Source organism: Odocoileus virginianus, chromosome 4 (assembly GCF_023699985.2).
Source record: "Odocoileus virginianus isolate 20LAN1187 ecotype Illinois chromosome 4, Ovbor_1.2, whole genome shotgun sequence".
Lineage (NCBI taxonomy): Eukaryota > Metazoa > Chordata > Mammalia > Artiodactyla > Cervidae > Odocoileus > Odocoileus virginianus.
The window spans coordinates 73,637,297-74,790,729 of record NC_069677.1 but is presented as its reverse complement, the minus strand read 5'-3'; the positions used below and the strand labels follow the sequence as shown (position 1 = coordinate 74,790,729).

General features: G+C 40.6%; 5 protein-coding genes, 4 long non-coding RNA genes, 3 other non-coding genes and 3 pseudogenes across 33 annotated transcripts; 6 read left to right on the top strand and 9 right to left on the bottom strand.

The window, feature by feature from the left end:
• Positions 1 to 216,760: 216,760 nt before the first annotated feature.
• Positions 216,761 to 217,861, top strand: LOC110124363 (sodium/potassium-transporting ATPase subunit beta-3-like; annotated as a pseudogene).
• A 140,261-nt stretch (positions 217,862 to 358,122) lies between these two features.
• Positions 358,123 to 790,259, top strand: TMEM108 (transmembrane protein 108). 7 transcript variants are annotated; one of them, XM_070466742.1, is made up of 7 exons: positions 358,123 to 358,238; positions 363,946 to 364,060; positions 529,581 to 529,627; positions 587,115 to 587,196; positions 772,836 to 774,269; positions 782,973 to 783,127; positions 788,425 to 790,259. In XM_070466742.1, the coding sequence occupies exons 4-7, from the start codon at positions 587,157 to 587,159 to the stop codon at positions 788,545 to 788,547; spliced, it is 1,752 nt and encodes a 583-aa protein (XP_070322843.1). In that variant the 5' UTR covers positions 358,123 to 358,238; positions 363,946 to 364,060; positions 529,581 to 529,627; positions 587,115 to 587,156; the 3' UTR covers positions 788,548 to 790,259. The 7 variants fall into 7 exon arrangements, with proteins under 7 accessions (XP_070322843.1, XP_070322842.1, XP_070322841.1 ...); XM_070466741.1 differs by having other exon boundaries at positions 587,111 to 587,196; XM_070466740.1 differs by lacking the exon at positions 529,581 to 529,627.
• LOC139034896 (U6 spliceosomal RNA) lies at positions 451,489 to 451,594 on the bottom strand. The gene has a single exon (XR_011487474.1). It is a non-coding gene; the product is annotated as a U6 spliceosomal RNA (small nuclear RNA).
• On the bottom strand, positions 593,617 to 595,641 carry LOC110143099 (microcephalin-like; annotated as a pseudogene).
• LOC110152595 (uncharacterized) lies at positions 622,247 to 625,280 on the bottom strand. The gene is made up of 3 exons (XR_002318442.2): positions 624,923 to 625,280; positions 623,633 to 623,912; positions 622,247 to 622,385 (listed from the first exon to the last, which is right to left on the bottom strand). It is a non-coding gene; the product is annotated as an uncharacterized lncRNA (long non-coding RNA).
• On the bottom strand, positions 742,014 to 744,814 carry LOC110138663 (small ribosomal subunit protein uS5 pseudogene; annotated as a pseudogene).
• Positions 790,260 to 792,344: 2,085 nt separating the features above from the next.
• Positions 792,345 to 868,981, top strand: BFSP2 (beaded filament structural protein 2). 2 transcript variants are annotated; one of them, XM_070466738.1, is made up of 7 exons: positions 792,345 to 792,927; positions 842,191 to 842,273; positions 848,113 to 848,269; positions 849,209 to 849,370; positions 863,990 to 864,115; positions 866,310 to 866,530; positions 868,698 to 868,981. In XM_070466738.1, the coding sequence occupies exons 1-7, from the start codon at positions 792,439 to 792,441 to the stop codon at positions 868,699 to 868,701; spliced, it is 1,242 nt and encodes a 413-aa protein (XP_070322839.1). In that variant the 5' UTR covers positions 792,345 to 792,438; the 3' UTR covers positions 868,702 to 868,981. The 2 variants fall into 2 exon arrangements, with proteins under 2 accessions (XP_070322839.1, XP_020751523.1); XM_020895864.2 differs by having other exon boundaries at positions 792,346 to 792,927; positions 863,984 to 864,115.
• Positions 868,982 to 908,613: 39,632 nt separating this feature from the next.
• On the bottom strand, positions 908,614 to 908,748 carry LOC139034917 (U8 small nucleolar RNA). The gene has a single exon (XR_011487489.1). It is a non-coding gene; the product is annotated as a U8 small nucleolar RNA (small nucleolar RNA).
• A 10,174-nt stretch (positions 908,749 to 918,922) lies between these two features.
• On the top strand, positions 918,923 to 930,751 carry LOC139034681 (uncharacterized). The gene is made up of 3 exons (XR_011487171.1): positions 918,923 to 918,990; positions 929,803 to 929,901; positions 930,587 to 930,751. It is a non-coding gene; the product is annotated as an uncharacterized lncRNA (long non-coding RNA).
• A 1,823-nt stretch (positions 930,752 to 932,574) lies between these two features.
• LOC139034808 (uncharacterized) lies at positions 932,575 to 933,452 on the bottom strand. Its single transcript, XR_011487366.1, has 2 exons — positions 933,109 to 933,452; positions 932,575 to 932,803 (listed from the first exon to the last, which is right to left on the bottom strand). It is a non-coding gene; the product is annotated as an uncharacterized lncRNA (long non-coding RNA).
• Positions 933,453 to 935,992: 2,540 nt separating this feature from the next.
• On the top strand, positions 935,993 to 949,676 carry CDV3 (CDV3 homolog). 9 transcript variants are annotated; one of them, XM_070466733.1, is made up of 6 exons: positions 935,993 to 936,538; positions 937,267 to 937,343; positions 945,521 to 945,672; positions 946,191 to 946,350; positions 947,314 to 947,363; positions 947,775 to 949,676. In XM_070466733.1, the coding sequence occupies exons 1-6, from the start codon at positions 936,299 to 936,301 to the stop codon at positions 947,789 to 947,791; spliced, it is 696 nt and encodes a 231-aa protein (XP_070322834.1). In that variant the 5' UTR covers positions 935,993 to 936,298; the 3' UTR covers positions 947,792 to 949,676. The 9 variants fall into 9 exon arrangements, 8 of the variants coding, with proteins under 8 accessions (XP_070322834.1, XP_070322835.1, XP_020751533.2 ...); XM_070466734.1 differs by lacking the exon at positions 947,775 to 949,676 and adding an exon at positions 947,492 to 947,735; XM_020895874.2 differs by lacking the exon at positions 947,314 to 947,363.
• A 43,373-nt stretch (positions 949,677 to 993,049) lies between these two features.
• Positions 993,050 to 1,069,468, bottom strand: TOPBP1 (DNA topoisomerase II binding protein 1). 5 transcript variants are annotated; one of them, XR_011487364.1, is made up of 29 exons: positions 1,069,314 to 1,069,468; positions 1,068,604 to 1,068,694; positions 1,066,470 to 1,066,604; positions 1,064,684 to 1,064,827; positions 1,061,292 to 1,061,473; positions 1,059,868 to 1,060,064; positions 1,057,991 to 1,058,170; positions 1,057,091 to 1,057,257; positions 1,050,002 to 1,050,165; positions 1,049,604 to 1,049,854; positions 1,038,542 to 1,038,882; positions 1,037,750 to 1,037,922; positions 1,032,874 to 1,033,085; positions 1,030,880 to 1,031,166; positions 1,028,659 to 1,028,832; positions 1,028,457 to 1,028,566; positions 1,025,828 to 1,025,951; positions 1,025,098 to 1,025,244; positions 1,024,878 to 1,024,980; positions 1,023,028 to 1,023,223; positions 1,021,429 to 1,021,649; positions 1,020,365 to 1,020,531; positions 1,020,009 to 1,020,120; positions 1,015,021 to 1,015,184; positions 1,014,396 to 1,014,533; positions 1,011,913 to 1,012,002; positions 1,011,526 to 1,011,687; positions 1,002,154 to 1,002,263; positions 993,597 to 993,787 (listed from the first exon to the last, which is right to left on the bottom strand). XR_011487364.1 is itself a non-coding variant. In XM_020895867.2 (28 exons), exons 2-28 carry the CDS (start codon positions 1,068,685 to 1,068,687, stop codon positions 993,644 to 993,646), a joined length of 4,554 nt encoding a protein of 1,517 aa, XP_020751526.2. In that variant the 5' UTR covers positions 1,068,688 to 1,068,694; positions 1,069,314 to 1,069,468; the 3' UTR covers positions 993,050 to 993,643. The 5 variants fall into 5 exon arrangements, 4 of the variants coding, with proteins under 4 accessions (XP_020751526.2, XP_020751524.2, XP_070322830.1 ...); XM_020895867.2 differs by lacking the exon at positions 1,002,154 to 1,002,263 and having other exon boundaries at positions 993,050 to 993,787; positions 1,057,091 to 1,057,242; XM_020895865.2 differs by lacking the exon at positions 1,002,154 to 1,002,263 and having other exon boundaries at positions 993,050 to 993,787; positions 1,069,314 to 1,069,467.
• Positions 1,069,469 to 1,073,350: 3,882 nt separating this feature from the next.
• On the bottom strand, positions 1,073,351 to 1,100,308 carry LOC139034807 (uncharacterized). Of its 2 annotated transcripts, XR_011487363.1 has the most exons (5): positions 1,100,157 to 1,100,308; positions 1,095,418 to 1,095,597; positions 1,090,914 to 1,091,057; positions 1,088,595 to 1,088,780; positions 1,073,351 to 1,078,243 (listed from the first exon to the last, which is right to left on the bottom strand). It is a non-coding gene; the product is annotated as an uncharacterized lncRNA (long non-coding RNA). The 2 variants fall into 2 exon arrangements; XR_011487362.1 differs by lacking the exons at positions 1,073,351 to 1,078,243; positions 1,088,595 to 1,088,780 and having other exon boundaries at positions 1,088,808 to 1,091,057.
• Positions 1,100,309 to 1,100,376: 68 nt separating this feature from the next.
• LOC110138661 (inhibitor of carbonic anhydrase) lies at positions 1,100,377 to 1,147,841 on the top strand. 2 transcript variants are annotated; one of them, XM_070466728.1, is made up of 17 exons: positions 1,100,377 to 1,100,485; positions 1,113,145 to 1,113,317; positions 1,116,074 to 1,116,182; positions 1,116,986 to 1,117,147; positions 1,118,338 to 1,118,485; positions 1,119,432 to 1,119,487; positions 1,123,135 to 1,123,313; positions 1,124,647 to 1,124,818; positions 1,126,269 to 1,126,417; positions 1,130,874 to 1,130,964; positions 1,132,073 to 1,132,129; positions 1,134,536 to 1,134,691; positions 1,137,667 to 1,137,808; positions 1,143,407 to 1,143,471; positions 1,144,201 to 1,144,385; positions 1,146,045 to 1,146,231; positions 1,147,633 to 1,147,841. In XM_070466728.1, exons 1-17 carry the CDS (start codon positions 1,100,446 to 1,100,448, stop codon positions 1,147,665 to 1,147,667), a joined length of 2,106 nt encoding a protein of 701 aa, XP_070322829.1. In that variant the 5' UTR covers positions 1,100,377 to 1,100,445; the 3' UTR covers positions 1,147,668 to 1,147,841. The 2 variants fall into 2 exon arrangements, with proteins under 2 accessions (XP_070322829.1, XP_070322828.1); XM_070466727.1 differs by having other exon boundaries at positions 1,126,266 to 1,126,417.
• Positions 1,112,105 to 1,112,211, bottom strand: LOC139034963 (U6 spliceosomal RNA). The gene has a single exon (XR_011487524.1). It is a non-coding gene; the product is annotated as a U6 spliceosomal RNA (small nuclear RNA).
• Positions 1,147,842 to 1,153,433: the final 5,592 nt, after the last annotated feature.

The window sequence follows — 1,153,433 nt, the reverse complement described above, 5'->3', positions numbered from 1 at the left end:
AGCTGGGGAAGGGTATGGTGGCCACATCTGAGGTGTGCGTGAAGTGCTTGTGGTAGTGCAGACTGGCAGCAGCTGCAACAGACAGGGTCATGCTTGCTCTGGTGGGAGACTCCAGCTCATGGAGGCAGGGGCCGCTGTGTGGGTGCCATGGCAGCCCTGCCCCAGTGTGCCTAACAATGGCACCTCATTTCCCAGGCAGACTATGTTACCTTATGGGCATTCCTGGCTGCAGAGTCTCTTACTCCTGTCCTCTCTGATGTATAGGTTTTTTACTATGTTCCCATTTCAGAGGTGATTAAGCTTGACTCTGAACAGAGAGTACCCATGAGTTCCTTAGAAGGATAAAAAGGTGTCAGAGTGCTCCGCATCTAGAATTCACTTTCTGGCAACTGGTCCAGAGCTCCCTCAATGACCGAATGCTAAGAATGAGTTCCATCTGTAGAAACACTAGAAAAATTAATACTGGGTGTTTTCATTTTGTCACATATTTCTTAATGAAAATGGAAAGAGAGATGTTAAATAAATTTAACAAACAGTTCTTTTTCAGGAGTTAATTCAGTAGGTCAAGGGAGAAATATTCCAGTAGCACTCAGCAGATTTTTGAAGTATGTATCACAACCCCCAAAAGAGAATTATAAAATAAGAAATATGATTAACTAATAATTTGAGTGAAGAAATGAACTGTATCCTAACATTCTAGTGCATTGCCAATGTGGCTTTGACATTAAATTGATATGTAACTCAGTTCAGTAGAGTAGATGCCACAGGATTATTTTTTAGCAATATGCTTTAAGATGCTTAAAGAAAAGATAATGTTGAATGCATCAAGAGCACCATCAAGGGTCTTTGGGGCATAGATCAGTAGAGTGGAATGAAAACACATATGTACTACAGGGATAAAGATGGTCCCTGACAAATGTTGAAATAATGTGACCTCTCCATGGTAATTACTTTGCAAATTTTGCCCCTGAATGGGGCTTCTTGTTAAATTAGGAAAGACAAAATTTTCAAGCATGAGATTGTTTAAGATTTTAACTAAGACTCCTGTGAGAAATAGAAAGGCAAACAGGATGACAATAATCATTCAGGTTGGTGACTATCTCCTGATTTCTTGATGATTATGTCCATTTATGCTGAAATTTTCACTTGCAGTCTTTGAAATTTAGCAACTAGGAAAGACTAGTCATTGGAACCAAATCTATTTCCAGAGCATTAATCCGAGACCAAGTCAACATTTATTCACAGCAAAGCATTAACTGGTATTTTCTACAGGGTTTTTATTTAACTTTTGAATTATGTGAGTAAGATAAATGAAATCTATATTTGAGATGCAAAGGATGATGTATTAATCATTATCTTGTTTGTTCTGTAGTAATTTCCTTCTTTCAGTCTTTGATATTTTAATAGGTTATGCTGATATGTGTATGGGAAAGTGTGTATGGGAAAACCAGACCTTCAACAACTCTACCAAAAATTGGTTAACAATCAACAATTTAGCTTGTTTATGTATTAATTGCTCCATTTCAGACTAATGTTTTATTTAACCAAGGTTATTACTACTAATGGATATGACTTTCAGCAATTTGCTTAAACATTAGTATAATTTTTAATATTGTAATCAGTTTTTAAAATGATAAAGCAGGAACAGAAACACAGCTTGCTCCACAAAATTGTAGTGGAGGGGGATAATATCTGCAAATTTCTCAACCCAACCCTGGCACATAGTAAGCACTCAGTAAATGAGTTATGTTAGTATTACTAATGATTGATGATACATTGAAACTGTTATGGTGTGTATATCTATCTGTGTGGGTGTGTATATGTAAATATGTGTTTTGCCTATAAAAGTATGTTTATTTTTCAGTAGCCTTGGTGCTTCAAAACAAAAATGTTCAGAATTTCTAAGAACATTTAAGATCAGACTTTTCATTCAACAGAGAAATATGGATGTTAGAACTATAGTAGTATGGAAGCATATTATACATATTTATTGTGCATTATTTCAGAATGTTGAGTTGGTATACTTCTCTGCCTCTTGCTTCCTGTAACAAAGATTTGGAACAAAGGACCACTTGTAGCTCAAACAGGCAGGATTTTATTAGGCAGACAGCAGGCAGGATTAACAACAACAAACGAGTTACAGCTCATCTCGGAAGTGAGAAGCAGGCAGGTAGTGGAAAACAGGCAGGCAATGGGAAGCAGATAGTATGCAGCAGGCAACAGATGCCTAAGACTTACTTGAGGTCTCACCCTGGGAGCAATCCTGAGGCCCCTTGGCTTCCCTTTTTAAACTTTTTTCTCCTCTGCCTGGAGCCTGACTGGCTACACTCTATGCAAAATAGGTGATGGTACCAGCATGTACCTGGTTGGTTACACCCAGGACCATTTAGCGAAGAGGCTGTGTGTTTTCCCAGGTTCAGTTCAGTTCAGTTCAGTCGCTCAGTCGTGTCCGACTCTCTGCGACCCCGTGAATCGCAGCACGCCATATTTCCCTGTCCATCACCAACTCCCGGAGTCCACCCAAACTCATGTCCATTGAGTCGGTGATACCATCCAGCCATCTCATCCTCTGTCGTCCCCTTCTCCTCCTGCCCCCAATCCCTCCCAACATCAGGATCTTTTCCAATGAGTCAACTCTTCACATGAGGTGGCCAAAGTATTGGAGTTTCAGCTTCAGCATCAGTCCTTCCAATGAACACCCAGGACTGATCTCCTTTAGGATGGACTGGTTAGATCTCCTTGCAGTCCAAAGGACTCTTAAGAGTCTTCTCCCAGGTTAGGCCCCATGCAAATAGGGGGTGGTACCAGCGTTCACCTGATTGGTTACACCCAGTACTGGAGGTTCTTACTCAGGTCCTCAACTTCCTCTTTTATTGGCTTTTTCTCCCTCTGTACCGTTCTGTCATCTGGGACTCCGTCTTTTTTAAATTTATTTTTTCTAACTACCTGACAAGAACTCCACATTCAAATATGCATATGTTTCCTTTTCTTGTTTGCCTTTCACTTCTCTTCTTTTCTCAGCTATTTGTAAAGCCTCCTCAGACAACCATTTTGTCTTTCTGCATTTCTTTTTCTTGGGATGGTTCTGATCACCGCCTCCTGTACAATATCATGAACCTCCATCCATAGTTCTTCAGGGACTCTGTCTAGTAGATCTAAGCCCTTGAATCCATTTATCACTTCCACTGTATAATCATAAGAGATTTGATTTAGGTCATACCTGAATGACTTCCTACTTTCTTCAGTTTAAGTCTGAATTTTGCAATAAGGAGTTCATGATCTGAGCCAGAGTCAGCTCCTGGTCTATTTTTTGTTGACTATATAGAGCTTCTCCATCTTTGGCTACAAAGAATATTATCAGTCTGATTTCCATATTGACCATCTGATGACGTCCATGTGTAGAGTCATCTCTTGTTTTGTTGGAAGAGAGTGTTTGCTATGACTAGTATGTTCTCTTGACAAAACTCTGTTATCCTTTGCCCTGCTTAATTTTGTACTCCAAGGCCAAACTGCCTGTTTTTCCAGGTATCTCTTGACTTCCTACTTTTGCATTCCAGTCCCTGTGATGAAAAGGAAATCTTTTTTTTTGGTGTTAGTTCTAGAAGGTCTTGTAGGTCTTAATAGAACCATTCATCTTCTTCAGCATCAGTGGTTGGGGCATAGACTTGGATTACAGTGATACTGAATGGTTTGTCTTGGAAACGAGCTAAGATTGTTCTGTGATTTTTGGGTTGCACCCAAGTAATGCATTTGGGAGTCTTTTGTTGACTATGAGGGATACTCCATTTCTTCTAAGCAATTTTTGCCCACATAGTGGATATAATGGTCCTCTGAATTAAATTCACCCCTTCAGGTCCATTTTAGTCCACCGATTCTTAAAATGTTGATGTTCTCTCTTGACATCTCCGTTTGACAACTTCCAATTTACCTTGATTCATGGACCTAACATTTCAGGTTCCTGTGCAGTATTGTTCTTTACAGCATCGGACTTTACTTTCACCACCAGACCCATCCACAATTGGGTGTTGTTTCTGCTTTGGCTCAACCTCTTCATTCTTTCTGTGGCTATTTCTATGCTCTTCTCCAGTAGCATAGACACCTCCTGACCTGGGGAATTCATCTTTCAGTGTCATATCTTTTTGCCTTTTCACACACTTCATGGCATTCTCAAGGCAAGAATACTAAGGTGGTTTGCCATTCTCTTCTCCAGGGGACCACGTTTCATCAGAACTCTCCACCTTCATCCATCCATCTAGGGTGACCCTACATGGCGTGACTCATAATTTCGTGGAGTTACGCAAGGTTCTGATCCATGTGATCAGTTTGGTTAGTTTTCTGTGATTGTGGCTTTCATTTGGTCTGCCCTCTGATAGATGAGGAAATAGAGGCTTGTGGAAGCTTCCTGATGGGAGGGACTTGCTGTGGGGAAAATTGGGTCTTGTTCTGGCGGACAAGGCCATGCTCAGTTAGTCTTTAATCAAGTTTTCTGCTGATGGGTGGAGCTGTGTTCTCTCCCTATAGTTTTTCCTGAGGCCAAACTATAGTAGGGTAATGGCAGTAATGACAACCTGCTTCAAAAGGACTTATGTCACACGCTGCACCTCCGAGGACTGTTATCAGTGCCCCTCATCCTGTGGCAGGCCGCTGTTGACCCACTCCTCCATCAGAGACTTCCAAATACACTCAGGTAAGTGTGGCTCAGGCTCTTGTGGGGTCACTGCTCCTTTCTCCTGGGTCCTGCTGTGTGCAAGGTTTTATTTGTGCCCTCCAAGAGTCTCTGTTTCCCCAATCCTATGGAAGTTCTGTAATCAAATCCCACTGGCCTTCAAAGTCAGATTTCCTGGGAATACTCAGTCCCTTTGCAGTTCCCCAGGGTTGAGAAGTCTGTTGTTGGGCCCAGAACTTTTGCAACAGGGTGAGAACTTCTTCGTATAGTTGCTCTCCAGTTTTGTGGGTCACCTGCTTGGCAGCTCTATAGTGGGGCCAACGACAACCTCCTTCAAGAGGACGTATGCCACATGCTGTGCCTCCTAGGACTGCTGCTGCCAGAGCACCTGTCCCTGCAGCAGGCCACTGCTGACCCATGCCTCAACAGGAGACCCTCAAACACTCAAAGGCAGGTCTATCTCAGTCTCTTGTGGGGATCACGGCTTCTTTCCCTCAGTCCTGGTGACACAAGGTTTTGTTTGCACTCTCTGAGTGTCTCTGATGGGTAAGAGGTTTGATTTTAAATGCAGTTGCACCTTTCCTACTGTCTTGCTGTGGTTTCTCCTTTGACCTTGGATATGGGGTGTCTCTTTTTGGTAGGTTTCAACATTCTCCTGTTGATGGTTGTTCAGCAGCTAGTTGTAATTTTGATGTTCTCACAGGAGAAGATGAGCGTACGTGCTTCTACTCTGCCATCTTGAAAATAGATCAGTTTCCTCGAGTGCTCTGAGAACTATCAGTCACATGTTTCGATACTGGCCCATCCAGGTGTTCCCCAAATTTGGACTACCACTGCATCTGACTTCTTGGGAGGACATTTTAATTTCTTTAACAAAGTTTTAGTAGGAACTTACCTTGAATTTAGATTCTGTAGTTACATTCTCTGACCCCAACCTACACTTAATTTCCTCCCTGAAGTTCCACTGGCCCCTTTGTTACAACAAGGCTCTCTATTCTTCCCCACACAGAGTTGCCTTGAGCTTCAGCTCACTGGTGGAGTATTATCTCCCTTACTCTTCCTTGAGCTAGAGGTAGAGATGACTTCTGGAAGTCCTATACTCACCTTTAATCCATTTCTTTCTAACCTATCCAACCTGTCTGAGCCATATTCACTAGCAGGCGATGAGGTGTATTCTATGTATTTCTTTACCTTTGGGTGGAGACCTAATTGTTTGAGAAGACTTTTATGGAAACCCCCTATTTTGAGGGACCTTTAAGTTTTCTATTTCTTCTCAGGTAACTCCAGCACAGACTTCTTGTTTCACTCTTTTTCATCTAGAGTTACTTAGTAAACCTCATGGCAAATTCCCGTTTCATGTCAGGAAGTTCTCAGTTCTCTTATTGGTAGAACTGGGAATATTGATAGGTTTTGAGGTTGCTTATAATCCTAAGTTCTGTTTCAGGACGTGTCCCTCGAGTAATTACTTCAAAGTTAATTTCTAGAATCCTGTAACTTCAATTTTATTTCTGTTAGTTAAATAACTTGAAATGTATAACTGACTCAACAATATTATTTTAGTTTCAGATGTACAGCATACTGATCCATATTTTCATACACTAAAAAATAACCACCATGGTAAGTCTAATTGCTATGCAAAGTCTGTCACCATGCAAAAGTATTGCAATATTATTGACTACATTCTGCCTGATATCCATGTTCATCCCCGTGACATTTCTCTTACAACTCTAAGTTTGTGCTCTTAATCTCCCTCACCTATTTTATTCATCTCCCTCAACTATTTTATTCATCTCATCCCCCAGAAACCACCAGTGTGTTCTCTGAATCTATGACTCTGTTTCTGTGTATTATGATTTCTTATTTGTTTTATTTTTTTAGATTCCACCTTTAAATGAAGTCATGCAGTATTTGTCTTTCTCTGGCTGGCTTATTTTCACAAATGGCAAGATTTCATTCTTTTTTCAAATACATTGTTTGTTATATTTTTGATAATGACCATTCTGACAGGTGTGAGGTGATTATCTCATTGTGGTTTTGACTTGCATTTCCCTGACTTTAGTGATGGGTGATGTTGAGTATATTTTCTTGTGTCTGTTGGCAATGTGTATGTCTTCTTCAGAAAAATGTCTATTCAGATTCTCTGGCAATATTTTAATCAGGTAGCTTGCTTCTTTTTGATGTTGAACTATATAGTTCCTTGTATATTTTGGATATTAACCAAGTATTAAATCGATAATTTGCAAATATGTTCCCCCATTCAGTTGGAATTTCCAATTTTGTTGATAGTTTCCTTTACTGTGAAAAAGTTTTTTAAATTTGATATAGTCCCACTCATTCATTTTTGCTTTTGTTTCCCTTGCCTGAGGAGAGAGATCCAAAAAAACTGTTGCTAAGAGTGATGTCAAAGAGCAGATTTGTTATGTTTTCTTCTAGGAGTTTTATGCTTTCAGGTTTGCATTTAAGTCTTTAATCCATTTTAAGTTTATTTTTCTATATGGTATGAGAAAGTAGTCCAGTTTGATTTTTTTTGCATATGGCTGTCAAGTTTTCCTAAAACCATTTATTGAAGAGTTTCTCTTTTCTTTGTTGTATATTCTTACCTCCTTTTTGTAGATTAATTGACCATATGAATGTGGGTTTATTTCTAGATTCTGTTATGTTCTGTTGATTTATGTGTCTGTTTTTGTGCCAGTACTATATTGTTTGGGTTACTGTAACTCTGAAGTATAGTTTGAAAATAAGAAGCACGATACCTCCAACTTTGTTTTTTCTCAAAATATTTTTGAGTATTCAGAGTCTTTTTTATTTCAATACAAATTTTAGAATTCTATTTTCTAGTTCTAGTTCCATTGGTATTTTGATAGGGATTGCATTGAATCAGTAGATTGCCTTGGGTAGTATGGTCATATTTTGGCAATATTAATTCTTCCAATCCATGAACACAACATGTCTTTCCATTTGTTTGCATCATCATCAATTTTTTTCATCAATGTCTTACAATTTTCTGAATATAGGTCTTTTATTCTTTTTGATGCATTTGTAAATAGGATTGTTTTCTTCATATGTCTTTCTAATAGCTTGTTGATAATATATAGAAACACCACAGATTTCTGTCTATTAATTTTGTACCCTGAAATTCATTTATTTGTTCTAATAGTTTTTTTGTGGTGTATTTAGGATGTTCTCAGCTCAACATTCAGAAAACTAAGATCATGGCATCTAGTCCCATCATTTCTTGGCAAATAGATGGGAAAACAATGGAAACAGTGTCAGAGTTTATTTTTTTGGACTCCAAGATCACTGCACATGGTGATTGCAGCCATGAAATTAAAAGACTCTTACTCCTTGAAAGGAAAGTTATGACCAACCTGGATAGCATATTTAAAAGCAGAGACATTACTTTGCTAACAAATGTCCGTCTAGTCAAGGTTATGGCTTTTCCAGTAGTCATGTATGGATGTGAGAGTTGGATGGTGAAGAAAGTTGAGTGCTGAAGAACTGATGCTTTTGAACTGTGGTGTTGGGGAAGACTTTTGAGAGTCCCTTGAACTGCAAGCAGATCAAACCAGTCCATCCTAAAGGAGATCAGTCCTGGGTGTTCATTGGAAGGACTGATGTTGAAGCTGAAACTCCAATACTTTGGCTACCTCATGTGAAGTGTTGACTCATTGGAAAAGACCCTAATGCTGGAAGGATTGGGGACTGGAGGAGAAGGGGACAACAGAGGCTGAGATGGCTGGATGGTACCATCGACTCGATGGATGTGAGTTTGGGTGGACTCCGGGAGTTGGTGATGGACAGGAGGCCTGGTGTGCTGCGATTCATGGGGTCGTGAAGGGTCGGACACGACTGAGGGACTGAACTGAACTAACTAGGATGTTCTATATATAGGATTGTGTAGTCTGCAAATAGTGACAGTTTTGCTTCTTTCTTTCCAACTTGGATTTTTAAATTTTAATTTTCTTGTCTGATTGCTGTGACTAGAATTTCCAATACTATATTGAATTAAAGTGGTATGAGTAGGCATCTTAATCTTGTTTCTTAGAAGAAATCCTTTAAGCTTTTCACCACTAAATATAGTGTTGGCTGTAGCCTTGTCATATATGGCCTTTATTTTGCTGAGATATGTTTCCTTTATCCTCATTTTAGTCTTTATCATGAATGGATGTTCGATTTTGTCAAGAGCTTTTTCTACATCTTGAGATGCTCATATAATCTTTGTTCCTCAGTTTGTTAATGTGTTATATCACAATGATTGATTTGTACATATTATTAATTCTTGCATCTTTAGGATAAATGCTACCTGATCATGGTGTATGATACTTTAATATATTGTTGAATCCATTTTGTTAATATACTGTTGAAGATTCTTACATTTATGTTCATCAGGGATTGATGGTGTTGTAGTTCAGTGTCTAAGTTGTGTCTGACTCTTTGTGACCCTATGATTGCACTAGGCCTTTTTGTCCTTCACCATCTCCTGGAGTTCACCCAAGTTCATGTCCATTGAATCAGTGATGCCACCCAACCATCTCATCCTCTGTCGTCCCTTTTTCCTCCTGCTTTCAATCTTTCCCAGCTTATCAGAGTATTTACCAATGAGTTGGCTCTTCCCATCAAAGGAAGTCAAAGTATTGGAGCTTCAGCTTCAGCTTCAGTCTGTCCAATGAATATTCAGTGTTGATTTCTTGGAACTGACTGGTTTGATCTTCTTGCTGTCCAAGAGACTCTCAAGAGTCTTCTCCAATACCACAGTTTGAAAGACTAATTCTTTGGTGTTTAGCCTTCTTCATGGTCCAGCTCTCACATCTGTACATGACTATTGGAAAAACCATACTTTTGACTACACAGACCTTTGTCAGTAGAGTGATGTCTTTGCTTTTACTACACTGTCTGGGTTTGCCATAGCCTTTCTTCCAAGAAGCAAGCATCTTTTAATTTCGTGGCTGCAGTCATCGTCTGCAGTGATTTTGAAGCTCAAGAAGAGAAAATCTGTCACTGCTTCAACTTTCTCCCCTTCTATTTGCCATTAAGTGATGGGATTGGATGCAATGATCTTAGTTTTTTGAATGTTGAGTTTTTCTTTTTCTTTTTTAAAAATATTTGTTCATTTGGCTGCACCCAATCTTAGTTGTGATATGTAGGATCTAGTTCCCTGACCAGGGATTAAGCCTGGGCCCCTTGCATTGGGAGCACAGAGTCTTTAGCCACTGGACCAACAGGGAAGTCCCTGAATGTTGAGTTTTAAGCCAGCTTTTTCACTCTCCTCTTTTGCCCTCAACAAAAGGCTCTTTAGTTCCTCTTTGCTGTCTACTATTAGAGTGGTATAATCTGCATATTTTCTGAGGTTGTTGGTATTTCTCCCAGCAATCTTGATCCCAGCTTGTGAGTCATCCAGCCTGGCATTTCACATAGTGGTGGCAATATACAGCCTTGTCGTACTCCTTTCCCAGTTTTGAAGCAGTCAGTTGGTCCATGTAAGGTTCTACCTTTGTTTCTTGAACCTCATGCAGGTTTCTCAGGAGACAGGTAGGATGGTCTGGTATTCCCATCTCTTTAAGAATTTTCCAGTTTGTTGTGATCCACACAGCCAAAGGCTTTAGCATAGTCAACGAAGCAGAAGTAGATGTTTTCTGGAATTCTCTTGCTTTTTCTATGATCCAACAGATGTTCTGTTGTTTTTGAGACTGCACACAAGTACTGCATTTCTGACTCTTTGGTTGATTATGAAGGCTACTCCATTTCTTGTGGGATTCTTGCTCATAGTGGTAGATACAATGGTCATCTGAATTAAATTCACCCATTCCCATCCATTTTAGTTCACTAATTTCTAATATGTCAATGTTCCCTCTTGCCATTTCCTGCTTGACCACATCCAATTTACCTTGATTCAATATCACTATCATTGGGGATATTGGCCTGTAATGTTCTTTGTGTATGTGTGTTGTTTTGGGCTGATTTTTGTATCAAAGTGATGCTGATCTCATAGAATATAAGTTGGAAATGTTCTTTCCTCTTTGATTTTTTGGAATAGTCTGAAATGTATAGGCATTAACTCTCCATTAAATGTTTGGTATAATTCACTTGTGATGGCATCTGGTCTTGGATTTTTGTTTGTTGGTTGATTTTTTAAAAATCATTAATTCAATTTCTTTACTAACAATCCATCTGTTTAGGTTTTCTATTTATTCCTGATTCAGTCTTGGAAGATTGTACATTGTTAGGAATTTATCCATGTCTTCTAGTTTGTCCATTTTATTGGCATATAGTTCATAGTAATCTCTTGTGAGCCTTTGTGTTTCTGTGATGTTGATTGTAACTTTGCCTTCATTTTTAGATTTGTTCATTCAGGCCCTCTTCGTTTTTTTTCTTGATGAGTTTAGATAAAATTTTATCAGTTGTATTTTTCTCTTCAAATTACCAGATCTTAATTTCATTATTCTTTTCTATTTTTTGAGGGACATTTTTTTCATTTATTTCTGCTTTGATATTTGTGATTTTTTTCCTTTTACTAACTTTGGGTTTTGTTTGTTCTTTTCTTAGTTCCATTAAGTGTAAAGTTAAATTGTTTCTTTATTTTTTTTTATTTCCTGAGGTAGGTTTAAATTGCTGTGAACTTCTCTCTTAGAACTGCTTTTACTGTGTCCCAGAGATTTTAGATTTCCAGGTTTCCATTTTCATTTGTCTCCAGGTATTTTGTTTTTTCTTCAGTGACTCACTTTTTAGTAGAACTATGTTTAGCCTCCACATTTTTGTGTCTTTGTTTTTTCCTTGTAATTTACAGTCTCATGCCACTATGATTGGAAAAGATGCTTGATACGATTTCAATCTTAAATTTATTGAGACCTGTTTCTTGGACTAGTATGTAATCTGTCCTGCAGAATGTTCCACATGCATTTGAATTTGTATTTTGCTGCCTTTGTATACATCTATTAAGTTCATTTGGTCTACTGTGTCATTTAAGGCCAGTGTTTCCTTAATGATTTTCTGTCTTGTTAATCGATCAGTCCATTGATGTAAGTGGAGTGCTAAACCCCCCTTACTATTATTGTGTTACTGTCAGTTTCTCCCTTTATGTCTATTAATATTTACTTTATGTTTTTAGGTGCTTTTATGTTAGTGCATATATATTTACAATTGTCATATCTTATTCTTTAATTGATCCCTTTACATTTTGTAATTTCCTTCTCTGTCTCTTGTTTAAAGTATATTTTGTCTGATATAAGTTTTGGTACACCAGCTTTCCTTTCACTTTCATTTGCATGGGATATATTTTTCTATCCTCTCACTTTCAATTTATGTGTCTTTAGATTTGAAGTGATTCCTGTAGGCAGCATATATATGGGTCTTGCTTTTGTGTCATTCAGACACTCTTTGTCTTTTGATTGAAATATTAAGTCCATTTGCATTTAAGGTAATTATTGCTAAGTATATATTTAGTGCCATTTTGTTTTCTGGTTATTTTTTAGTTCTTTATTTCTGTTCCTTTATTCTTTTGTTCTCTTCCTTTGTGACTTCATGACTATCTTCAGTGTTATGTTTGGATCCCTTTCTCTATTTTGCCTGTGTGTATGTATTAATATTATAGGTTTTTGGTTTGTGGTTACCATGAGTTTCATATATAACAACCTATATGTATTACATGTAATATATATCTACATCTCTATATATTATATCTATAAGGTTTCCCAGGTAGAGTATTTTTGGTTGTAGATTTTCCTCTTCATCATTTTGAAAATATCATGCCACCCTCTTCTGGCCTGCAAAGTTTTTGCTTAACAGTCAGTTGATAGTCTTATAGGAGTTCATTTATATGTAACTAGTTACTTTTCTCTTGCTGCTTTTAAGATTGTCTCTTTATTTTTTGTCATTTTAATTACAATGTGTCTTGGTGTGGATCTGTTTGTGTCCATCTTATCTGGGACTCTGTGTTTCCCACACCTGGATGTATTTTTCCTTTCCCTGGCTAGGGAAGTTTTCATCAATTATCTCTTCAAATAAGCCCTCTGCCTCTCTTTTCCTTCTGAGATCCTTTTTAATGCAACTGCTAGCATGTTTGATGTTGTCCAAAATGTATCTTAAACTGTCCTCATTTTTAAACATGTTTTTGGTTCAGCTTGGGTGATTTCCACTTCTCTGTCTTGCAGTCTGCTGATTCATTCCTCTGTAGTATCTAATCTATTAATTCATTCTAGTGTATTTTTATTTCAGATATGTATCCATTAGTTCTTAAAGGTTTTTTATATTTTCTAACTCTTTGTTAAACTTCTTATTGTGTATATCCATTCTTCTCCTGAGTTTGTACCTTCAACTCTTCATTAGATATTACTTATCAACACTTCATATGGTTCTTCTTTTGAGGTTTTGTCTTGTTCCTTCATTTGGGACATGTTCCTCTGTGTCCTCATTGTGCTTAATTCTCTGTGATTATTTCTGTGTATTAGGTAGGTCATTTCCTTGATCTTAGAGAAATGGCTTTAGGTAGGATACAACCTATGGGACCCAGTAGCTACTCACACTTGGGCTTTCCCTGTGGCTCAGTGGTAAAGAATTCGCCTGCAGTGCAGGAGACAAGGAGTCATGGATTTGATCCTTGGGTTGTGAAGATCCCCTGGAGGAGGAAATGGAAACCCACTCCAGTATTCTTGCCTGGAAAATCCCATAGACAGTGGGCTACAGTCCATGGGGTTGTAAAGAGTTGAACATGACTGAGCGTATACACACACACACACACACACACACACACACACACACACACACAGCTACTCACCTTTGTCACTAGAGCTACGCGCTCTAGAAGCATTTCCTTTGTAAGTTATGTGGGCCCCTGTTGTGGTGAGGCTATCCCTGTTGTGGATAAGTTGATAGGTAGGACCAACTTGGCCTTGTTGGCTGCCAGTCTTGCCTTCTGAAGTGGCTACCATTACCTTACTACCATTACCTTCTAAAGTGGCTACCTTACCATCTGCTGGTAAGGTCCCTGTGTAGCTTGAGGAGGGATGGTCCCAGGTCTGGTGCTGGACAGGGCACTATTAGACTAGTGAGAGCACTCCAAATGGTGCCTGCCAGTGTGAGTGTCTTCCTGGCAGACAAGATCCCTGAAATGGCTTCTGCCAGCATCTATGTCCCCAGGGGGAGTTTTCACTGCCTTCTGCTTCTCCAAGAGGCTCTCCAAGATCAGCAAATGGGTATGACCCAGGCTCCTTTCAAATTGCTGACTTTGCCATGGGTCTTGGAGCATGTGATATTTTGCATGCATTCTTTCACAGTGGAATCTCTTTTCTACAGCCCTCTGGCTCTGATGTATACACACCCCACTGGCCTTCAAAGTCAGCCATTCAGGGGGCTCATCTCTGTGTAAGAGCCTTGAGTTGGGGAGCCAAATGTGGGATTTGGACCCCTCAATTCCTTGGGAAAACTCACACAATTGTGATTATCCTTCTCTTTGTGAGTTACCTCCTGCGAGTGTGGGTTTTGACTATACTGCATCTCCACTGCTTCTACCAATCTTGTGGTAGCTCCTTCTTTATATCTTTAATTGTGGAAAATCTTTTCTGCTAGTCTTCAGGTCATTCTTATAGATATTTGCTCTTTAAGTACTTATATTTTTGGTGTGCTTGTGTGAGGAGATGAACTCAGGGTCTTCCTAACTCTGCCATCTTGGCCATACCTCCAGTAATTTTAATTTTAGAAGACAAAAATATTTGGAAAAAAAAGTACTAGTTATAGATCATTTCTTCAAAAGAGAAGGATCATGTTGAACATATAAATGTATGTTTTTTTCTTTTCATTAAAAAATGATTAATTAATTTTGATTGGAGCTTAATTACTATATTGTGATGATTTTTGCCATACATCAACATGAATTATTCACTTACTGTTTTATTTATATGACAAATATTTCCTGGGCCATTTCTCATAGGTAGAATTGCATGGAAGAGTTCCTCCTATATCTGTCGCTTAGGAATTGACCAAGGAAATCTCTGTTGTCCAATTAACATAGGGAAAAAAATTGTTCAGATGCTCCTGGAAGCAATGGAGTTAATTAATTTTGGCCTGATTTAAAAAAAAAAAAGCAAACCTTAATTCTCAGAAAAAAAGCCCTTGTTTCCTTGCTTGCAAGGAAGTAAGAAGCACTTTACTGATTTATTTCTCAACATCCCACTCCAGGTACATTAAAAATGCTGACTGAAATGTTTAAAAACCTGTAAACTTCATTCACAATTCTGTGTGAATCTACCTTGTCATGAGATTTTTATTTTTATCTGTCTTAAGTTTAGGCTGCAGAGATAAGTTGACTCACTGGGCTATCTCTTAATTATCATAGATGTAAGTGTCTATGACATATAATTTAAATTTATCTACATTTTATTTAAAAAATGGGGTATTTCTCAGTTTTCCAACTGTCATCTTGAGATTTATATGAGACAATGAGCATGCTTTTCAGTTTCATGAATGAAGAAACTGAGTCACAGAGCAATGAAATGTCTATCAAAGATCAACTATGACCTGTGGTTGCAGAAACTAATAAATTGTCTGGTAGGAAATAAAATGGCACAGATGGATACAGGTATCTCCAATTAACTTCTCTAAACACTTCCCTGGTGGTTTTATAAAAATTTTTCCTCATTTTGAGTTTCCTTCACACATTAAGAATTATGGTCATTCTTATATTGTTAATTTTTGTTCTAGTGCAGTTTGTAAATCTTTTAAGTTATTTTTCATGTATGTGTTGTTTTGATTTTAGACTGTGTTTGTTGGAGAGCAAGGACCACAAATTTTATTTATTTTTTAAAATCTCCTTAGTGTATGGAGTGTAGAGATAACCATATATTTGGGGAGGGGAGGGTGGCAGTGGATGTTTAGTCAATTGTAGCTCTGTATATTCTATCTTGGGGATTCCCTGGTGGTTCAGTGCTAAAGAATCTGCCTGCCAAAGCAGGAAATGTGGGTTCAATCCTTGGGTTGGGAAAATCCCCTGGAGAAGAAAATGGAAATCCACTCTAGTACTCTTGCCTGGGAAAATACATGGACAAAGGAACTTGGCAGGCCATAATCCATGGGATCACAAAAAGCCAGACATGACTTAGCAACCAAACAACAACAACAACAACAACAATTTTCTATCTTATATTGCTTTGAGTGAAAATTTCCTAGCAAAACTCTGCTTATTGGTGGTCAGTGAAATAACCCAAGATCAAAGAGATCTCCTGCTTGTGTTGTATCACCCTGCCATATCCGTGAGCAGATAATGCAAACAGAAGAATAAAACACTTTAAACTTGCTGTGTAAAGGTTTAGCCAATATAGTAGAACTCAATGCTGGTCTTCTGACTTAAAATTCTATACTTTACCCACCTGTTTCTTAGTCCTTAAAAAGCACAAAGTAGACAGTTTAGGTTCTGTGTCAAATTCTTTGTAATTATGGGAATGTATATTTCATATAGAAATATTTCCTAACATTCAAATCAAGAAATAGGAAAGCAAATAATTCTTACCCTACTAAAGCACTTTTATGTTAGTCCAGAAACTTAAAAAGACAATGTTGAGATATTCCAACAGTGAAACTGAAAACAACAGTTCAAAACATTGATTTAAAAAGTTCTTGCCATTGTGGAAATTTTTTCTGTTGTTATTTCTGCATGTAAGTATTTCAGTGTATGTTCCAGTTTATGAGCAGCCAGTTGCTGAAATACTAGTCCCAAGTCAAGGTTAAACATCTCAATAAAGAATAGAATTTCTCTAACATGTAATGCTTTTTGCACCTGGAGTATATATTTCATGAGCAGAACTAATTTGATCTGATTTTATCGTATTCACAAAGCTCAGGCTTATTTTGCAGTGGTAGAGATGATGTTCTGTAACAAGTATGGAGATACACTTCTTTAGACATAATCTCATTTGGCCCTATTAGTTAGGCAGAAGAGTCATCATTATTATTAACATGCCCACTAGAAGCTGAAAATCTCAAACCATGGTCAAACAAGTTTTGCTACAAGGCACAAGCTGATATGTAACAAGAAAGTGAAAGTGTTAGTGGTTCAGTTGTGCCTGACTCTTTGCGACCTAATCGACTGTAGCCCATCAGACGACTCTACCCATGGAATTCTCCAAGCAAGAACACTGGAGTGGGTAGCCATTCCCTTCTCCAAGGCTTTTCCTGTCCCAGGGATTGAATACAGGCCTTCTGCATTGCAGGCAGGTTCTTTACCACCTGAGCTACCCTGGAAACCCAATATGGAGTGGAGGGGGCATTTAATTAAGTGATTATCATGTATTAGAATGATCAGTGGGTATTAGATTTTTAGGTTAGATTATATGAGCTGAAGTATATTGATTAAGAACATGGGTTCTGTTTTCAAATCCCGATTTTTGTCACTTACTAATTCCATGACTTTAAGCAAATATAAACTTTCTCAGTATCACCGTCTTTAAAATGAGAAAATAATATCACCTACTAACCTAGAAAATTAAATGAGTTAAGGAATACAAAACTCTTGGCACAGCATTTGGTGCATATGAAGCACTCAATAAATAAAGTTCTTAGTATTACTCCAACAAACCTCATACACACACACACATTACCAGCATCAACAACCCTATGAGTGGAGCAATATTTTTATATTTCTTTAAAATCACTCCTTGAATGATCTCCTCTAGTTTTAGGACTCTGAGTTCTACTTATTCATTGGTAACTTCTAAACATGTATCTCTAATCTGCACTGCTTCCCTGAACTTGTATATCCAACTGTTTACTTGACATCTACTTGGGGATCTAAAACATAATGTATCCAAAAGTAAATTCCTGATATTTCTTCCCTTCTGGCACCTCCTGCAGCTTTCCCCACCCTAGGTAACAGCAGCTCCATTCTTCCAGTTGTTCCCTACTTATCCCTGTGTAATGTACTATACATTATGCTATTTCATCCTGTTTATTGTCTGCTTGCTGTTGTTCAGTTGCTAAGTCGCTCTTTGCGACCCTATAAGCTGCAGCACGCTAGGCTTCCCTGTCCTTCACTATCTCTCTGAGTGTGCTCAAACTCATATTCATTGAGTCAGTGATGTCACCAACCATCTCATCCTCTGTCACTCCTCCTCTTGCCCTCAACCTTTGCCAGCATCGGAGTCTTTTCCAATGAGTTGGTTCTTCTTAACAAGTGGCCAAAGCATTGGAGCTTCAGCTTCAGCATCAGTGCTTCCAGAGAATATTCAGGGTTGATTTCCTTGAGGATTGACTGGTTTGATCTTCTTATTGTCTGCTTACCCTGTTAGAAGGCAAGCTTCACGGGAGTAAATAATTTTTATCGGATAGTAATAGTCTCTCACATATAACAGGCACTCAATAAATATCTGTTAATGAATGAATAAATAAATGCTTATTTAATAGACAAGGAAACCGAGATTCACAGAAGTTCATGAATTTGCCCAAAGATAGGAGTGGGTAAGTAAAGACACCTAGGTTTATATGACTTCAAAGTCCATATTTATAATTACTACACATTTTGTCAGGGTTAATTTCTGGATATCAGTCAAAATCTAGATGTGGCTTCAGATACACATTAATGTAATAATGTCTCAGCACATCCTTGGGAAATGAAGATTTCTTAAAACAAATTCAGCCAGTGTTTTAAAAACTGCTTTTCAAAGGAAAATGCTTACTGGCCTGAGCACAGAGAGGGAAGGGAGTGTTGAGAAGAGTGGGGAAGGACTTCTGATCTTGTTTCTGTTGCCTTGACTCTAGTCCTGCCCACGTGATGGCTCCCTGGTTGGCCAGAATGCTGTGATTCCTGAGACAGAGGCAACTTTGCTCAAGCTGGGAAGACATCCCTTCCCTCCTCACCCTCTTTCTTCTCTTTGCTTCTCTCCATCTTGTCTTTTCACATCTCCACATCTTCCCTCACACCTTCCCATCTCTCCCGAGCTCTGTCTCCATCCTCTTGTCCCAAACCTTCACCCCTCTAGTATGATATCAGGGCAGTTTAGTAGGGTGTAACACCTAAGATTCATAAAAGCTAAGGTTTATACATTAGACTTTATTAAACAAGAAGCTCTGTTCATCAAAACACACTGAAGAGAATGAAAATGTAAGCCAGAGACTAGGATATATGTGTTTGTTGTATATATATCTAACAAAGGATTCATATTCAGGGTATGTAAATAGCTCTCATCAGTTCAGTTCAGTTCAGTCGCTCAGTCGTGTCTGGCTCTTTGCGGCCCCATGAACTGCAGCAGGCCAGGCTTCCCTGTCCATCACTAACTACCAAAGCTTGCTCAAACTCATGTCCATTGAGTCGGTGATGCCATCCAACCATCTTATCCTCTATTGTCCCCTTCTCCTGCCTTCAATCTTTCCCAGCATCAGAGGCTTTTCCAAGGAGTCAGCTCTTTGAATCAGGTGGCCAAACTATTGGAGTTTCAGCTTCAGCATCAGTCCTTCCAATGAATATTCAGGGTTGATTTCCTTTAGGATTGACTAGTTGGATCTTCTTGCAGTCCAAGGGACTCTCAAGAGTCTTCTCCAACACAACAGTTCAAAAGCATCAATTCTTTGGCAATCAGCTTTCTTTATGGCCCAGCTGTTACATCCAAATATGATTACTGGAAAAACCATAGCTTTGACTAGATGGACCTTTGTTGGCAATGTCTCTGCTTTTTAATATGTTGTCTAGGTTGGCCATAGCTTTTCTTCCAAGGAGAAAACATTTAATTTCATGGCTGCAGTCACCATCTGCAGTAAGGCCAAGAAAATAAAGTCTCTAACTGTTTCCATTGTTTCCCTATCTATTTGCTATGAAGTGATGGGACCAGATGCCATGATATTAGTTTTTTGAATGCTGAGTTTTAAGCCAACTTTTTCACTCTCCTCTTTCACTTTCATCAAGAGGCTCTTCACTTTCTATTTGCTTTCTTTCTGCTTTCTTTCTGATATTTCCCCCAGCAATCTTGATTCTAGCTTGTTCTTCATCCAGTTTGGCATTTCACGTGATGTACTACTCTACATATAAGTTAAATAAACAAGGCGACAATATACCCCCTTGATGTACTCCTTTCCCAATTTGGAGCCAGTTTGTTGTTCCATGTCCAGTTCTAACTGTTGTTTCTTGACCTGAATACAGATTTCTCAGGAGGCAGGTAAGGTTGTCTGGTATTCCCATTTCTTTAAGAATTTTCCACAGTTTATTGTGATCCATGCAGTCAAAGCCTTTGGTGCAGTCAGTAAAGCAGAAGCAGATGTTTTTCTAGAACTCTCTTGCTTTTTTGATGATCCAATGGATGTTGGAAATTTGATCTCTGGTTCCTCTGCCTTTTCTAAATCCAGCTTGAACATCTGGAAGTTCATAGTTTACTTACTGTTGTAGCCTGGCTTAGAGAATTTTGAGCATTACTTTACTAGCATGTGAGATGAGTGCAATTATGCAGCAGTTTGAACATTCTTTAGGATTGCCTTTCTTTGGGATTGGAATGAAAACTGATCTTTTCCAGTCTTGTGGCCACTGCTGAGTTTTTCAAATTTGTTGACATATTGAGTGCAGCATAATATTTTAGGATTTGAAAGAGCTCAACTAGAATTCCACCACCCCCACAAGCTTTGTTTGTAGTGATGCTTCCTAAGGCCCACTTGACTCCACAGTCCAGGATGTCTGGCTCTAGGTGTGTGATCACACCATCATGATTATCTGGGTCATGAAGATCTTTTCTGTATAGTTCTCCTGTGTATTCTTGCCTTGCCACCTCTTCTTAATATCTTCTGCTTCTGTTAGGTCCATGCCATTTCTTCCTTTTTTTGGTGCCCATCTCTGCCTGAAATGTCCCCTTGGTATTTCTAATTTTCTTGAAGAGATCTCTAGTCTTTCGATTCTCTTGTTTTCCTCTATTTCTTTGCACTGATCACTGAGGAAGGCTTTCTTATCTCTCCTCATTTTTCTTTGGAACTCTGCACTCAGATGGAAATATTTTCCCTTTTCTCCTTTGCCTTTTGCTTCTCTTCCTTTCTCAGCTATTTGTAGGGCCTGCTGAGACAACTATTTTGCCTTTTTACATTTTCTTTTTCTTGGGGATGGTCTTGATCACTGCCTCCTGTACAATGTCATAAACCTCTGCCCATAGTTCTTCAGGCACTCTGTCTATCAGATATAATCCCTTGAATCTATTTGTCACTTCCATTGTATAATCATAAAGGATTTGGTTTAGGTCATACCTGAATGGTCTAGTAGTTTACCCTACTTTCTTCAATTTAAATCTGAATTTGGCATGAAGTTCATTGGAAGAGGTTAGAATTATTAAAACTTGGAAACCCAGACAATGGTCCTGGAGGCTTCCACCCAAACCTCTGAGGAAGTGGTCAGGCCCCCTGGTGCAGGTGTTTCTGAGGCTAGTCTTAAAAGTGTCAAAGAAACTGCAAACTATATTGATCTGTTGCCACAGGAAGAACCTGCTAATGTTGGGGTGAGGGGCATTTCTGGGGTGACAGAGCAGTGGGAAGCAAGCACAAGAAAGTATGTTCTTCTTAGCACCCCCAATTGGCATTACTTCATAGTGAGCAGCTGGAAAAACCAAAATGTTGCTTTGCAGAGTCGAAGCTCCAGTCTCAAAAGTCATAGTGAATAAGGGGTGAGGGGGACAGTGAGGTTGAGATTGGGCCTCGAGCAATTTTGTATTTAAATCCCAGCTTTGTCCCTCATTTGTTGTGTGACTTTGGGCAATTTACTTCACCTGTTTGAAGCTCAGCTCCACATGAGTAAAATTAAGGTAATATTCCCTTATGAGCTCATGGTAGTGAGTCTTCAATAAGTGGACTCCAGTATTTAACTTCTTTGTTTATGTAGCACTAGCTCCCCCCGCCGGAGAAGGCAATGGCACCCCACTCCAGTACTCTTGCCTGGAAAAGCCCATGGATGGAGGAGCCTGGTGGGCTGCAGTCCATGGGGTCGTGAAGAGTCGGACATGACTGAGCGACTTCACTTTCACTTTTCACTTTCATGCATTGGAGAAGGAAATGGCAACCCACTCCAGTGTTCTTGCCTGGAGAATCCCAGGGACAGGGGAGCCTGGTGAGCTGCCGTCTATGGGGTTGCACAGAGTCGGACACGACTGAAGCGACTTAGCAGCAGCAGCTCCCCCCGCACTGACTCCTCTAGATCATTCCTAGTGTCACAGCCCAGCTTAGTCCCAGAGATGGCTCTGCTCAGTGGTGCTCTGTGCACTCCAGTTCCCTCATGAAAAACTCCTTTATGATTCAGGATTCCTAGCACTAAGTTGTGGCAGTGTTGGAATGCAGTCTGTTGTATCACTTGGCTTTCTATCCTGGGGGGAAGAAGTTAAGCAGGTGGCCTATCAGGCTTTCCCTCCTGTAACCATGAGGAGACTCCTGGGAGACAAAAAAAGGCAAGTGACCCATGTAATCTCTTCATAAACATGCTGATAATTGGCCTCTTGGTAAACAGACTAATGAGACAGGAGACACTCTGTCTACGGAATGCTTTTCGCAGAACTGCCCCTGGATTAGGATTGCTTATGGAAAACTAATTTAGAGTCTATGGAGTTATGAATCATGGCTCCCTAGAGGAATCCATTTAAGTCACATAATGATCTGGGTATAAAGTGGGGGTTGTTCATAACCTAAAGTCTCCCTGTTGTGTAAGATAACCCACACATCTGTTTGTAGACACCTCCCCCCCCCCATCATTGCCCTGAGCTGCAGAGTACATGTCTGATGCAGGAAGAGGGGACCTGGGGAGCCACACTCCAGATCCTGGACTCCTCCCTGTTTCACCTTTCCCTCTTAATTGGTAGCTCAGCTGGTAAAGAATCTGCCTGCAATGCAGGAGACCCTGGTTTGATTCCTGGTCTGGAAGATCCGCTGGAGAAGGGATAGTCTACCCTCTCCAGTATTCTTGGGCTTCCCTGGTGGCTGAGCTGGTAAAGAACCCACCTGCAATGTGGGAGACCTGGGTTCCATCTCTGGGTTGGGAAGATCCCCTGAAGATGGGAAGGCTACCCACTCCAGTATTCCAGCCTGGAGAATTCCATGGACTCTATAGTCCATGGGGTTGCAAAGGGATGGACACCACTGAGTGACTTTCACTTTCACTTTAAAATGATTAGTGAAGCTTGATACTGAGTAACAGAGAAACTCACAGAGAGGTGTTGGTGTGATGCAGCCACACTTTTCAGTGAGCAAAGTATTGTTTAACTCTAAAAACAAGGAGCTAGAGGCTCTTAGCAACATGTGTCAGGTTCACTGGATTTTTAATTCACTAAATAATATCCATGTTCTAGAGTCTAACTCAGATGTTTCTCTGGCTGTTATAACTTTCTTCTCTCTAAAAGTGTAGAGGTAAAATGAATGCTAAACTTTCCTAGAAAATAAGTGTTCTGGCCCTAGCTCTGTCACAAATGGACTGTGTGACCTGGGGTAGAACCCTCAGCCTTTCTGAACCTCAGTTTTATCATTGAGTATCAGGGAGGGTGATGCCCTTCATTGTGCAGTGTACATTGGGGAGGGTGATCATACTACCTCCCCCACAGAGTTGCCTTAAGAATCAGATGAAAGATGTAGGGAAATTCTGAATAAACTGTATGAAATATGGCCATATTTCTAGAGCAATAATTTTTAAAGAAGCAACACTTTTCATCTCTTCCAGTGCTTTTACTAATACTAGCTTAAATATGTAGTAAAAAAAAAATCTGAATTCTCTTACTTACATTGACACTAACAGATTCACAATTCATCTCTGCTTCTAAAAGATATTTTGTTAAAGTATACTTTACTTGAATTAAAGCACAGGGATCTTAAGTATACAGTTCAATCAATTTTGACAAATGCATACACCTATGTAACCTACACTTCCATTATATCCACATAATGTACATAATATTTCCAACACCCACAAAGATTCCACATGCCTTCTTCTAGCCTATCACACCCTTCAGAAACAACCATTGTTATGATTTCTATTGTGTGTAGTTTTTCCTGTGCTAGAAATTCATACTTTCTTATGCTTGGCTTTTTTTTTATTCAGGATAATGTTTTTGAAGTTTAGCCACATTGTTGTGGATGTAAGTGGCACATTCTTTTACTGTTTTTCTGTATAGAATTCCATTGTATGAAAATGCCATAATTTGTCTATGCTTCTGTCAAAGGCCATTGGGTTGTTTCTAGTTTTTAGCTATTAAAAATGGGCTAAGAGGACCTTCCTCGTGGACTAGTGGCTAAGACTCCACATTCCCAGTGCAGGGGGCCCAGGTTTGATCCCTGGTCAGGGAACTAGATCCCAAATGCCACAACCAAGACCAGGCATTGTCAAGTAAATAAATAAATATTTTTTTTAAAAGAATGGACTAAGGACAGTCTCAGGTAAGATGTTGTACAGATATACCTTTTCATTTCTTTTGGGTAAATACCTAAGAGTAGAATTGCTGAAACACAGTATAGTTGCATGTTTAACTTTTAAAGAAACCACCAAATGGCTTCCCAAAATATGCAAGAATTCCAGTTTATTTTTTTTTTCATTTCCTTGCTAATATTTGGTGTTGTCAGTTTTTTTTTTTTCTTTTTTTTTTTTTTTTTTACTATATCCATGTGTGTGTCATGGTATCTCTGCTTCTTTTTTCAAGTTTTCATAGATTCTTAAACTTTTATTTTCAGAACCCTCGGGGTATTTTCATGAAGTTATATGCAAACATGTATGCCTGCCTACATTTTCATGAGGATAGAATCTATATAAATTTCACTTTCTTAAACACAGTCCCTCATTTGCTAAAATGTTAACAATTACACAAACAGCAGTCTCTGAAGATGTGATTTTTGATCAGTCTGCTAGACTAGGTCATAATTAACTATCTGCAGTCAACTATTTATGTTCTTACAGCTCAAATATTTTATTTTACTATAATGTGAATTTAAACATAACACAAATTCTTATTAGCTCTTAAAGTCTTAAAATACCATTTGACCCAGATTTCTAAAATGTCCTCATGTATCCAAAGCCCTTTCTATAGTGAAAATCATGTCCTCTGGCTCTGTGCTGTTTATTAGGAAAGGAAATTTGCATTCCTGATTTGATTAAGGGAAAATTAGTCATGGAGACATTCACAAGGAACGTCTTTTGGTCTACCTGAAACTTAAGCAAATAAAACAGGTAGGGATAATTGCCACAGACATTTGGCATGCTCTGAAAGTCCAATTTGTTTTGTGATTAGCCTCATCAATGTAGTCTTTTAGGAATTTGCTTTCTAGATTGTTGTTTACTTTCATGTGCATAATTTAGCAAAAGTTTTCAAAATACCATTTTTGTGTGCATAACTTAAAAAGGCAATGAGCTTAGGAAGACATAAAATTTCATGTTTGCAACTCTCCCACATTCACCTTTAAAATTCACACTGAATGAACTCAATGATTTAAAGAGCTGAGAAATATTTGCTCATTTTGTAGATGTCCTGTTTATGTCCAATTCAAGTAGATTCATTTCAATGTATAACAAAAACTACTGTAATGATGTAAAGTAATTAGCCTCCAACTAATAAAAATAAATGGAAAAAAAAAACCAGAAATAAAAGCAAAAAAACAAAAACAAAACAAAGTGTGCCAGTAATTTGCAAATGGTCACTTCCAATATAATAATAAAAAAGCCAGCTTCTAGCATTTATCTTTGTGAATGCCTTTTCTTAGGAGTTTAACCACTACAATATTGTAATTAGCCTCCAACTAATAAAAATAAATGGAAAAAAAATGAGTTTAGATTTGAATAAAAGTAACAAAATTATCAAGAGGTAACCAGTCCATACTGCATCCAGTACTATTTCTTGAGTATTGAAATAATGAATTAAATAACAGTAGGATGGTACTTGTTTCCACACTATTATACTCACAAAGGAATTAGTTTAGTCCCACTGATGGTCATTTGATATGACAAGGGGAGAAATGAAGCAGGAGACTATGTTCTGATATGCTTTTATTTTTTGGTAACAGCTTTATTGAGACATAATTCACCTACATATGGCTCACCCATTTAAAGAGTTCAATTCAATGGTTTTCTGTATATTCACAGGGCTGTGCAAACAGTACTACAGTCAATTTCCAAACATTTTTTTTCATTAACAGTTACCTCCTTCTCCCATTTCCCCTCGGCCTTTCCAGCTCTAGGTAGCCACAAACCTACTTTTTGTATCTATGGATTTTTATGGATTTTCCTATTCTGGACAAGTCATATGCATGAAATCATATAATATATAGTCTTTTATGACTGTCTTCTTTTGATAAATATATTTTTGAGGTTCATCTATACTGTTACATGTATCATTACTTCATTCCTTTTTATTGTTGGAGGATATTCCATTATACAGATTCTTCACATTTTATTTATCCATTCACTGATGGGTGCTTGTATTGTTTCTACTTTTGACTATTCAGAATAACGCTGCTATAAACATTTGTGTACAAATTTTTGCATAGACATGTTTTCATTTCTCTTGGTATATACCAAAGAGTAGAATTGCTGGGTCATATGAGAAGTCTATGTTCATCTTTTGAGAAATTGCCAAGCTGTTGCCAAAGCTGCTACACCATTTTACATTCCCACTAGTCATGTGGGAAGTGGTATCTCATTGTTATTGTGAGTTGCATTTCCCTGATGGCTAATAATATCAAGTATCTTTTCATGTGCTTATTGGCTATTTGTATATCTTCTTTGGAGTAATATCTATTCAGATTCTTTGTTCACTTTTCAACTGGGTTGTATTCTTATTATAAGTTCTAAGAGTTTTGATATGCTTTTGAGTAACAGCATGAAGTGGAAAAATATGAGTATCTCTGAAAATGATAATAATAGACATATTGATTGAGATGCTTGGAATTACATAAGAGCTGGAGGGCACTGTAAAGATGCCCAAAGTCAAGCCCTCCTTTTATAGATAAGGAAACAAACTATTATAAAAATTAAATGATTTCCTGAGAAGCACAGCCAGAAGATTAAAGAATGGAGATTCAAACCCAAGTGTTTATACAGAATTTGCCACTCTAGCTGATTCATTTCATTGCTTGGAAATGCAAAATGATGCTCTGTGATGGCAAGAATTCTTAGATCTTTCTTTGCTTCTTGTTCTTTAATGATCAGTACACTGCTTATATTTATTTCTGTGGATCATACCAGGTTTCTGTTTACTAGGGCAGGACTAATGGAGAATGGTTAGAGCAGTGTTAGAGAATGAGTTAGAGAATGAGTTAGAACTCAAGTTAGACTTCAGTATGCATCAGAATTGCTTGGAGAGCTTGTGAAGACACAATTGTGCCCAACATACATAATATACAGTAGTATGTAAATATATATGTTTAAAATAATGACATGTAATGCACAAGTACCAGTGACAAAGATTGAATAATGTATAGCACTTATTACATGAACTCCAAATAAACATTTATTAAGTGGGAACTGAAAACCATAGTTTAATGTGTAATCTTACAACCATGGTTCTGAAATGAGCATGTACCAGAATCACCTGGAGGGCTTATTAACACACGTATTGCTGGACCCTACCTACCAAGTGTCAGATTTAGAAGAGCTGTGGAGGGACCAATAATTTGCATTTCTGACAAGTTCCCAGGTAGTGCTGATGCTTGTAGATCCAGGGACCTCACTCTGAGAACCACTTCACTAGAAGGAAGAAAACATTTCAGTTTTGGGGGCAGAGATACTGTGATGGAGGGCAGGACCAAATTATAATACAATGCCAAATACAAGTGAACAATTTTTCCAGATGTTCTTAATTTTAATCTTTTTTAGTATATACTTTGAAATACATGATTTGCCTTTTCTTACACTAGCTTGAAAGGGAGCAAAAATGACAGTTCTTTTGATATCCGTAATCACAAATGGCAGAACTTTGTACTACCAAATGTTACATATAATTATATATATATGTATATATATATATAACATATACAAAACATTATATATAATTATGTATACATGAAAACATTTGAAAAGGCTATTTGGCTTCACTTGTAACATAGAATGTTTGTCCTAAAACAAGACAGCAAGAGGATATCATTATGATACAGCTGGAAAGCTGATCACATTTCTCTGAAGAGGTCAGTCATGGCCAGAGTGCTTAGATTACTTAACACTGATACTTGTATAACATTGGTGCTCTGTAAATAAAGAACCTATGTTGTTGAAAGGGTGAATGCTTTCTCTGCCATGGGTTTTACTTTAGTTCAGACATGATAAATTTCAAGTTGAAGAACATGGCTGATAAATTTAGTTATAGTTTTCAGACTTCCGTATCAAGGTGAAAAGCATAGGCATTTTATTGTCTTTCTGAATCCTTGTATATCATCTTCTGTTGGGAGTTCTGAACCATGTCTGAACTTAACCTTTAGGCTTTAGGTAATTAACCATATGGTTGGCCCAAAGAGTCATTAGGGTTTTCCTGTAACATTTCTAAGAGAATTTTAACATGAAGCATTTGGAAGCTACAAATGAATTAGCCTAGACTATCTTTGAAATCTTTATTTATTTTTTAAAATTTCACTTAAAATTTCTAAAATTTATTTTTGGTTGTGCTGCATCTTTGCTGCAGCACACGCTTTTCTTTAGTTGCTGTGAGCAGGGGCTACTCTGTAGTTGCAGAGTGTGGGCTTCTCATTGAAGTGACTTCACTTGTGCAGGCCTTGGTAGTTGCAGCTTCCAGACTCTAGAACATAGGCTTGATAATTGTGGCATACAGGCTTAGTTGCTTTGCAGCACGTGGAATCTTCCTGGACCAGGGATTGAACTTGCATCTCCCACACTGGCAGATGGATTCTTCATCACTGCCACCAAGGAAGCCCTGTCTGAAGTCTTTAGCATGCTTATTGGTTTGGTTGAATCTAGTTTAAGAGGTAAGGAAATTTTTGTGTATAACCTTTGTAAAGATATTAATCATTCAAAATAGTGTATCTATGGGTGAATAAAACTTGGAAAATTCTCATGATGTAAGACACCAAGTGGGCTTCCCAGGTGGCTCAGTAGCGAATCTGTCTGCCAGTGCAGGAGATATGGGTTTAATCCCTCGGTCAAGAAGATCCCCTGGAGGAGGAAATGGCAACCCACTCCAGTATTCTTGTCTGGGATATTCCATGGACAGAGGAGTCTGGTGAGCTACAGTCCATGGAGTTGCAAAGAGTTGGACACAACTGAGCAGCAGCAGCAGCATCCCCCAATATTTATACTATCCTTCTTTTTAATAACAAATCACTTCTCCACAATTTTAGCTGGGCATATGTCCAACAAGATAGAGACCACATTTCCCAGCCTCCCTAGGTGGGAGGCTATGGAGGCGGCCATGTGACTACATTCTGGTCAGTGGGATATAAACAACAGTGATGTGTGGTCTCTGGGTCACACCTTAAAAAGGAAGTTCTTTGCCAGCCATTATCTCTCTCTTCCTCACTGCTGGCTGGGATATGACCCTTCCACAAATGAAAGCTGTATGTTGAGAATGTAGAGACACCTATCAGCTACTAACTCCAGAATAAGAAATAGATTTGTCTTATTTAATGCCTGATATTTTAGGTTCTTCTTAGCTTATACCCTAATACATGTATTATCTCATTTAATCCTTATAATTAACATGTCAGGTATTTGTTGGTACCCCTACTTATAGATGAAGAAAGGAGAGATTAATTTGCCCAAGCAAATGGGAAAACTGAAATTGAAGTCCAGATAACCTGTATTCAAGTCTAATTTTTATTTCCAAATGGATTGTTTTCAGGAGAAAAAGAAAAACATTTCCTAGTCCAGAAAGTAAAATGTCAAGGGGACATGACTGAAAGTTCATAAAATTAAGTAAGTATGGTTTGAACAGGTTTGTTTATCAAATCTTATCTATTAGAGCTGGGGGGTGCCTTTGAAGATTGAAACCAGAGAGTTAATAGAAAAGAAGAACTATTTTGCATAGAAAGTCAACTAAGAGAAGTTACTACCCTAAGAAGAAGGAAAGACAGTAGAGTCATGTTAGGAAATTTTGTGGGTGATTGGCTATATCTTTAACTTGTAGTTTTAAGTTTTCAGAAGGAACTCTGCCTTCCCCACAAAGGGGCCTCTCTCTGCCAGAAATCTCAGATGGACTGGCTAAAACAGTGTGGTGTTCCTTAAATTCTCATGCTGGTGCTAGCACAGCACACCAAGCTGTGAGCACCCATGCTGCCAACAACTCAATGAGCAAGAAGCAGACCATATGCTAAGACATGACCTCTATAAATGTCTAACTTCACAGTGATGAAAAAGCAGGTGCTTAATAACCATATTTCAAAATTATGTCACAGTTTGGATTTTGGAAGAACATCAACTCATCCTGTATCCACAACCAAAAGACTGCAAATTATCTTTGAGATGGTTGCTCTTGGAAGTTTTCTTATGTGAGGACCTTCAAAACGAAAGTGATGCAAGTTGTTCTTTGTCTTTGAGAAGGCCATGTTCTCCTACATGTGGTCTCAAGTCATCAGCCTCCTTTCATTTTCTTCTAACAAGTGTGCTTTGGTCCAGGTTACCCTACTTAGGAAGATCCCTTGCAGGAGGAAATGGCAACCCACTCCAGTATTCTTGCCAGGATAATCCCATGGACACAGGAGCCTGGCAGGTCCATGGGGTCCCAAAGAATTGTACTCAACTGAAGTGACTGAGCTCCCCACTCAAGCCCTACCCTCCCTTTTCCTCCTACCCTGCTTCTTTCTATTTATGCTAGAGAGAGGAATGTCCCACCTTTCTAAGTCCAGACCCCTTGACTTCCTCTTTTGCTAGGATATTGCTCCATCAATAGTCCCTCTTAATTGACTTCCCAACCTTTCCGTCTGGTGACCCCTGTCCCTTCTTAACACACAAACAACCCCCTTGTGGTGGTTTTGCAATGTGTTAACTTGACTAACACACACACCAGTCCCTTGTGGTGATTTTGTAATGTGTTAACTTGAACTGCATTTCCAAGAATTCTCCTCCTTGTGTATTTCTAGATATTTGGGTCAGAGTGAGATTCCTGTGGGAGACTGGGAGGGCGGAAGTGAAGCAGCAGCCATTTTGTAGTTTGTACACGTTGCCACTTATCGGCTGGCTCAGTCCGTTGCTGTGAGGGAGCTGCCAAATATGCAACTGACTTACCTTCACCTGGACCCTCCTTTCATGCTCCCTTTCTAGGCCACGTGTATGAACTTAGCTCCATGAGGAAGTCTCCAGATTCCATAGCACACACCACACTATGCAGAGGCAGTGAGAACTGACAAGGGTCTTGTTTCATCCTTTTGGGGCTCCAGCTCATGTTTGTGGATTCTGGACTGCTCTTGATCTCCTCCATTTTACAGCCATCTTCCCTTCTGTTTACCCTGTGGACGTCATGCTCCAGCTCCAGACCAAAGACAGCCTCACAGAGACTGCTTGACCAGCTCCCATAATTCCATAAGATCAAATTCTTATGACAAATCCCTGTGTGTGTGTGGGGGGGGGAGTGTGTGCATACACACATCTCCTAGTGACTGGCTGTTACTGATATACACCTCTTGACATCTTTGCCTAACACACTCAAATTATATACAGCTCATATTCTTCCTTTTTTATCTCAACATTCTCTAGAATGTAGTTTATAGTCCATACCTTACTGCAACATATTCAAGTGTTTCTCAAAGTCAGAACACTAGTTAAAAATGCAGATTCTGAGCCCCCACCCCCCCTTCCTCACTAACTGAACCAGAATCTCATGTGATGGATGTTGGAATATGCATTTTGGATATGGTCTCCCCAGAATGTGATGCACAGTAAAGTTCAAGCACAATACAGTGCTTGACTCCCTGTAAACTGGACCTTCTTCCCTCACTGTCTTCTGTGCCACATGTTGCTGTTCAGTCACTCAGTTGTGTCCAAATCTTTGTGACCCCATGGATGGTAGCATGCCAGGCTTCCCTGTCCTTCACCATCTCCCAGAGTTTGCTCAAACTTGTGTCCATTGGGTCAGTGATGCCATCCAACCATCTCATCCTCTGTTGTCCCCTTGTCCTCCTGCCTTCAATCTTTCCCAGCAACAGGGTCTTTTTGAATGAGTTGGCTCTTCTCATCAGGTGGCCAAAGTATTGGAACTTCAACCTCAGCATCAGTCCTAATGAATATCCAGGACTGAATTCCTTTAGGATTGACTGATTTGATCTCCTTGCAGTCTAAAGGACTCTCAAGAATCTTCTCCAACACCACAGCTCAAGAGCATCAATTCTTCAGTGTTCAGTCTTATTTATGGTCCAACTTTCACATCCTTACATGACTCCTGGAAAAAATATAGCTTTGGCTATATGGACTCTTCCACTTGAAGTTGTTCTCTTGAACAGCATGGATGGCTTTCTTGTTTGTCTTTTCTCTGGTTTTGATCTTCAGGAGCAGTTGACATTATTGAAAAATCCTTTCTTTTTATTCTTTATGTCCTTATAATTGTATGTCTCGATGGGTGTGCCCTAAAATTTTCTAATCTGCTCCAGATACTTGGCCCTTAGGAATCTACCCTAACTCTCCTTATTACTACTACTCCTTTTTGTTTTCTTAGCTAGCATTTCCCAATGTAGTATCTCAATTCAACTAAGGAATGTATTGAGCAATTACTGTGTGCCCTGGGCTGTGCTGGCCTCTGGGAATAGGAGCTCACAGTCCAATCATTCAAGAGATGATTATAATTAAATAATCAATTGTAATTCTGGGTAATAAGTGCTTCCAGAGAGAGTAGTGAGTGCTAAGATGGAAGAGACCAGGGCAATATGCCTAGAAAAAATGAAAGTGTTAGTTGCCCAGTCATGTCCGACTCTTTGCAATGCCATGGACTATAGCCCACCTGATTCCTTTGTCTATGGAATTCTCCATTCCTTTCTCTAGGGGATCTTTCCTACCCAAGGATTGAAACTGGTCTTCTGCATTGGCAGGCAGATTCTTTACCATCTGAGCCTCTGGGGAAGTCCAATATGCCTAGAGGAAGACTTAGAGAATTGTTGCTCCAGCCAGGTACAGAATTGAATGAAGATGTTCCAGCAAAGAGCCTGTCCAAAAGGTTGGAGGTGTGAGGGATCAAGGTACATTCTAGGACCTGTAAATAATTTGTCATGTGAGGGAATGGCTAACACGAAGCTGATCAGGTAAATTAAGGGTGCTCACAAAGAATCTTAACCACCTTGTTAAGATGTTGGTCTTTATTCTAAGATGGCATTAGGGAGTTTTAAGTAGTAGAGAAAAAAGGTGACAGATTCATGCTTTGGAAATACTCTCCTATTAGTGGTGATAAAGGTGGCACTCCCAAAACCAGGGGAGCCAGTTAGGAGGCTCTTGTAAAAACTCAGGGTGAGAAATTGTGTGTCCCTGAGTCAAGCCTGGTTAGGGTGGTAGAAGATGAAGAGAGATATCTGGGAGATGGGTTTGACAGAACTCGGTGGCTGATTTAATCTGGGGTGGCTGGGGTGTGGGGTGGGATTTGGGAGTGAAAGAGAAAGAGGAGTCTAGGATATGGTGTAGATTTCTGGGTTGAGTAAGTAGGTTATACACCTTTGTCTTAGGGACTCAAGGAGGAAAAACATGTTGGGATGAGGACAGAGACCAGGAATGAAGAGTTTGTTTCTGTGCCTGTTCAGGTGCTATCCAGTAGACAGGTGAACATAAAGATAAGCAGGCATGCTCAGGGGGCTGAGCCTTGCTGACAATTATTGACTCTGCTTTTTTGGGCACCCCAAGTCATGCCTGCTTATCTCAGCTTTTATAAGGAGAAATGACTACCCAACACATTGAAACAATCTAAGAGAATTAATTTATTAGTTCTGTCCTATTATAAACTCTGCAACTTTATACTTCTTGCTCCTTTCATCTTTCCTATTCTCTGAGCAGCGCTGAAGGGGAAGATGTGGAAGGCTGAATAATGGTCCTTCAAAGATGTCCATGTCCTAATTCCAGGGACTTCTGAATATGCCACCTACATGGCAAAAGGGTTTTTGCAAATGTCATTAAATTAAACATCTTTTGAGATGGGGAAACTAACCTGGATAATGTGAGTGGCCCAGTGTAAGTACAGGCATTCTTATAAGAAGGTGGTGGGAAGGATGGAATTAGAGGAGATATGATGAGGGAAGTAGTGGTCAAGGTGATACAGGGCCATTAGGCAAAGAATGCAAGTGGCCTCTTGAAGCTGGAAAATGTAAGGAAATGGAATTTCCCCAGCCTCCAGAAGGAAGTAGATCTGTGTACACTTTGACTTCAGGCCAATGAGACTGAATTTGTACTTCTAATCTCCAGAACTGAAAGATAATACATTTTGTTTTATGTTACTAGATTTGTTGTAATCTGTTACATCAGCAATAGGAGATGAAGACAGAAATTGTCAAATTCTTTGACAAGAATCAAAGCTGGAGAGATACATGATGGCCTTAGATGTTGGCATGACTGAAATCTCAAATTCTGCCTCGTAAGGGCTGGGTTGTGTGTGTGCATGCTAAGTCACTTCAGTCATGTTTGACTCTGTGTGACTCTGGACCATAGCCTGTCAGACTCCACTGTCCATGGGATTATCCAGGCAAGAATACTGGAGTGGGTTGCCATGCCCTCCTCCAGGGGATCTGCCTGACACAGGGATCAAATCCATGTCTCTTATGTCTCCTGGACTGACAGGTGGGTTCTTTACCACTAGCACCACCAAGGTCTGGGTTGTTGTTGTTCAGTCACTAAGTTGTGTCTGACTCTTTGCAACCCCATGGACTGCAACATGCTAGGCTTCCTTGTCCTTCACCATCTCCTGGAATTTGCTCAAACCCATATCCATTGAGTCGGTGATTCCATCCAACCATCTCATTCTCTGTCTCCCCCTTCTCCTCCTGCCTTCAATCTTTCCCAGCATCAGGGTCTTTTCCAATGAGTTAGTTCTTTGCATCAGGTGGCCAAAGTATTGGAGCTTCACCTTCAGCATCAGTCCTTCCAATCAATATTCAGGGTTGACTTCCTTTAGGATTGACTGGTTTGATCTCCTTGTAGTCCAAGGGACTCTCAAGAGTCTTCTCCAGCACCACAGTTTGAAGCATCAATTCTCCAGCCCTCAGTCTTCTTTATGGTCCAAATCTCACATCTGTACATAGCTACTGGAAAAACATAGCTTCGCCTATATGGATCTTTGTCAGCAAATTGATGTCTCTGATTTTTAATACACTGTATTAGAAATTACATTAAAGATTACATCACTCCAAAAGACCCCAGTGCCAACATTCATTATTTCTTGGTTGGATACTAGTAACCCATCCAAGCACTTATACTGTATTGTCATCTCTTTTGCCAGATCAGTCATTTCCAGACATTAGACTGCATCAGAATCACTTGGAGAGTGATTTCTAGCCACTGCCCCTCCCCCCCCCACCAGAAGGTTTCATACAGGGTATGAGAATTTGCATTTCTAACAAGCTTCTCACTGATGCTATTTATCTGGGGATCACAACTTTGAGAACTACTCTAATATCTATACTGATCTCTTTGTACTCACTCTAAGAGGTGCTGTACAGATCTCTCCCTTCTTTATTACACTGTCAATTCTCTTGGGTCTCATTCTTCTGTTTATCCTCAGAGTTAGCAACATGCCTGACCAAGTAGACATTTCATGGATATCTGCTAATCCCCTGGGTAGCCTTTACATTCTCTAAAAGCTAGGGACCCAGCTTCTTTCAGCAAAACATTCTATTGCACAAGGGCTTCTTTAAGATACAATTGTTTACAACTCCAGAAAATTTCATTGAGATATGAGCAATTGGACACTATCTCCAGTAGGTTGAGCACAGTCCACTCTCTGGCACTTTTATATGTCTGCAAAACCAAACTAATTATCTTTTGACTTTGGCAAATTCTCAATAAGAGATCTGTCAAGTGTAATACTGTCACAAGGTATTTGGTGACATAAAGAAGGAAGAAATTAGAAGAGTAAATATTTCCCTCCACTGGAGGCAGGAGAGGTGGTGAAGAGAAGACAACCACATTAGTAGTTTAAAATGCTCTTGTCTTATGAGAGCATTGAAGAACAACAATGTCGGTTTTTATCAGTGAACACTGGGTTCCCAGAGACGATGCAGTTCTGTTTCAGTGCAGCCTTTCCCTGACAGCTCAAAGCTTGGCTTTGCCCCAGAACCATTTTTTAGCCTGATGTGACTTCTCAGTTGAGTTCTAAAGGGAAGAGGCTCTCCAAGTAGGTTTTTAATCTTTCATAATGTTTTTAGAATTCTTGTGTTAAGGTGTCTAGAGGCCCTTATATACCAGATTCTTCAAATAATATTCTTTCTAGTTAGTTGGCCTGAAGAACATAATCAACCGTTAGAATATGAATATGATATTTTATAAGATTATAAAGTATAATTATAATTTTCTTTTGTTATTCTAAGTTAGATGCAAATCCATATTTATTTATCTTTTAGAATAAGGCAGTATGGTTACAGTAAGACAGCTAGGGGAGAGGGATTTAATCCTAGCATTTACTTTTATTTAAACAGGATTGATGTATGTTGGAGGCATGCAGTACTGCTACAGAGGTGACACATACATGACTGACCAGACTGCATCCACCTGACTTTGCCCTCTTGAACACAAATACATCTTCAAAATCCTTCTCAACATGTTGATGATATGGTTAGAAGCCTAGCTCTGGAGTCAAGCCAAAGCTGGGTTGGAATATATGCTGCTATAATTACTGAAGACATGGCCTTGGACAAGGTACTAATCCTAGGCACTAGTTTTAGTTAGTAAACAGTGGTAATGACAGTAGGGATCTTACAAAGCTCTAGTGAGCTTAAATGAGAGAGCTTAACACATTCCTAGGAACAGGGCCCGGTACAAAGAGCTCCATAATGTTAACTATCCTTCCTCTTATTATTATTATTATTAGCTAGTAAGAAGGGGGCCTCCTAGGTAGCACAGTTGGTAAAGAATCTACTTACCAATGCAGGAGACTCAAGAGATGTGAGTTCAACTCCTGGATCAGGAAGAACCCCTGGAGGAGGAAATGGCAACCCATTCCAGTATTCTTGCTTGGAAAATTCCATGGACAGAGAAGCCTGGAGGTCTGCAGTCTTTGGAGTCACAAAGAGTCAAACATGACTGAGCTCATGCACAGACACACCAGAATGGGCAAAGGGTGAAATTATTTGAATGACACTCACCTCCATAGTGCTTAGATCATGTCTGGGCAGAGACCCTATTTGTTAGGCTTCCAAGTTGCTTACTTTATTGGGCTCTATCTATCGAGCATGATATCACACCTAAGTGAGTACACCTACCTGGGCTACAACCTTCTGATTCCAAGCCCAGCTTTCCCTGCAACCTCAACCTTCTCCAAACCAACCTGCTTCAGTCAGGAGAGGCTATAGCCACTGTCATTTGCCACATCCTTTCAACCTTTACAGGGCCCAGCTGAGAACTGAATTTTGTATCACTTAATGCTGCTCTCACTAGAGTTTAAAGATATTGAATGCAAGAGCTCACTCCAGCTTCCCAAGTATAGACTAAACTCATCTGATTCTCTCCACATACACACTGACACCCCTCTAATTCAGCACATCATCACCTCCTGCCTAGATTGCTAAAATAGCCTCCTCCATTGACTCTTTTCTTTTCTTTTCTTTTCCCTCCCTCCCAACGAGTCTCCATCTTGGCCAGTGATATTTTAAAAATGTAGTCCTGAGACCATGATCCTTGCTTAACATTTTCTAGCACCTTCCCAGGCTCTTGTAATAAAATTCAAAATCAAGAGCCAGGTTCCTGTGGAGCAGTATGAATTTGCCTCTGCCTACTTCTCCTTTCCTGTGTCATATTCTTCTCTTCTGTATGTCACAGCTATATTTCAGATCCTCAAATAAACCAACCTCTTTCTTTCTCAGGGCCTTTTTACATTCTATTCCTTTTGCCTGGAATGCTATTCCCCTGGCTCTTAACTTGGCTCTGACTCCTAGATTCAACTGTTCCTTCTTCAGAGAAGTCTTCACTCATTCACACTCCCTAATATAAATTATACCAACACTTATTATTTGCTCCAGACTATTTGTATTTTTCTTTCATAGAGCTCAGCATATAACTCTTCACTTGCTTGTTGCATATTTCTCTCCCTGTCTACACTGTATTGCTCATGTGCTTAATCACTCTCCTAGCTCAGGGAAAATCTTAAGTAGATTTTGCTTAATTTCACAGATATAAGAGCAGGACCTTTTCCTTTCTCACCATTACACCACATGGTAGATTGTGAGGGCCCCAACTTCACTGAGGGGAGATTGCTTACTGTGTCCTGGTATTTTGCAGTGAAGAGCCTGTCTTCATGTACTAATGGGTAAGGAGTGAATTAAATCCAAAGCTAGGGGCTTGCTTGGAATATTTGTTGAGTAAGCTAAAATTTCTGTAACAAACTTCAACATTTTAGTGGCTTAACAAGAAAAATTAAATTCCATTCGCACAATGCAGATGTCCGTGAATTCTGGTCTGCGTGGGACTGGAAACCCAGGGGCTCTTTCAAGCAGGGCTGTGGGAACCCAGGCTTCTTCTTTCTTTTGGTTCTGCCATCTCCTCTTGCCTTGAAACGTGTCATTTATATCTGACAGAACAGGAAGGGGGGAGCATCAGGACTACATCGGAAGCGTTTATGGACAGGATAGAAAATGGTGTGTATCACTTCTTCCCATACTCCTTTGGCCAGAACTCTCTGGTTTATGATGCAACTTCATCTAGTTGCAAGGGAGGCTGGGAAATAGAGCCTGACTGTGTGCCCAGGAAGAAGAGGCAAGGATGGAGTTTGAACGCCTGGTAGATACATACCCAGTGCTCCCTATGTGTTGGTGAATGCAGCCTGTTTGCCGTCTGGCTCCTGGGTGATCGTAACTTCTCCTCACGCTGGCCCTGGGCTGAGATACAGCTTGTGCTCAGCCATAGCCCTTTTTGGTCTGGAGTGTTCCTTTCAGCTCCCTCGCTGGCCTCTGTGGCGACTCTCTTGCCCTCCATCTCTCTTCCCCCTTTCAGTGAAGATGAATCTTCTCCATTTCGTGCACTGTGTAGGTTGAGGTCATATTTGCTCCCTTGTGGCTCCGACGGTAAAGCATCTGCCTACAATGCGGGAGACCCGGGTTCGATCCCTGGGTCAGGAAGATCCTCTGGAGAAGGAAATGGCAACCCACTCCAGTACTTTTGCCTGGAAAATCCCATGGACGGAGGAGCCCGGTAGGCTACGGTCCATGGGGCCTCAAAGAGTCGGACACGGCTGAGCGACTTTACTTCACTTCATGCTAACATAGTGTTTATTCTTAATGTAATTTCTCTGGAGAAGGGAATGGTAACCCACTTCAGTATTCTTACCTGGGAAATCCCATGGACAGAGGAGCCTGGCGAGCCACAGGCCATGGGGTCACAAAGAGTCAAACATGACTTAGTGCACAGCACGATGTCATTTCTATCCTCCTAAAGTACAAGATGTCTTCTTTTTTCTCTGCTTTGTTCTTATTCCATCTCTTCCTTGAGGCAATGAGCATAGCGTAGCTACTTGGTTGGGAACAGAGAAATAAAAAATAAACTACTGGGAAAAATAACATTGATTTACATTTCAAAATCATTGTCCTACAACAAGTATACGCTCCATGAAGGCAGAGACCTTGTCTGTGTGTTCACCACAATATCTCCAGAATCTAGCAAATGGGTTCAGTAAATGTTCAGTGAGTAAATAAACGGGTGACTAAGCACGTGAGTGTTGTAAGAAATATCATTCCTCACAGGTTTTCCCTTGCATCTTGATTCTTTCACCCCTTCCCAGGCTTTCCTCCTCAGGGGTGTGGGCAGTGCTCTGATGGGCCTGACAGTGCCCTGCATTGTGCAGGTTTGATATATTGTCTCACACTTTTTCAAGTATCCTCACAGACGTTTGGAGACAGAAATAGTCCAATAAAACAGGACAGGGAACAATAATAAAATGAAGAAGAATAAAAAAACACCCGGCGCCTGACACACAAAAGCCCTATAGCTGTTTACTGAATGAGAGAGAAGAAGAAATACCCAGTTTTCCCCATTCAGGTCCTGAAATAGGCGATACATGAACATGCATTGAATTCCAACATTCTTTTGATGAAAGTTTATTAAAGAGAGCTATGCTGTAGCCTGGTCCTAATGTTACGCTAGTCCTCCAGCAATAGACTAGATTTGTTTTTCTAGTTTGTGTTTCTGACTCTCAAGGCCAGAGAGAGTGCTGTAGATTGCTGGGGGAGAGGCAGGACCAGGAGGCACGAAGGTGGTCCTCAAGCAACATTGAGAAGGAAAGTGATGTGGCTTCATTTGGATTCTAAATCACTGGTCTCTTTGGTATATTTTAGTGAGTGAAGAGTTCAACGAAAAAATTTTTTTAAAAACCCCTCTTCAATTCTTGGAGGCCAGCATCACAGATTAGTACTTCGGCTCTCATATCAAACACCTTCTTTCTGGTCTATGTATATTTTATAGGCTTAAGGACAAAAACATTCTACACCCACCCCATCTTGAAGCCAAAAATGGCATTTGATACAATTCTGGACAAGGAAATATGGTTACTTTTTTTCTGTTGTGAATGAACAAATGACAGTAGGTGTAGCTAGTATCTTGTGACCATGAAGGTCAAGAGACCCAGAGTGTCGGCCCTGACCTTGATGAACTGCTGAATCAATGATAGCAGACACCAATCTTCAGACTTCTGTTATATGAAGGGAGAGTAAACACCCTCTTTGTTTAAGGCACTGAAATGAAAGATTCAGTTTTAGCCTAAAGTATGCTTTACTGACAGTGCTCCTTTACTTTATTTTCTTTTTTCAGATAAAAATAAAGCAGCTGTATTTAATAAATATAGAAACATTTTCACAAAATATTAAAATAAGATTTAAAAATATGAAATTGCATAATAGGTGAAACAATCATGCAAAAGAACAAGGTTGGAGAACTCACATTGTCTGACTTTAAGACTTATTCTAAAACTAAGTTTTTGTAAAGTCTTTATAAATCAAAACAGTGTATATTGGCCAAATGGGTCATTGGAACACGATTCACAGTCCAGAAAAGATCAAATTGCAAAATAGTCATCATTGTGGAGCATTACCATACAGAGGAAAAATCTAACAACCTAAATTACCTCTTCTGTCTAGAGCTTGAGGTCAGCTTGATCCACAGTGACTAAGCCTGAGATAAATTGTGATTATAATGAATATCAATTTAGTTCAGTTCAGTTGCTCAGTCGTGTCTGACTCTTTGTGATCCCATGGATTGCAGGACGCCAGTCTTCCCTGTCCATCAACTCCTAGAGCTTGCTCAAACTCACATCCTTCAAGTTGGTGATGCCATCCAACCATCTTATCCTCTGTCATCCCCTTCTTCTCCTGCCTTCAATACTTCTCAGCCTTTTTGCACTAGCCTTTTCTTGGCTAGGCTATGCATCTCCAATCTATGATTGTCTTGCTATCCCACTCTGATATCCCCGGAGGTTTAGAAAAACTCCTTAGACCCTCAGGTGAGCCAGTCCTGGCACTGTCCTTTTCCAGTATCAGCTATACCACCTCTAGTCTGTAGCAGGTGCTGGGATGGTTCTTTCTGGTGCTCCTATCCCATTTTCCTGCCTTTACTAATTTTCTCCTTCAGACACATCAGCAGTGACAGATTTTATTTTCCTGGGCTCCAAAATCACTACAGATGGTGACTGCAGCCATGAATTTAAAAGATACTTGTTCCTTGGAAAGAAAGTTATGACAAACCTAGACTGCATATTAACAAGCAGAGACATCACTTTGCCGACAACGATCCATATAGGCAAAGCTATGATTTTCCAGTAGTCATATATGGATGTGAGAGTTGGTCCATAAAGAAGGCTGAGTGCCGAAGAATTGATGCTTTCAAACTAGTGTTGGAGAAGACTCTTGAGAGTTCCTTAGACTGCTGCTGCTGCTGCTGCTAAGTTGCTTCAGTTGTGTCTGACTCTGTGAGACCCTATAGACAGTAGCCCAACAGGCTCCCCCTTCCCTGGGATTCTCCAGGCAAAAACACTGGAGTGGGTTGCCATTTCCTTCTCCAATGCAGGAAAGTGAAAAGTGAGAATGAAGTCACTCAGTCATGTCCGACTCTTAGCGACCCCATGGACTGCAGCCTACCAGGCTCCTCCGTCCATGGGATTTTCCAGGCAAGAGTACTGGAGTGGGGTGCCATTGCCTTCTCCACCCTGGACTGCAGGGAAGTCAAACCAGTCAACCTTAAAGAAAATCAACCCCGACTATTCATTGAAAGGACTGATGCTGAAGCTGAAGCTCCAATTCTTTGGCTACCTGATGTGAAGAGCTGACTCTTGGAAAAGACCTTGGTGTTGGGAAAGATTCAGGGCAAAAGGAGAAGGGGGCAACAGAAGGTGACATAGTTGGATGGCATCACCAACTCAATGGACATGAATGTGAGCAAACTCTGGGAGATAGAGGAGATCAGAGGGGCCTGGAGTGCTGCAGTCTTTGGGGTTGAAAAGAATCAAGCATGACTTAGTGACTGAAAAACAATAGCAGACACATCATTCATCATTCATCCCCTTCCATCTCCATTTCCTTCTTTCTCATTCCTTCCCCTAAATGGTGAATCATATCATATCAGACCCTTGATTTACCCTCCAATGGATTCCCCTTTCATGGGGTGCATTCTTTCAACACAACAGATGCCTTGGGGTCATTGTTCACCTGTTTGCCCACATCTTGGCATGCCCAATCCTATCTGGACAGTAAGATCTCCAGCCACACATTTTCTTCCTGACCATTTTTCCTCCCCACCCTGCACTGATTGCTTCATCCATTAAATTTTTTTTTCTTCAAAGCTTTATTAATCTCTGATTATCTTTTTCATTATTTTCTTTATTTTTTCTATCTCCTGTCACCTAAATCTCCATAAAAGCAAAGACTTTATCTGCTAAAAGATGACATTTGCCTTTCATTTATAGGAAAATGAATTAACCTTCAGGGAAAGGTCCAGGTAGGTTGTCCCTGTTTTCTCAGGACAGTCCAGGTTATTTTTATTCTCAAGAATGTGCCCATGGCATGCTGAGAATATTTTTCTCTGGGTCTCTTGTCTTTGGGGCTGAGCACTAAAAATTGTCTTTTTTTTAAAAAAAATTGAAGTATAGTTGTTTTATAATGTTTTGTTAGTTTTAGATAGAGAGCAGAGTGATTGTTTCATATATATATATATATATTCTTTTCTCTTATAGGTTATTAGAAAATATTGACTATAGTTCCCTGTACTGTACAGTAGGTCCTTGTTGGTTATTTATTTTATATATAATAGTGTGTTTATGTTAATCCCAAATTCCTAATTTACTCCTCTCCTCTCCTTCTCCTTTGGTAACCATAAGCTTATAGTATTTGTGGGTCTATTTCTGTTTAGTATAAGTTTATTTGTATCTTTTTTTTTGTATTTTTTTGGATTCTACATGATATTGTCTTTGGCTTGCTTCACTTAGTATGATAATCTCTAGGTCCATTCATGTTGTTGCAAATGGCATTAGTTAGTTCTTTTTGACAGCTGAGTAATATTCCATTGTAATAAATATACCACATCTTTTTCATCCGTTCATCGGTCAGTGGACATTTAGGCTGCTTCCATGTCTTGGCTATTATAAGTAGTGCTACTATGAACATTGGGGTACATGTATCTTTTCAGCTATATGCCCAGCAGTGGGATTGCTGGATCATATGGTAACTCTGTTTTTAGTTTTTTAAGGGACCTCCTTACTTTTCTCCATTGTAGCTGTACTAATTTACATTCCCATCAACAGTGTAAGAGTGTTCCCTTTTTACCACACCCTCTCCAGCATTTATTGTTTGTAGACTTTTTGATGATGGCCATTCTGACCTGTGTGAGGAATTATCATTTTGTGGTCAGTGCTCTTTGTAACCAAGTCTCCCTGACACAAGAAATCCTCAGCCTCAAGTAGATTTGATTTGAAGCAGAGAATGGATGTGGGGTACTGTAAATGTCAGCTCAATCAGTTAACATAAAATTTTTTCTTAGTATAAAAGTACATTTGACTATTTTTAGTAATTGCAGAGTATCCTTGTATATGGATGACTGATAATTTATCTAACTAATCTCTTACTAATGAACATTTCAATTCTTTTCAACTTTTTTCCTTGTTAACAATATTGTGACAATGAACATTCTTATATATTTTTGTATATATGTGAAAAATTTCATCAGGTTAAATTTCTACATGTGAAATTTCTGAGTCAAGCAGTATGCATGTTAACAAAGCTGATGGCTATTGTCTAAGGCCATTTGAAATAGGAAATTAATACAATGGTTACCTTCCAATAAAGCAAGCATGTGTTTCTGTTTCCATTTGGAGATAATACATGTATATTTTACATATACATACAAACCTGCTCTCCATAAGGAAGATGCTTTAGATATTCAAACTATATAATTATCTTTTGCATTCCCAGCTTTCACTTTAATGATCTTTAATGAATGCACATGGAGTGAATTCATGGATCTTTAGAAGTGACATGCCTTCCGTGTTAATTTTAGGCTATGCAATGGTCACAGATGGATTCCTAATTTACACATCTCTCTTTTTTTTTCAGACAAGCATTCCAGAGTCTACAAACTTAAGGAGATAGTTATATGCCAAATTCTGTCTTTAGATTTCATTTTGAATTGTACACTAAAACCACAGCATATTAGAGCTGTAAGTGATCTTACAGATCTGTGACTGGAGTGTCTCAGTTCATAGCTTGGGATGCAAATAAGGCACCACTCAGGTGGGGTCCCAAAGTTGAATGTGGGAGCCCTTGCCTGCCTTGTGAATGGGAAATACAGTGACTTTTCCTGGGAGCCTCTTCTTCTGACAGGCCAGAACTGGAATCCCAACTCAGGCTAGGGGACTTTGCAGTTCCACAGAGGCTGGTGGCTCCAGGAGAAGCTGTTAGTGTAGACCCTTTTTGGATCACTGTTCTTCTTTAAGGGGCCAGAGAGAAGGCCCCAGCACTTAGGAGTAAGTTCAGCCAGAGGTGGGCTTTGGGCAAACCTGGCTTGGACTCCCATCATTATAGTTCCTTACTTATGTGTCCACTCCTCCAGGACTCAAGCCTGCTCCATGCTCCTGGGTTTGGTCCCAGTGTGCACTATACTTTGGAACTCCTATGTCATTGCAGAAGCTGGGCAGGTAGTCCTATCTTTTCTCCTTGGTGGTGCGTTTACCTAGGCTTCTCACAGCCCTTCTCTGTCTCTGGGATTACTTCAGGGCAATCCCTAGTCCACCCTGAACAGTTTAAGTTCTTAAGACAAAGCGTGAGGGTCTTGATCCCCTTCCATCCTCACCCCCTAGGAGTGTCTTGGGCTCCAAATGTAAATTTGGTTTCTCCCTAACATTTGTCTTCATATTTCACTTATCAGTATTTTTTTTCTCTTTGTCTCTCTCTCACAGATATTAAATTACATTTTACCTACCTGTTCTATTGGAGATCATTTAAGTCTAGTCCCCTCATTTTAAAAGTGAGGAAACTGAGGCACAGAGAAGTTACCCATGTCACAATAGGCCAGAGACAAAAATTCTTGCCTTCTAAATCATAATTCAGGGTTCTGTTATTTCCGCTGTTTCCTTTTTGTGGGGTTTTTTTTTTTTTTTTGGCTGAGTTTTGAAATCCTAGTCATTTTCTTTCTACATTCTTTGTCACATTCCAAGCAGCTCAGCTGAAGTATACCTGGACATGCTGGGTACCTTTTTATTTACTGTTTTATTCCCTTTCCACAACTCCTCTTAACTCTCTTTTGGGTCAAACCTTTTCAAGGAGTTTCTGATTCTGTTTCTTTCTAAACTTTTATCACAAGATGGACAAAGGAGGGAGTCAACTAGAAAGCAGTTAGAGAGGCAAGAATTCTATGTAAAGAGCAATCTTAATCCACTGAGTTTTGCTTGTTGACCCCGAGAGCTGGACTCCTATCCTGTGGTCTGGAGTGCTGGGTGTTCATCCATTCCTCAGGCTGACATGCAGACATGTCATGGGTGGAGGTCCTTCTCCTGAGGAATTCAATTTCACAAAACCCACGGTTGTGCTGATTATTGGCAGAATACGAGGAGTTGACCTGTCTAATGTTGGATCAGACTGCCTTGGCAGCATTTGTCAGAATACCATTCTACAAAGACAGACTCAAGAACTTTCTGAAAAACACCTCTGAAAGAATCATGTTTCCATCTTGATTTATCTTTATGCTCTAACATGCAGTGAAAATGTCCTAGGTTTGCATCCATAAATTTTACTAAAATGTCACAATTCCACTCTGTCATCCACATTGACTCATATCTCTAGGAGAGAAGCTCTCAGCCTTGTAACACACTGAATCAGCTGGGTTTTTTTTCAAAATTTCCAGTAACCTAGCCACTACTCAGATCAGTTAAATCAGACCCTCTGAGGGTGGGACCTAGCTATCAGTACTTTAAAAAACTTTCTGGTGATTCTGTTGTGTAGTTTGGGTTAAGAACCACTGCCTAAAAACTGCTCCCTACAGGCAATAATTTGCCTAAAGTTCAAACTCTTAGCTTTGTGAGGACAGAAACTGGTCTGTTTACTCTCACTTATCCTGATACTTCTAATAACTCCTGGCCCATAGTTGGTATTTAATAAATATTTACTGACTGAGTGAATGCATGCTTATTTTGAACTTCATAATGATGTATATAAAGAAATGCTTTTCCTTTTGCCCAGGGATAATGTTATACATCTGTAGTCATGGAACTAGATCAAGGTTAGAGGCATGTAGTTACCCTGAATTCTTAAATTACCAGATCCTGGAAGTTTTATGGCCCTCAGGGAAAGCCCTGGCTGTCTAGAGCTGTGGGGACTCTTAGGGAGATCAGCACAGTGGCTATTTACCAGCTTGAATGGAAGTATTTTGCTATTTTAACCATAGGTCCTTCTGTACACATGTATAAGCAGACCATGGTGATTTGGGCTTTTCCTTCACTTGTTGTCAGGGATTTCTAGTTCAGAGGCTGCCTGTGATCTGGTGTTGTCCTTTCTCTGACTTCACCTTCCATCATTCCCTAGTCTTTCTCCCTGAAATCCCACCACATTGGCCTTCCCTGTGTTTCTTCAGTTCAGTTCAGTTGCTCAGTCATGTCTGACTCTCTGTGAGAGAGATGGACAGCAGCACACCAGGTTTCCCTGTCCATCACCAACTCCTGGAGCTTGCACAAACTCAAGTCCATTGAGTCAGTGATGCCATCCAACCATCTCATCCTCTGTCATCCCCTTCTCCTCCCGCCTTCCATCTTTCCCAGCATCAGGAGCTTTTCCAAGGAGTTAGCTTTTCACATCAGGTGGCCAAACTATTGGAGTTTCAGCTTCAGCATCAGTCCTTCCAATGAATATTCAGGACTTATTTCCTTTAGGATCAAGTGGTTGGATCTCCTCGCAGTCCAAGGGGCTCTCAAGAGTCGTCTCCAATACCATAGTTCAAAAGCATCATCAATTCTTCAGTGCTCAGCTTTCTTTATAGTCCAACTCTCACATTCATATATGACTACTGGAAAAACCATAGCTTTGACTAGCTGGACATTTGTCTGCATCATTTCTGCTTTTTACTATGCTGTCTAGGTTGATCACAGCTTTTCTTCCAAGAAGCAAGAGTCTTTTAATTTCATGGTTGCAGTCACCATCTGCAGTGATTTAGGAACCCAAGAGAATAAAGCCTCTCACTGTTTCCATTGTTTCCCCATCTATTTGACATGAAGTGATGGGACCAGATGCCATGATCCTAGTTTTCTGAATGTTGAGTTTTAAGCTAACTTTTTCACTCTCCTCTTTCACATTCATCAAGAGACTTTTAGTTCCTTTTTGCTTTCTTCCATAAGAGTGGTGTCATCTGCGTATCTTAGGTTATTGATATTTCTCCAAGCAATCTTGATTCCATCTTGTGCTTCATCCAGCCTGGCATTTTGTATGATATACTCTGCATATAAATTAAATAAACAGGGTGACAATATATAGCCTTGACATATCCTTTCCCAATTTGGAACCAGTCTGTTTTTCCATGTCTGGTTCTAACTGTTGCTTCTTGACCTGCATACAGATTTCTCAGGAGGCAGGTCAGGTGGTCTAGTATTCCCATCTCTTTAAGAATTTTCCATAGTTTTTGTGGTCCACACAGTCAGAGACTTTGGTGTTGTCAAAAAACAGAAGTAGATGTTTTTCTGGAACTCTCTTGCTTTCTCGATGATCCAATGGATGTTGGCAATTTGATCTCTGGTTCCTCTGCCTTTTCTAAAACCAGCTTGAACATCTGGAAGTTCGTAGTTCACATATTGTTGGAGCCTGGCTTGGAGAATTTTGAGCATTACTTTGCTAGCGTGTGTTATGAGTGCAATTGTGTGGTAGTTTGAACATTCTTTGGCATTGCTTTTCTTTGGGATTGGAATGAAAACTGACTTTTCCAGTCATGTGGCCAGTGCTGAGTTTCCAAATTTGCTGGCATATTGAGTGCAGCACTTTCACAGCATCATCTTTTGGGATTTGAAACAACTCAGCTGGAATTCCATCACCTTCACTAGCATTGTTCCTAGTGTTGCTCCCTAAGGCCCACTTGACTTCTCAGTCCAGGATGTCTGATTCTAGATGAATGATCCCACCATTGTGGTTATTTGGATCAGGAAGATCTTTATTTTGTATATTCCTTCTGTGTATTTTTGCCACCTCTTCTTAATATGTTCTGATTCCTTTAGATCCATACCATTTTTGTCCTTTATTGTGCCCATCTTTTCATGAAATGTTCCCTTGGTATCTATAATTTTTTTTTAAAGAGATCTCTAGTCTTTACTATGGAGAAAGCAATGGCACCCCACTCCAGTACTCTTGCCTGGAAAATCCCATGGACGGAAGAGCCATGGACTGTAGGCTACAGTCCATGGGATGGCGAAGAGTTGGACACGACTGAGTGACTTCACTTTCACTTTTCACTTTCATGCATTGGAGGAGGAAGTGGCAACCCACTCCAGTATTGTTGCCTGGAGAATCCCAGGGACAGAGGAGCCTGGTGTGTTGCCGTTTATGGGGTTGCACAGAGTCGGACACGACTGGAGCGACTTAGCAGCAGCAGCAGTCTTTACCTTTCTCTTGTTTTCCTCTATTTCTTTGCACTGATCACTGAAGAAGGCTTTCTTATCTCTCCTTGCTATTCCTTGGAACTCTGCATTCAGATGGGTATATCGTTCCTTTTTTCCTTTGCCTTTTGCTTCTCCTCTTTCCCCAGCTATTTGTAAGCTCTCCTGAAATAACTGTTTTGCCTTTTTGTGTTTTTTTTGGGGGGTGGGGGCATGGTCTTGATCCTTGACTCCTGTACAATGTCATGAACCTCCGCCCATTGTTCTTTAGGCGCTCTTTCTATCAGATCTAACCCCTTGAATCTATTTGCCAATTCCACTGTATAATCATAAGGGATTTGATTTAGATCATACCTGAATGGTCTAGTGGTTTTCCCTACTTTCTTGAATTGAAGTTGGAATTTTGCAATAAAGAGTTCATGATCTGAGCCACAGTCAGCTCCTGGTCTTGTTTTTGATGACTGTATAAAGTTTCTTCATCTTCAGCTGCAAAGAATATAATTAATCTGATTTTGGTATTGACCATCCGGTGATGTCCATGTGTAGAGTCATCTCTTGTGTTGGAAGAGGGCTTCCTGCTATGACCAGTGCATTCTCTTGGCAAAACTCTATTAGCCTTTGCCCTTCTTCATTTTGTACTCCAAGGCCAAATTTGCCTGTTATTCCAGGTGTCTCATGACTTCCTGCTTTTGCATTCCAGTTCCCTATAATGAAAAGGACATCTTTTGTGGGTGTTAGTTCTAGAAGGTCTTGTAGGTCTTCATAGAACCGTTCAACTTCAGCTTCTTCAGCATTACTCATTGAGGCATAGACTCAGATTACTGTGATATTGAATGATTTGCCTTGGAAACAAACAAAGATTATTCTGTCATTTTTGAGATTGCATACAAGGACTGCATTTCAGACTCTTGTTGAATATGAGGGCTACTCCATTTCTTCTAAGGGATTCTTGTCCACAGTAGTAGATATAATGGTCATCTGAGTTAAATTCACCAATTCCAATCCATTTTAGTTCACCGACTCCTAAAGTGTCAATGTTCACTCTTGCCATCTCCTGTTTGACCACTTCCAATTTACCTTCGTTCATGGAGCTAACATTATAGGTTCCTATGCAATATTGCTTTTTATAGCATTAGACTTTACTTCCACCACCTGTCACATCCACAACTGGGTATTGTTTTTGCTTTGGCTCTATCTCTTCATTCTTTCTGAAGTTATTTCTCCACTCTTCTCCAGTAACATATTGGGCATCTACCGACCTGGGGAGTTCATCTTTTTGCCTTTTCTTAATGTTCATGGGGTTCTCATAGCAAGAATACTGAAGTGGTTTGCTATTCCCTTCTCCAGTCACCACATTTTGTCAGAACTCTCCACGATGACCTGTCCATCTTGGGTGGCCTTACATGGCATGGCTCATAGTTTCATTGAGTTAGATGAGGCTGTGGTCCATGGGGCCAATTTGATTAGTTTTCTGTGATTGTGGTTCTCATTTTGTCTGCCCTCTGATAGATAAGGATAAGAGGCTTATGGAAGCTTCCTGATGGGAGAGACTGACTGTGGGGGAAACTGGGTTTTGTTCCGATGGGTGGGTATTATATGATTATAATAAGCCCTCTCAATTAATTTTAGAATTTTTTGAAGGGCATATTACAAATAAATTAATAAAATGACTGCTACATTTAACATCTTGTTTTACCTATCCCTCCTGCTCATGACAGTCAAACTTGTCTTCTTAAAATACAGCTTTGACCTCAAAGTTTTTTGATGGCTACTTGTCACTACAAAACAAGTTCCATAGCATGGCATCCAGTGCCTTTTTTTTTTTTTCCCTTGTACATACAGGTACAATATTTTACTGCACTTTACTTTTTTATTTTTTCCATTTGTTTTTATTAGTTGGAGGCTAATTACTTTACAATATTGTAGTGGTTTTTGTCATACATTGACATGAATCAGCCATGGATTTACATGTTTTCCCCATCCCGATCCCCCCTCCCACCTCCCTCTCCATCCCATCCCTCTGGGTCTTCCCAGTGCACCAGCCCTGAGCACTTGTCTCACGCATCCAACCTGGGCTGGTGATCTGCTTCACCCTTGATAGTATACTTGTTTCAATGCTGTTCTCCAATGCCTTTTTGTATTTGACTCCACGTCTTTTTGGTGGCATCTTTCAGCACACCTCTTTCTGCCTTTGTCACACACTTGCCCTTCCTATGACAGGCTGTGCATCCCTGTGTCTGTTATTGCCACTAATGCTTCCACATTATTACTCCACAGATCATGCATCTTTCAAAATCTAGCTCAAATGCCACCTCTTCCATGATGCCAGTTGCAATATTTCCCATTGACATTGATCTCTATTATCTTTTTGCTTCTGTCATATCTATGATGCACTCTTCTAGGATATTTAGTGACAAATGTATCTAGACAATGTTTCCCTCAACTATGTATCCTTACATTCGCTCACATAGGGGTGGCCGATAGGAGCTCAGAAATCAAAGTCTCCATTATGGAAAATATTACTAAACAATCACAGCATGATTTTCCACTAAATGCACTTCAAGGCACCTCAGGACATTATTCCTTTATTAAGTTATTGTTAATAAGTGCTCCAGGCAGTTATTAGCAGTTTATGAAATGAAATCTGCATTTCATCTTTAGCTATATTTATGACCTTCTTCATAACAAAAGCTTAATGCTTTGGTTAATTGAAGGGAATTTCACCACACAGACTCCACAGGTGGCTTCCACCAAGGACTAAATTCATTTGGGATAGAATATAAAGCTAGAGGATTATAGTGGATTATAATGTTACAGCATTATAGCATGTGGAGGAGCTGGTCACATGGAAGAAATCTATTAGCAACAGCAATATGCTCTTACTGAAGAGAAGCTAGGCTGTCAGACCAATTTTATTTTCTTCTCAAGAAGCCCACCAGGAGACTTTGTTATTTTCTTGGTTTAGAATCCAAGATCAGATAAAGGACTACATCAGTTCTGTGTAAGGCAATGCTCTGGGAATCTCATGGGCCAGGGTTAGGAGTGAGAGTGTTTCCAAATGTCACAAACCATTTCATTGCTGTGAGGCAAACCTTCATCAGGCATGGCTATACATTTCACCCCTGGGAACAGCAGGTATCTGCAACACATTGAACCCTTTAAGACATGCAGACTGACTAATGTTCACAAGTCAGTTTGGGAAATTACAGAGCCATCGGGGGTTTGTTTGAAGACAAGGTCAGTCTCAAAGGCTTGTCTATTTCTTTGAAACCATTCTAAGGCTATACTGTCCAATACAATGGCCGCTAACCACACTTGGTTATTTAAATTTAAATTAATTAAAATTAAAACTTCAGTTCCTCAGTCACACTAGCCATGTTTTAAGTGCTCGACTAGTCTAGTGTGACTGCTACACTGGACAGAACAGAGAGCATTTCCATCACAACAGAAAATTCTAGTTGACAGCACTGTGTTAACACCTCCTGAAACAGAACTGAACTCCTCTGCACTGCACCTAGTTTTTGCAAAAGTTTTTGCTTGTGTGCACCAGTTACATTCTTTAGTATTGCCATTATTTATATCATATAACTATTTTATTTATGTTTCTTTCACCAAAATAAATGCTTTTCTCTTCCGAGCCCTTTCTGTTTAATGTCTTATTTGAAAAAATATCAAGGAAGTTTTATCCCCTGTAATTAGAGGCCTGTGTGGTAAGCAAGATTCTATTATTTATCTTCTGTTGTTTTCTTTATGGTGGTTAATATCGTCCCTGCTTCCTCTGAATTCTTTTTTGTGACTTGCTAAGTTGGCTATGTCCTACATGGTGTTTGAATTTAAATTACCTACCATTTTGCCTTTCTAAGGAAAGTGTAGTGAATTCAGTCATTAAAGGAAGGGACTTTTGGGAAATAATGTGCCATAAGGCTCCTATCTATTCTGTGACATTTTTATTCTTGCCTCTTCTCCCATGTTAAATCAAAGCTATTGTATATAAGGAGGTGTGTTAAAAATAGGCCACACAATACAATGTGGCTAAACCTTTCACATTAGTTTTAAATGGGATTCATCTGAAATAACTTTAATCTTGGTTATGGTGGCTATTCAATATAATGCTTATTCTTTGTTACAATTCAAAGTCATATGCTTATTTTATTCATATGATGATAAGATTAATTTTTTTTAACTTTTAAGTAAGGTGAAATATGAATAAACAGAAATAAGATGTATTGTAGTATGAGACAAAATCTAACCATTCCTATCCCTATGGCTCACAAATTATTATTTTCCTTGCAATTTCCTACTAAGACACCTCTTTGGATAAGGTCTGGACTGGCTACTTAGTATTCATATATTCTCTTTATCCACATGATGCTGAGGCTAAAGACTTGGTATTATGTGGGGAAAATGAACCCAATCTTCCCTTTTCCAGCTTCATTGTTGTCATGACAAGCCATCTTAAGAGACAGCTTTAGTGGGGGGTTAATTACATCCCACCAGGGTTTGAATCCTAGCTCTATCCCTCCTGACTGTGTGAACCACAAAAATTACTCTATATTGTTTACTTAAGCTTCTTCATCTTGGAGATGAGTTTGATTTCTGAACCGACATCACTGGATTTTCTCAAGGTTTAATAAAAGTCCTTAAAATGGTGCCTTTATTTTCCACTCAGATTCCAAGCCTAAAAAAAAACCTTAATTTTCTATGATAAAAACTTTAAAAATTGCTATGGTTTGAATGATTTTGTACTCTCCCTCAAATACATAGAGCCTTTATAAATGAGATTAATGCCATTATAAAAGAGACTCCAGAGAGAGCGCCTTTGCCCCTTCTACTACTTGAAGACATAGCTAGAAATCTGGTGCCCATAAGGGGACCTTCACCAGAACCCTACTGTGCTAGCACTGTTGCCTTCCACCTCCAGAACTGTGATAAATAAGTTCCAGTAGTTTATAAGATGGACTTCCCGGGTAATGCTAGTGGTAAAGAACCCGCCTGCCAATGCAAGAGCCATGAGACATAGGTTTGATCCCTGGGTTGGGTTAGGGTTAGGGTTCCCCTGAAGAAGGAAATGGCTACCCCACTCCAGTATTCTTGACTGGAGAATTCCATGAACAGAGGAGCCTGGCAGGGTGCAGTCCATGGGGTCACAAAAAGTTGGACGCAACTAATGCTTTTACTTTATTCTTCTATAAGCTACCAGACTTAAAGCAGCTGGTACAGACTAAGACAACAATTTATGTCCAATGAAATGCACAGATCTTAAGTATACAGTTTGATGAGTTTTGACAAATGTGTTTACCATATAACTCATTATCGAGGTGTAAGAGATTTCTATCTCCTTGTTAAGTTCCCATAGTGGAAGTAAAAGTCGCTCAGTCATGTCCAACTCTTTGTGACCCCATGGACTATATAGTCTCCAGGCCCAGAATACTGGAGTGGATAGCTTTTCCCTACTCCAGGGGCTCTTCCCAACCCAGGGATCGAACCCAGGTCTCCTGCATTGCAGACAGATTTTTTACCAGCTGAGCCACAAGAGAAGCCCATAGCCCCTTCTCAATTAATCCCTGCCCCTGCCCCAACACACACAAGGTAATCACTATTTTGAATTTATCACTATAGCTTATTTTTGTCTGCTCTAGAATTTCATCTTAATGGAATCACAGAGTATGTATTCTTTTGTATCAGGTTTTTCTCATTTTCTATGAATTTTAATTAGATGTTTCATCTTCATCTGTTATATCCTTTTCATCCACATTTTATGTGGACCACCTGTCTTTAATATATTTAAAAATCACTGGTGGAGAAGTTTAATTTTTAAAGTCAAGAGTATGACTTAGTGTTTTGGAAATGGTCTTATAATTTCTAGATACCTGACCAGGGTAGTTTTGGTAATTTACTTAAACTCTCTGAACATCACTTATCACTTTAATGTGATTTCTGTAATATTAATACTTACCTTCCATGAATTTTTATTAGGATAAAATGAAATAATGTATGTAGATTACCCACCACTTGTGGGTATTAAGTTGCCCAGTTCCCTCCCCTTTTAGACCAGTAAGTCCCACATAAGTAACCAACCAGTCATTTTAACCTTTTCTGTGACTAATCATGTACCCATCAATTACACTGAATATGTGACTCTGCTTTAATTACTAAGTAGGCTCAAATCTAAGAACCCTGTATGGAACAACTGATTGGTTCAGGATTGAGAAAGGAGGATGGCAAGGCTGTTTATTGTCACTGTTTATTTAACTTATGCGCAGAGCACATCATGAGAAATGCCAGGCTGGATGAGTGACAAGCTGGTATCAAGATGGCTGGGAGAAACATCAACAACCTCAGATAATACAAATGATCCTACCCTTACAGCAGAAAGCAAAGAGGAACTAAAGAATCTTCTGATGAGGGTGAAGGAGGAGAGTGAAAAAGCCAGTTTAGAACTAAATAAAAAAACTAAGATCATGGCATCTGGACCCCATTGCTTCATGACAAATAGAAGGGGACAATGTGGAAGAAGTGGCAGATTTCCTCTTTACAGGCTCTAACTGCAGATGGTGACTGCAGTCTTGAAATTATATGATTGCTTCTTGGTTGGAAAGCTATAACAAACCTAAACGGTGTGTTAAAAAGCAAAGACATCACTTTGCCAACAAAGGTCCATATAGTCAAGGTCCATCTAGTCATATGATCTTTCCAGTAATCACCTATGGTTGTGAGAGCTGGACCATAAAGAAGGCAGAGCACCAAAGAACTGATGCTTTCAAAGTCTGGTGCTCGAGAAGACTCTTGAGAGTCCCTTGGACAGTGAGAAGATCAAATAAGTCAGTCTTAAGGAAATCAGCCCTGAATTCTCTTTGGAAGGACTGATGCTGATTTGGTCACATGACATGAACAGTGGACTCATTGGAAAAGACCCTGATCCTGGGAAAGATTGAAGGCAAAAGAAGAGGGTAACAGGATGAGATGGCTAGATAGCATCACCAATGCAATGGACACGGACCTGGGAAAACTCCGGGAGACAGTGAGGGACAGGGAGGCCTGGCATGCTACAGTCCATGGGGTTGTGAAGAGTCAGACACAACTTAGTGACTCAACAACAGCAACAGGCTCAAATCAAGGTTGTTTTCTTACATAATTACAGCTTTTATTTTTATTTGCCCATTTATAATTTACAGATTGGGGGTGGCTTAGACAGTAAAGGATCTGTCTACAATGCAGGAGATCTGGGTTCAATCTGGGCCGGGGAGATCTCCTGGAGAAGGGAATGGCTACCTACTCCAGTGTTCTTGCCTGGAGAATTCCATGGACAGAGAAGTCTAACAGGCTACAGTCCACAGGGTCACAAAGAGTTGGACATGGCTGAGTGACTAACACAACAACACAGCAACAATCATTGTTTCCATGTATCAACTCATTTAATCTTTATTACAACAGTTATGAAGAATAACTGCTATTGTTTTTATTTTACAGATGAGGAACCCAAGACTCAATGTGGTTAAGTAACTTGTCCAGAATCATCCAAACACTTCATGGATTTTAACACCAGACCCCTGGGTAATAAAGCTTCCACTTTTCATAGAGCAAAGCTATGTCCCCTGGGGTGAAGACAAGAGTGACTCAAGACCCTCACATCTTGCTGCCATCACATTGCACTCAGGAGAATTTTCAGAGCACCCTAGGGACCCAGGAAGTGTCCAGGCAGCAGATGTGAGCATTATTCAGAGCTCTCCATGTGCCTTCTGCCTTCAGCACACTGGTGCTTGGCTGTGAATTGACTATGGTCAATTTGTTTGTTCATTCATCAACAGGTGTACATTATTCTTGCCATGTATGTGACTATTATATGCCAGAAACTATTCTGGGCACTGGAAATTCAGCCATATGCAAAATAGACTAAAAAAACTTTGCTCTAATGGAGCTTACATTCTAAATGGGGAAGATAGGCAGTAAGTGAATGAACAAGCATATCTGTTTATTTAATTACTTTGATGTTGAGGTGTAATAAGTTCTTTGAAGAAAAAAAAATAGGGGAGAGGAACCTGGAAGGCATGATATTTGTTTCTTTAGATAGGGTGGTGAGAGAAGGCCTTGTTGATAAGGTGAGTGAGGTGGGGATTGAGCCACACAGATGTAGGGTGGGGTTGAGGTTTGAGGTGTTCCTGGCAAAGAGCAAACACAAAAGCACCAAGGTAGGAGAGTGTGTGGTGTCTTCTAGGCACAGTCAGGAGCCTGGTGAGCCTGGAGCAGACTGAGGGATAGGGCAAGAGAGGAGTAACAGGGGACTGATCACAATGGACCTTATTTGACATTTTAAGGATTTGAGCTTTTATTCTGAATGAGATGCAAAGCCATTAGAGGAGTCCAAGCTGAGGAAGCATATGATCTTACTTACATTCTTAGAGGATCATTCTGGTTCCTGGGGTGAGAACACAGCATAGGAAGGAAAGGATGAAGGCACGGAGACCAGTTAGGAGGTGATGGCCACAATTTTCTAGATGAGAGTTGACATTGAAAGTCATAAGATTGGTTAGATTCTGGATATGATCTGAGGCTAGAGCCATCAGAATTTGCTGATAGGAGAGCTATTGTTTGTGAAAGTGAGGTTAAAGTGACACCATGGTTTTTGTCCTAAGCCATTGGAAGGGTAAAATTTCTATCACTTAAGAGAGAGGAACAGGTTTGGGGAGGGACATCAGGAGTCTGGAGAAGTTGAACTAGAGATGAGTGTTAGATATCAGGGGAGATGCTGGGAAGCAGAAGGTTGTGTGAGTCTTGAGTGTAAGAACAAGGTCTGGGCTGGATATACAAATTTTTGACTTGTGAGAAAAGAGGAAAGATTCAAAGCTAGAGGCTAGATGAATACCTGAATGGTGTGGGAGTGTAGACAGAAAAAATTTCAATTTGAGTTTCCTTGTAACTGATGAAAAAGTTAGTTAAAATGAAAACTGTCTCTCAATTACAGAAAGGTTATTGGAAATGTTCTATCCCTTATTCAGTTCAGTTGCACAGTCGTGTTCGACTCTTTGTGACCCCATGAACCGCAGCATGCCAGGCCTCCCTGTCCATCACCAACTCCCGGAGTCCACCCAAACCCATGTCCATCGAGTCAGTGATGCCATCCATCCATCTCATCCTCTGTCATCCCATTCTCCTCCTGCCCTCAATCTTTCCCAGCATCAGGGTCTTTTCCAATGAGTCAGCTCTTTGCATCAGGTGGCCAAACTTTCAGCTTCAGCATCAGTCCTTCCAATGAACACCAAGGACTGATCACCTTTAGGATGGACTGGTTGGATCTCCTTGCAGTCCAAAGGACTCTCAAGGGTCTTCTCCAACACCACAGTTCAAAAGCATCAATTCTTCAGCACTCACCTTTCTTTATAGTCCAACTCTCACATCCATACATGACCACTGGAAAAACCATAGTCTTGACTACACAGACCTTTGTTGGCAAAGTAGTCTCTGCTTTTTAATATGCTGTCTAGGTTGGTCATAACTTTCCTTCCAAGGAGTAAGCGTCTTTTAATTTCATGGCTGCAATCACCATCTTCAGTGATTTTGGAGCCCAGAAAAAGAAAGCCAGCCACTGTTTCCACTGTTTCCCCATCTATTTGCCATGAAGTGATGGTACTGGATGTCATTATGTTAGTTTTCTGAATGTTGGGCTTTAAGCCAACATTTTCACTTTCCTCTTTCACTTTCATCAAGAAGCTCTTTAGCTCTTCTTCACTTTCTGCCATAAGGGTGGTGTCATCTGCATATCTGAGGCTATTAATATTTCTCCTGGCAATCTTGATACCAGCTTGTGCTTCATCCAGCCCAGCGTTTCTCATGATGTACTCTGCATATAAGTTAAATAAGCAGGGTGACAATATACAGCCTTGATGTACCCCTTGTTCCATGGCCAGTTCTAACTGTTGCTTCCTGACCTGCATACAGGTTTCTCGAGAGGCAGGTCAGGTGATCTGGTAGTCCCATCTCTTTCAGAATTTTCCACTGTTCATTATGATCCACAGTGTCAAAGGCTTTGGCATAGTCAATAAAGGAGAAATAGATGTTTTTCTGGAACTCTCTTGCTTTTTCAATGATCCAGCAGATGTTGGCAATTTGATCTCTGGTTCCTCTGCCTTTTCTAAAACCAGCGTGAACCATCTGGAAGTTCATGGTTCAGGTATTGCTGAAACCTGGCTTGGAGAATTTTAAGCATCACTTTACTAGTGTGTGAGATGAGTGCAATTGTATCCCTTATTACTATTTAATATTTCCATGACATTTCTCACTTATTTCTCATCCACTCTTTCTCCTTACTAAAGAGGTTCTTACTAATTTTATCATTAAAACCAGCTCTGCAGGCCACTTGCTCTAACTCTCTCTCAGATTAATGGGCATTGAAGTTACTACTGGTCTCTTTTTGAAACTGCTGTCCTCTCTTTTTGACTTTAGAAATTGAAGGAAGCCAAGGAGATATGAAAATGAATATTATATATTCTATGGGCTCAAGGGCCTTATCAATATGAAGAACAGAGTTTTAGTTTGAAAAACATTCCCTCTTCCAATGAGAAATAAAGATAAAAAACACTCCAACTATTTTGCTTTAATTTCTGACCTTGAAAATTGCCTTCATTTTATAAATGGAGAAACAAAACTCTATTTTATTGAAATGTGGATGGGTAGAAACAATCCTTTCACTACTCTAGACGTTATCATGTAATTTTTATATTGTTTGTGAAAGTCACTCTAAGAGTAAAGATGAAATGAGATAAAATATAAGGAGAGATTTTGTTCCAGTTACTCTGGCTGCATAACAAATTACCCAAAATTGAGTGGAATAAAATAGACGTTTATTATGCTCTCAAATTCTGTGGGTACCAAATTTGGGCAGGACACAGCAGGGCTGGCTTCTTACTCCATGTTGCCTGGGGCATATCAGGTACAAGACATGAAGCTGGGAGCAGGAATCATCGAAGGTTCATGCAGTCAACTAGCAGTTGGTTCTAGCTGCCTCTCCATTTGCGTTTCTCCATGTTTCTCTCTGCACGAACTAATTTGGCCTTATTTGCAGCATAGTGGCTGGGTTCTAAGGGTGAGTGTCTTGAAATAGAGATACAGGTGGGTGCTGTTTCTTTTGTCTGGCTTAAACTCAGAAACTTCTTTTGGTCTGTTGGCAGGGGCAGTCTCAAGCTCGCCCAGTTTCAGTGGAAGGAATAGAGGTTCTGCCCTCAGTAGGGGGAGTGTCAATCACATTGTAAGAGGAGAATATGGAATGGGATATATAAATTGTTGCACCCATCTTTGGGAAAATACAATCTGCCAAAGATTTAGTGACTATCAGGAACATAAGCTATTAGATTCAAAGAATTATTGAGGAAGGAAGTAGAGATAAATGCCTTTAAGAACAGATTAGAGGTTAACCTAAGAACTTTGACATAAGGGATTAGAGGTTGACATAAATTCCATCAGTAATTTTAGGAATGTTTCATTCCTTTTTTTCCTTTCTGTTTTGCAGGCTGAAAAAGGTTGCTTTAGGAGAATGTCTGTCTATATATGTATCTCAGGTTTACAGTCTCATTAGGACAGTGTTGGTATAGTTTGCTGGATGACAAGCTTCTCGGTAGGGCACAGGGAGGTGACATAATGGTAAGATGCAAGCAATTACTGAAGGCCCTTGGGAGTTTGCAGGCAGCACCCATATGAGAAATGAGAGAAGCTTTCCTATGAGGCTGCTCCACTCCCTGACAAAAGACCAGTGAATTCCCTGACCACTCTGTTCCTAACTTCCACCAATTTCTCTGCAGACATATAAAAGAATCAGGCTAAATGATAACCTTTACTTTTGTAGTTTTAGATCTGGGAGAAGTCAGCACCATGAACCAATTTTTAGTAGAAATTGTTGTCTTGGTCCAGGTTAGAGGATAGATTGGAAAGGTTTATAACCTCTAGATAAAAACGGAGAGGGAAATGACATAAATAATTGGTGTTGTGGAAGCTCATGGTAAAGAAAATGCAAATATGTAGGCAAATTTGGGGAGTTATTTGGAATGATTTCAGATTTTCAAGCAGTGCATGTGCTAGGGGGACAAACATCAGGGTGATGTTTTCTGACTTTGCCCATATATTATCGAATCAGGGGAAGTTCCAGGTTTCACATTAGCCCTCATGAGTAAGGTGACACAAAGCCAAAAGAAAGCTTTTTAAAAACTAAAAAACACCTAGGTCATAAAATATTAGAAATAATCCCAAATCTTAATGCAGTTTAAATGGACCAGATTTTTGCAATTTTCAAAGTACCGGACAGCTGAGACTGAACTTTATTGATTAGTTCTATTTTAATGAGCCCTTGACTGTTGGAACCTTGGGATGCTGAACTATCAAAGTCCTACAAATGTTGGGGTTTAGCTGCATGGGTGCTGCAGAAGCAGAGGCATCCGTGGGAAGAGTGGGTGCTGTGAGAACATTGCAGGGTCCAAGTGGACTTGGTAAAGGCCAGGAAATGTTTGGATATCAAGGGAAAATGAGGGAACAAAGAAAAGAGTTTCCCTAGGAATGGGTAATTTCAGGCAGGCCCTGTGGAAAGGATTTGGAAGGAAAAGAGCAGCAGGAGAGTGGGTTAAGGGTGAAGAAGCCCAGGCCAGTTCTGAGATAAATTTGAGAAAGAAAAGATGACCTGGGTGGATGGGGTACTTACATTTTTAATTCTGGGAGGTAACATGAAATTTGGGTAATTTAATCTTTTTAAAAAGTAATTTATGTATTAGGGTAAGACTCTATGTGGTAGAGACTTCATTAGCATTAGCTCACCTTCTCCTGTTCACTTCTCTTCTTGGCCCATGGAGATTGCTCTTGTCCATCTGTCTTCCATCTGGATGGGGCCATGTAACTAGTCTGACCTGTGGGCTGTGGGCAAGAGTAACATGTGAACCAAAGTATCTAATTACTGCTATAAGACCCTCCATTTCTCTCTTCTTCTGCCAGAAGAACCTGAAATATTCCAAATGATGGAAGCTTCACTCTTTTGGATTCTGGAGTGAGGATGACATGGACTAGCGACTCCCCAACCATAGCCCCATTGATGTAAATGGACATGCTGCATGAGCAAGAAATAATTGTGTTAAACTACTGGAGCTTGGGGGTTATTACCTCAGCATAGTCTAGTCTATCATTAATGACACAAGTCAGATGTGCAAATACTGTAGTAGTATTTTCTATAATTTTCTTCATTTTTCTGTCAATCTTATCAGAGGTTGACAAGTGGATTTAAGTGTGTCAATTATTTATAATAGTATCATTTTTAGAAAAAAAATATATTACTGAATTGGCCAAAAGGTTCATTTGATTTTTTTCTTTAAGATGTCTCTGTAGCTCTTAGCTTTCTTTAATGTCATTCAAAGCAATTTTGTTAGATTGTATTGTGACAGGTGTCATATCAGCATACATTAAAATTTTTTTAATCAAAATTGAATTTTTGTGTAGCCATTTTAATATTGAAGATTGAATAAAAAAGCAACATTTTGGCATGCTATGCTTTATTATTTCAAGAAAGGTAAAACAACAATTGAAACACACAAAAAAGATTTGTGCAGTGTATGGAGAAGGTGGGGTAACTGATCAAATGACACAAAAGTGGTTTGTGAAGTTTTGGGCTAGAGATTTCTCACTGGAAGATGCTCCATGGTTGGTTAGACCAGTTGAAATTGATAGGGATCAAATCCAGATATAAATTGAGAACAATCAATGTTATACCACACAGGAGATAGCTGACATACTCAAAGTAGCCAAATCAAGCACTGAAAATCATTTACACCAGTTTGGTTTTGTTAATCACTTTGATGTTTGAGTTCCACATAACTTAAGCAAAAAAACAAACAAAACAAACAAACAAACAAACAAACAAAACCCCCAAAAAACACCTTATCGATTGTGTTTTCGCCTGTAATTTTCTACTTAAACATAATGGAGATGTTCTTCTTTTAGAACAAATTGTGACAGGTGATGAAAAGTGGGTACTGTACAATCATGTGGAAGGGAAGAAATCATGGGGTAAGTGAAATGAACCAACAACAACCACACCAAAGGCTGGTCTTCATCCAAAGAAGGTGGTGTTGTATGTGATGGGATTGGAAGGGAGTCCTCTATCATGATCTCCTTCCAGAAAACCAAATTATTAATTCCAACAAGTACTGTTCCAAATTAAACAAACTGAAAGCACCACTTGAATGAAAAGCATCTGGAATTAGTCAACAGAAAATCCATAATCCTCCATCAAGATAACAAAAATTGCATATCTCTTTGATGGCCAGACAAAAGCAATCATAGTTTGGTTGAGAAGTTCTGATTCATCTGCCATATTCATCAGACATTGCACCTATAAATGTCCATTTATTTGTTTTTACAAAACCCTCTTAATGGAAAAATTTCTATTCCTTGAACAAGTATAAAAGGTACATGGAAACGGTTCTCTCCTCAAGAAGATAAAAAGTTGGGGGGAGATGAAATTATGAAGTTGCTTGAAAAATGGCAGAAGATAGTGAAACAAGATGGTGAATACATTGTTTAATAAAGATCTTAGTGAAAATGAAAAAAAAATGTGTCTTTTCACTTAAAATACCAAAGGCCAACATTATATATTCCACCAAACTCAAGCTTATAAAGTAGTCTTCCCCAACCAACATAGTATCTAGATATAGAAGTTAGCTCATTCGTCTTTATGGCAGAGGGGAACAAAGAGTTTTATGCTTTTTCTGGTTACTGTTGACTTCACTGTAGAAGTTATTGGCTAAGATTCCAGTTGACTTGGTTTTTCCCAGGTTTTCCTAGGTTCTCAGATCCTCAGGTCTTGACTAAGTCCCACCCAGTAGCCCGGCCAAGGATATCCACCCCCAACCCAGTCTCTACTGTGGAGTTATGGCCTTTCCAAGCAGACCTGCAAGTCTTTACCCTCAGCTACATTTTGGGTCCCCATGTTCGCCTACTGAGAAATCTGTATGCAGGTCAAGAAGCAATAGTTAGAATTGGACATGGAACAACAGACTGGTTCTAAATCAGAAAAGGGGTATGTCAAGGCTGTGTATTGTCACTGTGCTTATATATGCAGAGTACATCATGTGAAATGCCAGGCTGGATGAAGTACAAGCTGGAATCAAGATTGCTGGGAGATAGCTAGCAATCAATAACCTCAGATATACAGATGACACTACCCTATGGCAGAAAGCAAAAAAGAACTAAAAAGCCTCCTGACAAAGATGAAAGAAGAGAGTGAAAAAGTTGGCTTAAAACTCAACATTCAGAAAACTAAGATCATGGCATCTGGTCCCATCACTTCATGGAAAATATATGGGGGAACAATGGAAACAGTGACAGACTTTATTTTGGGGGGCTCCAAAGTCACTGCAGATGGTTACTGCAGCCATGAAATTAAAAGACACTTACTCCTTGGAAGAAAAGCTATGATGAACCTAGATAGCATATTAAAAAGCAAAGACATTACTTTGCCAACAAAGTTCCATCTAATCAAAGCTATGGTTTTACCAGTAGTCATGTATGGATGTGAGAATTGGACCATAAAGAAAGCTGAGCATTGAAGAATTGATGCTTTTGAACTGTGGTGTTGGAGAAGACTCTTGAGAGTCCCTTGGACTGCAAGGAGATCCAACCAGTCAATCCTCAAGGAAATCAGTCCTGAATATTCATTGGAAGGACTGATGCTGAAGCTGAAACTCCAATACTTTGGCCACCTGATGGGAAGAACTGACTAATTGGAAAAGACCCTGATTCTGGGAAAGATTTCAGGTGGGAGGAGAAGGAGATGACAGAGGATGAGATGGTTGCATGTCATCACCGACTCAGTGGACGTGAGTTTGAGTGGGATCCGGGACTTGGTGATGGACAGAGAGGCCAGGCGTGCTGCAATACATGGGATCACAAAGAGTTGGACAGGACTGAGTGACTGAAGTGAACTGATTGGCCTACAGGCACATCTGAATCACTTTAAAAAAATTAATTTATTTAATTGGAGGCTAATTACTTTGCAATATTGTAGTGGTTTCCGCCACACATCGACACAAATCAGCCATGGGTGTACACGTGTACCCCCGTCCCAAACCCCCCTCCCACCTTCCTTTTCATCCCATCCCTTCAGGTATCCCAGTGCACTGGCTTTGAGCGCCCTGTTTCATGCATTGAACTTGGACTGGTTATCTTGCCTCCTCTTTGTCTTAGATTTCTATCCTTTCCTGTCTGTTCCCACTGCCTGAGCAAAGATCAGAGAGACAGGAATGCTTGGGCCTTTGTAGGACCAGACAAATTCTTCCTCCTGCACATTCCCCTGTCCCCAGTCTTTTTTTTCCCCTCCAGATGGGATATGACTTGCCCTTTCTGTCTGATGGGGACTTCCTCTAAGTCACTTCCTTCTCATCTGTAGGTATCTTTGTTCTAAGTGGCCCTGCCCCCTTCATTAAGGCATTAAGCCTTGTGACTTGGCCTTAATGGTGAACATGATTTATAGGGAGAATAAAAAAAAAAAGCTTAGGCTTACATTCAAGATAATTACATTAGCATTTATAAAGTACTTCTTCCTTGGAAATTCTGCTTACTCTCCTGACATTAATGACATTTGCTGGCTCACGTTGAGGAGAATCCAGCTGCCTTCAGTGTGTGGTAAGAGATGTGGACAACCTTGATGTCAACCCCCTTGGTTCAGGTTGGTGGACTGACCCAGGGAGCTCCTTCCCCTCTGTGGAACACTATATATAAAATTTTTGCTTGCTGCAAAAAATAAACTGAATTTAACCTCCAAAACCCGTAGAAACCCTAAGAGAAAGACAGTTTTTCTGGTCTGCCAGTTATCTTGTTTTCCTAAGCACATAGCCTAATGTTCTTTAAGGTCTTACTCATCATGGCTTATTTTAAGACCAGCAAGGTTTGAATGAATAAATGCAGACTTTATTTATTTTAATTTACTTTTTGTCATATCTTTTGTCAGGTGCATGGAGGTTTTGAGTGAATTTTGCCTTATTAAGAGAAATTTTCATTTTTGTCTAATTGTGTACCTCTCTTATGGGATGACCACATAAATATGATGCCCATAGATCATTTTAAGCTGAGCCTCAGGGAATCTTGTTGCTTTTGAGCCTCAAGAATGGTTTATCTTGGAGACTCAGTTATTCTTCATGAAAAATAATGATTAATCATGAGTTTTCACATTCCTTTTTTTTAGATTTTTGCTGAATATTTTTAGCCATGCATGATCTTGTGTTTGTTGAATTCAAGATACTTGTCTTTTCTCTCTCCACCAAACAATCAAATCATGCTTCAGGAGTATGCCATATGTCTTCCTTGCTGAAAATTTGTGCTAGAGGGAATTGCTACATTTCTCTCTGGCGGCAGGGACAATACAGAGGAAATTCTCTTTCTCTCTTTAGTTGATGTAAGATGTTGGGAGCATGTTCATGAGCAGATGTATAGCATTTGGATAAGTGATGCATTCCTGAAAGTTGCCTCTTGGTTTCAAATCCTATGACCTTATTTATTTAGGTCAGTGGACAGCTTTGTGCATTACTTAAAAATTTGTCAGGTCTACTTCTTACTTGAGCTACTTCTATGGCAACTAGTTCCTGTAGACTTTAATCTGTTTCATGCAGAGGAAATTAGACTGAGACTTTCTCTGTGTTCGCACCGTGATCACACACCTTTAGTTTCTTACCCTGTGATTTCTCTGATATCACATCATTGGATCCTGCTCTGCACTTAAAACCCCAAAATTCAGAGGAATAAATTTGCTTAAGCCACACTTGACCAATGGGAGAGAAGAGCAGATGTACTCACCTGCGTCCCCAGAAGGGAAACTTCTGAGATAAGGCTCCTTGGAAGGTCCTAGTAGATCAAGCACTGACTGCTCATATTAAAGACCAACCTAGTAACATAGCCTTGTGTCGGCCTTGTCTTCTTCCTGTTTGGCTTTTCCTGTCCTGCAGTCTTACTTTATAGGAAATGTATTCCAAAATAACCTATCTACAAGGAAGTTTTTACCTCGGGTTCTGCTTTTGGGGGGGAAGAAGCAAGGCTAAGATAGTATTCTTCTTTATAAAATAGGAGTTAGTGTTTTCTCATTAAAGCATACCAATAGAGTTCAACATATAGAGAATATGAGAGTTTGGTGAATGTGTGTGTGTGTGTGTGTGTGTTGTTGTTGTTGTTGTTGTTCAGTCTCAGTCATGTCTGACTCTTTGTGACCCCATAGACTGCAGCATGCCAGGCATTCCAGTCCTTCATGGTCTCCCAAAGTTTACTCAAACTCATGTCCATTGAGTCAGTAATACCAGCCAACCTTCTCATCCTCTGTCATCCCCTTCTCCTTCTGCCTTCAATCTTTCCCAGCATCAGGGTCTATTTCAATGAGTCGGCTCTTCAAATCAGGTGGCCAAAGTATTGGAACTTCACCTTCAGCATCAGTCCTTCCAGTGTATATTCAAGGTTTGATTTCCTTTAGTATTGACTGGTTTGATTTCCTTGCAGTCCAAAGGATTCTCAAGAGTCTTCTCCAGCACCACAATTCGAAAGCATCAATTCTTTGGTGCTCAGCCTTCTTTATGGTCCAACTCTCACATCTGTATATGACTACTGGAAAAACCATAGTTTTGACTAGATGGACCTTTGTCTGCAAAGTAATGTCTCTGCTTTTTAATATGCTGTCTAGGTTCATCATAGCTTTTCTCCCAAGGAAAGACGTGAGCAAGCATCTTTTAATTTCATGGCTGCAGTCACCATCTGCAGTGATTTTGGAGCCCAAGAAAATAAAATCTGTCACTGTTTCCATTGTTTCCCCATCTATTTGCCATGAAGTGGTGGGACTGGATGCCATGATCTTAGTTTTTTGAATGTTAAGCCAGCTTTTTCACTCTCCTTTTTCATCCTCATCAAGAGGCTCTTTAGTTGCTCTTTGCTTTCTGCCATTAGAGTGGTATCATTTGCCTATCTGAGGTTGTTGATATTTCTCCTGGCAATCTTGATTCTAGCTTGAGATTCATCCAACCTGGCATTTCACATGATGAACTCTGCATATATGTTAAATAAGCGGGGTGACAATATACAGCCCTGACATACTCCTTTCCCAAATTTGAACCTGTTGTTCAATGTATGACTGTTGCTTCTTGACTTGCTTACAGGTTTCTCAGGAAACAGGTAAGGTGGTCTGATATTCTCATCTGTTTTAGAGTTTTCCACATTTTGTTTTGATCCACAGAGTCAAAGGTTTTATCATAGTCAATGAAGCTGAAGTAGGTATTTTTTTCTGAAATTTCTATGCTTTTTCTATGATCCAACAGATGTTGGCAATTTGATCACTGGTTCCTGTACCTTTTCTAAATACAGCTTATACATCTGAAAGTTCCTGGTTCACATACTGCCGAAGCCTAGCTTGAAGGATTTTGAGCATTTGCTAGCATGTGAAATGAGTGCAACTGTTTAATTTGCAACTCCTGATGGATACATTGTCAAAATAATTAACAGATGGATGTTAAGGGTATTAAAAGGAAAGGGAGCTAGAGAAACACCTTCTTAAGTAAAGCTAAGCCTATTCCAAATCTAGAGCCTCATGACTGTGGAGGGGAATCCTGATAACTATTTATATAATCAATGTCTTGAGAAGGAAACTGTTCCTCAGCTATGATATTGTGATTTATATAAATATATATTTGGTCTCTATCCCATTCCTAGCATGGAGCTCGGAAAACCCTTCGAATTTATTAAGTGAAGATAGAGAAAGTTATGTTAATGGTGTGATGTTTTCAGCTTACTCCAGTACTCTTGCCTGGAAAATCCCATGGACAGAGGAGCCTGGTGGGCTACAGCCCACAGGGTCACAAAGAGTCGGACACAACTGAGCAACTCCACTTTCCACAAGCAACCTAAGGATGGCGGTCAGTTGCCAGGGGAATCATCTTGTGATTAGAAGGTTGGAACTTTCAGTCCCCACTACCCACCCTCAAACCCTCACCTCTGGAGAGCAGAGAGGCACTAGATATTGAACTCAGGTCACCAGAGGCCAGTGATTTAAACAACCATGCCTATGAGATGAAGTTCCCATAAAAATCTGAAAGGATGGGGTTTAGAGAGCTTCTTGACTGTTAAACATGTAGAAGTGCTGTAATAGTGGTGCCCCCAAGAAAGAGCTAGGAAGCCCCGAAACCCTTTGTGAGTACCTTGCCCTATGTGCCTCTTCATCTGACTGCTCATTTCTATCCTTTACATTATTCTTTATCATTAACTAGTAAAGTAAGTAAATCTCTCTGAGTTGTATGAACTCATTAATCAAAATACCTGAATGTAAAGAGTGGGTTATGGGAATCTCTAATCTAGTGGACCAGAAGCCCAGGTGACAGCCTGGATTTGCAATTGGAGGTGCAGTCTTATAGGACTGAGCCCTTAACTTGTGAGATCAGACACTATGCTCAGGCAGACAGCGTCAAAACTGGCTTAAATTGTAGGACACCCAGTCAGTGTTTGCTGAGGACTGCTTGATGTTGTTGGAAAGAACACACAGTGGACTGGCCCAATAGAATAAGAAAATAGAATTCCATCAAAATCACAAAGGAATAGGCGTGTTATAAGACAGCTTTGGAGGAGGGGATCCCTAAAAATTTGCTGCCTACTAGGATTGTTGAGATTGGGGTGCTAATCACTTGATTGTAGTTGTTCAGTTGCTTAGTCATGTCCAACTCTTTGTGACCCCATGGACTATAGCACACCAGGCTTCCCTGTCTTTCACCATCTCATGGAGTGTTGGCCCTTTAATGGACCAGAACCTGGTGGTCCAGAGTCGATGATGAGAGAGTGAAAGAAGTAAAGAGGCTAATATTCCCTGGGTTATGCAACCAGCTTCCGCGCTCCAGGGAATCAGCCAGAAATAGAGAGATAAAGAGAAAGAGAGGAAGAGAAAGAAAGGAAGAGAAAGAAGGAAGGAAGAGAAAGAAGGAAGGAAGGAAGGAAGGGAGGGAGGGAGGGAGGGAGGGAGGGAGGAAGGAAGGAAGGAAGAAACGGGGACCAAAGCTCTGATGGAGCAAAGGTGTTTTAATCAACATGGCTTGGGCATATATACTGTAATTGCTCTCAGCAAAAATAAAGATTAAAATTCCAGACTTACAAAACACAAGGCGATCCCTATTAAAGAGAGAAGAGGGTACTTATCACCATAATGAGAAACTAACAAAGGAAATGCTTGGATTCCTCAGCCCCGGGAAAGGCTGTAAGGGAAAGGCGTGCCTCTCCTCTTAATTCCTGAATATTCAGGAATTAATAAGGGCCAAAGGTTCTTGACAGATCCATAACAGCACACGGGAAGCCTCCTGTTAAATGCTTCCTGACAATGGAGCATGTTCAAATCCATGTCCAATGAGTCAGTGATGCCATCCAAGCATCCTGTCCCCTGGTGTCCCCTTGTCCTCCCACCTTCAATCTTTTCCAGCATCAAGGTCTTTTCCAATGAGTCAAGTCTTCACAATAGGTGGCTAAAGTACTGGAATTTCTCTTCAGCATCAGTTATTCCAATGAATATTCAGGATTGATTTTGAATGTTTAGTTTTAAGACAGGTTTTTCCTCTCCTCTTTCACTTTTATCAAGAGGTTCTTAAGTTCCTCTTCATTTTCTGCCATAAGGGTGGGGTCATCTGCATATCTGAGGTTATTGCTATTTCTCCCAGCAGTCTTGATTTCAGCTTGACCTTCATCCAGCTCGATATTTCACATGATGTACTCTTCATACAAGTTAATAAGCAGGGTGACAACATACAGCCTTGACATACTCTTTTCCCAATTTTGAACCAGTCCATTGTTCCATGTCTGGTTCTAACTGTTGTGTACAGTTGAACTGCATACAGGTTTCTCAGGAGGCAGGTAAAGTGATCTGGTATTCATATCTCTTTCAGAATATTCCACAGTTTGTTGTGGTCCACGCAGTCAAAGGCTTTAGCGTGGTCAATGAAGCAGAAGTGGATTTTTTTTTTTCTGGAATTTGCATTTTCTATGATCCAACAGATGTTGGTAATTTAATTTCTGGTTCCTCTACCTTTTCTAAATCCAGTTTATACATCTGGAAGTACTGTTGAAGCCTAGCATGGAGGTTTTTGAGCATTACCTTGCTAGCATGTGAAATAAGCACAATTGTGTGCTTATTTGAACATTCTTTGGCATTGCCTTTCTTTGGGATTGGAATGAAAACTGAACTTTTCCAATCCTGTGGCCACTACTGAGTTTTTCAAATTTGCTGGCAAATTGAATGTAGCACTTTAACAGCAATATCTTATAAGATTTGAAATAGTTCAGCTGGAATCCCATCACCTCCACCTATCTTTGTTTGTAGTGATGCTTCCTAGGGCCCACTTGACTTCACAGTCCATGATGTCTGACCATGGGTAAGTGATCATACCATCATAGTTATTTGGTTCACTAAGACCATTTTTGTCTAATTCTTCTGTGTATTCTTGCTGCTGCTGCTGCTGCTAAGTCACTTCATATCATCTGCTTCTGTTAGGTCCATACTGTTTCTATATTTTAGAAACATGCTCATTTTTGCATGAAATGTTCCCTTGGTATTTCTAATTTTCTTGAAGAGATCTCTAGTCTTTCCCATTCTATTGTTTTCCTCTATTTGCATTGTTCACTTAGGACAATTAGGCTTTCTTATCTCTTTTTGCTATTCTTTGATAGTAAGTCACTTGCTAGTCACTGGACAGTATGCTGCAAAGGATTTTTGCCTTATTATTGCTCATTTCTGAGTAACTGGTAGATATTATGCGGTCCTGGTTTCTTTATCATTTTCCTGAGACAGGCAAAAGTAGGAGAAAACCTGGACTTGCCCCTTTTCTTGTGGTTGCTTTATGTGGTTAACTAGTCATTTCCTAAAATCTTTAGTTTTCTGTTCAATTTTGATAATTCTATTTGCTTTGGTGAATCATAAGCAACCATGATTACTCACATGTTCCCTTTTGAGATCTTTCAACAATATACAAGTTGAATAAAGAATTTCAGAAGTTGATCATAGTAATTAGGACAATATTGGCTACAAATGGCAGAAAGTCTAGTGACAGTTGTTGAAACAAGGATATTGTAGTGTTCACAGATCTCAAGGGCAGGTTTCTGTCTTCATCTTTTGCCTGTTCATGTCTTTATTTTTCTACCATATTTCTGTCTTCCTCAGTCCTTCATCTGGGTTGTGGTGCTTGCATGGGAAGAAAAACTGGTGGTTGGTAGCACCTACCTAACCTTTTCATTTAGAGTTTCAGTCACCTGGGGTGAGACGGACTCTTTCATTTCAGTTAAGAAATCCTTGGCAAGGGACTTGGAGTGGCCCAGCTTGAATCAAACGCTCACTCTGGAACCAATCTGCTGGCTAGGACAGGTTTTGTTAGGTAATTGGCTCAGATGTCTTCTCCTGGACCAGCTAACTGTGGCCAGAGTACATTTTATATAAGATGATTGGTCCAGAGATTACTATGTTGATAAAACAGAGAAGAGGGAGAAGAGGCTATTCCCAGTAGAAAGCAGGGCAGGGGTAGAGGTGGTTCCATGTATTCCATGCAATAGTTGTTCATTACACTGACCCATTAGAGTCAATTTAAGGTAAATTTCACATAAATGGGGCTTTCCTGGTGGCTCAGACCATAAAAAATCTGCCTTTAATGCAGGAGACCTGGGTTTGATCCCTGGCTTGGGAAGATCCCCTGGAGAATGGCTACCCACTCCAGTATTCTTGCCTGGAGAATTAATTCCATGAGAGGAGCCTGGCAGGCTATAGTCCATGGGTTTGTGAAGAGTCAGACACAAATGAGTGACTAACACTTTTACTTTTCTCACATAAAATACCAAATATTTTTGGTGCTGGATATATTAAATAGTTCCTCTAGAAAAACAGAGATGTTTTAAAAATAGATAGTTCTTACCTATGACACAGGTAAAGATACTGTAACAATTCAGTCATAATATCTAGCTTATTAAAAAATATAAATATTGGACTTTGAGAACTTGTTTGGAGTTTCTAACAGGGGAGTGCAGTTACTCGTGTACCCTTGACTGAAGACTCTTTCTCCTCTATCAGGGATGGTTGTCCTCTTTGACTGAGTGCGCAGCTTTGGGAGGGTTGCACATTGAGCAGTGAGGGAGGAAAGGGACACCCGCCTAGTCAACCAGATCAGTCAAATCAACAATATTGGAACAATATTAGAATGTTGATGGAGTATTGGAATGCAATGAAAATGAAATATCAAATCATTATAACATGGCTTAATTCCCCCAGCTACTGAAATTCTCCTTCAGTTGAATATGTATTTAGCTTTATTTGTTGTTATTTGTTAATTGTGTAAATAATAAATGATGAAGCAGTCTAGCTCTGGGGGTATTTTGTTTGGTTTGCACTCACTAACTGCATGGCCTTGGAAAAATTACTTAATTTCCCTATGCCTCAGAACATTCACCTGTAAAGTGGGAATAATAATTGTGGCCTTTTCACAGGTTTCTATGAATATAAAATTAGTTAATATGTACTACATGCCTTGCATGTAGTCAGCATTCAGTTAACATTCACTATCATTATGAGAATACTCTAAGAATTATTACTTTCTTCAAGACTATAAGTGATTGACACAAAAGGACTGTCTTTCATACTTTTAAAAATTTCATTGAAATGATCACTTAAAATGGGCTCTTTGCAGAAATTTTGTTGAGTTCTATCTTTTGGAAAAATACAAAGTAGGGGTCACTGGTCATGCTTTGAATACTTGAGACATATTCTGCACAAATGTTTCACTTCTTAGGTATTCTGGCACTCTCTTCTGAGTATGAAGTAGGATTTTATTTTACACTTACTTGAAGTTAAGTGACCCGCACTGGCAATGATTTCTTGATGGACAAGCTCCGAATCAGGGAGCATGTTGCCTTACTCTTTCCTTCTACCATGACAGCCGGCAACTTTTAAGATGAGGGCTTCTCCATTAGCCTGAATCCCTGATTGACAAGGCACAATGGACATACGATATGAACAACAAAGAAACTTTTGTGGTTTTAAACAACTGAAATTTTGCTATTCGGATTTCAATTCAACTTAAGGCTTCCAAATAAGGCCTCTGAAAAGGATGTTATCTTCAGGCATTAGATCTGACCGGGCTGGTTCTTCTTTGGCTGTATCTCATCCAGGAATGAACATCTGCGTAATTAGGATATAAATTTCAAATAATATCATATTGCAAAGAGTGAATGTTTTAGTGCAGTATAAAAAACACACTTTATTTTTTGCAACGATGCTATTATTATTTAAAACTCTGGCATCAACTGAAAATTTATATTAAAGCAATAAATTTCTAACCCAACCTTTCAAAAGCGGAGCTCATTTTTAAGGCTGCCATCTCTGTTTGCTTCAGAAAGCCCATACACTCATCGTTCCAACAATTCCAAATACTACTATTGATCAACCACCTTCCACTGGTTTTTGTAGTTTCAACTATCTGTTTCATCTATCTCTTTCTTTTACTGTTCTAATTTATGAGAGACCTGATTTCTTTCTATCCAGAAATTCTTTCAAATTAAGTCACTTTGTGTCTTGTTATCCATCTTGAATCTTAGGAAGCACACTTTAGTTGACCCTTTAAAATAGCATCTCCTGTTATTTCTGGGTTAGAAATGAGTGTACAGTTGGGTTAAGAACCAGATGCAACTTGTGGAGATTTTGTTTTATTGAGGCCTGAGTTTTCCTGTACATTTCCTCTACATTCAACTGGCCAATGAAATATTTTTTTAATGTTTTCCCTCAGAAACATCTCTTAAATCCGCTCACCCTTTTGCATACTGTAGGCAATACCATTGTTCAGCTTTTTCTCACCACTTTTTTCAAGTGATGAAATTTCAAACTTCCTAACTGGTCTTCCTGGCACTGTTCTCATTTACCATCAGAATTACTAATCTAGAAACCAAATCCTCATTGTCTGCCCAGGGGACAAAGTGGATGCTTAAGAGATAAAATGAATGCTTTTCCACCTTTTCTTTTCCCTACCTCCTGCACTCCAGTACTCATAATTCTTCAAAACAAAATTTCACTATTTACCAGTGTCAAAGCTTTTCATGCCCTGAGGCTCTATGTTGATTTCCCTGATCTAAAATAACATTCTCATCTACCATGTATTTATTTTCTATGGTTACTATAACAGAATACCACACATTGGGGGCTTAAAAAACAAGAATTTATTTTTTAATAATTGTGGAGGCTGGAAGTCCAAGATCAAGGTCTAGGAAGGATGATTTCCTCTGAGGCCTCTCTCCTTGTCTTGCAGACAGCCACCTTCTCATTGCTTTGTCTTTCCGTGGTTTTCCCTCATGCTGCTCTCTGTGTCCAAATCTCCTCTTCTTATTAGGAAACCAGTCTGTTTGGATTAGGGCCATAATGGTCCCATTTTAACTGAATCTGCTCTTTCAAAGCACTATCTCCAAATACAGTCACATTTGTGGTATTGGGAGGGAGTAGAGCTTCAACATATGAATTTTGGGGATGGTATGTGGTGTGTGTGTGTGTGTGTGTGTGTGTGTGTGTGTGTGTGTGTGTGTTCAGTCATGGCTGACTCTTTGAGACCCCATGGACTGTAGCCCACCAGGCTCCTGTGTCCATGGAATCTTTCCAGGCAAGAATACTGAAGCAGATTGCCATTTCCTACTCCGGGGATCTTTGTGTCCCAGGGATTGAACCCTTTCTCTTGCATCTCCTGCATTGGCAGGTGAATTCTTCACCTAGGAAGCCCTTGGGGGTGGGGAGACACAATTTTATCCATAAAATACCATATTTTCCAACTACTTATCCTTCAAGATTCAGTTTTCTGGGAAAGCTTTCCCTGGACCCTCCAGTTATCAACTCCCTGATGCTCCCATAATACTTTACTTAGCTCAATTTGCACACTAACTGTACTGTGATAATTGGTGGCATAGCTTGGCACATTTTTTCTTAAAGGGCCATGTGTAAATATTTTAGGCTTTGCAGGCCAGACAGTCTCTGTCACAATTTCTCAACTCTGCCATCATAGTAAATGGAATTCAGAGCTGCCCAGGTGGCAGTCTATGGTGACATCATGGGTGCTCAGTATGAGAATTTTTCTTTCAATTTTACTGAGTGTAAGAATGGTGAACTACAAGAAAACATCTTCTTTGGCCTTATATTCATTTATTTCTCATAAAAATCTAGTGCAACTTGCAGAGCAAAAGCACAAATACATTTTACCACCCAGTTGCCATTTGGCCTTTTATGCATGGTCTAGGTAATATCTCTAGTTGCGGAATCCAGAGCAGGTCACTTAATATTTTTGAAAGCAAATTTCTAATTTTTAAAACAAACAGTTGGACAGAAAGTATTTTCAATGGGGAGCAATTGGCATTCAGGCAGTTCAACTCTTCCACATGTGAGACTCTGGTGCACACTGCAGGATGCTTAAAATCTCTGGCCTCTGACTAGGAGCACTTCCTAGTCATTATGACAGCCCCAAATATCCCCAGATATTTCCAAACAATTTGAGTTTTAAACACTTTGCATAACCTCTAACATCTCTTTTAATTAGAATTCTATGGCTTTTATGTTTTTTTGGCAGTTAAATATGACAATGTCTCTTTATCTGACATCTAAGCTAGTCAGAAAGCTCAGGCAACAAGTTTTGTTTAGTGTGTTGGGGAGTGGATATTTTGTGTTCTGACTTTATTTTTGTTTTGAAAAGGCAAATGACGAATACCTCATGTTGAATTAATTCTGAAATGTTGCATGTACATCATTGGGTTGCTTCATATTTAACCTAATCTCTGATCCTTTTGCAACTGCCAAAATGATAGCCACTAACCACATGTGGCTATTTAAGTTTAAATTCAAATCAATTCAAATTTCAAAAATTAAAAGTTCAATGTCTCAGTTCTAGTAGCCACATTTTGCTGTGCATGTGGCTGCACTTGTGGCTAAAGGTTACCATAATAGCACAGATAAAGGATGCCTCCTTCAACAGAGAAAGTCCTAACAAAGTTCTAATGATCCTAGTGTGAGTTATAGCTGATTCAGTTTATTTTATATAGCATTTTATATTATTCAGCTCATTTTTCATACTGAGAATGCTGTTATAGTCGATTTATTTGATAATCCAGACACAAAAACCTTTCCCTTACCCATTCAGGAAGCTTGAAAGCTTACTGTAATAAGTAAAACACACATTGATCAAGTAATTTTAAATTTTCATGTGGAAGATTAGAATCTAGAAGAACTGGCAGAGGAGATTTTTATATATGGAGCCTTAGTGAGACCTGCTTCTCTGTTTCCAAGACCCTTGTGAATATAAGGATTTCCATAGGCCCCTCCTCCTTGTTTTACAAGTTTGGGGTCATTAAAGAAAAAAAAAATCACTCTGATTTGGCATAAGTATTTTGATTGTGTGAGTTCCCTTGCTGAAGGAGTTTCTCTTGTTGCCTGATGTTAGAATGAAAGAGTTTTTGTCTGGAGGAGAGTCTCTCACTTGTTTTTCCCTCCTGGAAACTTATATGCCTATATCCTATCCCAGAAGGCAGGACAAGGGCTTGAAATCTCAGAGTAGGTAATGCAAGTGTAAGATCACAGGTAGGCTGATGAGTCTCTCATGACTGCTTGTGCTATGTTTTAATTAGCAAAGCTTTTCTTATCTCCATGACTGCATTTTAATTGTCCATGGGGCAGCCTCACTTCCTAGATGAAGATTCATAGTCTCTTGAAGGCCCAAGAATGATTTATTGCTGCTTATCCAAAGGTTCCAGATGGTGTTCTGTTACTACAGCTTTAACTCAAATCACAGTTGTAGGAAAGAGACCTACAGTGAGAAGCCAATCTGATTGTCAGGCCCTTTACCAATGTCTAACTGAGAGAATCCTTTCCTCTTCAGACAGCCCTTTAAATGGGTAAATACTTTCTGTATGTGGGTAGTAATCATAGCTGGCACTGATGAAATGAGCTCATTGCACAAGGCAGTGGGCTCAGATCTTTCCTCCCAACTAGATGAGGAGGGTTCTACTAAACTCTGGTCTCAGAGATGTTAAGTAACCTATTACGGTCACACCGTCAGAAAGATGTAGGGTTGAGATTTGACTCCAGGCAGTCTGATTCCAGAGTATACATGTGTGTGTGTGCACTATTCTATTAAATCCTTGGTGGACAGCTCTATTCCATTTTCTTCATAATCCTACAAGGTATTAAAGGGACCAAAATAAAGCCAAAAAAATAAAGATCCCAATACCAGAAAAAAAAGGCCCATCTAGTCAAATGTATGGTTTTTCCAGTAGTCACATATAGATGTGAGAGTTGGACTATAAAGAAAGCTGAGCACTGAAGAATTGATGCTTTTGAACTGTGGTGTTGCAGAAGACTCTTGAGAGTCCCTTGGACTGCAAGGAGATCCAACCAGTCAATCCTCAAGGAAATCCCTGAATATTCAGTGAAAGGACTGATGCTGAAGCTGAAACTTCAATATTTTGGCCACCTGATGTGAAGAACTGACTCCTTGGAAAAGACCCTGATGCTGGGAAAAATTGAAGGCAGGAGGAGAAGGGGGAGACAGAGAATGAGATGGTTGGATGGCATCACCGACTCAATGGATATGAGTTTGAGCAAATTCCAGGAGATGGTGAAGGACAAGGAAGCCTGGCGTGTTGCAGTCCATGGGGTCGTAAAGAGTCAGAAATAACTTCAGAATTTCTCTCCCCACAAATTTTTTTTAAAAATGATACTGCAGTGGAGTTTTTGTTTCAAAGAAAGCATTTCTGATTCATTTATATCATCCTTAGATTTCCCATATCTGAACCCATCTACAGGTTCTAAGGCAGTTATCTGTAAATGTAGACACTGCTGCCTTCCTCTTCCACTTTTTCACAAAGTCTTTGTCCATTGTCATTTCTCTTTTTTTCTTTTCTTTCCATTTATTTTTATTAGTTGGAGGCTAATTACTTTACATCATTGCAGTGGTTTTTGTCATACATTGAAATGAAATAGCCATGGATTTACATGTATTCCCCATCCCGGTCCCCCCTCCCACCTTCCTCTCCACCCCATCCCTCTGGGTCTTCCCAGTGCACCAGGCCCGAGCACTTGTCTCATGCACCCAACCTGGGCTGGTGATCTGTTTCACCCTAGATAATATACATGTTTCAATGCTGTTCTCCTGAAACATCCCACCCTCGCCTTCTCCCAGAGTCCACAAGTCTGTTCTATACATCTGAGTCTCTTCTTCTGTTTTGCATATAGGGTTATCGTTACCATCTTTCTAAATTCCATATATATGTGTTAGTATACTGTAATGGTCTTTATCTTTCTGGCTTACTTCGCTCTGTATAATGGGCTCCAGTTTCATCCATCTCATTAGAACTGATTCAAATGAATTCTTTTTAATGGCTGAGTAATATTCCATGGTGTATATGTACCACAGCTTCCTCATCCATTCGTCTTCTGATGGGCATCTAGGTTGCTTCCATGTCCTGGCAATTATAAACAGTGCTGCGATGAACATTGGGGGTGCACATGTCTCTTTCAGATCTGGTTTCCTCAGTGTGTATGCCTAGAAGTGGTATTGCTGGGTCATATGGCAGTTCTATTTCCAGCTTTTTAAGAAATCTCCACACTGTTTTCCATAGTGGCTGTACTAATTTGCATTCCCACCAACCGTGTAAGAGGGTTCCCTTTTCTCCACACCCTCTCCAGAATTTATTGCTTGTAGACTTTTGGATAGCAGCCATCCTGACTGGCGTGTAATGGTACCTCATTGTGGTTTGATTTGCAATTCTCTGATAATGAGTGATGTTGAGCATCTTTTCATGTGTTTTTTTGCCATCTGTATGTCTTCCTTGGAGAAATGTCTGTTTAGTTATTTGGCCCATTTTTTGATTGGGTCGTTTATTTTTCTGGAGTTGAGCTGGAGGAGTTGCTTGTATATTTTTGAGATTAATCCTTTGTCTGTTGCTTCATTTGCTATTATTTTCTCCCAATCTGAGGACTGTCTTTTCACCTTGCTTATAGTTTCCTTTGTTGTGCAAAAGCTTTTAAGTTTCATTAGGTCCCATTTGTTTATTTTTGCTTTTGTTTCTAAAATTCTGGGATGTGGGTCATAGAGGATCCTGCTGTGATTTATGTCGGAGAGTGTTTTGTCTATGTTCTCCTCTAGGAGTTTTATAGTTTCTGGTCTTACATTTAGATCTTTAATCCATTTTGAGTTTATTTTTGTGTATGGTGTTAGAACGTGTTCTAGTTTCATTCTTTTACAAGAGGTTGACCAGTTTTCCCAGCACCACTTGTTAAAGAGGTTGTCTTTTTTCCATTGTATATCCTTGCCTCCTTTGTCGAAGATAAGGTGACCATAGGTTCGTGGATTTATCTCTGGGCTTTCTATTCTGTCCCATTGATCTATATTTCTGTCTTTGTGCCAATACCATACTGTCTTGATGACTGTGGCTTTATAGTATAGTCTGAAGTCAGGCAGGTTGATTCCTCCAGTTCCATTCTTCTTTCTCAAGGTTACTTTGGCTATTCGAGGTTTTTTGTATTTCCATACAAATTGTGAAATTATTTGTTCTAGTTCTGTGAAAAATACCGTTGGTAGCTTGATAGGGATTGCATTGAATCTATAGATTGCTTTGGGTAGTATAGCCATTTTGACAATATTGATTCTTCCAATCCATGAACACGGTATATTTCTCCATCTGTTTGTGTCCTCTTTGATTTCTTTCATCAGTGTTTTATAGTTTTCTATGTATATGTCTTTTGTTTCTTTAGGTAGATATACTCCTAAGTATTTTATTCTTTTTGTTGCAATGGTGAATGGTATTGTTTCCTTAATTTCTCTTTCTGTTTTCTCATTGTTAGTGTATAGGAATGCAAGAGATTTCTGTGTGTTAATTTTATATCCTGCAACTTTACTGTATCCATTGATTAGCTCTAGTAATTTTCTGGTACAGTCTTTAGGGTTTTCTATGTAGAGGATCATGTCATCTGCAAACAGAGAGAGTTTCACTTCTTCTTTTCCTATCTGGATTCCTTTTACTTCTTTTTCTGTCCTGATTGCTGTGGCCAACACTTCCAAAACTATGTTGAATAGTAGTGGTGAGAGTGGGCACCCTTGTCTTGTTCCTGATTTCAGGGGAAATGCTTTCAATTTTTCACCATTGAGGGTGATGCTTGCTGTGGGTTTGTCATATATAGCTTTTATTATGTTGAGGTATGTTCCTTCTATGCCTGCTTTCTGGAGAGTTTTAATCATAAATGGATGTTGAATTTTGTCAAAGGCTTTTCCTGCATCTATTGAGATAATCATATGGTTTTTATCTTTCAATTTGTTAATGTGGTGTATTACATTGATTGATTTGTGGATATTAAAGAATCCTTGCATTCCTGGGATAAAGCCCACTTGGTCATGGTGTATGATTTTTTTTTAATATGTTGTTGGATTCTGTTTGCTAGAATTTTGTTAAGGATTTTTGCATCTATGTTCATCAGTGATATTGGCCTGTAGTTTTCTTTTTTTTGTGGCATCTTTGTCTGGTTTAGGAATTAGGGTGATGGTGGCCTCATAGAATGAGTTTGGAAGTTTACCTTCTTCTGCAATTTTCTGGAAGAGTTTGAGTAAGATAGGTGTTAGCTCTTCTCTAAATTTTTGGTAGAATTCAGGTGTGAAGCCATCTGGTCCTGGGCTTTTGTTTGCTGGAAGATTTCTGATTACAGTTTTAATTTCCTTGCTTGTGATGGGTCTGTTAAGATCTTCTATTTCTTCCTGGTTCAGTTTTGGAAAGTTATACTTCTCTAAGAACTTGTCCATTTCTTCTAAGTTGTCCATTTTATTGGCATAGAGCTGCTGGTAGTAGTCTCTTATGATCCTTTGTATTTCAGTGTTGTCTGTTGTGATCTCTCCATTTTCATTTCTAATTTTGTTAATTTGGTTCTTCTCCCTTTGTTTCTTAATGAGTCTTGCTAATGGTTTGTCAATTTTGTTTATTTACTCAAAAAACCAGCTTTTAGCTTTGTTGATTTTTGCTATGGTCTCTTTAGCTTCTTTTGCGTTTATTTCTGCCCTAATTTTTAAGATTTCTTTCCTTCTACTAACCCGGGGGTTCTTCATTTCTTCCTTCTCTAGTTGCTTTAGGTGTAGAGTTAGGTTATTTATTTGACTTTTTTCTTGTTTCTTGAGGTAGGCCTATAATGCTATGAATCTTCCCGTTAGCACTGCTTTTACAGTGTCCCATAGGTTTTAGGTTGTTGTGTTTTCATTTTCATTCATTTCTATGCATATTTTGATTTCTTTTTTGATTTCTTCTATGATTTGTTGGTTATTCAGAAGCGTGTTGTTTAGCCTCCATATGTTTGAATTTTTAATAATTTTTTTCCTGTAATTGAGATCTAATCTTACTGCACTGTGGTCAGAAAAGATGACTGGAATGATTTCAGTTTTTTTGAATTTACCAAGACTAGATTTATGGCCCAGGATGTGATCTATTCTGGAGAAGGTTCCGTGAGCACTTGAGAAAAAGGTGAAGTTGATTGTTTTGGGGTGAAACGTCCTATAGATGTCAATTAGGTCTAGCTGGTCCATTGTGTCCGTTAAAGTTTGTGTTTCCTTGTTCATTTTCTGTTTAGTTGATCTATCCATAGTTGTGAGTGGGGTATTAAAGTCTCCTACTATTATTGTGTTACTATTAATTTCCTCTTTCATACTCGTTAGCATTTGCCTTACATATTGCGGTGCTCCTATGTTGGGTGCATATATATTTATAATTGTTATATCTTCTTCTTGGATTGACCCTTTGATCATTATGTAGTGTCCATCTTTGTCTCTTTTCACAGCCTTTATTTGAAAGTCTATTTTATCTGATATGAGTATTGCGACTTCTGCTTTCTTTTGGTCTCTGTTTGCGTGGAATATTTTTTTCCAGCCCTTCACTTTTAGTCTGTATGTGTCCCTTGTTTTGAGGTGGGTCTCTTGTAGACAGCATATATAGGGATCTTGCTTTTGTATCCGTTCAGCCAGCCTTTGTCTTTTGGTTGGGGCATTCAACCCATTTACATTTAGTGTAATTATTGATAGGTATGGTCCCATTGCCATTTATTTTGTTGTTTGGGTTCACGTTTATACCACCTTTCTGTGTTTCCTGTCTAGAGAAGATCCTTTAGTATTTGTTGAAGAGCTGGTTTGGTGGTGCTGAATTCTCTCAGCTTTTGCTTGTCTGTAAAGCTTTTGAGTTCTCCTTCATAACTGAATGAGATCCTTGCTGGGTAGACTAATCCAGGTTGTAGGTTATTCTCTTTCATTACTTTAAGTATGTCCTGCCATTCCCTTCTGGCCTGAAGGGTTTCTATTGATAGATCACCTGTTATCCTTATGGGAATCCCTTTGTGTGTTATTTGTTGTTTCTCCCTTGCTGCTTTTAATATTTGTTCTTTGTGTTTGATCTTTGTTAATTTGATTAATATGTGTCTTGGGGTGTTTCGCCTTGGGTTTATCCTGTTTGGGACTCTCTGGGTTTCTTAGACTTGAGTGGCTATTTCCTTCCCTATTTTAGGGAAGCTTTCAGCTATTATCTCCTCGAGTATCTTCTCATGGCCTTTCTTTTTGTCTTCTTCTTTTGGGACTCCTATGATTCGAATGTTGGGGCGTTTCACATTGTCCCAGAGGTCCCTGAGGTTGTCCTCATTTCTTTTGATTCTTTTTTCTTTTTTCCTCTCTGCTTCATTTATTTCCACCATTTTATCTTCTAACTCACTTATCCTATCTTCTATCTCTGTTATTCTACTCATGGTTCCCTCCAGAGTGTTTTTGATCTCATTTATTTCATTATTAATTTTTAATTGACTTTTTTTTATTTCTTTTACGTCCTTGTTAAACATTTCTTGAATCTTCTCAATCTTTGCCTCCAGGCTATTTATTTGTAACTCCATTTTGTTTTCAAGATTTTGAATCATTTTTATTATCATTATTCTAAATTCTTTTTCAGGTAGATTCACTATTTCCTCCTCTTTTGTTTGACTTGGTGGGCTTTTTTCATGTTCCTTTACCTGTTGGGTATTTCTCTGCCTTTTCATCTTGTTTAGATTGCTGTGTCTGGAGTGGGATTTCTGTATTCTTGTGGTCTGTGGTTTCTTTTTATTGTGGCGGTTTCACCCAGTGGGTGGGGTTGGACGATTGGTTTGTCAAGGTTTCCTGGTTAGGGAAGCTTGTGTCAGCGTTCTGGTGCATGGAATTGGATTTCTTCTCTCTGGAGTGCAATGGAGTGTCCAGTAATGAGTTTTGCGATGGGTCTATGTGTTAGGTGTGATTTTGGACAGCCTGTATGTTGACACTCAGGTCTATGTTCCTGCGTTGCTAAAGAATTTGCGTGGTATGTCTTGTACTGGAGCTTATTGGCTCTTGGGTGGTGGTTGGTTTTGGTGTAGGTATGGAGGCTTTTGGATGGTCTCTTATTCCTTAACGTTCCGTGTAGTCAGGAGTTTTCTGGTTTTCTCAGGTTTTGGGCTTAAGTCTCCTGCCTCTGAATTTCAGTTTTATTCTTCCAATAGTCTCAAGACTTCTTGAACTATCTAGCACTGATAATACAACTTCTAGGTTAATGGTGAAAAGATTCTCCACTGTGAGAGACAACCAGAGAGGTTCACAGAGTTACATGAAGAATAGGAGAGGGAGGAAGGAGATAGAGGTGAGCAGGAGGAGAAAAAGGGGACTCAAGAGGAGAGAGACAGATCTACGCAGTTATCTGTTCCCAAAGTGTTCTCCGTAGCCCAGACACCCACAAAGATTCACAGAGTTGGATTGGGAAGAGAAGGGGAAAGGAGGAAATAGAGGTGTTCTGAGGTAGAAAACAGAGAGTCAAAAGTGGGAGAGTAATCACCACACTCCTAAATAGAAATGGGAACTGAATATTGGATTCTTAAATGTCCAAAATTTATATCACATACTGAAAAACAAAGATTAAAAATCTAGTGTAGAGGTTAGACTCTTTGAAATACAATATTTAAAAACAAAAACAAAAACACAAAAAATTTAGAAATGTATATGAAGTTCGGTTTAAAAATAGGGTTTCTCTCTCTCTCTCTCTTTTTTTGGCAAGGTTATAGTGAAATGAAAATGAAAATTAAGGAATAATAGAGGAGTATTAGAGGACTTTAAAAGGAAATAGGAGAGAAAAACAAGAAAAAGAAAAAAAAGAAAAAAAAAATTTTTTCCCTAATTAAAAAAATCTTAAAAATATATGAAAATGAAAGTTGAGGAGTAATGGGGGAGTAATAGGGAATTTTAAAAGAAAATAAAAGAGAAAAAATAAAAAATAAAAAAAGGAAAGAAAAAAAAATTTTTTTTAATTAAAAAAAATATATACATATATATCTAGGAATTTCTCTGGAGCTGTTGCAGTCAGTGTAGTTCAGTTCAATTTCAGATAGATCCTCTTTCCAGCTTACACTTCTCGATATCTATAGGCACCTTCCGGTGTAGTCGGTGTTACCTTCAGGGATTTTAATCTGTTGCAGCGGTCCTTTCCGAAGCGGTTCCCTTTGTTTATTTGGCTTCTGTTTGCCCTCTCTTCGGTGTCTAATTTCTGACCTGACACAGGCGGGTGGAGGTGATCTCTTATTTAGGTTCCCTAGTTCAGTTCAGTCCTGCTACGGGGAGGGCGGGGCGCTGCAGACAGATACGGCTCTGTGCGGATAGCACTCACCGGCCACACTGTATTTGCCCCGCTCACGGGTATCAGTGCTTTCGCCGTCTACACTGCTCAGGCTCCCGGCTGCTCTATATGGAGCGGGCCCTGCCTTGAGTGCGGTTCCAGTTTTCGGGTACTCCACAAAAGCGCAGATTCGGTTGCTCCTGCGTTTTGTGCCTTCCCCGGCCTGAGCGGTTCAGGCAGCCAGAGGCTTGGGCGTACTCTCCCGGGTGCAGTCACGCCTTTTCCCTCCGCGTCGAGCGGCCCAGGCAGCCAGAGGCTTGGACGCAATCTCCCCGGGTACGGCGCACTTTTTCCCTCCGCGGCCCCAGCGCGCACCGCCAGTCGAGTCTCAGGAAGTCTTTAGATAGGAACCGGGGGGCCTGTTTGCAGTGTGGGAGGGGGTGGCTTCTCAGGGACTGAGTTTGCCCTTTTCCCCTTCCCCCTGCCTCCTACCTCCAGCGGGGGTGGGCCGGCTCTTCTCTGGAGTTTCTCAGTCCCTTTGTTTTGTGAACCGCCGGCAGTGTGTTCGGGCTGATTAATTTTGACCCTTGCTATCCCATAGTTTAAAAAAGCTCCCTCCGATTGCTCTCAGCGTCTTCTGGCCGGTCCTTACCCTAAGCAATGCCGCCCGCTCCTCTCCATTCTGCCCCCGCTTGTTGCTGGGGGGTACGGGCGTCTGGGGTACTTTTCTGCTGGGAGTTGCTTTTAGGCACGTAATCTGTGGGCCTTGTTTAATTTTTCCTCCCAGTCAGATTGCTGAAAACTTCCCCCAGTCCTGCCAGTGCGAGGGTTTCCTGGTGATTGGAAACTTCCTCTATTAAGACTCCCTTCCCGGGACGGGTCTCCGTCCGTAGCTCTTTTGACTCCCTTTTTATCTTTTATATTTTGTCCTACCTCCCTTCGAAGACAATGGGCTGCTTTTCTGGGCGCCTGATGTCCTCTGCTAGTGATCAGAAGTTGTTTTGTGAAATTTGCTCAGCGTTTAAATGTTCTTTCGATTAATTTGTAGGGGAGAAGGTGGTCTCCCCGTCCTATTCCTCCGCCATCTTCTCTCTTTTTTCTTGAGAAGATAAAAACACTTGAGAAGATAAAAAACACTTTCAAAATAATTGCAACCGTTATTCAAAATATTAATGCAACTCTAGGTATTTCTCAAGATACATATGACTCCCATTTCAGTTTTTTTCAAGATTCCAGCATAACAACTTTATGCCAACAAAATATGAGCATTTTGGTATTTAAAGACAAAATACACTGGATTCAAGACTACCACAGACAGGTTTTGCAATTAGTACTCCAATAATAATTCCTTGAAGAATTTATTTTTCTTCTTGTTCCAACTAAATTCAGTCTCTATGTTATAATCAAGAGGTCTGTAAATTATGGCCCTTGGGCCAAACTCAGTCTGCCTCCTGTTTTTATAAATAAAGTTTTATTGGAACACAGACACATCCATTCATTTTCATATTGTTTATGAATATTCCAATATGAAAACATATTCCATATTGTTTTCAATACAGTGGCAGTGTTCAGTAGTTGTAACCCATGACTGCAAGGCCCTCCAGCCTAAAATATTTACTCCTTGATCCTTTACAGAAAAAGTTTGCCAGTTATTAGCTGTCTATACACTTCCTCAAAACCCTGATGACATTTGTAATGGTACATTATTACATTTTTTAATTTTATTTTATTAGTGTTAGTCTCTCACAATATTTAAACTCCATGAGGGCAAAAATCATGTTTATTATCCTCACTATTACATTTCTTGAACCTTGACTAATGTTGGCACATAGTTGTTCCATAAAAGCTTGTTAATTAAATAATCAGATTATTTAAATTTTTTTTAACTGGAGCCTAATTGAATTACAATGGTGTGTTAGTTTTAGGTGTACAGCAAAATGAATCAGTTATATATATACATATATTCATTCTTTTTCAGATTCTTTTCTCATGTAGGTTATTACAGAAAATTGAGTAGAATTCTCTGTGCTATAGAGTAGGTTCTTATTCGTTATCTATTTTATGTATAGTAGTGTGTATACATTAATCTCAGTCTCCTAATTTATCACTTTCCCCCACATTTCCCCTTTGGTAACCATAAGTTTGATTTTGAGATCTGTGTCTGTTTCCATTTTGTAAATTAGTTCATTTGTATAATATTTTAATTAGGTTCTACATATAAGTGATATCACATGATATTTGTCTTTCCTTGTCTGACTTACTTCACTTAGTATGATAATCTCCAGGCCCATCCATGTTGCTGCAAATGGCATTATTTTGTTCATTCTCATGGCGGAGTAATATTGCATTATAAAAAATAATCAGATTATTGAAGACGATATTATGGGAACAAATACTGCCTCTGGGATAAATCTCTATTTCTGTTTAAACTTGTGAGATATAATGGTGAAGGATAAATGGGATAATACACAAAGTACTCAGCATCCTGTCTAGAACATGGAATGTGCTGAATGAATGGCAGTTCTTCTTATGTAAAATCCTCCAAAATTCCTTTAAAAAAATCACGTGAAGGCACTGTCAACAGGAAATAGCCTTATAAATGCATGAAAATAAGAAGTACATGCATTTTAGGGACATGTTTATTAAGTAGCTACTTGACCAGGTTTCAATCCCTGGTTTGGGAAGATCCCCTGGAGAAGGCGATGGCAAGCCACCAGTATTCTTTCCTGGAGAATTCCATGGACAGAGGAGCCTGGTGGACTACACAGTCCATTAGGTCAAAAAGAGTCACACATGACTGATTGCCTAACACTACATATGGAGACCACTTTTCTTGTGTCATGGCATCTAAGTTTTAATCATTCTGCCATTTTTTAAGTAAGCATTTGCCAGTGATGTGTTTTCTAGAAAAGAGGATAGTGGGAAAGTCAGCAGCCTTACTAAAGAACACATCAATTCTTCATTTCTTTGCTTATTGACCAGAATTGTGCACTGGAAATGCCCAGGAAGTGCACTGAAAATATTGATGTCTGGCCTCTATCTCCAGAGGTTCTTGTTTCAGAGGTCCAGGTTGGTGCTGAAGCTTCCCAGGTGATTCTAATATGCAGCCAAGACTAAGACTATCGGATAAGAGGCATTCTATACTTGTTCTGAAAGACTGAATATACAAACAGATAGTGGCCAGATCATATATAACAAAAGAATTCTGACCCACAGCCTCTGCATTTACTGACATAGAAGGATCAGGATTTAATCAATAACTTTCAGGTTCCCAATTTTTGCCCTCCCCATCCCATTCCCTGCCCCCAGCTCAGGACCAACCAGAGAAAATCAAACATACTCCCCAAGCAAATTAGATAGAATGCACTGCTTCTAGTTGGCCCTCCTCTAACATTCCCTTGCTAACAACCTCCAAACAGGACAAAACTGGTGTCTCCATTTTCTTCACTGTAAAGCTTTCCTGTTCCTCTGCTTGTGTTTGAATTTCTGACAAAATGCAAGTGATAGTGGCTGACTCCCTTGCTATATAAAACTGTGAATAAATAGTCTCTTTGTCTTCATTTAAGTGGTCATCATTTATATTCACAATGCTGTTGTTTGTTACTGTAACTAGATCTCTAGGGGATCTTCCTGACCCAGGAATCAAACACAGGTCTCCTGCATTGCAGGCAGATTCTTTACTGAGGAAGCCCTACTGTAACTAGTATTGCATACAAAAATAGCATATTTTGGCATCCCTTACAAACAAGTGACTCGAATAAAAGATTCCCACTGGGATTAGCCTAGGTAAAAACTGGAATGAATATAAGGATTCAACAGTATCTCAGAGAATCCCAGGGCAGGGGTGAGTTGGGTCTCAGGAACCCAGGAATGAAGGCTGTTGGGAATCAGGAAATTTGTCTCTCTGTCCCTTATTCCCATTTTTCTCTGTGCATCTGCTTCTTTCTCCTTGGTTCCAAATTGGGAAAGGAGTACATGAAGGCTGTATATTGCCACCTTGCTTATTTAACTTACATGCAGAGTACATCATGCAAAATGCCAGGCTGGAAGAAGCGCAAGCTGGAATCAAGATTGCTGGGAGAAATATCAATAACATCACAAATACAGATGACACCACCTTTATGGCAGAAAGCAAAGAGGAACTAAAGAGCCTGTTGATGAAAGTGGAAGAGGAGAATGAGAAAGTTGGCTTAAAACCCACCATTCAAAAAACTGAGATCATGGCATGCAGTCCCATTACTTCATGGCAAATAGATGGGAAACAATGGAAACAGAGAGACTGTATTTTCTTGGGCTCCAAAATCACTGCAGATGGTGACTGCAGCCATGAAATTAAAAGGCACTTGCTCCTTGGGAAGAAAAGCTATGACAAACCTAGATAGCATATTAAAAAGCAGAGACATTGCAGAGAAAGGTCCATCTAGTCAAAGATATGGTTTTTCCCGTAGTCATGTATGGATCTGAGAGCTCGACCATAAAGAAAACTGAGTGCTGAACTCATGCTTTTGAACTGTGGTGTTGGAGAAGACTCTTGAGAATACCTTGGACTGCAAGAAGATCAAATCAGTCAATCCTAAAGGAGATCAGTCCTGAATATTCATTGGAAGGACTTGACCACCTCATGGGAAGAACTGAGTAATTGGAAAAGACCCTGAGGCTGGGAAAGATTGAAGGCAGGGGGAGAAGGGGACACAACTTCCCACTCCATCTGTCCCTACTAATCCAAAATGAAATTCTTCTCCCTCACTTACCCCTTAGATGCAAACCCACAGAGATGCAGAGTCAGCAGAAAGGTACTAGGAATAGAGCTAGAGAGAATTTCTTGACATGAATGTCAGGAAATGTCAAGAAATTTCTTGACATCAGAGCCATCCAGTCCTAATCAATTCACATTCTAAATTCTGGGCAACACAAGGAGGCAGTTAAGCATAAGTGTGTGCCATTTGCTTTGTATGTGAGTATAAATTGCAGAGACTAGGCCTTTTGAGACTGTGCTCAAGCCAAAACTAGGGATACCATGCGCGCGTGCATGCTAAGTCGCTTTAGTCATGTCTGACTCTGTGAGACCCTATGGCCTGTAGCCCACCAGGTTCCTCTGTCCATGGGATTCTCCAGGCGAGAATACTGGAGTATTCTCCAAGGGATCTTCCTGACCCAGGGATGGAACTTACATTTCTTATATCTTCTGCATTGCAGGTGGATACTTTATTGCTGAGCTACTAGGGAAGCCCTGGGATACTGCGCTTCTTCCATCAAATCACATAGTATAAGTATAGAGGAGCCTATAGGATAAAGTCCAGAATTGATACACTCAAAGGAAGCTTGGAGAGAAGTGCTGCTTCAAATGTTCCAGCCACCATAACCACGGAGCTCTACCCTGAGTCTTGATATCAAAGATTTATTGAAATTCGGACACATTTGTCATTATGCAAATAACATATTTTTACTTTTTTCAACTGAAGTTCAATTAAGATTTCATTATGTGAAGTCAGTCGCCTATTTCTTAAACTTCTAGCTTTAAACAAGCAGCAATACTGTCAGTCTGCTTTGATGTCTTTTAAACTCTAAATTGAGAAACAGGAACAAAGACATCTAAGTTTTGCATTGACTGTGTAATTGCAGGGTTCGTAGTCTCTCTGCCCTTTTCAAGGTCTTGGGGACTATCTGATTTTACATATCCCAAGCTAGATATTTGAGGACACCTTGTGAGATGTTCCCTGGTAGTTCTGCTGGTAAAGAATCTGCCTGAAATGAGGGAGACCTGGGTTTGATGCTTGGATTTGGAAGATCCCCTGGAAAAGGGAATGGCTACTCACTCCAGTATTCTGGCCTGCAGAATTCCATGGACTGTATAGTTGATGGAGTTGCGAAGAGTCAGACATGACTGAGCAACTTTTCCTTTCACACTTTCACTTGTAAGAGATTGTCTCTCCCTTTTATTTCCCACTCACATCCTGCAATGTTTTATGTGAGTTTGCAGAGTATCTGACCCTTCACTGTGAAGGAGCCACTAGGCCCTTAGAGCCAGAGGCCACTGAGACCCAGTTGAGAGGGACTGAGTTTCCATTCCTCTGCTTACTCATATAGGCTGAGCAAGACACAGGTGTTTTTAGCCTCAATTTCTTCTTCAGTCAAATAGGAATAAGGGGGAAAACAGAGTATGTTCTGCCCACCTCATATGGAATTAAATGATAATCAAGAGAGATCCCAGTTTGGGAGTCCTACAACCATTCATTGAGCACCTACTGTGAACCATGTATTAATACTCTACCAGAGCCTGGGCATACAATGATGGTGCAAGTACAGACATCATTTCTTCCCAGACAAGTTTACTTGAGTCAGCTGGGGACATCAGGTTTTAAGTTTTGAAAGTCACGCAAGCAAATGTAAACTTTAACTGTTTTTTTTTGTTGTTTTTTTTTTGAGGAAATTTTTATTTTATTTTATTTTTTTTAATTTTTATTAGTTGGAGGCTAATTACTTTACATCATTACAGTAGTTTTTGTTATACATTGAAATGAATTAGCCATGGATTTACATGTATTCCCCATCCCAATCCCCCCTCCCACCTCCCTCTCCACCCGATCCCTCTGGGTCTTCCCAGTGCGCCAGGCCCGAGCACTTGTCTCATGCACCCAACCTGGGCTGGTTATCTGTTTCACCCTAGATAATATACATGTTTGAATGCTGTTCTCTTGAAACATCCCACCCTCGCCTTCTCCCAGAGTCCACAAGTCTGTTCTATACATCTGAGTCTCTTTTTCTGTTCTGCATATAGGGTTATCGTTACCATCTTTCTAAAGTCCATATATATGTGTTAGTATACTGTAATGGTCTTTATCTTTCTGGCTTACTTCGCTCTGTATAATGGGCTCCAGTTTCATCCATCTCATTAGAACTGATTTAAATGAATTCTTTTTAATGGCTGAGTAATATTCCATGGTGTATATGTACCACAGCTTCCTCATCCATTCGTCTGCTGATGGGCATCTGGGTTGCTTCCATGTCCTGGCTATTATAAACAGTGCTGCGATGAGCATTGGGGTGCACGTGTCTCTTTCAGATCTGGTTTCCTTGGTGTGTATGCAACTCCTCCAGCTCAACTCCAGAAAAATAAATGACCCAATCAAAAAATGGGCCAAAGAACTCAACAGACATTTCTCCAAGGAAGACATACAGATGGCTAACAAACACATGAAAAGATGCTCAACATCACTCATTATCAGAGAAATGCAAATCAAAACCACAATGAGGTACCATTATACGCCAGTCAGGATGGCTGCTATCCAAAAGTCTACAAGCAATAAATGCTGGAGAGGGTGTGGAGAAAAGGGAACCCTCTTACACTGTTGGTGGGAATGCAAATTAGTACAGCCACTATGGAAAACAGTGTGGAGATTTCTTAAAAAGCTGGAAATAGAACTGCCATATGACCCAGCAATCCCACTTCTGGGCAAACTTTAACTGTTTTTAATTTTCCAATATAGAGATAAACGGTGCTGTGAGAGGCTGTATGAGGGAGATCTGATCTAAGTTGGAGGTCAGAGAAGCCTTCCCTGCTGTTGTGATAATGGAGCTATATCATGAAGGGGAAATAGGGAGTAAGAAGAGGCAGAGATGGGGAGAGCATTCCAGGCAGTGGAAACAGCAAGTACAAAGGCCCATAAAAAGAAGATACAGAGTGTACATCAGGGTCTGAAAGGTCATATAAAAGGACCCCTGGCATCTTGCTCTGACATTATTATAGGTAAGGGAACACACTGCATACACGGTCAGAGGGGGAAATAAAGGCATCTCTGTATCATGAGATGACCACAAAATCAGAAACATCTGATCCAATCCTAGTACTTAAACTGAATAAAGACCTGAGCCCCTTTCTGTGAGTTGAATGAAACCATAGCCACAACACTCGAGGACATAAATCAAAGCAAGATCCTCTATGACTCACCTCCTGGAGTAATGGAAATAAAAACAAAGTAAACAAGTGGGACCTGATTAAACTTAAAAGCTTTTACACAACAAAGTAAACTATAGGCAGTGAAAAGACAACCCTCAAATGGGAGAAAATAATAGCAAAGGAAACAACTGACAAAGGATTAATTTCCAAAATATACAAGCAGCTCATACAACTCAATACCAGAAAAACAGACAACCCAATCAAAAAGTGGGAAAAAGACCTACACAGACATTTCTCCAAAGAAGACATAAAGATGGCTAACAAAAACATGAAAAGATGCTCAACATCTCTCATTTTTAGAGAAATGCAAATCAAAACTACAGTGAGCTATCACCTCACATCAGTCAGAATGGTAATCATCAAAAAGTCTACAAACAATAAGTGCTGGAGAAGGTGTAGAGAAAAGGGAATGTTCTTGCATTGTTGGTGGAAATATAAATTGATACAGCTACTATGGAAGACGGTATGGAGATTATTTTAAAAACTAGGAATAAGATCACCATATGACCCAGCAACCCCACTCCCAGGTGTATACCCTGAGGAAACCAAAACTGAAAAAGAGACACATGTATCCCTTTGTTCACTGAAGTACTATTTATAATAGCTAGAATATGGAAGCGACCTAGATGTCCATCAATAGATGAATGGATAAAGAATTTGTGGTACATATACATAATGGATTATTACTCAGCCATTAAAAGGAACGCTTTTGAGTCAGTTCTAATGAGGTGGATGAACCTAGAACCTATTATACAGAATAAGTAAAAAAGAGAAAGATAAATATTGTATTCTAACGCATATATATGTAATCTAGAAAAATGGTATTGAAGTATTTACCTAACGGCAGCAATGAAGAAAGACACAGAGAATAGACTTATGGACATGAGGAGAGGGGAAGAGAGGGTGAGAAGTACGGAAAGAGTAACATGGAAACTTACACTGCCTATATAAAATAGATAGCCAATGGGAGTTTGCTGTATGTCTCAGGAAACTCAAACAGGGGCTCTGTATCAACCTAGAGGGGTGGGATGGGGAGGAAGGTTCAAAAGTGAAGGGATATATGTATACCTATGGCTGACTCATGTTAAGGTTTGACAGAAAACACCAAAATTCTGTAAAGGAATCATCCTTCAATTAAAAAAATAAATAAATATAAAAAGACAGAAAAAAAAAAAAAGAAAGAAAAAAAAGAGAGAGAGCGAGAGGGAGAACATAGGCAAAACATTCTCTGAAATAAATCATAGCAATAGTTATATCAGTCTCCTAAGGCAAAAGAAATAAAAGCAAAAATAGACAAATGGGAGATAATTAAACTTACAAGCTTTTGAGCAGCAAAGGAAATGAGAAACAAAATGAAAAGACCACCTAGGTATGGGAGAATATATTAGCAAATGATGCAGCTGACAAGGAACTAATTTCCAAAATATGCAAACAATTCATGTTCTGTTGTATTAGTCTCTAAGTCGTGTCTGACTCTTTGCAACCCCTCGCACTGCAGCATGCCAGGCTTCCCTGCCCTTCACTTTCTCCCAGAGTTTGCCCAAACTCATGTGGGTTGTGTTAATGATATCATCCAACCATTTCATCCTTTGTCACCCCTTCTCCTCCTGCCATCAATCTTTTCCAGCCTCAGGCTGTAGTCCACAGAAGATATACAGATAGCCAACAGGCAGATGAAAAGATGTTCAACATCACTCACTAATTATTAGAGAAATGCAAATCAAAACTACAATGAAATATCACCTCACATTAGTCAGAATGGCCACCTCCCAAAAAGATCTACAAATAATAAATGGTGAAGAGGGTGTGGAGAAAAAGAAACCCTCCTACACTGTTGGTGGGAGTGTAAATTGGTTTTGCTACTATGGAAAACAGTATGGAAGTTCCTTAGGAAACTAAAAATAGAGTTGCCAGATGATCCAGCAATCCGACTCTTGAGCATATGTCTGGAGAAAATGCTAGTTCAAAAAGATAGATGTATCCCAATGTTCATAGTAGCACTATTTACAATAGCCAAAATATGGAAGTACCTAAATGTCTATTGACATATGAATGGATAAAGAAGCTGTGATATATATATATACAATAGAATATTACTCAGTCATAAAAAAGAATTAAACACTGTCATTTGCAGCAAGTTGGATGGACCCAGAGATTATCAAACTAAGTCAAGTAAGTCAGAGAAAGACAAACATCATATATATCACTTATATGTGGAATCTAAAAAAATGATACAAATAAACATATTTACAAAACAGAAAGAGACTCATAGATTTAGGAAACTAATTTATGATTACCAAAGAAGAAAGGGGGAAGGATAAATCAGGAATTTGAGTTTAACATATACACACTACTATATATAAAATAGGTAATCAACAAGGACCTACTGTATAACACAAGGAACTATATTTAATATCCTCTAATGGACCATACGCGGAATCCTTGGAGGCTCAGTGATAAAGAATCTGCCTGCCAATGTAGAAGATGTGGGTTTGATTCCTAGGTCAGAAAGATCCCCCTGGAGGAGGAAATGGCAACCTGTTCCAGTATTCTTGCCTTAATAATCCCATGGAGAGAGATGCCTAGTGGGCTACAGTCCATAGGGTCAAAAAGAGTGGGACACAACTAAAGCAATTTAGCACACACATATGTAATGGACCATAAGGAAGGCTGAGTGCCGAAGAATTGATGCTTTTGAACTGTGGTGTTGGAGAAGACTCTTGAGAGTCCCTTGAACAGCAAGGAGATCCAACCAGTTAATCCTAAAGAAAATCAACCCTGAATATTGATTGAAAGGACTGATACTGAAGCTGAAGCTCCAATACTTTGGCTACCTGATGCAAAGAACTAACTCTTTGGAAAAGACCCTGATGCTGGGAAAGATGAAAGGCAAAAGGAGAAGGGGATGACAGAAGATGAGATGGTTAGACAGCTTCACTTATTCAACGGACATGAATTTGAGCAAACTCTGGGAGGTAGTGAAGGACAGGGAAGCCAGGCATGCTGCAGTCCATGGGGGTAGCAAAGAGTTGCAAATGACTTAGTGACTGAACAGCATCAACAGTGACCTACAATGGAGAAGAATCCAAATAAGAATACATATACAAAGGTGAATCACTTTGCTGTACACCTGAAACTGACCTAACACTAAATCAAGTGTTTGCTGTTGTTCTTGTTGTTTGGTCACTAAGCTGTGTCTGACTCTTCTGTGACCCCATGACTATAGCCTGCCAGGCTCCTCTGTCTGTGGGATTTCCCAGACAAGAGCACTACAGTGGGTTACCATTCCCTTCTCCAGGGAGTCTTTCCTATGCAGGCATTGAATCCATATCTCTTGCTTTGCAGGCAGATTCTTTACCATTGAGCAACCTGGGAAGTCCCCCCAAATCAATCATACCTCAATAAAAAGTACTGATTCTCAGTACACACCCTGCTGCTGCTGCTGCTGCTGCTAAGTCGCTTCAGTCGTGTCCAATTCTGTGCGACCCCATAGACGGCAGCCCACCAGGCTCCCCCATCCCTGGGATTCTCCAGGCAAGAACACTGGAGTGGGTTGCCATTTCCTTCTCCAATGCATGAAAGTGAAAAGTGAAAGTGAAGTCGCTCAGTCGTGTCCCACTCTTAGCGACCCCATGGACTGGAGCCCACCAGGCTCCTCCGTCCATGGGATTTTCCAGGCAAGCATACTGGAGTGGGGTGCCATTGTCTTCTCCGAGTACATACCCTAGAACAGTTAAATTAGAGTCTTTACAAGTGGGACCCAAATAGTCCCAGTGTACAAGAAGGGTCAACATCCCCAGTCCTAGAACAATAATTGACACACTCCATGTTTAACAGATAACAGACTCAAAGCTTGAATTTCTTCACTGACTGTCCCAGAGGCAATCAGCCAGTGGTTAGTTGGTTTACTATTCATTGGTTAACATTGTAGAGCACTTCTTGTTTGCTGAGTAATGTGGTAGATGCTACAGACTTTAGAGGAAAGACCAGAGCAATGGACCATGAAGCTCCATGCCCATGACTCCCACAAGCATTTTCATCCCAGAGAAATCATTTAAAGTCAACAGTGACTTCAGGTCTCCGTTTAACAACACAGCCTGCTCCCACTCCTAGAGTTTTCCAGTCTTCTAGTTGTTTTTGTTCAGTTCTTCAGTCATGTCCAACCCTTTGCATCACCATGGACTGCAACACGCCAGGCTTTCTTGTCCTTAATTATCTCCCAGAGTTTGCTCAAAGTCATGTCCATCAAGGATATGATGCCATCCAACAATCTTACCCTCTGTCACCCCCTTCTCCTCCTGCCCTTAATATTTCCCAGCATCAGAATCTTTTCCAATGAGTCAGCTCTTTGCATCAGGTGGCCAAAGTACTGGAGCTTCAGCTTCAGCATCAATCCTTCCAATGAAGATTCAGGGTTGATTTCCTTTAGGATTGACCGGTTTGATCTCCTTGCTGTCCAAGGGACTCTCAAGAGTCTTCTCCAATACCACAATTCAAAAGCATCAGTTCTTCGGCACTCAGCCTTCTTTATGGTCCAAATCTCACATCAGTACTGGAAAAAACATAGCTTTGACTATGAGGACATTGTCAGCAAAATAATGCCTCTGCTTTATAATATGCTCTCTAGGTTTGTCATAGCTTTTCTTCCAAGGATCAAGCATCTTTCAATTTCATGGCTGCAGTCACCATCTGCAGTGGTTTTGGAGCCCAAGAAAATAAAGTCTGTCACTGTTTCCATTTTTTCCTCTTCTATTTGCCATGAAGTGATGGGACTAGATGCCAAGATCTTAGCTTTTTTTTTTTTTTTATTAGTTGGAGGCTAATTACTTTACAATATTGTAGTGGTTTTTGTCATACATTGACATGAATTAGCCATGGATTTACATGTATTCCCCATCCCAATCCCCCCTCCCACCTCCCTCTCCACCCGATCCCTCTGGGTCTTCCCAGTGCACCAAGGATCTTAGCTTTTTGAATACTGAACATCAAGTCAGCTTTTTCAGTCTCCTCTTTCACCCTTATCAAATGGTCTTTAGTTCCTCTTTGTTTTCTTCCATTATGGTGGTGTCATCTGCATATCTGAAGTTATTCGTATTTCTCTCAGCAATCTTGACTTCAGCTTGAGCTTCATCCAGTTCGGCATTTCACATGTTGTATTCTGCATATAATTTAAATAAGCAGGATTACTCAAATGAGCAAGGCTTCCCTTGTGGCTCAGCTGGTATAGAATCTGCCTGTAATGCCAGAGACCTATGTTCGATTCCTGGGTTGGGAAGAACTCCTACAAAAGGCAAAAGCTACTCACTCCAGTATTCTGGCCTGGAGAATTCCATGGACTGTATGGCCCATGGGGTCACAAAGAGTTGGACACAACTGAGTGACTTTCGCTTTCACTTTCAAGCAGGATGACAATATACAGCCTTGATGTACTCCTTTCCCAATTTGGAACCAGTCCATCATTCCATGTCTGGTTCTAACTGTTGCTTCTTGACATGCCTACAGGTTTCTCAGGAGACAGGTAAGGTAGTCTGATATTACCGTCTTTAAGAATCTTCCACAGTTGTGATCCAAACAATCAAAGGCTTTAACATAGTTAGTGAAAAAGAAGTAGATGTTTTTCTTGAATTCCCTTGCTTTTTCTATGACCCAATGAATGTTGGCAATTTTATCTCTGGTTCCTCTGCCTTTTCTAAATCCAGCTTGAACATCTGGAACTTCTTGGTTCACATACTGTTGAAGCCTAGCTTGAAATTTTTGAGAATTACCTTGCTAGCATGTGAAATGAGTGCAATTGTGTGGTAGTTTGAACTTTCTTTGGCACTGCCCTTCTTTGGGATGAAAACTGACCTTTTCCAATCCTGTGGTCACTGCTGAGGTTTTAAAATTTGCTGGCATATTGAGTGCAGCACTTTAAGAGGATTATCTTTTAGGATTTGAAAGAGCTCAACTGGAATTCCATCACCTCCACTAGCTTTGTTTGTAGTAATGTTTCCTAAAGCTGTCTTAACTTTACACTCCAGAATATCTGGCTCTAGGTGAGTGATCACACCATTATGGTTATCTGGGTCATTAAGATCTTTTGATTAATTATTAGGTTTTATTAGGTTATTAGTACCATTCTAATAACACTACAATGTTTTCATAGCATGTATCATTTTCAATTATACACACATTTAAGAGATCATTATGTTAATGTAGTCTACAAGCTCCACCAGTCTGTAAGTTCCATGATGGAAAGATTGTCCCTGAGTTTTGCTCAATATTCATTAATTTATTCAACAAATATTTCCTGAGTACCTACTCTGGGTCAGGCTCTGTTCTAAAAACAAGCATGTTGCCTGGAACAGGGCAGTGACTCAATAATTTTTTCTGTCAGTTTCAAAAAGGCAGGGAAGAAGAAATACATGGAAGCATATATAACAGGCAGCCTGTTTTCTTAAAAATGTGATTCTCAGAGTGGTCCCCAGACAAACAACATCAGCATCATCCGGGAACTTGTCAGAAATGCAAATTCTTGGGTCTGACTTTCTGAATCAGAAATTCTAGGGGTGGGGCATAGAAATCCATTTTTAACAAGCACCCATGAGATTCTGATACATGCAAAGGTTCACAAATCAATGCAGTAGAGAAGTTGGAGGAACTGGGAGCTGATGATATGCTTCAGATCTGGTTTTGGCATCAGCTAATGAATGCCACCTTTGGTCCTCCCACCAGCTCCTCTTTGCCTACTCCTTTTCAAGGTACCCCACCTTCTGAAGAAAATCTTTGGGTGACCATTCAGATTTTGATCCTCAAGGAGAGCTCTTTCATCAGTCTGTGGCCTATACCTTCAAGGAAGTTGAGAAGGCAAGGTACGTATGCAGGCTATCCTTTAAAATTGAGTCAACTATGCTAAAAATCAGACACACAACCTCATAAATCAGGGATGGGCATGTTGGCTGGTTTTAAATATGCTACTACCTTGTCCTGCTATATTAACTTTGCCAAGTCCAGCCATTGGTAACTCCAGTTGGTTTGGTTTCTCCTTTGTTAGGATAGCCAAGAATTTTAAAGTCACAAAGCCCTGCTAGTTTGGCCCAGCCATGCTGTCCAGCTCTGACTAGGTGTGACCCTGACATTCTTCTTAGAGGGTCAGGAGCCCAACACAATGTCTCTCAGCTTTCTTCCCTCAATCTCATCTTTCCATCCTCACTTCTTTCTTCTCTCCTCATAGCTTATTTCATTTACAAATGATTTACTGAGACCCTTTATATACCACGCCTTGTGCAGCTGAGAAAAGAGAAGTGAAAGGCAAGGAGAAAAGGAGAGATATATCCATCTGAATGCAGAACTTGAAAGAATAGCAAGGAGAGGTAAGAAAGAGTGATCAATGCAAAGAAATAGAGAACAACAATAGTATGGGAGAGACAAGAGATCTCTTAAAGAAAATTAGAGATACAAGGGAGAATTTCATGTCTGGATGGGCACAATAAAAGACAGAAATGGTATGGAGCTAACAGAAGCAGAAGATGTAAGAAGTGGCAAGATTACACAGAAGAACTATACAAAAAAGATCTTAATGACCTGGATAACCACGACGGTGTGATCACTCACCTAGAGTCAGACATCCTGGAGTGTGAAGTCAAGTGGGCCTTAAGAAGCATCTCTATGAACAGAGCTAGCGGAGGTGATGGAATTCCAGCTGAACTACTTCAAATCCTAAAAGATGATGCTGTTAAAGTGCTGCACTTAATATGCCAGCAAATTTGGAAAACCCAGCAGTGGCCACAGGACTGGAAAGGATCAGCTTTCATTTAAATTCTAAAGAAAGGACATTCCCAAAGAATGTTCAAACTACTGCACAGTTGCACTCATCTCACTCGACAGTGAAGTAATGCTCAAAATTCTCCAAGTGAGGCTTCAAGAGTACCTGAACCGAAAACATTCAGATGTTCAGGCTGGATTTAGAAAAAGCAGAGGAACCAGAGATAAAATTGTCAACATCCATTGGATCATAGAAAAAGCTAGAGAATTCCAGAAAAACATCTACTTCTCTTTATTAACTATGCTAAAGCCTTTACCTGTGTGGATCACAATAAACTGGAAAACTCGTAAAGAGATGGAAATATCAGACCACCTTATGTGCCTCTTGAGAAACCTGTATGCAAATCAAGAAGCAGCAGTTAGAACCAGACGTGGACCAAAGGACTAGTTCCAAATTGGGAAAGGAGTACATCAAGGCTGTATATTGTCACGCTACTTATTTAACTTATATGCAAAGTATATCTTGCTAAATTCTGGACTGGATGAAGCACAAGCTGTAAACAAGATTGCCAGGAGAAATATCAATAACCTCAGATATGCAGATGACACCACCCTTATGGCAAAACGTGAAAAGGAACTAAAGAGCCTCTTAGTGAGGATGAAAGAGGAGAGTGAAAAAACTGGCTTAAAACTCAACATTCATGGTAGGAACTTGAGAGATACCTGGAGTAGCAGGCAAGATTGGCCTTGGAGTACAAAATGAAGCAGGGCAAAAGCTAACAGTTTTGCCAAGAAAATGCCCTGGTCATAGTAGACACCATCTCCCAAGAACAGAAGAGATGACTCTACATATGGACATCACCAGATGGTCAATATGGAAATCAGATTGATTATATTCTTTGCAGCCAAAGATGGAGAAGATCGATACAGTCAGCAAAAACAAGACCTGGAACTGACTGTGGCTCAGATCATGAACTCATAAGTGCAAAATTCAGACTTCAATTGAAGAAAGTAGAGAAAACCACTAGGTCATCCAGATATGACCTAAATCAAATCCCTTATGATTATACAGTGGAAGTGACAAATAAATTCAAGGGATTAGATCTGACAGACAGAATATCTGAAGAACTGTGGACAGAGGTTTGTAACATTGTATAGGAGGCAGTGATCAAAACCATCCCCAAGAAAAAGAAATGCAAAAAGGCAAAATGGTTGTCTGAGGAGTGCTTACAAATAGCTGAGAAAAAAAGAGAAGTGAATTGCAAAGGAGACAAGGAACAATATACTCATCTGAATGCAGAGTTCTAAAGAATATCAAGGAGAGATAAGAAAGTCTTCCTAAGTGAACAATACAAAGAAATAGAGGAAAACAATAGAATGAGAAAGACTAGCGATCTCTTCAAGAAAATTAGAGATACCAAGGGAACATTTTATGCAAAGATAGGTTTAATAAAGGACATATGTAGACTACCAAGTGTAAAATATATAGCTAATGGGAAGCTGCTATATAACAAAAGGAGCTCAGTTTGGTGCTCTGTGATGACCCAGAGTGGTGGATGGGAGGGAGCTTCAAGAGAAAGGGGACATGTGTATACTTATGGCTGATTTGCATTGCTGTATTTTTGAACTGTGGTGTTGGAGAAGACTCTTGAGAGTCCCTTGGACTGCAAAGAGATCCAACCAGTCCATCCTAAACGAGATCAGTCCTGGGTGTTCATTGGAAGGAATGATGTTGAAGCTGAAACTCCAATACTGTGGCCACCTCATGCGAAGAGTTGACTCATTGGAAAAGACCCTGATGCTGGGAGGGATTGAGGAGCAGGAGAAGAAGGGGACGACAAAGGATGAGATGGTTGGATGGCATCACCGACTCGATGGACATGAGTTTGAGTAAACTCCGGGAGTTGGTGATGGACAGGGAGGACTGGCATGAGTGATTCATGGGGTCGCAAAGAGTCAGACAGCACTGAGTGACTGAACTGAACTGAACTGAACTGATGGTGGAAATCAACACAACACTGTAAAGCAATTATCCTCCCCGCCCCCCCCCCCCCGGAAAAAAAAAGAACTGTTAACAATGAATGTCACAAAGGACTGGGCTGGGAGAGGCTGAAAGATGAATATGAGATTTATTTTTAAATATATTTCCTGAATCCCTGTACTTTGACTTTAACAATAAACATGTGCTACTTTCTAAATAAAAATACTTTTTATTTTATTTATTTTTTTTTATTTTTTTTTATTTTTATTATTATTATTTTTTCAATTTTTATTAGTTGGAGGCTAATTACTTTACATCATTACAGTAGTTTTTGTTATACATTGATATGAATTAGCCATGGATTTACATGTATTCCCCATCCCAGTCCCCCCTCCCACCTCCCTCTCCACCCGATCCCTCTGGGTCTTCCCAGTGCACCAGGCCCGAGCACTTGTCTCATGTACCCAACCTGAGCTGGTGATCCGTTTCACCCTAGATAATACACATGTTTCAATGCTGTTCTCCTGAAACATCCCACCCTTGCCTTCTCCCAGAGTCCACAAGTCTGTTCCATACTTTTTAAAAAGCTTTGATTTTAGCCTTTTGAGACCAATTTCAGACTTCTGATCTCCAGAACTGTAAGGTAAGTGTGCATGTTTCTAGCCACTATCTGCGGTATTTGCTACAGCAGCAATAGGGAATTAATGCATCATTGAGGAACATCAAATTGTTTCCAGTTTGGGTGATTATGACTAGAAGCGCTATAAACATTTATGTACAGGTTTTCACATGAACATAAGGTTTCATTTCTATACCAAAAATACTCAAGAGTAGGATTGCTAGGACATATGGTAAATTTATACTTAACTTTATTAGAAACTGACAAATTGCTTTCTAGACACTTTAGAGTTCTGATTTCTTCACATTCTCATCAAGTAACAACAAGGTTATTTATTTTATCTATCCTATAGTTGAGTAGTAGTTTCAATTTGCATTTCCCCAATGGATAATGATAAACTTTTAAAATGTGCTTATCTGCCAGCTTTTTATCCTATTTAGTGACGTACCTAAGTCTTTTGTTCATAAAAAATTGAGTCATTTTCTTGTTGTTGAGTCTTGAGATTTCTTTATTTTTTTTTTTTTTCACTCACCCAGCAGCACTCCCTCTCACACTGCTTTTATTTTATTTTATTTTTTTTTTTACAAGGTAATATTGGATTTATTAGATAGGGTATTACTCAGTTCTTTTTTTTTTTTTTTTTAGGCTAATTACTTTACATCATTACAGTAGTTTTTGTTATACATTGATATGAATTAGCCATGGATTTACATGTATTCCCCATCCCAGTCCCCCCTCCCACCTCCCTCTCCACCCAATCCCTCTGGGTCTTCCCAGTGCACCAGGACCGAGCACTTGTCTCATGTACCCAACCTGAGCTGGTTATCCGTTTCACCCTAGATAATATACATGTTTCAATGCTGTTCTCCTGAAACATCCCACCCTCGCCTTCTCCCAGAGTCCACAAGTCTGTTCCATACATCTGAGTCTCTTTTTCTGTTTTGCATATAGGGTTATCGTTACCATCTTTCTAAAGTCCATATATATGTGTTAGTATACTGTATTGGTCTTTATCTTTCTGGCTTACTTCACTCTGTATAATGGGCTCCAGTTTCATCCATTCATTAGAACTGATTCAAATGAATTCTTTTTAATGGCTGAGTATATTCCATGGTGTATATGTACCAGCTTCCTCATCATTCGCCTGCTGATGGGCATCTGGGTTGCTTCATGTCTGGCTATTATAAACAGTGCTGCGATGAACATTGGGGTGCATGTGGCTCTTTCAGATTGGTTTCTTGGTGTGTATGCCCAGAAGTGGGATTGCTGGGTCATATGGCATTCTTTTCCAGCTTTTTAAGAAATCTCCACACTGTTTTCCATAGTGGCTGTACTAATTTGCATTCCACCAACAGTGTAAGAGGGCTCCCTTTTCTCCACACCCTCTCCAGCATTTATTGCTTGTAGACTTTTGGATAGCACCATCCTGACTGGCGTATAGTGGTACCCCCCCCGTGGTAATATGATGTTACATTTCTCGCTGTAAGAGGCTGGGTGTTGAGATCTTTTAAATTTTTCCTGAATCCCTGTACTTTGATTTTAACAATAAACATGTGCTACTTTCTAAATAAAAATACTTTGTAAAAAGCTTTGATTAAAAAAAAAAAAAGCTTTGATTTTAGCCCTTTGAGACCCATTTCAGACTTCTGATCTCCAGAACTGTAAGGTAAGTGTGCATGTTTCTAGCCACTATCTGCGGTATTTGCTACAGCAGCAATAGGGAATTAATGCATCGATTGAGGAACATCAATTTGTTTCCATTTGGTGATTATGACTGAGGAGCGCTTATACATTTATGTTACAGGTTTTCCATGTTGAACAAAGGTTTCATTTCTATACAAAAATATTCATAGGTCGATTGTAGCTATGGTAATTTATCTTAACTTTATTAAAACTGAAAATTGCTTTTAGACATTTTAGAGTTCTGATTTTCTTCACATCTCATCAAGACAAGGTTATTTATTTTATCTATCCTATAGTTGAGTAGTAGTTTTAATTTGCATTTCCCCAATGGATAATGATAAACTTTTAAAATGTGCTTATCTGCCAGCTTTTTATCCTATTTAGTGACGTACCTAAGTCTTTTGTTCATAAAAAATTGAGTCATTTTCTTGTTGTTGAGTCTTGAGATTTCTTTATATATATTCTGTATATAAGTCCTTTGCTGGAGATGGTCTATTTGTGTGTGTCTATTTATGAACTCATTATTGATTCCCCTGATCTGTCTATGCCTTGGTCAGTACTACACTGTGTTGATTACTCTAACTTTCTAGGACATTTTAATGCTGGATAGTGTAATTCCTCTGACTTTACTCTCTTATCTGTCCTAGCTATCTATCATCTATCCATCAGTAGCTATTCTACTCCCTTCGCCTTTGTATACAAAATTTAAATCTGTTTGTATATATTTACAAACATTCCTGCATGGAACTTTGATTGGTATTGATTAAATCTATAGGTCATTTAAGGGAAATTGACATCTTTACGATCTTTCTCCGTTTTCTTTAAATTGTTTTATCAAATAAATTAATAAATTGTTTTATCAGCATTTTTTAGTTTTCAGCATACAGATCTTGTGCATGTTCTGTTATATTTATATTTCTTGAGTTATTGTAAATGGTATTGCTTTTAAATTTCAGTTTCTAACTGTACATTGTAGGTATATAGAAATAAAATTGTTTTTTTGCATGCATTGACTTTGTATACTGCAACCTTTCTAGACTCACTTATTAATCTAAGAATTTTGTAGATTTCTTGAAATATTCTATACAGATAATAATGTCTGCAAATAGGGAGATTTTTAGTTCTTCCTTTATAATCTCTATGCTTTTTATTTCTTGTTTCATTGTTTTTTTTTTTATTCCTTTTTGCACTTGCTGAAGTTTCCTGTAAAATGTTGAATAGGAGTGGTAAGAGTCAAGGGTTACCTTGATTCCAATTTAGGGGAAAAGCATTCTGTCTTCTACCATCATAAGTACAATATTATCTTTAGATGCGCTTTATCAGGTTCACTAAATACCCTTCTATTCCTGTGCTGGGTGCTTAGATGCTCAGTCAGGTCCAACATCTGTTTCTAGTTTGTTGAAGCTTCTTACATGAATAAATGCTATTTTTTGTCAAATGTTTTTCTGCATCTGTTGATAGCATCATGTAATTAAAATATATACTTCATATTTTATAATTTATAACTGATTAATTCTCAAGCACTCTCAAAATAAACTCCACTTGATCTTGATGTAATAGTATTCTTTTTATGTATTACTGGATTCTATTTGTGAATATTTTGAGGATTTTTATTCCTATGTTCAAAGGAGATACTGGCCTGCCATCCTCTCTCTTTTTCTCTCTCTTGTAGTGCCTTTCTCTAATTTTGTTTTCAGGGTAATGCAACCCTCATAAAACAGTTGGGAGGTATTTCCTCCTATTCTATTCTCTGGATGAGGTTATGTAGAATTGCTATCATGCTTTTGTCAAATATTTGGAGAGAATTTACTGGTGAAACTATCTGGGTCTAGAGATTTTTTTGAAAGTTTAAATAAATATATATATATATTTTAAAATTATCATACAGTAAAATTGACTCATTTTCTTTTGATATAAAATTCTATGAATTTTTTGTTGAAGTATAGGTCAGTCAGTTCAGTTGCTCAGTCGTGTCCGACTCTTTGCGACCCCGTGAATCGCAGCACACCAGGTCTCCCCGTCCATCACAAACTCCCGGAGTTTACTCAAACTCATGCCCATCGAGTTGGTGATGCCATTCAGTCATCTCATCCTCTGTCATCCCCTTCTCCTCCTGCCCCAATCCCTCCCAGCATCAGGGTCTTTTCCAATGAGTCAACTCTTCGCATGAGGTGGCCAAAGTATTGGAGTTTCAGCTTCAGCATCAGTCCTTCCAATGAACACCCAGGACTGATCTCCTTCAGGATGGACTGGTTGGATCTCCTTGCAGTCCAAGGGACTCTCAAAAATCTTCTCCAATACCACAATTTAAAAGCATCAATTTTTCAGCGCTCAGCTTTCTTCACCGTCCAACTCTCACATTCATACATGACCCCTGGAAAAACCATAGCCTGGACCAGACAGACCTTTGTTGGCAAAGTAATGTCTCTGCTATTTAATATGCTGTCTAGGTTGGTCATAACTTTCCTTCCAAGGAGTAAGCATCTTTTAATTTCACGGCTGCAGTCATCATCTGCAATGATTTTGGAGCCCCCCAAAATAAAGTCTGACACTGTTTCCACTGTCTCCCCATCTAGTTCCCATGAGGTGATGGGACCAGATGCCATGATCTTAGTTTTCTGAATGTTGAGCTTTAAGCCAACTTTTTCACTCTCCTCTTTCACTTTCATCAAGAGACTTTTTAGTTCCTCTTCACTTTCTGCCATAGGGTGGTGTCGTCTGCATATCTGAGATTATTGATATTTCTCCCTGCAATCTTGATTCCAGCTTGTGCTTCTTCCAGCCCAGCGTTTCTCATGATGTACTCTGCATATAAGTTAAATAAGCAGGGTGACAATATACAGCCTTGACGTACTCCTTTTTCTGTTTGGAACCAGTCTGTCGTTCCATGTCCGGTTTTAACTGTTGCTTCCTGACCTGCATACAGGTTTCTCAAGAGGCAGGCCAGGTGGTCTGGTATTCCCATATCTTTCAGAATTTTCCAGTTTATTGTGATCCACACAGTCGAAGACTTTGGCGTAGTCAATAAAGCAGAAATAGATGTTTTCCTGGAACTCTCTTGCTTTTTTGATGATCCAGCAGATATTGGCAATTTGATCTCTGGTTCCTCTTCCTTTTCTAAAACCAGCTTGAACATCTGGAAGTTCATGGTTCATGTATTGCTGAAGGCTGGCTTGGAGAATTTGGAGCATTACTTTAGTAGTGTGTGAGATGAGTGCAATCGTGCAGTAGTTTGAGCATTCTTTGGGATTGCCTTTCTTAGGGATTGGAATGAAAACTGAGCTTTTCCAGTCCTGTGGCCACTGCTGAGTTTTCCAAATTTGCTGGCATATTGAGTGCAGCATTTTCACAGCATCATCTTTCAGGATTTGAAATAGCTCAACTGGAATTCCATCACATCCACTAGCTTTGTTAGTAGTGATGTTTTCTAAGGCCCACTTGACTTCACATTCCAGGGTTTCAGGCTCTAGGTGGGTGATCACACCATCGTGATTATCTTGAAGATCTTTTTTGTACAGTTCTTCTGTGTATTCTTGCCACCTCTTCTTAATATCTTCTGCTTCTGTTAGGTCCATATCATTTCTGTCCTTCATTGAGCCCATCTTTGCATGAAATGTTCCCTTGGTATCTCTAATTTTCTTGAAGAGATCTCTAGTCTTTCCCATTCTGTTGTTTTCCTCTCTTTCTTTGCATTGGTCGCTGAGGAAGGCTTTCCTTTGTCTCCTTGCTATTCTTTGGAACTCTGCATTCAAATGAGAATATCTTTCCTTTTCTCCTTTGCTTTTCACTTCTCTTTGTTTCACAGCTATTTGTAAGGCTTCCCCAGACAACCATTTTGCCTTTTTGCATTTCTTTTCCATGGACATGGTCTTGATCCCTGTCTCCTGTACAATGTCACGAACCTCTGTACATAGTTCATCAGGCACTCTGTCTGTCAGATCTAGTCCCTTAAATCTATTTCTCATGTCCACTGTATAGTCATAAGGGATTTGATTTAGGTCATACCTGAATGGTCTAGTGGTTATCCTTACTCTCTTCAGTTTAAGTCTGAATTTGACAATAAGGTGTTCATGTTCTGAGCCACAGTCAGCTCCCGGTCTTGTTTTTGCTGACTGTATAGAGCTTCTCCATCTTTGGCTGCAAAGAATATAATCAATCTGATTTCAGTGTTGACCATCTTGTGATGTCCATGTGTAGAGTCTTCTCTTGTGTTGTTGGAAGAGGGTGTTTGCTCTGACCAGTGCGTTCTCTTGGCAAAGCTCTATTAACCTTTGTCCTGCTTCATTCCGTACTCCAAGGCCAAATTTGCCTGTTACTCCAGGTGTTTGATTTATTGTGTTATATTAGTTTCAGGTGTACAACATAGTGATTAATATTTTTATAAATTATACTTTATTTAAATTTTTTACAAAAATGGATCTGCTTCCCTTTGCTATAGAATATGTCCTTGTTGCTTATTTATTTTATACATAGTAGTTTGTATCACTTAATTCCCTACTCCTATCTTGCCCTCCATATTGGTAACTTCTCTCCCTATTGTTAATTACTAGTTCATTCTTTATAACTGTGAGTCTGTTTTTTAAATTCATTTTCTTGTCTTATTTTTTAGGTTCCACATATAAGTGATAATAGGGTATTTGTCTTTCTTTTTCTGACTTATTTCACTAAGCATAGTATTCTCTAGGTCCATCCACATGATTGCAAATGACATAATTTCATTCTTTTTTATGACTCAGTAATATACCATTGTGTGTGTGTATATATATACATATATATGTACATAAACCACATCTTTACTCATTCACTTGTTGATAAACACTTAGGTTGCTTTCATATTTTAGCTATTGTGAATAATTCTGCTATGAATATAGGGATGCATGTATCTTTTTAAATTCATGTTTTTGTGGATTTTATTTTAGATTAGTTCTATAAATTTAAAAACATGTATGGATTTGTTTTTTTAAAAGAATATTTTAAAGTATGAATTCAATTTATGTAACAGTTATATGATAGCTATAGGGCTCCTCAGGTTATCTATTTCTACTAAGACTATCTATTTCTACTAAAACTACTAAATTCTAGTAGTTTGTAGTTTTTAAGAAATTAATCCATTTTATTTAAATTGTTGAATTCTTGTTCCTAGTGTTGTTCATAGTATTTTCTTATGATCCTTTTAATGCCTGTGAGGTCTGTAATAGTGTCCCCCTTTTCATCCCTGAAGTTTTCCTTCACCTGAGAATATCTTCATTTTACCTTTATTCCTGAAGGATATTTTCACTGGATATAGATTTCAGTGTTGACAGTTATTTCCTTTTAGCTTGTTAAAGTTGTTGTGCTTCCTTTTCTTAGCTTCCATGGTTTCTGGTGAACAGTCTGTTGTCCTTTGAATCATTGTTCCCCTATAGATAATGTGTCTGTTTCTCTAGCTGCATCCAAGTGTTTCCTTTGATTTTGGTTTACAACATTCCAATTTCTATATGCCTAGGTACGGATTTCTTTGTAGGGTTTTTTTTTTTTTTTTCTATTTGGGTGTTTTCTAGCTCTGTGAATCTGTAGTTTTATGATTTTTGAAAAACTTGAGAAATATTCAGCCATAATTTCTATAAATATTTTTTTCAGTGCTATCCTCTTAACCTTTCCTTATGGAACTTCAATGACATGTCTATTAGAAATTTCTTGTTTTTTAATCCCTCAAGTCCCCAAGACCCTGAAGTTTTAAATCTGTTTTCTCACTGTCATACAAACTGAATAATTCCTATTGATCTATCTTCAAGACCAGTAACTTTTTCCTCTGTTACCACCTCTATAATGGTATTGACTCTATCCTATGAAGTTTTTATTTTTATTGTATATTTTGTTCTATAATTTCCACTTGGTTCTCCCATCTATTTCTGTCTTGTTGTGGTTGATACTTTCTATGTTGTTCTGAGTGTTCACAGTTTCTTATTTAAACATTAAAAAAAAAATAATATCTTGATTTAAGAATTGTCCAAAAATTCCAACCAACCTCTGTGGCATCTTATCACTGGTGTCTTTTTCCATGTATGTTGAAGTTTTCAAGGTTCTTTGTATGTTAAGTAATTTTGAATTATATCCTGGTCAATTTCAATGTTATAAGATTCTGGGTTTTGTTTATGTCTTATGAATCTTATTGAGAGTTTTGTCTTAGACTTTTGTCTTGACCTCTTTAGATCCAGGCTGCAAATTCCAATCCATCTTCTGTGGGCTGTGGTTGCAATATTGCCTCAGTTTTTAAAGACTTTACAGTGTTACAGGGATCTGTCTTGTGTGTGTGCCACTCAGTTTGGAATCTAGATGACAGCCTCTCTAAGGCCAGATCCAGAATTTTCGGGTCAGGGTGAGCCCAGGAGTTCATCATCAGTTGTACGGAATTGCTTTCTGAGGTCCTCTCCCTCCATTATCTCTGAGAGACTTACTGGTCCCTACGGTTCCCCTTTTTTGTCCTCTGACCAGAAATAGCTATTTATCCTATTATGTTGGAAGGGCAAAGAGAAAGGAAAAAAAAATCACTGGGACTTGGGTTGGGCTGCTCTCTTGGACTTGTAGTTTCACTGATTTGAAAGGAAGATTCCTCTCCCTTAGAATGTGATCTCCTATAGTTTTCCTTTATTGCCATGCACATGCCACTAGATTGCCTGGGATATAAGGTAAGAGAGGGCAAAGGTAGAAAATAATTGAAAAATTTACCTAGCTATCTCTGAGCTTTAAGAGATCTCTTTTATATTCCTTGCCCCCAAGTCAGAAAGTCTCAGGGTGCTCTCTGTCTGTTTGCATTACAATGCTCACATTTGTGTCTCTGCTGTATTTCCTTTTGGATTACAATCTCCTTCCCACTTTCAGCACAAATGCTTCCAGAGAATTTGGTCTCACTTATGACTCAGGAACCAGCAAGTAGTTCAGGCCTAAAACAATTCACTCAACACATTTTCCAGGCTAAAACTGATTGGTTTAGAATTGGACATAAGACCCAAGCAGAGCCAAGGAGATGGGACAAGATTTCTGCCTGAATTTACAGAAACCACACTAGGTCTTCCCCATCTCTAGATTTAAGCCTTCAGCCCTTGCTTGGAACTGCTGGCAACGGTGTGGGGACCATAGGAGAGAGGGTTCCTAGGAATGTCATCAACACCACGGATGCAGAGCAGAGAAAAGGAGAGGGAGACAGCAAAAGAGAGAAGTCACATCCTGGTATCACTTACACTTTGGATAAACTATCTGAAACCAGTTAGATCTCCCCATGAACTATCTAGTAACTGGAGTCAGTATATGCCTTTTTATTTTTTATTGCATTATGAGTTGGTCTTTCTGACACTTGCAATGGTAATCTTTCTCACTTTATCAGTGCTATCATTCTGTATTTCCTCACATATTTGTTAGGTAGTTAGAATAGGGAAAAGGAGTCCAGAATGGCGGTGGCTGAAAGACCTGGAAGGGAAAAGCTCGAAAAAATAGAACAAAGATTGTATGCTCCTCGGTTTTTGTCTCATCACAACAAAGATTTGGAGTGATGGATATTAAAGCCCCCTTGGTGTGTCACAGCTCTCAGGTCTTGGACAGACCGTGTTATAGCTCTCAGGTCTCGAATGGACCGTATTATAGCTCTTAGACAAATCAGTGTTACACCTCAGTGTTACAGGTCTATTTTATTTAGAAGATAGCAGGGAAATCCATCTTCAAGGCATGAGGGCACGTCGATCCAAAGACATGAAGAGAAGAGTGCCCCAGCGCGCGGGAGAGAGAGAGGGAGAGCTAGCTTTGGCTCCTCTTTTTATATGTTTTTCTCTCCCTGGGCCTGTCCTATGTAAATTGGGCTGGCCAGGAGTGCTGTTTGTTTTACCTGAGGTACTCACTCCGGCCCTCGGACCTTCCTTTGTTCTATTTTCGTGGGCTTTTCCCTTCCAGGTCTTTTAGCCACCGCCATTCTGGACTCCTTTTCCCTATTCTAACTACCTAACATATTGAAAAGCCCTAATTAATTATAACTTGTATTTTCTCTTAAAATATTTCTCTTTACTTTTTCCTTATGGACCTGGGCAATCTTGTTATCCATCTGTCAGTTTAAATGATGAGATGTCAGTAAATTCACCTATGACTGTGAACAGGTGTTAGATATTATCAAATACCAAGAGTTCATACCGAGAATGGATAGTGGCTTCTCCACTGTTCCTGATGTAATGTGTGTTGCTATGGGTAGGGAGAGGTTGAAACAGAGATGAGTGTATACAATTGCAATAAAATACTACAAACTTTGGTTAAACTGTATCTGTTTGAGGTGGCCCAGAGACATTTTTAACTTTTCTCTCATGGAGGGGTAAGCCTCATGCTGAGAATAAAATTTCCCAAGATGCTGCAAATCCCAGCTCTTACCTCTCATCTACATGCTATCCTGGGCTTATCCTGGTGGCTCAGTGGTAAAGAATTTGCAGGAGATGCAGGTTTGATCCATGGGTCAGGAAGATTCCCTGGAGGAGGAAATGGCAATCCACACCATTATTCTTGCCTTGGACATTCCAGGAACAGAGGAGCCTGGTAGGCTACAGTCCATGGGATCACAAAAGAGCTAGACATGGCTTAGTGACTAAACAATAACAATGTGCTAGCCTGGAGTCCAAGGAACTTGGACCCTCTTGGGGAGGGGTAGCCTGGATTGGTAACAAAGTACACAACAAACCAATGGAATTACTGGTATTTGAACCTGTCTACTCCAGTGCCCTTTATTCACCCTCAAGGCTACATGATCACTCAGAACATCTTCATTTAGAGGCACCCATCTAAGCAAGATTTCATGTTTACCAGATGGCAAATAACCATGTTGTCAGTTCTCATCTCCTCCTATGCTATAGATTATTGCATCAACACCATGGAGATCATTGTCTACTTCATGTTGGTCACAGAGACAATAGTAGATTAAATATGCCTACACCAATATTCCTAGCTATTTCTTCTACTAAGAGGCAGACAGGCTGACCTCAGCTACTTGCTTAACCAAAAAATGAAACAGAAGTGATCTTCTGGGACTTTGGGGACTAGGTCAGAAAAAGGTCTTGCAGCTTTTGAAAAAGACTCTTTGGCAGAAGACTCTCTCAGTGCTCTGAGCTGTCAAGTAAAAAGATCACCTACACTGAGACTGCCATGCTGGAGGGGCCAATGTATATAGGTGTTCCAGTTGACAATCCCAATTGGACCCAGCCACCAAGGCACCAGATGTGAGTGAAGTCATCTCTTGGCTGTTTCTTGCTCTTCTGTGAGATGTCCCAACACAGGAATCTTCTCACAGATTGAAGTATCTGTTGTGCCCAAGTGTCCTGGACCCTAGAACAATACCTCAGTATGAGATATTGGGTTTGTCTACCATTTTCAGAAATCCCCTAAGCTTTCAGGAAGCTCCTTCTGATGGTTCTGCCTCCCTTCCTCATTTTGCCCAATTCACAGCACCAGACTCTGTCTATTCCCCTCTGGGATAACCTGGCTTCATTCTCTTCAGTAAGACGTGTTTGCTTTCTTTCACAGTAGAGGTGCAGGTGGTGGTCCTGTGGTAAAATGCAGACTTCTTGGAAATACAGTGGTTTGGTGAGAGGAGGGGCTGGGTCAGAGGGCTGCTTTATTCTCCCCTGATGAATCCACAGGAAGAACACAAAGCAAAACAAAATAAACACAAGCCACAAGATTGGTTTTTCTCTGATCTCTCAGTTCTCGACATGGGCACCTCAATGTTGCCTCAAAGTCCTTGGAATATTCAGAATTGAATTACATGTTAAAGAAAACATCAGAAAAGCTCTCAGAAAACTGTTAGTCATATTGGAGAAATGGGTCTCATACACAAAGCAGAATATTTCATCAGGGGAAGGATTTTTCATTCAAATGAGGCATGGTTAGATCCATGATTAAGGTGCAGTCCAAAATCTCAAAGAACTTATAATTGTATTTTGGCTATAAGACATGCACTCAAGAAAATAAAAATGCAGTACAGGCCATTGGGTAGGTGATTCAATGTTAAAATGTTGTGGGAGAGACAGTTATGTCTGTCTTGGACTTGTAGAAAAGCTATTCTGATAACCACCTGACAAAGGGAATGTACTTTCTGCAGCTGTTCTCAATCACCACTTTGCCCAAATGGCCTCTTTACGGTCTAGAGACAATCTGAGAATTTGAATGTAAAGTTTTCACTGAGTAACATGACAGACACCCCTGTGGTGTGAGACGACAGACCAGCGACTGACAAGGGGGAGAGTAATCAAGGTGTAATTCTTGGCTTGCTCTGGCTTTGTATATCAATTGTGTGATCTTGTTTAACCCCAGCAAGTCCTCTGAAGTGCCTACAAGCTATAAGATGAAAAAGTTCTGGGAGCGCTTCAGGGTGGAGAAAGCTTTGTCCCTTTGAGAGGGTGTATAATGAATGGTTGAATATGTAAGCTCTTGCTCAGTCAGCTTGAGTTTGAATTTCTTTTTTGTTTTTCATTTATTTTTATTAGTTGGAGGCTAATTACTTTACAATATTGTAGTGGTTTTTGATATACATTGAAATGAATTAGCCATGGATTTACATGTATTCCCCATCCTGGTCCCCCCTCCCACCTCCCTCTCCACCCGATCCCTCTGGGTCTTCCCAGTGCACCAGGCCCGAGCACTTGTCTCATGCATCCAGCCTGGGCTGGTGATCTGTTTCACCCTAGATAATATACATGTTTCAATGCTGTTCTCTCGAAATATCCCACCCTCGCCTTCTCCCACAGAGTCCAAAAGTCGGTTCTGTACATTTGTGTCTCTTTTTCTGTTTTGCATATAGGGTTATCGTTACCATATTTCTAAATTCCATATATATGGGTTATTATACTGTATTGGTCTTTATCTTTCTGGCTTACTTCACTCTGTATAATGGGCTCCAGCTTCATCCATCTCATTAGAACTGATTCAAATGAATTCTTTTTAATGGCTGAGTAATATTCCATGGTGTATATGTACCACAGCTTCCTTATCCATTCGTCTGCTGATGGACATCTAGGTTGCTTCCATGTCCGGGCTATTATAAACAGTGCTGCGATGAACTTTGGGGTGCACGTGTCTCTTTCAGATATGGTTTCTTCGGTGTGTGTGCCCAGGAGTGGGATTGCTGGGTCATATGGCAGTTCTATTTCTAGTTTTTTAAGAAATCTCCACACTGTTCTCCATAGCGGCTGTACTAGTTTGCATTCCCACCAACAGTATAAGAGGGTTCCCTTTTCTCCACACCCTCTCCAGCATTTATTGCTTGTAGACTTTGGGATAGCAGCCATGCTGACTGGCATGTAATGGTACCTCATTGTGGTTTTGATTTGCATTTCTCTGAAATGAGTGATGTTGAGCATCTTTTCATGTGTTTGTGAGCCATCTGTATGTCTTCTTTGGAGAAATGTCTGTTTATTTCTTTGTGTCTCTGCTTTTTAATATGCTGTCTAGGTTGGTCATAACTTTCCTTCCAAGGAGTAAGTGTCTTTTAATTTCATAGCTGCAATCACCATCTGCAGAGATTTTGGAGCCCCCCAAAATAAAGTCTGACACTGCTTCCACTGTGTCCCCATTTATTTCCCATGAAGTGATGGGACCAGATGCCATGATCTTAGTTTTCTGAATGTTGAACTTCTAGCCAACATTTTCACTCTCTTCTTTCACTTTCATCAAGAGGCTTTTTAGTTCCTCTTCACTTTCTGCCATAAGGGTGGTGTCATCTGCATATCTGAGGTTATTGATATTTCTCCTGGCAATCTTGATTCCAGCTTGTGCTTCTTCCAGTCCAGCGTTTCCATGATGTACTCTGCATATAAGCTAAATAAGCAGGCTGGCAATATACAGCCTTGATGTACTCCTTTTCCTATTTGGAACCAGTGTTTTATTCCATGTCCAGTTCTAACTGGTACTTCCTGACCTGAATACAGGCTTCTCAAGAGGCAGGTCAGGTGGTCTGGTATTCCCATCTCTTTCAGAATTTTCCACAGTTTATTGTGATCCACACAGTCAAAGGCTTTTGTGTAGTCAATAAAGCAGAAATAGATATTTTTCTGGAACTCTTCTTGTTTTTTCGATGATCCAGTGGATGTTGGCAATTTTATCTCTTGTTCCTCTGCCTTTTCTAAAACCAGCTTGAACATCTGGAAGTTCATGGTTCACGTATTGCTGAAGCCTGGCTTGGAGAATTTGGAGCATTACTTTACTAGTGTTTGAGATGAGTGCAATCATGCGGTAGTTTGAGCATTCTTTGGCATTGCCTTTCTTAGGGATTAGAATGAAAACTGACCTTTTCCAGTCCTGTGGCCACTGCTGAGTTTTCTAAATTTGCTGGCATATTGAGTGCAGCATTTTCACAGCATCATCTTTCAGGATTTGGAATAGCTCAATTGGAACTCTATCACATCCACTAGCTTTGTTCGTAGTGATGCTTTCTAAGGTCCACTTGACTTCACATTCCAGGATATCTGGCTCTAGGTGAGTGATCACACCATCGTGATTATCTGGGTCATGAAGATCTTTTTTGTAGAGTTCTTCTGTGTATTCTTGCCACCTCTTCTTAATATCTTCTGCTTCTGTTAGGTCCATACCATTTCTGTCCTTTATTGAGCCCATCTTTGCATGAAATGTTCCCTTGGTATCTCTAATTTTCTTGAAGAGATCTCTAGTCTTTCCCATTCTGTTGTTTTCCTCTCTTTCTTTGCATTGGTCACTGAGGAAGTCTTTCTTATCTCTCCTTGCTATTCTTTGGAACTCTGCATTCAAATGAGAATATCTTTCCTTTTCTCCTTTGCTTTTCACTTCTCTTCTTTTCACAGCTATTTGTAAGGCCTCCTCAGACAACCATTTTGCCTTTTTGCATTTCTTTTCCACGGGGATGGTCTTGATTCCTGTCTCCTGTACAATGTCAGGAACCTCTGTCCATAGTTCATCAGGCACTCTGTCTATCAGATCTAGTCCCTTAAATCTGTTTCTCACTTCGACCTTATAGTCATAAGGGATTTGATTTAGGTCATACCTGAATGGTCTAGTGGTTATCCTTACTTTCTTCAGTTTAAGTCTGAATTTGACAATAAGGAGTTCATGTTCTGAGCCACAGTCAGCTCCCGGTCTTGTTTTTGCTGACTGTATAGAGCTTCTCCATCTTTGGCTGCAAAGAATATAATCAATCTGATTTCAGTGTTGACGATCTGGTAATGTCCATGTGTAGAGTCTTCTCTTGTGTTGTTGGAAGAGGGTGTTTGCTCTGACCAGTGCCTTCTCTTGGCAAAGCTCTATTAACCTTTGTCCTGCTTCATTCCGTACTCCAAGGCCAAATTTGCCTGTTACTCCAGGTGTCTCTTGACTTCCTACTTTTGCATTCCAGTCCCCTATAATGAAAAGGACATCTTTTTTGGGTGTTAGTTCTAAAAGGTCTTGTAGGTCTTCATAGAACTGCTCAACTTCAGCTTCTTCAGCATTATTGGTTGGGGCATAGGCTTGGATTACCATGATATTGAATGGTTTGCCTTGGAAATGAACAGAGGTCATTCTGTCATTTTTGAGATTGCATCCAAGTACTGCATTTCAGACTCTTTTGTTGACCATGATGGCTACTCCATTTCTTCTAAGGGATTCCTGCCCACAGTAGTAGATATAATGGTCATCTGAATTAAATTCACCCATTCCAGTCCATTTTAGTTTGCTGATTCCTAGAAAGTTGACATTCACTCTTACCATTTCCTGTTTGACCACTTCCAATTTGCCTTGATTCATGGACCTAACATTCCAGATTCCTATGCAATATTGCCCTTTACAGCATCAGACCTTGCTTCTATCACCAGTCCCATCCACAACTGGGTATTGTTTTTGCTTTGGCTTCATCCCCTCATTCTTTCTGGAGTTATTTCTCCACTGATCTCCAGTAACATATTGGGCACCTACCAACCTGGGGAGTTCCTCTTTCAGTATCCTATCATTTTGCCTTTTCATACTGCTCATGGGGTTCTCAAGGCAAGAATACTTAAATGGTTTGCCATTCCCTCCTCCAGTGGACCACATTCTGTCAGACCTCTCCACCATGACCCGTCCATCTTGGGTGGCCCCACATGGCATGACCTAGTTTCATTGAGTTAGACAAGACTGTGGTCCTGTGATCAGATTGGCTAGTTGTCTGTGATTGTGGTTTTAGTCTGTCTGCCCTCTGATGCCCTCTCACAACACCTACCGTCTTACTTGGGTTTCTCTTACCTTGTTCGTGGGGTATCTCTTTACAGCTCCTCCAGTAAAGCACAGCCGCTGCTCCTTACCTTGGACCAGGGGTACCTCCTCAGGGCTGCCCCTCCTGACCTTGAATGTGGAGTAGCTCCTCTCCGCCCGCCTGCACCCGTGCAGCCGCAGCTCCTTGGACATAAGGTTGATTGCTCCTCTCGGCCGCAGCCCCTGACCTCCGGCGTGGGGTAGATCCTCTTGGCCACCACCCCTGAACTCTGACGTGGGGTAGCTTGTCTCAGCCGCTCCTGCGCTGTCGCACCCTGGCACTCTTGGTCGCCCCCGCCCCGCCACCCGACCTTGGGTGAGGGGTAGCTCCTCCCGGTCACGCTTCTGCCTGTTCCTTCGTAGCTGGGTGTTCTGTTACTTGCAGACAAAAGCATCCTGATATGATCACCATGTATGCGTTGTTTACCACCATCAGTTAGCACAGTGAGCCAGGACCCCATGATATTGGATTGGCCAAAAATTTTGTATGAGTTTTCTACAACATCTTATGGACCCTGTTACAAGAAACTTGAATGAATTTTTGGCCAAACGGTTCACTGAATTAGTAATGAAAGCACTTTTCAATCTTACTGCTGATTCTACTCTGTCCTATTTCTGGTGGTAAGGTCCCAGGGGGCTATCTGAGCCCTTGCTTTAGGCAACCTGCCTGGAGCTATAGTCACTTGTCCATTGAGGTTTTTTTGTTTTTTTTTTTTTTTTTTTCTTTTCTCAGTTCTTCCAGTGGAGTTATGTCCACAGTCACCAGTGCCTCTCAGTGAGGCACTTCGATTTTCTTGAGCTCAACCTCTGCCCAGATTGTGAAAGGATGGCCTGCTTTCACATCTTCTGTTGCTGAGCTCCTTCTGAAGAGGAACTGTGTGCTATCTTCTACTGAACTGCCCAGCCATAGAACACTTGGCTGGATTGCCGAAGTTTTTCTATTTTTTCTTTTGTCTCTGGAGACTGTTTGCCTGGAGCACTCTCTGTACTCCTACCCCAACTACCATCACCATCCCTTGTATCTTGTCTAGAACTCTAAGCTTCCTGTGGCTCTTGGCAGGTGTGACTTGTTCCCATTAGCCAGCGACCCCTGGGTGGGTATGGTCTGTTCTATCAACAGACTTCCTGAAGCCTGAAAGGCTTTCCTCCTGATATATTCAGAAGCCATTTCTCTCATTTGATGGAGTTTGGTCAGATGTTAATGATAAATGACAATTGCTTCTTCTGTAGGCTAGAAATCCTCACCTGTGATTGTGAAATATAAAGTAGAAGCTGAGATAGAAGAAGAAGAAGAAAATTCTCCTCTGCTCACGGCTCACCTCTAGGACTGAAGCAAGAGTCCAGGGGCATTTTAACTTACATGAAATCAAAACAGTAAATATTTTAAATCTTACTAAAATTACTGAGTATTAGGAATGGTGGATATTTTTAGTAAGTTATAAAATTACATGAGCAGCCAAAAATGTAACCTGCCTAAATGCCCATAGAATGATAATTTAAATATGGTATATTTATAAACAGAACACTAAATCAATGAGAATGAATGATCTACTATTCAACCATGTGTATGAATTTCAAAAGACAACACCAAGTTAAAGAATTCACATGTATATATTTTGCATGATTCTATTTTGTTTAAAGTTAAAAAACAGGCAAACTTAACATATTGTATTAAAAGTGAGGATAGTGGTTACCCCAGTGACGCTCTCACCAGGGTAACCACTATCCTGACTTATATGGAGACAGTGACCAGAATGGAACATGAGGTGGGGTGTTCTTTTTGATGTGGGAGCTGGTTATATAAATGTATTCAGTTTGCAAAATTCACTAAGCTGTTCACTTATGATATGTATGTACACTTTTTTTATACATGTTACACTTCAATAGCAAGTTCAAAATGATTTCATGGACACAGAAACAAGGCCTGGATCAAAAAACAAAAATTCACAGAGTCCTCGTGCCAAAAATGAAGTTCCTCATTTTACAGAGGAGTGGACTGAGCACTCAGAAAGTCTAGTGAAAAATCAGTAAGCCAATGGTCAAGTTAGACATGGCACTCATGTCTGATTCCAGCCTGAGGCTCTTTCATTGAATGGGCACAAGGGAACTTAGATTATAGCCAATAGCCTAGTGATATTTCCTTCTGTGCATCTTTATATTTTTTTGTTGGATTTACTTGAGAATCAGAGTTGGGGGACATGTTCAGGCATATTTATTGCTAACAGATGCTTTGTTGTTTAACTGAGTTATATAGTAAACAGCACAGATGACTAAGATTGGCAGTTGCACATAATCCCCCATTCAGAAGAGTCCCATTCTTTGTGTAATGATCTACTATTGCCATCTTGAAATTCTGGCTAATTTTTAAACAAAAGCCCAGTATTTTCATTTTAATTGGTTCCCACAGGTTATGTAGCCAGTCCTGCACATAACTGTTGATTTGTATAATAAGGTGGCATACAGGTCAAGAATTTGTAGTCAGGATTCATCAGTCCTGAATATTCATTGGGAGGACTGATGCTGAAACTGAAGCTCCAATACTCTGGTCACCTGATGTGAAGAACTGACTCATTTGAAAAGACCCTGATGCTGGGAAAGATTAAAGGTGGGAGGAGAAGGGGACAACAGAGGATGAGATGGTTGGATGGCATCACTGACTCAATGGACATGAGTTTGAGTAACCTCCAGGTGTTGGTGATGGACAGGGAAGCCTGGAGTGCTGCAGTCCATGGGGTCACAAAGAATCAGACACGACTGAATGACTGAACTGAACTGAACTGAGGGAAATTTAATATTTAAAGTTAAATGTTATGCAAAAACAAATTAGTTTTTTATGAAGAATAATCCCCTAATTTATGTATATTACTGTTAAATTTCTGTACCATCAGTTGACTTAAAACAAGAGATCAAATGGAACATGAAACAATAAACAAGATTCTTGGAATAGTCTAATTTAAGAACTGGAAAGAAATATTTAAACTCATCTAATCCATTCCTCTTATTTTGCAGATGGAGAAAATGAGGTCTAAAGGATGGAGTGATTTGCAAAGGAATTGAGTCAACTATGTATGTAGAAGTCAATGAAAATTGATCAGCGTAGGGCAATATTTGAAGATTGAGTGATATTTGGGAATTTTTGGCAACATTTCTGGAGCACTTCTTTTTCCATCTGAGAAAAATCCTCTTAGCCAAGCCAAAACATTAAAGTTTGCTTTATGCAGAATCATTTGCTGGAGAGAAAGCCACAGGGAAATTGATTACATTTTGTGTAAAATAATTACCTTAATGTAGCATCTGCTGCATGCAATGTGCACTGGGAAACAGAAATGGCTGTCAGAATGGCTCTCTGTCAAACAGTTTGTTAGCATCAGCTTGACCCAACTCGATATCTACCATAAGTAGATACCAGTGTCCAACAAAGACTGGCATCTGTCTGGGGCACTGGGCTTGCATCTCAGCCCACCGCTGCTTTACTTCACTGAACAGATTTAGGTGGCTGGGTAATGACTGTGTTCTGTTTTAGATTAAAGACATTTCTAGGCCCAGAGAAATAATAACTTAGTTAAATTTTTTGGTAAAGTATCCACCTGCAATGAGGAAGACCTGGGTTCGATCCCTGGGTTGGGAAGGTCCCCTGGAGGTGGGCATGGCAAATCACTCTGGTATTCTTGCCTGGAGAATCCCATGGACAGAGGAGCTTGGCAGGCTACGGTCCATGGGGTCACAAAGAGTTGGACATGACTGAGAAACACAGTAGCTAGTATGGGCTAGGAGTTCTGTTAGGTGACAGGGATAAAATATACCTCTGTTCTCAGGGAGTCGTCAGCCTTGTTATGGAGGCAGGCACAGTTACAATCAAGGCAGCGAGTCCTGCAGCACACACAAAGGGAATGAAATAGTGTGGCTATCTGGTAGAGCCTGGCAGAAGAGTGGGGAGCAAAGATATGCTTCCAGTGTCTAAAAGGATGAGTAGAAGTTATCCTGGTGATGGTCCAGGAGGGACAAGACATGGCAGGTGGGCAAAGATCTCCAAAAGAGTGTGAACAAATCCAGAGAATGGCTTTGAACAAGGAAGTGATTGAGGCTTCAGAAAGATTGTTTCTGTTTTTTTTTTTTTTTTCCAACCTGTAAATCTGTTTCTGTTTTGTAAATAAGTTCATTTACCAATGGGGAAACATGAGGTGGGAAGAACAAATCAGGAGCTTGGAAGAGACACACACACACACACACACTACTATAGAAGATAGATAAGCAATAAGGACTTACTGTTTTAGCACAGGGAGCTCTACTTAATATTCCTTGGTAACCTATATGAGAAAAGAATCTTAAAAAGAATGAATATATGTATATATATATATATATATACATATATATATATAACTGAGTCACTTTGATGTGCACCTGAAACTAACACACCATTGCAAATAAACTGTTCTCAAATAAAACTAAAATTAGAAAAAGGAAAGAGTTTCTATATCAGGGACAATGGTTTAGTGGATGATGGAGGGCAAGATGGCAGGCAGTGGTCTAGGGAAGCAAAGTGCTCTAACCTGTGAGCATTCCTTACTCCTTCTCAGGTGCCCCCAAACACTGGGGAGGTTTGGACCTGGCAACCTATGAGTGTGGAGAGTAAGAGACAAGACAAAGAGTCTCCATGTGGTAGCCAAGGTGGAACTGGCACAGTGGAGCCTTCAGCTGACATAGGTGTTGTAGAAGAAGGACTTAGAGGGAAGAATGATGCATTCTTGGGGACGCTGCGGTGGAGGTGCCTGTGAAACATCTAGATCAATAACTTTACAATTTTAAAAAGAAACACTTGAACCTTTTAAAAGTTGTCTGAAGACGTGTTTGTGATCATTGGATAAATGAACTCATATCTCATGTGTCCACACAATATGCAATATCATGCATCTTCATTTCAAGTGAACATATCATTAGGTGATCATTTTTAAACCATGTCTAAATAGCAGAGAGTAGGGAAATTATCCTACAATTTTGTTGCTAAAAGGAGCCATAGTGACTGCATTCCACACGAACCAACTGGAGCTCAGTGAGACCACCGTCTCTCAGCTTATGCAATTCACCTATCTGAAGTGGCCCACACCACCCTTCCATTATATTTATTTATTTATTTTCTTTTATTTTTATTAGTTGGAGGCTAATTACTTTACAATACTGTAGTGGTTTTTGCCATACATTGACATGAATCAGCCATGGATTTACATGTGTTCCCCATCCTGAACCTCCCATCCCTCTGGGTCAACCCAATGCACCAGTCCCAAACGAGCATGCGTCTCATGCATCCAATCTGGGCTGGTGATCTGTTTCACATTTGATAATATACATGTTTTGATGCTATTCTCTCAGATCATCCCACCCTCGCCTTCTCCCATAGAGTCCAAAAGTCTGTTCTAGGCATCTGTGTCTCTTATTCTGTCTTGCATATAGGGTTACCATTACCATCTTTCTAAATTCCATATATATGCATTAGTATACTGTATTGGTGTTTATCTTTCTGGCTTACTTCACTCTGTATAATGGGCTCCAGTTTTATCCATCTCATTTGAACTGATTCAAATGTATTTTTTTTTCTTGGCTGAGTAATATTCCATTGTGTGTGTGTACCATAGATTTCTTATCCATTCGTCTGCTGATGGGCATCTAGGTTGCTTCCATGTCCTGGCTGTTATAAACAGTGCTGCGATGAACACTGAGGTACACGTGTCTCTTTCAGATCTGGTTTCCTCAGTGTGTATGCCCACGAGTGGGATTGCTGGGTCATATGGTGGTTCTATTTCCAGTTTTTTAAGGAATCTCCACACTGTTCTCCATAGTGGCTGTACTAGTTTGCATTCCCACCAACAGTGTAAGAGGGTTCCCTTTTCTCCACACCCTCGCCAGCATTTATTGCTTGTAGACTTTTGGATAGCAGCCATCCTGACTGGCGTGTAATGGTACCTCACTGAGGTTTTGATTTGCATTTCTCTGATAATGAGTTATGTTGAGCATCTTTTCATGTGTTTGTTAGCCATCTGTATGTCTTCTTTGGAGAAATGTCTGTTTAGATCTTTGGCCCATTTTTTGATTGGGTCATTTATTTTTCTGGAGTTGAGCTGGAGGAGTTGCTTGTATATTTTTGAGATTAATCCTTTGTCTGTTGCTTCATTTGCTATTATTTTCTCCCATTCTGAAGGCTGTCTTTTCACCTTGCTTATAGTTTCCTTTGTTGTGCAAATGCTTTTAAGTTTCATTAGGTCCCATTTGTTTAGTTTTGCTTTTATTTCCAGTATTCTGGGAGGTGGGTCATAGAGGATCTTGCTGTGATTTATGTTGGAGAATGTTTTGCCTATGTTCTTCTCTAGGAGTTTCTTTGAAACCCTTTATTCTTCCAGCCTCACATCTGCCTGCCACCTAATTATGGTTTTAATTTTTCCTTCCATCTCAGGTCCCAACTTTATCTCTGGCTTCTCTCCCCTGTTTGCTTTAAAACTTCTTTGAGGAGAGCCTTGGAGAAGCACTTTGGACATGCTAGTTGATTCCATGGTCTCCTCTGAAGTGGAAAGCCCACGATGCCCTTGGTCGTGGTGGTCTGATTGCCTTCACTTGCCCTAGGCGTGATCATGGTCTTGAATAGTTGGAGGCACAGCAAAATGCAAAGCAGGGAGCTTTGGATCAACTTTTCCTTCTAATGGTTCTTTTCAGCAAGAGAAACAGTATTATAAGATTCTAAGTCAAGCAGGTGTTAGCATCCCTGAGGAGGACTTTTCAATTAATTTTAAGCAATAGTTTTTAAATAATTCTGCCTGGGTCTTTCAAATCACACTCCATTCTAAATTTTAAGAAGGCAAATTATTATGTGTCGTTGCCAAAGCTTCATTTTACATCGAATTTATGCTTACTGCCACCCCCCTTATACCGTCAATATGTACAGCAGAGTTGCATCCTAATTATAGAAGTCAGCCCAGACTCTTTCTAAAATTATGACAGTTTGATAGCAGACTATTTTCATGGGGCATCACTTTCTCTGTCAAGACTTTCTTCTGGTGGAGAGGGGAACATTAAGTATAATACATAATCAAAGTTAGGCTGTGAGAAGTCATCAATATTGGCAATGTGTGTCTGTCTTCTGCTCCATTCTGAACAATTAAACCTTTGACAATGAGATTTGTCAGCATAGCAACAATGGAGATTGAAGTAGGTGCCCTGGGCCAGGAGCAGTGGAAAAGGAAAAGGGTAAGAAAGCAAAACTTCTCATGTGAGCAGACCTTAGAACAATAAGGGAGTTGTGAAAAAATATTTCAACACCTTGGCTCCCCGTGTTCCAGATTTGTGTTGAGTAAGATGGGACTCCTAGCAAAGGCACTTCTGGTGCCTGCACACTTCGCCATGCAACACAACAGGGTTCTAGTGGCCTTTGTGCTGGTAAGGACCATGATATTTGGAGATGCTGAGTTCTTGGTCAGGAATGTGTAACAATAATGAAAATTAGACACCATCATATATTGACCATCTGCTCTGTGCTAAACAGTAGAGTAGGTATGTAGCTTGAGCAAAGTGTCATATCACTGGTGTGATGTGCAGACCAGAACACAAGTTGTAGGCCTGCTTTTTTTAAAAAATGTATTTATTTTTTAATTGAAGAATAATTACCTTACCAAATTTTGGTGTTTTCTGTCAAACCTCAATATGAGTCAGCCACAGGTATACATATATCCCCTCATTTTTGAACCTTCCTCCCATTTCCCTTCCCATCCCACTCCTCTAGATTGATACAGAGCTCCTGTTTGAGTTTCCTGAGACATACAGCAAATTCCCATTGGCTATCTATTTTACACATGGTAATGTAAGTTTCCGTTTTACTCTCTCCATACATATAACCCTCTCCTCCCCTCTCGCCATGTCCATAAGTCTATTCTTTATATCTATTTCTCCATTCCTGCCCTGCAAATAAATTCTTCAGTACCATTTTTCTAGATTCTGTATATATGCATTCAGTTCAGTTCAGTTCAGTTCAGTCACTCAGTCGTGTCCGACTCTTTGCGACCCCATGAATTGTAGCACGCCAGGCCTCCCTGTTCATCACCAACTCCCAGAATTTACTCAAACTCATGCCCATCGAGTTGGTGATGCCATCCAGCCATCTCATCCTCTGTCATCCCCTTCTCCTCCTGCCCCCAATCCCTCCCAGCATTAGGGTCTTTTCCAATGAGTCAACTCTTTTGCATCAGGTGGCCAAAGTATTGGAGTTTCAGCTTCAGCATCAGTCCTTCCAGTGAACACCCAGGACTAATCTCCTTTATGATGGACTGGTTGGATCTCCTTGCAGTCCAAGGGACTCTCGAGTCTTCTCCAGTACCACAATTCAAGAGCATCAATTCTTCAGCGCTCAGCTTTCTTCACAATCCAACTCTCACATCCATACATGATCACTGGAAAAACCATAGCCTTGACTAGACAGACCTTTGTTGGCAAAGTAATGTCTCTGCTTTTTAATATGCTATCTAGGTTGGTCATAACTTTCCTTCCAAGGAGTAAGCGTCTTTTAATTTCATGGCTGCAATCACCATCTGCAGTGATTTTGGAGCCCCAAAAAATAAAGTCTGACACTGCTTCCACTGTTTCCCCATCTATTTCCCATGAAGTGATGTGACCAGATGCCATGATCTTAGTTTTCTGAATGTTGGGCTCTAAGGCAACATTTTCACTTTCCTCTATCACTTTCATCAAGAGGCTTTTTAGTTCCTCTTCACTTTCTGCCATAATCGTGGTGTCATCTGCATATCTTTAGAATATGATATTTATCTTTCTCTTTCTGACTTACTCTGTATAATAGGATCTAGGTTCACTCACCTCATTAAAACTGACTCAAAGGCGTTCCTTTTAATGGCTGAGTAATAGTCCATTATGTATATGTACCACACTTCTTTAACCATTCATCTGTCAATGAACATCTAGGTTGCTTCCACATTCTAGCTATTGTAAATAGTGCTTCAGTGAACAATGGGATACATGTGTCTCTTTCAATTTTCATTTCCTCAGGGTATTTGCCTAGGAGTGGAATTGCTGGGTCATATGGTGATCTTATTCCTAGTTTTTAAAAGAATCTCCATACCATCTTCCATAGTGGCTGTATCAATTTACCTTCCCACCAACAGTGCAAGAGCATTTCCTTTTCTCCACACCCCCTTCAGCATTTATTGTTTGTAGACTTTTTGATGATGGCCATTCTGACTGGTGTGAGGTGATATCTCACTGCAGTTTTGATTTGCATTTCTCTAAAAGTGAGTGATGTGGAGTATCTTTTAATGTGTTTATTAGCCATCTGTATGGTTTCTTTGGAGAAATGTCAGTTTAGGTCTTTTCCCCCCTTTTTGATTGGGTTGTTTGTCTCTTATAATCCTTTGTATTTCTGAATTGTCGGCTATAACCTCTCCTTTTTCATTTCTAATTTTGCTGATTTGATTCTTCTCTTTTTCCTTGATGAGTCTGGCTAAAGGTTTGTTTTATCTTCTCAAAGTATCAGCTTTTAGTTTTATTAATCTTTACTATTGTTTCTTTCATTTCTTTTTTTTTAATATCTGCTCAGATCTTTATGATTTCTTTCCTTCTACTAATTGTTTTTGTTGTTGTTGTTGTCATTCTTCTTCTTTTTCCAGTTGTTTTAGGTGTAGGTAGGCTCCCTATTCAATGTTTTTCTTGTTTCTTGAGGTAGGACTGTATTGCTATCAATTTCCCTTAGCATGGCTTTTGCTGCATTCCATAGGTTTTGAGTTGTCGTGTTTTTATTGTCACTGGTTTCTAGAAATGTTTTGATTTCCCTTTTTATTTCTTCAGTAATCTGTTTGTTATTTAGAAACATGTTGTTTAATCTCCATGTGTTTTTGTTTCTTACAGTTTTTTTCTTTTAATTGATATCTAGTCTCATAGTGTTGTGGTTGGAGAAGATGCTTGATGCAATTTCAATTTTCTTAAGTTTACTGAGGTTTGATTTGTGGCCCAAGATGTGGTCTATCCTGGAGAATGTTCCATGTGCACTTGAGAAGAAGGTGTGTATTCTCCTACATATGGATGGAATGTCCTGAAGACATCAAGAGATCCATCTCATCTAATGTATCATGTAAGACTTGTGTTTCTTTATTAATTTTCTGTTTTGATGATCTGTCCATTGGTGTTAGTGGGGTGTTAAAATCTATTATTATTGTGTTACTGTCAATTTCTCTTTTTATGTCTGTTAGTGTTTGTCCTATGTATTGAGGTCCTCCTATGTTGGATGCATAAATATTTACAATTGTTATGTCTTCCTCTTGGATTGATCCCTTGATCATTATGTAGTGTCCTTCCTTATCTCTTGTAATCTTCCTTATTTTAAGGTCTTTTTTGTCTGTTATGAGGATTGCTATTGTAGCTTTCTTTTGCTTTCCATTTGCTTGGAATATATTTTTTCATCCTCTCAGTTTCAGTCTATATGTGTCTTTAGGTCTGAAGTGGATTTCTTGTAGACAGCATATATATGTATCCATTCAGCCAGTCTGTGTCTTTTGGTTGGAGCATTTAATCCATTTACATTTAAAGTAATTGTGGATATATATGTTTCTATTGCCATTTTCTTTTTTTTTTTTAATCTTTTTTTTTTGTTTGTTTTTTGTTTTTAATTTTTATTAGTTGGAGGCTAATTACTTTACATCATTACAGTAGTTTTTGTTATACATTGATATGAATTAGCCATGGATTTACATGTATTCCCCATCCCAGTCCCCCCTCCCACCTCCCTCTCCACCCGATCCCTCTGGGTCTTCCCAGTGCACCAGGCCCGAGCACTTGTCTCATGCACCCAACCTGGGCTGGTTATCCGTTTCACCCTAGATAATATACATGTTTCAATGCTGTTCTCTTGAAACATCCCACCCTCGCCTTCTCCCAGAGTCCACAAGTCTGTTCCATACATCTGAGTCTCTTTTTCTGTTTTGCACATAGGGTTATCGTTACCATCTTTCTAAAGTCCATATATATGCGTTAGTATACTGTAATGGTCTTTATCTTTCTGGCTTACTTCGCTCTGTATAATGGGCTCCAGTTTCATCCATCTCATTAGAACTGATTTAAATGAATTCTTTTTAATGGCTGAGTAATATTCCATGGTGTATATGTACCACAGCTTCCTCATCCATTCGTCTGCTGATGGGCATCTGGGTTGCTTCCATGTCCTGGCTATTATAAACAGTGCTGCGATGAACATTGGGGTGCATGTGTCTCTTTCAGATCTGGTTTCCTTGGTGTGTATGCCCAGAAGTGGGATTGCTGGGTCATATGTATTGCCATTTTCTTAATTGTTTGATGTTGATTTTGTAGATCTTTTTTCTTCTCTTGTATTTCTTGACTATATAAATCTGTTTAACATTTATTGTAAAACTGGTTTGGTGGTACCGAATTCTCTTAACTTTTGCTTGTCTGAAAAGCTTTTTATTTCTCCATCAATGTTGAATAAAGTCCTTGCTGTGTACAGTAATCTTGGTTGTAGATTTTTCCCTTTCAGTACTTTAAATATATCCTGCCATTCCCTTCTGGCCTGCAGAGTTTCTGCTGAAAGATTACCTGTTAAATGTATGGGATGTCCCTTGTATGTTACTTGTTTTTTCCTCCCTTGCTGCTTTTAATAATCTTGTTTTGTGATTAGTCTTTGCTAGTTTGATTAATATGTATTTTGGTGTGTTTCTCCTCGGGTTTATCATGTATGGGACTCTTTGTGTCTCTTGGACTTGATTGTATATTTTCTTTTCATACTGGGGAAGTTTTCAACTATAATCTCTTCAAAAATTTTCTGATACTCTTTCTTTTTCTCTTCTTCTTCTGGGACACCTATAATTCGAATGTTGGTGCATTTGATATCGTCCCTGAAGTCGCTGAGACTCTCCTCAGTTCTTTCCATTCTTTTTACTTTATTCTGCTCTTCAGAAGTTATTTCCACCATTTAATCTTCCAGCTCACAGATTCTTTCTTCTGCTTCAGATATTCTGCTATTCATTCCTTCTAGAGTATTTTTAATTTCAGTAATTGTGTTGTTTGTCTTTGTATATTTATTCTTTAATTCTTCTTGGTCTTTTTTAATTGATTCTTACATTTTCTACATTCTTTTTTCAAGGTTTTTGATCATCTTTACTATCATTATTCTGAATTCTTTTTCAGGTAGTTTGCCTATTTCCTCTTCATTTATTTGGACTTCTGTGTCTCTAGTTTTTTCTTTCATTTGTACATTATTTCTCTTCCTTTTCATTATTTTTATTTAAACTTACTGTTTTTGAGGTCTCCTTTCCCAAGGCTTCAAGGTTGAATTATTTCTTCCTTTTGGTTTCTGCCCCACTATGGTTGGTGCAGTGGTTTGTATAAGCTTTGTATAGGGTGAGATTTGTGACAATTTTGTTTGTTTGTTTGTTTGCTTTTCCTCTGATGGGCGAGGCTGAGTGAGGTGGTAATCCTGCCTGCTGATGACTGGGTTTGTATTTTTGTTTTTGTTTGTTGTTTGGATGAGGTATCCTTCATAGGGTACTACTGGTGGTTGGGTGATGCCTTGTCTTGTGTTCATGTGGTTTCCTTTGCAGGAGTTCTTGCTATCTGATACTCCAGAGGGTTAGTTCTCTGGGAGTCTAGGGTCTGGGAGTCAGTGCTCCCACTCCAAAAGCTCAGGGTTTGATCTCTGGTCAGAAGTGAAGATTCTACAACAGGTTTGTTATGGCATTAGGTGAGATTAAAACAAATACCCCAAACGAGCAATGAAAGATGAATGCCAGACAAATGGCAGTTACAAAATAAGCAAATAATGATCAAAATAATGGAATATACATTTACATCCACAAAAAAAAAAACCAAAACAGTCCAACAAATAAAGTACAATAGATTGACCTGGCGAACAGAGGAGATCAAAAATTATATCTACCAGTTAAGGACAAAACTAACTAAAGCACAGACTGGAAAGCACAACTAAAGCAAGGTGCCAAGTGGGGAATAAAGCAATGAAAACAAAACTAACAAATATGAGAGGAAAGGAAAGAAAGAATAGACATGCAAAGTAAAATAGAGGTAGATAAAGAAGATTTATATACAGTAAGGGTTAACTGCAAGGGGAAAAAACAGTAGGAAAAGCAAACAAAGGAATAAATGTAGAAAAAATATTCATAGATTTAAAAAATTAAAAATTAAAATTAAAAAAAGATTAAAGAAAAAAATAGGAAGAGGAAAGAATTTAAAAAAGGAAAAGAAAAGAAAGAAAGAAAACTCCTCAGAACTGTAAAAGACCAATGTAGAGGCAGAGGTTTATAACAACATTGAAAATTGTGATTGAAAAAAAAAAACAAAACTCAAAAGCTTAATTAGATTTCATGGTACCAATAAAACCAACAACTAAACCTGGGGGGGGAGGGGGGCAGGTGGAGAAAAAGAAAAAAAAAAAAAATAATCCAAAAGAAACTACAGAACAAGTCAAAACATAAAAATAATAAATGCTTTACTTGAGTCACTGCTGTCAGGGTCCTTTCCCTTGCTGGGAGTCACAGTCCAGCTCTCCTACCTAAGATGACCTCCAACACTGTGCTGTTCTCTGGACCTGCTGTAGGGGCAGTTCAGATTCTAATCTGGTCCTACTTCTGTGTGTTTTTGGCTTCAATGTCCACAGCTATCAGAAATAGAGTGTTTTCTTTTGTGGGAGCTCTCAAAGCCTTTTTATGTATTCTGTAAACACAGAGTTTGCCTAATTGATCACGTGGATTTAATCTGCAGATTGTATAGCTGGTGGGAAGGATTTGGGTCTTCTTCCTTAGCCACACTGCCCCTGGGTTTCAACTGTGGTTTTATTTCTACATCTGCCTGTGGGTCATCCACTGGGGTTTGCTCCTGAGGCTGCCCTGGAGGACTTGAGTCTGCCCTAGAGAGGGCCAAGTGCAGAGGTGGTGCAGCTGCTTGGGTTGCAGGGGTTCTGGCAGCACCAGGTACTCAGGGGTGTTGGCAGCTAAGGCAGCAGGAAATATAGTGCTCTAGAAAGATATGTCAACCAGAATTGGCCAACACACTCCAGTATTCTTGCCTGGAGAACCCCCTGACAGAAGCCTGGCAGGCCACAGTCCACAGGGTCACAAAGAGCTGGACACGACCAAAGCAACTCCGCGTGCATAGACGCAAGACTTTTTATTTGCCTGTGGCAGGTCTGCCCCAGTGAGTGTTGAGTGTGAAGCTGGCACAGCTGCTTGGGTTGTGGGGACTCTGGTAGCACCAAGTGTGCTGAGACAGGGACTGTCTCAGTCGCAGGAGTTATGGACATATCAAGTCTTTTTTTGAGCCTCTGGTAGCTGGTAATCAGAAGGCCTCTATGGCTAGTCTTTCTCCATAGCTCTGCCCTTTCAGGCACTTAGAGGGCTCCCTTTTCTGGGGTCCTTCTCTGTGTTTTGGTGCATCAGGCACCTAGAGGGGCCCCCCTGGCTGGGGTACTGCTCTATAGATACCTGTGTCAGGCACTTAAAGGTGCATCCCTGGTGGGGTCCTACTCTGTAGTTCAGTGCATCAGGTGTTTGATGGGCCATCCTCTCTATTGTTCAGCTGTGATGCTGGCATGTGGGGAAAGAGAGGCTATGGTGATGGCTCCACCCACTATGAGCAGCTCAGCAGTATCACCTTTCCATGGCTGCCTGGCTTTCCTCCACAGGCATTTCCCACCAGAATCTCCCTCACAGCCCCTGTTCCATCTCTCCACAGTCAACAACAGCTGCCCTCGCCCTGGGATTGCTCCACAATCGTAGGGCTGCCTTTTCGGAATTCTTTCCACTGGACTGCATTTCCCAGTGTTCTAGTCTAGTATGGAGCTGTGTGTGCACATAGAGATGGAAAAGCTATTAAGACTTTTGCAAATGAATCTCAGGTGTGAAATTTCAGGCATGCGATAAGAGTGCAACTTTGACTAGCTTTCTGAAAATAGATTTTCTATTGAGATTTTCTAATGAGTCAACTCCTTGTATCAGGTGACCAACGTATTGGAGCTTCAGCTTCAGCTTCAGCCTCAGTCCTTCCAATGAATATTCAGGACTGGTTTCCTTTAGGATTGGCTTGTTCGATCTTGCAATCCAAAGGACTCTTAAGAATCGTCTCCAATGCTACAGTTCATAAGCATCAATTCTTTGGCACTCAGCCATTCTTATGGTCCAACTCTCACATCCATACTTGATTACTGGAAAAACCATAGCTTTGACTATACAGACCTTTGTTTGCAAAACGATGTTTCTGCTTCTTAATATGCTGTCTAGGATGGTCATAGTTTTTCTTGCAAGTGTCTTTTAATTTCATGGCTGCAGTCACCATTTGCAGTGATTTTGGAACCCCCCAAAAATGAAGACTGTCACTATTTCCATTATTCCCCCCATCTATTTGCCATGAGGTGATGGGACCAGATGCCATGATCTTAGTTTTCTGACTGTTGAGTTTTAAACCAGCTTTTCCCCTCCCTTCTTTCACTTTCATCAAGAGAGTGTTTGGTTCATCTTCACTTCCTGCCATAAAGGTGGTGTCATCTGCATATCTGAGGTTATTGATATTTCTCTCAGCAATACTCATTCCAGCTTGTGCTTTTTCCAGCCCAATATTTTGCAAGATGTGCTCTGCATATAAGTTAAATAAGCATGGTGACAATACACAGACTTGATGTATTTCTTTCCCAATTTGGAACCAGTCTATTGTTCCATGTTTGGGTATAACTTGCTTCTTGACCTGCATACAGATTTCTCAGGAGGTAGGTAAGGTGGTCTGGTATACCCATCTCTTTAAGAATTTTCTACAGTTTTTTTGTGATCCACTCACTCAAAGGTTTTAGCATAACCAATGAAGCAGAAGTAGATGTTTTTCTGGAACTCTCTTGCTTTTTCTATGATCCAATGGATATTGGTAATTTAATCTCTGGTCCCTCCACCTTTTCTATATCCATCTGGAACATATGGATGTTCTCAGTTCATGTACTGTTGAAGCCTGGCTTGGAGAATTTTGAGCACTTTTTCAGTAGCTATGAGATGAGCAAAATTGTGTGGTAGTGTGAACATCTTTGGGGTTGGAATGAAAACTGACCTTTTCCAGTCCTGTGGCCACTGCTGAGTTTCCCAAATTTCCTGGTATATTGAGTGAAGCACTTTATCAGTGTTATTTTTTAGGATTTGAAATAGTTCAACTGGTATTCCATCAGCTCCACTGGCTTTGTTCATAGTGATGCTTCCTAAGGTCCATTTGACTTTGCACTCCGAGATGTCTGGCTCTAGGTGAGTGATCACACCATCATGATTATCTGGGTCATTAAGATCTTTTTTTGTATATTTCTTCTGTGTTTTCTTGCCACCTCTTCTTAATATCTTTTGCTTCCATTAGGTCCATACCACTTCTGTCCTTTATTGTGCCCATCTCTCCATGAAATATTCCCTTGATATCTCTAATTTTCTTGAAGAGATCTCTAGTCTCCCCCATTCTATTGTTTTCCTCTATTTCTTTGCATTGATCACTTAGGAAGGCTATCTTGTTTCTCCTTGATATTCTTTGGAACTCTGCATTCAAATGGAAATATCTTTCCTTTTCTCCTTTGCCATTCACTTCTCTTCTCTTCTCAGTTATTTGTAAGGCCTCCTCAGACAACCATTTTGCCTTTTTGCATTTCTTTTTCTGGGGGATGGTTTTGATCAAGGCCTTCTATACCATGTTACCAACCTCTGTCCATAGTTCTTCAGGCACTCTATCAGATTTAATCTTTTGAAACTATCTGTCACTCCCACTGTATGCTCATAAGGAATTTGATTTAGGTCATACCTGAATGGTCTAGTGGTTTTCTCTACTTTCTTCAATTTAAGTCTGAATTTTGCAATAAAGAGTTCGTGATCTGAGCCACAGTCAGCTCCAGGTCTTATTTTTGCTGACTGTATAAAGCTTCTCCCTGTATAGTACAGGGTCATGCTCAGTAAATCCTTAATTCAATTTTCTATTGAAGATTGGGGCTGTGTTCTCTCTCTATAGTTTGGCCTAAGGCCAAACTATGGTAGGGATAATGGTGACCTCCTTCAAAAGGACTTAGGACAGCATACCCCAGCATGCCCCAGGACTCCCAGGACTGCTGTATTTGGTGCCCCTGACCCTGGGGCAGGCCACCTACTGTTGACCTTCACCTCCGCCCAAGACTTCTAGACACTCACAGGCAAGTCTGGCTTAGTCTTTTGTGGGGTCACTGCTCCTTTCTCCTGGGTCTTGGTGTACACCAAGTTACTTCCTGATCAGGCATTAAAACCCTCTCCCTTCAAGTGTATTTAAGGCTCACATCCTGTGGGCTACATAGCTTCAACTTTCACTTACTTCACTATCTAAAGTCTCCTTCTTTTCCTCTGACTCCTGGCAATTACTCTTTCTTATTTGTATGTCTATTAAAGAGAAATTTTGATGAGAATTCTCAGCTTAAGCCCTCCAAGGAATGACTCCAAGCCCATGGGAAACTTAGGCAACTAATCCCAGACTTGTCTGAAACCAGACTTCCCTGTATCAGAGACACAAAAAGAAAGAATTTACATTCTGCCTCTTGGCCAAATTCTTTTTGTTATATAAGTTCTCTCAATTTCTGCTTAGAGAAACCTGCTGATCTTACACCTGAGTGCAATAGTGTGGCTCTCCCTTCCAGGCAAGTAGTAAGTCTAGCTTTCTTTCAGATCATCTTTCTTGGTCTTTTTTTCCTCACTGCCCAGCACATATCTATTTTTAATTTAAAAATATATGTAGGGTCCAGTCTTTGTGCGAGCAGAATTTGGGGGTGGAGTTGTCCTACACACTTGTTAAGCTTTCCACCAGGTCTAGAAGTCTGGGTAACTTCTGAAATGTTGACTCACATTGTGATAATGCCACACAAAGGCCCTCAAAGTCAGGGGAATGTAGACACAAGTAACTGAACAAGGAGGGAGTACCAGAAGCAATTTTTCCTGGGATATAGAAAGGATCTCAGCTGCTCAGGCCAAGGACAAACCTTGCCCTTCAACCCAGAGTCTTAGATGCAGGAGGCCACTTTCTGTGTAGTCAGGAATTTGGGTTCTCACCATCAGCAGCCATATGGTTTTGGAAACATTAGTCAGCTACAGAACTTGCTGATCTGGAAAAACAGACTTTTCATCAGACAGCCCAAAATATTTATGTGGGAAAATGAAAGACTTTCTTTGTGTGCAAGCTGCTGACAAGCATTTTGTTTGAAGCTCCAGGCAGGGGCTTCCCTGGGGGCTCAGTGGTAAATAATCTGCCTGCCAATGCAGAAGACACAGGTTTGATCCCCAGCCCAGGAAGATCCCACATGCCATGGAGCAACTAAACTTGTGTGTCACGACTACTGAGCCTGTGTCCTAGAGCCCGCAAGCCACAACTACTGAAGCCTGCACACTCTAGAGGCTGTAGTCTGCAACAAGAGAAGCCACCACAATGAGGAGTGCGAGAACTGCAACTAAAGAGCAGCCCTCACTTGCCACAGCTAGAGAAAAGCCTGCTCAGAAGTGAAGAACCACCCAGCACAGCCAAAAATAAATAAATAAAATTTATGAAAAAAATACGAGGTGGAAAAATAGAATGTTTCAAGGTATATTTCAGTGGATAAAGGTTGGCTGTTCCAAGTGTCACTTGAAAGAAAAGTCACCTGCAGTGACTGAAAGATGGGTGCTGAAGCCCAGGAAGAGGGCAGCCACAGTGACTCCTGCATGACTCTATTCCAAAGCCTGTTCCATGCAGTCTTTTCTTTTTTTTTTTCACGCAATTCAGCATATTCCTTAGACCATCATGCAGTTGATATCGCCAATTGACTCTTAGTCTTGAAACAGGCTCTATGAAATATGCACTGAGGCAGAGCAAATTTCTCTACCCAGTTTGTGCCACTACACTGGGCCTGATGTCTAGCACCCTTCTTTTTGGAATCCAGTGTTTTCATTACAGTGATAATGCAACATAGCACACACATATATTTTTCTATTCCTCAGACTAAGAAACTATGTAAACTAAAGTCTTATGCATCTCCAACATTTGTGGGTTCCTATGCTGTACTATGCTTAGTCACTCAATCGTGTCTGACTCTTTGCAACCCCATGGACTATAGTCTGCCAGGCTCCTCTGTCCATGAAATTCTCCAGATAAGAATACTGGAGTGGGTAGCCTTTCCCTTCTCCAGGGGATCTTCCCAACCCAGGGATCAAACCCAGGTCTCTTGCATGGCAGGCAGATTATTTACCATTTGAGCTACCAGGGAAGTCCAAGAATACTGGAGTGGGTAGCCTATCCCTTCTCCAGGGACTCTTCCCGACTCAGGAGATGAACCAAGTGTCCTGCATTACAGGTGGATTCTTTACCAGCTGAGGTACCAGAGAAGCCCCATGGGTTCCTATAAAGGAGCACAAATGGAGGCATACTATATACTGTATATCAAAATATTTAGAAGGTATGAATCAATCAACAAACTGTTAAATAAATTGTTAAAAATTGCCATGTATGTTTTATAACATATTGGGGGGCCAACTTTGAGTTTTATTTTTTGAGTTTCTTGAGGTTCCATGCTGAAGTGAGATGGTGGAGAGTAGGCCACCAACCTGTGTCTCCCCTTCCCTCTTCCTCCCATCCCTTGTTCTAGACTGTTCTGTGAGGGACCTTGTGCACAAGTGTGTGAATCTACTTAGGCTGCCATAAAAAAATACCACAGACTGGGTGGATTCAGTAACAGAAATTAATTTTCTGACAGTTCTGGGGGTTGGAAGTCCGGGATCAAGGTGCCAGCTAATTTGGTTCTTGGTGAGTTTCCTTCTTGTCTTGCAGATTCTACCATCTTGTTGCATCCTCATGTGGCATTTTCCCTGTGGAATGTGGAGGGAGGGAGCTCTCTCATCTCTTCCTCTTCTAAGGACATCAGCCCTGCTGGATTAAGGTCCTCCCCTTATGGCCTCACTTAGTGTGGACTACCTCTTTCTTCTGCCCTTCTTCAAATGCAGTCATGTCAGGGGTTAGAGTTTTAACATATGGCTCTGAGGGGACACAACTCAGGACGTAACAGCAAGCTTGCTGATATTGCAGCCTGAACACTTAAGCTCTATCTACAAAGCCTGCCAACCATCATTTTGGATCACCCATCCAGGCCTTGAATTTCTAATATCAAAATATGATCTACATGGATTTTTGAGGTCTCTGAACTTGACCTAGATCAGCGCTGTCCAAGGCAGTGATGGAAATATTCTCTATTTTGGCTGTCCAGTATGGTAGCCACTAGCCATTTGTGGCTTTTGAGTACTCAAAATGTGGTTAGTGGGGCTGAGGAAATGGACTCTAAATTTAATTTAATTTTAATTGCTTTAAATAGAAAAAAAAACACATTTAGATAGTGGCTAACATATTCATTGCAGGCTTAGAAGTTGGGAGCAGGTTTTATGCAAGCATGTCTCCTAGCCCCACAGACTCCAGAGGGTAGGGAACTGATGGTATTTTTCAAAAATGACCAAACCCACATATTTACCCCATCTAGGATGCTCTTCTTACGTTGTTATTGGCACATCTCTCTACCAAGAGGGCTGATCTATGTTCCCCTTGGGTGAGGGATTGTGACTACCTGCACCAAGGTAGTATGGTGGAAGTGATCATTTGTGATTTCCAAAGCTGGATCATGAAAAGGAGACAGCTTCTGGCCACTTCATGCTCTCTCAGTCTCATACACACATACACAAAATCACAAACTTTCAGAATTTCTGAAATTGTGTGAATAAGCAAAAACCATCCACATGAGAACAAGAAAAAGCTATTTAATTCAGAGTTTGTGTAGTAAGGGAGTCAGCCACTATCACGTCTTTTTGCAGAGATCCAAAAGCAGCGGACTAGGGACCTAGATCTAGGTAAGGGGAAACCCTCCAGTGCGCCTGTTAGAAGTGTGTGGCCTGGGGAAGCTGCAGGCTGGCCGAAAGGAAGTAGGGTATTTTGTGTGATTGGTTTGGGAGCAGATTTTGCTTTCTTTGGTTAGTTTTAAGTTGGAAATGGAAGCAAAAATTGGAGAAGCTATCAGTTAGAGATCAAGTCCTGGCCATTTGGGGCTTATTGATATGGAAGTTGTTGTTGGCTTCACTGATGGGGCACATTGCGGTTCAGGGTTCTCTTTTCATGTATGATCTAGCCATTGTCCATTTGTATGTTTGGCCTCAGAATCTAGCCACTGTCTTGTGAGGAAGCTTCCCACATGGAGAGGACCCAAAGTCATCTGACAGCAGCCAAAATCAAACTTCCAGTTGTGTAAGTGAGCATCATGAAAGCATTAATATATCCTCCAAAGTCAAGCCTTCAAATGACTACAGGCCCAGCTGACTTCTGACTACAACCCCCCACGAGAGACCCTGAACCAGAGTCACATAGCTAAGAGTGCTTGGGCTTAGTTCCTCAGTAGGGTCCGATTCTTTGCAACCTCATGGACTGTAACCTGCCAGGCTCCTCTGTCCATGGGGATTCTCCAGGCAAGAATACTGGAGTGGGTTGCCATGCCCTCCTCCAGGGAATTTTCCCAACCCAGGGATTGAACCCAGGTCTCCTGCACTGCAGGCTGATTCTTTATCATCTGAGCCACCAGAGAAGCCCCTTTCCTAGCTAAGCTACTTTTCAATTCACAATCTGCAGAAACCATGATAGATGTAAATGATGATTGTCATTTTAACTCACTAAGTTTTGTAATTTTTTATGCAACCTTTGATAACTAATAAAGGACAGCATTGCAGCAGGAAAGAGGCCATCTCAGAACCCTCAAAGCTGTGGGGCCTAGGAGAGGGGTGACTTTCATCTGGATATAAGGGCAGTACTGGTGAACGGATATGGATTTAATTTGTTTCAGTCAGTATCTAAGTGTTTTCTAGGAATGGATGGGTTTATTTATATAAAAGGGGAACTTAAAGGACTGGAAAAGTTTTTACAAGAGCCTTTCATCTGGAGTACAAAAATACACTAAAATGTAATGGTACCATTTATTTGGTTGATGTGTAAACACAAAAAATGTACACATTTTGGAATAGTCACAGTGGAAGGAGAGCTGCTTATACTGTCTATCACTTTTCAAAAATGCCTGTGAAATCTCTTTTGGAATTGCTACAAAGCTTGATTATGAGCTTCCCAAGAAACCAGACTCATCACTCAAACTGAGACTTGGTTTGTGACCCCAGACAGCAGTTCCCAGCTTGATCACCCAACCAACTCTGTAGTTGTAGCTCTGAATGGTTTAGAACTGTTTCTAAATCTCACATCCCCGCCTCTGAGGACATTTACTGTCAGAGTTATCTTTCTAAAACACATCTTGGATCATGTGCTTCAGTGGCTCTTGGTTGTATAGAGAATTAAGCCTCAGCTTTGAGCCAGATTTTCAAAACTTTCTACAATATGCACTCCCCACCCAGCCTTTCAGTTCTGTTATTCAAGAACACAGAATGCCCTCTTTCCTTACTGGTGATGGGTACCATTTACTGAGCCCTTATCATGTGCCTAACACTGGGGTAATAGCCTTACAGAACACCTGCATTTTATCTTTATATGATTTTATAAGGTAAATGTTATCTTTATAGTATAGATAATAATAAAAGTGACCACTAATGTTGTGTACAATGCTAAATGTGTACAGAGCCACTGTACAATGGAAATAGAATGTAATCCATCCATATATGTAACTTACATTTCTAATTGCCACATCAAAAAATAAAAAATGGTGAGATTTATCTTAATAAATTTTTTTTTATTATGAGTGTATAATCAGTATAAAAACTTACTAATATACTTCATATTTTTTGGTATTGTCTTGGAAATCCACCATGCATTATATACCTACAACACATCTCAATTTGGACCAAACTTTTCACTGCAAATATTTGATCAGTATTTAGGTTTCATAAAAAATAAACTGGAAATTAGAGTCACAAACTCAAGTTGATCCAAATTTACTTAAAAGGAGTTTAATACTTGAATTAGTATCAACTATTTCTATTCTCATTCATTTTGACAAACTACTTCAATTTAAACATTTTAATTTCAACCTATTAAAATGAAATAAAATTTAAAACTTATTTTTTTTTCATTTGCACTAGTCACATACCAAGTGCTCAGTGGTCATATGTGGCCCGTGACTGCCATATTAGGCTGTACAAGTCAAACAGTTTATTTTCAACATGAATGTATGGGATAGGTGCTGTCAATATCTTCATTTTACAGGTAAAGAAACAGGCACAGAGGCAGGAAGTTGCACTAGTACACAGCTAACAAGCTGAAGCTCAGAATGGTATTTAGCTAATAAAAACTGGGGCCAGGATTTGAACTCAGAGTTAGGTCCAAAGCCTAAGTTTTCATCCATGCTCTAGTTTCCTCATACCCATCTGAATGCAGAGTTCCAGAGAATAGCAAGAAGAGATAAGAAAGTCTTCTTAAGTGAGCAATGCCAAGAAATAGAGGAAAACAATAGAATGGGGAAGACTAGAGATCTCTTCAAGAAAATTAGAGATATCAAGGGAACATTTCAAGGAAAGATGGGCACAATAAAGAACAGAAGTGGTATGGACCTAACGGAAGCAGAAGATATTAAGAAGAAGTGGCAAGAATACACAGAAGAAATATACAAAAAAGTTCTTAGTGACCCAGATAACCACGATGGTGTGATCACACACCTCCAGCCAGACATCTTAGAGTGCAAAGTCAAGTGGGCCTTAGGAAGCATCACTACGAACAAAGCCAGTGGAGGTGATAGAATACCAGCTGAACTATTTCAAATCCTAAAAAATGATGCTGATAAAGTACTTCACTCAATATACCAGGAAATTCTGGAAACTCAGCAGTGGCCACAGGACTGGAAAAGGTCAGTTTTCATTGCCCTTCCCAAAGAATGCCAATGCCAAAGAATGTTCAAACTACCACACAATTGCACTCATTTCACATGCTACCAAGTTCAGTTCAGTTGCTCAGTCCGACTCTTTGCGACCCCATGAATCGCAGCATGCCAGGCCTCCCTGTCCATCACAAACTCCCAGAGTTTACTCAAACTCATGCCCATCGAGTCGGTGATGCCATCCAGCCATCTCATCCTCTGTCATCCCCTTCTCCTCCTGCCCCCAATCCCTCCCAGCATCAGGGTCTTTTCCAATGAGTCAACTCTCCGCATGAGGTGGCCAAAGTACTGGAGCTTCAGCTTCAGCATCAGTCCTTCCAATGAACACCCAGGACTGATCTCCTTCAGGATTGACTGGTTGGATCTCCTTGCAGTCCAAGGGACTCTCAAGAGTCTTCTCCAGTACCACAGTTCAAAAGCATCAATTTTTCGGTGCTCAGCTTTCTTCACAGTCCAACTCTCACATCCATACATGACCACTGGAAAAACCATAGCCTTGACTAGACGGACCTTTGTTGGCAAAGTAATGTATCTGCTTTTTAATATGCTATCTAGGTTGGTCATAACTTTCCTTCCAAGGAGTAAGTGTCTTTTAATTTCATGGCTGCAGTCACCATCTGCAGTGATTTTGGAGCACAAAAATATAAAGTCTGACACTGTTTCCCCTGTCTCCCCATCTATTTCCCATGAGGTGTTGGGGCCAGATGCCATGATGTTAGTTTTCTGAATGTTGAGCTTTAAGCCAACTTTTTCACTCTCCTCTTTCACTTTCATCAAGAGGCTTTTTATGCTCAAAATCCTTCAAGCTAGGCTTCAATAGTATGTGAACAAAGAACTTCCAGATATACAAACTGGGTTTAAGAAAGGCAATGGAACCATAGATCAAATTGCAAACACCCATTGCATCATAGAAAAAGCAAGAGAATTCCAGAAAAACATCTACTTCTGCTTCCCTGACTAAGCTAAAGCCTTTGAGTGTGTGGATCACAAGAAACTGTGGAAAATTCTTAAAGATATGGGAAAACCAGACCACCTTGCCTGTCTCCTGAGAAACCTGTGTACAGGTCAAATAGTGACAGTTAGAACTGGACATGGAACAATGGACTGGTTCAAAATTGGGATAGGAGTGTGTCAAGGTTGTATATTGTCATGCTACTTATTTAACTTATATGAAGAGCACATCATGCAGAATGCTGGGTTGGATGACTCACAAGCTGGAATCAAGACTGCTAGGAGAAATATCAACAACCTCAGATGTGCAGATTATATCACTCTAATGGCAGAAAATGAAGAGGAACTAAAGAGCATATTGATGAAGGTGAAAGAGAAGAGTGAAAAAACTGGCTTAAAACTCAACATTTAAAATGCTAAGATCATGGCATCCTGTCCCATTACTTCATGGCAAATAGATGGGGAAACAATGGAAACAGTGATATAATTTTCTTGGGCTCCAAAATCACTGTGGATGGTGACTGCAGCCATGAAATTAAAAGACACTTGCTCCTTAGGGCTTCCCTGGTGACTCAGATAGTAAGGAATCCATCTGTCAGTGCAGGAGACCCAGGTTCGATACCTGGGTTGGGAAAATTCCCTGGAGAAGGGAATGGCTACTCACTCCAGTATTCTTGACTGGAGAATTCCATGGACAGAGGAGCCTGGTGGGCTACAGTCGATGGGATCACAAAGAGTCAGACACTGCTGAGTGACTAACACACTTCAGTGCTTCTTGGAAGAAAACCTTTGACAAACCTAGACAGCATATTAAAAAGCAAAGACATCAAAGACCTTTGCCAACAAAAGTGCTCATAGCCAAGGCTATGGTTTTTCCAGTATTCATGTACAAACATGAAAGTTGGACCATAAAGAAGGCCAAGCACCAAGAATTGATGGTTTCAAACTGGGGTGCTGGAGAAGACTCTTGAGAGTCCCTTGGACTGCAGAGATCATACCAGTCAATCATAAATGAAATCAACCCTGATTATTCATTGGAAGGACTGATGCTGAAGTTGAAGCTCCAATAATTTGGTCACCTGATGTGAAGTGCGAACTCATTGGAAAGGATCCTGCTGCTGGGAAAGATTGAGGGCAGGAAGAGAAGGGGGTGACAGAGGATGAGATGGTTGGATGGCATCATCAACTGAATGAACATGAGTTTGAGTAAACTCTTGGAGATAGTGAAGGACAGGGAAATCTGGCATGCTTCTGTTCATTGGGTTGCAAAGGGTTGGACACAACTGAGCAATTGAATAATATCAACATTCTCCTAAAATTCTTCCTGTTTTATTTTTTTGTTTTTTATTTTTTTAAACATCAGACTCTTTCCTCTGTCTGCAATATATTGCAAGTGTCATTCATTCACTCAGACAGTCATTTAGTCAATCATATTTTCAACAAATACTGGCAGTTATTTTTCAAATGTCTCTGACGTAGAGCAGAGCAGTGCTCAAGAGAGACATGGCATTGCTCTCCCAAAGCTTAGAGTTTACAACAGCAGTTCTCCAGCTTTGATCTCAGGACCCTGTAACACTCTAAAAGTTGAAGACTGCAAAAGACTTTTGATTATGTGGGTTACAGGTGTTGGTATCTAGTATATTAGAGATTAAAACTAGGAAACTTTAAAAGTATTAATTCATTTGAAAAATAGCGCAGTGAGCCCATTATATGTAAGCATAAATGATATACACCTATGAAAAGATAACTACATTTTTCCAAAACAAAACATTTAATGAGTGGCATTTGTTTATAATTTTCTTAGTCTCTTTAATTTGTAATATTTTATAATCTGGATTCTCACCTCTGCTTCTTTCTTTAATTTGATGTGATACATTATTTTGGTTGAGGTTTATACAGAATATCTGGCATCACCCAGATAAGTAATTGGAAAAGAGAGAAGTATCTTAAAAGTGTTTTCAGATAATTGTGGAAATTATTCTTTGCTTTAATACTATACCAAAAGTCAATAAGTGGTAATTTCTTAAAGATTACTACAATATTGAATCTGAAATCACACCAGTGATAAATATATGAAATAAACTTTTCATATTAAAATTCATTAGTTTAGTTTGTACTTTCAGTGGATCTTATTATGATTTTGTAACAACATGCAGTGTTTAAGAAATATTGATTCACTGAGTTATACCATTCTTTCAAATGTTGACATATTTCATTACACAATATATTTAAAAAGATCACATTTATTAATAGCAGCACTGAACATATCAGAATAGTCATTAAGTGTTGGAAATCTGTTGAGCTTGTGGTGATAAATACAATTTTTCCAAAATTCTAACTTGTATGTAAATGCTTGAATTTTACCACTGGCCATACATAATATGAGTTGTTTTTCTTTAAGTGACAGACTTTGTTCATTTTTGAGAGAATGTCTGCCAAATACCCAGGTCTGAATAAGCATAGTTTAACTGCCTGTTGTTCTTTCAAGTAAAAATGGTGTTCCATAGAAAATAGCATGTAATTCAGGTTACAATCCAATCACACAAATGCTTTTCCTTGGGATGACCATCGTACTTCATCATATTTCAGCAGAAGGGTTTGCATACTTCCCATTTTGTCATGGAGAATATAAGACAGATATGTACTCAAGGGATACGATTTCATAAAATCAATCATTTTTATTGCTTAATCAAGAACATTCTTAAGTAAAACTAGCATTTTTTTTTCTTCTGTGAATGAATAGAGGAAGAATAGAGCAGCTAATGCTATAGGTTGTTGTCCCAACCATGATTCATCTTAAGGCACCAGTAGTTTTACCTCCATTTCTTTCATACCATCAATGCAAATGTTTCAGTAAAAAAGATAAATAACAGCTTTACCATGAAACTAGTTTTGATCTTGTGAACCCCAAGGGTCTGAGGACCACATTTTGAAGACAAATGGTCTAGAAAGAAAAATAATTACTCAAGTACACAGGTAAACTGACCCACCCCAAAGGGTTAAGAATGGCCTCATGAATATTTAAAGGTAGACCAGAAATGCACATGCCAGTGACCCAGACAAACCAAGGGCAAGGTAGGGGAAGTGAGTGTCAGGGATAAGCAGTAGGGTGTGTGAAAGCTGGAAAAGACAGGGCAGGCTGGAGGAACAAGTGTGTTTGGGTGAAACTCAAAGAATCACAGAGAGAGTAGTAGGTGATGAGATCAGATATGTGGGCAAGTCCATCCTGTGAACAGCCCTACAAATGTGTTAAGGGCATCACTTCACCTCTGTTTACTCCTGAAAATGTTTAACCTGAATCTAATCATAAGCAGACAACCAGAAAAAATCCAATGGGGAATACATGTAAATCCATGGCTAATTCATTTCAATGTATGACAAAAACCACTGCAATGTTGTAAAGTAATTAGCCTCCAACTAATAAAAATAAATGAAAAAAAAAAGATGCATTCTGCCAAGCAATCTTCCTGGAATCTTAAAAAGAAAATATCAAGGGGTTGAAAGACAGAAAACTGTAAAGGAAATGTTCTAAATCAAAGGGGTTTAGAGACATGACACCTAAAAGCATTACATAAGGACTGATGTTGAAGCTGAAACTCCAATGCTTTGGCCACCTGATGCAAAGAGCTGACTCATTTGAAAAGACCCTGATGCTGGGAAAGATTGAAGGCAGGAGGAGAAGGGGACAACAGAGGATGAGATGGTTGGATGGCATCACCGACTCAATGGACATGAGTTTGAGTAAACTCTGGGAGTTGGTGATGGACAGGGAGGCCTGGCATGTTGCAGTCCATGGGGTTGCAAATAGTCAGACACGACTGAGTGACTGAACTGACAATTGACTGACTGAATCCTTAATTGGATCTTGATTTTTTAAAAAACCACCACCAACAGCAATAACTATAAATGACATCATTGAGATAATTAGGATAATTTGAATTCAGATTCTATGCTGTATCAAGGCTAAATTTTCTTAATGTGACAATTGTATCATGGTTATATAGGAAAATGCCTTTAAAGGTATTTAGGGGTGAAATATTAAGATGTCTGACTAATTCAGTTCTCAAATGATTCATCCAAAATTATATGTATATAGAAAGAGAAAGAGATAAAATCAATGTAGCAGAATGCTAACAATTGATGAATTTAGGTTGCAGCATGTTTTATTATTCTGACAAATTTTCACTATGTTTGGAAACTTTTCAAAATAAAATGTAGTATAACAAGTTTGGGCTTTATCCTAAAATCAGTGGAAGCCATGGAAAGATGTTAACCAAGGGAATCGTGTAACTAGGACTCTTGGGTCACAAGGGATCAAAACCCAATTAAAACTGGAAACTTACTGACTCACATGATCAAATATGATGGGTGGTGCTAGTCTCTGGATTTCAGAATCTGCATCTCCTCAGGTCCTACCACTCCACTCCCAAACCTTTCACTCCTTCCTGTTACTCTATAATATTGACCTCATTCTTTGCAATTATAGAGACAATTTCCTCTGCCAGGAACCATGGCCTCAGGGGAATGTGACTTTATTGCCTTACTTCCTGGGAATACTCTGCTTCCACCTGTTTGAGATTAACTAATCCCCAGCAAAACATTCTTAATGGTCGTACTCGGGTCAATCAAAGGTTCATCCCTTTGACCAATCACTGAGGCCACTGATGAAAATTGGAACCCCCAGATTCTGTCCTTGCCTCAGTTCCTTCTCTTAAAAGCAGATGCCAAGATCAGATTAGATTTCCAAGAGATTTATTGGGGGAGATGCCCATAAAAGATAAACCCAGAGGGATCGGGTGGAGAGGGAGGTGGGAGGGGGGACTGGGATGGGGAATACATGTAAATCCATGGCTAATTCATTTCAATGTATAACAAAAACTACTGTAATGATGTAAAGTAATTAGCCTCCAACTAATAAAAATAAAAAAAATAAAAAAATAAAAAAGATAAACTGAAAGGTAGCAGAAGTGGTTGGGGAGACCCTTCAGGCTGTAACACAGGCCTAATGTCTGTGAAAGAAGAGAGGGAAGGATGGACGATTAGCAAGAGCCTCAGGCCACTGCATAGTTCTGAGAGTCTTCACCAAGCAAATAGAGAATTCCAAGAAGGCTGTCATTGGAAAAGTCCTACATCCAGGCAGGACTGTCCCAGCTCTAGATCCCCATCATGCTCAGTCATTGGCTGCAAACAGCCTGGAGGAAGCACGGTCTTGGTGTAAACACAATGGTGGACCCCAAAGTGCAGCAGCTGGAGCCTGTCAGTCAACTATGTGGGCTTTTTAGACAGTCTGAACTATACACCTTATGGTTGCTACATCCTGATGATGAGAAGGGAAATAGGGGGACTGAGGAAGAGATGCTGTGCAGAAAACGGATAAAGCAATAGTTGTTAAGCTAGATTTCTCACAAAGGAAAGAATCTTATGTTTTCTCTAAGTCCTCAGTTCTTTGAATCTGTTTGTCCTTATTCAGTAATTGGTGTTTACTAATTAAATTTAGATTTTGGGAATGATTACAAAAGAAGAGGAATGAAACAGATATTATGAAATAACAGTATGATCTTACTCAGTCGAAATGATTCCTTTGAGGCTAAAAAACGTGTGTTTGATGTGCAAAATCTGGTGTATTCAAATTTGCTTATTTTATCACTCTAACTTCCTGTGATTTCTAATTAAACTCAGGACACCTGTAAGGGTTCTTGTTTCTTGTTTAACAATTGTGTGAATTAGTGGCAGTAGAAATAGAACTAGGTTTCATCCACATTCAAACTTTGTTCCCTATCTTGGTCTCATCACATAGATAACCAGTGCTGGAACACACAAAGCCTGCATTGTCACCAAAAGGTGGATAAGACGTTGAGATGAAGGACCTGATTTTGATTTGGACTAGAAAACTGTTCAAATGAAATGATATGGTATAGCTGCAATGGAAAAGAGTGAGAGAATTAATTCTCATGTAGGTTGATAAGAAGTCCGGGGCCCTCTAGGAGGAGAAAGTGGTCTGGGGCCCTCAAGGAGGAGAAAGGAGCAACTTTTTTTCCCCTACATTCCTTCATCTTAGTCACATAAAACATATTTTCTTAAGCTCTAAGCTGTTATGGCAACAATAAATCCTAAGACTAACTTTCTTTAACTCCAGAGCTAATGATTACACAACAAAGCAACTCATGTTGCTCAAGGATATACTTTCCTTTAAGCTCTGTACTAATGATTAGTTAACAAAGGTCTATCTTGTTCAAGGACATGTTTCTCCTTCTTAACAAGAACCTTCTGACTAATACTATTATCTTAAGATGTATGTGGGAGTGAGTCTGGTAAGACCTTTCTATCGTCAGTAACCAACTGAAAAAGTGGGGCTTTAGTGCCACCCAAACTAGTGAGTGGGGCACTCTCTGCCCCCTTCTGATGTCTAGGTCAGAAGCTTTCTCTATCTCTTTTTCACTGTAATAAAGCTTTTACCACATGGAGCTCTGAGTGATGAAGCCTCATTTCTGGTCCTGAAGCTAAATTCTTTTCTTTACAGATCACAAATCTAACACCATTCACTGTAAGCTATCAAGAGTATTGTGGTTCCTCAAAAAATTAAACATAGAGTTACTTTATGATCTGGCAGATCCATTTCTATACCTCAAAAAATTGAAAGCAGGAACTTAAACAGGTATCTGTACATCCATGTTCATAGCAGCATCATTCATAATAGCCAAAATGTGAAAGTGTCCATTGACTGATGAATGGATAAAGAAAATGTGGTATATACATTTAATAGAACCTTCAGTTCAGTTCAGTCGCTCAGTCATGTCCGACTTTGCAACCCCATGAATCGCAGCATGCCAGGCCTCCCTGTCCATCACAAACTCCTGGAATTTACTCAAACCTATGTCCATCGAGTCGGTGATGCCATCCAGCCATCTCATCCTCTGTTGTCCCCTTCTCCTCCTGCCCCCAATCCCTCCCAGCATCAGGGTCTTTTCCAGTGAGTCAACTCTTCTCATGAGGTGACCAAAGTACTGGAGTTTCAGCTTCAGCATCAGTCCTTCCAATGAACACCCAGGACCGATCTCATTTAGGATGGACAGGTTGGATCTCCTTGCAGTCCAAGGGGCTCTCAAGAGTCTTCTCCAACACCATAGTTCAAAAACATCAACTTTTTGACGCTCAGCTTTCTTCACAGTCCAACTCTCACATCCATACATGACCACTGGAAAAACCATAGCCTTGACCAGACGGACCTTTGTTGGCAAAGTAATGTCTCTGCTTTTCAATATTCTGTCTAGGTTGATCATAACTTACCTTCCAAGGAGTAAGCATCTTTTAATTTCATGGCTGCAATTACTATCTGCAGTGATTTTAGAGCCCAAAAAATAAAGCCTGACACTCTTTCCACTGTTTCCCCATCTATTTCCCATGAAGTGATGGGACCAGATGCCATGATCTTAGTTTTCTGAATGTTAAGCTTTAAGCGAACTTTTTCACTCTCCTCTTTCACTTTCATCAAGAGGCTTTTTAGTTCCTCTTCACTTTCTGCCATAAGGGTGGTGTCATCTGCATATCTGAGGTTACTAATATTTCTCCCAGCAATCTTGATTCCAGCTTGTGCTTATCTTATTCAGCCTTAAAAAGGAAAGAAATTCTGTTTTTCTAAAATAGAAGTATAGATGATTTACAATATTGTATTAGTTTCAAGTTTACAATATAGTAATTCAATATTTTTACAGATTATACTCCATTTAAAGTTATTATAAAATAATGGCTTGTTTGTATCTCTCAATTGCCTATCCCTTATTTTGCTCCTCCCCACTTCCTTCTCCCTATTGGTAATCACTAGATTTCTCTCTGTATTGGCAAATCTGTTTCTGTTTTGTTATATTCATTGTTTTATTTTTGTTGTTGTTCAGTCACTAAGTCATGTCCAACTATTTGTGACCCCATGGACTGCAGCATGCCAGGCTTCCCTGTTCTTCACCATCTCCCAGAGTTTATTCAAACTCATGTCCATTGAGTCAGTGATGTCATCTAACCATCTCATTATCTGTTCCCTTCTCCTCCTGCCTTCAGTCTCGCCCAGAATCAGGGTCTTTTCCAATGAGTCTGCCCTTTGCGTCAGTATTGGAGCTTCAGTTTCAGCACCAGTCCTTCCAATGAATATTCAGGGATTCCACATATAAGTGATAACAGAGTATTTGTCTTTTTCTTTCTGACTTGTTTCACTGAACTTAATACCCTCTAGGTCCATCCATATTGTTGCAAGTGGCAGAACTTCTTTTTTTAATGGTTAAATAATATCCTGTTCTATATACATATATATATATATAACAGCATCTCTATCCATTCACAAGTTGACGGGCAATTGGGTTTCTTCCATATCTTGACTATTGTAAATAAAGCTACTGTGAACACTGGGGTTTGTGTATCCTTCTGAATTACTGTATCTTTTTTTTTTCCCCCAGATATATACTCAGGAGTGGAATTGCTGGATCATATGGTAATTCTATTTTAGTTTCTTGAAAAGTTTCCACACTGTTTCTCATACTGGTTTCATCAATCTACAATCACATCAACAAGGTACTAGGGTTCTTTTTTCCATATGCCCCCCCCAACATTTGTTATTTGTAGACATTTTTGATGATAGCCATTCTGACAGATGTAAAGTATTATCTCATTATGGTTTTGATTTGCACTCCTCTGAGGATTAGTGCTAGGGAGCATTTTTTCTTGTGACTGTATATCTTCTTTGGGAAGATGTCTATTCAGGTCTTCTGCCCATTTTTAATTGAGTTGTTTATTTTTGATGTTGAGTTGTATGAAATGTTTATATATTTTGGCTATTAACCCCTTATAACTCAGTCATTCAGTCCTGTCTAACACTTTGCAACCCCATGAACTGTAGCTCAAAAGATTTCTCTGTTCGTGGAATTTTCCAGGCAAGAATACTGGAGTGGGTTACCATTTCCTTTTCCAAGGGATCTTCCCAATGCAGGGACTGAACCCACATGTCTTGTATCTTCTGCATTGGCAGGTGGGTTCTTTACCAAGGAGCCACCAGGGAAGCCTTGTAAATAATATCATTTGCAAATGGTTTCTCCCATTCAATAGAGCTATATTTTAAATTTTGTCAATGGTTTCCTTTGTTGTGCAAAAGCTTCTAAACTTAATTTGGTGTTGTTTATTTTTGCTTCTGTTTCTTTTGCCTTAGAAGACAGATCCAAAAAAACAAACAACAACAACAACAAAAAACCCTAAAACACTGCTATGATTTACAAAGAGTGAACTGCTTATATTCTCTTCTAGGATTTTTATGGTTTCAGGTCTAGCATTTAGGCTTTGATCCATTTTGAGTTTATTTTTACATGTGATGTGAGGAAATGTTCTAATTTCATTCTTTTACATGCAACTGTCTAGTTTTCCCAGCATGACCTGCTGAAGAGACTCTTCTCCATTGTATATTCTTGCCTCCTTAAAAAGGAAGGAATTTCTGACATATATTACCACATCGACGAATTCTGAGGACATTCTGCTAAGCGAAATAAGCCAGTCACTAAAAGGCAAATGCTATATGATTCCACTTATATGAGTTACCTAAAGTAGTCAAATTGATAGAAACAGGAAGTAAAATGCTAATGTTAGGGGTCATGCGGAGGGGATAATAATAAATGAAATGGGACCACTTTGGAAAGCCATGAGAGTGGATCAACTAAAGATGAGTTTAAGTATATTCTAAAACCCAGCAATCACAATCATTGGTATATGCCCATGATAACTGAATGAATTTGTTCATCCAAAGACAGGTGCAAGGATGTTTATACCAACACTATTCACCTGGTCAGAAACAGTCAGATGTCCACCTGTGGGAGGATATATAATTATTCATATAGTGGAATGTCATATAGCAATGGAAATGAGCATACTACTGCTACACATAACTTGAATGGGTCTCAGAAACATGAAGTTGGGCAAAAGTGATTCCATTATAAAGAAGAGGAACTAATCTCTGGTGTCAAATGTCAGAATAATGCTTACTTCTGGGGAGGAAGTGGAGGGTCGACTTGGAGGGAGCATGAGGGTGATGCCTGGATACTGGTAGTGACCTATTTTCTGATCTGGATGGTGGTCACATGGATGTGTTCACCTTGTGAAATTTAATTGAACTCTACATGTATCATACTCTTCTGCATCTTTACCTTCACTTTTGAAAGTAAGTGGATCAGGAGTAATTAGGCTTCTAAAGTCACCGTAGAGTTTGAAATTAGTCTTACGTAATTAGCAATCAGAATTTATATAGTGGAGAGCTTTGGACCCAACTGTGGGAAGACAGAGAGCTTTTCTGCATAAAGAACATATCAACTGTGTGACTATGTAGTAGTTAGCATTTAAAAATATGCTTCAGGTTAAACAAAAACCTTTTATGCATATTCACTCTTTATAATAAATCTGAGTAGCAATTGTTACCATTACTACCTTCCAGGTGAGAAGTCTAGCACTCAGAAAACTCAGTGACCTACAAAAATGTCTCAACCAGTAGGCAGTAGATTCAGCATTAAGCCTAGGTAAGCTGGCTCCCCAGCTTATACTGGCTAATCCTCTCCACTCTGCCTCCAAGTATCTTTTAGTATCTGGCAGTGTCCCCTCATTCATGTGATATTGTGCTTGGGGAGTGTGGTTCTGCCTTTATTGTCTATATATTTCTATTGTAGAGAAAGAATTCTATGATTTTCCTTGGTGCTTACTCTGTTTACCAATTAGATTTAAATTTTTATTGTTTTAATTTTTAATTGAGTGCCTTATTAGAATTTCAATACAATAGTTATTTTTATTTAGACTTTTATATTATAAAAATGTGTAATGACTTGGAAAGGAAGTTGAGAAACTAAGAAGTCAATCATAATCCTGTCATCCCATTTAAATGGTAGCATTCCTTCTTAGATATGCTTTTGTGTGTTTATTTTTCCCACTTTTTTCAGTCAGCAATACATATCTTAGAGTTTATAAAACTACATTTATAGAAGTAACTTTTTGTGTTGAGAGTAAAATTATTAAAAATTGCAAACTGCAAAAACATGAAGAAAAATGAAAATTAATTTAATTGTACAACTGAGCAAGAACCAATACTAACAACTTTCCTATGAATACATAATATTCATTTAGAAATTGGAATTGTACTCTACATACAAAATTGTATCCTGCTTTTTGTCTTGCTTACTTTCTCCCAGGCCACCAAATATTCTTTGAAGCCACAAATTAAAAAATATCATTGGAATACAGTTGATTTACAAAGATATGTCAATTTCAGGTGTACAGCAAAGTGAATTAGTTATACATATACATATATCCACTTTTTTAAGATTCTTTTCCCACATAGCTTATTAGATACTGTTGAAAAAGTTTCCCTGTGCTATATAGTAGGTCTTTATTAGTTATCTATTTTATATAGTAGTGTGTATATGTTAATTCCAATCTCCCAGTTTATCACTCCTTTCCCCTTGGAAGCCATAGGTTTGTTTTCTATATCTATGACTCTACTTCTGGTTTGTAAATAAGTTCATTTGTATCATTTTTTAAAAATTCCACCTATAAGTAGTATCATATTTGTCTTTGTCTGACTTACTTCACTTAGTACGACAATCTCTAGGTCTATCCATATTGCTGCAAATGGCATTACTTTTGTTCTCTTTTAATGACTGAGCAATATTTCATGGTATATATATATATGTGTGTGTGTGTGTGTGTGTGTGTATGTGTGTGGTATATATATATATACATATGTATATATCACATCTTCTTTATCTTTGAAGTGAAGTTGTTGTCATGTCCAACTCTTTGCAAATCCATGGACTGTAGCCTACCAGGATTCTCCATTCATGGGATTTTCCAGGCAAGAGTACTGGAGTGGGTTGCCATTTCCTTCTCCTATGGATGTTTAGGTTGCTTCCATGTCTTGGCTATTATAAATAATGCTGAAATGAACATTGGGGTGCATGTATTTTTTCAAATTATAGTTTTCTCTGGGATATGCCCAGAGCAGGATTGCTGAATCATGTGGTATTTCTAGATGTAGTTTTTTAAAGAAACCTTCACACTGTTCTCCATAATGGTTATATCAGCTTACATTCCCACCAATGGTGGAGGAGGATTCCTTGTTCTCTATAGTCTCTCTAGTATTTATTTTTTGTAGATTTTTTAACTTTGGTCATTCTGATCATTGTAGTTTTGATTTGCATTTCTGTAATAATTTGTGATGTTTAACATCTTTTCATATGCTTTTTGGCCATCTGTCTTCTTTTAGATGTTCTGCCCATTTTCTGATGGGTTTTTTGCTTTTTTGATATTGATCTGTATGAGTTTGTGTATCACTTGTCAATTGCTTCATTTGCAAATGTTTTCTCCCCTTCAGCGGCTGTTTTTTTTGTTTTGTCTATGGTTTCTTTTGCTGTACAAAGTTTTAAAATTTAATTAGGTCCCATTTATCTATTTTTGTTTTATTTTCATTAAGGATGTAGATCAAAAAAGATATTGCTGCAATTCATGTCAAAGAATATTCTTCCTATGTTTTCCTCTAAGAATTTATAGTATATGGCCTTAAATTTAGGCCTTTTGAGTTTATTTTTTCTATGGTATTAGAGAATGTCTTAATTTCATTCTTTTAACATGTAGCTTTCCCAGCACCAGTTATTGAAGAGGCTGTTTTTTTTGTAATGTGTATTCTTTCCTCTTTTGTAATAGTTCAGTTGACCATAGGTGTGTGGGTTTATCTTTGGACTTTTTATCCTGTTCCACTGATGTATATTTCTGTTTTTGTGCCAGTACCAAGTTGCTTTGATTACTGTAGCTTTATAGTATATTCTGAAATCAGGGAGCCTGATTCCTCCAATAAAGTTTTTCTTTCTCAAGAAATTGCTTTGGCTATTCAGGGTCTTTTCTATGAAAACACAGCTTTAATGGACCATCACAGCTATTGTATACAAATATTTTAAAGGAATTTCCCTGCATAAGTTTTTCATTCTTAATGTTCTCTTCTAGTCTATTACATATATAAATGCAGTGTCATTTTTATAAAATTTCAAAGATTACAAGGTTACTAAGGGTAGAAAACACTTGAAATAAAGTATAGAATCTAACCTGAATCAAAATGACACTGCACCAAAGGTATTCAACAAAGTGGGGAACAATCCAGTGAGAATTTTGGATTGTGGTTATCTGTTAGTTCTGGGTTAAAGAATCTATGGAAACTGAGATACACACACACACACACACACACACACACACACATATATATACTTATAAAGATAAAACACTCTTTACATATCAAGGTAAATAGTCTTTGGCTACGTCCCAATTATTTTCAGATTTACTTATGTACCCACTGGCCTATTTTGTCAGAAATTTGCCCACAACCAAGTTTCTTTGTGGCGTCCCCTGGTGGATGTGGGTCCTAGTGCTGGCACAATTGCTGGGCTGCCACAGGCATACAGAACTCTCCAGCTCCTGACTCACCCTGTTCCACTGAAACTGCCTTAAGTTTCCTGAAGGCTCTGAGTCAAAACCAGACAGAAGAGGAATTCCCACTCCTTCCCATACCAAGAAAAGTCAAATTTCCTCCTTCTCACTTTCCTTTTAGTAAAAATCTTTACCCCTCTTGCTAGGGAGAGGCTTTGTTTTCTTGGCCTCAAGAAAACTCCATCTAATCTTGATCTGTCTCCCATAGTCTGATTCATTCTTTCTTATCTAGGATTTTCATCTAGAGTGACAGATGCCCCATAGTGTAAATAGGTCAAACTGATCTCACCTAAAATTAAAAAACAAAAGTGTGTTGGAACAATGAGCCACAACTTGTGTTCTAATCAGTTTCAGGCTGCTCACTTGGGAATACTGAGGAACAGAGGGAGATAAAAATTGTAAAACCAGGTCAACACTTGAAGTCCAAATAACAATCTCCTTGCCAGTCTCTACTCCTCTAAATTCATCATAAAGGAATACCCTCCAACTTGAAAGCAAAGATTTAGTTAAAGTAGCTGCCTATCCAAACAAGTTGCATTCAGCAAGAAGAGCAGTGTTCGGCTTCATTGCTATTTATTTTAGGCTTAAAATGATACAGGCAAGTGTTCAGAAACATAAAGACTCTAGAGGGTATTGTGTATTCAGTCCCACATTTAACAAATTATGGGTGTTCTGTATGTTGTGAATTTAACAGTTAAAGGAAGTTTAACAGTCTCCCTAAACTGTGAGTTTAGCAGTCTCAACATAAAACTGCATCTTGTTGGCAGCACCAATGGAAATAAACAAATACACAGCTGCTTCATTAAACTTAAATATTGTTTATGACTCTGTAAATATAAATAAGATTTTGTTAGAATTGTGTGCCCCTGTGGCTGTAGCTTTCTATAAAAATGACTCAGAACATCATACCTTCTAAGATTATCCTGCATTTGCCATGTTTGCCTGAAAATGAAAAAAGGAAATTTTAATTATGGCAATGAGCTCTATTGTGAATGGCAATAATGCCATACTTGCCTTCAACGACCCACAGTATCCTTTATTTCTTCTCCAGCCCTCCCCCCTGATCTGAACTCTTTCACTCCCAAGGCCCTGGAATCCATTATTTCCTTGGTATACACTAGAATTACTAGAATTAAGTGCCCTGTGAATATCTGTACAGTAGGGGAGGAAAGAACTGGAGAAAAAAACACAAGGGATGTTAAAAAACAACTTGGAGGAAGTAAAAGAAAAGTGTTCCACAGAAATCAATATGGTAATATAAGGGAGAAGCCTGTTCAATAGTGTTTTAAAAATCACAGAGCTTGAGATATATGAAGAGAGTAACATGGAAACTTACACTACCATATGTAAAATAGATAACCAATGGGAATTTGCTGTATGGCTCAGGAAACCCAAACAGGGGTGGGATGGGGAGGGGAATGGGAGGGAGGTTCAAAAGGGAGGGGATATATGTATACCTATGGCTGATTCATGTTGAGGTTTGACAGAAAACAACAAAATTCTGTAAAGTGATTATCCTTCAATTAAAAAATAAATAAAATTAAAATAAAAAATCATATAGCCTAATTTAATTTAAAAGAGATTAGATCCTTGCCAAAATGGCCACATGATTATAATGTGTGTATCCTCAAATGAAAAATAACCTATGTCTTAGCTTTTTCTGAGTCAAATGTAATTTATGATTAGACCCCTCCTGAACTCACTAACAAATTATGATCAGAAAAGAAGCCCAATAAGTTTGGAGTTTGGTTAAGTTTAAAATCTGATTTTATGATTCATTTATGCTTAGAGATGTTGTTATTTCTCTCCTCTAATTTCAAATGGAACAGCAACCAGGGACTGAAACTAATGTTATAAGTAACAGTTAAGTTATAACAGTGAGGTTTCCCTGTTAAGAAACAAGAAGATCCCTCAATCTTTGAATAGAATATAAATCATGTCAGAATAATAGAGTGAATAATGTCTCTTCTCAATAGCTAAATCAATTGCCAAAATCTTGAAAGTTTTCCTGAGATAAAGAATTAAGCTTTTGAAATATCTGTCCTAGTTATTATCTCTTAGGTTAAAAGTCCAGTCACCCATCCTTACTTTTGAGAAATGCACCCCCCTTCCCATGATCTAATGGCACAGCTGCAGTTGATTAGACTGGGGGCAGCTGGGAGGCCTGATCAAACAGGAATTTGGAATTAAGACTGAGAGCAAGCAGGATTAAGGACAGTGAAACTAGTAAGGTGTTGACTCAGAAGTTATTAATAGTAGCTGTTAAACCATGAGGACTACAAAATAGAAAAAGCTGGGAACAGAATAGGAGAGAATTTGGGGCCTTCACCAGAGCATTCTGGAGTAATCTCAGGTTCCAATGTGTTCCTGAAATCCAGCTACAGTTTTTTGGTTTTTTTTTTTGTTCCATTACATAGTTTTTTTTGTTGTTGTTGTTCCATTATGACCACTGTCATCTTTATAATAAACTCTCTTTTCAACTAAAATTAAATCCAATGAGCTCCTCTTACTTTCAACCAAGAAAGGTAATAGAAAACTTTTGGAAATAAACTTTTATAATAATTTATTTAAAGCTAAGACCATTCCTGTTTTAAATACAGACAGGCTTGATATGAGCATTAATATTAATTTTGATATTTTAAAATGATGGCAGATAATTAAAAACATTATGTTCCTCTACAAAACAATAAAATAACAAGCTTATTGAAAACAGGAAAGGAAACTTTATGTCTTCTCTTAAAAACTAATCAATAATTAAAAAAAAAATTCATATTCATCAGTCTTTCCTAATGTCTTCGAAAAGACATTAGGGAAAAAGTCTTCCCTACTTGTGTAGCAAAATGTATTGCTATGACTCTATCATAAACATATCATAATACACAGAAAACAGTGATCATTCCACACAGTCTATTTCAACTCTACTCTGGACTCTGACACTGGGGCTATGAGGTTGGAGAGACTACAAATGCAGACCTTAAGGGAAGACAAACATAATGTGTCACGTGAGACTCTCCTCATTGCTTCAGTGAGCCCACCTACTAGAGAGAGGGCCAGGGCTGCCTCCACAGGAATTGCTGAGAGACAGCAAAGTGAACCCTGTGACTCCTAGTCTTTCATCTAAATTCAACATAAATAAGAGAAACCTGGATTGATTATTTTATTGAAAAAGAATTTCTTTGATGTTAATTTATAGGAGTAGTGAGCTTTATGGTTATTCCCCTCCATGCCTACTGCTTCCCTTTAAGAAAAGTTGGAGCTGTGAGGACTAGGAGGACAAGAAATATGGCATATTCTCCATGTGAATGCACATAGAGAATATTCTAAGTCTCATTTGGAGGCTGGTGGAGGTAACAGCACTGCTCTTCAAAATGAGAGATGGGTGTAATTTGAATGTCCCACAATTCCAGAGTTTGCTGGGCCAAGAGTAAAAAAGTGTACTGCTGGGCAAAGCAGCCTCTGCAGAAGGGCACCCAAGCCAGAGTCATCCTGCAAGGATCCAGTGTCAGAGGCCTGGTCCCACAGCGTGAGGGAACCTGAGCTATTTTGCTGGAACGCAGAAGCTGAAGAGTGAAAGGTTCACAGAATAGTGAATGTCTGGATAATGAGGTCATGTCCACGAAGATTACTGAAGAATCTATCAATGTGGTTATGAAAGAGCCAGCATTTTAAGGTGGGTATTCAATAGTCAAATGAAAGCTACAAATAGGACCAGTTAGACAAATAGAACTTTTCCTCTTTTCTTCACACCCCTCCCTGAGCCCAATCTTGGAGGTGCTATAAGTGGAAATAGAATTGGATTAAAGATGGAAATGCTGACATTGAATTGTGACTACTGATGGGCTATCCAACCATCTCATCCTCTGTCATCCCCTTCTCTTGACTTCAAACTTTCCAGCATCAGGATCTTTTCTAATGAGTCAATTCTTGAGATGGTTTGATGGCATCACTGACTCAATGGACATAAATTTGAGCAAACTCTGGGAGTTGGTGATGGACAGGGAAGCCTGGCGTCCTGCAGTCCCTGGGGTCACAGAGTTGGACACAACTGAGTGACTGAGCTGAAATGTTGGGCTGCACCTTGCAGATCTGCCAGATTTGTCATTGCTAGCCTTGAAACTGAAGAAAGAGCACAGAGACAGCAACAGAGACATAAAATGTTGATTGGATAGGGAACCTTACAAAAGGGAATCAGCAAAAGTTCCCGGAGTGATGCCCCACCATGTATGGCCAATGGCAAGCAGCATATGGTAGCAACCTTCTACTCTGGGCAGAGGGAGGCTACTGCTTATAGGGGGGATTGATATCAGGTTGGTTCACATTTACCAGGCAAACCAGCAACTCGGGTAGGGGTCAAGAAGTTACTGATTAAGCCTTATAATTAAGAGGGTTGGCTAGTCATGTGAGTGAAGCAGGGCTTGGTCAAGCAGGGGATGTACAGAGATCAAGGGAACAGCTATCTTGAATGACCAGGTGTTTTAACTGCATTTCTTAATGTCTGAAAGCAAGACTGTTCTTTAATACCTGAAGATGTTAAAAGCATATGCCTTAGATGTTACAGGAAAGAAGTGAGATCTACCAGTGTTTAAAAGCATTGGTGGGAGAAAAAGTAAAATTCAGCTAGTTCAATAGACCAGACAAACAAGTAAAGAGATAATTATGAGAACTGTCTAAGTGTTGCTATCAGGTGAATATGGGCTGTCATAGAGAAAACTTGGGGGCAACTGAGTGAGTTTCAGTGGAACAAGAAATTCTTCCCAGAATTAGTGAGTTGAAAAAACAAATGGGAGTTTTCCAGTGAAAAAAAATGAAAGATTGGAGGGGAAGGGTAGCTGGGCAAAAGACAGGCAGGTACAAATTTCTAAAAGCAAGAGAAACAATGGCCCTTTTGAGAAATTACAATTAATTATGTTTTGAATATAGACTCTGAGCAGGGAGAAGTGCAAGGTGATGAATCATGTACTATAGTAAGGAGCTTGCATGTAATCCTGGAGTCTGTGGGAATCCATAAAGTAGCATTTTTAAGCAGGGAAGGAGTATTATGAAAGATCATTCTAGCTGCTGTGTTCTGAGACACCTGGAGCTGCATCCAACATGTTAAGGAGCTCTGACTATAATCAGGATGAAGGATGCCAATAGTTTAAACTAGAACTAACAGAATGGCAATGAGAATGGAGAAAAGGTACCAGAAATCAGAACTCTTCAGGGAATATAATTCAAAAGACTTGGGGATGGACTGAATGAAGGAATAAGTAGAAGGAAGTGTTAAAGATGCATGTTTCCAGCATGGACAACCAGAGTTATTCAATTGTTGGGGTACAGGCATTGTAGTAATTGGCAAGGTAACTGGATTGTATGGGAAATTGAAAGTGTGAGTGTAGACAGCTCTTTTTAAATAATTTGAAGTTTGTGAGGGGATAACAAAAGAGAGTAGTTAGAGAGAGAAGGAAGCTGGGAGCATAAAGGCTGAGCACCAAAGAGTTAATGCTTTTGAACTGTGGTGTTGGAGAAGACTCTTGAGACTCCCTTGGACTGCAAGGAAATCAAAACAGTCAATCCCCAAGGAAATCAGTCCTGGATATTAATTGGAAGGACTGATGCTAAAGCTGAAACGCCAATACTTTGGCCACCTGATGTGAAGAACAGACTCACTGGGAAAGACACTGATGCTGGGGAAGGTGAAGGCAGAAGGAGAAGGGAGTGACAGAGGATTAGATTGTGGGATGGCATCACTGATTCAATGGACATGAGTTTGAGCGTGCTCTAGGAGTTGGTGATGAGCAGGGAGGCCTGGTGTGCTGCAGTCCATGGAGTCACAAATAGTCAGACATGATTGAGTGACTGAAGTGAACTGATGTTTTGACCTAATAATACTACTTCTAAAATTTTATTTAAGGAACTGATTGAATAAAAGCATATAGGCATATATGTAAAGATATTCACGGGAGCATTATTTTTATTAATGAAAAGTAGAAAACAGATGAAATGTCTAATGATGAGTACTGATAGTTATCATATATCCATGCAAATATTAAAAATAATGATAAAGAACTATAGTGATTGACAGGGAAAGATGACCATGGTATACTAAGTGGAAAAGCTGGTTAAAATAAAATAATTTATTTTCCCAGAGTTGAAATATATATGCCTAGAAAAATACTGAAATTAATTATTTCTTGGAGAAAATGGTTTCAATGGCTTTTATTTTCTTCTCTAATTTTTTGGTATTGATGTGTTTGTTTTACAGTTACCTTTCTTTCTTTTTTTTTTTTTTTTTTACTGTTAACTGTTCGTGAAACAATAAAACTGATGCCATTTTTGATCTAAAAATTTAAAAAAAATTACCACTTAGGGAAACTTTTCAGTTGCACTATTGCTTTGGGTTGAATCACGAAATAACAGTTTAATGTGCATCTTCTGGCTCTCTCTCCTATGTGCTATGTGCTATAACATGTGGTTGCTAACCTACTGACAGATAAGATGGGGCTTTGGCTAGATGAATAATGAAGGCTTTCATCATTGTAGCATCTGGGTTAGACTGCAGTTTCAAGGAAGGCAAAGCCAAACTAAACCAGAGAAATTGTCAAGCCCAACCAAAACCCACGTTAAAAACTGCCTGGTGGTGTGTGGAAAGGTCCATGATAGTTGATCTGCTGCTGATGTGACGTCTCTTCCCACCAAACGTAGGTGTGCCAACTACGGTTTCTAAGCTGGACTTGCCTCAGCAATGCAAGAGATTTCATTTGGAGTTGGGAAGTCACTGACATAGATTACTGCTCTTGCCACCCCATTTTATAAACCCAGCTTGCTGCCAACTAAGTCTGCATCAATAATCACTGTTTCCAGTCTCAGGCATTTCTCTTACTTTTGGTGTTATAATTTTATAAAGCAAATAACTGATATACTTTAATAATGTGATATCTCGGTTGAGCATGAGATTTTGGGGGCTTTTCTGAAAATTCTATTAGGTCATCAACATTCACACTTTTAGCAACTTCATTTTGAATCAACATAATCCAAAGTGACGTCAATAACTTGACAAATACAAGACTGCAAACAATTTTTGCATGATTTAGCAACTTAGAAACTAAAACAATAAGGACAGTGACTCCCTAATCTGCTTTATTGAAATGTCCATTTTGGATGCTTTTATTTTATAATAATTTACTGACAAAGTTTACTGCCTAAGTGTCAGCAGTTCCTGTCATGATGTTTAGTCTGGGAAGTTGACATTTGTGTAGATGATATAAAGATGGACAAGCAAACTGTTCCACTGAAAATCCTGGTGCTGCTCCCAAGTGAAACCTCTCCTCTCCTCGGCTGCCACCACTGCTGCTGCTTCTGCTAATTCTGCTGTCACTGCCAACATACTGGGTCCCAGTCTCCTGGCCCTGGATTCTTCTTTGGGGGTCCCACAGCAGGTGTGGACACTGGACAGTCAGGCCAATTGATTGCTGCTTGCCATGCTCATGGACCTGAGCTCACACATACACACAAAGATATCTGGTTTATCTTCTCCGCTCTTATGCATGTTTTGCTGCCTATTAGTTTCACTTAAAAAACACAAGTTCAAAGATCAAATTGTTAAGAAGCTCATGATGACAGCAGAACATTAAGCCAAGTATGTGGTCTTTTCAAAGACCTGTGTCCTCTGCAGCTGGCCCTGTTCACAATGAAGACCCATGCAGCCCAACAGAGAGGCGATACCAAGGGATAAGGACCTTGCTATAGACTAATTTTATCTGAATTTCATGTTAATGGAATCAATCTGTAATTTCAGAGTCATTTTTTAAATGTAAGCTAGCCTTATTGAGGTATAATTTATATACAAGTAAAACCCATCCACTTAACAAAGACACAGAATTAGATAACAGACATCCCTACCGTCAAGATAGAGAACAGTTCTGTTACAACCCCTTCCCTGACCCCTGCAAAGTCTCTCATAGAGATCAGAGTGATAGAATAGAGATCTACTGTTTGGGAAAGATGAATTCAGATTAATGCAAGAATCCTCAGCATGATATGGAAATTGATTCCAGAGTTTAATAAAAAAAAAAATGGACAAACTAGTGAGATCTGGCCTACAGAAGTGGATGTCTGTTAATGGTAAGAGGAAATTTGTAGGGAATTGGTCAAATATTTTAAAAATCTAAGGACATTGTATTTTGAATATTCTGACTATATAAGGATCTAGAGTTTTCTGAAATACTAGAGTTGTTTTTTATTCAGATTCAAATTAGGACTGTTGAATTTACTTCTGTTACCTCTGAAATTACTTCCTTTTATGTAATTGAAACAAAATAGCATAAGGGAGGGATGTGTGGACAGAACATATGAACACAGACACACAAACAGCTAGCATGCAGCATTTATGTGCCACAGCCTGAGGCAGGTGGGGATAACTTATCATAGAGGAAGTTTGTCATGTGTGTCCTTTTTGCTTCAAACTGGTGGAAGTCCTCCAGGTGTAACAGATTGATTTTCTGTCTTGATTAGCTGAAATGCTCACAAGTGCATAGATTGGGTATTTGAATGCATCATATAGTTTATTAATAACTGAAGAAGAAAAGAGAGAACAAACATAACTCTACAATATAAAAAAGTCAACATAGGGAACATATTTGGAGCACCAGCTTCAACACTTGATTGCATGAAAAAGCCAGTTGGCAAAGTAAGTCACAAATGTCCATACCATTTATTTTTTCTATTACTCTTACCATGTAGGCCAACTGAATGGGGCCCACATTTTACACAGCTGAACCTGAAAACTCTGGCTGCCCAGGCTGCATAATTGAAGTGGGCCAAAACATTTCACATCAGTTCTCTGCAAATTCCCAGAACTGAATATACCCATGAAAAAGTTTTGTGTCTATGTGTGCAGAAACCCATACTCCTGATCTGTTGTTAAAATAGGCATTCTGTAGATTTTTATAGTGTTTATGAGGTGGTATGTGAATTAAAATTAAATATGCATGTGTTTCTGTTATATGGACCAGAAACTTGATTTAATGATCAAGGCTTTGCTTACTGAGCCATCATATAGTCCATCTATTTTTCTTCTCTATGATGCTTAGATGTTGGCTTGCTGAATGGTGAGAGGCAATTTTCAGTGTAGAGAATGTTTGCTTCTAGATACACTGGGATTGCCATCAGGAACATAACTACAGAAAAAAAGACACTGGGATTTGAGGGTTGAGAAGGCAGGAAAAAAATGCAACTAGAAGCAAAGAGTGCTGGATAAGTGTTCATGAGTGATGGCAAGCACAGACAAATAATCACATCAGAAACATTTCTTAGACATTACCTTATAAAAGACTGAACTGAGGTAGGATATATAACATGTTAATTTGATATTCAACTTCAAATGTGCTTTATTTTTCTTTTAGGGCATACATAAATGCATGCACTATAGCTTCTAATTTGATTTCTGAAAATAACTGAGATACAACCTCCCAACCCCCCTTTCCCTTTGTAATTCATTAGTACATGACCTGTGAATAATGCCTGGGGGCTCTTAGAATGACTTCATCAAGTAATGATGTGTCAACCTTAACTTGTTTTTATGGCAGATTTTATAAAGAAGGGAAAAAAACCCTGTATTTATTAAACTGGCAGTGACTAGAATTATCATTGACCGAGTTTCTTGAAATGCAAGCACTACTACCACTATAACACATGTGCCTTTTGTGTAGGATTCTTTTGTCATGATATGATAAGGTTTATATGTTTTTGTAAGTTATTTGGGTTAAATCCAGAGGGTGTGATGCAGCATTCAGCCTGGGTATGATCTCAGTCTAGGGACACTAAACACCAGGCCAAAGAAGGATTTATTGTAGGGTCTAGTCTGTTCTTGAATGTTCTGGTAAACTCTGCTATTTAAGAAGAGTGGAAAGAAAATAGAAAAAGAGGGAAAGAAGAAACTCATATATAATGAATACCTATCATGTTTGATCAGTTGTCCTCAGAGTCAAGGTGGTCAATCCAACACTGAATAGATTGCCATGAGTGATAGTAAAACAAGAGCGTATCCCTGTGTGTCTAGGAGGCTTGGAAACACCCAAAACAGCAATCACAGTTATCCAACAGTCATCTCAAAGTGATAAAGGTACAATGTGATTGGATATTTTTGAGCAGAAATTACTTACTTTGTATACCCTCTATTAGAGAGAGATGGGAGTGAACAGAAAGGAACATTTTTCAGAGGAAAGCAAGAGGCAAACATTGTTAGGGCACATGTAAGCACCATAGAAGAAGTAGAACCTTAAAGATCACAAAGGCTTTCTTTGAAAAGAGGAAAGGAGTTCTTGGCTAAGTGGCTGTGAACTGTACTGCTTCCAGAGCAAGACTTGCCCACAATGAATATGGTACACATGAAGATGTGACATTCAGCTTCTTCAGATCTACCTCCATGGCAGAGTAGCCAGTACATGGAATTGGCCTTCTTGGGCAAGCCATGCTCAGAGATGTGTGAGACAGGAATCAAAAGCCTGCTATCTTGACCCAGTGGTGACAGTGCAGATGGGTAAGAGTTGCTCCAAACTCCTTGTTCAATGGGCTAGGGTTTTGCTAGGTCTGCTTCATAGTTTACCTTCTCCATTTAGTTTTCCCCCTTCCTTTCACAGGTTTGATCTCTAAGAAATGCAGAGCATCCCAAATTGTTTCAGCATAACTTCCTGAGAACCCAACCTGCAACAGTCCAATTATATAATTGTATGTCAGATTACTTTAGTGGAGAGACACAGCTTAGAATGTCTAAATAGTCAAGATACATATTATCTGAAACACTTCTCAGAGAATACCTTCATGGTCAAAAATTAATTTTCTACTACCATGTTCAGTTCACTCACTCAGTCATGTCCAACTCTTTGCGACCCCATGAACTGCAGCACACCAGGCTTCCCTGTCCATCACCAACTCCCGGAGTTCACCCAAACCCATGTCCATTGAGTCAGTGACGCCATCCAACCATCTCATCCTCTGTCGTCCCCTTCCCCTCCCGTCCTCAATTTTCCCCAGCATCAGGGCCTTTTCCAATGAGTCAGCTCTTCGCATCAGGTGGCCAAAGTAATGGAGTTTCAGCTTCAACATCAATGTTTCCAATGAACACCCAGGACTGATCTCCTTTAGGATGAACTGGTCGGATCTCCTTGCAGTCCAAGGGACTCTCAAGAGTCTTCTCCAACAGCACAGTTCAAAAGCATCAGTTCTTCGGCGCTCAGCTTTCTTTATAGTACAACTCTCACATCTATACATGACTACTGGAAAAACCACAGCCTGGACCAGACAGACCTTTGTTGACAAAGTAATGCCTCTGCTTTTTAATATGCTGTCTTAGGTTGGTCATAACTTTCCCTCCAAGGAGTAAGCATCTTTTAATTTCATGTGGATTCCCTAAAAGGAAAGAATTTACTAGTTAGGCCATTTTAAGCATCTAGGTTACTTGACAGTTATATTTTTTTTATTATAAATGGGTATATTAGCTTTCTGTTAAGCTCAATCTCTGAGAACATTATTAATATGAGTCTGTTCCTGGGACATGGTCTCAGTCTCAAAGCAGCCACAAAATCAGTGTCCTCAGCATATAGAATTCAAGACCAAAATCTGAGCACGGCAAGTCAGCATTATGGTAGTGGGCATCAGTTATTTTATCTCTCCAGAATCCATCCTCTGAGGAACATTTATGCCTTCCATTTTTTGAGATTCCTTTGACTCTCTCAAACATCACCACTACCTACACCCCACCACCACCTGTGCTGCCACCACAACCATCACAGGGGTTCAGTTCAGTTCAGTTGCTCAGTTGTGTCTGACTCTTTGTGACCTCATGGACTGCAGCACAGCAGGCCTCCCTGTCCATCACCGACTCCCAGAGCTTGCTCAATTCATGACTGTCGATTTGATGATGTCATCCAACCATCTCATCCTCTGCCATCCCCTTTTCCTCTTGCCTCAATCTTTTCTAGCATCAGGGTCTTTTCCAATGAGTCAGTTCTTCACATCAGGTGGCCAAAGTAATGGAGCTTCAGCTTCAATATCAGTTCTTTCAATGAACATTCAGGACTGATTTCCTTTAGAATTGAATGGTTTGAGTTCCTTGTTGTCCAAGGGATTCTCAAGAGTCTTCTCTAATACCACAGTGCAAAAACATCAATTCTTTAGTGCTCAGCCTTCTTTATGGCCCAAGTCTCACATCCATAAATGACTACTGGAAAAACCACAGCTTTGACTAGAAGGACCTTGGTCAGCAAAGTAGTGTCTCTGCTTTTTAATATGCTGTCTAGTTTGGCCATAGCTTTTCTTCCAAAAAGCAGGAGTCTTTTAATTTCAAGGCTGCATTCACCATCTGCAGTGATTTTGGAGCCCAAGAAAATAAAGTTTGTCACTATTTCCATTGTTTCCCCATCAACTTGCCATGAAGTGATGGGGTCAGATGCCATGATCTTTGTTTTTTGAATGTTGAATTTAAGTCAACTTTTTCACTCTTCTCTTTCACTTTCATTAAGAGGCTCTTTAGTTCCTTTTTGCTTTCTGCCATAAGGGTGGTGTCATCTGCATATCTGAGGTTATTGATATTTCTTCCTGCAATATTGATTCCAGTTTGTGCTTCATCCAGTCTGGAATTTCACAAGATGTACTCTGCATATAAGTCAAATAAGAAGGATGACAATATACAGCCTTGACGTACTCTTTTCCCAATCTAGAACCAATCCATTGTCCCATGTCTGGTTATAACTGTTGCTTCTTGACCTGCATACAGAGTTCTCAGGAGGCAAGTAAGGTGGTCTGGTATATCTTGATGGAGAGGTGGTCTCCATCTCTTGAAGAATTTTCCAGTTTGTTGTGATCTACACAGTCAAAAGCTTTAGTATGGTCAATGAAGCAGAAGTATATGTTTCTCTGGAATTCTCTTGCTTTTTCTATGACCTAATAGATGTTGGCAATTTGATCTCTGGTTCCTCTCCCTTTTCTAAATCCAACTTGAACATCGAGAAGCTCTCAGTTCACGTATTGTTGAAGCTTAGCTTGGAGAATTTTGAGAATTACTTTGCTAGCATGTGAGATGAGTGAGACTGTGCAATAGTTGGAGCATTCTTTGGAATTGCCTTTCTTTGGGATTGGAATGAAAACTGACCTTTTCCAGTCCTGTGGCCACTGCTGAGTTTTCCAGTTTGTTGGCATATTGGGTGCAGCACTTTAACAGCATCATCTGTTAGGATTTGAAATAGCTCAGATGGAATGCCATCACTTTCCCTAGCTTTGTTTGTAGCGATACTTCCTAAGGCCCACTTGACTTCCCCTCCCAGATGTCTGGCTCTAGGTGAGTGATCACACCATTGTGGTTATCTGGATCATTAAGATATTTTTGAAATAGTTCTTCTGTGTATTCTTGTCATCTCTTCTTAATATCTTCTGCTTCTGTTACGTCCATACCATTTCTGTCTATTGTGCCCACCTTTGCATGAAATGCTCCCTTGTTATCTTTAATTTTCTTGAAGAGATCTCTAGTCTTTCCCATTCCATTGTTTTCTTCTATTTCTTTGCATTGTTCTTAAGAAGGCTTTCTTATATCTCCTTACTATTCTTTGGAACTCTGCATTCACATGGAAATGTTTTTCCTTTTCTCCTTTGCCTTTCACTTCTCTTCTTTTCTCAGCTGCTTGTAAGCCCTCCTCAGAAAACCATCTTGCCTTTTTGCATTTCTTCTTCTTGTGGATGGTTTTGGTCACTGCCTCCTGTACAGAGGTGGACCTGCACTTCTAGCTTGACCGATGAAGTTCCTTTTCCTGGAAATTTGAATCTCCAGGGGAGGTGTGCATGGAGCAGAAGATACTTGGAGCTGAGTCATATAATGGTAATGCTCAAGAGATTGTCCTTGAATTTCTAGTGCTATATTTCCTAAAACTGTCCTAGTTTGTATACTCCCAAGCTTTCTTTGTTTGGTTCTCCATTCCATTTGTAAATGACTCCAACAAACATCTATCAAATGCCTTTTACTATGTCATGCTAGTCAATGTACTAGCCACATCTAAGAAAACAGAAACTACTTAAGTGTTCTGGAATCAGATGCCAGTGGTCATTCAATCGCTAAGCCATGTCTGACTCTTTGTGACCCCGTGGACTGTCACAGTAGGATCTTCTGTGAGAGAATCTTTCACTCTCTCTCGGAGTTTGCTCAAATTCATGTCCATTGAGTCAGTGTGCTATCTACTCATCTCATCCTCTGCCACCTCCTTCTCCTTTTGCCTTCAATCTTCCCTAGTACGAGGGTCTTTTCCAGAGTTGGCTCTTTTCATCAGGTGGCCAGAGTATTGGAGCTTCACCTTCAGCATCAGTCCTTCCAGTGAATATTCAGAGTTGATTTCCTTTAGGATTGACTGGTTGGATCTCCTTGCTGTCAAGGTACTCAAGAGTTCCCCAGCACCACAATTAGAAAACATCAATTCTTCAGGACTCAGCCTTTTTATGGGCCAACACTCACATACATACATAACTACTGGAAAGACCATAACTTTGACTATATGGACCTTTGTTGGCAAAATGATTTCTTGGCTTTTAAATATGCTCTCAAGATTTGTCATAGTTTTCCTTCCAAGGAGTAAGTATCTTTTAATTTCATGGCTGCAGTCACCATCCACAGTGATTTTGGAACCCAAGAAAATAAAATCTGCCACTGTTTCCACTTTATCCCCTTCTATTTGCAATGAAGTGATGGGACCAGATGCCATGATCTTAGTTTTTTGAATGCTGAGTTTTAAGCCAGCTTTTTCACTCTCCTCTTTCACCTTCTTCAAGAGGCTCTTTAGTTCCCCTTCACTTTCTGCCATTAGAGTGGTATCATCTGCATATCTGAGGTTGTTGATATTTCTCCTGCAGTCTTGATTCCAGCTTGTGCTTCATCCAGTCTGGCATTTCAGATGATGTATTCTGCATATAAGTTAAGTAAGCAGGGTGAAAATATATAGCCATGTTGTTAGATTCAGCGGTTAGATGCACTTGTTAAAAAGTGAGCGATCAGTGAAGACAACCCTAAACTAGGAAACAGCCCTGCTGCTGCTGCTAAGTCTCGTCAGTCGTGTCCGACTCTGTGAGACCTCACAGACGACAGCCCAACAGGCTCCTCCGTCCATGGGATTCTCCAGGCAAGAGTCCTGGAGTGGGTTGCCATTGCCTTCTCCGAGGAAACAGCCAAGAAATTAACTATCAGTTCAGTTCAGTTCAGTCGCTCAGTCGTGTCCGACTCTGCGACTCCATGAATCGCAGCATACCAGGCCTCCCTGTCCATCACCAACTCCCGGAGTTTACTCAAACTCATGCCCATTGAGTCAGTGGGGCCATCCAGCCATCTCATCCTCTGTCGTCCCATTCTTCTCCTTCCCTCAATCCCTCCCAGCATCAGGGTCTTTTCCAATGAGTCAACTCTTTGCATGAGGTGGCTGAAGTATTGGAGTTTCAACTTCACCATCAGTCCTTCCAATGAACACCCAGGACTGATCTCTTTAGGATGGACTGGTTGGATCTCCTTGCAGTCTCAAGAGTGTTCTCCAACACCACAGTTCAAAAGCATCAATTTTTTTGGCACTCAGCTGTTTTCACAGTCCAACTCTCACATCCATACATGACTACTGGAAAAGCCATAGTCTTGACTACATGGACTTTTGTTGGCAAAGTAATGCCTCTGCTTTTTAATATGCTATCTAGATTGGTCATAACTTTCCTTCCAAGAAGTAAGTGTCTTTTAATTTCATGGCTGCAATCATCATCTGCAGTGATCTTGGAGCCCCCAAAATTAAAGTCTGACACTGTTTCCACTGTTTCCCCATCTATTTCCCATGAAGTGATGGGACCAGATGCCATGATCTTAGTTTTCTGAATGTTGAGCTTTAAGCCAACTTTTTCACTCTCCTCTTTCACTTTCATCAAGAGGTTTTTTTAGTTCCTCTTCACTTTCTGCCATAAAGGTGGTGTCATTTGCATATCTGGGGTTATTGATATTCCTCCCAGAAATCTTGATTCCAGCTGTGCTTCATCCAGCCCAGCATTTCTCATGATGTACTCTGCATATAAGTTAAATAAACAGGGTGACAATACACAGCCTGACATACTCCTTTTCCTATTTGGAACCAATCTGTTGTTCCATGTCCAGTTCTAACTGTTGCTTCCTGACCTGCATGTAGGTTTCTCAAGAGGCCGATCAGGTGGTCTGGTATTCCCATTTCTTTCAGAATTTTCCACAGTTTATTGTTTTCCACACAGTCAAAGGGTTTGGCATAGTCAATAAAGCAGAAATAGATGTTTTTCTGGAACTCTTCTTGCTTTTTCGATGATCCAGAGGATGTTGGCAATTTGACCTCTGGTTCCTCTGCCTTTTCTAAAACCAGCTTGAACATCTGGAAGTTCACGGTTCACATATTGCTGAAGCCTGGCTTGGAGAATTTTGAGCATCACTTTACTAGTGTATGAGATGAGTGCAACTGTGTGGTAGTTTGAGCATTCTTTAGGATTGCCTTTCTTTGGGATTGGAATGAAAACTGACCTTTTCCAGTGTGGCCCCTGCTGAGTTTTCCAAATTTGCTGGCATATTGAGTGCAGCACTGTCACAGCATCATCTTTTAGGATTTGAAATAGCTCAACTGGAATTCCATCACCTCCACTGGCTTTGTTCGTAGTGATGCTTCCTAAGGCCTATTTAAATTCACATTCCAGGATGTCTGGCTCTAGGTGAGTGATCACACCATCGTGATTATCTGGGTCATGAAGATCTTTTTTGTACAGTTCTTCTGTGTATTCTTGCCACCTCTTCTAGGTCCATACTATTTCTGTCCTTTATCGAACTCATCTTTGCATGAAAGTTTCTTTTGGTATCTCTAATTTTCTTGAAGAGATCTCTAGCCTTTCCCATTCTGTTGTTTTCCTCTATTTCTTTGCATTGGTCGCTGAGGAAGGCTTTCTTATCTCTCCTTGCTATTCTTTGGAACTCTGCATTAAATGGAATATCTTTCCCTTTCTCCTTTGTTTTTCGCTTCTCTTCTTTTCACAACTATTTGTAAGGCCTCCTCAGACAACCATTTTGCATTTTTGCATTTCTTTTCCATGGGGATGGTCTTGATCCCTGTCTCCTGTAGAATGTCACGCACCTCCATCCATCAGGCACCCTGTCTATCAGATCTAGTCCCTTAAATCTATTTCTCACTTCCACTGTATAGTCATACAGGATTTGATTTAGGTCGTACCTGAATGGTCTAGTGGTTTTCCCTACTTTCTTCCATTTAAGTCTGAATTTGGCAATAAGGAGTTCATGATCTGAGCCACAGTCTGCTCCTGGTCTTGTTTTTGCTGACAGTATCGAGCTTCTCCATCTTTGACTGCAAAGAATATAATCAATCTGCTTTTTGGTGTTGACCATCTGGTGATGTCCATGTATAGAGTCTTCACCTTAGCCTGGAGGGACCACAGTTCTTATCAGAGCCCAGGGGCCTGAATTACCTGGAAGAAACTGATACCATAGTAGATCTGTTTAACATGAAATAGAGCAGTGAAATATACCCAGCTGCACTAGGAGAGGCTATTGGATACAGAGAGGAAGGGGAGAAATATCCTGGCTTTTCGCTTCCTGCTGCCCTCCTAACTCCTACCAGTACTTTCCATTAGCCAAAGCCAGCTGACTTGGAGCCTAGGAGTTGAAGCCTAGAAGGCTATCCCAACCACGATACTGAGCCCAAGACCATTGCTGTCAGGATACCCTTTAGTCACGTCCATGAGAAACCTCCAGCTGATACAGCCATTTGGTGAACCTTCAAGAGAAGACAAGCTATATTCCTTAGATGGCCATTTAGACATGAATTACACACCTTATTGGAATGCTAATTATATAAACAGCACTGTTTACATTCTTTATTATAAAGCATTTCTGAATATCCAATATAAACCCACTTAGCTCCAGGGAATTGGCATTAAGAGGGATTGATTTTAAATCACATCCATTTAAGACTTTTCATATACCACCCAATAAAAGTGAATTTAATAAAGGTGAATTTATTGTTAACAATTTCAAGCTGAACATACATGTTCCATATGAAAAATGCATATAAGACCTTGTTAATTGAGTTTCAGAAATGGAGAATGAAGAACCAACTGTCAAAACCTCAAGGAGTACATTTGTTTGTGATTTTTGTAGGGGGAAAAAAATAAAGCTGGAAAGTTACTGAATAAACATTCATTTTTCTAATAGTATGTTTGAAAAATGTCAATTACTCTGTATAGATCCCTCCAGAAAATGGAATGAATTGGATTTCTGCTTTCATTGTTGTTGTTTTACCTCTAATGCATATTTCCTTTGTGTTTCATGAAAAGAGACTGTCTCACTATAAGGCATGTGTTCACTTATTTTTATAAATATCCAGCAGAAAAAATTATACTTTTTATGGCAAAAATATTTTTAGCAGGTGTTCCAAAGCAAACTGCTTGTGATGTTTTTTCCTTGGTATGTTGGCATAATAACTATACAACTTTTTAAAATTGCTGAGGCTAATAGATTTCCAATTTCATTTTTGCCTATGGAAAGTTATGAAAGACAATGGATACTTTTAAAAGAAAAGCAAAGTCTAACCCCTAGGTTTGATTTGTGGAAAAAACAATTAGAATAAATCTTTTAACAGTAACAGGGACTTAAAATATGCTATACAGGAAATTTGGCTCAAAGGCCAACTTTGATTCAAGACTATCTCTTAAAGAGTAAATAATTTAAGGATACTATGGCATAACACCACACTCCACTGAGAACTAAATAAACATGATTTTCTACTAAAAATGTATAAAAAGTGATAAGGTTTAGCTTAGATACAATGATCAAAATTACCTAATGGTAAACCCAACCAAAATAGTGGTGATTTAATTTAGTCCACCTGACATCCAAATAGTCAGTTACTTCCATGTACCTCTGGTTTCCAGCATTACCAAAAGAAAATCTGTGAAGAATTTAAAGTCTCAGAGATTTATAACTGTTCCAGTTTCCAAATATAGGATTATTGGAAAGGAAACAAAAGTTTGCATAAGATTAGGGCTTTTCTTGAAGGTTGTGGAGATACTTATACTGCAAATAAAAGTTAGAAAAGTTGCAAATTTGAAAAAAAAAATCTCATGACTAAATTAAGACCTCAAAGTATCCTAGTAGCTTATCAAGTCAGTCACAATGGTCCATTTTCCAAAGTAATGGACTGCAAGAGATGAGTTTCAAGAAAGTAAAGATGCTGAGATATGTCCCAAATCAACTCTCGTCTCTTATGAATTTGCTGTTATTCATTTCACTTATCCATATCTTAAAATCATTCAGTACATTTTTTCCCTAATATTACTTCAAAGAATTACCTATTAGGTCAGCTAAGAATAGGAAAAATAAATCATGCTATTTTACCTTCATTTATTCCTTATCCAATGTTCTTTCTTTCTTTAGTAAATCCAAGTTTTTGACTCATACCATATTCAACTTTCTGAAGAATTTCTTTTAATATTTCTTGCAGTGTAGGTGATCTGGAAATAAATTCCTAAATAACTTTGTCTGAGAAAGTATTTATTTCTCTTTTGCTTTTGCAGGATAATTTTACTGGACGTGGACTTTTTCATGGTTTTTTTCTTTTCTTTCATCATTTTAAATATTCTATTTCACTCTTTTTTTGCTTGCACGGTTTCTGAGAAAAAGTCTCCTGTAATTCTTATACTTGTTCCTCTGTAGGTAAGGTGTTTTCCTCCTTTTGTTTCTTTAAAGATTTTTAATTTTATGAAGTTTAAATATGATATGCATAGGAGGAGTTTTTAAAATTTGTTGACAGTAAAATTTTAATGAATTCCTTATGGAATTTTGCTTTTAAACTCTTGAAAACCTTTCACTTATATTATTTGTTCCTAACACTCAAAACCTGGCAGGAATTATGATTAACCTCAGGTGTAGATAAACATTTTAGAAAATTATTAACTTATTTTAGGTTATTTCATTATATTATCATATGCTGAGTATGGACAAAAAGTATCAGTAGTTTGTTCTATTAAATCTTGGCAATTATTTTTTTGTTATTTACATTTTTATTTTATACTGGGGTATAGTTGGTTTACAATGTTGTATTAGCCTCAGGTGTACAACAAAGTGATTCAATTATTCATACACATATATCCATTATTTTTCAGATTCTTTTTCCATATAGGTTATTGCAGAATACTGAGTAGAGATCCCTATGCCATACAATAGGTCTTTGTTGATTATCTATTTTACATGCAGTAGTGTGTATATGTTAGTCCCAAGCTCCTTATTTCCCCCAGTCTTTCACCTTTGATAACCATAAGCTTGTTTTCAAAGTCAGTGTGTCTGTTTCTATTTGGCAAGTAAGTTCATTTGTATCTTTTTTTTTAGATTCCATATATAAATTATACCATATACTATTTGTCTTTTTCTTTTTACTTATTTATTTTAATTGGAGGCTAATTACTTTACAGTCAGGCTTCCCTGGTGGCTCAGAGGTTAAAGCGTCTGCCTCCAATGTGGGAGACCTGGGTTCAATCCCTGGGTAGGGAAAGATCCCCTGGAGAAGGAAATGGCAACCAACTCCAGTATTCTTGCCCAGAGAATCCCATGGACGGAGGAGCCTGGTAGGCTACAGCCCACGGGGTCACAAAGAGTCGGACATGACTGAGCGACTTCACTTTCCTTTTCACTTTCATTGTAGTGGTTTTTGCCTTACATTGACATGCATCAGCCATGGGTGTACATGTGTTCCTCATCCTGATCCCCCCTCCCACCTCTCTCCACATCCCATCCCTCAGGGTCATCCCAGTGCACCAGCCCTGAGCACCTTGTCTCATGCATTGAACCTGGACTGGAGATCTATTCCACATATGATAATATACATGTTTCAATGTTATTCTCTCAAATCACCCCACCCTCACCTTCTCCTAGAGTCCAAAAGTCTGTTCTTTACATCTGTGTCTCTTTTGCTGTCTCCCATATAGGGTCATCATCAACATCTTTCTAAATTCCATACATATGCATTAATATACTGTGTTGGTGTTTTTCTTTCTGACATATTTCACTCTGTATAATAGGCTCCAGTTTCATCCACCTCATTAGAAATGATTTGAATGCATTCTTTTTAATGGCTGAGTAATATTTCATTGTGTATATGTACCACAGCTTTCTCATCCATTCGTCTGCCAGTGGACATCTAGGTTGCTTCCATGTCTTGGCTATTGTAAACAGTGCTGTGATGAACATTGGGGTACATGTGTCTCTTTCAATTCTGGTTTCCTCAGTGTGTATGCCCAGCAGTGAGATTATGTCATATGGCAGTTCTGTTTCCAGTTTTTAAAGGAATCTCCACACTGTTCTCCATAGTGGCTGTACTAGTTTGCATTCCCACCAACAGTATAAGAGGGTTCCCGTTTCTCCACACCCTCTCTAGCATTTATTGTTTGTAGACTTTTTGATAGAAGCCATTCTGACTGGAGTGAGATGGTACCTCATTGTGGTTTTGATTCGCATTTCTCTGATAATGAGTGGTGTTGAGCATCTTTTCATGTTTGTTAACCATCTGTATGTCTTCTTTGGAGAAATGTCTGTTTAGTTCTTTGGCCCATTTTTTTGACTGGGTCATTTATTATTCTGGAATTGAGCTGCAGGAGCTGCTTGTATATTTTTGAGATTAATTCTTTGTCAGTTGCTTTGATTGTTATTATTTTCTCCCATTCTGAAGGCTGTCTTTTCACCTTACTTATAGTTTCCTTCGTTGTACAAAAGCTTTTAAGTTTAATTAGGTACCATTTGTTTATTTTTGCTTTTATTTCCATTACTCTGGGATGAGGGTCATAGAGGATCCTGCTGTGATTTATGTAAGAGAGTGTTTTGCCTACGTTTTCCTCTAGGAATTTTATAGTTTCTGGTCTTACATTTAGATTTTTAATCCATTTTGAGATTATTTTTTGTGTATGGTGTTAGAAAGTGTTCTAGTTTCATTCTTTTACAAGTGGTTGACCATTTTTCCGAGCACCACTTGTTAAAGAGATTGTCTTTTCTCCATTGTATATTCTTGCCTACCTTGTCAAAGATAAGGTGTCCATAGATGTGTGGATTTATCTCTGGGCTTCCTATTTTGTTCCATTGATCTATATTTCTGTCTTTGTGCCAGTACCATACTGTCTTGATGCCTGTAGCTTTGTACTATAGTCTGAAGTCAGGCAGGTTGATTCTTCCAGTTCCATTCTTCTTTCTCAAGTTTTCTTTGGCTATTTGAGGTTTTCTGTATTTCCATACAAATTGTGAAATTGTTTGTTCTAGTTCTGTGAAAGAATACCGTTGGTAGCTTGATAGAGATTGCATTGAATCTATAGATTACTTCGGGTAGTATACTCATTTTCACTATATTGATTCTTCTGATCCACGAACATGGTATTTTTCTTCATCTATTTGTGTCATCATTGATTTCTTTCATCAGTATTTTATAGTTTTCTATATATAGGTCTTTTGTTTCCTTAGGTAGATTTATTCCTAAGTATTTTATTCTTTTCCTTTCAATGGTGAATGGAACCATTTCCTTAATTTCTCTTTCTGATATTTCATTGTTAGTGTATAAGAATGCAAGGGGTTTCTGTGTGTTAGTTTTATATCATGAAACTTAATTCATCGATTAGCTCTAGTAATTTTCTGGTGGAGTCTTTAGGGTTTTCTATGTAGAGGATCATGTCATCTGCAAACAGTGAGAGTATTGCTTCTTCTTTTCCAATCTGGATTCCTTTTATTTCTTTTTCTTCTCTGATTGCTGTGGCTACAACTTCCAAAACTATGTTGAATAGCCGTGGTGAGAGTGGGCACCCTTGTCTTGTTCCTGATTTTAGGGGAAATGCTTTCAATTTTTCACCATTGAGCATGTTTGCCTTGGTTTTATCATATATGGTTTTTATTATGTTGAGGTATGTTCCTTCTGTGCCTGCTTTCTGGAGGTTTTTATCATAAATGGATGCTCAATTTTGTCAAAGTCTTTCTCTGCATCTATTGAGATAACCATATGGTTTTTATCTTTCAATTTGTTAATGTGGTGTATCACATTGATTGGTTTGCAAATATTGAAGAATCCCTGCATCCCTGGGATAAAGCCACTTGTCATGATGTATGATCTTTTTAATATGTTGTTGGATTCTGTTTGCTATGCATTTGTTAAGGATTTTTGCATCTGTGTTCATCAGTGATATTGGCCTGTAGTTTTCTTTTTTCATGGCCTCTTTGTCTGGTTTTGATATTAGGGTGATGGTGGCCTCATGAATGAATTTACCTGCCTCTCCAATTTTCTGGAAGAGTTTGAGTAGAATAGGTGTTAGCTCTTTTCTGAATTTTTGGTAGAATTCAGCTGTAAAGCCATCTGGTCCTGGGCTTTTGTTTGTTGGAAGATTTCTGATCATGGTTTCGACTTCTGTGCTTGTGATGGATCTGTTAAGATTTTCTATTGATTTCTGGTTCAGTTTTGAAAAGTTTTAGTTTTCTAAGAATTTGTCCACTTCTTTCAAGTTGTCCATTTTATTGGCATATGGTTGCTGATAGTAGTCTCTTATAATCCTTTGTATTTCTGTGTTGTCTGTTGTGATTTCTCCATTTTCATTTCTAATTTTGTTGATTTGATTATTCTCCCTTTTTTTCTTGATGAGTCTGGCTAATGGTTTGTCTGTTTTATTTATCTTCTCAAAAAACCAGCTTTTAGCTTTGTTGATTTTTTCTATGGTCTCCTTTGTTTCTTTTTCACTTATTTCTGCCCTAATCATTATTATTTCTTTCCTTCTACTAACCCTAGGGTTCTTCATTTTTTCTTTTTCTAGTTACTTTAGATATAGAGTTAGGTTATTTATTTGATTTTTCTCTTGTTTCTTGAGGTAAGCTTGTATTGCTATGAACCTTCCCCTTAGCACTGCTTTTACTAAATCCCATAGGTTTTGGGTTGTTGTGTTTTCATTTTCATTCATTTCTATGCATATTTTGATTTCTTTTTTTAATTCTTCTGTGATTTGATGGTTATTCAGCAACGTGCTGTTCAGCCTCCATATGTTGGAATTTTTAATAGTTTTTCTCCTGTAATTGACATCTAATCTTACTGCACTGTGGTCAGAAAAGATGCTTGGAATGATTTCATTTTTTTTTTTTAATTTACCAAGGCTAGATTTATGGTCCAGGATGTGATCTATCCTGGAGAAGTTTCCATGTGCACTTGAGAAAAATGTGGAATTCATTGTTTTGGGGTGAAATGTCCTATAGATATCAATTAGGTCTAGCTGGTCTATTGTATCATTTAAAGTTTGTGTTTCCCAGATCACCAGCCCAGGTTGGATGCATGAGACAAGTGCTCAGGCCTGGTGCACTGGGAAGACCCAGAGGGATGGGGTGGAGAGGGAGATGGGAGGGGGGACCGGGATGGGGAATACATGTAAATCCATGGCTAATTCATTTCAATGTATGACAAAAACCACTGCAATGTTGTAAAGTAATTAGCCTCTAACTAATAAAAATAAATGGAAAAAAAAAGAATCTGAAAAAAAAAATAAAGTTTGTGTTTCCTTGTTAATTTTCTGTGTAGTTGATCTATCCATAGGTGTGAGTGGGGTATTAAGGCCTCCCACTATTATTGTGTTATTGTTAATTTCCCCTTTCATACTTGTTAGCATTTGCCTTACATATTATTGTGCTCCTATGTTGGGTGCATATATATTTATAATAGTTATATCTTCTTCTTGGATTGATTCTTTGATCATTATGTAGTGTCCTTCTTTGTCTCTTTTCACAGCCTTTATTTTAAAGTCTATTTTATCTGATAAGAGTATCGCTACTCCTGCTTTCTTTTGGTCTCTATTTGCCCAGAATATCTTTTTCCAGTCCTTCACTTTCAGTCTGTATGTGTCCCTTGTTTCAAGGTGGGTCTCTTGTAGACAACATATATAGGGATCTTGGTTTTGTATCCATTCAGCCAGTCTTTGTCTTTTGGTTGGGGCATTCATCCCATTTACATTTAAGGTAATTATTGATAAGTATGATCCCATTGCCATTTACTTTGTTGTTTCATGTTCAAATTTATACACCCTTTCTGTGTTTCCTGTCTAGAGAAGATCCTTTAGCATCTGTTGGAGAGCTGGTTTTGTGGTGCTGAATTCTCTCAGCTTTTGCTTGTCTGTAAAGCTTTTGATTTCTTCTTCATATTTGAATGAGATCCTTTCTGGGTACAGTAATCTAGGTTGTAGGTTTTGCTCTTTCATCACTTTAAGTATATCCTGCCATTCCCTTCTGCCCTGAAGAGTTTCTACTGAAAAATCAGCTGTTATCCTTATGGGAATCCCCTTGTGTGTTTGTTGTTTTTCCCTTGCTGCTTTTAGTATTTTTTCTTTGTGTTTGACCTTTGTTAATTTGATTGAAGTGTCTTGGGATATTTCGCCTTGGGTTTATCCTGTTTGGGGCTCTCTGGGTTTCTTGGACTTGGGTGGCTATTTCCTTCCCCATTTTAGGGAAGTTTTCAACTATTATCTCCTCAAGTATTTTCTCATGACCTTTCTTTTTGTCTTCTTCTTCTGGGACTCCTATGATTCGGATGTTGGGGCATTTAACATTGTCCCAGAGGTCTCTGAGGTTGTCCTCATTTCTTTTAATTTTTTTTTAAATTTTTTCCTCTCTGCTTCATTTATTTCCACCATTCTATCTTCTACCCCACTTATCCTATTTTCTGTCTCTGTAATTCTACTATTGACTCCCTCTAGAGTGCTTTTGATCACAGTTATTACATTATTCATTATTGACTGATTCTTTTTTTTATTTCTTCTAGGTCCATGTTAAACATTTCTTGCATCTTCTCAATCCTTGTCTCCAGACTATTTATCTGTAACTTCATTTTGTTTTCAAGATTTTGGATCATCTTTACTATCATTATTTTGAATTCCTTTTCAGGTAGATTCCCTGTCTCCTCCTCTTTGGTTTGGTGGGCATTTATCATGTTCTTTTACCTGCTGAATATTTCTCTGCCTTTTCATCTTGTTTAGATTTCTGCGTTTGGGGTGGCCTTTCTGTATGCTGGAAGTTTGTGGTTCCTCTTTGTTGTGGAGGTTCCTCTCTGTAGGTGGGGTTGGACGATTGACTTGTCAAGGTTTCCTGGTTAGGGAAGCTTGCGTCGGTGTTCTGGTGGGTGGAGCTAGATATCTTCTATCCGGAGTGTAATGAAGTGTCCAGTAGTGAGTTTTGAGGTGCCTATGGGTTTGGTGTGACTTTTGGTCTCCTGTATTTTAATGCTCAGGGTTATGTTCCTGCGTTGTTGGAGAATTAGCTTGGTATGGCTTGTTGGTTCTTGGTGGAGTTTGGTTTCAGTGTAGGAATAGAGTGTTTTGGATTAGCTCTTGTAGATCAATATTCCCTGGAATCAGGAGTTTTCTGGTGTTCTTAAGTTTTGGATTTAAGCCTTCTGCCTTTGGCTTTTAGTCTTATTCTTACAGTAGCCTAAGACTTCTCCATCCATACAGCACCAATGATAAAACATCTAGGTTAATGGTGAAAAGATTCTCCACAGTGAGGGACACCCAGAAAGGTTCACAGAGGTACATGGAGAAGAGAAGAAGAAGGAAGGAGGCAGAGGTAACAAGGAGGGAAGAGGGGGAATCAAAAGGGGAGAGAGAAATCTAGCCATTAATCAATTCCCTATGTGCTCCACAGCCTGGACACCCAAAAAGATTCACAGAGTTAGGCAGAGAAGAGAAGGGGAAGGGAGGAGATAACAGTGACCTGGGGGAGAAATGGGAGAGTCAAAAGTGGAGAGAGCAATCAAGCCAGTAATTTCACTCCTAAGTGAAACTGGGTACTGAATGTTGGATTCTTAAAGGTATAAAATTGATAACAAATACCAAAAAGCAAAGATTAAAAATCTAGAGTAGAGGTTAGACTCTCAAAACTACAATATTAAAAAAACAAACAAAATCACATTATTAAAAAGTGTATATATGAAATTTGCTTTAAAAATATAGTCTTTTTTTGGCAAGGTAATAGTAGGTTATAAAAATGAAAATTAAAGAAACAATAAAGAACTTAAAAATAAAAAAAATTTAATTAAAAATGATAATAGTACAATATATCTAGGAATTTCTCTGGAGCTGTTGAGGGCAGTGTGGGGTCAGTTCAGTTTCAGATAGTTCCTTGTTCCAGATTATACTTCTCAAGGTCTATAGGCACCTTCCAATGTAGTCAATGCTAAATACTGGGTTTTAATCTGTTACACCTCTCACTTCAAAGCTGTTCCCTCTTTATTTTGGTTTTCTCTGTTTCCAAGTCTCTTCAGTGTCTAATTTCCACCCTGACACAAGGGGGTGAAGTGGTCACTTATTTAGGCTAACTTGTTTAGTTGTGTTTTGGTGGGGGGAGGAGCATTGCAAACAAATATCACTGGCATGTGTGGGGAGTGCTCGCAGTGTCTGGGCCACACTGGGTTTGCCTCTGCTCATGGCATGTGTGCTGTCCCAGTCTACACCGCTCAGGCTCCAGGTTACTCTGCAGGGGAACTGTCTAAAGTGGGCCCTGGGTTGTGTTCACTTCCCAGGTCTAAGCCACTCAGGTTCAGGTTCTTGGGTACTCCTCAAAGGCACAGACTTGGTTGGGTCTGCGTTTTGTGCTCTTCCCAGGTCCAAGCAGCTCAGGCAACCAGGTGCTTGACGAGTGCACTCTCCTTGGCGGTGCATCTTGTTACCTCCCTGGTCCTGGCTGCTCAGTTTTCTGGGTGTGCAGTGACAGCGTTGTCTCAGATGTGCCATGTATCTCCTCTGGGGAGCTGATCTCTGACTGCAACCCTCCTGGTAGATGTCAACCGTCCAGGATCCCAGGAAGACTTGGTTAGCAATTGGGAGCCTGCTCACAGTTTGGTAAAGGATGCCATCTCTGGAGCTGAGGTTGCCCCTCACCTCCCCGCTCTGGCTGCTGCCAGCCTGCCTCTCTGCTTCTGGCGTGGGAAGGGGCCCACCCACAGCTGGCTAGCTCTCCCCTGGTATTCGCTCAGTCCTTTGTTCTGTGAGCAGGCCCGGCAGTGCCTTAGGTTAGAGCTTTTCACAGGAAAGTTCTCTCTCTCTCTTTTTTCCTCTCTCTGACTATCCCACAGTTTGGGTTGCTATCTCATGTTAGCTCCCTCAGATTGTCCTCAGGGCATTCAGGCCCAGTGCTAACCTTAAGTGTGCAGCCGGCATGCCTCCCTGTTCAGTCCCCACTCACTGCTGGTGGACATGAGCTACTTCTCTGCTGGGAGCTGTTGTTAGGTGCGTATTCTGTGGGGTTTTTTTCTTTTTTCTTTTTCTTCCCAGTTAAGTTGTCCTTTGAGATGCCAAAACTCCCCACAGACCTGCTGGTGAGAGGGTTTCATGGTGTTTGGAAACTTTTCCTCCTTCACGACTCCCTCCCCGGGACAGGTCTCCATCCCTTACTCTTTCGCCTCTCTTTTTATCTTTTATATTCTGTCCTTCCTCGTTTTGAAGAGAATGGGCTGCCTTTCTGGGTCCCTGGTGTCCACTGCCAGCATTCAGAAGTTGTTTTGTGAAATTTGCTCAATTTGTGAAATTTGAGCAAAATTGAGCAAATTGAGCAAATTTGTGAAATTTGCTCAGTGTTCAATTGATCTTTTGATGAATTTGTGGGGAAGAAAGTGATCTCCCCATCCTATTCCTCTGCCATCTTAGGATCGCCACCAATATTTGTCTTTTTCTGACTGACTTACTTCGATTAGTATAATAATCTCCAGGTTCATCCATGTTGTTACAAATGACATTATTTTGTACTTTTTTAAGGCAAAATAATATTCCATTGTATATATTTACCACATCTCTATCTATACATTTGTTGATGGACATCTAGGTTGCTTTCAGGTGTTGGCTACTGTAAATAGTGTACATGAATGTTAGGGTGCAAGTATCTTTTTAAATTATAGTTTCCTTAAGATTGCCTGGCCCAGGAATGAGATTGCTGGATCATATGGTAGTTCTATTTAAGTTTTCTAAGGAACCTAATACTGTTCTCCAGAATGGTTATATCAATTTGCATTTTTACCAACAGTGGACGAGAGTTCTCTGTCCTCTACATATTCTCCAGCATTTACTGCTTGTAGACGTCTTCATGATGGCCAATCTGACCAGTGTGAGGTGATACGTCACTGTAGTTTTGGTTTGTATTTCTCTAATAATTAGTATGTTAAGCATCTTTTCATGTGTTTTTTAACCATCAGTCTGTCTTTTTGGGAGGGTTGTCTATTAAGATCTTCTGTCCATTTTTTGATTGAGTTTGGTTTTTTCTAACATTGAGCTGCATGAGTTTTTGTATATTTTGGAGATTAGTCCCTCGTCAGTCACCTCATTTGCAATATTTTCTCCCATTCTGTGAGTCGTCTCTCTGCTTCATTTATGGTTTCCTATGCTGTGCAAAAGCTTTTAAGTTTAATTAGGTCCTATATGCTTAATTTTGTTTTTATTTTCATTACTCTAGGAGGTGGATCAAAGAAGATTATTGCTGTGATTTATGTCAAAGCGTGTTCTGCCTATATTTTCCTCTAAGAATTTTATAGGATCTTGTCTTACATTTAGGTCTTTAATCCATTTTGAATTTATTTTTTGTATGGTGTTTGAGAAGGTTCTAATTTATTTCTTTTACATGTAGCTGTCCAGTTTTCCCAGCACCACTTATTGAAGAAAGTGTCTTTTTGCCATTGTATACTCTTGCCTCCTTTGTCATAGATTAATTGACCATAGGTGCATGGGATTATTTTTGGATTTATAGCTTGTTCCATTGATCTGTAGTTCTGTTTTCATGCCAGTGCCATATTATTTTGATACCTGGAGCTTTGCGGTATAGTCTGAAGTCAGGGGACCTGATTCCTCCAGCTCAGTTTTTCTTTCTCAAGATTGCTCTGGCTATTCAAGGTCTTTTGTGTTTCCATACACATTTTAAAAAAATTATGTTCTAATTTTGTGAAAAAGTCCCATTAGTTATTTGATAGGAATTGCACTTAATTTGCAGTTTACCTTGGGTAGTATAGTCATTTTGACAATATTGATTCTTGCAGTGCAAGAATGTGGTGTATCTTTCCACCTATTTGTGTCATCTTTGATTTCTTTCATCAGTTTCTTACAGTTTTCAGAGTAGAGATCTTTTGCTTCCCTAGGTAGGTTTGTTCCTAGGAATTTTATTCTTTTGATGCAATAGGAAATGAGATTATTTCCTTGATTTCTCTTTCTGAACTTTTGTTGTTAGTGTATAGAAATGCAAGAGTTATGTGTATTAATTTTGTATCCTGCAACCACACTGAATTCATTAATACAGCCAAGTAGTTTGCTGGTGGCATCTTTAGGATTTTCTATGCATAGTATCATGTCATCTGCAAACAGTGACAGTTTTACTTCTTTTCCAATTTGGATTCCTTTTATTTCTTTTTCTCCTCTGATTGCTGTGGCTAGGACTCCCAAAACTATGTTTAATAAAAGTGGCAAGAGTAGACATCTTTGTCTTGTTCATGATATTAGAGGAAATGCTTTCAGTTTTTCACAGTTGAAAATGATGTTTGCTATGGGTTTGTCAGATATGGCCTTTATTACATTGAGGTAGGTTCAGCTTAATATCTTTGATTTAAATTCAGATAGCATATTAGTATATGTGTTCCTACACTTCCTTCCCATCAGCCCTTGCAATGTGATTGAACATATATGTAAAATGATTATTCCCTAATTGAACTTAATTTTTCATGTTCATGGTAGTGTTTTGTTAAAATTTTACAAGGAATCTGAGTTTTTGCAGATGTTAACTCCTTATCTGCAGACTTATTTTATAGTGTTAACTAACACATAAAACTGCAAGAGTCAGTCACTGCTCTAAGCATTTTACAAACATTAAGATATTTAATCCTTACAGCATACCTTGAGGATACTCTTATCCCCATTTACAAATGAGAAAACTGAAGAGCTAAAGATTAATTTACATAACCAAAATTCAAGTATTTCAGATGTCAATGTTATTGCAGATTTGGTTCCCCAGACAGTAGATCTAGAGATGAAGTTTAGCGTGAAGAATGGGTAATAAGAAGTACTCTCAGGAAAACATCAGTGGAAGGCAAGAGAAGAAAGGAACATTGGGCAGAAAGAAAATTTGGACCAAATGCAATCTTAGCAACAGTTTCTGTCAACACGGGAGAACTTTGAAAGTGTGGTGGCCTTCAGAGTAGTTCCAAGTAGGGTCAGGAGCAAAGACCTCCACAATGACCAGTCATTGGATGAAAGCTACCTTTGGAAAAGGGGTAATGACCCTGGTAAAGCAATTCTCACCATCAATAGCAATTTTCAGATAAGGACAGCCTCCTCAGTCACTGGGAGAATAAGCATCTCAGTCCTAAAGAGGGAACTGGGAAGTTCATCCAGCAGCCACTATATAATCTGCCTATTCAACTATCTTAAAATGCAGATTCTGGGCCAGGGCTGAGAGTCTGCATTTCTAACAAGGTCCCAGGTGTTGGCAGTGATGCTGGTTTGTGATTACAAGATCCTGGTTATGCAGCTCCAATGCTTTAAAGTTAGGAATAGAACCTAGGCTCTTTGGTTATGAGTCTGTGATCTTACCACTTTGTGGCACTGCTGCTTAGAGAAATTTTATCAACCAAAATTTGAATTCTAAAGAATTAACTTGGTAATTCTAAAGAATATACCATACCAGATGACTATCTTTAAAGCTTTACAAGTCTCCTGGCCTACAGGAGCCATGTATGTGTCTCTAGAGGACATGTTATCCCCTGCATGTGTTAATTACCACAGTTTATCATTGCTGGCTTTCCTAGTGACATTGCATCACTAGGAAGAGAAGGAAATTCTCTTCAGCTAGCCTGACAGTTTTTCAGGACTGATCTTTAAGCAAGTGTATCAAATATGAGAATGACCTTAGCTACTTGCTATTCATAATTTGTGGCATATATTGGCTGTTGTTATTTTTATCAGAAAATTACCATTTTCTATTTAAATGGTTTATTATAGTCTTAGGTATGCATTTATTATGTGTTAGAGCCATTTTTTCCCCAAAAGAGCCTATCTTTAACTCTCATTATAATAAGAACTAGTAAGAGAATTGGATTTGATATCAGGTTCATCTATACTCAATTTTTTAGAACCACATTTATTATATAAAGTCGAACCTACAACAAGAATTTCCTAGGTTACAATATCCTGTTAATTATATGATGATATTTTTCTCACCACGTACTCCCCATAAGCACAAAGGGAAAATGATAAAATGTTATGCAATTTTATAATGTCCACACAAAGGACAAATGTGAGAATCAGTAACATATGCGTGTCAGCCTTTACCTTGTTTTAAATTCTTGTATAAACCATGATTTAATTATTTTATTTTTTATCTTTCAAAAAGAAGTATGTGATAAGAAATATACATACAATCCTGTATAGAAATTGAGTAGTGGAGACCTGGAAAAGAAAAGAGATCTACTTAAAGATATTTATTGGCTTCTAGGAAATAACATCTTGAACTGGGGAACACTGGTTAAGAAACCTCTTCCAGCTCAATCTGTTCCCTAGGCAACAAAAATCTGTGTTAAAAAAGAAACATCAAAAAAAAAAAAATGATAGCACTTAGAGTAGTAAAGGTTTCAGAGTTCTTCATTCAGAAAATTCACAATGGAAAATCATTTGAATACTGTAGTTAAAAATGGTGACTCTAAGAATTTGGGTCAGCAGATAGAGGAATCGTTCTTCTAGAATGATGGTTCTCAAAGTGTAGTCCCTGGACCAGCATCATATGGACATCACCTAGGAACTTGTTGGAAATGTAATTTTTCTGTCCCCATCCTAGATCTGCTAAATCAGAAACTGGGGGAGGGGAAGGAGGTGAGGAGCAATCTGTTTCACAAGTCCTTCATATGGTTCTCAAGCCACAAAAGTTTGAGAAACACTATGATGCTTCAAATCTGTTTAGAACTGATTCTGTTCCAGACCGTTTTTCTACACACATAGAAGCACACATGTAATAGACACAAAACCTTTAAAACATTAGTTTGAAGGAACTCTTACTAAAACAGTTGCATCAGAAGCAAATTCCTTACTCGAAAGGATTAGAATAGAAGAGTCTCAAAGTTCCTTTTAGTGCCTTTTCTATGCCTAAACTATAGAAGTTGTCAGTTCCATGGGCAATTTCAACAGTAAATATGCCTCCCATTGAATTTAATTTCAAGCAACATCTGGAAGAGCAGTCAGCAGCAGGAAGCATCTTTCAGGAGGAAAAAGATGTGTTTGTTCTTTAAATAAAGTAGTCAATGACTTCCATCGTGTTTGCTGAAAGCAGCCTTCCTGTTGAGGAGGAGCTTCACTTTGCAGTCCTCACTCCTACCTACCTGCTGCTGGGAAAGAAGGTCAGGGAAGATGGGAGCAGTGAACAGCAGAGGAAATACTGTATTTTGTTCCTGGCTTTCTTCCTTTTGCTGTTGATATTGAAAAGATAGCTGTAAGATCAGTAACCACTTGTTGAGAAGAAAAGACTCATTTTCAGAACTATAGAAGAGATAATCTAGAGTATTCACAGTCAAAAACTATGAAAAGAGTTGAAAAATTCTGATAAAATACTTATCCCAAATCTTATTGTTATCTATCTTAGCCCTAGAAACAATTGAATACAAATGAGTCAGTTGAAAATAAAAAAGATATCTAGTATGATTTGGAGACAATAAGAAAGTTGGATTAAGCTTTAATTTATATATATATCAAGACAATGTAGCAAGAGTTATATGGCCCTTTAAAAATTTGCTAACATTTACTGAGTGTCTATTAAGCACTGAAAAACAAACTCCAGATTTAAAATTTTAGACATTTTAAAACTTTTATTTGCATTTATTATTATTATTTTTTGCTTCATTTATTCCCGAGCCATAAGTTTTTATTTCTTCAGTTTCTTCTGGGATATCTTTTTCTCCTGTGCAATCTCCTCTTCTGGTTTAGGAGCAATCATCTTTTTCAGTGAGGATCATCTCAGTGTGGTGAGGAGAGCTCATGTATGGGTTGACTTGACCATGAGCTCTCTAAGTTCTGCACCACATCTTGGAGGCTTTGTTCACGTGTCTCTGTTCAATGACCAGAGACTCTACATTAAGTTCAGCTTTGCATGCTAAGTCGCTTCAGTTGGGTCTAACTCTTTGTGACCCTATGGACTATAGCCTGCCAGGCTTCTCTGTCCATGGGACTCTCCAGGAAAGAATACTGGAGTGGGTTGCCATTTCCTCCTCCAGGGGATCTTCATGCCACAGGGATCAGACTTGTGTCTCTTATGTCTCCTGCACTGTCAGGCAGGTTCTTTACCACTAGCACCACCAAGTTCAGCATTACTCTCTGCACTTTTGAGCATGTGCAGTAATAATTCAGTACTATAATAGGGCCACCGGCCCTGGGTCCAGCCCCACTGCTTGGCCTGTGTACACCTACCAACTCCACCACATTGGAATGGCACACATTGCTTCTGTAAAGGGCCATCCTTCAGATACGTGGTGGCTTTTCAGACATGTATACCCTTGATGGCCTGGATGGTTTCATGAGTGTTCTAAAAGTGAACACGAGGATTCAAAGCTCTTGATTTGCATGATTTGGTGGGGTTTTCTGGGTCAAGTGAATAGTGAACCATTTCTAGAGGTCACCTCAGGCTGTTTACCAGGAAAACAAAACAAAACAAAACCTCTAAAACATATTTTTACTAAATGCGGAAATTACTGATATATCACTCAGTAATGGTTCATAGCTACCATTTATATGTGTTGCAAAACATGATCTCATTTAATTCTGACAAGCCTTTGAGGTTTGCTTAATCTTCATTTTGTATGTGAACAAACTGTCACCTAGAAATTTAGTCAATTTTACTCATCAAGTTAAGTGGAAATGGAGGCAAGATTTGATCCTTAGTCTATCTGACTCCAAACCCTGCTCTTAATCCCTACACTCGTTGACTTCAATCAGTCATGATCAACTGCCAGCCAGCATGTACATTATTCTCTTGTGGTCTCATAAGTCTAGTTCTTTGACAGAATAAATATGTCTTCCTAAAGTTCACTCTATATGTGTCGCATATTCAGAAATCAAGATCAGTTCAAAAAAAGTAGAATAAAAATAAAGCAAATTTTGAATTTACTCTTTTGAAAAATAAATTTATTTTTGTAACCAATTGAAGCAAATTTTATATAGTATGTAAACTGCCTATTTTAAGTATATTTCAATGACTTTTAGAATAAATTTACCAAGTGGTGCAACCGTCATCATAAATCAGTTTTAAAACATTTCTTCCCCCCCGATAAAATCCCTTATGCTTATTCACTCTTAATTCTCCTTACCACCCATCCACCTAGGCAACAAATAACGTTTTTAGTCTTTATAGATTTGCCTTTTCTAGAAATTCCATTTAAGTAGAGCCATGCAATATGTGGTCTAATATTAAGTAGTTTCTTTCACTTAATGATTTTTAGGCTTAATCCATGTCATAGCATTTATCAGTAGTCCATTTCTTTTAAATGTTGAAGTAAGTCAGAAAGAGAAAGAGAAATACCATATTCTAACACATATATACAGAATCTAGAAAAAATGATATTGAAGAATTTATTTACAGGGCAACAATGGAGGAAGAGACATAGAGAATGGACTTCCAGACATGGGGAGAGGGTGAGATATATGGAAAGAGTAACATGGAAACTTTCATTACCATATGTAAAATAGAGAGCCAATGGGAATTTGCTGTATGTCTCAGGAAACTCAAACAGGGGCTCTGTATCAACCTAGAGGGATGGGATGGGGAGGGAGATGGAAGGGAGTTTCAAAAGGGAGGGAATATATGTGTACTTGTGGCTGATTCATCTTGAGGTTTAACTGAAAACACCAAAATTCTGTAAAGCAATTATTCTTAAATTTAAAAAAAATAAAAAAATTTTTGAATAGTATTTCATTATATGACAGTATCACCTTTTATTTATCCACTCACTAGTTGATGGATATTTAGGTTGCTCTCAATATTTAGCTATTTTTCAATAATTTTACTAAGAAAAATCACATCCAGATCTCTGTGTTTTTGTTTCACTTGGGAAGATACTTAAGAATCTACTAAAAATGGAATATGGTGAATTCATAGTTAACTTTTTAAGATACCACCAAGCTGTTTTCCAAAGCATCTGCATCATTTCACATTCCCGCTAATAATGCATGAATGCTAGGTTTCCCCATGTCCTCACCAACATTTGTTACTGTCTGTCTTTATTATTACAGCCATTCTAGAGGGTGTGAGGTATAAGGTTGCATTTCTCTAATGACTAATGATGACTATCTTTTTGTGTGCTATAACCATCAGTATATCTCCTTTGATGAGGTGTCTATTTATACCTATTTTATTAGGTTATTTGTGTTCTTTTTAATGAAGTATTTGAGTTCTTTGTACATTATAAGCCAACATAAATCATGTTAGTCCCAATCCCATGTATCAATAAATTTTGGCAAGATTATATTACCCCAACCTCTGTACACTTCAAGAATACTGAAATTACACCACGTCATTTCTATAGTGTTGAATAGGTCCAGTAGATTGAAGTGGAAGATATCTGCAAACACCCTATTTTCTCTTTTTTTTGTGAGGTCTTATTCCTCCCAGCTGGAATCAGTGAACACAGTCTGCTTTTGAAAAGAAGCCCATTATTAGCACATTGTGATGATTTTAAAGCATGGCATCAAATTCTTTGACATTCCTCCCATAAAGAGATGTGTTCTATCTTTCCTCCCCTGTATTCTGTGCTGGCTTGTAAGTGCTTTGATGAACAGGGTACCAGGGAAGCAGTGTGACTTCCAAGCCTAGGTTGTAAAAAGTTGTACATATTCTGCCTAAATTGTTGGAATACTTGCTCTTGAAGCCCTAACTATCACATAAAATGTATGTCTATTCTGAGGCTGCTACGTTGTGAGGCGGCCCAAGTCATATGGAAAGGTTGTGTGTAGGCGTTTCAATTGACAGTCTCAACTAAGGCAACACATTATGTGAGTGAAGAAGCTTCCAGATCCTTCCAAGCCTCTAGCCTTTCAGATATTCACAGCTGAGGTCCAATACTTCAAGGAGCATGAAAAAGAGACAGGTCATTCCTGCTGAGCCAAATCCTAATTCCTCACCCACAGAATCTATGGTATAGCAACACAGTGGTTGTTCTGTGCCACTACTTATTCATTCAGTCGTGTCCAACTCTGCAGCTACATGGACTGTAGCCTGCCAGGGTCTTCTGTCCATGGGATTTCCCAGGTTAGAACACTAGAATAGGTTGCTATTTCCTCCTCCAGGGGATCTTCCTGACCCAGGGGTGAAACCCATGTCTCTTGCATCTCCTGCATTGGCAGCTGATTCTTAACAACCAACACCACCTGGGAAGCCCGTGCCACTACTTGCAATCTTATTATTCATTCACTGCTCCAGTGACTACAAGAGATTGAAGCTTCTCACAAGTACTCAAATAAAATGAAGTTTATAATATTTAAAAATCTTCTCATGAAGTTGAAAAACAGTAGAATAACCATTAGAAACTGCAGTCACACTCCACCTCTCAAGAAGATCTCCCTGCTCTCCTCTGCACACCTGCCTCTCTCCACTCTCATGGGAGATAGGATTCCTTGCTCTAGTTGTGAGTCATTTATGACCCCATGGATTTTTCACCTTGGCCGCATCTATGTCACCACTCTGGCGCTTTATGTCCCACTGCAAGTCGATAGTCAATTTGATGTCTCAGTCCAGATTCTCAAGTAAGAGAATCTAGAATAGTCTAATTTATTTATTTGAACTAGACCACTAAAGTTATAAGTGAGCCTGTATTGGCTGCTTTGGGTTGAGGTCTGCACTCCTGGTAAGTGGGCATCTCTACTTATAGAAATCTCTACTTGTAGAGAAATGCTCTTTTAGGAACTGTGGGTAAGGAAGAAACTGCAAAATTTGTATATTTCACCAATAACCATATAATATGATGAAGACTATGGGGAAAATATATACAACACTATAAAATGACAAAAGGAGAGTGATTACTTTTGCTGGAGAGGTCAGATAAGCCATCCCAGAGTTGCTGGAATTTGAACTTCATCTTAAAGGGCAAGTATGATTTATTAATTTTTTAGGCAAAGGCAATAACTCAGGGCACAGAAGCTGGCATAATGAGGAAATGGCAAGTACTCTCATGAGATTAAGTTGCCATAGAGCTTGGAGACATGAGGTCAGAAAGTTAATATGACATACCTGGAATGTCCCTTTTCATTGTAATCCTACTCAGAGGAGCACTAATCAGTGTGACAAGTTATGCAAGATTTAGATTTATATCCATAGCTCTGAAACTAAAGTTTGTATCAGCGTAACCTAGAGGCTTTTAAAAAAACAGTTTGACAGACCCCTTGCTGAATTTCTAATTTAGTAAGTCTGAGGCAGACTCTGAGAATTTATATTTCTAACAATTTCCCAGGTGATGCTGGTGCTGTTCCAGGGGCCATGCTTTGAGAAACCACTGCTCACTTCAGATGTCCTTTAGGGCTCATGCTAATTTAAGACAAAGATTTAGAATCCACAAATTTCTGTCTGGCTCTGATGTAGACTCACGTTTCTGAAAGACTGAAATTTCCCTCTACTTCCCTCTACATCTACTAGTTGATGAATGGCCAGGATCTGTGAATGCTTTACAACAGAAGGTAAATAGTTGCTATAGTGATTATGTCTTATTGTAGGGATATATTTGTGCAGAACTTGGGACTAGGGTTGAAATGAAATCAATCACTTGATAAGTAAAATGAGTAATTACAATGGTCTCTGCCAATGTGACTGCATTGATGAGGGCATATGAGTGAGGGAGCATGGTTAGCAATGAGAATGTAGAAATGTCACTCCCTGTTTTTCTCCACCAAAGAAGCATGTTTGTTCCTTCTTGGTACTGATTATACTCAGTAATTAGTTATTTTTTTGTTTGTTTATTTCTTGGGTATTTGATTATAAGCTCCACAAAGATTGAGATCAAGTGTGCCTTGTTTATAAATTTGTCTCCAACCTCATTGTGATTGAATAAATGAATGTATGATGTCACATGGCCTTGCTTTCATAGTCTGGTAGATACATGGTTACATTACAACTTATATACAGCTTAATAGCTGAAAATTGAATGAGCTGTAGGATACAGTAGAGGAAGAAAGTAATTTTGCCCCAGGGGAGTCAGGGGAGTCAGAGAAGATGTCACTGACAAGAGGATACTTTAGATGGAGGCTGCAGGATAAGTAGGAGTTTAGAGTAGACAGGCGTATTGTGGGCTGACATTCAAGGCAGAGAAAATTTTGTATGAGAAAGCATGGCTGTATGATAGAATGTGGCATGCAGGAGTAATTGGGGGCAAAGTGATGGGAGAAAGGTGACTTGAGATGAGACTGGAAAAGTGTTCTGGGACCAAAGTGTGAAGGTCTTGAGATACCATACCATGGGTTTGAACCTTGCACACATTGATAGGAGAGCCACTAGAGGCATGAGAGTGGTGTCATAAGATTGTAAGAATATGATCCTGGTAGTCAGTAGGAGGGTGGAAGGATGTCTAATTGATCTGGATTACAGTCATCCATGCAAGAAGTGATGAAGTCTCAGACAAAACTAGAACCCTGGGAGTCAGAAGAAGGGGACAGATTTGGAAGGTATTTAGAAAGCAAAATCACTGTGGCTCAGACAGTAAAGAATATGTCTGCTAATGCAGGAGACATAAGAGATATGGGTTCAATCCCTGGGTCAGGAAGATCCTCTGGAGAAGGAAATGGCTACTCACTCCAGTATGAATGAGGAGCCTAGTGGGCTACAGTCCATAGAGTCAGACATGACTGAGTGACTAACACTAGAGCAGCAAACTATAAAATAAACAACAAAAAACAGACAAAACCAGAACCCTGAGAATCAAAAGAAAAGAATAGATTTGGAAGATATTTAGAAAGCAAAATCAATAAGACTTGGTAACTGATAGACAATGATGAATTTCTGTGAGGGCAGAGTAAGGATTTATTTTATACAACAGTTATGATGTGCCATGTAAATATTTGTTGAATACTGTTCTAACTACTTTATAGACAATAACGCATTTAGTCTTAGAAACCTTGTGAGGTAGACACTATTGAATATCATTAGCCCAATTTTACAGGGTTTCTCTGGTGGCTCAGTGGTAAAGAATCCACCTGCAATGCAGGAGACACAGGTTCAATCCCTGGGTTGGGAAGATGCCCTGGAGAAGAAAATGGCAACCCAGTCCAGTATTCTTGCCCAGAAAATCCTATGGACAAAGGAGCTTGGTGGTCTACAGTCCATGGTGCCACAAGAGTCAAACAAACTTAGCAACTAAATTACCACCAGCCCAGTTTTACAGTTGGGGAAACCTAGGTGCAAAGATGTTAGATTAACTTGTGCACCATCACACAGTTATGAAGTGGTAGAGAGAGGATTTGAACCTAGTAGCCCTAGCTCCAGGTCCATGCTGCTAAACTCTAAATGAACAACCTCACAGTTGCTGTGGCTCCAAGGACTTCAGGGTACTGGGAGTAGTGCAAAGCATACAAAAGGAGTAAATTCAATTCCTGAAATCTTTGAATGATTTTGTTCTTCTTTTGTCTTCCAAACACTAACAATACACTCTTCTCTTCCCAATATTAATGATTTCAGTGATTTTCTGAATGAAGTCAATAGAGTTGAAAGGAGAAACCATTGGTTCTGAACACATGCCAAAGAGCAGAACAAGAGCCTGATTTCCAGAGCTTCACAATGAATGGTGGTTGATGGGTTCCAGAGAAGTGTTTCTGCATCTGAGGGAAGACCCAGTCATGCTTGTGATGATGGGACTTCTGATAGTGACCAGAGCCTCCAAAGACCATCTTCTCTGCCTGCCAGAAACCTGTTAAGCATATAGCAGTGGACTGTTGTTTTCCTGTAATAATAATAACTTTCCTTGGGACAAGCTTCTTACATGAATTGCAGTGCTGTTGTTCAGTCACAAAGTTGTGTCCAACTATTCACAACCCCATGGACTACAGCACTTCAGGATTCTCTGTCCCTCACCATCACCCAGAATTTGCCCAAGTTCATGTCCAATGAATCAGTGATACCATCCAACCATCTCATCCTCTGCCATCCTCTTCTTCTGCCTTCAATCTTTCCCAGCATCAGGGTCTTTTCCAATGAGTCAGCTGTTCACATAGGTGGCCAAAGTATTGGAGCTTCAGCTTTAGCAGCAGTCCTTCCAAAGAGTATTCAGGGTTGATTTCCTTTAAGATTAACCAGTTTGATCTCCTTGCTTTCCAACAGACTCTCAAAAGTCTTCTCCAGCACCACAGTGAGAAAACATCAATTCTTTAGTGCTCTAGCTTCTTTATTGTCCAGTTGTCACATCTGTACATGGCCACTAGAAAGACCAGAGCCTTGACTATACGGACCTTTGTCAGCAAATAGATGTCTTTGCTTTTTAACAGTCTAGGTTTGTCATAGCTTTCCTACCAAGAAGCAATCGTCTTCTAATTTCATGGCTGCAGTCACCATCCACAGTGATCTTAGAGTCCAAGAAGAGGAAATCTGTCATTGCTTCCACCTTTCCCTCTACTATTTGCCATGAAGTGATGGGACCAGATGCCGTGATCTTATTTTTTTTAACATTGAGTTTTAAGCCGTCTTTTTCACTCTGCTCCTTCACCCTCATCAAGAAGCTCTTTAGTTCCTCTTCACTTTCTCCCATTTGAGTGGTATCATCTGCACATCTGAGGCTGTTGATATTTCTCCCGGCAATCTTGATTCCAGCTTGTAAATCATCCAACTCAGCATTCTGCATGATGTGCTCTGTGTGTAAGTTAAATAAACATAGTGACAATAAACAGCCTTGTTATACTCCTTTCTCAATCCTGAATCAGTCAGTTATTCCATACAGGGTTCTAACTGTTGCTTCTTGAGATGCATACATATTTCTCAGGAGACAGGTAAGATGGTCTGGTATTCCCATCACTTTTTTTTTTTTTTATGCTTTTAACATTTTATTTTTTTTCCATTTATTTTTATTAGTTGGAGGCTAATTACTTTACATCATTACAGTAGTTTTTGTCATACATTGACATGAATTAGCCATGGATTTACATGTATTCCCCATCCCGGTCCCCCCTCCCACCTCCCTCTCCACCCGATCCCTCTGGGTCTTCCCAGTGCACCAGGCCCGAGCACTTGTCTCATGTACCCAACCTGGGCTGGTGATCTGTTTCACCCTAGATAATATACATGTTTCAATGCTGTTCTCTTGAAACATCCCACCCTCGCCTTCTCCCAGAGTCCACAAGTCTGTTCTATACATCTGAGTCTCTTTTTCTGTTTTGCGTATAGGGTTATCATTATAATCCCATCACTTTAAGAGTTTTCCACAGTTTGTTATGATCCACATTGTCAAAGGCTATAACGTAGTCAATGAAACAGAGGTAGATGTTTTTCTGGAATCCCTTTGCTTTCTCTATGATCCAGTGAATGCTGGCAATTTGATCTCTGGATCCTCTGCCCTTTTCTAAACTCAGCTTGAACATCAGGAACTTCTCAGTTTATGTAATACTGAGGCCCAGCTTGGAGGATTTTGAGCATAGCCTTACTAGTGTGAGAGATGAGTGCAACAGTCTTTAGTATTGCCCTTCTTGGGAACTGGGATGAGGATTGAGCTTTCCCAGTCCTGTGGGTACTGCTGGGTTTTCCAAATTTGCTGATATATTGACTGCAGCACTTTAATTGCATCATCTTTTAGGATTTTAAATAACTCTGCTGGAATTCCATCACCTCCACCAGCTTCATTGGCAGCGGTGCTTCCTAAGGTCCACTTGACTTCACACTCCCGGTTGTCTATCTCTGAATGAGAGACTACACCATTGTGGTTATCTGAATCATTAAGATCTTTTTAGTGCTGTTCTTCCATGTATTCCTTCCATCTATTCTTGATCTCTTCTGCTTTTATTATGTCTTTACTATTTCTGTCCTTTGTTGTGACCATCTTTGGATGAAATGTTCCTTTGATACTTTCAGTTTTCTTGAAGAAATCTCTAGTCTTACCCTTTTTGTTGTTTTCCTCTATTTCTTTGCATTGTTCATTGAAGAAGGCCTTCTTGTCTCTCCTTGCTACTCTCTGGAACTCTGTATTTAATTGCATGTACCTTTCACTTTCTCTCTTGCTTTTCAGTTCTCTTCTTTCCTCAACTATTTGTAAAGCCTCCTCAGACAACCACTCTGCATTCTTACATTTCTTTTTCTTTGGGATGGTTTTGTTTGCTGCCTCCATACAATTATTATGGACCTCTGCCCATATTCTTCAGGCACTCTGTTTACTGGATCAAATCCCTTGAATCTATTCATCATCTCCACTGTATCATAAGACATATGATTTAAGTCATACCTGACTTGCCTAGAGGTTTTCCACACTTTCTCTAGTTTAAGCCTGAATTTTGCTATAAGAAAAAGAGACTCAGATGTATAGAACAGACTTGTGGACTCTGGGAGAAGGCAAGGGTGGGATGTTTCAAGAGAACAGCATCGAAACATGTATATTATCTAGGGTGAAACAGATCACCAGCCCAGGTTGGGTGCATGAGACAAGTGCTTGGACCTGGTGCACTGGGAAGACCCAGAGGGATCGGGTGGAGAGGGAGGTGGGAGGGGGACCGGGATGGGGAATACATGTAAATCCATGGCTAATTCATGTAAATGTATGACAAAAACCACTGCAATGATGTAAAGTAATTAGCCTCCAACTAATAAAAATAAATGGAAAAAAAAAAAAAAAAGGATCTGATGACCTAAGCCATAGTCAGCATCAGGTCTTGTTTTTTTCTAACTGTATACAGCTTCACTGGCCTCAGCAGCAAAGCATGTAATCAATCTGATTTCAGTACTGACCATTTGGTAATGTTCATGTGTAAAGTCATCTCTTGTGTTCTTGAAAAAGAGTGTTTGATGATAAGTATGTTCTCTTGGCAGAATACTTTTAGCCCTTTAACTGCTTCATTTTGTACTCCAAGGCCAAACTTGCCTGGTATTCCAGGTATCTCTTGACTTCCTACTTTGGCATTTCAATCCCCTATGATGAATAAAACATCATTTTTGGCATTAGTTCTAGGAGGTCTTCTAGGTCTTTATAGAACTGATCAACTTCAGCTTCTTTGGCATTGATGGTTGGGTCATAGACTTGGATTATTGTGAAGTTGAATGGTTTGCCTTGGAAATGAACAGAGGTCATTCTGTCATTTTTAAGGTTGTATCCAAGTACTGCATTTCAGACTTTGTTGATTATGAGGGCTACTCCATTTGTTCTATAAGATTCTTGCCCACAGTAGCAGATATAATGGTCATCTGAATTAAATTCACCCATTTTCATCCATTTTAGGTGAGTGAGTCCTAAGATGTCAATGTTTACACTTGCCATTTCCTGCTTAACCACTTCCAATTTACCTTGATTCATGGATCTAAGATTCCAGGATCCTACACAATACTGTTCTGTATAGCATCAGATTTTACTTTCATCACCAGACACATCCACAACGGAGGGTCATTTCTCCTTTGGCCCAGCTGCTTCATTCTTTCTGGAGCTATTAGTAGTTGTCCTCCACTCTTCCCCAATAGCATATTGGACACCTTTAGACCTGAGGGGCTCATCTTTTGGTGTCAAATCTTTTTGCCTTTTTATACAGTTCATGGGGTTCTCAGAGCTAGTATACTGGAGTGATTTGCCATTCCCTCCACCAGTAGATCACATTTTCTCAGAAATTTCCACTATGACCTGTCCATCTTGGGTGGCCCTACATGACATGGCCCATAGCTTCATTGAGTTACACAAGCCCCTTTGCCTTGACAAGGCAGTGATCCATGAGGGAAAAATGCAGTGTGGCTCTTCAATAAATCTAGAAACTAAACCAAATGGATGTGAAGTCAGCTTTCAAATCCACACACTATTGGGATGGAAAAGACAACTTTTTAGGGAATAATCTAAAAAATGACTTTTCCAGTCTTTCATCCATATAATTTCCTTAAAATCTGGCCTAATTTTTCTAAACAAAGAGGAGGGGATGTGGCCCTGACCCAGTGAGTTTGAAACAGTGCCACCAGGAAGTACAAGAGTTAAGGGAAATAGTTCTGAGATGTACTTGAGTAGTGGTAAGTAGGTGATTATTGGAGAAATGTTTGAGCCCTCACTGTGTGCCTTCAGTGTACTATTCCACTGATGGAATCTGAATCTTAGTGCAGTCTCTGTTCTGTGATATGGGCAAACTTTTGTAGTAAGTCTGTGAATAGAAGTTATTTACTAGCACTTTCAAGGACTACTAAGAGGATCACTGCTGTGTTGGGTGATTTTAAATGGAAATCCCTAGTTGTCTTATATTAACACAAATATGAATGCATTGGCTAAGAATTACAATTTGTTAATGAGAGCACAACATTTGGCAAGTGTGGTTGATGTACATGTGAGGAGTTGAGCAGCAGCTACAATGTCCTTTCTGTAGCCTGGAGTCGTTATAATCTCTGTTCTATTGTAGAGGGCTGAGTTGACTTGTAAAACCTAAATTTACTGATATCATTGCACAACTAAGTGCACACACACATATTGCCAGGGGAGGATAAATATTTCATTCATATTTTTAAAATACCTGCTAATTTTCATGCTCAACATAATTGAGAAATGACATTTTTCCATGTAAAATTTATTTTGTTTTGTGATGGAGGGCTATTGCCTTAGTGTCAATATTTTTCTTATGTGAATGTCAGAGGCAATACCTGAAGTTAAGAAAGGAAAAATAAATATTAATTTTTAAAATTGTAATGTGATATAAAGAATGTAAATTTATCATTTGAACCATTTTAAATATACATCTTGGCAATATTAAGCATGCTGACATTGCCGTGCCACCATGATGATCATCCATTTCCAGAACTTTAATTTTCTAACATATAAACAGCAATAACCATATCATATGTATTATTCATTATATTCAAAGGGCCCTCAGGATAGACTGCACTCCCCAGGCTCCTTGTGCTATAGGAGGCCTCACCATCCTGGAATTCTGTTATAGAGTTAGGCAGGTTGTAAATTTGAATGAATGAAGACATGAATAAATTCTTATCAACCTCTCCATCCCGTCTCTTCTGGGAAAATGTGGATGATGCCTATTGTTCAATTCTATTTGGTCCCAATGAATGGCTTCTTAGTATTTAGAACTCTTTAATGCTCTGATATAAACTTCAGTTGTAGTGCTGGAGTATGTAGGACTCAGTTATCTACCAAGGACTTTCAACTTAGAGTCTCATAGTAACAATGCACGTTTGTTTACATACTCCCCTTAGTCTGTGGTCCATATGAATAGAAATGTCAAAAATATGAAGAGACTATATTTCTTCTCTGTCTGTCCTGGAGGTTTTATTAGACTTGGCCCAGCTTCATTTCTTAGTAACTCGGGGTTTTGAAATTGGTCATCTGCATTCCTGTTAGAAGTAGTTCAGCTTACCCACTTCCAGATGAGTAAGGACATAAGAATTCAATGAGAATAATAATCATCATATCATATTATGAACACTTACCATGTGTCAGACTCTGTGATATGTGTCTTAGATGTGCTATTTCAAATAATCTCACAAATCACCCTCTAAGACAAGGGTAACGTTTCCATGTACAACTTCTGAGCTTCTGTCTATACATACATGCCTTCTCACTTAATCCTTAAAGCCACTTTGTAATATACTTCATTTCACTAATGAAGAAACTGAGGTTCAAAGAGGTTAGAAATACTTGCCAGTTACTTAACTCTAAGTGATAAAGCTGGAATTCAAATTCAGGCCTGTCTGACTTCTAAGTCTATTATTTCTCTCAACCCTCTTTAGATTTCCTCTTCAAGTCATCTGATTTTGATTCCTGCTTGTACAGCTGATCTTTTGCAAGCTGGTTTTTGTTGTTGTTGTTGTTTTTTTTTATGCATCTTGGCACTTTCTTGCTATCCATTAATCATGAAGGTGGTGAATCAGATATTCAGAGTTGAATCTTTCAGGAGGGATCGAAGAGATAATTTGCTTCTGGGAGAAACAGTCTTATCAAGGCTTATGATAATTACAAAAGGCTTTTTGTAATTACAAAAGGCTTTACATCAGGACCAGGGACTGGCCAAATGTACTCAAACATATGAATTGATCTTCATTAACAAGGCTATGGTTTTCCCAGTGTTCATCTATGGATGTGAGAGTTGGACTGTGAAGAAAGCTGAGTGCTGAAAATTTGATGCTTTTGAACTATGGTATTGGAGAAGACTCTTGAGAGTCCCTTGGGCTGCAAGGAGATCCAATCAGTCCATCCTAAAGGAGATCAGTCCTGGGTGTTCATTGGAAGGACTGATGCTGAAGCCGAAACTCCAATACTTTGGCCACTTCATGCGAAGAGTTGACTCATTGGAAAAGACCCTGATACTGGGAGGGATTAGGGGCAGGAGGAGAAGGGGACGACAGAGGATGAGATGACTGGATGGCATCACAGACTTGATGGACATGAGTTTGAATAAACTCCAGGAGTTGGTGATGGACAGGGAGGCCTTATGTGCTATGATTCATGGGGTTGCAAAGAGTCGGACACGACTGAGCTACTGAACTGAACTGAACTGAACACCATTTGAGAAGAGATGGGAGATGCTGACAGTGAGGAAGAGCACCTCAAGTTCTCCCTGAAGTGTTCTTTCATCTTAAATGAACAGAAGGAGATCAGATATGGCATAGCTGTAGTTGTTTTATCACATTAAAAAAATCAATATTAACTTTTAGCAACTAGTTTTTGCAATGGTTTATATTTGGGGTTTTAACAGACTTTACCAAAATAATTCCATAGTCCTGTCCTTTTCTTGCCCCCTCCCCGCCCCATTTTCATTGTTGAAAAATTGTAAAATATAGAAGAGCAAAAGAAGAAATGAAAAATGACCCTTGGTTGACCTCCTTGCTTGATGTCACAGGAGAAAAGACCTTTAACTTGGCATTCTGCTATAAAATGTTCTGCAGGTTAAACTTCTCCCTCTGGTTTAAGTGTAGCATATAGATTTCCAAAAATTCAATCCAAGAATGAACTCATGTTGTTTAAAAGAATTAATGTACCTGTTAATAGACCTCTTATAGTTTGCAACTAGGTCTGATTCTGTTTTTCTATATCTTAAGGATAACTGATCACAGAAAAATTAGTAAGCCTCCTGTTGAAATTTTATTTGTATTTGCAAAACACACATTTACCTCCTTGATAGAACAGAGAGACCTCTATGGCATGTTTTCAATTATTTACAGGGCTGAAAAAAGTGCATCTTAGAGAGAATGAGATAACATTCATAAAGTACCCAACACAGAATCTTGTAACTAGAAGGTTCTCAGTGCATATCAAATGCTGATAATATGTATATCTCATTCAAATGTTGCTTATGCTGCTCATGATTTTTCTCTTCTGTTATTGTGACTAAAAAGACTGAAGTAGAAATCACAGCTCATTCCCTTCCTCTATTCATTGCATGTTCTTTGTGCTGCCTTGCAGGGCTCCTGAGGGCAGAAAGCACACGTATTTTTAACAGTAGATTAAGAGGGAGTGCTTTAATAAGGGGACAACTGTTAAACTACAAGGATCGTTCAAAAAGTAAATTTACAAAAGTAATTTAAAGTGTATTGCTCATGTGGTTCTGTCTGCCTGAAAGCCATTTGTGAATATTTCAGGTGACCCTGACCAGATATTCCATTGCACTGTAATCTGGACAGGTAAAAATAAAAATTATCTTTGTTCATTTCTCTGTTCCCAGAGCATAAAACAGGGCTTGGCATGGTGGGCACACAATAATTTATTCTACCCCTCTTTTCTTTCCATTTTCTTTATTTATTAATGGACTCAATACCACAGTCATCTTTTATTTCATCTTCTCCTTCACACCCGTTTCAGTCCATGTACGGTTAGCTTATAAGCAGTGGAAATTTATGTCTGACAGTAATGGAGGCTGGGAATACCAGTATTAAGGCACTGGCAGATTTGATGTTTAGTGAGAGCCTGATTCCTGGTTCAAGACAATCATCATTTCACTGGTGGTAGAAAGGTCAAGGGAGTTCTCTGAGGTCCTTTTTCAAAGGGCACTGATCCTATTCATGAGTGTTCTACCTTCTTGACCTAATCACATCCCGAATTTCCCACTTCTAAGTACCATCACATTGGGGATTAGGTTTCCACATATGAATTTTGGGGGACATAAATAATCTATATCAACCTTATATCCAGTTTGTTACTATGTCTATCAGTTCTGCCAGTTCGGTGCTTGGAGAGTCATTCCCTCATCTCTAGTATCACTGGCTGAGAATAAATATACTCATCTGGTTGATAATGTGGAATTCCTTTTCAGGGTTGAGGATATGGGGATATCCAGGGAAAGAGTGGGAGAGATATAAGACAGCAAGTCCTTTGGAGCCAGCTCTTACTCATTGGTATTTCTTGCACAAAGGAAAGGAGCCCATGGCTCTCAGAGATTTTTGTGAAATCATAGGCGAGATTGTGACATACTATCTTGATCCCCAAAGTATCACAGAACTCCAGTTCTGTGAGGTACAGTAGGTATTTTTTGAAGAGCAGGAGTCAAAAATGAGTTTGGGAAGTTTGGGGTTAGACGATGTTAAGCCAAAGCTTTCTTGTTGTTTTTAATTTGCTTACACTGGATTGTGAAACAGTAAAGGGGAGTGATGGAGCACATACTTTCCAGAATTATTTGACAATACAGCCCTCTCTCCCCAGACTTGGTTGAGAAAACCTGGCAGGAAGACAGCATGGACTTTTCAAGGCATCAAAATACAGGAGAACAAGATGGAGGAGGAGTAGGTGGACGTGGAGTACATCTCTCTCTGCAGATACATCAGGAATACACCTCAGACCGAGAATTGCTTACATAACACCAGTTGAGAGCAGGCAGGAGTACCTGACCACTGGGAAAGAATATATAGAACCACCCAAAACTTGGTAGGATGAAGGAAGTAGGGGGGAAAAAGAGAGTTAGTAGGACTGGACCTGCCCTCAGCGGGTAGGGGAACTGAAGCAAGGGTCCAATCCCCACATCAGGGCAATTGTTTAGAACAGAGGAAAAGCATTTGAGGCTGAGAGTGAAGCAGCTGATCTGTGACAGCCTAAATGGAATGAGAATCACACAGACAATCCTTGTCACAGTCCTACGTATCCCAGACAGGGACACCAGTCCCCTAGAATGCACAGTGGCTGGGACCTGGAGCATAGGGATTGTGGAGCAATCCCAGGGCGAGGTCTGCTGTTGACTATGGGGACACAGCCCAAGGGAAAGTAAGAAGGGATATCATGGTGGGAAATGTCTGTGGAGGAAAACCAGGCAGCATGGAGGCAAGGCAATATCGCTGAGTCATGCGTAGGGGTGGAGCCATCACCATAGCCTCTCTCTCTCCACATGCTAGCACCAGCAGCTGAACAATAGAGAGGCTGGCCCTTCAAGTACCTGACATGCCTGAACAGCAGAGTAGGACCCCAGCCAAGGGGCCCCTTTAAGTACCTGATGTGCCAAACAAGAGAAGGACCCCAGCCAGTGGGGGGTGGGGGGGCATGCCTGATGCTCTGAACATCAGATCAGGACCCCAGAGGGGTGGCGGTGGGGGGTGGCACCTTTATGTGCCTGATGTGCTGAACAATACAAAAGGACCCCAGCCAGGGAAGTCTTCTAAATGCCTGAATGGGTGGAGCAATGGAGAGGACCAGTCAAAGAGGCCTTCTGATTGCCAGTTGCCTGAAGCTAGAAAAAGATTGACAGGGCCATAGCTCCTGTGGCTGAGGCAGTCTGTGTCGCTGGACACTTGGTGCCTCCAGAGTATCCTCCCACCCCCCACCCCAAACAGCTGCATCACTTTCGTGCTCAGTTCTCACTGGGGCAGAGCTGCCACAAGCTACAAAATGCCTTAGTAGTACCACATCTCCTGTGACAATAACCGCTGGCATTCCTGTGTTAGTAGGCGTTGCCAGGGTCCTTGTGGGCAATTGCACCAACTCCGTGCGTGATCCCCACTGAAACAGAGCTACCAGAGGTTAGAAAAAGTCTTGTGTATGTGCACACGGGGTCGTTTCAGACACGTCCATCTCTTTGCGATCCTGTGGACTGTGGCCTGCCAGGCTTCTCTGTCTGGGGGATTCTCCAGGCAAGAATACTAGAGTAGGTTGTCATACCCTTCTAGAGCACCATATTCCCTGCTGCCCTAGCCACAGGCTCCCCTAAGTACCCTGTGCTGCCAGAGTGCTTTTGACCTGGGCAGTGTGGCTAAGGAAAAGGACCCAAAACCTCCCCACCAGCTGTATAAGCTGCAGATTAAATCCACACAATCAACCAGGCAGACTCTGTGTCTATGGAATATATAAAAAGACAATGAGAATTCTCACAAAAGAAAATGCACTAATTCTGACAGCTTTGGACCTTGTAGGCAAGAACACACAGGAATAGGACCAGATTAGAGTCTAAGCTGCCCCCAGAGCAGGTCCAGAGACCAGCTCAGTGTTGGAGGGCATTGTAGGGAGAAGAGGTGGACTGTGACTCCCAACGAGGGAAAGAATGCTAACAGCAGAGACTCAAGAAAAACATTTATTTTTCTTATATTTTGACTTGTTCTGTAGTTGCTTCTGGATTTTTTCTTTCTTTTTTCTCCACATTTCCTCCCCCCCCCCCATTGTTGTAGTTGTCAATTTTATTAGTACTATTAAATCTATTTAAGACTTTGAGAATTTTTTTTCAATCACAGTTTTTATTTCTACTATATACTTCTGCATCTACATTGGCCTTTTGCTGTTCTGTGGGGTGTTTTGCTTTTCTTTCTTTTTTATCTCTTTTTTAAACTTTTAATTTCTAAAACATTATTTTTTCTATATTTATTTCTTTGTTTTTCTGACTGTTCTTTTGCTATTGCAGTTAACACTTAATATATATAAATCTTTGCCTACTTCTATTTAACTTTGATTTTCTATTCTTTCTTTTTCTCACCATATTTGTTAGTGCTGTTTTTGTTGCTTTGTTCCCCAGTTGGCATTGTCTTTAGTTTTGTTTTCCAGTTTGTGCTTTAGTTACTTTTGTTCTTAACTGGTGGATATCATTTTTGGTTTCCTTTGTTTTCCAGGTTAATCCATTGTACTTCATTTTTTATTTTTTGGACTATTTTTGTTTTGCTTATGGGTGTATATGTGTCTGTGTATATTTCATTATTTTAGTTATTATTTGCCTGATTTTGTAATTGCCATTTGTCTGAGGTGCATCTTCTGTTTCTCATTTTTGTTTATTTGTTTCAATCCCATTTGATGCCATAATAAACCACTTGTGGAATCTCCATTCCCAGCCAAAGGTCGAGCCCTGAGCTTTTGGAGTGGAAGTGCTGACTCCAAGACCCTAGACTGCCAGAGAACTCCTAATCCTAGGGAGTGTCAAATAGAACTCTCACAAAGGCAACCACTTGCATACAAGACCCAGCAACACCCAACTGCCAGTAGCATCCTGTGCAGGACACCTCATGCAAACAACAAACAAAACAAAAATACAAACCCAATCATTTGCAGGAGGATTACCACCTGACTCAGCCCTGACAGTCAGAGGAAGAAAAAAATTCATCTCTTCCTACCAGAACACAAGCACAAGGCACACACTACATGAAGCTTACACAAACCACTGGACCAAACTTATGAGGACAGAAACCAAAATGAAGAAATAATTCAATCTCAAAGACTGGGAAAAGGAGATCTCAAATATAATAAGCTAAAAGAAAACAATAAAAAGGCAGAGGAATACTGTGCAAGTGAAGGAACAACCTAGACACACACAAGTCCAAATAAATGAAGAGGAAATAGGCAAGCTACCAGAAAAATAAATTGGAATAACGATAGTAAAGTTGACCCAAAATCTTGAAAATAGAATGGAGAAAATGCAAGAATCAATTCACAAAGACCTAGAAGAAATAAAGAATAAACATACAGAGACAAACAACAAAATTACTGAAATTAAAAATACTCTAGAAAGAATCAGTAACAGAATATCTGAGGCAGAAGAATAGATAAGTGAGATGGATGATGAAATGGTGGAAATAACTTCTGAAGAGCAGAGTAAAGTAAAAAGAATGGAAAGAACTAAGGATAACCTCAGAGACCTCTATGACAATATTAAATGCACCAGCATTCGAATTATAGGGGTCCCAGAAGAAGAAGAGAAAAATAAAGGGCATGAGAAAATTATTGAAGAGATTATAGTTGAAAATTTTTCCAATATGGGAAAGGAAAGAGTTAATCAAGTCCGAGAAGTGCAAAGAGTCTCATACAGGATAAACCCAAGGAGAAATACACCAAGACACATACTAACAAATACTAAACATAAAAAAAGAATATTAAAAGCAGCAAGGAAAGGCAACAAGTGACATATAAGAGAAATCCCATACATTTAACAGCTAATCTCTCAGCAGAAACTCTGCAACCAGAAGAGAATGGCACGATATATTTAAAGTACTGAAAGGGAAAAATCTAAGACCAAGATTACTCTACCTTACAAGCATCTCATTCAAAATTGATGGAGAGATCAGAAGCTTTACAGACAACCAAAAGTGAAGAGAATTTACTACCACTAAACCAGCTTTACAACAAATGTTAAAGGGACTTATATAGTCAAGAAATGCAAGAGGAAAAAAAAAAAAATCTACAAAATCAAACCCCAAACAACTAAGAAAATGGCAGTAGGAACATATTTTAATAATTACTTTAAATGTAAAGGGAATTATTTTAAATGTAAAGGGATTAAATGTGCCAACCAAAAGACACAGACTGGCTGAATGGATTAAAAAAACAAGACCCATATATATGCTGTCTACAAGAAAACCACTTCAGACCTAAAGACACGTATAGAATGAAACTGAGAGGATGGAAAAATATATTCCATGCAAATGGAAAGCAAAAGAAAGCTGGAGTAACAGTCCTCATATCAGACAAAATAGACCTTAAAGTAAAGACTATTACAAGAAATAAGGAAGGACACTACATAATGATCAAGGGATCAATTCAAGAGGAAGATATAGCAATTGTAAATATCTATGCACCCAACATAGGAGTACCTCAGTACATAAGACAAACACAGACATAAAAGGAGAAATTAACAGTAACACGAGTAATAGTAGGAGACTTCAATACCCCACTCACACCAATAGACAGGTTATCAAAACAGAAACTTAATAAGGAAACACAAGTCTTAAATGATACATTAGATGAGATGGATCTCCTTGATATCTTCAGGATATTCCATTCAAATGCAGAAGAATATACCTTCTTCTCAAGTGCACATGGAACATTCTCCAGGATAGATCACATCTTGGGTCACAAATCAAACATCAGTAAATTTAAGAAAATTGAAATCATGTCAAGCATCTTCTCTGACCAGAGTAATCATTTTAGAGTATAAATATTTATGTTTAGAATAAATATATTACTATCCAAAAATATTTTCCTTATGGTTTTTTCTAATGTGAGATTCTGTGTACTCCATTTTAAGAATACAAATTAAAGACTTTATTTATTCTTTAAAATTTTTATTGGAATATAGTTGATTTACAATGTAGTGTTAGTTTCAAATATACAGCAAAATTAAACACTAATGCATATCTCCACTCTATTTTAGATTCTTTTCCCATATAGGCCACTACAGAGTATTGAGTAATTTCCAGCAGGTTCCTGTTAGCTATCTATCTTATGTATAGTAGTGTGCATACGTCAGTCCCAATCTCCCAGTTTATCCCTCCACGCCTTACACCTGGTAACCATAAATTAGTTTTCCACATCTGTAACTCAATTCCTGTTTCGTTAAATAAGCTCATTTGTACCCTTTTTTATTTTACATTCCACATACAAATGCTATAATATAATATTTATCTTGGTCTGTCTGACTTACTTCATTCAGTGATGATTTCTAAGTCCATCCACGATGCTGTCAATGACATTAAATCATTCCTTTTTATGCCTAAGTAATAGTCCACTGTATATACATACCCCATCTTCTTATCCATTCCTCTGTTGATACGGATTTGGTTACTTCCCAAGTTCAGGCTATGGTAAATAGTGCTGCAATGAACATCTGGATACATGTATCTTTTTGAATTATGATTTTCTCTGGATATATGACTAGGAGTGGGATTTCTGAATTATATGTTCAGTTCAGTTCAGTTCAGTCACTCAGTCATGTCTGACTCTTTGCATCCCCATGAACCACAGCACTCCAGGCCTCCCTGTCCATCAACAACTCCTAGAGTCCACCCAAACCCATGTCCATTGTGTCGGTGATGCCATCCAACCAACTCATCCTCTGTTGTCCCCTGCTCCTCCTGCCCTTAATCTTTCCCAGCATCAGGGTCTTTTCAAATGAGTCAGCTCTTTGCATCAGGTGGCCAAAGTATTGGAGTTTCAGCTTCAATATCAGTCCCACCAATGAACGCCCAGGACTGATCTCCTTCAGGATGGACTGGTTGGATCTCCTTGCAGTCCAAAGGACTCTCAAGAGTCTTCTCCAACACCACAGTTAGAAAGCATCAATTCTTCGGCAGTCAGCTTTTTTTATAGTTCAACTCTCACATCCATACATGACCACTGGAAAAACCATAGCCTTGACTACACGGACCTTTGTTGGCAAAGTAATGTCTCTGCTTTTTAATATGCTATCGAGGTTGGTCATAACTTTCCTTCCAAGGAGTAAGCGTCTTTTAATTTCATGGCTGCAATCACCATCTGCAGTGATTTTGGAGCCCAGAAAAATAAAGTCTGACACTGTTCCCACTGTTTCCCCATCTATTTGCCATGAAGTGATGGGACCAGATGCCACGATCTTAGTTTTTTGAATGTTGAGCTTTAAGCCAACTTTTTCACTCTCCTCTTTCAATTTCATCAAGAGGCTTTTTAGTTCCTCTTCACTTTCTGCCATAAGGTTGGTGTCATCTGCATATCTGAGGTTACTAATATTTCTCCCAGCAATCTTGATTCCAGCTTGTGCTTCCTTCAACCCAGCGTTTCTCATGATGTACTCTGAATTTAACTTAAATAAGCAGGGTGACAATATACAGCCTTGACATACTCCTTTTCCTATTTGGAACCAGTCTGTTATCCCATGTCCAGTTCTAACTGTTGCTTCCTAACCTGCATAAGGGTTTCTCAAGAGGCAGGTCAGGTGGCCTGGTATTCCCATCTCTTGAAGAATTTTCCACAGTTTATTGTGATCCACACAGTCAAAGGCTTTGGCATAGTCAATAAAGCAGAAATAGATGTTTTTCTGGAACTCTCTTGCTTTTTCAATGATCCAGCGGATGTTGCCAATTTTATCTCTTGTTCCTCTGCCGTTTCTAAAACCAGCTTAAACATCTGGAAGTTCTCGGTTCACGTATTGCTGAAGCCTGGCTTGGAGAATTTTGAGCATCACTTTACTAGTGTGTGAGATGAGTGCAATTGTGCGGTAGTTTGAGCATTCTTTGGCATTGCCTTTCTTTAGTATTGGAATGAAAACTGACCTTTTCCAGTCCTGTGACTACTGCTGAGTTTTCCAAATTTGCTGGCTTATTGAGTGTAGCACTTTCACAGCATCATCTTCCAGGATTTGAAATAGCTCAACTGGAATTCCATCACCTCCATTAGCTTTGTTCGTAGTGATGCTTCCTAAGGGCCACTTGACTTCACATTCCAGGATGTCTGGCTCTAGATGAATGATCACACCATCATGATTATCTGGGTTGTGAAGATCTTTTTTGTGCAGTACTTCTGTGTATTCTTGCCACCTCTTCTTAATATCTTCTGCTTCTGTTAGGTCCATACTATTTCTGTCCTTATTGAGCCCATCTTTGCATGAAATGTTCCCTTGGTATCTTGGTTCCCTCTTCCAACAACACAAGAGAAGACTCTACACATGGACATCACCAGATGGTCAACACCAAAATCGGATTAATTATATTCTTTGCAGTCAAAGATGGAGAAGTTCTATATACTTAGCAAAAACAAGACTGGGAGCTGACTGTGGCTCATATCATGAATGCCTTATTGCCAAATTCAGACTGAAATTGAAAAAAGTGTAGAAAACCACTACGTCACTCAGGTATGACCTAAATCAAATCCCTTATGACTATACAGTGGGAGTGAGAAATAGATTTAAGGGACTAGATCTGATAGACAGAGAGCCTGATGAACTATGGATGGAGGTTCATGACATTGTACAGGAGGTAGGAATCAAGACTATCCCCAAGAAAAGGAAATGCAAAAAAGCAAAAATGGCTGTCTGAGGAGGCCTTACAAATATCTGTGAAAAGAAGGGACGTGAAAAGCAAAGGAGAAAAGGAAAGATACACCCATTCGAATGCAGAGTTCCAAAGAATAGCCAGGAGAGATAAGAAAGCCTTCCTCAGTGATCAATGCAAAGAAACAGAGGAAAACAATAGAATGGAAAAGACTAGAGGTCTCTTCAAGATAATTACAGAGTCATATGTTAGCTCTATTTTTATTTTTTTAAGGAAACTCCATACTGTTTTCCATAGTGGCTATAAAAATTTATATTCCCACCAACAGTGTAAGAGGGCCTCCTTTTCTTCACGCCCTCTCCAGTATTTATTGTTTGCAGCTTTTCTGATGATGCCATTCTCACCCGGATGAGGTGATACCACACTGTTGATTTGCGTTTGTCTAATAATTAGTGCATGCATGAGTGCTAAGTCACTTTAGTTGCTTCTGACTCTTTGCAATCTCTGGACTGTAGCCCACCAGGTTCCTCTGTCCATGGGATTAACCAAGCAATAATATTAGGCTAGATTGTCCTTTCCTTCTCCAGGAGATCTTCCCAACCCAAGGATTGAACATGCATCTCTTACATGACCTGAATTGGCAGACATGTTCTTTAACACTAGTGCCACCTGGGAAGTCCCAGTAATTAGTGACCTAAATCAAATATCTTACAGTGATAAATAGATTCAAGGGATTAGATCTGATAGAGACTGCCTGAAGATCTATGGACAGAGGTTTATAACATTGCACAGGAGGCGGTGATCAAAACCATTCCAAAGAAAAAGAAAAGCAAAAAGGCAAAATGGTTGTCTGAGAAGGCCTTACAAATAGCTGAGAAAAGAAGAGAAGTGAAAGGCAAAGGAAAAAAGGAAAGATATACCCATCTGAATGCAGAGTTCCAAAGAATAGCAAGGAGAGATAAGAAAGCCTTCCTAAATGAACAATGCAAAGAAATACATGAAAACAATAGAATAGGAAAGACTAGAGATCTCTTCAAGAAAATTAGAGATACCAAGGGAACATTTCATTAAAAAGGTAGGCACAATAAAAGACAGAAACAATAGGGACCTAATAGAAGCAGAAGATATTAAGATGAGGTGGCAAAAATACACAGAAGAACTATATGGAAAAAAGATCTTGAGGGCCTGAACAGCATGGTGATTGGCTCCTGGAGGGCTGAGCTGTGGTCCATTGGCTCAGCACAGTCGGTTTGAGAGCTCTCCACATCCAGGAGGTTTCCTCAGCCCTGTTGTCTTCTGCTGCTGGCACTGGGCTTTGCCGCTGGAGTCTGGACGCACCTCCACACTCCTCGCTGCTCCACCCCCACGGCCGCCGCTCCCCTTGCCAACGGCACACACACCATGACGAAGAAAGACAAGAAGTCCTTCAACCAGAGCCTGGCCGAGTGGAAGCTCTTCATCTACAACTGGATCACCAAGAGCTGGGGTTTGATCTTGCTCTTCCGACTAGTTTGTTATGGGTTCCTGGCTGCATTCTTTTCATCCACAATGCGGACCATGCTTCAGACTCTGAATGATGAGGTTCTAAAATACCATGACCAGATTCCTAGTCCAGGACTTACAGTTTTTCCAAAACCAGTGTTGGCATTGGATTTTTCATTCAGCCTGTCTAATTCAGAATCCTATCAAGGGTACATTGATGACCTTAAGAAATTTCTAAAGCCATATGGCTTAGAAGAACAGAAGAATCTCACAGATTGGAACCTTTTTTGAACAGAAGGTTCCAGAATACACAGCATGTCGGTTTCCTTTTGCCTTATTTGAAGCATGCAGTGGTGTGGATGATCTCACATTTGGCTGCTGCTGCTGCTAAGTCACTTTAGTCGTATCCAACTCTATGCGACCCCATAGATGGCAGCCCACCAGGCTCCCCCATCCCTGGGATTCTCCAGGCAAGAACACTGGAGTGGGTTGCCATTTCCTTCTCCAATGCATGAAAGTGATAAGTGAAAGTGAAGTCTCTCAGTCGTGTCTGATTCTTAGCGACCCCGTGGACTGCAGCCTACCAGGCTCCTTCATCCATGGGATTTTCTGGGCGAGAGTACTGGAGTGGGGTGCCATTGCCTTCTCCACCCACGTTTGGCTACCAAGCAGGAGACGCTTGTGTTCTTATGAAAATTAACCGAACAATTGGATTAAAGCTTCAAGGAGAACCAAGGATAGACTGTATTGCAAAGAGTGAAAGCACAGCCGTTCTATCAACTTATCCTCCCAATGGAAAAATAGATTTAAAATATTTTCCATATTATGGAAAAAAACTGCATGGGAGCTACCTGCAGCCACTAGTTGCCATTCATCTCAGCTTTGGTAGTGATGCTGACATAAAAGAAGCAATTGTTGAGTGCAAGATTGGTGGATCACCCAACCTAAAAACCCAGAATGACCATGACAAGTTTTTAGGACGAGTTACATTCAAGATCACCATGCATGCATAGTAGCAGTTAGTATGTCTCCACGGAGTAAACGTTGTGTTGTCTGTCTTCATTTTGTATCAGCCAAACCTGCCATTCCAGAATTATGAGACCACCTTGGAGAAAGGTGGAGTGGGACATGACATTGGGGTAACAATGTGCTTCCAGATGATACTGGTTCATGTCCTTCCAAGTAACTGTGTGTTGCCTCTGTTGCCTTTTGAACCATGTACAGTCACCAGATAGCAACTGTGAACACCTAATTCTGAACATGTAGGTTGGGAATCTTGTCCAATTTTTATGTGGTTTAGTTGCAAAGTGTCTAAAGCTTAATGTGCTGTGCTATGTAAATATTTTATAGATTTAACACTGGTTAACCATCATATTTGATGCTAGCAAAGTTTTAGTGGATAAAATGATATCTGATAAACATCAAATGAGTTTATACCTGCAAGAAAATCAGCATGTGGAAAAGTTCTGTATGTGAGGAGGAAAAAGGAAAATAAAAGTAGATTTGAAAGGGTAAAAAAAACAAAAACAAAAACCTTGTGACCCATATAATCACAATTACTCACCTAGAGTCAGACCTCCTGGAGAGTGAAGTAAAGTGGGCCTTAGGAAGCATCACTATGAACAAAGTTAGTAGAAGTGGTGGAATGCCAGCTAGCTATTTCAAATCCTAAAAGATGATGCTGTTAAAGTGCTGCACTCAATATGTCAGCAAATTTGGAAAATTTAGCAGTTGCCACAGAACTGGAAAAGGTTGTTTTCATTCCAACCCAAAGAAGGGCAATGCCAAAGAATGTTCAAACTATGGCACAATTACACTCATTTCACATGATAGCAAGGTAATGCTCAAAATCCTCCAAGCTAGGCTTCAACAGTACATGGAACTGAGAACTTTCAAGTGTACAAGCTGAATTTAGAAAATGCAGAGCAACCAGAGATCTAATTGCCAGCTAGATCATAGAAAAAGCAACAGAATTCCAGAAAAATATGTACTTCTGCTTCACTGACTATGCTAAAGCCTTTGACTGTGTGGATCTCAACAAACTGTGGAATATTCTTAAAGAGTTGGGAATCCCAGGCCACCTTACCTGCCTCCCAAGGAACCTGTATGCAGATCAAGAAGAAACAGTTAGAACTGGACATGGAGCAATGGACTGGTTTAAAATTGGGAAAGGAGTATGTCAAGGCTGTATATTGTCACCCTGCTTATTTAACTTCTCTGCAGAGTATTTAATGTGAAATGCCAGGCTGGATGAAAAAGCACAAGCTAGAATCAAGATTTCCAGGGGAAATATCAATAACTTCAGATATGCAGATGACACCACTCTTATGGCAAAGAGGAATTAAAGAGCCTCTTGATGAAAGTGAATGAGGAGAGTGAAAAATCTGTCTTAAAACTCAACATTCAAAAAACTAAGATCGTGACATCTGGTCTCATCATTTCATGGCAAATAGATGGGGAAACAATGGAAACTTTTCTTGGGCTCCAAAATCACTGCAGTTGGTGACTACAGTCATGAAATTAAAAGACGCTTGCTTCTTGGAAGAAGAGTTGTGACCAACCTAGACAGTGTATTAAAAAGCAGAGACATCACTTTGCAGACAAAGATCCATCTAGTCAAAGCTACGGTTTTTCCAGTAATCAAGTATGGATGTTACAGCTGGACGATAAGGAAGGCTGAGTGCTGAAGAATTGATGCTTTTGAACTGTGGTGTTGGAGAAGATTTTTGAGAGTCCCTTGGACAACAAGGAGATTCAACTAGTCAAACCTGAAAAAAGTCAACCCCGAATATTCATTGGAAGGACTGATGCTGAAACTGAAGCTCCAATACCTTGGCCATCTGATGTGAAGAGCCAACTCATTAGAAAAAAAGCTTGAATTTGGGAAAGACTGAGGGTGAGAAGAGGATGGGACAACAGAGGATGAGATGGTTGGATGGGATCACCAGCTCAATGGACATGAGTTTGAGTAAGCTTTGAGAGATGGTGAAGGACAGGGAAACTTGGAATTCTGAAATCCATGAGGTCACAAAGAGTCAATCATGACTGAATAACTTAAGAACAACAACAAATATTTAGTGAGCATCTCTTCATCTACTTTTTAGTCATCTGTCTGTCATTTTGGAGAAATGTCTATTAAGATCTTCCACCCATTTTTCAATTGGGTTGTTTCTTTCTCTGTTATTGAGCCACATGAGCTGTTTGTATAGGGTGAAGATCAACCCTTCTTTTTTCTTCTTTTCCCAGCTATTTATAAGGCCTCCTCAGACAATATTTTTGCCTTTTTTCTTTTCTTTTCTTCCTAACACCATACACAAAAATAAGCTCAAAATGAATGTAAGACTTAAATGTAAGGTCAGAACATATAAAGCTTTTCAGGGAACACATAGGCAGAACATTCCTTGACATGAACACAGCAAGATCCTCCTTGACACACCTCCTGGAGTAATGGAAATATAAATGAATGGGACCTAATCAAACTTAAAAGCTTCTACACAGCAAAGAATAAATGGAGTAGCCCTCATATAGTCAACAAGAGTCTGAAATGCAGTACTTGGATGCATCTCAAAAATGACAGTATGATCTCTGTCCATTTTAAATGCAAATCATTCAATATCACAGTAATCCAAGTATGCCCCAACCACTAATGCCAAAGAAGCTGAAGTTGAATGGTTCTCTGAAAACCTAAAAGGCCTAGAACTAATACCAAAAAGAAAGAAAGAAAGAAAGAAAAAGATGTCCTTTTCATCATAGGGGACTGGAATGCAGAAGTAGGAAATCAAGACATACCAAGAATAACATGCACGTTTGGCTTTGGAGTACACAATGAAGCAGAGCAAAAGGTAACAGAATTTTGCCAAGAAAACACATCAGTCATAGCAAACACCCACTTCCACCAACACAAAAGATGACTCTACACATGAACAACACCAGATGGTCAATAACAAAATCAGATTGATTATATTCTTTGCAGGCAAAGATGGAGAAGTGCTATACAATCGGCAAAAAACAAGACCAGGAGATTACTGTGGCTTAGAAATTGAGGACAGTAGGGAAAACCACTAGGCCAACATAAATAAATACCCTTATAAATACCTAAATAAAAACCCTTAACATTTATAGTGGAAGTGACAAATAGATTCAAGGGATTAGATTTGATAGACAGAGAGCCTGAAGACCTGTGGGTGGAGATTTGTAACACTGTACAGGAGATAGTGATCAAAATCATCCACAAGAAAATGAAATTTAAACAGACAAAATAGTTGTCTGAGGAAGCCTTAAAAAGAGCTGGGGAAAAAAGAGAAGCAAAAGGCAAGGAGTAAAGGAAAGATATACCCATCTGAATGCAGAGTTCCAAGAATAGCAAGGAGAAATAAAAAAGTCTTCCTAAGTAAACAATGTAAAGAAATAGAGGAAAAGAGTAGACTGGGAAAGATTAGAGATCTCTTCAAGAAAATTAGAGATGCCAAGGGACTATTTCATGCAAAATATGGGCACAATATGGTCAGAAACAATATGGACCAAAAAGAAGCAGAAGACTTTAAGAAGAGGTGGCAAGAATACACAGGACTATACAAAAAATATCTTAATGACCTGGATAATCACGATGGTGTGATCACTCACCTAGAGCCAAATATCTTAGAATGCAAAGTCAAGGGGGCCTTAGGAAGCATCACTACAAACAAAGCTAATGAATGGAATTCATTAGTGATGGAATTCCAGCTGAGTTGTTTAAATTCCTGAAAGATGATGCTGTGAAAGTGCTGTACTCAATATGTCAGCAAATTTGGAAAACTCAGCAGTGGCCACAAGACTGGAAAAGGTCAGTTTTCATTCCAATCTCAAAGAAGTACCATGCCAAAAAACGTTCAAACTATGGCACAATTGCACTTGTTTCACACTCTAGCAAAAAAATGCTCAAAATTCTCAAGCTAGGCTTCAACAATACATGAACTGAGAACTTTCAGATGTTTAAGCTGGATTTGATAGTTGGACTATAAATAAACATCTCCAGTTCAGTTCAGTTAAGTCACTCAGTCATGTCTTTGTGACCCTATGGACTGCAGCACGCCAGGCCTCCCTGTCAATTACCAACTCTCAGAGCCTATTCAAGCTCATGTCACTGAGTTGGTGATGCCATCCAACCATCTCATCTTCTGTTGTCCCCTTCTCCTCCCACCTTCAATCTTTTCCAGCATTAGGGTCTTTTCTAAGGAGTCACTTCTTGGCATCAGGTGGCCAAAGTATTGAAGTTTCAGCTTCAGCATCAGTCCTTCTAATAAGTATTCAGCACTGATTTCCTTTGGGATGGACTGGTTGGATCTCCTTGCTGTTCAAGGGACTCTGAAGAATTTTCTCCAACACCCCAGTTCTAAAGCTTCAACTCTTTGTTGCTCAGCTTTCTAGTCCAACTCTAACACCCATACATGACTATTGGAAAAACCATAGCTTTGACTAGACAGATCTTTGTTGGCAAAGTAATGTCTCTGCTTTTTTTTTTTTTCCATTTATTTTTATTAGTTGGAGGCTAATTACTTTACAACACTGCAGTGGTTTTTGTCATACATTGAAATGAATTAGCCATGGATTTACATGTATTCCCCATCCCGGTCCCCCCTCCCACCTCCCTCTCCACCCCATCCCTCTGGGTCTTCCCAGTGCACCAGGCCCGAGCACTTGTCTCATGCATCCAACCTGGGCTGGTGATTTGTTTCACCCTAGATAATATACATGTTTCGATGCTGTTCTCTTGAAACATCCCACCCTCGCCTTCTCCCACAGAGTCCAAAATTCTGTTCTATACACCTGTGTCTCTTTTTCTGTTTTGCATATAGGGTTATCGTTACCATCTTTCTAAATTCCATATATATGTGTTAGTATACTGTAATGGTCTTTATCTTTCTGGCTCACTTCACTCTGTATAATGGGCTCCAGTTTCATCCATCTCATTAGAACTGATTCAAATGAATTCTTTTTAATGGCTGAGTAATATTCCATGGTGTATATGTACCACAGCTTCCTCATCCATTCGTTTGCTGATGGGCATCTAGGTTGCTTCCATGTCCTGGCTATTATAATCAGTGCTGTGATGAACATTGGGGTGCATGTGTCTCTTTCAGATCTGGTTTCCTCAGTGTGTATGCCCAGAAGTGGGATTGCTGGGTCATATGGCAGTTCTATTTCCAGCTTTTTAAGAAATCTCCACAATGTTCTCCATAGTGACTGTACTAATTTGCATTCCCACCAACAGTGTAAGAGGGTTCCCTTTTCTCCACACCCTCTCCAGCATTTATTGCTTATAGACTTTTGGATAGCAGCCATCCTGACTGGCGTGTAATGGTACCTCATTGTGGTTTTGATTTGCATTTCTCTGATAATGAGTGATGTTGAGCATCTTTTCATGTGTTTTTTTGCCATCTGTATGTCTTCCTTGGAGAAATGTCTGTTTAGTTCTTTGGCCCATTTTTTGATTGTGTCATTTATTTTTCTGGAGTTGAGCTGGAGGAGTTGCTTGTATATTTTTGAGATTAATCCTTTGTCTGTTGCTTCGTTTGCTATTATTTTCTCCCAATCTGAGGGCTGTCTTTTCACCTTGCTTATAGTTTCCTTTGTTGTGCAAAAGCTTTTAAGTTTCATTAGGTCCCATTTGTTTATTTTTGCTTTTGTTTCTAAAATTCTGGGATGTGGGTCATAGAGGATCCTGCTGTGATTTATGTCGGAGAGTGTTTTGCCTATGTTCTCCTCTAGGAGTTTTATAGTTTCTGGTCTTACATTTAGATCTTTAATCCATGTCTCTGCTTTTTAATATGCTGTCTAAGTTTGTCATAACTTTTCTTCCAAGGAGAAAGTGTCTTTAATTTCATGGCTGCAGTCACCATCTGCAGTGATTTTACAGCCCCCCAAAAACTGTTTCCATTGTTTTCCCATCTATTTGCCATGAGGTGATGGGACCGGATGCCATGATCTTAGTTTTCTGAATGTTGAGTTTTAAGCCAAATTTTTCATTCTCCTCTTTCACTTTCATCAAGAGGCTCTTTAGTTCTGCTTCACTTTCTGCCATAAGTGTAGTGTCAACTGCATATCTGAGGTTATTGATATTTCTCCCAGCAATCTTGATTCCAGCTGTGCTTCATCCAGTCCAGTATTTCTCATGAGGTACTCTGCATGTAAGTTAAACAACAGGGTCACAATATAGAGCCTTGACATACTCCTTTCCCAATTTGGAACCAGTCTATAGAAGAGGTGGCAAGAATACACAGAAGAACTATACAAAAAAAAATCTTCATGACCCAGGCAATCACGATGGTGTGATCAGTCACCTAGAGCCAGATGTCCTGGAATGCGAAGTCAAGTGGGCCTTAGGAAGCACACTACAAACAAAGCTAGTGGAAGTTATAGAATTTCAGTTGAGGTATTTCAAATCCCAAAAGATGATGCTGTGAAAGTGCTGCACTCAATATGCCAGCAAATTTGGAAAACTCAGCAGTGGCCACAGGACTGGAAAAGGTCAGTTACATTCCAATCCCAACGAAAGGCAATGCCAAAGAATGCTCAAACTACCGCACAATTGCACTCATCTCACAAGTTAGTAAAGTAATGCTCAAAATTCTCTAAGCCAGGCTCTAACAATATGTAAACCATGAATTTCCAGATGTTCAAGCTGGATTTAGAAAAGGCAGAGGAACCAGAGATCAAATTGCCAACATCTGTCGGATCATCGAAAAAGCAAGAGTTCGAGAAAACATCTAATTCTGCATTATTGACTATGCCAAAGCCTTTGCCTGTGTGGATCACAACAAACTGTGGACAACTCTTCAAGAGATCAGAATACCAGACCACCTGACCTGCCTCCTGCGAAACCTGTATGCAGGTCAAGAAACATCAGTTATAACTGGACATGGAACAACAGACTGGTTCCAAATAGGGAAAGGAGTACATCAAGGCTGTTTCTTGTCACCCTACTTATTTAACTTATATGCAGAGTACCTCATGAGAAATGCTGGACTAGATGAAGCACAAGCTGGAATCAAAATTGCTGGGAGAAGTATCAATAACCTCAGATATGCAGATGACACCACCCTTGTGGCAGAAAGCGAAGTAGAACTAAAGAGCCTCTTGATGAAAGAGAAAGAGGAGAGTGAAAAAGTTGGCTTAAAACTAACATTCATAAAACTAAGATCATGGCATCTGGTCCCATCACCTCATGGCAAATAGATGGGGAAACAGTGGAAACAGTGACAGACTTTATGTTTTGGGGCTCCAAAATCACTGCAGATGGTGATTGCAGCCATGAATTTTTGTTTTATTTTTTTTTTATTCGTTGGAGGCTAATTACTTTACAATATTGAGGTGGTTTTTGTCATACACTGACATGAATCAGCCATGGATTTACATGTATTCCCCATCCCGGTCCCCCCTCCCACCTCCCTCTCCACCTGATCCCTCTGGGTCTTCCCAGTGCACCAGGTCCGAGCACTTGTCTCATGCATCCAACCTGGGCTGGTGATCTGTTTCACCCTAGATAATATACATGTTTTGATGCTGTTCTCTTGAAACATCCCACCCTCGCCTTCTCCCACAGAGTCCAAAAGTCTGTTCTATACACCTGTGTCTCTTTTTCTGTTTTGCATATAGGGTTATCGTTACCATCTTTCTAAATTCCATATATATGTGTTAGTATACTGTAATGGTCTTTATCTTTCTGGCTTACTTCACTCTGTATAATGGGCTCCAGTTTCATCCATTTCATTAGAACTGATTCAAATAAATTCTTGTTAATGGCTCAGTAATATTCCATGGTGTATATGTATCATAGCTTCCTCATCCATTCGTCTGCTGATGGGCACCTACGTTGCTTCCATGTCCTGGCTATGATAAACAGTGCTGCGATGAACATTGGGGTGCACGTGTCTCTTTCAGATCTGGTTTCCTCGGTGTGTATGCCCAGAAGTGGGATTTCTGGGTCATATGGCAGTTCTATTTCCAGTTTTTTAAGAAATCTCCACACTGTTTTCCATAGTGGCTGTACTAGTTTGCATTCCCACCAACAGTGTAAGAGGGTTCCCTTTTCTCCACACCCTCTCCAGCATTTATTGCTTGTAGACTTTTGGATAGCAGCCATCCTGACTGGCGTGTAATGGTACCTCATTGTGGTTTTGATTTGCATTTCTCTGATAATGAGTGATGTTGAGCATCTTTTCATGTGTTTTTTTGCCATCTGTATGTCTTCCTTGGAGAAATGTCTGTTTTGTTCTTTGACCCATTTTTTGAAATCACAATATGCATAGAAATGAATGAAAATGAAAACACAACAACCCAAAACCTATGGGACACTGTAAAAGCAGTGCTAAGGGGAAGATTCATAGCATTACAGGCCTACCTCAAGAAACAAGAAAAAAGTCAAATAAATAACCTAACTCTACAGCTAAAGCAACTAGAGAAGGAAGATATGAAGAACCCCAGGGTTAGTAGAAGGAAAGAAATCTTAAAAATTAGGGAAGAAATAAATGCAAAAGAAACTAAAAAGACCATAGCAAAAATCAACAAAGCTAAAAGCTGGTTTTTTGAAAAAATAAACAAAATTGACAAACCATTAGCAAGACTCATTAAGAAACAAAGGGAGAAGAACCAAATTAACATAATTAGAAGTGAAAATGGAGAGATCACAACAGACAACACTGAAATACAAAGGATCACAAGAGACTACTATCAGCAGCTCTGTGCCAATAAAATGGACAACTTGGAAGAAATGGACAAGTTCTTAGAGAAGTATAACTTTCCAAAACTGAACCAGGAAGAAATAGAAGATCTTAACAAACCCATCACAAGCAAGGAAATCGAAACTGTAATCAGAAATCTTCCAGCAAACAAAAGCCCAGGACCAGATGGCTTCACAGCTGAATTCTACCAAAAATTTAGAGAAGAACTAACACCTATCTTACTCAAACTCTTCCAGAAAATTGTGGAAGAAGGTAAACTTCCAAACTCATTCTGTGAGGCCACCATCACCCTAATGCCAAAATGCAGCCATGAATTTAAAAGACACTTGCTCCTTGGAAGAAAAGTTATGACCAACCTAGACAGCATATTAAAAAGCAGAGACATTACTTTGCAGACAATGGTCCATCTAGTCAAAGCTATGGTTTTTCCAGTAATCGAGTATGATATGAGAGCTGGACTATAAAGAAAGCTGAGCCCTGAAGAATTGATGCTTTTGAACTGTGGTGTTGGAGAAGACTCTTGAGAGTCCCTCCCTTAGACTGCAAAGAGATCCAAGCAGTCCATCCTAAAAGAAATCAGTCCTGAACAGTCATTGGAAGGACTGATGCTGAAGTTGAAACTCCAATACTTTGGCCACCTGATGCGAAGACCTGACTCATTAGAAAAGACCCTGATGCTGGGAAAGGGTGAAGGTTGGAGGAGAAGGGGACAACAGAGGACAAGATGATTGTCTGGCATCACCGCTTAATGAACATTAGTTTGAGCATCTCCAGGAGACAGTGAAGGACAGGGAAACCTAGTGTGCTGCAGTTCATGGGGTGGCAAAGACTTGGGCACAACTCAGTTACTGAACAACAACAATAAAGGAAACAATAAGCAAGATGAAAAGTAACCCTCTGAATGGAAGAAAATAATTGCAAATGAAATAACTTACAAATGATTAATCTTCAGAATATATAATGGGTCATACAGCTCAATATCAGGAAAACAAAAAAATCAGTTAGAAAATGAGTGGAAGACAAGAACAGACATTTCTCCAGAATCATACAGATGGCCAATAAAAACATGAAATGATGCTCCACATTGCTTATAATTGGAGAAATGCAAATCAAAATTATAGTAAGGTGTCACTTCACAACAATATGAATACCCATCATTAAAAAATCTACAAACAATAAATGTTGGAGAGGATATGGAGGAAAGGGACCCCTCCTACACTGCTGGTGGGAATGTAAACTGATACAGCCATTATGGAGAACAGTATGGAGTCTCCTTACAAAACTAGGAATAAATCTGCCATATGGCCTAGCAACCTCACTACTGGACATACATCATGAGAAAACCACAATTCTAAAAGACACATGTACCCCAGTGTTCATTGTAGCACTATTTACAATAGCTAGGACATAGAAGCAACCTAGATATGCACTGACAGAGGAATGGGTAAAGAATCTGTGGTACAAATATACAATAGAACGTTAACAGCCATAAAAATAATGAATTTGAGTCAGTTCTAGTGAGGCGGATGAAACTAGAGCCTATACAGAGTGAAGTCAGAAAGAGAAAAACAAATATCTTATATTAACACATATACATAGAATCTAGAAAAATGGTATAGATGAATATGTTTGAAGGGAACGAATGGAGATGCAGATGTAGCGAATGGATATGTGGACACAGTGGGGGATAGAGAGAGTGGGACAAATCGAGAATGTAGCATCAACATATATGCACTACTGTGTGTAGAATGGGTAGCTAGTGAGAAGTTACTGTATAACACAGGTGATCTGTGGTCACCTAGAGAAGTAGGATGAGAGGGGATAGAAGTTCAAGAGGGAGGGAATATATGCATAATTATGGCTGATTCACGCTGTTATATTAAAGAGACCAATACAGCACTGTAAAAATTTAAAAAAAAAAAACTAAAAGATATTACAGATTTCATTATGTATTTCCAAGACAGAATTGTGCAGGAGGAAAACATCATCTGGGATATAACAAACCTTTGAACAAATTGCTGGCTGCAGTTTGAGGGTGATTTTTCAGTGCCTGTGTAAAGAATACAGTGAGAGATTCTCCCAGAATATAGGCAGCATCAGTGACCAGGAATGCATTTAACATCTCCACGTACTTAAAATGACTTCAGTCTTGATAAACCTGTTTCAAAAATTACTCATAAGTATAGTTTTAATATTTTGATTCTCAGAGTTTTCTAGACTTGTTTATAAGGTCCATGAAGTCAGGGACTGTTTAAATTCACCCACTTGGTAGTGATGCAGGACGACATAAGCCCAAATTGCCACAACGAATTCCTTCTTCCCATCATTAAGAGTGGTTCTACTTCCCTGACTGGATCCTGACTGACACATTTCCTATATAACATTATGCCTAGGAACTTTTAAAGAATTCATTTTATTGCATGATCCTGCCCAGGGGTAAATTGCCAGTTCTTTGACCTCACAGGAGATCAGTTGCAGAGGTGAGGTCAAATTTACAGCAGGAAAGAACAGTTGTAGTTAACAGACACACAGCTTCAAATGTCAAGAAGATCCAAGTTTAAGTCCTAGATCAGCTACTTCCTGGGCACATATGGGCCTGTTCCTTAAAGTCAGGGAGGCTTAGTTCTCTCATTTGTAAAATAGACACAGTAGCATGTGTCTCCCAAGGTGGTTGTAAGATTTAAAGAATCCAAGGTACATTAACCCTGGTGACTCAGATGGTAAAGAATCTGCCTGCAATATAGGAGACCTGGTTTGATCCCTAGGTTGGGAAGATCCCCTGGAAAGGGAATGGCAATCCACTCTGTATTCCTGCCTGCAGAATCCTGTGGACAGAGGATCCTGTTGGGCTACAATCAATGAACTCTCCAAAGAGTTGGATACAACTCAGCAACTAACATTTTCACTTTTTCAAGGTACATTAAGCACTTAGTTAGCATTGTAAGGGGCACAAAGTAAATAAATATATTCTAACTATTAAACCAGAAACACATCAATGCAATCATTTTCCATCTAGAAAGAAAGAGATATCTTTTGTGGGGTCATGAAATAGAAATGTTAGCCAAGTCTTCCACCAGTAAATCTCTTTAAAGAAATCTTTTTATCCTTAGAATAATGTAAGGATCAAGTAACTTTCTCAGCATTCATTATGATTTAAAAACACCTCTATGAAGAACACTGTGGAGAGGGGACTGCTGAGGAGAGTGCACAGAGCAGAGGAAGTAAAGATCTAAAGGACCTGTTTTCAACTGTCATCAGCATGGTTGATGAAATGGACCCAGACTAATAGGAACGTTGTCACCCTCACAATTTCTTATCCAGTTATATGACAGATGAAGCTGGGAACCCCCTTTCATGAAAGATAAATGCCTCTGATTTATTTGATTTGTTGAACTCCATGGAGAAAAATTTCCACGTGCTTGCATAGTTTTCACTTGTTGTTTCCTTCTTGTTTTGTAGAATTCTGTCTGCCCTTATCCAAGCTGTAGATTGCTTATTAAAGGCATAAGGTAGAGCAGATCATTCTATGTGAGACATACCAACCTAACCCTCAGCACCAGGAGAAAGGTGCTGCACAACAATGCATTGCCCTGACATTTGGTTGAAGGATATTTGTGGTTCTCTACAGCACCCAAGGGTACTATTGTGCTGTACAGAGCTGAGGCTGAGTGGTTTTCTTCAGACAAAGAGAGAAGAGGAGATTTCAGGCCAAGTTTAGACTTTGGTACAAACTAATTAAAAAATTTCCATAAGAAAGAGAGGGTGGAATCCTAATCAATATGGCTCTAAGGGAATTCATTCACTTCTTAAAATTGTGTTCCAATGTGACTGGTTCTCTGTAAGAAATCATATTTCATAATTTAAATATGAAATTTTATGAAATACTCATGTGCATTTTGGAGTGAAAAAAGTCATTTTGATAGTATATTTTAATGATAGAATCAAATAATGGCTCTGACTCCAAAATTCAATCGCCTTAGGTTATCATAAGGAAGATGATAATTTTCTTTGTAATTAGTCTGATTTAGAGGTAAAATTGGAGAAGGAAATGGCAACCTACTCCAGTATTCTTGCCTAGAGAATCCTGTGGACAGAGGAACCTGCTGGGCTGCTGTCCATACGGTCACATAGAGTCAGTCGTGACCGAAGCGACTTAGCAGCAGCAGCAGCAACAGTAGAGGTAAAATGAAAAAAAAAAAAAATTGGTCTGTAGTTTTGAAATAATGGTTTGAGAAGGATGCCTTCAACAAAAGTGAAAAATGCACTTTGTCGAATAAAGACCACAAGGTAATGAAACATGGCTACTTCACTAACTTGGTGTCCAAGTTTCAGTTAGTCTGCAAGCAAAAATTGCCAATTAGGGCTCACACTGTTTAATCACTATCCTATGTTTATTTTAGTTTTCATATAGCCAGCAGTTCAAAGCCAGAAATTAAACTGCTATCTGATTCCACCAATTATTTCCAAAAAAGTAGATGGTTATTTCAAACTTGGAGAGGATATGGGGAGTTGACTGGAGATTCAAGATAAGAAAGAAACCAAAAGACTTAAATTTTTTGGATTTAAATATTTACAGGTTTTTTTTTTCCATTTATTTTTTTTAGTTGGAGGCTAATTACTTCACAATATTGTAGTGGTTTTTGTCATACATTGACATGAATCAGCCATGGATTTACATGTATTACAGGTTGGTTTAAAATGAATTTCCAGGATACTAAGCATATCCAAGCCCAAATATGATTTTTAAGGGATGATTTCTTGGTACCATGACTCTAAATGGCAAATTGGTGATATGTATCAACAGCCTTAATAATGTTCATAGATTTTGATGTAGCCATTCCAATTTCAATTAGAATACTGAAATATTCAGGAAATATTCAGAGATGTAGACAAAGATCTATGTCCAAGGAAGCACTGACAGTATTATTTATGAAAACAAGAATTTAGAAACAACTTAGGTGTTTAGGGGAAAAAAAAAGCAATGGGTAATTAAGTTAATTGCATCCATGCAGTGAATTGTTTGCAACTATCAAAATTTATGTTTTACAAACAAACAAACTCATAGAAAAAGAGACCAGATTTGCAGTTACCAGAGGCATGAACTGGGGCGTGGTGGGGGAGGTGGTTGGGGAGGGAGAAACTGGATGAAGGCAAAAAAAAAAAAAGAAAACTGAGAGAGGAAAAAAATTGAGATGCAAAAAAATGAAACTGTGCAATCTCTGTTCATAGACATAGTAATATCTCTTGCTATTATTATCTTTTGATTTAATTTTTTAGCTGGAGGAAAATTACTTTACAATATTGTGATGGTTTCTGCCATACAACAATGTGAATCAACCATAATTATACATATATCCCCTTCCTCTTGAGCCTTTCTTCCCTCCCCACATCCCACCCCTCTAGATCATCACAGAACCCCTGGTTGGGCTCCCTGTGATATAAAACACACATATATATGGAATCTAGAAAATTGGTATTGATGAACCTATTTGTAAGGAAGGAATGGAGACACAGCTATAGAGAACAGACTTGTGGACACAGTAGGGGAAGGAGAGAGTGGAATGAAATGGAGAAAGTAGCATAGACATATATACACTACCATGTGTAAAATAGATAGCTGGTGAGAAGTTGCTATTATTTTTGAAAAATAATTGAAAACACTATTGAAAAAAATAAAGCTTTATGTTTTAATAAGAATATTTAATAGCAAGGGCAACTATTTAATATCTAAGTTAAGTCTGGTTAAAATGGATAAAAATTATTTACATTATCTACACTATAGTGTGCTGCAGCTCATGGGGTCACAAAGAATCGGACACGACTGAGCAACTGAACTGAACTGCAACTAGAATTAAAAATTGATGGGAGTGTTTTAAAAGCTGTACACATGTAAATGGTGGGAATGAAGATTATTTAAATTTTTCTTCTATTTCTGTATATTCCAAATATTTTTACAGGTAGTTGGTTTATTTCATTAACTGAATAAACTATATTCATTGTACACTTGTTATGTGCTAGGTACTATGCTATGTATATATCTAAGTAGTGTTAGCACTACCATAAAAAATAAAACAAATTAAGCCTGTGTGTTTCACCTAAAACAGTCATCAGACATCTGAAATTTCTCTTGTACTGATTCCTGTATATGTTTTACTTAATCATTATGATGTAACCTCTTGTAGCGTAGAAGATTCCATTTAACCTATATTTATTGGGTATTATTTGTGTTCAGCACTGTTCTAGACACTGAACTAATTTAGCACTTTTTAAAATTCTCAGCACTACTCAAAATCCTATACATTGCTTTGTAAATTCCTGTTGAATAATATACTAAAGCCAAAGAGAAATACATTTGGACTTTGGTATCAACTGAATGACATGAATCCTAGCTCTTCCTCTTAATAATTTTGAGATAATGATAAAAAGGAGTTAGTATTACCTACCTCAAAGTGCTGATGGGGAAATTAAATATTGCACATAAATGTCCACCACAGTATCAAGCACATAGGTGACCTTAATAAGAGGTTTTTTTTCCCATTCCTTATCTACAGGTTGAACCATACATACTTAGTGCTATTCAACCTTTTTCTTTTTTTGGAGTATACCTGCTTTACAATGTTGTGTTAGTTTCTGCTACACAATGAAGTGAATTGGCTATATGTATATATATGTCCACTCCCTCTTGAACCTTCCTCCCATCCCCACCCCATCCCATCCTTCTAGGTCATTACAGAGTACCGAGCTGAGCTCCCTGTGCTATCCAGAAGCGTCCACCAGCTCTCTATATTACACAAAATAGTGTCCATATGACTCAGACATATGTTGAGAACAGATGATGACACAGCGGGGAGAGGGAGGGCGAGACAACTTGGGAGAGTAAGATTGACATGGGCTTCCCTGGCTCAGATGGTAAAGAATCCTCCAATAATGCAGGAGATGAAGGTTCTATCCCTGGGTCAGGAAGATCCCCTGGAGAAGGGAATGGCAATCCACTCCAGAATCCCAAGGACAGAGGAGCCTGGTGGGCTACAGTCCATAGGATTGCAAAGAGTTGGACACAGCTAAGCAACAAACACAAGCTCAAGATTGACATATATATACTCAATGATCCTTAATCTACAAAAATGGCAATTTCATATGGTTCAATCTAATAATTACTGATAGCTATATGGTAGGCTTCCCTGTGGCTCAACAGTAAAGAATCTGCCTTCAGTGCAGGAAACTCAGGTTCAATCCCTGGGTTGGGAAGATCCCCTGGAGTAGGAAATGGCAACCCACTCCTGTATTCTTGCCTGGAGAAGTCCATGGACAGAGCCTGGAGGGCTATAGTCCATGGGGTCACAAAGAGTCAGATAAGACTAAGTGATTAACACAATGCTATATGGTAGGGCGTTTGATGAATTATATAGAAAAGCTATAACTGCATATTAGAACAGAGAGAAAGGTCTTAATATAATTATGAAATAGTTCAATGAAATTCTGAGAACTTAAGATGTATCTTAACTTTAGTCTGGAGATAACATCATAACAGCCACATTTTAAAAACAGAAAGATCAATAGTATCTAGGAAACCATATGCATTACTGAGGGGTAGGGGAGGACTTAACTCAGACTGGAAACCCATAAATGCTGTAAGAAAAGTCAGACCTATTTGACTACATAAAACTTTAAAAGGTCATATTTAAAATACCATGAATAACATTAATTTATTTATTTCTTGCATTTCATCCCTAGAATGTAGGGTTCTAGAGGGAAGGGATTTTTGTCTATTTTGTTCACTGTTAAATCCTCAGCACATAGAATAATGTGTGAAGCATAATAGGTATCATTACCAAAAAAATACTATAAGCCAAATCAACAATTTCTTCCACATCTAAATAAGAGATGTGGAAGAAATATTTGCCATAAGAGAACAGACAGAGGGTTACCATTTCAAATGTAAAAGAATCCTGAAAAAGTAACAAGATGAGGTCATAAAACTCATAGGAAAATAAGAGGTTCCAATATTAAGGACTATAAGAAAGTATTCTCAAACTAATACATAGCATTACTACTTCAGAATGGCAAAAGTTAAAAACACTGACAACCTATATTGTTGATAGGAATGTGGGGCAAGTGTACTACCACACAGAGCTAGTGAGAAAATAATGAATTCTGTTAAAATTTAAAATGTATACACATTTTGAGCCATAAATGCCTCTTTCTGGTCATCTGTTCCATTGAAATGAAAGCAAAAGTATCATTATAGTATATATACAGAGATGTTTACTGCAGCATTATTTTAGAGGCACAAGAGAAAAAAACTGAAACAAAGTGATGGTCTGTCAATAACAGAATGTTTGGACAAGTTACAACACATTGAAATATAAAATTTTAGGCAGCCATTAGAAAGAAAGTCATTGTTCACAAAATGCAAGATTCAAAAATATGTGTTTCAGTTTTTACAAAATAATGACAAAATCTCTCTTTGTGTATTTCTCTATATTATGAATATGTATATACATTATGTGTAGTTATTTATGAATACATGAACATAAGGAAAAATATGAAAGCATATACAGTAGGTTGTTACCATGGGTAGCTTTGTGTCTATGAGGAGATAATTTAGATTGAGAAGGGGGTATATGGAAAGGAAGAGCTAAACCAAAACAAAAACTACCTTCAACAAACAAGGTGTATTACATGATCACATATCTTGAGTTTATATAAAATTATATGTGACTCCATATACAAATATTAAAAAGAAAAAAGTAGCAGAACAATGGAAATGAGTTTCACGGAGTCTCTGGCCATTTCAGTGCAGCCTATGCATTTTGGTGCCACCGTAAAGAGCACTGTCAGTTGACATTGACATGGCAAATAACACAAGGCAACACTGCCAAGTCCACTGTGAAAACAACCAAAAAAGAAAATAATAAAGACCACTATCATAAAGCACATTTATTAGAGGCCGGATGCCATACTCTAGTTAAACTTTGCAAGGAGAGAAGCCCTGAAAAGCAGTGGAAGACTTGAACTATGTCTTCCACTGGCTGATTCCTAAGGTACATTCAAGCTTGGTAAGTCTGTGATTGCAGAAATGTAATGAGAATGCTCTAACATTTAAGATGCATACATAGAATTTAGAGCTGGATGGGCTTTGAAGGATTGTCTAGTAGTAGGTCCTAAAGGTTCTTTAATTAAAAAACAAATTTTATTGTGGTAAAGTATATGTGACATTAAATTAGCATTTTTGTCATTTTTTTTCAGTATTTTTGTCATTTTTAAGTGTATGGCTGAGTGGTATTAAGTACAGTCACATTGTTGTGCCAAATGTCTCATTTCAGTGGGCCTGTTAGGGGACACTGGGTGAGCGGACAAGACCTTTCTTGTTATCAGTGCAACTCCCCATACATTTATAATTATTTCTAGATTTTAAATGTTTTTTAAATGGGGTACTTGTGTCTTCTCTAGGAGCTTCCTTGTAGGTGTGGGAGAGGCAGCATGAGGAAGACTCCAGGTGTGGTCTCTACATCCCACCTTCTCTCGGCGTGACACCATTCCATCTCCTTCATGTGATGTGATTTTACAGGAGATTTCTGAAATTTCAAGTTAAAAAGCATTTCCATGATAAAAAAAAAAATGTTTTGGAAACCACTGACATTATTTTACAAATAAAGAGAGATTGATTTAGTTTTCCAATGTTTCTAAGCTAATATATGATGGCTAGGACATCATTTCAGATCTGCTGACTGCTGTCTGTTCCTCCCTACACTGTGCTATCATCTCCATTGAAAAATAAAGATTTCTGATTACCTTCCAAGCCCTTTCAACATTTATAAGAAGTTAAAATTAACATCTTGAGATAGCAACACAGGCAATATGTGTATTATTGACCTGGAGGAAACTATGTTGCTATTGTTGTTTAGTTGCTCAGTCATGTCTGACTCTTTGCAACCCCATGGACTGAAGCCCATGAGACTCCTCTGTTCCCAAGCAAGAATACTGGAGTGGGTTGCCATTTTCTTCTCCAGGGGATCTTCCCAATCCAGGGGTAAAACCCATGTCTCCTGCATTGGCAGGCGGATTCTCTATGGCTGAGCCACCAGGGAAGCCTGGAGGAAACTCCGGTTGAGAACAAATCTAGAGACTCATAAACTTAGGATATCAAATACCACCATCTCCAAGTTTGTAACCTTCATTAGGTGGGTGTGTACACACACGTCCATAGTCTCCTGAAAGTTTATGCAATGAAAGATAACATATCTGACATAAGTCTCAGAGAAATTTAAGAGCAAAAGAAATGAATGCCCACATTTCAATTCATTTAGCAACTTTTTAATAAATGTCTATTAAGTGCCAGGAACTGTACCAGACACTTGGGGTGTGATGGTAACAAAACAAGACAGGGCCTTTGCTCTCATGGACTCGCTGCCTGAAAGGGTGGAATGCAGTTATTAATCCAGTAATCAAACTAATGAATGGATGCTTCAACTGAGTTGGAGGAAAGAAAGGGATGAAATGTAGTACAATAAACATGTATAAATAGAAAATGACCTAAAAACAGTCAGAGGAAGCTTCCCTGAAGTGGTTTGAACTGAATCCACAAGTAAGAGTTAACTGGATGTGTTTGTGAAAAGCTATTTGTAAATAAAATAACTTGATTTTTCATTGTTGTTGTTCAGTCTCTATGTCCAACTTTTCTGATGCCACAGATTGTAGCCTGGCAGGTTCTTCTGTCCATGGGATTTCCTAGGAAAGAATACTAGAATGTGTTGCCATTTCCTTCTCCAGGGGATCTTCCTGACCCAGGAATTGAACCCACATATCCTGCATCGGTAGGCAGGTTCTTTAGCACCGAGCCACCAGGGAAGCCCATTTAATATCTTATGTATAGTGAAAAAAATATCTCTGGCCTCACGTTTGAAAGTTCTGAATTGTAGCTGCATGGCTTCAACTAATGATATAAGGGGACCAGCCAACCTACAGACCATTCACCTCAGTTTCTGTGGGGGTTAACTTTATGCATCAACTTATCTGCCTAAGGGATGCCCAGATAGCTGGTAAAATATTATGTTTCTATGTCTGTGATGGTGTCTCCAGAAAAGTTTCATATTTGAATTGGTAAGTTGGCATCATTCAATCCACCTAAAGCCTGAGTGAAACAAAAAGGCTGGAAAAAGAAGGAACTTTCTCTATCTGCTTGAACTGTGACACACATCTTCTGCCCTCAAACATCAGCGCTTCTGGCTCTTGCACTCAGATTGGGACTTAGACCGTCAATCCTCCAATTCTCAGATGTTTGGACCTTGAATTCAGTTATATCACTTGCAATTGATGATCTAATTAATTAATTGTTTTTGGTTCTCCAGCTTGCAGATAGCAGATTGTGGGACTTCTTGGTCTCCATAACCGTGTGAACCAATTTCTATAATGAATACAGATTTCTTACTGGTTATATTTCTTTGAAAAACACTGACTAATGCAGTCCCCAGAGAAACAAATACTGCTTCCCCATCTTATAAACTGCATAAAAAAGTCTACACTCCTGCAGTTCCAACCCTCAATTTATGAGTGGGAGAGTTAGCTCAGAAAATGTGTCCTTGGGCAATACCATTTGTGAATTTACTTGGAGAATTACAAGAGTATTTTGCTGAGACTTGTAAAACTAAAGCCAAGAAGACTGACAGTATCAGAGGCATTAAATTTCCAGCCAGAAGATCTGATATTAAAAGCTTGCAGAGATGTTGACTGCACATAACTTAAAATTTGTGGGCACTACCACCTCTTCAGTGTAGTCAATAAAGCGGAAGTAGATGTTTTTCTGGAACTCTCTTGCTTTTTTGATGATCCAGTAGATGCTGGCAATTTGATCTCTGGTTCCTCTGTCTTTTCTAAATTCAGATTGAACATCTGGAAGTTCATGGTTCATGTACTGTTTATAAGTGGGAGGGTTAGCTCAGATTTTGTTGGATTATCAAAAAAGCAAGAGAGCTCCAGAAAAACATCTATTCAGCTTTATTGATTACACCAACGCCTTTGACTGTGTGAATCACAACAAGCTGTGGAAAATTTTTAAAAGTGATGGGAATACCAGACTACATTACCTGCCTCCTGAGAAATCTGTATGTAGGTCAAGAAGCAACAATGACAAAACCCACTACAATATTGTAAAGTAATTAGCCTCCAACTAATAAAAATAAATGGAAAAAAAGAGAGAGAGAGAGAGAGAAAAAAGCAGCAGTTAGAGCTGGTCATGAAACAACAGACTGGTTCCAGATTGGGAAAGGGGTACATCAAGGCTGTATATTGTCACCCTGCTTATTTAACTTATATGCAGAGTACATTGTGTGATATGCTGGGCTGGATGAAGCACAAGCTGGAATCAAGATTTCTGGGAGAAATATCAATAACCTCAGATATGCAGATGACACCACCCTTGAGGCAGAAAGTGAAGAAGAACTAAACAGCCTCTTGATGAAAGTGAAAGAAGAGAGTTTAAAAGCTGGCTTAAAACTCAACATTTACAAAACTAAGATAATGGCATCCAGTCCCATCACTTCATGACAAATAGATGGGGAAACAATGGAAACAGTGACAGTCTTTATTTTGGGGGGCTCCAAAATCACTGCAGATGGTGACTGCAGCCATGAAATTAAAAGACACTTGCTCCTTGAAAGAAAAGCTATGACCAACCTAGACAGCATATTAAAAAGCAGAGACATCACATGGTTGACAAAAGTTTGTCTAGTCAAAGCTATGGTTTTTCCAGTAGTCATGGATGGATGTAATAGTTGGGTTATAGAGAAAGCTGAGTGCTGAAGAATTGATGTTTTTGAACTGTGGTGTTGAAGACTCTTGAGAGTCCCTTGAACAGCAAGGAGATCCAACCAGTCCATCCTAAAGGAAATCAGTCTTTAATATTCATTGGAAGGAGTGATGCTGAAGCTGAAACTCCAATACTTTGGCCACCTGATACGAAGAACAGACTACTTAGAAAAGACCGTGATGCTGGGAAAGATTGAAGGCAGGCGGAGAAGGGGAAGACAGAGGATGAGATGGTTGAACGGCATTACCAACTCGATGGACATGAGTTTCAGCAAGCTACAGGGGTTGGTGGTGGACGGGAAAGCCTGGCATGCTGCAGTCCATGGGGTTGCAAAGAATCAGATACAACTGAGCGACTGAACTGACCACTTCTCCAGGTCATAGCACAGTAGCAATGTTCTCAAAAATGGCAAAGAACTGATTATACCTCAAACTCTGGTTGATTTGAAGTACTGCTGCTTTCAAGAACTTCTGTTTATTTCAACTTTTTGAAAATGGATATTAACTCCAAGTTTGCTGTTTTTCTCCTAACCCCTACTATCCGTAAGAATGTGTGTTTGCCAACTTAAGTTTTGCCAGTCATAATACTCCAGTGGTTGGCAAAGGATTATTAGATTTCAAAAAACAAAAAAAAATTTTTTTAATTTTTATTAAACACATGTTAATTCCTCTAGTTCCATTATTCTTTCTCAAGATTGCTTTGGCTATTCGAGGTTTTTTTGTATTTCCATACAAATTGTGAAATTATTTGTTCTAGTTCTGTGAAGAATATCATTGGTAGCTTGATAGGGATTGCATTGAATCTATAGATTGCTTTGGGTAGTATAGCCATTTTGACAATATTGATTCTTCCAATCCATGAACACGGTATATTTCTCCATCTATTTGTGTCCTCTTTGATTTCTTTCATCAATGTTTTATAGTTTTCTATGTATAGATCTTTTGTTTCTTTAGGTAGATATACTCCTAAGTATTTTATTCTTTTTGTTGCAATGGTGAATGGTATTGTTTCCTTAATTTTTGTTTTCTCATCATTAATGTATAGGAATGCAAGAGATTTCTGTGTGTTAATTTTATATCCTGCAACTTTACTATATTCATTGATTAGCTCTAATAATTTTCTGGTAGAGTCTTTAGGGTTTTCTATGTAGAGGATCATGTCATCTGCAAACAGTGAGAGTTTCACTTCTTCTTTTCGTATCTAGATTCCTTTTACTTCTTTTTCTGCTCTGATTGCTGTGGCCAAAACTTCCAAAACTATGTTGAATGGTAGTGGTGAGAGTGGGCACCCTTGTCTTGTTCCTGATTTTAGGGGAGATGCTTTCAATTTTTCACCATTGAGGATAATGTTTGCTGTGGGTTTGTCCTATATAGCTTTTATTATGTTGAGGTATGTTCCTTCTATTCATGCTTTCTGGAGAATTTTTATCATAAATGGATGTTGAATTTTGTCAAAGGCTTTTTCTGCATCTACTGAGATAATCATATGGTTTTTATCTTTCAATTTGTTAATGTGGTGCATTACATTGATTGATTTGCAGATTTTGAAGAATCCTTACATTCCTGAGATAAAGCTCAGTTGGTTATGATGTATGATCTTTTTAATATGTTGTTGGATTCTGTTTGCCAGAATTTTGTTAAGGATTTTTGCATCTATGTTGATCAGTGATATTGGCCTGTAGTTTTCTTTTTTTGTGGCATCTTTGGTTTTGGAATTACGGTGATGGTAGTCTCATAGAATGAGTTTGAAAGTTTACCTTCTTCTGCAACTTTCTGGAAGAGTTTGAGTAAGAGAGGTGACTTCAGGCTCTCCTACAAAGCCACAGTCATCAAGACAGCACAAAGACAGAAATATAGATCAATAGAGCAAAATAGAAAGCCAAGAGATAAATCCATGTACCTACAGACACCTTATCTTCAACAAAGGAGGCAAGAATATACAATGGAAAAAAGGCAACCTCTTTAACAAGTGGTGCTGGGAAAACTGGTCAACCACTTGTAAAAGAATGAAACTAGAACACTTTCTAACACCATAAACAAAAATAAACTCAAAATGGATTAAAGATCTAAATGTAAGACCAGAAAATATAAAACTCCTAGAGGAGAACATAGGCAAAACACTCTCTGACATGAATCACAGCAGGATCCTCTATGACCCACCTCCCAGAATATTGGAAATAAAAGCAAAAATAAACAAGTGGGACCTAATGAAACTTAAAAGAGTTTGCACAACAAAGGAAACTATAAGCAAGGTGAAAAGACAGCCTTCAGAATGGGAGAAAATAATAGCAAATGAAGAAACAGACATAGGATTAATCTCAAAAAATATACAAGCAACTCCTGCAGCTCAATTCCAGAAAAATAAATGACCCAGTCAAAAAATGGGCCAAAGAACTAAACAGACATTTCTCCAAGGAATACATACAGATGGCTAACAAACACATGAAAAAGATGCTCAACATCACTCATTATCAGAGAAATGCAAATCAAAACCACAATGAGGTACCATTACACGCCAGTCATGATGGCTGCTATCCAAAAGTCTACAAGCAATAAATGCTGGAGAGGGTGTGGAGAAAAGGGAACCCTCTTACACTGTTGGTGGGAATGCAAATTAGTACAGCCACTATGGAGAAGAGTGTGGAGATTCCTTTAAAAACTGGAAATAGAACTGCCATACGACCCAACAATCCCACTCCTGGGCATACACAACAAGGAAACCAGATCTGAAAGAGACACGTGTACCCCAATGTTCATCGCAGCACTGTTTATAATAGCCAGGACATGGAAGCAACCTAGATGCCCATCAGCAGACGAATGGATAAGGAAGCTGTGGTACATACACACTATGGGATATTACTCAGCCATTAAAAAGAATGCATTTGAATCAGTTCTAATGAGATGGATGAAACTGGAGCCCATTATACAGAGTGAAGTAAGCCAGAAAGATAAAGACCAATACAGTATACTAATACATATATAAGGAATTTTAAAAGATGGTAATGATAACCCTATACACAAAACAGAAAAAGAGACATATATGTACAGAACAGACTTTTAGACTCTGTGGGAGAAGGTGAGGGTGGGATGTTCAGAGAGAACAGCATTGAAACAAGTATACTATCAAGGGTGAAACAGATCACCAGCCCAGATTGTATGCATGAGACGGGTGCTCAGGGCTGGTGCACTGGGAAGACCCAGAGGGATGGGATGGAGAGGGAGAAGGGAGGTGGGATCGGGATGGGGAACACATGCAAATCCATGGCTGATTCATGTCAATGTATGGCAAAAAATAGTATTATATTGTAAAGTAATCAGCCTCCAATGAATAAAAATAAATGGAAAAAAAAAACACATGTTAATATCTTTAACACTAGCTTTGTATCATTGGAAAAGATGCTTTGCACATCCCATGCTCTTTTTAAAGCCACCCTAGTACACTGTCACCTTAATACCTTTGTTACCATCAGCATACCCCCAGTAAGATGGTCCGTGGGCTCCAGAGTGAACCTGTCTTCAGTTGGTCTAGTTGAAGAGACAGACGCGTGATTCAGGATGAAATTTTGTGCTTTTCACTTCTATAATATTATGATAGATAATTGGAATTATGCTAATAATAATGTCATTAGCATTTGATTATATACCTTACCCAGTTACACATTCTTTGACTGCAGTTTTTCAAATCAGTGCCAAATTATATGAGAGTACAGAGGGGATTTCAGTTTAATAAGTGCAAAGGATGCTAGTCTTAATTTCACTATGTAAGTGTGTTGGCAACTGAGTCAAAATGACACAAGGAACTCCAGATTTTGGCACAGTTTCACTTACTCCAAAGAAAAATGAAGGCTGTATCTTCTGTTTACCTTTTGCTCTTCCTATGTTTCTGTCCTCCTGTAAGCTCTCAGTTTGAGAGGTGTAGAGGGGTGAAAAGACAAAAGTTAGATAGTAGTGCTCATCAGCTTTTGGATGTGAATATATTAATAGTATTGCTTTAGGTGCATACATCACGAGTGCCAATGCACAGAGGCAGAGCTGAACTACTTGGGAAATTATATTTGCATATGTGTGTTTGTGTGTGGTGAGTATATGTAAGTGTGTGTGTGTGGTGGCTATGTGTATGTGTGGTTGGTATGTATATGTATGAGAGTGTGTGTGTGGTGGGTATGTGTGAGTGTGGTGTGTGAGGGTGTGTGTGTGTGGTACGTGTGTGGTGGGAATATGTGTATACGGTGGGTATATGTTTAAGTGTGTATGTGGTGAGTATGTATGAATGCATGTATGTGTGTGTGGTGCTCTTAATCTGATCACTTCTGCTTGCTGATCCATCTATCCTATTCCCTGCTTTGCTGTCACTAGGCAACAGAAGTATAGGGAAGAGTTGTTTCTTCTCTTCTGTCCATTGCTGCTCCCATTAGCTCACGACTGATCAAACCTTCAGTTCAGTTCACTTCAGTTTAGTCGCTCAGTCGTGTCCGATTCTTTGCGACCCCATGAATCACAGCACGCTAGGCCTCCCTGTCCATCACCAACTCCCAGAGTTTACTCAAACTCATGCCCATCGAGTCGGTGATGCCATCCAGCCATCTCATCCTCTGTCGTCCCCTTCTCCTCCTGCCCCCAATCCCTCCCAGCATCAGGGTCTTTTCCAGTGAGTCAGCTCTTCGCATGAAGTGGCCAAAGTATTGGAGTTTCAGCTTCAGCATCAGTCCTTCCAATGAACACCTAGGACTGATCTCCTTTAGGATGGACTGGTTGGATCTCCTTGCAGCCCAAGGGACTCAAGAGTCTTCTCCAACACCACGGTTCAAAAGCATCAATTCTTCAGTGCTCAGCTTTCTTCACAGTCCAACTCTCACATCCATAGATGACCACTGGAAAAACCATAGCTTTGACTAGACGATCAAACCTTAGGGATGCGAAAACATGTACTCCTAGGGCATTCTCGTCTTCCTATGGTAAAATGTTGCAATGAGAGACTCATCAATTGAAACCTCAGGCAGCTCTGCACCTGTGAGAGACAACCCTCCAAACTCCCCAGGATGTCTTTTTTTAATAGATTCTTCCACTCCCCTTCCGTTTCACGTTTGGAATGTATAAAGATCCCTGGGAAGGAAAGGCCGTGGTGATAGCATCCTAGCTCTACAGTAAGTTATTCTGCCCCCTGTTGGGAGTATCTGGTATCTCTGCGAGAGCTTCTTTGGGTGATTGGTAGAATTTACATTTTTGAAAATCAGTGGTTTTATAAAGCACATCTTTAAGAAAGAGACAAAATAGTTTTAGCTTTTGAATACTCTAGAAAACACGTTTTTATGGTGTTTTAACAACCTCCTGCTTTCAGGTCTATTTTTAATGCCAGCTGTGTGACTTGGGTATGCTCTCTGTTCCTTAGATTCAACCATAAAATGAAGGACTTTAACCACATCAGTAGTTTTCACTCAAGGGCCACCTTAGAAGTCAGAGAAAGATTCCTGTACTCCACCATCCACCTGAGCAGCTCAGCTTCTACTTGGATTATGCTTTGAAATTCCTCATAAGATTTAAATCGAGAGAGAGAGAGAAGAAAGAGAGAGAGAGGAGGAAGGACAAGAAGACGGAGAAGTGGAAGAGGAAGGAGAGAAAGAGAAGAAAATTAAGAAAGTGGAGGAAGATAAAGGAAGACAAGAAACGAGAGAAAAGGAGAAGAAGAAAAGGGGGTGAAAGAGGAAGAAGAAAAGCTTTCTGCGGCTTAAGGATGTTTGAGAAAGCAACTGAATCGCTTCTAAAAGGTGTCTGTCATAACTTGAGAGAAATTGGTAGGAGATATGAGGAGTACTGTTCCTCAATTACTAAAATTCTGTCTTCTAGTGCTTTCTCTGTGTCCTTTGACCTTGTGATTGCCTTCTTCTCTGTTGTTTTCTTGACCTTCACCCAAAGATTTCAAAGGAAATATAAAGGAACTCCAGCCACACGGGGTTCCACTAAGCAGGCAGAGACACAAGGATGAAGACCAAAACAGTATTCTCCCATGGCCTGGTAGGCAGACTCCAAGAGGTGGGTTAGCTGAGAATTATTTGAAAGGGCAGAATCTCTCGAGAGTCCTTCCTCTAAGCCTCTCTCCCAAAGTCTCCATGTAGTCTGGCAAGGTCCCTTGGATTCCCCATACCCCACCATGAAGCAATTGTCAAGCATGGCACTCCAGCTCTTACCCCTAGTTACTGAATATATCCTAAATTTTTCAAAGAAATCTAGATCTAATCCTTGTGACTAAAAATAAGAAAATTATTAAAAAGTATATTGTGTTAAGCAAGATAGTTAACTTGCAGTTAACTTCCAAATAACTGTCATTTTATTGCATATAATTTTTTCAGCTCTTAAAAATGTCAGAAATTGGGTGAGATAATAAAACAAAGGACTTCCCTGGTGGCTCAGTAGTAAAGAATCTGCCTGCCAATGCAGGAGATGCAAAAGACATGGGTTCGATCCCTGGGTTGGAAAGATCCCCAGGAGGAGGGCATGGTAACCCACTTCAGTATTCTTTCCAGGAAAATTCCATGGACAGAGGAGATTGGCAGATTATAGTCCATGGAGTGGCAAAGAGTTGGACATGACTGAAGTGACTGAGCATGCACACAATAAAACAAAATGGGCAAAATATTGATAATTATTGACAGTAGGTGGCATGTATATGGGAATTCACTAAACTATTTTCTCTACTTTGGGATATAGTTGAAGTTTTCTATAATATGAAGTTTTTTGAAAGTGTTATGGAGCCTGCTGGAAGGAGCATTGGGCCAGGAGTAGATCTCATTAGCTGGAGAAGTGCTGGGCTTGTCAGAGGAGGAGCTGGATGAAAGCAGGGTGTGGAAAGTCTTTGGAATCAATAGAGGAAAACAATAGAATGGGAAAGACTAGAGATCTCTTCAAGAAAATTAGAGATATCAAGGGAAAATTTCAGGCGAAGATGGGTTCAATAAGGGACAGAAATGGTATGGACCTAACAGAAGCAGAAGATATTAAGAAGAGGTGGCAAGAATACACAGAAGAACTGTACAAAAAAGATCTTCATGACCCAGATAGTCACAATGGTGTAATCACTCACTTAGAGCCAGACATCCTGGAATGTGAAGTCAAGTGGCCCTTAGAAAGCATCACTACAAACAAAGCTAGTGGAGGTGATGGAATTACAGTTGAGCTATTTCAAATCCTGATAGATGATGCTGTGAAAGTGCTAAATTCAATATGCCAGAAAATTTGGAAAACTCAGCAGTGGCCACAGGACTGGAAAAGGTCCGTTTTCATTCCACTCCCTAAGAAAGACAATCCCAAAGAACACTCCAACTACTGCACAATGCACTCATCTCACATGCTAGTATAGTAATGCTCAAAATTCTCCAAGCCAGGCTTCAGCAATACATGAACCGTGAACTTCCAGATGTTCAAGCTGGTTTTAGAAAAGGCAGAGGGACCAGAGATCAAATTGCCAATATCTGCTGGATCATCGAAAAAGCAAGAGAGTTACAGAAAAACATCTATTTCTGCTTTATTGACTATGCCAAGGCCTTTGACTGTGTGGATCACAATAAACTGTGGAAAATTCTTCAAGAGATGGGAATGCCAGACCACCTGACCTGCCTCTTGAGAAACCTATATGCAGGTCAAGAAGCAACAGTTAGAACTGGACATGGAACAACAGACTGGTTCCAAATAGGAAAAGAAATACGTCAAGGCTCCAACTGGTCATCACTTTCCTTCCAAGGAGTAAGCGTCTTTTAATTTCATGGCTGTAGTGACCATCTGCAGTGATTTTGGAGCCCAAAAAATAAAGTCTGACAGTGCTCAGGGCTGGTGCACTGGGAAGACCCAGAGGGATGGGATGGAGAGGGAGGCGGAGAGGGGATCGGGATGGGGAACACATGTAAATCAATGGCTGATTCATGTCAATGTATGGCAAAAACCACTACAATATTGTAAAGTAATTAGCCTCCAACTAATAAAAATAAATGAAAAAAAAAAAGCAGAGACATTACTTTGCTAACAAAGGTCCGTCTGGTCAAGGCTATGGTTTTTCCAGTGGTCATCTATGGATGTGAGAGTTGGATTGTGAAGAAAGCTGAGAGCCAAAAAAATTGATGCTTTTGAACTGTGATGTTGAAGAAGACTCTTGAGTGTCCCTTGAACTACAAGGAGATACAACCAGTCCATCCTAAAGGAGATCAGTCCTAGGTGTTCATTGGAAGGACTGATGCTGAAGCTGAAACTCCAATACTTTGGCCACTTCATGTGAAGACTTGACTCATTGGAAAAGACCCTGATGCTGGGAGGGATTGGGGGCAGGAGGAGAAGGGGACGACAGAGGATGAGATGGCTGGATGGCATCACCGACTCGATGGGCATGAGTTTGAGTAAACTCTGGGAGTTGGTGATGGACAGGGAGGCCTGGCGTGCTGTGATTCATGGGGTCTCAAAGACTCGAACACGACTGAGCGACTGAACTGACTGACTATGGTGGGGAATCAGGAATCAGGAGGTAAACTTCCAAGGCTGGAGGCCCCCAAAGAGAGCCCTGGAAGGCTGAGTGGACAGAAGTGTGAACCTCTGAGACCAGGCTGCCAAGGGTGGGGAGTACAGAGAGGAGTGGGAGAAGGCGTCAAACTCTTTCTGATGTTTTTTCTACTCATATCTCTTTTCTCCCCTCCTCCTCCCTAGAACCTCTTCCCAACCTGAGGTCCCATTTCTATGCCCAGCTCCTGACTTGTCCTCACCTTCTTTACACCCACTTCCCCTTCCTCATTTCTGATTCTCATGGTCTCCTTCCGCAATCTGGGTGGCCAGGTCTGGGTGTACACCAGACAGATACAAGACTGTTGAATGCTGCTTGGTTATACACAGGATAAATAGTTTGAGATTTCACAAAAGAGGATAGTTGCTTTATAAAATTTAAATAAGAGAAAACTAAGTCTATAATATGAAAAAAAAAAAACTCACCAACTTAACATGCTGATTTATAAAAATCTCTCTATTCTAGCTATCAAAAGTAATGTGTTTAAAACTGCATGTAACCACACCATTAGTACTTTATTAAATCAATTGGTAAGTCCAACCAGCAATTTTGTTATTTTGTTCTGTCGCTAATTTGTGTCTGACTCTTTGAAACCACATAAACTTCAGTACACCAGGCTTCCCTGTCCTTCACTATCTCTCAGAGTTTGCTCAAATTCATGTCCATTGAGTGGGTGATGCCATCCAACCATCTCATCCTCAGTCACCTCCTTTCTCCTCCTGCAGTCGGTCTTTCCCAGTATCAGAGTCTTTTCCAATAAGTTCACCACTCTTTCCCACATTCAGGGTTTTTTCCAATGAGTTGGCTCTTTACATCAGGTGACCAAAGTATTGGAGCTTCAGCTTCAGCATCAGTTCTTCCAGTGAATTCAGGGTTGATTTCTTTTAGGATTGACTGGCTTGATCTCCTTGCTGTCTGAGGGACTCTCAAGAGTTTTTCTCCAGCACCACAATTCAAAAGCATCATTTCTTTGATGTTCAGCCTTCTTTATGATCCAACTCTTACATCTGTACATGACCACTGGAAAAAACCATAGCTTTGTCTATGTGGACCTTTGTTGATAAAGTGATGTCTCAGCTTTTTAATACACTGTCTAGGCTTGTCATAGCTTTTCTTCCAAGGAACAGACATCTTTTAATTTCATGGCTGCCGTCACTGTCTGCAGTGATTTTGGGGCCCAAGAAAATAAAACCTGTCATTGTTTCCACTTTTTCTCATTTTATTTGACATGAAGTGATGGGACTAGATACCATGATCTTAGTTTTTTTAAATGCTGAGTTTTAAGTCAGGTTTTTCACTCTCCTCTTTCACCCTCATCAAGAGGTTCTTTAGTTCCTCCTCATTTTCTGCCATTATGGTGATATCTGCATATCTGAAGTTGTTATGTCTCCCAGCAATCTTGACTCCAGCTTGTGAGTCATCCATCCTGGCATTTTGCATGATGTAGCCTACATATAAGTTAAATAAGCAGGGTGACAAATCTTCATGAAATCAATTAATAAGTCCAACCAGCAATTTTATTATACAATGTAATTAAATAGGATCAAACAAAAAATACCAGGTGTATCACATATAGTAAGAAAAATATTATTACATGAAAAATTTGATTCAGTTAAATGTATACAAAGGTATGAGTGTTTAGACAAGGATGCAAAGTATCCTTCCAAGGCCAGGATATATTTTAAGTGTTTAGCAATTATGAGTTGTTGGTATTTTTATTCCTTTTTATTACTTTCATCACCCCTGACAAGGTCTACTTCAGATGTATAGTTTTCATCATGAGAGGGAATTATGATCATGGATGGTTTAGTACAAAATCTCTCCCATTTAAGAACTAAATATCTCAATCTGTGTTTTCTACTATTGGGTTATCAATGCCATTATTTAAAAATTGTATTACATCAAAAAGAAGAAGTTATGTTGTAAATGGGGCATAGATAGTTAAGCCTTTCCATGTCCACCTCTGCCCCCCAAATCCTGAGTAACTTGGATTCTCTGAGGAACATTCAGTAAATTTACTGTTTCATAGCATAGGCATTTCAGCATCTTCCCCTAGAGTCAAATTTTCTCACAGTCTTTTCGTCAAGCATTCCAGCAATAATCTTTTTTATTCCTCTCCTTCCCACATTCTAAGACTTCTTGAAAGAAAGATTTCTACAGTCACAGGGTCTAGTTCTTCACCTCCTGTGTTAGCTAGGTCACAGGCTAAGTAAGCTTCTGTGACAAAGATATCCAAAAATACAGTGGCTTATGTAATTTAGAACTCCTTTCTGGTCATGTAACATTCTGGCAGTAGGTGGCCCAGCCTGTAAGACAGCTCTAGTCCATTCAGGAACAGAGGTTCCTTTTATCCTGTGGCTCCACCATGCTCTGGAGTTTTGTCTTCATCTGAGTGATGAGAACAAGGATGATGTCAGGGATTTGACCTGTCATCAACAGAGACTGGTGTTGCTATTAGCTGAAATGGAAGGTGATTTAGGGGACAGACATGAGGACCTCACTTAGGCTTGTTAAGTTGTGCTTCCAAGTGAAAATATAAGTAGACAGTTGGATAAACTGAGTGAGAATTGAAAGAAGAGGTCTAGGCTGTAGACATGACTTGAAGAGTCACCCATCATGGACCTTGATGAAATCAACAAGGGAATGAGTATGTATAAAGAAGAAAAAGGGATTAAATACTAAACCCAGGGTCACAAAAGTGTGGAGGTTAGAAGCATGAGAAATCAGCCTGTGAATGAAAAGGAGAAAACGGTCAGAGAGGGAAACCAGGAGAGTACAGTGTCCTCAAAGCTAAGAGAGCAACATGTGTCAAGGAGGAGGGGACAATCTCTTGTCAAATGCTGCTTATGAGTCAAGTAACGTGAGGACAGTGATATGACAATTCGATTTAGCTTCAAGTGGCAAGAAACACATCTGCAGAGCAGAGGAAATGGAAGAAGGGCTCCTGTTTTATTGAGTCTTTTTTTTTATTCATTAATCCAAGAAAAATTGAATACATAAAATACTCCTACATTCATGACATGTTCCTTTAGCTGGATATTCAAAAAGGGCTGTTCATAAATTATGTCACATGTCTTAGATTCAAATCTCCAAGTACTGCTTTTTCTTTCCAAAGTTCCCCTCTTCTCCTCCTCCACAATCAGCTGCCTCAGTGACCAACCTGTGGCAAAAAATGGTCACTCTGCAAGAGGAAGCCCTAAAGATAAACCATAAAATACACAATCAGAGAAGACATAAACCACTACAGGAATCTGGCTGAGTGTTGAAAGGGAAAATGTGCAACACTCTGGGAGCACCTGGGCTGCAGCTGAAGTCCTCTCCAGTGTCATGGGTCAGAGACTGCCAAGAGGATGTCATCGCAATGAATGCACACAAGTGCTCAATCCTGGAATGCTTTAATGAAGTGGAACAATGGCTTAAATGAGCCAAATCAGCTTTGAAATCATGACATGTGCTTATGTTTGTATTAAAATGAGCTCACTTATTTGAAAACATATCCCCATGGAGGGTGGACCTATAGTCAGGAGGGTGTCAGGGAGATGATAATAATGCAGAACATTAAAATCCACCAGAGAAAATCCACAGGGCAAAAGATAAAGAAGGGGTATAATCATCTAGCTGGTATTAGGAAGGCTGCTCTAGAGTAAACAGGCACACTGATTGAGGGGACAGATGCCTCTGGCTCAGAAAAAAATCCACCACTATTTCTGGAGCTTCCTCAGTAAAATAAAGGAGGTGGACAAGATGATCTTTGAGATCTCTTCAACCTCTTACATTTTGAAACCAAAGTCTCCCATATGTGTGAAAAGATTCACTTTACTGATAATTAGGAAGTGATATTCTAGTCCCACTGTGAGTTTTGACCTGGATACATGCATTACTAGAAGTGTTAGTGATTTTATCTTTGTAAGAAGTCACATATGTACACAACTTTACAGACTCAGAGGCCTGACGGTGTGACGAGGGTGTGAGAGGGCATTTGCTGCCTCTAGCCCACATGCTCAGAATTTGTCTCTTATGTAAAGGGCCAGAGAAAGACAATGGACTGGCTGTTGCTGAGAAGTGAAACATTGTTACTCAAAACACACAAAAAGATGACAGCAGATGTTCAGAATCAGCCCTGTGGCAGAGATCTGACAGGATGACACTCCTACGGTGTGCAGGCAAACAACTTCCTTTTTCCTCCTGTGATTACTTGCACAACCTTCCAAACTCATTCTTGGCATGCTGTGTGGATGAATGTGCTGTTCTGTGCTGGGCTCCATGTACATTACCTGACTTATATACAGCAGAGTGGAATTGTTCTTTGTTAATCACGTTTATCACACAAAGCTATTCCATCACATCTTTCTATTGTGGAAACTAAATAAGCCTAGGGAAGATACAGTCTTGAATACTAAATAAGGAGATATATATTTATATATCTTTCCTAAATGACAGTCACAGCCCGTTAGTTTATCTCATGTCCAAATGGGGTGGAGAAGTGATCACATGATGACATGGATCTCAGACCCTTTGCAGGGGATTGTCCCCCAAATTCTCAGAAATAGACGTTGCTCCCCCAAATTCACACATCCACAAGTGGTAAAATTTCAAGATATCAGCATCGAAACATGTATAATATCTAGGGTGAAACATCACCAGCTCAGGTTGGATGCATGAGACAAGTGCTTGGGCCTGGTGCACTGGGAAAACCCAGAAGGATCGGGTAGAGAGGGAGGTGGGAGGCAGGATCGGGATGGGGAATACATGTAACCCCATGGCTGATTCATGTCAATGTGTGACAAAAAAACACTACAATATTGTAAAGTAATTAGCCTCCAACTAATAAAAATAAAAAGTAAAATTTGAATTTGAGACCTGCTTTATTAACTTTGACTCTTTCACATATCCCAAAGCACAATTATAAAACACAATGGCCCAATTCTTATAGGTAGACACCATTTGAACTTTGTATGTAACGAGGCTCAAGGTGAGCTCAACCTTTGGGTTCCCCCATTAAATGAGCCAATAAATTGCCTTTTTTGCTCCAGCTACTTGACATTGGTTTCTGTCACTTGTCAATAAATTTTCATAATGATTTACCAGCTTTCCTGTTCTGGAAACAAGTCTGTGTGCTTATTTAGGACTGATGACTACATGACTACATGTTGGTAGCCCACATGTTCAATGTTATGCTGAAAGTTTTGCATGTGTATTCATTTACCCTCAAAACAGACAGATATTTTTAATTTGCTAGATAAAGAAACAGAGGCACAAAGGGGTTAGATATATTTCCTAAGACCATGTGTCTAGTAAGATTCAGAATCAAGATTTAAACCCTGGTAGTCAGATGCCATAGTCCCACTCAAAACTGTGTTGCCATACAACCCCTGTGTGTGTGTATGTATGTGTTTTAATTGTGGTGTTCACCTGTGTGTGTGTGTACACATGTGTTTAACTGTGGTGTGAAGAGGTAGGCTAATGGGCAGAAGTAAAGCTTCTAGCTTGCTAGTTTTTTTCTACAGAGCAGATTCTGACTTCAGGATGCCTGGCCACACAGAACACTTAGAACTCCTTCTGGGGAGAAGTCAGCGAGTTGAGATGAAGCCACTGGACAGTGGATTACAAGAAGGGCATGTGGGGGCTTTAGGAAAATGGGGGCTCATAGCATGTGGAAGGAACAGGAAGGTGAACATGAAGTTTGAGTGAAGTGAAAGAACTTCTGGAAGCAGAATCCAGCCCAAAGAAGGCAAAAGGATTAAACTGACAGAAGGGTTAGTCAAGTCCCCTTGTCCACACACCACCCTCCATATGCACCTAAAACTTAAGCAATATTTAATTTTACAGCTTTTCAGTACTTATCAACCCTTTTAATCTTTGAAAATGTGACCAAAAAAACATATTACTATCTGATGTTAAATTGTTTTTTTCCCCTCTGAGATTGTTCTCATGGTTGGGAATTGGGCCACTAGCCATTTAAATTTTTTTCTTTTGTGACTTGTTCATCAACAAATGTATTAAGCTATACTATTAGGTTGGTGCTGGGGTTTCCCCTGTGGCTCTGCCAGTAAAGAACCCACCTGCAATGCAGGAGGGTGGTAGGAGCCATGGGTTTGATTCCTGGATCAGGAAGATCCCCTGGAGAAGGAAATAGCAACGGCAACCCACTCCAGTGTTCTTGACTGGGAAATCCCATGGACAGAGGAGCCCGGCGGGATACTGTCCATGGATCGCAAGAGAGTCAGACACTACTTAGCGACTAAACAAACATTAGGTTAATGCAAAGGTAATTGCAGTTTTGCATTGCTGAAGTTTGTCATTTGATATTGGAATGCATTCTTAAATAAATGTGGTTATGTTAGATATCATAAAAATGCACATTTCTTGCTTTATGTGTTTTGCTAATGAATTATTACTTGCTGTTTATTTTGCATGTATTTTAGACTATGGAAATAATGTTAGACAAAAAACAAATCGAGTGATTTTCTTATTTGAGCTCAAAAATGGGTTGTAAAACAGCAGGGGCAACTTGCAATATCAACAATGCATTTGATCCAAGAACTGCTAATGAAATTACAATGAAGTGGTGGTTCAAGAAGTTTTGCAAAGAAGACAAGAGCCTTGAAAATGAGGAGCACAGTGGCTGGCCATCAGAAGTTAACAACGACAACTGTGAACATCAGCGAAGCTGATCCTCTTACAACTACATAAGAAGTTGCCCAAGAACTCAATGTTGATCATTCTGCTGTCAGTTGGAATTTGAAGCAAATTAAAAAATGAAAAAGCTCAATAAGTCAGTGCCTTATGCTGCTGCTGCTGCTGCTGCTAAGTCGCTTCAGTCGTGTCCGACTCTGTGCGACCCCATAGACGGCAGCCCACCAGGCTCCTCCATCCCTGGGATTCTCCAGGCAAGAACACTGGAGTGGGTTGCCATTTCCTTCTCCAATGCATAAAAGTGAAAAGTGAAAGTGAAGTCGCTCAGTCTTGCCAGACTGTTTGAGATCCCATGGACTGTAGCCTACCAGTGCCTCATGAGCTAACTGCAAATCAAAAAAATTGTCATTTTGAAGTGTCACCTTCTCTTATTCCGCTCAACAACAACAAACTATTTATGTACTGGATTGTGATGTGAAACACACAATGAATGGGGAAACATTCAGGCATCAGTGTTCCCCCATCTGGAAAATGGACTTTATATGACAATCAGTGATGACCAGATCAGTGATTGGACCGAGAAGAAGCTCTAAAGCACTTCCCAAAGTCAAATTTGCACCAAAAAAAGAGTCATGGTCACTGATTAGTGATCTGATGCCAATCTGATCAATTATAGCTTCATGAATCCTGATGAAACCGTTACATCTTAGAAGTATGCTCAGCAAATCGATGAGATGCACTGAAAACTGCAAAACCTGCAGCCAGTATTCATCATCAGAAAGGGTCCAATTCTTCTTTACGACAATGCCGGACCACATGTAGCACAACCAATGCCTCAAAACTTGAATGAATTGGGTTATGAAATTTTGCCTCATCTGCTATATTCACCTGACTTTTCAAATGACTACCATTTCTTCAAGCATCTTGACAAACGTTTTGAAGGAAAAATACGTCCACAACCAGCAGGATACAGAAAATGCTTTCCAAGAGTTTGTTGAATCTCGATTCAAAAAAGCAAGGATTTTTATGCTACAGGAATAAACAAACTTATTCCTCATTGGCAGAAATGTGTTGATTGTAATGGTTCCTATTTTGATTAATAAAGCTGTGTTTGAGCCTAGTTATTGTTATTTAAAATTCAGGGTATGAAACCACTATTACTTTTGCACCAATCTAATATTTGATGGCAAATTACAGAAACCTAACAAACTTGAGGAGTAATTAGATTTTATAACTGGGAAACAGAGGTGCAGCTACTTTTATGCAAGTCTAGATCCAAGACCTCAAACCACATAATCATGAAATCACCTCTCTCTTTCCTCCTCTCTCTTCCACTGTCCCTCTCTGAAAGTTTGTCTTCATAGAAGGAGGGGTTCCTTTTATAGCATATGCAACAGCCTCTACACCTGTAAAAGATTGACTCATTGGGAACATACCCAACCCCTGAACTGTCAACACACCTGAGGGGTGAGGTAGTTTGATTGGTCACACATCAGTTCTTGAGGTGGGGAAGGTGAAAACATGCTCTTGACAGTTTTAGGAGATAGTAAAGGGCATTTTCCCAAAGCAAAATTGTGCAAAGTAGAAGGAAAGACTATAGGCTGGCAAAACAAATGATCACTAAAATACTCTTTTCTATTTAAAAATGAGGTACTTAAGTTTTATTGATTTGAAAGAGCTCTTTATATATTAAGAATGTTAACATTTGATTTTTACTATATAAACTGTATGTTTTTTCACAGTTTGTCACTTGTCTTTTCACTTTGTTTATGGTGTACTTTTTTCCTTTTTATAGTAATGAAAGATTTTTACATAAGCCCCCACAGTTCAGTGAGTTTCCTCAGAGCTGCCACTTGAAGAGATACTCATCCACGTCTCAGGACCACTCACCACCTTACCCTACAGCCTTGAACAGTTAGTATGCTAAAGTTCTAGCTCCCTACCTTCTTCAAAGAGATGTTCAGGCATCAGTGTTTTCCCATCTGTAAAATGGGAAATAATACTACCAGCAGAATATACAGTTATGCAGCAGAATGTCTTTATTTTTTGGAATTGTATGCCCAAGTGTCCAGATGTCAATGGTTTATTTTGAAGTGATTCACTTACAAAAATAAAGAATGAGAGAGAGAGAGGTAGGTGGGGCAAATAGTATAAACTGTTAATAGTGTTGTATCTAGGTGGTGGCTAAGATCTAGGATCTTCCCAACCCAGGGATCGAACCCAGGTATCCTGCATTGCAGGCAGATTTTTTACAGCCTGGGCCATCAGGGAAGCCTAGTTTATTAGGCAGAATCCCCAGGTGGCACAGTTGTAAAGAACCTGCCTGTCAATGGAGATGATGTAAGAGGTGAAAGTTTGATAACTGGGTTGGGAAGATCTTCTGGAGTAGGAAATGGCAACCCACTCCAATATTCTTGCCTGGAAAATCCCATGGATAGAGGATCCTGGCAGGCTACAGTCCATGAGATTTCAAAGTCAGACACAACTGAGCATGCAGCACATATTTTGTTCAGAATATTTAGGTCAAACAAAAGCTGGCTTTTTATTTAAAAGAAAAAACTTGCCCCAGAGCATGCTAGCATTGATTCAGAAAATATGTGAACTTCTTGATGGCTTAGCTCTGTTCAAAAGGAATATGAAAAGCTGGAGTCATTTTTGAAGACTGCTAGCCTAGAGAAAGAGTCATCAGAAATCTAGAGCCTGGAGGAAACTGAAAGTTTAAGAATGAAGTAATTTCCTGAAAATAAGACTTGAATGAAGAAAGCCCTACATGCACAGAACAAGAGAAGTTGGTGGCTGAACTTATAACACTGATCCATTCAATAGAAAATGAATTGAGTAATCACACCACAACCAGTTTTCCAACAGAATATGAGGCCAATCCCCACATAATCCCGCACCAGCAGCTGGAGTTTCCTGTTGAAATCAGAGCTTTCCTCTCTCCACCACTAGCATCTCATATTTGCTATTAGACTATGTCCCTCTATCCAAATTCATTACTGCCAAGGGGATATATATTGATCCATGGGGACAATTTCTGCAAGAAGGACCTTTTCAGCTTCTCCCCGTTCTGTTTCCTCCTCCATTTTCACCTCGCCCCTCTACCATCCTCATATCCTGAAAATAAAAGAGAATTCATTCTAGATTAACTCAACTTTCAAACAAACCAAATATTTCAGAACTGTGCTGATAACTTTCAGACCATACTGAAAAACTTGTGGCCCCCACTTTTGTCTCTTTTAAAAGAAATAGTTTGGGATTATTTATCTCTTGCCATTAGTTTAAAAAACTGCTATTACTTAAGAGATGAAATTTTTGCTTGAATTAAGTTTTGATGGAACTCTGGTTCTTGATGTTTTGAAGATAATATTACCAACTTGTGGGGCTTCCCTGATAGCTCAGCTGGTAAAGAATCCTCCTGCAATGCAGGAGATCCCAGTTCGATTCCTGGGTCAGGAAGATTTCCTGAAGAAGGGCATAGCAAACCACTCCAGGGTTCTTGCTTGGAGAATCCACATGGACAAAGGTACCTAGCAGGCTACAATCCATGCCGTCACAAAGAGTCAGACACGATTGAGTGGCTAAGCACAACACACCAATTTATGCATAATATTTCTATTTATTTTACCTTTTGCATGCATGTGCATGCACGTGTCTGACTCTGCAATCTTATGGACTGTAACCTACCAGGTTTCTCTGTCCATGCAATTTTCCGGGCAAGAATACTGGAGTGGGTTGCCATTTTCTCCTCCAGGGAATCTTCCCACCTCAGGGATCATATTTGCATCTCCTGCCTTGCTGGTGGATTCTTTACCGCTGAGCCACCTAGTTAGTAAATAAACTGGTACTTTAGTTTTTAGTTACCATCATTATAACCTCAACAGCAACAGGAGCAATGTATGTGTAGCTCTGATACAGGAGTTGTTTTAAACTGCAAATACAGCTTTTGTTTGCTCAGAGGTGTGTTGACTATAGTTATAAATCAAATGTAAAAGTGTATTTTTACATTAACCACTAAATAAATAGTGGTTAATTATCAGTTTTGAAGAGATAACTGCACTCCCATGTTCACTGCATCATTATTCACAATAACCAAGATATGGAAACCACCTAAATGTCCATCAATCAATGAAAGGGTAAATCAAACATGGAATATACAGAATGAACAAAATGTGGTATAATTATTATAAAATATAATGTAAATAATATATATGTATAATGTGCATAACATAATCTTATTCAGCCTTTAAAAAGAAGGAAATCCTGATGTATGTGACAAAAAGGATGAACCTAGAGAGCATTATGCTAAGTGAAATAAGCCAGTCATAGAAGAATAAATACTGCAGGATTCCACTTCTATGAGGCAGTAAAAATAATCAAACTCATAGAAACAGAGTGGAAAGTCAGTTGCTAGGGGCTAGGGAGAGGGGGAAATAGAAAACTGCAGCTCCATGGGTATAAAATTTCAGTTATGAAAGATTAGTAAATTCTATAGCTCTGCTGTATAACATTGTGCCTATAGGTAACAACACTGTTCTGTACACTTAAAAATATATTAAGGGGGTAGATCTCATCGTAAGTGTACTTATCACAATTAAATAAATAGTCATTGGCTTAAAAGAATTCTGCATGATGAAATCTATTAAACATTAATGTATCTTTTCGTCTCTTCGTCCATGCTTAGAAACTTCTTTTCTATCTCTACATCATAAAATCTCTCTTGTAAATTGTGTTCTAGAGCATTTATAATTTTATATGTTAATCCATGATGGTGTCATTTTTGTTAGTTAAGGTGACACTAACCACAGTAACAATAGCCTTCTAAATTTCAGTGGCTCAACACACTAAGTTTTTTTTCCCGCAAAATAGTCCAAATCAGGTGTTAGCTATGCAGCCTTCTGTATGGACGTGCAAGGACCCAGACTTCTTGCATCTTGAGTCTGGCTCCCAGTTAGGTCAGTACAGTACTGGCCAATGATCTATAGGGAAGAACATGGCAGAATGTTATATTTATGATTATGTGGGCCAATCCTGGAAGTAGCATACATCATTTCTGCCTACCTTCCACTGGTCAGGATTCAGTCCATGGACACAGCAAACTGCAAAAGAATCTGTGTAACAGGAGGGACTCATCTTTTGGTGTCATATCTTTTTGTCTTTTTATACAGTTCATGAGGTTCTCATAGCAAGTATACAGGGGTGGTTTGCTATTCCCTTCTCCAGTGGATCATATTTTGTCAGAACTCTCCACTATGACCTGTCCAACTTGGCTGGCCACCCTACATGGCATGGCTCATAGCTTCGATGAGTTACACAAGCCCTTTGCTGGACAAGGCAGTGATCCATGAAGGGGGTGCGAGCTGGACCATAAAGAATGCAGAGCATCAAAGAACTAATGCTTTCAAACTGTGTTGCTGGAGAAAAGTCCTAAGAGTCTCTTAGATGACAAGGAGATCAAACCAGTCAATCTTAAGGGAAATCAACCCTGAAAACTCATTGGGAGTACTGATGCTGAAGCTGAAGTGCCAGCATTTTGGTCACCTGATGCCTGCAGTCAACTCATTGGGAAAGTCCTTGATGCTGGGAAAGATTGAGGGCAGAAGGGGAAGAAGGCATCAGAGGATGAGATGGCTAGATGGCATCACTAATGCAATGGACATGAACTTGGGCAAACTCTGGGAGTTGGTGAAGGACAGGGATGCCTGTCATGCTGCAGTCCATGGAGTCTTAAAGAGTCGGACACTACTGGGTGCCTGAACAACAGCAGGAGGGAAAGGAAAGAGGCTTTCAGGAACACATAGAAGTCTCTGCTGCAATTTTGCATGATTTTGTTGAAAGACTAGAAATAGAGACCCTTAACATTTGAAAATTTGGGGTCATGTTGGATTATGACCACTGTACACATCTATTGTCCACCATTGTCCACTTTCTGCATTATCTCCATCTTCAATTTACTTTAGCTGTACAGTCTTACCTTTCACACTAGATCTTTGTTTTTTAATTTTTGTATATCTTTGTTTTCTTTTTTCTTGTAGTGTGAAGTACAAATCCAAATTTACTTTACTCTATTTGGTGAACTCAGTTTTTCCAGCACCATCTATCTACATAAAATATGTTACAATTTTAAAAACTTATTTAGAAACTGATATGCCAACACATATCAAGTTCCCACATGTACAAGGCTTCTCTGTGCTCCTCCAGTGGCCTATCTGTCTGGGTTTCTGTTCAGAAACACGCTGTTTTTATTGCAATAACTCTTGTTATTATAATAACATGTCCTACAGGTCTAGGTCTGGGGAAAGCTACTAGCAGCCTAGGTTACTCCATCATTGTTTCTGGATTGAAAAATCTCTAAACTTGGTCTTAAATTATGACATCATTCCATTATTAGAGGAAGATGAAGGTAGGTGAGAGCTAACCATAAGGTTTGTAAGCTATGTTGTGAGTATATGTCCTCTAAGGCAAAAGGCAGGTATCCTTGTTAAGTCAAGACCATGACAGCCAGGATAAGGAGGTGCTTATGCCAATAGTATGGAATAACATCTCTCTTGTCAATTAATAGAATCCAGAATTCTCAGTAAACTTTCCTTTGTCATCTATCTCCAACCAATCATTCTACTCTCACTGACCTGAGATAACATTGTGCTTATTTCATCCAGTTCCTTATTTTAGCTTTGTGAAAACCAAAACATTGTATTTTGCTATTGTTTAAATTTATTTTTAATTGGATGATGATTGCTTTACATGTGTTGGTTTCTGCTGCACAATGTGAGTCAGCTATAAGTTTACATATATCCTCCTCCTTTTGAGCCTCCTTCCCACCGCCCCCATTCCCTATCTAGGTCATCAGAGAGCACTGAGCTGAGCTCCCTGTGTTATGCAGCTTCTTCCTGCTAGCTATCTATCTTACACATGGTGGTGTAAATATGTCAATGGTACTCTCTCAATTTATCCCACACTCTCCTGCTCCCACTGTATCCATAAGTCTGTTCTCTATGTCTGAGTCTCTATTCCTGTCTTGCAAATAGGCTCATCAGTACCATTTTTCTAGATTTCATATATATGTGTTAATGTACGATATTTGTTTTTATCTTTCTGACTTACTCTGTGTAACAGGCTCTAGGTTCATCCACCTCACTGTAAGTGTCTCACATTCACTCCTTTCTATGGCTGAGTAACATCCCATTGTATATATGTACCACAACTTCTTTATCCATTCATCTGTCGTGGATATCTAAGTTGCTTCCATGTTCTGGCTATTGTAAACAGTTCTGGCTATAGTAAACACATAGGTATATATGTCTTTTTCAATTATGATATTCTCAGGGTGTATGCCCAATAGTGGGATTGCGGGGTCATATGGTAGTTTTATTCCTAGTTTTTAAAGGAATCTCCATACTGTTCAATGAACCTACCTCAACATAATAAAGGCCATATACAACAAACTGACACAAACTTTATTCTCAATAGTAAAAAACTGAAAGCATTTCCTCTAAGATCAGGAACAAGGGTGCCCATTCCTGCCACTATTATTCAATATAGTTCTGGAAGTCCTAGACACAGCAATCAGAGAAGAAAAAGAAATAAAAGATTCAAAAAGAAATAAAATTCTTAGTTTGCAGATGACATAATACTATATATGCTGCTGCTGCTAAGTCGCTTTGGTCATGTCCAACTCTGTACAACCCCATAGATGGCAGCCCACCAGGCTCCCCCATCCCTGGAATTCTCCAGGCAAGAACACTGGAGTGGGTTGCCATTTCCTTCTCCAATGTATGAAAGTGAAAAGTGAAAGTGAATTCACTCAGTCGTGTCCAACTCTTTGCGACCCCATGGACTGCAACCTACCAGGCTCCTCCATCCATGGGATTTTCTAGGCAAGAGTACTGGAGTGGGGTGCCATTGCCTTCTCCGGATACTATATGTAGAAAACCCTTCTAAATCAATGAATTAAGTAAAGTTATAAAATACAAAATTAATACAGAGAAATCTCTTGCATTCCTACACACTAACAATGAGAAATCAGAAAGAGAAATTAAGGAAACAATCCCATTCACCATCACAACAAGAAGAACACAATACCTAGGAATAAATCTACCCAAGGACACAAAAAGCCTTCTTTGGTGGCTTAGCTGGTAAAGAACCTGCCTGCATTGCGGGAGCCCTGAGTTAGATCCTTGGTTTGGGAAGATTCCCTGGAGAAGGAATGGCTACCCACTCCAGTATTCTGGCCTGGAGAATTCCAGGGACTGTATAGTCCATGCAGTCACAAAGAGTTGGACACGACTGAGCAAATTTCACTAAGGACACAAAAGACCTATATACAGAAAACTATAAAACACTGATGAAAGAAATCAAAGATGACATAAACAAATGGAGAAATATACCATGTTCCTAGACTGGAAGAACCAATATTGTGAGAATGACCATACCACCCAAAGCAATCTACTGATTCAGTGCAATCCCTACCAAATTACCAATGGCATTTTTCACAGAATTAGAAAAAAAAAAGTCACAATTTATACGGAAACACAAAAGACCCTGAATAGCCAAAGCAATTTTGAGAAAGAAAAACAGAGCTGGAGCAATCAACTTTCAGACTATACTATAAAGCTGTAGTCATGAAAATAGCATGGTATTGGCACAAAAACAGAAATATAGATAAAACGCAACAGGATAGAAAGCCCAGAGATAAACCTACCCACCTATGGGCACCTTGTCTTTGATAAAGGAGGCAAGAATATACAATGAAGAAAAGACAGTCTCTTCAAATAAGTGGTGCTGGGAAATCTGAACAACTACATATAAAAAAAGTTAAAGTAGAACACTTCCTAACACCATACACAAAAATGAGCTCAAAATATATTAAAGACATAAACACAAGACCAGACACTATAAAACTCTTGGAGGAAAACATAGGTAGAACACTCTTTGATGTAAATCACAGCAAGTTTCTCTCTGAACCACCTCCTAGAGTAATGATAATATTATAAACACAAAAATAAACAAATGGGTCCAAATTAAACTTAAAAGCCAAAACACTTTAAGTCATTTACCCCCAGATTATTCATCAAGTTTTGGGAAATGCCAGAACAAGAACTCAAATCTCCCTCACTCTACAAGTCGACTGTACTTCCCAACATTGTCAATGTGGATTCTGCAGGGAAGCTGTCTCCATAATCTCATTCCTCTTCCTGAACACTTGAGAAATATTGCATCAGCTGATCATAGATGCTGAGATCAGGGAGCAGGGCCTATTTTTCTTCTCCTTCCTCCTTCTGAGTGATTCTCAACTATCAGAAAGAGGTGGATGAATGCATGCAATATTCCTCGTCTCTGCTTCCTTCACTAGGCGTGGAAGTGAGGATGAAGGCCAGCTGAATGTGAAAGTCTAACTGTGAAATCTGAAAGTCTTTACTCCAAAAATACAATGGGAGGTCTCATGATCACATCAGTGAATATCAAGTGCTTAACCCCTTTATTCCTCTATCTTAGCACCATTCTCTGTATATGGCTTGGAAAGGTGGGTACTGAGGTAGAATGTATTATACTCAGGATCCATGTGAATGATATGTCAGTTGAAAACATGGTGTCATCTTTGGAATAGCATTAGTGTGTAACCATGAGTGGTCTGGAACTACTAGGGTTGAGTAAGACTTGACTGGAAGGTCTATGTGATGCCTACATCCTCTCACCCCTTAGAAATTTTTGAAAATTCCCTGTCTAATCATCTGAAAAAGAAGATAAACATTGAGATCTAAGAAATATATTGTCCACTTAAATTCTCTCTGATAATCCCAAGTAGAGTTAGATAAGAATTAAATCTTGCCCCAGGTATTATATGGCTAAAGAATTTAGGCATGAAAACTGGAAGCAGAGAGGCAGTGACATGTCCAAAGCTATATGAAAATGGAATTTTTGAGAACTTTTTCACTCTGGTACAATTTTTGTTAAAAGCCAGAAACTTCATGTCTTTATGTCTTATTTCCAAAATGTAAGGTCTGTTTGGGGGGAAATGTACTCAGGATGAAAAGTCCCCATACTGCTCCTAACACCAGCATCAGTTCAGCTCAGTCATTCAGTCATGTCTGACTGTTTCTGACCCCATGAACTACAGCACGCCAGGCCTCCCTGCCCATCACCAACTCCCAGTGTCCACCCAAACCCATGTCCATTGAGTCGGTGATGCCATGCAACTATCTCATCCTCTATCATCTCCTTCTCCTGCCTTCAATCTTTCCCAGCATCAGGGTCTTTCCAGTGAGTCAGTTCTTCTCATCAGGTGGCCAAAGTATTGGAGTTTCAGCTTCAACATCAATCCTTCCAATGAACACCCAGGACTGATCTCCTTTAGGATGGACTGGTTGGATCTCCTTGCAGTCCAAGGGACTCTCAAGAGTCTTCTCCAACACCACACTTCAAAAGCATCAATTCTTTGATGATCAGCTTTCTTTATAGTCCAACTCTCACATCCATACATGGCCACTGGAAAAACCATAGCCTTGACTAGACGGACCTTCGTTGACAAAGTAATGTCTCTGCTTTTCAATATGCTGTCTAGGTTGGTCATAACTTTCCTTCCAAGGAGTAAGCATCTTTTAATTTCATGGCTGCAATCACCATCTGCAGTGATTTTGGAGCCCAGAAAAATAGTCAGCCACTGTTTCCACTCTTTCCCCATCTATTTGCCATGAAGTGATGGGCCCGGATGCCATGATCTTAGTTTTCTGGGTGTTGAGCTTTAAGCCAACTTTTTCACTCTCCTCTTTCACTTTCATTAAAAGGCTCTTTAGTTCTTCACTTTCTGCCATAAGGGTGGTGTCATCTGCCTATCTGAGGTTATTGACATTTCTCCTGGCAATCTTGATTCCAGCTTGTGTTTCCTCCAGCCCAGCATTTCTCGTGATGTACTCTGCATATAAGTTAAATAAGCAGGTTGACAATATACAGCCTTGACGTACTCCTTTCCCTATTTGGAACCAGTCTGTTGCTCCATGTCCAGTTCTAACTGTTGCTTCCTAACCTGCATACAGGTTTCTCAAGAGGCATGGTGGAATACCAGGTGGTCTGGTATTCCCACCTCTTGAAGAATTTTCCACGGTTTATTGTGATCCACACAGTCAAAGGCTTTGGCATAGTCAATAAAGTAGAAATAGATGTTTTTCTGAAACTCTCTTGCTTTTTCAATGATCCAGCAGATGTTGGTAATTTGATCTCTGGTTCCTCTGCCTTTTCTAAAACCAGCATGAACCATCTGGAAGTTCATGGTTCACGTTTTGCTGAAGCCTGACTTGGAGAATTTTAAGCATCACTTTACTAGCACGTGAGATACATTGCATATATTTCTTGAGACATTATTTAACCTTCTCCAGTGAGAAGGAAAGTGATTTGGTAGCAGTTACAGTTTCTAACATTCAAGTGTTCTTCTTTGCAGACTTACATTAATCATCTTTCAACTAAGGGGGCTTAAAACTTCTTCCAGCCAGGAATCTGCTAGATTGTAGTCTCTGAAAGCTTTGCCCTGTCTAAGGAGAATGCTGAAGAAAAATGACACAGAGGCACATGTGGGTCAGTAATCTTGGGCTTTACAGAGGGGTGTGTCACCAGCATCTGACACTATTTTTAGGAATTTCAGCCTTCTAACTATTCCTCTACATATAATAGCCATCTCTGCATCTGTGCATATTCTTCTGATGTGACTTAAAAGTCTAAAATGAAACCCACCTCCTTTTGTACTCACTGCTTTTCTGATTCTACTACTGCTACTGCAAAAAAAAAAAAAAGAAAAAGAAAAGAAAAGCAATGTTATGCAAATTCATTTTTAATAATTTCCTTAAAAGGGAGGTCAAGGGAATTTTCCTAGGCAGTGCCTTGAAAGCTGTCTTGGATAATGCTTTATCTTTCTCAGACAACAGCAAGAATGTGGAGGCTACTCTGTCAAGTTTTGTGAAGTGAATGATTGTCCCCATTCCAGAATATCTGTAACAGGAATAGACTCCTCCCCATCTATCAAAAATATGGTGGATGCCATTCATAAGAAAGACCACTTAAGTAAAAGGTCAGACACCCCACATTTTTTTTCTTTTATACCAACAAGCAACTTCCTCTAATTCTGAGAAATGTCAAGGAATATAATAGTGAAATCATGAACTTTTAAGTCAGAAAATTGGAGTTTAAATCTTGAAATTGCCATCCATTATCTGTGAGTGCTTAGATGAGCTAATTTTTCTGAAATTCCCTTTTTCACCATAAAATGGAGTTGCTTGAAGAATAAAGTAACTGGGTGTTCAATGAGTAGATGATAGGGCTTTATAAACTGTATTTTCTCCCTACTTTCCAGAACAAATTTAAGAAGTGCCAAATAACAACGTCAGAGGTGGAAGTCAATGTAAGCGGTGGAAAAAAAAATTCAGTTGATATAATTTACATATTAATTGATTTAATTTTTCACTCAGTCAATACATGTTGATTGTGTGCTGTCTTGGTATTGTCCTGAGAGTTGGGAATTTGACATGAGGGGGAGTGAGACTTGGACACTGACACCCGATCTCCAGGCGCAGCCCTGGAGCAAGTGAGTAGCAGAGACAGGTGTTTCTAAGCAGTCCCGGACATCAGGTTCAGACGTGTAAGTGCTGAACAGATTCAAACCTAAAATCATGTTCATGCCCCAAGGCCATTCTTGCTGGTCAGCATCCTTAGGGCCCCTCTGTCCAGGTTCCTCTGTCTCCTGGTGATGACACAGCACCAATGTTTTGCTAACTGACACACATAGGGTTCAGAAGATGAAAGTGGCTTAATACGGCCCTGGTTTATTGAATGGACCGTGGAAATTGCTGAGACTTTCTTCTCTTTTCCCCTTCTCTTCTCAAAAGCTTTACAGGGCAAATAAGATGACTTCAGACTAAAGATGGAAGACCTGCTGGGTCTATGAAATATGTTTGTCTTCTTTGGCAGACTGGGAGTCGGTGAGGCAGGCATACGTATGGGGTGTGCTTTTGCCTGTGATATGGCAGATGTTAACTTTGAGTGAACTCACAGGAAAGAAAGCAAACTTTACCTTTCACTGTGAAATCTGAAATTCAGAGCATTCTTTAAACTGTTTTTAGAGTAATAATTTTTGTTTTGAACCAATTAAGATGTACATGAAGTAAATAGCTCATGAATTGTTTATAAAGAAAAGGTTTTCATCATAATGATAGCAATTTTTGAATGCTTATTTAGCTACTCATTGTTTCACTATTTACCTCAATCCTCAATACAAGTATATGAGGTAGGCATGTAAGTTAAAATAGAATTTGAGAAAGAATACTTTGTTCAAGGTCACATAGCTAGTAAATGGCAAACCCAGGTCTGATTTTGGAAACTCACAACCTACACAGTGCTTTCTGCCATGGCACGGAATCCAAAAGCTGCCAGCCCTTTTAAAAATCTACTCTCAGATCACATTTGTCTTAGCTCACAGCACACACATTTGTCACACAGTCATGGGTCAGCCCTGATTCAAAGGGAGGGTATGCAGACTCCAGCCTTCAGTGGAAGGACTGTCAAATAAGTTAGGTCTATCTTTAGTCTACTACAGTATCTCAGGAGAAGGGAACATGAAGAAGACTGTCTTCACCTCATTCACTGCTCTGATAAAAACCTAGACTTGGACAACGTAGAAAGAGAAAATAATAGGAATATCAATTCTTCACTTTAGGTGAAAAAATTCAATGTATTTCTTCTAAGTGAAGAAATTCAGGAAATCCAAAGACAATTAAGAGGTGAAAAAGAAATAAGACAAGTTGTTTCTTTGAGTCAATATAATATAGCAGAGAGAAGATTAGTTAGAGTTAGTTAGTTAGTAGTGTTAGTCACTCAGTCATGTTCAACTGTTTGCAAACCCATGGACCGTGGTCTGCCAGGCTCCTCTGTCCATGAAATTCTTTAGGCAAGAATACTGGGGTGGGTAGCCATTTCCTTCTCCAGGGGATCTCTTCAACCCAGGGATGAAACCTGCATCTCCTGCATTGCAGGCAGATTCTTTACCATCTCAGTCACCAAGGAAGACAAGGACAATTATGATGTGACTGGGGGCAGGTCCTTTCAAAGCCAGAGTTTCCATAGTTGTCCTTTCTGCCTTGGGGAAGTGGTTGTGAAGGTTGGATAAGATGTTGTCTTAGACTGGATCCCTGAAACCAACCCTGAAACTAGAATGTGAAAATCATTTATTAGGAATTAATATCAGTAAAAACTAGTAGTAGAGAAATGGGAGGGCTTCCCAGGTGGCATTAATGGTAAAGAATCCACCTACCAATGCAGGAGTCACAAGAGACATGGGTTCAATCAGTGGGTCAGGTAGATCCTCTGGAGGAGGGCATGACAACCCACTCCAGTATTCTTGCCTGGAGAATCCCATGAAAGAGGAACCTGGCGGGCTACAGTTCATGGGGCTGCAAAGATTCAGACACGACTGAGTAGCTAACACACACACACACACACACACACACACACACACACACAGAGAAGTGGGAACTGAGACAGGTAGGGGAAGGGGACCACATAAGAGTGAGTTATCATGTATCACCGAGAGCAATTTTGACTCAATCCCACAGTTTCTTTACAGGAGAGTGTAGGTATTGAATCAGAGGAGGAGGAGAAGCAGGGAATTTATTTGCTGTTGTTTAGTTGCTAAGTCATGTCTGACTGCTTTTTGACCCCATGAACTGTAGCCCGCCATGTTACTCTGTCCATGGGATTTCCAAGACAAAAATACTTGAATGGGTTGCCATTTCCTTCTCCAGGGAATCTCGTCAACCCAGGGATCGAACACTGGTCTCCTGCCTGGGCGGGCAGATTTTTACTGCTGAGCCACCGGGGAAGCCCAGGGAATTTATACCCCTTTGCTATACACCACCATGTGTGCGCTAAGTTGCTTCAGTTGTGTCCAACTCTTTGTGACCCTATGGACGATAGCCCACCAGGCTCCTCTGTCCATGGGATTCTCCAGGGAAGAATGCTGAAATGGATTGCTGTGCCCTCCTCCAGGGGATCTTCCCGACCCAGGGATTAAACCCATATCACTTACATCTCCTGCATTGGCAGATGGGTGTTTTACCCCTGGCACCACCTGGGAAGCCCCCGTACACTACCATATCTGTGCCATTAGATAAAGGATACCCAAGGGAGTGTAAATTCCCAAGCACTTCCAACTTCCGCTGTGGCCTGAAAAGCTGGCTATAGCAAACTGGGGGAGCCCTCCAACAAAAGGATGCAGTTTTAGGGGGCAAAACTCTACCAGAAGTCAGTGTGCTAGAAAACAAAATTATGGAATTGTGAGGGATATAAGCAAAAAACTGTAGCAAAGCTATAGATGGCCTAGATAAACTGCCCCTCCTAAGTAATAACAATTGTTTTTTTCTTATGCTGTTATTGGTAAACAATGTAAAATGCTTTGTATTCCCCTAAATTCTGGAGGAAGGGACACTGGTAGATAAGGTAGAATACAGTTTTCCTCCAATCTAGGGCTCCTTCTAGCTTTGGTGAAGTCCACAGTCTCTTTTATCTCTGCCTGAATCATCTGCTTCACAACACTGTTCTGGTGGAAGGGAAAGCTACCTTTCATGATTTGAAGCTGTTACCGAAAGAGTGTGTGGGGGTCTGGATACTTACTGCTCAAAAGCAGTTGGTAGAAAGAAAAATTTTCTTTATTTCAGATGCTGGCAACTGGAGGGAGAGGGTGTTGGACATCTGTCCAAAGGCAGATTTTCCCCAACTAGCTATCAGTGGGGCAAGAGCTTTCATAGACATAAGTGAGAGGCAGGGGACTGCATGTGGAAACAGTACAGTCATCTCTGACAGTCTTCTTCACATTGATCATCGGTGGTCTGACCAACGTTATCTTGATTGTTTTAGATGTAGTTAATCTTCAGCTCCAGGTTCCATTTGCTCCCATTTCTTAGAGGCAAATTCTCAGAATTGTGGCAGCTCATGTCCTGGGTCCAGTCTGGTCATCTTGTTGTTAATGTCTCCACCTGGGGTTTTAGTATCTATAAGACAGCTCACAGAAAGTGGCTCAGAATATTCTCTGTAGCCTTTGAGAAAGAACTTAAGGTCCCTAACTATGCTTAATGACTGTATTATTATTTAGTCTCCTTTGAATGGTTTCATTTGTTTTTGCATTTCTCACTTCTCTGATTAAACTTATTCTTTTATTAAAGTTTTCCACAGACAAAAGGCAGGCAGAGGACATGGTGGTGAGGGGTGAGTTAAGAACCATAGGGTCCTGCTCCATTTCAAAGCCAGGGTTGAAAGAATAGCTTTTCTGTTCAGTTATTCATCTCCTTTACAAGCCACTTCTGCTTTTCAGTGGATTGTGTCAGGTACTGGGGCCCAAATGGCTTCTGAAGTTTAATCATCACCCTTCAGACATGAGAGAGGCAGAATTGGCTCCAGCATCTAATCTCTGTGAAGTCACTGGGATCCTCTCTGATGGCACCCACTGAGCCCCATTTATATTTGTCATGAAAATGTCTATAGCATAAACATTTTCAGTGTGTTTCAACAATCCCAGTCCCTTTTTCTCTTAGAACACCTTAGCACTTGGGCCCAGGCTTACTGGCCAGAGAAATTCCCTCAGCATGGCTGCTGTATGCACTTCTAAGTTTACCTTAGAGTAAGTCTCTAAGTTCTCTTCCCATGGGTTTCATAAAAGATGGCTCTGGGTTGAATTGTGTCCCCCCTCCCCAAAATATATGTTGAAGCCCTAATTCCACCTGAAAAGTAAAAAGTGAAAATCTCTCAATCGTGTCCAACTCTTTGCAACCCGATGGACAAGATCCTCTGTCCATGGGATTCTCCAGGCAAGAATACTGAAGTAGGTTGTCATTCCCTCCTCCAGGGGATCTTCCCAACCCATGTATCAAACCCATGTCCTTAAGTCTCCTGCACTGGCAGGCAGAATTTTTACCACTAGTGACAGCTGGGAAGTACTACTTCCTTGCCACCAGTTCCCCCCACCCCCCGCATTGCCTGCTGTGACTTTATTTGGAAATAAGGAACAGAAGGATTCCTTCCTTTACAGAAGGAATTGGGTTAAAGTGAGGCCATTACAGTGCAACTTAATCCAATATAATTGGCATCCTTGTGAAAAGGGGAAATTTGGACACAGAGCTAGACATGCACAGAGGGAAGACATGCAGACATACAGCAAGGATGCCAAGCTGATGATGAGGCAGAGATTGGAGTGAAGGATCTACAAGTCGAGGAACTCCAGGAAGATTGCTGAGAACCACCAGAAACTAGCAGGAGGTCAGAAAGAATCCTCTCCTAGAGCAGTCAGAAAGAGCATGGCCCTAACTGAAACCTAGCCTCTGGAAGAATGAGAGAATAAATTACTGCTGTTTAAAGCCATTCGGTATGTGGAATTTGTTACAGCAGCCATGGCAAAATTGGGTTCTCTAAGAATTCTGAGAACTGACTGCAGGGTCTTTGCAAGCCACTTCCCAGGTTCTCTAGAGCTTGGTGTCCTCATCCCAAAAATGGGGAGAATAAGCTTAACAGCTGTGGCAGACTGTGTTTCCCCAGAACATCTGCAACTATATTTCTTATCCCATATACTTTTCTACAGTTGTTCATGTTGACACCCACTCAGATGAGGTACATATCCTCTACCCTTAAATATGAGTGAGCTTATGACTCAATTATAACCAATAGAATGAGACAAAAGCAGTACTGCATGACTTCTGTTTTAAATTTTTATACAAATTTTAACATTTTTCACTTGTGGTTATTAAAAAATACTGGCTATATTCCCTGTGTTGTATAATACATCCTTGAACCTACCTTACAAGCAGTGGTTTGTATCTCCCACTCCCCAGTCCCTACATTGCCCTTCCACCTTCTCCTTATGGGTAACCACTAGTTTGTGATCTACATCTGAGTCTGTTTCTTTTTTGTTACATTCACTAGTATTTTTTAGATTCCACATATTGTTATTGTTGTTGTTCAGTTGCTAAGTTGTGTCCAATTCCTTGCAGTCCCATGAACTGCAGCACACCAGGCTCCTCTGTCCACTATCTCCCAGAGTTTGCTTAAATTCATGTCCATTGAGTCAGTGATGCTATCTAACCATCTCATCCTCTGCCACCCCCTTCACCTTTTGCCTTCAATCCTTCCCAGCATCAGGGGCTTTTCCAGTGAGTTGGCTTTTTGCATCGGTGGTCCAAAGTATTGGAGCTTCAGCTTCAGCATTAGTCCTTCCAATGAATATTCAGGGTTAATTTCCTTTAGGATTGACTGGTTTGATCTCCTTACTGGCCTAGGGACTCTCGAGATTCTTCTCCCAGCACCACAATTCAAAAGCATCAATTCATCGGCAATCAGTCTTCTTTATGATCCAACTCTCACATTCATATATGACTACTGAAAACACCATAGCTTTGACTATATGCAACTTTGTAAGCAAGGTGATGTCTCTGCTTTTAAATACACTGTTTGTCATAGCTTTCCTTCCAATGAGCAAGCGACTTTTAATTTCATGGCTGCAGTCACCTTCCACACTGATTTTAGAGCCTAAGAAAATAAAATCTGCCACCATTTCCCATTCCCCCATTTCCCATGAAGTGATGGGACCAGACGCCATGATCTTAGCTTTTTCAATGTTTAGTTTCAAGCCATCATTTTCACTCTCCTTTTTCAGCCTCATCAAGAGGCTTTTTAATTGCTCTTCACTTTCTGCCATTAGAGTGGTTTCATCTGCATATCTGAGGTTGTTGATATTTCTCCCATCAATCTTGATTCCAGCTTGTGATTCATCCAGCCTGGCATTTCCCTTAGTGTACTCTGTATACAAGTTAAATAAGCAGAGTGACAATTTACAGTCTTATCATATTCCTTTTTCAATTTTGAACCAGTAGGTTGTTCCATGTACTGTTCTAACTGTTGCTTCTCAACCAACATATAGATTTCTCAGGAGACAGGTAACATGATCTAGTATTCCCATCTCTTTAAGAATTTTCCAGTTTGTTGTGATACACACAGTAAAAAGCTTTAGCATAGTCAATGAAGCAGAAGTACATATTTTTCTGGAGTTCCCCTGCTTTCTCTATGTTCCAGTAAATGTTGGCATTTTGATCTCTGGTTCCTCTGCCTTTTCTAAAACCAGCTTGAACATCTGGAAGTTCACAGTTCACGTATTGCTGAAGCCTGGCTTGGAGAATTTTGAGCATTACTTTACTAGCATGTGAGATGAGTGCAATTGTGTACAAATATGAGAGTTGGACCATAGAAAAGGCTGACCACTGAAGAACTGATGCTTTCAAACTGTGCTTTTCTAAATCCAGCTTGTATATCTGGAAGTTCTCAGTTCATGCACTGCTGAATTTTGAGTACAATCTTACTAGTATGAGAAATGAGCCCAATTGTCTGGTAGTTTGAACATTCTTTGGCATTGCTTTTCTTTGAGATTGAAATGAAAACTCACCTTTTCCAGTCCTGTGTCCTCTGCTGAGTAGGCCCAATGTATCATTTTAATAGTATCATCTTTTAGAATTTGAAATAACTCAGCTGGAATCCCATCACTTCCACTGAACTTGTTTGTAGTAATGTTTCCTAAACCCCACTTGACTTCACATTCCAGGATGTCTGGCTCTAAGGGATTGACCTCACTATCCTGATTAACCAGATCATTAAGACCTCTTTTGTATAGTTCTTCTGTGTACTCTTGCCACCTCTTCTTAATTTCTTCTGCTTCTGTTAGGTCCTTACCAATTATGTCCTTTATTGTGCCCATCCTTGCATGAAATGTTCCCTTGATATCTCCAGTTTCCTTGATGGGATGCCTAGTCTCTCATTCTATTGTTTTCCTCTATTTTTTTGCATTGCTTATTTAAGAAGGCCTTCTTATCTCTCACTGCTAGTCTCTGGAAATCTACATTCAGTGGATATATCTTTCCTCGTTTCTCTTGTCTTTTGCTTCTCTTCTTTCCTCAGCTATTTGTAAATCCTCCTCAGACAACCATTTTGCCTTCTTGCATTTCTTTTTCTTGGGGATGGTTTTGGTCACCACCTCCTGTACAATGTTACAAATCTCTGTCCATGGTTCTTCAGGCACTCTGTTTACTATATCTAATCCCTTGAATCTATTTCTCACCTCTACTGTGTAGTCATAAATATTTGATTCAGGTCTTACCTGAATGGTCTAATGATTTTTCCCACTTTCTTCAATTTGAGCCTGAATATTGCAATAAAGAACTGATGATCTGAGCCACAGTCAGTTCCTGGTCTTGTTTTTACTGACTGTATAGAGCTTCTCCATCTTTGGCTGCAAAGAACATAATCAATCTGATATCAGTATTGATCATCTGGTGATGTCCATGTGTATAGTCATCTCTTGGGTCCTTGAAAATGGTGTTTGCTATGATCAGCATGTTTTGGGGACAAAACTCTGTTAACTTTTCCCTTGCTTCATTTGGTACTCCAAGACAAACTTGCCTGTTTTCTGGCTTTGTCTTGATTTCCTTTTTTTGTATTACAATTCCCTATGATGAAAAGGACATCTTTTTTTTTGCTGTTAGTTCTAGAAGGTGTCACAGGTCTTCATCAAACCAGTCTACTTCAGCTTCTTTGGCGTTAGTGGTTGGAGCAGAGACTTGGATAGCTGTGATGTTGAATGTCTTCCTTGGAAACGAACCAAGATCCTCCTGTCATTTTTGAGATTTCACCCAAGTACTGCGTTTTGGACTCTTGCTGACTATGAGGGCTATTCAATTTCTTTTAAGGGATTCTTGCCCTCAGTAGTAGATATAATGGTCACCTGAACTAAATTCACCCATTCCTGTCCATTTTAGTTTATTGATTCCTAAGATGTTGAGGTTCAATCTTGCCATCTCCTGCATGACCATGTCCAGTTTACCTTGATTCACGGACATAACATTCCAGGTTCCTATGCAATATTGTTCTTTACAGCATCAGACTTCACTTTCACTTCAAGACATATCCACCACTGAGCGTCATTTCCACTTTGTCCCAGACATTCCATTCTTTTGGGAAATAATAGTAATTTCCCTCCACTCTTCCCCAGTAGCATATTGGACACTTTCGGACTTTGAAGGGGCTCATCTGCTGGTGTTACAACTTTTTGCCTATTCCTACTGTTCATGGGGTTCTTGCAGCAAGAATACTGGAATTGTTTGCCATTTCCTCATCCAATGGACCATGATTTATCAGAACTCTTCACTATGACCCGTCAGTCCTGTGTGCCTCTGCACTACATGGCTCATAGCTTCATTGAGTTAATCAAGCCCTTTTGTCACCACAAGGTTGTGATCCATGAAGTGGATTCCACATATAAGTGATATCATACAATATTTATCTTCCTCTGACTTATTTCACTTAGCATAATGCCCACCAAGTCCAACCATGTTCCTTCAAACAGCAAAATTTCATTCCTTTTCATGGCTGAATTATATTCCATAGCATATATACCATATTTTCTTCATCCATTCATCTATTGATGGACACTTAGGTTATTTCTATGTCTTGGCTATTGTAAATAATGATGCTCTAAACAATGGGGTGCATTTGCCTTTTGGAATTGATGTTTTTGGCTTTGTCAAATATATGGACTTGCTAGGTCATATAGTAGCTGGAATGGGTGAATTTAACTCAGATGACCATTATATCTACTACTGTTGGCAGGAATCCCTTAGAAGAAATGGAGTAGCCCTCATAGCCAACAAAAGAGTCCAAAATGCAGTACTCGGATGCAATCTCAAAAATGACAGAATGATCTCTGTTCATTTCCAAGGCAAACCATTCAATATCACAGTAATCCAAGTCTATACCCTGACCAGTAATACTGAAGAAGCTGAAGTTGAACAATTCTATGAAGACCTACAAGAACGGCTAGAACTAACACCCAAAAAAGATGTCCTTTTCATTATAGGGGACTGGAATGCAAAAGTAGGAATTCAAGAAACACCTGAAGTAACAGGTAAATTTTGCCTTAGAGTACAGAATGAAGCAGGGCAAAAGCTAACAGAGTTCTGCCAAGAGAACGCACTGGTCATAGCAACCACCATCTTCCAACAACACAAAAGACTACACATGGACATCACCAGATGGTCAACACTGAAATCAGATTGATTATATCCTTTGCAGAAAAATATGGAGAAGCTCTATACAGTCAGCAAAAATAAGACTGGGAGCGGACTATGGCTCAGATCATGAACACCTTATTGAAAAATTCAGACTCAAATTGAAGAAAGTGAGGAAAACCACTATACCATTCAGGTATGACTTAAATCAAATCCCTTATGACTATATAGTGGAGGTCAGAAACAGATTTAAGGGACTAGATCTGATAGACAGAGTACCTGAAGAACTATGGATGGAGGTTCATGACATTGTACAGGAGACAGGGATCAAGACCATCCCCATGGAAAAGAAATGCAAAAAGGCAAAATGGCTGTCTGAGGAGGCCTTACAAATAGCTGTGAAAAGAAGAGAAGTGAAAAGCAAAGGAGAATAGGAAAGATATACCCATTTGAATGCAGAGTTTCAAAAAATAGCAAGGAGAGATGAGAAAGCCTTCCTCAGTGATCAATGCAAGGAAATAGAGGGAGGTGAGAGGGGGGCTCAGGATGGGGAACACATGTACACCCATGGCAGATTCAAGTCAATGTATGGCAAAACCAATACAATGCTGTAAACTAAAATAAATAAATAATTTAAATTAAAAAATAAAATTTTTAAAATGCAGATTATTTTAAAAAAAAAAAGAAATAGAGGAAAACAATAGAATGGGAAAGACTAGAGACCTCTTCAAGAAAATTAGAGATACCAAGGGAACATTTCATGCAAAGATGGGCTCAATAAAGGACAGAAATGGTAGGGACCTAACAGAAGCAGAAGCTATTAAGAAGAGGTGGCAAGAATACACAGAAGAACTGTACAAAAAAGATCTTCACAACTCAGATAATCATGATGGTGTGATCACTCTCACTCACCTACAGCTGGACATCCTGGAATGTGAAGTCAGGTGGGCCTTAGGAAGCATCACTACGAGCAAAGCTAGTGAAGGTGATGGAATTCCAATTGAGATATTTCAAATTCTAAAAGATGATGTTGTGAAAGTGCTGCACCCAATATGCCAGCAAATTTGGAAAACTTAGCAGTGGCCACAGGACTGGAAAATGTCAGTTTTCATTCCAATCCCAAAGAAAGGTAATGCCAAAGAATGCTCAAACTACCACACAATTGCACTCATCTCACATGCTAGTAAAGCAACGCTTAAAATTCTCCAAGCCAGGCTTCAGTAATATGTAAATTGTGAACTTCCAGATGTTCAAGCTGGTTTTAGAAAAGGCAGAGGAACCAGAGATCAGATTGCCAACATCCACTGGATCATTGAAAAAGCAAGAGAGTTTCAGAAAAACATCTAATTCTGCATTATTGACTATGCCAAAGCCTTTGACTGTGTGGACCACAATAAAGTGTGGAAAATTCTTCAAGAGGTGGGAATACCAGACCAGCTGACCTGCCTCTTGAGAAACCTGTATACAGGTCAGGAAGAAACAGTCAGAACTGGACATGGAACAACAGACTGGTTCCAAATAGAAAAATGAGTGTGTTAAGGCTGTATATTGTCACCCTGCTTATTTAACTTGTATGCAGAGTACATCATGAGAAACGCTGGGCTGGAGGAAGCACAAGCTGGAATCAGGATTGCTGGGAGAAATACCAATAACCTCAGATATGCAGATGACACCACCCTTATGGCAGAAAGTGAAGAAGAACTAAAGAGCCTCTTGGTGAAAGTGAAAGAAGAGAGTGAAAGAAGTTGGCTTAAAGCTCAACATTAAGAAAACTAAGATCATGGCATCCAGTCCCATCACTTCATGGCAAATAGATGGGAAAACAGTGGCTAGCTATTTTTCTGGGCTCCAAAATCACTGCAGATGGTGAATGCACCCATGAAATTAAAAAACGCTTGCTCCTTGAAAAGAAAGTTATGAGCAACCTAGATAGCATATTAAAAAGCAGAGACACTACTTTGCCAAAAAACATCCATCTAGTCAAGGCTATGGTTTTTCCAGTAGTCATGTATGGATGTGAGAGTTGGAGTATGAAGAAAGCTAAGCACCGAAGCATTGATGCTTTTGAAGTGTGGTGTTGGAGAAGACTCTTGAGAGTCCCTTGAACTGCAAGGAGATCCAACCAGTCCATCCTATGGGAGATCAGTCCTGGGATTGATTGGGACTGATTGGAGGGACTGATGTTGAAGTTGAAACCCCAATACTTTGGCCACCTGATGCGAAAAGCTGACTCATTTGAAAAGACCCTGATGCTGGGAAATATTGATGGCAAGAGGAGAAGTGGATGACAGAGGATGAGATGGTTGGATGGCATCACCGACACAATGGACATGGGTTTGGGTGGACTCTGGGAGTTGGTGATGGACAGGGAGGCCTGGCGTACTGTGATTCATGGGGTCCCAAAGAGTCGGACACAACTGAGCGAGTGAACTGAACTGAACTGAACTGATGGTAGCTCTAGCATTTGAGAAACTGCCACATTGTTTTCCACAATGGCTATACCAATTTACTCAGGTGACGCTAATGGCACTAGTGGTAATGAACCCACCTGCCAAAGCAGGAGACATAAGAGACATGGGTTCGATCCTTGAATCAGGAAGATCCCCTGAAGAAGGAAATGTCAACCCACTCTAGTATTCTTGCCTGGATAATCCCTTGGACAGTGGGGCCTGATGAGCTACAGTTCATAGTGTTGCAAAGAGCTTGACACAACTGAAATGACTTAGCATACATGCAACGGTGTATAAGAGTTCCCTTTTCCCCACTTTGTGATGCTAAGACACGAAAGTTTCCACTCTGTCTCCTGGCATACTTGCTGTAGACCCCTAAATCGCCATAGAATAAATTTATTGTGAAGCTGTTGTATCAGGAGGAAACCCCAGCCACATGTGGAGGCCATAGTACTCTGGTCAACATCAGTACGTAGTCAGTATCAATCTCCAGATGTGTAAGTGAGGATGTTCCCAGAGTATAGGCATATCTTATTTTATTGTGGTTCACAGGCACTATGTTTTTTTATGAATGGAAAGTTTGTGGCAACTCTGTGTTTTCTGATGATGGTTGGCATTTTTTAGCAATAAAGCATTTTAAAATTAATTTAATTAATTTATTTTAATTGGAGGCTAATTACTTTACAATTTGTGGTGATTTTTGCCATACATTGTCATGAATCAGCTATGGGTGTACAAGCATTTTTAAATTAAAGCATGCATATTTTTAGACATAATGTTATTAAACATTTTTGACTACAGTATTCTGTAAACATAACTTTTATATGCTCTGGAAAAAAAAATTGTGTAACTCACTTTATTACAACATTTGCTTTATTGAAGTGGTCTGGATAGAACCTGCAATATCTCCCATGTCTGCCTGCATTCTAGGTCTCACCCGTGAAGTCTCCCCTTGTCATGGAGTCTTCCTAACTGAGACTCCAGACATCCACAAACAAAGGCAAGGCATTTCCACTGAGTTCTTTCTGAGTTTCTGACACACAAAATGCACGAAGATGATAAAATGTTTGTTGTTTTATGTCACTAAGTCTGGAGATAACTTGTTGAGCAGAAATAATAATTGGGACACTATCTTTTCAATATCTCTGCCTGATCTTACTCCTTAGAGTCTAAGTACTAATTCAAAGTATTCTGAGAAGAGGAGGAAGAGACTCTGGACAGACCAGGCTATCTGTAAAGAGAGGGCCCTGGGACAGGACGTCTTCCCCTGCTTTTGCCTCTCTATCGCCAGAGTTGAGGAGCCAGTACCAAATAAGTGCACCTTTTCAGGGCACCTCCAGTTAAGTCTTAAAGCATTTGCACAAAGTTGGTGTGAGTCTGCTTTTCACCAAGATTTACAAATATCTCAGCCCAAATTCCACTCAATCGACAAATATGCAATGACTTTCATGGTGGTTGGGCTCCCTCTGTGCTACTTTCTAGCCACTGCCCTTTTACCAATTGGAGATCATTCATTTGACAAAATTACTGTATGTCATTTATGTATAACCATTGTGCTAGGCTTTGGGGACATTAGAAAGGTATACAGAGATGAATCAGCCACTTAATCAGCAAGATGATCTTGCTCTTAAAGGACTTTATATTTTTTTTCATTTATTTTTATTAGTTGGAGGCTAATTACTTTACAATATTGTAGTGGTTTTTGTCATACATTGACATGAATCAGCCATGGATTTACATGTGTTCCCCATCCCGATCCCCCCTCCTGCCTCCCTCTCCATCCCATCCCTCTGAGTCTTCCCAGTGCACCAGCCCTGAGCCCTTGTCTCATGCATCCAACCTGGGCTGGTGGTCTGTTTTACCCTTGATAGTATACTTGTTTCAATGCTGTTCTCTCTGAACATCCCACCCTCACCTTCTCCCACAGAGTTTAAAAGTCTGTTCTGTACATCTGTGTCTCTTTTTCTGTTTTGCATATAGGGTTATCATTACCATCTTTCTAAATTCCATATATATGCATTAGTATGCTATATTGGTCTTTATCTTTCTGGCTTACTTCACTCTGTATAATGGGCTCCAGTTTCATCCATCTCATTAGAACTGATTCAAATAAATTCTTTTTAATGGCTGAGTAATATTCCATGGTGTATATGTACCACAGCTTCCTTATCCATTCATCTGCTGATGGGGATCTAAACATACAGATGGCTAACAAACACATGAAAAGATGCTCAACATCACTCATTATCAGAGAAATGCAAATCAAAACCACAATGAGGTACCATTATACGCCAGTCAGGATGGCTGCTATCCAAAAGCCTACAAGAAAGAAATGCTGGAGAGGGTGTGGAGAAAAGGGAACCCTCTTACACTGTTGGTGGGAATGCAAACTAGTACAGCCACTATGGAGAACATTGTGGAGATTTCTTTAAAAACTGGAATTAGAACTGCCATATGACCCAGCAATCCCACTTCTGGGCATACACACTGAGGAAACCAGATCTGAAAGAGACATGTGCATCCCCAATGTTCATCGCAGCACTATTTATAATAGCCAGGACATGGAAGCAACTTAAAGGACTTTATATTAGAATCAGAGAGTTAAGACATAGCCAAAGAACTCCCACTCATGGTAGAGGTGGTATGATGACATACAAGAAAGCAGGCAAAATGCTGAGAATATTGTGCAGAGAGAGGCCACTACCTGGTGGGCAGGTTGTTTGAGTTACTGCCTCTCAGTTCCAAATATGCCCTTCCGTAGTCTACTTTTTGGCACTGAGGTTGGGACTCTGCAAACTATACATACATTTCTGCTCTTTTAGGCTCTGCCATAGGGGGTGCCTGGGGAAGATTGCAGGGCTGGAGAGAAAACAGGCTCACTCCACCTGTTCACTTTCTGTTTCTGAGAGCACCACTTTAGCAGTGCTTCTTCACCCTGGCAGCAGCACTTTGGCAACGGCAGTGCATTCCTGTAACAGCAACTGAATCCAGTTTGCAGTCTCTCCAACACCCTTGAACTAGCCTCACTGTCACCTCTCAGAGGGACCAGAACCAGACAACTTGTGACCACTTCTCAGGGATCTGGATCCCTGCCCCACAGAACCCTCCTCTGCCTTTATATTTTAATAAATTCTACCTCTTTCCTTTGTACACTCAGCCTGAGAAATGTTAGCTGCCACATGTGTTGTTACTTCCTTCAGTTCAGTTCAGTCGTTCAGTGGTGTCAGACTCTTTGTGACCCCATGAACCGCAGCACACCAGGCCTCCCTGTCTATCACCAACTACTGGAGTTCACCCAAACTCATGTCCATTGAGTCGGTGATGCCATCCAACCATCTCATCCTCTGTTGTCCCCTTCTCCTCCTGCCCTCAATCTTTCCCAGCATTAGGGTCTTTTCCAATGAGTCAGCTCTTCGCATCAGGTGGCCAAAGTATTGGAGCTTCAGCTTCAACATCAGTCCTATCAATGAACACCCAGGACTGATCTCCCATAGGATGGAATGGTTGGATCTCCTTGCAGTTCAAGGGACTCTCAAGAGTCTTCTCCAACACCACAGATCAAAAGCATCATTCTTCAGTGCTCAGCTTTCTTTATAGTCCAACTCTGACATCCATACATGACCACTGGAAAAACCATAACGTTGACTAGATGGACCTTTGTTGACAAAGTAATGTCTCTGCTTTTTAATATGCTGTCTAGGTTGGTCATAACTTTCCTTTCAAGGAGTAAGTGTCTTTTAATTTCATGGCTGCATTCACCATCTGCAGTGATTTTGTAGCCCAAAAAAATAAAATCAGCCACTGTTTGCACTGTTTTCCCATCTATATTCCATGAAGTGATGGGACCGGATGCCATGATCTTAGTTTTCTGAATGTTGAGCTTTAAGCCAACTTTTTCACTCTCCTCTTTCACTTTCATCAAGAATCTCTTTAGTTCTTTTTCCGTTTTTGCCACAAGGGTGGTGTCATCTGCATATCTGAGGTTATTGATATTTCTCCCAGCAATCTTGATTCCAGCTTGTGCTTCCTCCAGCCCAGCATTTCTCATGATGTACTCTGCATACAAGTTAAATAAGCAGGGTGACAAAATACAGCTGTGATGTACTCCTTTTCCTATTTGGAACCAGTCTGTTGTTCCATGTCCAATTCTGACTGTTGCTTCCTGACCTGTATACATGTTTCTCAAGAGGCAAGTCAGGTGGTCTGGTATTCCCATCTCTTTCAGAATTTTCCACAGTTTATTGTGATCCACACAGTCAAAGGCTTTGGCATAGTCAATAAACTTCCTTAATAAAACTTAAATATTTCCTTTTTACTCTTTCAGTTACCTACTAAGTGATTCTTTATATCAGATTCCCTCTGTTCAAAAAGCATGGTAAGACTGGTGAGGATGTGAAATTGGACCCCTTGTGCACTGCTGCTGAGAATGTAAAATGGTGCACCTGTTAGGGAAGATGGTATAAAGGTTTCTCAAAAAATAAATAAATAAATAAAAATAAGCCACCATTGTGTGTGAAAGTTGCTCAGTCATGTCTGACCCTTTGCAACCCCATGGACTATCCATGGAATTCTCCAGGCCAGAATACTGCAGTGTGTAGCCATTCCCTTCTCCATGGGATCTTCCCAACCCAGGGATTGAACCCAGGTCTCCCGCATTGCAGGAGGATTCTTTACCCGCTGAGCCACCAGGGAAGCCCAAGAATATTGGAGTGGGTAGGCTATCCCTTCTCCAGGGAATTTTCCCAACCTAGGAATCGAACGGGAATCTCCTGAATTGCAGGTGGATCCCTTACCAGCTGAGCTACCAGAGAAGCCCTAGAACTACCATATAATCCAGCAATTCCACTTCTGGATATAAATTCACTTAAATCAAAAACAAGGTCTCAAAGAGATATTTGTGCACCAGTGTTCATAGCAACATTGTTCAAAACAGCCAAGAGATGAAATCAACACTTTATGCATATAATGAAATGCTATTTTGCCTTTAAAAAATGAAATTCTGACACAGTTTACAATATAGATGAACCTTAAGGACATTATGCTGCAAAATAAACCAATCACAAAAAGACAAATACTATATGATTCCATTTACATGAACTATTTAGAATAGTCAAACTGAGAAACAGAAAGTAGAATGGTGGTTTCCAGGGGCTGGAGAGAGGAAAATGGGAGTTGTTTAGTGAATATAGATTTCAGCTTTGTAAGATGAAAAAATTATGGAGACTGGTTGCACAACAAAGTGAACATAATTAGCAATACCAAACTGTACATTTTTAAATGGTTATGATTCCAAATTTTAAGAGTATTTTACCAAAATTTTAAAAAATGTTATGCTTTCTGCCTCCTGAGCAACCCTGAATAATGTGGCAAATAAAACTTTCTATTAGTTTTTGGGCAGTTGCAGGGAGTAAATGAATAACTGAAGGAACAAACAACTTAAACCCTAGTGGTTTCACACAATAAAAGTTAACTGATTTTGCCACGTTTCAATGTGCCAACAGGGTCGCTGTCCTCCATGGGGCCATTCAAGGACTTAGACTCCTTTCATCAAGTGAACTCACTATCTTGATCATATGGTCCCTACGGCCACCACAGAAGGTAATAGAGTATGTAGAGAATGTCCCAGAGGGTTTATGGCCAGGGTGATCATTCCGATACCACATTTGCCAGATCTCTCATTGGCTAGAATTTATTCACATGGCTCAAATTTAATTACAAGGGAAGCTGAGAAGTTAGTTTTCCAGAGAGCACAAAAGGAAAATAAAATGAATTGGGTGAATACGCAGCACTGTTCCTACCACAATTTTACAGAGAGAATAGTATTTTGGCTGAGTCTTGAAAAATGAGTCTTGTCCAGTCTTCATCTCTATATCTCTGGCCCTTAGCAAAGAGCCTGGTATAGATTGGTCTCTTGATAAATGTTTATTGGATGGATAAATAGACATACAGCTTTCTATAACCATTGAACTACAAGGGGACTATAGAGAATCTATTCTAGAGAATTCTATTTCCAGCAGAATGATCGCCAGATTTCCTTTGGGCCCTGAGAACACAGGACAGCGCTGATTGCCAACATTCAGTAAATTTTTTCCTCTTCTTTCATCATGAAAAATAGACTCAGAAGTTGGTAGCTTACTACCATGGCTCAGGGATGGAAGATGAGCCAAGAAGCATGATCCCAAACTGGAACATAGTTTGGCAGAGTATCTTGAGTCCATACACTGCTCATCAATCAGTGTGAACCCTTAGTCCCTCCCAAGTTCCAACACAAGTACTGAGTATGTGGAGAGTAAACCATGCCTATCTTGAGACATGCCTAGCTTGTTTCATTGAGCCTATGGAAGCTTGCCCATGTATGAAAGCATTTATTCTTTTTTTTTGGCTTGTTTGAGGAGATATTAATAAAAATAAAGCCAATAAAAACAAAATGATCATAATTAATGCTAATAAAGGGAAGAATCAGATTGCTGACTGCGTCTGTTCAATCTGGCTTTTCAAGTAGTTGGCAGTGGTTTTATTATCGGTAAGTGGGAGATAGTGAATTCAGGGCCATTACCCACTCCTAATATGCTTACACACAGATAATGATGGCACAGTTTCTCTTGCTAAACCTTGGACAGCTTCCCAGTGGGTTTTGTGTAATAATGTGACTGAGTGTGATCTGGTTGAGGAGATTATTCTTGATGTTCTGTACTGCAAATATCCCATGTGGAATTTCTGTTTTGCTATCTAACACAATGTAACACACTTGCTAAACTTGGTGACTTAAAAGTTTTTTATGCTCATAGATTCTTTGGGTCAGGAACTCAGAAGGGCACAGTGGACATACTCATCTCCTCTCTATGATGTTTGACGCCTCAGCTGGGAAGACGTAAATGATTTAGTGAAATCATTGGCAAGCTTCTTCTCCCTAGTACCTGGGTTGGGCTCATTTGAAGGCTGGGATCAGCTGGGATTGTCAGTTGGCATGCACACCTTAATTTCTCTATATGCTTGGACTTCTTACAGCATGAAAGCTGGGGTCCAAAAAGGAGGCAGGCATTCCTAAAGGCCAAGGAGAAAAATGAGTGGCCTATATGACCTAATCAGTCTGCAGCAGATCACCACCAACCCAAGCCTCCACAAGACACTCCAGGCAAGTCTGGGTCAGTCTCTTGTGGGGTCATTGCTCCTTTCTCCTGGGTCCTGCTGCAGGGTTTGGGGCACTGAGTGTAGCAGTACATGCATGGGAACTTCTGAAGGAGGTCGCCATTATTTTCATTACCTTCACCATTGTTTGGCCCCAGGTAAATAGCAGGGAGGGAACACAGCTCCACCCATCCACAGAAAATTGGATTAAAGATTTACTGAGCATGGCCCCGCCCATCAGAACAAGACCCATTTCCCCCCAAAGTCAGTCTCCCATCGGGAAGCTTCCACAATCCTCTTATCATTCTCCATCAGAGGGAAGACAGACTGAAAACCATAATCACAGAAAACTAAACAATCTGATCACATGGACCACAGCCTTGTCTAATTCAATGAAACTATGAATCAGGCCATGTAGGGCCACCTAAGATGGACAGGTCATGGTGGAGAGTTCTGACAAAATGTGGTCCACTGGAGAAGGGAATGGCAAACCACTTCAGTATTCTCACCTTGAGAACCCCATGAACAGTATGAAAAGGCAGAAAGATAGGACACTGAAAGCTGAACTCCCCAGGTTGGTAAGTGCCCAATATGCTACTGGAGGTCAGTGGAGAAATAACTCCAGAAGGAAGGAAGAGATGGAGCCAAAGCAAAAACAACACCCAGTTGTGACTGGTGATAGAAGCAAAGTCCGATGCTGTAAACAGCAATATTGCACAATAACCTGGAATGTTAGTCCATGAATAAAGGAAAATTGTAAGTGGTCAAACAGGAGAAGGCAAGAGTGAATGTCGACATTTTAGGAATCAGAGAACTAGAATGGACTGGGATGGGTGAATTTAACTCAGATGACCATTATACCTACTACTGAGGGCAAGAATTCCTTAGAAGAAATGGAGTAGCCTTCATAGACAACAAAAGAGTCCGAAATGCAGTATTTGGATGCAATCTCAAAATTGCACGACAAAATGATCTCTGTTCATTTCCAAGGCAAACTATTCAATATTACAGTAAGCCAAGACTATGCCCGAACCAGTAATGGTGAAGACCTGAAGTTGAATGGTTTTATGAAGACTTACAAGACCTTCTAGAACTAACACCCAAAAAAGATGTTCCTTTTCATTATAGGGACTGGAATGTGAAAGTAGGAAGTCAAGAAACACCTGGAGTAACAGGCAAATTTGGCCTTGGAGTACAGAATGAAGCAGGGCAAAGGCTAATGGAGTTTTGCTGAGAGAATGCACTGGTCACAGCAAACACCCTCTTCCAACAACACAAGAGGAGACTCTACATATGGACATCACCAGATAGTAGATACCGATTCAGATTGATTATATTCTTTGCAGCCAAAGATGGAGAGGTTCTATACAGTCAGGAAATACAAGACTGGGAGCTGACTGTGGCTCAGATCATGAACTCCTTATTGCAAAATTCAGACTTAAATTGAAGAAAGTAAGGAAAACCACTAGACCATTCATGTATGACCTAAATCAAATAACTTACAATTATACAGTGGAAGTGAGAAATAGATTTAAGGGACTAGATCTGATAGACAGAGTGCCTGATGAATTATGGACAGAGATTCATGACACTGTACAGGAGGCAGTGATCAAGACCATCCCCGTGGAAAAGAAATGCAAAAAAGCAAAATGGCTGTCTGAGGAGGCCTTACAAATAGCTGTGAAAAGAGAAGCAGAAAGCAAAGGAGAAAAGGAAAGATATACCCATTTGAATACAGAGTTCCAAGGATAGCAAGGAGAGATAAGAAAGCCTTCCTCAGCCATCAGTGCAAAGAAATAGAGGAAAACAGTAGAATGGGAAAGACCAGAGATCTTGTCAAGAAAATTAGAGATACCAAGGGAACATTTCATGCAAAGATGGGCTCAATAAAGGACAGAAATGGCATGGACCTAACAGAAGCAGAAGATATAAGAAGAGGTGACAAGGATACACAGAAAAACTATACAGAAAAGATCTTCACGACCCAGATAATCATGATGGTGTGATCACTCACCTAGAGCCAGACATCCTGGAATGTGAAGTCAAGTAGGCCTTAGGAAGCATCACTATGAACAAAGCTAGTAGAGGTGATGGAATTCCAGCTGAGCTATTTCAAATCCTGAAAGATGATGCTGTGAAAGTGCTGCACTCAATATGCCAGCAAATTTGGAAAACTCAGCAGTGGCCATAGGACTGGAAAACTTCAGTTTTCATTCCAGTCTCAAAGAAAGGTAATGTCAAAGAATGCTCAAACTACCACACAATTGCACTTATCTCACATGCTAGTAAAGTAATGCTCAAAATTCTCCAAGCCAGGCTTCAACAGTACTTGAACTGTGAACTTCAAAATGTTCAAGCTAGATTTAGAAAAGGCAGAGGAACCAGAGCGAATTGCCAACATCCACTGGATCATCGAAAAAGCAAGAGAGTTTCAGAAAAACATCTATTTCTGATTTACTGACCATGCCAAAGCCTTTGACTGTGTGGATCACAACAAACTGTGGGAAATTCTGAAAGAGATGGGAATACCAGACCACCTGACCTGTCTCTTGAGAAATCTGTATGCAAGTTAGGAAGCAACAGTTAGAACAGGACATGGAACAACAGACTGATTCCAAATAGGGAAAGGAGTATGTCAAAGTTGTATATTGTGACCCTGTTTATTTAACTTGTATGCAGAGTACATCATGCAAAATGCTGGGCTTGATGAAGCACAAGCTGGAATCAAGATTGCCGGGAGAAATATCAATAACCTCAGATATGCAGGTGACACCACCCTTATGGCAGAAAGCAAAGAAGAACTAAAGAGCCTCTTGATGAAAGTGAAAGAGGAGAGTTTAAAAGCTGGCTTAAAATTCAACATTCAGAAAACTAATATCATGACATCTGGTCCCATCACTTCATGGCAAATAGGTGGGGAAACAATGGAAACAGTGACAGACTTTATTTTGGGGGGCTCCAAAATCACTGCAAATGGTGACTGCAGCCACAAAATTAAAGGACGTTTGCTCCTTGGAAAAAAAGTTATGACCAACCTAGACATGAAGATATCTAGGGAGAAGTCATTCTTGGCAGAGGAAACAGCAAGTGCAAAGGCCCTGAGTTGAGACTGTTTAGTGTGTTCAAGGAATAGCAAGAAACCAATGAAGCTAGAGCAGAAGCAGCAAAGGGATGAGTAATGGGAGATGAGGGAGGAGAGGTGCTCTAGGTGCCACCATAAGAACTTAATTATACTCCGAGAGCAATGGGGATTCCCTTAAGGTTTGGGTGAAGGAATGCTCCATCTCATTAGGACTGATTCAAATGAATTCTTTTTAATGGCTGAGTAATATCCCATGGTGTATATGTACCACAGCTTCCTCATCCATTCGTCTGCTGATGGGCATCTGGGTTGCTTCCATGTCCTGGCTATTATAAACAGTGCTGTGATGAACATTGGGGTGCACGTATCTCTTTCAGATCTGGTTTCCTTGGTGTGTATGCCCAGAAGTGGGATTGCTGGGTCATATGGCAGTTCTATTTCCAGCTTTTTGAGAAATCTCCACACTGTTTTCCATAGTGGCTGTAATAATTTGCATTTCCACCAACAGTGTAAGAGGGTTCCCTTTTCTCCACACCCTCTCCAGCATTTATTGCTTGTAGACTTTTGGATAGCAGCCATCCTGACTGGCGTGTAATGGTACCTCATTGTGGTTTTTATTTGCATTTCTCTGATAATGAGTGATGTTGAGCATCTTTTCATGTGTTTGTTAGCCATCTGTATGTCTTCCTTGGAGAAATGTCTGTTTAGTTCTTTGGCCCATTTTTTGATTGGGTCATTTATTTTTCTGGAGTTGAGCTGGAGGAGTTGCTTGTATATTTTTGAGATTAATCCTTTGTCTGTTGCTTCATTTGCTATTATTTTCTCCCAATCTGAGGGCTGTCTTTTCACCTTACTTATAGTTTCCTTTGTTGTGCAAAAGCTTTTAAGTTTCATTAGGTCCAATTTGTTTACTTTTGCTTTTATTTCTAAAATTCTGGGATGTGGGTCATAGAGGATCCTGCTGTGATTTATGTCGGAGAGTGTTTTGCCTATGTTCTCCTCTAGGAGTTTGATAGTTTCTGGTCTTACATTTAGATCTTTAATCCATTTTGAGTTTATTTTTGTGTATGGTGTTAGAAAGTGTTCTAGTTTCATTCTTTTACAGGTGGTTGACCAGTTTTCCCAGCACCACTTGTTAAAGAGGTTATCTTTTTTCCATTGTATATCCTTGCCTCCTTTGTCAAAGATAAGGTGACCATAGGTTCGTGGAACATTTGTATATCTTTATATGAATCTCTCACTTATGGTTACTGTATGTTTCCATATTTATGTTACACTTCAATTTAAAAGTTCACTGAAAAGTTTCCACCTAAAGAATTTATATAGATCCCCTGGAGGAGGAAATGGCAACCTATTCCAGTATTCTTGCCTGGAAAATTCCATGTACAGAGGAGCCTGGCAGGCTACAGTACATGGGGTGGCAAAGAGTCAGACACAAGTGAGCGAGTAACACAAAGCCTTTTATATATCTATACATCTAAATATATATATATATGTGTGTGTGTGTGTGTGTGTGTGTGTGTGTGTGTGTGTGTGTGTATTACAACACATATGTATATGTGTGTATGTACAAATACCCAAGGAGTATTTGGACATTTAACCTGACTAATGACCTGGATAAATATGAGAGGAAAAGAGGCAATGTAAATGATAGGAACTGTCAGGGGGAGTTCAACTCATGCCTTGAAAAAAAATTAGGATGATGAGCTTCAAAGTGGTTGAAATTTGATACAGGGGAGCCCTCAAATATGAATTCTTCTTGTTTTTCCTAGACCTCTCTAAACTCTTTGGTCTATGCAGAGGGACAAACCCAGAATGTTTCTGGAATTCCCAATAAACTACTGGACTCATTCTTGTTCTACTTTCTCACAGCATCATTTCCAATTTACTCCAGAAGGAGCTTTCTTTCATACAGTCTATTTCTGTGACTTTTTTTTTTTTCATCTGTCAAAAGCCTTCAGGACTCTAAAAGGCCATGTGAAAAATCAAGGGAGGACCATTTTCAGATGGTGAGAGAGGCTTCATACCATATTTCAGAAGAAGTCCCACACGTTGAAAAATCACAGATAGTCTTTTGAAATGGTTGTCCAGGCAGGATTTCATGACTAACAGTGAAGTGTTTGAAGAAGATAGTTTTATTTCCCACTGTGAGGCACTCTGAACAAAATAAAGACATTCTAAGCCCAGGGCTAACATTCTACACCTCACCTATTATCCATAGCAGAGAGAAATCCCTTTCACCGAGTTCCCAGGTATAGAAGCTAATTGCAGTAGTTCCCCTACACTTCCTTTTATGATTGAAACTTGGGGCAGTACAGTGTGCTGATTATATTGATAATCACACAGTGGTTGGTCTGCTTTAAGAAGGGAAGATCTATTTTTTCATACTCAGACTCATTCATGTTACTCAGTAAGATGCCTCACCCTAATTCTCACAGCTCATCTTTGGTGATGCTGATTTTAAGGTTTATATTAGTTAATTATCTAATCAGTTATCTATTTATATGTAACAAACTACCCTCCCCCCATTTATTTTGCTCATGAATTTGAAATTTGGACAGTTTGACAAGGATGGTTCATCAGTGGGGCAACTTGACTGAAAGCTGGGTGATACACTGTCAAACTGACCCACTCATGTGACAGTTAAGTAGATGCTGGTTGTTGGGTGGGAATTCAGCCAGGGCTATAAGTCAAAGGGCCTGTTTCTCTCCACACGGTCTCTCCATAAGCTGCTTGGGTCTTGATCTTGGGTGTTTAAGACAGACTGTCCCCAGAAAACAAGATGAAGTACATGACATTTTTATTATCTATCTTTGGAAGTTAGAATGCCACTCTGCCATACCCTACTCATTAGGGTAATTGAAAGACCATGCAGATTCAAGAGGAAGAGACATGGACTCCCCATTTCTTGATGAAGGAATGACAGGGTTCTAAAGGAACATGTACATGGAGATATTGTGGCCATCTTTGGTAAACAGGATGTGCTGCAGATGTTGAAACAGTAGCTAACGCAGAGGAGTGACAAGATGCTCATGAAACAAACATATATGAACAAGTGTGTGTGAGACGTGTATGCGGAAAAGAATCTTCGGGCCCTCTTCCACATACATTGATGAGAGATTGTCTAAGCCAATCATCTGGAAGAGGTAGAAACAGAGGACTACCTGTGATCTCTCACTCTACTCTCTGCTCTCCTTTCCTCCCCAAGGAAAAAGTATGGGTAATTTCTAGGGCCATTGTACTGACACTTGGAGAGGGTTGAGTTTTTCTTCCTTAAGGAAAAGCCTAAGACAAAATATGAATACTAGTTGGAGTTTGTGTTTTTTGTCTTAATTGGAAAAAAATAATCAAGTAGAGCCTCCATCAGCCAGTTTACCATCTTCTAAATTCTCTATTTATATCTGGATTGGTAAATTATGGTTTTGTAAATCCCTAGATAAGGGGAATGGAGAAGGCAATGACACCCCACTCCAGTACTCTTGCCTAGAAAATCCCATGGATGGAGGAGCCTGGTAGGCTGCAGTCCACAGGGTAGCTAAGAGTTGGACATGACTGAACAACTTCACTTTCACTTTTCACTTTCATGCATTGGAGAAGGAAATGGCAACCCACTCCAGTGTTCTTGCCTGGAGAATCCCAGGGATGGTGGAGCCTGGTGGGCTGCTGTCTATGGGGTCGCATAGAGTCGGACACGACTGAAGCGACTTAGCAGCAGCAGCAGCCAAGGGGAAGAGAAAGAGGAGGATTTGCCAGGTTCTTTAATCCAATCTATAGTTCAGTGGCAAAGAATCTGCCTACCAGGCAGGAGACTTGAGTTCGATCCCTTGGTCAGGGAGATACCCTGGAGAAAGAAATGGCAACCCACTCCAGTAATTTTTCCTGGGATGTCCCATAAACAGAGGAACCCAGAGGGTTACAGTCCACAGAGTTGCAAAGAGTCAGACATGATTTAGTAATCAAACAACAACAATGAGTAAAGAGGCAAATGTTGTTCAGTGGTTTACTTAGCTCCTTTCCTTATCAATTGATTAAGAACCCTTATTCATAATTCATAAAGGGTGTAACTAGTATCCCAAGATTTCTAAAATATATATAAATAGAGTTTAACCTATGGTTCAAAATTAGCAACTCATGTAAAGACAGTAGAGTTTGGAATAGTCTGTAAGGCACAGATTGGAGCTCTTCAGTTATTGCTGAAGAGGAGGAAAGGCAAGTTGGGAAGAGGATGACGGGTTTTGTCTGGGGACTTTGAAGAAATTGGTCAGTTTGAACTTTTGTTTTAGCCCTGTCATATCTGTTGGAAGTAGACTCCAGACACCTGCAGGCTTGCTGCCACTCATTCTCAGAACCCCCAATAGGTTGCTTGAGCTAGATGTCCAGAGTACTAGCCCCACATCCTTTACTGTTTCACAGTCCAGGATTGATGTACCCAGGGAATTCAGCCTTCTTCTTTGACTCCGTTTTTCCTGGAACATTTCTGCACCAAAGATTTTTTCCAGCTCACCTGCTAAAGTTATGGCTTTTAGAGTAAGTCTGACCTATACCGATGGGCATCCAGCCAGTCAACATTATGTATTGAGTATTGAATTTCACTATGCCATACAAGGTACTAGACATTGGTTATAGGTTGTGAGCAAAACAGACCTAGTCCTTAGCTTCACAGAGTAAAAACCTACTGGAGGAAGCAGACAATAAACTATAAATAGACAAAATTCCCAAATAATATGTGCTTACAAATTGTGGCGAGTGCTTTGAAAGAACTAAACAGGTTGCACAGCCATAGGATAGAGTTAGTGAAGTATCAACCTGAATAGGTCCAGCATCTTGATTTATTCTTGAAAACATTTTTTCTGTGTGGCTACACCCATATATGCCCTAAGCAATAATATGTGTGTGCAGGTCAAGAAGCAACAGTTAGAACTGGACATGGAACAACAGACTTGTTCCAAACTGAGAAAGGAGTACATCAAGGCTGTATATTGTCATCCTGTTTATTTAATGTATATGCAGAGTACATCATGCAAAATGCTGGGCTGGATGAAGCACAAGCTGGAATCAATATTGCCAGGAGAAATATCAATAACCTCAGATATGCAGATGATACCACCCTTATGGCAGAAAGCGAAGAACTAAAAAGCCTCTTGATGAGTGAAAAAGGAGAGTGAAAAAAACTGGCTTAAGGCTCAACATTCAGAAAACTAAGATCATGGCATCTGGTCCCATCGCTTCATGGAAAATAGATGGGGAAAACATGGAAACAGTGACAGTCTTTATTTTGGGGGGCTCCAAAGTCACTGCAGATGGTGACTGCAGCTATGAAATTAAAAGATACTTGCTCCTTGGAATAAAAGCTATGACCAATCTAGACAGCATATTAAAAAGCAGAGACATCACTTTGCCAGCAAAGGTCTGTCTAGTCAAAGCTATGGTTTTTCTATGTATGGATGTGAGGGTTGGACTATAGAGAAAGCTGAGCGCCAAAGAATTGACACTTTTGATCTGTGGTGTTGGAGAAGACTCTTGAGAGTCCCTTGGGCTGCAAAGAGATCCAACCAGTCCATCCTAAAGGAAATCAGTGCTGAATATTCATTGGAAGGACTGATCCTGAAGCTGAAACTCCAATACTTAGGCCACCTGATGCAAAGAACTGACTCCTTAGAAAAGACCCTGATGCTGGGAAAGATTGAAGGCAGGAGGAGAAGCGGATGACAGAAGATGAGATGGTTGGATGGCATCACCAACTCGACAGACATGACTTTGAGCAGGTTCTGGGAGTTGGTGATGGACAGGGAAGCCTGGGGTGCTGCAGTCCATGGGGTCACAAAGAGTCAGACACGACTGAGTGACTGAACTGAACTGATGCTGAATAATAATAACAGCAACAGTGGTAGTATTGCAATAATAGCAATACTTGACAATTGTATATGCCTATGTTCAAGGCACTTTTGTAAGTGACTTACATGTCAGTCAGTCAGTCAGTTCAGTCGCTCAGTCACGTCCAACTCTCTGCGACCCCATGAATCACAGCACGCTAGGTCTCCCTGTCCATCACAAACTCCCAGAGTTTGCTCAAACTCATGCCCATCAAGTCGGTGATGCCATCCCGACTTACATGTATTGACTCACTTAATACAATATTGGTTAATGGCTCGACTTGTACCAGAATGTAAGGTCTGCTATGACCCTTATCTCTCAAATCCATGAATCATCATCTTGCTCCTCTCATCCCATCTCACACACACACATCCCTGCCCTTCTCCTTCAGCTTCTTGCCGCTTAGACGTGTGAATGAAGGATGGAGTAGCATATCTGTTTGGTGCATGGTTGTCATGGCTGACCTCCTCCTGGGGCTGTGCTACTGTCCTCATGTGTGTTCTGCACTATTTCTCCATTCCCTGTTGCCTTCTCCTTACTCTATGTTCCTTAAATACTACACAGTTGCAGCACTGATCAACCCTTTCAGAGAGGCAATCCTATCAATATCCAACTGGAAAGAAAGATGACTACTGCAAAGATATGGGAGACAATGTTGGGTCTGGAGATTTCAAAATCACACACAGAGATAAACTTGTGCACACTAATTTTCTAACACATTTTTTGTAGCTAGGTTCCTTTTCAAATGAAATATTTGGAAACTCCAATATATAAGACAGAGTTGGTGGGAGCTCCATGGTCTAGGTCTACCCTTTTTCCTCCTTATGGGACCCAAGTCAGCCACATGAAACTCAATAACTGTGTAGATCTCAGTTTTGAGACATAACACTTAGCAATTACAAGGAGAAATTATGAGTAATTGAGTAATAGATTACATTTTTTAAAGTGCAGTTTTAGGAAATTAGTTGGCAGTAATATACAGCAATAATTGAATGAGGAAAATGGAGCTGAAGAGACTAACAGATTGCTCCTGATCTCCTGATTTGAGATATACTAATAATGTCTCATCTTCATATAGTATGTTCTGATAATTAGAAACTTATCATACACATTCGGAGAAGGCAATGGCACCCCACTCCTGTAGTCTTGCCTGGGAAATCCCATGGATGGAGGAGTCTGGTAGGCTACAGTCCATGGGGTCGCTAAGAGTAGGATACAACCGAGTGACTTCACTTTCACTTTTCACTTTCATGCACTGGAGAAGGACATGGCAACCTATTCCAGTATTCTTGCCTGGAGAATCCCAGGGACTGCGGAGCCTGTTGGGCCACCTTCTATGGGGTTGCACAGAGTTGGACACGACTGATGCGACTTAGCAACAGCGGCAGCTGTATACACATGATCTTACTTGCTCCCACAACACTGCCATGTGACATGCAAGAGGACTGTCATTATCTCCATTTTATAAAAAGAATGAGTAAGACTCATTCATTAAGACCATATGAAAATATGTAAACTGAGAAATACAGTTCTTGGTTTGTAAGATAAGTTTTTTCTTTTATTTCCAAAGCAGTAACTTCATAGATGTGAAGAAATGGAACACAGGACAGATATATTTCAATAGAGAAAGGAGATGAGTTGACCCAAAGCAGTATTTCCCAGGATGTGTTCTTGGGATGTTATAGGTATAATCATGGATGTTATTTGGAGAAACTGAATCTATCTTTAAATGAAGTTGGTTAACACCAGGTGCAACTTATATCTTTAAGTTACAGTATTGCTCAGATATTTAATAATCTGAAGTGCATTACCTCCCTCTAAATGGAAGATATAATACAAAGAATCTCCCACTTTTTTTTGACACAGTACTCTGTATATTCTTAAAGAGATGGGGTACCAAACCACCTTACCTGTCTTCTGAGTAACCTGTATGAGGGTCAAGAAGCAACAGGTAGAATGGGACATGGAACAACTCACTGGTTCAAAATTGGAAAAGGAGTATATTGTCATCTTAATTATTTAATTTATATGCATATAACACCATGAGAAATGCTGGGCTGGATGAATCACAAGCTGAATCAAGATTGCTGGGAGAAATATCACAACCTCAGATATACAGATGATACCACTCTAACACTTTGGCCACTTGATGCAAAGAACTGACTCACTGGAAAAGACCCTGATGCTGGGAAAGATTGAGGATGACATCACAGACTCCATGGACATGAGTTTGATAAATCTCCTGGAGCTGGTGATGGACAGGAAAATCTGGTGTGCTGCAGTCCTTGGGGTCACAAAGAGTCAGACATGACTGTGTGACTGAACTGAACTGACCACTCTAATGACAGAAAGTGAAGAGGAACTAAAGAGCCTCTTGATAAGAGTGAAAGAGGAGAGAGAAAAAGTTGTCTTAAATTCAACATTCAAAAAACTAAGATCATGGCACCAGTCCCACCACTTCATGGTAAATAGAAGGGGAGAAAGTGGAAACAGTGACAGATTTTATTTTCTTGGGCTCCAAAATCACTGTGGATGGTGACTGAAGTCATGAAATTAAAAGACACTTGCTCCTTGGAAGGAAAGCTATAATAAACCTAGACATCTGCATACTAAAAAGCAGAGACATCACTTTGCCAACAAAGGTCCTCGTTAGTCAAAAGCTGTGGTTTTTCCAGTAGTCATGTATGGATGTGAGAGTGGGACCATAAAGAAGGCTGAGTGCCAAAGAATCAATGCTTTTGAATTGTGGTGCTGGAGAAGACTCTTGTGAGTCCCTTGGACAGCAAGGATCAAACCAGTCAATCCTAAAGGAAATCAATCCTGAATTCTCATTGGAAGGACTTTTGCTAAAGCTGAAGCTCCAATACTTTGGCCACATGATGCAAAAGAGCTGACTCATTGGAAAAGACTCTGATGCTGGGAAAGATTGAAGCCAAAAGGAGAAGGGAGCAGCAGAGGATGACATGGTTAGATAGCATCACTGACTCAATAGGCATGAATGTGAGCAAACTCTTTGAGATAGTGGAGGCCAGGAGCCTGGCATGCTACAGTCCATGGAGTCACAAAGAGTTGGACACAACTTAACAGCTGAAGAAAAACAGCAACATTTTGTTTTTAGGGGAATTTCATAGAGTTTGATAAGTTTCTATGAAATGAATTTTGGGAACTGCGGTCTAGACCATGGATTTGACATACACTTTATGTAAAGAGCTTGATAGTAAACAGTTTAGGCTCTGCAGGCCTTATGATCTATGTTGCAACTACTCAACTCTACCATTATAGCAGGGAAGTGGCCATCAGTAACAAGCAAACAAATGGACATGGCTGTGTTCCTTTAGGGATACTGAAATTTGAATTCCATATAATTTTCATGTGTCATGAAATATTCTTCTTTTGGTTGTTTCAAACTATTTGAAAGTGTAAAGTCCATTCTTTGCTCTTAGGCTGTAAAAAAAAAAAAAAATAGCCAGCAGGTTGGATTCTAGAACTGAGGGCACTACCTGTGGAGGACTGGCTTCAGGATGAAGAATGCATGCAGAGACAGTTATGGTTGAGACATCTGTGGTATACGGGAAAGAGAGGGGATGGTGGTGAAGGCTGGCCTTAAAGTCCTCAGAATTCTGCCCAGGACTTGGCACTGTTGTGAAGTGTAACTTGGTGAGAACTTCAGTTCATCTCAGCTTCTCATTTAGCCTGGGTCATTTACCTGTGGCAATGATATTTGAGGTAAACTCACCACATATGTCTCAGTCAAAAACAGTGACTGGAACAACAGTAGCAAGACAGCTCATTGACTCTCATGTCTGAAGAAGTTTTGTTAACCTTTGTTAGCCATCTTGCTCCTTGGTGAGCCCTAATTTTTCCTGTCAAATCCCCTCCTCAAGGGCAGGCACCTGTATTTTGGCCCTCTCTCGGGATTATCACACTGTAAATACTACAAATACCACTCAGTTATCTCAAAGCAGTATTTGAAATGAAGTGATTCTTTTGTTAGCCATAATTTCTATTCCTTCTGTCTGGCTGAAAAGAAAAAAGCATGACGTGAGAGTTGTGAGTTAAGGTTTATTTGGGGCCAGATGAGGACTATAGCCATTGATTCAGCTTCTCAGATAGCTCTGAGGAACTGTTCTGAAGAGGTAAGAGGGGACGTCAGGACATACATGATTTTGGTAAAGGGAAGTACATGCAACCAAGCACATTTTTTTTTTTTTTTTCAGAAGATTGCTGCCGGTCATGAGGAGCAGATGTCTCCATTAACGATTTTAGTACTTTTAAGATATGAGGCTATGCAAGAAATTTGGCTCAAAAAAAATCTCCTGAAAATATCTAACTATCTGAAGACCTGTTATGCCAGCTTTTCCAAGACCACAGAGTGCCTCATTCCTGATCTTCACCCTGAATTCATTTCAGGGCATATTGAAGATCAGAAATTACAGTGGCTAGTAACCTAATCCTCATAGAGGCAGATCACAAGTGGCAATTTTTAATTGGTGGGATTCCCTCGTGTCATATATTTGATCATGGTTTGGGAAGCACTTCATCACCATTTTGTCTTATGGTGCTAGGAATGCCCATTCCTAGGTCAGTTAAAGGATTTCTTTGATAGGCCTTTCAATGTGCTATCAGGGGACTAAGCCTTATTAACAGTAGCCAAAACTCTCTGGATCCCCTATGTTACTAGTCTGTTTTGGTCCAGGAAAATATTCCCTCTTGTTGATTCTTCCCATATCAAGAGTTACATTTTATTAATCTTATCTCATTATCTAATCATTAATCACTAATCATTAATCTCATATAGAACTGTATATCTAGTCAACTGCTTCAAGTAACCTAGTCATCATTGTTTTGAAGGTTCAATCACACATTTGGTAATGGAAGAAACAGTAATTTTGTTAAACAGGCAAAACACAAATAATATAGCTAGTGATATTAATAAGATTAAGAACACTGGAAAAGTTGCCCTGCCCTCCTTCGGGGCGATCTTCCTAACCCCTGAATCAAACCCACATTTCTTATGTCTCCTGCACTGGCAGGCCAGTTCTTTACCACTAGCACCACCTGCGAAACCCCACTAATAATATCATAAGTAAGAAATTTGGCCAAGAATGTCTAGTAGGTGCAGCTCAGAATATCCACAGGTTATCTAACTTTGTTCTGCACCAATCCTTCTCTTTAAGGGAGATTATATTTTGGGATTGTTAATAAGACATCCAGCTCAATTTCATAGATTTTAGTCTGTTTATCCTTAGTATGGTTTAACTGTTCCTAAAATAAAGAAGACTTTAAACTTGAAGGACCATAGCTTGGTGTTAGCCACATAAATTCATTTCATAATTGTGAGAGGTTTCATATTTTTATTTAAATAATATTTATTTCTTTTAATATTGTTTATTATAGTACTCATTCACATTTACATAATGTTACTGCTTCATGTTGTAACATTATATGCAGAGTACATCATGTGAAATGTGGAGCTTAATAAAGCACAAGCTGGAATCAAGATGGCAGGGGGAAATATTAATAATCTCAGATATGCAGAAGATACCACCCTTATGGCAGGAAGCGAAGAGGAATTAAAGGGGCTCTTGATCAAGGTGAAAGAGGAGAGTGAAAAAGCTGGCTTAAAACTTAACATTCAAAAAACAAAAATCAGAGAACAAGATGGCAGAAGAGTAGGTGGACAGGGAGTACGTCTCTCTCCATGGATGCATCAAGAATACACTTCAGACACAGAAGTGCATGCAGAACACCAGCTGAGAGTGGACAGGAGTACCTGACCAGAAGAAAAGAATATATAGAACCACACAAAACTCGGTAGGATGAAGGAATTAGGGGAAAAAACAGGAGTGTTAGTAGGACTGGATCTGCCCTCGGTGGGTAGGGGAGAAGCAGGAGTCCGATCCCCACATGGGGACAATTGTCTGAGTCAGAGGAGAAACATTTAAGGCTGAGAGTGAAACTGCTGATCTGTGGCAACCTAGATGGAATGAGAATCAGACAGCCCTTGCTGCAGCCATACATACCCTAGATGGTGCAGCGGCTGGGAGCTGAAGTTTAGGGATTATGGAACAATCCCAGGGCGAGGGCTGCTGTTGACTGCGGAGAGATGGATTGAGGGGATGTGAGGGAGGAGACCGTGGTTGGAAATGTCTGTGGTGAAAAGCCGGGCAGCCATAAAAGCAAGGCGATACTGCTGAGTCACACGTAACCACTACCATAGCCTCTGTCCCCTCGCATGCCAGCATTGGCAGCTGAATAGAGAGGCTGGCTCATCAGCCACCTGATGCACTGAACTACAGAGTAGGACTCCACCCAGGGTCCCCCCTTAAGTGCCTGCCTTGCCAATCTACAGAGTAAGACCCCAGCCAGGGGGACCCCTCTCTGTGCCTGATGCGCTGAACAACAAAGGACCCGAGGTAAGGAAGCCCTCTAAGAGCCTTGAACAGGCAGAGCCAGGGAGAAAGATCGGCCAAAGAGGCCTTCTGATTGCCAGCTACAAAAGGCTTGAGAAAAGACTCTGACAGGGCCATAACTCCTGCGGTGGAGGCAGTTCATGTCCTGCACACTTGGCGCTGCCAGGGTCCCTGCAAGCCAAGCAGCTGCGCCACCTTCATGCTCAATTCTCACTGGGGTAGAGCTGCCACAGGCCAAAAAATTCTTGCATCTATGCATGCAGGGTCACTTCAGTCGTGTCCGACTCATTGTGACCCTGTAGACTGTAACCTGTCAGGATTCTCTGTCAGGTAGGGGGGTTCTCCAGGCAAGAATACTGGAGCATATTGGCCAATACTGGTTGCCATAACCTTCTAGAGCACTGTATTTCCTTCCTGCTGCCCTAGCCACCAACTCCCCTGAGTACCTGGTGCTGCCAGAACCCCTGCGACCCAAGCAGCCCCACTCCATACCTAGCCCTCCCAGGCTCAAACCTAAGTTTTCCAGGGCAGTCTCAGGACAAATCCCAGTGAACGACCCACATGCAGAGATGGAAATAAAACCACAATTGAAATCCAGGGACAGTGTGGCTAAGGAAGAAGACCCAAAACTTTCCCACCAGCTGTAAAAGCTGCAGGTTAAATCCACATGATCAACTAGGCAGACTCTGTGTCTATGGAATATATAAAAGGGCATTGAGAGCTCTCACAAAAGAAAACGCGCTAGCTCGGATAGCTGTGGACAATGGAGGCAAGAACACAGAGGAGTAGGACCAGATTACAATCTGAGTTGCTCCCACAGCAGGTCCAGAGTTCAGCACAATGTTAGAGGACAAACTAGGGAGGTGAGGTGGACTATGACAGCCAGCGAGGGAAAGAACTCTGACAGCAGTGACTCAAAAAAGCATTTATTATTCTTATGTTTTGATTTTTTTTTCTTGTTCTGATGATTCTCTTGGATTTTTTCTCTTTTGTACCCCCCCCCCGCCTTGTAGTTGTCAATTTTATTTGCACTATGAAATCTAATTACATTTTTGAGCTTTTTTTCTTCTTCTTCTTCTTTTTTCTCTCAGTCACATTCTTTATTGTTGTTATAAACCTGTACCCTCTATGTTGGACTTTTTCAGTTCTGGGGAGTTTTTCTTTTTTTCTTTTTCTCTCTCTTTTTTTCTAATTTTAATTTTTACTTCTTTGAACCTATTATTTTTTAATAGCTATTCCTTTGTTTGCTTTTCCTACTGTTCTTTTTCCCTCACAGTTAAGCTTTAATATATATAAATCTTCTTTATCTACCTCTACTTAACTTTGCATAACTATTCTTTCTTTCCTTTCCTCTCAATATATTTGTTAGTTTTATTTTCATTGCTTTATTCCCCAGTTGGCACCTTGCTTTGTTTTTGTTTTCCAGTTTGCACTTTAGTTAGTTTTGTTCAGGTAGATATAATTTTTGGTTTCCTTTGTTCACCGGGTCACTCTATTGTACTTTATTTTTGCTGGACTGTTTTGATTTTGCTTATAGGTGTATATGTATATGTGTACATTCAGTCACAATTTTTATTGTTATAAATCTCTGCATCAACGTTGGGCTTTTGCAGTTCTGTAGAGTTTTCCCTTATGTTTTTTCCTTTTCTCTTTCTTCTTCCATTTTTTTTCTTTTCTCTTTTTTATAATTTTAACTTTTAATTTTTTAAAACCTATTCTATTTTTTTCTACATCTATTCCTTAGTTTGCCTTTCTTACTACTCTTTTCCAATTGAAGTTAACCTTTAATGTATATAAATCTTCTTCATCTACCTCTATTTAATATTGCATTGCTATTCTTTCTTTCTTTTCTTTCTTTCCTTTCCTCTTAACATATTCGTTAGTTTTGTTTTCATTGCTTTATTTCCCACTTGACACCTTGCTTTAGGTTTTGTGCTCCAGTTTGTGCTTTAGCTAGTTTTGTTCTTAACTGGTAAATATAATTTTTTATTTCCTTTGTTCACCAGTTGACTTATTGTACTTTATTTTTGTTGGACTGTTTTGACTTTGCTCATGGGTGTATATCTATATGTGTATATTCCATTATTTTAGTTATTATTTGCCTGATTTTATAACCAACATTTGTCTGGAGTTCTTCTTTGGTTTCTTGTTTGGGGATATTTGTGTTAATCTCACTTAATGCCATAACAAACCACTTGTGGAATCTTCATTCCTGACCAGAGATCAAGCCCTGAGCCTCTGGAGTGAGACCACTGACTCCAAGACCCTAGACTACCAGAGAACTAACCCTAGTGGGTATCAAATAGTGAGAACTCACAAAAAGGAAACCACTGGAATACAAGACCTGGCATCACCCAACCACCAGTAGCACCCTGTGCAGGACGCCTCATCTAAACAACAAACAAAACAAAAATACAAACCCAATCATCAGCAGACAGGATTACCACCTCACTCAGCCTTGCCCATCAGAGGAAAAACAAACAAACAAAAACTCGGCACAAATTTCACCCTATAGGAAGCTTTCACAAACCACTGGACCAACCTTAGGAGGGGAGAAACCAAAAGGAAGAAAGAATTCAACCTTGAAGCCTGGGAAAAGGAGATGTCAAATACAATAAGTTTAAAAAAAAAAAAACAATGAAATGACAAAAAAATACTGCACAAATGAAGGAACAAACTAAAAACACAGAAGTTCAAATGAATGAAGAGGAAATAGGCAAACTACCTGAAAAAGAATTCATAATAATGATAGAAAAGATGATCAAAACCTTGGGGAAAAAAGGGAGAAAATGCAAGAATCAATTAGCAAAGACCTAAAAGAATTAAAGAATAAGCATATGAAGACAAACAACACAATTACTGAAGTTAAAAATACTCTAGAAGGAGTCAATAGCAGAATATCTGACGCAGAAGAACGAATCAGTGAGCTGGAAGATAAAATGGTGGAAATAAGTTCTGAAGAGCAGAATAAAGTAAAAAGAATGAAAAGAACTGAGGATAGTCTCAGAGACCTCTGGTACAATATCAAATGCACCAACATTTGAATTATAGGGGTCCCAGAAGAAGAAGGGAAAAAGAAAGGGTATGAGAAATTTTTGAAGAGATTATAGTTGAAAATTTCAGCAGCATGGGAAACACAATAGTTAATCTCGTCCAATCTATAGGTACAAAGAGTCCTATACAGGATAAACCCAAGGAGAAACACACCAAAACACATACTAATCAAACTAACAAAGACTAATCATGAAGAAAGAATATTAAAAGCAGCAAGGGAGAGGCAGAAAGTAACATACATGGGAAACCCCATACACTTAACAGCTTATCTTTCAGCATAAACTCTGCAGGTCAGAAGGGAATGGCAGGATACATTTAAAGTACTGAAAGGAAAAAAATCTACAACCAAGATTATTATACCTGGCAAGAGTCTCATTCAAAATCGATGGAGAAATCAAAAGCTTTTCAGACAAGCAAAAGTTAAGAGAATTCAGTACCACCAAACTAGCTTTACAACAAATGTTAAATGGATTTATATAGTCAAGAAATGCAAGAGAAGAAAAAAGATCTACAAAATCAACATCAAGCAATTAAGAAAATGGCAATAGGAACATATATATCAATAATTACTTTAAATGTAAATGGATTAAATGCTCTAACCAAAAGACACGGACTGGCTGAATGGATACATATATATGTTGTCTACAAGAAACCCACTTCAGACCTAAAGACATATAGACTGAAAGTGAGAGGACGGAAAAATATATTCCATGCAAATGGGAATCAAAAGAAAGCTGTAGTAGCAATCCTCATATCAGACAAAATAGACCTTAAAATAAAGAAGATTACAAGAGATAAGGAAGGACACTACATAATGATTAAGGGATCAATCCAAGAGGAAGACACAACAATTGTAAATATCTATGCACCCAGCAGAGGAGCACCTCAGTACATAAGACAAACACTAACAGACATAAAAGAAGAAATGGAGAGTAACACAATAATAATAGGAGACTTTAACAACCCACTACAAGGAAACACAAGTCTTAAATGATACATTAGATGAGATGGATCTCATTGATATATTCAGGACATTCCATCCAAATGTAGAATACACACCTTCTTCTCAAGAGCACATGGAACATTCTCCACGATAGACCACATCTTGGGTCACAAATCAAACCTCAGTAAATTTAAGAAAATTAAAATCATATCAAGCATCTTCTCTGACCACAACACTATGAGACTAGATATCAATTAAAAGAAAAAAATTGTAAGAAACACAAACATAAGGAGATTGAACAACATTTTTCTAAATAACCAACAGGTTACTGAAGAAATAAAAAAGGGAAATGAAAAAACTTCTAGAAACAAATGACAATGAAAACACAACAACTCAAAACCTATGGGATGCAGCAAAAGTAGTTCTAAGAGGGAAGTTTACAGCAATACAATCCTACCTCAAGAAACAAGAAAAATATTGACTAGACAGCCTAAATTTACACCTAAAACAACTGGAAAAAGAAGAACAAAATAACTCCAAAATTAGTAGAAGGAAAGAAATCATAAAGATCCAAGCAGAAATAATTGAAAAAGAAATGAAAGAAACAATAGTAAAGATTAATAAATCTAAAAGCTGGTTCTTCTAGAAGATAAAGAAAATTGGCAAACCTTTAGCCAGATTCACCAAGAAAAAAAAAGGGAAGAATCAAATCAACAAAATTAGAAATGAAAAAGGAGAGGTTACAACAGACAATGTAGAAACACAAAGGAGTATAAGAGACTATTATGAACAACAATAAGGCAATAAAATGAATAACCTGGAAGAAATGCACAGATTCTTTAAAATGTTCAATCTTCCAAGACTGAACTAGGAAGAAATAGAAATATGAACAACCCAATTACGAACACTGAAATTGAAGCTGTGATCAAAAATCTCCCAAAAAACAAAGGCCCAGGACCAGATATCTTCACAGGAGAATTCTATCAAGCATCTAGACAAGCACTAATGCCTATCCTTCTAAAAGTCTTTCAAAAAATTCCAGAGTAAGGAACACTTTCAAACTCATTCAACCATCACCCTTATACCAAAACTAGATAAACACAACACACACACAAAAGAAAACTACAGGCCAATATCACTGATGAACATAGATGCAAAAATCTTCAACAAATTTTAGTAAACAGAATTTAGTAACACATCAAAAAGCTCATACACCATGATCAAGTTGGGTTTATTCCAGGAATGCAAGGATTCTTCAATATATGAAAATCAATCAACGTGACACACCATATTAACAAACTGAAAGATAAAAACCATATGATCATTTCAATAGATTCAGAAAAAGCCTCTGACAAAATTCAGTACCCACTAATGATTAAAACTCTTCAAAAAATGGGTATAGAAGAAACCTACTTCAACATAGTAAAGGCCATATATGATAAGCCTACAGAAAACATTATCTCAATGGTGAAAAACTGAAACCATCCCCCCTAAAATCAGGAACAAGACAAGGGTGTTGACTTTCACCACTGTTAGTCAACATAGTTCTGGAAGTCCTAGCTACAGCAATAAGAGAAGAAAAAGAAAGAAAAAAATCCAGATTGGAGAAGAAGAAGTAAATTTCTCACTGTTTGCTGATGACATGATACTGTACATAGAAATCCTAAATATACTATCAGAAAATTACTAAAGCTAATCACTGAATTTAGCAAAGTTGTAGAATATAAAATCGATACACATAAATCACTTGCATTTCTATATATTATCAATGAAAAGTCAGAAAGCAAAATTAAGGAATCAATCCCATTCACCATTGCAACAAAAAGAATTAAATATCTAGGAGAAACTTACCTAAGGAGACAAAAGAACTGTACACATAAAATTATAAGACACTGATGAAAAAAATCAAAGATGACATAAACAGATGGAGAGATATTCCATGTTCCTGGGTAGGAAGAATCAATATTGTGAAAATGACTATACTCCCAACTGCAATCTACAGATTCAGTGTGATTCTTATAAAATTACCAATGGCATTTTTTACAGGACTAGAACAAAAAATTTCACAGTTCATATGGAAACACAAAAGACCCCCAATAGCTGAAGCAGTCTTGAGAAAGAAGAATGGAGCTGGAGGAATCAACCTTGCTGACTTCAGGTTATACTACAAAGCTACAGTCATCAAGACAGTATAATACTGGCACAAAAGCAGAAATATAGACCAATGGAACAAGATAGAAAGCCCAGAAATAAACCCATGAACCTATGGGTACCTTATTTTTGACAAAGGAGGCAAGAATATGCAATGGGGCAAAGACAGCCTCTTCAATAAATGGTGCTGGGAAAACTGGACAGCTACATGTAAAAGAATGAAATAAGAATACTTCCTAACACCATAAACAAAGATAAACTCAAAATGGATTAGAGACCTAGATGTAAGACCAGAAACTATAAAACTGTTAGAGGAAAACATAGCCACAACACTCGATGCCATAAATCAAAGCAAGAACCTCTATGACCTATCACCTAGAGTAATGGAAATAAAAACAGAAGTAAATAAGCGGGACCTGATTAAACTTAAAAACTTTTACACAGCAAAGGAAACTATAAGCAAGGTGAAAAGACAACCCTCAGAATGGGAGAAAATAATAGCAAAGGAAACAACTGAAAAAGGATTAATTTTAAAAATATACAAGCAGCTCATACAACTCAATACCAGAAAAACAAACAACCCAATCAAAAAGTGGGGAAAAGATCTAAACTGACATTTCTCCAAAGACATACAGATGGCTAACAAACACATGAAAAGATGCTCAATTTCACTCATTACTAGAGAAATGCTAATCAAAACCACAGTATGATATCACCTCACAACAGTCAGAATGGCCATCATCAAAAAACCTACAAACAAGCTGGAGAGGGTGTGAAAAAAAGGGAACACTTTTGCTCTGTTGGTGGGAATATAAATTGATACAGCCACGATGGACGACGGTATGGAAATTCCTTAAAAAAACTAGGAATAAAGCCACCATATGACCCAACAATTCCACTCCTAGGCATATACCCTGAGGAAGTCAAAACTGAAAAAGACATATGTATCCTGTTGTTCACTGTGGCACTATTTACAATAGCTAGAACATGAAAGCAACCTAGATGTCCATCAACAGATGAATGGATAAAAACGTTGTGGTACAGATACACAATGGAATATTACTCAGCCATAAAAAGGAATGCATTTGAGTCAGCTCTGATGAGGTAGATGAACCTAGAACCTATTATACAGAGTGAGTCAGAAAGAGAAGGATGTATATCATATTCTAACGTGCATATACAGAGTCTAGAAAAATGGTACTGAAGAATTTATTTACAGGGCAGCAATGAAGAAAGAGACATAGAGAATAGACTTATGGACATGGGGAGAGGGTGAGATGTATTCAAAAAGTAAGATGGAAACTTACATTATCATATGTAAAACAGATAGCCATCAGGAATTTGCTGTATGGCTCAGAAAACTCAAACAGGGGCTCTGTATCAACCTAGAGGGGTGGGATGGGGAGAGAGATGGGAGGGAGGTTCAAAAGGGAGGGGATATATGTATACCTATGACTGATTCATGTTGGGGTTTGACAGAAAACAACAGGGTTCTATAAGGCAATTATACTTCAATAAAAAAATAAATTAAAAAAAATTATGGCATCTGGTCCTATCACTTCATGCAAATTGATGGGGAAACAAAAGAAACAAAGACAGACTTTATTTTCTTGGTCTCCAGAATCACAGTGGACAGTGACTGCAGCCATGAAATTAACACACTTGCTCCTTGAAAGAAAAGCAATGACAAACCTAGACAGTGTATTAAAAAGCAGAGACATTACTTTGCCTATAAGGTCTGTAGAGTCAACGCTATGGTTTTTCCAGTAGTCATGTACAGAGTTGGACCATAAAGAAATCTGAACACCAAAGAATTGATGATTTTTAACTGTGGTGTTGGAGAAGACTCTTCAGAGTCCCTTGCAAAGTGAGGAGATCAAACCAATCAACCTTAAAGGAAATCAACCCTGAATATTCACTGGGAGGACTGATGCTGAATCTGAAGCTCCAATACTTGGCCACTTGATGCAAAGAGCTGACTCATTGGAAAAAACCCTGATGTTGGGAAAGATTGAAGGCAGGAAGAGAAGGGGACAACAGAGAATGAGATGGTTGGATGGCATCACTGACCCAATGGACATGAGTTTGTGCAAACTCTGTGAGATGGTGAAGGATAAGGAAGCCTGATGTGCTGTTAGTCCATGGGGTTGCAGAGTCAGACAGCCTGAGCAACTGAACAGCAACAACAACAACTGTTTTATGAAGTTGATTTGTATTCAATTTTTACTTGTTAAAGTTTTTATTTTTTATTGGAATATAATTGCTTTTTAATACTGTGGTGGTCTCTGCTGAAAATCAACATAATCAGTCATAATGGCTATTATATGGCTATATATATATGTGTGTGTGTGTGTGTGTGTGTGTGTGTGTGTGTGTGTGTATTATGGCTATTATATATAAATAAGACTCCCTCCTAAGCCTTCCTCCCTACCCAGTTCCACCCTCTGGGTCATCACAGAGTGCCAGACTGAGCTCCCTGTGTTACACAGCAACTTCCCACTAGCTATCTATTTTACACATGATAGTGTATATATGTCAATACTACTTTCTCAATTTGTCCTAGCCTCTTTCCCCCACTGTGCCCACAAGTCTGTTTTCTTTGTCTATATTTCCATTCCTTCTCTGTAAATAGGCTCATCAGTACTATTTTTTCTAGATTCCATATATATGCACTGACACACGATATTTGTTTTTCTCTTCCTGACTTAATTCACTCTGTGTAACAGGCTCTAGGTTCATTTGTCTCACTACAACTGACTCAAATTTGTTCCTTTTAATGGCTGAGTAATATTCCATTGTATTTATGTACCATATCTTCTTTATCCATTCTTTGTCGATGAATATCTACATTGCCTCCAAGTCCTGGTTTTTATAAATAGCATTGCAGTGAACATTAGGGTACATGTGTCTTTTGAATTGTGGTTTTCTCAGGGCATATCTCCAGCAGTGGGATTGCTAGGTCATAAGGTGGTTTTATTCCTAGTTTTTAAAAGAATCTCCATACTGTTCTCATAGTGGCTGCATCAACTTACATTCCCACCAACAGTGCAAGAGGGTTCCTTTTATTCCACATCCTCTTCAGGATTTATTGCTTGTAGTTTTTTGATGATGGCCATTTTGATTGGTGTGAGGTGATACCTCATGGTAGTTTTGATTTGCATTTTTCTAATAGTGAGTGATGTTGAGCATGTGTTTATTGGCTAGTGTATGTCTTCTTTGGAGAAATTTCTATTTTGCTCTTTTCGTCATTTTTTGAATTAGCTGTTTGTTTTTCTGATATTGAGCTGTATGAACTGCTTATATATTTTGGAGATTAATCCTTTGTCAGTTGTTTCATTTAAAATTATTTTCTCCCATTCTGAATATTATCTTTTAATCTTGTTTATTGTTTCCTTTGCTGTGTAAAAGCTTTCAAGTTTAATTAGATCTCATTTGTTTATTTTTTTATTTATTACATTATTCTAGAAGGTGGGTCAAAGGGGATTTTGCTGAGATTTATGTCAAAGACTGTACCACCTATGGTTTCCTCTAAGAGCTTTATAGTTTCTGGCCTTACATTTAAGTCTTTGATCCATTTAGAATTTATTTTTGTGTGTGGTGTTAGGAAGTGTCCTAATTTCATTGTTTTACATGTAGCTGTAGTTTCCCTGCATCATTTATTGAAGAGGGTGTCCTTTCTTCATTTCATATTCTTGCCTCCTTTGTCAAAGATAAGGTGCCTATAGGTGTGTGGGTTTATCTCTGGGTTTATTTATTTTGTTCTATTGGTTTGTATTTCTGTGCCAATACCATACTATCTTGATGACTGTGGCTTTGTAGTATAGTTTGAGGGAGGGTTTGTTCTAATAAATTAGAAGTATTATTTTTGACTAAGATTTACCTCATTATTTTGGTGAGTTTGAGTGACTCTAAAAGAAAACTCAGATTTATGGCTAAGGAAGATATTGTATTTATGCTATAGCAGATATTATTAATTGGCCAGGGCAAATGATTCCACCTAGTAATATCAATAGTGACCTGAACAGGACCATAATTTCTTCTCAAAGAAGTTTTCTAAGGGCTATCCAATGAGAGCTTTGCAGTGGAGAAACCAACCAAGGTCATGCAGAAGTACTGTCTGCAGGTAACTGATAATAAACCTAACAACTGTATTAACTTTAACTCTGCATAAGATTATGAAATACATTTGGTTCATAAGCATGAATGTGAGCACTTATCAAAGTAATTGGTATACAGGCTTGGCCTAGCATCTTGGGTCAGCTGTCTCCTTCAGATGTCTTCTTCTCATCCTGGTCTGATAGTTTCTCCTCTATTTAAGCATTGTTTTAAGATTATTTTAAAGTCAGCAATTCTCTCTGTAGGCCAAATCGTGCACTGGCCCTTTCTAAGTGGAAATATTAATCCAAGAGTCAATTGCCTTCCATTTCACTGTGCATGAGCTAATTAAGATTTCCTTCCATTTAGGTAAGAGGTAGTTCTTTTTTAAATTGAAATAGAGTTGATTTGTGGTGTTGGAGAAGACTCTTGAGAGTCCCTTGGACTGCAAGGAGATCCAACCAGTCCATCCTGAAGGAGATCAGTCCTGGGTGATCATTGGAAGGACTGATGCTGAAGCTGAAACTCCAATAGTTTGGCCACCTCATGAGAAGAGTTGACTCATTGGAAAAGACCCTGATGCTGGGAGGGATTGGGGGCAGGAGGAGAAGGGGACGACAGAGGATGAGATGGCTGGATGGCATCACCGACTCGATGGGCATGAGTTTGAGTAAACTCCGGGAGTTTGTGATGGACAGGGAGGCCTGGCGTGCTGTGATTCATGGGGTCGCAAAGAGTCTGACACTACTGAATAACTGAACTGACTGACTGACTGATAGTTGATTTAAAGTGTTTTGTGAATCTTTGCTATACAGCAAAATGATGCAGTTTTACACATATATATTCTCTTTTTAAATATTTTTTTTCCATTATGGTTTATCCCAGGAGATTATACATAGTCCCCTGTGATATACAGTAGGAACTTACTGTTTATTCATTCTAAATGTAATAGTTTGCATATACCAACCCCAAATTCCCAGTCTATCTCCCTCCTCATCCCTTGGCAACAACATTCTGATGTATATGTCTATGAGTCTGTTTCTGTTTCGTAGACAGGTTCATTTGTGCCATATTTCAAATTCTACATCTAAGTGATATCATATAGTATCAATATTTGTCTTTCTTTTTCTGACAATTCATTTAGTATGATGATCTCCAGTTGCATCTATGTTGCTACAAATGGCATTATTTTGTTCTCTTTATGGCTAACTATGATTCCATTGTATATGTGTGCATCTCTTCTTTATCCACTCATCTGTCAATGGATATTTAGGTTGTTTCCATATTTTGGCTATTGTGAATAGTGCTGCTATGAACATAGAGGTCCATGTATCTTTTTGAATTGTAATTCCGTCTGGGTATATGTGCAGAAATGGGACTACTGGATTACATGGTTATTCTAATTTTAGTTTGCTAAAGAAACTTTATTTTTTCCATAATGACTTCACTGACTCACATCCTTACATCCCACCAAGAGTGCAGGAGTGTTCCCTTTTCTCCACACCTCTCCAGCATTTATTATTTGTAGACTTTTTAATGATAGACATTCTTACAAGTGTGAGGTAGTATCTCATTGTAGTTTTGATTTGCATTTCTCTGAATTATCAGAGCTAGTCCCTTAAATGATGTATTTTCCAGTATGCATAATGCCCTGGTTGTAGGTCATGGGGCATCTGATCTTCATCCATTCTGAGATAAGCTTAGCTTCAGAAACAAGCTTAGTATGTCCTTTTAATAGTTCACTTAAACTTACAATATTATAACATTACAGCAAGTAACTATCTGGGAAGTGATTCTCAGTAAAAACAGACTTCCAAGTAACAAAACTAAAAATTACTATCCACTGAAATACAACCTTTTTCTCTCTAAAATTACTCTCACTTCTACCAAACATAGCTAAACTAATTTGTTTGTGAAATAAGTCTGGTTCCAATAAAATTGACCTGATGATTTATATAAATGTAATTGATCATACAGTCTTTTTTAAAATTGGCCTTACTGGAACATTTTATAAGGAATTTCAGATTGAATTTTAAAAAGGCCCCTGAAGGGAAGTTCCTGGTTGTCTAATGGTTAGGACTCTGTACTTCCACTGCAGGGGGCATGGGTTCAACCCTTAGTCAGGGAATTAAGATTCTGTATGCTGTGCGGTGTAGTCAAAAAGAAAAACTAAAAAAGCATAAATAAATAAAAAATTTTAAAAGCCTCTAAAGCCAGTAAAGCCACACTTAGGGCTTGTCACAAATTTCACCTGTGATAGCTACAGATTTGGGGGAATTTCTTCCTTTTCAAAAGTCCCCCAGATTCCTGATATTCCTGCACCTGTTAGGAGATGGCCTTCCTAATTTACCTGACAAAACTGTGAGGAATTTAAAAGTCTTCAGCCTCCAGAGAGATCAGATTGAGAGAAAAGACAAAGGTTTCAACTCTGCATACAAAGGTATAATTTACCAAATTGCTCTAAAGCATAATTACCTTGAGGGGAAGAGTTTCTTTATATCTGGTAAACAGAGATTAAAAGCCAGTAATGCTTCAGACAAAGCCCATAAAAATTATAACCACATTTATTAGTTCTATACAACTAATCCTTTTTGTTAACAGTGTTACGAAGCCATCAGATTTTCCATTAGAATTCTTTAGTTTCTAACCCAGTCCTCCAGAATGATCTGAAAGTTACAGAAATCTGTACTTGCCACGAATCTTCTTGAAGAGGAAGCATTTTTGCAGAAGCAACAGAGTAAAATAATAACTGTCTATGAATGATGAAAGACTTAAGAAGATGTGGTTAAAGGCCTGATTACAATACAATTGATAAAGAAACTTGGTTACTACTGTAATGATAGCTTATAGAGATAGCTTATAGTGATAGCTTATATTGGATTTGTGATCTCTGAAGATTTAGTTTCAGGACCAGGGACCAGGCTTGACCACTCAGAGCTTTTATGTAGCAGAGTTTTATTACAGTGAAAAAGGGACAGAGAAAGCTTCTGACACAGACATCAGGAGGAGGATGGAGAGTGCCCCCCTCACTCATCTTATCAAGGCCTTATATACTTTTATCAGACCCACCCCCACAACACACATCTTAAATTAACAAGAATTGAACAGACTTGTGGACTCTGTGGGAGAAGGCGAGGGTGGGATGTTTCAAGAGAACAGCATCGAAACATATATAATATCTAGGGTGAAACAGATCACCAGCCCAGGTTGGATGCAGGAGACAAGTGCTCGGGCCTGGTGCACTGGGAAGACCCAGAGGGATGGGGTGGAGAGGGAGGTGGGAGGGGGGACCAGGATGGGGAATACATGTAAATCCATGGCTAATTCATTTCAATGTATGACAAAAACCACTGCAATGTTGTAAAGTAATTAGCCTCCAACTAATAAAAATAAATGGAAAAAAAAAAAAAACCAGCTTGAACATCTGGAAAAAAAAAAAAAAGAATTGAACTAACAATAGAAAGTTCTTACCAGACCCACTCCCACAGCAAGATAGCAAGGTTAGCCAGGAGGTACTTGTTGAGAAGGAGAAACATGTCCTTGAGAAGATACATTGCTGTTATATAATCATTAGTACAGAAAAACATAAGGAAAAACTTAAGGAAAAGCATACCCTTGAACAAGGTAAGTTGTTTTGTTGTGTAATCATTAGCTCTGGGCTTAAAGGAAGTTAGTCTTAAAGACTGTTGTCATAACAACTCAGAGTTTTAAAAAAAAAAGTCCTATGTGACTAAGACAAAGCAATGTAGGAAAAACGTTTGTCCCTTTCACCTCCTTGAGAGTTCAACAGCCCTGGACTCCTTTCTCCTCCTCAAGGGTCCTGGACCCTTTCTTCCTTGAGGGCCCTGGACTCCTTATCAAACTACCTAAGAATTAACTCTCTCAGTAACATACAATAGTTTAAGATAATAGCTAGAATTATGACTGGTTAACATTTTACCAGAACATAGCAGATTTTTAGAAATTTCATGTAATTTCTAGAATATCTATATTAATAACATTTATGCATAAAATATAGCCTAAGAAAATTTACTACTCTTTGACAATACTTCCCATGTAATTTAATATATCAAATCAACCTAATTAGTTTAAGATCGCTCTTTGGGATGTTCCAGGGGCCCTTTGAAGCATCCCAAGTTTAGCTAAGTGTCAAAATAAATTCATTAGGATTTGATTTGGGAAGTTTGTCTAAAACATCAGAAAGGTTTAAAATGCTTGGTCAAATAGAATCATAGGTCACTGTGAAACAATATTTACTCACTTAACCAAATTGATAATAAAAGATTTCAAAGGAAAATGCAGATATTTATAACATTACCAGTTAAAGGTAAAAGAAAATTTATCTGTATTCAAAGCAGATCAACATTTTAAGAAAACATTTTCCTCTGAAGAGAGAGAGAAACCAAATTCAGGTTTTACACCAGCTTATTTTAAAATTTATTTCTTCAACTAAATGTTTTCTAAACTTAGCCAATCTTGACCATACACAAAACTCTCTTCTTGCTGATCTTTTTCCACAAACCTTCCATAACTTTATGAATTCCTATTAGTTTTTCCTTATTTTTTTCCATCTAGAAACAACCAGCTCTAGGACAAAATTGCTTTCTTTTCCCTTAACAAAATTCAATTCCATTCCTCATATCTTCTTTTACTGGAAACACATGTCCTGTGTTCCTGGCATACTCAAATGTTTCCTTTATTATTTCTAGTAGCTTTAATTACAAGTTTGAATTAAAATTTTCAACTCTTAAAAAACTTAATTTCCAGTGAATACTAAGAAGTAAGCGATTATGAACTGCCTTTCACATTAGCATTCTAGAGATTGGCAAGCATAAGTACCAACAGTAATTTCTAAAAACAAGTTCTTTCTTATAGAAAATATCTCAGTGTGACACCAAATGTATTTATTAACAGTCCTGAATGGCTTTAGTTTCTGGCTTCCTGAAACAATGTTCAGTAGTTAATGTTTTGGCATCTTGTTTTATTTGGAAATGACCTAACTCTTCAATAAACTTCCATCATTTAACTTAATTTAGTACAATTCTAAAATTTCAAGTAAAACATGAGACGAGTGAGATCATTTTTAAGTAGACACTCCTAAAACAATTATTCCATAAACAGTTCAAAAAATCTCATTCATTTACATTTATTTGTAAAATATTTCATCTACCAAGTTTTGTTTTCTTGCTGACAAATTTGCAACAAATGTAACAAGATCTTATTTGATTTTTATTAATCCTAGGTACAATAAAGATACGATACTTAATATTGGTGACCTTAAAAATATGTCTATATTAATTAAATCAACAAACTTTAATAGCAGGTATTAATTTAATATTGAATATTTCCCCATTCCCACATGTACCTGAAATTCATTCTGACTTAGTTTGCTTTTATATTTTGGAGCATTTGTATAAATGCTTAATTTCCTTTAAACCAATTTAGAGTTTATTTACAAATTAATTTTAATAATACCATACTCACAAATATGTAGATAGACACAGCCAGAGATCTCATGCTTTATTTTAAAACTTAGTCATGAATCAGGTATTACAAATACCCACTATATATACCTACTAGTTTATAAATAACAGTTGGAATAAGTTAAATTTTAAAAGGCCTCTTTCCCCCTGTTTTTCCTCCTGGTTCTCAGGAATCAGAGATGGTCTAGATAAAATAAGTGTTCCTGAGAGCCTTTATCTCAAGACATAGGGAGAGAAAAGCAAGTTCTCCTAGAGGGACTTGTTCTCTTAGGGTCAGAATTCTGAAAAGATGTTTTATCAAGCCAGGTTTCTCTAACAACTGTGTATGCAATAAAAGAACCCATCTTAGCCATTTTCAGGGCAAGATTTAACATTAATTCCTAAGTAAGTACTTGTTTGTATAAGTTCTGGACATACATAAAACTGACTGAGTTGGAGGTTGACTTTCTGATGCTTCTGATTTCTCTGTTTGAGAGGCTTTATTTCCCACTTTAAAGTTGAATTGTTACTCCCTTTGTCTTGTTACTCCCTTTGGTGGTCTGAGACCACCATGGGTGGTTGGATCACTGAATGGCCAATTCTTATACATGATCCCTGGATGATCAAGTCTTTTCATTAAAGAGTGGGTCTATGGAATCATTGCATAGTACAAGGACTCTGCCTTTAGCATTTCTGGTAAAATTTTTAGTCTCCTGAGAAATCCAGTATTGACTGGGAGAAGTTTTGGCCTTCTTCTTTAGCGCAAAGCTTTCATGTAGTATCTTTACGTTTATCTCAACAAATTCTATTAAGGCAGTTGAACTGAAGTAAGGCAGCAGATCATCCTTTCACTCAATCACTCAGTCCAGACCATTCAGTGTCATTCAACTGAGCAAACCCCAGTATCTTCCAACCAGCAATCTCCACTGTCTTTCAACTGGGGGGAGCAGACAACCTAAGAGCCATTTTAGGTTCACAGCTAAATTGAGAGAAAGGTACTGAGATTTCCTATATACCTCCTGCATTGACACCTGCATAGCCTCTCTCATTATAAGAGTGATACATTTGTCACCACTGATGAACCTGCACTGATGTAGTAGAATCACCAGCACAAGCTTTTTAAAACTTTTGGTTTTTAAAACTTGCTTACATTGTTCTTCTCAGCACAAGTCTATTCTGTGTAGCACTAATGTTCATAGGCATCATAGTCAGAATGTATCAACAATATGACAAATTCTAGTCTCAGACTTACCATTGACTCATTACTGCTGTATAGTGGTCCACAGCTCAAAATTTTATTTTCATATTATCCTAGCTTCATAGGTATATACTTGGGGTTATTTTTATATAGTGTCATGAGATCCTTGGGCAAAATGGAGGACAGGACAAATTTCAGATTAGCCATTTCCAGCCTCCTTCTGAGACACTTCTAAGTCAAAGGCAGTCAAAGCCAATTAGCTCAGAGGAGAGATGCTGACCCTGAGAGATACCCTCTATAAGAAAAACAATCACCTGAAGTAATCAGATTTGGAAAGCTGGACTATAATTCAGAGTCAGTGAGCTGATGATATGAGTAGACCCACAGGGAAAAATGCAGGTAAAGAGACTAGCAGAGTTGCACAAGCAGGTGCAAAACTGAGGGATCAGATACAGGTATGTGTTTTTGGAGATTTCTGAGGCCTGAATGAACTCCAGGGCCCCATTACTCTAGAGCTTCAGATCTTCAGTTGAAGGGCTGCAATAGGTGGATGGGCTTCAGCATATCTATGAATCCTCTGATAGTGTATGTAACATATTTTGCCTATGCACATTTTTCTGGGGTGATGTACCATTCATAACTTTCTATAGACTCTCAAAGGTGTCTCTAATACAAAAATGGTTATAGATAGAAAGAAAAATCTAGGCCTGTTTGTTTGGGGATTTTTCTATAGATCAAATATCTTTATTCTCTATACTAAAATATTAGGGTTTCTTTTTTTTTCCTTTTTTCTTTTTTTTCCATTTATTTTTATTAGTTGGAGGCTAATTACTTTACGTCATTGCAGTGGTTTTTGTCATACATTGAAATGAATTAGCCATGGATTTACATGTATTCCCCATCCCGGTCCCCCCTCCCACCTCCCTCTCCACCCCATCCCTCTGGGTCTTCCCAGTGCACCAGGCCCGAGTACTTGTCTCATGCATCCAACCTGGGCTGGTGATCTGTTTCACCCTAGATATTATATATGTTTCGATGCTGTTCTCTTGAAACATCCCACCCTCACCTTCTCCCACAGAGTCCACAAGTCTGTTCTATACATCTGAGTCTCTTTCTCTGTTTTGCATATACAGTTATCATTACCATCTTTCTAAATTCCATATATATGTGTTAGTATACTGTAATGGTCTTTATCTTTCTGGCTTACTTCACTCTGTATAATGGGCTCCAGTTTCATCCATCTCATTAGAACTGATTCAAATGGATTCTTTTTAGTGGCTGAGTAATATTCCATGGTGTATATGTACCGCAGCTTCCTCATCCATTCGTCTGCTGATGGGCATCTAGGTTGCTTCCATGTCCTGGCTATTATAAACAGTGCTGTGATGAACATTGGGGTGCACGTGTCTCTTTCAGATCTGGTTTCCTAGGTGTGTATGCCCAGAAGTGGGATTGCTGGGTCATATGGCAGTTCTATTTCTAGCTTTTTAAGAAATCTCCACACTGTTTTCCATAGTGGCTGTACTAATTTGCATTCCCACCAACAGTATAAGAAGGTTCCCTTTTCTCCACACCCTCTCCAGCATTTATTGCTTGTAGACTTTTGGATAGCAGCCATCCTGACTGGCGTGTAATGGTACCTCATTGTGGTTTTGATTTGCATTTCTCTGATAATGAGTGATGTTGAGCATCTTTTCATGTGTTTGTTAGCCATCTGTATGTCTTCCTTGGAGAAATGTCTGTTTAGTTCTTTGGCCCATTTTTTGATTGGGTCGTTTATTTTTCTGGAGTTGAGCTGGAGGAGTTGCTTGTATATTTTTGAGATTAATCCTTTGTCTGTTGCTTCATTTGCTATTATTTTCTCCCAATCTGAGGGCTGTCTTTTCACCTTGCTTATAGTTTCCTTTGTTGTGCAAAAGCTTTTAAGTTTCATTAGGTCCCATTTGTTTATTTTTGCTTTTGTTTCTAAAATTCTGGGATGTGGGTCATAGAGGATCCTGCTGTGATTTATGTCAGAGAGTGTTTTGCCTATGTTCTCCTCTAGGAGTTTTATAGTTTCTGGCCTTACATTTAGATCTTTAATCCATTTTGAGTTTATTTTTGTGTATGGTGTTAGAAAGTGTTCTAGTTTCATTCTTTTACAGGTGGTTGACCAGTTTTCCCAGCACCACTTGTTAAAGAGATTATCTTTTTTCCATTGTATATCCTTGCCTCCTTTGTCGAAGATAAGGTGACCATAGGTTTGTGGATTTATCTCTGGGCTTTCTATTCTGTTCCATTGATCTATATTTCTGTCTTTGTGCCAGTACCATACTGTCTTGATGACTGTGGCTTTGTAGTATAGTCTGAAGTCAGGCAGGTTGATTCCTCCAGTTCCATTCTTCTTTCTCAAGGTTACTTTGGCTATTCAAGGTTTTTTGTATTTCCATACAAATTGTGAGATTATTTGTTCTAGTTCTGTGAAAAATACTGTTGGTAGCTTGATAGGGATTGCATTGAATCTATAGATTACTTTGGGTAGTATAGCCATTTTGACAATATTGATTCTTCCAATCCATGAACACGGTATATTTCTCCATCTGTTTGTGTCCTCTTTGATTTCTTTCATCAGTGTTTTATAGTTTTCTATGTATAGGTCTTTTGTTTCTTTAGGTAGATATACTCCTAAGTATTTTATTCTTTTTGTTGCAATGGTGAATGGTATTGTTTCCTTAATTTCTCTTTCTGTTTTCTCATTGTTAGTGTATAGGAATGCAAGAGATTTCTGTGTGTTAATTTTATATCCTGCAACTTGACTGTATTCGTTGATTAGCTCTAGTAACTTTCTGGTAGATTCTTTAGGGTTTTCTATGTAGAGGATCATGTCATCTGCAAACAGAGAGAGTTTCACTTCTTCTTTTCCTATCTGGATTCCTTTTACTTCTTTTTCTGCCCTGATTGCTGTGGCCAAAACTTCCAAAACTATGTTGAATAGTAGTGGTGAGAGTGGGCACCCTTGTCTTGTTCCTGATTTCAGGGGAAATGCTTTCAATTTTTCACCATTGAGGGTGATGCTTGCTGTGGGTTTGTCATATATAGCTTTTATTATGTTGAGGTATGTTCCTTCTAGTCCTGCTTTCTGGAGAGTTTACTCATAAATGGATGTTGAATTTTGTCAAAGGCTTTTTCTGCATCTATTGAGATAATCATATGGTTTTTATCTTTCAATTTGTTAATGTGGTGTATTACATTGATTGATTTGCAGATATTAAAGAATCCTTGCATTCCTGGGATAAAGCCCACCTGGTCATGGTGTATGATTTTTTTAATATGTTGTTGGATTCTGTTTGCTAGAATTTTGTTAAGGATTTTTGCATCTATGTTCATCAGTGATATTTTTTGTTTTGGGATTTTTCTATAGATCAAATATCTTTATTCTCTATATTAAAATATTAGGATTTCTTATAATTTCTCTGAATCGATTCTGCATAGCTATTTTCCTTGGATCTCTCCCAGCTTGACATTAATACTTTAATCTTGAAAGAAATAGAGAAGTGTCTCTGTCTGATACATAAATAAACAGCACTGGAAAAAAATATAGAAAGAGTCAAAAATCTCATTTTAAGTTGTAAAGTGACAACTTTTTATGGTCTTATGTTGTCCGTTCAAGTTGAAAGTACATCGACCTATTAAACTGTGTACTGTGCTTGTTTGGTCTCCTTCCCTCTTGCTCAGGTATATACTCTGTTTCTCTCACCCACCAAATGTAATTCCAAATTTCAGAGGGTGTAGGAAGAAAAGGGAGAGATCATTATCACTTTGATAATGAATAAAAGAATGAAAGTCTTTGAAAGAATGCCAAAAACGCAGCTAAAGCTAAAAAACAAAACTGTTTCATTACAGTGTTGAAATCTACCCATAAGGAGAAAGGAGAGAGCCAGTGAAGTCAGTTTCTTTAAATGAATACAAGAATAAAAATCCTTGAAAATGCCAGAAACACAAAAGCTGAAAAATAAAACTCTCTCTCATGAATGTTAAAATCAACCCATAAAAGAAGACATTTTCAATTGAAATTACTTTTTTTGGCCTTCAAATAAGGTTTCCATATACTGAGACAGCTGCTGCCGCTGCTAAGTCGCTTCATGTCCGACTCTGTGCGACCACATAGACGGCAGCCCTCCAGTCTCCCCCGTCCCTGATATTCTCCAGGCAAGAACACTGGAGTGGGTTGCCATTTCCTTCTTCAATGCATGAAAATGAAAAGTGAAAGTGAAGTTACTCAGTCGTGTCCGACTCCTAGAGACCCCATGGACTGCAGCCTACCAGGCTCCTCTGCCCATGGGATTTTCCAGGCAAGAGTACTGGAGTGGGGTGTTATTGCCTTCTCCGACTGAGACAGCAAAGCAGACTAAAATCATGACCTCAATTTATTGGAGAGAAAAGGAAAATATGGAGTCAATGTAACCCATGGGTGCTCGGTAAGGTGGTCGCCCTCCTGGGTCTGGGATTCAGAGTGTTCCTCTCCAAGGCCCATGATTAGATCAATGATCCATATACCCCTCATGCTGGGTGCCCACAAGAGAAAGGGCAGATAATGGATTAGGTGATTTGAGATGAATGGTCAACTAAAGAAGGTCATACACAAGAGCTCATGATCTCACAGGTTGGTCCCTATTGAAGAGTCTAGAAATGGAAATCCTTGGAATGCTCCAGTGGTGGCTTCCAAACATTATTTTCACTTTTTATTTTCCCCCTTTGGATCAAAGACAATGCTAGTTTTCATTTAAAAAAAAAGTTATGTTTTAATTCTGGCCTATTAACTCTTGTTTGGAAAATGTAATCACTTAGAGAATAGGAGTAAGTAGAAATTTTCAGTGAGAATTGAAAAAGTGGGTAGTGTATCAATTTAAAAAATACACACACATATCAAATCCAACAATAGATTTATTGTTGAATTCCCTTGACAATGTAAAGGGCAAAAATAATCTTGTCAAGAAACCTAAAACATATTTCCCATATTTCTTGCTTAAAAAAATTAAATATAACAAACATACTACAATGTGTCTAAAATGTCTCTGTTGTGTGGTATTCCATTGTGAGATTATATCACAGGTTATTTATCCATTTCCCTGTTAATGGACATTGGACTGTTTCCATAAAGGTTATTACAAGAAATGCTGCTTGCCATGAAGATTCTTATATTAAGTCTTTTGGTGCACATAGCATGTTTCTGCAGAGTTTATGCCCGGGGATGGATTGCTGGATCACTTAAGTATGTGTATCCTTAGCTTTATTCAATACTGCCAAACTTTTTCCAAGTACCTATACCACACTTTGATGTTTCTATTTTTAGCTATTATAATGATATGCCCAAGTTATGTGCTTAAGGACTGCACCTGGCTTTCCTGGCAAGAATAGGTTGGTAAATTGGTTTGGGAACAATTCTGTTTGCCAGCTCTTGTTTTCCTTGATTAAATTTCCCCCACTGATACACTACTTCAGACACTGTTTTTCTTGCATTTGCCATGGTAATACAGTCATTTTTAAATCAACCTTTGACCCATATCAATATAGCTATATAAGATGGGAGTAAGAGACCCAAAAGAAAGCCAATACCAGGGAAACAATTTGCATAGGACATAATTTCCCTTGGGCTTAGAGCATTTGTATTAAAGCTTCTGTGATATGTAATACAATCTATTTTTTAATTCCTTTTTAAGGCTATTTAAGTGATGCCAGTGTAACAGAATGATTTAACACAGTTAAATGCCAAACTGGGATTTTAAATACCAATGTTTTCTTCTTTAAAGTTGGATCCCTCCAGGATATTATGAGAATGCAGGCATCTTCATGGCAGTCTGTCACCTTGTGGCTCCAGAAATTGAAAGCTCATCATGTTCATGGATCAGCACCAGTTTTACTTATTAATATTTTTAGTGTCTGCCTATAAATCAGGCACAAAGTAAAGGGTGTTTAAAAATAGCCTTCTCAGTCTACTCAGGTTTGATACACTCTGCTAAAAGGAATTGTTGAAATCAGCATCTCCCTTCTTTCCCTTGCTGACTTTTCCCTAGCTATGGGATGCACCTGTGTTGGATCTGGGCCCATCAAGGTCTCCAAAGGTTTACATCACTGACCTTTGCTTCTGAAAAACTCTTGTGAAAATCATCATTTTATTATTTCATCCAAGGGTAGGTTTCAATAATTCAAAACTTGGAGCCAGAGTTTGGCTTGTGGCTAAGTTTTGGTTCAGCTTACCTAAGCACTGGGCAATAAAGAGATCTCACATTAAATGAAGCAAATCATTTGCATGATCAAAGTGAAGTCAAAGATGGTCTTGTTTGTGACAATTATCACAATTATACAGTATTAAGAGTTTAGGAGGATGTACAGGGACCAATATATTTTACAAATTTGTCATTTTATGTTTATATAAAGGGAGATCAAAATATAATTCAGGAGATTATACAGATATAAGGGAAATAACTAAAGAGTGAGTGTTAGAATTACAGCATAACATAATAAGATTTTAGGAATTCAGTAAAGACTAATTCCACAAAGTCAGATGCTGAAGTGAGGACCAGAAGAGAGTTTGAAGGAAGTTAGGCAGGGTAAGAGCACAGCCAGGAAAAGTACCTATGAGACGTGATCATGGCATGTGAAGATGGCAGAGAGGCTGGATCATGTCTGAGAGCTATGAGAAATGTGTTGGCTTCCTAGTGTGGAGACCCATCCATGGAGAGTTTTACATGCCAGGTGGAGAACTGGCAAGGGGTGCCGGTGAATTTTCTTTAACATGACAGAAAAGATGAACTCATCATGTTTAATATCAGGGAATGGACAGGCAAGAGGAAATATTCTGGCCTCATTGAAAAAGAGCAGGTTAAAGATGTTCATTGCCACACACAGTTGAGCAGATGGTGCATCGTGATATAAATGGCACCAATAGAGCCGTGTGTGTACAATCTGAAAGATATTTTGTCTGGTGACAGAAAAATCTGGGAGAGTAAAAAGCCATCTCATATTTCATGGAAATCATAGTATTAGAGGCTTATAAAATACCCCCCAAATCAACAGAACTATATTTTTGCATTAGAGCTTGATATATACACTAACATTAACATCTTAAAAGTATATTGTTTATTTTCTGTACAAGTGCTAGTCCCAGAATACTCACAGAAGCATTACTCACAGCAGCCCAAGACTGGAAACAGCTGCAAAATCCATCAGGTAAATGGGAAAAGAAACTGGAGCACATCCACCAGTGGAGTAGCTCTCTGCAATTAAGGAGAATATGTTTCACAGATATTATGGTAAGTAAACTGAAGCCACAAAAAACAGCACACAGTGTATCATTTCATTCATACAAATCTATAGAGACAGGAAGCAGGTTGGAAGTGACCTGGAGGCCAGGGACTGCAAAGTTGCATAAGGAAACTTTTGGGAATGAGGAGTTCTTTATCATGATTATGGTGGTTTCAGGAGTGTATCTGTTAAAAAGTCATTCAATTAAACACTTTAAATGTTTGCAATATACTGTACACAAATCATAAGAGAATAAATTCAATTAAAGAGAGAAGCTAAGTTCTAATATACACTATGGAATATTACTCAGCCATTAAAAAGAATTCATTTGAATCAGTTCTAATGAGATGGATAAAACTGGAGCCCATTATACAGAGTGAAGTAAGCCAGAAAGATAAAGACCGATACAGTATACTAACGCGTATATATGGGATTTCTTAGTTTTTAATCCTTCAATGTATTTTTAAAAGAGCTCTATGTTCTAATCACTGCTATTAACAATTTTTGAAAATGTAATCTGCTTCCTTTGGAGAATGGGAGAAAACAGATATTAGTATGAGTCTGGAAATCAAAAGCAACTAAATTATGAGAATTAAAAAATTATTTTCCCACTCACCTTATCTGATTTTGCATTTTAAAATGCAAATACATTTAGCAATTTTGTAAAACAGTTACTGTTACTACTTTCTTTCCTGATATCATAGAAAATTCAAGTTGAATCAATAAACTGGATCATTTCCTAGACAGTTTTTCTTCTATTAGGTATTTGCCGGTTTAGCTCTAGTGAAAGAAAAGACAGCTTGTGACATACTTGTCACAGGAACCAGGGAAGCTGAAGAGTGACAAGTAAACTTTAAAGGGCCTTCTTCACATGAGATGGCGGTGGCTTTCTTTCTTTATAATAACCTTTTCTTTTTCTCCATGGCTGGTGAGCCAATTACAGTCATAACTCAACGTGAAGGTGTTCTTATACCTTTGATCATAGAGATATTAATCACCATTCTGCTAGTGAGTCTCTGTGGTTTGGTCACATCAATTATTAATTTGTAAAGTGTGAGTTTGTCATTTCCTACTGAAATACTGGCTATACAGATTGGTATACAGTGAAATGGAGGCTGAGCAAGGAGGCTGTCCCTTCACCATTAGGAATATCAGACCCTGTTTGAAAAAAACATGCAGTTTAGAAAATGTTTTGCTTTTGTACATTCAGCTATTACCATCCAGGACTTGAGCCTTAAACCTTTTAAACATAGTATTTGTAAAGTCCATTATAATGCATTTAGAGCAGTGGTGTTCAACCTTGGTTGTGCTTGTGAATCACCTGAGGAGCTTTTTATTTTATTTTTCTAAGTCTTCAACAAAAAGTTAATTTATTTTTTTATTTATTTTTATTAGTTGGAAGTTAACTACTTTACAATATTGTAGTGGTTTTTGCCATACATTGACATGAATCAGCCATGGATTTACATGTGTTCCCCATCCTGAACCCCCCTCCCACTGAGCTTTTTAAAAATGTCAAAGCTGGGCCCCACTCCCAGAGATTCTGACTTAATTGGTCTGGGATAAGGCCCAGGCAAAGGTATTTTTAAAAAGCACCCCAGGTGTTTCAAGTGTGCCGTCAAGATGGCATAGCACTGATTTTTAGAGGCAGGACAGTGCTTTTTAAATATTCTAAAGAAATGGAATACATATAAGTTTTTTTTTTTCTCTAATGAGATGGATGAAACTGGAGCATATAAGTTTTTATAAACTACATTAATTCAAAAAGGCATTAAAATGGGTTCCAGAAATATATTCATCTAAAGATTTTTTTAAGTAAATGAAAATTATAATTATAATCTGAAAATTATAAATAAATGGAAATTAACACAAGAGGTACCATTTCCCCCTATTGGTAAAAATTTAAATGATTGATGATATCCAATGATGATGAGAATACATGGAAACAGAAATGCTGATAAAATACACATAGGAGTATTAATTTGCTGCTAGTTTCCTGGAGGACAATTTAGCAACATCTATCAAATCTTTCAGATCTTATACCAATTTGTCTCTCAATTTCAATCCTAGGAATTTACTTGCAAGATTGGTTTATGGACATTCATTGCAAAATTTTTTGTAATAGTGAAAGCCTGTAGCAAACCAAAGTGTTCATCCTTTAGAGGACCAGTTAATCATGTGCATTAACAAGATAGACTATTAGGGAGATATTTAAAAAGAAGTGCTCACTCTATACGTGCTCAGACACTCAGTCATGTCTGACTTCGCAATCCCATGGACTGTGGCCCACCAGTCTCCTTTGCCCATGGAATTCTCCAGGCAAGAACACTGCAGTGGGTTGCCATTTTCTTCTGCACCCTCTATATAGGCTGATATCAGAAGATCTCTTAGACATATTATTAGGTGAAAAAAAAAAGTGTACAGGAAATTATGTACAGCATGATCTCTTTCGTGTAAATGTAAGCAAATGTAATTTTAAATGCTCACAGATGCACTTTTTTTCCTTGAAGGAAATGTAGTTATCTTTGGGAGAATGAGCTTTAGTAAAAGCAACAAGCTTTTATTTTCATTTTGTACCTTTCTGTACAGTTTGAAATTCCTCACCAGCTACATATAGAGATATATAGGGCTTCTCAGGTAGTTCAGTGCTAAAGAATTTGCCTACCAAGCAGAAGACGCAATTTCAATCCCTGGGTCAGAGAGATCCCCTGGAAAAGGAAATGGCAACCCCACTCCAGTATTCTCACCTGGGAAATCTAATGGACAGAGGAGCTTACAAGTTACAGTCCATGGGGTCGCAAAGCTTCAGACAGGACTTAGCAACTAAAGAACAACAACATTATATACATACATACATACATATATGTACAATGGCACCCTACTCCAGTACTCTTTTGCCTGGAAAATCCCATGGACGGAGCAGCTTGGTAGGCTTCAGTCCATGGGGTCGCTAAGAGTCGGACACGACTGAGCGACTTCACTTTCACTTTTCACTTTCATGCATTGGAGAAGGAAATGGCAATCCACTTCAGTGTTCTTGCCTGGAGAATCCCAGGGATGGGGGAGCCTGGTGGGCTGCCGTCTATGGGGTCGCACAGAGTCAGACACAACTGAAGCGACTTAGCAGCAGCAGCAGAAGCATATATATATATGTGTGTGTATATATATGTACTTTGCTCAGTCGCTTTAGTCATGTCTGACTCTATGGACTGTATACACAGACAGAGAGACAGATAGACCACAGAGATATTGCAGATTTGGTTCCTGACCACCTCAATAAAGCAAATATTTCAATAAAGTGAGTCACACAAATATTTTGGTTTCCCAGTGCATGTAAAAGTTATGTTTACATAACAATATATACTGTAGTCTAGTAAGTGTGCAATAACATTACATCTCAAAAACAATGTACATGTCTTAATTTAAGAATTCTTTATTGCTAAAAATGCCAACCATCATCCAAGCCTTCAACAAGTCATATGGTAACACAGCAGTATCATCAAATCATTAATTCACCATAACAATTGTAATAATTGTTATATATATCACCATAACAATTGTAATAATAATGAGAATGTTTGAAAGATTGTGCAAATTACCAAAATGTGACACAGAGACAGAAAGTGAGCAAATGCTAATGATAGAACTGCAGCAGTAGATTTATTTTGATGCAGGGTTGTCACAAACCTTCAATTTGTGAACAATGCAAAATCTGCAAAATGCAATAAAACAAGGCATGCCTGTATATACATGACATATAACTGAGTTTTCTGGGAGCTTAGATAGTGCTCCATGTTTTTCCTTATCATATAAACTTTTAAAAGTGAGGAAACCAGGAATAAGAGTTTTTCAAAAGTTTAAAAATAAAAGTACAAGTAATTTAGAATACAAAATACATGTCTTAAGGTCTCTGTGATTGCTGGCTGCCACACATTTGGCGCTGATCTAACAGCCTATAAAATGACCACTACCAAATCAATTGCTTGACTCATGTTGCCTGTAAGATAAAAATGCATTTGTAGGGGAAGCCCAGCAATTCATAAAACTTAAGGGTAAGTTTTTAGGCAAATCTTAAAAAAAAGAGAGAGTGTGTAATTGCACTGTGTGCAATTATAGGGAAATATCCTCAACAGTTATTCACAAATAGGTGGGAAATTTTTATCTGTTTTGTAGAAGAGAAAACTCAGTTACTGGCCCTCTCTACTGAGATAGTAGTGCTCTTAGTTGCAACAAATGGTCTCTTTAGCCAGTGTTGCTCCCGGTCACAGACACCATAGATAGCATTGGCCATGCTGAGCACTGGTGCTAGAATGCCATCTTACTCCTCCCAGAAACCAAACATCTTCACTGCCACCCTCCCCAGAAAGCACATCCCCTTTGTTCTTTTACAAACCAAAGTGTCCTGAATGACATTTGATTGGTGGACCTGAAGTCATCTGACTTGATACGGTCACAAAGATAGTTGGAAAGTGGGCAGGTCTGATAATGTGGTGTTTCTCCCAGTATGAGGGCAGGATATTCCCATTCACAAGATGCAAGTTGGTGAGAAAAAGGATAAATGCTCACCAAGATTCCAAAGTTAATACAGGATGAGGGTCAGACAGCAATCAGTATCTGCAATTATGCTTTGCATTATGTCTCTTGTTTTGCTATCAGGAAGCTCTAATTACACTTGGTCTTAACTCTAATGTCTTTGCCAGTTCCAACACATATCAGAACAAACATGTAAACTAATATGAGCTAAAGGTTTGAGCATGCCTTCTTCTCATAGCTCCATATGCTTGATAAGACATTTAAACAAAAACAAATTAAAGTTCAAAGCATTATGAAATCTGGAACAGCCCAAATACCTTTCAACTGGGGATGGATAAACTATGGTACAATGTACAGTGATACAACATACAGCAGGAAGCTCACATGCATCAACCTAAAAGAACCTACAGAACATTATGCTAAGTGAAGCAAGCCACAGTCAAAAGTCTACATAATATATGATTCCATTTATAGCATTCTTGCATAAATGAGAGGCCAGGGGAAGGGCTAGAGAGGTCAGGGGAAGGGCTTGACTATAAAGGGGCAGGCAAGGAGGAATTTGGAGGATGGCAGACCTATTATATATCTTGATTGTTGTAGTGGTTACATGACTGCAAATGCTTGTCTTATCTCTCGGTAAAAAGATAAATTTTCCTGCATATAAATTATACCTTAATTGTTAAGTGGAGGGAAAACCCGATGAAAAATACCTGCATTCACTTTTCAACAAATCCTTACTGATCACCTACTGTGTGCCAGACACTTTTAAATGACCATATTTTTAAGCGAATTGATTTCAATGTATATAGTACATTGGAAATGACCTAAATTATGCTCCCAATTCCTTAAACTTGATTTACAGCCAAAAATAATGCAGGAAGAACTTTAGCAGTGATGGGAAAGCATGGCAAGTAGTTTCTTTAATCCATAACTGACAAACTACTGAAGTCTGGTGTGAAGACATATTGCAGCCAATGGATTTGACGCCCCCCCCCCCCAAGTACCAATTTAGAAAATCATTTTAGGTGATAATTGGCTGTGAGAAACTCACATTTTTGGTGCAAGAAGACTTGGAATTCCTGGTGGAAAGAAGCGGGGAAGGAAAATGGCGAGGGCGGCCTGAAGTAGGGAGGTGGAGGAAGCAGAGTACTAACCTGGAGATCTCACTAGTCCTACTTCTGACTTGGGAAAGATTACTCTGCCTTTCTGCATTCAGCTTCCTTACCCACAAAATGAATGAACTGGAGAAGTGGAAAACCCCTGACTCCTCAATGAAGGGCTCTTTCAGGGACCACCTGTGTGACCACAGACAAGTCAGCTTTAGTTTCTTTATCAAATGAGAGTTTAATTGCACAAGAATGTTGATACCACTAAACAGTACACTTTTTTTTTTTGAACAAAAATGCTTTTTTTTTTTAAGTTCAGAATCTGCTTTTCTTTTTTTTTTTCATTTATTTTTATTAGTTGGAGGCTAATTACTTTAATATTGTAGTGGTTTTTGGGTCGAGAGGGAGGGGGGAGGGGGGATCGGGATGGGGAATATATGTAAATCCATGGCTAATTCATGTCAGTGTATGACAAAAACCACTACAATATTGTAAACTGTACACTTTAAAATGGTAAATTTTATGTTATATATATTTTACTACAATAAAAAAATGTTTAATTGAAAATTATTTAGACAAAAGGATCCTTGGGGTAATATAGTTTGATCTTTCCTCTTTCTCTTGGCATTAAGTCCAAATTCCTTAACAAAGCTGCCCATAGAGTGTGCAGACTCTGGGCAAATATTTCTTCTGGGCTCTCTAATCTATATAAACAGTTTGAGTCATCCAAAATCAGCTTGTCATCACCATTCTGATGACCTAAGATCACGTTGATCTCACACAAGAAATACTGCATCTTCTAGCAGGAGCAATCTGCTGGCCAAACTGACATTCTGGAGCCATCACTTGGCTCTTGGGCCCCAGGACAACCCCATAGTATGAGTTCTGAGGCATCTGGTAACCCCAAAAATGGGATAGAAGATTAAGAGCCACATGAAGGAGAGACACAGATAGTCTGTACAGGTCCCAGTCTGGGCTCCGATACTGTCATACTCAACTAGTTCAAAACACTAGAGAGCGACTTGGAAATTTTTGAAAAAGGCCTTCCAAAGCACAGGCTTTTGAGTCATGGGTCCAGGTTGGGCTCAGGGTGATGGGGTAGGAGTAGGGGCTTAAGGTATTGCCCATGTCTAAGTGTGGTACTTCTTAATTTGGCTGATAAACCCTCTCTGTTCTATATCTAATGTGCCAAGGAGCCTCTCATCCTTGGACTATATACACCTGTATAGGGTTTCTCTGCTCGGAACACAGATTTCACCTTCTGCTCCAACACTCATTATCCTGTTTACTTAAATCTATTTATCTGGGAGCCTCCCAGAAATCTTTTCTGATCCCTGATCCCGAGTTAGTGACCCTGATGGGCTATGTTTTTAGGTGGAGCTAGGATTTTGGAAACTGTCTTCTCTTTTTCTTTCCCAAATCAATTCACCAGGATATTCAAAATAAAAGATAACAAAGTCACTCAGTAGTAGAATACAAATTTTAAATATGCTTCCTCTTTCCAGAGCCTGGAGAGAATGAAATAATTCTGCTTTGACCCCTCAGGGGAGAAACCTGTATTTAGAAGAAGGAGATTGATATTAGCCCTTCCTAAAGGTATCTGGGAGAAATTCCCAGTGGCTTAGTGGTAAAGAATCTGTAGGCAATGCAGGAGACACAAGAGACACGGGTTCAATCCCCTGGTTGGGAAGATCCCCTGGAGAAGAAAATGGCAACCCACTCCAGTATTCTTGTCTGGAAAATTCCATGGACAGAGGAGCCTGGCAGGGCTACAGTCCATGGGGTTGCAAACAGTCGGACACAACTGAACATGCTTGCATTTATATAAGGTATCTGAAGCCTGTTCCTTGTAGAATTATACAGCTTTCACTCATTCATAAATTTATACATCCATCCCTCCTTCATTCAATAAGTAAATAAGCATTTATGTCTCCCTGCTTTACTTATGGCACTAAACTAGAGCTGGGGTTAGGTAGGAGTTGGGGGAGAATCAAATAAGACATGGTTCCTTCAAGATGCTCGTAATATATTGGACATAACCCACTCTGGGATGTAGTTAGCAGTGTTATGCCAGGGACCATTGGAGAATCCTGAAGATGTGTCTGGGGCTTTCCTGACAATTTGCCATGGTACAGAGAATATGTCACTTATGAGCACATGAATTCAGGAAACTTGTTAGGAGAGAACAAGACTTCAAGGGTTAGACTATGCCATGCCCTGGAAGCTGAAGGGAGCATGAAGAAGCATGGAATATTCTGCTTTCAGACATTAGATCCAAAGACTGTCTCTATGCTTGCTAGTTTGTAGCATATCCTATAAAAAAACAGAAACCCAAATGAAAAGCCAAGAATCATAATAGGAGGTCTTCACTGTCAAGCACCCTGAATAGATAAGACACTGAAGAGAAGGAAGTAATTACAAAGTCATTTTTACAGGACTTGACCACAAATAAACTCCTTAATTCACTTCTCCAAAGACTAGGGGTCAATCAGGGAATGTGGTGGCCCCTAATATCTATCCTTTGCAACAGCTTGACAGTTAAAGGAGAGAAACTTCACCCACAGAGGTGCTGAGAAACCAGTGTGGGTGATTTCTGAAATTAAGAGGCTTTGCTGAAAAATCTTTCTGACTAATGTCTAACTCTGTAATTGATTTTGGACTGATAAAGAAATGGAAATTTCTCCTATTTGCCCCAAATTTCCCTATACAGAAAAGTTCTAAAGCATTTGTTCCATGACTGATATTTCTTCTGTCCCCAAATAGAATAAGCAGGAAAGATTAACAGACCGCCTGGTGTTTTCTCAGTGCCCTCTGCTTGGGAATGAACTATTTTGAGTTTATAGCTCCTTTTAGAGTGAGATGAAAGCTATGGGCCTCCTCCCCAGACAAATGTACATAAGCCTAAACACAAAGTTTTCCATATAATTTCAGTGGATTTAGAGACCCACTTGAAAAATATCCATATAGCTTAGGGAATCTGTGCTCCAAGAAATATTTAAAATGTAATTTGTTGCAAAATAGTGCTTCTATTTAACGGCATTAATTAACAGGTCTCCAGAGATATTGGACAGTGGTTCTAAGGTTAGAGGTTTATGGGATAGTTCCAAGGGAGGAGTCAAGTCAGTGGCTTGGAAGTCAGTATGGAAATGGGCACAGCGACAGACTCTAACCATGTGATAGTGACCCTACTCCTCCTAGTTAGGGTGGCCTGATAAAATCCAGGATACCCAGTTAAATTTGAACTTCAGATAAACAATAAACAGACTTTTAGTATGTCCCACACATATTAGGGATATTGTTTTTGTCTGGACTACTATAACAGAATATCATAGACTAGGTGGCTTAAACAACAGACACTTATTTCTCATAATTCTGGAGACTGCAAAGTCTAAGATTAAGACACTGGCAGAATCAGTGACTAGTGATAGCCCACTTCCTTGTTCAGGTATGAACATCTTCTCATTGTAACCCCATTTGGCAGAAGGGGCAAGGGAGCTCTCTCGTGTCCCTTTTAATGTATGGCAAAACCCACTACAATATTGTAAAGTAATTAGCCTCCAACTAATAAAAATAAATGGAAAAAAAAAAAAGGACACTAACCTCGTTCATGAGGCGAGCTCTATCCTTGTAACCTAATCACCTCCAAAGACCCCCACCTCTAAATCCCATCACATTGGTTATCAGGATTTAACATACATATTTCAGGGGGATACAAACATTAAGTGCATTGCTTATACTAAAAATTATTCTCTGTTTATTTGAAATTCAAATTTAACTGGGTATCTTCTATTTTGATTTGCTAAATCTGGCTGTCCTAGTCCTGGTAAATTCTTCTTTGGCAGGTTTTCCTATCTTTCACTTGTTATACCTCTGTTCTTTGTGTGTTTCTTTTGACAAGGTCTTTCTTCTTCCTTATCTCTAGATGTACCTTAATTTGATGCAGCTCTGACAAGAAGCTAAGGATGATTGTTTGTTACCATCTCTCCCAACAGCACAGGAATAGTGAAATTGTGTATGTCTGTATACATGGATGAATAAGAGAAAGAAAGTGTAAAAGAGAAAAGTGATGAAGCACATAGGAAGAAGTTTAAGAGTTAGTATTTTGAGATAAACATGACTATTAGATAAAGAAGTCTAACCTCCAGTGACTACAAAGAGAGGTATTAGTATAATTAGTACACGATTAAGATAGAGAAGTGAGTTCTTGTAACAAAATATGAAAAAATTCCTTGAGGTTTACAGAGCCAAGAACTGCTTGACAATGGAAGTTAAGTCTTCCTGAAAATCAAATAGTTTGGGAGAACTGTTAGTTGCTAATGTCAATATCTATTTGCTTCTTTTCCTTAAAAAACCTCTGACCTCTGATTTTGGTCAAGGCAGTAGTGTGTCTAGCTAAAACACATTTTTCAGCATTGTTTGCAGCTAGAATAGTCATATGACAACAGTTTCCAGTGAGACATAATAGAAGATTGTTGAGTATTTCTGGGAAATAATTGCTTTTCTGATATAGGTGCTACCTTTTCCTCCTTTTGGCTTTCTTCTTGCTCCTACCCAGAGTACAGAAATAAGACTAGGGGTAAAATAGCCATCTTGAGATCATTAACCAATCATGAACATGAAAACCACATACTTAGAATGGCAGAACAGAAAGGAAAAAGGAGTCTGGGCCATTGACATCTGTGGTGGATATTGTGCTGTAACAGCATAAACTCCCCTCAGAACTGCAGTCTTTGATTCCCCACTGCTGAGACTCTCGATAGCAGGTGTCCCTCATCTGTTAGCCCTCACTGGAAATTGTCCTTACCTGGAGACAGACACCCCACACCACATCTCAGACCCTTCTGATGGTTAGTCAGCATCCAGTGATGCTGGTGGATAAGAGGGCATAAAGCCCTGCTCTCTTGTTCCAGCACAGAAAACTCTGAAGGGCCAGTTTTAGAGCTCCCCATATGATTGTCGGAGATCTGCTGTGATCACACCATGGCCCAGCTTCTTCCTTTTACCTAATCCTGTTGCCTTTCCTTACCCCACAGATATTAATCCCAATAGAACTCCTCAGCATTCAGTCTCCATTGCAGAGTCTGCTTTCCAGAAGATCCTGACCTGCTGCAATGATCTTGAACAGCTGCTATATCAGCCTACCTCTGAAATTCTGGTGGCATGAGAAGAGATTTTTAAAAACTATTGTATAAACCCCAGAAGCTGTAATTCTCATATATTCAGCCCAAATCAATGCCTGTCCAAAATGGAGGGGTGTTTTATACCTTGAACCATGAGCTTAAAAATCTACAAAAAGGATTGAGTCATAAGATTAGCATGTGCTTCTGAAGGCTAATGTAATATAAGTGAAACTTCTGGATTGACAAGGAAAAAATAATTTTCATCTGATTTCTGCTTTGGGATATGGAGATGAGGAAAAGTTGTTCCCTAAAGCTGTAGGAAAAGGCAGGGCCTTGACAGTTCTTACTGGAAGGCTAATGAAGGATGAACTCCTAAGAGACTTGGCTAGATTGAAACACAAATATTGACTCTACAAAAGCTGGCAGCCCTCTTTGACAAAAATAGATGAAGGCATAGGAAGAGTTGGTCATATGGCCCAGAGTAAACAATTTTAGCACCAAGGATTTAATGTTTAAATGCAGATTTGTGTTGCTATTGACATACTCCTCAGACATCATTAATGCTGGAAGTTCTTGATAACTAGAGATGTTAAATCAAGAAGACCTCACATAGGCACCCAAAAAAAGCCCCACAAAATTAAAAAGTAAACAAATCTGGAAATTAATAAAAAATGGAGTCAAATGACTTCTCTTTCTTCCCAGTGAATGGCATATAAGGGTAAGTACACATTTGATTATCATAAAATCTGAAGAAAATGAATTCTAGGTGAAATAAACAATGAATCCAAGATCTCTTGAAAGTATAGAAAGCCTGAAATTAGTATTCTTCTTAGTGTCTCTGTTAGATGCATTGTGATTATGCTGTTTAAGGTGAAGTTAGAAAATCTAAAATCAGGAAAAAGTAAAGTAGTCCTGAGAGCTTAATCAATCCTTACCCAAGATCATTGCATCATTACTAATAGATTGCTGCCTTTTCTTTCTGGGTTTTAAAATTAGCACAATAGACCCTTCAAATAAGATAGTCATTGACATGAAAATGAGAAATGTGCACTTGGTGCATATAGGTTTTGGCTGCAAAGATATTTCCCAAAGTAATTTAAATCTAATGACTTCTCAGACATTTGCTTGCCTTGAAACTGGGGCAATGACAGAGAAGTACATCTGTCATCTCAAGAAAGTCCCAGCAAAAGCAGGGATTCAAGTTTTAATTTGTGTGCCTGGAATTTTTAGCATAGCTTTTCTTTCCCATTTCTCTACTTTACACAAATCTGTACTATATTGAAAATGGCCACATTTGGCACAATAATATCAGTCCTTTAATTTAATGTAGTTCTATAATAAAACAGTCCAAGTCACTTTATACTCAGGCTAACGGATTGATCTAGAGACCACCAAAGATCATTCAAGAGCTGGGAGAATGTCTCTGGAATTCTCTTAGACCTAGTGTTTCAAAGTATGGGGCATATTTCCTCTTAGGATATGTGGCCTCCTTTCTTTTTTAGTCATGGAATCCAGATTTTATCCATGACAACAATGTACTCTGCTAAAAAAAAAAAAAAACCAACCCTACGGCTCCCAGCTTCCCTTGTACTTCAGTGATCACATAGCACAGCTCTGAGAAGGAGTTGGGGAGATTTCAGGATGGGAATTGACCATGTTAGCCACAGGAATGTATCTATAGCCCATATCTGATTTACACATATGTTTAGCTTGGTCCATAGGGATTTATTTTAAAAATGATAAAGTCTCATAAAAACTCAGATTTCTAGGTTATTAAAAATTTATGAGATGTGATCTATTTGCATTCCCACATTGCAGTAATAGGTTGCAACTCAGTTAACAAAGTGGCCCCTACTTCTTTCTATTGCCTTATTGTCTGCTATACTCCTTTCTACATTCAACCCACTCCAATACTCCTGCCTGGAGAATTCCATGAATAGAGGAGCCTGGCAGGCTACAGTCCATGGGGTTGCAAAGAGTTGGACATGACTAAGTGACTAACACACATAACACATACACCTGCCTCACTCTAACAGCAGAGTAAACTTGTAAACTTGCTTTGCAAACTTGCTTTAAACCATAGTCTGTCTCTCTCATTCTTTTTCCTTTCTGTCTTATGTTATATCTGTCTGTGCCTTGACCCTGGATGACAGCTTTGTCCTAAAATTCACACAGGGATCATGCCTAGGGAAGACTTTCTCAAATCTGCCACATGCATGAGTGAATAAATAGGATTATTACTCACTCACTTTAATATTTTAGTTACTGGTCTTGAACTTGGATCACAGGCCATATTTCAAGGTGAAATGGATCACATGATCATGATTACTTATGTGGCCTTAAGGATTAGAACTGAATTAAAAGACAGACCTCAGGGAGTTTTTACCATATACTTTTTACCAAAGGCAGCACCAGGGATATGCGATAGGAGGTAAGTGGTCCTCCCTTCTATGAACAATGAAAAACTAACAATTTATGGTTTTATTCATCCACTTGACAAAAACCCATTTTGATTATCTTTATTTTCCTTACATCATTCTCAGGGGTTGTGGTGGTGGTGGTTTAATCACTAAGTCTTGTCTGACTCCTGCAACCCCATGGACTATAGCCTGCCAAGTTCCTCTGTCCATGGGATTTCCCAGACAAGAATACTACAGTGGGTTGCTATTTCCTTCTCCATGGGATCTTCCTGATCCAGTGATCAGACTTGCTTCTCCTGCATTGCAGCTGTCTCCTGCATTGCAGGCAGATTCTTTACCTCCGAGCCAGGAAGCCCCCTCAGGCGTTGTGCTGTGCTGTGCTAAGTCACTTTGGTCATGTCTGACTCTTTGTGACCCTATGGACTGTAGCCTGCCAGACTCCTCTGTCCATGGGATTCTCCAGGCAAGAATGCTGGAGTGGGTTGTCATGCCCTCCTCCAGGTGATCTTCCCGACCTAGGGATTGAACTCTTGTCTTTTACATCTCCTGCATTGGCAGGTGGGTTCTTTACCACTAGTGCCACCTGGGGAGCCCCCTCAGGAGTTGAGGGTACCACAGATTACACTCATTGAAGTAGTACCTTTTTCATAAACTTCCCCAAGCTCAAGTTTCACAGGACCTTCTGCATTCCAATATTTCAAAATTGAGTGATCATTCTATGTATACAGTCCTTGATATTAGAGGTTATTATTGTCCTACTTCTTAGCTTCTACCATTCTGAAATGAAAGAAAACCTCCCCCTTTCATTTGGCCTTAGAAGGCAGCTGTCTGGTGAAACTCCTGCTTTCAATCAGGCTAGCTGTTCTTTCCTGAAATTTTTCCATTATAACTTTCTTGAATTTCAGTAAGAAAAGATATGTAAAGTTTAATGGAAAGAAAAAATACATTTCTTTTGAATTATATTCAACAACTGGATAATCACTTGAGTTGTAGTGCCACACTGAATTGACATCCTGGAATGATGTTACTCCTTTGGTCATAACCAATCACAGTGAGTAATTACTTTCATACATGGATACTTATAATTATGTTTTCTTATATTGTTTGAGGGTTTGTTATTTAATGACACATTACAGTGATTCTAAATTGTGGTCCTTAGGCAAAAGCATCAACATCCTCCTTGACCCTGTATAAAATGTATATTCCCAGCACTCACCACAAACTTACTGAATCAGATACTCTCAGGGTAAGATCCAACAATTTTGTTGTGTTGTATTGATTATAAGCCTTCTAAGTGATTTTAATGCACACTCTAGTTGGAGACCCACTGACATAGTGTTCTGTAAGTGACTGTGACATAGTGACAGAAAAATTCATAAGAAAGGAAGTTTCTATCTAGAAAAACTAGAATGTAAAAGAGTGGCAGAAAGTGAAGAGGAAGTAAAGAGCCTCTTGATGAAAGTGAAAGGGCAGAGTGAAAAAGTTGGCTTAAAGCTCAAAATTCAGAAAACAAAGATCATGGCATCTGATCCCATCACTTCATGGCAAATAGATGGGCAAACAGTGAAACAGTGGCAGACTTTATTTTTCTGGGCTCCAAAATCACTGTAGATGGTGACAGCAGTCATGAAATTAAAAGATGCTTACTCCTTGGGAGAAAAGTTATGACTAGATAGCATATTAAAAAGCAGAGACGATACTTTGCTGACAAAGTTTCATCTAATCAAGGCTATGGTTTTTCCAGTAGTCATGTACGGATGTGAGAGTTGGACTATAAAGAAAGCTAAGCACTGAAGAATTGTTGCTTTTGAACTATGGTGTCAGAGAAGACTCTTGAGAGTCCTCTGGACTGCAAGGAGATCCAACCAGTCCATCCTAAACCAGTTTCATATCAGTCCTGAATATTCATTGGAAGGACTGATGTTGAAGCTGAAACTCCAATACTTTGGCCACCTGATTCAAAGAGCTGACTCATTTGAAAAGACCCTGATGCTGGGAAAGACTGAAGGTGGGAGGAGAAGGGGATGACAGAGGATGAGATGGTTGGATGGCATCACCAACTCAATGGACCTGAGTTTGAGTAAACTCTGGGTGTTGGTGATGGGCAGGGAGGCTTGGCGTGCTGCAGTCCATGGGGTCACAAAGAGTCAGACACAACTGAGCGACTGAACTGAACTGAACTGAAAGGAGTGGAATATCAAAAGTATTGTTTTGTAATTTTTTTCAGTTTATTAAGATTTATGGCTATTGAAGTAATCACTGGCAATGTGTATGAGGTGCCCATGAGTCATAATTGACGTAGTACTATCTAGGTTTGATGATCGTACTATAATTAGTAGGGGGAAAGGAAGACATTCGGGAATGGAGAAGAGTTTAACCTGAGAGGAACTTAAATGTTTACACACACTCTTATTAGCAGAGAGAACACAAAACCTGGAAAGGAAATGAAACATATATGAACGGTAATAATAAACCCTGCTAATAGGTAATGGCAATTGCCCAGTTCAGAGTAAAATCGTCAGAGATGCCCACAGAAGTAGAGGGAGAATTCTATGGATGAGAGCTTCCATTCACTTCATAAATGATTATTGAGTACTTACTCTATTCCAGGCATTGTTCTAAGGGCAATTGTTCTTGTCTTGTCCAATGAAGGACAAAATAGAAATTCTAAGTTTCCCTCACAGAACTTAGTCTAGTAGGGGTCATGAGATACCGAATGGCCAAGTTTGATGCATTGTGACAGAAGCCATGTTAGGAGATGTGGGGGCTCAGAGAGGAGGCTCTGAACTTAGATGGGAAAGGGGAGTCTTGGTAATGGCCATTACCTAGAGCAGAGCATAGTGTAGGAGAAAACTGAAGGAGATTAGTAAAGCACTTTTCTGCAGCTCATTTCAAATGATCTCTCTGAGGTGGAAAGCATTAGTCTCAGCCTGAGGTTTTAATAGAAAATGTGTGTTAAAATGACATGTGACAGAGAAGAGAGATTTAGGACTATGGATATCAAAATCCTTGGCAGAAGCACAGGACTGGGTCTAGAGTCCTCTTTGAAATGATTTCTAACCTTAGGAAGGTAATCGTTACACTGCAGGGAGGGCTCTAGCCAAGAGGAAATGAATCTGCTAAAAAAAAAAAAAGTCTTTGAAAACAGGAGACCTGAATATTCTCCCTAATAGGTTGCTATTCTGATTTCTCAGGAGAAGTTTGAGCCATACAAGCTCTTAAGCAAAAATAGTTGTAGGAATATATGAGGGTCACATTTGGGGACCCCCTTATTAGTAGTAACCTTTGTCAGAGGACTGTTGCTGATGGAGCAGGAGATGGCTGATGGAATTCCAAGGAAATCTTAGTATTAAAAAAAAAAAAAAAGCAAATAAAGGCAGGGGAGAGGGAGAAACAGTCTGTAACTTATTTTATTTCATTTTATGTGTTTATATTTCTATTTATCTACTGAAAAAAATTTCATTTTAAAGCAGGTAACACTTACTGAATGTTTATTATGTGCCAGGCTTTCAGTTTGTTTTAAAATTGTAACTGTAAGTGTAATTGGCCAAGAAAGTCACGGGTGGTAGTTAATGTCAACACCTGCAATGTGGGAGACCTAGGTTCAATTCCTGGGTTGGGAAGATTCCCAGAGAAGGACATGGCAACCCACTCCAGTATTCTTGCCTGGAGAATCCCCATGGACAGAGGATCCTGGTGGGTTACAATTCACGGGGTCACAAAGAGTCAGACACAACTGAGCGACTAAGCACAGCACAGCACAGTTGATGTCAAAAGAGATAAGAAACAACAGAAAGAGCAGGGTTACATATAATCCTTATCAGATTTAATCAACTAGCCATTTCATTAAGTTATTTTAATTCAAGCAAAGTCAGGAGACTACAATTGAGGTTCAAAGTCCTTGAATATTTAAGCCAAAGTAAACTTTGTTTGGGATTATCTTCTCTTAGGTCTCTTCTGAGTCTTTTTGTAAGAATAACAACAGTTACACATTTCACCCCTTCAGTTATACAAGTCAGCCCTTTCAGTGAGCAGATTCTCTCTCAGTCCTTATGGTTTGTCCACATTGATTTTGTTCAACTTCATGAAGTGTTCTGTTTACATGGTCACTGTTACAGTCGAATAATTCTAACTTGCCCATCTTTGTGGATAGTCTAGTAAAGGAAGTCGCTATATTACTCTTTCAGTATCTTAATTTGCAGCAAATAACTCAGCCTGTGAAATATGCTCCTTCCCATTCTTGAACAAATCCTTTATCTCACCAAGATCAAAGGATTCCACTTATTCTTGAGTGACTTCCTTCCTTGGCATGTTAAAATAACCTCTTTTTATTGGTTTCAGAGACATGTGTAAGGTGCTCTTCAAAGTGTTTTTGTTGTAGTTATTATTCTCATTTATAATTGATTGGTTTCTTTTTACTTTACATCGACGTCCTTACCAATTTAGGGGAAGTGCCCTTTTTATATCTGATAATTTATATGGGACTAGAAGTTCTCTTTTTAGCCGCTACCTCTAATTCTTATATTGGTTCCTTGGTTAAATGCTTTTCATGGAAAGCAAACTGCAACAAAAGTATATAGTCTTTCTTGTGGGTTATTGACTTTTTAAAGTCCTTCCTTTCAATTGTCTCTAAATGGGGCCTGCATTTATTACATTTCCCTTTTAAAAAATCTAGAGTGTATGGGATGGGATTCTTGGTTTTCACCTGTCCCATGAGGATGTGAAATTTAATTATATTATTAATTTTTGCCAAGTGTCTCACCCACAGCAATCTCTAGGGTCCATTTCTGATCCTGTTTAGGATGAAAGTTCTCTCCATTTCCCCTCCTTGTGGCATTTAGAAAGCGATCCTCAATTTATTAACATCCAGCCTTCTACCCCCACCCCCATCTCCTGTCCTGATTGGGCAGTTGGTTACTTTGTGTTTTGATAACTCAGCTGGTAAAGAATCTGTCTGCAATTCAGGAGACTCTGGTTTGATTCCTGGGTTGGGAAGATCCTCTGCAGAAGGAACCAGATACCCACTCTGGCCTGGAGAATTCCATGGACTGGAGAATTCCATGGAGTCGCAAAGAATCAGACACAGCTGAGTGATTTTCACTACTTTGTTTCGGATGATTAAAGTGTCCCATTATTATTATCTAGATAAATTCTTCAGCTCCCTCATTTAACATTGTCTCAACACTTCACCTGTTGCTGTTCTTCAGTCACTTAGTTGTGTCCAACTCTGTGACCCCATGGGCTGCAACACTCCAGGCTTCCCTGGCCCTCACTGTCTCCCAGAGTTTGCTCAAACTCAAGTCCATTGATCGATGATGCCATCCAACCATCTCATCCTCTGTTGTTCTATTGTCCTCGTGTCAGTCTTTTCCAGCATCAGAGTCTTTTCCAATGAGTTGGCACTTCACATCAGGTGGTGAAAGTATTGGAGCTTCAGCTTCAGTCCCTCCAATAAATACTCAGGATTGATTTCCTTTAGGATTGCCTGGTTTGATCTCCTTGCTGTCCAAGGGACTCTCAAGAGCGCCACAGTTCAAAAGCATTAATTCTTCAGTACTCAGCCTTCTTTGTAGTCCAACTCTCACATCTGTACTGAAAAAACCATAGGTATGACTCTAAGGACCTTTGTTGGCAAAGTAATGTCTCTGCTTTTTAATATGCTGTCTAGGTTTGTCTAGCTTTTTTTCCAAGGAGCAAGCATCTTTTAATTTCATGGCTGCAGTCACCATCTGCAGTGATTTTGGAGCCCAATAAAATAAAGTTTCTCACTGTTTTCATTTTTCTCCATTTACCATGAAGTGATGGGACCAGATGCTGCAATCCCAGTTTTGTTTTTTGTTTTTTAATTAATTTATTTAATTGGAGGCTATTACTTTACAATATTGTGGTGCTTTTTGCCATACATTGACATGAATCAGCCATGGGTGTACATGTGTCCCCATCCCGAAACCCCTCCCATCTTCTTCCCCATCCCGTCCCTCCAGGTGGTCCCAGTGCACTGGCTTGGACTGGTGCATCGAACTTGGACTGGTGATCTCTTTTACATATGGTAATAGACATGTTTCAATTCTATTCTCTCAAATCGTCCCACCCTCACCTTTTCCCACAGAGTCCAAAACTCTGTTCTTTATATCTGTTTTTGAATGTTGAGTTTTAAGCCAGCTTTTCCATTCTACTCTTTCACCATCATCAAGAGGCTCTTTTGTTCCTCTTCACTTTCTGTCATGAGGGTGGTATCAGCTGCATATCTGAGGTTATTGATATTTCTCCCAGCAATCTTGATTCTAGCTCATGATTCATCAAGCTCAGGGTTTTGCATGATTTACTCTGCATATAAGTTAAATAAGCTTAAATAAGCAATATACAGCCTTGAAGTACTCCTTTTCCAATTTGGAACTGGTTTGTTGTTCCATGTCTGGTTCTAACTGTTGCTTTTTGAGCGGCATACAGGTTTCTTAGGAGGCAGGTAACATGATCGGGTATTCCCATCTCTCGAAGAATTTTCCACTGTTTGTTGTGATTCACACAGTCAAAGCCCTTAGTGCAGTCAATAAAACAGAAGTAGATGTTTTTCTGGAATTTCCCTGCTTTCCATATGATCCAATGGATATTGGCAATTTGATCTCTGGTTCCTCTGCATTTTCTAAATTCAGCTTGTACATCTGAATGGCCTTGGTTCATGTACTGTTGAAACCTAGCTTGAAGGATTTTGAGCATTAGCTTGCTAGCATGTGAAATAAGGGCAATTGTGTAGTAGTTTGAGCATTCTTTGGCATTGCGTTTCTTTGGGACTGGAATGAAAACTGACCTTTTCCAGTCCTGTGGCCACTGCTAAGTTTTCCAAATTTGCTGGCATACTAAGTGCAGCACTTTAACAGCATCATCTTTTAGGATTTGAAATAGCTCTGCTGAAATTCCATCACCTCCACTAGCTTTGTTCGTAGCAATGATTCCTATGGTTCACTTGGCTTCACAGCCCAGATGTCTGGTTCTAGGTAAGCGATCACACCATCATGATTACCTGAGTCATTAAGACCTTTTTTGTACAGTTCTTCTGTATAGTCTCATCATTTCACTTGAGTAATCTATAAAACACATTTTTTCAACATGGGGAAGCTTCAACATGAAATCCTTTTACTATGGAAAGTTTTTATATGAATAATTATAACACAAATCTATCCTGTGAAACTGGGCTTCCCTGGTGGCTCAGCAGTAAGGAATTTGCCTGCAAAGGAGATGCAGGTTCAGTCTCTAGATGGGGAAGATTCCCTGGAATAGGGCATGGCAACTCACTCCAGTAGTCTTGCCTGGAGAATCCTTTGGACAGAGGAGCCTAGTGGGCTACAGTCCATAGGTTTGTAAAGAACTGGATATGACTGAAGAGATAGTACACAGGCATGCACACATCCTGTGAAGTTTATTCAAATAATGCTTTTTGAGTGTCTGTTATATACCAGTTCTAGGCATTTGTGATAAGCAGAGAATGAAATCAAAATCCATGTCCTTATATTCTAGTGAGGGGTAAGGTAGGGAGACAAAGAAATAATTTGTCAGGTGTTGATAAGAGCTATATATATATATATATATATATATATATATATATATAGGGTGCTAGTTTAGAACAGCCCTTTTCTACCACTTCCACCAGAGAATTAAGCTCTGATGCCCAAAGGTACCCTTTAAATACAATGAATTAACTCCTCCCCTATGCAACTAGAATGATACCAGCTGGTACCATCCTTGGGAGATGGGAAAAAACAGTCACTGAATTCATTTCCTATGGGGCTGAATACCTTCATGGAATGCTGGTAGAGAAAGTTGGCACTAGAGAGTCACAGTTGTGGTAGGGCGTGGGTGCTTTGGATCGTCTGACCAGGAAAGGCCTCTCTGACAAGAAGTCCCTTGAGCAGAGACCTGAATGTAGTGAGGGAGGAGGGCCCTGCAGAGGCAAGGTGAGGGTGAGGGCAGGGAGTGGTGGCCAAGTATTCCAATCAGAGACAGGAGTATATTTCATATATTTGAGGAACAATTAAGAAGGCCAGTATGGCTGGAGATGAGTTATCAAGAGACATAAAGGTAGGGATGAGATCAGAAAAATGGCTGGTGAGGGGTGGAGATGGGATGGTGGGACATGCCAGAGGCATTTCAACTTGAGTTAGTTCACCAGAAATTTTCTGAGCTCCAACTGTGTGTCATGACCCAGGGGTTTCAAAGATGAATGAATCATGGTTTCCATTCTCTTGCAACTGGCAATGTAGATTATATCACTTGACTCACACTAAGTAAAGTAGTGTGATAAATGCTATAGCTTAACAATCAGCAGACAGGTGGCTATAGATTGAGTCCTTCCAGAAGCAGAGCCTGAGCCAGGCACTCAGGTGTTAGTGATTTATAAAGGAAATATCCATAAGGAAGAACTAATAAAAGCCAAGCAAGGATGTGATTTCAAGCAACAGATTCAGCCTGATCTATAGGGAATTTTGTACTGTAAATTACACTGCAGAGTTTGCCACATTTTAAAGCAAAGGAGTTGTTAGTCATTGACCATGGGCTGCCCAACAGAGTGGTGTCACTCTCAGGCATTTTGGGTTCTATATAAATGAGGTGGCTCCAGTTTCAAAGGTAATCCTCTGAAGATTATTACAGAGGGAGTGGAGGCTGGGGATAGGGGTGGGAACACAGAGCTAGTGAAAGGAATCCAGGGGCATCTTGGGGCACCAACAGTCTCCATTCTAGGGCTAATAAAGTTTCTCAGCCTAGAGGGTAGGGCTTGAAAGATGGGGAGACGATAGCAAGCTTTTCTTTGGTGGAAACCATGACTGTTTGCTTAGTGTTATGTCTTCAGCATCCAGTTGTTGAGAACTCCAGAGGTGTTTCTAAGTAGGAATGAATGAATGCATGAACAGCATCCCTGGCTCAGGACTTAGTCTTGAGAATTTTTAAGAATCACTTGATGGAAACCACATGTGCCAATATAGCATCTTTATAAAGGATGCTAAGCTCTTCTGCCTAGGAATGAAAAGGTGGTAGACATATAGTTCAGCAATCTGGGAGATAAAGTCATAAAAATGTCATATACTTGTGTGTGAGTGAGAAGTAATCCATCAAAGGGACAAAAGTCTAAGCTACTTAGAGTATGACGTGTTTTATTTAAAGTTACAAAGAAAAAAATCAGTGAAAACAATCTCTAAATTATCAAGAAAATATTTTATGTGTGTCAGCAACTAGTTTTTTGTGTGTGTGACTTGGTGTTGGGGACTGAGAGGGTCTTTCTAATCACAGAAAACTTGCTTAAATGTAGATAAGAATCAGTATAGGTGAGTGGCACTAGGATGCAAAGCTCGAAATCAGAGTTTGTGTCGGGTACCAGAGAGGGCTGAAAGGTTTCCTCAGGTGCCAATTCTGATTGGTTGAAGTATCATTGTTTTTGTTCTTCAGTCGCTCAGTTCTGTCTGACTCTGTGACCCCATAAACTGCAGCACACCAGGCTTCCCTGTCCTTCACTGTCTTCCAGAGTTTGCTCAAACTTATGTCTACTGATGATGCTGTCCAACCATCTCATTCTTTGTCATCATTCCATTCTCCTCTTGCTCTCAATCTTTCCCAGCATCAGGGTCTTTTCCAATGAGTTGGTACTTTGCATCAGGTGGCCAAAGTATTGGAGCTTCAGCATCAGTCCTTCCAATGAATAGTCAGGGTTGATTTCCTTTAGGATTGACTGGTTTGATCTCCTTGTTGTCAAAGGGACTCGCAGGAGTCAGTCATCTCCAGCACCACAATTCAAAAGCATCAATTCTTCAGTGTTCAGACTTCTTTATGGTCCAACTCTCAACCATATATGACTACTGGAAAAACCACAGCTTTTACTATAAGGACCTTTGTCGGCAAAATGATGTTTCTGCTTTTTAATACACTGTATAGATATGTCATAGCTTTTTTCCCAATGAGCAATCATCTGTTACTTTCATGGCTGCAGTCACCATCCACAATGATTTTGGAGCCCAAGAAAATAATATCTGACACTATTTCCACTTTTCTGCTATCTCTTTGCCATGAAGTGATGGAACAAGATGCCATTATCTTAATTTTTGAATGTTGGGTTTTTAAGACAGATTTTTCACCCTCCTCTTTCACCCACATCAAGAGGCTCTTGAGTTCCTCTTCACTTTCTGCCATAAGGGTGGTGTCACCTGAATATCTGAGGTTGATATTTCTCCCAGCAATCTTGATTCCAGCTTGTGATTCATCCAGCCCAGCATTTTGCATGAGGTTAAATAAAAAGGGTGATAATATACAGTCTTGAAGTACCCCTTTTCCAATTTTGAACCAGTTCACTGTTTCATGTCCGGTTCTAACTGTTGCTTCTTGACTTGCATATAGTTTTCTCAGGAGACAGATAAAGTGGTCTGGTATTACTTTAAGAATTTTATCCATGTTTAGAAGAATACTGTTAATAATAGCTAACATTTATTTAGCATTTCTTACATGACAAACATTCCTTAAGCACTTTGAAAGCTTGCTTGCTTAGTTGCTCAGTTATGACCTAGTCTGTGTGAACCCATGGATTGTAGCCCGCCACTCTCCTCTGTCCATGGGATTTTTCAGGCAAGAATACCAGAGTGGGTTTCCATTTCCTCCTTCAAGGGATCTTTCTGACTCAAGGGTCAAACCCGTGTCTACTCTGTCTCCCTCTTGGCAGGGTTCTTTACCTGCTGAGCCATCAAGGAAGTCTGCTTAAACACTTTATATTGTTTAATTAGCTATTAATAGCTGTAAGAGGCAAGTAGTTGTATTGACATTATATTTCCATTTTGCAGATAAGAACACTGTGCAATCATTTATTCAATATCTTCCAAGGGATAAACTCTCCAGGTTTCTACAGCTGGTAAGTGGAGGAACTGGGATTTGGTCTTGATTCTTCTCACAAGGATAGAGTTGAATGCCATGACTGACTAGAAAAGAGAGGAAGGTCATTTGCCATCCTTGCATTCTGGTCTTTTTGCTTTCTTTCAGTCACCTTCCTTCTCCTTTCACAGCCAGTCAAATTAAACACCTTTCTGCTCACCCTCTGCTAGCTTTTACTGGTGCTCTGAAATTCAGTTCAGGTATTGCCTCTTGCAGAAAGTATTCTCTGATCTCATTAAGAATTGGTGGTCCTTCTTTCTTACAGTGAACGCGCCTCACTTGTAACATAAAACTTTTTGTTTTGAATTGTGATGCCTTAAATTTAACTTAAAATGAGCTAAAAGCCAGGTTTCACATAGTATTTTTGTTGAATGAATGATTCCTTTCCTTATTTCTGTTGCACAATACTTTTGTAGTCTTCTAAAAGTTACCTGCATAGGACTTGTTGCTGTTGTTTTTCAGTTGGCCAGTTGTGTCTGACTCCTTGTGGGATAACAGTTGAACCACATGGAATGGAATCACAGAAGTTGAACACATGGAATTTCCAGCTTTGTTATTCTTTTATCAGTTTGGAACTTCCAAACATTTTATTCAGTAAAAATTATGCTTATGTTTATGTTTTCGATTATATGTATATATATGGAGTTTTCTTCCATAAATCTTTCTCTCTCCTTTGTGGCTAAGCTTGCTAAGTGTGGTATCTCCATTTAAAGAATTAACTTGATGGAAGGGGCCCATGGGGTCTGTATTAATAATGTTTTATTTCTTAAGGTGGGGAGGTATAGATGGGCATACCACATTTTAGTATGAAATAATATATAAAACATTATAAGGAATATTTATAAATCTTTATAGATAATATATTTGTCACCCTGCTTATTTAACTTATATGCAGAGTTCAGTTCAGTCACTCAGTCGTGTCTGACACTTTGTGACACCATGAACCACAGCATGCCAGGCCTCCCTGTCCATCACCAACTCCCGGAGTCCACCCAAACTCATGTCCCTTGTGTTGGTGATGCCATCCAAACATCTCATCCTCTGTCATCCTCTTCTCCTCCAGTCCTCAATCTTTCCCAGCATCAGGGTATTTTCAAATGAGTCAGCTCTTCACATCAGGTGGCCGATTTTCAGCTTCAGCATCAGTTCTTCCAATGAATACCCAGGATTGATCTCCTTTAAGATGGACTGGTTGGATCTCCTTGCAGTCCAAGGGACTCTCAAGAGTCTTCTCCAACACCACAGATCAAAAGCATCAATTCTTTGGCGCTCAGCTTTCTTTATAGTCCAACTCTCACATCCATACATGACCACTGGAAAAACCATAGTCTTGACTAGATGGACCTTTGTTGACAAAGTAGTCTCTGCTTTTTAATATGCTGTCTAGGTTGGCCATAACTTTCCTTTCAAGGAGTAAGCGCCTTTTAATTTCATGGCTGCAATCACAATCTGCAGCGATTTTAGAGCCCAGAAAAATAAAGTCAGCCACTGTTTCCAATGTTTCCCCATCTATCTGCCATGAAGTGATGGGACCGATGTCATGATCTTAGTTTTCTGGATGTTGAGCTTTAAGCCAACTTTTCCACTCTCCTCTTTCACTTTCATCAAGAGGCTCTTTAGTTCTTCTTCACTTTCTTCCATAAGGGTGGTGTCATCTGCATATCTGAGGTTATTGATATTTCTCCCAGCAATCTCGATTACAGCTTGTGTTTACTCCAGCCCAGCATTTCTCATGATGTACTCTGCATGTAAGTTAAATAAGCAGGGTGACAATATACAGCCTTGGCGTACTCCTTTTCCTATTTGGAACCAGTCTGTTGGTCCATGTCCAGTTCTAACTGTTGTTTCCTGACCTGCATACAGGTTTCTCAAGAGGCAGGTCAGGTGGTCTGGTATTCCCATCTATTGAAGAATTTTCCACAGTTTATTGTGACCACATAGTCAAAGGCTTTGGCATAGTCAATAAAGCAGAAATAGATGTTTTTCTGGAACTCTCTTGCTTTTTTGATGATCCAGCAGATGTTGGCAATTTGATCACTGGTTCCTCTGCCTTTTCTGAAACCAGCTTGAACATCTGGAAGTTCACAGTTCAAGTATTGCTGAAGCCTGGCTTGGAGAATTTTGAGCATTATTTTACTAGCATCTGAGATGAGTGCAATTGTGCAGTAGTTTGAGCATTTTTTGTCATTGCCTTTCTTTGGGATTGGCATGAAAACTGACCTTTTCCAGTCCTGTGACTACTGCTGAGTTTTCCAAATTTGCTGGCATATTGAGTGCAGCACTTTCACAGCATCATCTTTCACAATTTGAAATAGCTCAAGTGGAATTCCATCACCTCCACTAGCTTTGTTCGTAGTGATGCTTCCTAAGGCCCAGTTGACTTCACATTCCAGGATGTCTGGTTCTAGGTGAGTGATCATACATTTGTGATTATCTGGGTCATGAATATCTTTTTTGTACAGTTCTTCTGTGTATTCTTGCCACCTCTTCTTAATATCTTCTGCTTCTATTAGGTCCATACCATTTCTCTCCTTTATTGAGCCCATCTTTGCATGAAATATTCCCTTGGTATCTCTAATTTTCTTGACAAGATCTCTTATTTCTTTGCATTGATCACTGAGGAAGATTTTTTTTTTTTAAATCTCTCCTTGCTGTTCTTTGGAACTCTTCATTCAAATGGATTTATCTTTCCTTTTCTCCTTTGCTTTTTGCTTCCCTTCTCTTCACAGCTATTTGTAACGCCTCCTCAGACAACCATTTTGCTTTTTTGCATTTCTTTTTCTTGGGGATCATCTTGATTCCTGTCTCCTGTACAATGTCATGAACCTCCATCCATAGTTCATCAGACACTCTGTCTATCAGATCTAGTCCCTTAAATCTATTTCTCACTTCCACTGTAGAGTCATAAGGGATTTGATTTAGGTCATACCTGAATGGCCTAGTGGTTTTCTCCACTTTCTTCAACTTCAGTCTGTATTTGGCAATAAGGAGTTCATGATCTGAGCCACAGTCAGCTCCTGGTCTTGTTTTTGCTGACCGTATAGAGCTTCTCTATGTTTGGCTACAAAGAATATAATCAATCTGATTTCAGTGTTGACCATCTGGTGATGTCCATATGTAGAGTCTTCTCTTGTGTTGTTGGAAGAGGGTGTTTGCTATGACCAATGCGTTCTCTTGGCAGAACAATATTAGCCTTTGCCCTGCTTTATTCTGTATTCCAAGGCCAAATTGCCTGTTACTCCAGGTGTTTCTTGACTTCCTACTTTTGCATTCCAGTCCCCTATAATGAACAGGACATCTTTTTTGGGTGTTAGTTCTAGAAGGTCTTGTAGTTCTTCAGAGAAATGTTCAAGTTCAGCTTCTTCAGCAATTACTGGTCGGGGCATAGACTTGGATTACCATAATATTGAATGGTTTGCCTTGGAAATGAACTGAGATCATTTTGTTGTTTTTGAGATTGTATCCAAGTACTGCATTTCAGACTCTTTTGTTAACTATGATGGCTACTCCATTTCTTCTAAGGGATTCCTGCCCCCAGTAGTACATCATGCAAAATGCCAAGCTGGATGAAGCACAACCTGGAATCAAGACTGCTGGGAGAAATATCAATAATCTCAAATACACCGATGACACCACCCTTATGACAGAAAGCAAAGAAGAATGAAAGAGACTCTTGATGAAAGTGAAAGAGGAGAATGAAAAAGCTGGCTTAAAACTCAACATTCAGAAAACTAAGATCATGGCACTGGTCCCATCACTTCATGGCAGATAGACGGGGAAGCAATGGGAACAGTGACAGACTTTACATTTTGGGTTCCAAAATCACTGCAGATGGTGACTGCAGCCATGAAATTAAAAGACGTTTGCTCCTTGGAAGAAAAGCTATGACCAACCTAGACAGCATTTTAAAAAGCAGAGATATTGCCAAGAAAGATTCATCTAGTCAAAGCTATGCTTTTTCCAGTAGTCATGTATGGTTGTGAGAGTTGGACTATAAAGAAAGCTGAGCGCTGAAGAATTGATGCTTTTGAATTGTGGTATTGGAGAAGACTCTTGAGAGTGCCTTGGACTGCAAGGAGATCAAACCAGTCCATCCTAAAGGAAATTAGTCCTGAATATTCATTGGAAGGACTGATGCTGAAGTTGAAACTCCAATACTTTGGCCACCTGATGCGAAGAACTGACTCACTGGAAAAGACCCTGATGCTGGGAAATATTGAGAGCAAGAGGAGAAGGTGTGATAGAGGATGAGATGGTTGGATGGCATCATCAACTCAGTCGACATGAGTTTGAGCAAACTTATAGCTATAGTTATGGACAGGGAAGCCTGGCATACTGCAGTCCACAGGGTCGCAAAGAGTCAGACATGACAGCAACTAAACTGAACTGAACTGACAGATAATATAAAGATGTAAAGAACATAAACTTATCTTAAAATGTCCAGTGTTTTAGGCTAAATCTACACACTTTTACTATAAAGTGGAAAAAAGATAGCAGCTATTAAAACAAAGATACACAGACAGAAAATGGTTACCCTGGCTAGATTGATATGATAGGGACTTGAATCTTGGGTAATCAGTGGGTCTTCATGAATGAAATAATTGAAGTTTAGAGAAGCTATTTATTGCTAGAGAGATGAAAACATAATTAGCAATCATAAAGCAGTCCTGTGGAGGTTCTGATTATCATGGAGCAATGGGTGGATTTTTGGAGACTTGGCTGTTTATATCTAATCTTTTTCTTTTCTTTTCAAATATACCTAAATCTCCTACTAAGCAATTTCGTGCTGGGGAAATGGGGAAGGCAGATTGCATAAGCTAATGCCTGATTTATATCAGATACTAATATTTCCATTTCCTGAGACAGAATAGCCAGGTTATACCTGTGAGGCAAACAGACAGAAACAGAAAATGAATGACAGCCTGGGTGTTCCTTTTTTTCCCCCAAATTTTTATCCTCCAGCAAGAATTTCTTTTGTTTCTTGATGCATCTTTTTGAAATGATGATATTCACAAGATAAAATAAATGCTTTTTTCTAGTTAAAAATTTAAATTACTGATGCTAGTTAAATATCAGTGAAAATTGTCCTTATTTTACCCAGTGGATAAAGCTATAAGTTTATGAGGTGAGAAAAATTTCTCCTCCATTTAATGCTGTGAAATATATTTTTAAAAGTGTCAGAGCAGAAGGAAGTTAGATTTCAGACTTACACATCAGATTCCATATTTCTAATGTGGCAAATCAAGTCATTTTTGAGCAAGATGGCTGTTGTTGGCAGAGTGTTCTGAGGGTACCTCACTAATTCAGTTAAAAACTAGGTCATATTCCACTACAGCAAATATCACTCCATAGAAAAACTGTGCAACAACAGGTTTCCAAGGTCCAGGCACTAATCATTTTATGTCACAAAATATAAGAATTTGGTAAAATCTCAATAAAGAGAATTGAGACTCTTTCAGAATACCTTAAAATGGACTCACCTCCTTCATTTAGCTATCATGGCAAACTAAACTAATAGCAGAGCTTCAGAGTTTGAGATGTTCTGTAACAGCAGATACAATGTAGATTCAAGTTAACTAGAGTTGGCTTCAGAATTGTTACAGGAGAGAGCCTAGAGGAAGTTTGGGTTGCGACCAGGGAATGTGTGCTTTCACCAGGACTCCAGGTGGTTCTGTTGCAAGTCTTGGGAAAAGCCTCAGAGAATAACTCTCAATAATGCTCAAATAGAAATCTGCTTTTAATTAAGAAGGACACAAAACAAGTCAAGATAGCACCAGAGATTTCACCAGTTTGGAGTGGTTGTCAAAATGTAATAGGTTTTTTTTGGGCAATATTTACTTAATCAACTGGAATTAAACCTAGTTGTGAACCTGGCTTTTAAATTTAGTCCACTAAATAGTCTTGGGAATATTTATTACCTATGAATTATTTTTTGGTTTAAAAAAAATCTGTTCTCACAAATTATTTGGAAGCTTTCCCTCTGTTTCAAGTCTTTACGTCCTTAGTGATTTGTGTTGCGGAGTTGATTTCCCTTGTTAAAAAATGAGTCCCTCAATCTAGCAGCTTATATAGGTATTCTCAAGCATGGCTGGATACAAATCACTGGTGGAACTTTTTAAACCTATTGTTGCCCAGGCTCCACTCCTCACTCCAATCAGAATCTCTAGGCACAGGATCCCCTCCGCCCCGTAAATCTACTTCCTTAAAAGCACTACTGTCTTTTCATTTTGTTTTTCGCTTTCTTTGCTGTGCAAAAACTTTTAAGTTTAATTAGGTCCCATTTGTTTATTTTTGTTTTTATTTCCATTTTGACAGATGAATGGATGAAGAAGTAGTAGAGGTATGTACAATGGAATATTATTTAGCTGTAAAAAGGAATTAATTTGAGTCAGCTCTAGTGAGATGGATGAACTTAGAGTCTGTTACACGGAGTGAAATAAGTCAGAAAGAGAAAAACAAATATCATATATTAATGCATATAGATGGAATCTAGAAAAATAGTACTGAGGAACCTATTTGCAGGGCAGGCACAAAGGGGCAGACATAGAGAACAAACTTGTGGCCACAGCAGGGGAAGGAGAAGGTGGGATGAACTGAGAGAGTAGGACTGAAACATTTACATTACCATTTATAAAACAGATAGCTAGTGGGAAGTTGCTATATAACACACGGAGCTCAACTCAGTGCTCTGTGATGACCTAGAGCAGTGGGAGGGATATTCAAGAGGGAGGGGACATATGGATACTTAACGACTGATTGACATTGTTGTATGGCAGAAACTAACAAAACATTGTAAAGCAATTATCCTCTAATTTTAAAAAAAAAAGTGTTACTGTATATCCAAGCTTGAGAACCACTGGTTTAAAGATAGCAAAATAAACTTTCTCTGAGATTTTCAAACATATTCTTCTTGGCTAGACAGTTCTTTATTCTTGCTGCAGCCAGAGCCATTGCTGTGCTAGATTCAATGCATTCTTGTAACTCTGAGTTTTGTGCTATGCTATCTCTGATAGAGTCACTGGTGAACAATAGCTGAGATTATTAAGCAGGCATCACTTCTGGGGCTGATAAGCCAGAGGCCCAAGATATACTGACAAGGATAGAAGTTTTCTCTAAGTGACATTTTGATCACCTTGAGGAGTAGTGAGAGAAAACTGCTGAAGCAGGGTCACACCACCTGGCCTGAAGTAGGAAGAAGGTTTTGGAGACTGTAGCACTTAGACCTTTGAATCACATTGGTACACTATTGGGGAATAGGACTATGCTGAACAACAAATAGTCTAGCCAATCTGAAAATACTTAGATTTAGGTCAAGTTTGAGAGATGACAGAGGCACTGGGCTTCCTGATACCCAGACTCTGGGATTACTGACAGAAGTCTATCTGGGCAATTTCAAAGATTCCTAAGATAGGATATTACAAACTCTCTGGCTTATATTGGATAGTTCTGACCTGAATTTTCCAAGGAGCTGCAGCAATTAGCTCCCTGGATTTTATTCCTATAATGCTTCTTCCCGAGTTTGCCTGTGTAGTTCTGTTACTGACTGCAAATTTCCAAAAAGCAGGAACCATTTATGCTGCTTCTCTGGCCAAGAATACAGTACAGTGACACACATGTCCAATACTTCAGGATGACTTAATGTTCTCAATGAGGAGCGTCCACCAAATTAGTTACTGCCCTATGGAACAAAGATGGGTGATGTTCAAATCAAACATGCCTTCCCTCAGCCTGTGCCCAAACTACAAGCGTCACCAGAACACCCCTTGTTCAGTCAGTCACTGGAATGCTTTATCAGTTGAGGAAGGAAAAGGTTTTGAAACTTCTAGATAACATGGAGCAGGGGGTTATAACCATCATTTTTAGACAAGTGCCTTTAAAATCTGGCTACCCAAAGCGTGGTCCTCAGACCAGGAGCATCATCACTGTCTAGAGATTGTTAGGCAGAATTTCAAGTCCCCGTCTCAGGCTTACAGGATCAGAATTCGCTTTTTAATAAGATGCCCGGGTCATTCTTGTTCATATTTAGAATTTGAGATATCAATAGATCTAGTAATTGATCAATCTAGCACCAATCAGCGCCCAAAACAGAGACTCAGCCCTTTGTACCCGCCTCTCACCCGATCCACTCTGTAGCAACCGAATCCCCGGAGACATCGGAACGGGTGCTGCCGAGGGCAGCTTGGTGATTGGCTAGTCAGACCACGTGACCTGCGCTGGCCCTCCCGTGCTAGTGGATTGGCTCTCGCGGACGCTGACGGACAGGGCCGGGGCGGGCCAAAGCCAGGTCGAAGGGGCGCGCGCGGTGGCGCGGAGGGGCGAGAACGCGAATGCGCGTGCGCGAGCGGCGGGGCTCTTTCCCCGAGCCGTCGGAAGGAGCGGGAGCGCTTCTCCCGAGGTAAGAGCTGCCGCGGGGCGGGCTCCCTGCCCCTCCGCGGCCGATTGCGGGTGAGCGGGGTTGGGGGAAGTCTGAGGTCCGCCTGCCTGGGGAGCCTCACTTGGGAGAGGATGCAGACCCAGGCTCAGTCGTCTCCTTCGGTGCCTCGGTTTCCCTTTTCTGCCCGCTAATGCATCTCCCCATCCTCCTCACCGCGGTCCCGTGTCCACCCGAGGGGAGTTGCCACCTGGTAGTCTCGCCTTCGCCTTTGTTTCTCTCCCGGAGGGATGCTGGTACCGTCCCCCTCCCCAGGTAAAGGATGAAGGGTGGTGGGGCGGGGACGTCTCCGGCGCAAGACCTGGCCTAGAGCCGGGGAGAAGATGGCTTTAATGCAGTGGGACCTGTCACATGTGAGAATGAAGAAAAAAAATGTAGTGTCACTTTGGCCAAGCCACGGGACTCGAACTAATCCGGCGGCGGCGGCGGCGACCAAAGCCGTATTCCTGGCGCAGCCGTGCGAGCAGGGGTGGGGGCAGGACCCGCGGGCCAGCCCAGGTGCGCCGGTGGAAGGCTTCTCCCGACCTGCCTGGAGCTCTCACCCCAGAGTTGCACCGAATCGCTTTCAGCCTGCAGAAGGGATCAAGAGATTCCTAAAGAGAAGGGGGAAAAAAAAAAAAAATTTAAAAGCCGCTGGGCACTGGCGGAGAAGGTCTAAGTGAGAGGCTACAATGAGAAATTACAGCGAAACTGGTGGCTGGTAGTTGTGAGGGGGAAGATCCCTGCAGTGAACTGCAGAGCAGACCATCACACGGAGATTCTCCTTCAAGAAAACCTAATATATATATATATATATATATATATATATATATTTTGCGGAGGGTGGGGGGTGGTTATCTCTGTAAACTGAGGTTTTTCTGGGCTGCCAAATCAAGTAATGACTTATTTTTAGCATGTTAATGGGTGCTAGGGAGAAAGGAAGGCAGGTTACACCCGTTTAGATCTCCTTAATTCTTTCAAAAGTGCATGTTTAAAGAAGGCCTTTGGTTGCCAAAAGCTGCGTGTGTGTGTGTGAGTGTGTGTGTGAGAGAGAGAGAGAGAGAGAGGTTTGGGGGGTGGGGGATGTCTCCTTGAAGTCATACTTTACAAAAGGCATCCTCTGCCTCTTTCCTTCTCAATTTCCCTAGACCTGAAATAGCAGGAGCATACTGTACAGCTCATAACAAAGTATAAAAAGTCCCTTCAGTTTTCCACTAGTTAATTTATTAGATATACCTGTTAGTTTGCTTGGTACGGAATGGTTTAAACTATCATTAGGATGATTTTACTGTATTTTGGAATTCCATTATAATTCATTTACAACTTATTCTGGTAGGAAATGGACAAGAATCTGTCTACCTGATTCCTCAAAGACATCCTGACAGGGGTTCCAAGGCTTTTTATTACTCTTACCTTCCCCATACAAAGTTTTGTTTCTTTAGGAAACGATGTGATTTTTTTTCAAACACCTCAGACACACTGCATGCCTGTGAAATGCCCAAACGTGTTAGGAAATCAATTTACTTGGCAAGTTCAAACTAACTAAAGAAGGAACACTTAAATTTGTTAGGGGGAATCAGAATTAACATCAACTGTAGCAGATCAACTTTTGGTGGTTTTCTGGGGTGAGCAAAAGTAAAAGAAAAGGTATTGCAAAGCTTGTTGGGAATGTAACAAATGACCTCATAAAGTAAAATATAGATTGTCACCTGACAGATTGGTACATAAAGCAAATTAGAGTAATTTTAGAACTTGTCAGTGATTTGTTTCTAACTGGTATCAGTGGGGAGAGGAAGGAATTCTGAGGCTGGGGTGGGGAATACAGTTTGAAAAGATATATGCTTTTGTGTTTAGAGAGAAAATGTCGCTTTTGTTATATAAACTACACAAAGGACATGCAGTGTTTATGTTTAGTCTGTGAATGGGAGGCAAGGGTTTTGGAAAGGTTGAAAAACACTTATGAGGTTAAACAAGGGAAAGCAGAAAGATTGGCAGGCTTAGTTCATCTTAAGCGAAGCAGTGACCTACAGGACAAGGTTTATTCTCTGATTCAGTAAAAGCCCACTAATGTTGCTTCCAGAGCAACAACAAAATCATTTCCTTTCTGTCGTTTCTGTCCCCTGGGTCAGGGAGGGAAGAGTGAATGAGAGATTAGACTCTGACCTGCATGCCTAAGCAGTATTGTCCTTTGAGCAGGATCTGTGTCACACTGTGTAAATCTAAGAGCCGTCAGGTTGATAGAGGTCTGAGCACCTCCCCTGGACTCCTGCTGTAAGGTAGAGTGGGATAACGTTGCCACAGGTGGCAGCGAGGTGAGATCATCTGATACGGAAGCCCTAGGGTGAGGAGAGCCAGGGTGTTTAATTCAGTGACCCTCTGCCTTTGGAGCTTTGAGAAGGCAGAGCTGCCTCTCTACTGGCTTGACTGGCTGGGTTTTATATGGCTTCCCAAGGACCTGCCCTTCACGATGGGAGCTCCTGTGGATTTCTGTGTCTCGGTTGTAAGCATCAGTTATGCTTGTAATGTGCTCTAGATAAGGAAGGCTCACAGAAACACAAATCTAGGCTGCCGTTCTTTCAGGGATGTCAAACGCAGGCTTCCAGAAAACAAGTTATGCCCTCCCTACCAGTAGATGGCACTGCTGTCTCTGGGAATTCCTGGAGGAGCTGAAACACGAGCTGGCAAACCAGTGATGTGTAACCTCTGGTCTAGAAGATTTTGGAAGGCTGTCTCAGTTCCCAAAGAAAATCCTTAAAAAAAGGAAAAAAAAAAAAGTTATGAAAGCCGGAAATATTGATACAAAGTAGGAATGATGGTTGCGGGGGTTAAGAATGGATGTCATTACTTTGCTGGCTGTGTGTGGGAAATGCAGAGGGTAAGCTGACAAGCATTGGAGTACAGGTTTTGAAAGCCCTTGCATACATATTGTTGGCTAATTGAAAATGAGGTTGAATTCATGATTCAATCAAATTTCCCAACAACTTCCTAGTGTCTACCTCTTTGCTTATAAAACTCGTCTGTACACGTGGACGGGACTATGGAAATACACATGTAACTTTTAAACCTAATCAATATCCAATAATTATGTATCTGAAGATAGTGGTGAGAGTATTAGTAAAAATAATGCTCATGCTTACTTTAGGGCTGTCCACAATAGTAGGTCAAAGTTATTCTGAATCAGTTTCTTCTAAAACTTAAAAATTCCTAACAAGTATTCTACCATTTTAAGATTTTATTAGTGATTCACATCCTGAACTTTGGTTTTATTGACCTTATTAGCCAGGGTTTGTTCATTTATTCCCCTCTTTTGAACTACCTTTTCTTTCATTTTTAAAAAAATAATTGACTGTTTTTGATATGAGTTTTGTAGCCATATATTTGAAGGAGGTGATACTGTTGCTAGTGAGGTTACTGTGCGTATGAGCTTTGACCCTTCTGGAGGCATAGCACTCTGTTCCTGGGAGTCATCACCCGAATCACCTGCTTCCTCATGCTGTCCTTACGCTATGGCTCAGCTTTCTGGAGTTTATTTCCACCTCTCTTCAAGTGAACTCATGAGCTGATTTTTATTACCAATGCCAAATCCTAAAATCTTGCTGACGCTGGACAGCAGTAGTCTCAACAGTTTGCTAGCATTACCTCATTATGTGACCTCAAATACATTTCTTTGCCTTTCTGAACCTCAGTTTTCTCACCTGAGTCACTGGAATTGGGTGAGATGTGATTCATGTCTCTTGAAAAAAATCCTTTCTAAGTCAAAATTCTATGGCCAGCTGATTCTCATAAAGTGTCAATATTTCTGAATCCCCTGAAAAATTCTTATCTAAAAGGTATTTTCATGCTGTAACCTAGAGCAAAAAGAAATCTCACTAATACTTCTTCTCAGAGAATCCTAATAATTCAGAGTTGTGAGAAACCTTAGGGATGGTTTAGCTTGACCTTCTCATTTTATAGACAAAGAGTTTCACCTCAGAGCTGAGTGATTTGCCCAGGCTAACAGAACTAGAGAATGGTAGAAAACTGGGACCCAACCTCATGTCAGTCCTGCCTTTTCCAGTGCTGAATTTCTTCACCTGCCATCAGTACACAGAAGATGCTGTGTCTACAGGGCTGGAGCCAAGAAAATTCTGAGTAATTCCTTAAAGTAGGGTTTTTAAACCACAGCATGAATAGTATTGTGTTGGGCAGAAATTCAAGGTCTGACTTCTTTTTTGCACCTCATTCTTTTCTTCACTGACTGTTCTTGAGTAGTATTCTTTACTATACATCCTTGTGTTTTTTTAAACTTTCCTGCAGAAGAAAAAAAAAAACTTTCTTCACCTTAGAAGAGTCATTCCCCAATCAGATGTTTTTAAATTGGGTCCATGGCAAAAACAAGAATTTTTATTTTCCATACATACACACTGAGTCATTGCTTGAAAAACTTGGTCTGCCCTGTGACCCGCTTCTCTTTGGACATGGGAGATATAAGTTTGGTGGTGATCACTGTTTCAAAGAACATTTGCTTGAAAAACTTGGTCTGCCCTGTGACCCACTTCCCTTATATTCAGTATGATGGTGGTCCATGCTGTTGAATGCTTCCTTCTGGTACCTTTTTAGATTTGGACCAGAGCAGCCATTTACTCTCACTTTAGCAGAAGAATAAGAATTACCTTTTCTTCTTCAGCAGCTTATCAATTGAATTTTTGTAATAACAGATGAAAAAGTCCAATTTCTGTACTCTGATTCCAGCACACTGAGTTAGTATGAGATTTGAGGGACATTGTTGACTTCTGAGTTTGTTTCCTTGTCTGGAAAATAAGAGGGAAAAGCAGTGACCACTGAAATTCTTTCTAGTTCTGAAATCTTGTGACTCTTTGAAATTTTACCTGGTATCCTGAAAATGGGGATTTTTATGTATAATCAAAGTTGGTGCCAATTCTTTGTATCTGCAGATCACTTTGTGGTATACAAAAATATTCTCTAATTTTTAAAATCTCTTTTGTACTTCAAGTGTGGTCAAAGAACAACATCTGGGAGTTTGCAACTCAGCATTTTGTCAAGATACCCAGGAGCTATGCTTGCTGTTTTGTCTCATTTTTGAGTTTCACATTGACACATAGGTCAATGAGGGAAGCAGAGTATTTCACAGATGAGGAAACCAGATCTCAGAGTCATTAAGAAACTAAGTCAGATTTACTGTTAGTGTCTCACCCAGAACTCCATACTCTAAACCTAATATCTTCTTTGTTAGGCTGGAGTCAGGCTTGTGTGATACTGATTATTAGCTACCCAGCAACCCATGGATTTAGGTGTGGCTGTGTAACTAAGTGGAAATGGAAAAGTATTGTGGTCCATTTCTACGGAAAAAAGAAACAAAAAGAGAGCACCCATGCAAGTTCCTCCCTGCTATTTTATACTCCTTGTAGGCTGGAATGGAGAGGGTCACTATGAGATCTTGGGATGCAGGACTTTTGTCAGCCTGGCTGCCTGGATTGCTGTTAAGGGAGACTGTTCAATTGTCCAGTATGTATATAGGAACAAGAAATAAGCTTTTATTGAGCTTAAACCATTATATATGTTTGGGTTTATGTGTTAAGTACTGATAGTTAGCCTATGCTAGCAAATTCATTTGAGGAACAGTGGCTTGGAACTTGAAGTTATGGATCTTCTGGCCTAAGGTATTCATTCATTCATTTTTCATCTTTGGTAGTTGGTGATCGATTGGTTGTGATCCACCATGCAGAAGTGAGTGATGAAAGGCAACAGAGCTGATGGGTCATGAGGATGTAAGTGCATTTGAAGGCTCTCACACCCTCTACTCCAGGGTAAGTCAAAAGCATTCTTTGCCATTGTTGTTCTGGTTTTATTCTTGTCTTAACTGAGAAAGATAAGATCCCCTCTTGGCATCAGTGCAGTGGGGTGCCCTGTCTGTGAAAGTTTCCCAAAGCCTTTAGTGATTCAGGTCATAAATACTATTAAGATCAGCACTTACAAAGCTAAAACCATGGTCAAGGTGATGGGATAGAATCTGCATGGGAATATCTCAACATAAGAATTTTTTAGTGAGTTTGTATGGGGCTTGATTTACATAGGGGGTGAGGGTGTTGCTGGGCCTTCCTGAGAAGGGAACTAGGCCTGAGTGCTATTTTCCTGTAGCTATATCATATTGTTATCTCTGCTGACACAAATTACCCTCTCTCAGCACCCTACTCTTCTATGGATCACTTTGCTTAACTTTTCCTGCATTAATCACTTCTTTTTTTTTGGGAGATGGGAAACTGCTCACCAGAGAGTTGATGATTTCCAATTTGGTAGATAATAGTGGTAGCAAAGCACATGGTTCTGCCCATGCCATTTTATTTTATCCAGTGTCACTGGAAGTCACATGCCCATTTCCTCCTCATCTGTTTGCAGTCCTCAGTGCAATGGATGTAGGCACCGGGAGCCTTATAACTAAAGCTTCTTTGGATTTTCATCTGTCGTGAAGATTTTGAGACCAAGAGGAGATTTGGTGTGCCCTTCTCAGAGGCAGTGGAGGGCTGAGAGGAAGGAGTGAAAAGGACATCCCATCCTTTCTGAGGTCTCTGGCTTTTAGAGCTTAAACTAAAACCAGACTCACTAAAGAGAAAATAATAATTAATACAAATCTAAGCAGAGCTAAGAATGGTTAGGAAAAGGGGGGACAGGAGGTTATATTTAGAAAAAAAAAGTACTCAGCTGAGAAACTGGATGGAGGATTGTTTTTAAGCTTCTTAGTTCAATACTGTGGAGTCCTTGCTGATAATGCCCCATTACCCACGCTCAGACAGAGGGCACCCAGTAAGGCTAATGTCCTTCTGTGCCTCACGTGGCTCAGTAATGAGTACAATTTACTGAACAAAATAGACAATTAGGAGCTGTAGATCTCTGGAGATTCCCAGAAGCATGCATCATTACAGCTCTGGGGTGATGCATGTGCTTAGAGATAAGCAAAGCAAAGGACAGGGAGCTATAGGGCACATCAATGACTGAAGAATCTAGGTGAGCATCCAGACACAGACCCCAGCTCAGCTCCTGGGGGTCACTAAGGAAAGGGCCTGGTCTCTGCTAAGCTTTGTCATTAGAGGAAAGGAGCCAGACTTTGTCCCCTTTCCTCATTTTCCTCTGTGGCGCCAAAAAGCTTAGCATGACAGAAATAGCACTCAACTGGTATGTTTCCATGTAAATGCTGTATGAGGATCAGATTACAGAGGGAGCCATTCTTTATTGATTAGGAGACAAAGAAACTAGTGCTGGAGATGCCAGAGGATCAGGGGTTCTCATCCTCAGCACCAATGGCATGCTGAGCCTGGTGAATCTTTGTTGTGGGCTATCCTGTGCATTGAGGCATGTTCAGCAACATCCTTGGCCTGTACCCTCTGGATGCCTGTAGCTCCCCCGGCCCCCACCACAATCATTACAATCAAAAGTGTCTCCAGACATTGCCAAATGTGCTCTGGGGAAAAAACTGCCCCTGGTTGAGAGCCACTGCTGGAGGTGATTTAATTTTGTTCTTGAGTTTCTCTGGGACGGCATTTCAGTAACTTAGCCTCATTATGCTAGTTTCCCTACCTGTAAAATAGACACAGCATTTGTAAGTCAGTAGCCTAAAGAAGGGATGTATGAAGCACTGTGTGATTACTTGAGAGCTCTATAAATGCTAATAAGTACCTGTCTCCTCAAATATCCAGGACCCAGGGATCACTCTTAATCCTTATGAAGGCAGTAGCTGAGGAGGAGGGGAGTTTGAAGGGTCAGTGGTGTGGGAAATGATGCATGGTGCCAGACTCTCATTTCACTTGAAGCTTTCATATTTAGTTCATTTCAACAATATACTCTTGATAAAGGCTTTTTTTTTTTTTTTTAAGGGAAAAATGGGAGAGTGGAGGAGAGAGAAATAAGCTTTTAGAAGAGCAGTCCAGGAAATTGCTTTTAACTAGGGATGGGAGATTGAGGTAATCTCTTAAAGTGACTCGTATAATTAGTGCTAAATTGCTTCAGTCATGTCTGATTCTTTCCGACCCTATGCACTGTAGCCCACCAAGCTCCTCTATCCATGGGGATTGTCAGGCAAGAATATTGGAGTGGGTTGCCATGCCCTCCTTCAGGGGATTTTCCTGACTCAGGGATTGAACTTGAGTCTCTTAAGTCTTCTGCATTGGCAGGTGGGGTCTTTGTCATTAGTGCCACCTAGTGAGGGGAAGTCACTAGGACATAAAGTCACCAAAGGACGTAAAGAAGTAACCCTCCCAAAGAAAAGTATCCTCCCAAATTACTACGGATCCTAGAGCAGATTTTGTGAGTAATACAACAAATACCAGAGAGTGTTTGGGGAAATCTGTTTTTATTCTATAGCTTTTCCATCTATTTCTTCTCTCCTTTGAAAGTATAGAAAAGGGGTTGTCTTCAACCCATGCCCTTTGAATGATACATAAAATGTTTTGGGATCACGGTTGTTCTGCTCATCTTCTAGAACTGTGCTGGAATGGTGGAAAGGGCTATCACCCTGGCTTGGGCCTGAAGTAGTCATGTTATTTTACTAGAAAATCTCAGTTTAGGAAGAGCAAGTGCAGGGATTAGATGTAAACTGTCCTGGCAGGTTTGAGTTCAGTCTTGCTGAGGTGTTGGTCTCTGTACTTACTAGATACACTCAGCAAACTTACACCAAGACCGTATTGACATAGGCACGGTGTGGACAGAGCGTGGCTATCATCAAGGAGTTCTGTTGGACAGCACTGCTTTAGACTATAAAGACTCTATTTATCAGAAATCCATACTTGTAGTGACAGTGTGCGTACTTGTTATAACAAGACCTCACCTCATTTAAAACAGAATTGTGTTTTGGACTTCTCCATCCTGGGTCACTTTTCAGTCTGTGAGAGGATCTTGCTGAACTTTTTGGCTTGCTGTAGCACCTGTCACAGAAAGTGCCATGAGCCTGTCTCTCTGACATAACTGAGTGCACTGCCTCAAAAATATTTGTGCTTTAATCCCAGGCTGCTGAGCTGTCTCTTTCCATTTGGTGTCTCCACACCCTGACCCTCGGTGGTGAAGCTTGTTTGTGCAGGATGTCTCTTTTGATACTGCCTAGAGCTTCACACAGGGTCTGGGACAGGTGGTGAGAGAGTTTTCACCTTCCTTCCTTCCAAGCCCCAGCATGGCTCAGAAAAGTGTTTCATAAGAAGGTATTAGTTCACAAGCTTAAGCTCTGAGGCGTTATCCCCTAAAGAATTAGTTTGTAAAGTAGTATAGGACATATTTAGTAGTTAAGCCCTTTAGCAACATGGAAGAATTTTCAGGTGATATTATCTCTCACTAGTACCAATATTAGTGGCTCTGAAACTATCATAATTAGAACAAATGAAAAGATGTAGAAATAAAGACATATTTTAAAAGATGTAATTTAAATCTAACTGAGCCCAAGAGTGTTTTGCATGGTAGAAGGAATGAGAGCAGAGGGTTTGCGTGCTGTGAGTAGTGTTGCAGGAGACAAGGCATGGAGATGGCTGGGCTGAGATGACTCTTGGATGGCCTTCACTGACCGCGTCTCTCCTGACTGTGTGGTGCTGATCCTCGTATTGCCCTCCTCTCTTCACTTTGTGTTTCTGTTCTGCTTTGGTCTGCTTGGGGTGTTGGAGGGGTCTTAGTGTTTCTCACAGGAGGTGCTCTTAGCATTTTGATAGAATGACTCATCATTGTGTGAAACTTTGCTGTCCATTATAAGACATAGAGCATCCCTAGTCATTGAATGCTTGTATTACTCTAACCAAGTCATCAAGTCAACCAACAAAGCCCCCTGTATTTCTAAATATGGCCTCTGATTGAGAATCACTGGCTGCTAGAGCGCTGGGGGGTTTTAGAAAGGGGGAGTAATTAGAGTTGCAGAAGGCGCAGGTGCTAGGAGGGGCTGGCTCATTAATTTCTGATATGACCTGACCTATTCCCAGTGCTGGAACTGCTTTGGGAGCCAATATTATTCTATAGAGACCAGAAGAATCAGGTTTTGCCAGTGGAAAACTTGGTCCCTAAACCTCAAAATCAACCCAGAAGTCACAGGGGGGACGTCTGTCAGTGCCACAGAGGGTGGAGAGAAAACTGAGTCTCCCAGAGCATGCTGGTTTTTATTCTTTACTGGGAGAAAAAATGCAGCATTGGAGATTTAAAGACAATTCAAGAGAAAGGGGTTTTACCAGCCATTTATTTTCTTTCTCTGTGATTACAAAAACGGGCAAAGTAACCCTAAATTTGTGAGGTTATGTGTAGACTCTCAGATGGGAAATCTGAGGTGGTTTTATAGTTAGTAAAGAAAAAAAAAAACAAAAAACACTTTGAGACGTCTTGCTGTGGGGCATCTATAAATGTCTCTGATTACAAGAACAGAAGCTCATTGAAGTTACCTTAAGAAATGGAAGGCTTAAGTAAGGATACATGGGAAAATAAAACAAATGTCAGACGTGTGGCAAGTTGTGGGTAATCCCGAAGGTCTTTCAGGATGAGAAAGAGCCGTCATGTGGCCAGACCTCACGGTGACAGGACCTAACTCAGGACCAGGAAGATTATTGCCTGATTTGTTGCAACTCCAGGATGTGTCTGCACCAACAGTGCTTGATCAGTCTGCATTCTACTTCTCCACCATTTACATGGCTCAGGATTCCTGTTTTGGCTTCTCTACTCATGTCTTCCTGTCCCCACAACCTAACTGATGGTCTGTGTATGGACCAAGAAGGAAAAGAATATGATAATTCTGTAGTAACTATCAGCCCTCTGGTTATAGAGTTCCTTCTCCCAGGCAGTCTTAGAGGTACTGATGCCCTCTCTTGGTCCACACAGCGGTGGCCTGGGTCTTCTTGCCTCAATAAAGACTGTGGTTTCTCTGGAAGGGAGCAGTGGTAGGGTCAAAAGAATGTGAGACCTCTCTTGTGTGAGGACACTGAATTCTCAGCTCTTAAAATCAACATAAACAGTGTTTATGGGTTATGTGTATAATAAAGAATTGAAAGATTACTTTTGAAGCCTCTGCATTCAGTGGCAATTATGAAAAAGCCTGAATTCATTTTTTTAGGAGACTGGCTGCATCCCGGAGCAGAATGGTAGGGAGATTGCTGTGCTAGATGATTGGGAAATCAGCAGTTGTGTTTTCCATATGGATATTTTATTTTTTTGCATCTGTCAAATGTGATTCTCTCAACCACCCATGTATCTTGTAGGAATAATGGCTAGGTAGCTGTCTAAATGTTGAAAGACATTTTGACATCTCTGACAAGTGTTATTCAACAGCTGGGTTTGTAAAATTCCAGTTCTGACAAAGTGAAATAATTTAGCTTATTACTCCAGAAATAAATTCCATATAGATGGTGTCTATTTGGGAATTACTACCTTAAAGGCAGACTTTAAAATGTTTTGTATTGTAGTGTGTTCTGTTTATTTACCCCCAATCTTGGAGAGCTAGTTTCACTTGAGCTAATGCTTGAATATGACTTTACAAGGGAGTGCATCCTCATATTTGCAGAAGGCTCTGTCCTTATTTATGATTCTGTGATAGGGTAAGATGATGGTCCTGGCTTCATGGGCCCTCACAGCTATGAAGGGTGTGCTCTGTGACATCACACACAACCCAGTGGCTCACTGAATTCATTTAAGGCTCTTACTCTTCTCAAGTAGCTGGAGCATGGGAGTGACACATAGAGAGTTAGTATTTCCTTAGCTGCAGCTTCTGTTGAAAGCGGCAATAGAGAAGTTCAGTGGGGCTTCTGCAACTGCTAGTTGAGGAAAGAATGTAGGCTGTTACTGAAAGATGATTGGGATCAGCTTTCTCACTCAGCTGCTCGAAGGAGCAGAGATGAATTTTTTGCTTCAGTTTCTCTTCTTACTCTGGGAAGATCCCTATCCCCTGTATGGAATTTTTTTTAACGAGAAGGGCAAAATAGAGAATTGTATCCAATACATTTTAAAATACATGATTGTATTTCTTCTGAAGAGGAAGATTTGTGTATAGTAACCATATATCACCAGATTAAAATCTTCAATTTTAATTTTAAAGAAATTCTAATCTTACAGTATAAACCAAAGATGAAGTCAAATTTTTGCATATACAATTTATTTTTTATAAAAATAAAACAAAATTATGTTTGTTCTCATAGAATCAGGAACTAATCTGCAGCCCTTACATGAAGATTCTATAGCAATGGTAAAGACATCTGCTCTCTCTCAGGTGTAAAGAGATGAAAGATGATGCCTGAAAGATGCCTGAGAGCCCCAGGTCCTGAATCCTGGGATTTTGTCCTACTCTAGGCCACTCCCTAGATAAGTGTTGGAGGATAAGTGTGATAAATGGACACAGATGCTTGAGGGGAGGGCTGAAACCTCCAGCTTCGGTGAAGTGTCCTGTGCTTCCCATGAGCCACAGGAAGGAGTAGACCCTACTCAGGCCTTTCCCTCCTGAGCCCATTGTTGAATCCTGGCCTTAGCCTTTCTAGGAAACAAAACTATGGCTGAAGTAATATCCTCAAACATGATTTCTTACTAGCATATCCCTTTTAAAAGAAGCTTCCTGGACGAAGATGAAGGTATACAGATGTGTGCTTCCCTTTGCTGTCAAAAGCTGTCTCCTTTCTATTGGAAAGTGAAAGTGAAAGTTGCTCTGTCTTGTCCAACTCTTTGCAACCTCATGGACTATACAGTCTATGGAATTCTCCAGGCCAGAATACAGGAATGGGTAGCCTTTCCCTACTGCACGGGATGTTCCTAACCCAGGAATTGAACCCAGGTCTCCCACATTGCAGGCAGATTCTTTACCAGCTGAGCCAGAACGCTTATTAGATCACTTCTGAAATTTTTAATTATTGACATTAGTAAAATATTTTCCAGACATGAAGCAATAGGACATTAATAGAGACCCCCAATTAGTGTCTTTTAATTTGAGAGCCCCAAATCCCCTGTTAATGTGGTACTAGACTTCAGCTTCTTGTTCCTTCTGGTGTTTCTCTAAATGCATTTCCATCTTTTCCCTCCTCCCACTAACTGTGTTATCTAGTTTAGATCCTTTGGTCTGTTTACCCCCTTTCTTACATCTTTCTTGATTTCCAAAGTCCTGTGATTCCCAGCAGCCTGAAGGACAATGTGCTTCTTAACTAGGCATAAAGACAGTCTGCAGTATGACTCCAGCTTACTGTCTGACTTTCTACTCTTTCTCTTCACAAACTGCTCCTGACTCAGACTGGTCCTTGGTCCAGTTGTCTATTCTGTGCATAGAATGCCCTTTCTTTCCAGTGACCATATCTGTTTGGTAGCATTGAAAACCTTTGTCCCATTAGATAGATGTGCTTTTCCATCTTGTCTTTATCAGATTTTAGAAAGGTGATTTTGGGAAAAATATTTAATTTCTCTCAACCTCAATTTTCTCATTTGTAAGAAGGGACTCAAAATAGCCCCCTTATAGGATGCTTGTGAATGTAGTACCATGTCCTCACTTCTGACTGCCCAGCACAGAGCTGTCTGTGTAGGCTTATCATGTGCACTTGCTGACGAAGTTACTGATCAGATTTGCCCAGCTGATCTGGATCACATTTCTTAATTAGCCATCCTCTTCCTACAACTGCCACACCTTCTGTAACCACATGTTTCTTCTCCAGTACTCCTAACTTGACCAGTAAGTACCTGAAAATACATGCTCCTAGGGTATGACAGAAAGGGGACCCTCCCACACTATTGGTGGGAATGTAAATTGGTGCAGACACTGTGTAAAACAGTATTGGAGCTTCTTTAAACTACAAATACAGTAACTATATGACCCAGCAATCTCACTCCTGGGCATATATCCAGAAAAGACAAAAACTCTAATTGGGCTTTTCTGGTGACTCAGTGGTAAAGAATGCGCCTGCAGTGCAGGAGACATGAGAAACACAGATTTGATCCCTGGGTCGGGAAGATCCCCTTGGAGAAGGGAATGGCAACCCACTCCAGTCTTCTTGCCTGGAGAACTCCATGGACAGAGGAGCCTGGTGGGCTACAGTCCATGGGATTGTAAAGAGTTGGACGTTACTGAGCAGTTAACACTTTTTCTTTCTTTCTTTCTAATTTGAAATGATACATGCACCCCAGTGTTCATAGCAGAACTGTTTACAATAGCCAAGACATGGAAACAGCCTAAATGTCCATCAACAGATGAATGGATAAAGACAGTGTAGTGTCTTTACTACACACACACACACACAAATACAGTGGAATATTATTCAGCCATAAAGAGAATGAAGTAATACCACTGGCAGCCCTGTGGGTGGATCTAGAGATTGTCATATTGAATGAAGTAAGTCAGAAAAGACACGTGTCATATGATATTGTATGTGGAGTCTAGAAAAAAGTACAAACGAACCAACTTACAAAACAAATAGCCTCACAAACATAGATAACAAACTTACAGTTATCAAAGAGAAAGTGGGGAAGGGGGATTAATTAGGAATTTGGGATTAACAGATACACACTACTATATATAAAATAGATAAAGATGTTGCTGTGATTTATGTCATAGTGTTCTGCCTATGTTTTCCTCTAGGAGTTTTATAGTGTCAAGTCTCATAGTACCATTTGCTGAAGACATTGTCTTTCTAACATTGTATAGTCTTGCTTCATTTGTCTTAGATTAGTTGGCCATAGGTACATGGGCCTATTTCTGGGCTTTCCATCCCATTCCATTGATACATATTTCTATTTTTGTGCCAGTACCATACTGTTTTGATGAATGTAGCTTGGTAGTATAGTCTGAAGTCAGACAGCCTGATTTTTCCAGCTGCATTTTTCTTTTCTCAAGATTGTTTTGGCTGTTTGGGGGTCTTTTGATCCATCTCCCAGAATAATGAAAAGAAAAACAAAAATAAACAAATGGGACCTACTTAAATTCAAAAGCTTTTGCATAGCAAAGGAAATGATAAACAGAATGAAAAGACAATTCACAGATTGGGAGAAAATATTTGCAAATGATATGATCAATAAAGGATTAGTCTGTAAAATTTATAAACAGCTGTTATGTCACTTAATGGCATCAAAACAAACAACACACTCAAAAATGGACAGGAGGCCTAAATCGATATTTCTCCAAAGAAGACATATGGATGGCCAACAGGCACATGAGAAGATGTTCAACATCATTAAACATTAGGGAAATGCAAATCAAAACTACAATGAGATATCAACTCACATCTGCCAGAATGGTTATCATCACAAAATCCACAAACAATAAATACTGGAGAGGGTGTGAATAGAAGGGAACCCTCCTACACTGTTGGTGGGAACGTAAATTGGTACAGCCACTATGGAGAACAACACGGAGGTTCCTTAAACTAAAAATAGAGCTACCATATGACCCTGCAATCCCACTCCTGGACAAAAGCATGGAGAAAAGCATGGTCTGAAAGGATATATGCACCCCAGTGTTTATGGCAGCACTGTTTACAATTGCTAAAGCGTGGGAGCAGCCTAAATGACCATCAACATATGAATGGATAAAGAGAATGTGGTATATAAATACAGTGGAATTTTACTTAGCCATTAAAAAGAATGAAATAATGCCATTTGCAGCATCATGGATAGACCTAGAAAGTGTCATACTGAGTGAAGTAAGTCAGACAGAGAAGGAGAAATATTGTATGACATCCCTTATATGTGAACAGTAAAAAGAAAGGGTACAAATGAACTTACAAAACAGAAAGAGACTCACAGACTTATAAAACTTATGGTTGCCAGGGGAAAGGGATAGTTAGGGAATTTGGGATGGTCGTGTACACACTGCTATATTTAAAATGGATAAGCAATGTCTGTTTAGTTCTTTGGCCCATTTTTTGATTGGGTCATTTATTTTTCTGGAATTGAGCTGCAGGAGTTGCTAGTATATTTTTGAGATTAATCCTTTGCCTGTTGCTTCATTTGCTATTATTTTCTCCCAATCTGAGGGCTGTCTTTTCACCTTGCTTATAGTTTCCTTTGTTGTGCAAAAGCTTTTAAGTTTCATTAGGTCCCATTTGTTTATTTTTGCTTTTGTTTCTAAAATTCTGGGATGTGGGTCATGGCTAATTCATTTCAATGTATGACAAAAACCACTGCAATGTTGTAAAGTAATTAGCCTCCAACTAATAAATATAAATGGAAAAAAAAAATGGCTAAGCAACATGTACCTACTGCATAGCACATGGAACTCTGCTTAGTGTTATGTGGCAGCTTAGATAGGAGGGAGGTTTGGGAGTGAATGCATACATGTATATGTATGGCTGAATCCCTTCACTTTTCCCCTGAAATGATCACAATATTGGCTACACCCCAATACAAAATAAAAAATTCAAAAGTAAAAAAAAAATGAACAACAAGGACTTATAGTATAGCACAGGAGACTATGTACAGTATCTTGCAATAGCCTATAATAAAAAAGAATCTAAAAAATAATATGTGTGTATGTGTGTTAGTGTGGTCATTCACATCCGACTCTTTGTGACCCCATGAAGAGGCTCTTCTGTCAATGGGATTTCCCAGACAGGAATATTGGAGCAGGTTGCCCTTTCCTCCTCCAGGGGATCAAACCTGTGTCTCCTGCATTGCAGGTGGATTCTTTACCACCGGATCACTTCTGTATATATAGCTGAATCACTTTGCTGAACACCTTAAACATTGTGAATCAAGTCTACGTCAATAAAAATAAATAAATGAAAATGAAAAAAAAAATGATTGAATAAACTTGTTACTTTGGGAAAAAAGGATACTGTTCTCCCTGCACCTGTTATGGTGAAAATTATCCTGGACCTTCATAATGTCCTAATTTATCTCCCACATTAGAAATTGAAGGCAGTTTTAGGGTCACTCCGCATAACCTGAGCACTGGTTCATTATCTTCATAGTTGATTCCTTTTATGTATAGTGAGATTATCATGAAGATCAATGGTATGATTATATAGCTGTCATGAGAAGTTATACCTCTTTGAAACAAAGTTTTCCCAGACCCAACCAACAGGCTTTTTATTCCAAACATCATTTAATAAAATGCAACATGACATTAACAGGATTGCTTGTATGAACACTTGGAGTTCGTTTAAGCACACTCTGCCCCATATTGATTCTCAATTATAGCATGTTTAGCATGAATAAACCTGCTGGTGTTCTCAAACAATGGTGATGCTGTCCTGGCAGTTCTGCCCTTCTGACTGTGGAGCTTAAAGCATATCAGTGTTTCTTTTGTTCACTCTTTTTAAATTATGGTTTTCTACCTCTTGCTCAAATGATTTAAGCCATTCTTTAGTCTTATAAATTGTAGTTTTTAAAGCATACCTCTTTCTGGCCCTTCTCACTCTTTCCTTTATTTCTTCATTTTTCTTATTGTATCATGGACAAAATAAGACTTAAAATTTTTTTTTTCTACTCAAGGTAAGAAAAATTTAAATAGTTGTATTGCTTTTCCAGAGAAGGCAATGGCAACCCACACCAGATTTTCCAGGCAATTCTTGCCTGGAAAATCCCACGGATGGAAGAGCCTGGTTGGCTGCAGTCCATGGGGTTGCGAAGAGTCGGACACGACTGAGCGACTTCACTTTCACTTTTCACTTTCATGCATTGGCAAAGGAAATGGCAACCCACTCCAGTGTCATTGCCTGGAGAATCCCAGGGATGGCGGAGGCTGGTGGGCTGCTGTCTATGGGGTTGCACAGAGTCGGACACGGCTGAAGCAACTTAGCAGCAGCAGCAGTATTGCTTTTCTGGTTTGAGATTCCTTTTTTAGTTATTAGCATTGGCTGCAATTTCATATATACTTGTGGGTCTCACTGCATTTATTTTGTCTCTTTTCTTGCTTGTTTTTCAAAAAAGTGATTCAATAATTCTTTTCAAATTCTTATCCAATATTGGTTATTATATAATATTGATTAGAGTTCCCTGTTCTATATAGTTGTTGTTGTTGCTCAGTTGCTTAGTCGTGTCAATTCTTTGTGACTCCATGGATGCCAGGCTTCCCTGTGCTTCACCGTCTCGCGGAGTTTGCTCAAACTCATGTCCATTGAGTTAACGATGCCATCCAACCATTTCACCCTCTGTCACCTCCTTCTCCTCCCCTTAATCTTTCCCAGCATCAGGATCTTTTCCAATGTGTCAGCTCTTCACATTAGGTGGCTGAAGTGCTGGAACTTCAGCTTCAGCATCAGTCTTTCCAATGAATATTCAGGGTTGGTTTCTTTTAGGATTGACTGGTTTGATCACCTTGCTGTCCAAGGGACTCTCAAGAGTCTTCTCCAGCACCACAGTTTGAAAGCATCAATTCTTTACCTCTCTGCCTTCTTTATGGTCCAACTCTCACATGTATATGTGACTACTGGAAAAACCGTCGCTCTGACTATATAGACTTTTATCTCTGTTTTTTTAATACACTATCTAGGTTTGTCACTGCTTTTCTTCCAAGGAGCAAGTGTCTTTTAATACTACATAGTAGTTCATTAATGCTATAGAGTAGGTCCTTGTTAGTTATCTAGTTTACATATAGTAGTGTGTGTATTTTAATCCCAATCTCCTAATTTGTTTTTTCCCTCATGTTTCCACTTTGGTAACCACAAATTTAATTTGATTTTGAGATCTGTCAATATGTCTCTATTTTGTAAATAAGTTCATTTGTATCATTTTTCTTTTAGATATAACTGATGTCATATGACATTTGTCTTTGTCTGACTTACTTCACTTAGTATGATATCTCCAGGTCTATCCATGTTGCTGCAAATGGCATTATTTCATTATTTTGATAGCTGAATAATATTCTATTGTGTATGTGTGTGTGTGTGTGTGTATGTATATATATGTATGTATATATATACATACACACACACCACACCTTCTTATTGGACACTTAGGTTGCTTCCATGTCTTGGCTATTGCTACCATGAACGTTGGGTTGGATGTATCCTTTTGAAGCATGTTTTCTCTGGTATATGCCCAGGAATGGGATTGCAGGGTCATATGGCAGTTTTATTTTTAATTTCTTAAGGAACCTCCATACTGTTCCCATAGTGGCTATTACCAATTTACATTCCCACCAACAGTGTAGGAGGGTTCCGTTTTCTCCACACCCTCTCCAGCATTCATTTTTGTGGATTTTGATGATAGCCATCTGACCAGTGTAAAGTAATACCTCATTGTAATTTTGATTTGCATTTCTTTAATAATTAGTTGGGGGCTCTCAGTTGGCTCAGTAGTAAAGAATCCACCTGCCAATGCAGGAGATGCAGGTTCGATCCCTGGTTTGGAAAGATCCCTTAGTGTAGGAAATGGCAACCTACTCCATCCAGTATTCTTGCCCAGAAATTCCACAGAGGAGGCTAGTGGGCTACAATCCACAGGGTTGCAAAGAGTCAGACAAGACTGAGCACATATGCAGGCAGTCAGTAATTAGTGATGTTAAACACCTTCTCGTGTGCTTTTTGGCCACCTTCTGTTTTCTTTACATAAGTGTCTATTTAGATCTGCCCATTTTTTTTATTGGGTTGTTTGATTTTGAGCTGCATGAGCCATATGGAAGAAAATATTTGCTTGAATTTATTGATGAGAGGTGTAAGTAGAACTGCACATGGATTTTTCTGCATTCTTTGGTGATATGAGCAGTGACTCACTGAACCCTTAACAATTGTCTAAATTTTGTGGGTTTTCTCTCTTTTTACCTTAGACTTTTGAGGGAAATTTATAAAAATCCATGAGAATATTTGTGATATGAAAGGGTCCATTACAGTATACAGTCGGTCCTTCATATCCATGGTTCTGCATCCACCATTCAATAAACTGTAGATGGAAGATATTTGAGAAAAAGTTACACAAAGTTCCAAAAAAAAGGGAAAACTTGAATTTGCTGCACACTGGCAACTATTTACATAGTGTTTACATTGCATTTGTAACAATTTAGATAGCATTTACATTATGTTAGGTAACATAAGTAATCTGGAGATTGCTTTAACACTGATGTTTTATATAAGGGGCTGGAGCACCTGCAACTTTCAGTATCTACTGGGGAATTAGCTGGGTCCAATTCCCCAGCAGATGCCTACGATTGAATTTTTCTTTCCAGATCCAGATCCTCTTTTTGAACAAGATTTGTGATAGAATTGTTTGTTTGTTTGGGGTTTGGGAGGTTCATAATCAGAAAGGTTATCTAGTGTGACTTCTTTGAATGGAGAGATACTTTAGGCACGCAGCAGGAGCCTCCCACCCTCTTCTCTCTTAGCACTGATGGAGGGAGTGCCTGTGTGTGTGTGTTTAGGGTGACAGAAAGGGAGGGTGGTAACAATAAACTGGGAGACTCTATTGCATGAAGTTGCTTGTTAATCTTCCTGAAGGGGCAAAACCAGTGTATCGGCCATGCGTTCTTCCTCACAGAGTTGTTCATAGTTGGAGGAAGCAAGAAATACACAGCCTGTAATCAAGCTGGATTTTCTGAGTTTTTTTAGATTATTAATCTAAAAAATTATTAGATTATTAATCAAGCTGTTGATTCTGAGTTTTTTTAGATTATGGGCACCGGGATGAGAACAGCAACGGGAAGATGAGGTGTACAGCAGCTGATATGTGGCCACTTTGTGCCTTGTGTTAGGTTGAGTCTCCTACTCTTTCTTCAGTTTTAAATAAACGTCTCGATTTCCTGCCTCTGAACTAATGAGAACTTTCTCCTACTGGAAGCTCTCCCCTGTTCCCTCAGAATTTAGGAAGAAGAGCAGATGGGATTAGATCTTGCCTTGGGAGGATGATAGCCCCACTGTGGGTTTGTTCCTGAGGAAGGAAAAAGAACTCGCATCTTAAATTATTTCCGGTCACATCCTGCCCGCACCCTCAGAATCACGACTCTCAGGTGTGCTCTCTGCCACAGCCTGTCTGCCTGGGTTTCCCTCTTTGCAGCTGGGCAGACCACTAAGTGTTGGGGCTACTCCCTTGTGCCCCCCACCTTTCTTCCCAGGGTGCAGAAGATGGGAGAGGGATAATCCTCAGGGGCAAGAGGCCCAACAAGAAAAGACCAAGAAGTACCAAGGGCAACATCCTGATTCCCAGTTCCACTCCAGGCCTTCCTGCTCATCTAGCTTTGCCTCTTTGAGCATTACAATTTGAGGCCACATTTTGGAACTAGGAGACTTTGTTACTAATGGGAATTGTTTTCCTCATTTACTTGTTTGTCTCTGGAGTTAGACAATGAGATCTCCTCAAGTGTGGACCCTGCCAGGAACTTCTTGTGCATTCTTTGCATGACCTACCCTACAGGAGGCACATGGGTAGGGTTTCGAAATAGGGAGATTTCATGGCCTTAATAGTTTGTAGCCTATCTTATTCATTCCCGTGTGTGTGTGTGTGTGTGTGTGTGTTAGTCGCTCAGCTGAGTCTGACTGTTTGTGACCCCATAGACTATATACCACCAGCTTCTTCTATCCAAAAAATTCTCTGAGCAAAAATACTGGAGTGGGTAGTCGTTCCCTTCTCCAGGGGATCTTTATGACCCAGGAATTGAATCTGGGTTTTCTGCATTGCAGGCAGATTTTTTACTGTCTGAGCCACCAGGGGAGCTTCATTACCATTTTAATGTATTTTTTCAGTGTCCACTTGCTTGTTTCTCTCTGGAATAGCATTTATTTTTCCAGGTGGGTGAAAGTCTGAATGCCTCCAAAGCTGTCTGCCGTAGGATTGATTTGGTCATATCAGACTTCATCTGTTGTTGAGCTGAATCTTACTTCTCTCTTGTAACCCTGTGTCAGGAACATGAGCCTCACTTTTTACTCAAGAGGCTTCCTTAACTATCAGAAGATGGAAAGGCTGGAGTTCTTTTCCATCAGGTCTCACTTAAATTGTCTGTGTGGTTACAGAGGAGTCAGTTCACTTCTGTGTAGTGTACTTTAATAATTAAGAGTCCATCCAGCTCCTCTTAGTCATATCACTTACTCTGTTATTTTTGTTTTCATTTAAGTTGTCCTATTCCTTTGTCCTAGTTGTTTAATGTAGTCTTTTTTCCTTAGCCAAACCCATTTCTTTGAAGGGCAGGGACAATACCTATTTCTCATGCATCCTTGGCTACCCTTTTTCTCCCTATAGACCAAGCGTAAGACTCTATTCAAATTAGGTGATCCATAATTGTTTTAGCCTAATTAACCCAAGCATTTATAGAATTCAACAGGAAGAAATGCCTTTAATACATTAAGATCTAAGCACACCTTAGAGGTCTTCTGGTCCACCTCTTTTTTGGATCAGTTTATTGATTCAGTTATTTCTTAATTCATCCCTCCTTTCTTCCCCCTATTTTGTGCCAGGCACTGCGTAAGGAGCAGGAGATCTGAAGTGAATATAGAGGTGGAGCTTACTGTCAAGTGGAGAGGATAGGCAATGAACTGGTGATTAAATCTGAAAGCTTTAAGTACCAGGAACTCCAGAAGCCCACCACTGGGACCTGCCTTAGGGTCCAGGGAGGCTCTTGTGAGAATGTAAGGTTAAAATTGGGGATTATCAATGCAGAGAAAGGAAGTGACTTTCCCAAAGCCAGTCAGTAGCTCCTCTGTAGCAGAGGTCAGCCTGTAACCCAGGTTTCTACCCAGATTTCTTAGCAGAGGTTTGCCTGTAACCCAGGTTTATTCCTCTGAATTTTGTGACAATTCTGTGAAAACTGTCATTGTTAAAGTACTTTGATCTTCTGAATTTCATTGAGTACATACCATTTAGCTATTATATGAATAGATTACATTTTGATGAGAAAACCTTATGTATTTTTTCCTTCCTTGCCACCTGTGAAGCAGTATACAATGTTTTAGTATCTTCCTTCCTTCTGGGGTACTTACTGGCTCGCCTTCTATTATGTTCTCTTGATCCTGTGATAACTTATCTCCTTCATAAGTTTTAAGTTTTAATTTCCCCTAACTTATTAGGAGATTTTAAATTTTATTTTGCAGGGTGGTAAAAATTAAGGACTCAGGAATTAGAGAAATTGAGAATGGTTAAAAGATAAGTGATAATAAGAATTTAATAAAAATTTCAAAGTAAACTTCAGGGGCTCTCTGAGATGATCCCAAGAAGTTGGAAAGGGATCTTTTTACCGGTTTTTCTTAATTCTTCAAAACTCATTACATATGTGGGCTTGGCCAGAGATGGCAACTGGCAAATCCTAAAGAGAACTCTTCACATATTTACTCACAAGTATTTTTGTGTAAGATGCATGGGAAGAAGACCAAGGCACTGGGAATGAAGTCCTTGAGAAGAAAGATATTAGAAAGGGGCCCACTTAACCTATAGATATAGTGAGTACTTTGAAAATTTATCATTCCATGTTCGTTTGCAGATAAATGCATAAAATATGATTTCCACAAGATCACATATCAGGTTAATGAAGGCTTGAAATGTGTGACATTATCTGCAAAATGTTTACATTTAAAGCCTTTTTTTCTGGGTGGTTCTGGTTTCATCAGAATCTCAAACAGGGTTCTCATCACAAAATGGTCAAGAATAATGGTACTAGCAGAACATACTGATTTTAAAAAGTTTGGAGTGATAGAATCTTTCTATATGTATCATGAAAATCAGAAATTGTTTAAAAATTTATTTGTTTATAGTATAGTAAAACTTATACATGACAAAAATCACTATAAACAAGATTTATAGATGTGAATGACTAAAATATTTAGAGCATGTTTATTGTTAATGTCTCTAACATGCAAGTAGGAATACATTTGCAGTGTGTTTCAACAGCATAATGGTGTTGGCAAGAGTGAGGACCTCTGGAGGGCTTGGGTCTCTGTTGTTGTAACTGGTTGGTTGGTTGGCTCTCTGTTGTTACAACCCTTGTTTCATAGCATAGACGCATTCATAGGAATACCCATTTCAGGTTTGTATTTGATAAGAAAAAACTAGAAATAACCTAAGTATCCATTAGTACGAGTCTTGTCACTAAATAATGATACATGTCTACCATGGAATACTATATAGTCATTAAAAGTAACACAGTTCTGAACAGAAAGCCCAGAAATGAAGCCACATGTATATGGTCACTTAGTTAGTTAGTTAGTTCAGTCACTCAGTTGTGTCTGACTCTTTGAGACCCCATGAATCGCAGCACGCCAGGCCTCCCCATCTATCACAAACTCCCGGAGTTTGCTCAAACTCATGCCCATCGAGTTGGTGATACCATCCAGCCATCTCATCCTCTGTCGTCCCCTTCTCCTCCTGCCCCCAATCCCTCCCAGGATCAGGGTCTTTTCCAAAGAGTCAACTCTTCGCATGAGGTGGCCAAAGTATTGGAGTTTCAGCTTCAGCATCAGTCCTTCCAATGAATACCCAGGACTGTCTTTGACAAAAGAGGCAAGGATGTATAATGGGGAAAGGACAGCCTCTTCAAAAAACAATGTCAAGAAAACTGGACAAAGAACACATACAGATGGCTAACAAACACATGAAAAGATGCTCAACATCACTCATTATCAAAGAAATGCACATCAAAACCTCAATGAGGTACCATAACACACCAGTCAGAATGGCTGCTATCCAAAAGTCTACAAGCAGTAAATACTGGAGAGGGTGTGGAGAAAAGGGAACCCTCTTACACTGTTGGTGGGAATGCAAGCTAATACAGCCACTATGGAGAACAGGGTGGAGATTTCTTAAAAAACTGCCATGTGACCCAGCATTCCCACTCCTGTGCATACATACTGAGGAAACCAGATCTGAAAGAGACACGTGCACCCCAATGTTTATTGCAGCACTGTTTATAATAGCCAGGACATGGAAGCAACCTAGTTGCCCATCAGCAAATGAGTGGATAAGGAAGCTGTGGTACATATACACTATGGAATATTACTCAGCCGTTAAAAAGAATTCATTTGAATCAGTTCTAATGAGATGGATGAAACTGGAGTCCATTATACAGAGTGAAGTAAGCCAGAAAGATAAAGACCAATACAGTATACTAACGCATATATATGGAATTTAAAAAGATGGTAACGATAACTCTATATGCAAAACAGAAAAAGAGACACAGATGTACAGAACAGACTTTTTAGACTGTGGGAGAAGGCGAGGGTGGGATGTTCAGAGAGAACAGCATTGAAACATGTATATTATCAAGTGTGAAACAGTTCACCAGCCCAGTTTGGATGCATAAGACAAGTGTTCAGGGCTGGTGCACTGGGAAGACCCAGAGGGATGGGATGGAGAGGGAGGCGGGAGGGGGATCAGGATGGGGAACACATGTAAATCCATGGCTGATTCATGTCAATGTATGGCAAAAACCACTACAATATTGTAAAGTAATTAGCCTCCAACTAATAAAAAATAAATGGAAAAAAAAGAAATAAAAAAAAAGAGAACTGGACAGCTTTTTTGACATGCTAAAGAGTCAGACTGGACTTTTTTCTCATGTTATGTGCAAAAATAAATTCAAATGAATTAAAGACTGAAATATGAGACCTGAAGCCAAAAAACTTCTAGAAGAAAACATAGGCAGTATTACCAATATGTCTTTTGATCTGCCTCCTCAGGCAAGAGAAGCAAAAGCCACAGTAAACAAATTGGACTAGTTCAAACTCATGGCTTCGCTGGTGGCTCAGGCGGTAAAGAATCCGCCTGCAGTGCGGGAGACCCAGATTCGATCCTTGAGTCGGGAAAATCCCCTGGAGATGGGAATGGCAGTCCACTCCAGTCTTCTTGGTTAGAGAATTCCATGAACAGAGGAGCCTGGCAGGCTACAGTCCATGGCATTGCAAAGAGTCAGACACGACTGAGTGACTCACGCAACACAACAACAAAACTCAAAAGCTTTCCTCTGTGAAGGAAACTATTAACAAAATGAAAAGACAGACTACTGAATGGGAGAAGATGTTTGTAAGTAATATATCCTATAAGGGGATTAATATCCAAAATATGCAGAGAATTTATACAACTCAACATAAAAAATAAAACAAAAAACTCTCTTAAAAAATGGACAGATCTGATTGGAGACTTTTCCAAAAAAGCCATATAGATGGCCAACAGAAATATGAAAAGATGTTCAACATCACTGATCATCAGGGAAATGAAAAATGGAAATCACAAAACCTCACACTGATTCTGACTCATTCTAATTCATGACTCATTCTGACTGTCATCAAAAAGGCAGCAAGGAACAAGTATTGGCCAGGATGTGGAGAAAGGGGAACCCTTGTACACTGTTAGTAAGACTATAAGTTGGTACAGTCACTATGAAAAATAGTATGAAGGTTTCTTTAAAATCTATGCTTACCACATGATCCAGAAATTCTACTCATGGGTATATATCCAAAGGAAATGAAAACATTAATTCAAAAAGATACATTCACCCTGATGTTCATAGCAGCATTATTTATGATAGCCAAGACATGGAAGTAATTGAAATGTCCACTAATAGATGAATGGATAAAAAAGACACATATACATACACATAATGGAATATTATTCAGCCATAAAAATGGAATCTTGTCATTTGTGATAAGATGAATAGACCTAGAAAATGTTATGCTAAGTGAAATAGGTGAGAGAAAGACAAATACTGTGTGATTTCACTTATATTTAGAGTCTTAAAAAAATATGAACAAATCATTTGGAAACAGAGTCATAGATACAGAGAATAAACTTTATGGTCCCCGATGGGAGGAAGGTGGCAGGGTAAGTGAAATAGGTGAGGGAGATTAATAGGTCCAAACTTCCAACTATAAAATGAGTCATGGGGATGAAATGTACAGCATGGGGAATATTGTCAATTTTTGTTACAAAATTGTCAATATTTGTATGGTGACAGGGTAACTAGTCTCATTGTGGAGATAATTTCGTAATGTATAAAAATATCAAATCACTATGTTCTAACATAACTAATGTAGTGTAGTATGTAAATTACACTTCAATTAAAAAATACTTTATTTTTATGGGAAGCTATCTGACAAATTAGTAAGTTAAATTTAGGTTAAAATAATTATGATCACAGGAAAACTTAAGTAATGTGAGTCCATTTATAGAAAATTGTTTTTATATATGTACTTGATCAGAAAGGGCTTCCCCTATGGCTCAGTGGATAAAGAATCTGTCTGCAGTGCAGGAGATACAGCAGACACAAGTTTGATCCCTGGGTCAGGAAGATCCCTGGAGGGAAAAATAACGACCCACTTCAGCATTCTTGCCTGAAAAATCCTATTGACAATAGAGCCTGATGAGCTACAGTCCCAAGGGTTGCAAAGATACAACTGAGCGACTAAGCACTTGGGCAGAAGGACTAGTGAATAACATCTTAGTAGTGTTTTTTTTTCCAAGTGATTTTATTTTGTAATTTTTCTGTGTAATTTATATGCTTGTACAATGAGCATGCCTCATTAAAATTCCTAACAATATTTAAAACCTGCTTGATCCTACTGATCAAGTGTTTGTAGCACCATCTCAGCAAGGTAGCATGTTAGTGGGCGGAAAGGATTGGACATTGTTTTTTTTTTTTTTTTTAAATTTTTATTAGTTGGAGGCTAATTACTTTACATCATTACAGTAGTTTTTGTTATACATTGATATGAATTAGCCATGGATTTCATGTATTCCCCATCCCAGTCCCCCCTCCCACCTCCCTCTCCACCCGATCCCTCTGGGTCTTCCCAGTGCACCAGGCCCGAGCACTTGTCTCATGTACCCAACCTGAGCTGGTTATCTGTTTCACCCTAGATAATACACATGTTTCAATGCTGTTCTCCTGAAACATCCCACCCTCGCCTTCTCCCAGAGTCCACAAGTCTGTTCCATACATCTGAGTCTCTTTTTCTGTTTTGCATATAGGGTTATCGTTACCATCTTTCTAAAGTCCATATATATGTGTTAGTATACTGTAATGGTCTTTATCTTTCTGGCTTACTTCGCTCTGTATAATGGGCTCCAGTTTCATCCATCTCATTAGAAGTGATTCAAATGAATTCTTTTTAATGGCTGAGTAATATTCCATGGTGTATATGTACCACAGCTTCCTCATCCATTCGTCTGCTGATGGGCATCTGGGTTGCTTCCATGTCCTGGCTATTATAAACAGTGCTGCGATGAACATTGGGGTGCATGTGGCTCTTTCAGATCTGGTTTCCTTGGTGTGTATGCCCAGAAGTGGGATTGCTGGGTCATATGGCAGTTCTATTTCCAGCTTTTTAAGAAATCTCCACACTGTTTTCCATAGTGGCTGTACTAATTTGCATTCCCACCAACAGTGTAAGAGGGTTCCCTTTTCTCCACACCCTCTCCAGCATTTATTGCTTGTAGATTTTTGGATAGCAGCCATCCTGACTGGTGTATAATGGTACCTCATCGTGGTTTTGATTTGCATTTCTCTGATAATGAGTGATGTTGAGCATCTTTTCATGTGTTTGTTAGCCATCTGTATGTCTTCCTTGGAGAAATGTCTGTTGAGTTCTTTGGCCCATTTTTTGATTGGGTCATTTATTTTTCTGGAGTTGAGCTGGAGGAGTTGCTTGTATATTTTTGAGATTAATCCTTTGTCTGTTGCTTCATTTGCTATTATTTTCTCCCAATCTGAGGGCTGTCTTTTCACCTTGCTTATAGTTTCCTTTGTTGTGCAAAAGCTTTTAAGTTTCATTAGGTCCCATTTGTTTATTTTTGCTTTTATTTCTGAAATTCTGGGATGTGGGTCATAGAGGATCCTGCTGTGATTTATGTCGGAGAGTGTTTTGCCTATGTTCTCCTCTAGGAGTCTTATAGTTTCTGGTCTTACATTTAGATCTTTAATCCATTTTGAGTTTATTTTTGTGTATGGTGTTAGAAAGTGTTCTAGTTTCATTCTTTTACAGGTGGTTGACCAGTTTTCCCAGCACCACTTGTTAAAGAGGTTATCTTTTTTCCATTGTATATCCTTGCCTCCTTTGTCGAAGATAAGGTGACCATAGGTTCGTGGACTTATCTCTGGGCTTTCTATTCTGTTCCATTGATCTATATTTCTGTCTTTGTGCCAGTACCATACTGTCTTGATGACTGTGGCTTTGTAGTAGACTAAAAGTGAAGGGCTGGAAAAAAATATTCCACGCAAACGGAGACCAAAAGAAAGCAGGAGTCGCAATACTCATATCAGATAAAATAGACTTTCAAATCAAGTCTGTGAAAAGAGACAAAGATGGACACTACATAATGATCAAAGGATCAATCCAAGAAGAAGATATAACAATTATAAATATATATGCACCCAACATAGGAGCACCGCAATATGTAAGGCAAACGCTAACGAGTATGAAAGAGGAAATTAATAGTAACACAATAATAGTAGGAGACTTTAATACCCCACTCACAACTATGGATAGATCAACTAAACAGAAAATGAACAAGGAAACACAAACTTTAACGGACACAATGGACCAGCTAGACCTAATTGACATCTATAGGACGTTTCACCCCAAAACAATCAACTTCACCTTTTTCTCAAGTGCACACGGAAACCTTCTCCAGAATAGATCACATCCTGGGCCATAAATCTAGTCTTGGTAAATTCAAAAAGATTGAAATCATTCCAGTCATCTTTTCTGACCACAGTGCAGTAAGATTAGATCTCAATTACAGGAAAAAAATTATTAAAAATTCAAACATATGGAGACTAAACAACACGCTTCTGAATAACCAACAAATCGTAGAAGAAATCAAAAAAGAAATCAAAATATGCATAGAAATGAATGAAAATGATAACACAACAACCCAAAACCTATGGGACACTGTAAAAGCAGTGCTAAGGGGAAGATTCATAGCATTACAGGCCTACCTCAAGAAACAAGAAAAAAGTCAAATAAATAACCTAACTCTACACCTAAAGCAACTAGAGGAAGAAGAAATGAAGAACCCCAGGGTTAGTAGAAGGAAAGAAATCTTAAAAATTAGGGCAGAAATAAATGCAAAAGAAACTAAAGAGACCATAGCAAAAATTAACAAAGCTAAAAGCTGGTTTTTTGAAAAAATTAACAAAATTGACAAACCATTAGCAAGACTCATGGACATTGTTTTTATAGAACATCTATTAAGTTCAACTTTATATACACCCAGGCATTAAGTGATAAGGATACAAAATGAGTGTCTTTGTGCCTAGGAACTTAAAGTCTAGAATAATTCTAAAATGACATGTTATTCAGTAGGTATGCAGTTCATTGGCCTGGAATATATAAGTATCTGCATAGGAGAGCTTTTCTGATGGATGGCATATGTATTCAAATTTGTCATTTTACCTTGAATGTTTACCCACACGTGAAAGGAAAATCAGTGAGTGCTTCACTTTGAAAGAGATATTTGACACAATTTTATGGACCTCCAGAATAATTTAAGTGAATGTTGCTACTAGTTTTGACACTTACTTTTCAAAGAAACTAGCAATTTCTTTCATTGGCTTTGTTAGGTATCGTAACCACCCACAATTTAAATCATGGACCCTGAGTCTTCTTCATGGCAGTGCTGGAAAGTCAGGATGCATATTCTAGGTGAAAAGGTCATTTATTCACTTTGCAAGTAAAATGAGTGCTTAGTCATTCCTTCATCCAGTTTTTATTTCTCTGAGGAGGATGGTTTCCTGTAGCATCATCATATTATTTTTCCATATTGGAAAATTACAGCCTCTTGAGTGAAGGCAGAAATAATAGCCATGAACCTTTTTTAGAGTGTTTGGTGACTTTATTAATTCTCCATTAACATCTCATTATTTAAAACTTTTAATTTTCTGTGGGCTTAGAAAGTAAAAACATCTATATGCTGCTAATGGACATTCTTTTGGACCAAAAGCTAGGAGATTTTCAAAGAATCTGTTTTAAGGGAAGATGGTTAATGTCCTCTGCCATCCAATCTCCTCTTTTACTTTTATGGGAATTTGTGCTGAGGGAAATCTTTGTGAGCATTTTCTAACTCTGGATGTGTATATTGCCTGAGAAACTTAAAACAAGTCTCATGTGAAACTTACTTTCACAGAATTAAATTTGTTTCATTCTAAATTCTGGTGACATTAATGCCAGTTCATTTCTGCAAAGATATATCAAACCCTTATGGATTCAGGGAGAAGAAAGATGAGACAGAACACTTTTGAGGACTTTAGCCAGTCCCTTGAGGCATGCTGAGGGCTCACTGGAGACCTTAGATTTAAAGTAATAGCATTTAGCAGAATTCTGTGACTTTCTTCTCTGGGCCTGTGTGTGAAGGAGTGGAGGAAGGAAGTCAGCCATGGTTTGGCCTTACCAAGTGAGCAGGTCCCTGTGAGAGCGGGAGGAGGGAATGGTTTTGACAATTGAACATGGAATTTACACTGGTGAAGGAGGTGAGGTCAGACAAGAGGAGGCTGACAGAAAGTGAGAAGTGGGAGAATCAGTGGTTATCAGGTCTCATTGAGGTTGCTAGAGTTGGGATACCGGAAGTGGGAAACTGACAGGATGGTGGTGGTTGGAGATGAATGTGGAGGAATTTCAGTTAAGAACTGGTATGTGTTCTTGGAGTTAGGGTGGAGGGAAGGGACTGGAAAGTGGGGGGTAAGAAGAAAGTTCATCTGTGTGGACACTGAATTCACCTAGAATTGTGGCCACCATAATGATGGAGTGTGACAGAGTGCCAGGAAACCATTTCTTCCGCGACTTTGAGGGAATGGATGGTACAGTCTGATTTTGTATGATTCAGAACTTCAGAGTTTTTATGGAAGAGGAGAGGAAGGACAGTGGGCCAGGTGTGGTAGAGAGAAGCAGTAGGACCTCCACCCTACCTCTAAGCCCTATGGTTTGAGAATGTGGGAGAAAATCGACACCACTTGAGAGGGCTGGAGTAGGGGAGTAGTGTCCTCAGGGAACAGCCAGGTAGAAAGACAGAGGGAGCTTTCAGACAGGAAGGGGATCTTCCTGATGGCTGCCTGTGAGTCCCAGAGAGCACAGGAAAAGGGCATCAGACACTGAGAAGGAGGGGAGATAGAAGGTCAAGAAAAGTATGGAAGAGGCTGTTTGGGTATAAAAATTGGAGGAATGAGAGGTGATCTGGGCATCAAATCTCATTGTGTCTGTTGTCAATAGGAGTAAAAGGTGTAACGAAATGAGTCCTGACAGTTCCAAGACTTTAAGCATAGGGAGGGGTTGGGGGACAGGTAGTGTGGATATTAGAGCATCCGGGTTCTGGGTCTCCAGACAGATTCCTGATTGAGGGGTCTTACACCAAACACAGAGGGCTCCCGTTTAACCCCAGCTAGAGGAGTGTGTGTGTGCATGCTAAGTCACTTCATTTGTGTCCGACTCTTTGTGACCCCATGGACTGTAGTCCTCCGGGTCCTCTGTCCATGGGATTCTCCAGGCAAGACTATCAGTGTGGGTTGCCAGGCTCTCCTCCAGGAAATCCTCCTGACCCAGGGGTCGAACCCGTGTCTCTTAGGTCTCCTGCATTCACAGGCGGATTCTTTACCACTAGACTAGAGGAGGGACTATCTTAATTCTGAGCACTCAGCTCATCCTTACCCCTGCCTCGGGAAGGGTAAAGAGCTGCAGGGGAACATGAAGGCTGTTCTGCTTTATTCAGCTTTGTGAATCACTTATTTCACACATAACATCCCTTTGGCTATGACATATTTCTTCTAATCACTTTGTGCCTGATAAAGAGCCCTCATTCTTTTCTTTTTTCTTTCCTTTCCACTTACACATTTGCACTGCTATGTCTGGACAGATGAGGCTGTAGTGGGTGCTAGTCTGAGGGCAAAGATTGAGATGTGCCTATAGGACTCTGCTCAGTTAGATACTCTCTGCAAGAAGGCATTTGACTTAAAACCAGGGATCACTTTTGCTAACCTCAAGGGCATCAGTTCTGTCTTCTGGGCAATCCAAAAATACTCCATAGTACAAGCCAAAAGAAACTAAACAACTAAATGTATGAACTGATCTTTAAGTAATCTATTTTGGGGAAGTTAATTTGTGTTTAACTCTTTGTAAGCACTGGATTTTTTTTTTAATTTTTTTTAATTTTTATTAGTTGGAGGCTAATTACTTTACATCATTACAGTAGTTTTTGTTATACATTGAAATGAATTAGCCATGGATTTACATGTATTCCCCATCCCAATCCCCCCTCCCACCTCCCTCTCCACCCGATCCCTCTGGGTCTTCCCAGTGCACCAGGCCCGAGCACTTGTCTCATGTACCCAACCTGGGCTGGTGATCTGTTTCACCCTAGATAATATACATGTTTCAATGCTGTTCTCTTGAAACATCCCACCCTCGCCTTCTCCCAGAGTCCACAAGTCTGTTCTATGGATTTAAAATTCAAAATGAACTCCTTGATAAGTCCTGACTGTCTACCTGTGGACATATGGTAGTGTCTTAATTCTCACAGGAAGAGATCCAAGAGAGATTTATCAGAAGGGCCTAATTTTAATTCTAACTCCTCTTTCTAGAATCCTGCTACCTTTACAAGGATATCACACAGAAATGACATTTCATGAAACATTTGAGTTGTTTTAACATTTCTCTTCTAAAGGTCTACTTTGTATGTAAGGGGACTTCTCATAAACTAATCATAGATTTCAAAACAAAGAGAGAGAACAAACATGAATATAAAGTTTGATTAGAGAAGGAAACTAATTTTTCTTGTAGAAAATTACAGCATATGGTAGAGGTTTCGAAGATGGACTGAAGCAGGGGAAGATGGCACTAATGAAATCATGATTTTAAAGGTACCCCTTCCCTCCTTACAAAGAAATCTCCCTATCCATTAGGTGATATGTAAACACTAAACACAACCCAAGCTGATTTTCTGGCATTTTTTCCAACTTTGCATTGACACTTCCTGTATCTGCAATCGTCTTGATCATAGTTCAGTCCCTGCAAGATTCTGGAAGTCCTGAGTTAGCAAAGTTATATCAGATCCCTGCCAGGCAGTAAACATTTAGAAATGTTTACTTTTATGTCTCACACACTGACTTTGGGAAAATGATCTCACCCTTTGGGGCATGCTAGATGCTAAAGCCACAATGATGTGATATTTAAATGAATGTAAATGTGTTCAGTGTATATTTGTTGAATAAACTAAACTATGGTCTGTGTATTATTTGGTATTGCATATTCTTTTCTAATTCTGTATTTGCTAGCAGTCCAAATCCAAATGTGTAAGGAAATGTACAGATATACACATGTACAGGTACACACACACAGGCATGTTCCTACACAGGATATACCTGCATATACAAAGAGACACTCTGACTCTTTTTTAAATTAATTTATTTATTTTAATTGCAGGCTAATTACTTTACAGTAGTTTACAGTATTGTGGTGATTTTTGCCATACATTGACATAAATCAGCCATGGAGACACCCTGACTCTTAGCTAACAGAATTTTCAATTATCCAGAATGTTGCATTTTCCAACTAGGTATGTACATTAAGTTTAGTGTAAATGTAGTTGCATTTTGCCAGTTTTAAATATTTTTCCTCATAGAGAAAACAACCATGTTTAGGAAACTGTGTCTTAGGAAATAAAAATAAGCTCAGGGAGGGAAATGTGTAATTTTGTCATCTCTTGGTGGCTTAAGCCTAATCTCTCCACCTCTGACCTAGTTTTGACATTTTTTTAAGCTCTAGTTTATACAGATAAAATCTATTTTTTAAAACTTGGTCTGTAAACAAACCATTCTTTATGAAAAAGTGAAAGGGCCTCAACACAGGGTCATATTCCTTAATTGAGAGCTTCTATGATGAGAGGGAAGATCAAGGTTGGTGGGATAGGAGGATGTGGAATTCACTTCCCCTGACAAACACATAAAAAATACATCTACATATGGAACAGTTCTTACTGAAAACCAACTGGATCCTGGAAGAAAGATGCCTGTACAAACAAGGTTGTAAGAAAGATCCTCATGGAATTGGGTAAGACAGGAAGAGAAATGTGCCCCAGGGAGGGAACTCTGAGGAAAAGGAAGATTTTAAGGGCAGAGGTACTCCTTGGGGAGTAAATGATTTGAACTACATATTGGATACCCCAGTCCTGTGGTCCGACACAGGAAAAACAAACTGTCTTCATTCGTTGGAGGACCAGTGAAACTAACAGGAGGGCTGTTGGAAGCCTGGCATCCACTCCTGAGGAGTGCACACTCACTTGCTTGCTCCCAAGGCAGGGCAAGGATGGCAGATTGAAACTGTACAAGTGGCTGCCAGTTTCCTGTGACCGTCTGGGCACATGCCCCAGCCTGAGCAGAACAAGTGCTCCAGCACCACATATTATATCATGTCACAGCTCCACAGTGGAGTGATGGTTATTATGGCCAAGGAAAGAGCTTGACTGTTAGTTCCAGAGGTGGCCCAGACCCCAAGTGATGTCTCAGCAGGTCAGGGACAGCCATCGCTGGCATTTGCACAGGCAGTGTGTTAGAAGAGCCCAAACTCTATGGCTGGACCTCCACAGCCTGCACCCCATCACATGCCAAGAACTGTCACATGCTGAGAGCCTGCTTGGGTCCTTCTTGTACCAGACTGCTCCCCTCTGGGGCAAGGGTGCCGTTGCTAGGATGTGGGAGAGTTCACACTTAAAGCTAACAGAAACAGCTCAAATCCGAGCCTCAGGGCTTCTACTCCAGCAACTTGGGACCCAACCCAGCCCCTTGATAGGGCAGTGATGGCCACTGAGCAGAGGGGAAGCCCTGGCTCACACCCAGTTCAAGCCCTAGCCCCTCCTTCTCCAGCATTACCTCCTACCTAGGTGATAGCTGCTCACACACTCTGAGGAAGGATGTGACTCCTGTTCACATCAGATTCAGCTCTCCCACCAAAGCATGCGCCCACAAGAGAGCACATGTTCCTAGAAGGACACCCCTTCAAGACCTCAATAGGTAACTGTTTTACCTAATTTCACAGAGACAGAGGAAGTTAAGCAAAATGATAAGACAGAGGAATTGATCTCATTTAAAAGTAAGAGAAAACTCTTAAACAACAAGAGAGAAACCCACAATGAAACAGACATAAACAACTTACCAGATAGAGAATTCAAAGCATTAGTAATAAGGATGCCAGCTGAGTTAGAGGAAAAAGTTGATGAACATGGTGAGAATTTTAACAAGGAACTAGAAAGTATAAAAAAAGAACCAGTCAGAACTGAAGAATACAAAAACTGAAATTAAGAAAACACGAGAAGGATGGCCGAGAAATAAGACAGGGAGATCACATCTCTCCCCACAAATACATCAAGAATTCATGTGCATATGGAACAACTCCTACAGTACAGCTTCTGAATACCAGCAGAAGACCCTAGACTTCCAAAAAGGCAAGCCAGTCTCCTTAGAATGAGGTAGGGCAAAAGATAAAGAGATACAGGATTTCAGGGCACCTGTGAGCTGAGGAGGGAGTTATAAAGAAGGAAAAGTTTCTGCACACTCAGAAACCCACTCATGGGCAGAATCAGGGGTGAGCCTCAGAACTTCAGAGGGAAATGTAGCATCAGGTGCTCAAAAGGCAAAACGGAGAGAATTCACAACAGAGATTGTTGATGACCAGAGCTTCCCAGCCGAGAAGCAGGTTGCACACCTGCATCCGCAGCCTGAATTTGCTGAGGCTTAGGCTCAGGGATCAGGCCCCAGGGAGGGGACTGGGGTTGGCTGCCATGAGGGCTAGCACAGTGCAGCTAAGGGAGGAGTCCAGGAAAAAGACTGGGTGTCCTTGCTGGGACACTCTAACCTCACGCATCTGCAGACAGCATCTGTGTGCCTGGTGGCGGCTGCCAAAACTGGCAGAACTAGTAGGAGCACCAGCGGCAGAATTAGACATGACTGCAGTCTGTGATCCCAGAGGGGGAAACATAAGCCACTGGCAGCTGCCAAAGCCAGGAAGAGTGCCTGAGGCAGTGGACAAAACGCTGTGATGACCCTGACCCAGAGGTGGCACAGCTCTCAGGCTGTGAGCAGGCACAGGTTACTGCCCACACCTTGCTGGGACCCCAAGCAGCTTGGCTCTTCCTAGGGACCCAAGACCCTGGTCCAATTTCTCTGGGAGAGTGCAACCCACCTCAGACTGTAACAACATTTGGCAGGTCTCTATTGTAGCAGACACTCCCTGGTACATCCCAGCTGTGTCTGCCAAAATCCTCTTCTCAGTCCCATTGAGCAAGTGAGCCCTCACACTCCTTGGCCTTCACGCCCTCTTGTCTGGGTGGGGAACAGACACCAGGGCAGCCTGCAAGCAAGATGGGGCCAAAACCAAAGCAGAACACTAGAGGCTGTGCTGCCAAAGAAAAGGAAGGGAATAAACCCCTGCAGCCTCAGGTGCAGTGGGTTAAATCCCTGCAGTTAGCCTGAGATTATGGACTTTGGTAGGAAGTACAATCTGGAGTCGGAGAAGGCAATGGCACCCCACTCCAGTACTCTTGCCTGGAAAATCTCATGGACAGAGGAGCCTAGTAGGCTTCAGTCCATGGGGTCGCAGAGAGTCAGACATGACTAAGCGACTTCAGTTTCACTTTTCACTTTTCTGCATTGGAGAAGGAAATGGCAACCCACTCAAGTGTTCTTGCCTGGAGAGTCCCAGGGATGGGGTCCCACAGAGTCAGACACGACTAAAGTGACTTCGCAGTAGCACAATCTGGAGTAAGGCTAAATCTGAGACAGAGCAGATCCCATACTGCCCACAACAGGTCCAGAGACCTTCCTAGAAATATTGGAGGGCTTTCTGAGTAAGCAGATTGGCTGGAGCACACTGTGTGGAGTGGAAAATGGAGGAATCGTGAACGCATTCCTTTCACTACCACTCTACATATAATTTTCTCCTTTTTTCTTTTTGTTTTTTGTATTCTTTCTATATTATTCCTTTTTTATTTTTATAACCTACTTTTCCCTGTTTTAAAACATCTTATTTTAAATAAATTCATTTCATTTCATTTCCCTATATTTATAGTACCCTTTAGTTCTATTGCATTTTCCCCAGGTTTTTGACCTTGTATTCTTGCTAGTCTAGTCTTTAGTATTCATTGTCATTTATGAGTTTGTTTATTGACTTGCTTGCTCTCTTCTTTTTTGACTCCTATTTTTATCCTTTTCTTTTTTCTCTTCTCTCTTTGTAAGAGTGTCAGTCTCTTTGCATTTTCTCAGCTGTTGAATGGTGCTTTCACCAGTGGAGTCTTGTCTTCTGTTCTATGTGGCCTGTAGTCTTGGTGCTACAGTAAGGGATTTAGCCTAAACCCCTGAGGTGGGAGACCCGAGTCCAGGACTTTGGAGCACCAGAGTACTTCCTCCCCCATGAAACATTAATCAGTGAGAGATCTCCCAAAGGCCTCAATCTAAACACTAGGACCAAGCCCCACCCAAAGACGAGCAAGCTTCAGTGCTGGATGCCCCATGCCAGTCCTTCAGCAAAGCAGGAAAAGAACCCTAAACATTAGCAGACAAGCTGACCAAAGCCATACCAAACCTACAGACACCCCAAATATACTACTGAACATGGCACTGCCCTTCAGAGACAAAGATACAGCTCCATCCACCAGAACATAGACATAGGTCCCCCCGGCCAGGAAACCTTCATAGGACACTGGTCTAACCCCACCCACTGGGGGCAGACTCCACAATTAAGAGGAACTATGACCTTCATCCTGGAGAAAGGAGACCCAGTAAATTAAACGAAATGAAAAAACAGGCAAACATGGCAGCAAATGGTAAAAACCCACAAGACCAAACAAATGAAGAGGAAATAGGCAATCTACCTGACAAAGAATTCAGAGTATTGATAGTAAAGATGATCCAAAATCTTAGAAATGAAATGGAGGCACAGACTGGAAGCACGGATCTAGAAGACACAAGAAATGTTTAACAAGGACCTAGATGAACTACTGGATAGACTACTAGCAATGGACAATATAATAACTGAGGTTAAAAATACACTAAGGGGAACCAATAGCAGAATAATTGAGGCAGAAAAATGAATAATTGAACTGGAAGGTAGAATGGTGTAAGTAACTGAAGCAGAGCAGAATAAGAAAAAAAGAGTAAAAAATCGAGGACAGTCCCAGAGACCTCTTGGACGATATTAAGTGCATCAACATTCAAATTATAGGGGTGCCAGAAGAAGACAAAACAGCATGAGAAAATATTTGAGGAAATTATAATCAAAAGCTTCCCTAATATGGGATAGGAAATAGCCTCCCAAATTCAGGAAGCACACAGAGTCCCCCATACAAGATAAACCCAAGAAGAAACACACCAAGACATATTAATCAAACTAATAAAAATTAAACACAAAGAACACATATTAAAAGCAGCAAGGAAAAGCAAGAAATAAATTACAAGGGGATCCCCAAAAGACTAACAGCTAATCTTTCAACAGAAACTCTGCAGACCGGAAGAGAGTGGCAGGATATACTTAAAGATATGAAATGAAAAAACTTGCAAGCAAGATTACTCTATCCAGCAATGATCTTGTTCAGATTCGACTCAAAAGCTTTACAGATAAGTGAAAGTTAGGAGAATTCAGTGGCACCAAACCAGCTTTACAACAAATACTAAAGTAACGTCTCTAAACAGGAAACACAAGAGAAAGAAAAGGCCTACAAAAACAAGTCCAAAACAATAAGATAAATAGTAACATTGTTGTTCAGTAGCCAAGTCATGTCTGACTCTTGGGAACCCCATGGACTGCAGCACACCAGGCTTCCCTGTACCTCATTATCTCCCAGAGTTTGCCCACTTTCATGTCCATTGATTCTGTAAGGCCATTCAACCAACTCATCCTCTGTCACCATCTTCTCCTTCTGTCTTCAGTATTTCCCAGCATCAGGGTCTTTTTCAATGAATCATCTATTCACATCAAATGGTCAAATTATTGGAGCTTCAGAAAGTGTCCAATAATATCATGTGTGACAATAATTACCTAAAATGTAGATAAATTATGTGCTCCAACCAAAAGACACAGATTGACTACATGGATACAAAAATAAGACCCCTATACAAGCTGTATACAAGAGACCTCCCTCAGACCTAGAGACTCATACAGACTGAGGGTGAGGGGCTCAAAAGAGATATTCCATGCAAATGAAAATCAAAAGAAAGTGGGAGTAACAATTCTCATATCAGATAAAATAGACTTTAAAATAAAGATTGTCAGAAGAGACAAGGAAGGACACTACATAGTGATCAAGGGATCATTCCAAGAAGAAGACATAATAATTATAAATATATATGTACCCAACATAGGAGTACCTCAATACACAAGGCAAATGCCAACAACTGTTAAAGAGGAAATTGACACACAATAATAGTGGGGGACTTTAGCAACCCCATCACACCAATGGACAGATCATCCAGACAGAAAATGAATAAAGAAACACAAGATCTAAACGGAACATTAGACCAGTTGGATCTAATTGATATCTTCAGGGCTTTTCATCCCAAAACAGTGGATTTCACTTTTTTTTCCCTAAGTGCACAGGAAACATTCTCCAGGATAGATCACATCGTGGGTCACAGTCAAGCCATGGTAAATTTTGAAAAAAATTGAAATCATTTCAAGCATATTTTATGACCACAACACTTTGAGGTTAGATATCAATTACAGGGGAAAAAAAACTAAAATACAAACAGATGGAGGCTAAACAGCATGCTTCTGAATAACTAAGAGATCACTAAAGAAATCAAAGAGTAGATTAAAAAAAAACACCTAGAAGCAAATGACAATGAAAATACGATAACTCAAAATCAATGGGATGCTCTGAAACCAGTGCTATGAGAGAAGTTTATAGCAATATGAGCCTACCTCAAGAAACAAGAAAAACATCAAATAAACAACCAACCTTACACCTAAAGTAACTAGAAAACAGAAGGAAAAAAAACCCCAAAGTTAGTAGAAGGAAAGAAATCATGAAGATCAGAGTAGAGAAAATTGAAAAAGAAATGAAGGAGACCATAGCAAAGATCAGTAAAACTAAAATCTGATTCTTTGAGAATATAAACAAAACTGACAAACCATTAGCCAGAATCATCAAGAAAATAGGGGAGAAGACTCAAGTCAATAAAATTAGAAGTGAATAAGGAGGAATTACAATAGACAATGCAGAAATAAAATGGTCATAATAAACTACTGCATGCAACTATATGCCAATAAAATGGACAACCTCATAGAGATGGGCAAATTCTTAGAAAAGTATAATCTTTCAGAGCCAAACCATAAAGAAATAGAAGATATGGACAGGCCAATCACAAGCATGAGAATTGAAATTATAATAAAAAGTCTTCCAACAATAAAAGCTCAGGGCCGGATGCCCTCACAGGTAGATTCTAACAAAAATTTAGAGAGTATAGGGCTAACAGTATAGGGCTAGCGCCTATACTGTTCCAACTCTTCCAGAAAATTTTAGAGGAAGGAAAATTCACAAACTCATTCTTTGAAGCCACCGTCACCCTGGTACCAAAACAGGACAAAAATTCTATACACAAAAAAGTTAAATACAGGGCAATTTCACTGATGAATATAGATGCAAAAGTCCTCAACAGAAGTTTAGTAAATAGAATCCAACAATACATTGAAAGGATCATGCATCATGATCAAGTGAGCTTCATCCCAAGGATACTAGGATTCTTGAGTATATGCAAATCAAACAATGTGATACACCATATTAACGAATTGAAAGATAAAATCCATATCGTCATATCAATAGATGCAAAGAAAGCTTTTGACAAAATTCAACACCCATTTATAATAAAAACTGTCCAGAAAGTAGGCACAGAAGGAACCTACCTCAACATAATTAAGACTATGTATGATAAAACCCAGCAAACATTATTCTCAACAGTGAAAAAGTAAAAGCATTTCCTCTAAGATCAGGATATGACAGGGATACCCACTCTCACCACTGTTATTCACCATAGTTTTGAAAGTGCTAGTCACATCATTCTGAGAAGAAATAGAAATAAAAGAAATCCATTTTGGAAAAGAAGAAGTAAAACTCACTGTTTGCAAATGGCAAGATACTATATAGAGAAAACCCTAAAGATTCCACTAGAAAATTACTAGAGCTAATCAAAGAATATATAAAGTTGGAGAACATAAAATTAATACACAGAAATCACTTGCATTCCTATACACTAACAGTGAAAAATGAGAGAAATTAAGGATACAATCCCATTTACTATTGCAACAAAAATAATAAAATACCTGGAAATAAACCTACCTAAAGAGACAAAAGACCTGTATGAAGAGAACTATAAGATACTACTGAAAGAAATCAAAGACAACATAGATGGAGAAATATACCATGTTTGTGGATCGGAAGAATCAATTTTGTGAAAATGACTTTTATCCAAAGCAATCTACAGATTCAATGTAATCTCTATTAAACTACCAGTGGTATTTTTCACATAACTAAATAAAAAAAATTTCACAGTTCATGTACAAACACTGAAGACCCTGAATAGCCAAAGCAACCTTGAGAAAGAAAACAGGAACTGAAGGAATCAACCTTCCTGACTTCAGACTACACTACAAAGCTACAGTCACCAAGACAGTATGGTATTGGCACAAAAACAAAAATATAGACCAATGGAGCAAGATAGATAGATCACAGATAAAATCATGCACCTGTGAGCACCTTATCTTTGACAAAGGAGGCAAGAATATGCAATGGAGAAAAGACAGACTCTTCAATAAGTGGTGCTGGGAAAACTGGACAGCTACATGTAAAAGAATGAAATTAGCATATCTCCTAACACCATACACAAAGATAAATTAAAAATGGATCTAAAGCTTAATGTTCATGGGGTTGCAAAGAGTCAGACACGACTGAGCGACTGGACTGAACTGAAAGCTTAATGTAAGGCCAGAAACTATAAAGCTCCTAGAGTAAAACAGGCAGCACATTCCTTGACATAAATCACAGCAAGATCCTCTATGACCCACTTCATAGAATAATGGAAATAAAGACAAAAATAAGTAAATGGGGTCTAATTAAACTTAAAAGCTTTTGTACAGCAAAGGAAACTATAAATAAGGTGAAAAAACAACCCTCAGAATGGGAGGAAATAATACCAAATGAAACAATTGGCAAAGGATTAATCTCCAAAATATACAAGCAGCTCATGAAGCTCAATACCAGAAAAACAAACAACCTATTAAAAAAGTGAGCGGAAGACCTAAACAGACATTTCTCCAAAGAAGACGTACAGACAGCTAAAAAAATACATGAAAAGATTCTCAGCATCACTCATTATTAGAGAAATGCAAATTAAAACTACAATGAGATATCGTCTCACACCAGTCAGAATGGCCATTATTAAAACAATCTACAAACAGTAAATGCTGGTGAGGGTGTGGAGGAAAGGGAACCCACTTGCACTCTTGGTGGGAATATAAACTGATAGAGCCACTATGGAGAACGGTATGGGATTCCTTAAAAAAAAAAAAAAAAAAAAGACAACTAACTAGGAATAAAGCTACCATATGACCCAACAATCCAATTACTGGGCATATACACTGAGAAAACCATAATTGAAAAAGACACAGGTACCCCAGTGTATTTATTACAGCACTATTTATAATGGCTGGGACATGGAAGCTACCTAGATGTTCATCAACAGATGAATGAATAAAGAAGTTCTGGTACATTTATATAATGGAGTGTTGTTGTTGGTGGTGGTTTAGTCACTAAGTTGTGTCCGACTCTTGTGACCCCATGGACTGCTCAGCCAAAAAAAGGAACACATTTGAGTCAGTTATAATGAGGTAGATGAACCTAGACCCTATTATACGAGTAATGTTAGAAAGAGAAAAACAGATACCATATACTAACACATATATATGGAATCTAGAAGGATGGTACTTGTGAACCTATTTTTAGGGCAGCAATGGAGGTGCAGAATTAGTAAACAGACTTGTGGACACAGTGGGGGAAGGAAAATGAGGGACACATTGAGAGAGTAACATTGAAACCTATAATGCCATGTGTAAAATAGACAGCCAGTAGGAATTTGCCGTATGATGCAGGGAGCTCAAACTCTGTGCTCTGTGACAACCTGGAGGGATCAGATGGGATGGGAGGTGGGAAAGGGGTTCAAGAGAAGGGACATATGTATACCATGGCTGATTCATGTTGATTTACAGCAGAAAGTAGCACAATACTGTAAAGCAATTATCCTCTAATTAAAAATAAATTTATTAAAAAAAAACACATAAGGATCAAGAACAGATGAGGTAATACAGAAAAATGCATAAGTAATCTAGAAGATAGAGTGATGGAAATCACCCAATCAAAATAGCAATAAAAAAAAATTTTAAAACATGAACCCTGTTTAAGAGATCTCTGGGATAAATGAGACATGCCAACATTTGCATTATAGGAGTCCCCAAAGGAAGAGAGGGAGAGATGGGGATTAAAAATGTATTTGATGAAATTATGGCTAAAAAATTCCCAAACCTGAAGGAAGATTCAGGTATACACATACAGAAAGCACAGAGGATACCAAAAAGATGAATACAAACAGATGCACACCAAAATGTGTCAAAATGGCAAAAGCTGAGGAGGGAATTCTAAAGGCAGCAAATGAAAATGCCATATAAAAGACTGTAAGGCTATCAGCTGATTTTTTTTTTTTTTAATTTTGGGGCCAGAAGGGCATGGCATGATATATTCAAAGTGTTGAAAGAGAAAAAACCTGCAATCTGGGATTCTCTTACTTATCAAGATTAGTTAAGGAGAGAGAAAAAATTTCTCAGACAAGCAAAAATGAAAAAAAAAAAAAAAGCTCAATAATAAACCTACCCTAACAGAAATGTTAAAGGGTGTTCTCTAAGTGGAAAAGGCTGCATCAAGAAGTAAGGATCTATAGCAAAAGATAAATATCCTACTAGTAAAGGCAAATATATAGTAAAGACTGAGGATCAACCACTTCAATAATCTGGCACAAAGGTTAAATGGCAAAAAAAAAAAAAATGTGGAAACAACTCTAATAAATAGTGAATAGGTATTTACACATGAAGATGTGAAATATGATATCAAAAAATAGTGAATAGATATTTACATAGGAAGATGTGAAATATGGTGTCAAAAAACAAAGTTTTGGGGAAGAGAGTAAAAATTTTCTTGGTGTATATAAATGACTGCCAATTTAGAACAAGTAGATAAAAGTTTAGGTCAGCGTATATGAACCCCAGTGGTAACCACACATCACAAAACCACAGTAGATACACATAAACTGGAGAGAAGGGAAAATAAACATACCACTAATGAAGATCATCAAACTACAAGGGAAGAAATTGAAAGAAGAAGAAAACACAGAAGAACTGGAAAACACTTAATAAATTGGCAATAAGTACATGCCTATGGCTAACTACTTTAAATGTCAGTGGACCAAATGTACAATTAAAAAACATAGGGTGGCTGATCAAATTAAAAGAGAAAAGCAGGACTCATCTATATGCTGCTTATGAGAGACTCACTTAAGAGCTAAGACACACACAGAGTGAAAGTGAGCGGTGGAAATTTTCCATTCCTCATGCCACAAAGGATGAAAAGTTCCATCTATTTCATGCAACAAGGACGTGACAGGAAAGTGGAGGTAGCTATGCTCATATGAGATTAAAATTTACTTAAAGGCCAAAGGCCAAAAGAAAAAGAAGGGCATTATATGATGATAAAGGGATCCATACAAGAAGAGGATATTACACTCATTAACATATATGACCCAATATGACCCACATCTAAATATATAAAGCAATTATTAACAAACATAAATGGAAGAATTGACAATAATACAAGGAGACTTTGACACCCCACTGACATCAATGGATAGATTATCCATATATGAAGTCAACAAGGCAGCAGAGGTTCTAAATGACACAGTATATCTGTTGAACTTAATAGATATCTACCAAACATTGCAACCCAAAAAAGCAGAATACACAGTCTTCTCAAGTGCACATGGAATGATCTGCAGGATAGACCACTTGCTAGACCACAAAACAAGTCTCAATAAATTTAATACTAAAGAAATTATATTAAGAAATGTTTTCTAATGACAACAGCTTGAAACTAGAGATCAATTAAAGAAAAATGAGAAAAGCACAACCATTGTGGAGACTAAATAACATGCTACTAGAAAACCAATAGATTGATGAAGATATCAAGGGGACAATCAGAAAATACCTCAAGACAAATTAAAATGGAATACAAATTAAAATGGAATACATTTCCAATTCTATAGGATGCAGCAAAAACAGGTCTAAGGGAAAACTTTATGGCAATGAAGGTCTACCTCAGGAAACAAGAAAGATCTCAAATAAGCAACCTAACCTACTGTCTTAAAAAAAAGGAAAAGGAAAAGAACAACAACAAAGCCCAAAGAAAAATAAATAAAATATAGACCAAAAGGCAAACAAATGAAAGCAATAGAAAAGAAAAATAGAAACCAAGATATGCTTTTTTTTAAAGGTAAAATTGATAAGACTTTAGCCAAGATCATCACAAAGAAAAAAGAGAGGACTCAAGAGTGAAAGAAGGGAATAACACTGCAATACTAAGAGCAATTATATGCTAGCAAATTGGACAAACTAGAAGAATAGGGCAGATTTCTAGAAACCTACTACCCAGCAAAACTGAATCAGGATATAGACAATATGTACAGACCTATTTCTAGTATTGAAATTGAATCAGTAGTCAAAAACGTCCCCAAAAACAAACTTCCAGGACTGGATGGCATCTCAGGGAAATTTTACCAAATATATAAAGAAGAGTTAGTACCTGCCTTTCCACAAACTATTGCAAAAAATCAAAGATGACAGAACAATCCAAAATTCATTCTACTTCACCATTACCTTGATACCAAAACCAGAAAAAGACACTATGAAAAATTACAGGCTAATGTCTCCATGAATACAGATGCAAAAATGCTCAACAAAATATTAGTAAACTAAATCCAAAAATATGTAAAAGGATCAAGTGGCATTTATTCCAGGGATACAAGAATGGTTCAATATCCAAAAATTGATCAATGTGACCACTTTTACAAAAGGAAGGATAAAAATCATATGATCATCTCAATAGATGCATAAAAAACATTGACAAAATCCAACATCACCTTCTGTGATATATTTGGTACTCCTCGATCTTATTTCTAACAAGTTGTGTTATTCATCACTCAAGCCAGTTTTTTTTTTAACATTTTTAATTATTTTATTGGATTGTAGTTGATTTATAGTGTTGTGTTAGTTTCAGAGGCACAGTAGAGTGATTCAGTTATACATTTACAATATAACCATTCTTTTTTTCAGATTCTTTTCCCATATATGTTTTTTTTTTTTTTAATTAGTTGCAGGCTAATTTCTTTACAATATTGTAGTGGGTTTTGTCATACATTGACATGAATCAGCCATGGATTTACATGTGTTCCCCATCCCGATCCCCCCTCCCACCTCCCTCTCCGCCCTATCCCTCTGGGTCTTCCCAGTGCACCAGGTCCGAACACTTGTCTCATGCATCCAACCTGGGCTGGGGATCTGTTTCACTATAGATAATATACATGTTTCGATGCTGTTCTCTTGAAACGTCCCACCCTCGCCTTCTCCCACAGAGTCCAAAAGTCTGTTCTGTACATCTGTGTCTCTTTTTCTGTTTTGCATATAGGGTTATCGTTACCATCTTTCTAAATTCCATATATATGTGTTAGTATACTGTAATGGTTTTTATCTTTCTGGCTTACTTCGCTCTGTATAATGGGCTCCAGTTTCATCCATCTCATTAGAACTGATTCAAATGAATTCTTTTTAATGGCTGAGTAATATTCCATGGTGTATATGTACCACAGCTTCCTTATCCATTCGTCTGCTGATGGGCATCTAGGTTGCTTCCATGTCCTGGCTATGATAAACAGTGCTGCAATGAACATTGGGGTACACGTGTCTCTTTCAGATCTGGTTTCCTCGGTGTGTATGCCCAGAAGTGGGATTGCTGGGTCATATGGCAGTTCTATTTCCAGTTTTTAAAGAAATCTCCACACTGTTCTCCATAGCGGCTGGACTAGTTTGCATTCCCACCAACAGTGTAAGAGGGTTCCCTTTTCTCCACACCCTCTCCAGCATTTATTGCTTGTAGACTTTTGGATAGCAGCCATCCTGACTGGCGTGTAGTGATACCTCATTGTGGTTTTGATTTGCATTTCTCTGATAATGAATCACTCAGCCAGTTTTTTAAATGAGAGGGTTTGTGTGTGTGTGTGTGTGTGTGTGTGTGTGTGTGTGTGCGTGCACATGGCATTTATGTGGTTGTAAGTATTTGTAGCATTCTAAGGATAAAAATAAATTTTAAAATGAAAATTGCAGTACCAGCATGTCACTATTTCTACATAACTTAGCCACTTTCGAGGCTTAAAGTGAGTAGGATCCCATAAATGAATTTTTCAGTGTAATTAGAGTGTTAATAATGCTTGGCAATTTTGGGTCTGTGAATAAGGAAATGTACTCTTCTGGAGGTTCTTCTGTATATCCTCTCAGTTAAGTGTAGAAATCCTAAACCACCATAGTAGCTATGAAAAGCTACTCATATTTACTTTATTAATGTGGTTTCTGTGAGTTTTTGCTGTGATTATAATTCTTCACATGTACTTATACTCCAGTTACCTTACTGTGCTCAGCAGCCCAAGCATGACATTCCTCACTGAATTTTCATTGAGTTACTTAACACTCATATTTTATGTGAAGTAAGGATTTTCCTGAACTTGTATTTTAATTGGTATTATATTGTCATAACCACCAACTTTATTCCTATTTCCATGTAGACCAAGACCCTTTAATGTTTGTTGGCCCGATTGCAGGATGATCCCTTCAGTTTGCTCTATATTATCATATTATTTCAATGTACATCTCATTTCATACCATATCTTGCTGTATAAAGGATTTAGAATGTTGTCAAAAGATGCATTAAAATATAAGAAATTAAAATTTAAGACTGAATGTGAAATAAGGGAAAAAAAGGTAAGGTAATAAAAAATAAAACCTTGAATGAAGCTAAGGAAATTGCGGTTTTAGGCACTGTTATTCTTGCTTTTGAAGGGACAGATACATGGCCTTGGGCTTTGTAATACCCATTTTGCAGGTGCAGGAATCTGTGCTCCATTACACAGGTGTCCTTAATATAAGAACAAACCATCTACTTCTCTTCTGTACTTTGGTCAGTCTTTATTAATTGTTTGAAAAGAGTCAGATCATACATAGAAGAGTAGTTATAATGTTATGAAGAGTACCTTCTCTATCTCCTGTGTACCTTGTGCATAGTCAAAAAATAGAACATTACCATTTCCTTTGAAGCCCCCAATATGCTATTTTCCAACTGCATTCTTCTCCTTTCCCCTTATTAGAAGTAATCAGTATCTTAAACTTCACAGTTATTCCTTAAGGTTTTAAAGTTTTTGCATTATTTACATACAACATAAAAAATAATGAAACCATCATGTGCATGTTTTTTTGTGACCTTGCTTCTTGTCCCCAGCATTGTTTGAGATTCCTCCATGTTGAAGTTTGTACCATAGTTCCTTTGTTTTCCCTTATGTGAGCGTGGACTCTCTATTCTCTTATGCTATCAATGTTCCAATTTGTGTCTCCAGATTCATGTCCTCCTTATGTATGTCTTACATAAGTACTGACACGTGAGACTTTCTCTAGGCTCTATAATTGTCAAACTGTTGTGTCATATGTGCATATTCAGCTTTGCTAGACAATGTGAAATCATTTTCCAAAATTGTTATACTATTTTATAACCCAGCTATTGTAATTGGAACTCTTGGGCTTCATATCCTGATAATACTTGGTCTGACTCTTTAATATTTGCCCATCTATGGTGGATGGTTTATGCATTCTTTATAAAGGTATTGTGAGGCTGCTGCTGCTGCTGCTGCTGCTTCTAAGTTGCTTCAGTCATGTCCGACTCTGTGCGACCCCATAGACGGCAGCCCACGAGGCTCCCCTGTCCCTGGGATTCTCCAGGCAAGGACGCTGGAGTGGGTTGCCATTTCCTTCTCCAGTGCATGAAAGTGAAAAGTGAAAGTGAAGTCGCTCAGTCGTGTCCAACTCTTAGCGACCCCATGGACTGCAGCCCACCAGGCTCCTCCGTCCATGGGATTTTCCAGGCAAGAGTACTGGAGTGGGGTGCCATTGCCTTCTCTGATTGTGAGGCTAGAAGAGGTGAATTTCCTGCTCACTGGATCAAATTCACTAATGTTCATAACCTGCTTAGATAAAGAATTTAGAACATTTTCCAAATGTCTTTAGTTATTATTTTCTCAACACAGAAATCAGTAATTACTTGGCACTGTACCTACTATGTGCCAAGATGCATGGTCTGCTCTTGGAGACCTTGTGTGTCCTATTAGGGTGCGGGCCGGCTGGGCTGCAAATGCTGTGCAGGAGGGGTCAGGTGCTGAGATGGAGATTAATACAGGAAACACACTTCAGGAGGTGTGTCAGAGATAGCGTTTCACACAGGTGAATTTAGTTGAGACATAATGAGTAGGAAGAGGTTAGCTGAGAGATGTGACTACAGCTGACTCTTGAAATGCACAAGGGTTCATTTGCATTTACCTTATAGTCAGCCCTCTGCATCCATGGATCCTCTGCATCTGTGAATTCAACAAACCAAGAAAGTGTAGTACTGAAGTATTTACTATTGAAAAAGTCTTCATGAAAGTGGACTCATGCAATTCAAACCTGTGTTGTCCAAGGGTCAGCTGTACTGTGTGTGGGGTAGGGTGGAGGAAGGAGAAGGGACATTTCAGGCCAGGAAATGTACAATGTTCCATGTACAAGGAACTTGAGGCAGGGTAAAAACCCACATGCTTATGAATTGTAAGAAGCCCTATATGGTGGAAGGCAGATGCTGGATTTGGAAGATTGTGGTAAGAGATGAGATTGGAGATTAAGAGCAAGCCAGACCATATAGAACCTTCAAGGAGGGTAAGAAGTGTAAATTCACACTTAACTGCAATGGAAAGCTGGTGAAGGGTTTGAAATGGAGGGGGTGGGGGAGGGTGACATGATATAGTTGAACTGTTAAGAAGACATTTGCTGATATCTGAAGAATGAACTGAATGACCTCCTGGTGAAGCATGTAAGAAAATTGATCATACTAACTGCGAAGTTTGCTGTACAAGGAAAATAGGCCTTAGAAACTCAGAAAAGGGAGAGATCACTGTGGAGGGAGCCACCAGCAAAGGCTTCCTGGGGCAGCTGTCAGTTCAGTGTGGACCTGGAAGCATGGGTAGGAGTTAAACAGCAGAGAATAGGGAAAGCATTCCAAGCAGAACAGAACAGAACAGTGTAGACCTCTGGATAGAACAAAGGAAGGCTGGAAGGTGAATTTAGAGAGAGAGAAAGCTGTTCTCGAATCTCTTCCTTACTAGTGGAGTAGTAAACTGATAGACTTCATGAAGATGTAGCTCAGACAGCTCTAGTTTAGATGATTTCACTAAGAATACAGTTTCTTTATGCATAGCACCACTTCATCTTTGATTGTAGGCTGACTTTGTTGGCCCTGGATTACTATCTTATGGAACTTCACTAGGTCACATGGTTGATTTTAGCTTGTCGCTGGGTTTTTGTATGGAAGAACGAATTCTGCTTATACAACCTAAGAAGTAATTGGCTTCCCTGGTGACTCAGACCATAAAGAATGTGTCTGTAATGCAGAAGACCCAGGTTCGATCCCTGGGTCAGGAAGATCCCCTGGAGAAGGGAATGGCTACCACCTCCAGTTTTCTTCCTTGGGGAATTCCGTGGACAGAGGAGCCTGGTGGGCTACAATCATGGGGTCACAAAGAGTTGCACGTGTGAGTGAGTAACAGTAAAGAAGTGATTAGACAGGTACAGGTTTAGTTAATAAAGGCACTTCTTTTACTCCCTCAAGGTTTTCATCTTTTCTACAGTAGTAGGAGGAAATGGTTGAGCCAGCATGCATCACCAGGATCAAGTCAAGCCTGTTGTTTTGAAGGATTGTAAGGTTCTATTCAGTACAAATCCTTCTGTTTATTATCCAAAACCCTTCCCCTCCATATCTCACCTTTTATTCAATGTTCAGTACCTCCCTAGATCTGCTCCTAAGTTGGAAATAGAAGGACCACAACCTAGTGTTTCATCCTGGATTCTGTCTTCCTTCATTTACGTGCGTAGCTGGGAGTGGTGTGTGGTCTGTTCCGTCTTTGTCTGGTCAAAGTCCAGCTGTATAACAATGTGTGATGCATGAGACAAGTGCTCAGGGCTGGTGCACTGGGAAGACCCAGAGGGATTGGGTAGAGAGGGAGGCGGGAGGGGGGATCAGAATGGGGAATACATGTAAATCCATGGCTGATTCATGTCAATGTATGGCAAAAACCACTACAATATTGTGAAGTAATTAGCCTCCAACTAATAAAAATAAACAGAAAAAACAACAACAACAACAAAAACAATGTGTGCTTCAGTCTCCTTAACTTACCTGCTTTTTCCTCTGTGTCTTTATACCTGCATATAATCTCTTGAATTTTACGATTTAATATATATAACTTTTACTCACAAAACCTGATAGGTTTCTCTCCTCCAGAATGATAAATTTCTCTTTGACCGATACTCCTCAGCCCCTTCCACCTTTAACAAGTGCTTCTAAATTTATTTTCCTGTAAAAGCCCACTGCTGCATTTTTGCCCATCTTCTCTTTTGGCTCAGCACCCCCATCATACCTCATTAAGTTATCCTCCCTGGGGCACTGATTGTTGCCATCCGTATAACAACTGTCATAGGTCCTTGCTTACTTTCCCATGCCTCTTCTCAGGTGCCCCAAGCTATTTTGGTACCTGTCAGAGTCAGAGATTCAGAGGGACCCTCTAAGTGCCCAGTGTATGCCCAGTGTAACATCGTGCCTGGCTCCTGGGAGGCCTGCACTCTTAGTGGGAGAAGAGGGTTTATACATGTGAGAAGTGAGCCAATAATGCAATGACCACTGGCTTCACCAAGTGGTCAGTCATCTGTGTTGAGCAGCCCGGCCTGGGCATTTGCAGGACTGTGGTTACTTGCTACTACCATCCCCCATCCTCACAGTTTGTGGGCAGTAAGCTGCAGAAACTGAGGAAATTTAAAGTGAGTTTTCCACTGGAAAGGGTTTTAGACTCTGATGTGGCTTATGAGGAATTGCTGTGAATATAGATGTAAAGGAAAAATATAGTAAACCCTGAAGACTGGTTATTAAGAAGAGAGCAGGATTTAATCTCATTATAACATTTCATTATAAGGACTCATTCTCTATAATGAAGCAGTATCTGTGATGACCTGTAGAAAAAGCTTTTTGCTGGTCTGACTACAATAAACTTTACAGTGAATACTTCCTCTGATTCTTTTTCATTTAACAGCAATTTGTCATTAGAAGTAACTTGTGTTCTGAGCTACAGATGGGTTTCTGGGAGACAGGCTGCTAAAGTGACTCAAAATGTTCTAGTGCACCTTCCCTTTTAGACTCAATATTTACTGCCTTCAGGGAACTCTCAGTGAGGAGGTGGGGACCCTGGAAAGCCGACTACTGCAGGTCTGATGTCCTTGAGGCAGGAGCCCAGTACTTTGTACAGTGCCTGATATGCAAAAAGTGCTCAGTAAGAATTCATCTTTTTGTTGTTGTTGTTTGGAAATAATTTCAACTTCTAGAAAAGTTTAAATGCAGTACAGAGATCACCTAGGTACTCACTACCCTGATTCAGATACACTTACTGTTTTGTTGCGTGTGCATGCTCATGTACACACAGTTTCTCCCTGCCTCTCTCTGGATACAGATGGGTTGTTTCCACTTTTGGATTATTATAAACAACGATGCTGTGCACATTCACCTACAAGTCTTTGCATGTGTATACTTTTTCACTTCTCTTGGATAGATACTTAGGAATGGAGTCATGATACATTTATGTTTCTTTGTAAGAAGCTCCTAAATTCTTTTCTAAAGTAACTGTACTGTTTTACTTTCCTACTGGCAGTGTATGAGGGTTCCAATTCCTCTGTGTTCTCACTAGTGTGTTATTGTTTGTCTTTTTAATGATAGCCATCCTAATGGGTAAAGAAGTATGTCATTATTTTAATTCATATTTCCCTAATGAGTAATGATGTTGAACTTTTTTTTCCCATGTGTTTATTGACCATTTGTATATCTTCTTTGGTAAGATATCTATTCAAGTATTTTGCCCATTTTCCTTTGGGTTTTTTGTTATCTTCTTTTTTATTTTTATATTCTAGATGTGAGGCCTTTGTTAGATATATGATTTGCAGGTATTTTTTGGTGACTTTTTTTTTCATTTATTTTTATTAGTTGGAGGCTAATTACTTTACAATATTGTAGTGGTTTTTGTCATACATTGACATGAATCAGCAATGGATTTACAAGTATTCCCCATCCCGATCCCCCCTCCACCTCCCTCTCCACCCAATTCCTCTGGGTCTTCCCAGTGCACCAGGCCCAAGCACTTGTCTCATGCATCCAGCCTGGGCTGGTGATCTCTTTCATCCTAGATAATATACATGTTTCGATGCTGTTCTCTCGAAACATCCCAATGCTTTCTTTTGATGTACAAAAGTTTTAAAGTTTGATGAAGTGCAATTTATCATTTTTTTCTTTTATGTTTCATGCTTTTGATGATTCTAAGAAAACTTTGAATAATCCAAGACCATAAAGATATTTTCTTATGTTTTCTTACATAGGTTACATTTATATTTATGATCCATCTTAAGTTAATTTTTGTGTAAAATGTGAGGCAAGGGTCCAAATTACTCTCTCTGTAAGTGGTTGTCCAATTCTCCAAGCGCCATTTGTTGAAAACATATTCTTTCCACATTAAATTGCCTTTACACCTTTGATAAGAATCAGCTTAACTATAAGAGTTTATTTGTATACATTCAGTTGACATTCTATAAGAGTTTATTTGTATACGTTCAGTTGACATTCACCTTTTTGAAGAAAACTGTTTCCCCACAGCTTTTTTTAAAAATAAACAAATCCAAAATGAAGAACACTATGATGTTTTCTCATAATTATATTCAGGTTATACCTTCCTGGCCAGGGTACTAAATAAGCTATATTGGATCCTTCTAAGATCATTACATTTAGAAGTACTTGATGTCCCCCTGTCCTACATTGGTGGGGTAATTTTGGTCACATGGTCAAGATGTCCAATTTCTCCACTGTATAGTTACTATTGCAAAAATCTTGCTTCTCATAAAATACTTTCCCCTACACATAGCATCCATTGATAATTCTTGCCTAAATAAGTCTTTCCTGGGATGGTTGCAAAATGATTTTTCCAGACCTACCCACCTGCACTTTGCACATTTAACAGTCATCACTAGACATTCTGCTGTTGGCAAGACATCTCCCTTTTCCACCATTTATATATTTCTCCATCTGTTTATGATTGGTGTGGACTGATGGGTTACTGTTTTTTCAGTAGTTTATAATTCATCACGATCCTTAATTATTTTGGTGCTCAAATGAGCAGATTTGGCCAAGTGGACATTATTTGTGTTGAAGCTTTATGTAAGTTGCATGAAACTGAGCAGCCTCTTGGTGAGTCACAGTACAGTTTCATATCCAGAAATAGTCTAACACCCAGTAGTCAGAAATCACCTGATATTTAAACACTGATAGCAGTAAAAATAATTTAAACCTTTCCTGAAGTTTCTTAAACAAGAACCAAAGGGAAATTCCTACCATGATGCACAGTGCCACTTACCATATGCTGTTTCCCTGTCTGTCTTCATCTGCCCCACAGATCATGTCTCACCAACTGATCCCCCATCTCTCTTCCCTGTCAAAGCTCATGCTTGCTTATCTTCTGTCTCTATGTCCTTTTTACCTTGAACTTCTCTGTCTTCAAGACTCTGCCCATTTTTTATTTGGTGGCTTGTGTTTTGATGTTGAGTTGTGTGAGTTCTTTGTACATCTTGGATAGTAACCCCTTATTAGATATATTGTTTGCAGATATTTTCTTTCATTTGATAGGCTGCCTTTTCATCTTGTTGATGGTTTCTTTCACTGTGCAAAAACTTTTTGACTTCATATAGTCCTATTTGTTCATTGTTCCTTTTGTTTTCCTTGCCTGAGAAGACAGATCCTAAAAAACAAAATTGCTAACATTGATGTCAAAAAGTGTACTACAGCCTCTTTTTTAAAATAACAGCTTTATCGAGGTACAATTTACATATTATTCCATTCAGTCTTTTAGAATATATAATTCAATAGTTTGTAGTATACACACAGAGTTGTATAGCTGTCCCTGCTCTGTAGTTTCAGAATATTTTCATCATCCCTAGGAGAAACTTCATATTCTTTAGCAGCCACACCCTACCCTCTTGACCCCAGCCTCTGCCAACCACTAAATTTGTTTTCTATTTCTATGGATTTGCCTGTTCTAGATATTTCATATAAATTAATTCATTAAATATATAACATTTTGTGCCTGGCTTCATTTACTCAGCATAATATATTAAAGGTTCATGTTGTTAGTACTTCATGTTGTTATTACTTTTTATGTCTACCTAATATTCCATTGTTGGCATATACTGGATTTTGATTATCCATTGATCAGCAGATGAACATTTGGGTTTTTTTTTTTTTACTTCTTTGGATATTATGAATAGTGTTATTTATGTACAAGTTCTTGTGTGTGTATATATATTCGTTTTTCTTGGGTATATGCCTAAGAATGGAATTGCTGAGTTGAATGGTAACTCTCTGTTTAATCATTTGAGAAGTTGCCAGGCTGTTTTCCACAGTACTGTTACAGTTTGACAGCAGTGTATGAGGATTCCAGTTTCTCCACATACCTGCCAATACTGTTATTATCTGACTTTTTAATTCTAGCCACCTTTGTGCCTAGAAGTTTTGATTTGCATTTCCTTAATGACTAATAATGTTGCTGTATATGGTGGTTGTTCTTGTTACACAGACACTTTAAGTTCAGAGCTTTGAGAACATAGCAAAAGTAGCAATTAATTTTGACTGATCAGGAAGGTTATTTCACATCCTAAAAGATGATGCTGTTAAGGTGCTGCACTCACTATGCCAGCAAATTTGGAAAACTCAGCAGTGGTCACAGGACTGGAAAAGGTCAGTTTTCATTCCAACCCCAAAGAAAGGCAAAGCCAAAAATGTTCAGACTACTGCACAATTGCACTCACCTCACACACTAGCAAAGTAATGCTCAAAATTCTCCAAGCCAGGCTTCAACAGTACGTGAATCGTGAACTTCCAGATGTTCAAGCTTGATTTAGAAAAGGCAGAGGAATCAGAGATCAAATTGCCAACAGCCACTGGATCATCGAAAATGCAAGAGAGTTCCAGAAAAACACCTACTTCTGCATTCTTGACTATGCCAAAGCCTTCGACTGTGTGGATCACAACAAACTGTGGAAATTCTTAAAGAGATGGGAATATTGGACTACCTTACCTGCCTCCTGAGAAACCTGTATGCAGGTCAAGAAACAACAGTTAGAACTGGACATGAAACAACAGACTGGTTCCAAATTGGGAAAGGAGTACATCAAGACTGTATGTTATCACCCTGCTTATTTAACTTATATGCAGAGTACATCATGCAAAATGCTGGATTGGATGAAGCACAAGCTGGAATCAAGATTACCAAGAGAAATATCAATAACCTCAGATATGCAAATGACACCAGCCTTATGGCAGAAAATGAAGAGGAACTAAAGAGCCTCTTGATGAAAGTGAAATAGGAGAGTGAGAAAACTGGCTTAAAACTGAACTTTCAAAAAACAAAGATCATGGTATTCAGTCCGATCACTTCATGGCAAATAGATGGGGAAGCAATGGAAACAGTGACAGACTTTTCTTGGGCTCCAAAATCACTGCAGATGATGACCACAGTCAGAAATTAAAAGAAGTTTGCTCTTTGGAAGAAAAGCTATGACCAACCTCAACAGTGTATTAAAATGCAAAGACATTACTTTGGCAACAAAGGTCTGTCTATTCAGAGCTATGGTTTTTCCAGTAGTCATGTATGGATGTGAGAGTTGAACCATAAAGAAAGCTGAGTGCTGAAAAATTGATGCTTTTGACCTGTGGTGTTGGAGAAGACTCTTGAGAGTCCCTTGGATTGCAAGGAAATCAAACCAGTCAATCTTAAAGGAAATCAGTCCTGAATATTCATTGGAAGAAGTGATGCTGAAGTTGAAGATCCAATACTTTGGCCACCTGATGTTAAGAACTGACTCATTGGAAAAGACCCTGATTTTGGGAAAGATTGAAGGCAGGAGGAGAAGGGGATGACAGAGGATGAGACAGTTGGATGGCATCACTGAATTGATGGATATGAGTTTGAGCGTGTTGGTGATAGGAGTTGGTAATGGACAGGGAAGCCTGGCATGCTACAGTGCTTGGAGTCACAAAGAGTTGGACACGACTGAGCAGCTGAACTGACTAACTGATCAGGAAGGCCTAAAAGATGAGGGAGATGCTTTTCAATTTTCTGCTTTCTCCATCCTCACCCCATACCACCTGACTACCCAATACCTACTCTTCCCGAGTGTCTATCTGCATTAAGTTCCATAGTTCGTAAGTAAATCAAACTCAAGCCTGTCCTCTTGGAGCTCATGTATCAATAGCCTAAATCCAATCACCCATATAAATGGCACATGCATGAGTCAGGATAGAGTGTGCATGATTCCTCCTGCCTTTCTATCTCAAGACTTTTGTTTCTTTCCTTTTATTAATTCATAGTAGAGGTGACAAGCATCAGCTGACTAGCTGTTCTCTCTATATATTGTGTAGAAACAGTACTACCATCAAAGTGTCTTTTGACTGTGTATGAGTATTTCTCTGGGATATATATATACATAGAGTAAGTAAGTACAGCAGTGCTGTACTTAATTTTACTAAGTAGTGTTTAATTGCTCTTCAGAATGGCTGTATCAGATGGCTTCCCTACCAGCACTTCTTGGAGATACTAGTGGCTTCTTGGGGATTTCCTCAAGTCCCCAGCAATGCTTGGCTTTATCGAGATTTCTAATCTTTTCAGGGCTAGTATGTGTGAAGTAAAATCTCATTGTTTTTTGCATTTCTTTGATCATCAGTAATTTGAACATTTCTTGCTGTTTTGCTGTGGTTTCTAGCACCCTGAAAGTTAGTCACTCAATCATGTCCAACTCTTTGTGACCCCATGGACTGTAGCCCCCAGGCTCTTCTTCCATGGAATTCTCCAGGCAAGAATTCTAGAGTGAGTTGCCATTTGCTTCTCCAGGGGATCTTCCCAACCCAGAATCAAACCCAGGTCACCCACATTGCAGGCAGACTCTTTACCGACTGAGCCACCAGGGAAGCCTTATAGAGCACCCTATTGAATAGTAATCTTAATTTTCAAGGAGTCTTAATTCTCATGGTAATCTTTAATCATTATCATTTCCTTCATCACTCTTCGTAACTAGCACATCCCTGTGGTTTTAACTTCTCCCCTCTCCATATCCTTCTCCTTTGTATGTTATCCTTTGTGAGGTTGTAGGAAAGACAGGATATTATTTAGTCCACTCTGTGCTTTGTTTCTGGGGGATACAGGGAGCTTTCTCCTGCTTTGTACCAACAGTGAATCACAGAGGAAGAAACAGATGGTTTGAAGGGTGAGAAAAAGCCACATGGGAATAATGCCTCCTTAAAAACCAGCACTCAACAGGAAGCAAGGAAGGAGGTAGAAAGAGTGAGGAAGACTGAGACAGGTGTCTCAGGAAGGGATTGGTATCTGGAGATTCTGAGGTTCGAAGGAAGGAGGAAATGATCTAGAAGGGAATACAGCTTTGGATGATGAAAGACATTATTTTTCTTTAAGTCTTTTTTTTTTCTTTTTTATTACTTATAAAGTTTGAGAAAGAACACATCTGAGTATCATTCTATTGGTGATGACAGTTGAACAATGCTCATAAACTGTAACTGTTCTTACATAATAGTAAAAATTGTAAGTATTCTTACATACTATTAGAATAATAATAATTATCAAAGTTTCTAATATACAGTATTGAGAAGTATAGAACAAAATACAATTTTTGGAGGACAGTTGCTCTACGGTATTGTGTTGGCCTCTGCCACCCATCAATACAAATCGGTTCAGTTGCTCAGTCATGTCCAACTCTTTGCGACTCCATCAATTGCAGCACATCAGGCTTCCCTGTCCATCACCAACTCCCAAATCTTGCTCCAATTCATGTCCATTGAGTTGGTGATACCATCCAACCGTCTCATCCTCTGTCATCTTCTTCTCTTCCTGCTTTCAGTCTTTCCCAGAATCAAGGTCTTTTCCACTGAGTTAGTTTTTTGCATCAGGTGGCCAAAGTATTGGAGTTTCAGCTTCAGCATCAGCCCTTCCAATGAATATTCAGGACTGATTTCCTATAGGATTGACTGGTTGGGATTTCCTTGCAGTCCAAGGGACTCTCAAGAGTCTTCTCCAACACCACAGTTCAAAAGCATCAATTCTTTGGTGCTCAGCTTTCTTTATAGACCAAATCTCTCGTCCATACATGACTATTGAAAAAACCATAGCTTTGACTAGACAGACCTTTGTCGGCAAAGTAATGGCTCTACTGTTCAATATGCTGTCTAGGTTGGTCATGGCTTTTCTTCCAAAGAGCAAGCATCTTTTAATTTCATGGCTGCGGTCACCATCTGCAGTGATTTTGGAGGCCCCCAAAATAAAATATGTTGCTGATTCCATTGTTTCCCTATCTATTTGCCATGAAGTGATGGGACCAGATGTCATGATCTTCATTTTCTGAATGCTGAGTTTTAAGCCAACTTTTTTACTCTCCTATTTCACTTTCATTAAGAGGTTCTTTAGTTCTTTTTCACTTTTTACCATAAGGGTGATGTCATTTGCATATCTGAGGTTATTGATATTCCTTCCAGGAATCTTGATTCCAGCTTGTGCTTCATTCAGCCCAGCATTTTGCATAATATACTCTGTATAAGTTAAATAAGCAGGGTGACAATATACAACCTTCATGTACTCCTTTCCTGATTTGGAGCCAAACTGTTGTTCCATGTCCAGTTCTAACGGTTGCTTTTTGACTTGCATACAGATTTCTCAGGAGACTGGTAAGGTAGTCTGGTGTTCCCATCTCTTTAAGAATTTTCCACAGTTTGTTGTGATCCACACAGTCAAAGGCTTTGGCATAGTCAATAAAGCAGAAGTAGATGTTTTTCAGGAACTCTCTTGCTTTTTTGATGATCCAGCGGATGTTAGCTATTTGATCTCTGATTCCTCTGCCTTTTCTAAATCCAGCTTGAACATCTGAAAGTTCATGGTTCATGTACTGTTGAAGCCTGGCTTGGAGAATTTTGAGCATTACTTTGCTAGTGTGTGAGATGAGTGCAATTGTGCAGTATTTTGAGCATTCTTTGACAACACAAATCAGTCACAGATATTCACATGTCCCCTTCCTTCTTGAAGCCCCCTCCCATCTCCTACCCCATCATGCCCCTCTAGGTTGCCATGGAACACTGGGTTGAGCTCTGTTTCATACACCAGATTCTCACTTGCTGTCTATTTTACACATGGTAATGTATATTGTTCCATGCTATTCTCTCAATTTGTCCCACTCTCTCCTTTTGCCATTGTGTCCACAAGTCTGTTCTCTATATTTGCATCTCCACTGCTGCCCTGCAAATAGGTTCATCAGTACCATCTTTCTAGATTCCATAGGCATGCATTAATATACAGTATTTGTCTTTCTCTTTCTTACTTCCTCCACTTTGTACCATATTCTCTAGGTTCATCCACCTCATTAGGACTGACTCTAATGCATTCTTTTTTATAGTTGAGTAATATTCCATTAAATATATATATGTACCACAATGGTCTTCCCTCATAGCTCAGTCAGTAAAGAATCTGCCTGCAGTGCAGGAGATCTGGGTTTGATTCCTGGGCTGGGGAGATGCCCTGGAGAAGGAGATGGCAACCCACTCCAGTATTCTTGCCTGAAGAATCCCATGGACAAAGGAGCCTGGCAGGCTACAGTCCTTGGGGGTCACAAGAGTTGGACACAACTTAGCGACTAAACCACCACTACCTCCACAATGTCTGTATTCATTTATCTGTTGATGGATATCTAGGTTGCTTCCATGTCCTACCTATTGTGAAAAGTGCTGCAGTGAATATTGGGGTACATGTGTCTCTTTCAGTTATGGCTTTCTAAGGGCATATCCCAGCAGTGGGATTGTTGGGTCACATGGTAGTTCTAGTCCTACTTTTTTACGGATCTTTTTTAAGAATCTTGATCTGTTCAGTTCAGTTCAGTCACTCAGTTATGTCTGACTCTTTGTGACCCCACGGGCTGCAGCATGACTCCCTGTCTATCACCAACTCCTGGAGCCCACTCAAACTCATGTCCATCAAGTCGGTGATGCCATCCAACCATCTCATCCTCTATTGTCCCCTTCTCCTCCTGCCTTTAATCTTTCCCAGCATCAGGGTCTTTTCTAATGAGTCAGTTCTTCACATCATGTGACCAAAGTATTGGAGCTTCAGCTTCAGCATCACTCCTTCCAATGAATATTCAGGACTGATTTCCTTTAGGATTGACTGGTTCTCCATAGTGGCTGTATCAATTTACATTCCCACCAACAGTGCATGAGGGTTCTCTTTCTCTACCTCCTCTCCAGCATTTGTTTGTAGATTTTTTGATGACGGCCATTTGACCAGTGTTAGGTGATACCTCGTTGTAGTTTTGATATGCATTTCTTTAATAATGCTGCTGCTGCTGCTGCTGCTAAGTCACGTCAGTTGTGTCCGACTCTGTGTGACCCCATAGACGGCAGCCCACCAGGCTCCTCTGTCCCTGGAATTCTCCAGGCAAAAATACTGGAGTGGGTTGCCATTTCCTTCTCCAGTACATGAAAGTGAAAAGTTAGAGTGAAGTCACTCAGTCATGTCTGACTCTGTGCAACCCCGCAGACTGTAGCCTACCAGGCTCCTCCATCCATGGGATTTTCCAAGCGAGAGTACGGAGTGGGTTGCTATTGCCTTCTCCTCTTTAATAATGAGCGATGTTGAACATCTTTTCATGTATTTGTTGGCTATCTGTATGTCTTCATTGGAGAAATGTCTGTTTAGATCTTCTGCCCATTTTTTGACTAGGTTGGCTTTCTGATATAGAGTTGCATGAGCTGCTTGTATATTTTGGAAATTAATCCTTTGTCAGTTGTTTCATTTGCTATTATTTTCTCCCATTCTGAGGGTTGTCCTTTAACTTTATTTGTTTCCGTTGTTGTACAAAAGCTTTCAAGTTTAATTAAGCCCCATTTGTTTAACTTGTTTTTATTTCCATTCCTCTAGAAGATGGGTCAAAGAGGACCTTGTTGTGATTTATGTCATAGAATATGCTGCCTATAGTTTCTGGCCTTACATTTAAGTTTTTAATCCACTTTGAATTTATTTTTGTATATGATGTTAGAAAGTGTTCTATTTTCATTCTTTTACATGTAGCTGTTCAGTTTTCCCAGGACCCCTTATTGAAGAAGCTGTCTTTTCTCCATTCTGTATTCTTGTCTCCTTTGTCAAAGATTGGGTGCCCATGGGTATGTGGGTTTCTCTCTTGGCTATCTCGTTCCTTTGGTCTATGTTTCAGTTTTTTTGTCAATACCATACTGTCCTAATGACTGTAGCTTTGTGGTATAATCTAAAGTCCGGAAGGGTGATTCCTCCAGCTGCATTCTTCTTTTTCAAAATTGCTTTGGCTATGTGGGGTCTTTTGTATTTCCATAAAAGTTGTGAATCATTTTTTGTTTGTTTTAGTAGGGGAAAACTTTAGATGTGATGCTGGTCTGATACTGTGAAAAAGAAAGCAGGGAGAAAGGACAACTGGATAGGAAGAGTCTCACACTTTGGTACAGCTCTGAGAAAGTCTTGTCTGACCCAAGAAGAAACTTCGAGTCAAAAATCACCTACAGGGTGTCCCTGCTGGTGAGGAGTGGCAAGCCTTGCTTAGTCATTAGCTGATACTGCCTGGGGAGAGTGTGGCCTCAGCTTGCAAGTTGAGACAGATCCTAAAGACCCACACAGCTGGGAACCATTGATTCACTGTGCTCCTTGCAGCAGATTCTCCCTGGAAAATAAATCTGAGCAACACACCTGTGACCACCACAGGCTACTTTGTATTCCCACCTCTACCAAGCCGCATTTCTGCAACCATCATTCAACAGATAGGAGTGCCTTCTTTGTGCTGGTGACCAAACTTGCTGAGCAAACCAGGCTTGTCTGGGCCTGTGGTCTAATGGGCGAAAGTGCAATGCAGATGTTCACACTGGCAGGAGCATGACTACCAACCATAACTGGAGGAAACGAAGACCTTTCCATGGGTACAGGTAACAGAAGAACCTAAATTCCTTGAACTCATCTCAGCCTCTTGCCTTCTGTCTTTGCACATGTTGTCTGTCTGCCATAATATCCTTCCTCTGCTTCTGTGCTTGGCCAACGTCCTTCAGTAATATCAATGAACACCTATTCCGGGTGACCAAATGTCCCCTCTATAAAGGATAATTCTAGTTGATTACTTCTGTTCCAGTGTAAGTATTATCATTATGCTGAAGATATCTCACTTTGGACAATATACTGTATGGTCCTTTATTTGCCAAGAATTGGCGCTGTTCTTGACATTTATATAAAATATTTGTTTTATACTCATATGCCTTTAAAACAGTAACTTAAAAAAATTTTTTTTTCATTGTTGAACTGAAACACAGGTTAAATTACTCCACCAAAGTCACAGAGCCAGTGATGCTGGGATTTGCACCGAGGCAGTGTGACCTGAGTCTGTGCCAGACAGGGTATTTTGCCTCTTTCATGGCTTTACTTGGGAAGCCCTCCTCTGGTGCTCTTTTGCACCCCTCAGCCTGGCCTACCTATTTTTGTATGAGCCTCTGTTGTAGTACATTGTGAGGGCCCTGGAGACTGCCTCTCACTTCTCACCCCCTCATCCCGAACAACTCACACACTTGAGGCCTTAGGAAGTCTGTTGAATGAATGGTTGGAGACAGTGAGAGCCGTTGGTGTGTGCTGTTAACTGGAACAGGCTCCTGGATGAGTAATTTTGCTCCTGTTGAGATGTTTTTTCTCTTTACTTAACCTTCAGACATTATTTACCTTCTCTTCCTGGCTGAATACTATCCCCAGACCTACCCACTTTAGAACACTGGGGACTAAAAAGGGGCTTCTTTGAAAGAAGTATATTCCAGAGGTCTTTGTTTTCTTTGTTTTAATTCTTCTTGTGGTGTCATGTTCATTGGGAAATTTACATTTCTTTTCATGTCCCTGAAGTAATACTTTATATTTAGATAGTTCTCATCCAGAGAGCATTCTGAAGACAGTGATATTTCTGGGTTTGTTATAAAGGAATATATAATTAAAACTCATGTTTTGCATTGTGCTAAGAGACTTTCAAAGAGATGAAACAGTAAAACAATTGGAAGATGAAGGTGTTGGCTTTATTACTTTTCCTCTCACGTTTCACAAGGGCTAGTCCTGGGGTAATATAGAAAGGGGACATACAGTAATTCTAAAAAGCTTCATGCTCCCTTTGCATTCATAACTAAGACCTTCCAAGATAATTAAATTTCTTAATATGTTGAAGATGAAGTTCTGAAGCTCCTGACTTCGGTTGCCGGAAGCAAGGAAAATGCATCCAAGAGATCACTGTTTGTAATGGAGGCCTTTCCAGGAAGACCCATCCCTTATACCCTCTGATAATACTGCCTTTCTGAAGTACTGAGATAATAGGATCTGGTATATATTCCTTGAGTTTTTCAAATGTTAAAAACCACCACCAAATGAAAAAAATTAACGTTGATGATCATGAGCATGTAGCCCCTAGACCTTATGGCACCTAAGGATTGATCAGTTGTGTCCTACTCTTTGAGACCCCCATAGCCCACTGGACTCTGTTCATGAAATTCTCCAGGCAAGAATACTGGAGTGGGTAGCCATTCCCTTCTCTAGGAGATCTTCCTGACCCAGGGATCAAATCCAGGTCTCCTGCATTGCAGGCAGATTCTTTACCACATGAGCCAGTAGGGAAGCCCAAGGATTGATCACCATCAGCCAATCAGAGGATTGTGCTTAAGTTAATCATAGACCCTGGGACCCCGTGCCTTCACCTTGCCTTTAAAAATGCTTCGATGAAACCCTTCAGAGGGTTCAGGGTTTGGGGGGCACAAATCACCTGTTCTCCTTGCTTGGCCCTATAATAAGCCTTTGTCTGCTCCAAATTGTGATGTTTCCGTTTGTTTGGCCTCATTGTGTTGGACACAGGAACACAGTTGTATAATATCTTCAAGCAGGAAGTTTTCAGTCAACTGTGCAGTGCATACCCCAGTATCATGGAGGATGAGATTTATTTCCATTAGGTTTTTAAAAGTTTCATAGATTGCAAAAATCATTAGGAATTTTCAACTGATAAAATCTGGAGAGAACAGTGTCATGAACTGCATGCACCCAACTTCAGCATTCATCTGCCCTCTGTCACCCTCATCGCCAGACTTGCCTGCCTGAGCCATGAATGCTACGCTCTCTGGTCTGTCAGTTTTCTCCCAGGGCTTAGTTTCCCTTTGGTTAGGCTCCTTTTACTCTCACTGGAGAAATCAATCTGTTAGACCTATTCCAGTTACTCTTCCCTTCTCTTCTTACTCTAGATAAAAAATGATCTTACAGCATGGTTTGGAGCAGGATATTGTAAAGTTAACTCATCCCCAAATGGTGTAAACTTCCAGGAGCTATTAAAAGAGCCACAGTGGCAGAAGAGAACAAGGGAGGCAGATGGGGCAAATCCTGCTAGAGTGATGAAAGCCTCAGAACTGGTCTTTGAAGTATTTTTAACTTTTGAAGAAGACTTTGAATGGATAACAAAAGAAATAATACTTGTGATTTTTTATAACCATAATGACAACAATAGATACCATGTTTGGCATGCATACTACATGCCAAGCACTCTTGCAGGCACTTGACGTATATTATCTCATTAATTCTCACAGGAACAAACTGAGGCGCAAGAACTGTTAGTGTTACCATTTTACAGGTGAGGAACCTGAGGCACAGGGGAGCTAGTTCACTCCAGGGTGCACACAGCATGTGGAAATGGAAGTTCAGACATCCTTGGGCTCAGAGTGTGAGTGAAGGTCATGAAGACTGACTCCTTTGTTAAGGAAGCCATGACGCGAGGAGTAGGAGGCTTCTCCAGGACACATGGCTGGTGGGTGGGCAGGGCTGAGACTTCCCCAGGAACCAGACTTGGGCCCGGTATGTTTCACTGGTAGCACATGGCTATCTCTGCTGCGAGAAGCTCCCCAGGAGGCCTCATGATACCAGTCTCTAACTTTCAGCATTTTGGGGATTGACTTTTCTCTTTCTGTCTTTTCTTTCCAGGAATGTTTCTTGCTTTATATAATTTTTTATCTCAACTCTGCAAAATACTAAACCTTGGAAACATTTAGAGACTACAACTTATTCAGGGTCCATAGTACAAAGTCAGTGTAAAGTTGGGGGAGGAATCTCTTGCCTCCTTATATGAAACTGTAAGCATAATGAATTATTTCTGTTCCTTTTTTCCATTTCCTCCACCTCATAGTCTCAAAAATGTCTGGGGATAATTTTTTCTTCCTCTACCACAAAAAGCATTGCCTACTGTCATGCTTATTCACTTTATTTTCCTTTTAGAATGGAAAAGGGCTATACAAAGCAAAAATAACAATGGGAAAGGAATACAGAAGCACAGAACTGATTCTTAATCAGAGGTTGCAACAAGAGATGGAAATATAATTGAAATATAAGGGTTCCCCCCCCTTTTTTTAATGCTTTATACTTATGAGTTTTTATCTATTTACTATTTTACAGTAATAGCCTTTTCCCCCTAAATTTGTCTTCTAAAAGTCTCTTTAATCTTGTTTCTGTGTCATTTTGACATAACCCTATTAATCTTTGAGTCGTTGTTGCTTGCTGTTTGTGGCAATAAGATGTCCCAATAAGATGTCTTGTTGAATGTTCTTGCTAGATTTTTTTTCTTTTTTGTAATTATTTTTTCTTTTGTGGCAGAATATAAGGAATAGTGTAGATTATATGGATTTTAGAACTCCTTGGAAAAGTTTGAAAGCCATTAGTTAGATCAGTGTGCCATTTGTGTGTGTGTGTGTTTTTTAAAGAATTTCAGTCTCCATCAGAGCAATATTTTTGGAGTGGAACATTACTTTGGAAGTAGAATTTATAAGTTTTCTAAATCAAGTGTTTCTATTTTTAACTAATTTCATCTTTTCTCTTTTCAACTCTTCACTTGTCTCTCTTTGCTGAGCCACATTTTTAAACAAGAGAGAAGAAGAGAAAGAATACACTGATAATTGCTCACTAAGGACATTTCACATGAAAAGAGACGGAAAGAATTCTCAGATGCTAATCCTGTGCAGAGAGCAGTGAAAGGGATGACATACCAAATATTTGCTGTCCTTGGAAATCATCTCTGCTCCCTGCTCCTTGAGGCTGTTCCTCTGTCCTGGGTCCCACTGGCCTGTCCAGGGTTGGCTAGAGGTAAAAACAGCTTACTTGACTTCAGAGCCAGATGTGCCTAGAATCACATTTTAGCTCTCTTCTTAGTTAATTTCTGGAGCATTCAAGTCCCCCGACCACCCCTCAGCAAGTATAAGGTGAAGCCAAACCACCCTTTTAAGTTGGAGGTGAGGATTGAATGATAAATTCTATACATTATAAGTGCAAGATCTGAAGCATTGCAAGGGTTCAGCAGTTGTTGCATTCTATCTACCTTGCATTTTATTTATACATGCGGAGTGTATATCTGCCTCATTTCTGTAAAGTTTTTTTTTGTTGTTGTTGTTAAATATAAGACAACTATAGCAACAGTATCTAATAGTTATGGTTTGAAGAACTGTCATAAGATGAGCACCCTTTGACATCATCCATGTAAAACAGGTCGCATCTTCCTCCATTGGACAAGGTACATGCCAGAGAACAAGAGACGGTCTTGCTTCCACAGAATGGTTGAGTCTAATAGCACCTTGCACTGCCAGAGGTCAGAGATGGTAAACAGAGAGAACATTTCATTTAGCTAAATTAAGTTGGCCCAAATCCAGCAAAGATCATGTTAGCAGAAGGGAGAGCTCTTCGTCCAGTACACTGTGGTTTGGGGGTTACTGTGGGTTAGCTGCTTGATTCCACACTCCACATTTATGTCTGTGGAAAGAGTGGCCTGCTTTGTAGTTTTAAAGTTACAAAATGACCAGGAAAAATCTAGATATGTAGAAATCCTTGTACTCATCCCAGAAATCTTAAGTTCCCACTTGTAAAAGGCAGTTGGGATTCCCTGAGGAGGAAGACTCAACTTTAGGATCTTGGCTTTCTCAACCTTCACTCAGTGGTGACCTTCGCTCACCAGTGTTTGGCTGCAATCCTAATAAAGTCATGCCTGAATCACCCTATCTCCCTCTTCTCTGGGCTTCTCCCTTTTGCAGTCTCTGCCTGTGGCTCTGCTTTATATATATCCTTGACTTGCTCTCCACTCTCCAGGACTCTGGGTTGGATAGAAAGTCTTGTTGAGTTATGAACACTGCCTTTAGTAGTCCCTCTTACCTTGCCATCCCACCCTGACTCATCTTTCAAATTCTGTCCAGTCTGGATCTGGTAACCCTGGGGGGTACATATTCTAGAATGTGTCCCAGGCTGCATACCTTTTAACCACAGAATGTGGCCACTTGCCTACTTGCTCCGTTGCCTAGTCCTCATCTGAGAGATCAGACATTGGTGGCTAGGGGTTAACCAAGGGAATGTCTTTTTGTTTTTGTTTTATGCTGGCCCTTAAAAAATGTGGTGAAGCTGTGGCATTGTGACAATTAGCTCTTGGCATTGCTTTTTGGAACCAGGTGAGGGAAATTGGTTGTGCCAGGCTCACACTGTCCACCTCAAAGCACCCTTCTTACACTCTGGCCTTACTAATTAACTTGCTTTTGACCTTGTATCTCTAACAAGACTACAGATATCTTGAGAGCCAGGACCATGTACATGACACCTGAGCACTTGGCGTTGTCATCTACATACCATGTGTGGTGGCGGCAGCCAGAGAAGAGCCTTGGATTTACCATTTTGTTTTGCCCCATCATCACGTAGAAGATCAGGTCATTGCCTGTTATGTCATTAGATTGAAGATCAAACTAGGTAGTGCCTTTGAGAAATAATGCCTTCATTAGAAAAATTGTCTCCTCCCATTAGAGAGCTTTCAGAGAGCTGGAGAAAAATATCATAATCTTGGTATTGTACCTCCTTGGTGTAGGAAATCAGATTGTTACTGGAGTGATGAAACTGACTTCAGGATTTTCTTGCTTAATCCGGGACCAAATATTTTAGATAGGCATTTAGAACAGTATAAGAATGGTCATGGTCATTGTTCTCATTTTGTCAGTATCCTTGTTGGAGAAACAAGATCCAAAGTAAGATAACCAGCAATGCAAGGGCATCTGAGACGGGTGCTATGGAACAGATATTACGTGCTACAAGGTTGACGGTGTAGAAAAGACCTCACAAAGGTGGTAGAATGTGAAGGTCTTAAGTCGGACTTCCCCAAATGGGATGATTCCTAAGAGCAGAGAGGCTGTGACGGGTGACCCAGTTGTGAACAAACTAATGTGCAGAATGTATCTGAAGGAACTGATGTGTCAGTTAGGCTGGAGTAGAAAGATGATGGCTTCCTAGGTGGCTCAGCAGTAAAGAATCTCCTGCAGTGCAGGAGACCTGGGTTCAGGCCCTGGGCTGGGAAGATCACCTGGAAGAGGGCATGGCAACCCGCTCCAGTACTCTTGCCTGAAGAATCCCATGGACAGAGGAGCCTGGCGGGCTGCAGTCCACAGTGTTGCACAGAGTCAGACACGACTGAAGCAACTAACAGCAGCAGCCGCAGAAAGAGGATAAAACAAAGAGGTAGTGGTAGGTAAATTGAACAGGGTTCATCATAAATCACAGGGGCAAAAAATGCCAGACCAAAGGGTTTGGAGGTGAGAAAGGGTGTTCTAGTGAAAGTGATGTTCTCAGATTAGCCTTGGAAGAGCCTGTGCGGTAGTGGGGATGGGATGATGCTGAGAATAGGGTAATTGTGGGGATAGATTGCTGTTGGGGCTGTTTTTGTCTTTTTGTTTTTTAGTATCAAAGCTTAGGCCACTGTATTCTCCTACTAAACTACTTCCAAACCATTTTTATAGATCTGTGCTAGCAGTTCATCACACAAAGAGTTCTTGCATGATTTATGGTGCCAACCAGTATGTTCACACTATATTGAAGTGTTTTGCTTTGAATAAATGTTGATGTTAATAATTCTTGTTAAGGACATTTCTGGCTGATAATAGACATTTCAATAGCTGCTTACTAGATTGAACCCAGAGTTATTTTGCTGTGGCATTATGACAGCCCTTGACATTGCTGTCTGGGACTAATGAGGAAAGATTACTCTGTCATTAATATTGGTTGTGCCATGGCCACAAGTGCCAGGAGAAACCAGCTAAAGTGTGCAGAGCCCTGCTCATTGTACACATTGATGCTTAGAAAATCAGAATGGTGTCAGCTTTTTCATTAATTTGCCAGTTTACATTCTGTGCCTTTTCAGTAATTTCAACATATTTTATTTTGAATTTTTATTTAAGAGATTTTAGTTTGTTTGTTTTTTTAAATAACATGCATATGGATCCTGTTTTTGGGCCTGTAATTGATTCATTTTTATAGCTTTTTGGTCCACTTTAATCTGAATGTGCCTCGTGACCTTTTATGGTGTCATATGGTTAGATAAGGGCTCCCCTGGTAGCTCAGCTGGTAAAGAATCCACCTGCAATGCAAGAACCCCAGTTCAATTCCTGGGTTGGGAAGATCCCCTGGAGAAGGGATAGGCCGCCCACTCCAGTATTTGTGGGCTTCCCTGGTGACTCAGATAGGAAAGAATCCGCCTGCAAGAACCCAGGTGGGAGACCTGGGTTCGACCGTTGGGTTGGGAAGGTCCCCTGGAGGAGGGCATGGCAACCCACTCCAGTATTCTTGCCTGGAGAATCCCATGGACAGAGGAGCCTGGCGGGCTACAGCCCATGGGGTTGCAAAGGGTCTGAGTGACCAAGCACAGCACGTGGTTAGATAAACTTGGTGACACCGATATAGGCTGTCATTTCCTATGGAGAGTGACTGAGTAACTAATGAACCTGACAAGGAAAGAGAGGAGAGAAGAGTCTCAGGAGCCACAGAGAGCCTGCCTGCTTTAATCTTAGATTTGTACTGGACCTCATGGTTCAGAGGTGCAGACTAGCTTTCATTTCCTGACTCTTGAGGGGAAAAAAGCCAACAGCCTGGTTGGAAATCTTGTTCTTTCATAAACTAACCTGCTGAAGGTAGGTCTGAGTATCTTAAAGAGATGAAAAACAGGTCGGTTGACTGGTTGCATACCAACATTTGGTAAACATTCCAAGGTCAATCAAATGTCAGTTTAGCATGTGTTCAATATGTAGATTAAATCCTGAACCAAAATACAGAAAAATGAAAGGTTCAACTAATGGAATTTAAAGGCAAGTTCACACTCTGCCAGCTTTGTAGGCTGAGCATAAGCAGAAGATTAGAATGAGACCAACAAAAATGAAGGACATGGTAGGGATGGAAGAAGTCACCAGTGGGTCTTACTTTATGTTATTATGTTACTGAAATCCTGGAGGGCTTACTGTAGCAAGTGCCTAATTAGTAAATGAAACGTTCATTACCTGAGGAGATTACTGCTTTTAGAAAAAACATACAGAGCCCTTTTATCCTTCCTATCAAACCTCAAGAGCCAAACAAAAAGTTTGTCAGTGAATATTTCTGAACTCTGGCATCTCAAGGCAGAAATATGATTCTCATTGCTTGAAAAACATACAATTCTTCAGGAGAACCTTTTCCTCTGACTTAACTTTAAAAGGAAATTTCACATAGCTGCTGCTTTGTTAGGGTCCAGTCTATAAGAGTTTATATGGGTTTTGAAGTCCATCTATCATTGGCTTCTTCCTGTGTTAGCTCTGGGCAGGACCACTTTGGGACAAAGCTGTCAATATACATCAATAAGTCACTTCCCAACATTATAAAGATATTGTATACTAGTGTATTGCCAAATAAAGCTTGATAAGTCAATGCACCACCTCTCTTGTACTGATTCTGTAAGAAATTTCAGTTTCATTGTAAGAGTGAGATGAAGCAATCTTCCATGCAGCCAGCATCCAGAAAAACCCAATGATTAACAGTTTGGAATTTTTCCTTTCAGTATAATTTACATGCATATAAGAATGTACTTTTTATTTTATAAGATTGGAATCATACTGTTTATAATAATATGTGCCCTAAATTTCCACATGTCATATAATTTACCATGTCATTAAATGTTTTTTGAGAACATGAGCTTTTAAGGCTGAATAGTTCTCTATGGAAGTCCGAGAACTTGCTGTTGTTCTCCCTTAGTTAAATGAGCATTGTCTGCTGTATTTTATTACATAAAACAATGATGGTTATCTTTGCACATTCAACTAGTATTTGTGAATTTTTAGGATTCAGTTCAGTTCAGTCACTCAGTTGTGTCTGACTCTTTGCGACCCCATGAACCACAGCACGCCAGGCCTTCCTGTCTATCACCAACTCCCGGAGTCTACCGAAACCCATGTCCATTGAGTCAGTGATGCCATCCAACCATCTCATCCTCTGTTGTCCCCTTCTCCTCCTGCCCTCAATCTTTCCCAGCATCAGGGTCTTTTCAAATGAGTCAGCTCTTCACATCAGTTAGCCAAAGTATTGGAGTTTCAGCTTCAACATCAGTCCTTCCAATGAACATCCAGGACCAATCTCCTTTAAGATGGACTGGTTGGATCTCCTTGCAGTCCGGGGGACTCTCAAGAGTCTTCTCCAACACTACAGTTCAAAAGCATCAATTCTTCGGCACTCAGCCCTCTTTATAGTCCAACTCTCACATCCATACATGACCACTGCAAAAACCATAGCCTTGACTAGATGGACCTTTGTTGGCAAAGTAATGTCTCTGCTTTTTAATATGCTGTCTAGGTTGGTCATAACTTTCCTTCCAAGGAATAAGTGTATTTTAATTTCATGGCTGCAATCACCATCTGCAACTGATTTTGGAGCCCCCCAAAATAAAGTCAGCCACCGTTTGCATTGTTTCCCCGTCTATTTGCCATGAAGTGATGGGACCAGATGCCATGATCTTAGCTTTCTTAATGTTGAGCCTTAAGCCAACTTTTTTACTCTCCTCTTTCACTTTCATCAAGAGGCTTTTTAGTTCCTCTTCACTTTCTGCCATAAGGGTGGTGTCATCTGCATATCTGAGGTTATTGATATTTCTCCTGGCAGTCTTGATTCCAGCTTGTGCTTCTTCCAGTCCAGCATTTCTCATGATGTACTTTGCATATAAGTTAAATAAGCAGGGTGACAATATACAGCCTTGATGTACTCCTTTTCCTATTTGGAAACAGACTGTTGTTCCATTTCCAGTTCTAACTGTTGCTTCCTGCCCTGCATATAGGTTTCTCAAGAGGCAGGTCAGGTGGTCTGGTATCCCCATCTCTTTCAGAATTTTCCACAGTTTATTGAGATCCACACAGTCAAAGGCTTTGGCATAGTCAGTAAAGCAGAAATAGATGTTTTTCTGGAACTCTCTTGCTTTCTCTATGATCCAGCAGATGTTGGCCATCTGATCTCTGGTTCCTCTGCCTCTTCTAAAACCAGTTTGAACATCTGGAAGTAAATTAATGTAAATAAAGATATTGGTTAAATACATACATTTTAAATAAACATTACCAAAATGCACTGACTTTAGTTTATATTTCATCTATGACTATGAGAGGTTGTCTGTTTCAATGTGCTCCAACAATGCCAAGTATTACTGTTAAAAATTATTTTGCAGATTCATAGGTAAAACATGGTATCTTAATTTTAATTTGTATTTCTTTGTGCAAGATGTTGGACTTTTCCATACATTTGTATACTTGTATTTATTATTGTTTTAGCTTATTCTGCACTCTAGAGAGAGATCCTCTTTGCATATTGGCTTCCATATGAGATGAGTGATGGGGCAATTGTAATTTATAACTTGCCACAAACCCAGACAAAGGACAGCCATTTTTATGGATTTGTTGATTAGATCAGTCAGTGTATCTACTTTTTTAATAATCTACTTAATGCACATCTGTCATAACTTTCTGTTCCTTATTCTTTCCCTGACATTTATTGATTATGGTGCATAATGTAGTAAGTCAGTTTTAAAATTATCTGATGAGTGGTATAGTCTTTTTTATTACAAATTTATGAATTCATTAGTATCATACCTTTAAACCTGCCTATTTTGTTAACTACTACTCTTAGCTTATTCACCACCAACCTGATCAAATTCTTTGGTTTGGAGAAGACTATAAGATCATCAGGATCATTTTCTGCCCTTGTGTGTGTGCTAAGCTGCTTCAGTCATGTTGACTCTTTGTGACCCTGTGGACTATAGCCCTCCAGGCATCTCTGTCCATGGGATTCTCCAGGCAAGAATACTGGACTGGGTTGCCATTTCCTCCTCTAGGAGATCTTCCAGACCCAGGGATCAAACCCACGTCTCTTACTTCTCCTGCATCGCCAGGGGGATTCTTTACCACTGGCTCACCTGGGAAGCCCCTGCCCTTAGGCAAAGCCTAATCAAATTAGGCTGAAAAAGGCAGTAGAGAGAAAGCACCGTGTTAAATCTGAAGGTTTGGTTTTGAGCTCTGGCCTTTTGAGTGACTTTGGTCAAGCCAGCTTCTCTGAGCCTTAGAGTTTCCATCTGTAAAATACAAGTAATAATCACAGCTTTATTGGCCATAAAAAGTATTTATTAAAAAAGATATATATATGTGTGTGTGTGTGTGTGTGTATATATATATTGCATAAAACAGTTTGTAAACTTTTATAAAGTGTGGAAATATAAGGAATTATAGAACTTATTTTTATTTCATTAAGGCGTAGGCTTCCCTGGTGCCTCAGACAGTAAAGAATCTGCCAGTAATGCTGGAGACCCGGATTCAATCCCTGGGTCAGGGAGATACTCTGGAGAAGGGAATGGCTAGCCACTCTAGTTTTCTTGCCTAGAAAATTCCATGGACAGAGAAGCCTTGGTGGGTACAGTGCATGTAGTAGTGACGAGTCAGATATGACTGAGCAACTAGCACTTTCTTTTTATTTCATTAATGTGTTCAAATTCTTGGGCCCAGCATGCTTCTGCTGTACTGCTCTACTACCTGGAATTCAAATTCATGAACTGTGTAAACACTGACTGTTTTTTACTTGGCCTTCTGGCTTACAGGCCCCAGTTTTATACAAAGTTTGGCTCATACCTGAAAGGGCATACTCCCTAATTCTCTAAACCTACTAATCTTGCTTCTAAAAGCTCTGATAAAAGTGCTACTTCTTTGGTTTGAGAGTCATCTAAGAAGTATCATGGTAGCATAAGAACATAAATGTTTGTTTTGATCTTCTCTGAAAATATACATTATTTGGTGCCTTCACCTGCTAAGTTTCCACTGGTCTGTCCCTGTCTAATAATAAAATACTAGTCTATAAAGTATGGTGACTTCAGCAATACTTACAGCTTCACTATTACAAGGCTTGCCTTAGAAGGAGGCTTGCAGGTTTTTTCCTCTGATGCCAAACTAATGCATTCTTCTTTGATGACTGTTGAAGTGGCAGGGAGGGGAGTCCATCATTTGAGCCTTGAATTTATAAACAGTTAAGTGGTAGAATAAATCAACCTCATTCAGATCCAGACTGATAATAAATCAATGATGAGAAGTCAGCAGATTTCTTTCTCATTCATTAGTTGACACACTCAGAGGGCTGTGAAACATCTCCATTGTTACCTGAACTCCAGTGTGTAGGACCTGCAACTGATAGTATTCCGAAGTCTCTTTTACTCAAGTGATATTTAAAAGCTTTCTATCAAATGTAGTAAGTATTTGATATAATATAATATAAATATAATTTGTTTTAGTTGTAAAATTTTAAATCTATCAAAATATTATAATAGTTCACTTTTTAGAATCATAAAAGTTTTGAAAAATAGCATTTGTTATTTTTTAAAAGGAAATAGTTTTTAAAATAGCATTCAATACCTGCAACACAGTGGCAATTATTATTTTAGTTAGTGCTTAACCTTTTTAGAAACATAGTTTTACAAAGTGTTATCACAGATTACAGTATTCCTTCTTGACCTGCATACAGGTTTCTCAGGAGGCAGGCAATTTGATCTCTGGTTCCTCTGCCTTTTCTAAAACCAGCTTGAACATCTGGAAGTTCTCGGTTCACGTATTGCTGAAGCCTGACTTGGAGAATTTTGAGCATTACTTTACTAGCGTGTGAGATGAGTGCAATTGTGCGGTAGTTTGAGCATTCTTTGGGATTGCCTTCCTTAGGGATTGGAATGAAAACTGACCTTTTCCAGTACTGTGGCCACTGCTGAGTTTTCCAAATTTGCTGGCATATTGAGTGCAGGACTTTCACACATCATTTAGGATTTGAAATAGCTCAACCGGAATTCCATCACCTCCACTAGCTTTATTCATAGTGATGCTTTCTAAGGCCCACTTGACTTCACATTCCAGAATGTCTGGCTCTAGGTGAGTGATCACACCATTGTGATTATCTGGGTCATGAAGATCTTTTTTGTACAGTTCTTCTGTGTATCCTTGCCATCTCTTCTTAATACCTTTGCTTCTGTTAGGTCCATACCATTTCTGTTCTTTATCAAACCCATGTTTGCGTGAAATGTTCCCTTGATATCTCTAATTTTCTTGGAGAGATCTCTAGTCTTTCCAATTCTGTTGTTTTCCTCTATTTCTTTTCATTGATCGCTGAGGAAGGCTTTCTTATCTCTCCTGGCTATTCTTTGGAACTCTGCATTCAAATGGGAATATCTTTCCTTTTCTCCTTTGCTTTCCCCTTCTTTTCTTTTCACAGCTATTTGTAAGGCCTCCTCAGACAACCATTTTCCCTTTTTGCATTTCTTTTCCATGGGGATGTTCTTGATCCCTGTCTCCTGTACAATGTCACGAACCTCCATTGATAGTTCATCAGGCTCTCTGTCTATCAGATCTAGTCCCTTAAATCTATTTCTCACTTCCACTGTATAGTCATAAGGGATTTGATTTAGGTCATACCTGAATGGTCTAGTGGTTTTCCCAGATTCGATAATGTCTAAAATAATTTGCCAGTATCGTCTAATTCTGTGATTTTTAAACATTTTGTGTGTTCAACAGTGCTCTGAATGGTCTGGCATTATGGGAAAGTAATATAACTTACTGAGTAGAGGAAAGTTAATTCTGATGGGGGCAGAAATTTCTAAGAACAGTTAGACAGAAGGCCCAAAGCAACATCTTTGAAATATGTCTTATGTCTTTCCTAGCATTTCGTGTTTACTGTTAAGACAGCTTATCTTTCTGAATTAGAAATCTAGCTATGAATAGAGATGCTTTCAATTCATTTAAACTCAAGTGGTGAATAGTTGTGACTTCTTTTCTGGTTCCATTTTATCCTGCTGAGGAGTCAGTCCTTGGCCATCTATAAACCTTCTATTTAAATTTGTAACGATAGTATGACAGTGAGGGGAGCTGATGTGTGAAGCAGGCACCTTAATCGCTAAGGTCTTAGAAGCTTGAGTTGTTATAGTTCATGCTGGGCTGTGCTCAGTCATGTCTGACTCTTTGTGACCCCATGGACTGTAGCCCGCCAGACTCCTCTGCCATGGGAATTCTCCAGACAAGAATACTAGAGTGGGTTGCCATGCCCTCCTCCAGGGAATCTTCCCAACCCAGGGATAGAGCCCAGGTCTGCTGCCTTGCAGGCAGATTCTTTACTGTCTGAACCATCAGGGAAGCCGTAGACCACTATTGTATAGATGGCAAATATTGCAGGCCACGTTTCCAGTCAAGTCCTTGTTTCCAAAAGGAACTTCTCTCATGATAGGAAAATATGCAGGTCTGTGTTTCTTAACCTTCTCATATCTCATGTCTCTCCTGATTAACCTCAGAGTTGATCATTCGCTCTTCCTCTTCTCACATGTGTACACACCTACACACACAGACATGCTGCTAGCTACCTTGATAACCTTTGACACAAATGGAAAAATGCTACATTTATTTATTTTTAGGGTAACTCGGTCATACAGTTAAATCAGCCATCTACATCTCTGTGGCCTTGGATAATTTATCAGACTCCTGTAAAATTAGGGCTTTGGGGGTAGATAATCTCCAAGGTCCACACAGTTATACTTTCCAAAGAATAAAGCCTGAGACATAAACATGTGCAGGCCTCCCCCCAAGCACACTGGTAAAGTGTGGCGTGCTGTCTGCCTCTGGAATTTCCTCCCTTTCTACACACCTCATCATTTTCTTCCTTCCTTCCATCCCCACAGCATCTGGCACCAGTAGAGTTCTGCTGCCTCATGCCTGCTGGCTCCCTTAAACAGTAGGTTAGCATTTTTATGCCATTTCTTAAGTCATCTCTCCCACTTGGCATTTTCATGTGCTAGCCACCCTTCAACATTTAGGCTTTTGCATGCCTTTTCCATGAAGCCCTATTTTATCACTTCATCTATGTTAATCTCTTTTACCTACTAACTTCCATACTAATACCATTTTAAAAATTCGTGGTACTTTTTCCTGCTTTGTAGGTACAAATAATATTTCTTTTACTGGATTATAGTCCCACTGAGGGCAAAATTTATATCCCAGTTCCTGATATATCTGTTGAATGAATTAATGAGTGAACGAGGGAGGCAGTGAGTGAGTGAGTGAATTAATTCATCACTGTATCCCCACTTGGTACTGTGATGTTCAGTTAGTAGAGCCTCCAAAATTGTCAATAAATGCATAATTCCATTTTCCCCATAATTTGCTTCAGCCCTTTCTAGATAACTAGCTTCTTATTTTCTGACTAATTAAGAGATCATTAATAGCTGATAGCCTGATATGCTGGTGCTCAAAAGGAATTTGTGTTCTAGTAGTGGATTCAAAGGCACGACTCATTAATCTTGTACCTTTCAGGTAATGGACTAGAAGAGGTTTGTGAGACTTGTTGGGTACCTGTAGTCAGAGACAGGAGGTGGTTCCATCTACTATGCAGTGCCTGCCTCTCAGCCTCTGTAGAAAACTGCTCTAATTTACATGTATTAACTTCTAATTTATTATGCAAAACAAAAATTCTCCATAGAAGACAATAATTGTGCATAAGCTGAAAGCCATCTCTTTTGTTCCCTCGCAAATATTCTTTTTATCCAACAGCAGTTTTCTCACTTTTCCCATCTTGGTTATGAAGCCCTAAGCTATTCTAAAGAAAGAGGACTATCTGAGGTTATCCCAAAGAATGAAGATCCAGTCTTCATATGCTCTTTCACAGTATCTTCCTGAAGCACGTGAGCAATGCTCACTTATATTCCCTCATGAGTATGCAGAGGGCAACATTTTTCAATGTGACTGGAAGATGATGGCGACTCTGAGGAACTTCTGTGCTCAGTCGCTCAGTTGTGTCCGACTCTGTAGCCTGCCAGGCTCCTCTGTCCGTGGGATCTCCAGGCAGGAATACTGGAGGCAGTTGCCATTTCCTCCTCTAGGGGCCCCCCAGTCCAAGTATTGAACCCGCATCTCCTGCGTCTCCTGCCTTGATAGGCAGATTCTTTACCACTGAACCACCTGGGATGTTAGGATCTTAGAATGCCTCTATTAATGAGCAGCACAGTCTCTCTTGTTCTTTGGATTGTGTGTGAATGACCTCAACTCTTCTGAGCACACAGTTCTGATGGTTGTGCCTCACCCAAATGTATGCACTGTGTCTTTCCTATAAATCTTATGGTATAAGGTTTATCAGAGGAGACAATCAATAGTAAAGACATCGTACAAATTCTGAAGGCCTGCTTGATTGTGACTGCTTTTTCTCTTAATTCAGTCTCTGCAGTTTTCTGTGGATTATGTTCCTCACATTTTAGAAGACCAAGTATATTTAAATAGTTTGGTGTAAAGCCCAGAAAATTATGATGAGTGAACTGAAATTGAATAAATGACCAGTGAGGAGAGGATGAAGGTTTGCAAGTATGACAGCCAAGAAACCAGGGGATGATTCAACTTACCTTGAACAGTTGACCCTGTTCAAGGGCCATGGCCGGGGGTGGTGGAGGAGATGCCATGGTCTGTTATCTGTACTGCAGATATCCTCTCCATTATTTTCTCCATCAGCCCCACTGCATATAAGAAACATTGTGTATACATGAAGGAAAAAAACTGAAACTTGGTTAAATTGGCTATTCCAAACAATCTTATTGAAATTACATAGAGGCCATGACCATGGGTCATTATAGGAACAAGATACAGTCTTTGATCTGTCTTCAGAATACAGTGTTTACAAAAGCAATCACATAAGGTTCATAGTTCTGCATCCGTGGTATTTGGTATTTAAAGAATCAATTTAAACATCTTTTATTCAAACCAAAGCCTTAACAGTGTTATGTGGTGGTTAATGCATTTTGAGTATGCTTGAGATTTAAGGAGGAGACAGAAAGGAAAAGATTTCTCATGGTTTAGATTTTGTTGGTAAAAGTCACTTTTTTAAAAAAATCTTAATTTCTTTAAAAATTTTATTCCATTTAAATTTATAGAAAAGTTCACTCATTACTCGCACCCCTAATTCTCATCCCCACATCTTGCAACCACCAGTCTGTTTTCTGTATCTATGAGCTTGTTTTTGTTCTTTAAACTCCACATATAAGAGTATATTGCAGTTGTGTTTCTCTAACGTATTTCATTTAGCAGAATGTCCTTGAGGTCCATCCATGTTGTCACCAATGGCAAATTTTATTCTTTTTATGGCTGAATAATACTCCATTATACACACACACACACACACACACACACACACACACACACATATGTATGTATACACAGCACAATTTCTTAATTCATTCATCCATTGATGGACACTTAGATTGGTTCCATATCTTGGCTAAGTCTGTGATAAACATGGGGATACACATATCTTTTTAAATTAGTATTTCCATTTTCTTTGGATAAATACCCAGAAGAGGAATTACTAGATCATAGATAGTTCTGTTTTTAATTTTCTGAAACCTACATACTGTTTTCTATGTTGGCTTTACCAATTTACATTCCCATCAACAGTACACAAAGGTTCATTTTTTTGCACATCTTTGCCAATGCTGGTTATTTTTTGTCTTTTTCATAATAGCCATTCTAAGAGGTATAGTGTGATACCTTATTGTGGTTTTGATTTGCATTTCTCAGTCCCATGGACAGAGGAGTCTGCTGGGCTACAGTCCATGGGGTCAAAAAGAGTCAGACAAAACTTAGTGACTATACAACAGCAACACGGGTTAATGATGTTGAGCTTCTTTTCATGTACCTGTTGGGCATCTGTATGTCTTCTTTGGAAAAAAATATCTATTCAGCTCTTATACCTGTTTTTAGTTGGATTGTTTGTGAGATTTTTTTTGTTTGTTTTTATGTTTTTGCTATTGAGTTGTATGAATTCTTTATATATTGTTCTTTTGGATATTAGTCCCTTCAGTTCAGTCACTCAGTCGTGTCTGACTCTTTGCAACCCTATGGACTGCAGCACAGCAGACTTCCCTGTCCATCACCAACTCCTGGAGTTTGGTCAGACTCATGTCCATAGAGTCAGTGATGCTATCCAACCATCTCATCCCCTTCTCCTCCTGCCTTCAGTCTTTCCCAGCATCAGGGTCTTTTCCAGTGAATCAGTTCTTTGCATCAGACAGCCAAAGTATTGGAGCTTCAGCATCTATCCTTCCAGTGAATATTCAGGACTGTCAAACCTTTAGGATTGACTGGTTTGATCTCCTTGCAGTCCAAGGGACTCTCACTTGTCTTCTTCAACACCACAGTTCAGAAGCATCAGTGATTAGTCCCTTATCAGATACACAATTTGCAAATTTTTCCTTTCATTTTGTGGATTCTCTTTTCATTTTTGGTCGTTTCCTTTGCTGTGCAGAAGCATTTTACATTGATGTATTCCCACTCATTTATTTTTTGCCCTTATTCTTTTGCATTTGATGAAGATTCAAAAAATCATCACCAACACCTATGTCAAGAAGTTTACCACCTATCTTTTCTTCTAGGAGTTTTATGGTGTTACGTCTTACATTCCAGTATTTTAACAATTTAGAGTCAATTTTTGTATGTTAGGAGATAGTTGTCCAGTTTTATTCTTTTGCATATAGTTGTCCAGTTTTTCCAGCATCTTTTATTAAAGAAATTGTCCTTTCCCCATTGTATATTCTTGGGTCCTTTGTCACATAATAATTTACCATATACGTGTGGGTTAATTTCTGGACCCTCTGTTTTGTTCCATAGATATATGTGTCCTTTTTATGCAAATACCACATTGTTTTAATTACTACAGCTTTGTCATATAGTTTGAAATCAGAGAGTGTGATACTTCCAGCTTTATTGTTCTTAAACTTGCTTTGTCTATTTGAGGTCTTTTGTGTTTCCATACAAATTTTAAGACTATATTATTTCTGTGAAAAATGCCATTGGAATTTTAATAGAGGTTAGATTGAATCTGTATGATGCTTTTGGTAGTATGAACAGTTTAACAATACTAATTCTTTCAATTAGTGAGTGTGAAATATCTTTCCATTTATTTGTATCTTCTTCAATTTGTTTCATCAGTGTCTTGTGGTTTTCAGTATAGAGATCTTTCACTTCCTTGGTTTATTTCCTTCCTTGGTATTTTATTGTTTGATACAATTGTAATTGGGATTATTTTTCTAATTTCTCTTTCTGATAGTTCATTGTTACTGTGGTGTTAAAGTCTCCTACTACTACTGAGTTGCTATCCATTTCTCCCTTTAGGTTTGTTTATGTTTGGTTTATCTATTTAGGTTCTTGCTCCTGTATTGGGTGCATGTGTTTTTACAGTTATTATGCCTTCTTGGATTGATCCCTTTATCATTATGTAATGTACTTTTTGTCTCTTTAAGTATTTTTTTTAATTTATTTGGTCTGATATAAGTATCACTACAGCTTTCTGTTCCCATTTGCATGGAATACCTTTTGCCATCCCCTCATGTTAAGTCTGTTTATTTTGATCTGATTTGTCTCTGTTGTAGGCAGCATAAAGATAATCTTGTGTTTTAATCTCTTCAGCCACTCTGTCTTTTAATAGAATTCAGTGTGTTCACATTTAAAGTAATTATTGCTAGGGGTGTGGTTATTGCCATTTTGTTAGTTCTCTGTAGCTATTTTTATGGTTCCTTTCTTGATTCTTTTCTTTTTTTAATCCTTTAATTTTATTGGAGTATAGTTAATTTACAATGTTGTGTTAGTCACAGGTATATAACACAGTGACTCAGTTATACAAATATTCATTCTTTCTTAGATTGTTTTCTCATCTAGGTTATCACAGAATATTGAGTAGAGTTCTCTGTGCTATAGAGTAGGTCCTTGGTGGTAATCTGTATTTTGCAGAGTAGTGTGTTTGTTTATCCCAAGCTCCTGATTTATCCCTCCCCTCCAGGTTTCCCCTTTGGAAACCATAAGTTTGTTTTCAACCTGTAAATCTGTTTCTGTTTGGTTTCTGTTTCTCTTCACTTCTATCTTTTTTAAAAATTAAGACTTCACATATGAGTGATATTATATGATATTTGTATTTCTTTGTCTGACTTACTTCACTTAGTTTGATAATCTCTGAGTCCATCTTTGTTGCTACAAATGCCATTATTTCATTCTTTTTTAAATGAGTAATATCCCATTGTATATAGGTACCACATCTTCCTTGTCTGTTCCTCTGCTAGTGGACATTTAGGTTGCTTCTGTGTTTCAGCTATTGTAAACTGTGCTGCCATGAACACATTGAGGTGCATATATCCTTTCAGTTTATGTTTTTCTCCCGATGTATGCCCAGGAGTGGGATTGCAGAGTCATATGGTAGCTCTGTTTTTAGTTTTTTAAGTAAGCTCCACCCTGTTCTCCATAGTGGTTGTACAGTTTACATTCCCACCAAGAGTGTAGAAGGGTTCCCTTTTCTCCATACCCTCTCCAGCATTTAATATTTGTAAACTTTTTGATGATGGCCATTCTGACTGATATGGGGTGGTACCTCATTGTAGTTTTGATTTGCATTTCTTTGATAATTAGTGATGTTGAACATCTTTCCATGTGCTTGTTGATAATCTGTCTTTGGAGAAGTGTCTAGATCTTCTGTCCATTTTTTGATTGGGTTGTCTGTTTTTCTGACATAGAACTGCATGAGCTGTTTGTGTATTTTGGAGATTAATTCCTTGCCTGTTACTTTGTTTGCAAATATATTCTCTCATTCTGTTGGTTGTCTTTTTGTTTTGTTGATGGTTTCCTTTGCTGTGCAGGAACTTTTAAGTTTAATTAGGTGCTTTTTATTTACTTTTGTTTTTATTTTCATTATTCTATGAGGTAAATCAAAAAATATATTACTGTGACTTATGTCAAAAAGTATTCTGCTTATGTTTTCCTCTAAGAGTTTTATAGTGTCCGGCCTTACATTTAGATCTTTGATTAATTTTTAGTTTATTTTTGTGTATGGTGTTAGAGAATGTTCTAATATCCTTCTTTTATAGGTAGCTGTCCAGTTTTCCCAGTGCCACTTATTGAAAAGATTATATTCTCTCCATTGTATTTTCTTACCCCTTTTGTCACGGATTTATTGACCATAGGTACATGTGTTCATTTTTGGGCTTTCTATCCTATTCTATTCATCTGTATTTCAGAAGAGTACCATACTGTTTTGATGACTGTAGCTTTGTAGTATAGGCTGAAGTCGGCAGTCTAATTTCTCCAACTCTGTTTTTCTTTCTCAGGATTGCTTTGGTTATTCAGGGTCTTTTGTATTTTCTCATAAATTTAAAATGTTTTTGCTCTACTTCTGTGAAAAATGCTGTTGTTAATTTGATAAGGATTGCATTGAAGCCATAGATTGCCTTAAGTAGTATAGACATTTTGACAATATTGATTCTTTCAGTCCAAGAACATGGTATATCTTGTTATATGTGTCATGTCTGATTTCTTTCATCAGTGTCTTATAGTTTTCATAGTAGAGGTCTTTTGTCTCCTGAGGTATGTTTATTCCTAGGTATTCTATTCTTTTGATGTGATAATAAATGAAATTGTTTCCTTAATTTCTCTTTCTGATATTTCTTTGTTAGTGTGTAGCACAAGAGGCTTCTGTGTATTAATTTTGTATCCTGCAACTTTACTGAATTCATTGCAAAGCTCTAATAGTTTTCTGGTCACATATTTAGGATTTCCTATATTGTATTGGCAGTTTTACTTCTTTTTTTTTCAATTTAAATTCATTTTATTTCTTTTTCTTCTCTGGTTCTTGTGGTTAGGACTTTCAAAACTATGTTGAATAAAAGTGGTGAAGATTGACATCCTTGCCTTGTTGCTGATGTTAGAGGAAATGCTTTCAGCTTTTCATCATTGAGCATGACGTCAGTTGTGAGTTTGTCATATATGACCTTTATTATGTTGAGATAGATTCCATCTTAGACCACTTTCTGGAGAGCTTTTATCATACATGAGTGTTGACTTTTGTCCAAAGCTCTTTTTGTATCTATTGAGATGAGCATATGGTTTTTATTCTTCATCTTGTTTCATGCTGATTGTGGATATTGAAGAGTTGAATCCCTGGGATAAAATACATTTGATCATGGTATATGAGCCTTTGAATGTATCATTGCATGTGATTTCCTTGTATTTTGTTGAGAATTTTTGTGTCAACCTCAATGATATTGGACTATAATTTTCTTTCTCTCTTTCTCTCTTTTTTTGGGGGGGTATTTTTAATCTGGTTTTGGTATCAGGGTGATGGTGGACTTGTAGAATGAATTTGGGAGTGTACCTTCCTCTGAAATATTTTTGGGACATTTTATAACAGGTGGGTGTTTCCTATTCTCTAACAGTTTGATAGAATTCACTTTTGAAGCCATCTGGTCCTGGACTTTTGTTTATTGGAAGGTTTTTTAACCATAATTCCAATTTTGGTACTTGTTTGGTCTGTTCATATTTTCTATTTATTCCTTGTTCAATCTTGGAAAGTTGTACGTTTGTAAGAATTTGTCCATTTCTTCTAGGTTGCCCATTTTATTGGCGTATAGTTGATTATGGTAGTTCCTTATGATCCTTTGTATTTCTATGCTGTCAATTGTAACTTCTCATTTTCATTTTATTGATTTGAGTCCTCTCCCTTTTTTTCTTGATGACTCTGGCTAAAGGCTTATCAATTTTGTTTATTGTCTCAAGAACCAGCCTTTAGTTTCATTGATCTTTGCTATTGTTTTTCTTTTACCTCTGTTTTCTTTTTTTTTTTCCCATTTATTTTTATTAGTTGAAGTTTAATTACTTTACAACATTGTAGTGGTTTTTGTCACACCTCTGTTTTCTCTATTTCTGCTTTGATCTTTATGATTTCTTTGCTCTACTAACTTTGGGTTTTGTTTGTTTGTTCCTCTTTCTCTAGTTGCTTTACTTGTAAGGTTAGGTTGTTTATTTGAGATTTTTCTTTTTTCCTGAGTTAAGATTGTATTGATATACACTTCCATCTTAGAACTTCTTTTACTATGTCTGAAAAGTGTTGAAACATCGCGTTTTCATTGTCATGTGTCTCTAGGTATTTTTGCATTTTCTCTTTAATTTCATGAGTAATCCTTTGTTTACTTACTAACATATTGTTTACCCAACTTGTGTTTGTGTTTTTTACAGTTTTTTTTTTTCCTATAATTGATCTCCAATCCCACAGCATTGTGGTTGGAAAAGATCTTTGATATGATTACAGTATTCTTAAATTTATGAAGACTTGATTTCTGGCCTAGGATGTGATCCTAGAGAATGTTCCCTATACCCTTAAGAAGAAAATTTATTTGGCTACTTTTGTATTAAATTATCTGTAGATATCAATTAAGTCCATCAAGTCTAATGTTTCATTTAAGGCCCGTGTTTCTGTATTGACTTTCTGTCTGAATGAAGTGTCTTTTGTTGAGTATGGGGTATTAAAGTCCCCCAGTATTATTGTGTTACTGATGCCTTCTCCTTTTATGTCTTTTATCATTTGCCTTACATATTGAGGTGCTCCTGTGTTGGGTTCTTGTGTATTTATGATTGTTATATATTCTTCTTGGATTATTCTCTTGATTGTTATATTGTTGTTGCTGTTCAGTCGCTAGGTCGAGTCTGGCTCTTTGCACCCCCATAGACTGCAGCACACCAGGCTTCCCTGTCCTTCACTATCTCCATGAATTTGCTCAAGCTCATGTCCATTGAGTCAGTAATGTCATCCAACCATCTCATCCTCTGTCACCACCTCCTCATTTTGCCCTCAATCTTTCCCAGTCTTTTCCATTTAGCTGGCTCTTTGAATCAGGTGGCCAGAGTATTGGACTTCAGCTTCAGCACCAGTCCTTCCAATGAATATTTCGGTTGATTTCTTTTAGTATTGACTGGTTTGATCTCCTTGTTGTCCAAAAGACTCTGAAGAGTCTTTATCAGCACCACAGTTCGAAATTCTTCAATGCTCAGCCTTCTTTGTGGTCCAGCTCTCACATCCATACATGACTACTGGAAAAACCAGAGCTTTGCCTATACATATCTTTCTCAGCAAAGTGATGTCTTTGCTTATTAATATGCTGTCTGTATTTGTCATAGTTTTTCTTCCAAGGAGCAAGCATCTTTTAATTTTGTGTTTGCAGTCACCATCTGCATTGATTTTGGAGCCCCAGAAAATGAAATCTGACAGTGTTTCCACATTTTCCCCATCTATTTGCCATGAAATAATAGGACCAGATGCCATGATCTTCAATTTATGAATGTTGAGTTTTAAGCCAGCTTTTTCACTGTCTTCTTTTACCTTCATCAAGAGACTTTTAAGTTCCTCTTCACTTTCTGCCATTAAAGTGATATTATCTGCATATCTGAGGTTGTTGTTTTTCCTAGCAATGTTGATTCCAGCTTGTGAGTTATCTAACCCAGCATGTCATATAATGTACTCTGCATATAAGTTAAATAAGCAGAGTGAAAATATTTAGCTTTGATGTACTCCTTTCCCAATTTTGAACCAGTCTGTTGTTCCATGTTCTGTTCTAACTGTTGCTTCTCATCCTGCATACAGGTTTCTCAAGAGGCAGATAGTATGGTCTGGTATTCCCATCTCTTTAAGAATATTCCCAGTCTGTGGATAAACACAAGAGATCACTCTACACATGGACATCACAAGATGGTCATTACTGAAATCAGATTGATTATGTTCTTTGCATCCAAAGATCAAGAAGTTCTATATAGTTAGCAAAAACAAGACCTGGAGCTGACTATGGCTCAGATCATCAGCTCCTTATTGCCAAATTCAGGCTCAAATTGAAGTGGGGGAAATCAATAGGCCATTCAGGTATGACCTAAATCAAATCCCTTATGATTATATGTTGAAGGTAACAAATAGATTCAAGGGACTAGATCTGGTAGACAGTGTGCCTGAAGAAATATGGGTGGAGGTTTATAACTCTGTACAAGAGGCATTGACCAAAACCATCCTTAAGAAAAAGAAATACTAGAAGACAAACTGGTTGTCTGAGGAGACCTTAGAAATAGCTGAGAAAAAAAAAAAAGAGAAGCAAAAGGCAGAGGAGAAAGGGGAAGATATAGCCAGCTAAGTGCAGAGTTCCAGAGAAGAGCAAAGAGAGATAACTGTCTTCTTAAGTGAACAATGCAAAGAAATAGAGGGAAACAATAAAATGGGAAAGACAATTTTCTTTAAGAAAATTGGAGATACCAAGGGAACATTGATGCAAGATAGGCACAATAAAGGACAAAAATGGCAAAGACCTAATGGACGCAGAAGAGATTATGAATAGGTGGCAAGAATATACAGAAGAACCATACTATAAAGCTCCTAATGATCCATATAACCAGGATGGTGTTGTCATTCACCTAGAACCAGACATCCTGGAATGTGAAGTCAAGTGGGCCTTAGGAAGCGTTACTACAAACAGAGCTAGTGGAGGTAATGAAATTACAGCTGAGTCATTTAAATAATAAAGAATGATATTAAAGGGCTGTACTCAGTATGCCAGCAAATTTGAAAAACTCAGTAGTGGCTACAGGACTAGAAAAGATCAGCTTTCATTCCAATCCCAAAGAAAGGCAATGCCAAAGAATGTTCAACTACCACACAATTGCACTCATCTCACAAGCTAGCAAAGTAATGCTCAAAATTCTCCAAGTGAAGCTTCAACAGTACATGAACCAACAACTTCCAGATGTTCAAGCTGGATTTAGAAAAGGCAAAGGAACCAGAGACCAAATTGCCAACATCTGTTGGATCATCAAAAAAGCGAAAGAGTTCCAGAAAAACATCTACTTCTGCTTTATTGACTATGCCAAAGCCTTTGACTGTGTGAATCACAGCAAACTGTGGAAAATTCTGAAAGAGATGGGAATACCAGACTACCTTACCTGCCTCCTGAGAAATCTGTATGCAGGTCAGGAAGCAACAGTTAGAAGTAAACATGGAACAATGGACTAGTTCCAAATTGGGAAAGGAATACATCAAGGCTGTATATTGTCACCCTGCTTATTTAACTTATATGCAGAGCACATCATGTGAAATGCTGGGCTGGATGAAGCACAGCTGGAATCAAGATTTCTGAGAGGAATATCAATAACTTTAGATATGCAGATGACACCACCCCTATGGCAGAAAGCAAAGAGGAACTAAAGAGCCTCTTGATGAAAGTGAAAGAGGAGAGTAAAAACTGTGGCTTAAAACTCAGCATTCAAAAAATGATCAAAGATCATTCAAAGATCATGGCATTTGGTCCCATCACTTCATAGCAGATAGATGGGGAAACAATGGAAACAGTGACAGACTCTTTTTTCATGTGCTCCAAAATCACTGCAGATGGTGACTGCAACCATTAAATTAAAAGATGCTTGCTCCTTAGAAGAAAAGCTGTGACAAACCTAGACAACATATTAAAAAGCAGATATATTACTTTCCTGACAAAAGTCCACGCAGTCAAGCTATGGTTTTTCCAGTAGTCATGTATGGATGTGAGAGCTGTATCATAAAGAAAGCTGAGTACCAAAGAATTGATGCTTTTGAACTGTGGTGTTGGAGAAGACTCTAGAGAGTCCCTTGGACTGCAAGGAGATCAAACCAGTCAATCCTAAAGGAAATCAGTCCTGAATATTCATTGGAAGGATTGATGCTGAAACTGAAGCTCCAGTACTCTGACCACCTGATATGAAGAACTGACTCATTGGAAAAGACCCTGATGCTGGGAAAGTTGAAGGCAGGAGGAGAAGGGGACGACAGAGGATGAGATGGTTGGATGGCATCACTGACTTGATGGAGATGAGTTTGAGTAAGCTCTGGGAGTTGGTAATGGACAGGGAAGCCTGGCGTGCTGCTTCACAAAGAGTTGGATGTAACTGAGCGACTGAACTGAACTGAACTGATGCTGTTAGAGTGTTGCACTCATTATGCCCGCAATTCGGAAAACTCAGCAGTGGTCACAGGACTGGAAAACATGAGTTTTCATTCCAATCCCAAAGAAAGGCAATACCAAAGAATGTTCAAATTACCCATACAATTACATTCATTTCACATGTTAGCAAAATTATGCTCAAAATCCTTCAATCCTTTAGCAGTACGTGAACTGGTAACTGCCCCATGCATAAGCTAGATTTTGAAAAGGCAGAGGAACCAGAGATCAAATTTCCAGCATATGCTGGATCATATAAGGGATTCCCAAAATACATCTGCTTCTGCTTCATTGACTACGCTGATTATTATGTAGTGCCCATCTTTGTCTCCTGTAACATTCCTTATTTTAAAGTTTGTTTGTTCTGATATGAGTAATGCTCCTCTAACTTTTTTTTTTACTTCTATTTGCGTGGAATACTTTTTTCTGTTCCCTCACTCTCAGTCTCTATGTGTCCCTAGATCTGAAGTGGGTCTGTTGTAGACAACATGCATATGGCCTCATTTTTCTATCTATTCAGCCAGTCATGTTGTCCATGTTTTGTTTTGTTTTTTTGGTTGGAGCATTAAAGGTAATTATTTATATTCCTATTGCCATTATCTTAATTATTTTGGATTTTTTGAATGGCTTTTTCCTTCCTTTCCTCTTTTCTTTTCATCTTTTGTGATTTAGTGTCTATCTTTAGTGCAGGTTTTGGATGACTTTTTCTTTTGTGACTGTATGTGTTGTAGATTATTGGTTTTGGGTTCCCATAAGGTTTTGATAAAGCAGTCTATATACAAACAAAGTTGTTTTAGTTTGCTGGTATTTTAATTTCAAGTGCTGTTCCAGTATCCTGCATTGGTGTTCTCCTCTTCTCATGATTGCTGGTTTTCATATCAAATTTGTGTAGGGATGATTCCTGCTTTTATGTTTTCCTTTGCTGGTGAGTTTTCCAGTTCATAATTTTCTTGAGTCTATTTTCTTTTCTTTTCCATCTAGATAAGTTCCTTTAGGATTTGCTGTAATGCTGGTTTTCTGATGCTAAATTCACTTAGCTTTTGCTAGTCTTTTAAAACTTTTGATTTCTCTTTCAAATCTGACTGAGAACCTTGCTGGGTAGAATATTCTCCATTGTAAGTGTTTCCCTTTCACCACTTTAAAGATGTCATGCCACTCCTTTCTGGCCTGCAGAGTTTCTGCTGACAGATCAGCTGATAACCTTATGGGGGGGTTCCTTGTATGTTGTTTGTTGCTTTTCCCTTGTTGCTGCTATTTTTTTCTTTGTCTTTAATTTTTGTCAGTTTGATTAATGTTTCTTAGTGTGTTTCTCCTTGGATTTATCTTGTATGGGACTCTGCACTTCCTGCACTCAAGTGAGTATTTTCCTTTCTCATGTTAGGCAAGTTTTCAGTTCTAATTTCTTCAAATACTTTCTAATGCTCTTTCTCTGTTTCTTCTCCTTCTTGTACCCCTGTAATGCTAATATACATGTGCTTAGTGATGTCCCAGAGATCTCTGAGACTGGTTTTCTTTCTTTCCATTCTTATTTCTTCTGTTCCATGGCAGTGATTTCCAGCATTATGTTTTCCATTTTGCTTATTCTTTCTTCTGCCTCAGTTATTCTATTGATGCCTTCTAGTGTATTTTTCTTTCTAGTTATTGTATTCTTCATCTATGTTTGTTTCTTCTTTAAATCTTCTATCTCTCTGTTAAAAAATATGCAATGCTTCACAAATTTCCCTGTCATTCTTGCATGAGGCCATGCTAATCTTCTCTGTATGGTTCCAATTTTAGTATAGATGCTGCTGAAGTGAACATATCTGTTCCTTTTTCTTTTCTTCCCTCTTCTTTTGTCATTTGACGTTCTTTAATGGTTATGTTTATATTTATTTCTCTTTATATTTTATCTGTTTACTATAGGTTTTTGCCATATGAGGGTTACATATAACAACTTTTATTTATACAGTCTATTTTACATTAATACCAACTTAAGTGTTTTTATACTTTAAACTCAAGATTTTTACTCACTACCCCCCTACGTATTTTATGCTTTTAATGTCATATTTTACATCTGTTTATTTTGTGTATGCCATAACTAATTATTATAATCATAGTTACTTTTACTGGTTTTATCATTTAACCTTAACATTAGTTTTATAAGTAATTAATTGTTATCTTTACTATATATTTACTTTTCCAGTGAGATTTATTCTTTCATATGTGATCTTGTTACTAATTAGCTCTTTTCAACTTAAGTCCTTTTAACTTAAGGTTTTTGTAATGTCAGTTTAGTGTTGATGAACTCCTTTAGTTTTTGCTTGTCTGAAAATTTTTCAATTCCAAATAATGAATTTTCTCTGGGTAGAGTGTTCTTAGTTGGAAGTTTTCTTCTTTTAGTACTTTAATTACATTGTGCCACTCCTTTCTGGCCTGCAACATTTGTGCTGAAAAATCTCCCGATAGTCTTATGTGCATTCCCCAGTCTGTGGGGTTTAGACTTCTGATGAAAGTCTAATGTAACTATTTTTAAATATCTTAATGTTATTTCTGTAGTATTTCCAGAATGCATTTATTGTGGTTCTGTGCTGTTAATACAAGCACAGAGGAGTTGATAATAACCCCATCTGGATGCTTTAATTGAGCATTGATTTTCTGTCATATGCCCTCTGTGTGTTCATAACATGCCACTCTTCAACTTACCATTTTTTTTTAAGGAATTAGAAAAATAACACTGGTGATGTTTTGAAATAATAAATTTAGAAAATATTATATACTTTATAGAGTCTGTTTTTTCATGTATGGTATGATAGTCTTCATCATAGGAGGTAAATTAATGAATGAAGTATATGTAAAGCCAGTTTGTGTATTATCAGCTACCTTATAAATTTACTTTATTATAAAGTGAAAATATCATTTCATGTGCAGTTTTTGTCACTTTGCCTTTCTGTTTATTGAGTAATCTCATATGTATATAGGTGGCACTGAAGAGGTTGCTTTAAAATTACTTACATTGTTTTCTTAACATGGATTACATTTACTATTACCTATTTTGTTGTTTTACTTCTATCTAAATGTTAGATTTCTATGTAGCTTTATTTGTAGTTTGGCATCATTTAGTAATTATCCAATGAGACAGACATATGGTTTACTGTTATTTCTTATGACTAGATCTGTTAGTAAAGGAAGATAAGCCTTATCATATCCATAACTCTGTATGGATGCTGCAGTGATCTCATCCATGACTATAAAGAACTAGCTGTGAAGTTCCCATTGTAAGAATATTTAATTTAGGTTTCTTACCTAAACCTTCTGGTTAGGGTTTGAGTCAATCTGAGAAAGACCAAGTAAATCAAGGATAGAGCAGGACTGCTCTGTGAAGATGGACTGAAAAAAGTGAGAATTTCAGCCTAGATAGACACTTATCAATGGGGCCATGTGATGTAATCAATAAAATGGTGAAGCATTAGAATTTGCTTAAAACCCCCAAAAGAGTCCTCTTTAAAATTGTAAATACGCAGAGTTCGAGTCCCCTATGCCAGATATTGTCTGTAAGATTGCAGTGACAGCTCCCATTGCCATACCACTTCACCATTGTTTTACCAGCTCACCAGGTACTTAACCTCATGTGCTGACTGCTAACTTTGTTCCTGTCACTATACCAGCCTCAGTTAAAGCTTCATCGTTTCCTCACAGACTTACTTCAATAGCATCTAGTCTTGATTCTCCAAAGCATTCTGCATGTTTCCCACATGATCTTTCTCAACCAGGAATCTTATCACATCAGTGCCTCTTCTATGTTCTGTATGTGAAGCTACATATTATTGCCTGTGTGCAGAACTTGCGGTCATATTGCCAACTTCTCTAGCCTCATCTGTTGATACTTGCCTATTTACAATCCTGGCTTCAGTCTTCTTAAATTACAGTGGAAACCTTCTGATATGAGACATAATTTTTAATACAAATATTGGTTAAAATAGAGACCTAAAAATGATACATTAAAATCTTTTATTTTAACTTAAAACATGTGTTCACATTTCTTCAGCAATCTTTTGATATAGGGCCAAAGCCTTTGTCTTGAATGTGGCTCTACTTGTCAAAGTACCTCATCAGTTTTCTTGTGTAACCACACCCATAATATGTCTCATTATTTCAGTTGAGTTTCTTTCAAGTAGAGTGAATAAAAGAGCAGAATCTTCTAGGTTGTTATGTTATATTTTCCAGTCTTTTATAGCCATCTCACTCACTTGTAAATTGACAGTAATTTTTTGGCAGCTAGTCTTTTCGAGTCTTTTTGAAAGATTCAACCTAGTTTTCTCAGAAACAGTAACTCTTCTTTTTCCACACTCATATTTTGTTGACTTATATAATATTTAATTAAATAATATAATGTTTATTTAAATTAATTTTATTATAAAGCCAGGCACAACTGGCACACACATGATGGGAACCAATATAAGTGACTCTTGGCAAAAGCATTTCCCTCACCTGGGTGAGGCATCAAGTGCCCTGGCCCACTGGAGAGAATCCATTAGTATTTGGCTTGAATGTCAAGATGTCTTTCAGAGAGAATGGAGAGTGTTAATTCAGGAGTTAGTTCAGTAGAAGTCGGTGAAATAAGTTTTTCAACTGTGTTTACAGCCCCTTAAATAAGTCAAAGCCTCCTCTTTTTAAAATCTCTACCACCTCTTTGCTCCCAGATCCTTACAAATTGAATTCTGCTGGCATGGTTTCTTCCAGAAAGCTTTTCTTCGTAGCCCATCCCCTTCCAGCTAGTTGCTCCTCCTGTTTCCTCACTTAGTGTTACATGCTGCTGGCTAAAGTGTCCCTGTGAGTCCAGTGAGACCAGGACCGTGTCATTTATCTCTGACTCCATAGTCTTGGCTTTTAGAAAGTATTGGATAAATGAACTTGAATTTGTTTTTTCAGGAGGTGGTACAAGCTGAAAAATATAAATACATATCCTTATTATTGACACTCCTGATATTTCTGAGCTTTGAATAGGACTTATAATAAATGTGTTTGCTTATAATCTCAGTAGCTATTATTGAATTGATGGTGTATCTTAAGCATCAAAGCAATGAAGTAGGTTAAGAAAAGCAAGACAGGTCACTTCAGGGACAGCTAAACCTTAATAAGCATAGTCATAGAGTGTAACAATGCTATTCTATAAACACCCCTCCATGCTGCTTCCCGAATCTCTCTTCTGGGCCAGTGCAGCATTTCTTTTTGACCTCTAGGTCTTAAGGGTGACTCAAGGTAGGAATGCTGTGCAGCCCATGGGTAAAAACAAAGACTGGAATCAGAGTGCCTGGGTTCAGATCTCGGCCCTGCCTCTTACTCTGTGCACTCAGACAAGTCAGGGCCTCACTTTTCTCATCTATAAAAAGGATAAATTTCATAATTTTTAAATGATCCATAAAAGCCACTTAGAGCTGCTTGGCACATCTGTGCTTTCAAGATAAGTTAACAGATGCTATTGCTATTATTGAGATACCAAAGAATTCATAAAAGTCATCTTATAGATAGTATAATCACAGAAGAATTTATAAATGCTTTCATAAATAGTAGCGTCCGTTCTGCACACTCACTGAAAGGAATTCAAAGAGGAAATACTAGGTGGGTAGATATTTGAATCTGGAATCTACCATTTGCCAGTTGTCACATTCTGGACTATTTTCTTCATGTCTCTTAGTCTTGGTTTCTTTACTTATGAAATAGAGATGATAGCAGTGTAAGGCTTGGAGGGTTATTATGGATTTAAATTATAGGATGAATATGAAGTATGGCTTTTGGAAGATAATAAATTTGATAAATGGCATCTGTCTCTGTATCAGTCACAGACTTGGTATGCAAAATAAAACTTTGTTTATAACTGTATTTTCTTACCTCTTGAACCTCCATTTCCTCCTTTGGCTGAAAATGAAATCTCGCCAACTTAATGGTAAATTCAGAAATTTCCAGACACTTCCCCTCAGTCTCTAGTGTGAGCAAATACTCAGTTGATTTGGGTGTCTTTCCTTCTGCCTTCTACTTTGCTTCTCCCTCAGGGTACGTTTCTTGGGATTAGGTATTATTCTGAGATCTGTGACACTTCCATTCAAATATAGGGTTTCCAGGGGTCTTTGGTTCTGCTGAGTGCACAGCTGAAAGTTTTCATTCTGCTTTCCAGGCCCCAGACCCTGCTGATAGCTCTGGTTCCTTCCTGTCTGATACTTTGGGGGAAGTTCTTGGTTTTTTCCCTCATCTCACTAGAAAGCACAGACCTGTATGGTGGCCCGCATGCATGTCCCTGCTCTCCTTGTGCTGCTGGCTCTTCCATCCTCCTGGATCCTGCCGGGTGCCAAGCTTCTCTCAGCTTCTGAACTCACTGGAGGTTTCTTTTCCCCCATCCACGTAGACTTGGTTCAAAGTGCAGATAGGGAGAGAAGGCTCTGTTTTCTTTTCAGAAACCCATGGCAGTATTTAACTCTTACTCTTTGCATTAGTTTTCTGTTGCTGCCATAACAAATTACTGGACATTTAGCAGCTCAAATAACGTGCATTTTATTATCTCACAGTGCTGTGTTAGGAGTCTGGGGTGACTTAACTGACTTCACAGACTCGGGTTTTATAAGACTGAAATCAAGGTTCACTTCAGGCTTACTAGGTTGTTAGAAGTTTCCAGTTTCTTCCCTTTGTATGCCTAGACCCACATGTCTTTGCTGCATGTCAGCTGGGGGTTGTTCTTAGCTTCACGTGGCTCCCCACTTTCCTTGGCTCATGGCTGCCTTCTTCCTTCTTCAGAGGCAGCAATGGTGGGTTGAGTCCTCACATTTTGAATCTCTCTGACCTCTCCTCCTTTCTCATCTTTTCTACCTTCCTTTTCCCGTGCCTCTCCCTGACTTCTCTGACTGAGGTAATTACATTGGACCCACCCAGGTAATACCTCTGCTTTAGATCAGCTGATGAATAACCTTAATATCATCTGTGAAGTCCCTTAAGAGCAATACCTAGATTAACAGCTGGATTAGTAGCCAGGAACAGGAAATGTCGGGGGAGGTATATCTTTAGAATTCTGTCTGTTGCACTCTTATCCCAAAACTCCTCTGACTCTCCTCTGTCAGTGGAGGGATAAACTGGCTCGGCATGTATTCCCCAGTTCTCCAGAAATCATCATTTATCCTAGGAGCTCAGCTTTTGATATCTGAGACATGTTCCAAAGTGCCAACTATTTTCTCCATTGTAGGCGTCAAGATGCTCTGACTGTCTAGAGCTAAAATTAACCTTTCTCTGTTCTATCATGTGTATCCCATGGACTTTGTGTGCAGAAAGGCCTTCCTGTCTCTTTGGATGGTGATTAAAGGATAAAGGCATGCTAGTTTGATTAATCAAACATTTATTGATTATTTTGTAGTAGATAGTGATATGAGAGATTCTGACCTGAAGGAATGTATAAGCTAGTAGGAGTGAATTTCATTTAAACAAATGCTTATAATAAATGCACAATGTGAGAAGACAGACATATAGTGTCTGTCAGAACTGAGAAGAAGATACTGGGACTTTCAGTGGAGAGGAGAAGATTTAAGAAACAGTGGTATACAGGCAGGCCTAGGAGGAAAGTGGTGGTTGAGAAACAATTTTACTTATCTGTGGTCTACAAAGTAGTTTTCTATATTGAACTTCATTTAGTAACCACACTTACTTTTTTCAGTAGGGATTATAGTATTTCTGTTACAGATATAGGAGGTAAAACTAAGAGATTTGCTCATAATCAGACTCCAGGCTTTGACTGACTGAGATTGAACCCGGTTTTACTAACTCTAGATCATGTGCTTTTTTTACTAACCATTTTAATATGAGCAGGAGGCGGAGGGGCCAGCCGTGTGGCAAAATGGCAGAGTGTGGTGGCTGGTATGGTGTGTACAGCAGCTAGCCTCCAATAGCCTCTTACAATCCCCACCTACTGGTATTAACACCTTTGTATGGTCCCCTACCAAATGGGACTGGACTGGCCTGTGTTACCAACAGGATATTACAGAAATGATGATGTCTGATTGTGAGGCTAGGTCAAAGCAGACCGTGTAGCTTGAACCTGGCTTTCCTGAGTCTCTGTCTTTGAAGGGAAATAGCTGCCATGCCCTAACAGACCAGCATTTCTTTGGGGAGGTGCCTGCGGCGAGGCTATGGGAAAGCCGTCTTGGCAGCTCTAGTCAAGCTTTCACGTGACTGCAGCCTCATGGGAGACCCTGAACTAGAAGCAGCCAGTAAAGCTGCCCTCAGATTCCTGACCCACAGGATCTCTGTGAGGTATTTATTGTTGTTCTAAGCCACTAAGTTTTGGGCTAATTTGTTTCACAGTAATAGGTAGTTAATACAGCATGGGTTTTACAAGAGCAAGTAATTAATATTATTTAAATGGTGTTAAACAGATTATTAAAAAACCTACTGTGCAGTCTAAGAACTTTAGTTTTTATTCTGTGTGAGGGAGACACTGTAGGATTTTGAACAGCAGAGCCCTTAGAAAAATAGATTATTGGAGAGTCTTTTGCATATGGAACATTTACAGATTAACTGACTTTCATGCCATTTGGGGCTGGAAGACAGTCACTGAGGAATTAAATATCTTATGAATACCTCTGTCTCATCTTTTTCTGAATTTGAAAATCTTAAAATCTGTATCTGACTCTTTGAATCCTAGAAATCATAGTTTATTTTTATTTTTCTAATTAGTAGAGAGCTTCCTACTTGCAGCATCCCTACAAGGCTAGCACAAGCCCCTGAAAGAAAAATGTCTTGTCCTAGGAGTATGCTCAAAGCAGATCTGTGGGTCACCACCTGAAGAAGTGTACATGGTTTAAGCATTTGATGATTAGATTTCTGCCAAACACAGACATAGAGAGAAGTATGTAGTGGGAAAACTCTTATCAGGAGCTTCTATTCTCTGGCCTTCTGGTGCAGTCAGTTCCTTGGTTAGCTCTACCTGAAGGCTAGGGGCAGAATGATAAAGTGGAAAGAGCAATATATTAGAGTCAAGAGGGAAGTGCTAATTCTCACCAAGCCACTGGCGAGCTGTGTGATCCTGGGCAAATAGTACATCTCTTGAGTCTCAATATCTTTGCTCATAAAACGAGAAATGGTTGGATTAGATGATTCCCAATGTTCATTCTCATTACAATGTTCCATGACATATGGTTCCTTTAACGTGATATTTCTGTCAAAATTGAGATAACATGTATCTCTGGGGAGAGTTTAGAGTGATAATCTGACTATTCTAAAGGGAATAGGACAAATATTATAACCAAAAATATTCCTTGGAAGCTTTTGTATTGTTATTAGACACAGTGTATATCCATTTGCTTGGTTTTATGTGTAACATGAGTATTCCTTTGTAATTATAAGAATTACTTAATTTCTAAAACTCATAAAGATTATTGTGGGAAAAATTAGAAATGCTGCCTGCCGTTGCATGAGTTTATACATAAGTCAGTAAGTCTGTGCCATAGGTATTGTTCAGTGTGTTTTATATTCTGTTTGATAATTTCAGTTTTAATTGATTGTTGTGACTTTTACAATCATCTTAACATCTTGCAGGAGGTGCAGCCTTCTGCCTGTGAATATAGAGAGATCTTAGCTTTGGTGCAATATTAGCATATAGTAGAAACTCTTAGGCATTGCAATTTGTAGCTGTTACAGATTTTCTTTCTAGGATGGTAAGTGGAGACAGCACTCCTTATAGAACAGTACAGGATAAGGAAATCTGCCCATTAATCACAAATCCTGTATTTTAGCTTCCATTGTAATTGCAGCTCTTCTTCACCAAGCCTATTTTGACCACTTTTTCTTTTCTCCTTTTTCACCCATCCATCTCTCAGAAAACTGGTGGGAATGCAGTCAGATAAACGAGCAAATAAATGAAAAGGAAGAAAATCAAGGGGCCTAGATGTTGCAAGAGCTTCATTAACTCAAACTTGGGCAATTCTGGAGTTGATTTGAGTGTAGGGAAGGAGGTTGGGGAGAAGGTCACCAGGTACAGTAGCTTGCCCTATTTGAGTATGTAACCCCAATTTCAGACACTGCAGGCAGGATGACAAGCAGAAATAAGTAGTTGGTGCTGGATATGTGAAAGGTTATGCATTTTCACGTCATCCTTCCACTGTGGACCTTATTTATACACTCTAATAGGTGATTTTTATGGATTACACCCTCCATTGCTTTCTGTCCACAAATCCCCCCCATGCCATTTGATCAGCATGTTTGTGACACTTTTGGTTGTATCAGGAATTGACCATACCTCTAATGGTCTGAGGAGGCAGCAGGCATTGCTGGGTGGCCAAATAGCCAGAGTGTGAGAATTCATTATTAACTTGTGGAGCAGACCCAGAGGGATCCTGGTATTCTTTTTTTTTTTTATTCTTTTCAAAACTCTGACTTGAAACAGATATTATACAAATTCTTGAACTTAATGAAGCAAAACTCTTATCTCCTCAGTCTTTGGTTCGAGTTACCAACCCGGACTCTCAGACTTCCTGATTCAGGATGTATGAAATAAGGCCTGATAATTGGTATTTCTGACAAGTTTCCAGATGATGTGGATTCTGCTGGTCCCATTCTGGAAACTTCTCTCCTAAAGGTTCTTCCAACCTGGAGCGATTGGAAATTAGCTTACAGACCCCTGGGGTTTCTCAATTCTCTCACTCCTTTGAGGCCAGCCTGTCTCTGTCCCACTGCTGCTTGGGTCTGGGGTCATGGGTGTCTGTCCACATTCTGTCCTTCAGCCCCAGAGTGCTCGAGACAGCTGAGACTCTGGGACGCCCAACCACCTGAATTTCTGAACATGGTGTAAAACCAGAGCTCTGGTGCAGAAGTTGTGATCCCCTTGTGACCTTAGGAATATTGTCGTTTAATCTGGAAAATAACACTCTAGGTGGGAAGTATTCTCACTTTTATCTGTGAGGAATTGAAACTCAAAAAGTGGAAATTACTTGCCCAGAAGTAAATGGCAGAACTGGTATTTGAACCCAGGATTAGGGCTTCATTGCCTGATTTTCCTTCACCTAATCTCTGTTTCTCCTGGGTTCCATTTTGACCTCTTTCCTCATTATTATGTAACCAAGATTACACAGATTCTCTTTAATTAGGGTTTGAATTATGACTTACATATACATATGTGTGTATTTATATATATATACATATATATATGATGATATTTATGATATACATGCTCCTTGGCTTCATTTTTATTATTTTGCATGTATGTCTAGTGTATGTAATACGTGTCCTTGAAGTTGCCCTGAAGCAGGTTAGAACAGGGCAAGAAATATATATATGCCTAGTGCACATACATGTTATTCACACACAAACTGACTTTTCCTCCATGCCTCACATTAAGTCTAAGAAAATCTGCCTCTTTCATTGCCATTGACTTATACTAAGTTCCAGCCACACCCTTGACTGCCATCAGTAAATAAATGGAAATGAAACTGCCTTTGCTGCCCTTCCCTCCCCATATTCTCCCCAGCACTTCACCATAAAGGAAGAAATTTAGGGCATCGTTCAATTCTGGGGAGGTGGCTGGCAGGTCTGTATTGACAGATCCACTCTTTTGGAAAATAGGAACAAGACCTGAGGGCTTTGAGAGTATGTCTGCAGTGAGAGTTTATATACTTTGTCCACATTAATAGCAATGCAGGTATTTTCCTTTCCTATAGAAAACAGCTCTTTTTCCACTGAGAGGTGGAGCAGGGGAACAAACCAAAAAAACAAAAATTCTGATGTCTGCTGTTGAAGGCTGTAGGGAACAAGGAACTGGGTTACAGGAAGAATGGTGATAAGGAGGAAAGATTGGTAGTTGTAGATACCCCCCAGGAACTAAATGACTGGGAAATATAAAATCACTTGTTTTTAAGTTTACTGGTGGAAGTGGGTGTTGAAAAGGTTACAGCTTGTAAGTTATTGTGAGTGGTGAAGGAGGGTTGTTTGGAAACTGAAAGGAAATTGTAACAGCAGATGTGGCTGGGTGGTATGTTATCACCGGGTGAACTAGGTAACTGGTGGGTGTGGAGGTACATACATGCTTGAGTGTACTTGGGTTCAGCTGTGCATGGTTTTCTGCAGTCTCCTAGTGTTTCTCATGGTTGAAATTGTTCACAAGCAAGCACAAAATTTGCATTATGCTCTAATTGTTCCCTAGTATATCAATTGCATTGAAACAAATTTTTGTTTTCAAAGAAGCATTATGGCACAACTGACTTTAGGTCAGTTCTCAGATGATTCCCTGTTTCCCTTATTAGAATACTTGATGGCCATCTGTGAGATGAGGGGCATGTGAAAATGCCTCTTTTATATATATTTCATTTCCTATCTCTTATAAAATTTTGTTGTTGTTGTTCAGTCCCTAAGTCATGTCCTACTCTGTGACCCCATGAACTGCAGTACACCAGGCTTCCATGTCCTTCACTTTCTCTGGAGTTTGCTCAAGCTCACTGAGTTGGTGATGCCATTCAACCATCTCATCCTCTGTCACCCCAGAGGGGTGGTTAATTCTTCTTTTGCTCTCAGTCTTTCCCAGCATCAGGGTCTTTTCTAAGGAGTCAGTTCTTTGCATCAGGTGGTCAAAGTATTTGAGCTTCAGCTTCAGCACCAGTTCATCCAATGACCAGATGCCATGATCTTTGTTTTTTGAATGTTGAGTTTTAAACCAGCTTTTTCACTCTCCTCTTTCACCTTCATCAGGAGGCTCTTTAATTCCTTTTCACTTTCTGCCATTAAAGTGGTATCATCTGCATATCTGAGGTTGTTGATATTCCTCTCCGCAATCTTGATTCTGGCTTGTAAGTCATCCACCCAGCATTTCATATAATGTACTCTGCATATAAGTTAAATAAGCAGGGTGACCATATATAGCCTTGATGTAGTCCTTTTCCAATTTGAACCAACACATTGTTCCATATCCAGTTGTAACTGAATACTAAAAAAATTGAGTAATGAGTAAATCCCCCCCCACCGCCATTTTGTGTAACATCACAAAATGGATGTTAAATTTTGGGGGGGAGCCACATAAAAATTTCCCATGTAGCAAAAGGGCTTTATTAAGGTGATCTGTTCTCACTCCATCTCCCACCCCACCACAGCCTTTGAGCCAAGCCACGTGGGGCTGAGTCACTGATGACTGAATGTTGTTTGTTTTCTTCCTGATGATTTTCTTTGACTGATAGCCCAGAGAGGTACCTGTTGAAGTGGCCCTGTGTTGTTTGGTGAAGGGTGTGTACTCATTTGTTCTAGCTCTCAGAGCATTTCCCAGGGTCACATTTATTGATTTCAGGATATGGCTGTGTGTATTAGACACTTCTTGACAATTGCATGCACAGTATTTGTGATGGTTAATTCTGGGGTACACTGGGTATTTTATCCCTTTCAGGTCCATCTTGGGAAAAAGAGAAAATTCACATGGAGAAAGAAGCAGCTTCACATGTTTGAGCCTACATTTGCAGGGGAGCCGTGTCTGGCAAAAACATAGATAAGGCAGTGCTTTTGGAAGGAGCATCTGGTCATTTTCTTCAAGTTCAGCATCTCTAGATGTAGCAGCTGGATTCTCATGCGTGCATTCCCATTACAGAGAGGAGTGGACCACTTGTGGTGGCTCAGATGGTAAAGAATCTGCGATGCAGGAGATTCAGGTTCAGTCACTGAGTCGGGAAGATCCACTGGAGAAGGGGATGGCAATTCACTCCAGTGTTCTTGCCTGGAGAATTCCATGGACAGAGGAGCCCGGTGTACTACAGTCCATGGGGTTGCAAAGAGTCGGACACGACTAAATAACTAACACTTTCACTAACATAGTGTTATTCCTGCTGGGAAAAGTAGTATCATTGTAAACATGCAGGAAATTTTAAAAAATTTAAATGTAGGCCCTAGAATTTAGGGCTGGAAGGAAATGTGAAGAGAAAGGATATTTTTGTCCTATGCTTCATCTTACAATAAGGAATTTGAGTCCCATAGAAGAGGCATAACAAGCCAGTAGATCCTGTCTTGTTATAACATAAAGGAACCAGGACTTAAGACACTAGCTCTTGTACCATGGTGTTGATTTTTTTAATTCAGTGAGTTCTGACCACTTACATAAGATTCCAGGAGCTCTCATTCTGTTGCTGCTGTTCCCTTAACCCTAGTATTTGTAACACGTGCTTGATTTGATTCCCCTGCTTTACCCACTTCAATTTTATTTTATATTTTAAAGCCGAGAAAAATGAGGGCTGCTTTTATTTAGGCTATGACTACCACTAGTTGCTTTGCTTTAGTTGACATCCTTTCTTACCTCAGTGGATAGAAATATGATTAAGAATATCCTTGTACAAGGAGGACAAAAGTGCTAGCCTACACTTTATGGAGGCCCATTTTCCAACAGTTCTATCTAGTCAATTGTTGAATGTGTTACTAGATATGTGAAGACCTAAAAAAGAAACCCCCCAGAAAATTTCAAGCAAAAATGTTTACCTCCTCAAGATAATTTTTTAAAACCAAATTGGAAAAAGGTGTATTATGAAAAATGTTTAGAATGAAATGCAGGATTTCAGATATAAAGTGTTCGTATGCTATGTTGCCTTTAATCCTTCAAAATGAATTCTTAAAAACTTATAATTAAAGGGTGTTTATGAAAAACCATTTATGGCGTCAGTTTAGTATAGTCTCCATACTCCAAAGACAAGCTAACGTTCACTAAGTGCTAATATTCACTAAGCAATTACTGGGTGTCAGACACTATTCTGCATGGTTCACAGGAAATCATTCATTTAATCCTCAATACAACATCTTGAGGAAAATGCCATCATTATTCATTTGATGGGGGGAAACTGAAGTTCAAAAAGTGGCTTGACTTGCCACTTGTGCCTAAGGCCACATGCTAGTAAGTTGAGAAGATGGAAGCCTCCACTTGTATCCAAGCTTTCAAGCTTACTCTCCTAGTAGATATGAAAGGAGGAGCTGGAAGCACCTGCCTTAGTCATGCTTCTCACACTTATCAGGGCATCCATCCAGGCAGTTTTGTTCTCCAATAAAGAGGACTAAAAGTAATACACAGTTTTCCTTTGCACAGATTTGTTGTGATAATCCAAGAAGATAAGGGAGGGAAGTCATGTTTAATGAGCATCTACTACGAGCCAGGGACCACAGGAGTGGATGTGTTTCACATAACATCAGCCGTTGCTGTTATCACTGTTGTGCAGTTATCAGATTCTCTGTTGACTACTGAGTCACTGCCATTTTCAGAAGATGGATTAACTGCTATCTGTTCTCACATGTGGGTTTTCTAGTTGCCTCTCATGCCTGTCTTGTTCAGCTGATTTCACTGGAGGCAGGAGATTATTTTTACAGTGATACATGTTATTTGTAGAAAATTTGGGCAAAGGATTTGAAAAGACAATTAAAGAGGAGGAAACTCAAAAGGCTATCAAAGTATTGGAAAATACTCCAAGTCACTAGTGATGAGAGAAATGCAAATTAAATCAATAATGGCATGTATAGCATTTTAGAGATCTCAGTTATGCGCAGTGTTTCTGGGACTTTGGGGACCTTCATGCATTGTTAATAGGAGATAGACTGATGCTACCATTTTGGAGAGCCTGTGACACTACCTGTTTGAATTAGGGCCACTCACATCCGTAACCCAGAAATTCTACTCTGGAGATGTATGAAAATGTCTTTGTATTATACACACACACACACACACACACACACACATGTATTTATGTATGTATATGTAAACACACGCATATATATATGCACACACATGTGCATATACACACACACATATCCATATATCCCTTATGTATATATGTGTGTGGAGAAGGCAATGGCATCCCACTCCAGTACTGTTGCCTGGAAAATCCCATAGACAGTGGGCTACAGTCCATGGGGTCACTAAGAGCTGGACACGACTGAGCGACTCCACTTTCACTTTTCACTTTCATGCATTAGAGAAGGAAATGGCAACCCACTCCAGTGTTCTTGCCTGGAGAATCCCAGGGATGGGGGAGCCTGGTAGGCTGCAGTCTGTGGGGTCTCACAGAGTCGGACAGGACTGAAGTGACTTAGGAGCAGCAGCAGCATATATGTGTGTATGTATGCGTCTGTGCATGCTAAGTTGCTTCAGTCATGTCCAACTCTGTGCAACCCTATAGACTGTAGCCTGCCAGGCTCCTCCAGTATTCCTAGGCAAGAATGCTAGAGTGGGTTGCCATGCCCTCCTCCAGGTTATTTTCCCAACCAAGTGATTGAACCTGCATCTCTTATGTCTCCTGCGTTGTGTGTATGTAAAGCACCATTCTAGGACATGAGTTTATTCACACAAGGTTATTGTGATGGTAAGAGGGAGTCTTACTGCTGAAGAATTGATGCTTTTGAACTGTGGTGTTGGAGAAGACTCTTGAAAGTCCCTTGGACTGTATGTAGATCCAACCAGTCAATCCTAAAGGAAAACAGTCCTGAATATTCATTGGACAGACAGATGCTGAAGCTGAAACTCTGGTACTTTGGCCACCTGATGTGAAGAGCCAACTCATTAGAAAAAACCCTGAGGCTGGGAAAGACTGAAGATAGGAGGAGAAGGGACGACAGAGGATGAAATGGTTGGATGGTATCACTGACTCAATGGACATAAGTTTGAGTAAGCTTTGGGAGTTGGTGATGGACAGGGAAGCCTGGCATGCAGCAGTCCATGGAGTTGCAAAGAGTCAGACACTATTGAGTGACTGAACTGAACTGAACTGAAGAGGGACTTGGAGGTAAACTGGTTGTCCTTCACTAACAAAGTGGTTAGCTCAAATTTAGTTAAGAGAGCATAAAGGAGTATTGTGCATCTGTTAGAAAAAAATGATTAGACGAACATTTATCAACATGACTGGATCTTAAGGACATAGTGCCAAATGTAAAGAGTAAGAAAAATGAGATACAGTACAAGTTAAACTACATGCCCACAAAATGATACTCATTTCTGTAAGTGCACAAAATGAGGCTATCTGCTTTCAAGCTTATAGTCTTAGTAGAAATGAAGGGAGATACAGAAAAGGTACCAGTTAAACCTGTCAGAGTTGGTTGTGTGAGGGATGAGGGTGAGAAGTGGGTAGATAAAAAGGGAAATAATAAAACAAAAGAGAACCTTGCAAGAACAATGATAATAATGTGCCATAAACAGGGTAGCAATAAATTCAACTCCTTGTAAAGGAAGAAAGTCAGAAAATAAAAGTCAAAACACGAAAATAAAATTATATGTAATTCTGTTTACAGATAACTGTTAAAATTTCAGTGAACATTCTTCTAGTATTTTGTATGTGTATATGTATATGTGTATTTTATGTTTATCACACATATATTTATCTACTCAGTAAATGTACCTTTTTTTTTTTGTATCCTAGCTATGAAGATGTACTAAGTTATCTCTAAAATGCCTTCTAATTCTAAGACATTCTGTCTTCAGGGTGAATACCATATCATCAAATTCAAATTTTAAACTGACTTATGTTCAGCATATTTACTAAACATTCTTAGTATTCAACCACAAGATGCTAGTGCATTCAAAGAAAAATATATCTGCATATGCTTTTAACTTGAATAGTACTTATTTTGGCTTGATTGTTAGAGATCATTTAAGTGCATTCAGACCATTTCACAGGCTGACAGTTTGCTCTAAGTTTGGATCACAGTATCAGATGAGCATTGATTCAAATGGAACAACTTGGTCTAATGTAGCAGAGAACCTTCCCAGTGAGTGCCTGGATGGCTTTTAATAGGCTAGAGCTGAACACATGCCTTGCAGGATCTCAGTTCCCCAACATGGATCAAACCTAGGCCACAGGAGTGACAGTGTTGAATCCTAACCACTAGACCACCAGGGAACTCCCTGAGCAGTTTCTGATGACTGTCCAAAAACAAGTAAGTAAGTGAAGAATAGAGTCCTGAACCTTTAGTTTCAGCTTCATATGTGAACTATGAGCAACCTTTAATGAAGAGTTCATTCTTCTCTGCCAGGGACAAAAGTAGACCAAAGTCTATCCTGGCCTCTTAAAAAAAAAGCCAACAGAAACCTCCCAAGGGAAACTGAGATCTCAAATCATTGCACTGGCAGCAATGATGGAGTTTCCATTGGCTGTTGTTGCCATGGTAATCATTGCTGACCTCACAGATCCTTCCTAATGATGTTCTCAACAGGTTCACTTGTACCATTTGCTCTGTGTGTGTGTATCTATGTCTTGTTTGCTTGTGACTAAGTTGTCTTACTCTGAATCCAGAGTCAGAAGGTAGCAGGCACCAATGCCTTGCCCTTAATAATAAATGCTAAACAAAGATTTGTGAGGCTGGATTCAGTGCACTGGGTTTGGAAAAACAACCAAAGTTATAAGGAGTTTCAACAAATCTCTGCCCTTCTCAAAGTGTAGTCTTGGAATTCCATGTTGCTGGCTACTTTCTCACTTGAACAGTTCTGGCTGCTCATTAGAGTAATCAGTAAACATGTGAAGTTTACAACTCTCAGCCTGCAAAAGTTCCTCCCATGCCGCCCCCCAGCTAAGAGGGAGTAGTTATTTTGAAACTACCCTTCTTTAGAATTTATCATTAAGCTTTTCTGGGAGAAGAGCAGCATGGACTTAGGCTACTGGCCACTCACCAGGTTTCTGAGTCTCTGGGGTTGGTTGATAGTGGTTCTCACAGCCTGCTGAGTATAAGCCCTTCCTTGAGACTCTGGTGCCATTCAAGTGTGGGAAACACTCAATGGGATAATATCAAAACTGTTCTAAGACTTCCCAATTCTGAGATTTCCCCAAACTTAAATTGATAAAATTTTATCAGATTTTTGCTAGGCCTCCAATGAAAAAATAATCCTCCCATGGTAATATAGTATTTGTGGTTATAGAGTACCATGAATCTTAAATGGAATCAGTTTTCCCAAAAAGAAGGGAGTGTTGGTGTTCAGTTGCTCAGTCCTGTCACTGTCTGTGACCTCATAGACTGCAGCATGCCAGGCTTCCCTGCCCTTCACCATCTCCCAGAGCTTGCTAACCTCATGTAGATTCAGTCAGTGATGCCATCCAACCATCTCATCCTCTGTCGTCCCCTTCTCCACCTGCCTTCAATCTTTCCCAGCATCAGGGTCTTTTCTAATGAGTCAACTCTGAATCAGGTGGCCAAAGTTTTAGAGCTTCAGCATCACCATCAGTCCTTCCAATGAATATTCAGGATTGATTACCTTTAAGATTGACTGGTTTGATTTCCTTGCAGTCCAAGGAACTCTCAAGAGTCTTCTCCAACATCACAGCTTAAAAGCATCAATTCTTCAGAGTTCAGCCTTCTTTAAGTCCAGATGTCACATCCATACATGATTACTGGAAAAACCATAGCTTTGATTAGATGGAGTCTATGGGCAAAGTAATGTCCCTGTTTTTTAATCTGCTGTCTGGGTTTGTCATAGATTTTCTTCCAAGGAGCAAGCATCTCTTAATTTTGTGGCTTCTGTCAATGTCTGCAGTGATTTTGGAGCCCAGGAAAATAAAATCTGTCACTGTTTCCATTGTTTCCCCATCTATTTGCCATGAAGTGATGGGACCGGATGCCATTATCTTCATTTTTTGTTCTTGATTTACATACTGTTGAAGCCTGGCTTGGGGAATTTTGAGCATTACTTTGCTAGCATGTGAAATGAGTGCAATGGTGCAGTAGTTTGAACATTCTTTGGCCCCTCTTTGGGGTTGGAACAAAAACTGACCTTTTCCAGTCCTGTGGCCACTGCTAAGTTTTTCAAATTTGCTGGCATATTGAGTGCAGCATTTTAAGAGTATCATCTTTTAGGATTTAAATATCTCAACTGGAATTCCATCACTTCCACTAGTTTTGTTTGTAGTGATGCTTCCTAAGGCCTGCTTGAGTTTGCACTCCACGATTTCTGGATCTAGGTGAGTGATCACACCATCATGGTTATCTGGGTCATTAAGATCAGTTTTGTATAGTTCTGTGTTTCTTGCCACCTCTTAACATCTTCTGCTTCTGTTAGGTCCATACCATTTCTGTCCTTTATTGTACCCATCTTTGCATGAAGTGTTCCCTTGCTCTCTCTAATTTTCTTGAAGAGGTCTCTAGTCTTTCCCATGCTATTGTTTTCCTCTATTTCTTTCCATTGATCACTTAGGAGGGCTTTCTTATCTCCCCTTGCTCTCTTTGGAACTCTTATTCGCATGAATGTATCTTTTTCTCTTTTGCCTTTCGTTTCTCTTCTTTTCTCAGCTATTTGTAAGGACCCCGCAGACAACCATTTGCCTTTTTGCGTTTCTTTTTCTTGGATATGATTTTGATCACCACCTCTTATACAGTGTCACAAAACTCTGTCCATAGTTCTTCAGGCACTCTGTCTATCAGATCTAATTCCTTGAATCTATTTGTCACTTCCACTGTATAGTCATAAGGGATTTTATTTAGGTCATACCTTAATTGCCTAGTGGTTTCCCTACTTTCTTCAATTTAAGTCTGAATTTGGCAATAAGGAGTTCATGATCTGAGCCACAGTCAGCTCCCAGTCTTGTTTTTGCTGACTGTATAGAACTTTTTCCTCTTTGGATGCAAAGCATATAATCAATCTGATTTCGGTATTGACCATCTGGTGATGTTCATGTGTAGAGTCATCTTTTGTGCTGTTGGAAGAGGGTATTTGCTATGACCAGTGCATTCTTTTGGCAAAACTCTGTTAGCCTTTGCCCTGCTTCATTTTGTACTCAAGGCCAAACTTGCCTTTTACTCCAGGTATCTCTTGACTTCCTGCTTTTGCACTTCAGTCCCCTGTGATGAAAAGGACATCTTTTTTTGTTGTTCTAGAAAGTCTTGTAGGTCTTCATAGAACCATTCAACTTCAGCTTCTTTGACATTAGTGGTTGGGGCATAGTCTTGGATTACAGTAATATTGAGTGGGTTGCCTTGGAAACAAATAGAGATCATTCTGTTGTTTTTGAGATTGCACCCAAGTACTGCATACTGGACTCTTTTGTTAACTATAAGCACTACTTCATTTCTTCTAAGGGATTCTTGTCCACAGTAGTAGATATAATGGTCATCTGAATTAAATTCACCCATTCTGGTTCATTTTAGTTCACTGATTCCTAAAATGTTGATGTTCACTCTTGCCATCTCCTTTTGACCACTTCCGATTTACCTTGATTCATAGACCTAACACTCCAGGTTCCTATGCAGTATTGTTTGTTACAGCATTGGACTTTACTTTCACCACCAGATACATCCACAACTGGGCATTGTTTCCAGTTTGGCTCAGCCTCTTTTTTCCTTCTGGAGCTGTTTTTCTGCTCTTCTCCAGTAGGATATTGGGCACCTACCAACCTAGGGAGTTCATCTTTCAGTGTCATATCTTTTCGCCTTTTTGTACTATTCATAGGGTTCTCAAGGCAAGAATACTGAGGTGGTTTGCCATTCCTCCTCACATTTTGTCAGAACTCTCCACCATGACCTATCCGTCTTGGGTGGGCCTATATTGCATGGCTCATAGTTTCATTGAGCTACACAAGGCTGTGATCCATGTGATCAGTTTGATTAGTTTTCTGTGATTGTGGTTTTCATCCTGTCTGGCCTCTGATAGATGAGGATAAGAGGCTTGTGGATGCTTTTTGGTGGGAGTGACTGGCTGTGTGTTCAACTGGTTCTTGGTCTGCTCTGGCGGGCTGGACCATATTCAGTAAATCTTTGATTCAATTTTCTTCTGATGTGTAGGGCTATGTTCCCTCCCTGTAGTTTGGCCTGAGACCAAACTATGGTACGGGTAATGGCAGTAATGGCAACCTCCTGCAAAGGACTTATGCCAGCCTTCCGTGGCTCCCAGGACTGTTGTAGTGAGTGCCCCTGACCCCACAGCAGGCCACTATGGACCCACACCTCCACTGGAGACTCCTGGACACTCACAGGAAAGTCTGGCTCAGTCTCTTACGGGGTCACTGCTCCTTTCTCCTGGACCTTGTGCCTACAAGGTTTGTTATGTCCTCCAAGAATCTGTTTCTCTGGGGGGCTCAGTCCCTTGCCCGATCTCCAGCTTGGGAAATCTGTTGTGGGCCCTAGAACTTTTGCAACAGTGCAAGAACTTCTTTGGTATAATTGTTCTCCAGTTTATGGGTCATCTGCTTGGTGGCTCTATGGTGGCGCTTAATGGCGACCTCCTCCAATGAACTCATACTATATGCCACACTTCCTCGATCCACTGAAACCAGAGCCCAAGTTCCCAAAGCAGGTCACTGCTGACCCGTGCCTCTGCAGGAGACATTCAGACACTCAAAGGCGGGTCTGATTCAGTCTCTTCTGAGGGTCACTGCTCCTTTCCCTGAGTTCTTCTGTGCATAAGGTTTTATTTGCACCCTCCGAGCATCTCTGGTGGATCTGAGGTTTGATTCTAAATACAGTTTCGCCCCTGGTACTGTCTTGTTGGGGTTTATCCTTTGTCCTTGGATGCAGGGTATCTTTTTTTGGTGGGATCCAACATTCTTCCATTTCTGGTTGTTCAACAGCTAGTTGCGATCTTGATATTGCTGGAGAAGATGAGTGTATGTCTTACTACTCCACCATCTTGGAGGTAATTTAATTAAGCATTTATGTTAAACTTTATGTTTGCAAAATACATTTTAGTTGCCTCACAAATGAGAGACCTACAAGCCTAAGCCACTCCTGCCCCCATTTGATATCTCAACTTTAGTAAGAAGGGCTCCCCAGGTGGCACTAGTAGTAAAGAACCTACCTGCCAATGCAAGAGACGTAAGAGATGGGGTTCAATCCCTGGGTCGGAAACATCCCCAGGAGAAGGGGAAGGCATCCCTTTCCAGTATTTTTGCCTGGAGAATCCCATGGACAGAGGAGCCTGGCAGGCTCCTCCATGGGGTCTCAAAGAGCTGGACATGACTCACGAGACTTAGGACACACACAAGTTTTAGAACAACAAGGTAATTTTCTTTAGACATTGCCCCCAAACCATGTTTTTCACTAGTAAAAGAGCAGATACAGATAAAACTGCTTAACATCTGAAAAGTGGCTGTTCCAGAACCTAATAAGTCCCTTGTGAAATCACAGTGAGGCTGAGGGGTATGAATCCTTCTCCACCCAGGATTCTGTTTCCTATGGACATAAGAGATTGATGCTAAGCGTTGTCAGTTTACCATAGGGGTGAGTAAAAAAAAAAAAAAAGTTATGTTCTAGGCAGTGTGGTATGGGGCCATTGCTGCAGACCAAGAGTGAGAGGATTGGACTTGACAGTGGAATCTATCATTTCTAACAGTGTGGCCTTGATTGCATCATTAACCTCTCCTACTTGTAAAATGAAGACATCTGCCTTTCTTGTGATAGTGGTTGTATCAGATGAGTAACATGGATCATTCTTTGCAGTTTCTGTAGTGCTTTGGACATGTATTAACTCATTCATCAAGGTCTGATCATTCTGCACAGGCTGCAAAATATGTTTGCATGTGTGTCTTTCCTGAGTCTAGGCTGTCAGGCACCTTAGGCTCCTCAGTTTGAACAAGCTGACAGAGTGTATCCAAGAATACCAGATAGGGGAGGAAAGGAAAATAACACAGAAAAGAAGAGGAAAAGGGTAGGTACTCCCCTCCACCTATTCTCCTGCTCCATTCAGCACACTGTTTTAATTCAGTTCTTTCCTGCTTTGTATGTATGGACAGAGCCTCTTGTGATAATGTTCATGAACAGAGGACTATAAACCCACATTTAAAAATAACTTGAGATATTGACTGCAGCCAACTGACAGAGCCCTGGATCTCTCTCCAGCAATGTCATCCATTTGTAGCCCACTGATTCATGGTCTTTAATAATTTTTTTGAGGCAAATCTGAAGTTTACTTTATCTATGGAGAAGGGACCCACCAAGCAAATGAAAAGTGTAAACAAGTTTGCTAGGAAACATACTAACCTGCTTAAGAGAAAGGGCTGTTTTCAAATGCCTTACTTGCATCTCTTTGTACCCTAACTACATACTGATTATGAGTGATTCTAGCCATCAAAGTAGTCCTATGAGGATTTCTACTTGGTAATATTTTATTAGCATTTAATTTGAATTACTCTAATAAAACTTCACTTCTTTAAAACTTGTCCGTAATTCAATATCGTCACCCAGATCTTCCTTCCATCAGGATGAATTTGTTGTAAGGTATTATTGTAATTAATTACATGCTTCTAAATCCCTTGGAAACTGTCCGGTACAATTACATCCTTTGAATAAGACTTTCAGTTTCCTTTGATTTCCTTAGATATTAATACAAATGTCTTGACACTTAAATGGCATTGCTGAAGTTTGGGTACCGAGAAGAGTAGCCTGTAGAAGCCAATTAGAGAGACTGATAATTAGTTATGTCCTCTATGACTGAACTCTAGTCCAAATAGGAGGCCAGCTTCTTCCTGTGAAAAGTGGGTTAGACTTCTATAATTACATACACAAACCTTTATTCATAAAACAACTTCTGCATTGCGCCTTATCTATAGTGAACATTGAATAAATATTTCATGAATGAAGGTATAAGAATACATACATCTTTGGGACTTTCCTTTTTCTTTCATATAGACTGTCTTAATGTTGACCAGCCTATTTTATGATAGATACTCTGCAAGACGATTGTGTTGTAAGTACTCCTGTTCATCCCGTCCCACCTTTTGCCCATCTTTCAAATATTTGGGGGGAACCTACTGTGGAACCACATTAAAAAGCAGAGACATTACTTTGTTGACAAAGGTTCGTTTAGTCAAAGCTATGGCTTTTCCAGTAGTCATATATGGATGTGAGAGTTGGACCATAAAGAAGTCTGAATGCTAAAGAATTGATGCTTTTGAACTGTGGTGTTGGAGAAAACTCTTGAGAGTCCCTTGGACTGCAAGGATATCAAACCAGTCATTCCTAAAGAAAATCAATCCTGAATATTCTTTAGAAGGACCGATGCTGAAACTGAAGCTCCAGTAGTTTGACCATCTGATGTGAAGAGCCGACTTATTAGAAAAGACCCTGATGCTGGAGAAGATTGAAGGCAGAAGAAGAAGGGAGAACAGAAGATGAGATGGTTGGATGGTATCTCTGATTCAGTGGGCATGAGTTTGAGCAAGTTCTGGGAGATGGTGAAGGACAGGGAAACCTGGCATGCTGCAGTCCATGGGGTTACCAAGAGTCGGGCACATCTGAGCAACTGAACAATAACAAGAACTTTGGAATCAGTCAGGCATAGAGAAGAGACAGACTCTCTGCCCACATGCATGTCATATTTCGTGTACAAACCGTTTTACCTTTAGTGGAGAGATTTGCCTTTCACTGTACTCAAAGCTGCTGCGTGCTTGGTCCAAGTCCAATCTCAACCGTCCTTCTGTGGTTATTGCTTTGAGCCTAACTGCACCACTAGTTACAAGGCAGATGCTATGAGCAATGGCTTATTCCTTCTTAATGTACCCCAATTTTTCACTTTATGCTATGATTATGTAACATTTAGGGACTCTCCAGTACTAGGGATCCACAGTTCTAAATAAATAAGTAGTTTTGTACTAAAGATTATAGCTAATGTTTTCGAGTGTTTGCTCTGTCTATGCCAGACACTCTTCTAAGAACATCTCATATGTTCTCTCATTTAATTTTCAGAGTATCTATGGAGTGTTATTATTATTTTTATTTTATGGATAAGGAAACTGAGTCATGCAGGAACACATTTGTATTTGACAGTTTCACACAGCGGAACCCTTGTTCTTTCTAATAGTAAGACCATTTGGCATCATCCCCAATTTTTTCAGATTGTTTTCATCTCACTTGATCTGTTACACCTGTCCCCATTCATTTACATGGGAGAAGTGAGACATATGAGACTAAGTCTCTGCTTTCCATGGTTTTGCAGGTCCAGGACTGTAGTTCTTAACCAGGGCTTCTGAATTCTGGTCCAAGACACTTCCTCCTCCTTTCTGCTCATCTGACCAGAGCTCTACTGAAGACCTCTCACTTGTCATGGGAGATTTGGATTCTTGGTGACTCTAAGAAGTTATTGGGAGAGCATAGTATAATGTTTCATATCCCCTGCATTTAGTTGAGGAGCTAGTACCAACTCCCAACTTTTTTTTCTGCTCCTTTGTTGAATTAACATCTGGAACTTACCTTTGACAGTTCTAGAATAAAACCCAGTTCTGTGCTCGGAAAATCAATACTACTTGGGAAATAAATCACATTGCTCTAGCTGAAAGGAAAAAACTCCCACAAATTTATCTGTCATTTTGATTTTGATTCATTCTTTCATCTTTTGTAGTATATTTTCAGGGTCTCAGAGAATCTGCTCTTTCTGTGAAGGTGCTTGTTGAAGCATCTTCTTTAACATATGATCAAAATGGAGAGAGCAGTTCTTTTGACAGGAAGCTTCACTTCTTGTTACTGAAAACTGTCACAACAGTCATTATGTCTGGCTTTCAGAGACTTCTGGAGTTAGGAGAACAATAGACAGTTAAAATGGCAGTGTCAAGAACATTCTGGGGTTTTAATAATGAGTACCACAGGAAATTTTTTCTCTTGAGTTTGTAAGAAAAAGGAATATTTAGGAGACTGGCATAGTGTGAAAATGAACTTTAATGCTATATTTTTTCAATGAAGTGTTCTTTCTAACCTTTGGAAGTTGAAAATATTAATTTTATGCCATGGGCTTCACTTTCTTGTTACTGATGTGAAAGTGACTAAGGGAAATTTCTCTTCAGTTGTCCCCTTCTGCATTTTAAGTACTCTTCCCAAAAAGACACTTTTTCAGCTCTCTGACTTTTTTATTTGATTAAATATCATTTAGAGTTCTTAGATCCAGTTTATTGGCTCTTAATTTTTGTGTATGTTCAGGGCTTCTGAGGCTTATGATTTCTGATTTAGTAGCAGTACTTATTTCTCTGCTCCCTCCACCTCCTCTAAGTCCAAAAAATAACAAAAAAGACTCAAGTATTAGGAAGAGATGTTTATTTTGGGGGTTTCCCAGGTGGTGCTGGTGGTAAAATAATCTGCCTGCTAATACAGAAGATGCAAGAAACGCGGGTTCGATACCTGGGTTGGGAAGATTCTGTGAAATAGGAAATGGCAACCCACTCCAGTATTCATGCCTGGAATATTCCATGGGCCGAGGAGCCTGGTGGGTTATGGTCCATGGGGTACCAAAGAGTCAGACATGACTGAGCTCACACACACACCACACACACACATACACACAATTTTTTTTGTGCATTGCAATGTGTTTTTCCAATTTTTACCTTAATTTACATAGCTCTAATATGATTTCTTAATTTCTAATAGTTTTTATATATTTACCATGTTCAGCACGTTGAAAGTACAGACTTTGTGAGCAATTTACATGAACTGCTGCTTCCACCTCTGTAGTTTCTCACTTACCACAATAGCTGTGGATGGTTTAAGAGACTCCAACCCAGGGATAAAACCCAGGTCTCCCACACTGCAGGCAGACGCTTTAAACTCTGAGCCACCAGGGAAGTCCAGTATTAGTTACAAGGTATACTTAAATGGTAAAAATAAGCTGCAGGCTTTATTTTTTAGAAAAACTAAATGATGGAAACTATATGAAAGCAGTAACGAATTATTAACATTTTTAAAGTGTAAGTAAGGCTTCACAGTTCAGTTCAGTCGCTCAGTCGTGTCTGACTCTTTGCGACCCCATGAACCGCAGCACACCAGGCCTCCCTGTCCATCACCAACTCGTGGAGCCTACCCAAACTCATGTCCATTGAGTCGGTGATACCATCCAATCATCTCATCCTCTGTCGTCCCCTTCTCCGTCCTGCCCTCAATCTTTCCCAGCATCGGGGTCTTTTCAAATGAGTCAACTCTTTGCATCAGGTGGCCAAAATATTGGAGTTTCAGCTTCAGCATCAGTCCTTCCAATGAACACCCAAGACTGATTTCCTTTAGGATGGACTGGGTGGCTCTCCTTGCAGTCCGAGGGACTCTCAAGAGTCTTCTCCAATACGCTTACTTTGTTTTAAAATTGATCAACATTTTATAAAGCTATAAAGTGAAAAGAAGTCTTCCTGTTCTCTGATTCTCAAGTGTTATTTAAAGGTAACTAGGTTTAAGTTTCTGTAGAACCTTCCAGAAACTATCTAATGTTCTACACACACACACACACACACACACATCCACACACATGCATAAATACACATAAGTACACTGTTGTTGCTTAGACACTAAGTCATGCCCGACTCTTTGTGACCCCATGGACTGTAGCCTGCCAGGCTCCTCTATCCATGGGATTTCCCAGGCAAGAATGCTAGAGTGGATTTCTACTTCCTTCTCCAGAGGATCTTCCTGACCCAGGAATCGAATCCATGTCTCCTGCATTTGTAGGTGGATTCTTTACTGCTGAGCCACCAGGAAACCTACATATATACATATACATACATATATACACATAACACACATCTGGACTTACCAATGCCTATGGGTTCCATTGTGCAATATGTTTTTCTTGGTGATGTATCTTAGAAATCTACCCATATCAGTATATATGTTCTACCTTACTTTGTTGTCTATATAGTAGTAATGGCATGTCATAATTTAAATTACCTTCTATTTATTAACATTTGGGTTATTTCTAGATTTATCCTGTCACAAACAATGCTGCAATAAATATCCTTGGACATACCTTTCACTTTTTTTTTTTTTATGAAAGAGAAGTGAAAGTCACTCAGTTGTGTCTGACTCTCTGCAACCCCATGGACTATACAGTCCATGAATTCTTCAGGCCAGAAGTGGGTAGCCTCTCTCTTCACCAGGGGATCTTCCTAACCCAGCGATCGAACCCAGGTCTCTCACATTGCAGGCAGATTCTTTACCAGCTGAGCCACAAGGAAAGCCACAGCAGGGAAATTAACTAGTGAAGGTGTGTGCATTTTTAGATAACACCAAATTGTCCTCCAGAATTACTCTATCAGTTCCAGCAACAGTGTTTCACTTCAGTATATACTTTATATGTTTTACAGTATATACAGTATATGTTTCACTTCAGTATATACTCACTGAGTACTTACTATGTGTCTTCTGTGAAATAGGATCTCAGGATCAAAAATCGTCCTTGTCAAGTCATGAAAGTGAGTATAAAGCACTGCCAGGGTCGACTTGTAGTTCTATTACTAGCCTAATTTGACAACTCCCCCCACTTCCCCATCCTGCGTCAGTGGCTTTCTTTCCTTGTGGAAAGCAGTAGCTTTTTTTTCCTCTAGGACCTCCCTTGATGATCCTGTCAGTTGCTTTTAGGAGCTCGGATGCAGTGTTGGCCTCTGTTTGGAAAGGGAAGCATGGAATTCTATCAGCAGAACAGCACAAAGGCAGGAGAAACACAGTTTATTTATTATTGAAACTCCTTCACCTCTCTGGGTTCTCAGAGAAAGTATTTCACTTTAGGGTGCTTAAGTTATGTTAAAGACACTGAGGACTTCTTCAGAATTCATTGAGGGGGGAAATGTGGATAGTAGCATTAGTCATTTGGGACCACGTTGGTTTCTGATACCAAAATTACCTAAATGAGTAAAATACAATCTGTAAGTTAAAATATCTGGTTGCTACTATGGCTGATTCATGTTGATGTTTGGCTGAAACCAAAACAATACTGTAAAGCAATTATCCTTCAATTAAAAATAAATTAAAACAAAACAAAATATCTGGTTGCTAGTCTGTTTAATAAATCAATCAATAAATAGGAGGGTCGTTAGTACACAACATCATGGATGGATAAACCTGGTTTTCTAAGTGGAGGCACATGTACTGATAATTCAACTCATAGCTGAGGATGAACAGGATATCTTTCTGGTTCTCTAAGAACTGAAATTTCCCTGGAGGAAGCCAAGAGTGAACCCTTTAGATCTGCCCAGTCTTGGGCCATTGCCTTGAGCCTGTGGGCATTATTTTACCCTGGGGTGAAAGAAGGCTGCAGTTTGCCCAACAGCTGTGTGTGCTCCAGGCCACTACCAAGGGAGGCTGATTCGGCAGTTGCTCTTCCATAGCTAACCCACCAGCCTCTGAGTGTGTTCTGAAAGATAAAGAGAAAAAAGTAAGCCCCTTAGAGAGGCTGGAACAGGCTAGTAGTTGCTAGGCAAGTTATTCATGGGTCCTTGCCAAATGTCTGCAATGCAAATAGGGAACTTTCAGGGAAGAGGAGTGAGATGGTGGCGCGTATTGGTTGCCATAGGAATGTTTCCCTGATTGGAACAAGACCACAGAGTGGAGAGAGCAAGACGGCTGTATCTATGGTTCTTTCTGCTTGGGAATGGGAGCCCAGAGTGGGCCATGGAGCAGAGGTAAGCCATGGGGAGAAAGGGGCTAAACCCAAGAAACGTTCTGTGAGGCTAAGTATGTGCAAAAGGCAGAAGGACGCTGTATCCTATGAAGAGAAAAAGGGCCTCCGCAGATGAGTCCCTAAATGCCCTGTGAAACTAATGGTTTCTGAAGCTAAAAACAGGCAGGAGAATTAAGAATAGTTTAACTCTGGGAAATTACATGATGAACCCCTATCCTGTTCTGAAGGTCTGAGACTTGGAGAAGCTGCCATCTAGAATTAAGTCAGGGAAAATTCTGATTTTACTCTGGAAAAAACCTAGGTTTAAATTAGATATAGATTTAAAATAGTGAGATTTAGTTGGAAGAGATATTTAATTTGAAAGTATTTTTTAAGTAAATATTATGCTAGATTATATCTTTATTTTAATTCATAAAACAAAGGTAGTGATAAAGATTTGTTAATTAATTATGCTGCTATATTTATTAAGTTCTGTTTTTATAGAGAGTGAAGCACAGTTGACCAAGTTATGCGCTACTGATGTCAAACCTTAAAGAGACCTTCTAAGATGGGCTTACTGCTCTATTAATAAGCACCCTACATATCTGGTGGCAGCTTCTGGAATGACAGCTCAGGGTCCAAGCAGAGATAAGCAGCTTTTAGCGTTTTCAAATGTTGAAACTGTGTGCTATTTAACTTCTCTGTCATTGATCAATTATCAGCTCTTAAAATGGATGTGAGAGCTAATCCTTGCCTTTCTGGAATGTTGTGAGCATGGATGCTACTGTCATTGAATACAGTTTCTGGAGGTGGTAGAAGATCCTGAAGGGCCTGTGATGATAATGACAGGCTTAGTTTGTCATAATGATTTAGGTCAAAGATTTTTGTTTCAAGTTTTTTTCTTTAACTTAAAGGAAACTTTGTTTAGCTGATAGTTTTACTTATATATATGAAGTATATGCATGCATATACATATGCATTATATATATATAATTATTATCATTTGTGCCATAGATTTGATTTGTGTTCAGAGGGTATTTAAAATAGTCTCATTAGGGTGTATATGTGTGTGTGTGTATTATAAAGTTGCTTCTTTTTTAAAATATTTATTTATTTACTTACTTGGCTGTGTCGGGCCCTAGTTGCTGGATGCAGGATCTTTCTTTGTGGTGCGCAGGCTCTCTAGTTGTGACCCACAACCCCTCTTCCATGGGTAGAGGGGACAGTGGGACTTCTTGACCCAGTCACTCTAGAAGTCTGGAGCAAGGGGCTGAGGAGGAAAATCTTCTAATTCAAATTAATGTAAATAAAACTGTGACCTTAATTAAGAACCACATTGAAATGAGAACATTCGAATCTTCCACTGAAACAGAAACTAGAGCCAAATGTGAAGAATGAAACAATAAGAAAGACAAAGGAGGGCCCATAAGCAGGAAGCACACTGATGTAAGTAAGAAGCCTCACTGTCGCCTCTGCTCCAGAGAACATGGGTTCAGTAGTCGCGGCATACAGTGTAGTTGTTTCTTTTAGTGTTGTTTCTTCTTGGGTCATGTAAAGAAGACTAACAGAATGTGATATTTATGATCAAATATTTGAATTATAGTGATGCATAAATACAAAGGATGGCATAGGACCCAGATTAGAGGTTACTGTATTCTGTTTCAGAGTTCACTCCTTCATCAGTGTTTTGGTCTGCACCTTTAGCATCATTTTTACTTTAATTGCTCAGATAATGGTTGATTGACAAATTAATCTGAGGTAAATTTGTAAACCAAGTGTCAAATTTTAATTTACTTGGAGAGTATAATTAGGAAAACTATCTTTGGACTCTTCAGATGGTATAACCTTTCTCTAGTTTGATCTTGCTTGCCTGGAAAATCCCATGGACGGAGAAGCCTGGTAGGATGCAGTCCATGGGGTCGCGCAGAGTTGGACACGACTGAAGCGACTTAGCAACAGCAGGAGCAGCAGTTTGATCTTGACAAAGAAACTAAAATGTATATTGGTTATGTTTTTAAAAAAGTGATATTCTTATCTAGACCTACTAGAATTTAAGCAGCACTATCTAATAAAAATATAATGTGAACCTCCAATGTGCACTTTCTATGTAATTTTAAATCTTTCAGTAGCCGCTTAAGAGTAAAAGGAAACAGGTAAAATTAATTTTAATATATTTAACCAAATGTATGCTGAGATCACCACTTTAACATTGATTAATATAATTATTCATGAGATATTTTACATTTTTCATATTAAATCTTGAAATCTAATGTACATTTTTCATTTATAGTTCATCTAAATTTGGACAGTACGTTTTCACAGAAAACACACGATCTGTATTTAGATTAAAATTTACAGTTGAAAAGGTAGATTCACATACCCAAGTCATTCCACACATGCATATCAACTTTGCAATAATTGAATCAGTATCTATTTCTAAATTTAAAGTTAAATAAAATTTAAAATAAAATTCAGTTCCTCTGTCTCACTAGCCACATTTCAGGCACGCAGTAGCAACACTTGGCTGGTAGTGGCTGCCATGTTGGAGAGCATAGACAAGCCTGCTTTTCTCTAGCTTCCGTTCCTCACTCCCACATACCTCAGTTGTGAGTTCTACCTGAGAACTCTAATGGAGAAAGGACCTCACTTTGTAAGCATGTAACTACGAAGAGTTTGCATTTTTAAAAGAGATTTCCATTTAAACTATATTAGAACCCCCCCCGGCAAGATTATCTGTTTGGTTGACTATACTATCTCCACCTTGCTCCCAGACATACCCTCAACAGATAAAAACATGCCATGTACCTTCCTCAGGCTTCTCTGGTCATCCCCACACTGGCTCGGTTCCTTCATATCAGCGTGTTTCCTGGTCATAGGCCCTCCTTTGTCTTTCTTACTGTTTCATTCTTCAGCTTGGCTCCAGTTTCTGTTTTAGTGAAGGATTCAAATGTTCACCTTTCAGCATGGTTCTTAATTAAGGTCATAGTGTTTGATTTATATTAATTTGAATTAGAAAATTTTCCTCCTCAGCACCTTGCTCCAGACTTCTAGAGTGAATGGGCCAAGAAGCCTCACAGTCCTTTCTACCCATGGAAGTATTTTTCTTTGGGCAAATTAGGGTTCTTCACTATGGCCACCTGTGATTAGACCTGTTAACCTTTAAGAATCTCTTTTTTTCCCTAGGCAGGAGGAATTAAGAAATACGTAGGTAGGTAGATAATGATTTGGAAGATAACTGCCGCCCTCGCCCCCTTAGCCTTGCTAGAATTTTTTGCTTTGCATTTTGCTTGGGTCTGAACCTTGTTTGACATGTAGCATGATCACCAAGAGGTTATAGAGCACAGAGTTCATCGGTTCCTATTGGATACTTGCCACTTTCAAGGGACATCATCAATGACAGTGTTGAAATTCACTCTGTGCATCCTGGGACATATAAGGTAAAAAGTACTTCCAGATCCTTTCTAGGTCTAAGGAGTAATGTTATCCAAAACAGTAACAAGTCCTCCCTTGGCAAGAAAACTAGCTCAGAAATTCAGTCTACTGAGTCATTTTGAACTAATTTGAGTAGGAATGCACATTGTGTGCCTTCCTCATTACCGTCAGAATCAAATAATTTTTAAGTAGGACTTTGTGGAATGATTATCAATGGCAGAAGGAAAACCTTGTATGCTAATCCCTAGTCCATGAGCTCTGAGGTGTGTGATATCAGGAAAGCCATTGGCTTGCTTTGGGCCTCACTTCTTACCTGTCAAATGCTAGACCAGGTGGCCTTGAGGCCCATCTCAGCCATCACATGTTTTGATCATCTTGACTAATCCCACAGCTTCCCAGATAACCAGAGGCCTGTGAAGTCACTTCCTGAGAACATGTAGCAAGTGGGAAGGCAGGTCTCTGGTTCTTATTCATGTGTTTTGTCCACCCCAGAAGCTTCATCAGGCTCTTAGAGGCTGAGCGTGAACCAGATGAAGATATTCAGAAGAATGGCTGGTTCTATCTTTCCCCATAACATTGATATTTTGAGATTGCTGGCCAAAACCTCTAAAACCTCCAGGTTGCCTGTTTTTTGCTACCTTCAGTAATTCAGCTCAGGCATTTCTATGGCATAAAGTCCACCAGTGACCTCTAAACAGAATATATATATATCAGTTCTTTGTTGCTGAAGAGGTATGATGACAAAGGAAAAAGCAGCAGCTGGAATGCAGTTAACTTTGCTCAAATTTTTACCATTTAAACAACTATAATAAAGCAAAGCAGAACAGAGGACCCCAGTGAAGTACTGCTGTTGAAGCTCCCAGTGTGGGCTGGAGGGCTGCTTCAAGTGTTGAGGCCATAGTCACAGATAGGAAGCTAAGCCTGACTTTCTCAGGAGGGCAGCTTTTTCCAGGCAAACGCAGGAGCGTTTGTACTCCTGTCACTCAGTTGTTTAAAGAGACAAACAAAGGTGTCAAGGAAAGGAAGCTTATTGATTGCCTCTTAGGTGTACAAGGCATGCTAAGTATTTTTTACATATTGGCTCATTTAATTCTATCACTACTCTACAAGATAGATAGGTATTATTTCCATTTTACAGATAATATAAGTACTCAGGAAAGTAATATAACTTCCTTAGGGTCACAAGTTAAGTGAGAAGGGATTTTATTTGGCTCTAAAATCTAATTATTTTCCACTAATTCCACTAATATCCAATAGTAGTGATTTCAGTTTAGTTCCACCGAGTTTGAGGAGGATGCCTGAAGCCAATCTGAAGATGCCAACATAAATGGACCACAATGAAAGGGAAATATGTAAATGGAGTAATTCGTTTATAAGCAGAGGTTGTTAAACTGCATCACAGAGATCCTTTGAAGATATCACAAGCAAAAATATTAAATAAATTTTTTAAATAGTAGGATTATAAAGGTACTCACTGATAGGATCATTGATCAGGGGCAAAAAGTTTAATCCTAAATCAAATTTAAGCTTCAGAGGTGGTGCTCACTGCTTTTGGGGTGAAATACGGTGCCATCTTTTGGTTTTTAAGAAACTGTGTTGTTTGGGTTGGTGGTTCCTTTGAGAACATGAGAGGATGACATTTGCATTCAGTGTCCTTCCCACAGATGTGAATGACAACAGTTATCTAATGCTGCACAATAAAGTTAGCATCTTAAAGCAATGACCATGTTTATTTTGCCTACAGATCTGCAGTTTGGGCAGGGCTCAATGGGGATCATTCATCTCTGCTCACTCATCAGCTGGGTCAGCTTGGAGGCTTTAATCATCTGAGACTCGCTCACTCGTATGTCTGAAGCCTGGTCTGGAAAGACTGGAGTAGCTGGGCTCCTCTGGCATCTCTCTTTCTTGGCGGCCTCTCCAGCATGAATTGCTGCAGGGTCGCTGGACTTCTGTGTTAGCTCAGGGCTCTTAAAGCACATGACTCAAGAGAGAAAGTCAGGCTGTAACCTTATCTTTTATGACCCACCCTAGGAAATCACACAGCATCCCTACAGTGCATTCTGTTCATTGAAGCAGTTACAAAAGCTGCTCAGGTTCAGTGGGAATGGAAATAGATTCCCTCTCTTGATAGGGAAGTGGAAAGTTTCTGTAAGAGCATGTGGAACTGGAAATATTGCAGTGGCCCTTTTTGGAAATACAGTCTGCTGTACAGATAAGCCAGGATATGGGTTATATGCTGATGCCTAAGCCAGATGTGTCTCCGGGCATTTCTTGCCCACCCAAGGGAGCATATTGGTATGCAAATGAAATATAATTTTTTTCCCTATAATTTAACCCACCATGATTTACACTCTTCAAAAAAGTAAATCATCTGCAAAATTTTGGCACTTTCTCTACCATTAGAAACAAATCACTTGTAAAACTTGAGTGGATTAGGCTAATGAGATAGCTAGTATACTCTTCCTGAATTTTCCATCATGGTTCCTTAATTTCCATGCCTCTTTAATGTTCCTGAATTGTCATCATATTTCTGTTTTTCTACATTGTGTGCAGAAGTAAACAGCCATATATTTATGTAAACACCTTGCATAGAAACCTTTCCACTTAAAATGAAAAAGTGAAGAAGACAGTTACACTTAAAATTGAATGTTTCTGGTAGGGGTTTATTCTAGCATTTTAAAACATCTGCTGCCTCCTCTTTTGGAGATGAAATGATTATTCAAGACACATTTCTTAAAGTTTACAAAATTAGTATCTTCTTTCAAGTGCTACTTGTAAAATGTGGGAATCCTGGGGTGTGGCACACAACAGGCTTAGGTACGTTTTGCATTAATTGGGCTAAGTTTGTTCTAGACCTTTTTAAAACAGTAAAATATTCCATCCATATTAAAAAGTTTTAAATTTATAGGTACAGTTTAAAGAAAAACATGAGTACTTGTGTATACACCCTGCAAGTTAGGAAGTAAACTGTCACCTTCCTTATCCCCTGGAGGTTAAACCCTTTCTTTCCTTTATAGTATTACCATATCTATAGCAAGACTACCCTGATAACCCAGATGGTAAAGCATCTGCCTACAATGCAGGAGACCCAGGTTCAATCCCTGGGTGGGGAAGATTCTCTGGAGAAGGAAATGGCAACCCACTCCAGTACTCTTGCCTGGAAAATCCCATGGATGGAGGAGCATGGTAGGCTACAGTCCATGGGCTCGCAAAGAGTCTGACACGACTGAGCGACTTCACTTTCACTTTCTTTCACTTTCATATCTATAGTAAAATCCTTTATTTGTTTGAATCATCACATGATGCTTTTGACCTTAATTAAAAGTGTTTTATATTAAGAAAAAAAAAAAAACCTTGTACATCTTTTGTTAGTTTTACAGTTGACCCTTGAGCAACCTGGGTTTGAACTGTGCAGGTACACTTATACATGGATTTTTTTCCTAGTAAATATATACTCCAGTGCTACACAATCTATAGTTGATTGAATTTGAAGATGCAGAGCTATGAATACAGAGGGCCAGCTACAGAGTTACATTTGAATTTTTGACTTGAGCTGCTCAGTGAGCAATGCCCCTGATTCTTGTGTTGCTCAAGGGTCAACTTGGATTTTTAGGTACTTTATATTTTTGTTGCTGTTGTTAATGGTATCATTCTGATTATTGCCAAGTATGAACCTGCAGTTGATTTCTGCATATTAGTTTTGTGAAAATAAAATTTGCTGAGTCTCACCTCAGGCATACTTATTTTTTCTTATTGTCCTTCACAGGTATTGCATTTTTTACAAATTGAAGGTGTGTGAAAGCCTGTTTTGAACAAATTTATCTGCACCATTTTTCCAGCAGTAGTTGCCTACTTGGTGTTTTTGTGTCACATTATGGTAGTCCTGGCATATTTCATACTTTTATATTATTATTGCTACTCTGTTTTTTATGGTAATCTGTGGTCTTTCATGCTACTACTGTAACTGCTTTGGGGCATCACAAACTGCGCCCGTTATTAGATGGTGAATTTAATTGATAAATCTTGTGTTCTGACTTCTCCACCAGCCAACTAGCTGTTCTCCCATCCATCTCCCTCTCCTTGGGGCTCCAGGAGACATAGCAATACTGAAATTAGGCCAGTTAATAGCCCTACAATGGCCTCTAAGTGTTCAAGTGAAAGGAACAGTTGCTTATCTTTCATTTTAAATCAAAAACTAAAAATGATTAAGCTTAGTGAGGAAGGCATGTCAAAAGCTGATAGCTAGGCCTTTTCCACCAAACATCCAAGTTTTGAATGCAAAGGAAAAGTTCTTGAAGGAAATTAAAAGTAAACACATGAATGATGAGAAAGCAAAGCTTCCTTATTGCAAATGTAGAGAAAGTTTTAATGGTCTGGATAGAAGTTCAAGCTAGCCACAATATTCCTTTAACCTAAAGCCTAATTCAGAGCAAGGCCTTAATTCTCAATTCTATGACAGCTGAGGGAATTGAGGAAGCTGCAAGAGAAAAGTGTGGAGGTAATAGAAGTTTAAAGAAAGGAGCTGTCTCTAACATAGAAGTGCAAGGTGAAGTAGCAAGTGGCTCCACTAAACAGCAGGTTTTCCATGTAGACAAAACAGCCTTCTACGGGAAGAAGATGCCATCTAGGACGTTCATAGCTTGAGAGTTCAAGTCAGTGCTTGGCTTCAAAGCTTCGAAGGACCAGCTGACTCTTGTTAGGAGCTAATGCAATGCGAGTGGTGACTTTAAACTGATGCTCTTTTACCATTCCAAAAATCCTAGAGCCCTTGAAGTATACTCAATGTACTCTGTGTGTGTTCTAGAAATGGAACAATAACGCCTCGATGACAGCACCTGTTTAAAACATGTTTTAGTGAATATTTTGCAGAAGGAAATGGCAATCCACTCCAGTATTCTTGCCTGGAGATCCCATGGACAGAGAAACTGCAGGGCTACAGTCCATGGGGTCACAGCGTCGGACATGACTGAAGCGACTAAGCAGCAACAGCAGTGAATATTTTAAGCCTACTGTGGTGCTCAGCAAAGATTGCTTTCAAAATATGACTGTTCATTTACAGTGTACCTGGTTATCCAAGAATTCTTAAAGAGATATACACTGAAATTAATGTTATTTCCATACTTGCTAATTACATTATCCTTTCTGTAGCCCTTGAATCAAGGAGTAACTTCAGGTCTTATTATTTAAGAAATACATTTTGTAAGGCTGTAGCTTCCACAGATAGTGATTCCCCTGATAGATTTGGGTAAAATAAATAGAAAACCTCTGAAGAGGTTAGGTTTCCTAACTGCCATTAAGGACATTTGTGATTCATTAGAAGAGTTCAGAATATCAACATTACAGGAGCTTAGAATAAGTTGATTTCCACCCTCGTGGATGACTTTGAGGGGTTCAGGACTTCAGTGGAGGAGGTAACTGCAGATGTGGTAGAAATAGCAAGAGATGTAGAATTAAAAATGGAGCCTGAAAATGTGACTGAGTTGCTATTAATCTCATGATAAAAACTTCACAGATGAGAAATTGCTTCTGGTGGATGAGCAAAGTTCTTGAGAAGGAATCCACTTCTGGTGAAGATGCTATGAAGATTGTTGAAATGACATCAAAGGATTTAGAATTTTATATAAACTTAATTGATAAAGCAGCCACAGGGTTTGAGAGGATTGACTTCAGGTTTGAAAGTGATGTGGGTAAAATGCTATCAAACAGCATTACATGCTACAGGGAAATTGTGAGTGGAAGTGTCAACCAATGCAGTAACTCAGCTGTCTCATTTTAAGAAATTTCCACAGCCACCCCAACCCTGATCAGTCAGCAGCTATCAACACTGAAGGAAGTTCATCCACCAACAAATAGATTAGGACTCACTGAAGGGTCAGATGATGGTAGAATTTTTTTAACAATAAAAATATTTTAAAATTAAGGTATGTACATTGTAGTTTTATTTTATTTTTTTTTTACATTGTAATTTTAGACATAATGTTTAGACTGCAGTATAGTGTAAACATAACTTTTATATGCTCTTTCTGTTGTGGACCAGTCACTAAGTCATGCCTAACTCTTTGTGACCCCATGGACTGTAGCCTGCTAGGCTCCTCTGTCCGTGGGGATTCTCCAGACAGGAATACTAGAGTGGTTAGCCATTGCCTTCTCCAGGAAATCTTCCCAACCCAGGGATCGAACCTGTGTCTCCAGCATTGCAGGCAGATTCTTTACAGATTGAGCCAACGGGAAAGCGTTTTTATATGCTCTAGAAAACCAAAAAATTCATGTGACTCACTTTATTGTAATATTGATTTTGTTTCAATCTTATCTATCCTTATTGATTTTTATCTGCTGAAGCTGTCAATTACTAAAAGAATTATATTGCAATTTCTCTCTCTGGTGATTTATCCATTTCTCTAGTTATGTCAGTTTTTTGCTTTGCATGTTTTCAGGTAATATTAATAGATACACACAATTTATAATTCTTGTGTGTGTGTGTGTGTGTTTTTCCATTTTAAATGTGTCTTTTACCATCAATGCATAGCTAGATTTTATTGTCTAAAAATATTAATTAGAAAGTGGTCTTTTGCATTTATTGCAATTAATTATATATTTACTTTTATTTCTATCACTATTTTATAAATTTTTATTTGTGAATGTTTTCTATTTCCCCCACCCCACACACTCACACTTCTTGAGATCTTTTGAGCCAGTCATTTTTTTCCTCAGTGTGGGTTTTTCCTCCTACTTCTTTTTAGGTTATATGCTTAGTGTCTGCCCCTTTAGTAGCTGTTCTTGCTATTTCAGCAAACATATTCTAAATTAAAGTTTCTATTTGATGAGTATGTTATAACTCATGCTCCAAAAATCAAAGACTTACCTCTCCTCAGCTTCCCTATTTTTCTTCCACAAATTACACATTTTTCTTATAGTTTTAAATAAAGATTACTTGGTTTTATCCATCTACTTGTCATTATTTTCCCTTGTTACTTTCTTCCATTTCAGAGTTTCATCTGTGGTCTTTTTCCTTCTTTCTGAAGTACATCCTTTAGAGTTTCATTTAGTGAGTTTTTTAATAGTAAACTCTATACTACATGTCAGTAATACAGAGATGAATAAGTAACACTCACATAAAGTATATAGTTGCAGTGTAAGTACAGAATTCAAGATTAGGGCAGTGTGTTGTGAGCACAGAGAGGAGAAGCTAAGTTTAAGGGGCAGGGAGTGGGGGCATCTCAGGATAGGAAATGTGAAGTGTGGAGGGCTCTGGGTGCTCTCATGAACATTCATCAGTGCAGCAGGGGGGAGCTTAGGAGCAGGTTAGTGCCAGATGGAGCTAGAGAGGTTAGCTAGCTAGCGAATGGGTTATGGAGAGCCCTAAATGCCAAACTGATGGCAGTAGAGAGTTGGGGGAGATTTAAAGCAGTGGGGTGACATGACTAGATGCATTATTTAGGGGTGGTATGTGTGACTGATGGTGGGCCGTGATCTGGGAGGAGGCTGGTAACCAAACCAAGGCAAGCAAAGGTAATGAAGAGGAGAACCGAAATTTTAAAGAGCATTGACCAGGTAAAGCTCTGTAAAGAAGATTTAAACAAGAGAGATTAGGTGATGCACTCCAAAGAGTATAATCTAGAGGGTTAGCAGGATTGAGGGCACGGGGAGGCGGTGTGCATGTTGGGGGTGTAGTGAGAGACCACTGCAAGGAGAAGATGAGGTGAGTTTGTCACATAAATGATTTGATATCTTTTGAGGACAGATGGTGAGTCGGTCTTAGAAGAAATCAATGTTTCATAAATCAGGGATATCTCTGTGTTGAGAACTCAGCAACATTTGATTTTGGTGGTTCTGGTCATTACTGTTTTTCCTTCTTTCGTTTCCTGAGTTAGAATATAGATCTCTGCTGCAGGATGCAAAGGGTCTGTTTCTAGCAATAAATAACATATAATTAAATAACCATTAGATTTCAGTGAAATTTTAAGTCGAGAATTTGAAATCTAGAACTATCTTCTCTGCTGTCTGCAAAATGATTGCTGCCATGCAGTGCTTGCTCTTGGCTAATGGGACCTCTTATTGGGCATCTATTTTAACCTTAACACTGTCCACAGGCTGGCAGATGTGATCCAAAGTGTGTAAGAGCATCTGGTAAGACAGGAAGGAGTGGAAGGGAGGGAAGACGGAGGCAGAGCAAGGGAAGGGGAAAAGAAAAAAACCTCTATTTAATTAAAAAAGTATTTGCAGTGCTTATGCTTGCTACCTGCTGTTTTTAGCTGGCAAGATCAGATTCCTCCCTGGAGATTGCTGCCTGGCCTGTGAGCCCAGATGGGGGCTTCCTTTTCAATGCATGAGTCATCACAGTGATTCAGTGACTTATTCGTCACTCACACATAATGATCGCAGTGGACACTGCTGAGAGTTCAAAGGAACTTCTCCCTGTCAGGGTGGTAAGTAGCTTTAATAGCAGATGTGATGTGTCAGTCCAGAACATGAGCAACTGCTTGCCTTCTACCTGGTGCCATCCTGGAGTGCTCTGGACTTGGGCATGCATCCGTCAGTTCAGTTTAGTCGCTCAGTTGTGTCCGACTCTTTGCGACCCCATGGACAGCAGGCCCCATCAAATCCAGGCAATTCTTGACAGAGGAGGGAGCTGGGAGTTTGGGGGGAAAAAATCATGTGCTATAAAATGTTTTCTTTGGGGAGCTCTACTCTAGCTGGCAGCATCATGATCTGAAATATTCCTGGCCTTTTTACATTTGTGGTGGTGGCTGACCCATGGGATCCTGATGTGTGAATTGGGTGCTGTTAAAATATCTTATCTTTTAGAAGGAGGAAGAGTGTCAAGTAAAGTTAGTCATTTCAACCTGGCTGGAAAAAAATTTTGAGTTGTGAAGTTGCAGAATGATTCTTACAGTTCTTGTTGTTGCTATTGAAAACTACAAATATAGATTGTAAAATCTACTTAGAAATGAGTTTGTCACTATTAACACTTGCTTTTGGATATGACGTTGGTAAGGTAGAAAGTTGGTGACACAGATGTTTTATTGAGCAGTGTTTTATTGAATTTATCTAAATTTTACCTAAACTGTCTCATTTAATCAATTGTGCAGTTAAGGAAACTCAAAGAAGCTCAGCGAGTAAGGAAACTGTCCAAGGTACTATCCAACTGAGCAAGTACATGGTGGACACAGTTCAAACCCAGGAATAATTAATTGGTGGCAAAATTTATACCACACTGCCTCTGGGCATGTTTTGGTAAATACTTTCGATTATTTGAAAGAACAAATGTGTTTTCTGTGATAAATTCATCTTACCCAGGTGTTTCCCCCTGATGGATACACCATTCCTCTATACCTGCCCTGAGTTCCAGCCTTCTATCCCTGGATGCTGTCTTCAAGTAACAAAAATAGGAGAAAAAAAAAAAGCCTAAATAAGGGATTTGGTCCACAGTGCAGCACCTCGCCCTACTGTAGTCTTTGCTTTGTACCCTTTCTTAAATGTCCATCACACTATTTATGATGTTTAAACTATTAAAATTTCTGACTGTCCTTATCATAAATACAGATTATGCAAAGTTCTGAGAAGCAAAGATGTCAGCTGTATAAACACAGGGATTTATTTATTCTTTTTTCTAGTGATTTAAACTTGACTAAATGCCAGGGATGAACCAAATGTCAAGCCATCAAGAACAACAGGAACATATAAAGGTTGTCTTAGGAGCAGGTTTCCTTGATACCAAACTGAAGTAACTTCCTGTATTCTACCATGTTTTGGGGAAACAGAGTTTTTAATGCACATGGAGTGTTCTATTGCCTTCAAGAGAACTTATAATCAGTTGCTTGAATAAGCAGAATTTACAGTAAAAAAGCTTAAGGACATGCATAGATAGCATTTCCTCATGAAAAGAAGCAGTGTTATAAAGACAAAATGTTTGAGATGAGATAATAGTTTGAGGTTAGTCATTTTCCCTGAGAGTTACAGGTACCCAACCAAAGACTTTGGTATTTTTAGCATGGGTTGTCACCCACAAAACACACAAAATGAGCTAGATCCAGGAGTCAGGAGTTACGACAACATGAAACAACAAAAGGTAAGAGGATTGACTGAGAGCAATAACTGTTGTAGATCGTCACTCACAGGACAGGTGTCATCGGTTCTCCAGTGCAGCTCACCACCTGTTTGAGAGCCCCCAAGGAGTGACTCCTGAGGACCCTTTTCTAGTCTCTCAAAAGAAAATAAAACAAAGAGAAGGAAGACTGTTTGTGGGATAAAGATTGAGGAGGATCTTTATGTATATTTGATACAGGTAGACCAAACTTACCTGAGTAGCAAGGTAAATTTATTTTTAACTTTATGCCAACTTGTGGCAGGTAAATGAATTTCTGAAAAGTCCTATGGAGCCATTTGTACTAACCTCTGTTGATTTTCTACTAAGTTTATGGAAACTCATGTTCCTAAACTGCTCAAAGGCTTTGGTTTTACCACCTGTATAATAAAGGAGGCAATGCAGATGGTCTGTGATATATGATTTGTGACCACAGTGGGTGGATATAAATGAGTTTAGTTATCAGTTGATGTGCCAGACACACAGTGAATGACTTAAGGAAAATCAGTGGAGGACAGGTAGCAAGTAGCTCGTCCTGTCTGATCTCTGCAGAGCATATACAGCTTTCCAGACCACCAGAGAGAAGGGGGCTCTTAGCCAGGCTCTATTTGGCTGTTTCCTTCCCTGGATCTCCTTATTAAATATCTGGCTTGTCTGCCATGTTATGCTTGTCCCAACCTGTCAAGACCTCAGGCAACTCATGATGTTAGCCTTTCCTGATTGTTTGCCAGTGAGATAACTGTTGTTACCAACAGTGCCCAGGCAGGAATTTTTCCATAAAATCAACCCCCTGTAGCAGGGAGGTAGAACTGCCAATTCCCACAGCCTCTCCATCTGCTGAGGCTTGGGTAGAATTTTCAGGCATGAAGCTGAGGTGGGAGGTGGCAAGGAAGAGGAGCAATCTCTGGCTATAATGTCACAGAATCCTACTCTTCTTACTGAGGTTCAGTAGGTGTACTTGAATAAATCTTTCATTTATTATATGCCTTTGGTCAATTTCCAGAATTTTTAAATGGTCATTTTGTTTTGTTTTTATTTTTATTGAGATATAATTGACATATTGTAGTAGTTTCAGGTATGCAATGTAATTTGATATATGTGTATATATATATGATATATATATGTATATTTTGAAATGATTACCACAATGCTTATTTAATATCCATCACCATACATAGCTATAGTTTTTCCTTATAATGGAATTTTTAAGATTTACTCTATTAGCTGCTTTCCAGTATACAATAGGGTGTTGTTAACTATTGTCATCATTCTGCACATTACATCCCCAGGATGTTTTTGTCTTATACCTGGAAGTTTATACCTTTTCATCACTGTGACTCATTTCTCCCATTCCTACCCCACACACATACCCTGCCTTTGGTAGCCACAAATATTTTCTCTGAATTCATGAGTTCATTTCTTCCTTCAAATTCCATATTTGAGTGATCATACAGAATTTGTCTTTCTCTAATTTCACTTAGCATAATGCCCTCAAGTTTTATTCATGTTGTCACAAATGGCAAGGTTTCTTTTTTTATAGCTAAATAATATTCCATTGTGTGTGTGTGTGTGACAATTTCTTTATTCATTCATCCATCGATGGACTAGGTTATTTCCATGCCTTTGCTATTATAGAATGCTGCAATGAATATGGACATGCAATGAATATGGACATCTTTTTAAATTAGTGTTTTCATTATCTTCAGATAAGTATTCAGAAGTGAAATTGCTGGATTATATGGTAATTTTTAATTTTTTGAACAATCTTCACATTATTTTCTATAGTGGCTGCACCAATTAACATTCTCACCAACAATGCACATCCTTGCCAACACTTGTTATTTATTATAACACTAACAAATGTTAAGTGATACCTCATTATGATTTTGATTTTCATTTCCCTTATGATTAGTATGATGTTAAGCATTATTTTTAATGTTATCTCTTGGCTCTCTGTATGTTTTCTTTGGAAAAATGTCTTTCCAGACTTACCCATTTTTTAAATCAGATTATTTGTCTTTTACTATTGGTTTATATAAGTTATTTTATCTTTTTGGATAGTAATTCCTTAAAGATATGATTTGCAAATATTTTCTCCCATTCTGATGTTGCCCTTACATTTTGTTCATGGTTTCCTTTGCTGTGAAGAAGCATTTTGGCTTTCTGTATTCCCACTTATTTATTTTTTCTTTTATTGCTTTGCATTTGGTGTCAAATTAAAAAAAAAAAAATCATTGCCAAGACCAATGTCTGGGAGCTTACCCACTGTGTTTTCTTCTAGCTTTATGGTTTCAGGTCTTAAATTTAAATCCTTAATTCATTTTGTATATGGTATAAGATGGTGATATTGTTTCATCCTTTTTCATGTGGCTATCCAGTTTTTCCAACATTATTTATTGAAGAGACTGTTCTTTCCCCATTGTTTCATTGTTTGTCATGAATTAATTGACCATATAAACATTTTTTCCTGGGCTCTCTATTTTGTTCCATTGGCCTGTATATCTGTTTTTCATGCCATTTAATGCCAGTATTATACCATTTTTATTACTATAGCTTTGTAATATAATTTGATATCAGGAAATGTGATATCTCCAGATTTCTTCTTCTTTCTCAAGATTGCCTTAACTATTTGGAATCTTTGATGGTTCCATACCAATTTTAGGACTGTTCTATTCCTGTGGTGGGGGGGAGGTGGTGGGGAAGGGATCCCATTGGAAGTTTGATAGAGATTGCATTGAATCTGTATATTACTTTGAGTAGTTTGAGCATTTGATATTCTTCCAATCCATGAGTACAGATTCTCTTTCTATTTATTTCTATATTCTTTGATGTCTTAGGGTTTTCAGTATATGGGTCTTTTACTTCCTTGCTGAAACTTATTCCTAGGTATTTTATTCTTTCTGATGCAATTACAACTGAGACTTTTTAAAAACTTCTCTCTCTGAAAGCTTGTTATTAACTTGTAGAAACACAATAGATTTTTGTGTGTTGATTTTGTATCCTACAACATTACTGAATTCATTCATTTTCTCTAACACATTTTTGGTAGAGCTCAGGATTTTCTATATGTAATATCATGTCATCTGCAAATAGAGACAATTATTACTTTTTTCCTTCTGATTTGAATCCCTTTCATTTCTTTTTCTTTTCTGATTGCTATGGCTAGGACTTTCAATAATATATTGAATAAAAGTGGCAAGAGTGGATAACTCTGCCTTGTTCTTAATCTTATAGGTAAAGCTTTCAGCTTTTCATGATTATGATATTACCTATGGCTTCATCATTTATAGTCTTTTCTATGTTGAGATACATCCCTCTGTATCTGCTTTGTTGAGAGTTTTTATCATAAATGGATGTTATATTTTTCAAATTCTTTTTCTGCAGTGATTAAAATGATTATCTGATTTTTATTCTTCATTTTGTTAATGTGGTGAATGACATTGGTTGAATTGTGACTGTTGAACCATTCTTGCATCCCTGGATTAAATTCCACTTGATCATGGTGTGCAATCCTCTTAATGTATTGTTCAATTCAGTTTGCTAATATTTTGTTAAGGATTTTTACATTTATGTTCATCTGGATACTGGTCTATAATTTTCTTGTGTCTTTGCCTCATTTTGGTAACAGTGTAATGCTGGCCTCATGAAATGAGTTTGGATGCATTTCCTTCTTTTCCATTTTTCGAAAGCATTTAAAAAAATGGTATTAACATTTAAAGAAATGTTTGGTGGAATTCACCAGTGAAGATGTCTGGTCCTGGACTTCTGTTTGATGGAAGATTTTTGATTATTGACTCAGTCTTCTTGATAGTAATAAGTGTGTTCATATTTTCCATTTCTTCATGATTCAAGCTTGGTAGGTTGTATATTTCTAGGAATTTATCCATTTCTTATAGGTTATCTAATTTCTTACTGTATAATTGTTCATAATAGTTTCTATGATCCTTTGTATTTCTGTAGTATCATTTGTAAAATCTCCATTTTCATTTGTCATTCAGTGTATTTGAATCCTCTTTTTACTTGGTGAGTCTAGCAAAAGGTTTGTCTACTTTTTAAAATCTTTTTTAAAAAACACCTTTGTTTCATTGATCTTTTCTATTGTCTTTTTACTGTCTATTTCATTTATTTCCACTCTAATTTTGTTATTTTAAAGTTTCAACAAATTTTGTTGTTTTCAACAAATTTGTCCAGGTTTATCACTGCTCAAAGATTTGCCAAGCTCCTCACTCAAACATGCCCAAAACCCCATATTTTCTTCATTTATTATAGTTTTTTTCAAACCTATTTTAACAGTTATGAAACTTCAAATTAGAGATACAAAGAGAGCATTTCATGCAAAGATGGGCACAATAAAGGATAGAAACGGTATGGATCTAACAGAAGCAGAAGATATTAAGAAGAGGTGGCAAGAATACACAGAAGAACTATACAAAAAAAGACCCTAATGACCCAGATAACCATGATGGTATGATCACTCACCTAGAGACAGACATCCAGGAATGCAAAGTCAAGTGGGCCTTAGGAAGCATCACTACAAACAAAGCTAATGGAGGTGATGGAATTCCAGCTGACCTATTTCAAATCCTAAAAGATGATGCTGTGAAAGTGCTGCACTCAATATGTCAGCAAATTTGGAAAACTCTGCAGTGGCCATAGGACTGGAAAAGATCAGTTTTCATTCCAATCCCAAAAAAAGGCAATGCCAAAGAATGTTCAAACAACCACACTCAGTAGTTCAAACTATTGTACTCATCTCACATGCTAGCTAAGTAGTATTCAAAATTCTCCAAGCTAGGCTTCAACAGTATGTGAACTGAAAATTTTCAGGTATTTAAACTGGGCTTAGAAAAGGCAGAGGAACCAGAGATCAAATTACCAACATCTGTTGGATCATCGAAAAAGCAAAAGAATTTCAGAAAAACATCTACTTCTGTTTCATTGACTACGCTAAAGTCTTTGTGTGGATCACAACAAACTGTGGAAAATTTAAAGAGATGGGAATGCCAGACCACCTTACCTGCCTGCTAAGAAATCTGTGTGCAGGTCAAAAAGCAATAATTAGAACCAGACATGGAACAACAGACTGGTTCTAAATTGAGAAAGGAGTATGTCAAGGCTGTATACTGTCACCCTGCTTTTTTAACTTACATGCAGAGTTAACTTATCATGGGAAGTAGCAGACTGGATGAAGCACAAGCTGGAATCAAGATAACTAGAAGAAATATCAGTAACCTCAGATATGCAGATGACATCACCCTTATGGCAGAAAGCTAAGAGGAACTAAAGAGCTTCTTGATGAAAGTGAAAGAAGAAAGTGAAAAATCTGGTTTAAAACTCAACATTCAAAAAACTAAGATCTCATGGCATCCAGTCCCATCACTTCATGGCAAGTAAATGGGGAAACAATGGAAACAGTGACAGATTTTATTTTCTTGGGCTCCAAAGTCACTGCAGATGGTGACCACAGCTATGAAATTAAAAGATGCTTGCTCTTTGGAAGAAAACCTATGACCAATCTAGACAGCATATTAAAAGGCAGAGATATTACTTTGCCGACAAACGTCCCTCTAGTCAAAGCTATGGTTTTTCCAATAGTCATGTATGGGTGTGAGTTAGACCATAAAGAAAGCTGAGCACCAAAGAATTGATGATTTTGAACTGTGTGTTGGAGAAGACTCTAGAGAGTCTCTTATACTGCAAGGAGATCAAACCAGTCAATCCTAAAGGAAATCAGTCCTGAATATTCATTAGATGGACTTATGTTGAAGCTGAAGCTCCAATACTTTGGCCACCTGATGCGACGAATTGACTCATTACAAAAGACCCTGATTCTGGGAAAGAATGAAGGCAGGAGGAGAAGGGGATGACAGAGGATGAGATGGTTGGATGGCATCACCGACTCAATGGACATGAGTTTGAGCAGGCTGTGGGAGCTGGTGATGGACAGGGACGCTTGGCGTCCTGCAGCCCACAGGGTCATAAAGAGTCAGACATGACTAAGTGACTGAACTGAACTTGAAATTAGTGCATATACACTCTAGTTGTAAACATCTGAATCCAGAATATTTGTGATATGTACCTTCTCATCCTCCCAAAATTTTGGATGTGCCATCTTGATCTCCACCTCAGTAAGTGAAATGGACTGTGCCTATCAGACTATTTTTTTTCCATTTATTTTTATTAGTTGGAGGCTAATTACAATATTGTTGTGGTTTTGGCCATATATTGACATGAATCAGCCATGGATTTACATGTATTCCCCATCCTGGTCCCCCCTCCCGCCTCCCTCCCCATCCCATCCCTCTGGGTCTTCCCAGTGCACCAGCCCTGAGCACTTGTCTCGTGCATCCAACCTGGGCTGCTGATCTGTTTCACCTTTGATAGTATACTTGTTTCAATGCTGTTCTCTCTGAACATCCCACCCTCGCCTTCTCCCACAGAGTCCACAAGTCTGTTCTGTACATCTGTGTCTCTTTTTCTGTTTTGCATATAGGGTTATCGTTACCATCTTTTTAAATTCCATATATATGCATTAGCATACTGTATTGGTGTTTATCTCTCTGGCTTACTTCACTCTGTATAATGGGCTCCAGTTTCATCCATCTCATTAGAACTGATTCAAATGAATTCTTTTTAATGGCTGAGTAATATTCCATGGTGTATATGTACCACAGCTTCCTCATCCATTCGTCTGCTGATGGGCATCTAGGTTGCTTCCATGTCCTGGCTATGATAAACAGTGCTGCGATGAACATTGGGGTGCACATGTCTCTTTCAGATCTGGTTTCCTCGGTGTGTGTGCCCAGGAGTAGGATTGCTGGGTCATGTGGCAGTTCTATTACACAGAAATCCCTTGCATTCCTATACACTAACAATGAGAAAACAGAAAGAGAAATTAAGGAAACAATACTATCAGAGTATTTTAGAGGAGAGGCACTCACTGTGGAGGTTCACTTAAAAACCCAGCCAGCTCGCCCAACCACAAGAGTGCTGCTCAAAGCTTTTGGAGTCAAATAGAATTAAATCACACCATCTATAAGGGAAAGGTCAGTATCCAGGAGGACTTTGAGGATAGGTGGTTTAAACTGTTGAGGGAAGTAGGCAAAAGTCTCTCTAATGGCCAGGCCAGTCCCACAGCTCTGATACCAGCAGAGCCATTGGTTTTGAAATAGGCCCATGCTCGATGACTGAGTTACTGAGAGCAGAGCACATCTCCTGGATAGCTGAGCCTGCTGAGAGTCAGAGGGAAAGGATAGGACCTGAATTTTAGGGTTGAGCAGGAACCCACTTAAGAGTCTAGAGCTAAAGCTCATTCATGGGGACTGGGCAAGTCTGGTGGTTAATAAGAGAAAACTGCAATGAAGTGGGAATGTGGGTGCCCTGGAGTCCTCTCTAGTCCCCATAGGTATAGCTGGGTGAGAGCAACAGTATCAGTCTCAGACCCTACCCTGCTCAGGGAACAAGCTGATAATAACCAGGTTTCTAATCTGGGCTGAGGCTGCCGATAAAAGGCTTCAGAGGCTGTAGCTGGGCTGAGGTTAGAGACAAGGACTGACCTATATGGTTATCTTTTCAGTGCCAAGGAGATGTCATTGCCGTTGTTCAAATCTCACTGGAAATAATCACTAGTACTCCTGCTACCAAGGTGACCACAAGGCCCAAACAATATCAATACAAAATATTCCCTCTTGTTTTCCTGGTCATTATTGCAGGTGGTAAGGAGCCCCATGTTAGTGGATATGACCCTGGAGTGGAAGTTGAGTTAGTGCTTAGCTCATTGAGATATTATAGAAAAAATAATGAAATGATTCTTATTTTTCCGCTCTCCTGCATACTGTTGGACGAAGTTTCTCAACTGTGGTACTTTGAACCAGGTGATACGTTGTTATAAGGGAGGGCAGGCTGTCCTGTGCATTGTAGGTTGTTTTGCAGCATCTCTGGTCTCTACGCATTAGATGCAAGTAGTACCTCACTTTCCTAGCTGTGTAACCAAAAATGTCTTCAGATATTACCAAATGGTACCTGAGGACAAAATCGTCCCTAGCTGAGAACCACTGCTGAAGTCTTGAAAAGAAGCTTGTGTAAATCATGGTTCTGTTCTCAAGAAATCCAGTTGGGTGTACACATCTAGCCTACATGTATAATATGGTAAAAATTCTGTTTGGGATGGTGTGCTTCTTGGCATACATACGAAAAGAGTTAGAAACAGATTGAGATTGACTGACATGAGGAAATATGTTGAAGAGGAGCCAAACGTGGAGCCATTCATTTAAGGACGGATGGCATATAACATGTGCAGGGGGAAAGTGCAGCTGGTGAGCCAGGGCGAGCATGTTTGTGGGGAAACTGTGAGAACACTGCCCTGCTGTGGGGGCGGGGAGGAGGGGATGGGTGGGGATATAGAGGGAGGGAGGCTGAGTTAGGAGCTGCTGCCCTGAAACAGAATTTCATACTCCGTGCGTCCCTGCAGCTTCTTAAAAAGCACATCCTTGTCATGAAGTTAGTTCTAAGAAATGGATTTTACATGTACTCAATGTGAAGCTACTCTTCCTCTTTCCTCATGTGATTAAATGTGATAATAAAACAATTTCTAATACTTTGAACTAACAACCCATGTCCCCTCATTAGGAACTCTACCTGATAAGATTATTAGTGGAATATATTTGTAGCTGACACTAAGCTTTCGCTATGTTCCAGGCAATCTTCTAAGTGCTTTATATATGTAAGTTCATTTGTTTTCACAATAGTGCTAGTTGTATTGTGTTGTCATTTTCTTGACTACATTTGAGGGGACTGAGGCATGAAGAAGTTACATAAATATCAATAGTAAGATGAATAAATGGGAATTGAATACAATTGACCTGGCTTCAGCTTCTGTGCTTTTATTCCACACTACACTCCCTTCTCTACCCATGCTAATAACTTGCCATAATGTGGCAAAGATAGCAAAAAACTATATAGATAGGATAAAAAAGTATATGGCACTTGTGCCCACAGTCTCTGGCCTCTTGGAAATCCAGAAGTGTTGACTAAAGGCTTTGACTGTGTGGATCACAAAAAAACTGTGAAAAATTCTTAAAGAGATGGGAATACCAGCACACTTACCTGTCTCTTGAGAAGCCTGTATGCAGATCAAGAAGCAACAGTTAGAACCGGGAATGCAACAATGAACTGGTTCCAAATTGGGAAAGGATTATGTCAAGGCTGTATATTGTCACCCTGCTTATTTAACTTATATGCAGAGTACATCATGCAAAATGCTGGGCTGAATGAAGCTGAAGCCAGAATCAAGATTGCTTGGAGAAATATCAATAACCTCAGATATGGAGATGACACCACCCTTATGGCAGAAAGTGAAGAGGAACTAAAGAGCTTCTTGATGAAGGTGAAAGAGGGGAGTGAAAAAGCAGGCTTAAAACTCAACATTCAGAAAACTAAGACCCATATGGTCCCATCACTTCATGGCAAATAGATGGGGAGACAATGGAAACAGTGACAGAATTTATTTTCTTGGGCTCCAAAATCACTGCCAATGGTGACTGCAGCCATGAAATTAAATAATGCTTACTCCTTGGGAGAAAAACTTTGACAAACCTAGACAGTGTATTAAAAAGCAGAGACATCACTTTGCTGACAAAGGCTTGTATAATGAAGGCTGTAGTGAAATGGTTTTTCCAGTAGTCATGTATGGATGTGAGAGCTGGACCTTAAAGAAGGCTGAGTGCCGAAGAAGTGATGTTTTTAAACTGTGATTCTGGAGAAGACTCTTGAGAGTCCCTTAGACAGCAAAGAGATCAAACCAGTGAATTCTAAAGGAAATCAACCTGGGAGGGGGGATTGGGATGGGGAATACATGTAAATCCATGGCTAATTCATTTCAATGTATAACAAAAACTACTGTAATGATGTAAAGTAATTAGCCTCCAACTAATAAAAATTAAAAAAAAAAAAAAGAAAGAAATATTCATTGAAAGGACTGATGCTGAAGCTTCAGCTTCAGCTTCAGCACTTTGGCCACCTGTTGCAAAGAGCTGACTCATTGGAAATGATCCTGATGCTGGGAAAGATTGAAGAAAGGAAGAGAGTGGGGTGACAGAGGATGAGATAGTCGGATGGCATCATGGACTCAATGTACATGAGTTTGAGCAAATTCCAGGAGATAGTGAAGGACAGGGACGCCTGGAATGCTGCAGTCCATGGAGTCGCAAAGAGTTCGACACAATTCAGTGACTGAACAGCAGAAACAACTAGAAATGTATCTTGCTTTAGTCATTTTTTTCAGTGAGATCTTTTGAATTTATCTCATTTCCAAATTTTATAGACTAATGTAGTCAATTAACACTTCCTGCAATATTAAAGTACCTTATATTCATCTAGGCCTGTTATAAAATAATACCTTGTGTTTATAAAAGCCATTTTCAATTGCATTATTTTATCCTCAGAATAGCTCTAGAAGCAAAATCATTTATGACGCAGAAGAGTTTACAATGATATTTTCATTCCTTTGCCTTTTATTATTGCTTGGTATGGTAAAAAGATGTTGTAAATTGCTTTCCTGATGAGGAAACAGGGCTACAGAGAGAAGCAGAAGTAGGGTTTAGGTTTGGAATTCCCTTCTGCCCCGGGTAGATCCTGTGCTACACTGAACTAGGAGTACAGACTCCATGCTCTACCTCAGCCAGATTGGTGCCCTGCCAGCCCAGTGGATGCTCCTGTCTGCCCACACTCATATTTCCCTAGCCTTTAGTGTTCCTTCTCCTCCATCTGATATGCTCCCAGTTATGAACATCCCACAGGGAGGGGAAGGCTTATCTCTTACCAGTATGTTAGATACTGGCCAAGTGCCTTGACTTCTCTGATGCCTCATTTTCTGATCTATAAAATGTACTCAGTATAATCTACTACCACCTGCTTAGAAGATTTTATTCAAAGAAACTCAATAGACATTTCAGTGTTTTCACCTCTCAGCCTGGCTTGAGACTCACCTATTTTGAGATCTTTCTTTGACTGAATCCTCTCTCTGATTAGAATACCCCCCTGCTGTGAGTCCTTGAATGAATCCATTGTTGTTGGATTAAAGTTGGATATAACAATATGAACTCATGTTTATTTTAATGTACATATGGAAATTGAGTTATCTGTTTAGCATGCATGCACGCTCAGTTTCCCTGTCATGTCTGACTCTTTGCAACCCCTTGGTCTGTAGGCTCCTCTGTCCATGGAATTTTCCAGGCAAGAATACTGGAGTAGGTTGCCACTTCCTACTCCAGGGGATCTTCCTGACCCAGGGATTGAACCTGCCTCTCCTGCATTTCCTGCATTGGCAGGTGGGTTCTTCAACACTGCACCACCTGGGAAGCCCCTTATCTGTGTAGACATACATATATTTTCTAGCTCTATTCCCTGAGAGGCGCTAGGGACAGTAATATTCCTATCGCAATGAGCATACCTCATTGCTAACACATGATGCCCAGATCTTGGTTGCTAAATACCATTTTCTAGTAAAATGAACTAGTACCACTTTGGGAAATGGCTGAATCTTGGGCTGGTAGAGGAAAATACCAGATAAATCTGGAGCATCCTATAAGGCCAGGAAGTAAATAAATACTCAAGAAAAAAAAAAAAAAAAGGAGGCCATGTTAAAAAGATACATGATTAGATGTAGCTAAAAGAACCTACAAAGGCCAGTGCTGAAGCAATTTTAGCAAATATCAATGATACTGTACTAATATAAATAAATAGGGAGAGGGGATAAATATTTTTTTCTGAAAGAATTCTAGGTATTAAATTTAGAAAATATAGAGAGAAATAGAAAATTGTGATTCAAATACCACAATAAATTGCTGTAGGCAAGATTTAGCAGTGAATACTAAATTTAGGCAAAACCTTGAGAGACAGAATATTTGGCATAGATTCAAAGTATCTCTCCCAAAATAGTTATTACTGTGGTGGTTTTAATATAAGTTGACAAGTCCTTTGAGACTTCTTCCTCCAACAAATGAAACTTGAATCCTCTCCCCTGGAGTGGACTGCACTTAGTGACTCACATCTCCTGGGTAGAGAGTGGAAAGGAAACATTACCAATTTTTCAGTGTCTCGACCTGGCACACACCACCTCAGCCAGGTGACCTAGGTGAACACCACCAGGAAAAAGTTGCATTGACATCAGGTACACCCTGATTTGATGTGATGAAAAGAATACTTCACTTCCATGGTATTCTTCCCTGAAATTCACAGGCCCAAATCAAGGAGCATTCCACAAAATACCTGACCAGTACTTTTCTAAAGTATCAAGGTCATGAAAAAGTGAAGGCTAGGAAAGACTGAGAAACTGGAACGGAAGGAAGGAGCTAAGGAGGTGACAACTAAATGAAATGTGGGATCCTGAGTTGGAGGCAGGAACAGAAAAAGGATATGCAGTGGCGGGCGGAATTCTCTTTCAGGATCTCCAGCTGGGCTTAAGAACTACACTGACCTAAGACTATTAGCAGAAGAAAAAGCATACACCCTTTACTAAATTTCTGCTTGTACATGGGGGCCTTCAAAAGAGAATCAAGACCTTGAGGAAGTGACCAGAGCAGGAAGCTTTTATACTTTTAGACAAAGAAATGATAGATTTGTGAAGAAATGGCAAAAGGGTTTGGGCCAGGGGCAACAAATTATGGGGAAGGCAATGGGACATAAACGGGGTGGGAGGGAAACCAGTGGAAGATAATATCACATCATTAGAGTAAGTTTGTACAGATCCACTTCAACATTAATTCCCAGTGTCTGGGAAACAAGGATGTTCTTTTCTTCCTGGTACAGAGGGCTACCTTTCTCATGAGAAATTTTATGACCTGTTTTTGCGTACAAAGGGAGAGGTCAGAGAGCCCTTCCTGAATCTGCTCCTTCAAGTGCCTTTAGTTCATAATAATCAATATGCCAAAGTGGCATATTTTGGAGTGCCATGTCCAGAACTCCTTCAAGGACATTATTGGGAAAAAAATGAATAAATTCAAATGACATTGTAGTTTGCATGCATGCATGCTTAGTCACTTCAGTCATATCCGACTCTGTGACGCCTATGGACTGTAGCCTAGCAGGCTCTTCCGTCCATGGGATTTTCCAGGCAAGAATACTGGAGTGGGTTGCCATTTCCTTCTCCCATTGTAGTTTAGTCAGTAATGTTTTTCCAGTTTTAATTGCTTAGTTTATAATTGTATCATGGTTGCATAAGACATTAACATTAGGGGAATTTGGGTGAAAGGTATATAGGAACTCAGTACTATCTTTGCAGCTCTTTTGTAAATCTAAAATTATTTCAAAATTAAAAGTTTAAATTTTTTTCTCCTATATGTTTCTTGCTTTGCATATCTTCAGCACCTGCATTTACAGACTCCACAGGGCCACAGTTCACTAACATATCTTAATTAGGAATTCTGTTCTTTTCAAATATGTATGTTGACCTCATTTTTATATAAACTCTATAAAAATTAACTTTTTGTAACCTCCTTGGTTCCAAGAGGAGGTTATATTTTCTTAAAATTTCTTTAATGAATGGATAAATAAATGAACAGAAACGAGAAAACTGAAAGATTATTGAAGGCCACAGTTTGTATATGTTATTTCACTACAAAAACAAACAAACAAACAAACAAAAACCCAGAAGCTGACATTTGCCTATATTTTCCTAATTTTAAAAATATTCAGGATCTTTTAATTTAAGATGAGCAGAAGCTATGACATGGTCTATTTGAATTCCTAGCCAAATGTTTCCCCAAGATAGAAAACTCAGCCTCATGTTCTGTAATTAAATTGTGCTTGTGGGGCATACATTGCCTGAAAAGTTTATGGCTACTGCTTTTGTTTTCAGAGAATCTTTAAAAGCAGTAATTAAAGTTTGTAATAAGTAGCTGTTTTTCTCTGGGCATTTGGGAAATGCATAGGATAACTTTGGAGCCAGAGTCTGGTTTTTCTGAGTTGACAGTTCTGTCCTTTTGTTCCTAGGGGCATTGTTGTTTTTGTGTTTGTTTTATCTTCCATGAGGGTATTGCTTGTGTCATATGATTATGCTTCTAATGAGATGATCCTAACACTGGACAGAGACCTGAGGCTTCATTTAAAGATCTTCTGTACATTCAAACTATGAATCTACATTATTAACAGGGCAGGGCTTCATCATCAAATTTCTTATAGTATTACATTCCTAATGAAGACCATTCAAGAAAGTTCCTCAGCTTTCAAAGGTACTGGTAGGGTTAAAAAATTTCATTTAACCCAGCTTATATAGTAATAAAAATGTCTAAATCAGTCAGATAGACTTCATGTCTGATATTATTGTGGAGAAGAATGTCCAATAGGAACTTGAGTTTTAGGCCTTGCTCACCCTTCAGCACCCACAGGCCCTCAGATGACACAGTTCACTTTTCTTAATCTTGGTTTTTCTGCCTAAAAAGTGAGAAGGATTAGAATATATGATTTTTAAATTCCCTTCTAAATCAAGAACATGATCAACTGATAGCTTTTCCATTTTAACAAAGATGTCATTTTTTTATCAAAGAAAAATTCAACAGTTATGAAATGTCAATAATAGTTTATAAAGTGGGGTGGTACTATGGATGTAATGTACAACATGATAAATACAATTAATAGTTGTATATTATACATGAAAGTTGTTACAAGAGTGAAGCTGAGTTCTCACCATAAGGGAAGTTTTTTCAATTTAATTTTTATCTATATTAGATAATGAATGAACATAAGTAGTAATCATTTCATGCTATATTAAATCAAATTGTTATACTGTACATCTTAAACTTATACAGTGCTGTAGGTAGCACTAGTGGTAAAGAACCCACCTGCCAATGCAGGAGACATAAGAGACAAGGTTCAGTCAATCCCTGGGTCTGGAAGATCCCCTGGAGAAGGAAATGGCCACCCAGTCTAGCATTCTTGCCTAGAAAATTCCATGGACAGAGGAGCCTGGCGGGCTCCTCCATGGGGTCACAAAGGATTGGACACAACTGAAGTGACTTAGGATGCATGTCAATTATATATCAATAAAAATGGAAGAAAAAGAAAACTGAAAACAAATGAAGTCCTGCCCCCAAAAAAAATTTAATGAAAAAAAATAGCTGGGCAGGGAGGGTCAAGTGGGATTGTGTTTGAGGAAAGGCTGAAGGCTACATACATACGCATATTCTTAAAGTCAAACACCTTCATTTGGCTTCTACAACCTTTCATAATCTGGTCCCAGTTTACCTCTCTTGACCTCATTATCCCAACTCAACTGTATCAACAGTGAATTTTTCTTCTTTTTCTTTCATTTGCCATGTTCTCTCTCTTCCTAACATGTATACCTGATACTCCCTCTTCCCAGAACACTTTTCTACTGCTTCTTTAGCTCTTCTGTTTTATCACCATTCCTTCTAAGAAGTCTGTCCTGAACCCGCTCTGGGTCTGGATAAGTGCACCTTCCGGGTGCTCCTTTAGCATGGATCCTCCTCTGTCATTAGCACTTGGCAGGGAATGTGTTTATCTTGTCCACATCCCCTGGTGCCTACCTCAGTTGCTGGCACCAAGATGCTCAATAAATACTTGTTGGATTAATTAATAAATGAGAAATAATAAATCTGAACCAGATTACTGGGAAGACTTTCCAAAGTTCACTCAAGAGATATTCAGTGGGAAAACCACCATGGAAATCAAATTATAATCTACCTATGAAGATCATACCTCTGTAAGATCATTTTGTCACTTATATTCCAAGAAGAATCTGCTGGACACTTGGGGTAGGGGAGGATCATAGGCATTATTAAGCCCAGGGTTTTAAGCAGTGAAAATAAGTAACAGTAACAAAGAGCCTATTGTACTGCAGTAAAACTAGTCTTATAGTTTGAGCTACTTTAATGAAGTATTTAAGTGCCAGATCTTTTGTGTTTTATGTTTAAATAACAATAGAGTGACTATATAGCAGTTCCTAAATACTTTTAATTGCAGATTGTCATTAAATTTTCTGTTATTCAAAATAGAACATGTAAATCCATGGCTAATTCATTTCAATGTATGACAAAAACCACTGCAATGTTGTAAAGTAATTAGCTTCCAACTAATAAAAATAAATGGAAAAAAAAAATAGAAAGCCCAGAGATAAATCCACGCATCTATGGACACCTTGTCTTTGACAGAGGAGGCAAAAATATGCAATTGAGAAAAGACAGTCTCTTTAACAAGTGTTTCTGAGAAAACTGTTCAACCACGTGTAGAAGAATGCAATCAGAACACTTTCTAACACCATGCACAAAAATAAACTCAAAATGGATTAAAGATCTAAATGTAACATCAGAAACTATAAAACTCTTAGAGGAAAACATAGAGGAAAACTGACATAAATCACGGCAAGATCCTCTGTGACCCACCTCCCAGAGTAAGGGAAATAAAAACAAGAATAAATAAATGGGACCTAATTAAACTTAAAATCTTTTGCACAACGAAGGAAACTATAAGCAAGGTGAAAAGGCAGCCTTCAGAATGGGAGAAAATAATAGCAAATGAAACAACTGACAAAGAATTAATCTCCAAAATACACAAGCAGCTCATACAGTTCGATACCAGAAAAATGAACAATGCAATCAAAAAGTGGGCAAAAGAACTAAACAGATAGTTCTCCAAAGAAAACATACAGATGGCTAATAAACACATGAAAAGATGCTCAACATCACCCATTATTAGAAAAATGCAAATCAAAACCAGAATGAGGTATCATCTCACGTCGGTCAGAATGGCTGCCATCAAAAAGTCTACAGATACCTCTGGGTCTTCCCAGTGCACCAGGCCGGAGCACTTGTCTCATGCATCCAGCCTGGGACAAGTGATCTATTTCACCCTAGATAATATACATGTTTCGATGCTGTTACAAAAAAACCACTACAATATTGTAAAGTAATTAGCCTCCAACTAATAAAAATAAATGGAAAAAAATAAAAATAAATAAAAATAAAAATGCTGATACTAATCTAAAAAAAAAAAGTCTACAGATAATAAATTCTGGAGAGGGTATGGAGAAAAGGGAACCCCTCTTACACTGTTGGTGGGAATACAAACTGGTACAGCCACTATGGAGAACAGTGTGGAGATTCCTTAAAAAACTGCAGATAGACCTGCCATATGACCCAGCAATCCCACTGCTAGGCATGCACACGGAGGAAGCCAGAATTGAAAGAGACACATGTACCCCAATATTCATTGCAGCACTGTTTACAATAGCTAGGACATGGAAGCAACCTAGATGTCCATCAGCAGATGAATGGATAAAGAAGTTGTGGTACATACACACAATGGAATATTACTCAGCTATAAAAAGGAACACATTTGGGTGAGTTCTAATGAGGTGGATGAAACTGGAGCCTGTTATACAGAGTGAAGTAAGTCAAAAAGAGAAACACAAATGCTGTATATTAACACATATATATGGACTTTAGAGAGATGGTTATGATGATCCTATATGCAAGGCAGCAAAAGAGAAACAGATGTAAAGAGCAGACTTATGGACTCCATGGGAGAAGGCTAGGGTGGGATGATTTGAGAGAATAGCGTTGAAACATGTATATTACCATATGTAAAAAGATGACCAGTGCCAGTTTGATGCATGAAGCAGGGCACCCAAAGCCAGAGCTCTGGGACAACCCAGAGAGATGGGGTGGGGAGGGAGGTGAGAGGGGGATTCAGGATAGGGGGGATACATGTGCACCTATGGCTGATTCATATCGATGTGTAGCAAAAGCCATCACAATATTGTAAAGTAATTATCCTCCAATTAAAATAATTAATTTTAAAAATTTTATGTTATTATCTCATTTTGTTTGTTTAACCATTCAGTGGTACATTGGTTGCCTCATGCATGTTACCTTTTTTAGTGCTAGTTCCAGAGTAGAACATGAGACTAGGGAAGAGAATGGAATGTTGAATGACATGGTAGATGCCAACAAGAGTAGAACAGACACTATTATTCATCTACAGTTGACTGGCACAAAGAGAGTGACGGGGCATTTATTTGGTTATTGGGACTTCCATTGATCAAAACCGTATCTGACTTCTCAACTCCATGGGCAAACTTGGTCAGTTGACTGAGTCCTTCCAAGATACCAGTAGAGTGTTCATTTTAATCAGAGTTTCATTCAAGTCATACTCCAGATACAAGAGACAGAAGAAAGCACTCTTCATTCATTGTCCCTTTGAAGCATAACATTGGTCGCTAAGGAACAGCAATAGCATATTCTTGTGCAAACAGCTGGTTTGCTGGGAATTCACATTACTGCTTCAACAAGGTTCTTACCCTAGAAAGAGACAATATCTCTTTTTGGCTTCCCAATGTAATAGCAACACGCTGACTTCACTTAATCTATTTTGGCCAAGAGGTATCCCAGGTGAACCTTCAAAAGGGCAAAGGAGAAGCTAGAATGGCACATCTGTTCTCTATTGAAAACTGATTTGATTCTGAAAAGAAAAAAGTAAAAAAGAGGACAGCAGTCTTTATAGTTGTTTTGGAAATTGCCACCATGTATTTGGGTAATGGCTTTGTTGCATGACTCCTCTCTCTCTCCCCTGGGTTACAAAGGTCATGATTTCTGTTTCACAGAAATAAAGAAATTTCAGTGACTTACTTTGGAGGAATTGGAATTTAACTATCAGAGTCTGGAAAGCCTGGAAACTTGCAGAAATTTCCAGACTCATTACCTTGAAAAATACTTTTAAGTTGTTTTCTGAAATGCCCTTATCTAAGCCTTTTAAAAGAGAGCCAATTCAAATTATTTCACTTTAAAGTGCTTTGCAGCACAGCAAGTGCTTCTGTTAGCTTTTAAAATCCATGCAGTGTAGCCGTTAAGGGCAGCTTAATTAAAAAACAACTGACAATATCATTAAACTGGTGAGCAAAATAGAACTAATTTCAGACTGGAGTCCTAGCCCTAGGCTGGAAAGAGCTTTGACTTAGTATTTGGGTTCATTTCCTTTTGTTCTTAGGATACACTTTAACAGTGATTGGGATTGATTGTGTTTTATGTACTTATTAAATAAATGGGTTTTTCAAAAGAAATGAAAACTAACCAAAGTAAATCAACTTTGGTTCACGTAGAATCAAATAGACAGCTTCTTTACTGTGTCAAACACTGTTCTAAATAAGACAATCCTCCTAAATGTAAAATTACAGTCAAGAGACCCAGATCCTATTTTGGCTCCACCATAAATTCTGTGATCCTGGACAAATCTCTTCAGTTTCCCTGGAGCAGATGGATTCCAAAGTTCCTTCCAGCCCTAAAATTTTCTTATATATTAATATCTGAATTTTATTTATTTATTTTTATTTTTTTATATTCCCTCTCTAGTTCTTTCTTTTTTTTTTTTTCATTTATTTTTATTAGTTGGAGGCTAATTACTTTACAATATTGTAGTAGTTTTTGCCATACATTGACATGAATCAGCCATGGATTTACATGTGTTCCCCATCCTCATTCCCCCTCCCACCTTCCTCCCCATCCCATCCCTCTGGGTCTTCCCAATGCTGAGCCCAACTGGCTCAATGGAAGCATTTGGCAAAATTCAAAGGCAAGTACTGCAATAACCAACATTTAGTGAGAAACTACTATGCATTAAGCTTGTTCTAAATGTTCATTGCATTACCTCATTTAATCCCACAGCAACCCTATGAAGTAAGTACCATTATTTCCCCCAAAGAAGGAAACTGAGGAAACCATGTCCTAGGGCAGTTCCTTCTGTGGTTATATTAAGGCACTTAGATAAGCTAATGGAGAGTTGCTTTCACCGTTAGCACCTCTGCTTGTTATTCAGACCTGGGTTCTAATCAGGCAGTTGGTTTCTGAGCCTTCCAATCTTGTCCCATATGCAGGAGCATGGCATTCATTCCAGTGTTTCAGGACACATTCTGCCTGTGGGTATCCATGGAAATGGCATTATGACAGCAAAATGGCTCCTAGTGAATTCACAAAGAGAGAAGCTTTCAGTATCAAAATAAAGGTAAACAAGTCTGTGCAAATCTGTGGAGGCTGTTCTAAGAGTGATGCATTTTCAGGAGCATATGGTATGATTTGATGTGATGAAAATGGGAAGCACGTGCATGTCAAGTTTCATCCCTGTGAAACCTGTACCTGTAAAGGAAGGTAGCATCTGGAGGATATCTCTGAATTGAGCAGACTTAAGTTCTCCCTAATAATGAAGTTCTTGATTTAATTTATCTAGTTGGCATATTTCTTCTCTAATGCCCAAAGCATGGCCTTGGTGTTCAGAAAATAGTGATTCTGTTACAAATTAACCAAGACAAGCTTAGAAATATACTGCCTTTTATAAAGTGAGATGAGATGAGATGAGATGAGATGAGATATGGTGAGATTCTGTGAAGAACACAAAGTATATGACAATATGTTCTCAGAAAACATAAATTTAGTGATCTAGTACATGTATAATATACATAAAGGGAAGAGTAATGTCAGATAATGTAATGAATAAATAGTGCAAATAAATGGCAAATTGAAATGCACTGCTTATTATGGGTGCAAGGACTGTACCATAGTAGTTTTTTAACTAAAAGATTAAGATTTGGAGTTCCAAACTGTTTGATTTACTATCTGTGTGATTTAAATAAGTTTTAATCTCTGTGAGCTTTAGTTATTTTATTTGTAAAAAAAGAATGCTGATAGAACCCACACTGGAAGTGTGCTGTGTGCGTGCATGCCAAGTCACTTCAACCCACTCTTTGCAACCCTATAGACTGTAACCTGCCAGGTTCCCCTGTCCATGGCATTCTTCAGGCAAAAATACTGGAGTGGGTTGCCACACCCTCCTCCAGGGAATCTTCCCGACCCAGGAGTCAAACCTGCATCTCCTGTATTGGCAGGCAAGTTCTTTACCACTACTGCCACCTGGGAAGTCCCTGTAAGTGTTGAGTAGAAATCAAATGAGGTAATGAGTGTGGAAAAACTTTGCAAAGTTCTTAAATAATAAGCTTGTTATTTAGTAATAGCAGTTACTAATGTTCACTGGAAGTGTCCAGCTTAGTGCTTTTCAGACATATGATAGAATTGTACAGCCTTGCCACCTATGAATTTAGGTAGGGCCATGTGACCTACTCTGGCCAATGAAACGTGAGCTGAAGTGGACGTTACTTTCAGGTAGAAGTTTTAACAGCCTCTGTGTGATTCACTGCTTTCTCCCTTCTTGCTCTGCCACTGTGATTGTGGAAGCATCATTGGGTCTCATGTCAACCTACAGTCCCTTGAGTGGCTATGATGGGCAGAGCCCCCAGACAACTCATGTTGAGCAGAGAGCATGGGCAAGAGCATGAGCAAGAAGTATGTTCCTGCCATGTTAAAGTAATAAGAATCGGTGTTGTAAAAAGAATAAAATACTTAGAAGTATATCTACCTAAAGAAACAAAAGACCTATACATAGAAAACTATAAAACACTGATGAAAGAAATCAAAGAGGACACAAACAGATGGAGAAATATACCGTGTTCACGGATTGGAAGAATCAATATTGTCAAAATGGCTATACTACCCAAAGCAGTCTATAGATTCAATGCAATCCCCATCAAACTACCAACGGTATTTTTCACAGAACTAGAACAAATAATTTCACAATTTGTATGGAAATACAAAAAACCTCGAATAGCCAAAGTAATCTTGAGAAAGAAGAATGGAACTGGAGGAATCAACCTGCCTGACTTCAGACTATACTACAAAGCCACAGTCATCAAGACAGTATGGTACTGGCACAAAGACAGAAATATAGATCAGTGGAACAGAATAGAAAGCCCAGAGATAAATCCACGAACCTATGGTCACCTTATCTTCGACAAAGGAGGCAAGGATATACAATGGAAAAAAGACAACCTCTTTAACAAGTGGTGCTGGGAAAACTGGTCAACCACCTGCAAAAGAATGAAACTAGAACACTTTCTAACACCATACACAAAAATAAACTCTAAATGGATTAAAGATCTAAATGTAAGACCAGAAACTATAAAACTCCTAGAGGAGAACATAGACAAAACACTCTCCAACATAAATCACAGCAGGATCCTCAATGACCCACATCCCAGAATTTTAGAAACAAAAGCAAAAATAAACAAATGGGACCTAATGAAACTTAAAAGCTTTTGCACAACAAAGGAAACTATAAGCAAGGTGAAAAGACAGCCCTCAGATTGGGAGAAAATAATAGCAAACGAAGCAACAGACAAAGGATTAATCTCAAAAATATACAAGCAACTCCTCCAGCTCAACTCCAGAAAAATAAATGGCCCAATCAAAAAATGGGCCAAACAACTAAACAGACATTTCTCCAAGGAAGACATACAGATGGCTAAAAAACACATGAAAAGATGCTTGATATCACTCATTATCAGAGAAATGCAAATCAAAACCACAATGAGGTACCATTACACGCCAGTCAGGATGGCTGCTATCCAAAAGTCTATAAGCAATAAATGCTGGAGAGGGTGTGGAGAAAAGGGAACCCTCTTACACTGTTGGTGGGAATGCAAATTAGTACAGCCACTATGGAAAACAGTGTGGAGATTTCTTAAAAAGCTGGAAATAGAACTGCCATATGACCCAGCAATCCCACTTCTGGGCATACACACCAAGGAAACCAGATCTGAAAGAGACACGTGCACCCCACTGTTCATCGCAGCACTGTTTATAATAGCCAGGACATGGAAGCAACCTAGATGCCCATCAGCAGACGAATGGATGAGGAAACTGTGGTACATATATACCATGGAATATTACTCAGCCATTAAAAAGAATTCATTTGAATCAGTTCTAATGAGATGGATGAAACTGGAGCCCATTATACAGAGCAAAGTAAGCCAGAAAGATAAAGACCATTACAGTATACTAACACATATATATGGAATTTAGAAAGATGGTAATGATAACCCTATATGCAAAACAGAAAAAGAGACTCAGATGTATAGAACAGACTTGTGGACTCTGTGGGAGAAGGCGAGGGTGGGATGTTTCAAGAGAACAGCATCGAAACATGTATATTATCTAGGGTGAAACAGATCACCAGCCCAGGTTGGATGCATGAGACAAGTGCTAGGGCCTGGTGCACTGGGAAGACCCAGAGGGATCGGATGGAGAGGGAGGTGGGAGGGGGGACCGGGATGGGGAATACATGTAAATCAATGGCTAATTCATTTCAATGTATGACAAAAACTACTGCAATGTTGTAAAGTAATTAGCCTCCAACTAATAAAAATAAATGGGGGGAAAAAAAAGAATCGGGGTTGTTACTGCAGCATAGTTTCTTAGCACTCTGATTAGACTGTGTATCACTCATCTTTAATATTACTTGAATACCTGTAGTATTGAGAACTCCATGAAGAGTATAAAAGTCTATTGAGTACTGTAACTTTGAGAACCCCATGAACAGTATGAAAACAGTACTTGAGTACCTGTAATACTGAGAACCTCATGAACAGTATGAAAAGGCAAAAAGATATGACACTGGAAGATCAACTCTCCAGGTCAGTAGCTGCCCAATATGCTACTGGAGAAGAGTGAAGAAATAACTCCAGAAAGAATGAAGAGAAGAAGGCAAAGCGAAAACCATGCCCCGTTGTGGATGTGACTGGTGATGGAAGTAAAGTCCGATGCTGTAAAGAACAATAATGCACAGGAACCTGGAATGCTCGGTCCATGAATCAAGGTTAACTGGAAGCGGTCAAACAGGAGATGGCAAGAATGAACATCAACATTTTAGGCATTAGTGAACTAAAATGGACCAGAATGGGTGAATTTAGTTTAATGGGCAATGACCATTGCATCTACTATTGTGTCAAGAATCCCTTAGAAGAAATGGAGTAGCCCTCATAGTCAACAAGAGAGTCCAAAATGCAGTACTTGGATGCAATCTCAAAAGTGACAGAATGATCTCTGTTCGTTTCCCAGGCAAACCATTCAGTATCACAGTAATCCAAGTCTATGCCCCAGCCACTAATGCTGAAGAAGCTGAAGTTGAGTGGTTCTATAATGACCTACAAGACCTTCTAGAACTAACACCAAAAAAAGAGATGTCCTTTTCATCATAGTTCCTGGCCAGGGGTTGAACCTAAGCCCTGCATTGACAGCATGGAGTCTTAGCCACTGGATCACCAGGAAAGTTTCCAAGAGTACTTTTAAATCTTGAGGAAGACTTTTGGATGGTGCCTAAGACAGCACCACTTTATATTGCACTTTTTCTGCGTGATAGAATATCCCAAGCCTATGTATCACTAGTCCTAAGGATCTGAGCCATCAGCTAGAATGATTCAAGTGTTTCCCTCTAGGTGCAGGTGAGTTGGGTAAATAAGCCCCTCTTAGTTCTTAAATGAATGATTTGCCCATCCTCAGGCAGCATGAGTCTATTGAAAGACTGGTCAGTGCCAGCACTGGAGATAATGAGATGGGCCTTTTGAGGGATTAGTCTTCCTAGACTGAATAGATTAACCCATTTTGGGAAGCAGATTCTACATACCATATGTCAGGTACTGGAGCAATCATTTTCAAATGGGTTATCTCCTTTAATCCTTTTGACAGTCCTGTGAGTCTTAGTCAACTTCTTTTATTTATAGATTAAAACAAACACAAAAAACAGAGGTAAGTTCTGCCTTCCACATTTCTCTCTGTTGTGCCTCATGTATCTTAGAGATTGGTTAGATGCAAAGTAAGTTGGCCAAAGGAAGGAAAATTTTGTTCTTTTTTTTTTAACATCACAAAAGTGACGCATTTTTAATAGATAATCAAAAATGCCAAAGAGTTACTAGGAGAATAATTCAATCATGCATGAAGAGTATTTGTTGAGACTTTGAAAAGCCAGCTGCAAGTGTGTATGGAAGGAGAGGGGAAATACCACATCCCTCTTCCACAGGGTCATGAGCACTGAGTGTCTCAAGCATGCAGGGCAGGGGAATTGGCTCAGTAAATGGGCAATCAAGAGATGCTATCACAGGGGTGATGTCCCTGATTACTGTCTCCTGATGACCTTTCCTATGGATGGCTAGTGTCAGCCAGCTGCTAATCAAAGCATGTGAAAAGTTGGCTAACACAGCAGAGTTGAGCTCAGCCCATGGATAGCTTACCAGGCTGTAAACACCACCAGCATTGCCCCTGCAGGGAGAGTGTGACTGTCATGCTATATCTGTCGGATCATGTGATGAATCACTTGGGAAAGGACAACAAAAATGCAGTCTTGCAATACACAAAGGAAAAATGTGTTTCTCCCCAGGTTGCATTCACCTCCTCCCCAGATCTTCACTGTGACATCCTGCTGTTTCTGACGGGCTGCCCTCATAAGTTATCTCTCCTGTAAACCAGTGGTGAGGCCCTCTCCATGACAGCGGTTATCATCCATTTGACAAGGATGTGTAGGAATCCATCACTCTGGCTATTTTGTGGTCTTCGCCTGTTTATTAGTTTTTATTCTAGTTTTCTTAGTTAAGTTAGATAAATCCCCATGGTCCATTTTCCTGGAATTTAGATATTTTAAAGCATTTATGCACCTGTAGTTCTCTTGGGAAGACCCCCTGGAGAAGGAAATGGCAACCCACTCCAATATTCTTGCTTGGAAAATTCCATGGACAGAGGAGCCTGGCAGCCTACAGTCTATGGAGTCATAAAAGAGTTGGACGTGACTTAACAACAACAGCAGAGAGTTCTCTTAGTTCTCCTTGGCTGCATTTATCCATACTCTAAATGGCAGTTTTATTTTTCTCTGTCTGTTCAAGAGGATCCATCCGTCTGACTACTTTGAGGATTCTTGTACATTACTTCGTGTATTTCTGGTATAATTCTTTCCAAGAGTAGAACCGCAAGCTTACGTTCAGTTTTAAGAAACCACAAGGATGATGATGTGATGGTGATGAGCATTTAGATCTTTAACTCTGGCCCAGATGCTGCTCCACATGTTCCTGTTAATTTAATCCTCACAACAACCCTATGAGTGAGTACTGTTGCTATCTGCAGTTTATAGATGAGGAAACTAAGTCACGGAGAGGTTAAATGAATTATCCAGTGTCATACAACTACCACTGGCAGAGCTGGGGTTCAGATCCAGGCAGTATGACTCTAGGGCATCTCTCTTTCACTGCTCCTCTGTACTCTTTGATTTTCTTCCACTTTTCCCTTTTTCTGAGTTCTTTCTCAATCTAGGTGAGGTCTCTCTCTGTTTTGTTTGGCAGAAGGCATCCTCCAGGGCAAGTGGACTCACCTTAGGGCTTACTTCACCTTAGGGCTTAGTTCACTTTATCGGAGGTTAAAGTCCTCAAGCTCGTGAGGGCCTAACATGCAGGGAAATCAGTATTTGCTGGCTGGAGTCAGGAGTGGCCAGCACTCTATGATGGAGGGGCTGGTTCTGGAAAGTGGAGCTGGTGGGAGAAGAGGAACTGACAGCATTCAGTGGAATCATAGGAGGAAACAATTGTGTGTGCTTGGTGGGTAGATCCTGAGTGGAAGGTTGCAAGCATATATATGTAGTTTCAGTTATCAGACCCTAGAGAAGAGTTGAAGTTGGGTCTAAAACAAGACTGCACTTTCATTCTAGTTTGTTTATGCAGTCTTAGCAAACAAGAATGCATTTTGCTTAGTAGTTTAGTATCTTTTCATTTCTGCTATGAAGATCCCTGGCACTTGTAGGGCAAGAGGAAGCAGGAACTTAACCACCCTTCCATGGATGTGCCATCCCTTCCCCCTGCCACCTGCCACCTGGCTTTATGATGTTGTGGAAGAACTTCTGTTAGTGTATGGTCAGGCCGCCCAGGGTGGCTATTTTCTCACTCTCTGTGCATGCCCTACTTGACCAGTCCCTGCTTCACCTAGACCCTACTCACCTGATTGACCTTCCTTCTTAATCATAGAGCCCAGTCAGTGCATGCCTACATACCTGCCTGGGCCCCAGCTAGTAACTGTTCTAATCTTTAAATGAAAACATCTCCACCACGATAGCATAGCAAAGGGGCGGTGAAGGATGGTGCTCCTGGTTTCCTTGGTAACCAATGAGCCAACCTGACATCAGTTCCCTGTATAACTGATAACTTCCCTCTCCCCTGCCACCCCTGGAACAAAGGCTGCTGCTGTGTCCTGCCCACCATCTGCTACACACAGTGGGGTATTACTCCAGGACCCTGCTTCAGACATGGACGCTTGCCCAACCGTAAAACCACTGATGTCTCTGTTGCTGATTCTGGGCTCTTTCTTGAGGCTGGGCAAGTGCAGGGCTTGCTGGCCTGCATAGTATGTACAGCCCAATAGTTAGAAACTTAAAGCTTAAATAAGAGTGGCTTTATATATGACATATTAAGTCATCTGTCATCTATAGTCTTTGTTCAGGTGTTCTTTGACTTTGAAAGAATGCTCAGATCCTTTTGAAGCTGGATTTAAATTTAGGGAGCACCCTGGCCTTGGCTCCGTTGTTACATAAACCAGGAAACAAAGGTCTGGAGAGATTTGCTCAAGTTCTCACAAGTAATTGTCAGAGCTGCAGCCCTGCTCTTTGGCCTGCCAGCCTTCTGTTCTCTTCTGCCCCTTCATTTCTAACTCCTGCCTCTTGCAGGAGGGGACAGATATTACTTGGAATGCTTTGAAAGTGGACAGATACCATTTGCTAGAATTTTTAAACCTGTATTATATTTTAGCATGGCTGTCTTATTGTGGACAATTTATCCAACCCCTATCCCTTCATTTCTCCATACCCATTTAAACAAGTGTATCTGGAATCCTAGATTGAAAGATACCTTTTTCCTGGAATGCTTGATATTTACTTACTGTTGCCTTAAGGAGAGTGAGAGGAGAGCAAAGAGAAGGTGGCTGAGAGAGAGAGATGGAGACTGGGGAGAGAGGAAGGAAGAGAGAGAAAGAAAAGAAACAAACTAATAAGTACTTCCAACATTGTGACTTGAGGAATCTGGTAACTTATCTCAACATCAAATTAACATGCTCGACTTGGGCTACCTCAGTAATTAACTTTTGTTTCATTTACTTGGTGTCACTCATTTAACACTGAAACACCAGCCTCAGCAGGAAGCTGAGGTTTTGAGAAAATTGAAGCAATGAAAGGAGAAAGTAGTTGAAAGCTGCACTTTCCATGGCCTTTAATCCATGGCCTTTAATCATAGATTTTAGGTTTTTATTAAGTTTCAGGAAGTTGCTTGGAAAAAGGGCTTCTACTGGGTACTCTGTTCTGCCATCAAGAACCAAATAAAGCCTGGTTTGTACACTGAGGTTCTGAAGTCCCTGGGCCCTGAGACTCATTCCAAAGAGTGTGAAGACTGCCCCTTGAGACAAGGTTAAGAATATTTTAGCCCTGGACTGTGGGGCCAGGAGCCTCAATCAGAGCAGGGTTGCCTCGGGTTGCCACCTTTGAATGCTTTCCTGCATAGGAAAACTGACTACTTCTCCCAGAGGGATCTTCTAAGTTGGCCACACCTTGCTATCACTGCTCATGGCCATGCCTTCAAATCTCGGTAACCTTGAAGATCTGCTCTTGTAAGTCACTCAGCCCAGCCATCCCACCTCACTCGTGTATCTAGTCAGCCCAGCACTGTCCTTACACCAAGCCCTAGTCCTTGTGTTTCATATCGCTCCCTGGGGGGTTGTTTGAGGACTTACTGAAAACATGGCATCTGACATTAAGGCTATACTGTCTCCTGGGTCCCTGTAATGGTCTTCTGCCTTGCCTTCCTGCTTCCACCCTGCCCCCTCTCCCCCCTGCCAAAGCTGTTTTCTGTATAAAAACCAATTTGATCTTTTAAAAATGAAGATTCCATCTCATCACTCCCTTGTCTGAAGTCCTGCAGTGGCTTCTCGATCTTGCCACACCGCCCCACTTCCAAGCCTGTGTCGCCCTGCGCCTCAGCTCCCTGCCTCCCTCTCAAATGTCAGTTTCTACATCACTCCCCTTTAACGCAGCCACACTGACCGGCCTCTTTTACCCCTCCAAGTGTCTGCTGACATTGGCCCTCATGTAGAAGCTATTTCTGCTCCCTGATATGCTCGCCCGTTGATCTTCGTGTGACTAGCTTCCTCACGCCATCAGATCCCAGCTTAACATCCTCAAAGAGGCAGTCTTTAATTGTCCAGTCTGAAGTAGCCACATGAATAGATTCTTTGTGTCTCTTGTTTATGTCCTTGTTCATTATCTCTTTACTTCTCATTTCATGAAGACAGAGACCTTTCATGGCCTGATCTTGCTGTTTTCCCAGTGCCAAAACTAGTGTTGAAAACATAGTAGGTGGGCAATTAATACTGAATGAATGACACCTGATAAGTATTCTATACATGTTCACTATTAGCATTAATTATATTATCAAAAACCAAGAAGGTGAAACGTTAATATAACTGGGGTTCTATTTTGTCCTGATTCTATACAGTAACATGTTCAGAAAAATAGGTGTCCAGCAGAAGAATATGACTGAAAGCAACTAAAATCTTTGTTCACACCCTCAAGAATATGCCCAAGATGAAAGGATGTATTTTTCACCTATAGAAAAACTTGTTAAAATCCCATCTCACCATCTCTTTTGCCCACATTATCCAACACTTATGGCAGCCAGTCAATCAATTTTCTCTTCTTATCTCCCTACCAAGTCCCAACCAAAGAACTCTGCTCAAAAACCCACGGTCTGGCTGAACACCTCTAGGTGTTGGACCCATTTTCTAAATTGGCATAACAAAAAGTCACAAATCCAACAGGCAGGATACATGAGGTTGGAGAGGTGGAGGTGAGGCTGGGAATAGCCACAGGTTAACACACACACAGCATAAAGGGAAACTCAATAACAATCTGAGTGAATTCTGAGCTGAATGGTGTTGAAGAAGCACTATGGTGGCTCAGTGGTAAAAAAAAAAAAATCTGCCTGCCAATGCAGCAGACTAGGGTTCAGTCCCTGGGTTGGGAAGATCTTCTGGAGAAGGAAATGGCAACCTATTCCAGTATTCTTGCCTGGTAAAATCCCATGGACAGAGGAGCCTGGCAGGCTACAGACCAAGGGGTCACCAAGAGTCAGACGTGACTGAGCACTACTGCTACTCCTATACTAAAAAGCTCTACTTGGGAGCCTTGACTCTTAGGAGCTTTTTATTATGACCCAAGTACACAGTAGGTATATGTCTTCATTCTTGGTTTCCTGCTATGGAGCGTTGAACCCAGGACAGAAGGGGGTGTCTCCTATCCCAGAGCTCTTTCTCTCTTAGAATCTTACTGACTCTGATTGGATGTAGTTATTAACTTGCTGTATTATTTCATTTTTAACTATTGTGTATTAGAAGCTTTAATCTAAAAGGGAAGAGGAACAGTTAGTAGCAAAGGAAAGAATGTGATGCCCAGCAGCCTGGCGTGAGCAGACCGGGATGAAGCGTGATTTCATTCCCCTGGTCTGACAGCAATCCTGATCTCTCAAGTCCAGCCAGGTTCCACTTTACCTCTGAATTTTTTCTCCAGTAATGAATTCTGGCTTCGAGAGCCATCTGCTAGGCTCTCTCAGAGCCAGCACACGTTGCAGGACCAACTCTTGAGAAGACAGGCTACAATCAGGGAGGCAGGGCGCTGCCCTGCACATTGCCAGGCCTGTCAGAGAAGCTTCCCTGAGCATACTGCTCCCACCAGCTGACCTCAAGTGACTCATCAGGTTAGGAGAGAGTGGGAATAGAAATTATTTCCCTGGGGGATCCTGGCTATATAATTGCTATCATTTGTATGCAGTTGAGTGATTTGCAGAGGAGCATGGCTCAGAGCTCCCAGCTGCATTCTGCCTGTTTATTTCTGGGACCATATGAAACACTTCAGAAGGTGGTTTCCGAAAGGTGATGTGGGCATTATAGTAACATCTGGGACTGGGGTTTTCTCCCACCCCATCTAGATTTTGGTCAGAGGTCTGCATACAAAGAACCTAGGTTTAATGGCTGTGACTTGCATTCCAATCACATGCCTGTCAGTTCTGCCCTGTGTCTGCCACAGTCCTGAGCCTCTTGGCTCTTCTCTGACAGCTGTTTTAGCCTCAAGTTTCGATTTTCAGTTTTCTCACTATCCTAAGCTAGGATTTTGCCATTTCTAGTTACCCTTAGCTAGGTTTCCTCTTGTAATTTGCAATAGGAGATGCACAGTTTGATTAACTACCTCTTCATAATGTTCCTTTCCCTTTCCTTGCATTAGAGTTGGCCTCTTGAGTTTATTTATTAGCCATCACAACTATCTGTATGTGCCTGCTTTAGTATGAACTATATTTAATACCTTTTTCTATTAATACTGTGTGGCAAGAATAATTTTATTAATCTCAACAGATAAGACTGAGTGTCGAGTCACAGGAAGGGCTGTGGATTTCTCCCTGACTCTCTCTAACACTGGGAAGTGTTTCTCGACCCCTCCAAAGGCGCACCAATGGCTTAACACAGTCCTTAACGCAGCCAGTCTCATGAGCCACATATGGAAAAAGCCTGACACGTTGACAGAGGAGGGTCCCTGAGCTTGTTGCAGAAACCACTAATCAAGAAACCAAGCACCGCACACGGAGAGTTGGAGAACTCAGGTTTATTACACCAGTGGGCCCAATGGAGTTAACACTCTAAGCTCTGAGCCCCCAAAAATGGGGTTACAGAGTTTTTATAGACCTACTATAGTGAGCAACACAACTGCTAATAGGCTGGTTTAAACTAAGGGGTTTTGCGCACTCGGGAACAGTAGTCAAGATAGGGAGGGGGATGCCTGACCTTTACACGGACAGGCATGATTAAGCAGGTTTGCAGGGGCTGGGCAATTGCAAAGAGCAGGACAAGGGTGAGTGAGATAAGCTCCAGTTCCTAGTATTATAAGTCCCCACTTTCTGAGACTACGTGACCTACGTGATCCAGACTTTGCAAGGAGCAAGCTGAGTTACAGAGGCAGAAGGAGCAGGAAGTTATGTAAAATTTTAACTTTTCCTCTTTGGTCCCCCCTCTTGATGCTTCTATCACTCGTTGTAGAAAGCATCATCTCATGTTTTGGTAGGACATTCACAGCTCCCCATCACTTAGGGGGCTATATTGAGCTATTACCATTTGTAACTTTATGGATTCAATTCGAGAGGTTATAACTGGGTAATAGCATTGAGAATAAAAGGGCCAAACAAGAGCGCAACAAAGAGCATGATGAGAGGACCTGTTAAAGGGAGAAGCCACGATGCCCAGCTCCAGACACTGTTCCAATTATCCCAGGAATTAGCTAGTTTCTCTTTCCTTTTTATGATTTGTTCCCTTAGCTGTTGGGCCGTGTCCCTGACTATTTCTGATTGGTTTACATAAAAGCAGAATTCTTCATTCAAGAAGAGGCAGAGTCCTCTCTTTTCAGCTGTCAGTAGGTCTGCTGCTGCTACTGCTGCTAAGTCGCTTCAGTCGTGTCCGACTCTGCGACCCCATAGACGGCAGCCCGCCAGGCTCCGCTGTCCCTGGGATTCTCCACAGGCAAGAATACTGGAGTGGGTTGCCATTTCCCTCTCCAGTGCATGAAAGTGAAAAGTGAAAGTGAAGTCACTCAGTTGTGTCCTACTCTTTTTGACCCCATGGACTGCAGCCCACCAGGCTCCTCCATCCATGGGATTTTCCAGGCAAGAGCCCTGAAGTGGGTTGCCATTGCCTTCTCCAGTCAGTAGGTCTAGCCCTCTCTTATTCTGTAAGTCACCTCAGCCAGGGACTCTAGTTGGTCCTGTAACAAGGAACACAGCAATAATACTGATTAGCGATAGAGGCCGGGGTTGACGATGAAAATCCATTGCTATTTTGATAGCTGGGTCCTCAAGCTTCCGCTGTGGTTGACCAGCCGGCTACCGGAGTATGACTGGAGCAAGGCTGAAGAATCCTCAAACTTCTGCTGTGCATTGACTGGTCAGCTTCTGGAGTGACTAGAGCAGGGCTCAGCGTCCTTTGTGGGTGAGGGCCATTGTCTTTGGAACCGGACCTTGAGGAGGTTTTTGGGGTCCCAAACTGCTTTCCAGGTGTCCTTATCACCGGAAGTTGGTGCCTTCTTGACTCTGGTGTGGTGGATCCAAGAAAATGAGACCTATAACTCTAATAGCAGTCGGGGTTGCCAGGACGACAGTGTGAGGGTCTGTCCAAACTGGCTGAAGTGTTGGTTTTTTTTGTTGTTGTTGTTCTAATCTTTAACCCATATCTCATCTCCTGGCTGATAGGATGAACCCAGTTGCCCAAAGGAATGGGTGTCCTTTCTAAGGTTTATTGGGCAATATGGAGGAATACTTTCTCCAGGGCCTGGAGGTGTTGGGACATCTTCAGGTCAGCTAGTTGTTGGTGGTCTCCCTTGAGCTTTTCTATCACTGGGGGTGGTCTCCTGTATAAGATCTCAAAGGGAGAAAGCCTGAGGCCCTCAGGATACATTTACAGAGGGAAATGAGAGTCCACAGAATGATAAGGCAGCTTGTTCCAGCATTGTCTGGGTGTTGGCTGGGGGATTCTTGTCGTACTACTACTTGTAGAAACAAACTTAACAAGGAAGTTAAAGATATATGACCCAAAGATTAATAGAAGTAGGAAAGCTGTTGTGGGGCTAGGCAGGAGAACCAGGTCCAGACATTGGTTCGTGATAGTAGTGTTTCTCTAGGTTTGAGAAGATGCAAGAATTTGGATTCATAAAAATCTTTACCTGAAAACATCTGACTATCTGAAGGCCTGTTTTCCTGGGGTTTTCCCAGAGCACAGAGTGCCTTATCTTTTCCTCTCCACCCTGAACTCCTTTCAAGGGGGTGTTGAAGGTCCGCATCTTTTAGCAGTCATGATTTAATCATTGTAGAGTCAATTGGCAAGGGCCAACTTCCAGTCAGCAGGGCCCCTTCAAAGCCACATATTTGACCATTTTGGGGGCATTTCATGGTCATTGTCAGAGCAGGCAGTGGCACCCCACTCCAGTTCTCTTGCCTGGGAAATCCCATGGACGGAGGAGCCTGGTAGGCTGCAGTCCGTGGGGTCGCTAAGAGTCAGACATGGTTGAGCGACTTCACTTTCACTTTTCACTTTCACACATTGAAGGAAATGGCAACCCACTCCACTGTTCTTGCTTGGAGAACCCCAGGGATGGGGGATCCTGGTGGGCTGCTGTCTATGGGGTCGCCCAGAGTCGGACACGACTGAAGCGACTTAGCAGCAGCAGCAGCAGCATGGTCATTGTGTCCCACGGTTCTGGGAAGGCTCATTCCCTGGTCTAACAAAGGTTCCATTGACAGGCTACTCAATGTGTTATCACTGGACCAGGCCTCGTAAGTAGCAAAAGTCTCTGTCTTACTAGCCTCTTGGTCCAGGAAAATATTTCCTCCTGTTCTTTCTTTCCATATAGAGAGTTACATTATTACAATTATTGATCTCATGTGGAACTGCATATCAGCATTTTATCACAGGCTCAGTCACACACTTGGTAATGTAAGAAATAATCTTCTGAAGCAAGCTACATAAGAAATAATACAGCTAGCAGTTATTAGTAAGATCGCAAGCAAGAATTTAAGTCAAGAACTTTCACCGGGTATAACCCGGTATACCCCAGGTCATCTGACTCAGATAAATGATTATAGCCAATTGTTAATCTCCTGGTTGTACATCAGGGAGCATCTGACCTTTAGTTGAAAGATTGGTTACTGAGATAAGCTTTAGAAACAATCTTACAGTGTCTTTTTAATAACTTAATTAAAACTTTTAGCAATATAACATAACAAGGAACTATCTCAGAAGTGAGTCTTAGTAAGCACAGACCTTAATTAACAAAACTAGAACTTAATATTCAGTGAAACGTAATTTTTTCTTTTTTGGGAGAACTCATTGTGAGGGCATTAACTCTGTAGCCAGGGAAGGCTTTAACCCATCAAATAAAAATGAGGTCTGTCAGGGAAAAGGCAAGCAGCTGTCTTGGATTTCCCATGGTCCTGGCTCTTTGATTTTCAGCTGTTGTTTATCCATTTTTAATTTCCTGATATAGCAGACTATTGCCATGTTTTAAGGACATCAGGATAGCAAAAGTCGAACTGTGAGGGGTTACTTTTTGTAGAAGCAAAATGAGCTTTGTCTGCGTGTACCATACTCTGAAATAATGTTTATTTACTTTACCAAAGTTACAAAAAGATTTTAAAGACAAATATAAATCACTTAAAGGCAAAGAAATTAATAATCTGTTATCAAAAGTTGCATTCTAAGAAAACTTTGTTCTCTAAACAGAGAGAAGACCAAATTCCAGTCTGGTTCCAGCTTACTGTTAATAACAACATTTGTTTATCTGTTTAATCTTAGAAAGTCTTCTTCATAAATCTTGAAGAACTAGCAGTATTCTTCAAAAGACATGAGAGTAAAACCATAGAAAGCATGTTTAAAATCTGATTCTATTGCAGTTGACAGAGAAACCTGGTCATTGTGATATGTAACACTTTAATGTGATAACTAGAATTATAATTGACCATATCTTATCAGGGCATATCAGACCCATATGAATTTTACATAATGTTAGGATATCTATATTAGTAACATCAACAATACAGTGTAGCCTGAAAAGATTTATCACCCCTTTAACAGTACTTCTCATGTAATTTAACACGTCCAATGAACCAAGGTAGCTTAATAGCTCTTTGGGATGTTTCAGAGGCCCTCTGAAGCATACCGAAGTTAGCTAGAGATCAAGTTATTTGGGAAGTTTTGTCAATAAATGTCAAAAGGGTTTGTAACAGTCAGGTAGGATCATATAAGTTACTGTGAAATAATAGTTATTCACTTAGCCAAAGTTAGAAGATTTTAAGGGTAAATATAGAACAGATCAATTAAGAGGTAAAGAAGCTTAAATCTATTATTAAAAGCAGTTCAGCATCTGAAGAAAGTGTGTCCTCTTAACAGAGAGAAAGGCCAAATTCAAGTTTTTGCACCAACTTACTTTAAACTCTTTTAGGTAAACTTAATTAAATTTATTTTAAACATAGTCCTAACCACGCACAAAACTGTTTTTTTCAGGGTCCACTTTCCACAGACTTTTTAATCAGTTTCTGTAACAGCCACCTGTAAGTCTGACCTACTTTCTTTTCTCTTTATAAAATGTAATTTAATATTTTATATCTTCTTTGTTAAAAAACATACATTCTACTTCCTTATTATATTAGCAAACAAACATTAATACTAGATATTTAATGTTGAATATTTCCCAGTTTACATGAATCTGAAATTTATTTAGGTCAATTTTTCTTGTATTTAGAATTGTTTGATTTGCAACCGCTTACTTTTTTAGGCCAATTAAATTAGAATTCATTTACAATTTCAACAATATTATCAGAAAAAAACAAGACATGCACTGAGACATACATAAATCCAGAAAGACAGACAGAGATCTTATAGTTTTCTGTTTGAGGTTTAAAATATCTCTTTGACTCCTTTTTTTTTCTTTGCTTCAAGTTCTAATTTGCCCAAGGCTGAGGTCTCAGGCAAAGTTGGCTGTGTATTTCAAGGACATGGAAAGGGTAAACTTCAAGCTTTTTCCTAGGCCTTTTAACAAGCTAGTTGTTTTTAACTGCATATGTAAAAAAGAATTGGTTTTGCAGTTTCCAAAAATAAAAATTTTTCTCATTCCATTCAATCATCAGTCACACACTCACAGTCATTCAGAGGCTATCACAATGCCTCCCTTCTCCCAAGTCCCCAGGTTTCCTTAACTGTTGATCCCTTCCTGGGAGCTCCAAGAAGGTGATCAGTCTCCTCTTCTATCCGTTGGGGTAGGACCTGACTAGGACTGGGGACTGGCCTGGGGCCTTACCTTAATCTGTGGCCATTCCTGGTGAGTTGGTCTGTCCCTCCAATGAGTGAGGTTGGGGCTGGCCAACCAGAGAGTTGGAATACCGGTCCAAAAGAGAACCCAAAATACCATCAGGTGGTGTGCCTTCTTGTTTATTTCAGGGTTTCTTTGCTCCAGCCCAGCCGAGCCACCAGTCCAATGGCTCAAGGGGCCAGCATGTTTGGAATCTCACTGGGGCCTCCAGAAATACTGCAGAAACCAGTCATTGAGAAGCCAAACACCACACTCGGAGAGTTGGAGAACTCAGGCTTATTACACCAGCAGGCCCAGAGGAGTTAACACTCTAAGCTCTGAGCCCTGAACAAAGGGGTTACAGAGTTTTTATAAACTTACTATAGTGGGCAACACTGGCTGCTAATACGCTGGTTTAAACAAAGGGATTTCATGTGTACGGGAACAGTAGTCAAGATGGGGAGGGGGATGCCTGACCTTTACATGGACAGGCATGATTAAGCAGGTTTGCAGGGGCTGGGCAATTGCAAAGAGCAGGACAAGGGTGAGTGAGATAAGCTCCAGTTCCTAGTATTGTAAGTCCCCACTTTCTGAGACTACGTGACCTACGTGATCCAGACTTTGCAAGGAGCAAGCTGAGTTACAGAGGCAGAAGGAGCAGGAGGTTATGTAAAATTTTAACTTTTCCTCTTCAAGCTGAATGGTGAAGACCCAGTAGGCTGTCATTGGTGAGGGTGGATGAAAAGCTTTGTATGTATTGGAGCTTAAGAGCTCAGCAGGAAGCAGTGTGATGTAAAAGGAATACCGAACTTATAGTGAGAGTCCTAGGTTTGGGAGCATCCTCACTCTGCCAGCTTACTGGCCAGACGGCGTGGTCAAGATCTTTAACCTGATACCATTTGGGTCTGACTGCTGTGTCCCTGGCACCATGTTTGACACTGCTGATGCAGTTGTGGGTGTGACAGGACTTGCAGCTAAAGGTGACAACCCTGGTTTACTTTTTACTGGGTTCTTGTGTGAGTCACTTCTTTTGTTAACTCTGTGTTCATATTACAAGTATTTTCAGTAACAACATTATTTACAGTAACAGGTGTATTTTAAAGTTCACATGGAGATATCATTAATATATCCATCCAGGATAAGCAGATTGAAAAAATTACACAGCAATGTAGATGGAGAATGCACTTTATCTTGTAGGAAAAGTTTTTTTATGCATTTATTCCCATACAGTAGCAAAATGTAAAAGCACTACTGCCATTGGTATAAGGGATATGAGTTGCTTATTAAAGATAACTTTCATGAAAACACATGCAGTCCAGTGTTCATAGCAGCATTATTTACACAAACACATATACATACACACATACATACACATATATACAATGGAGTACTATTCATCCAGAAAAAAAGAATGAAATTTTGTCATTTGCAGCAACATGGATGGACTTGGAGGGCCTTATGATAAGTGAAATAAGTCAGAGAAGAACAAATACTGTATGATATTACATATAGTGTAATCTAAAAGATACAACAAAGTCGTGAGTATAACAAAAGAGAAGCAGACTTATAGAGAACAAACTAGTGGTTACCAATGGGGAGAGGGAAGAGGGGAAAGGCAAGACAGAGGGAGGGGTTTAAGAGGTCCAAACTGTTAGGTATAAAAGCTACTAGAATTTATAAGTACCACACAGGGAATACAGCCAATATTTTATAATAAGTATAAAAGAAGTAACACCTTTAAAAATTGTGAATCACTATATGATACACCTGTAACTTATATAATGTTGTACATCAGCTCTACTTTGATAAAAATAATAAAATAAATTTTTAAAGTAAATTTTATGAAACTCCACCTGATCCTCTAAAAAGCCATTTTTCTGTGTTCTTATTGAATACCTGGGAAGACAGCGGGCTCATAAAGAACAGCCTCTATTTACATAGCTTATTTCCATACCAACTCCTAAGAGTGTCAGAAGCAGCAGAGTAGAGTGGCCGGGAGGGATGGACTGAGGACAGTCTCAGATCACCCTTTCATGGAGATAAAGAGGCTCCAGAAGGGCTTCTTTGCTTGTTTGGAGCCTGAAAGACAGCCCCTGGGATCCTCTTGAGAGATAGATAGGAAAGGGAGATCGGGCCTGGGGAGACTTAGATTAGTATGCAGTGGGTGATTCAGAGTAACTGAGAACATTTTAAAATTACTAACTGTAAAGAGAGTTTACAAATTGGTCAAAAGACAATATCACATTAAAAACTCCTCATGACATATTAGTAAGTGGGAAAAAAAAAAAGAGTAGACACTATTTTGTACATATAATCTTATTAAATTTTGGAAGAGAAATATTTACAGGTGTGTCATTGGATGATATTTTTCTGGGCCTACCTTTAGGCTTTTCTGTGTTTTCCAAGCTTTCTACAATAAGTGTGTATCTCTTTTATAGTCTAAAAAAAAAATGGTGGTTATAAACAAAACCCTGAAGTATTATCTGTGCAGGAAGGGGACTATCTGCTGCTCACCATTTCATCCCCCGTGTCAGGGCTGTACATTAGAATCACTTTAGAAAATGCATGAACTATACAGCTTTCTGAGTCTCATTGCTGGAGATACTGACTCAGTTGAACTGGTAGGAAACAAGGCTGCCGAGGAAAGTGGAAGCAGATTCTAGACTAAGTCATACTAAAGAATATTATCAGAGCTGTCATTTCCCCTGTAAACTACAGGTTCATTGTAACGTTGGGTAAAATCCATACTCCAGTTGAAGGCTCACACTCTAAACTTCTGTCCATCTTAGCTCCAGTAGTTGCTCTCCCAGGGAAGGACAGATCTAGTTCAGTTTTCCCCGGAGATGCCTCATGGGCTTCTGGGACTTGGAAAAGGTAATTATCTCTCAAGTACCAGATGGCTGTGTAGATTAGCTCTGCTGAGTAGAAACAGTGATGTAAACAAAGGATGTGATTAGCTGGTTGAATAACAACGGGTCATCTCAACACAGATGTACTGGAAACAAGGGTGGGGTTGGATACAAAAGTTTTTATTTTCTTGGGTTCATTAGCAATACGTTCATTATTTCAGTGGACGTAAAGAGTGGGCTAACTTTATACCATAGCATTCTCATTTTTATTAAGGTAACACTTTCCTTAAAACTTTGTGGTAAGAGATGACAATGTTATTTTCCATCTACTTCTAAAGAATAGTTATGTGTTCTTACTGGGAGATCTATTTATTCATTTTTTTAAGAATTCCAAACAAAGCATTTTTAGCTCCATTTATGACTGCTATAGAAAACTAATATTCATACTATCTACCTATACAAACACAGACCTATATTTTATTTTTTTAAAAAAAAGGACAAATGAAGCTACCCAAATATTTTAGGCCACCATTTCGTTTCTGCTTAGTTAAAAACAACAACAACAAATTGAAAGTTTTCAAATTGCTGCCTATTGAAAACCATGCTATAGACTCCAGGGTCTCCCAGCTCTCAATTCCCTAAGGTATAAATGGAGAGAGAGGAAAAATCACAGGCAATTTAAAGTGTGGTTAAACCAAAACTACTCAAAATGTGGTACCAAAATTTTAATTGTCACCGTATTTAGTTCAAAACGTGTTTAATATTCAGAAACACATTAACATTCTAAAACATCATCTAAAAGCATAAATAATGTAGGTATTGATGATGTGCATGCACTAAACATTTACTTCCTCAACAAAGAAATGGTCAGAATATTAAAATAAAAAATATTTAAAATGAGAGTTTTAAAAAGATCAAAGTCTTTTAAAATACATTGCTTGGTTTTATGGGTTTTGTTAGTTTGTTTTATTCTTGGGTCAGGAAGATCCACTGGAGAAGGGATAGACTACCCACTCCAGTATTCTTGGGCTTCCCTTGTGGCTGAGCTGGTAAAGAATCCCTGCGCAATGCGGGAGACCTGGGTTCGATCCCTGGGTTGGGAAGATGCCCTGGAGAAGGGAAAGGCTACCCACTCCAGTATTCTGGCCTAGAGAATTTGGACATGACTGAGTGACTTTCACTTTCAATTTGTTTTATGAAGAAAGAGAGATGTCCCCAAGCTATGGTAGGAAATCAGATCTATTCATTAGTATGTATTTCCGATAAAGACACAAAGATGAAAATATTCATGCTGAATTGTGATGATTTTATTTTCTGACAGTTTGTTATCCATATATAGCTTTTGGGCATGGTTAATCTTCAGACTGATTTCTTTTCATCCCCTAGATAATGAATATTTAAACCTCATATCACCCTGACCCATTTTCCTAACATTTAGGTGAGTAGTGAAGATTAGGCAAGTAAAAGTAGTACGTGTTACTAGCAAATACAGCTTTGTGAGGTGAGTTGGTCATCAGTTGATATTTTTTCATTATCTTACTTACTTGTAACCAATGACTCCTGATGTCATTGGTTCTGGCTTTCTCCTTTCCCTAACATCTGGGTAATTTGACACCAGATAGGTGATGCTGGTTGTAGCTGTCTTTCCATTAATCTGTGCCTCCATGTTGCATTTTATCCACACTTACTAGGTACATGCAAGAAATTAACAAAACTGTGGGATAAACAGATAGATGCTATGTGCTTTTATAGAGTTACAATTTTATTTGAGGATGTTGGGGACAAAATATTGTAAACAAATTTTATTAATGATAAATAACTTTAAAATTATTTTATATTAAGTAAATTGTACATATTACAGAATATAAAGAAAATGTGGTTTGGTTTTTAAACTGAAACAAGAGACTTGAAGGAAATTTCCTGCTTAGAGAGGATACTTTCTACTGTACCCTGAGGGTCCAGAATGTAGGGTTAGAATGGGGGTGGGTGGTATATATATTCTTTCTCATATTAAAAGTTCTTCTGTGAAAACATTGAGAAGCACTGAATGAGATCATCAAGAACAGTAGCATAACATTTATTTAAATCAATGTCCACTTAGTTATAGTTATGAAGGAATTCCATTCAGTTACTATACTTTTTCTGAAAAAGCCTACCTCTTAAATGAGCCAAGCATAAATCACTTACTATCCAGTTTATGAGGACTCAACATTTAGAAAACAGTTTAAAGAAATACAAATGGATAAATTCTCACAATTATCTGATAGAGAAGCAGTAGTTTCCTCATTTACCTACTTTAATGTCTTAATTACCACTTTGCATGTCAGAAGTCCCCATGACTTGTGCATACCTAGACAGTTGCTGCCGAAGATTTCCTTCAGACTCTGATGATGATAAAGATGATGGTGAAAGTATTAGTAGCTGAGTGGTATCCAGCTCTTTGCAACCCCATGGACTGTAAGCCTATCAGGCTCCTCTGTCCATGGAGTTCTCCAGGCAAGAATACTGGAGTGGTTTGTCATTCCATTCTCCAGGAGATCCTCCCGACCCAGGGACCGAACCTGGGTCTCCCTTATTGCAGACAGATTCTTTACCATCTGAGCCCAACCGGGGAGCCCCTAAAGATGTTGGTAGACAGCACCTAGTAGTGTTTACTGTGTGCCAGGTGCTGCTCTGAGTGTTTTCATTTAACCCTCACTAGCAACCCTATTGGAGAGGGCAATGGCGCCCCGCTCCAGTACTGTGCCTGGAAAATCCCATGGACAGAGGAGCCTGGTAGGCTACAGTCCATGGGGTCACTAGGAGTCGGACACGATTGAGCGACTTCACTTTCATGCATTGGAGAAGGAAATGGCAACCCACTCCAGTATTCTTGCCTGGAGAATCCCAGGGACAGGGGAGCCTGGTGGGCTGCCGTCTATGGGGTCACACAGAGTCGGACACAACTGAAGTGATTTAGCAGCAGCAGCAGCAGCAGCAACCCTATGCGATACAATTATCCTCATTTTCCCATTTTACATATGAGGAAACTGAGGCCTGGATGGTTCAAAAAATCTCCCAAGGGCATGTGGCTTATAAATCGCAGAACCAAGGTTGGCCCTGGGTGATCTGGCTCCAGAATCTGGCTTGTAAACATTAACTTTTCCTTCTCTTCATTATAGAAATTATTAAATATGTACTGTTTACTGGGCTAGAATTCATGAAGTTGTTGCAAGAAATGTTGGAGAACAGCTTGAGTCACATGAAGAGCATTAACAAATGAGGAGCTGGTAGGATTGGGCAACCATGATGCAGTTGATATTTCCAAAGAGAATCATTTGGCTAACAAAGGAAAGAAAATGAAGCCCTAAAATAGATTTTGAAAAATTGCTTTCATTATATTTGTTCTGTGAGCATCTTGTGTGAAGTAAAGAATGTCATATGATACTATTGGGCCATTCTGTCTGCAAAACACTCCCCAAAACAATCAGTTTATTCAAAGAATGTGTTCTTTTTCCAGTTGTTTTCAGATAAAGACAATCTGTACTAAAGTGTATGCTTAAAAGTTGTCTTCAGGACACTAGGCATTTATAGGAAGTTGATGGTGCCAAGTGCCAGTAAAGGTTTAAAGGAGTCTCATCGGTGCTCAGCTGTCCAGAAAAGAAGAGCCTGGTTGGCCATACCTCTGCTCCATCACCCCAGATTTGTTTATTTTTCTTTTATTACAAGAAAAGAGAGAGCCCTTCCTGCAGCCATTCCGGGGATACCTTGTTTCTTACCACTGCTCTGAACTCGGAAAGCATGCACATGCATGTTTAACTTCAATCTAGTTGATGGCTTCCTTCCTTAGTTCTGTGCCTTTTGAGGGCAAAGTCTATGTTCTTTCTAAATATCAAATGCTTAAGATCACTTCCTCATCACTGAAGTTGCCCCTCCCACAGCCTGGACTCAGTCAAAGATTGTCCTCTAATGAAGAGACCTCATTGCAGAGGGAGAAACATTTTGAGGCTTGTTTATGTAGAACATATAAAAGTTTTCAAGGAGTGATTTTGTTCCAAGAAAAGTTAAGATTTTAGCAGATTCAATCCAGAAGCACAAATTTCACTAAACAGAGGATTTAGTTTGCTAAAAGCTTAAGCAGTAAGCTTTTGCCTCTGAACCCCCAGTCTACCAAACCTAGTACTCCATCTGGTAGATCTCGCCCTGTCTAGGCAACCCCAGTTGGCTTTGATCTTCCACCATTTATCTGTCACATGTGTCAGTGTCTAATAGTTTCTGTGTGTGCTTGACTGCTGGCTTTTTATTCCAGTTTTAATGGAAGCAGAAAACTTTCTTCCCACAGTGGTAGATCAATTAACCACACTGCATTGAGGGCAGGAAAGGTTAACTTTTCTTTTCAGGACTGATAGTCCTAAGCAGGATATAAAAGGTTAGATTTTGCTTTTATCTAGGAAAATGCATAGATTGGAGTCTCCCCAGAGAGCTTATGAGAGTGGGCTCTTTAAAAGACCTGCTGGGGGTCAACCTTTGGGGAAAAGAGCCTGAGATTTCCACATGGATTTACAACTGGGCACATCTGAGCATTAGCAGACCGTGAGAAGGGAAACCTGGGAACCCCACGGTCATTAGATAATGGCGTGATCTTTATGACGTGGTCTTTATTTCTGCTACTTTGAAGTTTCATGATAATGCATTTCTTTCCATATTTTAATAGTCTTTTAATATGCCTTCAGCCTTTATTCACATATGTGTGTGGGAGAAGCTACTTCAGCCAGCAAACCTCATTACTGTCTTGTCTGGAAGCATAGGGCCCAGCTGGAGGTATGCTAATACACCTGTCCTTTCAGTGAAGGTTTCTGGAGTCCAGGGAGGATTATTGTTTTTTGTTGTTTAGTCACTCAGTCATGTCCAACTCTTTGCAACCCCATGGACTGTAGCCTACCAGGCTCCTCTCTCCATGGGATTTCCTAGGCAAGACTTCTGGAGTGGGTCACCCCTTCCTTCTCCAGGGGATCTTCCTGAGCCAGGGATTCTGTGTCTCCTGCATTCACAGGCAGACTCTTTTACCACTGAGCCACTAGAGAGCCCCCTGCCCCCCACCCAGGGAGGATACCTCTTATGAAATGGAATCTAAACCAAATAGGCCTGATAAGAAGGTGTTTCTGTAGGAGGTGTACCTGTCTGAGCTGTGGCCTCTCTGGCCCCAGTGTACTGACTGTAGTATTCAGTCCAGACATCCATGCACAGCAATAGCAGGTGTTAATCCATAACTGGAGGTAGAGGAGACTTTATAATAATAACAAAAGTATTAGTTGGCAGTGTTTGAACCCTCACACTGAAATTATATAAATAAAAACAAATGTTTACGTGTTCACAGATGTTAAACCAATTCATCTTCCCCCTCCTTCCCTTAGAGTCTTGTCTCATTATAGCTCATCATTTGTAAGGCACGGTGAGCTTATGGCATTGGTGCAGGAGACTGGCAGGATGCTGAGCTTGAGAGCAGGCAGTGAGGAGTGAGAAGTCCCACTAAATTCCTCTGCCTGATTCTTAGGTAAATGAAAACCCAGTTCACAGGGTTCTCCCAGTGTGGAGACTGGAGTCAGGAAGCAAAAGAGATGATATAAGAGAAATAAAAGGCCTGCTGCTGTCCTGGCCAAGGTAAGAATGAAGCATTCAAGGAAGTGCCCGGGATTCTATCCCAGTGCTCCTGTTGGGACTGGGGAGCAGAAAGGAGCACAGTGCAGATGCTTCCCAAACCAATATGGAGCAGTTCAGTCCCTGAACACCAAGGATGCTCAGGTGAGAACCAGAAGCATTACAGCAGATGTACGGTGGACTTGCAGCCCAGGGCCATGTGGTGCTGGGGCTGCAACCAGCTGTGGAAAAGCCAAGTAAACAACAATGGGCTACAGGCCAATATCACTGATGAACATAGATGCAAAAATCCTTAACAAAATTCTAGCAAACAGAATCCAACAACATATTAAGAAAATCATACACCATGACCAAGTGGGCTTTATTCCAGGAATGGAAGGATTCTTTAATATCCGCAAATCAATCAATGTAATACACCACATTAACAAATTGAAAGATAAAAACCATATGATTATCTCAATAGATGCAGAAAAAGCCTTTGACAAAATTCAACATCCATTTATGATTAAAACTCTCCAGAAAGCAGGAATAGAAGGAACATACCTCAACATAATAAAAGCTATATATGACAAACCCACAGCAAGCATCACCCTCAGTGGTGAAAAATTGAAAGCATTTCCCCTGAAATCAGGAACAAGACAAGGGTGCCCACTCTCACCACTACTATTCAACATAGTTTTGGAAGTGTTGGCCACAGCAATCAGGGCAGAAGAAGAAGTAAAAGGAATCCAGATAGGAAAAGAAGAAGTGAAACTCTTGCTGTTTGCAGATGACATGATCCTCTACATAGAAAACCCTAAAGACTCCACCAGAAAATTACTAGAGCTAATCAATGAATACAGTAAAGTTGCAGGATATAAAATTAACACAGAGAAATCTCTTGCATTCCTATACACTAACAATGAGAAAACAGAAAGAGAAATTAAGGAATCGATACCATTCACCATTGCAACAAAAAGAATAAAATACTTAGGAGTATATCTACCTAAAGAAACAAAAGACCTATACATAGAAAACTATAAAACACTGATGAAAGAAATCAAAGAGGACACAAACAGATGGAGAAATATACCGTGTTCATGGATTGGAAGAATCAATATTGTCATAATAGCTATTCTACCCAAAGCAATCTATAGATTCAGTGCAATCCCCATCAAACTACCAACGGTATTTTTCACAGAACTAGAACAAATAATTTCACAGTTTGTATGGAAATACAAAAAACCTCGAATAGCCAAAGTAACCTTGAGAAAGAAGAATGGAACTGGAGGAATCAACCTGCCTGACTTCAAACTATACTACAAAGCCACAGTCATCAAGACAGTATGGTACTGCCACAAAGACAGAAATATAGATCAATGGAACAGAATAGAAAGCCCAGAGATAAATCCACGAACCTATGGTCACCTTATCTTCGACAAAGGAGGCAAGGATATACAATGGAAAAAACACAACCTCTTTAACAAGTGATGCTGGGAAAACTAGTCAACCACCTGTAAAAGAATGAAACTAGAACACTTTCTAACACCATACACAAAAATAAACTCAAAATGGATTAAAGATCTAAATGTAAGACCAGAAACTATAAAACTCCTAGAGGCGAACATAGGCAAAACACTCTCTGACATAAATCACAGCAGGATCCTGTATGACCCACATCCCAGAATTTTAGCAACAAAAGCAAAAATAAATGGGAACTAATGAAACTTAAAAGCTTTTGCACAACAAAGGATACTATAAGCAAGGTGAAAAGACAGCCCTCAGATTGGGAGAAAATAATAGCAAATGAAGCAACAGACAAAGGATTAATCTCAAAAATATACAAGCAACTCCTGCAGCTCAATTCCAGAAAAATAAATGACCCAATCAAAAAATGGGCCAAAGAACTCAACAGACATTTCTCCAAGGAAGACATACGGATGGCAAAAAAACACATGAAAAGATGCTCAACATCACTCATTATCAGAGAAATGCAAATCAAAACCACAATGAGGTACCATTACACGCCAGTCAGGATGGCTGCTATCCAAAAGTCTACAAGCAATAAATGCTGGAGAGGGTGTGGAGAAAAGGGAACCCTCTTACGCTGTTGGTGGGAATGCAAACTAGTACAGCCACTATGGAAAACAGTGTGGAGATTCCTTAAAAAGCTGGAAATAGATCTGCCATATGACCCAGCAATACCACTTCTAGGCATACACACTGAGGAAACCAGATCCGAAAGAGACACGTGCACCCCAATGTTCATTGCAGCACTGTTTATAATAGCCAGGTCATAGAAGCAACCTAGATGCCCATCAGCAGACGAATGGATGAGGAAGCTGTGGTACATATACACCATGGAATATTACTCAGCCATTAAAAAGAATTCATTTGAATCAGTTCTAATAAGATGGGTGAAACGAACCCATTATACAGAGCGAAGTAAGCCAGAAAGATAAAGACCATTACAGTATACTAACACATATATATGGAATTTAGAAAGATGGTAACGATAACCTTATATGCGAAAAAAGAAAAAGAGACTCAGATGTATAGAACAGACTTGTGGACTCAGTGGGAGAAGGCGAGGGCGGGATGTTTCAAGAGAACAGCATCGAAACATGTATATCTAGGGTGAAACAGATCACCAGCCCAGGTTGGATGCATGAGACAAGTGCTCAGGCCTGGTGCACTGGGAAGACCCAGAGGGATGGGGTGGAGAGGGAGGTGGGAGGGGGGACCAGGATGGGGAATACATGTAAATCCATGGCTAATTCATTTCAATGTATGACAAAAACCACTGCAATGTTGTAAAGTAATTAGCCTCCAACAAATAAAAATAAATGCAAGAAAAAAAAAAAAAAAAAACAATGGGGAAATGACCAGATCTGGCTGGGAGCATTGCTGGAGGTGAAAGAAGGGTACAGCCTCATACTTTACTATCAGAGGCCAGAGGGGCACATGTGACCAGGAAACAAGCTCATTACTACAGACCAGTGTGTGCCAAGCAGTGCACACGTCAGGACTAGTACAAGGCTTGTGACACTGGGAGGGCCAGTTCTATTACAGGAGAAGAGAAAGCCATCAGAGAACCTGAATGTTTTCTAAAAGAACTTTTCAGATTTTTGTATTGGACTAAGTTTTAAGCTTGACTGGGCATTCAGTTACAATAGAAGATATTACATAATACATGATCAGAACTAATTTTTTACTAAGTGGTTAAAAGAGAGAATCATAAAAAAATCATTAAAAAAATACAGATATCTTTTAATGGTGACCTAAGGCCTTTTCTTAGACTCCTGCTGCTTATTTCTGGCATAAACCACCCCCGGAATGCTTTGTCTACAATTTGTAGTTATATTTTCTTTATTGTGTCAATTACTCTTTGACTTTTGCAATGAAATGTGAGCATAGAATCTTTGAGTTTTTACAGGTAAAAAAATATTTTACAGTTGCCTTGACACCTAATTGAAAGCATCGTTAGAGGAAACTTGTATCAATTAAGTCTATTCAAAGCACTTGATTTAGTTTGCATACAGACAGCTTTCTCTTCAGTCCCTTTTTTCTCCTTTCACAGTGTGTTATGCAACTATGTTACTAGTAACTATGTTACTAGTTATTAGGTAACTAACATAACACATAAACTGGACATAAACATATTTGGAGACACAACCTATTCTTGAAAGCAGACAATGTGGAGACACCCCAGAAACCTGTTACCTGTGAATTCTTAGTGTGGCAGGGGAATCGGTCAGTGTGACATGGAGTGGAATGGAGAGTACTGGTTCATTTGCAGGTCAGTTAACTAAGGGTTGTTTAAGAGTGTGAATAGCATAACATTTTGTCTCTATAACATTTTCAAAGTTGTATTCTCCCCTGCACTTCCAAGTTGCAGGCAGTGTAGATTATACTTTGAAAGTCCACTGCATACACTTTGTGATAAATTAACCAAACCATAATTGTATGTAGCTAGTTTGTAAAAGGATAATCATGTAACACTCATTTTTTTTCCTGCTGATTCTTTTCCATGATGTTCTTGACTCCATAATAGTAAAAACCAATATGGAGAAGGAAATGGCCAGTATTCTTCCCTGGGAAATCTAATGGACAGAGGAGACTGGCAGGCTACAATCCATGGGATGGCGAAAGAGTTGGACACAACTTAGTGACTAAATAACAACAACAAATAAGGTTTTTCTTTATTGCCTATAAAATTTATTCTGTTAGGTTGACACAAATGTACTTGGGGGTTCAGACTGTGAATTTTAAATCATTATAACTAGGCTCAAACACATCTTTTTCTGTCAAAATAGGAACCATTACAGTCAACACATTTTTGCCAATGAGAAATAAATTTGTTTATTCCTGTAGTGTAAAAATCTGTACCTCAGGATTCTATGAACTCTTGGAAAGCATTTTCTGCCTCCTGCTGGTTGTGAAAGCATTTTCCCTGCAGAAAGTTTTCGAGATACTTGAAAAAGCAAAAGTCAGTTGGCGAAAGGTCAGGTGAACATGGTGAATGAGACAAAACTTTTTAGCCCAATTGATTGAACTTTTGAAGTGTTGGTTGTGCGATGTGTGGTCAGGCAATGTCGTGGAGAAGAATTGGGCCCTTTCTGTTGATCATTGCCAGCTGTAGGCATTGCATTTCTTGGTGTGTCTCATTGATGTGCTGAACATACTTCTCAGATGTAATGGTTTCGCCAGAATTCAGAAAGCTGTAGTGGATCATATGGACAGCAGACCACCAAACAACAACCTTGACCCTTTTTGGGTGGGAGTTTGGCTTTGGGAAGTGCTTTGACCTTCTTGGTCTGATCACTAAGCTGGTCATCACTGTTTGTCATATAAAAAACAGTTTTTGTCATATGTCACCATCTGATTGAGAAATGGTTCATTGTTGTTTCATAGAATAAGAGATGACGACCCTTCAAAACGACAGTTTTTTGGAATTTTGGTCAGCTCATGAGGCACCCACTTATTGAGCTTTTTCACCTTTCCGATTTGCTTCAAATGCCAAATGACTATAGAATGGCTGATGTTGAGTTCTTCAGCAACTTCTTCTATAATTATAAGAGGATCAGCTTCAATAATGCTCTCAGTTGATCATTGTCAACTTCTGATAGCTGGCCACTGTGCTCTCATCTTCAAACCTCTTGTCTCCATTGCAAAACTCAAACCACCACTGCCTGTATGTTCATTAGCAGTTCCTGGGCTAGGTGCATTGTTGATGTTAGGAGTTGTCTCCACTGCTTTACCACCCATTTTAAACTCAAATAAGAAAATTGCTCAAATTAGCTTTTTGTCTAACATTTCCATAGTCTAAAATAAATATGAAATGCACAGCAAGTAATAAGTCATTAACAAAAAAAAAAGCAAGAAATGTGCATTAAAATGATGTATAACATAACCATGTTTATTTAAGAATGTATTGCAATATCAAATGGCAAACTTCAACAATGCCAAACCGCAGTTACTTTTGTACCAACCTAATAGTTTCTGCTTAGCCACCTCATCTAAAGTCTCTTCAAATATAATCTTCATAGTTGTATTTGGAAGGAAGTTTACTTCCTGCTGGAAATTCTCCAGAGTTACAGCTTCCTGATCTACCACTTAATTCAAGTTTGACTTGGCTTTGTTGCCCTGACTCTGTATTTCTCTACTCTATATCCTCTCTCAATGCGATGGCCTCATTAACTCTGACTACAGACTTAATAGGAGAGGATATTCTCAGCTGCTTTTGGTTGGAAAAGTAACTTCCTGTTTGAGGGTCCAAGCTATTGCCCAAACTCAGTCTCTGTTCACTGGTGCCAAGTAGAAACGCAGAGACACAGTTGGATGAAGTAGAAATGAGTAGCTTTATTGCTTTGTCAGGCAAAGGCGGGTACAGTGAGCTAATGCCCTCAAGACTGTGTGACCCACCCTGAAGGGGTAGTGAGGAGTTTTATAGGTTCAAGGAGCAGGGCATGATCAGCTCATGGACGGTTCTTGGATTGGCTGGCATCAAGGTGAAGTTTCAGGCATGAACAGCTTTCTTGTTTGAACCAGTCTAGGGTCTGTGTTCTTGTGGTCAGCAGTTTTCATCTGGAGGGGATCTGCTTCCTATAAGCACAACTTAGAAATGTGTGTCGTGTTTATCTATATCTTTCTGGGAACTGGGAGTTCAGTGATTCTGCTATGTGGCAGAATTATAGTCAAATTATTACCAGTTCCCTAGGCCAACAGCTATTCTTTTTTTCCACATCTTCACATTTACCAATCCTTAACTCTTGAGTCAGCCCTTTACTTCAAAAGACAAGGACACAGGGCCTTGTACACAGTTTCAAAGCTAGAAACATTTCTTCCCCTGCATTGAATGGACATATGGGTACTTTCTGCTTAACTCTTACATTTCACTCTGCCCTTCACCCTGCCTGCATTTCTCCCTGTCTCCAAAGGGGCGCCTGATTAACTGTTTCATGGCCAGTGCCAGGCAGGTTTCTCTTGTTCCCTGCTCAGGCACTGTTTCCCTGTGCAGTGGTCTAAGGCCCCCTGAGCCTGCAGTAGAGCAGGTTAAATGGAGAGTTGGTGGCTCTTCCTTGGTATTGTGCCTGACTGTGTGCACCACTTCTTGTTTGCAGAGCTAGAGATCCTACAGGTGAATTCCCAGCTGTGAATCAGGGGCCAGAATTTCAGCAAGTGCTCAGCAATTTCTCCAGCTATGGGAAAATTCTCACCCAAGAGTGAGCAGGTGCCTCGCTGCCTTTGGCCAATGAACTGAGGGCCTTCCCAGTCTGTCAGAGGATGCAGTCTCCAGAGTGGGGTTGACATCCTTCTCAGGTTGGAGAGTCTACAGTAATATCCATTTTTGGGGTTTCATTTATTACTCTTTTCTCTAGAGCCAATACTGTCCACTCTATTAGGAACTGTTTAGGGTTGCTTCACACTGTTGGTAACTATTTCTGATCCATTTGTGGCACATTTTTGAAACGTACTTTCAAAACATTGGAAGTGGGTGTTAGCCCCCCTCAAACTGATTGAGTTGATATTACTGTCCTGTTTCTGCTATTAACACAGCTCATAATTTATTTCTTACTGTCCTAGCTCTGATCCAGGCCTGCAAAGCCATGTTGCGTAAAATGAGTTTTAAAAGCATCAACTGCAATGCTGGGGTCAATTTTTCATACTCTGAAAAGGCTTAGGAATCAAAACCCAGTTGAAAACTTAGTCTGTCCTGTTTGTGAGTAGAAATAGAAATGTCAGTCAAGATATTGTGACAAATCTCTGGGAAATGTGTCATCCATTGATTGGTGCAGTTATCCCTGGAAATAGCATGTAAAGAAATGTCTTCCCAATCCAAATTTCCTTTTGATAAAACCTTGGCAACATGGTTGGCAACAGCTTTTGTAATCCTAGGTTTCAAGTCTTTAAAAATAATTTTGCTGGATGATGCATGCTTTGAGGATATAATATTTTAAATATCATCATACTGCTTCCAGGCATCTGAGATTTTAATGTGCAAATTGGTATATCATTTTTCCTTTCTCTGTGTGTGTGTGTATGTGTATCCTGTCATATCAAGTCAGTCAGTCATATCAGAGAAACAGACATTGGACAAGTCAGTTAGCCCTTCTGGGCTGTATCCTCACAGTGCAGGGTGAAGGAATTGCACTATGTTTTTATTTTAGATGTTCTATTTTTATAACATGTTTTTACTTTAATGGGAAAGCACCTTGTGATTACATGCTTATGTATGTCCTCCATGTGCAGATAACATATATTAAGGTTTTATCTCTGAGAGCCTGGACTGATATGAATCACATATATACAAGGACTGTTCTCTTAGCTTTTGTATCATATTTTAATATATGTGAACTGAGAGGAAGGGGTAAAAAAAAAGACCAAAATATTTCTTGACTAAATATTAGATCTATCCCAAACCAGTCTTCACCAGTCAACCTGTGTTCGAAGCCGTATAATAGAATAGTGCTACATGGGGCTACTGTAGGGATGAGATTGGCCGGGGGCGGGGGGGGGGGGGGTTTGGGGCCTGGGTCTCCCAAAGCAGGACTAACTTATTCACAGGCAGGAGTAGTCTTGAGTGTGGTCTCAGGAAAACATGGGTTTCCTAGCAATTTCCTATCTACATTCAGGGGAGGGCTCTATACGTTAAATTTTGCATCTATCAGGGTGCTGACCTCTGGAAAATGAAAAAGATAGGAACAAATAATCAATAGACTTTAGAAAAAGTCTGGTGTCTCTTGTGCCATTTCTTCCTCAGAGCTGTTAAAGTCTGTCTTTTGGACTTAATTCTCTTTTAATTGTCTAACGTGCTAAGATGAGCACCATAGCTAGTCCTCTCCTCCTTTCTCGATTCTCATACCCCATTAAGATTGAAGCTAATTTGTCACATTGACACTGAGGAATGTTATTATTCAAAGCTGAATTTAAAAGGGAAGTTATACAGAACAAAACCAATAAGCCAAGCAGCCTTGACATTTAATTTTCTTGGAAACCTTCCTCATCAAACCAGGAAAGTCTGCACACTACACGTTTGCAAAATGAAAAGTGGTGTTGGAGGAGGATAATCTCCCCATGGAAATGATGAGTGAATAATTTGAAAGATATTGGATGGTATAAATGGTCCCGTCTCCTTCCCTCATCCTCCCTGTCCCTGCCCTGAGTTGACATTTGTGAACTCCAGCTTCTGGAGCTATTTGTATTATTCCTTTTTTCATGGACATGGAGAGTTTGGGAAAGTAACAAGGACAAGGAACTTTATATTTGTTTTTGGCTATCAGTTCTAGGTTTGCACTAAATATCAAGATTTCTTCTTGGTCCTTAAGTTCAGAGGATCAGTGAACAATGTCCATCTATCAAGAGTTGCCTCAGAATTCTAATATGGATTATTTAAGATTCATTCAGGACACTGAACTAGGTGGTCTAAACATTAAGAGGAACCATGTTTCAGGATCCACTTACTGCCTTTTTAAATCCAGGTAGGTAATACTGATTGCATTAACAAAACCCCCAAATATCAGTGTTTTGACATAAAAATGTATCACTCACATCCTGATCCAATGTAGATTGGCAGGAGTTGGGGTGAAGAAGGACCCTTATCTCCCTTTGTGTGCTAGGTCACTTCAGTCGTGCCCAACTCTTTGCAACCATATGGACTGTAGCCTGCCAGGCTCCTCTGTCTATGAGATTCCCCAGGCAAGAATACTAGAGTAGGGTGCCATTTCCTCCTCCAGGGGATCTTCCGACCCAGGGATTGAACCTGCATCACTTAGGTCTCCTATGTTGGCAAGTGGGTTCTTTACCACTAGCACCACCTCGGAAGCCCCTGTTCCATTTAGGGACCTAGAATTTCTCTATAATGCAAGTCTACCTTCTTCTCAGATTCAGCATCCATCTCCTGCATTCTCTGCATCTACCTGGCAACTAAGTGAGAAAGAGAGTAGAGGATCATGCAGTTTAGACAAAAGTGGGTCTGTATCCACGGACTAGAACTTCTTGGCTACATGGTCCTACCTAACTGCAGGGGAGCTTTGAAAATGCAGTTGAACCTGTGACCTGCAGGAGGAAGAAGCAAGTTTGGTGAACCCATAGTACTGACTCCACCTTGGTTTCCTTTCCTTTTGTGCCCATACCTGTGCACACTATCCTAGTCCTAGGGTGTTATATGTAATTGTGTAATGACACCAGGGCACCTAAATAGACAGATCTAGTGGTTAGGAATATATACATTTGACCCCATTTTATTCCATTTACTTTTCTCTGGAAGGAGAAGACTGTTATACATAGAGGCTTTTTCTCCTGTCAGAAGTAAGCACGTATAAATAGAGACCCTGCTTGAATCACCGTATTTTTTAAGTGGAGTGGCTGCTGACTTTTGATATGCATACATGGAAAGTAAGAGGAGATATCATCCATCCATCTGTTATATTAGGAAAATCGTTAAAAGATTGTTCCTCTCTACCAAAGTGTTCCTTTGAGGGAAAGAAGAAAACAAGAGAACTTCAAGATGGCCAAATGATTAAAAGAAAAACAAAGCAAGAGAGATTTCAGATTAAATGATAATGGAATGGTGTAACACCAAGATATCTAGCAACAGAAGATTACATGATTACAAGTTTAAGACATAGTGTTCTAGAGAGATTCATTTATACCCTTTAAACTTATTCCAAAATTCAAGGTCTAAGAGATTCTCAACTCAAGTTGGTTCTTGATTAAGAAGCAGTTCAGACATCTGAAGGACTTACTAGATGGGACCCAAAGCACTAGAGAAACATTTGACAAGGAACAGATAGAAATCAGGAACTGGCCTGTATACTCTGACTTTTAGTGAATCCTTCAACAGGGCATGGTGAAGGGATTTTATTTGAGCATCCTGGTATTTCACAGGGGAAATTTCTATGCATTGACATTTAAGACCCATCAAATATGGTTCTATGTGCCTTTGCTTAGAAGCCATTCACCAAGAGGAATGTATGAAAGTACTATTCCCTTATTGATTATATACAACATCTTCCAGCAAAAGGCCAGCACTGCAAAAAAATCCCATCTCCATGGCAACAGAGATCTCAACTTTTAACTTGATATCACATGATAAAAAAATTTTTTTTTTCTCTAGCCTTAAAGATTGCAGTTTTGTGAATGTGGGGAGTTATCTGTGGAAAAGGGATTTTGCTAGAGCATCTGGCCCAATGGGCTAATGTCCAGGGTGAAGGCCTTTTGAACTTTTAATATGTCTATCCTGATTTTACTTACATCAGGTCAAAAAGTGTTACTTTAACCATGTTAGATATCATTTTCCTACCCAGGAACAATGAGCTTTTTAAAAAATATTCGGGAGACATCTCAACAGTAGAAGAATAAGAAATTTAACTTGTTAAACTTCCCTGAATATTACCAAACCCCCAAAAATGGGGGGAGGGAGGAACTAGTTAAATTGCCCTCATTGGATGTAACTGCCTTTTTTTCTTGCTAGCTTCTTCTTCTTAAACCTCTGATGACAGTGGAGCCAGTCCTGTAAGGGAGGGACACCTGATCACCCTGGTCTAGAAAACTGAGCTTCCCTAGAAGCTGTACTGTAAAGAAATCTCCTGCCATCTCTATTTTAAGGGCTTCCCTGATAACTCAGTAGACAAAGAGTCTGCCTGCAATGCAGGAGACCCCAGTTCAATTCCTGGGTCAGGAAGATCTGCTGAAGAAAGGATAGGCTCAGTTAAGTTCAGTTCAGTCGCCCAGTCATATCCAACTCTTTGCAACCCCATGAACTGCAGCTCGCCAGGCTTCCCTGTCCATCACCAGCTTCCAGAGCCTGCTCAAACTCATGTCCATCCAGCTGGTGATGCCATCCAACCATCACATCCTCTGTTGTCTCCTTCTTCTTCTGCCTTCAATCTATCCCAGCATCAGGGTCTTTTCCAGTGAGTCAGGTTTTCACATCAGGTGGCCAAGGGATTGGAGTTTCAGGTTCACCTTCAGTCCTTCCAATGAATATTCAAGACTGATTTCCTTTAGGATGGACTGGTTTGATCTTCTTGCAGTCCAAGGGACTCTCAAGAGTCCTTTACAACACCACAGTTCAAAAGCATCAATTCTTTGGCACTCAACTTTCTTTATAGTCCAACTCTCACATCCATACATGACTACTAGGAAAACCATAGCTTTGACTAGACAGACCTTTGTTGGTAAAGTAATGTCTCTGCTTTTTAATATGCTGTCTAGGTGGTCATAGCTTTTCTTCCAAGGAGCAAGCATCTTTTAATTTCATGGCTTTAGTCACCATCTGCAGTGATTTGGGAGCCCCAAAAGATAAAAAGTCTGTCACTGTTTCCACTGTTTCCCCATCTATCTGCCATGAAGTGATGGGACCAAATGCCATGGTCTTAGTTTTCTGAAAGTTGAGTTTTAGGCCAACATTCTCACTCTCCTCTTTCACTTCCATCAAGAGGCTCTTTGGTGGTTCTTCGCTTTATGCCATAAGGGTAGTGTCATTTGCATATCTGAGGTTATTTATATTTCTCCTGGCAATCTTGATTCCATCTTGTGCATCATGCAGCCCAGCATTTCACATGATGTACTCTGTATATAAGTTAAATAAACAAGGTGACAGTATACAGCCCTGACATACTCCTTTCCCAATTTGGAACCAGTCTGTTATTCCATATCCAGTTCCTAACTGCTGCTTCTTGACCTACATACAGACTTCTTAGGAGGTAGGTAAGGTGGTCTGGTATTCCCATCTCTTTCAGAATTTTTCAGTTTGTTGTGATCCACACAGTCAGAGGCTTTGGCATAGTCAATAAAGCAGAGGTAGATGTTTTTCTGGAACTCTCTTGCTTTTTTGATGATCCAGCAGATGTTGGCAATTTGATCTCTGGTTCCTCTGCCTTTTCTAAATCCAGCTTGAACATCTGGAAGTTCACAGTTCACATACTGTTGAAGGATGGCTTGGAGAATTTTGAACATTACTTTGCTAGCATGTGAGATGAGTACAATTGTGTGCTAGTTTGAACACTCTTTGGCATTGCCGTTCTTTGGGATTAGAATGAAAACTCTCCTTTTCCAGTCCTGTAGCCACTGCTGAGTTTTCCAAATTTGCTGGCATATTGAGTGTAGCACTTTCACAGCATCATCTTTTAAGATTTGAAATAGCTCAACTGGAATTCCATCACCTCTACTAGTTTTGTTTGGAGGAGTGCTTTCTTAGGCCCACTTAACTTCACATTCTAGGATGTCTGGCTCTAGGTGAGTGATCACACCATCTTTTTTGTATAGTTCTTCTGTGTATTCTTGCCACCTCTTTTTAATATCTTTTGCTTCTGTTAGGTCCATACCATTTCTGTCCTCATTGTGCCCATCTTTGCATGAAATGTTCCCTTGATATCTCTAATTTTTGTGAAGAGATCTCCAGTCTTTCCAATTCTATTGTTTTCCTCTGTTTCTTTGCATTGATCACTGAGGAAGGCTTTCTTATCACTCCTTGCTGTTCTTTAGAACTCTGCATTCAGCTGCTTATATCTTTCGTTTTCTCCTTTGCCTTTAGCTTCTCTTCTTTTCTCAGCTATTTGTAAGGCCACCTCACACAACCATTTTGCCTTTTTGTATTTCTTTTCTAGGGGATGGTCTTGATCACTGCCAAGGTGATCTCTGTTCATTTCCAAGAAATGAACATTCACATTCAGTATCACAGTAATCCAAGCCTGTGCCCTGACCAGTAATGCTGAAGAAGCTGAAGTTGAACAGGTCTATGAAGGCCTATAAGACCTTCTAGAACTAACACCAAAAAAAGATGTTCTTTTTATTATAGGGGACTGGAATGTAAAAGTAGGAAGTCAAGAGATACCTGGAGTAACAGGCAAATTTGGGACTTGGAGTACAAAACAAAGCAGGTCAAAGGTTAACAGAGTTTAGCCAAGAGAGTGCACTGTTCATAGCAAAACCCTTTTCCAGAAACACAAGAGAAGACTCTATACATGGACATCACCAGATGGTCAATCCCGAAACCAGATTGGTTATATTCTTTGCAGCCAAAGATGAAGCAGCTCTATACAGTCAGCAAAAACAAGACCGGGAGCTGACTGTGGCTCAGATCATGAACTCCTTATTGCCAAATTCAGACTTAAATTGAAGAAAGTATGGAAAACCAGTAGACCGTTCAGGTATGACCTAAATCAAATCCCTTACAATTATATAGTGGAAGTGACTAATAGATTCAAGAGTTTAGATCTGATAGGGTGCCTGAAGCGCTGTGGACAGAGGTTCGTGATGTTGTACAGGAGGGATAGGCTACCCACTCCAGGATTCTTGGGCTTCTCTTGTGGCTCAACTGGTAAAGAATATGCCTGCGATGTGGGAGACCTGGTTCAATCCCTGGGTTGGGAAGATCCCCTGGAGAAGGGAAAGGCTACCCACTCCAGTGTTCTGGCCTGGAGAATTCCATTGACTATAGAGTCCATGGGGTCACAAAAAGTCAGGCACGACTGAGTGACTTTCACTTTCTGTTTTATAAGACCTTAATGTGACAGTGAGTCTGATCAGACAGATCTCTTCAGTAAAGAGGCAGGGAGGAGACTGGACACAGAGGAACCTGACGTTCCTTGATCACAAGCTCTGTCCCAGACTCTGTGCTGGCTGTTTCTGGCTCTCAGATCAGAGTGTGTGCGGTCCTCCTTGCTCTTGTGAGCACAGATGAACCTGGGCTCCTGCTGGTTGTCACTGGAAGCAATAACTTCTATATGAGGATCTAAACTAAGGGTTCAGCACAACATTCATTAGCCATTGATGTCAATGTATGATTCCATCAGAGTTGTTGATGGAGCTGATACATCAGTTAAATGGTGATTCATTGCAAGGAACAAAAATATCCTAAATATGCCAATATGGCTCATTTTCACTCTTAATGAATGAAAAACATTAAATCCTTTTTCATTTAGAATTAATTGGAGGAAGCAACAGAATATATTAGTGAGTAGTACCATTGTGAATAGAATTTGAGAATTGGGATGGGAGTGCGATAAGCAGAGGTTTTTTTGTTGTTGTTGTTGTTTTGTTTTGTTTTTTTTTTTAAGAAAAATATGGGGCATGAAGAGGCAGAACCAGAGAAGGGAGTCATAGTCCCCAACAGAGCCTTAATAACTAGGTTTTAAATGTGCTAATTTTCTCTTCTACTGTTCACTTTTGTTTAGTGAGCAAACTTTCACCTCTGTTATTATGAAATAGGCCTCTGCTCCTTTGGAGTTGCGAGAGATGTTTTTAAAAGTCATCATGTCTTTCTGGGTAGGCTGATTTATGCCGTGGTGGCAAACAATCATGCGGTTTATTTCTCATTCACATTGTGACGAGGCAACAAGGATGGGCTGCAGCTCTGCTTACTATCCTTTTTACTCTGAGTTCTAGACTGATGATGTAGCCTCTATCGGGAACATTGCCAGGTTTGTGGTCAAGAGGAAAGAGCATTCCTTCCCTTTAACCAAACACTGGCTGTTAAAGCTTCGGTCCAGGATCAGCACACATCAAGCCTGCTCATATCTCATCAGCCAAACAGATCACATCACCAAGCTTGGGCCGGGAAGGGAGTCCTTCTTCTCTAAACTTAATCTTATGCACCTTGAACTTAGGGGGAGATACCCTTAGTCTCTTATTCCTAGGTTATTTTGTCCACATGGGGGCTACCTGAAGCCATTCAAGGGCTTTTTAAAGGTTATGAAGGCCAATCTTTAATTTGATCCTTGCCCTGAAACTGAGATTTAATTAGCCTTCATTGCTTAAAGGTCTTGTAAGTTTTTTCTGTTGTTATTGTCCAGTCATTCAGTCGTATCCGACTCTGCAACCCTATGGACTGCGGCACACCAGGCTTCCCTGTCCTTCACCATTTCTCATAGCCTGCTCAAACTCATGCTCATCGAGTCGGTGATGCCATGCAACCATCTCCTCTGTCATCCACTTCTCTTCCTGCCTTTAATCTTTCCCAGCATCAGGGTCTTTTCTAATGAGTCAGCTCTTTGCATCAGGTAGTTAAAGTATTGGAGCTTCAGTTTCAACATCAGTCCTTCCAGTGAATATTCAGGACTGATTTCCTTTAGGATTGACTGGTTTGATCTTGCAGTCCAAGGGACTCTCAAGAGTCTTCTCCAGGACCACAGTTCAAAAGCATCAATTCTTCAGAGCTCAACCTTCTTTATGGTCCAATTCTAACATCCATCCATGACTAATGGAAAAGCCAGAGCTTTGACTGTATGCACCTTTATTGGCAAAGAACTATCTCTGCTTTTTAATACACTGTCTCAGTTTGTCATAACTTTTCTTCCAAAAAGGAAGCATCTTGTAATTTCATGGCTGCAGTCACCATCTGCAGTAATCTTGGAGCCCAAGAAAATAAAATCTGTTACTGCTTCCATTGTTTCCTTATCTATTTGCCATGAAGTGATGGGACCGAATGCCATGATCTTCGTTTCTTAAATGTTGAATTTTGAGCCAGCTTTTTCACTGTCCTCTTTCACTTTCATCAAGAAGCTCTTTGGTTCCTCTTCGCTTTCTACCATAAGAGTGGTGTTATCTGCATATCTGAGGTTATTGATATTTTCTGTTACAGTTTGGATTATAAAGAAATTGCCTCTTCTAATGTTATAAGACTTGGAATTTCTGGGCTCTCAGTCCTTTTTACTTCTGCTTAATAAAGTTTCACTTTCTTAAAAATCATCTCTTTCTCATGGTACCTTGTCAGACACAGCCAGCAGCAAGCAGAGGATGCTATTAGCATTCCATTTTTCGCTCTCTTCACCTAGAGCAACAAACTCATTAGGTGCATTATGTGTGTTCTAAGTTGTCACAAATGACAGTTTTAGCAAATATTTTCCTACTGCAGAATGGATTGCCATCCTTCTAGGCTCCATTAAAAGAATTTCTGCATGGGACTACTGCCTGACCCTAAGCCAATGCCTTTGTTTCAGGGCTTTTTGTTGTTACTGGAGCACCCCATTTCTGGTAACAACTACTTTGTGTATATATAGTCAGGATATATTAATTTATGCTGCAGCATCAAAAGACCTCCAGATCTGAGTAACTTAAAACACAAAATGTTTACTATTCCCTAACATAACATCCCCATCACAGATCATCTGTATCTTTATTCCTCTAACAAGGGCTATACTAGATGCCAAAATACATGAAACTATATCAAGGCTTTGAGTGAATATATATTAGAAGCATAGCATTGTACTTATACTAAGTAAAGCAATTGAAATCTAAATGATGTATATCTTTTTAACTAGGCAAAAATTCATTAATTTTCTAAAATATATGTATATATACATAGTATATATATAGACACACACACATACACAAAAGCTTTTCTTTGCCATCTTCGCCAGCTTATATGCAGAGTACATCATGCAAAATGCCAGGCTGGATGAAGCTCAAGCTGCAGTCAAGTTTGCCAGGAAAAATATCAATAACCTCAGATAAGCAGATGACACTACCCTAATGGCAGAAAGTGAAGAGGAGCTAAAGAACTTCTTGTTGAAGGTGAAAGAGGATAGTGAAAAAGGTGGCTTAAGACTCAGCATTCAAAAAACAAAGATCATGGCATCTGGTCTCATCACTTCATGGCAAATAGGTGGGGAAAAATGGAAACAGTGAGAGATTTCATTTTCTTGGGCTCCAAAATGCAGATGGTGACTGAAGCCTTGAAATTAAAAGATGCTTCCTCTGTGGAAGAAAAGCTATGACAAACCTAGACAGAATATTAAAAAAGCAGAGACATCACTGTGCCAACAAAGGTCCATAGAGTCAAAGCTCTGGTTTTTCCAGTAGTCATGTATGAATGTGAGAGTTGGACCAAAAAGAAGGCTGAGTACCAAAACATTGATCTTTTCAAACTGTAGTGCTGGAGAAGGCTCTTGAGAGTCACTTGGACTGCAAGGAGATCCAACCAGTCCATCCTAAAGTAGATCAGTCCTGAATATTCATTGGAAAGACTGATGCTGAAGCTGAAACTCCAATGCTTTGGCCACATGATGTGAAGAACCAGCTCATTGGAAAAGACCCTGATACTGGGAAAGATTGAAGGCGGGAGGCAAAGGGGATGACTGAGAATGAGATGGTTGGATGGCATCACCAACTCAATGGACATGAGTTTGAGTAAACTCTGGGAGTTGGTGATGGACAGGGAGGCCTGGCACGCTGCAGTCTATGGGGTCACAAGGAGTTGGACACAACTGAGTGACTGAACTGAACTGAGTAATATAAGTAATTTCACTGGACATTTCCTCGAGCCTGTTTATGCCAGTTTTGCTGTGAGTAGTTTTCTGTGTCTATTAACATTTTTTTTAAATTATATCTCTTTTCTACTGACTAGATTCTCAGTCCAGACTAGACAAAGAGAAATAAGCTCCCTCTTCTGCTGTATTGTTTACAGCAACTTTCTGAAAGTTCAAACTTATCAGCATCAAAGAGGGACATAAAAGCTCCATGATATTTTTGTCAGGATAAAATGTCATAACTTTACTTTCCAATAAGCAGGGAAGCTAATGATTCTTCTGTAAGTTCACCTATTCTTACTGGCCAGAAAGCTGTCTAGGTGTAATGGGAAACAAAATGCAGGTTGGATACCAAATTTTGTTTGATGCCAAACTGCTTTCTTATATTGAAGGCTTCAGATTTCCTTTCTGGTTATAAATTCAATCTCATGAAATTGTAACATCTTTTAACCCTAGTTAATATAGCCAAAATCTTGAGAATATAAAAATTTTCATTACAAAGACCTATATGTTGACATGACAGTTACCATGAGCACTAACACAGTAAAAAAAAAAAAAAAAAAAAAAAATCCAGTGTCAGACTTCAGTGAACTAATGCATAGGGTGTGTGTGTCTGTGTGTGTCAGACAACTATTTAACAGTCTATTATACAAATCATGTATGATCTTGAGTCTGGAAAGAGAAAAACTTGTCTCATTCATACCCAGAAAATTTCCATATTTGAACATTTTGGTCCTGTTTGCTATACATGGATGAATAAGAAACACAATGATAATAATAAGTTAATTATATTTATATCTCTATCATTTATAAGATAGTTCCCCCATATACTATCTAATTTAATATTTGCAATAAGCAGCCTCTAAATGGTTGTTGTTGTTGTTCAGTCACAAACTCATATCTGACTCTTTGCAACTCCCAAGGACTGTAGCACTTCAGACATCCCTACCCTTCACTATCTCCTGGAGTTTGCTCAAACTCATGTCCATTGAATCAGTGATGCCATTCAACCATCTCATCCTCTGTCACCACCTTCTCCTCTTGCCCTCAATCTTTCCCAGCATCAAGATCTTTTCCACTGAGTAGGCTCTTCACATGAGGTGGCCAAAGTATTAGAGGTTCAGCATCAGTCCTCCCAATGAATATTTAGGGTTGATTTCATTTCAGATTGACTGGTTTGATCTTCTTGTTGTCCAAGGGACTCTCAAGAGTCTTCTCTAGCACCACAATTTGAAAGCATCCATTCTTCAGTACTCATCCTTCTTTGTGGTCCAACTCTTATATGGAAAAGCCATTGCTTTGACTCTATGGACCTTTGTTGGCAAAGTGATGTCTGCTTTTTAATTCGCTGTCTAGGTTTGTCATAGCTTTTATGGCTGCAGTCATGATCCATGGTGATTTTGGAGCCCGTGAAAAAGAAATCTGCCACCGTTTCCATTTTTTCCCCATCTATCACAAAATTTCAGTAGATCTAAAAATCCTAAGAGAATGGGACAAAATCCAAGATTTCTTGTTTACACCCTATTCTTTTCCCCTCACATTGATTGCTTTTTCATCTAAACATTCCTTTTGACATCCTGCCTACCTATTGAGGTTCAACTGGGTTGTCATCTCCAAATAGGATTCTCTAGTCTTCCCAACTGGAGGAAATTCTTCATTGTCTCAACTCCTGCAACCTCACATATTTCTGTTGTTGTTCTTAACCTACAGAGCCTTTGTGTTGTCATTATTACTATAGTATCATAACTGCTCCAAGACAATGAGCTCCTTCAGTCCAGGGGGTATTTTATTTATTACCACTTACTAGTGGCAGGCATGCAGGAAAAGTGTGACTGAGTGAGTGAATGAACATATATGAATGAGTGACATCCCAAGAGTCTCTGCCATAAAGCAGTATTGTGATTACTGACCTCGCCAAGGCTCTTTCCTCTTAGATCTGCAGATAAGTGGCGGAAATGGCTCAGATATAAGATGAGGCTGAGCTTTGAACACAGAGCATAGTCCATGGCGAACCATGGAGGACACACCAGTTTGGCCTGGTCTTCTCTTTACAATTCTTTTTTTTAATTTCTCTTTTCAAGTTAGTATTCCTTTTGAGCCACAATAACTCTGGAGCAATCAGCTAGAAGGGCTTCCCAGGTGGCTCAGTGATAAATAATCTGCCTGCCAATGCAAGAGACACAGATTTGATCCCTGGGTCAGGAAGATCCCCTGAAGAAGATCCACTCCAGTATTATTACCTGGGAAATCCCATGGACAGGGGAAACTGGTGAGCTCCAGTCCATGAGTTCACAAGAGTTGGATAAGACCTAGTGGCTAAAAAACAACAACAATCAGCTAGAAATGCCCCACCTTTGTCTCTTGTTATCTAACAGCTCTCTTTTCATTGAGAGCAGTGCAGGAACTTTTCACCTTTTACCTTTTGCCCATGGAAGCAGATCTCTTAGCTGTTGGTAAGCCATTACCACACTGGTTTTCTTGTCATCCTCTCATTGTTTTGCCTCTTTTCACCTCTGTGTCTTCCTTGACCGCTGGAGTCACTTTGGAGCACTTGGGGAAAATTCTTTTCAAAGAAAGCCACACTGGCTGTCTTAAAGGTCAGCCTGTAATGAAATCACTATAGAGACAACATTGTATGTACTGCTTTTCTTAATGGGCAACATGCTTAGAGTTGTTTTGACTAGAGCTCCCACAGCTTTTTCTCACCATGTAGCCTATGAGCCTGAAACCTACCAGTAGTATATTAGACTGCTAATCAAAGTGGAAATGAATTAGCAAGGTAGTTATAAAACAATGTACCTTTCCAGAATATACAGCTTCAAATTTTAAGAGTAGCCGTGTATTTTTATGTATTCCTTTTGTAAAATAATTTAGCAACATGAATTATAAATTTATATATGTTTAGTACATTTTTTGACCTGGAAATGTCCTTCTGGTTGTCTAGTTAAAGGAAATAATTCATAGAAATATGAATACAGTATACCAGGTATGGGATTGTACTCAGCAGTGTTAGAGAAACCATTATGACAGCTTAACAAAATAGGCATTTATTTTTTTCATGTAGTAAGAAGTAAGAAGACCAACACTCAGAGCTGCTGGGGCGTCTCCATGATCCTGTGCCAAAAAGCTCAGCATCTCTGTACACTGTCAGTGAGTCAAATCTTGCAGACAGAGGTTTGGGTGAAGTAGAAAAGGATAGCTTTATTGCTTTGCCAGGCAAAGGGGGACACAGAGGGTTCCTGCCTCGAAAAACTATGTGTCTTAACCCCAGAGGATTTGATGAGGGGGTTTATAACAATGGTTCAAGGGTGGGGGTCTCTGACAGGATTATGGTATGTGCAGGAATTGCAACCAACTCCAGTACTCTTGCCTGGAAAATTCCATGGACTGAAGAGCCTGACAGGCTATACAGTCCATGGGGTTGCAAAGAGTCCAAACATGGCTGAGCGGCTTCACTATTCACTATTCACTATAATCTCATCTCAGGTGCTCAATCTCCTTATCTTGATGAGCTTCTCTGCTACCTTTGATTTTGCCTCTGGTCGTTTCTTGGCTGCTCTTCCCTTGATTAGCACCAGTTGAAGCTTCCCCTTGGAATTCAGGAAAGGTCTTGGAGGGTGCCTAGAAAAAATGGGAAAAAGAAGAGCATCTGTGCCTTAGCTCAGCTGGTAAAGAAATCCGTCTACAATGCGGGAGACCCCAGTTCATATTCCTGGGTCAGGAAGATTCCCTGGAGAAGGGATAGGCTACCTACTCCAGTATTCTTTGTCTTCTCTGGTGTCTCAGACAGTAAAGAATCTGCCTGCAATGTGGGAGACCTGGGTTCGACCGTAGGGTTGAGAAGATCCCCTAGAAGAGAGCATGGCAACCCACTCCAGTATTCTTGCCTGGAGAATCCCCATGGACAGAGAAGCCTGGTGGGATACAGTCTGTGGGGTCGTGAAGAGTCTGCACAGCTGAGCAACTAAACGCAGCACAGCCCCACAGGCCCCCTCTCAGTTTTAACATGATTGGATCACAGGCTTCTTAGACGGCATTTCTACTCACTGTCCCTTGTAGTTGTAGGATGGCAAGTTAATCTCATGTCATTGTTCCAGGTGAGAATAGAAAAAGGACAAGAGGACAGGTAAAACTTTCCTAGAAATCTCTGATGGACTTCTGTTTATTTCTCACTAGCTAGAACTATGTCTCCTCTAGCTGTAGGGAGATTGGGATAATTTCCCAGGTTTAGGTTTGATACATTGTCAGGTTAACCCAAACTGGATTTTCTCAGTAAGGGAAATGGAGAGAATGGCTGTTGGTAAACAACTAATAATGTTTTCCATAGTAATCAATGTACTGAAGATAGTAAGTAAAATAGTAGAGGCATACTTAATATCCGTTTGCAGATTAATGGATAAATAAAATGATCAAATGTGATGGAATATTCTATAACTATATTAATTATAGTTAGGTCATGTAAACAGCAGCTGGTCTAGGTAGGAGGACTAGGAAATGTTTCATTACAGGGAATTAGAAGCTATACAATCTTTGGATGGCCAGAGGAGTGAATGTCAGGAAGACCCCTATCTTAGCTTGGATTCTTCACAAAGCAGAGCCTGTGATAAGGACTGTGAGCAGATAGTTTACTTGAGAAGTGAACCCAGGGATCAGCAGTTGGAGAGTAAAGGAAAGAAGAATAGCCAACCTAGGTAGGGTTGTGTTGTGGAGGTTGCATTATGATGGGTAGGAGCTTGATTCTGTCAGAACCTACTGAGATACGGGATACCTTCCAGAATTGTCTCCCCAAAGATTAGAAGGCATGGGGATTTATCCACTGGATCCCGAGAATTGCCCCCCAGAGATACTGACTTCCTGTATTTATAAGCTGCCCATGTGTATGTGAGTCAGCTAACCCTTGTGACTTCTGAAATGTTGGAGGAATAGAAAATGGAGATGTGTATCCTGCACTTGAGGCAGGATGCTGCTAGCATGAAGTGAGTTAAAGCTTGTGTGGAACTGTGTTACCATGGCTGAAATCAGAGGTAAAGCCAAGAGGATATGAACCATGGTACAGAGGCATCTGCTACAACGATATCAGGAAATTTCACATAAAACAGCCCTAGGAGGGTAGTCCCCATAGAGGTGGTTCTCTGGGAGACACTCGGAAGCCTCTGGCAGTGCCTTCCATCTCTTGTCTACCACTCTCCCACAGCTGCTACTGGGGAGGTAGCTTCTCTTTACCTTTATAATGCCATCAAGTGCCTCTGATTGGTGGGATCTAATGGGAAACCTGATGGCCAGGGCCTCTGAGAAATGTAGTTTCCGGGCTTCATACCCCTCAAGTACAAAGGAGAGCTCAGAAGGGTGGTGTTTGTCCTGAATATCAGTGAATGATGTCTGGCCCAGCAGCTACTGATGAATTATGTATAAGGAGTTTACAAAACTGGTTTTAATCACTTCCTATTCTCTTCACTGATGAAGGAGGGATCCTGCACTAGTGGCTTGGGGATGGCCAAACATACAACAACACTGGATAGATGAGATCAACAGCAGCTGATTAGTCACATGGACTCATAGCTGGAGTCTAAGGACAGGAGTGCCATGCAGGGCACATGGGACCTATACTCAGAAACAGCATGAACATCCAAAGGCTGTGGGAAGCAGGCTTTGTATTATCACAAGGCTAAGGAGCCTCTGATTCATGTGGAGGATGAGATTGGCTTGTCTGAAAAATTCCACATGCTTTGAGGGAACTGAAACCTCCTACTCAGGGTTAAGTGGGACCTGTGCCTGGTACTTTTAATGAGAGTTGCTTGACTAGGAGACTTTGACGACTGGAGCAAAGAGGGAAGCGAACTAGCAGGCCATTCAAGGCCTTCCCGGCTTTACCAGATGTCAAGGCAGACATATTAATGCACATAAGCCTTATTTGTGGCCTTATACCACATAAATGGGCTTCCAAGGTGGCACTAGTGGCAAAAAAATCCTGCCTGCCAATGAAGGAGATGTAAGAGATGTAGGTTTGATCCCTGGGTCAGGAAGATCCCCTGGAGGAGGAAATGGTAACCCACTCTAGTACTCTTGGAAAATCCCATGGAGAGAGGAGCCTGGCAGGTCACAGTCCACAGGACCACAGATTTGGACACATCTTACCCCCATGGTGTGCTACTGTCCATGGGGTCACAAAGAGTCGGACGCAACTGAGTGACTGAACTGAACTGAAGCAACTTAATATGAACCCACCACATTTATTTTTCAGTCACTCAGTTGTGTCTGACATTTTGCGACCCCATGGACTGCAGCACACCATGGGGTCAGTCGTGTGCTCCACTCTCCCCCACAGTTTGCTCAAACTCATGTCATTGAGTTGATGATGCCATCCAACCATCTCATCCTCTGTTGCCTCCTTCTTCTCCTGCTCTTAGTCTTTCCCAGCATCAGGATCTTTTCCAGTGAGTCAGCTCTTTGCATCAGGTAGCCAAAGTATTAGAACTTCAGCTTCAGCATCAGTCCTTCCAGTGAATATTCAGGACTGATTTCCTTTAGGATTGATTTGTTTGATCTCCTTGCTGTCTGAGGCCTCTCAAGAGTCTTCACCAGCATCAATTCTTTGGTGCTCAGCCTTCTTTTTGGTCTAACCCTTGCATCCGTACATGACGACTGGAAAAACCGTAGCTTTGACTATACGGACCTTTGTTGGCAAAGCAATGTGTCTCCTTTTTAATCTGCAGTCTAGGTTTGTCATAGCTTTTCTTCCAAGGAGCAAGTGTCTTTTAATTTCATGGCTGCAGTCACCATCTGCAGTGATTTTTGAGCTCAAGAATATAAACTCTGTCACTGTTTCTGTTTTTTTCCCCATCTATTTGCCATGAAGTGATGGGACTGGATGCTGTGCTCTTAGTTTTTTGAATTTTGAGTTTTAAGACAGCTTTTTTACTTTCCTCTTACACCTTCCCTCAAGAGGCTCTTTAGTTCCTCTTGGCTTTCTGCTATTAGGGTGGTGTCTTCTGCATATCTGAGGTTATGGATATTTCTCTCAGCAATCTTGCCTCTAGCTTATGATTCATTCAGCCCAGCATTTCCCATGATGTACTCTGCATAGAAGTTAAATGAATAGGGTGACAATATACAGCCTTGACATACTTCATTCCCAGTTTTGAATTAGTTCTTTGTTCCATGTCCAGTTCTAACTGTTGCTTCTTGACTTACATACAGGTTTCTCAGGAGGCAGATAAGCTGGTCTAGTATTCCCAGCTCTTCAAGAATTTTCCACAGCTTGTTGTGGTCCACACAGTCAAAGGCTTTCACATCATCAGTGAGGCATAAGTAGATGTTTTTCTGGAATTCTTTTGCTTTTTTTACGATCCAATGGGTGCTGGCAGTTTGATCTCTGGTTCCTCTGCCTTTTCTAAATTCAGCTTGGACATCTGAAGTTTTCAGTTCACGTATTGTTGAAGCCTAGCTTGAAGGATTTTGAGCATGTCCTTGCTAGCATGTGAGATGAGTGCAATTGTGCGGTAGTTTGATCATTCTTTGGCATTGCCCTCCTTTGGTATTAGAATGAAAACTGACCTTTCTCAGTCCTTGGGCCACTGCTGAGTTTTCCAAATTTGCTGGCATATTGAGTGCAGCACTTTGACAGCATTATCTTTTAGGATTTGTAATAGCTCTGCTGGAATTCCATCACCTCCACTAGTTTTGTTCATATTAGTGCTACTATTTAAAATAGTAAGATTAAATGACTTTTATTTAATCATCTCATTTTGTAAGACAGCCCATTCTTCCCAGGATTTCCTCTGTGGCAAGCCCAAGAACCTCAAAGGATCAGACCTTTGTATAGTGTCCCCTAACAAAGGATATTGACAAAAGAGGGCTTGTGTATTAATGAAGATATTGGAAGATCCTTGAATGAGTAAAAATAATCAAATGAATAAACTCATGAACCAGAAAGCAAACTGAACCAAGAGAAAGACCCAGAACTCATCACTGCCTTTGCTTCTGCAGACACTGTCATTTGCCATCCAGTGGTCACTCTCATCTGTTGGGGTGCCCACAGGTTCAACACCACCTTGTCCCTGATGGGAGAGGAATGCAGTCTCTCCTTAAATCTGAAACCCAGTCTTCCCTGCTGCTACAGCCTTTAGTGGTTGAAGGGAAAGTGGGAAGAATCTGAAAACCATGAATCATCCTACCCAACCTGCCCTTATCTGAACCACCTCCCAGAGTCAGAATTCATAAATAACATGTGTACTACATGCACAATAAAAGTATGCACTGCATGCTTTTCTTTTGTTGCTTTTTCCTCCACACATCTATAGGCTCTATAACTGTACTGTCCAATATAGTAGCCACTTATATTTAAAATTTATGTCCCCAGCTACACGAGCCACATTTTAAGCCACCAGCTACAGGTGGCTACTGTATTGGACACTACAACTTATAGAACATTTCTGTCATCACAGAATATTCTGTGACAGTACCAGAGTTTTCTGTACAGTACAGTAATTTGTAGGATCATTCGTGCATTTAGTCAATATGCTGGATACCTACCATGTGCTTGACCCTATTCTACAAACTGAGGATACATCAATGGATAAGATAAGCAAAATTTCTGCCTTCCAGGGACTTACACTTCAACTTACAAAGCCTGCATTCAAATGTCATTGTGTAGCAATAGCTTGAAGAAGGACATCCTGGGGAAACAGATAGTTAATTGTTGTTGTTGTTGTTATTGTTGTTTTAATCTTGGCTCATCACTGGTCTGATTTCTTTGAGATGTAGCTCTCTGTTTTCTTCTACTTTTAGACCTCTGAATTTTAGACATTTGATTTGAGCTGATTTGCACGGCACAGATGGCTTACACATTTGATTTACCTTTAAGTGTTGGCTGCCACTGTTAAGTTTTTTAGATTCTAAGTGAGAGATTTATTTGAAAGTAGTCATTCTAGGATTTAATCGTTTAAATCAATTCTGGCTGCCTGTGTTTAGAATTTTAATTCAGTGAAAGGTCTAGTTCTTACTGATGGTATGTAACTACAGCAGAGACAATACATGGCAATCATTTTGTCAGTTTTCCTACCACAAAACCCATGTTTTAATACACACACCTATACAGGGGTTACTCACAGAGTATTAATAATACCAGCCTAAAAAGTTGAATAATGAGAATGGGTGGTATTTCTAAATTAGCCTTTAGAATTCAGACACTGCTAAATGCTCTCAACAAGAGCCATGAATACCAACACCAACAATCTGGTTGAACTAATGAACTGTAAATCTTTTCCCCACTGATGAACTGATGACTTATAGTCTGTTACAGAAGAAAAGAGACCTTGGAAATGAGTCTTTCTGCTCCAAATCTATCTTTCCTCACTATTGCTTCTTTGAAGAGTAATAATTTGTCCAAGCAAGAGTTGAAGAGTAAAACTCAGCTATAGCATGATAAAGGCGTCCAAAAATTCACCCATGCAAAGCAGAGCTTTAGACTTATGTTTGCATCCTGGAGGGTTTGTTAAAGCACAAACTGCTGAACACCCTCCCCAGAGTTTCTGATTCAGGGAGTCTAGGGTACAGCCTGATAATTTGTATTTCTAACAACTTCTTGGATGCTGCTGGTGATCTGAGGTCCAAGTTTTGAAAACCCCACTTTGTAAACCACACTATTATTCTACTGTGGAGTTGATGAAATGATGAGTGCCTGCACAGTTAGCCTAGAGATCTGAGGATCCAGCTACATGATCAGCTCTATCCAGGTGTGGACCTAGGTTTGGCACCAGCTGGTCATGACCATCTCATCCTGGGACGAGATGGGAGAAGTTCTGGGTCCTGGGACTTCCAGGACAGTGAGATGCCAGCTATCTCATGGAGTAAGCATTTATTTGTTGTTCATATCTGGGAAGACTGAGCCTCAGAGGCCCAGCTTCTGGCTCTCTGCTTCCCAACCACTGCCTGCTGCTTTCCTGTCAGTCTGTTGCCTCCGTATTTCCTTCCCACCCCTAGAAGATGAAATCTTTGACTCAAGCCTACCTGAGAAGCTGGAGAGCCAGTTACACTATATCAAAAACTTCATTGTTTAGGAATTTTAAAGCAGCCAGTAGTAGGTCTTCTGTTGTTTAATCATCCAAACTCCTGCCTCACTGTCCTCCCTCTGCAGGTTTGCGCTTTTCCACCTTTACTAGTCAAAATGCTTCTTCACCTTGAAAGTTAGTGTAGAGTCCATCTCCAAACACCTTGTCTGGTGCTCTCCAGAAGACATCATTTTTCCTTCCTCTGAAAGGATAGGGATATTTTAGTCTCAAAACAACCTTGTAATGTAGGTGTGATACTTGCTTACAGATGAGACAAGAATTATAACACATTTTCTACTTTTTAATAATTTGCTATAGTAAAATAACTTGTCTGATACAGCTGGTAGGGCAAAATCTGGCTGTAGAGTGATTTTTGGTATATTAATCTCTCATCATATATTAATGATGAGTGTAGGCACACATTATTTCATCAGTACCACAATAGTATAGTCATGTAGCTTACAAAGTGGGGTTCTGAAAATGTCAAAATTAATCTCTGACAAAACATGGTCCACTGGAGAGGGGAATGGCAGACCACTTCAGTATTCTTGCCTTGAGAACCCCATGAACAGTATGAAAAGGCAAAAAGAGATGACACTGGAAGATGAACTGCCCAGGTGGGTAGGTGCCCAATATGCTACTGGATATCAGTGGAGAAATAACTCCAGAAAGAATGAAGAGGCAGAGCCAAAGCAAAAACAATGCCCAGGTGTGTATGTGACTGGTGATGGAAGTATGGTCTGATGCTGTAAAGAACAATATTGCATAGGAACCTGGAGTTCTAGGTCCATGAATTAAGGATAATTGGAAGTGGTCAAACAGGAGATGGCAAGAGTGAACGTCAACATTTTAGGAATCAGAGAACTAAAATGGACCGGAATGGGTGAATTTAATTAAGATGACCATTATGTCTACGATGGTGGGCAAGAATCCCTTAGAAGAAAGTTAATAGCCCTCATACTCAACAAAAGAGTCTGAAATGCAGTTCTTGGATGCAATTGCAAAAACAAAAGAATAATCTCTATTTGTTTCCAAGGCAAACTATTCAATATCACAGTAATCCAAGTCTGTGCCCCAACCCGTAATACTAAAGAAGCTGAAGTTGAATGTTCTATGAAGACCTACAAGACCTTTTAGAACTAACACCAAAAAAAGATGTCATTTTCATCATAGGGACTGAAATGCAAAAGTAGGAAGTCAAGAGATACCTAGAGTAACAGGCAAATTTGGCTTTGGAGTAAAAAATGAAGCAGGGCAAAGGCTAACAGAGTTTTGTCAAGAGAACACACTGGTCATAGCAAACACCCTCTTCCAAAAACACAAGAGAAGACTCTACACATGCACATCGCCAGATGGTCAATACCGAAATCAGACTGGTTATATTCTTTGCAGCCAAATATGAAGCAGCTCTATACAGTCAGCAAAAACAAGACTGGGAATAGACTATGGCTCAGATCATGAACTTCTTATTGCCAAATTCAGACTTAAATTGAAGAAAGTAGGGAAAACCACTAGACCATTCATTCAGTTCAGTTCAGTCGTTCAGCTGTGTCCGATTCTTTGCAACCCCATGGACTGCAGCACGCCAGGCCTGTGTATCCATCACCAACTCCCGGAGCTTACTCAAACTCATGTCCATTGAGTTGGTGATGCCATCCAACCACCTCATCCTCTGTCATCCCCTTCTCCTCCCACCTCCTCCTGCCTAGACCATTCAAGTATGACGTAAATCAAATCCCTTACAGTTTTATAGTGGAAGTGACAAATAGATTCAAGGGATTAGATCTGATAGACAGAGTGCCTGAAGAACTATGGACAGAGGTTTGTGACATTGTACAGGAGGCCGTGATTAAGACCATCCCCAAGAAAAAGAAACGCAAAAGGCAAAATGGTTGTCTGAGGAGGCCTTACAAATGGCTGAGAAAAGGAGAGAAGCTAAAGGCAAAGGAGAAAAGGAAAGATATAGCCATTTAAATGCAGAATTCCAAAGAATAGCACAGAAAGATAAGAAAGCTTTCCTCAGTGATCAATGAAAAGAAAAAGAGAAAAACAGTAGAATGGGAAAGGAGAGATCTCCTCAAGAAAATTAGAGATACCAAGGGAACATTTCAGGCAAAGATGGGCACAATAAAGGACAGAAATGGCAGGGACCTAACAGAAGCAGAAGATATTAAGAAGAGGTGGCAAGAATACACAGAAGAACTATACAAAAAAGATCATCATGACCCAGATAACCACGATGGTGTGATCACTCACCTAGAGCCAGACATCCTGGAAAGCGAAGTCAAGTGGGTGTTAGGAAGCATCACTGTGAACAAAGTTAGTGGAGATTATGGAATTCTATCAGGGCTTTTTAAAATTTTTAAAGATGATACTATTAAAGTGCTGCACTCAATATTTCAGCAAACTTGGAAAACCCAACAATGGCCACAGGACTGGAAAAGGTCAGTCTTCATTCAGTTCCCAAGAAGAACAATAACTAAGAAATGTTCAAGCCACAAAACAATTGCATTCATCTCCCATGATTGTAAGTGATGCTCAAAATCCTGCATATTAAACCATAAACTGCATTACATGAACTGAGAACTTCCAGATGTCCAAGCTAGGTTTAGAAAAGGCAGAGAACCCAGGATCAAATTGCCAACATTTGCTGGATCATAGAGAAAGCAAGGAAATTCTGGAAAAACGTCTAGTGAAGTTTCATTGACTGTGTGGTTTAGCCTTTGACTGTATGGATCATAACAAACTGTGGAAGACTCTTAAAGAGATAGGAATTCTAAACCATCTTATGTGTCTCCTGGGCAGCCTGTGTGCCAGTCAAGAAGCAACAGTTAGAGCCTTACATGAAACAGCTGATTGCTTTAGTATAGAGAAAGGAGTACAACAAAGCTATTTAATCTCACCCAGTTTATTTAACTTATACTCAGAGCACATGAGAAATGCCAGGCTGGATGAGTTACAAGATGGAATCAGTATTGCCTAGAGAAATATCAATAACCTCAATATCAATAATGATATGCAGATGATACCACTCTAATGGCTAAAAATGAAGAGGAACTAAAGAACCTCTTTTTGAGGATGAAGGAGAATGAAAAAGCTGGCTTAAAACACTAAGATCATGGCATCTAGCCATATCATTTCATGGAAAATAGAAGGGGAAAAGGTGGAAGCAGTGACAGATTTCCTCTTCTTGGGCTCTGATAGCACTGTGCATGGTGACTGAAGTCATGAAATTAGAAAATGATTGCTTCTTGGCAGGAAAGCTATGACAAAACTAGACAGTGTGTTAAAAAGCAAAGACATCACTTTGCCAACAAAGGTCTGTATAGTCAAGGCTATGGTCCTTCCAGTAGTCACCTACAGTTATGAGAACTGGACCATAAAGAAGGTAGAGTACCAAAGAACTGATGCTTTTGAACTGTGGGGCTAGAGAAGACTCTTGAGAGTCCCTTGGACAGCAAGGAGCTCAAACCAGTCAATCTTAAAAGAAATCAACCCTGAATACTCATTGGAAGGACTGATGCTGAAGCTGAAGCTCCAACACTGTGGCCATGTGATGCGAACAGCCGACTCATTGGAAAAGACCTTATGCTGGGAAAGATAGAAGGCAGAAGGAGAAGAGAGCAACAAAGGATGAGATGGCTGGATGGCATCACAGATGCAATGGACATGAACTTGGCAAAGTCCAGGAAGTGGTGAAGGACAGGGAGGCCTGGCATGCGACATTCCATGGGGTTGGAAAAGAGTTGGACATGACTTGGCAACTGAACAGCAACAAGGATCCCTGGTTCTCCCGGAAGCTTCTCATGGTCCCTGGGGAGTTTGCTTGATTCATCTCTTATGTTCCTTCATAGTTCTAATGTGCAGTCAGGGTTAGAGCAGCTAGATTCAGTCTTGGTTTCCATCCCTGGCTTATCATGAGAGTCAGCTTGAGAGCCTTTTAAAATTGCCCCATCTAAGAACCTAGAATTAGAATTCCTGAGGGAAGCACATAGAAATTTATTTTAAAAATAGATTCTGACTATCAGCTTGTTTGGGAAACAGCAGTCTTGGTTCTTCTGGATATTTATTCTAGCCCTTGTGGTCATCAAAGCAAGACAGAATTATCAACACAGTTAAATGAGCTGTTTAGTATTTTAGGCCCTCACAAGTGAAATCAAATGTATTACTTAATTCATGCTTCCTGAAGCAAGGTGTAAAGTTGAGGAAAAAATTGAGGTGTAAAGTTCATCAGAAATGCTTGGGATGCCATGGCTTCCCTGTGGACTGAGCTTGTCTGCACAGGCCTTACCTGTGACCTTGATCCGTACTCTTCAAGTGATGGCTTCCGCTTTTGGTATTGACCCATCCCACTCTTGCCCACATAATTTTTCATGTCATTATAATTTTTATTCCAACTGCATATTCAACAGACTGTATCCTGTGGAATCACTTGACATAAATTATGTATTTTCAAAGATTAAACGAAACCACAAATTAAAATGTCTTCATACGAGTTCAAGCATTAAAGAAGGCTTTATGTGGATGGAGGTGGGATGGGAGGAGCTAAGGAAGGGGAAGAGAGTTTGAGGTTAAAGGTTTACAAATGAAAAATATTGCCTCCCATATCAGTAAACAAAGGATGGTGCAGCCATCAAGCCACTATAGCCTCCGAAGGTGAGCTTTGAAGGAGCTCAGGATAGATACAAATGAGTTAGCTTGCCAGGCTACCAAGCCCTCAGCTACTGCAGCTGCCCCAGTGTTATGCCCTGAGGGGTCAAAGGATGGGAAAGAAAAGTATGCTGGCCCCAGATAGCTGAGGTGCATATCAAAGGAATGATTTCAATGAGCTGAGACTTGTGTCTTCCCATTCATAAAGAAGCACTAAATCTCCTTAACCTGAGATATCTGGTTTTCTTTAATTAACAGTAATCTTTTGATGTGCCTGCTATCTGCCCTTTGTTGCAAAAATCCTGACTCCTCCCTTACCTCTTTGAACAGTCCTTCAGAGCTATCTGAGAGGCTGCTTCCTGGGCTTGATGTCCTCAGAAACTCTGCCAAATAAAATATAGTTCTCAACTGTTTGGTCATATATTTTTTTTCAGCCAACAAGTCAAAATTAAAATTTAGCAGTTGTTATGATATTATGAATAATTTCACATGCTGAAATATACTGCCCATTCAATTTGTGCATCATGGGTTTAAATAGTCTTTCCACATGTAAACATTGTGATGACAGTTTTGCCTGTTTCATAAGGCCTTGCCTCTCTTTCCATTATAAAAATGTGGTGCATCTTTCAGAAAAGCCTGCTACCCAGAAGAAATACACACTTTTTTATATCCCCAAATTCAATATCTGAGAATGTTTCTCAGACACTGCAAAAGAGAAAAAGAAAAATGCTTGAGTTAACTGTGGATGAGAAATAATATTTTTCATAAGGTGGTGCAATCAAATGATAGAACATGCTCCTTTAGTATTTGGCATTGCTACAGCATCATATAATTCCTTGACTTTGGTATTCAGTCTTTAATATCAAAACTATAAAAAGGGATGTGTAATAGGTATTTTTCACCTCACACAAGCACCTTTCTGTCTCCTGAAATGAGATAAGTGGTCTTAATACACTTTAATGCCAGAAGAAAAAGGTCTGTGTCATTCTAATATGCCTCAAACTTCTGGTCCTATTTTTATCCTGCTGCTGACTTCAGTGGCTGTGGACAGCAGAATACCCACCCACAACAGATGCAAAGTCCAGCTGGTCTTGAGGAATGTTCAGGCAGTCACCTCTCAGTCCTCCAAGCAGAATCCACATCTTATGGATCCACTTTTGTAGGCTTTTCCTTAGCAGATGAATAATTTTTGCCCTTTTGTTTTAAATTCTACTGAAATTAAATCTCAGTGGGTCTGACAAACTCCCAGTAGTTTCTTTTCTTTTTCAGAGAAGGAAATATGAAGGGGAGGAGAGGGAAGGAGCTCTACTGAAGGTGTTTTTCATCCTTTGAAGTTTATTGGGCCGCAGGGCTCCTGGAGGACAGAGCTTGAGTGGAAGGCAGAGCTGCGTGTCCTCTCCCTCTTCCCAGCCCCCAACAGTCACTGTGCAGAGTCTGCTGCAGGAGAACCCTTATAAGTCAGAAATCCCACAGCCTTGGCCCATATGAATTCATTGCTAGTATTGTTAAATAGGGGGGTTCATCTAAAATTTCTAACCTCTCTTAAAAATTTAGGGAAAAATTTTGAGAGGATTTTCAGTTTCTTTAAGGTAAAAGAAACAAAGAGCTATTTTCCTGCTGACAAATGGCTGGAGACAAAACAAAAAAAAAAAAAAAAAAACACCCACTTTTTTTTTTCTGCTTTCAAGTTCACCATAGTCCCCACTACTTCCTATAAACTAAACTCCCAGACCTGAGGCAAAGCAACAGTCACTGTAATCATGCTCACACTGTTGATCCCAGAGTAGGGTGAATGAGTTCTTGCACAAAAATGAGAAAATTTGGAAGAAAGAGTAGGAGGGCTGTAAGTTTCAAGAGAAGTGAGAGAGAATATTTCTTTATGGAAGTGAAGGATGTTCCTGTGTTTAAAATGCAAAGTGTCTCTATCAAAAGAACTTTTTATTCTGAAAACACCATTATGACCCAGACCCAACCCCGTGGACACATCACTTTTGGTGTCAGTGAGCCTGAGGAACCATCACACTTGCCTTCCTGAGGTGACAGAGCAGCTCAGGCCCTGGCTGACTTACTGAACATCAGTTCCCCCTGTTTTCCTAGTCCTCTCTATCCCCATACAACCGGAAGCAGCGTGTCTGTACACTAGTAACTTGGCAGAAAAGGAGAGACACATACAATATATCAAGTACGCAGTAAGTTCTTTACTCCACTGATTTCTCTCAGCAGTCCTTTGATTTAGGTGTCAGCCCCATTTACAGATGGGAAAGCTGTGGCTCGGAGAAGAGAAGTAACTTGCCCAAGTTCATGTAGCAAATCTCCCCAGGGGCAGGCCTGCCTGACTCTTTCTCCGAAGCTCATCAAGAAATGTTCCCTGAATTCCTACTTAACACAAAGACATTAGTGTTTATTGTGGATTGACAAGGAGCAGCCTGGCTTCCCAAGGTGGCACAGTGATAAAGAACCCGCCTCTCAGTGCAGGAGGTATAAGAGATAAGTATTTGATCCCTAGGTCAGAAAGATTTCCTGGAGTAGGAAATGGCAGCCCACTCCAGTATTCTTGGCTGGGAAGTCCCATGGACAGAGAAGCCTGGCCGGCTACAGTCTATGTGGTTGCAACGAGTCGGACACAATTGAGCAACCGAGCACACACAGCGTAAGAAGCAGCCATGGCAAGAATATTCTATTTATATGCTTATCAGGAGATTTGTCTGATGACCTTTTCCTAGATTTTAATGGCAGAATAGGTTTATATTTCTGAACAAAATAGAGAATGTACTTCTATTTTTGCAGCCCCCCCCCCCCCCCAAAAAAAAACCCCATGGTACTAGCTGTCTTTTTTGCCTTTATTTTCAAGAAGCTCCAAGGGAGGTGTATGTGCCTCTTGCATCTTATGGTAAAATGAATTGTCCCCCTTCTCCCTGTAATTCTGGATCTCTCTTTCTGATGCCATTAATGTGCTTTGATTTGTTAGTATTTCTACTGTACAAGTTGTAGCTGATAGTAAACTTCCTCAGATCCTTTTTAAGGAAGACAAATGTATAGGTTCTAAATAAGAATCTTAAAGTTCAACTTATCCCATATAAGTAATTTCTAAAGTCAATTTAAATAAGATACTGGATTTACAGAAGGCGCTCTTTGGGGAATAGCCCAAAAGCTTTTGTTTTATGGCTTAAGGGAAGAAAAATTAAGATGGTTGGCGAGGTCTGGCTTGATTTGTTATCCTGCCTTCTGCATGGGTTGTCTCAGTCCTTGCCACAAGCATATCAAGGACTATTCTTATACCTTACAAGTAATGCAAGGACCAGGGAAGTCAAGAATTCAGCTCAAGGTCTCATAGCTGGTAGGTTTGATCTTGAATAACGACTGATTTCTTGATAAAAACAAAAACAAAAAAACAAAAACACTACCAGGCACATGGAAGACATGAAATAAATTCTTAAATAGCTAAATAAATAGTGACCCATAATTAATATGATTATTCCATGAGGACTTTTTAGAAAAAGAAAATCCTTCTTGTTCATCATACCTCTATTATAATTTTTATGATGAGAAATATAATGTCTAGAAAGGGCATGAATCTTAGATATCATATAAACTTCAGGGAGACTGGGGTTCAATCCCTGGGTTGGGAAGATATCTTGGAGAAGGAAATGGCAACCCACTCCAGTGTCCTTGCCTGGAGCATCCCATGAATGGAGGAGCCTGGTAGGCTACAGTCCATGGGGTCGCAAAGAGTCGGACATGACTGAGCGACTTCACTTTCACTTTCAGCTACCTAATTTTAGAGTATTAGAAATCATGTGCAGAACAAAGTCATTATTTCTACTTAGAAAGAGACTATGGCTTGGTGTCTGTGTCCCTACCTGTAAAATGGAGGAGGATGCTCCCTTCCAAACTTCTTCACAGGTCTGTGATGTTAATTGATATGTCAATTCTGCTATTCCTTTTCCCCTCTCTCTTTCACAGAGGGCAAGTGTTAGCCATCAGCTTATCAAATCTTCCTCTGCCTCAAAGAGATGGTGAGCTATTATCCTGTTTTATTCAAACTCTACTACTGGCATGGATTGTTCATCATATTCATCCTTTGCTCCACAAAGTATTTTAAAGCTGAACTCAAATACCATTGATTGATTTTCATTTCATGTAATAGTTATGTTCTATAAAGTTGTCATGAATACTCAATGAGTAAAGACTGAATCTGTGCTCCTAAGGGAAATATAGGGTTAGGTTCCTATTAGATCTGGCCACATTTTTGTCAACTGATCAATATATAGTCTTGTTTTATATGTGTTTCTGTCTAAAGATGCCTTGTGTAATATGCATTGTACGTTCATTAACTTTGAACTCACAGTCATAGCACTATAACTCATGCCTGAACAAAGCTTACCTAAGACATGTGTTTTCTCTGTAAAGCTCATTATAGTCTTCTCGCACTTAGGAACACTAAACAACACCTCAGCACTATGCTTGGGGCCATTTCGAACAGAGATGTCAATAAAAAACACAAAATGCTAAAAAAAACATGGCATTAAATTGCCTGTTGAAAGGACACTGTTCACAGTATGAGAGCTGAAACACAAAGACAAGGCATTGCCTTGCTCAACCTTAGTTTGGAGCAGGTGTGTTGGCCGGTTCAGATTTTTGCCATTCTGCCCATGTATGCAGACAACTGCTAAAGCACCGAGAGATTGATTTGGGGGGAAATTTAGGGACTTTAAATCTTTCCTTCTTATAAGTTGAACATTTGTATAGTTTTTAACTTATATTTTACTTAATTATAGTTTTTACTGAGTAATTTTTTATGTTTATCTTTTTCCTTATTGCTTCAAACTTTGCCTCAGAGTTAGCAAACCTTCTCTACCCCCAAGTAATAGTAGAATTACTCATATTTCCTTCTAGTATTTGTCAAAGGCTTTTTCTGCATCTGTTGAGATAATCATATGATTTTTATCTTTCAATTTGTTAATGTGGTGTATTACACTGATTGATTTGCGGATTTTAAAGAATCTTTGCATTCCTAGGATAATGATCTTTTTAATATGTTGTTGGATTCTGTTTGCTAGAATTTTGTTAAGGATTTTTGCATCTATGTTCATCAGTGATATTGGCCTGTAGTTTTCTTTTTTTGTGGCATCCTTGTCGGGTTTTGGTATTAGGGTGATGGTGGCCTCATAGAATGAGTTTGGAAGTTTGCCTTCTTCTGCAATTTTCTGGAAGAGTTTGAGGGAGATAGGTGTTAGCTCTTCTCTACATTTTTTGGTAGAATTCAGCTGTGAAGCCATCTGGTCCTGGGCTTTTGTTTGCTGGAAGATTTCTGAATACAGTTTCAATTTCCGTGCTTGTGATGGGTCTGTTAAGATCTATTTCTTCCTGGTTCAGTTTTGCAAAGTTATACTTTTCTAAGAATTTATCCATTTCTTCCAAGTTGTCCATTTTATTGGCATAGAGCTGCTGGTAGTAGTCTCTTATGATCCTTTGTATTTCAGAGTTTTCTGTTGTGATCTCTTCATTTTCATTTCTAATTTTGTTGATTTGGTTCTTCTCCCTTTGTTTCTTGATGAGTCTGGCTAACGGCTTGTCAATTTTATTTACCTTTTCAAAAAACCAACTTTTAGCTTTGTTGATTTTTTCTATGGTCTCTTTTGTTTCTTTTGCATTTATTTCTGCCCTAATTTTTAAGATTTCTTTCCTTCTACTAACCCTGGGGTTCTTCATTTCTTCCTTCTCTATTTGCTTTAGGTGTAGAGTTAGGTTATTTATTTGACTTTTTTCTTGTTTCTTGAGGTAAGCCTGTATTGCTATGAACCTTCCCCTTAGCACTGCTTTTACAATGTCCCATAGGTTTTGGGTTGTTGTGTTTTCATTTTCATTCATTTCTATGCATATTTTGATTTCTTTTTTGATTTCTTCTATGATTTGTTGGTTATTCAGAAGCGTGTTATTTAGCCTCCATATGTTGGAATTTTTAATAGTTTTTTTTCCTGTAATTGAGATCTAGTCTTACTGCATTGTGGTCAGAAAAGATGACTGGAATGATTTCAAATTTTTTGAATTTACCAAGGCTAGATTTATGGCCCAGGATGTGATCTATTCTGGAGAAGGTTCCCTGTGCACTTGAGAAAAAGGTGAAATTGATTGTTTTGGGGTGAAACGTCCTATAGATGTCAATTAGGTCTAGCTGGTCCATTGTGTCCTTTAAAGTTTGTGTTTCCTTGTTCATTTTCTGTTTAGTTGATCTACCCATAGTTGTGAGTAGGGTATTAAAGTCTCCCACTATTATTGTGTTACTATTAATTTCCTCTTTCATACCCATTAACGTTTGCCTTACATATTGCGGTGCTCCTATGTTGGGTGCATATATATTTATAGTTGTTATATCTTCTTCTTGGATTGATCCTTTGATCATTATGTAGTGTCTTTCTTGTCTATTTTCACAGCCTTTATTTTGAAATCTATTTTATCTGATGTAAGTATTGTGATTCCTGCTTTCTTTTGGTCTCCGTTTGTGTAGAATATTTTTTTCCAGTCCACTTTCAGTCTGTATGTGTCCCTTGTTTTGAGGTGGGTCTCTTGTAGACAGCATATGTAGGGGTCTTGCTTTTGTATCCATTCAGCCAGTCTTTGTCTTTTGGTTGGGGCATTCAACCCATTTACATTTAAGGTAATTATTGATAAGAATGGTCCCGTTGCCATTTGCTTTGTTGTTTTGGGTTCACGTTCATACAACCTTTCTGTGTTTCCTGTCTAGAGAAGATCCTTTAGCATTTGTTGAAGAGCTGGTTTGGTGGTGCTGAATTCTCTCAGCTTTTGCTTGTCTGTAAAACTTTTAAATTCTCCTTCATATCTGAATGAAATCCTTGCTGGGTACAGTAATCTGGGTTGTAGGTTATTCTCTTTCATAACTTTAAGTATGTCCTGCCAGTCCCTTCTGGCCTGAAGAGTTTCTGTTGAAAGATCAGCTGTTATCCTTATGGGAATCCCCTTGTGTGTTATTTGTTGTTTCTCCCTTGCTGCTTTTAATATTTTTTCTTTGTGTTTGATCTTTGTTAATTTGACTAATATGTGTCTTGGGGTGTTTCACCTTGGGTTCATCCTGTTTGGGACTCTCTGGGTTTCTTGGACTTGGGTGACTATTTCCTTCCCCATTTTGGGGAAGTTTTCAGCTATTATCTCCTCGAGTATCTTCTCATGGCCCTTCTTTTTGTCTTCTTCTTCTGGGGCTCCTATGATTCGAATGTTGGGGCGTTTCACATTGTCCCAGAGGTCCCTGAGGTTGTCCTCATTTCTTTTGATTCTTTTTTCTTTTTTCCTCTCTGCTTCATTTATTTCCACCATTTTATCTTCTAACTCACTTATCCTATCTTCTGCCTCCGTTATTCTACTGTTGGTTCCCTCCAGAGTGTTTATCTCATTTATTGCATTATTCATTTTTAATTGACTCTTTTTTATTTCTTCTAGGTCCTTGCTAAATATTTCTTGCATCTTCTCAATCCTTGTCTCCAGGTTATTTATCTGTAATTCCATTTTGTTTTCAAGATTTTGGATCATTTTTATTATCATTATTTTAAATTCTTTTTCAGGTAGATTTTCTATCTCCTCCTCTTTTGTTTGGCTTGGTAGGCATTTTTCATGTTCCTTTACCTGCTGGGTATTTCTCTGCCTTTTCATCTTATTTAGATTGCTGGGTTTGGGGTGGCCTTTTTGTATTCTGGTAGTCTGTGGTTCCTTTTTATTGTGGAGGTTTCTCCCAGTAGGTGGGGCTGGGTGTTTGGCTTGTCGAGGTTTGCTGGTTAGAGAAGCTTGTGTCGGTGTTCTGGTGGGTGGAGCTGGATTTCTTCTCTCTGGAGTGCAATAGAGTGTCCAGTAGTGAGTTTTGAGATGGGTCTATGGGTTTGGTGTGACTTTGGGCAGCCTGTATATTGACGCTCAGGGCTATGTTCTTGCGTTGCTGGAGAATTTGCGTGTTATGTCTTGCTCTGGAACTTATTGGCTCTTGGGTGGTGGTTGGTTTCAGTGTAGGTATGGAGGCTTTTGGATGATCTCTTATTAATTAATGTTCCCTGTAGTCAGGACTTCTCTGGTGTTCTCAGGTTTTGGGCATAAGCCTCTTGCCTCTGGATTTCAGTCTTATTCTTTCAGTAGCCTCAAGACTTCTCCCTCCATACAGCACTGATAATAAAACTTCTAGGTTAATGGTGAAAAGATTCTCCCCCGTGAGGGACACCCAGAGAGGTTCACAGAGTTACATGAAGAAGAGGAGAGGGAGGAAGGAGATAGAGGTGAGCAGGAGGAGAAAAAGGGGGACTCAAGAGGAGAGAGACAGATCTAGGCAGTACTCTGTTCCCTAAGTGTTCTCCGCAGCCCAGAACACCCACAGAGATTCACAGAATTGGATTGAGAAGAGAAGGGGGAGGGAGGAAATAGAGGTGATCTGGGGGAGAAAAAGGAGAATCAAAAGGGGGAGAGAGTGATCAAACCAGTAATCACACTCCTGAGTAAAAATGGGTACTAAAGGTTGGATTCTTAAATGTCCAAAATTGATATCAAATACTGAAAAACAAAGATTAAAAATCTAGGGTAGAGGTTAGACTCTTAAAAACACAATATTAAAAAACCACAAAAACACAAAAAAATTTAAGAAATATGTATGGAGTTCACTTTAAAAATAGGGTCCTTTTTTTTTTTTGGCCAGGTTATAGTGGGTTATAAAAATGAAAATTAAGGAGTAATAGAGGAGTAATAGAGGACTTTAAAAAAAAAAAAAAGAAAAAGTAAAAGTAAAAAAGAAAGAGAAAAAAAATTTTTTAATTAAAAAAAAATAATAGTAGTTAAAATATATCTAGGAATTTCTCTGGAGCTGTTGCGGGCAGTGTGGGTTCGGTTCAGTTCCAGACAGCTCCTTGTTCAAGCTTATAATTCTCGCTATCTATAGGCCCCTTCCGGTGTAGTTGGTGTTACCTACAGGGATTTTAATCTGTTACACCGGTCACTTCTGAAGCAGTTCCCTTTGTTTATTTGGCTTCTGTTCGCAGGTCTCTTTTTGCGCCCTGACACACGCGGGCGGAGGTGATCTCTTGTTTAGGTTCGCTTGTTCAGTTGTGCTGTGGGAGGGAGGGGCGCTGCAGACAAATATCACTGGCCTGTGTGGGGAGCACTGGTGGTTTTCCAGCCACACTGGGTTTGCCCCCGCTCGGGGTGGCGTGTGTGCTTTCCCCGTCTACACAGCTCAGGCTCTAGGCTGCTCTCCAGGGAGCGGGCCCTGGGTTGCGTGGACTTCCCAGGCCTATGCCGCTCAGATTCAGGTTTTCGGGTATTCCACAAAAGCACAGACTCCCTTGGGCCTGCGTTTTGTGCCTTCCCCCTTCAGAGCAGCTCAGGCAGCCAGGAGGTGGACGAGCGCACTCTACCCGGTTGCAGGGCGCCTTTTTCCCCTCTGCGGTCCCAGCCTCAGTTTCCGTGCACGCAGGTTGGGTGCGCCTTCTGTCAGTTCTGGGGAGCTGGACTCTGGCTGTGACCCTCCGGCGGATGTTGACCATCCAGAATCTCAGGAAGTCTTTGGTTAGAAGCTGAAAACCTGTTTGCAGTGTGGTAGGGGATGCAGTCCCTGGGGCCGAGTTTGCCCCTTTCCCCTCCCCCCTGCCTCCTGCCTCCAGTAGGGGATGGGCCAGTCTGCCGCCCGGCTAGCTCTTCTCTGGTATTCGCTCAGTCCTTCGTTCTGGGAACCGGCAGGTAGTGCCTAAGTTTAGGGCTTTTCCCAACTTAATTCTCTCTCTCTTGCTATCCCACAGTTTAAGTTGCTATCTCACGTTAGCTCCCTCCGATTGCCCTCAGGGCATTCTGGCCCAGTCCTTACCCTAAGCAATGCTGCCAGCTCCTCTCCGTTCCGCCCCCACTTGCTGGTGGCGGATGGAAGCGTCTGGGGTACTTTTCTGCTGGGAGTTGTTTTAGGCATGTAATCTCTGGGTTTTATTTATTTTTCCTCCCAGTTAGGTTGCCCTCCGAGATTCGAAAACTTCCCCCTGACCCACCAGTGAGAGGGTTTCCTGGTGTTTGGAAACTTCCTCTATTCTGACTCCCTTCCCGGGATGGATCTCCGTCCCTAACTCTATTGTCTCTCTTTTTATCTTTTATATTTTGTCCTACCTCCTTTCAAAGACAATGGGCTGCTTTTCTGGGTGTCTGATGTCCTCTGCTAGCAATCAGAAGTTGTTTTGTGGAGTTTGCTCAGCGTTCAAATGTTCTTTCGATGAATTTGTGAGGAAGAAAGTGGTCTCCCTGTCCTTTTCCTCCGCTATCCTAGTTCCCTCCGTCCTCCTTCTAGTATTTGTATTCTTTACTTTTTTTACAGTTAAAGGTGTGCCTTATTTGGAGTTTATGCTGGTATGTGATATTTGGAATGAGTACAGTTTTAACTTTATCCATATTGCTCTGCCATTATCTCAAAATGTTTATTTAAAAGCTCATCTTTTTGCTTACTGATTTAATAATACTGTCCTTATTGCATCATAAATATCCATATATAATTTGGTATATTCATGTGCCAGTTTCAAATTATGTTAATTATAGAGGCTTTTGAGGATGTTTTAATGTCTAGTAGGCCTGACAGTCCCTCTCTCCCTGGCCGCATCTTCTTGGGACTTTTTTTTTTCCCCAGAATTTTCTTGGGTATTCTTTCTCATTTGTTGTCTGTGAACTTGTCTTTTCAAGTCAATTTACATATCAAGTGTCAAGAGCTTTTCATTTGGTTCTGTATTACTTCTTCCCTGGGTATGTGGACATTTCTAAAGAGATTTCCCTCCCAAGTCAATAAAATTGACAGAACTGTTTCATTTAACCCAAAAGGAGAGGCAGGGTTCTATGAGGCTCGCACTTATTAAGGAGTGATTCAGGTTACTTGCACCCTCTCATTTCCCCTGAGCTAATGATCAGCCAGGTCCCCACCTGTGTCACTGTCTCTGCATGTTTGGTCAAGTGTTTTCATCTTTCTCCTCTCATTTTTCTTTTCTTCAGCCTTTTGGCTATAAAACTCTGTACATTCTAAGAATTTCACCCTGGAAATTAGCTGTCATCATTGGAGCTCCTAAATTATTCCCTGAGGGACAAGACACAATTAATATTAATATGGTTAATGGTTAATATGATTAATACAATTAATACAAGTTAAAAAGAGGCTTTTGATGGAATCTTACCATGCCTCTCCATCCAGCCAAAGGAGCGCAAGTGACCCAAGAGACTCAGCTGAGAAACCATCATTAGAACTCTAAGTGAGTTCAGTTAGGTCACAAAGTAAATATACAAACTCAATCATTTCCATATAGAAGCGATTTAGAAAATATAATGGAAATGGAAATTCCATCACTGTGACAAAAGTACATATAGGTTTAAAATGCCTAGGGATTAACTCAACAAGACTGTAGAACTTAAATGAAGGAAAAACATTACAAAACTCCACAGAAAGACCTAAAGATTAATTTTGAATAAATAGTAGGCCATATGGTGCTTGTAGTTAGAATAGCCCTGGGTAACCCAGAGGATCTCAAGTGTCCCATATTTATGTGCTCAGTTGTTTCTTTGATATTCGAGTCACATGATTCTATTCCATCTATCATGACAAGTCTAATGGTTTCTTGAAAATCTCCAAGCATTTCCAGAGATGATTGAGGGGTTTATGTTCCTCTTGATCAACATCAACTACAAATATTTCTGTTCTCCTATTACTTGATTATTCATTTATTCTTCCATTTATTTCTGTATTCACAGCACATTTGTTGCATGCTTACCGGGTCCTGAGCACTCCGAAGATGCCTACCAATCATTGCTTATAGTCCTTGTGGCTCCTATCTCCATTTCCAGTCACTCTTGCCTTAAGACATAGTCTCTTTCATTGCCCAGCTAAGCATTGCTAACACAAGGCTGTTTTGTGCAAGACTTTCTGAGGTTTTTGAGGGTCCTAGTGGTGGATAAGTGTTGTGGGAAAGAGAAGGAGGACAGATGTGGTGTCTAAATACAAATAGCATAAAACAAGAAGCAATGAAAAATTAAATATTACACATATTAAAGTTTGTGGGGAATTTCTCACTCTATCCTTTATTTTTGTGTCTCACCTGCTGCTGTCTTTTGGAATTGCCTATTCTGCCTCACAGTATCTCCTGATTATTATCTCCTCAGCCTCTCTGACTTCTTGACCACTCAATCCCTCTTTTCTAGCCTTTGGGAACTCAAACCTCCTCTTATATTATCAAAGTCAAAAGTTAAAATTAGTCACACAGTCATGTAGCCTGCTTGGCTCCTTTGTCCATGGAATTCTCTAGGCAAGAGTACTGGAGTGGGTTGCCATTTCCTTCTCCAGGGGATCTTCCCAACCCAGGGATTGAACCTGGGTCTTCTGCATTGCAGGCAGATTCTTTACCAACTGAACCACTAGGGAAGCCCCCTCTTATATTATAATGGAGAGCAATTTAACTCTTTCTCTCCCTCTTACTCAGCTAGATCACACTGGGGGTAGGTTAGCCAAAGAAGTCATTGAGCTATTGTTCCCCCACCCTCTACCCCACCCCGCAAAACAAGAGCTCTTCTCTTCCTCTATAAGGGATTCTTCTGATCTCCAGAGCTACAATCCTTAAAAAATTTAATTCCCTCAGCACACTTATATTTTGATGAGATCAGGTCTCTCCCAGATTAATAAACAAATAGAAGATAATTTTGACTGTAATCCCAATGATTTTTTTTCTGAAATTTAATAAAATTATCTTAAAGTTAATTTGGGGGGAGAACAAGTTCAAAGAACAACGTCCATCCATATGTGCTCATTCGTGTCCAACTCTTTGCAGCCCCATGGACTGGAGCCCACCAGGCTCCTCTGTCCATGGAATTCTCCAGGCAAGAATACTGGAGTGGGTTGCCATTTCCTACTCCAGGGGATCTTGTCGACCCAGGGATTGAACCTGGGTCTCTAAAAGGCACAGTAATGCAGAACTAGTTCTACTAAGAATTTTATTTAAACAACACATATTGTTTAGTGGGAGAATGAGCAGACAGAGAAGTAAAACATAACACAAAGTTCAGAAACATATCTAAATGAAATAAAAAAAAATAGCATAAGAAAATATAGGCAACTATTTATAACTTTTTATGTACTCCTTAATTAAGTAAGGAAGGCATTTCTAACCATGGTTTTGTGTATATGTGTGTATGTATGTGTATGCATCATTCTTACAAAAAAATAAGAAAACAACAGTGTGCTTCACAACATGAATGAACCTTAAAAACACTATGCTAATTGAAAGAGCCAGGCACAAAAGGCCGTATATTCTATGTGAAAGGTACAGAATTGGCAAATCCATAGCACAGTAGATTAGTGGTTGGCAGGGACTGGAAAGAGAGGATGTTAGGAAATAACTGCTAATAAACATGGGAATTTCTTTTTAGAGTGATGAAAATATTCTGGAGTTAGGTATTGGTGATGGTTGCATAACTTTTAATATGCTAGTAACCACTGAATTGTCTACTTTAAAGGCTGAGTTTTATGATACATTAATTATATTTGAGAAAAAATTTAAAGATAGATCAGTTCTACTTGGGGTATTGTAAGAAAAAACAACCAGCATGCCAGTAGAGAATGGTTAAGGAATGTCTTTAAAAAATATTCAGTGACATTTGTTAAAGGTGGCGAGGCATACTTTATTTAGGACGATATGAATGGATGCAGGGACCATTGCAATGACATTTTACAGTAAGGGTGAGAGATTGGGCTCCACCCTGAATAAAGCACAGTCAAGTGGGAATAGATAGCCAAGGAGCAGAATGGGAGTCAGTGGATGGAAAATTACTAAGAGGAAGCACCAGGGTAAGGGGTTTGGCCAAACTGACATAACAAGGTTATGCTGAAGGCAGGATGGTAGAGTAAATCTGATGAGATATTGAGGGTTTGGGGTTCTCGTTAAACTGATTTGGCAGGGTTCTTACTAAAACCAGTGTTACCGAATTCAGGTTTGGCTGCTCACCACTCAAAAGCCAATAATTCGAGAGGCAAGTGTCAGTAGAAAGCAAAGATGCTTTAATGAGAAAATCTGGCAACCTCGGGGAGGAGGTGGACTCATGTGCAGAGACCAACTCCAAGGATTCTGCACAGCCATGATGGTTTTTAAAGGGAAAAATGGGGAAAAGAATGTCAGAATCGTCAAGGCAGGATGTTGGGTTCTGCATCATCTCTACAGAGTGCAGACTGGCTGACTCTCTCTCCAGATATTACCTTGCCCCCTTGATCTGCCTACAGGATTCCTTAGGGGGCCATTGTGAGGTAGAGAGCTAACCATTCTTTAACTAGTTAACTCTTTACTCTTACTTCTTCTTATCTTGTAGAAGAATTCACAGGTTAGACACGGCATGGTGTGCATTCAGGAGAGTGTAAGTCAGTAGTTAGTTTAAAGTGCCTAATGATCTTATTCCTACATTAAGTTCTTTAAAGATTAAAGTGAGTGAAGTCACTCAGTTGTGTCTGACTCTTTGCGACCCCATGGACAGTAGCCTGCACCAGGCTCCTCCATCCATGGGATTTTCTAGGCAAGAGTACTGGAGTGGGTTGCCATTTCCTTCTCCAGGGAATCTTCCTGACCCAGGGATCGAACCCAGGTCTCCCACACTGTAGACAGATGCTTTACCATCTGAGCCACCAGGGAAGTCCTTAAAGATTAAAAGGGGAGGAGAAATGGGCAAATAGGAAAGGGGCAAAGAGCTGCCTTCACTCGGTTTTACAAGGAAGTGCACAGATAGGTCTACAGGAAAAGGTTCAGCACCTAACTAGAGAATCTTTGCCAAATGTGAATTTACAATTTTTTAAAAAACTAATAAACCTGTAAAATGCAAAAGCAATGAGATGAAATATGTGCCTATTTGCTTGGCAATGATGGTAAGAAAATACAAGTGTCCTTCATTAAGTAGGTTGTAATCTAATGGAGATTTTCATAATGTAGTGTTGGTGAAGGGCATCTCAGCAATATATTTCAAGAGCCTTCGATTGTGTCCTAGTGATTCCATTTCTAGGAACTTAATCTTGAAAAAAGTACTGTTGTGCCATTTAGAATAAAGTTGTAAAATGCAAATTCCCTGGTGGTCCAGTGCTTAGGACTCCACAGTTTCACTGCTGAGAGCCTTGAGTTCAAACCCTGGTCAGAGAACTAATATCCCATAAGCCAAGAGGTGTGGCCAAAAGAAAAAAAATGTAGTAAAGTGTAATAATAACAGAGGAATATGTTCCTACTGCTAGGGAGAAAAATTAGAATGTATAGCAAAATAGACCAATAGAAGTGCACACAGGAAAAGCTGAAGAGATAGGTAATTTGTAGTTTCTTGTCCATTCTTAACTATATTTTGTTTAGATACATTTTCCAGATATTCTACACTGGAGGTATCTTTTGTAATCAGAAAATAATAGAAAAATTGTTTAATATAATGCAATTTGAAATTGTTGAAGCTTTTGGGGGAGTGTTTTGTTTGGTGAACAGGATTGCAGAAATGAGATTACAAGTTCCTTGTTTCTCCTGTTTCAAAACTAGAGATGCAGGGAAGATGTTTTGTAAGTCTTCAAAATCCCAAGGCCAGATTCTCACCCTCTAGTTGCCCATATGAGTGATGTGTAGTTTCAAAATCTAATTGATTAATTGATAGTTTTATAACATAGACAGTACTGTGGTATATTTGCTCCAGGAATTTTTATCTTCAAATAAGGCATTTTGGGCTTTAACAACAGGATCATATTGAGTGGAGTTCTTTCTGATTACTGACTTGAATTCTGTCTCCCAGATGTAATGATTTTCTTCTCCCAATTTCCTAGACAGAATCATGAATAAACTGGAGGACAAGCAGGACCAGATGATACCATGAAGAGAAGTTTACAGGCCCTCTATTGCCAACTGTTAAGTAAGTTGATGTCACTTTTCTTCTGGCCTAGAATAGACCAATGTTATTATTTCACTGGTGCCAGAAGCTTACACACCTTCTGGAGGAAGACCAGTGTTTGGCTGATGAAAGAGAACAGTACATTTTCCCTCTGCTTCATTTAAGTACTTGAGTATCAAGCATCAAGTCATTCTGTTGCCTCAGGCATCAGTTACGGTACATAATTATTGTAGACTTTTATATGATTATTCTAAATTGGCATGTTAAAGCACAGTCAATTTGAAAATGAGTATCAAAAGGATTAGTACTCTTGGTTATGGCAGAATTTAAAGGGGTTCTGGTATGATCCACTCTGGACTCTTCATGAAGAGGGTAGGCTGTAGGATTTAGTCACATAGAACCTATTACCATTCAGTGACTGTACAGCCTGTACTTGGAATAGTTTTGCATAGTTCCATGTGTTCTTGAACAATGAGTGGTGAAATGTAATTTGTTTAGGTTTAGTGGTAGAATGGCAAATGTTGGATCATGATTTTCTTGGCACGATGCTCATGTGTTTTGTGGATTGTACCATAAAGTGCCAGTTGTCACATAGGGACTGTGTAATCTTTGGGACTGGATTGTTACTGAATGAATGTAAAATCTAACACCAGTTGGTAGGTTTGATGTTCAGATTGACACATCTGGGACAACAGACATTACCCACTCCAGGTCAAACCAAAGCCATTGAGTTGGGAAAACTTGAAATTCACTGTGCTTATCTGTTTCTTGCTGAGGTAAATAGAGGACCTATCTTTCCTAGGCTGAATGCTCCTTGTTATCTTTTGCCAAGAAAATAGCATGAAAAGAGATTGGGATGCAAATCACCAGTCAGCCCTTAGAATTTAGCAATTCAGGTTATGTTGTGTCCCCAGTGCAAAGCACTTAATCTGCAGACAGCATTCTTACTGGGTGTTTTAACTGACTCATTTTTGCTATTAAATTCTAATCCCTGAAACACAGATCACGTCAGCCTGATTTCAGCCTGGTGGAATGTCACCAAGAGGTATAGGGACTCTCTCATGTTTTTTCTCCATATATTTTATAGGGTTTGTTGCTTTTTTTTTTTTTTAATGATAAGCTTGCTTATTAGAGAAAGGGCTTTATGGATTGAATTAGCAGTGTCATCAAGGAATGATTAATTCTGCCTTGATGAGAGAGGGAACATTTGAAAGATAAATAGGATTACACACACACTCAAGAAGGTGAGGCAGTTTTTTATACACAAAAGAAACCAGAAATTTAAAAGAGCAGGATTGATTTAGAAGGCAGCAGAAGGTTTGTTGGATTCACCTATGCTGATTGTATGCCCCCAAGTTTGCGTAATATTATATGGTCATGATTATACAGTGGAGGTGATAAATAGATTCAAGGGATTAGACCTTGTAGATAGAATGCCTCAAGAACTATGGAAAGAGGTTCGTAACACTGTACAGGAGGCAGTGACCAAAACCATTCCAGAGGGAAAAAAAAAAAATTCAAGAAGGCAAAGTGGTGTCTAAAGAGGCTTTACAGCTGCCTGAGGAAAGAAGAGACGTGAAAGGTAAAGGAGAAAGACAAAGACACGCACAACTGAATGCAGAGTCCAGAGAATAGCAAGGAGAGATAAGAAGGCCTTCTTAAATGAACAATACCAAGAAGTAGAGGAAATCAGTAGAATGGGAAAGACTAGACATCTAGTCAAGAAAATTGGAGATATCCAGGGAACATTTCATGCAAGAATGGGCATGACAAAGAGCAGAACCAATAAGGACCTTGCAGAAGCAGAAGAGATTAAGAAGATGTTACAGAAGACCTATACAAAAAATGACTTAATGAGCTGGATAACCATGACTTACCTTCCATGTACCTCATATATAAAACGGGACATGACCACCCGCTACATAAGATGGTATCCAGTGAGGTAGTACGGCATATAGAAGACCTAAAATGAATGCCTGTTCCCTTATTGGGCCATCCTGTCTTCATGAAGAGGATACCGTCTCCCTAGGAGCTCTACTGTTACTAACATTTGCATGGGACTTTTTGGTTCACAAAAATGTTTACAGGATTTAATCCTTACAAACCTTATATGGCAAGTGGAACTTTGATCTCATTCTACAGAAGAGAGAGTTGACGTGATCAAGGCTGCCTTTCCCAGGTCATGTCGCAATTTTTTTTTTTTAAAAAAGTAACAATGGAAAGTAAGGAACATCATCACAAACATTTAAGAATGTGACATTACTGGGGAGGCGCTGAGTTCTGAAGTGACAGATTTGGTCTTTGCCTGGGTGCTGTGTCCTGGAAATTTACTTCATTTTTAAGAAGACCAAGACAATCCTTTTGAGCTTATGAAAGTGTTTTTATATACCAACATTGATTCAAATTAAAGTCATTTGGATACTTACTCAGAGTTAAGGAGTAATGATGTTTAGTAAGTTAAGCATTTGCTCTATACACAGGAATCTGTATTTCTTAAATCATACTCTGTATTATTGGCACATCTTGCTTATTTGCATCCTCTGAATATACTGAACTGTGCAACCATACAAAAAATAATCCTTTGCCCAACCCAGAGAACTGTCCACAGGGCCTTATTACTCAGATGGTGGAAGATAAAGAGAATTCCTGTAGTAGATTTGGGTTCCTAATGTGTAGAATTTAAAAGGTAAGAAGTGTCAACTTTTCTGCCCTCTGCCTGGACCGTGGAGATTGCATCTGTCCAAGACTCACATTATGCACACAGACACACACACACCCCAAAATCCATATTCCTCAATTCTCCAGGCTCTTTGAGGCATAATGAGAGGCTGCTTGAGAACAGAGTTCATTTCTGTTGGGATGATCTGCCACTCATCTGATCTCTGCAACTGGACATAAAGCCCTAAATTTACTTTACAGCGAGCAAACTGTCTTTTGTGTTTTTTCAGGGCTAACTGACGATTTTTGCCAACCAGCTATCCAGTGACTTTACTCACTTCTTAATAATCATGTAACAATCCCTCTAATCACTTCTTAAACTAAAAATATCCAGATAGTAATATCTTCCACAAAGAGTTAACATTCTCCCCCTCTTTTCCCTTTTATCCCATAGTATACCCAGAGCCCCACCATGGTACCTGCTAAGCCAGTTGCTCTAATGTGATCTGTGATCTGAAGCTCTCCTGTGCTCATTAAGAAAGAAAACAATCTGACTAAATTAACTAATGCCAAGGTGTGCTTCATTGTCTAAGGAGAGTTGGGAGCTTTTCTGTAACCTTCAGGGATTATTTGCATTAATAAAAAGTTAATTTTACTTTCTTAAGGCAAATGCTATGTCAGTGTTGTGGTTTTTTTAAATATTTATTTATTTTTGGCTGCACTGGGTCTTTGTTGCTGTGTGAGGGCCTTCTCTAGCTGTGGTGAGTAGAGGCTACTCTCAAGTTGCAGAGCATGGACTCTCTAGGGCTGTGGGCTTCAATAGTTGTGGCTCACAGGCTTAGTTGTTCTGTGGCATGTGGAATCTGCCCAGAACAGGGATTGAACCCAAATTCCCAGCATTGGCAGGTGGATTCTTAACCACTGGACCACCAGGGAAATCCTCAGTGTCGTTCAAGCCATACTGAGAATAGCAGTTTAAACAGGTAAGTTTGCCAGGGCCTGTCCATTTATTTGGATCTCTTTGAGTCAATGGTCTTGAATTTTCACATTATTTCTCTTTCTGGCTTATCCAATCTTGCCTCTTTGGCCAACTAAAAGCAGAAATGATCTGCTTATGCCTAATCATCACCATTCTTCTGGATTTCCAGTGCTGAATACCTGAAGTTATGCATTTGGATATCAATTCCCACAGACTGTTAACTTGTGAATCCATTTCTCTGCATCTGCGTTGTCTCTGCTTAAAGAAGGGCTTCCTATGGTCTTACCTGAGCCCTTTTAATAGTCTCCCTTCCTGCTGCCCTTATCTAAGCCCTCCTCCTTCTAATCCACCCTCACATTGCCACCAAACAGCAGTGTGTCCACGCTGATGATCTTTTGATGGCTTTGCATTACCAGGAACAGCAGTCCTCATAGTGTGGTGCAGGAAGCTCTGGGGACCCCTGAGACCTTTCCAGGAAGTCTGTGAGGCCATCCTTTTCCAACAATATTATCTCTATGAAGTCAGATTTTCTTTATATTCTTCAGCTATACTGCAACAGATTAAATGCAGAAGCTGATGTGAGAGCCAGCTAGCTGTCTTTGATAAGCCAGATCTTAAGGAGATTTAAAAATATATAAAACAATGGTACCCTTCTCATAATATTTTTGTTTTAGAAAGTATGGTTGTATTTTATTTAAAATGTTATATATTAACATGTAGTGAGTTTATTGTTATTTTAATGGGTTAATATTTTTTGTCTCTCAGTTATAATAGCTGGTAAAGAATCTGCCTACAATGCAGGAGACCCCGGTTCAATTCCTGAGTCAGGAAGACCCCCTGGAGAAGGGATAGGCTACCCACTCCAGTATTCATGGGCTTTCCTGGTGGCTCAGATGGTAAAGAATCCACCTGCAATGCCGGAGACGTGGCTTTGATCCTTGGGTTGGGAAGATCCGCTGGAAGAGGGCATGGCAGCCCACTCCAGTATTCTTGCCTGGAGAATCCCCGTGAACAAAGGAGCCTGGCAGGCTACAGTCCATGGGGTCACAAAGAGTCAGACATGACTGAGCAACTAAGCACAGTACAGCACATAGTAAATATTAGTAGATATAGCCCATATAAACAAAGGCCCTCTTTTAAGAGTATAAAGAGGTCATGAGACCAAAATGTTTGAGGATCATGAGGGATTAAGCCTAAATTTCTTTTTTTTTTTTTTTTGGAAAAAGACTTTTATTTCAACATCATTGTGGAGAGGCACAGCTTGATATACAGACTGGGCTCTGCTGCCCGCAGTTTCAGCGTCTCTCGACGTCTAAGACAGCTGCAGGCAAAGTGCATTTACCTGTGCTGGCTTCCCGAAGAGGGGACTTTCCAGGCGGGCCAACTACGGACCTCCTGAAACATTGGTGGGTCCTGAGTTTACATAACAAAACAAGCGGATATGGTGAGGTTACAAGATAGTTAGGTCTTTTCCTGCCCTAAATTCAGTGATTTTTCTGTCTACTGAAATGACATAAAACAAGGAGCATCTAGATGTCCTGACATTAGTGCACTGAGAATATCTGACCCCATCTCTGAGTCAGACTGAGTTATTCTGGGGTCCTTCTGACACCCCATGACCCCAGACCCCACAGGGCCCTGGATTCGGGGTGAGTCCCAGAGGAGGACAATCACTGCTCACAGTATTGGGCCGTAGGGTGCTTCACACTACCTGAGAGCAGATTTTTATTTTTACTTGATTTATGTTTGCACATCATTAAGTATTATTCAAAAGCTGTGATGAAAACAGAGAATGAGAATGTAAGGTTCAAGATCAGGATCTTCTTAATTACTACAACTCTGTATACCCACTGTTTTCTATTAACTTAGATCTGACATCATTTTAAAGCAAATATTTTGAAAGCATATACCAACCATAAAGGAACATAAAATAAGGTTGTCAAATTTTATGTATTTTATAAATATTTAATGAAGTTTTATATAGATGAGAAAGCTCAGATATAAACACGTTAATAATACACAGACTAAATTCTCTGAGATAATTCTGAGGAGTCTAAACCCAAGGGAAAATTACGCAATACAACTATGTCCATTTCAATCCCTATGACTTCTCCATTTTAAAAAGGTTAAGACGGGCGAAAAAAAAAAGATGAAGGTTAAGATGATATCAGGATTTAACAAAATAATGAAGAATAAACTTGGCCTCACTGAAATTTTAACCCAATCTTTAGGTGGAGATGATTTAAGTTCATGATTTTTCACTTTTGACTGCTGAAACCTATTTGTGCATATAATCAGAAAGTCAAAAAGGTTTTCTACTGTTGTTACTTTTGCTATAATGACATAATCTGCTACCATGGTTTTAATTAGATAGGAATAAATCTATTTAAATTATACACTTAAAGCAAATAAAAAGAAGTCTAAAAAGGTCTATTACAATGAACTACTTCCTTAAAGTATTTTAAAAAAATATTTCTTCGGAACTAACACCAGATAGTTTTTTCAAAAATAAATATTGATAACTTACTTTCACATTTATGCTTTTGTCTTTTCTTGACAAAATGCATGATTTACACTGCCATAATTTCCCTTCTAAAATAAACAGCTTCACTGTTATAAACAGATGCATGATTTACACTGCCTTAATTTCCCTTTTAAAGTAAATAGCCTCCCTGTTATAAACAGATCATTTTAAAAGCTCTCCACTAGTGTGCATCTTTGCTCAGTGATGCTGCAGTGAGAGGCTACAGTGAAACCAGGACAAACACCCTCTCTAGGCCATTCTTCACAAAAGACAGCACCTATAGGACTTAGAGAAATGTATTCATAACAACAGGCTTAAGCAAGGAACCTAGAACCTCCTTAGGGCAGTAGGCTGTCTATTCCTCAGGAATAATGAATTTACCATTGTAAATATCAAATATACGTTCTTCAAAGTTTTTTTAAAAAGGGAAAAAAGAAATATTTTGCTTATGAAAAAGCTGTGTTAGGTGTGGCTGACGGACGCCCTGTTGCACATTCTCAGAGCACAGAGACCTGTAAAAGGAGGCTCACGTACTTTCTCTACTTCCTTGGGCTGGCGCTTTCCTCTCGGTGGATCCTTCCTCAGCACAGTCACCTACAGAGTTCAGTTCACCCTCACTGTGCCCTTCAGCAGACTCCGTCGTTTCGAGAGAAGGGCCTTCTTTCTGCATGCTCTGGGTGTCAGTGCATTCTTTCCTCTCCTCCCTGCTTCCTTTCAGAGGGCTGGGGTCTCCCTGTGGTCCCGTCTGGGGGACGAGTCCGCTGGGGGCGTGCGGAACGTCACCCCCAGCGGGGTGGGCATCGCCCCCACCCTGGGCCTCGGCCTGGGCACAGGGCCCGGGGGTCCCGTCAGCAGCAGGCATGCCCCCCGAGGTCCCGCCGCCCAGCCCCGCGTCTGCCCCGGAGAGCGCAGGCCTCTCCAGGCAGGGGCCGGGCTTCGCCGTGGAGCAGGTGCCGACGGCGGGTCTGGCGCCTCTGCCGATGAGGGAGAGGTCAGCCCTGTCCAGGAGGCTGGTCCTCTCGGTCTTGGAAAGGCTCCTCTGGCCTCGGAGCGGAGCGGGGCTGGAGGGCAGCTGCTCCCCAAGAAGCCCCTCCGGGACCCTCTCCTTGAGATTGTCAGGAGAAAAGTAATCATCCTACGAGGACTCCTCGAGGGCCAGACTCTTGACAGCGGGCCTCCGCACAGAGCACAGCCGCAGGCAGGCTACAGGGCGCTGCCGGAGGGACCGCCTCCTCTTCCGCCCCTCTTCTGAGGCTGGCCAGTTCTCCGGGGTCTTCCTTCTCTTGACGGAGGAGCCCAGGGCTTTTGCACGGCCCTCGGGGCGGCCTTTCGTAGCAGAGGACACAGGAGACAAACGCCTCTTCCCGTCAGACAGCCCCTGGGCCGCCGGCCGCGATGGCTTCGAGACGGGGGTGACAACCCCACCTGCAGCCCTGCTCTGCTGGGGGGTCTCTGCCTTGGGAGGACTGCTGGTGGATCTGGGAGGAGTCCAGAGACCCAGGGGATGGGGAGCTGCTGAGGGGCTGCCACGGCCTGTCTGCAACACCGGCGACGCAGCGCACAGATCACTTTCCCTCTCAGTGATGAACTCGCCCCGTTTTCTCTCCCGGCTCCCACTTGCAGAGCCTCCACAAGGATCATCAGCAGACATGGGCAGACCACCGGCAGAAGAGTTATCTGAACACAAAGTATCATGTGAAAGGTTCAAAGATGCTTCACACACACAGTTCACAGTGTTATCATCAGGCTGTTCAATCATCTGGGAGGAGGTGGGGGAAAGGTTTTCCCGTTTCTCCTTCATCTCCTGCAGCCTCTTCTTCATTGCACTGTGGTGGCCCCTGTAGACTTTACCGGTCGGGCTGTATACCAACGAGCCATTAGATTCAAATAAGAGGACAGGAACATTGGTACCCAGAGTGGTTTTCTGCTGCTGCAGCTCTTTAGCCATTTTCTCAAATTTCTTTTGAAGCCTTTTATCATTTTCTGGTGTCTTGGGAATAAAATCTTTGGGCTGCATACACTTGCGTTTTCAACCCAAAGCACTGAGACGAGCTTCACGCCTCTCTTCTGTGCTTTTTCCCCAGGTGCTCTGGTACCTGTCTTTGAACACCACATGAGTTACTTGTTTGTTAAAAGTTTTTGAAACCTTCGCCCCCAAATCCACGAGTTGACTCCTAAAGGTCTTGGAGTAATTTTCTGTCCCATTGGCTGACCACACTTCAACATACGCCACAACATCTTTTAGGACCGGGCCCCGGAGGTTCCCGGGGGCCGCCATGACGGGCAGCGGGGACGCGCAAGCGTGACGCAGTCCTAAATTTCTTAAGTTAGCACCGCAGACTGGTTAGTACTCTGGTCCCAGATTGCCTTTTTCTTCCACGTCATCTCTCACTGGGTGAGATTCTCTCCATGTACAGGGTGCATGCGCATGCACATATGTGTGCGTGTGCGCGCACACACACACACACACACACACACACACACACACACACACACTCTACTCCACCCAGGGGCATCCACAGTGTGCTGACATTTCATCCTTCACAAAGCACAGTTACCCCTCAGGATCTGAGGGGGAGTTGGTTCCGGGCCCCCCTGTGGATGCCACTTCCATAGGTGTTTGGGTTCCTTGCAGTCAGCCTGTGCAGACTTACAGTAGGGTAAGAGTGTATTTATTGAAAAAAAAAAAAAAACCGTGTGTAAACAGACCCATGCACCTCACACTTGTGTTTTTGGAGGATCAGCTTGTATTCACCTTTCCGTGTGCATATGCTTGTTTGCTTGTCTTCCAGTTCTTCAGTGTGTGGACTCCATTCATTCCCCTATCTCTAGTCTTATCTAGAGCTTGACTCATAATGGGGCTTAATATATGTTTAATGTAATTACCACATTTCTGTAAATCTAGAATGTCAAGGATGCCATTAATTGTAAAATGCACTGTTACTTTAATGAACCACTGAGAAAGAATTAATCCTTCAACTGTAAAACTATCATAAGCCATCAATTATACATTACAATACAGAAGCACATGTATGGATAAAATACAGAATTATTAGAGTAGATTATGACTAACTGGGCAACATGTCCCTGGGTTTCTGCCACTAAATTCTCCTTTAGGACCAAGTCTCAGCAAACCAATCTGTATTCTAGCTCCCACCCTAGGTCGGCCCCATATTGCAAACGAATTTCCTTTGGAAGCTAGAAAAAGATCCAAGTGAGTGGGCTATCCCTAACTGACTTTGGTGAGTGTATGCAGTCATCATGGTATGTTTTTCTAAGAAGTAAGAAGAGGTTGGGGTCCTTTAATGGACCAGAACCTGGTGGTCTGGAGTCGATGATAAGAAAGTGAAAGAGAAAGAAGTTAATATTCCCTGGGTTATGCAGCGAACCAATAAAGCCCTAGGACAGGGCTTGTACTGCTCACAGAGGCACAGGGCACCCTCTTGAAGAGGTCTTGAAAGCCCAGGCAGGAGAGTGAGCTCGACAAATTTCCACATTCCAGAGAATTAGCTAGAGGGAGAGAGAGAGAGAGAGACACAGGGACCCAAGTTTCTGGTGGAGCAAGGGTGCTTTAATGATCTTTCTGTGAGTATATATAGGCTATTGTATAAGGAATTTCTTTCGACGATGATAAAGATCAGAAAACCAAATGTACAGCAACCATTATTAAGGGAACAAGGGATTAACAATGGTCATAAGGTCAGGAGACAATCCATATCTCAAGAAAGAGGATCGAGACTAAGCAGTTTTGTGTAAGGAGAATGTTTACTGAAGGAAATTCATGTATGTGTTTCACCCTATGACCTCACTCCTGGGAGCGGCGTGCCGTTCCACTCGTTCCTATTGCCAGGAACTGATAAGGAACAGAGGATTTGTGAGAAACAGCATGCAGGAATCCTCCAGTTAAACATTCCCTGACAATTCCCCCTTATTTATTTATTATATTTGTAAAAAGGGTCCTGACCATTTGAGTTTGTTTAGTTTTAACAATTTTTGCATAAAGACAATGGTAAACAACAAATATAATTGTCAAGACAGTCACCAAAGTTCCAGACCCGATGCTGTGAGTAATGCTTTGAAACCATCTGTGTGGGTCTAGCCCAGATAATTGATCAGCTAGTTGTTCAGCTAAAGTTTCCAAATTAGTGGAAGAGGGCAGATTTTTAGAAAAGGTTTCAAAGATTTCTTTTTGTAATAATTGTACAGAGAGGCATTATCATGTATGTTTTGTAAATGAAAGATGATTTGTTCCTAGCTGTAGGCACTATGATTGAACAGGAGTAACACAAAATTGAGTAGAATTCCAATCACAATTTAGTATCACTTGTTTTTATACATCTATTCATTGATCTCCAACCCATTTGGTGGCTGTTTTTAGTTCCTGTATTTCATCTTGAATATCCTCATCTATCTGAGTCTTAGTGGCCCACATAGTATGAGCATCTTTAGTCCAGTTTTGGATAAAATTATGTGTTTGAATTGAGGTTTGTAAAGCAACACCAGCAATGGCAGCAGTGGTGCAAATAGCTATTAATCCCAAAATACCAAGAATCAGCCATCCAGTGAGTGGTTTAGATCACCTGAACAGTTTAGTAAGTAACCGGGAAGCAAGTCCAGCCATGGGACCTTCTTCCCAGGGCCACTGGAGATTTATTGGTAACCACAGACTACGTCGAGATCGAAGAATCAAAAGGGATTCATTTCTTAAGGAAATAGAAGAGTTAAGACAAGTATATAATTTGCAATTTATACAAGTTACAGAATGTAAAGTCTTATTGAATTGTAAACTCCCTATCGCTATAACAGGAGGAAGGGGAACACAAGCTTGTATGAAATATGATTGATTATAATGAAAGAAATAGTTACTATGACTACTACTGGTCCCTGTGGAATGTCTAGTCCAAGTCCCAAGTTCTTTGGTGCTCGCAGCAAGTTTCCAGATGTCCCATTGGTCAGGCACAACCTGTTTATCGAGCAAAATTTGAGGACGAGGCGGGGCCATTCCACCATCAAGCCACCCAAGAAGTCCTTTGTCATGGTAATGCTCCATTGTAGTGTTAGTAACCTTCCATGCTACTTGAGTAGCATAGTCACACACAGTGCTGTTAATATCATCTGAGCAGTTAGATGACCACATACAATGGGGTCCCCAATTGACAGTTGTATGATTAGCCAGTAATTTCCCTGATTTGGCTTGACATTTGTCCCAAGGAACAGGAGTATAAAGTTCTTATAAGTAAACGCTTTGCATAGTGTTCTTTGTTCTTTGCCTAACCCTTTCCCTAAAGTTTCAGTAGTATAAACATGGTTCACAGACAAAGAAAGGGCAGTAAACAATCTAAGCAACGTCCAAAATTCCTCTTTTGGAGGCAGGGCAAAAGCCCAAGTTTGTCAGCTAATGTTTATGCATAATTTTGTTGGGCCCATGCACAAAGGAAGGACTTCATAACCTAGAGAAATATCAATTAGTTTCCCTTCTTCTTCAGGGTGTGAGGGCCCTTTAATGATCCAGGGAGAAGGCATATGTATGGAGTCATTGGTTGATACGATTGGTCCTTTCTCCATCCATTCTACAACCTGTAGTAAAGGGGGGTTGGGTATGTAAGCCCAGTAAGTATGATTAGTTAGTTCAACTAGAGTGGGAGTGGGGAGCGCAAGCAAAGTAAGCAAAGTCAGCATGGCAACAAAAATATTTTCAGGACTTCGAGGCATTCCCTGTTGAGAAACCAGATTTTCAGCTCGAATAGTAAGGGTTTTAATTCATCCCCAAGAGGGGAGATCATGAGGTTGATGCTGCCGAGGGCGGTGCTTCCTGGAGATCTTTAGAGCTGCCATGACCCTTATTGGAATTTCTTCCTCCTGGGCTTTTTGTTGTTTTGTCTCTACTTTGAATGCTGGGGGCCCCCTTGGGTCGAATCTTCTGAAGAGGAAGCCATGTGAGTTCATTGGATCCTTCTGGAGAAATACAAGTATACCCCTTTCCCTGTAAGATTAATTTCCCAGATTTCCATTGTTTAGTTAACCTCTCTTGGTACCAAATGGGCAGAGGAAGAGAAGTGTCCTTCAATTCCTCGAAATGTTTTTCTGCTCTTGTGAAGATATCTCCTTGTGGTAAGTTTAAAAAATTTAAAACAAATAAAGCTATCTTAACAATAGTTATAGGTTTATAGAATATCTTATGTTGGAATTTAGTAAAGTCTGCTTTAGATAGTAGTGTTCCTGTGTATTCCCCTTTTTAAATTTTTTTATTTGTAATTTTAGTATGTGATGTGCTTGTTCGACTATGTCTTATGTCTGTGAATTATAAGGAATACCTGTGATATGTTTAATAGAAAATAATTGTAAAAATTGTTTGAAATATCTTGAAGTGTAGGCAGGGCCATTGTCTGTTTTAATAGAACTAGGAGTTCCCATTATAGTAAAGCAAGCTAATAGGTGAGTTATAACGTGTTGTGTAGCTTCACTGTGAAGAGGTATGGCCCATATAAAAGAAGAATTGGTGTCTATACAGACATGTAGGAAGGGAGATGGAGAGAGTTCAGGGCAATGAGTTACATCTATCTGCCATAGTTCATTAGGTTGCAATCACCGAGGATTAATACTTTGTGCAATGGGTCGAAGATGTAGGGGTCTACAAGTAGAGCAATTGTTAATAATTTCTTTAGCCTGGTGGTATGGGATTTTCCATAGCTGGTGTAGAGAGCCAGCATTGTTATACAACAGAGCATGTTGTTCCTCCGGAGTAGCAAAAGAAACCAGTTTATCAGCCTGTTCATTACCATAAGTCATGGGGCCAGGAAAGCAGGAATGTGCTCAAATATGTGTAATTTAAATGGGAGAATTGCCGTTTCTAGTAACAGATTGTAGTTCGAAAAAGAGTTGTTGAATAACAGGTTGATTGGAGTTTATGGTGGAGGTTTTTATGTTTTTTAATATGAAAACTGATTACAAGGAATCAGAGACTGTATTAGTGGGGTAAGGGTGTAGGCAAATAACTTGAATATGAGCATATAATTCATTTCACTGAGCAGAATGGAATTTAGTGTAAAAGACTTTATATTCTTTGAGAGACCAGAATAGGCTTTGGCGTTTTTAGTCCCATCTATATAGAAAACTTCAGCTTGTGGTGTAGTCTGTGAGCTGACGATGTGGGAAATAATAAATTCAGTATTTTTGAAGAAATTCCATAGCTTGTTAGAAGGATAATGAAATGAAATTTCTCCAAAATATTCCAGAAAAGCTATTTGAAAATTGGTGGAAGTTTGTAATGTGTTCTCAAATTGAGATTTATTGATAGGTATTATAATTTTATGAGGATCAGAGCCAATTAGAATTTTAGTTCTGTTTCTTTCATTGATAGTGATTAGAGCAATTAAATCAAGGTAGGGTATAAGTGACTTCATTCCTCTAAAATGGGTATAGATCCATTCTATTGGGTGTTCTTGTTGGGCAAGAAGTCCTATGGGAGAATGAAGAGAGGGAAGTATAAATAATTCTAGAGGTAAATCTAGTCTGATGCGAGTAGGAAACTGTTTTTGTAATTTATTTTGCACTAAATAGAGTTCCTCTTGTGCCTCTTGAGAAAGTGAACAAGGGCTATTTAAATTAGGATCTCCTTTCAAAGTATTAAATAGATTAGTCAGTTGATAATTAGCAATGCCTAATGAGGGTCTGGAGAAGGCAATGGCAACCCACTCCAGTACTCTTGCCTGGAAAATCCCATGGACGGAGGAGCCTGGTAGGCTGCAGTCCATGGGGTTGCTAAGAGTTGGACATGACTGAGCAACTTCACTTTCATTTTCACTTTCATGCATTGGAGAAGGAAATGGCAACCCATTCAGTGTTCTTCCCTGGAGAATCCCAGGGATGGGGGATCCTGGTGGGCTGCCGTCTATGGGGTCGCACAGAGTCAGACATGGCTGAAGCACTTAGCAGCAGCAGCAGCAGCAGCAATGAGGATCTAATCCAATTTATATCACCTAAGAGTTTTTGAAAATCATTTAAAGTTGATAATGTATCAATATGAATCTGTGTTAGTTGGGGAATAATATGTTGTCTATTAACAACAAATCTTAAATAATGGTAAGGTGTAGAGGTTTGAATTTTTTCGGGGGCAATGATTAACCCAGAGTTTTTTAAGCATTATTGAGATATATCAAACATGTGTTGAGTTTCAAAAACAGATGGAGCCGAAAACAATATATCATCCATATAATGAATAATAAGAAAATCAGGAAACTGTTTTCTCACAGGCTCAGGGGCTTTAGCTACATAGTATTGACACATGGTGGGAGAATTCATCATTCCTTGAGGCAGCACAGTCCATTGATATCATTTATGAGGCCCGATGTGATTAGGAAAAGGGAGAGAGAAAGCGAATCTCTCTCAGTCTAAAGGGTGTTAAGGTATATTAAAAAAGCAATCTTGTAAACCAATAATAATAATGTGCCAGTTTTGAGGAATAGTAGTGGGTGATGGGATCCCTAGTTGCAATACACCCATAGGTTTCATAGATGCATTAACTTTTCTAAGGTCTGTTAAGAGACGCCATTTGTTAGATTTCTTTTTTATAACAAAAATAGGAGAGTTCCAAGGAGAGCAAGATTCCTCAATATGTTTCAATTCTAATTGTGTGTCTATAAGTTCTTTAGCAGCCTGTAATTTTTCTTTCATAAGGGGCCACTGCTCTGTCCAAATAGGCTCGTTGTTCTTCCAAGTTATTTTAATAATTGCATTATTTATTAAATGAGCAGTGGCCCCTAAGAAAAATGTGGAATGTATATCTGAGTTTGTCATTGCATAAGTAAGCCCCTTCCTATTAGATTAAGGGATTCATCTATCACATCAGGTCTTAATGTTGCAGGCTGGCCTTCTGGTCTCTCACATGGGTAGATTTGAACACTCTGATAAACCTCTTGTACTTTGGTTTGAGAAATTTCTGCAATTTGGCAAGAGATTTTTTTGTATAGGCCAGGATTTGGGCCATAAGTGTTTGGAAATAATAATAATCAGATCCAGTGTCAAGGAGACCAGAAAATCTTTTACCATTAATTTTGATATTTATATTTGGTCGGGCATATTCAGATACCAATGATGTCCATAAGGATTGTTTTTGATCTGTACTGTTGAATCTGCCTGTCCATACATCATTAGAGGAGTTAATAGAAATGTAAGGTAAAAGAAGTAATTGAGCAATTTTGTCCCCCTTTTTGAATTGTCATAGAATCTGAGGTCACATCATAATTTGAATTTTTCCTTTATGATCTGAATCAGTTACTCCAGAGTGAACAGTAATTTCTTAGAAGTCAAACTAGATCGGCCAAGTAAAAGACCAAAGGTTTGTAGGGGCAGGGACCGAAAAAGTCCAGTTCGTATTATAGAAGGGACTGTTTGAGGGTAAAGGAGAAAATCATTTAGAGCTGGTATATCGATGGCAGCAGTGTCGGATGTTGTGGGATTGAGGGAAAAGATGGAATTTGACCCTGGTTTTTGTCGAAGGGGACCTGGGGTGTCCCCTGCTTGGAGTTTCCTAGAATAGGCTTTCCTTCAATATCAAATTTAGATTTACAATCTTTGGCCCAATGTATTTCTCTACAGCAGCGAGGGCAGATTTTTGGAAATCTTTTATTAGCATTCTTAAGGCAGTCTCTTTTTAAATGCTTCTTATCTCCACATGTAAAACATATTTCATTTCCTTTTCTAAAGGCAGCAGCCATTGTTTCAGCTAACATTTGCATCTTTTGAGTTTCTGATCCTAGATTGTGACAAGCCTTCAAATAATCAATAATAGTCTCAGTCTCACGAATCAGAGCAATAGCTTTTTGACATTCCTGATTTGCATTTTCATGAGCAAGTAATTTTTCTAGCTGTTTTTTGACTTTTTCTCCAATTACAGTACAGGAAATAATCTAGCTAAAAAATCAGCATAATTTTCATTAGGTTCTTGTAATATTTTAGTCTAGCTACTTGTAGGCTCTCCTTGAGGATTAATTCGATCTCAAGCTTCAAGGGCCAGTGTTTTTAATTGTTCATGCAACAAGGGAAGGCATGGTATTTGAGCTTCTATGGTATCAATTGTCTGGTGCCAGTTAACATTTCAAAAGTAATTTGGTTTTGGGGAGCACCAACTCGAGCATTCTTGTTAGCATGATCTCTGGCTATATCATGAAGCCACATTGTCCATTGAAGACATTTTCTTGGTTTAAGGAAAGCTTTTACTAAAATTCACTAATCATAGGGAATAAAGTTTCCAATAGAAGATGTCACAGCATTTAGAAGCTCTTTAGTAAAAGGCAAATGTGGGCCATACATAGTTACAGCCTTTTTCATTTGTTGTATGTAAAAAAAAAAAACAATACCTTCATATTGAGGTATTATGTGCCCTTGAGCATCAGGATTTCTTAAAACTAGAAAGGTGGAGAAACCATCAAATTCAGATACTTGTGATTGTAAAGCCAGTCATTCAAAGAGCTTCTGTCATGGAGGAAAGTGAGTAGGTATCGATTTTTTGCAAGTATGAGTCTGTGTTAAAGACTTATCATTATTATCCAGAAAAGTATTGTCAGGTTTTGGTGTCAAAAAGTGTCTCAGGAGAGTTGTTGTCAGAATCATTAGGTTTTAACAAAGGAGAGACTTTTGGATTTGCGCCTGTTGGCAGAGGATGAGCATTTGGAACAACCAGGGCAGGGCTTGTAGGAAAATTTTGAAATATTTTATGTTGTTTTAATTGGGCCTTCTGTAAAGTTTTATCATCTAATATATATTTGTGTAATAAATGTTTTGTCTGTTGTCGAGTATTGGGAGGGCTAGAATTACCTTGAAATGGCAGAATTACAGCTTTAATGAGAACCCACAGGGGCCAGAAATCAACTGGAATATTTTTTCTCCATCTTGTGGCTCGTTCAACATTTTTTTTGACCCGGTGTCAAATTTTTAACTCAAAACTGTCTATCAGGGATCCAAGGATTACATTCAACCACTGTTTGAAGGCAAGCCTCAATTTGTTGGCACAAAAGTCCCTGAGCTTTAAACACATGGTGAAGTAAAGTAGAGAAATGATGGGGCTTTCCAGCCATTTGACCCATGTCTTAGTACTTACCGACCTCAATAGGTCCCGAGTCACTCCGTGCGAAATGTCACCTATACCAGGTCCCTGTTTGGGCGTCACTTGTTGAGGTTCTTTAATGGACTAGAACCTGGTTGCCTGGAGTCAATGATAAGAAAGTGAAAGAGAAAGAAACTAATATTCCCTGGGTTATGCAGAGAGCCAATAAAGCCATACGACAGGAGGCACAGGGTGCCCTCTTGAAGAGGTCTTGAAAGCCCGGGCAGGAGAGTGAGCTCGGCAGGTTTCCACGCTCTGGAGAATCAGCCGGAGGGAGAGAGAGAGAGAAAGAAAGACACGGGGACCCAAGTCTCTGGTGGAGCAAGGTGCTTTAATGATCTTTCTGTGAGTATTTATAGGCTGTTGTACAAAGAATTTCTTTCGACAATGATAAAGATCAGAAAACCAAACGTACAACAACAGTTATCAAGGAAAGAAGGGATTAACAATGGTCATAAGGTCAGGAGACAATCCATATCTCAAGAAAGAGGATCGAGACTAAGCAGTTTTGTCATAAAGAAAATGTTTACTGAAAGAGATTCATGCATGTGTTTCATCCTATGACCTCAGTCCTGGGAGTGGCGTGCCGTTCCACTCGTTCCTATTGCCAGGAACTGATAAGGAACAGAGGATTCATGAGAAACAGCATGCAGGAATCCTCCTATTAAACGTTCCCTGACAAGTTTTCCTTGAGGTTAAGGAGGGAGAGCTGCTGTAAATCATAACTGAATGGTGTGGAATTAATGTCCAAACAAGTATTAACTCCAGAAATGTAGGCTCTTTTAAATGTTACAGGCAGTCATAAAGATATTGCATTAGTTATACAGTGGAAGTGAAAAACAGATTCAAGAGATAAGAACTGATAGACACAGTGGCTGAAAAACTGTGGACAGAGGTTCATGACATTGTACAGGAGGCAGTGACCAAGACCATCCCCCAAAAAATAAATACAAAAAGGAAAAATGGTTGTCTGATGAGGCCTTACAAATATCTGAGAAAAGGAGAGAAGTGAAAGGCAAAGGAGAAAAGGAAAGATATACCCATCTGAATGTAGAGTTCCAAAGAATAGCAAGGAGACATAAGAAAGGCCTTCCTAAGTGATTAATGCAAAGAAATAGAGGCAAACAATAGGATGGGAAAGACTAGAGAACTTTTCACAAAAATTAGAGATACCAAAGAAACATTTCATGCAAAGATGGGCACAATAAAGGACAGAAATGGTATGGACCTAACAGAAGCAGAAGATATTAAGACGAGATGACAAGAATACGCAGAAGAACTATACAAAAAAGATCTTAATGACCCAGATAACTGTGATGGTATGATCACTCACCTAGAGTCAGACATCCTGGAATGCGAAGTCAAGTGGGCCTTAGGAAGCATCACTATGAACAAAGCTAGTGGAGGTAGAGGTGATAGAATTTCAGATGACCTGTTTCAAATCCTAAAAGATGATGCTGTGAAAGTGCTGCACTCAATATGCCCGCAAATTTGGAAAACTCAGCAGTGACCACAGGACTGGAAAAGGTCAGTTTTCATTCCAATCCCAAATAAAAGCAATGCCAAAAAGTGTTCAAACTACTGGACAACTGCACTCATCTCACAGGCTATCAAAGTAATGCTCAAAATTCTCCACGCGATGCTTCAATAGTATATGAACCAAGAACTTCCTGGTATTCAAGCTGGATTTAGAAAAGTGAGAGGTACCAGACATCAAATTGCCAACACTGGATTACAGAAAAAGCAAGAGAGTTCCAGAAAAATAGCTACTTCTGCAATATTAACTACACCAAAGCCTTTGACTGCATGAATAACAAGAAACTGGAAAATTCTTCAAGAGATGGGAATACCAGACCACCTTACCTGCCTCCTGAGAAATCTGTATGCAGGTCAAGAAGCAGCAGTTAGAACTGGACATGGAACAACAGACTGGTTCCAAATCAGAAAAGGAGTATGTCAAGGCTGTATATTGTCACCCTGCTTATTTAACTTATATGCAAAGTACATCATGTGAAATACCAGACTGGATGAAGCACAAGTTGGAATCAAGATTGCCAGGAGAAATATCAATAACCTCAGATATGCAGATGACACCACCCTTAAATGGCAGAAAGCGAAGAGGAACTAAAGAGCTTCTTGATAAAAGTGAAAGAAGAGAGTGAAAAAGTTGGCTTAAAACTCAACATTCAAAAAACAAAGATTATGACATCTGGTCCCATCACTTCATGGCAAACAGATGGGGAAACAATGGAAATAGTGACAGACTTTATTTTTGGAGGCTCCAAAATCACTGCAGATGGTGACTGCAGCCATGAAATTAAAAAATGCTTGCTCCTTGGAAGAAAAGTTATGACCAACCTAGACAGCATATTAAAAAGCAGAGACATTACTTTGCCAACAAAGGTCTGTCTAGTCAAAGCTATGACTTTTCCAGTAGTCATGTATGGATGTGAGAGTTGGACCATAACGAAAGCTGAGCACCAAAGAATTGATGCTTTTGAACTGTGGTGTTGGAGGAGACTCTTGAGAGTTCCTTGAATTTCAAGGATTTCCTAAAGGAAATCAGTCCTGAATATTCTTTGGAAGCACTGATGCTGAAACTCCAATACTTTAGCCACCTGATGGGAAGAAATGACTCACCAGAAAAGACCCTGATGCTGGGAAAGATTGAAGGGGGGAGTAGAAGGGGATGACAGAGGATGAAATGGTTGGATACCATCGCCAAGTCAATGGACATGAGTTTGAACAAGCTCCAGGAGATGGTGGTGGACAGGGAATCCTGGCATGCTGCAGTCCATGGGTTCACAGAGTCAGGTATGACTGGGTGGCTGAACTGAACTGCACTTGACTCAGAAATGAAGAGTTTTCATTTTCTCCACCCACCATTGAAGGTGCTTCCCTCTCTCACTGGAGGTGCCTGACTATACCCTCCATGGAGGATAACATGTGGCAGCCACAGTTAAGGACTCAGATTGTGGATTAAGACTGTGTGAGCACTTGCTTAATTGCTTCAATCATGTCCGACTCTGCAATGCTATGGACTGTAGCCCACCAGGCTCCTCTCTCCATGGGATTCTTCTGGCAAGAATGCTGGAGTGGGTTGCCATGCCCTCCTCCAGGAGATCTTCCTGACCCAGGGATTGAACTGGTGTCTCTTATGTCTGCTGTATTGGCAGGCAAGTTCTTTACCACTAGCACCACGTGGGGAGCCCCAGGTTAAGACCGCTACTGCTAAGTTGCTTCAGTCGTGTCCGACTCTGTGCGACCCCACAGACAGCAGCCCACCAGGCTCCCCCGTCCCTGGGTGTCTCCAGGCAAGAACACTGGAGTGGGTTGCTATTTCCTTCTCCACAGGTTAAGACTACTTTGGCTCAAATCCTGGTTTGCCACAAGTTATTATCCAAATGATTTTTCCCTCTTTCAGTACCAAACTTGCCAGTTAAGTGTGCCTCCAAATAGCTGTTGGAGCATCTGCCCTCCACCCCTTACAGATCTATCACCCCAGAGGCCATGAAAGTAGAAAAGCAAAGTGCTACCACCAGTAGCTATAACAATGGTAGTGACACATCTGTTCTCCAGTAAGCATTATGGAAATTGGAGGTGTCCGTTTCATCAGCACCACAATTCAGTATTTCAGAATGGATTACTCCAATTGGCTTTTGTTGCTGGTTCTCAAACCTAGATATACATTAGAATCACCTGGAGAACTTTTAATAAATCTCCTTGCCCAGACCCCACACCAGATCAATTAGAATCTTTGGCAGACAGGGTGGAAAGTGTGGGGCCTGGGCATCCAGTGATTCTAACATGCAACAGGGTTGAGAATCACTGGCTTAGAACAGTGATGACCATGCAACAGAATTACCTGGAAGGCTTATTTAAATACAGATTGCTGGGCACCACCCCTGGAATTTCTGACTCAAAATATTGGGATTGTAATTTGCACTTCTAAATTTTCTCTGATGCCAAAGAAGCTTTGGTCCAGGGACCACACTTTGAAAATCACTGTCTTAGACAAAAGAAGTGCTGTCTCCTGGAGCCAAAGATGCTTTCAGTTTCCCTGCATCACTTGAGGCGAGTGAAAATCTTGGAGCAAAACCAGGGTCAGTTAGGAAGGAAGAGGAAGGAAGTTAGAAAGGAAGGAAGTGTAAGAAAATCAAAATCAGTGTTTTAAGGTTAGGAACTTTTAGAAGTTGAGGTTTCAGTTACTCCTTGGGATACACTGGAAGTTAGTTTTCACTCTGTTTAAAAAAAAAAAAAAAGGCTTAGCCCAGGTTGGATGCATGAGACAAGTGTTTGGGGCTGGTGCACTGGGAAGACCCAGAGGGATCGGGTGGAGAGGGAGGTGGGAGGGGGGATTGGGATGGGGAATACATGTAAATCCATGGCTGATTCATGACAATGTATGGCAAAAACCACTACAATATTGTAAAGTAATTAACCTCCAACTAATAAAAATAAATGGGGAAAAAAAAGGCACTCAGAATGGACTAGCTAAGCTTATGTTGTTGTTGTTCAGTTGCTCAGTTGAATCTGACTCTTTGCGACCCTATGGAATGCAGTACTCAGGCTTCCCTATCCTTCACCATCTCCTGGAGTTTACTCAAACTCATGTCCTTTGAGTCGGTGATGCCATCCAACCACCTCTTCCTCTGTCATCCCCTTCTCCTCCTGTCTTCAGTCTTTCCCAGCAGCAGGATCATTTCCAATGAGTCTGCTCTTTGCATCAGGTGGCCAAAGTATTGGAGCTTCAGCTAAGGTTATAAACAAAGACAAAACAGGAGAATGGCCCTCAACTCTGGCTGTTTACTGCATCAGGCCCACTTTAGAACTTGATTTTATATGACTATTTCTTCATTTCGTGCTGGATAATTAGTTTGCAAATCAGGAAATTGAGGCTGGAATTTTTTTATTGTGAAAAAATTTTTCTAATGTTTTCTAGGGAGAACATATCTCCTTGATTCTGAAGGTTAACTCATTTACACAGAAAACTTGAGGAAATAACACTTTGGAGTCCAACAGTAACCCAGGAAGCTTGTGCATACTGGGCCTTTAAAGGTGTCATGTTGATTTAATGTCTTTTACATTTTAGACTGTGATTTTTTTTAATTTGCCTAAGTCAGCAATTCTCTTATGCAGATTAAACAAACCTTACTAGACATTCTCATTGTAAGCAATACCAGTGAAGACTGAGGAATAAAATGTTTTAAAGAAACTCAATTTTATGACTTTAGAGTGTACTCCGTTACACACACAGCAGAGGCATAGGTGAGGGAAGTCATGCTCACACCTAGAGCTGTTGACTTAGGTAAATTTAAATGTTAACGGTTAATGAATTTTAATGAATCATATAGAAAATTCAATTTCTACATCAAAATTCTATATGAATTTTCAATATGAAAGTACTTTTGCTAAAACATACAGTGGGAGAGAGCATAGAATTTGGATTTGAAGGATGTACTTTGTGCTCTCATGTCTTCTCTTAGCAGTTTTGTCATTTTGCACAGAACACTTAACTGCCCAGAGCTGCCTCATTTTCCTTAACTACAGGACACAAATGATGGCCACCTTGAGGACTGTTGTGAGAGTTAAATGATCAGGGTATAAAAACATTTCATAAGTTGTAAAATGCCTTCTAAACATGGGCTGTTCTGCTATCGTCCTTAAATAACTTAGGGCTTCCCTTGTGGCTCAGGTGGTAAGCAATGCAGGAGACCTGAGTTCAGTCCCTGGGTTTGGAAGATCCCCTGGAGAAGGGAAAGTCTACCCACTCCAGTAGTCTTGCCTGGAGAGTTCCATGGACTGTATAGGCTATGGGGTCGCAAAGAGTCAGACATGACTGAGCAACTTTCACTTTTCACTTTAAATAACTTAAGCATTTTGTTGTTGTTGTTAAATTGTGCTATTGTTTAGTGAATCTCATTTAAAACTTTTAAAAAGGAAATGTGATAGTCTAGTATGTCCCTACCCAGCTTCCAATTCAGTAGAACATTTATTCATGCACATGAAACTCAAGGGAGCTATTCTAATAGGGTGTTTTCTGGCTTATCGGGATCTGATTAAATTCTGGAAAAATTCTTCTAAATGAGAGAGGTTGGAGCAGAATTTTTTTAATGAATAAAAAGAATTTTTCCTCAGCAGATTCATTCTGACTTGTAATAAATCTTCTCTGGAAGTTTTCTGGATGGTTCAATCATTACCTTTACGAATGTGGGGGACACTGGAAATTGTCCAGCTAGAATCCAGGAAGCTCCCCAGACCTAAGCCATGTTGCCTTTGCCAGCTCTCCTTCTTAATCTCCCTCTTCTGTACACCCATTTCCCTTCCTTCCCTTTGGGTTATCTTCCTCACCATCTTCCCTTTGTATTTCCCCTTCAGGGGTTTCTGAAACTTTCTCCTGCAAGGCATAAATGCTTTATCTGTTGCAGGTGTCCTGACAGCCCCTCAAAAGTAAATTTCTTGCCTTTGTTCTGGTGGTATCAGCATGTCACTTAGGGTATCAGGGTGCCCTGTGAGCTGTGGCCAGTCATATTACTTATCCCCCTGTCTTTGCATCTTCATCAGTTTCCTCTATAAAAAGCTCACTACGGCTGCCATGTGACATTAGCACAAACTTGGTGGTTTAAAACAGCAGAACTTTTTTTTCTCACAGTTATGGGGGCCAGAAGTCTGAATTCAGGGTGTCGGCAGAGCTGCACTCCCTGTAAAGGCTCCAAGAGAGAATCCTTCTTTGACTCTTCCATTCTGGTGGCTCCAAGATGTTCCTTGGTTTGTGGCTGCATCACTCCAGATTCTGTCTGTCTTCACATGGCCTTCCCTCTTATTCTTGTGTCTCTCCTCTGTGTATCTCTTGTAAGGACACTTGTCAGTGAATTTAGGGCCTACTGGATAATCAAGCATGACCTCATCTCAAGATCCTTGATTACACCTGCAGAACTATTTTTTCCAAATAAGGTCTCATTAACAGGTTTCCAGGAGGACCACAGTCCATGGGATTGCAATGAGTCGGATATGACTAAGTGACTAATACTTTCAACAGGTTTCTAGGTTAGGACATAGATAGGCCTTTTGAGGGACCACACTTCAACCAATCAGAGCATGATCTTGCTATACTTCATAGAGTTGGTAATATAAGTATATCAAGCACTTAGCACAGTGCCGAATTCCGAATGGGTGCTCAGGATGTGGTGAGTGTGGTTGGAGGTGTAGGGTCTCAGGAAATGGAACCAGTGCGCTTACGAGTTTATGCAGCTTTCTAAAGAAGTTTTACCACAAAGTGAGGACAGAAGAGCACCTATTGTTTAAAAAAAAAAAAAAAACAGTGAGCCCAACCCAACTGGGGTAAAAGTTCCCAGGAAAGATTTGCAGAGACTGAGTGCTGTAGGGCTATGAGCTTCAGGGACATGAGATGCACACTGAGGCTGAGCCTCTACGGCAGGAATGGCTCTAGCCGAGATTCCCAGGCCTGTGTGTAGTTGGTGCACAGGCTGTATCTCCTGACCTTGCCAGGGACTGCAGTGCTGGGTATTTGATGAGAAGAGGCAAGAGTTAAATTTCCTTGAACTGTGATGAGTGAGTCTGGTTAACACTGAGCATAAGGGCTTTAAAGATTTCCCTGGGATATTCTCTCAGACAACTGTCTCCCACAGGCCAGAGCCCAGGTTCTGTGCTGGCAGCTGCAGGGTCTGCTAATTATAACATGGCTTGGGAGAGAGCCCGGAACCCTCTGAGATGAAAAGACACTACAGTTTACTTTGAAATTCCTTGGTTAGGCAAAGAAATGAGAGCGTAACCAGCTTCCCCCACAGCCAGAGTCCAGAGGTCACCTGGGTAGGGGACCAAGTACTGTGCCCCAAGGCCCTGCTGGGTCATGCCCCAGCATCCAGGGTTGCAGTGGAAGGTGCATAGGAAGGTGATAGGTGGGGAGGGTTAGAAGCTCTCGGTCAGGGCACTTGAGCAGGGGTGGTGATTTTATTAAGACTCCAGCTCAGGCCTGGAGGCCGCTAGGAGGTTGGAGGAGTGCCAGCCTGCAAGAAACCTGAGTGGCTGGGCAGCTTCCTTGTCTGAACACATGGGGTCTCATCTAAGTACTTGGAATAGAACCGAAAACTTTGAGTCATAATTATTTCCACCGCCGTTACCATCCCTTCCCTACTTATCCCATTTCTCTGGATGTAAAAGTGAAACGTCATCTCTCTTTCATCTCTGGGACCTGTTTTCATTCTCATATACTGTGTTACAAGTCCGAGCTATTACATCTCTACCCTTTCCCCTGTGAGCCTTCCTAAGTCTCCTTCCTTGAGAGCCTGTCTGGAGTCCCAGCTAAGCATCAAAAGTGACTGGAGAAGGACTGGTGATGAAAGTGTCTGTGGTTAGAGATGTAATGGAAATCCACCCGGATGTGGCCCCGTGGGTGTCTCCTGTGCATTATTAAACTGGGATGATAAATGAAGAGGCTCGGTGTTTTCATTTTTTCCTGAAGATGTGGCTCTTACAGATGTGGTCTCCTTGGGAGTTTTTCCCCATAGGTGGAACTTCAGCATGTCATTGCCAGTCTGGGAATCCAGATTTCCCCAATCAATGGGTACTTCAAAAATAAAAAATTCCCCAACTTAGGAATTATGTATAAACTTCTGAGGAATTTGTAGTATAATTATTAAGGAAGGAAGGCAGTCTTTATGCAGGACACCTAATTGTTCTTGTGAGGAAAACATTCTTGTGTGTATAGCAGGGAATTGAGAGATTTACCTTCTGATGTTACATGAGAATGTATAGGCTTTATATCAAATAAATTTCATTTTCTTAAAAAAAACAAAAAGGAAAGAGAGGAGGAAGAGAAAGAGGAGGCATCAGATAAGCAATTGCTAAATCTTGAAAGAGATTAATGGTCAGGATTTTTCCACTTGCTTCTTCTTTCTTTCATTTTCCATGACAGGACTTTATTCCCTGGAATATGTGGAAGAGTCAGATACTTTCAGAGCTGAATGGAAGACCCTTTAGTAATTGCCACTCTGTCTAACAGATGGAGAAACTGATTCCATCCTGAAAGGATAAGTTGATGTGAGGGCAGAGGCTCAAACATGGGTCCCTAGAGCCAGATGCAGAGCTCCCTCCAGGCTTCCTTCCACCACCCTTCACCCTCCATCTTCCCTTCTGCTCCAGTCTACTTCCTTTATCAAGTATTCCAACAACCTGGTGTGCCTGGCTCCCTGCTGCTCAGGATTGGCCCCCTGACCTCAGCCCAGCAGCTCCTCCCCACCCAACCTCGCTCCATGACATTACCTTGGTTTAAGTTCTGCTAGCACATGGAGCTATCTGACATTTTTCTTTGCCCCTTGTTCTGCATTGCCTGCATGTCCTCTTGGAATGTCAGCTGTGACCCAACATACTATATTCCCAGCATTGAACAGCATCTGGCTCATGGAAATCCCCCAACAAAAGAATGGATGAAGAAGTTGTGGCATATATACCAAAATGGAATATTACTCAGCCATAAAAAGGAACACATTTGAGTCAGTTCTAATGAGGTGGATGAACCTAGAACCAATTATACAGAGTAAAGTGAGTCAGAAAGAGAAAGATAAATGCCATATTCTAGCACATATATACGAAATCTAGAAAAAATGGTACTGAAGAATTTACTTACAGGGCAACAATGGAGAAACAGACATAGAGAATAGACTTACAGACATGGGAAGATGGGTGGAGAGGGTGAGATGTATGGAAAGAGTAACATGGAAACTTACATTACCATGTGTAAAATAGATAGCCCACAAGAATTTGTTGTATGGCTCAAGAAACTCAGACAGGGGCTCTGTATCAACCTAGAGGGGTGGGATGGTGTGGGGGAGATGGAAGGGAGTTTCAAAAGGGAGGAAATATATGTATACCTATGGCTGATTCATGTTGAGGTTTGATAGAAAACAGCAAAATTCTGTAAAGTAATTATCCTTCAATAAAAAAATTTTTTTTTTTAAAAGCAACATTACAATAGAAAGAACCAGACAGAGGACCAATGGGCAGGTTTTTTGGGTGGTTCACATTGTCAGGTGAGACTCATATAGAAAGGGGTGGAATTATGGTCTAGATCATCACTGTCTGATAGACATAAAGAATGCAAGCTACAATTTAATATTTTCTGATAGCCATATTAGAAAAAGTGGGTAGAAATAGGTGAAATTAATTTCAGCACTATAGTAATATTTTATTTATTTATTTAATATATTTTAGATATTCTTATTTCAACATGTAATCAATATTTTTAAAAGTATTAGCGATGTAGTTTGCTTCTTTCTTTCATACCAGGTCTTTGAAATCCCATATATAATTTGCACTTATACCACATCTCAATTTGGACGTTGAATTTTTATCAGAAATACTTGATTGACACTTAGATTTCATAAAACATATAGTTGAAAAATTAGAGTCACATAAATTTTTTTCTAGCACTTGAATTTGGTATCAGTTTTTAAGTTTAGTTAAAAGTGAATAAAATTTTAAAACTCTGTTCCTCAGCCACTAGCAGCACTTCAAGCACTAGGTGCCACCTGTGGCTGCACACAGGTGTATCACTGACACCCGAGGGTTGGTTTTGACATTCCTCTGCCCTTCCTGCCCTCCGTCCACCCCATGGTACAGAGCCTGGTGGGCAGGACCCACTGAGGCAGAACACCGGGGCCTTGGCCGTGATAGATGACTGTGCCTCTAGCCCACCCATCTCTGGGCATCATGTTAAGAGGTAGGAGTTGGTAAACCCCTTTAAGTAAAATGGTTTTATTTTGAGCTGTTTTAGAGAAAGGGCAAGATCAGGGATTCTCACGCTGCCCACAGAGTCTGTATAGTCCAGGATGAATCAAAGCACACACTGGGGCCTCTCTTGTAGTGGTGGCATCAGGCTCAGGGCTTAGAAAACACAGAGAGCGTCACACAGAGCAGAGGGCCTGACTCTGGAGCAGCCTGCTTGCATGGCTCTGACTGGGTGAGCCACAGAGGCACCGAGAGTTTCTGTCCAGGAAGGCTTCTTGGATCCTCTGCAGGTCCTGCACTAGTGAGCATCCCTCCTGCGAAGCATGTTTTGAGATCTGCAGCCCCTCTGTGTACACCTCATCCTGACCTCTGCCGCAGTCCAGGCCGGGCAGCACTGTGTCTCCCTCAGTCCCGAGGAGCTTAATGATGCAGGGGCAGACATGCTATTTCTCACAGCTTTCTTACACTTGTCCGGGACGCCTGGGTATCATGCCATGAGCTGACCCAAAGGAAACTTTCATATTGTGTGCCTCCCTTGGGAAAACAAAGGTGAGTGTTGTATTGTGAAACATCAGATGTCACAGGCTTCTGTCATAGATCTAAGTTAATTACCAAGTGCTCTAAGAGCATTAGAGTAACTCTACCTGAGATACACAGAGCACAGATGCCCAGATAGGCAAGGGGCCTGATGAGTAGACAAAGACTAAAGTTTGTCTTGTGGAAAACTATCTCACAGAAATTCTTAAGTCATAAACAATTTGCAGGTAGAGCTCTTCACAAATGAATGAGCTACCAAGAATGGAATTTTTATTAGGCATCCCTACTTTAACCCCCTCTCTGCAACTCATAGGTGGATCATTTGACATCCTCCTATTTTCATTATCTTTCAATTCACTTTCATAAAGAACCAGGCATTGTGCTAGGCACTAGGAATGGAAAAATGGGCACACTTCCTTCCATGAGCTCCAGGCTAGTGGAGAGAGAAGCTTCAAAAGAGAACTAGAGTACAAACATGGGTTCATCATGATCAGACAGAGCGCCAGCTACATGTATAGTTCTGGGAAAAATTCTGTGAATACAGAGACATATAAGACATAATCTACTATCCAGAAGCCTATAGTGTAATCAAGAAGACAAGTATGGAAAATAAAAAGAAAATAGTACATTTTAGAATATAATAAGAAGCCACAGGTCAAGCCATGTTCTCAAGTCCAGCTTAATAGTAATGAAGAGGACATTTTGATTCAATTTCTGAGTCCTCTGTGTGTGTTTTAGCGGCTCCAGACTTGGAGCAAAGCAGTGATTAGTCCCTGAGACCAGCACTACAACCAAAGGAGACTAATGAAAACCAGCCACTTGTACTTCACAAAGTGTTTTCTCATCTGATGTGCCTTTCATCATCCTGACAACCCTGTTGATGGGCATGATATTTATCACCACATTACCACACACACACAAAAAAAAAATGAAAACCCAAAGAAGCTAAGTGTTGTAGTTAAGATCCTACAAGGTCCTACAACTTGGACCCAGGTCTTTTCTTGCTCCAAGTCCTATATCATACCCACAGTCTCTCATATTTTATCTAAACCACAGACAGTATACTAGGAATGCTGTACAACTCACTGAGGACAGTTGTGCCATCTGATTGTGTGTTTTCTTCTTGGAGTTTTGCAACTTGAGTCAATGAACTCCTCCAGCCTTTCCCTTGCAGTATGCCTCATTTTGTTTTAGCAGATTTGGTAGTTGGTCTTTTAGTCACCCATCCTCTGCCCCTAGTCTGTTTAAAGAAATAAAGTAAACAGTAGCAGGGTAAAGATACTGGCTCCCAGATATTGGCTAGATTATATTTGGGAAAATAAATGTTGTAGCCCATCAAGGCAGTGGGCCATTGCTTTTATAAGCCAGTGAATCTGGAGTTCACTTAGCCTCATTATTTCTTAGTTAGCAAACTCTGCTTGTGCCATCCTTATGGCTGTATTTTTAGAAGTCTTAGATTATTATAACAACTGAGAAAAAAGATGGGAAAAGAAATCTGGCTCCCAATATACATTCACTTAATTGTTTCTTGAATTAAACGTGTCTTCATCCAGCCCTCAAAAGATACTGCACCCTTCCTTGTGTAGTTGTTGATGGGGCTGCCAGCTGATGAGAGGTATTTCAGGGTTCTGCAGGTCTTCCTCCTCATCATCCAGATGTTTATTCTGGGTACCAGAGTTCATAACAGTGACATGACATCTCCCGTGTGGTGCCAAGTGAAACATTAACAATTTGTGTTGAGTCTGGTATTCTAGTCATGGCACTTAAGCCTCATTCAAGATGATGTGACAAGAGGAAGAGACTGTAATGGGACAGCCCCACTGTGCATTGAAGAAAGACAAGGGGCTCAAGAAGTAAATAAATGTGGCAAGCTATTGGGCTGCATTGGGCTTCCCCTGTGGCTCAGCAGTGCAGGAGCTGCAGTAGACATGGATTCCATCCTTGGGTCAGGAAGATCCCCTGGAGGAGGGCATAGCAACCCACTCCGGTTTACTTGCCTGGAGAATCCCGTGGACAGAGGAGCCTGGCAGGCTACAGTCCATCATAAGGTCGCAGAGTCAGGCATGACTGAAGTGACTTAGCAGCAGCATTGGGCTACATCAGAGCAGCTAAGGGCAGGGAATGTCAGCCCTTAAACCGTTTCTCTCACATTGTGGTTGATTATAGAAGAGCTCTGAAGGGGCTGTACGGGGAAACTAGAGTAGGGAATACTCTGAGCATGAAGGATGTGAACTGACATTCCACTGCCACCTCCTGAGTCTACAGCAGCATCGCGCCCCCCACCCTGCTGCTGTCCTGATAGCCTCACCTGCAGGCTTCTCGCCCCCTGAACTCCCATCAGCATCTTCCCCTGGGGAACTGGACTCTATTTTCCATAAGTTCTCAGCACTGAGGGCCTGCTGAAACAGACTGGTCAGCCAGCACTGTGAGAGGGAAACCAACTTGGCCTGGGATCTCTGGGTGTTCCTAAACTCCACAGCTGAGTCTCGTGGCCTGTCCAGGGTCAGGCCAGATATGACATGTCCATGTTGCCAACAGCAGCACTGTCTGTAGCTGCTTGGTTTTTTCCAGCTCCACCTCGTGCTGGGTCTTGGCTCTTCTTTCATATCCTCACTGGTTCATTGCTGAGAGGCTACCGTGCGTCACCGCCAAGCCCATCCAACATAGCTCTTTTTCCTTCAGCATTTATAGTATTTCAAGAGAAAAAAGACAAGATTTGGTTGTGGGGCCAGTGAAATAATCTGTTTTACCTTTTGTTTCCCCAGAGGAAGGATGATACAGTCCAGTGAGGAGAAAGTAGATGATAAAAATATTGTGAAGAAGCTTAGAATCCCAGAGTAATAAAGAATGAAGAAATGTAGATAGCAGAGTGCAAGGAATTAGAAAAGCAGTCATAGTTGAGTCGAGAATTATTATGAAGATAGGAGGAAATGAATTCAGGCTAGGAAAAGAAGAAAAATAGGGGACAGAAAATTAGAGTTGAGAGGATGGAGAAATTTTTTTAAGCAACCCCTAATGCCACAGTTACAGTCATAATGATGTGGACAATTTAAAGTCATTATATTTTATTTACTATTTAATACAATTTTCATAATAGGGTAAAAGTTCCCAAAAGCCCAGCAATGCTACTGTGAAAACCCCATTAACTTGCAAGTATCTTGCAAAATTTTACTGTTTAGCTAGTAAGGCTGTCTACTTACTAACTGCAGAAGTGGACTGTTAGGGTGAATTTCAACAGGAGTTTTGAGGTAGTGAGTGTATCAAAAGCCAAAGAAGCTCTTAAGAAATAGAAGAAGGAAATAAAAAGCCTAAAGTGAATCAAGTGGGCACCAGGCTATTAATTGTATAACAAAGTGCATTAAATTTGTTGAGTCCAAAAGTCAAAACACTATGTATCTGCTCATTGCACTAAATTATTTATACCAATAAGTCATAATCAACAAAACAGCCAGACCTTAGTGATGAGTTTTCAGGTTCTTTGGAGATGCCTACAATAGTGACATCAACTACAGATGCTTAATCGTTGCCATGGCTACCTAAATGCCACTAAGATAACCCTGATCATCTTTATTCTATAACTGATGACATTTCAGAAGTGTTTTTATCTGACTAGGAACACAGTTATAGGAAGCACCATCATTTTAAATTAATTTTGTAGTGATTGATTTTCTTCACATTAAGGAATAAAGAGTTTTTAAATTTTTTTAATTAATCAATTTATTTTAATTGGAGGATAATTTACAACATTGTGGTGGTTTTTGTGATACATTGACATGAATCAGCCATGGGTGTACATGTGTCCCCCATCTCGAACTCCTCTACCACCTCCCTCTCCACCCCCTCCCTCAGGTTGTCCCAGTACACCAGCTTTGAGTGCCCTGTTTCATGCATCAAACTTGGACTGGTCATCTGTTTCATATATGGTAATATACATGTTTCAATGCTATTCTCTCAAATCATCCCACCCTCACCGTCTCCCACAGAGTCTGTTCTTTATATCTGTGCCTCTTTTTCTGTCTTACATATAGGGTCATCGTTACCATCTTTCTAAATGCCATATGCATGTGTTAATATACTGTATTGGTGTTTTTCTTTCTAACTTACTTCATTCTGTATAATAGGCTCCAGTTTCATCTGCCTCATTAGAACTGATTCAAATGTGTTCTTTTAAATAGCTGAGTAATACTCCATTGTCTATATGTACCATAACTTTCTTATCCATTCATCTGCCAATGAACATCTAGGTTGTTTCCATGTCCTGGCTATTGTAAACAGTGCTGCGATGAACATTGGGGTACATGTGTCTCTTTCAATTCTGTTTTCCTCGGTGTGTATGCCTGGCAGTGGGATTGCTGGGTCAATTGTCAGTTCTATTTCCAGTTTTTAAATTCTTTGAATAGTATAGCAAAGTGATATGTGTACAGTAGGAAACTTTTTAAAAAGAAATTTTTATTTTATGAAAAATGCAGTTGTGTATATTCTCCCAGCTTTATTAAGATATAATTGGCATATAACTGTGTAAGTTTAAGATGTACAATGTGTTAATTTTATACACTTACATATTTCAAAATAATTACCACTGTTGACTTTAAAAACTGCACAATGTAAGAGTGGCAAGTTAAGTTTTATTTGGGGCAATGTGAAGACTGCAGCCCAGGAGCCAGCACATCAAATAGCTCTGAGAAACTGCTCCAAAGAGGTAAGGGGGAAGGACAGTATATATGCGATTTTGGTAAAGTACATGCAATCAAGCACGTTTATATTTTAGGAAGTTTCTGCTGGTCTTGTGAAGCTTCTGCTAGTCACGGGAAACAGTCATCACCCTGAAGGATTTAGTGCTGTTTTAGATATGAGGAGATATAAGAATTGAGCTCATAAAATCAGCACCTGAGAATATCTAACTGTCTGAAGGCCTGTCCTGCCAGATTTCCCAGAGCACAGAGTGCCTCATTTCTGTTCTCCATCCTCCTGAACTCCTTTAGGAAGTGTTGGAGGTCAGCAGTTGCAGCAGCCCATGATTTAATCCTTGTAGAGATAGATGGCAAGCACTGGTAGCAAGTGCCAATTTGTGGTTCACACACCATAGTGTTATCATGAATAATGCTATTCACAGTTCATCTTTGTCAGTAATGCTGCAATGAACATGGCAATGCAGGTTTCTCTTTGAGGCCCTGACTTTATTTCCTTTGGATATGCCCAGGAGTGGGATTGCTGGATCATATGGTAGTTCTATTTTTAATTCTTTGAGGAGCCTCCATTCTATTTTCCATATTGGCTGCACCAATACTTACATCCTCACCAACAATGCCCAAGGGTTCCCTTTTTCCCATATTCTAGCCAGTACGTGTACTTTCTTGTGCTTTTGATGATAACCATGCTTCCCTGGTAGCTCAGCTGGTAAAGAATCCACCTGCAATGCAGGAGACCCCGGATCAATTCCTGGGTTGGGAGGATCCGCTGGGGAAGGGATAGGCTACTTGCTCCAGTATACTTGGGCTTCCCTTGTGGCTCAGCTGGTAAAGAATCTGCCCGCAATGTGGGAGACCTGGGTTCGATCCCTGGGTTGGTAAGACCCCTGGAGAAGGGAAAGGCTACCCACTCCAGTTTTCTGGCCTGGAGAACTCCGTGGACTGTACAGTCCATGAGATCACAAAGAGTTGGACAAGGCTGAGAAACTTTTACTTTCACATATTCTAATTGGTGTGAGTGATATCTTCCTGTGGTTTTGATTTGCATTTCCCTGATGATTAGTAATGTTGAACATCTTTTCATGTACCTACTGGACATCTTTTCATGTACCTCCTGACCATTTGTAGTTCTTCTTTAAAAAATTGTCTGTTCAATTCCTCTGCCTATGTTTTTTTTTTTCCCCTCTGCCTATGTTTTACTCACATTGCTTAGTGGTGTTTATGTTTTTTGTTTCATTTCTTTTTTGCTATGGAGTTATTAATATTTGAATTCTTTATGTATTTTGAATATTAACCCCTTATCAGATATATATGATTTGCAAATATTTTCTCTCATTTGGTAGACTGCCTTTTTATTTTGTTGTGGTTTTCTTTACTGTGCAGATTTTTGGTTTGATCTAGTCCTACTTGCTTATTTTTGTTTTTGTTACTTTTGCTTTTGGTTCAAATATTTAAAAAAAAAAAAATGTCATTGCCAAGACTGGTGTCAAAAATCTTTTCCCCTATGTTTTCTTCTAGGAGTTTGATGATTTCATGTCTTATGTTCAAGTCTTTAATTTATTTTGAGTTGATTCTTGTATATGGTGTAGGATAGTGGTTATACACATTTTTTAAAAATGTATATTTTTAAACTTCAAAAAGTGTGCTTCCTTGGGGTATCAGATCATCATTATTATCTCTACCTGTAGGGGTGGAGTGGCTTTAAAAAATTCTCTATTCTCTCAACTCTTAATTTTTCCCCTGCTTTTCTTTTCTTCTTTCATCTCACAAATCAGAATTCTTTGGCATTGAGTCAGTTGCCTAAAATCATAGTGTATCACTGCAACAAGAATCCCTTGGATTTTGTTTGTTTATTTTACTTTAAAAGAGGTCTAGTCTGACTTGTATACTTCTGCTGGCATACCCGGTGGGTCAGTGAGGTTCCCTAGGATCTTAGTCAGTCCATAGCCAGCCATTCTGTGACTCAAACAGGACCTGAAAGAGATTAATAATCAGGTAGTCAGGCACTGTGCTAGATCCTGGATGTATTCCTTAAAAGACAAGTTCAATCAAATGTCCAACTCTTTGCGACCCCATGGACTGCAGCACACTAGGCTTCCCTGTCCATCACCAATTCCCAGAGCTTGTTCAAGGTAATGTCCATCGAGTCAGTAGTGCCATCCAACCATCTCATCCTCTGTCATCCCCTTCTCCTTCTGCCTTCAATCTTTCCTAACATCAGGGTCTTTTCCAATGAGTCAGTTCTTTGCATCAGGTGGCCAAAGTATTGGAGATTCAACTTCAGCTCAGTCCTTCCAATGTATATTCAGCACTGATTTCCTTTAGGATGGACTGGTTTGACCTCATTGCAGTCCAAGGAACTCTCAAGAGTCTTCTCTAAACCACTATTCAAAATCAATTCTTCAGCGCTCAGCTTTCTTTATGGTCCAGCTCTCACATCCATACATGATTACTGGAAGAAACAGAGCTTTGACCAGACAGACCTTTGTCAGCAAAGTCATGCCTCTGCTTTTTAATACACTGTCTACCTTGGTCATAGCTTTTCTTCCAAGCAGCAAGTGTCTTTTAATTTCAAGACTGCAGTCACCATCTACAGTGATTTTTGGTACCCAAGAAAATAAAATCTGTCACTGTTTTCATTGTTTCCCCATCTATTTGTCATGAATTGATGAGACCGGATGCCATGATTATTTGTTTTTTGAATGTTGAATTTTAAGCCAGCTTTTTCACTCTCTTTCACTTTCATAAGAGGCTCTTTAGTTCCTCTTCACTTTCTGCCATAAGGGTGGTGTCTTCTGCATGTCTGAGGTTATGATATTTCTCCCAGCAATTGATTCCAGCTTGTGTTTCATTCAGACCAGCATTTTACATGGTGTACTCTGCATTAAAGTTAAATAAGCAGGGTGATAATATACAGCCTTGTCATACTCCTTTCCCATTAAAGGCAAACAAAATCTTAAAAATCTTATGCTCCCTGAGAGTCAGATGAAAGTTACCCTTTCTTAGAACAAATTTTCTTTGACATTCACTAAGCACCTGTTATGATGGCACTGCAGAGGATGTACCCTAATAAAGACAGGGTCTCTTCTCTTTGAAGGAATTTTATACAGCCAACCAACCAACCAATAGTTATTGTTTTAACCAGTGTACATTGTCTGCTGTAACAAAACAACTCCAAGATCACAGTGACCTAGCCCAATGAAGATTTGTCTTTCACTTACCCGAAGTTCCCAAGTAGATGCTTCTGGTTGGGTGGCTTTCCTCCAAGCTTTGATCAGGAACCCAGGTTTTTTTCTATTTCATGATCCTATTATCTTCATTGCTGGCCTCCAAGACCATCACAGATGGGAGGTAGATATTGTCTACTTGTCCTCCTCTGACTAGAGGTAATACACGTGAATTTCTGTGCCTATTCCATTAGCTTCATTTAGTCATACGGCCCCATCTAGATGCAAGGGCACTGGGAAATGCTTGCAGCCACTTCCCAGAAACCAGTATACACTGTGGGAGGGAAACATGAATCTTGGGTAGTCAACTAGTCACCTCTGTGTTTCTGACTCTACACTTAAAACTCTAGGTGGAAAGTTAACTAATGAAACAAGACAACCTGTCAAGCACTCGAGTCTTCTGACAGCCTGTAATATTGAGTAAAATAAAGGCCATAAGCATGGTTTTGAGAAATAGTTAGTTCTAACCCCTGTTGCTATATAACTCCTGCTGCATTGTTTCATAGCAGTTTTCTATTATGGAGTACTGTTACCATCACTGCCATCATCTGTTGATGTGAGTGCCCTTGAAATAAATGAGTGAATGACCAGAACCACATTAATTTCAGGTTTTGATAGCCTCATGGGAGTAAATATTGCTGTTCACAGATTGCGAAGGATGAAAGGAAAGTGAAACATGATTCATTTCAGCTCCCTGTTATGGTAGTATTAAAAGAGCTGAAAGAGTCTGGGTGTGTGAGATGAATGGAAACAGGGCCATTATCTAAGGTTATTCAGGCTGTGAAGTGCACAGCAGTAGGGGCACCATTCACATGCAGACTGTGTTAATGTTGTCCTTCTGGAATTATATGGCTCTCTTATGAAGGGCTGAAAGAAAATTTTAGCAATGGAATAGTAAGGAAAAATACTGTTTTAAACATAGTTTACGATGCTTTAACTTTAAGCTCACATTGGGACCCAGCAGATACTTTCCTTTCAGTTTTTTCTGACATAAATTCTGTTTTTTCTCAAAACAGTATATAAGGAAACCTTGCTTCATAAGCAGGTATTTCATGTTTCTGTGAAGAAATGGAAAGTAAAATCAAGAAGAAGAGAGTTAAAACAGAAGATGGAAGGGTCAAGGAACTATGTCATTTGAGTGGATAGGGAGACCTCTCTGAGCCTTTTATCATCCATCTGTGAAATGGGATGCTTAACCTAGGAAGTCTCCAACACCACGTCTGTATACATTGTTCAAAGAAACATAGAATGTAGAGCAGTCTATTGCAGAGGTTTCTGTCTTACCTGACAAATACTACATAAAACAAGAGGGGTAGTTCTGTGACAGAAGCATTGGTCTGTGAGTCAGAAAAGCTGGATTCTAATGCTGGCTCTGCTACTAATACAGCCTTGAAGTCAGTTATTTCCTTGTCCTGAGTGAGCCTCAGTTTACCTATTCCTGAGTCTCAGTTTATCCACCTATGAAAAGAACATTTAAAAAAGAGCATCAAGTGTTCTACAAGATTGTTCCTACTCTTAATATTCTCTGATTCTAGAATTTAAACATGATGGGTGTTTTTGCCCTAAAACAAAGACAAATATCTGAGTGTCACTGAATCTCCACACTGGAGTCAGACTTAATGGGAAAAGCTCATCAAGGAAGAAGCATAAGGGCATATGTAGTCTTTTCACTTAGTCCATCCCATATGTCACAATCTATGAAATGTGAGCTAAGCTATTCAACTCTTCAGATATGATCTAATATATACAGAAAACTGAAACACATGCCACCCTTCTGATAGGCTTTTTGAATCATAAATCTACCTGTAGGAAGATTTCTTTTGCCAGTGGTCAATTTAATTTCACCTGTTTTCATTATTTACCAAGCTTCTGTTGATTGGCTAATAGTCATCTTCAAAAATATGTTTTGTATATTTGAAATTTGCTAGGAGAATAGATCTTAAGTGTTCTCACCACCAAGTACAAAGGTAACTGTTTGAGGTAATGAATGGGTTAATTAACTTGACTGTGGTGGTGATTTCACACTTTATCAAAACATCACAGTGTATAATGTAAATACATACAATTTTTGTATGTCAGTTATAGCTCAGTACAGCCAGGGAAAAACAAAAAGCACCTCCTGTGCATATTGAGCATTTGTGGTCACTGTGAGTTTTAAAGAAAAGAAAAAGATAATAGGCCTGATCTCATAGAGCTTCTGATTGATTCCAGCAGGTATGGGAAGTAGGTAATTGGAGAGGTAAGTTTAAAAACTAAACTGTAAACCTAGCTGCAGCATTGCTGTGGGTGCTAAACATGTTGTGTAAAGGAACATGAGCCATATTTTATAAATGAACACATAAAGCATATTTATTAAGTACTTGTAGGTTGAATGAATGTGCCTAGGAAATATCCACCTGCAACAAAGGCAGCCAGTGAACAAACTTATCAGTCACAGTCACAGCTATTAGTGGAGAAAAGTAATAATAACATTAGCCTCTCTTGAGAATTTCTAAACATAGTCCTGCTTTCTTGTAGTTTGGATTTTGAAACCATATTACATATTCTGTGGTAACTCTGAAAGGAGATATAAATAAAAGTAATTCCAGTGATAGCACCTTCTGGAAGCCAGCCAGAACAAATGGGAATTCTCTTGGTGTGAAAGCATCTTCAACCAAAGGATCTCAGGATACCTATGGATTAACTTTCATGTCTCAATGAAAAGTTACCAAACCATCCAGGAAGTGAGCTATGATAGTGAGAGTTAGCAAGAGAGAAGAGAGAACAGAAAGAGGTGGGGGAGAGGAAGGGGAGAGAGAGCTTGGTTTAGACCACCAAGAACTTTAGCTGTTGGAATTATCAGATACTGAGTCTGAACCATTTAGGATTCTCATAGGGTAGCTCAGCGGTAAAGAATCCACCTGCCAATGCTGGAGGTGTGGGTTTGATCCCTGGGTTGGGAAGATCCCATGGAGAGGGAAATGGCAACCCACTCCAGTATTCTTGCCTGGGAAATCCCATGGACAGAGGAGCCTGGTGGGCTACAGTCCAGGCGGTACAAAGAGTCAGACGTGACTTAGGACTAAACAGCAAGAGAATTCTCATTATCTATCAATGTTTAATAAATTACCCCGGAATTTAGAGGCATAAAACAACTATTGCTATGCTTGTGAAGTCTGTGGGTCAGGAATTCAGGGTCCTGGGGAAATGGTTTGTGTCCACTCCACATTGTCAGTGTCCGTGACTGGAAGGCTGGAGCGCCTCAGCTGCAGGCTGCCGCAGCACTTAGGAAGCTCTTGCACTCACATTTCTGGTGGTTCCTGCTGGCTGTGACTGAGACCTTAGCTGGAGTTGCCAGCCAGGACATCCAAACGTGGCCTCACCTCCTGGCCTTGGCTTCCTCACAGCACGATGGCTGATTTCCAGAGCTCTCTCCATCTGTGGAGAGAGCCAGACAGAAGCCATATCAACATTTCTCAACTAGCTCCGAGACTTGACGTGTGACTTCCACAGCCTTATTTGTCAAGGAAATCTCAAAGACTGGCCAGGCTTGAGGGAAAGGAAAAAGACCTCACCTCTTGATGAGGGTATTCAGGATTCTGAGGGGGAATTTGGCAGTGGAAATATCATTGCAGCCATTTTCTAAAATCTGTCAGATGAGGTAAAAATATTTGAACAAATGAGAGAAGAATATGATGAAGGGAGATCATGAGATAATAGATTATTCAGAGTGACCAGTTAGATTTGAAGGAAGAACAAGCTAGAACTTACAGAATTATACAATATGTAATCATTGGAATTTGAAACTCCATAGATGGATTAAATAGCAGATTTAATCTTTTTAAAAGAGTTAATGTACTAGAACATGGAGCTTAAGAAAGTACCTGGAATATGTTATGAAGAAATAAGAAGGTGAACAATTTGAAAGTGATTGAGACATAGAAGGTTGTTTGAGAGGGCCTAATATGCTCATTGGAAGGACTGATGCTGAAACTGAAACTCCAGTACTTTGGCCACCTCATGCGAAGAGTTGACTCATTGGAAAAGACCCTGATGCTGGGAGGGATTGGGGGCAGGAGGAGAAGGGGATGACAGAGGATGAGATGGCTGGATGGCATCACCAACTCAATGAACTTGAATTTGAGTAAACTCCAGGAGTTGGTGATGGACAGGAAGGCCTGGCATGCTGTGATTCATGGGTTCGCAAAGACTCAGACACGACTGAGTGACTGAACTGAACTGAACTGAATAGGTATAAGGGGGGAGCTCAGGAAGAAAGAATAGAGACAATAAACAGGAAGAAATATTTGAAGACTTAAATTCTCAGAATATTTTCCAGGATGTAAGAAAGATGTGAACATTCAGATTCTGGGAGTACTGTGAGTCTGAAGAAAGAGTAAAAAGGAACACCAAACCTGAATATGCAAACAATGACCTTGCCCATAATGAGATAATCTTTCTTGAAATTGGAGGATAATTGCTTTACAGTGTTGTGGTGGTCTCTACCGTGCATAAACTCGAATCAGGCATAGTTATACATCTGTATCCCCTCCATCTTGAACCTCCCTTCCGTGCCACCCCTCTAGGTTGTTACAGAGCCGCAGGTCAGGTGCTCTGTGTTATAAAGCAGCTTCCTGCTAGTTATCTATTTTACACGATAGTGTATATATGTCAATGCTACTTTCTCAATTTGCCCACCCTCTCCTTCCCCTGCTGTGTCGACAAGTCCATCCTTTATGTCTACATCTTCATGCTGCAGTGAACATTGGGATACATGTGTCTTCTTGAATTGTGCCTTTTTTAGGGTATATGCAGGCAGAGGAAACGGTTACTTATAAAGGAGTAGCACTTAATATGACTGTTGGCTTCTCTATAGCCACTACAGCATTCAGGAGGCAGTGAAATAATGTCTTTAAAATGTTGATAGTTGATAACTGTCAACTTAGAATTATGAATCCAGTGAAACCATCTTTATAAAGCATGAGAGCAAAATAAAAACATTTTCAGATTTTTTTTTAATAGAGTACTCTCATTTACAAAATTTCTAAAAGATATGCTTCAGGAAAAAGAAAATTTTCCCAGAAGAAAGGTCTTAAATGTAAGAAGGAATAATCATCAAAGAAATTGACAAACAATATTCTGTATTAAACATTATACGTGCATACTAGGTCTCTTCAGTCATGTCTGACTCTGTGCAACCCTATGACTGTAGCCCGCCAGGCTCCTCTGTCCGTGGGATTCTCCAGACAAGAATACTGGAGTGGTTTGCCTTGTCCTCTTCCAGGGGATCTTTCTGACCCAGGGATTCAACCCGCGTCTCTTGCAGTTCCTGCATTGGCAGGCAAGGTCTTTACCACTAGCGGCACCTGGAAAGTCCCATTAAACAGTATAATGTCTAATTTGTCAGGTCAGATGAAAACAAAACAAAAAATATGCTGGACAATAGTAGCATTTAAGTTGGGAGGAGTTGAACAAAATCAAAGTCTTCTAACTCCCTTACAGTGTTTAAGAGGAAGGAAAATACATCAGTCAACTTAGACATTGTCAAGATAAATAGGCATGGCAAACTTTTAAGGACACCATTAAAAGAATAGAAATAGGACTTCCCGGTGGTTCAGCAGTAAAGAATCCACCTGCAATGCAGGAGATGTGGGTTAGATCCCTGAATTGGGAAGATCCCCTGGAATAGTAAATGACAACCCAATCCAGTATTCCTGACTGGGAAATCCCTTGGACAGAGGAGTCTGTTAGGCTACAGATCCATGGGGTTGCAAAGAATCAGACATGACTGAGCATGCATACACACACAGTCCAAACAAGCAGAGCAACAACAACCCAAAAAAAAAAAAAAAAACACTGTTGTAATTAGAAAAAGGCAATAAAAAATGGGCATGGAGAAGTTGGATGAATAGGAAAAGATAGAAATAAGTACAAATATCAGTAAGCACGGTAAATGTCAGTAGATCGAGATTACTATACGTTTAATGCAAAAGTCAGAAAAGGATAACATGAGAAAGGAAAATTACTGCGTCAACTTTATGCTCATCAACATGATTATAAAGTCATGGCTTGGTGGGAGGGATGGCAACCATGAAAGCTGAAAAGAGCACAGTGCCTGCACCTGTCACCCTTGCTTTCTGGATGCCTCCCAAGAACAAGATCATGCCTTCTTCTGGTTTATTTCTTGGGTGGAGGTTGGCAGGAGGTCTTTATTGATATCAATTCATTTGAGGCTGTCTCTTAATATTCATGACCTGAGGCTGCCACACAATGCCTGTGTTATATAACAGCACCTCTTTTACAACCCAAGATGTCATAGTCTGATGAGTAATGAGGTGCCTGTGGGAGTTATTGAAAGATTAACTGTAGACTCTTAACCAATCCAAGAGTTGCAGGAGATGAGGCACCATCATAAAGAATTTATCAAAGTCATCCGTCTCTGTTGCTGTGGACAGATTACATTCTCATTCTGTCTCTGAAAGTTTATAACCAGTCTCTGAGTAGTTACAAATGTATTATTAATAATCCTTAGAAAAGCAGTACATTTTAGTATGGTTTATGCGTTGCTTAAGTCCAGAAATTTTCAACAATTAGATCTGACCTCATAATATCACTGCCTCTTGCACTTTCCTGGTGGTCCAGTGGTTAAAACTACCTGCTTCCAATGTCGGGGGCATGGGTTTGATCCCTAGTTGGGGAAGTTCTATATGTTGAGTTGTGCAAGCAAAAAAAATTAAAACTTTGACCCTCCTGAAACAAAACCTAAAGCAGTATAGTATCTCTCCCTTTGAGTGCCGAGGATCTGCCTGCCATCTGTTCAGTGGCATGTTGAAGTGTGAGCTGGCAAATTAGGTTCAAGTTACAAGCATGGATTTACCTCTCCACCCTCCCTTCTCTGAGAGCTGTCAGTGAGGAAAGGATGAATGAAAAGGGATGCAAACCATCCATGGGACTAGACTGGACATCTGAACTGGGCAGAATAGAGGCTGCTTAGTTGTCAACTTTGGTCAACTCCTGGTGATGAAGGAAAGTGCAAAGACTTTTCTTCCAGGCACTGATCTACTTAGTGCATAGCCCTGAGCTCTGCCTGTTATGAAGCCAGAGACCGGGTAATCTTTACTAGAGGAAAGGATCTCCCCAGCATGAAAGGTTCCAAGAGGAGTTGTTTCATGTGTTTCCTTCAGGGACCTTGTGGGAAGGGTAAGACAGGAATCAGATGCCCCTGAGTCCCATACTGAGAATACCGTCCAGACCCCACCCTTGTCTCCATCCAGCTATGAGAGGGCAGTTTGTGAAGGCAGGAAAACATACTAGGTGTTTCCCCAGAAACTGGCTTGGAAGGCCATGTGGTGGGTCCAGGCCAGGGGGAGCGGGCTGCTGGGCCCTGCCCCCTCTTGGTAAGAGTAGATGAACTAGTGGCAGAGTCCAGAGGAGTCCCTCCGGTACACATGTGCCACATCCTTGTTTCTGGGGCCACTGTCCATCCCACCTCCCATTCCCTGCAGCTCAGGGGGGCAGGGGTGTAGCCGCACTAGGCCTGGCAGCACTCACACTCTCCAGCATGGCCAGTCACTGCTGCATTGTCCATCCTCGTCAGCCCTGCCCCTTGGTGGTCCCCTCCTCAATTGTTTGAGGAAAGGACCTCCTCATCCAGAGTGGTAGGTCAAGGGGGCAGGAGTGAAGCAGCGAGAGAAACAGAGAGAACAAAGAGTTGGAAACACCTTCTCATGCTGTGAACAAAGGGCAAAACATCCTGTAGGGACACTTTTTTCCCTTGAGGATGGGTAGGGTTTCTTTTTTGTCTTGGAGTGACATCTCCATTGAAAATAAAAAGATGGTGTCATATAAGTCTCTTGAACTAAATTTAGCATGTGAAGAGCAGTTTCAGGACAAGTTGATAGTGCAACTGAGAAAGCACTAAAACAGACCCTTTCTGTGCCAGCAAACCTGTAGACATGACAGAAAATAATAGGAGATTTTACTTTTTTTGCTATGTTTTTATTTACAGGTAAATGTGAAATGCTAAGTTACTCATTTGCTGTTTTCAGAATTCTCCTGCCTGATTTTTAGATTGCAAATGCTGGTGGTTAGAAGTATCAATTGCATTTTTTAAAAAGAGTTACATGGAATTTTTTTAGCAATATCATTATTCTATATGTCTACCTGTTTTAGCATGACAAGAGGAGGTGAGAAACAAATTCAAGCTCTAATATTATGCTAAGTCACTTTGACTTTTAATATTGCTGTTTATGCTTTATTGTTAAGTATCCAAGATGTCAGTTATTTTGGTTTGATATGAACTGGTTATGAACTAAATTAAATAACAGCAAAAGTTTGCCATTTGAGCTTTGATGACCTTAGATTCGAATATAGGTTCTGTCATTTACTATCTACCTCAGTCTCTTCATCTTTCTAGGAGTAATATAACCCATGATGCTGGAGTTGTGAGGATTAAGGGAGATTACTTATCACCAGTTCTTGCACAGTACCTGGTAGTTAATAGAAGCCAAATAAATAGAAATCATTCATTATTCACATAGCCCTCTAGTTAAGGACTCTGGGCTTGATGACTATTATTTAAGATTGAATGAGAAACTTTGAGGGGAGGGAAAAATAATTCTCATTCAGACAGAAGTCTTAGGTACCTGGTGAGGTTCCCAGCCAACAGCCTGCAAGGTCTAGAACTGCCAGTGAGAATTGAATTCCTCTCCCTTTCTTTTTTCCTTCAGACTCCTAATAAATTATACTGGAAATATGAGAAATCTGAGCTACATGAGGCCATAGGATATAGGAGAAGGGCATGAACTTTCCAATCCTAGCTTTGTTCTTTACCAGATTTAGTTTATCTCTTCACTTATTAGTGTGGTCCATTGAGGTAGCATATGTGAAAATGACTGTGGGTAATGGGTACACAAGCTGGACTCAAGATTGCTGGGAGAAATATCAATAACCTCAGATATGCAGATGACACCACCCTTATGGCAGAAAGCAAAGAGGAACTAAAGAGTTTCTTGATGAAAGTGAAAGAGAAGAGTGAAAAACTTGGCTTAAAACTCAACATTGAAAAAATTAAGATCATGGCCTCCAGTCCCGTCACTTCATGGCAAATAGATGGGGAAACAATGGAAACAATGACAGACTTTATTTTCTTGGGCCCCAAAATCACTGCAGATGGTGACTGCAGCTATGAAATTAAAAGACGCTTCCTGCTTAGAAGAAAAGCTATGACCAACCTAGACAGCATATTAAAAGGCAGAGACATTACTTTGCCAACAAAGGTCTGTCAGGTCAAAGCTATGGATTTTCCAGTAGTCATGTATTGATGTGAGAGGTGGACCATAAAAAAAGCTGAGTGCTGAAGAATTGGTGCTTTTGAACTGTGGTGTTAGAGAAAACTCTTGAAAGTCCCTTCAACTGCAAGGAGATCAAACCAGTCCATCCTAAAGGGAATCAGTCCTGAATATTCATTGGAAAGACTGATGCTAAAGCTGAAACTCCAATAGTTTGACCACTTGATGCAAAGAACTGACTTAGTAGAAAAGACACTGATGCTGGGAAAGATTGAAGGCAGGAGGAGAAGGGGATGACAGAGGATGAGATGATTGGATGGTGTCACCAACTCTATTGACATGAATTTGAGCAGGCTCTGGGAGTTGGTGATGGACAGGGAAGCCTAGTGTGCTGCAGTCCATGGGGTCAAAAAGAGTCAGACGCGACTGAGCAACTGAATTGAACTGGTGTGAATGGGTACACAGAGCCTGGTGTCCACATTCCTTGTCTCCCTCACTCCACCTCCCACACTCGCTGTTGGCTCCGCTTCTGTGTTGGAAAATCTGCTGCTATCTAGCAGATCATCTACCACATCTAGCTTCTTAGTGGCATCTGGGCATATTTATCGAGCACCCCTGGAGCAGGGAGCTCCACCATCCACAGACATGTCTTAGGGATGACCGGGGAGCTCACTCCATATCCCAGAGGATGATTTCCAGAAAAGAAGGTTTATTCTTACAGTTGGTACATAGGAAACAATGAGTTGATCTCTGCCTCAAAGGGCTGAGAATTCGTTGACAAAATGTAGACAAATTTAAATGTAAGATTGGGAAAAGAAAACTTTGCACTCATAAATAATACTTAAGAGATTCTTATTCATGATTTGAGGATAATTATTTTGTTATTTTAGTATTTACAGACCCATGTGGAGTCATCCTTGAATTTTCCTTTGGTTTAGTCTTCAGTTTCTGCCTGTCCTGTGCAAATTCAGGAACTGCCTCTTTGATCATTTGGACAATTCAAAGGACTGATCTACCAGGGTCCAGATAGGTTGATGGCTTGTGGAGACAGATCCCAAAGCCAATGATACTAAGAATTGGTTTTGTGGATTCAAGGGGTGAGTGAAAGCCTCATCAGATGTGGAAGAACTATACCAACTCACCAACTCAGATATACCTTATGCCAGGTGTTGTGTTTTTACTTAGCACCTGGCTTGGTTGAGGAACCTGCATTCAGTAAAGTAGTTTCTTGCTTGCAGAGCTACTCACCTGTGACCATTTTCAGTTCAGTTCAGTCGCTCAGTCATGTCTGACTCTTTGCGACCCCATGGACTGCAGCATGCCAGTCCTCCCTGTTCATCACCAACTCCTGGAGTTTACTCAAACTCATGTCCATTGAGTTGGTGATGCCATCCAACCATCTCATCCTCTATTGTCCCCTTCTCTTTCTGCCCTCAATCTTTCCCAGTATCAGGGTCTTTTCAAATGAGTCACATCTTCGCATCAGGTGGCCAAAGGATTGGAGTTTCAGCTTCAATATCAGTCCTTCCAATGAACACCCAGGACTAATCTCCTTTAGGATGGACTGGTTGGATCTCCTTGCAGTCCAAGGGACTCTCAAGAGTCTTCTCCAACACCACAGTTCAAAAGCATCAATTCTTCAGCACTCAGGTTTCTTTATAGTCTAGCTCTCACATCCATACACAACTACTGGAAAAACCATAGCCTTGACTAGATGACCCTTTGTTGACAAATTGATGTCTCTGCTTTTTAATATGCTGTCTAGGTTGGTCATAACTTCCCTTCTAAGGAGTGTCTTTTAATTTCATGGCTGCAGTCACCATCTGCAGTGATTTTGTAGCCCAAAAAAAATAAAGTCAGCCACTATTTACACTGTTTCCCCATCTATTCACCATAAAGTGATGGAACTTGATGCCATGATCATAGTTTTCTGAATGTTGAGCTTTAAGCCAACTTTTTCACTCTCCTCTTTCACTTTCATCAAGAGGCTCTTTAGTTCTTCTTCACTTCCTGCCATAAGGGTGGTGTCTTCTGCATGTCTGAGGTTATGATATTTCTCCCAGCAGTCTTGAATCCAGCTTGTGCTTCCTCCAGCCCAGCGTTTCTCATGATGTACTCTGCATATATGTTCAATAATCAAGGTGACAGCATACAGCCTTGATGTACTCCTTTTCCTATTTGGAACCAGTCTGTTGTTCCATGTCTAGTTCTAACTGTTGCTTCCTAACCTGCATACAGATTTCTCAAGAGGCAGGCCAGCTGGTCTGATATTGCCATCTCTTGAAGAATTTTCCACAGTTTATTGTGATCCACACAGTCAAAGGCTTGGACATAGTCAATAAAGCAGAAATAGATTTTTTCTGGTGACCATTTTATTATTTTTTTCCCAATTATTTTTATTAGTTGGAGGCTAATTACTTTACAATATTGTGGTGGTTTTTGCCATACATTGACATGAATCAGCCATGGATTTATATGTGTTCTCCCATCCTGAACCCCCCTCCCACCTCCCTCCCCATTCTCTCTCTGGGTCATCCCAGTGCACCAGCCCCGAGCACTTGTCTCATGCATCCAACCTGGACTGGCGATCTGTTTCACACTTGATAATATACATGTTTCGATGCTGTTCTCTCAGATCATCCCACCCTTGCCTTCTCCCATAGAGTCCAAAAGTCTGTTCTATACATCTGTGTCTCTTTTTCTGTCTTGCATATAGGGTTATCATTACCATCTTTCTAAATTTCATATATATGTGTTAGTATACTGTATTGGTGTTTTTCTTTCTGGCTTACTTCACTCTGTATAATGGGCTCCAGTTTCATCCACCTCATTAGAACTGATTCAAATGTATTCTTTTTAATGGTTGAATAATAGTTCATTGTGTATATGTACCACAGCTTTCTTATCTATTCGTCTGCAGATGGGCATCTAGGTTGCTTCCATGTCCTGGCAATTATAAACAGTGCCACAATGAACATTGGGGTACACGTGTCTCTTTCAGATCTGGTTTCCTCGGTGTGTATGCCCAGGAGTGGGATTGCTGTGTCATATGGCAGTTCTATTTCCAGTTTTTTAAGGAATCTCCACTCTGTTCTCCATAGTGACTGTACTAGTTTGCATTCCCATCTGGTGACCATTTTAGACTTGCTTTTTGTTTTTAATAAGATTATGAGGCTTCTACTATGTGCTGGGCATCATTCTTGATAGTGAATAAGATAAATAAGATCCGTAGAATGTATAGTTGGGCAACCCAAACAATAAGGAAATGTTTAAAACCTGAAAGAAACCCCTACTATGCAGAGATCTAACAAGGTTATTTTGATAGTGCTTGGCTGGGTAGCTCATTTAGTTAAGTGATCAAGAAAAGCATCTCAGAGTAGGTTAACACTAGACTAAACTCCGAATGGAAAGAAGCACCCTGCCCTGCAAAGGTGAATAAAAAAGAACAAGGCGGTAAAGGACGATAGGGGCAAAGGCCCTGCGGGTAGACATGCTCATAATTGCTGAGGAACAGAAAGAGGGCCAACTGTGTCTGCAGGACAGTGAGTGAGAGGACCAGTGGAACGAGATCAGGTGTTTGGACGAACAAAAGCAAGAAGCTTGGGTTAAACTCCCACTAAGTGTTTGAGCTACTTGTCCACACTTGAATTTATTCAAAAAAGGGATAAGTGAGACTTTGTTGAACTTGGTGCTGATGGCAATAACTGCATCATCTCTAGGTCCTGGGATAGTTTGAACAAATGGATAGCAAGAAACCACAAGGGAGAATCAGGGCTCTCTTTGGAAGTGGTAGCTGCTACATTCACTTATTCATCAAATATTTAATATGTGCTAGACATGGCTAGGCTACCCACGTGTCTCAGTGGAAAAGAATCAGCCTGCCAGTGCAGGAGCTGCAAGAGATACAGGTTTGATCCCTGGGTTGGGAAGATCCCCTGGGGAAGGAAATGGCAGCTCATTCCAGTATTCTTACCTGGAAAATCCCATGGACAGAGGTGCCTAGGCTACAGTTCATGAGATTGCAAGAGTTGGACAAGACTTAGCAACTGAGTACACACACGTAGATGTAGCTAAGTGCTGTGAATATAAAAAAATAAGTTAGAGCCGCCTAAGAAGCTCAAAATCCTGTGTCCTTGTGAGAATTTTCACAAAAAGTCCATCTCAAAGTTACATCTTTAAATTGAGATCTCTGTGAATACCAAGTCAGTGAATATCTGTAATAGACATAGCGGCCTTTTGATTTCTGAGTTGGTTATGGTCTTTCTAAGCAGGAACAGTTTAGACCTTTTCCTTAATGCATTTCTGAAAGACTGCTGGCAGCTGTGCTCTTCTTGGCTGAGAATGAGTGATTGTTCTCTTCATGCTCTCACATCTTTTCACCGACTCATTCTTGAGACTTACTAGTGTACAACAGCAGAAAGCATTACCCTATACCTGGAGGAATGTAAAGGGTGCCTAGAATGCTCTATTTTCCCCTCTCATAAGATGCAAGCTGAATTCATTTATCACTATTTCCATTTTAAGAAGCTGTTAATTTCAGTAAGCTTTGATGGAGGTTTGAAGCATAAACATTTTAATGAAGTCATAAATCAAGAAGCCAAAGCAGCTTTCTTCCTATGTCCTCAAACAAAATTAGCGGTGGTGGGCATCCTAAGGTGTTATAGTGCCTACTTTGGCCAGGCAGGAGCATTCCCAGCTTGGGTTTTAATAGGCTACAGTCAGCACCGTCCAATAGTAGTACTGAGAAATTTGACTTCATGGCTCAAGTGTCAGATACCACAGGCCATTTTCTCATCCCCATCTCAGAGTCCAGATTTGATCATACCAGCTGTGAAGTTACATACGTCAAAGGGCAAATATCACTAACAGATGTCTTTGTTTCTTTAGTTTACCCCTGCCCTTTTAACTGCAGTAACCAATGTATTCACCATTCAGATCAGGTCCCAGACTAATAGCCAACCTCCATTCAGACTAGCCTTGTGTACTCATCTCTAGAATTCCACAGCTATTACCTTTATTGTTGAAATGAGAAAGTATCTTATCTATGGACTGAATTCCCTCTGGTATTTTTTTTTCAAATGTCTTAAAATATTCACTTACTTATAATCTCATACTTAATGCAGTTTTCCTGGGCCCAGTGGATCTCTCTTTCAACATATTGTGTCTGTTTTATATGGTGTCATGTATTATTTAAATGCGTTTATTATGAAATGGGACATGCACAAGCTTTGCAGATTGGCAATGAGGTTGCCCTCTGGGCAGATTTTTCTATGAACTACATCACTCATGATCTCTTCCTCCTTCCCAAATGAAAATTTACAGAGCATCCTGATACTAGGCATTACCATAGTAACACAAAAAGATTGTTCAAACAAAAATGAAAGAAACAGAGATAGCACTGAGCTTTTACCTTCGAGGTTTTAGGTTTCTATGAGCCCACCAACTCAGACAGAGGGCCTAGAGAAAGCAGGGAGCCCATCCCCAAGATTACTGATGATAATTAGAGATAAGAATGTTGTAGTTCTTATGATTCTGAGAATTCAGTTCATTGGATATTTAGTAAGTATGCACAATGTATCATACAAGCAGCAGGAGATGTGGTGCTTCCTTCAAAGAACCTGTAATCTAGTAATCATACCTCTTTCCCACAAAAAGGATTGTTTTCTAAGAATCTTAACAAAATTTTCAGATACGATCCCTTTATTACCAGGCATCTTTGTTTTCCACATCTCTTGAGAATGGGCTCTTGGTTTATGACTATAACACAAAAGTTTGTCCTGAATACCCTGCTAATGGGATATGATCCTCCATTCAAAATACTTAAGCAAGCCTTCTGTGTTTTTTGGAAGTTCTCTGCTGCTATAGATTATAAGTGATAGTTTAAAAAACTTTGGAAGCCAGTTGCTTTGTCCCCTTGCAAAGATCCTAACCTGTTGGGAATACCACAGGTGAGGTAGAGGGCACAGTGGTTATAGGAAACCCAGAGAGCCGTGAAGTAAAAAATGCTTGTAGTTTCTTGAATAAAAATAATCAAAATACCATAGTGGTAAATTAGCAGTAATGAATTGAAGTGAAAATTAGCTGAATTCCATTTTGTGCATAAGCAAGTAGAAAGGAGCATTTATGTCATTCAGAGCTAAGTTATTTCTCGAACATTTGCTACCTTTGAAAACCGTATCAGTCCTTTGGGTATGCTATATATGTTACTGTTTACAACATTACTATTCTATCCTAATTGCAGTCAGGTTGAGTGAGTTTTTTCAGTGCTTGGAGAATCTGACTTAAAAATAAAACAGTGAAATTTCTTCATGGATCTAAAAGAAGTTCATAGATGAGCTCATAGTGTTGAGTTATTAAAGATAAATATCAAAGAGTACTCACTGATAGTAACTTTATGACTTACTGGTTTTAATGAGTAGCTGATAGTCTCATTTTACCTCCCTCAAAGTATTTATGCATAATAATTTATCTCATTTAAATTTGAAAATGACTCAATTCCATACAGCATTTTTGTGGTGAAAAAGAATAAGCTAAACAAAGATTGTTGTTCAGTCACTAACATGTCCAACTCTTTGTGACCCCATGGGTTTCAGCATGCCAGGCTTCCCTGTCCTTCACTGTCTCCCAGAGTTTGCTCAAATTCATGTCCATTGAGTCAGTTTTGCTATCTAACCATTACATCCTCTGTTGCCCACTTCTCCTTTTTCTTCAGTCTTCTTCAGCATCAGTCTTTTCCAGTGAATCATCTCTTCACATCAGGTGGCCAAAGTATTGGAGCTTCAGCTTCAACAACAGCCCTTCCAATGAATATTCAGGGTTGATTTCCTTTAGGATTAACTGGTTTGATCTCTTTGCAGTCCAAGGGACTCTCAAAAGTCTTCTCCAGCCCCACAATTCAAAAGCATCAATTCTTCAGTACTTAACTTTCTTATGGTCCAACTCTTACATCCATACATGACTGCTGGAAAAACCATAGCTTTGACTCTACGGACCTTTGATGGCAAAGTGATATCTCTGCTTTTTAAGATGCTGTCTAGATTTGCCATAACCTTCCTTCCAAGGAGCAAGTGGCTTTTAATTTTATGGCTGCCATCACTGTCCACAGTGATTTTGGAGCCTGAGAAAATAAACCCAGTAACTGCTTCCACTTTTTCCCCTTCTATTTGCCATGAAGTGATGGGACCGAATGCCATGATCTTAGTTTTTTTTAATATTGAGTTTTAAGCTGGCTTTTTTCACTCTCCTTCTTCACCCTCATCAAGAGGCTCTTTAGTTCCTCTTCACTTTCTGTCATTAGAGTGGTATCATCTGCATATCTGAGGTTGTTGATATTTCTCCTGGCAATCTTGATTCCAGCTTGTGATTCACCCAGCCTGGCATTTCATGTGATGTACTCTGTGTATAAGTTAAATAAGCAAATAAATAAAATAAACAAATAAAGAACAAATAAATAAAAATAAAAAATAGACCATTCTAAATGTTTGAAATTTGACCTTCTCCAATGCCCTGAATAGTGCATCTTTACTCTTTGATTCATCAGAAGGGCAAAAAGAAGCTCTTGGTGTGATACTACTTATCGACTCTAATGATATTAAAAAGTCAAATTCACTGACTTGAGTTTTAACTCTGTCATGAATTTCAGCTTCTAGCAGGACGGACTTTTACATAATTGTAAAAGTGGCTCAAAATTTGCATCAAATGGCTCAAAATTAGCATCAGAAGTGTGAGACGGACACAGATAATCCACAAACTGTGGAGTCAAAGCTCACAGGCAGCATTTGGACAAATTGAAGAGGTCAGTCTATTGTGCTGCCTTTCTGCAGCTCACACAGCTGCTGCTGGAGGGTCAGGCGGAGACCCCTTGCTCAAGTCACAGTCTGGTGATGAGTGTTTTCTTCCTCTCTAGCTTGAGAGAAACTATTTCAGAGCAGTTACTTGATATGCCTATGAAGCGGTCAGTAGTTCGTCTGACAAAGGGAATAATTCATGTGTTCCAGAATATTGAGGATCTGGAGCTGAAAATACCTAGAGTTCAGATACCTGACTTAATAGAAGGAGACAGATAATAGTATCAATTTCCCCAAAGAAGGCTGTCCTGTAGGGCTGTTCAGCAAGTGGTACTAGGTCACTTCAATCACTCACATCTCTTGTCCAGTTTCTCTTGAGCAAGAACTTCATGTGTAGCTGCTTAATTGTGGTTATATCTTTTTGCCTTGTCATACTGTTCATGTGGTTCTCAAGGAAAGAATACTGAAGTGGTTTGCCATGCCTTTCTCCAGTGGACCACATTTTGTCAGAATTCTCCACCATGACCCGTCTGTCTTGGGTGGCCCTTCATGGCATGGTTCATAAATTTCATTGAGTTTGACAAGGCTGTGGTCCATGTAATCAGTTTGGGTAGTTTTCTGTGATTGTGGTTTTCGTTCTGTTTATGGTTAGAGATTCATTCTATGAACCTGGAACTATGACTTTCTCAGCAGGAACATAGCTAATTTAGAATTGAAATTATGTCCACAGGTGTCAAAACTATTTTCTAGCAAAAATAACATCACTCTCAGCAAGTTGTCATTACAACTTGCTTTCTGCTTTGAGTACAAATTCATCACACACACATACAAAAACAATTGATATTCTAAGCATACACCCTGGCTTTTGAAACAATTCATGATATAGGTCTAGATTTGTTTGGAGGAAGAAATGTGGCCATGAATGTATAAAGTACTTACCATAAACAGAACTGGAGTTGATGATTATCTGTAAACAAGCAATGGTAAAATTACCCGCCTTAGAGGGTTTCTGAGGGGACTACATGAGATAATGCAAGGGTGTTGATCAGAAAAACAGTGCAGGAAGCAGTAATCACTCTAATAGTTTGAGCAGAAAGAGGTTGCACATAGATGATTAAGTGCTTACTAAACTATTAGAAAGCTGGGGCAGTAACAGAAGTCAGGAATGGTCAGGTCCAAGCACACACCCCTGTAGAAGCAATCCAGACGTCAAGAACCACCACAGTGACCACTACAGCTGCCTCTTAGCTCTGAGAACACTGTGGCCAGGATACAGGAATGCTGAATGCAGATGCCTCACCGCCTCTCATTCTGATCAGAACTGGCCTGCGGGAGAGTGACCTATTGCTGGCTTGGGCCTCCAGGTCCCCCACAGCGTGCAGTGCACATCAAGAACACTGCCACACACAGGAGTCAAGGAAACGTGTTTTAGGCTCCTCAACCCCTCCAGCTAGGAGGAAGGTGGAATTCAGGTTGGGAAAAACAGGTCTCATTATCTACCACAACAGAAAAGTGCTGACTGCAGTGCCTACTGAAGTTTAGTTACATTCCTCCTGCTTTTGCTCTTCAGACTTAAGGTAGTACTTTTATTTATTATTTTTTTTTTTAGTTTTTATTAGTTGGAGGCTAATTACTTTACATCATTACAGTAGTTTTTGTTATACATTGATATGAATTAGCCATGGATTTACATGTACTCCCCATCCCAGTCCCCCCTCCCACCTCCCTCTCCACCCGATCCCTCTGGGTCCTCCCAGTGCACCAGGCCCGAGCATCGCACCACTGTTTATAATAGCCAGGACATGGAAGCAACCCAGATGCCCATCAGCAGACGAATGGATGAGGAAGCTGTGGTACATATACACCATGGAATATTACTCAGCCATTAAAAAGAATTCATTTGAATCAGTTCTAATGAGATGGATGAAACTGGAGCCCATTATACAGAGCGAAGTAAGCCAGAAAGATAAAGACCCTTACAGTATACTAACACATATATATGGACTTTAGAAAGATGGTAAGGTAGTACTTTTAACTCTCTTGTCTCCCTCCTCATTTCGTAGAGCTCTTTGGACAATCTAATGATATCTAATGGCACCCAGAGACCCAGAATGATGGAGGAGTTGTTCTCCTAAAAAAGTACTGTATGCCAAGATTTGAACTTGACGCTCTGAGCTTGGGAGGCCCTCTTGATCTGGTTGAGGCTGCTGGCAAAGCCTTCAGGGCACACAACCAGCTGTCCCATGGAACATACAGCTTTACTTGGGGATAACCCCTCACTAGCAGATGAAGTCAGAAGCCTCAATTAGCAGTTCCAGAGGAGAAGCAGTTTAGTTCAGATCCTAGAGAATTGTGCTGTTCAGTAGAATAACCACTTAAAACACATGGAGTGATGGAAATTTAAATTATTTGTAATTAAACAAAACTTGGAATTCTCAATTGCTACATGTAACTAGTGGCCATCATATTGGACAATGCAGACACAGAATAGTCCCATCAGTTTTAGCAAGTTCTGTTGGGTGGCGTTGCTGGAATGTCTCTTCATGTGTCAATCAGAACTTGTGAGCGTAGCTGAAATCGACAACCTTTGCAAGTTTTCTGAAATATTAATGGCACAGAATATCTTTTTAGGGTCCCAGTCCTTTCCCAGTCTGCACCTATACTCCTAGGGCTTTTCTATGACCCCCAAAGCTGCCCTTGGTGTTGGGCAAGAAGAGCCAGGAGTATGGTGATGGCTGTTTGATACGTCACTGACTGGTTGACCATTAATCAAAGGTCAAGTATTCCTGATGGACTAGTTTGGCATGGATCCACTAGGAATCATCACAGCCAGACAGGCAAGGCAAGATCCTTTGATTCCATGTTCTTTTCCTAACTTACTCTCTCCAGATATCTGTATCTTCTGCCTCGAACATTCTGTGTGCCTTTGAGGTTTGATGTTCTACCTTGAAGCTTTGAACTAATTCATTAAAAAGTGTGACCTTGAGCTCCCAACCTGTCGATAGACAAAACGCATGCTTTGAATTTGGTGTGATCACTGTGCCCGTCACTGCTGTGCAGCGCTCACTGCACGGCACTTACAGGTAAAATGGACCTTCCCTACATCATTTGCTGGTGAAGTGATTCTGAACCCTGTGGGCAGGAACCTTTGTTAACCAATGTAGCTAGCATTCATTCGACACATACACATATTCTGTCACCACCCTCCATCCTTGGCAGCAGAGCTGCATTGGGAGAATATCCCAAATTTGGACTTGGGGAGTGGAGGGATGGCTACTGTTGAGCTCCTGCAAGAAGTCTGAGTGAGACTATTGAAAATGAATGGAATATTCATGATATTTTCTCCTCCAGGTTCTATCAGTTTCTTGTATCAAACCAAATGCAATGAAGGTACATACTTTTTTTTTTCCATTTATTTTTATTAGTTGGAGGCCAGTTACTTTACAATAAGGTAGTGGGTTTTGCCATACATTGACACGAATCAGCCATGGATTTACATGTGTTCCCCATCCTGAACCCCGCCTCCCACCTCCCTCCCTATCCCATCCCTCTGGGTCATCCCAGTGCAGCAGCCCCGAGCACTTGTCTCATGCATCCAACCTGGACTGGAGATCTGTTTCACACTTGATAATATACATGTTTGGATGCTGTTCTCCATAGAAATACCTTCACCACTGTAGATTTTAATATGCTTTTGACTTTTGTTGAAAAGTAGCTGTATGTAAAAGTTTCCTATACTTTTTTTTATGTATCAAAAACATCATTCATTGTGTTTGAGTGTCTCTTATATAAAGAGTTACGAGATAGTTCCTCTTATAATTCAATACTAGAGCAGAAGCTATATTTACTGACAGACTTACATGCTATCTCTTTCAAATGTTGAGAGCAGCATAATTCATTCAAATCTCTTGTCTTGGCTCCAAGGAAGCTCTAAAAAAATTTACAGTAGCTTCCCTAGCCTAGATCTTCTGTTATAAAAATTGTCCCCTACTAAGACTTACCATTGCTTGTTCTTATTATTATACTTCCCTATATTTAAGAGTTTGGGAGGGGGTTGGTTATTCTTGTTTTGTTTTAGTAATCATATGTTCTTATAAACTTCCTATGCTTTTTGGACATAAGCATCAATAAATCAATGAATATCAACTTAGGGATGAAAAGTCTCCTATGGAAACCTTTAAAATGTACATGCCTGGAGCTCACAACTAGTGAGTTAGCATTTCTGGGGACAGGACTGAAATATGTATGTAAGTGTGTGTGTGTATGTTTTTATTTATACACACACAAACACATACACACACACACACACACACAGATGTATATATTAGTTGCTCAGTTGTGTCTGACTCTTTGAAACCCCATGGACTGTAGACTACCAGGTTCCTCTGTCCATGGGATTTCCCGGCAAGAATACTTGAGTGGGTTGCCATTGCCTTCTCTAGAGGATCTTCTTGACCCAGGGGTCAAACCCTGGTCTCCTGCATTGGCAGGCAGATTCTTACCATCTGAGCCACCAGGGAAGCCTCTGTGTGTGTGTGTGTGTGTGTGTGTGTGTGTGTGTGTGTATGTGTGTGTGTGAGTTCAGTTCAGTTGCTCAGTCATATCCGACTCTGCAGCCCTGTGGACTGCAGTATGGCAGGCTTCCCTGTCCAGCACCAACTCCCAGAACTTACTCAAACTCATGTCCATCGAGTCAGTGATGCCATCCAACCATCTCATACTCACTCTGTCATCCCCTTCTCCACTTACCTTCAATCTTTCCCAGCATCACGGTCTTCTTCAGTGAGTCAGCTCTTCACATCAGGTGGCCAAAGTACTGGAGCTTCGGCTTCAGCATCAGTCCTTCCAATGTATATTCAGGACTGATTTCCTTTACAGTTGACTGGTGTGATCTTCTTGCCATTCAAGGGACTATCAAGAGTCTTCTCCAACACCACAGTGCAAAAACATCCAATTCTTTGTTGCTCAGCTTTCTTTATTGTCCAATTCTCACATCCATACATGACTACTGAAAAAACCATATCTTTGACTAGATGGACCTTTGTCAGCAAAGTAAATACCTGTACTCTGTGTGTGTGTGTGTGTGTGTGTGTGTGTGTGTGTGTACACTTCTTCTTTTAAATCTTACAGATGATTATGATGTGTTCTGTTTAAGAGCCACTGAGGTAACTCAGTGGATGAGTGGTGTGATAAAAAATTGAAAATTCAGCAGTCAACAGATTGCATCATATCTGGCCCTTGTGAGATGGCAGGTCTAGCAAGTAGTGGCAGGTACTTAAAGAGCTTCCAGGGTAAAGAGATATAGTTACTGTAAAGTCATGATTCCAGGGCAGTTGACTTCATTCACTTGTTCATTCATTCCAACATATATAAGTGCCTACTATGTTCCAGGTACTTTGATTAGCATTCAGGTTATCCAAATGGTACTGTCCCTTACCTCGAAGGAGTTTACAGCCTCATGGGACTGTCAGAAATATAGATAATGACTAGACATTGTAATAAAGATAGGGATACAGACACACCCAGGGCATCATGGCAGCCCAAGGAAGAGGCATCTTGTCAAATCTTGAGGGATGAGGTTAGTGAAGGCTTCCTGGAGGAAACATCTGGAGATCAGGATCTCAAAGGATGGCTAGAAGTTACCCAAATGAAAAGCTTTCCCAGAAGAGGAAAATAGCTCACAACATCCAGCATCAATAGCTATGCAACAAATAACCCCAAAACTTGGTGACTTCAAGCAACAAACACTTATCTCACTGTTCCTATAGGCCAGGAATTTGAAAGTGGCTCAGCCTGAAGGGTTCTAGCTCAAGGTCTCTCACTTGGTTGTAGTCGAGGCATCAGCTGGGGCTACAGGTATCTGAAAGCTTTACTGCAGCTGGAGGATCTGCTTCTGAAATTGTTCACTCATGTGGTTGTTGGCAGGAGGCCTCGGTTCCTTATCATGTGGGTTTTTTGATAGGCCTGCCCATGTGTTCCTATGGCATGACAACTGGCTTCTCCCAGGGTAAGTGATCCAAGAGAAAGCAAAGCAAAAGCCTAAATATCTTTTATGATCTAATCTTTTATAAGCTTTTTATTTTTTATTGCTATAGCCAATTAGCAATGTTGTGATAGTTTCAGGTGGAGAGCAAAGTGACTTAGTCATACATATACACGTATCCATTCTTTCTCCCCCAAACTCCCCTCCAATTCAGGCTGCCATATAAAACTGAGCAAAGTTCCATGTGCTATACAGGAGGTCCTTATCGGTTATCCATTTAAAGTATAGCAGTGTATACATGTCCATCACAAACTCCCTAACTATCCTTTCCCCACATCCTTCCCCCTGGCAGCCATAAATTCATTCTCCAAGTCTGTGAATCTATTTCTATTTTGTGAGTAAGTTCATTGGTATCATTTCTTTTTAGATTCCACATATAAGGGATGTCATATGCTATTTCTCCTCTGCCTGACTTACTTTACTCAGTATGACAACTTCTAGGTCGTCTAACCTAATCTTAGAAGTCACACAAAATTCTATTGATTGTACAAGTTAGCCCTTTGCAAGATGGGGGCGGGGGGGACTACACAGGGGTGTGAGACAGAGATCACTGAGAAGATGTTGGAAGGTGGCTACCACACAAGGACATCAAGATTAAGACACCAAATGGCAGAAGAAGCTGTGAGGCGCAGAACCTAATCATGAAGGAGACCAGCAGCCAACATTAACAGGCTGACACGTCATCTATAGGCAGCATGGAGCCACTGGAGGAAGTGGTAAGAAGAGAAGACTGGCACCAGATCTGTGTTGGGATTTGGGAAGATAATGCATATATTGGAAAATGTCCTAATTTCCAGATAACCTTTCAAAACATTGTCTTTTCTGGGATCAGCTTTGGGAACCAATTAACTACTGGGCCTCACACAGTAGATGTCTGCCAGGAAATCCATTACTTGCCTTATGTACGGGGGTTTGCACTTGTTGAGTACAAGTGTATCCTGTGAGGTCTGCCGGCTGGTAAGCACCCACTGTCATCGTGTGTCACGTGCCAGTCTCTGCCTTTTGCCTCCCTTCCTCTACCCAGATCTTTACTGTTAGAAACATTCTATAAATGAATTCATTCTGGATCTCAGAACTCAAATAAATATATTAGCCAGTTCTGCAAAGAAAGAAGCAGCAAGGAAATGAATGTATATTAATCAGTCAAACGAAAAAACTTCTAAAAAACCTATAACCGAGGATTGGCCCCGTAAGAGTATTTTATTCTTGGAGGAAGGAGAGTTTCCGGTGAGTTATTGATCATTTTTTGAGCCGCTTTTAGTTGGCTTCTCACAGTGATATGAAGTTATCCGTTGCCATTTAGGGTAATTAGGCAGGCCCCTGACCAGTAAATTTAAGGCTTCCAGTAATTACAGGGCCTTGATAGTAGATCTCTAACTGCCTATCACCTGCAACCTCCTCCTGTGGCATGTCCAAGGATCCCAAGTTGTGAGGAGGAAGCTTTCAATAGTACTGCCCTGTCCTGAGCTTGGGACTTCCATATCCTTACTCCCAACCCAAACCCTTAGTGAGCGTTGAAAATAAGACCCACCTTCTCCTCATGGAAATGAGCTAGAGTAGAGTTGAGAGCTTCCAATTGAATCATTCTGAAACCTTGTGAAAGATAAACCTCATTTTCCTCTCTTTGATAATGTCATCTAAACAGGCATCATGTTCCTACTAAGAAAGTTTACTTAGGAGGCATTTGTGAGGTTCCAGAAAATCATCAATCAGAGAATTTGCTACTTGTACTCTCCCCCAGCCCCTGACTTCACCTTTCCTGGTCCTCCTTAACCTACTGTGCTTTATTTCATCCCATAATATTGATCACCTTCTAAATGACAGTATAATATACTTTCTTATCTTTATTATCAAGGTCCCTCCACTAGAGCATGAGCTGCATGAGGACAGGGATTTTAGTGTTTTGTGTTTTCTCTTGTATCCCAAGCACCTTGAAAGTACCTAGGACATAGTAGGTACTTGATAAATATTATTTGAGTAAATATAAGATCCTAAAAGATCTTGAAACCTGCAGCACCTTTGTTTACAGATGAGACTCAATTCCTGAGAGTTTGTGACTTGCCCAAGAACACACAGCTAGTTTACAGAGTCAGATATAAACCTTGAACCCAGATCTTCCTCTCAAGCCTGTGTCCTTTTCACCACCCCTGCCACTTTTGGCTGATGCAGCTGGGTTGGAGAGTGGAGGCTATTGGTCCTAGTCCACAAGAAGAACTTTCTAAAGGCTGCCCAGACATAGGCAGGTGTCCTGGACATGCTCTCAAGAAGACCTTGGTGGTCAAATGTGGCTGAAGCAGTTTGTTTTTTGGTCATATTAGCCAATTTCTCCCTGCTTGAAGAATGGCCCTACATAAGCACACACAATCCTCCCGCCTCCCCAAATCACCACACAGCTCTGTCAGGAAAAGTCATGCCCTCCACTCCCACCCTGTTTGGTCAGAGGGGCTGGTGATAGTCACTGAAGAACTGAAGCCCCCTGGAAGCCATCCTCTTGAAGCCAGCACTGTTCTGACCTTTGACTTTCTGTGACTCTTCGGTCCTTACCACTTCAGGTACTCAAGATATCACTCAGTCCAGCTCTGGACCCAATACCTGGGCAGTCTTTCTTGCCTCTTCATCTACTCTGTACCACCCTCACCATCATCAAGAGGCCAAGAAGGAGACTTGGGGAAACCAGGAAAGACTGAGTTCACTGATTGAGGGAAAGGGTCAAGAGTTCCACAGTAGAAGGGGAAGAGCCAGGAAAGAAGAAGAGACCAGGAAACAGGCAGGGCCCACAGCCTTCAGGGGAACATTGTCTGGTGATTTGAATCAACTACATCACTTTGTCATTAGAAAATATTAACATTTTACCCAGTGACAACTTTGTTCAAAACCTCTCTCACAAGGCCCATAAACTTCCTTATTACAGGGCTGTCATTTTTCAGTAGGAATACCCAAATTCAGCAGTTCAGAAGTGATTACTCAGAAATAATTTCCTACTTGGTATTAAATCTCTAGAGAAAAATGTAGAAGGTGTTTCTGCATTCAGAGCGGGAATTAACACAATGGTTCCATGGCTTCACAGGACTGTCTAGCTAGTGTGTGAGTTCAGGAAGTGTCTCATTTGCAGGGAAAGAGTGATTAACACCAGGTGCTGCTCTGGCTCCCCTGGAAGAGAGAAGAGACAAAGCTGAAAGGCGGCATCCACAGGCCATCATGAGCAGCCCCACTGGAAGCTAGCCCAGCTTGTTTTTATCATTTCTTCCATCTAGTGCACAACCCAGCCTTATTCCTGCACCTTGTTTCATTCATCTGAATCCCTACTGTGTATCAGGCTCTGATGAGTCCTATGCAACCTGTCTTCAAAGACCTCAGGTGCTCAGTAAAGATATGAGTAGGTGAGCAAATAATCAACAGCTATGGCAAAATTAATGTATCATAATAAAAATGCATTGACATTAGGTTGTGGGTTCTTAGCTGCTTCAGGAGCTGAAACAGGCCTCTGAGAGGAGTTAGCGTCTGGACTTGTTGCCTTGCAATTTCCCTTAAGGTCGTCAAATTCCCAGATTCTCATCAATAAGCCCAACCAGGATATCCCCTCCCCAGGACTGTTTCTGTCTTTTTTTTTTTTTCCTTGTTAGACATTTGATTTGTGTGATCTAACAATTAGGGCATTGAAGGAGCATTCTGGGTCCTTTGCCTGCCAGGAACACTATTCACATTTTTTTTCTCCCCCATAAAGGGGTTTGTTACAATATCTGAAAGATTTCTTAGCAATTTTCTTGAGATGCAGGGAATCCCGTAGAATCTACTCTCATTACTGCATAGAATCATCCAACTCTAGAGCTGAACTGACCCTCCCAGTCACTTCAGTCTAATTACAGTTGATGGGCATCAGCCTAGGAAGGTCACAGAACTTCCCAGGAGGGCCAAATCTAGGCCAGGCCATGGTTCTGCATTCTTGGGGGGTACCTGACAGGTCCCTCCAACAACACACATCTGTTGGCATAGTGGAGTAAACAGGAACAAAAGTGACACTCAGAGAAGGGGGGATGTATGTGAGGTGTCACTGAATCACAGAGCCGGAGGGGCATCTTGCCCACCTCCCACATTTTCCTCATGAAGAAAGAGAAGTGGTGGAAGACGAACTTAATTGTCTCAGCAGGGGAGGGCCTGCCCTCTAAGGCGGTGTGGAACTATGCGTGATCATCTTTGGTTGTCAAAATGACCAGGAGTGATACTGGCATTCAATGTGCAGGTACCAGGGATGCTAAGCATAGTGAAGTGGAATAGTCCTATCCTGTGAGGACTGGCACAGTCCCAGATGGCAGCAACAACTGAGAACCACAGGATTAAAGTGACTTTGCTTATGGCAGCAAGAACCCGTCAGGAGCAGAGGGAACTAGCCCTGTGAGCACTTCCAGAGCAGCAGTTTATCACTGACTGTGTCCGTGAGAGTGGGTCACCAACCCTCTGAGAACTAATTAAAAATCTCCTCTTCGGGGAAACTTTCACATACACATGAACTTTGCACTTAATTTTCATGGATTACAAGCCCCTTTAAGCCCATCCCTGAACCCCAGGTTAATAACTCTGGGCTAGACAGAGACATAAAGGTAGAAGAAATTAAATATGTGTATATTTTCTTATGGATAAAGGGGTGTCTGCCTAATGGAATGAATAATAAGTGTCTTTTTCCCCTATCAAATAGGCATGGTGCTATCCAGACTATTAGACCTTTTTTTTTTTCCCACTCACCAGAAGCCCTGGAAAATTCACTTGAAAATTATAGCTATTGTTTCCTAGTGAGAGCCAACTGAACGCCAAATCTGCTTCCAGCACCTGTCTTCCCTTTGCTGTCCCCACATTACAAGTGCTGGGGTACAACAGAGATGGGAGTGGGTCACAGGCTCCTGCAATCCTATGTGTCCTGGCTGAGGCAGAGGGAACACAGGTTTAAGTGCTAGTCAAGCTGTAAATCATATGCTCCATTTTATAAATTTTCTAAGTGGGCAATTTCTGACTCATTAAATTAGTTAGATGGCAAAATGCTCCATTTCAGAATGCTCTGTTCCTTCCATCTGCAGCAGGCAGTGGATTGTCAAGCCTCTGTGGGGCTGTTTTGGAGAGGAGGGCAGTGGGGATGAGGAGGAGAGGAAAGCTGGCCAGCCCACTACCCCCTGTGAGAGAGGACTTAGGGTCAAGTGTCAAAGTAGAGTACAAACAGACATTCCGAACAGTCACTGTGCAAGAATTTTACTCACTCACACCTGACAGAACCCTCTGGGACATATTTTCTTGTCCATTTTAATAATGAAGAAACTGGCTCAGAGACATGAAGTAAGTTTTTCACAGTTATATAAAATTCCCACCCAGCCCTCTGTGACTCCTAGGCCAAGTTCTCCCTACCCCAGGGCTTCCCAGACACCCAGCTAGTTGGTGTAAATGAGTAAACACAGCTAATGGTACTTTCAAACTGCTCAAATTACCTGCATAGCAGGGAGCTCCATACCTGCAAATGACTGCAGCTCCCCAGCTGCAGGACCCTTCTCAGGTTGCTCTGGGTGCAAGATGCTGGGGATGAGCCTGCCGACTGTCATTCAGATTTCTGGTGATCCATCAAGGCCACCTAGAATCCTGTCAAGGCAACGTCTCTCATGGACTTCTTCCTTCTTTCTCTTGATTAGGATCCTTTCCTGCTAGACTGATGGGAGAGGCAAGGCCCTGCTGATGCAAATGCCTAAGAACGCAGCCCCTAGGAGCCTCCCAAGCCTGGCTGGACACATGAGGGAACTGCATGTGCTCTCACTTTGTGATGGCTTTGTTCTGCTCCCCATGGAGATTTGTTTTTCCCTCAGATCAGTTCAGTCACTCAGTTGTGTCTGACTCTTTGCAGCCCCATGGACTGCAGCACACCAGGCTTCCCTGTCCTTCATCATCTCCCAGAGCTTGTTCAAACCCACGTCCATTGTGTCAGTGATGCCATCTAACCATCTCATCCTCTGTCATCCCCTTCTCCTCCTGCCTTCAATCTTTCCCAGCATCAGGGTCTTTTCAAATGAGTCAGTTCTTCACATCAGGTGGCCAAAGTATTGGAATTTCAGCTTCAGCATGAGTCCTTCCAGTGAATATTCAGGACTGATTTCCTTTAGGATGGACTGGTTGGATCTCCTTGCAGTCCAAGGGACTCTCAAGAGTCTCCTCCAGCACCACAGTTCAAAAGCATCCCTCAGTTCAGCCAAGCATAACTGTGCTGGTGGGCAAGAGTTCCTTCCCACTGCCTCCTGTCAGGGAGTCTTAACTACAGCTGAACAAGTGATTCCCTGCTCCTGTGGCCAGGCTTACCATTCACTCAGACCCATTTTATTACTGAACATCTTCTGTCTAGAAGGTGAACTTTCTGAAGGTAGTGGATCCCTGTACCATTTGTCAGAGAGTAAGAGACACCCCCACCCTCCCTACTGGGTGTGGTTTTCCAGCCTAACCATCTCCAGCAGAGCTGATGAAGGAGCAGGTCTGATCAGCATCTGAGTGAAATTCCACTGCCTCTGGTGCAGGGCACTCAGGGCTGAGATCTCCTCTTCTTAATCTGTTGAAAACTGGCACATCAAATGGAACCAGTGAGCTACAAATCTTTCTCATTTGCTTCTTCAAGTCTGATTCTATTATGGCTGAAACCACTGATTACAAGTCAGTGTTTGATTTTCCTACTTCCATCAGCAAGAACCACCAACACTCAGTCAGGCTCTAAAATTGGTCTTAGAATTCAAGAACCAAGTACAGAGCCCAAAGGCTGTTGAGAGACTCATCCTTTGAGAATTTTCATTCTGGAATCAGGTCTTTTGAAGGGAAAATGGAAAGAGCACTAACACAGGAGTCAGAAGACCACAGGTTTAGCTCAGACTCAGCAACTAATTGCCCGTACTACCCAAGTCACTTTCTCATCTAGTTTTCCCAACTGTAAAAATGTTTTACACTTAGATAGTCTCTGAAGCAGTGCCTCCACTATAAATATAACAGGAGCCACACAAGTAGTTCTAAATTTTCTAGTAACTACATTAAAAAATTAAAAGACATTTGCTCCTGGGAAAAAAAGTTATGACCAACCTAGACAGCATATTAAAAAGCAGAGGCATTACTTTGCCAACAAAGGTCCGTCTAATCAAAGCTATGGTTTTTCCAGTAGTCATATGTGGATGTGAGAGTTGGACTATAAAGAAAGCTGAGCGCTGAAGAATTGATGCTTTTGAACTGTGGTATTGGAGAAGACTCTTGAGAGTCCCTTGGACTGCAAGGAGATCCAACCAGTCTATCCTAAAGGAAATCAGTGCTGAATATTCATTGGAAGGACTGATGCTGAAGCTGAAACTCCAATATTTTGGCCACCTGATGTGAAGAACTGACTCATTTGAAAAGACCCTGATGCTGGGAAAGATTGAAGGCAGGAGGAGAAGGGGATGACAGAGGATGAGATGGTTGGATGGCATCACCGACTCAATGGACATGAGTTTGACTCTGGGAGTTAGTGATGGACCAGGAGGCCTGGTGTGCTGCAGTCCATGGGGTTGCAAAGAGTCAGATATGACTGAGTGACTGAACATTAAAAAATAGAAAAATTAGCAAAATTAATTTTCATAATATATTTTATATAACATAATATATCCAAAATAATGTTATTTCAACATGTGATCATATATTTCATTTTCTTTTCCCTACTAAGTTTTTAAAACTCAGTATGTATTTTACATTAACCATGTGTCTCAGTTCAGACTAGACACATGTCGAATGTCCAGTGTAGCCACATGGCTAATGGCTACCATAGTGGACAATGAAGTTTTAACTTTCTGGCTATTAATTTTTAAATATGCCACAGTTTTTTATTTGAATCCATTGATGTCAGACATAGGACTCAGAATTTTTCATATGACTATGTAATATAGTATTTATCATATGTTATGTGATACCCCTAGGGGGTCTGGAACAGCACTCAGTGATCAAACAAATAAATATTTCTGTAGCAAAAAGTATGACAACTCACAGTAAGTGAGATAAGATGATAATAAGTATCTTGTTGGTTGAATGTTGCTGGCAAGTGAGTTAAATAAAAATTTTCGATTTTCAGAGTGTTTTATCTTTCAAAATTGCAGATAAAGGATGTGAATCTGATGAGATCAGGCATGTTCCGGGTGGTATGGCCAGAGACAAGGATATGGATCTGTACCGTGAAAGCTGCGTATGCTTAGCTTCAATATTTACTTAGTTGTTTCATTTATCAAAACTCAGCCCAGAACTAATATGGCAATGCCACTGTCCATTTGCTAGCCACAGACACGGTATGATGGTTGAGTCTTCCCCCTTACTTTTTTTGTATTTTTAATTTTTTTATTGGAGTATAGTTGATTTATAATGTTGGGTTAGTCTCTGCTGTATAGCAACATGAATCAGTTATACATATATGTATATCCTCTCTTTTTCCTCCCTTATTTTGAATCTCAGTAGTGATAGCTGTCTCCAGCAAATGTAAAAGGTAATCCTAGAGGCATAGATTTAAGATTACCAGAGAAAATACAGGACACTCAGTTAAATTTAAATTTCAGATAAACATCAAATAACTTTTTAATATAACTATGCCCTATACAGTATTTTAATTTCAGATAAAATTTATTCAGAATTCAAATTTACCTGGCCAGATGTGTTTTTATGTACTGACTCTGACAGGTTAAGAGCTACTTCAGAAGTAGCCTGCTGCTTCTCACTGGCCAGCTAAAACAGTGTAAGTCTTTTTCATCTTGCGTCATATTTTTTCAGACAAAATATGTGAAGCAGTCTAGATGGTTAAGGAGATTAGAAACCTGGTTTTTAAATTCTAGAATTCAAAAACTCCAGAATGACAAAGAATGCAGTTACTACTGTGACTTTTGCAGTCATCATGGCAAAGGTCATTGTGAGGGAACTTTGAGCCAAAAGCTAATCTGACATTCTTTTTTTAAATATTGTAACAAATCTTTATTCATGGATGCTAAATTTTGAATTCTGTGTAATATTCATGCATCATGAAACATTATCTTCTTAAAACTTTCTTCAACCATTTGAAAATATAAAAGTCAGTCTTCATTCATGGGCCATAAAAAAAGAGGTAGTGTTTCAGGTTTGACCATTGGGCTATAGTTCACTGACTTCTTTTTTTTTAATCTGACAGTCTTAACTCATAAGAATTAATACATTTTTCATTCATAATTGACTGTTTTAGCATCCTTAAGAACCTATTGAAGTCATAAGCCACAAGGCAATCATACAGCCCCTGATTTAGGAGCTTATTAATCTCCACTAAGAATTCCAGAAAGAAAACCAAGGAGGGTGAATTAGGAACAATCTAAATTTTTCAAATGAGGGGTGTAGTGGATAGTGGTGGGCATTTGTTGAGAGCATAACTCCCTCTCTAAATGCCTCAGAAATTAAGAGGTGCTAAGAGGAAATGCTACTGTAAGAACCACTTGGCTCCCCCAGGTCCAGGGATGGAGAGGCTTGAAGTTGCATCAAAAGTGGGCTTTGACTGTGGAGAATAGTGTGGAGATTCCTTAAAAAACTAGGAATAAAACTACCATATAACCCCAAAATCCCACTACTGGGCATATACCTGAGGAAACCATAATTGAAGAAGACGTGTACTTCAATGTCCACTGCAGCACTCTTTTTAATAGCTAGGACCTGGAAGCAACCTAGATGTCCATTGACAGATGAATGGATAAAGGTTGGATGCATGAGACAAGTGCTCGGGCCTGGTGCACTGGGAAGACCCAGAGGGATTGGGTAGAGAGGGAGGTGGGAGGGAGGATCGGGATCGGGAATACATGTAAATCCATGGCTGATTCATGTCAATGTATGACAAAACCCACTACAATATTGTAAAGTAATTAGGCTCCAACTAATAAAAATAAATTTTAAAAAAAGAAGTGGTACATATATACAGTGGAATATTCAGTTCAGTTCAATTCAGTTGCTCAGTCATTTCCAGCTTTTTGCAACCCCATGGACTGCAGTATGCCAGGCTTCCCTGTCCATCACCAACTCCCGGAGTTTACTCAAACTCATGTCCATTGAGTCAGTGAGGCCATCCAACCATCTCATCCTCTGTTGTCCCCTTCTCCTCCCGCCTTCAATCTTTCCCAGCATCAGGGTCTTTTCAATTAAGTCAGCACTCAGCCATAAAAAGGAATACATTTGAGTCAGTTCTAATGAGGTGGATGAACCTAGAGCCTATTATATTACAGTGAAGAAAGTCAGAGAAAAAGTGATTGTACATTAATGCATATATAGGGAATCTAGAAAGATGGCACTGATGAACATATTTGCAGGGCAGCAGTGGAGGCATAGGCATAGAAAACAGACCTGTGGACACAGAGGGCAAAGAGAGGGTGGGAAAATTGAGAGAGTAGCCTTGAAACATGTATATCACCATGTGTAAAATAAATAGCCAATGGGAATTTGCTGTATGACGCAGGGAGCTCAAACCCGGTGCTCTGTCACAACCTAGAGGAGTGGGGTGGGAGGGAGGTTCAAGAGAGAGGGGACGTATGTATGCTTATACCTGATTCACATTGTTGTATGGCAAGAAACAGCACTGTAAAGTAATTGTCCTCTGATAAAAAAATGATCCAAGAATATATATATATGTATATATATTCACTATTGGTGAATCTATGTGAAGAATACAGAGGTTCGTTGTACCAGTCTTTATAACTTTTAGTAAGAATTTTTTTAAAATAAAAAACAAGGAAAGGATGGCAGCCTGGCAAAACCTAGATACAGATGTTCCAAGAAGACAGCCATGGGAAGGGTGAGGACCCGGCCTCCACTGAGCCAGGAGCCGCTGGAGTTGGAGCAGGTTCAGTCTCTTGCCCTTGAACTTCACTGACTCCACTTCAGAGGTAGTCTGGTGTGGTGGTAAGAGCCTGCACATCAGACACACTCGGCCCTGGTGTCCGTGGACTGCAGGGCCCTAGCCGTTTAACCTTGCGAGCCTCAGTTTCATACCCTGTAAAAATGGGGTGTGGCAACTTACTTCACAGGCTTGCTGTTAGGATTGGAAGTGACGTTTACAAAGTACCTGGCTCAGCATCTGGCATGTAGTAGGTACCTTCCCCAAATTAAATATATCTTTGTTTCCTCAGAAAGACCACGGCTGGCTCGTTCCAGTTTTTTTTTATTATTATTATTATTTTCTGGCACAGAAAGCAACAAGTCTGTTGCCAAGTCTGTGGGCCTGAAACTCAGGCTCTGCCCCTCTGGAAACTTCTAACTGCAAGCCCTGATGGAAATCCTGTTGGCTTAACTGCTCCAGGGAGTGCTTCCAAGCATGACTGGTTTCTTTGCAGGTGTAATCATTCCAGGCGTAACCACTGCAAGCCCTTTCTAGTCTGCTTTTGGAAATCTTTCCTTCCTTAGCTGCCACACAGTGTGAGAAGTGAGATCAGGCTATCAGCTCAAAAGTTTGAAAGGATGAAATTAACTCTGGGCTTTTTATCTTGAGACAAATGACCTCACAAGACATGAGAGGTAAAAGTGAAAAGAACTCTCTGGGGCCGTGGGTGAATAGCAGTGATGCTGAGCTAGAAGCCAGAAGACAGATTAGAACTCACTCTGCTGTTTACTAGTGGTGGGGAGGTGGGGGGGATGTGTGTGTGTGGAGTGGGGTTGTTCCAGGCGAGCCACTCTGAGTCCATGACTTTATTTGTGAGATGTAGATGCTAAGGCTTCAGAGTTGATGAATTAATAAAAGAGATAAAATCTATGGAGGGCTGTATGATATAAAGCCTTGCTCAAAGTGCAGTTAAATGTTAATTTCACGGGGAGACAAAAGCAGACTCTTGGGCCCCACCCCAGCCCTACTGCGTCAGAATTTACATTTTAACACCATTCCCAGGGCACTCAAATGCACAGGAAAGTTTAAAAGCTGAGCTAAAACATCACCCTTGAGTTCATTCTTATAGTATTAATAGTGTTTTTAAAGAGGTCTGAGAAATCTTAAAATCAGGACCTTAAAAACAGGTTCCCTGTTTGCTGGAACCTGAGACCTACTTGCTTTTCAGTGTTTCGCCTATTGAGGCTGTAAAATGTGTTATTCAAAGGCCTGGGAAACCAGCATAGTCTCTGGTGAACACTAAAAGCAGACTGAGAACCCTGACAGAGCTTTCACCTCAACACTGGGCTAAGCCAGTGCTCTGTGCCACCCCCACCATGACCCCCAAAGTCAGCTCTGAGGGACCTGTTACTTCCAGGTCCGGCCTTTGTTCTGGAGACTGCCATGCTCCTCATGAGACCATCCTGGCTTTTTGAGGGAAGGACTATAAGGGTTTAGCCCAAAGTCAGCTGCAGGTAGGAATCAGGACTATCTGTCAAGTCTCCTTTTGCTGACAGGGGTAGAAGGTAGTGTCAAAAACAACTGCACAGCCTGAAAGCTGAGTTGTTTTATCTGGCAGATATTCTTAGAACTTCAACCCAGGAGGCAACATCTCAAGTAACCCTGAGAGAACTGCTACAAGGAGGTGAGGGGAGAGCTAGGATATATAGGCATTTTGCAGCAAAAAGAACAAAAGATTGCTGTTAATAAATTAAAACCATATATCTTAAGGACTTTAGTGCTTTCCTGTGTATGGGAAGATGCAAGAGTCTGGGCTCACTGCAATTATTCCTTTAATATGTACTTCAGCATGTGGGGCCAGTATCCTGTGTTTTCACATCCTGAGTTTCCTCAAGGTTTACCACTGGGAAACTGCAATTGCTAATGACTGTGACATCCTTTGTTTACTGATATCAACTTAAAAAAAATTGCACAATGTGTGAGAGTTGTGAGTCAGATTTTATTTGGGGTAAAATGAGGGCTATAGCCTAGGAGACAGCACCTCAGATAGCTCTGAGAAACGGCTCCAGAGAGGTAGAATCAATCAATCAATCAATCAAACACACAGAAGGTTTCTGCTAGTCATGAGGAGCAGTCGTCACCACAAAGGACTTTAGTGCTTTTCTAGATATGAGGAGATATAAGAATTGGGCTCATAGAATCAGCTCCTTAGAATATCTAACTATCTGAAGACCTGTCTTGCCAGTATTTCCCCGAGCATGGAGTGCCTCATTTCTGCTATCCACCCTGAGGTCCCTTCAGCAGTTGTTGAAGATGAGCAGCTACAGGAGCACATGATTTAATCCCTGTAGAGGTAGATGGCAGGGGTCAATGACAATTGCCAATTTGTAGTTGACACTGAATATAGTAGGCAATATTCTACTTCTCAGTGATGTTGACCCAAAGGAACTCTGTTCACCTTTACAGTAGAGTAAAAGAAAGACCCCAGATGTAGCTCCTAAGTCCACAGTTCTTTTCATCTGCTTTACTTTGAGCCTAGCCCTGGCTAATTCAGAGCCCTTGACAGCAGAAACTGAAGGGCCTCTATCCTGGTTCTCAGCACTTAGCTTTGTAACAGGATGTGGCAAATGGCTGCCCAGTGAATGAATTTGATGAAGACCTCAGTACAATGCTTTATAAATATTAGGTGCTCAAGAAATAGCTATCGGTTGATTGACTAGGCCAGGGTGACTTTCCTGTTAGATACCTACATGCATAGTGCCCAGAACCTGTGAGTTCTTCAAAAGACTATGAAAATGTTTCAGACCTGAAGATCAACAATGGAGAAAGAAGTCAAAATACAGAAAGAAAACTACAAAGTAAACATTAAAATGTGTAATTAGGGGGATATCATACATAATATTAGCTAGTCAAGTGCAACTTGACCCTGAGGGTTCTGTACAAATTATATTAAATTGGAGGACGTGGGTACATTTTAACATGTTAAATGTGGCATGAGTGGAGCCTCTGAAAGTTAATGTAGGGCCCACTGCTGCGGCTGTCTAGTTGCTAGGTCATGTCCAACTCTTTTGCAATCCCATGGACTGTAACCCACCAGGCCCCTCTATCCGTGGAATTTCCCAGAGAAGAATACTGAAGTGGGGTTGCCATTTTCTACTCCAGGGGATCTTCCTGACCCAGGGATCAAACCCAGGTCTCCTGCATTGGCAAGCAGATTCTTTACTACTGAACCACCAGGGGAGCGCATGTAAGCCCCAAGAAGGACTTGAAACTGCATGGTCATAGCAGTCAGGTATGAGTCAGGTGGTGTACGCCCCATCCCTCCCTACTAGAGAGCCTGGAGCAGAGGCAAAACCTCCTGCCTTTCAGAAGGAACTGAGATGGGCTCAAAGGTAAAACCCTAGGACAGTGGCAAAGAAATGGCACAGCAAAAGTCACGGCAGCCACGATGTTTTAAAAATTACAGGCTTTTCACCCTGTCCCTAGACAATTTTCCTAGTCTATTCTTTGTAAGGAGAAAATCTTTTGTAAGGAGAGAATTTTCTGCTGCTTGTCTTACTACCATAGTATTGATTAATGACATGCCCTGTATCCTGTGGATTTCTATTTATTTCCTTAATCACAGGCTGTAGAGAGTGGGGTGGGCTGAATGTAGGAGGAAAGTGGGAATCACATTTTCATCATTCTTTACCATTTCCCTATTCTCTTCAAGAAAACAATTTTTGTTCTAAATTTCTATTAAGTTACTCATTGAGCTACTGTACAGAACCAAGTACGAAAAGTCTCTCTGCTCTGGGAGGCCCAATTTTAAACATTTGTGCAGACAGTAATAAAGGATCAGTTGGCTTTTGCTGGATAATAACAACCCTTCCCCCAAAAATCTTCGTGGCTTAAACGACTATCATTTATTTAGCCAGTAATCCTAACAGTTATCTATGTGGGCTGTCCTCAGCTGGTTGGTTCTAGTTTGGGCCACACTCACTCATGCCTTTGTGCTCAGCTGCCAAGTGGGTTGAAGGAGGCTGGCTGATCTGGGACAGCCTCATTTGGAACTGTTCATCTGTTCATCTCTGCTTCACATGGTCTCACTTGCTCCTGCAGGCTAGCTCTGGCTTGTTCACATGGATACTGAGCAGGTATCTATGAGAACAGACAGAAATATACAAGACTTATTGAAGTCCACCCTCAGAGCTGGCATACTGTCATTTCCACCTCATTCTGTAGGCCAAAGCAAGTCACAGAGCATCCTAGATTAAAGAGATGGGGAAGCAAACTTTACCTCCTGATGGGAAGAACTTTAGAGTCACATCCAAGGAGGGGCAGATACTGAGAAGGGAAGAATGGCAGTCATTTTTGTAATCTACCAGAGTCACATCAAAAGAAAGAGAGCCCTGAATGAAATCAGTAAATAAGGCTTAACCTATCGGACAAAAGAAGAGGAGGGGTCAGAGGAGTGACATATTTAAATGAGTCAGACTGAGGGGGGCAGGAAATGAGAGCCAGAGCCTCTTCATTGCACTACAGTTTACAAAGTTGCTTTTGATGGGGAAATTGAATTCTGCTTTAGGAAAGGTGTGTGTGTGGATAGGGTTCTGCCAGATAGCTGTGCCTCAAAGGTATGCAGAAGCATAGCATCAGATAAAAATGAACCTTGTGGTACACACCATAGATAGTTGAAAACAACCACGTCTAACTGAGCCTCTTTCTCTGTTTCTCTCCCTATACCAAGGACAGAGAAGTTTAAACAAACGGACAAAAAAAAGTGTGTCACGTGGCTAAGAAAGTGGCAAACAGAGGTGGCACTTCCAGACAGCAGCTCGGGAGCAGTGGGCACACTGGGTGTGATGGAGGGATACTGAGGCGAGCAGCAGGAGGCTAGTTCAGGGTAACTCTGCGCATGGCCCAGGATCTGCCACTGACCAGCTCTGTGATGAGGTCCAAGTCACCTCCTTTTCTTGGGCTTTGGTTACATTCTCTACCAAATAGCAGGATGAATTTGGTCGTCTCTGTAGTTCCTTCCAGTAGTGGAATTAGGACTTGGGGGCTGAGTACTTTATTTTTGTTTTTTTTTTAATTAATCTACTTAATTGGAGGCTAATTACAATATTGTAGTGGTTTTTGCCATACGTTGACATGAATCAGCCATGGGTATATATGTGTTCCCCATCCTGAACCCCCCTCCCACCTCAGGATCATCCCAGTGCACCGGCCCTGAGCATCCTGTCTCATGCATTGAACCTGGACTGGCGATTTATTTCACATATGGTAATATACATGTTTCAATGCTATTCTCTCAAATCATCCCACCCTCACCTTCTCCCACAGAGTCCAAAAGTCTGTTGTTTATATCTATCCCTCTTTTGCTGTCTCGCATATAGGGTCATCGTTACCATCTTTCTAAATTCCATGTGTGCGTTAATATACTGTATTGGTGTTTCTCTTTCTGACTTACTTCACTCTGTATAATAGGCTGAGTACTTTTACACATAATGGCTTATCCCAAGAAACTGTACAGAAGGAAAAGAGTATTCTTAGAACACTCAAACCCTGGGCTTTAGTGCAGGTTTCCTGGCCATGGACCTCTCTGCCAAACCCAGTTTGTTTATTTTCCCTGAGATAAGAGGATAATGATGCAAACAAGAATCAGAAGAGACTCCGTGGAGATTTAGAAGGCTTTCTCCCCAGTTGCAGTGCCATTTTAGGCAACACAGGGCTCTCTGCTGGAGGCCAGAGATTCGGGATCTTAACACCGTCATGTTGTTGCTTACCTCCTCGCATGAACTATTCGAATATGGCATGCTTTGAAAACTTTCTTCTACTCCACGTTTCAGTTCCCTGATTCACTGATGAATTGGGTCACCAAGAAGTCTTCAGGTAGAATCAAAGAAGGCTCTCCTGGCACTGATTAAAACCACACATCCTTGTCCTGTTGTGCATTTCCATTTGTCCATCATTACTTCACTTCTCTTTCTCTACTGGTGTGATGTTGAATATGTGTTTCCTGTCCCCATCTCCATTCAGGTTTTCTGTAAAGGGTGAAATTCTTTTGCAGCAGTGTTTGTAACAGTGAAAAGTGGGACAAACCTAAACTCCCATAGAGGGAGGAGTGGTTTAATAAAATAGGGCACTGCTATTGGAGGGAATAGAGCACAGCAGTGAAAAGGAGCAAGGTTTATTGGTATTAACATCAAACATTTTTCAAAAGATTTGGAGAAATGGGAAAAATGTGGTATTATTTATGGAAAAGTTAACTTAAACAATTACTTCGAGGGAAGTGTAGACATGTGTACACAGGTGAGTTTGCTCAGGAAGGATACATCAATAGGTCACGGCAGTTTCTGGGGTCAGCAGAGTAGATGAGGGAAGGAGAGTAATGGGAATATTTGTTTGTTTATCTGCATTACTTACATTTTAAACATTAGACACGTAGAATCATATGATTTATGACATTTTAAAAAAAATGTTAAATGGAATTTTTGTTAAGAGGTAATCAATACATGATTGATCCCTGGATTGGGAAGATCTCCTGGAGAAAGGAATGGCTACCCACTGCAGTATTCCTGCCTGGAAAATTCCATGTAACCTGATGGGCTACAGTCCTTGGGGTTGCAAAGAGTTGGACCGACTGAGTGTAATACTTTCAACTGTTTTTTTCAGTTTGTATTTATCTCTGGGTATAAGAAAATAAGTAAAATGTAGGAAAAATGTACTTGTTCTCAGAGTAATAAGCCAGCATCCTATATGAGGAGATGTCATAAACCTTCTGACCTGTCACTGTGAAGGAAAAGAACACAACCGAGGTTGCAGGAAATAGAAAGGTAATGTATCCCAACCTGGACAAGAACCATCTGAAAAGATCTGCATTTCAGGTTTTGATTGCTCCATTATTTCAGAGCTAATTCCAAGAAGTGACAACTTTATCCAAACATGGTGACATTTAATTACAATTAACTCCTTACAATTTAATTATAGAAGAGTAATATTGATATTTCTTCATAATCTGGACAACCAGATACTCACATAATCAGTACTTTCCTCTTCACTCTGCTTTTTGAAAATGAGACAAATAAGCCAAAATTGGGGAACTTTTCTAAAAGCCTTTCCGGTTCTGTCATACAGTCAATCCAGATGATACTTAATTTCTTACACCTTCAGCAGTTATAGTACCATATGCTGATAACTTTTGTTTATAACAATTGCAGTAAGATACTGCATGTCCTTAATGCAACTTTGGGAATTTCAAAGAAAGCTCAAATGTGGCGGTGTCTGGTGTTCTTTCTGTGTTTTCAAAAGTTATAATCCATGTGCCATGTATCTGGTACCTGTCAGGTACCCAGAAAACTCAGCAATGGCCTCTCCACATTGAGAAATGTGGGAGAAGAGACCTGTGCAGTGTCTCCAGGTATCAGATGTGGACTAGCCACTTGGGCCTGCAGGTTGCTGTATTGAGCAGCAAGATTCTAGAGCATTCTGACAGAAAGTCTTCCTGGCCAGGGCACTGTAGCATTGCCTGGTGCTCAGGGTTGGAGGAGGGCCTTGTCCTCCCCAGAGCCACTTCTTCCTCCCCCAGGCTGGTCTCCTGTGTAGTGCTCAGCTCCCAGGGAGACAGGGGAAGAGGCATCTAGTCCCCTGCAGAGCTCATGTGTCCCTTGGGCCCCAGCCTCTGTCTCTGTCAGCAGGTCAGAATCACTCCACTCGGGAGTCAGCCCTTTCTTCCACCCTCCGCCACACTCCCCCAGCCACATGTGGCTCTCCTGGATCCCACCCCTTGCCAGAGCCCTATCAGTGCAGGCACAAAAGAGGCTGTTTGTTCAAGGGGCCAGCCCAGCTTGGCCCCCTGCCACTCTCAGGCAAGTTATTCTTTCTTTCTCTTCTTAAAAATTGATTTGAAATACAGTTGATTTACAATGCTGTGTTTAATTTCAGCTGTCCAGCAGAGTGTCTCAGTTCAGTTCCGTTCAGTCTCTCAGTCATGTCCGACTCTTTGCGACCCGATGAACTGCAGCACACCAGGCCTCCCTGTCCATCACCAACTCCCGGAGTTCACCCAAACTCATGTCCATTGAGTCAGTGATGCCATCCAGTCATCTCATCCTCTGTCGTCCGCTTCTCCTCCTGCCCTCAATCTTTCCCAGCATCAGGGTCTTTTCAGATGAGTCAGCTCTTCGTATCAGGTGGCCAAGGTATTGGAGTTCCAGCTTCAACATCAGTGCTTCCAATGAATATTCAAGACTGATTTCCTTTAGGATTGACTGGTTGGATCTCCTTGCAGTCTAAGGGGCTCTCAAGAGTCTTCTCCAACACCACAGTTCAAAAGCATCAATTCTTCGGCAGTCAGCTTTCTTTATAGTCCCAACTCTCACATCCATACATGAATATGGGAAAAGCCATACCCTTGACTAGACAGACCTTTGTTGGCAAAGTAATATCTCTGCTTTTTAATATGCTGTCTAGGATGGTCATAACTTTCCTTCCAAGGACTCAGCATCTTTTAATTTCATGGCTGCAGTCACCATCTGCAGTGACTTTGGAGCCCCAAAAAATAAAGTCAGCCACTGTTTCCACTGTTTCCCCATCTATTTCCCATGAAGTGATGGGACCAGATGCCATGATCTTAGTTTTCTGAATGTTGAGCTTTAAGCCAACTTTTTCACTCTCCTCTTTCACTTTCATCAAGAGGCTTTTTAGTTCCTCTTCACTTTCTGCCATAAGGGTGGTGTCATCTGCATATCTGAGGTTATTGATATTTCTCCCAGCAATCTTAATTCCATCTTGTGCTTCTTCTAGCCCAGTGTTTCTCATGATATACTCTGCATATAAGTTAAGTAAGCAGGGTGACAATATACAGCCTTGACGTACTCCTTTTCCTATTTGGAACCAGTCTGTTGTTCCATGTCCAGTTCTAACTGTTGCTTCCTGACCTGCATACAGGTTTCTCAAGAGGCAGGTCAAGTGGTCTGGTATTCCCATATCTTGAAGAATTTTCCACAGTTTATTGTGATCCACACAGTCAGAGGCTTTGGCATAGTCAGTAAAGCAGATGTTTTTCTGGAACTCTCTTGCTCTTTTGATGATCCAGAGGATGTTGGCAATTTGATCTCTGATTCCTCTGCCTTTTCTTAAAACCAGTTTGAACATCTGGAAGTTCACAGTTCACGTATTGCTAAAACCTGCCTTGGAGAATTTTGAGCATTACTTTACTAGCGTGTGAGATAAGTGCAATTGTGTGGTAGTTTGAGCATTCTTTGGCATTACCTTTCTTAGGGACTGGAATGAAAACTGACCTTTTCCAGTCCTGTGGCTACTGCTGAGTTTTCCAAATTTGCTGGCATATTCAGTGCAGCACTTTCACAGCATCATCTTTTAGGATTTGAAATAGCTCAAGTGGAATTCCATCACCTCCACTAGCTTTGTTTATAGTGATGCTTCCTAAGGCCCACTTGACTTCACATTCCAGGATGTCTGGCTCTAGGTGAGTGATCACACCATTATGATTATCTGGTTCGTGAAGATCTTTTTTGTATAGTTCTTCTGTGTATTCTTGCCACCTCTTCTTAATATATTCTGCTTCTGTCAGTTTTATATATATACTCTTTTTCATATTCTTTTCTGTTCTAGTTTATCACAGGATATTGAATATAGTCCCCTGGGTTATACAGTAGGACTTTGTTGCTTCTCCATCCTGTATATACTGCATCTGCTAATCCCAAACTTCCAGTCTTTCCTTCCCTCACCCCTGTCTTGGCAGTCACAAGTCTGTTCTCTTTGTGAGTCTCTTTTTGTTTGTAGATATGTTCATTTGTGTCCTATTTTAGATTCCACATACAAGTGATATCATGTGATATTTGTCTTTCTATGACTTACTTTGCTTAGTGTGTGATAATCTCTAGGTTCATCCATGTTGCTGCAAATGGCATTATTTCTTGCTTTTTAATGGCTGAGTAGTACTCCATTGTATTACTATACATGCACCACATCTTTTTTATAAAGTCATCTGTTGATGCCAATTTAGGTTGGTTCCAGGTCTTGGCTATTGTGACAACAGGTTCTTCTTGTCCCTTCAGTCAGACGGCCACCTTCCCTTGGTGATGACCCTACTTTTCCCTCTTCTCATGGAGCAGGTGCCTTCACCTTCTGCTCCAGTGGCTGCTGACACCCTTGGTTGGTTGCCTAGCAACATTTTGCATTTACCTCTTTCACAAAATGTATTTTGTCTCTTCTTCCCATGTTATTTTTCTGAATTGCTGCCTGTGCTGTTCAGACCATCCCAGATTAGTGCCAAAACCCTGACCTAATCAAGCCAAGAATGACCTGCAACCCTCTTTTTCTACTGGTTTTGGGAACAACATTTCAGTTTGTCTTTTGTGCTCCACCTGGCTTTAGGCCTCAATTTTGTCTTCCAGTTCACTAATTACTAAATTACTGTATCACTGTCTAAAGTTATTCCAAGCTTTAATGTTTTTTAATTTGATGAATGTATATTTAGTTACCAACATTTTAATTGATAAATGTTATTTTTTGCATTCTTTGCTTTATAATTTCTTTCTGTTTTTCAAGTGGAAGGTACTACTTCATTTAGAATTTTTGTATTTTTTTCTGATATGATGCAGGAATGGAATAGGTGGGTTTTATGATGGTAGAACTGTCTTAAGTAACAAATATGTTTTGAGAAATGTGTGTTGAAGCTCCTGCTCCAGAGTGAGTTGGTTAATGTGGAGAGACCTGTGAGTGGCTTGGTTCAGTTCCCAATCAGACCATAACTTTGATCTTCCTCCTCCTTGAACTTTCCACCTGCTAAAACTGCAGCCCCAAGCGGTAGCTAGAAATGACTGGCTTTTTCATTTTCACAAACAGAAGAGCCCTACCTCAACCCCAACCTCAAGCTATGAACCTGATTCCCATCCCTAGATCCTATGCCATTAGTCACTTTTTCCTGCCAGAGCTAGACTCCATCACTGCCTGCCTGCTAGCCTGTGGCTTCAGTAGTCTTCACTGCTTTACCTTTCTGTTCCAGTTCTGGCCCAAGTATGTTAGTCTTGCCTTTTAGTTCAGCTGTGTATTTTTAGTTTTCTAATTTTATGTTCTAACTGGCATTGCTCTGTGTTTGAGGCAGGGGGCAAAGGAGGGGTACATCAAAACACAAATTTACAAGGCTGTCTCTTGACCAGTGGTGTCCCCTGCAAGGCATTTCTAATCATAACACAGCCCTACAAGCATTGGTTCCCTAAGCATCTGGTCACAACTGTGAAAGAATACAATACAATAGGCTCTCATTAAATATGTGTTGAGTGGATATATGAAATATCAAATCTAAAGACAAACATTACTCCAGAGCAGAACCCCACAAACTTTCAATAAGGTCCTTCTGTGTTATCTTAATGGGATGATGGGAAGTGTGTTCAAAACTCTATTCCACTGAGCCACACAGGCCCCTACAAATAGGGCAGGCACATAAATTATAATTTACTGTGACAGACTTGATTTTCTTGCAAATAGGACAGGCACATAAATTATAGTTTATTATGACAGACTTTATTTTCTTGGGCTCCAAAATCACTGCAGATGGTGACTACAGCCATGAAATTAAAAGACGCTTGCTCCTTGGAAGAAAAGCTGTGACAAACCCAGAAAAGGTGTGAGTCACTCAGCAGTGTCCAACTCTTTGTGATCCCATGGACTGTAATCTGCCAGTCTTCTCTGTCCATGGAATTCTCCAGACAAGAATACTGGAGTGGGTTGCCATTTCCTTAAGCAGAGACATTACTCTGCTGACAAAGGTCCCTATAGTCAAAGCTGTGATTTTGCCAGTAGTCATGTATGGATGTGAGAGTTGGACCTTAAAGAAGGCTGCACGTTGAAGAACTGATGCTTTTGAACTGTGGTGTTGGAGAAGACTCTTGAGAGTCCCTTGGACTGAAGCGAGATCAAACTAGTCAATCCTAAAGGAAATCAACTCTGAATGGTCATTGGAAGGACTGGTGCTGAAACTGAATCTCCAATACTTTGACCACCTGATGCGAAGAGCTGACTCATTAGAAAAGACCCTGATGCTGGGAAAAACTGAAGGCAGGAGAAGGGGATAACAGAGGACGCAATGGTTGGATGGCATCACCAACTCAATGGACATGAGTTTGAACAAGCTCTGGGAGATGGTGAAGGACAGGGAAGCCTGGCGTGCTGCAGTCCATGGCATTGCAAAGAGTGAGATACAATTAAGATACTGAACAACAAATAATTTATTTTCCAATACCAACTCTTTTGAGAGTGAAAGAAAATGTCCTGAATAATTCCCCCAGAATAACAGACTTAAATTGGGTCTGTGTCAAGCAAGCCAGAGTGAGTGGGTACTTGATTCTGTGACCAGGTTGGTGGTGTTGTTGCATGAGATTCCCACATAAAGCCAAGTGACATCTTCTTTTTGTTCACTTTTCTGTTACTATTCCAAGTGAGGGGCTGCAGAAGTGACTTTATGCCCTTTCTTCTCTGGTGCCATCTTTCCAATCTTTTCTAAAAAGATAGTCCATGTTTTTAAAAACTTGGTGTGCAAAGTAGGGAACTAAGATAAATTTTGTGAATCTCTTTCTCCCCTGGTACCTCCTCCAAATCATTGCAGTAGTCCACCCTCAAGCAAAACCCCACACACGCAGATTCCTCTTGAATACCTTCCCTAATACCCCTCACCAGTCTTGGTTTCCTTTCATCAAAACCAGCAACAGAACTCTCCATGGTCTCCTCCAGACCAGCTGTAACCCTGAGAGCCCTTAGCTGATCCAGCTCACTAGTGATTCAACAGCACATCAGCCATCCTACCCCAGGTTCTGGGCTGTGGCTCTCGAAGTGGCAGTCATTCTGTGGTATGGCCAGGCAGTGTACCTGGTGTTCCTGTTATCCACTACTGTGTAAGAAACTACCCTGAGACTTGACAGCTCCAAACTACAACCATTTTATTATAATATACCTAATGGTTTACAGTGACAGGAAGTGGAGGACAGGGTTCAGCCAGGGGATTCTTCTGCTCCATGGTTCACTGACTGACTAAGAAAGCTTAACGGTATTTGGCTGGTCAGTTGGATGGCCTGGAGACTGTCAGACAACTTTACAAGACAACTTTATATCTTAGCAAGGATGGCTGGAAGGCTGAGCATGGCTGCACCGACTGTCAACTGGAGCACCCACATCTGGCCTCACCTGCAGAGAAGTCTCTGCATAGTTGGGTTTCTTGCATGGCAGCTTGGGGCAGCCAGAGAGACTGTCTCAAGACAGCCACGCAGACACTGCAAAGTTTCTTATGACCTAGCCTTGGAGGTGCCAGGAGTCACTTAAATTGCATTTTACTGGTCAATCGAGTGACTAAAGCAGTGTATGTGCGTGCTAAGTCGCTTCAGTCATGTCCAACTCTACCACCCTTACTGGCTCTTTGGTCCATGGGATTTTTCAGGCAAGAATACTGGAGTGGGTTGCCCTTTCCTCCTGCAGGGGATCTTCCCAACCCAGAGATCAAATCCACGTCTCCTGCATTGCAGGTAGATTCATTACCGCTGAGCCACATGAGAAGGCCACTAAAGCAGACCCAAATTTAAATTTCCCATTTTAAGTGAAAATGGGAAATGTGTGGAAATTAAGCTTCACCTCCCAATGGGATGGTATCACACCTGACTTTATAACGATCCTAAAAGCGACTCCAAAATGTGATTCACATGTTGTACCTGTATCAGCCTAGTGCTACAATAGGACAGTAGCAAGAAACCTACAACAGGACAGAAGTAGTGAAACCTCTGGCCCTTGGCCACTGAGCATGCCTAGATACCAGTGAATGCAGAGGCAGGTCTTATGGCTCCATCCCCAAGGCCTTAGTAACTGGAAAAGCTGCTTTTATCAGGAAATCAGGAAACAGACCAAATATGAACAGGATTGATTCTTTCTTCATATAGATTCTGTCATCTGCTTCTCTGATCCTTTTTTCTTGTATTTTTATCTAATTAATACTTGTATTCTTTATTTTTCCAGCTTTATTATTGAATCCTGTGTTCCTCTTTGCTTTCAGAGTAGACAGGAAGGCTGGACAAGTAAGAGGCTCAGGGCCCTCAAAGTCTTGCCTAGCTGACACAGGTATTGAGAGTATGGTTGGCAAGAAGGTTCTTGGTATTTTTAAAAATTCACCTCTCCAGACAGTTTTATGTAATGAGGTTCAGGAGATACTGAGGAGATCACTGACAAAGAATATGGATTAAAATTCTCACAAAGCCTTGTTTATAAAACCTTTTTAGAAGTAAATCAGAGCTGAGTATATTTATGGGTATGAGTGACCTCTGTCGATTATTTTGTTAACCCAGAAAAAACTGTTTGAATGAAGCACCATGCAGTATTAAAGGATATGATACAAAACGTCACATATTATTTACTCCCTGAACAAAAACTGACAAATATGATTGTACTGAGTTCCTACCTTCCTAAGTTGCACGGACGTTAATAGAGTTACTTCTAGACAATTCACTCTATTTTTCAGAATGACTTTATTTGCTTCTTTGTATGAGATTGCTGGTTGTCTTTGAGGGCAGCTAGATTGAAATTGTGATATAACATTGCTGGCAAATTATAATAAAACAAATGTTGTGGGAGAGGGTATGCTGATAAGATTCCAAAACAACTTCCCAGTGTAAGGTATGCTCAGTGCCTAAAAGAAGTGGATGCTGGTTGCAGATGGTTTGGTTGTATATCTTGCCCCTGGCCTAAGTAAAACCACTCCACTATTCCCTGGGCTCCCCTGGTGGCTCAGCTGGTAAAGAATCCACCTGCAATGCGGGAGACCTGGTTTCAATCCCTGGGTTGGGAAGATCCCCTGGAGAAGGGAAAGGCTATCCACTCCAGTATTCTGGCCTGGAGAATCCCATGGACTGTATAGTCCATGGGGTCGCAAAGAGTTGGACACGACTGAGTGACTTTGGGCTTCGCTGATAGCTCAGTTGGTAAAGAATCTGGCTGCAATGCACGAGACCCCAGTTCAATTCCTGGGTCGGGAAGATCTGCTGGAGATGGGATAGGCTACCCACTCCAGTATTCTTTGGCTTCCCTGGTGACTTAACTGGTACAGAATCCTCCTGCAATGCGGGAGACCTGGGTTCAATCCCTGGGTTGGGAGGATTCCCTGGAGAAGGGAAAGGCTACCCACTCCAGTAATCTGACCTGGAGAATTCCATGGATTGTATAGTCCATTGGGTCACAAAGAGTCGGACACGACTAAGCGACTTTCACCAAGTAAAACCTGAAGAATTTTAGTTAGGGCCTCTCTCAGATCAGTAAACCAAACAGACTGTAAATCAAGCAGAACAGATCAATAATCTGTTCAGCTTTGTTGAACACAGATAATCACTTAGGTTCCACAACAAATTCAGGAGAGTCAAGTAGAAAATTTTGCTGCTGCAGCATTGAAGTCAGAGGAGTGCTTCATGTTCCTGTCATCACTAGGCTGGGTACAGGATAATGGACCCAGAGACCCCAAGATGGGAACAATTTAAATTACATTTTAATTGAGCCCCAGGAGGGAAGGGAGAATTAGGAGTGTCATTCAGAGAAAATAGCAATTGTTTCTTGTCTTCATAACCATTTTACACACCTCATGCCTCAACAGCTAGATAGATTAGCATCTGTGCCCCTCACAATCAAATGTGTGTGTGGGCAGTTACGTGAAGCTGGGACCTCTCCCTAAATGGATTTTTCCTAATTCTTTCATAATTGTGCTATACTAGATTAGCAGCATTCTGATATACTTAGTTTAGCAAAACCCTACTGCATCTGAAGTGCCAGGAGGTAGAAAAGAACTTAATCTTCTTTCTTACTCAGAGAAGATCTCTACCCAGAACCAAGAAATCAAACCAGACTCTATGTGGCTCTATGTGTCTATAAAAAGCATCTGATGCCATTTGAATGCCATGTATTCTCTAAGGTGGGAACAAGGAAATTCCTTGTAGAGAAACACTTACTGAATCCTATGTGGAAGGTGGTGAGTGCATTTGCCACTGACTTGTTCTCTGTGATCATGGGTATTTCTTTATACTGGGCAGTATCACAGAAAGCACACTACTTTTTACCTGTATGACACATCCCAGGAGTGGGGCAGAGTGCTCGCGTGTGGTAGAGCTGCTATTGCTGAGATGACAGTGGTAACAATACCCTACACTTTGGGAAGATCAGCAGTCTGCTGAATGCATCATGTTTATTAATTCATTTAATACTCATGAGAAACTTAAGAGGTGCTAAAATACAGATGGAACTCGGGATTTATGTCTCAGTTATGAGGAGCGAAGTATACAGGGCAGGGCTGGGGCAGAGTTGGTCATAATTGAATGGTTTGGGATCTTAGTGATGGGCTATGTTTTGTTCTGTTTGCTTTTATGTAGGTTTGATATTTCTTCATCATAAAAAGCAAAACAAAATCTATAAGGTAGATACTATTATTTTCTCTTTCTTGTAGATAGCAAACCTTGCCCAAGTGTCTGCTTGCATCCAGCCACTCTGTCCATGGTTCTGAAACTGCATCACAGTTCCCCAGGGCACAGGAGTAGGGCGGAGGGAGTGGATATGGTGGCCCAGTGCCCCATACCTGTCAGACACCACCTGAACTAAGAGCTCAAATTCACAGTGTGCACATTAAAGCACCCTGCTTTCCTCTGATGATTGCGTATCTTTGTGAAGCTGCCTTTTCAGCACTTGTGATAAAAAGCAAGTACCACATGAAAAATCAACGTGGAACCAGAACTGAAGGTTCTTGTGTCCCATCTGATTCTGAAAAGTTTTCCATCTCTAATAGGTGCATACATCCCACTACTAACTAATTACAATATTAAAGAATAAAATTAAAATATTTTTCTTTCAATGTATGTACTTTTCTTTTCAAATGGCTATTAAGTTGTTATGACATAAATACTTCTTAATTTCTTTTTGATCCAACTAAGTGCCCTGCGAACTAAAGTTCTGGGAATCTGTGCACTAGACTGCACTGTCTCAAATGTGGAGGCTAAAAAACACAGAGCATCTAAATGTTCAGAGGTTCGCAAAAGTCTCCAAGTGGCCAAAGCAATTCTGAGAAAGAACAAAGCCTGAAGCATCACACTTCCTGACTTCTTTCTTTTTTTTTCATTTATTTTTATTAGTTGGAGGCTAATTACTTTACAATATTGTAGTGGTTTTTGTCATACATTGACATGAATCAGCCATGGACTTACATGTGTTCCCCATCCCGATCCCCCCTCCCACCTCCCTCTCCACCCGATCCCTCTGGGTCTTCCCAGTGCACCAGGTCCGAGCACTTGTCTCATGCATCCAGCCTGGGCTGGTGATCTGTTTCACCCTAGATAACATACTCATCGCAGCACTGTTTAAAATAGCCAAGATAAAGACAATTCCTGACTTCTAACTGTACTACAAAGCATAATTTAAACAGTTAGTACTGGCATAAAAACAAGACACATAGATCAATGAAACAGAATCAAGAGCCCTACGTATACAGCCAGTATTTGACAAGGAAGTCAAGAACACTCAATGGGGAAAGGATAGTTTTTTCAACAAATGGTGTTGGAAAAACCAGATAACAACATGCAAAAAAAAAAAAAAAAAAGGAAGAAATTGGACCTGTCTTATTATACCACTCATAAAAACTAACTCAAAATGGATTTTAAAAAGTGGATTAAAAGTCTGTTCTGTACTTCTGTGTCTCTTTTTCTGTTTTGCATATAGGGTTATCATTACCATCTTTCTAAATTCCATATACATGCGTTAGTATACTGTATTGGTCTTTATCTTTCTGGCTTACTTCACTCTGTATAATGGGCTCCAATTTCATCCATCTCATTAGAACTGATTCAAATGAATTCTTTTTAATGGCTGAGAAATGTTCCATGGTGTATATGTACCACAGCTTCCTTATCCATTCATCTGCTGATGGGCATCTAGGTTGCTTCCATGTCCTGGCTATTATAAACAGTGCTGCAATGAACATTGGGGTGCATGTGTCTCTTTCAGATCTGGTTTCCTCGGTATGTATGCCCAGAACTGTGATTGCTGGGCCATATGGCAGTTCTATTTACAGTTTTTTTAAGAAATCTCCACACTGTTCTCTATAACGGCTGTACTAGTTTGCATTCCCACCAACAGTGTAAGAAGGTTCCCTTTTCTCCACACCCTCTCCAGCATTTATTGCTTGTAGATTTTTGGATAGCAGCCATCCTGACTGGCGTGTAATGGTACCTCTTTGTGGTTTTGATTTGCATTTCTCTGATAATGAGTGATGTTGAGCATCTTTTCATGTGTTTGTTAGCCATCTGTATGTCTTCTTTGGAGAAATGTCTGTTTAGTTCTTTGGCCCATTTTTTGATTGGGTCATTTATTTTTCTGGAATTGAGCTGCAGGAGTTGTTTGTATATTTTTGAGATTAATCCTTTGTCTGTTGCTTCATTTGCTATTATTTTCTCCCATTCTGAGGGCTGTCTTTTTACCTTGCATATAGTTTGGACTCTGTGGGAGAAGGCGAGGGTGGGATGTTTCAAGAGAACAGCATCGAAACATGTATATTATCTAGGGTGAAACAGATCACCAGCCCAGGTTGGATGCATGAGACAAGTGCTCCGGCCTGGTGCACTGGGAAGACCCAGAGGGATCGGGTAGAGGGAGGTGGGAAAGGGGATCGGGATGCAGAATACATGTAAATCCATGGCTGATTCATGTCAATGTATGACAAAAACCACTACAATGTTGTAAAGTAATTAGCCTCCAACTAATAAAAATAAATGGGAAAAAAGTGGATTAAAGACCTAAATATAAGGCCACAGTTTTTACCCATATGTTAAAAACTCCAAAAAGAAACCATAAGGAAAAAGCTCCTTGACACTGGCCTTGGCAATGTTTTTTTAGATGCAACACCAAAAGCACAAACAAGAAAAGCAAAAATCAAAGGTGACTACATCAAGTTAAAAAGCTTCCACACAGCAAAAGAAACAATAAACAAAATAAAAAGCAACCTATTGAATGGGAGAAAATATTTGCAGACCATATGGTGGCTCAGATGGGAAGGAATCTGCCTGCAATGCAGGAGACCTGGGTTCAGTCCCTGGGTTGGGGAGATCCCCGGAAGAAGGGTATGGCAGCCCACTCCAGTATTCTTGCTGGAAAAATCCCATGGACAGAGGAGCCTGGTGGGCTATATACAGTCCATAGGGTTGCAAAGAGTCAAACACCACTGAGCACAGCACAACAACGTATAGTGGGAATGGGGCTTATATCCAAAATCTGTAAAGAACTCATACAACCTCAGTAACAATAACATCAACAGTAAAAACAAGTAATGCGATTTTTAAAATGAGCTAGCAGTGCAGATAGAGAAGGAAAAATTTACTGAAGACATATTCAGTAGTCCTCTGAGAACTATAAACACACCACACCTCCCAGTCAGTAATATCACTGATCTTTTAAAAGAGCCAACATGAAAATAAAATAAAATAAAAGAGCCAACATGATTAAAAAAAAAATAAAATAAAATGAGCTGAAGAATTGGATAGACATTTTTCCAAAGAAAATATTCAAATAGCCAACACGTACATGAAAAGGTGCTCAATATCACTAGTCACAGAGTCAAAACCAAAAAATGGAGATCACTGCCTGTTAAAATGCCAATATCAAGAAAAGAGGAGGAAAAAATAAGCGAATGTTGGGGAGAATGTGGAGAAAAAGGAACCCTAATAGACTGTTGGTGGAAATGTAAATTGGTTCACCCAATATGGGAAACAGTACAGAAATTACTCAAATTAAAAATATAACAACCGTAGGATCCAGCAATCCTTCTTTGGTATCTAGCCAAAGGAAATGAAAATAGACTATCAAGAGAACAGCATCGAAACATGTATATCTAGGGTGAAACAGATCACCAGCCCAGGTTGGATGCATGAGACAAGTGCTCAGGCCTGGTGCACTGGGAAGACCCAGAGGGATCGGGTGGAGAGGGAGGTGGGAGGGGGAACCGGGATGGGGAATACATGTAAATCCATGGCTAATTCATTCCAATGTATGACAAAAACCACTGCAATGTTGTAAAGTAATTAGCCTCCAACTAATAAAAATAAATGGGAAAAAAAAAAAGAAAATAGAATATCAAAAAAATATCTACATTCCCTTGTTCATTGCAGCATTATTCAAAATAACCAAGATATGGAAACAACCTAAGTGCCCATCAACAAATAAGCAGACAAAGAAAATGTGGTATGTGTACACTGGAATATTATTCAGCTGTCAGAAAGAAAGAAATCCTGCCACAATATTGTAATTAGCCTCCAATTAAAATAAATAAATTTTAAAAAGAAAGAAAGTATATGATAGTTACCAGGAGCTGAGGGATTAGGGAGATGTGGAAAAGGATAAACTTGAAACTGGAAGACTAATGAGTTCTGGAGATCTAATGTACAGCATAGTGATTACAGTCCACAAAAGAGTATTATATGTTTCAGAATTGCTAAGAGCCTGGTTTTCAAATATTCTCACCACAATAAAAAGAAGTGACAGTTGTATGATATGATAAAGATATCAGCTAAAGCTGCAGTGATACTCATAAAGAGATATATATAAATGTATCGACTCAACACTAATTCATACAATCTGTATGTTAATTATATCTCAATTTTAAAACGTGATTTATCCATAAAATGGGATATTATTCAGAAGGAAAATTCTGTCACATGCTATGACATGGATGAAACTTGAAGACATTATGTTAAGTGAAATTAACCAGACACAAAAGAACAAATATTGTACCATTCCACATATATGTGGTACCTAGAGTGATGAAGTTCGCAGAGACATAGGATGGTTGTTGCCCAGAGTTACCATTCACTGGTTGTTGGCCAGTTGTTGGGGAGTTAGTGTTTTAAGGGCACAGAGTTTCAGTTTGAGAAGATGAAAAAGTTCTGGAGGTAAGATGGTGACAGTGGTTTCACAACAATGCGAATGAGCTTAATGCCACTGAAATGCACACTTTAAAAAGAAAACAGGTAAAAATGGTAAGTTTTATGTATATGTTGCCATGATAAAAAATAATCCTCAGAAGGAAGGAAGGAGGGAGGGAGGGATGGTTCATTCATTTATTCACCCATACTTAGAGAACACCTACTACTTGCCGAGTGCTGAGCTAGGCACAGGGGTTACAGCAGTGAACAGACAAAATGCCTCCCTAATGGGGCTCAAATCTTGATGGGAAGACAAACAATAACCAGAATACCAAACAATAAGTGTGTGTTCTATAAGATTTGCTAACAGTGCTAAGAAGGGCACACAGCAGGCCAAGAGCATAGAAGAGGTGGTGGGGCAGGAAGGAGGTGACAGGAAAGGCCTCACTAAGGTGACAATTTGATACAGACTTAAAAGAGGTAAGAGAACTATCAGCCACTTAACTTTGCTGGCTATCTCTCGCTTGTTTTTTGGCCATACTGTGCAGTATGTGGGATCTTAATTCCCTAACCAGGGATCGAACCTGTGCCCCCTGCATCGCAAGCATGGAGTCTTAACCACAGGACCACCAGGGAAGTCCCCGTCAGTTGTCTCTTAACAAAAAGAATAAACTAATTCAGAAATAAAGCCCTGAAATTACATTATACAACAAATGGAAAGCTAATGAGAACTGGCCTACATCAGACAGAATAATTCATGACAGAACAAAAGAAAACTGGTCTATAACTTCTCTGTTTACCTCACTTCAGTGTTTTCAGTAGAACCTGAACTTGGAGAAAGAGGAAAGAAAGGTGATAATCACACAAACTCTGTACTGTTCCTCAGTCACAATGCGAAATGAAGAAGGGCCCAGAGATTTTACACAAATAAGAAATCACATTCTCTGGAGAAGGAAGTGGCAACCCACTCCAGTATTCTTGCCTGGGAAATCCCATGGACAGAGGCACCTGGTGGGCCACAGCCCATGGGGTCTCAAAAGTGTCAGACATGACTTAGCAACTGAACAAGTTCCTATTTTAAAACAGCTGAAAATACCCTACACAATAAAATTTAATACTATGTAAAGAAATATCCTTTGGCTGTGTGGATCACAACAAACAGTGGAAAATTCTGAAAGAGATGGGAATACCAGACCACCTGACCCACCTCTTGAGAAACCTGTATGCAGGTCAGGAAGCAACAGTTAGAACCGGACATGGAACAATAGACTGGTTCTAAATAGGAAAAGGAGTATGTCAAGGCTGTATATTCCCACCCTGCTTATTTAACTTATATGCAGAGTACATCATGAGAAACGCTGGGCTGGAAGAAGCACAAGCTGGAATCAAGATTGCTGGGAGAAATATCAATAACCTCAGATATGCAGACGATACCACCCTTATGGCAGAAAGTGAAGAGGAACTAAAAAGCCTCTTGATGAAAGTGAAAGAGGAGAGTGAAAAAGTTGGCTTAAAGCTCAACATTCAGAAAACTAAGATGGTCCCATCACTTCATGGGAAATAGATGGGGAAACAGCGTCAGACTTTATTTTTCTGGGCTCCAAAATCAGTTGCAGATGGTGATTGCAGCCATGAAATTAAAAGACGCTTATTCCTTGGAAGGAAAGTTATGACCAATCTAGGTAGTATATTAAAAAGAAGAGATATTACTTTGCCAACAAAGGTCCATCTAGTCAAGGCTATGGTTTTTCCAGTGGTCATGTATAGATGTGAGAGCTGGCCTGTGAAGAAAGCTGAATGCCGAAGGATTGATGCTTTTGAACTGTGGTGTTGGAGAAGACTCTTGAGAGTCCCTTGGACTGCAAGGAGATCCACCCAGTCCATCCTAAAGGAGATGAGTCCTGGGTGCTCATTGGAAGGACTGATGCTGAAACTGAAACTCCAATACTTTGGCCACCTCATGCGAAGAGTTGACTCATTGGAAAAGACCCTAATGCTGGGAGGGATTGGGGGCAGGAGGAGAAGGGAACCGAGAGAGGATGAGATGACTGGATGGTATCATGGACTCGATGGACATGAGTTTGAGTGGACTCCGGGAGTTGGTGATGGACAAGGAGGCCTGGCGTGCTGCAATTCATGGGGTCGCAAAGAGTCGGACATGACTGAGCAACTGAACTGAGCTGAACTGAAAGAAATACCTATTGTGCTAGTATTGTTTTAGTAGGTTGCAGAGCTGTCTGAATTTATGTTTTGTATGAGAGTCCTAAATGTTCTTCACTACCCTTTTTCTTCCTAGTAGAAGCAACATGACATAGATGTTAAGAGCATGGCCTCTGGACTTCTACTGCCCAGGCGCAGTTTCTAGCATGAGGCATGCACTTAACCTCTCTGTGCCTTAGTTTTATTTTCTGTAAAAAGAAGTGATAATAATAATATGTTAGGATTGCTTTGAAGTTTAAGTAAATTATTATTTTTAAAGCACTTAGAATAGTGTCTGGAACACAGGAAGAGCTATATGTTAGATACTACCATCATTATAGTTTATATTTCTTGAATTATGCTGCAAAATAAATAAATAAAAGGTTGGCTAAGAGCATTCACTCCTCACTTTACTGCTGCATTGCCTTGCTTTGGTTTGGTTTTACATTTTTCCACAAGTGGAAAATTCAGATCTGGCCCACTGCCTGCAATGTTTTACATTTCTAAATGGTTGAAAAAAAATTTTTTTAATATATTGTGACATGAAAATTATATTATATTCAAACTTGTGTCTATAAATTCAAGTTTTATTAGAACAATAATAAAGAAAAACATTCATTTGTTTTGCCTGTGGCTGCCTTCACATTACAGTAGCAGAGTTGAGTGGTCTGAAGACCTTAGGCCTCACAGAGCCTGATATAGTTACTGTCTGGTTCTTTACAAGCTTAGTTTTTTTAGAGCTGAAAACATCACAGCCAATATAGAGGCATACATTTATATATGGTATATATTTCAGAAATGATGCATGTATCAATTTGTGGGTAGGTGGAGGTTTTTTATAGTATCTTTATGTGCATTATATTTATATGTTACAAGACTAAGCATTAGTTAAAGATAAATATTTTAGCTGCTGGACTGTCATAACATGAAAACAAATACTCTGATGGAATGTAGCGGTAAATTATGAAATAAACATTGTCTAAATTCAATTGTTAATTGATCCCTAAAAAAAGAAAGAAAGAAATCACGTTCTGATGATTTGAGATGCTAAATAACACTATCTAAAATTTCATGCATGCATGCTCAGTCACTTCAGTTGTGTCCGACTCTTTGTGATCCCATGGACTGTGGCCTGCCAGGCTCCTCTGTCAATGGGATTTTCCTGGCAAGAATACTGGAGTGGATTGCCATGCCCTCCTCCAGGGGATCTTCTGGACCCAGAGATCAGCTGTTTTAAATGGGATCTCCACTGTTTAAATGGGATCTCCAGCTGCACACATAATAGCAACGTAACAATATTTTGCTCTTGTATGTATTAGGACTGGAGGGCCCTGAGAGGATGTTTTTTCTTGAACTGTGGGTAACAAGTAGAAGTCAATACTGAAAATTCTAATAGCATTCAAGAGGTGGGTTGTTTTCATTCTGGCACTCTTTAAAAAACCTTGTAAATGGAACTATCAGAAGGAAAAACATTTAAATTACCACCACTGGATTTCTTCATGGGACAGGTGCAAGCTTCATTGAGCTGTGGGATTCCCCTGGGCCTTGCACAAGAGAAAATTGCAGTCTTATTGACTCTAAGCCCCTGATGTCCTGTGTTCCTCAGCTTGCCTTCCCTCTGGCTTCCGTGTCCTTAAGGCACCCCTCACCCACAGAGGCAGGGCCCTGAAGCATCTGGAGCCGTGTAGCCCTTCACTTTCCTCCTGGCCTTGCTCACCTCTAGACGGTTAACAAGCTTCAGCTTCTCTCTCTGCCACCTCCTCCCCTTCCCAGAAATTTTGGAGTTAATCCTCCTATAAATCATCTCTTGTTAAAACCATTTTACAGAGCAGGATCTGTTGTGGTTTCCAGACCTGACTGCATACCTGGGTCCCACCAGGAGCTCGATAAGAACAGAAGTCTGTATTTACTACATATGAGAAGAGACCCACAAGTTTGTCTAAGTGCCTCGGATGATTCTGTTAGAAAACACTTCATGAGAATCGAAGGGTGAATAGAAGTTTACCAGATTGACAAAGGGAAAAGAATTCTTTTCACTTGGATATAAAATGCCATGTGTACAGATATGGGTGAAGATGTGTGCATAGCAAGTTAAAGAAAATGCAGGTTTTCAAACTACAAAAAAAGTGTTCAGGTGGTAAGGAGGCTCTTTTGTAGACATCAGAGTTCTTAATATGATTTCTTTTAATAAAGGTTTCACTGCCAGGCTCCCCTCCAGCTCTGCTGTTTCAGGCTTCCAGTGGTGGGTTCCTAGCCCTGTCCTCATAGGCCCAGAGCCAGGGTCTGGGTTGCTTCAAGCTTTCTTTGACTCTGCCACGACTGCCTCTCGCTTGTCCTTTGCTCTGGCACTGATGGTCATCGTAAGAAAGAGAAACCGCATGGGTGGGACTTGGAACTTGGCTGTTTGTAAAATAGCTCAGGCAGGAACAGCCCACCCCAAAGTGCTCTGCAGTTGGCAGAGAGTTTGAATGGCTTTGGGGTTTAGAGTTTGAATGGGAACCCCAGAGACAGTTTTCATCAAGTTATTCCCAAGCATCTCTCCCATACTCTGAAGTACAAGATCTTGTCCTCCTTTGCCAGAACAGACAGACAGATGCCCTAGCAACAATTTTCTTAGAGTAGAATTCTGGATTTAGTATTATCAATTTGATGGAACGGAGCTCTGTGAAGAGCTTGGAGCTTGAGATAGAACACCTGGCTTCCCGTTCTGTTTTATAAGCTACTTACTTGTTTAACTTAAGCCAAATCACTTGGCCAAACGAAACGTTCTTTCCTGTCTCAGTTCCCCTTTCTATAAAATTGGTATTTTAGCATGCTTTATATACTTTTTGTGGCCTGGAATAATGGAGGAGATCTCACGTGAATGGAGTTTTAAGGAAAGGGGTGTATGTTACAAATGAGGGGCTATTTCTTAAGAATGACAGGGAACAGAACCTTGTATAATTCAACCTTGTAAGGCAGATTGCTTTTTCTGAGACACAAAGAAGAATCAATTTACCAGTAGGTACCTTTCAGGAAATGTTAACTTTCACTGATAGTGTCTCCATGTAGACAGTCTGCCATTCATCATCGGATCTGGCCCCAGCTTTCTTCACCACTGACCCCGCAGCTGGAGTCAGTCATGCCTTTCCTTGGGTTCCTATTGAAGTTAGCACTTCCCTCCCTGAAAACCTTTATCACACTCCTCAAGGGCAGAAACCTTCTTTGTATCTGTCCCCAGGACTAATACAGGTCTTCACACATAGTAAGCCCTTAACAAATGTTGGCTATTAAATGAATGAGCTTGGACACTGCCCAGCATTGGATTAGATGTACTTCAAGCCAAAGATTAGCACAATATACATTACTGAGTTGGAATGGATCTTAAGGGTTCATCTTACCAACTTCCTGCACTTAGCCAGAGCCAACTTTCCAGCACCTAACAAATTAAGGTCCTTTATTTTTAGTTCCTTCCTGAGAAGGACGTTGAGTGATTTCGCTGGCTAAATAGTGATTTAGCTTCCTTTACACAGCAAAGTCCATTTCCTCTTTAGCTCAGGAATGAAAGGGGTAGAACATGCCCAAATTTTATGTATAGGAGGGATTTTTTTTAACATATAATTGAAGATTTTTCTTATATCAGAGTCTGATCTAGTTTACGTTGGAAGCAGGGACCATCATCTCAACAGAAGAGCTAAGAAGCTGTCAACTTGAATTTTAGAATTACTTCCGATGGCAGCTGGTATCATGGGAATCTGCTTCAGCACGCAGAGCAGAGATGCTACGGCTTGGAACACCGCCATCCTTTTGCCAAAGATAGACTAGTATGCAGAAGATCTTGCATTTGTCATGTCTGAATATTAATTTTCTACTCTCTGAAGTGTTTAGTCCCCTGTGATGAATTTAATTCAGTGAATTTAATTTACTCGAATTGCTTTTTTTGGATAATGAACATTTGTATTTCTCTTCTTTATACAAATACAGGGCATCTTCAGGCACAAGAAACGTGATAGTATTAAACACGAAGAAGAAAGTTTTATTGTCCAGTAAAAATCTCTCAGCCACTCCAGGGCTGTTTTGAGCTGATAGCAATATGGCTCTAAAATTCTTTGAACTTGGAAATAAAAAAGCAACTATCCTTTTTGCTATTTGTTTTACTTTTTAAAACAAATTCTAATTTTGAGTTGAGAGATCAAAGAAAACTATAAAACCATAAAAACATATAGCATTATGTCACTTCATGATGGAGCCATCACTTCATGATGACTCATCTCAAGATGTTTTCTCTACTTCCTTCAAATATGATTATTTCTGGGCAATTTAATTTAAATACTGGTGTAAGGATGATTTCTGGAGATGGGGGTTTGCCTCTTGTGATAATTCTCTCATCTGCAGAAGGATAGAATCAATTTGATTCTCAAGTAGCAATATTGAGATGCTATTTTTTATTTGTTTGCTTAATTATTTTTTAAACTTCTATCATTATTGATGGAAACTAATTAAAACTAAATGCACATTGTTTTTATTAAATGGCTGCTACTGAGATGGTGAAGTTCAGGAAATGATAGACCAGCCCATTCCCTTTAATGGTATTAGCTGATTCACAATTGGGATAATTTCAGATTTATGAGATTTCAAGCATCCATATGTCCTTACTGTTTCCTGAAAAAAATTTTTAAGGAAATGAATGTATGTGCCATTTCAATCTAGTTAGAGCAGAACCACCAACAGAATAATGTACATTCCTTGTCTGAAGTAAAATTTTACCAATGCTAGGAGTGTTGCTATGGGCAAAACCATTTGAGGTTTATCAAATTAAAGGCTATTTTTCAGCTACTCCCCACTGTGTGCTTTTATAACAACAAATCATGGGAAAATAATGAATTTAGATAAAACTTGGAATCCTAACATCACAATATGTCATAATCTTCTTTCTTCATGTTTGTTTCATTAAAAGAACAAATTTAGAGATTAGTGTAAGTTATCCAAAATGCAGAAGCTAGGCAAAGTTTGCCCTGAACCCTAAGAATCATAGCATTTAAGATCTGAAAGAAGGCTTTTAGAACAACTCACCAAGGAGATGGGAGAATGGGCAAAGCAGAGCTCTGGTCCCTTACCTGCTCGCTATGGTCTAGCCATGTGGCCTTGGACTATTAGGTAACCCCGTGACCCACAGTTTCCTTACCTTTAAATGCAAATAATGACAACCCCTCTGCCTACCTGGAAAGTTGTGAGCATGAAATGAAATATCCTGGAAGCATGTGAACTATAAAGCCCAATGTCAGGGTCAGTTTTGTTACTATTTAGAGAACTCTTTTACTTTTCCATTGAAGAACAGAAGTGTGCTTGACATGCCCGAGAGCATTCTTTGGCAAAACCAGGTCTGGAATCCAGAAAGTCCCAACATCCAGACCAGGCTCTTCGTATCCCTGAGGAGCACTGAGAGAGCTGGGCGGGAGGTGATGAGTGCCAGGTTAGGGCCACCGCTGGCTGCTGGACCACCAGTTACAGCTGCTTCACCTCTTCTGCTACAGAAGGGTCGAGAGTTCCAGGCCAGAGGCAATGCTCCTGGATAAGCAACACCAGCATGGCAGCGGGCCCAGAGGAGAGAAGAGCATAGAGTCGGGCGAACGCGGCTCATCAAGACCCTCTGATGAAAACATTCTCTAACCAGCAAAGGGGAATGGATCTGTCTTTTGGGGAGCAGCCTCTCCTACTAAAATGAAAGAACAAGACAGAATGCTTGAAGACTGGAAAGAGCTCTTGTCCTAGCTGACTAGGAATTTCTCCAAAATTCTCCCTTATTTCTATTCCGGCTGCCCCTAGTCTGTCTAATGACTGAGCGTGTGTCCACCCTTAACACTCTGGTTCAAATATTAACAAAAGTCCCCTCTTTCTTGGTTTTCTCTTGGTCACATTAAAGTTTTTTTTAAAAATTCTACTAAATACTAAAGGCAGGCAAAAAAAAAAAAAAAACACTAAGCCAAAATAATAAAAGAAACATTAAAGCTATCAAAGCAGTGAAGTCTGAGTTTAAATCTCAGAGTCTCTGCCCCCAAAGCCCTTGCTTTTTTTTAATTCATTAAACATAAAACAACTATTACATTGTTAAAACAGGAATTACACCCAGGAAGCAAAGTACTTAGAACTCACAGGGATATTTACATACAAAGTGCACAAAAAATCTGTTACACAAAGAAATCATGTTTCTGCTGATATTTCCAGAACTCAAATTATCATGTAGCCAGGCTAACCAACAAGTACCATGTGAGCATTAACTGTTACTACCTGGTTACTAAGCTGCCCAAAAACACTAACAAAAAGCAATAATCTGATATTTCCATTGAAGTTCATGCTTATCCAGATCCCTGTCCCACTCCTCAAGGATAGATGGATAGGCTGGAGGAGGCACCTTCCTGAACCAATGTGGCAAGGCCAGTGAACCTCACAAGGGGTTGTTGGGGCCACCTGTGGACAGTGGGGCTGCAGTCCAGCACAGAAAAGTCAGGACCACCAGAAACCAGGTTTGAATGAAAGTGTGTCTCATTCAAAGGTATAGACTCTAAGCAGACAGCTTTCTCATTAGGTGGAAGGAAGAATAGAGAGTATGAACCAGTGAGGATGATAGATCCCTGGTGATGTCAACTGTCCCTACTTTCTTGGGGAGCCTGGTCCTCAGATATCTGATCAAGACAATAGCACAAGGCCCAGGTCTGAGCTGAGTCTCACACCCTCTTTCTGCTGGAAGTCAGAACAGCACCGGGCTAACAATGGCCTTTCCTTAAATACATGCAGATGCACTAATAATGCTTATTAGGCATAGAGCTCACTCATTCAATTTAGTACATCTCATTGTGTCCCTGCCTCATTGCCAGGACAGATGGGTGCCCTGCTCAGGGATACTTCTCTCTTCCTGAGACAGATGTTAGGTCCATGCTGGAACAATGCCAGTGTGTTTATTAGTAACAAAAGATTGTCAGCCTCCCTTCCCCCAGTTGAGGTTTTCCTTCTTGTAGTTAAAAATGCCAATCCCAACCCAGGAAAAGAAAGATTTTGAAAGAGAGGAAGAAGTCGGATGAAGGTGGAAAAGAAAATAGTAAATGAGCAACAGGTAGAAGAAAAAGGGAAAGTTTGGGTCAGTTGTTTCCTATCACTAAGATAAACTAGGAGACTTAGAATTCCCACAGGTGAATTGATTCACCTCAGGGGAAATTAAAATGCAGAATCCTTACCCCACCCCAGAGCTACTACTTCTTAAAGCCTAGGACCTGTATATATTAAGTTCCCTAGGAGTGGACTATGGGCCAGACTTGAAAGCCATTGGCTGGGACAATCTTTAAGGTTTCCTTGTATACTTGAGAGTCTTATGAGAAGGGGGAAAGGGAGATGTGGTTAAACACAGAGGGCAAGACTGCTGTATCCAAGCTGCTTTATCCTGAGGAAGCAGCTGCCCTCCTGGGAAGGGCTGATAAGATATCCAGGTCAGAAGAGGAGAGGGAGGCATGCTTGATGCTGGTGTTTATTTCTTTTGTTGGAGTTTATTTCAGTGACTGTGGCCAAGTCCCTGACAAATGAGGGTATTCTACCCCTACCTTGTAAGTCTCAGATGCTTTGATCTCTTGCTGTCTTTGTCCATCTGCAAAGATGGTCTGAGCTCCCTCCTCCCAACATGGACTGCACCAGCAGCGAAGCAGGGAGCAGGAAGCACTGCCCGCTGACTTTGGACCCTCTTCCCTGTCCTGGCTGCTGCAACCCCTTTCCCCAGTTATCTCCCTCTTTGAGGGTATTCTGATGAGTAGGTTTCTATTTACTCTTGGTAGAGCAGACAACCCTCCCAGCTCTGCCAGAAGGATGAGGTGATTCGTTCCAGCCAGGGGCCCAGGAATAATGTTGCCCTTCCACTGTTGCCTCATGAACTCCCTTAAAACTTAATACAAAAGCTACACAGAATGTCTGGAAAACAGAAGATGCCCCTGAATCTCAGTACAACTGTTTTCATTTTATGTAGTCCCTTGATGAATTTTCATATTCATATTTTTTGAAATTTACCTTTAATTGAAGGATAATTGCTTTACACTGTTGCATTGATTTCTGCTGTACAATATCATGAATCAGCCATAAGTATATATATATATATATATATATATCCCCTCCCTCTCGAACTTCTCTCCCACCCCACAACCTAGAGCCTGTAAAGCAAGTCAAAAAAAGAAAAACAAATATCGTATATTAACGCATATAAATGGAATCTAGAAAAATAGTACTGATAAACATATTCATATTTTATATAGAGTACTTACGATTTTGTAGAACCTTTTCTATTATAGCCCCTTTCCTCATTGCTGAATAATCTTGATAGTGATGTTTGTAATAGCTGTAAAATTCTCCGTCTAGAAAAGGTACCACTTACATAATGCTTTGTGTGTACTGGACTCATAAATATTACAGTAAATATTGTAAATATCATTTCATTCACAGATGTTTATAAACTCATTTCACACTCCTAACAAATATCATGGTCACGTTATAGATGAGGAAATCAAGACTTAGAGAGACTAGGTAACTTGTACAAGGTCACATAGTGGTGAGCGGCAGAGACAGGCATATGCTAATCTATGCTCACTGTGCAATGCTGATATTTTAGTTAACTGTCTTCTCTTCAGAGTTATAAATAACTGCAAAGAACATCTTATTGCTCATGACTTCATCCTTTCAGATTATGTGTTTAGGCTAGGTTTCCAGGAGAGCTGCCTGCTCCACTTCCTGCTTTGAACTGACAGAGGTGGCAGTCCTACACAGGTTCCCGTTGGGGAGGCCTGCACTGGGGGGAAAAGGACACTTTTTTTGTGAGGCTGTTACTACTTGATTCATGGCAAGTGTCATCTAGGAGCAATCAAGGAAAATGTTATAATTTTATAAAATTTTATAATTTTAAAATTTTAAATTTATAATTTTGCCAGCTTGCAGCCTGGCAAAATGAAGCCTGCAGAAGTTGAATGACACTGTGCAGCCTGCTGTTGCTTACTGCCTCCCAGGTGACCTGGAGGCCAGAAAGCCATTCTTCAGACAAAAGGAGTAAATTGTCTCTACTTCAGTGGGGGAAATAGAACAGTAACTTTTCAGTGGCAAATACATTTAACCAACCAGTTGGTGAGTCTCATCTTACTCTTTTAATCTGGACTTTCTGACAAGCTGTGAACACAAGTCAATTTGGAGATCAAGACCAAATCTCCAGAATTTCTGTAGAGGTGGAGATGAGGTGAACAGTCTTTTTGGAATGGAGTGCTAGGGAGACTTGCTTGGAGCTACATTTGTATAGCAAGCAGAATTGTTCCTTCTGCAGCACATTTGTTTATGTGGTGGCTTAGCATGAAGGAGCTCATGGAAATTGCACTCCCCTCCTGCCCTGGGCCCAGCACAGACTCAGACAACTCCTGCTTAAGATTTTTGTATGATGTTGGACCAAAACCATCAGAGATCTTAGTGAAAAAACGCTTCTTTGCTTTTTTCTCCCTTATGACACAGGCCCACTGTTCTCTGCCTGGGATGCTACTATAAAAAACAAAAACTGAAACTGTTCCCATTCCCCCAGGCCAGTATATATCTTTGACCACACACACACACACACACACACACACACACACACACACTCTTCTCCTGAGCCACCCTAATGTTAACAATCACACATCTGTTCCCAGTTCTCTCCAATTATGAGTGTGATTATCTTATGTCATTAGCACATTTTATTAAAATGGTCTTCCTATCACATAGAAGTGATAAATCTGAAAACCAGAGTTAAGAATAAGGAAATGTCAGAGTGAGAAGAAAATAGGACTAGCTGATTTTTCACCCTAAGTTTTCAGGAAATTACAGTGAGCCAAAGAGGTCTGAGCACCAAAGAATTGATGCTTTTGAACTGTGTGGTCGGAGACTATTGAAAGTCCCTTGGACTGCAATGAGATCAAACCAGTCAATCCTAAAAGAAATCAATCCTGAATATTCATTGAAAGGACTGATGCTGAAGCTGAAGCTCCAATACTTTGGCTACTTGATGCAAAGAGCCAACTCACTGATGCTGGGAAAAATTGAAGGCAGGAGAAGAAGGGGATCACAGAGGACGAGACATTTGGATGGCATCAGCGACTCAATGGACATGAGTTTAAGCAAGCTCCAGAGATGGTGAAGGACAGGAAAGCATGGCGTGCTGCAGTCCACGGGGTTGCAAAGAGTCAGACACAACTGAGCGACTGAACAATAACAAAGAGGTGTAAGTGATGTACTTTAATGGCATAGTTAGAATTCATAGGTTACCTGACAGGTCCATGCCTTCTCTTGCTCCATATTTCTCTGTATCATTTATCAAACCATTGGAAGTTTCAAAAGTGTTTGTTCACGAGATAAAGGATTGTGTGTGTGTGTGTGTGTGTGTGTGTGTGTGTGTGTGTGTGGAGAAAGGAGGAGGAAGTAGATCCTGACCACGTTTAAGAACATAAAGACCTAAGTAAATAAGTTCTGAAGGAGCGTGATTAATGTCCAGGGACTGTAGGCAGCATACCTGATGGTGTTGCCTGGCAACCTCAGCTGTTCCTGGAGCAATAGAGTCCAGGCAAAGAGAGAAATTGATGATGTGTTCAGAGAGCTAATTTACCATTCCTACCCCTCTTTGCTGGCTCAGCTGGTAAAGAATCCACCTGCAATGCAGGAGACCTGGGTTTGATCCTTGGGTTGGGAAGATCCCCTAGAGAAGGGAAAGGCTACCCACTCCAGTATTCTGGCCTGGAGAAGTCCATGGACTATATATATAGTCCATGAGGTCGCAAAGAGTCAGACACAACTGAGCACCTTTCACTTCACCCCTTTTTGCTGACTATGAATAAAATTGGGTAAGGATTTCTGTTTTAAAGTGTACCCAGGATTTGTTTCAGTCAGATATGGTAAGACACACAGATATGGAAATCACTGTCATGAAGGCATGTCTCACAGATCCCTAGAAACAGCAGGCATGGTGTGCCACACAAGGCCACCCACGAAAGCACCAGGGTCAGACAGGAGGCAAAGGGGTAGCATGGGCGAGAACCTATATTATAGTGTTCATGGGGAGGAGAAGGCAAGACTGGGTAAGCAGGGTAGACAGGCTTAGAATTGGCTAATTTAAATAACTTTAGTGCTATCCGGACCATAAATTGCCCATTTCCTGGCCCTGGTGTAATTAGAGCAGAAGGATGGTGTCCATACTGCAGGGCCCTCATGAGGTGAAGTGAAGTCGCTCTGTTGTGTCCAACTCTTTGCAACCCCGTGGACTGTAGACTGCCAGTCTCCTCCGTCCATGGGATTCTTCAGGCAAGAATACTGGAGTGGGTTGCCATTTCATTCTCCAGGGGATCTTCCCAATCCAGGGATCAAACCTGGATCTCCCACACTGTAGGCAGACTCTTTACCATCTGAACCACCATGGAATCCTGGTGTTTTCTAGTTCACTATCTCTAAGAATTAGCTCACCCTGGGAAGCGTAGCCCTCCCATAGGTCTGCAAGGCCCAGATGCCAGAGTATTAGAATATAGAAGATAAGAAAGTATAGTTAATGCTGGTCTTAATACACACATAAGCAAAAGGTCTACTGTCTGTTTTGTGATGTAAGAGATATCTGTGTTTTCCAGGACTGATATTCCCAGAGTAGGGAATCTCTGGTGGCTCAGCAGTAAAGAATCTGCCTGCAATGCAGAAAATGTGGGTTCAATCCCTAGGTCAGAAAGACCCGCTGGAGAAGGAAATGGCTGCCCACTCCAGTATTCTTGCCTGGGAACTCCCACGGGCCGAGGAGCCTGGCGGGCTACAGTCCATGGGGTCACAAGAAGTTGGACATGACTTAGGGACCACCACCCTTCCCAGAGTAAGAAAGGAGACCTAAAAAGCAGTGTGAGAATGATCCCCTGTTCCTTACCTGTCCCTCTGATGCCCAAGAACACAATGTGCACACCTACTAATGCCAAGCAGGTGCCTCAAGAAAAGCCATTCTCTGAAGATGAGCACTTTAGGACCTGAAGAACACAAGCCTTTTACACAGTACTGGTGTGCAGTCCCTTAGGTACAAACTTGAAAAGATAACTGCAAACAGTGCAGGACTCAGGTCTGGTCATTTTGATTATCTCAACACAGAAAAGTGGAGAATGTGTTTTCCTCAGCTCACCTAACAGGTTTAACCAGGGTTGAGGCATGAGCTGTGTCATTTCCAATTACGCACAGTGAGCATTGCTAAGAAGGAGTTACTCTATTATGCCATTGTTGAATGAGGTTCAGTAATGAGAATAAACATTTGCAGAGCCTTTTGTGTTTGTAAAATGGTTTACAAGCACCGGCTGACTCACTTGTTAATAATTACTTTGGGGGATTCTTAACAATGCATATTTAGGAGATAGCACTGATGATTTGGATGGGGTTAAGGGAAAAGCCATGTAATAGAAAAGCATTTAGCACAGTCGTTTTTAGTTCCATAGTCTCCGCAAGCCTCTACTGACTAACCATTTTCCTTGCATTTGGTTACACGTTCCTGGGCTTCCCTGGTGGCTCAGATGGTGAAAAATCTGCCTGCATTGTGGGAAACCCAGGTTCGATCCCTGGGTTGGGAAGATCCCCTGGAGAAGGGAATGGCAACTCACTCCAGTATTCTTGCCTAGAGAATTCCATGGACAGAGGAGCCTGGCGGACTACAGTCCATGGGGTTGCAAAGAGTCGGACACAACTGAGAGAGTAACACTTTCACTGTCACACATTCCTAATGTGCAAAGCCCAACACAAATGCACACACACTGGGTAAAACCGTGTTTTAAGCTTTATGTTATCTGCCTTTCCTTATTGCCACAGAACATGGGCACAGCCCCGGAAGCACTCCATGAATGCCCTACCACCTCCTCTGCCTCTGCCTCTATGATGAATCATCCCTACAACTCTAAGCCTCGGTGTTCTCAGCTGTGAGATGGCTGAGCAAGGGCGGTACAGAGGGCACAGTGGACTGTAAGGTCTCGGCTCTTATATCCAGTGAATCCACGATCTTCCCACTTTTCGTTGTTTGCCGCTCCAGTGTGTGTCTCCTGCTCATCACCTTACTGACGCATTAGTGAAACCACAAACATATATATACACATGTAGACACACACACACCCAGCTACCAAACTTTACATACCGGGGAATTTATACCCTTGGTAGACTGAAGACATATTCCAAACTGAAATGTAAAATTTCAGTTTACATTTTGAAAATATAAATTTTAAACTATACAGTTTCATGGATCTTCTGAAATTTCTGTTCTACATATAATATTGCAGTGTTTTTACTCTAATCCTTGAGTAATATGGGCCCCACAGCATGATCCTATAGCATCTGGCATCCCTGAGCCTTCCCCTCATGAGTCCTGTCAGCCCTCGAGCATGAGAGGAAGAGCAGTCAGCCTCACACAGATCTGACTTCATTCCTTGCTAGGCCCTCAAGCCTGAAGTGAGGTGGGACATAGGACATAGGACAGTGGACCTCCTACCTGCTGCCTGTTTTTTAATTCTCTCTTGATGAGTTCTGCTGGTAGAGATTAAAGTGGTCCAGGAAATATGCTCAGAACCAGAGGCCTGTTTGATGATAAAGCTGTTCTATGGGATTTTTTTTCTATGACACTCATCTCTAATTTAAAATATAGCTCTAGTTATAGAAACAGGTGTTCTTTAGAGCTAACAGTAGCAGCAAACTTCTCATGGATAATTACTGCATGGAGTATTTGTATATTAGAGCTATCATTTAGAAAACACTTTTACATACATTTTAATGGTAACCACTGTATTTGGAGGATGTACATGCTACATACTTTGCCTAACATCAGCAGCGTCAGTCAGGGTCCCCATAGAGAACAGATGCCCTACAACAGGGAAGTGGGTGAGTTTTGGGTCATTTCAAAGGAAATGTTTCATAATAGTGACAAATCTCATAAACAATGAACTTTTATCAGAGTTTACCAAAGACAACTTTCTTTCGGGTACCTTCTTAAACATTCCACAGTATATGGAAAATCAGTCAGAATACTTTTGAAAATAACTTCCTAATATCCTTCTCATAAAATCAAACTTAAGGTTGAAGGAATTTGGTCATTATTTATTCATTTGTTTTGCAGTCTTAATGAAACATGAAAGCCTGCCTTAGTCATTAAAAAACCACATACACTCTTAAAGTGAATACCATTAATTTACTAACCCACGGTTGATTTATGAAGGTTAAATCATATGTAATTATGTGACAATTCACTTTGCAAAACTTTACTGTTATCATGATGCAATATCAAGGAAATCCAATTTCAGTTGATTACCCTGTTATAGTTTTTTTTTTTTTTTTAATGTCTATTGAAAAGACAAGTGGTTGTATAGTTATGTGGTTGCTATTTCCTTTCTGGCTAAGCAGGAAATTGAAGTCTCTTTCTGCTAATGTAGTTCCTGACTTTATTTCTGTCTCAGCACTCTATGTTTCCCATGTCTTACTATATAAGCCAACATAGCCATGTGGCAGCTACTACTTCCAATAAGTCTCACGATGTGAGATCAGCTTCATCAAGCCACACTAACAGGGCTCTGCTGTTCTAACAAATTCTGAGCCCAAACCTGCAAAATGGGAATAATTATCATCTTCATAGGTTGTCATAATAAATAAATATAAGAAAAAGAACCATCATAATGCCTGGCACATACTGCCTGGCTCAATTCTTTACCTTTCCTACATGTGCCATGAAAGAGCTGTGGACATCTCACTACAAAAAAAATAGTTGACATTTTGATTCAGCCATGATCATACAAGAATGGCCTGACATAGTGGAAGCCTTCTGTATTACATCTTCCTTCTGAACTTGGCTTCACAAATGGTCCCCAACTTATGCTGGTCTGACTTGAGATTTTTTGACTTTACAGTGGTGTGATACACATTCAGTAGGAACCATAATTTGAATTTTGAATGTTGATCTCTTGCTGGACTGGCAGTATGCAGTACAGTCCTTTTATATTCTTTTTTTTTTTCATTTATTTACATTAGTTGGAGGCTAATTACTTTACAATATTGTAGTGGTTTTTGCCATACATTGATATGAATCAGCCTTGGATTTCCAAGTGTTCCCCATCCTGAATCCCCCTCCCACCTCCCTCCCCATCCCGTCCCTCTGGGTCATCCTAGTGCACCAGCACCGAGCACTTGTCTCGTGCATCAAAGTGCAGTCCTTTCTCGTGATGCTGAGGCAGTGGCAGTGAACTTCAGCTCCCAGTCAGCCACGTGACCACAAGGGTGAGCTAGTAATGTACATAGAACCTTTCTGTGTTCTACCTTCAGTACAGCATTTGATGAATTATGTAATATATTCAAACCTTTATTATAAAATAGACCTTGTGTTAGCTGGTTTTACCTAGCTGCAGGCTAATGTAAGTGTTCTGAACCTAGGTAGCCTAGGCTAACCCATGGTGTTCAGAAGAATCAGTGCATTACATGCTTTTGTGACTTGTGATATTTTGCTCTTACACTGGATTTATCAGGACTATGTAAGGACTTGTAAGTCAAGGAAGTATAATTTTTAACAGCTTTGTAGAAATATGAATTATATAACCATAAAATCCACCAATTTCTGACATATCTCCATTTATGGATGGAGCTGTGGAGCCATCGCCATGCACAGTTATGGAGCATTCATCACTGCAGAGTTTCCTTTGCCCATTGGCAGCACCTCACTTCCACCACAGTCTAGGTGGCAACTGATCTGCTTGCTTTCTCTATAAATTTACCTTTTCTATGGGCTTCCCCGATGGTTCAGATGATAAAGAATCTGCCTGCTCTGTGTGAGACCTGGGTTCAATCCCTTAGTCAGGAAGATCCCCTGGAGAAGAGAATGGCAACCCACTCTAGTATACTTGCCTGGAGAATTCCATGACAGAGGAGCCTGGCAGGCTACAGTCCATGGGATTGCAAAGAGTTGGACACGACTGAGTGACTAACACTTTCACACTTTCAAACATTTATATAAGTGGAAATATATAATATATGCCATCTTTTATATCTGATTCTTCAGTGTACATGATGTTTTTTAAGGTTCATCTGTTGTATCGTTGTGCTAGAGTTCTCCAGAGAAATAGACCAATAGGAAATGAAGAGATATGTAGAAAGGAATTTGTTATAAGGGATTGGCTCTTGTGATTCTAGGGGCTCGGATGCCCCATAGTCTGTCATCCACAATCTGGAGACCCATGAAAGCAGGTGGTGTAGTTCTAGTCCAGATATGAAGATCTGAAACCAAACTAGCCAGTGGTACAAGTCCTAGTCTGAGTCCAAAAGCCCAGGAACCAGGAGTGCCAATGTCCAAGAATGAGAGAAGATAGGATATCCTACATCAACCGAAGAGAAAAATCTTCCCTTCCTCTGCCTTTGTGTTCTATTCAAACCCTTAAAAGATTGGTTGATGCCCACCCAAAGTGGGGAGAGGAATTCTCTTTATTCAGTCTACTGATGCAAATGCTAATCTCTTCTGGAAACACCATCACAGACACACCCAGAAATAATATTTTTTCAACTATATGGACTAATCAAGTTGATGCAAAAAGCTAACCATCACAAGCATGTATCAAAATTTCATTCCTTTTAATTGCTGGATAGCATTCTATTATATGGATATACTACATGTTGCTTATCTTTCATCACTTGATGGAAATTTGGATTGTATACAGTTTGGGCCTGCTAAAAATAATATTGCCAAGAGTATCCATGTGTTTGTCTTTCTATGAATATTTGTTTTCATTTCTCTCAGTTAGATTCCTAGGAGTAAAATTTCAGGGTTCCATGATAAGTTTGTGTTTATCTTTAAAACTGCCAAACTGAGGAGAGAACAAAATGACGGAGGAGTAGGTGGACGTGGAGTACATCTTTCTCCACAGATACTTCAGGAATACACCTTTAGTCACAGAAGTGCATGCAGAACACCAGCTAAGAGCAGACAGGAGTACCTGACCAGTGGAAAAGAATATATAGAACCACGCAAAACTCGGTAGGACAAAGGAAACAAGGGGGAAAAACAGAAGTGTTAGTAAGATTGGACCTGCCCTTGGCAAGTAAGGGAACTGAAGCAGGGGGTCTGATCCCCATATCAGGGCAATTGTCTGAGTCAGAGAAGAAACATTTAAGGCTGAGAATGAAACAGCTGATCTGTGGCAGCCTAAATGGAATGAGAATCAGACAGTCCTTGCCATACCCACACATAGCCCAGACAGGGACGCAGGTCCCCTGAAAGCCATAGTGGCTGGAAGCTGGAGTTTAGGGATTGTGGAGCAATCCCAGGGAAAGTGTTGCTGTTGACTGCAGAGAGATGGATCGAGGGGATCTGAGGAGAAGATTGCGGTGGGAAATGCCTGTGGAGGAAAGCCGGGCAGCCATGGAAGCAAGGCAATGCTACTGAGTCATGCGTAGCGGGTGGAGCCATCACCATAGCCTCGCTGACCCCACACACCAGCATTGGCAGCTGAACAACAGAGAGGCTGGCCCATCAAATGCCTGACGCGCTGACCTACAGAGGAGGACTCCACCCAGGGTGCTCCTTTGAGTGACTGATGCATGCACCCTAACCAAAGAGTAGGACCCCAGCCAGGGGGGGGGGGCCTCTATGTGCCTGATGCACCAAACAACAGAGAAGGACCCCTGGCAAGGGAGCCCTCTAAGTGCCTGAACGGGCAGAACTACAGAGAAAGACTGGCCAAAGAGGCCTTCTGATCGCCAGCTATAAGAGGCTCAAAAAAAGACTCTGATAGGGCCGTAACTCCTGCCATGGAGGCAGTCTGTGTCCCTGCACACTTGGCACTGCCAGGGTCCCTGCAAGCCAAGCAGCTGTGCCACCTTTATGCTCAACTTTCACTGGGGCAGAGCTGCCACAGGCAAAAATGTCTTGCGTCTCTGTGCACAGGGTCACTTGGGTCATATCCGGCTCTTTGTGACCCTGTGGACTGTGGACTGCCAGGCTTCTCTGTCAGGGAGGGAGGGGGGTTCTCCAGCAAGAATACTGGAACATATTGCCCAATACTGGTTGCCATACCCTTCTAGAGCACTATATTTCCTGCTGCCCTAACCATCAACTCCCGAGTACCTGGTGCTGCCAGAACCACTGTGACCCAAGCAACTGCATCACCTCCACACCTGGCCCTCACAGGGGCAAACCCAAGTCCTTCAGGGCAGCCTCAGTAGCAAACCTCAGTGGATGACCCACATTCAGAGGTGGAAATAAAACCACAGTTGAAATCCAGGGGCAGGGTGGCTAAGGAAGAAGACCCAAAACCTTCCCACTAGCTGTGCAAGCTGCAGATAAAATCCATACAATCAACTAGGCAGACTCTGTCTATGGAATATATTAAAGGACATTGAGAGCTCCCACAAAAGAAAACACACTAGTTCTGATAGTTGTGGACTTTGGAGGTAAGAACACACAGGAGTAGGACCAGATTAGAATCTGAGCTGCCCCCACATCAGGTCCAGAGATCTGAACAGTGTTGGAGGGCATTGTAGGGAGAACGAGGTGGACAGTGACTCCCAGCAAGGGAAAGGACTCTGACAGCAGTGACTCAAGAAAGACATTTATTATTCCTATGTTTTGACTACTTGTTCTGTAGATTCTTTTGAATTTTTTCCTTTTTTTTTTTCTTTATTTTTCCCCCCTCTGTTATAGTTGTTGATTTTATTGGGACTATGAAATCTAATTAAACTCTTCAGCTTTTTTTTTCCACAGTCACATTTTTTTATTGTTCTTATAAACGTATGCCTCTACTTTGGGCTTTTTGCAATTCTGTGGAGTTTTCCTTTTTTTTATCTTAATTTTTAATTTTTTAAACCTATTATTATTTTTCTACATTTATTCCTTTGTTTTCTTTCCCTACTGTTCTTTTCCCCCTTCAGTTACTCTTTACTTTATATAAATCTTCTTCGTCTACCTCTATTTAACTTGGCATTTCTATTCTTTCTTTCCTTCCCTCTCAACATATTGTTAGTTTTGTTTTCATTGCTTTATTCCCCACTTGGGAACTTGCTTTAGTTTTATTTTCCAGTCTGTGCTTTAGTTAGTTCTGTTTTTAACTGCTAAATATAATTTTTTATTCCCTTTGTTCTCCAGGCCAATCTACTGTACTTTATTTTAGTTGGACTGTTTGACTTTGCTTATGGTTGTATATGTATATGTGTATATTCCATTATTTTAATTATTTTTTGCCTGGTTTTATACTGCCATTTGTCTGAGGTTCATCTTTGGATGCTCGTTTTTGGGTATTTGTTTTAATCTCACTTAATGCCATAACAAACCACTTGTGGAATCTTCATTCCTGACCAGAGATCAAGCCCTGAGCCTTTGGAGTGGGTGCACTGACTCCAAGACCCTAGACTACCAGAGAATTAACCCTAGTGGGTATCAAATAGTGAGAACTCACACAAAGGAAACCACTGGGATACAAGACCTGGTATCACTCAATGACCAGTAGGTGTCCCTGTGCAGGACACCTCATCTAAGCAACAAACAAAACAAAATAAAAACCCAAACATCAGCAGACAGGATTACCACCTCACTCAGGCTTGCCCATCAGAGGAAAAACAAACGAACAAACAAAAATACCTCAGCACAAATATCAGCCTATATGAAGCTTTCACAACCCACTGGACCAACCTTAGGAGGGCAGAAACCAAAAGAAGAAAGAATTCAGCCTTGAAGCCTGGGAAAAGGAGACCTCAAACACAATAAGTTAAAAAAAAAAAACAATAGTAATAATGAAAAGTCAGAGAAATAATACACAAATAAAGAAACAAATTAGAAACACAGAAGTCCAAATAAATGAAGAGGAAGTGGGCAAACTACCTGAAAAAGAATTCAGAATAGTGATAGTAAAGATGATCAAAAGCCTTGAGAACAAAATGGAGAAAATGCAAAGATCAATTAACAAAGACCTAGAAGAATTAAAGAATAAACATAGAAACAACAAAATCACTGAAATTAAAAATACTCTGGAAGGAATCAATAGCAGAATATCTGAAGCAGAAGAACGACTCAGTGAGCTGGAAGATAAAATGGTGGAAATAACTTCTGAAGAGCAGGATAAAGTAAAAAGAATGAAAAGAACTGAGGATAGTCTCAGAGACCTCTGGGACAATATCAAACACAACAACATTCAAATTACAGGGATCCCAGTAGAAGAGGAGAAAAAGAAACTGTATGAGAAAGTACTTGAAGAGATTATAGTTGAAAATTTCCCCAACGTGGAAAAGGAAATGGTCAAGTCCAAGAGATGCAGAGTCCCATACAGGATAAGCCCAAGGAGGAACATGCCAAGACACATACTTATCAAACTAACAAAGACTAAACACAAAGAAAGAATATTAAAAGCAGCAAGGGAAAAGTAACATACAAGGGAAACCCCATACTCTTAACAGCTGATCTTTCAGCAGAAACTCTGCAGGCCAGAAGGGAATGGCAGGATATATTTAAAGTACTGAAAGGGGAAAATCTACAACCAAGATTACTATACCCAGCAAGGAGCTCATTCAAAATTGATGGAGAAATAAAAAGCTTTTCAGACAAGCAAAAGTTAAGAGAATTCAGTACCACCAAACCAACTTTGCAACAAATGTTAAAGGGACTTATATAGTCAAGAAATGCAAGAGAAGAAAAAAGATCCACAAAATCACCCCCAAACAATTAAGAAAATGGCATTTGGAGCATATATATCAATAATTATTTTAAATGTAAGTGGATTAAATGCTCCAACCAAAGACACAGACTGGCTGAATGGATACAAAAACAATACCAATATATATGCTGTCTATAAGAAAACCGTTTCAGACATAAACACACATATAGACTGAAAGTGAGAGGATGGAAAAATATATTCCATGCAAATGGGAAACAAATGAAAGCTGGAGTAGCAATCCTCATATCAGACAAAATAGACCTTAAAATAAAGAAGATTGCAAGAGATAAGGAAGGACAGTACATAATGATCAAGGGATCAATCCAAGAGGAAGACATAACAATTGTAAATATCTATGCACCCAATATAGGAGCACCTCAGTACATAAGACAAACACTAACAGACATAAAAGGAGAAATGGACAGTAACACAATAATAGTAGGAGATTTTAACACCCCACTCACACCAATGGACAAATCATCAAAACAGAAAATTAATAAGGAAACACAAGTCTTAAATGATACATTAGATGAGATGGATCTCATTGATATCTTCAGAACATTCCATCCAAATGCAGAAGAATACACCTTCTTCTCAAGTGCACATGGAACTTTCTCCAGGATAGACCACATCTTGGGTCACAAATCAAACCTCAGTAAATTTTTTTTAAACCTCAGTAAATTTAAGAAAATTGAAATCGTTATCAAGCATCTTCTCTGACCACAATGCTATGAGACTAGATTTCAATTATAAGAAGGAAAAAAAAACTGTAAGAAACACAAACACGTGGAGATTAAACGACACATTTCTAAATAAACAGATTACTGAAGAATTCGAAATGTAAATCAAGAAATTTCTAGAAACAAAGAACAATGAATACATGACAACTCAAAACCTATGGGACTTCCCAGGGCACCAGGTCCAAGCACTTGTCTCATGCATCCAGTCTGGGCTGGTGATCTGTTTCACCCTAGATAATATACATGTTTCGATGCTGTTCTCTCAAAACATCCCACCCTCGCCTTCTCCCACAGAGCCCAAAAGTCTGTTCTATATATCTGTATCTCTTTTTCTGTTTTGCATATAGGGTTATCATTACCATCTTTCTAAATTCCATATATATGTGTTAGTATACTGTAATGGTCTTTATCTTTCTGGCTTACTTCACTCTGTATAATGGGCTCCAGTTTCATGTCAATGTATGACAAAAATCACTACAATATTGTAAAGTAATTAGCCTCCAACCAAAAAAAAAAAAAATGGAAAAATAAATAAATAAATAAAATAAAAGCCTATGGGATGCCACAAAAGCAGTCCTAAGAGGGAAGTTGATAGCAATACATTCCTACCTAAAGAAACAAGAAAAACATCAAATAGACAATCTAAATTTACACCTAAAACAACTAGAACAAAAATACCCCAAAATTAGTAGAAGGAAAGAAATCATAAAGATCAAGGAGAAATAAGTGAAAAAGAAATGAAAGAAACAGTAGTAAAGATGAATAAAACTAAAAACTGGTTCTTTGAGAAGATAAGCAAAATTGGCAAACGTTTAGCCAGACTCATCAAGAAAAACAGAAGATTCAAACCAACAAAATTAGAAATGAAGAAGACATTACAACAAACAATGTATAAATACAAAGGACTATAAGAGACTATTATAAACAACTATATGGCAATAAAATGGATAACCTGGAAGAAATGGACAATTCTTCAAAAAGTTCAGTCTTCCAAGACTGAACCATGAAGAAAGAGAAATGATGAACAACCCAATTACAAGCACAGAAATTGAAGCTGTGATCAAAAATCTCCCAAAAAACAAAAGCCCAGGACCAGAGGGCTGCACAGGAGAATTCTCTCAAACATTTAGAGAAGAGCTAATGCCTATACTTATATACTTATACTCCTTCAAAAAACTTCAGACGAAGGAACACTTCCTAACTCATTCTACAAGGCCACCATCACCCTGATACCAAAACCAAAGACGACACAAAAAAAGAAAACCACAGGCCAGTATCACTGATGAACATAGATGCAAAAATCCTCAGCAAAACTTTAGCTAACAGAATTCAGCAACACATCAAAAAGCTCATACACCACGATCAAGTTGGGTTTATTCCAGGAATGCAAGGATTCTTCAGCATACACAAATCGATCAGTGTGATACACCATATTAACAAATTAAAAGATAAAAACCATATGATCATCTCAATAAATGCAGAAAAAGCCTTTGACAAAGTTCAGCACCCATTTTTAAAACTCTTCAACAAATGGGCATAGAAGGAACCTACCTCAGCATAATAAAAGCCATATATGATAAGGCTACAGCAAACATTATTCTCAATGGTGAGAAACTGAAAGCATTCCCCCTAAGATCAGGAACAAAACAAGAGTGTCCACTTTCACCCCCATTATTCAACATAGTTCTGGAAGTCCTAACTACAGCAATCAGAGAAGAAAAAGAAATAAAAGGAATCCAGATCAGAAAAGAAGACGTAAAGCTCTCAATGTTTGCAGGTGACATGATACTGTATGTAGAAAATCCTAAAGATAGTATCAGAAAATCAATAGAGTTAATCAGTGAATTTAGCAAAGATGCAGGATACAAAATGAACACAGAGTAATCACTTGCATTTCTATATACTAACAGTGAAAAGTCACAAAGAGAAATTAAAGTATCAATCCTGTTCATCTTTGCAACAAAAGGAGTTAAGTATCTAGGAATAAACTTACCTAAGGAGACAAAAGAACTGCACACAGAAAAGGCACTAATGAATTGTAAGACACTAATGAAAGAAATCAAAGATGACACAAACAGATGGAGAGAGATTCCATGCTCCTGGGTAGGAAGAATCAATATTGTGAAAGTTACTCTACTACCAAATGCAATCCACAGATCCAATATGATCCCTATCAAATTACCAATGGCATTTTTCACAGAACTAGAACAAAAAATTTCACTATTCTTAAAGAAACACAAAAGACCCCCAATAGCAAAAGCAGTCTTGAGAAAGAAGAATGGAGCTGGAGGAATCAACCTTACTGACTTAAGATAATACTACAAAGCTACAGTCATCAAAACAGTATGGTACTGGCACAAAAACCGAAACATAGACCAATGGAACAAATAGAAAGCCCAGAAATAAATCCATGAACCTATTGGTACCTTATTTTTGACAAAGGAAGCAAGAATATACAATGGGGCAAAGAGAGCCTCTTCAATAAATGGTGCTGGGAAAACTGGATAGCTACATGTAAAAGAATGAAATTGGAACACCTCCTAACACCATACACAAAGATAAACTCAAAATGGATTAAAAACCTAAATTTAAGACCAGAAATTATAAAACTCTTAGAGGAAAACATAGGCAGAACACTCGATGACATAAATCAAAGCAAGATCCTTTATGACCCACCTCCTAGAGTAATGGGAATGAAAACAAAAGTAAACAAGTGGGATCTGATTAAATTTAAAAGCTTTTACACAGCAAAGTAAGCTATAAACAAGGTGAAAAGACAACCCTCAGAATGGGAGAAAATAATAGCAAATGTAACAACTGACAAAGGATTAATTTCCAAAATATACAAGCAGCACATACAACCCAGTACCAGAAAAACAAACAACCCAATCAAAAAAAGGGGGAAAGACCTAAAGAGACATTTCTTCAAAGAAGACATACAACTGGTTGCCTGAGGAGGCCTTACAAATACCTGAGAAGAGTAGCTAAAGGCAAAGGAGAAAAGGAAAGATATACCCATTTGAATGCAGAGTTCCAGAGAATATCACGGAGAGATAAGAAAGCCTTCCTCGGTGATCAATGCAAAGAAACAGAGAAAAACAATAGAATGGGAGAGACTAGAGATCTCTTCAAGAAAATTACAGATACCAAGGGAACATTTCATGTAAAGGTGGACACAATAAAGGACAGAAATAGTATGGACCTAACAGAAGCAAAAGATATTAAGAAGAGGTGGCGAGAATACACAGAAGAATTATACAAAAAATACCTTCAAGACCCATAAAACCATGATGATCACTCACCTAGAGCCAGACATTCTGAAATGAGAAGTCAAGTGGGCCTTAAGAAGCATCACTATGAACAAAGCTAGTGAAAGTGATGGAATTCCAGCTAAATTATTTCAAATCCTAAAAAACGATGCTATGAAAGTACTGCACTTAATATGCCAGCAAATTTGGAAAACTAAGCAGTGGCCACAGGACTGGAAAAAGTTTTCATTCCAATCCCAAAGAAAGGCAATGCCAAGGAATGTTCCAGCTACCACACAATTGCACTCATCTCACATGCTAGTAGAGTGATGCTCAAAATTCTCCAAGCCAGGCTTCCACAGTACATGAACCAAGAACTTCCAGTTGTTCAAGCTGAATTTAGAAAAGGCAAAGGAGCCAGAGATCAAATTGCCAACATCCATTGGATCATCAGAAAAGCAAGAAAGTTCCAGAAAAACATCTACTGCTACTTTATTGACTACGCCAAAGTCTTTGACTGTAGATCACAACAAACTGTGGAAAATTCTGAAAGAGATGGGAATACCAGACCACCTTACCTGCCTCCTGAGAAATCTGTATGCAGGTCAAGAAGCAACAGTTAGAACCAGACATGGAACAACAGACTGGTTCCAAATTTGGAAAGGTGTACATCAAGGCTGTATATTGTCACCCTGCTTATTTACCTCAGTGCAGAGTACATCTTGTGAAATGCCACGCTGGATGAAGCACAAGCTGAAATCAAGATTGCTGGGAGGAATATCAATAGCTTCATATATGCAGATGACACCACCCTTGTGACAGAAAGTGAAGAGGAACTAAGGAGCCTCTTGATGAAAGTGAAAGAGGAGAGTGAAAAAGTTGGCTTAAAACTCAACATTCAAAAAACTAAGATCATGGCATCCAGTTCCATCACTTCATGGCAAATAGATGGGGGAACAGTGGAAACAGTGACAGACTATTTTCCTGGGCTCCCAAATCACTGCAGATAGTGACTGCAGCCATGAAATTAAAAGACACTTGCTCCTTGGAAGAAAAGAATACGCTCTTTTTAATAGCGTATTAAAAAGCAGAGACATTGCTTTACCAACAATGGTCCATCTAATCAAAGCTATGGTTTTTCCAGTAGTCATGTATGGATGTGAGAGTTGACTGTAAAGAAAGCTGAGTGCCAAAAAATTGATGCTTTTGAACTGTGGTGTTGGAGAAGACTCTTGAGAGTCCCTTGGACTACAAGGGAATCCAACCAGTCAATCCTAAAGGAGATCAGTCCTGAATATTCATTGGAAGGACTGATGCTGAAGGTGAAGTTCCAATACTTTGGCCACCTGATTTGAAGAGCCAACTCATTGGAAAAGACCCTGATTCTGGGAAAAATTGAAGGTGGGAGGTGAAGGGGACAACAGAGGATGAGATGGTTGGATGGCATCACCAAGTCGATGGATATGAGTTTGAGTAAGCTCTGGGAGTTGGTGATGAACAGGGAAGGGAAGACTGCATTCTGCAGTCCATGGGGTTGCAAAGAGTCCGACATGAATGAGCGACTGAACTTAACTGAACAAACACATGAAAAGATGCTCAACATCGCTTATTATTAGAGAAATGTAAATCAAAACTATAATGATATATCACCTCACACCAGTCAGAATGGCCATCATCAAAATTCTACAAACAATAAATGCTGGAGAGGGTGTGGAGGAAAGGGAACGCTCTTGCACTGTTGGTGGGAATGTAAATTGATGCAGCCACCATGGAAGATGATACGGAGATTCCTTTAAAAAACTTGGAATAAAACCACCATATGACCCAGCAATCCCACTCCTAGGCATATACCCTGAGTAAACTAAAATTGAAAAAGACACATTGTATCTCATTGTTCATTGCAGCACTATTTACAATAGCTCGAACATGGAAGCAACCTAGATGTCCATTGACAGATGAATGGGTAAAGAGTTGTGGTACATATACACAATGGAATATTATCCAGCCATAAAAAGGAATGCCTTTGAATCAGTTCTAACGAGGTGGATGAACCTGGAACCTCTCATACAGAGTGAAGTTCGTCAAAACAAGAAAGATAAATAGTATATTTTAACACATATATACGGAATCTAGAAAAATGGTACTAAAGAATTTATTTGCAGGGCAGCAATGGAGAAATAGACATAGAAAATAGACTTATGGACATGGGGAGAGGGAGGAGAGGGTGAGCTGTATGGAAAGAATAACACGGAAATTTATATTATCATGTGTGAAATAGATAGCCAACAGGAATTTGCTGCATGGCTCAGGAGACTCAAATAGGGGCTCTGTCTCAACTTAGAGGGGTGGAATGGGGAGGGAAATGGGAGAGAAGCTCAAGAAGGAAGGGATATATCTATACCTATGGCTGATTCATGTTGCAGTTAGACAGAAAACAACAAAATTCTGTAAAGCAATTATCCTTCAATTAAAAGTTAATTAATTAAAAACTGCCAAACTGTTTTTGGCGTACCATTTTACATTCCCACTAGCAACATATGAATAGTCCAGTTTCTTTGCATTATCACCAACCCATGGTTCTACTGTCTTTTTTGTTACAGTCATTCTAGTGAATATGAAATGATATTCATTATGGTTTTTTATTTGCATTTCCCTGATGACTAATAATATGGAACATCTTTTCATATACTTATTTGCTATCCATACATCTTCAGTGAAATGCCATCAGATCTTTTGCCCATTTTTTGATTGAATTTTTTTTTTTACTGCATTGTAAGAGTTCTTTATTCGAGATACACGTCTTTTTCCAATATGTTATGCAAATCTTTTCTCCTGTAGCTTACATTTCTATTTTTGTGTATGGCGTATATTTTCTTTTCTTAATAGTATCTTTGAAGCACAGAATTTTTTTAATTTTGATGAACGTGATATTATTTTTAAGAACTCCACCAAACCAAGAGTAACAAAGACTTTCTCCTATATTTTCTTCCATAAATATTAGTTTTAATTCTTACATATAGGTTTACATGCCACGTTGAGTTCTTTTTTGTGTATAGTATAAGGATCTAAGTTCATTATTTTTGCATGTGGCTATCCAATTGTGTCAGCATCATTTGTTGAAAAAGCTCTCTGCCGTCCCCATTGAATTGTCCTGATCCCTTTATCAAAAATCAAGTAACCATAAGGATTTATTCCTAAACTTATTTCTGTTCCATTTGGTTTATATTACTATCCATGTGCCAAATACCACATTGTCTTAATTACTGTAATTTTATAGTAAGTTTTGAAATCAAGTAGTATAAGCCCATCAACACTGTTCTTTTTCAGAATTGTTTTGACTATTCTAGGCCCTTTACATTTCCATATAAGTATTAGGATCATCTTGTTAATTTCTAAGAACCTACTAGAATTTTGACAGAAATTGCATCAAATGTATACATCAGTCTCGGGAGAACTGACATCTTAACATAGTTTAGTGACTTTAAAACAACTTTTTATTTGTAAGAAAATTCAAACTTAATGAAAAGTTTATAGGAATAGTATGAAGAAAACACAGGTACCCATTATTCATATTCACTAAATGTTAACAGTTTGCCTGTTTGCTTTATCAGTCTCTTCTGTATGTATGCAATTATCTCCTAGCCACTTGAGGTTTAGTTACATATATCATGCCCTTTATCCCAGGGATTTCTGTGTGCATTTCCCAAGAATGACATTCTCTTACATAACCACAGTAAAATTACCAAGTTCCCTAGATATGCTTTCATCTCTTCATCAATTACCTATATTCCAATTTCACCAACTGAAATGTGCTTCATAGCCTGTTTTCCTCCTGAATAGGATCCAACTAGAATCATGCAGTTCCTTTAGGTGTCACGTCTCTTTAATCTGAAACACTCCCCAGCCTTTCTTTGCATTTTATAATATTAACAGTTTTGAAAATACACTTTCAAAAAACCTTAGACAATACATATATATTCACACTTTTGAGAATTACTTTTACATCATTTAAAAATACATTTTAAAGTAGATATTCTTTGTTTTTTCTTGTCTGATGTTTCCACCTGATTCCCTTCATGTTGTGCTTCTCAAGTCAGGACACCACTCAGTCGTGTGTCCTTCTCAGGGCAGTGCATCTAGAAGTGCATGATGTGTCCATCTGCCTCACGGGTGTTTCTTTTCATCACCTAATCAAGGTGGGCCCAGTTTCTCCACTGTTTAACTACCATTCTCCCCTCACATTTAGTAGGTCCTCTGATTTCTTTTTGGACCAATATTTTAGATTTTTCTCAGTGTCCCTGGAAGGGGAAAACCCTCTCTACTTGGAATACTACAGGTAATTGCTCCCTCCTGTGAAGAGAACACTGATAATGGCATTAAAGGCAGAAGACCTTTTTAATCTGTATTTAAGGCTTTTTCCTAATGCATGGATGACGAGAATTAGAGAAAGATGCTCCCAAATGAATGACAGTTTTCTTATCCACTGTGATCTAATACAAGATTAACTTCTTTCGGCTGTTCTATTAATATCTCCAAAGACTTCCCTGATCTGATCACTGCCATGCCTGTTTGTGAATAAATGGATGGAGCTGTGTTCCTGTAGGGATTCTTAAGGTTTTGTTTTTGCTTTTTTCTTTTCCATTAAATCAAGATAAACAAACAACTCAAAAGAAAAGTAATGGCTCAGATTTTATTGGAAAGTGTAGTACATGGAGAAAAAATATTTTTAATAGCTTGGGAAAATAAAAAGGATGATGACAAATCCAAAGCATGTGCCACCTCTCATCAGTATCTCAGCATCTATTTAATAGGAGAGGATGACAGCTTTGTTATTAAATTATGTAGGTGCTAATTAAAGGCACGACTAAATAGGAGGTTCAGTTGCTTTCAGAAGCACTTTCAACTTACTAGCTGTGATTTCAGAGATGTAACTATAGACCCATTTCTAATTCTCTAACTGATACTGCTCCTAAGAGCATGCATGCTTTGGGAAAGAATGGTTGTACAGCTAGTAGATGTATAAAGTCACTTTTTCAGCTGAAGACATAAGCTTCCTTCCATTATATATATTACAGGCTTCCTTGGTGGCTCAGATGGTAAAGAATCTGCCTGCAATGCAGGAGACCCAGGTTTGATCCCTGGGTGGGGAAGATCCCCTGGAGAAGGGCATGGCTACCGACTCCAGTATTCTTGCCTGGAGAATTCCATCGACAGAGGAGCCTGGCAGGCTACAGTCCGTGGGGTCACAAAGAGTCAGACATGACTGAGTGACAAACATATATTACAGCCAAGGTCCTTTAAAAGCTGTAAGCTGTACATTAAAGCCGTGTCTCCACCCACTCACACAGAGGTCTCAGGCTGGGGCTTTACAGCATGGAACCTATCGTGGTGGTTGGTGGGTGGATTAGACTTTGCCTAAAGGTCTGGAGCAAGGACAGGTAGCATCAGTTTAGGATTTGGAATTACTTGGTCCCAACCCCAAGAGCTTATTACTGTTGGTACACCTCTCTGAGAGAAGTATGATGGCAGTGACCACCTAATTTGCATGGCCTTTCAAACCACTCTTAGCAATTTCTCCTTTCAGGCAATATAGCCAAAATGCTTTGGTGTAAATGTTGGCCTCACCATCTTCTTAAAGTTGTCTCACCTTGCTGTGTCTCAACTTCTTCGTGTGTAATATGGAGATAATAGTGGTTCTTTGCTCTTAGGTGACCGTGGGAACTAAATGACATAATATTAATCAAGTGCTTAGAATGATGCCCGACTCACAGGAAATGCTTAATACAAGTATTGTCCTCACACTTATATTCTACTAGAGAACACAAAAGCGTGGACTGATAGCCTGTGCATTTCTTTTTGTAACGCGATTTTTATTTATTTTTGGCTGTGCTGATGTTCGTTGCTGTGTGGGCTTTTTCTCGAGTTTCGGGGCAAGTGGAGGCTGCTCTCTAGTTGCAGTGCACAGATTTCTCTTTGCAGTGGCTTCTCATTGCAGAGCACAGAGGCTCTAGAGTGCAGGCCCAGTCGTTGAGGCACACAGGCTTAGTTGCTCCATGGAATGCGGGATCCTCCCAGATCAGGGATCAAATCTGTGTTTCCTGCATTGGCAGGCAGATTCTTTACCACTGAACCACCAGGGAAGCCCTCCTGTTTTTAATAGGTGAAGAAGTAGGAGCCAGAAGTTCAATGACTTGCCTATGATCCCACAATAATTGAAAATTAAAAGAGAAGCCATACTCCTGAGCATATGAAACAGGCCTGGACCAGCCTGTATCCCCACAGAAATGCTTGACCCCTTCCCCAGCCCCCAGGCCCACCAGAGCCTGGATCTATGGCAACTGCCAGACACAGGAGCCGGTCAAGTGGGGGCATGAGCAACACAAACCCCATTCTGCCCCTGCCAGGTGCCTAGATACCCCAACAGGAAATCTCACTGACCTGCTGGTTCCATGAAGCCCAGCAGTCACCATCACATATAGAGAGAGTTAGGTCTCCCTCAGAAATGAAGACCATGAAAATATCTGAGAGGTGGCTTTTGTAACTTCTGATCTTTAGGGAATGAAAATTAAATTTGACACAACTTTGACAGCAGACACCACAGAAGCACTTGTTTGCAAAGCTCACTTTCATCTTTGCATTACACAGTAACATTAAAAGAAAAAGCAGAATACATAATTGAGTGAGCACTTGTATCATCCAGTTATTAAGAGAGATAAAAAGCATATACACACACTCTGCAGCTTTAGCAAGCACCTGCTCTTAAAGTAATCCTCCTGCACCTAAGATTCAGGGACAGCCGGAAGCCCTGAAGCCTCTCCTGAAACACACGCAGATGACAAAGTGGGGAGGGGCCTGTACAAACATTCCAGTAATCAGCTATTCTGGAGTCCCTGTTACATTAGTTATTCCGTTAATCACAGAAGACAAGAAAGATAAAAGGAAACACATAAATGGGGCAGGAGGAGAAAAAGAAATATACTACTCACATTCTTAAAAAAAAAAAAAAAGAAGACTGGAAGAAATACACCAATGGGTTGAATGATTCCCATTGGGTGGTGAGATTGTGGGTGTTCAGTTTGGATCTTCCTTCTCTAGGTATCCTCTGAATTTGTAAGAATCTATTTTATAATGGAAATTGAAGAAAACACTCTCTTTAAAAGAAAATCAGTATCCATTGGACACCAACAGTAAAGGTCTATTCTGCAGAGCCTGTGTCTCTAGCATCATTGCTTAGGGAGCTGTGTGATCGCTAGGTTTGTTTCCATCCTGTGTGCTGACTGCGAACTGAACAGCACTTTGCCTGGTACTTAATTGAAGAGATCTGTACCTTAGAAAGTGAGAACTTGCCCATTACAGGAACAGGTAGGGCATATAAAGGCATGGGTGAACATCTTTTCTTTGCCGATAAAGAGATGTAGCCAAATGCTGTATCTCATCAGTACCAATGGAATGACTGAAAATGAGCCATATTGTCAGATTCCTCCTCTTTCCCAAACAGGGCCCGGCTGGCAAGGCCCCCAGGTACTGAGTCAGAACTAAGGTGGGCAGATTTGGCCCTCAGTTTATAATATGCAAGACCAATGGGGAAGCTAAAAATCAGGGTCTTGGGGAGGTACCTAGTCAAAAAGTCAGAAGAGTGAGTGGGTATAGACGGAGGAGGGAAAGCTGGGAAGCCAAGGATGAAGCTGAGGGTGGGAGAAAGTTCTCTGAGGGAAGGGGATCCACAGCAGTATCTATCTTTAAACACCAATAGGGAGAGAAGAACCACTGAGTATGCCAGCGAGGCCTGATGGGGTGGTTTGTAAACTCTTGAGCTTGTCAGAGTGAGCACTGATTCAACACTACAACTGTGCTTCTGTGAGCAGCTGAAAAGCACTCCAAGTTCCTGGGCTGACAGTCTCTGTTTTCACAGCCCTACTGTTGCCCATCTCAATCTGATGGGCTGTAAATCAAAAGGGATTTCTATCCCCCAAGGAAATGTGTGTGTTGCTGTTACCGTAATACCGTGATGGCTTTAAAAAAGGATGCTATTCCCTTGACACCAGATGTGTGACAGACTCAGTAAAAATTCTGAGTTTTTACTACCTTTGCTAAGGAAGTAATTCTTTGCAGCCAAAGATGGAGAAGCTCTATACAGTCAGCAAAAACAAGACCGGGAGCTGACGGGCTCAGATCATGAACTCCTTATTGCAAAATTCAGACCTAAATTGAAGAAAGTAGGGAAAACCACTAGACCATTCAGGTATGACCTAAATCAAATCCCTTACAATTACAGAGTAGAAGTGACAAATAGATTCAAGGGATTAAATCTGATAGACAGAGTAGAGTGCCTGAAGAACTATGGACAGAGGTTGGTGACATTGTAGAACAGGCAGTGATCAAGACCATCCCCAAGAAAAAAAAACACAAAATGGTTGTCTGAGGAGGCCTTACAAATAGCTGAGAAAAGAAGAGAAGCTAAAGGCAAGGGAGAAAAGAAAGGTACACCCATTTGAATGCAGAGTTCCAACAAATAGCAAGGACAGATAAGAAAGCCTTCCTCAGTGATCAATGCAAAGAAATAGAGGAAAACAATAGAATGGGAAAGACTAGGGATCTCTTCAAGAAAATTACAGATACCAAGGGAACATTTCATGCAAAGATGGACACAGTAAAGGACAGAAGTGGTATGAACCTGACAGAAGCAGAAGCTATTAAGAAGAGGTGGCAAGAATACACAGAAGAATTATACAAAAAACTATCTTCATGACCCAAATAACCATGATGGTATGATCACTCACCTAGAGCCAGACATCCTGGAATGAGAAGTCAAGTGGGCCTTAAGAAGCATCACTATGAACAAAGCTAGTGGAGGTGATGGAATTCCAGTTGAGCTATTTCAAATCCTAAAAGATGATGCTGTGAAAGTGCTGCACTCAATATGCCAACAAATCAGCAGTGGCCATATGACTGGAAAAGGTCTGTTTTCATCCCAATCTCAAAGAAAGGCATTGCCAAAGAATTGCCACACAATTGCACTCATCTCATATGCTAGCAAAGAAATGCTCAAAATTCTCCAAGCCAGGCTTCAACAGTACGTGAACCTAGAACTTACAGATGTTCAAGCTGGACTTAGAAAAGGCTGAGGAACCAGAGATCAAATTGCCAATATCTGTTGGCTCATAGAAAAATCAGGAGAGTTCCAGAAAAACATCTACTTCAGCTTTATTGGTTATCCTAAAGCGTTTGACTGTAAGGATCACAATAAACTGTGGAAAATTCTGAAAGAGATGGGAATACCAGACCTACCACACCTGCCTCCTGAGAAATCTATATGCAGATCAAGAAGCAACACTTAGAACCAGACATGAAACAACAGACTGGTTCCAAATCAGGAAAGGAGTATGTCAAGGCTGTATATTGTCACCCTGTTTATTTAACTTATATGTAGACTACATCATGTGAAATGCCGGGCTGGATGAAGCACAAGCTGGAATCAAGATTGCTGGGAGAAATATCAATAACCTCAGATATGCAGATGACACCATCCCTATGGCAGAAAGCAAAGAGAAACTGAAGAGCCTCTTGATGAAAGCAAAAGAGGAGAGTGAAAAAGTTGGCTTAAAACTCAACATTCAAAAAACTTAAGATCGTGGCATCTGGTCCTATCACTCCATGGCAAATAGATGGGGAAACAATGGAAACAGTGAGAAACTTTATTTTCTTGGTCTCCAAAATCACTGCAGATGGTGACTGCAGCAATGAAATTAAAAGATGGTTGCTCCTTGGTAGAAAAGCTATGACCAACCTAGACAGTATATTAAAAAGCAGAGACATTTCTTTCCCAACAAAGGTCCATCTAGTCAAAGCTATGGTTTTTCCAGTAGTCATGTATGAATGTAAGAGGTGGACTGTAAAGAAAACTGAGCATGAAAGAATTGATGCTTTTGAACTGTGATGTTGGAGAAGACTCTTGAGAGTCCCTTGGACAGCAAGAAGATCAAACCAGTCCATCCTAAAGGAAGTCAGTCCTGAATATTCATTGGTAGGACTGATGCTGAAGCTGAAACTCCAATACTTTGGCCACCTGATGCAAAGAACTGACTCCTTTGAAAAGACCCTGATGTTGGGAAAGATTGAAGGCAGAAGGAGAAGGGGACAACAGAAGATGAGATGGTTGAATGGCATCATCAACTCAATGGACATGAGCTTGAGCAAGCTCCGGAAGTTGGTGATGAACAGGGAAGCCTGTGTTCTTCAGTCAATGGGGTCACGGAATCAGACATGACTGAGCAACTGAACTGAACCGAAGGAAGTAATAAACATTATCTCAACAAGAGGGGAAAAAAGATTTTTGCCAAATCTTGAAGATCTTGGCAGATACCAATAGTATTATTTTTACTAGAAAAGAGTTTCTCCAAATTGTGAGTAATGGATTTACAAATTGCTCAAATGGCTTAGTAAATAAGAGGTTGGAAACAGAACATAAGTTATAGGCAAGAACATAAACACCAAGCCAAACTTTGAAAATAAGCAGAATAGAAACCTGAAGAACATTAAGAAATAGTAACTGCTCATAGCCTTTTTTTTTAAGCCTATTTATTTATTGGCCATACCACGTAGCTTGCAGGATCTTAATTCCCTGGCCAGGTATTGAACCTGGGCCCCTGGTAGTGAGAATGCCAATTGCTAACCACTGGACCACCAGGAAATTCTCTGCTTGTAACCTTTAATGTTGTCTTGGTTAGAAATGTTATTTGGTGTGGATGCCCCAAGTAGCAACTGAAAAGGCTTTTTTTCAACATGGTTCAATCTAGCAAGTATGAATTGAGTGGCTTCGGTATGCCAGACACCATTCTAGGAGTTGGGGACACAACAGCAAACAAAACAGCCCAAGTTCCTGCCCTTGTGATGCTGACACTCTATTAGGGGAAGATTAATAAATGGGAATAAATAAGCAAAACATATGGTGTGTTAGATGGGGATATATGCAATGAAGAAATCTAAAGCCTGAAAGGGGAGTAGATGTGTTGAAGGGTGGTGTTTCAGCTTAAAAAGGGGAGAAATATGCCAGAGGCCCTGATTCAGGAAAGGATTGGTTTCCAGAGTGGAGATGGGGGCTCCAGCCAGGCACCTTCCTCCCTGGATTGAGCGGTGCAGCCAGCGATTGAGCTTTGAGCGGTGCAGCCAGACTAGGATCATTGTCACCTCACAGCTGTGGTCAGTGGTGGTGCTTTGATATGCAAGACAGGGGAAATTAAGAAGAAGGTTGGATTTCAACCTTGCAAAGTGATTCACCAAGTCATGTTCTTTTGTGCCAGGAAAACAAAGCCACACCTCACCCAGAGGGAGCTTCTGCTCTAGTGGGGCACTCCCGTTAGTGGCCTCATTGGTGCTCCCACTCCGGTGCTGGCAGATGGGAGGGAAATGGGGAGAACTGTTTAACACTTTGAGGATATTACAGACTTGTACAGTTGCCTCTTTAACATTCACCACTTAGTAGGCACTGTCATTTTTCAAGCCCATTTTATAGGCTAAAAAATGGAAAATAAAGATTAAACAACTTGCTCAAATTCATACAGTTAATCCCAGTTTGAGGATTTAAACGCACATCTGTCTGAGTCCAGAGTGTGTCTCCTTTCACCCCACCTGGCCACGTTCTTACTAGCGCCTCACACTTCACCCTTAAAAACATTTCCCAGATGTAGATGTACTCAGCAAAATCCAGAATGTGGGTCACACTACAGGACAAGCTGCCTGGTTGGTTCAGCAGATTAATACAGGGAAAAGAGTGGGGAAAAAAACTTATAGATTAAAAGTGACTTAAGAGACAAACAGTTTCAAAGCTTGAACCTTATTTAGATCATTATTCGTATAAACTATTTAAAAATCAATGACATGCATTCAGGAATTTGAACACTAGCAGGGTATTTAATAATAATGAAGAATTATTTTTATTTTTTCAGGTGTGATAAAAGAGTAATATTTTTTAAATGAGTATAAATTTAAAGGTACATGCTTACATATTGCCAAAGGAAATGATATGATGCCTGAGTTTACTTTAGAGTAATGTATTTGAACTTTCACTGGTCATCTGTTTTACAGATGGTAATATACATGTCTCAAAGCCAGTGCTCTGGGACAACCCAGAAGGATAGGGTGGGGTGGGAGGTGGGAGGGGGGTTCAGATTGGGGAGAACACATGTATACCTGTGGCCGATTCATGTTGATGTATGGCAGAAACCATCACAATATTGTAAAGTAGTTATTCTCCAATTAAAATAATTAATTTGTTAAAAAGAATGATGTATTGGAGGGATCATAAATAGGTAAGACTGACCATGTGTTGAGCACCACTGTAGCAGTTTGTTATACTGTTCTCTTTAGTTCTGTATATGCTTAAATTTTTCCATACTAAAAAATAAAACCAAACACCCCTGCCATGGTGAATGTGGAATTGGCTGCACTGACCACCTGCCAGAGGTGGCTAAATGTTGGACTTCCTGGCTATGCTATACTCCCCTGTCTTGGGGCTGTGGCTTTTCTGCAACCAGCTCATGGGTCATCTCATCCAAGGAACAAGGGGGTGCTGTGGTATAATGAAAAGAAGTCTGGCCTTACTTTTAGGAGCTGCAGACCTAGAGCAAAGCCCTTCACCTTGCTGAGCCTTGGGGAGTTGTGAGGATCAAATGGAATAGCATTAAACAGTAGAATAATATAAACCCTGAAGATCCCTCCCAAGTAGATGGGCTCCCAAATTCCTGGTCAGCTTAGACCCAGCAATTAATGAATCGGGGGAGGAGTGGTCTCTGTAGGGGGAGTGACTCACATTTTCTGGATCTTCTTTCTCCCACTTTAGACCACACCCCCTGAGAGAAGGAGCCTGTCTTGTGCTTCTTTGTGTTCCCAAGAGAGTAAGGTGGGAAGAACATGGCTTTGGCATCAGAAAGCCCTGGGTTTTAATTTTATATCTATCACTTACCTACCACGGAGCCTTTGGCAAAGCTTTTAATCTCCTTATCTGAAATAGCGATAATGAAGTCCAAGTAGATTTAACAGAAGAAGACATTCAATGTCCAGTGCACAGTTGGTGCTCAGGGAGTGTTAGTTTCCCACTGCCCTCAGGTGATACTTGATACTTGGTGGATGAACAAGTATAACTAGATGTGTCTGTGAATGTGGGCGCCTCAGCAGCAGAGTCACCAGGCACAGTCACATAGGCTTGTTCCCGCACAAGGGCGCCTGGCTGGGCTCAGCTCTGCACCCTGTGCAGGACATCTGCCCGAAGGAAGAGTGTCTTTGCCCAGTTTGTGCAGAGTTGCTGAGTGGCTGGCTCTGTGTTCTGCTCAGAAGGGAAATGCCAGTCACCCAGAGGAAGGGATTTGTTTTTATAATGCACGACTCCAACTAGTGCCAAGAGTGAAGAGGAAAAATAACTCCAATTCATACTGTCAGAGCACTGGGCCTTCTTTGAAACGAACCACCTCTTGAGACCATGTTAAGATTTTTTGTTGGTTGTTAAGGTTCTCCAGCTTGGGCATTATGGGGCCAGGGTCATTAAAAAGACAGAAGCATGGAAGTGCTAGCTTTCCAAACGGGCTGTCTGGGGAAGGTGGCCACCATGGGCCTCGCTGCATCTTAGGACTGACTTCCCCAAGGCCACCGTCCAGACACAGTCAACTCTGCATCCCAGGTGGATGCCCGGTGAATCTTAACTAGTGATAGGAGTCCTCCTGGCAAATGTCCCTGGGCAGAGGGGCCCCTCGGGCTGTTGCTTCCTTTGAACCATTTAAAGAGGTGCTGCCTCTCCAAAGTGGTGGCAGGGTCAGTGTGGTCAGCTGACCCAGGGTCAGCTCTGGGTGAGCACACACGTCTCTGCCCCACCACACTACTTCATCTCAGAAGCTCGGGAGCAGGGATCCCACCCTTCTAAAAGGAAAGAGCAGAAGCCAGGCCTACTGCTGTAGATGTGTTTGGGGTGGAGGTCAAAATGATTCTAAAGTCTGTCAGGACAAGCAAAGGCAAAAGGAGAGCCAAGAAAGTTATGAAAAGAAGAGCAGCAGGGTTCAGTGAAGGAAGAAGGGAAAGCAAGAGGGAGGCGGGCGTAACGTGTGGACAGTGTGAAGTCCAGATATACATCACTTTTTTCTAAATGTTTAACTGGTTGTCCAAGTACTATTTGTTGAAATTCCTCCTTTCTATTCTTTCCCAAAACCACCTCTGTAGACTCATTTTTTAACTTTGGGGGATTTTCGGTTTAGTTCCATTCATCTGTCTGGTCTCTGGCTGGTATCTAGGAACACTTAATGGTCCAAAGGGGATTTGGAACCACATTCAGAACTGAAGCTAGATGTGTGCTTCCCTAAATGGGGATTGCTATCATTTTGCATTTGGGAGCCTAACATCATAAGGTAGTGTGTATGTAATAGAGGATCAATCATTTGTGCCTGACTAAGAGCATGCCATGACTCCTGACCACAAGGGAATAAAGGGATATTTACCACAAGCTCTGAGCTCATCACTTGTAGTTGAAAATCTGGTAGAACTCAATAAAAGTCCCTATAATTTGATTAGTTTTTTCCTTTTTCTATAATTAACAACCGTGTGAGCTGCTACTGTGCGCTTACTGTCTGCAGTGCCCAGCCTGAGTCAGCAGGTGTCTTCCCTCTATGGCCCTGTGAGAAGCAGAGGGATTCTAGTTGGTTGTACTCAAGCAGGTGAGAACAGTGTTACCAGAATCTCCAGGCAGAGAGCAGTGGTTGGTTTTTCCTAATCCTGTCCTACCCTCCTCACTTTTGCTGTCACGCTATCTCACAACAGCACACAGAGCCAGTCCACTATCACAGAGCAGTGGGCAGAGGAGACCAGATAGTGTTTGTGTCTAAGTCTGTAGCAAGGCATGTGTAACGTAGGACTGAATGCAGAACGACACTCTGCACCTTTTATGCCACAGGTTCCCAAAATAGTCAGGGGATGGGAGAAAGGAAGAAAGAAGGGAGGTGGTTAGAGATGATCTTCACACCTCCCTTCCTAGTCTCACTGTGTTAAACCCATACCTCTGTTTTAACCCTTGTCAGATTTTGAGGCTGTTCATTTGTTTATTTATCTATATGTCCCCTACCCATCTTCCTTGAGCGGCCTAAGAGTGTCATGACTGTTTTAACCATTTTCATAATCTAGTCTGTTGTCTGGAATTTATTAGGTAGTAAATAAGTGTTTGAAAATTTATTAAGTGAGAGAATCTTGGCGTATATATGACAACACTATTAATAGTATTTTGTGGGCGGGAAAAAAAAAAAAACATTATTCAATCTAAGCACATTGTGTGGGGGCAGGAAAGCATCTCCTTTTAAAAAATTAACAGCCCCACTGTTGCCTGTTGCCTTGGAACATGTTCCAGGTCTGTGTAATTAAAACCAGAGAAGGAAGCTGGGAAATGAGGTTGGGCTCTTTGCTGAGGAAGATAAATATGCCCTAAGCAGGTGACGTGTGAGTTCATCAACGCCTAGAGCCCATGACAGCCTGGCAGTGACTGGCAGAGCTTTTCTGGGTCTCGTCTCTGTAGCAGGATCACACGGCCTCACAGAAAACTCCAGGGAAAAAGGAGGAAAATGCTGGACGTGGTGGAAGCTCTGCTTCCAACTGCTACCTCACTCTGCAGCTTCAGCTCTGGCCGCTGTGCTAGCCACAGAGGAGAGTCGTGGGGGGAGATGTTGTTTTCCCTTTCCTTTGCTTGGTTACCCTCCGTTTTTATTTAAGGCAAAGAAAAAGTTCAAATAATGCTTATCACAGTTCACAGGCACAGGACGTGAAGACCCTGGGCCCTCTGTCGAGCCCCACCCAAAACTACGCACACAGCACCAGCAATCTCAGAACCTCTGGGAGAGAGTGGTTAATTTCTAATTAAACATGCTTCCAGGCTGTGACCTTTTACCTTTTCTGCGAGAAGGTTATAGGCAGTGTGTGGTTACATCCCCTCCACAGAAAGAAGATTACAGTTCCCCATAAAGAGGAACTTGATGCTGGGGGAGATGCAATTTGGGTTTCCTTGTCTTTACATCCTTTGTACCTGGCACTTTTGCTTTGAAAAGAAACTATCACAATAACGGCAAGGAGGGAAAGGAACATTAAAAATGCCATAAACACAGCTATTAGCCTGCCCTGAAAAGTGCTGGGTACACACAATTCCTTTCATGAAGACAACTTTTAAACAAAAAGGAAGGTTGCCTTTAGATGAGAAATTTCTCTTGGCCAGCTCCACTTCCTGGCCTTGCCACGTGTGCCTCCATGTTGCTCTGGAGAGCGGCTGGGCCAGGAGACCCCACAGGGCGGTGGGGTGCGGGGGCAAGGGGGGCGGTGCGGTGGGGGAGGAAGCCGACTTCTAAGCCTGAAGTCTCTGTCAGGAAAGATGAGGCAGGAGAAACCATGTCCAGGTGCAAGAGTGTGAAAGAGAGGGACAGAGAGACAGATGTTATATTGATATGTGGCTTATAGTTAGTTTTCTTGGAAAAGTTCTTTTCTAGAATGACATTGGTGAAAACCTTGGGCAGTAGAACCACCTGGTTTTATAAGAAAGTACTTCATCAGATAGAGTAGACCTTGTGTTTTTCTTTTTTGCTGTTGCTGTGGCTGGCAGGAGTATGATTGCTTTGTTTTGTTGCTTTTGCTAAGATAAAATACAGTACTGTGTCCACCAACTACATTCAGCCCATTCTAGAGCATGGAGCTTGCTTTGTGGACTGGATTCTAACTCATGCTTTCTCTGCTGACAGGTTGCCTCTGTTTTTTTAATGTATTCCATTTATTAAAAGTAATAAACAAATAACTTTATAACATATCAAGCTGGGGAAAGAAAAGGATCCCTGAAAGATGATATTTGGAATTCACTTCAAAATAGCAAAACATTAGAGGTGAGAAGTAGACAGTGTAACATATCAGGCAAGGGGAATAAAAGAGATCCCTAAAAAGCAGTTATCATTATACAGTATTTGGAAATTTACTTCACAGCAATGCAAGAAAGGAGGGAAGTGTGTGGGAGATTAGATAAGCAGGACTGGCCAGGAATTGACACTTGTTCGCACATGGAAGTTTCCTAATACTCTTTTGCCTACTTTTACATAGGTTTATGTTTATCTGTGATAAAAGGTAAAAGTTGTACCCATGTCTCTTAGTCCAAAGATATGGAAGCAATCACAGGAAAAGAAATCAGGCTGCAGCCTACCAAGACATTTTACTAAGAAAGATACTGACATTTACTGTGGGTGGTTGCCTTATTTGGGGATACGGACTGTCATCAAATGTCTCAGTAATGAAAAAATAATGCTGGAATAAAGAAACTCCTGGTTATGGATTTGATCCAGACCTAATAGGTCTCTCCCAGCGCTGAGTATTTTATGGGGCAATTTACCATCCTAATGAAGCATTCCTCTGATGGAACATTCTAATAGAGGCAGAGAAACCAGACAAATGACTCTCTTTCCTAAAACCAACAACAAAACATCCAGTGCAGACTGCAGTGTGGGTTGAACAGTCAAAATATTGCCTTTCTTCATCTGTTATAACCCCCTGGGAGCAGAAGGCATGTGGAATCTTCCCTTAGCTGCTATATCAGTGCCATTTATAGACTGCAAGCTACATATCCACAGAGCCCCCCAGGGACCCATATTGATTATCATTTCTTTCTCTTCTGGTTTCCCCAGAAGCACAGCCCCCTGTGTTCCATGATGCATGCATTTCCCTGGGGACAAACCTAATTAAATCTCAAGAATCAGAGGAAGGAATATTATTAATACTTGTCGGGGGAATTCTGGTGATGGGGGGTAGGGCAGTCTCAAGAACAGAGAGCCCAGACTAGAAGTCAGTTTGTGTCACAAACACAGACTGAAACTTGTGGCTGAGGCCTTTGAATTGATCTGCCTAGATAAGTCAGAATCTTTAGAGGGGGCTGAGGTGTCCAATTTGCTACTGGAATAGCCTTTTTTTGTATTGGGAAGGCAGTGTATAAAAGGAAAATGGTTTCTCCACTGAATCATCTCATATCTTAGAGGTTTGAGGATGCCACAGATCCAACCTAGGTTAGAGATTCACTAGGAGTAATTCTGTCAAAGGGGGATGCTGAATATCTGGACACATCTTTGTGTAACTCCCACTGTAGCCATGCCAAGAACTGACAAGAGAGAGCTTCATGGAGTACAGGTACCAAATGTGAATCAATACATCTATTCCCACCAGCTCTGGAGGATGGTTACCATGTTCAAACAGGAAATGATTAAAGAGTTGGAATATGTGGCGAGAGATACCAATAGTGAGGCCCAGAGACCAGAGATCTCATCGCAACTTGGACACTCCCTAGAGGTGGGCAGATGCAGCAGTGTTAGAACAAGATCAGCCCGTTTGAGAAATGCTTTTGGCCCCAGAATTAAATATAGAGCCAGGTTCTGGTGTGTTTCAATACTTTCTAAAGATGGGGGAGGAGGAGGACCTAACCTTAAAACCCTTCAATTATAGCCTTTATCAAGCATCTAGATTCAGTCTTCTTCCTGTCCTTTCAGCTAATTGGTCACATTGCTCCAGCGTGTTCCTCTAACCAAGGAACCACTAAGGAAGTGGGTGGCCATGAGTGTCATGGTTATGAACTATTTCAGGCAGATAAATTGAGAGAAGAGAGTCTATCCCCTGTAGTGCTCCAAGTGCCAGGGCATTTGTCATAAAACCAGACCACCTCCTCAGTTCCTGACACTAACCCATCAAGACCTCATCCAAGGTAAGGTTTGAATAACTGCATGAGCCGTGATGGCAAAGCCCTAGGGAGTTCTCTCTGTATGCAACACCTCTCTTTGCAGGGTGAGCTCCTCTTCTCTGGGATCCTGTGGCTTATTTACATTGCCTCTAATTCTGTGATGAGAGTTCTAGCCCTGTACTTCCCTGTATGTTAAGCGATTAAATTTAAATTTTAATTAATCAAAAACTCCCAAGTAGTACTAGATACATTTCAAGCATTCAATAGCCATATTATGTTTAGTGGCTACCATATTGGACAACACAGATTGGCTACCATATTGGACAATACCAATAAAGGACATTTTCATTATGGTGGAGAGTCCTTGTGGCTAGCGCTGCACTATACCATGGATCAGCGAACTGTAGCTCGTGGGCCGAGTTCAATCCTCCTCCTATGATAGCAGATGAAGTTTTATTGAATGACAGTCATGCCCATTCTTTTATATATCATCTGTTGCTACTTTCAGACGATATGGGCTGGGTTGACTGGTTTTGCAGCAGAGACCATTTTGTCCACAAACCAAAAATTTACTGTCTAGACCTCTATAGAAAATGTTTGCCAATCCTACTATATACCCTTTGCCCAGAAAAATGTACATGGCTGCAGACAAAATTTTATACCTAATCTTAGGACCCCCTTACTTGGTTTACTCCATGTAAACCAAGCTCAGCTTACAAATTTCTTTACTAGTTCCATTTTTCTAGACTTTTCAGGCCTCAGTTTCGTACAACAGATATCTACAAATGCTAGATTTATATGATTTCAAAAGATTTCAAAAATCTTAAATAACTGATGTCACCAGAGAGTTTAGGGTTATGCTAAACTGTATGTACACTTTCATAAAGTATCACTGACAAGCTTACCATCATTTAAGAATCAGGCCTTTGCCTCTGCTGAATATAAACTCCCTTCTTACTGTTCTTTATTGGAGTATAGTTGCTTTACAATGTTGTTTTAATTTCCCCTGTACAACAAAGCATATCAGCTATAAGTATACATTTATCCGCCTCCCCTCGCCCCCGCCCAGGGTCTCCCTGCCACCGGCCTCCCATCCCACCCCTCTCGGTCATCACGGAGCACTAAGCTGAGCTCCCTGTGCTATACAGCCGTTTCCCACTAACTTCCTGGTTTACACATGATAGTGTGTATATGTCAATCCTAATCTCTCCATTCCCTCCCACCTTTCCCTTCCCTACCCCCCACCCCGTGTCCAAATGTCCATTCAGTATGTCTGTGTTTCTGTTGCTGCTCTGGAAATAGGTTCATCTGTATCATTTTTCTAGACTCCACATATATGCGTTAATATATGTTTTTCTCTTTCTGACTTACTTCACTCTGTTTGACAGACTCTTGGTTCATCCACAGCTCTACAAATGATCCAATACATGTAAAAGAATGAAATTAGGACACTACCTAATACCATACACAAAAATAAACTCAAAATGGATTAAAGACCTAATGTAAGACTAGACACTGTAAAACTCTTAGAAGAAAACATAGGAATGACACTCTTTGACATAAACCACAGCAAGATCTTTTTTGAGTAATGAAAATAAAAAATAAAAATAAACAAATGGGACCTAATTAAACTTAAAAGCTTTTGCACAGCAAAGGAAACCACAAGCAAGATGAAAAGACAACTCACAGAATGGGAGAAAATATTTGCAAATGAAGCAATAGACAGAGGATTTGTCTCCAAAATATACAAACAGCTCATAGAGCTCAATATCAAAAACAAACAAATAACCCAATCAAAAAAAATGAAAGGAGGACCTAAATAGACACTTCTCCAAAGAAGATATATGGATGGCCAAGAGGCGCGTGAAACAGTGCTCTACATCACTAATTATTAGAGAAATACAAATCAAAACTACTACTTTTAACTCTTTTTCTGAGATTATTTTTCATACAAGGTTAAAAGCACATTGTATTTCCTTCCTGACCACTTGCCAAGTCCACATCTCTTCAAGAGAGATAAGCTTCATCTAAATTATTTCATCTGATTGATAATTGTCATTTATAACTTTATGGCTACTTCTGTCTCAGGTATTCCTTTGGAAAAGCTGTGTGGATTCATTACATATTCTAATAAATTGTCTATGGATTATAAGATAAAGTCAAGCATGTATCTGCTGATACTTTTTCAGTTGACCTGTCTTTATACTTAGAAATGTCTCTTAGACACATGCACCCCAATGTTCATCGCAGCACTGTTTGTAATAGCCAGGACATGGAAGCAACCTAGATGCGCATCAGCAGACGAATGGATAAGGAAGCTGTGGTACATATACACCATGGAATATTACTCAGCCATTAAAAAGAATTCATTTGAATCAGTTCTAAATAGATGGAGGAAACTGGAGCCCATTATACAGAGTGAAGTAAGTCAGAAAGATAACATTACAGCATACTAACACATATATATGGAATTTAGAAAGATGGTAAGGATAACCCCATATGCAAAACAGAAGAAAAGACACAGATGTACAGAACAGACTTTTGGACTCTGTGGGAGAAGGCGAGGGTGGGATGTTTTGAGAGAACGGCATCGAAACATGTATATTATCTATAGTGAAACAGACCACCAGCCCAGGTTGGATGCATACTCAGGCCTGGTGCACTGGGAAGACCCAGAGGGATCAGGTAGAGAGGGAGGTGGGAGGGGGGATCAGGATGGGGAATACATGTAAATCCATGGCTAATTCATGTCAATGTATGACAAACCCACTACAATCTTGTAAAGTAATTAGCCTCCAACTATAAAAATAAATGAAAAAATAAATAAATAAAAACTATACCAACTTAAAAAAAAAGAAAGAAAGAGGAAAAAAAAGAAATGTCTCTTAATAGTAGGCATCCCTGTTGGCTCCGATGGTAAAGAATCTACCTGCAGTGCAGGAGACCTGTGTTCAATCCATGAGCTAGGAAGATCCCCTGGAGAAGGAAATGGCAACCCACTCCAGTATTCTTGCCTGGAGAATTCCATACACAGAAGAGCCTGGCTGGCTATAGTCCATGGGTCGCAAAGAGTCAGACATGACTGAGAAACTACCACTCACTCACTCCGAGAGTCTAGATTCAGTGAACTCTGTTGTTAGGTTCACTAGCTAAGCTATATTAAAAAGTGAGTAGAAATTTGTCCAAAAATCCTATGTATTTCATATCTCTTCTGATTCTTGAGATTTTTATCACTAAAACAACTTCATTTAGCCTTCTCCTTTCTCTAGCTGTTCTGTTCATCCTCAAATATGTATGCATCATGCTGCCATAGTTACATTTAGAGGCTGTCACCTTAAATTTCAACAACATATCTGTACCAGATTTTTTGAGTTGCATGTTGGTTGGAAGAGCATGTGCTGGTCCACATTTAAGCATGTAAATACATATCACACACACTTATATAGACTTTCTCTAAGTTTAGCTTAAGTCCCTGATTTAATTAGCCAAGAGGACAAAATATCATCTGAAGTCACAGGATGCGAGATCACACCAGGTGATATAGGGGCAGAAGGTTATATAGTTGTTGCAACATATTCCAAAATGCCTCTTTTTAACCCAAGAGTCCACAGCAATAACACACAACTGCTGGTGATGCTGTTTACACACTGGTCTTTCTGGGTCCAAAAAACTCCCCTCTTTCTACATCACAAGCAAGGTCCATCACCATCTAGATAGAACATAATCAGTCAGTGTTTTTGTTTTGATTTAGGGCCTTTTAACAAATGGTAGACCCCTCCTGTCTTTTTTTAAACAAACTCAGCATCAGCAAGATATGTGCATCTCCATTCACTCAATCTGTCACTCATTTTTTCTTTAATTTATCAAGTACTTGCTATTTACAGGAACTGTTCTAGATGTTGGAAACATGCCAATGGACAAACCAAAACACATATGTTACGTTGGTGGTACTTACATTCCAGTGGAGCATACTAAAATAAATTTACTTTATTTTTAGTATTGCATTTATGGAGAAAAATCAACAATTGGTTCAAAACTCAAATAGCCTTTTGAGCTACTTCATGAAATTTAATTAGCATAAATTTCTAATGGAGTTGTAGTATGCCTGTATATTTACAGGCATACCTCATTTTATTGTGCTTCGCATATTTTTCCTTTTTTTTTTTTCTTTTGTTTTTTACAAATTTAAGGTGTGTGGCAACTCTGAGTTGAGCAAATATGTTGGTGCCAGAAAATAAATTATTTAAAAAAGACACCGAAAGTGGGCCAAGAGGGAACATATCTCAACATAATAAAGGCCATATATGACAAACCTACAGCTAACATCATACTCAGTGGTGAAAAGCTGAAAGCGTTTCCTCTAAGATCAGGAACAAGACAAGGATGTCCACTTTCCTCACTTATATTCAATAGAGTCTTAGAACTTTTAGCCATAACAGTCAGAGAAGAAAAATAAAAGGAATCCAAAGTGAAAAGGAAAAAGTAAAATTATTACCATTTGCAGATGACATAGTACTATATACATAGGAAAACCTAAAGATGCTACCAGAAATCTACTAGAGCTCATCAGTGAGTTTGGTAAAGTTGCAGGAAACAAAATTATACAGAAATTTGTTGCATTCCCATATACTAACAATGAACAATCAGAAAAAGAAATTAAGGAACCAATGCCACTTACCATCACATTCAAAAGAATAAAATACCTAGGAATAAATCTACTTAAGGAGGCAAAAGACATGTATTCCACAAACTATAAGATGATGAAAGATATTGAAGATGACACAAGCAGTTGGGAAAAAATACCATATTATTGGACTGGAAGAATCAATATTGTTAAAATGACTATACTACCCAAGGCAATCTACAGATTCAGTGCAATCCCTATCAAAATACCAATGGCATTTTTCTTTTTCTTTTTTTTTAGGGTGAATCAGTTTTTATTCTAGTTTTTTTTTTTTCATTTATTTTTATTAGTTGGAGGCTAATTACTTTACAATATTGTAGTGGGTTTTGTCATACATTGACATGAATCAGCCATGGATTCTTTTGGACTCTGTGGGAGAAGGCACGGGTGGGAAGATCTGAGAGAATAGCATTGAAACGTGTATATTATCATATGTGAAACAGATCACCAGTCCAGGTTCGATGCATGAGACAAGGTGCTCAGGGCTGGTGCACTTGGATGACCCTGAGGGATGGGATGGGGAGGGAGGAGGGAGGGGGGGTTCAGGATGGGGGACACATGTACACCCATGGATGACTCATGTCAGTGTATTGCAAAAACCACTACAATATTATAAAGTAATTAGCTTCCAATTAAAATAAATAAATTTAAGTAAGATAAATAAATAAATAAATCACAGCAGTATCATTTTGGATCCATCTCCTAGTCATGAAAGTAAAAACAACAACAACAACAGAACAAATTGGACCTCATTAAACTTGAAAGCTTTTACGCAGTGAAGGAAAGAAACCATCAGCAAAACAGAAGGATAACCTACAGAATTAGATAAAATATTTGCAGATAATGTGACTGTTAAGAGATTAACTTCCAAAATAAACAAACAGCCTATACAGCCCAATATTAAAAAAAAAAAAAATGAGCAACCCAATGAACAGCAGGTTTATGAAAATATACTAAACATCATAATTATTAGAGAAATGCAAATCAAAACTATAATAAAGCATCACCTAACATTGATCAGAATGAAAGTGAAAGTGTTAGTCACTCAGTGTCTGATTCTTTGCCACCTCAGGGACTGTAGCCTGCCAGGCTCTTCTGTCCATGGAATTTTCCAGACATGAATACTGGAGTGGGTAGCTATTGCCTTCTTCAGGGGATCTTCCTGACCCAGGGACTGAACCCAGGTCTCCCACATTGCAGGCAGATTCTTTACCATCTGAGTCACCAGAGCAATCAGAACAGTCATCATCAAAAAAATCTACAAATAACTGCTGGGGAGTGTGTGGAGAAAAGGGAACCCTCCTACACTATTTAAGTGTGTGTGCTAAGTCACTTCAGTCGTGTCCAGCTCTGTGTGACCCTACAGACTGTAGCCTGCCAGGCTCCTCTGTCCATGGAATTCTCCAAGCAAGAATACTGTAGTGGTTTGCCATGCTCTCCTCCAGGGAATGTCCCCCACCCAGTGATTGAACCTGCATCTCCTGCATTTCCTGCATTGGCAAGCAGATTCTTTACCACTAGCACCATCTGGGAAGCCTATACTATTTACACTGGGATGTAAATTGGTGCTGCCACTGTGGAGAACGGTATGGAGGTTCTTCAAAAAAAACTAAAAATAGAGTTGCCGTGTGATCCAACATTCTCAGTTCTGGGCCTATATCTGGAAAAACTCTAATCAAAAAAGATACATGCACTCCAGTGTCATAGCAGCACTTATTTACAATAGCCAGGACATGGAAGCAACCTAAATATCCATCAACATGTGAATGGATAAAGAAGATGTGGTACACATGTACAATGGAATACTACTCAGCCATAAGAAAGAATTAAATAATGCCATTTGCAGCAATGTTGATGGAACTAAAGATTATCATACTAAGTGAAGTAAGACAAACAGAGAAAGACAAATGTCATATAACATCATTTATATGTAGAATCTTAAAAAAATAATACAAGTAAACTTATGTACAACACAGAAATGGATTCACAGACATAGAAAACAAACTTATGAGTGTTATTCAGGGGAGGACAAATTAGGCGTTTGGGATTAATAGGTACACACCACTGTATATATAACAGATAACAATAACCTATTTATGGCACAATATTGAGTATTACAGGATACACAATTTCTTGTATAACCTATACTGGAAAATAATCTGAAAAACAATAGGTAGATTGATAGATATAGATACTAAATCACTTTGCTGTACCCGTGAATGTGTACACCTGAAACTAACACAACATTTTAAATTATCTATGCTTTAATAAAAAGTTGTTTGTTTGAGGGGGAAAAGACATGTAATATGAACTGAGGTAGAATTAAGTGTACGGAAAAAATTAAGTAGGATCAGAGGATGAAGGGTGTGATGTGGGACAGTCAGGAAGAGGCTCCATTGAGTGGAGAGCCTCTGAGGGATAAGCCTGCCTGGTGTGTTGGAAGAGCAACATGGAAGTCAGTGTGGCTGAACCAGAGTGGGGCTGGGGCAGGGAAGAAATGAGGTCAGAGGAAAGATCAATGGCATTGTTAGTACTTGAGCTTTTGCTCTAAATGAACTGGAAATCCTAGAGAGTTTTGAGCACAGAAATAACGTGTAATAACTATTACATGTTTAACATCATTTTCTCTGAACAATATTTCAGCCCCTCCATTTTTAAGCCTTCTGAGAAATTCCATTATGTTTAAGTCCACTCCAGACTGATTTAATGATCTTTTTTCTGGGCCACCCCAACAGAGTTAGATCTGAGGACCTCAATCCCAAATCCATTTCCCTTGGGCCACCAGCCTCATCTCCTCATAGCCCACGTTTTACTCTAGCTGTTGCTACAGAAATTAGGCACATAGAGAAGTAACGAGACAGCATCTGCACTCCACATTTTGCTCATTCTAACCCCACCTTCCCTGCCACAGCCACATGAGAAGATTGTGAGGAGCACACAGTCCTCCTGTTACATGCACACTCCTGCCATGTGAACAGGATAACATCCCAAGAGGCAAGCACCTTTTGACTAATGAGGGATAGAGCCAGATTTTTCCCTCTCCTGGTCCCTGGAGGGGCAATAAGATCCTACCTTGCTCCTCCAAGGATCCTTAGTGAGACTGCATCCCAAATGTCCACAGTGGTGATCAGCTCAGTAACATATGTTTTTTCTCTCTTCCACTTTTTCACTCTTTACTGTCGCCTACACAGGTTCCCTGAAACCACTCTCCAAAGTTTAAGCCATGTCTCAGCTTGCTTTGGGGAGAAAAAACAGGGTTAAAACATCCCTCTTCTTTCACCTTACTCTGCTCATGCTTCTTCTTTCAAAAGAAAAAATCAAATAATCTTAGAGTCAGAAAAACCTTTAGAGAACATTCATTTCCACAACTTTTGGTTACAGGTAAGGAAACAGAAGTCTAAAGAGATTAATGTGTCTCTACTATAACTTGTCTTTGTGAAAAAAAATAAGAGCAAGTGGAAAATCAAAAGCATGTAAGGGACAGCAGAGCTTGTCAGACAGTTCCAAAGTTTTTTAAGAGTTTATTAACAGAGAGAAACAGGAGCTAACCTTTGGCATGGCATAAAAGGAATCGGTGCCTAGAAATTGAAATAGAGAAGTAATTGTACAATTCTGTGATAAATAATAAGTGTTTAAGAATATTCGAAGTTTGTGGTCAGTTGCATCTTTCTGGAGAGTTTAGTTCCTTAGTCAGTCAATCTGAATGTTTTCACTGAGCATTTTCTTGAGATTCATAGTAGTATTGTAGGAGAGTCAAAGGGCATTCCAAAATAGCTCCCGGCAGGCTAGAGATCAGGAAATTCAACTTCTGATTATATTTTGGCCATTGAGTCTATGAACCTGAGCAAGTCATTTTCTCTCTTTGGGCTGTTTGTTGGTTCCTTCTTTGTTAAAATAACTATTTGTCTTATCACAAAATCATGAAATGGTTGATTTTTAAGTAGCTTGGAGCTCATCCTCATTCTGCAGGTCCAAAGAAGGAAGTGATTCTCTGAAAATCATGAAGTTAGAATCAGATATGGCATCGTAATCCTGGTCTTCCTGGTCCTCAATCTATGAATGAGTTTTGAGATTCTTCCCAACCATGAAGTCTTATAATTCCATGATTGAAATGTAAGGTGGTGTTTCTTCCCTGAAGGGTCCCATAATCAAGTTGAAAGGACACGTAGCACACAGAAATAGTTACTGTAAGACAGCAGATGAGATCTCACAAGCAGAACAACAACCTCAACTTCTTTGGCCATTCAGAGAAGCAAGCTGTTAGCAAAATCACTGAGATTTGAACTGATCTTTGAAAAATGGCTGAAAGTAAAAAATTATTATGGATGTAGGAAAGTAGCCAGAGAAAAGTTGTGCACCTGAGGTCAGCCAGGATGGTGGCTGGGTCTGTCCAGCAGGAGTGGATGGAGTATGGTACTGCTAGACAAGGAGTTCTTGGTGTTTGTCTTTTGTTCCTTGAGGCTGAAGCTGACATGAAATTTTTATAGTGAGAAGATCTGACTTATCTCAGTCTATAGCAGAAGCAAGTAAACTGTGGAAACTGTGACCAAGATCTCTTATAATAATTAAACAAACAGCTAAATCTGCTAATTTCTGCTTTGTCCTTAAGCAGTTATATTTTTAAGTGACATTTTAAGCATAATTGATACAAAGTGTCCTTGGCACAAGGACTAGTTAGAAAACTCAGTAGAACAATTGACATTTTTTTGGTGATAGTTCTTTGGAAGATTGTTTAAATGAGTACAATTGTTTAGAAACAGAAGTGGATGAGGCCCATTCAGCTTGATAATCTCCTATTTTGAGTGGAATTGGTGGAGAGGTGAGGGAGAGATTCAATTTTGTGTTTGGCATAGATAATTAGAGATAATTATTGAAAGACAGTGAAAGTTTGTATACTTTAAAAACAAAGAAATAAGTGAGGAGCCATCAAAAAACAGAATGGAAATCATAAAAGAAAGTGAGAAAAATAAGACCTAAATTTATATGAATAAATGTAACCAAAGTCTCTTATTAGGTGACAGATGTTCATCTAAAATAAAATATAGCTGATGTGCTCCATTAACCTAAAACATGACACAAAAGATTGGTAAATACAAGGATAGACGAAAATCAGCAAAACTCAAGTAGAAATATATTTTATTCAAAGTTCAATTCAGACAAATTCATAACCTTGAAAGTTTTCATCATTTAATGAGGAAGAATGAAGATAAATTATCTGTGAATTCAGCTAAAAAAAAATTTTTTAAACAATAAAATATACTTAAAGCTTAAAGAGGAAAATAAAAAAAGTAAGTAAAATTGTAAATTAGAAAAACAGTCACACATATATTCAAAAGTTAATTTTTTTGAAAAAATAAAATGTATGCCTTTGACCAGCTTCCCAGGTAGTGCTAATGGTAAGAACCTGCCTGCCAATGCAGGAGACGTAAGTGACACAGGTTCAATCCCTGGATCAGGAAGATCCCCTGGAGGAGGGCACGGCAACCCACTCCAGTATTCTTGCCTGGAGAATCCCATGGACAGAGAGGCTGGTGGGCTACAGCCCATAGGGTTGCAAGGAATCAGACACAACTGAAGCAACTTAGCACACACACATGCCTTTGACAAATACAGTAATGTTGCAGGATATAAAATTAACACACAGAAATCTCTTGCATTCCTATACACTAACAATGAGAAAACAGAAAGAGAAATTAAGGAAACAATACCATTCACCATTGCAACAAAAAGAATAAAATACTTAGGAGTATATCTACCTAAAGAAACAAAAGACCTATACATAGAAAACTATAAATCACTGATGAAAGAAATCAAAGAGGACACAAACAGATGGTGAAATATACCGTGTTCATGGATTGGAAGAATCAATATTGTCAAAATGGCTATACTACCCAAAGCAATCTATAGATTCAATGCAAGCCCTATCAAGCTACCAACAGTATTTTTCACAGAACTAGAACAAATAATTTCACAATTTGTATGGAAATACAAAAAACCTCAAATAGCCAAAGCAATCTTGAGAAAGAAGAATGGAACTGGAGGAGTCAACCTGCCTGACTTCAGTCTCTACTACAGTCATCAAGCCACAGTCATCAAGACAGTATGGTACTGGCACAAAGACAGAAATATAGATTAATGGAACAGAATAGAAAGCCCAGAGATAAATCCACGAACCTATGGTCACCTTATCTTCAACAAAGTAGGCAAGGATATACAATGGAAAAAAGGCAACCTCTTTAACAAGCGGTGCTGGGAAAACTGGTCAACCACTTGTAAAAGAATGAAACTAGAACACCTTCTAACACCATACACAAAAATAAACTCAAAATGGATTAAAGATCTAAATGTAAGACCAGAAACTATAAAACTCCTAGAGGAGAACATAGGCAAAACACTCTCTGACATAAATCACAGCAGGATCCTCTATGACCCACCTCCCAGAATATTGGAAATAAAAGCAAAAATAAACAAATGGGACCTAATTAAACTTAAAAGCTTTTGTACAACAAAGGAAACGATAAGCAAGGTGAAAAGACAGCCCTCAGAATGGGAGAAAATAATAGCAAACGAAGCAACAGACAAAGGATTAATCTCAAAAGTATACAGGCAGCTCCTGAAGCTCAATTCCAGAAAAATAAATGACCCAATCAAAAAATGGGCCAAAGAACTAAACAGACATTTCGCCAAAGGAGACATACAGATGGCTAACAAACACATGAAAAGATGCTCAACATCACTCATTATCAGAGAAATGCAAATCAAAACCACAACGAGGTACCATTACACGCCAGTCAGGATGTCTGCTATCCAAAAGTCTACAAGCAATAAATGCTGGAGAGGGTGTGGAGAAAAGGGAACCCTCTTACACTGTTAGTGGGAATGGAAACTAGTACAGCCACTATGGAGAACAGTGTGGAGATTCCTTAAAAAACTGGAAATAGAACTGCCATATGACCCAGCAATCACACTCCTGGATATACACACCAAGGAAACTAGATCTGAAAGAGACACATGCACCCCAATGTTCATTGCAGCACCGTTTATAATAGCCAGGACATGGAAGCAACCTAGATGCCCATCAGCAGACGAATGGATAAGGAAGCTGTGGTACATGTACACAATGGAATATTACTCAGCCATTAAAAAGAATTCATTTGAATCAGTTCTAAATAGATGAAGGAAACTGGAGCCCATTATACAGAGTGAAGTAAGCCAGAAAGATAAAGACCAATACAGTATACTAAGGCATATATATGGAATTTAAAAAGATGGTAACGATAACCCAATATGCAAAACAGAAAAAGAGACACAGATGTACAGAACAGACTATGGAACTCAATGGGAGAAGGCGAGGGTGGGATGTTCAGAGAAAATAGCATTGAAACAAGTATACTATCAAGGGTGAAACAGATCACCAGCCCAGTTGGATGCATGAGACAAGTACTCAGGGCTGGTGCACTGGGAAGACCCAGAGGGATGGGATGGGGAGGGAGGTGGGAGGGGGGATCGGGATGGGGAACGCATGTAAATCCATGGCTGATTCATGTCAATATATGGCAAAAACCACTACAGTATTGTAATTAGCCTCCAACTAATAAAAATAAATGAAAAAAAATATTTGATAGTATTTAATATCCAATCCTTAAAAAAAAAAACCTCATAATTAGATTCAGAAAGATATTTCCTTAACCTAATAGCTGTTATTATATATAGTCATTTCCATTAAAACCAGGATTAAACAAGGACCCCCACTAGCATCATGTTAGATTTAGTTAACCTTAATCTGGACATTCAAATCAATACAATAAAATAACATAAAAGTAAGAAAAATAAATGTATAAAAAAGTAATACAAAACTATTATTCATAGAAATATTATTGTTTTCCTGAAAAATTCTAAATTGTTAGAACAAATAAGAGATATTGGTAAAGGGTGTGGTTATAAAGTCAACATACAAAAAATTAATAACTAATATTTATTTATATGAGGTTCAAAAACAGACAAAACTAATCTCTAGTGGTAGAAATCAAAACAAATTGTTCCTCTGAGAGGGGAGTATTGGATGAAAAGGAGTATCAAGTTTCTGAGGGTACAGAGATGTTCTATATCTTGGTTAGAGTAGTGATTAACAGATGTATACTGCACATTTAAAGCATGAGTGTTGGATGATTGAATTTTAGAAAAGGACCTTTCAATATGCTCCCTACAAGAGACTTACTTCAGGGCTAAAGACACACACAGATTGAAAATGAGAGGATGGGAAACAATACCCCCATGCAAATAGAAATGACAAGAAAAGGAAGATAGCAATACTCATGTTAGACAAAGTAGACTGTAAAACAAAGGCTATAACAAACACAAAGAAGGACACTATATACTGATAAAGGGATCAACACAAGAAGAGGATATTACACTCACTAACATATATACACCCAAAAGAGAAGCACCTAAATATATAAAGTAAATACAAACATGCATAAAGGGAGAAATTAGCAATGATATAATATTAGTATAGACTTTAATAAAATCAGTAAGGCACTAATGGCCTTAAATTACATAATAGACCAGGACTCTAAGACAGAATAGACCAGATCATAGGATTTTCCATCCAAAAACAGCAGAATACACATTCTTTTCAAGTACACGTGGAATGTCCTCCAGAAGAGATTACAAGCTAGGCCACAAAACAAGTCTCAACAAATTCAAGAGTATAGAAATTATATCAAGCATTTTTCCAACTACAATGGTATGAAACTGGAAATCAACTACAGAAAGAAAAATGGGAAAATTACAAACATGATAACTAAACCATATACTACTTGAAAAACCAGTGGATTGATGAAGAAATAAAAGGGGGAATTAGAAAACAATTTAAGGCAAGTGAAAATGGAAACACAACACTTCAAAATCAATGGGATGCAGCAAAACAGTTGCAGGAGAGACGTTTATAGCAATCCAGGCCTTCCTTAGGAAACAAGAAAAGTCTCAAATAAACAACCTAGTCTACCACCTAAAAGAATTAGGAAAATGAACAAAGCTCAAAATTGACCAAAGAAAGAAAATAAAGATCAGAGAGGAAATAAATAAAATACAAATAAAATTATATAGAAAAGATGAAGGAAACCAAGAACTGAGTTTTGTTTTGTTTTTTAAAAAGTATGAAACTGGTAAACTTTTAGCCAGGCTCACCAAGGAGAAAAGAGAGAGGGCCAAAATAAGCAAAATAAGAAATGAAAGAGGAGAAATAATAACTTATGCCACAATACAAAAAAAAATCATAGAAAAATACTATGAACAGTTGTATGCCGACAGATTGGACAACCTAGAAGAAATGAACAGGTTTTTAGAAACATACAGCCTGCCAAGATGTAATCAAAGAGAAATAGATAATTTGAGCAGACCAATCACAAGTAGTGAAATTGAATTTGTTATTTTTTTAAAAAGATTCCAGAAAACAAAAGTCAAGGATCAGATGATTTCATAGGGGAATCCTACCAAACATGTAAAGAAGAACTAATACCTATCTTGCTCAAACTATTTTAAAAAATTGAAGAAGATAGGATACTTCCAAATTCATTCTATGAAGCCACCATTTCCTGATACCAAAACCAGACAGACACTACAAGGACAATGCAATTGTAGGCCAATATCTGTGATGAATATAAATGCAAAAATTCTCAACAAAATATTAGCAAACTAAATCCAGCAATATATAAAAAGGATCATATACCATGATCCAAGTAGGATTTATTCCAAGGGCACAAGGATGTCTCAACATTTGCAAATCAATCAGTGTGATATACTACATTAATAAAAGGAAGGATTAAAAATTACATGATCATCTCAATAGTCACAGGAAAAGCATTTCACAAAATTCAACATCCATTCATGATTTAAAAAAAAACCCTCATCAAAGTGAATGTAGAGGGAACACATCTTAACATCAGTTCAGTTAAGTTCAATTCAGTCACTCACTCTTTGTGACCCCATGAATCGCAGCTCACCAGGCCTCCCTGTCCATCACCAGCTCCCGGAGTTTACTCAAACTCATGCCCATCGAGTCGGTGATGCCATCCAGCCATCTCATCCTCTGTCATACCCGTCTCCTCCTGCCCCCAATCCCTCCCAGCATCAGGGTCTTTTCCAATAAATCAACTTTTTGCATGAGGTGGCCAAAGTACTGGAGTTTCAGCTTCAGCATCAGTCACATAATAAAGGCCATTTATGACAAACCCACAGCCAACATCATACTCAATGGTGAAAAGCTGACAGCTTTTACTCAAAATCCAAGAACAAGATAAGGATCTCTACTCTTGCCACCTATATTTAACATAATATTGGAAGTCCTAGTCACAGAAGTTATACAGGAAACAGAAATAAAAGTCATCCACATTGGAAGGGAAGAAGTAAAACTATCTCTGTTCGCAGATGACATGGTACTCTATATAGAAAACCCTGAAGTCTCCACACAAAAATTACTAGAACAAGTGAATTCATCAAGATAGCAGGATACAAGATTAGAAAAACCCATTACATTTCTCTACACTAATAATGAACTATCAGTAAGGGATTTTTTTTTAAATCCTGTTTAAAATCATATCAACAGGAATAAAATACCTAGGAATAAACTTAACCAAGGAGGTGAAAGACCTATACTCTGAAAACTATAAAACATTGATGAAGGAAACTGAAGATGATACAAAGAAATAGAAAGATACCCCATACTCTTGGACTGGAAGAATTGTTATATTGTTATAATTGTTATATTGTTAAATATTGTTAAAATGACCATACTACGCCATGCAATCTAGAGATTCAATGCAGTCCCTACCAAAATACCCATGACATTTTTCACAGAACTAGAAAATAATCCTAAAATTCATGTGGAACAATAAAAGACCCCAAACTGGCTATTATAAACAGTGCTGCTAAAAAGAAAAACTGGAGATATCACCCACCCGAACCTCAGACTACACTATAAGGCTACAGTAATCAAAATAGCATAGTACTGGCACAAATTCATAGACCAATGGAATGGAATAGAGAGCCAAGAAATAACCCCACACACATATGGTCAGTTAATCTACAACAGTGGAGGCAAGAATATACAATGAAGAAAAGACAGTCTTTTCAACAAGTAGTACTGGGAAAACTGAACAGTTAAATGTAAAGTAATGAGATTAGAACTTACTTCATACCATATACAAAAATAAACTCAAAATTGATTAAGGACCTCGGTGTGAGACCTGAAACCATTAAACTCCTTCCTATAAGAGAACATAGGCAGAATACTCATTGACATAAATCTTAGCAATATTTTTGACTGTCTTAAGGCAAAAGAAATAAAAGCAAAAATAAACAAATGGAGGCTAATTGAACTTAAGAGTGTTTTCACAGCAAAGGAAACTGTCAGCAAAACAAAAAGACAGCCTACAGAATGGGAATAAATGATATGCCCAAAAAGGAATTAATATCCAAAATATGTAAACAGTCATTACTACTCAATATCAAAAGAACAAACAACCCAATCAAAAAATGGACAGAATAGACATTTTTCAAAAAGACATACAGTTGGTTACAGACTCATGAAAAGATGCTCAGCATTGCTCATTTTGAGAAAAGTAAATCAAAACAACAAGACAGCATCTCATACCAATGAGAATGGCTATTATCAAAAATTCTAAAAATTACAAACAAGGAGAGGATGTGAAGAAAAGAGAATCCTTGTATGCTTTTGGTGGAGAAATTGGTACAGCCACAGTGGAAAACCATATGGAAGATTTCTTCAAAACACTATAAATAAAACTGCCATGTGGTCCAACAATTCCACTCCTGGGTATATATCCAAAGAAAACAAAAACATTAATTTGAAAAGATACATGCACCTCAATATTCATAGCAGCATTATTTACAATAGTCAAGATATGGAAGCAGCCCAAATGTCCATCAACAGATGAATGGATAAGAAAGATATGAAAGACAGAGATATATACACATACATACATAAGCACACACATAATGGAACATTACTCAATCATTAAAAAATGGAGTTCTGCCATTTTCAATAAAGTGGGTTGGCCTAGAGAATATTATGCTTAGTGAAATAAGTCAGACAAAGAAAGACAAATACTGTATGATATCACTTATATGTGGAATCTAAAAAAAAATACAAATTAATGTGTATGCAAACCAATAGATTCACATACGAAACAAACCAGAGGTTACATTGTAAATCAACTATACTTCAGTTTAAAAAATGAAATGTGTGTTATTGTATACAAATGGAATCATATAGCTTTTGGTGCCTTCCTTTGGCCAGGGAAATTCCAGGGGAGGGATTCTGCTGTGAGCAACCAACAGTCCTTTCTGGGGGAAGACAGCCTCAGTCTTGAAGAGGAGAGCTGAGTGGCACACAACATTCTCTACATGGTTAAATGTAAAAAACAAAATTATAAAACAAATGGAAGAAAATGTCAAATAGTCCAAAAATGAGATTGCAAAGGACTTTGTTGTTGTGATATTTCCCAAACCAGGTAGAAAGAAATGTAGAGCAGCTATAATGACAGTAGGTTTTATCAAGGTGGGGAGTGTAGGTGGAAAGGGAAGCAGTAAGAAAAGCCGCCAGCATCACTGTGGTCCAGGACGGACCTCTCTTGCCTAAAAGGCTGAACATCTGGAGAACAACATTTCCTTCTAGTGCTCCTTTTCTCAAAGCCCTGACAAATGGCTTGCACATCAGCCTTAGTTTACAGCACTACTTCACATTTGTGTATGGTAGGGAGGGGCTGATTTTGAATCACCCAGAGGGTCTTGCTTATTTCAAATTCAACATGCTTGTAAGAAAGCATGGTCTCCAGGGGATATTCTCCCACTGGCTCCTACCTCCCCCAGCAACTTGCCCTTCCCTTGATGACCTCATCCCACCTTTGTGTGCCTATTAAAGAAAGTCAAGGCCATAGAAGCTACTGAGCATCCAGCATGTGGGCTTTTTCTGGACATCCCTTGTTCTCACTTGCTGCTTTATTCTGAACCCTTTGGAAGACTGATCAATGGTTAGAGACTATGACACTTTAGGAAGGAAAAAGAAACCTTCTGAGTTAATATTATGATTATAGCAGCCATAGTGACTGTACCAGACACTGTGAGAAGCCCTCTCATATATCATCTCACCAAACCTTTTTTTTTTTTTAACCAGTTTCATTCACTTTTTTTCCTCATATAAAATTATGTGGTAGCTACCGCTGGAGCCTGGGTTCTTGCATGGAGACTGGTGTGGGACCTTACAAGATGGTCAGTGAATTCCTGATACAGAAACTTGGGGAGCACTGTGTCCAGAGATCAGGAGTGAGATAACTGTAGGTCTTGGAAATGGCATCAAAAGTGGCCTTGGCGGAGTTGCCCAGGGTGGTGGTATAGCCCCTGGCAGAGGTGCAGCAGTCATCGGTGCCAGCCATCATCAGGAGCTTCTTGGGCACAGGGGCCAAGATGATGCCAGTGACCCTGAGGGCAGGGATGAGGTGCACCAGCACTGAGCCACAGCGGCCAGTCACCTTGCAATAGACGGTGTGGGGCTTGCTGATCATGTTTCTCCAGTAGCCTTGTCACTTGGGACAATGGAGAGCTTGGCCAGGATGATGGCCCCTATGACTGGGATAGCAGTGGCTTCCTTCTTAGAGCCCCTGACACCCAAACTGACATGTCTGTTGTAATCCCCAGTGGCAACAAATGCCTTGAACCTGGTCCATTGGCCAGCACGGATCTGCTTTTGCATGGGCATAGTCTTCAAAACCTCGTCCTTGAGGGATGTCCCCAGGAAAAAGACAATGATCTCAGATGCCTTGATGGGCAGAGAGAAGAGGTAGATCTCCTACAGGGACTTGATCTTCATGTCCTTGACCAGAGGGCCCTGCTTGGTATTGGGGAGCCACTCCTTGTCCTTGGCCTTACCTCCAAGAGTGCCATGGTATTTACCCCAGCCCTGACCCTGGCCGCAACCCTGGCCGTGGACACCACTGCCAAAGTCTCCACAGAAGCCACTACAGCCTCCTATTCCAGGGCCCCCGGGGCCTCCGGGCCCTCCCACAGCACTGGTGTCAGCCTTCACTTGGTATTTTTACGAAGAAGCCTCACCAAACATTTTTAAGTCTCTATTTTGCATATGGAGGAAATGGGGCTTAGAGTGATCAATTGCCCACGATTACACAACTAAAAGAACTTTCCTAAGACACCTGGATGTGAAAGAGGGTCTACCTGATTTCAAAGACCTCATTGTTTCTGTCCCCTCAGCTCCTCTCAGGTTCCATTGAGCAAGACGGGCTATGGAGACCAGGGACGCGAGACTTAGTGTGCAGCTTTTATTACATCAGTGATTCTCAGTCTTGGCTTCACATTAGATTCACCCAGGGAGTGTCTTAAAATCCCATTGGTTCCAGTGAGAAGCTAAGGTTAAGAACCACTTATTAGATGCACCCCCAAAATATCCTATAATACAGAGTTGGTGTCATCTTAAAAGCTAGTGTTATCTCCTCCTTATGCTTTAACGAGATTTCATCATGGATGATCCGGTGACTATTTTGAGCATTTTATTTACAACTTGATATTCATATTGACCTAACAGAAATGGTAACTAAACATAAACAGAGCATAGCAGCTTTAGTAAGCTTAGGAATTTTAGGTGCTGCCGTGCATCCTCATGTGGTGGGAAGTCATCACTCTGAACAGAGTTAGAAAACCTAAGTTCAAGTTTCAGTCCTGCCACTTACCACCTGTGTGACTTGATCTTGAAATTCCTCCTTAATCTGAAGGAAGCCAACTAGATTTTTGAGCAGCAAATGATATGCCGGGGTGGAGATGGGGAGAACCTCTTTCTAAAATATCAGAGGCTGGATACAAAAGATGTTGTTCAAGGGATATGAGGGTACTGATAATTCTGCCTTTACCACCCACCTCTGTGAAATTAAAGTTATGGGAATCAATCTGATGCTGATTTTGCCTCAAGAGTTAGAAGAGCCTGTTTTTGTAACAATTCCTTAAACAGAACTACATATATTGTTAGTCTTGTATGCAAGAATGAAGGTGCAAGACCCAAGCCTACCAGGGCAGTGACAGCAAGAACCTGCAAAACTTCAGACATCCTAAGGATCCTATCCATCAGGGAACCGAAAGCCAGGACTCGTTTGCCAAGGACTGCTGATCTGCTTCTGCCCTGTGCAGTCTCCTCATCTCTGACAATAAATCAGGCCTTTAATCTAACTCAGAGTGTGCATGTGGGGTCACCCCAACTCTACTGCCCACCTGCTCCTAGATTGGCAGAGAAGTACTAGATGTGAGATGTGAACTGGGAGAAAGGTGGTGCAGTGGGAAGAAATAATCACCTCTCACACACATGGAGGCAGTTTAAGAGCCAAAAACCTCACTGCTACCCAGTTGCTATGTTCTGGCTCTCCCTGTCAGAAAAAAAGAGTCGTATTGTGTCCTGCCCACTATCCATCTGAATCATACAGCCCCCTTGCCAAACTTTCCTTCACAAGCATCAGGCAGGCACGTGATTTCTGCCAGATTTGGCTCCTCCACATTCTGGAGAAACGCCAATGTGCTTGTGTCCTTTAAGGTGGCTCAGCGATGAGACCACAGGAGGCAGGGCGAGCAGCAGGGGATTTCACAGGCGACTCTTGCTTCTCCCTGTTGTCTTTGTTTCCACCCTCTGTTTCAGCTCATTTTAGTCTTCTGTAAAGTTTTGATCTCAATTTTTATGTTACAAAGCTTGTTTGTGCCCATCCCATTGTAAACCACCTTGAATCCTTTTTGAAAGCATGAAAGGCATATATCAGAAACAGTTTTGTTATTTTGGACCTCCATGTCTATGGCAGGAGGCTGGCAGGCACCAGTCAGGGGTGTGCCTGAGTGAGGGTCTGAGCTGTGGACACATCTGGAGGCTGACTCACGTGGAGGCACCCAAGAAACCTGGTCAGGCGTCTGACAGACTCACCACGATAAAGGGGCACAGAGGGTGAGCTGGTACCCATAACATCATGTCACTCAGCCTCATCTTCAGGGGAGCATGGCTAGGAAGCTTGTTTACTACAATGAGTTGTACAGAATAGAAATATCAGGGTTTTGATAGTGGATCCTAGCAGTACTTTTGTGAAAGAGCATAAGGTGGAGAGAATAGGGGATCAAGGTTAGAGAGACCAGAGTCTGAACCTTGGACAGAACAGAGACACAAAATCCATAACCAAGAGAAGCCCATGGTACACACGTGCTTTCCTTGTCATGCCAACACGTAACCACACCTCCCAAGATCCCTGCACCCCCACCCTGCCAACAGAATCTGGTAGGTCCAGCTGGGAGAGGGGCTTAAAAGAGCCAAGCAGCCTCCTTGACTGTAGCTATAGTTGTCAGATCTTACTTTAAATGTCATACAACCATTTTTTACACAGATATAAATTTCTAATTTGGCTTTTTCCTTTACACATTTCTTTGGCATATGTGCTAAGCACATGCTTGGGGAAAAAAACTAGTTTAATTATGATTTTCTCCCTTTAAAACGATCAGCATTTCACACTCTTATGCATAATTCATTAAGTAAACCAAAGTTGTTTTTTTTTTTTGAGATCATGGGAGGGAGGACAAGTGTGAAGATATACTTTTTGTGGGTCATATCAAGAACTCCATGGTTAGACCTGTTTTGATCCAGGTGACTTTCATGGCATAGATATTCAGCTGAAATATCTGAATATCCCTGCATAGCATTTGGAAATGGTTGCAAAGAAGAAAGATTCTACAATACGTTGCTTCAAGGCACTTTGTTTTTTCTTTACATCCTACAGTAGGAAAGTAGGACTTCGTTTAAGCACACACCTTTCTCTAGGTTTATGTTGTTAGAGAAGCTTCTATTCTTTTTAATGTCTCTGAGACCGAGATGCATCTTAAGGTCACTGTCAGTCAGATAGTGATCACAGCCCAAGTGGTGAGTGTCAGCTATAGTTATTTACCTCATCGCCTCTGTATTTGAGGCATATGCATCATTGGTATTGAGCATCTTTAACTGCTATCTTAAATTCTTCAAAAAGATTTATTGTGGCTCAACCTCCAAAGGTTGTGTTGTGTGCAGAGGGCATAGAAGCAGAGCAGAAATTTGATATTTGTGAAACAAGTGTTCATCATGTAAGAATGGTCTCCATTCCATATGCCAGAGCAACGGTCAAGTTCTAAATGGGACTAAAGGAAAGAAGACCCTCATAAAACAGTTGAAACTGAGTTGTGTTTTGTTGCTGAAATGTTTGCAAAAGGATTGGCAATTATGGTACCACATGATATAAGTGAAGGGATGCATGATGAAAGTGTCTAGATAAGTCTAAAGGAGCTCTCTCAGTAGCATAGAATAAAAATTGTAAATGTAAGAAAGCATTGTGTTATAGTGTAATTGGCAGTATGTTTTCTTTCTTATTGGGACATAAAACAATAGTATGTTGTTTCTTATGTTTGATGAAATGTACTTAAAACAGAAGACCTTGAATTTCCTTAGGTAAGGATTCTACCTATTGCCTGGTTGTTAGCACAGGATAACTTATAAAATTCACTCCCAGAATCTGGCCTCAAGCTGATGTAACCTCACATGGTTTGAGTGTGAATAACAAAGATTTCATGGAATTCTAGAATGAGGAATTTATAAAGGAGTCTTAGGGATTCTATGGTCTTACAGATGGAGCTGCTGGAGCCCAGAATTCAGAAGCCTCTGTTCAGTCACTGGACACTTATTTAATCAGTGAATCATGAGAATGTGAGGCATAGATGCCCGTTTCCCAGTGCTCCCAGTGGACATTTTGGCTTTGAGAGGGGTGGACAGGAGAGGGTAGAAGTGGAAAGGGATGGGGTTTAAGGTTGGACAGCTGTTCATTTGGCCCTTAGCTGAGGATTTGTTTTCCGTGGATGCCTTCTCTACAGTTCCCCTCCTCACCTTTCCCTTATCCCTCCACCGTGTCCCTCACCCCCCACAACCCTGTCATTTTTTCTTTGCTTTTGTCCACTATTCTCCTTCCTTCTCACCCATCTTCTAAGCCTTGAAGTGGCAGATTAGTTGAAGTGGGGAAGGGAATAGGATATGTGTGAAGAAAGCAGCACAGGCAGGAGGCCTTGAAGAAACACTTAAAAAATGTAACTGAGGTACTTCCCTGGTGATCCAGTGATTAAGAATTTACCTGCCAGCACAGGGGACATGAGTTCAATCCCTGGTCTGGGAAGATTTCATGTCCTGCAGAGCAACTAAGCCCATGCACCAAGAGTGTTGAGCCCACTCTCTAGAGCCTGTGCTCTGCAACAAGAGGAGCCATTGCAATGCGAAGTCCACGCACAGCAATGGAGGTAGTCCCCGCTCACCACCGCCAAAGAGAGCCCACATGCAGCAAGCAGTAAAGACCCAGCACAGCCAAAAATAACTAATTCATTACTGTTTTAAAAAAATTAACTGGGGAAATTCCCTGGCGGTCCAGTGGTTAGGACTCCACTCTTTCACTGCTGAGGGCCTGGGTTCAATTGGGGAACCAATATCCCACAAGTTGTGCAGTGAAGCCAAAAAAAAAAAAAGAAAGTTAACTGGAAACTTTTCCATCTCAAATCCTACCCTACTCTAGAGCAGGAGTTGGCAAGCTACAGTCTTCTGCCTCTTCTTATAAATAAAGTTTTATTGAATCACAGCAGCATGCATTCATTTACATCTTGTGTGTGTCTGTTGTCTTTTTTTTTTTTTCCATTTATTTTTATTAGTTGGAGGCTAATTACTTTACAATATTGTAGTGGGTTTTGCCATGCAGTGACATGAATCAGCCATGGATTTACAGTGTGTCTGTTTTTACACAGTGATGGCAAGATTGGGGGTCCACATAGCCCAAACTGTTTACTAGTTTGGTGTAGACAAGTTCTTCCCCAAGAGTAGTCTGCAGAAGTCTGGTTGTGCAAAATGTTAAAGAGGTATTTCTGGAAAGAAAAAGCTTCTTGGGTCAAATAATTTTGGAAACTTTGCTTTTTAATCAGAGGATTTCTTAGAGCCTTTAATAAGCTAACATGCACTGTGAATTTCTGAAAGATAGCTGAAGTATACAGCATTTTCCCAAGTTAATTTGGGAACCCTTTTCTTACAAAGCACCTTATGGGTATAGAGTTCCTCAAAAGACACTGTGGAAGATGGTTCTCTAACAGTATCCAAGATATATTATTAAGTGAGAAAAGCAAGGTGTTACAGCATTTTCCCAAGTTAATTTGGGAGCCCTTTTCTTACAAAGCACCTTATGGGTATAGAGTTCCTCAAAAGACACTGTGGAAGATGGTTCTCTAACAGTATCCAAGATATATTATTAAGTGAGAAAAGCAAGGTGTATTCATTACACACCCATCAGTGTAAAGTGTGAAAAAGGAAACTGTGGTTAAGTGTTTGCTTATAAATGTTTCAATCATCTCTTGAAAGACCCATAGTGAATTGGTAGTACCACTCACTTTGAGATGTGTTGAAGCTGGGAGATAGGCCTTTCACTGTACTGATTACCTGAATTTTGACTTTGGGATCATGCCAATGTACTTCATTATCTAAACAGTCTGTCCATCAACATAATTAAATTTTAAAACAAAGATGTAAAATGACAAACCACTTTGGAAAACAGTTTGGCAGTTTTTAACAAAGTTAAATATATACTTACTGTATGTCCCAGCAGTTCTTCTCCTAGGTATTTACGTAAGAGAAATGTAAATATATGTGCATGCGTACACACACTGTAAATAAAATGATGGGAGGGCAGAGACAGGCTTCCACATAAAGCTGTGTTGGTTATGTACCTGCAGCCTCCTCCACTGTGACACTGCCCCATGGGGCCCCTTCTTCCCAGCTGTCTCATGTCCACTTCCCGAGGAAGAAATGTGGCATGGGCTTGGCACATTCACCTTGTGGGTAGAAACCACCATGAACCACCCACACCACATGCCTGGCCTTCTCTGGACTGGCATCCTTCTGTACGACCCCACTGAAGACTGATGGCAGAATGTGGACTTTATCCATTGAAAGGCATGAATTTGGTAAGAGGACAGGAGAAAATGAAGACCACAAATCCAAAGGGTAAAATCATGGAGTTAAGTGTAGAGTCTTTTCCTAATGGAGGAGGATCCCTGCATCCCCACCACCACCACCCTGTAATCCTCCACTGACTCACAGTGCTCTCAGAAAGGACTGTATTTACAAGCTGACCCTCTTGTCATGTCCCGGCTCAGGAGTTGCTGCTTCTCTCTTGCAGTCTGTTTCAGGACCTGAGCTGCCCAGTTGGCACCACATCCACAACGCACGGAATAATAATCACACCTTTCTGAGGTTGTGCTTTACAAATGCAAATTAAGTTCACTGCTGGCAGACAGCTCAGATTCCATTTGTTCTTGGCTCACTTTAGGTTAAAAAGGTACAGAGACCAAGAAACCTAGCCAGAGCCAGAGGGCATTGTTTGCAGAAAATGCAGCATCTGAAGGAGCCAGGCAGAGCAGGATAGAGCATTGCTGTAGCTCACCTGACTATTTTTATTTCAAATTTACTAACTGCCTGGACCATTTTCTTTGTGGCCTCTGCAACTACATTTTCTCCATTATTATCCTGTGGACGACATAGTCTCCTCCTCCAATAGAACAGGTCACTGATTCCTCTGCACTCCCTTTGCGCAGTACCTTTCAAAATTTGGTGAGATTAGAATCACCTGGAGGTGTTTGACTCCTCTGCACTCCCTTTGCGCAGTACCTTTCAAAATTTGGTGAGATTAGAATCACCTGGAGGTATTTTAACACACACACACAGACACACACACACAGACACACACACACACACACACACCTGGAGGTATTTTCACACACACACACACACACACACCTGGAGGTATTTTCACACACACACACACACAACCTGTTCCCTGAGTTCCTGATTCAGTAGGTTTGAAATGGGGATCCAAGAGTGTCTATTTCTAGCAAGTTCCCAGGTGATGCTGATGCTGCTGGTGATCCACACTCAGAGCAGCTCTTCTCACGGTACATATACCTCTATTATGGTATCTGTTATATTCTGCTTTCATTGTTACTTTTATAGGAAGGACTTAGATCAGTACTGTCTCATAGAAATGTGACCTATGTATATAATTTTAAGTTTTATAGTAGCTAGTAATACATTAGTAAACATGATACAATTAATTTTAACAATACATTTTATTAATAATCAAATATATCCAAAATGTTATCACTTCAACATGGAATCAATACCAAAATAAATATTAATCAGACATTCTACATTTTTTGTACTAAGTCTTCAAAATTAGGTACGTATTTTACACCTAGAACACATTTCGGTCTGAACTAACCACGTGTGGAGTATTCCATGGCCACAGGTGGTCAGTGGCTACCACACTGGGTGGGACAGCCTTCGGTCTGCTCACTGTGTACCAGAGAGCATTGTAAACCCTTTAACTCATTGAATATATATTTAACCTTGTATATTAACTCTAGCCCCTCACAGTAACCATAGAGGCTAAACAGTGTTATTAATCTCATTTTACAGGTGAGGAAACTAAGGCCCAGAGAGCTTTAGGTAACTTGCCCAGGGCCCCTGAGCCAGAAATTGGGGGCAAGGGGGCTGGAGCTTGGCATCTGGCTTCAGGGTCAGCCACATTTCCACAAGGCCCTCATGCTCAACCACAACTCCCTGGAGGGTAGGGAGAAATCACTGTCTTTGTGGGTCCCCAAGCAAAGACCCTTGAGAGTCCCTTGGACTGCAAGAGTATCCAACTTGTCCATCCTAAAGAAGATCAGTCCTGGGTATTCATTGGAAGGACTGATGTTGAAGCTGAAACTCCAATACTTTGGCCACCTCATGCGAAGAATTGGCTCATTGGAAAAGACTCTAATGCTGGGAGGGATTGGGGGCAGGAGGAGAAGGGGACGACAGAGGATGAGATGGTTGGATGGCATCACTGACTCAGTGGACATGGGTTTGGGTAGACTCCAGGAGTTGGTGATGGACAGGGAGGCCTGGCGTGCTGCAATTCATGGGGTCTCAAAGAGTTGGACACGACTGAGCGACTGAACTGAACTGAACTGAAGCAAAGACCACAGTTAGCTCAGATAGAACACCCAGTAAATGTGTGCTGAATGACTTAATGAGATGGAGAGGATGGTTTTGTCCGACATTCAACCAACAGGATCAGGTAACCTCAGACCACCACTGTATGTGAGTGGGTGAAAGGAGATATTTTAAAATTAAATTTGAAATTGTCTATTCTCAAGCTGCTTCCAGGCTAATAGAAAGATGTGAGAAAATACACAAAGACAAGAATAAAGGTCTTACATACTGTTATTTATAGTGGCATTCACAGTTTCAGTGACTGGAACCAGGAAGGGTTACACTGAGAGAGGCTACCCAGAGTTGGTGAATTTAAAGTGATGTTAGGTGAAATGGAAAGAATGTGGTGGAGTAAGACATAGGAAAGGAATGATAAGAAGGAAGAATCCTCATCAGCACTGATTGGGTGCTGTTTACTGCAGACCTCAATCCCAGGAAGTAGATCGTGAGCTACAGATTTGCATACAACACTTGCAGCAAAGGGTTTGGGAAGAAGCTGAGCTGTGAGGCCTCAGAAAGACCCTATGGAGACCTCAGGGGCTGGGGTGGTCCTCCCAAATTGAGGTAGGAGACCAGTCCTTGTAACCCCACATGAACCGGTCACTGGATGCAGGTTTCCCAGAAAGGAGATGTCACCTTGACCTGAGAGCATTTCCTGAAGAGAAACTTGGCTGCATATCTTCAGATGCCAACACTTCTAGCAGTAATAGCATGAAGACCTCCTTGCTGGAGGGCAGAAGGAGGAATCTGTAGTGCACCACAGTGTTCACTACACTGATTCAGTGAAAAATCCAAAGAACCAACAAGATATCACCATGGGTGAATGGAAATCACAGGATAGAATCCCAACATAGCCAGTTTGTGTGGGAAATTCATGCAAGGCCATGCAATTAGTGAGTGAATTTACACCTAGTTCTCTCTTGTTCCTGACTTCCCTGGTAACTCAGATGGCAACACTGTCTGCAACGCAGGAGACCTGGGTTCAATCCCTGGGTCGGGAAGATCCCCTGGAGAAGGAAATGGCAACCCACTCCAGTGTTCTTGCCTGGAAAATCCCATGGACAGAGGATCCTAGTAGGCTACAATCCATGGGGTTGCAAAGAGTTGGACACAACTGAGTGACTTCACTTTCTTTCTGATTCCAGTGTCTGTGTTCTCTCTATACCTCTCCAGGAAAGAGGACAGAGAGATGAAAAATAGAAGTTAAACACCCTTTATTACGAAGTGTGCTGTTCCTTGATCTGTAGTATTTAAACACTGTGTTCTAGATTCTACACGAAATCTGAACCACATTTGGAGGCCACATTTACCTCTGTGCCTTGGGTACCTGACATGTTGACTGCAGTGTCTGGAGTGAGGGGAAAACAGCTAAGGACATTTCAGTGACAAGAAAACATCTCAGGACTTCCTTGGTGGTCCATTGGTTAAGAATCCACCTAGTCAGTTCAATCCCTGCCTAGGAATTGAACCTGAGTTCCTAGTCAAGGAGCTAAGATCCTACATGCCACAGAGCAACAAAGCCCACGAGCTGCAACTACTGATCCCAAGCCCAACTAGAGAGTTCATACACTGTAATGAAAGATCCCGCATGATGCAATGAAGATCTTGGGTTCTGCAACTAAGATCTGATGCAGCCAAATAAATAAATATTTCTTATAAAGAAAGAAAAGAAACTGTCTCCCATTCTCCCTGCCTAGGAGAGAGGGGCAACTACCTTTATACTTCTAAGCAGGCTGTCTACAAAAATGGCAGCCCCAAGGGGAGTTTTGATGGTGGTCCCCACACCACCCCTAGATTGACCTGGGGATCAGAGCCTTTCAGAGATGTGCCTCAGTTTTGATCCTGATCTTATATTTTGGGTTCAGGTCAGAGGCAGAGTTTGGACTGTGCCTGGAGTAGAGCTGTACCGAATGGAACAGCCTTTGAGAGTCTGATTCTGCATAGTCACCCACTTATCTTCTCTAAGACCTACTGAAGTTAGGAGTCCTTTGCCAGATGGTGAGCTCACTGGGAGTAATCAAATGTTATCACTAAAGGGCTTTTGCAGCTGGCAATGTCCACTGAAAATAGAAAAGAAGGAAGGTAGAGAAAAACAGAAATATACATGCATATCATGGGTCCCCCCTTGAATTTTGTGACCCTGAGTAAGTCCTTTAACCTCTGTGAACATCAGTTTTAGGAAATGATACCTACCTCACAAAAGGTTTTATGAGTATGTATCAGGAGAGAAGTACAAATATAATAATACTTAATAAATATGTGTCTTACATTATAGTTAACATACCTAATACATGTATGTCCATACATACATATGCATAATAGTGAACATTAGCACACTATAAAGCATTTCCTACCCATAAATAAACTAACCTTTTCAGAAACTGTAGGAATTTTCTCTGCCAAGATGCATTTTATTAGCCATAGTGGGGAATGAGGTAATGGCAACCATCTCCGTGGCTGAGATCAGGATGCCAGTTTATCCAAGAAGCAAAAGCCACACTCAGCCCTCAGTAGATGTTTGTCGAACATGTGATTGAAGAAATGGGTAAATGGTGGAATGATAGTAAGAGGCAGTGGATTTTCCTCTAGGAAACCTTCTTGGGTTCCTCCAGCTTTTGTGGGTTCCCTGCAAACCACAGCATGTAAAATGTGCTCCATCCAAAATAGTCCTGCCTTACAGCCTACCTTCTGTTGTTCCCTCTTTGTTCTGTATTCTCATCAGAACAGTTGGCTCGATGTAGACCAGGTGTTTTTATTGTTTTTTCCTCCAAAAAACTACATCCAAGTCCACGTTGAATTATTTAGTTACCTATATCCACAGACCTTTATTCCAAAAGAGAATAATAAAGAGGTGAAGGGTGAGTACCCTTATTATGTAGAACATGGGTTGAGACTTGTTCTTTCTTATCTCAGAGGGTTTTGTGAAGATTGAGTAAGATGACATAAAAATTTCTTAGTAGAGTTAGTGCCTGGCACATAGTAGGTGCTCAATAAATGGAGATGTTGGAGAGAAGGAGGGACGAGGTAGGATGGAAGCTTTCATCACCAAGCACACACAGCCTGGAGAGCTGACTTTCAGAATTCAATTGTGAAATCTAACTCATGCCCAAAGCCTAATTATACCTTGGAGTGTGGGTATCCTGCCTTGAAATGGCAAATTAGACAGTTTCACAAGGATGCACAGCTGTGTTGCATGAGCCTTTTTGTTCCAGGCAAACTGAAATAGGCAGTGAACCTTTGGCAATCAAAGAGAGTAGTGCCAACCAGCCTGCAGCCTGCCCAACAGGAGCCGGGCCAGAATACCAAGCAGCCTCGAGCCCAGGAGCCATGCAGCCAGTGCCACAGAGGGCAGACACCAATCTTGACGTCAGTCAGTTCTCTGTCACCCGCCTGCCCACCGCTCCCCCAGGCACCTTCCCACTGGCCCTGCTATATCCCTGCCAGCATCCTCCATCCCGCTCTTCCCTTCTCTCCTTGGCAAACTCTTTTGAGAGGAGGAGCAGGTGCTGAGAGATGACACTAGACTGTCAGCAAGCCCTAGAAGATGTCAGGTCAAAAGAACCAATGCCCTTTTTAGGTAAGTGACTCCCAGATGTGATCAGGCCAGAACTCTTTTTCTTCTCCTCCTGGCTTTGGAGAGTTCTGAGCTGGGGCTGGGCTTCCCAGGTGCCACTAATGGTAAAGAACCCTCCTGGGCTGCAGGACACACAGGAGACACGGGTTCAATCCCTGGGTCAGAAAGATCCCCTGGAGGAGGAAATGGCAACCCACTCCAGTATTATTGCTTGGAGAATCACATGGACAGTGGAGGCCTGGCAGGCTACAGTCCATAGGGTTGCAAAGAGTCAGACACAACTGAAGTGACTTAGCACAGACACATGAACTGAGGATAGACAGATGCCTCTGTGCTCAAGCAGGTACTTCAGCCTCTTCAGGCAGGTCTCAGAACTCCCCAGGGCTCCTCTGGAGTTGAGAGATCCTGTTATAGTTGCTGAGGTGCTCACTGGACCAGACCTCAGGCTGTGGGGCTGCAGATTCTTGGGGAGTCCTTTTATTGGGTTTGTAGGAGCCACAGGTTCAGAGCACCATAGCTTCTAGGACACATTGAACCCCCCACGGGCTGCCTTGCCAACACCACCAAACACAAATCCTCCTGTTTGTCCTTCTTCCTTCCTGCTCTCATCCAACCCTCCCAAGAGGATGCACCTTGAGTCAGCAAGCCAAAGCTGGCACTTGTCTGTAAATCCCCAAGTCCTGGCAAACACTCTCATATCACCAGTTCAGTTCAGTCATTCAGTTGTGTATGACTCTTCGTCACCCCATGGACTGCAGCATGCCAGGCTTCCCTGTCCATCACCAACTCCCAGAGCTTACTCAAACTCATGTCCATCGAGTCAGTGATGACATCCAACCATCTCATCCTCTGATGTCCTCTTTTCCTCTACCTTCAATCTTGCCCAGCATCAACGTCTTTTCCAACGAGTCAGTCCTTCGCATCAGGTGGCCAAAGTATTGGAGCTTCAGCTTCAGCATCAGTCCTTCCAATGAATATTCAGGACTGATTTCTTTTAGGATTGACTGGTTTGATCTCCTTGCAGTTCAAGGAACTCTCAAGAGTCTTCTCTAACACCACAGTTTGAAAGCTTCAATTCTTCAGCACTCAGCTTTCTTTCTTTCTTTTTTTAAAATATATTATGGTGGTTTTCGCCATACATTGACATGAATCAGCCACAGGTATACATGTGTACCCCATCCCAAACCCCCCTCTCACCTCCGTCCCCATCCCATCCCTTTGGGTTGTCCCAGTGCACCCACTTTGAGTGCCCTATTTCATGCATTGAACTTGGACTGGTGATCTATTTCACATATGGTAATATACATGTTTCAACGCTATTCTCTCAAATCATCCCACCCTCACCTTCTCCCACAGAGTCCAAAAGTCTGTTCTTTATATCTGTGTCTCTTTTGCTGCCTCACTTATAGGGTCATCATTCTCAGCTTTCTTTATAGTCCAACTCTCACATCCATATCCATACATGAATACTGGAAAAATCATAGCTTTGACTAGACAGACCTTTGTCAGCAAAGTAATGTCTCTTCCTTTTAATATGCTGTCTAGGTTGGTCATAGCTTGTCTTCCAAGGAGCAAGCATCCTTTAATTTCATGGCTGTAGTCACCATCTGCAGTGATTTGGGAGCCAAGGAAAATAGTCTGTCACTGTTATCATTGTTTCTCCATCTATTTGCCATGAAGTGATGGAACTTGATGCCATGATCTTAGTTTTCTGAATGTTGAGTTTTGAGCCAGCTTTTTCACTCTCCTCTTTCACTTTCATCAAGAGACTTTTTCATTCCTCTTCACTTTCTGCCATAAGGGTGGTGCCATCTGCATATCTGAGGTTATTGATATTTCTCCCAGAAAATCTTGACTCCAGCTTCCTCCAGCCCAGCATTTTGCATGATGTACTCTGCATATAAGTTAAATAATCAGGGTGACAATATACAGCCTTGACGTACTCCTGTCCCAATTTGGAACAAGTCTGTTGTTCCATGTCCAGTTCTAAGTGTTGCTTCTTAACCTGCATACAGATTTCTCAGGAGGCAGGTAAGGTGGTCTGCTATCCCCATCTCTTTAAGAATTTTCCACAGTTTGTTGTGATCTACACAGTCAAAGACGTTGGTGTAATCAGTAAAGCAGAAGTAGATGTTTTTGTGGAATCCTCTTCCTTTTTCTATGATCCAGCGGATGTTGGCAATTTGATCTCTGGCTCCTCAGCCTTTTCTAAATCCAGCTTGAACATCTGTAAGTTCACAGTTCATGTACTGTTGAAGCCTGACTTGGAAAATTTTGAGCATTATCTTGCTAGCATGTGAGATATGGGTCAGCAGCGGCCTGCTGCAGGGATAGGGGCTCTGGGTGCAGCCACCTGGTTCACACAACCTGTGGCATAAGCCCTCTTGGAGGAGGTTGCCATTAACCCCACCATAGAGCCACCAAGCAGATGACCCACAAACTGCAGAACAATTATACCAAAGAAATTCTCACACTGTTAAGAAAGTTCTAGGACCCACAACAGATTTCCCAACCTGGGGATCTGGCAAAGGGACTGAGAATCCCCAGAGAATTTGACTTTGGAGGCCAGTGGGATTTTATTACAGAGCTTCCACAGGATTGGGGAAACAGACTCTTGGAGGGCACAAACAAAACCTTGTGCACACCAGGACCCAGAAGGAAGGAGCAGTGACCCCACAAGAGACTGACCCAGACTTGCCTGTGAGTGTCCAGGAGTCTCCAGTGGAGTCATGGGTCATTGGTGGCCTGCTTCCGGGTCAGGGGCACTGAGTGTGGCAGTGGGTGCATGGGACCTTTTAAAGGAGGTTGCCATTATCTTCATTACCTCCACCATAGTTTGGTCTCAGGTCAAACAACAGGGAGGGAACGTAGCCCTAAATTGGATTAAAGATTTACTGAGCATGGCCCCACCCATCAGAACAAGACCCAGTTTTCCCCACAGTCTGTTTCTCCCATCAGGAAGCTTCCATAAGCCTCTTATCCTTATCTATCAGAGGGCTGACAGAATGTAAACCACAGTCACAGAAAACTAATCAAGCTAATCACATGGACCACAGCCTTATCTAACTCAGTGAAACTATGAGCCACCCAAGACGGACGGATCACTAGGGAGAGTTCTGACAAAACATGGTCCTGAAGAAGGGAATTGCAAACCATTTCAGTATTCTTGCCTTGAGAACCCCATGAACAGTATGAAAAGGCAAAAAAGATATCACCAGTTAGAACTTTGGAAAGGCATGAAGGCTGATTTGCTTAGGGGATGAGGAATAGAACTAGCAGTGGTGGGTGCAGCAGTGGGAGGGGGTCTCGGGAGAATCTGTAGGAAGCTTGTTCCATGCATCTCAGCCTTCTTCTGCCTCCTGTCTTATATGTTGTGTGTCCATTTGAACCTATTAATGTTAATCATTAAGATAAGCAAAGTGAAAACAAGATATGTGTGCATGTACACACACACACACACACACACAACCATAATGCCACATCTCAGGACTCATATTGTTTACTGTTTTCTTCTGTTAACATTGTCCTCAAAATAAACATCTATAATTTGTGGCAAACATTCGTCTGCAAATACCTTAAATGATTGGAATCCTCTAAGTTTTCTTTTACCCTCTCATCTTTTACAGAAAACATTATTGTGCCCCTAGTACAAGTCAGTGAACTAAGTTCTGGGGTTCAAGATACTGAATAAGCTCACGGCCCTAGGAGACTGACCCAAATGTAGCAGAAGATAAAACAACAGTTTTCACCTGTTGCATCCAGGCCTCAGTGGGGCCTCTGTGCCTCTGTGTCGTGTTCTCATCCCTGAAAGCACACTAAAGTTAGGCATGATATTCCTTACGTACAAGAAGGAAATCAAAGCTGAACTCATCTGCCTAAGGTCCCACTATTAGGACCTTCCAGAGCCAGGATGGACCTAAATTCCACTGACTGCAGGTCCATCCCTGCCCTCCCATGACACCCTCGGCTGAAGGGTTCTGTGGGGAAAAGGGCCATGTGTGCATGGGAGCAAATTGCCTTGTGAGTGCTGGACAGGGAGCCACCAATTCCAAATGGACAAATTGAAGAACCATGATCTTGTCAAGATAAGGTGACAGTGAGGTTGGGTTTTTGGAGAGGGATCCAAGCAGGAAAGGGATATGGGCAGAAACTTTGATTGGTTGTATAACCATATCCAGTACCTCATACAGTTTGCATGTTTAGACAGCAGGGCAATGTAGCCCCGTGCTAATGAGACATAAGCTTTGGTTTCCATGCAGCCTGCGTCCTTGGTCAAGAGTGTTTATATGACACATGTAGCATGTATATAAACTGATCCCTCAGTGGAAATTTGAACAGGTTAAAAAAAACTATGTGTTCAGATTGTTAGTCTCCCTGACCATTTCCCCTCCAAACTCCACACTCTGTATGAAAACACTTTAAATGGTGAGAAGCAGAGGGGATGGATAGATAGATAGATAGATGTGACGATAGTCACTCCCCTCTGTAAGTGGGCTCCAGAATGCGTCTGTGGACACATGATCTAATACCAAGGCTCTGGGAAAGTTGCCTGCACACCTCCCTTCAGCTAACTTTCCTTCCAGGACACACTCTCACATGTCCCTGCTGTCTTACCTCCGTGGAACTTTTTTTTAAATATCAGGCTAGATTTTTGTTTTGGGTTTTTGTTGTTTTTTTTTTTTTTCATAATTTTTATTTATTTATTTTTGGCTGTACTGGCTCTTCATTGCTGTGTGCAGACTTTTCTCTAGTTGCAATGAGCCAGGGCTACTCTTTGTTGCAGTATTCAGGCTTCTCATTGCAATAGCTTCTCTTGTTGCGGAGTACGGGCTCTAGAGCACAGGCTTAGTAGTTGTGGTACATAGGCCTAGTTGCTCTGCGGCATATGGAATCTTCCTGGACCAGGGATCACACCCATGTCCCCTGCATTGGCTGATGGATTCTTATCCACTGAACCATCAGGGAAGTCCCAGAGTACTTTGAACTTACAGAAAAATTGCAGAGTAAAGCAGAGAGATTCTATATAGCCTGCAGCCAGTTCCCACTATAATCAGTGTCTTACAATGCCGGTGTACATCTTTGTACACAATTAGTGAGTCAGTATTGATACATTATTATTAATTGAAGTCCAAACTTTTACTCACAGCTCCTTCATTTTCCCCCAGTGTCCTTCTTCTGTTCCAGCAACCCAGCCAGGATTCCACATTACGTTTAGCTGTCGTGTCTCCTTAGACACCTTTCGGCTGTGAGTTTCTCAGACTTTCCTTGTTTTTGATGACCTTAGTGAGGAGTACTGGTCGGATGTTTTGTGGCATGTCCCTCATTTGGGATTTTCAGATGTTTTTCTTATCATTAGACTGGGGATATAGGTTTGGGAAATGACAGCTACAGAGGTAAAGTGCTGTCTTCATATCTAGGGTGCATACTATCACCATGAACTTGATCACCTGGCTGAGGTAGTGTCTGTCAGGTTCTCTACTGTAAAGCATGGAACATTTTTAAGAGTCTTTTGCTTTTAGTTTAGGAGAGTACAAAGCAGTCTGGACTGATGCATTTGTGTTCTTTCTCATGATGTCAGCGAGATGTTTCCTGAATATTAATAATCCTGTTATTTTATTAGAAACTGAGTTGACCTTTTCATTCCTCTAATTTTGACTCCTGTTGTTTGGAGAAAGTTTTTGAGAAAATATCTTTGATGTGTAGGTTTGTTCCCCTGTCACAGATGATTCTCTTCCCTTCCAGAATGACAGCTCCTTGAAGCAAATGGTCATGTATGTCTTCAATATGTAGGCACCATATATACATACATATACTCTTTGAACTCATGTCTTCAACGTGTGGTCACCTTATGCTAGCCTCCACCTCATTCCGTCTGTACCCTGGTCCACAAAGTCCCTAGATGCCAGGAACTTCATGCCCCTGTTAGTACGCATTTGTTCCTTCCTTTCTTTGATGTTACGTTAAAGTGTTAGTCACTCAGTCGTGTCTGACTCTGCAATCGCATGGACTATAGCCTGCCAGGCTTCTCTGTCCATCATGTTCTCCAGGCAAGAATACTGGAGTGGGTAGCCATTCCCTTCTCTGGGGGCAGGGGAGAATTGTAACTGTAGATTAGAAAAATCATGATGCTGAAGAAGGAGCCCAGAAGTGAGCTATTTCCCTTTGCTTGTATCTGGGCAGGAAACAAAAGTAAGGGACCCAAGACAAGATCAGCCTGTTGAGCCCCAGCACTTAAAACCCCTGATGTTTAAATCCAGGGTTTTTTAAATGAGAGAACTTTAATTTCACTTCTACAAAGATGGTATTCAAGTTACTATTACTGCCTAACAAACTGCCTCAAAACTTCAACATTAATCATCCATTTTGCTCATAAATCTAGTTTGGGGCATCACCTGTCTCTGCTCCACCTAGACTCAGCTCGGGTAGCCCACATAGGGTTGAGGATGGCTCACTCCCCTGACTAGCAGTCAGTGCTGACTTCATCTAGAAGTTCAAGCTGGGACTGAAGGCCAGGGACTCAAACCCTTTCCAGATGGGGCCCTTCATGGACTGCTCAGGCTTCCTTATAGCATGGTGGCTGACTTCTGAGAGGAATACCCAAGAGTAAGGACTTGGAGGAAGCACTACCATCTTTTAGGACCTGGCCTCAGAAATCATATAGCATCGCTTCAGCCATAGTCACAAACCCACCCAGATTCCAGGGAATGGAACACAGACTTCACCTTTCAGTAGGAGTGCTGAAGTCACATTTAGGAAGAGTAAGGTGGTTGGGCTGTGTTACAGTGGTTATTTTTGGAAAATAAAAGCTGGTTAGTGATTGATTTAGAAGAGTTTTCTTTTTTCCCAGTTTTATTTCAATATAATTGACATATAACATTGTATTACATCATAATAATTTGATATGTGAATATATTGTGAAATGATTACTGCAATAAGTTTAGTGAACATCAATCACCCCACATAGTTACAAGTTTTTTATATGAAGAGAACTTTTAAGATTTAGTCTCTTGAAAGAGAAAGTGAGTGAAAACACATAATTTTTTTTACATGATGAGAATATTTATGAAATGCACACATGTAACATTTATGAAAATGTACACATGTAAAGTGACTTATAATCCCCATCACACTTATGAAAATGCACACATGTAAAGTGACTTATAACCTGCATCAACAGAAAATTGGATTAAAGATTTACTGAACATGGCCCCGCCCATCAGAACAAGACCCAGTTTCCCCATCAGTCAGACTCTCCCATCAGTAAGCTTCCATCAGCCTCTTATCCTTATCCATCAGAGGGCAGAAAGAATGAAAACTAAAATCACAGAAAACTAACCGAACTGATCACATGGACCACAGCCTTGTCTAGCTCAATGAAACTATGAGCTATGCCGTGTAGGGCCACCCAAGATGGACAGGTGATGGCGGAGGGTTCTGACAAAATGTAGTTCACTGGAGAAGGGAATGGCAATCCACTTCAGTATACTTGCAATGAGAACACTATGAACAGTATGAAAAGGCAAAAAGGTATGACACTGAAAGATGAACTCTCTAGGTCAGTAGGTGCCCAATATGCTACTGGAGAAGAGTGGAGAAATAACTCCAGAAAGAATGAAGAGACAGAGCCAAAGCAAAAACAACACTCCAGTGTGGATGTGACAGGTGGTGGAAGTAAAGTCCAATACTATAAAGAGCAATATTGCATAGGAACCTGAAATGTTAGCTCCATGAATCAAGGCAAATTGGAAGTGGTCAAACAGGAGATGGCAAGAGTGAACATTGACATTTTAGGAATCAGTGAACTAGAATGGATTGGAATAGGTGAATTTAACTCAGATGACCATTATATCTACTACTTGGGCAAGAATCCCATAGAAGAAGTGGAGTAGCCATCAGTCAACAAAAGAGTCCAAAATGTCATACCTGGATGAAATCTCAAAAACAATAGAATGATCTCTGTTCATTTCCAAGGCAAACCATTCAGTATTACTGTAATCCAAGTCTATGCCCCGGCCAGTAATGCTGAAGAAGCTGAAGTTGAATGGTTTGTGGAGACCTACATGACCTTCTAGAACTAACACCTAGTTAGTTCTATAAGGATGTCCTCATCCTTATAGGAGACTGTAATGCAAAAGTAGAAAGTCAAGAGCTACCTAGAGTAACAGGCAAATTTGGCCTTGGAGTACAAAATGAAGCAAGTCAAAGGTGAACAGAGTTTTGTCAAGAGAACGCATTGGTCATAGCAAACACCCTCTTCCAACAACACAAGAGAAGACTCTACACATGGAAATCACCAGATGGTCAACACTGAAATCAGATTGATTATATTCTTTGCAGCCAAAGATGAAGAAGCTCTATACAGACAGCAAAAACAAGACCAGGAGCTGACTGTGGCTCAGATCATGAACTCCTTATTGCAAAATTCAGACTTAAATTGAAAAAGTAGGGAAAACCACTAGATCATTCGGGTATCAGTTCAATCACTCAGTTGTGTCCAACTCTTTGTGACCCAATGAACTGCAGCACACCAGGCCTCCCTGTCTATCACCAACTTCCAGAGTCCACCCAAGCCCATGTTTGGATGGTGGTTGTTTAGAGTTGGTGATGTTTAGAGTTGGTGATGCCATCCAACCATCTCATCCTCTGTCATCCCCTTCTCCTCCTGCCATCAATCTTTCCCAGCATCAGGGTCTTTTCCAATAAGTCAGCTCTTCACATCAGGTGGCCAAAGGATTGGGGTTTCAGCTTCAACATCAGTCCTTCCAATGAACACCCAGGACTGATCTCCTTTAGGATGGACTGGTTGGATTTCCTTGCAGTCCAAGGGACTCTCAAGAGTCTTCTCCAACACCACAGTTCAAAAGCATCAATAAATCAAATCCCTTGTGATTATACAGTGGCAGTGACAGACAGACTCAAGGGGTTAGATCTGACAGACAGAGTGCCTGAAGAACTAGGATGGCGGTTTGTGACATTGTATAGGAGGCAGTGATCAAGACCATCCCCAAGAAAAGGCAAAATGGTTGTCTGAGGAGGCCTTACAAATAGCTGAGAAAAGAAGAGATGATAAAGGCAAAGGAGAAAAGGAAAGATATACCCATTTGAATGCAGAGTTCCAAAGAATAGCAAGAAGAAATAAGAAAGCCTTCCTCAGTGATCAATGCAGAGAAATAGAGGAAAATAATAGAATGGGAAAGACTAGAGATGTCTTCAAGAAAATTACAGATACCAAGGGAACACTTCTTGCAAAAATGAGCACAATAAAGGACAGAAATGGTATGAACCTAACAGAAGCAGAAGATATTAAGAAGAGGTGGCAAGAATACACAGAAAAACTATACAAAAAAGATCTTCATGACCCAGATAACCACGATGATATGATCACTAACCTAGAGCCAGACATCCTAGAATGTGAAGTCAAGTGGGCCTTAGGACACATCACTATGAACAAAGCTAGAGGAGGTGATAGAATTCCAGTTGAGCTATTTCAAATCCTAAAAGATGATACTGTGAAAGTGCACTCAATATGCCAGCAAATCTGGAAAACTCAGCAGTGGCAACAGGACTGGAAAATGTCAGTTTTCATTCCAATTCCAAAGAAAGGCAATGCCAAAGAATGTACAAACTACCACACAATTGCACTCATCTCATATGCTAGCAAAGAAATGCTGAAAATTCTCCAAGCCAGGCTTCAACAGTACATGAACCAAGAAATTCCAGATATTCAAGCTGGATTTAGAAAAGGCAGAGGTACCAGACATCAAATGGAGAACATCCATTGGATCATCAAAAAAGCAAGAAAGTTCCATAAAAAATCTTCTTTTGCTTTATTGACTAAGCCAAAGCTTTTGACTGTGTGGATCGCAACAATCTGGAAAATTCTTAAAGAGATGGGAATATCAGACCATCTGACCTGCCTCCTGAGAAATCTGTAGGCAAGTCAAGAAGCAGCAGTTAGAACCAGACATGGAACAACAGATTCATTCCAGATCGGGAAAGGAGTACATCAAAGTTGTATATTGTCACCCTGCTTATTTAACTTATATGCAGAGTACATCATGTGAAATGCCAAGCTGGATGAAGCACAAGCTGGAATCAAGATTGCCGGGAGAAATATCAATAACCTCAGATACGCAGATGACACCCTTATGGCAGAAAGCAAAGAAGAACTAAAGAGCCTCTTGATGAAAGTGAAAAGTTGGCTTAAAGCTCAACATTCAGAAAACTAAGATCATGGCATCCAGTTCCATCACTTCATGGCAAATAGATGGGGAAACAGTGGCTGACTTTACTTTGGGGGGCTCCAAAATCACTGCAGATGGTTACTGCAGCCATGAAATTAAAAGATACTTGCTCCTTGGAAGAAAAGCTATGACCAACCTAGACAGCATATTAAAAAGCAGAGACATTACTTTATCAACAAAGGTTTGTCTAGTCAAGGATATGGTTTTTGCAGTAGTCATGTATGGATGTGAGAATTGGACTATAAAGAAAGCTGAGTGCTGAAGAATTGATGCTTTTGAATTGTGGTGTTGGAGAAGACTCTTGGGAGTGTCTTGGACTGCATGGAGATCCAACCAGTCAATCCTAAAAGAAATCAGTCCTGAATATTCATTGGAAGGACTGATGCTGAAGCTGAAACTCCAATACTTTGGGCACCTAATGCAAAGAATTGACTCATTGGGAAAGACCCTGATGCTGGGAAAGACTGAAGGCAGGAGGAGAAGGGGACAACAGAGGATGAGATGGTTGGATGGCATCACCGAGGTGATGGACATGAGTTTGAGAAAGGTCCGGAAGTCGGTGATGAACAGGAAGCCTGGCATGCTGCCGTCCATGGAGTCACAAAGAGTCAGACACAGCTGAGCTACTGAACTGTACTGAACATGTAAGATTTACTCTCTTAGCAACTTTCAAATGCACAATAGGTACTGTAGCCCTCCAGCCTCCTCTGTCTGTGAGACTTTCCAGGAAAGAATACTGGCGTGGGTAGCCATTCCCTTCTCCAGGGATTATGAACTATAGACACTATGCTATACATTACACCCAAAATTTATTTATTATAACTGAAATTTTGACTACCTTACCCCATTTCCCCTGTGCTCTGTTCCCCACCTATGGTAATCACCAATGTGTTCTGTATTTCTATGAGTTTGATTTTTATTTTATTATAATTTTATTTAGTTATTTATTTTTGGCTGTGCTGGGTCTGCGTTGATGAACAGGCCTTTTCCTAGTTTGTGGTGAGCAGGGGATACTCTCTAGTTGTGATGCATGGGCTCAGTAATTATGGCTCCCAGGCTCTAGAGCATAGACTCAACAGTTGTAGCACAAAGGATTAGCTGCATGTGGGATTTTACTGGACCAGGAATCAAACCTGTGTCTCCTGCATTGGCAGGCAGATTCTTTACCATTGAGCCACCAGGAAAGCCCTGATTTTTATTTTAGATTCCACACATAAGTGAGATCATATGGTACTGGTCTTTCTCTGTCTGACTTATTTCGGTTAGCATAATGCCCTCAAGGTCCATCCATATTGTTGCAAATAGCAGCATTTACTTCTTTTTGTGGCTGAGTAATCATATGTGTGTGTGTGTGTGTGTGTGTGTGTGTGTAATACCACACTTCCTTTATCCATTCATGCATCAGTAGACACTTCGGTTGTTTTCATATCTTGGTTATTGTAAATAATGCTGCAGTGAACTTGGAGGTGCAAATATCTCTTCAAGATAGTGATTTTTGTTTCCTTCAGATATGTACTCAGAAGTGGAATTGCTAGATAATATATTAGTTCTATTTTAATATTTTGAGAAAACTCCATCCTATTTTCCATGTTGGATATACCAGTTTACATCCCCACCAACAGTGCACAAAGATTGCCTTTTTTCCACATCCTCACAACACTTGTTAACTCTTATCCTTTTGATTATAGTCATTCTAATGAGTGTGAAGAGATATTTCATTTGTTTGTTTTTTTATTGTGATTTTGATTTGTGTTTCTCTGATGATTAGTGATACTGAGTGCCTATTCACATACCTGTTGGCCATCTGAATGTTTTTCTCTGGAAAAATGTCTATTCAGACCCTCCAAGCATTTTTTTAATCGGATTATTTGGAGTTTTTTGCTAATTGAGTTGTATAAGTTCTTATATTTTGGATATTTAGGAGAGTTTCTTATTCTTCAGCAAAGATTTGTTGTGGCTAAGGTACTGGACTAGATATGGGGAAATATCATTGATGCAGACACAGTCTCTGCACTCTGGCAGCTTAGAGTTCAGACAGTGAGTGTTTAAAACAGGACACTGGAATATTGTAAAGTAATTCGCCTCCAACTAATAAAAATAAATGGGGAAAAAATAAAATAAAAAATAATAATAATAAAACAGGACACTGGGTGTTTCCATTTAGAGAGATGGGGGCTGGATCAGGGGTAGGAATGGTGGTTACAGGCACACAGGAGGGGCTTCTAACAGTGGCTTCAAAACCCAAGAGGAGTTCTAGTTGGAAAATGCTTGTCCCCAAATGAACTGAGTAACTAAGGCAGAGAAGCAAAAACTGAAGATAAAAGGTGGTGTGGTTGCCAAGTGTTTCTGCTTGGGGGGAAATTTTTGTTTTTTAGGTATGGTCATCATAGTTCCTACTATTGTTATATCATTGCCTGTCTTCATAAAGAGTAGGACATTTTCCTGGGTCAAAACTTTCTCAGTACCTAGGGTCTCAAGCAGCCAGGATCAGAGAAACTGTGTTTAAATCCTGACACTGCTACATGATGGCCATTTTGACTTCAGATGAATGACTTAACTGTTTATTACCATGGAGATGATTGGAATTCTCACATTTGTCATTCTTCCTTATTTCCTGCTACCAGGAGAGGAGCTTGTGTGTTTGTGTGTACTCACATGTGAGTACACATGTTTTTTATAGAACGCTGTGATCTGTCAGCTTCAGAGTTGCAGCATGAAGTGAATTCATGCTAGCTGGAGACCATAGGAGTATCTGGGTCACCCAGGCCCACTTCATGTTGTTTTCTTGCTCACATGTGTTCTAGAGATTGTACTCTGAGCACTAATTCTCAGTGGAGTCATGGATCTGATCAGTGCAACTGTTGAATCAGTGATCCCCAGACAGTTCTGGAACCCACCAGGTGATGGCCTCAGGTGTCTCTCAGAACTAAGCAGAACCCTCTGTGCTTTAAGTTCTGTGACCTGAAGCATGTCACCAGCAGGACTTGATAGGAGGGAACATTTGGAAAGTGGCTGCCTGAGAAGGAAGTAGCAGCAAAGATACATACCCCAAACTCCTTTTTGTCTTTATGAAAAAGAAAGATCTGCCTTTCATAAAGAAGCCCAAGGTCACAGGCATGAGTACCTCTTCAGAGCAGTCACCCAGCTCACCCTAAAGTCAGTGATGCGCAGTTATTTCTGAGCATGGACAGAAACCATGCTCTTAGGAATGACAAGCTTTTTAACCTTTAAAACAAAAGGATTTTGTTTCTAAAAGAAGTCCAGAGGATGGAGCACTAGAATACCAGGCCCACAGTGATGTGAAGAGAGCCCTGTGGGCTGGTGATTCATTGTATGTGGCCCAGAGTGAGGATTCCACTTCACTGGGCCTCAGCCTTCTCATCTGTCAGTGAAGGAGTTAGACACCAGGGAGCCCTAGCGCCCCGTCCAATTAAAAGACAATAGTCTTGAAATGAGAAGAGCCTGTTCTTCTGTAGAAAACAGACTTCATGATGGTCAAACTTGGTGTGCATGGATTCTCTTTTTTTGTTGTTGTTGAAACATCAGATGCAGAAGCTAAATTGCAAAATAAAGTTAACTAGCTTGTTAAAAACCTAAATGTTAATACAGAGCCCTGAAATGGAGCTAGAAGAAAACAAGCAAGAGGAAAGAAAGGTCAAAAAATCAGTAATAGAAAATCAACTCCCAAAAGATTTTGAACCATTGCTTTTGAATATGCAGAGTGGAATGGTGAGTGAACATGGTTGAGTGTGTGGACTCTGGGGCCAGGCTGCCAGGTTCAAATCACAACTCACTATCTCAGGCTGTGTAGAAGGAGGCAGCTTCCTGTGCCTCTCTGTGCTGCTTTTCATCGGCTGCAAAGGGGAGCTAATGATAGTACCTGCCTCATCAGGTTATTATGAAGATTAAATGTGTCAGGAACAGGCTCAGCCCTTCAAATGGCACGTGGCATGCAGGAAGCATTCAGCACAGATTAGTCATTTCTCTCTTCACCAATTCCCTCCTTGGCTTGACCAGATGCAAGTATCATGCCCAATATGGGCTGTCGGCAGCCAACCAAATAAACGGAAGGAGGAAGGCCTTTCCTTCCCTTGGGTCCTGGGATCACTGGGCACTGGAATTGCAGGGAGGAGGAGGCCTTCCTGCCACATCTGAGCACCCATCAATCTTTGGTTCCCACCCCCTACACTTGTCCTTATTCTGGCATCCTTTAAAAATCGGTTCTACATTTAAAACACATCAAGTAGGATTTTAGTTATAGTCTCGCCTACATATTTGGAATTAGAGCCTGCAAAGTCTATTATGCAAATCTATGCAAGTTATATTCAAAGAGGCAGTAGCCCCAGATTGTGGGGAGGGGAGTGAGCAGGCCAGCACAAAGGGCCTGGAGTGGAAATTTGCATCTGTTAGGGGAGCCCTGGGTTGAAGGCCTGGAGCAGTAATTGTGATAGTGTAAGCCTTTGCATTCACTGCTTAACCTTTTGTGCCAAAGAGGAGAGGTGATTTCCATAGTGAAGATGACAGTGGACGTTGAAGGAGGCATTTGGGCATTGTGGTGGTGTAGCAGTTTTATGATACAAATGAAAAGTTGCTTTGAAATGATGGCTGTAATCCACGCCATGTCCCGGCCAGCTGTGTTCTTGGACAAGTCACTTCACTCCTTCCGTTGCCCCTTCTGTGAAATGAGGGGACTGGACAAAGTTGCTTCGAGTGCCCTTCTCACTGTGACAGCGAAATATTATCCTCTAGGTGAAATCCCTGTGCACCCATGATGGCAGTATCCATTTATTGTATCAAAGCTTTCAAGTCTGAAGAAAAAAGGGCCCTAACAGTCCTCCTAGAGAGAAAATACCTTCAAGGGATGCTGGCAACTAGAAAGAGCTGCAGCAAGGACGCACATGTTTACTTCCACTGAAAGACTTGCAGGAAGAAGAACTCCAGTCAGTTATATACTTCCCACCTTGGAGGATTTTAGCCTCAGGGATGTTCATGGTGGGAAAGTCAAGGGAATTTCTTTCCCTGAGTATTTTGAAGACCAGGGTGCATTAAGCCCTCTGCCTCTAGAGGCTGCAGAATTTCCCCCTGGAGGCTGAGCTACCCGTCTCCTACCTCTGGCCTGTCCCTGGGGCCGCTGGGGGCCTCTCTGAAAACTCTGGGCTGCCCTTGATGCTGCTGCTAGAAGGGAACAGTGTTCTTGTCCTTGGTCATGGGCCTCAGGTTGTATGGAGCACATCTGTGCTCCACCCTAGGGATCCTCTGGGCCCTTAATTTTAACCCCAGCTGTTGTGGCAGCCACCAGCCGGGTACAGGTGTGAGCAGCCAGCCCCTGCCCAGAGCCTCTCTGACTCAATCAGGTGGGCCTCATGGAGGAGCGAGGAGGTGGGTGAGCAGCACTGGCAGTGGGAAGGGGAGCTGCCGGCAAGAGGTGTTCAGCTCCTCAGAGACGCCCAGCAGATTTGAGTTGCACCCTGATCAGTTCATAACCCACCCTAGGATTGACTTTCCCTGTTTCACTCATCTCAGGCCCCCATGGCTGTCCCCTAGGGCCACTTCCCAAAATAAACTCCCTGCACACAAGCCCCAGTCTCCACTGCTCATTTTTCAGGAATCTCTAAGGTAAGACATGGGTATCAGTCTGTTGGGCCTGCCACACAAGGTACCATATGCTGGGGGGTTAAACCACAGAAAGTTATCACCTCACAGTTTTGGAGGCTGGAACCCCAAGATCTAGGTGCCAGCGGGGTTGGAGTACCCTGACTCCTTCCTTCTTGGCTTGCAGGCAGCTGGCCTCTCACTGCCTGTCTGTGTGCGGGCATTCTTTGCATCTGTGTCCCGGGCTCCTTTTCTTATAAGGACACCATTCAGATTGGGTCAGGACCTACCCCATCAGCTTCATTTTGCCTTAATCGGCTCTTCAAAGGCCCTAACACACAGTTCCATCCTGAGGTGCTAGGGCTAGGGTGTCAACATGTGGCTTTGAGGGGAATGTGTTCAACACATGTTGAACCAGGGTGCTCGTGAGCCAGAAGAGGCTTATTAGGGAATGTCCCTTAAAACCTCAGCAGTCACGACCACCAGCTCTAGGAATAGATTGTCCTGTGGTGCTACACTGCCAGAGGGGGGGGTTCTGGTAACCCTAAGCACATAATTCCTTCTGTAGCGGCAACTTCCTGTCCTCTTCTCCTGCCTCGTATGTGCAGGGTGGCCAGGAACTCTGTGCAGTTTGGATACGCCTGGGTGGCACATACTTCTCTACTGAGGGGCTTTGAACACGTTACTTAATCTCCCTCAGCCTCAACTTCCTGCCCCATCAGGTGGTTAAATCGAGGGTTAAATCAAGCATGAAAGACAGGGCCAGAGTGATGCTCAGTAGCCAGATTTTAGGATTGACCCAGATAAGGAGAAAACACTGTTGGTGTATGGGCTAAACTATGAATGAGAGTGTTGAGAAACCCTGTTGTTGTTGGTCCTGGAGATGTGAGTGCTATAGTCTCTACTCCATCTGCCGTCCCTGAGCCTCCCCCACCCACTAAGTCAGACACGCAGGATGTGGGAGCACTGACCCACTCCATCCCCTCCCCTAAGTGGAGGAGGCCTCAGTGGTGACCCTGAATCTTGCTTTAAAGCCACGTCAGGAGGTCTCCTCCCCGTCTCTGTTTCCAGAAACTCGCCAGAGCCCCTGTCTTCCGCTGTCAGCTCTGCTGACCACCCCAGGTTCCCCAGAATCACCACCAGGGCCGCAGCTTTGACCGTTCATCCTGCTGGAATCTGTGGGGGAGGGAGGCCCCGAGAGGGTGGCCAGTCAGAGGCCCATCTCTACCTGGGCTAGTCTGGGCAGCTGGCAGTGCTGAAGGAAGGGCAAGAAAGTGACTGAGCAGGGGGCTCCTGTGAATGGGGGAGGTCTCAGGTCACAATCAGACTTTAGAGGTCTGTCAAGCTCCCCTTGGTGGTAGGAAGCAGCTCTTCCTAGCCCTTGGGTTGTACGGGGTGGCCAGTCTTCACATTTATAATCCAAATAGATCCTACATATCACATTGATCTGAGGTATGATTTTTAAAGATGGGCACACGCTGTTGTGATTAATAAAATCCACACATCTTTAGAAGAGTTTTTAAATGTATAGGCTTTTGTCCTTGTGCATTTTTCTCAGTGAACAAAAGAACACATACTCACCATCAGGCAAAGTCCATAGTTTTCTGTCAGTGCTCAGAAGGGCTCCTCCTACTGTGGAAGGCCAGGCACCACCAGTGGTCTTCCAGAATTCAGCCTCATGAGCACATAGGACAAGCAGCTAACATAACAACCATACAACCAGCTGGTGTTTATGGACCGCGCCTTCTCCTGCAGGCTCTATGCTAAGTGTTTTATAGGCACCGGATCTGGTCACCCTCTGAATCCCGTCCCCTTCTGCCTGTTGGTCACCAATGGCACCGAGATGTCTCTGCCTTATTTTAGGATTGTTTGTGGATTTATATGACCTCACCCAGGCCCTGTTCATTTTTGTGTCTCCAGCGTCAAGGAGGGGGTAGAGCCTCCTTACCTCTTTGGTGGGTGGGCCTGAACAAGCAGAGGTCTGTCGTTTGTACCCGTGTCTAGTTCATAAATGCAGGAGTCTGAAAAGGCGTGGGTGCTGGTCAGCTCTGCCCACCCCAGCCCTGCTCAGTGACTCAGGGCGGCTCGCACAGAGCTGCTGGCTTCCTTGCGGTCACACTGTGGACCGCTCCCTGGTGCAGAAGGCCAGCAGCCACTGAGCGGCCACAAGGCTTCCTCCATGCCCCTCCTCCAGCCTGTCTGAGCATCAGCCCTTGGGCGGAGGACGGAGGCATTTCAGAGGCACTTGGGAAAGGACGGGCCTAGCTGGTTTAGCTGCTCTGGTTCCCCTGTGGTTGGCTTCTCTCTGGGAGGGGTGCTGGGTGGAACCAACCTGATAGATACCCCCGGTCCCCATGGTCCTGTGTGCGGTGAGTGGGGACCTCAGGGATCCTCCCACTGTTTCCCTTGAGTTCCCGGGTGTTTCAGGTTCATGGGTGAGGAAGGCACAGGGCTGAGCTGCTCCCGGGCATTTCACCTCTGCTCTCTGTCTCCCTCTCAAGGCTTCCTCCTGACCGTGGCGCTGACTGAAGCACTGGTATTTGCTGCCCAGGAACCATCTCCCAGGGAATCTCTTCAAGTCTCCCCCTCAGGCACCATCCCAGGCACCATGGTGACAGCATCCCTCAGTTCTACCAGACACTCCTCCGTGGTGGCCACCCCTGCCTCCGTGGTGACACCGACCCCTCATCCTGATGGACCCTCCTCACAGGCCACAGCTCCCATGGCAACGACAACATCCCATCTAGATGGACACCCTCCTACAAACACCATCTCCACCATCAAGGCGACAGCATCCACCCCCCATTCTGAAGGCCCCCTGTCCACAGGGCCACTTCCTGCTGCCCCGGCAACCACATCCCCCCATCCAGAGGGCCGCTCCCCGGGCGAGACTGTGCCCACCATCCTGCTGACAAAGCCAGGGGAAGCCACCAGCCGTCCCCCCACAGCCCCTTCCAGGGCTACCACACGCAGGCCCCCCAGGCCCCCTGGCTCTTCCCGAAAGGGAGCCGGCAGTCCACCACGCCCTGTCCCCGCGGCACCCAGTGGTCACGCTGGGAGGAAGGAAAGCCAGCGGGGAAGAAACCAGAGCTCCACACATCTGGGGCAGAAGCGGCCCCTGGGGAAAATCTTTCAGATTTACAAAGGCAACTTCACAGGGTCTGTGGAGCCTGACCCCTCCACCTCCACCCCGAGGAACCCACTCTGGGGTTATTCCTCCTCGCCACAGCCCCAGACAGTGGCCGCAACCTTGGCGCCCAGCAGGACCTCGTGGGTACCACCCACCACCCCCCTAGTGCCTGTGGAGGACAAGCCCAGCCTTAGCAGGGCAGACCAGGGGGGTGGTTCCACCTTCACCAGCCAAGGAGGGGAGCCAGAAGCCACAGCAGCCTCAGGCACCCCTGCCAGCCAACAGCGTGCCCCAGTGCCTTCCCAGCGCCCCCATGGTGACCCGCAGGACGGCGCCAGCCACAGTGACTCCTGGCTTACTGTCACTCCCGGCACCAGCAGACCGCCAGCTACCAACTCTGGGGTCTTTGCAGCCACCACGGGGCCCATCCAGGCTGCCTTTGACGCCAGTGTCTCAGTCCCTTCCGAGGGGCTTCCTCAGGGAACATCCTCAGCCCCGCAGGCCCCAGCCCACCCAACAGGGGCTTCAGAAAGCATTGTTTCCCAAGCCAAGGAGAAAGCTGTGGCCACCCCCACACCCACCATGATGAGCAGGGTACCCAGTCCCCTCTCCACAGTGGTGTCCACAGCCACAGGAAACTTCCTCAACCGTCTGGTCCCTGCCGGGACCTGGAAGCCTGGAACAGCGGGGAACATTTCCCACGTGGCCGAAGGGAACAAACCCCAGCACAGAGCCACCATCTGCCTGAGCAAGATGGACATTGCCTGGGTGATCCTCGCCATCAGCGTACCCATCTCCTCCTGCTGTAAGTGCCCCACACGCTCCCTCCTCCCCTCGCCCGCCACCACGGCCGCGTGCCCATCCCCACAATTCCTTTGCCCCACACTTGGGCAGTCCCCATCAAGTGGGCTGCAGAGTTCCCAGAGCCCCAGGAGAGAAGGCAGCAGAACAAGAATCCCAGGTTATCCCACTCCTGGTCCCTAGCTCATCAGGCCATGGCTCAGATGCCCACTGATCATAAAGGCACAACTCCTAAGACCTGGGAGTCAAGTCCAACTCTGCATTTTGCAGAAAGAAACACCAGGCTGGGGAGGGGGCATGGTTTCCCCAGGACCCCAGAGCTCATGAGAGGCAGTTAGAATGTGAGCTCAGAGCACCCGTCTCCCAGCCCAGGGCTCATGTCATGACACTCCCCTGCCTGCTCTCTTCTCTAGCTACGTGACGCCAACACCCCGCAAGGGGAGAGCTGGTGCTTCCAAACCCACAGCCTCCAAGTAGCAGAGCCCTTGGAGCCTTCCTCCCCACCTCTCTTCCGTCACCCTTACTGCTGCTCCTTTCTCCTCCTCCTGTCTTCCCTCAAGAAAGAAGAAAAGATGAAGTTTGATTTTGGAGGAAGTTCTATTAGCCTTGACAAAAACAGTTCTTATAACTAAATTGAGGCTTACAAGTTACATGTGAATTTAGCTATTTTGTGGCTCCTTCCCATTTTGCTTGTCCATGAGTGGTGTGCAGTGGTGCTTTGTGGATCTTGTCATTGCCTTTGCTCCCACGAGGTACATGGGGAAGGGCTCCCCTAGACCACAACAATAGCGGGCCACCAGCGTCCCCTTGCTGCCACCATCAGCCCCATCACTCCTGTATTGAAAACTCTAGGGGCTTCTTCCTCCCTTTTTCAGTGCAGCGAAAGTGTTAGTTGCTGTCATGTCTGACTCTTTGCAACCCCCCTGGGCTGTAGTTCACCAGGCTCCTCTGTCCAAGGAATTCTCCAGGCAAGAATACTGGAGTGGGTAGCCATTTCGTTTCTCCAGGGATCTTCCCAACCCAGGACTGAACCCAGGTCTCCTGCATTGCAGGCAGATTCTTTACTGTCTGAGCCACTGAGAAAGCCCTCCTCCTCCCTGACATCGCCACAAAGAACCTGATGCAATCCCTCGGGACCCAGGGCTGCCTTCATGTCTCCCCCATGCACCTGATCTCAATTCTTAGCGTTCTTCTGAAGGCCTCACAGGAATCCTTCCTGTGCCTGCCCTCCCTCCAGCCCCACCACACACACAGACATCATCCCGGTGCCCCCTCAGTCCTTTCAGGGGTGAGAAACCCCTGTGCTCCCCACTCATCAGCCCCTTTTTCCTGTGGCTGTTTCCAGCTCTCCTGGGGGCCTTGTAATTTCACTGTTGTAAGTTACACTCTTTGGTTCTAACCTCTGTCCTCTGAAACCACACAAAACAAGTCCATCCACTAACCCCGAGGTACATGAAACCGCTCTCAAGAGCAGGCCTTTCTTTTCCAAGCTGCCGTCCCTGTCCCTTTGAGTCTCTTCACAGGGCCACCTGGCCCTGGTCCTGCCCCTATCTACCCCTCCAATGGCCTCAGTCATGCCTGCTCCCAGAGGAAGCACGGCATTGCCCGTGCCCGGCTGAGGCAGAGGAGGGCGCGTGGCAGTTCCTCTGTTCAGACACTTCAGTCACATTCAGGCAACCTGCTCTGGCATCAGGTCCTCACGTCACACCGTGGGCTCAGCCTGATCTCAAGGGGAACGAAGCCCCAGAAACTTTCCCAGAAGAGGCTATGCGGCCAGGTCTCCCAGCCTGTCTTCATGTTATGAGTCAATCAAACATCAGCACAGGAGGTGTGTGCCTTTAACATCAGCCTGATGTCTGCTTGGCATTGTATTCTGACAAATCCTTTTTAATCTGGAGTCTGGATTCCTTCCAGGAGCTGCCTCTCCCAGATCCCTGTCTCCTTCTAGTTGATAAGCAAAGCAAACTTTCCATGTTGGGGAGAATCCAGTCTGCTCAAGGACCTAGTACAGGAAAAGTGAAAATGTTTACAGGTTGCATATTTCATTCTTTCCTTGAGCAGATTTATTGTCACTCATGGGTGCACACAGATATTCTTAAAGCTGTGATTGCCCACTTCTAAAACAGAAGAATGATAATGAGAAAATGTAGCACTATTAGCCAATAAATTATTAATAATGGTCATATTTGAGAATCACATTAGAGACAGCTTTCTAATTTTCCATTCTTTCCATGTGTCTAGAGGCTCTAGTTTACAAAGGGAATTCCTACTATTTTTAATCATTCATCCTTAAAACAGACTAGCTAGAGCAATAAAATAAAAGGACAAAGCAGATGTACCATACCCATAGGGAGTATGTCACCAAGTGAAGTGACTTGCCCAGGGTCCCAATCACACCTGAGTCAGCCCAGACCTGCTGACAGGATCCATTTGACTCAACAGCATCTCCCAAGTGCTCACTGTGTGCCAAGCACTGTTTCAAGCACGAGGGACCCAGAAGTGTGTGACACAGCTTCCCCCACCCCTTTCCTGACCTGCACCCCCACAGGCCACACCCACCTGGGTTTGCAGGTCTAAAAAGATGTCTCCAGCCCTTCTGCTATATGTGAATTTGAAATTAGATCAAATTTTACTGCAAAGCAGAAAACCCATGGGCTGCCTAAACCATGCATAATAACATCAGCCAAGACAGAAGCGAGGACAAGCCTGGAGCTGCACCGTGAGAATGCTTCTGGCACTGACAGGAGCCTTCAGCCGCTGGGCGAGAGCATATTGCTTCAGAAAGGAAGATTTCCCCTGGGACCCACAGTCCCCTCTTCCTTTGGTGTCTGTCTTGCATTTCCACCATCCTCAGGCCAAGCCCTCACTCAGCAGGGTTCCAGCCTGGCTGCCTCCACATACACACAGCTCCCTGTCCTGTGGGACCATCGCTGACCCTGTGAAGGTCCTGATGAGAGGGGCACTGGGAAAGAAGATGCTTGTCCAGCTTTAAAACGCTGTGCTGTTTGAAAGCTCATAGCCTGGCCAGTTCTAGGGGCCCCACAGTCAGACCTTCTTAGCAGCTACATTTATCCTGAAGCACACGCTCCAGCCCTCAAAGAAGTTTCCTCTTTGGCTAGTTTGCCAGATATTTCAGGCAATCTGCATTGGTAGCAAAGTACATGCATAGATTTTCTCATCTGGCTGTTCTGAGTAGTCCGGGCCCTGGTCCTGCTTTTCTGGGGCTGCTGGGCAGGCCGGCAAGTCCCCAGTTTCTGGTGGAAGCAGCGGGTGACTGTAGCAAGTCTCAGGTCTGCTCAAGAGGGGCTGTCACCACTTGCACCTGCCCTTCAGATCATGAACCCTTTCTAGCAGCTGGAAGGCTGTATGTTGTGCTAGGTCTGAGAAATGCTTTGTCTCCTGAGCCACACTGGAAACAGCCACACTCAGTTTCCGATGTGCTGAGAACTGAAACTGATTGGATCCAGGCCACATTTGGTCAGGGTCTGGGAGCTGGGTGGCTCCTGAGATGGTCTCTGCTGCCACCATCAGGACGCACAGCCCACCACCTCCTGCCGGAAGCCTCTGGGTCTGGTGCTGAAGTGGCCCCTGCCCTTGGCTGCCAGTGCTCTGGGTTTCCATCAGGAGGTGGGTTCTGTGGCTCTGTCAGTCTCTCTGGCCTGGCCTGCACATACCACATTCGTTGTCGAGAATGTCTTCATCCAGCCTCCCTGGAAAAGATGGGAGTCACATGGGGTGAAAGCAGGAAACGAGGCCAGTTACAGATATTTTTCATCACCAATCCAAGGGGAGCCATGCAAAGCAGAGCAACCTCCTACTGACCCAGGATTCGTAAGCATTCACATGCACATTACCCAGGACAGGCTGGCCTCCTTCCAGATGTACAGAAATGCCACTGGGGCAGCGAGAACGCATCCTGTGCCAGGTGGCTCGTGGCTATATTACCAGTTGTTCTGTGAATGTTACTCAAATCCGAATGTGTCTGTGTACCTTTACTCACAGACCCCAGTGACTTTGTAGTTATTATATTTAAAAAAAAGAAAGAAAGAAACCTGGATCAGAAGTAGTCTTTGCAGTCAAAAAGAATAGATTAGGACGGAAAGTAAGTGTGACCAGGTTTGTCTCCTTGGGGTTTATGAACCAACTGAAGGAGGTGGGGCAGCCTTTCAACAAGGCAGGCTTACCCGGGGGTGTTCCCAAGGCTGGACTAGAGTGTCCTGGCCACACTCACAACTCTTCCCTGTGCTTCCCAACCAGTGCCCCCTTCAGGAACCTTCCGGAGTTTCTTCAGGCACATCTCCACCCACCAGGACAGAAAGTCAATGAGCCCCCAAACCTACTTTCCCCGGGCCCGTGACCCAGTCCAGCCCGGCCTCCTTCCACATCCTGAGGCCTCCCTTGACCTCGCCCAACCTCCAGAGTGAGGAAATGATTGTCCACAGATGGGCTGACACCACTCGACTAATCCTTTCCTCCAGGGTTTCCGGTTTCTAATCTACCGAATGAGGGGCCAACTGAGATGTCAGAGCTCCCTGCCCTCTCTGATTTGCCTAACTTTAAACTCGTGTGAATAGCTTGAGAGGGAGCCTGCTGTAACAGGAAGCCTTGACTTGGGAAGCAGACGCACCTGGAAGTAAACCCAGCTCTCCCACTAGTCGCCCCTGGGACTTGGCCAGGTTAACCCTTGGGCCACCGTTTTCTTACCTCCAAAAATAGGACTGATGTCCGCTGTGTTAGTTCAAGGCCTTCAGGAGGCAGATACCAACACAGAATTAGGGCTGCAAGAGATTTATTGGGGAAACACCTGTGAAGTACTGATATAAAGGAAGAAGGAGATGGAGGGCTGGAAAGGAAAAGGCTGGGATGGCCGTCCTGAGGAAGCTTCCGCGAGGTGAGGGGAGCCCTCAGACCATTAGAGAAGTTTCCTGTCTCGTAGGAACAGACCTGCTCCGTCAGTAATGGCTGGGAGCAGCCTCGGCACACCTGCGGTGGTGGGTCAAGGGGGCAGGGGCAGGAGCGGTCCCTTGGCTGACCCCGTACAGCAGAGAGCTTCTCAGGTGCTCTTGGGGCTGCAGCTGCTGCTCCAAAGCCTTGTCACGCACAGCAGATGCATCTGAGGTTCCATCACAGCATCTACCGTGGGGAGGTGCCCGGTGAGGACACAGTCAGAGGGTGACAATAATCTCACTGTCAGGACTTGCCACACATTCTCCAACCACCCATGGATAGCACCCTCAGCAGGTGTTTTCAAAGCACCCTCCCTCAGGGTCCTGCAGGCTTTCGTTTCCATTTCCCATCATACAGCAGGTCCCAGCCCTGAAATGAGGCCCCTTCCAGAAACATCAGCACAGTACCCAGCCTCCATCTTCACGTCAGCGACCCTCCTCCTTCCTGTCGTCCCTCCGACAAGCTGCGGCTGATTCCCTGCTGATGTGCTAGAGAAGCTGGGAGAGCTTGCTTCACTGTCATTCCAGTTTCAAAACTAGAGGAAGTAGGGATCCCACTGACCTCCTCGAGGGCCTTGGCAGCATTTCCCTTTGGAGAAACAGCTTTCGGTGACATGGGAGAGGACGCGGCTCACACCTGAGTGTGCAGAGTTGTGTGGTTTAGAAGTTTAGGCAACTTCCGTTGCCTCTTCTGTGAATGGCAGGAGTGCCAGCACCTTCCTCAGGCAGCCATTTTGTGAGTTAAATCAGACTGGAGAGCACCTGGGAATAAAATAGAGACTCCATAAATTTGATTGAACTTTCCTTTTGGAGATGAAAGTTCAGACCCCCAAATAATGGAAGTACTAACCTAACCCTTGGCCTTGAACCATGCAACAGTCATGCAGCCCCATTTTTTCTGCAGGGTCTCCCTTTAAGGATGAACAAGAAGGAAACTCATATTAGTGAAGCACCTATTGTGTGTCAGGCCATGCTCTCAGCATCTGGCATTCATGATCCTTACAACCCTGCCAAGTCTATAGTGATCAGCATGAGGAAGTGACACCTAGTGTAATACACAGCCGAGTCAGACTTGAACTCAGGTCTTTTGGACTCTAAGCCCATGCTCTTCCTATAGCCGGGCTGGCTTCTGCTGTGTAAGTGGAATGGTGTTTGAGAAGCACCAAGAACTCCCTGATAGACGTGTAATCAGGCTGGCAGCACTAACAACATGGGAGGAGGAAAAAATGAGGAACAGAACTCCCCATTCCAACCCCCAGCCCTTCCCGCAGGGCGGATCCTGGTTGTGCGTCCTAACCAGGCCCAGGCCCTGGAACAGGGGCAGTGTGGGCTCAGAGGGCACTGGCCTGGGATCCAGAGGACCTGGATTCTGCAACCTGCACACACCTGGGTTAGTGGACGGGGGTGGGGTGGGGTGGGAGGGAGTGGTTCATGCAGCCATCCCTCACCCTGCGGCTTGGGTTTCCCCGACTTGAATTCCTCTGGGCTGCTTCACCATCCCAGTCCCAGGAGCAAGGTGAAAAGTAATAGTGACAATGAGGAATAAAAATTCCAGAAAAGAGGAGAAGGGACCAGGGCCTTGCCCCAGCCTTGCCACTTGCTGTGACCTGTGGCAAGCTGGGTTCCGCATCAGAGTCTTCTCCTCTATAGAACAGGTAGGTGTGCCCTAAATTAGCAGGTTTTCAGGCTGACTCTGCAGCCTCTCTCCTCACCCCTTCTTCCTCAACCAGTTGAAGAAAGGGCTCTTTGGAAGGAAGGGAGGAAACCCACGAAGCTTGAAAGAATCTCTACCAGCCGATCTAAAAACGTCTTTGAGCTCAAGTATTCAGAAATTGGCTTTCTATTTTTAAAACATTTTTGAGAAGACCTGGAAGAATGGTAAGAAAAGTAGAAGTCTTTTTGATCAAAGCAGATTGGATGGAATGGAAACTTGCCCAATCTCTTGATCTTGCCTGGAAGCCTTCTCAGCTAGAGATGCCAGCAAGGCCAGCAGCAGGAAAGAGCTACAGAACTCCTCAGTCAGCCTGCAAGGCTCTGGGCTCTGGGCCCTGAGGTCTCAGCCTGTGTGGATGCCAACTTTTGCAGTTCCCCCACACCCTGGCATGCCTAGGCCCCCAAAACCACCAAGGCTTTCTGGCCGCTGTGGGCAGAGACGGGCCTCCACTGCCCCCTGGTGGCCACTGCCACTATGGACAGCTCAGCCTGCCCTTCACCCTCCAGCACAGATGATGGGCACCCCCAGGATGTTGAGTGCAACCATGCCTACCCCTGATCCAGAGTTTCAGCCACCCCATGGGCTCTGGGGATGGCTAGCCTGGGCAGGAGGTGCCCAGTCTTCATTAACTGGCTTCTCCCCAAGACGGCTCCTGTCTCCCTGGGGCACTGCATCTCCTGTTCCCCTGTAAGACCCTGGACAGGCCACCCCAGCTCTCCAACCTTGGAAGCCTTTCCTGTCAGCATGTCCAAGCCACTCTGTTCACACGTGGTTCAGCGGCAGCCTCCAAACATGCTCCTTCCTCCCGTGCCCCCGAGGGTCCGAGACTGAACAAGCAGGGTGGCACATCGAGCTGTATGGAGTTGGATCAGACCTCTGTGTGCAGCGAGGTTTCCATGTCAGCATTTGGCCTGTCTTTGTGAGGCAGAATCATGGATGGTTGAGAGCATGGACTTTGGAGCCATCTGGATTTGCTCGTGGGCAAGTCACTTCACCTCTCTAAGTCTCCATTTTCCTGTGTGTAAAATAGTGACCCTCGTAGCACCGACCTCATGGAGTTACAAGGAGGATTAAATGAATTCATGTTTCTAGAGTGCTGGAGCCCTACATACATGCTTTAGGACTGTTAGCAGCTATTTGTTTTTGATGATGGTGGTGGTAATGAGACCGTAGCAATAGTTTTATCAGGGTCCAAGACTTCTGCCTAGAGATTTTGCTCTGAGCCTCTGCCCTCTGTGGAAGTCAAGGCCCATTTGTAAAGTTCCCTGGGCTCTGCTCATCTCTACTCCACACTCACGCTTCGGGAACACGCCTTCTCAGTCCTGAGGTGCAGCTTGGCACATACGTCTCATTTCCTGCAGCTGAGCTCTGGGGAACCCTCCCAGTGACAGGGCAAGGCCTTTCCTTGGAGCGAACTCCCTGGCACTGCAACATGCCCAGGTATCCGAAATTCCATGCAAACCTCCTGCCCCTGGGCCTCACCTCCCACCTCACTCGCTCCCACACCAACCGCACCCCAGCATGCTGCTTTCCTCACATACATGCAGCTTGTCCCCACCTCAGGGCCCTTGAGCATGCTGCTCTCTCCACTTGGACACACTGCCCCGTTCCACCCATGGCCAGCTCCTTCCCCACCTGCCAGTCTCAGCCGTAAGGTCACTGCTCAAGGAAGCTTTTCACGATGGAACCCCTCCCGCAGCTCCCCTCGGCTGTCTCCCTCACTTCCCCGTGTTTCCTCTTCTCTGAACAGCTATCTTCCTATACCGTCTAACCCTCGTGCACCCTCCATAGACAAGCTAGGAGGAAAGCCTATGAGAGCAGGGCGGTCCTGTCTTTTTCTTCTCTCCCCGTCCCCAGCACCTGGCACAGAGCAGGCACTCCACGTTTATAGGTATTTGCTGAGCTAATGAACAAGCGAATCAATGAGCGGGGCGAGTGGCTGGATGTGTGGCTGTCACGGCCCCACCTGGAGGCTGGCCTCCCTCCCTCCGCGATGCTGGCCCGGCTCGCCGCCCCTCCCTCTCTCTAACCGGGACTCTCTCTGCAGCGGTCCTGCTGACCGTGTGCTGCCTGCGGAGGAAGAAGAAGCCAGCCAACCCCGAGAATAGTCTGAGCTACTGGAACAACGCCATCACCATGGACTACTTCAGCAAGCATGCCGTGGAGCTTCCCAGGGAAATCCAGTCCCTGGAAACCTCTGAGGTAATGAGCCCCAAACCAAGGGCTGCCCCAGGGAGCACCGCCACTGGGGGAGGAGCACCCACTCGCCTCTCCAGCCTCCTCCTGGAGGCAGGAACCTGCAAGGTCCTGAGCCGCGGGGCCCCGCCCTGTCAAATGGGCATCTGCTTGGCGAGGCATGTTTCTTGGGACTTTGGGTTTCTGGGAACAAGCCAACAACTGTTCATTGAGGACAGTTTGGTGGCAGGCGTTCAGGGGACTGTGAAGGTGGGAGCTTGCTCCCAAGGGGTCCAGGCTCTGAGATGTGGTTAAGGTACTGGACCTTGGCATCATTCAGATAATACCGGGAGAGTAGTATATGAGGGGGTTTGGGGGAGAGTTAGAGGGCTGTGAAACCTATGGAGGAGAGCCTCATAGAGCAAGTGCTGGCAGGGTGAGTGCGTGCAGGAAACCCCAGCCCGGCCAATGAGGGAACTGGACTTTGAACCCGGTGTTCTGACTACAGAGACCACTGTTCTTTCCACTCTCACAGAAGGGTGGGGCAGGGGCCAGGGTGCCCCAGGAGAGGTAGATGGATTAGGCACGGCCTTGGGTGAAGTTGGATGGAGTTTGCGCATTAGTCTCCGATAGCCGAGAGTCTCAAAGTTAAGCTTTTTGTGACCTAGTTGTAGAAAGATTGTGCTGATGGTCATCATTAGTGAATGAATAAGAAGGAAAGGAAGGATGGTTTAGTGGATGGCTGAATGGATGAGAGGACAGAAAGACAGATGAGAAATCAACAAGGGATGCAGTTGATATGGCCTGGGAGAAGGGTGGTGGACAGCTAAGTAAAGATGGGGGTGGGGCTGGGCCTGCTTCTGGTGGAACAGTCCCCTCCCCTCCTGCAGACCCATCCCCCCAGCATCCAGGTGAGCTTTTAGAGACATGCCTGAGATCACATCACACCTGTGCTCAAAACTCTTCCATAGCTTCCCATTGCTGGTAAGTTGAAGTCCAAAGTCTTTTCAGGGCCTGTGAGGTGAACCTGTCCCCACCCAACCCTCCAGCCTTGTATCATGCCCTTTGCCTCATCTGCGAAGGTCAGATGACATTGGATTTCTTTTCACTTCATTATGGCACCAAGTTATATCCCACTCCAGGGCTGTGCAGAAGCTCTTCCCTCCCCTGGTGTGTCTCCTAGTGTGTCTCCTGTTCCTCCTGGGCATCCCCCTCACTGTCCACTCAGTGACTCCTACCTGCCACTCAGGGTGCAGTCCAACCATCACCTCCTCAAGGAAGCCTCCCCTGACTGCCGAGCTGGGTGCCTCCTCCTATCATCAGGTCTCAGCTCCTGTGCTTTTCCACTGTGGCACGTACCAGCATGGTAATTACACAGCCACAGGTCTGATAGGACAGTTTTGAATCTCTCTCCCCCACTAGAATAGCCAGTTGCCCCCACACTGCTAACCCAAGCACTGACTTTACTCCGCCTACCAGCAGTATTGGCACGTTCAGTCATCTCCTCCTTAAAACATTTCTTCACTGTTCCGTCCCACTCCCAGCAGCTCCTGCTTAATCTCCATCATGGTCCCCTGTCCTTTCTCCAAGCTCCAGTCACAGGAGGGCCCAGTCTTAGTGCTCCCATTGCTTCTCTTCTCTATGAGAGAGTTCCATGACTTTAAGTCCCATCTCTCACCATGACTACCAAGTTCTGCTCTAGCCTGGCCATCTCCCCTGGGCTCCAGACCCATGTGCCCAGCTACCGATGCACATATTTAATGAACAGCCCGAGACTGATCTCTCAGCGTTTCCCCGCCACCTCAACACCCAGAAGCCCCCTGGTGTCTTTCATGATTAGATGGCACTGCTGGCCACCTTCTCCTCTGACACACCCCACATCCCATCCGTCAACAGCCACTAGTCTGTTGGCTTTTCCTCCACATGAGCAGGTCTCAGTACCAGCACTGTGGCCACCCCCCACCCCAACAACACCCGCCCGGGCTGCTGTCATCCCTCGAACCCTGGATTGTTGCCACCGCTCTGCAAACAGCTCTCCCAGCCCCTGTCTGCCCCCACCCCCACCCCCACTCCCCACTTGCAGTCTGTCCTCCACCCAGCAGCCAGACCAGCTTTTCAAGGGAGGACCTCACGTCAGTCACGACTTCCAGGCCTCACAGGGCTCCTCCTCACACTCTGGACAAAGTCCAGATTCCTCCTAGCGGGTTTTTTCTCAGGCTGGCCCCGCCTACCTCCTCCCCGCTCTGCCAGGCCCCCCAGGAGTACAGGTCTCAGTCCCTAGAGTAAGCTCATCCTGGCACCTGCCTGAAATGCTCTTCTCCCAGCTGCCTCCATCTCTCACTTCCTCCAAGCCTCTGCTGCAGTGCCACCTCCTCAGAGAGGCCTTCCCTGACTGCTCGACACAGGTTATAGTCCCACCTTCCCCCCACCCACGATGCTCTCTCCCCACCCTGCTTCGTGTTTGTTCAGAACTTCTCCCCACCTGGCACTGTACCCTGCTCTCTCTGTTGACTGCTGAGTAGACATCTCACCTACTAGAACCCATGCTGCCCCAGGGCAGGAGGCTTCCTCACACCCCATGCCCAGCTCCTAGAACAGTGCTGAGCACATGGTAGGTACTCAGTAAACGGTCATCACATGAGTGAACTCTGCTCACAATCTACCCATCATCCACCCCAAAGCCTGACACACAGTGGACACTCAGTGAAAAAAAAATAAAAATTAGCTGAAGGACAGAGGGACAGGCCTTACAATGGCATTGATCTTTAGTGTGGCCAGGGTACAATTTGGTGGCAGGAGTGTTCCTGAAAACTGTCACAGTGAGTAAAAAAATACAGGTAACTTGGTCTTTATCTTTCTGGCTTACTTCACTCTGGGAGAAGGCGAGGGTGGGATGTTTCGAGAGATCAGCATCGAAACATGTATAATATCTAGGGTGAAACAGATCACCAGCCCAGGTTGGGTGCAAGAGACAAGTGCTCGGGCCTGGTGCACTGGGAAAACCCAGAAGGATCGGGTAGAGAGGGAGGTGGGAGGGGGGATCGGGATGGGGAATACATGCAAATCCATGGCTGATTCATGTCAATGTATGACAAAACCCACTACAATACTGTAAAGTAATTAGCCTCCAACTAATAAAAAAAAAAAATGTTAGAACTAATAATAATAATAAAAACCTGTAATAGGTTTGAATTGATATGAAAAAAAAAAAAAAATACAGGTAACGTGGCCCAAAGGCTGGCCCACTTTGAGTGTGGGCTCTGTACCCCTGGACCCTAAACTGCTTATAAATTGGTAAATGAAAACCAGAAGCCAGAGGACAGTGCTGGTAAACACAGCACCCACAGCCCCAGGCCACCATGGGGCACAGGCCAGAGGCCCTGCTAGGAGCCAGGTCAAGGGGCTGCAGCAGCGCCAAGCTTGGCTGGCTTCAGAGTGGGTTTCTCACCCTCTCCCAGTCGGCCTGCTCCCCTTGTTCCGCTGTATTCCCAGTAACAGCAGTTGTCCCCTGTCCCCTGGGCACAGAGGCCCTGCCCGCCCACACAGCCCCTGCAGTCATAGGGCCATGAGCTCACTGCCAGGCTGCCAGATTTGGAGGCTGCCAAGTGCTTCGCCTAAGCAAGTTTCCCTGGCACCCCGCTCCCCTGCTGGGCTGATGAAAACAGCAAAACAGAATTGTGTGGGCAGAACTGTGGTGCCCAGAAGCATTTGGAAACTTTTTCATGCTTTCTCCTCTTTTTCCCTCCCCTCCTTCCTTTTTGTTTTTCCTTCCTGCCTTAGTTATTTTCTACATAACTTTCTCTTTTTTTCACACAGAATAACTTCCCCCACATGGTTTGCCCTTAAACTCTTGTGAGAACTGTAAAACCACAGCACATCTCAGGCTCCAAACTCCCCATCAGCTTAACCCCAAAGCCCAGCAGAGAAAGAGGATTTCTGTCCCCTCACTGACACACCACCCTGGTCTCCTCTCTTAGACAGCTGGCCCCACGTCCACCCCTAAGATAAGTGAAGGAAATTCTTGTCTTCTGAAGATGTTTTACAACAATTGGCCTTTCTTCCTTTCTCTCCTTATTTTACCCATAAATAATATGTGCTCGTCAAAAATTGCAAGCTTTTTATTCATTTTGGGGGGAGTATAGTGCAGTGAAAACAAAAAAAAAGTCTGCATGTTTTGTTTAAAAATAAATTTCAGAGTATTAATCATGACATCTTAAATTGAAGCCATTTCTAAGCTGGTCTGGCCTAAACCAGTTACACCCAAGTCTGCCACTGAGTCTTTGCCCTACAATAGCCTGCAGGCTCTGAGGCTTCCGTTGTGTAGAACTGGAACAAACTGTGGCTTTTTTTCCTCTATGTCAACACCTGGGCTGGGGTCTGAGAACTGCTATTGCATAGCCCCCATGTGCCTTCATGGCTGAGGCCAAGTCATTCAGATGACCTGAGCGGGTTGTCTGTTTCCAGGCTTTCCCACTCCTGGGGCTGTGTAGATGGACAGAATTTTTCACTCACCTATTGTGCAGTCACACATAGAAATTCAGATCCATTCAGCTCAGCACATCCAGTGCTATAAGAAACAGGCATAGCATTCCGACCAGGCTCTGGGAGGACTCGGGAGGGTGGAATGAGCTCTGTAGGTTCTGGCAGGTGGGTCTCAGGAGAAGAAAGAGGAGAGCAAGCGTTGGGTGTGTTCAGGAAAGAAAAGTGGTGAGGCCTCCTGGAGGTCTGTGGGGAAAAGGTGGAAGGAGAGTCCCGGGCCCACGTGGACCAGGTTTTGCCCACTAGGGCAGCAAGCTGTATGCCATGTGTCATGCGTGGAGAGCAATGCCACCTCTTGCAGCCTAAAATGGAGATGATTCAGGAAGCAGGAACTCTTCTTTGGAAGCTGCTATAAGGATCTGAAAAAAGAGCAGACAGATCTCTGAACCCCAGCATCAGCAGTGAGGATGATGACAAGTGGTTAAGATGAAGGGTAAGACAGGTAAAGGGGATTAAGAGGAACAAACCTCCAGTTATATAATAAATAATAAGCCTCACGGATGTAACGGTACAGCATAAGGGATATAGTTGATAATATTGTAATAACTTTGAGGGCACATGGTTATTAGGCTTATCATGGTGACCATTTCATAATATGTGTAAATGTCAAATCACTATGTAGTACACTGGAAACTCATGTAACTTTGTATGTCAACTATATTTCAATAACTTTTTTCATGTTTACCAAGCACTCCCAAGTGGAAGTAAATGTTCTGGTGGGTATGTGACAATGGCCACCTATGAGCCCTCCCCAGCTCACCCTGTCTCCTCCCTCTGGCCTCCAGGACCAGCTGTCAGAGCCCCGCTCCCCGGCCAATGGCGACTACAGAGACACCGGGATGGTCCTCGTTAACCCCTTCTGCCAAGAAACGCTCTTTGTGGGAAATGATCAAGTATCGGAGATCTAACTGCAGCAGCCCTCGCTTTACCAGTCCCTACCTTTCATCTCTAACTTATCAGTATACAAATATATATTATAAATATAATCTTTGTGTAACCCTGACTTGATGAGAAACATTTTCAGCAGCTTTTTTTTCCTAAGAATTGTCAACATCTTTTTTATAAGTGTGGTTTAAAAAAAAAAAAAAAATCTTGGCGGAACAATCCATGGCCTTTATAAAATAAAGGTATTTCTAAGCAAAGCAGTTGCATTGATTGCTTCTCTTAATAACTGCCCTTGTACGTGGGGGTCCCAGCAGCCCCAGGCAGGTGAGAGAAGAGACTGGCCTGTACAAGCGGATATTAAGATGGCCAAGTGTAGGGCCTCGGAGGCTTCTTACAGCTTTAGTTCCTCTTGATTCAATGTGAAGGACCCCATTTCCGTCCCCTCATCCGCACCTCAGTGACGGGAACTGGGCACCGAGAAGCACGCTGGCGGACAAGGAAGAGGGAGCCCTGGGCCCTGTGACGGCACCGCTCGCTGTCGAGGGTAATTCCATCCGTGGTGTGGACAAAGGCTGGAGTGTGGAGGCGGATGAGGACCGCAGTGTCCTCAGGCCACGCCCCTGACATCCCCCGCAGGGAGCCCCACTGTGCTAACAACAGGACTACTTTCCCCTCCGCCAGCAGGAGGCTCCCTTCCAAGTGTATACCCACATTCTCCCACCACCCGCAAATGCATTAGACACGGTGCCTTTCTCTGGAGACGGTTTGGATGTGGATCCCAGCCCCGGAGCTTTGAAATGCTTGCCCTTCCTCAAGGATCCAGTGTTTGTTTTCTCAAAAGACCATCGCATCACACCCGTGAGGAACGTGTTTGTGGATGAAGCCTTGGAGTGTGGAGCTGTAGTTTTCTAAACCTTCCTCCCAGGATCTTAAAATAACAAGATTGCCAAGGCGGATCTCTCAGAAGACATCACTGTATCTGTGCTGGGCCCTGCAAACCTGCCTGGGGGTCACCAGGGGTCTTCACCTCTCACTGGTCTCTCCCTGGGTGGTCTCCCGCTGCCCCACCCCCACCCTGGGGTCCACAAACCAACAAGGCTCAGACCCCCGGAGACAGGAGAAGGGCTTCCAGAGATGGCTGCTTATCCATTTTTTTCCCTAATACATAGTGGCTGATAGAGAAGATAACTGCTTTGACACTTCCTTTCTCTAAATGAAAGATAGTTTGATAGTATATTTTGATTATAGATGTTCTTATAGTCAGATTGGGACCTGAACTTGAATGTTGAGTCATATGTTCGTGTTATTGCTGTGGTCTTTTTATCATAACTTTTTCCTTTCCTACATTTTCCTTTTAAAAAACTGGCCTTTAAACTTGTGTGTTCTCAATGTCATATGAATGTACTTAACATGAGTTTGGTGATTGTCTCTCTTCAAAGACTCTTCAACCCACAAGGAAGCAGGTTACATGTTGCTGTGAGACTCATTTCCCAGCGCATTGCTGTCTGATCTTTCAACCTTGTCATATATTTCTGTCAGTGATTGCATTTAAAATATCAATGTGTGTGTATATAGAGAAAGAAATCTGTTTGTAAAGTAGAATTTATATATAATATATGTAATCAGAGATACATATGTTATATATACATATGTGGGATGTATGACTTATTTTTCCTTATACACAGAATTCAGCTATCATGTATATATAAATAAACTTATTTTATTAGCCAGAGGATTAAGTTGCTAATACATTTTGCCTTCTTTTTATTTTTAGATAACTTTTAAGGCTTCCTTAAGTACCAACCCCATGTGTCCATCTGTATTTTTTAATCTATTTTAACAGTAAGCTGGATTAGTGTGATGAGCTAATAGCCATTTATCATTTGATAAAACAAATTATGTAGGACATCTTGGGATTTCTCCCCCAAAAGTCATTTGTCTATGGGTCTTTGGAGATATTGGTGTCAAGATACATCCTCCTCATCCGCCCCCCCCCCCCCAGACTCTGCACCGTATTGTAAATATCTTCAGTCAGAGAAATCTGAAGTTACCCTGACCACAGAGTGTCACCATTTCATAGAGTAACAGTGCCTAAACGTGGCACCCTTGCAAACAATTTTTGTGGCTTGAGCCCTCCGTTCATTCTTGAATGATCCATCCTGGAATTCCTGCAGCTCCTGGGGCCCATTAGCATCACCTGTTTTAGGAGGATGTCATTATAAGGCAGACTAGTGGGAACCATGGGCCTTCAGGGTACACCAAGAAAGGGTGCTTTCTGTTCACAGCAAGAAAGCCTCGTCTAAATAAACAAGAGGCACTGCCAGCCTTTACTTGATCTAATTGGTTACTTAACCTGATAATCATATACTCAACATTGATATTCATAAAATACTTTCCATGTCACTTCAAATAGAAAAAGTAGAAGGGGGAACAAAGGAAAGAGCACATAGAATGTTCCAGTAGGTGACCAGGTTTTTTAACTCTGCGTGTGTGCCCTTGTGCAGGTACCCTGTTTTCTGGGTGTTAGGAGACAGGGTGGGTCCTAGATAAGTCACTGGATCTGGAGTCAGAAGACTTCTCATTCCAACTCTGCCACTTCCTGGACAGGAGACTTAGGTAAGTCACGCAACTCTCAGGACTCTCATCACACAAGGGAGAACAGGTGGTCATAGGCCGTGTGGTGATACTCCTGGAGTTGTGCAGTGAACAGCCCTAATGGCAGTGCATGTCAACCTTGATCCTACTTACTGAGGTCAAGTTGAGAACTCAGTGTAGTAAGCATGGGAATGTGCACAGTACTAGCTGCATTCCTCTCTCCACTTCCCCTTCTCTCCTCGAGGTGTGTCCCCACATTGCAGGATCTGGGTTTTGGTTACTTCATTTCTCTAGGGTTAGACTTAAATGCAGTTGATTTTAGGTCCATTTTGTTACCTTGGGGACTGCAAGAGCCTTTCTGGGTACTGAAGGCATAAATTAGCCCAGAAGTTGTCATCCAATAAAAAAGCCCAAAGGGTGTCAATCCAACACTAGCCTGGAGTACCCTTTAAGATTTTTAACCAGAAAACTTCTTTTTTTTTTATTTACTAGCTTTCTGGCAAATGGGGAAACCGAGACGCAGGGAACATCCAGAGCACATATGGCCAACATGTGTGAGAACTGAATTTGCCCACAGTCCCTTTCTAGCACATCAGCAAGTTACAGCCCAGGCCAGTGCATGGAAAGTAAGGTGCAGAGAAGGGAAGCAATGTGGTCAAGGTCAAGCAACTGATGAACACCGTGCTCAGGGGCAGAGGGGTGCCAGGCAGGGACCTGAATTTGCTGCTGGGTCTGAGGGAGCCTGAAAGAAGCAACAGGCTTAGTTTGTTTCTTTTGAGTCCCTGGGGCTGCCTCCCACCAAGGCTGGTTCCCAGTCATCTCCAGGCACACGTCCACAGTCACACACACAGCACAGGTAAGGCTGGTGAGCCCTGACGTTAGCCCTGAAGCACATGGAGTCAGTCCTGGCCCAGCCGCTCTCTCTACTTCTGATCTAATGGCCCTGAGCTTCAGTTTTGTCATCTGTGAAATGGGACTGCTGGGTGCTGGCCTTGCCCTCGTAGGTAGTGAAATACACAGGCCCAGAGGAGCCACCCCCACGGCCTACACGGATCCAGCCTCCCCACCACCCGCAGAAAAATCTAGGAGGTCAGGCACATGATCCTGCTGAGAATGCCTGAGCGCCTCTGCACACAGCCCTGGGCGGGCCGTTTCCCTTTCAGCTTGGTGAATGGTGGAAACTCATGGAAAACAGCAGACAAAGCAGCCCTGGCACAGGGAAGCTTCCAGAGAGGCCCAGTCACGGGGATGCTGGGGCTGGAAACCAAAAACCACTGGGCTCTGTTAGTCCACCAGGCACAGCAGAGGCAGAAGGGGAGATGAGCACACGGCGGGTGGTGGTGGAAGCGCCCGCGGGGGCCGGCTCCAGCATGCCTCTGCAGAGGCACAAGGTGTCCTTCAGGGCAGCTCAGTCGCCGTCCTCCCTGGACGGCCTCCCAGCTTCCAGGACCATTGCCGTGGGTGGTCTTGTCCGAACACCCAGGGTCTACGTAGGGATGACACCCAGTGGGTCCACAGGTGGCTTGGGTGCCCGCGTGACCCGCAGGGCCCTGGGCATCAGCAGCGTCTTCCTGCAGGGCCTGCGGAGCTCAGGCCTGGCCACGGCACCCGCTCCCAGCCTGGAGAGGGACCTCGGTGCGGTCGAGGACCTGGGGGGCTGCCTGGTGGAATACATGGCCAAGGTACACGCCCTGGAGAAAGTCAGCCAGGAGCTGGAGGCACAGCTGCGCATGCACCTGGAGAGCAAAGCCACGCGCTCAGAGAACTGGGGCGCCCTCCGGGCCTCATGGGCCAGCAGCTGCCAGCAGGTGAGTGCCTGAGAGAGGATGCTGACTGGCTGCCTGCTGCCCCATCTCTGGGGGGCATTAAAGAGAGCAAGGGTGCTGAGGCGTGGTGGGGGTGTGGGGCAGGGAAGTGAGTGGCCTGAGGCCAGAGAGACTCACCCTAACCCCTTACACTTCCATGCTAAAAACATTAATGACCATGATAAAAAGAATCAAAGGGGGCACCATTTATTAAAGTGCCCTCAGGGCCGGGCCCATGCCAGACCCTCTGCAGACACTGTCTCCTCTAGGGTTCAAAGCAGTACTGTGCAGAGAGGATCATTCACTGGTTGCATTTTTAGAGGAGAAAATTGAGGCACAAAGAAGTTATGTGCCCCAAACCACACAGCCGATGAGGAAACAGAGCTGAGATGGAAACCTAAATTGTCCCAGCTGCAAAGCTTGCATTTCTCCCCTCAGTCTAGGCTGACTCTGTAACTTTGTGTTAAGAAAGGGTTTTTACAGCCATCATCAGCGGAAAGGTTTTTACAGCCATCGTCAAGCCATCATCACCACCAAATGGCTGTGGCATTAAAAAGGATGGCTAAATGGAGGCGTGTTCCTACTTGTATCAATTCAGGGCTGTCCCGTAGAAATCTGAGCCATGCAGGTCATTGACAAATTTACTACCCACAGCAATAAAAGTAAAAAGAAACATGTGAGGTTCATATTAGTGTATTTTATTTAACTCATTATATTTTAAATGTTATTTCAATATATAATCAACACTAAAATTATTACTGAGATAATTTACATTGGGATAAAAGTTCTGCAATGATAGAAATGTCCTGTATCCATACCATCTAGTTATCTCTGGCTATTGAGCACTTGATGTGTGGCTAATGAGACTGAGGAACTGACGTTTCTCTTCTATTTCATTTTCATTCCTTTAAATTTAAACAGCCACAAGTGGCCAGTGGCTACCTTATTGACCAGGGCAGGGCACAGAGGTTTTCTCCTTGCTTGGTCAGGACCTCTCCAGGGTGGTTCTGCAGGGCGCTGAGATCATCAGTCACATCTGCTTGCAGCCTGTGGTTCTGACACTGGGCCCGCAGCCAGCTTTGCACATTTCATCTGTCTCTTTGTGGGTGGCTGGCTTCTCTGTTCCCCTCCGCCCACAAATGCTGGACTTGGCATCCCTCTGAGCTAAATCAGCCTCTAGCCCAGCCAGGAACTGCCAGCTCAGACCCCTGGCACCCTGGGGCTCAGCACACAGCCCCCAGCGGGATCACAGACCTTCATTCGTGTGTGACTGGGTGACGCTGGGCAGACACACTCAGGCGCTCCTCATTTGCCCCTGTTGTCTCCCACTTCGCCCCCTAGAGGCCTCTCCACTGCCAGCTGGTGCCCGCAGACAGCACAGTGCCCACGACATCCAACACTGTCCTCTTGGCTCTTCCTCAGAGCTGCTGTTCTGCTCACATCCATCTGTGTTGTGAGGAGAGCCATCTCAGAGCAGCCTGGGGCCTTGAAGCTGACAAATCTCAGCCAGCCATTCCTCCAGGGTTCTCTCCAACAGTAATAATTCCAAATATTTGTGTCCTACAAGCCACCAGAATGCCCCTATTCCAATATTTCCTTATTGGAATATTCCAATATTTCAGCTCCTGCCAGATAATTTCTTGCACTCAGCTGCCACACAGACTTTTTATAAGTCAAATGTCCCAATTCCTAAGTCAAAAAGTACAGTGACAAAACTTAGTCCATGTTCAACAGAGACTGACTTAATCTGGCTTCAGAGGCTTCAGCAGCTTGCCCAACTTCTTTGAGCCTCAGTTTCCTTATCTGTAAAATGGGTATAATAATACCATGGGTATTCCAGCAAGTCCATAGATAAATAAGTTGCATAGGTCCTGCCCATAGGTAGACTACAGATCAGAAAAGTGCATACTGAGAGTGTACAGGTACAGTGCTGTGGGCTGGACACCAAGACAGTCAGCCCCCAAATAGAGGTCATTTTCATTTTAAGTGACTTGAGATTCTAGCTATGAATACAGAGTTCCCTTTTTCCTCTTTTATGAAACACAGACTTGAAGATACAGTTAGAACAACCTGTAAAATGGAATTATTTCTGTTCCACATGGCCCAGTCCTCCAGCCATATCTAACTCTGTTTCATCAAAAAAAAAAAAGAAAGAAAGAAAAAGAAAATCCTACATATCTGAGAAAGACACACAGTTTTTCCTCTGTTGCTTCTGCAAAACTGACCCATGTGGGCGATCCGCCTCCAGGCCGCCCCCTTCAGCTTTACTAACACCTGGTATTCTCCATCCCGTCACCAGAGTGATCTTTCAGACACATGCAATCCATAATGCAAATTCTGCGTTATGACCCTGCCCGAACCCTCTGGGCTGCTCCTCACTGATGGACTAAACCCACAACCCTGAGCTCAGTCCACAGGGCCCTCCAAAGTCACCTCTGTCCCAGCCACACCACCCACCTGGGAGGCCATGCACACACCACGTGCCCTAGGCCTGGCTCTGCCTCTGTGGCCTCGTGACAGCCTGCACACACACCCACTGCGGCAGTTGCCATGTTGTCCTGTGTCATTTGTGTGTCTAGGCCCTCACATACTAGGCTCACTGAGGCACATGGAAAGGTCAGGGGAACCTGAATTTGGATGTTGGCTCTGCTACCTTCCAGCTGGGTGGCTTTGAGTCAGTTATGTAACTTCTCTGAGCTTGTTTCCTCATTTGCAATTTGGGCGTCGCTATATCTACTGTGTGGAGCTGTTAGGGGGTTAACTGAGTGTCATGTACTTAGTAAAATCAGCGGCTAATAGCCTAGAAAGACAGTTTCATTCCTGGCACTGCAGATACCTAAAGTCACATACATAATCGAAGGTCAACACTGAGAGGGACCTGTTCCCTTCAAATCCTGGCTCTGGTTCGTCCATGTGAGGGGCACATCACCCCACACCTCCCTTTCCCTGTCTTTGAGATGGATGAACACCTCACCAGTGGAAAGGGGCCACTGTGAGCATGAACTGAAAGAAGATGTGAAAGGGGGCTGCATAGATAATGAAGGGCTGTGCGCGTGTGGCATGGTGTTCTCAAAGAGGACCCGCCCCCCTGGGAGCTGGGCCATGGGCCCTGGGGTTGCTATGGGGACCATGGCCCCCTTCAGGGCCTTAAATGATCCCTTACTCCCCCATCCCCCAGCAGTGTCCTCATTACCCAAGGGCCACGGGAGATAGCTTCCTCCTAAGCCCCATCTAGCCCCAAACAGCAGGCCCAGCTTCTGGGCACCGAGAAATGACGCCTTTCCCTTGGGGAGTGGGGTGCACTGCCTCCCTGGGTGCAGGTCATGGAGCCCTAGACTCCCACCCGCCAGTCCCCATAGAGCTCAGGAGGGACCCATCCCCCAGGCACTGTCCCCCTTCTGGCCTAGAGATCAGCCCCCCACAACCTCCACAGTCCATTTATTGCAGAACGTGCCGCCTTCTTCTCGTGGGGGCTCAGAGGCAGCCACGCATGCCGAATGCTCCTGGGTTCCTCTGCCCTCACTTGGATTTCGTGGCCTGGAGCTTCCTGCCTGTCTGTCCAAACAGCTTTTCCCAGCATTCCCGACACTTCACAACACTCCCTTACCCTCTCCCCTTGGCAGCCCTCTCTCCCCCATCTGCAACCACTTCCTCCCCTCTGTGCACCTCCTCATCCTTCATGTCTGTTTCAATGGCACCTCCACTGTGAAGCCCTCCCTGATCTTCTTTGGCTCCTCAGGACCAGCACTGTGCTTGAGGCCTGGAGTCAAGCTCTCAGTAACTGAACACTAAAGGGGCTGAATGGTGGTTGGACACCTAGAGAAAAATGTCACCTTCTCCCTAGCCTGGGCCCCCAACAGAACCCAACATGGACCCCTGTCACCCAAGAGTAGTTTGGGCTAGGAAATCCATTTCAGTGACACTTTCTCAGACTCAGTTGTAGGAGCAGTGGAGAAGTTCAGAGCAAGTACCAAGCATGGTTTCATGTCCAACACTTCTATAGCTGTTTGAGAAGGAAAAAAAAAAGATTGAGAAGGGATAGTGTTAATGGAGAGCTCCCAGAGCTTTTCTGGGAAGAGGCCCCTCTGCCCTGGAGCCTCCCACACCTCTCCACCTCCACCAAGAGTTTTCACCACCAACCTCGGGGAGACACAGGCGTACTTTCAGAAGAACAAGAAAGAGGGCGAGGGGGGAAAGAGAGTGCTGTCCCTGCGGACAAAGCCCCAGCATGGAACGTGACCCAGGACGGGTCTCAGGAGTTCACACCAAAGCAGTCCAGTGAGCAGACTGGGGAGATTGTCTCCCTCCCCCTTCACTGTGTAAGTTCATCAGCCTTGGAAGAACTCATGGGGGCAGGCCCACTGCCGCACTATGGAGCCCAGACTCTAATAGGCCCCAAAGTTGGGGTTTAAGGCTCAGTAGCTGCTGTATTGAAACTTTCACTTTCTGTTTCTTTGAATTCGTGTTTTGTAAGTGAAGTCCAATAGCACAGTGAAGCGTGTGTCAGGGACTTGGAGCCTCAGCTCCCCTGTCTCTCTGGGACAGCCAGGTCCTATGACCCATTGCAACTCAAGGCCTCTTCTGACCTCCCCTTCTTGTCCCAACCCCCAGCAGAAGCCTGATCACAGGGGCAGGGAGGGTCAAGGTGACATCTCAGGGGGATAGATCTGGGACCGGCATCATTCAACAGGCAACTGACAGGAGAAAGGTGAGCCTTTCACCCACCCTTGATCAGGTGCATACAGAGTAGTACTGAGGTTCAGTACTCTTAGGGGTCCCTTGTCCTCCATGTTAGGGTAGCCAGTCAATAGAATGGGAGATGCCTGGCTGGACTTCCCCACCCCTGGCCAGGACCTAGCACATCAGTCCTGTAGCTGGCAGGAAGGGTAACCCCTTAGTAGCGGGCCTCACAGCACCCCCAAATCACAGGGCACGGCCACCTGGGTGCCTGTGAGGATTGCACCTGTGCCTTGATTACCCCTGTACTCGAAAGATTACAAGATTAAATCATTTTAAGATTAAAAATGAGCATAAGTCAAGAGAAAAACCAGAAAGAAAGGAAAATTCTAATACATTTCAAGGCACCCCTTTTCCTGCTTTTTGAAAGCAGGAAAGTGCAGGGAGCTCTGTGCTTTCATTTTGCACCGGGATTCACAAAGTATGATGCCTGTCTTAGTTAGAATTAAATGTATATGAAGTTCTTTTTCATGTTCAAGCCTCTCTCTCAGTGACTCAGCTGTGTTAGAACAGAAACTCTCAGCTCCTTCTGCTCAGCAGTAAAACAGATGGAAGAACTCCCAGCTGGTGGCGAAGAGGTCAAGGAGAACCTGTGCACCAGCTCAGGCAGAAGGTGGTCCTTTCCCTCTCTGCTTGGCTTAGTGCTCTGACTTTTCTTGCCAAGTGAATAATGCTGATAACAAGTTCTGGCGGCAACATCAGGCCCTTTCATCCTCAAGTAAGCCAACCAACCGCAAGCTTGGAATTAGGCAGTCTCCCTGCCTCAGAGCTGCTCCTGAAAGAGGAGTGGGAGCAGAGGTGGGGCAGCTGCAGAGTCAAAGACGGGGAGTGAGCAGAGGCCAGGGCTGTGGGGAGGCTGCAGGGGGAAGAACGGGGACCGTCTCCACCCAAAGTAGTGGTCTCCATGGGAGAAAACAGCGGCTTATACCTCCAATGGCAACGGCTGTCGGCTGGGGGAAGGGAGAAGTCAAAACTATTGAAAGGCAAAAGGATTCAAATTTCAAATGGGCCTGATTTTAATATTTTCCCCATTCTCACAGTCCCTCTTTCTGTCCCTTGCAGAGAAAGAGTCCATACTCTGAGGATCTACCTATTTGGGGAAACTACCAGAAACAGGGACTCTAGATCCAGGCCAGGTTTCTCTCCTCCCAGCACTTGTGGACCTAGCAGGTTTTGTTTTGTTTTGTTTAAAATAAAAAAAAAAATATGAGAAGAACCCTCCCCGCTGAATAAATGAAAGATCACAGGGTCACTGTTATAAGTGACTACCTTACTGGTTTGTCTTGGGTAAATGTCCCTGAAAGGTGGAGAGAGGAAGAACCTGAACAGTTTTAGAACCTATAAAAGCTTGAATACGTTTACCCAAGACAAACCATTCAGTCTGTTTCTCGATAGATACAATTTCTGAAGTGACAGCAGGCCAGTAAGGTAGTCACTCTGTTAGCAGATCTATAAGGGACACTGACGTATCATTAGAAATGTAACTAAAGAGAGAGAAATACATTGAGAGTTCCTCTGAGGGAGAGTGATGTGTAAGATTGGAAAAATTCCTTGGATGGAGCAGGCGACGGGAAGGAGGCCTGAGGCTCTCGAGTAATATAGGTGGTCAGTAAGCTGCTTTCTAAGAAAAGTTGTTTTTAATTTATTGGGGGCTCTTTTTTGCTACATAGAATCTCTGAGAGGGAGTAGAATTGCTGAAGAAAATAAGGGAAGAAACTGAGTCCTGTCATTTGGGGCCTCTGGGCCCTTCCCACACACTAAGTTTCAGTTCAGTTCAGTTCAGTCGCTCAGTTGTGTCCGACTCTTTGCCACCCCATGAATCGCAGCACGCCAGGCCTCCCTGTCCATCACCAACCCCCGAAGTCCTTTCAAACTCATGTCCATCGAGTCAGTGATGCCATCCAGCCATCTCATCCTCTGTTGTCCCCTTCTCCTCATGCCCCCAATCCCTCCCAGCATCAGGGTCTTTTTCAATGAGTCAACTCTTAGCATAAGGTGGCCAAAGTACTGGAGTTTCAGCTTCAGCATCAGTCCTTCCAATGAACACCCAGGACTGATCTCCTTTAGGATGGACTGGTTGGATCTCCTTGCAGTCCAAGGGACTCTCAAGAGTCTTCTCCAACATCACAGTTCAAAAGCATCAATTTTTCGGTGCTCAGCTTTCTTCACAGTCCAACTCTCACATCCATACATGACTAAGGAAAAACCATAGCCTTGACTAGACAGACCTTTGTTGGCAAAGTAATGTCTCTGCTTTTTAATATGCTATCTAGGGTGGTCATAGCGTTCCTTCCAAGGAGTAAGCATCTTTTAATTTCATGGCTGTAATCACCATCTGCACTGATTTTGGAGCCTAGAAAAATAAAGACTGACACTGTTTCCACTGTTTCCCCATCTATTTCCCATGAAATGATGGGACCAGATGCCATGATCTTAGTTTTCTGAACGTTGAGCTTTAAGCTAATTTTTCACTCTCCTCTTTCACTTTCAGTTCCTCTTCACTTTCTGCTATAAGGGTGGTGCCATCTGCATATCTGAGGTTATTGATATTTTTCCCGGCAATCTTGATTCCAGCTTGTGCTTAGTCACTCTTAAATCTCTTAAGATCTGTTAAAACGTCAGGTCCATGTCGAGGAAGCGGGCAGAGGAGTCTAGATAATGAAAAATAGGGGTGTGCTGCAAAGACTGGGGATTATTAAGCCGGGGAGACTGAGGCTCCACAGACCTGGAGGCAAGTTCTTCCTTGATCGCTCTACATCTTGATTCCTCATCTGGATAATGAGGATATTTGGACACTTTCTTCAATGATAAATTGTCTCTAAGAAGAAAACACTGGTAGCCTTCCTGCAGAAATTTAAAAGAAAAGGATGAGTACTATCTCTACTACTATGTAACACTGGTCAAAGGTAGTAGTCAATGTGATCAGAAAACAATTGGAAAGCACCAAGAATTTGAATACAAGAGGGAAAATGTTGGTCTTTCTGGAGTACCCGAAAGGTTCCATGTGAAAACTTTACCACAAACAATAACATAGCCTGGTGGACTGTCGTCTATGGGGTCGCACAGGGTCGGACACGACTGAAGCGACTTAGCAGCAGCAACAGCAGCAGCAGCAGTAAAATACCAGATTATTTAAAAAATTAAAAGTCAATGCTATTGTATCTATAAATAACAAAAAAGATACAATGAAAGAGAAAAATCTTACTTATGATAGCAAAAAATTAAATGAAATGCCTTTAAATGAACTTAACAAGAAATGTCCAAAATCTATATGAGACCACCATAAAAACCCTCCTGAAAGACCCAAATGGAAAGAAGTAGCATGCACTGAAATATAAAGACTTGAAAGCATAAAGATGCCAGTTCTCCCTATTGATTTATAAATTTAATGCAATTCCAATTTTTAAAATAGTAACATTGCTTTTCTAGAGGTAGATGGGTTCATTATAAATTTCATTTGTAAGAGGAAAAAGGCAAGAAGAGCCAAGAAGAAAAACTAAAAAAGAAGAAGAGAAAGCTCTTCCAGATAATAAAACATACTAGAAAGTCTTGATCATTAAAATAAACAAAGGATAAAAAGGCCACTGAAACAGAAGACAAAATTTAAAAGTAAGCCCCACTGCATATGGAAATTAGTATTGATCAAGGCAGGCTTTGAAACCAAGCCTTTTCAGTGAGTGGTATTCAGGAAACTGGATAGTCATAAGGAAAACAATAAAATTGTATCCATCCCTCACTATATTCTAGGAGCAATTCCAAATTCATTCTAGATTTAAATGTAAAAGAGGAAGCCATACAAGGCTAAATTCTTTATAACTTGGCTCTGGGGACATTTTTTCTTGATATAATTCAAAATCTAAAAGCAAACTTATTGATCTTTTAAAATATTGATAAATTTGATTACCAAAATTTTTTAAAGTTTTCAATCTCAAATGACAACATAAGCATAACTGAAAATTAAATGGAAAACTAAAAAATAAGTCTTTGCAACTTAGAATATAAAGGGTTAATTAATATCTCTATTATATAGACAGCATTTAAAATTTGAGGATTAAAAAAAGTCAGCAACACTCTTATCTTTAAGTGGGCTAGAGATATGAACAGACAGTTTACATAAAAAATTAAAAAAAAAATTTTATAATCAATTAATTTCTTTTAATTGGAGGATAATTACTTTATAATATTTTGATGGTTTTTGCCATACATTGACATGAATCAGCCACGGGTGCACAGGTGTTCCCCCATCTTGAACTCTCCTCTCTAAAGTTAAAAGAAAATTTTTTTAACCACATAAAAGAATGCTCAATTTCAGTCATAATAGTAAAATACAAAAAAGAAAACAAAACGAAAACCTACCTGAGATACCATTTACATCTGTCAGACTGGCAAAGCTTCACAAATGTGTCGTCTATTTTGCTGGTGAAGCTCTGTGCTGTGTTCGGCTCAGTCCCTCAGTCATGTCCGACTCTGTGCGACCCCATGGACTATAGCCTGCCAGTCTCCTCTGCCCGTGAGATTTTCCTGGCAAGAATACTGAAGTGTGTTGCCATTTCCTACTCCAGGGGATCTTCCCAACCCAGGGACTGAACCCGCGTCACTACGTCTCTGACATTGTCATGAGGATTCTTTACCCCTTGCACCACCTGGGAAGCCCAGGTGAAGCTCTAGGGAAGTTTGTGTAATGCTGATGGGAATAGAAAATATTGCAACCACTTGTGAAGAAGAATTTGGCAATATCTATACAAATTTATATGCACTTGTGTATATTGAATTTGATCTAGCAATCCCACTTCTAAGACTCTCTCCCAATGACATACTGGCAAAAACATGAACAAGAAGTATGGCTAAGGCTATTTATTTCACTTCTATGAATAATGGCAAAAAAATTGGAAGCAACCCAACTACCTATCAGTAGGGGACTAGTTGAATAAGCTATGAATGATATATCCACAAAAGAAATGAGAAATAATTCTGTAAACTATTATGGAAAATCTCCAGCATATATTGTTGGATTAAAAAGCAAGGTGGAGAGAATATGTGTGTTATTTACCACTTATCTAAGAAAGAGGAAGGGATATGAGTACATGCATACATATTCCCTTATAATTGAAAAAAAAAGTTTTTTTAAACATGTTTTTAAATGATCACTTACAGGAAGCAGGTAGAGGGAAAAGGAATAGACACTAGAGTTGTTTTAATTTATCTTGTTATGTGGAGATGACTTTCAGTTCAGTTCAGTTCAGTTGCTCAGTCATGTCCAACTCTTTGTGACCCCATGAACCGCAGCATGCCAGGCCTCCCTGTCCATCACCAACTCCCGGAGTTTACTCAAACTCATGTCCATTGAGTAGGTGATGCCATCCAATCATCTCATCCTCTGTCGTCCCCTTCTCCTCATGCCCCCAATCCCTCCCAGCATCAGGGTCTTTTCCAATGAGTCAACTCTTCGCATGAGGTGGCCAAAGTATTGGAGTTTCAGTTTCAGCATCAGTCCTTCCAATGAACACCCAGGACTGATCTCCTTTAGGATGGACTGGTTGGATCTCCTTGCAGTCCAACGGGCTCTCAAAAGTCTTCTCCAACACCACAGTTCAAAAACATCAATTTTTCAGCGCTCAGCTTTCTTCACAGTCCAACTCTCACATCCATACATGACCAGATGACTTTGGGACCATGAAAATATTTTAGAGACTTACAAAACAAAATTAAATCTTAAAAAGAAAGCTCTAAAAATCAAAAAGAAAAAGAAACAAATGAATCCAACTATGTTTCAAATTTATGGTATAATCATACAGAGAAGAACTATTCCAAGTGACTTTTAAAATCACAGTAATCCCTAGTGGGGATGCAGAAGAGTACTGCATAAAGAATTTCAAATAATTTCAGTAATCATGTTGTTGGTTGTAGATCAACATAAAATAAATATATACCCATTTCCTAACTCTGATCAGTGAAAAGACTTAGGAACTATGGCCAACCCAGTGGTACTGAGCATTTTCAGCTTCTGGTTTTGGTCTCTAACCACCATCTTTCGCTATAAGAACAGAAGCTCCTTGGAGAAATGGCTGGATCCAGGTTTGGGGGCAATGAGTCTGAGAAACCAAGGAAACTATAAAGAACTACTAAAGTCACAGTAAAAGACTTAATAGCCAATTTGGATAAACTCCCACTAACCAAAGATGGCTAAATACCAATAAGAACATTAACTATAATAGATTGAAATACATAAAAATGTTTAAATCTATGCATTCAGTATTGTACTGTTCCCCTCCAAAATCCACCTTGGAGTCTGCTGGGGAACCAACTCAGTTTTTTGAAAACTGGTAGATAATGAGCCAGACATTTTTCCTGACTTTCCTATAAGAACTGTAGGTATATCATGGTTACAGTTTTTAAAAAAAGAAGAAGAAGAGAGAGGAAGCATCATTTTGTAGAAGTATTACAGTTTAAAAAACAAATGAGAATGTAATTATTAATTTTATTCATATATCATAAAGTAATTCTTAAAACAGAGTTTGAATATCACCACTTTGCAAATAATGTATCTAGGCAATAACAATTATCCAATAGCTACTAATCTCACAAAAAAAGACCAGCAGACTCTTGCCTTCTGATGGAGCACGCAACACCACCTATGAAGTAGTCTTGCCAAAAAAAGAAACAAACAAACAAAAAGAAAATTGCAAGTGATTAAGTCTCAGGAAAGAACTATGGGAAATACAGAGGTCAGATGAACATGTTAACCGACACAATGGGGATGTAGTCAGCAAACCCAGACAGTAGGAAACTATAGGGCTAACCATCCAATTTTTCAACAAGCAGAAATTACCAGGGGAGAAAGGAAGATGGGGGGATCTATAAGTTAAAAGAGATTAAATTGACATATCAAGCCATTGAAATGAACTTTATTTGGACCACTATTCAAAGAAACTGTAGAAAATATATCAAACAATTAAAGAAAGAGGAACTGGATATTTGGTGCTATTGAAGAATTGTATTTGCCCTTTAGATGCTATGTATTTTTAGATTTGTAGAAGTTATGTGGTTTTTTTATGCATGGTTTAAGTTATACATGTCTGTAATTTAGCAATATCATACTGAAATATCTGAAGAAGAAATAATATCCAGGATTTGTTTAAAATAATCTGGGACAGGATGGAAATGTGAGGGGATACTGGTATAACAAAAGAAAAAAAAAGCCATGTGTTTATAATCATACTGGTGATGGGTATATGGGGATCCATTATACCATTCTCTTTTTATATATGTTTGACATTTTCATAATAAAAATGACTGATCCGTAGGTATAACATGAAATAATGTATATACATTGCTGGGAGCATACTTAATACCCAATTAAGCTTGTAGAATTGAATAAATGAGAAGATAGACATTAAGTAGGTGGTAACATAAACAACTGTGTTTACAGGAGAGGTTCAAACCACAGACACTTCAGGAGTTTAGAGAGGGGTGGTGTACTGACTAGCCCTCAGAGGTACCCCTAAGAAATGGAGACCAAATGTGAGACCCAAAGAACCTGCCAGAGGGTGACCCTTCAATCCAGGCCCAAAGTGGACCAAGCTGGGTGTGAGGACCAGGTGTGACCGACTGCAGGGCAATCTGCACTTGGAGCTGACCTCCCAACTGTCAAAGGGAAGGTCTGTATTAGACATTTGTTAAAATCAGCAAAACAGGTTTTATTAATATTCAGACTACGGCAGTAGGAGAGAGAGACTTCAAAATAGAACTGAGCTCAACTCCACTGCAACAAAAGGTAGGAGGCTTTTTAAATGCTCTTATGCTAAAGGAGAACACTGAAGGAGGTTGAGGAGGGTAGTCTAGGTGATTTGGCCATCCATGTTCACTAACTGGCGCTTATCCAAAGGAGAAACACAAGTCTCACACCTTTATGACAGGAACAGACTGGAGCAAGGAGCCCCCCGAAATTAGCATCATACCCTCCCACAGGAACCAGGAGAGGGGGAGCTATGTCCCCAGATGTTTGCATTTCACAGAGATGGCACCCAGGTCCTAGAGGAAACATTCTGGGTTGCAGGAGATTCATATCTCAAGGGAGTAGAGAAAAGATTTACAGTTCCATGTTTCCCAAAGTAATTGTCTAAGAAAAGGTAGAGCAGGGGCCTGTTGTCAGGCTGGAACAGTAAATTCTTCAGGGAGGTTGAGCCCTCTCAGGAAGGCATTTTAAGAGGGCTGGGGTCATCCTCGGGACATGCTCTGATGCAGATGGAAGCCATACTAGAGTTTTGTCAGGTCCCCTAGTTGGAGGGTGGTGGGGGGTGGAGAGTGTCGTGCAGTTCGCAGGTCTCACCTCCAAGTGCCAAACTCTCCCAGGCTGTGCCCTGCTCTCTAGTCCAAGAGTGGGTGCAGCTCAGCACAGAAAAGGCAGCCCACAAAGGGTAGGGCAGTGAGGGCTGAATACAGAATCAGGCAGTCTAAGGTTTCAAATCAGAACCCTGGAGTGAAATACTAGAAACAGCCCAATTGCCCCATAAAGCTAAGTAATGCAGCAGACTCCTCTGCAATTATAAGAAAGAAAGAAGGAAGCTTCTTAAGTACTAATGAGAAACTATGGTGCATGCTCAGTACCTTAGTTGTGTCTGACTCTTTGCCACTCTATGGACTGTAGCCTGCCAGGCTCCTCTGTCCATGGGATTTTCCTGGCAAAAATATTGGAGTGGGTTGCCATTTCCTTCTCTAGGGCTTCCCAATGCAGGGATTGAACCTGCATCTCTTGCTTGGCAGGTAGCTTCTTTACCACTGAACCACCTGCGAAACTAAACATATATTTTTCTAAAAAATAAAAGGCAGACTGTAAATCCTATCTATGCTATGCTACTGTTTGCGTTTAAGGCAAAAGAAACAGAAAGAGGAAGAAAGAGAGGGAGGTCCTTAAGGAAGGAAAAAGAGGGGGAGGGAGGAAAGAAAGAAGGGAAGGAAGGAGGGAGGAAGGAAGGAAGGTGGGGGTGCAGCCCATCCCTGGAAGCATACACAAAGTGGTGGCAATGGGTGCTTCTAGTGTGGAGCTGGGTGACTGGAGACACAGGTAGGGGCAGGCTTACTTTGGACTCTTGCACCATTTGAATGATTTATCTTAAAAGAAAATAAAGTTATAAATAAAACTCCTACCAATGACTTGGGGCGAGTTCCAGTCAGGTCCAGGGCTGGTGAAGCCCCCACAGCCTAGGAGAAGTACCAAACCAGGTGTGAGGGAAGAAAACTTTTCTCAACAGCCTCCTCTCAAAACAAAACCCCAAGAGCAACGGGAGAGACCCTCTACTGACCTACCTACACTCTCCAGAAGAACTAAATTAAAACAATCCAGGCAAGTGCCAAGGACAAATGTGGTGCCTCTTTCCAGGGAGTTATTAAAAAAATGGTTGAACCCGGCAGAATGTAATCCATGCCCACCACTTTCCCAAAGGGTTTATGCTGATCTACCAAAGTTGAAGACTCAATTTAGGAAAATAAAATCTAGTTTATCGTTGTCTGGCTAGAGAAAAGCATATAAAGGCTCATTTACCTGGTTGTAAATGAGATGGCAGAGCAGAGTGTCACAAATACATGATTTAGCAGAAATGAGAAGTTATGTCAGCCATTATCAGTAAGTAACAAAAAGCAGTGTGCACAGAGTGGAAAACAGCATCACAAAACCTACCAACCGGTAGTTTTTATTTATCTGTTTAAGGGATCAATGAACAGCCATCTAAATAATTCATAGGGGAGACATGGAGAGAGAAGTAAAGTTAAAAAGGCCCCCTTCTCAGCAGACGCTGGGCAAAGTTTCACTGGAGGCAAAGACCCCTCACCGCCCACACCTGCTGGTGCCCTTTCCCCCAGCACCAAGGACCAGAGGCCCTGCCCCTGGCACCCCAGCCCCGCCCTCCCTTGCTCTCCCTGGCTGACCAGAGTTATATCCAGGCCTCACTCCCAGCCTTTAATTGTGTTATTTCTTCATCATCTCTGACCACTTCAGGTAAGGGCCCTCTGCTCATGCCTGCTCCCAGCTAACTCTGAGGAGGAAGGTTATCTGATAAACGAATTGACTGTTACTTGGGAGGGATGTGACTCTTAACTTCCTAGCGCTGGTTTGTGCTCCTAATAAAGGTGGAAAGGCTCTTTGCCCATGGGTGGCTGTGAAGTGTGAATGAGACAAGGACGACAGGTTCCTGGCCTGTCTCCAGGAGCACTGCCTGCAGAGTGAATTGCACCTGGTGGGATTTCAGCTCCTGCAGGCACCTGGCAGCTCAGCCAGGGCCAGCCAGGCCAGGCCTTCACTGCAGGGGGCACCCCTGGGCAACCCCCACTTGCCAGGTGGTTCACCCAGGTCCCAGCTGCCCTCTGGAGCGGGCATAGGTGCCCTGGGAGTTCTATATGATTCCCTCCTGAGAATCCTGCTCTCTGATAAAACCCATGGAGATGAACTGTGTGCGCTGTCACTACGCGTCGCTTAGGTAGCGCCTTCATGTCAGTGTGACCCCTGCAGATAGTAACAGGAGCTTTTATTCACTGTCTCAGTGGGTTCTCTCAACGGTGTCTGTGTCACCCAGAAAAATGGGGGTCTGCCCACTTGATCAGTCTGCCAGGGCTGCCATAGAAAATTATCACAGACAGGGTGATACTGGGTGGCTTAAACAACAGAAACTTGTTCTCTCACAGTACTGCTGGCTGGAAGTCCGAGGTCAAGGTGTCTGCAGGATTGTTCCCTCTGAAGCCTCACTCCCTGCCTGGCAGGTGGTCGTCGTCTCCCTGTGTCTCCACATGGTCTTCCCTCTATCTGTTCAGTTCAGTTCAGCTCAGTCGCTCAGTCGTGTCCGACTCTTTGTGAGCCCATGAATCACAGCACGCCAGGCCTCCCTGTCTATCACAAACTCCCGGAGTTTACTCAAACTCATGTCCATCGAGTCGGTGATGCCTCTACACCTGTGTCCAAATTTCCTCTTCCTATAAGGACCCACTTATATCAGACTACCGCCACCTCATTTTAACTTAGTCACCTCTTTAAAAGCCCTTTTCAAATGCAGTCACATTCTGAGGTACTAGGGGTTGGGACTTCAACACACACGCTGGAGAAGGGGACACAATTCAGGCCATTAACACCCACTTTATAGACAAAGAAACTAAGGTCCACAGAGCTGAAAGCTTCTCCTGGAGTTAGTGCCCTAGTTGGGACCAACTCAGTGTTGCCTGCCCCCCCCGCCAAAATTATGAAAAGCCTCCTATTAAACTTATTGAAAAGACCCCGGGGACTTCCCTGGTGGTCCAGTGGTTAAGACTTCGCCTTCCAATACATGGGATGAAGGTTTGATCCCTGATGGCGGAGCTAAGATCCCACATGCCTCACAACCAAAAAACCAAAACATAAGACAGAAGTAACAGTGTAACAAATTCAATAAAGACTTAAAAAATAAAAAAGAATAAATAAATAAGGGACCCCAGACCCTGAAGGGTGAACTGGCCAGTGATCCCCTGAGTGCCCGCTGTTTGATAAGATGGAGTCATAGCCAGTGACAGCCCTTCTCTGAGAGGAGATTAAACTCCGGGATATGCTTCCTTTTTCTCTGCTTTTCTGCCTCTTCTAATTTGGGAGGAACTGCCAGAAACAGTGATTGATCCTTACCCAAACTTGCTCTAACTGGAACGAACTGCTTTAGCGAGGACGCGCGAGGCTGGGTGCCTTCCAGCTGTCAGGCCGCTCAGTACTGGGACTTGAAAGTTTAATAGCTTGGCTGTCGGGGAACGGTGCGGCCCCCCGGGGATTTCTATTTTTCTTCTTCAGTGATTTTTTTAATGCTTAGAAAAATGTGCTGAGCAGTCGGCCCTGAAGGCTGAACCTCTTTATCTGAATGGAGCTGAGCAGCTCCGGTGGGAGCCTGTGGGGGAGGAGAGGGGGTGCTCCTTGGAAAACGCTGTCCTGCATCAGAGGTTTCCACAGACTGCGGGGGTGGAGCCACAGTCTCCCCTGCAGGGGTGATGGCTGCCACCACACCGAGGTCCAGGGGGCCCCTTGAAGTGCTGAGGGTTCTTCCGGGGAGGCGAGAGGCCTCGCCCAGTGGGAGGAGCCCCCTGTGCTGACCCCCAGGGCCCTGGGTCTGGGAGTGAGGCAGGTACAGTTACAGCCAGGCTGACCGCTAAGGGTACACAGATACACAGACAAAGTCAGGTGTATCCCTTGCTGAAGCAGGAGAGAAACACTCTGAGGGAACCCGGGACATCTCAGGAAGAGGGACTGCAAGGAGCTTGTTGTGAGGTGTAGGCCTGTACTGGGCAATTTGGGGGAAGTTAAGAGTAAGGACTTGTTCTGCGTTTGATGCTGTCAGGAACCAGGGGCTCTTGGATGATGGGGCAGCTTACAGTTTGGACCTAGTGGACAGGGTGCAGCAGGCCTAGAGCTGTTGTGAGTAAACAGCAGTCCCTCACAGCACTGGCTGGAAGGCGCCCATTGAGTTTATGTGGTTGTAGAGCATTGACCTTGCCTCTCAGTTCACATACGATCATGTGGAGGCCTTGTCTCTGTCCCCTCCCACCAGGATCACAGAGCAACCCTGGTGGTCGCTGATACACTGTGAACGTTTGTATGCAGGTGACCGTACCACGGCCCAGCTGTTAACTGCAGCTGCCTGCTGTCAGGGCCAGGGTTTTACATCCTCCACCCAAACAGGGCCTCCTGAGCAGCCCAACCTCAGTGGGGGGAGGAGGAACTTGAGACAGAGCTGGCAAGTCGAGATTTCTGCCTCACATGTGGCTACGCAGGGCTCTCCAGGCTGGGCCAAGGCATGGCTTCTTTGGGAGACAGGACTCTGACCTCAGAAATGCTGGGGCCCCACACCCCTGCCTGTCTCACCTTCTCCCCCCGGGAGTCAGTGGTGCACCTCCCTGTAAATGAGGTGGAACAGAGTGACAGAGACCAGGCCCAACTTTGTCCTTCCCTAATGTGAGGCCCTTCTCTCAAGTTGAGGGGGAATGACCCTATTTCATAGAATTGTGAGAATTCTGGGAGATAATGCAGGGGAACTAGAAGCTTCCAAAAGCAGGAACTTGACTTCTCTACTCCCTGATCTTTCTCTGGCACCCTAGACAGTGCCTGGCACATAGTAGATGCAAAATGAATGTTGATTAAATTGACGGAGAAACATGACCCACAAAGTAACTACTTAATAAGAGGTTTTCTCAGATAACCAGCCCAGGTTGGGTACATGAGACAAGTGCTCGGGCCTGGTGCACTGGGAAGACCCAGAGGGATCGGGTGGAGAGGGGAGGTGGGAGGGGGGACTGGGATGGGGAATACATGTAAATCCATGGCTAATCCATTTCAGTGTATAACAAAAACTACTGTAATGATGTAAAGTAATAAATAAAATAAAATTAAAAAAATTTAAAAAAATAATAATAATAATAAATCTCCTGGAAATGCTGGAAAAAAAAAAAATAAAGAGGTTTTCTATTATATTTGTTTGCTGGCTGCCAGAACAAAGCACCACAAAGAGGGTGGCTTAAACAACAGAAATGGACTGTCTCCCGCTTCTGGGGGCTGGAGTGGGAAATTTAGGTGTCAGTGGAGTTGGTTCCTCCTGAGGGCTCTGAAAGAGGATCTGTTCCAGGTCTTCTACCTTCTGGTGGTGGCCCGCCATCCTTGACCTTCCTTGGCTTGTAGATGTATTATTTCAGACTCTAACTTCCTTTTCCCTGTGTTTCTGTGACCAATATTCCCTCTTATAAGGACACCAAGTCACACTGGCCTAGGGTCCACCCTAATGACCTCATCTTAACTTGAATGCATCTGTAAAAATCTTATAATTCCAAATAAAGTTGCATTTACGGGTACTTCAGCATGTCTTTTGGCTGGTACACAGTTCAACCCATAACATCAGCTATTGTTTTTATCACATGGTAGTCCTGATTTCCAGCATTTTATAGTATTTCCTAAAATGTCATTTAAAGTTTCCAGAAATGCCAATATTTCCCCACCTGTTTCTCTCACTTCACCCTCACTTCCTTTTGCACTTGAAATCAGATTCCAAATATGTGTGGTGTTTGAAACCACACACATGGTACAGAGAACCCAAGAGAGTACTATTTATATATTAGAAACACAGTAAATGTCACTAAGTTGCTGTATGATCTTGGACAAATCATTCCACGTCTCTGAACCTCAGTTTCCTCAACTGTTAAATGAGATTGGGTCAAACTGACATCTTGCAGGCACACAGATAATAGGTCAGATTCCATTCATATCACTTCAATCCATGGACACGAAGACATCAAGTATAGGTGACTCCCATGTCTGTCTTCACTTCAAGGCTAAAGGGCTGTGTGCCCTGAGGCAAACCCATTTCACTCCGAGTTTTCCTCACTTACAACAAGAGAGGGTGAAATTCTCTGATCTCCCAAGCCTTGGCCCTAGACCTTCTGACACTGTTCCTCATTATCCCCAAGCCATGAAGGACGCCTAAGAGAAGAAACCGCCCTCCCATAAGCCTGGTTCCCTAATCTTTCGTGGCTCTGCTAGTTAGCCAGCTGGGATAGGACTGTTCAGTATATGTTGACCACTTGCTTCATTTTCAAGGGTCAAGTTGTGTCTGTGCTCCAGTATTGATGAATCAGTTTTATTGACCCACACACACACACACACACACACACACACACACACACCTGCCAGAATATTCTGAAGGTCTTGCTAACTGAGAGTGAGGGGAGAAATTGGCTTATTGAGAGAGCACAGAGCCCACACCTGATCCATGATCATAAAAACCCAGGTTAAATGTAACCAATGGACACCTGGAATTTCCAGCTTTAACACCCTCAGCATCATGCCTGACCTAAAGGTGGTCCTGGATACAAGTGAATATTTTTCCTGTTCTCAGACAGATGGGAATCACGCTCCCATGACCCACTGCTGTCATTCATTCCCAAGAGCAGAGGTTTAGTCCAACAGGTCCTGAATCTAACCTCTGGGAATGCCAGGTACAGAGAGCAGAGGAGAGAGGGCAGGAGGACAGAAGGAGACAGTGCCTCACAGTGATTCATGGTACAAACTACAGAGTCCAAAAAGAACTGCATTCAAATTTGACTTTGCAATTGACCGGACTTGTGATGGTAAACATATTTATTGGCCTCTCTGAATTTAACACATCCTCATCTGTAAAATGTGGATAATAATATATACCCTACAGGATTGTCATGGGAATTAAATAATTCACTTAAAGCATTTAGCTTAGTGTCTAGCCAGGCACGTGCTCAATTAACTGTAGTGGTCATTTATGTCATTGTGTGTCGTGGTTAAAATGATAATAACTGCTTGGATTGCAAGGCCTTCCCATTACCGTCTGCTCAGCTAACTCTTCAGTACTGCAGGGTGAAGGAATTAGCGCACAGGGGCAATCAGAGAGGAATATCTTTTATGGGTGTCAGTTCTAGAAGGTCTTTAAGTCTTCATAGAGCCATTCAACTTCAGCTTCTTCAGCATTACTGGTCGGGGCACAGACTTGGATTACTGTGATATTGAATGGTTTGCCTTAGAAATGAACAGAGGTCATTCTGTCATTTTTGAGACTGCACCCAAGAACTGCATTTCAGACTCTTTTGTTGACTATGAGGGCTACTCCATTTCTTCTAAGGGATTCTTGCCCAGGTAGTAGATATAATGGCCATCTGAGTTAAATTCACCCATTCCAGTCCATTTTAGTTCACTGATTCCTAAAATATCAATGTTCACTTTTGCCATCTCCTGTTTGACCACTTCCAATTTACCTTGATTCGTGGAGCTAACATTCCAGGTTTCTATGCAACATTGCTCTTTATAGCATCAGACTTTACTTACATCAGTAGTTACATTCACATCTGAGCATTGTTTTTGCTTTGGCTCCATCTCTTCATTCTTTCTGGAGTTATTTCTCCACTTTTCTCTAGTAGCATATTGGGAACCCACCTAGGGTGTTCATCCTTCAGTGTCATATCTTTTTGCCTTATCATACTGTTCATGGGGTTCTCAAAACAAAAATACTAAAGTGTTTTGCCATTCCCTTCTCCAGTGGACCATGTTTTGTCAGAACTCTCCACCATGATCCATCTGTCTTGGATGACCCTACATGGCATGGCTCATAGTTTCTTTGAGTTAGACAAGACTGTGGTTCATGTGATCAGTTTGATTAGTTTTCTGTGACTGTGGTGTTCATTCTGTCAGCCCTCTGACAGATAAGGATAAGAGGCTTATGGAAGCTTCCTGATGGGAGAGCCTGACTGTGGGGGTGTTGCTCTGATGGGCAGAGCCATGTACAGTAAATCTTTAATCCAATTTTCTGTTGATGGGCAGGGCTGTGTTCCCTCCCTGTTGTCTGACCTGAGACCAAACTACGGTGCTTGGAGATAATGAAGATAATAGCGACCTCCTTCAAAAGGTCCCAGGCACCCACTACCACTCTCAGTGGCACTGACCCTGCAGCAGGCCACTCCGACCCACAGCTCCCTTCTGAGACTCCTGGACACTCACAGGCAAGTCTGGGTCAGTCTCGTGTGGGGTCACTGCTCCTTCTCCTGGTGCACACAAGGTTTAATTAGTGCCCTCCAAGAGTCTGTTTCCCCAGTCCTGTGTAAGTTCCGGCAGCTCTATAGTGCGGTTAATGACGACCTCCTCCAAGAGGGTTTATGCCACACCCAGGTCTGCTGCACCCAGAACCCCTGCCCCCTGCGGCAGGCCACTGCTGACCTGCACCTCCACAGGAGACACACAAGCGCTCAAAGGCAGGTATGGTACAGTCTCTGTGGGGTCTCCTGGTGTGTACAAGGTTCTGTTTGGGCCCTCTGAGTGTCTCTGGCAGGTATGGGGCTTGATTCTAAACATGGTTTCACCCCTCCTACCATCCTGCTGGGGCTTCTCCTTTGCCGTTGGGCATGGGGTATCTTTTTTTGGTGGGATACACCATTCTTCTGTCGATGCTTGTTCAGCAGCAAGTTGTAATTTTGGAGTTCTCACAGGAGAAGATGAGCTCACGTCCTTCTAGCTAGAACTAGCACCCAAAAAAGATGTCCTTTTCATTATAGGGGACTGGAATGCAAAAGTAAAAATTTAAGAGATACCTGGAGTAACAGGCAAATTTGGCCTTGGAATACAAAATGAAGCAGGTCAAAGGTTAACAGTTTTGCCAAAAGAATGTACTGGTCATAGCAAACACCCACTTCCAACAACACAAGAGAAGACTCTACACATGGATATTACCAGATGGTCAATACCAAGATCAGATTGATTATATTCTTTGCAGCCAAAGATGGAGAAGCTCTATACAGTCAGAAAAAATAAGATCACAAGCTGACTATGGCCCAGATCACAAGCTCCTTATTACCAAATTCAGACTTAAATTGAAGAAAGTAGGGAAAACCACTACACCATTCAGGTATGACCTAAATCAAATCCCTTATGATTACATAGTGGAAATGACAAATAGATTCAAGAAATTATATCTGATAGAGTGCCTGAAGAACTATGAATGGAGGTTCATGACATTGTACAAGAGGCAGTGATCAAGACCAGCCCCAAGAAAAAGAAATGCAAAAAGGCAAAATGGTTGTCTGAGGAGGACTTACAAATAGCTGAGAAAAGAAGAGATGCTACAGGCAAAGGAGAAAAGGAAAAATATACCCATTTGAATGCAGAGTTCCAAAAAATAGCAAGGAGAGATAAAAAAGCCCTCCTCAGTGATCAATGAAAAGAAATAGAGGGAAACAATAGAATGGGAAAGACTAGGGATCTCTTCAAGAAAATTACAGATACCAAGGGAACAGTTCATGCAAAGATGAGCACAATAAAGGACAGAAACAATATGCACCTAACAGAAGCAGAAGATATTAAGAAGAGGTGGCAAGAATACACAGAAGAACTATACAAAAAAATATCTTCATGACCCAAATAACCATGCTGATGTGATCACTCACCTAGAGCTAGATATCCTGGAATGCAAAGTCAAGTGGGCCTTAGGAAGCATCACTACAAACAAAGCTAGTGGAGGTGATGGAATTCCAGTTGAGCTATTTCAAATCCTAAAAGATGATGCTGTGAAAGTGCTCCATTCAATATGCCAGCAAATTTGAAAACCTCAGCAGTGGCCACAGGACTGGAAAATTTCAGTTCTCATTCCAATTCCAATGAAAGGCAATGGCAAAGAATGTACAAACTACCACACAACTGAACTCATCTCACATGCTAGCAAGTAATGCACAAAATTCTCCAAGCCAGGCTTCAACAGTACATGAGCTGTGAACTTCCAGCTGTTCAAGCTGGATTCAGAAAAGGAAGGGGAACCAGAGGCCAACTTGCCAACATCCATGGGATCATAGGAAAAGCAAGAGAGTTCTGGAAAATCATCCACTTCTGCTTTATTGACTACACCAAAGCCTTTGAGTGTGTGGATCACAACAAACTGTGGAAAATTCTTAAAGAGATGGGAATAGCAGACCACCTTACCTGCCTCCTGAGAAATCTGCATGCACGTCAAGTAGAAACAGTTAGAACTGGACATGGAACAACAGACTGTTTCCAAATCGGGAAAGGAGTAAGTCAAGGCTGCATATTGTCACCCTGCTTACTTAACTTATATGCAGACTACATCAGGCAAAATGCCAGGCTGGATGAAGCACAAGCTGGAATCAAGATTTCTGGGAGAAATATCAATAACCTCAGATATGCAGATGACATCACCCTTATGGCAGAAAGTGAAGAGGAACTGAAGAGCCTCTTGATGAAAGTGAAAGAGGAGAGTGAAAAAGCTGGCTTAAAACTCAACATTCAGAAAACTAAGATAGTGGCATCCAGACCCATCACTTCATGGAAAATAGATGGGAAAACAATGGAAACAGTGACGGACTCTATTTTTTTGGTCTCTAAAATCACTGCAGATGGTGACTGCAGCCATGAAATTAAAAGATGCTTGCTCCTTTGAAGAAAAGCTATGACCAACTTAGACAGTACATTAAAAAACAGAGACATTACTGTGCTGACAAAGTTCAGTCTACTCAAAGCTGTTTTTCCAGTAGTCATGTATGGATGTGAGAGTTGGACCTTAAAGCTGAGCACCAGAAAATTGATGATTTTGAACTGTGGTGTTGGAGAAGACTCTTGAGAGTTCTCTGGACTGCAAGGAGATCCAGTCAGTCAATCCTAAAGGAAATCAGTCCTGAATATTCATTGGCAGGACTGATGTTGAAACTGAAGCTCCAATACTTTGGCCACCCGATGCAAAGAACTGACTCATTGGAATAAACCCTGATGCTGGGAAAGATTGAAGGCAAAAGGAGAAAGGGATGACAGAGGATGAGATGGTTGGATGGCATCACCGACTGGATGGACATGAGTTTGAGCAAGCTCTAGGAGTTGGTGATGGACAGGGAGGCCTGGCGTGCTGCAGTCCATGGGGTCGCAAAGATCCAGACACAACTGAGAGACTGAACTGAACTGAATCAGAGATGTACCTTTGGTGTCTGAAAAGCATCTCACTTTGTGGTGGAAATCCAGCAGTAGACTCTAGGCCAAATTAGAGCGTCCAGAGACTCCCTTGTAGGCGGGGCCAGGGGCAGAGGACTGGCGGGGTCCCAGGCTGCTGCCTTTGACTGGATTATCTTGGCAAGTGGCGCCACCTTCTGGCTCCTCTAGGAACTGACTTGAACTCCTAGTCACCCGGCTGCAAAATCTGATTTGTGCCAAGTTCTGGATGCCTATAATCATCCCTTCATTGCTAGAGCCACCCTGATCCAGAGAGGCCAGCCACACACTTCATACCGCCCCTCAGTCAGTCCATTCATGTCAGCATTTCCATGACAGCTGCCAATTTCCTGAGGATTATAAATCAATCATAAAATTGCACTTTGCCCTGAGACTTTGCATATGATTATCTAGCAAGTCTGTTCTTATTCTCTCCTGCTTCCATTTGTGGTGGGAGAAACCACCCCCTCCTTTTCTCTTTCAGTTGCATTTTCTGTGGCTTTGGGTTTTAGGTGAGAAACCTAAAACTTGAGTTTCCAGTAGGGGTTCTGAGTCCCACCTGGTCTCAGCTCACCAAAGACTTTGCCTGGGTCCCCAGTCTCTCCACCTTCATCTTCTCCTCTACAAAAGGACAGACAGAATTACACCTGCCATCATGGCCCCAAGTCTTTTGAAACTGAAGGAGAATAATATGAGTGGGGAAAACGCGCTGTCAGTGTCAGAGATTACACTGCAGCTCCTCAGCCTGCGGGTGTAATTAGTGTCACATGTAAGTACAGAATCTTAGTGATAATGGCACGTGCTGGCTCCACCCCCTTCCTCAGCAGCAGGCTCCACAGTGTAACCTTTGTCATGGTGGCTGCTGTGGAGCTGGCACAGAACTCATTTTTATTCTGTTCATTCATCAGGCATTGATGGGTCTACTCTGCACCAGGCACTATGGAATTCAGATATTAAAGGGTCAAAATTCTTGGCCTCTAGGACCTGGAGAGCCAAGAGGATGAGGAGTGAATAAATGAATCCACACATTGTTGAGAGCCTGCCGTGTGCCAAAGCATACTGCAGGGTGTGTGATGGATGTCAACGGTGGTTAAACAGGAGGGCCTCGTGAGGTCCACTTACAAAAGCAGCTTTGGTTTGAAAGGGACCTCTTCCAAGGTCCCTTTCAATGTATTCAGTGGGAGGTAAATGCTATCTCCTGCCCCTTGTAGAAAACATGAATGGTCTCAGGATTTTTCTGATCACTTATAGGTAATTAAAAATTCCATTCTTATTTTAAGTCCCAAAACACTTTCCTAATCCAGTAAACAGCATGACTGGTCAATATGTTATTCAACCCATAGACCCATCCGCCCAGGTGGGCACCACCCCCCCTGGCCCTGCCCTCCCCGCTGCTGTTTCTAATGCAGTCAGTATAAGCAGGAAGGAAGGAGAAGAAAGGATGGCAGGAAGGAAGGAGAGGAAAGGTTGGCAGGAAGGAAGGAGAGGAAAGGATGGCAGAAAGGCTCTTCCTTGAGAGACACTGTTATAAGGTGGCTTCACAGTGTGTGGGTGTGGCTGGAGTTCAAACCAGGTTTCTTCTCCTGAGGACACTTTTTTTAGCTCTTCTGAGACGCCCTTCCCCCTCTACAGGACTAGCTGCAGGGAGAGGCCTCTCCTCTGCTGGTGCCCCCCACGGCAACCCCACCCCCAAAGGTGCCCTCTGGTAGACCCCTCTCAGTGGAGCCCAGGCTGCCACCCCTGTCACAGGTTCTGCCTTTGCTGCTGGGGCAGGTGCAGCCCCGGCACTGAAAGAGGTGTGAGCAGCTTCCCTGTCTGGGCTCAGACAATTTAACCTTCTGTTACACATGCATGTCGTTTAGTCCTCTTGCTACTCTGGGGAGAAAGTTTCCTTATTCCCATTCTACAAACAGGGGCTTTTAGAGCATCACACATCCCCAGGTGACAAAGGCAGGGTTTGAAGTCCTGTCTTTCTGATCAAGGCCTTGTTTCTCCCATGGTCACTAAAGAGTGGAGGGACCGGCCATCACACCTCTCTGGGCCTTAGTTCTTCATCTTGCATGATCCCAAGAGCCCTTTGCATTCTAAAACTGCATCATGAAATGTCTGAGTTGAGGTTTCCTGCAAGCTGTTGGCAAAGAAATCTGCAGGGCCTCAACCTCCAGTGTGGGAGGCAGCACAGCTCAGCGCTCCACTTCCTGCCCTAAGGCCCCACGCGTCCTGCACCTTAATCAGTGCAGGGAGAGACAAACCCCTTTTAACTGGTGCTGGCCTTCTTCTCCCTCCGTGAGGATGTGCCCTGTACTGAGCACGAGATGAATTTGCTTCCTCTTCCACAGGCTCAGTTCCCACTCCCCCTCCTGCTGAGAAGGTTCTACCTTGCTGAGCAGGATGCGGTGTTTCAAGAGAGGAACTTTCCAGATAGCATAGCTCTTCTTCTAAATCAGCTATCTCATCTGGAGGAAAAACCCCGGCTGTCCTGGATGTGTTGGTTGTCGGTTCTCCAAATAGTGTCCTCCTAAGGGAGGACTCTTGAGAGTCCCTTGGACTGCAAGGAGACCCAACCAGTCCATCCTAAAGGAGATCAGTCCTGGGTGTTCATTGGAAGGACTGATGCTGAAGCTGAAACTCCAACACTTTGGCTGCCTCTTGCAAAGAGCTGACTCATTCGAAAAGACCCTGATGGTGGGAGGGGTTGGGGGCAGGAGGAGAAGGGGACGACAGAGGATGAGATGGCTGGATGGCATCACCGAGGTGATGGACATGAGTTTGAGTAAACTCCGGAAGTTGGTGATGGACCGGGAGGCCTGGCGTGCTGCCATTCATGGGGTCACAAAGAGTCAGACACGACTGAGCTACTGAACTGAACTGAACTGAAGGGATTTCCAAAGTTAATCTGGGCTGTGCCATGGCCCTGCTCTCCTAACACTTGCTTTGGCGCCATCTGTAGGAATAGTGCACAGCAGTGCACGGTACCTGGCGTGTTCCCTGCTCTGTCTCATAGATCCTCACAGCCTCTCTGTGGAGTCAGATCCGGTGTAATCACCTCCTGTTACTGATGGAGAAACTGAGGCTCAGAGGTGAGAAATACGTGCCTGGTGAAGGCCAGAGCCAGGACTGGAACCTTGATTTCCTATTCCAAGTCTAATACTTTGAGTTCTGTCCTCTCTTTTTTGCTGGCGCCCTTCTCTAATTCTCTTTCTATCAAATCCCACTCCTGGACACGGAGTCCAAATCCACCTTCCTGCTCCTCAACCAGCCTCGGGGTTAGAAGGTGAGATGGGATCTCAGGCAAAGGAAGGGTGAGGATTCTTCTATAGTTCTTTCAATGGACTATTAGCCACATCCACCCTGCCAATCTACTGACCTGCCCATCCCACACCATTGTAATAAATTGACGTTTTATGTCCAAGTAACAGAGAAAGGTTTGTCTCCTTCATTAAATTAGCCTGGGTGTTCAGACCCAGGTTCAGTGGTAAAGCATATTAATTCCTGATTGTCCTTAAGTTCTAGTGGAGGGTAACAAAGCTAATGTTTATTGAGCACTTACCATATGCCAGAATTTGTTCTGAGGTTCTTGCATCTCTTTAGCCATTTGATCTGACAACAACTCTATGTGGCCCACACTTTTATAATCCCCTTTTTATTTTATTTTTTTTTCATTTATTTTTATTAGTTGGAGGCTAATTACTTTACAATACTGTAGTGGATTTTGCCATACAGTGACATGAATCAGCCATGGATTTACATGTGTTCCCCATCCTGAACCCCCCTCCAACCTCCCTCCCCATCCCATCCCTCTGGGTCATCCCAGTGCACCAGCCCCGAGCACTTGTCTCATGCATCCAACCTGGACTGGCGATCTGTTTTCACACTTGATAATATACATGTTTCAATGCTATTCTCTCAGATCATCCCACCCTCACCTTCTCCCATAGAGTCCAAAAGTCTGTTCTATACATCTGTGTCTCTTTTTCTGTCTTGCATATAGGGTTATCATTACCATCTTTCTAAATTCCATATTTATGCATTCGTATACTGTATTGGTGTTAATCTTTCTGGCTTACTTCACTCTGTATAATGGGCTCCAGTTTCATCCATCTCATTAGAACTGATTCAAATTAATTCTTTTTAATGGCTGAGTAATATTCCATGGTGTATATGTACCACAGCTTCCTTATCCATTTGTCTGCTGACAGGCATCTAGGTTGCTTCCATGTCCTGGCTATTATAAACAGTGCTGTGATGAACATTGGGGTGCATGTGTCTCTTTCAATTCTGGTTTCCTCAGTGTGTATGCCCAAGAGTGGGACTGCTGGGTCATATGGCAGTTCTATTTCCAGTTTTTTAAGGAATCTCCACACTGTTTTCCATAGCGGCTGTACTGGTTTGCATTCCCACCAACAGTGTAAGAGGGTTCCCTTTTCTCCACACCCTCTCCAGCATTTATTGCTTGTAGATGTTTTGATAGCAGCCATTCTGACTGGCGTGTAATGGTACCTCATTGTAGTTTTGATTTGCATTTCTCTGATAATGAGTGATGTTGAGCATCTTTTCATGTGTTTGTTAGCCATCTGTATGTCGTCTTTGGAGAACTGTCTGTTTAGATCTTTGGCCCATTTTTTGATTGGGTCATTTATTTTTCTGGAATTGAGCTGCAGGAGTTGCTTGTATATTTTTGAGATTAATCCTTCGTCTATTTCTTCATTTGTTATTATTTTCTCCCATTCTGAAGGCTGTCTTTTCACCTTGCTTATAGTTTCCTTTGTTGTACAAAAGCTTTTAAGTTTAATTAGGTCCCATTTGTTTATTTTTGCTTTTATTTCCAATATTCTGGGAGGTGGATCATAGAGGATCTTGCTTGATTTATGTCAGAGAGTGTTTTGCCTATATTCTCCTCTAGGAGATCTTACATTTAGATCTTACATTTAGATCTTTAATCCATTTTGAGTTTATTTTTGTGTATGGTGTTAGAAAGTGTTCTAGTTTCATTCTTTTACAAGTGGTTGACCAGTTTTCCCAGCACCACTTGTTAAAGAGGTTGTCTTTTCTCCATTGTATATTCTTGCCTCCTTTGTTGAAGATAAGGTGACCATAGTTACGTGGATTTATCTCTGGACTTCTATTTGTTCCACTGATCTATATTTCTGTCTTTGTGCCAGTACCATACTGTCTTGATGACTGTGGCTTTGTAGTAGAGCCTGAAATCAGACAAGTTGATTCCTCCAGTTCTGTTCATCTTTCTCAAGATTGCTTTGGCTATTCAAGGTTTTTTGTATTTCCATACAAATTGTGAAATTATTTGTTCTAGTTCTGTGAAAAATACTGCTGGTGGCTTGATAGGGATATAATCCCCTTTTTAAAGATAAGGCAACTCACAGACTTAGAAAAAAACTTATGGTTACCAAAGGGGATAGGGAGGGGAGGGATAAATTAGTAATTTGTGATTAACATATACATACTACTATATATAAAATAGATAACAAACTAGAACCTATGATATAGCACAAGGCATTCTACTCAGTATTTTGTAATAACCTACAAGGGAAAAGAATCTGAAAGACAATATATATGTAAGAGAATATACATATATAAAAGACTATATGTAAAAGAATATAAATATATATATAACTGAAAGACTGTGCTGTCCAGCTGAAACAACACTTCATAAATCAGCTCTACTTCAATGAAAAAATAAAACCTAAAAAATAAAATAAAGATGAGTAAACTGAAGCACAGAACAGTTAAGTAACTTTCGCAAGGTCACACAGCTAATAGGTGATAGAGACAAGTCTTTCAACTTGGGTAGTTTGATTCTACAGCCTATGTGCCCAACAGCGCACTAGACAGCTTGAGGTATCCTGACCCCAGAGAGTTTCTGGGATGAGAAGAACGCTTGTCCTAGATGGATGCCCTAGAGGCAGAGCCCAAGTCTAGGGCTCTTCAGCAGGTGGCATATTACAGAGGCGTTCCTGGAAACCCTGTGAGGGAGAAGCAAGCAAGCAAATCATCTCAGCTTCAGGGGAACTCAGGAGGGGAATCTCCACTCAAAGTCGTCCTAATCCCAATTGAGGGAGCTGGGCTTCTGCACCCTACGCCTGTCAGTCATTCCCGAAGGACTAGCCCGGGGAACTGAACAGAGGGGTCTGCTGGCCTGAGGGCCCTGCTCCAAAAAGAGTCCCAAGTACAGACTTTGGGAAGTGAAAGCACAGGAAACCCACAGGCACAGAAAATGGTGGAAAAAACAATCCAAGGGGATGTGGCCGAGCGCCGACAATGTCTGCTCCAGCAGCCACACTGAAATGGGGAAGAAGAACTTGCAATTCAGTTTAAGCCTCAACAAGTCCCCAGTGTATTTCAGAGCAACACAAATTCCTCTGATGTTGGCAAGCTCTCAGGAAACAACTCTTGTCAAAGGGAAGTAGAGGATAACTATTAATATTTCTGCAGGGCCTCCTCCAGGTAAACACAAAGTGCCCCTCGGAGAGCCCATGCAACCATGACCATATCCACGTGGCTGACCCATGTGTCTGCAGCCACCTACCCCAGCCTCACCCACACAGACCACACTGCTCTGCCCCACTCTCCCACGCCAAGTCTACCTCATCTTCATCCTTGCTGCCCAGAGGCCTCTTCGGGAGCTCTAGAGATCCCCATTGCCCTCTACCTAGTCATCTCCCACCACCCCTGATCTGCCTTCTCTAACCAGTTGTCCCAGCCACTCTTGCTCTGCATTGGAACATGGGCGTGCCAGCCACTGCACTGACTTTCTTTCCCTTGTTGTTGTGTGGTGTTGTCTCATTCTTCTTAATTTATAAAATATGTCAAATATATAAAACGGATACCCAGCATCCAAAATTGTCCACCTTAATGTTATTTGTTACAGACTTTTTTTTAAAAAATGCACAAAGATTTCAGATACAGCTAAAAGCCCTTTGTGCTTTGTCCTGATTCCATTCTCCTCTTCAGAGGCCACCACTCCTCTATATTTGGCATTCATCATTCCCACTAAGCTTTTATCAATTTTACTATGTGTGTATATATGTATCATTTATAGGATTGTTTTGCATGATTTTAGACTTTATATTCAATTGTACTACATTGTGCATTAGTGTTCTCCAGAGAAACAAAATCAATAGGATGTTTCAAGGAAACATTTTAAGGAATTGGCTCACACTATAATGAGGCTAGAAGTCCAAAATTGAGATGTCAACAGGTTAGACACCTGCTGCTGCTGCTGCTAAGTCGCTCAGTCGTGTCCGACTCTGTGCGACCCCATAGACGGCAGCCCACCAGGCTCCTCCATCCCTGGGATTCTCCAGGCAAGAACACTGGAGTGGGTTGCCATTTCCCTCTCCAATGCATGAAAGTGAAAAGTGAAAGTGAAGTCATTCAGTCGTGTCTGACTCTTCGCGACCCCATGGACTGCAGCCTACCAGTCTCCTCTGTCCATGGGATTTTCCAGGCAAGAGTACTGGAGTGGGTTGCCATTGCCTTCTCCAAGTTAGACACCTAGGAAAGAGCTTTTGTTCCAGTTGAAGTCCAGAAGCCATCTGCTAGTAGAATCCTTCTTCCTCTCAGGACCTCAGTCTTTGTTCTATTCAGGTCTTCAACTAATTGAATGAGGTCCTCTCACATTGTGGCAGGCAATTCACTTTACTCAAAGTCACCAATTCAAATGTTAATCTCATCCAGAGTAATGTTGGACCAAATACCTGGGCACCATGTTATTTAGTCGCTCAGTTGTGTCCAACTCTTTGCGACCCCATGGACTGTAGCCTGCCAGGCTTCTCTGTCCATGGAATTCTCCAGACAAAAGAATACTGAAGTGGGAAGCCATTGCCATCTTCAGGGGATCTTCCCAACCCAGAGATTGAACCTGGGTCTCCTGCATTGCAAGCATATTCTTTATCATCTGAGCCATCTTGGCACCATTTGTTGTTGTTGTTGGATTGCTATGTCCAACTCTTTGTGACCCCACAGATTGCAGCACACCAGGCTTCCCTGTCTTCCACTATCTGCAAAACTCATGTCCCTTGGTTTGGTGATGCCATCCAACCATCTCATTCTCTGTCACCCCCTTCTCCTCCTGCCCTCAATCTTTCCCACCATCAGGATCTTTTCCAATGAGTCCCATCAGGTGGCCAAAGTATTGCAGCTTCAACTTTCTCATCAGTCCTTCCAAAGAGTATTCAGCGTTGATTTCCTTTAAGACTGACTGGTTTGATCTCCTTACTATCCAAGGGACTCTCTCAAGAGTCCTCTCCAGCACCACAGTTTGAAAGCATCAATTCTTTAGTGCTCAGCCATTTTTATGGTCCAAATTTCACATCCATACATGACTACTGGAAAAACCACAGCTTTGACGATATGCACTTTTGTCAGCAAAGCAATGTCTCTGTTTTTTAATACACAGTCTAGGTTTGTCATAGCTTTTCTTCCAAACAGCAAGCATTTTTAAAAATTAACTTATTTATTTTAATTGGAAGCTAATTACTTTACAATATTATAGTGGTTTTTGCCATACATTGACATGAATCAGCCATTTCATGGCTGCAGTCACCATCCACAGTGATTTTTGAGCCCAAGAAAATAAAATCTGCCACTGTTTTCATTTTTTCCCCATCTATTTGCCATGAATTGATGAACCTGGATGCCGTGATCTTAGTTTTTTGAAGGCTGAATTTTAAGCCAGCTTTTCCACTCTCCTCTTTCACCTTTGTCAAGAGATTCTTTAGTTCCTCTTAGCTTTCTGCCATTAGGGTGGTATCATCTGCATATATGAGGTTGTTGATATTTCTCCCATCAATCTTGATTTCAGCTTGTGCTTCATCCAGCCCGCATTTCACAGCTCAACTCTGCATAGAAATTAAATAAGCAAGGTGATAATATACAGCCTTGATGTACTCCTTTCCCAATTTTGAACTAGTCCATTTTTCCATGTCCACTTAGAACTGTTGTTGCTTCTTGACCTGCATACAGCTTTATCAGGAAGCAGGTAAGGTGGTCTGATATTTCCACCCCTTCACGAATTTTCTACAGTTTGTTGTGATCCACAAAATCAAAGGCTTTAGTGTAGTCAATGAAGCAGAACTAGATGTTTTTCTGGAATTTCCTTGCTTTTTCTATGATCCAACAGACATTGGCAATTTGTTCTCTGGTTCCTCTGCCTTTTCTAAACCCAGCTTGTACATTTGAAATTTCTCAGTTCCCCTGAAGCCTAGCTTGAAGGATTTTGAGCATTACCTTGATAGCATGTGAAATGAACACAATTGTACAGTAGTTTGAACATTCTTTGACATTGCCCTTCTTTGGAATTGGAAAGAAAACTGACATTTTCCAGTCCTGTGACCACTGCTGAGTTTTCCAAATTTGCTGACATATTGAGTGCAGCATTTTAACAGCATCTTTTAGGATTTGAAATAGCTCAGCTGGAATTCCATCACTTCCACTAGCTTTGTTAATAATAATGCTTCCTAAGGCCCACTTAACTTCACACTCCAGGATGTTTAGTTCTAGGTGAGTGACTACACCATGCTTATCCAGGTCATTAAGACTTTTGTACAATTCTTCTGTGTATTCTTGCCACCTCTTCTTAATCTCTTCTGCTTCTGTTAGGTCCTTGCTCTTTCTGTCCTTTATTGTGCCCATCTTTGCATGAAATGGCCTAGCCTAACTGACACATGAAATTGACTGTTATATACTGTTTCCTTAAGCAATTTGCTTTCTTAACTCTCCATTTTGATTTTGAGATTTATCCTTGTTGATGCATGTAGCATTTCATTGTATTTACATCATAGGTTATGAATTTTTCTGTTGATGGACAGAGCTTGTTTCACTGTTGAACCGAAGAGGTTGCTTCGGTTCACTGTCACAAACAGGATGGGCATAAACTTCACAGGGGAGATTCTTTCTAGATCTGAGGCGGGCAAGCTACAGGTAGGCCAAATCCAGCCAGGCATCTATTTTGTAAATAAAGCCTTACTGGAACACAGTCACACCTGTTCATGTGCTAATTGTATACTAATTGGCTGCTTTCACACTCCCAGTCGGAGTTGTGGATTTGCAACAAAGACCACAAAGCCTGAAGTATTTCCTTCCTGGCCCACTAGAGAAAGGGTTTCTGGGAATTCCCTGGTGGTCCAGTGGTTATGATTCTTCACCGTCCCCACTGAGAGCCCCAGTTCAATCCCTGGTCAGGGAACTAAGATCCCACAAGCAGCCACAGCACCCCCCCCCGCACCCCCCGCCCCGCAAAAAGAAAGGGTTTCCTACTGGGCTCCAGGTTGGTACCTAGGAGCAGCATGGGCTCTGCCTATCATCAGCTTTTATCCAACATTGCCAAATGCCTCCCCAGAGTGGCCACACAAACTTACCCTCCCAGAAACAGACCATGAGGCCCCCCTTCTTCATATCTTCTACTTCCAAAGGTTTGCCAGCCTGATGCTTGTGAACTGGTTTCTCATTGCTATTTCATGTTTGGCTCTTTAAACATGTATCACTTATTCATTCAACAAACATCTATTAAGGGATCATTGTGGGCCTGGTACTATCAAGATAAAGCTGCTCCCTTTGACAGGAGAAAAAACTAAGCTACTCAGTGTTAGAATCACGATTCAAACATGGTGGGTGGTGAAGCAAAATGGTTGCCTGTGGGTGGTGCAGGCATGCCCTGGAGAGGGTAGCACCATGAAAAATGATCAAATAGCTGACTGTTCTGCAGGCCTGAGGATGCTCAGTTGAGAAATAAAGCCACAATTTGGCTCTCTGCCCACAGCTTCTCACAATCAGGGGCACTTCCATCATAATTCTTAGCAAAAAGGACCTGTATTTCACACAGGCATCATTAGAGTTGTTTAGTAATTAAACTGGTTTCCTGTCTTCTCTTTTGACCTTAGAATATAAAACATCTGCAATTATAAGAGAAAGAGTGAAGGTGAGAAATAAACTGTCCATAAATGATACAGCAAGACATACAGCTTTATTATTTAAAGTTACCAAGAGAACCAATAAATAAAGGAACGTGGAGGTAGAGTGTGAGAGCAGTAAATCTTCATATGTCTGCCAGGAAGTCAATAAATAATGCCTATGGCTGAAAACTCAAGCAATCAAAAAATCTGTAGAAAGATGGGGCAAGCTCTGGACAGACAAACAGCTGGGGACTAGGACATGAGGTGAGAAAAATGTGGGCCTGGGAGTGCTTTTTCTTTACAAACCTTTAAAAGCATTTCTTTTTAGTACTGTTTAATTTTTAAACTAGTGTATGCATGGCTTTGCTAATTTTTAAGTTGAAGTACAAGAAGTACAAAAGAGAGTTTCTGAAATAATTACAGATGAAGTGACATATGTATAACAATCTGAGATAAGGAGTAGGGGTCAGTGGAAATGGAGGTTTTTTTCATTAGCCATGAGATTTTAGTTGTTGAAGTGAGGAGATGTGTCTTTTTCTACCTTTATATGTAGTTCAATGTAGTTGAAATTTTCCATAATAAAAAATTTTTTAAAAAGAAAAAGGGGCAATGAACTATGAGTCAGACATATGAGGATTAAATTCAATGTGGATGCCTAGTCCTGTAGGCAAGTTCCTGAACTCTCTGGGCCTCAGTTTCCCCATTTGGAGGCTGGGTGGCCTGGTTTGGTCATGGCATGCAGCGGTAGCAGTGTGATTTAGGTCTAGAACCTGGAAAGGCCCTCATCTGTTCAGGAAAATAGTTTAGCCCACAGCGGGGGAGAGGAGAGAGAAAGTCAGAGTGAAGAGCAGGTTCAGGTTGCAGGGTTTATTTAAGAGCACACCCCTGAATAAATTCAAATTTGCTCTTAGTACGTTCATTCCAGTAGAAAGGGGAATGGGAAATTGGAAAGCATTTGTTTCAAATGTAAAAAGTGGAGAGACACAGAGAAGTCACAGAGGGAGACCAGCTGGCTGCCCAAACAGAACCTCCCAGATCACCACGTCTTCAAATGCTTGGTTCTCAAAACTCTGATTTGATTAGGGCATCTGTAGAAATTAGGGCCAGCTCATGACAAAGAAACCCTTCTGACATGTGTACCCAGGATCACATATTGCTATACTGTGATGGTTAAACTATTTGCTCAAAGTTAAGTCCAAGGTAACTGAGGCAGGATGTTGGGGGGTGTGGAATGAAGGAGGCCTCTGGGGAGGGTGAAGACAAGGGAATTCTGTCCTCTCATGACAGAGGGCATAGTATGGATGTGAGAGTTGGACTGTGAAGAAAGCTCAGTGCCGAAAAATTGATTCTTCTGAACTGTGGTGTTGGAGAAGACTCTTAAGGGTCCCTTGGACTGCAAGGAGATCCAACCAGTCCATCCTGAAGGAGATAAGTCCTGGGTGTTCATTGGAAGGATTGATGCTGAAGCTGAAACTCCAATACTTTGGCCACCTCATGCGAAGAGTTGACTCATTGGAAAAGACCCTGATGCTGGGAGGGATTGGGGGCATGAGGAGAAGGGGACGACAGAGGATGAGATGGCTGGATGGCATCACCGACTCGATGGGCATGAGTTTGAGTAAACTCCGGGAGTTTATGATGGACAGGGAGGCCTGGCGTGCTGCGATTCATGGGGTCGCAAAGAGTTGGGCACGACTGAGTGACTGAACTGAACTGATGACAGAGAGCAGCCTCTAGGGACTAGGAGCTCCTGACTGCCCAGCACTGTGAACGCTAGCACCCACACCAGCACTATCAGCCTCTTGCTCCACACACCTCCGACCTCTCCTACTAAGATGAACTGCAGTGTAATGATGAGGTCAAAATTCACATGCAGTACATACTCAGGAGGGTTCCCCCAACCTCAACTTCCCCAGAAAGACCAAAATTAGCCCTCGGTGTCCCTGATTCTCCCTGGATGCCCAGTGGCTGTGACTATACTTGGAGTGAGCTGGAAGGTGACACCTTCTCCACTAACCTGATGACATGTTCCCTAACTCTACCTGCAGGTGCAAAGTTAACTCACTCTGTGGGCTTCATATTTTCCATCTACAGTAACAACTATCAGGCTGAACTAGCAAAGAGATGATTAGGACTCAAACCAAGCTGGATAAGGGATGGGAATGGAGTGAAGCATGTCAGTGTAGGGAACTGTTATGTTTGACTTGGGAGTGAGGGGAGATGCCAAGGGTGATTCTCAGGCTGGAACTAGGTACAAAGCTGGCTGTGCCTTGAGGGGCTCCCCTGTCTGGCTGTCCCTGAAGAAGCAGCACCGTTTCTGGGCTCATATATCCATCTCATCCTGTACCAGACACTGGGCTGGGGATGGAACAACAGCAGACCAGAAAAGCAGTGCCTGGTCTCAAGGAGTTTACATTCTGGAAGAAAATACACAGATAGCAACTAATAAACCAAGAAACAAAAATTGGTAATAATTATAAGCTGTGATGGGCTTCTCTGGTAGCTCAGTTAGTACAGAATCTGCTGCAATGTAGGAGACCCGAGTTCGATTCCTGGGTCCAGAAGATCCCCTGGAGCAGGGATAGGCCACCCACTCCAGCATTCATGGGTTTCCCTGGTGGCTCAGACAGTAAAGCATCTGCCTGCAATGTGGGAGACTTGGGTTCGATCCCTGGGTTGGGAAGATCCCCTGGAGGAGGGCATGGCAACCCACTCCAATATTCTCCTGGAGAATCCCCATGGACAGAGGAGCCTGGTGGGCTGTGGTTAATGGGGTCACAAAGAGTTGGATGTGACTGAGCAGTTAAGCACACGTAGCTGTGATAAGTGTTTTAAAGAAAGAGAACAAGGCAGAGAGAAGAAGAGCAGAAGATCCTGCCTTAGGTGGGGCGATCACAAGAATGGAGCCACCCACACAAAGAGGGGAGAGCAGTCCAGACTGCAGAGTCACCGCCCGCCAAGGCCTTGACGCAGGAGGGAGGCCCGCATGGTCCGCGAAACCGATACCAGCAGGGTTGAACTTGCGAGCAGTGTGAAGATCATTACGCTTGCAGGGCCTTGAGGGCTGCTAACAGGAGTTTGTGTTTTATTCTAACCAAAGAAACACTGCAGAAGAGTTTTTATTTAATTTAATCACAGCAACACGATCTGATGTGAAGAGTTGAAGAAAATCTCCTTGGGAGCAGGATGAAGTACGGACTCAAGGAGAGGAGGACAGATGGATTAGGAGGATGGTACCTTGGGCTCAGAGAGCGTGATGGGATGTGCACCAGGGTGAGGGTGGAAATGTGAGATGTAGATGGATTTGTGGTACACTGGGGTAGGAATGGGCGTAAAACTGACTAACCTTGGTGTTGGATTAGATGTGGCAGATAAGAGAAAATGTGATGTCAAGACTCTGGTCTTTGGATAGTTGTTGGTACTTTCACTGGCATGAGAAGTGAGGGGTGGTATTTGAGGGAAAAAAAGTCCATTTTAGTCATGTTAAGTTTGTTAAGTAGAGAAGATGTCAAGGGGAGAATGGTACACAAGCCTGAAATAGAAAGGAACGTTCTGGGCTAGAGACAAAAATACAGAAGCCGTCACATATACATTTCAATCCATGCAAATGAATCAGATCACTTATGACTATAAAGAACAAACCCAAAGACCCAATCCTGAGACTCTCTAGCATTTAGAGGTCAGAGATGAGAGAAAGACTTCATGAAGGAAAAAGTCAAAAGCTGGCCAAAAAGTAGAAGGAAGAGTGGGGGAGAGTGGCTCAAGGGAGCCAAGAGAGGAAAGTATGTCTTGTGACAAATTCAGTGAGCAGGTCAGGATGAGCACAGAGATGCATCTGTTTGGCTTGGAGATATGGTGCCCTTCACCATCTTGGCGAAATTGCAGTAAGGGTGGGGTATAGGGACAGATGATGATTTCTTGTTCATTTATTGCTGAAAACAAGTCATTGCTGCTATTGTTCAGTCACTAGGTCTTGTCTCACTTTATGACCCCATGGACTGGAGCACAACAGGCTCCTCTGTCCTCCATTATCTCACAGAATTTGTTCAAATTCACGTCCATTGAGTCAATAATGCCATCTAACCATCTCATCCTCCATCATCCCCTTCTCCTTTGGTCTTCAGTCTTTCCCAGAATCAGGTTCTTTTCCAGCGAGTCAGCTCTTCACATCAGGTGGCCAAAATTTTGGAGCTTCAGCTTCAGCATCAGTCCATCCATTGAATATTCAGGGTTGATTTCCTTTAGGATTGACTGGTTTGATCTCCTTGCTGTCCAAGAGACTCTCAAGAGTCTTCTCCAGCACCACAATTTGAAAGCATCAATTCTTAGGCTCTCAGCCAACTCACATCCATACATGACTACTACAAAAACCATAGCTCTGACCCTGCAGACCTTTGTAAGCAAAGTGCTGTCTCTGCTTTTTAATAACGCTATCTAGGTTTGTCATAGCTTTCCTTCCAAGGAGCAAGGTCTTTTAATTTTATGGCTGCAGTCACCACACACAGTGATTTTGGAGCCCAAGAAAATAGAATATGTAACTGCTTCTACTTTTCCTCCATTTATTTGCCATGAAGTGATGGGACTGGATGCCATGATCTGAGGTTATTTTTTAATGCTGACTTACAAGTCAGCTTTTTCACTCTCCTCTTTCACCCTCATCAAGGGGTTCTTTAGTTCCTCGTCACTTTCTGCCTTTATAGTTCAGTCGCTCAGTCGTGTCCGACTCTTTGTGACCCCATGAATTACAGCACACCAGGCCTCCCTGTCCGTCACCAACCCCCAAAGTCCATTCAAACTCATGTCCATCAAGTCGGTGATGCCATCCAGCCATCTCATCTTCTGTCGAACCCTTCTCCTCCTGCCCCCAATCCCTCCCAGCATCAGGGTCTTTTCCAATGAGTCAACTCTTCGCATGAGGTGGCCAAAGTATTTCTGCCTTTAGAGTGGTATTATTTGCATATCTGAGGTTGTTGATATTTCTCCCAGCAATCTTGATTCCAGCTTCTGACCAACCCTGACATTTCACATGATCTACTCTGCATGGAAGTTAAATAAGCAGGGTGACAATATACAGCCTTGTCATACTCCTTTCCCAATTTTGAACCAGTCAGTTCTTCCATGTCCAGTTCTAACTGTTGCTTCTTGACCCACATACAGGTTTCTCAGGAGACAGGTGAGCATTTATTCTAAATTTGAAAGTCAAACAAATGTGAGAAGTGTTTCCAGGGCTCTCACATCTGCTAGTGCACCAGCTGAGTCTCATCTCCTGGGGCCCAGTCTTACCCACCTCCTCCCCTTCTGCAGCTGTCTGCTGGGATGCCAATATCATTAACTCCGAATAAAGCATTCATTATACCCTTCAGCCCAAACAATAAACCCTTTAGAAAATGTTGCTCATCCTCGCCCTTTTTGAAACACAATGATAGTCAAATCCCGCACCTGCCCTGCTTCACGTGCATCAGCTCATGTGATTCTCCCAACTACCCCAGGAGGCAGAGCATGGCATTATCCACATTTAATGGATGAGGAAACTGAATCTTAGATCACTTATCCCAACAACTGGCCCAAACTGGTGAGGGAGGAGCTGGGGTCAAGAATAGGCCAACATGTTCATTGCCTACACACCATTTACACTGTGTGGAGAGTCACAGACGTGATCACCAGAGAGTGGGGGAAGGGGATTGACTTAGATGTAGGATAATCCAAGGAGGAAGGAAGGGAGGCGGCAAGGGCCAGTTTGTTTTTTTGTTAGTTGCTCAGTCGTATCTAACTCTTTATGATCCCACGGACTGTAGCCTGGCAGGCTCCTCTGTCCATGGAATTCTCCAGGCAAGAATACTGGAGTGGGTAGCCATTCCCTTCTCCAGGGGATCTTCCTGACACAGGAATTGAACCTGGGTCTCCCACATTGCAGGCAGATTCTTTACTGTCTGAGCTACCAGGGAAGCCCCCAGTAGCTCATCCTTAATTCCTCTCTCTCATGCTCCCTGCAACTGCTCCATCCCCACCTCCTCCCTAGTCAAAGCGCCATCACCTTTACTGGGTGAATGCAGAAGCCCTTCAGCTGGGCCCTCGGCATGGCCCCCAGTGTCCTAAGCTCCCTTCCTGCAGGAGTCAGAGGGGTCCACTTACCATGGGGATCACCCATGTGCCTGTTCACAAGCTTCCAGTGACTTCCCAGCAGAGGCCATCTCCTTTCCACTCTTCCCAAGACCTTCACCCTGAGATCTGGCCTCTGCCTGCCTTTCTAACCATGTCTCCTACCATACCTGCTGATTCCCCCAAACCAGCACATAGCCAGCACAGAGGAAATCATCATCACGTGCTGGAGACATGAAGGCAGGAATGAGTGAGTGAATAAAGCAGCTTCATAGACAAAGCCATGTTCAAGATGAGCACTAAAGTGGGGAAGAGCACTAAAGTTTCTCAGGTGGCCAGGTTCGGGGTGGAAGACCAGGTGTTCTAGGTAGAGACCACAGCGTGAGCCAGAACAGCAAGGAGGGCCAGGGGCAGCTTGGGGGCGGCCTGAGCAGGACTGGAGGCAGGTCTGTGCAAAGCAGAGGCTCTTTAAGTCCAATGTGCATTGTAATCCCCTGGAAAGCTGGTTAAAACAGAGATCATTAGGACCCACTCCAGAGATTCTGACTCAGACATGGGAGGTGAGGTCTGAGAATTTGCATTTCTCACAAGTTTAAGGTGATGCTGATCCTGCTGGTCCAGGGACCATACTTTGAGAACCACTGGGGTAAAGTCTGCTAAGGAAGCCTCCACGTGGAGGCACAGAGGAAGACAGGTCCAGGGATGTCAGATGAGACAGCTGCAGCCCACGCCCAGAGCAGCTTGAACCCACACAGCCAGTGGGCAGCCCCTCCCACCAGTAGCATCCCTCACAGAAAACACCGCTGCCCACCTTGACCTCTGACTGCCATTTCTCTGCTAGTCAACCCCAGCTACTCTCATCCACAGCATTTTAGGCTTTGCAGTTGACTTTTGTTTTTGCTTCTAGCAAAACCAATGAGTCCTAATCCCTCAAAAACCAGCTAATCTCATGTAGCAATTTGTCCTATTGCTGCTATCATGGTGTTTCTTTTTAACAGAAGTGGTGTTAAGTTACATGGCCTTGATGGTAGGAGTCCCAGCTCTGGGCAGTGGGACAGTGAGAAGGAAAGGATGTCACCTGCTGTTGTCCCCAGCATACCTGGGGACAAGCTGCCAGCCTGCCCTCCCTTAAGTCTGCCCTTGAGAGCCACTATTGCATACGTTCATGTTATACTTTTCACCTACGAGAAAAGTGGACAGGTATGGCCCCAGGGTCATGAATTGCATTCCCAGCATCAGTCAAGGACTGAACATCTTAGTGTGTGGTATTTTTATTGCCTTCTCCCCAGAAAGAAAAGGTGATTGGAGAAATGAGGTTAATTTGCATCCACTATAGCCATAAATCCAAGAGGACCAGATAGCTAATGCATGCCTCTTGCAGTCTTAAATACAAATGACCTCTGCTGTCTGGGGCCTGACAGCAAAGCATGCAGCCACACAAGCCCTCTGGGCCTTCAGAGTCAGACCACAGATCTGCCTCAGCTCTTCCCAGCTTACAGAGCTCAGAAATGAAAGCTCAGGGACTTAGAGTGGGAGGTGGCTTGGACTGATTGGTTAGCATTCTCACACACAGTAGGAAAGATGTCTCTTTGTCTTTATGATAGAGTCCAAATAGGAACCGGGAATCCTGACTCTTCTGTGTTACAGCGAAGACAGAAAACAGTCCTCCACAACATGGTCCCTCTTGATTCTGATGTGTCTTTTGGTTTCCAAAACTGATGACAAAGATTTGCACACTTTCAAGTCACATTAACCTGGCTTGGCCTTCTGGCTCTGCCACATTCCAGCTACGCCATTGGGGCAATTAATATATGCCTTAGCATCCTCATCCATAAAATGGGTGTGTTGATATCAGCATGGGGGCGATGGCAGGGGCGGGGAGGGGGGGGCATGAGCATGTAGTGAAGTTGTGAATATAAGTACTGAGTGGGAGATGGGGCCCTGTTGGTGAGCTGAGATCTGATTAACAGCTGGCTCTCCATGGATAAAAGGTTCCGTGGTACAATATTTGCCAGTCTCCCTAGTGGAGCTACTCTCACGCAATGACATCAGGCTACACACACAGACACAGATCTAGGAAGAGAGGCATGTAGGACAGTGTTACACAGTTTCACCTGTCTGTTAAAGAAAGATGCACAACCTAAGAGTTGAGGATTAAGTTTTATTTGGGGTCCTACTGAGGATTATAGCCCAGAAGACAGCCTCTCGGATAGCTCTGAGGAACTGCTTGGAAGAGGTAAGGTAAGCTGCAGGATATAGGAGTTTTATGCTAGAAAACATCACAAGATTACTGCTAATCATTAGAAACTGACATCTCAAGCTGATGATTTCAGTGCTTTTATATATAAAGGGAGATGAAGAGTCTGAGTTCATTGAAATTATTCCTTCAATTATGCATCTTAACTATCTAAGGCCAGTATCCAAAGCACAGAAGGCTTCCTGTTTTCCTCCATCCTGGGTTCTTAGGGTGCACCATGGGGGTAGGGGGCAGCTGCAGTGGCTAATGGCTTGGTCCTTGTAGAACTATTAATAGAATGGCAGGCAACATTCTTTGTTTACTGGAATGGCAAGCAATGTTCCCTGTCCACACATCACTATAGACACAATAGAAACAAATAACCTCAAAAGCAGAGATGACAGTCAAACATAGTAAAACAATTTGGAACTGATGAGTATTCATTACTTTTGTATTCTGAGTCTTTATTACTTTCATTTTTAATATAATTTATGTAATTGTAGGGCTTCCCTGGTGGCTCAGATGGTAAAGAATCTGCCTGCAATGCAGGAGACCTGGATTCAGCCGCTGGGTGGGGAAGGTGCCCTAGAGGAGAGCCTGGCAATCCACTCCTTTATTCTTGCCTGGAGAATCCCCATGGCAGAAAAGCCTAGGGGGCTACAGTCCATGGGGTTGCAAAGAGTTAGAAATGACTGAGTGACTAAGCACAACACAGCACATGTAAAAGTTCCCATAATTAAAATTTTCGTGATGGCTATGTTTAACAACCGGCTCACAAAACTCCTGAAATAGTTAACAGTCTGCCCCGGCGAGCCAGTCCAAGCCAGTACCAGCAAAAGGAGCCAGCAAAAGGGTGGGGCGGGCGGGGGGGGGGGGGGGCGGGCAGGGGGGGCCACATTGTGGATGGGCAGCAAGTCTGACTTCCCCTCCTCTTCCTTTTCTGTCCTCAGCCCCAGAGAAGATGGTTTTCCCAGATATAGAGACAAAGGTGGTCCCTGTTCCACTGCAGGCTCCATGCTTACTTTTGGCCTCGGCCACAATCCCAGTCCTCAGCCTGTGCTAAACCTCAGCTGAGTCCCCGCCCTGGACTGGCCTCCCGGCCCTTTCCTGGCTGCGGGCGCTGAGCCACCAATGACACCCAGAGGCCGTGGCCTCTGCGGGTCTGAGGGACCACAGAGGAAGGCTCTCCGTGGCTCAGGCCTGGCTGGAGGTCTATTTTAGGATCCCGGCTGTGGACATGGGGTAGCACCGCCAGCCAACTGTGCTTTGGCAAATGGGGACCTATAATTAGCCTCTGCCTGAGGCTCGAATAAACCCCTTGTTGATACTAAACAACAGTGAAAGCAGGAAGGCCCCCAGCTTCCCGGAGCCCAGCGCTGCCCAGCCTCCTAGGACAGAACCACTTCATCTGCTGGGCAGCGTCCAAATGGTCCCAGGCCGCCTCCGGTCCTCATCCGGGGTGAGGAGGAGAAGCAAGGGCAGGGTCCCGGCCTTGCCTCCCATCAGCCGGCACCTCTTACCGACTCCTGCGCCGGGGCTCCTGGCAGCCTCCTGCTTCGAGTCTGCAGTCCACCGGGCAGACGTCACTGATTCCCACAAGCCACGCCCCAGCCGTAACGCAGCACATGTAAGAACTGGTGTGTTTATTCTGGACAACCAGACATGGGCGACTGCATCCCCAGGCATCTTTCTGCTTTTCCAGATTTGTGTGCCTCTGAATATGGTACACACATACTGCCACTCATGCCCCAGGGTTGAGTTTTGTTTTTAACTTTTTGTGTCCAACCCCTCATTCCCGCTTTTAAAAGCAGAAACAAAATGAAGCTGCACCCAAGAGAACAGTTTAAACCTGGAGCTCCCTCAGTGGCACCCCCGACCTTAGTCTTTATACATGTATATATACTTATTTATTTATGGCTGCACTGGGTCTTCCTTGCTACCCAAGGGCTTCAGTAGTTGCACACGGCCCCTAGAGCTTGTGGGCTTCAGTAGTTGTGGTGCACAGGCCCAGTTTCCCCGCAGCATGTGGGATCTTCCCAGACCAGGGATCGAACCAGTGTCCCTTGCATTGGCAGGTGGATTCTTAACCACTGGACCACCAGGGAAGTCCTGCATAAATCATTGTTTTATTCCTTTTCTTAAAGGTGGTCTTCCAAATGGTACAAGCTGCAGGCCTGTCCTGCCCACATCACCACATGGCCACATAGTTTAGAGCACTTCTGAAGCCATCTTCTCTGTATCAGGGTTTTTAAGGCCACAATCTGGACACCTTCTGTGTCTTGAGGTCCCATACCAGGGTGGAATATTTGCCAGGGGTACAATTGTGATAAGATGAGCAGAGTGAGTGCCCTGTGCTTCAAATTCATCATCTGCAAGATGGCATCACTGAGCATCCAGAGACAAGGAAAGGGGCTCCTGATATGGGGGTGGCAGTGTGTGAAGAGGATGAAGAGAGGGCTGGGTCACAGCTGCCAGAGATAGTCCTCAGAGGTCTCACTTAGCCAGAGCCCTTGAATGAACTATATTCAACAACATAACTATGTCTTCTTATTGTCTGTATTCTTGATGCTCAGACAGCTGGGGCCTCCTTGACAGGCAGAGACTGCATTTTCACAGGGCTAGCAAATCCTAGAGATAGTAACTACTTACCTGGGAGAATGCCTTCGAAATGCAAATCAGCCCCTTCTGAGTCAGTACCCCAACCTGACTCCCATTGCTGGCTCTCACCTTCCAGGAGGCAATATTCCTCTGCTCCGACCCCCCAGTTCTAGGTACAAGAAAACTGGGGACCACCACTGTAGCATAGAGACCACTGAAATTATTTAAACCAGCCAGTCCCACCTGCTTACCTTGCCAAGCCCATTTCTGCCCATGAAAACCATGATAAAATCTTTACCCATGCTTTCCCCTCACCCCTTCCTGACTAACCCTGGTGCTTCTCCAGATGTTGATGGAATGGCCACCACAAGCCAGAGCTTGGGGACACAGCAATGAACAAGGGACTGACCTGAGGAGGGCTACTTCAGCACGGTGAGATGAGACTTTGCTGGGGAAACAGGACACACAGCGTGGACCAAGTCCCAGCTCCAGGTGGAAAGAATGGTGCTCTTCTGATCCAGTAGGGTCATCCTGTGTGGTGTGTCCACGTCATTGATTTTCCCAACAGCAACCTCATCTTCTCGCTGCTCCAGCCCCACCCTGGCACACACAGGGGAGAAAGAAACTGGGGTCTGTCTCCTTCTCCCTATTCTCTCTCATTTCACTCCAGTCTCTGACCTCTGGTGCTGGAAGTCCTCCACCAAGTCAGCAAAGAACTTGCAACTCACTAATTGTTCAGAGCAAAGGACTGATAAAAGCTTAAAACAGTCATTTGCATCATTGTAGTTTTTCAATTTTACATATTTTTATTAAAGATAACTTGTGCTGTACTTAGTCGCTCAGCCGTGTCCAACTCTTTGTGACCTCGTGGACTGTATCCCTCCAGGCTCCTCTCCATGGGATTCTCCAGGCAAGAATACTGGAGTGGGTTGCCATGCCCTCCTCCAGGGGGTGTTCCCAACCCAGGGATTGAACCCAGATCTCCTACATTGCAGGCAGACTCTTTACCATCTGAGCCACCAGGAAAGCTGAAAACATAACTTACATATAACAAAATACACAAATCTGTAAGGTACAGCTTAACAAATTTTTACCTATTATGTGTGTTAATCACTCAGTCATGTCTGACTCTTTATGACTCCATGAACTAGAGTCCACCAGGCTCCTCTGTCCTTGGAATTCTCTAGTCAAGAATACTGGAGTGGGTAGCCATTCCCTTCTCCATGGTATCTTCCCAACCCAGGGATCAAACTCAGGTCTCCTGCATTGCAGGCAGGTTCTTTGCCATCTGAGCAACCAGGGAAGCCCCTTTACTTATTATATATCAGTGTAATCATCAGATCCAGATATGGAACATCTGGTTTTTTTTTAACTTTATTTATTTATTTATTTTTGGCTACACTGGGTCTTTGTTGCTTTGCACAGGCTTTCTCTAGTGGGGGCTACTGTTCATTGCAGGGCAAGGGCTTCTCATTGTAGTGGCTTCTCTTGTTGTGGAGCACAGGCTCTAGGCACTCTGGCTTTGGTATTTGTAGCACATGAGCTCAGTAGTTGTGACATGTGGGCTCTAGAATGTGCAGGCTCAGTAGTTGTGGTCCACGGGCTTCGTTGTTCCCTAACATGTGGAGTCTTCCCAGATCAGGGATCAGATTCATGTCCCCTGCATTGGCAAGTGGATTCCTTACCACTGGGCCATCAGAGAAGTGCCTGGAACATCTTCATCACTCCAGAAAGTTTTCTCAGGTTTGCTTCCATTTTTTAAAAATTTTATTATTTATTTTTATTTTTGGCTGTGCTGGGTCTTCATTGCTGTGTGAGCTTTTCTCTAGTTGTGGCAAGCAAGGGCTTCTCTGTTGCAGTGTACAGGCTTCTCATTGTGAAGGTTCTCTTGTTTCAGAGCGTGGGGCTCTAGGGCACACAGGTTTCAGTAGTTGCAGTTCCCTGGCTCTAGAGCATGGGCTCAGTAATTGTGGCACAAAGGCTCGGTTGCTTAGGGCGTGTGGGATCTTCCTGAATTAGGAATCAAACCTGTGTCTGCTGCGTTGGCAGGCAGATTCTTTACCACTGAGTCACCAAGAGAGCCTCTTGCCTCCTTCTTTTAAAATACCAGTTAGTTTATCCCCCAGCCCAAACTGAAGATTATACAAAAGTCAATATGTAAAAAAATATATGTTTTTTAAAAGAAGCTTCTCAGGTTAAAAAGAGTACCATCCCCCCAATTCCTACCTGTGGGGATCTTGAGAGGTGTTGTGGTCCAAGTCTGAAAAACCATTCTTCTCCATGAAACCTCTGAACTATATACAATGTTTATGTTCATATGTATGTTTCCAGAGTGGACAGAATTCTAGAGCTGTCCATCATATGCTGCTGCTGCTGCTAATTCACTTCAGTTGTGTCTGACTCTGTGCGACCCCATAGACGGCAACCTACTAGGCTCCTCCATCCTTGGAATTCTCCAGGCAAGAACGCTGGAGTGGGTTGCCATCTCCTTCTCCAATGCGTGAAAGTGAAAAGTGAAAGTGAAGTCACTCAGTTGTGTCCGACTCTTCACAACCCCATGGACTGTAGCCCACCAGGCTCCTCCGTCCATGGGAGTTTCCAGGCAAGAGTACTGGAGTGGGTTGCTATTGCCTTCTCCATGTCCATCATATATTTAAATATAAATAGTTAAGTTTAAATAAAATTGAATGTTCCCCTTCTGCAGTTGCCTTTACCACATTTTGAGTGTTCCATAGCCACGTGGGGCCACTTGTTGGCCCACGCAGTGTAGAACAGTTCCAACATCACAGAAAATTCTGTTGGACAGCACTGATCTAGAGAGTTCATCAGCTTCTCAAGGCGTCCATGACCAGAAAATGTTAAGAGACACTACGTTGAGCCAGTGAAACTTTGTTTAAGGAGCCAGAAATTTCTCTGGAGAGCCAAAAGCTCATCGTTGTGAAAGAGGCTATGGACAAGTCTGCCTTAAGTAATACTTTTGCTCCAAAATCCAACCCTAAAAGCCCTTAAAATACATCCAGATTTTAGACTTCAGTGTTTATCTCCTCCTCTCTTAAAGAGCGATACTTGAATTCTAAAAATACTTGCCATAAGAAAAGTGCTCTCAGCGCCCCAAAGCCTCTGTGCCCAGCATGAGGCCCAGTGGGAAGTGGGAAGACGTGGCAGTGACCTTGTCCTTCGGTGTGTGGTCGTTCTAGGTGGGCGAGGCGGTCCTGGAAAACGCACGGCTCATGCTCCAGACAGAGAATATCCAGGCGGGCGCGGACGACTTTAAGGAGAGGTAACACTCTGCGGCAGAGGGGATTGTCCCTCCACACCCAGGACTCCTGGGCCACTTGGGTAATGTGTCTGCAGCAGACACCTCAGTGTCATAGAAGGCTGGGTGGGATAACAGAGGTCCTGGGAGAATCCAGAGCCAAGACCACGCCTCTCAAGCACTCCTTGTCAACACAAATAGGTCTAAGGCCTCAGAGATTTCACGAGTGTCACTTGGTTTACAGCAGGGGTCTCAAAACTCATTGAACATTAGAATCACCTGAGAGGCTGATAGAACACACAGATGGCTGTGCCCACACTCAGAATTTCTGATTCAGTAGGTGGTACCTAAAATTCACATTTCTAGCAAGGTCCCAATGATGCTGATACTCTGGTCCTGGAAACACTCTTTGAGAACTACTGGTTTGGATCTATGCTTCTCAATTCCAGCTGCAACAAGAATTACCTGGGCACTTGAAAGTGCCAGTACACAAGCCCCACAGGCTAATTAAAACAGAGTCCCAGGGATGAGGCCAGGCCTCTGTATCTTTAAAGTTCCCCAGGCTTTCCTGATGTCCATCCAGCCTTGAGAACCACCTCTTTGGAGTCTAATACAATATTTCCAGAAATGTGGCTGACTAAGATCATTTTAAGTGGTATGAAGATTAACATTTTATTTTTAATGGTCATTGATCTTTATGTTACCTTCTATTGATGGCCCATGAAACTGTCTTTCCACTATAGTGCTACCATTTATAGTATCAATTTAAAATTTATTTAATATAAAGAGCTTTTAAAGTTTGTTGATTTAAGGTTTGCTCTTTAAGTAGATGAATGTGAGGAACAATAAAAAGTAAATAATGATAAAGGAAATAAACATTTAGGACAAAATCATGGAGGAGAGTGAGTTTTGCAAAACACCGGCCTAATGGAAAAGCAAAATGAAGATGCCCTTTTATGGATGAGCACAGTGATTCTGAGAATATTTTGTGGGAAAGGTGTCCTGGGAGGTGAGCAAATGGGTGAGTCATGGGATTGTTATTCCATAAAATGGCAAAGATGAAGAAGAAAGGCATATAGTTGGGAGTCTGTAGGGAAGACCATGATCCCACAGTCATTCTTATCTTAGGAATAAGAAGGGTGTTGTGATGAAACTCCAATACTTTGGCCATTTGATGGGAAGAACTGACTCCTTGGAAAAGACCCTGATGCTGGGAAAGATTGAAGGCAGGAGGAGAAGGGGACAACAGAGGATGAGATGGCTGGATGGCATCACCAACTTGATGGGCATGAGTTTGAGCAAGCTCCAGGTGTTGGTGATGGACAGGGAAGCCTGGTGTGCTGCAGTCCATGGGGTCGAAAAGAGTTGGCCACTGAGGGGCTGAACTGACCTGTGATGAAAAAGGGAATCCCCACCAACTCCTCAGATCCCTAGTCTTTTCCTTTCTCAGACACCAAGCTCCTCTACCTGCTAAAAGGCCTCCATTAGTGGCCACTCTGGAGTCAAAGAGACTCTCAGTCAGCCAGGGTTGCAATTTACCCAGCACTGGTAGCCAATGTTACAGGCACATAAAGAAGTGGATCCATCATCCAGTCACGATGACTCAATGTACATACAATAAAGACAAACACCAGTAAATAGCAAACCATTCACACTAAAATTAATGTGGAATTTAATTTAGTGTGATAAAGCAGGATCTGACCAAAATGTCTTTCATTCATTTATTCCTTTTGGCATTAATTCATTCATTCATACATACCTTTGTCCTGCCATTCAACAGAATAGAATGTAAACTCACTGAAAGCAGGGGTTTGGTCTATTTCGTGCGCCATTGTATCACCAACTCTAAAACAGAGGACATGAAATAGATGCTCAACAAACATTTGTTGAATGAATGAGTTCAACATGTCTTTGAATGTCCGCTTATCTCAGGCCCCTTGCCAATACTGGGAGTGAAATGAATCAGTCATGGTTCCTGACCTCAATGAGCCCATAGTTTAATGTCAAAGACAGAGGAATGAGCAGACAGTGGTCTCACTGAGCATATATGCCATCACTGAGATGAGCCCAAATAAGGGAGTGTTGATAAAAGAGATGATACCTGATTTGGATCCTGAACTCATGTAGAAGTTGACCAGGCAAATAAAGGATGCATGACGTTCCAGGCAGAATGAGCAGGATGTGCCAAGTTGGGAGGATGTGAGAAGACACGGTGGGTGAATGGAATTCCAAGCAGCTTGGGCACCCGGGGCATGTAGAGCAAATGATCCTGGAGGACCACGTCAGCCATTCCAAAGGGTTCAGGCATTATCTGAGAGCAGAGGAGACCCTCAGAAGGGGTCTGAGCGGTGGCTCATCGTGACCAGACTCGAGCTTTAAAGGAAGCTTTGTAGTGGTAGAGAGAAGAGGCAGGCAAATGAGTAGAAAACAGTGGGAGTGAAGGGTCTGGATTGGGACAGTGGTTGAAAAGTCAGTTTATCAGATTATTGAGGAGCCAGAGGATGCAACAAGCCATCTGAGCAGAGATGATTCACTGTGGCCAAGTACAGTCACTCTGCGGGCAATCCCGTGAGTCTGGGAAGACGCGAGAAGGCAGGTGTAGTTCAGGGCTGGTCTGGGATGGTAGTAGTGGGCAGACTTGAGGGATGGGTTGAAGAACTGACTGGCTGGATTTGAAAATTGTCTACTTAGCCTGAAGAGAGAAGGTTAAAGGTAAATTCCAGGCTTTGACATTGAGTAATTTAGAACACTGGTGATTCTTTGAATGAAGTGGAAAATTGGGGAGGGAAAGCTTGTCTAAAATTCAGGCATTGATAATGAGTTTGGTTTTGAGGAAGCTGAGTTGAGCTGATGGTGGAGCAGTCAAGCAGAAGTGATGAGATGCCATAGACACCATCATGTCAGGGAGGCCTGCAGCTCAAGGCAAGATGGTTCTGGGTGCCATGAGCACCCAGGGGTTCTAACTGAAGCACCACTCAAAGTAGGGTGGTAAAAAAGGCTACAAGTTTAACACCAGCCTTGGGGGATGTCACAGAGATATTTCAAATCCTCAGAGGACTTCCAAAAAAATGGTCTGTAGGGGACCAAAACCTCCAGTAATGCTGAATGGATCATGTGCTAGAAGGGACCAGGCTCCCTGAACAGGTGAGCAAAACAGGGACTGATGAGGCACATGAGGGGTTCTTCCAACTTGGGTCAAAAGGGACCAATCCCCATTATATGAGTGGCTTTCCATTTCAGCTGGAGGGACAGGATTTGTCTCCAAAGGGACTAAATGTTAATAAGAATACAATCCTTCAAAAAAGAATACATTTGGGTAGAAAATGTAATCTCACATATAGAACACAGACAGATGCTTCAGAAACTATCCTTGAGTGTGGATTCAAAGATACAGGTCCAGCTCTGAAGGAAGTCTCTGGTGGTATGTCACAGGGCTCTGTCCTCAGACTTCTCATTTACTACTTTTAACTGCAAGGTGCTTGAAAGCAGATGTGACAAAATGACCAACGATCCAAAGCCAGTAGGGGTGGTGAAGAATAGGCTGACAGAATCACGATTCTGGTCCCAATATATTGGAATAATAGGCCAATGAAATTGTAAGAGGATTAGCATGAACTTCTATTTTGGGATTCAAATACTAGGTGCACTTAGAGAAGACAGGAAAACTGGGTTTCAAGCAGCTCTTATGAAAAACGTTCAGGGATTCTCCTTGATTAGTCAGCAGCAAATACAGCTAGTCAAACTGAAACAAACCAACACAAACAAAAACTCACAATGCAAATCTTAGGGTGTGTGATGAATAAAATTAAAGGATTTAAACAAAGGAGCAGACAGTTCCACAGGACTCTGAACTGATCAGGTAATATCTGGAGTTTTACATTTCGTTCTCTGTATCACATTTTAAGAAGGATGTAGACCAGTGACAGTATTTCTAATCATTCCACAAATACATCTTAAACCTGGTGCTGGCTGGGAAGACCCAGAGGGATCGGGTGGAGAGGGAGATGGGAGGGGGGACCAGGATGGGGAATACATGTAAATCCATGGCTAATTCATTTCAATGTATGACAAAAACCACTGCAATGTTGTAAAGTAATTAGCCTCCAACTAATAAAAATAAATGAAAAAAAAAAAACCTGGTGCTGGGAAAACAAAATGGAAAGGGTCACAGACCCTGCCCTCAGTAATGATGAATATGAAAACTTATTTATGTGAAGAATGGAGGAAGGAAGTAGAAATATTTAACCTGAAGGAGAAAGGTCTTAGAGGGGTGGAGGGGATGGAGATGGGATGAGAGAGTAAGGGAACATCTCCAAATGTTTGGGGACAGCCAGTGAAGGATTTAGACTGACTTCAGGTGTTGCAGAGGATGGAACTCAGACTCTTATAGGAATGGAAACTAAAGCTCTTGAAGGAGGCAATTTGCAATAGTTAGAATCATTCAAAAATGACCTGGTGGCCTTGGGCGATGAGGTCCCATTGCTGGAAGTTTTGAAGCCGAGCCTGCATGATCACCTATCAATAACACCGTCAAGGGATTGTCACCTGCCAGGAGCTTCAATAGTCAAACGCTAAAGTTCCTTAAAATTCTAAGACCTTACGATGCTTTCTGGAATGAGAGGTGTGAGATGTCTCCCTTCTGTGGATAGATGAAGGTAACGTGTGAAATGTGACTGAGTGGATGATGGTGGAGGAAAGGGGTGACACTGGGAGAAATTGGAAAAGATGTTGGATAGTTGTTAGAAAAAAAAGGCCTATGCAAACCAGAGATTGAAGTGACTCAGAAGTGATGGTTTCACACTTGTATCTGTGCATGCATGTGTGTGTCTGTGTGTTATTGCATGTGTGTTAGTCACTCAGTACTGTCTGACTCTTTGTGACCCCATGGACTGTAGCCCACCAGACTCCTCTATCCATGAAATTCTCCAGGCAAGAATACTGGAGTGGGTAGCCATGACCTCCTCCAGGGGATCTTCCTGCAGGCAGATTCTTTCCCATCTGAGCTGCCAGGCAAGCCCCGTGTTATTGCATAGTTCACATATAAATCCAGGTCTCCAGTTTCTGTAGAAGAGAAAGGCACGCCCCTTCTGATGCTGCAGTGTTGGGGAGGGGATGGGCAGCAGGGCCCCTGTTGCTGAAGCATGTGTGTTCCTAGGCGCATCAATCCCCACTTCTCACTTTGGCCCGGACCTGGCCCTCGTCACTCATCTGCATACCCCTCTTGGCCCCTGAAGGCATCTGGGTTTGCAGCCACAGTCCTGAAATTTTACATGGGCTCTTTGGAGAGAGGAACACATTCTTCATTTTGAGATTATTAACACATAGCCTGGTAATTAGCAGATTCTCAGTAACGTTTGTTTAAGTATCCTCAGGTCAAAAGGATGACAAATTAGAACAATGATGACAGTACTGGTCTCCTTACCTGGATATGGTCTCTTGGAGAAGCTTTCCCTAGAACTCCTTGCTTCCAGTGCTCCATGAGGCTCATACTTTGTTAGCCCAGGTGCCCTGTTTTCAGCAGTTGTCTGCAATCATTTTTATTTTAATAAATCAATATGTAACAATTGCATTAACAGTGCCCTCAAACCCACTGAGGAGAAGGAAATGATGACCCACTCCAGTACTCTTGCCTGGAAAATCCTGTGGACGGAGGAGCGTGGTAGGCTACAGTCCATGGGGTTGCATAGAATCAGCCATGACTAAATGACTTCATTTTCTTTTCTTCCTTTCAAACCCACTGAAACACTGACTTTTAATATTCATTTCCCGACTATCCCATAATTAGCCTGTTGGTCACATTTATAATCTGATTGTTTTTCCTAGGGGTTATCCACTCCTGCTGATTGGATTCTTTTACCTACAGGTATGAAAATGAGCAGCCATTTAGAAAGGCAGCAGAAGAGGAAATTAACTCTCTGTATAAAGTCATTGATGAAGCGAATTCGTCAAAAATGGATCTGGAGAGTCAAATAGAAAGCCTGAAAGAAGAACTCGGCTTTCTGTCCAGGAGCTATGAAGAGGTAGGTGGGGACTGGGCCGTCTACAGATCCAGAAGCCCAGATCCAGACAACAGCCTTTCTGTGTCACTTGCCCTGGGCTACGGGTAAAATGCCAATAAAATATTTTCAGATTCTTATAGTGGGTGAGGTTATTGTGAGTCTCAAACTCAAATTGCTTCAGGGACCAGGCAGGTACATAAATGGGGAAGGAGCAGGTCCAGGCAGCAGTGAATGATGGAATGTGTGTTGAATTAAAGGGAGCATCTCCCAAGGTTTCTAGCTAGAACCTTTTTTCAACACTGGACAGAACAAACGAAATAACTCTGAGAGTAGATCCAGGCTGTAGCTTAGTCACACTTTATAATAAAATTAGGTCAGATCAGAGTGACAAGACCAAAGGGGCCCACCAAAGGTAATGTGGTCCAGTGTCCTGCAGAACTGCACTGATTCTAAACTACATCACACCTGTCACTGATCTAAGATCTAAAATGCTTGCAGTTGAAAAAGTGAAAACCCACTTAACCGTGTTCACATTGGGAAGTTACTTCTTTTGTCCAACCTTAAACTAACCACTTCCTCCTGTTCTTAGTTCCATGTTTGTCACCCTTTTTAAAAGGTACCCCTTTTTAAAAACTTCACAGTTATCTTTAACTTTCTTTCCGCCTACTCTGACTTGATGAAATTCATAAGTTTCATCTTGCTTTTGTTGCTTATTCTGTGTTGTGATTTATTTTGAGTTTTGCTTTGGGTGGGTCTGGGATTGTGAAGACCAACCTAAGAAACGCATCCTAGGGAAAAGAGAATATGGTGCCCAAGCTGCCTGTCTCTGTGAAGCCCCACGGTTGGCAGCAGCAGACTGAGAAGCCAAGTATCGCTCATGGAGCTGGGCTTTGGCTGCTAGAACTTCATGTCTTTCCTTTCTCCTCTTGAACTCACTGAGTTGTATGTTGTCATTTTCAGGATGTGAAAATGCTGTACAAACAGCTGGCAGGGTCTGAGCTGGAACAACTGAATGTTCCCATTGGCACTGGGCTGGATGACATCCTTGAGACGATCAGAATTCACTGGGAAAGAGATGTTGAAAAGAACCGGGTGCAGGCGGGAGCCTTGCTTCAAGCTAAGGTGAGAGGCAAGATCAGCACCCTCCCTCTGCCCTGTGCAGAAGGAGGCCAAGCAAAGGTGAATAGTAGCCAACATGTGAAAGAAGAAAAGCAACCATTTCAATCTTATTAGACAGAAAAAAACACGCAGTTTACAGCAATAGTTTTTTGCTTACCTGTCTAAATGCAGAAAATGTTTAAAATGTTAATACTCAATGTTGGCAAGCATGTGGGTGCTCTCCTGAGTTACTGGGAAGCACAAACCAGTCTGACATCTTTGAGGAAGGGATTTGATGGTATGTATTGAGAGTCTTAAAATGCCTCTACCTACCAACTGAATCATCTAGACCCCATCCTAAAGATATAATTGAAAATATAGATAAAGTTTACATCCATATATACCCAATGAAGCTTTATTATTACAAGTGTGAAAAAATTGGGAGGAAAAACAGATAAATATTTAACAACAGGAGAACGAGTAAGCCACAACCTGAGCATGCAATAGAATATCAGGCAATTATTAGAAATTAGATTTATGAAGCATTGACAGCAGTATGGGGACTGCTCAGGCAATAAGGTAAAATGGGAGTAATAAAGAGAGTACAGAATGCTATGTACCAGGGGCCAGCAAACTTGCTCTGTATAGAACAAGATATAAATACTGAGGCTTCCTGGGCCAGAGGTCCTCCGTTGCAGTACTCAGCTCTGCCACTGTGGTGTGAAAACTGCTGTGGACAGAAAGTACCAGTGAGCATGGCTGTGTCCCAATAAAACTTTATTTTCAGAAACAAGAGGTGAGTGGGCTCGATTTGGCCTTTGGACTGTAATCGCTGACCCTTGCTATACCCAGTAGGTAAACCATTCAAACAAAGACGCTAAGCCTCAAGAAAAAGTCAGAAGGAAGTTTATTGTACTTCAATTATACCTTTATAATTATATAACTTAGGGCTTCCTTGGTAGCTCAAGTGGTAAAGAATCCGCAGTGCAGGAGACCCTGGTTCGATTCCTGGGTTGGGAAGATTCCCTGGAGAAAAGATAGGCTACCCACTCCAATATTCTTGGGCTTTCCTGGTGGCTCAGATGCTAAAGAATCCTCCTGCAATGCGGGAGACCTGAGTTCAATCCCTGGATTGGGAAGATCCCATGGAGGAGGGCATGACAACTCACTCCAGTATTCCTGCCTGGAGAATCCCCATGGACAGAGGAGCCTGGTGGGTTACAGTGCATGGGGTTGCAAAGAGTTGGACATGACTGAGCGACTTAAGCACAATTATACCAATTAAGCTAAAGGTATTAGCATAAGCAGTGGTTGTCTTTAAGTGAGGGACCCATTTCATGTTGTGGTGTTTTTTCTTTCTTGTTTTTGAGTATTTCTCAAACTTTTCTTAAATAGTATGATTTATATTCATGGAGGGAAAGCATCTTTTATTAGACCTCAGAAATAAGAAAGGAATTAACCAGAAAATATAAAGCACAGGGTTTGTTCTTCCCTTCTCCATCTCCCACCAATTCATGACTCTGGAACGCTGAGGCAGAGGATGAAAGAGCAGAAGAGGAGGGGAAGCAGAAAGGAAGTGAGAAAAATAAGATAGAATTTGAAAGAAAGCAAGAGCATTGCTCTGAGGTCTTGGTGACCATTGAGTGGGTCTCAATGCTGACTGCACAGCAAAATTATTTCAGAGCACTTTCAAAAGTACCCAGACCCAAGACCGATTAAATCAGAAGGAGGACAGGGACTTCCTGGCTTTTAAGCTCACTGATGATTCTAATATATAGCCAAGGTTGGGGACCATGGGTTGATCAAATCTACCAAAAGGAAATGAGGAAGGCCTTTTCTGTTCTTTCTTTTCTCAGCCCTCCTCAACCCCTGCCCCCACATACCAACAGGAAACTTTCCCACAGGGTCTTCACAAATGTGGATCTCCCCAAAGTTCTCCAGCCCAGAAAGTGTCTTCCACTCCCCAATTCTCTACCCTCAACCCCTTTCCAACACCTCTTCTTTCAACTCCTTGGGCCAGGTCACTACAAACAATTTCCACAGCAAATAGTGCCTAGTAACTCCATTGAAATACAGCCTCCACAACCGTGAGAGGTGAAACAGCACAGAAAGGGAAACCAAAACATAGATTTGGTTTGGGTCCGTTGTTTCTTAGGGGACTCGTGAATATTTACAATGAATGACACTACAGACCATCTGTCCCATTCCCTCATTTTAGAGGTGAGGAAATTAAGACCCAGAGAGGGCAGTTGATGTCCTGAGGTCACACGGCTGGTTGTAACACCACTGTTTAGCTCTCCTGACTCTGGGTCCAGGGACCCTTTCTCTGCACTGGGCTGTTACTTCTCTTTGGCCCTGTTCCCAAAGCTAAATCATACTGACCCAGCAGTTTGCAAACTTGCTTTTATCCCAACACCCCCGGGGTCCTTACCACACCATAGTGATTATCTCTCTGGGAAAGGGTGGAGGGGCACTGTAATTAACAGAAATAAATTGTGCATCGCGTGAAAAAGAAAAAATTTTTTCATTATTATTCATCCCTTACCCTCTTGAGAATCATCATCAGCCCAACAGTCGTTCAAACACTAATTCTAAACAGATCCATTAGAGTTTTTTTTTTAATTTTAAATAGAGTAATCTGAAAGCTACATCTCAGAGAATACAGACAGTATTTGTTTCAGTTTGGCCAATGCTTCCAGTGGGCCTCTCACAGAGAGGTGGAGCCAGAAAATATTTGCAGAATGAGTGAATTCTTCTAATCATCCATAGCAATCAGAACTGACAGCCAAAAGTCCTCCAATAAATAGTTTTGTCAGTTGCCATCATGCCCTCAGGGGCTGACTTTTGTCCAGCCTGAACATCTCTTGTCGGTTTCTTGGCGGCAAAGCGTAAATGTGAAATAGCTTAGCACACACTGCTTTCAAAACTTTTGCAGAGAAAATACAGACATGTATTTAATTACCTCTCAGTCTGGAGAGGCTAAAAATTAATTGACATGATTAATTTGTCTTCATTTACATTCCCCCAGAAACTGATCCTGAGACAAATGTAGAAGTGTAGGTAGTTTCTTTGGAAGTTGCAGGAAGCAGAGAAGTGAACCAACGAAGAACACACTATCCAGCCAGCTCCCACTGTGAGATACTGGAGCATCCCCACGGTGGGCCGGGGGGACAGTAAAGAATATAAGAGAGACAAGGAAGCTGGGGTAGTAATACCCTTTCCTGTCAGTCATCTGACATCTGCTAACAGAGTGACCTTTCAGAGTCTTCGGAGAGAGCTCCCAGGTGCAGAATCTGGCAGTGGGAAGGAAGCTGGGGAGAACTAACGTGTCACCTAAGGAGTCAAGGTGGATGCTATCAGCATCTGCTACCACTTTCCTGCCAACTCTTAATCGGTAAAAGCTTGTAAAGAAGTTCCCGATAGGTTCTCTCTAGTCATGGTGTTATAGATGTTGGGAACCTCAGTGGCCCAGTTTTTTTTTTTCCTTTATTTACTTTTAATTGAAGGATGATTACAATATTGTATTGGTTTCTGCCATACATCAACACGGATCAGCTATAGGTACACATATGTCCCCTCCCTCTTGAGCTTCCCTCCCACTCCCCACCCCATCCAGCCCCTCTAGGTTACCACAGAGCCCCAGTTTCAGTTCGAGTCATACAGCAAATTCCCACTGGCTATTTTACACATGTTAGTGTATTCGTTTCCATGCTACACTCTCCATTCATCCCCACTCTCCCCTTCCTACCCACGCCCTGGCCCCATGTCATGAGTCTGTTCTTTGTGTCTGCATCTCCATTGCTGCCCTGCAAATAAGCTCATCAGTACCATCTTTCTAGATTCCATATATATGTGTTAATATACCATATTTGTTTTTCTCTTTGTGACTTGTTCCACTCTGTTTGATAGGCTCTAGGTTTATCCATCTCATTGGAACTGACTCAAATGTATTCCTTTTTATCACTGAGTAATATTCCATTGTATATATGTACCACAACTTCTTTATCCATTCATCTGTTGATGGACATCTAGGTTGTTTCCATGTCCTAGATATTTTAAATAGTGCTGCAATGAACATTGGGATACATGTGCCTTTTTCATTTATGGTTTTTGCAGGATATATGCCCAGTAGTGGGATTGCTGGGTCATATGGTAGTTTTAGTCCTAGTTTTTTAAGAAATCTCCATACTGTCTACCATAGTGGCTGTATCAATTTACATTCCCACAGTGGTCCAGTTTTTGGTCCAGTTGCAAGATTCAGTGACTGGGCCATCAGGTTGGTCCAGAGAATTTCTAGAGTGTTTTAAAGTCTGGCACTTTCTTTTCTGTTTGATGTGGTTACCCAACTCAGGATATCTGGGGATATTTTAAGAACCTCCAACAGCATGCCACACCACCCTCCAGACCACCTGGTTAGCCATGGAACACACTACCCAGTCTGCAACTAGCAGACCTTAAAAAGACCATCTTGGGAAATCCAGCAGGGTCACTATTATTTGCCTGTTTCCTAGATTCATGTGCTGAGATATTTCCACTCTGTAGAGTAACAAACAAAACAGAGAGTCCTGAGTGCAAGAATGCTCTACCCAGACCTTGGCTAGGTTAAGATCTTACAGTACTCTTCTTCCTAAAACTTCTGCAGAACTTACGGGTGCATTGAAGTCATCTGTCCATCACTGTTAGAAGATTATTAATAGAATTCAAAAATAAAACCAATAACCATGTGAGGCCATTTGTGCTGGCTAGACCTCTGACATCCTTTCTGTTCATTCAAACAGCCTCAAAAGTAGGAACTATTGTTATTCCCACTTCAAAGATGTGTTTTCTGCAACCAGGAAGGAAGAAAGGAAAGCAAGCAGAGAGGGAGAAAAGGAGAAAGGGCTGGGAGATTCTAGTTTCCCTGCAACCAGGCTGTTTCTACTGTTTTTCTTTCACAGGTACAAACACTTCAAGCATCATATCATCAACAGGAAAATGATGTTCTGAGTAGCCAAAAAGACACTTTCAAGAATGTAGTCCTGAATGTCTGTTACAGTCTTTTGTGGGCTTTCCCTGTGACTCAGTGGTAAAGAATCCACCTGCAATGCAGGAGATGAGGGTTTGGTCCCTGGGTCAGGAAAGTCCCCTGGAGGAGGGCATGGCAACCCACCCCAGTATTCTTGCCTGGAGAATCCCATGGACAGAGGAGCCTGGTGGGCTACGGTCCATAGTATTACAAAGAGTCAGACACAACTGAAGAGATTTAGCACGCACACATGCATAGCCTTTTATGTCAGTGTCAGTCCATCATGATATATATAATCCCATGTTTCTTCCACCTGATGTTTTCCTTACAGTGTGCGGTCCTCCTGAAAATGGGACCACTCTGCAGACTAAGGGCTCCCAAGATTTCTGAATCAGGATGCTTAGGGATTGAAAGGTTGACCCTTAAACCACTTCAGTTTGCCCTTGAAGGAATTGGAGGCCCTCCTCCCAATTCCTAGAAGTTGCATCTCTGTCCCTTGTTCACTGCAGCTGGGTGATGTGCACGATAATCATAGGCTTGCTTAATGTGGGGGAGGGGGGCCGATGCTCTGATGAATCCCTTGGGGGCAGGTACTCCACAATAAATAGATTGCTCCCATGCCTTCTGCCCTGACAGTAGGCCACATTTGCCTCAGATCAGTTTAAGGCATTTGTGGTCAGAAGCTCTATCTGCTCTGTAACCATCATGCCTCAAATAGTCAGGACGACAGAGTGTGGAGACGGTTAAGAATGAAGAGAGGTGAACAGATGGAGATGAATTGTGAGGTTTCTGGTTGTTGCTAACTTAGAGCTGGAGAAGACACTGAGATTGACTGGAGTGGTGCGCTGTGGTGAAAATGTCCGCGGGCAGGTGGGCGGAGGGGCTGGTCTATAACCTGTGCAGCAGGCCAGTGAGGCAGCTCAGTCATGTGTGGGTATTGAGCACCTGAAGTGTGCCTGACACGACTGAGAACCTGAACTCTTGATTTATCTTTTATTACTTGTTACATAAATCACTATGTGTGGGCTAGTGGCTACCATACTGGACAGCATGGATCTAGATCTACCCCTGAGCAACTAGAAGCTTTGGATAACATGTCACCATGTCATCTGTATTCACAAACAGTAGCTTGCCCTGTGAGGGTAGATATTTTATACAGGCTGCTGTGTCTGTGCCTTTTCTTTGCTTGCTTTTACCTGGAAGAGTCAATATTTTCTAGGGTATATGAACTTGGATTAAATGCATTTCTGGCACTCAGCTGTCACCTGCTCTAGGCTACAAGATGGGAAATTTGAAGCTCCATGTGGTCCAGCCATGACAGTCAACAGGGGGAGTTCCTCTGGGAGAGCAGACTCCGAGAGTATCTGTAATCTTGGGGTCTCTGTGTGCTGATAGTTGGCTATAATCTCCAGTGGCTCTTCTGTGCAATAAGTCCTCACAGCAAGCACTGAAGAGGAGTCATGTCGCATTTCTAAACCTCGTAAAAACACCACAGAGTCAGCTTTGAAAAGAGCACCAGCTTACTTTTATTTCTTACTTTATTTATTCATTTTAATATCTAATACCTTCACTTGGTTCAAAATTCAAAATACACAAAACAATAAACAGTGAGAAATGTCACTTCACCCATGTCCCAGGTACCCAGTCTTTGCTGTTGGGTCAATAAATGTTACCCTTTTCCTATGTGCCCTTTCAGAGACATTTTATGCATATACAAAAAAGCATGTACATATTTTATTTCTTTTTACACAAATAGTATTATATGGAACGTACTGCTTCTTAGCTGCACAATATTGTACCACAGAGGGCAACAAAGCTAAATCTGGCCCACAAGCAATATCTGACCTGCTGCCTGTTTCTCCACAAATAAAGTTTTATTGGAATGTAGCCATGCTCATCATTTACATATTGTCTACAGCTGTATTTGCATTAAACCAGCAGAGTTGAGTAGTTGCAACAGAGACCGTATGGTCTGCCAAGCCTAAAACATTTTCTATCTGGCCCTTTCCAGAAACGCTGCCAACCTTTGTTCCAGCTAATGTGTATCCCAGGGTTTATTTAACCTGCACCCTGTTGGTGAATGGTGGCTTCCAGTCTTTCCTATAACATTATAAATGATTCGGCACTAACTTTGTATGTCCCTCCTTTCCCAATATAAAAATGTATCTGTTGGATAAATTTATAGACATGGAATTGCTGGAGCAAAAATTATGTGCAATCAGTAATTTTGATAAACATTGCCAAATTACCTTCCATAAAGGTTATAACAATTCTCATTAGAAATGTTTTAGAATATATATTCCCTGCATCCTCATCAAGACTGAGTTCTCACACTGTGATCTCTTTGTGATCTTTGCCAATATTATAGGTAAAAATGGTTTTTCAGTATATTTTTATTTTGCCTTTGTCATATTATGAGGAAGGTGGAGCATCATGGCTGAATTTCATCCATAGTTGCTTTTGTGTATTCTATCAGATCATATCTTTTGCCCATTTTTATTAGGTCTTGGACTCTATTACTGGTTTGTAGTGGCTGTTTGTATGTTAGAGAAATAATTAATTCTCTCTCCATGATATAAGTTGCAAATATCTTCCTAGCTTGTCACTTGTCTTTTTTTTTTAGCCACACTGCATGGCTTGTGTGATCCTAGTTTCCTGACCAGGGAATAAACCAAGCCTTGGAAGTGGAAGCACAGAGTCCTAACCACTGGACCACCAGGGACCTCTCTGTCACTAGTCTTTTTACTTTCTTTATGGTGGTTCCAGCTAGCTTTCAAAAGTTGTTGTTAGCCTGTAAGGAAGTGTTAGTATAGGAGCCAGGGGCCAGAATTTGGTTCCTGCAGCTGTGTGCTGTGGTAGTGTGACCCAGCTGGTGCGGCTGGGGGCAGGTGTGGAGAGTCAAAAGTAGGAAAGATGAAGAGACTGTCTCACCCTTCTCTTTACCTGACTACCCAGCACAATCACAGGTGTTGTCGGGGCGCGCCCAGGTCCTCACCTCCTATATTGTGTTTTCAACCCCATGACTGGTCAACACCCAGTTGACTAGCAGGGGATCACTCACTATTACAACCTTGTCTTCACACCTTCTACCAAGAAATCTTTACTCACTCAGACGCTGCCATCAAGCACAAACCAGGTGCCAAGCCCCGAGCTTGGTGCTGTGGACACAAAGTCCTTGGCCTCAATTCTTGGCCATTCCTGGCACATGATTCTGCTGATCTCAAAGCTGTCTTGGATATTTCTTAACAGTAGCTCTTTCCCAAGAAAAGCATAGAGATCTTACTTCTAAACCAAGAGATCTGCAAAGACAAGACAGCACAAATCCCTGAGACATTAAGGTCGGGGGGGCCTGTATTCAACATTTGGTCTCCTGGCAGGGACAGAGAGGAGGTGAGCCTTCTTAAGAATGGGGTGATATCCATGAACCAGAGCAAAAATGCTGTCATTTCAACTTTTTCAATAATTACTTTAGGAAGAAAAATCTATTTTTCCTCTCAGAATACTCCTCCTCCCTGAGCCTCTTCTTCCTATTTCATCAGCAGGTGCACTTGCCCACTACCAGAAGGCAGGGGTCTGCCAGACCACGTGCTCCCATGGGTTTCCTTTGGCAGCTTCAACTGAGGCTGTGAACTGCTCCTGTACCCTAAAGAGAGACCCTTCAGCAGCCAAACAGCTCTCACATAAATTCAAGAAGAGATTTGGCTCAGCCAAGCCAGGCCAGCTCTCCTGCCAGTGTTGATGTTTCACTGAGGGAGATGAGAATTTCTTTTTAATTCCCACTAAGGAGAACCCAGGTCCTCCTGGGTGGCATCCAGCCTTCTCCCTAGTAAATCCTACATCTGGCTGGGGTAGCTGCCTGGCAAAAGCTTTCCTCAGCTAGATAGCATTCATATGACACTTGTGACTATGAAGTGCCTTATAATCATAATGATAGCTAGTCCTCTTAATGAAAAGGAGGTTTGATTTAATTCCATTCCTGGTAGATCTTCCTCTACTGTAGTCCCAAACCTGTGCCTGAGACACATTGTTGACCTTAAATAAAGGTTGCTGGGGGTATTCTAGGGGTAAAAACTAGTTTAGGTGCCTGAGGGGTAAGACGTTGTTCTTGCACACAAGGTGCTACCCCCAAGTGTGAGGTTGGCTGGGGAGCAGGTGCAAGGCAGTGGACAGAAAGACCACTCTTCCGCAAGACAGAGTGAGCCGAGCCAGGAAAGCAGGAGCTTACTAAGGGTTTACCAGGTGCCAAACAGTGTCCAGAGCACTTGACAGGCCTGTTCTTATTTCATCTTCCTAACCTGAGATAGCTACTGTGATTTCATCCATTATATAGAGAAGAAAACTGAGGCACTGAGAGGTTAGATAAATTACCCAAGATCACAAAGTTAGGACATGGCAGAGCTAGGATTCAAACCATGTGTTCTAACTATAGAATCAACATTCTTCACTGTTAGGCTGCAGACAGATCACATGGAGTGGGTGGGGAGCTGGGGAGCAGGGAGACCTTGATTCATCCTCTTTTTTAAGGGTGAGCACAAGTGTGCTCATATGTGAGGTTGGGAGGGCTTTCTCTTGAGGAACCAAAAGGTTATGCCAGCATTCTGTCAGGATCTTTCCAGACCACAATTCTGTGCCTTCCCTGTGGATGTGAAAATGAAAGTGTCTGTTGCTCAGTCACGTCCGACTCTTTGAGAGCCCCATGGAGTGTAGCCCACCAGGCGTAAGATTCTTCTGTGGAGCAAGATCAGAAACCCCTGCTTCTCCAAGGAACCCATTGCTTTCCCTTTCTCCATGAAAGTGACCATAATGAGGTTGAGCAAGAACGTGGGCAGAGTGATGCTCTCATAAAGCTGTTCCCCAGCTGCAAAACCCAGAGAGCTTGTGACACTCCGGAGCCCACGCAGCGACTGCTCAGGGAAAGGCAGATTGCACATGTCCACCCTTGAGCGCTCAGCTTGGACCTGCATCATTGCTCTCCATGCTCTGCCTCCTCTTAAACTCTCACTCTCCCCTCACACCACACAATCTCCACTTCCAAGTCGCCTTTCCAAGTGCCCAGGGTGTTTGGAGGAACAGCAGCGCTAATCAGCAAAGTGGGTGGGGTGTGGAGATGGCTCTTTACCCCTCCAATTGGATGGCTCTTTACCATCCAATTCTTCATTCTGACTTCCTTGACAGCCTGCTGCTCTTTTTCTCTCACATCCATCCTTCATGTGCAACACCATGCCAATCTGTAAAAATTAATTTGAATTTTTTTACCATATTTCTAAATGCCAATATGCTCTCCTGCCCCAGAAATATTGCTGGAGTGCACACCTGAGTAGCCCAGCTCCTGCACTGTGGAGCCAAGGTTTCAAGCTGGTTTGCAAGCCTAGGGACCAACATATTTGAATCTCAGCACACATCCCAGCAATGGCCCTGAACCACAGATCAAGGTCCCCCCTTCCCATGCTCAGGAGCTAGAAACACACACCTGCTGTTTGGTGTATGAGGAGAAATCTGGAGGTGTTGGGTCAACATAAATCTAAAAGCCACTGGAGAAGAACATGTTATACTTTTAGGTGAGTTAAAACAATTGACTGTCCCCATATGAAGGGCCGGAGGAGGCAATGGCACCCCACTCCAGTACTCTTGCCTGGAAAATCCCATGGATGGAGGAGCCTGGTAGGCTGCAGTCCATGGGGTCGCAAAGAGTCGGACATGGCTGAGCGACTTCACTTTCACTTTTCACTTTTATGCATTGGAGAAGGAAATGGCAACCCACTCCAGTGTTCTTGCCTGGAGAATCCCAGGGATGGCGTCGCACAGAGTCGGACACGACTGAAGTGACTTAGCAGTAGCAGTATATGAAGGGCAAGTATCATTTGTGGCAAGCTGGTTTAAGAAGGTCATCATTATTGTTCAGTCGCCAAGTCATGTCCAACTCTTTGTGACCCCCGTGGAGTGAAGCACAGCAGGCTTCCCTGTCCTTCACTATCTCCTAGAGTTTGCTCAAACTCATGTCCTTTGAGTCAGTGATGCCATCCAACCATCTCATCCTCTGTCACCCCCTTCTCCTCTTGAGAATGTTGGAGATGTGATATAAAACAATATTTAAATCCATAGGGATCAAATTAGTTTCTTTTTCTTTCCACCTTAATTTAAAAAATGGTGCAAGAAAGTTTCCATTTAGTGCTGGGATGTCACTAACACTTCTCTTATATTTATTCATTCCACCTTTCAACAAAGAGAAAGCCAGCCTTGAAATTCAGCAGCTTGGCAAGCAGCATTTGTTAAAATACAATACAGTGGCTTGTTTTCATTTTATTGATTTTTCAGTTATCTTTTATCTTTGGCAAGTAATACAGTTTTATCAGTTTCCGTAACAACCTAGAACTTCGCTTCCATGGACCAGGCGTCACATGGAAGTTTTAAATGCACATTCCTGGGCCCCACTCAGAATCTCCTGACCCAGAATCTGCATTTTCACAAGGTGTCCCAAATGATGCAGCCACATGTTAATATTTGAGAACTTAACCACAGATCTCAGTTTTAAGACACTTATTTACAAAGAAAAAGTGAATTGACTCAAAAACAATTTGAATAAGTATTCGTATATGTGACAAACCATGCTAGTTGTCTAAGAATACTTGGGAAACATTTGGGTACAGCATTTTGCTAATAAAACTGAGACATGGGGATTAATCTCTCCAGAGACCAGTGTGTACCACTGAACCACAGACTACATTATCTGAGTGGAGGAGAGGGACAGTTCATTCCTTGGCCAGCAGCTTTACCCCAGACCTGCCCACCAAGGAACTGAAATGTGTCTCCATGGGACTAGACTTCCCCTCATGCCCAACTCTAACTCATGCTGGTGACATTTCCCAACTACTCTCTGCAGGGAAATGTAAACACACATAGTTATGTGCCAATCAAACTCATATTACTACTTAGAGGTAACATAAAAGTTTCTGTTGATATTTTCTTTATGTTATTTTAGAAATAACAAATTTTAAGATAAAATACTTTGTTTTTCCACTAGAAACTATAGCTTCAGTGTGACTTGCTATTTCTTACAAAATCTGCTAGCCATTTTAATAATTCTGTCATCAACTGTAGTGTCACAAAATCAGAAAAGTGCTTGATTATTAACATCAAATTAAACAAAAAGTCACTCGCATCATATGAATGAGGACAACTCTGCTATGAATTTCGGTTGATATTTCCATTGACTTTATGAGTTCATTAATCAGTGCTATGACTGACTTCTTTTTTTTTTCCATTTATTTTTATTAGTTGGAGGCTAATTGCAGTGGTTTTTGTCATACATTGAAATGAATTAGCCATGGATTTACATGTATTCCCCATCTTTGTGAATCACATAGTAATTTTCAAATACTGGAAGAATAGCCCCTCTAATTTTTGTGACATTATCAATGCAATAGCTATAGACATGACCCACTTTTAAGTTTAATCTGCATTATTAACACTTTCTGCATCCCTTTCTTAAGTCTGCACAATCAACAAAACAATAATTCAATCCCTGATTTGTAGTGTTTGCCAGTTTCCATGGTGTAAGTACTCTCACCATGGCTGATTTCAAACTACTGTATAGTTCAGTCATGTCTGACTCTTTGTGACCCCATGGACTGTAGCCCACAAGACTCCCCTGTACATGGAATTTTTCGGGCAAGTATACTGAATTGAATTGCCATTTCCTCCTCCAGAGAAGCTTCCCGATCTAGGGATCGAACCCGCATCTCTTGTGTCTCCTGCATTGGCAGGTAGATCCTTTCCCACTGAGCCACCTGGGAAGCCCATCAGTTATCTTTAGGAGTATCCAACTATAGTGACTTTTGCAAACTCATGTGTTAGCTACTATTCCTTGTTACATATAGAAAATACACAGAGCCAATATTTGCGCACTTTTAAGGTTCTAAAAACCTCCACATGCATAACTGATGGGAGTCTCACAGTGACCCCAGGAGGCAGTCATCATATGATTATTATTCCCCACTCAACATCATCTAAGACTGGAACTCAGAGAGGCTGAATAATGGGCCAGAGACACATAGCCATGGGCCAACCAGTCAGAGCTGGGCCCACAGATTCTGCTGTCCTTCAGCTGCTCCCTGGCATTTAATAGACATTTTTGTTGAGCTCTTAATAAACCTCAAATAGCAAGAATTGGCAGAACTGCTACTGAGAATGTGAGCCTTTTGATTTGGGATTTTTTAGCCACTCAATTAGGTTGGACTATTTGGGCATAATTCTATAAATAAATATTCATATGTAGTAAAGATGGGAAACTCAGAAAGCCAGTAACCTAGGAGAGAAAGCAGTTTATTTTCTCCTACATCATTGACTTGGAGACCTTTTATTGGACTGCGCTGAAGAAACATGAGGAAGAACTCTGGTGTTTTCCCTTTTCTCCAGCAAAGAGGAGTAACAGAGACCCGCTCTCTTGAATGTAGGAGGAATCAGAATATGTCCATCTTGCTCTGGGGAGAAACACAGATCTTCCCCCTATATTCACAGTGGTGGTCAGACGGATTTTTACAGGAAAACAGCAGCTATCAGGTTGAGTTGGTTCACCCCTTGTTGGAGGAAGGTGTGGGACAATTGCAAAGCTGGAGGGAGTTCAAATTTCCAAAGTTTATCATGGTTACAACGCCTACTTTTTTGTTTAATCCCTCCCGATGACCCCTTAGCACTGGGTTTTTTATTATCAATTAATTAATTTTGGGGGGTTGCACTGGGTCTTCATTGCTGCACACAGGCTTCTCTAGTTGTGGCAAGTTGAGGCTTCCCTTCATTGTGGTGCACCACCTTATATTTGCAGTGGCATCTCTTGTTGCTAAGCATGGGCTCTAGGCACACAGACTTCAGTAGTTGCAGCGTGTGGATCAGTAGCTGTGATTCACAGGCCCTAGAGCACAAGGGCTCCAGTAGTTACAGTGCAGAGGCTTGGTTGCTCCCCAACACGTGGAATCTTCCCAGACCAGGAACTGAACCTGTGCCCCCTGCATTGGCAGGCAGATTGTTAATCACTGAACCACCAGGGAAGTCTGAAATGCCTATGTTTTTGACTCAGCAGTTTCACTACAGCAATTTACCCCTCAGAGATCCCCCCATGTATGGAAAATGAGGGATTGCATCATTGTTCATAACAGGCCAAGACTGGAAACAAGGTAAGTGTCAATCAGTGGGAAACTTCCAAATAATCACAGTACCTCCAAGCAAGGTAATATCATGCAACCCTTAAAAAGAATGTAATTGATCTACATGTACTGCTATAGAATAGTTTCTAAAAATGTATTAAGTACCAAAGCAAGGAGGGATGCTCATATGCATCTGTTTATAAATGAATGAAATAGCTCTGGTAGGAGATATAAGAAACTAGAAACAGAATGAAGTAATTAGGGAAAGGAAGAAAAGGTGACTTTCTACTATATATCCTTTAGAAGATCTTTTGTATTTTGTTCTATTTGCATGCACTATATGTTCAAATTAATTAAGTGTTGGAATGCAAGTTCATGTGGGTACCTATTTTTAAAAAAGTGATTTTTAAATCAAATGGCTGTTTCCAAGAGGGTGAGAGGGAACGACGAGTTCAGGCCGTGGCTCCTCTGCTCACTCCTGACTCTCCACAGCAACAGGCGGAACTGGCTCGCAGGGCCCAGACCCAGGAAGAGAAGCTGGCTGCAGCCCTCAGGGTGGAGTTGCACAACACTTCCTGCCAAATCCAGAGCCTGCAGGCTGAGACGGAGTCCTTACGAGCTCTGGTGAGTAGGCCAGGAGCAGTCCTGGCCTTTCCTGTGGCAAGTTTAACTCTCGGCTGTCTAACTGTAGTTGTATGGGTTTCCCATCTCACAGCACGTGAGAGTTTTGAGGCCTGCAAAGAATCATCTGATACGGAATGCTGAGTGTAGTAGGTAGGGTTAGCACCCCAGACCTTACCAGCAAATAACAACCAGATCAGACACTGATCTACATTTATTTCTACTAATCACATTTTGCTACCTGTAGACATACCTAGGATGGGAATCTGACTCAACATTCTTATATCCTGTAAAGTTAGGAAGGTTTAAATAAGATAACATGGTGGCCTCTGCTTAACAGTAGTCATGATTCAAGATGACATCTTGACCAAGAATCTTCCATCTCAGTCACAATGGTCAAAAGAGAGTACAGAAACCTGTTTCAACAAGACTCAGCCCAATTTAGAAAGATATTTGTTTCTTATGTGTCATATAAAAAGCCAGATTCTAAATTATAGAACTGCATAATTAGAACTACTAAAAACCTTTAAAGAGATGCATACCATTTTTTAAAGGTGTTTACTGGTCAGTAAAGCCCTACAGTTTGCAGGGCTTGGTATACAGGAAGATGAGAAGAAAGTTTCAGTCTAGTGGGGAGATAGGGCAGTAAGTGTAACCATAATACAAGTGCTGTTATCTAGGCAACACACACACACACCCCTGCTCTGTATCAGGTCCTGTCTGGTCTCTGGGGTTATAGAGACCAGGTTCCTGCTCTCAAGGAGCTCAGCATCTGCTAGAGGAGACATGCCCCTAAGAAGCTCTGCCCACTTCCAGGGCGTGTGTGTGCTTGGGAAGCTGTGAAACCCAGAGAAGGGACCCCCTAATCCAGCCTGTTGGTGGCAGGCACAAGAGGTTTCCTAAGAAAGGTGACCCCTGATCTTGGACATGGGGTGAATAGGAGTCATCCAGGTGAGGAGGAGAGGGATACAAGCAGATTTGGGCTTTAGACAGCACATGGTGGCTGCTGTTAGCGACGGGGTGGGGGCAGGAGTGGGGCTGCAGTGCAGAGGAGGAGGAACTACAGTCAGGGGAAGTGAGCTGGGAGGCCACGGAGCTTCCTCCAGATGAGAGGTGATAAGCATCCATCCAGGGTATTGGTGGCTGGAGCAGAGGGGGCACAAATGGGAAAATGTTTCAGAATACACAAGAGGCAGGACTCTGATAATTGAATCTGGGAGGGAAGCAGGATCAGGGGCATCTTTCCCTGGTTTCTAGCTCCTGTTGAGTTCTCCAGCTCAACAGGAGCAGATGGGCCAGCAGGTTTGGAAGGAAGCCAATGGCTTCATTTTGAACACCTTGATTTGAGGTGCCCACAACCTGTGTATATTTCTAGGAAGAGAGCCCATCAATAGCAAGTCTGCATGGGTGGGGAGACGTCTGTGCTGGACACATCAACACAGGAGTCAGTCCCAGAGAGGACCAAGTCGTGAGTCTGGTAGAGACCAACCGGTGCGGCTCAGCTCAGAGAGAGATGGGCTAAGGGTGGGGCGAAGGGGCAGCTGGGGAAGAGGAACTAGCACAGTGAGCTACCGAAACGCTAAGGACAGAGATGCTGAGGGTATAGAGACCAGTGACGTTATTTCTGACTGGGGAATGTGGGAAGCGTGCAGGAGGAGACAGCATCCCAGCAGGACGGTGAGTGGGGGTTCACAGAGGAAGGAAGGTGCCCGGAGGGTGAGCAGTCAGGAGCAAAAAGGCGTGGAGGCGGTTCAGGGAGAAGACTGCAAAATTTCTTTGAAGAAACACCTGCAGACTGCCTCCTGTGTGTGTGTGTGTGTGTGTGTGTGTGTGTGTGTGTGTATTTCTCTTTCCTTTTATCTCTCTCCTTCTCTCACTCATCTCCCCCTCATTTTCTCTCATCATTCTGTCTCATAGGCCCTCCCTCCTGGCCTCCCTCCTCTCTTTTTTTTCCTCATCTCCCTCTCCACCTCCACCCCCAGAGGAAGGATCAGTGAATTAAACTAAACAAGTCTCTGGCCTCCCCAGGAGGATTCAGTACTTCCCCCACTGACCCACCTCAGTCGGTCAAGGTAATCGTCCTGGCAGAAACGGACAGACCAGGCCGAAGCCAGCCCCTCCCACGGCTCTGCCCACCTCCCCCTTCCCAGGGCCCGCCCGTCGGCCTCGAGCCTGGCCCGCGTTCCCTCTCTTGCAGAAACGAGGCCTGGAGAACACCTTGCACGACGCCAAACACTGGCACGACATCGAGCTGCAGAACCTGGGGGCGGTGGTCAGCAGGCTGGAGGCGGAGCTCAGGGAGATGCGCGCGGAGGCGGAGCAGCAGCTGCAGGCCCGGGAGCACCTGCTGTCGCACAAATGCCAGCTGCAGCGGGACGTGGCCTCCTACCACGCGCTGCTGGACCGCGAGGAGAGCAGGTGCGTCTCTGCTCTGCTTTGTTAGGAGAGGGCTAGGTCCTCGTGGGTTCCGATTCAACAGTTTCTCAAATACTATAAAAGTAATTAATGTAAGAAGGAGAAATCACCGCCCAACACACCCCCTCAGCTCCCACAGCCTGACTGTCCTCCCAGGATTTTTCCATTCATATGTACGTAGATACACAAGTATTTGTCTCCCCTGGTGGCTCAGTGGTAAAGAATCCACCTGCCAAGAAGGAGACAAGCGTTGGATCCCTGGATGGAGAAGATCCCCTGGAGAAGGAAATGGCAAGCAACTCCAGAATTCTTGCCTGGAAAATCCCATGGACAGAGGAGACTGGGCTACAGTCCATGGGTTTGCAAAGAGTCAGACATGACTTAGCAACTAAACAACACAATATACAGATGAATATATAGTGTATACTTATGTGTGTATACATATATGTGTGGATGTCAGTATATATTCATGTATACAGACATATAGACAGACACCTATAGACACACCTATATGGTTCACACACACCTCATACTACATGGTAGCTGTTAGCAATGCTTTCTGCTGCATGTAGTAAGTCCTAATTAATGAAGCTATAAACCAGCACTCCTGAAACATGTCAAGCCTGGGCATCTTTTTAAAAATGCAAATTCTGCTTCTGTAAGTCTGAGACAGGACCTGAGACTCTGCTTTTCTGACAGAACTCTCAGGTGATGCCTGTACTGGTCCACTGACCACAAGTTGAGCAGCAAGGGCATAAACCACGTTCACCTGAATGTTTCAGAGATGAGGTAGGCTAGACCGCTCGTGATGTCAGTCAGGTCCCCAGCTCATTTCATCCCTCTGATTTACCATTCCTGTCTTCAATTTTGTCACCCATGGTTGCCAAATGCCTACCACAGCTCCAGACAGCATAACTTCATGCATGGCAAGAAGAAGGAGGGAAGAGGGGACAGAAGAAAGGATTTTCCCTGCATGATTCACTCCTTTTAGTGAAGGGAAAATATTTTGAGAAGGCCTCCAATTGACTTTCTCTTTTATCTCATTAACCAGAGTCTGCTCACATGATTAGATCTACCTGCAAGGGAAGCTGGGAAAGCAACTATTTAGCTTTTCCAGCCTCCATAGTGGACAGAGGTGAGAGGTTGGGAATGACATGTGTACATCAAAGTACATATATGTGTGTATATGGTATATATACATTTATGTGTGTATGTGGTACATATGTATATAACACATAAATATAATACATATGTGTGATATATATATACATATACACCAAGCACATATATGTGCATATAGCAGTACTTTTTTAGTGGGTAAGGACACCCTGAAGCATAGGCATGAGGCTTGGGGCTCAGCTTCCTTGCCAATTCTTTAAGGAAATTCAAGACTTTCTTTCATCATAATTCTATATCTTCATGCCCTCCAAGATCCATTCTATGGCACACATTGAATGAGAAATAGAATAGCAGGGCTAAGAGACAACCTGTTGATTATATAGTACAACGGCTCATGATTCCAGAGAGAAGAAGTCCAGAACAGAAAAAGATTTTCCCATGGTCACCCGGGTAGGCAGAGCTGGACTGGATCCCAGGTGTCCTGGCTCTCACTGTACTCTGTACATCCCCTTCTTAGAAGGTAAGAGGGCCAGGAAGCAACCTAACACTCACTCCTTTCAAACGAAAAACATGTCATCCAGCTCCTGTTTCCAACTGTCTTTTTATTGGATTGATTTCTGTTGATTATAAAAGCTAGATGTTTGTAACAATGCTAATTTTTTCAGGTGCGTATGAATAACTGAATCAAAAAGTAACAAGATAGGTTAAATTTACTTCAAAAACTCCATTCAGTGAGTGCCTGCTATGTGCCAGCACAGTCTCAAGCCCTATGCTATCTTCATTTCAACTCAAAACTTTGCCAGAACTACATCATTATCCCCATTTTACAGACAGGAAACAAGGTCAAAGAGAGCTTAAGTCATTTACCCAAGGTCACACAGCTAATAACCGTGGAGGAAGGAGTTGAAACACAAACTGTCTTGTTCCAAAGGCCAAATTCTTTCTGTGAAACATCTACCTTTCCTGTAATCCTATTGTGATTTATTTACTAATTTTCATCATCTATGGCTTTTCTCACTCAAATGTGTTTTGGGGGTTTTGTTTGTTTCAGCTAATGGAGAAATACCCTCTTTTCATGAAGAAAATGCTGCCTTCTTCACCAAGTGACCAACGAAGTTCCCTAAGGAATTCCCACACCCACCCCCTTACACCTCCAACCCCCATCTCCCTTCACCCTTCCCACTCCTCACCCCAAGCTGGATTTCCTGGTTGGTTCAGCTTGAGCTGAAAAGCTTCCTGGAAGTGGAGAGGGTCCTGCTGCCTTAATTCAAGTAGTCTATAGCTCAAGCAACCTCCCTTGCTCCTCTCAAATAAATGCTTTGTGTGTGGCTTCCAGTCTGCCCACCTTGTTCAACCCACCATCAGATAGAGATGGATATCACTTTACCTACCTGGCCTTACCTCACGGGGCCATTCTTAAAGGCTTCTGGAAGGGTCCTGGAGCATGATGCCATCTTCCTCATTATGCAAGGGTCAGCTGCTCTTGGGTTTATCAACATAAATGTGCTTCTGGGGTGAGAGTTGTGCTCAGCATACCAGAATGCCACCATTGGAGGGAAAAACAATGTTCTTGCTAGAGGGGGTCTAGCATGTAGCATGATCACAGAGCATTCAGGTGTCCTTAGCGTGCTCTGCATGAGTAGTTATGCGCAGACACCCACATTTCACTGCTCTTGGCAGAGTATCTCTCTCAGTCAGTTTAAAGGGAACTTCAGTTTAAATCTGTGGGAGATGAATTAGGTTGTGACTGTGGTTGCCTACACTTGCAGCCTCAGAACATTCTTCCAGGGTCCTTCCCCAGCCCTCTCAGGGCCCAGGCCAGCCAAATATAGTTCATGAATCTGCCGCCTACCCATTCGAGACTCCCCTGCCTTCTGATTAAAACTGAAACCACCACCTGTGTCCTAGCACAGGCTCTCAGTGCCTCCAAAACCACACACACACACACACACACAGCCCAGACTTAATTTCTTAATTCCTCCCCCAAGCTCCTGTCAGCACACCTGTCACACAGAATTACAGACCAAAATTAAAAACTATCCAAGCTGAGTCTCTGTCCTCACATAAGCAGCTAATCCAGACAGGGCAGTGTGTCCAATATGGGCACATTCGAAGACCCCCTCCTTCAGTTCCTGGGCTTCCAAATAGCCAAGGTCAACATAAACAAATGGAATCTTATTTACCTTTAAGAAAGTTAGAAAGAGAAGCGAGGCAAGACATGGTGATCGCCTGGTTGAAATCACTCCAACTCGTTTCCCTTTTGGCTTCCAGGATCAAAGGAATTGCATTAATAAGTCAGGTGGGCAGGACAGCTATTTACAGTTTGCGTGGCACCTTTGCATGATTCCCTTTGTTGTCTGAAGCATAGAAACAGTCAAGACACCACCTACAGCTGCATTTCAGAAAGCACTGATCAAGAGATCATGCACACCCAGGGGTGCCCATGACTGAAGCCCTGGGTACCAGGGCCTCCCCAGAAGAGTGCACAGCCAACTTTATAGAATGCCTGTTCACTGGGGTCTTCTTCATTTCTTTCTTACTTATTACGGTGAATTTTTGTTCCCCAGCCATGATCTAAATCTCTAACTTAAACACAGCTGGAGAGCCTCAGAAGGCCAGCCATCAGAATGAGGTACTTCTGGATCTGAATGGCTGTGCATTTCCCAGAACCTGGAAGCTAGGAGAGAATGGATTGTACACCCTCCCAAGCTTCCACCAGACAGCACACTGTGCCGGCCGCACACACTCAGTCTCCTCGGCTCTGTAATCTCAAAGGGCAGCTGCCGTAAATCATTAAGTTAATCATCCTTTGGCAAGGAGAGCCCAGCAGACTGGTGCCTCCAGTTCTCAGCACAGTTTCTTGCTGTTTCTAATGAGGCTTCATTAACAGGTAAGAAAAGGCACTGCTGGCCCTGCTGAAGCCTCATTTAATTCAGGCTTCCTCTCACAGCATCCGGTACAATTACACTCTGGCAGCAGTTCACTGACAGGTGGCAGGGAGGCTGTTGCTTGTGTTGGCCTTAAGGATGGAGCACTTGTTCTGGGGCAAACCAGAGAAGGGCTTTCGACAGACTCCTCCGAAAGCGCAGATGGGCTCTATTTCCAGACCAGGTTACTCCACTGACCTCTGGCCTGGTGCCTGGGTCACAAAACTCCCACTGAGACTGTTAGAATGTCCATTGCATTTCAGACCAAGGTAAGTCTCCCTTTCATTATCATGTATCACACTTCCAAGCATCTGCTGGTACCCAGACATTTTGTTGGACTTTGGGGATCCCAGTAAAAAGAAGACACAGTTTCTGTCCTGTTGGGTTTACAATCTCATTGAGGAGTTCATATGGGCACATAAAAGGGGAAACAAAGCAAAGCAGACAGAGCAGCACATTACAATTTGCGCGACTCCTTTAACATAGTTCAGTTTATCATAGAAAATGTGAACACAGACACTCAGATCTGACCTCTGTTGGTTTCAGTAAGATGATTCAGCAGGAACCATCAAACACCATGCTGGTCTCTGATTATCTCCATATAGCACACAAATATTTTTTCCAGATTTACTGAGATAAAACTGATGTGCAACACTGTGTAAGTTTAAAGTATATAGCATAATGATTTGACATATTGTGAATGATTACCACAATAAGTTAACATCCATTATCTTATATCAGTTCAGTTCAGTCACTCAGTTGTTTGGCGACCCCATGGACTGTGGCACGCCAGGCCTCCCTGTCCATCACCAACTCCGGGAATTTACTCAAACTCATGTCCATCCAGTCAGTGATGTCATCCAACCATCTCATCTTTGTTGCTCCCTTCTCCTCCTGCCTTCAATCTTTCCCAGCATCAGGGTCTTTTCAAATAAGTCAGTTCTTTGTATCAGGTGGTCAAAGTATTGGAGTTTCAGGTTCAGCATCAGTCCTTCCAGTGATTACACAGGACTGATTTCATTTAGGATGGACTGGTTAGATCTCCTTGCAGTCTAAGGGACTCTCAAGAGTCTCCTCCAACACCACAGTTCAAAAGCATCAATTCTTCAGCACTCAGCTTTCTTTATAGTCCAACTCTCACATCGATACATGACTACTGGAAAAACCATAGCTTTGACTAGACTGACATTTGTCGGCAAAGTAATGTCTCTGCTTTTTAATATGCTGTCTAGGTTGGTCCTAATTTTTCTTCCAAGGAGCAGACGTCTTAATTTTTTGGCTACAGTCACAATCTGCAGTGATTTTGGAACCCCCCAAAATAAAGTCTGTCACCATTTCCACTGTCTCCCCATCTATTTGCCATGAAGTGATAGGACCAGATGCCATGATTTTAGTTTTCTGAATGTTGAGTTTTAAGCCAATTTTTTCACTCTCTTCTTTCACTTTCATCAAGAAGCTCTTTAGTTCTTCTTCACTTTCTTCCATAAGGGTGGTATCATCTGCATATGAGAAATTATTGATATTTCTCCTGGCAACCTTGATTCCAGCTTGTGCTTCATCTAATCCAGCATTTCACATGATGTACTCTGCATATAAGTTAAATAAGCAGGGTGACAATATACAGCCTTGACACACTCCTTTCCTGATTTGTAACCACTGTGTTGTTCCATGTCTGGTTCTGACTGTTGCTTCCTGAACTGCATACAGATTTCTCAGGAGGCAGATCAGGTGGTATGGTATTCCCATCTCTTTAAGAATTTTCCACAGTTTGTTGTGATCCACACAAAGACTTTGGCATAGTCAATAAAATAGAAGTAGATGTTTTTCTGGAACTCTCTTGCTTTTTCGATGATCCAATGGATGGTGGCAATTTGATCTCTGGTTCCTCTGCCTTTTCTAAATCCTGCTTGATCATCTGGAAGTTCCCGGTTCACGTACTGTTGAAGCCCGACTTGGAGAATTTGGAGCATTTCTTTGCTAGTGTGTGAGATGAGTGCAATTGTGTGGTAGTTTAAACATTCTTTGGCATTGCCTTTTTTTGGGATTGGAATGAAAACTGAACTTTTCCTGTTCTGTGGCTAGAAAAAAATCTTCATGACTCAGATAATCATGATGGTATGATCACCTGCCTAGAGCCAGGCATCCTGGAATGCAAAGTCAAGTGGACCTTAGGAAGCATCACTCTGAACAAAGCTAGTGGAGGTGATGGAATTCCAGTTGAGCTATTTCAAATCCTAAAAGATGATGCTGTGAAAGTGCTGCACTCAATATGCCAGCAAATTTGGAAAACTCGGCAGTGACCCCAGGACTGGAAAAGGTCAGTTTTCTTCATTATAATTTGGATATTAACCCCTCAGTAGATGTATAGTTTGCAAATATGTTTTCCCAATCCATAGGTTGTCTTTTGTTGGTTTTTGTTTGTTTGTTTTTGCTGGGCAAAAGTTTTTTAGTTTGATGTCGTCTCACTTGTTTACTTTTTATTTTGTTGCTTGTGCTTTAGGTGTCACATCCAAAAAGTTGTTTGTCAAGACACATGTCACAGAGCTTTTTCCCTATGTTTTCTTCAAGGAGTTGTATGAGTTCTCATCTTACATTTAGGTCTTTAATTCATTTTGAGTTAATTTTTGTGAGTAGTATAAGATAAGGGGTCAAGTTTCATTCTTTATGTGATATCCAATTTTCTCAGTTATTGAAGAGACTATGTTTTCTTCACTGAATATTCTTGGCTCCCTTGTCAAATATTAGTTGACCATATATGTCTGAGAGTACTTCTGGGCTCTTAGTTCTGTTCCATTGATCTATGTAACTAGTTTATGCCAATATTGTACAGTTTAATTACTGTAATTTTATAGTATAGCTTGAAATCAGGAAATGTTATGCTTCTCTCTTTGTTCTTCTTTCTCAGGATTGTTTTTGTAATTCATGGTCTTTTGTGGTTCCATGTAAATTTTAGAACTGTTTTTTCTACTTCTGTTAAAAATGCCATTGGACTCTTGATAGAAACTGCATTAAATTTCTAGATGGCTTTGAGTAGAATAGACATTTTAACAATATTAATTCTTCCAATCCATGAACACAGAATACCTTTCCATTTATTTGTGTCTTGTTTGATTTCTTTCATCAATGTCTTATGGTTTTCAGTGTAGAGATCTTCCCCTCCTTGGTTAAACTCATTCCTAACTATTTGTTTCTGATACTATTGCGCTAAAGATATCCTTTCTTAAACACATCATCTTTTTGTTTGAGAAATGGTAAAAGAAAGTGGTGGCTCTTTGGGGCCATTGTAGCATCTTACCTAGAGTTGCTGGACTTAGTGAATGAAAATATAGGATGCCTAGGTAAATCTGAATTTCATACAAATAATGAATAATTTTTAATAGAAGTATGATATGTCCCACATATTGCATGAGACATACTTCTACCAAAAAATTATCTGGCAGCCCTAATCATATCAGACAAAAACACTCCATACTTCATATTCCCCACGTAGTATCTGACCTTAAATGATATAATGAAGGTTTGTGTAGCATTTCTAGCTTGGATATTGGAACACAGGAAAAGGGGAAAAGGTGATCCAGGCCATGTCCTTGCCCAGTCTTGATTGAAAACTCAGTCTCCTGACACAGCAGCACAGCAGTTCCAGTCATGTTCAAGAAATTAATCTGCTTGTTGAGTGATGAAATAAAGCAAACTATTTTCTCTGCTGAAGCGACTGGCTTAATTAGATCATATAGACTGGTTATTTTGAACAATAGGTTGAGCAGGAACCGGAGTAGATCCCACCATAGATGTGCTGTGCTGCAGAGTCAACAGAAAACCCACTTGTCCCTGTCAAGCATAAGAGAAAATATTCCATTTTCTCCAGCTCCTCTTGAAAGGGAAAGGTAATTCACATCACAGAGAGTCAGGCTTTCAGTGCAGTACAAGATTGGACACAAAAGTCATGTTGAGAGCTTCCCTGGTGGTCTAGTAGTTAAGAACTCACCTCAGTGCAGGGGACCAGAGTTCAATCCCTGCTCCAGGAAGATTACACATGCCACGGGGCAACTAAGCCTGTGCACCACAACTACTGAGTCCGTATTCCACAAGAGAAGCCACTGCAATAAGAAGCCAGTGCCCAGTAACTAGCAAATAGCCCCCACTCACTGGCCGTTCACAGCAACAAAGACCCAGTGCAACCAAATAAATAATTTTTTTTTAAAGCCATGTTGAATTTTAGGGGAAGAGGCTTCATAAAGTGGATAAGCAATAAACTGCCTAACTTCTTTGGACAAATCACAGGTATTTGTTGTTTTGTTTTGTTTTCTGCAGCTGAATTTCTTACTGAGGGCCTGGACAGGAAATGCATATGAATGAGGTTCACAGTTTCAAACTCAAAAGCCTACTTGGCAAACCAGACTAGAGACAGTTCAGTTCAGTTCAGTTCAGTCGCTCAGTCATGTCCAACTCTTTGTGACCCCATGAATTGCAGCAAGCCAGGCCTCCCTGTCCATCACCAACTCCCAGAGTTTACTCAAACCCATGTCCATCGAGTCGGTGATGCCATCCTACCATCTCATCCTCTGTTGTCTCCTTATCCTCCTGCCCCCAACCCCTCCCAGCATCAGGGCTTTTTCCAATGAGTCAGCTCTTCGCAAGAGGCAGCCAAAGTATTGGAGTTTCAGCTTCAGCATCAGTCCCTCCAATGAACACCCAGGACTGATCTCCTTTAGGATGGACTGGTTGGATCTCCTTGCAGTCCAAGGGACTCTCAAGAGTCTTCTCCAACACCATAGTTCAAAAGCATCAATTTTTCAGTGCTCAGCTTTCTTCACAGTCCAACTCTCACATCCATACATGACCACTGGAAAAACCATAGCCTTGACCAGACAGACCTTTTTTTGGCAATGTAATGTCTCTGCTTTTTAACATGCTATCTAGGTTGGTCATCACTTTCCTTCCAAGGAGTAAGCGTCTTTTAATTTCATGGCTGCAGTCACCATCTGCAGTGACTTTGGAGCCCAAAAAAATAAAGTCTGACACTGTTTCCACTGTCTCCCCATCTATTTGCCATGAAGTGATGGGACCAGATGCCATGATCTTAGTTTTCTGAATGTTAAGCTTTAAGACAAGTTACTGCCAACTCCCTTCATAATATCAGTGATGCTATAGGTGCTTTGGGAAGAAATCAAGGGGCAGTGGTGGGGCAGGAATCAATAGACCAGTAGTAGATTCAACACTTCATCATTTAGCTAGTGGTGACCAAGGGAAAAGATGTTAGAGAAACATGGAGAGTATAAGCTCTCCTGGGAAAGTGAAAGAGTGGCTTTACACCTTATTTTATGAATTCAGTCTTAGCAGTTTACCTGAGCACCCATCATGCTCAGCTGTAGAAAGCTTGCTCCAAGATTAAATCATCTTCCTCAACGACCATTTATGTAGCCCTGTTACATGTCACTGAGGATATGGATAAGGACAAAATGTGGACCTGCTTTCAGATAATCTAGATCAGCAGTGTCCAACAGAAATGGAATGCAAGGCCTCCCTGGTGGTATAACGGATAGGAATCTGCCTGCCAATGCAGGGGACATGGGTTTGATCCCTGGCCTGGGAAGATCCCACATGCCACAGGGCAACTAAACCCATGTGCGACAACTACTGAGCCCACGTGCCTAAAGCCTGTGCTCTGCAACAAGAGAGGCCACCTCAATGAGAAGCGTGCACACCACAACTAGAGAAAGCCCTCTGCAACAGTGAACGCCAGCACAACCAAAAATAAGAAATAACTTATTTTAAAAAAATAAAGCTATCTTTTTAAAAAAGAAATGGATGCAAGCCACATATGTCATTTTAAATTTTCTAATAGCCACATTTTTTTTTTAATAGCCACATTTTTAAAAGGGAGTGGGAGACCAATGAAACTAATCTTAATGACTTATTTAATCTTGCTGTATCCAAAATCCTATCATTTCAGCACATAATTGATGTTATGTTTTATAATTATTCATTAGAAATTTTCCGTTCTTTTCTTGGTACTAAATTTTCTAATCTGGCTTATATTTTGCCCTTCTTTTCCATCTTGATTTGGATACTAAACTTTTATTTGAAGTATTTGATCTGTATTTAGCTCTCATAAAATTTATAGTTGGCGAGTAGACTCACAAACCCAAGTTATTCCAAACATACTTAGAAGTTTTCCAATAACTGAATTGAGGACCAAAAAATTGTTTTCCTTCGATGTTTACAACTATACTGACCATTTATATTCACCTTTTTCAGAAGAATTTATGTAACTTTGAAGCAACAGCATGTCAACTTCAAAATCACACCTAATCAAGTTAAGTAAATCCACTGACTCTTATGTTTAATTATTAATATCACATTTAAGGAGGTATTGCACAAGTTGAAAATCAATTCTAAATCTATAAATTTCAAAATGAAGCATTTCAATTTTCTAAAGTTTTACAGGACAAATATTCTATACACCTTCCATTTTTAAATTAAAATTAAATAACATTTCAAATTCCGTTCCACAGCCACACTATCCATATTTCAAAAACTCAGTAGACACACATGACTAGTGTCTACCATATTGGACAGTGCAGATTAAAGTTGAGTAGAGGTGTATGGGATGTACTATGGGCTTAACTACCTTCTGAAAACAACTAAGGTCATATTTGCAAGCTTATCGGTAAGAAGTCCTGCTTAATTTCCCCAAATATGTCTGAAGTGCCTGGCAGGGAGGTATCCCTGAGTATCCTGGTGCTGCTGCTGCATCCTAAGTGAGTATAAGTTGAGTGACTGCCATTCCAACAGTTTCACCGGCTTCCTCCAGGTAATCCTTCTTCTCCACTACACTTCTTCTCATAGTTAGCTCTTTTGGAAGGAGTTCCCCCAGCAGAATGCTTGGCCTCCTGTGACACAGGTCTTTCATTTTATGCCACATCCCTCTCCTCCTTACTGCACAGGCCCCAGAAGGGGTAATAAATCAAAAGAGGCTCATATCTAGCCCCTATTTGCTCAGCTGAGCCCTTCTGCAAGTTCTCACTCCCTCATAGAGGTCCCATAGACTCTCCCTCAGTCTAGTTACATCTGGACTTACCGCCAACCATTTCAGTTCCTCAGACAGATTTGAACCCCACATCTGGGCTGAATTCATATCCTTTCCTCAGCCCCACACAAACCAGGATATGTGACTAGGCATTTGTTTCAATGGCCCCACATATTTCTTGAGTTTTAAGAAACTGTCAGTTGTAGTTGAGGGAGGGGAAGCTAATCTCCCCAGACCACAAAAGGAACCTCTAGGAAACAGTGCTGTCCAACTTCACAGGCTGGCCTCCTGGCCCTCAGCTGGCCCAGCCTGAGTGTCCTATTACATACTATTCATGGAACTTAAGGCATCACTGATTATAAAATACATTGTTATTGAATGTAACACTAAGAAATTAAGCTACTGCCAATGGAAGTCTGCTACAAGACCCCCAGATAAAGAGACACTAAAGGCCATGGCTTAGGGGTAAATGAGAAATATACAAAAAAGAAATAGCAAGAAAAAGACAAGCAGAATGACACAAGAGAATCTTCAGCCAGAGCCTGAAGTTTATGCAATTTGGGCCATCTTTAAGAAAATGAATATGAAATATCTTATTCTTACAAATTTTACAAAACCAGATGATCATGTGAAACTGTGACTCAGGCCCGTTGCAGGGCCTTGGAAGAACCACACAAGAGAGGGACCTTGAAGTTTTAGTTTCATTGGTTTTGAGTAGACCTAACTCTGCCCACAAGGGACTGGCAGAAGCAAACAGAAAGCCTCTGTGAATGCACTCAGTTTTAATCCAACTGAATAGCAGTAACACATCATCAACTGTTATCATATCTTGATTTCAGAGACTTTAATGTATAAAGCAATGTGCTCCTTAGGACCAGTGAAATATGATACTTATAAAGGAAAGGGGTAATCCAAATGTTGATCCTGTCTTGCCTTAAACAATAACAATGACAACATGACAACAATTATGATGATGGCTACCATTCATCAAGCTCCTTCAGTGCGCCATCCTTCTTATAATGCTTTTCTCTTTCCCCAGGAGAGCTTAATGCTACCACCAAAGACTTGAAGATGCAGGGTAGTGGTTCCCACCTTATCCACAACTAACTCACCTGTGTGGTCAGCACATAGTCAGGTGGGTCATGGAGAAGGATCGGAGAGGAAGCAGATGGTGAGGGGAATCACAGCATGACTGCAGGGGTGGTATTTCCCTCTGGAGCAAAGCCACACAGCCCTGGCACCTGGAGTGTCACTACTAACCCAGCAAATGCTTTTCTCCCCATCCTATCCTGTCCCTCTGGCAGGAACAATGAAATACCCTTCCTGTCTTGCCTCAGGCCATGTCTTCTCCCCTGTACATGGTCATAATGTGTTCTAGAAGGACCAAAGAATACCAAGATCATCCATTACAGGTTTTCATCATGCTAATTGAACTTGGTGGGCCAAAGGAGCCAGAACGTAGGTCCCTCTGTAAGCCAGATGGGGGAGATAATCCCTGAGAACTTGGGTGGAGCCTCTAAGGGTCCAGTGGTCTAGAGCTGTTGGTACAGACCTTCTAAAGTGAGATACATATTGTACTTTACACACCAGCCACCACAAGGAAAGAAGGGCCAAGCTAGATTTTCAGAGCAGCACACAAACAGTATTTGGCTGTGAACTAAACTCAATAACACATAAGGCTGCAAGGTTTGACCTTTGAGGATTTTTTTTTACTTTTTATTTTGACATAATTGCAAACATACAGGAGTCAAAAGAATAAATTTCAAAGAATTCCCACATATCCTTCACTCAGATTCCACAATATTAACATTTTAGATCAATAAACCATCCCAAAATTATTAATACAGCTTTAAGCTTTTTTAGCTTCAGAAGTATAAATGCTATAAACTTACAAGAAATTATTATTTTAAAGTTTTAATTTCTTGTGCACTTATCTATTAATTGTATACTTATATATTATATTAATAACTTGAAATTTTTTGACTGGCAACACTGAGACAAAAGCTTTACATTTTAGATTTTTTATTTAAAATTTATAAAATTTTGTAAAAATTTCTAATTAGTAGACTTTATTTTTTACAGTGGTTTTAGGTTTACAGAAAAACTGAGCAGATTGTACAAAGAGCTCCTGTATACTGTCTCTCCCACACAGAGTTTTCTCTAGAGAGACAGTAAAAAGATCAGCGGTTGCCAGGGGCTCCAGGAGACGGAAAGGATGAATGGGTAGAGCACAGAGGGTCTTTAGGGTGGTGACAGTATTCTCTATGGTACTGTTATGGTGGATACATGTCATTATACATTTGTCAACCCAAAGAATGTACAACACAAAGAGCAAGTCATAATGTAAATTATGGACTTCAGTTAATATTGGTGCATTAATACTGGCTTAATTAACCTCTGGTTGGGTCAAACACAGGTCTCCCACATTGCGCAGACTCTACAAGCTGAGCCACAAGGGAAGCCCAAGAATGCTGAAGTATGTATCCTATCTCTTCTCCAGCGGATCTTCCTGACCCAGAAATTGAACCGGGGTCTCCTGCATTGCAGGCAAATTCTTTACCAACTGAGATATCAGGAAAGCCCCTCTCTATTATTAAAAACTTGCATTAGTGTGGTATATTTGTTACAACTGGTGAACCAATATTCAGGTCAGTCACTCAGTCGTGTCCGACTCTTGGTGACCCCATGGACTGCAACACGCCAAGCCACCCTGTCCATCCCCAACTCGCAAAGATTGCTCAAATTCATGTCCATCAAGTCGGTAATGCCATCCAACCATCTCATCCTCTGTTGTCCTCTTCTCCTCCTGCCTTCAATCTTTCCCAGCATCAGGGTCTTTTCAAATAAGTCAGTTCTTTGTATCAGGTGGTCAAAGTATTGGAGTTTCAGCTTCAGCATCAGTCCTTCCAATGAATATTCAGGACTGATTTCCTCCAGGATGGACTGCTTGGATCTCCTTGCTGTCCAAGGGCTGCTCAAGAGTCTTCTCCAACACCACAGTTCAAAAGCATAATTTCTTTAGCACTCAGCTTTCTTTATAGTCCAAATCTCACATCCATACATGACTACTGGAAAACCATACTTTGACTAGGTGAACTTTTGTTGGAAAAGTAATGTCTCTGCTTTTTAATATGCTATCTAGGTTGGTCATAGCTTTTCTTCCAAGGAGCAAGCATCTTTTAATTTCATGGCTGTAGCCACCATCTGGAGTGATTTTGGAGTCTCAAAAAATAAAGTCTGCCACTGTTTCCATTGTTTTCCCATCTATTTGCCATGAAGTGATGGGACCAGATGCCATGATTTTAGTTTTCTGAATATTGAGCTTTAAAGCCAGCTTTTTCACTCTCCTCTTTCACTTTCATCAAGAGGCTCTTTAGTTCCTCTTCACTTTCTGCCATAAGTGTGGTGTCATTTGCATATACGAGGTTACTGATATTTCTCCAGGCAATCTTGATTCCAGCTTATGCTTCATCCAGCCCAGCATTTTGTGTGATGTACTCTGCACACAAGTTAAATAAGCAGGGTGACAATACACAGCCTTGACACACTCCTTTCCTGATTTGGAACCACTCTGTTGTTTTGTGTCCAGTTCTAACTGTTGCTTCTTGACCTGCATACAGGTTTCTCAGGAGGCAGGTCAGGTGGTCTAGTATTTCCACCTCTTGAAGAATTTTCCACAGATTGTTGTGATCTACACAGTCAAAGGCTTTGGCATAATCAATAAAGCAGCAGTAGATGTTTTTCCTAGAATTCTCTTGCTTTTTCGATGATCTAATGGATGGTAGCAATTTGATCTCTGGTCCCTCTGCGTTTTCTAAATCCAGCTTGAACATCTAGAATTTCACAGTTCACGTACTATTGAAGCCTGGCTTGGAGAATTTTGAGCATTACTTTGCAAGTGTGTGAAATGAGTGCAATTGTGCAGTAGTTTGAACATTCTTTGGCACTGCCCTTCTTATTAATGCATCATTATTAATTGAAGGCCATAATTTACATTATAACTTGTTCCTTGTGTTGTACATTCTTTGAGTTTTGACAAATGTATGACATATATCTACCATAACAGTAATGTAGAGAATAGTGTCACCGCCTAAAGACCCTCTGTGCTCTACCCATTCATTCTGCCCCCCCCCCCAGAAACACCTGCCAACTACTGATCTTTTTACTGTTTTTGCTTTTTCCAGAATGTTATATAGTTGGAATCATACAGCATGGCGCCTTTTCAGATTGCTTTCTTTCACTTATCACTATAAATTTAAAGTTTCTGCATGTCTTTTCATGGCTTGATCGATCATTTCTTTTTATTACTGAATACTGAATACTATTCCACTGTGAGAATGAAATATGAAAAACCAATTTGTGTATCCACTCATCCATTGAAAGAATCTTGGTTGCTTTCAATTTAGGGCTCTTATGAATGAAGCTGCTCTCGACTTCCGTGTGCAGGTTTTGTATAGACATAAGTTTTCAATTCATTTGGTTACAGTATTGTGTATTGCTTTAAAATACATGTTTTGGGGACTTCCCTGGCAAAAGTAGAAAGTCAAGAAATACCTGGAGTAACAGGCAAGTTTCGTCTTGGAACACAGCATGAAGCAGGGCAAAGGCTAATAGAGTTTTGCCACCAGAACACGCTGGTCATAGCAAACAGCCACTTCCAACAACACAAGAGAAGATTCTACACATGGACATGACTAGATAGTCAATACCAAAATCAGACTGATTATATTCTTTGCAGTCAAAGATGGAGAAGCTCTATACAGTCAGAAGAAAACAAGACCAGGAGCTGACTGTGGCTCAGATCATGAGCTCCTTATTGCCAAATTCAGACTTAAGTTGAAGAAAGTAGGGGAAACCACTACACCATTCAGGTTTGACCTAAATCAAATCCCTTATGATTATACAGTGGAAGTAACAAATAGATTCAAGGGATTATATCTGATAGACAGAGTGCCTGAAGAACTATGGGCAAAGGTTCATAACATTATACAGAAGGTAGTGATCAAGACCAGCCCCAAGAAAAAGAAATGCAAAAAGGCAAGATGGTTGTCTGAGGAGGCCTTACAAATAGCTGAGAAAAGAAGAGACACTAAAGGCAAAGGAGAAAAGAGAAGATATACCCAACTGAATGCAGAGTTTCAAAGAAGAGCAAGGAGAGATAAGAAAGCCTTCCTCAGTGATTAATGCAAAGAAATAGAGGAAATAGAATGGGAAAGACAACAGATCTCTTCAAGAAAATTAGAGATACCTAGAGAACTTTTCATGCAAAGATGAGCACAACAAAGGACAGAAACAGTATGGACCTAACAGAAGCAGAAGATATTAAGAAGAGGTGGCAAGAATACACAGAAAAACTATACAAAAAAGATCTTCATGATCCAGATAAACATGATGTTGTGATCACTCCCCTAGAGCCAGATATCCTGGAATGTGAAGTCAAGTGGGCCTTAGGAAGCATCACTACAAACAAAGCTAGTGGAGGTGATGGAATTCCAGTTGAGCTATTTTAAATCCTGAAAGATGATGCTGTGAAAGTGCTGCACTCAATATGCCAGCAAATTTGGAAAACTCAGCAGTGGCCACAGGACTGGAGAAGTTTAGTTTTCATTCCAATCCCAAAGAAAGGCAATGCCTATTGTATGCAGAGTACATCACACAAAATGCTGGGCTGGATGAAGCACAAGCAGGAATCAAGATTGCCGGGAGAAATATCAGTAACCTCAGATACGCAGATGACATCACCCTTATGGCAGAAAGTGAAGAGGAACTGAAAAGCCTCTTGATGAAAGTGAAAGAGGAGAGTGAAAAAGCTGGCTTTAAAGCTCAACATTCCGAAAACTAAAATCATGGCATCTGGTCCCATCACTTCATGGCAAATAGATGGGGAAACAGTGGCTCACTTTATATTTTGGGGGGCTCCAAAATCACTGCAGATATTGACTGCAGCCGTGAAATTAAAAGATGCTTGCTCCTTGGAAGAAAAGCTACGACCAACCTAGATAGCATATTAAAAAGCAGAGACATTACTTTTCCAACAAAGGTTTGTCTAGTCAAGGATATGGTTTTTGCAGTAGTCATGTATGGATGTGAGAGTTGGACTATAAAGAAAGATGAGTGCTAAGAATTGATGCTTTTGAACTGTGCTGTTGGAGAAGACTCTTGAGCAGCCCTTGGACTGCAAGGAGATCCAACCAGTCCATCCTGAAGGAAATCAGTCCTGAATATTCATTGGAAAGACTGATGCTGAAGCTGAAACTCCAATACTTTGGCCACCTGATGCAAAGAACTGACTCATTTGAAAATACCCTGATGTTGGGAAAGATTGAAGGCGGAAGGAGAAAGGAATGACAGAGGATGAGATGGTTGAATGGCATCACCGACTCAGTGGACATGAAGTTGAGTGAGCTATGGGAGTTGGTGATGGACAGAGTCACCTTGCGTGCTGCAGTCCATGGGATCACAAAGAGTTGGACATGACTGAGTGACTTAACTGAACTGAACTGGCAGTCCAGTGTTTAAATCAGTGCTCCCAGTGCAGGGGGCACAGGTTTGATCCCTCGTTGGGGAACTAAGATCCCACATGCTGCACAGTGTGGCCAAAAATAAATAAATAAATAAAATGCATTTCAGTTTTTTTGTAGTATCAGTTTGCTCCACTAGAAAAGATGCATTTGTTAGCACAAACTTTTCTTTTTTCCTTCTCTTTCTCTCTTAGTATTTTTTTTGGCTCACATCATTTTTATTTAATCAAGATTTGCAGCATTCACATTTTTTCCTGAAAATGTAAATCCTTTTGTTGTCAGCCTTAGTCTCTCAATATTTAGCTATGAGTACTCTAATCACAGCTTTTTCATTCCTAGATTCTTTATTTTGTTTCATCTCTTGTTGAAATCAATTTATCTTTAGCGAATTTCCTAAGAGCTGGTGGCTGATAGGTACTGGACTTCTTGACTTCCTTCATGTTTGAGCATGTCTCACTGGTTCTGTTACATCTGGATAAGAATCGACTAGGTACAGTGCTCCCAGGTCACATTTTGTTTCCCTCAGAACTTGGCAGACTTTACTTCATAGTCTTTGGCTTGGACTGTTGTGGAAAAGTCTGAGGCCAGTCTACCTCCCACTGCTTCTTCCTGAACACTTGAATAATTTGTCTTCATTTTTCAAGTTCTTAAATCAGACTGCAGATCTGCTCTGATCCCCATCATTTTTAATCTGTTTTTACAAGCATGTGATATGCCCTATCTGCCTAACAATTTTATTCTTCTTTCAATTTAAGGTAAATTTTTTTATATTACATCTCTGAATACATGTTCTGTTCCATCTGTGAGAGTCTCTACTTCAAAGCCATCAAGGAGTCATCTTTGCCCTCTTCATGTCTATCATCTCCTGCCTAATTTTTTATTTTTTTTTCCCTTTTCTCCTTCTCCACATTCACTCTGATTATCTCAAGACTCTCCACCAAAATTTGACTTTCAGTTATATCTATTCATAGCTATTAATATATCAGGTTTATTTGTTAAATACCAAATAGTACTAACTTTTATTTAGTTCTGCAATATCCTCTTCAACCCATTCTGCTGGTCTTAGCTTATTCTCTCATAGATATTATTATATTAAATTAAGAATCTATATGTTCTCTTAGTGCAAAATACTTATGGAGAATATGTCCCTGCCTAAGGGTGCATGCTGGTATCTTTCTATGTTATTTATATTTGAATCACTTGTTTGACATAGATTTGAGTACCTATTACTGTAAGACAGTGTTTTGGTCTCTGGGAATACCACAAAGCAGAAAAAGTTCTTGCTTTAATGGTACTTATGTTGTGTGGGTGTGCTTGCATTTGTACACAGAATATGTCTGTGTATTTGGGTTTGTTATGATATGTTTATGTAACAACTACATCATTTTTTGCCATTTTACTGATAGTTAACCTGGTCTGTGCTACACAGATCCTTCATTTCTCTAATGAAGTGAGATTGAATTTTCCTTGACATTTATTGTTTTCTTATTCTCTAGAACCAGAATGAATTCCCTTCAGGGCTTCAGATTAAATTATCCATGTTGATTTTAATCTACTTTTCTGTAGCCTGAGGATAGGATTGTTGTGATTAAATTTATGGACTTCAACTTAATAAAAGGGAATTCATGTTGTTGTCATAACAAACTTTTCTTTTTTTTTCCATTTATTTTTATTAGTTGGAGGCTAATTACTTTACATCATTGCAGTGGTTTTTGTCATACATTGAAATGAATTAGCCACAGATTTACATGTATTCCCCATCCCAGTCCCCCCTCCCACCTCCCTCTCCACCCGATCCCTCTGGGTCTTCCCAGTGCACCAGGCCCGAGCACTTGTCTCATGCACCCAACCTGGGCTGGTGATCTGTTTCACCCGAGATAATTCTTTATAAATTTAATTTTACTTACAAATCATATAACTACAGTTTCAAAAGGTTGGAAATGGATAAAGTCACCTGTACATGTTTCTACTTGACAACAATTCATATGATTTTTGTTTTTTAGTAACTGGACCATTACCTAAAAATGAGTAAGCTGAGGAACCAATAGAAGAAGCCCAAGAGCTTCATGGTAACCTGTGCATCATATGAGTCTGAAAACTCCTCACTGACTATTTAGGAGCAAACTGCTAAGCTTTTTTCCACACAAATGAGCAATCCTGAAGGTGTTCCATAGCTTGGTTGCATCTCATGACAAAAATAACCATATACATAGGTACGATCCACGTGCAAGTACAGTTTCATTTCTGTCCAAACTGGAAACACAGCTTTCACCTTCTTTGTGCTCCTCCCAGTCAAGAATTACGTTTGCCTCTTGGGAGGAATAGGAAGGAATGGTGCCAAGTTATCAGAAATGAAATATGCCCTCTCTAGGTTGTCTCCAAACAAAAAAAGAAAAGAAGGCGAGAGGAAGGACCTTTGGCAAATTCAACAAACACAAAATTGCCTTAAGCATTCACAAAGAAACTTTTCAAGGACTGACACTCAAGGGAACTAAGTACAGAAAGATAGAACTAACAGCCTAAAGAACACACCTGCCTACAATCATCAAATGTATATCTGAGTTTCCTGGCCACCAGGATGAGAAGAAAAATAAAAATATCATACTTCTTTTTTGCCTTATAAATGAATGGCAAGACTCCAGGTTTTTCCCACTTTTGCACTCTTAAAGGAGAATTTTTACATGGATCTTTATGTATAGAATCATGAACAATGGAATAGACAGCACTCTCAAAATATAAAGAGAGATCTACTTATATCATCTATGATCCCAGATATAAGAACATTAAAGAAGGATGTAGTGTTATAAACTCAGTGCCACAAAAAGAATTCTTCGAAGTCCTGTCCAGACTAATGAATCCCTTGTGTGACTTTCTTCTTACTCAGTGTTCTATTTTCCACTGCTCTTGCCTTTGTGTGTGTGTGTGTGTGTGTGTGTGTTTAATTCTGTTTCTCTCTGGAGCATGAAAGCATCATCTGTTACAAACCATTGTTAAAACAAACATTCTGAAAGCCAGAAGAGAATGAACAAGCTGCTGTCAGAGGCAGGTCGTGCTGAAAGCAGGAAGTGGGAACCATCCTTCTCTGTTGCTCTCTCATCCCTGCACTGCCCCCTCTACCCCTTGCCTATGGGGTGGGGGGTGGTCCTCACTGATTTCTGGGCTTACCCCTTCCCACTGCCATGTCCTATCCAGGCTCACCTCTCAAATATTGTCACAGCTTAAAGATTACCTCCTGTCTCTTTTTTAATTAGTTTATTTTATAGAAGTATAGTTGATTTACAAAGTTGTGTTCGTTTCAGGTGTAGAGGAAAGTCATTCAGTTATATATACATACATATTTTTTTCAGATTCTTTTCCCTTATAAGTTGTTACCAAATATGGAACAATGTTTAGTTCCCTGCACTATGCAGTTGGTCCCTGCTAGAGATTACCTCCTCACTTTATTTTCCATTAAAACCTCTCTGTCCGCAGGGCTGAGTGAAGCATCGAAAGGAAATTACGTGTATCAATCCGGGTCCAACCAGGGAGGCAGAACCGAAGTGAGCTCTGGGATAAGGAATTTGGAATTAAACCTTATGCAATCATGAGGGGAGCATGGCAGTGGAAGTCAGAAAGGAAGAATGAGAGGAGAGAGTTGCCAGCCTATCAACCAGAGAAGCACATCCCAGTGGGTTGCGAAGGGGAAGCTGAGAGAGAAGCTGTGCCTGTGTGGGCTGTGGGCCCACAGCATCTGGCGATGGGCTTGCTGCTGCTGTTGGTCACCAGGGACACCACTGAGATAGAAGAGCTGGTTTCAGAGCGCAGGAGGGCTAGGGCTAGCCGGAAGGCACTGGCGCCTCTTCGTATGGCACTGCCTCTAACCATGCTGACATCCAGAGAGTAATGGCTGCTTCCCTCTCACCTCCCCAGCTGGGTGCAAGTTCCTCTTTGGGGCAACTCTAACCTGAAACCAAACAGGAAAGGGATTGCGGAAACATAGTTCCTGTTTAACAGGGTTGACAATAGAACTATCCAGTAGAGTAGCTTAGATAAATTCACACTGACTTACAAAGCACCTGATACTCTCTGTGACCTTGTCTGAAAAGGATACTTTCCAGGGAAGCACTCCTTCAGAGAGATCTTGGGCAGGTAAAGAACATCCTGCGAACAGTTAAGATAGTTTCCTGCTGCCCTCCATACTGGGGCTCTGCAACCTTTCCACCACCAATCACCTGATTAAAGATGACAGTAAATGTAGACTTTGGAGGACTAGGATCATAGTCCAAAGAAGTCCACCACAAACTCATAATTTCTTTAAAGTCTTCTCTTTTATTTCATTATTCTTGAAAATCCTGTGTCTTACTTTGCTTGTTTCAGTATCAAAATAAAATTTTAAGTTGCTTACTGGGGATAAGTTTCTTTTTTCTTCTCAAACCAGTCACTTACATGTGGGGAGATGCACTCATTCATTCTGTGGCTTCAAAAGCCCCAACCACACCACCATATCCCCTGGCAAGCACACATGCAAGACTGAGAAATATAGGCTTTCCCTTGAAAAGTGGTTCAGCTAATCAGCCACTTCCTGGCTTCAAATATTCAAAGGGTTCCAACCGCTCTCGGGATCAAGTCCAACTTCTTGAGCCCACCATTCAATGCCTCCATGACCTGGGATCACCCACTTCTCCTGCCTCTCTTCTAATCTCAGCACCCACTCCTGCCTCCTAAAGTCTCCCTTCCAGCCCGTTCCTGACCACCCTGTGCTGCTGATGCTTCCACACCCTTCCCTGTGCTGTTTCCTCTCCTCTGCCCACTTCTTCAGCTGAAGAAATCTTTCTCAGGCCTGCAAGACCCCACTCGCCTGTCACATCCCTGAAGCACCGCCCCCCATCTTCGCACCATTAGGGCCACAGCTACATACCATTAGTTGTTATTGTTTTGTCTGGCTTCCCAGGTGGCCTGTGAACACCTCAGGGCAGACACTGTCAGAAGCCTCCTCGACAGCCAGGCTCCTCTTCTGCCTTGCTGACGGAAGACCAGTCCTATTTGGAGGAAACGTAATTAAGCCAAACTAGTATGGCGATCCCATATTTCTCTACCAGTGAGGGTCATAAGCGTGGGCCTATGGCTCATTTCTGGTTAGCAGGGTGCCAAGAGGAGATACAAGGGCCCTCTTCCACTGTGTCTCACTCTCTCTCTCTCCCCCATGTAGGACACACCAGAAGGTAGACATTTGTCAGCCAGGAAGAGCTCTCACCAGAAACTGACCCCTGCCAAATGTTGACCTTGAACATTCAGTCTTCAGAACTATGAGAAAATGAATTTCTGTTGGTGAAGTCATCAAGTCTATGGCATTTGTTATAGCAACCCCAGCTGCTAGTTGATTCACGCTTAAATAGCTGAGATTTGCGAAGTGCTTGCCATATACTAATCACTGTGCTTGTATTTAGTCACTCAATCATGTCTGACTCTTTGTAACCCCATGAACAGTAGCCCATCAGGTTCCTCTGTCCATGGGATCTTCAGGCAAGAGTACTGGAGTGGGTTGTCATTTCCTTCTCCAAAACACTGCTCCAAGTATTTTTTAAGCACCAACTCATTTAATATTTACTACTTTCCAGTGAAGTAGGTACAATTACGATCTTCTCCACTGTACAGATAAGACTCTGAGGCACAGAAAGTCTGAGTACTTAGCTCTATATCATAAAGCTAAGAAGTAGCAGAGTTGGGATTGGAACAGTTGCCATTTGGCTCCACATTCATTCTCACCCACTGTAATATTCTACCGCTTCTCAAGGGCTGGCCTTTGTGATTCACCTTACAAAATTCTTCAAGGCTAGCACAGTGCCTACCCTTGGTAAGGCATTTACTGAGCATTGATGTACTAGGCAATCTGCCAAGCTTTGTCAATAATCATCTAATTTCAGCTTCACAACAAGTCTATCAGCATGGTAGCTGAGAGTCCTGTCTGCTTATGGCTGAGGGGGTTCATGGGATGCAGGACTTTCTATTTAAAACTGTGGTGGATTGGTCACCTTACCTATTCAGAGTGTGTTACAACTCTCATTGGCCCAGGAATTTTTGCTTTTGAGGGCACCTCCCACAAAGTAGACTTTGGTGGACCTTAAAAATGTTGCTTTTTTGTTACATGAGAAAAAAATGTAAAATATCTTCTTCAGCCCTAAAGGTTTATTTTTTTTTCTTCTGGCTTTAAAAGAAATCAAACATTTCTTTTGTGTGTGGCTTCCCAGGTGGCTCAGTATTAATAAAGAATCTGTCTATCAAGCAGATGTGGGTTTGATCCCCTGGGTCAGGAAGATCCCCTGTAGAAGGAAATGGTAACCCACTCTAGCATTCTTGCCTGGAAAATTCCATGGACAGAGGAGCCTGGTGGGCTACAGTCCATGGAGTCGCAAAAGAATCAGATATGACTTAGTGACTAAACACCAATAGCCAAAATATCATGTACCTCGTGTTTGTGCCCAGGGCCTCCTAGGCCTAATGGATCTGTCATAATTCCCATTTCACAGACAGTTTAAGTAATTGCCCAATAGTCATACATCTAGAAAAGTGATGGAGCCAGGATTTGAATTCATTCTAACTCCAGAGTCTGTGCTTTTTTTAACCACTCTATCAGTGTTTTCAAACATTTTTGATGGTGACTCACAATAAGAAATAAGTTTTATAGCACAGTGTAATATTCACTCACATTTATACACACACACATACATGCACACAGATAGGAATCAAAAGGTGAATGGAACAATATTTACCCTTACTGCACATAATTCATGCTGATGGTTCCTGTTTTACTTTGTTCTACTTCATTTTTAAAAATGCCAACTGCAGCCCAACACCATTCATGACCCATCAGTATGTTGTGACCCACAGCTCGAACCCTGTACTCTAATATTGTCAATAAGTACTTGTAGAATGAATGTCTTGGGTGTAGAGACAGGATAGGGACATCACCCAACAAAAATATTTTCAGCCAAGTAACTATCAGTTTCATCTGTCTCTTTAACAACTGAAATAACATGAAAAGGAAACGTGTTATTTTAGAAACACAATGCCAGTGGTTGAACATTTTAAAATATCTGCTTCCTAGAAAGAATGTGGTGAGAACTTTGATTTTACATGGTTTTGTCTTGAATAAGTCTTAACTCTCAGCATTCCATTCTTAAGACAGGGCATGTGCTTCCCAAAACTCATGAACTAAGGAGTAAAATGAGACAGCTCACTCTCCTGGGTGTGTGCGTGTCTGAACAGGGTTGTTGGTCACATCCAACATGAACATTTCACCAGTTTCTTTAACCGTGTGCTAGGGGAAAATGTGAATTACAAAGCTGGCTAGGTAGATAAATAATGGTTACTAAACAAGATCAAAAATGAAAATCAGGCCACATAAATAAGCTACTGAGCAAATTTTAAATCATTCTGAAGCCTGTAAGACTTCTGAACTCCCAAACAAAGATGTTATTACTACTGATATTAATTAGAAATTCTCAAGTGACCCTGAGGGGCTGACACTTCTGTCCTTCTACATTTGGGGACTCTTCTTTTTTAAATTATGTATTATTTATTTATTTTTTTCTGTACTGGGTTGCTGAGCACAGGTTTTCTCTAGTTGTGGTGAGCAAGGGCTACTCTCTCGTTGTGGAACACGGGCTCTGGGGCATGCAGGTTCAGTAGTTAAGGCTCATAGGTTCAGTAATGATGGTGCATGGGCTTAGTTGCCCTGCTGCATGTGAAATCTTCCCAGACCAGGGATCGAACTGTGTCCCCTGCACTGGCAGGCAGATTCTTAACCACTGGACCACCAGGGAAGTCCTGGGAACTCCTCTTGATAACGAAGAGTTTTCATTTACTAGGACCCTCTGTTCGCTAGCTGTATACTCAGTATCCAGACAGGACCTTGGTACCCAATAGCAGTTGACCACTTTTGGATGAATAAAGGCCTAAATGAAGGAATGAATGAGTGTTGGCACAACCTCAAATTAAAGAAGTTTAGACCAAGAAGATATAAAACCCAAGTTCTCAAAGTAGGGGTGGTGAGGCAGGAGGAGAAAAGTCAAAGAACAGTTGAGGACACAAAAATCCTAATGGAAGGTAGGTAGGGGGTGTAGTTTCTGTCAATTTTGGTGTCTAGCTTTCAGCGTGATAGTGACAATAGCCTTCACTTTTTTGACCTTCAGTATCCACAACAGTAAATTGAGATGTCTCTATCCAATGACATTAAATGTTCCTTTCAGCATTCAAATTTCAGAATTTTCAGAACACTAAAGGTCTTGACTTAAATATTTTGATGTTAGAAAGAGTTCTTATGCCCAAAGAGATTGGGACCCATACTCACGTCTTTATTGGATGGCATTGCTTTCCTGGGGTTGGGCTTGGGAATTCCTTCACTGACTTGCCAGCTAACCAAGGAGAAGCCCCATCATGCCCTGTAGCCTTTCTTGGTATTGGTTTAGTTGCTAAGTCGTGTCAAACTCTTTGTGACCCTATGGACATAGCCCAGCAGGCTCCTCTGTCCATGAGATTCTCCAGGCAAGAATATTGTAGTGCATTGCCTTTCTTTTATGTTCCTAATTATAAGTAAAATTGTGCCAAGTATTGGGCTAAATTCTTTCTGTGCACAAGCTCATTTTGTCCTCACAGCAGCCTGTGAAGTAAGGAACTCTGTGCTATAGGTCCCCACCTGAGGAAATTTCATTTTCTCTCTTTTCTGTTCTTTCCTGCTTCCAGCTTTCAAGATCCTGACCCCTGAATTTGATTACACTTCCTCCTTCTTGGTTACAGTGACAATGGAAATCTCACAAGATTCTATTACTTAATCCTTTGGTATTCATTATCCAAGCTTTACTATGTAGTTCTTTGTGTTGAGTTATTCTTATTGGTTTCAGAATTTGACCTATGGTGTTTGCTCCTCTTCACAGCATACGCTGCCAGTTTTCTTGAATGATTTTTAAATTAGAATAGTTAATGGATTCCTCACCTTTGCACCATATGAAAAAGGCTTTCTACACTGTCAACATGAATCATCTCACCCCCTCCTGAGAATGCCTCATCCACTTCAGGAAGGAGACTTGGCATCCATTTTGACACCAGTGACCTGGCTCCTCCCTGACCATAGCTGACTGAACCAAAAAAGAATCGGTCAATTTTCTCCCAAAAATGTAAATTGGGCCTAAAATAAGAAAGTCCATTTTTGTTGGTTACGTGATCGAAAGATGGGCCAGCTCAGAGGCTGTGGGTGGGCAGAGAAATCTAGATGCCTAGTCTATTGAGGGGAAGACCCAAAGCAGATGTGCAGAGAGAAGGAGAAACAGAGCAAGTTTTGGAGAGTGAGATACTATCTGTACCTTGGCTCTTAGAGTCTGTAGAGTTCAACGCCATGGCAGATTCTGATTTCTGTGGGTCTCAGAGAACTATGTGATCCATTAAACTTATCCTTTTTGCTTTAAACTAGCTTCCATGTGACCAATACTAGGGATCCTGCAAGACTAGGAACAAATATTCCTTGCTAGGAAATGCCAACCAGACCTTTTCCTCAGAGTGAACATTTCCTCCTGGGATTTCTGTACTACCACAGTCTGCCTGTATGCTACCATAGTCCTCCTGTACTACTACAGTCCCCCTATATACTACTACAGCCATCCTGAATACTACCACTGTCCCCCTGTATACTACGGCAGTCCTCCTGTACGCTACCACAGTCCTCCTGTACACTACCACATTCCTCCTGTATACTGCAACAGTCCCCCTGTATACTACCACATCCCCCCTGTATACTACCACATCCCCCCTGTATACTACCACAGTCCCCCTGTATACTACCACAGTCCCCCTGTACACTACCACAGTCCTCCAGTATACTGCCACAGTCCCCCTGTATACTGTCACAGTCCCCCTGTATACTACCACAGTCCCCCTGTATACTACCACAGTCCCCCTGTATACTACCACAGTCCCCTGTATACTACCACAGTCCCCCTGTACACTACCACAGTCCTCCAGCATACTGCCACAGTCCCCCTGTATACTGTCACAGTCCCCCTGTATACTACCACAGTCCCCCTGTATACTGTCACAGTCCCCTGTATACTACCACAGTCCTCCAGTATACTGCCACAGTCCTCCAGTATACTGCCACAGTCCTCCAGTATATTACCACAGTCCCCCTGTATACTACCACAGTCCCCCTGTATACTACCACAGTCCCCCTGTATACTGTCACAGTCCCCCTGTATACTGTCACAGTCCCCCTGTACACTACCACAGTCCTCCAGTATACTGCCACAGTCCCCCTGTATACTACCACAGTCCCCCTGTATACTACCACAGTCCCCCTGTATACTACCACAGTCCCCCTGTATACTACCACAGTCCCCTGTATACTACCACAGTCCCCCTGTATACTGCCACAGTCCCCCTGTATACTACCACAGTCCTCCTGTATACTGCCACAGTCCCCCTGTACACTACCACAGTCCCCCTGTATACTACCACAGTCCTCCAGTATATTACCACAGTCCCCCTGTACACTACCACAGTCCTCCAGTATACTGCCACAGTCCTCCAGTATACTACCACAGTCCTCCAGTATATTACCACAGTCCCCCTGTATACTGCCACAGTCCCCCTGTATACTACCACAGTCCTCCAGTATACTGCCACAGTCCCCCTGTATACTGCCACAGTTCCCCTGTATACTACCACAGTCCTCCAGTATATTACCACAGTCCCCCTGTATACTACCACAGTCCCCTGTATACTACCACAGTCCCCTGTATACTACCACAGTCCTCCAGTATACTGCCACAGTCCCCCTGTATACTACCACAGTCCCCCTGTATACTACCACAGTCCTCCAGTATATTACCACAGTCCCCCTGTATACTACCACAGTCCCCTGTATACTACCACAGTCCCCTGTATACTACCACAGTCCTCCTGTATACTACCACAGTCCCCCTGTATACTACCACATTCCCCTGTATACTACCACAGTCCCCCTGTATACTACCACAGTCCCCCTGTATACTACCACAGTCCTCCAGTATACTACCACAGTCCCCCTGTATACTACCACAGTCCCCCTGTATACTACCACAGTCCTCCAGTATATTACCACAGTCCCCCTGTATACTACCACAGTCCCCTGTATACTACCACAGTCCCCTGTATACTACCACAGTCCTCCAGTATACTGCCACAGTCCCCCTGTATACTACCACATCCCCCCTGTATACTACCACAGTCCCCTGTATACTACCACAGTCCCCTGTATACTACCACAGTCCCCTGTATACTACCACAGTCCTCCAGTATACTGCCACAGTCCCCCTGTATACTACCACATCCCCCCTGTATACTACCACAGTCCCCCTGTATACTACCACAGTCCCCCTGTATACTACCACAGTCCCCAGTATACTACCACAGTCCCCCTGTATACTACCACAGTCCCCCTGTATACTACCACAGTCCCCTGTATACTACCACAGTCCCCCTGTATACTGCCACAGTCCCCCTGTATACTACCACATCCCCCCTGTATACTACCACATCCCCCCTGTATACTACCACAGTCCCCCTGTATACTACCACAGTCCTCCTGTATACTACCACAGTCCCCCTGTATACTACCACATCCTCCTGTATACTACCACAGTCCCCCTGTATACTACCACATTCCCCCTGCACACTACCACAGTTCTCCAGTTTACTACCACAGTCCAGTCCTCCAGGATACTATCACAGTGCCCCTGTATACTAACACATCCCCCTGTATGTTACCACAGTCTTCCTGTATACTATTACAGTGCAGACCCTCTGTATACTACTCCTGCCCTTGTACCACTATCACACTCCTATCACTGCCCTTGCACCCATGAGCATCATCCGATTTCTCATCAACTAGATTTGAGCCCTCACATGGCAGTTATGGTGTCCACTTCAAGCCACTTCTCTTATGCTTAGAATAGCTATATAGTAGACGCTATATAGATTTTTTAAATTTAATTTATCTTTGGCTGTGTTGGGTCTTTGTAGCTGTGCATTGGCTTTCTCTGTTTGCTGGGAGTGGGGCTTCTCTTGTAGTGGAGCAGAGGCGCTAGAGGGCGAGGGCTTCAGTAGTTGTGGCCTACAGGCTTAGTTGCTCAAGTGTTGTAGGATCTTCTTAGACCAGGGATCAACCTATGTTCCCTGCACTGGTAGGCAGATTCCCAGCCACTGGGCCACCAGATAAGTCCCTAATTTTGTTTTAAATTTTTAAATTTATCTATTTTATTTTTGGTTGTGCTGGGTCTTTGTTGCTGCCCTGACTTTCTCTAGTTGTGGCGAGTGGGGCCTACTCTCCAGTTGCTTCTCATTGAGGTGGCTTCTCCTGTAGAACACTGGCTGAGGGCACATGGGCTTCCGTAGTTGCAGTTCCTGGGCTCTAAAGCACAGGCTCAATAGCTGTAGCGCACAGGCTTAGTTGCTCCAAGGCATGTGTGTTCTTCCTAGATCAGGGATCGAACCCATATGTCTCCTGCATAGACAGGCAGATTCTTTACCACTGAGCCACCAGGGAAGCCATAGATTTAGTGAATGAAACAGTGAGACAATTAATTTATGAGTGGGAAATCATTTGACTATTATTCAATGACTCTCATTCAATACTGGACATTGCATATTTTTTTCAGCTGCTTATGAGAATTAGACACAAGCAGTACAAGAGCAGGTGCTTTTTGCCCTGGCCCCTCTGTGTTCCAGCACCCCACACAGTGTCAAGTACAGTGGACACTCAGTAAATGTTTGTTGAATGAATGATTTAGCAGGTATGGGAAGGAAGAGAAGTAGTGGGTGTTTGGGCCACAAAAACTCTAAATCTTAACTTTCTGCAAATCCTTACCCATGGATGTTAATTTTCTAAAGACTACCCATAATTCTTGCCCTATTATTTTCATTCCTTGTTAAAGAAAACCTACAGAAGGAAATGAAGTGCTCTCATCAAAATGAGCCCTAGACCCCTGTTTTGGCTAACTTCCTACCCCCTTACTGCATTCCTGAGCAAAGGCAGATGGTCCCCCGGAAGTTCTGCTGTTTTCTCTTCCTATTCATCATCTCACTTGATGAGGAAAGGAAGATTTCATCTTTCTAACAGTAACTCACCTTTACTGCTGATGACATCTCCTCTCTTCCTTTCTCTGTCTTACTCTCTCATCCTGTACTTCCTCCTTCTGATGAGTCCAAACCCCGAATTTCCTTCCCCCACTTCTCACCATTCATTGTAATCAGAAGCTCCTGGTAAATTCTTTGCTGAGGGAGGACAAAAAAAGGAAGTGTGACCATTGATTCCCATAACAGATGTTAACTGAGTGTCCATGATGTGTCTTACATATTCCAGAGTTATTGGGCATACAGACCAAGAGTTTACAGTTTTGGACATCAAATTGCTTAGTTTTATGGAGAAAACAGATATGAAATTCCCATGGGATTAAGAACACTACCCTTCCCCCAAAAATATGGCTAAATGGGATTTTAAAGTGATCTCTCAAGTAGTTATGGATATACGCACAGGTTTAGATAAATTTAGACACAGCTAAGATACTTATAACAACTTGATGCTAATTTGCTAGGGCTGCCATAACAAAGGCCCACAGACTGAATTGCTTAAGCAATAGAAATGTTTTGTCTCACAGTTTATTGTTTTGGAGGCTAAAATTCCAAGATCAAACTGTTGGCAGACTTGTTTCCTTCTGAGACCTTTCTTGGCTTGCGAATGGCCACCTTCTCACCGTAGCTCATGTGGTCTTTCCTCTCTATGCACAAGCTTCCCAGTAACCCTTTGTGTGTCCAGACTTCCCCCTCTTTTACAGACACCAGTCAGATTGGATTAGGGCCCTGGCTAACAGCATCAGTCAGTTCAGTCACTCAGTTGTGTCCAACTCTTTGAGACACCATGGACTGCAGCATGCCAGGCCTCCCTGTCCATGAGTTTACTCAAACTCATGTCCATTGAGTTGGTGATGACATCCAACCATCTCATTCTCTGTCAGCCCCTTCTCCTCCTGCCTTCAGTCCTTCCAGCATCAGGGTCTTTTCCAATGAGTGGGTTCTTCAAATCAGGTGGCCAAAGTATTGGAGTTTCAGCTTCAGCATCAGTCCTTCCAGTGAATATTCAGGACTAATTTCTTTTAGGATTGACTGTCTGGAACTCCTTGCAATCCAAGGGACTCTCAAGAGTCTTTTCCAACACCACAGTTCAAAAAAGCATCATTTAACTTAATCAAATCTCTAAAGACCTATCTCCAAATAGTCACATGCTGAGGTGTTGGGTTAGAGCTTCAACAAATGAATCTTGGGGGGACACATTTCACCCCATAATATTATAGAATACTGACAGCTAAACACATTAGAACCAAGTGAAATATCTAATGATAGGATAATGATGAAACTCATCCAACAAATATATACTGAGTGCTTGCAGGGCCAGGTACTACTCTGTTTGCTGAGTTCCTGTCCACAATCTAGTGGGAACAGGAGATTAACTGACAAATCATAAGAGACATAGCCAAGAATGATACTCATGTGCACAGACTCTGGATGTAAACTTCCTTGCTCCCCCACTTACTAGCTGTATGACTGTGGGTAAGCTGTTTAACTTCTCTGTACCTCAGTTTCCTTTTCTGTAAACAGGTCTGTTTTGAGAATTAAATATTTATAAAGTACTTATAATTGTAGCTGGAACATAGCACTACAAGTGATCAATAAATAAATTTGTGAACATTCCCATGAGTCTGGCATTGAAAATGAGGCCTGTGGTAGACTGCAATCTTGGCTCCAATTTCATCTCCTTCCTTGTATCCAAGGCCTTTGCCATGTGACTGCAATTCCTCCATGGGTGGTGGAATCTGTTTCTTTGACTTTTCACTTCAAGCTGGCCCATGTGATTTGTTCTGGCCAATGGAATGTTAGCAGATGTGAAATTAGTAGAGATTTGAAGTGTGCCAGTGGGGTGTGTCCCCTTGTGTTTCTCTCATCATTATGAGAACTTGCTGGAACTAATCTACTGATCCTAGTGACAGGATGGAGACATATGGACCAGAGTCACCCCAACTGACCAGAAAACATTTAAATGAGAACCAAAGCTAACTGTGTGTGTACTGAGAATTTGAGGTTACTTGTTACCTAGTAGTAACTGACTAATAGGATGTTGATGCTCCTAGTAAATTACTTGATGGCAAAAGTTGATTACCAAACAATTCATACAGTAAGATCCTATTTTTTAATTTAATTTTATTTTATTTATTTTTTTCCATTTATTTTTATTAGTTGGAGGCTAATTACAAATATTTTTTAATTTTAAATAAATTTGTTTATGTATTTTTGTGTATCCCTGAAAAAAGTGTAGACCAAAATGTTAGTCAGTGGTTTTCACTGATGGGTGGTAATTTTTATTTTGTATGTATTTTTCCTATGCTTCAAGTAAGCTAAATGACCATGTTTGGATTCTGTGTTTAGATGGGTGGAGAGATGCATGGTAGTTGGGTAGATAGAAGCAGCCCTCCCTGGTGCCTGTTCTCCCAGATTGGTCTGAACTCATCTATGGTGATCAGACACACACTGCAGTAGGGCTGGAGGCCACACAGAATGTCTGTGATTATAGCAGTTTGGAAAATGATTTGTAAGATAGACTTTCAAGGTGAGACAACTTGTTAAGATTCTTCCAGGCCCTCTGAAAGATTCCTGTAGGGCTTGGAACATCATGTTTAAATGCATCTGGACATATGCCAGGTCAGGATGAATTAGAGGTTAACATTCAGTTTAAGAACAAGACAAAAGAAGGCCTGCAAAGCAAGCTTGAAATATGTGTTCTACTTGCAGAAGCTACTTCATTTTAGGGCACACTGTCCCACACCATTTCCTTGGTCTCCCCAGAGTGATCAGCCCTGGGGATGACGCCTGGGCATATGGGCCTTGACCTCTCCAGCCAGAGCAGGACACACTGCAGCTGTCACTCCATCTCACTCTGGATTCAGAATCCACAGTGGCACCACAGTGGAGTCTAAGCCTTGGTAGGAGAGACTTTTGGTTTGTTTGTTTTTTTTCTGATTTTTTAAAATCAGTTTTGTTGAAATAAAATCCATCCACTTTAAATGTACAGTTTGAACTTCCCCGATGGTATAGTGGGTAGGAATCTGCCTTGCCAATGCAAGGGCATGGGTTTGATCCCCGATCCAGGAAGATCCCACATGTCTTGGAGCAACTAACCCTGTGCACCACAACTACTGACTCCAAGCTCTAGAGCCTGAGAGCTACAAATACGGAGCCCATGTGCCTAAAGCCCGTGCTCCATAACAAGAGAAACCCCTGCAACAAGGAGCCCATGCACCGAAACTAGAGAGTAGCCCCCGCTTGCCACAACTGGAGAAAGCCAAAGTGCAGCAACAAAGACCCAGCACAGCCAACTAAACATGCAAAATTTTTAAAAATAAATAAAATATACAGTTTAATGAGCTTTGACAAATGTACACCCTCTTGTAATCAAGATACAGAATTTCGCCATCACCCTCTCAGGTTCCTGCCAGTCCCTTGGTAGTCAATCCCAACTTGCATTCCCAACTTTAGGCAACCACTGATGAGCCTCCTGACTGTACATTAGGTTTGCCACTTCTAGAATGTGACAGAAATGAACCATACAGCATGCACCCTTTTGTGTCTGGCTTTCTTTGCTCAGTATAATATTTCTGAGATTCATCTAAGTTGTGTGACACCTTAGCTTTTTTCTTATTGTTTCTAAAGAGTATCCAGTTTATGGATGAACCACAATTTCTTTATTCATTCAGCTTTTGATGGACATTTGGGTGGTTTCTAGTTTGGGACTATTATAAATAAAACTTTTCTTTCCTTTTTTGAATTTCAACTATACTTTATCCAGTAGCTTCTATGGGACTTGCTACAAAATGAACAATTTTCCCTGAAGCTTGCTTTTGCACTAAGAAAAATTATCTGTGATCAAACAACTTGATAGTTCATTATTTCATTCAACCAAGCACTCATTTAATGAGCCATTTATCCAGTAAACATTCACTTACCACCTACTATTATTACTAGTAATAATTTAGTAATATATTGAGTGCTTAATAAAGTGCACCATGCCTCAAATACAGGGATTATCACATTCATTTCTCACAACCGTCCTATAAGGTAGCTGTGACTGCTCTCAGCTTAAGGTGTTTCTTAAACCATAAAGTGCTATGCAAATAAAGTTGCCTTTTTTAAACAAAAGAATTTTCTGTGCATCTTTGGTTTTTCATTTATTTATTGGCCTGCCCTCCTCTCTCTCTCTCACTCCAATTGAGTTTTGTGAGATTTTATGACGTTGCTTCTTTAATCAGGACCAAATGACCTATGACGTTGCTCATGCCTTTATGTTTATTGGCTGACACCAAAAGTAAGACATTATACTCTGACATCCCTGGGGTCATACACAGATTGGTATTCACTCCAGGCACACAGGGAACACTTCATCTTTCAGAGACACAATTGAGCCAAGGTGCTATGTAAGTCTAAGTATAGCTCTGGAAAGCCAAGGGCAGCTCTGTCCTTTGTGACACGTGGAAATACAGTTAACTTTCTGAGTTCTACTGAATGCTAACATGAACCAGGAGCTTTGGAAAAAGAAAAAAAAAAGATGAGACAGAGAAAGACTCTCGTAACTCTTGACAAGTTTAATTAGTATGAGAGCCAAGAATAAGCCAAAAGAATAGTTTTCAAGAAAGCATAAATAATGGGAGAAAACTAATGTCTTGAGCTTCTACCATCTGCCAAAGAATGTGCTAATCCATGTGCTCCAACGTGGCAGGTCCTCATGATCCCCTAGGAGACTTATGAAAACATAGATTACTGGGCCTTACTCCCAGAATTTCTGATTCTGTAGGTTTGGAGTTGAGCTCAAGAATTTACATCTGTAGCAAGTTTCTAAGTGCTATTGATGCTGCTGGTCCAGAGACCACACCCTGAGATCCACTCAGAGTTGATAATATGTGCTAGACCCACGTATTATCACATTTAAACACCCCAAGAGCACCATGAAGTAGGTCTCATTGTCCCCAATTTGTATGTGAGGAAAGTAGAGTTCAGAGAGAAATTCCACAATTGTACCCTGTGTCCATAGCTAGTGAGCAGCACAGCCATACTTTGAAGTCACAGTTGTCTTACTCTAAAACCTATGGTTTTCCCACAATTTCAAACATCCCCCAGACTCTTCCTGGAAAAGCAGACCTAGAATATTATCTGAGCTGTTCAATGTTGTCAGAATCTCCAGTGCTTGAGAATAAACAGGCACAGTGGCATTATTTAAGATTACATGCTTCCAAAGTAATAGAGTGGTTTGGAAAGGATCCAGAATGTAGGAGTCAATGACCCTGACGAAAACTATGTGCTTCTTTGAAGCAACTTAGTATGCAAAAAACTTCAAGGTGACCTATCACTCTTGCTTCCTCTTTTCATAAAGACAGAGACTGGTTACAAATCAGATTTATATCTGACTGTCTCCCTTCTGCTTCCCATAAGCCTCCTGCTGCATTAATTCAGTATAAGGAATAACTCTATAAAATGTATAAGAGCAAATACTTCAAACATAAGTAGATTTTCTCATATAAACAAAGAAATTCTGTCTTCCTTGTTGAATTTTTGTCCTCTAAAAGACTTTAATTCAGGGATTTCCCTTGAAGTCCAGTGGTTAGGACTCCAGGCTTCCAATGCAGGGGGCATGGATTTGATCCCTGGCAAGCGAACTAAGATTCTACGTGCTACAAGATACAGCCAAGAAAAAAAAAAAAAAAAAAGACTTTATTTCAGACACAAATTACCAATTTAAGAAATGAGAGAGGACATCACTGAAGAGTCTACAAAGATTAAAAAGATGATAAGAGATGCTTATGGAAAATTTTATGCCAATAAATTTGACAACTTAGATGATATAGATGAATTCCTTGATAGATACAAACTACCAAAGATTATGAAAGAACAAATAGACAACCTGAATACCATATCTATTAAAGAAATTGAATTTATAGTTTAAAACATTTCCACAAAGAAAACTCCAAGTTCATATGGCTTTACAGATAAATTCTACCAGACAAGTAAGGGAGAAGTAATATAAATTCTATACACATTATTTTAGAAGCCCACACCCTGTATTGAAAGTGCAGATGCTCAGTCACTGGACCACCAGGGAAGTCTCCCCGTGGATCTTTTATAAGACCAAGGATTCCATTTCATCTGGCATTACCAAAATTGCATTTTTTCTCCCCTTAATATTAAGTGCAGTCTTTGGTCTGGAAGTAAAGTCTTTGAATTTCAGTGTAATTTTAACTTAATTGGTAAATAACTTCTCCTCTTCAATTTTCTGGGCTTCCTTGGTGACTCAGGCAGTGAAAAGTCTGTCTGCAATGCAGGAGACCCAGGTTCAATCTCTGGGATTGAAATAAGCTATTTCACAATTTCCCTATGGATGAGATTAGGAAAAAATTCAAAGTTCCTAGAGAATAAAAGAGATGGTTCTTAGAGAAGGAATCCAGAAGAAATAGCAACCCACCTCATGAGAAGATTTTTTTTTTGGGGGGGGGGGGGGATGCTTGATCACATGGCTTACAGGATCTTAGTTCCCCAATCAGGGATTGAACCCAGGTCCCCTGCAGAGGAAACACAGAGTCCTAACCACTGGATTGCCAGGGAATTCCCTAAACTTTATTTCAGAGAATTTCAAACTTACCTAAAAGAAAGTGAAAGTGAAGTCACTCAGTCATGTCTGACTCTGCGATCTCGTGGACTGTAGCCTGCCAGGCTCCTCAGTTCATGGAATTTTCCAGGCAAGAGTACTGGAATGTGTTGCCATTTCCTTCTCCAGGGGATTTTCCTGAACCGGGGATCAAACCCGGGTCTCCCACGTTGCAGGCAGACATTTTACCATCTGAGCCACCAGGGAAGTCCCAACTTACCTAAAGGAGATAGAATATAATGAAGTCCCATAACATTTACCCAGCCCCAAACAACAACCATCAACAAGTCCATGCCTCCAGACCTCCATCCATTTCCTCTGTCACATATACTTATCCCCCCTTGTCTGTGGGAGATGCAAGACGCCCAGTGGATGTATGAAACAGTACTGAACCCTAGATGTATGATTTATTTCCTATACATGTTTGCCTAAAATACAATTATAAATTATGCACAATAAGAGATTAACAACAGTAACCAACAATAAAATAGAACAATTTTAACAATATACTGGAATGAAGGTTATGTGAATGTGGTCTTTGTAAAATGAGGGTTACTTGAACATGAGAACTGGGTTACCATGACAGTCAACAAGATAACCTAGATGGCTACTAAATGACTAATGGGCAGATACGCTGAACAAAGGGATGATTACATCCCAGGCAGGATGACTGAGTGGGATCCCATGGGATTTCATCGTACTACCTTGAATGGTGTGCAAGGGGCTTCCCTGGTGGCTCAGTGATAAAGAATCCACCTGCCAGTGTGGGAGATGGGGTTCAATCCCTGATCCAGGAAGATCCCATATGCCAAGGAGCAATAAAGTCCAGACACCACAACTTCTGAGACTATGCTCCAGAGCCCAGGAGACACAACTACCAAGCCCACATGCTACAACTACTGAAGCCCTCATACTGTAAAGCCTGTGCTCTAAAACAAGAGAAGCGAGAGAATGACATTGAAACATGTGTATTATCATATGTGAAACAGATCGCCGGTCCAGGTTCGATGCATGAGACAGGGTGCTCAGGGCTGGTGCACTGGGATGACCCTGAGGGATGGGATGGGGAGGGAGGTGGGAGGGGGGTTCAGGATGGGGAACACATGTACACCCATGGCTGATTCATGTCAATGTATGGCAAAATCACTGCAATATTGTCAAGTAACTAGCCTCCAATTAAAATAAATAAATTAAAAGTGAATAAATAAAACAAGAGAAGCCACCACAATCAGAAGCCCGCACACCACAACTAGAGAAAAGCCCTCACAGAAACAAAGACCCAGCACAACCAAAAATAATTAATAAATAATTAAATATTTTTTTAAAAGAATGGTGTGCAACTTAAAATTTATGAATTATTTATTTCTAAATTTTTCCATTTCATACTTTTGAACCAGAGTTGACCACAGGTATCTGAAACAGGGCAGAAAACAAAATTGCTGATAAAGTGGGGGAGGGGAGGGGTACTGTGTTATTTTAAAGCAAATCCCACTCATAATATCATTTTACCCATGAACATTTCAGTTTGTTGTTGTTTAGTCACTAAGTTGTGTCCAACTCTTTGGTGACCCCACATACTGTAGCCCTCCAGATTCCTCTGTCCACGGGATTTCCTAGGCAACAGTACTGGAGTGGGTAGCCATTCCCTTCTCCAGGGGATCTTCTAAACCCAGGGGTCGAACTTGTGTCTCCTACTTGGCAGGTGGATTCTTCACCCCTGCCCAAATATTTCAGTGTATATCTCTAAAATAGAGCCTCTCAATCTCAGCATCATTACCATTGTGAGCCAAGCGACTCTTTGCTGTGAGGAGCTGTCTGGTGCATGATTGGATGTTTAGCAACATTCCTGGGTTCTACTCTCTAGGGCCTGGTAACACCTTCCCCCCAGTTTTGACAACCAAAAATGTCTCGAGATTGCCAAATATCCTAAGAAACAAAATCTCAAAACTGAGAACCACTGCTCTAAAAGATGAACGCTCTTGTTTAAAACATAGATGATACTATTATCATGTGATTTAAAATTAGTAGTTATTTCTTACTTTAACCAAATGTCCTTTCCATGTTTACATTTCTAACTGTCTCATGAATGGTGGATTCTTTCCAATAGTATTTTTTAATAAAATAAGGACTCAAGTATAGTCCATACATTCTGATTGGTGGATATATCTTTTAGGTATCTTTTACACTGTATTCCCCACATCCTTTTTTTTTTTCACTTTTTTCTTTTTTTTAAAGAAAAGAAGCCATTTGACCTATATAGAGTTGCCCTCAGTCTGAATTTCACTGATTACATGTTCATAGTAGTTTAACATTTTCTCTGCACCTGAAATAAACAGACACTGATGATTGATGACATTACAATTCTACCATTCTGTCTCCATTTATTAACTGAATTCTTACATAAAGGGAAATTTGCCGTAATGAGCAAGTTCTTTACATTAGTAATGGCCACCTGTAAGACTGAGGTGAATAAGATTCTGAACACTGTGGAAATTCAGCAGGGGGGTTACAGCCATAAACATGTACTCTTCTAATCTCAAAAGCTAAACAGGATCAGGCCTGTTGGTACTTGGATGGAAATTCAGCATGTGATGGGACAGTGGTAGTGATTTCTATCCCTGATCTAATCTACTCCCTTCTTTGAGAATTGAAGGCTCAGTAGAAAAAAGTAAGATTACATACTTGAAGGCAGAGAGTTGAATATGATTATTGAGTCAGGATAGGCTCAGAATCAAAGGGGTTCTTTTTTTTTTTTCTTTTTAATTGATAATTCCCAATATTGACAATATGCAAGAAATGGCACTTTCAGAAACTATTTGTAAGAACATAAACTGGTACAGGGAGACGGCAATGGCACCCCACTCCAGTACTCTTGCCTGGAAAATCCCATGGATGGAGGAGCCTGGTAGGCTGCAGTCCATAGGGTCGCTAAGAGTCAGACATGACTGAGCGACTTCACTTTCAGTTTTCACTTTCATTCATTGGAGAAGGAAATGGCAACCCACTCCACTGTTCTTGCCTGGAGAATCCCAGGGACGGGGGAGCCTGGTGGGCTGCCATCTATGGGGCTGCACAGAGTCAGACATGACTGAAGCGATTTAGCAGCAGCAGCAAACTGGTACAATTTTTCTGGAGGACAAGTAAACTTGACAACATGTAAAAAAGCCTTTAAAGTTTGCATATCCTTTGACCGAGACATTCTATTGCCAGAAATTTATCCCAGGGATGTCCAGAAGACTCAGTGAAGTTTATTCATGGTAAGTCTGTAGTAATAAAACATTAGACACAACCTAAATGTTTGCCTGTAGGGGACTCACTAAAGGCAGTGTGTTATGTCATTGATGGCCTTGCAGTCATTTGAATATTACAGAATATATCAAGGCATAGAAAGATATCCAAGATATATTATTGAGTGAAAAAAACGCAGACCTTAAGAAATATAAGTTGGAATCAAGATTTCCAGGAGAAATATCAATAACCTCAGATACACAGATGACATTACCCTTATGGCAGAAAGTGAAGAACTAAGGAGCCTCTTGATGAAAGTGAAAGAGGAGAGTGAAAAAGTTGGCTTAAAACTCAACATTCAAAAAACTAGGATCATGGCATCTGGTCCCAACACTTCATGGCAAATAGGTGGGGAAACAGTGGAAACAGTGACAGACTTTATTTTGGGGGCTCCAAAACCACTGCAGATGGTGACTGAAGCCTTGAAATTAAAAGACGCTTGCTTCTTGGAAGAAAAGCTATGACTAACCTAGACAGCATATTAAAAAGCAGAGACATTACTTTTCCAACAAAGGTCCATCTAGTCAAAGCTATGGTTTTTCCAGTAGTCATGCATGGATGTGAGAGTTGGACTATAAAGAAAGCTGAGCACTGAAGAATTGATGCTTTTGAACTGTGGTGTTGGAGAAGACTCTTGAGAGTCCCTTGGACTGCAAGGAGATCAAGCCAGTCAATCCTAAAGGAAATCAGTTCTGAGTATTCATTGGAAGGACTGAAGCTGAAGCTGAAACTCCAATACTTTGGCCACCTGATGCAAAGAACTGACTCACTAGAAAAGACCCTAATGCTAGGAAAGATTGAAGATAGGAAGAGAAGGGGACAACAGAGGATGAGATTGTTGGATGGCATCACCGACTCGATGGACATTAGTTTGAGCAGGCTCCAGGAATTGGTGATTGACAGGGAATCCTGGCATGCTGCAGTCCATGGGATTGCAAAGCAACTGAGAGATTAAACTGAACTAAGTAATATATAATCAGTAAATTCATTTTTTTATTTTTAAAAAAGGAATTATGCATATAAACATATGCATAATGGAAAAAGAGATCTCAATAAATATAACAAAGTATTAACAGCTAATATTTAAATGTTAATATTACATGATGGTAAAATTAGGACTAATTTATATTTTTTTTCTTTTGCTTATGGGCTTTCCTTGTGTCTCAATTGGTAAAGAATCTGCCTGCAATGCAGGAGACCTGGGTTCAGCCCCTGGGTTGGGAAGATCCCCTGGAGAAGGGAAAGACTACCCACTCCAGTATTCTGGCCTGGAGAATTCCATGGACTGTATAGTCCATGACGTCGCAAAGAGTTGGACACGACTGAGCGACTTTCACTTTCACTTTCCTTTTGCTTATCTGATTTTTCAAAATTTTCTGTAACTCATATTATTTTTTAAAAGAAAAAACCTTTAATAGCAAGTACTTTATTTTTTTATTTTTATTTTTTCAATCAGATAGAAGCAATCAGGGTGTTGCAAGTCCTGATTATGGAGAGCCCTTAATCATAAATCATGCGAGCTCCACTCATCACGTTCTATTCTGCCCTCCAAAAAGAGGAACAATAAGGATTATCCCCCCTGACAATAGCAAGTACTCTAAATTAGAGTTGCCGGGTATCATAGGACATACTTACAGCAAAAAAATATTCATTGTTTAATCTGAGTTTTAAATTTAATGAGGTGTTTTGTATTTTTATTTACTAAATCTGGCAAGCCTATTTTTAATGTAAAGCAATCAAAGGAGAGACTTGGGTGCTGTCCCCTTTGAGGACAGAAGAGTCACTGATTGTATCCAGTCTTTTAAACCAGGAAACAGGATTTGATGGAATAAGACAGGAAGATAAATTTGGAAGCCACATAGTCCTTATCTGAAATCTGGACTCTGCTACCACCACCACTATCCCCACGCTCCACCACAGCTCCATTCACCCCACAATCTGGATGTCCTGGGGTGAGTCACTGATCTCCCCTGAGCCTCATAATAATGCCTGGCTTGCCAGGATCAAATGAGAACATGTGTGTGAAGGTTCTTAGTAAACTGCAAGTGCCAAGCAGCACATTATTATCATGTTAACAAATTATACACACAAGGACCCGTCAAACAGGAACAAAACATCTGCCACAAGACAACTGCAGAATTGTTCCTTGCAGCAGACTTTTGATGGCTCTCTGAGGTCAAAACAACTCAAGGTTTAGTCACTCCAGGACTGAACCCATACATTAATAGCTATCCAGATTGTTCTTACGACCCTATTTATAGATACACTGATCATTAAATAGTTTGGAACACTTTGCAGCGAGTCAGTTGTTAAATTGCTTGGCGAGTGGCTCAGAGGAAGCCCACATGGTTTATGAGTTTGGCAGCTCATAACTCCAGGCCCTCACCTTATCACCTTATCCTCACACACCAGGCTCAGTCACCTTGGAAACTGCCCTATTCTGGATGCAGAGCACAGAACATCTGAGTGACGTGGAATTCCTCAGCAGTCGCCTTCTCGTCTGGTCTCTGTTACTAAAAAACCATCGGTGCCTCTCAAGCCACTTTAGGGAGCATCCAACAGGGGAGTTTCAAGGATCTTCCAGGGGAAAATTAATACAGAGATTGAGGTTTATGACAACGTGGAAAACAAGTTGAGGGAGGAAAAAATTAAGGCAGAAGGAAAGAGGAGAGGAGGGAAGGAAGAAGAAAATGTGGGAAAGTTCAGAAGAAAGAAAATGAGAGTTTCATCCTATTTTACAGATGAGGAAACCGAGGCCCAGAGGCCCAAGGTCACATGACCAGCAAAACAGCTCCTCAGGGGAATCAGACACTCTGGAAAGAGCAACATGAAAATGCAGCTTGTGAGTGAAGTGGCAAGGCACAGGGGAGCGACAGCAAGAGGCAGCCACCCACCAGTCTTCACCAGACACCAAACCTGATGTGGGACTCACCAGCCTCCAGAACTGTGAGAACCAGATGCCTGCTGTTTAAGCCCCCAGCCCATGGTATTTTGTTATAGCAGCCCAAGACATTTGGCAGTTCTCTTTAACTGATGGAGGAACTGCTGAACTATGACTGGCCCAGTTTCCTTTCCCACCATCAGTGTCTGAGGAGGGGCTACCAGCGTGTGGTCCCATCGTCCCCAGCCCATATCTTCACACTGCCACACACTCAACTGGGTGACCTCTTGGAGTCTCAATTTCCTCATTATAGAATGGGAACAACACATTTGAGGGAAGATTACACAGATGACATACAAAAAGCTGCTAGTGCATGGTGCTCAGCAAAGAGTGGTTTCCTGGTCAGTGTGCAGAGAATCAAAACACCTCAGTGTAGGAAGGAGCCTGACAGGTACAACATGTGATGCTACTTCCTGGATTATTATAACAAGGTCATCTGTCCTGTGTCCTGCCCGAATATCCCCATTGCTGCGCACTGTAGGGCATCAGTGGCCAGAACCAACTCCACAGGACATAAGGAGGCATTTCCCATTATTTCTTGGAAACCTGGCTTTCATGGGGTATAAATGAGTGCTATAATGGGAGAAGGAGGAATAATTCTGAAGTCAAATAACTGGGAAAGACTGGATTGAACAACACCAAGGCAGATTTCTCTTCTGCAGGACTCCTTGGAGCACTGAACAGAGTCATACACTGAAATCTCCAAATAGGAATAGAGCATTTCTAAATCTCTCTGTCCTGTAAAATGAAAATCTGCATCCAGACATAAGACATCTGTCCACACAGCAGGGAAACCACATACAACCACCAAGGTTGAGTTGTAAATACTCACCCCCAAACCTCTGTCTGCCCTGTAGCAATTCTCACCCCTTTCCTGCTTTATCCCAAATGGCAACTTAGAATCTGTGGCCACTGCTACTCTGCTGTCTTCCTTAATGTCTCCATCCATCACTGCTGCCTGAAGTCAATTTCCAAGTTCAAGTTCAAGAAGTTAGATAATCTTCAGAGGCTGACCGAAGGGAGTCACCATGTGAGGATTGAGGGAGTTCGCCCTCCCCATCTCCACGCTGAAGCAGATACTGAACACAAGTGAACAGAACTAGGTTTCCCTTCTCAGCCAGGGTTCTCAGCTGAGATTAGAAAATTGCCAAAGAGCCAATTTTCTTGGGTCCTGCAATTGCCCTTTTGTATGTTTATGCACTCTTTTAAAACTCCGTGATTTGTCTGGAGACTATAACTAAGAGATGTAAGGAATGGTCAGGATCTGAGACAGAACAAAACCCTTAGCAATTTTTTGAAACCCTAGGTAAGAGACTGAAGAGATTGTTCCAGAAGACCTGACCTCTAAAGTTCACAGTAATGCAAATGCAAATGAGTTATACCCTTCTGTTGCCCCCACCTCCCAGAATGGTGAATAATTCCATCTCAGATGGCTACCCTGGGCTTCCCCTGTGGCTCAGCTGGTAAAGAATCTGCCTGCAATGCAAGAGACCCGAGTTCGATCCCTGGGTTGGGAAAATTCCCTGGAGAAAGGAACAGCTACCCACTCCAGTATTCTTGCCTGGAGAATTCCATGGACAGAGGAGCCTGGCAGGCTACAGTCCATGGAATCATGAAGAGTTGGACACAACTGCATTGCAGGCCTGGAGAATTCCATGAACTTGAATTTTGCATCCATGGGGTCACAAAGAGTCAGGACAGATGGCTACCAGATAAACAACTCTCACTTCATGTACAACTTACCCTGAGTCCTTTATTCTCAGTGGCACCAAGGAAAGTGAGGCCTTTTCCTCAACTTTTTTAAACAGAATGAAGACAGTCCCAGGATGACCACAAAACAGGGACAACTGCTGCCAGTGAATTTTTTTTTTTAATAATTTTATTGATTGATTTTTGGCTATGCTGGGTCTTCATTGCTGTGTGGGCTTTTCTCTAGTTGTGGTGAGTTACTCTATAGTTGCGGTGCTCAGGCTTCTCATTGCAGTGGCTTTTCTTGTTGTGGAACATGGGCTGCAGGGCACATGGGCTTCAGTAGTTGCATCTCCTTGGCTTGAGCACAGGCTCAGTAGTTGCGGTGCATGGGCTTAGTTACTCCGCAGCATGTGGAATCTTCCCAGACCAGGGATCAACCAGTGTCTCCTGCATTAGCAGGCTGATTCTTTACCACTGAGCCACCAGGGAAGCCTACAGTGAATCTTTATTAAGCACCTACTGTGGGATAGACGCATATGGTCCAATAGCCAGAGAGAACAGCCAACCACACAAATGCATATGGCTGGAATAAATCCAACCCAGCCCCGGGAGCATCACCAGCTCCTCCAGACTCTCTGCCCAGCTGGAGTTTGGGAAGCTAAACAATGTTTGTAATGTAAGGAATCTGATGCACCCAGCCCTTATCAGCCCCGTCCGAAGAATGCAGCTTAGCAAGTCCCTTTGGAAGATTTATTCAAGTATGAAGTTAGAAGTGGGTTTGTCTTTCATCAACACACTTGACGGCAATAGGCACTGGTGACCGCAGAAGAAAGACTGGCCCAGCTCTATGGGGGGTAAGATGGACCTCTGCCTGGGAAGCAGGGGGCCTTGCTGCAAAACTATGATGCGATGTGAGGCTCAGGACATTGCATGTCCCTAAATCTTAGCATTTTTGGTAGGGGTTGGGGGTAGGAGACCAAGGATGTTGAGGAAGAGAGGCAGCCTGCTATGGCAGGCTTGGGGTCACCAGACTTGGCTGTACCTCTAACAGGCTGGGCGAACTCACCAAGCTATTTCCCCTTTCTGACCTCAGCTACCTTATCAGTAAAAATAATAGCAATAATAATGAGATGACTGTTCCAGGTCTGTTGATTGGGGTTTTTTTTTCATTGCTATATTTTGCAAAATTCTCATAACATAAAGCTTGTCATTATTGACATTTAGCACACTCACAATTAGCACATTATTGACATTTAGCACATTCACAATGTTGTGCTACCATCACCACTATCAAGTTCCAGGACATTTTCATCATCCCCAAAAGAAATCCTGCATTCATTAAGCAGTCACTCCACCTTAACCCCATCGCCCTTATCTCTGGCAACCACTAATCTGCTTTCCGTCTCTGTCTCTATGGATTTGCCTATTCTGAATATTTCATATAAATGGAACCATGAAATTATTTGGCCTTTTGTGACTGACTTCTTTCATTTAGCATGATGTTTTCAAGGTTCATTCATGTATCAATACTTCATTCTTTTGTATAGTTAAGTAGTATTTCATTGTAGAGATATACTACTTTTACCCATTCATCATTTGTCAGTTATGGTCAAATTTGGGTTGTTTCCACCTTTGGACTGCTGTAAAGAGCCAAACATTTACAATAGAACTGTGAGAAATAAATGTCTGTTGTTTAATTCACCTCATCTATGGTATTTTGTTACAACAGCCTGAGCAGACCAAGACATATAGTAATCTCCATGTAACTTATTATAGAACCACCAACCACTTTTCCACAGTGGCTGCATCATTTTTCATTCTTACCACCAATGTTTGAGGGTTCCCTTTGCTCCTCACCCTCACCAAACTATATCCTGATGCAGGGAGGGAATTTAGTAGTAAAATCTTTTCTTCTAACACAATCTTTCTTGGAAACCTACCGTGAGAAAACAGATCAAAGAGAAACTGCTGTGGTTGGAAGTGATAGCACATCTGAGGAACCCCCTAGGGTTGAAAGAAACACGATTCAATTTGAAACCCGTTTGCTACTGGGTTTGTTATATCCTTCCTGGCTCAGAATCTGAATACCCCATCTTGATCCCCTCCCAAGGTCCAGCCCGGTCTCTGGAGGTTTGGCTCATCGAGGACTCTCCCCATCTCTATTCTACACTTTAAGAAAGGCCTGAAATGATGGTCCTCTTCATCTTGGGGTATGGGGCCCACCAATGAAGAATTAGCCAGTTCTTTTTCTTTTTGGCCATGCACAATGGCATGTGGAATCCTAGTTCCCCAACCAGGGATCGAACCCCCTGCATTGGAAGCAAGGAGTCTTAACCACTAGACTGCCAAGGAAGTCCCTGCTGGTTCTCGTTAAAATAAAAATTCTGATACCCCACCCTAGACTTAGAGAATGAGAATCTTCAGGGAAGAACACTGGACTTTTGCATTTTTTCCATACTTCCCAGATGATTTTTATGCCCCCAGATTTGAGAACCACTGAACTGGAAGGGATTGAGAGGTGAGGGTTAGGAGGGTAAACACCTAAGGTTAGTAAGGCCACCATCTTATTGAACTGTTGTGAGCTTCTCTTCTGCTCTTTGGGAGAGAAAAGTTGGATTTTGCTTTGGGATCCGAGTGCCAACTGGGGCTTTCCAAAGGTCAAACTGGCACCACCTCCAGCCCGCAGGACTGGGAAGCTCCAAAAGATAAGGATACTCTTGTGACCTCAGGAACTGCACACAATGTTCCAGCATTTCCAAGTGGTGCTTTTTTAAATGATGGTTATTATGGTTGCTTTTTTGAAATCTGAAAATACAGCAAATCAGTCATAAAGCAATGACTGTTTACGTGAGTTTTTGTAGCACTAAGCAGGGTCTTCTTTGTGCCGAGAATCAACATTATTTACTGTGGGAATCTTGCCCAGATTTCTGTCAACTTATTTATACGCAGTTTCTCTTCCCAGATTTGTGATTCAGTGAAGTTTTCCCCATCTGGGGCAGGGAGCAAACAAAACTGTCATATGCAGATGCAGCCTAGGGCACTGAGCTTGTAAGAATCATCAAAGACTCCCTACTCTAGTGATACCCCCAGAGCAGTAACCCCCTCTTCAGACTCTGCTGGGATTCATCCAAGAATGAGTAGCTCCCCACCTATTTTGGTTAGTCACTGTTACATAAAAAATCTTGCCAAAACTCAGTGACTTGACACAAAAACTATTTCATTATTAGTTCTCACCAGTCTTTGGAGTGGCTGAGCTCAACTTAGCAGCTGTACTACTTGTGATGTTGGTTGGGGCTGTAGCCACCTGGGGTGTCAACTGGGCTGAAGAGTGAGCTGAAGAATTCAAGCTGGCTCACTCACATGGCTGGGAGCTGATGCTGGCTGCCAGCGGGGAGCTCAACTGGGGCTGTTGGCTGAAATGTCAACACATAGCCTCTTAGTGTGGCTTGGGCTTCCCACAGTATGGCAGCTGGGTTAGAGAGGGAATATCCTACAAGCAAGTATTCCAAGCACTGATTTGACTCTAAGGCCTTAGATAAATTACCTAATCTCTTGGAACCTAGGCTTCTCCATCTATCACATGAAGATAATTTGTCAAAGATAATTTGATAAAGATAATTTATCAAACGAAGATGAATCTTCCCCATCAGATTAACGCAAAGACTAAGTGAGACAGTTTGAGTCAAGCCTTTCACACAATGCTCCACAAACAGGAGCAGGTTATGATCATGACCACACCAACACTTAATCCTGGAGCATCCTTGATAGTACACGATGCATCTCTCCAGACTTTCTCCCTGGCTCATACAAATCGCCAGGCTGCCACCTCTGACTTGAAGAAAAGGAGGATGTTGCCATCTTTAGTGGGTTTCTGTAGGACCAGATGCAGAAACTGTGGACTAGACATCAGAAACTATGACATAACTCCTTGGAAAGTATCTTTTTTTTTTTTTTCCCATGGAGAAGGAAAGGATGGCTTTATTAGTTTGCCAGGCAAAGGGAAACACAGCAGGCTAGCTCCATAAGAACTATCCACTTCCCTGCTCCACACCCCACCCACACCCCATAAATAAGGAGAGGTTATACAGTCAGTTGGGATAAGGGCATGATAAGGATCAAGGCAGCAATAGTGTTTCCTTTGTTTGTTGTTGTTGGTTTTTTTTTGGCTGTGCTGGGTCTTCATTGCTGCAAGTGGGCTTTCTCTAGCTGTGGCAAGCAGGGGCTACTCTTTGTTAAGGTGCACAGGCTTCTCATTTCAGTGGCTTCTCTTGTTGCAGAGCACAGACTCTAGGGAGCAGGCTCAGTAGTTGTGGTTCATGGGCTTAGTTGCTCCATGTCACGTGGGATATTCCCAGACCAGGGATTGAACCCACGTCCCCTGAATTGCAAAGTGGATTCTTAACAACTGGACCACCAAGGAAGTTGTGAAATGTATCTTAAAGGGAAAAAAATATCTTACAAATATTCAAAGATATTTGAATGTTCCTTTAAACAATGTAAATAACATCTTATCAACAGAAACTTATCAACCTAAATGTCTATCAGTAAGAGCTGGGATATGATACATTCATATTCTACTGGATATTTGTTGCTTTTAGGGTATCTAGTATCTGACCACTCTTCTTTTAAAGAAGAAATTTAAAGATAAGAAAGAAGCACCCCTGCTTTCCACTATAGAAGCATAAAGAAGGCAAATAGGCCCACTCCTTTCTCCCTAGAAGACAAGGTACAAGCATGTGAGCTGAGTGGCCAGTGTGTGAGCTCCTGCCTAAGGTTTTGCCCACAAAGACACAAGGACAGTCAGTGGTTTTCAAGACTGACATGTTGGCAGTGGAGCCTAGATTCCAGTGGCATAGTGGTGTCTGGTGGAGCGGAGCTGCCTCAGTGACTTAGACTACTCACCTTGTAACTGTTATGTGCCAGAGAAATAAATTTCCATATTTACTAAGTCACTGTAAATTGAACTTTCTTTGTTATGGTAGCTTAGATTATCCTAATTATGATAATTTTAGACATAGCTACAAATTCTTTTCTACTCCTCCATTTGAGAAGTAGAGACTATGTCCCCTCTTTTGAATTTGAGCAGGCTTGTGACCACTTCGATCAATAGACTTTGGTGAAAGTGATTTCCAGGGTTAGGTCACAAAAGGCTGTGCAGCTTCCTCCCTGCTTGCTAGAATACCAGCTCCTGGAGCACTGAACCACCCTGCAAGAAGTCAGACTACCCAGAGGCCACCAACCTGTGAGGAAGGCCAAGTCATATCGAGAGAGCTTGTATAGGCACTCTGATCAAGAGTCCCTGCCCAGCCCAGAGTTCAATTCATGGCAGCCCAGTCTCCAAACATGTGCATGAAATAGCCTCCAGATGATTCTATCACTCCACCCCCACCCCAGCCTTTCATATCACTCTTAGTGTGAATTTTCCCAGCCAAGATCCCAGACATTGTGCATCATCCCTGCTGTGCCCTGTTAGAATTCCTGACCCACAGAATTTATGAGTATATTAAAATGATGAATGTTTTTCTACTAAGTCTTTTGGATTGTTACACAAAAGTAGCTAATGGAACTCTAAACTGACATAGCATAGATTCCATGGGCTATCCAATACTTTTCAAAAAATTTCCTTTTTTGCTAAATAACCTAACCACAGTTTATCTCTATTGTTGCTATCAACAGTCTTGGCTGGTAGATATACAATGAAATACTATGCAACCCTTAAACTGAGGTAGCTCTATATTAACCATCACAGAAAGAGACTCACAATGTAGTTTTAGGAGAAAATGGCAGATTCAAAAATAGGAGGTTCAACATGGTTATATTTTTATAAAAAAAAATTATTATTTTTGCATAGTGTAAATTCTAAGATGCTATGTATCAAAATTACATGGTCTCTTAAGTATTGATTACCTACTTTTTCTATATGAACTTATTACAATTACATGTATAAATTTTTAATTAAAAATATTTTTAAAAAATAAAGCCAGAAAGAAAAAATTAAGCCAGGGTTATAGATTCAGAAATTTAAGAGTGCCTGGAATATTTCACCACTTCTGGAGATTTTGCACATTCACTAATGAGAAACCTTGAAGCACTATCTTTGGGTAGTGGTAGCCCCATTAGGCTGCATAGTAGCTACTAATAATCCCTCCCCTTACTACAAACATATGCTATTCCTCACATCAAGAAGTATGGTTTATTTCCCCTTTCATTATATCTAGGCTGTCCCTGTGACTGCTTTGGTCGATGGAATGCAGTATAAGATGTTCAAGGGCTTCTGATTTCAAGTCCTAGGAGATTTGGTAGCTTCCGTTTCCTTCTGCTTACATGTGTGTTCTTGGGGTGTTCACTCTCAGAATCCAGTCAAAGCAATATGGAAAGTTCACATGGAGGAGAACCAAGACTTTCCCATAGGCAGCCTTAGATTAGCTCCTATCCAACAGCCAGCACCAACTGCCAGCCATGGGAATAAGTCATCTGAGAGTCCAGCTCAAAAAAACAAACAAACAAACAGAGATTCCAGCTCAATTGAGCCCTAGTGGCTGCAGATCCAACAGACATCGTGGGGTACAGAAGAACCATCCAGCTGAGCCCTGTTAACCCACAGACTCATGAGAGATACTAACAGGATGGTTGCTTTAAACCACTGAGTTTGGGGTAATGTGGTAGCCAGCCTCTAAGATGGTTCCACTGATCCCTGCCTCCTAATATTTATACCTTGTATAGTAGCTTTGCACACGGTACCAAGGCTGGTCTGTCTGACCAGTAGAATAGACCAGAAGTGAGGCACAGTATGTTACTTGTAAGATTAGATGATAAAATGCCTCATGGCTCTATCTTGGCCACTCTCTTCATATTCTGAGCAGCCCCTGGGAGAGAAGTCCACATATGAGGACCAATTTGTCCCCAGCTTGCCCAGGACTTTCCTGGTTTTAGAACTTTCCTGGTTTTAGAATGAATGGGCAAACCAAGATGATTTGTCACCCTATGTGACCAGCTAAGTGGTAAGAGACTTCTTACCACTAAAGTGAGACTTCAGGACAACAGTGAACAAAAACAAGGCCTCTTACCAACAGCCACATGAGGGAACCACCTGGGAAGCAAATCCCCCAGGCCCAGTCAAGCCTTGGGAAGACTGCAGCCCCAGCCAACTGCCCAACTGCAACCTCATGAAAGACGCTGATCCAGAGCCACCCAGGTAAGGTGACCCCTAGAAATTATGAGACAATAAATATTGTTATTTAAAGCTGATCAATGTGGGGTAGTTTGTTAAACAGCAATATGCAGGTGGTCTGTTGCCTCCTAATAGATCAGGGAACACTAACAGATCATGATCTCCACCTATTTTAAACAACTGATGGTCTGTCTGTTTGGAGATCTTTTCCTTTCCTGAAAATGAACCTGAGGGAATGCTGCTTCTAGAGTTCCTGAAAAACAGTGTCCCACAGGGCCCCTGGTTGCTGCAGCTTGAGCTCATTCCAACTCTAATTATTTTCCAAGCCTTAACAATGAATCTCTTGGGCTCACAAAGCCCTCCTGCCTCTCCATTTCTAAATGCTCTCTGAGGCTGTCCTGATTTCCCTGAAGGCCTGAGGCATTTACCTAGGCTGCTTAAATCCCCTTCTCTGCTAGAAAGTATCCCTTGATCTCTGAACGTGGATATCTGTATGCAGAGAGCAGTGCACACAGTGCATGGCCTGTAGGGCATGCAGATATTCTGGGGGAACCTGAGGGGTCTTAACCTAAAATCTCTTCCAACCAGGCACTAAGGTATCGGAGATTTCACCTTTCAGGTGTGATTAATTCATTTGAGAGGACAAACTATCCACCAGCACCTTCTTCTGAATGAGTTTACTGAAGACATTCTGCTCTACCCAAGGTAGCATAAGAGTAGTGGGCACTTGATCCAGAGGAGCACAAAAGGCAGGTGGGGTCTCGAAGAGTTGACCTTGGTCCACCTTCTAATGTATTAGACTGACTCTCTGTACAGTTGGGCTGCAGGGCTGCACATGTGCAGAGCACCCAGCATACTAGCAGCAGGTTACTGTGTACACCCAGAGACTCAGAGACACATTGCCAAGTATCAATGTGCTGAGCTATTAGTTCCCCAGGGCTGCCGTAGCAAAGTGCCACAAGCTGAGTGGCTGAAAGCAGTAGAAGCGTAGTCTCTCATAGTCCTGGAGGCTGGGTGTCCAAAATTAAGGTGTCAGCAAGGTTGGTTCCTTCTGAGGTCTCTGATGGAATCTGTTCCAAGCCTCTCCCCTAGATTCTGGTGGTTTGTTTTCAGTCTTTGGTGTTGCTTGTCTTGTTGATACATCACCCCAATCTTTGCCTTGATGTTCAGATGGCACTCTCACTTTGTGTCTGTCTCTGTGTCCAGATTTCTCATCCTAATGACCTCGTCTTAACTTCATCATCTGCAAAGACCTTATTTCCAAATAAGGTCACATTCATAGGCATGAGGTGCTAGGACTTCAACATCTTCAGGAGGGACACACTCCAACCCCTAACACCAAGCCATTAGGGAAACAGTTAATATCCATAAAATGCTAGGCACTTGCCATGATAGTCATTTCTTATACATTATTTCTAATCCTCACAAAGATTTCCCAATTTTATAGACCAGAAACTGGATATCAGAAAGATTACAGGGCTTGTCTTAACTTACACAGCTAGAAGTACCGGCTCTGGAATTAGATAGCTTGGCTTTACCACTTAGCTGGGAGGTCTTGGGTAAGTTACTTAAATTTTCTGTGCCTTAGTTTCCTCATTTGTAAAATGGAGATAACAACAACTATACCTCTATTCATTTAGGGTTGTTGCAAGCATTTTAAAATATGCCCAGAGCCTGGTACATAGTAGTTACTGAATTCATAGTAGCTGTTATTTTAATTGTAGAATCAAGTGAAATAAGATGGAAGGTGAAAAACAAAAACCTTATGATTTCACTCATATTTGGAATCTAAACAACACAAGGCAATAATAGACTCATAGACACAGAGAACAAATTAGTGGTTACCAGAGGGGAAGGTGGTTGGGGACAGGAGTGAAATAAGTGGTGGTGTTCTTTGTCAGTCCCTCAGCCTGTCCGACTATTCGCAACCCCATGGATTGCAGCACGCCAGGCTTCCTGGTCCTTCACCATCTCCCAGAGTTTGTTCAGACTCGTGTCCATTGAGTTGGTGATGCCATTCAACCATCTCATCTTCTGTTGCCTTCTCCTCCTCCTGCCTTCAATCAACATTTGTTGACAATTAAAAGGATGATTTAAAAAAAAAGTGAAAAAATTCAAGCTTCATGATGTGTATTTGTAGTTACTAAATGTGAAATCACTTGTACTTTGGCCTCTTCTCTCCAGTCTCCTGGTTATACGGTTCTTGCTCATGCTAAACTATTTGTGACTTCTAAATGGAGGGAGCAAAATAGCCACCACAAGTGCCCATCTGCTTAGAGCTCCTGTGATGCCACTCCAGGACCTCTTTATTACCCACCATCCACTTAGTCTTCTGACCTGGCAAGGCACACTCCCTCTCAGATTTGGTTTCTTCTCTGAAATGTAGATAATAACACAAGTTAGATTGTCTTGAGTGTTAGATAACAACACGTATAAACTGTCAGGCAGTAATCAAATTAAGAACTCTATAAGTTAGTTCCCTTCTCCTTCTTTAAGTTGTACGTGTGTTTATTTTTAATTTTGTAAAAAGGCCTGAAAATAATTAACAAGATTAAAGACTTTTTAAATTTGCTGAACCAGTTTGGTTATCTGTTGCTATCTGACAAAGCAGTGGCTTAAAACAATAACCTTATTATCCTATCACACAATTGTCACAAAAGTCAGGAATTTGAGCAAATCTCAGGAAGTTGTACTGCTCCATATGGCATTAAATGAAGCCAGTCTGTGGTATTTATCTGGTGACTTGGCTGGTCAGGAGGGTTAAGACAGCTTCCTTATTCACAAGTAAGGCCTTGGCTTGGCTCAGTTGGACTACTGGCCAGGACAGAAGTGAATCACAGGAAAAGAACTTATAATATGTAAATGTGTGAAGTTGTAAAATTCCAGAGCAAGTACTGGCAGACCTGGGTGGTATTGCAGTTCAGTCCAGAGCATCACAGTAAAGCAAATACCGTAGGAAAGTGAATCATTGCCAATTTTTTTTGTTGTTGTTGTTTTCCAGTGAATATAAAAGTTATGTTTACACTATACTATAATCTGTTAAGTATGCAATAGCTTTATGTCTTTACTGTTAAAAAATGCTAACCATCATCTGACAACACAGGGTTGCTGCAAACCTTCAATTTGTAAAAATCCCAGTATCAGTAAAGAAGAATACATAAGGTATGCCTATACTGCAAAATACCATGGTACTTTGGAGCCTCTAATGAAAGAAAGATTATTTCTGTTTGGGAGATTCCAAAAAGGCCTGCACATGGACTTTTGAGGGTGTAGGGGAGTTCCCAGATTTGGTTGGGATGGAAGGCATCTTAGAGGAAATGAAAAAGCACCAGCCAAGATGTGAATGTGGGAAGGTAAGGGACCTGTTTATGCAGGGAGTAGATAAATTCAGAAGAAGTCTAGTTACAAGGGTAAGTCAGAATAAGCTGTGTTGTGATGGATTTTTGAATGTTATGGTGAGGGGAGATCTGTTTCACTTGATATGCAGATGGGAAGTCTCACCTGGCCTGAGTGAAAAACAGATGCCCACAGGGGTCAGGCAGGGAAAATAAGTGAGTCAAGTGATCTGGGTATAAAAAATACCTTGGAGGCAGCCACTACTCAACTTTGCCATAGTTATCATTCAGAGATATGAAGCCACTTGGCCAGAAATTTTGATTTTCCAAAAGAAAAGAAAAAGTCTAGATTCTTAAGTAAAACTTGTCACTTTTAGTGTTTACAGCTATTTGAAAACTGTATACAGGTTAAACAAAACTCATCTGTGGGCCAGATGAGGCTGGTGGATGTCTGCTCTCCTTGAATATTTGTAGGGGCAGAGTGGGTGGAGGGAAGACAGGGGAAGGCCCCACCAGAGGACTAAGCTTCTTTGGTTCTCTTTCTATTTGAAAGAATTCATCTCCATTGTGTTTGAATGTGTTCTTATTTTTGGCCTTTTAGAATCCTCTCTACACTAGGGCTGGTTTTCCAGGGAACTTTGGATTGGGTGAGACAGCTGGTTCCCACCTTTCACGACTTTTCACTTTTTAGTCTTATATAACCCATCTTCTTTCTTCCTTTTTTTTTAAAGTCTGTTTTTAAAAAAAGAAATAATTAATTTACTTATTTTGGCTGCATCAGGTCTTTTGTTGTGGAGCTTGGGCTTCTCTTTAGTTGTGGTGTGTGGGCTTAGTTGTCCTGAGGCGTGTGGAATCCTACATTCCCAACCAAATATCAAACCTGCATCCTTTGCACTGGAAGGTAGATTCTTAACCACTGGACAACCAGGAAAGCTCCCCTGTCCTCTTTCTTTCTTCCTTTTTTAGGTAAGAAGTAGATTTGGTTAGAGACAAACACACTCTACAGACAGAATGTGGGCCATCTCAGAGGGTGAGAGAGGCCCCCATCCTCTTTCAATGGTTCGTTGTTTTGTCCCAGGAATGAAGCCTCATGTAAGCATTCTTGTGTGTGTGTGTGTGTGTGTGTGTGTGTGTGTGTGTGTGTGAGTTCTTCCATCTGAAGAATTCAGAATTAACAACAGACCTGGGCTGAGCTTTCTGAACTTGGCAGGAGCTGACCCTTATGGAAAGAGAATGCTTTGTCTGCTGTAGAACTGAGGTAGGCCACTGACTAAACTCGTAACTGTTCAGTTAGTAATCAGTCTTTAGACTGATTGATTATATAACTTATATTCAATCTTTGGGTTGATTACCTTTGATGCCAAGATTATCAGCAAACCTTTGTAGAGGAAACTGTTCTACTTTATTATGTCTGCATTGGGATGACAGATAACATAGTGAAAGAAATATTTTGAGCTAGAGCTAGAAAAAAAGAAGTGATTTATTAGTTGGGTGACCTTGGTCCACTCACTTTTCCTCTCTGCATTTCAGTCCCCTCATCAATCATGTTCTAACCACAAGTGTTCACCTTCCTGGTGTATTGTGAGGATTCAGTGAGATGGTGAATGCAGAAGTGCCTGACACCCAGCTATGCTGGATCAGAGAGGAATAAAGGAAAGTATCAGAGCTAAGGAGATATGGATTTAAATTTAATTTAAATTGACTTCACTACTTTTCTTATGATTTGATGTTTGTGTTCATGACAAAGTGATTATCCCCCAAATCTGGTTACCATCCATCACCATACACTTGACCTCCGCTATTTCAGACAGCCTTTAGAACTATAGATGGAGGTTCATAACATTGCATAGGTGGTGGTGATCAAAACTATAACCAAGAAAAAGAAATGCAAAAAGGCAAGAAGGATGTCTGAGGAGGCCTTATAAATAGCTGAAAAAAGAAGAGAGGCTAAAGGCAAAGGAAGGATATACCCATCTTTATGCAGAGTTTCAGAGAATAGCAAGGAGAGATAAGAAAGCCTTTTTAAGTGAACACTGAAAAGAAATAGAGGGAAACAATAGAATGGGAAGGACTAGAGATCTCTTCAAGAATATTAGGGATATCAAGGGAATATTTCATGCAAATATAGGCACAATAAAGGATAGAAACGGTATGGACCTAACAGAAGTAGAAGATATTAAGAAGAGGTGGCAAGAATACACAGAGCAACTATAAAAAAAGATCTTCATAACCAAGATAACCACAAGGGTGTGATCACTCACCTAGAGCCAGACATCCTGGAGTGCAAAGTGAAGAGGGCCTTAGGAAGCATCACTATGAACAAAGCTGGTGGAGGTGATGGAATTTCAGCTGAGCTATTTCAAATCCTAAAAGATGATGCTGTGAAAGTGCTGCATTCAGTATGCCAGCAAATTTGGAAAACTCAGCAGTGGCCACAGAACTGGAAAAGGTCAGTTTTCATTCCAATCCCAAAGAAAGGCAATGCCAAAGACTGTTTAAACTACTGCACTATTGGACTCATTTCACATGCTAGCAGAGTAATGCTCAAAAGCCTTCAAGCTAGGCTTCAACAGCATGTGAACTGAGAATTTCCAGATGTATAGGCTGGACTTTAAAAGGCAGAGGAACCAGAGATCAAATTGCCAACATCTGTTGGATCAAAGAAAAAGTTAGAGAATCCCAGAAAAACATCTCCTTCATTGACTATGCTAAAGCCTTTGACTGTGTAGATCAAAACGAACTGTGGAAAATTCTTCAAGAGATGGGAATACCAGACCACCTGACCTGTCTCCTGAGAGATCTGTATGCAGGTCAAGAAGCAATAGTTAGAACCAGACATGTAACAATGGACTGGTTCAAAATTGGGAAAGAAGTATGTCAAGGCTGTATATTGTCACTCTGTTTATTTAACTTTTATGCAGAGTACATAATGTGAAATGTTGGGCTGGATGAAGCACAAACTGTAATCAAGATTGCCCGGAGAAATATCAATAACCTCAGATACGGTGACGACACCACCCTTGTAGCAGAAAGGGAAGAACTAAAGAGTCTCTTGATGAAGGTGAAAGAGGAGAGTGAAAAAAACTGGCTTAACTCTACATTAAAAAAATTAAGATCACAGCATCCGGTCCCATCACCTCATGGCAAATAGAGGGAGAAACAATGGAAACAGTGAGAGACTTTATATTTCGGGACTCCAAAATCACTTCAGATAGTGACTCCAGCCATGAAATTAAAAGATGCTTGCTCCTTGGAAGAAAAGCAATGGCAAACATAGACAGCATATTAAAAAGCAGAAACATTACTTTGCTAACAAAGGTCTATATAGTCAAAACTAGGGTTTTTCCAGTATGTATGGTTATGAGAGGGGACAATAAAAAAAGCCGAGCTCCAAGAAATTGATGCTTTCAAACTGTGGTGCTGGAGAAGACTCCTGAGACTCCCTTGGACTGCAAGGAGATCAAACCAGTCTATCCTAAAGGAAATCAATCCTGAATATTCATTGGAAGGACTGATGCTGAGCTGAAACTTCAGTACTTTGGCCACCTGATGCAAAGAACTGACTCATTAGAAAAGACCCTGATGCTGGGAAAGATGGAAGGCAAAAGGAGAAGTGGGCAGCAGAAGATGAGAGGGTAAAATACATCACCAACTCAATGGACATGAATCTGAACAAACTCCCGGAGATAGTGAAGGACAAGGAAGCCTGGCGTGCTGCAGCCCATAGGGTCACAGAGAGTCAGACACAACTTAGCGACTTAGCAACAACAAAGGAATCTCATCTACAAGACTCCCCCTTCAATCCCCTCCAAGGTCCTTTCCACCCTGACTGCCTTAATGAACCTTGTCACCAGCAGTCACCTAAGGATAGTATCACAGGCAGAACAGAGAAGAGGGCAGAAAAACAATTTCCTTGGAATTCACACCCATTCAGGACAGATGAGTTAATCACCTCCTAACAGCTTAATGCAGACCTCATCAATCTTAAACAGTTTTGACAGCTGGAGTAATTAAGATTGTGTCAGGATTCTTGTTGTTTTTGGAAAGATTATAAATCCTCTTATTTTGAAAGGGCCAGGTGAAAGGTTTTCAAATCCTGTTAAGAATTTTAGCCTGAGAAATCCTGAGAGCAATGAGGAATCATTGAATGGTTTTAAACAGGGGAAAATAAACTGATCTTATTTTTTGATCCAGAAAAAAAAAAAAAAAACCTGGTTTGGAGGGCAGCGTTTAGTGATTAATTGGATGGAGGGTGAGTACTCTAGCCTGACCTTAGGGCTCTGCCCAAGGGCAGCTGGGTGGGTTGGATGTGAAGCAGAAAAGGAACGGACTGATCACAAAGTAGTTCTCTCTTGGACCAGGTTAGCCAGGCATGCCTGAAGGCAGGCTCATGCCTTAGATCAGATCTCATGCCCTAAAGCCCTGACTGGCTGACTATTTGGTCACAGAGCGAGGGCCCCATAGGCCAGGTCAACTTGTGGAATCAGAGGGTTCTAGGAAGCCACAGCTGGCCCAGAAGACTGGGGACATTGAGGAAGGCCCTGAGCCCGTGGGCTTTCCTGGTGACTCAGAGGGTAAAGCATCTGCCTGAAATGCAGGAGACCTGGGTTCAATCCCTGGGCCAGGAAGATCCCCTGGGGAAGAAAATGGCAAGCCACTACAGTATTCTTGCCTGGAAAAGTCCACCGATGGAGGAGCCTGGTAGGCTACAGTCCATGGGATCCCAAAGTGTCATGCACGACTGAGCAACTTCACTTCTGAGTCCATGAAGCCTTAGTGACCCAGAGATTGTTAATCCCCTCCTTCCTACAAAGGGACCAGGACTACTCCATCTTCAGGGACTGTTTGAGCTGGAGGTCATCAAGTCCCTGGAGCTAACTCTTCAACTTGAAGATTCTGACTGATTCTGTACTTAGAAAGCACCACCTCAGATGTAGCCCCGGAAAGAAAATCCCCTGGTCCCTGCTGTTCCAAAGATCTATAGCTAGCCAGTGACAATACCAAGGTGATTAGCACAAGCTGGGATCAGTGGTTTAAGAGAGATGCAAAGACTTAGGCAACTTGGGAAAGGCAGAGTTTAATTCCCCTGGGCACCTGGGGAGGTGGAGAAGTGATGAGGGCCCTAAAACACAGATTGACTTCCACAGGTAGACAGGAGAGGGCAGAGTCTTCTCAAAAGAGGCAATAACTGATGAAAAGATCCAAAGAGGGGAAATTCAGGACATGTGGAGACAGGAAAGCTATACAGTGGCAAGATTCTTTCCAGAGGCAAGGATATGCCACTGTTTGTGAAACCATTCACCTCAGCTTGGGACTTGAACCCAGCCAAAACCCACAGTGTTCCAACTGAGAATACACACCTGATTTCTGGATCTAATGAAGCTCAAGTTCTTAATATCTCATAGCAGAAAGAATTCAGTGAGAGACAAAGTGATAGGTAAGAAGCAGAGTTATTTAGAGAGAAACACACTCTCTAAACTAGCCCCACAGAGGGCTACTGTGGCCTCAAAATGTGGTGTGGTTAGCTTTTATGGGCTGGGTAGTTTCACAAGCTAATGAGTGGGAGGGTTATTCCAACTATTTGGAGGAAGGGGCAGAGATTTCCAGAATTTGGGACACTGCCCATTATTTGATCTTTGATGGTGCCTGTGGGCATGTCACTTAGCTTGGTGATGTGTTACAATGAGCATATATTGAGGTTCAAGGTAACGGAAGTTGACTTGTCCACCATCTTGGACCCATTTCGTTTTAATCAGTTTATATTGTGTTCTCAGGCTATGTCATTCCTTCAAAGGTTTTGCCCTGCCACCTTCCCTCCTGTTTCATTTTTACTGCTCAGACTCACAAGATTCTGAGGATCTGGGGCAACAATCCAGCCTTGGCCTCAAAATCATCTTCAGCATCAGTGCATAAGATAGAAATTTCCTATTACATCATCTGGGAAAAATTCTAGGGTGCACATTCTGAACTCGCCCTGTCCCTACCTCCAAAAGCAACTTTGCAGAGCATTTGCATTTTTTGTATTAAACTCATCTCTCTCTGCCTTACTTTCATATCTGTATTTTTCCTTTTGCTTTCTTTCTATTTAAGCCTTTAGATGAGGAATTTAGGTGTGTGAACATAAACTTATAAAACACTAAACCATACTTTCAAAACCATTCCAGTTTCTACCAAGTCTTCAGAAGGGCTGTGAGTCTCATGAGTGGAGACAGGGCAAGGGTCCAGGAGAGGACCCTAAATGAATGGCAGGAAAGAACAAGATTGGGCAGGGGACTCTGGGGACAGTGCCTGCAGTGAACTAGGACTGAACACAGGAAGTCCCCAGGGAACCTTTGAAGGTTATCGAGCACACGGAATCTGCTTCCACTGAAGCTGGTCAGGCAAGACCAGATTTCAGGTCATTTTCATCCAAATGTCACATTCAAAGTTAAAAGGAGATATTCAGGCTGCACATTTCCCACACCTCCTGGGAAACAAGGTTCCCTTTAGTGTAACATCCTGGGGAATGTGAGGATCCAGGGGCCTGGGAATTAAGTTGGGATATAGTGATAAGCAGTCTTGGAGCTACTGCAGATTTGTTGCAGTTTCATGGAGCAGGGCAGGGGTAGGTTGGGATCGAAGCTTCTTTGTCATGGATGTGGGGACAGGGGAGACAGAAAGGCATAGCATCACTAAGAAGCTTTATTAATTTTGCCACTTTGCTCAGTACATGCAAGCAGTTATTCTTCACTTAGCTGTGTTTAGCGGCAGCTTTAATACAAAACCTTTCATTGTATCTTATTGATTTATATAATTCTACAATTGTTTACATGACACGCTTTTTGTTCTTTCAGGGCCAAGACCCACAGGAGGAGATTTGCCAGTGACAAGGGTGAAAGCTCCCAGAAGCCCCACAAAACTTTTCTAGTTTCTACCCCTCTGGCATATCTCAGGCCAGACATCCCACTGCGTGGAGAGGTCTCCTGGAGGATAGGCCTGGGGATGGAGCGGGGTGGGGTGCAGGCCTCAGAATCATACCATCTGAGATGAACTCCAGAAGGCTGGACTAATGCCATCAAAATGCTTTCTTCCTCTGTGGGGTCTAATCAATGATTACCTGAGGCTAAGCCAGGCCCCTCCCTCAAACCCCAGATGGGGGAGAGTTTAACTTCTTGCTGACCTACTCAGCAAGTCCAGTTTTATTTGGGCTGAGAGGGAGTGTGCCTTGCTAGCTCAAAAGACTGAGTGGATGGCAGGCAGTACTGAGGTCCTCAGGGGTCATCACAGGAGCTCTAAGCAGATGGGCACTCATGGGGGCTATTTTGCTCCATTTCAAAGTCACAGACAGTTTAGCATGAGCAAGAACTATATAAGCAGGAGACTGGAGAGAAGAGGCCAAAGTTAAACCTTTTACCACAGATTGGGACTTGAACCCACCTGGCTGGGGCTCAAACCCAGCCAAAACCCACAGTACCTGGCTTCAGGACCTAATGAAACTCAGGTTCTTGATGTCTCATTGCAGAAAGAATTCATTGAGAGACAAAGTGATAAGTAAGAAGTGGATTTATTCACATTCAGAGAGAAACACCCTCCACAGACAGAGTGTGCACCATCTCAGAGGGTGAATGTGACTGCAAAATATGGCATGGTTAGTCTTTATATAACCTGGGTAATTTCATATGTTATTGAGTGGGAGGATTATTCCAACTATTTTGGGGAGGGGCAGAGATGTCCAGGATTTGGGCCATTGCCCACTCCTTGGTCTTTTAACAGTGCCTTGTAACTGTCATGGCACCTCTGGGTGTGTCATTTCACTTGCTGATTGAGGATCAAGGTCTAGTCTTGTCTGCCATCTTGGTCCCACAACATAACCGGTTTATGTTGTGTCCTTGGGCTATGTCATTCTTTCGAAAGCTGTGCCCTGCCCCTTTCCCTCCTGTTACAAAAGTACTAAGTGATTTCTTATTTAGTAACTACAAATACACATCATGAAACTTTAATTTTTTCACTGGTTTTTTTTTCCATTTATTTTATTTTATTTTTTTTTCACTGTTTTTTAAATTATCTTTTTAATTGTCAACAAATGTTTAGTGATTGTTTACTACGGGGCTAGTGCCAGTCAACAGGTGCTGAACACCCAATTATGAGCAGCAGGGTCAGAGAGAACAGATAAAGGAACAGTCACCAAAACCACTCATGTAACTATAAATCATATTCTATGCCTTAGTACATGAGTGCTATTAACAATAATAATAATTTGGACTTTGCTGGTAGTCCACTGGTTAAGACTCCACCTGCCAATGCAGGGAACAAAGGTTTGATCCCTGGTGCAGGAAGATTCCACATGCCGTGGGGCAACTACACCTGCGTGATGCAACCACTGAACCTGTGCTCTAGAGCTCCTGCTCTGCAACAGAAGTCACTGCAGTGAGAAGCCCTCACATGACAACTGGAGAAAACCTGCACACAGCAATGAAGCCAAAAAACTAATAAAAATAATATTAACTGAGATGATTGTCAGACACTGAGCCAGGTGGTCTTCAAGTCCATGAGTCCTCACAGCTCAGCAGGGCAGGTGTGTTTATCATCCTTGCTTGTAAAGTAAGATTAAAAACAACAACAACAACAAAAACCCTCAGATGCAGAGATGATAAGTGACTTGCTAGGAAGAGGCAGAGTTTTGATTTGAATCAAGGTCTAGAAAACAGATACTTGACTGTGAATTAAAGAGCATGGTGCTTGGGAGAATGTAAAAATTTGCCTTCAGCATGAGAAGCTCTCTCTATGCTCCCTACACCCTCACTCTTTCCTGCTTGTTAGTCCAAGTAGGAAGAAATACTATTGACCTACTGACCTGGTAACCAAGACTGGGCTGGCTCAGATTCAGAAGCACACAATGCCAGACAATTTCCCATCTACCTGTTAGGTCATGAAGTAGGATTAGGACTAGAGCTAGGGTGAGGGATAGGATAATGGTACCTTCCCAATATAATTATATCCCTTGCATTCTGTGATGAAAATGATTTGGGTCAGAAGGTTTTGGTTGTGCTGGGGTCATCTGACTAGCTCCCAGAGAGGACACCCAGGATAGTTTTATCTTGATGAGTTTACCATAGAGCTGAACCTGTTTCATAGTCAAGTCTGAGATTTGTCTGCCTAAAGAAGACTAACTCCCAGCAATTCAACTCATAGGAGGCTGAAGTATATAATCAGATACCCAAGTATTCATTAACAGTTGGTGTTAGTCCTTCAATAACTGGATGGCTCCTCCCTCAACCAGAGCACCCTTTTCCCGATATCAACAATCCCAGGGAGACATATCAGTCATCAGCAGGCTGGTTCATGAGTTAAGAAAGTATTTCATCCAAGGCAGGGTGGGCTTTGGCAAGTCATCTCCATCTCACAGCAGGGCACTGTGTGAGCTCCAATTTCATGTTGCTCTTTCCTGGACAGTTATAGGTAATAAATGCCAACTTCTAGCCTCCTGGCTTTATCCTACTTCTTTTTCCTTCCTCTTTCTGTTTGCCAGCCTCATTCTTTATCTTTGTTTCATGCATTCTCCACAGAATACAATAAGATTGCTGATATTCAATTATCATCACATTCCAGTCCTTCTCCTGAAATCAGTCACCTTGATGACTGGGTTGGTTGCTCCCAAGCTCTTCAATCATTTACAGAATTTTTTTTGTTTATTCTCAGATATGTTAGGCTGAACCATACGAAACTGCTATTTTGCAGGTAAAAAAGTCAGATGGAGGCAACTTCATGTGGTTCATCAAAGAGCAGATGGGATCCACTAGGGGTGGGCTTACTAAGTCCAACTCTCTTTTGCAAGCCTTGTGGTAGGTGGGGGTGGGGGAATGGAAGGGGAAGGGTCATGCATGGCAGCCCTTTACCTCTTTCTGGCAACAGGCTCTTCTGGGCAGCCGCTGGTATCTGGGACCTCATTCCTCTTGCTGTCCATTCATCTTTCAACTAGAACCTTAAAGTCAAGGATGACCTAACAAGGGTCTTGAGGTTGAGGAAGAAGGTCAAATTCTTTGCTACACATGACTGACTATACGTGCTAAAGCCAACAAAGAATAATGTTAAGGAACATTTAGATAGTCCATGGTTTGTGCAATCCCCTGTTAATGTGGAGACTAGGGACTAGTGGCCACATTTTACAAACTTCAGTCAAATGTCTATGTGATGTAGGCTGTATGCCCAACCCCATTCCTACCTTCAAGTGTTTTTGTTGCCAAACAAGAGTCCCTGTGCCCAACACATAGTGAGGCAAAACAACACCAAAATGTTGGCGCTGGGAACAAAGGTTTATTGTGGGGACATGAAAGGAGATGGATGTCTCACGCCTTAAAAACTCCAAACTTCTGAAAGCTTTCAGCAAATGTCTTTCATAGAAAAAGGGAGAGAAGGGCATAGTTGGCTGTTATAAACTTCTTGGTAGCAGATCCTTTGTGCTTGAGGTCAGGGAGAAAGCAGCCATCCCCCTCTCTCTGCCATGAGGACCACTGTGAGGTTGACTGTTGGTGGAATGGATCTCTAATCAAGTCACTAATGGCTATGCTCCAGCCCTGCCCCATTATATTTTCAATGTGTTATAATTGTATGTATACTTGTGTGCTTCTGATTACCAGTTTATCATACCGTAAGCTCTGTGAGGGAAAGGCCTACATCTGACTTATACTTAACTGCTAACATCAGGCCTGGCATACAGTAGGTGCTCATGAAATAAATGTTTTACATAAATGAATGAGTTAATGAATGGATGAATGGTTAAACAAGAAACAAATCATGGAAATATAAGGAAGGCATCAAATATCCATACCACAAAAGGTCTCTGGGCCTTTAAAGGTCAGGAACTAGATTGCCTGTAGAAATCAGCAGAAGTTTTTCTCCAGAGGAGGTGATCTGAAAGTAGTTACTCCCCAACTGGAAAAGGTCATTAATGGAATAGCCCAGGAAGTAGCTCAGTCCCTCAGATTTCTGAGAGAGGAAGTCACAAATGAAAAGCTGTTCCTCATTTCCTGGGAAGTCATTGGCTAGCAGGAGCTGCATTCCTTTGAGCTGAGCATGTGTGGAACTTCCAGCCTAGGTAGCAGAATGGAACTTGGAATGAATAGCTCAGCAAAAAAGAACCCAGGGACAATGGGGCTGGGCCCAGCTTCCCTGTGCCAGCTCTTGAGCTCATGGAATACTGAAGCTCAGCTAGCCTTGTCGGGGGAGACAGATGACGTCCTTTGGATTGTACCACTTCAGAGGACTCAGAGAGAAATTTTCACATTCAGACAGCATTAGGTTCCTTAGAAGATGTGCTGAAATACCTGGTAATGGTTCAAGTTCTCACCACTATTCAACAATCCACCCACCAAGTATACATGAAGGTCTGTTTTGCTTTAAAGATGGTGAAGGTCCAAACATCATGAGAGCAATGAATGGTGCTTCATGATGAGGGGTGGGGTGAAGATAAGGGGTAGGTTTCAAGGCTCTGTGTAACACATCAGAGGAGGGAGCACAGGAGATTTAAGAGGAAAATCTGATATGAATATATGCTGTCAGTTTCAGGTCAGGGGATTCAATGAGGGGGAGACTAGATTCCTGGAGGAGAGAATTAACTATAGATAATGACACAACCACAAAGACCCTCGTGTCTCTGCTGGCTTGTCCTGAGTCTTTTACATATGATCAAGTTTGGGGAACATGCCATCAATCACTGGAAGATGTAGTGGGGAATTTTGCTGCAGCTGCTGTTCCTTCTCTGCTTTTTCCCATCATTAATTCCTTCAAGACACACTGATACATTGATGGAGATCTAAGAAAGAGAAGGCTAAATTTCATTTATTCATATCTAGATCTTTTCTTGTAGATTAGAAGGGAGTTGAAGGCAGGAATGACAAATTACTTTGCCTAGAATAAACCACATTGCCTTAAATATAATGAAATAGGTGTTTCACAGGTGAGGAAAGAAAGAACAAAAGGAAGGAAGGGATGGGGGAGGAAGGAGGGAAAGAAGGGAAGAAAAATTTATCAGAGATGTCAAGGAAGGTAGGGGAGAGAAAATACTGAACTTGGCTTGCATCACAAGAAGATGCCTGGTGTCACAGAAGGAAGTTACCTAGAGACCCATCCAGGTAGTCAGTATAGGGAATTAAACATAAGCTTGCTATTGACAAAGGCCAGCTCCTTGGTTTGCTTCTTTGACATATTCTGGATTTAGTACTTTAATAGTAGAGGTGAAGGGGGTATAGGGGAGACAGACTTTAACAGAAAAACTGTAAAGGAAAAGACAAGTACCTCCATGTATTGGCTGTGCTCTATCTACCCTACAAGGCTACTAACATAACTCTGAGTCATTTCCTCAGTGGTTGTGTCTTTAGGAGGAAGTGGAAAGCTTAACACCTTTTATTAGACCGCCTTTTTCATATGGGAGGATTCATTTCATCCTCAATTCCCAGAAAGTACTTAAATGGTACAACCATGTACAGTCTGGGCACATTTGGTCCCCACTTCTATATATGCCATTCCTTTCCTCTTATCAGGGATAAAAAAGATAGATTACAGCCATCATCTCATCAGGGTAGGGGGTATTATTTACATGTAAAATTATTTATAGCATCTAATGTGTATTAGAAACTGCCCGTCAATGCAGGAGACATAAGAGACACGGGTTTGATCCCTGGAGAAGGAAATGGCAACCCACTCCAGTATTCTTGCCTGGAGAATTACAGTGACAGAGGAACCTGGCAGCTACAGTCCATGAAGTCGCAGAGTCAGACACGACTGAAGCGACTTAGCACAGCACAATGTGTGTTAAGTAATGTGCTGGCAGCTAAGAGGTAATCTTTCCCCACATATCTTGCAAGAGCTAACGTCTCCACTTTACAGATCAGGAGCTTGAGGGTCAGATTTAGCTTGACCTATTTCTAGCTATCTCATAGAAAGTAGAATTCAGATAAAAGCAATCTCCTTTTGACTACCTACTGATTTATGTAGACCTTTTAGTAAATAAGAACTAAACTTCAAGCCCAAAGCACCTCATTTTCATAATAATCATCACCTATAAATAAAATGAATAGTTGCTAGACCAGAGAGGGTGAAAATACAGAGGCCAGCGGAGCAGACGATACCATCTTTACAGAGCTAGCTTAGCACAGGGCCTTTCAGTCTCACTGAAGTTCAAACCACTACAAGGCCACAGTTTGAGGCGGACTAGCAGACACACGTGTACCCTACGCATGCGCCTAGAACGGACCTACCCGCCCCTTCGACCGGACCTCTTTAGCCAAGTCACCAACAAGCCCTCTAAATGCCCGCCCTCAAGGCTAAACCCTCGACCAATCAGGAGGCAAAAGCCATCATGTACGTCACTTATTTAGCATATACCCTCTCCCCGCCCCCAAGCCACAGCCCCGCCCCGTCTGAGGCAGGGATTGTCGCCTAAGCGCTTCGTCCTAGCACCTGATTGGCTCCCTTACCAGCTCCGCCTCCGTCTCCTCTCACTGCCCTCCCCTCCACGCTCCCACAGTGGCGGGCGGAGCTAAGTACGCAGGCGCGGGCGCTGCCTCTCCTTTCTGGTGGCCCGCCCTCCCTCCTCCCCCTCCCTCCCCTCCCCACCCCCTGTCCCCTCCTCTCCCGGCCTGCGTGCTCGCGTCTTCCTCCTGCACGCGCCGCCGCTAACCCAGCACTCTCGCCGGAGCCTCTGGCCCGTGCGTTCCTTTTTCCCTCCAGCTGTGGAGCGGGTGGGATCCTGCACTGCGATCGCGGCAGCAGCTCCAGCCCGGGCGGGTTCGGGCGGCGGCAGCGGCACGCGAGCCCCTAAGAGGACCGTACCACCGTCCGCCAGCAGGCGGGGGTGGGGGCCGGTCGCCCCGCTGTACACGCCTCAGCGACCCCGGGGGACTGAGGCGTCGCCGCGCCTGGAAGCTTGAGCGCCGAGCCGGCCTCGACCCCGAGCTCGGAGCCCCGGCGGGCCGCGCCCGCCTCCGGCCCCACCCATCCGGGCCAAGGAGGCCGCGGCCATGGCTGAGACGGAGGAGCGGAGCCTAGACAACTTCTTCGCCAAGAGAGATAAAAAGAAGAAGAAGGAGCGGAGCAACCGGGCGGCGAGCGCAGCGAGCGCGGCGGGCGGCGCTGGCGGGAGCAGCGGAGCCACGGGCGCGGCGGGCGGTGGGGCGGGCGCGGGCACCCGGCCGGGCGATAGCGGGACCGCGGGCGTGGGGGCCACTGGCCCTGGGGCCGCCACCAAGGTTGTGACAAAGGTGAGGGGCCGGGGAGTTAGGGCCCGGGCCGCGCGCTTGCGCCTATGTGCCCGCCCCCGCCTGCCTTCCTGGGGAAGCGGCCGGGGCCGGCCGGCGGGCTGACGGGCGCGGAGCCTGCCACGTGACGCGGGCTTCCCACGGCGGGCCGCCTCGCGTTCCCCGCCGGACCACAGCGGCCCTGCTCCCGACCCTCTTCGCCTGGCTCGGGCCAGCACGCAGGCAGGCGGCGGCACCCTCCTGGGGAATCGGCCCGGGTCGGAAGTACATCTATAGGGTGACGTCTACTCTTGAGTAATTTAGCGTTCTGATTTCAGCCTAGTAGTGTGAAATGCATTTTCTAACAGTCACATTTGTGGCAGATCTAATTGGCTCTACTTGGTCTGGAAACCTGTAAAAGAAAACTCTCATACAAGATTGAGGTAGACGTTTAGTTATGGGCTTACTATTGACTTCATCCGATGTTTCCTGGTTGCTTTTTAAGTAACAAGTCTCATGAAGGAACCGGGTGGAAGTAACAAAGTTTAGTCACGTTTGTCCTCAAGCCAAACCCCAATGTCATAAACATTAGCCCTGCTTTTTAAACAAGTGGGGGTTGAGCAAGGGCTTTGGCCAGAAAACGAGTCCACACTTTAGGTTCCAGCCACTTGACCCCTTCTTAATAGTCTGATGGTTGTTTTAGGTGTGTTTTAAAAATAGCTTTAATTGACTACCTGGTACTTGTTTTACAGGAGGAAGATGAGTGGAAAGAATTTGAGCAAAAAGAGGTTGATTACAGCGGCCTAAGAGTTCAAGCAATGCAAATAAGGTATGGTTTGGTTACAGATAACGTTTATGTCACCCACCGGATAAATACTGTATGTTTGGGATTTTTTTGTCCCAAAACAGCATCACAGTACTCTTGTGCTTTAGGTATGCTTATTACGACTAATGGATTGAGTCTATTTCTCCTCTGTGGTGGCAGCCCTTTTATATGCCAGTCAAATTAGCTGTCAGTTCTAAAATCCTGTGAGAGCTTGCCTACTTCGAGTCTTGGTTAGGCCTTTTTGAAACAGCTAAAATGGATTTTGTGCTTTCAGAATGTTTGCTTTTATTATTGGTGGGTTGAACTTAGCTTTTGTCTCAAAAGATAACATGGGTGGTTGTAATTGAAGCATAGTTAGAGGGAAATACAGATTTTACCTATTCAGCTTGTGTAATCAGCACGGAAGTCAAGAAAGGAAACATTACTGGTAGAGAAGAAAGCCCCCCTCCTAACCTCTTGTAGTCATTGTTTTAACCCCCAAATGACCACTGTCCTAACACTATAGATTAATTTTCCCTAGAAACTTACAGAAATGGAATCATAGCCTAAGCATAAAGTTTTAAGAAAACAATAATTCCTGAAAATTACATTGGCTGGTTTAGAAGATTTGAAATTAACATGTTTTATCAAATCCAGTCTATGGTAGTCACATGAACTTTAGATTCATGTCAATAAATGTCATGTTTTTGAAGTTTTCATGAAGTGGAAAATCCGTTGGCTTAGATTAAAAACCGTTTATTCCCAGTTTCAAGAAGCAAGTGATCCTAGGGAATTACCTCAGTGCTCTCACTACTAGGGGCCCAAGTTCTTTTACTGGTTGGGGAACTAGTCCTGCATACCATGTGGTGTGGCCAAAAAAGAAGTGACCCTGATGCACTGCCTTCCAGATTGAAGTTTGTGATTTATATTTACTCGTGACCACCTGGCACAGTGGAGGAAATAACTTTTCCTTAACAGAATACTGTTCTTTGACCTCACTCAGTTAAGTTCAGTCGCTCAGTTGTGTCCGACTTTGCGACCCCATGGACTGCAGGCTTCCCTGTCCATCACCAGCTCCTGGAGCTTGCTCAAACTCATGTCCATCAGGTCAGTGATGCCGTCCAGACATCTCATCTTCTATTGTCCCCTTCTCCTCCTGCCTTTACTCTTTCCCAGTATCAGAGTCTTTTTCAGTGAGTCAATTCTTCACATCAGGTGGCCACAGTTTTGGAGTTTCAGCATCAGTCCTTCACTTGATGGTAATGTTTATAATGTTAAATGACTTGTTTAAAAAGCAGGGCTAATGTTTATGACATTTGTTGAATACTTAGCACAGCTAGGCATTCATGTCCTAGGTGCTTTCAAGTTGTTGCAAAGTGAAACCTGATTGACAGTGGGAAACTTAGGGAATAGTTTCTGTAAATTTGAAATACCTTCCTGGTGGTGTGAAGTAGAGGTGATAAAACTGGAGGTTTATTCCCAACCACTTTTTGGCTTCCTTCGTGTGTTACATGTTTTTGAAGAGGTATATATTTAGAAAATAATCCATTTTCTTTCTCCTGGCACTTGGCTTTTATAAATGGGGAGGAGGGATGTGGAGTGTTATTTGTAGTAGTGGAAGCACCTGTGTGTTGGGTTCCTGTGTTCTGTGGTAGAGTGGGCTCTTGCTCTGCCTTTCCTGATTGCCAGGCCGTGAAATGTGTGTTCTCAAAGACTCGACCACTGAGCAAGAGCAGCACTTTCTGAAGGAAGAGGTGTTCATTGAATGTTAGAAGTTGATGTTGTTATACAGGATATTTAAACTACCATCTATTTTTGTCATTGACTATATATCCCATATCCATTCACGGTTATTTTTCTTCATTTTTGGCTACTCCTGAGATGGTGGAACATTACTTAAATCACCTCTGTCTTTCACTTTTGCCAGAGGTGTAATTAAATCTCAGTTAGTGTGAGCATTGAGGTTTGCTTGACCCAAAATAGAGCAGCTTTTATACTGCATTTTACATTTTTAGCATCTAGTCATGGCCACTTAGTGGCCATGCAAAGGTCTTTCTCTTACCTGCTAACATTGAAAAACATACCTTCTTCCTAAAGGAAGCTGCTTTTGTGAATCCTTAGTCATTATGGAGTCTGGGGTGTATCTCTGTTGCCTTCATAAATCTATAGAAGGGAATACGTAAGTTTCCAGGAAAAGCTTGAGAGTGAGAAACTTTCATAATAATAATTATGAGGTTTCATAATAATAACTGAAAGTTTTAACTTTATCCTGAATTTGGGGCTTCTCAGGTGGCTCAGTGGTAAAGAATCCTCCTGCCAATGCAGAAATAGGGATTCGGTCCCTGGGTGGGGAAGATGACCTGGAGAAGGAAATGGCAACCCATTCCAGTAGGAGTGGAAATCCCCAGGGAAAGACACATTGGTTCAATAGAATGGAAAGTAGGTTACTCACACAAATAGGATGTAGTTGATAATAGAGCAAAAACATGGACTTAGGGAAAGACAAAGCTGGGCCTACATTGTAGCCCTGCTGCTTATGTGTGACCTTGTTACTTTACTTGTGAATGTTCTTACCTGCAGAATTGAGATGACTGCTCAGATTTGTTGTGAGGATTTTGAACAGGATGTTCATAATATATCCGCTTGGTTCATGTTAATCAACTTCTCTATTTAGTGGGTAGAGTGATTTACTCTTGGAAATTTTGCTGTTTAGCCATGAAGCATCTGCTTTATAATTCCAATATTTGAAGGAGTCGTGGAGACACTTTATGACTAAAGCCCTAGGCTGGTGAGTCAGTGGGCTTTCCAGATTGCTCAGTGGTTAAGAATCTGCCAACACAGGAGATGCTGGGTCAGTCTCTATGGGGAAGATCCCTGGAGAAGGACCTACTCCAGTATTCTTGCCTGAAGAATCCCATGTCAGAGGAGCCTGACGGGCTACAATCCATGGGGTCACAAGGAGTTGAATGTGACTGAGCACACATGCAAGATGGTGAGTCAGTTCACTATGGACTTAATAGGAGAACATGCCATTTCAGGTTGGCAGTAGTATAATCATACAAACAAAAACCCTCAGAGTTGCTGGAGTTCTGGAATGGTTGTTTTCTATGGCTTGATCTTACCTTTTGGGCTGAAGCCCTTGGAAGGAGAGAGAAAAGAAATATCTCTCTCCTCGGATATTAAAGGGGGGTGGTTATGCCTTTAATTTGTCATCTTTCCTATCCATGAGAGAGGCAGCCTTTCAATATGGGACAAGAGAAAATGAAACTTTAGAAATTGACTTAAAATATCTTGAAATTCTGTGTGTAGTCTTAATTTTTTTCCTTCTAACTTTTGTGTTGAAAAATTACAAACCACAGAAAAGTTGCAAGAATAGTAGAATAAGTACCCTTATACTTTTGCCTGAGGTCTACCAATCATTTTTGCCACATTTGCTTTCTCTTTAATTAGCTGCATACAGTCTTAAAAGTTCTTGGCACTAGTCGTAATAAGTTAGCATGCTCAACCACTGTTGAAGTTAAGTGCAGTTGAAAGAGGGGAAGTTTTTAGCAGTGGCAGACATACTGTATTAACATTCTAGCTCACATTTACCAACTAGGTCAAGATTTAAGTACCAGGAGTAGTAGGAGGTCACATGTCAAGTTTTGTGTCTAAGTTAATAAATCTTATTCAGGATTGCATCATTGTTTACAGACAGGTTCTGAGAGGGAAGCCATTGAGATAAAAGAAAGAGCATGGTGCTTAAGCTTAGATTATTGGTTATTATTATTAGGACCTATAGGCCTTTCCCTTCTTTAAAATGGATTTGAGGGAGAAAGATTTCATTTACTACTTGTTACTAAATGGTGAGCATTTGTCATGTTTCAGTAACATGAGCCTAGTGGTTGTCTAGAAATCTTTGGACAGCTAGACTTAAACCAGTTAGGTAGAACTAGTTAAGTTGTCCTTTGAAGAGAAGAAATTACTTCAGCATCCAATCTGGATTCATTGTAGAAAATATTTGATGTCTGGGCATTGATTGTTAGGTCTTGGAGTTGTAAAACAACAACAACTCCTCACGCTCAGCTGAACACCTGTGGGTCGTTTCAGTGATTTGTAGAGGCTGTGGATGGAGCCCAGGAGAGAGACGCTTATATCTGCCATGAAGGGGCCGAGAAAGAGTCCTTGGATGGGGTACAGTGACATTTTAAGCTGCCAGGAATGACACGTCAGGCGGTTTGCTGTCTCCCCAGTTTACTGTCATGGAAGTGGTTGCATAAAACCAGTGGAGCTGCCCGTTATTACTGGCAAAAGTACAGTCAAGTCTGGATTTTGTGTTAAGCTGCTTTAGTGTTGGAAGACGGGAGATAGGATGCTTAAATTCTGTAATGTCCCTTGAGGTAAGGAGGTAAAAAATTGTGTTTTTTATAAATATACTGCTGTAGCATTTGTGATCCTGATCAGTCTTACTTCAAAAAAGTGAGTTTATCAAATCTGAAAATATAGAAAATTTTCATATCATATTTCAGAGCTATAAAGACAATAAAATGAAGTGAGAGGCAGCCTGAAAGAATATGGGCTCTGGAGTCCCATTGACTTGACCCTGCTACCTTGTAACCCTGGGGAAGGTCCTTTAAGTATCTGAACATGAGTTTCCTCATATGTACAATGGGTCTTCTCCCCATCTTTGTTATTTCGAGGTTTAGCTTTGTAAAGTGGGTATAACACTGCCTGGCATAGTATAGAGATACTAAGTAAATACTCCTTTTTCTAGCATTATCATTCCTCCTACCCCACCAATAGCGCCGTATAGACTAAAGCATATTTAAGACAGTATACTTTGAGTTGTGATGATGAATTTATAGTGGCATTGTAGTTTTTAAAGCATCAAATTTAGCTGATGAGAAGCTGTATACTGGGTTAAATGTTAAATTTTAGCCTAGTTGTCTTCTGTGGAAATAATTCTTTGTAACATGTTTTTTGTTCTTTGACATTTGGAGGTTTGACATTTTCTGAAATACATAAGTATGAAAGAGTAATACGATATTTAAATTATTTCTGTCCTGCTGTTGGTACTGTGGCATTTCGGCAAGGCTCTTAGCATCTCTGGGCCTTATTTCCCTCTTGAATGAAGTGTCTCAACTAAACAATTTCCAGTGTTAAGTTTAGCTAATATTTCAGAATCTTATGAAGCCAAAATACTCAGCTGTCTTGTGCCTATTATCAATATAAAATCCCTCTAATGAAAATATATCACTTATTTTCTAGTGTAGTTTATACTTTGGAGGTATTTAGGATTTGTGGGGTTTTTTAAAATTTTAAATTTTTTAAAATTTCTGTCACTTGTCTCTGAGATTGAAAAAAGTGATGAAGACTCTCAGCATTCTATCATACTAAATTGGAATTTTTCTTTTTTTTTTTTTTTTTTTTTTTGCAGATTAGGGAAACAGTGTTTTTGGTTTTTAGAACATTTGAAAAGACAGCATAAAGATATATTCAAGGGATGATCAGTGTTAACATTTTTTTGGCTTTCCGTTTATTACAAGCTGATAATTTTGGAATTTAAATTATTAATCATCAAATATTAAAATAATTTAAGGAAATCGCTATTTTAAAGTTATACATATATGTGAACAATTGTGATTCAGTGCATGAAAAACCATTTCAAAATGTAACTGACCAAATGAAAGCTATCATAGTTTGGGGGGATATTAGAGTATAAAGTGCCATAAAGTCACTTAAATCTTTGTGAGCCTCTTATATCCCCATCTGGCATGGATTGGGTCGCTAGGACATTACTAACTACTTAGTCATTATAGCTAAGTGAATAACACCTGTGCTTTTATTAATAGCCCAAATTACATTATAGTGTAATTTACATAGGTATGTATTCAGAAGTGGGTAACTTTTTAAAAAAAACTTCTTTTGGGACAATTTTGACACTTGAGTACCACTGTTAGACTCCTGGATAAACTGTGACGTTCATACTCTTACCTATTCATTCTGCTTAAAAGCTTTAGGAAGGTCATACTGCTTGATATCCGTTTTAAAAGAACGTTTTCTTGTTGCATTTTTGTTTTTTCCAAATGCTATATTTTTTTCCTGTTAAAGGAATGTGACACTTTTATGAAAACTCAGATATTAAAAAAGCATGTAATAGCAGGTGCTGATGGCACTTACTCTGTGCCAAGCATTGTTCTGAGTGCTTTATGTCTGTTAATCAGTCTTCATAATGGGGTTGTTATCCTCAGTTTTACACATGAGGAGACTGAGGCATACAGAAGTTAGGTGCCGTCCTTACTCTTTCTCGCTGGTAAATGGCAGAGTCTGCATGTATTGAACAGGCAGTTTGGCCTTAGAATCTGCTCCTAACTGCATGAAGAAAATAAAGTCATGCATTCTAGCACCCACTTTTTAACATTTAGCTAAAAAATCATTCTAGATGTCTTTATTTATATTAGGTACATAGATTTTGTTTTAGTACATTGTTTATATGAAATGATCATTATTTCCATGTTAGTATAAGCCTAAAACATTATTTTAAATGACTGCATGGTATTCTACTACATATTATCAACAAGGAAAATTGAAGGCTGGCTTAGCCATACTCTGCACCCTTTTTTCCTCTCAAACCATAGTCTTAAGTAAAATCTTGCTGTAAATGCAGATTGAAGGTAAGTTCATTCCGCTTTCCTTCCTGTTGCCACCCTCGGCCTCTAAATTCTGCAGTTACCTCTGGTTGGTGGGCAGTGTTGCATGGTACCAGTTGTCTCTGTGTCATTAAAGGAGACCATTAGCAATTCAAGAAATTTGTCGTATAGCCAGAACTTACTTTAATAGACAGAGAAGGCTAACACCCTAAGATATCATTTTGCAAACACCAAGAGAAGCCCTTATGTTCCCAAGGTCACAGTCGGGGTAGGGGTCATGTGCACATTATGACCATCATGGATCAGCCATCAAAAAGAGAAAATGCCTGAAAGAGTGGAAGGTCAAGGACAGTATTTTTTTTAATAGAGGAAAGGATAGTTAGATTGATGGTGGAGACTGATAAGCTGAAGACCTAGGAAACACCACTAGTGTCACAGAAAATAATCCAGGGGAAAAGTGGTGTCTGTGCCAGATGCATCATCTGCAGGGACAAAGGAAGTTTGATTTGGCAGTTATCTTTGTGCTGTCAAGCCAGTGGAATAGAAAGACAAGCTATATGTACTTGTTAATTTAGCACATTCAGGTTTACATAACAGTAATAAGTAATCTAATACAAGGAGACATCATCAAAGATACCTTAAAGAGATTATACGCTTCTGACTCAAGTTAATTCAAGAATAGATAAATTAAAAAGAGGCATTAAATAGAATCTTAGAATGGTATGTCACCACTGAGGATGTATTTTGCATTTGTAATTAGTAGCAAGCCAAAGACTGAGTTCTTATATTCTCTTCTTTAAATGGGTGAGACATCTCTGTTATTAGGAACCAGTTCTGTGTATTCCCTATGTCTGGATAGTAGGGACTGATGCTAAACACTAACTTGTTTTCCTCTATTGGAATGTGAATTTTGAGAGTATTTTGTTACATGTACTAAAGGATTAGCAAATGAAATCCTAGACAACTTTTAAAAACAAGTCATTTGATCTGAATTGATATCAAAATATACTTATAAATGGCTGTTTGTACACTTTGGTTCCAGAAAAAAATCTAGTAATTGTACTTTTGATTCTTTTTCTCTACATGTCAGGTTAGATTGACCTTTCTTCCCTGCCTCAGTAGGGACTCCTATAAGTAATCAGCGTAGATTGTTATAAGTTGATGTGTTAGTACGTTAAATATTTCTAGATGTTCTTGACTGTATGAAGTTTGCAGAAAGGGAAATGGAGACTGTCATCGGTTTTTATGAACTTTTGCCAGTGATGAATTCTTTCACATGAAGTTAAATTGAGGCCCCAATGCATAAAATAAAATTCCCTGTTTCTTCCTTTCCCTTTAAAAAAAAAAAAAAAGACGAGCTTGGCATTTGGGCTTGAAGAGGGTTAAGTACCTTCTCCAGAATCACAGATCAATATTGATAGAACTAAGGATTTGGACTGACAGATTTTCCACCTGAAAATTGGACTGCTCAGGTGCTTAATTTTTTTCAGTATCCCTCATGAGTCCTGTCCCCCAGGACCCAAACAAAAATCTTGTTTCTGTAATTGAATTCATGTACTTATTTTCCAATAGTGAAAAGGAAGAAGATGAAGTTGAAAAAAGAGAAGATCCAAGTGATAATTGGGAAGAAGGTGGAGGTGGAGGTGGTGGTGGTGGTGTAGAAAAATCTTCAGGCCCTTGGAATAAAACTGCTCCGGTACAAGCACCTCCTGCTCCAGTAGTTGGTAATCTTAATATTTCATTTCATAAAGATGTGTTATTTGTCTATAATTTTATAGGCAGTCAGCTTTCAACTAAATGCATGTTTGCAGTGAGTGAGTAGGGTCTTCTTTCAGTTGCTAGGAGAGAGATTTGTGTCTGATGTAAACATGTTCATATCCTCAGTAAAGGAATTTGGAAGTTAAGGCTGTAGGCTGCTTAAGTCTTAGAATAATCCTATAGTGATCCTATAGCTTGCCAGACATGTTCAAGGTTTTTGGATTGTTTGTTTTTCGGTTTTTGACAGCTGACTAAGTACCCATCTTTTTTTTTTTTTCCTTTTCCCATTTTACTCAGTCTGAAGAATGAGTTCTCAGAAGGGGAATATCTCAGATAATTTTCTTTCTTTCTGTTGTTCAGAGACGTTTAATGCAAATAAATATTGATTTTTTTTTCCATAATTGTTAAATGATCAAGCATTCAGGAGTAGCTTGTTAAAATGCCAGGCACTGAGTGGTTTCTCTAAACTGTTACAAAACATCAGTTACAGAAACCCCAGAACCGACAATGACTAGTGGCGTGTATAGGCCTCCTGGAGCCAGGTTGACCACAACAAGGAAAGCACCACAAGGACCACCGGAAATCTATAGTGACACGCAGTTCCCATCCCTGCAGTCCACTGCCAAGCATGTAGAAAGCCGGAAGTAAGTATTCTCAATATTTTGTTTTGAAACCTTTTGCCTTGGCCAGAAAATGGGGTGTTTGGTATTTGAAAACCCACCTTAATAAGTATTAGGTACATTATTGCTGCTTCAACGTTCCTTATGTTATAGACTAGAGAAATCAGCAATATTTTATTGTATTCCCAGTTAATGTGAATAGATGAAAGATGTTGACATTTATATATCTAATACTAAAAATAATCTTATTTCAGCAATACTTAAATGAATGCCACCTGGAGTTAAATGACCACATATGGGACATCCACATCTTATATAGGGACATGATTTTTTCTTTTAAGTAAATAAAATAGGAAGAATGTAAATGACATAATATGGAATTGTTGGGGAGTGGCTTTTAAATTAAATCTTAGCCTTTTTGCCTCTTTGAGGGCACAGTTGACTTGAATCTAAACCTCTGACCTTGCTCTGTCCTACACACAAGGCACTGATTCACCACACTCATCTTTATCTGATCCATTCCCATAAAAGTAGAAGTGCAGAGAAGTCTTTGAATAATGAGTAAAACTTTACTTGAATGAGAAAATTGTTGCCCTTACTTACATATAAAAAAAAGAGATGTATTGTCCTTTTTTTGCTAAGAGTAAAAGTGAGTCTTAGAAGGATTCACCATGCCATTAGACAGCTTTTTAACTTTGCAATTGTCTTGAAATTGGTCTCAGAACAGGATTTCAGTTAATAGCATTTGGTAGAATTGCTACCACAGAAAATATGACCATAGAGCTTCAGTATAATATTCTATATTTTCTGTTCAATTGAAGCCTTAAGAATGGTTTTGATAAGGATTTTACACACCAGTTTCCCCCTCTTATCCCTTCCTCAAGATTTTTCCAAGGGGTGGCTTTTTTATTTTAATTCAAGAAAGAATATTTTCAGAACAGCCTAGTGAAGAAGAAATATTTACTGATTACATTTCTTTTCCCTTAGGGATAAAGAAATGGAGAAGAGCTTTGAAGTAGTAAGACACAAAACTAGAGGTAGGGATGAGTTTTCAAAAAACCAGGCCCTTAAACTTCAGCTAGACAACCAGTATGCTGTGCTTGAGAATCAGAAAAGCAGCCACACACAGTGCAATTAAGGAATGGTGTTTGCTAACCCTTCTAAGGTAACTAAACCACAGCTAACCACCACGGACAGCCATCCATCTGATCTCTGCTGGATCTACAGCCGATGCAGACTACTTGGTATACGTGACTGACCATGTTGCACTATGGAAGTTTAAGTGTTACAACTGCTCTTTATGTGTATTGGATTTAGGGGGGTTTTCATAGTTATATTAATGTTCGAACTAGATTCAGCAGTGTTCTTTGATAATTACTCTGCGAGTACGAAAAAAAAAAAATCAAAAACTGCAGCCAGTGGTCATATCAAAATCTTTTTATGTTCAGATACTGAGCCTTCGTAAGGGTTGACTACCTCAGATTTGCTGCACTCATTGTGGACTTCATGTGGATCACAACTTCTGGATAAGAAGGTTACAGCTATTAAGTGTCATGTGAAACTTGAAACCAGCTCTACTGGATTCCTATCAGAAATCCTGCAGAAAGTCAGCCATCTGGGTTCTGATCTGCTGTAAAAGATGAAGATTTAAGTGACCTTAATTAACCTGTCCTGTGCCCCATCTATAAGGAATACTCTGAGGTGGACTGTAGCTGGATTAGACTTCCTGGAACATGCCGCTCTCAAAAGAACTAATGTGCTTGGATAATCTGTAGGGCTCTGACTTATAATTTAAAACTTTGAGTTGTATTCTGAGGTAACCACAAATTAAATTCAACCAAACTTGGGTCACCAAGTGGGGAAAGGGGTAGGAGGGAAAAATCTTATTTCTTTTAGTAATTTTTTATTTGGGTAATGCTTTTTCTGTGTTCCATATTAAGGCTTTTTTTTTTTTTTTTTTTTGCTATCACTTGGAATAGTTCTTTGACAGAGCATATTGCTTAGCTCAGTAACCTGAAGTATACATTGGAATTGTGAAATGTCTCATGAATTTGCCAATCCCTAGAGTGGAACCAAATGGCCTTTAATGTAAAGGGCAGTAAATGCAGGGGGCTCTACTTCAGGTGCTGCTAAAGCCTCCTCTAATCAGGTCTAAATTGTATAGTAAACTGGTGGAAAGACTTTGTTTAGTTTCTGCTCAGGCCAAGGGAATCACTGTCCTGTCCTTAACAAATTTAAAGCAGTAAGAGCAGAACCTCAACCTGAAACACACTTAAGTTTCACAGATCTTGCATGATCTTTGACAAGAATTACAGATGCACTTGTGCCCAAACATTTAAGGTGTTAGGTATTCTGTAGATGCAGTGATTGTCCCAGCCTAGCTTTGGTATCAACCTTCTGGTGTGTCTTTAAGTTGATCATTTGGAGTGTCAGGGGCAAAAGACAGATGATGTAGCACTTCTGTTTTTAATAATTACAGCTTAAACTATCCAGTAATTTTTAGTCCTGAAAAGGGACACCAGGACGCTACCCAGGATTACTGAGAAGTCTTTCCATCTAATGAGATAGTCTCGTAATTTCCTAGTTTTGTATCTTCAGTAGAAATATTTCAAAGTGGCATGTGACCACTTGATGCAGAGTCTGGGTTTCTCTATAATAAAATCCCTTTGCCAAATGTAGGAGTTGCAGACTTGCTACTGGCAAGAGTGAAGCAAATGGGTGAGTAAAACTATCCTGTTGTGGGAGCATTTTCCTCTAGGAGTTGAGTCTTGATAAAAGTGTCAATGCAGGAATCCCACTCCTGGGAAGCTAACAGAATCACCTGATGGGACCTGCAAACTGTATCTGGGCAATAATGTTGGAGTTACTTGAGGTGACAGGCAGGATGCCTATGTTCTGATGTGCTTGGGTGAGTAGCTGAGCCAGCCAAGGAGAGTTTGGATGATTGAGAAACAAAGGATTCTTGGTTAATCTGAAGACTTCATTTGGGTACCAAAAATCTTTTAACAAATAATCTCTTGAACCTTGAGCCACATATTTCCCCTGAAAAGTGCATTTTTTCCAGCAAAATTTTGTTGGGGATTATGTTATTGAGGAACAGAGATGAATATATGGAAAAGTTATTTAATGGCATAGAAATCTAAAGACCTGCAAGGAGACTTAAAAATCCCAACCCTTGTTACAACTTTTTAAAAGATTGTGGAATTATCAAAGTGCACATGAATCAAGTTTTAATATGCTGTATGATGGGTGGATGAGGCTGTCCATTGTACCATTTCTTTCTTTGAATTCTCAGGCATGGTTTGGCAGTGCAAAAACTATGTGTCATTAACGAATTCAATAAAAGTAAATATATGGATTTTGGAGTCTGGTTTTTGCTCAACTGGTAACTTATCCTCTATTTTTGCAAATGGAGGATTGATGACATTCCTAGTTTGCTCTGGGAGGATGATAATCTCATCCTGAGTGACCTTCCCATTTGAGAAATGTCTGTTTTTAATGTTAAAAAACCAGACCTGGAATGAAATTGTGAAGCTGTGATGAATATTCTTTTCCAAGGTAAAAACTGAGATGCACACTTGTCTTCATTGCTGTATTAAGCTTTGTTGTCTTAGACCGTGGCAGGGGAATCTACACTATCTACTGTATCTACTATGTAAATTAAAGATTTGAGGCCTTATCCTCAGAAGCTTACAAATTTCTCAAATGAGAAATTTCAGAATTTAGTCTGAATTATAGTCCCTACTAGGCTTCCCTGGTAACTCAGATAAAGGATTCACCTGCAATGCAGTAGACCCTGATTCAATTCCTAAGTTGGAAAGTTCCCCTGGAGAAGAGATAGGCTACCCACTCCAGTATTCTTGGGTTTCTTTGATGGGTCAGACAATAAATTTGCCTGCAATGTGGGAGACATGGGTTGGAGACCTGCGTTCAATCCCTGGGTTAGGAGGATCCTCTGGAGAACGCCATTGAAACCCATGTCAGTATTCTTGCCTGGGGAATCCCACATGGACAGAGGTGAGCTGCAGACCATGGGGTCAGAGTTGGACATGACTGAGCAACTAAGCACAGCATAGCACATGTAGTCCCTAAATTTCTAAACAATAGAGAAAGTATATTTTAAGTAATTTTTGAAATACCAAAAGTCAAATACAAGTATTTGAACTATTCATTTTGAAATGTAAGTAGATGTATTTTTTTCAAGCCTACAACTCATTTGTTTAGTAATTGAATTATGTGCCTGTTAATGTTCCTCATCCATTTCACCCATCTCCATATGCCCATCTCTCCTCTGGCAAATACAAGCTTGAAGTTCTGTTACTTTTTTTTTTTTTTTAATTCCACCTATAAGTGGAATCATTACTTGCCTGACTTATTTCACTAAGCATAATGCCCTCCAAGTTCATCCACATTGCTAATGGCAAATTTTCTTTCTTTTTTATGGTTGAGTATATGGGCTTCCCAGGTGGCTCAGTGGTAAAGACTCCACCTGCCAAAGCAGAAGACAGGAAATGGGGATTCAATCCCTGGATCTGGCAGGCAGACTGGGGAAGGAAATGGCAACCACTCCAGTATTATTGCCTGGGAAATCCCATGGACAGAGGATACAACTTAATGACTAAACAATTATTCTATACATGTAATACATTTTTTCATGTGTATGTTGATGGACACAGGTTGCTTCCTGTTACAGTAGCTTGGCTATTGTAAATAATGCTGCATTGAACATAGAGATGCATGTGTCTTCAATGTAGAGAATTTTCTTTTCTTGGATAAACACCCAGGAGTGGTATTGCTGGGTTGTACAGCATTTTTTAAAAATTTTTTGAGAAATATCCATACAGTTTTCCATAGTGGTTGCACAGATTTACATTCCCACAAATAGCATGAGGGTTCCCTTTTCTCCACATCCTTGAGAACATTTACTTGTTGTCTTTATGATAATGGCCATTTTGGCAGGTGTGAGGTGATACTGTGGCTTTGGTTTACATATGTTTCCCTGATTAATGCTGATTTTGAACATTCTTTCGTGTGTCTGGCTACCTGTATGACTTCAGTGGCAAGATGTCTGCTGCACAGCATGTGGGATATTAGTTCCCCAACTGGGAACCAAAACCTTGCTCCCTACAGTGGAAGCATGAAGCCTTAACCACTGGACCACCAGGAAAGTCCTTGTATGAGTTAATTTGGACATTAACATAACTGATTCATGTCACTGTGTGACAAAAACCATATATTGTAAAGTAATCAGCCTCCAATTAAATTAATTTTTTAGAAATTTGGACATTAAGCACTTACCAGATAGATCCTTTGCAAATACCTTCTCCCATTCAGTAGGTGGCCTTTTCATTTTGTTGGTAGTTTCCTTCACTGTGCAAATGAGTTAAAGCTTTTTAGGTTGATGTAGTCTCATTTATTTTGTTTCTTTTGCCTGAGGAGACATCAAACAAATGGAGTAAAAGGGAAGGCAACAGATTTTATTTTCTTGGGCTCCAAAATCACAGCAGATGGTGACTGCAGCCCTAAAAAGACACTTGCTCCTTGAAAGAAAAGCTATGACAAACCTAGACAGTGTATTAAAAAAGCAGGGATATCACTTTGCCAACAAAGATCCATATAGTCAAAATTATGGTTTCTCTAGTAGTCATGTATGGATGTGAGAGTTGGTCATAAAGAAGGTTGAGTGCTGAAGAAATGATGCTTTCAAATTGTGGTGCAGAAGACTAAGATAAAACCAGTCAATCCTAAAGGAAATCAACCCTGAATATTCATTAGAAGAACTGAAGCTGAGGCTCCCAATACTTCAGCTACCTGTTGTGAAGAGATTCTGGAAGAGACTTTTCTATTGGAAAAGACATGCTGGGCAAGATTGAGGGCAGGAGAAGAAAGGGGTAACAGGATGAGATGGTTGAATGGCATCACCGACTCAATGGTCAAACTCCAGGAGATAGTGGAAGACAGGGAAGCATGGCATGCTGCAGCCCATGGGGTCACAAAGTGCTGGACACAGCTTTGCAACTGAACAATAGAGAATAAAGAGTATGGTCCCTATGTGTTTTCTTTTAGAAGTTTTATGGTTTCAGGTCTTAACATTTAAATCTTTAATCCATTTTGAGTTTATTTTTATGTATGGTGTTAGTAAGTTGTCCAGTTTCTTTTCCAGGTAGCTGTTCAGTTTCCCAAATCATTTATTGAAGAGGCTGTCTTTTTTCTGTTGTATGTCCCTTATCATAGATTAATTGATGATATAAGTGTGGGTTTGTTTCTGGTTCTTTTCCATTGATCTATGTATGTATGCCAGTACCATGCTGTTTTGATTACTATAACTTTGTGGTATATTTTGAAATCAGGGATCATGTTACCTCCAGCTTTGTTCTTTCTCACAATTGTTTTGCCTATTTGGTGTTTATGGAAATTTTAGAATTATTCTAGTCCTATGAAGAATGTTTAGTTGCCAAATCATGCCTGACTCCTTGCAAACCCATGGACTGCAGCCTACTAGGCTTCCCTTTCCCTCACCATCTCCCAGAGTTTGCCCAAGTTCATGTCCATTGAATTGGTGATGACATCCAACCATCTCACCCTCTGTCCCCTCTTTTTCTGCCTTCAATCTTTGTCCACATCAAGGTCTTTTGCAGTGAGTCAGCTGTTTGCATCAAGTGGCTAAAGAATTGGAGCTTCAGCATCAGCCCTTCCAATAAGTATTCAGGGTTGATTTCCTTTAAGATTGACTGGTTTTGATCTCCTTGCTGTCCAAAGGACTCTCAAGAGTCTTTTCCAACACCACAGTTCAAAAGCATCAATTCTTCAACGTTGTGCCTTCTTTATGGTCCAGCTCTCACATCCATACATCACTGCTGGAAAGACCATAGCCTTGACTATATGGCCCTTTGTCAGCAAAGTGATGTCTTTGCTTTTTAACACACTGTCTAGGTTTGTTAGAGCTTTCCTGCCAAGAAGCAATCATCTAATTTCATGACTGCTGCAGTCACCTTTGGCAGTGATTTTAGAGCATAAGAAGAGGAGATTGTCATTACTTCCACCTTTTTTCCTTCTATTTTTCATGAACTGATGGACTGGATGCCATGATCTTAGTTTAATATTGAATTTTAAGCCAGCTTTTTCACTCTGCTCCTCAACAAAATGCTCTTAAGTTCCTCTTCACTTTGTGCCATTAGAGTGGTATCATCCACATATATCTAAGGTTGTTATTTCTTCTGGCAATCTCGATTTCAGCTGTAACTCATCCAGCCCAGCATTTTGCAAGATATACTCTGCATATAAGTTAAATAAACAGGGTAGCAATAAACATCATTGTGGAAAATATCATCGGGATTGCATGAATAGGGATTGCATTGAATCTGTAGAGTATGGTCATTTTAACAAAATTCTTCAGTCCATGAGCACCATACATCTTTCCATTTGTTAGTGTCATCAATTTCATTCATCATTGAGTACAGGTCTTTCACCTTAGTTAGATTTATTCTTTGTATTACTTTTGATGAGACTGTAAATGGAATTTTTCTTTCTGATAGTATATAGAAATGCAATAGATTTCTGTATATTAATTTTGTATCCTGCAACTTTACTGAATTCATTGGTAAGTTCTAATAATTTTTTTGGTGGCATCTTTAGGATTTTATTGGGCTTCCCTGTTAGCTCAGTTGGTAGAGAATCTGCCTGCAGTACAGGAGACTGGGGTTTTCAATTCCTGGGTCAGGAAGATCCCCTGGAGAAGGAAATGTCAAACCACTCCCGTCTTCTTGGCTGGAAAATCCCATGAAAGAGAAACCTGGTGAGCTGCAGTCCATGGGGTCACAAAGAGTTGGGTACAACTGAGCCACTAACATTTTCACTTAGGATCTTGTATATATTAGGATCATGTCATCTGTAAACAGTGACAGCATTACTTTATCCTTTGAATTTCTTTTATTTTTCTCATCTGATTGCTGTTACTAGGACTTACAATACTATATTGAATAGAAGCGGTGAGAGTGGCACTACTATTCAACATAGTTTTGGAAGTCCTGGCCACAGCAGTCAGGGAAGAAAAAGAAAGAAAAGGAATCCAGATTGGAAGAGAAGTAAAACTCTCACTGTTTGAAGATGACATGGTCCTCTACATAGAAAACCCTAAATATGCCACCAGAAAATTACTAGAGCTAATCAATAAATAATCACGATGGTGTGATTACTCCCCTAGAGCCAGACATCCTGGAACATGAAGTCAAGTGGACCTTAGAAAGCATCACTACGAACAAAGCTAGTGGAGGTGATGGAATTCCAGTTGAGCTATTTCAAATCCTGAAAGACGATGCTGTGCAAGTGCTGCATTCAACATGCCAGCAAATTTGGAAAACTCAGCAGTGGCCACAGGACTGAAAAAGGTCAGTTTTCATTCCAATCCGAAAGAAAAGCAATGCCAAAGAATGCTCAAACTACCACACTGTTGCGCTCATCTCACATGCTAGTAAAGTAATGCTCAAAATTCTCCAAGCCAGATTTCAGCAATACATGAACCGTAAACTTCCAGATGTTCAAGCTGGGTTTAGAAAAAGCAGAGGAACCAGAGATCAAATTGCCAACATCTGCTGGATCATCAAAAAGCAAGAGAGTTCCAGAAAAACATCTATTTCTGCTTTATTGACTATGCCAAAGCCTTTGTGTGAATCACAATAAACTGGAAAATTCTGAAAGAGATGGGAATACCAGACCATCTGACCTGCCTCTTGAGAAACCTGTATGCAGGTCAGGAAGCAATAGTTAGAACTGGACAACAGTTAGAACTGGAACAACAGACTGGTTCCAAATAGGAAAAGGAGTACGTCAAGGCTGTATATTGTCACCCTGCTTATTTAACTTATATGCAGAGTACATCATGAGAAACACTGGGCTGGATGAAGCACAAGCTGGAATCAAGATGGCCAGGAGAAATATCAATAACCTCAGATATGCAGATGACACCACCCTTATGGCAGAAAGTGAAGAGGAGCTAAAAAACCTCTTGATGAAAGTGAAGGAGGAGAGTGAAAAAGTTGGCTTAAGCTCAACATTCAGAAAACTAAGATCATGGCATCTGGTCCCATCACTTCATGGGAAATAGATGGGGAAACAGTGGAAACAGTGTCAGACTTTATTTTGGGGGGCTCCAAAAATCACTGCAGATGCTGATTGCAGCCATGAAACTAAAAGACGCTTACTCCTTGGAAGGAAAGTTATGACCAACCTGGATAGCATATTTAAAAGCAGAGACATTGCATTGCCAACAAAGGTCCGTCTAGTCAAGGCTGTGGTTTTTCCAATAGTCATGTATGGATGTGAGAGTTGGATGGTGAAGAAAGCTGAGTGCTGAAGAATTGATGCTTTTAAACTGTGGTGTTGGAGAAGACTCTTCAGAGTCCCTTGGACTGCAAGAAGATCCAAACAGGTCCATCCTAAAGGAGATCAGTCCTGGGTGTTCATTGGAAGAACTGATGTTGAAGCTGAAACTCCAATACTTTAGCTACTTCATTTGAGGAGTTGACTCATTGGAAAAGACCCTAATGCTGGGAAGGATTGGGTGCAGGAGAAGAAGGGGGCTACAGAGGATGAGATGGCTGGATGGCATCACCAACTCGATGAACATGGGTTTGGGTAGACTCCAGGAGTTGGTGATGAACAGGGAGGCCTGGCTTGCTGTGATTCATGGGATCACAAAGAGTCGGACACAACTGAATGAACTGAACTGAACTGAATCAATAAATATGGTAAAGTTGCAGGATACAAAATACACAGAAATCCCTTGCATTCCTATACACCAATAATGAAAAATCTGAAAGAGAAATTAAGGAAACAATCCCTTTCATCACTGCAATGAAAAGAATAAAATACTTAGGAATGAATTTACCTAAAGAAACAAAAGACGTATACAGAAAAGTATAAACACTGATGAAAGAAATCAAAGATGACACAAATAGATGGAGAAACATACCATGTTCTTGGATTGGAAGAATCAATATAGTGAAAATGAGTATACTTCCCAAAGCAATCTATAGATTCAACACAATCCCTGTCAAACTACCAATGTTATTTTTCATAGAAGTAGAATAATTTCAAAATTTGTATGGAAACACAAAAGACCCTGAATAGCCAAAGCAATCTTGAGAAAGAAGAATGGAACTGGAAGAATCAACCTGTCTGACTTCAGACTATACTGCAAAGCTACAGTCATCAAGACAGTATGGTACTGGCACAAAGACAGAAATATAGATCAATGGAACAAAATAGAAAGTCCAGAGATAAATCCACTCACCTATGGACACCTTATCTTTGACAAAGGAGGCAAAAATATACAATGGAGAAAAGATAGTCTCCATTGTATATGTATGGGAAAACTGGTCAATTACATGTAAAGGAATGAAACTAAAACACTTTCTAACACCATACAAAAAAATAAACTCAAAATGGATTAAAGATCTAAATGTAAGACCAGAAACTATAAAACTCTTAGAGGAAAACATAAGCAGAACACTCTTAAAAATAAATCACAGCAAGATCCTGTATGACTAACCTCACTGAGTAATGGAAATAAAACTAAACAAATGGGACCTAATTAAGTTTAAAAGCTTTTGCACAACAAAGAAAACTATAAGCAAGGCAAAAATGATAGCTCTCAGAATGAGAGAAATAATAGCAAAGGAAATAATTGACAATCTCCAAAATATACAAGGAGCTTATGCAGCTCAATACCAGAATAATGAACAACCCAATCAAAAAGTGGGCCAAAGACCTAAACAGACATTTCTCCAAAGAAGACATACAGATAGCTAATAAATGAAAATATGCTCAACATCACTCATTAGAGAAATGCAAATCAAAACCACAATAAAGTATCATCTCACACCAGTCAGAATGACCATCATCAAAAAGTCTACAAACAATTAATGCTGGAGAGGGTGTGGAGGAAAGGGAACCCTCTTACACTGTTGGTGGGAGTGCACACCACAACAGCCACTATGAGAACAGTGTGGAGATTCCTTAAAAAACGGAGTAGAATTGCCATATGACCCATCAGTCTTACTGCTGGGCATACACCCTTAGGAAACCAGAATTGAAAGAGACACATGTACCCCAGTGTTCACTGTAGCACTATTTACAATAACTAGGACATGGAAGCAACCTAGATGTCCATCGGCAGATTAAGAAAGTTATGGTACGTATACACAGTGAAATATCATTCAGCTATAAAAAGGAACATGTTTAAGTCAGTTCTAATGAGGTGGATGAACCTGGAGCCTATTATACAGAGGGAAGTAAGTCAGAAAAAGGAAGACAAATACTATATATTAACACGTGTATATGGAATTTAGAAAGATGGTACCAACGATCCTACATGCAGGGCAGCAAAGGAGGCAGATGTAAAGAATAGACTTTTGGACTCAGTGGGAGAAGGTGAGGATGGGATGATTTGAGAGAATAACATTGAAATTATACATTATCATATGTAAAATAGTTAACCAGTGCAAGTTTGATGCATGAAGCAGGGCACCCAAAACCAGTGCTCTGGGACAACCCAGAGGGATAGATTGGAGAGGGAGGTGGGAAGGGGCTTCGGGATGGGGAGGGGCGGACGCAGGTATACCTGTGGCCAATTCATCTTGTTGTACGGCAAAAACCACCACAATGTTGTAAAGTAATTATCCTCCAATTAAAATAAATTTTAAGAAAAGTGAGAGTGAGCATCCTTGTTTTGTTCCTGATCTTAGAGGAAATGCTTTAGCTTTTTACAGTATGTTAGCTGTGGACTTGTCATATATGACTTTTATTATATTGAGGTGTGTCCCTCTATACCAACTTTGTTGAGAATTTTTAAATCATAAGTGGATTTTGAATCTTGTCAAAAGCTTTTCTGAATTTATTAAGATGATCATGATTTTTCTTTCTGATTTTTTTTTTTTAAGTATTTTATTTGGCTGTGGCAGGTCTCAGTTGCAGCATGCAGGATCTTCAATCTTTTTTGCAGCATGCAGGATGTTTTAGTTGTGGCATGTGGGATCTAGTTCCCTGACCAAGAATTGAACCCAATCCCCATGCATTGGGAGCATGGAGTCTTAGCCACTGGACCGCCAAGGACCCTCTTCAGTTTGTTAATATGGTGTGTCACACTAATTGATTTGGGAATATTGAACCATCCTTGCATCTCTGGGACAAATCTCACTTAATTATGGTGTATGATCCTTTTAATGTATTGTTGGATTTAGTTTGCTAATATTTTGTTGGGTATTTTTACATCTGTATTTATCAATGATATTGGCCTGTAATTTTCTTGTTTTCATGATATCTTTGGTTTTGGTATCAGGGTTTTGTTGGCCTTGTAGAATGAGTTTGGAAGCATTCCTTCCTCTGTACCTTCTGGAGTTTGAGAAGTGTAGGTGTTAACTCCTTAACTGTTTGGTAGAATTCAGCTGTAAGTTTGTGGACTTTTGTTGGAAGTTTTTTAAAAATACTCAATTTCCATTCCTGTTAATTAATCCGTTCATGTTTTCTATTCCTTTCTGATTGAGTTTTGGGAGACTGTACATTTCTTTTTTCTAAGTTTTCCAGTTTATTGACATAAATGTTCACAGTATTCTCATGATCTTGTGTTTCTGTGGCATTGGTTGTAACTTCTCTATTTTCATTTTTGATTTTTACTTATTGGGGCCCTCTCTCTTCCTTGATTAATCTGGATAAAAATTTATGAATTTTATTTATCTTTTCAAAGAACCAACTCTTGGTTTTAGTGATTTTTTTTCGATTGTATTTTCAGTCTCTTTTTCATTTATTTCTGCTCTGATCTTTATTTCTTCCCTTCTACTTTGGGTTTTGTTTTTCTAGTTACTTTAGGTGTCAGGTTGTTTATTGGAGATTTTTCTTGTTTTCTGAGGCTTCTGTTACTATCACCTTTCCTCTTAGAACAGCTTTTGCTGTGTCCCATATATTTTTGTTTCATTATGTTTCTGTCTCCATGTATTTATTTCCTCTTTGAGTTTTTTCAGTGATCTATTGGTTGTTTAGTAGCTTATTGTTTAGCCTCCATGTGTTTATTTTTTTTGGCAGTTTTTTCTTGTAATTTCTAGTCTCGTGACATTATGGTTGAAAAATACACGTCTGTTAAGTCCATCTGGCCTAATGTATCATTTAAGGCCAGTGTTTATTGATTTTCTACCTGGATGATCTGTCCATCTATGTGAGGAGAGGAAGGAGTTTAAGTTCCTTACTATGTGTTACTGTCAATTTCTCCCTTTATATCTATTAATATTTGTTGTATTTATTGTGGTACTCCTATGTTGGGTTTATGTACATTTACAATTATTATATCTTCTTGGATTTACAATTGTTTTATCTTCTTGGATTGATCTCTTTTTTTCCCTCTTTATTTATTTATTTATTTATTTTTATTAGTTGAGGCTAATTACTTTACAATATTATAGGGATTTTTGTCATACCTTGACATGAATCAGCCATGGATTTACATGTATTCCCCATCCTGATCCCCCCTCCCACCTCCCTCTCTACCCGATCCTTCTGGGTTTTCCCAGTGCAGCAGGCCCGAGCACTTGTCTCATGCATCCAACCTGGGCTGGTGATCTGTTTCACCCTAGATATTATACATGTTTCGATGCTGATCCCTCGAAACATCCCACCCTCGCCTTCTCCCACAGAGTCCAAAAGTCTGTTCTACACATCTGTGTCTCTTTTTCTGTTTTGCATATAGGGTTATCATTACCATCTTTCTAAATTCCATATATATGTGTTAGTATACTGTAATGGTCTTTATCTTTCTGGCTTACTTCACTCTGTATAATGGGCTCCAGTTTCATCCATCTCATTAGAACTGATTCAAATGAATTCTTTTTAATGGCTGAGTAATATTCCATGGTGTATATGTACCACAGCTTCCTTATCCATTCGTCTGCAGATGGGCATCTAGGTTGCTTCCATGTCCTGGCTATTATAAACAGTGCTGCGATGAACATTGGGGTGCACGTGTCTCTTTCAGATCTGGTTTCCTCGGTGTGTATGCCCAGAAGTGGGATTGCTGGATCATATGGCAGTTCTATTTCCAGTTTTTTAAGAAATCTCCACACTGTTTTCCATAGTGGCTGTACTAGTTTGCATTCCCACAACAGTGTAAGAGGGTTCCCTTTTCTCCACACCCTCTCCAGCATTTATTGCTTGTAGACTTTTGGATAGCAGTCATTGGATTGATCTCTTATGTAATGTCCTTCTTTTAGTCTCTTGTTTCAGTCTTTGTTTTAAAGTCTATTTTGTCTGATATAAGTATTTCTGCCCTGGCTTTCTATTCATTTCCGTTTATATGGAATACCTTTCCCCATCCCCTCACTTTCAATCTGTGTGTGTCTTTAGATCTAAAGTGAGTCTCTTATAGGCTACACATAAATGGGTCTGGTCTTGTATCCATTCAGCCACTGTCTTTTAGTCCGTTTACATTTAAAGTAATTATTGATAAGTATGTACTTATTGCCATTTTGTTAATTATTTTCTGGTTGTTTTTATAGTTCTTTTTGGTTCCTTTGTTCTCTTCCCTTGTGATTCGATAACTCTCTTTAGTGTTATATTTGGTTTCCTCTCTTGTGTGTGCATCTATGGTAGATTTTGGTTTGTGGTTAATATGAGGTTTATATTAATACATATATATGTGCTGTGTATTAATATTAATATGTATATGTATTAATATATGTGTGTAATATGTATATATGATTATTATAAGTTGATAACTTAAGTTTGAACACATTTTGACAGCCCTGCATTTTTACTCTCCCATATTTAATGCTTTTGACAACATATTTGCATCTTTTTGTTTTATGTATCCCTTATCTATACTTGTGGGCATAGGTGATTTTACTACTTTTGTCATAGAACCCTCCTAGTAGCTTCATAAGTGATTATGAAGTTATTTCTAGTTCCTTAACTGTATATTTACCTTCACCGATGAGATTTTTCTTTAGTAATTTTCACATTTCTAGTTGTGGTCTTTTCTTTTTCACTAAGAGAAGTCCCTTAATATTTCTTGTAGAACCAGTTTAGTGGTGCTAAACCCTTATCTTCAAATATGTTCTTTGCCTCTTCTCCTGGTACACCTCTATCATGCAAATGTTAGTACACTTGATGTTGTCCTGAAGATTTCTTAAAAGTCTTGTCTTCACTTTTTTTTCTTTTTTCTGTTCAGCTTGGGTGATTTGCACTACTCTGCCTTCCAGTTTGCAGATCCATTCCTCTGTATCATCTAATCTGTTGATTCCAATCTAGTGTATTATTTTTTCAGTTGTATTCTTCAACTCTGAGTCTTCTTTATGTATTTTCTAACACTTTGTTAAACTTCTCACTGTGTTCATCCATTCTTCTGAGTTCATTGAGTGTCTATGATATTTACCTTGAACCCTTTACTGGGTAGGTTATTTATCTCCGCTTCATTTAGCTCTTCCTCTGGGATGTTATCTTTTTCCTTTTATGGAACATATTCCTCTGTTTCCTCTTATTTTTGCCCAATTTGCTGTTTTAATTTCTATGTATTAGGCAGGTCAGCTATTCCCTGATTTTGGAGAAGTGGCCTTCTGTAGAATGTCCTATGTCACAGCAGTGCTTTCTCCTCTGGTCACCAGATCTATATGCTCTAGGGGTGCTCTTCACTATATGCTCTCCACTCTTTGTGAAGTTCTAGGCCCTTCTGTTGTGGGTGGGCATGCTGGTAGTCATGACTAGCCCCTGGTCCAATTGGTTACCAGGCCCTATCTAGTGCAGAGGCCACCAGCCACTGGGCTAATTCATGGGCACCTGGCTTCAGGGGAGCTTCCAGGGCTGGTGCCAGCCTGTTGGTGAGAAATCTGGGTTCTTGGATGGTTGCTTGCAGGTACTGGTGTCCTAGAGCTGGTGTTAGACTCGAGTGTATGGGGCCAGGTTCCAGGGCTAGTGCTGGCCCACCATAGGCAGGGCCAGACTCCAGGCTGCTAGCTAAGGGACCCCAGGTGTTTCAGAACTGGTATCCACCCTCTGGTGAGTGAGATAAATCTGAGGCTAGTGCTGACCCACTGAAGGGCAGAGCTGGGTCCTGGGTCCCTAGCTATAAGGGCCTGAGGTTCTGAAGCTGGTATCAGCCTGCTAGTGGTTGAGGCCATGGTCTTGCCATGGTGGGCTTAGGGACTTTGGGGATCCTGAGGCTAGTGCTAGCCCACTAGTGTGTGGCCAATTCCTCAATTACCTGTTATGATGGGCCAGGTCCCGGGACCCTGGGGGCCTCATGGGATCCCACAGCTGCTACTGGCTTCCTGGTGGGTAAAGCTGTGTCCCCATGCAGAGAGCTACTCAGCTTAGGCGGAGGGCCAGGACTGGAACCAACAGGCTGGTGAGTGAGGTGAGGTCCCAGTGCTAATAAGCCAGAGGGAGGATTTCAAAATAGCACTTGCCATTACCAGTGTCCTCGTGATAGAAGGAGCTCTCCAGAATGGCTGCCACCCACCATTACTGTTAATGATTTATTATTTGGTCATTCTTTGTACTAGCTTAAGATGATTTTCAATAGTCCTATTCAAAAATAGAGCACACACAAAAACATACTTCCTATCACTCTTCCCTCCTCTAAGTTTGTCTAAATAGTAAATTTTTAACATTAAAGGTGGGTGGCAGCCATTCTGGAGAGCTCATTATATCATGAGGACACTGGCTTATTAGTACCAGGAGGGCAACTATCACTACTTCTAATTCTGGAATGTTTTCATCATCTCCAGAAGAAATCCCACGCCCATGAGCAGCCCTTTCCCACTTCCCTTCAAATCCCCAACCTTAGTTAGTGACTGTTATTTTTCCTCTATAGATTTCTCCATTCTGGACATTTCATATAAGCAGAGCTATGCAATATATGGTCTTTTTGGACTGTCTTCTTTCATTTGGCCTGTTCTTGAGATTCATCCATGTTGTAGCATGTATCAGTACTTCATTACTTTTGATTGCTAGACAGTATTCAACTATGTGGATATGCCATATTTCATTTACCCATTATTATTTGATAAGCATTTAGTCATGTCCACTTTGTCCTTGTTATGAATAATGCTTCTATGAACTCTCAAGTACAAGTTTTTGTATCAACATGTTTTTCAATTCTCTTGGGTTAGGGTTAGGATCTAGGAGTGAAATTGCGGGGTCATATGTTAACTTTCTGAGTAACTACCAAACTCTTTTCCAAAATAGCTGTGCAGTGTCTGAGGATTTTGATTTCTCTTTATAATTACTCATTACCTGACTTTTAGTTCTAGTCATCCTAGTTGGGATGAAGTGGTATCCCTTGGTATTGATTCACATTTCTATAATGATTAATGATGTTGAACATCTGTTCATGTGCTTATTGGCCATTTTTTAATGTCTCTAGAAAAATTCATCTATTCAAATCCTTCACTAATTTTTAAATTGAGCTTTTTCTCTTTTTATTGTTGAGTCATAAGGGTTCTCTATATATTCTGGATACTAGTCCCTCATCAGATACATGATTTGCAAACACTTTTTTCCCCCATTTTCACTTTCTTAATACCACTCTCTATTAGAATGTGAAACTGGAATAAAAACACATGGGAAAGGATGTCAGGAGTTTGGGATTGTGGGACAGGAATTGGGGAGAGGTTAGGTGGAGGGTGGTAGACAGGAAAAGATTAAGGTCATAATTTGTATTACACAGTGGAGACAGAATTTAATAGGACAGTCAGAGCTAGGAAGGAGAATCCAGGACATAGAGAATCATCTACACAGATACTCCAATAACTAGAGTCCTGAAACTGTATAATAGTTTTTATCACCCCAGCTACTATGACAAATCATAATGGGACCTGCAAAATGCAGGCAAGTTTTGAATCTTTTTTTTTAAACTTTTATTTTTTTTGAGCTAGGTCTTCATTGCTTTGCACAGGCTTCCTCTAGTTGTGGCGAGTGGGGGCTACTCTGTTGTGGTGAATGGACTTCTCATTGTGATGGCTTCTCCTATTGCAGAGCACAGGCTCTAGGCTCACGGGCTCGGAAGTTTTAGTTCATGGGCTCAGTAGTTGTGGTGCACAGGCTTGCCTGCGCCGCAGCATGAGAAATCTTCCCTGACCAGAGATTGAGCCTGTGTCCCCTGCACTGGCAGGCGGATTCTTATCTACTGCGCTACTAGGGAAGTCCTGAATTGCTTCTTTCATTTGTTTTTTGGCTGTGCCATGCAACTTGTGGCAGTGGAAGCACCAAGTCATAACCACTGGACAACAAGGGAATTCCCATGAATTGCTTCTCAATCTTGATATAAAGGTAATGAATATTATGATTATATTAATCAAAGAACATAAATAATCACTCTAAACAGCATTTTTATTATCCAAAAATAAATGAGAAGGGATTATGTCCACATCAAAGAAATCATTAAGGTATTTTAAACCTTTAAAAAAATTATAGCCCAAGTGAGAACTAGCATTTTAGACGATAGCTGGATATAGCAATAGAAGGTGGGTAGAACTCAAGTTATCAATTCTTATTTCACCCGTGAGTATCCTCTCCACTGAACACCATCCCCCAACTGCACTCTGCAGGGATCCAGTCAGAGCAGACAGCAAGAAACAACTTAAATGTCCATTAACAGGAGCAATGGATAAAGAAGATGGGAATATTACTTAGCCATAAAAAGAAACAAAATTGGGTCATTTGCAGAGATGTGGATAGACCTAGAGACTGTCACACAGAATGAAGTAAGTCAGAAAAAGAAAAACAAATATCATATGTTAGGTAGAATTTGAAAAAATTTGTATAGACCATCTCAACATCTTAGAAATCAGTGAACTAAAATGGATGGGAATAGGTGAATTTAATTCAGATGACTATTATATCTACTAGTGTGGGCAAGAATACCTTAGAAGAAATGGAATAGAACTCATGGTCAGCAAAATAGTCTTAAATGTTTGGGTACAGTCTCAAAAACGACAGAATAATCCTTGGTTCGTTTCTGAGGCAAACCTTTCAACATCACAGTAATCCAAGTCTATGCCCTAACCACTAAAGCTGAAGAAGCTGAAGTTGACTGGTTCTATGAAGACCTACAAGATCTTCTAGAATTAATACCAAAAAAGAAGTCCTTTTCATCATAGAGGATTGGAATGCAAAAATAGGAAATTAAAAGATACCTGGTGTAACAAGCAAGTTTGGCCTTGGAGTACAAAATAAAGTAGGACAAAATTTAACAGAGTTTTGTCAAGAGAACATGCTGGTCACTGACCATAGCAAACACCCTCATCCATCAACAGCACAGGAGATGACTTTACACATGGATATCACTACATGGTCAGTACAAAAATGAGACTGATTATTGTCTATGCAGCTGAAGATGGAGAAACTCTATACAGTCAGCAAAAACAAGACTTGGAGCTCAGATCAGGAGCTTCTTATTGCAAAATTCAGGCTTAAATTGAAAAAAAAGTAGGGAAAACCATTAGGCCATTCAGGTTTCACCCAAACCAAATCCCTATGATTATACTGTGAAGGTGATAGATATTCAAGGAATTAGATCTGGTTGCAGAGTACCTAAAGAACTATGAACAGAGGTTTGTAACAGTGTACAAGAGGTGGTGAACAAAACCATCCCAAAGAGAAAGAAATGCAAGAAGGCAAAGTGGTTGTCTGAGGAGGCTTTACAAATATCTGAGAAAGGAAGAGAGGCAAAAGCCAAGGGAAAAAGGGAAAGATATACCCGACTGAATGCAGAGTTCCAGAGAATAGCAAGAAAAGATAAGAAAGCCTTCTTAACTGAACGATGCAAAGAAAGAGGGAAACAATAGAATGGGAAAGACTAGAGATCTCTTCAAGAAAATTTGAGGTATCAAGAGAATATTTTATGCAAAGATGGGCACAGTAAAAAACAGAGTAGGTAAGGACTTAACAGAAGCAGAAGAGATTAAGAAGAGGTGGCAAGAATACACAGAACTACACAAAAAAGGCCTTAATGACCTGGAGAACCATGATGGTTTGATCACTCACCCAGTTGATCCCTGGGTTGGGAAGATCCCCAGGAGGAGGGAATGGCAACCTACTCCAGTATTCTTGCCTGGAGAATCCCCATGGACAGAGAAGACTGGCAGGCTACAATCCATGGAGTCAAAAAGAGTTGGACATGATTGAGTGACTAAGCACAGCACAGCACAGAACCAGACATCCTGGAGTGTGAAGTCAAGTGGGCTTTAGGGAGCATTACTACAAACAAAGCTAGTGGAGGTGATGGAATTCCAGCTGAGCTATTTAAAATCCTAAAAGATGATGCTGTGAAAGTGCTGCACTCAGAATGCAAGCAAATTTGGAAAACTTGGCAGTGACCACAGGACTGGAAAAGGTCAGTTTTCACTCCAATCCCAAAGAAGAGCAATGCCAAAGAATGCTCAAACTATCATACAATTTTGCTCATTTCACATGCTAGCAAGGCAATGCTCAAAATCCTTCAAGCTAGGTTCAGCAGTAAGTGAACCAAGAATTTTCAGATGTACAAGCTGGGTTTAGAAAAGGTAGAGGAACCAGAAATCAAATTGCCAACATCTGTTGGATCATAGAGAAAGCAAGGCAATTCCAGAAAAACATCTACTTTTTCTTCATTGACTACACTAAAGCCTTTGACTGTGTAGATCACAACAAACTGGAAAATTCTTAAAAGACATGGGAATACCAGACCATCTTACTTGTCTCCTGAGAAACCCGTATATAGGTCAAGAAGCAACAGTCAGAACCTTGCATGGAACAACAGACTGGTTTGAAATTGGGAAAGGAGTACATCAAGGCTCTGCTTATTCAACTTATATGCAGAGTACATTATATGAAATGCCAGGCTGCATGAATCACAATCTGGAATCCTGATTACCAGGAGAAATATCAACAACCTCAGATATGCAGATGATACCATTCTAATGGCAGAAAGCAAAGAGGAACTAAAAGCCTCTTTGATGAGAGTGAAAGAGGAGAGTGAAAAAACTGGCTTAAAACTCAACATTCAAAACACTAAGATCATGGCATCTGGTCCCATCATTTCATGGCAAATAGAAGGGGGAAAAGTGGAAACAGTGACAGATTTTACTTTCTTGGGGTCCAAATCACTGCGAATGTTGACTGTAGCCAGGAAAGTGAAAGATGCTCTTTCCTTGGAAGGAAAGCTATGACAAATCTAAACAGCATATTTAAAAGCTGAGACTTTGCTGACATAGGTCCATATACTCAAAGCTATGGTTTTTCCAGTAGTCCTGTATGGATGTGAGAGTTGGACCATAAAGAAGGCTGAGCACCAAAGAATTGATGCCTTCAAGTTGTGGGGGCTGGAGAAGACTCTTGAGAGTCCCTTGGACAGCATGGCGATCAAATCAGTCCATCCTAAAGGAAATCAACCCTGAATATTCATTGGAAGGACTGATGCTGAAGCTGAAGCTCCAATACTTTGACCACCTGATGCAAAGAGCTGACTCACTGAAAAAGACCCTGATGCTGGGAAAGATCAAGGGCAGGAGGAAAAGGTGGTGATGGAGGGTGAGAAGGTTGGATGGCATCACCGACCTCACAGACATGAGACTGAGAAAATTCCAGGAGATAAGGAAGGACAGGGAAGCCTGGAATACTGCAGTCCATGGGATCACCAAGAGTCAGACACAACTTAGCAAGTGAATGAAGCAACAAATTTACAAAGCAGAAATAGAGACACAGACATAGAGAACAAATTGATGGATACCAAGGGGGAAAGCAAGGGGTGACATGAACTGGAAGATTGGGACTGACATATACACACTACTGATAATATGTATAAACTAGATAACTAATGAGAACCTACTGTATAGCCCAGGGATCAGTGCTCTGTGGTAACCTGAAAGGGGAGGAAATCCAAAAAAAGAGGGAATACATGTATATGTATTACTGATTCATTTTGCTATACAGTAGAAACTAACACAACATCGTAAAGCAACATATATTCTAGTAAAATTTTTTTTTAAGTGTAAGGATTTGTCTCCAAATATGGTGGAAGACAGTGTGTTAAGTATGAATGAAGCAGCATCCATAGTCTTTCTTAGTTGGTAATGGGCTGACCGCTTTAGTATCAGGTGAGCACCACTAAGGAGGCAGCCACTTGCTCCCTAAAGCAGGTAGCAGATTCAACTAAGGGAGTGATTTTTAAAATTTATTGCAAATATTTAATGTGATGTTCTACATTTTTGCAGTGCCATTTTAGGAAACATGGTCTTTTGTTTTTCTTTAAACCTGAGTAGATTTTGACCCTGTCTACTGATCCTGCTGACTACACTAACTGTCTCACTGTATCTCACTGCACACACTGTTTGCTGAACCCATGGTAGGCAAGGTATGAGCAGGGAAGCTGGAAGAAGACTCAGGAGACATAGGAACTGCAGACACATTTATTCTCTCCTGGTTGATGCAGCAGCCATCACATAACATAACCCGAAAGGGCTTTCCAGGTGGAGCTTATATATGCTTGCAGAACAAAAGTAGCTCATGGCCAAGCAAGTACCTCGTGACACACATACGCAGTGCTATAAGTGATCTCAGCTGTTGCATAATCATTATTTACAATTTACAAATCATGGGGCAAGAGTGAGAGGCCGTGGGGTGAGAGAGCCTGACCATGCCATCTTGGCTTATTTGCTCTTTCCCTTCAGACCCCAAACTCTCAAGTTTCAAATCCTAAACCAGGATATTTTACCTTTTCTTACTTTTTTACAACAAACTATTTGACAGTAATTTTCGATACCATCTCTTAAATTCTGTTGTGTAACTTTACCTTTTTTCCCCAGAAAACTCAAAGTTTTATTTTTAAAATCTTTTTCTATGTAGGGAGACAAATATTTGAAATAAACTATCAATTATTTTGAATGTGATTGTATGGAAACTCAAAACATTACCTCAGGACAGAGACTTTGTGTACTTGATTTTCAACTCCAAAGTTTAGACAGTATATCATCCCTAAAAAGACTGTAGCTGATTTTCTTCCTAAGAAGTGAGGCAACTCTATGGGTTACATCCACAGTTTTGAAACTGCTTCATTTTGGAAGAACCTGGAGATCTTTTTAAAAATACTGATGCCCGACTCCCACCCCTACCCCCAGGTATTCTGATTTAATTGGTATGGGGTATGAATGGCACATAGGGATTTTTTTCTTTTCTCCAGTTAATTCTTACATGTGGCAAAATATGGGAACCACAAAGTATGTCAAAGAGAGAATTGATCTCTCTGTGATGGAGTGGGAAAACACACAGCCAGTTATGTAGGAAATCCTTTCGATTGTAATTTTAGTCCAAAAAGGATTATCGTATTTCTAAATGTGTTATTGTTGTTGCTCGGCTGCTAAGTTGTGTCCAACTCTTTGCAACCCCATGGACTGCAGCACCAGGCTTCCCTGTCCTTCACTATTTCCCAGAGTTTGCTGAGATTCATGTCCATTGAGTCAGTGATGCCAACCAACCATCTCATCCTCTGCCAACCTCTTTCTCCTTTTGCCTTCAATCTTTTCCAGCATTAGGGTCTTTTCCGATGAGCCAGCTCGTTGCGTCAGGTGGCCAAAGTATTGGAGCTTCAGCATCAGTCCTTCTAATGAATATTCAGGGTTGATTTCCTTTAGGATTGACTTGCTTGATCTTCTTGCTTCCCAAGGGACTCTCAAGGTTCACCACAATTCGAAAGCATCAATTCTTTGGCACTCAGCTTTCTTTATGGTCCAACTCTCACATCTATACATGACTACTGGAAAAATCATAGCTTTGATTATCTGGACTTTTGTTGGAAAAGTGATGTCTCTATTTTTTAATATGTTATGTAGGTTCATCATAGCTTTCCTTCCAAGGAGCAAGCATCTTTGCATTATCAGAGACTGTGAAATGAGGGGTGGGGGTGGGGAATGAATACTGAAACTGTGGGAAGCTGAAATACAATTTTTTTAAAAAAATTTTACATACATATTTTTATCATTCAGTAATTATCAATATAAAAACTGTTAAATATATCCTCTCATTTCCAAGAAAACTACCTCACCATCAATATAATTCCTTCGTTTTCCTTCTCATACACTAACTTTGTCTCTCTTGTGTCTTGACAATAAATCTGACCATTCCAGAAGTTACTTACTGTAAATCTTAACTTGCCTTACATCACTCCTGGCTACTTTAAATTTGCCCTTCCATTATGTTGCTAGTAACAACACCTCTGGGTTTTAAGGGTTTCTTTGCAATTCTGTAGTTCTCCCAGGTGACTATGAAATGAACATGATTAACTTCACCAGAGACAGGCTTCGGCAACTGCACTATTGTGCAATTTGCCTACTCAGCACTGGAAATTCAGGCTCTTTACTGACCATACTCCAGGCTGGTGGTTGACTTCAGTCACCTTCTCGGGGTCACCTGGGTTGCACTGAAGCATCCTTTTGAATAGCATGTGGGCACAGAGAGGAAGCCTCTTAGGCTTGTCTTTGGCTTTAAATTGATGGAACTATTGCAGTTGTCTTCCTGGGTTCCTCTGATTTTACAGTTCAAATGCATGCCTTTAATTAGAGCCTGAATTGAACCTGGATGTCAGGGACTCCCCCAGCTCAGTAGCCCCATGTTAGTGTAATGGGGTTAAAGGCAGGCTGCAGCCTCTGTTACGTTCCTGTGTCCTTCTCCGACCCTCCCGTCATCCTTTCATTTATTTTTTTAACCTTAGCAAGAGTATCAAATAGCAAATCATTTTTTAGAATTTTAAAAACTTACTCATAAAGTGTTTAACCTTGGGGTAGGCACTGTCCAAAACATGTAACAAATGTTACTCATTTAATTCCTGGCAATCCCTTAAAGATGGGAAAATAGCTTCCAAAAGCTTAGATAAGCTTGCTTGAATCACAGGGCAGGTGATGAAGGAGCCAGGATTCCACCCCAGCTGTTTTTACTCTGGCGTATTCTTAACCATGAGGCTTTGCTTCCACTCCTCTTGTTAGATTTAAAGCTAAAGAAATAAAGCAGAAAACTAATGTTTCTTCAGACTGGGCTTGGAAATGCCTTTTGCTGTATTCCCATCCCAAAGCCGGCATGGATGTCCTTGAGGCTGGCTTCCTTACTGTCTCCCTCTCAAAACAGCAGAATATAGAGTTCCTGACACTGAGTGAGTTGTATTATCTTTAAATCTGAGTGTGGGGTTTTATTTTTTAGGATGTTTTATGATGAAAAATTTCAAATACATTAGTAAAGAGAATAGTATAATAAATGTCCTTGAGGCTATGACCTAGCTTCAACAATGATCAGTCTGTGGGCAACTCTTATTTCACCTGGAAACACATTCCCCATTTTCTGGATTAATTTAAAGCTAATCCCAGATCTATTTCATCTGTAAATATTTCACCTGGGGATAAAGATTCCTAACCATAACACCATTATCACACCTAAACAACTAACATTTTCTTAATATCACGTATCCCGCTGGTGTTAAAATTACTCTGATTTCTCCTGATGCTTTTCAGTTGGTTTGTGTGAAACCAGACAAGAATGACCATTGCATTTAGTCTTTAAGTTCCTATGATTTTCCCATTGTATTCTTACAACAATTCTGGTTATTGGCTTGTAGAATTGTCCACATTCTGAATTTAGCAGATTACTTTCCTAAAACTCCTATAAATAAGTGGTGTGCCCACTTATTTATAACGGTGTGCCCGTTATTAATTTATAATCTTTAGTTTCCAAAGCTGCCCTTCTTCGCCTTGCATTGTGATTCAAGGAACTCTGGACCCTGTACACAGCTCTGCTTCGCCAACAGAGGGAGCTGGAGGAAAATGGTAGAGTTAGCAACAGGACTATGCCTTTCTTCCAGTCCTCTGGGCAGATTGTCATGTTCACCTTGGATGTTCACCTCGGTAGCCCTCATGGTTCAGCCATGGCTAACACCCTCCAGGTGTTACTTCAGCCCATATCCTTACTTCAGCCCATATCCACCAGCAGGTTTTTTTGCCACCAGCAGGTTGGCTGTTGCAGTGCAGCCATACTCTTCCCTCCCAGGGCTGAACCTGAGCCTTGAGAGGGACCCTGCCTTTAAGTTTCTAAGTTCTTTTCTTTTTAGTTTATTTACTTTTAGTTGAAGGATGATTGCTTTACAATATTGTGTTTCTGTCAAGCATCCACATGAATCAGCCATAGGTATACATATGTCCCCTCCGTCTTGCACCTCCCTCCCCATCCCACCCCTCTAGGTTGTCACAGAGCTCCAGTTTGAGTTCCCTGGGGCATACAGCAAATTCTCTTTGGCTGTCTGTTTTACATATGATAGTGTACATGTTTCCATGTTACTCTCTCAACTCATCCCGCCCTCCCCTTCTTGCCCCCTCGCCATTCCACAAGTCTGTTCTCTATGGCTGCGTCTCTGTTGCTGCTGCGCAACTACATTCGTCAGTCCTATTTTTCTAGATTTCATATATATGCATTAATATATGATACTTGTTTTTCTCAGCTTACTTCACTCTGTATAATAGGCTCTAGGTTCATCCACTTCATTAGCACTGACTCAAATGTGTTCCTTTCTATGGCTGAGTAATATTTCATTGTATCTATGCACCACAACTTTTTTTTTTTCCATTTATTTTTATTAGTTGGAGGCTAATTACTTTACAACATTGCAGTGGTTTTTGTCATACATTGAAATGAATTAGCCATGGATTTACATGTATTCCCCATCCCGGTCCCCCCTCCACCTCCCTCTCCACCCCATCCCTCTGGGTCTTCCCAGTGCACCAGGCCTGAGCACTTGTCTCATGCATCCAACCTGGGCTGGTGATCTGTTTCACCCTAGATATACATGTTTCGATGCTGTTCTCTTGAAACATCCCACCCTCGCCTTCTCCCACAGAGTCCACAAGTCTGTTCTATACATCTGAGTCTCTTTTTCTTTTTTTTGCATATAGGGTTATCGTTACCATCTTTCTAAATTCCATATATATGTGTTAGTATACTGTAATGGTCTTTATCTTTCTGGCTTACTTCGCTCTGTATAATGGGCTCCAGTTTCACCCATCTCATTAGAACTGATTCAAATGAATTCTTTTTAATGGCTGAGTAATATTCCATGGTGTATATGTACCACAGCTTCCTCATCCATTCATCTGCTGATGGGCATCTAGGTTGCTTCCATGTCCTGGCTATTATAAACAGTGCTGCGATGAACATTGGGGTGCACGTGTCTCTTTCAGATCTGGTTTCCTCGGTTTGTATGCCTAGAAGTGGTATTGCTGGGTCATATGGCAGATCTATTTCCAGCTTTTTAAAGAATCTCCACACTGTTTTCCATAGTGGCTGTACTAGTTTGCATTCCCACCAACAGTGTAAGAGGGTTCCCTTTTCTCCACACCCTCTCCAGCATTTATTGCTTGTAGACTTTTGGATAGCAGCCATCCTGACTGGCGTGTAATGGTACCTCAGTGTGGTTTTGATTTGCATTTCTCTGATAATGAGTGATGTTGAGCATCTTTTCATGTGTTTTTTTGCCATCTGTATGTCTTCCTTGGAGAAATGTCTGTTTAGTTCTTTGGCCCATTTTTTGATTGGGTCATTTATTTTTCTGGAATTGAGCTGGAGGAGTTGCTTGTATATTTTTGAGATTAATCCTTTGTCTGTTGCTTCATTTGCTATTATTTTCTCCCAATCTGACGGCTGTCTTTTCACCTTGCTTATAGTTTCCTTTTTTGCACCACAACTTTCTTATGCATTCATCTGTCAGTGGACATCTAAGTACTTTCATATCCTATTGTAACTAGTGCTGCACTGAACACTGGGGTACATGTGTCTTTTTCAGTTATGGTTTTCTCAGGGTATATACCCAGCAGTAAGGATTGTTGGGTCACATGGTAGTTTTGGGCTTCCCTGGTGGCTCAGCGGTAAGGAATCCGCCTGCAATGAAAGAGACACAAGAGACACTGGTTCGATCCCTGGGTCGAGAAGATCCCCTGGAGGAGGGCATGGAAACCCACTGCAGTATTCATGCCTGGAGAATCCCATGGACAGAGGACCCTGGCTAGCTACAGTTCACGGGGTCCCAGAGTCAGACAAGACTGAAACGACTGAACATACACACATATATGATAGCTTTATTCCTAGTTTTTTAAGGAATCTCCATACTGTGTTCCATAGTGGCTGTATTAATTTACATTCCCACCAACAGTATAAGAAGGTTCCCTTTTCTCCACACCCTCTTCAGGTTTTACTGTTTGTAGATTTTTTGATGATAGTCATTCTGACCAGGGCGAGGTGACATCTCATTATAGTTTTGGTTTGCATTTCTCTAATAATGGGAGATGTTGAGCATCTTTTCATGTGTTTATTAGCCATCTGTATGTCTTCTTTAGAGAAATGTCTGTTTAGGTCTTTTGCCCACTTTTTAATTGGATTGTTTTTCTGGTATTGAGCTGCATGAGCTGTTTGTACATTTTGGAAATTAATCCTTTGTCAGTTGTTTCATTTGCTATTATTTTTTTTCCTATTGTGAAGGTGTTCTTTTCACCTTGTTTATAGTTTCCTTTTCTATGCAAAAGCTTTTATGTTTAATTAGGTCCCACTTGTTTGTTTTTATTTCCATTACTCCATGAGGTGGGTCATAGGGGATCTTGCAGTGATTTATGTCATAGACGTCCTGCCTCTGTTGTCCTCTAAGAGTTTTATAGTTTCTGGTCTTACATTTAGGTCTTTAATCCATTTTGAGTTTATCTTTGTGTATGGTGTTAGGAAGCGTTCTAATTTAATCTTTTACATGTAGCTGTGCAGTTTTCCCAGCACCACTTATTGGAGACTATATTTTCCCCATTGTATATTCTTGCCTCCTTTGTCAAAGATAAGGTTCCCATAGGTGCATGGGTTTATCTCTGGACTTTCTGTCTTGTACCATTGCTCTATAAGTTCCTTTCTTGTTCACTCTTCCTCAACTCTCGGGTTTGTGGCTGCTTTCTATAGTTGCTACTGATGTATGCCTTAGCATACTCTTTTATCCTTCTTAAATGTTAACCAATTTTACTAGATAATAATTCTTTATATTTTTCCTGTCTAAATTACTGGTTTAATTTGTTTCCTGACTGAATGGTTGCAGATGAAATGGTACCAGGAATGGTCTTAGGAGAAAAACCTTCAAAGATTTGATTTGGGGATTGGTTTGGTGGTACGTTTGAACTCAGGCAAAATTATGAGCTCCTTGCCACTGGGAAGTGGGATTTTCATAATCCATGACATGCATAGCAGTTCAGCTACTGCCTCTGCTTGGGATGAAGTGTCTGCTAAAGTAAGTGTTTTGTGAGCCCATGGGACTTGGGCTGCACTTGACTTTTATGGCAGTAATGATGTCTGCAAGGGCTAGTGTGGGCTTGGTTCTCCATGCACTGGAGTGCTTACAAGAAGAAATGACAAGCTCAAGCCCTTAAACTCTCAGCCCAAGTCACAGTCCAAGGACCAGAGAGCATCCATGGCAATCCTAAGAGAATTATTTCATGAAGCCAGGGGGCTTGATGTTGCTGAAAATCAAACAAAACTTAATTGTGCAGGTTGCAGAATTATAACATCAGTTGACTTCACAAAATCATTAAATTGCTTATGTGATTAAGATGTTGACTGGGAGAGATGGGGAAACTTGGAATGGCAACTTCTGGCCAGACTCAGACTAAACTGAACCTTCCTTGTCAGTGGACATAGTTTATCATCCTGTGTTAACCAAGGTAGCTAACGTTTTTTTGCAAATCTTGAGATTCTTAATTTGAGTCAAATTCCCATGCAAAGACATGCCCATTCTTAAGAACTTGTTTTGACGCCACTACCCACACAGTAAAAGAATCTGCCTGCAATGCAGGAGACCCAGGTTTGATTCCTGGGTCAGGAAGATCCTCTGAAGAAGGAAATGGCAACCCACTCCAGTTTTCTTGCCTGGAGAATCCCATGGACAGAGGAACCTGACAGGCTACAGTTCATGGGCTCAGAAGAGTTGGACACGACTTAGCGACTAAACCACCACAACCACCCACATAGTAAGTGACCCAAAAAGGGAAAAAATATTAAGATTTTCCTAACATATATTAGCAGAACTCTGAAATAAACATGTGGGAATGTATTTGAAGAGCACTAGGCTTCCTTGATAGCTCAGTTGGTAGAGAATCTGCCTGCAATGCAGGAGACCTGGGTTTGATCCCTGGGTTTGGAAGATCTTGTGGAGAATGGAAAGGCTACCCACTCCAGTATTCTGGCCTGGAGAATTCCTTGGACTGTAGAGTCCATGGGGTTGCAAAGAGTCAGACACAACAGGGCGACTTTCACTTTCAGAGTAAGGAGAAGAGGATATACTACTAGATTGAGCTGAATCCATTGATATGGGTTCACTAACCAGAGATTCTAGACCTAAAGTGTTAGTACTGAGAGCTCTAACATATTACTGGGTTGGTTGACTGAAACTTGGACTCAGTGGTAGCCTATATTTTTTGGTTTTTTGAGGTAAAATTGATATGTAACACATTAGTTTCATCTTATTTGTATATCACAGAATGGTCCCCACAGTAAGTCTAGTTAACATCCATCACCATCAGTCAGTTCAGTTCAGTCACTCAGTTGTGTCCAATTCTTTGCAACCCCATGAATCTCAGCACACCAGGCCTCCCTGTCCATCACCAACTCCCGGAGTTTACTCAAACTCATGTCCATGGAGTCAGTGATGCCATCCAGGCATCTCATCCTCTGTCGTCCCCTTCTCCTCCTGCCCCCAATCCCTCCCAGCATCACGGTCTTTTCCAGTGAGTCAACTGTTCGCATGAGGCGGCCAAAGTATTAGAGTTTCAGCTTCAGCATCAGTCCTTCCAATGACCACCTAGGACTGATCTCCCTTAGGATGGACAAGTTGGATCTCCTTGCAGTCCAAGGGACTCTCAAGAGTCTTCTCCAACACCACAGTTCAAAAGCATCAATTCTTCAGCACTCAGACTTCTTCACAGTCCAACTCTCACATCCATACATGACTACTGGAAAAACCACAGCCTTGACTAGACAGACCTTTGTTAGCAATGCAATGTCTCTGCTTTTTAATATGCTGTCTAGGTTGGTCATAACTTTTCCTCCAAGGAGCAAACTTCTTTTAATTTCATGGCTGCAACCACCATCTGCAATGATTTTGGAGCCCAGAAAAATAAAGTCTGACACTGTTTCCACTGTCTCCCCATCTATTTCCCATGAAGTGATGCGTCTGGATGCCATGATCTTAGTTTTCTGAATGTTGAGCTTTAAGCCAACTTTTTCACTCTCCTCTTTCACTTTCATCAAGAGGCTTTTTAGTTCCTCTTCACTTTCTGCCATAAGGGTGGTGTCATCTGCATATCTGAGGTTATTGATATTTCTCCCGGCCATCTTGATTCCAGCTTGTGCTTCATCCAGCCCAGCGTTTCTCATGATGTACTCCACATTTAAGTTGAACAAGCAGGGTGACAATATACATCCTTGATGTACTCCTTTTCCTATTTGGAACCAGTCTGTTGTTCCATGTCCAGTTCTAACTTACTTCCTGACCTGTATACAGGTTTCTCAAGAGGCAGGTCAGATGGTCTGGTATTCCCATCTCTTTAAGAATTTTCCAGTTTGTTGTGATCCACACAGTCAAAGGCTTTGGCATAGTCAATAAGGCAGAAATAGATGTTTTTCTGGAACTCTCTTGCTTTTTTGATGATCCAGCAGATGTTGGCAATTTGATCTCTGGTCCCTCTGCCTTTTCTAAAATCAACTTCAACATCTGGACGTTCACAATTCACGTAGTGCTGAAGCCTGGCTTGGAGAATTTTGAGCATTGCTTTGCTAGCGTGTGAGATGAGTGCAATTGTGCAGTAGTTTGAGCATTCTTTGGGATTGCCTTTCTTTGGGATTGGAATGAAAACTGACCTTTTCCAGTCCTGTGGCCACTGGTGAGTTTTCCAAATTTGCTGGCATATTGAATGCAGCACTTTCACAGCATCATCTTTCAGGATTTGAAATAGCTCAACTGGAATTCCATCACCTCCACTAGCTTTGTTCATAGTGATGCTTCCTAAGGCCCGCTTGACTTCACATTCCAGGATGTCTGGCTCTAGGTGAGTGATCACACCATTGTGATTATCTGGGTTGTGAAGATCATACATAGTTACAAAATTTTTTTCTTGTGATGAGAAATTTTAAGATCTACCCTCAGCAATTTTCAATCATTCAATACAATGTTATTAACAATAGTCACCATGCTATACATTACACTCCCTGGGAGTTACTTATTTATACCTCTAAACACCTTCACTCACCCATTTCACACCCTTGACCCCAGTTTCTGGCAACCATCATTCTGTTCTCTTTATGAATTTTGTTTTGTTTTAGAGCCTATGTATAAGTGAAATCATATGGTTTTTGTCTTTATCCATCTGACTTATTTTACTTAGCAGTATACTCCCAAGGTCACAAATGACAAGATTTCCTTCTTTTTATGGCTGAATAATATTCCACTGTATGTATTTACCAATTTTTTTTATTCATTCATCCATCAAAGGACACCTAAGGTTGCTTCCATATCTTGGTTATTGTAAATAATGCTGCAATGAACATGGGGGTCAGTTTTTTGGGGTTAGTGTTTTCATTTTCTTTAGATAATACCCAGAATTAGAATTGTTGGATTACACAGTAGTTCTATTTTTAATTTTTTAAGGAAGCTACATACTGTTTTCCGTGGTCACTACACCAATTTATATTACCCTCAGTGGGACAAGTGTCCCCTTTTCTCCATATCTTCACCAATTCTTATTATTTCTGTCTTTTTGACGATAGCCACTCACACTCTAACAGGTGTGAGTGATATCATATATTTTTTATTTGCCTTTCTCTGATAAGTGATATCAAGCACCTTTTCATGTACCTGTTGGCCATCTGTATGTCTTCTTTGGACAAATGTCTATTCAGACCTTCTACCCACATTTTTAATCAGTTTGGATGTTTGCTATTGAGTTGTATCAATTCTTCTATAATTTGGATATTAGCCTTTTATCAGTTACATAGTTTGCAAATATTTTCTCCCATTTGATAGGTTACCTTCTCATTTTGTTGATGGTTTTCTTTTCCATGCAGAAGCATTTAGTCCCACTTGTTTATTTTGGTTTTGGTGTCAAATCTAAAAAAGTCATCACAAATACCTGTGTCAAGGAGATCACTGCTGTGTTTTCTTCCAGGTGTTTTATGGTTTCAGGTCTTACGTTCAAGTCTTTAATCCATCTGAGTTTTATTTTCATGTATGGAATAAGATAGTGGTCCAGTTTCATTGTTTTGCCTGTGGTTGCTCAGTTTTCCCATCACCATTTACTGAAGAGATTATCTTTACCCCATTGTATATCTTTAACACCTGTGTTGGAAGTTAACTGACCATGCATGTGTAGGCTTACTCTGTTCCATTGATATATGTGTCTGGTTTTATGTCTATACCATACTATATTGATTATTATATCTTTGTAATATAGTTTGAAATTAGGAAAAATGATGCTTCCAAATGTTATTCTTTCTCAAGTTGCTTTGGCTGTTCAGATTTTTTGTAATTCTATACACATTTTAGGGCTGTTTTATATATATTCATTTGTATATATTTTTGAGATTCCACATATAAGCAGTATCATGATATTTGTCTTTGTCTGGCTTACTTTACTTAATATGACCATCTCTAGGTCCATCCAAATTGGTTGGTTGCTGCAAATGACATTACTTCATTCTTTTTTTATGACTAATATTTCTATATATAAATATATATGTATATGTATATCTTCTTTATCCATTCATCTGTTCATGGATGTTTTTGTTGCTTCCATATCTTGGCTAATGTAAATAGTGCTGCTATGATAATTGGGATGCATGTTTGTTGTTTTTTTTTTACTGCCCTCTGTGGCATGTAGGATCTTAGTTTCCTGTACAGTGGTTGAACCCATGCCGCCTGCATTGGAAGCACAGAATCTTAACTCCTGGACCACCAGGGAAGTCCCACATGTTTTTTTGAATTAGAGTTTTTATCTTTTCTAAAGTGAGACTGCTTGATCATATATTAACTTTGTTTTTTAGCTATTTAAGGAACCACCATACTGTTTCTCATGTGGTTGCACCAATTTACATTCCACCAACAGTGTAGAAGAGTCCTATTTCTCCACACAGTCTCCAGCATTTATTATTTATAAAGTTTTTAATGGTAGGCATTCTGACCAATGCAAGGTGATATCTCACTGTGGTTTTGATTTGCATTTTTCCAATAATTTGTGATGTTGAGTATCTTTTCATGTGCCTGTTGGTGAAAAATCTAGGCCTCCTGCCCTCCTTTTGATTGAGTTATTTGGTTTTCTTTTTTATATTGAGTTATATGAATCGTTTATATATTTTGGAAATTGATCTATTGTCTGTTACATCATTTGCAAATATTTTCTCCCACTCTATAGGTTGTCTTTTCATTTTGTTTCTGGTTTCCTTTGCCATGCAAAAGCAAATAAGTTTGATTATGTCCCATTTGTTTATTTCATCTTGGGAAACTAATCTAAGAACATATTTTATGATTTATGCCAGAAGATGTTTTGTCTATGTTCTCTTCTAGAAGTTTTATTGTGTCATGTCTTATATTTAGGTCTTTAAACCTTCTTAATTTTTTTTTTTTTTTTTTTGGTATATGGTATGAGGGAGTGTTCTAATTTCATAGATTTGCCATAAGGCAGTCTAAAAGCTTTCCTAGCACAACTTGCTGGAGAGATTTTCTCCATTGTATATTTTGTCTCCATTTTCATAGATTAATTGACCATATGTGTGTGGGTTTATTTCTGGGCTCTCTATTCTCTTCCATTGATTTATATGCCTGCTTTGTGCCAGTGCCATGCTATTTTAATTACTGTAGCTTTGTAATATTGTCCAAAGTCTGGAAGAGCTATACTTTGAGAATTACCAAAGCAATGCTGAGGAAAAAGAACAATCTTTTGTGGTTTCATATAAATTTTAGGATTACTGGTTCTAGTTCTCTGAAAAGTGTCATGGATAACTTCATAGGGATTTAATTAAATCTGTAGATTGCTTTTGGGTAGTCATTTTGACAATATTAATTTCAATCCAATCCAAAAGCATGGAACATCTTCCTATTTCTTTGGATCACATCATCTTCAGTTTCCTTTATCAATCCTTTATAGTTCTCAGCATATAGGTCTTGGGTCATTTTCTTAATTTCTCTTTCTGATAGTTCATTTTTAGCATATAGAAACATAACTTATTTTTGCATATTGATTTTGTGTCCTGCATCTTTACTGAATTCATTATTTAGTGCTAATAGTTTTTCAGTGGAGTCCTTAGGATTTTCTTATTCTGATACCATGTCATCTGCAAACAGTTACAGTTTCACTACTTCCTTTTCAATTTTGGTGCCTTTTATTTCTTTCTTTTGCTTAATTGCTCTGGTTAAGTCTTCCAAAATCACAATAATATGATGAATAAAAGTGACATGAGTAAGTATCTTTGTCCTATTTCTAATCTTAGAGAAAAAGCTTTCAGCTATTGACTGCTGAGTTGATGTTGACTGTTGGCTTCTCATGAATAGCTTTTATTATGTTGGAGCATATACTCTCTATATATACTTTTCTGAGAATTTTTTAAATGCATGTTAAATTTAAAATCCACTGGATGCTAAATTTAAACTTTAACATTTAAATTTTGTGAAAAGCCTTTTCTGCATCTATTGAGGTGATCATGATTTTTATTACTCATTTTGTTAATATGGTATATCACATTGGTTGATTTGTGGATATTGAACCACCCCTATCCCATGCATCCCTGGAATAAATCCTACTTAATCATGATTTCTGATCCTTTTAATGTATTGCTGAATTCAGTTTGCTAATATTCTGTTGAGGATTTTTGCATTTATGTTCATTGTTGTCTTTTCTGCTATCTTTGGTTTTCATATCAGGGTAAATGCTGGCTTTATAAAATTGGTTTGGAAGTGTTCTTTCCTCTTCTATTTTTTTGAAAGAGTTTGAGAAGGGTTGCTATTCTTTAAATGCTCTCTAGAAGTTACCAGAATTTACCAGTGCAACCATCTGATCCTGGAGTTTTGTTTGTTGAGAAGTTTTGGATTACTGATTCAATCTCTTTAATCAGTGTAATCAGATTTTTTTCATGACTTATTCTTCATAGTCTGTATATTTCTATACTTTTATTCATTTTTTTCTAGATTGTCCAACTTGTTGATATGTAAGTATTCATAGTAGAATCTTATGATTCTTTATCTCTGTGGTATCATTGTAATGTCTCTGCTTTCATTTCTAACTTTATTTGAGTCCTCTTATGGGCTTCCCTGGTGGCTCAGAGGTTAAAGCGTCTGCCCGCAATGCAGGAGACCTGGGTTTGATCCCCGGATCGGGGGGATCCCCTGGAGAAGGACATGGCAACCCATTCCAGTATTCTTGCCTGGAGAATCCCATGGAGGGAGGAGCCTGGTGGGCTACAGTCCACGGGGTCGCAAAGAGTCGGACACGACTGAACGACTTCACTTCACTTCTTCACTTTATTTTCTTGGTGAGTCTAGCTAAGATTTGTTTCTTTAGTTTATAGTTGATAATTCATTTTTCAAAAATCAACTCTTAGTAGGTCAATCAATCAAAATCAATCAATAAATCTTTGGGCTTCCCTGGTGGTTCAGTGGTTAAGAGTCTGCCTGCCAATGCAGGGGATATGGGCTCTGTCCCTGGTCTGGGAAGATTCCACATGCTGCAGAGGAACTAACCCTGTGTGTCACAACTACTGAGCCAGTGCTGTTACTTGTGGATGCTCTTACTTGTCAAGTAGAACCCGTACTTGACAATAAGAAAAGCCGCCACAATGAGAAACCTATGAACTGCAATGAATAGTATCTCCCATTTATCACATCTAGGGAAAGCCTGCATGAAGACTGAGAGCAGCCAAAAATAAGTAAACTAATTAAAAAAAAAACCAACAGCTCTTAGGGACTTCCCTGGTGGTCCAGTGGTTAAGAATCCACCTGCCAATGCAGGGGCACGGGTTCGATCCCTGCTCTGGGAAGATCCCACGGGGCAACTAAGCCTGTGTACCACATCTGCTGAGGCTATACTCCCATGAGCCACAACTACTGAGGCTTGTGTGCCCTAGATCCCCTGCTCCACAACAAGAGAAGCTACTGCAACGAGAAGCCTGCATATCACATCTAGGGAGTAGCCCTGACTCACTGCCATGAAGACACAGAGCATCCACAAATAAATAAATAAAAAATTAGACTATACAAAAATAAAAATATTAAAAAAACTCAGATGTTAGTTTCATTGATCTTTTCTATTGTCTTTTAGTCTCTCCATTTCTGCTTTGATCTTTGTTATTTTCTTCTTTCTATAAATTTAGACTTAGTTTATTCTTCTTTTGTAGTTCCTTGAGGTCTGAGGTTAGGTTGTTTGAGACATTATTTCTTAATAAGGCATCACTATTGAGGAGTTCCTTTTTTATTTTAATATTTATTTGTTTTGGCTGCACCAAATCTTAGTTGTGGCATTCTGTTGGAATCTACATGATTTCATGTTGATCACATGTTGCTACACGAGTGCTCTTTTAGTTGAGGCACATAGGATCTTTAGTTGCAGCATGTGGGATCTGGTTCCCCAACCAGGGATCAAAAGTGGGCCTGCTGCATTGGAAATAAGGAATGAAGTCACTGGGCCACCTGGGAAGCCCCAGGCATTTATCACTATGAATTTCCCTCTTAGAACTGCTTTTGCTGCATCACATAAGGGTTAATATGTTGCATTTCCATTTTCATTTGTCTCAAAGTATTTTTTTTTTTTTACTTTTTGATGTCTTCTTTGACCCATTTGTTGTTCAGTAGCATGTAGTTTAATATCCATACATCTGTTGATTTTCTAGTTTTCTTCTTGTAATTGACTGCTGGTTTCATATCATAGTGGTCAGAAAAGATACTTGGTATGATTTCAGTCTTCAATTTATTGATTTTGTTGTGTGTGGCTTAACTTATAATCCATACTGGAGAATGTTTTATGAGCACTTGAGAAGAATGTATATTCTGTTACTTTTGAGTAGAATTTTTTTTTTTTGAGTAGAATGTTTTATATATGTCTTTTAACTTCATTTGATCCAATGTGTCATTTAAGGTTCATGTTTCTGTATTGATTTTCTGTCTAGGGGATCTATTCATGGATTAAAGTGGAATATTAAAATCACTGTTATATTGCTGTCTATTTCTTTATGTGTGTTGTTTGCTTTATACACTTAGGTGTTTCTATGTGGGGTGCATTAATGCTTAAAAATATTATATTCTCTTTTTGGGTTGACTCCTTTATCATTGTATATTGAGTTTCCTTGTCTCTGACTTAAAGTCTGTTTTGTCTACTATAAGTATAGCTACTCCAGCTTTAATTTGGTTCCATTTTTCAGCTTTGTTCATCTTGTGCTCTCTTAATTTTGATTTGATGGTTTTCCATAGTGGTAGGCTTTGATTCTCTTGGTCTTTTGTGTATCTATGGTGGTTACCATGAGCTTACATAAAACAACTTATATTTTTATTTATAGTCTATTTTAAGTTGATAACAAATTTGGTCTCATTCTAAGACTACATTTTTACTCCCCTCACCATGTTTTGTATTTTTGATGTCACAATTTACATCTTTTAATCTTATGTAACTATTAACAAATTATTGTAGTTATAATTACTTTTACTACTTTTGCCTTAACTTTCATAGTACCTTTATAAAGTGGTTAACTCACCAACTTTACTTATTCTGCATTTTACTATGTATTTATCTCTATATATTTATCTGTAACAGTGAGATTTATACTTCCATGTTTCTTATTACTAATTAGTGTCCCCCTCCCCCAGCTTAAAGAAGTTCCTTTAGCATTTCTTGTAAGTCTGGTCTAGTGTTGATGAACTTCTTTATCTTTTCCTTGTCTGGAAAGCTCTCTATCTCTCCTTCAATTCTGAAGGACAACTTTGCCAGTATAGTATTTTTTTCTTTCAGCACTTTAAATATATCATGCCAGTGTTCCAAAGGGAGGATCTCAGTCAGCACCCAAGATTCAGGCTGACTGGAACTCAGAACTGGAACTCTTGGGAAGCAGCTTTTAAAGTATGCAAATATACCTTCTCCAGGGGAATACTGGAAAAAAAGCATTTCTGTCTGCTACTCTGCATTGAACCCTGGGGTGATAGCCTGTTCAAAACTGTTTGCTACCATCCCACTGAACCTGTGAACACAAGTCCTGCTGACGCCCAGAGCTAGGCTATCAAGGTATGTGTCCTCTAGGTGGTAGTCACAAAAGTTAGGACATCAGACATGTATGTGCACAGCTCCTTTTTCATAGGTACCAGTAACCTGGGTAGGGCAGAAGGGAGAGTGAGAAGATGGTGTTCACCCTCTGAAGTCTCTGGAGAAGAATGTAGTCAAACTTTCGGTGTGTGTTTAATTAGACGCCTGCCCCTCAGGCCAAAGCTATGAAGACATGCTAATAGACTTCTTTCACAGAAAGACTGGGTGTGTTTCAGTCTGAGTCTGATGTCCTTGTTATGTGCCCTGGGGATGATAGCTGGTTAAAAAAAACTTCTCCATTTGTTGTAGTGTGGGACCTGTGAGTGTTAGCCCTGTTGGCCACCAGAGCCAGGTGATCGAGGGGTGTCCCCTGGGGAGCAGCCACAAAAACTTGGGTGCAGGCATGAGCACAAACTCCTTCCTAGGAGATACTAGGAGAGAGGCAGAGGGAGAGGTTGAAGATGGCTCCAACCAGCCTCTGTAGACTTTAGAAAAGTATTTCAGGAGGCCTCAATGTGTGTTTAATTGGAAGCCTGCCCCCAAGCTGTAGCAATGAAAATAAGCACCAATCCTCTTTTACAGAAAGAATGGGTATTTCAGGCTATTGCCTCCCTGCTCTGCCCTGGGAGTGGTAGCTGTTTAAAAACTCTTCTCCATTTGTCCTATGGGACCTGCAGGCCTAAGCCCCACTGGCTACTAGAACCAGGTGATGAAGGGGTGTTCTGTGTGAGGGTGGCTCCTCCCAAAATCAGGGCACCAGGCAAATGTACAGGCTCCTTTCTGGGAGATACCAGAGATCTGGAGCAAGGCAGAGAGTGTAGGAAAGGCAGGTGTGGTGGCCTCTGTCTTTTGGAGAGTGTTTCAGTGGTCACCTCTTTGTGTTAGGGGAAACACAATGTTTGAAACTGCCCACCCTGGCCAGGCACCACAGTAAGCATTTGCATGCGTTATTTTACAACAGGAGGTCCTGGTAAGGAACACAGAAGTAACAAGCCACCTCCAACTGTAAGAACTTGGGAAAGGTCAAAGGAGACACCATGTGTCCTACCACTTCCCAGACTCCTTCTTCTTTTTTTTTTCTTCATTTATTTTTATTAGTTGGAGGCTAATTACTTCACAACATTGCAGTGGGTTTTGTCATACACTGACATGAATTAGCCATGGAGTTACATGTATTCCCCATCCTGATCCCCCCTCCCACCTCCCTCTCCACCCAATTCCTCTGGGTCTTCCCAGTGCATCAGCCCCGAGCACTTGTCTCATGCATCCCACCTGGGCTGGTGATCTGTTTCACTATAGATAATATACATGCTGTTCTTTCGAAACATCCCACCCTCGCCTTCTCCCACAGAGTCCAAAAGTCTGTTCTGTACATCTGTGTCTCTTTTTCTGTTTTGCATATAGGGTTATCATTACCATCTTTCTAAATTCCATATATATGTGTTAGTATACTGTAATGTTCTTTATCTTTCTGACTTACTTCACTCTGTATAATGGGCTCCAGTTTCATCCATCTCATTAGAACTGATTCAAATGAATTCTTTTTAATGGCTGAGTAATATTCCATGGTGTATATGTACTACAGCTTCCTTATCCATTCGTCTGCTGATGGGCATCTAGGTTGCTTCCATGTCCTGGCTATTATAAACAGTGCTGCGATGAACATTGGGGTGCACGTGTCTCTTTCAGATCTGGTTTCCTCAGTGTATATGCCCAGGAGTGGGATTGCTGGGTCATATGGCAGTTCTATTTCCAGTTTTTTAAGAAATCTCCACACTGTTTTCCATAGCAGCTGTACTAGTTTGCATTCCCACCAACAGTGTAAGAGGGTTCCCTTTTCTCCACACCCTCTCCAGCATTTATTGCTTGTAGACTTTTGGATAGCAGCCATCCTGACTGGCGTGTAATGGTACCTCATTGTGGTTTTGATTTGCATTTCTCTGATAATGAGTGATGTTGAGCATCTTTTCATGTGTTCGTTAGCCATCTGTATGTCTTCTTTGGAGAAATGTCTGTTTAGTTCTTTGGCCCATTTTTTGATTGGGTCATTTATTTTTCTGGAATTGAGCTGGAGGAGCTGCTTGTATATTTTTGAGATTAATCCTTTGTCTGTTTCTTCATTTGCTATTATTTTCTCCCAATCTGAGGGCTGTTTTTTCACCTTGCTTACAGTTTCCTTTGTTGTGCAAAAGCTTTTAAGTTTCATTAGGTCCCATTTGTTTATTTTTGCTTTTATTTCCAATATTCTGGGAGGTGGGTCATAGAGGATCCTGCTGTGATTTATGTCAGAGAATGTTTTGCCTATGTTCTCTTCTAGGAGTTTTATTGTTTCTGGTCTTACATTTAGATCTTTAATCCATTTTGAGTTTATTTTTGTGTATGGTGTTAGAAAGTGTTCTAGTTTCATTCTTTTACAAGTGGTTGACCAGTTTTCCCAGCACCACTTGTTAAAGAGGTTGTCTTTTTTCCATTGTATATCCTTGCCTCCTTTGTCGAAGATAAGGTGTCCATAGGTTTGTGGATTTATCTCTGGGCTTTCTATTCTGTTCCACTGATCTATATTTCTGTCTTTGTGCCAGTACCATACTGTCTTGATGACTGTGGCTTTGTAGTATAGTCTGAAGTCAGGCAGGTTGATTCCTCCAGTTCCATTCTTCTTTCTCAAGATTACTTTGGCTATTCGAGGTTTTTTGTATTTCCATACAAATTGTGAAATTATTTGTTCTAGTTCTGTGAAAAATAGCGTTGGTAGCTTGATGGGGGTTGCATTGAATCTATAGATTGCTTTGGGTAGAATAGCCATTTTGACAATATTGATTCTTTCAATGCATGAACACCATATGTTTCTCCATCTGTTTGTGTCCTCTTTGATTTCTTTCATCAGTGTTTTATAGTTTTCTATGTATAGGTCTTTTGTTTCTTTAGGTAGATATACTCCTAAGTATTTTATTCTTTTTGTTGCAATGGTGAATGGTATTGTTTCCTTAATTTCTCTGTTTTTTCATTGTTAGTGTATAGGAATGCAAGGGATTTCTGTGTGTTAATTTTATATCCTGCCACTTTACTATATTCATTGATTAGCTCTAGTAATTTTCTGGTAGAGCCCAGACTCCTTCTTAATGCCCTCCATTTTGACTGAGCAATGCGTGTGCCACCAGGAATACCCTGAGTCAGAATGACTGGCCAGAAAGAACCCAGAAACTAATCTTATCACTATAAAATCCAAGATTGCAAGCCACGTGGTAGGGCAGTTCTCCCAGGTTCCCTTACCCTTCTGATCTCCACTCAGGAGGCCCTTCAGTAAAGTCTCTTGTTTTGTCAGCATGTGTGTCTCCTCTGACAGTTCATTTATGAATGTTACACAAGAGCCCCCTTTTGGGCTGCCCCTTCCTGCAACATGTGGGTTAAATGCCTGCCCCTCAGGCCAAAGCTTTTGCTTGTTTTATTGAGGTACAGTTGATATACAAGTGTACAACAGTGGTTCACAATTTTTAAGTTATATTCCATTTATAAAACAAATGTCAAAGCTTTACAATAAGCAGTTGGGCCTCTTTTACAGAAAGACCGGCCCTTTTCAGTCTGCCTCTGCACTGTGTTCCCAGATAACTGTAGCCTTGTGGGTCTTGAGAAAACAAGCTCCACTGACTGTCAAAGCTAGATATTTTGGAAGCTTGCCTGTCAGGTATAAGTCTTACAATGTGGGATGTCAGATGTGGAGTTCAAAGCCTTTGTTCCACGGGAGAAGCTAAGGTGTGCCAGTCTGCTTCTAATTGTGGGTGATGTGCTGGGGATGGGGTTTATGGTGAGACTGTGTCTCAGCTTCCCCCTACCTGCTTTGATGTGGTTTTCTCATTTGCCTGATATGTAGCAGCCACTTTTTGTGGCTCTTTCAGAGGAAATTGTTCTGTATATAAGCTGTGGATGCAGTGTGTCCATGGGACACAGGATTCACTAACATCATCATTTTGAACTGGGTCTCTCCTTGAAAGCCGCTCAGTTGTGTCTGACTCTGTGACCCCATGGACTGTAGTCCATGTAATTCTCCAAGTCGTAATACTGGAGTGGGTAGCCTTTCCCTTCTCCAGGGAATCTACCCAACCCAGGGATTGAACCCAGGTCCCCCACATTACAGGCAGATTCTTTACCAGCTGAGCCATAAGGGAAGCCCAGATCTCTCCTTACTCAATGTTGATTGATTTTATTAAGATCTGGAACTTGATCAAATCCAAGTCATGGGGCTGGGGGCAAGATTACAGATGTTCTCCATTTCCTGCTATATCACATCAGGAGGCATGTCTGGCTCTTTTTGTGACCAGTGAGTTCAGGTATTATCAGCTTGACCCATCATTATAAAAGTCCCTCTTTGCTTAGATCTATGATTTCATTAGAAGTTATAAAATGGCTTGACTTCTATCATTTCTTCTGCACGTTCTGCCTGGAATTATTCTATAGGGCCTTTTCTCAACTGTCAGGTTACCCTGAAATGCAGTCATACTGGTATGATAAATGCCTGATTATCAGTTTCTATGCTTTAAAAATATTGCTATTATATTAAAAGCAAAACATTCTATTGCTTTTCTTTTATGCCTTGAAAAACATAAATATCTGTATCCTGGCTTTTCTTCCCATAAACACCTCACAAATTTAAAACACTCAGTACTTTCAATTACAGAATCCCAAATGCTAAAGAAGCATGAAATGCCAAAAGGATACTACTCCTTATAAGCGGGAGAAAAACAAAGAGCTGTGTGCCTTGCTGGTTGACTACAGATTTTTTTCCCCAAGAAACATGAATTTATTTATTTATTTTTTTTTTTTTTTTTTATGAATTGATTTAAAAATATTTATTTTATATCTGCTTATTCCATCCACTGTTTGAGGTGCTGGGGACATGCCAATAAAACAGGTCAATAAATACAGATTAAAAAGTATTTTTTAGGCTAGAGTGGGGGGGTCACACTATGGCCAACTGCTTATTTCCATATTGCCTTGAACTCAGGATAGTTTTTATATTTTAGAGGGTTGGAGGAAAAATGCCACAAAGACCAGCCCACATAAAAGTTCATTTTCCACCTTCTACAGACAAAGCTTGCCAACCCCTGCTATACAGCAACATGTATGAAAGCATCTCCAAGTTAAAGGTTTATCTGTTAAGTTGCTGCAGGAGAGGGAAACATCAGGTTCTGGGATGGAGCGCTAAGAAGGGATCTTTTGCTTCACGCAGCAAAGACTTCACAAATGAGCCCCCCACCCCCCAAAAAAGTGAGTTTGAGGGATGCACACTCCATTGGCAGAACCTCTTCAGAAAGTGAGATTGGACTCATGCCATGGGGTTGTTGGTTTTTATGGGCTGAGTAATTTCATAGGCTAATGGCTGGGAGGAATATTCTCGCTATTTCAGGGAAGGATGGGATTTTTCCAGAAACTGGGCCACTGCCCACTTTTCCCATCTGAGTGATTTTATTACAATGAAAGTATAAGCTAAATGTCAATGACCAGATTATTCTTGAAGTCATCTTGGTTTCAGCCAGTTCCAGCCTGTTCAGCATGCTAATAAATAGCTGTGCCCTCCTTCACTGTCCAGAGGTTCTGTCCTGTCCCTTTCCCTCCTGTCTCAAACAGGTATGGACTAGAGCTTAAACAACAAACCTCTCACAATTCTGGAGGCTAGAAGTTTAAGATCCAGGTGCTGTCAGCAGTGGCTTCTGGTAAGGCATCTTCTCCTGACTTGCAGACAGCTGCCTGTGTCCCCACGTGGCATTTCCTCTCTGCCCATGAACTCCTGGTCTCTCCTTTAAAGCCCACTCTTATGACTTCATTTAACCTTAATTATTTCCTTAAAGGGCAATCTCCAAGTACAGTCACATATAGGGTTAAGTGTCAATCTGTGAAATTTTCCTTAGTGGGCTGAGGAAGATAAAATTCAGCCTGAAATATAAATACTAAATCTAGGATAACTGAGTGTAGTGTCTGCACTGAGGGCCCTACCTCTATAACTCTGAGAGCATGTGTGCTAAGCGGTTTGCTCCTGAAGTCCACAAACTACCTTACATGCTGAGGAGTCATATTTGTTGAATCAATGAATCGTGATGAGGCCAGAGTAATGCACATGAAAAGTCATGGGGGAATATAAGAAATGCTAATTTAAATGTCACAGATTAAAATACTACAGTAGTTCTAAGGAGAAAGTAAGAATAATTAAGGAAAGTTTTTTTCCTTCCTTTTTAAATGAGCTATCTACCTATGCTTAGAATTATCTGCATGGAAAAAGACTTCACAAGCATAAGGACACTTACAGTGTAAGAGTCAAAACCTGAGTGAAAATGTGTTATGCAGTGTTAGACAGATTCTGGAGAGTCAAGAGAAGCTGAGATCTGGAGCCTTAAAATTGTATGTGAAGGCCTGAACAGAGAAAATAGTTCATAATCATGGCAGAAAAGACAATGCCACATTAGTTCATTTTTTCTGATAAGAGAAATAGGAAAATAATATTTGTTCTGGCAACAGTGTGTGCATCATGAAAAGAGTAACTATTTCAAAGAATTTTTAAGTAGTGAAATTCAGAGAGAAACATACATACCTCAAACTGCCGATGAATGGACCAGCTAATACAAAATGGTTCTAATAAAACCAGGTTTATGGGTTTTTTGTTTGGAGGAGGGCAGGAGTACAGTTTATATGACAATGCTACCTGTTTGCTGGTGTAAGAATTTGTGTTGTCCTACGGTGTGAATTAGCTCAAAGCTAAAAAGACTGAAGGACAGTGATAACCCCGACTTCACTTAGATAAAAATCTGATGAAAACTTCAGGGGTTTGGTGTTCAGGTTAAGGATTTTAATTCATCACCATTTGAGTTTGCCTTTCAAAGATTATTACTAGGAATTGAACAATTTACATCAAAATTACAGTCCTGTAAACAAAATGAGGTAGCCTTCTATTTAGAGAACTGTGGCCATGCATGTAGTATCTAGTGTTTAGATTAACAGAGGCTAATGCAGTTCTGTAGTTCTTCCTTTTTTAAACCCACCAGAGCAATATTCTACATGTGTATATGAAAGTTGCTCAGTTATGTCCGACTCTTTCGTGACCCCATTGACTATACAGCCCATGGAATCCTCCAGGCCAGAATACTGGAGTGGGTAGCCGTTTCCTTCTCCATGGGATCTTCCCAGTCCAGGGGTCTAACCCAGGTCTCCTGCATTGCAGGCAGATTCTTTACCAACTGAGCCACCAGGGAAGCCCCAATATTCTACATAAACAACATCAGAAATGTAACTAGATTCATTTTAAAGCTGTTTTACAAATCTTTTATTTGCTTCAACAAGAGAATGGTTGCCAGAATGTTTGTTTTTTTCTTTAAATTATCTATTTGAACAACTACTTTGAGTCACTACTTTTATTCTTTATTGTCTTTATTTTCCAAGTTTTGGCCCCCAAACTTGGCAAACATCATGGAGATTTGTACAAACATGCATATACATATATACACACGCACTTAAGTTTAAAGCCTCAGTTCCTCATTAAACCTTGTGCCCAGGCTCCTATTAAGAAGAGGTAAAATGGTTTGAGAAGCTAAAAATCAGGGAAAATATGAATGAATCCCAATTGATAATTTTCTTGTTGTTATGAAATAAAGCAGACATTTTAAGGCAAAATCTAACACCTTGCTAAAACTTCCACTAAACTACAGACTTGGATACTTACAAGCAAATAAATAAAAACCCACCTTACACACATCAATATGGTTTAATGACAAGCTAGCTGAAGAGCTGCGTTTTGTTATTTCAGGTAACTATTAGGATCAGTTAATATTTCAGTGATTAAAATTTCAGGTGTTGAAAACTAACTTCAAGCTTCACCATCACACTAAAGCTGAATTTTCCACGTTCTTGTCTTTAAATTACAAATCCATAACAATCATACTCAAGTTATTAATTTAAAAAACATTTAATGTTTGGCAACTGAGTAAATATAATTACTGTACTCTGGGTCGTTTGATTTTATTTTTTTCTGTAGGGGCTTTCCTCTTTTGTGAGAATCCAGGCCCAGGTTCCTTTTTATTCTGAAGAAATGAAGCAGCTTCTGGAAGACAGTAATTTTCTACTTGAGGAGGGGATTCCTATAAAAGAGGGGAAAACCCAACATTGTTATTTTTTTTTTCAAACTGTTGTTAATAAGGTAACAGATTCCTTTACTCTGCTTTATAACCAAAAAACTTAAACATCAGTCTTCCAAGATAGCTACTTAGCACTTGTCACCCTTAATGAACAGATCCCACATAACAAAATTTCACATTTCATCAGAAAAATGAGTTTATAGCTCAGGCAGAGGGGGGCTAGCTCAGATCTTAATGGATTAAATATAGATTAAAAACAGAATAGAGAAAACAAAATACAGTTAGCTATCATTTAAGTGAGATGTTGTATTTATTGCAAGTTTCTGAAAACCTTTAAAAATTTTTTCAATAAATATGTAAGATAGGTTTTTTATTCTCCATTTTACAGATAAAAAAGGTTAAACGACAGTGTTATATAACTAGCAGGTGGCAAAGCCAAAATTCATGTACCTCTCCACTTGACTCCAAAATCCTTTGCATTTTTCTTCCTTACAACCATATTGCAACATAAAAGAAAACAGCTATTAAAAGTGCAATTTATTCCTGGCAACATGGTAGACTGGAGAACACAAGGAATCACCACCACATTGGGTAAATGCCTTTCAATCCAACTCTTCCAAAGTTTAACAAGTATAACTTCTGACCAGAAAACTGTAGAAGAAACAATCAGGCAAATACCAAAGGGGGGGTCGACCTTTGGAAAGAAAGGAATGAATGGGGTGAATCCTCTTTTTCACTTTTTACAGCTTTTAGTCAGGGGAGATGCCCCTGTCTGTGTCATGTTGACTGGCTAAAACAGAAAACTTGGAAGAGGCACAGGACAGAATGGCACCACAGCACTAGAAAATGAGGTGGGAAATTCCAGAAAATTTGGCGGGAGCTCCAGCTCTGTATTATAAACATTGACCAAATTCTTACTTGACCTCTAAATCATGTATGTCAGAGACTCAAGGTAAGGCCCCAAGAACCCAGCTGAGATGTGAGCTGCAACTTACTGTGTAAGGTCAGCCAAGCCAACTGCCTACTGTCTTCAAGGATGTAAAGACTTAATATACTAGAGACATCAAACACTTAAACTGACCTGCAGGTTTAATGTAATTCCTATTAAAATCATAGCAAGGTGTTTTTATAGACAAATAAGCTTATTTAAAAATTTACATATAAAGATACAAGCCAAAAAAAAAAAAAGTACAAGCGCTAGAATAGCAACAACATTTTGAAAAAGAGGAATAAAGAGAAAGGAATCATTACCTAGGATTAGGACTAATTGAGTCTTGCAAAAAGAAAAAAAAAAAGTCTTGCAGAGGGAAAGACACAGAGATTGATGGAACAGAACAAAGAAACCAGAAACAGACTGACTCAAAACCCACGTCTGAATTTTGACAAAGGTGCAAATGCAACTAAAGGAGGATTAACCGTCTGCTCTTTAACAAATGGTTCTAGAGCAACTGGATATTCCGAGGCAGAAAACCCCCCAGCCAATCCTCTGACGATTTTGTCCTAAACCTCACAATGAGGTTTCCCTGGTGGCTCAGATGGTGAAGAATCTGCCTACAATGCAGGAGAACTGGGTTCAGTCCCTGGGTCAGGAAGATCCTCTGGAGAAGAGAATGGCTAGCCACTGCAGTATTCTTACCTGGAGAATCCCATGGACAGAGGAGCCTGGTGGGCTATAGACCAGGGGTCACAAAGAGTCGGACAGAACTTAGAGATTTTCATATGTTTTATGGAAAATGGGTCATAAAAGTATAAAAACTAAAAACTTTTAAACTTCTGTTTTGCAAAAAATCCTGTTAAGAGATAAAAGTAGGGAATCCCTTTTGGTTCAGTGCTTAGGACTCAGTGCTTCCACTGCTGGGGGCCTGGGTTCAGCCCCTGGTGGGGGAACTAAGATCCTGCAAGCTGTGTGGCATAGCCAAAAAAAAAAAAAAAAAAGGATAAAAGTAAATAGATAAACCGAGACAGGGAGAAAATATGTGCAAACACATATCCAACAAAAGACGAGTATCTGCTACAAACAACTCTCAAGGGTTAAACCAATTCAATTACAAAATGGGCAAAAGACATGAGGAGACATTTCAATAAAGAGGATTATAAACATGGTAAAAAGGCACACAGAGATGTTCACTTTGATTAGCCATTAAGGAAATGCAACAAGCTAAAACCACAAGAGATTATATGCCAACTGAAATGTAATTAAATGTAGATGAGGATACAAAGAAACTGGATCACTCAGACATTGATGGTGGGAATGTAAAATATGCCCACTCTGGAAACATACACTTGGGCACTTATCCTAGTACAATGTAATCTTATATTCACATACAAACTATACAAACATTCCTAGCAGCTCCAAGCCAGAAATAACCCAGATGTCCTTCAACAGGTTAAAGATTAACTGTAGTATATCTGTATTACTCAGTAATGAAATGGAATAAAAGTGTATACTAACACAACAATTTGGATGAATCTCAAAAGAATTTTACTGGGTGAAAAAAGCCAACTGCCAAAGTTCACACACTATTAGCAATTTCATTTATTGAAGATTTAAAAAATCATTAAATTATAGAAATGGACAAAAGATTACTAGCTGGGACTTGCTGGTGGTCCAGTAGTTAAGAATCTACCTTGCAAAGCAGGGGACACAGGTCTGACCCCTGCTTGGGGAACTAGATTCCACAAGCTGCAGAGCAACTGAGCCCACGGACTGCAACGACTGAGCCCATAGACGGGAGACCGTGCGCCACAGTCAGGATGTCCATGGGCTGCGACAAAAGACCTTGCATGGTGCGATCAAGATCCCATGTGCTGCAACCGAGACCTCACACAGCGAAATAGTAATTTTTCTTTTTTTTTAGTGTCCTCTTAAAATTAGTGGTTGCCAGGCATTAGAGACAGCTTGGGAGGGGGGAAAAATGACACATTGCATAAAGAACAATTCAAATTACCATTAACTTCTTATCAGAAATAAAACAGGCCAGGAGAGAATGAAGTCTTTAAAGTACTACAAGAAGAAAAAAACTCAACCCCCAATTCTATATCTTATCAAAAATCTTCAAGAATAAAAGTAAAACAGACATTTTCAAAAAAGAAAACTAGAATTGGTCCCCATCATATTTCTATTACAAACTAAAGAAAGTTCTTCAGGCTGAAGGAAAATGATACCACACGAAAACTTAGCTCTTTAGAAAGATGTAACACTTAAGATGATATATATTAGGGTAAATATAAAAGGCTTCTCTTTTGATTTCCTTAAAATAAATAAGACTGTCTAAGGCATAACGTACGAAGTATAACATAAAATTGTGGAGTTGTAACAGATAGATGGGTCAGACATTAAACATTTTAGTAGTTGCAAATCTTTGTTGCAACTACTCAACTATGCAGTTGGAGTGCAAAAGCAGCCAAATAGAATATGCCAATGAATGAACATAGCTGGGTTTCAACTTTCTAAATTTTATTTATAAAACAGGCAACAGACTGGACTGTGGGCTATAGTTTACTGATTCCTGGTTTGAAGAACAGGGGAAGCAACTGAATCTATATGATTCCAAGATTTCTAAATTTTATGCAAAATGGTACAATAGTAGCTCTAGAAAGATTATGAAAAATTAAGTATATTGTAATCAATAGAGCAAAACACTTCCACCTATCAAAAAAAAGCAGAGAAGCTGTTGCTTTAGAAAGAATGGACCCTGGACTTGCCTGGCGGTCAGTGGTTGAGAGTCCACCTGCCAATGCAGGGGACACAGGTTTAATCCCTGGTCCAGAAGATCCCACACGCCACGGAGCAACTAAGCCCACGTGCTGCAACAATGGGGTCCATGTGCCGAGAGCCCATGCTGCTCAGCAAGAGAAGCCACAGCAATGGAAACCCGTACATCACAGCTAGAGAGTGGACCCCACTCGCTTCAACCAGAGAAAGCTCACACAGCAACAGAGAGCCAGTGCAGACAAAAAAAAGGACAATGAACAAAATGGAGTTCTACAAGATATTTAATACCAAAAAGGACAACAAAAGAACTGAGGAACAAAGAACTGAGAGACAAACCAAAAGACAAATGGCAAAAAATAAAGTCCAGTATTGGTAATTATATTGTGGACTAAACATTTTAGAGAATAAAAACCAAATCCCAACTATATCCTGTTTATAAGAAAACTATTTTTCCCACTCAATTTTTAAAAATATTTAACTGGGGGATAATTGCTCTACAATATTGTATTGGTTTCTGCCATACATCAACATGTACCAGCCATAGGTACACATATGTCCCCTGCCTCTAAACCTGCCTCCCACCCCATTCCACCCCTCCAGGTCGTCACACACAGAACCAGAGTTTGAGTTCCCCGAGGCATACAGCAAATTCCCCCTGGCTGTCTGTTTTACTCATGGTTGTGTATGTGTCCATGCTACACTCTCCATTCGTTCCACCTTCTCCTCCCACTCCTTCTCTGTGTTCACAAGTCTGTTCTGTGTCCGTGTCTCCACTGCTGCCCTGCAAATAGGTTCATCAGTACCATCTTTCTAGGTTCCATATATATGTGTTAATATATAATATTTTTCTCTGACTTATTCACTCTAATAGGCTCTAGGTTCATCCACCTCATTAGCACTGAATCAAATGCGCTCCTTTTCATGGGTAAGTAATATTCCACACATACACATGTATATACATATATATATGTACCTATGCATATACATACACATATATATATGTAAATAGCACTGCAATGAACATTGGGGGTACATGTCTTTTTCAATTATGGTTTCATCTAGGTATATACCCAGTAGTGGGATTGTTGGGTCATATGGTAGTTTTATTCTTAGTTTTTCCACACTGTCCTCCATAGTGGCTCTATCAATTTACATTCCCACCAACAGTTCAAGAGGATTCCCTTTCAAGAATTTCATTTAAAGACAAAGATAATTTAAAATTTAAAAAAAAGAGAAATTAAGAAGAAATAATCCCATTTATAACTGCACCAAAAAGAATAAAATACTGGGCAATAAATTCAACTAACACTTATAAACAGTAAGACTGATGAAATGAAGACTTATAAATTACTAAACTGCAAGCTGTAAGGCTGATGAAAAAGATACAAATAAACATTAAGATAATCTGTGCTCATGGATTAGAAGAATTAATGTTGTTAAAATGTCCTTGCTACCCAAAGCAATCTACAGATTCAATGCAATCCCTATCAAAATTCCATGGCATTTTCCAGAGAAATAGAACAAACAATCCTAAAATTTGTATGGAAACACAAAAGACCTCAAACAAAGCTATCTAGAGAAAGAACTGGAGAAGGAAATGGCAATCCACTCCAGTATTCTTGCCTGGAAAACCCCATAGATGGAGAAGCCTGGTGGGCTACAGTCCATGGAGTCACAAAGAGTCGGACACGACTGAGTGACTTCACTTCACTTAGAGAAAGAACAACAAAGTTGGAGCATCATGTGCCCTGATTTCAAACTACAGTTTGAACAGTTTAAACTACAGTTATCAAAATAGTACATCATGTGAAATGCAGGGCTGGATGAAGCATAAGCTGGAATCAAGACTGCTGGGAGAACCATCAATAACCTCAAATATGCAGATGACACCACACTTATGGCAGAAAGCAAAGAGGAACTTAAGAGCTTCTTGATAAAGTGAAAGAGAATGAAAAAGCTGGCATAAAACTCAAAATTCAGAAAACTAAGATCATGATATCTGGTCCCATCACTTCATGGCAAATAGATGGGGAATGGAAACAGTGACAGACTTTATTTTTTTGGGGGGCTCCAAAATCACTGCAGATGGTGACTGAAGCCATGAAATTAAGACACTTGCTCCCTGGAAGAAAAGCTATGACAAACCTACACAGCAGAGACATTCCTTTGCCAACAAAGGTCTGTCTAGTTAAAGCTATGGTTTTTCTAGTAGTCATGCATGGATGTGAGAGCTGGACCATAAAGAAAGCTGAGCACCAAAGAATTGATGCTTTTGAATAATGGCATTGGAGAAGACTCTTGAGAGTCCCTTGGACTGCAAAGAGATCCAATCAGTCAATCCTAAAGGAAATCAATCCTGAATATTCACTGGAAGGACCAAAGTATTGGTAGCTCTAATACTTTGGCCACCTGATGTGAAGAGCTGACTCACTGAAAAAGACACTGATGCTGGGAAAGACTGAAGGCAGGAGGAGAAGGGGACGACAGAGGACGAGATGGTTGGATGGCATCACTGACTCAATGCACATGAGTTTGAGCAAGCTCTGGGAGATGGTGAAGGATAGGGAAGCCTGGTGTGCTCCAATACATGGGGCTGCAAAGACTTGGGACACAACCGAGCAACTGAGCAACACTGTACTGGCCTTAAAACAGATCAATGGAATAGACTAGAGGCCCATAAATAATCATATGCATACATGGTCAAGTAATTTACAACAAAGATGCCAAGAATATACAACAGGGAAAAGACAGTCTTTTTAATAAACAGTGTTGGGAAAACTAAATTACCACATGCAAAAGAATGAAACTCAATTAATATCTTACATCACACACAAAAATAAACTCAAAATGGATTAAAGACGTGAACCTAAGACCTGAAACCATAAAACTCCTAGAAAAAAACAGGTGGCAAACTTCTTGACAGTGGTTTTTGTTTTTTTGACTTGACAAAAAAAGCAAAGGCAACAAAAGCAAAAATAAACAAGTGAGATTATCAAATGAAAAGCTTCTGCACAATGAAGGAAACCATCAACAAAATGAAAGGGCAAATTGTCAAATGGGAGAAAATATTTGCAAATTATGTACCTGATAAGGAGTTAATATCCAAAGTATACAAAACATTCATAAAACTCAACAGCAAAAAAAAAAAAAAAAAAAAAAATACATTAAAAAATAGGCAGAGGATCTGAACAGACCTTTTCCCAAAGAAGACATAGAGATGGACAACAGGTACATGATAAAGTGCTCAACATGACTAATCAACAGAGAAATGGAAATCAAAACTACAATGAGATATCATCTCACACTTGTTAGAATAACTTTTATACAGAAAAGAAACAACACACGTTAGCAAGAATGCAGAGAAAAGGGAACCTCTGTGCACCACTGGTGGGAATGTAAATGCTACAGCCACAATGGAAAACAGTATGGAGGTTCCACAAAAAATTAAAGACAGAACTACTATATGGTCCAAAAATTCCACTTCTGGGTATTTATCCAACAGAAACAAAAACACTAACTTGAAAAGATATCTACACTCCCATGTTCACTGAAGCATTATTTACAATAGCCAAGATACGAGTATCCAGAAATGAATGAATGGGTAAAGAAAACTGGTATATACACATACACACACACAGACTAAATGGAATACTGGCTGGCAGCCATTGAAGAGGAAACCCTGCCAACTGTGGCAACATGGATGGACCTTGAGGGTACTATGCTAAGCAAAAAGAGTCAAACAGAGAAATACAAATACTAAATGATTTTTTTATAAATGGAATCTAAAAAACAAAACCCTCAGAACTCAACAGATGGAGAGAACAGATTGATGGTTGCTTGAAAGAGGCAGGGGGTTGAGGGGTGGGTGGGCAAAGGATGAGGGTGGTCAGGAGATACAAATTTGTTATATGTAAGTCATGGGGATATAATTCACAGCATGGTGGTTATAATTAATAGTACTGCATGGTATATTTGAAAGTTGCTGAGAGTGAATCTTGGAAGTTCTCAACACAAAATACAAAAAATTTTGTAACTGTGTGTGGTTGTACCTGGACTTACCGTGGGGATCACTTTGCAATATATACATAAAATGAATCACTGTTATGAATCTAGGAGAGGAGGTCCAATAATTAGTCCACCCACACCATCTCACCCAGCTCAAAATGGACAAGATGCAAATGTGCTCAATACTTTTAAACAGCTTTTTACCCCCTTGTCTTAATCATGTATAGAAAACCAAGAATTATTAGATATCTGATAAATCCCTCTAACATGGAAGATGAAAACCCAGCTGTGAAAACACAGCTTAGTGGAAACAGAAACTATTCAGACATAAGAAACGTAAAAAAAAAAAAAAAGAAACTCCTACCAGATTATAGTTACATATAAAGGATTATGAATCAGATGGCTTTAGACTACTCAACAGCAATACTAGAAGCAAGGAGACAAAAGTTACCAGAAGAGACAAAGGGCAGTGAATGGAGCTCCTGGGATGACGGCAGTGTACAGAGGTAGATACATGGTGACCACCCAAGCCAAAGCAATGCAACTGAAGACATGCTGACGTCTGTTACCATGAAGATCCCTGCAGCCACAGCACCTAGTTTCTAACCTGAAGTCAGAACACTGGGGTAAGTCTATCTCAGGGTCCTACCTCTGCTTGGTTTCTCTTGGCCATGAACTTGATGTGAAGCTGCTGCTCTCCCATCCTTAGCCTGCTGCCTCACTCTACAAAGGTCTTCTGTTTTGACCTACTCCTGAGACCTAGAGACAGGCAATGATGAGCTCAGATGGAGAAATACAGTGCAGTTTACTCCCCCAATGCACTTCTCCAGATATCTACAACTTGACACACTTACCAACCCTGACAAAGGCAAGGATATGAACAACCAGAGAGGAGCAACTGGAGGGCGTATGAGACCAGCAATCTATATTTTATCCTGGGTGCCTGATGACATTCTGCTATTCTTTAACCAGGAAATACTTTCTGTACACTCTTTCATATGTAAGAAAAAATACCAACAAACTATAGTACACTTTCAAACACTTGACACAGTACAAATTAAGCAATTCATCTATGCTGGGTCCTATCTTAGATGGCAGCCATATCCCTGAAACAATCAGTAACTTCTGGAGGGATGAAGTACAGGAGCCTCCCCACATTCCTCTAATCCCTGCCCCCTATTCAATTAGCAGAATTTTAAAACCTCGTATCTCAACAAACAGATTTCTAAAAAATATATTTAGGGGGAGGCGGTTCCAAGATGGTGGAGGAATAGGACAGGGAGACCTCTTTCTCTCACAAATTCATCAAAAGATCATCTGAATGCTGAGCAACTTCCACAAAACAACTTCTGAACACTGGCAGAGTACACCAGGCACCCAGAAAGGCAGCCCATTCTCTTCGAAAGGAGGTAGGACAAAATATAAACGACAGAAACAGAGACAAAAGATTTAGGGATGGAGACCCGTCCTGGGGAGAGTGTGAAGAAGTTTCCATACAGTAGGAAGCCCTCTCACAGGTGGGTCTGTGGGGAGTTTTGTAATCTCAGAGGCAACATAACTGGGAGAAAAAAAAAAAGACTCCACAGAATACACACCTAACCACAACTGCCAGCATCACAGTAGTCCAGATGCTTGTGTCTACCACCAGAGAGTGGGGGCTGGGCAGGGAGGTGTGGGCAGCATCATTGGTCCTGAGGGTAAGGACTGGGCCTGAATACCCTGATGACAATCTGAGTGAGCTAACATGAGACCGCAACATGGGATCGCCAGAGACAAAAAAAAAAAAAAACCACTTTCCTGAGAAAGGCTCTAACACAGCACGGTCACCCCTGGTGTGCTCACAGAACAAAGATGAGTGAATGCCAAAGGAGTGTGAGTCAGCTGCAACATAGGGCCCTCCCTCCCCAGAGGCAGAGAGGCAGGCGTGTGACAGAGCCAGAGCCGGAAGGCAAGGGGCTGTGGCAGTCTCAGGCCTGGAGCCTGCGTCTTCCACCAAACTGTGAGCATGCTCCCAGTTGCTAGCTACATCTTCCTGGGACCCTGGATGGCTGACATCTGCCAGGAGTGTCACAGCCTGAGATCAGCTCCTCAACGACACACAGCATACCCGTGATGGTGCTCTCACGGCGCACCGGGGGACCACAGGCCAGGACCAGGGAGGTGATTAAGATGTGCGGCGCATCTGGGACAGGGTGCTCATCAAGCACTGGGTTGCCTGAGCTGCTTGGATCTGGGAGGTGCAAAACGCACAGCCCATCTGGGCCTCTGCCCTGCAAAGCTCCCGAGAACCTGAGCAGCTCAGACCTGGGGACTGCATGGAATGTAGGGCCCACCTGGGACAGTGCCCTTGCAGAGCACCCTGGAGTCTAAGCAGGGCAGACCTGGGAAACATACGCTGCCTTGGGCTGTGGCAAACCCAGGGTGGTCCATACACTGCGAGCACTCCCCACACACGTCAGTGGTATTTGTTTGCAGTGTCCCTCCCTCCCCAAAACACAACTGAACAAGTGAGCCTAAATAAGTAGCCACCTTTGCCCCCCTGTGTCAGGGCGGAAAGTAGACACTGAAGAGACTTGCAAACAGAGGAAGTCAAAATAAACAGAAGAAGGAACCGCTGTGGAAGAGACAAGTGCAATGCATTAAAACCCTGCAGTTAATACTGACTCTGCATTGGAGGGGGACCTATAGACCTTGAAAACAAGTACAAGCTGGAAAAAGGGACTATCTGACACTGAACTAACATCACACTGCCCACAATAGCTCCAGAGAAATTCCTAGATATATTTTTATTATTATGACTTTTTCACTTTTTAAAGAAAGTTTTTTTATTATTCCTTTAATTTTTATAACCTCGTATTACCTAGCATAAAAAGCACCCTATTTTTTAAAGTAAATTTCACATATATATATAAATATTGTGATTGATTTTGTTTTTGTATTTTATATTGTATTTTTGAGAGTCTATTCTAGATTTTTAATCTTGCTTTTTGGTATTATCAATTTTGTACCTTTAAGAATCTAATCTTCAGTATCCATTTTCACTTAGGGATTTGATTACTGGCTTGATTGCTCTCTCCCGTTTTGACTCTCCCTTTTCTTCATCCAGATCACCTCTATGTCCTTCCTTCCTCTTCTCTTCTCTACTTAACTCTGTGAATCTCTCTGGGTGTTCTGGGATGTGGAGAGCACTTAGGGAATTGATTACTGGCTAGACTGCTCTCTCCCCTTTGACTCCACCTCTTCTCTTGGTCACCTCTATCTTCCTCCTCTCTCTTCTCTTCTCTATTGTAATTCTATGAGTCCCTCTGGGTGTTCCTTGCTGTGGAGAATTGTTTCACAATTAACCTAGATGTTTTATCATCTGTGCTGTATGGATGGAGAAGTCTTGAGGCAACTGTAAGAGAAGGACTGAAAGCCAGAGGCAGGAGGCTTAACTCCAACACTTGACAACATCAGAGAACTCCTGACTCTGGGAACATTAATAAACAAGAGCTCACCCAAAAGTCTCAATACCTACACTGAAACCAAGCTCCACCCAAGAGCCAACAAGTTCCAGTGCAAGACATACCATGCTAATTCTCCAGCAAAACAGGAACACAACCCTGAGCATTAAAACACAGGCTGCCCAAAGCCATGCCAAACCCACAGACACTCCAAAACTCACTACTGGACACTCCACTGCACTAGAGAGAGAAGAAATCCAGCTCCACCCACCAGAACACAGACACAAGCTCCCCCAATCAAGAAACCATGACAAGCCACTAGTCCAACTCCACCCACAGGGAACAGACTCCACAATAAAGAGAAACCATGAACTTACAGCCTACAGACATGGCACCCCAAACACAGCAATCTAAACAAAATGAAAAGGCAGAGAAACATTCAGTAGGTGAAGGAATATGATAAATACCCACAAAAAAACAGAGGAGATAGGGAGTCTATCTGAAAAAGAATTCAGAATGATGATAGTAAATATGATCCAAAATCTTGAAGACAAAATGGAGTTACAGATAAATAGACTAGAGACAAGGATTGAGAAGATGTAAGAAATGTTTAACAAGGACCTAGAAAAAATAAAGAAGAGTCAATCAATAATGAATAATGCAATAACTGAGGATCAAAAGCACTCTGGAGGGAACCAACAGTAGAATAACTGAGGCAGAAGAAAAAAGAATGAAAAGAAATGAGGACAACTTCAGAGACCACTGGAACAATGTTACATGCCCCAACATTTGAATCATAGGAGTCACAGAAGACAAAAAGAAAGGGCATGAGAAAATACTTGAGGAGATTCTAGCCCAAAACTTCCCTAAAATGGGGAAGGAAATAGCCACCCAAGTTCAAGAAACCCAAAGTCCCAAAAAGGATAAACTCAAGGGGAAACACCCCAAGATACATATTAATCAAACTAACAAAGATTAAACACAAAGAGTAAATATTAAAAGCACCAAGGGAAAAGCAACATACAACACACAAGGGGATCACCATAAAGATAACAGCTGATATTTCAACAGAAACTTTTCAGGTCAGAAGGGAATGGCAGGACATACTTAAAGTGATGAAAGAGAAAAGCCTACAGTCAAGATTACTCTACCCAGCAAGGATCTCATTCAGATATGAAGGAGAAATCAAAAGCTTTAGAGACAAGCAAAAGCTGAGAGAATTCAGCAACACCAAACCAGCTCTTCAACAAATGCTAAAGGATCTTCTCTAGACAGGAAACAGAAAAGATTTATAAAACCCAATGTAAAACAAAGTAAATGGTAATGGGATCATAGTTATCAATAATTACCTTAAATGTAAATGGGCTAAATGCCCCAACCAAAAGACAAAGACTGGCCAAATGGATACAAAAATAAGACCCCTATATATGCTGTCTACAAGAGACCCACCTCAAACCAAGGGACACATACAGACTGAAAGTGAAGGGCTGGAAAAAGATATTTCATGCAAATGGAGACCAAAAGAAAGCAGAAGTAGCAATACTCATATCAGATAAAGTAGACTTTGAAATAAAGACCGTGATGAGACAAAGCAGGACACTACATAACGACCAAAGGATGAATCCAAGAAGAAGATATAACAATTATATATGCACCCAACACAGGAGAACCTCAATACGTAAGGCAAATGCTAACAAGTATGAAAGGGGAATTAAACAGTAACACAGTAATAGTGGGGGACTTTAATACCCCAATCACACCTATGGATAGATCAACCAAACAGAAAATTAGCAAGGAAACACAAGCTTTAAATAACACAGTGGACCAGTTAGACCTAATTGATATCTACAAGGCGTTTCACCCCAAAACAATGAATTTCACTTTTTTCTCAAGTGCACACAGAACATTCTCCAAGACGGATCACATCCTGGGCCATAAATCTAGCCTTAGTAGACTAAAAAAAAATTGAAATCATTTCAAGCATCTTTTTTGATCATAATGTGGTAAGATTAGATGTCAACTACAGGAAAAAACGATTAAAAATACAAACACATGGAGGCTAAGGGCTTCCCTGGTGGCTCAGCTGGTAAAGAATCCGCTGGCAATGTGGGAGACCTGGATTTGATCCCTGGGTGAAGATCCTCTGGAGAAGGGAAAGGCTGGCTACCCACTCCAATGTTCTGGCCTGGAGAATTCCATGAACTGTATAGTCCATGGGGTCACAAAAAGCCAGACACTACTGAGCAACTTTCACTTTGGACTTCCCTGGTGGGTCAGACAGTAAAGTGTCTGCTTACAATGCAGGAGACCTCGGTTTGATCCCTGGGTTGGGAAGATCCTCTGGAGAAGGAAATGGCAACCCACTCTAGTATTCTTGCCTGGAAAATCCCATGGACAGAGTGTGGTAGGCTATAGCCCATGGGGTCGCAAAGAGTCAGACACGACCAAGCAACTTCACTTCACACTATGGAGGCTAAACAACACACTTCTAAATAACCAACAGATCACAGAAGAAATAAAAAAGCAAGTAAAAATATCCATAGAAACAAATGAAAACACAACAATACCAAACCCATACTACGAGATTCAATAAAAGCAGTGCTAAGAGGAAGATTCATAGCAATACAAGCCTACCTCAAGAAACAAGAGAAGCATCAATAAATAAACTAACTTTATACCTAAAGCAACTAGAAAAAGGAGAAACCCAAAGTTAGCAGAAGGAAAGAAATCACAAAAATCAGAGCAGAAATAAATGAAAAAGAAACGATGGAAAATATAGCAAAAATCAACAGGACTAAATGTGGTTCTTTGAGAAGATAAATAAAATAGACAAACCATTAGCCAGAATCATCAAGAAAAAAAGGAAGAATCAAATCAATAAAATTAGAAATGAAAATGGAGAAATCACAACAGACAACTCAGAAATATAAAGGATCATAAGAGCAACTATATGCAAACAAAATGGACAAAAATTTAGAAAAGAGCTAACACCTATCCTACTCAAAATCTTCCAGAAAACTGCAGAGGAAGGTAAACTCCCAAACTCATTCTATGAGACCACCATCACCCTAATACCAAAAACAGACAAAAATGCCCCCCAAAAAGAAAACTACAGGCCAATATCACTGATGAATATAGGTACAAAGTCCTCAACAAAATTCTAGCAAACAGAATCCAACAACATATTAAAAAGATCATACATCATGGGCTTTATCCCAGGGATGCAAGGATTCTTAAATATATTCACAAATCAATCAAAGTGATACATCATATTAACAAACTGAAAGACGAAAACCATATGCTTATCTCAGTAGATGCAGAGAAAGCCTTTGAAAAAATTCAACACCCATTTATGATAAAAACTCTCCAGAAAGCAGGGCATAGAAGGAACATACCTCAACATAATAAAAGCCATATATGACAAAACCACAGCAAACATTATCCTCAAGGTGAAAAATTGAAAGCACTTCCTCTAAAATCAGGAACAAGACAAGGGAGCCAGCTCTCACCACTACTATTCACATAGTTGTGGAAGTCCTAGCTATAGGAATCAGAAGAAATTACAGAAACAATTCATCACTGCAACAAAAAGAATAAAATACTTAGGAATAAATTTACCTAAAGAAACAAAAGACCTATATATAGAAAACTATAAAACACTGATGAAAGAAATCACAAACAGATGGATGGATCAGAACAATCAATATAGTGAAAATGAGTATACTACCCAAGACAATGCAAGCTACCAATGGCATTTTTCAGAGAACTAGAAAAAATAATTTCACAGTTTGTATGGAAACACAAAAAACCTCGAATAGCCAAAGCAATCCGGAACAAGAAGAATGGAACTGGACACACAGATATAAAGAAAGACTTCTGGATCCTATGGGGAAGGCAAGGGTAGGATGATTTGACAGAATAGCACTGAAACATGTATACTACCATTTGTGAAACAGATGACCAGTGAAAGTTCAATGCATGAAGCAGGGCACTCAAAGCTGGTGCTCTGGCACAACCCAGAGGAATGGGATGGGGAGGGATGTAGGGGGGTGGTTCAGGATGGGGGACACATGTACACCCGTACATGTGTACTCATGTCAATGTAAGGCAAAAGCCATCACAATATTGTAAAGTAATTAGCCTCCAATTAAAATAAATTAACTGATTAAAAAAAACCCACAAATTACAGTATAGTAACAGTCCACAAAATAAAAAATCAAGTAATAAAGGGAAAGGAGAAAATTATATTAAAAAAAATTCCCCCGAGTTTCTAGCAACTAAAAGGGAAATTAAATGGATCATAAAGCTCTCATTCTCTAATGAAAGAAATGCTACTACTGAAAAAAGATTCTAAGTTGAGCAAGGAAAACAAAAACATGGCTATGTTGGCACTGCTAATGATACAACCTCAGAATCCTTTACACAGCATTCTAATGAACCATGAATTCATCAGAGATGGCTCTTAGAATAAATCTTCATGATCTCTTGGATAAATGGTGTTCTTTTACCTCAAGAAATCTGTCATTTAAAATTGATAAAGCATGCATACCTGTTTAAAAATATATATATATACACATATATTTAGATGTTCAAGGAGAATAAGCACTGATTTACTAATTCCTACTCAGTACACTTCACTGCTTTATAACAGGTTTTATGTCATTTCAGGCATTCCTTCTATTAAACCCTGACCAACTTCCAAACGCAAGCAGCAACAATTACAAAGCAGGTTGAGTTTTGACTTCCTTCTATTTGAAATCCTTTGTGGTATGACATTTATGATGTGTCATATCTCACTGATTCCTAATGGCATTTTAGGCACTCTGGTGTCAAGATTTTTCTTTGCTCATTCAAATCAGCCAACATAGGCCAATTCTGAGCAGGAATATAGTGAGCCTTCCATGTAGCAAGTGCATGATTTCCCTTACTGTCTTAACACAGATATTCACAATGTATCAAAGCATAAGAGATTAAGAGGTAGCAAGAATACACAGAACTATACAAAAAAAGATGACTGGGATAACCATGATGATGGGGTCATTTACCTAGAGCCAGACATCCTATAGTGCAAAGTCAAGTGGGCCTTAGGAAGCATTACTATGAGCAAAGCTAGTGGAGGTGATGGAATTCCAGCTGAGCTATTACAAATCCTAAAAGATGATGCTGTTAAAAGTGCTGCACTAAATAAGTCAACAAATTTGGAAAACTCAGCAGTGGCCACAGGACTGGAAAAGGTCAGTTTTCACTCCAATCCCAAAGAAGGGCAAAGTCAAAGAATGTTCAAATTACCACACAATTGCACTCATTTCACATGTTAGCAAAGTGATGCTCAAAAATCCTTCAAGCTAGGCTTCAACAGTATGTGAACCAAGATTTTCCAAATGTACAAGCTGGATTTAGAAAAGGCAGAGGAACCAGAGATCAAACTGCCAACATCCATCAGATCATAGAAAAAGCTAGAGAATCCAGAAAAAACATCTCCTTCATTGACTATGCTAAACCCTTTGACTATGTAGATCATAACAATCTGTGGAAAATTCTGAAAGAGATGGGAATATCAGACTACCATACCTGCCTCCTGAGAAACCTGTATGCAGGTAAAGAAGCAACAATTAGAACTGGACATGGAACAATAGATTATTTCAAAATTGGAAAAGGAGTACATCAAGGCTGTATACTGTCACCTTGCTTATTTAACTTTTATGCAGAGTGCATCATGTGAAATGCTCAGCTTGATGAATCACAAGCTGCAATCAAGATTGTCAGGAGAAATATCAATAACCTCAGATATGCAAAAGATAGCACTCAAATGGGAGAAGAGGAACTAAAGAACCTCTTGATGAGGGTAAAAGAGGACAGTGGTGCTGGAGAAGACTCCTGCAAGTCCCATGGACAGCAAGGAGATCACACCAGTCAATCCTAAAGGAAATCAACCCTGAATATTCATTGGAAGGACTATTGCTGAAGCTGAAGCTCCAAATACTTTGGCCACCTGATAGGAAGAGGACTCACTGGAAAAAGACCCTAATGCTGGGGAAGACTGAAAGAAGAAAAAGGGGGTGACAGAGGGTGAGATGATTGGATGTCATCACTCACTCAATGGATATGAATCTGAGCAAACTCCAGGAGGTGGTGAAGGACAGGGAAGCCTGATGTGCTGCAGTTTACGGGGTCACAAAGAGTCGGACACGACTTAGTGACTAAACAACACAGCAAAAGGGTCAAGAAAATTTAGAAAGGACCCTTGGGTAAATGTCTCTCCTTGAATTCGCAGAATCAATTTCTGCTTTCTTTATATTCCAACATTTTAGAGGGCAACCTTTAAGGCTTTTAGAGGTCCCCAGATTTTTACACCCATTTTATATGTACCTTCCAGGCTAAATGTTTACTTGTGTTGATTATTTTAAAAAATAGACGGAAAAAAAAAATAGATGGAAACGGAAAGGGTTGAATCAAGGAGACTAATGGGAGATTAACATTCTATGAATAACAACCAAGGGTTTTGCTGTACAGTTATATCTGTATGTATATAAGCATGTTTCTGGTAGCAAGGCTGTCAAGGACAGGATTTCACAAACCTGCATAAGAAAATCAGCAATGTATTCTGTTTTCAAGCAGTATACATTCTGGGCCGCAGCTTCTGCTATATTAACTCCTGAGTCATCTGGTTTCTGTTTATTAAAGTCAGAAAAGAGATGTGTAGCTTCTTTAAATAAAGATACAGAATAACCAGGCAGCACCTAAGGAAAAAACAAAAAGCACCACAATTTATCAGTGTTCCCAGGTAGTTCAACTGTATCATCTACACCAAAGGATTACCATCTCATAATACAGAAAATCAAGAACTGATCAGAGCAACCTTGGTTAGAAGTAATTGTAAAAAATCCAGTTAAGTAATTAGCCTCCAACTAATAAAAATAAATGAAAAAAAAAAAGAAATCCAGTTAAGTTGACTCAATACAAACCTTTGCTCCTCCTGATTGAAGTAGGCGTTTGAATCCTGATTCTCGGGACTGATCAACATGTAAAATAACTTTCCACCCGCTAAATGCCCCCTACAAATAAAAAATAATCAGTGTAGAAATTATTTGGAAAATAAATGACAATATAAAAACATTAGTTTCTCTGTAGTCTTAGTTTTATGTAAGTGAATAATCTTGTAAGTTTTACTTCTGATGAACTGAACACTTGGTCAGAACACTCTGATACACACAGTCAGTAGGCCATACAATAAATACTGTCTGGCATACAGTAGGCCATCAATAAATAATTAACGAATAAAACAATGATTTAATAATTAGGTAACAATAAAACAAAGCAACTTGAAATTTGTTTAGTTTTTTTCCTAATATTTTTTTTCCTTACAACTAATCTAATTGTAGAATCTAAAACATGGCTTCTTAGATTAGATGAAGCCTCGCTATTATTTCCCTTGAAAATGACTACAAATTGGAAATTTAATTTAAGTACAGAATTAACAGTTAACAGAAGCTAGTGGAATTACTCTAAAATAAAGGGAACCAAGGCTAACAGGGACTTGCAGATAGCACAGAACTCAGAATATAACATAAAAGATGATATAATTTGCATTTTTAACCTTTTTGTGAGGCATGGACCCACCTGGCAATCTAGTAAAACCTATGATCTGTTTTCCAAATAATTAAAAAAAAAAAAAACAACTTTATTGAAATGTAATTTCCATATCATATGAATGTTTTATAAACATTCAAAATAAAACAAAGTATTACAAAAGAAACCATTTTATTGAAAATTATAAAAAATATTAAAAAATTTGTGACATAATAATAGATGTGCTTCTACCTTAAACCCATCAGAGGGTTGAAGACACCATTTAGTAAAAAATGTATTTAAATACACCTAATGTACTAAACATTGATTACTACTGTTTTTTAAAACTTTATTTATTTGGCTGCACCAGGTCTTAGTTGCAGCACGCGGGACTTTTAGTTGCATCATGTGGGATCTAGTTCTCTGATCATGGATTGAGACTGGGCCGCACGCATTGGGAGCACAAAGCCTTAGCCACTAAGCCACAGGACTTCCAGGGAAGTCTTACTGCTGTTGCTGTTCAGTTGCTGAGCTGTGTCTCTGACTCTGCAACCACATGGACTGCAACATACCAGGCTCATCTGTTCTCCACTAAGTCCACTAACTAATTTGAGAGTTTGCTAAAATTCATGTCCTTTGAGTCAGTAATACTATCTCACCATAGCTTACTAGCCTACATTAAACATGCTCATAACACTTACAGAAGTCTTTAGTTGGGCAAAATCAGCTAACACAAAGTCAATTTTATAATAAAGTAGTTGAATATCTCATGTAATCACTGAATACTATACTGAAAGTGAAAAACAGAATGGTTTTATCAGTTGTTAACCGCCCCCATGATCACGTGGCTCACTGGGCGCAGTGGTTGCTGCTATAGCCCAGAATCACCAGAGAATACTGCATTGCATAATGCTAGCCTAGAAAAAGACCAACATGCAAAATCTGAAATATGCTTTTTACTGAATGTGTGTCACTTTTGCAGCATCATAAAGTCAAACCACTGCCAGTGGAGGTCTATGCGCACTATAATTTTAAAGTTGTGATGAACATAAACAGTATTTCAAGTTGCAAACATAATGCAAGCAAAATATCTGATTTCTGGGACTTCCCTGGTGGTCCAGTGGTTAAGAATCTGCCTTATAATGTAGGGGATACAAGTTTGATCCCTGTTGGAGATCCCACATGCTGCAAAACAACTAAACCCACGTTGCAACTACTGAGCCTGAAAGCCACTACTAGAGATTTCACGCACCACAAGGAAAGACCCCACATGATGCAGTGAAGATCCTGCACACTGGAGGTAAGACTCAACGAAGCCAAAGAAATAAATAAATTTTAAAAAATATCTGATTTCTGTGGGGAACGTCACAGCACTGTTAACAGTGTTGTGATTTGTTGCCTAGACTTATATAATGAAGATCTTGCAAACTTTCAATTAGAGGTTTGTAAAAATAAGGATGTATTTTTGCCCCCATCAAAAGTGTATAGCCTTTCCGAATTTGATCTTTCTGAATTTGATCTATAAACTCCTTTGATATCTGATTTGATAATCTGTGGACCCCAAGTTGAGAACTCCTGAAGCTAGAGGCTGAAAAGATTCTTTGGAAGAAATATAGTATGGGTCACATTTTAAACATATAAAAGATTTTTAAGAGAGCCATCAACACTAAATATATATTACTGCTGATCACAATTAGAAGAATTAGGAATCACTAAGCTCAATTTAGAATGCCCAAATTAAGTATTTCAATCAAAGAATAAAAGACAAATAGAATTATTCTTACTTTGTAATACAGGTTCTCTTTAAAAAATTAAAATCTGGAGTAGTCATGACATCAAATGCCACTTATACTACCCACATAATTATATATATTAATACCTCCATAATGCCTGATTCTTGTCTTTGCTGGATTTTTTTCCTCCATCTCATTGCTGCAAGGGCTAGTTTTCGTTGCTGTACATTGATTCCAGTCAAAACATCGAGTATGGAACTACTTCCCCACTCATAGTCTTCTTCCTAGAGAATTAGTTCAACAAACTTTTGAAGTCCTACAATATGTCCTCAAAGAGTCCACAATCTAATAAGAGCTACAAGCTACACATTTTGTTCCTTTAAATACAGAGAGTACTAAGCAAGCATCAATTTATGAGGAGGAAATGTAGATTAATTTGCCTTCATGTGAAAGTCATGTACATCTAGCTTTATCTTAGCAACTGGTAATATTTAGATTACTGGGCTTTACCTACTGTAAGATGAACTTCACAGAAGTACATGGTCTCAGAGGAGGTATATATTAACAGTTTGATTACTAGTCTATACAAGAGAGATCTCTGAGGTATCTTGATTGAAAACTTCAAAAACTACATGACAGATATTATTGTGATGGTCAGTTACAAACCAAAATATTTCATATAACTAGTTTAATATTTTATGTGCTGGAATCAATTATTAAGACATTTAATTTTAAAGAAAAATGACCCTTCACATTAATTTGCATACACACCGACATGAAGCGCCCAGCAGTCCTGCAAGCTTCAAGGTAGGAGCGATGGAGTACCCACTTTCCTGCTGCCACTGAGGCTAAATACTTCTCGTTGCGAAGTGGATGCCCCACAACAATGTGTGTACAGCTGGGATCAAAGCACTGCTTCTCAATCACTGATCCACCTTAATTAGAGAAAAATTGATACTTTATTGATTCTTAACCTTTTCTGAGGGAAAATGTACCTCAGCTATGCAGTGGTGGTGGTTTAGTCCCTAAGTCGTGTCCGACTCTTGCGACCCCAGGGACTGTAGCCCGCCAGGCTCCTCTGTCCATGGGATTTTCCAGACAAGAATACTGGAGTGGATTGCCATTTCCTTCTCCAGGGGATCTTCCCGACCCAAGAATCGAACCCATGAATGCAGAGAAGTTATTTATAAATGAAGTGCATTAAATAAACAAAACCCTTGACAATTACTTTACATGTGTATTTTTATAAAATGTTTACACAAAATTTCCTGCTTCTCTGAAATTGGTTTGTTACAATTAAGATTAAAAAAAGAAACTGAACACAAACAAGAGCAACAAACTGCAGTTGGTTGTTCTCTTAAGTCTCTCTTAGGTTCACATCTCTTAAGTCTCTCTCAACTACTTCAGCAATTTTCAAGCACTGAGTATGTGTCACCAGGGAGACGGAGGTCAAAAATGGGCACCTACAGACTAACAACAGAAGAAGAAAAAATTTTGTCCTGCTTTTAGTGGAAATAAGGCCAGTAGACCAACACAGAAGCTCAGGAGGAAAACACACACTAGGTAAATAGAGATGAAGGAGATGGTGAGAGCTGACCCCTCTTCTCGGATATGTAAGAAGTCTGACAGGACAGAAGAAGGCCTAAGTAAATAAAAGCACATGTAAAGCATGCTTTTATTTATACTTTAGAGGTTAAGCATGTGGTACCAAGGACTTTCTGAGATTTTTAACAAAACAATGGAACTCTACTCATGCTTTACAGATGACCTTAGTAATTAAGAGCAGCAATACTTTTGAGCACTTACTAAACAAGTCAGGGAATTTAAAGTATTAACTCATTTAATCATCACTATTCAATGAATATTCTATTATGTACAATTTACATATGAGGACACAGGTGCAGAGTAACTAACCCAGAATCACAGTGACTAAAGAACAATAAGGTAAAAAATTCCATTATTAATATCGATATTTAATTCTATGTAATGAATTTATTATAACCGAGACAACAGGCGAACATTTTTATGTACATCAGCTGGCCACAGCTGCTTCATATATACAATGAAGGGACTCTGCAGTCTAGTATCAAAAACCCTCTATTCACAGACCCAGTTCAGCAGCCTGCACGCATCGGCCTCTGCTCTCTGTTCTCTTCTAGACAAGTCTCTGCTAGCTGCTACTATTCTTGTCCATCATTTACAGAGATGGAACACTCGACAGAAGATGGACACTCGACAGTGCTCCATCTGGTGAGCTCTAGGCAACGCTTAGCAATTCTGACTTATCTCCATCTAATTTATTGTATGATTGAGAAACAAACGTTCCACATGTGTAAAGTTTCCAAAACACACAGCTTCTTAAGTGTACAACTATATCTGAAAGAAATATTTTTTAAAAAAAAGTGTCATAGTTCTCCACAAACTTAAAAGGAGAGCACTAAAGAACTTTTAATCTTTTCTTGATGATTCAAGGCCACTATTAAAAACACTCATTGTATATCCTTGCCTCCTTTGTCGAAGATAAGGTGAACATAGGTTCGTGGATTTATCTCTGGGCTTTCTATTCTGTTCCATTGATCTATATTTCTGTCTTTGTGCCAGTACCATACTGTCTTGATGACTGTGGCTTTGTAGTATAGTCTGAAGTCAGGCAGGTTGATTCCTCCAGTTTCATTCTTCTTTCTCAACGTAACTTTGGCTATTCAAGGTTTTTTGTATTTCCATACAAATTGTGAAATTATTTGTTCTAGTTCTCTGAAAAATACCATTGGTAGTTTGATAGGGATTGCACTGAATCTATAGATTGCTTTGGGTAGAATAGCCATTTTGACAATATTGATTCTTCCAATCCATGAACACGGTATATTTCTCCATCTGTTTGTGTCCTCTTTGATTTCTTTCATCAGTGTTTTATAGTTTTCTATGTATAGGTCTTTTGTTTCTTTAGGTAGATATACTCCTAAGTATTTTATTCTTTTTGTTGCAATGGTGAATGGTATCGTTTCCTTAATTTCACTGTTTTCTCATTGTTAGTGTATAGGAATGCAAGAGATTTCTGTGTGTTAATTTTATATCCTGCAACTTTACTATATTCGTTGATTAGCTCTAGTAATTTTCTGGTAGAGTCTTTAGGGTTTTCTATGTAGAGGATCATGTCATCTGCAAACAGAGAGTTTCACTTCTTTTCCTATCTGGATTCCTTTTACTTCTTTTTCTGCCCTGATTGCTGTGGCCAACACTTCCAAAACTATGTTGAATAGTAGTGGTGAGAGTGGGCACCCTTGTCTTGTTCCTGATTTCAGGGGAAATGCTTTCAATTTTTCACCATTGAGGGTGATGCTTGCTGTGGGTTTGTCATATATAGCTTTTATTATGTTGAGGTATGTTCCTTCTATTCCTGCTTTCTGGAGAGTTTTAATCATAAATAGATGTTGAATTTTGTCAAAGGCTTTTCCTGCATCTATTGAGATAATCATATGGTTTTTATCTTTCAATTTGTTAATGTGGTGTATTACATTGATTGATTTGCGGATATTAAAGATATACAATGGAAAAAAGACAACCTCTTTAACAAGTGGTGCTGGGAAAACTGGTCAACCACCTGTAAAAGAATGAAACTAGAACACTTTCTAACACCATACACAAAAATAAACTCAAAATGGATTAAAGATCTAAATGTAAGACCAGAAACTATAAAACTCCTAGAGGAAAACATAGGCAAAACACTCTCTGACATAAATCACAGCAGGATCCTCTATGACCCACATCCCGGAATTTTAGAAACAAAAGCAAAAATAAACAAATGGGACCTAATGAAACTTAAAAGCTTTTGCACAACAAAGGAAACTATAAGCAAGGTGAAAAGACAGCCCTCAGATTGGGAGAAAATAATAGCAAACGAAGCAACAGACAAAGGATTAATCTCAAAAATATACAAGCAACTCCTCCAGCTCAACTCCAGAAAAATAAATGACCCAATCAAAAAATGGGCCAAAGAACTAAACAGACATTTCTCCAAGGAAGACATACAGATGGCTAAAAAACACATGAAAAGATACTCAACATCACTCATTATCAGAGAAATGCAAATCAAAACCACAATGAGGTACCATTACACGCCAGTCAGGATGGCTGCTATCCAAAAGTCTACAAGCAATAAATGCTGGAGAGGGTGTGGAGAAAAGGGAACCCTCTTACACTGTTGGTGGGAATGCAAATTAGTACAGCCACTATGGAAAACAGTGTGGAGATTTCTTAAAAAGCTGGAAATAGAACTGCCATATGACCCAGCAATCCCACTTCTGGGCATACACACCGAGGAAACCAGATCCGAAAGAGACACGTGCACCCCAATGTTCATCACAGCACTGTTTATAATAGCCAGGACATGGAAGCAACCTAGATGCCCATCAGCAGATGAATGGATAAGGAAGCTGTGGTACATATACACCATGGAATATTACTCAGCCGTTAAAAAGAATTCATTTGAATCAGTTTTAATGAGATGGATGAAACTGGAGCCCATTATACAGAGTGAAGTAAGCCAGAAAGATAAAGACCATTACAGTATACTAACACATATATATGGAATTTAGAAAGATGGTAATGATAACCCTATATGCAAAACAGAAAAAGAGACTCAGATGTATAGAACAGACTCGTGGACTCTATGGGAGAAGGCGAGGGTGGGATGTTTCAAGAGAACAGCATCGAAACATGTATATTATCTAGGGTGAAACAGATCACCAGCCCAGGTTGGATGCATGAGACAAGTGCTCGGGGCTGGTGCACTGGGAAGACCCAGAGGGATCGGGTGGAGAGGGAGGTGGGAGGGGGGACCGGGATGGGGAATACATGTAAATCCATGGCTAATTCATTTCAATGTATGACAAAAACCACTGCAATGTTGTAAAGTAATTAGCCTCCAACTAATAAAAATAAATGGAAAAAAAATTAAAAAATAAAATAAAATAAAAACAATCATTATTTCTTAATGTTTCTCTAGGTCAAGCTGTCATAGTAAGTTCTATAAGGCTGCTTTGTCCAATACAGTAGCCACTAGCCACATGTGGCTACTGAGCACCTGAAGCACAGCTGGACCCTATTGGGATGCTGAGATGTGCTGTACATGCAAACTATATCCCAGATTTCAAACTTAGAAAAACAGGTAAATTATCTCACTGATATTTTATACTAATTACATGTTGAATATAATACTTTGAATATGACATTTTGCATATATTAATAAAGCACATATTAAATAAAGTACAAATATAAATAAAGTACATATCTAAAATTAATTTCACCTGTTTCTTTTTACTTTTTAAAATGTAGTTGCTAGAAAGTTTACCTTTCTAGTATGCTGCTTCCAGAATGGTGTCGGACGAAGAGCCTGACAACCAGTGAAATAAGAACGTCACAGCAGGAGGAGCTCCTGTCTGGATATCACTGTACTTTCAACTTCATGAAAATGTAGTTTTAACTATATAATTTCTTTGATTTTGACAAGAGTTTCAACAATGAACACTCAAAGTAGGACAAGATTCTTACACCTTAATGATGGGACTCACTTTAAATCCTATGACTTAAGTTCTACTGCTGACAGGCTGTATGGCCTGAGACAAGTTATCCATCTTTTTAATCTCAATTTCTACAGCTTAAAAATGGTATCAATAATTAGCTACCAAAAAAAAAAAAAATTTAGCTACATTTGACTTCCAAATAAGGTTACATTTTCAACATAAGTAAAATACTTGTACCTAGTTTTTCAATCAGATGACAATAATCAATACGTTCTTGAGGATTCAGAGATGACAACTGAAATATGTACTGTTTTTTTAAGTCTTCATGAGTCTCCTCTATTGTTATAATCTGGAATGGAAGAGTTGACTTTAGAAAAAAATTAACATCAAAACAGCTATCAAGTCTATGGTTCTTTTACAATAACATTTTACTTAGTTTTCTTAGTTATCAAATGCAGAAATGATTATAATAGAGTACAAAGAAATACAGTTTTCAACATATGACAAACCCTTGATATTGATATCAAAAAATTCAGAATGTAGCATAACAGCAATATCCAAAAGTCTTATCACCATACTGAGGATAAACAAACCTTTTCTCTAGGGTGTGGAGCCACAGGTGGGTTGGCTAGGGGGAAGGCAATACTGGGGGCTTGAGGCGTAGGAATCAGGTGGCTGTCTTTCATTGGAGTTTCCAGTTCTTCAGAGATTGGGTGTTTTGGGGCTCCAGTCACACATACGTTCCCAGGATCACAAACAGCTGAGGGCAATAAAATGCTATAATGTGATGTTATCCAAATACAACTAAGAACAAAGTCTGGGGAATATTCTCATCTGTCTTATCCAAGATGAAATTAAACAGAAATTCTAAAATGTAAAATGTACATGCAAAAGAAGTAGCCTATTTCTAGAGCTTGTAAATGAATGCAATTAAAATGGCAAATGGTGTTATCTGTGTGCGTCTCTCTTTCTTTAAATACCACACCTTCATCAGTAAAATGTAAATCAGATTTTAAAAATGAGAGCAATTTCTCATAAGAGAAAATCAGAGCAGAGATAAATCTATACATCTAGTATAGGGAAATACTCATGTGATGTGAAAGAGAAAGAGGGGGAAAGATGACCAATGATGAGAAACAGGAAGCATTTTGTTTTCAAGGTAAAGTCCAAGGAAGAAAAATATAGGTAATTCAGAAAGAAACTCATATAGCTCTAGAGAAATGTAGGTATGTGCTAGGTGGAGTTAAGACTTAAATGAACAAGATGATTGAGAGAAAAATCAAGCATTAACTACACAAATGCAAAAAGAACGGGAAAAATGTCTGGGGGAATAATTGCCTAATCCTTAACTTCTAAATTTAATCAAAATACATACTTCAATTTATGACACCTATGTGGCTAAGTCGCTTTAGTCGTGTCTGACTCTCTGCGATCCTACGGACTGTAGCCTGCAGGCTCCTCTGTCCATGCAGTTCTCCCAGCCAGAATATAAATTATCTCAATTTATAATTATCTTTCTGACTTTTTCAAGTTTAAGCCCAAATATATCTATTAAATTTTTGTTGGCATGTACAGTTCAGAGAACCACAAGGTGCTTATTTTCAAGAAGTCAACATGTACTTAAAACAAAGAATTAAATAGATTTCTTTCTCATTACCCTGTTCAGCAATTTCTGAACCATGTAAAGGCTCCTGGAAAGGAGAATCCTCCAATTTTTTAACATCAATCTGAAGCTCAGAGTATTGTGTGGGACAACTAGGCCACTGCAGATTGCTGGCAAGTCTTGCTCTCTCTTCCCTGGCTGTAGGGTCATCCCAAATGATTTGTTCATTTTGGGAGGGCTCTGTGTTGATATCAGGTACTGTTTGACGAGACTGCCTAAGGAATAGAAGTCACAATTTAATATTGGATAGCCATAACAAAATCCATCCTCATAACTTCCGTTAAGTTAGACTGCAAATTGGTAGTTCACCTTTAAATGTCCACCATCTAGCACCCAATAAGCACTTGAAAATACTTATTCAATAATTGAACTTTGGGATTTATTTAAAAAAAATTTTTTCCCAGAAACTTATCTGTTTTACCTAGAAAATAAAGCACATTGAATCTCTTTATATTTAAAACTTCAGAGGGTAAGTTTACTGTAGGAAATTTAAAAAAATTCTAAAATGATTACAGCATTTAGAAAAGGGACTTTTCTCAATTATATAGGCTTAGGGAAACATAATGTTTAGAAACCTGTTTACTCTGCTGACCATTCACAGGATAATCACTGGAAACAATAACTATAATTAAACAATAACTATAATTATATAGGAAGTGTACCTAGTATCTATAGGTTGCTTTTAAAGAAGGTTCTTTTGGTTACTGACAACCAAACCTCTCAGAGTAAGCCAGCTCTATAGTGAAGCATGTTTCATGGTGTATCAATTTCACTGAAAAGTAAAAAGAATTCCAATAACTTCCTTCAATGTGTATACTGAATATTTCAATGTATATACACAAAGAAAATATTACTAATAAAAATAATTTGCCAAAGCTGATGGCATTCCCAAAGTGTTCATTTGCCTCAAATACAAGGATGATGGCCTTTTACTCTCAGAATATATTTACTTACTGACTTTGGCACAAGATTTAGGCACTCTGAAATGTAAAATATGACCTGAGGTGTATTAAATAGAAAATCATTTTTGCTCAGTACTCAGCTAAAGAAACAATCTCATGAAACATACAGTTAATACAGATAAATGCAGAGTTCAATTAATCAATTCAAGATATAAGTCCATTAACATTCATCAGAGATTTTTCTATTAAGGAAAAGATGAAGTTATTTCTACTGAACTTAAATCACATCACACTAAGATCTGTAATCACCTTCCTAGAAGATAAGAGTTATAAAGAGAATACAAAATACATGTAATCCAATAAGAAAACTGCCTAAATTTATGTATACACACACAAACACACACACACACACACACACGTACTTAGTGTCTAATACCAATATTATTTAAGTCTAATACACAGAACAGAGAGGACTACCATTCAATCCATTTCAAACAAGGCAAACTGGATCTTAAATCATGTCTTTCTCATGGGAGGTAATAAAACGTATTAATCATGCCTCCCTGGAAGCAGTTCCTTGGTATGGAACACACCTCTGCTTCCTATTCCCAAGTAAGAATTCTGGAGTTACATGAAATGGAAGGATAAGTGAGCAAGGCAGGGAGGAAGGAAAAGCTACTCCGCCACAGACCTCAGTGCCTCGAGGACTCTACTTCGCCCACTGCGGGCAGAGCGGGTGCTGTCAGGAGTTGAGGAGGTACTACTGTTACAACCGCTTCTTGAGAGGGAAGTCCTCTGCCCTTGGGGTTTCACTATTGAAGTTGCAGACATTATCTCCTGAAGCTGCTTTTGAAAGTTCTCTCTCATCTCCAAAGTCTGTGTCAGAGCTTGAAACAAACACAAATATATCAATCAAGGTAAGTTTCTCTTTACCACACCCTACTCATATTAACTATTTTGTCTAGATTTGGTTGAACACAAATTCATTGACTTGACATCTACTGAATATTTACTACAGGCTACAGTACTGTACTAAGACTATGAATACTGCAGAACCAGGACATAAAGGAAGCCCTTACTATGGGGACGAAAAAGGAAATAATCAGGAAGCCCTCTGCAGACACTGTGCTGAGACTCGTGGTCGTCATCTTTCTGCAGATACCCTGCCGGTTTCTGATCCTCTCATGCTCTGTACCACACACCCTAACGTCTATTACAGTCATTTATGATTGTCCCCCATGGTCCTCGAAAACACAGACCACAACATGTTTATCTTTGGTTTCTTTGCAGACTATTGAAGTAGGTACTAAATAAAGATTTTTGGAATGAATAGAGTGGTACTAACTAAACTGGTGAATCACAGGGAATGCTCTGGTAGGGTAAAGAAAATAGAAAATACTGACCCATTAAATCCATTAAAGAGAGGATACCTAGACCTATAACATTACTCATTGCTGCACTCTTTATAACAGCAAGAAATTAGAAATAACCAACATGCCCATCAACAAGCAACTGGCTAAACAATGTGGGCCATTCATACTATGAATACTGTACAGTTGCCCAAAAAGGGAAAAAGACTGAAGAAGCTCCTTATGTACTAATATGACACTTCACAAGTTGAACTGCCAAATAAAAATATCAATATCAAAGTATAAAACAATATATATAGTAGTTTAATATAGATATATTTTTTTAAATAGGGGAAGGAGAAAACATATGTTTATGATTGTGTACTCATAAAACAGCTCTGGAAGAAATTGTAAGAAAATAACATCAGAGGACTTCCCTGGTGGTACAGTGGATAGGAGTTCCCCTGCCAAACTGGCAGGGACATGCGCGAAATGCCCGGTCTGGGAAGATCCCACATGCTGCAGAGCAACTAAGCCCATGTACTGTAACTACTGAGCCCGCACTCTAGAGCCTCACGTGCCTGCCTCAACTACTAGAGCCCGAGCACTCTAGGGCCTGCGAGCTACTAAGTAGCTACTCCACAGCTACTGAGCCCATGTGCCTAGAATCTGTGCTCCACAACAAGATAAACCACCACAATAAAGCCCATGCACCGTAACTAGAGAAAGCCTGCCCACAGCAAGGAAGACTCAGCACAACCAAAAATAAATAAACAAAATAACATCAGAAAGAGAAGGGAAACTCTTTATACCTCCTTCTATACCTTTAAAACCATGTGAATTTATGTCAAAATATATTGTGCATATAATGAAATTTTTTGAATCAAAGGACCAATTTTTGAAAAATTACCATCTCTACCTATGTTTAAGAGAATAGGGTTGTTATCACACCAACTCTGTAGAATACCTAGTTTCACACACTTTACAGGTTTCACACTTAAATCACTCAAAGCTTTGCTAACTATTAATGATTGGCATGGAACCTCAATTCAATCCTCAAATATTAATATATGCTTTACTTGTATTTAGTAACATAGAAGATAACTTTATTTGTTAATCTGATGCAAAGGAAGCATTCAGTATGAAAGATACATATTTATAAATTTTGTTTGTAATTTAAAAAATATTTTACCTCCTTTAGAGTCATTCCTTCCATTTCCATTTGATGTTGCTAGTTCTTTATTACTGGTGGTCATATTGTCTATATCATTTTCTTCTACAGGCATATGATCTGGCTATTGAAGAAGAAAAATTACAGTTTCTCAAACCAAGCCCTGTATAAGGCTTCACAGCAATATATGACTGTACGTTCAGCTTAAAGAGGGGGTAAATGTATCATCCATATGGTTTACCTCATCATCCTTCATTGTAGAACCAGCTGAGAGTAGTCGGTTATTACAGAGTCGGCCATCTTGCACTGCACTGATGTCCAAGCTCATTTTGGGATTATAAGTATGTGGATAAAGAGATTCAGGAAGATGTTTGTACTCCTGGGCACACTGTAATACAATGGTGTGCTTTAAAACAGGACTAAAAAAAACTTTAGTGACTAAAAGATGTTAAGTAGGAAAAAGACAGCCAAAACATTATGTTCTAAGATGGCAAAAGTTCACAAAATTAAAGTTTTGAAATGTAGTTGACTTTAAAATTCCATCATACAAGTAACAATTTGTCCTCACTTTTAAATGTCCTGTCCACTAAAGTATAAAATCTAATTCTATTTCTATGCTTTTGCCAAAGTATCAATCACGTTTCAGGGAATACCCAGAAGGAAAATGGAAGAAGAAAGAAAAGAAACTGCATTGGCATGCTAAATTAATTCTCCTCAAAGCATTACCAAGTTTTCTTTCATATCATTTTTAACTAGCAAAAAGAATCAGACAATCTGAAAGAATACTCATTAAAGATTTTACTAAGCATTTAAGGATTAAAGACCTTACGTTTCTGATGCCAAAGAAAGGAAATGTGCAATTAAATAAGGTTATCAAACTTGTTTATGTACAGAGAAATGGATTTGTGCCTTGAAATACTGTTTATATGTTTTCATTTGACAGAAAGGGGAGGGGAAAAAAGTATGCTTACTTCTAAAAGCCAGTGCTCTGAAACAATGTGCACTCCTCTTTCTTTTACAGATTTATACTCCCGATTAGTGTCATTTGGTCGTCCTTGATAGATGAAATGAGTCACTGTCTCATCAAAACTCCACCTAAAACAATCAAACACACAAAAGCCTGAATACCTGAGAGATAACTATGTTAGTTTATCATTACTCTCTATAAACAGAATACGCAAAACCTTTCAAAAAAAAAAAAAAAACCAGAATATGCAAAACCTTTCAAGAACCAGAGTAAGCAAAAACACTAAATGACAGACTCCACTTTCACTGTTAAATTTTATATGCATATCTCTCAATATATAAATGCAGAGAGAGATGCAGAAAGATAATTCTTTAAAATATTTTCTGTAATATCACTTCATAAAGGTGATATAACAATAAAGATATTTTCAAGTTAGGTATCCAACCTATCCTCCAGCTGCTCGCAGCCACTAGTCACTGTACATTTCCTCTGTACTCCATAATATTGTGTACTCTACATAGCATTATTCATCCATTCTTCACAACAATTCTAAAACACTATTATTTTATCCATTTAAAAGATAAGAAAACTGAAGGACATGATTAAAGTAACATACTCAGTGAATAAGAGGTACAGCCAGCTTTGACTTCAAAATGCACACTCTTAGCTATTACAGTGTTTTCCCGATTTCCTCCCATTTAGTATTTCCTTAACCTAGTTTGCTAAATGTGAACAACTCATGGTAGTCATATTACCAACAGAAATGCTGTTTATGGTATCTGAGTCTCCATCTATTTCAGTCTGCCAGCTATCACATTTGAAGTGCTCTTACTATGTATGCAAAAATATAAATACTCCACTCCCCTCTGTTATCAGACAAAGGCATTTACATATTTAATGTATATTCTATTACTATGTACCTTCTACTGACTTTAAATTATAAAAGTTAGATTTATGAAATCCATTTTAGTAGAAGGAATGTTGTATAAATATCTGATGTGTCAGGAAGATCTGGTCTAGACTTTAACTGTTGGCAGGTGGGAGACAGTATCACTGATCTCTTCAGTGAGTATGGAAGGGAACATCTGGAACATCAGCACTTGAGAGCCAATTACCCTATGTACACATACATACTGTAACCTCTGCATAATAAGAGTTCTTTCCTCTCATTGATTATCAAGTCTCAGAAATTCACTTCAGGAATACACCTAATGCAAATTCCAAATTAATGCCCTTGACTATTAAATTCTATTTAGGGATTTTAGCAATGTATTTTTTTTTTTTTTTAATATTGAGAAGACTGGGGCATTTTATTTATTTATTTTGGCTGTCTGGTGTGGCTTGTGGGATCTTAGTTCCCTGACCAGGGATAGAACCTGGGCCCCCAGCAGTGGAAGTGCAGAATCCTAACCTCTGGACCCAGGAATTCCCAGGACTGGCATTTTAAATCCTATAAAAACACAAGCCCTGTATGTGTCTTTTACATAAGTCCACATCTAAACAGAACACCCAAGGACGCATTCAATTTTGACAAATACGTATACTCTCTTAGGGCTACTGTGAGAATGGTATGAGATGATACTTGCCTCATATTGAGCACTCAGCAACCAGTTAAGAACAATTATATAGACAATACAAATAATAGTTGTAAGTAAGAAAGCTTTACTCTTTTACAATAGATGAATGAAACACTAAGGTACCTATAATTACACAAATATATTTTATTTTTCCATTCTCCTGATTTATCTATCAAAAAGAAAGATAACTGAAATGACTTACCAAAAGGGAAAGATAAAGCTAATCATATTCCTCAAACTGTTTGTTAATTGTAAACCAATCATTATGCCAACTATGAACTGCTGAAAACAAGTGATCAAGAAAGCTTGAGTACCACAGACAATGAAGAAATATGATCAACTCAGCACTGGCTGGAATAGGGTCTCTCAATCCCCGATACTGATGCCAATTGTGCTAGGGACCTGTCTCTGGCTGGGCTGTCAGGTTGAGAGTGGTAATCTATGCCTCGAAAGTAAAAACGATAGGCATTAAACATCCTCAAAAAGACCATTTTAATTCAGGAGTGCTGCAGCACTTAACAGTACTCACAGAAGGGCTCTAATTTGAAAATCACTAAGAAACATGCTTAAAATCTCCGACCTAAATGTATTAATAAACTCCTTGAAGACAAGGATTTTTTTTCTAGACTCTACTCATTCATGGATCCCAAATTTTTAGAACAGTGTCACAAAGTATGTTCTCATATATTTGTTAAATATGCCCTAAAAACACACATGTAAGAGTGAATTGATATGGGAGAGGGTATTTTATTTTTTTTATTTTTTTTTCCATTTATTTTTATTAGTTGGAGGCTAATTACTTTACAACACTGCAGTGGTTTCTGTCATACATTGAAATGAATTAGCCATGGATTTACATGTATTCACCATCCCGGGAGAGGGTATTTTAAAAGGATGAGGTAAATTAAATAAAAATTGGATTTTGTAGATACTATGATAAACTATTAATAAAAGGCAAAATAAAGCCTTTTTTTTTTAATAGATGCTCACAACAGCTTTAGGTTTCCCTATAAATTGAGTTCATATCAACACCAAAAAAAAAGATGTGCCAGCTACCTGTAGTCTGCGCCTAGAGAGGCTGCAATTCCATTTAGTTCACTCTGCTTCTTACTGAGTTTCTTACTAACACACACCACTACCTTCTGAAGCGGCTTCGGAGCATCTTCCTACCCAGAGAAAATAAAAGGAACAGGTCAATCATTATTGTTCTAATTTTTTTTAATCTAAAACTTCCTTTTAATAAGAGAGATAATTCCACCTTTTCTGACTGGGCATCCTTCAGTTGAGGGCTGGCAGAAAGAGCAACAGCATTTCGAGAGCTATTTGCCAAAGCAAGTTTCAGGTTTCTGACAATGACTTCTGAGAGTGGTGTACTCAGCTTCCTTTTCTGCTGGCTGGGACCTCCGGGAGTGTCCAAGGCTGCAAGTGCGTCCTGTGTATATGGAGGAAGAGAGGGAGAAAGGAAGTGAGGAAAAGGAGGAGAAAAGGAAAGAGAAAGAAGAGGGGAGAGAGGGAAGAGAGAGAGGTAAACAGAAAAAGGAAAGGGGGAAAAAAGAGGTAAAGAGAGAAGGGGAATGATCCTCAGTATTAATTGGATTATAGCTTTAACCTCCTCCAGCTTTCCTCCAAACAACAATAAAAAGAATGAAGTATTCTCTGCATCTGTATAGACAATGAAAAAAACAATTCCATACTGTCCAACAAATTGGCTGAAAGAGACTAAGAAGCTTAATACATTTTCAGCAGTATTTTACCACATTTGTCTGATCTTACAGTTGAAATTGGTTAAAATGATACCAAAAACCCAAACAAAACAAACAAGTAAACAAGCAAAAAACACAGAAGGAAACAAGTAAGCAAGGATGGATATAAACTAGACATGAACAACGAGGAGGATTAAAAAGTCATATTGAGCTGAGGATTATGAAAAATCTTCAAAGGTACAAAATATATGCCTATTCCCAAGCCACCCCAATTCCCACGTGAGGACTAGTCACTGCTGCTCAGGACTTGTGCTCATTCCCTTTCTCATCTGAATAGTATTCAATGTATTCAGCAGAAAGTGTTTAGCCAGTGCTCAACTGATGAGTATTAACCTTGAATACACACAATTTGCACAGGTAAAGGAAACCATGTAAGCAAAATGCACGCACCAACACTGATACATTGTCATGAGCAAAGCATCAGTGTTTCAGCACGTACTAGAGAGCACAGTAGATAACCAGATTTTTCTTTTTTGCCAATCTGTTATATCAATTTAAAGACCACTGATTACAAGGTGAAGTAGTATTTTATACATCACAAAAGAGAGAGACACTGCTAAACACATTATGACTAAACAATAAAACCTTTAAATGTGTTTTGTACCTACACTGAGACTATTTCAGAACCATCAGTTTTTCACTGTGAGGTAGAAGAATGGTCTCAATGAACAGAAATATTTCTACTATCTTGCCTATTATTATTCCATTTACTATTCAAAGAATATTACTAGCTTTGAGACCTTACAAATCATAATTTTACAGATGGGGATAATGAAACACAAAGAAGCTGACTTGGCAGTAAGAGGCAAAGCAGAAGCCTGATTCTAGATCTCACAGTTCCCAAACCAGTGCTTCCCCTCTAGTTTTTACAGCGTAAGTAGTGTCACAGTACAAAATGTTACTTCAGAAGAAATCTGATCAAAGATTTAGCTTGGAGAAAACTGTCCCAGGTCAATTTATATGTATTTTCTGAAGCTGAACAACTTGCAAACTTTAAGTCTGCTCCAAAACACTGTGAGTAAAACCACACAATAATTTTGCAAAAGTTCATGGATTAAAAAAAATCATGGTTCGAATAGCTATTTAAAAGGCCAAAAACTACTGAAGGAATAGTGAAGAAAATTATCTTTGGGGAATGAAAGAAAACCATCTGAGAAGTGTGAATTAAACCTTCATTTGTGAATGCATTTTTTAGACAAGCAGCCATATTCCAATGCTCAGAAGATCAAAGAAAGATGCACACTTAACTCATCTTTTTAGGGCAAATGATTGAAAGGTAAAGAGATAACACTTTCAGAAAGAGCACTGGGTGTACTCCTAGAATCAAATCCTAAGTCCAATGTGTCTATGTAATTTTACAGTTTATGAAACTATTCATCACACAATTTCACTTGATCCTTACAGTAAATCTGTAAGTATTCAGTGATATTATCCTTTTTGTACAAAAGATGGAACTGATGCTCAAATATGTTAAATGATCTGTGAATCATACCATTCATAACAGATACAGGACTTGAACCCAGATGTCCTGATTTCACACCATATATATCTCTAGCTGTTACCTCAATGCTGGGTATACATAGGGACTCATTACCATGAATCTATTTGCCAATATTTCTGAAGTTACTACTACAAACTAAGTGATGGCGAACCTGGTGCTTTAACTTTATAAACTATAAAATTGTTATCTCCAGAACCATTTTCTACAAGCCTCACCTTCACATCAAAGGAAGGCTTGAAGAGTTTGTCCTTGGACAGAAACTTTGATGGCGTATCCAGGTGTAATGAGGGCTCCTTCTGAAGTGACTGTCCTGGGGTAGGGGAGACTGAAGCCTGTCCGGAGTGCTGTGACATCACCGTGCGGAAAGCCTTACTCTGAAAGCGGTTCATATCTAAAGGTGTAACGGCTGCTTTCCTGTGAGTTTCCAGATGTGTTACAGGATGCTCTGGGGTATCTGGATTTAGATTCACCTCATTTGTTGTTTCAGTTTCCAAACTTTGTTCTAGAGATTTAAAATGAAAAGAAACAAATGTGAGCCACTGATGTCGTTTTCCTGTCTCTAAAGAGGCATACAAGAAGTGATGTTTTTTATCTTACTATTAGTTTTCCTGTGAATTCTTAAGTATACTTCATACCACAAAGCTATATACTTACTTTCAAAGAAACAAACCAGGCAATATATTAAAATATATGTTGAGTTAGACAAACAAATCGACTGAAATAATGAAATTAGATTTCCTGTTTCATCTTGTTATACCTTGAAATATTCTCAGTAAACCTCATAACTTGCCCAAAATTATGTAAGAAAATGCTGAGTGACAAAGAACTGATGCTTTCAAATTATGATGCTGGAGAAGACACTTGAGAGTCCCCTGGATTTCAAGGAGATCAAACCAATCAATCCTAAAGGAAATCAACCCTAAATATTCATTGGAAGGACTGATGCTGAAGCTGAAGCTCCAATACTCTGGCCACCTGATATGAAGAGCTGACTCACTGGAAAGACAGAAGACAAAAGGAGAAGAGGGTGGCAGAGGATGAGATGGTTAGACAGTATCACTGACTCAATGGATATAAGCATAAGCAAACTCTGGAAGACAGTGAAGGTCAGGGAGGCCTGGTGTGCTAAGTCCATGGGGTCACAAAGAGTCAGACATGACTTAGTGATTGAACAAGAAGTTAATATCATTTTGGCCAATGGCAGAATAAAAAGAAAATCCCAATTACATGTACTCAGAGTTAACAACTACAGTCAAGTTTTTGAAAAGTTCTTAATGAGATTTTAGTATGACCTAAACATTACTTTACCTCAGTTGTAAAATTCCCAGGTTGTCTAGAGAAAACTAATAAGTATTAGCTTTGAGAGCTGTTCCCAAGGTTCCCTAAAGTGTGATCCAGGATGTCATCATGTTATATAAGAGAGGCTACTGTGTCCTCCCATTCTGCCTCCTACCATTTTTCAACATTTATCAAAAACACTTACTAGATGACTGCTCCATGCCAGGTCCAATCCGGACAATGAAAATATATAATTTACAAGATGCATGTACTCCTTGCCTTTTCAGAGCTTATGGCTGAGCAGGGAAACAGGAAAGTAAACTAGAATGTTAACACTGGGATAAGAGCTACAAGAGACATGATGTTATGGCAAGACAAGGCCATATTTATGAGTTAAGGAAGGTTTTTCCAGGGAAAGTGATATCCAAGCTGGGAGCTGAAAGATAAGGAGGAACAAGCAAGCACAAGGTGGGCAAGAGATAACATGCAGAAGTCCAGGAACAGACTGGAATAGAATAAAATACATAGATAGGAAAAAAAAATAGGAATAGACAGCACTTTACTCACAGAAGGAACAGTAAGTGGGATCCAAGCTCGTATCTTCAGACTTCAAACACTGAGACCCTAGAACACTCCCACACTGTTCTGTACCTTCTAGCTTTCAGACAGTGCCTACATTTGATAGTACAATTATAAATGAAACATTCTGCTATGAACGTACTTATATTGCCCACCCCCTCCCCAATAATGGGTGCCCAACAGTGGCTCATGTTAAAGGGAGAAATCTTAATGACCTATCTTAAAAGCTTTAGCACATTCATATACCAGAAACCATGGGGTCAGAAAAAGTCAGACACGACTTAGCAACTGAACACAATCCCAGAAACCAAACTATAAAAATATAAATAAAATGATAAACAAAAATATTAACCTTCTTTAGGTGAATTTTCAATCAGGAAATGGCTTTCATTTGCTCTCTTTCCCAATCTAGCAGACTCCAACAGCCAAGCTATAGTGACCGCTGGTAAATTCCACTTCTTGGCAGCTTCATATTTAGAACCACCTGGCTCTTTCAATACAAGATGTGTACTGGCAAACATGCCTTTCTTTGCATTGGACTTGCGAACGAAGTATTCCTGAACACTGAAAGTTACGTTTAAAAAAAAGCAAATGGTCATATGCATAATTAGTTGGCAAAGAATGACATTTCTAATACAATGGTGTTGTCAGAGTTCTAAGTATAAGAAAATACAGTAAAAGTTGGTTCTATTTCTTAAACTAAGTTAATCCTCTTACAAATACTTTAGGATAAAAATGTATTGTTAAAATTAAACTTTTTAAAACTAATAATTTAAAAATAAGCAAACAAAACCAGACTTACAAGAATTAACCAAAAAGATCATCTATTTAATTGGTCATCACCCACCCACCTACCTTGTCTTTCCTCCCACTAAAAGACACAGAACAACTAGGGGAGCAAAGGATGAGTATGAATAACACAACTTCTAGCCCTACACCACAACTTCTCTAAGCATTTTCACATATATCATTGGATCCTCTCAATATTTGTGAAATATCAATATTTTACAAGTTATCATAAAGATATAACCTGGGAAAAGATGCAGAGAAATTAAGTATCTTCCTCAAGATCACAGAATATTAAAGACAACAACACCATTTGAGAAGAAGTCCAAAATTTGAGATACAAACAGAAATGTCTTTTAGGACTTCTGGGTTTCTGGTCTAGTTCCTCACTTTTAAGATTTTTTTAAGTATACCACATTTTCCCTAGTACTTTCAAGGATTCATTTTTCACATTTAACCCACTGATCAATTGATTTGGTACTTATTTTGGTATGAGATGTTGCTCCAATTTTATTGAACTATCTTTTCCTCAATAAGCCAAAACATCACCTTTATCATATACTAAATTCCTGTTTGTATTTAGGTCTATTTCTATGCTTTCTATGTGTTCACTGAACTTTCTGCAACTTACAGACATACTATTATCTAGTGAGGTTTACGAAATATATTTAAATAACAACTCTTTCAAATTTTTATGACTTTCCTGCTTGCTAATATTTTCTTATGAATTTTAAGAATTAGTTTGCTTATTGCCCTCTCTAAAAAACTCCTTTACAATGTTTAGTCTTCCTGTCCAAGAACAGGTACATCTTTCATACTCTTCAAGTCCTGTTTCCCTCAATAGCATTTTACAAGTTTCCGTAGCTCTTCCAAGTTTCACTTTCGACTCTTTTCTTAAATCCAAGTATAGTTGACAGACAATATTAGTTTAAGGTGTATGATATAGTGACTCAACATTTAAATACATTACAAAAGATCAATACCAAGTCTAATTACATCCCCGTGACTTTTAAATTTGATAACTGGAATTTTGTAACTCTTAATCCGCTTCACTAATTTTGCCCAGCTTCCTATTCCCTTCCCTTCTGGTGTCCGCTAACTTGTTCTCTGGATCTATGAGTCTATTTTGGTTTTATTTTCTTCATTCCTTTTCTTTCTTTTTAAGATTACACATCATGTTGCTACCTATTTTATCTCTTAAGTAAGAGAGCTCTGTTTTCATTAGCTCTTCTAACTAGCTGCACATATGAAGGTCAGTGACTTCTGTATATTAGTATTTTACGTAATCAGTTTGCTGAATTTTTCTATGAGCACTGCTTTAGTCTATTGCCATATTTTCTTACTGTTCTTTTCTACAATGTTTTTTTCCAAAAGCTTATTGTTGAGCATAATCAAAGTACAGAACAGAGCAAAAAAGGAAATATGAGACTTAGTGAATTATCATAAGATGAAAACCCTTATTTTACTCACCCATGTCAGAAGACAGACTCTTACCAGTCACTCCAGAACCTCTCCAATATGCTTCTTCTCAGTTACTATCACCCCTCCACTCCCGTGCTAATAGCAGCCACTATTTGGATATTTATAGTTATCACTTCCTTACTTTACAATGTCACAAACCTCCGTCCATAGTTCATCAGACACTCTTTGTCTATCAGATCTAGTCCCTTAAATCTATTTCTCACTTCCACTGTATAGTCACAAAGGATTTGATTTAGGTCATACTGGAATGGTCTACTGGTTTTCTCCACTTTCTTCAATTTCAGTCTCAATTTGGCAATAAGGAGTTCATGATCTGAGTCACAGTCAGCTCCTGGTCTTGTTTTGCTGACTGTATAGAGCTTCTCCATCTTTGGCTGCAAAGAATATAATCAATCTGATTTCAGTGTCGACCATCTGGTGATGTCCATGTGTAGAGTCTTCTCTTGTGTTGTTGGAAGACGATGTTTGCTATGATCAGTGCGTTCTCTTGGCAAAACTCTAATAGCCTTTGCCTTGCTTCATTATGTACTACAAGGCCAAATTTGCCTGTTATTCCAGGTATTTCTTGACTTCCTACTTTTGCATTCCAGTCCCCTATAATGAAAAGGACATCTTTTTTGGGTATTAGTACTAGAAGGTCTTGTAGGTCTTCACAGAACTGTTCAACTTCAGCTTCTTCAGTGTTACTGGTGAGGGCATAGACTTGGATTACCGTGATGTTGAATGGTTTGCCTTGGAAACAAACAGATCATTCTGTCATTTTTGAGATTGCACCCATGTACTGCATTTCGGACTCTTTTGTTGACTATGATGTTTAAGCCATTTCTTCTAAGGGATTCCTGCCCACAGTAGTAGATATAAAGGTCCGTCTAGTCAAGGCTATGGTTTTCCCAGTGGTCATGTATGGATGTGAGAGTTGGACTATAAAGGAGCGCCGAAGGATTGATGCTTTTGAACTGTGGTGCTGGAGAAGACTCTTGAGAGTCCCTTAGACTGCAAGGAGATCCAACCAGTCCATCCTAAAGGAGATCAGTTCTGGGTGTTCATTGGAAGGACTGATGTTGAAGCTGAAACTCCAGTACTTTGGCCATCTGATGCAAAGAGCTGACTCATCTGAAAAGACCCTGATGCTGGGAAAGATTGAGGGCAGGAGGAGAAGGGGACGACAGAGGATGAGATGGTTGGATGGCATCACTGACTCAATGGACATGGGTTTGGGTGGACTCCGGGAGTTGGCGATGGACAGGGAGGCCTGGCGTGCTGCGGTTCATGGAGTCGCAAAGAGTCAGACATGACTGAGTTGAACTGAACTTCCTTACTTTGCTTTATTTTTATCACACATCCTACCCTTAAACACTGCATTTAGTTTTTTATGTCTTTTGGCTTCCAGGTTCCCTCTTCTTTCCATGCCCCCTTTATATTTGCTGAAGACACTGGATCATGAGGTTTCATTATTTTGATAAGATTGTTTCAAGATGGTTGTATATTCTTCATAAGGAGGCATATGTCTAATTTTCTCTTTATTATGTGAATGCTGGTTTTCAATGTCTAGATTCTTCCATTTATTAGTAGTCAAAATTTTACCATTTCTTCTTCACTTATTTGTTGAAATACCTCTATAAAGGGAAACTTTGTCTTATCTACTATTATGGATACAGTCTGATACAGACTGTACAGGAAGGCAGGATAAACACCAGATCCTTTCTCCTCATTTACCAGCTTTCAAAAATAATGAGTTGGTTTCCTAGCATCCTTTAAACATGGCCAATTAGCTTAGTTTTTTGGTGCCATTATGAAGTCATGATTGAAATATTATTTGATGATGTCTGGAGCCACTGCTGCTATTGACACTCTTCCTGTCTTTGGCCAGTGGCGATCCTTTTGACACAACCCTTTGAAGTAGTCTTCAATAATACCACTTGCTCTCCATTCTGACAAAAGGTCCCAGACTCACTGGTATCTTTTCTGCCCCAGATCTGGAACTGTTCATTTCTTTAAGCTTTAGTTTCTTTTAATGGGAAATGGTATTTTAAGGTCACAACGTGGGTACTAGTGTTGCTTGTCACTATTGGGTTAACAATGATATCTAGGCTTATAAATGGTTTTGAATTCCTCTTTGAACCAAGAGTTATTAAAAAGTTCTAAAATGACCAGTTGATACAGTCTTCATTTTACATTTCCACTATTCATTTCTGATTTTTTTTGGAAATTAGAAACCTTCCGTGTAAATAGCATTCTTTATTTACACACGCTTTCCCCCCCTGTTTAATGCCTTTTGATTTGAATTCAAACTTGTCTGATAATAAAATTGTACCCCTCTCCTTTCTTTTCACATATCTTTGCCCATCTTTACTTTTTTCCCCAAATGTTCTGAATCACTTTGGTTTAGGTGTGGCTCTTGTTTAAAAGTATTTTAAGTGCTGTTTCATAATATAATCTAAAAGAACTTTTCCTTTAATGTGAAAGTTAGTTCATTTATAATTATTTATGTAACAGTTTTCTACTTTCTTTTTAAACAGCCACCATTAAAGTTCACTTAGGGGTTAGGCTAATTTGGATTCTAGAACTTTTAAATTCATTTTCTTTTTCCCAAGGTATTCATTATTTCTGCTTAATGCTGCACTGCAGAGAAATAATACATACTGAAAAAGAATAAATCATCCATAGGCACACAGAAGGAAATAACACTGAGAAAAGCAACATTAAGTAACAGCCTATGTATCGGCTTTAAATATTCCTTTTCCTGGTAGGTAAGCATTAAAGGCTGTAGTCTTAATACTTGCTAAGTACCTGTCTAACATCATTCTCTCCCTTCCACTTTGAGCCACCACATCAGATACACAACACACTCCTCATAAATATTATAAGACATCCAGCAAAATGCTAATTTGTATGCTTTTCAGTAAGTAAAAGCAAATAATACGTACACCAAGATGGCAGATACTAAAAATACTACATACCTGGCTCCAAGGTGATTTGCTAAGAATGTCAGTGACTCTTTTTCAGCTCCTACACATTGGCTGAACGAAAGAACACAATCCTCTAAAGGAGTCATTCCTGCCATAACTGGAACTGGTGTGAAGAGAGGATTTGAGTTTGGATCAATTAAAGTCTGGTAGTCTATACAAGTTACCTTTTAAAAACAAGAAAAACATCATCATCAACCTGAAATAAGCGATTAGTGGTTAACACTGGTTCAGTTACAGTGAAAAGCAATTTTACTTTAAATGTGTATATGCTCATTCACAATACACTTCAAATTATAATATTAAAATGTATCAGTCATTATACAAGATATTAAAATCAGTCAGATTTATCACTGGATTTCCTAAATATTTCTTTAAATTTAATTTCTTCCAAAATGTAGTTATCATTTTTTCGTCTTAAGTCTTGGTAAGTTGAAAAAGCCAATGGTTGAAATGATCAGTGATAAGCCAACAAGATGCAGTAATACAAAAGTTCATGTCATGCTTTGGTAGTAAGAAAACAGGGAAAACCTAAATATGAGAAGACCTGGAGTCACTTTCCTAGGAAGGAATGCTGCTGATGTAGCCCCTCTATTCTACCAGGATTAGGACCAAGAAGCTTGCCTATTTTATTATTTATAATTTCCTTTGCTAAAAGCAAAATCCAGACAGTGCCCAAACCCAAATACCAGTCTACCGAAACTAAAGTGCCAAAGATATAAACATGCACTCTTAGCTTCAGACATCCTTCAATACTACACTTGAACTGATGCGGTATTTTCTTACCAGCCATGTGTTTGTTACAACTTCTCCCACAGTCGCCTGTACTTCACACCCCAGCAGAGGAACCACAGCATAATCAGCAACAACTCTGCTCTGAAGCGACACAATTTTCCCAGCATTTTCTCTTATGATGGTTGCAATATTAGACTCATTTTCATTACTAAAACCCAAAACTAGGAATCTCTTTTGGCTAAAAAAACCTTCTTCGGTAATTGTAGAAACATCAGGAAGGCAATGACTGCTGGAAGACTGGTGTTCTTGCAGAGAAATACGAGTAGAATCGTTAAGGGGCTCCACATGAGTAGAGTCACCACAGAGCCCGACTTCGGACTTGGCAACTTCAACTGGAAAAGAAAAAGAGATGTTTTCTAACAGGTAATTGACTTGATAAAGTTTATCCCCTAGTAAGGATATAAAGGTAACAGAACCTGAGAACTGTGATCACTCTTACAAAACTAAGGCTTTATTAAGTATACAATGAAGAAAGAATATGACCTACCCCATCCTCTGGGTTCCCAAGAGAGCAATGAGTATTACCATCCCAGGATAAGAGCAGTCATGTTAGTATTCTATGTATTCCTAGTGTACCAGAAAATTATGAGGCTCCAATAACTCCACAAGGGGCTTCCCTTGTGGCTCCCCACTGGTAAAGACTCTGCCTGCGATGCAGGAAACCTGGGTTCAATCCCTGCATGGGAAGATCTGGAGGAGGGAAAGGCCACCCATTCCAGTACTCTGGCCTGGAAAATTCCATGGACAGTCATGGGGTTGCAAAGAGCCAACACAACTGAACAACTTTCAGAATTTTCCAAGCCCTGCTTCCTGGGATTCCAACAGCCTGAAAGCTATTCAAAGATTCTTTTCTATTTACATAAAGAGTTAGTTGCTCAGCTGTGTCTGACTCTTTGGGACCCCATGGACTACAGCCTGCCAGGCTTCTCTGTCCATGGGATTCTCCAGACAAGAACACTGGAGTGAGTTGCCATTTCCTTCTGGGGGATCTTCCCAACCCAGCAATCGAACCTGGGCCTCTCACATTCCAGGCAGATACTTTACCATCAGAGCCACCAGGGACATAGGTACTGTACTTAAGTGCTTTTCATGCATGTAATTAATGCTTATGATAATATAAGGCTAGCTCTACTGCTGTATCTACACCCATCCTTCAAGAAGAATGTCAGGTCTAAAGAGGTTATGTAATTTCTCTAAGGTGATACAGTTATTAGCTGGCAGAAATGAAATATAAACCAAAGTATGTCTGACTCCAGGGTCCATAACATTATGTTATAGTTGTTCTAGTTGCTAAGTCGTGTCCCACTCTTTTCCGAATCCATGGACTGGAGCCAGCCAGGATTCTCTGTCCATGGGATTTCCCAGGCAAACACTGAAGTGGGTTGCCATTTCCTTCTCCAGAGGATCTTCCTGACCTAGGGATTAAACCCACATCTCTTGCACAGCAGTCAGATTCTTTACTGCTGAGCCACCAGGGAAGCTATCTTCTTATTTCTATCCTCATCTCTAATAGGCAGGACTCTCTTCACTTTAATTACTGTATATGGGTGGGGGGGGGTATGTGTGTGTATGTATATATATACATATATGACTCTTTACCCTTTTAAACTAATTACTGTATATACACATGCATACAGTCATTAGTTGAAAAGTGAAAAGTCATGCTTATTGGAGAAAAGTATTTATAAAGTGTGTGTATGTGTGTGTATATATATATATAAAATAAAGTGTGCATATACACACTTTAATTTCTACTTAATACAAGTATTTAAATTGCCCTGAGACTCTGAAGAAGCCGCTGTGTCTAGAGCATTTACTGATCAGTATGTCAGGAGACTCTCTGACCTCAGTTTCATACTGTAAGGAATAAAGGATAACAGTGTATCTATCACTTAGAGAGATGTATCCCCAATGGCTCAGCAGGTAAAGAATCTGCCTTCAATGCAGGAGACGCAGGAAACTAGGGTTTAATCCTGGGTCAGGAAGTTCCCCTGGAGGAGGAAATGGCTACTCACTCCAGTATTCTTGCCTGAAAAATGCCAGGAAAGAGGAGCATGGCAGGCTACAGTCTAAAGGGTCACAAAGAGTCAGACATGACTGAGCACACATGAGGATGAATAAGCCTGGATGAAAATAAAGGTGACATGATACTATAAAACATTTAGAAAGTAGTTTTAAAATATATAATATAAAATGTAAAAACAGATTTTTTTTGCATTAAAATTGTTCACAATCACATCTAGGAGGAAAAAAACGACTTTGTTCGATGTTTCTGTGTAACTGGTGAGGAAGAAAAAAGAAACCCGGGGGAATTTTAGACTACTACAATAAAAACTGGAGAAGAAAATGGCAACCCACTTCAGTATTCTTGCCTGGAAAATTCCACAGACAGAGGAGCCTGGTGGGCTACAGTCTGTGGGGTCGCAGAGTTGGCCATGACTGAACACATCAGTACATACTATAAAAACAAACTAGAAATACTATGTGCTTATAAATTATAAGTAAAACCCTGAAGTTATTAACAGTTCAGAATAAAATAACACATTTCATAGCAGTTCTTTTAGCAATAGAACCCTCTTTTCAAACATGCCATTTGGAAGCCCAATAGACACTTTTTGATAGCTTTTTCAATATGAAGTAAACACTTAATTATATTCTTTCAAAGGTACTTGAGGATTCACTGAGATTTACTATTACTAAATCCTTTCAAAGTCAGTACCCTACTAGCTGCTTCAGAAAAGAAAATTTGAGAAACTAATTGCCTGCCTCCAGCAAGGACCCTTGTTGAAGGATAGTGCATAAAACTGCTTCCAGTCAATAGGTGGTCTTTTTGTACTAAAACATCCTAAAAAATTAGGATGATCTGATATGAAACACTACTAAAGCATAAGCAAATTTATGACAAAAATCATCTTGCAGAACAACATGAACAGAGTGTGGATTAAATTTTTAAAAAAGGAAAATTGAAATTCTCTAAACTATGTCAAAAATAAATAAATAAATAAAAATATGGCCAGCTAGACATGCAGAACCCTCTCACCATAAAACACCTAAAAATAGAGGATGAAATATTAAAGATATCATTATAAATGCAAAGCTGAATTGGCTAAAAATGAAGTAGTAGCATGAATCCAGAGCATTAAATGACCACTAAAGGTAACAATTACTATCAATTTTGGCAAGGACCAAAACCCTTAGGATTTAAGGATGTCACATGGAGGGACAGAAGTCAAGCCTTTCATCCCACACTAATTAGAGGTGGGGCAGAGTATACCCTTCCACTCAGAAACCCTAAAGGAAGATGCCTTCAGTAAAAATGTCCATCAAAAACCAATCAACCACCACCACCACATTCACCCTGCAAAAAGAGATGAGAAGTACACTATTTTGGCTTTTGGGGGGTGGGGGGTGTCAACATATCTCTCTTTGGAATCTGTAACATTATAGGCTGGTCGTCATAGTAGCTTAGGGCCTGATGGTCCAAGAACATACAGCTAAAAACTAACTTAGGGGTGTCCTAAGTTGGAAAGTTCCTAGGCTCTTGGCAGGTTTAAACATAAACTTTATCTGAAGGACCAAATTCTCTTCCCAGGCTTCTTAGAACCTCAAGTCCTAACAACTAAGAGTTTATAATAAATGTCACAAAACACATGAGGAAACCAGGCATCATGGACAACAATCAAGAGAACTACCCCTGTCCATTCAGATGTTGCAACAGGTTTAAAATGTCTCAAGAAATAAAGCAAAAAACCCCCAGAAATACAGAATAACTCACTACTGAAAGAACTAGGACTCCTACAAACTGAAAAAATACTGGAAGTTTTTTTCAAAATATTGAAAGTTTAATGGATGGGTTAAACACATTAGGCAATAGCTAAGCAGAAAAATAGTGTTCTGAAAGGAAAATCTGAAGAAATCACATATAATAAACAATAAACAAAAAGATGAAATTAGCAGGACAGATTAAGGACACAGAGCTAAAGGGGAGTTACAGAACACAGAGAATGAAGGAAAGCAATATTCAAAGACATAATAGATGAAAATTTTAAAAAACTAACAAAAAAACCCACAAATTCTCTGATTCAAAAAGCACAATGACTTGCAAATAAGATAAATAAATGGTAAAACTCAGGACACAAAAAATAAAAGGTATTAAAAATAAAGAAAAAAGATGCTGCTGCTGCTTAGCCACTAAGCTGTGTCTGACTCTTTTGCGACTCCATGGACTGTAGCCTGCCAAGTTCCTCTGCCCATGGAATTTTCCAGGCTTAAACACTGGAGCAGGTTGCCAGTTTCTACTTCAGGGGATCTTCCCAACTCAGGGATCAAACCCACATCTCTTGTGTCTCCTGCATTGGCAGGTGGATTCTTAACCATTAGCACCACCAGAGAAAAAATTATTTTCTACAAAAGAATGACAAGTAAGCTGATATCTGACTTCTTAATCAGCAGTCATGGAAACATATGACGAAGAAAAAATATCTCCCAAGAGCTCTGACAAATTAACTGTCTAGAACTGTCTTTTAAGGACAAGGGCAAAATAAAGACACTAACAGAAACTGAAGAAATTTCCAAAGGTTATATCTTAAGAAAAAAGAAAATTATTCCAAAGGAGAGAGATCAGATGCAATAAGGAGTCAGGAGCAAAGAAATAGCAAATATGCTGGTAAATCAAAACAATTACTGAATATAGAAAACAACAAAAATACCTAATTGTGAGATTAAAGGATAATGAAAATACAAGACAAAATCACATAAGCTGAATTTATTAATGAGTGCATGTGTAGAGGGTATGGTTGGTAGTGATGTTAAAGATAAATGTTATAAGGTTCTTATATTATTCACAAGACAAAAATTCTGATTAATTTTAAATTTTAAGCTATAATGTACATTAGATTTTCAAGGAAGAACACTGAAAACATAAAATAGTATATATAAGCTTCCAAATCAGTAGAGGGAAAGATACAGGATTGGGAGTGTCATCAGGGGAAGGAAAAGGCAAGTTCAACCCATCCAAAAGATAAAAATGTTAAAAAACAAACGAAAAACAAGAAAGCATAGAAAAATGGGACAAATAGCACAAGAGGGTAGAAAATAATCAAAATATATCACAAATAACAATAAATGTAAATCAACTAATTTTCAATTAAAATAAAGTCATACTAAAAAAATACCTATGTGAAGCAGGCATAGGTGTTTTAATATCAGATAAAATAGATCTTAAGTAAAAGAAAAATTAGGAAAATGAGGATCACCGTGTAATAAAACTTCAAAATATACACAAAAGAACTGAATGTGACAGAACTACATGGAAAAAGTGACAGTCACCATCACAATAGAGGAGTGTGACATCTATTTCATTAATGCATAGACAAAACTGACAAAACTTATTAGATCATATAAATGTATGGAAATTTCCAAATAATCATAGAAAACATTTTTCTGAGGCACAGAAGAACATTTACAAAAACCACTTCCTAAACACTTCACAGACCAAAGATATAAAATTAGAAAATATTTAGAATTACTTTGGTAACTGATGCAAAGAACAGACTCATTAGAAAAGACCCTGAAGCTGGGAAAAATTGAAGGCAAAAAGAGAAAGGTGCAGCAGAAGATGAGATGGCTAGATAGCATCACTGACTTAATGGATACGAGTGTGAGCAGGAGACAGTGAATGACAAGAAAGCCTGGAGTGCTACAGTCCATGGGGTGGCAAAGAGTCAGACACCACTTTGCAAGTGAGTAACAACAATAACAAATTACAAAAATGCTACATAAAAGATCTTTTGGGACTTCCTTGGTGGTAAAGTAGATAAGAATCCGCCTGCCAAAGCAGGGGACATGGGTCCGATTTCCAGTCTGGGAAGATTACATATGCTGCGGGCAACTAAAGTCCATGTGCCACAACTACTGAGCCCATGCCACAACTACGAGAACCCAAGTGCTCTAGAGCCTGTGCTCCACAGAAGTCACTGTAAGGAGAAGCCCATGCACTGCAACAAGAAGCCTGTACACTGGAAAAGAGCAGTCCTTGCCCTCCAAAACGAGAGCAAGCCTGTGTGTAGCAACGAAGACCCAGTGCAATCAAAATATAAAATAAAATATCCTTTGAAATACAACTACTTGAGTGAGTACTTTCAGAGAAATCTACTGACATACTTAGATAAAAACACTACCAAAAAAAAAAAAAAAAACAAAACGAAAGCAAATCATGCAACTCAAGAAATCAGAAGGAAAAAAAAGAATAAATTTATGAATCAAAAGTTAGTTTGCTAAAAAGACTAATAAAATTAGCCATTAAGCTTCCTAGAAAACACAGCTTACAAAAATTGATTCAGAAAAAAACAGAACTGAACAGTCTTATATCCATTAAGTGAATTAGTACTATAAAATTTTCCTACAAAGAAACACTAGGCCCAAATAGACAGATGAGTTTCATTACACATTTAAGGACAGGGAACCCCAATGTTACACAAACTCTGAGATTTAAAAAAAAAGGAAAAAATAACCCCCCAATCTACCACAAACTCTGAGATTTTTAAAAAAATAAAGAATAACCCCAATTCATTTTATCAATTAAACAAAATCCAACAAAGATAACAGAAAAAGGAAAAGTATAGGTCAGTATCACACTGAGTAGAAAAAGCCTAAATCAAATATTAGCAAACTAAATATAGCAATGTGTAAAAAAGATGAATATATCACATCCAGAAGAATTTAAACTTGATTTAACAATATAAAATTTACTAATACAATTTATCACACCAAAAAGGAAAAACCATATGACAATTCCAATGAGCAGAGGAAAAGTATGTAATACCCAGATCAAAGCCTTAAAGAAGAATAAAAACAAAACTTTTATAAGAAAACGTATGAGAAAGTTTCATGACTAGCTTTGGTAGTGATTTCTTAATTATGAGACCAAAAACACAGGCAATGAGGAAAAAACAGAAACATTGGACTTCATCACAATTAAAACTACAGTCTACCAAAGAACACAACATGAAAAAGCTACCCAAAGAAGGGGGAAATATATACAAATAAAATAACTAATAAGAAATCAATACTCAGAATATATAAAGAACTCCTACCACTCAGGAACAAAAGGTCAACCCAATTGAATAAACATTTCTCCAAAGAAAACACATAGATGGCCAATAAAAGCAGGAAATGATGCACAACATCACTAATCAGGGAAATGAAAATCAAAACCACCAGTGAGATATCACTTCAAGTCCGTTAGGATGACTTTTATTATGGAAAAAAAAAAAAAAACAAGGAAATACAATACGTTCTAAGGATGTAGAAAAACGAACCTTTGTGCACAGCTGGTGAGGATGTAAAGTAGTTCAGCATTTGGAAAACAGCAAGGTGGTTTCCCAAAAAGTTAAACACAGAATTACCATATGACTTATCAATTCCACTTCTGAGACTCTATCTAAAAGAACTGAAAGCAGGGACTTGAACAGATATCTGTACACCAATGTTCACAGCACCATAATTTACAACAGCCAAAGGTACAGACAACTCAAGTGTCCATCAACAGAAAATGGAACAATTTCAACATACAATGGAGTACTATTCAACTTTAATAAGGAATCATATTCTGACACATGCTAAAACATGGCCTTGAGGACATAATGCTAAGTGAAATAAGCCAGACACAAAAGGTACTGTCTTGAGTCCACATATTTGAGCTACCTAGAATAGTCAAATTCTTAGAGACAGAAATATAATGGTGGTTGCCAGGAAATGGGTTGAAGGAGGACTACAGAGTTACTGCTTAAGGCCTATAAAGTTTTAGTTTGGGAAGATAAAGTTCTGGCATGGATGGTAATGATAGTGGCAAAACTATGTGAATATAATTAATACCACTAAACTGTATATCTAAGGATGGTCAGAATGGTAAATTTTATGTCAGGCATATTTTACCACAATTTTTAAAAAACTCAATACCCAAAATGTCCTTATTCAAAATGTTTTATTCTTATATACCAGTAAAATATAATTTTAAGAACTAAAATATCAAATGAACAGACACAGAACACAAAAAATTAGGGATAGTTGTAACATAGCATGTCCAGTATATTATGACTCCAGTTATACTTTACTGAAAAACATAAACTGTATGCTAATATTCTATATTCATGGATAGGAAGATCTTTTCATTGTAAAGATGTCAATCCTGCTCCAAATAATAAATTAATTCAATACAATCCCAACCAAATTCCCATACAGATTTATTCAAACTGAAAAACTAATTTTAAAAATTTATATAGAAGCAAAAGTCCAAGAATAGGTAAGAAACATTTGTAAAGAAAACTGGAGAGCCTTGACATTTCAGATATCAAAACATATTACAAAGGCTATTAAAATAAGATGGTTTATCAGTGAAGTATCTCAATGGAACAGAATAAAAATCCTAAACCTACATCCCCACTTAACAGACCCTTAATAAATGACAGGGGCAACAGGGCAAATTAGTAAAGAAAGGATGGCCTATTCAAAAAAGTTTGAGGATAAGTGATTATTCACACTGATAATTTGAATGCTGCTTAACAAATGCAAAAATCAACTCCATGTGGACTGAAAATGAAATATGAAAAAGCAAAACCTTAAAGACTTTTAAAATACAACTTTATGGCTTTCAGATAGGAAAACTTAAATAAAACAGAAAAGCACAAACCACAAAATAACAGTTTAGAAACCTACTTTACAGGAAACTCAAACAGGGGCTCTGTATCAACCTAGAGGGGTGGGATTGGGAGGGAGATGGGAGGGGATACATGTATACCTATGGCTGAATCATATCGAGGTTTGACAGAAAACAGCAAAACTGTGTAAAGCAATTATCCTTCAATAAAAAATAAATTAATAAAAATTATAGCCAAATAATACTCAAAAAGATGCTCTACCTTATTAGCAATGCTATAAAATTAAAACCACAATCAGATCCCACTCTACACCCATCAAATTAATAACAATTTCAAGCCTTATGAGAAATACTAAATGTTGAAAGGATGTACAACAACAGGAACACTTACTACTGTATAAAGTGGTAAACTAAAACACTCCAGAAAGCAATATGCTTTATGTAAGAAAGTGGAAGACATACTTATCCCAGGAATCAGCCATCCACCCTAGAGAAATTCTTGCTCACGTGCACAGATACACATAAGAACAATTTCACCAGTACTGTTTGTTATTAGACAACAAAACAAAAAAACCACAATAAAAATCTCCTCAGGAAGGGCAATAGATAAACTATGGAACGTTCATATACCCGTGTGATATATTTATAACCAGTTACTAGGATGAGGTGAGTATCTTGCATGTTTAGGGTAGGGTAGCAAAAGAGTACATATCATGCATGATTTATGTAAGTTAAAATACACACAAAACAAAACAGTGTGTATATTACTTACAGATATATATATATATATATATGTTATAAACTACTAAGAAAATGAGGAGGGAGTCACAGGAGAATTTTGACCAAGCAGAATATCCTATAGTTTTTAAACAGTTAGATTAGTAGTATATGGTTATTTGTTAAATTGTTCTTTATATCTTTTTGGATGTATTAAATACTTTATATAATAAAAGTTTTTAAAAAGTAGAAATGCTGTTCACAACTTTTCACTGGCAATTGTGTTTAGCACACCGAGAAGACTACATCCTGAGACAGTAGTCTACAGTGCATTATACTCATTAAAGCCACAGTTACAAACTAAGAGGCATTTGTTATGAGGTTAAAATACCTTGTAAAAAATACCTTGCTGGACTGGATGAAGCACAAGCTAGAATCAACATTGCCAGGAGAAATACCAATATGATATGCAGATGATACCACCCTTACGGCAGAAAGCAAAGAGGAACTAAAGAGCCTCTTGATGAAAGTGGAACAGGAGAGTGAAAAGGCTGGCTTAAAACTTAACATTCAGAAAACTAAGATCATAGCAGCTGGTTCCATCACTTCACGGCCAATAGGTGGGGAAACAACAGAAACAGTGAGAGACTATTTTCTTGGCTCCAAAATCTCTGCAGATGGTGACTGCAGCCATGATATTAAAAGATACTTGCTCCTTGGAAGAAAAGCTATGACTAACCTAGACAGCATATAAAACAGCAGACATTACCAAAGGTCCGTGTAGTAAAAGCTATGGTTTTGCCAGTAGTCATGTATGGATGTTGAGAGTGGACCATAAAAAGAGTGATATAGAATTGATGCTTTTGAACTGTGCAGTTAGAGAAGACTCTTGAGAGTCCCTTGGACTGAAAGGAGAACAAACCAGTCAATTCTAAAGGAAATCAGTCCTGAATATTCATTGCAAAGACTGATGCTGAAATTCCAATCCTTTGGCCACCTGATGCGAACAACTGACTCATTGGAAAAGACCCTGATGCTGAGAAAGATTGAAGGTGGGAGATTTGAGAGTTGGACTATAAGAAAGCTGAGCACCGAAGAACTGATGCTTTTGAGCTGTGGTGTTGGAGAAGACTCTTCAGAGTCCCTTGGGCTGCAAGGAGATCCAATCAGTCAATTCTAAAGGAAACCAGTCCTGAATATTCTTTGGAAGGACTGATGTTGAGGGCAGGAGGAGAAGGGGACGACAGAGGATGAGATGGTTGGATGGCATCACCAACTCGATGGACATGAGTTTCAGCAAGCTCCAGGAGTTGGTGATGGAGAGGGAAGCCTGGCATACTGCAGTCCATGAAGTTGCAAAGAGTTGAACACAACTGAGTATCTGAACTGAACTGACCCTGTAACAAACTCAGGATGTTACAAACACACAAACCAAGTGACAGTCTGTATTTAAAAACTGGACCCAAGAGGTACAGATGAATTGAAGAGAAAAGAGGGATTCAGAAAGTCTAGAATCTCTTAGCCTTGCCAGGTTAAAAAAAAAAGTAACACAAATAAAACTTCAAGGGAAGAAAGAGGTTAGTATAACCTAAATTCTATAGGAACTGGCAGAAATCACATAAGTATGTATTCTGCTACCAAAATATTTAATGACTGTTAACACTGGTCACTCTTTCTTACCTACTGTTGAGTTATTAGTCTGATATTGAGAGAGTAGATCTTCATCAGCTTGCTCATGCTTTTCCTCAGGAGCAAAGTCATTCTTAGAGAAGCTGCTGTTCTTCCTTTTAAAAAGGGCTGTTTTACTTTCAGGTTGATCTGAAACTGGAATTTCCACTGGCTGGTAGTTAACATGGATATATGGCTCTTCAGGAAGCATATAACCTTTACTAAAACACTCTAGCAACCATTTTGCTCCCACTACATGAGGCCTACAAAAACAGTACAGTTATATATTAGATTAAATTATAAATACCATTATCCCATGTGCCATGCAGTTTCCATAACTGCCAGGATATGCAATTTTAAGAAAAATCATTACAGAGTAGAAATTGCTTTGAATTAAAAACGGACAAAACCTGTGGGCTGATTTATCCCAAAACTGCTTCAATTCATCATCATCATCTCCCACAATAACATGAGTTACATCTTCATTGAGCTGATTAAAACGAACTCCACCTCCACTGTTAATAAGTCTTCTCAGTTTATCTAGCTTTCTGCCATTAAAACCACAAAGATAGATCTGCAATGAAAAAAAATTGGCTTTAGATTAACACATTTAAAATGGCCTATTTCTCTCAATAGAAATCTATTTAAAGTGTATAGTATCTAAACCCATTGTGTGTAAATAAGGCAATCTTTATATTTACATTTTAAATACAGTAAGAAGTATATTCGGAAACTTTGATTTCTAAAGAATCTAAAACTTTATCACTTCTTCACAATCCCATAACATTATTACCCATTACTGATAAGTACTGAGGCTTTAAATAAAATAGAAACCAGAATAATTCAAATATCTTTTAAACATTAGTGCACAGCAATTTCTAAAATGTAGGTAGCTTCTTAAACTGGTTTTACTGCTTATAAATTTCAAAGTAATTACAGAAATAAACTGGAGTTAAATATGTGAATTCAGAAAATCTAGGTTTAAATTTTGGGTCAGCTGCCAATGACTGACCACACAACCACTTCAGCATACTAGGCTTTTTTTTGGTGGTGTGGGTCTTCGTTGCTGTGCGAGGGCTTTCTTCAGTTGGGGCAGGTGGATGCTACTCCCTAGTGAGCATGTGCACGTTTCTCAATGCAGTGGCGTCTCTTTGTAGGGAATGGCTCGGAGGGCGTGTGGGCTCAGCAGCTGTGACATGCATGCTTAGTTGACTGACGGCATGGGAATCCTCAGGGTGCGAGCATGCTCAGTTTGTGTCCGCATCTTTTCGACTCTATGGACTGTAGGTAGCCTGCCGGGCTCGCTCTTCTGTCTATGGGATTTTACTGGCAAGAATACTGGAGTGGGTTACCATTTCCTACTTCAGGCGATCTTCCCAACGAGGGATCAAACCCTTGTCTCCTGCACTGCGGGTGAACTTTTGACTGCTGAGCCACTGAAGAATCTTCCCAGACCAGGGATCAAACCTGTGTACTCTGCATTGGGAAGTGGATTCTTAATGACTGGACTACCAAGCAAATCCAACTTACACTATTTAAACCAATTTTCTTCCTTTTATACTGAAATACAGTTTTCATAGTTGATTAAACAAAAAAATTAGGTCAAAGAGCTAAGCACAATGCTTTGAGGATGAAACATATTCAGTAACTTATTTTTAACCATCAATAATGTGCACATGTGAGATTTGAGAGTTGGACTATAAGAAAGCTGAGCACCGAAGAACTGATGCTTTTGAGCTGTGGTGTTGGAGAAGACTCTTCAGAGTCCCTTGGGCTGCAAGGAGATCCAATCAGTCAATTCTAAAGGAAACCAGTCCTGAATATTCATTGGAAGGACTGATGTTGAAGCTGAAACTCCAATACTTTGGCCACCTGATGCAAAGAGCTGACTCATTTGAAAAGACCCTGATGCTGGGAAAGATTGAGGGCAGGAGGAGAAGGGGACGACAGAGGATGAGATGGTTGGATGGCATCACCAACTTGATGGAATGAGCTTGAGCAAGCTCCGGGAGTCGGTGATGGACAGGGAAGGCTGGCATGCTGCAGTCCATGGGGTTGCAGAGTCAGACACGACTGAGTGACCGAACTGAACTGATGTGCACATATATATGCAGAGTGAATAAATGAATTTGTTAGCTGCTCAGTCCTGTCTGACCCTCTGTGACCCTATGGACTGTAGCCCACCAGGCTCCTCTGTCTATGGGATCTTCCAGGCAAGAATACTATAGTGGGCTGCCATTTCCTTCTCCAGGGGATCTTTCTGACCCAGGGATCAAACCTGGGTCTCCCATTGCAAGCAGATTTTTTTACCTTTAGAGTCACCAGGAAAGCATGCCAGATTGGATGAATCAGAAATTGGAATCAAGACTGCCAGGAGAAATATCAACCTCAGATATGTAGATGACACCACTCTAATCGCAAAAAATGAAGAGGAACTAAAAAGCCTCTTGATGAGTGTAAAACAGGAGAGTGAAAAAGCCAACTTGAAACTCAACATTCAAAAAATTACAATAATTGCATCTGGTCCCAGCACTTCATAATAAATAGATGGGGAAACAATGGAAACAGTGAAAATTTTATTTTCTTGGGCTCCAAAATCACTGTTGAGAGTGACTGAAGCCACGAAATTTTCCAGCAGTCATGTATGGATATGAGAGTTGGACCATAAAGAAACTTTAGCACCAAAGAACTGATAATTTCAAATTGTGGTGCTGGAGAAGACTCTTGAGAGTCCCATGGACTGCAAGGAGATCAAATCAGTCAATCCTAAGGGAAATCAACTCTGAATATTCATCAGAAGGACTGTTGCTGAAGCTCCAATACTTTGGCCACCTGATGTGAAGAACTGAATCACTGGAAAAGACCCTGATTCTGGGAAAGACTGAAGAGAAGGAAAAGGGGCAGCAGAGGACGAGCTGGTTGGACAGCATCACTGACTTAATGGACATGGATCCGAGCAAACTCCAGGAGATAATGAAGAACAAGGCAACCTGGTGTGCTGCAGTCCATGAGGTCACAGAGTCAGACAACTTACTGACTGAACAACCACCACCGCCTATGTTTTTTGTGGAAAAGACAGGGTTTTATATATATATATATATATATATGTATGTATGTATGTATGTAAACCAATTTCTGACAAAATGTGGTCCAGTGGAGAAGGGAATGACAAACTACTTCAGTATTCTTGCCTTGAGAACTGGATGAACAGTATGAAAAGGCAAAAAGGACACTGAAAGATGAACTCCTCAAGTCAGTAGGTGTCCAAAATGCTACTGGAGATCAGTGGAGAAATAACTCCAGAAAGAATGAAGAGAGGGAGCCAAAGCAAAAACAACACCCAGTTGTGGATGTGACTGGTGACAAAAACAAGGTCTGATGCTATAAACAACAATATTGCATAGGAACCTGGAATGTCAGGTCAATGAATCAAGGCAAACTGGAAGTGGTCAAACAGGAGACGGCAAGAGTAAATGTCGACATTTTAGGAATCAGCGAACTAAAATGGACTGGAATGGGTGAATTTAACTCAGATGACTATTTTATCTACTACTGTGGGCAAGATTCCCTTAGAAGAAATGGCATAGCCATTATATTCAACAAAAGTGTCTGAAGTGCAGTACTTGGATGCAATCTCAAAAACGACAGAGAGATCTCTGTTCATTTCCAAGGTAAACCATTCAATATCATGATAATCCAAGTCTATGCCCCGACCAGTAATGCTGAAGAACCTGAAGTTGAACAGTTCTATGAAGACCTACAAGACCTTCTAGAACTAACACCCCAAAACAATGTCCTTTTCATTATAGGGGACTGGAATGCAAAAGTAGGAAGTCAAGAAACACCTGGAATAACAGGCAAATTTGGTCTTGGAGTACAGAATGAAGGAGGGCAAAGGCTATTAGAGTTTTGCTAAGTTAACGCACTGGTCATAGTAAAAACCCTCTTCCAACAACACAAGAGAAGACTCTACACATGGACATCAGCAGATGGTCAACACTGAAATTCAGACTGATTATATTCTTTGCAGCCAAAGATGGAGAAGCTCTATACAGTCAGCAAAAACAAGACCAGGAGCTGACTGTGGCTCAGATCATGAACTCCTTATTGCCAAATTCAGACTAAAATTGAAGAAAGTAGGGAAAACCAGTAGACCATTCAGGTATGACCTAACTCAAATCCCTTCTGATTATACAGTGGAAGTGAAAAATATATTTAAGGAACTAGATCTGATAGAGTGTCTGATGAACTATGGACGGAGGTTCGTGACATTGTACAGGAGACAGGGATCAAGACCATCCTCAAGAAAAAGAAATGCAAAACAGCAAAATGACTGTCTGAGGAGGCCTTACAAATAGCTGAGAAAAGAAAAGAAGTGAAAAGCAAAGGAGAAAAGGAAAGATATACCCATCTGAATGCAGAGTTCCAAAATAGAGCAAGGAGAGAGAAGAAAGCCTTCCTCAGTGATCAGTGCAAAGAAACAGAGGAAAACAACAGAATGGGAAATACTAGAGATCTCTTCAAGAAAATCAGAGATACCAAGGGGACATTTCATGCAAAGATAAAGGACATGGGTTATGGGTTTGATAAAGGACAGAAAGAAGAAGCAGAAGACCTAACAGAAGCAGAAGATATTAAGAGGTAGCAAGAATACACAGAAGAACAGTACAAAAAAGATCTTCACAACCCAGATAATCACGATGGTGTGATCACCCACCTAGAGCCAAACATCCTGGAATGTGAAGTCAAATGGGCCTTAGAAAGCATCACTATGAACAAAGCAAGTGGAGGTGATGGAACTCCAGTTGAGCTATTTCAAATCCTGAAAGACGATGCTGTGAAAGTGCTGCAGTCAATATGCCAGCAAATTTGGAAAACTCAGCAGTGGACACAGGACTGGAAAAGGTCAGTTTTCATTCCAATCCCTAAGAAAGGCAATCCCAAAGAATGCTCAAACTACCACACAATTGCACTCATCTCACACGCTAGCAAAGTAACGCTCAAAATTCTCCAAGCCAGGCTTCAACAATACGTGAACCGTGAACTTCCAGATGTTCAAGCTGGTTTTAGAAAAGGCAGAACCAGAGATCAAATTGCCAACACATACTCAATCATCGAAAAAGCAAGAGAGTTCCAGAAAAACATCTATTTCTGTTTTATTGACTATGCCAAAGCCTTTGACTGTGTGGATCACAATAAACTGTGGAAAATTCTAAAAGAGATGGGAATACCAGACCACCTGACCTGCCTCTTGAGAAACCTGTATGCAGGTCAGGAAGCAAGCTAGAACTGGACATGGAAAAACAGACTGCTTCCACACAGGAAAAGGGAGTACATCAAGGCTGTATTTTGCTTATTTAACTTATACGCAGAGTACATCATGACAGAGTACATATCAACTGCAGCACTTTCACATTGGGCTGTATGAAGCACAAGCTGGAATCAAGATTGCCAGGAGAAATATCAATAACGTCAGATATGCAGATGATACCACCCTCATGGCAGAAAGAGAAGAACTAAAGAGCCTCTTGATGAAAGTGAAAGAGGAGAGTGAAAAAGTTGGCTTAAAGCTCAACATTCAGAAAACTAAGATCATGGTATCCGGTTCCACCACTTCATAGCAAACAGATGGGGAAACAGTGTCAGACTTTATTTTTTGGGGCTCCAAAATCACTGCAGATGGTGACTGTAGCCATGAAATTAAAAGATGCTTGCTCCTTGGAAAGAAAGTTATGACCAACCTAGACAGCATATTAAAAAATGGACATTACTTTGTCAACAAAGGTCTGTCTAGTCAAGGCTATGGTTTTTCCAGTAGTCATGTATGGACGTTGAGAGTTGGAGTATAAAGCTGAGTGCTGAAGAATTGATGCTTTTGAAATGTGGTGTTGGAGAAGACTCTTGAGAGTCCTTTGGACTTCAAGGAGATCCAACCAGTCCATCCTAAAGAGATCAGTCCTGAGTGTTTACTGGAAGGACTGATGTTGAAACTGAAACTCCAGTACTTCGGCCACCTGATGCGAAGAGCTGACTCCCTAGAAAAGACCCTGATGCTGGGAAAGATTGAAGGCAGGATGAGAAGGGGATGATAGAGGATGAGATGGTTGGATGGCATCACTGACTCAATGGACACGAGTTTGGGTAAACTCCAGGAGTTGGCGATGGACAGGGAGGCCTGGCATTTTGCGGTCCATGGGGATGCAGAGAGTCTAACGTGACTGAGCGACTGAACTGAACTGAAACCAATTCAATCAATATTACTATATTTTATTTTCTTCATCTCTATTTTATAAAATGGATCTTTAAAAAATGTCTTAATCTATTCCAAACTGCATTTATATTCCAAACTAAATAACCTCCATCACTAGATTACATTTTAACAAAAATGAGTAATCATACATTTCCTATAAGAATAATTAAGTCACAACCAGAATTACTAGAGTGTAGATAAAAGATTGCATGACACCTCCTATTCCGTTAATAAACTGTTAAGTTTTAAAAGTATAGAAAGGAAAGTAATGTGCCCAATTTTCTGAAGAATAAAATAAGAAAGTTAAGTCTTTGCTACTCTGCACATCAGTGCATAGCCTATTCATTCTACAAGCAAGAAATATACTAAGTATTTAGTTCTAAAAGATATATATGATGTTCCCATCAAGGCACTTATTAGTCAGTTACTCAGACACTAAAAAATTAAATAGCCCAAGAGATATTAGATAAAGTGGTATACCTAATCTTTAGAAATACAGGCTTGAAATAGATGGCTAGTTACTTACTGTCTGTGAGATTCTGGACAAGAACTTTAATCCTCTGAGTTTCATCCTCAACAATATCCATTTTAGAGTTATTTGTGGGAATTAAATGGGATTATATATGACCTACTAACATGTATATGAAATAATTAGCACAGTGTCTCACTTATTATAAACAATACATGACAGTTATAAATAAAAATACATTAAGTGGTTCAGAAACTAAATGATCTCAAATACAGTAGATGGGACTTCCCTGGGGGTCCAGTGGTTAAGAATCCATACTGCTAATGCAGAGGACAGGGATTTGATCCCTGGTCTAGAAAGGTCCACATGCCACAGAGTGAGCAACTCCATTTACCCCAAACACTGAGCCCGTGTGCTACAGAGGCTGTGCTACAATGAAGCACAGCCCCTGCTCGAAGCATTCAGAGAACGCCTGAGCACACCAATGAAGACCCAATGCAGTCAAAAAAACCCCACAGTACATGGGAAGATTAAGGTAGTTAGGAGGGTTCAAAGATCTGAAAAATGATATGAACTTTAATGGATAACATATGAAGGTACACCCCACGCAAAGAGACCCTAACAGCTAAAAGACAAACATGGCCTAATGAGTGCATCTGCTTAGCTTGAGTGGTGGGCTTCTGTAGGTAAGGAGCAAGCCCAACTCTGAAGGGTCTTCAGAGTGAAGCTACAAGTACCAACACGTATTATCACTTAGTGCTTTGCATAATAAAGACATACCCGACAACCATCTAATAAATCTTCAGGTGCCTGAAATGCACTGATATCCAAATTTTCCAGATTTTCAATTGTAGGTTCCAGTTTGCTACTAACTGAATTACATATCGATTCATTTATGCAGCTTGCATTGATGTTGGAAATATGGCTGACATCTGAAAGAGTACGACCTACATATTAAAAACAAAGATGCATAAATTTATGGAAATAAAATAACTGATCACATATTTTCCTATAGATAAACTTTTCTTATACCAAAAGAGCCATGAACAATTTCTAAAATAAAATTCAAATGGTTTTAATGAAATCTTGGCGGTCAAGTATGAAAACGGAAAATGAATCTAATTAAAGTTCATTTTAATGAAAATATACTTAATATATTCTCTTAATAGTGACTGGCTTCCAATAAAAAGCTGAAGTTGCTGACTTCAAGGTCCAGGAAGGTTATATTTTAAAAAAAATTGGTAACATTTGTTATATTTCCAACAAGAAGTATATATGGTACTTCCAAAACAGAAATGGTTTTTAAATTTTATATGAATATAGATGATCTATAACAACTGTGGCAAATTAATAAAGAAATGGGACTAATATCCACATGCCAGTCAAGTTTTAAAAACTTAATTCTATTATTTTTAAGTCTTTATTAATATTCTTAATTTCTTTAACCATCTTGTGCATTACATAAGGATATGAAAAAAAGTAGGTATTCATTAGAAAAAGAAATAGCAGAAGTTCTGGACTTTTAAAATATAATTTGGTTATTTTATTATACAATTATACCTGGAAACAAAGCAAGAAAAGATAAGAATTCCCTACTGTATCTCATTGATCCTATTAATAAATCAATTCTCACACAGAAAACTGTCTTAAAAATGACTGTTTAATCCCAAAGAGACTTACTATCAATTGTGTTGATCTGGCCAGTAGGAGTTGAAGTATCAGGCATACTCTTTGTTTCTGATCTAGGCTCTGTCTTGTACATGGATTCATCCTGACAAAAACCTTTCTCAACACTGTCAAAAAACCATTGTGTGGTCACACAGTGTACATTCCATCTTTTGGCACATTCATATTTTTGACCTATTATGTCAAATAAAAAAGAGAAATGCAAGCCATTAAAATCTATCTTTGCAGAAATATTTATATGAAAGCTTGTGAAAAAAATTCACCTGAAACAAAATGAAAATTACCAGCAATTACTCTTACTTTTAAACAGTATGCTATACAGTGTATTAAAAGGCAATATATTAGGTTACTATCCAATTATATTTTCTGTGTGTTGTGTAAATACACATGCTATGTGAGGGGTTTATGTTTTGCAAAACTGCAGACATAAGGCATTAGTGGGGTAAATGAAATAATATTTCTGAGTATAGCTTCGATCACTTAAATTCTTTAAACCAGTTTCTTAATCTGTAACATGTGGATAACTCACAGAATTAAGTGGTTTTATGCTTTTCATTTTAAACTAATTACTGTGTATATATACACAGATATATTTATGTGTATATATACTTTAACTCCTACTTAATACAAGTATTTAAATTGCTCTGACACTCTGAAGAAGCCGTTCTATCTAGAGCATTTACTGCTCAGGAGACTCTGACCCTCAGTTTCATACTATAAGGAATAAGGGTTAAGGGATAACTATATTTATAATTTATAGAGATATATGAGGATGAATAAGCTTAGATGGAAACAAAGGTGACATGATACAATAAAACATTTTGGAAAGTAGTTTCAAAATACATATTTCTAATATAAAACATAAAAACAATTTTTTTTTTTCAATTAAAGTTGTTCACAATCACACCTAGGAAGAAAAAAACAACTCTGATGTCTATGTGTAGGTAAAAAGAGACAGTAAAAATGTTAATAAAATTCTGTTCTCATCAACTTTTATATATTTTAAGACAACTGGTAAAAATATTCTCCAGAATAGTTATAATGGTTATAGAATGCCAAAATTAATTGCAATTTTAAGGAACGCTTTTCCCTTAATATATTTTTCTTTTAGTAGTTCCATGTTCTTCAAGGTGTATCTTCAAGTTAAAACTTGCAGTTTACTCAGTAAGGTTAACTCATTCAATTAAAAATGAAGCCAAGCCTTTAAAACTCACTATTAGAGGGCTTCCCAGATGGCTCGTGGTGAAAATCTACCTGCCAATGCAGGAGACACAGGTTCAATCCCTAGCCCAGGAAGATCCCACATACTGTGAAGCAACTAAACCTGTGAACCATAACTATTAAGCCTGTGCTCTAGAGCCCGGGAACTGCAATTACTAAAGCCCACATACACTGGACCCCATGCCAGTTAACTAGAGAAGCCACTCCAACTAGAAAGCAGCCCTTACTTGCTGCAACTCGAGAAAAGCATCAACAAAGAACCAGTAGAGCCAAAAATAAATAAATAAAATTATTTTATTAAAATTACCGTTAGATAAAAAAACATCAGCTTTCGTGTTAAACTCATCTAAATCTTTCATCTTTCGAGTATTGGGTGGCTGTGTGGGGACTTAAAAAAAAAAAAAGAAAAAAACCCAAAAGACCAGGTAATAAGTTTAGATAAAACACCCCTGGAAATTCTTATTTTTTAATATTTATTCAATGATCTGGACCAGTCTGTAATTTTTCTAGATTATAAACAAAACTATCTTTGCAAGAAAAAAGAAATGTGCATGTTTATGAACTATCAGAAGTAAAAGGTATTCTAGAATGATCTCAAAATGCTGAATACTAGAAAACATTGCATTCATCTATTTGTGAAACAGTTTTACCTTTCGGTTCTTGCACAATGAGATGTGTACACTCATTCATTTTCAATTGTCCCATGTACTGTCCTCCATGCTTTAATGTGAGCTGCTGAACCGATTTCCTGTCTAAGGTACACAAGCCAGTCACACAGATTATGCAACCAAGAAAAATAGGACACTTGAAGTCTTCCATGTTTATATCAGTATATCTAGCTATTTTCCTGGGGAAAATGAACCAAAAAAAAAAAAAAAAAAACCCCATAAATTAAGATATCAAAATACCAGACAGTTTAAATTTTATCTGAAGAATGACAAACAACAGAAATAACACTAATGCTTTCCTCATTTTTTTAGGAATTTAATCAATATTAAGGGAAACTGACAAGCACACTTAGAATTATATTAACTGCTCATCTAGCTCAAACCATGTCTCTAAGAAAATTAATGTTTCAGAGTTTAAAATAAAACTGTTTTAAGGGAAAATATATATATATTTCAGTAATTATAAATCCATGCTGGTCAAAGAAGTGCATTTTCCAAACTTATAAATCTAAATTTCTAACTAAAAACTCAAAGGGTCTTTGGTTGCCTACTAGAAAAACAGACTTTTAATCCTTTCGCTATACTATACAAATAATAAGCAAAGATTTTCAGCATACTGCCAACAAAAATACCATCATTCTGCTGCCCTGGTAGGCAGATATGCTGATCAGACAGGCTAGGAATGGGGATGTCAACATAGAGACACATTTAAAATATGCTGGATGGTGCTGAAAGGAAGACTGGAAAATGTCTACTTAATTTAAACAGTGGTAACTAAATACTTATTGGTTGTTAATCTAACTCTAAGGGAAACTCAATTCTATCTTTTGAAATAGGCTCTAAGCTCTATGAGGCCAGGGATGCTGTCTTGTTTTGCTCTCCAGTTATATCTAATGCCTAGCTCAGGACAGGTACATAAAATGGGTTCAATTAACATTTACTGAATAATTACATCTCAGTTAATGGCTTATATATGTTTACATTCAACCTTAAATATGTCCCTTTTGGGAGGAAATACAAATACCAAAGTGGCTAAAATTTATTCTCCATCCTAACATGAGGGCATGGTATTGAAGGCTAACGCAACATAAAGATACAGTTGCCACACATATTCTCTCAACTATTTTATCATTGTTCACTGCTGAAAACAATTTTATTATCAAAGAATTTCTTATCTTGTAGCTAATGCTAAGTCCATAGCCCAGTCTACCTAACAACTTATACCTTGATAATAAGAACTTATAGATCATCTTTTGTTTTCATTGGAGAAAAGAGTAATGATCCAATTTTTGTCCCAAAATAACAAATCCGTAGGGGATACCATAAAAACTCCCCTATGAAAACCCATAATATGCCAAAATGATAACATTTATTCAAATCTAGAAAATATCTAAAATATCTCTTACTTCTCCTGTGACTTCTCCCAAAGTGTTTTTATCCAAGAAGGAAGCAAAATAGGTTTCTTTAGGTTTGCAGCAACTAAGTATTTTTTACTACCAACTTCTCCTGCAATAAGGTGAGTTACTGATATGTTAAGGTCTCTGTATACGCGTCCACCCATCATTTGTACATATTTATGAACTTCTTCCTGTAGCCCCAAAAGAAAATTATTAATACAGAAACAAACAATATTTCTTCCATTTTTAAATACACTGTCCCATAAACACTGTTTGTTGTTGTTAGCTTGAACACACAAATATTTCTCATCACTACAAGTTAAATATTCATGAAGTTACTTTTTAGAAGATAAATATAAAGTATAAATTTTAGAATTACCTTTATGCACATTATTTTCCTATGTTTATCTTTCGCAACTCCATGAATTTAATTATCTTGCTTCTACAGTGAACACTATATATTTTAATATACTATGAAAGACTGATGTTGAAGCTGTAACTCCAATATGCTGGCCACCTGATGCGAAGAGCTGACTCATTTGAAAAGACCCTGATGTTGGGAAAGATTGAGGGCAGAAGGAGAAGGAGATGACAGAGGATGAAATGGTTGGATGGCATCACCGATTCAACAGACATGAGTTTTGGGTAAACACCAGGAGTTGGTGATGGACAGGGAGGCCTGGTGTGCTGCAGTCCATGGGGTCACAAAGAGTTGGACACAACTGAGTGACTGAACTGAACTGATGCACATACTTAAAAATACACAAATTACATATAGAATATATAAAAAATAAATGTAAAACCTCAGAATCCTTTTTTAAAAGATTAACTATAGTGGAAAAAACTGACTCACAGACAAACTCATTGATTATACAGAGAAAAAAGTGAGTTTCCTTTTTAAATCAAAACAAAAAACTTTAAGTAGTCAGTTTGCAATAAAAGAGTCCACTGCATTCAATTTTGAAGAGAAAGCCTTTGACAAAATTCAACATCCATTTATGATAAAAACCCTGCAGAAAGCAAGCACAGAAGGAACATATCTCAACATAATAAAAGCCATATATGATAAACCCACAGCAAACATTACCCTCAATGGTGAAAAATTGACAGCATTTCCCTTAAAGTCAGGAACAAGACAAGGGTGTCCACTCTCACCACTACTGTTCAACAGTTTTGGAAGTTTTAGCCATAGCAATCAGAGAAGAAAAAGGAATAAAAGGAATCCAGATTGGAAAAAGAAGTAAAACTCTCACTGTTTGAAGATGACATGATCCCCCACCAGAAAATTACTAGAGCTAATCAATGAATACAGTAAAGTTGCAGGATGTAAAATTAACACACTGAAATCCCTTGCATTCCTATACACTAACAATGAGAAAACAGAAATTAAGGAAACAACTCCATTCAGCATTGCAACAAAAGAATAAAATACTTAGGAATAAATCTACCTAAAGAAACAAAAGACCTATATATAGAAAACTATAAAACACGGATGAAAGAAATCAAAGATGACACAAATAGATGGAGAAGTATACCATGTTCATGGATTAGAAGAATCAATAATAGTGAAAATGAGTGTATTACCCAAAGCAATCTATAGATTCAATGTAATTGCTATCAAGCTACCAACAGTATTTTTCAAAGAACTAGAACAAATAATTTCAAAATTTGTATGGAAATACAAAAAAATCTCGAATAGCCAAAGCAATCTTGAGAAAGAAGAATAGAACTGGAGGAATTAACTTGCCTGACTTCAGACTATACTACAAAGCTACCGTCATCAAGACAGTATGGTACTGGCACAAAGACAGAAATATAGATCAATGGAACAAAATAGAAAGTCCAGAGATAAAATCACTCACTACAATGGAGAAAAGATAGTCTCCATTGTATACGTATGGGAAAACTGGTCAATTACATGTAAAGGAATGAAACTAGAACAGTTTCTAACACCATACACAAAAATAAACTCAAAATGGACTAAAGATCTAAATGTAAGACCAGAAACTATAAAACTCCTAGAGGAAAACATAGGCAAAACACTCTGACATAAATCACAGCAGGATCCTCTATGATCCACCTCCCAGAGTAATGGAAATAAAAGCAAAAATAAACAAATGGGACCTAATTAAACTTAAAAGCTTTTACACAACAAAGGAAACTACAAGCAAGGTGAAAAGACAGCCTTCAGAATGGGAGAGTAGCAAACAAAGCAACTGACAAAGAATTAAATCTCAAAAATACACAAGCAGCTCATGCAGCTCAATTCCAGAAAAAGAAACGACACAATAAAAAAATGGGCCAAAGAACTAAACAGACATTTCTCCAAAGAAGACATACAGATGGCTAACAAACACATGAAAAGATGTTCAGTATCACTCATTATCAGAGAAATGCAAATCAAAACCATAATGAGGTACCATCTCAGGAAGGTCAGAATGCCTGCTATCCAAAAGTCTACAAATAATAAATGCTGGAGAGGGTGTGGAGAAAAGGGGACTCTCTTATACTGTTGGTGGGAATGCAAATTAGTACAGCCACTATCGAGAACAGTGTGGAGATTCCTTAAAAAACTGGAAATAGAACTGCCATACGACCCAGCAATCCCACTGTTGAGCATACACACTGAGGTAACCAGAAATGAAAGAGACACGAGTACCCCAATGTTCATCGCAGCACTGTTTATAATAGCCAGGACATGGAAGCAACCTAGATGTCCATCAGCAGATGAATGGATAAGAAAGCTGTGGTACATATACACCATGGAATATTACTGAGCCGTTAAAAAGAATGCATTTGAATCAGTTCTAATGAGGTGGATGAAACTGGAGCCTATTATACAGAGTGAAGTAAGTCAGAAAGAAAAACACCAATATAGTATATTAATGCATATATATGGAATTTAGAAAGATGGTAATGATGACCCTATATGCAAGACAACAAAAGAGACACAAATGTAAAGAACAGACTTTTGGACTCTGTGGGAGAAGGCGAGGGTGGGATGATTTGAGAGAATAGCATTGAAACAGTATATTACCATACGTGAAACAGATTGCCAGCCCAGGTTTGAGGCACAAGACAGGGTGCTCAGGGCTGGTGCACTGGGACGAGTTTGAGGGATGGGATGGGGAGGGAGGTGGAGGGGGTTTCAGGATGGGAAACGCACGTACACCCATGGCTGACTCAGGTCAATGTATGGCAAATACTACTACAATATTGTAAAGTAATGAGCCTCCAATTAAAAAAAAAAAAAAACATATACAATGTCATCTAGACTCTGTTACATGTCATAAACACCAAATGCAAGGTCTTTCAAAAAAAAAAAATCCCCTACACAGTGAAAAATTAAGTGTGCAAATATATATTGACCATGATATTTCACTCAACATGGCAATACTTACCCTTTTGTCTTTTTCCAGGCTTGTACAAGACACGATTACATCAGACATAACCATGTTATAAACTGGATGTTCAGCTCTTGGGACACATCGCTGGTGGTGCATACAAAATATGACTACTTGAGGACCAACAATTCTGCAACCAAGCTACAAAATCAAGGAAAGTTTATTAAGTTGGAAAAGACTTCCAGTTTTAGAAAATTATAGTTTGTAATACTGTATTTACCAATTCTTTAGAGAAGTTGATCACTGCAGAAAACCCACCAAATTGTTAAAAAAACAAACACATGTTATATAATTTCTCAGACATACCACACATTAACACACAAGCAAATCAAACAATGCAGGCTATCAAAAGAAATCAGCTCCAAAAGTTACACTCACTCAAAATTGCCATTAAAATTTCAATCTCTGAAACAAACACAATCTTAGCAAGAGGGGATACAAGTAACAGCCTTATGCCATAATAAGTAGGAAACATCTACCTTTACTTCTCAAAAGAAGCACCCAGCCAGTGAGGCAGTTAAGTGTAAGAACCCAAATAATTTCCCTCTAAAATGCCTATTATGCTACAAAAAAGCATAATTCTAGGTAGTTTCTACATTTGTCTTTTTTAAACACTGTTCACAACTCAACGTTTTTCCAAGAAAGGCCCACAGAAACTTCTCCTAAGGTATCACTTTCACTGCTAACTGAGAAAAGTAACAATCTCGCTCAACATCAGCACATCCAGGCCAGACTAAAAAGCCTACAGTTGCCTAAGTTACCAAAGCATACTGATGCAAATGTCTACAGGGTAAATGTTCATTTCTATCTTTTTGGTCAGTCATAAGAAAACTGAGTATTCAATGCTATTGATTCTATCTCACAAGCGGTGTTATTTCCAAAAGGAGGGTAAGACCAATAATGCTTTTGGCAAACATGGGCACAGACCTTTCATATACTGTATAGTACTGCATCTAGCTACTCTTCTATGTTTTCTTCTCCTTCACACAAGAGTCACTTCTTTGTAATTTGGATGGAATTATAGCCAGTTTACTTTTATTTCAATGCTTCTCTCTTGTCCAGACACCAAAAAAGTAATGAGTCAGTAGACTCTAGAATCAACAAAAAGAAATAAGATGGCTCAATGGTATATTAGCAATGGTCATCCCCAAAATGCTTCCTTTTAGCATATAATTTTTCAAACCCTACATAAAGCACAGGTACTAAAATTCAAGAGCACACAGTAAAGACAGTAAGTAAACAAGGAAGTCTTTTCTTACTCTACAATCAAACTGAGTTTAAGTACATTAGAACTTCATCAATAAAATACTTCACTACTATAGGGTTAAATTATACTAAGTGAGGTTAAATTCCCTGAAATATAAAAATCACATATTAAGCAAAGTCTGTTCTGTGCTGTGCTTAGTCGTTCAGTCATGTCTGACTCTTTGTGACTCCACGGACTGTAGCCTGCCAGGCTCCTCTGTCCATGGGGATTCTCCAGGCAAGAATACTGGAGTGGGTTGCCATGCCCTCCTGCAGGGGATCTTCCCAACCTAGGGATCAAACCCAGATCTCCTCAATTGCAGGTGGATTCTTTACTGTCTGAGCCACCAGGGAAGCCCAACCAAAGCCTACCGGAACATAATTACCCTTTAAAAATACCATTCTGGTCTTTCAAAACCAAAAGATTCCTCTCAAGTCATAATCCACAAAACATCATGACCAGTAAAGAACTTACGTCCACGGCAGCAAAAACAAACCAAAAACACTACCTGAAAGAACACACTAAAAATTAGCAAACCTTTTTGAGATGATCAAAGGCATCACCACTAAAGGGGTCACAGATATACAGTGATCTATCATTCTCCTTTATTTTCAATGCCTCTTCTTCTGTAATAATCTGAAGATATTCTTCTGATTGGAACTCTTTTATTGACTGAAAGAAAAAAATAATGCATATGAAATTATTTACCTGTATTTATGTCCTATTAACTCTATCTTCAAAATCTATCTCAAATCCAGCCTTCTTCCTTTCAAAAGGAACCATCATCTCTCACTTGGCCTATGCAGGAGTCTCCAAAGGGGTTCCTTCTCATCCTTTGCCCTATATCTATTCTCCACACAGGAGCTACGAAATCTTTTCAACAATACAAATCAGGTCATGTCACTCTGCTCAAAACCTCCAGCAGCTTCCCACCACACTCAGAATAAAATCCTCATTTCTTACAATCACCTACAAGACCAGAGTCTGGCCCTTGCCTGTTTCTGTCCCCTGTGCTTACTTTTTTTTTTTTTCATTTATTTTTATTAGTTGGAGGCTAATTACTTTATAATATTGTTACTTCTTCCTCTAATCCCTTTGACTCACTCTTCTCTAGCCACTCCTGCTTTCTTTCCAGGCCTAGAACAAGCTAAGCATGACCTCATTTAGAGGTTTTGCTTTTTCCTCCCACTACCTGGAATATTCTTCCCCCAGGACTTCACCTGACTTATCTCACTTCAACCACATCTGCTCACATGTCACTTCCTCAGAGATGCTTTTCCTGGTCACATGTCTCTAAAATATTCTTTCCCCATTTTATGAAGAAAAATAACATAGATGTAGTAATATGTATATTAGCATATATAATATATATGTATATTATGTATACATACATACACACTGTTTTTGTCTCTCTCCCTTGTAAGAATGAAAGTTTCATGATCTTGTTTAGCAACATATCCTGGCTCCCAATAAGCACTCAAATATTTTCTTAACAAATTTTGAAGTCCTTTCATTAAATACTTAGGGTGATTCTTTTAAAACGAGTAAGTCAGATCATAATACTCTCCTGAATAAACTCCCCTAGTGGCTCTCCATCTTATGGGAAGAAAAAGCCAAAGTCCTTAAAAGAGACCAGAAGGACCTCATGACCTCTTTATTCTTACTCTCTGAAGCAAACCTTAACATTCATCCCACATCTCCTGTTCACACTACACTACAGCCACAATAAAGCAGGACAGACACTACAAGCACCTTTCCAGGGCCTGTGGATGATTATTTCCTCTGCCTGAAACTGAAACCTTCCCCACATATTCACATGGCTATTTATCTCACCTCCTTCAAGTGTCTGCAAGTATCAACTTCTCCACAGAGAATATCACACTATATTTAAAATAAATTGTAAACTTCCCTTCTTCCTTAACATCTTCTGGAATGCTTTAACTTGTTTCACATTTCTCCTCCCATAGCACTTTGCACCTTTAACATACTATAGTTTACACATTTATATATCTGACTAGTTTATTTCCTCTAGCTAGAATAGAATGTAAACTGAGAAAGTATGGATCTTTGCCTGCTCTCATCATCTCATCACTGTGTATCCCAAATATTTGAACAGTGCTTATCAGATTTGCTGAATGAATGAACTTTAAAGACAAACCTGTTACAAGTGTTTCTTAAACACACATAAGATCTTGTTAAAAAGTAGATTCCAATTGATAAGTCTGAGTTGGGGTCCAATTTCTCAGGTCATGGTGATGCTACTGGGGGAGACACTACCCCTACATCCTCCCACATAAAACTATATAATAAAACATACTTTTAACAATTAACAACAACAAAAACAAAAAATGAAGTGTAACCAATATAGGACTGCCTCAAGTTTTTTCAACACACAAAGGTCTATGGTTAGTAGACAAAAGAAAACTACTTAATTTCTAAGAATAGTATGCCCATCACTTTCAATATAAATGTCATTAAAGATTTTAAGCTCCCCAAAATACATGATATACTAATATCAAAAGTGTTTTAACAATGAGATATCTACGAATGTAGACTAGAGTAAAACTATTATGAAAATAAAATAACCATGACTAAGACGTAAAAGGCCTAAGTCAAAAACACTAGAAACAAGAAAATGAATTAACAGCAAGACATTGTCAAGTAGTCTTACCTCAAGAGCTTTAAAAAAACATTCAGAATTGCCTGAAGACTTTAGAAACTTCACAAAAAACGGTTCTTTGTCATTTTTGGACATTTCTGAACTGCCAAAATAAAGGAACCATTAACAAGAGCAAAACACATTATATATAAAGTTAAATGTTTAAAGCACCTATTTTTCTGCGCAGGTAAGAATGCCGAAAGACAAACATTCTGGTCTTGCCCAAGAATTCGTACATTATGGTTTGTAATAAACAGTGGAATGTGAACAAAATCAAGGGAAAAGATGACAACAACCAATCTTCGTAAATCAAAATACGAAATCAGTGTTGCTAAACTGAATTCATCGAGGACCTTTGCTCTGGAGCTCTAAGTCTCCTAAGCCGATGGTCATTCAATTTTGCTTGAGAATGCTCAGAAGGAATAGGTCCCTGAGGTCATCTGCGGCCTTCGAGATAGGTTAAGCCCTCAGTAAACGAACTTTGAATATAAACATGAAAGCCAGCCATCCAAGTCAGGGCCCTAAAAGGCCAGATGCTCCCGCTCCCCAGCTGCCAGGGAAAAGTCCGATTATCAGTCCAGCCCCAGTCACATGCTCTCTGGTGTCCCATCCACCGGTCCGGGGGCCGGTTACAAAGTCCGGAATCCAGGGCCCCTAAGGCCAGAGGCGGCGTCAAAGACCCCTCCCACCCCCGCTGGGTGCTCACTCTGAGCTTTACTCACCTCGGTGGAGCCTGGGGGTCTCCGGGCGGCGAGTGGGGGGCCGCGCGGCGCGCGGGACTGCGGCTGGGGTCGGGCGCCAGCCCGGCGCACACCGCCGCACCCGGCGGGGCCCGCAACCAAAGCAAACTCAGACCCAGAAGTTGCCCGAACCGCGAACCGACTTTCGCGCCAACTGCGCGGTCGCGCCCGCCCCTTCCGACGGAAGTGACGCTACCACAGCTGCAGCGGCGGGGGTGGGGAGGGCGGAGACGAAAGAAAGCGGCGGCGGTGGGTGGCTTAGACCGGGAGGCCGAGGTGTTCCAGGAAGGCTGTGGCAGAAGCTTCGGCTCAGGAGCTGGAAGGGCGGGTCTTGCCTTTGCGGGGAACTGGCCAAGCGCCGGGGGCTAGGGCTTTGGGGCGGCGGGTCAGAGGTATCTTAGAGCAGGAGTTCGCAACTTGGGGGCCAGGAAAGGTTAGTGGTGGAAGCAGAGCCGCTTCCCATTTCTCGCGTTGCCGCCTGAACCGCCGAGCTCCCCCTGTCCTGGGAAAAATTGTCTTCTAGTAAACCGGTCCCTAGTGACAAAAAATGTTGGGGACTGATGCCTCAGAGCAGACCCTAACATATCAAAAAATAAAGACAGCTAAAAGAGGGTTTCTTTAATAAATACTTTATGCCGAGAAACCATATGTTATCGAACTCTGGGAGGCAAATACTGATTTGCATTTTACAGATGTAAAAACTGAGGCTTAGGGAAATTAAATGAAGTGTTCAAGATCACAGTAAGTGGTAGAAGTTTAAGACTGCACCCAAGTCTTGACTCCATGGACTGGTGGACTGGATTATTTTCTTCCAGTATAGCCCAAATGTGTTCACCAGCTACAACAGCCAAGGGTCTAAAGGAAAGAAAGACGTCAGGATGACGTGAATTCATCTGGGGCGTAGGGGGTCTTTGCCAACTTCAGTAGTGCCCTCTCCAGGACTAACACCCCATTCTCCCTCCTTGCTACCCCCACCCCGTGAGCATCTCATTTTTTTCTCTGTAGCTTCCCAAGTGTTGGGCAGATTGTGGGATGAAACCTAATGTTCAAATGGCAAAGGTATGGGGAGAGGAGGTGAAATAGGATTATGATCTCTGGCTTGTTGATGGCCAATGACAAACTGCTTAGTCAGCGTTTCTTCTTCTTGACTGTTGAGAGTGAGAAAATCATGACTTGAGTAACCTGAGAGTTTAATGAACTGTACCTTGGTTTTTTAAATGTCTAAAGATGGTAGATAGCATCTTGGGTCAAAGTGTGTGAACACTTAGGTGGAAGGTGAGTCAGAATCAATAACACTGCGACTGAAAGGCCTGTTGTCAGGGAAGAGGTGAGGAAAGCCTTACAGATACACCAAAGTTACTAGACTTGTTTAAAAAAAAAAAAAAATGAGAGACAACCCTGCCACAATTCACTGTGAAGGAGCAAATCTGAGCTGATAAAATAATTATTATTAGTGGGGTGAGTGACAGTGGACAGAGGGCTCCTGCTCACTCTGCTGGGCCATCCTCTAGAAAATGGGCATTGTTGGCCACTCTCAACTTTAAAAACTGCACAACCTGAGAGTGGCAAGTTAAGTTTTATTTGGGGCAAAATAAGGAGAGAAACAGTATGGATGTAGCAGAAGCAGAGAAGGCAAGAATACACAGAAGAACTATATAAAAGAGGTCTGAAAGACCCAGAAAAGCACTATGGTGTGGTCACTCACCTAGAGCCAGACATCCTGGAGTGGGAAGGCAAGTGGGCCTTAGGAAGCATCACTACAAACAAAGTGGAGGTGATAGGATCCCAGGTAAGTTATTTAAAATCTTAACAGATGATGCTGTGAAAGAGCTGTACTCAATGTGTCAGCAGATTTGGAAAACTCAGCAGTGGCCACAGGAATGGAAAAGGTTAGTTTTCATTCAGTTCCCAAAGAAGGGCAATGTCAAAGAATATTCAAACTACAGCACAGTTGCACTTATTTCACATGCTAACATGGTAATGCTCAAAATCCTTCAAGCTAGGCTTCAGCAGTATGTGAACCAAGAACTTCCAGATACTCAAGCTGGATTTAGAAAAGACAGAGGAACCAGAGATCAAATTGTCAACATCTTTTGGGTCATAGAGAAGCAAGAGAATTCCAGAAAAACATCTGCTTCATTGACTATGCTCGAGCCTTTGACTGTTGGATCACAAAAAAAAAAAAAAAAAAAAAAAAACCTGTGGAAAATTCTTAAAGAGATGGGAATATCAGAGCACCTTCAGTTCAGTTCAGTTGCTCAGTCATGTCCGACTCTTTTCTACCCTATAAACCACAGCATGTCAGGCTTCCGTGTGTCCATCTCCACCTCCTGGCGTTTACCCAAACTCATGTCCATTGAGTCGGTGATGCCATCCAACCATCTCATCCTCTGTCATCCCCTTCTCCTGCCCTCAATCGTTCCCAGCATCAGGGTCTTTTCAAATGAGTCAGCTCTTCACATCAGGTGGCCAAAGTATTGGAGTTTCAGTTTCAATATCAGTCCTTCCAATGAATACCCAGGACCGATCTCCTTTAAGATGGACTGGTTAGATCTCCTTGCAGTCCAAGAGATGCTCAAGAGTCTTCTCCAACACCACAGTGCAAAAGCAGCAGTTCTTCGGTGCTCAACTTTCTTTATAGTCCAACTCTCACATCCATACATGACTACTGGAAAAACCATAGCTTTGACTAGACGGAACTTTGTTGACAAAGTAATGTCTCTGCTTTTTAATATGCTGTCATATTGGTCATAACTTTCCTTCCAAGGAGTAAGCGTCTTTTAATTTCATGGCTGCAGTCACCATCTGCAGTGATTTTGGAGCCCCCTCTCCAAAATAAAGGCATCCACTGTCTATTTGCCATGAGGTGATGGGACCGGATGCCATGATCTTAGTTTTCTGAATGTTGAGCTTTAAGCCAATTTTTTCACTCTCCTCTTTCACTTTCATCAAGAGGCTCTTTAGTTCTTCTCTTTCTGCCATGAGGGTGGTTTCATCTGCATATCTGAAGTTACTGATATTTCTCCCAGCAATCTTGATTCCAGCTTGTGCTTCTTCCAGCCTAGCTTTTCTCATGATGTACTCTGCATATAAGTTAAATAAGCAGGGTGAAAATATACAGCCTTGACGTACTCCTTTTCCAATTTGGAACCAGCCTGTTGTTCCATGTCCAGATCTAACTTGCTTCCTGACCTGCATACAGGTTTCTCAAGAGGCAGGTCAGATGGTCTGGTATTCCCATCTCTTTAAGAATTTTCCACAGTTTATTGTGATCCATGCAGTCAAAGGCTTTAGCATAGTCAATAAGCAGAAATATATGTTTTTTTGAAACTCTCTTGCTTTTTCAATGATCCAGTGGATGTTGGCAATTTGATCTCTGCCTTTTCGAAAACCAACTTGAACATCTGGAAGTTCACGGTTCATGTATTGCTGAAGCCAGGCTTGGAGAATTTTGAGCATTACTTTACTAGCATGTGAGATGAGTGCAATTGTGTGGTAATTTGAGCATTCTTTGTCATTGCCTTTCTGTGGGATTGGAATGAAAACTGACCTTACCTGCCTCCTAAGTAATGTGTATGCAAGTCAAGAAGCAACAGAACTGGACATGGAACAAATGGACTGGTTCCAAATTGGGAAAGGAGTATGTCAAGGCTGTACATTGTCACCCTGCTTATTTACAGAGTACATAATGTGAAATACCTCGCTGGCTGAAGTTCAAGCTGAAATCAAGATTGCCAGAAAAAATGTCAATAATCTGAGATATGCAGGTGACACCACCCTAATGGCAGAAAGCAAAGAGGAACTAAAGAGTCTCTAGATGAAGGTAAAAAAGAAGTGTGAAATGCAGGCTTAAAACTCAACATTCAAAAAACTAAGATCGTGGCATCTAGTCCCATCACTTCATGGCCAATAGATGGGGAAAAAATGGAAACAGTGACAGACTTTATTTTCTTGGGCTCCAAAATCACTGGGGCCAGTGATTGCAGCCATGAAATTAAAAGGTGCTTAAATAGGCCAGGTTGATGGAAATGAAAGTTTGCTTTATTTCAGATGCTGGCAACTGGGGTTGGGAGAGGGTGGCAGATATCTTTCCAAAAGCTGACTCTTGCCACAAGCAGTGGGGTAAGAACTTTCATAAACAGAGTGGGGGGTGGGGTGGAGACTATGTGCAGAAACAATAAGGCTCTAACAGTCATCTTCAAATTGGTCATCAGTGATCTGACCAGCATCATCTTGGTTGTTTTAGGCACAGTTAATCTTCAGTTCCAGGGTCCATTTGTTCTCATTTTTTTGTGATCAGTCCTTGGAGTTGTGGCAGTTCATGTCCTGGATACAGTCTGGTCATCATGTAGTTATCTTCTCCACCTGGGGTTTTAGTATCTATAAAACAGCTCATAAGATATGGCTCAGAATATTATCTACAGCCCTTGATAAAAGTCCTTGATGATGCTTAACAACTACATTATTCTTAAGTCTCTTGTGACTGTTTTCTTTTATTTCCACTTTTATCACTTCTCTGATTAAGCTTATTCTTTGACCAAAGTTTTCCACAGACAAAAGGCAGGTAAACATGATGGAGGAGTGGGCAGGGACACAGTGTCCTGCTGTGTTTCACTTGGAAGAAAAGTTATGACAAACCTAAACAGCATATTAAAGAGCACAGACATCACTTTGCCAACAAAGGTCCATATGGTCAAAGCTATGTTTTTTCCAGTAGTCATGTACAGAGATGAGAGTTGGACCATAAAGAAGGTTGAGTGCTGAAGAATTGATGCTTTTAAACTGTGGTTCTGAAGAAGACTCAAGAGTCCCTTGGACAGCAAGAAGTTCAGACCAGTGGTGGTTTAGTCCTTAGGTTGTGTCTGACTCTTGTGACCCCATGGACTGTAGCCTGCCAGGTTCCTTTGTCCATGGCATTTTCCAGGCAAGAATACTGGAGTTGGTTGCCGTTTCCTTCTCCAGGGGATCTTCTGGACCCAGGAATCGAACCTGGGTCTCTTGCATTGCAGGGGGATTTCCTGCATTGAAGGCAGATTCTTTACCACCTGATCGACGAGGCAAGCCCCTTCAAACCAGTCAATTCTAAAGGAAATCAGCCCTGAATATTCATTGGAAGGACTGATGCTGAAGCTCCAATACTTTGGACACCAAATGCAAACAGCCAACTCATTGGAAAAGACCCTGATGCTGGGAAAGATTCAGGGCAGGAGGAGAAGGGGATGACAGAGGATGAGATGGTAGGATGGCATCACCGACTCAATGGACATGAGTTTGAGTAAACTCCAGGAGTTGATGATGGACAGGGACCTGGCGTGTTGCGGTCCGTGGGGTCGCAAAGAGTCAGACACAACTGAGCGACTGAACTGAACTGAACTGAACTGAACTGAGAGGTAGATGGCAAGTGCCAATTTGTAATCGATAGGGCCCCCTCCTGGTATTAAATTCGACCATGCTTCAGGAGGCATTTCATGACCATTTTGTTACACAGTGCTAGGAAGGTTCATTTCTAGATCTGTCAAAGATTTTACTGATAGACCACTCAATGTGCAGTTACTGGACTAGGTCTTATCAACAGTAACCAGGACTATTGATCACCTGTCTTATTAACCTCTTATGTCAAGGAAAAAGTCCCTCTTGTTGTATCTTCCCATATCTAAAGTTACACTATTACAATCATTGCTCTCAAATAAAAATATTTTCATCAGAGGCTCAGTCACACATTTGGTAATGCAAGAAACAACAATCTTGTAAAACAGATAAAATACAAATAACATAGCTAGCAGTATTATTAAAGTCATCAATAAGAAGTCAAGAACTTCCGTAAGGTGTAGCCAAGTATATCCTCAGATTGTCTGACTTCATCTATTCTGTACCAATCTTTATTTTTCAGAAATAATAATATTTCAGAAATAATAAATTTTCTGTGTGCTCAGTCATGTCTGACTATTTGTGGTGCCATTGACTGTAGACTGCCAGCCTCATCTGTCCATGGAATTTTCCAGGTAAGAATACTGGACTAGGTCGCCATTTCTTCCTCCAGGGAATATTCCCAATCCAAAGATCAAACATGCATTTCTTGCATCTCCTGCATTGACAGGGGGGTTCTTTCTCACTGCACCACCTGGGATTGGCACTGTCCATAAGACACCCAGTTTAGTATTACTAGGCTGTTTATCCTTAATATAATTGTTCCCAAGATAAAGGAATCTGCCTCCAATGCAGGAGGTGAGCTTTGATCCTTGGGTCAGGAAGATCACTGGGAAGAGGAAATGGCAACCCATTCCAGTATTCTTGCCTGGGAAATCCCCTGTACAAAGGAGTCTGGTGGGTTACAATCTGTTGTCACAAGAGTCAGACATGGCTTAGTGACTAAATAATAAAAGATTGGGGGGGGGGGCGCTTAAAACTTAAATGACCTCAGCCTGGTGTTAATTACATATTGTTGTTCAGTCACTAAGTCCTGTCTGACTCTGCCACCCCATGGACTACAGCACACCAGACTCTGCTCTCCTTCAAGGTATCTTGGAATATGCTAAAATTCATGTCCATTGAGTCTGTGATGTCATCCAACAATCTCATGCTCTGTCACCCCCTATTCCTCCTGCCCTTAATCTTTCCCAGCATCAGAGTCTTTGCCAATGAATCCACTCTTCACATCAAGTGGCCAAAGTATTGGAGCTTCAACTTTAGCAACAGTCCTTCCGATGAATATTCAGGGTTGACTTCCTTTAGGATTGACAGGTTTGAACCCCTTGCTGTTTAAGGGACACTGAAGAGTCTTCTCCAACACCACAGTTTGAAAGCATCAATTCTTCAGTGCTCAGCCTTCATTATGGTCCAACTTTTACATCCATACACGACTACTGGAAAAACCAGAGCTTTGACTATACAGATCCTCGTCAGCAAAGTGAGGTCTCTGCTTTTTAATATGCTGTCCAGATTTGTCACAGATTTTCTTCTGAGGAGTAAGCATCTTTACATTTCAAGGCTACAGTCACTGTCTGCAGTAATTTGGGACCCCAAGAAAATAAATCTGCCAGTGCTTTCACTTTTTCCCTTCTATTTGCCATGAAGTGATGGGACCGGATGCCAGGATCTTAGTTTTTTGAATGTTGAGTTTCAAGCCTGCTTTTCCACTCTCCTCTTTCACCCTCATCAAGAATCTCTTTACTTCCTCTTCATTTTCTGCCATTAGAGTGATATCATCTGCATATCTGTGGTTGTTGATGCTTCTCCTGGCAATCTTGATTCCAGCTTGTGCTTCATCCAGCCCAGCATCTCACAAGATGTACTCTGCATAGAACTTAAATAAGCAGGGTGACAATATACAGTTTGTCATACTCCTTTCCCAATTTGGAACCACTCAGTTGTTCTGTGTCTGGTTCTGACTTTTGCTTCTTGACTGGTAGACAGACTTCTCAGGAGACAGGTAAGGTAGTCTGGTATTCCCATCTCTTTAAGAATTTTTCACAGTTGGAGATCAAAGGCTTTCACATAGTCGGTGATACAGAAGTAAATGCTCTTCTGGAATTCTCTTGCTCTCTCTATGATCCAACGAATGTTGGCAATTTGATCTCTGATTCGTCTGCCTCTTCTAAACCAATCTTGTACATCTGGAAGTCCTTGGTTCACATACTTCTGAGGACTAGCTTGAAGGATTTTGAGCATTACCTTACTAGCATTTGAAAAGAGCACACTTGGTACAGTAATTTGAACATTCTTTGATATTTCCATTCTTTAGGATTGGAATGAAAACTGACCTTTTCCAGTCCTGTGGCCACTGCTGTGTTTTCCAAATTTGCTGACATATTGAGTACAGCACTTTCAACAGCATCATCTTTTAGCATTTGAAATAGCTCAGCTGGAATTCCATCATCTCCACTAGCTTTGTTTGTAGTAATGCTTCCTAAGGCCCACTTGACTTCACACTCCAGGTTATCTGCTCTAGGTAAGTGACCACACCATCGTGGTTATCTGGTTCATTCAGTTCTTTTTTTGTATAGTTCTTTCATGTATTTTTGCCTCGTCTTATTAATCTCTTCTGTTTCTGTCCTTTATCATGCTCATCCTTCCATGAAATAGTCCCTTGACAGCTCCAATTTTCTTGAAGAGATCTCTAGTTGTTTCCATTTTATTGTTTTCCTCTATTTCTTTGCAGTGTTTATTTAAGAAGGCCTTCTTATCTCTCCTTGCTAGTCTCTGGATCTCTGCAATCAGTTGGGTATACCTTTCCCTTTCTGCTTTGCCTTTCACATCTCTTCTTTTCTCAGCTATTTGTAAAGCCTCCTCAGACAACCACTTTGCCTTCTTGCGTTTCTTTTTCTTTGGGATTGTTTTGGTCATTGCCTCTTGTACAGTGTTATGTACCTCTGTCCATAGTTCTCTAGGCACTTAGTCTACCAGTTCTAATCCCTTGAATCTATTCATCACCTCCAGTGTATAATAATAAAAGATTTTATTTAGGTCATATCTGAATGGTCTAGTGGTTTTCCCTACTTTCTTCCATTCAAATCTGAATTTTGCAACAGGGAGTTTATTATCTGAGCCACAGTCAGCTCCAGGTTTTTTTGTTTTGTTTTGTTTTGTTTTTTGCTGACTGTCTAGAGCCTCTCCATCTTTGGCTGCAAAGAATATAAGTCTGATTTCAGTATTGACCATTTGGTGATGTCCAGGTGTAGAGATGTTTTTTGTGATGACCAGTTTGCTATGACCAATGCATTCTCTTGATAAAACTCTGTTAGACTTTGCCCTGCTTCATTTTGTACTCCAAAGCCAAACAAGAGATACTAACTCCAAGTATCTCTTGGCTTCCTACTTTTGCATTAGGTCTTCATAGAACTGGTCAACTTCAGCTTTTCAGAATCACTGGTTGGGACATAGAGTTGGATTATTGTGATGTTGAATGGTTTGCCCTGAAAATGAAGCAAGATCATTCTGTCATTTTTGAGATTGCACCCCAATACTGCATTTCAGACTCTTCTGTTGACTATGAGGGCTACTCCATTTTTTTCTAAGGGATTCTTTCCCACAGTAGTAGATGTAATGATCATCTGAATTAAGTTCGCCCTTTCCTGTCCATTTTAGTTCACTGATTCCAAAGATATTGATATTCACTCTTGCCATCTCCTGCTTGACTACATCCAACTTACCTTGATTCATGGATCTAACATTCTGTGCTCTTATGCAATATTGTTCTTTACACCATCGGACTTTACTTTCACCACCAGACACATCCACAAATGAGCACTGTTTTCACTTTGGTCCAGTTGCTTCATTCTTTCTGGAGCTATTTGTAATTGTCCTCTACTCTTACCCAAGAGCATATTGGACACTTTCTGACCTGAAGGGCTCGTCTCCTGGTCTCATATCTTTTTGTCTTTTCATGCTGCTCATGGAACAATGGACCATTCAAAGAGGGAAAGGAGTATTTCAATGCTATATATTGTCATGCTACTTATTTAACTTAAAAGAAAAGTACATCATGCAAAATGTCAGACTGAATGAATCACAAGCTGGGATCAAGATTGCCAGGAGAAATATCAGCAACCTCAGAAATTCAGATAATACCTCTCTAATGGCTGAAAGGGAAGAGGAACTAAAGAGCCTCTTGATGAGGGTGAAAGAGGAGGGAGAAAAAGCTGGCTTGAAACTCAACATTCAAAAAACCAAGATCATGGCACTTGGTCCTATCACTTCATGGCAAATAGAAGGGGACAAAGTGGAAACAGTGACAGATTTATTTTCTTGGACTCCAAAATCACTGCAGATGGTGACTGCAGCCATGAAATTAAAGATACTCTCTTTGGAAGAAAAGCTGTGACAAATCTGGACAGCATATTAAAAAGCAGAGACATCACTTTGCCTACAAAGGTCCATATAGTCAAAGCTATAGCTTTTCCAGTAGTCATGTATGGATGTGAGAGTTGGACCATAAAGAAAGCTTCAGAAACAAACTTAAGAGTGTTCTTTTAACAATTCAATTAAACTTTAATATAACAGCAAGGACGTATCCAGGAAGTGAGTCTTAGTAAATATAGACCTCTGTTAACAAAACTGGGGTTTAACATTAATTGAAACATCTTTTTCTCTCTAGAATTACCCTCATTTCTACCAAATATAACAAAATTGACTAATTTTTTTTGCAAAATGTCTGATCTCAAAAATTTGGCCTGATAATTCATGTAACTATAATTGATCATATACACTCTTTGCTGAAAATTTTATAAGGAGTCTCAGAGTGAACTTTTAAAGATCCTCTCAGGGCTAGAAAAGGTACACAAAGGGCTTGTCAAAGATTTCATGTAACAGATATATTGGTTAATTTGTCTTTTTTTTAAGGTCCCCCAATTACATTGAGCTTTCTGTAGCTGTTACTGAGTGGCTTTTCTTATTTTTCTGGTAAAGTTCCTGGGAACTTAAGAATTTACCATCTCTGGAGGAAGCAGATAGAGAAAAAAGATAAATGTTTCAATTCTTCTTGCATTCATGCATGCTAAGTCACTTCAGTGATGTCCAAATCTTTGTGACCCCATGGACTGGAGCCCATCAGGCTCCTCTGTCCATGGGATTCTCCAGGCAAAAATAATGGAGTGGATTGCCATACACCCCTCTAGGGGGTCTTCCCAACTCAGGGATCAAATCTGCATCTCCTGTAACTCCTGCATTGGTAGGAGGTTTATTTAACACTAGTGCCACCTGGAAACCCTGAATTCTCCTTAAGTTCAGTTCAGTTGCTCAGTCGTGTCCAACTGTTCATGACCCCATGGACCATAGCATGCTAGGCCTCCCTGTCCATCACCAACTCCCAGACTCTAGTCGAAGTCATTTCCATTGAGTCAGTGATGCCATCCAACCAACTCATCCTCTGTCATCCCCTTCTCCTCCTGCCTTCAATCTTTCCTAGCATCAGGGTCTTTTCAAATCGGTCAGCTCTTTGCATCAAGGGGCCAAATGACTGGAGTTTCAGCTTCAACATCAGTCCTTCCAATGAGCATTCAGGACTGATCTCCTTTAGGATGACTGGGGTTGGCTCTCCTTGCAGTCCAAGGGACTCTCAAGAGTCTTCTCCAACACCACAGTTCAAAAGCATCAATTCTTTGGCACTCAGGTTTCTTCACAGTCCAACTCTCACAACCATACAAGACTACTGGAAAAACCATAGCCTTGATGAGACGGACCTTTGTTGGCAAAGAAAGTAATGTCCCTGCTTTTTAATATGCTGTCTAGGTTGGTCATAGTCTTCCTTCCAAGAAGTAAGCATCTTTTAATTTCATGGCTGCAATCACCATCTGCAATGATTTTGGAGCCAAAGAAAATAAAGTCTCTCACTATTTCCATTGTTTCCCCATCTATTTGCCATGAAGAGATGGGACCAGGTGTCAAGATTTTAGTTTTCTGAATGTTGAGTTTTAAGTCAGCTTTTTCACTCTCTCTTTCACTTTCATCAAGAGGCTCTTTAATTCCTCTTCTCTTTCTGCCATAAGGGTGGTGTCATCTGCATATCTGAGGTTATTAATATTTCTCCCAGCAATCTTGATTCCAGCTTGTGTTTCATCCAGCCCGGCATTTCACATGATGTACTCTCCATATAAGTCAAACAAGCAGGGTGACAATATACAGCCTTGATGTACTCCTTTCACAATTTGGAACCACTCTGTTGTTCCATGTCCATTTCTAACTGTTGCTTCTTGACCTGCATACAGATTTCTTAGGAGGCAGGTAAGGTGGTCTCGTATTCCCATCTCTTTCAGAATTTTCCACAGTTTATTGTGATCCACACAGTCAAAGGCTTTAGCATAGTCAATAAACCAGAAGTAGATGTTTTTCTGGAACTCTCTTGCTTTTTCAATGATCAATCGGATATTGGCAGTTTGATCTCTGGCTCCTCTGCCTTTTCTAAATCCAGTTTGAACATCTGGAAGTTCATGGTTTATGTACTGTTGAAACCTGGCTTGGAGAATTTTGAGCATTACTTTGCTAGCATGTGAGGTGAGTGCAATTGTGTAGTCGTTTGAACATTCTTTGGCATTGCCTTTCTTTGGGATTGGAATGAAGACTGACCTTTTCCAGTCCTGTGGCCACTGCTGAGTTTTCCAAAATTGCTGGCATATTGAGTGCAGCACTTTCACAGCATCATCTTTTAGGATTTGAAATAGCTCAACTGGAATTCCATCATTTCCACTAGCTTTGCTCATAGTGATGCTTCCTAAGGCCCACTTGACTTCAAATAACAATAAAACATTAAAAATTAACAATAAGAGATTTCAAAGGCAAATACAGAATAGATCACTTAAAAGGTAAATAACTTAAAATCTATTATCAAAGGCAGTTCAGCATCTTAAGAAAACTTATCTTCTAAACAGAGAGAAACACCAAATTCAAGTTTTAAACCAGCTTACTTTTAAATGTATTTATTCACTCAAATTTATTTTAACCTTAGTCTTAACCATGCATGACACTCTATCAGGGTCTACTTTCCAGTACCTTTTAATCATTTTCTGTATCCATACTTTTTTTCCCATTCAGAACCAGCCAGCTGTAAGTCAGACTATTTCCTTTTCCCTTAATAAAATGAAATTCTTTACTGAGAACACATATCCTACTTTTCTAAAACAACCACGAACTGTCCTTTATATTAGCATTCTGTAGGTTGGTTTACATAAATATCAGTAATAATTTCTAAAAACATTTGCCTTCTTATAGAAAATATCTTGGTGTAGCACCAAACATTTGTTATCAATAGTCCAAAATATCTTTAGTGTTTCTTTTTTTAAAAAATATAAATTTATTTATATTAATTGGAAGCTAATTACTTTACAATATTGTATTGGTTTTGCCATACATTGACATGAATCTGCCACGGGTGTACATGTGTTCCCCATCCTGAAACTCCCTCCTACCTCCCTCCCCATTCCATCCCTCTGGGTAATCCCAGTGCACCCCCCCACCCCACCCCGAGCATCCTGTATCATGCATCGAACCTGGACTGGCGATTCGTTTCACATATGATAATATACATATTTCAATGCCATTCTCCCAAATCATCCCACCCTCGCCCTCTCCCACAGAGTCCAAAAGACTGTTTTATACATCTGTGTCTCTTTTGCTGTCTTGCATACAGGGTTATTGTTACCATATTTCTAAATTCCATATATATGTGTTAGTATACTGTATTGGAGTTTTTCTTTCTGGCTTACTTCACTCTGTATAATAGACTCCAGTTTCATCCACCTCATTAGAACTGATTCAAATGTATTCTTTTTAATGGCTGAGTAATACTCCATTGTGTATATGTACCACAGCTTCCTTATTCATTTGTCTGGTGATGGACATCTAGGTTGCTTCCATGTCCTGGCTATTATAAACAGTGCTGCAAAGAACATTGGGATACACGTGTCTCTTTCAATTCTGGTTTCCTCGGTGTGTATGTCCAGCAGTAGGATTGCTGGGTCGTATGGCAGTTCTATTTCCAGTTTTTAAAGAAATCTCCACACTATTCTCCATAGTGGCTGTACTAGTTTTCATTCCCATCAACAGTGTAAGAGGTTTCCCTTTTCCCCACACCCTCTCCAGCATTTATTGCTTGTAGACGTTTTGATAGCAGCCATTCTGACTGGCGTGAAATGGTACCTCATTGTGGTTCTGATTTGCATTTCTCTGATAATGAGTGATGTTGAGCACCTTTTCATGTGTTTGTTAGCCATCTGTATGTCTTCTTTGGAGAAATGTCTGTTTAGTTCTTTGGCCCATTTTTTTATTGTGTCGTTTATTTTTCTGGAATTAAGTTGCAGGAGTTGCTTATATATTTTTGAGATTAATTCTTCATCAGTTGCTTCATTTGCTATTATTTTCTCGCATTCTGAAGGCTGTCTTTTCACCTTGCTTATAGTTTCCTTTGTTGTGCAGAAGCTTTTAATTTTAATTAGGTCCCATTTGTTTATTTTTGCTTTTATTTCCAATATTCTGGGAGGTGGGTCATAGAGGATCCTGCTGTGATTTATGTCAGAGAGTGTTTTTCCTATGTTCTCCTCCAGGAGTTTTATAGTTTCTTGTCTTATGCTTAGATCTTTCATCCATTTTGAGTTTATTTTTGTGTATGGTGTTAGAAAGTGTTCTAGTTTCACTCTTTCACAAGTGGTTGACCAGTTTTCCCAGCACCACTTGTTAAAGAGATTGTCTTTTCTCCATTGTATATTGTTGCCTCCTTTGTCAAAGATAAGGTGTCCATAGGTGCGTGGATTTATCTCTGGGCTTTCTATTCTGTTCCATTGATCTATATTTCTGTCTTTGTGCCAGTACCATACTGACTTAATGACTGTGGCTTTGTAGTAGAGCCTGAAGTCAGGCAGGTTGATTCCTCCAGTTCCATTCTTCTTTCTCAAGATTGCATTGGCTATTCGAAGTTTTTTGTATTTCCATACAAATTGTGAAATTATTTGTTCTAGTTCTGTGAAAAATACCGTTGGTAGCTTAATAGGGATTTCATTGAATCTATAGATTGCTTTGGATAGTATACTCATCTTCACTATATTGATTGAGAAACCCAAGTAAGAGGGTAGGTGTTGTGAGAGGGCATCAGAGGGCAGGTACACTGAAACCATAATCACAGAAATCTAACCAATCTGATCACACGGACCACAGCCTTGTCTAACTCACTGAAACTAAGCCATGCCGTGTGGGGCCACCCAAAACGGATGAGTCATGCTGGAGAGGCCTGACAGAATGTGGTCCACTGGAGAAGAGAATGGCAAACCACTTCAGTATTATTGCCTTGAGAACTGGATGAACAGTATAAAAAGGCAAAATGGTAGGATACTGAAAGACGAACCCCCCAGGTTGGTAGGTGCCCAATATGCTACTGGAGATCAGTGGAGAAATAATTCCAGAAAGAATGAAGGTATGGAGTCAAAGCAAAAACAATACACAGTTGTGGATGTGACTGGTGATAGAAGCAAGGTCTGATGCTGCAAAACAAATATTGCATAGGAACCTGGAATGCTAGGTCCATGAATCAAGACAAATTGGAAGTGGTCAAACAGGAGATGACAAGAGTAAACGTCGACATTCTTGGAATCAGTGAACTAAAATGGACTGGAATGGGTGAATTTAACTCAGATGACCATTATATCTACTACTGTGGGCAGGAATCCCTTAGAAGAAATGAAGTAGCCATCATAATCAACAAAAGAGTCCAAAATGCAGTATTTGGATGCAATCTCAAAAACGACAGAATGATCTCTCTTCGTTTCCAAGGCAAACCACTCAATATCACAGTAATCCAAGCTTCTGCCCCAACCAGTAATGCTGAAGAAGCTGAACAGTTCTATGAAGATCTATAAGACCATTTAGAACTAACACCCAAAAAGGATGTCCTTTTCATTATAGGGGACTGGAATGCAAAAATAGAAAGTCGAGAAACACCTGGAATAACAGGCAAATTTGGCCTTGGAGTACAGAATGAAGGAGGGCAAAGGCTAGAGTTTTGCCAAGAGAACGCACTGGTCACAGCAAACACCCTCTTCCAACAACACAAGAGAAGACTCTACACATGGACATCACCAAATGGTCAACACCAAAATCAGATTGATTATATTCCTTGCAGCCAAAGATGGAGAAGCTCTATACAGTCAGCAAAAACAAGACCAGGAGCTGACTGTGACTCAGATCATAAACTCCTTATTGCCAAATTCAGACTTAAATTGAAGAAAGTAGGGGAAACCACTAGACCATTCAGGTATGACCTAAATCAAATCCCTTATGACTATACAGTGGAAGTGAGAAACAGATTTAAGGGAAGTGAGAAACACTAATAGAGTGTCTGATGAACTATGGACGGATGTTCATGACATTGTACAGGAGACAAGGATTAAGACCATCCCCATGGAAAAGAAATGCAAAAAATCAAAATAGCTGTCTGAGGAGGGCTTAGAAATAGCTGTGAAAAGAAGAGAAGTGAAAAGCAAAGGAGAAAAGGAAAGATATACCCATCTGAATGCAGAGTTCCAAAGAAGAGCAAGGAGAGAGAAGAAAGCCTTCCTCAGTGATCAGTGCAAAGAAACAGAGGAAAACAACAGAATGGGAAAGACTAGAGATCTCTTCAGGAAAATTAGAGATACCAAGGGAACATTTCATGCAAAGATGGGTTTGATAAAGGACAGAAATGGTATGGACCTAACAGAAGCAGAAGATATTAAGACGAGGTGGCAAGAATACCAGAAGAACTGTACAAAAAAGGTCTTCACGACCCAGATAATCACGATGGTGTGATCACTCACCTAGAGCCATACATCCCGGAATGTGAAGTCAAGAGGGCCTTAGAAAGCATCACTACGAACAAAGCAAGTGGAGGTGATGGAGCTCCAGTTGAACTATTTCAAATCCTAAAAGATGATGCTGTGAAAGTGCTGCACTCAATATGCCAGCAAATTTGGAAAACTCAGCAGTGGCTACAGGACTGGAAAAGGTCAGTTTTCATTCCAATCCCAAAGAAAGGAAATGCCAAAGAATGCTCAAACTACTGCACAATTGCACTCACCTCACATGCTAGCAAAGTAATGCTCAAAATTCTCCAAGCCAGGTTTCATCAATACGTGAACCAGGAATGTCCAGATATTCAAGCTGGTTTTAGAAAAGGCAGAGGAACCAGACATCAAATTGCCAACATCCGCTGGATCATCGAAAAAGCAAGAGAGTTCCAGAAAAACATATATTTCTGCTTATTGACTATGCTAAAGCCTTTGACTGTGTGGATCACAATAAACTGTGGAAAATTCTTAAAGAGATAGGAATACCAGACCATCTGACCTGCCTCTTGAGAAACCTGTATGCAGGTCAGGAAGCAACAGTTAGATGTGGACATGAGAAAACAGACTGGTTCCAAATAGGAAAAGGAGTACATCAAGGCTGTATATTGTCACCCTGCATGTTTAACTTATATGCAGAGTACATCACGAGAAACGCTGGGCTGGATGAAGCACAAGCTGGAAACAAGATTGCTGGGAGAAATATAAATAACCTCAGATATGCAGATGAAACCACCTTTATGGCAGACAGTGAAGAGGAACTGAAAAACCTCTTGATGAAAGTGAAAGAGAAGAGTGAAAAAGTTGGCTTAAAGCTCAACTTTGAGAAAACTAAGATCATGGCATCTGGTCCCATCATTTCATGGGAAATAAACAGATGGGGAAACAGTGGAAAGAGTGGCTGACTTTATTTTTGGGGGCTCCAAAATCACTGCAGATGGTGATTGCAGCCATGAAATTAAAAGACACTTACTCCTTGGAAGGAAAGTTATGACCAACCTAGACAGCATATTAAAAAGCAGACATTACTTTGCCAACAAAAGTCCGTGTAGTCAAGGCTATGGTTTTGCCAGTGGTCATATATGGATGTGAGAGCTGAACTGTGAAGAAAGCTGAGCACCAAAGAATTGATGCTTTTGAACTGTGGTGCTGGAGAAGACTCTTGAGAGTCCCTTGGACTGCAAGGAGATCCAACCAGTCCATCTTAAAGGAGATCAGTCTGGGTGTTCATTGGAAGGACTGATGCTGAAGCTGAAACTCCAATACTCTGGCCACCTCATGTGAAGAGTTGACTCATTGGAAAAGTCCGTGATGCTGGGAGGGATTGGGGGCAGGAGGAGAAGGGGACGACAGAGGATGAGATGGCTGGATGGCATCACCGACTCGATGGACATGATAACAAATTGATAACAATGCCAAAAAGCAAAGATTAAAAATCTAGAGTAGAGGTTGGATTCTCAAAAATACAATATTAAAGAAAAAACAAAGTCACAAAAATTATAAAATGTATATATATGAAATTTGCTTTTAAAAATAGGGTCTTGTTTTTGGCAAAGTAATAGTAGGTTATAAAAATGAAAATTAAAAGAGTAAGAGAGGACTTAAAAATAATTTTTTTTTTTACAAATTTAAAAATTGATAATAGTAAAAATATATCTAGGACTTTCTCTGGTGTTGTTGTGGACAGTGTGGGGTCAGTTCATTTTCAGATAGTTCCTTGATCCGGCTTATACTTCTCAAGATCTATAGGCCCCTTCCTATGTAGTCGGTGCTAACTACAGGGTTTTAATCTATTGCACCTGTCACTTCCAAGGCGGTTCCCTCTGTTTTTTTAGCTTCTTCTGTTTGCTGGTCTCTTCAGTGTCTAATTTCTGCCCTGACACAAGGGGGCAGTGGTGGACACTTTTTTAGGCTCACTTGTTCAGTCGTGCTGTGGGGAGGGGGGAACACTGCAAAGAAATATCACTGGCGTGTGTGGGGAGCGCTCGCAGTGTCTCAGCCACACTGGTTTGCCCCCGCTCACGGAGTGTGTGCTTTCCCAGTCTACACTGCTCAGGCTCTAGGTTGCTCTGCTGGGAACTGTCTGAGGCGGGCCCTGGGTTGTACGCACTTCCCAGGTGTAAGCCGCTCAGGTTTAGGTACTCGGGTACTCCACAAAGGCGCAGACCCGATCGGTTGGGCCTGCGTTTTGTGCCCTTCCCAGGTCCGAGCAGCTCAGGTGACCAGGAGCTCGGCGAGCGCGGTCACTGAGACATCGCCTCCCCCATCCCTGCCGCTCGGTTTTCTGGGTGTACAACCAGCACACCTTCTCAGGTGTGCCGTGTGTCTATTCTGGGGAGCTGGTCTCTGGCTGCGACCCTCCCAGCAGATGTCAGCCGTCCAGAATCCCAAGAAGTCTTAGTTAGCAATGAAGCCTGCTTGCAGTTTGGTAGATGATGCCTCTCTAGGGACGCGATTGCTCTGGCTGCCCTCGCCTGTCTCCGGCGGGAGATGGGCCGGTCCGCAGGCGGCTAGCTCTGCTCAGTCCTTTGTTATGTGAGTGGGCCTGGCAGTGTCTTAGGTTAGGGCTTTTCGCGGGATAGATATCCCACAGTCTAGTTTGCCATCTCAAGTTAGTTTCCTCAGATTGCCCTCGGGGCATTCAGGCCCGGGCCTTACTCTAAGCAATGCAGCCCACGCCTCTCTGCCCAGCCCCCGCTTGCTAGTGGTAGACGCGGGCGTCTCGTCTGCACTGCTTCTCTGCTGGGAGTTACCGTTGGGCACGTAATCTGTGGATTTAAATTATTTATTTATTTTTCCTCCTGAATATGTTGCCCTCTGAGGTTCAAAGGCTCACCACAGACTCGCCAGTGAGTGTTTCCTGGTGTTTGCAAACTTCTCTCTTTTTAAGACCCCCTTCCCCAGATGGATCTCCGTCCCTAACTCTATTGTCTCTCTTTTTATCTTTTATATTTTTTCCTACCTCCTTTTGAAGACAATGGGCTGCTTTTCTGGGTGCCCGATGTCCTCTGCCAGCATTCAGAAGTTGTTTCGTGGAATTTACTCAGCGTTCAAATGTTCTTTTGATGAATTTGTGGGGGAGAAAGTGGTCTCCCTGTCCTATTCCTCTGCCATCTGAGGCCTGCCCCCCAAAATATCTTTTGTGTTTCTGAAAAAGGAAGCCAGTGTTTAGTAATTAATGTTTCAATATATTATTTTATTTGGGAGTGGCCTAGCTATTCAATAAACTTCCATCACTTAACTTAATTCAGCACAACTCTAGAATTTCAAGTTACCAGAATCTAGAGAGACTATTTTAGATGATCGAACCCAGGTCTCCCGCATTGCAGGCAGATGCTTTAACCTCTGAGCCACCCTTTAGATAGACAGTTCTAAGCATAGTTATTCTTAATAGAGTTATTCTAAGAGCTCTTGCATTATTTGTATTTTCTTTCCTTTAAAGTTCCTTCACATCAAGTTACCTTCCTTGCTGACAAAATTGCAGTAGCTATAACAAGATTTTATTTAATTCTAGATGCAATAAAAGTATTATATTTAATGTTGATGACTCTAAAGACATGTCTATATTAATTAAGTCAAAAAACTTAAACATTAATACCAGGTATTAATTTAATACTGAATATTTCCCAGCTTATGTGAATCTGAAATTAATTCTGGCCAGTTATCTTCTATATCTTTCAGAATTTATATAAACACTTGATTTTCTTTAATTCGATTAAGTAGAGTTCATTGACAAATTAACCTCAGAGATATTATCCAAACACACATATTGAGACATACATATATCCAGACAGATACAAGGGATCTCATAGCTTCATTTTCTAAACTTAGTCATGAAACATATATCACAATATACAGCTCACTACTTGTAAATAATAATTGGAATAAGTTAAATAATTTTTCCTATCCCCTTTCTCCCCGTTTCAAGAAATAATCCTCAGAACTCTGGGCTCAAGGAACAAGAAGAGAAAATCAGGTTTTCCTAGTAGGCCTTATTCTCTCAGGGTCAGAATTCTGAATATATATATATATATAAAAGGTATATATATATATATACCTTTTTTCTTTCAAGCTAGCTTTCTCTACTAGTTGGTAATTAAACAGGACTCAGTTAAATTTCAACAGGCACTGGCACAATTGAAGGTTGATCATTTTTGTAGATACCCCCTACTTTTTTTTCTTTTTAATGATTGTGAAACATTGGTCAGCCAATGTAACAAGGGCATTTGTTTTTAACTCTGACCACCCTAGGTTATCCTTTGACTAGAGTAGTCACGTCCTTCTTTAAGCCTTCTGAAAAAGCAGAGTTAAGCAAGGGGCTGCTTTGGTGTTTAGAATGATTCAGGTGTCAAGCCAGAATATTGCTTAAAAGTTTTTTTTCAAACCTTTCATAATAATCTAGAATTTATCCATCTGATCTTTGCTTGCACTGGTGAATCTCTGTCTGGTTTTTCCTTTTCTTTTTCTTTTTGGAAAAACCTGTGGCACAAGTTCAAACAATTTCTGAGTTAATTCCTTGTATTCAGTGTGAGCCTGTTGTTCAAAATCCATTAAGGAATGTTTACATCCTGCTTTTTAAAATTCATTCCCTTGCTTTGCTTTCAGAAAATAACAGCTATATTAATTGATATAGATCTGAAAACCCAGATAAGTCCAGATGTGTAACTCAAATTCCTTAGCAAATCCTAATGGATCCTAGCTTGGATTGGGAAATTCCTTAGCTAAGGCTCTAAAGTTCTGCTTAGGTCCTGGGTGTGTTGTAAGCATTAAGGATGATTCATCTCTCCCTGTAATAGGTTCCTCCTTAAAGGGAGTTAATAATCACTTCTGATTTTTTTTTTCTTCCTTTATTGGGGACGAAAAAGCAGCAGGAGGCAGATGAGTTGGAAAAGAAAAAGATACAGCATCTGAACCAGGCAATTCAGATAGAAAAAGATATGTGGGAGGAGCAGAAGAAGAGACAGAGTTCTAGCAGCTTTTTTTAGTTTCAGTTCAGTTCAGTTCAGTCGCTCAGTTGTGCCTGACTCTTTTCGATCCCATGAATCGCAGCATGCCAGGCCTCCCTGTCCATCACAAACTCCCGGCGTTTACTCAGACTCATGTCCATCGAGTCGGTGATGCCATCCAGCCATCTCATCCTCTGTCGTCCCCTTCTCCTCCTTCCCCCAATCCCTTCCAGCATTAGGGTCTTTTCCAATGAGTCAACTCTTCGCATGAGGTGGCCAAAGTATTGGAGTTTCAGCTTCAGCATCAGTCCTTCCAGTGATCACCCAGGACTTACCTCCTTCAGGATGGAGTGGTTGGATCTCCTTGCAGTCCAAGGGACTCTCAAGAGTCTTCTCCGACACTTTTTAGTTTAGTAGCTTCTAAATACCAATCAAAGTAAGCATTCCACTCAGTTTGTTTGATTTGTGGCTGGCTTTTTCTGTGTGCACAAAAATAGCAATTTTTGAATATCAGAAGAACCCTGATTTGGCCTTTTTTAAGTTGAGTTCTTTTTTAGTATAATTTGCCCAATTGAGTAGGTACTTGCAAATATGAGTTTGTATGTCCTTAACCCTGGCATAGGTGTCAGAGGCTGGCTTTCTGATATCCCTTGTTTCTGTGTTGGAGAGGCTGTATTTCCCATTTTAAAGTTGAATTTTTCAGAATAAAACTCACTAATGAAATTGTGTGGTGAGCCAGAGCACTGCTTGTGAACTTAACCCTCTAGGGTTAAACTTAGAGGCATTTCAGCCCTCACACATGTCTCAGTTTCTCCTTTCTGTGATCTAAGACCACCATGGGTGCTCAGATCACTGAATGACCAATTCTCATTTGTGACCCCTGGATGAGAAAGTGTTTTAATTAATGAGTGGGGTTTCCCTATGGGACCACTGCATGGTATGAGGATTCTGCCTCCACTACTGTAAATTTCTCAGTTGCCTAAGAAAACAGTAAGCAGCTGGGAGAAGCCTTATCCCTTTCCTTCAGAGCAAAGCTCTCATGTAATATCCTCACTTTTATCCCAACAAATGCTATGAAGGCAGCCAAATTGAGGAAAAGCATCAGATCAGCCTTATATCCAACCACTCAGTACAGACCACTTAGTCTCACACAACTAAGCAAACGCTGGTATTATTCAACCAGCACCTTCCCCTACCCCCAGTATCTTTCTCTTGAGTGATTATTCCCTGGTATCTTTCAACTAAACCTCCTCCAATATCTTTCAACTGAGTGAATATTTACCTGATATTTTCCAACCACTCCCTCCCCACACTGTCTTTCAACTGGGAGGGGGTAGGCACCTCTCAAATCATGTAGATGAGAAAGTGAGGCTCAGGGACTGGGTGACTGGCCCAGGGCCACACAGCCAGAAAGTGGCCACACCTGGGCTTGTTCAGAGGCACCATGACTGGAACCCCCCTGCCCTTCCTGACTCATCACATCCTCCTTGTCACAGGCTGCCATACATCTCTGACATTTCTAGGACCCAGTGAAGGCCTCGGAGGAGGAAGAGGGGAGTCATGTGCTGTGCATAGTCACTCAGTCGTGTCTGACTCTTTGCGACTCCATGGACTGTAGCCCACCAGGCTCTCTGTCCATGGGAATTTTCCAGGAAAGAATACCAGAGTGGGTAGCCTCTCCCTTCTCCAGGGTACCTTCCCAACCCAGGGAGCAAAGCCAGGTCTCCTGCATTGCAGGTGGATTCTTTACCATCTGAGAATGAAATTAACTGTTTAGCTTTTAGTGGTTGACTTTGAATAGCAGGGGAGTTGACCTTCTCTTCGGAATAGGAGGCCAGGTGACAAGTTTTGCCATCTGTGTCATCTCATGGGCAGAAATGGTCTTTATCTGTTTCTGAGGAGCCCTGGTTAGTCTAGGGCATTGGCTAGAGCAGTGGTTGTGTATGTCATGTGGTGTCTGGACCAGTAGCACCATCATCACCTGAGAACTTATTAGAAATGAACCTTCTTGAGTCCAACCACAGGTCTGCTGAGCTCCAGGATGCGGCTGCTGCTCTGTGTTTCAGCAAGCCCTCAGAGTGATTCTGATTCATGTTAAAGTTTGCTTGAAGAGCGATCCCTTAAGAAAGGGTGAAAACAGTTATATGGATTTTCACCCATGAAGATGTTAGGGAAAGCACAGAACAGTTGTGATGTGCCCTTAAGAAGCTGACTCTGAAGATGGGATCTGGGAATTAACTTTCCCCTTGCCTTCCTGTTTCCTTAGCACTTCTGTCACCTAGAGCCAGACACTGTAGACTTTGCTTGGAGTAAGCCTAAAAGGAAATTTATCTGTTTGTAAAATGAAAAAATGCAGGAAACAAATATAACAAGATAGTTATTTTTAAAATATGGGTAATATGAATATGAATATTTCCTGTCATATTTTGCTATATCGATAAGATTTCTGAAAACTAAAACATAAACTAAAACCAGACTTTTTCAGTGATAGTGTTTTATATTTGTGTCCAGTGCTATGAGTGAATAAAGACATACAAATAACATTAACATTAGTTGGTCAGTTGTGTCTGACTCTTTGCAACCCCATGGACTGTAGCCCATCGGGGTCCTCTGTCTATGGGATTTTCCAGACAAGAATACTGGAGTGGGTTGCCATTTCCTTTTCCAGGGGATCTTCCCAACCCAGGGAACTAACCTGTGTCTCCTGCATTGCATGCAGATTCTTTACCATCTAAGCTACTAGGGAAGCTCCGTGTATAAATAAGGGGATGTATAATTTAAAAATGAGGTTAATTTTACCTCCTCCTCCTATACTTCATCACTTAGTAGGCCTATGATCTACCTTCCAGGTATGAAGACAACAGTTTAAATAAATATTTTGCCACCACAAAGACTATGTACAAATAAGGGGGTGTATAATTTAAAAATGAGGTTAGTAAATGATCTTTCTTGCTATAGAAATAGTCTCTGTGGTGGCAAAATATTTATTTAAACTGTTGTCTTCATACCTGGAAGGTAGAACATATAGATCAACTGAATCCACTGAACTGTAGGAGAAGGAGGTAAGATAGGATGTTATTAGCATGCATTGGTTGCTATTGGCTGCATTTAATTTGGTATTATAAGAAAGTGCTAAACTCAGGGAAGGATAAGCTTGTTTACATTCAAGAAGTAAAAGAAATTTAAAAATCCAAAACTTGGATTTTGCAAGGTTGGAAAAGCTGATTGCATCTAGGCCCTAAAAATGAAAAGAAACCTGAGAGAAGGTTTCCAGAGCAAATGTACACTATAACCCATCCATGTGAAAAAGACCTACATAAGAGTATGGGCCTCCTACTCAACCTGGGTTGTTGTTGTTCAGTCTCTAAGTCATGTCTGACTCTTTGAGACCCCATGTATAGCAGCAGGCCAGGCTTACCTGTCCTTCACTATCTCCTAGAGTTTTCTCAAAGTCATGTCCATTGAGTTGATGATGCCATCCAACCATTTCATTCTCTGTCACCCACTTCACCTCCTGCCCTCAATCTTTCCCAGCATCAGGTTCTTTGCCAATGAATCAGCTCTTCACATTAGGAGGCCAAATTATTGGAGCTTCACCATCAGTCCTTCCAATGAATGTTCAGGAGTGATTTCCTTTAGGATTGACAGGTTTGATCTCCTTGCAGTCCAAGGGACTCTCAAGAGTCTTTTTCAGTGCCACAATTTGAAAGCATCAATTCTTTGGTGCTCAGCTTTCTTTATGGTCTGACTCTCAAATCCATACATGACTACTGGGAAAACCATAGCTTGACTATATGGACCATTGTAGGCAAAATGATGTCTCTGTTTTTTAATAGCTGTCTATGTTTGTCATAACTTTTTTCCAAGGAGCAAATGTCTTTTAATTTCATGGCTGCAGTCACCATCTGCAGTGATTTTAGAGCCCATGAAAATAAAATCTGTCACTGTTTCCATCTTCCCCCCATCTATTTACCATGAAGTGATTGCTAGGTACCATTAATTGAGAGAGAAACAAGTATGGGGTTAAGAATAGCAATCAGGCTTGAGAGAACTGTGAGTGTGGCAACTCCTGTAGGGGAACAGCTCTGCCATGGCTTCCTGGCAAACTTGTACGTATCCATACAGGTGAAGGTTGAAACTGCAGCACATCTAAGCAAACACTCTGTGAGCCTGCTGGAACATCAGAGGATGGAGGCCACCTTCCACTTGTCTTCCCACCTGCCCTAGAAGAACGTCATCAGATAACTTCTCATCACCTCCCAGATTCTGATGAAGTGTGCTCTCTGCACTGCTCCCCTCAGAACAGAGCTGCAGAATATAAAACCACATAGCCATGATCTAGATGTGGTCCCCCAGTGATGAGATTTCCCAAATCTCAATTGCAGTCACCAGCCCCTTTTCTTCAGTATCATCCTTTTCAGTGTGTGGGTAAGGACCCAGGGAGCTAGCACCTTTGGCTTCTTCTATTTTTGCTATCTATGGAAGCAATAAATATGTCTCATGTATCTTCACCAACTTCATCACTCAGGCCTTGCCCTTGTCTTGTATGTGTGAAACTGACTGGGAGCAAGTAGATCTGAAGGTTACTAAGGTTTTGAGGTCATTGTTGTGTGAAGAAAACCAGAAATTTGTGGGTGAAAAGTCATATAGCCTTCAGGGAGCACTAGTTTCTCAATACCCTATCTAGACCTGGTTAGAGAAGATCATAGAAAAGGAGGACCCTCCAAGATGATCTTTGGAAAACACTGAGCAAAGGAACTACTTTCAGAGAGCAGAACCTGAGTCAGGAAGAGGAACTATCCAGTGCCTCTCAAGTAGGACTTCAAAGTTGATACTGACCAGCAACAGCTAGGGATCTCCCCTCCTTCTGGAACTTTCTGAAAAGGAATTTTACTGTAGTTGTTCTGTCCCTGCTCCACTATTATATGTCACCATATGATTGGTAGGGATGAGAGGTGAGCAGCAATTGATCTTTTCAGTCCATATGTCACTGGACCATCCGGTGGATTCTGGAAGAGACTGTGTAGCCGATCCTTAATATCCCATACATATCCCCTCAGCCTCACCACTCACAGGCATATTGGGAAGTTTCCATCTGCCAGCACCTGTGTTTCTTTGCATGAAAGCATTCTGTGACACCAGGAGTCTGCTTTGCCACCTGCACAGTAGTCCAGAAAGCAAGGGGATTTATGACCCATGAGAAAAAAAACCTTCAAACGATTACTGACAGGAGTTGGTGTACAAAGACTCTTGTTTGCAAGCCTCTTGGATGGGTTATTTTACCCTTGCTCCCAGAGTTTCCCCAGTGGAATTAAGCTCCAGTCTCCATAGTGGTAACTGACCAGTCAGTACATCTTTTGGTTGCCTTCTTATCCCTGTCTCTCTTTCCCATTCTCTAATTTTATTTTAGTAAATATTCTTTATTTTACCAAATAAAACATTTGAAAATTCTTGTCTAAAAGTGTGTTTTCTGGGGAAATACAAACTAAGACAAAAGATCGAAGACATGTGACCTCTTTGATAGTGTATGTTGTTGCTGGGCCAGGGCACACAGTTATGATAAATTTACAAAGTTGCTGAGCCAGGGATTCCAGTTCCCATCCTGTCTGTATCTCGGTGGGGTCATGTGACTGAGTTATAGTCAATAAAATATAAATAGAAGTGATGTATAGCACTTCCAGACCTGGTTCATGGAAACCTCTTGTACCTCCCACACTTCGTTATTCTAGGTGTCAACACACAAGGCAGTCTTGGAAACCACATGTTGAAACTGGCAGAGCATCTCTTAGCCTGTATCTCTGATTGACTAACCAAAGCTATGAAGGTGGACCCCCCACCCCACCCCTGCCTCTCCAACAAAATAAGACCTCTGATTCCAACTGGGCTTTATATTAGCAGGAAGCCAATTTCCATTATGTTAAACCATTGAGATTTGGAGTTTCATCTGTTATGCCAACTAGTACCAACCTAATCAATTCTGAAGTTGCCAGAATTTAAACAAATGTGTTACCATTTCAAAAACTGTTTTTATTATCTGAAAGACCCTTGGAAAGAGGAAAAAGTGAAATAGGTTCAGAGATAAATGCCAGAGGTCACATGGGGAAGAGCATGGACTTGGAAGCATGCTGCCTCGTTTGAATGCTGGCTCTGACACGTACTGACTATCTGATCTCGGGCAAGCTACTTAACCTCTTGGTGCTTCACTTTCTTCCTGTATGAAATGGGGATGACAATAGTAACTAACTTATGAGGTTACTATAAATTAATATTTGAAAAACACTTAGCTTAGTGCCTGGCACACAGTTATGATAAATTTACAAATTCCTAATTTTCCAAAGGCCATAATGAAGTCTTTGCATTGTTTCCTACAATACAAGCTAAACTGTTCTGCTGTTATGATCATGTCAAAGCAACAGAGATGGCTTTAGGACTATGGATGTCCTTCCTTTGCAATATGACTTGGTTACAAATAAATAGGAATTTTCCAGAGTTTACTCCACTCAGAGGTCAGTGGGTATCTTGGGCTACTGGTTTTAGGCTGTGTTAGCTTTACGCAGATCATTAACCTGAAAAGCAATGCTCATCTCTTGACCCTATTTAGTTTTTGCCCACTGACCTACAGAGAAGATTGCTCAACCTACTTTTGAGATAATCCTTTATGTGCATTTATTCACCTATTTGACAATTTTTTGAGCCTTACACCAGACACTATTTTCCAACTTAGGGTTAGCATGTAAAACAAGAAAAATGTTAGACCATATCTCTTTTCAAAGGTATGAATAAACGAGGAGTTGGGACAGTTGTAAATGAGCACAATAACCTGTAAAAATTCATTCATTCAGTTAACAATATGCTAGACTCTTAAAAAAATAAAGATTAAAAATTAGTAGTCACCCTCGTTTGTGTTTCTGTCATGTTGAAGTAGCCTGTATAAGAACTGGGCTCTTGTTGAGCACATCCAGATGTGGATAAATCCCCAGAAAACATCTATTTAACAGCATTAGACATTAGAGGTGCCAAGTTTCTGGGAAAGGAGAGTAACCCAGAGATATACCCATTTGAATGCAGAGTTCCAAAGAAGAGCAAGGAGAGAGAAGAAAGCCTTCCTCAGTGATCAGTGCAAAGAAATAGAGGAAAACAACAGAATGGGAAAGACTAGAGATCTCTTCATGAAAATTAGAGATACCAAGGGAACATTTCATGCAAAGATGGGCTCAATAAAGGACAGAAATGGTATGGGCCTAACAGAAGCAGAAGATATTAAGAAGAGGTAGCAAGAATACCTAGAAGAACTGTACAAAAAAGATCTTCACAATCCAGATAATCACAATGGTGTGATCATTCACACCTAGAGCCAGACATCCTGGAATGTGAAGTCAAGTGGGCCTTAGGAAGCATCACTATGAACAAAGCTAGTGGAGGTGATGGAATTCCAGTTGAGCTATTTCAAATCCTAAAAGATGATGCTGTGAAAATGCTGCACTCAACATGCCAGCAAATTTGGAAAACTCAGCAGTGGCCACAGGACCGGAAAAGGTCAGTTTTCATTCCAATCCCAAAGAAAGGCAATGCCAAAGAATGCTCAAATGACTGCACAATTGCACTCATCTCACAGGCTAGCAAAGTAATGCTCAAAATTCTCTAAGCAAAGCTTCAACAGTATGTGAACTGAGAAACTTCAGGTGCTCAAGCTGGAATTAGAAAAGGCAGAGGAACCAGAGATCAAATTGCCAACATCCATTGGATAATACAAAAAGCAAGAGAATTCCAGAAAAAAAACATCTACTTCTGCTTCATTGACTATGCCAAAACCTTTGACTGTGTGGATCACAACAAATTGTGGAAAATTCTTCAAGAGATGGGAATACCAAACTGTCTTATCTGTCTCCTGAGAAATCTGTATGCAAGTCAATAAGCAACAGTTAGAACCGGACATGGAACAATGGACTGGTTCCAAATTTCAAAAGGAGTACATCAAGGCTGTATATTGTTACCCTTCTTGTTTGACTTATATGCAGATTACATCATGAGAAATGCCAGGCTGGATGAAGCACAAGCTGGAATCAAGATAGCCAGGAGAACTATCAAAAACCTCGGATATGCAGATGACACCACACTTATGGTAGAAAGCAAAGAGGAACTGAAGAGCCTCTTGAGGAGAATGAAAAAACTGGCTTAAAACTCAACATTCAAAAAACTACGATCATAGCATCCAGTCCCATCACTTCATGGCAAATAGATGGGGAAACAATGGAAACAGTGAGAGACTTTATTTCCTTAGGCTCCAAAATCACTGCAGATGGTGACTGCAGCCATGAAATTAAAAGACACTTGCTCCTTGAAGAAAATCTATGACAAATCTGGACAGCATATTAAAAAGAAGAGACATTATTTTGTCGACAATGATCTGTCTAGTCAAAGCTATGGTTTTTCCAGTAGTCATGTATCGATGTGAGAGTTGGACCATAAAGAAAGCTGAGTGCTGAAGAATTGATGCTTTTGAGCTATGGTGTTGAAGAAGACTCTTGAGAGTTCTTTGGACTGCAAGATGATCAAACCAGTTCATCCTAAAGGAAATAAGTCCTGAATATTCATTGGAAGGACTGATGCTGAAGCTGAAGCTCCAATACTTTGGTCACCTGATGGGAAGAACTGACTCTTTGGAAAAGACCCTGATCCTGGAAAGACTGAAGGCAAGAGAAAGGAATGACAAAGGATGAGATGGTTGGGTGGCATCACGGACTCAATGGACATGAGTCTGAGCAAGTTCTGGGAGTTGGTGTGCTGCAGTCCATGAGGTTACAAAGAATCAAACAGGACTGAGCGACTGAACTGAGCTGAACTGAACTGAGGCAACACCAAGCCTCGAATTGTGCATCAACAGCAAGGTAGATGAATCTTACAAATATAACCTTGAATGAAAGAAGCCAGATGCAACACTGTACATATGGTATGATTCTATGTCTGTAAAGTTAAACAATCAGCAGAATTAGTCTGTGTTGCTAAGTCAAGATAACGGATACGCTTGTGGGAAGATGGGAAGTAACTGGAGGAGGGGCACCCCCACCCTATTAACGTTCCTTTTCTTGTGTTATATGCTTGTGCTCACTTTGTGATAATTCATCATTGCATACTTGGGACATGTGACGTTTCATGTATGTTTATTACATTCAAGACAAAGTTTTTAAAACTCTCTCTAAATTCGGAAGACTTGCCCCAGGCAGAGCTCATAGACTTCCGGAGGAAGTCTTCCCCAGTCTGAACCTGCGCTTCACCAGATCTCAGTCTTCAGCACAGGGTTGCAGGAGACCATTTTATGGGGGTTGGGGGTTGGAGAACTTCTGGGAGGGACCCGGCGTGGGCATCCGAGACTCTGGAGGAAGAGTCTGAGGACTCTGAAAATTGTGTTCAAAATGTTGTATATATGTGTGCACATGCCTTCCCAGAGGAGGGATCCACAGGTTTCGCCTCGTCTACCGCCCCTCAGTCCCGAAAGGGAGGGCCACGCAAGAGCTGCTGTCTAGGTCAAGGAACCTGCAATCTAGCACCTAGCCTGGGGCTCAGGCGGTCACACTCACCTTGGGCCTCAGTGTGTCTCTCCAGCGGTCTCCGGGGTTGTTGCGGCTCGCACATATTGGTGCGGACCTCTAGCTGGCGAGCGGAGATCCAGCCTCGCAGCTCCCGGCGCTGGGCCGAGATGCAGCCCAGGGTCGGCTGGTGAGATGCCGGCGCAAGGGATGGGGGTGTGGCAAGGGCGATCCGCCGGAAGAGCGAACCTTTGGCAGGAGGCGGATCCGCCCCCTCGCGGGCAGGTACAGCTAGCTGAGGCCCTGGGAGCCGGGTAGGTGTCGCGCACCGACGAGGAGAATGAGGCTCGTCTGCTCCCTGCTGTGCGCGGCCGCCCTGGGTGAGTGCGCGCTGAAAGCTGGGTGAGGGCTGCCCCTAGGATGGGGATCGGGTACCAGCAGAGGGTCAGCCACGGCGGGACGCTACACTGCCTGGGCTAGGGCGGCTTCGAAGTAGCCGAGTCTGGCTGGCTGCAAAATGCCTTCCACCCTCGGAGGTGCATCAGTACACCCGACAGGCAGTCGCCCTTGAAGAAACCCTGTAGGCTAGGACAGGAGTTCACAAACTCCTATGACCCGCCGGCCAAATTCCGGCAGCCGCCTGATAATACAGCAGACTGAGCTAAGAATGGGTTTTACATCTTCACATGGGTGGAAGAAAACAAATAGAAAAATAGTTTTGACACATGAGAATTAAATGAAATTCAAACGTCAGCGTCCATACCTAACACCTCACTGCAACAGGATCAGGCTCACTCAGTTAAGTCCTATCCACGGCTGCTTTGGGGCTTCCCAGGTGGCCCAGTGGTAAAGAATTCTCCTGCCAGCGCAGGCTACGCAGGTTTGATTTCCGGGTGGAGAAGATTCCCTTGGAGGAGGAAATGGTAACCCACTCCAGTATTCTTGAGGGGAAAATCCCATGGACAGAGGAACCTGGCAGGCTACAGTCCATAGAGTCGCAAAGAGTCAGACCTGACTCAGCGACGGAACAATAACAACAATAGCTGCTTTCAGGCTTTAAGGCAGGGTTGAATAGTTGCCGCAGAGAGTGTATGGCTCACAAAGCTAGTCATGACCTAGGTAGACCAGTAAGGAAAATGTTCATGACCCCTTGCCTGAAGGCTGTTCATCCCATTTAGAGTGGAGGAAACGGGGTCAGACTTTCCCCCCCAGGACTCACAGACTATTAATAAGAGGGGCTGAAGCCCCTGAGGTAATCTTGTCAAGTGTCTAACCAGAAGGATATTTCCGGCACTGAATGTCCAATGCCTCCCATCCCTACTATACACTAGAGAGGTGGACAAATATGGGGGACAAACACCCACCCTAGAATGAGATCCACCCGCCACTCAGTGCCATGTGACTCTGAGTGGTCCCTTGCCCTCTCTAAGCTAATTTACTCCTCAGTTCAGTAGAAATTACTTTTTCAAAACAAACACAGTTGCTGTGCACGTGAGGTGAAGTCATGTGCCTAAGGGCAGAGCTCTAGGCACAGATGTGTTATCACTGGAAAAAAAATCCTGCACTTAAATGAAGGGGGCCCCGTCCTGTGTTGGGATACGGGCGCGGCTCTTGGTTGGGTAATTGTAAGGAAGGTGACAGCACAAAGTCACTGAGCTCCTGCAGGTGGAAGTCCTCCCAGGCTGAACGACTGGGTTCCGCCCAGCGCTGGTTCTGTCAGGTCTCAGGTTGTCTTAAGTCGTTTCTGGGGCAGCGTATCTATCATGGGGGCATGGGTAACCTGGGCTGGGCAGAAGAAGGCGGGAAATGCAAGCCGTGCTTTCTGGGCCTCCCTGGCCAGTTGCTGCCATCCAGGGCCACCAGAGGGAGCTCTGCTGGGGCCGAGGAAGGCTGGCAGGGTTGCTGCTGCTGTGGTCCAGCTATGGCCGCGGGAAATGATAGCGCAGCCTCTAGGTCTCTCCCCGTTCTCTCTGAACAGCGCGCTCGTGTTGTTCGTTCTTCTCCACCCTTCGCCTGGCAGTGTCAGGCACTGACACTCTCCCAGGAAGCTCTGTGTTTACTAAGCAGAGGCGAGAGCTGCCTCTCCTCTGTCCTCGGCCCACTCCACCCCAACATTTCATCCCTTTTGGCCCGCGGCAAGGCTGGAATTGGCGACTGGCTTTCTTCAAAGCTCAGTGTTCTTTTCCAATAAAAATTCTTCAGGTGGCAGATGACAGGAATGTGACCAAACTAGCTTAAACTAAAATTGTCAGTGGAGAGGGGGTGGTGGTTAGGGAACGTGAGAGCCAAGAACCAGGGGCTCAGAACAGCCTGTCCCTCCACCTCGGCTTCCGCCTTTCTCGATCTTTTGCTCTTCTGGGGAAGAGATTTCTCTGCACAGTGAGCGTGAGCCACCAGATTGAAATATTTGAGGTGGGCTCTGAGTACCCCTTCTTGAAATTGTCGCATGATCTGATGGAGTGTTATTGATGGCTGGTCTAGTTTAGGCTATTTGACTCCATTGACCCTTAGCTTGCTCACATACACTCTCTTTCTTTTTAAAATAACTTTTACTTACATTTTAGATAATGCTTTTCTTTATGTACACATACAGTTCAATGAATTTCAACAAATATGCCTACCCACATAACTACCACCACAATCAAAACACAGAACATTTCCGTCACTCTCAAACTGTCCGCTATCCCTTCCTAGACATTCCCATTTTTTCCCACTTTAGATAAGTTTTTCCTTTTCTAAGGTTTCACGTAAATGGAATTATATAGTACCTAGTCTTTTGTGTCTGGCTAGTTTCATTCAGCATAATTGTTTAGAGATTCATCTACATTGTTGTTCACTCCTTTTTACTGCTTAGAAGTATTTCACGATGTGTCTTTACTGCAGTTTGTTTTCCATTACTTTCTTAGTGGATGTTTAGATTGTCTTCAGTTCAGTTCAGTTGCTCAGTCGTGTCCGACTCTTTGTGACTCCATGAACAGCAGCATGCCAGGCCTCCTTGTCCATCACCAACTCCTGGAGTTTACCGAAACTCATGTCCATTGAGTCAGTGATGTCATCCAACCATCTCATCCTCTGCTCTTTGCATCAGGTGGCCAAAGTATTGGAGTTTCAGTTTCAACATCAGTCCTTCCAATGAACACCCAGGACTGATCTCCTTTAGGATGGACTGGTTGGATCTTCTTGCAGTCCAAGGGACTCTCAAGAGTCTTCTCCAGCACCACAGTTCAAAAGCATCAGTTCTTTGGTGCTCAGCTTTCTTTATAGTCCAACTCTCACATCCATACATGACTACTGGAAAAACCATAGCCTTGACTAGATGGACCTTTGTTGACAAAGTAATATCTCTGCTTTTTAATATGCTGTCTAGGTTGGTCATAACTTTCCTTCCAAGGACTAAGCGTCTTTTAATTTCATGGCTGCACTCACCATCTGCAGTGATTTTGGAGCCCCCCAAAATAAAGTCAACCACTGTTTCCACTGTTTTCCCATCTATTTGCCATGAAGAGATGGGACTGGATGCCATGATCTTAGTTTTCTGAATGTTGAGCTTTAAGTCAACTTTTTCAGGTTGGGGGTATTATGACTAAAACTGCTTTGACTATTAGTATCCAGGTCTTTGGGTGGACATATATTTTTATTTCTTTTGGGTGAATATCGAAGAGTAGCATTGCTGGGTCATATGGTAAGTGTATGTTTAACTTGTTAAGAAACTGTCAATTTTTTTGAGTAGTTGTACCATTTTACATTCCTACCAGCAATATGAGAATTTCAGTTGCTCTACATCCTGCTAACACTTGATGTTGTCAGTATTTTCACAGTTAGCCTTTCTAACAGATATGTGTGGTAGCTCACAAATTGCATTTCTCTGAAAGTAATAATGCTGAAGATTTTTTTCATGTTTTTATTGGCCACTTGTATATCTTCTTTTATAAAGTATCTATACAAATATTTCCCTATTTTTCAACTGGATTATTTGACTTCTTGAGTTAAAAAGCCCTTTATATTTTCTAGATGCAAGTCCTTGGTCAGATAAAGTGTATTACTTACACTTTACTTACATATTACTCAGTCATTTCCAACTCTTTGTGACCCCATGGACTATAGCCCACTAGGCTCCTCTGTTGTGGAATTCTCCAGTCAAGAATACTGGAGTGGGTAGCCATTTCCTTCTCCAGGGTATCTTCCCAACCCAGAGATCAAACCTGGGTCTTCAACATGCAGGTAGATTCTTTACTGTCTGAGCCACCATGGATAGATGTATTATAAATATTTACTCCAAATTTGTGGCTTAGTTTCCCATTTTCTAAATGATTTCCTCTGAAGAGCAAATGTCTTACATTTTGATCAAGTTCACTTACCTAATTTTCATTTTTTGTTATTATGTTTTGTGTCATCTCTAAAAATATAACTGGCTAGCCCCACAAGTTGCAGTATTTTCCTCTATTTTATTTTAGAAGTTTTATAGCTTCAGGTTTTGTAATTTGGTTTATGATACATTTTTAGTTAATTTGTGTGTGTGGTGTAAAGAAAGGATTGCAATTCATGTTTCTCGTATGGATATCTGGTTTTTCCAGGACTTGTTTTTGAAAAGAATATCCTTTCATCACTGAATTACCTTGACAGCTTTGTTGAAAATCTACTGCCGCTATAGTAGTAGTAGTGTTATAGTATAGTAGTAGTTTTAGTTGCTCAGTTGAGTCTGACTCTTTTCGATCCCATGGACTATAGTCCACCTGGCTCCTCTTTCCATGGGATTCTCCAGGCAAGAATACTGGAGCTGATTGCTGTTCCCTTATCCAGAGGATCTTCCTGACCCGAGGAACAAACCTGGGTCTCCTGCATTGCAGGCAGATTCCGTTTGAGCTACAGGGAAGACCTATTGCCTCTATATGGGTCAATTTCTAGACTGTTCTGTTACATTAAGCTTTAATCTCTCCTTATGACAAGATCATACTGCTTTGGTTACTGTAGCTTTATAAGTCTTGAAATCAGATAGTATATTGTGCTACTTCAGTGTTGGTTTGGCTGTCCAGATATTTTGCATATCCAAACACAGTTTTGAATCAGGTTATCAATTTCTATAAAAAGCAAGATTAGGTTTGGAGTTTTATTGAGATAGCATTTATAGATTATTTTGAGGTGAGTTGACATCTTAATATTTAGTTTTCTAATCCATAAACAGTCTATATCTATTTATTTAGGTCTTCTTTCATTTATCTTGGGAGTATTTTGTAGTTTTCATGTACAGGTCTTATTCATAATTTGTTGAACTTATCTCTAGATAGGTCATTGTAAGTAGTATTTTTAAAGTTTCATTCTTGTAGTCTTTAATCTTTTTAGCATGGTAGAGATCTAGTTGATTTTAGTATATTAACCTCAAATCTGATGATCTTCCTAAACTCATTTATTCCTTAAAGTTTTCTTTGTAGAGAAACATGTTATCTATGAATATAGACAATTTTGTATCTTCTTTTCCAATCTGTGTGCCTTTTGTTTCTCTCTTGAGCTTTGTTAAAATGATTAAGACCTCTATTACAATGTTAGAAGTAATGAGACTGTCTATCTTTGACTTGTTTCTGACCTGAGAGGGAAAGCATTCAGTCCTTCACCATTATGTATGACAGTAAGTGTGATTTTTTTGTAGATGCTCTTTATCAGGTTGAGGACATTTCTTTCTATTCTTACTTTGGAATTTTTAATTGGCTAGTGCCTTTTCTGTTCTATTGAGATTATCATATGGATTTTTCTGTTTTATTCTGTAATATGGTGAACTATACTGATTAATTTTTGCACTTATTTCAACTTTTCATTCCTGGGTAAGGGATAAATGTGTGTGTGTGTGTGTGTGTGTGTGTGTGTGTATTCATGTACTCAAAAAATTTTTGGCTGGATTTGATTTGTTAATATTTTTTGATTTGTTAATGTTTTGTAAATGATTTTTGTGTCTGTGTCCATGGGGGATATTTGGCTGTAGTTTACTTTGTCTTTAATGTCTTTGTTTGGACTTGGTATCAAGTTAATGTTGGGTTTAGAAAATGGATATTTTTTCTAAGGAGTATTTTCTAGGAGTATTACTTTCTCCTCTACTTTATAAGATAGTTTGTGTAGCACTGATGAGATTTCTGTTTTAAGTGTTTGATCGAATTCATCAGTGCAACCACCTGGGTCTAGAACTTCCTTTGTAGTGCAAGTTTACTGAACCCAAATTCTCTCAACATTTGTTTGCTTGGAAAAGTTTATTTTTGCCTTCAACTCTTAAAGTTGTTTTCATTGGTTGTAGATTTCTAGGTAGGTAAGTTATTTTTCTTTTAGCACTCTAGTGATATCATTCCATTGTCTTTAACTTGTGTGGTTTCTGACAAAAAGGGAGATATTTATTGTCTTTGTTCTTCTGTACCTAATTTTGCCTCTTTTGTCTAGTTGCTTCAGAACTGTGATTTTGTAGTTTTCATAATATTAGGAAATATTCTGACTGAATATTTCTTCCCATATTCTTCCCTCATTTTTTATCCTGGACTCCAGTTACACATGTTAGATCACTTGATACTATATGATAAATCACGGAGGCTCAGATCATTTGTTTTTTGATCTTTTTTCTCTCTGCTTCATTTTGGATAGTTTCTAATAATGTCTTCCAGATCATCTTTTTTCTTCTGTAGTATCTGTTAATCCCACCTGATGGAAATTTCATTTCAGATATTCTATCTCTAGCAATTCTTTTTGGCTCTTTACATCTTACATTTGTATCCTCATTATGCTCAAGTTTTTCTTCTCTGAGGTGGTCACTATTTATGAAAAATATTTCACATATCCATGATCCTCTCCATTCAGAAGTTCTTTTACATAATGCCATAAGGCTTGACTGGTCATTTGACTCTCCCATCCTGTGAATGGCCCCACAGATAGCCTCAGTTTTAAACTGGCCTTTGAACCTGCCTGTCCTTTTGTCAACCTCGGCCAGGTTCATCTGGATGGTCCTTGGTACTGATGATACAGTTGCTGGTGGAGCATTTCCATGGCAAGTACAGGTCCACAAACTTGCCAGCATCATTCTTCACACTTAGGGTGCGTGTGTTGGCACCACAACTAGTGTGAGAGCAGAAAGAAAGTGCCACATCCCCTGGCAGCACTGATGTTCATGCTTTTTAAAAAAATCTCTGAGCATACTTTCAACACTTAAAATAGCTGTTGTAAAGTTATTTTCTGTTGATTTCCTGATCTCTTTCACTTCTGGGTCTGATTCTATTGGCTGATTTTCCTCCTGATTATGGCTTACATTTTCCTGCACCTTCATGTGTGTATTAATTTTATTGGTTGCTAGACATGGTGAATTTTACCTTACTGATACTGGATTTGTTTTTAATTTAAGGGGTGTCAACCTTTTTTTCTGGCAGGCACTCATAATGTCTTCAGATCAGCTAATATTTTACTAATCTTGAAAATACTAATATTTTCAAGATTAGTTTTCAAGATGTTTAGGCTGTGTCTAGATTACTTTTCTTTCTAGATCTAGTTTAGCTTACTTCTGGAATCTTTCAAAAATGCACTATTTACTCAATAAGATTTTCTCCACTCTGAACGGTGTGATCTCAAATGATTCTTAACCCCATTTGAACTCTGTGAAATGTTTGGTTTAAGGTCCCCGTTAAATTTTATTTCCCTAGCAGCTGTCCTTGCCTGGCCTCCACAATGATCAGACTGATAATTAGCCAGAATCTCCAGGGTGTGAAAATTCTGGATCTCTATTTCTCTCTCTTTCTACTTTCTTTTTGCACTCCCTGCTCTTTGGTACCCTATGCTGTACATTCTTGCCTCTGCCTTGCCAAGCTACGATCTCTGTCTCCTCAGCTTAAAATGACCATCAGACTGTTTCCTCCTCTGCCCTGCTGTCTGGTCATTTTGTCCAGAAAGAAAGCTAGAGTGATTTCAGGGCTTACCTTATTTGTTTCCCTTCTCTCAAGGATCATAGTTGCAAACTTCCTGTTGCCCAGTATTTTAAAACATTCTTTTTTCGTATGTTTTTTCCCAGGTTTTTTTTTTTTTTAATATTTTTTTTCAGTTGTTTAAAGTGCTAGGGCAAGTCCCATATCAGTTATCTCTCACAGGTGGAAACAGAAGTCTATCTGGTTTAATTTTTTTGTTTTGTGTTTTCTTTGTTTCGCTTAGTTCCCTGTTTTAGTACCATGATTTTGTCAAGGTTTTAGCTTTTCCCTAACGATGCAAATATCATTCACCCTATTTTATATTCACACTGAATGAACTATGACTATCACTGGGGAGAGGGAAGAAGTGAGGGGTAGTATAGAAGTAGGAGAGGGGAAAAAAGGTTATTATAGGATTGTATGAAATCAGCTGTGTGATACTTTGGAAAATTGTAAAGCACTGACTCTTTCATTCAATAAAAAAAAATTTAAAAACATCAGTAGTGCAAAAGCTGCAGCTTTAATCATTTGAACATAAGCAAAAGTGATGGAAAACACAGACCTTCCGTAGAAGCTTTCACAGTAAGTGTATACTTTTGAAAAAGAAAAAAACTGCAATTGTATACGGTAGCTCTTTGTGTAACTTAATCTACTTATAAAGCTATTTTCATTTATAGAGTTGTATTGTCTCCATGGTTACCAGTCATTTCCAAGAGCAGAATGTTTTAAGAATATGCATTGGCAAGCAGAGTAAACATGCTTTGAAAGGCTCAAAATGCAGCGTGAGTTATTACGCTGCACACTTTTATTCTGCATAAGGGCACATGGCCCAACACTCCGCTCTCTCACTGGCTCTCCTACCCTGGGTGGCTGCTATCAAATGGGCCTATTCAAACAAAGCTGAGGCACTCCATTTGTCACTTCCTGTCTGTGGTATGGATTTTTCCGAGTGAAATTTTTTATCTCTTGCCCCATTTATTTTTGTATTTCCTACTTATAGGCAGTTAAAGAGCAATACAGGTTTTGCAGTCAAACAGACCTGGGGGTTTCAAGGATTAGTTTCATTTCTAGTCTCTGATAGGTTTTTTTGTTCGCTTGCTTAAACTCATCTACAAAATGGGAACATCAGTATTTAACTGGCGAGACAGTTCCAGGAGCTCGAGAAGGGTTGTGAGTGTGGCCCACTGCCTGACACACAGGGAATCCTCAAAAACTGATAGCTTTGACTACTGTTACTTTCATCTGGATTTCACCTAAGTTGACATTTTGCCCAAATATTGCAAATTTGTAAACAGCATTTTGCTTTCATAATACTATCAACACTAATTACAACAGTTTAAAGGGCTAGTGAAATGAACTGGCTCTGATTTTAATGCCCCAGCAGTTACTACTATGGAAGGCTGAAGTATCCAACGTCAAGACAAAGATTTAGGTTCCAACTTCCCTTCCGTAAGATTTTTTTGTTTTTTGAGGTGAAATTCACTAACATAAAATTATTCATTTAAAAGTATGCAATTCAGGGACTTCCCTGGTGGGTCAGGGGCTAAGAGTCCGCACTTTCAATGCAGGGAGTCCAGGTTCAATCCCTGGTCAGGGAACTATATCTCACATGCCACAACTGAGAGTTTGCATGCAGCAACTAGAGATCCCGCGTGCCACAACCAAGACTTGGTGCAGCCAAATAAATAAGCAAATATTTAGTGATTAAATGAAAGTATAGATTGAGTAGTATTCAGTATTTACAAGGTTATACAGATACCACCTCTATCCGGGTCCAGCATGACTATCCTGTAGTCATCCTCCTCCCCCAGCCCCTGGCCACTACCGGTTTGCATCTTGATAGATTTACTTATTCAGGATATTTCATATAAATGGAATGATACAATGTGTAGCCACTTGTGTCTGACTTCTTTAATTTAATATATTATTTTTGAGATTTATCAATGCTGTAGCATTGCTTTATTCTTTTTATGGTAGATTACATTCTATTGTATGGATATACAATATATTGCTTATCAAGTCATTCCTTGCTGTACATCTGAGTTGTTGCCACCTTTTTTGACCATTGCAAAAAGTGCTGCTATGAATATTTGTGTATATGTATTTGAGTCAGTTCAGTTAAGTCCCTCAGTCGTGTGTGACTCTTTGAGACCCCATGGCCTGCAGCACTCCAGGCTTCCTCCATCACCAACTCCTGGAGCTTGCTCAAACTCATGTCCATCAAGTTGGTGATGCCATCCAACCATCTCATCCTCTATCATCCCCTTCTCCTCCTGCCTTCAGTCTATCCCAGGATCAGGGTCTTTTCAAATGAGTCAGTTCTTCACATCAGGTGGCCAAAGGATTGGAGTTTCAGTTTCAGCATCTGTCCTTCCAATGAATATTCAGGACTGATTTCCTTTAGGATGGACTCATTTGATCTCCTTGCAGTCCAAGGGACTGTCAAAAGTCTTCTCCAACACCACAGTTCAAAACATCAGTTCTTCAGTGCTCAGCTTTCTTTATAATCCAACTCTCACATCCATAAATGACTACTGGAGAAACCACACGTTTGCCTAGACGGACCTTTGTCGGCAAAGTAATGTCTGTGCTTTTTATTTTATTTATTTATTTATTTATTTTTTTATTAGTTGGAGGCTAATTACTTTACAATATTGTAGTGGTTTTTGTCATACATTGACATGAATCAGCCATGGATTTACATGTATTCCCCATCCCGATCCCCCCTCCCACCTCCCTCTCCACCCGATCCCTTTGGCTCTTCCCAGTGCACCAGGTCTGAGCACTTGTCTCATGCATCCAACCTGGGCTGGTGATCTCTTTCACCCTAGATAATATACATGTTTCAATGCTGTTCTCTTGAAACACCCCACCCTCGCCTTCTCCCACAGAGTCCAAAAGTCTGTTCTGTACATCTGTGTCTCTTTTTCTGTTTTGCATATAGGGTTATCGTTACCATCTTTCTAAATTCCATATATATGTGTTAGTATGCTGTAATGGTCTTTATCTTTCTGGCTTACTTCGCTCTGTATAATGGGCTCCAGTTTCATCCATCTCATTAGAACTGATTCAAATGAATTCTTTTAAACGGCTGAGTAATATTCCATGGTGTATATGCACCACAGCTTCCTTATCCATTCGTCTGCTAATGGGCATCTAGGTTGCTTCCATGTCCTGGCTATTATAAACAGTGCTGCGATGAACATTGGAGTGCATGTGTCTCTTTCAGATCTGGTTTCCTCGGTGTGTATGCCCAGCAGTGGGATTGCTGGGTCATATGGCAGTTCTATTTCCAGTTTTTTAAGAAATCTCCACACTGGTTTCCATAGCGGCTGTACTAGTTTGCATTCCCACCAACAGTGTAAGAGGGTTCCCTTTTCTCCACACCCTCTCCAGCATTTATTGCTTGTAGACTTTTGGATAGCAGCCATCCTGACTGGCATGTAATGATACCTCATTGTGGTTTTGATTTGCATTTCTCTGATAATGAGTGATGTTGAACATCTTTTCATGTGTTTGTTAGCCATCTGTATGTCTTCCTTGGAGAAATGTCTGTTTAGTTCTTTGGCCCATTTTTTGATTGGGTCATTTATTTTTCTGGAATTGAGCTTCAGGAGTTGCTTGTATATTTTTGAGATTAATCCTTTGTCTGTTGCTTCATTTGCTATTATTTTCTCCCAATCTGAGGGCTGTCTTTTCACCTTGCTTATAGTTTCCTTTGTTGTGCAAAAGCTTTTAAGTTTCATTAGGTCCCATTTGTTTATTTTTGCTTTTATTTCCAATATTCTGGGAGGTGGGTCATAGAGGATCCTGCTGTGATTTATGTTGGAAAGTGTTTTGCCTATGTTCTCCTCTAGTTTTATAGTTTCTGGTCTTACATTTAGATCTTTAATCCACTTTGAGTTTATTTTTGTGTATGGTGTTAGAAAGTGTTCTAGTTTCATTCTTTTACAAGTGGTTGACCAGTTTTCCCAGCACCACTTGTTAAAGAGGTTGTCTTTTTTCCATTGTATATCCTTGCCTCCTTTGTCAAAGATAAGGTGACCATTGGTTCATGGATTTATCTCTGGGCTTTCTAAAAATATGGAACGCTTCACGAATTTGCGTGTCATCCTTGCGCAGGGGCCATGCTAATCTTCTCTGTATTGTTCCAATTTTAGTATATGTGTTGCCGAAGCGAGCACATGTCTCTGCTTTTTAATACGCTATCCAGGTTTGTCATAGCTTTTCTTCCAAGGAGCAAGCGTCTTTTAATTTCATGGCTGCAGTCACCATCTGCAATGATTTTGGAGCCCAAGAAAATAAAGTCTCACTGTTTCCATTGTTTCCCCATCTATTTGCCATGAAATGATGGGACCAGACACCAGGATCTTTGTTTCCTAAATGTTGAGTTTTAAGCCAACTTTTTCACTCTCTTTTACTTTTATCAAGAGGCTCTTCAGTTCCTCTTCACTTTCTGCCATAAGGGTGGTGTCATCTGTGAGTCTGAGGTTATTGTTAATTCTTCTGGCAGTCTTGATTCCAACTTGTGTTTCATCCAGCCCAACATTTCGCATGGTCTACTCTGCGTATGAGTTAAATAAGCAAGGTGACAATATACAGCCTTGATGTGCTCCTTTCCCAATTTGGAACCAGTCTGTTGTTCCATCTCCAGTTCTAACTGTTGCTTCTTGACCTGCATACAGATTTCTCAGGAGTATTTGAATGCCTGTTTTCAATCCTTTTGGGTATATGCTGCTGCTGCTGCTAAGTGGCTTCAGTCGTGTCCGACTCTGTGCGACCCCATAGATGGCAGTCCACCAGGCTCCCCCGTCCTTGGGATTCTCCAGGCAAGAACACTGGAGTGGGTTGCCATTTCCTTCTCCATTTGGGTATATACTTACACCCAAAAATATGAGTGGGTCATATAGTAATCCTATATTTAACTTTTGGAGGGTGCTTTTGGCTTTCTTCCCCCAAAGGGAAAGGTACAGTCAGAGGAATGGGACCTACCAGATAGCCAGTCCAATTTGTGCCTACTCCTCTCAGGCAGCCCTTGACCTTGTCTTTAACCTCTCTGTCCAGCAGAGAATGGTGAGTGCTATGGCCCCCTTACACACCTGGCCTCTCTTCCCTAGGGCTGTGTCTGGCTGTCCCTGAGAAAACTGTGAGATGGTGCACTGTCTCGAATCTTGAGGCTAGTAAGTGCTATAGTTTCCACGACAATATGAAGAAAGTCCTCTCAGTGGGTGGTCCTCAGGTCACCTGTGTGAAGAGAACCTCTTACCTTGATTGCATCAGGGCCATCGCGGTAAGTCACTGCTGTCTAAGAAGAGTGGGGGAAAATCCATACTTTCTTGTTCTTTTTCTGTACTTGCTATAGTCTATTGCTCTAGAACAATTTTATCCCCAAAGGAACTCGACTTGAAAGTACAGGGACTGTGTGTAGATGAAAATATAGGTGCTCAACATTCATTAATAGTGAAAACAGCAATATTAATAATATTTAAACAACTGATAGATAAGGATTCAGTGAGAATGCCCATAGTAAAGCAAAGCCAGATTTATACTGAGAGAGAAATGTATAAATACTCATAAATAAACAAGAAGTTTTAGTGTCACTGTTATTACTTAATATTGTTTTGGGGATTTCCTAGTAATGCAATGATATAAAATGACAGAAACAAACAAAATGTCAATATTTTCATATGCTTACATGCCTATAAAGCATAATGAAATCAAGAGAAGTACTACTATAATTATTAATGAAAAAAGTACTTTGGTAAAAGATAAATATATCACAATTTAATGTCATTTTAACTGTCAGTGGTCACTAGTTGGGGAAAAAGAACCCCAAATTATGATCTTATTTATAAGTAAGATGATACACAGAAAAATGTTTCGGGGAAAAAATTATATGAGAGATCTGCAAGATTACTATAAATATAATACAAAAGCCTGAGGCAAATGAACAGTATTATTAATAAATTAAAACATATGCCATATTCCCAGATAGGAAGACTAAACTTCATATATTTGCATATTCTCCCACAGTTGATTCATAAATTTAATATAATTTTATCAAAATTATATTAAAAAATTTTTAAGTCAATAAAATAACTTTGCAATTCTTAAGTGTGGATGAGAATATAAAATAGTATTATGAAAATTAAAATGAGCAGGGGAGTAGCTGAGGCCTGTCTGAAACTAGAATATATTTAATAACAGTATTGCAAAGAACAAGGTACTTGGACAGATGTAGAAAGCCTGGAAGAGAACAAGATTTAGACATATTTCCAACTTTCTAAAAATAGCTAATTATCCACATGATATGATATAGATGCAAACTATGAATGTCCAGCACTATGACATTGGGTTCCAGACTTAATGGTTAGATCCACATAGAGTTAGACACTGTGTGACAAGGCAAACTTTCCAAACAAAAGACCAAGAAAGGATTGTTTAGTTGGACAATTGGACAGCTATTTAGAAATAAAATCAACCGAGATTTTTAATACATTTACCAAAATAAACTCCTAGCTTGACTCAATTTGGCTAATGTAGCTGGATATAACGAGATACATCACAAAAGTAGACAAATTTGGAAATGTAAAAATTTTAAGTCTCTGACCAAAAAAAAAATTAAAGTCTTAAGCCTACAGAAAAGCATATTCACATCAGCTATAACAAAGCAGTGTGATCTAAAAGCTATATAAAGATGTCATTTAAATTTATAAGAAATGCTTAAGAATAACAAGCTATAAACAAGCTACTCACAGAAATTACAACTAATAGATGATATAAACAAGAAAGCAAAATTCTTCATCCTTTTAATAATCAAAGAAATGCAAATAAAAGCATCCTTAAAATAACAGTTTATATTTTTTAATGTAGTATTATTTCTTAAAAGATAGCATTTCTTGCTGATAGTTTTGCATGAAATTGGCATGCATTGCTAATTATACATTATAAATTATAATTTATACATCATTTCTGGAAAAAATTTGGAAAGATCCTATAAGGGTCATAAAGATACACACAGCTTTTATTTATTTTCTGTAATTCTCATTATAAATTATAAATTTGTATGCTGTGCTATGCTTAGTTGCTCAGTAATGTCTGACTCTTTGTGACCCCATGGACTGCAGCCCACCAGGCTCCTCTGTCCACGGAGATTCTCCAGGCAAGAATACTGGAGTGAGTTGCCATGCCCTCCAGTTGAAGAAAAAAGATTTCCATAAGGGCTAGGGAAATGGTCTAACCTGATTTTTTTTTTTCTATAATTTATTTATTTATTTATTTATTTATTTTTTATTAGTTGGAGGCTAATTACTTTACAATATTGTAGTGGGTTTTGTCATACACTGACATGAATTTTTGAGAAGAGGGTGTGAGGCTACTGCTTTTCTCAGGAAGGAAGGAACCCTTGACAGATTCTTGAAGAGGCAATCCAGACTTAAGAGTGTAAAACATGACTCTTTTGGATGGAAATGCCAGATGGAAATGGAGAAGAGGGTGACAGAGGATGAAATGGCTGGACAGCACCACCTACTTAGTGGACATGAACTTGGGCAAACTCTGGGAGACAATGATGTGCAGGGAGGCCTGGAGTGCTGCAGTCCATGGGATCACAGAGTCGAACACGACTTGGTTACTGAACAACGGCAACATGGATGGAGATATCCTGATTCATTCACTCACTTATCCAGCAACATTTGTTGTACTCCTATTGGTAATAGGTGCCGGGCTTTGTTAAGATAAAACAACAGAACACCGACTTGCCCACCTTGGTGGAGCTTGCATTCCAAAGGGGAGGACAGACAATAAATGAAGAAGGTTTGTCAGATGGTTGCTAAGGGCTCAGGAGAAAAATAGTGTTTCCAGCATTTGTGAGGTGGTAGTTTTAAAAGCATGGTTGGGGAAAGGTTTTTGAGCCAACATGAAGAAGGTGGAGGAGATCTGAGCTGTGCAAATATCCCAGGGGATACAAGTGACCCTGGCAGAGGATTAAGTGAGTCTTCCTTGGAGCTGAGAGGCTTCATTCATGCCTGGCCTTTCTTCTTCCAGGCACACGAAGCAGATGCTGTGATGGTGGATGGAGGTTTGGTCTATGAGGCAGGCCTGAGGCCCTACAACCTGAAGCCTGTCGTGGCAGAGTTCTATGGGTCAAAAGATGGTGCGTCCCCCGTGAGGACCCGGGTCTCTGTCCTGACCCAGCTGCTGTGGGGGGAGGCAAGGACTCTGTCGGGGTTATACTTGCAGAGAACAAGTTGCTGGGGCTCTTTGTACTGTGGAAGGCTGTCCCCAGTGCTGACCTGTGGGGGCTGGGACCTTGGCTCTTTCTGGGGAGCTGTGAACTTTAAGCCTCCTGATGGGAATGCTGCTGGGTCCTGCTGAGTGAGGGGGGATGTGCTGTCCGGAGTCCACTGCCCACTCAGTGGGGTTGCATCAACGGGACGCCTCTCTGGAGACACATATCCCTGGACAGCCTCTCCTTTTGCCAAGTGCCCTGCAGGTGCTAGAGAACATGGGGCAGTGAATGTTGTGAGAAGGGACTTCAAAGAGCTGAAGAATGAGGTGCCTGTCCTATTTGTCCGTAAATGTCACCAGTGTGTGCTGGACCACAGCTTGCCTCAATCTGAGTCCAACTTGCAGGCCCCGGCAAAATGTTTGGATGCCCTGTGTACCTTCCTCCCACACCTTCACCTTGTGGCTGTGCTGCAGACAGAGGAGCAGAGAAGGGGAGAAGCAGTAACATCACGATGACTGGGAGCTGTAGGTCCTCCAGTCTATTGCCTTGAAAAGGGACAGTTTGCTTTCTTCAGTCGATCAGGGGGCCTTTCCCTTTACTTTTCTGCCTGTTTACTAGAAGGTGCTGCAGGTCCTAGACTCCCCCAGGCTCCACTGCACACACTCTGGAAGTTTGGTAGCAATAATGTGGCATCTTGCCTCGGCCCTTCTTTCTCTGCTGCTTTGCAGATCCACAGACTCACCATTATGCTGTAGCTGTGGTGAAAAAGGGCAGCAACTTCCAGCTGAATCAGCTCCAAGGCAAGAAGTCTTGCCACACAGGCCTGGGGTGGTCTGCCGGGTGGAACATCCCCATGAGGATACTTCTTCCCTCTGACTGGTCCCAGGAAGGTAAGCTAGCCAGGGTGGGGTGCCCTTGGGCAGGGTTCCTATTACTGGGACTCACAGATTGCATTGGGGCCTTGCAATCATTGCCAGGTGTACGGGTTTCATAAAGTCCAAGATGGGGTGAGGACAACTTGCTTTAAACATGTACTGGCTGGGTTTGCTACATCAGTGACCCTTGTGACTGGCAGCTGAGACTTCCCTTCCTTCAGCCAAAGAGACCCTGTCTCTGAGCTCCTGGCAGTCCCACATTCGTGGTATCCCAGCAGTGGGGTTTGACAAGGGCCATGGTGGAGGCTCATGAGAAAGGGGAGCTCCCTTCCAGCTGCCAGGAAGACTCTCTAAGGGTGACCACCATACCACCAGCAGTCGGGCCACAATGCCTTGGGTGAGGGCTGGGGGTGAAGGCGAGAGGAGATGAGTGGACTGGAGCTCAGTTATGATGAGCCAGTGTGAACCGAGGGTGCCTTTTTGTCCCCTGAAAGATAGCCAGATTTTCTGCCCTTTGCAAAAGTGTTTATTTTTGAGCTCTGCCAGCTCTGAAACATTCGTGTTTCACCTCTGTTTTGAGCTGCAAAGGTCAGATGGGGTGCTGCAGCCTGGGCCACAGCTCTGGCTATATTTTCTTGGGGTTCCATCTTGCCTTGAGTTGTTGGACGTCTGTCTGGGTGGTTATGTTGGCACACCCACTCGCATGAAGCAAGTGAATGCAACCCCCTCCCATGAATTCCTGGAAGAGGGATCCCCATGAGCCACCATGGGCCCTGGATCAGAAGAGGAGAAAACTGGATGGGACCATTTCCTGAGATAAGGAAGGACTGTTGGGGTTCCTGAGTGTTTAGATTTCTGTGCTCCCCACCACCACTCCCGAGCCTCTGTGTTGGTGACTGCGCCAGGTGAGGAGCACTGGGGCTGCCTGGTTCAGTGCAGCTCAGCAGCTTTGGAGCCCTGCAGTGGACACGCTGGGAAGCTTCTGGAGACCCAGGCCCACATGGGAGCCATCCATGCCTTTGCACCAGGCACTGTTGGCCACCTCTACGTGCCCACTTCCTCACGACAGTCCGAAGCAGTGCATTCAAACATCTGCACTCTCACATAGGGCTACACACACACACACACACACACACACACACACACACACGACCCAGAGGCCCCGCCAGCTCATGCCCTGAAGTCCACGTGTCTGTGTTGAGCAGCAGTGGCCAAGTTCTTCGTGGGCAGCTGCGTCCCCTGTGCAGATCAGTCGAACTTCCCCCAACTGTGCCAACTGTGTGCGGGAAAAGGAATGGACAAGTGCGCCTGCTCCCACCACGAACCGTACTTTGGCTACTCGGGGGCTTTCAAGTGAGTGGGGCCCCCTTCTCCTCCTCTCTCTGATGTTGGGGAAACTGAAGAACAGGGAGTAGACGGGGCCTGCTCCAGACCACCTGAAGTGTCCTGGTGAAACCTTGGGTTTTTTGACTGTCTCCCACGGCACATCCTTGTTCCTGCCTGTCCTACAGAGGACTCTTCTGTGGGGGGGGGCTGTCATCTACCCAGAACCTGGTGTCTGGACCAGGGAGGCCCCTGGGATCCATAGACACAGGCTTGAGCACCCAGCCAGGCCGAAGATCAGGTCCTGCCCCGAGCCCTTCACTGGCTTCTCTCTGCCTGAGCATCTCCATGCCGGGTATATGTGCTGCGTCTCCCCACCTCCTCCTCAGCCCTGTGCCCAAAGGCACCTTTCCATTCAACATGCCTGCAAGGGACATCACTAACTTTCGAAACCCGAGCAAAACTGACCAGATATCCCGGCTGTCTAGAGTTTTTATACTCTGTGCTGTGCTGTGCTAAGATACTTCAGTCGTGTCCGACTCTCTGCAACCCTATGGACTATAGCCTATCAGGCTCCTCTGTCCATGGGATTCTCCAGGTGAGAATACTGGGGTGGGTCCTCTATGTAAAAGGCTTTTGACCTAAAAAAAAAAAAAAAGTACAAAAACCCTATTGCTTCAGGCTGCCTACAAAGAGGAAGGTGAGGGTCCTTCTTTTGAACCATCCCTCCCCAGAGTTGCCTGGGACAGGGCTTATGGGGCTCCTGCCTATTTCAAACCCGGGTTTGGCTCTGGGGGTTCAAAGACTCCTCAGACAGGGCCGTTGCCTCTGCAAGGACAGACTGAAGCCTGGGAAACTGCAGGCAAAGCCCTGTGAGCCAGTTGCTGGGGCAGAGCATGAGGGGGGGCTGCTGGCGGGGTGGGGGGTGAGCCTATGTTGTAGACAGTGGCCTGACCACAGCTGTCCTGTTGCTCAGGTGTCTGCAGGATGGTGTGGGGGATGTGAGCTTCGTGAGGCATCTGACGGTATTTGGTAAGTCAGATGGAGGAAGAATCTTGTGGCCACACCCTGGCCAGAGGAACTCCTTCTTTCCTAAGTTTCCTTATATCTAGAGATGGGTCATGCCAAGATCTTTAATGAAATAGAGTTTCTGTATAATGACACTTCCATTATCTGTGCTTTGTTTAGTGTTCAGTTTGTTTAGTTTATAAATCTACTGAACAAATTTCCTGAACATTTAAACATTCAGTTCAGTCACTCAGTCATGTCCGAATCTTTGTGACCCCATGAATCGCAGCACGCCAGGCCTCCCTGTCCATCACCAACTCCCAGAGTTTACTCAAACTCATGTGCATCGAGTCGGTGATGCCATCCAGCCATCTCATCCTCTCTCGTCCCCTTCTCCTCTTGCCCCATTTAAACATTACTTAACAGCTAATAAAGCAAGGTTTAATAATTAAATTCTGTTAGTCACTGAAATGCCAAATTCAGATCTAATCATGATCTCCTGAATGCTTCCTTATAAATGGTTCCTAAATGTTTTCTTTAATCACCTTAAACAAATAAATTCTTATAATGATTGCAGAACTTGTTAGCACATCTACGATTAAATCTATTGCAAAGCATTACTACTGTGGACAAAAATGTATTTCTTTTTTATTTCTATGTTAAAAAAAAACTTTCCAAAGTTTTGGGGCAATTTATCAGAAACAAATAAAATAGTGTTTTATATGAGTTCAGTTTTCAGATTCTAGGTTTTATAACCAGTTAAATTTCTATCAGACATAGAACACGTTTGTAACACTTAAGATGTTTAAACAAGAGATGTATATTTTATACTCAGTTTATTTTTAAAATCACTGTCTGCTACCTCAAGCAGAATTTTGAGCCTTCACTTTTTCTGGGGGCCTTGATTCCTTGCAGACTGGTCTCTTTCCCTAACGTGAAACAGAAGTGTACTGGCTTTGTTCCCTCACCTCAGCCGTTCATAATTTACTGTTCCCTCATTATAATACACTGACCTGGTTTATTAGCCTTTTGGCAATTGATGTGTGTCTTATTATCAGTAATTTTCATTAGTAGGGGAATCTATGGGTCTCTTCTCCCAAAATCAAGTTACTCTCAATAGTTGTCATTGTTATTTTCTGTGATTGCTCAAGTTGGAACAGTTAGGCCAATGGACAGAATCTTCTAACACTCACTCTGGAGAGCTGAAAACATCCTCACTTTCTGAAAACAACCAATTGTCTGAGACCATCTAGATTTCCCTTTGCTGAAAGTTGTATGTCCACTATTACACACAATCCTGTGTTGCCTTTTAAGTGGGAGTTTCTGAGAGACTATCTGCTGGGCTTAGGGGTGAAAATGAGTCTTGGTGAGCTGCTGCCAGCACTGAGCACTGAATGACTGAGGTGGGAACGTTCTTTCTTTCTGAAGCTATTAGATCATATTGTTCTTTTAATTTTAACATTACAAAATTTTTAATATAAAGCTTTAAAATGTATTTTCTCTGCAACATGTCTGGTTGAATGGAACTGTTCATAGGAACTCTAATTGTACTACTCATTCTCTTTCAGTGTAAGATTTTATCAACCTAGGATATGAGTTTTCTAGGGCTGCCGTTACAGTCATCTCTCAGTTGACCAGCATTTGCAGGTCGTCAAGTCCCTTACATAAAACTGTGCAGTATTTGCATACAACCAGTGCACATCCTTCACATGCTTTTAATCATTTCTAGAGTACTTATAATACTTAATCAATGTAAATGCTATGCAAATAGTTGCCTCCATGGAAAATTCAAATTTTGCTTTATGGAATTTATTGGAATTAAAAAAAAAAAATCTTTGCAGATGTGGAACCTAGAAATATAGTGAGCGGCTGTAACACACTGAGTGGCTTAAGCAACAGAAATTCATTCTCTGAGTTCTAGAGGCTAGAATTCTAAGATTGGGATGTTGGCAGGGCTGGCTCTTCCTGAGGGCTGTGAGGGAGAACCTGTTCTATGCTACCCACCCCTGTGGCTTCTGATGTTTGCTGGCAATCTTTGGTGCCATTGGCCTGTGGTTCCATCACCCCAATCTCTATCTTTCCCTCCACATGGCATTCTCCCAGTGTGTGTGTGTCTGTTTGTGTCCAAATTTCCCCTTTTAGGAAGGATACCAGTCATATGGGATCAGGAGCCACCCTACTCCACTATGACCTCATCTTTTTTGTTTGTTTCCAAAAAATCTTTATTTACAAAAACAGACAACAAGCTAGACTTTGCACAAGGCTGTAGTTTTCCAACCACTGCTATATCCTGTTTAATGTATTTGTCTATCTATGCATCAGTGCTAAATGGCTTGAATTATAGTTTTTAAGTAATGTTTCACATCTTCTAAGCCCAGCTCTGCTTCAATTCATTTTGCTTTTTCTCCAAAATGTCTTATTATTCTTGGTACATTGCAGTTCCATATAGATTTTTTTTTTTTAGTTGACTAAAGTCTACACTTTCCTAACTTTTTACCTAATGTGTTTTTCTGTGCTGTATTCTAAGATTCCAGTTACAACCTCATGTTAACTAATTACCCCTATACTATCTCTATTTCCAAATAAGGTCATATTCTGAGCTGCTGGGGATTAGAACCTCAACATATGAATTTTAGGGGGACACAGTTCAATCCAGAATACCTTCTAATACCTAGACTAGGGGAGCCAAAGAGTCTGTTTTACTCACATGGTTTTTTGGTCCTTCTTTGTACCTGTATAGTATCCTGACTAGGTCCATTGACCTCTATCCATCTCTCAACCCGCTGCCACCTTCCCCCAGCAGACTCTGTCCCCAGAGGAGTATTGCCACTTTAGTGAGGGACCTGAATTGTCCCCGCAGTATGGCTCTGTGTCAGCCCCAGACTAGGTCAGACTTTGATGAGCTCCCTTAATCCTTCGAGCCTCAGTCTCCTCATCTCTGCAATGAGATAATCACATTACCAGCCTCCCCCAGTTGTTATGAGGATTAAATGAAACAGAGCATAGAGAGCTTCAGCTCAGTCTCTGGTGTGCTATGAGCTCTCAGAAAGAATTTGCTGTCACCATTCTTGTTAGGAGAGCCCTGGGCAGAGCATGCATCCCAGCCCCGGGTCTTTCTGCAGTGAGAATCTGTCATTTCATCTCTGGAGGGCTCAGCATCCTCACCTGTCTAAATGCATTTGGAAAGGATTCTCTTTTAGTCCTCTCCAGGCTGTTAAAAAAATGATGAAAGAAGACAGTTCAGGTGATATAGACTTTAGCACTTCTTGAAGTGGGCCATTCAGTCTCCAGAGAACTGCAAAACTGCAGAAGGCAGGAAGCTTTGATGGGATAAAGAATAAAGAACAATGAAGAAAAAAACATAATATCTGATTGGCCAGGGTCACTTTGCCCAGGGTGAGAAGAAAGAAGGAAGGAGGTATAGAGCCCAGAGTTAGTTTGGCATTGGATGCCTGGCTGACTGGATAGACTGCATTTCTGTTAAGCAGAACATTTACAGGCACAGGAAGTTATCTAAGTTTCCATGGTGATGCAGCATCACAGACAGGAGTGGCTTCATCTTGGGATTGGCAAGCTATTTCAACAAATCCCTGAACAAACACTTTGGGAGGGGTGGGCACCACAGCTTATGGTCTGCCGGCTGTCGGCTCATGTAGGCTTCCCTCCTCTAGAGAACCTGGCTAACCAGGCCGACAGGGACCAGTATGAGCTGCTCTGCAGGGAAAACACCCGGATGCCTGTGGACGCGTACAAGGGGTGCCATCTGGCCCGGGTCCCTTCCCATGCCGTCGTGGCCCGAAGTGTGGATGGCAAAGAAGACTTGATCTGGGAGCTTCTCAATCAGGCTCAGGTATCCCTGCCCCCTGTCTTCCCCTCCTGCATAGGGGTCCCTGCTTGGATTTGGGGTGCTTTCTCTCACTCTGTTCCAGCCACTGTGGAAGTCCTGGTGTTGGGCACAGTGGGAACCACACCACATGTCCTCCGCTTCACTGACCAGAACTTGGTCTGGATATGTGATGGGCAGCAGTGACCATAAAACTCCCTTCCTTGGCATCACCAACACCATGGGCCAAAGACTCTGCAGAAGGCCACTGTTGCCCCATTTTATTCTTCTAGGTTGTATAGGGATCCTCAAGCTGCATTGCAGATGCCCCTTTTCCAGGAGCTGCTCCCCTCTCATCCCACTGGCCTGGACCCCTCAGCAGCAGGTTCTGACTGTGAGCATTTAGTGTCCTGCGCTGTAGGCCCTGCCTCCCAGCGCACCCACATCTGTCACCTGTCCCACCTCTGTTAGTGCCCTGCGCTCAGCACTAGGCATTCAGAGATGACCTGGACACAGACCTGCCATGGGATCACTCACAGATGACTGTGAAAGACACAGCGAGCATGCTGTATACAAAAATCACCGCCATGGGGCACAGCCTTGCATGAAACTGTGTACTTTGAAGAGAGTGATTTGCAGGCTGTATCTGGAAAGGTTTCTGGGCCCCAAGAGTAAGCTGTGGACACTCCAAGGAGATGTGAGGTTTGCCAGAGAAGGCAGTATGCAGAGCTATTGCAAAAGCAAAAAGGAGACATTGCAAAGAGCATGTGGGTAGGTGCTACTGTCAGCTACCATCAGGAGCAGCTTTGGGCCAGTCAGTGGGGTTACAAGCAAAGGCCTCTTGGTTTTCTGGGAGGGCCAGAAAGAGTAAGGGACTGCTTGAAGTCCTTCATGGCAGGGCTGGGGCGTCAGGTGCACCTAAGACTCATGACCCCCAGGCTAGATGGTCCTGAATCAACACCCACTCCAGGATGAAGCCCACAGGAGCCACTCAGGACAATCAGATGTCCAGCAACAAGGTCACCATCACTGGCTGCCCCACCCATGGGAACAGAGCATAGGAGATGGAAGCTTCCTGACCCATGGTGACCATTACCCTTTGTACGGACCTGGGGGACAGCCCCTGGCAGTTTCCCTGAGGCTGCACAAGGCAGACAAATTGGGATTTGAGTGAAGTGTTTGCTGAAGAAGATTTGAGAACCCTGTAAGCCACAGGGACTTTGGAGGGTCTTGCCCTGGTCTTCACTCTCAGGCATTCGTATTTCTCTCCCTTTCTATTCCCCTGAGTTGGGGATTTGTTTTTACTTTACTTCTCTCTGCCAGCCTCCATCCTTTACTATTTCTTTTATCCCTTGAACAGGAACACTTTGGAAGAGACAAGTCAGCAGAATTCCAACTCTTCTACTCTCCTCATGGGAAAGACCTGCTATTTACAGATGCCACCACTGGGTTTTTAAGAGTCCCACCTAAGATGGATGCCAAGCTTTACTTGGGATATGAGTATTTCTCGGTTATTCAGCATCTGGGGAGAGGTGTGTAAGGTCCTGGGAAGGCCTGGAGAGCTTGGGCATAGGGAAGGGCGGGGCCGTGGAGGTTTTCCTGGGGCCTGCAAGCCCCACCTCACCCAACCCACACTGGCCTGCGGGGTTCAAGGGAGGGCCAACTGCGCTGGGTTCTCGTGGGGATGTTCTGCTGAACTTGGGAAAAGGCCTGAACCTGGGGCCACAAAAGGTTTGAAAGACCTTCAGATTACACGTAACTTAAGTAATGAAGGGGGCTTCGCTCATAGCTCAGTTGGTAAAGAATCTGCCTGCAATGTAGGAGATCCCGGTTTGATTCCTGGATTGGGGAGATCCTCTGAAGAAGGGATAGGCTACCCACTCAAATATTCTTGGGCTTCCTTTGTGGCTCAGCTGGTAAAGAATCTACCTGCAATGTGGTAGACCTGGGTTCAATCCCCGGGTTGGGAAGATCCCCTGGAGAAGGGAAAGCTACCCACTCCAGTATTCTGGCCTGGAGAATTCCATGGACTGTATAGAGTCAGACACGATTGAGTGACTTTCATATTTAAGTAAGGAGAGTCCTGTCTCCATTATGTTAGCCAGGCTTGCCCCACCCCACAGTGGGTCTATTTGACAAGGAATAGAATCCATCCTAAACTGGAGTGGGAACACAGCCTCTGCCACCGCCAGGATCAGAGCTAGAATTTCAGAGAGTTTGGGACTTCCCAGGTGGTAAAGAATCTGCCTGTCAATGCAGGAGACATGAGAGACTTGTGTTCGATCCCTGGGTCGGGAAGATCCCCTGAAGGAGGGCATGGCGACCCACTCCAGTATTCTTGCCTGAAGAATCCCATGGACAGAGGAGCCTGGCAGGCTATAGTCCATAGGGTCAGAGAGAGCTGGACACATCTGAAGTGACTGAGCACACACTGATCCAGCACACAGTGATCCAGCAAGCCCTGATCCAGCACTTGCTTTCCTTTGGTTGTCCATGCTTCCTTCCTCCTTCCTTTCTTTGTTTTTTTCAGTAGTTATGGCACATCTGCCAAAGCCCTTGTGATTGATGCGGACATACTTGGTGGCAGGAGCAGGTGTGTGTGGGGGTGGGGGGTGGAACAAGCAGGCCCGCCCAGGACAAATGACACTAGCTTCCAACTGGGGGATGCTCCCTGGATGGGAGATCTCTGTCCTGTGAGAAAAAAACCCAGAAGGCCCTCAGTTGGGCTGGTGCTGTCAGAGGCTTCCCCTGGAGAGGTGATGTCTGAGTAGGGAGATCAGGAGGGGGCTTGCTCTGCCTTCACTGCTCTGTCTGGGAGCCGAGTTGGCCATTTCTCCTGGAGGTGATATGTGGGAATAGGTGGTGACATGGGCGTGAGACATGTCAACTCTGCCGCTGCCAGGAAGAGCCCGGTTGGGCAGCCACTTGGAATCCTTCCCCCCTCTGGGGGCTTCTTTTGGATCTCTGGCTCTTCTCTAGCAGTCCCAGAGGCAGAAGATCCCCAGAGGGTTATGTGGTGCACAGTGGGCCATCACGAGCATGTCAAGTGTAACCAGTGGAGTGCGCTGAGTGGGGGCATCTTGACGTGCACGATGGAGGAGAGCACCGAGGACTGCATTGCTGCCATCGCGGTAAGGAGCACCTGCTTCTGCAGTTGGGCTTGGACACTTGGACATGCAGCGCTGCTGTGCGTTTGGTGGTGGAGGCCCCTTCCCCGTGTCTTCCCATCAGCTATGAGGCTGAGACACGCCTGTTACATGCTGCCTCCCCCAGCCCCACTCTCTGAAGCCCCACCCCACTGGCCCCACCTCCCCCTTCAGCTCTGGCAGGGCAGAAACAGAGCAGCCCAGGACCCATATCTTCAGCTCAACTCTGGAGTCCAGGGAGCTCTGAGGGGTCCTGCCTAGGGTGCGGGGTGACATCCTGTGGTCAGAGCCCCTATGGATTGTGAAAGCAAATCAACCTTGTTGGTTCTCTGAACAGGTTAGACTTGTTTTTCCCTGTGATAAAATTATTACATGCTAGAAGAGAAATGAAAAATAATATCATTTAATGCTAAATACCCGATAAGAGAGAAAAAAGTACTTTGCCAGCTTACCATGTAGAGATGTATGAATGTAAATTTGGTGTTTGGTGTGCATTTGAGCATTTCCTTGATATTTTTACTCTGGGTCTTTGAAGTATTATGGTTGATTTCTACAAAGATGTTTCATTCCATATAAAATCTTCACACAGTATCATCTTACATAATCATATTAAGCTTTGCAAATTCATATTGAAGAATCATGAGCTTTAAAAAAAACTTAAAATATGTGCGTTATTTTGAGGTGAATATATAGAGAGCTCTCCTAGTCACTACGATGTATGTTTAGTAAGAGAAAGGTCTGTGTGTTGTCCAAAATGTCCTTGCTAGGGATTCTGGTGAATCTTGCTATTATAGTCCTTAAACACTGCAGGTACCTAAAGATGAAATTTCTGTGGTAATGTGGTGGTGGAGACTGTTCCTTTAAAACCACTTCCTGCATGTATAGTTTCAGCCACCAGCTCCAGTGTTCTGTTCCCGTTGTAGCTGACAGTCTTAGGAAGAGGCTGTGGGGAGTAGCTCAGCTCCACACTGATGAACTGCCTTAGAAACCTGACCCCTCAAGGTCCTGAGCAAGCCAGACTCTCTCCTTTAAAACACAGACTTGTATTTAATATGCTTAATTACTACTGCAAACTCCACATGCAGATCTGGAAGAACCTAGAAGGTGATATTGGCCAGTATTTTCTCCCTTTTAAGTAGAGGACCAATGAACAAGATTTTTTTAAGTGTTTTTAATGTGCGTAAACAATGAATGAGTCAGTATGAAGCAACTAGGAGTCCCCTTCCTGTGTCCAAGCCATTAGTTGGTTAGGGTTTCATTTTGTTCTTTCTTTTTAGGGGTAAAGATGACCTTTTGAACCTACAAAATTTTTAAGTTGTAACAACTTGATGTCCTACTTTTTCCTTCTCACTAATGTCATTGTGATCATGTTCTTATTCCTTGAGACAACTTATGAAACAGCGAGGTAATTTAAAATTGCCTTTCATGTTGAAAAGTTTGAAACTGAGAATCCCGTGATATTTAAAATATAGATTGAAATAACTGCCGCATAAGAGTCTCTTTTTAAAATTTTAGTTTTTAAGTTCTTAATTAAAACAACTTGTTGTAACATATTTCCTGTGTTTACTAAAAGCAATAATAGAATATTAAGTAACACCGGAATACTTCTGCTGGACTGAGGTGAATGAGACTAGGAATCTGTCCTTTTTCTTCCTTTTAAAACCTAAAAGACTGCTCTATTTATGAGGTGTCAAAATGCTTGTACTCCCCCACTGCCAGAAAATTCCCAAGTACCTATATACATTTCTTTTAAAGTCTACTAAAAGTAAAATAGGGTATAGTTTATCTGAATTGCTTATAATATAGTAAGCACACATTTGTGGTACTTTTATGAAATAGCTTTGTCATTGATTCATCAGATGTAGATTACTAGTAATTTGAAAGCTTTGAACACTTTGGTGAGCAAGTACTAACATTTCCTTTGATGAAGTTTGTGTCCAGCACGGCCTCGGCACCCAAGGGCCCCCTTTCTGTTGTGCATTTTAGCTATCTGAGTTTGCATGACCCAGCTGGAATGCACAACACAAGGGTGGCTTTTGGGTGCTGGGGCTGTGCTGAACATGAACTTTATCAGCGGAAATGTTAGTGCTTGCTCATCAAAGTGTTCAAATGTATTACTGGCAAAGAGGAAGAGGGGCCAAGCATATGTTAGAAGTGAAAACAACTGTCTTGTTGACTGCTTCAGTGAAAAATAGCTTAGTGGGCAGTTTTACATTTCACTGGACTAGATAAAAAATGGTGCTAATATTTATACAGTCTGATTCTGTAGTTGGTTTGGGATCAAACTGCCAAAGCCTGACTCATGGGTCCTTACCATAGTCTTGTGATCAGTTAAATAGCATTTAAAAAGTGATTCTAAAAGTGTGACCATGTATAATATTTGAAATGGATTTTGTGCAGTAGGCTGAATAGGGAGCTGTCCACTTAGTACCAAATTCTGTGAGAGGAGCCATGTCCAGGGCTCAGGCCCAGGCTTCCTCCCAGCCTGGAAAGTCGCTCCTTCATTATTCATTTCCATTTTGAAAGTCAGGACACCTGCGTGATACACTAGAGGCCTCCTTTTGGATTTCTGTATAATTAGCAGAACTGTTTTTAAGAGCTGTCCCCCTGTGTTGCTGGGTATGTATTTTGAGCACTGCACTCACTTTAACATTCTGAAGGTCCTAAGGCTGGGCACCCACAGTCACAGCGCTCAGGTGGTGGGAACTCACAGCTGTGTTTTCTAAGAACTGTGTTGCTTTTAGCTTGTATTTAATATTGCAGTTACTTGGAAAAATGTGAATAAAGTTCATTAATACTAAAAAAAAAAATTATTACATGCTGGAAGAGAAATGAAAAATAATATCATTTACAACTTCATAACTCAAAACTTATTATAATTTTTGAGTGATGGTGTTATGTTGTTAATAACTGTCCATTTTAATTTTGGAGATTAGAAAAAAAATAATCAATAAAAGATGGAAAAATTGACAAACTTAGGAAACACTACAGTTTTTCTTCAAAAGATCATAATTGTGGTAAACCTCTCTGGGACTAACCCATAATACTAAGGTCTTGCAATTTATATAGTCTCCGAATTTGTCAGTTATAAGGATTAAATGAATTTGAGTGTTTGTAACATTGCCTAGTGTGTAATAAGCAGTCAATAAATTTTAACAGTTATTATTTCAATTCTTGAGCACAATTGGCACACTTTCTTAGGTAATGAAATACTCATTTTAAATGTTTTTAATGGCTGCATAATAGATCACCAAATATTTATGCCTCAATTTATTTAACCAGTTTCTAATTGTCTATATTTGAATTATTTCTGAATCCTTGTCTATTATAGATAATATGTGATTGGATATTTTTGTTCTATGCCCATCAATATTTTTGAGTATCTCTTTAACATTAATGATGGTGAATATATCTGGAGTTACTTACTGTGTGCCATGCATGTGTATGAACTCTTAACTTGTATTAACTCATTTAATCCTCATGATAAGCCCATGAAAGAGATTTTTTTCACTCATTTGATGGATGAAAAAAATGTACATAGAAAGTATTTAGGGATGTGTCCTTTGGAACAGTCAGTTCCAGAGGCTGACACATTCCTTCGTGGTTATGAGCAGAGGCTAAGAAAATTAAACCGCCTGAGCTTGAATCTTCGTTTAAATCTTATCCAATCATCTATTGGATAAACTACTTAGCTTCTCTCTGCTTCAGTTAAAAAATGTATAAAAGGGGGAGAATTATAGTACCCCCCCCACTGGGTTCTATGAGGGAGTACATGAGGAAATAGTGTTTAGAAAGGGCCCAGCACATGGTAAGGTAAGCTTTTGCTTTTGTAGTTAACTACTGTTTTAAGATAGATTTCTAGAAGAGCAGTTAGCAGGGGAACAGCAAAGAGTATTCCTGTGTCTGTATGTTTTTTTCTTCATGACCTTATCTATAAATATAGATAGGTCTATAGCACTATAAATATAAGTATGCATTTTTGACTTTGTTGTTGGAAAAGTTCATTGATTAAAATGATAAGTTAATTATTAATAAATTATCAACTAGACTAGAGTGCTAATGGGATTATAGAAACAGAATTGAACTCTGCCTTATGGAAGAAAACATCTCCCGTAGAAAGAGATTAAATACCTGAAGTCTGACCACGTGGATTGTTGAGTGAGTGACAATGGTCACAAAGAAAATGTAGTGACAGCATGTCCCATACTAAGAATGGGGTCTCATGGAGGGCACAGAGATGTCTAGGGAGCATGATCTGGGTTGGGACCACAGGCATGTCTCGTTTTCTAAACCCTGTGTTTATGTGGCAGAAGCTTTGGGTCATATGCCATGTGGTTTATCACAAAGACACATAACGTGAAGCCAATAAGATGGAAACCTCTGAGGGTGAGACAGGATAACAACCTCACTGTTGTGCTACTGTTTTATTTCTTAACTTCAGAAAGGAGAGGCTGACGCCATGAGCTTGGATGGAGGCTTCATCTACACAGCGGGCAAGTGTGGTCTGGTGCCTGTCCTGGCAGAGAACTACTGTAAGTGGAGGGGAGGTCCCTGTGCTTTCTTCCCTCTGGCCTATGGACATAGGAAGGTGAAGAATAATTTAGTTCAGTGTTGAGATAGCAATAGCTGTTTTTGGAGCATAGAGTACTAGTAGATAACATCTATTTTCCCAGAGTCAGAACCAGCTAAGATATATGTGGAACTTGGAGAGAAATCAAAATAACACCTTTATTGCTGGAAGAGTCATATTGGAGACCATGGCACAGAACTGGCCACAGGGCTCGTTTAATTGCCCTTGAGTTAGAGTCGCCCACCAGTTCAGGTGGACAGTTCTGGCTGACTGGCTCCATGGCTTAGTACAGAGGAAAACATGTTTTGTCACAGATAAGGAGGTCAAAACCATCCTCTCCCCATTCTCTTCAACGAAGAAAGAGCCACAGGTGCCTAGATCCTTTTGCCAAGTTTACTAATCCACTCTTCTAGTGGTTAGAACATTGAGGATTGGGGCTACAAGGTCATGGTCTTGGTGGGGATCCATCTACCAGGAAAAATAAAGCTGGTTCATTTGTTAAACCCCTAAGCTGCTAGGCAGTGAGAAACCATACTTTATCCTTCAAAACAAGACAACTCTGTGAAGTAAATAGTGGTATTTCCATAATAACTGAGGCTTGGGGAGGTTGAATGAGGTATCAAGGGTAGAATGCAGACTGCAGCCAGTCTTTCTGAACCATGGGCTGGATCCTTCCCTTACAACTTAGCAAGACTGTAATGACTGCCTGCACATCCCAGAGCTCTGAAGGGAAGAATGTCAGGATGCCTAGAATCACATAGCAAAGTGAAAAACCTCTGTGAAGGTTTATATGGCTTCTGCTTCCCCCTCACCCCCTTCAATGAGCATTTCATTTTCTTTCTCTGTAGCTCCCCAAGTGTTGAGCTAATTCTGGGATGGAGGCTAATTTCAAATAGCAAAGGTCAGGGGAGAGGAGGTGAAATAGGATGGCAGGATCTCAGCTTGTTGATGACCAATTACAAACTGCTTGGTCAGTGTTTCTCCTCATTTTATTCTTGACTGTTTAGAGTGAGAAAATCATGACTTGAGTAATGTGAGAGTTTAATGACCTGTACCTCAATTGTTTTTAGTGTCTCAAGATGGCAAAGAGCAGCTTGGGTCTAAGTGTGTGAACACACCCATGAAAGGTAAGTCAGAATCAGTAACACTAGGGCTCAAAGGTAAAGGCCTATTGTGGGGGAGAGGGGGTGAGGAAAGCCTTAGGAATAAACCAACACTTGTTTAAAAAAAAGAGAGAGAGAGAGAGATGACCCTGCCACAGTTCACTGTGAAGGAGCAAATCTGTTGGGAGCTGTGTAATAATATCTGTTTGTAGAGCATGTGACAGTGGGCAGAGGGCTCCTGCTTGCTCTGCTCCTGCTCAGGCGTCCTCTAGAATGTGGGTGTGTCTGTGTGCATCACATAGATGGGAAAGTGAGGCTCAGGGACTGTGTGACTGGCCCAGGGCCACGCAGCCAGCAAGTGGCCGCACCTGGGCTTGTTCAGAGGCACCGTGATGGGAAACCCACTGCCCTTCCTGACCCACCGCCATGCTCCCTGTTACAGGCTGCTACCCATCTCTGCAAGGGACAGGAGCCCATTCCTGACGTTTCTGGGGCCCAGTGGAGGCCTCAGAGGAGGAAGAGGCGAGTCATAGATGCTTCTAATGAAGAAGAGGAGGAGGGAAAGGAAATTAACCCTTAGCTTTTAGTGACTGGCTTTGAATAGCAGGGGAGTCAACCTCCTCTTCAGAATAGGAGGCCAGGTGACAAGTTTTGCCATCTGTGTCATCTCATGGGCAGAAATGGTCTTTATCTGTTTCTGAGGTGCCCTGGGTAATCTAGGGCATTGACTAGAGCAGTGGTTGTGTATGTCATGTGGTGTCTGGGCCAGTAACCCCATCATCACCTGAGAACTTATTAGAAATGAACTTTCTTGTGTCCAACCACAGGTCTGCTGAGCTCCAGGATGTGGCTGCTTCTCTCTATGTTTTAGCAAGCCCTCAGAATGATTCTGATATGCATTAAACTTTGAAAACTATTGTGATAAGGGGTCTTGAGATGAAAACAAGTGCTTACTTGGGTTTGGAATTTCTTATGAGATAGGAGAGCTAGGGGAGGTGTGGGGGCTTGAAGCATCACAGCGCAAGAGTGGGGTCACAGAGTCCCTGCACCACCCATCACCACAGAGGCCTCAGGGGTGCAAAGTCACTCACCCCACAGCTTCTCCCCTTTGAAGGGAGCAAAATCTGGGATATAGTGTTCCTCTTTCCTCCCTGCTTTCCTGGCTAACAGTCTTCTCTGAATTGGGTCTGTATCCCCAACCCCAAGGGCCAGCATATAGTCATTCTGATTATAAAATACATGAAGTCCTAAAGAATTGTAATTGCTTTACGGGTGATTGAAATTTCCAAGAACTGCAGTGATATACAAATGTGGGTCAGTGAGGATGCTTGGAAGACAGTTCAGGGTGACAGAGAAGGTCAGATTGGACTAGAGATGGAGAGGAGTTAATCCCAAAGCCACACACACACACACACACACACACACACACACACGCATGCGCACACACACACACACACACACCCCTCAGATGACAATAGTGAATGCCATTTTGTTGAAATTGTTACAGCTCAAAGAAAGTTACTTTAACAGTGTTTGGCTGCTGGAATGGTATATAGAACCCAGTCTGGTAGGCAGGAGAATCTGCTTCACCAAGAAAGTGGCTCTAGTACTACTTCTGCTGCTAGCTACATAGCCAGAAACCTATCCATGTGACCTCCCCTTCCCATTCCTAATGTACAGTATGATCATATTAGCACATTTCATCCCCTTCAATAGGTATTAGTACCTAAATGGGTATTACTCTTATCATTTCATTTACGAGAGATTTAGGATCCTAGATACTGAGTGACTTGTCTGAGGTAGTTTAGTAACTGGTGAGGGAGGTCTTCCACTGCCATGTTAACTTCCAACTTTTCTAGGCTTGAATATATAGACATCTGAACCACACAGCAAGAAAAGATGTGTGTATGTGTGTTGGGAGGGGGTGGGAGTGGTGGTGGTGAACCACATTACCCATGATTTCAGTCTCTAAATTCAGCCTTGCAGTTTAGGCCTTACTTAACAAGCACAATTCTGTTACACAATACTGTGATAGACTACATCAAATATCAGTGGTGTTCCTATAAAATCAGGAACAAGACAAGAATGCTCATGCTCACCAAATATATTTGGCATTATTTTGTGAGTGAATTCAGTAAGAGAAGAAAAAGAGTGTTTTTTTAAAAAATTGAGGAAAGGAAAAGATTAAATTGTCATCATTAGTAAATGGTATTACTATAAATCTAGAAAATCAGAGACTTAACTTTAAAAAGGAAGTCATTAAAGCACTTTCTTTTGGACTTCTACTCAACAGAAATACTCAAACAGGTGGCTTCACACAGTTCTCCCTCCCTGAGAGACTGACAGGTGAAGGTTAGCTGCAGTGGCTCTGGAGTAAATTTTAGGGCAGACCTGGAGGTACTCAAATTGCATCTTGGTATCTGTTGCAAGGTTATTACGTCGTGGCAGTGGTCAAGAAGTCAGATGCCAACCTAACCTGGAACTCTCTGCGAGGCAAGAAGTCCTGCCACACTGCAGTTGGCACTTCTGCTGGTTGGAACATCCCCATGGGTTTCATATACAATCAAACTGGGTCATGTAAATTTGGTAAGTGTGTTCTGAGTGGCGGTGTGCCTATGGGCCTGTGCCTATGTAGGGGAGAAATTCAGTTCAATGAATGGTATAAGTAGGTGGTGGACAGGGCCTGGATATACACGTGGACAAGCTTCAAATCTCCTTAGCAGGACCCCCCTTTCTCCTCCTCTCTTGCTTCTGCAGAAGTGGTTTGGCTCAAAGAGCAGATCTCAGGGAAACACATTACTCTTTATGTCTTTCGTCTGGCTCATGGAAGAGGCCAGTTGGCAAAACAAGAGTGGAGTGTAAAGTGGGTGTAAGTGTGCATGCATAATGTGTGTGGTAGTGTGCATGTGTTGTTTTCCCATTTAAACTTGCTCTCCTTTTTAAGTTTAAAACAGGTTTATTTGGGGAGATACACACATACACAGAGTGTGGACGAGAGACCTGAACTTACTTTCTTAATTGAACATATTACACCAGTATGGTTCAGCTTCACCCTTTGAGTGCTTTAGCTTTCACTTTCACCCTTCACCTCTCTTACATTTCTATATTAGTCATTTCAGCAAGACTCTGGCCAATACCTAAAAGGCTCCTGCTCCTCCAGGAGCTTTCCCTAGCCATATGACAAGTCCCAGCCCTGCAGGAACCGCATCGCCCACTCTGTTGGCACTCTGCACCTGAGCAGCTGAACACAGGTGGAGAATGTCACAGGGCTTAGCAACTCATTCCATGCAGATGTTCCAGCCACTGGCCTCAGCATCACCCATACCGCCCCCCCCCCTCCCCACTGTAGGCTCACAAGCACCCCCACTGTTCCTCTGCTCCACTCCCCACACTTCCCAGTAATTACCCTAATGTCCTAGTTGTCCATACACCTCCATCCCACTCTCACCTGTCTACCACCCTTTCTGAGCAGATGATCTTGTCTGCTTCTGCAAGAGACACCTGAAGCCAAGAGGATGGTTCCCATCAATACCCCACCAACAAAGCCCAGGGCTCCTGCTGGCTGCATCTGTTCAGCCAGTCCTCCTACCCAATTGGCTGTTGGTCCCTGCCTTGACCCCCTCCCCAGAGCTGCACCCTCGGTTTCCATTTCTTCCTCTGGTATATGCAACAATTTCTCTCAACCTGTAAATGCACCCAGTATCAACCTGTAAATGCAACCAACATCTTTCATCTTTAAAAATCCTCCCTCTCCCTACCATCCCCTCTAGCTCCTAACCTTCTCCTTCTGCCTTTATGGCTAGACCTCTTAAAATCATGGTCTGAGCCATTCACCCCTGCACCCCCTGCTGTGGGTGACTCCCCTGCCTCATTCCACAGGGAGAACTCTGGTCAAGGCTACCAGGACCTCCGTGTTGCTCAGTTGGAAGGATGAGCTCCAGTCTGTTCCTCCATGACCTTTCCTTCTTTGAGTCATCTTAAACCACAGTCTCCTGGCTTTTGTGAAAACATACTAGCTTCTTTTTTCTCTTACCCCTACAAAGTCCCTCTTTCCCAACCTGGTTAATAAATGTTTGAGTTGCTTAAAGCAACTTTTTCCCCCACTTTAAACTCAACCTCCAAGCACTCACATCTATGCCTACAGCCTAGATGACCATCTAAACCAATATTATATGTGCAAAGCTAGGCTCAGAGCAAGCACTAGATCAATGTTTGCTGTTGTCACTGTTATTGTGTCAATATGCTGACAATGTCAGGTTTTGCCCCTAGCGCGGATTTCTCTCTGATCTCCAAACCTGCATATATTGAACTGCTTGTTTGACATTATCTAATCTTGTATTTCAAAAGTGCATTAAATTTAACCTGTACAAAATAGAATGCATGCTCTCTACCAAGCCTTGTCCTGCCCCAGAGCCACCCAGCTTGCTGGAGGTTCCCAGTCTGTGCACTGGCTCCAGCTGGAAACCAACCTGCCATCATCTCCACATACCCGTCCAGCATGAGATTTCAGCTGTCCTCCCTCCACCTAGCTCCTCCCTCTGCTTCATGTGACTCAAAGCTGCCCTCATGTCCCCTGGACTCCAGCAGGAGCCTGCTGCCTACACCCCACATCTGTCTTGACTCACGCTGCTAGACCCTTGGCCCAACATTATCTAGCCTGTCAGAGACTCCCCAATTCTTTACAAATAAAAAACAAAATGTACACAAAGATGTAGACCATCACATGTGGTCTGGACCCTGACCCTTCCCACTCACTGGATCACTGAGTGGCTCAGGCCCAGTGGGCCTCCATTAAGCTCTCTGTGCTGTTTGCCCCCCTCCCCAACCCTTGTCTCAGCCTTTGAAGATGCTGCTCCCTGTCTGGAAAGTGCATCCTTTGCCCTTCACTAGGGTAACCCCTATTCATTCTTCAACTCTCCACTTGAGACCTCTGCCTGACTCCTAGGTCTGTACCAGGTTCCTTTATTTGTAGCTGTGGAGCCATATTCTTTTTCCCAGAGCATGATGGGGAAATACAATTATGGGGAAATGCTAATTCATGGTGTAGTTACTTGAGTTGTGACTGTCACCCCATGAACTCGGGCTCCAGGAGGGCAGGACTTCTGTGGTTTCCTCATAGTGGTGCCCAGGGGCTCAGCACAGGGCTGGGCATTTGGGCCTCTTGGGCTCCTTCCTGTCTTTTGAGTCATAACTGCAGACCTTGTAAAGATGGACAAGTGCAGTAGAGATTGGAAAGCATGCAGGACAGGGTCAACCAACCAAAACTTGCACTTTTGTCCACTCTCCTGGAGTTAAATCCGTGTCCATCCCTCCCCCTGCTGCCCTGTGCCAGGGCTTCATTGAGCTCACAGACCCTTGTCCCAGCTTTAGTCAGGTCCCCTTTACTTTGCTTCAGCTGCAACCTTTTTTCTCTTTCTATTCCATAGGTTCTTATTTCTAATCAGATGGTACTAAACACTTGAATGTGTCTTTATGTCACTTAGGCAATTTTAGGGACAATATCTGAGGCTTTCTTGCCAACACAGGCAGGGAAAGCTAACCTCTGGTGTCCTCCTATGCAGATGAATTCTTCAGTCAAAGCTGTGCCCCTGGGTCTGATCCGGAGTCCAGCCTCTGTGCTCTGTGCAGAGGCAGCTTTAAGCCAGCCCACATGTGTGCTCCCAACAGCCACGAGCAGTACTACGGCTCCAGTGGGGCGCTCAGGCAAGTAGCATCTGCCCACTGCCTTTCGCTTTGCCCATTGAATCTCTTGTCCTTTCTCCTTTCTCAGCACCCCACCATCTGAGTGCTACATTTAGGAGGGGCCAGGACTGGAGAACAGGAACTGCAGATTCCCAGGGGCCCTGAGGACTCAGGTCTGGCCCCTTCCTGGAGCACTCTTGGGCAGAGCTGGGGGACTCAGGGCACCTGGGGAGGGGCAAGAATGATAACACAGGTCATAGCCCTGCCTCTGCTTTCTATCCTTCCTTCTCTGTGACTGTGGACAAGTCAAAGGATCTTCCAGAGCCCAGTTTGAGGTCAAAGGAAGGACACTGGATATGTGCATTTTACACCTGTTTGATGAGTACATTTAAAAACACATATTCCTGGGCTCCTCCATTCATTCAATAAATATTTATTGAGCACGTAGTATGTGCAGGTGCTGTTCTAGGTAGGTGGGTTAGAGCAGCAGCAAGACATATGGCCCCTGTGTCTCATGGGGGGAGTAAGACAACATATAAAGGACGATCACTTCCTGACTGTGCTACGTGCCATAGGGTGTGTGTATGAGGTTGTGGGACCGAGGGGTGTGATATGGCAGTGACTCAGGGATAATCTTGGAAAAAGGGGTCAGGGAAGGCCTCAGCATCATGGAAGGGCTGTTAAATATTGACAGTTAAGTATTGAAAGGGAATCAGGAGAAAATCTGGAGAAGAATAATCCAGGAAGAAGGAACAGCAAGGACAAAGGCAAGGCTAGACAAATCATGCTGTGTTTGAGGCCAGAAAAGGCCCCAGAGTAGAGGTGGATCCAGGTGAGGGGAGGCTGGGGTTGCTGCCATTGGCTGTTTTGCCCTTGGAGATCTGGCTCAGGAGATAGAGTTAATTCTAAGTGTGGAGGGCACTCGAGGGTGCTATGGAGTTGGGGTTGTGTGGAGAAAGTGGGAGCCTCTATAAAGAAGGCTTCTAGTCATCACATGGCCAGATTACTTTGTCCCACCCTCTCCAAAGTTTTGTCACTTTCATAAACCATACATAAATTACATAGTTTCACAGATCCTACTACATAAATATATGATGAACATTAAACAGGGTAAAATATTTGAACTTTTCTTTCCATTGGGATGTGCATCAGTGTTAGGGTCCATGGCCCCATTTTGGTATGATTACGATAGCATCACAGAGACCTAGAGTTCTGTCCAGAACCATGGAAGTTCCATCATGAAGATGGGGATGCAAAGAACAGTCTTAGATCTAGGCATCTCATTCTCCCCACCACCTCCTGCCTACTTTGGCTGTGCTTCCAGCTTCCTGACTCCAGCATTCCTACTGACCTGAGATCCATTGATCCTGTTCTCACCCCCGCTATAAACTTTTCCCTTTCCAGTCCACAGCAGACACTGCTAACCGTGATAATTATTCCCCTGTGCACATCCTCAAATGCCTGTTGCCTACTCCTGGCTGAACTGCGACCTGGGTTGGGTCCAACATTCCCCTTTGGTGCGGGGTCCTCCAAACTGACTGGCCTCCGTGTAAAGTAATGAGAACCCAGTTCTCATGAGCCAGACCATCTCTAGTCCGTTACCATCCCTCTCTCTTACAAGACCATTCCATGCTCTTTCCTCTCCTCAGTCATCCAACGTTTCTTCCTCCATCTATCCCACTTTTGTTTCCTCCTTCACCTGAGAAAACTGAGGTCATCCAGATAGAAACGCCAGTGTACCACTGCCATATCTGGGCATGTGCTAACCTCCGTGCCGGTGGGTATGCTGCCACTCCTCTGGGGGATGAGCAGGCCGGCTCCTGCTGACCCCGATCCTGTCCTGGCATCACCTCCCTGCAGCCTGTTGAAGAGCATTGCCCCAGCACGCCTCTCCTCTTCCTCCTGTGTCATCACATCGTATTCTCCACAGAATTACTTCCAGCAGCACGCAGACATGCTGCTTCTTTCTCATCCTAAACATAAAGAAATAAGACAAACTTCTCTTGATCTCATTGTCCTCTGTAGAAACCTCCTGTTTCTTCTTTACAACAGAAGTCCTTGACTTAAGTCCTTGAAGGAGGTTATTCTAATGTCCTTGCTCAGTTCAGTTTCTCTCCTTTCAGTCTCCCCCAAACCTAGTTTAAGAAACTGTTCACCTCTCCCTCCCCAACCAGTGAAGTTGGTTTTCATTATTGCATTTAAATTATCTACAGAAGACATTCTTCCTCATTGTTGGTACATGGGAAGATTATTCCCACCACACCTACCGCCTGCCCCCACATTGACCCCCATCCACCACCATCCACCACACAGCTGAAACTACACTTTTAAAAAATATATTTATTTATTGGCTGCATGGGGTCTTCGTTGTGGCACGTGGGATCCTTAGATGCAGCATGTGACCCCTTGGTTCTGGCATGTGGGATCTAGTTCCCTAATCAGGGAGCAAACCTGGGCCCCAGCATTGGGAACAAGGAGTCTTAGCCTGTGGACCCCAGGGAAGTTCTGAAATCATCCTTTTAAATCACCAGGGACCTCTGTGTTGCAAGTAAATCCAAAGCCCAGATCATTGGCACCACCCATCTCTTCCTCCTCTTGGGTACATTATTCTTCTCTGGCTTCTGGACACCACGCTTTCCTGGATTCCCTCCTTCTTCTCCTGTTACTGCATCTCAGCCCCTTTGCTGGTTCTGCTTCATTCCCTGACCTCTACATATTGGCGAGCCCCAGGGCTCCAGCCTTGGTCTTGTCTCTTAGTGCCCAGACTTTAGTGGTTTTATCTAGTTCTTTTTGTTCAGTCGCCCAGTCATGTCCAACTCTTTGCAACCCCATGGACTACAGCACACCAGCCCCCTCTGTTCCTCACCATCTCCTGGAGTTTGCCCAAGTTCATGTTCCTTGCATCGATGATGCCATCCAGCCGTCTCATCCTCTGACTCCCACTTCTCATTCTCCATCTAGTTCTGTATGTTGACAATTCCCAAATTTACGTTCCTCTTCAGACAGCTCTTCAAAACACCAGATGAAACTCCAAACTCATACATCTAACTGCTTACTGGGCATGTCCACTTGGATGTCTAATCACCAGGTCAAGTTTAAATGTCCCAAACTGAGCTTTTGGAATTTCACATGCTCCCACCCAAGCCAGTACCTCCTGCAGTCGTCCCCATCTCAGTTAAAGGAAACTCTGTTTTTCCTTTTGGAAAAAAATCAAAGTCTTGATGTGTATTAACCGTATCTACTCTCTTTCTCTGAGACCCCATATCATCATATTATGTTAGCTCTACCTGCAAAGGGTAACGAGAACTGACCTCATCACCCATCTCTGCTGATACCACCTTGATCTAAACCACCATTGTCTCTCCCCGGATTATAACCCCTAACAGAAATCCATGTGTCTGTCCTATCCCCCTCCCCCACCACAGTCTAGCTTCAGCACAGCAGTGAGGGTGATTGTCAGCCCAGTTCAGGGGAAATCTTCCTGCTCACACAACTCATGCCCTGAAGTTGTGTTGTAAAGTCCTAGCTGCCTCCAGTATGACCAGGTGGATTGAAGGGGATGGGGAGGCCTAATCAGAACTCAAAAAATATTAACCCTTGGTAGACCAAATAAGAGCCAAGAATTAAAAAACAATGTTACACAAAGGGAATTTTGTGTTCTCAGATATAAAAATCACATTACAGTGCTACTTAATACCGTGATCAGTACAGGCTGGTTTATGTGATGACTGACAAATCAGTGGAAAAGACTTCCAAAGCAGATACATAGACATATTATGTTTAGTCTAAAACAAAGATGACAATTAAGATCATTGGAGAAAGGATGGACTTGGGGCACCAAATAAAACAAGTACAAGGAACTGGATCTGGTGACCCAGGCGGGAGCAGATTCAATAGTGAGTCAGTCCCCAAAGATGACTGGCAAGGGTCAGGGACTCATTTGCAGGAATGCTGATGATAAGTGCTATGATGCTCTTGGGTGTTTGCATGACTTTAGGGGAGAGGCCCATTGCTAAGGGCAGTGTAGGGTCAAGGCAAGGCTTAGCGTTTGTTTATTTTTTAAAAGAAGCATAAGTGCTGATGGAAAGAGCCCAGTGAAGAGGGTGGTAGAGGGGAAAGAGTATGACTGCCGTGGAAAGTGCCTGGGTGTGGGTCGAGGTGGGGTGCAGAGACCCTGGGGAGGAGACTTAGCTGGAGGGAGGCCTTCCCTCCTCCTTTGTCCCTGGAGGGCAGGAGAGTGCTAGAGTCTTGGGCTGCCAGATTTGACAGAAGGATGCTGAAAGGAAGCCCGCATGATGATCTCTCTATTTCTTCTGCGAAGCCCGAGTGCATGACAGAGTCTAAGTGTTGTGGAGGGGTGTATGGAGAGACAGAGGTTTACAGGAAGTGGGAGAACATTTTGGGGTCCCTGCTCTGTAGAGTGGCTTACCTGGTGGCTCAGACTGTAAAGAATCAGCCTGCAATGTGGGAAACGGGTTTGATCCCTCGGTTGGGAAGATCCCCTAGAGGAGGGCTCCAGTATACTGGAGAATACACTCTAGTATTCTTGCCTGGAGGATCCCCCTGGACAGAGGAGCCTGGTGGGCTGCAGTCATGGCATCAAAAAGAGTCGTGGGGCTACTGTCTCAGGCAGTGTTCTCTCATACTCACTTGAGCACACTCAAGTGGATTTATTCAAACCCAGAGGGCTGAACCCCATTCCAGAGTTCCTGAGCCAGTGGGTCCAGGGCCCAAGAATGTGCATTTCTAACCCGTTCCCAGGTTGCTGATGCTGCTGGCCCAGCCCACCCTTGGAGAGTCACAGGTCTAGAGTAGAGAAGGGATGCCAGAATGCCCGCGTGAAGTTAAGGATCAGGGAGCTCTCGTCTACCTCACTGCTAAGGTGCAGACACACCTGAGACAGACGATTGGGCTCATTCAGGACTGGGATTATTGGGGGGAGGTTGTTAAGACAAAGAAATAGGACAAGATTGCTTATGAAAATTGATGGGAGTAACTGATTCTAGTGAAGGATAGAGGGGCCTGATGATGGGACAGAGAAAACTGGAGAGGTGTTCCTAAAAATTAATAATATCAATTTCTAACTGACTGTTACAAAACTGATCTTTAATGTGCTCAACGTTTCTCCCAAAGCATGCACCTTGAACACTGAGAAACATTTTTCAGGAGATTAAGCATGAAAAATATCTTGTGATACATACACATTAACTTTTGTTAAGGCTGCGCAGACACATAAGGTGTGACAAGGCTCCTTCAGAATCACATCTTCCACGCTGATTTTAATCTCTGATGTGAGTTTTGATCCAGCCAGAGAATTATCTTTGAATAGCCCTGTTAATAGAACACAAGCGTCTCCCATGAAGAAGCCAATCACTGTTTAAGGAAGCAAGAAGTGGGTATCTACAGTGGAATCTAAATAAGCAGATTTCTTTTTCTATGACATTTCTTCTGAAGTTGCCAGGGACAGCAGACACTACAGCAGTGTGTGTGGAGTAAGCGGGCCCAGTAGATGGGCCCAGTTGCCTGGGCGAGGGCGGGGAGCTCCCAGGGATTCCGTCTTGGAGCTGCTCTCTCCCACCTCTGTGGGTCCCCTTTGCTGACCTGACCTTCTCTGTGCAGGTGTCTGGTTGAGGAGGGAGACGTGGCCTTTGTGAAGCACCCCACAGTCCTGCAGAACACTGACGGTATGCACCTGCACTGTCCTTTCCTCCCTCAGGAAAACTCAGAGTCCTTCCTGGGAAATCACTCCCCAGGCAGTCACATTGGTCCTAGCGTTCTTTATTTAGGGAATGAAAAAATTCTTCATCTCTGCTCAGACTGGACAGGGTTGGTTATCACATTGACCTTGAACCCAACCAACAAACACAGAAAGGCCACAGTCCATAGAAGCACATCTGGCTATCTTGATTTTTAGGCATTCTTTGTATTTTCTGGACACAAGATTTTGTCAGCTGTATGTAATGCACATAGCTTGTCCCTCTTTGAAATTACTTGCCTTTCACTTTTTTTTTTGGCCATGCTGTGAGGCTTGTAGGATCTTAGTTCCCCACCAGGAGTTGAACCTGGGCCCAGCAGTGGAAGCCTAGAGTCCTAACCACTGAACCACCAGGGAATTCCCTGCTTTCTTAATAATGTCTTTTGATTAATATTCATTTTCATATAGTTTAATCAGTCGATTTTCTCTTTTTTGACTAGCACTTTTCAGGCCTGTTGAGGAAATCTTTGCCTTTAACAGGACGGACAAATGAATTTATGAGTTTATGAATGTTTCTCTTCTGTTTTATGGTAAAGGCTTTATTGTTTTGTTTGTGCCTTTGTGGTTCTCCTAGGCACTGGCGGTCAGTCACACCCCCCAGTGAGGGTGCCTTGACTGAAGCGATTAGCTATGACCTCTCCACCTCCTCTCTCTCCAGGAAAGAACCCTGAAGCCTGGGCGAAGAATCTAAAACACGAGGACTTCCAGCTGCTGTGCCTCGATGGCTCCAGGAAGCCTGTGACTGAGGCTCAGAGCTGCCACCTGGCCACAGTCCCAAGTCATGCTGTGGTCTCAAGGAAAGATAAAGCAGATTTTGTTCGCAGAATGCTCTTCAACCAACAGGTGTGGGAATTCAGTCCTCATCCCCCACATGAATGCTCAGCTCACTTGCAGAGCTGCACAGACACGCCCCAGCCCAGTTGCACACTCTTTCTCCCTGGGCAATGGAGCCTGCCTCTGATGAAAGTGGGAGGCTGGTGGCTGTGCTCACTTCTTGCTCTGGGGCTGTCTAGGGTATCCCAGTGGAAGAGTCCAGACACATGGGCATCTCAAGTGTCTCCCTGAGACTGAGCAGAGTCATGGTACCTCCTGGGCTGTTCTGTCCTGGAAATAAGGGAGTCAGCCCAGGTGCCCTTCCCACCAGGCAGGGCTACATGTGGGAAAGGTGGAACAGAGGTTACTCTGCCTGACCAAAAGAGGATCTCACTGTGTTTCTTGAAACTGGGCAGGCTGAGCACTGTTTTGGGCTTCATGAAAGTCAAAGAGCCAACATTCAGATAACTTATGACCTCTATAGGCAGCCAAAAAGGGCTGACCATAGGGAATAGTGGCTGCCTGAATCAGAAGATCTTAAGGAACCCAAAGCCCCGTCTGCCTTTTACCCTAGCGTACCTTATTCCTGGAGGAGCCCCAAATGAGTAATCTATATCTTAGCATAGGCTGTTGACACATCCTGCTTAAAGGGTGATGACCCAGAGGCTGCTGGCAACACAGGAGGCTCCTGGACTTGGGCTTTTGAAGGGATGGTTCCATCCAGGCTGAGCTGCCACCTTTGCTACAACGGAAGTGGACAAAGGAAGTGGTGGTGGGGGGGGCAGGAAGCAATGGAAATGATCAGTGTGTGGGTCAGGTTCAGAGAACAGAAGATGCAAGGTAGGAAGGGATCTGGTCACAGAAAAACATGTAAAGATGACTCAGAGAGTTGAAAACATCCACCAGTTGTTGGTGGGATAGTAATAGAGCAGTGAACTTGGGGCTCTTTCTGTTTAACAGTTGCTTTACATACATTGGGCTTCCCTGTATTCTTTATCAGATAGTAAAGAATCTGGTTGCAATGCAGGGGATGCAGGTTTGATCCCTGGGTCAGGAAGATCCCCTGGAGAAGGGAATGGCTACCCACTCCTGTGTTTTTGCCTGGAGAATTCCATGGACAGAGGAGTCCATGGGGTTGCAAAGAGTTGGACGTGAGTGAGTGACTAACACTCTCACTTTTTGCATATATCATCTCAGTATCTAATGTAATTACCTCCATTTACAAATGAGTAAATTGAAGTTCAGGTGTTTCCACCTTGGTGCAGTGGGAGACAATCTGTGGTGCAAGAGGTGAAGTTTTGATCCCTGGATTGGGAAGATCCCCTGGAGAAGGAAATGGCAAACCACTCTACTATTCTTGCCTGGAAAATTTCATGGACAGAGGAGCCTGGTGGGCTATAGTCCCTGGGGTCCCAAAGAGTCAGACACGACTGAGCATGCACACATACAAAATGAAGTTCACTGAGCTCAGACAAGAATTTTCTTAAGTCACACAATAGGAAAAGCTAGGGCCTGGCTTTGAACCCAGAGAACTTTTTGCCATTTTTCTCCAGTGCCTCCTAAGCTGTTGCTGTGTGCCAGGGTTGCCAGGCACTGGAGCTGAGCAGTCCAGCAGACTTGGGGCTTCTGATGCAGAACACGTGGCCCGGGCTGCTGGTCACTCGCTTTCTGTCTGTCTGTCTGACCCAGGAGCTCTTCGGAAGAAATGGGTTTGAATACATGATGTTCCAGATGTTTAAATCCCCAGCCAAGGACCTGCTCTTCAGTGATGATACAGAATGTCTGACTAACCTTCAGGACAGAACAACTTACCAAAAATACTTAGGGCCAGAGTATCTTCAGGCTATTGCTAATGTGAGGCATTGCTTACACTCAGGTGAGTAGAATAAACACAAAGGAGTAGTAACATGTGCATCAAGGCAAACATATTTGTCTTAAGGATGACCTTGTACCAAGACTGGGCTGGTACCAATAGGAGCATAAAGATTCAGAGGGCTTGCTCCTAGCCGCACAGGAGGATTCAGGCTCACCAGGAAAGCAACTCAATTAGGCAACAGTATAAGATACTACCTGAAAAGGCTGAAATGTTTGAAGGAGACAGAGGGTACAGTAGAACTACAGATCTTTTGCAAATTGAACTTGTTTACATGTCCTTTTCCATTTTCTTTGGCTACTAGAATGAAAATGTGTGTTAGCATTTCAGTGTAGGGAGAAGGTTGGAAATGACACATGTATACCACTCACAGAGGACCAATTCACAAAGATTTTAAGTAAAACGTATAGATAATACTTTATACAATTTAATAGAAACAAAGTATTAGCACTAAGTAGGCCATTTCTACATATATACATATATAGAAATAGCACTAAGTATATCATCTCTATTTTTGTGTATTATAGAAATGGCACAGCTGCCTCAAAAAGAAATAAGTTGGAGAAATAAAATTAGACATGGAATAATCAAATTATTGGGAGTGTGCCTGAATTTTTGTTAAATTATATCATGTGTTAAAGATGAGAGCAGGAGAGGAAAATGCAGATGTTTAAGAATAGCACTTTCTAAATTCCATATATATGTGTTAGTATACTGTAATGGTCTTTATCTTTCTGGCTTACTTCACTCTGTATAATGGGCTCCAGTTTCATCCATCTCATTAGAACTGATTCAAATGAATTCTTTTTAATGGCTGAGTAATATTCAATGGTGTATATGTACCACAGCTTCCTTATCCATTCGTCTGCTGATGGGCATCTAGGTTGCTTCCATGTCCTGGCTATTATAAACAGTGCTGCGATGAATATTGGGGTGCACGTGTCTCTTTCAGATCTGATTTCCTTGGTGTGTTTGCCCAGAAGTGGGATTGCTGGGCCATATGGCAGTTCTATTTCCAGTTTTTTAAGAAATCGCCACACTGTTTTCCATAGCGGCTGTACTAGTTTGCATTCCCACCAACAGTGTAAAAGGGTTCCCTTTTCTCCACACCCTCTCCAGCATTTATTGCTTGTAGACTTTTGGATAGCAGCCATCCTGACTGGCGTGTAATGGTACCTCATTGTGGTTTTGATTTGCATTTCTCTGATGTCCAACTAATAAAAATAAATGAAAAAAAATGTAAAAAAAAAAAAGAATAGCACTGACGTCAGATAGAGCGATGAGAGAGAAATTTTAAAAAAAATCTTTATTATCTACCATTTACTTTTAGAAAATAGGAAAAGGATCATGTTTAATAAGCACAGGCAGTACCTGATGATCTTTCTCTTATGTTACCTCTCACAGAACTTCTGGATGCCTGCACATTCCATGGAAATTAAAAACTGATCAAATTGGGCAAACACAGAGATGTTCAGAGCCTGAAAATACAGTGGGGTTACATCCTCACTTGTCTGCCTGGTGGGTCTGTGTTAATATCACTTGTCATTATAATTATATACTGTAACTGATGCAAAAGTTGGAATGAATAAAAATTGTTGTGTCTTCTCAGAAAACTTCATGAAATGTTCTCAGATTTTTGGGGGGAGGGCAAGAGAATGATTTCTTTATACTACAATTGTGCTTGTGAATTTAGTATCTATTAAATTATATGTATTTTAAAGACCTCTACAAAACTAACTCAACTTCCCTGTCTATTCTTTGATTATTTTACCCAAGAGTCAACTCAGTTAAATTGAATTTAAGCAATAAATCTGTCTGAAGGGAGTCTGAGTGGTGATCATAAGTGTGCAAAGAAAGCGTATGCGCAGTATCAAGGACTTACATAATGAAAATAAAGAAGAAAAAATGAGTTTGTGCATTTTAAAAGTATATTCATGTATTTAAAATTCACAATTTCAGGTAGAATTAAACTCCTGATCAGATTAATTGAAAAATATCAAAATTACTATAAAAATCCAATCCTACTATCCTTCCTCAGTCAATTTCCTGAAAATGTGATTTACATTTACTTCAGTGAGTTTCTTATCAGAGATTTTTCCCATTTCTGTTATTACCATGATTCCAGCCTATGGTGGAATAAACACTGTATGGGAACCCAAGTTATATACTATGGAGTACAGTTCTGTGTTTGGACCTCTGCCTCTGCCTGTGAAAGAGTAACCAGTACAGAATTTGCTCCTTTTCCATAAACAACTAAAAAGCTGGGGGAAAATAGGTTGCACAAATGTTTTTAAACACTGGGCGATAATAGTGCAGGACTATATGATCCTTGAAAGAGGGCAAAGAAAAGTGGTGAGCACAGTGATGACCATAGCCTTTGCCTAGAGGAAATTTCCAGATGACAGCAAATGGAGGAGGAACCCACAGCAGCCCATCACGTTTGAGTTGAGGAACAGAGATAGGAGTTGGGGAAGCCAGAGTGACTGGAACTTGACGCATACGTCAAGAAATACATACTGGAATCTGCTTGAAATGCTTGGCCAGATACGAATCTGCCTGCGTGTAAAATGAAACTGAAGTCTGTCAGGCTAGGCAGAGAATGACTGAGAGATCTAGAAGTTGAACAATGCCCAGGGCTCCCATAAGACCAGGAATCAGTTACGGCCCTACCAACCAGGCTGAAGAGACCTCACTGAACACCTAAGCTTTTCACTGAAGGCAGCTGGGGTGAAACAGTGTAGATTAAGGCCTGCTCCATAACTGTCCTTACTGAGAGTGATACTAGCCCTAGTAGGATAAACCAGATCTGCAAGTCACTTGACTGTCCCCTAAAATAAACTTCAATATTCACTAAAGGAATACAACAACATCTCAACAGGATGGCATGCATAATATCTAGATGTGGCATGAGAAGATTGTAAGTTGTGTAAAGAAGCTCAAAATGTGACCTAGAGTCATCAAAAAATCAACCAATGGAAACACACCTAGAAACCACAGAGATGATGGTATTCAGACAATGAACTTTAAACAGTTGTAATAAACAGGCCTAAGGATTTAAATGAAAACTTGAAGGAGAATTTCCTGCATTCTAATGGTTAGGACTCTGCCCTTTTACTGCCAAGGGCCTGGGTTTGCTTACTGATCGGGGAACTAAGATCTTACAAGTCACACAGCCAAAAATAAATAAGCAAATAAATGAATGAGTGAATAAATAAATGAACATAGCAAAAAAAAAAAACTGTTAGATTTAAAAAGGAACTGGTGAAAAATATCCAGTGGCAAAGTTTGTGTTTCGAGGAATTTATCTAAATTGTCTATTTTTGCCATAAAATTGTTCAAAATATTTTCTTATTCTTTTAGTATTTATGAGATGTATCTCTTTTTTCATTTTTCTTACTAGTAATTTGTATTTTCTCTCTTTTTTCTTGAGTCATGTACCTATTGCTTTATCATTTTCTTGAACTTTTCAAAAATGAATTTTTTATAAATTTTCACTGCTATTTTTTAATCTCACTTTCTGTTCTTAGCCTTCCTTCTACTTATTTTTCATTTAATTTTCCTTTTTCTCTTAGATTCTTAAGGTGCAGGCTTAGAGAAATGTTTAGAACATTTTATTTTTCTAATGCAGGCACTTAAAATTATAAATTTCCATCCAAGGACTACTTTAACTGCATCCCCTAAATTTTGATATGTTTATTTTCATTATCATTGAGGTGAATTTTTTTCTAGTTTTTCAAAGATTACTTCTTTGATCTGTTGGTTATTTAAAAGCTATTTTTAATTTTCAAATATTTGGCAATTTTCCAGATATGCTTTTGTAATTTATTTCTATGTTCCAGGTATACTTTTTTTTCTTAATAGATATTCTTAATTGCTTGGTATAGTTCTATAATATGTAGCTTAGTATTATAAGTAGCAGTTAGGTCAAGTTGGTTCAAGTTATTATTCAAATCCTCTGCCTTGACTCATTTTCTATCAACTTTTTGCATTAGCTACTGAGAGAAAAGGGTTAAACTCTCCACTAAAAGTATGAATTTGCTCATTTCTCCATGCAGTTTGATCAGATTCTGCTTTATATATTTGGAGGTTTTGTTAGATACATACCCATTTAGGATGTTAGGCTTTCTTGATTAATTGACTCTGTTACCATTGTGAAATGTCCCTAGTTGTCCTGTAACACTTTTTCTCTTTGAGTTTATTAATTGGATATTAATATGACTCTTTCTTCTGATAGTTTTTTCTTGGTTTATTGTATTACATTCTTTTACTTTTAATCCATGTTTCTTTCTATTAAGGAGGGCTTCTTATAAAGAACATATAGCTTTTTTTTTTATTCAGTGTGACATTCTTTTTTCTTTTAAATGAAGTGTTTAGTTCATTTGTATATAACATAATTGTTGATATTTGTTTTCTGTCTCACTGTTCTTTGTTCCTTATTTCCTCTTTTCTGCCTTCTATTGGATTAATTGAATAATTTTTAGTATTCCACTTTTCTTCTCTATTAGTTTATTATTCTATATTGGTTTATTATAATTTTATTTCTTTGTTCTATAATAATTTTATTGTTTTTTTAAATAAAAAGATATTTATTTTAAATATTTTCTTGAAAGTTTGTAATATACATCTTTATCTTAAGACTGGCATCAAAGAACTTTATATCACTTTGTAAATAACATATTGGGTTGGCCAAAAAGTTCATTTAGGCTTTCCGTAACATCTTATTTTTGGCCAACCCAGTAAGATCCTGTAATAGTGTGGCTCTACCTTCACCAGTGGAGTGTGGATAAACTTTTAACAACCAGATGTTCAAGGTAAAAAAGGCCCAGATTGGTATCATTTGCCAGTTTCACGGAGCACATTCTCTTGCCATGGATGATTTCAAACTATCAAAGTAATGTCGGAGATGAGAAGAGATACACAGTCAACCTTTGCAAGCCAGCCCAGGCTAGCTGCACCACCTCCCTGACTTCCCTGTTTTATTTTTCGTGCTTTTATTATCAGACATTTTACTCCCACATACGTTAGAAACTCCACAATAAAATATATACAAAATAATAAAAGTGATATTTTTACATCAAGCCATCAATTACCTTTTAATGATATTTTAAAATGAATTTGAAATAGCTCCAGCTGCTATTTCAAATCCTAAAAGATGATGCTGTTAAAGTGCTGCACTTAATATGCCAGCAAATTTGGAAAAGTCAGCAGGGGCCACAGGACTGGAAAAGGTTAGTTTTCATTCCAATCCTAAAGAGAGGCAATACCAAAGAATGTTCAAACTACTGCACAGTAGCACTCATTTCACATGCTAGCAAGGTAATGCTCAAAATCCTCCAAGCAAGGTATCAACAGTACATGAACTGAGAACTTCCAGATGTACAAGCTGGATTTAGAAAAAGCAGAGGAACCACAGATGGAATTGCCAACATCTGTTGGATCATACAAAAAGCAAGAGAATTCCAGAAAAACATCTACTTCTGCTTCATTGACTATGCTAAAGCCTTTGATTGTGTGGATCATGACAAAGTGTTGAAAATTCTTAAAGAAATAGGAATATGAGACCATCTTACCTGTCTCCTGAGAAACCTGTACACAAGTCAAGAAGCAACAGTTAGAACTGGACATGGAGAAACCAGTCTAACAATGGTTAGACTGGTTCAAAATTCAGAAAGGAGTACATTAAAGTTGTATACTGTCACCCTGCTTATTTAACTTATATGCAGAGTACATCATGCAAAATGCCAAACTGGATGAAGCACAAGCTGGAATCAAGATTTCTGGGAGAAATATCAATAACCTCAGATATGCAGATGACACTACCCTTATTGCAGAAAGTGAAGAAGAATTAAAGAGCCTCTTGATGAAGGTGAAAGAGGCTTTAAAACTCAACATTAAAAAACTAAGATCATGGCATCCAGTCCCATCACTTCACGGCAAATAGGTGAGGAAACAATGGAAACAGCAAAAGATTTTATTTTCTTGGGCTCCAAAATCTCTGCAGATGGTGACTGCAGCCATGAAATTAAAAGATGCTTGCTCTTTGGAAGAAAAGCTATGACAAACCTACACAGTGTATTAAAAAGCAGAGACATTACTTTGCCAACAAAGGTCCATATAGTCAAAGCTATGGTTTTTCCAATAGTCATGTACGGGTGTGAGAGTTGGACCATAAAGAAGGCTGAGTGCCAAAAAATTGATGCTTTCAAACTGTGGTGTTGGAGAAAACTCTTGAGATTCCCTTGGACTGCAAGGAGATCAAACCAGTCAATCCTGAAGGAAATCAGGAATTTCCTGATAAAATAATAAATAAATAAATAAAATAATAAATAAATAAAATAATATTCCTGATAAAATAACCCTGAATATTCACTGGAAGGACTGATAGTGAAGTTGAAGCTCCAATACTTTGGCCACATAATGTGAAGCGTGGACTCGTTGGAAAAGGCCCTGATGCTGTGAAAGATAAAAGGCAGGAGGAGAAGGGGACAACAGATAATGAAATGGTTGGAATGGTGTCATCCACTCGATGGACATGAGTTTGAGCAACCTCTGGGAGATGGTGAAGGACGGGGGAAGCCTGGTGTGTTGCAGTCCATATCATTGCAAAGAGTCTAACATGACTTGGCAACTGAACAACAACAACAGAAAATGAAAAAAATCTTTACTATTTACCCACATCTTTGGGCTTCCCTGGTAGCTCAGACGGTAAAGCGTCTACCTACAATGCGGGAGACCCGGGTTCAATCCCTGGGTCGGGAAGATCCCCTGGAGAAGGAAATGGCAACCCACTCCAGTATTCATGCCCAGAAAATCCCATGGACTGAGGAGCCTGGGGGGCTACAGTCCATGGGGTCGCAAAGAGTCGGACACGACTGAGCGACTTCAGCTCAGCTCAGCTCAGCTTACTGTTTCTGGCTCCTCCATACTTTTTGTAGCTTAGAGATTTTAGATATTTTGTGGATACATCTTTCTGGCTTGACTTATTGTCTGTAGATATGTTATTTTTCATCTTATTTAAATTTTGATAATAACTTTATATAGTATTTGACCATGATACTTCCTGTTATTCAATTTTAGGTGAAATTTGCTTTCCTGAACTTTTAGAATAAGGCTATTTTCAAGAAAGGGTTTCTTACTTTCAGAGCTCCATCTTCTGTTGTTTTGTGCATTATTCAAAAGCATAGTTCCTTGCTTTCTTGGGTTTC

Excerpts from the sequence above, each read along its gene's own strand:
- CDV3 (XM_070466732.1), top strand. The coding sequence starts at position 936,299 with ATGGCTGAGACGGAGGAGCGGAGCCTAGACAACTTCTTCGCCAAGAGA. Across the intron at positions 936,539-937,266 it reads CCACCAAGGTTGTGACAAAG|GAGGAAGATGAGTGGAAAGA; the intron begins GTGAGGGGCCGG and ends CTTGTTTTACAG. Across the intron at positions 937,344-945,520 it reads GTTCAAGCAATGCAAATAAG|TGAAAAGGAAGAAGATGAAG; the intron begins GTATGGTTTGGT and ends ATTTTCCAATAG.
- LOC110138661 (XM_070466727.1), top strand. The coding sequence starts at position 1,100,446 with ATGAGGCTCGTCTGCTCCCTGCTGTGCGCGGCCGCCCTGG. Across the intron at positions 1,132,130-1,134,535 it reads TGTGAACACACCCATGAAAG|GTTATTACGTCGTGGCAGTG; the intron begins GTAAGTCAGAAT and ends ATCTGTTGCAAG. Across the intron at positions 1,143,472-1,144,200 it reads AGTCCTGCAGAACACTGACG|GAAAGAACCCTGAAGCCTGG; the intron begins GTATGCACCTGC and ends CTCTCTCTCCAG.
- BFSP2 (XM_020895864.2), top strand. The coding sequence starts at position 792,439 with ATGAGCACACGGCGGGTGGTGGTGGAAGCGCCCGCGGGGGCCGGCTCC. Across the intron at positions 848,270-849,208 it reads TGTCCAGGAGCTATGAAGAG|GATGTGAAAATGCTGTACAA; the intron begins GTAGGTGGGGAC and ends TGTCATTTTCAG. Across the intron at positions 849,371-863,983 it reads GAGCCTTGCTTCAAGCTAAG|CAACAGGCGGAACTGGCTCG; the intron begins GTGAGAGGCAAG and ends GACTCTCCACAG.
- TOPBP1 (XM_020895865.2), bottom strand. The coding sequence starts at position 1,068,687 with ATGTCCAAAAATGACAAAGAACCGTTTTTTGTGAAGTTTCTAAAGTCT. Across the intron at positions 1,031,167-1,032,873 it reads TGAAAATTCACCTAAAGAAG|AACAAAGTTTGGAAACTGAA; the intron begins GTTAATATTTTT and ends TTAAATCTCTAG. Across the intron at positions 1,025,245-1,025,827 it reads CAGAGCACTGGCTTTTAGAA|TGTGCCCAGGAGTACAAACA; the intron begins GTAAGCATACTT and ends ATTGTATTACAG.
- TMEM108 (XM_070466740.1), top strand. The coding sequence starts at position 587,157 with ATGAAGAGAAGTTTACAGGCCCTCTATTGCCAACTGTTAA. Across the intron at positions 774,270-782,972 it reads CGTACCCATCTCCTCCTGCT|CGGTCCTGCTGACCGTGTGC; the intron begins GTAAGTGCCCCA and ends CTCTCTCTGCAG. Across the intron at positions 783,128-788,424 it reads AGTCCCTGGAAACCTCTGAG|GACCAGCTGTCAGAGCCCCG; the intron begins GTAATGAGCCCC and ends TCTGGCCTCCAG.